Genomic DNA, 1153433 nt, shown 5'->3' on the forward strand with positions numbered 1-1153433 from the left:
AGGTCAGTCAGGCGGCTTTTGGAGACTCATACGTCACCTCACTCCCACCCCCACCCAGGCCCAGCAGGGAGGTTCCGTGCGACTTCCCAGGGCCAAGAGCCCGGAGGGGGATCTTGCACCAAGATGCGCACCAGGTGGCGGTCCACGAGAGCGAGAGGGCGCTTCGACTTGTCTCCGGACTTGCGCCACACACAGCCTTGTTCACGTATCTGACAAAAAAGGATCGGTGTAACTTGGGGCGGCGGATGCCGCTAGCTGGGGCGCGGGCTCCCCCGAAGAAGCTCTGGGCCGGCGGGAGCGCAGGCGGGCGGGCGGGGGAGCCGCCCTTCGCGGCCCCAAGACCTGCACCCCGAGGTGGGGCGTCCCACAAGTGCGGCTTTCCTTCTGCTAGCCACAGAGAGCTTTTTGTTCCGAAACTCTGCTTACGACCGACACTTTGCATATTCAACCTCACTTATCAAAATTCACATCAGAAATCCATGTTGTTGGGGTGGGCGGGACAGGCTGATAGGGAGAAGGGGGGTCCCAAGGAGCGAATATGAATATTAATCTTTCCCTTTCTCTAAAGTTCGTATGTAGCTCTCCCGTCCCCCCCTCATAAGCCTTTGATGTGATAAAACAGGTTTGTGTTTTTCTTCTTTGTAGAATGTATAAAGGCACCACTGCAAAGAAATTAAGCTAAATTTGGAACAGTTTTCAGCTGCTTGCAGTGAGATGCGTTCTAAGCACACTGCCTCAGCACCCAAACCCTGTCCTAGTCTCCGGAGGTAAAGGTATACTTGGGCGGGGGAGGGGCATAGTAGGTGCGGGTCATAGGAGAGGAGAAGCTGCTTCTCCCCGTTTGGAGCTGCCTCGATTTTGTCTGTTGGTCATACCACAGTCAGGTTTGTTTTATGACCACAGACTTTACACTTAACCTTTTATTATTCCAATCCAAGGGAGAAACATCAGTCAGTTGTCTCAGTACCTGTACTTAGCTTTTCTTTTTATAAAATTCTTCCCCTAAAATGTGAAAGCTCAATGCCTGAAAGTACATACAAAGCATTTTCTTGAAAATAGGCAGCCTGTCTTTAAGGCATAAATCTAGTAGATGAGCAGGAAAAAAAAATATTTAAAATATTTTAGATAGAAGTTCTAAAAACTCAGATTTCAAACAAAATAGTGGAAAATGTATTACAGGAAAATGATGAATAATTAATGAAATCTGGGTTTATGAATTGAAAATGGTTTAATTATGTACTATTTAAAGGTAATTTTTTTATGTTATAGAACTCTAGCCTAATGGGTCTTTTATTTTATTGTATTCATAACTTTCTGGAGCAATGATGATAGCCATAGAAAAAGATAAAGGTGATTGATTATGATTGAAGTATGATTATATTTGAAATAAAATAATTTATAGTAACTGTAAACAATTTCTATAATAATAAATGAATTTCTATAATAAAGGTAAGCAAATACATGTTATAGATAAGTGGAAATATTTGTGCATAGGGAAGAAGTCATCTTAGATTTTTACATTAAAATTGGATCATTTAGGAGAGAAGTCAAATCAATTTTTCTTTTAAGAAAAGGGGAACTGTGTGAAAGGCTAGTACTGGAACAAGCTGAAATTAAAAACCAAGCATAGATTTTTGAAAACTCACGTATTTCTGAAACACCAAAATCTTTATATTGTTACTGAAACCACAGAAAAATGTAACCTATATTGTTTGGCAGCTTTGTTACAGCACATTTGTAAGACTGACAGGGTTGATTAACATTCAAGTAATTATTTCTCACAAGGCAGAAGCTTCAAAATATGACAAAGTAATATATTAGTCTGTAGGTGTGTTTTCTAGACTAGATGATGGATTGGGCCATACATTTTAAATAAAAGCATTTGCCTGTGAATATATTTTTACTTTGATGAAAATACTTGAACTGCTTTAATGCAAAATATATTTCTTTATCTGTTTTGTCTGTAGAGCTTTGGGAAGGCTGAAGATGAAGCCAGGGAAGGAAAACAGCAGCAGAGCACACACAAACATGAGGCCATCTGGCTTCTTGCCATGTTACATGACATTCAATTATTTTAGTACTTTTTCATGAGAGTTTCCCTTTACTCCAGCCTCTCTCAACCCCCCTTTCTCCATACCCTAGCTTTTCTGCATTTGGCACAGTTATTCCGATTGAGCATGCACTTTTTTTTCCTAGCTTTATTTAGTAACATGCTTCAAAATTTCCCTGCAAAAAGAATGTGCAAAGCCTAAAATTCTTGCTATCCTACCTTAACATCCCCACTATTACTATGTAACTGTCACTACTTCTTTCAATAGGTTGAGAAAGAGAGGAAGTAGAATTGTCTACACAAGGCTTCTACTATTCTGATGTATGCACATAGAAATATTTTTCTTTTCCTGAAAAATATTGGGGGGGGGGACATGGAAGGCAACTTTTAGTCTGTGAGAATTTTTTTTTTTAAGTCAAACTGCCTTAGAAGGGCTGGCAATTCCTCAATCTCTTACTGGAACTTTACTTTCTAATAAAGCACTACCTGGGGACTGAGCGGACTTTTCTGGTAGTTTTAACTTACGAAATTAGTTCTATGCTCTAAAGGGAACGAATTAAAGGACATGTTTAAAAACACCTCAAACCACTGTGTTCTGGGGAGTTGGTACTTAGTAAAAAACAAAGAAACTAACAAACTGGGTGCAGGAAAGTTAGGTGTCATTTCAAATTGGAGCAAGAGATTCATGTTCACAAAATAGCCTTTCCACTTTGTTTGCCTCTGATAATGCCTGAGGACTACTCTAGTTAACTCCAAAATATCTCAAGTACTAGAGAAGAAAACTGTTTAAATCAACAAGGCTGTGATTTAAACCCAAAATGGGTCTTGTTAACCCTCATATTTTTGCTTCCTTGACTCTGCATGTTCCTCCCTGATGCAGTCCACAGACACCGCGCCTCAGCCCCACCCAGGAGATGTGAAGAAGCGGCAACTGCTATACAGTGCCCAGAGGTCTGAAGGAGCTGGAATCCCAGGATGTCCTAAATTTTGTTAGGCTTTGAAAGAAATTGGTGGATCCCCTCTTCCGTCCCTCTCTCAACCCATCCTCCCCTCACTCTCACCATTTCCAGTGTTGATACCCATGGGGAAAGTTCAGATCTGAAGGAAGCAAATGAAAAACAAGAGGCAACACCATTATTCTGGGTTGATTTCTTTACTGAAATGAACCAAGGAGAGCTGAATCCTGGTTTTAGAATTCTAGTGTTCAAAGAGATGAACAGTACTATCAGGGGCAAAATAGAAAGGTGGCAGAGACAACAGAAGGAAAGCCTGAGGGGATGGGTTGAGCCTGCTCAGATAAAATCCCAGTTAGAACCTGGCTTAATAAACTAGCTGTTTTTTTGCTGGCCGGTAGCCCCTCAGAACACCAGCCCCCGAGGCCCAGTCCAAGCCGACTAGAAAGAATTGGAAAGGGTTGGAATGGGGGTGGGGGTAAGAACCAGGTTTTCAAAGCCTGCTGAGCAAGTAGAAACCACGTCGGATATTGGGAGAATAACTGAGAGCATTTATCAAAGTGCTATGGTCAATTTCCAAGAAGGTTATGCCCAAAGCATCGGACAGAAAAAGCCCAGGTAGCTCTCAGGCAGGGTGAAAACACCTCCAATATGATTTCTCCTCCCTCCTTATGACTACTCGAAATTATTTTATTATTATTGTTTTAATTAGTATTATTATAAATTTATTACTAGTGCTCAAATGACTAGAATTCTGTCATTAGAATAAACTCCATCTCAACCTCTCAAAATCCATTTAATGCAGCTCTTGGCAACCAGAGACCCAGCTTCTTGCCAAAAACTGCAGATTAAGCATTCCTTATGGGAGTTTGCCATTAGCTGTTCCTCTTTATGGGCACGTGTGGTTACATGTCCCAAGTCACACAGGATTCCGTATAATATATTTGCATTTCCAGGAGGCTCCAAGCGATATTAACTGAAGTTGGCGACAGCTTGCATCCCATCCCTCCCACCGCTACCATCAAAAGTGAGTTTGGAGTGCAGAGTGGAAACGGATTTACTAGGCAGCTGTTGTCCGCAGCTCCCCTGTAGTTCCCTCTATGAGCCGGACCTCTATCTGTAGAAACACACTCTACAGCCTGCATCGTACATCTTTCATTTAAAAGACACCGAATGTTTTTCAGGGAAATTAGAGGGCTTAAGACGCGTACTTATGCATGAACTGACAGAGCTCTACAACATAACTATTTCCTCAAGTTAGCAATAGGCGTTGATTTTGCTGCTGTGAATTTTAGAAACATATTAAACGACCGTTTCTCTTGATATCAGAACATTTGAAAGTAAAAAGGAGCAGAGGAAGAAAGGAGAGTGTCGAAAATAACCGAACCACACCCAACGTTCCGACAGGGGCGGCCCAGGAACCTCCTAGAAAGTGGTCCAGGAAGCATACAACTGCTCCTCCGCCTTAGGCAGGGTTGCAGTGCGACAGGGCACCATCTCTCACGCGCTTCCTGGACCTTTTCTGTGGCCCGGGTCGGAGAACCGCTGCATAAAGATGAGAAACCCCAGCATGGAGTTCCCGCACCAGGGGCAGCCTGGCTTTCTCCTGGTGCGAGATCCCCCAACGTTTTCCTTTGAGGACGCCCCCCTGAGATTTAACAATTCGCTGTAGGTACTGGCTAGATTGCTCGGGACGCGGTGTAATAGTATCAGCACAAACTATTTAATCGGAAAATGCTGTCAACTCGCCAGAAGGTGAGTGCTCTCAAGGCCACAGAGAGCGCGGTGCCACGTGAATGGATTTTGCGCCCCTCCTCGGGAGAACAGCCCCGGTGGGCCGTCCGCCGGGCGGCTGAGGAGGCTGCTCCTGGCACGTCCGCCGGAGGTCTGACCAGCTCGACCTGGGTGTTCAGGGAAGATTCTGCTTCTAGGGCAAGGCTTAAGAGCAGCTTGGAGGGCGCAGCGTTCCTGGTTTGTTGCTGCTGGGCTGCGGCCTGGCCCGGGCACGAAGACAGTCTCGCCAATGAGGCTTGGGTCAGCCAAGACCTCCGAAGAGGATGGAAATCACCGGACCCACCCGATTCCCTCCAGATTTGGGCTTAGCTTCACTGGTCCTACAAGCCTTTGCCACTCCCTGCGCCTCCAAGACCGTGGCCTAGCTGCCAGGCTGGTCTCGGGAGACGCGACAGGCGCTGAAGGGCCTGTGACGAGAAAGTCTGTGAGGACCCACGAGCGGAGAGACGTCCCTGACAAGGCGCAACCTTGCCCCCGACTTGTGGGGACAATTCATCAAAGCTGCCAGTTTTAGAGGCCTGTTGCAAATGGTCTTTTCATGCACAAGGCACTAAGGGCATTTTTGCCTCAGACACGGTGGGCTCCTCGGAAGCCAGAGTCCGGCCTAAAGCCACACAGAACTTTCAACCCTGCGGTGTTGTCCTGCACTGATGGAGCGGCCAGCACCCCGCCCGCCCTAAGATCCCCACAGGGGGAAGGAGAGGCTGGACTCTACCAGCACCTGGGACACTGCCCCGCGAGAGCGTCCACCCCCGCGCGCGCACGCGTCATTCGTTGCCCGCACGCCTTTTTCAAATAACTCTCCCGCGACTCTTTAAAAATAATATTTTTAAAAAACCACGCTTAAGTCCTTCCTCCTCTTCCTCATAAATTTCTTAATGGCCTAGACAAGCCTCTCCTCTGGCCCAGATTAAGGTTCCTTTGGAGGCACGTTTCCTAACGGGCTTTCTTAAAATAATCTGCATGTAATGATAAAATCCTGGACGAAGGGGAGGGGTGGGAGGAGGGTGGGGAAATAGGTTGGTATTGGTGTCAGTCGTTTCAGTGCCTCTTTTCCCGGCTTCCCTCTCTCACCCACCGCCACCACGTCCACACGCCCCGCATTCCAGAGAGAAAGGAAAGGCCAGGGCCTTGTGAAGCGCAGAGCGCGCCAGGACGCCGAGTTCCTGCGCGTTCGAAGTAGAAGCAGCCCCTCTACCACAGCACTCCTAGTTAATAGCTGCCAATGTATCCGGCTTTTTGAGCTTCGGATTAATGTGGATCTTCACGTAAACGATTTACGGATGAAATAAAAGACCTTTGGAGCAATACTTCCTTTCAAGTTCTTAAGACGCCTCTCAATCTTTCTGGTAGTGAGTGGCTGGCCTGGGGGCGGGGTGGGGACAACGGGGTGCCAGGCGGGAGGCCGGATGGCGCAGAAAGCGGGGAGTGGAGGGTTAACTGTTTCGTGATCTCACCAAGCTCTTCCGAAGTGCCAGTTGACTGTCGCGGCGAATATGTTTCTGGGTGTTGAGGCCTCGTCCCTTCTGGTATTTGTCTGAAATGGAGCTGTCTGTCTGTCTAACCTAGGCCTGGACGCGCCCTGCCCGGGTAAGTGGGGAAGGTGGGGGTAGGGTGGGGGCGGAGGGGGACCCGGGGTGGAGTTAGTCGCCTGCCTATTTTCATATTCATTAGAACTGGGAGGTTTCCCGAGGAGCCCAGCTGAGTTTCAAGATATAAAAGCAACTTCGGGTGCCCCCTTTCCAGCCGTGACATATTAAAGGGCTCGGAGCCGGGCAGCTCTCGGCGCCGCAGCGCTTGCTTCCCCTTTCCTCCTCTCCGGCCCTCCCTCCTCCCGCCCACTCGCTTCCTCCCCCAGCGCTCTCCAGCCTCGGCTCCCGGGGAACTCCGCAGTAGCCTTCCAGGATTATGGAGTTTCTGAGCGAGAAGTTTGCCCTCAAGAGCCCGCCGAGTAAAAACAGTGACTTTTACTTGGGCGCAGGAGGCGCGTTGGAGCACGTTATGGAGACGCTGGACAATGAGTCCTTTTACGGCAAAGCGTCGGCGGGCAAATGTGTGCAGGCCTTCGGGCCGTTGCCCCGCGCCGAGCATCACGTGCGCTTGGAGAGGACCTCGCCCTGTCAGGACAGCAGCGGTGAGTCGCCAGCGCCCTAGCCGGAGCCGCGGCAAACTTTCAGCAAACTCGAAGTACGGGACGGTTCTGGACAGGCTGGAGGGAGGAAGTAAGGAAAGGGGGAGCGAGAGAGGTGGAGGGCAGAGAACGGCAGTGAAACGGTGCGCATTTTGGGAAGCGATGTTCCGGCCGCTCCGGGCAAACGAAGGATCCGACGCTGACTCGCCTCCGCGCGGTTCTCTTTTTCGCTACTGGTTCTCTTCGCCCTACGAGTCTCGTCCTCTTAGGAGTCCAGGCGTCCCTCTATCCTGGACCTGGGCGTAAACTGATAGGGCATTAAGTAAAGCGTAATTGAGTCAAGACAGAGCGCTTCCTCTGCTAGGCTCGCTGCCGGGGCGGGCGGAGCTGAAATCGATCACAGCTCGTTAGTGAACGTCACTGTCGTCAGGAGTTAGGAAACTTTGAGCTCCTTTCGGTGACCCCCCCTTTTTTTTTTTTAATGTTCCCAGACTTGGTGATCTTTTTTCTTTCTGAAGTTGGGGGATTGTTAGATTAGCTTGTATGAATTTGAGTTTTGCTCCTTTGCTTTTGCACTAGAACTCAACGTAAATTTTTGTTAAATGCCAAATCACTAAATAGCTTCCGGCAAAGAATCCCGCATATAATCACTCACTCCTGAATTCAGCATTGTCTATTTTTCTAACTGCACGTTAAAAGTCACCTAAGTAGTCTTTCGGAATGCTCCTGGGTGAAATCTTCAACTTTGAATGTCTAAGTATCTCAAAGTCAAAATGTTATCAAAACAAACCATCTGTCTTTTGTATCTTGTAACCCAATACAAACCCATTATTTCAGATCGCGACAGCTAAGCAAGTTTACAGTTCCAAGAGGACTTTTCCTTATCATTGTATATATTCCACAGTTAATCTGTAAGGAGTGGGTTGCTTTAAAATAACAAACGAATTAAGTGTGAAATATTTACAACAAGCCTCCTGCTCCCTATTTTAATGAAGGTTCAAAGCCTGGCAAGGAATGGATGGACTCTTGGATAATTTTATAAATATTTTGTACACAAAATTTAAAGCTATCCTTTGTATTTTATTTATTAACGTTGCAAGTAATTTTTCACTTGCAAGGATAAATCAAAAAGGCGCAAATGGTAGAGAAAACAATCAGCTAAATCGTTTCAATAATTTATTTAGAAAGTCGGGTAATCAATTTTTATCTTTAATACCCTGAATTTTTGGCTTGCTGGCTGTATTTGAGACTGCAGTATCGTTATTGTTTGGAATTTTGAATGTATGCATAAAATTAATTCAAATGACAGGTTTTTTTTAAAAAAAACGATTCTGTAATGTCCTATGTTGACTGCTGGATTGAACTCAATTATAATATTTTAAATTGTCGGAAATCCAATGTAAGAAGAGAAATAGATTCAATATGATTTTTGATACTTTCTCAACTTTTAAACGAACATCACACTGTTAGGATGAATATTAACGAGGAATTAAGTAAGAAGAATATAGGCAGCAGCCTGCTTAATTTAAGAAAAGATCGTGTCTTTCTGATGAGATGCCCTTAGCCTTACCGCTGCTTCCCCTCCCCCCATCCCGGGGCTAATTGCCGGAGTTCCCTCTTTACTTCTGCCCACGAAGACAAAACCGTATTTTCAATCTGGCATGCCTCTATATTTAGTTATACATAGCATCTTCCTTTGCATGAAGACTGTTGGCTTACACTAAAACAGGAATTTAAGTTACATAGGCATTAAACTTGAATAGTTTTTATAACGACTAACGCAGTTGTAAAAATACAATATGGGGGATAATTAAAAAAGAAAAATAAACTAAAAAAAAGATGACATTCCACTGGAAATTATGGTCCTGGCTGAATTGACTTTATTTACTTTTTAAAAAATGCCTCCCATGTCATTATATGCATCCATTTTGCTTGCATGGTGTGTGTCTGTGCGCGCGTGCGTGCGCGCGTGTGCGTGTGCACGCGAGCGCGCTCGTGGCATTACAGGACACATTTTTGTTTTATATCATACTGCAAGCATGCAATCAAATCTGAAGGAAATTACTGAAATTAAAACACCCCTTAACAGAATGCCAGATGCCATCAATTGTGGCGTTTTTTAGATGTTTGAATTTCTGTACTTTAAAAAAAGTACAGAAAATGTTCTGTACTTTACTGGAGGGAAAATAAAGCTTTCCATCCTAAACGACGTTTCGTGAGTTAAGCGGAAATATGACATTTAGAAAGAGATCCAAGATGAATTTTTAAGCTAAAGAAACCTACTTAAATCTTAACTCTTTTCTGTAGAAAGCACTTCTAGAAACTGGTATGAAATTCATTTCTTATACGATTACTTTTTAAAAGATTTAAAAACATGGACATAAATATATACTCAAAATATTCAAAATGTAGTGGACATACACCACATCGTCAGTCTGTATGGAGGGGTAAGATTGCTTTTGAGTAGATTTTGGAATTTGTTTTCAGATACTATTTAAAAATTGGATATCTTTCGTGAGCTATTTTTGTCTTCTGTGGCTAAATGAATGTCATTAAATTTGGGTCACTTTTCAAAAATCATGATTACTTACATTTTTGTTTAAGTCTAGAGTATCTTTCAATTTGACTACATTATTTTAATTATAAATTACATGCATAATCCTTATATTAACTCTATAAGATAGAACTGCGAATTTGGGCAAATTATATGAGTTCTATGTAAATGTATTTTAATGATTTTTAACCTATACTACAGTGAAATAATAATTGTACCTAATGGGTTTTTTAATGTGATAATGAATTAATATTGGCACAGCAAACATTAACAGTCTGCTTTCCTAATTCTCTAAATTACGTCAACTTAATTTCTCCATGGTGATGTTTCATAATCCTGAGAACGATTGTTTTTCCCCTCTGGGTACAGTAAACTATGGAATCACTAAAGTCGAAGGACAGCCTCTTCACACGGAACTGAATAGAGCCATAGACAACTGTAACAGTCTCAGAATGTCTCCTGTGAAAGGGATGCCAGAGAAGGGAGAACTGGATGAACTTGGGGATAAATGTGACAGCAACGTATCCAGCAGTAAGAAACGGAGACACCGAACCACCTTCACCAGCTTGCAGCTGGAGGAACTGGAGAAGGTCTTTCAGAAAACCCATTACCCGGATGTGTATGTCAGAGAGCAGCTTGCTCTGAGGACAGAGCTCACTGAGGCCAGAGTCCAGGTAGGAGACAAATGGAGGTCTCGGGGGAGGAATAACTCTAGAATAATTAAATAATTGCAGTTTGCCACAAAGGAAGAAACTGATTCTAGGACTAAGGATTATAACAATATGCTTTATGCACGTAGGTCTACTGAAATTTCTTTTCACTGGCAAAGGATTTGACAACTCACACAAAAGCATAAAACAAAAGAACCCATGAGTAATTCCAAAGGCATAAAAATGAACAATTATTTAAAGAGAGCAGAATATGATAATGACATATCCCTGATTTTAGAAAATCATTTTTAAAGAGTGAAAATCAGAATCATAGTTGCCTGTTTAGTTATTGATGTTTTATCACCCATTGAGGTTCTTTTTAAGTTCTACACTATGTGTTTTGTAAATTATTCTATAACAATCCATAATTCTATATTTTTATTAGGTTTGAGTTGTAATAAAACAAAGAACAAAATGAAACAATCCCACAAACTCCTAATTCTTACATTTACCGTAATCTATTTTCACTTTATGTAATTTAAGAAAGATCAGATGGCTTATTTACAGCTTCCTCACCCCAATACTTAGTTGCCACTATGTGCTATTTCATTATAATTCCTTAAATTTAGATAAATTATATGAATTTTGCAGAGGCAGTAGGAATAATGATCTTAAAATAATTTTATTATAAATAACTTAATTGTATTTGTAAAATGTACTCAGAAATTATCAGATTGAATGACTTATTATATTTAAATTCTTTAATAATTTGAAAAAGGAAAATCACACTGGGTAAAATTCTACCTCTTGCCCTTATTTTATTTTTACTAGGTTTGATATTATTTAACTATTAGTTCCCAAGTAATAACTGAGTTTAAAGTGTAACAGTAACTCAGGAGAATGGACTTTTCCTTTGTGCTTTTTAAAATTTTAATACTGAATTTTGCAATTCCTATAAACTACTTCAATAGAGAATTGAAAATACAGTGAAAAATTTTGTTCCGAGTGAAGTAATGGTATTCCTTCTCAAGATTAAGCCATTGTAAGGCACTTACATCATTAAAGACAACATCTGGCAGTGCAGGGATAACAAGCAGCAGATTTTTGCTTTAGTTTGTGGAGGCAAATGGTTACTTTATCTTAGTTCAGGAAGTAAATATATAAAAAGTTGATGCTAACGAAGATTTTTAGAATTGTCACATATTAATGCGAGTCCTGCATGTGTTTTTGGTCTTGTGTTCATAGATTTAAATTAGTTATACTCATAACCATAGAAAAATATGTTTATGTACCAAGCGATCAGCTGTGCACATTGCTTGTTTTCCCCTTAACATTTCATCAAGTGCTGATTAATTTTTGTCTTAGGAACATGCACAGAGAGCCAACCTGAACCTAATTTACTCAGGTTGTTCTCTTTCCTGCTTTTCACATAAGTGTGATAATTGGCACCCATTTTGAGGAGATTGTCAAGGCCTTTTTGTCAACGAGAAAAACAGCTTCTTACTAAGTTCCATTAATGTACTCTGGTGCCTGTTGGTGGAGGCAGCAGGAAAATATGTTTTGTTTTATTGTTGTTGCCTTGAGCCCTGGGAGCATGGATGATACACATTTACGAACAGTGTGCTAAGAAACTATGCTGAGCAGGTAGTTATCTTTGCCTTGTTTTGATTGCTAAAAATTCTTCAAAGCTCCATCTTAAATTTGCAATATGTGTTTAAACATCAACCTGAACATTAATATGTCGCCATACTGTGAGGGGAAAGAAATAGATTAGAATTCCATATGAAGACGTGAACATTTCAAGTAAATTTTAATGACAGATTTTTTACAATTTACATTTTATACTTGATTTCCAGTTTCTTTATTAAATATTTTATATTCTGAACATAATTCTGTAAAGAAGATTAAAGAGCTTCCTCAAAGCTGCTTATATAATTTCCACACAAAAAGTATCAAATTATGTATAGGGAATATAATATTCTATATCTTCCTTTAACACATTAAAATATTAAAATGAAGATTTTGGAGATCTACAAGTGTGAATTAAAGAATATTTAACTCTCTGAAGAAGATAGTTGTTATGATAAATATGTCTACTATGTAACTAGACAAATTGTGGAAGACAACTTAATAACCACACTAACTCACAGGCTTTCTTGGTACTTGTTATATTGATCCTATTTTTTTATTATTTATATTACCTGTAAGAGTTGTAAATTGGAGGAATGATTGTGAAGACAGCTAAGCATTTCCCAGAGAAGAAGGTAAAGGTGGTGTAATTTACGTAATTAGCACCTTTGTTATGTTTTAAACCCATAAGTTCCACTTTAGATGATTTCATTTTACCTGCACCTTATCATACTCAACACAATATGTAATCCTAATGTTTTCTTGTTTCGAAATAATCATGATATTTCCCCTACTCCCATGTTTCTGATGTAATCTTTATGATCAACATTTTATAAGATACCAAAGTATGGGAAGAATCCAGAAGAATCTTCTTTTTGTGATGTGTTTTAAAGATATATATGTATGTATGTATGTATATAATTTTTCCCCTGACCTAGATGTTAATTTGTTTAGATTAGCTGAGTTGATAACCCGAAACTTAAAAACTATAAATGTCTCCCACATTCACAGCATTCTCTTAGAGGAGGGTTATCCACCGTGTTTTGGAGATACAGGGAGTCATCAAGATCGTATAATCGAATTCCTTTTCATTTTTGATAAATGAGAAAACTCAGGCTCAGACATATTAAATAAGTTTACTGAATGTCTCTTGGCTCTTTCTATTAAATTACGTTGCCTGATGGGCACATCATTTATCGTATCTGGATACGAGAGAAAGTAAAACCTGTGAAGCCTTTTCTGAGATAAAGAAGTTCCTTTCTAAGTAATTTTGTTGACTTTCTGATTTGAAGTCTTTTAACACCACATTTCCTTTATCAGCTATCCATTAGCTAAAATTCTACTCTTTTAAAAAAATTAGGTTTGGTTTCAAAATCGAAGGGCCAAGTGGAGAAAAAGAGAACGTTATGGCCAAATACAACAAGCCAAAAGCCATTTTGCTGCCACCTATGATATATCAGTTTTGCCAAGGACTGACAGCTACCCACAGGTATGGTACACTACACAGAATACTGACGGAGAAAAGTAGATGGGGTTTGTATATCCGTAAAAGGGTTAGCATAGGCTTTATTATATCTAATACAGTTCAGAATGAAAATTTTAACCTCCAGAGAACCTTTTCCTTGTTTTTTAGATTTTTGTTTTACTAAGTTATTTTATTATTATTTTCTTTCAGAGCCATACACTTAAAAATATTTCAGGGTCTATTCCCTTTGGATCTTGTTACAAATTTTATTAAGTAGTATATCTTCAGTTACTCTACATTTTAATTATTTGGACTCTCTTCCCTTTGCTAACTTTTAAAGATAAAGAAAGCATTGCCTGGCATACTATATCTGTGGCTATTGTTTTATGAACCATAACCATAACCTAGCATCAAAAGTGGCCAGTGAAACCTTCAGTTAGACATAAAAATATCTCTATTTTTCTTTGTTGTCATTTTGGATTTATTTGAAAGTGCTCATTATCTCAAGGATACTTTTAAAATTTTATGACTTAAAACACAGATATAGACACATATATTTTAAAATTTCTCACTTTTAAGAAATACCTCCTTTTCATAGTAGGCACTCTCTTACCTCATTTCAAAAAGTATATTCTCTTTATTCTAACTATTTTATATGATTTTTAGAAGAGTATTTTTCCCTTTCATACTTTGTGATGTAAGTAAATATAATGCGTTTCTTTTTGTAACTGAATATTTTTTTCTAACCCTGAATAATGATATTCAAAAGTGTATTTGATACACATTAAAGGAACATGTAGAAAGTGTGATGTAACAACCGCTTGCGTAGAGTCTATTCTGACTCATGGCTACCCTGTGCTTGAGAGAGTTAAGCTGTGCTCCACAGTGTTTTCTATGGTTTTGATGTTTCAGAAATAGATAGCCAGGCCTTACTTCTGAGGTACCTCTGGGTGAACTTGAGCTGTTGAGCAGGCTATCATTTTATTTCTTATTGCTCAATGATATGCATTGTAAGAGACCACTTTGAAAACATATATGGAACACATATGCTGGAGAAAAATAATCCTGTGCTTGATGGTTAATACCTTGATTGTTTTGTGACTAGACCATTTAAGTTCCAACCTTAAGGATATTTATTTCTGTCAACTGTAAATTCATATCCTGGGAGCGTGAATTCAGTTCTTTGATTTTGTGCTAGCCTCGTGTGTTCTTTTACCTTTTATGGTCCTTGAAAACCTGTCTTGGCAATTTCTCTTTTTGAGATAAATTCACCAAATTCATTATGTGTAATGTAATAATATGTATAATGTTATATGTTAAAAAGAGCCCTATGGATCAGCTTGTTCAAGCTCTCCATTTTGAAAATGAGGTAACTAGACCCAGTTGAGTTAAGGAATTGGTCCAAGATCACACAAATAGTTCCTTAGACGGCAGTCTATAAAGGGTCATTGCAGCTAAGTCTTTCCACAGAAGTTTGCTAGGAAAACAGTTATGGGTGCCTATTGAATAAATGCCCCACACCTGCTGTGAGAGTAGAGGGTAATTGAAAAAAAGAGGAAGACCCTCAACTAGATGAATTGACACAGTGGCTGCAACAGTGGGCTCAAATATAGCAACGATTGTGAGGATGATACAGGATCAGGCAGTGTTTCGTTCTATGTACATAGGGTTGTTATGAGTCAGAGCCAACTCGACAGTGCCTAATGACAACAACAACCTGCTGTAAGAAGACTTTTATCTCCTTACTTTTACTTCTGGTTAATCATCATGGGGCTAATGAAATTCAATTCACTAAATATTTTTAGTGCCCTAGTTTGCTTCTAAACAAAGTAACATGAAAATGTTTCCTCTGTAGGCTATAAGATCCATGACAGTAGGGACTGCTGTGCCTTCATAGTGCCGGCCATGGTCCCGGGAATATCGGCAGTAGTACCATACCCCTTCAGGCTCCCAGCATTGTTCTAAGCAGGTTACTGTATATTGACTCATTTAATCCTCATAACAACCTTATGAGGTAGGTGTTATTAATTGTTCCCATTTCCCAGATGAGGAGACTGAGGCATGGAGAGGTGGTATTTATTCAGTTTCAGTAGTTGTGAAGTTCCAATTTCACCGCAGGCCATCTGGCTCCCACGTGCAAGATCTTAACCCTCACAATACACTGTCTCTTCCAGTGAATATTTTTTGAATGATTGATGAATTACTATCAAGAGCATACGGCTGGAGCTGCACTATTCGAGCCTGTAGTTTAGTTCAAAGAAACTGGAAATTTACTCACAACCAGTGAAATAACAATGAAAAACCCATTGCCATTGAGTGAATTCTGACTCATAGCGACCCTATAGAAAAATATAATTGAGACTGAATATAATTTACATAATTTTGAGCTACTTGGTAGTTAATGACTTTGCAAATAATACAGCTGTGAATTATGAACCCTTTTCAAACAGACTTTAACTATTAATCGTGAGTTTACTCTGTAATACTTTATCTTTTTTTTTTTTTTACATCTTTTTCTTTCAATCTTTATTACTTTTCTTTTAAACCCTGTTTCTGTTTTCCACTTCTCTGTTCCTTGCTGTTGTCTGCCTTATGTCTGACGACTCTTTCTTTTTCACTATAGCATAAAGCATTTAAAATAGTGCCTGGCGCCCATGAAACTCTATGTGAGGGATTAATACGTCATACCCCTCTTTTTCCTCTAAGGTTATCTTGCCATTGTGTTATTGTGCCTTAAAGCTTTAGATATTATTGGTTAGCAGAATGAGGAACTCCGATAGCTAAAGCGGGAAAGAGAAAGGTACAAATTACACATTTGACAGCAGCTTTCACTCTAACAAAGGATAAATTTTAAACTTTTTCTCACAAATAGAGAATTTTGTACTAATTCTCCCTGTGATTTCTCCATAATTTGTGTGTTGCATATACCACCTCATTATTTACATATGACAGCATGCAAAACATATGTTGAAGTTAGTTTTGACAGTGCTTTGCATTAACAATAATTAAAAGCAATGCTCTAAAAGCCATAGTACATTTCTCCATTGGTAAATCTTTTAAGGATTGGTTGCGAAAAGTTCTGAAATCAAGTGTTTCTTCCCACTGCAAATATTGAATAAAGCCACAGGAAAATTCCATTTTAACTTAAAAAAAAAAAATGTGGCTGACTTGAAAATTTTTTCCTTTGTTTAAAAAGAAAAAAAAAAAATCATGCCAAGATTATGTCTCCCAAGTTTCAGCCTAAAGGAAACTTCTTTTTTATCATGAGGCTTTTGAAATTATAAATTTCTGATAGGAAAATAGGAACTGAAATAGGATCCAACAACTTAATTCAATAGGGCATTGAATTTGGTTACTGTTACTAATTATAGAAAAAAATTAATTATAAAATAGTTAGAAACTAGAAAATATTGGAGGCAGGACAGAAATAAAGAATTAATAGTTTGGCAGGAGAGCAAAAGCATACACAGAAATACATGAAAAGCAGAGATAGTTTAGAAATCCCCTCAAGCCTGCTCAGTGTAGATAATAATCTTACCCAGCATAAATTTATATATTAATATATAATATGTTTTTTTATGTATAAATAGTAATGACTATTTAAAAAAAATTCTTCTAAATACCTTGTTTCAACTGGTGTTCATTACACTATAGTAACTAAACTGTGATGGTAAAATAAAAACTAGCATTTGAGAGATTATTTTAAGCTAGGCACTGTACTTCCTGATTATAGCCATTAACTCATTTAATTCGATCTCAGGCTTTCTGAGTTAAGGAGTCCAGTGCTCTTTATGCAGCGTTTCTCTGAAACCATCACTGAGAAATGAAACAGTTCTATTTTGACTCTAAAACATCACATCACTTTATAAAGATTCTTCTTTATCTTTTAATTTATAAAACAATGATATAAAGCATTGAAAAAATCTACTCTCTTCTTAGACTGATTTAAAATACTGTTTTTCTTAAGCCCAATCATATTCTGTAGCAGAGTAGGAAGTGAGAGTTGTGTTATTTCAATATAAATGATACATTGTGAAGATTTATTATGTCCGTAGTAATATACTTTAAAACCCTGAAACATGGTATCTTCTTTTTTGAAGTCTTTTATTTTGGCTTACAGCATCAGTTGTCATCTGGCAACACTACCGTTTAAAAAAAAAAAAAAAAACCGTTTAGCCAAGTGAAACTATTTAATGTTCTTTAATATGTGATGTTTTTAAACACAATCTACTTGTGCTGAATGTGTTCCCTCTGTCTCAAATTCTCTTCTCGTCACCTAAAGCTTATCTCCTTCAGAAACTCTCCTCTGAATCAGTCTGTCCTCAATCAGCACAGCTCTTTCTTGCTTACACCGTGGTGGGTTGTAGAAAATGTCTGCCTCCCCATTTACATTTACATTATAAAGTAGTATTTAAAAAGGTGATCCAGTTCTCACTCATCTTTGTATCACCACAGCATTAAACAAATTACACAAAAGAGATGTGAATAAAAGGAGTGCTTCCTTTAAATATTTATTCAGGAATACATTATAAAACAAAAATTAATCCATTTTCACTAAAACAGCAAGTTTCTGAATCTGCTATTAACCGACTCTGTGGTCTTAGGCAATTAACGTTTCCTCTTTAGATCTCAATATCCTTCACTCTAAAAGGGACAGACTAGAAAGATCCTTTTCAGCTTATTTTTTTTTTCCAGAGTTATTTACATTTTACCCAATCAGTATTTGCCAGGAACTGTTAGGCACTAGGGATACATGAGTGATCCAAACAGACAAAATTCCCTGCTTTATGATTACAAATATTGATGTTATGTTTTAGTTGCTGTCTAGTGGATTCCGATATCTGTTGCCGTTGAGTCGGTTCTGTCTCACTGAATTCCCCAAATGCTTCTTGGTACAAACTAGACCCCCCAAACCAGACTCCTAAATAATTTTTACTCAAGCTTAATAAGCAAGCAGGGATCTAGTGACATTAGATACTAACTTGTAGCGAAACTAAAGCATTTTAAAAACAATTATTTTAGTGAATAAAATATTTTATAGTAAGGTATAAACATCTCCTGGATGATTACATCCAGCCTTCATTCTTACAAGAAACATTATCTTCAGGCCACTAGGTTTGGCTTAAGGAGCCCTGGTGGCGGAGTGGCTAAGCACTTGGCTGCTAGCCGAAAGGTCAGTGGTTTGAACCCACCAGCTGCCCTGTGGGAGAAAGATACAGCAGTCTGCTTCTGTAAAGATTATAGCCTTGGAAACCCAACGGGAAAGTTCTACTCTGTAATATAGGGTCACTTGGAGTTGGAATCGGCTCAGTGGAAATGAGTTTTTTGGTTTGGTTTTAAGTTTGATCTATATTACTATCATTTTTACCATTTCCTAGCTGAATAACTTTCATTAAGTCCCTTGACTTCTTTGATCCCCAGATTCTCTAGTTATAAAATGGAGGTGTTTTTGTTGGGGTGTTGATATGAGTGAGTATGATGAATTTTTTTTGTTATTGCGAGGATGAAATTGATTTTCAAATGGTAAAGCACTGTGTTTACAATCTATGGAGTTGAATCTTGGGGTTTGAGGAGCACCAGAGAGTCATGAAATGGCTATGTTCTTCATGGTCAGGGAGTTGTGGATTCAAATTCTGATTCTGACACTTAATAGCTTTCGGACCTTTGGCAAATGAACTACCTTCTAAGAACATTTCTCCTTACTTGTAAAATGGAGATAACAGTTCATATGATATTTGTGAGGATTAAATAAAATAATATATGCAAAGCACTTAGGCCATTAAAAAAAAAGGCCATTACCCAGTACATAATGAGTGCTGAATAAATAGTAACAATTTTTTCATAGCCATTAGTCATTATTAATTTTGTTCTATAGTAGAGAGATAGCTAAATGGTTTGAGTAGTGTTTTGTGTTGTAGCATTTAAGCTAATCCAATCTGAGTAGATTTACTATTTAAGGATATGTCTTATAACTAGGGAAAAATCAAATTCAGTTAAATATACTTTCCTCTTTAAATTAGGACTGCCAAATATGGCAACTTTAGGAAAGTTTGAGTGTATTTAAAACCCCTGGAATTATTTTCTCATGAAGAAAAGATTATCATTAAAATTTTCAAAAACAGTGCTGAAGTTTTTTCCCATCAAAATTTTGAATGAGTTTTTACTTAGTATCCAGTGAGAATCATAACTGAATTTTTGTTTACCAAATATACAAAATGACACAAAGTATCTTATTTTCTGTTGCTTTGTTGATGATTTTATAAGTATATGCTCCTTGGAATTTGAACATACCAAGAATTGGGTTCAAGTTAAAAGTAACTTATCATCAGTGAAACCCTGGTGGCATAGTGGTTGTGTGCTACGGCAGCTAACCGAGAGGTTGGCAGTTCAGATCCACCAGGCGCTCCTTGGAAACTCTACGGGGCGGTTCTACTCTGTCCTGTAGGGTTGCTTTGAGTTGGAATTGACGTGACAGCAGTGGGTTAGGTATTTTTTTTGGTTTGGAACAATGAAAAACACAGATTAGAGTTGTGTAACAGTTTTTGTTTAGCAAATTCTATTCTAAACATTGTAATCATACAAGTTTTTAAATGATTTTTAAAAATGTCTATAATACAGTGATTATCGAATATATTGTTCATCATGCCCTTCTTTCCATCACCAGTTTCTGTACCAGTCTTAAAGTTTACCTTTATTTAAGCTAATAAGGAATATGGAATCCTTGTTTCCTTCAACCACCATGATTTGGCAATTTAAAGGCATCTGGAGCAGTTTTTACCTTTGGAGAAATTACCACATTTTTTAGAAGCCCTGGTGGCACAGTGGTTAAAAGTGATGGAATGCTAACCGGAAAGATCAGTGGTTCAAAAGTGCCAGAGGCTCTGCGGGAGAAAGATGTCATGATCTGCTTCCGTAGGGATTTACAGCCTTCGAAACCCTATTGGGTCTCTATGAGTTGGTATTGACTCAGTGGCAGTGGGTTTTGTCACATTTTTGTCTCTTATTTCTATTTTTTACAAGTATTTGAAGCACACAAATTAACATCTTTAAAAAATGTTAATACTATAGATGTACTTGATGCATTGTGTAATGAATGTTACCATGTCTGTAAAACAACCAGTGGAATGGTCATACAGTAAAATTTCTGTTATGATTTATAGCTGGACAAAAATGTCACCATAGTTAGGTCAACAAGTCATATTGATGTTGTACAGTTTCTCACTGATTATAAAACACAAATATTTAAAGCCATGGGAAAAATATAGTGAGATGGGCTAATATTACTCAAATAAATATACTTATGTTTTTATAATTGTTAAAGCTGCTGATTTAATTAAATATATAAAGTATATACAAAGTTTATATAAATAGGTATAATGCATATTTAATATGAATGTGTGCATATATATATAACATTTATATATGTTTGTCATATTGGCTAAATCTGATGTTTCTATGTCTTTTAAGTCATAGAGTATTAGATATATAAAACTTTACATAAACTTACAGTTGATCTTAAAATTGCAAAAATAAAATTCCAACTGTGTAGTTAGTAGAAATAGAAGATGAATATGGTGATGGCTATACTCAGGAGTTTATATATGACTACAAGAGGGAATCTCTAAGATTAAAAATACTCTGTGCAAATTATTTACCTATTTGAGTGATGTTATTTATACCCAAAGAAAACTTAATTCATATTTTCATCTTAGTTTCTTACTATTGTGAATTTTGCCTTAATAGGGCATTGTGCTGTTAATATGAATCAGGTCCTGGTGAATCAGCTATAGCTATCATGCATGTACTGAAATGCAAGGATATAGTGTGCAGATGATTGGAAAATACTCAATATCATCATTGTTGCTTGATAATAATAAAATAGGAACTGCTAGATGTTGTTGTTTTATTCCCCCCTTAAATAAGTTGATTTGGAAAGTTTTATTTAGAGACATAAATGGTGAGATTTCTTGTAAATCTTCTTTTTAATGATTGTAATTACTGTAAAATTGAAGAATGTATTCAACAAAGAAAAATTTTAAAAAATGCCCTTTGGCTTAGAGCATTTTCAAATCTTATTTGAATAATACAAAATTTAAGCACATTTATCTGATGTCATGATGATATTAACATTTTTATGAGACTTGGGGCTTTTAATTTTTGCACGAACAAAAGATATACCCTCTTATTTTTCCATAAAGCAGTTTTTTTCCTCAGATTATCTGTCTCATACAACTGTTACATCTAGTAGTGATTTTCTTCTTTAATGGAGAAGGCATTCTTCCTTGTTCCAAATGCCTGTACACATTTCTAAGATGAAATTTTATTAAAAATCAAGGAAGCAGTAATTAATAGATGTTCCTTTTCTGACGAATAAATAATTTCTTTTCACTTCAGTTTTATAATATGTATAAGAAAAATATACCTTTGAAGTTTTCGAAATGTAAAGTGATTCTTATAAATCTTAATATTTTGTGTATCATATTCAATTTTTTTAGGTGAAAATTAGGTACAATAAATGAGGACTGATAAAAAATATATTTCTTATTTCAATCTCAGATTGCTCTTTTTATTGCTTAATTCAAGTCGTTTTTTTCCCGGGTGGATCAGTGTGTCTTACTCACTGATAGCAGATTCACTATTTAAACAATTTTACTCTTTTTGACTGCCCATAACTTACTGATATAGTAATGTGAAAAATTAATGGGACCTTAAAAAAATAAAGTTGGTCAGCAGCTAAAAATATCTGTAATTTAGCATATGATTCTTATTAATATTTTATCACCCTAAATTTTAAACGAAGGGATATGCTAGTAAAGTATGTAATGGGTCTCTTTAAAACATTGAACTGCTTTTGAAGAAAATGATGTTTGCATTTTTTAAAAAGAGATCCTATAAAAAATTCTGGTAAATTAAATTATGTAGTGATAATGTGCTAATAAATCTGTATAGTTAAGTATTGAATAATATACAGAGTAGTCAGTGAATGTCAACATTTTGTCAAAGATGAAAAACCAAAGTAAACTTGGATTTTAATGCGGAAAAACTATTACTGTAACATCATCACAAGTACCTCTTTGTGAAACCCTGATCTCTGTCTTAAAGCAAGCGTTAACTGCTGCAAGGAAGTGTGTGGGCATGTGATGTGAGTGGGGTGTGTGTGTGTGTGTGTGTTAAAAGTGTGTATATGTGTGTGATGAATGTATGTGTGTATATGGTATGGGTGTGTATTTGGATGTTGATGGTGGGAGGTAGGAGCAATCTGTATATAGAAGAATAGGGTTAAATAAACTGATTTCAGTAGAAAAGCATAATTTAATTAGTTAGGTTTGGAGGTGCTGTACAACTAAGGGAAGGGGCCTACTTATGTAATTTCATGTTGTTCAGTGTTTCTATTGAATTCAGATTAAATTTCCTAGGCCGTTGTCTCCTAAATACATTATCAGTAGGACCACAGAATATGTAATACTATTGTGAAACTATTTTTTTTTTCCACACAAAACTACTTTTGCAGTTAAGTCGAAGACTGAGAAATTTATTTTTCTTTTAAAAGCTTTCTTTAAAAATATTAAAAATTACAATAATCAAATCAGCAAATACATTAGAAATACACACCAGGTTTAACATACTAAAATTTTCTTTGTAGTTTTGGTTACAAAGAATATATTTATATCAAGTTTATAACATAAATGAGATAATTTCACATCCATGGTTTACCATATTACTTTAATTCACAACAAATATATTTCCACAGTAAAGAGGACTTAATATATACATAAATGTTGTTGTTGTTAGCAGTCCTTAAGTCGGCCCCTGACTTGTGGGGACCCTAAATCTATTGCTTTTAATTCCTTGGAAGAAAAATTAATGTTAAATGAACTTAGTTTCAGTTTGGAAAGAATCAGAAAGAAAGTAACTTTACTCCAGAATTCCAAAGTCATAGAATAATTGTTAACTTTTTATTTGGTTAGGAAAACATTAAGGGGCAAATGTTCAAAGTAGAGTGTAGTAAGTTAGCTGAACTTCCATTTGTGTTAATGGGAGGCAGTTGGTAGCTGGGTATGCTTTGAACATACCCCTAGAACTTTTAAAAAATGTTCCGAAGCACATTAAAACATCATGCTAATGCGCTTTAGGTTCTCCACTTCTTTTAAACACAGCAAAGAAGGAAAAATGTAAAGGCAGGCAATTTTTTTTTTTATTTAACACAGGAAAGAAGGATGTGGACATTATATAATAATGTTGTTCCTGGTTAGGAAGTCCTTGAATATTATTACTGTGTTAGAAGCCTACAAAAATACCCAAGATATCATTTGGTGCTGGGCACTGTGATTGTAGGGGTCTGGGAAATAGTCCAAAAAAGAAGACTAGTTATCCTACTTAGGAAAAAAAAAAAAAATGCATTCTTTCATTCCAGAATTTAACAGCAAATATAATGCTTCTTTTAATAAGCCAGAGAGAGAAATGTTGCCTAGCTTCCCTGTTGACAAATAGGTAGTATGCAGCTTTAGACAATATAATTTGTAGATGCCAAGCACAAAGGTTTAAAATCAATACCTAGATAAAAGCAGAATTGGTGGAGGTGTGGAGGTGCAATAGAATGAGCTCACCTAGATAGTAGTAGACTTAGCCAACCAGACACTCAAACAACTTGGTCGTTTAATCGATTATTGCCTTCAAGTGTTAACAGAAGTAGATGATTCAGAACAAAGATGGTACCTGACAGGGTTTCCCTATAGTGATCAGACCACATGTCGATTATATTTTACTGTAGATACAGTATATTGATAAGGGTGAAGGGTATTGACAGTGTCAGTATATTTAGAGGAGCATGACCAGATTGGTCCAGAGTCTGGAACACATGTCGTATGTGGAATGCTTAAAAGGACTGGAGATACTTAGCTGGAGATGAGAGAGAGACTTGGGGATGGTGTAATGATTGCCTAAGATCATTTGAAAATTTTCACGTGTAAGAGGGATTAAACTTTTTCTGTGTCATTTTAAGGAACATAAATAGAAGCATACTAGTACAGAAAGATCATAGTTCACTTTTACTGAGCTCCCCAAGAGGAAATAGACTGTCAAGCAGGTGAGTTTCTTATGAGAGGAAGTAAGCATCTCTTAGGGGTACAATTGAAGGTGTACGAGGGACTTTCTCATTTGTAAAGAAATTAGGTTTCAGTACTCAAAACCAAACCAAGCCCACTGCCGTCGGGTCGATTCTGACTCATAGCGACCCTATAGTAATTGTTAATTCTAGTTGCTTTTCAAAATTGCATATGTATTTTATTATTACTGATATCATTATTTTAATATTTTAAGACAGATGCACTGAGTCATACCCCATGCTTAATTAGAATCTCCAAGGAGAAACACCTATGACGGAGAATAAGTATTTAATAGAAAAAAAAAAACAAAAAAAAACTACCTAGGTAAATACAGTTAGCAAGGTATAGGAATGTAATTTTCATGCTTTCTATTAAGATTATATGGTATGGTGACTCTAGAGTTCAAATCACAAAATAGAATCTAGAGATATTATTCTAAGTTGACCATAAATTTTTGGCTGCACCTAAAGATGGATCAGTCCAAATTTCACAGAGATTTTTCAGTCATTTAATAAACTGTATTAAGGGTTTATCATGTAGTATATTGGGCTGAAGATAAGGAAACAGTCGTGAACAATAATCATGGATTATAAAAAGTGAAGCCTATGAACCCCCACAAAGTTAGGATTATGAACAATAAGATATTTTGACTCATAAAACTGGGTTTTATGTTGTTATAGCCCTTGTTAAGGTTTCCTGGATTCAGATTTAACTAACCCTCCTCATTGGAGTTACAAGGAGCCCTGGTGGTGCAGTGGTTAAGTGATTGCCTGCTACCTGAAAGGTCAGCGGTTCAAACCCACTAGCTGGTCTGCAGTAGAAAGATAGTATGCTTCCATAAAGATTATGGCCTTGGAAGCCCTCTGGCGCAGTTCTTCTCGTCCTAGAGGGTCACTATGAGCTGGAATCAACTCGACAGCAATGGATTTGCTTTGTTTTTGGTATTGGAGTTACGCAATCTTGGGTAAAGTTTTTAAACTCTCTGTTGTATAGTTTTGCCTTCTATAAAATGGGGATAGTAAAAGCACACACCGTTTAGTGTACTGAAATTAGTAAGTATATTAGTAATACATTTAATACAATGCCTGATGGTGGTAATTAACCAGTAACAGTTATCTATCGTGAACATGATCTTGATCATCATCAGAACCATAAACATCCAGAGGGGGTACTTCAGAGGATGTAAAACTGCAATTCACTGGGGATTTTTTTTTTTTTTAATGGTTTGCACCTAAACTTTTGACATAGAAAACCAGCTATGTCCCTAAAGTCCAATAAAGACATGCCAGAATGTTAAAAACGGAAGAAGAAAAAAAGAAGGGAGAAAGAGGGAGAGGGGAATAGAGACACAGATATACATCATGGAAACAGGATAGATCAATAAAATTGTCTGAAGTGTATATCTCTATCCGTGGGAATAAATGGCGAAGTCTTCAATAGATTTGGCTATCTTGTCAAGCCTAATACTGCTGTACTAACTTGCTTTACCAATCTGTTCTGTTCAGAAACATTTCAACATGTTAGAAATTCTTTCACTCAAAGTAATAAATTTATTCTGCTTGATCATATCCAAATAAGTTTTGATCAAAATAAAAGCATTTCTCTGTGTCATGGAAACTAGGAAATTCTTTCGGTTAGCAATTAGATTAATATTAATTCCTTTAGGGAGAAATTGTTGCTTAATGTACATTCATGAATTACCTCCATTGCCTTTGTTTTCTTTTTTTGGCCACGTGTCTTTACAATTCTGTTTCCCGCATTATCTCCATATACGTCTAAGATTCATTTTTGCCTCTATGTGCTTATGTACGATCTAGTTACTATTTATTAAAAATGATGATTTTTCTTGACAGAGAAAAAAAATTCATTTCTTTATCCTGATGTTATAGTGAACGAATTTATTATTTGAAAACAGATCTTCTGCATTTTAATAAAATACATATATTTGTATGTATCTGGAACATGAGTAGATGATTTTAATAATACATTCTAGCAACACCATTTATAAATTGAGAAATCCTTTAGCAAGCACAAAATGCAAATACTCTTCTTTACCACTATTTTACCTGGAATTTATTTTTCAAAAATAAGCAGTCAGGTTCACTTTTCATTTCCTGAAAGTGCTTTTGTCAGACATGTGACTGGTTTTTACTGTGTAGCACAACATTTGATTGACTGTCAGGGGAGAATCACCAAGATCAAGTTAGAAGAGCTAGCCTGATAGAGTAATGATGTTAACAGCGCCCCTTGTTGGTTTGAGATACATAACTTAGCCATCACTGGCTCCGATCATTATTTTTGTCTAAACTGTAATGCATATAGTAGAATAAGCCAAAATTAAAACACAACCAGTGAAGATTTAAAGATTAATAAAGGATTACTTAAAGATGCAAATTATTATGTATAGATCACAGATTTAACAGACTTAAGGCCGCTTATAAATATATAAAGAACCGTTTTAAAAATAACACTGAAATGAGCATCTTGTCAATCTGTGAAGCCCTACCTAAAGGATGAAATTAGCTGTTCAGGTTTTTCTCTTATGTTTTGAAACTGGTTAAATGGTCCTTTCTCAAGTAACAGAGTAACTCCTCTACCAGTTACTCTGGTAGTGTAACTGTTCTAGAAGATTGTTTAGCATATTTTCTGCTATTAATTGAACATAAGTTGTCATGGCAAGTATACTTTACGCTTGGTATTTTAAGACTACACCTAAGGTTATGTGCAGTAGCCTAGAATCTTGACATAAAAATAAATATAAGAAATCATTGATTGTTCCCCTCTTGAGTCTTCCTCTCTTACTACCCTGCCTTACAAAGAAAAGCCTGATACAAACACATTCATTGTTGTTGTGTTTGCCCTCAAACCTGTTATAATGTAGCAAAAAGGCATAAAATGTGTTTATTTCATCTTCTAAGCCTTCATCTCTGCCTTGCTATGTACTGGGCAGCATTTTCCTTTTTTATTTTCTAGCTGTTTGTCAGGATTTTCCCTGTCCTTCCCAGTAATGCATGTGATCACTGTTCTTTTCTTCTCCTTGTTTAAATAGCTTGCCTAAAATGCTTTCTATTTAAAATTCATATTGTGGAAATTCCATTTAGTGTTTCTTTTACATGGTAATAGCTTCAGATAAATGTGTGTTGGTAATATCACTTTAATTTTTTTTCTGTAGAGATTTAAAAATATGAAATATGAATTTCTTGATCACAAATGATAGCCCAAAGTTTTCAATTTTGTATATTTTGCTTGAATTATACTCATATGCCATTCTTTGCTAAATATTTGCACATCTTCCTAGTGTACTGCCATTATTTGATAATGCTCCATGCTTTAGAATTTTCAGTTTGTCTTACATGTCACACTTCTGTTTCAACCACACCAGACAATCAGTTTTAGAATAAAGTTGGAAAATATATATATATATATCTGTTATATCTGCATGTATACATATATGTGTTAAAATCAAGTATCTATTTACTCAAAATTATAGGACCAAAAAAAAAAGAAAGCAAAAATTTTCTAAAATGAGTTTGATCAAAAATATCTTCATGTAGCAAATAGCTTAATGTCAGCAGTGGCTTCCAACAAAAACTGCCACACCAAGTCTCCAACTTCAGGACTTAAAAAAAAAAAAAGTAATTGTGTCATTTTGTTTAGAAAGATGAAAACTGCCTTTAAACTTAAAACCATACTTTAAACCAGTTTTCTAAGCACATGAATTGGTCATGAATCATGACTGAATAGAGATTCATTAAAAAAAAAAATCATGACTGTAAAAAGAATACTGAAGAGACTGACATGTTTTGAGAGTATTTTATGTGGTCAAGTATGTGGTTTTTTTGTGACCTATTAAAGTATAACAAAATGGAAGAACCTTTCAAATAACTATTTTTCAGTCATTGTTTTATGTATTTAGAGTAATTACAGACCACCCAATAGGGGCAAACATTTGAATCGTTAACAAAATTTAGTAAATACAATTTAGCCAAAGTAAGAGAACAAAAGTGAGAACATGTAAATGTAATGTTTGTTGTTTTATGTGTTCCAGATTCAGAACAATTTGTGGGCAGGAAATGCAAGTGGTGGCTCTGTGGTTACTTCATGCATGTTACCACGTGACACCTCCTCCTGTATGACACCTTATTCTCACTCGCCTCGGACAGATTCCAGTTACACAGGGTTTTCAAACCACCAGAACCAGTTCAGCCACGTGCCCCTCAACAATTTTTTCACTGACTCTCTTCTTACCGGGGCAACCAATGGACACGCATTTGAAACAAAGCCAGAATTTGAAAGGAGGTCTTCAAGTATTGCAGTCCTTCGAATGAAAGCCAAGGAGCACACCGCCAATATTTCATGGGCCATGTAACATACAGTACCCTTTTATTTTTCGTTTGAAGCAAAGTAAAACATTCTTGTTTCTCATATTTAAAGGATACCACAATAAGCTGCTGTGTGTGGAATTGCTAAAGGTCAAGATATACAGTGAGACCAGCTTAAATAAATAGTTGTTATTATTTAACATTAAAATTTAAGAATGAACCTCTGAAAAGACTAAATAGGTTTACCGTGCACCAGTCTCCACAAACTCTGTTTTAGTATTAAGGTTTTTTTTTTTTTTCCTATTGTACGAGTCGATGAAATATGATCACGCAACTTAAAAGAATAAATGTATTAAACAAATTTCTCTGTTATAGATTGATTTATGTTAGTTTGGTATAACAAGAAATCCCTTGTAAAATAATACCTGATAAAGGAGGAAATGCGCTGGGAAAAATGTCAAGATACCAAAGCTGGCAGGTAAATATTGAAGCTGGGTGTTTTGGGGAGTTAACTGCCGTGTCTCCTCTCTCTGGCTTGGAGATTCAGTGTGCATGGCATATCCCCTTTGCTGAGAATTTATCTCCAAGCTGCCAAGATGTTTTTACGTCTAGATATTTCGCTGAATTTCCACTCTGGGGGGGAAAAAAAAAAGTACTTTTCTAAAATGACCAACATTTGCATGAAATTTTTGGGCATAGTTTGCTGAAAGCACGTGGCTCAAGGCAATAATTGAAATATTCCAGTGATTTTAAAAATATAAGTCACAAGAGCGTTTTTCATACGTCATCTTTCTCACAAAAAAAGCCAGCATGAATTCAGAAACCTAGATATTGAAAACGAGCAAAAAAGAAAACCTGCTGTTGTCTTTAAACTACAGTTGTGTTGATTAAACTGTGCACACAAACACCTAATAAGTAGACAAGAAGAATCTTCATCAGTTAAAAGAGCAGCTTATTTAAATTTGTATTTATTCTGTGGCCATGTGTGTGCACACATACATTTGTGTTTGTTTCCTGACATATTATACTTTCAGCATTTTTTGCTACTGTGGTTGCACATAGGGAATTAAGATGTCAGAAGACTCTCTAAAATTTCTGGTGGAAAAGAAGGCAAGAAAAATACTTTGCATCTGGAAAATTGCTAACCCCTTTGATTTACTTCTCCTCCCTTTCCCCTGTCACATACCAAGCTTTTTCAGATGAGTGAAATGTCAACCTCCTTGAAAGACTCTTAAATTCATAAAGGGAAAGTAAATTAATTGAAATGAAGACAACTTCCATGGCTCAAATCAGGACAGGATCTGCTCTTTGTACTCGCTCCGAATCTTCTTGTGGTCCTTGGAGCCTTTAGGCATTTGCCTGGAAGCCCTAAAGGCTAAAAGACAAGAATAAATGAATTAAAAAAAATTGAATTGCAGAAAAAAAGTCCATAAATTCAGTAAGCATCTCTTTCTAGTGGGAGAATATTTACAATAATTAGACATCTTTTGTAATAAAGTTTTAAATCAAGCAGATGATGGAGATGAGTGATGTCCTGAACAAACATTCCCTGACTTCATAATAAACTTTGTTCTTTATTGCTTCTGTGTTCTCTCTTTTTTAGTTTTGTTCCCAAGAAAAACTTGTTCAACTTTGGCCCGAGAATTATGCTTACATGCAGGGGCTTTTGTTCCAGGATTGTTTAGGCAGCTGTTAAATATTCTTCATGTTTTAAAAGAGAATGACTTCTTTTAAAATATTCATATGTGTGCATTCGTGAATTAAAAATTGGAATTAAAACGTACAATTTTCTTTTTCAAAAATTTCTCAAATAGTACTCATTTTCTAATAATTCACATTTTAGTGTCTTTTGACTAATACCATATATATTTTATAAAGAGAGCCCAAACTCAGAGAGTCACTTTTAAACTTCATTTTATTTCTTAGTTTTCCTACTCTCATTTTTTTCCTTCATTGTATCAGAGAGTTGGAGCTTCTGGAATTCATTTTTTTTTCTCCCAATTCAAATAACATCTTTTTAATTGAGGTTTTACATAAGTATAATTGAAGTAGCACTTTAAAACATCTACAGCGTGTGAAGTACTATTTGGGGTAGTAAAATAAATACATAACGGAACCATGGTCCTCGTTCTCCATGAGTTCTCCATCTTTCTCTATAGGCACATCCATAAAAACCTGTAATACTGATTTCGCCCTTGCCCACGTCCCACATTGTATGATGACATTAAGAGCTGCAGGAGTAATATATCTTTGTTATGTGTTAATATCCCATCTCTCTTTTTTATTTGCTGAAAATTTGATATATGAAAATATAATGAAATGTACTTTCGATTGAAAAAAGATAAAGCAAAGTCAAAAGTGCATAAAATGCACTTTCTGACTTTTGTTTCCTTGCTCTTTCTGAACTTAGGTTAAACTAAGTTTGATGTACTATAATTCATCTTGCTCAGAAAAACACTGACTTTCTATACTTAAAAGAAAAAATAAGGGGTATTTCATTTACGTTTATTTGGGTGCCTTACTGATAGTAGTGATTATTGGGAATTTTGTTTCATTAAGTAGTTCTGTCCACTTGGATATTTGCCTCCATGACTGGCTCATCCCCTGATTGCTCCTTCCACACTTTTTTCTTGCATAGATGGTTTGAGAGATGATTCTTGAACTCTTTTTCCTGAGCAATGTGGTTTATGTTTGGAGCTCATGATAAGAGATACGTTGATGTGAGAATTAGGTAAGGTTTGTGGTTTCTTAAGCATAAAATGAAAAGTCAGAACATTGTGGATTTTTGAAGGTATATCATTTATTTCTTTTTTATGAATATTCAATAGTAGTTTTTTTCGTCCTAAGTAACTTCTTCTGAAAGTAGAAAAAGATACTGTCATCTTTGCCCCAGTCATGCAAACATACCTCAAAAGAATAACAGAGTTACTTAACCTACATAACCTTGAGGAAACTCATGAAATTGTGTGTATAAATTATGGGTGTGTACTGCTGCATTGTTCATCGCTGCTGTTGATTTTTACCTCCAAGGGAAGAGGAAGGGACAAACCATTGCACTGAATAGAATTCTTACAAAGATGATACGTTGTAGTTTCATCTTTGTATCTTTCACATCTCAAATACTGGGTGCTGATTTGACTTCCATAGTATAATTTCATATGTCACCTCCCTGTTTTTTATATAATGCTGTAGCTTTAGTGTTATTGAATAATGCCCTAAGTGAAATAATTAAAAACACCAATTACAGTTTGCAAAAGCTGATTGAATATTTAATTTTTAAAATTTACCTGTGACCCTGAATTTTGACTTTAAATATTTAATTCAAATAGTACAGTGTATAATAATTAAATTAGGTATAATATATATTAAAAATAATTATCACTTATACTGCCAAGTATTTAAGTAGAAATATAGAAATAGCCTTATCTTTAAAGTCCCAGTTAAACTGACTTCTCTCTCTGATTAGAATAAAGATATAAAGGTGTATCTTTGTTATTTAAAACTTCACCACCATCTAAATCCCATCTCTAAGAAATTAGACATATAAAATTTCAGCCGACATTATTTTCTCATAGCTATAAATATTTTACATTGAATAAAGCCTAACTTTTTCATAAGGGAATCTATTTAATAAAATTGTATATTAAACAGAATTTTGTGCTTAGCCTCTAAGACCCATTTTATATATTTTATACAAGGCAGGCAGTCACTAATGATCCAAATGAAAATAAAGTCGGAAGGTCTAGCACTAAGTATTTATGGCTTGAAAAGCCTTAAAAACTAATTAATTGCAGTATTAATATTACAGGTTATAGTAAATGCTAAAACAGAATTTTCATTTTAGTAACTCTGATTTTAAAATGAACATATTCTCATCTTTTATCCTATTGATGTGTTATAAGAATGGTAAAGAAGACTTCAAGACTGGGACTGGCTATTTGTCCAGTTTTACTGAATAAAATGGAAAAACTTGCTTTGTTGTCTTAGCCTTAGAGTTCTATATATCACTATGCATTTTCTAAGTCCAAGGGGCAAACAAATTGTTTGACTCAAGTATTTCATCATGGCACTTTATTATTGCATGTCTTTGACTATAGAATAAGAGACGTTACATACTAAATTTTTTTCACAGATTTTCACATTATGTATACTTGTAAAATTTCCTTTTATCTATTTACGTTTCCATATACTTTAAAGACTTAAATGATAATCCAGAAAAACTGCTGGCATTATCAAAACATGACTGGTTTTGAGTAGAAGGGAAAAGGAGACCCCTACAGGCTATTTACACAGTTCAGTCATGAAGCATGAAAAGATTCAAATGCTCAAAAGTACGCCTATACTACTCAAGGTAGGTTCTTAGCTTGTGGGTGAGAAGGTAGGCAAGGTTGTGTCTGTTGGCACAATGTAGAGCTTCTGAGAGCTGAGAAGGAAAAGTCAGTAGATCTTTATTTTTACTAACCTCTAGAATGAAATGTATTTATTTTATATTCCTAAACAAATCTCAGTAGTATTAACAGTGCGGTGACCTTGTCATCATTAGGAAGAAAAGGTATTTTCATATTATATTCACTGTAAACCTTTAGGGAAGTAGGCAGACTGCCACATCTTTCTCCTGAGGAGCTGCTGGTGGATTCAAGCCACCACCTGGTGGGTTTGAACCCTGGATCTTTCATTTAGCAGCCAGGTGCCACCAGGGCTCCTTATTCATTACACAGATGATAATTACTGTAGATATACTGAAATAATTATGTTATAAATTATAATTTAAGTTTATCACTGCATTTAAATGAGGGTAGTTTTTAGGTCCATTGCTGAATCTTGTTTCTTAATCTACATAAAAATGCATGGATATTACTATATCCTAAAGTTAGTTTTGTAGACATTTGAATACCTGTATTTCAATATAATGGATTTGCTTTATAAGACCATGAATTTTCCTTTATTCATTTAAAAACATTATCTGAGAAAGGGCCCACAAGTTTCACCAAACTGCCAGAAAGGTCCAAGACACAAAGAGGGCTAAAAAAAACTGCATCAGAATTATTTTTTCAGATTAAATGATTTTTCACTCTAGAAAATGGTCTTTTATGAAAGAAGTAAAACAGGGTACATAATAATTTATTAGATTGTCACTCACTAACAGAAAATAAGGTTTTAGGACTCTTTAAAGCAGGTAGACCCGTTTTATTCCTTGCCGAACAAATGAGTGAGGCATTTTAATGAAGATCCCTGAATAGCTCAGATAAAGCAGATGAGCACTTGCATTTGGGAAGAGAAGTGGTTTAGGCATCATCATGGAAGGAGCATGGCCTTTGGCATCCTGCTTCTACCACTTTTTGTAGGTCACCCAATTCCTCTGAGTTTTCTCATCAATAATGGAAAAGCTTGCATAGAGCTTTAACAGTATTTTCACATATATTTCTCCTTTGAGTTTCACAATTTTGTAACAATGGTTATTATTATCATCTCCATTTCACGAATGAGGAAATTTATGCTTAGAGAATATAAGGATCTTCTAAGTTCAAAGCCTTTCCCTTTGCTTACTTATCCTATCAGCTTTCCTTAAAGACAAAAAATATGCATTTGAAAAAATATTTTTATTGTATTTTTGTGAAGCATTAAAATGCAATGCTTTTTTTTAGTAGGTTGTAATTTTTCACTCTAGAAAATGGTCTTATGAAAGAAGTGACTTAGATTTTTTTCCCTTCACTTTTTTCATTTTTGAGCTTTAAATTCAGTTTTTTCTTCAATTTATCAAACAATTATTGAGAAACTTCTTTGTACCAGTACTCTAATGTGTTCTTTGGGGAGACAAAAAACAAACAAATAATTACAATATGAAGTTGAAGAGATCCAAGCAAAATGCTCAAATTCACTGGTTTAGAGATCATGGAAGGCTACAGAAAAGAGGTAACATTTATGCCAGAACTTAAATGATGAGTAAGAACTTATGGGAAGACAACAATTTACTGCTTTTTCTCTAAAAGAAAACCCAAATAAGTTATGAAAAGCTATGGTCATGCTAAATTAAAATATTTGTGGTCCTTGTTTTATTTATTTACATCATACCAAAAACTTTTCTCTAATTTCAAATATTTCTTTTCCTTTATTGTTATTATCTCTGTTATAATTAGAACCAAATTCTCAGTTTCACACAGAATAACTAACTTGTATTTCATTCAATAAATTTTTTCAAGTTTTCCACTATGAAAAAATTCAATAAATACTTGCTGAGCTTATAATGGGCTGTACTAGCCATGGAAGCAATGAAAACTTCAAGCCATGACCTTTATCCTCAAGGAATATTCAATCTAGTCAAAAGGGTGAGATTTACTGAAACTTGCCTAATGTGAAAAAATAGCATGCATACTTTAGTAAGATCTATATATAAATATATAATAGAAAAAAAAAAGAAAAATTAAAATTGTAGCTTCAAACTACACATCTGCAGACAGTTGATAGAAAAGTTCAGTGGGAAGAGGGTTCATACTGGTGTACCCCTTGATCTCTGACCAAGAAAAAGAAAAGATGCTGAGGTCACTACAGGAAAAATACTCCCTACTCCCTGAAAGCAAGAGAAAAAGCAGCAGCCACTGGGTGTTGTTTTTGAGCCTTTAACTTAACTCTTTATCTCCCTCAGTGTGATCAAAGTTTGTCTTGCTTTATACAAAACTCTTGCCTAAATTTTATAAACAGAGCTTTAATGGAGGAATTGATCTTTCTTATCTAGATCCCTTTATTCCTAGCTGTGAAATTGATTGATGTTTTTAAAGCCCTAAGAGGCCTCTCATTGTAGATATGTTTTCTGGTTCAAAGAAAAAAAAAGAAAAGAAAAAAACAGGAAGAAATTATTCAAGGAAATACATTAGAAAAATAAATAAATAATGGCCTAGGAAGAGAGCTATACAGCTAAATGTAACTTAAAGGGAAGACACCGAAATTTGTCAGAGGGAAAATAAATAGCAAGAGAGAACTTGCGAGGCTCACCTAGTTATATGACTCCGATTAACTTTTATAGTTGTGCAATGATTTCTTAGAGTTAAAATTCTTCATGCAATATTATTTCCATTGGCTGAGATCACTAACTCATTGGCAAAACAGAATCCGGATCCAATCCCAGATGTGACACTGATGATCAGTGCCACCTCACCTCTTGGTTCTCAGAGTTCAATTCACTTTAGCAAATATTTATTGAGTGCTTATGGCTGCCGACTTCTCTAAGACAGAGACAAGTAATGAGATGTTAGTAAAATGTGACATGTTTTGGGTAAGACAGCGCACATACAGAAAGCCATTATCATCATTGGCGTTTTAAACCAGAAGTCCAACTTGATTGCATTAATAACAGCAAGAGTGTATATTGCTTCGAGGTACAATAATTTCCACACTTGCTTCTGATTTTTATCTGCAGAAATCATTGGTTGGCTATGAACTGGAAACATAGCCCTCTCCCAATTGCAGTCCCTAAGGTTTGACTTATTAGTAAAAGAACCTCCATCTAGCATTGGTTATGCACGTTCCTAATAGCTCAGCTGAGGGACAGCATTAGCCCTTATATAAACTAATTGGGTTAATTCTCTGAAATTTAAGCAAATAATGTAACTGAGATAAACAGAGGGTCGCTTATACGTCTACTTGTACACATTTATCTACACTTCTTATTTAGACTACTAAATGCTTAAAACAACACTAGGGTATAAATTTGCCTTTTCTTTCTGATTCTCTTGGCAGGGTTTCTTACATGCTTAACTTTTAAAAAGTGGAGTTCGGTCTCCTCTCAAATAAATAAGAGAGCAGTAGTAGGAAAAAACTGCAGCTACAAAGTAGTTCTAACCCATTAAACGCAGATGGCTCACAGGGGGTTTAATCATCAGGAGCGAACACACATCATGCTGAAATATAGAGCTGTTTTCTATCACTTGTTACCATTTGAATGTCTGTCTCAGGAAAGCGAATTCCATATATCTTCCTGGCCATCAGTTGCCCTTTGAATACTCCTCTCTCTGATGTTGGCTAGATTTCTCCTCAGAATTTACTGAGATGAATGAGCTCTTGCCACACGTAGAAGTGAAAGAAAACATTTCTTTCTCTACTAGAACAGATGAGATTCGTCATTAGGAGAATGGATTTGACCTTGTAAAGTGGACCAAAGCAATTAAGAAACAAACTCCTTTGGGGCAGATTGCCTTTATCCTCGTCCTCTAACAGAAGCATTTTTTTTTTTTTTAAGACATGCTTATAGCTACATTTCAAAGTTGTTGATTCTGATTACCTGAAAAGAATCCAAAACACGTGGGATAAAAAACCAACCATCTCAACTGAATTCTTTCCATGCAAAGAGAATTTCAATGACACCTAAGAAACAAACATATGTGTGTGTGTGTGTGCATTTTCAACTATCATATTAACAAGTCAAATTAGTCAAGAGATCAGTAAAGCAGATTCATAAAAGTAGTTTGATGGCATCATACAAAACAGGAGATAAGCGTTAGAACCCATTAATAAAAAGGGCGAAAACCCCAATTCAAGGGTACCTAAGAAAAAGATTAACGTTTTATAGCTCCCCTTTCAACTGGCTGTATGAGCCTCTTTTTTATTATTATCTCCAAATTCATGACCTTGCTTCTACAGTTTTCTTACTCCCACACTTTATTGATCCCTTGCTCTTTTTTATATATTCTCACCTTTCCTGGAGCACAGATCTAGCTAAAGCCCATACTTTAGGTCTAAAGTCTTGTGTGACATTAAAGGAAAGAACAACTACCAATCCGTGAGATAACACAGGTATTGTAAATTAGTAGATTCCTCACTTTCCCTAGTGTCCATGTTCAGCTGATCAGTGCAATCGAAGCAAGTGACATCATCTTGAGTAAACTGAGTTGCTCATCCACCATAGATCTCCAATACTTTGCTCTTGCTATTTCATTTATATTTCTGACTGAATTTGTAAACTGTTCAGCAACTTGCACACCTAGATACAGATTCAAAGGGATTGTTTTAACTCCCAAATAAGTCTAGTAAATACAAAGGCATTTATAGACCTTCCTTCTTTTAAAATTGTTCGTGCTTGTTTTTGTTGCTAAGTTCATGTTTGCAAAAACAAACAGAAAATAAGGGGAAAGGGTATCAGGCTAGTAAAGATCTGAAATCTCAGTGCATTTTTAAAAAGTCAGAAGCTTTTAAAAATTTATTATTAGTGAAGGGAACACTAAATCTACTTCTTTTTTTTAACCAGTAGATGGCGCTGCACAGGTGTAAGAGATGTGTAATTACATGTGATTTGGGGGACAAGAGAATTATTAACTACGTTGGCTGATGTGAAGTTCCTCCACCAGAGTTATCTCTTATAGTTAAAGTGGATGTTTCCAGAAGTCCCAGCAGCTGTATGTGGGGGAAGAACATAAATTCATAACATTAATTTTACTTATCAACACTTAAACAGTGCTTAATATGGGACAGGCACTTGGATGCTTTAAAATATTAACTCTTTTAATGTCATCCTCAAAATATCAAGGTGAGTGGGTCTTCTTATTCCCCTTTTCAGATAAGAGAATGAAGCACAGAAAGGTTAATAAATTTTCCGAATGGCACACAGCTAGTAAGTAGTAGGTGTAGGATTTGACCAGGCACTGGATCCACAGTCTATGCTCTCTCTGCTTTGCTCCTTCTCAATTCGCTAATACGAGTCACTCATTCATCTATTCAACATTTTTTACAGAGCTGACTTGAAGCTCTAAGGTATTTAAACTGATGTATTCTAATCAGAGAACCAGAGAAGTTTTGGGAGCATGGGGGTAATGCTGAGGAAAGCAATGGAGTCCTGAAGGGGAAGGGGATGTGTAGGTCTGTTATGGGGGATAATAGGGCAAGGCAACAGTAATCAGGGACACTAACAAAAAGGAGAGAAAGTCATATATAAAATTCATCAGTTCAGAGCTTTGCTTAGAGCCAGACATTAAGAGTACAAATATACTGTTCATATTGTTCAACTATATTTTATATTCTAGTCAATTTAGAAAATATTTTTCAAAAAAAAAACTTGAATGACCAGATTATAACATGTTCAATGTCTTGCAGCATCAAGTCCAGTAACTCTTGCCTCCCCCTTACTTCAGGCATTTAGGTCCCTGGTAACATCCTAGAAGTTCTGATCAACCAGAATTGTGCCATCTTGGAAATCTGAAGTGCCAACTTTTCATTTTCTGGCTGTACCCAACTGTATACCACTCAAAATTTTTAACAGTTTTTTCAGTGTGCGTCTTATCTGATCCCATCAAATCATCCAGTCCCCTTGGCTTTTGCTTGTTTTCTATGACACTCCCTTCCCTATTTACTTCCTTTCCTACCTAATCTAAACACCACAGCCCATCCTTTCCACTACTCTCTGGCCAATACCCTCAGATGGCTGCTGTTTTTGTTTGTTTGTTTTTAATCACAACTGCCTCCACCTGACTAATGAACATCAACATCACACACACACAAAAACCCATGAAAGTGTGCATATGCTGATTAGATTCTTCCCTGTAAGAATTTCATTAAAAATGCAGGTCTTCAGTTCCAAAAGGGACCCTCCTCATGGCTCTGTATAATCATTCCTCCTTCCTATTTTCCAGAAACATTTCCAAGCTTGTTCATTCTTTCCAAAGCTCTTACCTTATCACCCACCACCACACCTTCATCACATGTAAAAAAAAAAAAAAAAAAAGGTCATCCAACTGACACTACAGCTACACAGTTACCTGTATTCGTAGGTGTCTTTCTTCTTCAAGTTTGTCTTAGTGAAGAAGGTATTTTCTTTCTAATTCTAATGTGTTTCCTGTATTGCATTTCTGCTTATCTCTTTACAGTTTTTGTGGCATCTATAGCATTTTTTTTTTTAATATAGTATAGTTGGAAACCCCAGTGGTGCAGTGGTTAAGAGCTACAACTGCTAACTGTGGTTCGAATCCACCAGGCATTCTTTGGAAACTCTATGAGGTACTTCTACTCTGTCCTATAAGGTAACTGTGCATCAGAATCAACTCAATGGCAACAGGTTTTTTTTTTTTTTTTTTTTTTTTGGTATGCTTAAAGTTCTTCTTTTAACCATTTACCCCAACTCATTTGTTAAAAGAAAAATAATAAAAGCTGAAAAAAAATATCCTCATGCCCCTTCACTACTTCCAGTCTTGTCCCCAAACTACTAATATGTTTTATCTCTGTTTAATATCCATAATTTTTCACTTTCCATTCAAACTGCTACAACTGGGCTTTGAGCCCTACCAATCCATGGAAATTGTTTTTCATTTCAAGATCAACTGTCTAAATCCAATGATCACTTTTCAGTTCTTGATCAAAACTGAGAATCAGTAGGCACTTCTGATACTGTCTTCTCCATCTGATACTACTACCTTCTCCATCTTCCCTGCAGACTAATAATGTTGGTGATTCTCAGGGTTCTCTACTCTGTTTTCTTCTTTTCTCACTCTCAGTACCCTATGTAAGTGCCCTTACTACAACGCCTACATCTTTGACCTCACCCCAGATCTTCTTTCTAAGGGGGAGAGCTCTGTCTATATAATTGTTTACTGCTATGCTCACAGGCACACCAGATACAGGAGAGCTCAAAAGTGAACATAAAATCACACCTCTTTCATTGGTGGTGGGAATGTAAAATACTGCAGCAACTGTGGGAAATAGTTTGTCACTTCCTCAAAAAGTGAAACCTAGAATTATCATATATCCCAGCAATTCATCTCCTAGATATATGCCCCAAAGATGTGAGAGCAGGGACTCAAACAAATACTTGTACAATGGGTATTGCAGCATAATTCGCAATAACCAAAAGGTGGACACAACCTAAATGTCCATCAACAGATGAATGGACAAACAAAATGTGGTATAGACATGCAATAGGATATCATTTAGCCCTAAAGAAAAAGCCACCACTCATCTGTCAGTGTATCAGACTGTTGCTGTGATCCAGGAAGATATGCCGCCAATATTTCAAATACCAGCGGGGTCACCCATGGTGGACAGATATCAGCAGAGCTTACAGATGAAGACAGACTAAGAAGGTGCTGACAATCTACTTATTAAAAAAAATTGGCCAGTGAAAACTTATGAATAGCAGTCAAACATTGCCTGATATAGTGCCAGAAGATGAGCCCCTCAGGTGGGCAGGCACACAGAATAAGACTGGAGAAGAGCTGCCTCCTCAAAGTAGAGTCGACCTTACTGATGTGGATAAAGTAAAGCTTTCATGACCTTCATTTGCTAATGTGGCACGACTCAAAATAAGAAGAAACAGCTGCAAACACCCATTAATAATTGGAATGTGGAATGTACAAAGTATGAATCTAGGAAAATTGGAAGTCAATAAAATGAAATGGAATGCATAAAGATTGATACTCCATGCATTAGTGAGCTGAAATGGACTGGTATTGGCCATTTTTAAATCAGACAGTCATATGGTCTACTATGCCAGGACGAGAAATTGAAGAAAAATGGCATTGCGTTCATCATCAAAAAAAGAAATTCCAAGATCTATCCTAAGTACAATGCTGTCAGTGATAGGATAATATACATATACGTACAAGGAAGACCAGTTTATATGACTATTATTCAAATTTATGCACCAACAACTAAAGCCAAGGATGAAGAAATTGAAGATTTTTACCAACTTCAGCAGTCTGAAATTGGTAAAACATGCAATCAAGATGCATTGATAATTATTGGTGATTGGAATTCGAAGTAGAAACAAAGAAAAAGGATCAGTTGTTGGAAAATTGGGCTTTGGTGAAAGAAGCCACACTGGAGATCTCGTGATAGAATTTCACAAGACCAATGACTTCTTCATTGCAAATACCTTTTTTCAACAACATAAAGGGCAACAATATACCTGGACCTGACCAGATGGAATACGCATGAATCAAATTGACTACATTTGCAGAAAGAGAGGATGGAGAAGCTCAGTATCATCAGTAAGAACAAAGCCAGGGACTGACTGTAGGACTGACCATTAATTGCTCATATGTAAGTTCAATTTGGAGCTGAAGAAAATTAGAGCAAGTCTGCTAGAGCTAAAGTACCACCTTACGTATACCCCACCTGAATCTAGAAACTATCTCAAGAATAAATTTGACACATTGAACACTAATGAAGGAAGACCAGAGTTGTGGGATGACATCAAGGACATCAAACATGAAGAAAGCAAAAGGTCATTAAAGCAAAAGGAAGAAAGAAAAGACCAAAATTGATGTAAAAGAGACCGTGAAACTTGCTCTTGAATATAGAGTAGCTAAAGTGAATGGAAGAAATGATGAAAAGAGGTGAACAGAAGATTTAAAAGGGCAGCTTGAGAAGACAAAGTGAAGTATTGTAACGAAATGTACAAAGGCCTAGAGTTAGAAAACCAAAAAAGAACACGCTTGGCATTTCTCAAGCTGAAAGAACTGAAGAAAAAATTCAAGCCTCGAGTTGCAGTATTGAAGGATTCTGTGGGGAAAATACTGAACGATGCAGGAAGCATCAAAAGAAGAAGGAAGGAATACACAGAGTCACTGTACCAAAAATAATTGGTCAACATTAGACGATTTTAGGAGGTAGCATATGATCAAGAATTGATGGTATTGAAAGAAGTAGCCCAAACTGTATTGAAGAAATGTTGAAAAACAAGGCTGCAGGAACTGATGCAATACCAACTGAGATATTTCAACAGACACAGAGCTGGAAGAGCTCATTTGTCTATGCAAGAAATTTGGAAGACAGCTACCTGGCTAACTGGCCAAAAGAGATCCATATTTGTGCCCATTTCAAAGAAAGGTAATACAACAGAATGTGGAAATTATCAAACAATATTATTAATATCACATACAAGTAAAATTTTGCTGAAGATAATTAAAAAATCTTTGGCAGAAGTTCCAGCTGAATTCAGAAGAGATCATGGAAAGAGGGATATCATTGCTGATGTCAGATGGATTTTGGCTGAAAGCAGAGAGTATGAGGGAGATGTTTACCTGTATTTTATTGACTACACAAAGGCATTGCATTGTGTGGATCATAACAAATTGTGGATAACATTGCAAAGAATGGGAATTACAGAACATTTAATTGTGATCAGGTAGAGCCTATGAAGCCTTGGTGGCACAGTGGCTAAAAGCTACAGCTGCTAACCAAAAGATTGGCAGTTCCAATCCACCAGTCACTCCTCAGAAACCCTATGGGGCAGTCCTACTCTGTCCTATAGGGTTGCTGTCAGTCAGAATCAACTCAATGACAATGCGGGTTGGGGCAGGATTAAAATCAGGAAAGGTGTGCATCAGGATTGTATTCTTTCACCATACTTATTCAGTCTGTATGTTGAATGAATAGTCTGAGAAGCTGAACTGTATGAAAAAGAATGGAGCATCAGGATTGGAGGAAGACTAATTAACAAGCTGTGATATGCAGATAACACAAAGCTGCTTGCTGAAAGTCAAGAGGACTTGAAGAACTTACTGACGAAGATCAAAGATGGCACATGACAAGGCAATGTTTTGTTCTGTTGTACATGGGGCTGCTATCAATTGGAATTGACTCAATGCCACCTACAATAATAGCAACAACAACAAAAGAAAATAGTTCTGATACATGCTACCCATTAGATGAGCCTTAAAAATATCATTGTTGCTTTTTTAATCTGTTGCTGTTGAGTCAGTTTCAACTCATGGCAACTTGATGTCTAAAAGAACGAAACATTGCCTGGTCCTGAGCTATCTTGCTAAGTGAAATAAGCGAGACAAAAAGGTCTACTGTTATATAAACCAAAATCAAAACCAAACCCAGTGCGGTCGAATCGATTCCGACTCATAGCGACCCTGTAGGACAGGGTAGAACTGCCCCATGAAGTTTCCAAGGAGCACGTGGCAGATTCGAACTGCCAACCTGTTGGTTAGCAGCCGTAACACTTAACCACTATGCCACCAGGGTTTCCAATATAATATAGTCCCACTTATATGAAATATCTAGAATAGTCAAATGCATAGAGACAGACAGTAGATTAGGGATTCCAGAAGGGCTGGAAGGGGAAAAGGGAATGGGGGATTATTTTTCTGGGTAGAGAATTTCTGTGTGGGCTGGTTAAAAAGTTTTTTAAATAAATAGTGCTGTTGGTTGCACAAGATTATAAATATAATGCCACTGAATTGTACAATTAAAAAGGTTAATTAGCAATTTTTATGTTATATGTATTTTACCACAATAAAAAAAATTCCAATTAAAAATATTCCAGTCTACTCCTGCTGTTGTTGCTTTTAGGTGCCATCGAGTCGGTTCCAACTCATAGTGACCCTATGCACAATAGAACGAAACATTGCCCAGTCCTGTGCCACTGTCACACTTGTTGCTATGCTTGAGCCCATTGTTGCAGCCACTGTGTCAATTCATCTCATTGAGGTTATTCCTCTTTTTCACTGACGCTGTACTCTACCAAGCTTGATGTCCTTCTCCAGCAACTGATTCCTCCTGATAACATGTCCAAAGTGTGAGAGGTAGTCTTGCCATCCTTGCTTCTGAGGACCATTCTGGCTGTAATTCTTCCAAGACATATTTGTTCACTCTTTTGGCAGTCCACAGTATATTCAATATTCTTCGCCAACACCACAATTCAAAGACATTAATTTTTCTTTTGTCTTTCTTATTCATCTCCCAGCTTTTGCATGCATATGAGACGATTGAAAACACCATGGTTTGGGCCAGGCACACCTTAGGGTGACATCTTTGCTTTTCAACACTTTAAAAAGGTCTTTCGCAGCAGATTTGCTCAATGCAATCTGTCTTTTGATTTCTTGACTGCTGCTTCCATGGGCATTGATTATGGATCCAAGTAAAATGAAATCCTTTACAACTTCAATCTTTTCTCCGTTTATCATACTGTTGCTTATTGGTCCAATTGCGAGGATTTTTGTTTTCTTTATATTGAGGTGTAATTCATACTGAAGGCTGTGTCTTTGATCTTCATTAATAAGTGCTTCCTTATTCTTTATTCCCCCTTTTTTCCAGTTTTCCAAACAGAAACCCAAGTGTCGTTCTTTACTCCCCTCTGTTCCCTTTATAGCCTATCACCTCTAAGTTTCATGCACTTTCAACACATTTAATACTATGACTCTCTGATGTTATTATTAGACCATTTACCTAATGAGGAAGCTGAGCTCAGAGGGGAGGATCTAATTATATAAATGAAACTGAAAAAAATCTTTATTCTTAACTCCTATGCTACATTTATCACGCAGATGATAAATGACAGAGCAATTGAACTTCAAGGTCTGAACTCTCAACCATTACACCAATTCGTAAATATTTTTCAAAGTCATTGATATCTCTCCATCCTCATTGCCACTATATTAATTCAAGCCACCATCATCCTTCACCAAGTTTACTAACAATACTCTCTAAATGAGCTTCTTGCTTCCAGCCTGGCTCTAGTCCAGATTGCTCTTTCTAAAGCCCAAAGCTGATATCACTAAACCCAACCTCGTCTCAGAGCTCCCCATTACCATTAAATGAAGCAGATACTTCAAAAGATGTTTACCACTCATCCCTCCATCCATCCGTCTATTTCTGCCATCCTGAACTGCTTGCACTTCTCTGCAGGCACTGTGCTTGCACTCAACCCTGTATCTTTGTGTGTGTGGGTCCATCTGTTTCTATTAATCTTTCCTCTTTCTTCATCTGGCTACTTCTTACTTTTCCTTCAGATTATAACTTAAATAGCATGTCCTAGTAGGGTTGTCAGATTTAGCAAATAAAAATTCAGGACATGAAGTTACAAATGTGACGTGGACATACTAAAAGAATTATTTCTTTTTTTATCTGAAATTCAAATGTATCTGGGCGTACTGTATTTTATCTGACAGCTTTATGTCCTAAAGAAGCTGTCTCTAAAACCCTATCCCCTAAGATTGGGCCACGTGCTCCTCTGATTTGCTCCCATAGTTTTCCATGTCCACCACATCGCAGCACTTATCTGTTATTCATGTGCTACGTCCATCTCTGCCACCATCCTGAAGGACAGAGATTGCATCTTTTCCAGCAGCATGTTTCCAACACGTAGATACCTAATGCCTGATCTTCAATAAATATTTTTTAAATGTTTATAAATGAGTCAGTTAAACACCTTTAATTCGAATGCTACACCATTTTAGGTTGCTATTAGCTCTATTACTAAGAGGTATTAGAAAGTTTTTTTTTCTTTTAGTATATTTAGCTTTGAAGTTCTTGACTTAAAATTTAGTGAAACTATATAAATTATTTTCAAGTAATGCCTGGCAAGCCTTAGCTTCCCTTAAACCCAGAGACAAAGGTATGCAAAGTTCACTTGTAGGCTATTAAGTGTGCAACTTACGAAGATTGTAGCAAAAGATTGGGTTCCTTTTCCTTTCCAGAGGCTGAATGTGACAGCTGAGATGCTAAATCTTGCTCGTTTACCTATTTTAAGGAAATAAATAATCCTTTTTCTACCTTAGTCGTCTAGATTAACACTGTTCACCACATTAAGTTTCAAGAAACACTGATTTCTCAGGCTGATAACAGATGTTCTTCAGAAGCAAACAAATTATAAGTTTGAAAAAAAACTAGGTAAAACAAGTTTAAATGGATTTCAGAAATTTTCAGAAAATTTAATACATTAGTGCACACAAGTGAATCTCTCCAGGGATTTTTTTCTAACCTAATTAACCACAGACTATTTTTGTCAGGTAACTCCTAATTTGGGAAATACTGATTATAGATTTTGATGCTCTCCACAGGGTAAATGACCATATCAAACACATTTTCATCGTTAAAAACAGATTCTTTGGAATGCCTGACTCAGAAATGGGGTTACACAGGGTCGCTATGAGTTGGAACCAACTCCATGGCACCTAACAACAACAACAACAACAATTTGCCCAATAGACTTAGCTTTATTTTGGGTCATGTTCATCAGTTTTGGATGAGAGCTTCAAAAAGTTTCCAAACTTAATGCTTTTGCTATATGTAATGTAATATAGGTGCCCTTTTAGTGGTGCTAAGCGTTAACCACAAGGTCAGCAGTTCAAATCCACCAGCTGATCCTTGGAAACCCTATGGGGCAGTTCTACTCTGTCCTATAGGGTTACTATGAGCCGTAATCGACTAGAGGGCAACAGGTTTTTTTTTTGGAATGTAATATTAAGTTTGTATTTGACACAGAAATAGGTAACCCATAAAGATCTAGGAAAAATCCTAAAGCAGTTACATGTAATTCGAATTGCTGAATTTTAGTATCATTGGGTTTTGAAACAAGAACTTCAAAGGAAAATACAATTCTCAGTAACAAAAAGCACATATAGGGTGACTGAAGCCCACATGGGCAACAGTCAGAGCAAATCCAATGTGTGATCAGAGTACACAGCCACCTGTGTGCTACGATTTAAGGACCCTGAACCACCTATCTACCTTCCAAATCATACATTAGCCCCCGTCATTTAATGAGAAGGGTTAATATATGATGTGTTGCCTCTGAAAGATGGCCTTAAGTTGTTAGTACCACTAACCTAGAAGTGAGTATGGATTTATTTCCATTATTTTTATATATCATAACACTAATATTCAATAATAATAATAACAGCTACTATTTAATTGACTCGATGGCACTGGGAGACTATTTATTCAACCACATATGCCAAGTACAGTGTTGGTTGCTTTTCACAATGATAATAACAATAGCTAATATTTTTGAACACTCACTCTGCTATACATTATGCTAAGTTATTTACTTGTATCATTTCATTAATTCTTTCAGTAACCTGTGGAAGTTCATATCACTATTATATACATTTTATAGATGACAAAACTAAGGCTGGGAAAACTTAAGTGACTCACCAAATGGTATAATAAGTAGCTGAAATGGGTTTTGAAAGTCTGTCTGAACTGTGAGCCTGCATTCGTGAACATTATATACTATTACAATGCCCCAGTTTGGATGGATGTTGGAATATCCCTGCAGGAAAGTGGTGTTATCACTTTTTTTACTGTGGAAGAAACTGAGACTCGGGAAATTTATCTACTATGCCTAAGGTTTTGAGGGAATAGGCACAGATTTTACTATGGGAAAATAAAGGTATGCCTTATGTGAAACTACCAAAGTAAGGAAAAACAGCAAATGTGAAGTCCAGGGCAAAAAGAACATGAAGTTTTTGGCTATGTGGGGAGGAGGGGAGAGGAGAACCAAAAATGGCCTAGAATGAACTCTAAGGGCAAATTGGTCTTCTAAACAATTCTGTTTTAGACCTTGATGAAAAGCTCTGACCATTTAATCTTAGATGTATTTTTTCTATACAGTTTGTAAACTGTATAAATAATAAAATAGGTTTGAATATAATATGATGTTTTTCACTGCTAAAAGCATTAGGAAATAGACCACTTGAGGTCAGGGTAACACCAAGAAGAATTTCCTGGCCCTAAAACGAACCACATTGCAAACTCTTCCTAAGTGCTTAGCAACATTCTGAAACAGATCCATTTATGTGAGGCTTGAGAAAGGAATGGGGCCTCTTGTGAACTTTTCAACCACAGAGAGGAGTGCTTTAAGAAAATACATTCAGAGTGATACAGCAAATGCTACATATAAGTTGGTGAGTCCCCTTATTAAAAAAAAAAAAAGTGTCAGCAGAAGATCTGCCTCCTGCTGAAAATGAAAATAGTTTGATTTTCAGAAATTAAATTTCTAAAAGCTCTAACAATTAAATATTACATGTTTAATGTTCTTTAATGTATATGATTGGATTTGAATTTCTTGGATAATTTTTTCATACACACACTAAAAAAAACTCTCTTTAAAAATATCTGTACTCTTTATGCAATGTCTTATTGAATAAGATAATGCAGATTGATATTAGTAACAATTGACATTTATTGATATCAGTCACTCTGTTAAGGGGCTCTTAAAGATAGAAAATAAGAATTTGCTGAGGTTGTTGTTTGATCTCTTTCAAGCAAGCTTGCCCAGGAGAAAATGTTGGTTCCAGCCCTCACAGCCCAAATGCGAGTGAGATTATTAATAACGGTTGAGATATTAATAATGTTAATATAATATGTTGATGAAGCAAAATTTTATCCTGCATTATCTCATTTAATATTCAAAACCACTCTGTGAGGCAGCTACTATTACTATCTCCAGTTTACTGATGATGTAACGGAGGCTTAGAGAGATTAAATAATTTATTCAATGTCACATGACTTGTCAGTGGTAGAGCCAGGACTCAAACTCCAGCAACCTAAATCCACCGTCATACTTGTAACCATTGTGGTATATGTAAATGGCCTCTGTGGAGGAAGCATTGTTGGGGACACAGTTGTGACTCTGCCATGACCTTCATTTCTGTCTGTCTGGCTTCCTCATCTGTACAATGAGGGGGCAAATTTGGCTGATGGCTTTGGTCCACTGAAGGCCTAATGTTCTCTGATTCTCTTTGTTACAGCAAAACCGTAGAGAAACAGCTACCTGTGCAGTGTCTGAAATGGATTTTATTAAAAAGGGAAAAAACTTGAGAAATGAATGGTGATTTATGAAAGAGAAAGTTAAAATCATACATATTAATCACTTAGGAAGTACAGTGAATTCATTTAGTGTTCCCTGTGCATATGAAAAAATTGCTTTTACAGATGCCTTTGGCAATTGCATGCATAGACTGTGGAACTTAAACCTGGAAAACACTCATTTTTTTTGTTTCTTATATTTGAATCCAAGCATCTCAATATGGAGTTCCCTTTTTCGTAGTTATATTAATGATTAACAGTAAATTAGAAAAATTTTTCCAGGGAGACTTCAGCCCCCTATTTCTAAAATATGCTTGTATGCCTTTCTTGGGTGTGACCAAAGGATCTTTGGATTTTCAAGTGAACTCTTCCTCTTTGTAACTACCAACTTCCATTTTTATTAACTAGTCAAGCATGTTTTACTTTACACTGCGATAAGGGGATCAGAAACAACTTCCCCACATCTAAGGGGATCTTAATCAATTGCAAGAATACATGAGTGGCATAGTGTGGAGGCTTCCTGCCTAGGAGAGGAAGAGATCTCCTTTGGACTATTACTTTCGATTCCATTGATAGAGAAAATTAGGTAATCTTGAAATAAGGGTGCTTTTGCCTGCAAACCATTTCAAGAGGACATGAGGTAAATTGTCACCCCCCCCCTTGACCTTCAACTAACCTTTTGCTTTTAACATATGTTTTGAAGTGCTGGCCATATTGATTTCCATGGCTGTTTGGGTACAAGTTACAGAGAAACCTGCTGCCCGCAAGTCTTTAACAGTATTTTGAACCTTGAACCTTGAATATAAGTATTGAAGATGGCCTTATGGCTCACAGAAGACTGGCTGCCTAGCTTCGACTACAAAAACATCTGCCAAAGGTGCATTAAACCCCAAACACATTGTTGTTGAGTCAATTTCGACTCATAGCAACCCTATATAACAGAATAAAACTGTCCCATAGGGTTTCCAAGGCTGTAATCCTTATAGGAGCCATACTACCACATCTTTCTCTCATGGAGGTGGACTTGAATCAATGACCTTTGGGCTAGCAGTCAAGTGCTTAACCACTGCACAACCAAGGTGCATTAAACAAAAGCAACAACAACAACAAAAAAATCGAGTTGCTGCCAACTTGATTCTGACTCATAACAACCCTATAGGACAGAGTAGACTGTCCTGTAGTGTTTCCAAGGAGCAGCTGGTGGATTAGAACTGCTGACCTTTTGGGCAGCAGCTGAGTGCTTAACCACTGTGCAATCAGGGCTCCAAGTTTCATTAAGTCGCCTCTAATTCAGCTCCCTAACTCTGAGGTCTTATTGCCCAGGGTGCACCATGAATAGCATAAGCTCCCTGTGCAAGTGACTGGAGAAGTGGTGAAGGTATCAAGGACTCTCCTGTATATACTGAGTTCCTCTTTGTGGCACAGCCACAGGAGAGACCACTGGGTTCTCAGGCATTTTTCAGTTTATTTTAATGTGAATCAAGCTTTTGTGTTCTGGCATTTCTGTCTCTCAATGTCAGAAGGAATGAGTGATAAAAAATAAATGGATAGTTAATGTGATAGGAAACTGATGTAGCAAAAAAAAAAAAAAAAAATCCAAGTATCAAGGGTTCTTTTTTTGGCAAAGACTCTTTCACTGTGAAGTAATTTAAAAGAGTAAATGTGCAATTCATCATAAACACACGTAATCTAGCTTTCAGAAGAAGAGAATAGCAAATCTTAAACACACTGAATTTTCTTTTTCTGCTTTGATGCCTGTTAAATAACTTCAATTCTTTCTTCTATTGCCTTTGTTACCAATGTCCCCATCACTGCGAAATTTAACTTTTTTTTTTTTGTTGTTAGGAAAAGTAAGGCCACATGAATTGAATGAAACTCGAGCCTCACTAATATCCAGGGCAGCAGGTGGCAGCCTTCCAGAGCTGCTTTTCCAAAATGCTGCTCTCACTTTTGATTGTCAAGGGGGAGGGAACGGAGGGGTTTTGAAACACTGAGAACTTCTGAGGATTAACATGGACTCAGACACCTCATTACAGAGGTTTGCAGACAGTGACAGGAGAGCCCTGGAGGTGAGGGTGATCCTGGAGCTGGACTTCATGCAAGTTGGAGTATAGAAAGAAAGAAAAAAGAAAAAAGTAAAAGAACTCCATTTGTGGTGTTAATGATGTTAGCTCCCAATCAATGAAAGCTATCACCTCCTGGCAACTGACAACCAGATACTGAATTTCTAAGGAGATAATCAGCATAATGATGTTAATTAAATACAGTAGTAGGTTTTACAAGCTCAGTGGTATAAAAAACAATGTGTGTTCCTTCACTCTACTGTGAGTTTCTACTGGCAGCAATATATTATGCAATGAATGTCACAGGGGGAATGCTCAATAAATATTTATAGAGTTAATTTAAATTAAATGTCACATAATGACATATAAGGTTCCTGGGTGGCACAGTTTGCTCCCTGACTACTAACTTGAAGGCCGGGAGTTCAAACCCACTCAGAGGCATGGTGGAGGAAAGTCCTGGCAATCTGCTTTCTTAAAGATTACAGCCAAGAAAACCCTATGGAGCAGTTCTAGTCTGTAACATGTGGGGTTGCCATGAGTTAAAATCGATTTGGTGCCAAAGGTTTCTTTTTTTCTGTTTTTAATGGATAATATACCTATTTATCAAATTTGAACTTCTTTATGTCAAGCAGTGTGCTAAGTGGATATACGAATATATACTTACACACCTTTCCCTCTTGGGGTTTATAGTTTAACTATAACCAAAATGCAAGTTTGAAAGCTTGTCTTATTTGATTTCAGTTGCATTAAATTGACTTTTAGTGCAGGAAAAAAAAAGTATGCATCTTCCAGAGCGTTTTAGATTGTATTTTGAATTAGTAGATATAGATAACCACTGTGTTATGTGGCAGGTGCCATCCAGTCAGTTCCAACTCATAAAGACTCTGTGAAAACAGAAAGAAACACTACCCAGTCCTGTGCCATCCTCATAATCGCTGATATGCTTGAGCCCATCGTTGCAGCCGCTGTGTCTGTCCATCTCATTGAGATCTTCCTCTTTTTCACTGACCCTTTATTTCGCTAAGCATGACGTCCTCCTCCAGGGACTAGTCCCACCTGGTAACATGTCCAAAGTACATGAGACGAAGTTTTGCTATCCTTGATTCCAAGTAGCACTCTGGCTATACTTCTTCCAAGACAGATTCCTTCTTTTTTCTGGTAGTCCATGGTATATTCAATATTCTTTGCCCACATCATAATTCAAAAGCATCAATTCTTCTGTCTTCGTTATTGTTTGCCCAGTTGTTGCATGCTTATGAGGCGACTGAGAATACCACGGCCTGGGTCAGGAGCACCTTAGTCCTCAAAGTGACATATTTGCTCTTTAACACTTTAAAGAGGTCTTTTGAACAGATTTGTCCAGTGCAATATGTGGTTTGATTTCTTCACTGCTACTTCCGTGGTCAGTGATTGTGGATCCAAGTAAAATGAGATCCTTGACAACTTCAGTATATTCTCCATTTTTCATGGTGTTCCTTATTGGTCCAATTGTGAAGATTTTTGTTTTCTTTATGTTGAGGTGCAATCCATAGTGAAGGCTGTAGTCTTTGATCTTCATCAGTAAGTGCTTTAAGTCCTCTTCACTTTCAGCAAGCAAGGTTGTGTCATCTGCATATCTCAGGTTGTTTATAAGCCTTCCTCCAATCCTGATACTGTGTCCTTCTTCATATAGTCCAGCTTCTCAGATTATTTGCTCACCATACAGATTGAATAAGTATGGTGAAAGGATATAACCCTGACACACAATTTCCAGATTTTAAGCCATGCAGTATCCCCTTGTTCTATTCCAAAGACTGCCTCTTAGTCTATCTATGTACAAGTTCCTCATGAGCACAATTGAGTGTTCTGGAATTCCCATTCTTCACAATGTTATTCATAATTTGACACGATCTACACATTAGAATGCCTTTGCATAGTCAATAAAACACAGGTGAACATTTTTCTGGTATTCCCTTCTTCTAGCCAGGATCCATCTGACATTAGCTGTGTTATTCCTCATTCCAAGTTCTCTTTTGAATCCAGCTTGAATTTCTGGAACTTCCCTGTTGGTGTACAGCTGCAACCATTTTTATAATTTTCTTCGGCAAAATTTTACTTGTGTGTCATATTAATGATATTGTTTGATAATTTCTGCGTTTTGATTATCACCCTTCTTTGGAATAGGCATAAATATGGATCTCTTCCCATTGGTTGGCTAGGTAGCTGTCTTTTAAATTTCATGGCATAGACAAATGAGCACCTCCAGCACCGCGTCATTTGTTGAAATATCTCAGCTGATATTCTGTAAATTCCTGGATCCTTGTTTTCTGTCAATGCCTTCAGTTCAGCTTGGACTTTCCATACTGTTGGTTCTTGATCATATGCTACCTCCCGAAATGGTTGAATGTTGACCAATTCTTTTTGGTACAGTGACTCTGTGTATTCCTTCCATCTTCTTTTAATGCTTCCTGCATCATTCATTATTTTGCCATTAGGTATTTAACAACCATTAGCTATTTAAAAACTCATGTAGCTATGAAAAAACTAGTTTCATTATTAAATGAATATATATGTGTGAGAAGAATTTTCTGAAGTAAATACCCTAATCATTTTACTATAATAGCAGCTGTTTAAAATAGATGTCAATGTGAAGTATGTCTATGTGTGTGTGTGTGTGATTGTATATATGTGACATGTGTGAGCTAAGAATATGTGAGTGAAAGAGAGGCAGAGAGTAAGAGGGCACTAAGGCCATTTTGAACATATCTTTCATGTGTTAATGACTAGCATTCATTTGAAGTAAAAGCTGTTCTTAAATATTCCGTGGAGTCCTTGGGTAGTGCAAACAGTTAAACGCTCAACTACTACCCAAAAGTTAGCAGTTTGAATCCATCCAGAGGCACCTAGGAAGTAAAGCCTGGCAATCTTCTTCCAAAAGATCACAGCCTTGAAATCTCTCTGGAGCACACATGAGGTCGCTGAGTCAGAATCTGAAGGAGCTTCATGAGAAATCCAAGTGGATATAGGGAAGGAGAACCCTTCAGGCAGAGACAATAATAATGGCAACACACTGAGGCAGGGCTGTCCCATTGTGAGAAGGGGAGAGAGGTCAGACAGGTAACAGGAGACCAGATCACTAAATTACTTGTGGGTTACTGTAAGACCTTTAACATTTTTTAAGACTTTTTATTTTGAAATTATTTTAGGTTGATAGAAGATTAGCAGAGATAGTACAGAGAGTTCCTGTATACGCTTTCCCCAGATTCCTGTAATGTTAACATCTTATATAACTGTGGTACACTTATGAAAATGAAAGCATTAACATTGGTACAATAACTAGTAACTAAACCATAGATTTTACTCAAATTTCATCAGGTTTTCCACTAATTAGAACTCTACTAAACTAATTCGATTCCAGGATCTCTTCCAGGATACAATATTGCATTTAATCATCCTATCTCCTTAGTCTCTTCTGATCAGTATCAGTCTATCTTTGTTTTTTATAATCTCAACATTTTGAAGAGCACTGTTCAGGTATTTTGTAGAATGTCACTCAATTTGCATTCATTTTATCTTTTTTTTTATGGTTAGACTAGGATTATGAGTTTTGGGGGAAGAATATCATACAAGTGAAATTCCATTCACATTATATCAGTGGGTGCATGATATCAACACAACTCACCACTGGTGATATTAGCCTTGATCACTTGATTAAGGTAGTGTTTGGCATTATCTGTTTTCTCCACTGTAAAGTTACTATTATTTCCTGTTCCATACTCTATTTGGAGCGGAATTAATCTTTATCTCCTGGAGGGAGGAGTATCAAAGAATTTGTGTACAACGTTAAAATCATGACAGTAATTAATAAGTAATTCAAGGAAGATAGTTTGAAGTTGAGTAAATATCCTGTTTTTCCTTAAAGTTCTTATTCCAGTATTCATCAGTGAATCTTGCCTGCAGTAATTATTACTATGATGTTCCAATGGTTATTTTCATTGCCTTCATTTCTTCTATATATATTGTTTAGATTTTTTTGGTAAAGAAGATTTGTTCCTTTTTCCCCATTTATTTATTTATTCATTCATTCATTCATTTATATCTGTACGGACTCATATATATTTATTTTATTATTTGGGCTATAATTCAGTATGATCATTATTTATCATATTGCCCAAATTGTTTCAGCTTTTTCTATTGGGAGTTCCTTCAAGTTAGTTCCTGTGCCTCCCTTCCATTTCTTTTGGAACAGTTTCTTACTCTCAGGCACTACAAGATGCTTGTATTTTTCTTGCCTCAATCTTAAAATTAGCCATTTCTCAAAGGAGTCACAGGTGTCCCCCTTGCTACTAGGTTATCACTGCTTCTGGGATCTCTCGGTGGACAGAGCTAGAAAATATATGGTTGCGTACTAACCCATGCATATGCATTGATCTTCATTCATTTCTGTATCTCTCTGTGTGATAGTTATATATGTATACATATATATAAACATGAGCTCACACTGATATCTCTGACTCTAATCTAGCACCACAGAGTTGAAGTCTAGCATTCCCACTCTGCTTATTTGTAACTTATTTTTCTGACAGTGAGAAACTGGCTCCCATTATCTACTATTTATTGACTTACTTGTTCAACTTAGTATACAGCCAAAGTACTTTCAAAATTACTAATTGGTATCTAGGACTTCGACTATTAATTTTAAGAAGACGGTATTGTTGTTGTGTGCCAGGGAGATGATTCCGGCTCGCAGTGACCCTATAGGACAGGGTAGAACTGCCCCATAGGGTTTCCAAGGCTGAAATCTTTACAGAAGCAAACTGCCACACCTTTCTCCCTCTGAATGGCTGGTGAGTTCTAACTGCCAACCTTTTGGTTAGCAGCCCAGCACTTAACCATTGTGCCACCAGGGCTCCTTAAAAAGAAGGTATATGACTATTTTATGATCATTTTAAGAATTACGGTCGGGCGCATGTTGGATCAGGGGCAGATTACCCAAAAGGCAAGGTAAGCACCGTGCCTACCAGATCATCTGTAGTGAACAATTTCACATTTTTTTCACCACATTGAAGATTCTGCTTCCAGGTATGGCTGACATGTGTCTCTCTCCCAACTCCATAGCACCGTCCTACAGAATCAAAGCCTCTTTTCAAATTTATAATCCCTGACAGGCACAGATTACCCAGTAAGCAAGGTAAGCAAGCACAGGCTTATTTGTGCTTACTTATGTGTGAAACCCATGTGAAATTTGCCACTACAGAGTAGTAAGTAAGCACAAGCAGGCCTGTGCTTGCTTATTGGACACTAGCCCATTATTGATGATACTAACAAATAATGAAATCAGTGGGTACAGCTCAGCTCATTTTTAATCATGTAAAGCAACGTTTGAATATCATGGATCTCTGACCAGTGTCCTCCATGTCCCTCTTTGTAGCAAAGAGTGTAGCTAAGCAATGAGCTGGAGAAATGGCTCGAAAATACCCCATGTGAAAAGAGTGGGTACCTTGTGGCTTAAATGTGGAAACTTGAGGGTAACCATCTTTGCCCCATTCCATGGCACTTGAGTGGATGGATGGACCACAGATATACCAACAATTGAGCTACTTCGCCTATGGGTGAGTGCTTGCCACAGTCCAGTTATCTACATGACATGCATTGACACAAATTGTTTTCAAATACTTTTCCAAATGGACAAAAGCTTGAAGGTGCAGGTAGATAAAAATTAAAAATTTTTTAACCATATTTTATTTTTAGTAATTCTCTTTACATTTTAAGGAAAATGAGCTTTGCACATCTTAGATAGGACTAAGAGGGAAGAGAGCAGTTAGTATTTCACACTGAAATTGCTTAATTGGCTGTAAGGTGGCTGACATGAATCCTACTAGATCTGAAGCAAGAAGAAAACTGAGATACCTATGAATTAATACATGTGTTTTGAATGCCATCTAAAGTCACATAAATATTGTCCGTCGAAGAGTTCTTCAAAAGGTGTAAAACTTGATGTTTCACCTTGTTTATCTAATACATAAACTAGCCCTTGAAAATAACAAGTATTATAAAATAGCCCTTGAAAATAACAAGTATTATAATTGAATAGCTATTACATAAATATATTTTTACATAAAAATAATGAAAAATAGGAAGTTTCTGAAGCTTAGTTATGGACGTAGGTATACTGCATTAGAGTGCTGAACAAATAGGAGTAATAAGAAAATCAGTTCAACGGCACTGAAATAGTCTTGGTAAGCAGTATCCAATAGCTTGTTAAAATGATAGTTATCTTTCATTGTTTATCATCATAAGCCAACAGAAAACAGGAACTTAAGATAAAAATAAATCACTTCCTTCAAATGCTTTCAATAAGTCCTTTGTCTGATTTATCTTAATTCAAGATTTACATGTGCAGTTTTTAGTGGACAATGCAACAGGGACCATAAGATGCTTAAAATATCACCAAAGACTTATTAGAAAAGTATAAACTGAAAATTTTCCTGGATGCACAAAATCAAAGAAAGTCCTTTAGTGTATGAGCCATGTTGCCTGTGGGCCTAAGCTTGCCTGTCCTTTCTCTCTCCCATAAACAGTACGTACAGATGCTTCACCTTCATCTTTCTTCTGTAGTTTCTATTTCCTTTCAGGGACCTTTACGCATGTTTTTTCTCCCTCCCTTCCTCCCTTGTTCCCTTCCTCTCTCCCTTTTTCCCTCCTTGTCTCCCTTCTTCCCTTCCTTCTTTAATTCTTTCCTCCCATTTGTCAAATCAAGCAAGATTGTCAAATCTTGCTTTTCTTTTTGTCATTGTTCTTCTAGCACTCTACCACTGACCACGCGTCTTTTCTGTCTGTATTTACTTCACACTAATAAGCCTATCAGAAATGACTATTCTATTCCTCCTTTTGCCTTCCTTTTCTCTCTTTTGGGGTCATTGCGTGTAAAGAGAGCAATTTAATCATTAAATACACTAATGCAGCCACTTTTATCACCTATGGTTATCTCCATGTCCTCTCTTGTATAACATGCACACATATGCATACTTGTTTTTTACACACAAAAAAAACTGTGACTGTCCATATCAGTCATTGCTTTGTCCATATCATAGAGTAGGCCTTTGTTTCCTTCTTTTTGCCTCCTGACCTGACTGATTAAGGCAGTCAAAACAAAGAACTGGTTTATATGACCAGGCAAGATCACTCTGTTGTCTTGTTTGTGATGATATGCCACAGTTCCCTGATTTTTTTTTTTTTCTTTTTCAAGTGTCAAGTTGTGGCATTTTCTTTGAAATCCACTGCTACTATTCCTTTTTTTTTTTGAACATTTTATTGTCTTTTAGGTTAAAATCACTTTGAGGAGTAAGGTGCTCCTGACCCAAGCCATGGTATTTTCAATCACCTCATATGTATGCAAAAGCTGGGCAAAGAAAAAAGAAGACTGAAGAATTAATGCCTTTGAATTATGGTGCTGGTGAAGAATATTGAATATACCATGGACTGCCAGAAGAACTAACAAATCTGTCTTGGAAGAAGTGCAGCCATGATGTTCCTTAGAAGCAAGGATGGCGAGACTTCATCTCACATGTTTTAGACATGTTATCAGGAGGGATTAGTCCCTGGAAAAGGACATCATGCTTGGAAGGGTAGTGAAAGAGAGGAAGACCCTCAACAAGACAGACTGAACCAGTGGATGCAAAAATGGGCTTGTGCATAACAAGACTGTGGTGATGGCATGAGACTAGGCAATGTTTCATTCTGTTGTACATAGGTTTGTTATGAGTCAGAACGGACTTGACAGAGCCTATCAAAGACAGGTGAAAGTTTACACAGCAAATTAATTTCTCATTTAATAATTCATATACAAATTATTTCACGACTTTGGTTGTTGTCCCTGCAATGTGTCAGCACTCTCTCCGTTTCCACCCTGCCTTTCCCATTTCCATCTGTCCAATTTCCCACCCCCTCCTTGCCTTCTCATGTTTGCTTTTCGGCAAATGTTGCCCTTTGGTCTTGTATAGTTGATTGTTCTAAGAAGCACATTGCTCACAGGTGTTATTGTTTACTTTGTAGGCCAATCTATTATTTGACTGAAAGGTGACCTCCAAAATTGGCATCGGTTCCAGATTAAAAGGGTGTCTTAAGGCAATAATCTTGGAGGTTCCTCCAGTCTCTATCAGTCCAGTAAGTCTGGTCTTTTTTATGAGTTTGAGTTAGGTTCTAAAATTTTCTCTCATTCTAACTGGGACCTTCTATTGTGTCCCTGGTCAGAGCGGTCGGTAGTGCTAGCCAGGCACCATCTTATTTCTTATTCTTCTGATCTCAGGCTACAGGAGGCTGTGGTTTGCATGAGCCATTAGTCCTGTGCACTAATTGCCTCCTTGAGTCTTTGGCTTCTTTTACTCTCCTTTGTTCCAGACAGAAAGAGACCAATAGTTGTATCTTAGCTACTCACAAAGTTTTAAGATCCCAGATGCCACTCACCAAACTAGGATGCAGAACACTACCTTTACGAACAGTGTTACACCAATTGGCCTAGATGTCCAGATGCCACTCACCAAACTAGGATGTAGAACACTATCTTTATAACCATGTTATGCCAGTTGACCTAGATGTCCCCCAGACTATAGTCCTTAGCCATCAAAACCAGTAACTCAGCCCCATGAGGTGTTTGGATACGTCTAAGAAGTTTCCATAATTATGCCTACTATGTGTTCTATTATATATATATATATGTAGATAGATATGAATATATATGCAGCACATATAAATATGTATATAAAAATGCTCACAACTATACCTGTATATCCATATACATGTACTCCCACACACTCTTCCACACCTATAAAGAATACGTATCTACCTATGTAACCACACATTTTTGGTTGTTATTACTGTTGTTGCAGAATTGTATATGTTATAGCATTTACCATAGTTGTCCTTTATTTTTGTGTACCTCTCAGTGTCTACATTTACCTTGGTCACGTTGTGCTGACTTCCTCCATATTATGCATTTCCGTTCCCTTCACCAGAATTAATGCATGTCTACTATCTAGTGGCTCAATGATTAAGTCCTACAACTGATAACCAAGAGGCCAGCAGTTCAAATCCAACAGCTGCTCCTTGGAAACCCCATGAGGCAGTTCTACTCTGTTCTACAGGGTTGCCATGAGTCAGAATCAATTCCGTGGCAACAGGTTCGATTTTTCCTTGGACTGTCTAGTAAGTGATTCTTCTCTCTCCCCCTCTCATCTCTGGTAACCATCAAAGAACATTGCTTTCTGTGTGTAAACCTTTCCTGACTTTCTATAACAGTGGTTTCATACAATATTTGTTCTTTTGAGGTTGACTTATTTCATTCAGCATAATGTCTTCCAGATTCACCCATGTTATAAGATGCGTCATAGACTCACTGTTTTTCTTTATTGCTACATAATATTCCATTGTATGTATATACCACATTTTGTTTATCAGTTCACCTGTTGGTAGACACTTAGATTGTTTCCACCTTTTTGCTATTGCGAATAATGCTGCAGCGAATATGGGTGTGCATATGTCTATTTGTGTCACTTCTCTTATATCTCTAGAGTATATACACAGGAGTGGCATTGCTAGATCACATGGTATTTCTATTTCTAGCTTTTTGAGGAAGTGCCATACTGTTTCCCATAGTTGTTGTAACAGTTTACAATCCCACCAGCAGTTTGTACAAAAGTTACGATCTCCCCACAACCTCACCAGCATTTTTTGTTTTCTGTTTACTGCTACGATTTCTTAAGAAAGATATCTGTGAAGCCTTCATCTTTTCAAACCCCCAGTTAACTCTTAACTCTCTTCCAAATATTTCTGCTATATTTTGATCATACCTCCATTATTTTATGTATGTATGTTACTGGGAACGACGACTTCTCTGTCAGTTTGTTGTACTGTGGTAGCTTGCATGTTGCTGTGATGCTAGAAGCTATACTATTGATATTTCAAAGACCAGCAGGGTCAACATGCTGGACAGATTTCAGTAAAGCTTCCAGACTGACAGACTAGAAAGAAGGACATGGTCGTCTACTTCTGAAAAAATTGGCATTGAAAACATTATGAATAACAGCAGAACATTGCCTGTTATAGTGCCAGAAGATGAGCCCTTCAGGTTGGTAGGCACTCAAGATATGACTGAGGAAGAGCTGCCTCCTCAAATTAGAGTTGACCTTATGATATAGATAGAGTAAAGCTATCAGGGCCTTCATTTTATGATGCGGTATGACTCAAAATGAGAAGGAACAGCTACAAATATCTGTTAGTAATCAGAACATCGATGGTACAAAATATGAATCAAGGAAAATTGAAAGTAGCCAAAAATGAAATGGAATTCATAAACATTGATATCCTAGGCATTAGTAAGCTGAAATGAAATAGTACTGGTCATTTTGAATCAGACATACTGTCTATTATGCTGGGAATGATAACTTGAAGAGCAATGGTGTTGCATTCATCCTCAAAAAGAACATTTCAAGATCTTTCGTGAAGTACAATGCTGTCAGTGATAGGATAATATACATATACCTACAAGGAAGACCATTTAATACCACCATTATCCAAATTTACACACCAACTGCTAAAGCCAAAGATGAAGAAACTGAAGATTTTTAACAACTTCTGCAGTCTGAAGTTGATCAAATATGCAATCAAGATGCATTGACAATTACTAACATTTGGAATGCGAAAGTTGGAAATAAAGAAGTTGGAGAACGTGGGCTTGGTGACAGAAATGATGCCACAGATCACATGATAAAATTTTGCAAGACCAAAGATTTATTCACTGCAAATACCTTTTTTCAACAACACAAACCACGACTGTACATGTGGACCTCACTGAATGGAATACACAGGAATCAAATCAACTATATCTGTGGAAAGAGGATAAAGAAGCTCAATATCATCAACCAGAACAAGGCCAGGGGCTCGCTGCAGAACAGACCATCAGTTGCTCATATGCAGGTTCAAGTTGAAGCCGAAGAATATTAGAACTCCATGAGAGCCAGTATGACCTTGAGTATATCCCACCTGAATTTAGAGACCATTTCAAGAATAGATCAGATGCATTGAACAGTAATAACTGAAGACCAGATGAGTTGTGGGATGACATCAATGACATCTTACAAGAAGAAAGCAAAAAGTTATTAAAAAGATGGAAAAGAAAGAAAAGACGAAAATCAATGTCAGAAGAGACTCTAAAACTTGCTCTAGAACATAAAGTAGCTAAAGCAAAAGAAAAAAATAATGAAGTAAAAGAGTTGAGCAGAAAATTCCAAAGAGCAGCTCAAGAAGACAAAGTATTATAATGATATGTTCAATGACCTGGAGTTGGAAAAACAAAAGGAAAGAACACACGCAGCATTTCTTAAGCTGAAAGAACTTAGGTTAGAGTTCCAGTATGGAAGGATTTTATGGGCAAAAAATTGAATGATGCAGGAAGCACCAAACAAAGATAGAAGGAATACACAAAGTCACCATATCAAAAGGATTTGGTCTACATTCAACCATTTCAGGAGGTAGCATATGATGAAGAACAAATAGTACTAAAGGAAAAAGTCCAAGCTGTACTAAAGGCATTGGCAAAAAACAAGGAATTGACAAAATTCCTATCGAGATGTTTCAAAGAACAGAAGCAACACTGGAAGCGCTCACTTGTCTATGCCAAGGAATTTAGAAGACAGCTACTTGGCCAAGTAACTGGAAGACATCCATATTTGTGCCCATTCCAAAGAAATGTGATCCAACATAACACAGAAATTATCAAACAGTATCATTGATATCACACACAAGTAAAATTTTGCTGAAGAAAATTCAAAAGCTGAGATGCAGTGGTACATGGACAGGCAACTGCCAGAAATTCAAGTGGGATTCAGAAGAGGACATGGAATGAAGGCTATCATTGTTGATGTCAGATGATTCTTGGCTGAAAACAGAAAATACCAGAGAGGTGTTTACCTATGTTTTAATGACTATGCAAAGGCATTTGGCTGTGTGCATCATAACAAATTGTGGGTTAACATTGTGAAGAATGGGACTTCTGAAACACTTAATTGTGGTTGTGCAGAACCTGTACATAGACCAAGAGGCAGTTATTCAAAGAGAACAAAGGAATATAGCATGATTTAAAATCAGGAAATGTGTGCCTCGGGGTAGTGTCTTTCACCATACATATTCAATCTGAATGCTAAGCAACTAATCTGAGAAGCTGGACTAGATGCAGGAAGAAGAACGAGGCATCAGGATTGGAGGAAGACTCCTCAACAGCCTGGGATACACAGATGACACAGCCTTCCTTGCTGAAAGTGAAGAGAACTTGAAGCACTTACTGATGAAGATCAAAAACTACAGCCTTCAGTATGGATTACACCTCAACATAAAAAGAAGAAAATTCCTCACAACTGGACCAATAAGCAACCCCATGATAAATGGAAAAAAGTATTGAAGAAGTCAATGATTTCCTTTTACTTGGATCCACAATCAACTCCCATGGAAACAGCAGGAAAGAAACCAAATGATGTATTGTATTGGCAATTCTGCTGCTAAGTGTGAAAAAGCAAACGATGTCATCCTGAGGACTAAGGTACACCTGGCCCAAGCCATGGTATTTTCAGTCACTTCATATGTGTATGAAAGCTGGACAATGAATAAGGAAGACTGAAGAAGAATTTAAATTATGGTGCTGACAAAGAATATTGAACATACCATGGACTTCTAGAAGAATGAACAAATCTGTGTCGGAATACTCCTTAGAAGTATTGCTTGCTTGGACTTGTTATTAGGAGGCACCAGTCCCTGGAGAAGGACACCATGATTGGGAAAGTAGAGGGTCAGCCAAAAAGAAGACCCTCAACGAGATGGATTGACACAGTGGCTGCAACAATGGGCTCAAACATAACAATGATTGTGAGGATGGAGCAGGACCAAGTAGTATTTCTTTCTGTTGTGCATGGGATATCTATGATTTGAATTAATTTGATGACATCTAACAACAATAGTTAGTGCAAATCCATGGGTTTCCTCTAGTATATTATACATTCCTCAGAGAGTCTTAGTTTTTCTTTATATCTTTCACATGGTTCGTTCTTTTCTGTAAGTAACTTGGTACATATCCTATAATTGTATGAAATCTTGCATTCTAGTTTTCAAAAGTAAAGTTTTGAGTTAACCCTGAACAAAAAAAGATTATATACCAATGGCAGCAAGAAATATGATACACAATCTCAAAGACCAATAATCACTATGCTGTTAGCTCTTAGATTAGATCAGACTTAGCAAAAATTGGGAATAGTTCACCATTGCATATTTCTCTCCCTGACTTTATAGATGTACAGGAAAAAATTAAATATAGTAGAATTCTTGTGCTTATTTATAGATTTTTTTTAATTGAATTAAAAGCAATGCAAATTTTCTGTACTGACTGACATGTTTTGAAGCTTTTACTTAGATTTAAGTTTACGTAACTTTTAGTTGGTAACATATGCTGTATAGATGTGTATGTATATGAATGTTTACACACTATACCTACGGATATGGATATGAAGAAATGATGCAAATCCTCCTTATCTGTTTATTAGCTTCCACTTTACAGCTTCTAAAATTTACTAAATCCATCTAAGTATAGCACTTTGACAAATAAAAACCATCTACCCAAAAATTTATGCGTTTATGTATCTGCCTCTCTGTGTATATCATATACATATTTGGAGTACAAGAAGCAAAAAAAGAAGAGAGAGAAGTATGTATGTGAATGAATGCATTTGTTGGGGTGTGTGTTTGTGTTTGTGGCTCCGACGTGGCTCTGTGAACACTGGACTGTGTTAGCAGCTACATCTACATCTTTATATCACATTCTCTACCCGCATCAGTATCATCTGGTGAACCAAAATTATTTTTGATTATGTATATTTTCTAATCCTGTAAGCACATATATTTTTTGTTGTAAACATACAAATTATTAAAAATTAGAATGATAATCATGTTAAAAATTGCATAGATAATACAAGCTTTAGTTTCATCTTACAAGTGTAATTACATTTCCCAAAAGGCAAAATACAAGGAGCTTTTTCCATTGTTAGTGAATTTTAAAAATCATGACGTTTTCGCTGTCTAAAAGAGAGTGAGGTATCAAATCGGGCTAACTATTTGATTAATTTGAGCAACCCAGGCTTTTATCCTTAGGACAAGTTGTACAATTTGCCTGAGTAACTTGAATAAGTAGCCAAAATCATTTTTTTTTGTTTATGTTATAGAAACATGTATTCGGTGCAGTTGTTAATCTTTCATTAATCTGGTTTCACATAATTTGTAAAAACCACCTTGCATATGATTTGCAAAGCAAAAAAGTCTAAACATTTTCTTCTAAATAGGATACGCAAAAGTTCAAAATAATTTAGATTACCTAGTACAAAAGTCTATTCAAGAAGTGATCATCCTTTCTTCTTAATTCTTAAAGAATTAAAAGAACTCTGAATGAGGCTTTTCCTCTTGTCAGTAACTCCATGGTTTATTTGCTTACAAAGAACATCACTTACATCTCTAGTGTCATCTTGATAAATTAAAAAGCTGTGATTCCTAAATGTATGTCTATGTTTTATATTTATACATAATAAAAAAACAAAATATTTGTGCCTGTGCTTACAGAAGCATAAATGATTTATTGATAATATAAATACAGATATTTAAATTTCAGTAAATTAACTAGAAGTTGTCAACCTTGAATATAGTATAATGAAAGCTCTTGTTGGCCAGCACATAGAAGAAAGAATGTCTATTCAATCTGGAATATTTAGCCATTAGCCTGAAACAGATCCATTGCTATAATTTTTATTCTGATGGCATTTAAATGATTCAAAATAGTAGATGTCATGAAAATACACAATCACATATTTGTTTCTGTGATTTTTATTTTAAGACATGGGAAGGAAATATTATCCTTAACTTCATATTGGTGAGTGTATTTCTTTTAGCTTTTTTCAAAACAAAAACTGATTTTTAAAAAGCTCAGGTAAATAAATTGATCTTTGATAATAACAGGGTTGCTACCTAGTTTTGTGGCTGAATTGAATAATCTTCAAAACTTATATTTTAGAATAAGTTTAGGGCTGGGTTTAATTACAAGGAAGAAAATCGTACATAAACCATGCCTTGTAATATTTATGGATTAACCATTTATCAGTTTTCCTAATTGTTGACTGTAGACTCACTGTTTCTTCTTTGTCTCTCTCTCACACAGACACACACTCATTTCATTGTAGGGGCAGATTAGGGAGGGGAAACTGAAATAATTATTCCAACTCTTTAGTATTTTTGTAAGAAAAGGTCACTGGAGAATGAAACTATGTATTCGTTAAAAATAAGTCCTGGAAATTTTTTCTTGTTTTCTTGAAAAAGTGTCCAGATAATTTTTTCCCAAATTTAAGATTGAAGCCATTATGAATATGCATCAACATAAACATTTTTTATCTGCATGAATGATACATGCATATCATTCTAGTGCTTAATCACTTTGATTCTCAGAAGTGCCTTCTATCCCTCCTTTGTGATCCTCATTAGGTCTCTGCCTTCTACACTCTCTCTCTCTCCATCCATCTGCATCCCTTTTTTTCTTTCAGGGAGGAGGACTGAATAAAAATGCTTAGATAAAACGAATGAGGGCAGAATATAGAAGGAAAAAGTGAGAAGGGGAAGGGACAATTGGAGAGAGAGTTGGCTTAGGACATGGAATGATAAGGCAGGCGTTCAGGCCAAGATATGATCCACATTTTTCTTTCATTTCTTCTGTCATCTTTTGCTTATTTGAGATCAATTGAATAAATGGAGGTATGAACAATGAGAAGAACCATGTTTGAAAGCACATACCTAGTTGAGAAATGTATCCATGAGTAGAGAATTCAGTACTGGGAGATTAAAAAAAAAAAAACACAATGCAGAAGAACGTGACACTTCTAATGTGACCATCTAATCAGTTGTCAGTTTCAGATGAGTAGTACACTTTGTTCCTTTTAGATGTCCCAGGTATGAACATAGAGTGATATCTTTCATTGTCATTGTTGGTACATTGGTAAAATTTAGTTCAGGGCTTTCCACTATATATAAACACTTTACAACCTTCAAAGGCATTGTGTTCACAAAATGGCTTCATAATTTGGTTGACTGAAATTTAGTACACCTTTTTTTCCCTCAATAGTAAAGAATTTTATAAATGGTGACTAAGATCTCATTAACTTAACTCTGCAGCTGAGTTGTCCCTGAGCACATACAAGACATTCCACAAGAAAGAAATATGTGCCTAACTGCCCAATCTCCCCAGCAGAAAGGTATGCAGATTTTGTTGGCTTCTATAAGGTGTCTCACTCCCCTTTCTCTCTTTTTCTTTTTCCTTCTCACTTTACTTTTATTTCTTCTCCCTCTCCAAGATCAGTTACGGGACACCAAGTAGCATATCAAGAGTAATTCTCACCCATACAGGGTGAAGGTTATTTTCTATCTGATTATTTAGTTAGCCAGAGAGTGTCTTCCTAAAGTACCAGGGTTAGAACGGAACTGAAAGATTGCCTCATTCTACAGATTTTATTTTATGATGAGAGTTTATATTTTTCCTTGGAGCTTTTTAGACAGCTAGTTGTCACGGTGTGCAGCATGTCAAATCAGAAAGTATTTAGATTGTACCCAGCTACACAGACCTTTCTAGATGCTTTATTACATATATACAGCAAAGTTCAACATGTTGCTAAACAGCTGAGGGATATATGTACTGCATCTCCTCATGGCTCTGCATGTTAATGGAGAACTGGATTATAAACAGCCATTCCTAGGGTTTTTTTTTTTTTTTTTTTTAGGCAACATTCTAGAACTACAAACAATTCCCTCCTCTTCTGATGTATTTTATAATTCTTGTGGAGGAATGATGCTCTGTTTCATGTCTCCCAATTTTACTGGATTGCATCCTCAATTTAGGTTTGGATACTGTCTGTGTGCATTTAATATCACATCTCTAGATCTGGTCAAGGTTTCTCCTTAAACCTAAAGGAAATAGTTGAAAGGAAAAACCCAGAATATAATATCTTAGGAAGACTCAGACTTGGTCTGGCTATGTTTAGATTTCTTCCAAATTTTGGCTCGGTTTGAAGCTTTATTGGCAGACTCATTCAGAACTGTGGCTTTATCCTCTTTTTTTCATTTGGCTAATATGATTTGTTAAAACATTCTTTGTTTATTTCTTCTTGCTTAACATTTTTCCACACAGCAGGCATAATGAATTTTTGTTTATGATGGGCCGTGCTGCCTGGATTATGGTATGGAATCTGGGTATGGTTTCTTTGGAAAGCTATTTTATTGCTCTTTTAAGGGATTTATGCTGCTTCTGGTGTTCTATCACAGACATCAGTTTTTCTGGAGCTGGTTGGTTGGCAGGAGTTGTTTCTAAAGAAAACTAGGCAGTATCTGGTAATAAACAAACAAAATTCATTAGAAATAGCTCTGATTTCTCGGTTTAAGCATTATATTCTGTACCAAACTATCTTTGTATTTGAATTTTGTATACAATTAAAAAAAGCATATGTGCCTTTTAAACTGAAGCTCATCAAAGCTTTTAAATGCCATATGCACTGGGGTTTGTTGATGCTGATTGGCTACAGAGCTCTGCCCATTTCAGCGGACACATATTCAAATACACTCTCCCCCCAAAGAGCTAAGGAGATCATGTTTCCTTATACAAGGAATACTGACATGAACTAAATTTTGAAATGGAAACTACCTGGTTTGCAGCCGAAGAAATGATTATACCTCAGTGAGGTGCCTCCCTGTCAATTTAAATTGCAGAAAGTACACTTCTATAGAAACCAAATCAAACCACAATATCCTGGTTAACATGAAGAATTACCACCGTGCCATGTAAACTGACGTGATTAGTTGATTAGCAAGAAGAGTTTTATTAATTCATTCAGTTATTCATTCATTTTCAAACACATACTGCATTTTAACCAAATAATTTTAAAATGTACTCTCCAATGTCAGTTATTATGGTATATCTCTCAAGATACTTAAAAAAAATTTTTTTTTTTTAATGTGGAATTCTTTCTAGTTTTTTTACTTGTGTAATAGCCATCCAAATGTCTGATATCCCACAGAAAAGAGCACAGACTTTGAAGCTGGGCTGATCTTTGCAATTCCAGTTCTACTTTGAGTAAACCATAAAATCTGAGCTGAATATGTTTCCTCATCTGCAAAATAAAATTAAGAAAGAACCACATGAAAGGTTGTTGTGCAGAGTTAGGTGATGTAATGAATGCAAAAGCCTACTATCACATCTGGCAGATATTATGTGTTCAATAAATGGTAGCTGATGAACAATGGTTAAAGCACTTGGCTGCTAACCAAAAGGTCAGCAATCCGAACTCACCAGAGGCTCCATGGGAGAAAGATGTATCAGAAAGCTTCTGTAAAGATTACAAATTTGGAAACCCTGTAGGTTCATTCTCTGTCCTATAGGGTCACTATGAGTCAGAATCGACTCAATGGCAACATGCTTGGGCACAAGTTTGGTATTACTTTTATCATTATGCATTCAATGATAATGGACATGTCTAGAGAGACATTTTGAAATGGAAAAACAGACATCTGTGATGTTTTCTGAAAATACATACCTTGCATTTAATGACTGCGGGACAAAATATGGATCAGCAACATAGATACTGTATTTTTAAGAGCAATACCAATATAATAGTGTAGCATAATGTAATTTTCTTCTGCTCGATTATTTTATAGAATTTAGAATCAACCACTTAGGATCAGAGAACTTGAAGATAAATTCAATGAAGACTAAATATTAGTAAAAGTGTGAAAAATAAGACTCAGGATAAAGTTAATGAAAACAATTTAATGGGCATTTTTTCTTTCTTTAGGTTTAGACTTGCTGCATAATTCTTATAGTCGTTAAGAGCACAAGTTCTGAAGTCAGACTGCCTAAATAAAAAAAAGAAACCAAACCCGTTGCAGTCAAGTCGATTCCGACTCATAGCAACCCTATAGACAGCATAGAACTGCCCCATAGAGTTTCCAAGGAGCACCTGGTAAATTCCAACTTCTGACCTTTTGGTTAGCAGCTGTAGCTCTTAACCACTATGCCACCAGGGTTTCCAAACCATTGGTATGACCCATTTACTAGTTTTGTGATCTTAAACAAGTTACTTTCCTCTTTGCTTCCATTCCCTTGTCTAATATTATAAATTACCCTAGAAATAATACCCCATAGAGAAATTTTTATGCTCTCATACATTAGTACATGGAAACTGTCTAAAATAATGCCTACACATATTAGCTACTCAATAAATTTAACTGACATAGTTGTATATAGAGGGCAAAGATTCCTATCCTTATCTTACTTATAGTTACAGAAATCAGAATAGGATTGTAGAGAATTTTTCTCATGTAAATGACATTTCTGCAGTCAAATATAAATCTAATTTTTTTTCTTTGCATTATTTTACAATGGTGATCTGCATAAAAACAAAATAAGATATGAATGTTAGAGGCGTTATATGATTGTCTTACTGTTTATGTATGTAATTTTTATAAACATAATCAGCTAAAGATATTAATAAGTTCATGTCCTGTGTTCAAAAGAATTTTTTTTTTTTACTTCCTTCTTTGGAAAAAAAAAAGAAAAAAATAATGCCTGTTGTTTCCTGCAATATTGCCTGCTGTAATTTTGATAGATGCTGGCTGACAGTGTCTTTTTCATGATTCCAAAATCCAAAAACTCCGGAAATTGAAAGTTTTTTTAAATAATTTATTTGTAGAAAAACTTGATGCAGCCAAAAGTTATTTGTTTACAAAACGTGACCTGAAGTGATCTGATAACTATAGTCTTTACTTATACGCTTAGTGTGAATGCTTGTATGTGTATCAGTCAATATGAGCTACATTATTCTGTAGTAACAAAACATCCCCAAATCTAGTGGGTTCAGATAACATATCCACTATATTTTGGCATAATCGTTCAAGGACTGAGGTGATAGGGCATCCATCATCTCAAATGCTGCCGGCTGTCATGCAGAAGGATAGAGAGAGTTCTGTAGGATCTCGCTCTATTAGAATTTGAGATTAAAAGGGATTATACATCACTCCCATTCACAATCTTAACTAGTCACATGGCTCCTCCCAAGTAAAATAAGTATAATCTTACTGTGATCCTGGTAGGATGGAGAACTGAAAGCATTTGGTAAATAGCACTAATGATTACCATGTTATACTTCACTGCAGCAATGTTACTATAGTGATTACAGGGTGGGGTCCTAGATAGCTGCTTGGAGTCTTACCTATTACATATCATATATGCCATATTATTTTTCTAAAATCCAAAAGAATTTTGAATTCCAAAAGTGACAAAGTTTTCAGATACAAAATTAAGAATTAGTTCTTTGTTGAGTTCTGTTGATTTGGAGAACAAGACACAGTCTCTACCTTCATAGAGCTCACAGTCCAATGAGGGAGACAGCCATGTAGCCACAAAGTTTCACACAAGGCACAATGTGTTACATTAGAGATTTGATAAGAGTATGACTGTAGTACAGAGGAGGGAGCAAATAGCTAGGTGTGGGCTAAATAGAATGGCTTCAGATAGAAGTGGCATTTAAGACGGAATTTGAAGCATAACCAGTAGGTAGATAAGCATTGAAGGTGGTAATAAGCATTTCTGATAGCTCTTAATTATTATTTTTTGGGGGGCAGGGTTTATGGTTTTTTCATACACAGTAGGTACAGATTGTGGTTGTAGATGCAATGTTAAGGCTATGGTGGCTTGATCAGAGGGAAAAGATAAGAGATAAGGCTGAAATAGCAATTCATGCCCGGACATGAACAGTTTTGGATGCTGTAGTAAAGCATTTTTAACATAATTCTGTGGGCAGCAAAGACTGTCAAAATAGGCTTTTAAAAAAGACAGCATGAAATGTTTTGTGCATTGGGAAGATAATCCTGAACCAGAGGATGGGTGGTAGGAATGTCAAAATCACTGGAAACAGCTGTCTGTGAAAAGAAAATTTCCATTTTTACATTGCAGTCCTTTTTTTAATAACGTCTTTTCAATAAAGAGCTTGTATTCAATATTAAACCTAGCTGGGACCTAAAACCTTAAACATCTTTACACCCATTTGAGCAAAAGGTCATATAGAGGTAATCCTCAAATTTACATTTTGGCTTGGTTGATTTTTCTTTATATATGTTGCATTTCTGGAATTGATCTGGTATTAAATGCATTTTGCCACTGTCATCCTATGTTTTAATTCTTGAAATATGTGATAGTGTATGATGGATGAACTCTGCACAAGAAGTGATATAAACACCTCCTTAAAAACCACAGCTGCACTTGCATCAATCCTTGAAGTGAAATTGCAGGAAAACCTCTGAAAATGAAGAAAACATGAAAAAATGGAACAGTTTCCATTTATAGAGGAAACACTTCATTTAGAAAAAGATATGGAATATTCAAGAAAAGTTGAAGTAAGAATTTATTACTATATTTTGCACATTTGATATGATGATAGCATTTATAAAACATATGGTCCAGTAAAATCATATGTTATAAACTTCATGAGAATACTTTGGTATGTACAAGACTATATATTTTTTCATAGTATACAAAATTTAAAATGCCTTCCCATATATTAAGGTTACTAAATATAAAAATCATTGCTGTAGTAAAAGTGAAAAATATGTTGCATCTTCATCATACAGACAACAGTTGCAGAGCTGATTTTACTTTACCAATTAAATAAAATTAATCAGTATCAAAAATATGTAATACGATATTTTATTACTGAAAACTTGATGGAAGACCTTCCTTTTATGGGGGAGAAGTTACTTTTCGGGAGACCGACTAATAAATTTTTTGGGATACTAATGATTACTACAAAGTACAAATTCCAGGTGATGACTCTGGAGGTCTGAGATTTACTGCTGGCTGTGGCGGGTCTGTCTGGTATTTCAAAGGAAAATTGGGAGCTCCAAATAGGAACTGAAGGGGTAAATTTATTAAACTTATTGAACCTGTGGAGAAGACAAAATAGAATATACACTAATATAGAATACATTAGTGGAATAAATTGGGATTTGGATTGAGATGGACAAGGATAGAAATCTCAGTTTTGCTATTTATTAGCTGCAGCCTTGAACAAGCTAGTTAAACTCCCAAGTCTCTGTTTCTGCACGAGTAAATTAAGGATCATGACACAGCATACAGAGTTGTGCATATGAAGGAAATGAGGCAAAATCAATGCAGTGAGTAGGAGCTAGCAGTCAATGACGAGACCTAGAATACCACAGTGATTTTGCTGTTGATGGCCTGCTACTTCCTCCCACAGAGATCCTATCTTTTTAATACTTTTTATCTTTGAAATAGAACAAAACCTTACTTTCTAAGAAGCTTGAAATAAAAAGAAAATTTTTTTTTTCAACGAGAGTTTTCACATTGCATTATTTTAATAAGAATCAAGCTGTTGTATCCATGGAACATCATAAAAAGAAATTTGGTGTATCCATTGGAATTAATGAATTACCATGGAGATGGGAAGGATAAGACTACCAAAAAAAAAAAAAAATTCAGTCTGAACTTGGTATCAAAGCTTCACATCTGATTTGTCTTATGACATCATTAGTGCTTTGAAATATATATGCTGGAAGATGCCATGCTCTCTTTCTCTTCCAATTGTCCTGACAATCTAGCACCACTCACTTGCCCCACTCAAGCAATGTGTTTATTATTATCTCTGGATAATAATCAGAGCCTGAATTTCTTCCCTGCCCATTCTTTTCCACATCCCTTATGCCTCGCCTCAAATTATTTAAATCCAACATGTTTTTAAACATCTCAATTTTATATCAAATGGAGGCAGGCCATTGCCATGGAAACATCATAGTGAAAAGGTGCTGGGTTTGGAGTCAGGCTGACCTATTTATTCGTCCTGGTTTTGCCTCTTACTGGGTGTATGACTACTCTTCACATTTCTACCACTGAGCAAATTGAGAACACTATTTCCAGATCCTGTTATTGCCATCTTCACCTTGCTACAACTTCTTGTAGAGTCACACTCATGCATACCAGCTCTCCTTACGCCTCACAGTGGGAGGTGTCATTCTTCCTGTTTAAGACCAATTCCCCTACCTTTGCTCTTGAGGTCAGTTGCTATTTTCTCCTCCAGGGGGTTTTATTTTTGATATACTGTCTTTTTTTATATTGCCAAACCTTCCCTTTCCACCTTCAATATTTGTCTGTATAGCAGTAGCTATAAATATTTTCTTTTTGGAGTGGCCCTTATCCCTTGCCGTTTGACTTCTTCCCACATCCGTGACACTACGTTTGCTAAGGTAATTAATTACTTTCGAATTGTCAAGTTGGAATTGACTCGATGGCAATGGGAATGGGATGGTCATTTTGTACCCATTCAATTATTAAAGACCTTTGTGCTTCATTTGAACCTGCTGATCACGTTTTCCTTCCTGCTTCGGTTTATAGCCTTGAATTCAGGAGTCCCTGGGTTATGTAAATGAATAAGTGCTCAACTAGCAGCCAAGATACTGGCAGTTCAAACCCACCCAGAGGCACTTTGGAAGGCAGGTCTGGAATCTGGTTCTGAAAGGTCACAGCCTTGAAAACCCTATGGAGCATTTCTACTCTGCTCACATGGGGTCGCTGTTAGTCGGAATTGACTCAACAGCAACCAACAACAGCAGGGGTGGGGAGAGATTGGCTGCAGAAAACATAGCCTTGAGTTCTATGATGCCATACTTTCCTGATTCTTCTCATCTATTCTTGGTCACCCTCCTAAATATTTTTCTCTGCTTTTCTGTTAAATTTTTATAATTCCCAGAAGGTCAGCCTGTATCTTCTTCTCACACTTCTGAGTGATTTCGTCTAGTTTCATGGTTTTAACTGTCACCTACAGGTTTATTTCTGGAAAATTAATATTTAGACCTGTATTAGTTTTTTTTTATTACTGCTGTAACAGCCACAAACATAGTGGCTTAAAACAACATAAGCTCGTTATTCTCTTACATTTCCAAAATCAGCTTCACTGGGCTAAAGTCAAGGCGTCAGCAAGGTTTGTTTTTTATGTAGACTTTACAGGAGAATCAGTTTTCTTGCCTTTTCCCAGGGCTGGAGGTAGTCTACATTCCTTGACTATGACCTCTTCCTCTGTATTCAAAGCCATCAGTGTGATATCCTTTCTCTTCTCTGGCCTCTGTTTTCATCCTTATATTGACTGCCTCCCTCTTATAAAGACCCTTGTGATAACATTGGGCCTACCTGGATAATTCAAGCTAATCTTCCCATCTCAAAATCAACCTCTAAATTTAGTCAACACCTGCAAGTTACCTTTTGCTGTGCAAAGTAACATATTCACAGGCTCTAGGGATCAAAAAAAAAAAAAATTTTTTTTTTTTAGGGATTAGGAGATGGAAATTTTTGAGAAGCCATTTTTTAGCCTACCACAGTACCCAAGATTCTGGTGGACATTATCAACTAGATATTTCATAGGCATTTCAAACACGACTTGTCAAAAACTCACCATATTATCCTATCTCCTACACCAGATCCTCCTTTTGTGTTCCATATCTCAGTTGCTGGTAATGTAATCCTTTCATTCTCCCCATTAGAAAGCCAAAAGTCATCTATGACTTTTCCTATGTTCTCCACATATGGTAAATTGTGACCTACTTTTCATCTTTTTTCAACCACATGAATACTGCCCTATTTTGTGTCAAAAAATTTCGCCTATTTGCCTTTAGCTTTATCATTCTCAAATGCTGTCATTTAAGTAATATACATAAAGCAAATCAGATCATGCCATCCCCTTACTTCAATGCCCTCCCTTCTCAGTGTCTCCTTCAACTACAAGATAAAAATCAAAGCTTCTCTTACCAATTTACTTTACAGAGTCTTCTACTAAAACATAACCACCTTGAAAGACAGTTTTGGGAGTTATTCCTTGCCTTCCAACCTGACATAGTACTTAGCTATGCTCAATAAATGTTTGTTGATTTGAACTGAAGTTCTTCTTCATGAAATAAAAGGCCTTCTACGGCAGGAGTGTTCCTTTCTCTCTCAGTGCACTTTAGTCCACAGCAATAACAGAATTTATACTTGATGGTAGAGACCATTATGTATTCATGGAAACAATTTCTTCTCTTGCTTTGCAAAAAGGTAGAGTATATTTCCCAGCCTCCCTTGCAGATAGCTGTGTCCAGGTGACTGTGTTTTAGACAAATGGAAGTGAGGTCAATCAGGTTCAGGCCTGCTGCATATAAACCTCCCACAGGTAATTAGCCAAATTCTTCTAACAACCTGATGATGAAAAACTTTAAGATCTTGGAAACCACATGGCTGAAAAACTTTAAGATCTTGGAAATCACATGGGAGATGGTGGAGAGAAAACGGAAGGATTCTAGATACCTGAATCACCACTTTAAGAAGAGTCTCTTTGAAATCAGGAGCATTCATGTGGACATTACAAACATAAGAAAAATTTGCTTCTATCAGGTATGAGCTATTACATATTTTTAGGTTTGTTTGTTAGAGCAGTATCATTTTAACTAATACACATGACATGTGATATCAGAACTCTGTGACTTGGTTCTTACAGTCCTCTCTGGAAAATCACTTTTACCACCGTCATCCTTTAAAGCTCAGCACAGGTATTACCTCCCCTAGAGAAAACTTCTATTGGACTTCCATTTTGGAGCAGTTTTTCTTCTTGTTCCCACAGAAAATAATCTTACTCTTATCAGTATGATTTGAAATTGAATTGAATTGCAATCACCTGTCTTGTTACTACCCTACCTTACTCTTTACCTATTGCCATAGAGTTGATTCTGATTCACAGTGACCCTATAGGACTAAGTAGAAATGCCCCATAGGGTTTCCAAGGCTGTAATCTTTACAGAAGCAGACTGCTACATCTTTCTTCTGCAGAGCAACTGGTGGGTTCAAACTGTTGAACTTTCAGTTGATAGCTATGTGCTTAACCACTGAGCCAACAGAGCTTCTGTTACTATCCTACCCAACCAATATTTCAATTTCATCAGGGGCAGAAACCAATTATTTTATATCTTCAGCCGGAAACACAATCTCAAGCCCATACTAAGATTACAATAAATGTTTTTTTCGAACTGCCCTCAACACAATTTCCTCACCTATAAAAATATCATAATAGTTCAGGCCTCATATTGTTACTATGATGATTATGTGAGTCAATATATGCAGAGCACCTGGTGCACAGTAGTGATAGTTCTTTTTCCTTCCTTCACAGAGCCTTCCTTAACCACTTTGGTTCATGGTTTCAGCTTATTTTTTTTTTTTTAACTTCTCTCAAGTCAGGATCACAATTTGGCTCTTTTTACTTTGCTCATTATTTTATGCATAAATTTTCTTTCCTCATCCAAATTGTAAACTTCTTCTAGACAAACTGCTTCTTAGCCCTCTTTCTAGCCTCCTCACACCTTGGACAGAGGAGGTGTTCAATATACACTTTTTAAGTTGGCCAAGAGCTCTCTATACGTGTTCTATTATGTTGCATTAAAAACTGCTCAAAAGCCAGGTCTCCATGACAGCAAACAAATCTTTGGCCAAGAAATAAGCCAGTGCATAAAATATGCTGTCAACTTGGCTTTTATACTAACCTATTTTTTATGCAGGTGTGTTGTATGTTCAGGGTGTAGAATACTACGGAATATCAGTGCCAATTTATGTAGGAATGGGGTGAGATGTGTGTGTGTGAGAGAGAGAGAGAGAGGGAGAGGTTAAGGGAGAGGATCAGCAAAACAAAATTTTCCAGTGCTTGGAAACAATTTACTGGATTTACTAGCTGTATTTCTGGAGCACAAATGCATATGCACTGAGTCTAGAACCATATGGAGTTTTGTCACGACTTGACATACGGACAAGTATACCCTTATTTGATATGCCCACAAGTCCTTCTAGAATACAATTGCTGTTGTTGTTAGGTCCCATCCATCCAGTGCTGACTCCTAGCGACCCTATGTACAACAGAGCGAAACACTGCCTGCTCCTGCACCATCCTCACTATGGTTGCTATTGTTGCAGCCACTGTGTCCGTCCATCACATTAAGGGTCTTCCTCTTTTTTGCTGACCCTCTCATTTACCAAGCATGATGTCCTTTTCTAGCAATTGACCTTTCCTGATAACATGTCCAAAATAAGTAAGTCAATGTCTTGCCATCATCGCTTCTAAGGCGCATTCTGGCTGTGCTTCTTCCAAGACAGATTTGTTTGTTCTTCTGGCAGACCATGGTGTATTATTAAAATCATATGATGCCCATCATCCTTAAACACTTTATGTGTACAGGCAATCCCAGGGTAATGATTGTCCAACTCACAGACAGCTCATACTTGCCCTTTGCCCTCACTTTGAAACAATTGAAGCAACCCCTAAAAAAAAAAAAGAAAGAAAACCATTGCCGTCTAGTCGATTCCAACTCATAGCACCCTATAAGACAGAGTAGAACTGCTCCATAGGGTTTCCAAGGAGCAGCTGGTGGATTTGAACTGCCAACCTTTTGGTTCACAGCTGTAGCACACTGTGGCTCTTAACCACTGCACCACCAGGGCCCCAAACTAACCCCTACTCACAACAAATTCATCACATCACCTTCACTTGCTGCCCAAGCAGCTTTTATGTAATTGAAAAGGTTTCAAAGCCTTTTCTTTCCCCTAAAGTAAGGCTAAACGAGAGCCCTATGCATCAGTTCTGACTTAGGTACAAATTTGACTTAAAGACTTAAAGACACGGGAATGGACCTTGTTTGTAACCAGGGGGCTACCTGTACTTCCTAACAAAATTCTCTTATATAACTATAATAAAATATAATACTACTATCACAATCATGGCATTAACATTGATACATTAATTCTCAGACTCCATTTAAATTTTACTAGTTGTCCCAACATTTCCCTTATAGCTACAGAATCCAGTTCAAGATCATGTGTTTGCTTGTCCACGTCACTTGAAAAACCCATTGCTGTCAAGTTTAGTCTGCATCAATATGGAACAGTTCCTGTCTTTCCTTGACTTTCATGATTTTGATATTTTTGAAGATTGCAGCCATTTATTTTGTTGAATGTCCCTCAGATTGGTTTTGTCTAATGTTTCCCCATGATTGGATTCAGGCTATGCATCATTGGCAAGGATATTACAAAAATGGTGCTCTGTTCTTCTCATTGCGTCCTATCAGGTGGCATGCAATTTCAACTAGTCCCATAGCAATGATGTTCATTTTGATTGTTACTTCATTAAGGTAGACTTCTTCACTGCAAAGTTAATCTTTGCCCTTTACAATTAATAGATATTTCATAAATACTATATCAATATCCCAGTTCCTCAGCAAACTTCTAATTCATTCATTTATTTATAACAACATGGTCTTGGGCTTTCCTATTTTATCTAATGAGTTGTAGTCTTTATCATCAATTATTTTGATGCTTAAAGTGTCATAGATTTGGCCAGTGGAAGGCCCTTTTAAGCTGGTTTTTGTATCCTTTTGGCACATCCTCTTCATTCATGGAGCATCTTCTGCTACAAGAAAATGTTCCAGGCTCATATTACACTCTTTCTGCCCCAATCCTAAAATTAGTCATTTCTCCAAGAGGCCCAGGCTCAGGCTACTTTCTGTGGAATGTGGTATTGATGAGCCAGGATCTGAGGACAAGGGATGCCCATTGCTGTTAGAATGTTGCTGTTCTCAGGCCTCTCAGTAGACAGAGATAGTGGACATATGTATGTATATGTATTAACACAGAGCCCTGGGGGCACAGTGGTTAAGAGCTCGGCTGATAACCAAAAGGTCGGCAGTTCAAATCCACCAGCTGCTCCTTGGAAACCCTATGGGGGCAGTTCTACTCTGTCCTGTAGGGTTGCTATGAGTTGCAATTGATTTGATGGGAATGAGTTTGGTTACGGGCTTATTTGTATTCACACACACACATTTAATTACACTTATTCTATGTCTAAGCATCTATATTGAAAAACCATGGCTTCACACCTCCATTTCTTGTTCCAACCTTATACCATAAGGGTCATTCTAGTGTTCTTTTCCTTATTTATCACTCCTTTCTCTAACAGTGAGAAACCAGGCTCCCATTATCCTTCATATGTTTAAACATTTGATCAATCCTCTTGAAGTAACTGATCATCCATCCCCACATATGTGGATGCCTACTTCACCCTACTTAGACTCTGACACCCTGCTTTGGCCTATCACAGCTCCTCCTTCTCCTATTGCAGGTGTGGATGCCAGCTTTGCTCAGCTGCATCTAATAGTATTAGAACTGAATTGCTCAAGAAAAAAAAAAAAAAAGGAAGAGAAGAAGTGAAGTAGCAAGTAATTTTTTAAAGGTCAAAAATTATCTGTTGTTTTCTAATTAATTTTTAAAAAATTTCTCACAAAATGGTATTCTTTATTTATGTTATTTACTTTAGATTTAATTCCAATTATTTCTCTCCACATTTGATCAATTCGAGCTTCAAACAAACAACTGTTGTTAGGTTCCATTGAGTCAGTTCCGACTCAGCAACCTTATGCACAACAGAACGAACCTCTGCCCGGTCCCGCACCATCCTTATGATTGTTGTTATGCTTGAGCCCATTGTTGCAGTCACTGCGTCAATCCATCTCATTGATGTTCTTCCTCTTTTTCTCTGACCTTTTACTTTACCAAGCATAATGTCCTTCTCTAGAGACTGATCCCTCCTGATAACATGTCCAAAGTGTATGAGATGAAGTCTCACCATCCTTGCTTCTAAGGAGCATTCTGGCTATAAATTCTAGCAAACGATAGGCACAGAATAAATCTACAAAGATGGTTTTTTAGCTCACAATCTCTAGTTTGTTTGCATGATTTCACTTGTACCTAAATACAGAAGCAGATAATTTTAGGGTTGAAAGAGGTCCTAAAACTCCCCAAAACCAAACTCATTGTCATTGGATCCATTCTGACTCATAGCAACCCCATAGTACAGAGTTGAACTGCCCCATGGGGTTTCCGAGAAGTGGCTGCTCGATTCAAACTGCCAGCCTTTTGGCTAGCAGCCAAGCTCTTATGAACATATTTAATTTTTAAATATAACGATGAATATCAAAGATTTTCCTTGAAATAAGCTTTTAATTTGTTAAACTAATTCCCAATTGTAGGTAAGAAAAAGAAAACTGAGAACTTTTCATACCACTAGAAGAAGTTTAATTAAGTTCCAGACCCATGAGCCCTCTATTGAGAAGAGCTTACTACTGATCCCTAACTTGAAGCCTTGGGATTTTAGAAAACAAGTTATTCAGTTCCACTGCCATGGAGTTCCAGCGACTGCTAACTATGGTGAGAGAGAAATTGGAAGACCACTTCAAAATATTATGAAATAATTCTCTGTGTGCAAGAGTACCTAACTAAACATCTAAAGCATATGGAAAAAAATGCCTCTCAGGAAACTCAGTAATATCAGTTCATGACATTCTCTAAGCCAGAGTCTTATATATTTATCAGAAGCTAGTAGATTTTTTTTTAAGCTCTGATTTGATAAATGACTTTTTAAACTGTGATTAAGAAATAATTGCACACTCTAGGTTTCTTTGACCAGCATGTAAATGAATCTTAGTAAATGTGTGACAATTTTTTTTTTTTTTTTAATTTGAGCATGATAAGTTTTATTCATGATGTGTAGTTTAAGTTTACAATTTTTTGAACTGGTTCCTGACTTAGGATATATGTATTTCCTTTCACTCGGGTGAGATGGCAGAAAAATAAAATAATAGAATTTCTTGGAAAGAGTAAATAGAAAACAAAGAAAATAAAAAATGAAGGTGATGAAAATGTCATCAATGCTATAAATAATTCATATTTTAATATTTAACCTGTAAAACAAAGGAGGCAAAAGATGAATCACTCTGTTCCCCATTAAGGCAACTCCTATGACAGATGTGGAATCAGTTACTCAATTAACTCTTTCCAGAAAGAAATGCAGGCTATAGTCAGGTCATTTCAGCTGAGCAAGCAAAGCATTACCTTTTAAACACATAAAAAAAAATTCTTAAAATTTTGCAACATGTTTTGATGTATTTTATCTTTTTAAAAGGCACTTTAAAGTCATGTTTGAAGTAAATCACCTCCTAAAGGAAAGAAAATTTTGTCAATGGAGAGAGTATGATAGTCAGATTTCATTTTACAAATCTGAACAATGCAGCTCAATTTTGTAGTTTTGACAGATGTGATTAAAAGTGTTGGAGGTGGGCCCAAGATGGTGGAGGAGTCAGACACTTCCTGTGGTCCTTCTTATAATAAAGACCAGAAAAAAACAAGTGAATTGATTATATATGACAACCTAGGATCCCTGAACATCAAAGGTGAAGTTCAGGAATTGGACTCAGCAGCAGGAGGAGGGAGAGATTGTTCAGAAGCAGTGAGGAGTTGCCAGACCTGACTCAGTGGGAATAGGCACCCTGCAGGCTGGACCCACTGACGTGCACAGTGAGGCAAACTGTGGTACTTGGACACTTTTTCCACATCGGGAGAGACCAAGCAGTGGAGAATCTACTCAAGCCTCCAGAACCAGTGATTGATCAGCAAAAATAAGTACATGCATCTAACCTACTGCATGGATCAAAAAACACCCCCTTTGGGAAGAAACTCTCTTCCATTTACCTACCTGTCCCCACTCTGCCCTGGGTCCCAGGCTGACTTCAGCCATTACCTCGTCCCCTGGGCCGGAAGTAGGATCCATTGTGCATCCTAAGCCATTCTCCCAGCTTTGTAGAGGGAACAAATTGACAAATAGGAAAAAATAATCTGCCAGCTCCCCTAAGCCACGAACTCAGGGCAGGCACAGCCCCTTTGCCTAGGCACAGGCATAAGGAGTCTACAGACTTTGAATGCCTTTCACACCTGCATAGACCTGTGTGGGCCCATTTCTACAGTGTAGACCCTCATTAACATTGCACAACAGGGTATATGCCTGAAACCTATTTTCAACTGTAACAGCTATAAGTTGGAATGGCAGTTTTGTAACATTTGACCCTGCTGTGCCCTTTAAGTAGGGTCCTCGTCTACCCATATCAGGGGCCTGAGGACTGGTGGCTCCTCCCATGCCACCTAGCCACCCACTACAGGGGTCCAAGAACAAGTGGTGCATCCCCATCCATACAGCCAACAGCACTGGGTGTCCATAATTCAGCTGGAAAACCCACCCACTTATGCACCCTAGAGAATAGGGACATGCTTTCCTCTCAGACACTCAGGGGCAGCCATCTGCTAAGTGCCTTGTTCGATGCACAAGCTCCTATGCAGCCAGGTATCTGTGCCTACTCCAATCACCCTGCTCATCTAGGACTGTAGGTGGGAGTCTGCACCACACACTTGGTGACCAACTACTTAGATACCTGAGGTGACTCCATACAAGAAAAGTAAATAAACTCCTGGGCTCATATATGTAGTAGCAGCTCTAAACACTTGGTGAAGGGACTTCAGATCTTCAAAGCACCAATAATCAAACTAGCTCACACAAACAGCCTACTTGAGAATATCAAAACAAAGCAAAACAAGAAGCTAGGACACAGTAAGCACACATAAAATAAATATAAAAGCTTATTGATCGCTCGGAGACAACAGTCAATTCAAATCACTTGAAGAGGCAGACCATGATGGCTTAGCAAGTGCTCAAAACAAACAACCAAGAAACCTTCCAGAGGGAGATAAATTCTTGGAATTACTGGAGGTAGCATTCAAAAGATAAATATACAAAGCTCTTCAAGAGATTAGGAAAGAGATCAGACAAAATGCAGAACAAACCAAGGTACACACAAAGCAATAGAGGAACTTAACAAGATTAGAGAAAAGCATGACAAATTTAACAGGCTGCAAGAATGCATAGAGAGGCAGCAAATAGAAATCTGAAAGATTAACGATAAAATTTCAGAATTAGACAACTCAGTAGAAAGTGATGGGAGCAGGATTGAGGCAATGGAAGTCAGAATTAATGAAATTGAAGACAAAGTACTTGACACCAACTTATATGAGGAAAAATCAGATAAAAGAATTAAAAAAAAATGAAGAAACCCTAAGAATTATGCTGGACTCTATCAAGAGGAATAACCTACAAGTGATTGGAGTATCAGAATGGGGGTTGGGGGTAAGGTAACAGAAAATAGAGAGAATTGGTGAAGATTTGTTGGCAGAAAACTTCCCTGATATTGTGAAAGATGAGGCAATATCTATCCAAGATGCTCATCAAACACCACAAAAGGTAGATTCCAAAAGAAATTCACCAAGACATATTATAATCAAACTTGCCAAAACCAAAGACAAAGAGAGAATTTTAAGAGCAGCTAGGGATGAATGAAAAGTCATCTACAAAGGAGAGTTAATAACACTAATTTTTTTTTTTTTTTTCTGGCTACTCAGCAGAAACCATGCAGGCAAGAAGGAAATGGGATGACATATATAAAGCCTTGAAGGAAAAAATTTGACAGTCAAGAATTATATATCCAGGAAAACTGTCTCTCAGATAGGATGGTGAAATTAGGGCATTTCCAGATAAAAAGAAATTTGTAAAAACCAAACCAAAATTACAGGTAATACTAAACGGAGACCTCCGGTTAGAAAATCAATAACACCAGATAACAACCCAAAACTAGAACATAGGACAAAACCACCAGATATCAACCTAGATAGGGAAGTCACAAATAAATGAAAGCTAAAACACCGAAAATATGGAAACAGAGACATCAGTATGTAAAAGATGACTGTGTTAAAAAAAGAGGGACTTAATAATGTAGTCATAGATCTTTCCTATGAAAAGGAAGTCAAGGCAATATAAAGAAAGAGAAGATTGGTTTAAACTTAGAAAAACAGGGTAAAAAGTAAGAACGAAAGAAACTAACAATCCTACACATCAAAATAAAAAACAAGAAAAACATAAAGACTCAGCAAATACAAAATCAACAATGAAAAAAATGAAAGAAAATACATAAAGAAAAACTACTCAGCCTGGGGTCTTAAATGCTGGCAAATGGCCATCTAAGACACATCAATTTGTCTCAACCCACCTGGAGTAAAGAAGAATGCAGAATACCAAAGATACAAGGTAAATATGAGCCCAAGAGACAGAAAGGGCCACATAAACTAGAGACCTCCGCAGTCAGAGACTGGAAGAACTAGGTGGTGCCCAGCTACCATCGATGACTGCCCTGACAGGAAACACAACAGAGAATCCCTTATGGAGTGGGAGAACAGTGGTATTCAGACTTCAGATTCTTGTAAAAAAGACCAGGCTTAATGGTCTGCCTCAGACTGGAGGGGCCCCAGAGGTCATGGCTCCTGGGCCCTCTGTTAGCTCAAGACTGGAACCACTCCTGAAGCCAACTCTTCAGACAGGGATTGAACATGAATATAAGATAGAAAATGATACTGGTGAGGAGTGAGCTTCTTGGCTCAAGCAGGTTCATAAGACTATGTGGGCAGCTTCTGTATGGAGGCAAGATGAGAAGGCAGAGGGGGCAGGAGCTGGTTGAATGGACATGGGGAATACAGTGTAGAGAGGAGGAGTGTGCTGTCACTGTAGAAGGAGAGCAGCTAAGGTTACATAGCAAGGTGTGTATAAGTTTTTGTATGAGAGACTGATTTGGTTTGTAAACTTTCACTTAAAGCACAATAAATAAATTTAAAAAAAAAAGAAAAACAACTCAGCACAGAAATTTAAGGGGAACAAAAAACTCTCAACAACACAAAAGAAAAGACATCAACATGACAGCACTTAAATTATACCTGTTGATAATCACACTGAACATAAATGGACTAAGAGCACCAATAAAGAGACAGAGAGTGGCAGAATGTATTAAAAAAAAAAAAAAGCAATCCATCTATTATGCTGCCTGTAACAGACACACCTTAGACCTGAAGACACAAACAAACTAAAATTCAAAGAATGGAAAAAAATATACCAAGCAAACAATAATCAAAAAAGAGCAGGAGTGACAATATTAATCTCTGACAAAACAGACTTTAAAGTGAAATCCACCACAAAGGATAAGGAGGGACACTATATAATGATTAAAGTGTCAATACACCAGGAGGACATAATCATAATAAATATTTACTCACCCAATGACAGGGCTCCAAAATACACAAAACAAACTCTAACAGCATTGAAAAGTGAGATAGACAGCTCCACCATAATAGTAGGAGACTTCAGCACACACCTTTCAGTGAAGGAAATGCTCCAGAAAGAAGCTCAAGGAAGATCTAAATGCCACAATTAACCAACTTGATCTCATAGACATATGCAGAACACTCCACCCAACAGCAGCCAAGTATACTTTCTTTTCCAACATACATGGAACATTCTTCAGACTAGACCACATATTAGGCCATAAAGCAAGCGTTAACAGAACCCAAAGCATCAAAATATTACAAAACATCTTTTCTGACCATAAGCCATGAATGTAGAAATCAATAACAGAAAAAGCAAGGAAAAAAATTCAACACATGGAAACTGAACAACACCTTGCTCAAAAACTACTGGGCTGTAGAAGAAATTATGGACAGAATAAATAAATTCACAGACTCAAATGAGAATGAAAGCACATCCTATCAGAACCTTTGGGAAACAGCAAAAGTAGTGTTCAGAGGTCAATTTATAGCAGTAAATGCACACAACCAAAAAGAGGAAAGGGCCAAAATGAAAACATTAACCCTACAACTTGAACACACAGAAAGACAGCAGCAAAAGAAGCCCTTGGACACCAGGAAAAAATGAAATAAAATACAATAAAAATCAGAACAGAATTAAATGAAATAGAGAACAGAAAAACAATTGAAAGAGTTAACAAGACCAAATGTTGGTTCCTTGAAAACATCAACAAAATTGAAAAATCATTGGCCAAAATGACAAAAGAAAAACAGGAGAGGAAGCAAATAACCGAATAAGAACTGAGATGGACTGTATCACAACACACCCAATTTCAGTTAAAAGAATCATAACAGAATGCTATGAAAAATTATACTCTAACCAACTTAAAAACCTAGAGGAAATGGACAAATTTCTAGAAACACACTACATACCTAAACTAGCACAAACAGAGGTAGAACGACTAAATAAGCCTACAACAAAAGAAGAGATTGAAGCAGTAATTTAAAAACTCCCAACAGCAACAAAAAAAAAGCCCCGGCCCTGGCAGCTTCACTAGAGAATTCTACCGAACTTTCAGAGAATAGTTAACACAACTACTAAAGGTATTTCAGAGCATAGAAAACAACAGAATACTCTCAAACTCATTCTATGAAGCCAGCATAACCCTGATACCAAAACCAGGTGAAGATACCACAAAAAAAAGAAAATTGCAGACCAGTATTTTTTATCCCTTATGACCATAGATGCAAAAACCCTGAACAAAATTCTAGCCAATAGAATTCAACAACATATCAAAAAAAAATAGTTCACCATGAACAAGTGGGATTCATACCAGGTATGCAGGGATGGTTCAACATTAGAAAACTAATCCAAGTAATCAATCATATAAACAAAACAAAAGACAGGAACCACATCATCTTCTCAATTGATGCAGAAAAGGCATTTGACAAAGTCCAATACCTATTCATGATAAAAATTCTCAGCAAAATAGGAATAGAAGGGAAATACCTCAGCATGATAAAGGGCATTTATACAAAGCCAATAGCCAATATCATCCTAAATGGAGAGAGTCTGAAAGCATTCTCCTTGAGAATGGAAACCAGACAAGGATGCCTTTTATCACTGCTCTTATTCAATATTGCCCTGGAGGTCCTAGCCAGAGCAATTAGGCTAGATAAAGAAATAAAGGGCATCCAGATTGGCAAGGAAGAAGTGAAAGTATATTTGCAGATGGTACAATCTTATACACAGAAAACCCCAAAGAATCCACAAGAAAACTACTGGAACTAATAGAAGAGTTCAGCAAAGAATCAGGATACAAGATAAACATACAAAATCAGCTGGGTTCCTCTACACCAAGAATGAGAACTTTGAAGAGGAAATCACCAAATCAATATCATTTACAATAGCCCACAAGAAGATAAAATACTTCAGAATCAATCTAACCAGAGACATAAAAGACCCATATGAAGAAAACTACAAGACACTACTGCAAGAAATCAAAAGAGACTTACATAAGTGGAAAAACATACCTTGCTCATGGATAGGAAGACTCAACATTGTGAAAATGTCTATTCTACCCAAAGCTATCTACAGATACAATGCATTCCCCATACATATTCCAATGGCATTTTTAAAAATGAGATCTAGAAACAAATTACCAACTTCATATGGAAAGGGAAGAGGCCCCGGATAAGTAAAGCATTATTGAAGAAGAACAAAGTGGGAAGCCTCACACTACCTGATTTTAGATCCTATTACACTGCCTCAGTAGTCAAAACAGCCTGGTACTGACTGGTACAACAGATAAACAGACCAATAGAACAGAATTGAGAATCCAGACGTAAATTCATCCACCTATGAGCAGCTGATATTTAACAAAGGCCCAGAGTCCATTAAATGGGGAAAAGGCAGTCTCTTTAACAAATTGTGCTGGCATAACAGGGTATCCATCTGCAAAAAAATGAAACAAGACCCATACCTCACACCATGCACAAAAATGAATTCAAAATGGATCAAAAGGCCTAAATATAAAATCTAAGACAAAAAAGATCATGGAAGGAAAAATAGGGACAACACCAGGATCCCTAATACATGGCATAAACAGAATATAAAACATTAATAACAGTGCACAAACACCAGAACAGAAACTAGATAACTGGGAGCTCCTAAAAATCAAACACCTATGCTCATCAAAAGAGTGAAAAAGCAAACTACAGACTAGGAAAAGTTTTTTGACTACGATATCCGATTAGGGTCTGATCTCTAAAATCGACAAGATACTGTAAAACTTCAACAACAAAAAGACAAATAACCCAATTAAAAAATAGGCAAAGGATACAAACAGGCAGTTCACCAAAGAAGACGTTCACCTGGCTAACAGATACATGAGGAAATGCTCATGATCATTAGCCATTAGAGAAATGCAAATCAAAACTACAATCAGATACCTTCTCACCCTAAAAGGCTAGCATTAATCCAAAAAACACAAAACAATAAATGTTGGAGAGGTTGTGGAGAGACTAGAACACTTATACACTACTAGTGGGAATGTAAAAGGGTACAACCACTTTGGAAATCGATTTGGCGCTTGCATAAAAACTAGAAATAGAAGTTCCATATAATCCAGCAATCCCACTCCTTGGAATATATCCTAGAGATATAAAAGCCATCACACGAATAGGTATATGCACACCCATGTTCATTGCAGCAGTGTTCACAATAGCAAAAAGTGGAAAAAACCTAGGTGCCCATCATCAGACGAATGGATAAACAAAGTATGGTATATTCACACAATGGAATACCACACAATGATAAAGAACAATGAGGAACCCTCAAAACATTTCATAACACGTTTGAATATGAAGGCACTATGCTGAGTGAAATTTCTCAGTCACAAAAGGACAAATATTGTATGAGACCACTATTATAAGAACTCAAGAAAAGTTTTAAACAAGGAATAAAACTTTATTTGATGGTTACGAGGGTGGGGAGGGAGAAAGAGCGGTATTCACTAACTAGATAAAAAAAAAAAAAAACATTGAGTAAACAAGAATTACCTTTGGTGAAGCAAAGGACAACATTCAATACAGGGGAAGTCAGCACAACTGGATTAAACCAAAAGCTAAGAAGTTTCCTGAATGTGACCAAATACTTCAAGGGACAGAGCATCAGGGGCATGGGTTTGGGAACCATGGTTTGAGGGTACACCTAGGTCAAGTGGCATAACAAAGTTTATTAAGAAAATGTTCTGCATTCCACTTTGGAGAGTGGGTTCTGGGATCTTAAAAGGCAGCAAGTAGCCATCTAAGATGGATCAATTGGTCCCAACATACCTAGAGTAGAGGAGAATGAAGAACACCGAAGGCACAAGGAAAATATTAGCGCAAGAGTCAGAAAGGGACACATAAACCAGAGACTCCATCAGCCAGAGACCAGAAGAACTAGATGGTGCCTGGATACCACCAATGACTGTCCTGACAGGGAACAAAACAGACAGTCCCTGAAGGAGCAAGGAGAAACATGGATGCAGAACTCAAATTCTAGTAAAAAGACCAGACTTAATAGTCTGACTGAGACTGTAGGAATCCCGGATGTCATGGCCCCTGGACTATCTAACCCAGAACTAAAACCTTTCTAGAAGAAAACTCTTCAGACAAAGATTAGAGTGGACTATAAGACAAAAAATGATTCTTGTGAAGAGTATGCTTCTTAGTTCAAGTAGATACATGAGACTAAATGGGCAGCTCCTGTCCAGAGGCGAGATGAGAAGGCAGAAAGGGACAGGAGCTGGTTGAATGGACATGGGAAATCCAGGGTGGAAAGGAGTGTGCTGTCACATTATAGAGAGTATATAGCAATGTGTATATAAATTTTTGTATGAGAAACTAACTTAGGTGCTGTCCAGTTGGTTCCGACTTATAACTACCTTATGTACCACAGAATGAAACACTGCTCCAACTTGTGCCATGCTCACAATTGTGTTTATGCTTGAGCCCATTGTTGCAGCCACTATGTCAATCCATCTAATTGAGGGTCTTCCTCTTTTCCGCTGACCTGTACTTTACCAAGCATGATGTCCTTCTCCAGGGGCTGATCCCTTCTGACATGTCCAAAGTATGTAAGACACAGTCTCGCCATCCTTGCTTCTAAGGAGCATTCTGATTGTACTTCTTCCAAGACAGATTTGTTCGTTCTTTTGGCAATCCATGGTATATTCAATATTCTTTGCCAACACCACAATTCAACGGCATCAATTCTTCTTTGGGCTTCTTTATTCATTGTCCAGCTTTTGCGTGTATATAATGTGATCGAAAACAACATGGCTTGAGTCAGGTTTACCTTAGCCTTCAAGGTGACATCTTTGCTTTTGAACACTTTAAAGAGGTCTTTTGCTGCAGATTTGCCTAATGCAATGCATCTTTTGATTTCTTGACTGCTGCTTCCACGGGTATTGATTGTGGATCCAAGTCAAATGAAATCCTTAAACTTCAATCTTTTCTCCATTTATGATAATGTTGCTTATTGGTCCATTTGTGAGGATTTTGTTTTCTTTATGTTGAAGTGTAATCTATACTGAAGTCTGTGGTCTTTGATCTTCATCAGTAAGTGCTTCAAGCCCTCTTCACTTTCAGCAAGCAAGGTTGTGTCATCTGCATAATGCAGGTTGTTAATGAGTCTTCCTCCAATCCTGATGCTCCGTTCTTTTTCATATAGTCCAGTTTCTCAGATTGTTTGCTCAGCGCATAGATTGAATAGGTATGGTGAAAGGATACAACCCTGACCCACACCTTTCTGGACTTTAATCCACACAGTATCCCCTTCTTCTTTTCAAACAACTGTCTTTTCATCTATATACAGGTTGGTTCCTCATGGGCACAATTAAGTGTTCCAAAATTCTTATCCTTTGCAATGTTATCCATAATTTGCTATGATCCACACAGCTGAATGCCTTTGGATAGTCAATAAAACACAGGCAAACATTCTTCTAGTAGTCTCTGTTTTCATACAGGATCCGTCTGACTTCAGCAATGATATCCCTGGTTCCACATCCTTTTCTGAATCTGGCCTGAATTTCTAGCAGTTCACTGTCAATATACTGCTGTGGTCACTTTTGAATGATCTTTAGCAGAATTTTGCTTGAGTGCGATATTGATGATAGAAAAAAAAATTTTTTTTCTTTTTTTGATATTGTTCGATAATTTCCACATTCAGTTGGATCACCTTTCTTGGTAATAGGCATAATATGGATCTCTTCCAGTCAGTTGGCTAGGTAGCTGTCTTCTAAATTTCTGGGCATAGATGGGTGAGCAGGTCCAACGCTGCATCCCTTTGTTGAAATATCTCAGTTGGTATTCCATCAATCCCTGAAGCCTTGTTTTCTCCAATGCCTTCAGTACAGCTTGAACTTCTTCCTTCAGTACCATGAGTCCCTGATTATATGCTACCTCTTGAAATGTTTGAACAACAACCAATTCTTTTTGGTATAATGACTCTTTGTATTCCTTCCATATCCTTTTGATGCTTCCTGCATCATTTAATATTTTTCCCTTAGAATCCTTCACTATTGCAACTCGAGGCTTGAATTTTTTTCTTCAGTTCTTTAAGCTTGAGATATGCCGAGAGTGTTCTTCACTTTTAGTTGTCTATCTCCAACTGTTTGCACATGTCATTATAATACTTTACCTTTTCTTCTTGAGCTGCCCTTTAAAATCTTTTGTTCAGTTATTTTACTTCATCATTTCTTCCTTTTGCTTTAACTGCTAGATATTCAAGAGCAGGTTTCAGAGTCTCTTCTGACATCCATTTTGGTCTTTTCTTTCTTTCCTGTCTTTTCAATGACCTCTTGGTTTCTTCATGTATAACATTTTTGATGTCATTTCGCAACTCATCTGGTCTTTAATCTTTAGTCTTCACTGTGTCAAATCTATTCTTGATATGGTCTCTAAATTCAGGTGGGTTATACTCAAGGTCATACTGTGGCTCTCTTTGATTTGTTCTAATTTTCTTCAGTTTCAACTTGAACTTACCTATGAGCAATTGATTGTCTGCTTCAGAGTTGGCCCCTGGCCTTGCCCTGAATGATGATATTGAGTTTTTCCATCATCTCTTTCCACAGATGTAGTAGATCTGATTCCTATGTATTCCATCTGGTGAGGTCCATGTGTATAGTCGCCATTTATGTTGGTCAAAAAAGTTATTTTCAATGAAGAAGTTGTTGGTCTTGCAAAATTCTGTCATGTAATCTCTGGCATCGTTTCTATCACCAAAGCCATATTTTACAACTTCCAATCCTTCTTCTTTATTTCCAACTCTCACATTCCAATCACCAGTAGTTATCAATGTATCTTGATTGAATATTTGATCAATTTCAGGCTGCAGGAGCTAGTAAAAATCTTCAATTTCTTCATCTTTGTCCTTAGTGGTTGGTGCTTAAATTTGAATAATAGTTGTATTAGCTGGTCTTCCTTGTAGGCGTGTGGATATTACCCTATCACTGACAACATTGTACTTTAGATCTTGAAATGTTCTTTTTGATGATGAATGCAACACAATTCCTCTTCAAGTTGTCCTTCCTGGCATGGTAGACCACATGATTGCCCGTTTCAAAAATGGCCAATTCTTGTCCATTTCAGCTCACTAATGCCTAAGATATCGATGTTTATGCATCCATTTCATTTTTGACAATTTCTAATTTTCCTAGATTCATACCTCGTACATTCCAGATTCCAAATATTCATGGATGTTTGCAGCTGTTTCTTTTCATTTTGAGTCTTGTGACATCAGTAAGTGAAGGTACTGAAAGCTTGACTCCATTCACATCCTTAAGGGAAACTCTACTTTGAGGAGGCAGCTCTTCCCTAGTCCTCTTTCGAGTGCCTTCCAACCTGGGGGGCTCATCTTCCAGCACTATATCAGACAATGTTCCCCTGCTATTCATAAGGTTTTCACTGGCTAATGCTTTTCAGAAGTAGACTGCCAGGTCCTTCTTCCTAGTCTGTCTTAGTCTGGAAGCTCAGCTGAAACCTGTCAACCATGGGTGACCCTTCTGGTATTTGATTACCAATAGCATAGCTTCCAGCATCACAGCAACACGTAAGCCCCCACAGTACGACAAACTGACAGACACATGCTTTCACTTGAAGCATAATAAATAAATACAAATTTTTTAAAATGTATTGATTCTTTTGTAAAAGTAAATAACTCATCTAGTGTAGGAAAAAAAAACTCACAGTGTTTTCTACATAAAATGGTTTCATTGAGTCATACTTTCTCTACTTTCTGTTAAAATTTCTTAAACTTAACAATGAAAGCAGCAGAATTATATTTCTTAGCATGTGTTACAACGAAAATTAAAATCCTTTTGCATAAGTAATATTTTTCCAAGATTGTCCCTACAAGTCTAAGGCACATCAATAACAATGAAAAACAGCACCAAGACCAACTATACATATACAGAAGAAATATTTAGTGGTTTGTCTCAAGAACTATTGTTAAAACCATATGTCTATCATATAATGGAACCCTGATGGCACAGTGGTTAGGAGCTCGGCTGCTAACCAAATGCTGGCAGCTTGAATCTACCATCCACTCCTCAGAAACCCTATGGGGCAGTTCCACTCTGTCCTATAGAATCACTATGAGTTGTTATTGACTCGACAGCAATGGGATTATCATATGATACCAATGTGACATTTTTTTTCCTGCTCATATCTTATGAGATAACTAAATGTGCATGAAAAAGGATTCCACAGTAAAAGCTTTGGAATTTATACCAATTCCTATATTTTCAAATTTCTACCTTCACTAGAATTAGAATTTTCAGTATAAAGAACTTCAAGGATCTGAATAAATGTAATATATTAAATATCAAAGGAAAAGCAAATTTAAAAAAAAAATTCAAAAATTGATTTAAGGGAGGTAATTGTGAAAAAGAAACAGGGTTGTTGGGATAACTATTTTTCTTATCAAGGGTTCATCCATCATTGCTCAGAGCTTGGGGGATTTAATTCCAAAATGTATCCGAAATTCCCAAATCTTACCAATGATGATAAATGTTTTAATATATTAACTTTAGTTCTAAATAATTAGAAATATTCTGAAAGTTACTTTTTAAATTGTATGGATTAAAATTTAATGTGATTAAAAAAAAAAAAAAAAAAGCCCAGTTCTGCTATGTATCGCCTGCTGTTGGTGTGCTGGAAATATTCTGCCTTTTTCCCCTAATGAAGTGCATTAGTCAAGAGCTTAGTGACCTCTGACAAGGCTCTGTATGGGATTAGAGCCTGACAGGAGGCAGCTGGAAGAAATACTTGACAATTCACACTTAAAGTAATCCCTGAAAATTGCGTGGCAGTTACGAGGAAGTAACAGTTTGGCTCCCCTGTGAAAAAGACTAATAAAAGATATTTCAAGTAGAGTTTTGGAACACTAACTACAGTTTCTGAATTGAAACTAAATTATGAAGTTCTCTAAGCACCAGTCAATAGGGAATACAGTTTCACGAAAAGATTCAACCTACAATCCTATTTCAAGCAGCTACCACTTTAGTCTGTTGATAGAAGCCTCATTTAACCAATGGATTATCTATAATTGACTAACTAATAGAATTTTAACACATCTCACATGTAAAAACATTTCAGTGAGGGCTTACAGAGAATAATAGCTGTAATCAGAAATATAAAATGGTCATTTTCTTCAAAAATTATGATGACAAAATCAATAATACAGTTTTTATGTGTTGACTTACAGCTTTCTACCATGCTATTTTATATAAAATGCATATTTTTTCAAATAGTAACTGGTCTGTTATTATTTTGCTGAAAATCCCATTGTTCATTCAACAGGAAAAATTTTTTGCGAAAATAACTTTCAAAGGTTGTATATATTCAATATGTATATTAAATAATATAAATTTATCACATATTTACATTATGACATATTATATATGTAGTGAAATAATGTACACATATTTTAAAATACAGATACTTTAATCTCTCTAGTAATTTCTTCCTCATCTAAGTCCCCAAATACCGGAAGTTTCTTCTTGCTATTTGCTATTATTCTCTTGCAGCTGTAACTGAAGTCTTTTCCATTCTAGATTAATGAAAACCCCAAAACACATTTTCCTTGGAAAAGTCACTATTTCTTATCTAACTTTGAATTTTGCACCATGAACAATATATGTTGACTGACTTATATCTAGCAAAAATCAAAAACCAAACCTGTTGCCTTTGGGTCGATTCTGACTCATAGCGACCCCATAGTAAAGAGTAGAACTGCCCTACAGTGTTTCCAAGGGGCAGCTGCTGGATTCAAACTGCCGACTTTTGGTTAGCAGCCAAGCTCTTAACCACTGTGCCGCTGGGGCTCTGTATATCTAGCAGGCACCCAATAAATGTATGAAGAATTAAACTGAGGCAATATATCAGCTTCATAATAGTTCAGCATTTCTATAGGGAAATAGTTTTCCTAGGTTAGTAAAAAATTATTGGATATCCATTATGGGACAACCACTCCATTAAATGTTGAATTCTGTTTTTGTTTAAATATCTTTGAAGCTCTTCTCACTTTCTGCTAAATTCTAGGTTTAGTCTCTAGATTCACTCATTATAAATTCACAGTGAATTTTAAGAAAAGCAGGATTGGTAAACTCATACTTGTTCATATCACTCCAGGCACTTCTTTGTAGCATCCATTTTTCAGAGGTAGGGCCTTCAAACAACAGCAAGAACCGACATCATGTTCCCAATGCTTCACCTAAAAATAACAATTTTCTACCTGAAAACTTAGTATCTAACTTACGTATCTTCTTTTAATATTTGCATCCTCAGAACCTATCAGAGAACTCTCTTGATTCTGGCCCTTTCTTTCATCATTCGGGATGACTAGCCACAGCCTGGTTTGCTTATTTGGAGATCTGAAGATGGCTAAAAGGGAAGGAGGAGGCAGAATATCCACTGAAATATCACTGGTGAGTGAACTCCTGATGCCTTTTCTAAATACTACACTTTGGGGGTGTGCTAACTGCCTGAGTGTAGAGGGAATCCAGGTCCCTGCAGTAATGGACTAGGTCCTTAAGGATGGCTGTGCAGCAGCTGTGGGATAACACAGCAGAGGTTGAAGGGTCTCCTGGGTCTCCTCTGGCATGTGTATTAAAAGTTACTGATTTAGACCATGTGTCTCTTAGGTAAGTGAACTACTTGTTATGTGATCAAATTCAGAGTTGTTATCTTTGGTTTAATGTTACTCAAGGGGATGACAATTCCTTGTTAGATTTAGAATTTCACGTCCCTATTTTTTATTTCCATTCTACTGGAAAATGTTAGCTAGAAGGACCTATTCTTCATTTATTGATTTGTACTTGTTAAGAGCTGTTGAGAACAATATTAGGCCTATGGGGACTTAGAGCATAACATGCAGTGAATCATGCTATATCCAGTTCTTGCAAATAACTTCAGGTTATTTATTCACATGTTTTTTTTCATTTTTACTTTTCTTAAAGAACTGATATTACTCCCATTCTTGATAGACTCTCAGGTAGTCACTATGCTAGATGGGTTAAGAATCCTGGACTTAGTAAGACTCTAACTCCGATACTGAACAGACACCTGATCGTGAATCACTATTCATTCAACTCGTTCAAGGCTTGTCTACTTTCCTCATTGGTAAAATTGAGATTAAAATCCCATAATTCAAAAGATTGTAAAAGCTAAATGAGCAATGTAGCTGTACCTATTTTGTAAACTGAAAGCATCATAATCATTTAAACTATGATTAAACTGTTTAACTTGTTTTTCCCTTGTCTCTACCTGCTTACTGCTGATATATGTAACATAGTTGAAGCCTGGTTACCTGTATCATATTTTTTTCTTCAGAAAAGCTTAGATATTATACTATCCAGGGGATGTTTTCCATGATTCTGAAAAAAATCGTCCTGAGAAGTTAGTCATTGTGATTTTAAGTGCTGCATACTCTCTCATACCCACTCGTGTATTTCTCTGTGACTGTAGGTGTGGCTGAGAATGATGATGAGAAAGCACGGAATTTTGTCTTTCTGTTCTAAGCACAGTTGAAACCGACTTGATGGTACCAAGCAACAACAAAAACCATATTCAATAGGCTATAGAGGTTTTGTGTGGACTGGTTGTGAGCGTAACTTTTAGGAAATAATAAAATATAAAAAGAAAACTTTGGAAATTTGGAGTTGTAATCAGTTCAAAGAAAATGGACATCTAAAAACTGCTGACCAAGAGTGCCACACAAGATTTTTAGCTACTGTTTCATAGCCCTTTTATTCCCTTTCTAACCTCCCTTTTAAATTTTTTATGCATGTAGTAATTGCTTTGTTTTGTTGTACAAAGTATCAATAAAAAACTGAAATCTAACTTAAAAAATATAAAATTTAAGCTTCAGTTTCGGTGAACGTATATTTTTTCCTCTTAGTTATAGTGAAAGTCTGGTAGTTCGATTGCTCACTGGTGAGCACTTTTATTGTAATATGTACTCAGCACCTTAGGGGTGAGTTTATGTCCTTCAAGCTGCTGTTCTAGAACATTACGGAAATAGGAGCTGCCTGGGCATCTCAGACTGCTACGCTTACCTTCAGTTGAAGCTGGTCAGTGTTTCCCTTTGCCTAATTATTTGGCTTTTATACAACTCATGACACTAAATATAGAAAAATCGTAATTCCAAAACTAAGTCCATTGCCATCGAGTCAATTCCGACTCATAGTGACCCTACAGGACAGGGTAGAACTGCCGTAGAGGGTTTTCAAGGCTGTAAAGCTTTACAGAAGCAGGCTGCCACATCTTTCTCTTACAGAAAAGCTGATGGGTTCAAACTGATGGCTTCTAATAAAATCCTAATTAGTAAGTCTTGTATGAGAATATAATATAATTGCATTGCATTGGGCAAATCTGCTCCAAAAACCTCTTTAAAGAGTTAAAAATCAAAGATGTCAGCTTGAAGGCTAAGGGGCGCCTGACTCAAGCTAAGGTGTTGTCGATTGCCTTATGTGCATACGGAAGCTGAGCGATGAACAAAAAAGATGGAAGAAGAGTTGACACCTTTGAATTCTGGAGTTGGCGAAGAATATTGAATATACTATGGACTGCCAAAAGAACAAATCTGTCTTGGAAGAAGTACAGCCAGAATGATCCCTAGAAGCAAGTATGGTGAGACTACATCTCACATACTTTGGACATGTTATCGGAAGAGATCAGTCCCTGGAGAAGAATATCATGTTTGGTAAAGTAAAGGGTCAGCAAAAAAGAGGAAGACCCTCAAGGAGATGGATTGATACAGTGGATACAACACTGGGCTCAAGCATAACAGCAATCATGAGTATGATGCAGGACTGGGCAGTGTTTCGTTCTGTTATGCATAGGGTCACTATGGGTTGGAACCAACTCGACTGCAGCTAACAACAACCAAGAACATATGAAAGTAAGATTAATAATTTTATGCCACACTCGTACTGAATAAAAATAAATTTGTTGTTTCCTATCAGATCTCATTAGATCCATGCTAGCGTTTCTGTGGCTTCCTTTTTGCACTTCAGACTCATCAAAGGAATGCGAATGGATGATACTGACGTTCAGTCTCAGACGGTGTGAAGCACTGGCTTGTCTGCTTTAAACTCAACGCTCAGCATGTATGTGTAGATGAGAGGAATTAATCATTCACTTATGTATCTTATGGGAAACTGGATATAAAGAACACTGTAATCTTCCAGACAGTGTGATATCTCAAGGGCAGAGAGCATTTTTCTTCTTTTTGTATCCTAATGTCTAGTACAATGCCTAACATGGAGTAATGCTTAATAAATGTTTGTAGGACAGTTAATTGTTAAAGAAGGGGCTGGAGAGTTGTTGGAAGATGATGATGTGTAATTGCATGGACTAAAATCTGCTAGATTTCCCTAATTTCATATGTTACTGTTTTTCTCAGATAATAATCTTTTGAGTCTTACTAGGTGTTAGGTGTGGGCGTTGGTGGCTTAGGGCTAGAATTCTGATCTTTCATGAAGAGATTCAGGTTCAATTCTTAGCCAAGGTACCTCATGCAGGTTTGCATATTGCCCTGATGCTGAACAGGTTTTAGTGGAGTTTCCAGACTAAGATGGACTGGAAAGAAAGGCCTACTGATCTACTTTTTGAAAATGAGCCAATGAAAACCCTGTGGATCACAATGATCCGATCTACAACCAGTCATGGGGACCAAGGATCATTTTGTTCTGTTGTGCATGGGGTGCTCATGAGTCAGCGGCAGACTTATTGGAAGCTAACAACAGCAACAGGAGTTATGTATTCTGTAGTTTGACTTTAGGAAATGTTTATATCATTTAATGAAATGTCTGACTATTCAATACACCACAAACCCGAATATAGACTATATGATCTGTATTTCAAGCACAACCAACCTGATAACATTGTCTGCCAGTTTATCTGAGAATTCTTTAAAAATGGTTTCCCATGTACTCTCCATGCGCTGTACCAAGTGCATAGCAATATTTTTCTACGGGATTTAAGAAGAAAGGAGGCCTTGCGTTTATATAGTATTTTTACATTCAACTCTGGAAAGTAAGTAAGGCAGGGAAGATTCCTTAAAATTCTACATAAACCTGTGTATGCAGGTACAAATTTATCTGAGAAGATGTTCATTTTTGAAAAAAATCAGATTCTTAAATGGTTTTTGACACCCTTTCTCTCCCCATTTAAGATTTTCGATGTTGGAGTTCTCTGGGTAAAGAAGCAGGTTTAAAGGCATTTTTAGTACAAGGCGTAACATGAGCAGAGCCCAGTATGTAATTATGGGTTGTATTTAAAAATTTCACATAATTTGGAGTGTTTTGAGCATAGAATACAATGGGGAATGGTTAGAGATGAGGCTGCAAAGTAAGTTTGGGGATATATTGTGAAAGGCCATACAGTTCAGGCTAATCAACTTAAACCATACCGTGTGAGCAATAAGAGGACATTGCAAGTTTTAAAGCAGTGAATAATAGTAATTAAAAGAAAATATATATGTATATAAAATGGTGCATGAGTGACTGAAGACAGAGAGAAGAAAGAGGGATATTTCAGTAATTTAACTTATGTCAAGCAGCCTAAGGGAGAACCATTAAGTGCAAGAATAGTGCATAGAATTAGACAACTAAATGACTGAGACCAGTTCTTAGAGAAACCAAGAGAGGAAGTGGAGCTCAGGGAAGAAAGGAATAAAAGCTAGAGAAGTAGAGGAACTAGGTGAAAGAAGTGTCAAGGAGTCTAAGGGAAGCATTTTCTCATTTCTCTGACACATACAAAACACTCAATAAATGTTAAACAAATTACTGAATGTTCTCCTTAGGAGTATCAAATGTCTCAGAGAGGTCAAATTGGTTAAGGACTTACAATAACTAAAGGCAATTACGAGGTTGCCAGTGACCTCTTTGAAAGTAAATGCAACAGACTTGTGGGGGTAGAAGTCATATTTGAGAAAAATGACGAGTAAGTTTGAGCTGAGGAAGTTTAAATGGCGATTATAAACTGCTCTTATAACAAGTTTGGCTGGAAAGAAAATAATTCAGTTCAAAAATATATGTACTGATCATCTGTTTTGTGAGATACTGTGCTAAGCACCATATTTACCAATATAGCCTAGAGTACATTAGGGAAAACAGATGTTTAACAGGTAAGCCAGATGTTAAGATAGGCAAAGTGCAAGATGCTATGGGATAATATAAAAAAGGAATTGACCTAGTTTGAATCAAGGAAGACCTCCCTAAAGAAGAGACCGCTAAGCTGAGACTTGAAAGACGAGTAGGAGTTATCCAGTCAAAGACTGGCGGGGCATAGGGAAAAGGAAAGAGTATACTGGCAGAAGAGCTGTGTAAGGGGATGCCATATTTTTTCGCAAAGGACATGCCTACGTAAATAAAGTGCCCACGTATATAATGCACTGAAATGACAAAATAAAACAGTTCTGTCCCAGTGAGCCCACGCGTATACTGTGCATGTCTCACGACGTTTCCAGAAATGAATTTTGGCCTCATTCACCTGTCCTCCCATATTACAGGTAAATCATATCATTCTATTCATTTTCCTTTGTTCTGTTTTTATTTTCTTTAACTCTCCTGCTTTTGTGTATAAAAATAGTCTGAAAGTGTTAAGTTTGATCATCATTGTATAATAAAGGTATAAACCATTGTCAAGAAAAGTGTAGATATAACCTTCATGGTCTCACCACCTCACTTAAGAAATAAAACATTACCAATAATTTTGAAGTCCTCTATGTTCCTCTTCCTGAGTATATGTATGTGTGTGTATATATAATATATAACTACGATTATGAATTTTGTTTAAATTGTTTACTTGCCTTGCTTTATATTAATACCCGCTACCCATTGCCATTGAGTTGACCTTATAATACAGAGGCTGTAATCTCTATGGAAGCACACTGCCACATCTTTCTTTCATGGAGTGATGGATGGGTTTGAGCCACTGACGTTTTGGTTAAAAAAAAAAAAAAGCAACTGATTATTTAACCACTGTGTTGCCACAGTTCCTTATATTTATTAACACATATCTAAATTGTATTTTGTTTACTTTTATTAGTGTTTGAATTTTATGACAATAGAATCATATTACATGTATTATTTTATGATTCGCTTTTTTTTCACTCTATGTGATGTTTTGAGAGTTATCCGTGTTGATTCTTGTAGCTGAGATAAATTAATTTTCATTATTGTATAGTTTTCCACTGTATGAAATATCACAATTTACTTGTTCATCTACTAGCCATTTGGTCAGTTTCTATAATTTTGCTTTGCCAACAGTGACGCTCTAAACATTCCTTTATACCACTTGTTGCACAAGCGTGAATGCTTTTTCTGGGGTATTTACCTAGAAATAGAATTCTGAGTCATTGAATATGAATGTGTTTTGCATTGCCATGTAATATCAAATTGTCTTTGGTGAACATAGAGTTTTTAAGGACCTAAAATAACTCTAGGACTGTTGAAATATTTAGAGATAGGATGACAGTTTATGTGTGGGCAAGGTCAAGGAAAAGTCTGTTAATTTGACTTCGTGAGTGTGTATGTTGTGTAATTTCAGCGTAGAGAACAAACGAGCGTATTCACGCAAGCTCATGGGAGGAAACCATTGGAGAAGATTCTGAAGATAAAAGTGAGAGAGGGTATAATTAATGGTAGATGTTTCCACTGGAGGGGGAGAGAGAGGGTGAGTTTAAGGCCATAGGTTAGAGGGGAAACAATGAAGCTGAGATATCAAGTGAATAGAGATAGTAAGACAAAAACAGGACTACTGAGACTAGGAACAGGACCTTCCAGTTACACAGTCCAGTGTTTCTTTACACTAGTTAAAAAAAAAATTATTCCTTGATTTAACATAAAAGATGTCTCAAATATATTGAGAGAGTGTATGTTTTGTGATTTTTCCCATGTACCAACTCAAGTTAGCAGGGCATAAAAAGTATATAAATTAAGTGTATTAGCACAATGCAAATATTTCAAAGCTGTTTTCTAGGAGGTATCTCTTGAAAATTGTGCTATTTATCATTTTCTACAGACATTAAGATAGTCCTACTGGCTTTTTTAGTAACAGCTAAATTCTTCAAATGAATATGTGCCTATTTGCATATTATTTAAGGAGCCCCCTTTTTTTTTAAGTGGTGCAGTGGTTAAGAGCACAGCTACTAACCAAAAGGTTGACAGTTTGAATCCACCAGTTGCTCCTTGGAAACCCTATGGAGCAGATCTACTCTGTACTGTAGGGTTGCTGTGAGTAGGAATCAACTAGATGACGGATTTGGTTTGGTTGGGTATACTATTTTAATTTTTTTGTGATAATATTGATAAAGGGAGCTATCTCTTCACCATTATATTGAGTGTTAACAGCACCAGGATTAATTTGGTAAAATTCAAACCTATGAGATGTGTTCATGAACAAGCTACTTAAGTCAGATGGAATGACTGTGCCAATCAACATATCAAAGGAAATGTGTATGATGACTTTTCATTTTTTGGCAAAAATCTCTGTGTTTCTGCATAATATATTGTTGTGGTTGTTAGGTGCCCTCCAGTCAGTTCTGACTCACAGTGACCCTATGTACAACAGAATGAAATACTGCCCGCTCCTGTGCCATCCTCACAATTGTTATGTTTGAGCCCATTGTTACATCCACTCTGTCAATCCATCTCATTGAGGGTCTTCTTCTTTTTTGCTGACCCTGTACTTTACCAACCATGATGTCCTTCTCCAGGGACTGGTCACTTCTGATAATAAGTCCAAAGTACATGAGGCCAAGTTTTCCCCATCCTTGCTTCCAAGGAACACTCTTTCTGTATTTCTTCCAAGATGGGCTTGTTCATCCTTTTGGAAGTTCATGATATATTCCATGTTCTTCATTAACACCCTAATTCAAAGGGATCAATTCTTCTTCCATCTTCCTTAGTCACTGTCCAGCTTCACATGTGTATGAGGCCATTGAAAATATCATGGCTTGGGTCAGGTGCACTGTAGTCCTCAAAGCGACATCTTTGCTTTTCAACACTTCAAAGAGGTCTTTTGCACCAGATTTTCCCAATGTACTGCATTGTTTGATTTCCTGACTGCTGCTTCCATAGGTGTTGATTGTGAATCCAAGTAAAATGAAATCCTTGATAGTGTCAATCTTTTCTATATTTATCATGATTTTGCTTATTTGGCCAGTCATGAGGATTTTGGTTTTCTTTATGTTGAGGTGTAATCCATACTGAAGGATGTAGTCTTTGATCTTCATCAGTAAGTGTTTCAAGTCCTCTTCACTTTCAGTGAGCAAGTTTGTGTCATCTGCATGTTGCAGCTTGTTGATGAGTTGTCCGATAATCCTGATGTTATTTTCTTTTTTACATAATCCAGTTTCTCTGATTATTTGCTCAGCATGCAGATTGAATAAGCATGGTGAATGATGCAACCCCAATGCACACCTTTCTTGATTTTAAACGATGCAGTATCCCCTTGCTTTGTTCAAACGACTGCCTCTTGGCCTATGTACAGGTACTACATGACTACAATTAAGTGTTCTGGAATTCCCATTCTTTGCAATTTATTCATAATTTTTTATGATCCACACAGTCAAATGCCTTAGCATAGTCAATATAACACAGGTAAACACCTTTTGGTATTCTCTGCTTTCTGCCAAGATCCATCAGACATCAGCAATGATATCCCTGGTTCCAAATCCTCTTCTGAATCTGACTTGAATTTGTGGCAACCCCCTGTTGATGTGCCATTGCAACTGCTTTTGAATGATCTTTAGCAAAATTTTACTTGTATGTAATATTAATGATATCGTTTGACAATTTCCTCATTCTGTTGGATCGCCTTTCTTTGGAATGTGCCCAATTATGGATCTTTTCTGGTTGGTTGTCCAAGTAGCTGTCTTCCAAATATCTTGTATTGGACGAGTAAGCACCTCCAGCACTGCCTCCATTTGTTGAAACATCTCAATTGGAATTCCGTCAATTTCTTGAGCCTTGTTTTTCACCAAAGCCTTCAGTTCAGTTTGGACTTCTTCCTTTGATACCATTGGTTCTTGGTCATATGCTACCTCCTGAAATGGCTGAATGTCAACAAATTGTTTTGGGTACAGTGACTTTCTGTATTCCTTCCATCTACTTTTGATGCTTCCTGCATCATTCAGTATTTTTCCCATAGAAACTTTCAAAATTGTAACTCAAGGCTTGAATTTCTTCTTCAGTTCTTTTCGGTTGAGAAATACCAACCATGTTCTTCCCTTTTGGTTTTCTAACTCCAGGTCTCTGCACATTTCATTAAAATATTTTACTTTGTCTTCTTGAGCTGCCCTTTGAAATCTTCTGTTCAACTCTTTTACTTCATCATTTCTTTCATTTCTTTAGCTACTCTACGTTCAAGAGCAAGTTTCAGAGTCTCTTCTGAAATCCATTTTGGTCTTTTCTTTCTTTCCTGTCTTTTTAAAGACCTTTTGCTTTCTTCATATATGATGCCCTTGATGTCTTCCTACAACTCATCTGGTCTTAGATCTTTAGTGTTCAATGAGTCAAACTATATTTGAGATGGTGTCTAAATTCAAGTGGTACGTACTAAAGGTTGTATTTTTGCTCTCGTGGACTTATTTCAATTTCCTTCAGCTTCAGCTTGAACTTGCATGTGAGCTATTGATGGTCTGTTCAGCGGTCAGCTGTTGGCCTTACTCTGACTGATGATAGTGAGCTTTTCCATCGTCTTTTTTCCACAGATGTAGTCGATTTGATTCCTGTGTTTTTCATCTGGTGAGATCCATGTGCATCATGGCCATTTATGTTGTTGAAAAAATATATTTGCAATGAATAAATAGTTGGTCTTGCAAAATTCTATTGTGTGATCTCTGGTGTCATTTCTATCACCAAGGCCATATTTTGCACCTAGAAAGAGACAGAGAGAGACGGATAGGTGGAGAGTTTACAAATATTTCTATTATACTTAATAAATATTTAAATTAAAAAAATACTTAGATTTTGGAGAAAAGCTAATTTTCTTGAAGCTGGGATATGCCTCTCAGGTTTTTTACCTTTTGTCTCATGAAATGGCTTCAGAAGGGTCATTTTAAAAATGTGCTGATAGGTTCAAATTAATCAAAGGAAGGATAAATGCTTCCAGACACTTCACTACTTTTTGTATCTAGGCTAGACAAGCCTATCTCAGCTTATTGTTATTCCAGTCTGCCTAATTTTCTTTGTAGTTAATGACTCTTGTACATGTGTCTGATTTATGTTTTACAAATACTTAATCATCTGCTTGTTTTTTCACAGAGGAACTGTTTTCATTGATTTATAGATGTAGTTTAAATATATATGTATATATTGCTTCTTTACTATTTACTATCCTTGTGGATAAACTCATTGGAAAATACTTACTGTTCCTTACCATCTTTCCTCCCACCAAACTCAACATTCATGCATTTGGTTTTGTTTTTATCCAAGGTCAAAACAGCAAAAATCCTGCAGCTATGCTGGCTTTAGCTCTGGTTAAAGCAGGCAGCTATAAGTTTGGAAAATCCTGTATAATTTATATGGTGTGAGCAATATCTTTAACACTCTGAATAAAAAAGGTTTCAAGTAAAAGCTTGCTGTTCTTCTACTATAATGTAACACCTTTATATCTCATATGAAGTCATCTGAATCACATGCGCATTTATTCCTTTTTAAAAACAATGATGTGAGCAACATATTAAAGCTCAACATGATTTTTCCATTGCTGCCAGCTCTAAGGTTACAAACAGCTCTAACCTCAGCTGGAAAGATAGCACTTTCTTTCTCACGGCCTCGTAAGAGTAGGAGTTTCAACTTTCTTTATAACCTAGGTCCTATCAGAAAAGATTTGTGATTGCTATTTGTAAGAGAGTGTTTTAGCTTCTGGCCAAAACCGTGGATTTTTATACAGGTTTGCTCCCAATGGAGTAAAATAGCCACAATGTGATATTACCTGGTATTTTTTAAACCTCATTTCCCAGTTCCATATATATGTTTGAAAATATAAGTTATATGGAAAAAAAAAAAAATAGAAGCTATACAAAATTCATGCATCTAGATTTGTAGTGAAATTTTGAAAAGATCTTGTTGTAAACTGAAAAGTTATAAGCTGGCCTCCCCAAACTAACTGCTGATAACCTGTTTCATCTGTCTTATGTCTGAGAGCTAAGCTTCACTCAGAGATGGGGCAACCTTTCCAACTCAGGAGTCAGCATGAGAAGAAACAGTAATGGTGCAGGTAAAAGTGATTTATATGTCTTTTGACTCCCCTTACCTTCCTCAGTCATTCACGGAAATATTTCAGTGACCTTTGTACCCCATTTGTGTCCAGAATAGTTTAGCTTTTTTATTTGTAGTAGATTAGTAACTGTGTTGACTCTAAGAGCTCATTTAATGAGTTTTCCTTTTATAATAATGCATGTAAATAATTTTCAAAGTATATACTTAATCATTATCTCATTTAGCTACATAGGTGATTATGGATTGAACAGATTAAATATAATTGCTCCATTCTGTTAAAAAAGACTGAGGCTGAAAGCATTTAAAGTAACCTACTCAAGGTCACATGAGTAAAAAATTGCAGAGTGAAATTCTGGATTCCTGACTCTTAATCCAGTGCTCTTTTTGTTATGCGTCCTCTAGTATGTTGAAATACGAAGCAATTGTCTCAATTCACATTAGAAATCTCACCCTGACATTTAGTGTTTAATATCTTTTCCTGGTCAGAATCATGCTTAGAAAAATCTGCTTTAACCAATTCTCAGTTACACAAAAGTCCCTTTATTTGTGTTAGTATAAATCATTTAACCTCCTCTCCTTTCTGCTGGGAGTTCCAAGCTTCAAATGAATCGCCCATTAACTTTGACTGTATGCCCAGTGTACTAACAACAATAACAACAAACGTCTATACGATGTGCTGAATGTGCTGTTGTAATCGATCCAGCTTTCCTATTTATCCCTTAAAGGGGTCAATCAGGAGACAGTCTTGATAGATAGCTGCAAGGTCTTGCTGATAGAGAAGCTGATATGGGCAAGTTCTGTGCAAGAACTGGCGTGTTCAAATTGTTTTTAACTAGTCTCCTTCCAACTGTAAAGTGCTTTGAATCATATAGATGACTGCAAGCATTTCAGCATTCTGCGTGCCAACCATCTGCATATTTGAGTATACAATGGAAAAATGAGCCAAAGATACAACTCACATAGCACATTGCAAGTGATTTATGGAGCTTCATAGATTTTTTCTTATGAAGTAAAGTAAAACTATTCAACTCATTTCATTTGACAAAAATGGTTATTTAGAGCTGTTTGACGCATAACTAAAGACAAAGGATAAGGAAGCCAGGCACACTGCAAGGAAGTTTGTTGACTTTCCAAAGGGGTTATACCTGAAACTTTTTTTTCATCCTCTCCCTATTTATTTAAATAAATATTTATTTTTGATAAAAGGAAATTCTTACTTTCAAATGTAATCTGGCTTAGTTTTAGAAAGTTGAAAGCATGTTATGTAAATAAACAAACCCTTACACTTTCTCTAATTTTTATCCAGTAAGTTGACTAACTTACCTTAACGTAGCCCATGTTGTGTAACATGGTCCTACTGCATGTGTGCCTGGTTGACAACTCCCACCACATGCTACTCACCAGGATTCACCATGAAAGTTCTGCAGCATGCCAGCTGTCCTACGCTCTGTTCAACGAGACAAGTCTCGGAATCACATGCTAGAGTGTTGAGGCACTAACAAAACCTACAAGTGTCTAACTGCTCACTCTTAACTTCTAAACTTTTCAAGGGTTTGTAACAAGCAGTTATTGATCAGCACTAAACCACCACCATTTCTTGTGTGGGATTTACCAGTCCATAGTTTCACATAAAGGAGCCTTGGTGGCACAGTAGTTAACAGCTTGTCCGCTAACTAAAAGGTCAGTGGTTCAAATCCAGCTGCCATTCTTTGGGAGAAAGATGTGGCAATCTGCTCTCATAAAGATCGCAGCCTTAGAAACCCTATGGGGCAGTGAGTCCCTATGACTTGAAATCAACAGGATGGCACAATGACAACAACATTTTTACATATGGATACTATTACAGATTGAATCGTGTCCCCGCCAAAATGTGTATCAACTTGGCTAGGCCATGATTCCCAGTATTGTGTGATTGTCCACCATTTTGTCATCTGATATGATTATCCTATGTGTTGTAAATCCTAAGCTCTGTGATGTTAATGAGGCAGGATTACAGGAAGTTATGTCAATAAGGTAGGACTCAATCTGTAGCATTAGGTTGTACCTTGAGTTAATCTCTTTTGTGACATAAAAGTGAGAAGTGAGCAGAGACCAGAGGGTCCTTATACCACCAAGAAAGAAGTGCAGGAGTGGAGTGTGTCCTTTGGACCCCAGGTCCCTGCACTGAGAAGTTCCTAGACCAGGGGAAGATCGATGACAAGGATGTTCCCCAGAGCTGACAGTGAGAGAAAGCCTTCCCCTGGAGCTGGCACCCTGAATTCGGACTTCTAGATCCCCAAACTATGAGCGAATAAACTTCTGTTTGTTAAAACCGTCGACTTGTGGGTATTTCTCTTATAGTAGCACTAGATAACTAAGACAGATGCCTTTCTTCTATGGCTTTCCTCTAATAAATTTCTACAAAGAAGTCAGAGTGATCTTTGTAGTATGTGAATAATCGAGCAATCCCTTGCTTAAAATCCTTTACGGGCTTCCTATTGCACTTAATGATAGTCACACTCTACTTTGACTTACATAATAAGATCCCTCTGTGAGCTGACCCTGGTCACTTCTACTTCTTTCTATTTTCTTATTTGTTCACTATTGTACTACTGCTTTGGCTTTATGCATTCTCTTTCCTCTCCCAGTTATGCCTTTCCCTTGGCTCTTCCTAAGGTTGAATATGCTCATGTTCAAGGTCAGAAATTGGCAAACTTCTGTAAAGGGCTAGATAGTAAAGATTTGTAGGCTTTCGGGTCATGAGATCTTTTTCACAACTACTCAACTCAGCCATTGTAGCCAGAAAGCAACCATAGACAATACATAAATGAATGAGTGTGGTTATGTGCCAATAAATTTTCATTTGTGGACACTGAATTTTTTTGGGGGGGGGTGCTTAAAACAACACAGATTTATTATTTTACATTCCTGGAAGTCAAAAGTCCAAAATGGGTCACACTGGGCTAAATGAAGATACCAGCAGGGCTGTGCTCTTTTCTGAGGATCTAGGGGAGAATCTGTTTCCTTGCCCTTTCTAACTTCTAGAGGCCACCCACATTCCTTGGCTTGTGGCCTCACCCTCTGCCATCTTGAAAACCAGCCAGATTGGGTGAGTCCTTCTCACACCACTGTCCCCTGCTTCCCTTTCCCTTTTCTCCTTTTTTTTTTTTTTTAAAAATATATATTTATTGTGCTTTAAGTGAAAGGTTAAAAATCAAGTCAGTCTGTCATACAAAATTTACATACACCTTGCTATGTACTCCTAATTGCTCTCCCCCTAATAAGACAGCACACTCCTTCCCTCCACTCTGTATTTTCATGTCCATTTGGCCAGCTTCTAACCCTCTCTGCTCTCTCATCTCCCCTCCAGGTAGGAGATGCCAACATAGTCTCATGTGTCTACTTGATCCAAGAAGCTCATTCTTTACCAGTATCATTTTCTGTCCCACTGTCCAGTCCAATCCCTGTCTGGATAGTTGGCTTTGTGAACGGTTCTGGTCTTGGGCTAAGAGAAGTTCTTGGGGCCATGTCCACTGGGGTCCTTCTAGTCTCAGCCAGACCATCCAGTCTTTTTATGAGAATTTGGGGTCTGCATCTCACTGTTCTTCTGCTCCCTCAGGGGTTCTCTGTTGCGTTCCCTGTCAGAGCAGTCATTGGTTGTAGCCAGGCACCATCTAGTTCTTTTGGTCTCAGGCTGATGTAGTCTCTGGTTTATGTGGCCGTTTCTGACTCTTGAGCTCATTATTACCTTGTGTCTTTGGTGTTCTCCATTCTCCTTTGATCCAGGTAGGTTGAGACCAGTTGATGCATCTTAGAAGGCTGCTTGCTAGCATTTAAGACCTCAGATACCGCTCTCCAAAGTGGGATGCAGAATGATTTCTTAATAGATTTTATTATGCCAATTGACTTAGATGTCCCCTGAAACCTTGGTCCCCAAACGCCCGCTCCTGCTATGCTAGCTTTCGAAGTGTTCAGTTTATTCAGGAAACTTTTTTGCTTTTGGTGTAATCCAGTTGTGCCAACCCCTCCTGTATTGTGTGTTGTCTTCCCCTTCACCTAAAATAGTTCCTATCTGCTATCTAATTAGTGAAAATCCCTTTCCCTTCCTCCCCGCCCTCGTAACCATCAAAGAATATTTTCTTCTCTGTTTAAACTATTTCTTGAGTTCTTATAATAGTGGTTTTACACAATGTTCGTCCTTTTGCAGCTGACTAGTTTCACTCAGCATAATGCCTTCCAGATTCCTCCATGTTATGAAATGTTTCACGGTTTCATCATTGTTCTTTATCGATGAGTAGTATTCCATTATGTGAATATACCATAATTTATTTATCCATTCATCCGTTGACATGCACCTTGGTTGCTTCTGTCTTTTTGCTAAACAGTGGACACTGAAATTTGAATTTTATATAATTTCTGTGTGTTACAATATATTTCCCTTCTTTTCCTCTTGTTTTTTCTTTTTCCCCTAACGTTTAAAAATGTGAAAACCATCCTTGGCTCAAGGGCCATGCAAAAACAGGTCGCATACTTTGTAGAATCCTGGCCTGGTCTAAGTTTTAGTTTATATGTCATTTCAAAAAGGTTTTCAGTGATGTTAGCTAATTAAGCCTGTTCCTTATCTTAACAGGCTGTTATTTTAATTTATATTGCCTTTTCTTTTGGTCATTGTTTATTTTCTAATTGTTTGTTTTTTCTGTCTTTTCATTTAGTTACAACTTCCCTGATCTTGACTATTCCACTAATCTCTGTATACTCAGAGTTAGAACAATACCTACTGCATGGTGGGTGCTCAGTAAGTTTTTGTTGACTTAATTAATTTGTGAACTCATTTCACTGTAACTCAAAGTTCTTTAAAATGTGAGCTATGTCAGTTTGTTTAGAAGGTTTAAAGCACTGCAAGAATGAAACTCCTTTTACCCAAGCATCCTATTATCTTTCTTACTTTGTTCTGTCTTCAAACTAAATTTGAGAGGGTATATACTCTTATTTGTTCAATTTACTACAGGCATACACAGTGTAAAAAACTGTATACATTCACAATGTGCACACACATTGTGTTTATAAAAAGAGACTGCCATATTATAGTCTTAAGAAAGACTTACATTTGACATTTAAATTATAGTTATTATCCCAGAAATGGATTCCTGTGGTATCCTTGCATGTCTCATGTCATTGTTGGATAAAGATCCAGAAGTAGAAAAGTGTTGTGGCAGAGTTCACTGTTGGTGCCCATCTGTCATCCAACTCTTCCCACCTTTCCCCAGTATCAGAGGTTCAGTGTGATTGTGTGCCCAGGAACGCTGACCCCACTGTAGCCCCAGGGTGAATGTTGATTAGTCTCAGCTTTTCTTGACAATCCCATCCCCCTTGCTAATGGAATCACCAGGTAGTGACCAATAATACCTGAAGGGAGGGTCTGTTAGGGGCTTCTGGGAAAGATTTTCATCTCTGTCAAAAACAGACACAAAAAAGAGAAACAATCTATTTTTGGAAAAAACCAAGTGAAGACACAATGTGCGAAGCTGTAGCAGCCTTCTTGGGAGCATGAGCTTAGAGCTAAGAGAATTGCAGAGTTGTTGCCTGGGAAGCCTGAAACTACCTTACAGGTCTGTGAGATAATTAAATATTCTCTTGATTAAGCCAGTGCTTCTCAAACTATAATGTGCATCTGAATCCCTTCTGGATTCGGTTAAACTTCAGATTATAATTCCAAATCTACATGCTGCTAGTCCACGGCAACACTTTGAGTAGCAAGGGTTTACACCACTGTTAGTTAGGTTTTGTATTACTTAGAGCTGAAAGCACCTTAATCGATACATTACACAAACCAAATCTGCATAAGGAGCAAGAAATTTATTTCTTTCTCAATATTAACCATGTTTTGAGAGATCTTCTAAATCAACCCAATTGTGCCAAGAATGTGACTCTGCGGTATTAACAGATTATATAATATCTTCATGTTCTATTCAGAAAAAAAAAATACTTATAGTAAAGTCATAAATGTTTTGACACTGCCTTTTTCTGAACAAGTAATCAAACCCTAGAGATTCTCTTCTGTGATAACATTGTGAGCTATAGGAAAATAGCAACTTTTGTTTAGCTTGTATTTATATTTGATGTTGTTGTTAGGTGCTGTCGAGTCGATTCCAACTCAGAGTGACCCTGTGTACAACAGAACAAAACACCGCCCAGCCCTGTGCCATCCTCATAATCCTTGTTATATTTGAACCCATTGTTGCAGCCACTGTGTCAATCTGTCTCCTCAAGAGCCTTCCTCTTTTTTGCTGACCCTCTACTTTACCATGCATGATGTCTTTCTCCAGGGACTGGTCCCTCCTGATAACATGTCCAGAGTATGTGAGATGAAGTCTCACCATTCGTGCTTCTAATGAGCTCCTGGCTATACTTCTTTTAAGATGGATTTGTTCATTCTTCTGGCAGTCCAAGGTATATTCAATATTCTTCACCAACACCATAAATCAAAGGCATCTATTCTTCTTTGGTCTTCCTTATTCATTTGATTTGATAGTGATACAATTTGTTCACCACAATTTTTCAAATGTGATAAATGTTGGAAACAAATTATCATGGATTCTCAGTGATACATTTATTATTATATATGTTTATTTGGTAATTCAGTCAATTAAAAGAAACATTAGCTTAACTAAACCAACTCTTTGGGTAGGCATGTGGCCCAACATGTTTTTTATTTGTTGTTGTTAATTGCATTAAAAATTTTACAAGTGTTATTTTAGAGATATAACAGCAAAGCCTGAAATATTTCAGTGCAGAGACAAAAAAAAAAAAAAAAAATCAGTACAGTGAAAAATAAAAAGATGCACCTCTGACGACTAAGGATCTAAATTCCATTTTTCTGATTTAGGATTTTCATTTTGATTTGTTACAGGCATTGCCTGTCTGGAACAATGTAAAGGTTATAAGGACAATTGTGAAATAAGTATAAACAAAATTACATCAGAACAAAAATTGACCTAGGATTATATAAATTATGCCTTGAGGATGAAAATTATTTGAGGCGTATGGCAAACACAAGATGGCTTCTTCTAATGATTTCTGGTAACTTACAGGAAATGGATATTCTTTGACTATGTTCTGCTATCGCTGTCAGCCCAATGTCATTATCTAATATATTAAAAATATGTTTTGAATAATGAAAGTAACTGTTACAAAGAAATCTTATTTCATCACACTCCTTTTTCATGTTTTCCCAATCAAAATAAAGGTTATGTCAAATTCAAAAGTTCATTCTTTTCTGAGCATGAGTAACTAGCTAGAATAGCAGCCAATCCAGATGCAAGGCCAACTGATGGGTCATGGAACGAGCTCAGAAATCCAGGAACACGATGTTGATTTTGGCCATTCCTTAAGGATGTTTGTCCAAATCTTCAGGGCGGAGCTGATTTTAGTTTTTCTTTCTGCTAGTATGATGCTTAAAATGAAATCTTTTTTTTGCAAGTCCCCTTCCTACAAGTCTTTATTCTCTGATGACATTGTAAGAGAAAGTTTAAATAATTTTTATGAGTTTCTCTAGACACTTAGTAAGATCTATTTCTAGAAAAACTCAGGATTTGGACTAAAACAAGATAAGGAAGTAGGATGGTTGTCGAGCTACATCATTTTAGGTAAATCAGTACTAATGGTAGGTTTGCATTCCCTTGGCCCCGGAGAATGGATTTCAGCTCACCCCTAAGTGACTTTTAGAACTCCCTCAAATCTCTAACTATACGGTAAATCTGGGTGCCATAGATGTCTATTAGTCTGTTCAGTATCAGATAATTCCTATGCTCTTTACAGTTTGCATTGTTTGATTTATTTGTGTGTTTTACATACATAGTTCATACTCTTTTATATTCTATTATAGATACTGAATTAAGAATTGAATCATCTTAGATTAAGAACTATAGTTCAACACAGAAATCTCATATAATTCTTTAGTTAATTATTTTTGATTGCTTATGCTTTTTTTTTTTTATGCTTACAGGGGAATGTTAACTAAAATGTTCAGGGAAAAAGCTTATACCGTCACAGCTGTTTTGTATCTATGGTACCAACACATTCATGACTAAAATGATTGATAAGCATGTCAGTGTAATTTATCTAGGCTCATTATGGAGCCCTGGTAGAGCAGCGGTTAAGAGCTCAGGCTTCTAACCAAAAGGTTAGCAGTTCGAATCCACCAGCTGCTCCTTGGAAACCATATGGGGCACTTCTACTCTGTCCCATAGGGTTGCTATGAGTTAGAATTGACTCGATGGCAATGGGATTTCTTTAGATGCATTATATAAAACCGGTTTGTAAAGGCTCAGCAAATAGAGCAGGCAAAGATATCCAAACTAAGCTATACATGTTGGGCCACATTATATAATCTCAGGTTGGGCTGCTCTAGTTTTTTCCTTGCAGGGGGAAAAAAAAATAGTGTGGCTGGGAAAAATGAAGTCAGATTGGAGTTACAAGAACACTAAAATAAAAGATGCTACTATCCCATTTAGATACAAATATAGTTATAATTTCATAACTTATTTCAAATTTCCTGTAACACATATGAATCTAAGGTTCTTCTCTAAAAAATATTTAATGTTCCAGAAAAAAGGTGTTAATTTTTAATATGCCAAATGATGAAGGTTGGCAACTTGATAAACATCATGTATTTAGAAAATATAAAAAGAATTGGTCGTATCTGCATGTACTTAACTGAAAATATTGTTTTGAGAATCTTCAGATGAAAATTTTTCCTTGCAGTTTACAGTCTTTGTGTTCTTCTCATAGTAAAAGAATAAGTGACAAATCAATAAATCTTTATTTTAAGTTTAAAAAGATGCCTTGGGCTATTGTCAAACTCTAGGTTATTATGGCTGTTGCAGAAAATTAAAATTATGTGATGTTGCTTTCTTTTTAAAAATCAATAAAAAACTATTTGAGCTGTGATTTTCAAAATTATAACCTACTGGTTTAGATTCACTGTACAGCCAATTTAGTGATGAGCAGAATGTAATCACTAGGATGGCTTTAACACAACAAGCAGGTAAAATAAAAAAAAAAAAGAAAGTTCAGCCATTTCAGATAATCTATATCTATTTTGTTTTCTATTTTTAAAAGGGCATAAATAATAATAACAGATAATAGCTCCCATCTAGTCAGCTCTAACTCATGGAAACTCCATGTAAAGCAGAATGAAATGTTGCCCAGGCCTGCATCATCCTCACAGTCGCTGGCGTGTTTGACTTCATCGCTGTAGTCATTCTGCCAATCCATCTACCAAGGGTCTCCCTTGCCCTCACTGGCTCTCTGTTTCACCAAACATGATATCCTCCTCCAGCCATTGATCCTTCCTAATTATGTGTCCAAAGCAAACAAGTCAGACAATAAATGTTCTGTTGTGAACAATAAGCTTTTCATTGGCTAATGTTTGGAAGTAGGTTGCCAGGTCTTTTTTCCTAGCCTGTCTTAGTCTGGAAGCTCTGCTGAAATCTTTCCGCCATGGGTGATCCTGCTGGTATTTGAAATACTTGTGACATAGCTTCCAGCATCATAATAATACTCGTGTAACTCTAGTAACACTCAAACCAGCATAGCATGACAAACTGATAGATGGTGGAATAATAAAAATAATAATAAAAAAATCTGTGCTCCAGCTCATTTTGTATAATCGTAATTGCCTGGATGATAAAATAGGGTACTGTGTATCTAATGAAAAAAATTATGCTAATATTCACGCATATAATGCATGCTGAGTGCTCACTATAGGCCAGGTATTGTGCCAAGCACTTGACATAGATCTCTCATTTCATCAAGCAACAGCCTTGGCAAGGTAGATACTCTTTCTTTCAATTTTAAGTATCTGCAAACTAAGGCTTAAGGTGATTGAATAGCTTTCCCAGAATCAAATCATTAGCAAGTATTTGTACCAAGATCTGAATCCGAGCAGTTGGGCTTCAGAGGTCCCTGCCTTCATTGTCTATACTGCCTCCCATCCTGATCATGCGCAGAGAAGGTATCTAGCGGTTATTCGTTAACTTAAATTGGTTAAAACAAACAAACAAAAAAAAATGCAAACCCGTTGCCATTCAGACGGTTCTGACTCATAGTGGTTAGTACTTTAAAAAGTCTAAACCAGGACCAGAAATTATAAACCATTTAATCCACTTTTTCATATACAATTAATTGGTTGGGGTTCGCGTTGTAATTGATTGCAAGCATTTCTCTAAGTACTTTTTCCACATGGGACAATAAACATCATCCTTAAGGCAAATTGAATCTAACAGGGCAAAAGGGAGGTTATAAAATAAATAAAAAAAGATTAGACTTTAAAAAATTATATTACACTTTCTGGCAGGTTTGTGAATAATAAATCGAGTAGCAAATTTATCAGAACAGAAAAAAGGATTATTATAACAGCTTTATAATACAGTGAAAATATGAAATGATTCAAAGTGAATGGTAACTTTAAAGAGGCCCCTTGCACTTGAGTAATTTAGAGATGAAAGCATTAGCACTAATTCCCCCTGCTCCCCCAGGTTGAAAAAGCAGTAATTGCAATGTGTAACCTGCAATAAATTGCGTTATTAGCCTACTAAACTGCTTGACAAACTGTCTATAAAGGGACAGACAATAAATATTTTAAGGCCTTGCAGGTCTTAAGGTTTCTGTCCTACCTACGACTCAACTTTACCTTTGTAATTTGAAAGCAGCCACAGACAATATTTTAATGAATGGGTGTGGCTATGGTGACGGCTAACCTAAAGGTTAGTGGTTTGAACCCACCAGCTGCTATGTGGGAGAAAAGATCTGATGATCTGCTCCTGTAAATATTCCAGCCTAGGAAAGCATATGGGGCAGTTCTGCCCTGTCGCATAGGGTCACTCTGAGTTGGAGCCGACTGGATGTCACATAACAACATGTTTCAATAAAACTTTACAAAACCAGGCAGCAATTCAAACCTGGTCTATAGGCCATTGTTTGCTGATGCCTGGTCTAATTTAATTCTGGCTTCATTTCTCATCTGTGATTGATATATTTGTATATGGGGAGCTTCCTGGTTTCGGGAATATTAGGGCCACATGCCAGGAACAATGTAGCTCTACAGTGAACCAGCCAAAGGCATTGTCTCATTGTAAAAACATTATAATCATAATGCAATTAGTCTTTTTAAGACAGTTGGTAAAGAGAAAAAGGGCTTTACTCTGACGCTGGCTGCTTCACAAGACCACTGATTTTCATGATAAGGTTTATCTGATTTGCTGTTCTGCATTTTACATTTGTTAATTTTCAAAAAATCACATGTTTCCAATGAAGTACCCATCTCTCATGTGGAATGGACTATCAGTTGGGACTAGAAATGAATAACTATCTTTTACTAATTATCAATAATAATAATCATAATAGTAATAACAATAATAGGTGCTAGTTATTGAATATTACTATGTGAAATTCTGACTTTTCAAAACTCAGGCTCACTTCATTCAGGAAGCCTTCTCTGACTCCATGAACTGGGTTTTCTACCCTTTATTCCATCCCTCCATACCCCCAAATAACACTCTAGTTTCTTTGTATTACAACATATCACCGTCTAAGAGCCTTATTATCATCTCCCTCCTAAACCGGTAATAAGTGCCTGGAAGTCAGGAATCAAGTTTTATTCATCTTTGCCTCCCTGACGTCTAAAAAAATTCATGGCTCATCATAGGCTTCATGTCGTAAATGCTTAGGAAAGAAATGAATAAGCAGGCACCTCCAGCCACAGCACGGAGAGGGCTGGCAACTGTGAGGCCTGTGAGACTGAAAGATAAGGCAGGATTCTAGTATAATATTGTGTCTCAGTTGTATGGAAGGCCCACCACTCTGAATCATTCTAGCTCAAATTATAGGCTTTAAAAATGGTTTGTGAATGCTACATTTTTTAGCTTATTGCACTATAAGATATCTTAAATTTCACTCCCTTTTCTGGGCACCCACCCATTCTGATTGTATGTTGACTTTTTCACTCAAGTGAAGGAGAAATCCAGCTTGAAATCAAACCACAAATACAGATTGTTTCCCTCATCCGATTCCTCTTTGTTTTTGTTTATCACAGTACCAGAGCTAGGATGCATTTAGAGATCTGCGCAGATAGGCTACCAGGAATGAAATTTCAACGCAAGCTCTGGCACAGAGTAAGCTACTCTCCCAAACGTCTTTTAAATGTGCTGACTGTAATACTTTGACCATAAACCACTGGTAATAACAAGAAATTAGGCTCTGGTTAGAAACATATTACTTCATTGCCAATCCTTTTGTGGAATTCAACTACTACATATTTTTAGGTTAAAGAAAACTAGATCATCTGCACTTCAGCCAAACTTGACTTTGGTTTCAAATTACCTCAGAGGAAATTTTTTAGCTGATAATTAATTTTATATGGCTTGTTTCACATGGAGATATACTTACAGTACATTTGATAAACATCTTTCCTATTAAAAAGACAAAAGGCACACCCACTGACACTAACTACTTAGAGTTCCCAGTGGAAAATACCGGTTATTTGGGGAAAAAATTAAGGGAGGTGGTTAGGAATTCTGCTAACTTAGGTAGCTGAAAATGGAGAAGTGGTGTAAGTTCATGTGGGGCTTAGAAGAGAAATAAAGGCTATTAGGAAAAAAACGAACTCTGAGGACCTCAGAGAAAAATCTGGAAAAATATGACTTCATTCTGGGGAACATTCCTGCTAGGTGGGCACTGAGGTCTTTAATCAGGCTTACTTGGTTATATTTACATATATCACACACATGTAGTTTGTACACATTGACATTCATTTCCCCTTGGTTGATCTCCCTCAATTCCTTTCATAAAGTAGTGAAAACATGTAGATAAAAGGGATGTCCTAGAATATCTCTCCTAAACCCTGTTGGGTCAGGTAACAACATGAAGTGTCATTGTTGTTGTTAGGTGCCTCCAAGTCCGTTCTGACTCATAGTGACCCTATGGACAACGGAACCAGATACTTTCTGGTCCTGCACCATCCTCACAATCTTTGTTGCTATGTTTGAGCTCATTGTTGAAGCCACTGTGCCAGTCCATCTCATTGAGAGTCTTCCTTTTTTTTGCTGACCTTCTACTTTACTAAGCATGATGTCCTTGTTCAGGGAAGGATATATATATCCTTACACACACACATACATACATATATATGGAGCCCTGGTGGCACAGTGACTTAGAGCTTGGCTGCTAACCAAAAGGTTGGCAGTTTGAATCCACCAGCCTTTCCTTGGAAACCATATGGGGCAGCCTCTCACTGCATATATATGACATTATAATTGATGGAGTCCTGGTTGCGCAGTGGTTAAGAGCTATGGCTGCTACCTAAAAGGTCAACAGTTCAAATATACGAACCCCTCCTTGGAAACCCTATGGGACAGTTCTACTGTGTCCTATATGGTTGCTATGAGTCAGAATTCACTTGGTGGCAATGGGTTTGGTTGGTTTTTATAATTGATAGTCCCTTCTTTGGAAGAGCTTATTCTCTAGTAAAAAATTCCATTTTGACATATTGAAAATATGAGTCCTCTAAGGAATTCTAGTTCCCAATTCCAATACAGATTCTTATTTGTAATAATTTGAGTACTGATTTTTCTAGGTTTTACTTACTTGGCTATTTTTATAATTGATCTTTATAAAGTTTTTCTGATTTTTTAGCTCTAACCTCCCTGAGTCATTCCTGACAGCTGGTTTGACTAACTACTAATTCAGTCCTCTAAAGCGTATAGTCTAACCTTGTTGTCAATCTAAGAGATTTTAATAAGCAACAGTGGCCATATTCTCAGCAAACAAGTTTCATTTTCTTTACCTAAATAAAAAGTTCTGTTTTAATAATAAAACTAATAGGATGCTTATCTATAGTATAACTCTCTGTATATGAAATCAACTTTTTTTAGTTTTAAAGATTTTCCTTGCATTTAAGGAATGAATTGCATTGTAATCTTTAGTTCACAATTTATTATATTAAGAAGGCTTAAAATACAGACCTTAGTCATGCCAATTATAATGGTTTCTACTTATCCCTGTTTATAAAAGTAAACTCTTAGTAGAAATGCAGCACACTTGGAGACAAGTACACAATTTAACTAATACAGTAATATATAGTCTTAGGCTGCATTTACCTGTGTAAAGCAATATCACTTTTTCAAGAACCTAAAGTTTTTTTTTAAATATATATATTCTTTATTGTACTTCAGACAAAGTTTTACAGAACTAGCTTCTCACTAAATAATTAGTACACATACTGTTTTGTGACATTGGTTGCCAACCCCCTGACATATCAACACTCTCCCCTTTTCAGTCTTGGTTTCCATATTACCAGATTTCCTGTCCCCTCCTGCCTTCTCATCCTTGCCCCTGGGCTGGTGTGCCCAGTTAGTCTTGTTTTGTTTTATGGACCTGTCTAATCTCTGGCTGAAGGGTGAACCTCTGGAGTGATTGAGCTAAAATGGTGTCTGGGGGCCATGCTTTCAGGGTTTCTCTAGTTTTTTTTTTTTCTGTATCAGACCGCTAAGTCTGGCCTTTTTTTTTTCTGTGAGTTAGAATTTTGTTCTACATTTTTTCTCTGGCTCTGTCCTGGGCCCTCTGCTGTGATCCCTGTCAGAGCAATTGGTGGTGGTAGCCGGGCACCATCCAGTTGTGCTGGATTCAGTCTGGTGGAGCTGTAGTACTCGTAGAGCCTAACATTTTTTTTTTGTTGTTGTTGTTGTGATGGTACTTTTTTCCATTTTGTTTATTGTTGTAAAAGTATATATAACACAACATTTTTTCATGAGTACAATTCAGTGACACCAATTACATCAATTATGTTGAACAACTATCACATAATTATTCTTATCCTTATAGCTTATTTCATGAGTTCTACATTATCTTCTGTTTTGTTTTTTATAGTGTCACCTTTTCTGTTTAGTTGCTTTTATGATTCAACATAAATGTTGAGTATATTGCATTTTTGATTCAGGACAGGTACAATGTACTTATAGAAAGAGCAAAAATAAGTATAGAAACACAGCATTATGCTTTTGTGATAGAGTAGTGAAAAAGTAACAAGTTGTTATATCTTTTTTTTTTTCCGCTCCTAATCTCTAGGAGCCCTGGTGGCATGGTGGTTGAGAACTACAGTGAGCTATGGCTGCTAACCATAAAAAAAGATGGCAGTCTGAATTTACCAGCTGCTGCTTGCAAACCCTATGGGGCAGTTCTACTCTGTCCAGTAAGGTCACTACGAGTCAGAATCAACTCCACGGCAAAGCGTTTGGTTTTTGGTTTAGTATGCTTGATATATAGGAGCCCTGGTGGTGAACTAGTCAAAGAGATTGACTGCTAATTGAAGGGTGCCTGTGGTTTGAACCCACCAGCCACTCTACAGGAGAAAGATGTGCCAGTCTGCTTCCATAAAGATTACAGTCTTGGAAACCCTTTGGGGCAGTTTTACTCTGAGGGTAGCTATGAGTTGGAATCGACTTGAGGGCAATGGGATGCTTGATACTTACAACTGTTGATCATTCACTCCCTTGAATTTCTCTTACCCTCAACATCTGAAATCTCTTTCTTCTCTCTCTCCCCTGGCCATTTCAATTCAGAATCTTTTGCTAGTTCACCTTTCTCTGCCAACACACTCAATATTGATCTTCTCTATAGTTCCATTTCAGAATCTCTTCTGACTCCACTTACTCCTAGGTGAATTTATGACTGCAATACAGTGCTCTCTAAATACCTGTCTCTGATTTTCAACTCTCTCCCAAGTTCAGGTTTCTACTTCTAACACACTACTTCCTTCAGATCTCCACAAGCTCCCAAATTCAACATGAAAGAAGCAAAATTTTAAATACCTTTCCCCCTCAAATGTTTCCTCTAAAGTTTATTTTTAATACTAGTACCTCACCTATGCAGTCATCTAAAGAGAAATACGGAGCTCATGTTGTTCTTTATCTCTCAAGGTTTCCTTGTTATGGAAGCAGGCTATAGAGTCAGTGTTTCTGTTTGAATTCAATCTCTACAGGTCCTGTAATTACTAGTGGTGTGACCTTGGGCAAAATACTTGACCATTCAGTGGTTTAGTTACCTCGTCTATCAAATGAGGATGATAATAGAGTTGTTCTGAGTATTAAATGTATTAAGAAACTAGTACATGTAAATCTCTTACAGTACTATCTGACAAAGAGTGAGCACTTGATAAATATTAGAGAAGAGGCACCTTGGAAGGCAGGCCTGGTGATCTGCTTCTGGAAGGTCACAGCCTTGAAAACCCTATGGAGCAATTCTACTTTGCACACGTGGGGTCTCCATGAGTCAGAACTGACAACAGCAGGTAGCAGCAATGACAATTATTGTTATTATTATCATCATTATTATGTTCAAGTGGTTTCATATTCAGTTTCCTGACTCATTGCTGTTGCCTTCTACCAGGGTTTCCTGATCATGATCTATTCTGGACTATTGAGGTGTAGCCTCCTCGAAGTTCCTTGGCTTTGGTGACTCACCTTCCTAATTTATGCTTTGCTCTGCAACTTGAGTGATCCCACAGACTTTTGATGTTGTTGTTTTTATAAACTCTGTAACATGATTATATTTTTTGTATGTTTCTGTACCTGACTGATGATTTTAAAGGGAAGGATAACGTCTTACACATCTTTCTATTTCCAGTGCTTGGAATAGGGCTAAACTTAAATCTTTCTTAAAAGAATTAATGCTAGTTTTGTATTGTTTAGAACTCTGACGTAATGCAAGACTTAAAAGTTCATGGTCATCAAGCTTTCTTTATTAAAATGTGTCCTGAATAGACCAACAAACAAACAAAAAACCCTAAATGATGCTATTTCTTTGTATGCATTTAACTTATTAATAGTAAAAACCCTCATGAGAAGAGGTGAGCTGCAATTTCTAAAATAAAGTCTGTTAAATGTGAATTCCATATTCCATTAAAGGAATCTTGCACAGATTATTGCCAGAAGTTTCTAGGTCTAATCTAACATTTTTCTGTCTAAATAGACTTGCTCTAGTTAATCTTTCACCATTGCATGAGGCCAATTAGAAGCCACTTTTTAATGTTTTCTTAGAAAATTAAGAGCCCGTGATAGGTTCTTTCTAACTACCCCTGCTAGGGAATCTAAGAAGAACTTTAGTGACTGTTGAGTTAGGCATTAGACAACACAGCAGGCTCTCCCACTAGATAAGGTATGTGCTAAAACCTCCAATCCACGTTTTATTCTGATTAGTCAGCATCTAATTGACTGTTAATCTTTTGAGAAAACAAAAGTGGTGAAATCTTTGCAGCTATGACTAGCTATTCTGAAAAAGCAAGGATTCAAGAAAAATAATTTCTTCTGAATTTGTTCTTTGGGTGTATTTTGGGTGTGCCAAAAAAGTGCCAAAGCATTCATTAATTCAATTAGCAATGAACCCAAATCATTGTGGGAAAATTGAAGTTTATTTGATGAAAATTTATTACACTTCAAATTTTAACACAGCTGTAAAATTGTACTCAGAGCAACAATCCTGAACATTGAGTAAAATGATAGATTTGATTGGACTTGACAATTAGATACTCCTGAAAGCAGAATTATATGTTTTTCTTTGGTGGTGAATTATTGCCTAAGATTAAAAAGTCAATCTTTCATGGATTTAGTTGTCAAAAACATTTGCTTCTAAATCAGTAAGGATTTATATATAACTCCCTTAATTATATACACTGATTTGAGACTATCGTAATACTATCTATATTACTCTGGTGAAAACAATTACTATGCTTTTTAAAGCTATTTAAATTTTTATCATTCAGTTTTTATAATATATTTAACTTTCTTTGAGTTTATGATTTGATTCATTATTAAATCATATTCTTAGTTGACAGACTGCCTCTGGTATACCTTTGTATTGTGTATGGCTTGAGTCAATGGCAATGGGCTTGGGTTTTTTTTTGGTTTTACACAATGCTTTTAGTGTATTGGATATTCAAAAAATAAACAAACCTTCTATTTAGGTATACAGATTTTATCATTTATATACCTTAAATCTTCAAAGCAACATTATACAATAAGGACTATTTTATGCATATTTTATAGATGAGAAATCAGAGGTTCAGAGAATTTAAAGAACTTCACACCCATTTTTACCCAGTTAGAAAGTGCAGGGGGTGAATGTAAGCCCATGGCTTTTTTTACTGTGTCACACTGCATACACATTGATTATTATTATCCTCCTCCTCCTCCTCCTCATCATCATTAACCAAAAACCCCACTGCTGTCAAGTTGATTCTGACTCATAGTGACCCTATAGGACAGAGTAGAACTGCCCCAGGGAGTTTCCAAGGATCACCTGGTGGATTTGAACTGCTGACCTTTTGGTTAATAGCTGTAGCACTTAACCACTAAGCCACCAGGGTTTCCCATCATCACTAAAGCAGAGGTTTAATAAAATAATATAAACAACTAAGAAAATTTTATGGCTAAGAGGTACTCAAATAACTAATTAAAAAAATTCACTGGATGTCATGACTCATGTTTTCTCTACCAAAATATGCTCTGTCACCTCAGTGGATGAGAGGGAATGATCCAGGACTAAACATGGCTGAGTTTAGAGACTAAGAGGCCAGACATTCCAGTGCATATTGAAGTGGTCATGAAACAGTAAAATTTGACTGGGATGCAAAGATTCTCTAAGGATTCTGGTCTCGTATATGATGAGAAATTAGTAGTAAATGGGTCAATAGAAGTACTCTGTAGTGTAGACTACCATGCCTGGTGGAACTTGGATGAAGGGGCAGAATCTATCTCTGAAATTCCAAAAAACATTTCAAATCAGAGGACACAGATAAGGCTAGGCAGGGGTTAGGCTCTAGCAGCTGGATGGGGTTCATGTTAGGGCCCAGATTAGAGAAAATGAACTGCAAATCACAATCTCCTACAAAGTGCATTCCCGTCATAGGTATGGGGATCTGTTTGGGAAGGTGGCAAATCAAGGTGCTTGCAGTGATTGGTTCAAGGATGTGTGCATTTATTAAGCCAGGACACTGAGATTCACTTCCATAGGGTTTTTTTTTTTTTTTTTAACCTATGGGAAGAAACTGTGGGATTTTTAGCTGGGGTAAGGCAAGCTAAAGTTTATATGGATCACCATGTCAACCCTTCTGAGAATAAAACCAACACAGAGAAAAACTGATCTAAGAGCGAGACTGTCCTTCCCAGAATTCTAGGAGCTTTGCTTGGAATAATATTTTCAAAACCTGCATTTATTGTAATATTTCAAGGGTAGGCTCACATTCCCTCTCACATACTTTCCCTGATCACGTAAGCTGAAATTGGTCCCATTTTCTCTATATGCCTGTAACACCTCCTTGGAAGATCACATAGTCTTTCAGAGGACAGATCTTCTGTAGCAGAGTTAGAGTGGTGCCTTTTTTGTAGGAAGTAAAAACAGTGTTTCTGTGGGGAAAAATTCAAATACAATGTAGAAAGCAAGCTTATTCCTAGACCAAGGACTTTAAAATGACCCATTGTTTTTGTTGGACAGATTATAAAGTTCTACCGATGACATGTGAAAGGAGAACCACAATATTTAACCTCCAAATTAAGTAAATTACCACAAAATTTATAATCCCATGGCTGCTGCCTCATTGAACATGTATTAGATGACATTTTAAGATGTGGAACAGAGCTTCTGAAACTTTGCTCCTTAACATATTAATAGGTACTTTTAGAGAAAAAGAATTAAAGAAAAAAAAAAAAGGAAGGAAGTAAATTTGGATAAATTTGGCAAATGCTACCAAGTATTCCCACACACGTCTGTCAGTTTTTTGTACTGTGGCGGCTTCTGTGTTGCTGTGATGCTGGAAGCTATGCCACCGGATTCAAATACCAGCAGGGTCAACCACGGTGGACAGGTTTCAGCTGAGCTTCCAGACTGAGACAGACTAGGAAGAAGGACCTGGCAGCCTACTTCCGAAAAAAATTAGCCAGTGAAAACCTTATGCTGAGAAGCAGAACATTGTCAACATAGTGCCGGAAGACGAGCCCCTCAGTTTGGAAGGCACTCAAAAGATGACTGGAGAACAAGCAGCCACCTCCTCAAAGCAGAGAAGAACCTAATGACATGGAAAAAGTTTTGGGGACGTTCATTTGCTGATGTGGCATGATTCAAAATGAGAAGAAACAGCTGCAAACATCCATTAATAATTGGAATGTGGAATGTATGAAGTATGAATCAAGGAAAATTGCAGATCATCAAAAATGAAATGGAACGCATAAACATCAACATCCTAGGCTTTAGTGGGGTGAGATGAACTGGTACTGGCTATTTTGAATCAGGCAATCATAGGGTCTACTATGCCCGGAATGAAAAACTGAAGAAGAGTGGTGTTGCATTCATTGTCAGAAAGAACATTTCAAGATTTATCCTGAAGTACAATGCTGGACTTCTTTCCATATTAGTATACGACACAATTCCTCAGTCTTATTTTATAGGTACATAGTATCCCACTGAGTGAGTGTATTAATGCTTTGTTTCCCTTAATTTCCCTTAAGTTGCATATATAGATTTTTTTTACCCTTAGTATTCACTTTCTTTGGACAGTTCTATTAGTTCTTTACCAAGAACAACAAAAATATTAGTTTGCATTTTTTATTTCCCCCTTCCCTCACTATCCACCACCCAGTTTTAGTGATAATATTACCCTTAATTATGTCTATAATATATAAAATTGTACAAAGGTAAATATTAAAATTTAATTTAAAAAAGCTAACTATTAAACTGCTATGAGTCGGAATCGACTCGATGGCACTGGGTTTGTTTTTTTTGGTTTTAACTATTAAACATGGCTCTTTGAATTGTCAGTTGACATGCGCTGCTTATCTTCCCAGTGATTACAGTTGAGACACTTGTCCCCCATCTCCAAATTTTGTTTGTAATGCAATTTCTATATTGTCAATTCCATCCTATCACTTTAAGTCCCCTCTATTTTCCTTAGATCCGCAGTTAAAATTTCATTTTACTGATGTTTGCCTGAATTAGTCCTCTAGTAGGCTTCTCAAGAAGAACTTACGTGAATGTTATTACATAAGTAGTTACAGGTTCCTTTATAGTTGAAGGAAAGCTTGACTGACTATGAAGAACATTCATGTGGAATGTTGCAGGGAAATCCGGTGCTAGCTTTATTTTCTTTCTTGTATGTGTGATCGTCTTTTTTGCCTTGCTTCTGTAAATTAGAAGTCCAAACATTTCACAAAAAGATTGCTCTGGGTAAATATTCCTTGGCACAATGTAGTCTTTCAATATGTGCAGGTAATATAATTCTTGTATTTTAAAACATTTTCTTTAACAGGTTTAAATTTTTGTTTTGTTCTGTTGTTTTATTTTCTCAGCAATTTCAGTTTTCTGTTCAGTAAATCTTTTATGTTTATCAGGTTGCCTGTTGTGTTTCCCCTTTTTTAATTGCGTTTTATTTTATTTGTTTTTCTGATTTTTATCTGCTATTTCTTTTAAAAAATTTATTTTTTATTTTTTATTTCTTTAGGTAATTTCTTTGCTATCTAGTCTCCCTTTTCTTTTTTGTACTTTCAGTCTTTATCTCTAAAATTGTTTTACTATTTTATTTCTATCTCCTTCCAGAGTTCTATAGGTTCTTATTTCTTCTTTTTCTATTGCATGTTTGTCACCCACTGTAGTCTGGCCATCTCTTGTCAGAGTTCTTGTATTTCTGGTCTGTGGCCTTCAATAGCCTTAGCAATTGCTGTATTAAGGTATTTTTTTGTAGCTGACGTTAATAATATTGGGTTTCATTTTCAAATACTTTGTGACAACTTAGTTTTTCTAGTGATTTTTTGCTCCTGTTTACATTGTATGTTTTTTTTTTTTTATGTCTTTAAAAGTATTTATATCTAAGAGAGATGTATATTCCTACATAAATTACTAGTGGATGATTCCTGTGGGTGGGAGACAAAGGGCCAAAATAGCTTCCAAATTATTAATCCTGGCTTTTTGTCCTTTTAAGCATTTTTGGTTCTGTAACTTATTTAAATTCTCTGGTCCTTGTATCAGAAACCATGGTGGTGTAGTGGTTAAGTGCTATGGCTGCTAACCAAGAGGTCAGCAGTTCAAACCCATCAGGTGCTCCTTGGAAACTCTATGGGGCAGTTCTACTCTGTCCTGTAGGGTTCCTATGAATTGGAATTGACTTAACAGCAGTGGGTTGGTTGGGTCCTTGTATCATTGTGCTTACTTACCTGATATAAAAGGAGTCCTGGTAGTGTAGTAGTTAAGCCTTCGGTTGCTAACTGAAAGGTCGGTGCGTTGAACCCACCAACCTCTCCACAGTTTGTGGGAAAAAGGATCTCATGATCTGTTTCCTTAAATATTACAGCCTTCAAAACCATAAGAGGCAGTTCTATTCTGTCATATAGGGTCGCTGTAAGTCAGAATCGACTACATGGCAATAGGTTTCCTGGTCTGCCGAGAAGAAAAATCAAGCACAGTGTGGTATGGAAGTTCTCATTCTACCTTTTCTCTGACCTGATTTGACTGTGTTATAAAAGTTAGAAATTGTTAGCATCTATTAGCATACTAAAACACAAAAAGTGAACAAATGTTGAAGTATGAGTAGCGAAAACCCTGCTTCCTGAATTCTGTGTAATTTTTTTCACATCACCCTCTTTGTCTGGGACAGAAAGCAGATAGCTACTCTGGCCTCCTCTATTAGGAAACTCTTTGATATTGTTAATCATCTGAATGAATGGGAACTTATAAATGCTGGAAGAGAGATGGATGAAAGTAATCTCAAAAATATCAATCCTCGTCACATATACCACAAGTTAAGACTCCGACTTTAACTAGCCAAAGATCCTTTTGACATTGAATACCCTTTCCTGGCTTATTTGTTGATCATATCTTCCATTTTTCTATGACAGCCCAGTGGAAAATATTAGTATAATTATCATAAGATTAAATATTACAGGTTTTTGACGTATGTCTACTCGATGGCACTGGGTTTTGGGATGGTATAATTAATCACTCAAGTATATCCTTTCAGTTTAAAACATATTTGTATGCATTTCATAAATGAAAGAAGGTATTTTTATTCTTTGATATTAGAATGACTTAGCCAAACCAGCAAAAAGAAAGTATAAAATTATTAAAGCTATCTAAATCTTTAAAACACATGCAAAAATCAAGTCAACATGCACACAGCAGTGGAAAAAGTTACTACCTATCCTTTATGGAAAATAAATTTGTAAATTTAAAAAAAAGCAATAACAACTTTGTTCATTCATTATAGTTCATGAATGTAACTGTGAAATTATTTTTTGTACTTGGTATTTCCTCATGAAGAATTAAGTCATTTTGATACATTAAAGACAGAGCATTTACTGATAAACTTCAATAATAAGCTACACACACTTAAGCCTATTTTAGGAAATATCTTCCAGTCCACGCTTCAGAAAACTTGGATATTTTATGAAATTGAACTTGTCAGCTTAAGAGAGAGAGTGAGAGTGAGAAAGAGAGCTATAAGTTTTAAGCTATGGCTACTGTATTTCAGTAACTTGCTTAAAAACAGCTATTTTATAAATAAATTTTTAAAAAGAATACAAGAAACTTCAAAAAAAAATCTTAAATTCTATGTCATTTGTTGGACATAAAAAATGTTTATCCAAACACAAATAGAATTATTTTTGCCTTTTTGAAACTGAAGCTAAATGCTTGGTGAAAATGAACGGCATTTTCAAAGATTTACAATACTTCATTTTTCCTCCTATGGGAACAGAAATGCTGAAAAGTCATTTTTCTCTGTAAGAGCATGGTATTTGTGTTTCAGAGCCAAACCAAATTAAAGCCATCTGGGAACTTGCCATTCCTTACCTTTCAATTTATTCACAGAGTGGAGATGATGGCCCACAGCCCATATTGTTTTAGTACTTAAGTTTACCTCAACAACTGTTAAATGAATGCCATTCATTTGTCCGTGTGATTTTATTCTGTCTTTATTATTCTCAGTTTGTTTCTTACGAGTCTATCGCTTGATCCAACAATACTGTAAGTTCTTAACAAGGTATAATTTTTTTGATTCTTCTCAATTCCTAGCGTAGTGCCAGTCATACAATATACATTCATAGTTAACTGGCTGAATTTAATAGAAAGTGAGGACCTAGAAGACCTAGAAGACATCAGATTCCAAGTCTAATAAAGAGCATTTTACAACATTCTTTTATTTTCAAATTCCTATTGCGTATAGCTGAAACTACACAGCATGTTACCGCAGAGATCTCCAGTGTTCTCTTTCTGATACATATTTTCTTCTCTTTTTTACTTAGTCTAGTCCTGGGTCTCTGGAGCCCTAGTGGCTCAGTGATTGTTTGGCTGTTAATCAAAAGGTCTGCAGCTCGAATCCACTAGGCGCTCCTTGGAAACCTTGTGGGCAGATCTCTGTCCTATACGGTTGTCATGAATCAGAATCGACTAGATGGCAATGGGTTTTCGTCCTAGATTCCAAGATACCTGAGAGATGATGATCAATAAGAAAGATATTGGTTTTTCCTTCATGAAGCTTAAAGCCACTTGAAAAAGATTTGGCTAAGAAAGTAGACAAAGAAGTTAAAGTGTTAAAAATCATTAAAATACTATTAAGGAATGAATTGGTACTGAGATACAAAATAATAGGAACACCTACTTTTGATTAGGTAGTCAGGGAAATCTCTGAGGAGGGAAATTTAACTTGATAGTTGAAGGATTTGCTTCTGGGTTTTTAGGTGAAGGATGAGGACCAGCCAAATAAATACCTCGACTCAGTCTGATTTCACTGACAATATTAAGATTTCTTTAAAACATGTTTGTGTGTCGCTTTCCTCACTACTTCTCTATTTTTTGTGTTTTTGAAGTATTTTTCCTTCACCTTTTCCATCATGTTAGATTTTGTTACTAAACATTATAAACTATGTTAGGAACAAACTCTTATTTCTATTTTGACTTTCCTTTCAAACTTTTCTGTCAGCAGCTTTTACATACCTGTCATAAACTCCCTGGCCCAAGCCCCTCGTTTTTGATAGTCTTTTCCAGTCTTGTTACATTGCCCTTTATTTTATATTTGTCCTTTAGGAAATGATACCACCCTAGAAAGATGTGTTGAGCTCTACATGATAAGGGTGATCATGCCATTTGGCATTTGTGAATTTATTTCTTGAATCACTTAATATCACAAGAACAACATTGTCTAAGGATGAGTTCTCCCAGAGAAAGAGATTCTGCCATGGAGAGTTGTGAGCAGGTAATTAGTTGGAGAGTGCTCTCAGGATCAACACCTGTGAAGGAGTGAAGGCCGTAGGACTCAGCAGAGGCAGGATTTAACTGTAATAGTGTTGTAACAAAGATCTCAGTTCATAGGATGCTCTGGGGCTAGGATGCCTCTTCAAAGGTGCTCCGCCTTGAAATAATGGGCCATGTCTTTAAACATCCATATTTACTAGTTGTTGGATATGGGCTGTGAGACATAACCTTGTGTGAGCCTCCCTTCAGCTGAGGGCAATTTCTAAAGAGAGATTTCATTTGATAGCTGCCAACTGCCAACACCCCCAGCAACTGAAGAAATAAATGCCTACATTTTAATGAGGGGATAAGGGTAGCACACCACAGCACAGGACAAGTAAAAAGAATACAGACTATTTCCATAGCCACACCACTTCCTTTATAAGGGTAATTGTAGACTGCTGTCAGACATGTTTTTGGGCATATGAATAATAAATATAATAAATGCTATATAATTCTCCATACAGATATTATTTACCTTTTCTTTAAACATTACTGACAACTTCTAAGACAAATAGTTAAGTCAACAATAATAGCTTGAAATAATTATTCATATCTCAGAAATTGGGGAAAAGTCAGATATATAGAAGATGATAAAATTCAAACCGGTAAATGCATAAAGAACTTAATACTGTACAGTGAGTGTGCATGCAACATTTACAAAAATTAAATTCCAGGCCTCAAACCAAAAACCAAACCAAACCTGTGGCCATTGAATTCATTCTGACTCATAGCAACCTATAGGTCAGAGTAGAACTGCTCCATAGAGTTTCTAAGGAGTGCTTGGTGAACTTGAACTGCTGAACTTTTGGTTAGCAGCCATAGCACTTAACCACCATGCTACCAGGGTTTCCATAAGCAATGTTAAATAAATTTCAAAGAATAACCATCCTACAGATTATGTTGTTTGACCATAATGCAATAAAATGGATAGCTTTAAAAAATATCATATATCTGGAAGCTTAAAAGCATATTACTAAATAACCTTTTGATTAAAAAGGACAAAAGCAGCACTAAAATCTTTAGAACTAGACCACAATAAAAACAACAACAACAAAGGCAAACAAAAAACACTTAAAATCATTTGTGAGAACTACTAAAATAGTTCTTACAGGGAAAGTAAAAGTTACAAATACGTATATAAGAAAACAAGAAATATTTAAAATAAATGACTTAACTAAAATGAAAAAGCTGGAACAAAAGCAACAAAGAAACAAGAAGGCAGAAAAATAATAAAGATAGAGGGAAGAAATACAAAAAGGAACAACGAAAAGTAAGAGGATAGTAAAAAAGCAAAAAACTTGTTCTTTCAATAATTCACATAATAGACATTTGTTAAGCCTTATCAAGGGAGGTGGGAATATAGATTATAAGCAATTAAAGTACATAATGCAGAAAGAAGAAATAATTAGACACAACAGATATTTAAAAATGATAAATGAATAACTATGGATGAGGAATTTGAAAACAATAATGAAATAAATTTCTAGAAAATATTAACTATTTTTTTCTTGAATACATCAATAACAGTTAAGGAAAATCTCAGGAACAAGTGGCTTCATAGGCATAATGTATCAAACTCCTAAGAAATAGGAAATAACTTTCTTATGCAAGTTGTTCCAGAGCTCTATAAATAAGAAAATCTGCTGTGTCTATTTTATGACGCTAGCATTATCTTGCTTATAAAACAAGATCCAGACCATACAAAAAAGGAAAATATAATAGGCCTACTTCCATTATTAATATAGATTAAATAATTCTTAATAAAATAATAATTAACTGAATTCAAGAGTAATTTAAAAATAATACATCAAAACCAAAAAGGTCTATTACAGGAAGGCAAAGGATGATTTGACATCAGAAAATCTATGATGACTAGCCTAGAGAATTTGGATTTTATCTCCCTGGTCTTGCAGAAATTGTAAGCCCATTTGTAGGTTTAAGCAAAGGAGCAAAAAATCAAATTTATCTTTTGCATAGACCATTCTTTTTACAACGTTCAGTATGAGTTGAAGTGAAATAGAACTGGAGGTTTGGATATCATTTAGGAGGCTATTCCACACATCCAGGAAGAGATGACAATGATTTTCATGGAAACGGTGTCACTGGAATGGTTGCAAAAGAAACAAGTAGATTATATTTTATCTTCAAATTGGGACTCTGTAGGTGTAAAGAGGTATTTAACCATATTTAAGATGGCATACTGGTTGAATTCTATGACTCCCCAGGGCTAAAAAAGATCTATGGTTACCCTAGATATGAGGAACTTTAGGAAAACAGAATATGCAGGTTTGACCACTGAGTGGATCAAAATCAAATTATAATATCAAATCTACTTTTTCTGATACCAACTATGAGGATAATACAAATCTCCACTTCCTACTTCTCTATTCAGTCCTGACACAACTGCCCATGCAGCACTTCTTTGTCTGATCCTAGCCACTAAAGCTAGGTCAGATCTCATAAGTTAAAAGAACACTGTTCTTTAGTTTAATAAGTTGGTGCAAGATTTCAGATGCCAGCTACAACCTTGGGAATCCCCAGGGCAACCCTCGCTTCTGACCTGTTAGCTACAAATTCAGGGATTCTGTCTTAGTCATCTAGTGCTGCCATAACAGAAATGACACAGTTGGATGGCTTTAACAAAGAGAAATTTATTTTCTCGCAGTAAAGTAGGCTAAAAGTCCTTATTCAAGGAATTGGTTCCAGGGAAAGGCTTTCTGTCTCTGTCGTCTCTGGAAGAAGGTCCTTGTCCTCAATCTTCCCATGGTCGAGGAGCTTGTCAGGTACAGGGACCCCGGGTCTAAAGGACGCACTCTGCTACGGGTGCTGCTTTCTTGGTGGTATGAGGTCCCCAACTCTCTGCTAGCTTTCCTTTTCTTTTATCTCTTGAGAGATAAAAGGTGGTGCAGACCATACCCCAGGGAAACTCACTTTTGGATCAGGGAGGTAACCAGAGTAATCCTTTTAACCACAGGCAGAGATTATGATTTATAACACATAGGAAAATCACAAAATGGAGGACAACTATACATGGCCTAACTAAGTTGATACATATTCTGGGGGGACACAATTCAATCCATTACAGATTCCCTCTGTCCCCACAGAATATCATCCCTAAGCTCAGGGATTCCCAGCTTTTTCTCACTTCTGACCTGTTGGTTTTCACTACTTCCTCAAGTTCTATAATTCACTAGAAAAATTCAAGGACTCACAGTAAGTGCTATATTTAAGACTGCAACAAAAATGGACACAAATGAAGGGACACATAGAGTGAGATCTGGGAGGGTTCCCAACACAGAACTTACATGACCCAAAGGGCGCTCTACCCTTCCAAGTGCATGGATGTCTTTCACCAACTAGGAAGCCCATGGATCTTCCAGTGTCCAAAGCTTTTATTGGCTTCACGAATGAAACCTCATTGCATAGGTACGATTGATTGACTCATGCCCCTCTCCCATCCTGAGATCAGCTGATATCAGGCCACCTGGTGGTCTTTGGGCTTTGGTCAGCCCCTACCTATCAGCATGAACCCTTGGGTATGGGTTTATAATAAAGACACCTCAATTACTCAGGAAATTCTAAGGGTTATCTCTTGGGAATCAAGGAGAAAGGCAAATTATTTGAGGTAAAATAATTCTTTACCTCACAACCACTAATGGAATGTGGGAGGTAAAGGAAAGAAAAAAATAAAAAATGACTCCCAGATCAATGGCTTAGGTCACTAGTAGATACAATAAATAAAAAAAGAAAAGGCTGTGGGTAGGAAAGGGGGGAAGATAATTAGTGTATTCTCAGAGATAATAAGTTAAATGTAGAGATCATGTACTCAACTGAATTTTTCTGAAAAAAAGTCAAAAGAGAAATGTGGACTGGAGACATGGACCTGGATATCTTCAATATATAGATAAGAATTCAATCCTGGGAGTGGATGAATTTTTTCAAAAAGCAAATATTGTTTTCTGTGGAAAATATATCCACTAGTAGAAAGAAATTTATAAAATCATCTAAGAGCCAATACTCTCACTTCCTGGACATATGTTTAACCAAAAGTTCTATACTTCTTTTTTCAGTGATTTTTCTTTCCTTACTCTAAGAATTTTATCAGATTCAAAATATAATGAAATATAAAACACTTCTTCATCTTTCTATTTTAAAATAACCCACATTTATACAGAGGGAAAAATTATGAGTTATAAAAAATTGAAAGAAGATATAATTCTTTAATACCCTATTTGCATTTCTACTAATATGACCATTTACTTTGTGCTAAACACTGTTCTAAGTGTTTTATTTAATTATCTCATTTAAACTTTATAATCTATTGGGGATATTATCATTATCAATGGGATATTGCTGTAATCATGATAAACAGAGAAAATATTGAAGTTTTCAAGGATTTAATTTTACTTGGATCCACAATCAATGTCCATGGAAGCAGTAGTCAAGAAATCAAACAATGTGTTGTATTGGGCAAATCTGCTGCAAAAGACCTCTTTAAAATGTTTAAAAAAAAAATGGCACTTTGAACACTAGGTGTACTTGACCCAAGCCATGGTATTTTCTATCATCTCATATGTATGCAAAAACTGGACTATGAATAAATAAGACCAAAGAAGAACTGACACCTTTGAGTTATGGTGTTGGTGAAGAATATTGAATATACCATGGACTGGGAGAAGAAGGAATACATCTGTCTTGGGAGAATTATAGCCAGAATGGTGCTTAGAAGCAAGGATGGTGAGACTTCATCTCATGTACTTTGAACATGTTATCAGGAGGGACTACTCTCTGGAAAAGGACATTAAGCCTGGTAAAGTAGAGGGTCAGTGCAAAAGAAGAAAACCCTCAACTAGAGGGATTGACACAGTGGCTGCAACAATGGGCTCAAATGTAGCGATGATTGTGAAGATGGTGGAGGACCATGAAGTGTTTCATTTTGTTGTGCACAGGGCTGCTATGAGTCAGAATTGACTCAACCACACCTAACAACAACGACAACTGTAATCTTTATTTTATAAATTGTGGCCTAGAAAAGTTAAGTAACTTGCTCAAATTATCTCAAGTAGTATGTGATAAAGCCATCATTCTTATTCTTCACTCTTAATCACTCTTCTATTACAATAGAATGGATTTAAGATAAAATACAAATCTTAATTTTCATCATTACTCATAATGGAAATAATATGGTTGTGTATATATATTTTCCCCCATATGTGTCTTCTTAGCTCAGGCAAGAAAAATATAAAGGTATGCTGATTTTCATTCAGTGAGTACATTAGAATGTTTCTATACATGATACTTTTAACCACTGCACCACCAGGGCTCCATTCTGCACATAAACCCAAAACCAAACTTGTTGCCATCAAGTCAATTCCGACTCATAGCAACCCTATAGGATAGAGTAGAACTGCCCCGCAGGGTGTCCAATGAGTGGCTGGTGAATTTGTACTGCCAACCTTTTGGTTAGCAGCTGAGCTCTGAACCACTGCACCACCAGGGCTCCATATATAAATTGCACACTTAGTGATGGGACACTAATAATGAAAATTTTTTGATCATCAAACATTCCAGAAAGAAGTGTATTTTTTTCTTTATGTCAAGTTATTTTTGCTTTTTTTGTGGTACATCCATAGTGATTTTAAAATAAATTGTTCAAGAACATTTTCATTGACCTAGTTTGTCAATGGAATCAACATACAGTAACGCATGATAAAAATCTTGGAGTTAGAATCATCTTTGATGATTCTGCACCTATTACTCCTCCTTCATATCTGATAAGTCATCAAGATCCATGAATTTTGTCTGCCTGCATTCTTACAAATACAATTCTCTTCTTTTCAAATCCCACTGTTACTGCTCTAGTTTGCTTTCTTTTTTATTTCTCTTCAACCACCCTATCTCTTGAGCTTGACGTTCAAGCCCCTCTAGAATATTGGCTAACCTATTTTACAATGAGTAGTGTGCTGGAGACATCTTAAGGCAAATTGCAAGAGTGTGCTGTTATATTTTCAGTAATTATATGAGCTGGTTGTTGACACAGGCACTATAAAACTTTAAATTATATAAAGGTATAATTAAACATTTTACTAAAATCAAAGGTAATAAATAGTCGGAAGTCATTACTTCTTAACTGTTTTATTTCTGCTTGCAGGTTATTTATACATGTATCTGAATGGTAGAAATAGTTTATAATGATGTGATACAACCAATCGCTTTTTAACTGCACATTCAGTTATGTGGCCTCAATAGATTGAAATCACTATGGTAGGAGGACTGATACCATAAAAAAAAAAAAAAAAAAACCTGATAACATAGAAATGGACAAACATTACAAACCAGGGATGGGTTTATCCTTTTCTTCATTATCTAGAGTCAGGGTCTGCAAACTATAGAATGGGGTTCAGCTGCCTGTTTTTGTATGTAAAATTTTATTTGAATACAGTCACACCCACCGCTTCATGTATTTTCTATGATTGCTTTGCACTAAAATGAGAGAGTTGAATAGTTTTGACAGAGACTAGTTGGCTCCCAAGTCTAAAATATTTACTATCTGGCCATTTAAGAGAAAGTTTGCTGAACAAGATTCACCATTGTAGTAAGAAAGCAACCACAGACAAAACTGAAACAAACGGGAGTGGCCGTGTTCCAATAAAACTTTATTTACAAAAGCAGCTGCTGAGTCAGATTTGGCCCATTGACCCATAGTTTGCTGACCTCGGGTCTAGACTTAAGAAGGTGATGAGTAAAATATCAATAATATCTATCAAATTTAAACATATCATGTCTGTAGCCCTTAAATTATGAATCTGGTAACAAATTGAGGAAGTATTCTTACACAATTCAAACACTATTATCTGATTTAACAAAGAAGTTGCTTATGTCATTAATGATTAAGTTTCAAGATACGTTTTCATTGTTTTACTTTTGTCTTAGTAATGTAAACAAAAATATCAGCTGGTATTCATTTTATAAAGACACTGTATCATAAATTGCATCTTGACTTTGGATATAGGGTGAAGCAAAAATTGAGGAAAGCACAAGAAGAATTGGTTGGCTATGTGACCATGCAGTGTTTTATTCTATTGTACATAGGGTTGCTATGAGTCGGACTCGATGGCACCTAACAACAATATTATATTATTTATAAAATTATGAGCTAAATCTCCTTTATATAAGGAAAATTTATTATAAATATATATATATGCATATATTTATACATATATATGCATACCTTTTTTTAGAGAACTGGTCTTTAGACATTAACCTGCAGAACACTGTATGTAACTCTATTTCTAGCACCTCCTCTACGCATACACAGCATTTGACTAAACTGAATACGTACTTTTACATGAATGTGACTTTTATTTCCTTTTCTCCCTGTGCCGAGATGGCTTCTTCCACATGGAATGACCTCAAAACCTATTTCTGCTTATCTTTTGCTGTTCACTCTTCAAGATTTAACTTGAATGAAACCTTCATTAAGACTTCATTACCTCTCAGGTCACATATGACTTAATTCTGCCCTAAATACCCATAGAAGTATTTTTATATCTCTTTCTGACATTTATCAGATTTATTTGTGTATTTCCCTCAATGCTTGATTAAAAAATTCCTTACATACATAGACTCCACTCTTCCATCTTGTACTCCTTATGGAGCCTAGCCAGTCTGGCCATTTGTCTTGCACATACTGTTTAATGACTTTATTGAAACTGAGTTGAAGGCGCACTATACAGTACAAATAAAATTGTTGGGGTGTTTGGGTCGACATTATTTTTTACACACACACTCCTTTCAGTAATGCTGATCCGCTCACTTTCTCCTAACTCACCTCTTTTACGTGTCTGCCCCTACTCTGTGTTATTTCTTCAGGCTCATTTATTACTCTCCTCTTACCTAAATCCTACCTGTCCTTTCAGACCCAAGTCAATTCTCATCTCAACCAGAAAATATCCCCTAAATGTAGGAGCCAAAAGGCAGTTTCCTTGTTTGAACTTCAGTATGTTTCACTTATGAGATATTTTTCCTAAATTTTAATGTGTAAAAATTTTGTCTCCCTAGGTATCTTGAGAGGAAGGAATTATGTCTTCCTTATCAAATTTTTTTTTTATCTTCACAAAGCACAGAGTATTTCCAAAACACTCAAAGAAGAGCCTTGTGTTTAGATGCTCAATATAACATTTCGTGAATGACTACATTTCTCGTACATTTCTATATCCTCTACAGTGCTGAATGGTGCTGAACACACCACAGTCACTCAATAAATAGTTGTTCATTGACTGATATGTCAGTGAAACACAAAAAAACAGAAAGTGCTTAAAAATTAAATGTTTGTTTTATTTAAATGCAATAAAACTATCTTCAGGTTCTAAGTCTTTCAACTGCTGTTTTATCTTTTCATCATAATTCAGTTTTTATGCAATGTCATGATGCTGTTGTCTGCTCAAATTTATAAGACCTTTAAAAATGCCCAGGCCCCATAGCAATGCCAGGATCGAGGAAATCTGCAGTCATTTATGATTCATGATGCTCTGTGTTTTGTGAGGCGTTATTAGAAACAGAAGCCTATGACATCACTGTTTCTGACAATGACTTTGAACACAGGGTCAGTCCTTCAATTTTAACATTTCTTTGTAAGATTAAAAGAAAGTAAAAACAATTGCATTGGGAGCTTCACCCAGATGTGACAAAATGGGAGACATAAGTTTTCAATCTGCTTCTTCCAATGAAACGCCACCTCACTCATAGAATATTGATGGTGAGCAAATGTTACTGAAGGGCAAATCTAGTCATCAGAAAAACATAGAGTTCAGGACTCTATCAGGCACCACATAGTCAATTCATAGAAGATGTTAACCAAAAGACATAAGAGCAGGTTAAGAACCAAATCATAACAAATGTAGTTTAATATTTGCATTTCCTTCCAAATGAGTAATTGAAAAGAAAGTTATCAAGTTAAAAAAAAGGTCAAAGTATTCAAGGTTCTACGAAAAATGTAAACAAGTACTGGACAGTTTGTGAAAAAAAATTGTATTCTATACAGAACATTTTTATTCAATTATTTCAAAATAGTAATCATGTGTTCCAGTAAAGTTGGAAAAAAAAAAAAAAAAACCCGTGGGAACAACACGATAGCTTGCTTCTGAAACAGAAATATCAGATTCAAGAACAGACACAGTTCTTCCTTTGTATAAGAAGAAATACCTATAAGTAAGTTCTTGATCTATAATAGGTTATTTCATTGCGATTATTGAAGTTGTTTTTAAAAGAAATGCATGATTTTTTTTTTTTAAATTACTTCAAATTTTCACCTCCACTTATTGGCAAAACTTTACAGCCTATAGGAATTAAAACTAACTCTATGATAAGAATTAGTACAGCCTTCAAAATACACCATTGAACTGAATCCCGTCATTAAAAGTACTCTCTTAATTGTCAGGTAATCCAGTGACAGTGTTCAGAGTAGCTGCACAGTTGTGGAGCTTTTTCTGTGTTACAAGAGCCTCCCTCGTTACTCTGCCACAGCCTGACCTTAAATTTGTATGAAAAATTAAGTGGAAGGCAAACGACTGAGTTGTGGTTTTTCTCAGTTTAATATGATTGCCCTTGAGTCTGGCGAGTTAAAAAAAAAAAACAAAAAAAACAGCTGCTTGATAGGAATTGTCACTTTCCAGTCCCTCAGTAAAACAGCACTAAAAAGGATTTAGCTGGAGCCAGCTTTCGGCCAATCCTTCTTCCTGAAAATGTGATGACATGAGGATAGACAGGCCTAAAGGAAGAAATAATCCAAAAAATTTCTTCTTCACTTTATTACTGCAAGTGAACTTCTAGTTAAAAAAAAAAAAAAGTTCCACTCGCCCTTCTTGCTTCAAAGCATTAAAATGATGTGTCAAAGCCATCTAGTTAAACTCAACAGTCCTGGCGTGTAAGAACAAAGATCCTATCGTGTCCTGTTTTCAGTTGTTACAGTAACCCCAATTTAAGATAATCAAACAGGGGATATCTGAAGAAAGTGCACCCAATCATAACTTTATAGTTTGAAACCTTTTCTATTTCACTGAATAGGATTTGTGAATTAGGAGGTGTTATACACGTGTGCTGAAATCAAGCTCTTTGCAGTTAATGCCACAGAGGAAGTGGGTTATAGGTTTTGTAATAAGACACCTTTCTCTTGAAGTAATAAGAGTTATGGTATTGCTTTCTACCAGTGAAAATGTAATCCTCAGCTTACGGATGTTTTTGATGGTTGTACAGTTTAATTATTTATACTTCCCTTGCAGCAGTACCTTCAGTATTTGCCCAATTTTCAAAATATGTGTGTTGTAAAGAGATCCAAATGTCTGGGTTAGATTTTTGAAAGTGTTGGTTAAGTTTCCCAAATTGGAAAATACCAACAATTGGCTCAAAAATATTACTGTTAATATTTGCCCTTGACATTTTTTGGCTCGTACAAACTAGACACAAATGAATATATATGTAAAACTGTAACTTACCTTGGCACATTTTAAACTGCTTCTAGACATGAAGTGAATCAGCCATACACTTTGTACATTTCTCCACAATGGAATTGGATTAAAAAAAATTAAAGCACCCATGATGACTTTCACTCATTCACCACTTGCTACAACAAATATTTATTGAGCACCTACCATGAGGAAGTATTATGCTTGGTCCTGAGGACGTAGCAATTAAAAAGGGAGGCATGTCCCTTTTCTCATGGAGCTTAGAGCCTATGACATGAAATAGATTATAAACAAGTAAATGAAAAAAAAAAAAAAAAGAAAGAAATAAGGCTTCCCTGTGGAAGTAATCTTTTAGCTGAGATCTGAAAGACAAGATGGCACCATTCACGTGAATATCTGTGCAGAAAATTCCAGGCAGAGCACACAGAGGCCCTGAGGGAATCAGCTTGGTGTATTCGTAGAACTGAAATAAAGCTACACAGGGCTAGTGCTAGTGAGAGGGGGCAACAGAAGCGTGAGAAGGGAGAGGGAAGTGGAGGTCAGATCACAGAGTACCTCATAGGCTAGGGTAAGAAGTTTGAATTTCCTTCAGCTACAACGGAAAGCCATGAAAAGATTTTACAGACTTTTACAGATTTATCATGACTTGATTTTTGTTTTTAAAAAGATCCGTTTGTGTTCTACATGGAGGAAAGATTACAGGGAGCCAGTGTGGAGGCAAGCTTCTAGTCAGCAGCAGCTATCTAGGGGAAATAGTGCCCATGGCAATTAATTTTGAATTGCTGAATGATCTCTCACAGCTGGCTGTGGAAACTGCATGGCCAATGGAAACTGCTCATTAGAGGCCTTCCGCAAGTGGATCCCAGGTAGGGGCCCTACCTGCCACACCTTAGTTACGCTTCGCTAGTCAGTCTGTTATTGCTTTAGTGTAGACGATGAGAGACAACGTGGAATGAGAGAGGGCTTTGTGTACACGGATGGTATTCTGATAAATTTCTCATGTTTTTTCATCTGTCTTTCACATGGTTTGAGAACATTGCCTTGCTAGTGCTCCCTGTAGTGCTATTTTCCCCTCTACTTTCCAGTCCCAAGAGGTTGCCAGTTCAAATCCACCAGGCACTCCTTGGAAACCCTACGGGGCAATTCTACTCTGTCCTTTAGGGTCCATGTGAATCAGAAGAGACTCCACAGCAGTGGGTTTGGTTTTGGTTTTCTTCCCAATCCTATGTACCCACCTCCTCCCTGAACTTTTCTTTGATCATAATAGAGTAAATGTTGATTTCCATAAATATGTCTTCAATGATAAACCATTATTTATAATAATACTTTGGTCATAATGGTAATTGGGGCTAATTAGATTTAGCCTAATATTTAAAGCAAAAGATACTGTCATCAACTACAAATAATAAATTAAAAATTTCAAAGGAATCGATAAACTGATCAGTTACTGTATGGTAAAGTCAGGGTTTGAATTACAGGTTTTCTATCTAAAAAACTTTTGTTTGTTTCACTATAGGAAGCTGTCTTTTTAGTTGAGTATTTTCTTCCTTTGCACCAATTAATGGGATCATGGTGGCAGAGTGGTTAAGAACTAAGGCTGCTAAACAAAAGGTCAGCTGTTTGAATCCACCGACTTCTACTTGAAATCCCTATGGGGGAGTTCTACTGTGTCCTATAGAGTTACTATAGGGTTGCTATGAGTTGGAATTGACAGCAACCGGCTCGGTGGGTTTTTTTTTTTTGGTATGGCAGACATCCACACCAAAGAGAAGAATCCTCCTGGACATGCTTGCCAGTGTAGGAAGGCATTTGGGTAGGTAAAAGTTACTGATTTTAACCCATGCTAACATCCTCTCTCTGAGAAAATGTGCAACAGAACATGGATGTAAAATGTCAGAACCTCCTCTTAAAAGACCAGGAAAAAAGGAAATGTAGATTGATGGTTAATAATATATAGTTGCATTTCTGTTTACACATGCAAAGGTTACTACATGGCTAAAAACTTGTAATTGTGTTAGTGTCTGTTCAAATGAGAAAAATCTACAGATTACTGCTCTATATGCTGTTGTTGAATACAGCGTGGTGGCATAACCTGCCTTGCTCATCATAATCGACTTTTCTATTTTTTAAGAGTGAAAAACAGCCATGGAATTGAACAACTGCTGAAGTGAAAGGGATCAGATAACAAACTGATAATGTTTTCCAATTTTCACCACTCCGTGTCCCTCTGTTGCCACACAATAGGAGGATAAGAGATTAATGCACTTAAATTGTCTATGAAGACTGATTCAAACACACTTCCTGAAGCAAGAGTTCTTGAAAACCATTGTAGGTTGCCCTTGTTGCCAGAAACCTCTTTCAGACCAAAGGGAGTAGATTAAGAATAACGGTATTTTCTGCTCTCGATCATTAGCCATTAGAGAAATGCAAATTAAAACTACGATGAGATTCCATCTCACACCAGCAAGGCTGGCATTAATCCAAAAAACACAAAATAATAAATGTTGGAGAGGCTGCGGAGAGATTGGAACTCTTATACACTGCTGGTGGGAATGTCAAATGGTACAACCACTTTGGAAATCTATCTGGCGTTATCTTAAACAGTTAGAAATAGAACTACCATACAACCCAGAAATCCCACTCCTGGGAATATACCCTAGAGATACAAGAGCCTTCATACAAACAGATATATGCACACCCATGTTTATTGCAGCTCTGTTTGCAATAGCAAAAAGTTGGAAGCAACCAAGGTGTCCATCAACAGATGAATGGGTAAATAAATTGTGGTATATTCACACAATGGAATACTACGCATCAATAAAGAACAGTGATGAATCTGTGAAACATTTCATAACATGGAGGAATCTGGAAGGCATTATGCTGAGCGAAATGAGTCAGAGGCAAAAGGACAAATATTGTATAAGACCACTATTATAAGATCTTGAGAAATAGTAAACCTGAGAAGAACACATACTTTTGTGGTTACGAGGGGGGGAGGGAGGGAGGGTGGGAGAGGGTTTTTTATTGATTAATCAGTAGATAAGAACTGCTTTAGGTGAAGGGAAAGACAACACTCAATACATGGAAGGTCAGCTCAATTGGACTGGACCAAAAGCAAAGAAGTTTCTGGGATAAAATGAATGCTTCAAAGGTCAGTGGAGCAAGTGCGGGGGTCTGGGGAACATGGTTTGAGGGGACTTCTAAGTCAATTGGCAATATAATTCTATTATGAAATCATTCTGCATCCCACTTTGAAATGTGGCGTCTGGGGTCTTAAATGCTAACAAGCGGCCATCTAAGATGCATCAATTGGTCTCAACCCACCTGGAGCAAAGGAAAATGAAGAACACCAAGGTCACACGACAACTAAGAGCCCAAGAGACAGAAAGGGCCACATGAACCAGAGACCTACATCATCCTGAGACCAGAAGAACTAGTTGGTGCCCGGCCACAATCGATGACTGCCCTGACAGGGAGCACAGCAGAGGACCCCTGAGGGAGCAGGAGATCAGTGGGATACAGACCCCAAATTCTCATAAAAAGACCAAACTTAATGGTCTGACTGAGACTAGAGGAATCCCGGCAGCCATGGTCCCCAGACCTTCTGTTGGCACAGGACAGGAACCATCCCCGAAGACAACTCATCAGACATGAAAGGGACTGGTCAGCGGGTGGGAGAGAGACGCTGATGAAGAGTGAGCTAATTATATCAGGTGGACACTTGAGATTGTGTTGGCAACTCTTGTCTGGAGGGGGGATGGGAGGATAGAGAGAGAGGGAAGCAGGCAAAATTGTCACGAAAGGAGAGACTGAAAGGGCTGACTCAAGAGGGGGAGAGCAAGTGGGAGTAGGGAGTGAGATGTATGTAAACTTATATGTGACAGACTGATTGGATTTGTAAACGTTCACTTGAAGCTTAATAAAAGTTAATAAAAAAAAAAAAAGAATAACGGTATTTTCTTTTGCCTTTATACTTCGTGCTAGAACTCCATACAAAGCTGGTTGGATTACGATAGCAATTTTTTGCCTATTGAGGTACTAGAGACTTCTGAATAAATAAGTTGAGATTTCTTTCTTAGGAAAGGCTGTAAAAAATGCTCTTCTATTTATATATATTATACATTATATTATAATATTGAATTGTGTACCGAAGATTAACATTGGTTTCTTTTTTGTAGGGACATAATGAAGAAATTAAATAATGCCCATTGTCAAAGTATATTTCACCTTTAAACAGCAACAAGTTGAAAAATATAACCAACTTAGATAGCTTAAAATAAAATTAAAAATATTATACCTGATGCATGTAACAAAAGCGGATCTATACTGCAAGTAACTTTTGATAAAAGCATGAAAAAAGTGAGTGAAAAAATTATGGTCTACTTTGAATGGCAGAATATGATTTACATTTTGTTAATATTCCCCTTCTATTGACAGCCGAGTTTACTACAAGAAAGTTAAATACTTTAGATTCAGTTAAATAACTTACATTCAGTTCTCAGAAACAGTAACCTGATGTGTGAAAAACGTAGTGATCATTTAAAAAAGTTTTATATAAAATCTAAAGAGCTATGCTTTTCCACCAGTGGGATCAATACTTGGAAAAATAGATTGTTTATTCCACCAGAATTGACAGGCACTTATATGTAATTGGAAACCCTGGTGGCATAGTGGTTAAGTGCTAAGGCTGTTAACCAAAGGGTCGGCAGTTGGCATCTACCAGGCGCTCCTTGGAAACTCTATGGGGCAGTTGTACTCTGTCCTATAGGGTCGCTATGAGTCGGAATCCACTCGACGGCAGTGGATTTGGTTTGGTTGGTTTCGTTTATATATAATTACTCACAGTCTGAATTGATTAAATTTAATATGGCAATTTCAATATTGCAGTAAAGAAAACTTGCATTACAAAATTGTTCGTATTGATCTGATATGGACCTTAACAATTGTTGTGCTATTATGGGATTTGAGAAGAAAACTAAGTGTTGTTATCTTTTAAAACAATAATATCAAATGTTACATTTCAAAAGAAAACCTATCTACATTATCACATGAAAAATGGAATTTTGTCAGTCATCTGGCTGTTTGGATTACGTAACATGAAATACCATGATGCTAAAGAACATTGAGAAACCCTGGTGGCGTAGTGGTTAAGAGCTATGGCTGCTAACCAGAAGGTTGGCAGTTTGAATCTATCAGGTGCCTCTTGGAAACTATTTGGGGCAGTTCTACTGTGTCCTATAGGGTTGCTATGGGTCAGAATCAACTCAATGGCAAAGGGTTTGGTTTTTTTTAAAAGAACACTGACATATTAGGAAATATCTCTGTAATAGACTTTTTATTTTATTTTTAACTAAGATTTTGGCTATCATTTAGAAATAGTTTTAGATTAAAATTTAGCAAAATATATATTTTTTTGAAGCATTGTTTAGCATTGTTTGAGTGGAGCAGTGATGCTCAGCATTTTGAAACATTTTGAAAATGGACCATGCTGCATTTGACAAACCTTGGAGTAGAGAAATGTTAAATAACTTAATACTAGAGAGTTCATTAAAGATGAAGTAATGAGAATACATATAAGCATCAGGAAGCCAGGGACCGGGTTTGTCTGACTGACCTTTATAGTTTGGGGTATTGTACAATGTCTTGGACATACTAGAGACTCAGTAAATGTGTGTTGAATAAATACATAAACAGATAAAGTATAGACATTTGTTCCCTGCAGACTTGTTCAATTTTTTTTTTTTGTAAGTAAAAGAATGCAGGTAATTATTCTTTTCTATATTAAAAGCAAGTTAGTAATCATTGCTATAGGGCTATGCATAGGAAAAAAAACATTTTTAGAGTTATGTTTCTGACATACTTCAGAATGCATGTTAATGAGGGGTTCAAATATGTTTCAGCTTGTTCTAGTATAAGGGATATATTAAGAAGGATTTGCTAATACATACATGTAGCCATTTTATTATACTGTGAAATTATTGTTCATTCTTATGGAACAATAAAATCTGTGGAAAGGGTCTTTTTGCAATTTTTAGCCATAAATGATAGATTTTTTTTTATATATATACCCCAGGCAGAAATATTACTTATAAATTTATACCATACACCACTTTAACTTTTTTTTTTTTCATTGAGGAGACTAATCAGAGCCAAAACCATATGCTGTGGCTTTTGCCCTATGGAACTCCCAAATATACTGCAAGAATAATTATTCCTACTTAATGGAGTTACAGAAGAGAATGTGGTGCTGGATGGGAAAATGTATGTAATCTAATGAAAACCCTCTGTAAACTCTCTAAAGGCTTGTGCTAAGAGTTTTGCAGTTTTGTGGGTTTTCTCGTATTAAGATCTTAAAGAGCAGTTGAAATCTTTAAGAGAATAAATGGATGTTAAGGATTAAAAAAATTCTCCTTCTCAGGGGACTCCATCATAAGTGTATAATAAATAGTTTTGAAAATAATTCTCATTCCTTCCTTTGGGAAATCACTGTCTTTCCTTGAGAAAGACAGAGATTGATTTTTGTTATATTCCTCAAAAATTATATCATGTTGAATTATTCTTTATTTGGGATCTGAAACATAAATTTGGTTCTTAATTACTTTCTTTTGGTGAGGCTATTGCCCCCAAAGTGTGTTTCTGCTCCCTGGCTCTTTTCCATCTAGCCCATTCTTCAGAGTTTTGCCTTTTTTTGTTTGTTTGTTTTCAAAAGCACAGATGTAGAGATGTCTGTACCTAGTCTCAAGATATTCAGTCTCCTTGGCATGGAAGACACATTCTTTTAATGTCTGCTCCCTACTCTTGTTCCCATCTGTGTGTCCACCACTCAAACACTGCCCCCACCATATCTCCTCATCTCTAAAAATGCTGTGATCTTTCATGCTTTTATGTCTTTGCTTTTCTTTTCCTCTTTTCTAGTTGTGTAATGCTGAGAGGTTGGCAGTTTGAACCTACCCAGAGGCACCGCAGAAGAAAGTCCTGGTGGAGGCAGGACCAAGATGGCAGACAAGATGAGCCCTCTTACAACAAAGACCTGAGAAAACAAGGGAAATGATTATATTTATGACAAACTAGGAGCACTGAACATCAAAGGCAAAGTTAGAAAATGGACTGAGTGGCAGGGGAGGAAGAGATGGTTCAGAAGTGGAGAGGAGTTACCAGACCTGAATCGCAGTCACCATTCCTAGGAGCAGCTGCAGTGGACTGATTGCAGCATTCAGCTGCAATTTCCTCAGGAAGAAGCAGCCAGCCACACAGCCTACTCGAACATCCAGAACCAGAGAAGAATGGTGCTCTAGGCCAAAGCTAAGTCCTTGCATATATTTTACCACACTCCCCCACAAGGCCAGCTTCAGTGGCTGTTGATTTCCCTGGGCCTGATATAGGCCCTGTTGAGCATCTAGAACCATCCTCCTGGCCTTGGAGAAGGAATAAATTCGCAATTGGGGGATAAGATAATATGCCAGCTCCACTAACCTGGGGAGCTCAAGACAGAAGTGGCTCCTGTCCAGGCATAAACAGTCCATGAACTTTGAGTGCCTTTCCTTCCTGCATGGGCCTGCGTGGGCCTATTTCAGGAACATAGGCCCTTGTTGGCAGACTATAACTGTTTCAGCCGTGCGGTGGAGAAGTGGGTGTTTGATGTTTGGCACTGCTTTGCCTATTAAACAGGGTCCTCACCTACCCACATCAGGGGCCTAAGGACTGGTGGCTCCACTCAGATCACCCAGCCACCTGCAAAAGGGGTCCAAGGATAATAACTGGTCCCTCCCAGTCCATACAACCAAAACTTTGGGTGCCCATGGTACGTCTGCAGAACCCACCCACCTGTAAGCTCTAGGGAAGAGGGACACGCTTTCCTTAGAGACACTCAGGGGATGATTCTCAGCCCCCTGCCCTGTTCAGACTGTGACATACTGCTGCAACACTAATCACCCCTGCCCCTCTAAGACTGTAGGACAGAGCCTGTACCACACACTTGATGGTAAGCTACCTGGACACCTGAGCTGAATCCATACAAGAAATGTGAATGGACTCCTAGATTGGTAAACCTGATAAGAGCTCTAGCCATCTGGTGACAGGACGTCAGAGCTTCAAAGGTGAAAACAATCAAGCTAGCTCACTCAAGCAACCCATTCGGGCATATCAAAATAAAACAAAGCAAGAAGCTAGGATACAGTAAGCAAACATAAAATAAACTAATACAATAACTTATAGATGACAACAGTCAATATCAACTCACATAAAGAAAGAGACCATGATCACTTCAACAACTCTCAAAACAAGAATCAAGGGATCTTCTAGAAGAAAGTGCATTCCTGGAATTACCAGATGCAGAATACAAAAGATAAATATACAGAACCCTTCAAGACATCAGGAAGGAGATCAGGCAATATGCAGAACAAGCCAAGGAACACAAAGATTAAGTAGTTGAAGAAATTAAAAACGTTATTCAGGAACATAATGAAAAAATTAAATAAGCTGGAAGAATGCATAGGCAGACAACAGTCAGAAATTCAGAAAATTAACAATAAAATTACAGAATTAGACAACCCAATAGAAAGTCAGAGGAGCAGAATTGAGCAAGTGGAAGGCAGAATTGGTGAGATTGAAGATAAAGCACTTGGCACCAATATATTTGAAGAAAAATCAGAGAAAAGAATTTTTAAAAATGAAGACACCTTAAGAATCATGTGAGATTTTATCAAGAGAAATAAACTATGAGTGATTGAAGTAGCAGAACAAGGAGGGATAACAGAAAATACAGAGAGAATTGTTGAAGATTTGTTGTCAGGAAACATCCCTGATATGGTGAAAGATGACAAGATATGTATCCAAGATGCTCATTGAACTCCACATAAGGCAGATGCTTAAAAGAAAGTCACCAAGACATATTTTAATCAAACTTGCCAAAACCAAAGATAAAGAGAGAATTTTAAGAGCAGCTAGGGATAAATGAAAAGTCATCTCCAAAGGAGAGCCAATAAGAAGAAGTTCAGACTACTCGGCAGAAACCATGCAGGCAAGAAGGCAATAGGATGACTTATATGAAGCATTGAAGGAAAAGAATTGCCACCCAAGAATCATATATCCAGCAAAACTGCCTGTCAAATACGAAGGTGAAACTAGGACATTTCCAGATGAACAGAAGTTTAAGGAATTCATAAAACCAGACCCAAACTACAAGAAATAGTAAAGGGAGTTCTTTGGTTAAAAAATCAATAATATCAGGTATTATCAATAAAATCAGGTATCAACCCAAAACTAGAATACTGGGCAGAGCAATCAGGAGTCAACCCAGACAGGGAAATCACAAAAATAAATCAAGATAAAAAAATGCTCAAAATAGGGAAACAGCAATGGTATTATGTAAAACTAGACAACATTAAAACAATAAAGAGGGACTAAGAAATGTAGTCATAGATCTTTCACATGGAGAGGGAGACAAGGCTATATAAAGAAATAAAAGTTAGGTTTAAACTTAGAAAAATAGGGGTAAATATTAAGGTAAACACAAAGGAGACTATCTTACTCATCAAAATAAAATACAAGAAAAAATAGAGATTCAGCAGAAACAAAATCAACAATAATGAATAAGAGGAAAGACAGTATATAAAAATAAGCTAATCAGCACAAAAAATTAAGTGGGAAAAAGAAAATGTCAACAGCACACAAAAAAAGACATCAAAATAATAGCACTAAATTCACACCTATCTGTAATTATGCTGAAAGTAAATGGACTAAATGCATGAATGAAGAACCTGTGAGTGACAGAATGGATAAAAAAACACGATCCATCTATATGCTGCCTACAAGAGAAACACCTAGACTTAGAGACACAAACAAACTAAAACTCAAAGGATCGAAAAGATACATCAAGCAGGCAACAATCAAAAAAGAGCAGGAGTGGCAATATTAATTTCTGACAAAAAACACTTTAAAGTTAAATCCACCACAAAGGATAAAGAAGGATACTATATAATGATTAAAGGGACAATGGATCAAGAAGATATAACCATATTAAATATTGATGCACCCAATGACAGGGCTGCAAGATCCATAAAACAAACTCTAACAGCATTGAAAAGTGAAAGAGAAACCTCCACAATTATAGTGGGATGCTTCAACACACCACTTTCGGTGAAGGACATGACATCCAGAAAGAAGCTTAATAAAGACACGGAAGATCTAAATGCCACAATCAAGCAACTTGACCTTATAGATATATGCAGAACGCTCCACCCAACAGCAGTAAATTATATCTTCTTTTCTAGTGCACATAGAATGTTCTCTAGAATAGACCACATGTTAGGTCATAAAGCAAGCCTTAGCAGAAACCAGAACAATGAAATATTACAAATCATCTTCTCTGACCATAAGGCCATAAAAGTAGAAAGCAATAACAGAAAAAACAGTGAAAAGAAATCAAACACTTGGAACCTGAACAATACCATGCTCAAAAAAGACTGGGTTATAGAAGACATTAAGGAGGGAATAAAGAAATTCATAGAATCCAAAGAGAATGAAAACACTTCCTATCAGAACCTTTCGGACACAGCGAAAGCAGTGCTCAGAGGTCAATTTATATCAATAAATGCACACATCCAAAAAGAAGAAAGGGCCAAAATCAAAGAATTATCCCTACATCTTGAACAAATAGAAAGAGAGCAACAAAAGGAACCCACAGGCACCAGAAGAAAACAAATAATAAAAATTAGACCACAATTAAATGAAATAGAAAACAGAAAAACAATTGAAAGAATTAACAAGATCAAAACCTGGTTCTTTGAAAAAATCAACAAAATTGATAAACCACTGGCCAAACTGAAAAAAGAAAAACAGGAGACAAAGCAAATAACCCGAATAAGAAATGAGATGGGCGACATTACAACAGACCCAACTGAAATTAAAAGAATCATATCAGATTACTATGAAAAACTGTACTCTAACAAATTTGAAAACCTAGAAGAAATGGATGAATTCCTAGAAACACACTACCTACCTAAACTAATACAAACAGAGGTAGGACAACTAAATAGACCCATAACAAAAGAAAAGATTGAAAAGGTAATCAAAAAATTCCCAACAAAAAAAAAGCCCTGGCCCGGACAGCTTCACTGCACAGTTGTACCAAACTTTCAGAGAAGAGTTAACACCACTACTACCAAAGGTATTTCAGATCATAGAAAAGGACAGAATACTCCCAAACTCATTCTATGAAGACAGCATATCCCTCATACCAAAACCAGGTAAAGAAACCATAAGAAAAAGAAAATTACAGACTTATATCCCTCATGAACTTAGATGCAAAAATCCTCAACAAAATTCTAGCCAATAGAGTTCAACAACATATCAAAAAAATAATTCACCAGGACTAAGTGGGATTCATACCAGGTATGCAGGGATGGTTCAACATTAGAAAAACAATTATTGTAATCCACCACATAAATAAAACAAAAGACAAGAATCCCCGGATTTTATCAATTGATACAGAAAAGGTATTTGACAAAGTTCAACACCCATTCATGATAAAAACTCTCAGCAAAATAGGAACAGAAGGAAAATTCCTCAAAATAATAAAGGGCATTTATACGAAACCAATAGCCAACATCATCCTAAACGGAGAAAGCCTGAAAGCATTCCCCTTGACATCAGGAACCAGACAGGGATGCCCTTTATCACCACTCTTATTCAACATTGTGCTGGGTGTCCTAGCCAGAGCATTTAGGCTAGATAAAGAAGTAAAGGGCATACAGATTGGCAAGGAAGAAGTAAAAGTATCTCTATTCGCAGATGACATATCTTATACACAGAAAACCCTAAGGAATCTTCTAGAAAACTACTGAAACTAATAGAAGAGTTCAGCAGATATCAGGATACAGGATAAACATAAAAAAATCAGCTGGATTCCTCTTCACCAAAAAAAAAAAAAAAAAACATCAAAGAGGAAATCACCAAATCAATACCATTTATAGTAGCCCCCAGAAGATAAAATACTTAGGCATAAATCTTACCAGATTTGTAAAAGACTTATACAAAGAAAACTACAAGACACTACTGCAAGAAACCAAAAGAGACCTACCTTAGTAGGAAAAGATACCTTGCTCATTAATAGGAAGACTTAACATTATAAAAATGTCTATTCTACCAAAAACGAGCTATAGATACAATGCAGTTCTGATCCAAATTCCAACGACATTTTTAAATGAGATGGAGAAACAAATCACCAACTTCATATGGAAGGGAAAGAGGCCCCGGGTAGGTAAAGCATTACTGAAAAAGAACAACGTGGGAGGCCCCACTCTACCTGATTTTAGAACCTATTATACTGCCACAGTAGTCAAAACAGCCTGGTACTGGTACAACAACAGATACATGGACCAATGGAACAGAATTGAGAAGCCAGACATAAATCCACCCACATATGAGCAGTTGATATTTGACAAAGGCCCAAAGTCAGTTAAACGGGAAAAAGACAGTCTTTTTAACAAATGGGGCTGGCATAACTGGATATCCATCTGCAAAAAATTGAAACAAGACCAATACCTCACACCATGCACAAAAACAAACTCAAAATGGATCAAAGACCTAAATATAAAGTCTAAAATCATAAACACCATGGAAGAAAATATAGGGACAACATTAGGAACCCTAATACATGGCATAAACAGTATACAAAACATTACTAACAATGCAGAAGAGAAACTAGATAACTGGGAGCTCCTAAAAATCAGACTCCTATGCTCATCTAAAGACTTCACCGAAAGAGTTAAAAGATTACCTAAAGATTGGGGAAAAGTTTTTAGCAATATTTCCAATCTCTAAATGCTACATGATACTGCAAAAACTCAACTACAAAAAGACAAATAACCCAATTAAAAAATGGGCAAAAGATATGAACAGACACTTCACTAAAGAAGACATTCAGGTAGCTAACAGATACATGAGGAAACGCTCATGATCATTAGCCGTTAGAGAAATGCAAATCAAAACTACCATGAGATTCCATCTCAAGCCAACAAGGCTGGTATTAATCCAAGAAACACAAAATAATAAATGTTGGAGAGGTTGTGGAGAGACTGGAACACTTATACACTGCTGGTGGGAATGTAAAATGGTACAACCACTTTGGAAATCAAATTGGCACTCCCTTAAAAAGCTAGAAATAGAAGTACCATGTGATCCAGCAATCTCACTCCTTGAAATATACCCTAGAGAACTAAGAGCCTTTACTCTTAGTTCATTGCAGCACTCTTTACAATAGCAAAAAGATGGATGCAAGCAAGGTGCCCATCAATGGATGAAAGGACAAATAAATCATGGTATATTCACACAATGAATTACTACGCATTGATAAAGAACAGTAACGAATCTTTGAAACATTTCATGACATGCAAGTATCTGGAAGTCATTATCCTGAGTGAAATTAGTCAGTTGCAAAAGGACAAATATTGTGTAAGTCCACTATTATAGTAACTCAAGAAATAGTTTAAACAGAGAAGAAAATATTCTCTGATGGTTACGAGAATGGGATATTCACTAATTAGATAATAGATAAGAACTATTTTAGGTGAAAGGAAAGACAGCAAACAGCACAGGAGAGGTCAGTAAAACTGGAGTATACCAAAAACAAAGAAGTTTCCTGAATAAACTATGAACGCTTCAAAGGCCAGTGTAGGAGGGGTGGGGTTTTGGGGACTACGGTTTCAGGCGACATTAAGTCAATTGGCAAGATAAAATCTATTAAGAAAACATTCGGCATCCCACTTGGGAGAGTGGCTCCTGGGGTCTTAAAAGCTAGCAAGCAGCCATCTAAGATGCATCAACTGGTCTCAACCCACCTGGAGCAAAGGAGAATGAAGAATACCAAAGACACAGGTAATTATGAGCCCAAGAGACAGAAAGGTCCACATAAACCAGAGGCTAAGTCAGCCTGAGACCAGAAGAACTAGATGGTGCCTGGCTACAACCGATGACTGCTCTGACAGGGAACACAACAGAGAACCCCTGAGGGAGCAGGACAGCAGTGGGATGCAAACCCCACATTCATGTAAAAAGACCAGAGTTAGAGGCCTGACTGAGACTAGAGGGACCATCGTGGTCATGGTCCTCAGGCTTTCTGTTAGCCCAAGACAGGAACAATTCCCAAAGCCAACTGTGCAGACAGGGATTGGACTGGACGATGGGATAGAAAATGATACTGGTAAAGAATGAGCTTCTCGGATCAAGTAGACACATGAGACTATGTTGGGATCTCCTTTCTGGAGGGGAGCTGAGAGGGCAGAGGGGGTCAGAAGCTGGATGAACGGGCATGAGGAGAGAGTGGAGGGAAGGAGTGTGCAGCCTCATTAGGAGGAGAGCAATTGGGTGTATATAGCAAGGTGTATACAAATGTTTGTATGAGAGACTGACTTGATTTATAAACTTTCACTTAAAGCACAATAAAAAAAAGAAGAAAGTCATGGTGATCTGCTTCTAAAAAATTAGCCATTGAAAACCGTATGGTACACAGTTCTACTCTGACCCACTGGAGGCTGCCATGAGTTCGAAATGGCTCCATGGCGTTGGTTTAACATCAAGGTGTCTTTCAAATGCCAAATCTTTAAAAGTCTTCTCTTACCTTTCTTTGATTTCCCTTTCTCATGTTCTTAAATGATTTTGTACGTGTGTACATTAGAGAATTTATGAATAACAGTATATGTTCGAGTATTTTTTCAACTACTGCCATATTTGTGAAAAGAATATATCTTCTTAATTTTTGTATCCCCACTGCCAAAGACTGTTAGACTGAACAAACCAATTCAGTCTAGGTGAGGATGTGGAAGAACTGGAACTTTCATTCATACACCAGTTGTGGGAATGGAAAATGGTACAACCATTTTGGGAAACATTTTGGCAATCTCTTAAATTGCAATTTTTAAGAGGTTGGCTTCTAACCAAAAGTTTCATAGTTCAAATCCACCAGCTATTCCTTGGAAACGGCAGTTCTAATCTGTAGTATAGGGTTACTATGAGTTGGAATCAGCTCGGCAATGGGTTTGTTTTTTTTTGTTTGTCCGTTTAGTACGCTTATCATATGACTCAGCCATGCCATTCTTGGATATTTATTCCAGTGGAGATACGTACATGTCTGTAAAAGACTTGTACATTGCAACTTTATTTGTGATAGCTAAAAACTGGAAACAACACAAATTCCCATCAACTGGGGAATGGATAAATAAATTGATACAGCCATGCAATGGAATACTACTCAGCAATACAAAGGAGTGAGCTACTGAGACATACAATGATGTGAAAGAATCTCAAAATAATTATGCTGAGTAAAAGAGGCAGACAAAAAAGAGTATACATTGTATGAATCAATGTTTATAAAACTGTAGAAAATTCCAACTCTTTTACAGTGACAGAAATCAGGTTAGTGGTTGCTGCGGCAGTGTGAGTACTGGAGTGCTGTGGGAAGAAGTAAAGGGAATGATGAAACTTCTAGGGGTAATATATGTTCACTGTCTTGATTTTGGTGATGGTTTCATGGGTGTAAACCCATGTCAAAACTTGTCAAATTGTATATTTTAAATATGCATAGTTTGTTATATATCAATTATAGCCCAATAAAGCTTTTTTAAAATAGAAAAAATTAGGTGAAATCATAATGAAAAAGCATTTGGGAAATAATTTTATAAGGTAGATGCTACTGGTTTTCTTAGGGTGTGGCTGCATATTTACATATATACATATAATTTTGACAAGATCATACTTTCCTTTTTAAAGGTTTGTCAGAATTACTGATTTGGGATGCTATAAAGGCAGAAACTCTTCTATCCTATTTAAAAAGTTTCTCTTACATTCTCCTCTGTGAATCAAATAAATGATTATTGAATATATATATTTTCTGTGGTATAATAGGAAGAAGAGGCCCTGGTGGCACAGTGATTAAAAGCTCGGCTGCTAAACAAAAGATCAGTGGTTCAAATCTACCAGCTGCTCCTTAGAAAGCCTATGGGGCAATTCTGTGCCATCCTATAGGTTCTCTTTGAGTCAGAGCTGACTCAGTGGCAACAGATGTGGTTTGGGTTTTTTGGAATAGGAAGAGAAATTAAATTAAGCATAATTCTCACTATTCTTCTAAGCCCATCATGTGGCCCTTGGGCAGGTAATAGGCCCCTGGGTGGCACAAGTGGCTTGTGATCTCACACTAACCTAAACATTGGTGGTTTGAACTCACCCAGTGGCAAAAAATTCTGGTAATCTGCTTCCATGAAGATTACAGCCAAGAAAACCCTATGGAACAGTCCTATTCTGTAACACATGCGGGCGCCATGAGTCAGAATAGACTTGGCAACAGGTTAGTTTCTATTTCATTTTGGGCATCAGCTCTTTATTTTGTAAAATGAGGCAATCGATGTAAAGGGAATGCAATTCAACCAATATTGAGTCAAAATTTTGTTAAAAAAATACTTGAGAAAGGTCATGGTGATGATAGACAGTACTCCTGGACTTTTAAGTAGTTTGAAATCTAGGTCATACACAAATAACTTTAAAAGAAGTACTAGGCACAAATGCAGTGTGTGCTATAAGCAAAGTAGGAGCCAAATACCCTGAGAGTACCAGGAGGTCCCTTCCCACTGGGAAGGTGCAGAAAGCTTGTGAAGAACATCTCACTGCAGTTGGCGCTTGGAGGGTGGGTAAGATTCCAATAAGGTGGAGTTATGTTATTGTGCCAACAAACAGTTTAAAAATTATTCGACCAAACAGAGATGGGAAGAAGATAGTCTAAACAGAGCTGACTTGGCAGCAGTGCACCCAACATGTTTGATTGAAGGGAATTGCTGATGTTGACTAGAGCAGAATGTTCTTACAAACAAGTAGAAATGTGAGGTGAGCTTGGAAAAGGTTTGGTGGAAATCACTGAGGGCCTTGAATGCCATGGTTTGGAAGTTTGGATTTTATCCTAAACACCCATGTTTTAAAAAACGAACAAATGAAACCACAGGATAAATGTGGACAATCTTTTGGGGGGATTAATTTTACTCTGCATGGTCTGGAGAATGTTGATGCTCAAAATCAACATAGAACATCAAGTTTACGGGAAAAGTTGATTACACTCAGTTTTAGGCATGTTGAATTTGAAGTTCTAGTAGAAAAATCAGATACAAATGGCCAGGGGGCTGTTGAAATTAAACATTTGACAATAAGCCTAAGGTCAGAGAAGTTATTATGAATAAAAGCTTTTATAAGTGCATTTATTGAGAATTTAAAATATATAAGGCATTGTTAAAAAAAAAAAAAAAAAGAAACTTCATATATCCATTAGCTCATTTAAATTCTCACAGTATTCCAAAGAGGCACTTTCCAGCTTTGTTGGTTTTTACCTCACCCTGCTGACCTCTAAAAATAGAATGCCCCAAGGCTCAGTATTCAAGCCTATTTTTTCTTCTAAATATACTCATTCCTTAAGTGACCTCCCAGTGAGTTTTATGGGAGTCTTTATGTTGAAGACACCTACATAAATGCATTAGGCTAGATAGTCCAGAACTTTGCATGCCTAATAGATATCTTGAAGTTACCATGGTCAAAGGCTAAGTCTTGATTTCAATTTCTCCATCCACATATCCTTCTGCACTCTTTCCCATCTCAGACAGTGGCAACTCCATTTATTAGTTACATGGCTGCTCCCCCACAAAGAAAAGAGTGCCCCTCTTCTTATTTCCCTCCCCCACACTTTACATCCTATCAGTATGTAATCCAGTTGGTTCTACCCTCAAGATATATCCAGAATCCAGTCATTTCTCAACACTTTCACTGTTATTACCCTAGTATAAGTTAACATCCTATCTAACCTGGTTTAATACAATTGTTTCCTAAATGGTTTCCCTGCTTTCACTCTTGCTCCCTCTCAGTCTATGATCCATACAACAGAGTTGTCCTTTTAAGTTGTCCTTAAGAGTTGTCCACTCTTTTGATAATTTTCCTTAGAATAAGAAAAAAACAAAAAGTCCCTGCCAAAAGACCCAGTCGCCTCTTGAAACCCCTCCAACTTCTCTACTCATTGTTCCAGCCGAGAAAGCATTTCTTGCTCTTGCAGAAACTCATTGAGCAGGATTTACCCTCAGGGCCTTTATGCTTGCTGTTTCTTTGGCCTGGGATGCTCTTCTCTCTTAATATCTTCAAGTTTCGCCCCTTCTCTCTCTAGGTCACTTGACCAAAGTGATTTTACTTAACCATCTTATATAACAAGCCTCCTGACCCACTGGCACATAGGTGGTAGTTAAAAACATTTGAATGAATATTCAATATTTCAATGAATAGCCTAGACCTTGCAAATGAATACCCTGAGATTGAAATAAGTGTCTCAGAGGTTCATATCTAGTAAGGTATAGAGCTAGAACTTGAATACAATTCTTTCTGACTCCAAAACTTTAGTTATTTTACGGGGGCTTAAATGCCAACGTTGATTTAGAAATCTGCAAAGAGAAATATTTGAAAACAATGGGAGTCAATGGGATTATGTAGTGGCTAGATTATACAGATGGAATATGGATGGATACTTTAGAATAGGTACTCTTAATCTTTTTCAGGCCATGGGTCTATTTGAAATCTAATGAAAATTCTTTGACCCTCATCTCTGAAAACACGTGCAAACATATGCCATCGAAAAACCAAACTTGTCACCATTGAGTAGATTTTGACCACTGTTTATGCCTAAGCATTTCATACCCAGATGTTGCAGAGTAAAACAGCTCCACAGGTTTTCTTGGCTGTAATCTTAATGGAAGCACATTGCCAGACTTTTCTTTCATGGTGCCTCTAGGTGGGTTTGAACTGCCAACATTTAGGTTAGTAGTTTGCACCACCCAGGTATAATATTGCATATAATGCAGAGACTATATATTATGCACTAGCTAAAAAGGACTGAAGATAGGGTAGAGGGTAGACCTAGAGGCAATTTGTGCAGATTGCTCCTTGGGAAGTTTAAGAAACAACGTAAAGGAAGGGCAGGCGTGTCTTCCAGACCTAAAGGCTGTGACTCTGTGATCACCGCTTATGCCTAAGTATTTCATACCTTATAACCTTATAGAGTCAATGATGGAAGGAATAAAAGTGATTAATTATTTAACATCCTCATTTTACAGATGAAAGAGTTGGGTGCCTAGACATGGCCCAGTATCTTGCCAGGTTTCCCCAGCTGGCTGGTGGCAGAGCAGGGTTAGATTTTGGATATCGTGGCTCTTTCCACCATAACATGCTGCCTCCTCAAAAGAACCAAATTGTCCTTCTGTGCTTTGAAGTTCTTTCTTTAGGTACACGATATTGGTGATTTTTCAGCAACAAAACATATATTAAGTAAAGATGAGGAACAGTGCTTTGTATTAGAATCTTTCTTTTATACGGCTGAAACATTCCAAAAAGTCATTTTGTAAAACACTCATGGATTTGATACATTTATTGGTTAGTTATAACTGCTGGAAGAATATTTGTTGTTAATATTCTAGTGCAAGAATTTGGTTTTCGTTGTGGATACAGCTGAAATAGTGCAAGACTGTGACATTGGGTCAATTGCACATCTACAAAGAATGTTATGCATTTGGTTCTTTGTAGACACAGTAAAAAGTGTCATTGTTTCTTTCATTCACATGGAGAAGCTTGAATATCATTTAAAATTTTCAAAATCTGATAGTAATACTAAGCAGTGACTGAATGGCATAATGGACTCATGTGTTATTTATCTTTTTATGTATCCACCTGGCCATTCATCCATTAGTTTAATAAGAAAGGACTTTGTCAATAAAGTGAAAATCCTCATACATTGTTTATTAACTCTTTCAGAGTGAGTGACAGGACTACCTTGAGTGCCAGTGTGCTCTCCTCTCTATCTTATCAGTTAGCTAGTGAAATTTAACACGGACGGTGTCAGTTTTTTATTTAGAGTGTTACTGTATAAACAGAAGAAGCCACTAGGAGAATCTTGTTTTTGGAGTTTTCACCTTATTTAATTCTTAATTTGTCCCTTCAGTTTAGAAAACGCTATTGCAATATGATCCTGCTTCCAATTAATGAGCTTCAGAAAAAGGATTAGGCTTGCCTCACTGAGTCTTTTCCAAAATAGACTAACCTTAATTCATACACACTGAAGAAAAGGTAAATACAGTATTCTGATTCAAATTAACTTAGACAAGGAAGACAATCTAGGTTGTTTATTTTATTAAAGCTTGAGTTAAGAGTCTCAAAAGTTAAAGTTAATAAAAACGACAGCTATTTTGTTGAAAGCTGAAAAGAAGAAACACGAGTTTGGCACACTTGTTAATTCTATTTAAAATTTTTTCACTAATCTAATGTTTTCCATTTCTATTCATTCAATAAAATAATAGCAATAACTTGTATCAGAGGCATAAAGTCTAAAGTATTTGGATTATTTTGTTTTCTGAAGTTAAAAAAAAATTCTGAACAGTAGGTTACAAGAATAAAACTTTAAATTATTAAATATTTTCAGAATATTATAAGATTATAAAGGAAATATAACCGAGTGCTTATTTATGGGGTCACGTTAAGAAAATGCATTCTCCTGTAATGATTTTTTTTTGGGGGGGAGGATTTCATCGAATTTAGAATATCTGAAAGAATCAAAATGTAGCTTCCTTTTGCATGAATTACCCCACATTTACACCTAAAATAAAGAATTACATGTAAGAAAATCTAGAATGGAGTCATTTTCCACCTTAGTCCACTTTTGGCAATCTCTTCTATGTATTTCCATCTGAGTCTGATTTAGAGTGTTAGTTTCTGAATTCTTTGACTTCAAAAATGTTCTGATATCCATAAGCACATATGTATTCCAGTCCTTTCCAAAGATGAAATTAAACTCATATCTTTTTACATAAGAGGAATGTAATCTGCTTGATGGGCATTTAATTATTAAAGATCAGCTATGTTTTAGAAGCAAAGTTAAGAAAATCCATTGATTTAGGTGAAATTACTCAATGTTGTTAAAAACATCCATTTTAAAGTTTGGTTTTAAATAAGTTAGTCTGGTTTAAAGCAATCAACACAGTCATAAACAAAATATGTTTGAATCAAAACAATTAGCTGGGTTTTCCTGTGTCTTGCATCTCACAGCAGGTATTCAAGCACAGCCAAAACTTGGATGTGCTGACACCTATAATCAACACGTAAGGTCTCTTTCAAACCAACAAATCATCCTTCCCAGTGGAAGTATAAACAACACTCTAATTGGAAATTTGCTAACTATTCTCCCCTGCTGTGAACACTAGTTAGTTCTAGTGCTTAAGCAATAACATCAGCTACAATTTATAATTGGGAAAAGATAAGGGCTAATTCTCTCCATTCAGTCAGTTAGTATGTATACTTAACTTGAGCCTACACCATTCAATGAGGTATTAATTACCAGCTAGTATCAAGCACCTTGAAACTATTTCGTAATTGCAAGGAGACAAAAAACAAAAACAAAAACAACTAAGATATGTAGTGTTGATGAAGTGCCAGACACTGTCCTAAGCACTTTTACATATGTTAGCTCATTTAATCTTCACAAAATACATTTGAGATAAGTACTAACATTATTCCCAATTAATAGATGGGAAGTTGAGGCTGCATAGTACTTTATCCTAATCACCATGGCCTACTACACAGTAGTGGAGGTGAGATTTGAATCCAGGCAATCTGAGTCCGGAGTCTATGCCTTGCCTTCTGTCACGGATTGAATTGTGTCTCCCAAAAATGTCTGTCAACTTGTCTGGGTCATGATTCCCAGTATTGTGTGACTGTCCACCATTTTGTCATCTCATGTGATTTTCCTATGTGTTGTAAATCCTATCTCCACAATGAGATGGAATTAGCGGCACTTAAATTAATGAGGCAGGACTCAATCTACAAGATTAGATCGTGTTTTAAGTCAATCTCTTTTGAGATACAAAAGAGAAAAGGCAGGGGGGACCTCGTGCCACCAAGAAACAAGAGCCAGGAGAATAGCCTGTCCTTTGAACCTGGGATCCCTGCTTTGAGAAGCTCCTCCGCTGGAGAAGATTGATGACACGGACCTTCCCTCAGAGCTGACAGAGAGAGAAAACCTTCATCTGGAGCAGGTGCCCTGAATTCAGACTTCTCTCCCACTAGTCTGTGAGAGAATGAATGTCTGCTTGAAAAAGCCATCCACTTGTGGTATTTATGTTATAGCAGGACTAGATAACTAAGACACTTCTCTACTAAAAATAGAGATAATAAACAAAATTAGCAAGGACTCCATTCCCGCCAATTAAATTTAACACATGTGCTGACAGCCACCTTCATGCAAGTTTCCTAGGTCCTATGCCTTGCCTGTGTGGAGTGTGGATTATAGATTCTGAGCTCCACAGTTTTCAAGCCAAGGCATATCCTAGATTAAAATAATTGGCTCGAGGAAAGAAATGAAATCTCATGCACGATTAATAAACACCAATACTTTTTAGAGAGGTTCTTCAAATTTCAGTAGGAAGTAGAAGTGGTACTACCTCTATAAATATATGCTGCATTTCGTCTTGCAGCCTTTTTTTTTTTCTTATACTATGTAAGAATGTAACTTTCCTCTACCTAAGTGGCTATTAGCAGATTGTGAAGCTAGATTCTCTAAAGTATCCTTAGACCACAAATTAAGAACTTTTGGAAACTTTACTAATTCTTTCATTTATTATACTAGTACAAGCAAACTAAATAATGTCACAGGTTTATTCAAAGGCTAGTTAGCTTCTTAAAGCTTTGTTTTTCTAGTGTGATTATCAGACTGGTAACATCTGCATCGCCTGACAGCTTGTTAGAAACGCAAACCCACAGGCTGTAAAGCCCAGACTACTGAACCAAAATTGGATTCTTAACAAGATACCCAGGTAATTTGTATGTACAACACATTGTGGAAAGAAGTAATTTAAATCACTCTATTAAGAGGAAAATAGCTGAGGTTTAATTTCTCATAAGGTAAGTTCTTAAGAATTGAATGTATTTCCATATCTCTTCTGCTTCTATGGAGCTCTGGTTGTGCAGTGGTTAAGCACTTGGCTGCTAACCAAACAGTCCAATCCACCTATGTCCTATAGGGTCACTATAAGTCAAAATCAACTCTATGGCAACAGGTCTGTTTTTTTTTTTTTTTTTTCAGGTTCTGCTTTTACAGAAGAAAAACGTTTATTTTAGCGGAAAATATATATATATCTCGCAGTTGGGCTAACCATTAAAAACCTTATTGTAAAATTTGACTATTTTCTATTAAAAAAATATTTTCCAATCTAAAATCTATTTAATTTCCAACTTGTTTGTGTTTTACCTTGCTCCAAAAATGATTTAAGGTAACTTGTTAAGACACATAGTATAGAATTTGAGAGCTTGAAGCTTGAAGTCACTCTGCTGAGGTTTGAAGCACTACCCTTTACAGTGTGAACATGGTCAAGTGACTTTACTTCCTTCCTGCCTCAGTTTCCATATTTGTATAATATAGACACCACCATAAAAATATCTAGATCTTAGAGTAATTATGGGGATTCAGTGATTCACACTTTATATGCTTACTACAGTGCCCAGCATATAATGAGTGCTATGAACTTTAGGTACAGCTGAGATGCAACAAAAGAGTTATGTAAAAGTAAAGGAAAATAAGTAATTAAAATGGGAAGCAAGTAAAAGAAGGATTAAAAATGAAAGTGGTGCTAGGTGGAAGTTAGGACATAAAACATGTACCACAGAATCCCTCACACATGCCAAAAGGAAGCCCATATTTTGTCTCTAACTTCCTAGGAGCCAACGTGGTGACTATCAGTTACATGATTTGTAGCCCAGGATGAAAGTCAAGTTCTTGACTTGGAAGTAACAAGAACAACTCAGAAGACAGGATACAGTTTGTCATTCAGGACGGCTTCCAACCAGGACAGCTCATAGCTTTCTCTTGGCTGTGCCACCGGCAGGCAGACAGGCCTTCCTCTACCACTGGGACTCACTCTCAGCCAGGCTAGCAGCTCTTCTCTCAGCCATGAGAGCCTCCTCTCAATCTTTGCCCTGCTCAGGCAAGTGTTACAACTCTTAACTCTGTTGACAAGTGCCGGAAGAAACCCCACTGCTCCAAGAAGCTTATTGCCCAAAGTGGGTCTAGGAGGTTCTCAGCACAGAGACCCTGGGTCCAAAGGATGCACTGCACTCCTGGCTCTTTTTCTTGATGGTGGTGAGGTCCCCCTCAATCTCTGTGGCATTAGCCCTTTTATAAGCCTTCCCAGCAAGACCACAAACTGACCAATTCCCTCAGTAGGCCAAGTCACTTATTTTGCATAGTAATTGACCAATCCCTGCAAAGGTTTTATTAACCTTTTTTGCATAGTAAACTCTTCAATCTCTGCAAGCGTGTTATGCACCTTATTTGCATAGTTAATTGTCCAATTCCTGCAAGGGTTTTACACACCTTATTTCCATAGTAAACTGTCCAATTCCTTTGCAAGACTGTGGGCTTGCAAATAATTTTGGCAGAACTACAAACCCAGAGCCCGAGAGGCCACACATATGTAAAGAGAAACCTATCACACTGAGAAAGGGCTTGCTGGATAAAGAAATATTTTATCCCATAAACCTAAAGATCCCCAATACTTTTGGTCTTTTAGAGGATTAGCCATGAATGTGTATGCTAATGCTGAAATACTTGGCATTTGCAATCTCGGCAATTAGAATACACGTGTGGCTATATTTATAATATCACTAGAAAAATCATTCAGAAAAGATAGCTTCTCAATATTGATTCAAAAGAGTTAATTTTCTACATGAAATAAACCATATTTTCCTGATGTAATAAAAATATATACTTAATGCACTATAAAACACACTAAAATAATATTTACTGAATACTCTATTTTACTCAGAAAAGCATGAATTTGTATCATCCTTTTGACCGCATTAGGAAATGTTTAGTTAGAGAAACATAAATATAAATCACAAAATTCTAGTGGCTTAGCATAATTAAAATTTATATTTCACTCACATAACAATCCAATAAAGTGACAACAGAGTTGGAGGAAGACTAACTAACAACCTATGATATGCAGATGACACAAGCTTGATTGCCAAAAGTGAAGATGATTGGAAGCTCTTACTGATGAAGATCAAAATCTACAGCCTGTATGGATTATACCTCATCATGAACAAAAATTCTTACAACTGGACCAATAAATAAACAACATCATGATAAATGGCAAAGAAATTGAAATTTTTAATAAGTTCGTTCTTCCCGGATCCACAATCAATGCCCTTGGAAACAGCAGTCAAGAAATTCAGTGACGTATTACATTGGGCAAATCTGCTGCAAAAGACCTGTTTAAAGTGCTACAAAAACAAAGACATCACTTTGGTGACTAAGGTGCACCTGACCTAAGCCATGGTATTTTAAATTGCTTTATATGCATGTAAAAGCTGGAAAATGAAAAAAAGAAGAAGACTGAAGAAGAATTGATGCATTTGTTGTGGTGCTGGCAAAGAATATTAAATATACCACTGACTGCCAGGAGAATGAACAAATATGTCTTGGAAGAAGTGCAGTCAGAATGCTCCTTAGAACAAAGGATGGCGAGACTTTGTCTCACGTACTGTGGACATGTTATCAAGAGGGACTAATTCCTGGATAAGTACATTGTGCTTGGTTAAGTAGAGGGTCAGTGAAAAAGGGGAAGATCCTGAATGAGAAGGATTGAAACAGTGAATGCAATAATGAGATCAAAGATAGCAGAAATTGTGTGAATGGCTCAGGACCAAGCAATGTTCTGTTCTGCTATCTGTAGGATTCTATGTGTTAGAGGCCACTCAAGGGAACATAACAACAACAACAATCCGAAGTAGGTGTTTTTGTCTGGAGTTGAGGAGGGCCTCTGTCCATTCAGACAGGGCCCCAGGCTGATGGGGACTCTGCCTCTTCAACTGTGGCTCCCAAAGTCACTCTGGGTGCCAATATCCAACTGGTGAGGTAGTGAGAGAGAGGGTGGAGAAAACATACTCTTTTTTTGTTTTGTCCCTAAAGTGAAAAATCACTTTTACAACCATCCCATGAGCAAGAACTGATCATATGGCTTCACTTAGGTGCCAGGGAAGCTGGGAATGTTGTCCTTGGCTATGCAGCTGCTTCCTAGAGACAATTCAGCTATGGAAGGAAGGACACACACCTTTGGTAAATATTAGCTGTACCTGCCACAATATGCTTGTTTTTTTCTAGACCTTGGTGAAGGGAATTTTCCCAGTTACAAACGACTTCCCATTTTCCAAAGCAGTGTTTTACAAACTCGCCCTACATAAAAATCATCTGAAACTTCTAGAGCCAGTCTACTGAATCGGGATCTACAAAGAAAGTGGCAGAGGTATTATTATGATTAGGCAATTTGGGAAAAATAGACCTACAAAAGCAAATCTATACTTTTTGGCATGATGTTGAAAGACCATTATGATTTTGTGCGTACTTGTCAGCCTGTCGTTCCACATACCACTGCTGTGTTGGAGCCAGCTAACCCCGGCTAGCAACAGCTGATTGTTATACTTCGGAAAATTTTGCCAACTTGGTTGTTAGATATAACCGCTATTAAAAATTAAATTACATAAACTCATAATTTAGTAAGTGTTATTAAAAATCATACTCAAGAGTTATCACTGGTTCTGTTTTTTTTTCCCCCTGTGTTGTACTATTATATAAGCTCTTGAGATTATTTATATTTATTGTCACCAAAAACCAAACCAAACCCACTGCAGTCGAGTCAATTCCGAGTCATAGCGACCCTAGAGGGCAGAGTGTAACTGCCCCATAGAGTTTCCAAAAAGCTCCTGGAGGATTTGAACTGGTGACCTCCACTACACCACCAGGGTTTCCATATTTATTGTATCTCCATGATAAAAATATTACATAGTGGTGCGCTATTATGCACTCAGTGACCTCAAGATAATAGTTTGAAACTGGTTTTGGAGCGTTGGTTAAACATTTATCAGTTCACCACCACGTGTAGCTCAGTATTTCCCAAAATGTCTTCTTTAAAACACTGGCTAGAAAACTGGGGTCTTACAGAAATGAGAAATACTTCTTACTATAAACACTTTCTGGAGATCAACAAACCAAATTAGTATATAAAGCCTCCTAGTGATCCTGCAATAGAAAAAAAAAAATGTTTGATTCACTTAAACCAAATGCTTCCTTTTCCCTGTTTTACTACAGGGTAATGTTTTTCCACAACATCTACAAACATCCAGCCTGACATCCTTTATGAAATGTCACTATCCCACAGGGAAGAATGTCCTGTGCCCTGAACATGCCATGAACTTTGTTTACATGAACCTTCCTGATTCTGGAATGCCTTTCCTCTGCCTTCTTGCCTCAGTGAATTTTATTCCTCATTTGAATGCTTAAATGTTATTTCTCCATGAGGTCTGGTACTTCTAGGAGAATGAACTTTTAAAATCCTGCATACTCTCTGACTATAACGTTGATTCCACTCTTGCTTATATATTAGGTTGTTCTTTAAATGTCTGTCTTCTCCCTTTCTTATAAGCTACTTAAGCATAGAAAACACGCCTCACAAATATTTCCTTTCCTCCCCACAGGGCCTAAAACAGTACCTAGCATAGAATAAATTTTTAATGAATGAATTGAGTTTATATATTCTATCTCAATGAAAACTATTAACTCAATCTCAAAATAGAGATAAATATTTTTTTCCTTATGGATTAAGAAGTTTAAGAAAACTAAGAATTTAAACCCAACCCTTGTTTATTAAGTTTTTGTTTTGTTTTTTTTTAAGCTTTTAGCATAAAAGAGTAATTTGTTTTCAGAACCTAACTCTGGTAAAAGAAGCACAAAGATTCCTCCTCTAAGATTTTAAATAGCTTTAGAAAATATGGTTATTAGGAAATACTAAAACAGTCGTAGGAGACTTTTGACTTAATTTCACATACCTTCTAAAGCTTATTAAAGCTCCAGCTTTAGAAGGTAGGGAGATACTATGTTTCTTTTTTAGGCTTAAAAATACAAGATCTGAGAGAATATGGGAAGTCACTTTTTTTTTTTTTTAAAATGGACATGGCTTTTGGAGGCACCTAAAGTGTGGTTCCTCCCTCACCCATCCCTCTGTGTCAATACCTCTCAAATGACATTCCCGTGCATAAGTGTGTGTGTACGGTCATGACAGTGGTAATGGTGGCGCTGGTGGGACATTATTAGTACATCGTATCCTGAGAACTAGACGACAAGGCATGGAATTGATTTTCCTGCATATTTTATTACGTTTGCCATAAGTTCAAGGTTTTAGAGGATCAGGCAGTGGAGGTAAGAGAAGATCTCATTTAATACAGAGGTAATCACTAGATAAATGACTGTCAGATATTCATCTAGTCTGACTAGGGAATTAGACTACTTGCTATAGACAGCAATCTGCTCTCCAGCCTTACTTGGAAGTAGATCTAGAAGCAATTAAGTGGTCAGAGTTAGTTGAAAGACAATTCACACCTCACACCTGTTGAAAGCACTCATTCAAAGTTGCCTAAAAGTGGACAGAGGGGAAAACAAGAAGAACATTAAAAGAAAAATAAATTCCATTTAAAAGGAGGGACCATACCCTGAAGAATATAAAGAAGAGCCCCACACAAAACCAAACCCATTGCCGCTGAGTAAATTCCGACTCATAGCAACCCTATAGGACAGAGTAGAACTGCCCCATAGGGTTTCCAAAGAGTGGCTGGTGGATCTGAACTGCCAACCTTTTGGTCAGCAGCTGAACTCTTAACCACTTCGCTACCAGGCCTTCTAAAGAAAAGTATACCTCCAAAAATGATTTGTAAGCGGAACCAGAAGATAATTTAGAGAACTGCTTTGCATTTCATATAATGAAAGAAAATATTCCAAATAAAAGTAAAAGAGGAGAACAGACTCAAAGAAAGAACACCAGCATGAGATTCCTGCACAATATTATGAGCTGAAGAGAATCTGTGTGAAATAAAGAAGCATTTCAAATGAACCAAACTTCAATAGCAGAACTGAAATCTGATTAGAGAGAAATAAAGTCCTACTATGGAAAACTAAATTAGTGAAGAGAATAAAATTCTCAAGTAGTTGTCTCAGAATGCAAAGAAAAAAGATAAAAGTGGTAAAGGAGAAAATAGTATGTAAGTAGATAAAAGAATGGTCATTCAACTTAAGAATTAGAGATGTACCTGTGTAAGAAACTCCAATAAATAAAATAACCCAGTGCCATCGAGTCGATTCTGACTCACAGAGACCCTATAGGACAGAGTAGAACTGCGCCATAGAGTTTCCAAGGAGCGCCTGGCGGATTCGAACAGCCGACCTCTTGCTTAGCAGCCGTAGCACTTAACCACTATGCCACCAGGGTTTCCAAATAAAATAAAAGCAATATATAACCAAATAAAATATTCATGACTTAAGAAGAGAAAGGACTAATTTTATTCTGAGTAATAGAGTATACTACTTAAAACCATGGACACTGAACTTGGAAAGGCTTGGTTTTACATCCTTCTTTCAACATACTCTATCTGTGCGATCTTGAGAAAATTGCTTAACCTTTATACAATTCAGTTTCCTCATTTGTAAAGTGGGGATAATAACAATAATCTGCTCATATGGTAATTGTGAGGATTAAATGCTTTTTAAAGGCACTTAGCTCAGAGTCCAACTCATATTCAGGGCTTAATTAATACTACTACTATGACTATTATTTTCACCACCTGTCTGTTAGTTTGTCGAACTGTTGTAGCGTGCATGTTGCTCTGATGCTGGAAGCTATGCCTCCAGTATTTCAAATACCCACAGGATCACCCTGGTTTCAGCAGAGCTTCCAGACTAAGACGGACTAGGAAGGAAAGGCTGGTGTTCTACTTCCAAAAACTGACCAGTGAAAACCCTGTGGATCACAACAGAACATTGTGCAGTGTAGCACTGGAAGATGAGCCCCCTAGGTTGAAAGGTAGCAATGGCCTCGAGCATGTCATCAATCACAAGGATGACTGGGGATTAGGCAGCATTTTCTTCTGTTGTACCTGGGCCTGCCATGAATCAGAACTGACTTGATGACAACTAACAAAAACAATATTATTATTATCATCATTGTTAGTATTAGAAATACATACAACTAGACATATATTGGAAAAATTTTTAATTTCATATAATTATAATTAAAAAATTTTGAGAGAATCCCAAGAGATAGGAAAAACCCCTCACATTTTCCTACAAAGAAACAAATTAAGTCTGGTTTCAGCCCTCTCTACAGTACTAAAGAGCAGAAGAAAAGGGGAAAAGTGAAAGAAAAATATTTTGATGGAAGATTTTGATCACTGGACAAAACTATGAAGGCAACAGAAAGACAAGTTCGTAGGCGAAGTTACTTGGAAGATACAGTATAATATCTTTGCATCCTGTATAAAAATACACGACGACACATTCTAAAAAGCTGAACTTAAGAACGAAGAGGGCATTGGATAAAAGAGGTTGTGATAAATTTTAACATTCGGAGATAAGTTTAGGGATTATAAATATTGGTGCAAAATAATCTAGAGGTCAAGAATAGTTATTGAAAGATTACACGTGTGACGTAAAATTCATGAAATAAGTTTAAAGCAAAGATTATGTGAATAAAGAAGGAAAATTCTAGGGAAGGTGGAAATGAATGTTACCCTCCGGGAATGAAGGGGAGAGGGGAAGAAAATGAGGCTGGCGTGCTAAGCAGGAACCAAAACATGAAGGGCTTTTATCATTATATTGGGAAGAGTACAGAGTTTTTAAGTATGCAGATGGTAAAAAGTAAGGTTACATGATGAGATAGAAACTTAAAAAAAATCATACTCTGGATGCACTTTAGCAAATGAACCGGAGAAATTTAAAAGTGGATATGGGGAGGCCAGTCGGTAGACTGTTAAAGGAATTCAGATAAATGCCATTAGCATGCACTGGTGTTGGGTATTAGAGTGGAAAAAAAAAATTGATGCAGCTGAGAATATTTAAACTATAGAAATGGTAGAATTTAGTAATGGATCTGGTAGGAGGGTAAGGAAGAGAGACGTGAAGGGTGACTCCGGGTATTTGCCTGGCCTGTGGCATTATGAAGTGGATAGAGATGCCTCTCACCAAGACTGAGTTTGAGGGTTCACGGGAAAGAATCTGAGATGAGTTTGGGAGAAGTTGAGTTTGAATCCACTTTGGGACATACAAGTGGATACGTTAGGTAGGCATTTGTATATATAGATGAAGCACGAGAAGGAGGAATTTGCTGTGAAAATGTTAACGCAAAGTTACACAGGTGGTGTAATTGAAGTTCTGGGCAAAAGCAATTTCTCAACCTTGGCACTACTAAAATCTTAGGCCAAGTAATGACAACCAAAAAATCTCCAGCTATTGCCAAATGTGCCATGGGGGACAAAATTGCCCTCAGTTAAGAACCGTTGACCTAAATGTTAGCAACTAAGAAGAGAGTATAGAGTATTAAGAAAACTATGTAATCCTACTGAGACCAGAAATCATAACTTGAAATTTGTTCCAAAATATATGGCTCAGGGAATTTTCTTGAGTTGAAATCATTGTAATAGATATAAGAGTGTATAACAAGAATAAGAACACAACATTTCTGAATGTGCTATTGTAAGACTGGTGCTATCGTAAATTAGTATCCAGGTTATATGGGGAAATGAAGCCAGAAGAACAGAGATTTCAAAGCAGTTGAAGATGGGATTTACTGGAAATAAGACAATAAAAGAGGTATGAAAGATTTCTTAAATTCTAATTTGGAAGTAATATATTTTCTTGCATATAGTTGGTTAATCCTGCCTATTTGTGAACAGGCTTAAGTGAGAGACAAGTTTCTTGCTGATTTCATTTTCACGGAAAGCAGGGCTGGTCTGGGTCTCCACTATTAACCTGGGCATGGACCATTTCAGAATTTTTTTTTATCTGAGTTTTCGGTCCTGTTGTTGCCAAGAACTCTAATGGCTTTATAGAGAATCTTAGTATCTTTAAAGGTTGATAGAGCATTAGGGCTTTATTGAACAAAGCAAAATAACATTATCAGTCACATGATACTATTAATAGTATTTCCAATATATAAATTTAGATTATGTACATTAGAAATATGATGGCATTATGCATCCGATTATATTGTTGGTAAGCATCTCCTTTAATCCCAGAAAGATATGCAAACAAATAATCATGTCTCGAAAAGAAACTAGTCAAGCCTGACACAGAATCAAATTACACAATATTCTCTTTCTTTAATTAAATTTTCTTCATTCACAAATATTCAGTTGAATAGTGTTGTCTAAAGTATGTTCATTTAACTTTCACTTGATGATTAGTACCCTACAATGCCTGTGGTGTGATAAATTTCGGAGTTACTTTACTGCCTAAATTCCCTCTGAATACTTAATATGGCAAGTGGTGATTTGCCTGCAATTAACAACTTCTTTGAAAGTCATAGTGGAAAAAAAAAAAAGAAATACAAATATCTTTTGAAATAATTTTAAGATGTCTTTTTATTTTCTTTAATAACCAGAGATTTCTAAAATCCTGGTTCCTAAAAACCATGCCATTTTGAAATTTCCCTGGCGGACAACACTGCTCTGCTGCATTACATGTGGTTACTGTTAGTCACATCCTTGATGTAACATAACACATGCTGGCTAAGGTAATCCGATGTGACATTATGACAGCATTGTGAGCTAGTCTGGGATATTTGAAAATATGCCATCTTTCAAAGACCATGAATAGATAGCATGGTTAGCCAATGTTATGAACTCCACTGCTTTCATTTTGAACAAGAGCATAAGCAAGTTTCTGTGATAATTAAAGAATAACTTCCAAACTGATACATTCTAACAACAAGAAAAAAAGGCTTACAAAAGCTTTTTTTTTTTTTTTTTGGCTGGGAATTTATACTTGAAAACATTTCAGTTAAATCATTCATAAAGGCAACCATTACAGAGATCCGATTATGCCTTATTAACAGGTATGAGAATGAGTGGAAATTTCCAAGATAATGCAGAGCTGGGCTAATAATATCTAGGAATCTATAAAGATGTCACAAGTAGGTCTTTGGTAACCAGTTAGTTAACCATTTGTTAAAAGCGCTCAGGTAGAATCAAGTCTCCTTTTATTAGCATTAGAGGAAAAACAGTCTAGACACATGAGCACCCAGTCAAAAATATAAGTTTTCTACATATGTTGTTGAGTTTCTCTGTAAGAAAGTCTCTCTGTCTTCAGCCTAATTTATTGTGCAGGCTGTGGAGAATTTGAAAACCATGTTTTCTTCTAGGATTACTTCAAGATCAGCTCCTTTGGTTTTAAATTTGTTTCACATTTGTTTGAGTGAAAATACTAGCACTAATAATACCTGATGAATAGTGATGAGTTACAGAAACAAAAATAACTTGGTCACTGAATTCAATAGAGGATGAAAAGGGAAATTGAACATAATATGTACATCTTAGAATGAAAAGCTGAAATTGAACTACAAGGTAAAGGATCAGCAATGCTGTTGTTTTTGTGAGATTTACAACTGAAAGTTGTGCTATGCTACTGCCTTACTCAATTCTAGTTCAAAATACCCTTCAAAATATGATATTTTAACGTTTATGTTATATAATTCATAAAAAACTTTTCTTATAATTGCATATAAGTCAACATAATTAATTCCTATACCAACCTATTAATATGATTTATGTAAATGTGTAAATCAATTTTCTTGAAAATTAGAAATATATTATAATATGAATCTATACGTAAATACATTTTCATTACTGTTTGCACTTTGAATATGTTCAAAAAATATTCGGTTGAGATTTGCTGAACTGCTGAAATGATAGAAGGCATATGAAGAAAGGACAGAAGGCATATGAAGAAAGGATAGAAGGCATATGAAGAAAGGATAGAAGGCATATGAAGAAAGTGTTGTTTATCTTATTACCTCAGGTTCTGTAAGAATAATTCTGTAAAGAATAACACTTTAATATCACTATTACAGTTTAGGGTGATGTTTTCTAATGCTTTCTCATTTCACACTCAAAACAATATTGTGTGTTATGAAGATAGTTTTATTTCAGCTAACAGAAAGGAAAATTGAAAATCTAAGTTGTTCTAAAAATGAACAGATTCCTAATTTAGACCAGCATTTTGAACTTGGAATCCAGTATGCTTTCTTTTCTGGTGCCCATAAAGTTAGAGGTTTCCTGAAGTGATCCAAGATGTAATGACTGATGTCAAAATTTAACAGAAAGATAAGCAATGTAACATTAAGTAAAAGAGCAATCTGTCACCTTGATGTTATACATTATTAATGCTAAAAGTGCACACAGAAATTAGTTTTCAAATTTTGGTGCCTAATTAGATTAAAACAAGGCTGTAACTAAAACCCTCGCAATATTTTGCAGTTAGCCCTCTAGGATGAGTTGGCACACAGACATTACAATGAACCAACGAATCAAATATAGGAGATCTAAATTTTTTTTATTTAATAGAAACAGACATAAAAATATTGTCAAGCTTATTGATGTTATAAAAAAAAAACTAAAAAGCCCATTCAGAAAATAAAACAAGCTTAACTTCTTAACGGAAACTAAACGTAAAAAGGTAGAAATTGAGGAAAACCAAGGTCAAGCAAATTCTTGTATTTACTGGATTGGGTTCAGGAATGTTATCTGAACATCTTATGAAACTAGCTATCCACGACCTTTTGCAATCTATTCCAGACAGATGTTGCCTCACCAGCAGGAGAAATAGGACACTGCAAAGGACCATTTTAATGTTTTTTATGTGCCTGCTATGACCGCATTTTTTCATGGGTTATTAATCCTCACAGAAAGTCTATGAAAAGGTATCAATATCCCATTATATAAACCGAGAACTGAGGCTCAGAGAAGTTAAGTGACTTGTTCAAGATAACATAGCTGCTAAGTGGTAAAGATGTGAAACCACCTGTAGAGGTAAGATTTGATTATTGAAAATATTGAAAAAATGTATACATGAATTCTAGAAGACATATAAATAGATAATAAGAAGAAAAGTAAATAAAAGAGAACAAAGCAGTTTTTCAAACTGGTGGTCCAGCATTATAAAGGCCTACCTAGGAAGAAACCCTGGTGTTATAGAGGTTAAGTGCTAACCAAAGGGTCGGCAGTTCAAATCCGCCAGTCACTCCTTGGAAACTCTATGGGGCAGTTCTACTTTGTCCTATAGGGTCGCTATGAGTCGGAATTGACTCGATGGCACTGGGTTTGGTTTGGTTTTTGGTTACCCAGGAAGAGATGTGTGATTTAATTGAATACTAGATAATTCTGTTTGGTTATCTAGTAGAATTATTTTTGTTGCTAGTTCCTGTCAAGTCAGTTCTGACTCATGGCAACCTCATGTGTGCAGATTAGAACTGCTCCATAGGGTTTTCAAGGCTGTGGACTTTCAAAAGCAGATGACTAGGCCTGCCTTCCAGGGGGCCTCTGGGTGGGTTGGAATCGCCACCTTTATGGCTAGTAGTTTGAGCGCTGAACTATTTGCAGAACTCAGGGTCTCCACAGTTGAACTAAGCAAATAGACAATCTCCTGGATAATGAGCTGGCATATTTTGACTTCCTTACATACTAGAAGGTAAAACATGGGATGTGGAGTCAGATGACTCTGCATTCAGCTTCTGCTGACCAGTTTACTACCTGTGTTATCTTGGGGCATTTCCTTAATTCCTCTGATCCTTAATATGCTCCCCTGTGAACTGAGTATTAATGTTTCTTACCTCTACCTTGTTAAGTTATACTGTCGTAACAAACATCTCAAACTCTGAGCGGCTCACATCAAAGGTCCCTTTTTTGCTTGGATTACGGATCTTTTGCTGGTCAGCTCATCTCTGCCCGTGTTTTCTCCCTTCTGGCAGAAAGAGTTGCCTTTTCTGGGATGTATTGGTCTCATGGTAGAGGGAAAAGTGAGACGCAGGAACCACCGAATGGCTCTGAAAGGGTCTGCTGGAATGTTTCATGCATCATTTCCACTAACATTAAAATGGGCCAGAGGAAGTCACATATCCAAGCTTCAAGTGAACGGGCCTAGGAAGTATCATTCTTTTAAAATGAAGGGCAGCAAATAACTGGCAACAACTCTACCATCTACACAACACCCAGAGGATGGTTGTGTGATTAAATGAGATGATAAAGTGAAACTCCTAGTTCAGAATATCAGGCACATAGAATGTGCTCTGAAAATTTTACTACTCTTTCATCCCTGCTTTGGGATCCAGAGTTAAGCTGAGCAAAGGCCAAGTCCATGAAGTTTGGTAGCTACATGTAACCATTTTCCAGTAACTATTTTGTCTATAACCTTTTTTTTAATAATAATTGGAAGTATTACAAATGATAGAAGGATTCTGTTTCTCATTAGAGACTGGGAGTTAAAAGAAGAACCAAAGTTATATTTTAAAAATCACAGTAAGTTAGAAAGGCCTTCATCCTTTTGTTTTACTCTCAAAAAAAAAAAAAAAAAAATGTTAAGACCTAACTTTTAAAGTATATTCATGACTTCTTAGATTTCATTTTGCTCTAATTGCAGAACAGAACTTGTAAATGGCACATATGTATACACACACACACACACACACACACACACATCTTTTGATGAACATCATGAACAAAATAGTAAAGCAATGGAAGGTACCATTTGGGATATCAGATGAACATAAATTTTGGTGAGGATTATATTCCACTAAGAAATCTCTCAGGAATTTTGCAATCTTTAGTACTAGAGGAAAATTCCCTATGAAATGTTTCTGTAAAGGTCCTTCTTCTATGTCATCTGGCCAACCCCAGCAAGAATTTTGTATGAGTAATGGGTTTGTTCTTGTAGATTTTTGGATGAATCCTCGAGAAAAAAGCCAACAAGTCTTGCCCTCTCTCTCTGAGATCAAAGACACCACTATATTTTTGGTATGAGAAAGGTTTTGCCATGGTTGCCAAAAATATGCTGTTTCTCCATCAGCTGTGTAGTGGTTATGCAATGATTGACAGAACACGCAGTCTCTCCCAGGTGGCTCCATTTCGACTCAATGGTGGTGTTTAATTTGAGAAAGTACTTTGAGTTCCTTTTGGATAAAAACTTTAACAGTACAGAAATAGTTCTTTCCTTCAGTTAACAGTCAGTCAACAACACCCACTGTGTGAGGTGTCACCATAGTACGAAGCAGCCCTTTGTGAATTCATGGGATAAGTTTTCATCTGTGTGAGCCCAAACTACTCAGCTATGCCAATTTACCTCCCTCTTTTTCACAATAAATTCAATGGAGGGAGAAACAATTTTGGATGAAGACTGAAGTATTTAAGTACTTCCTCAGAAGCAAATTTTTGTGGGAAAATTTATAAGAATATCATTTGTATGCTATTTTTCATCATGAACTGTTTAAATAATGGAAACCTGTTATCACAGATTTTAATGTACTGTAGATTGAAGCGTATCCTCCCCAAATATAACAAATATTAAGAAAACTCTGACAAGTGTGGACAGTGAGAGTTGGATGTTATGTATGTCCTATCAAAAGGTCCCACAGAATATAAACTTCACTTTGGTCACACATATGTGAGAAAAAAATTGAGATTCCACTTGTTTGTAGGTTAGCATGTTTTCAACTCATCCAATACATTGCTAAATTGAATAACTTAAAAGTAAATTAGCAAAAATTAAATAAATTAACAAAAGTTGATTAAAAATTCTATCAATCGTGTGGCGAGAGGAAGGCTATACAGATAAATAAGCCTCTTCTTAGGGACATGCCATTTGGTAGTAGTTTCAGGACACTATAATACAAGGAATAATGTCAGGTGGACAGTGAGTGGGGTAAGAAAAAGGCTGAGTACGTATGCAGTCTGCCTCAAGTTTCCATTAGAAACACTGGGGCTATATATGTGTTGATTTAAATCCTACTTAGTTACGTGATGTCCTAAATTCATTTAAGGGCTGGGGAACAGAGCTTCTTGAAATATGGACTAAAGTGAACTAAGGTTCAATATACAAGAGTGGAGAGTCCAGAGGACTCAAAAAAATCTCAGAAAATACCTTGTGTTAGGAACTACTTTGTTTTACACTAGTGTTTACAGCCTTGAGATTTGCAGCATTCCTTAGCTCTTCCCTAAATCTCAGGTCCAACTAAAATGAAATAATGTGAAATAAAACACTTTATGGTCCAAATCCTAAAGCCGAGGATATGAGTTCTTGAAAGCTTAGGACTAATTGGTGACCTCTTACAGGGATCAAATTCACCAGAAAGCTGCTTTTACTTTTTGCTGCAGTTCACAGACACTGTTTAAGATCAGAGGTAAAGAAGGATTGCATGTTGTGTTAATTGACTCAGGAGTATGTTTTCTGCTCACTTTTGATGCTATAAAATGAAATGCAACAGTTGGGAATGTAAACTGAAACAAGGGGTTACGTGGGCGTGGCAGCCTTGTAACCCAAAAGAGTTTACAGTGTGCCAGCAAGCAGTTATTCGTTCCACCTCCCATATTTGGGCCCGGTGCCAGGAGCATTTTTGCAAAAATGTAAAAATCTTTGTGTGAAATGGATAAATATTCAGCTAAGTTTTGAAATTGTTTTTGTCTTAAAAATTTGTATGTTTCATACATTTCATTTCACCATATTTGCCTAAATTATTATCTAATGTCTCCACTACAATGCACAGATAATTCTGTTTTAATTATCTTATTGTATCACATAATTTAATGAGGCTTCCAAGTGAAATTCAGGAAATACATGAGAAAACTCACACTAAATCTAGAAATCCTCTTAAATAATGAATACTTTCTTGCTGAATCCTGTAGCTTAAAGTAACAGGATCGGTATATATTTTTGCAGGCATCTTTTCTTAAGTGAAAATTGATAGGCATTGTCTTCTAATTCCTGCTTTGCAAACTTCCAAGATAAGAGCACAAGCTTGTACTTTATAGCCATATGATCTGTGATGGAGCAAAAGCCATGCCCTCAGAGAGAAATGCATGCAATGGGCTTAAATTGTTAGATTTTTAAAGTATTTGAATGATGGTTATCTGTAGCTGAGTATCTTCTGATATTTGAACTTGCCTTACCTTTACTGATGGAATCATTATCAGGAAATGTTTTTTTTTTTTTTTTAAGATTTCTCTAAACTGGGAAGCTTTTAATCAGTTTTTGCTCCTATAACAAAATTGAATCCTTCCCTGACAAAAACCACAATTAAAAAGCTACAGGCCTTTGTTCGTTAGACTAATGCCATTATTTCAGTTAGAAATTAGTAAAATCTTTCAATAGAAGGGAAATAATTTAATAACAAGTTGAAAATATTCTGAAGTGAAACTCAACCCCTTCTGTGTTTAAATTCCTAAAGCTTTGATTAAACCCTAACACAGATCATCCAGCTGCATTGAATTCATTTGATGAAAACACTTGATAACGGTTCACCTTATACCCTTATCATCTGTACACATTCGCTAGCACTCTCTATTAACTATTCCTGGAAAAAATAAACTCAAATACCAAAGTAAGAAAAAAAAAAAAAAAAGAACTATCAGTCTGAATAAAACTGAATAAAAGTAGCCATCTTTGAAAGCAAAAACAGAAACCTCTAAAATAATGTTTTATTTATCACAGAAAAACGTGCTTTCCTAAGAATTATTTCCAGTATGGGCCACCATATGGAAGTAGAAAGCCATTATAGGAATGAACTAAGATGGTTTGTATCACCTGCATAACTTGTTTTGTTCTATGCCTTCAGGCTTCAAAACCCGCTTCCCATATTTTTTCCTTTCTTTAAAAATAATGTACATCAGTTTAATTTATCCCAGGTCCTGACAGAAGGATCAGATTTTAAGCATTTAATGCTGTGGTTTCAAATCCAATTTCTCAGTGTTCATCATTTCAAAAGTGGCAGAATTCAGTTTTTGAAAAGGTTCAAGAGCTTGGGGAGGATTGGCGTACTTTGTAAAGCCCCTCATTGATGTTAAAGGCGGCTCTGTATGGGAGAAGGCAGCTTGGTCTGAATTTTTCTATAGTGCTCCAGGAAATACTAAACCCTCCGCCTACTCCAACAAGAGGCTCTTCTTATTGGTGTCAGCCTAGGAATATTTTTTAAACTCATAAAGCATATTGAACAAATAATCTATTTACAGGTTTTCTTAGCTAGGATACCGATTGGTTGATATATTTACCTAAAAGGAGGATACCAACGTATCTGCATAAGGCTTAATTTCACCATATATGTTTGGAAACAACTTTTCTTGAGACCAATGGGATTTTTTATCCATTCCGATGCTGAAGCACTAGCTCCTTGCACAGTAAATTCATTGTAGGCTCCCTTTATTAATGGTGGGGGAACCTCAAAAGGTCAGGAGTCCAAATTGCTTCAAATAAACATCCAGAATCTCAGATGCTTTTTTGAAATGAGCCCAAGTTTATTTGAACCTCTTTTTCTGGTTTGGAAATCAAGCTGAAAATTTCACAGAAACAGATTTTCTTGTGAGATCTCAGAATGTTGTGGTTTAAGTAAAGTAATAAACAAACTTGAAAAATGAAAGGCAAAATTGGCACAGACTCACCTGGTTTCATTCTGTCGAATGCCTGAAACTGAGTGGCATTGTGCAATATTTTAAAAAGAAAGAAAAAAACATAAAATAAAATAAGAGTTTGGCAGTGGTTTAGCCTAGAATCATCAACTATTTCTGCTGAGTGGGTTTAGAAAAATTTCTGCAGCTCTATCCTGCTCTGTCTTTATATTTCAGTAACATTCAGCTTTTTTTGTTATTGTTGTTATCTTCAGTTTGGGAGACTAGTGTTGGTTTTCTATTTTTAAACTGTTAATGAAAAATTAACAGTTTGGCCTTCTTTTGAAATAGGAAAAATCTCCATTCACGTATGGGTAGGATGTCCCCACATACTTATGGTATTTTTATGATATATGTAACACAAAAAAAGAAGGTAGAATTTTTTGAATAATTACTGTTAAATACAAAACATAGAAACTAAAGCTTTTACACATATTAGATTGTTTAATCATTACAGCAAAATCATTAAGCAGCTATTATGATTTCCATTTTACAAGAGATAAAACCACGGCTTATGAAGGTATGGTAACTTGCCGGATTGTATATTTTAACAAGTAAGTAGCAGAGCCAGGACTGAAACCAAGGATGTCTGACTTCAAAGATTATGTACTCTACTACTATTTTATGAAGTTTCCTACATAGTTGTTGAGGTTTTACTGAGAGATATTTTTAAAACCCACTTATCCCTTTCTAATAACTTCAAGGAGAAGCCTTGGTGGTGCATGGTTAAGCACTAAGCTGCTAACTGAAAAGTCAGCTGTTTGAACCCACCAGCCACTCTGCAGAAGAAAGCATGGCAGTCTGCTTGTGTAAAGGTTACAGCCTTGAAAACCCTATGAGGCGGTTCTACTCTGTCCTATATAGAGCTGCTATGAGTCAGAATCAATGAGTTTTTAATAACTTTAATGCTAGCATTATATACAACAGGATATATATGATATGCTATCAGGGAAGAGTATTTCGTTAGTAACTTTGCAGATGTGAAGAAGAAATGTCTAAAGTTTAGAAAGAATAAAAAAACAAACTCATTGCTGTCAAGTCGGTTCCGACTCATAGCAACCCTATAGGACAGAGTACAGTTGCCCCATAGGGTTTCTAAGGAGCACCTGATGGATTCAATCTGCCAACCTTTCGGTTAGCAGCAGAGCTCTTAACCACTGTGCTTCCAGGGCCCCTTGGAAAGAACTGCACAATGATAATGCCTTAGGTGTGTAAAATACTGCAGGATATAAAGTGCCTTTGTATTTCTTGTCTCATTCTGATCCTTTCTCCAAATCATGAAGTAGGCAGAGAAGACATCTTGATCGCATATACAGATGAGGGAAACTGAGGCTCATGAAATTAAGAGATTTTTCCAAAGCCATGAAACTAAGAGACAGCCAAGCCGAAACTCCAAGTCAAATCTTTAGACTATATAATTGCTCTTTGCAAACCAACATGTCCATCGCATGCTGTGGTTGCCTTCTCAATATCTTGTTTTATTTTCTCCCTCTTACCTCTTTTCAATTACACTGTATTTTCTACACAGTACTTTTGCACATTTCAGCTTTTTACATAGGTTGTGTGCCTGATAGAATGCACTCTACATAAAGTGATAAAATCCAAACTACTTTTACAAAGCCCCAAATAGTCTGGACACATGATACCAAAGCTGTTCTTGTGCTACCCAGTTATGTATCAAGTCTAAATTTAATCAAGGCCACATTTTATTTATACATTTCATGCATTAAACTCATTTAAACTTTTAGTCAGATTTCATTAGAAGAAATACTACCGTGCAGATCATGCAGTAGTAAAGTTAATGTGCTTCAGGAATTTGAAAGGAGTTAAAGATCAGGGGTCTGATTTCAAAACGTCTTTTTCTTTCTCTCCTCAGTGCTTGCAGCAGGTCTGTGAGCGAGCGGCAGGCAGTTTGTTTCCTAGGACACTAATACAGTCAGCATGCTCTGTACAAATGTGTAAACACAGACATTCCCTGTAATCAGGGAGGTTGGTGTCTTAAGGCAAGATGATGTTTTTTTAGGAAATGCAATTTATGTTCAGGATTAGGTTTCGTTTGCAGACTGATAACGTCTGAGGTTCAGGGAGATAAGTATTGCATCGTAACTCTTCCTGCCCTCCATCTGAAGTCCTGACTCAGTCTTCCTGGCAAGCCCTCATTCTCATGATCCCAAGTACAATTATTTAGAGTCTTAATTTCTTAGAGAGATGAGGGGAGTAAATGACATGAAAATGTAAAACAGACTTTTAATCATTCAAAGCGTCTATAGCCTCATTGATGGGTGCAAGGAAATACAGAGAGACTCCAGGAAAGAAATACAGATGACATCAGGGCTAGCATCCCTCTACACAAGTCAGGAAATTTCAATTTAGGTCTGGTACTGAGGTTGAGGTGGGGGGGTGGACTCGCAAGTTAGACACGATTCTTAGAACGTAATCGTTTTAGTCTGCTCATGGCATGGCCCTAATATTATAAAACCAGTTAAATATGGGACAGATATTCTCTCTTTTAAATAAAAAGGGAAATAAATCCACCCAGAATACCAAATAAGCCGTCTCTATAAATCCGTCGATCTGAAAAACTCTCCCTCCATTGCTCTTCCAAAACAGGGAAGTAGTTTCAGAAGTTAAAAAGGCAGTTTCCATGCCAAAAACACAATTTTTGGTGGTCTCATACTAAATTCCTGGGTTTTCTTTCTCCCCGCCCCCTCCAGAGTCAAAGATCAGAGGGTTTCCCCCTTCCTTGGTTTTACATAGTGAATGCAGGTCAGGAAAAAGAGAACTGAGTCCTTGATCAGACAGCTGAGTTTTCTCCATCATTTAAAAAAAAAAAAAAAAAAATTACCCCAAATGAATTGAGTACTCAGAGCTGGAGCTTTTCTGACCACAAGGAATACTGAGGTGCTTTTTTATCACAGTAACAGGTACTGCATGGGGCGAGGCCATACCACAGAAACCTCAATCTGCCTCGGCCGTGACTTTGAGAGCTGGAGTGCCACTGCGCAGGGTGAGGGGACTGTTTGCTTGTTTGTTCAAACATATTTTCTAAATTACCTGTTTATGTCAATTAGGAAGAGAGAATTGGCGAACTCTTCTTTGACCTGATTTTCACAGAATAAAACCCTTGTGTAGCATAATATACAATTTGAATAACTACATAAGCTCCCATAGGCAGGGAGTCGAGTCTGATAGGGCTGGACACACTTCCTCTATCCTGTCTCCTCCTTCTGTTTTCTTCCAAGCCTTTTGAAAGAAAACACACTGCTGTTGGGGGGGGGGGGGGGGAAGCAATCCTCCATTCCCCCTCCTTCGTTTGTCTCACCTCACCTAAAAAAATAGTTTTACGATGCCCAGTCCAATTTCTTTTCAAGACCATTTATTTAATAAGAAGAATGTTTTTTTTTTCTGGCCTGAGATACAATATAAGTTTTTTTTTTCTTTTTTTTAATAGAGTTAATGTTTACGGCAAAGGGCTAAATGCATTGAAAATAAAGAACTGAAATGGAAACTCTGACGTCACTTTAGCTGCAGTCCCGCCGCCTTAACTAGGGAGAAAAATATTAGTCCCTGTCTAACTCACCTTTTCCATAGGTGTAAAAAACACCCTATGCATAGGGAAAATATGAAATCCAGAGCTGGCGTGATTGCTTGCGTATACACGCCCATTGTAAAGTGGCACAGAGTGAACCCTCAGATTCTAACCACATGGCTGCGCTGAGAAGTGCATTGAGGGGTTTCCTCTAGGGTGCCCTCAGTGTCCTACTGGGTTCCCAGGCTGCAGAAGAAAATGAAAAATCTGAGTTCTCCCTTCTGAGATGGCGTCCAGATGCTTATGAGTTTGTATATTTAAATAATGAATTTTTTTGTTTGTACTTTAAGGAAAATGAACATTTTTAAGCTGTGCAGATTATATGCATTTTCCACTAGGTGGCGCTTAAAGGCCATAATACTGACGACAGATTGGCAACAGAAAATCTAAAAAAAAAAAATTCTTGAAGGTGGATTAATTCAAAACTACTACTATTCTAATCAGAGTACGAGTTTATAAATAATGTCAAATGCCATTCAGACTGTACTTTTAATGCCTGATGAGTGGTAGATAATCATAATTCAGCATTATAGATAACATTTACTATGTTGTCGTTAGGTGCCGTGGAGTTGGTTCCGACTCATAGTGACCCTATTGTACTACAGGAGGAAACAGTGGCCGGTCCTGTGCTATGCTCACAATCGACGTTATGCTTAAGTGCATTGTTGCAGCCACAGTCAATCCATCTCGTTGAGGATCTTCCTCTCTTTCATTGACCCTGTACTTTACCAAGCATGACGTCTTCCTGATAACAGGTCCAGAGTATTTGAGTAGTCTCACCATCCTTGCTTCTAAGGGGCATTCTGATTGTACTTCTTCCAAGACAGATTTATTCTTTCTTGTGGCAGTCCATAGTGTATTCAATATTCTTTACCAATACATTATTCAAAGGCATCAACTCTTCTTTGATGCCTTCTTCCTTAGTCACTGTCCAGCTTTAGCATGCATGAGATGATTGAAAATGCCATGGCTTCGGTGAGGTGCACCTTAGTCTTCAAGATGACATCTTTGCTTTTCAACACTTTAAAGAGCTCTTTGCAGCAGATTTGCCCAATACAATTCATATTTTGATTTCGCTGCTGCTTCCATGGTTGTTGATGGTCGATCCAAGTAAAATGTGATCCTTGACAACCTCAATGTTTTCTCCATTTATCATGATGTTGCTTATTGGTCCAGTTGTGAGGATTTTTGTTTTCTTTATGTTGAGGTGTAATCCATACTGAAGGCTGTAGTCTTTGATCTTCATCAGTAAGTGCTTTAAGTCCTCTTCACTTTCAGCAAGCAAGGTTGTGTCATCTGCTTATCACAGGTTGTTAATGAATCTTCCTCTAATCCTCATACGGTCACTATGAGTCAGAATGAACTTGAAAGTAATGGTAACATTTATTATTTGAGCCTATAAATGTATTCTTTGACCCAAGCATATAAAAAAAAATACTTTTCAAAGATTTTTATTCAAGGCTCTTTGAATATATGTAACCATAACAATTCTTTATTGAATAATTCATGTGAACTATGATTTCCCCTAATACATGAAAAAAAAAGTTATATATGCCAAAGAAATGAACTAATACCTGATGGCACAAACCATTAAGCACTCGGCTATAAGCTGGAAGGTTGATGGTTTGAACCCACCTATAGGCACCTCAGAATATAGGACTGGAGATCTGCTTTTGAAAGGTTATAGCCTTGAACACCGTGTGGAGCTGGCTGTTCTACTGTGCATACGTGGGATCCCCATGAGTGGGAATCAGTTCAACAGAAACTAGCAATAACAGCAGAAACAACTGAGATATAGACTGGATCTATGCTGTAAACTGCAGTTGTTTGGCTAATTACCAAGAATAAAATATTTTGCGTTCAATGTGTGTATCGAATGGTCAAGTGTCCATGATAACTCCTCTATAATCAGGTTTTTCTCCAGTATCTTTCACTATTTTAAAAGTCATTTTTTTATCCCCAAATCTTTCAAAATTCCGAAATAACATCATTTTACTTAATAGTATTCCTTGGTTATGCCTCCTTCCTCATCATATACCTGTTATCACTAACTATCTCCAGCAATTTATCCTGATTACTTCTGGAACTGGAATTTTTTTGACTATCTAGTACATTTGTAACTCTGGTGGCACAGTGGTTGAGAGCTTGGCCACTAATCAAAAGGTCTTCAGTTTGAATCCACCAGTCGCTCCTTAGAAACCCAAAAGGGCAATTCTACTCTGTCCTCTAGGGTCTCTATGAGTTGAAATCAACTCAACAGCAAAGGGTAATAGTACATTTGGAGTGCCTGGGTAGTGCAGATCATCTACTAACTGAACAGTTGGAGGTTCAAGTCTACTGAGAAGCACCTCAGAAGAAAGGCCTGGGTATCTACTTCTGAAAAATTGGCACAGTTCTACTCTGACACCCATGTGGTTGCCATCAGTTGGAATCTGATTTAGAGTGGCAACTGATTTAGAGTGCTTTGGGTGGTACAGATGGTTAAGTGCTCAGCTACTAACCAAGAGGCTGGTGGTTTGGATTCACCCAGAGGTACCTCAGAATAAAGGCCTGGACATCTACTTCTGAAAGAGCATAGCTATTGAAAACCCGGCACAGTGCAGTTTTACTCTAAAACACATGGAGTCACCATGAGTCAGAACTGACTTGATGACATCCGTTTTTTTTACTAGTTCATTTATTTTATGTTTAGCTTTTGTGTGCTACATGAGCCATCAATTGTAATAGGAAATCTATGTAGAGACTGAGATTTCAATGGGATATAGTCAAGGATCCTACTATATATGTGCCTCAATTTTTAGTCCGTCGAGGCAATATTTACTTCTTCCTTCTACCATTAATTTCTTCCTCTCTCTGCATATCTGCAGATAGAAATTCTATTCCAAGTTTTTCTTGGTTAACAACACAGAAATAAGCAGTGTAACTAGTATAGGCAGAACATACATTAGGATCAATTTTTTTTGCTTCTAGGAGTGTATATGTTCTGGAATTCTCCTACATTGTATTATTTTCCATACCAACCTGTTGCTGTTGAGTCAATTCTGACTTACAGTGACCCTATAGCGCAGAGTAGAACTGCCCCACATGGTTTTCAAGGAGCACCTGGAGGATTCGAACTATCGACCTTTTGGTTAGCAGCCATAGCTCTTAACCACTATACTGCCAGGGTTAGAAATAATAATAAGTAACTAATAAATAATGAAAAAGGAAAATTGAAGAAGAATTGATGCATTTAAACTGCTGTGTTGCTGAACAACATTGCATATACTGTTGACTGCCAGAAGGATGAAACAAATCAGTCTTGGAAGAGATACTACCAGAACACTCCTTAGAAGCGAGGAAACTCAAAATCTGATTTTAAAAAATCAGCATTACATAGTAGATAAGAACTGCTTTAGGTGAAGGGAAGGACAACACTCAATACATGGAAGGTCAGCTCAAATGGGCTGGACCAAAAGCAAAGAAGTTTCCGGGATAAAATGAATGCTTCAAAGGTCAGCGGAGCAAGGGCGGGGGTTTGGGAACCATGGTTTAAGGGGACTTCTAAGTCAATTGGCAAAATAATTCTATTATGAAAACATTCTGCATCCCACTTTGAAATGTGGCATCTGGGGTCTTAAATGCTAACAAGCGGCCATCTAAGATGCATCAATTGGTCTCAACCCACCTGGAGCAAAGGAGAATGAAGAACACCAAGGTCACACGATAACTAAGAGCCCAAGAGACAGAAAGGGCCACATGAACCAGAGACCTACATCATCCTGAGACCAGAAGAACTAGTTGGTGCCCGGCCACAATTGATGACTGCCCTGACAGAGAGCACAACAGAGAACTCCTGAGGGAGCAGAACATCAGTGGGATGCAGACCCCAAATTCGCATAAAAAGACCATACTTAATGGTCTGACTGAGACTAGAGGAATCCTGGCAGTCATGGTCCCCAAACCTTCTGTTGGCACAGGACAGGAACCATCTCCGAAGACAACTCATCAGACATGAAAGGGACTGGACAGTGGGTAGGAGAGAGATGCTGATGAAGAGTGAGCTAATTATATCAGGTAGACACTTGAGACTGTGTTGGCATCTCCTGTCTGGAGGGGGGATGGAAGGATAGAGAGAGTTGGAAGCTGGCAAAATTGTCACGAAAGGAGAGACTGGAAGGGCTGACTCATTAGGGGGAGAGCAAGTGGGAGTACAGAGTAAGATGTATATAAACTTATATGTGACTGACTGGATTTGTAAACGTTCACTTGAAGCTCAATAAAAGTTAATAAAAAAAATCAGCATTACAGATAACATTTATTACATGGGCATATAGATGTATTCTTTGACCCAAGACCATAAAAAACATATTTACAATTCACCTACTTTGGATATGTCATCAGAAAAGACCAATTGCTAGAAAACAACATCAGGTTTCATAAAGTAGAAGGTCAGTGAAAATGAGGGAAACCCGCAATGAGATGGGTTGAAACAATAGCCACAACAATGTACTCAAACATACCAACAGTTATGAAGATGGTGCAGGCCAGGGCAACGTTTAGTTTTGTTAGACATAAGCTTGTCATTTGTTGGAGCAATTAACAACAGTACACAGTATGTATGCATACATACATATAAAACATATATATATATACACATAAAGTTTTTTCTTTTTTTGTACTGCGGGGGCTTGCGTGTTGCTGTGATGCTGGAAGCTATGCCACTGGTACTCAGATACCAGCAAGGTCACCCATAGAGGACAAGTTTAAGCTGAGATTCCAGACTAAGACAGACTAGGAAGAAGGACCTGGCAGTCTACTTCTGAAAGGCATTAGCCAGTGAAAACCTTATGAATAGCAGTGGAACATTGTCTGATACAGTGCTGGAAGATGAGCCTCCCAGGTTGGAAGGCACTCAAAAGATGACTGGGGAAGAGCTGCCTCCTCAAAGTAGAGTCAATCTTAATTATGTGAATGGAGTAAAGCTTTCGGGACCTTCATTCGCTAATGTGGCACGGCTCAAAATGAGAAGGAACAGCTGCAAACATCCATTAATAATGGGAACCTGGAACGTACGAAGTATGAATCTAGGAAAATTGGAAATCATCAAAAATGAAATGGAACTAATAAACATTGATATTCTAGGCATTAGTGAGCTGAAATGGACTGGTGCTGGCCATTTTGAATTGGACAATCATATTGTCTACTATGCTGGGAATGACAACTTGAAGAGGAATGGTGTTGCATTCACCGTCAAAAAGAACACTTCAAGATCTATCCTGAAGCAAAATGCTGTCAGTGATAGGATAATATCCATATGCCTACAGGGAAGATCAGTTAATACTACTATTATTCAAATTTACGCACCAACTACTAGGGCCAAAGATGAAGAAATAGAAGATTTTTATAAGCTGCTGCAGTCTGAAATTGATTGAACATGCAATTAAGATGCATTTATAATTACTGGTGATTGGAATGTGAAAGTTGGAAACAAAGAAGAAGGATCAGTAGTTGGAAAACATGGCCTTGGTGATAGAAACAATGCCAGAGATCAAATGATAGAATTTTGTAAGACCAGTGACTTCTTCATTGCAAATACCTTCTTTCACCAACATAAACAGTGACTATACACATGGACCTGCCAGATGGAACACACAGAAATCAAATTGACTGCATCTGTGGAAAGAGACGATGGTAAAGCTCAATATCATCAGTAAGAACAAGCCAGGGGCTGACTGCAGAACAAACCATCAATTGCTTATATGCAAGTTCAAGCTGAAACTGAAAAAAATCAGAGCAAGTCCATGAGAACCAAAATTATGACCTTGAGTACATCCCACCTAAATTTAGAGGCCATCTGAAGAATAGACTTGACGCTTGGAACACTAGTGACCAAAGACCAGACAGTTGTGGAATGACATCAAGGATATCATACATGAAGAAAGCAAGAGGTCATTGAAAAGACAGGAAAGAAAGAAAAGACCAAGATGGATGTCAGAGGAGACTCTGAAACTTGCTCTTGAGCATCGAGCAGCTAAAGCAAAAGGAAGAATTGATGAAGTAAAAGAACTGAACAGAAGATTTCAAAGGGTGTCTCGGGAAGACAAAGTAAAGTATTATAATGACATGTGCAAAGAGCTGGAGATGGAAAGCCAAAAGGGAAGAACACGCTCGGCGTTTCTCAAGCTGAAAGAACTGAAGAAAAAATTCAAGCCTGGAGTTGCAATAGTGAAGGATTCCATGGGGAAAATATTAAATGACCCAGGAAGCATCAAAAGAAGATGGAAGGAATACACACAGTCATTATACCAAAAAGAATTAGTAGATGTTTAACCATTTCAAGAGGTGGCATATGATCAGGAATCGATGGTACTGAAGGAAGAAGTCCAAGCTGCTCTGAAGGCATTGGTGAAAAACAAGGCTTCAGGAATTGATGGAATATCAATTGAGATGTTTCAACAAACAGATGCAGTGCTGGAGGTGCTCACTCATCTATGCCAAGAAATATGGAAGACAACTTCCTGGCCAACTAACTGGAAGAGATGCATGTTATGCCTATTCCCAAGAAAGGTGACCCAACCGAGTGTGGAAATTATAGAAAGATATCGTTAATATCACATGCAAGCAAAATTTTGCTGAAAATCATTCAAAAATGGTGCAGCAGTATATTGACAGGGAACTGCCAGAAATTCAGGCTGGTTTCAGAAGAGGACGTGGAACCAGGGATATCATTGCTGATGTCAGATGGATCCTGGCTGAAAGCAGAAAATACCAGAAGGATGTTTACCTGTGTTTTATTGATTATGCAAACACATTCGACTGTTGGATCATATCAAACTATGAATAACACTGCGAAGAATGGGAATTCCAGAACACTTAAATGTGCTCATGAGGAACCTTTACATAGATTAAGAGGCAGTTGTTTGGACAGAACAAAGGGGTACTGATTGATTTAAAGACAGGGTTGTATTCTTTCACCATACCTATTCAATCTGTATGCTGAACAAATAATCTGAGAAGCTGAACTACATGAAGAAGAATGGGGCATAAGGATTGGAAGAAGACTCATTAACAACCTGGGTTATGCAGATGACACAACCTTGCTTGCTGAAAGTGAAGAGGACTTGAAGCACTTACTAATGAAGATCAAAGACCACAGCCTTCAGTATGGATTGTACCTCAACATAAAGAAAACAAAAATCCTCACAGTTGGACCAATAGTAACATCATGATAAATGGAAAAAAGATTGACGTTTGCAAGTATTTCATTTTACTTGGATCCACAATCAACAGCCATGGAAGCAGCAGTCAAGAAATCAAAAGACACATTGCATTGGGTAAATCTGCTGCAAAGGACCTCTTCCAAGTGTTGAAGAGCAAAGATGTCACCCTGAAGACTAAGGTGTGCCTGACCCAAGCCATGGTATTTTCGATCGGATCATATGCATGTGAAAGCTGGACAATGAATAAGGAAGACTGAAGAAGAATTGACGCCTTTGAATTGTGGTGTTGGTGAAGAATATTGAACATACCATGGACTGCTAAAAGAAGGAACAAATGTGTCTTAGAAGTAGTACAGCCAGAATGCTCCTTAGAGGCAAAGATGGCAAGACTGCGTCTTACATACTTTGGACATGTTGTCAGGAGGGATCAGTCCCTGGAGAAGGACATCATGCTTGGCAGAGTACAGGGTCAGCGGAAAAGAGGAAGGCCCTCAACGAGGTGGATTGACACAGTGGCTGCAACAATGAGCTCAAGCATAGCAGCAATTGTGAGGATGCCTCAGGACCAGGCAGTGTTTCGTTCTGTTGTGCATAGGATCGCTATGAGTCAGAACCGACTCGACAGCACCTAACAACAACAATATATACATACATACAGTACTGCTGTAAAAGAAATACCACAAGTGGATGGCTTTAACAAAGATAAATTTATTTTCTCACAGTCTGGTAGGCTACAAGTCGAAATGCAGGGTGTCAGCTCCAGGGGAAGTCTTTCTTTCCCCGTTGGCTGTGGGGAAAGGTCTTCTCATCAATCTTCCCCTGGACTAGACGCTTCTCCATGCAGGAACCCTGGGTCCAAAGGACAGGCTCTGCTCCTGGTGCTGCTTTCTTGTTGTTATGAGGTTCCCCTCTCTCTCTGCTCTCTTCTCTCTTTTACATTTCAGAAGTGATTGGCTCAGAGGAAATCACCAAATCCATACCATTCACAGTAGCCCCCAAGAAGATAAAATACTTAAGAATAAATCTTACCAAAGATGTAAAAGACCTATACAAAGAAAACTACAAAGTACCACTGCAAGAAACTAAAAAGGACCTACTTAAGTGGAAAAACATACCTTGCTCATGGATAGGAAGACTTAACATAGTAAAAATGTCTATTCTACCAAAAGCCATCTGTACATACAATGCACTTCCGATCCAAATTCCAATGACATTTTTTAATGTGATGGAGAAACAAATCACCAACTTCATATGGAAGGGAAAGAAGCCTCGGATAAGTAAAGCATTACTGAAAAAGAAGAAGAAAGTGGGAGGCCTCACTCTGCCTGATTTTAGAACCTATTATACAGCCACAGTAGTCAAAACAGCCTGGTACTGGTACAACAGGCACATAGACCAAAGGAACAGAATTGAGAACCCAGATATAAATCCATCCACATATGAACAGCTGATATTTGACAAAGGCCCAGTGTCAGTTAATTGAGGAAAAGATAGTCTTTTTAACAAATGGTGCTGGCATAACTGGATATCCATCTGCAAAAAAAATGAAAGAGGACCCATACCTCACACTATGCACAAAAACTAACTCTAAGTGGATCAAAGACCTAAACATAAAGACTAAAACGATAAAGATCATGGAAGAAAAAATAGGGACAACGTTAGAAGCCCTAATTCAAGGCATAAACAGAATACAAAATATTACCAAAAATGATGAAGAGAAACCAGATAACTGGGAGCTCCTAAAAATCAAACACCTATGCTCATCTAAAGACTTCACCAAAAGAGTAAAAAGACCACCTACAGATTGGGAAAGAATTTTCAGTTATGACATCTCCAACCAGTGCCTGATCTCTAAAATCTATATGATTCTGTTAAAACTCCACCACAAAAAGACAAACAACCCAATCAAGAAGTGGGCAAAGGATATGAACACACACTTCACTAAAGAAGATATTCAGGCAGCTAACAGATACATGAGAAAATGCTCTCGATCATTAGCCTCTAGAGAAATGCAAATTAAAACTACGATGAGATTCCATCTCACTCCAACAAGGCTGGCATTAATACAAAAAACACAAAATAATAGATGTTGGAGAGGCTGTGGAGAGATTGGAACTCTCATACACTGCTGGTGGGAATGTAAAATGGTACAACCACTTTGGAAATCTATCTGGCGTTTTCTTAACAAGTTAGAAATAGAACTACCATACAACCCAGAAATCCCACTCCTTGGGATATACCCTAGAGAAATAAGAGCCTTCACACAAACAGATATATGCACACCCATGTTTATTGCAGCTCTGTTTACAACAGCAAAAAGCTGGAAGCAACCAAGGGGTCCATCAACGGATGAATGGTTAAATAAATTGTGGTATGTTCACACAATGGAATACTACACATCGATAAAGAACAGAGAGGAATCTGTGAAACATTTCAGAACGTGGAGGAACCTGGAAGGCATTATGCTGAGTGAAATTAGTCAGAGGCAAAAGGACAAATATCGTATAAGACCACTATTATAAGATCTTGAGAAATAGTATAAACTGAGAACACATACTTTTGTGGTTACGAGGGGCAGAGGGAGGGGGGTGGGAGAGGGTTATTTACTGATTAGTTAGAAGATAAGAACTACTTTAGGTGAAGGGAAGGATAATACTCAATACAGGGAAGATCAGCTCAAATGGACTGGACCAAAAGCAAAGAAGTTTCCTGGATAAACTGAATGCTTCAAAGGTCAGCAGAGCAAGGGCGGGGGTTTGGAGACTATGGCTTAAGGGAACTTCTAAGTCAATTGGCAAAATAATTCTATTATGAAAACATTCTGCATCCCACTTTGAAATGTGGCATCTGGGGTCTTAAATGCTAACAAGTGGCCATCTAGATGCATCAATGGGTCTCAACCCACCTGGATCAAAGGAGAATGAAGAACAAGAACACCAAGGTCACAGGACAACTATGAGCCCAAAAAACAGAAAGGGCCACATGAACCAGAGACTTACATCATCCTGAGACCAGAAGAACTAGATGGTGCCCGGCCACAACCGATGACTGCCCTGACAGGGAGCACAACAGAGAACCCCTGAGGGAGCAGGAGATCAGTGGGATGCAGACCCCAAATTCTCATAAAAAGACCATACTTAATGGTCTGACTGAGACTAGAGGAATCCCGGCGGTCATGGTCCCCAAACCTTCTGTTGGCACAGGACAGGAATCATCCTTGAAGACAACTCATCAGACATGGAAGGGACTGGACAATGGGTAGGAGAGAGATGCTGATGAAGAGTGAGCTACTTGTATCAGGTCGACACTTGAGACTGTGTTGGCATCTCCCGTCTGGAGGGGAGATAGGAGGGTAGAGAGGGTTAGAAACTGGCAAAATTGTCACAAAAGGAGAGACTGGAAGGGCTGACTCATTAGGGGGAGAGTAAGTGGGAGTATGGAGTAAGGTGTATATAAGCTCATATGTGACAGACTGACTTGATTTGTAAACGTTCACTTAAAGCTCAATAAAAATTATTAAAAAAAAAGTGATTGGCTCAAGACACAATTCAATCTTGTAGATTGAGTCCTGCCTGATTAACATAACTGCCGCCTATCCCACCTCATTAACATCATAGAGGTAGGATTTACAACGTGTGGGGAAATCACATCAGATGACAAAAAGGTGGACAATCACACAATACTGGAAATCATGGCCTCGCCAAATTGATACACATATTTTTGGGGAACACAATTCAATCCATGGCAATATAATATTGTGCCCCCCTAAAACATGTGCAAGATACATGCAGAATGGTAAAGTAAGTGATGTTGGTTTTGATGGATTATTATCTTCCCTTTTTCTGATCTCATCTCCACATTACCACCTGTAGTGTAGCTGAGGGGGAAAAAAACACGCACAGTTTAAACACATGGGCTAGCATCTTGATGCCACTATTTATAAGCTGTGTGATCTTGGGTAATTTACGTAATGTCTGTACTTCCATTACCTAATTTTGAAAATGGATCTAATAACACTTATAACTAAAGGTGGTTTCCTATAGTAAGTTACATCAAACATACAAACCACTTAATGGCCTGCCCTCTGATAAGTTCTCAATAGATAGTAGCAATTGCAAGCAACAATAAACATTTTCAAAGCCTTAGAAGCAAGGATGGCAAGACTTTGTCTCACATACTTTGGTCATGTTATCATGAGGGACCAGTTCTTTGAGAAGGGACTGATAAAGTAGAGGGTCAACAAAAAAGAGGAAGACCCTCAATGAGATGGTTTGACACAGTGGCTACAAGAAGGGGCTCAAACCTAGCAATGATTGTGAGGAAGGCACAGGACCTGGCAGTGTTTGGTTCTGTTGTACATGGGGTTACTATGAATTGGAAATGACTTGATGGCGCCTAACAACAACAACAACAGCATCTCTGTTAGTATGTGATAGCCTGGGCTGAAATGATCTTAAGAGGCACTTTCCTCCCTGAAGATACATACAGTCTAGTTGGGATAATTATTCATTCATTCATTCTTCACTGTTGGGTGGAGTACCTACAATGTGACCTCCTCAATTGGCTTGGCCTTTCTCACAACATGGTGTCTGGGTTCTTAGGGAGAGTGTCCCAAGAGGGAGGCAGGCAGAATCTGTACCACCTTTTCTTTCCTAGCCTCAGAAATCACACAGAGACACTTTAGCAATATTCTATTTATCAGGATGGTCCAAACCCAACCAGGTTCAAGGGGAGAAGAAAGTCATTCTATCTCTTGATGAGGGGTGTCAAGTTCTGCAAGAGTATTAGGAACTAGAAATATTTCTGTGGCTTATCCGGCAAATACAATGTACCATATCTTCTCTGTTCCTCAGTTTGGATTAGGACAATGGATTTTTCATTTGAAGGCAGAGGACTCTAAGTAGAAAAAAAAAAAAAAACATTGCCCTCAAAGTGGATTCTGACTCAGTGACCCTACAGGGCAGAGTAGAACTTCCCCATAGGGTTCCCAAGAAGCAGCTGGTGGATTCAAACTACTGGCCTTTGGGTTAGCAGTCATAGTTCTTAACCGCTGTGCCTCCAGGGCCCCCTCTATGTAGAGTATGTTGCATTTAGGAAAAAAATCATCTTCACTAATGTGACCTACAGGACACTGTCTTTGAGAATTTATTTATGTACTTGAAAGTTGTGTGTGTGTGTGTGTGTGTATGGGTGGCACTTATAACAATATTCATTTACAAGTGTGATAAATGAAGGGTTTATATTCACCTTAAAATAATGGAGACATCTTAGGGGAAATTTGACTTTGGGGTGCTAACGTCCACCTTGCCATAGTCTTCTGAAACTCCTGGGTTCTTCTGTATTGAATAATTCTGATTCTGAGAAATGTACTATTATGAAACATTGTGTGCTAAGGATTAGTACTGCTGAAAAGAAGGAAATACTCTGGACTTAAGCGATTGAGTTTTCCTAAGAGTGAAGGTGAAGTTAGAAATACAGAGGGGGAAACGAAGGGACTATCAGTCAGGAATCAGAGAAAGGCAGTACTTAAGGAGAACAAGGTTAGGAATGGCAGTCCATTTTATAATTGGATTTAACTGTTGTAATTCTATGTCCTAGAATTATGACGACTATCATGTTTAGCATAGCCTGCTAGGGTTTTATTTTTCCAATGTTGTAACTTCATAGCCTTCAGTGATGCCTCAACCTTACAGTTAAGTTGGATACATTCATAATAGCCTTAGTGATGCTTTGTGTGCAATTAAAAGATGGGGCAGCATGACATCCAATAGATGCCCATTTCTAGGCAGTGATGGCAGCTAAGCCAGCAGAAGCCTATGGAAGAACTGGCATCTGACAGAGAAGCAGCTTCAACGTAGATGGCTCTGGAGGAGACATGAGACAACTCCCCAGATTTTTCTCAAATATGGTATAGAAAGCAGAGATCTGAAGCTGACCATTTGAACTAAATATGTACAGCATCAAGTATAATGACTAGCATACGATTATGGTGAAGAAGAATAATGATAATGATCCCAGCCTAGTTAAGAGAGATTTTATGATGGAATTCTCTTCTGGTACCTCTCAAATCCTTCCAAATAAATTTGCTTCCAAGCCTATTCACAAGATAGCCTCCACTAACTTGGACAAATTAAAAAGCAAAACAAAACAAATTTTAGCCAAGCCTTAAAAAAACAAAACAAAACAAAAGCCACACGCCTATAAAGATTAAGCTTCAATTTAATATTTTTCCTCACTATTTTGTAATAACTTTCTGGAGAAGTAAATTTTATTTTCATATCTGATGAAAAAAGGGATTTTTTAGAAATCTCAATAGCTATCACAAAATACAATTAGCTTAAGAAAATTAATCAATGTCAATAGAGCTAAAATTAGAAAAAGACAGGATTAATAAAATGCAAACTTATTTCTGATAATGTGTATAAATCTTAAAATGTGACCATTGAAATTGACTAGTTATGTATAGTTACTATGGTATCATACAGGAATGGACTTGGAGTCAGGAGACCAGAATTTTAACTTGCCAGGCAACTGTAAGTCTCTAAAATCCTCTAGAAATGTAACTACTAACCACATATATGGGAGCCCTGGTGGTGCAGTGGTTAAGAACTTGGCTGTTAACCAAAATGTTAGCAGTTTGAATCTACTGGCCGCTTCTTGGAAACTCTATGGAGGAATTCTACTCTGTCCTGTAGGGTCTCTATGAGTTGGAATCGACTCGAAGGCAGTAGGTTAGCCACATGGGTATTTACATTTAAATTTTAAATAACTAAGAGTAAATAAAATTTTCAGTGTCTCAGTCATATGAGCCACATATTATGTGTTCAATATTCTCACCATATTGAACAGCTCATTTATGGACTATTTCCATCATTGCAGAAAGGTCTACTGGACAGTATTGTTCTGGAATGTCTACACTCGTCTGCAAGAATATTCTCCCATCCTGTGCCTTTACTAATCCGTCATTGTTTTTGTAATGGTATATTTTGGGGCACAAGAATTTCTAATTGTAATACAGTTCATTTTATCCATTTTCCCTTTTAGGATTAACATTTTCTGTGTATATTTAAGAAAAATAGGCTAGCCTCAAGATCAGAGAGATTGCCTGCTCTTTTTTTTTTTTTAAATAATGTTATGAACTAGCATTGAGCAAGGTGGGAATTTAATAAATGAAAGTTGGTAAAGGTAATGATATAAATTTCTTATATTTTCAGTAGGTATAATATTAAATAAAAAATAATAAAATGCATTATAAAGAATAGTCTATTTTTTCCAGAGGAAGGAGTACAGATTTGGAAGGTATTCCAAAAGATTTTCTGCAATCAAAATTCTATTTTTATTGTTTGAGCTAAATACATTGTTAAGACTGAATTATGTCCCCCAAAAATATGTGTTGTAAATTCTAACCTGTGTGCCTGTGGTTATAATCCCATTTGGGAGTGGATTATCTTTCTTATGATAATGAGACAGGATTGGTTTAGGGTATATTTTGAGTCTATTTCTTTTGAGATATAAAAGAGCTTAAATAAGCAAGGGAAACCCTGGTGGCATAGTGGTTAAGTGGTATGGCTGCTAACCAAAGGGTTGGCAGTTTGAATCTGCCAGGTGCTACTTGGAAACACTATGGGGCAGATTTACTCTGTCCTAAAAAAAAAAAAAAAAGCTTTTTTTTTTTTTTTTTTATTGGGTCGCTATGAGTCAGAATCAACTCAACGGGCACTGGGTTTTTGTTAAACAAGCAAGTAGAAGAGAGGTGGAGGAAGAGAGATGCCAAGTCACATGAAGATCTCCAAGAAAACAGGAAACAAGTTGAAAAAACAAAGACCTTTCCCCAGAGCCAACAGAGAGATCAAGGCAAAATATAAATAAAGCATTACTGGTGAACTGTGTGGTCTTCATATATTTCGCATGTCTTGTTTGCAGCTCTATCCCTAGTACTAAGAAGAGAGACCAGTACATAGTTGTTGTTGTTAGGTGTCCTTGAGTCCATTCCAACTCCTAGCTACCTGATGTACAGCAAAATGAAAAAACAGCCTGGACCTCTGCCATCCTCACAATAGTTTCTATGCTTGAGCCTGTTGTTGCAGCCACTGTGCCAATCCATCTCATTGAAGGCCTTCCTCCTTTTCCCTGACCCTCTACATTGCCAAGCATTATGTCCTTCTCCAGGGACTGATTCTTCCTGACAACATGTCCAAAGTATGTGAGATGCAGTCTCTTCATCCTTCCTTCTGAGAAGCATTCTGGCTATACGTCTTCTAAGATTCATTTGTCCTTTTTGCGGTGCACGGTATATTCAATATTCTTTGCCGACACCTTAATTCAAAGGAGTCAATTCTTTGTTCTTCCTTATTCATTGTCCACCTTTTGCATGCATGTGAGGCGATTGAAAGCACCATGGCTTGGGTCAGGCACACCTTAGTCTTCAAGGTAACATCTTTGCTTTTTAACATTTTTTTAAAATAATTTTTACTGTGCTTTAAGCAAAAGTTTACAAATCAAGTCAGTCTCTCACACAAAAACCTACACACACCCTGCTACACACTCCCAACTACTCTCCCCTCAATGAGACAGCCCGCTACCTCCCTCCACTCTCTCTTTTTGTGTCCATTTCGCCAGCTTCTAACCCCCTCTACCCTCTCATCTACCCTCCAGGCAGGAGATGCTAACATAGTCTCAAGTGTCCACCTGACCCAAGAAGCTCACTCCTCACCAGCATCCCTCTCCATCCCATTGTGCAGTCCAATCCATGTCTGAAGAGTTGGCTATGGGAATGGTTCTTGTCCTGGCCCAACAGAGGATCTGGGGGCCATGACCACCAGGGTCCTTCTAGTCTCAGTCAGACCATTAAGTCTGGTCGTTTTATGAGAATTTGGGGTCTGCATCCCACTGGTCTCCTGCTCCCTCAGGGGTTCTCTGTTGTGTTCCCTGTCAGGGCAGTCATCGGTTGTAGCCAGGCACAATCTAGTTCTTCTGGTTTTAGGATGATGTAGTCTCTGGTTTATGTGGCCCTTTCTGTCTCTTGGGCTCATAATTACCTTGTGTCCTTGGTGTTCTTCGTTCTCCTTTGATCCAGGTGGGTTGAGACTCATTTATGCATCTTAGATGGCTGCTTGCTAGCATTTAAGACCCCAGATGCCACTCTTCAAAGTGGGACACAGAATGTTTTCTTAATAAATTTTATTATGCCAATGGACTTAGATGTCCCCTGAAACCATGGTGCCCAAACCCCTGCCCCTGCTACGCTGGCCTTCGAAGCATTCAGTTTATTCAGGAAACTTCTTTGCTTTTGGTTTAGTCCAGTTGTGCTGACCTCCCCTCTATTGTGTGTTGTCTTTCCCTTCACCTAAAGTAGCTCTTGTCTACTACTTAGTGAATACCTCTCTCCCACTTCCCCTCCCTCCCCCCTCTAAAAAAAAAAGGTAACCATAAAAGAATGTTTTCTTTTCAGTTTAAACTATTTCTCAAGTTCTTATAATAGTGGTTTTATACAATATTTGTCCTTTTGCAACTGACTAATTTCACTCAGCAAAATGCCTTCTAGATTCCTCCACATTATGAAATGTTTCACAGATTCATCACTGTTCTTTTTCGATGTGTAGTATTCCATTGTGTGAATATACCATAATTTATTTATCCATTCATCCTTTGATGGGCACCTTGGTTGCTTCCATCTTTTTGCTATTGTAAACAGTGCTGCAATAAACATGGGTGTGCATATATCTGTTCGTGTAAAGGCTCTTATTTCTCTAGGATATATTCCGAGGAGCGGGATTGCTGGATCATAAAAAAAAAAATATGGCTGTTCTATTTCTAGGTTTTTTTTTTTAAAAAAAAGGTTTTTAAGTAAGCACCAAATCAATTTCTAAAGTGGTTGTATCATTTTACATTCTGACCAGCAGTGTATAAGTGTTCCAATCTCTCCACAGCCTCTCCAATATTTATTATTTTGTGTTTTTTGGATTAATACCAGCCTTGTTGAAGTGAGATGAAATCTTATTGTAGTTTTGATTTGCATTTCTCTAATGATCATGAGCATTTCCTCATGTATCCATTAGGTACCTGAATGACTTCTTTAGTGAAGTGTGTGTTGATATCTTTTGCCCATTTTTTAATAGGGTTATTTGTCTTTTTGTAGTTCAGTTTTTGCAGTACCATGTAGATTTTAGAGATCAGGCCCTGATCGGAAATATCATAGCTAAAAACTTTTTCCCAGTCTGTAGGTAATCTTTTTGCTCTTTTGGTGAAGTCTTTCGATGAATATAGGTGTTCGATTATTAGGAGCTCTCAGTTATCTAGTTTTTCTTCTGCATTTTTAATAATGTTTTGTATACTGTTTATGCCATGTATTAGGGCTCCTAACGTTGTCCCTATTTTTTCTTCCATGATCTTTATTGTTTTAGATTTTATATTTAGGTCTTTGATGCATTTTGAGCTTGTTTTTGTGCATGGAGTGAGGTATGGGTCATGTTTCATATATTTGCAGATGGATAACCAGTTCTGCCAGCACCGTTTGTTAAAAAGACTGTCTTTTCTCCATTTAGCTGTTTTGGGGCCTTTGTCAAATATCAGCTGCTCATATGTGGATGGATTTATGTCTGGATTCTCAATTCTGTTCCACTGGTCTATGTATCTGTTGTTGTACCTGTACCAGGCTGTTTTGACTACTGTGGCGGTATAATAGGTTCTAAAATCAGGTAAAGTAAGGCCTCCCACTTTGTTCCTGTTTTTCAGTAATTCCTTACTCATCCAGGCCCTCTTTCCCTTTCTTATGAAGTTGGTGATTTGTTTCTCCATCTCATTGAAGAATGTTCTCGGAATTTGAATCGGAATTGCATTAAATGTATAGATCGCTTTTGATAGAATAAATATTTTTATAATGTTAAGTCTTCCTATCCGTGAGCAAGGTATGTTTTTCCACTTATGTAGGTCTCTTTTTGTTTCTTGCAGAAGCGTACTGTAGTTTTCTTTGTATAAGTCTTTTACATCTCTGGTAAGGTTTATTCCTAAGTATTTTATCTTCTTGGGGGCTACTGTAAATGGCATTGATTTGGTGATTTCCTCTTCGATATTCTTTTTGTTGGTGTAGAGGAACCCAACTGATTTATGAATGTTTATCTTGTAACCCGATACTATGCTGAACTCCTCCATTAGTTTCAGTAGTTTTCTTGAGAATTCCTTAGGGTTTTCGATGTATAAGATCATGTCGTCTGCAAAGAGAGATAATTTTACTTCTTCCTTGCCAGTTTGGATGCCCTTTACTTCTTTATGTAGCCTAATTGCTCTGGCTAGGACCTCCAACACAATGTTGTATAAGAGTGGTGATAAAGGGCATCCTTGTCCGTTCCCGATCTCAATGCAAATGCTTTCAGGCTCTCTCCATTTACGATGATGTTGGCTGGTGGCTTTGTATTAGTGCCCTTTATTATTTTGAGGAATTTTCCTTCTATTCCTATCTTGCTGGGAGTTTTTATCATGAATGAGTGTTGAACTTTGTTAAATGACTTTTCTGTATCAATTGATAAAATCATGTGATTCTTTTATTTTATTTATGTGATGGATTACATTAATTGTTTTTTCTAATGTTGAACCATCCCTGCATACCTGGTATGAATCCCACTTGGTCATGGTGAATTATTTTTTTTGATATGTTGTTGAATTCTATTGGCTAGAATTTGGTGAGGATATTTGCATCTAAGTTCATGAGGGACATAGGTCTACAATTTTCTCTTTTTGTGGTGTCTTTACCAGGGTTTGGTATGAGAGATATGCTGGCTTCATAGAATGAGTTTGGGAGTGTTCCGTCGTTTTCTATGCTCTGAAATACCTTCAGTAGTAGTGGTGTTAACTCTTCTCTGAAAGTTTGGTAGAACTCTGAAGTGAAGCCGTCCGGGACAGGGTTTTTTTTTGTTGGGAGTTTTTTGATTACCTTTTCAATCTTTTCTTTTATTACAGGTCTATTTAGTTGTTCTACCTCTGTTTGTGTTAGTTTAGGTAGGTAGTGTGTTTCTAGGAATTCATCCATTTCATCTAGGTTTTCAAATTTGTTAGAGTACAATTTTTCATAGTAAACTGCTATGATTCTTTTAATTTCAGTTGGGTCTGTTGTAATATCACCCATCTCTTTTCCTGTTCAGGTTATGTGCTTCCTCTCCTGTTTTTGAGTTTGGCCAGTGGTTTATCAATTTTGTTGATTTTTTCAAAGAACCAGCTTTTGGTTTTGTTAATCCTTTCAACTGTTTTTCTGTTGTCTGTATCATTTAGTTCTGTCCTAATTTCTATTATTTGTGTTCTTCTGGTGCCTGAGGGTTTCTTTTGTTGCTCTCTATTTGTTCAAGTTGTAGGGATAATTCGTTGGTTTTGGCCCTTTCTTCTTTTTGGATGTGTGCACTTATTGTTATACATTGATCTCTGAGCACTGCTTTTGCTGATGTCTTCTATAATCCAGTCTTTTCTGAGCAGGGTATTGTTCAGTTTCCAAGTGTTTGATTTCTTTTCCCTGCTTTTTCTGTTATTGATTTCCACTTTTATGGTCTTATGGTCAGAGAAGATGCTTTGTAATATTTCAATATTTTGGATTCTGCTAAGGCTTGCTTTATGACCTAATATGTGGTCTATTCTAGAGAATGTTTCATGGACACTAGAAAAGAAAGCATACTTGGTTGCTTTTGGGTGGAGTGTTCTGTATATGTCTCTGAGGTCAAGTTGGTTGATTGTGGCATTTAGATCTTCCGTGTCTTTATTGAGCTTCTTTCTGGATGTCCTGTCCTTCACCGAATGTGGTGTGTTGAAGTCTCCTACTATAACTGTGGAGATATCTCAATTTTCAATGCTGATAGAGTTTGTTTTATGTATCTTGCAGCCCTGTCATTGGGTGCATCAATATTTAATATGGTTATATCTTCTTGGTATATTGTCACTTTAATCATTATATAGTGTCTTTCCTTATCCTTTATGACAGATTTAACTTTAAAGTCTATTTTGTGAGAAATTAATGTTGCCACTCCTGCTCTTTTTTGATTGTTGCCTGCTTGATATATTTTTTTCCATCCTTTGAGTTTTAGTTTGTTTGTGTCTCTAAGTCTAAGGTGTGTCTCTTGTAGGCAGCATATAGATGGATCTGGTTTTTTAATCCATTCTGCCACAATCTGTCTCTTTATTTGTGCATTTAGTCCATTTACATTCAGCGTAATTATGGATAGGTATGAATTTAGTGTTGTCATTTCGATGTCTTTTTTTGTGTGTTGTTGACAGTTTCTTTTTCCCACTTAATTTTATGTGCTGAGTAAATTATCTTTATATATTGTCTTTTCCACATATTCGTTGTTGTTGATTTTTTTTCTGTCGAGTCTCTATTTTTTTCCTGTATTTTATTTTGATGAGTAGGATAGTTGGTCTCTAAATTTAAAACTAGCTTTTATTTCTTTGTATAGCCGTAATTTCCTCTCCATATGTAGGATCTATGATTACATTTCTTAGTCCCTCTTTGTTGTTTTAATATTGTCTTCTTTTACATAATAACATTGCTGTTACCCTGTTTTCAGCTCTTTTTTTTTTTTTTAATCTTGCTTAGTTTGTTTTTTGAATTTCCCTGTCTGGGTTGACTTCTGATTGCTCTGCCCAGTGTTCTAATCTTGGGTTGATACCTGATATTACTGATTTTCTCACCAAAGAACTCCCTTTAGTATTTCTTATAGTTTTGATTTGGATTTAAGAATTCCCTAAACTTCTGTTTATCTGGAAATATCCTAATTTCACCTTCATATTTAAGAGACAGTCTTGCCGGATATATGATTCTTGGGTGGCAATTCTCTTCCTTCAGTTTTTTAAATATGTCATCCCATCGCCTTCTTGCCTGAATGGTTTCTACCAAGAAGTCCGAGCTTATTCTTATTGGATCTCTCTTGTAGGTGACTTTTCTTTTATCCCTAGCTGCTCTTAAAATTCTGTCTTTATCTTTGGTTTTGGCAAGTTTGATTATATGTCTTGGTGACTTTCTTTTAACATTTATCTTATGTGGAGTTCAGTGAGCATCTTGGATAGATATCTTCTCATCTTTCACAATACCAGGGAAGTTTTCTGCCAACAAATCTTCAACAATTCTCTCTGAATTTTCTGTTATCCCTCCTTGTTCTGGTATTCCAATCACTCATAGGTTATTTCTCTTGATAGATTCCTACATGATTCTTAAGGTGTCTTCATTTTTTAAAATTCTTTTATCTGATTTTTCTTCTAATATATTAGTGCGAAGTGATTTATCTTCAAGTTCAGAAATTCTGGCTTCTACTTGCTCCATTCTGCTCCTCTGACTTTCTATTGAGTTGTCCACTTCTGTAATTTTGTTGTTAATCTTCTGAATTTCTGATTGCTGTCTGTCTATGGATTTTCCAGCTTATTAAAATTTTCACTATGTTCCTGAATGATCTTTCTAATTTCTTCAATTGCTTTATCTGTGTGTTCCTTGGCTTGTTCTGTGTATTGCCTCATTTCCTTCCTGATGTCTTGAAGGGTGCTGTATATTAATCTTTTGTTTTCCGGCTCTGGTAATTCCAGGAATGTACTTTCATCTAGAAGATCTCTGGATTCTTTGTTCTGAGAGCTTTTTGAGGTGATTATGGTCTGTTTCTTTATGTGACTTGATATTGACTGTTATCTCTGAGCCATCTATAAGTTATTGTAATAGTTTATGCTTGCTTACTGTGTCATAGCTTCTTGCTTCGTTTTGTTTTGATATGCCCAAATGGGTTGCTTAATTAAGCTAGCATGATTTTTCACCTTTGGAGCTCTGACGTCCTGTCCCCAGATGGCTAGAGCTGTTATTAGGTATATCAGTCTAAGAGTCCAGTTTTCTTGTATAAATTCAGCTCAGGTTTCCGGGTAGCTGATCATCAATTGTGTGGTACAGGCTCTGTCCTGTCTTAAAGGTGCAGGGGTGATGGGTGTATGTACCAGTATCTGATTGCAGCAGGGGGTCATGCTCTGAACAAGGCAGGGGGCTGAGAACCGACCCCCGATTGTCTCTGAGGAAAGCAAGTCCCTGTTCCCTAGAGCTTGCAGATAGGTAGGTTCTGCAGATGGACCATGGGCACCCAATGTTTTTGGTTGTGAGAACTGGGAGGTACCAGTTATCCCTGGGCTCCTGACATGGGTGGCTGGGTGACCTGAGTGGAGCTAACAGTCCTTAGGTCCCTGATGTGGGTAGATGGGGACCCTGTTTAATAGGCAAAGCAATGTCAAACATCAAACACCCACCTCTCCACCGCACAGCAGAAATGGTTGGAGTCTGCCAACAAGGGCCTATGCTCCTGAAATAGGCCCACACAGGTCCATTCAGAAGGGAGATGTGCTCAAAGTCCATGGGCTGTTTATGCCTGGACAGGAGCTGCTTCTGTCCTGAGCTCCCCTGGTTAGTGGAACTGGCAATTTGTCTTTTCCCCCAATCGCAAATTTTTGCCTTCTCCAAGGCTGGGATGATGGCTCTAGGTGCTCAACATGGCCTATCTCAGGCCCAGAAAATTCAGCCACTGAAGCCAGCTTGGGGGTTGGGGAGGGGGGCGCAGTAAAATATACGCAAGTACTTAGCTTTTGCCAAGAGTGCCGTTTTTCTCAGGTTCTGCAGGTGTGAGTAGGCTGTGTGGCTGGCTGCTTCTCCCTGAGGAAACTGCAGCCAAACAGTAGCACAAGCCCACTGCCACCACTCAGGGAATGGTTCTTGAGGGTTCCCTGTGATTGAGGTTCTGTAAATCCTCTCAGCTTCTGAATGATCTGTTCCTGCCTTGCCCCTCAGTTCATTTTCTAAGCATGCCTTTGAAGCTGAGGGCTTCTAGTTTGTCATAAATATACCTGTTTCACTCATTTTTCGGGGTATTTTTCGTAAAGAGGCCTCGGCAGAAGTGTCTGTCTATTCTGCCATCTTGGCTCCGCCTCCTGATTTTTAACATTTTAAGGAGGTCTTTTGCAGTGGATATGCTGAATGGAATGTGTCATTTTATTCCTTGACTGCTGTTTCTACGGGTGTTGATTGTAGATCCAAGTAAAATGAAATCCTTGACAACTTCAGTCTTTTCTCTGTTTATCATGATGTTGCTTATTGGCTCAGTTGTGAAGATTTTTGTTTCCTTCTGAAAGTGTAATCCATACCGAGGGTTGTGGTCTTTGATCTTCGTCAGTAAGTGCTTCAAGTCCTCTTCACTTTCAGCAAGCAAGCTTGTGTCATCTGCATAACACAGGCTATTAATGAGTCTTCCTCCAATCCTGATGCACCTTCTTCTTCATATAGTCCAGCTCCTTGACTTATTTACTCAGCATATAGATTGAATAAGTATGGTGAAAAGATACAACCCCAAAGCACAGCTTTCTCACTCTACACCATGAAGTGTCTCCTTGTTCTGTTTGAATGACTGCCTTTTGATCTATGTACAAGTTTCTCATGAGCACAATTAAGTGTTCTGGAATTGCCATTCTTCGAAGTATTATCCATTATTTGTTACGACCCTCACAGTAGAATGTCTTTGCATAGTCAATAAAACACAGGTAAAAATCCTTTTGCTATTCTTTGCTTTCAGCCAGGATTCATCTGATATCAGCAATGATATCCCTCGTTCCATATCCTTTTGTAAATTTGGCTTGAATTTCTGGCAGTTCCCTGTCAATACACTGCTGCAGTGGCTTTTGAATGACCTTCAGCACAATTTTACTTGCATGTGATGTTAATAATATTGTTCAATAATTTCTGCATTCTGTTGGATCACCTTTCTTTGGAATAGGTGATCCAGAGCATATGGATCTTTTCCACTCAGTTGGCCAGGGAGCTGTCTCCCAAATTTCTTGGGATAGACAAGTGAGCACCTCCAGTGTTACATCTGTTTGTTCACACATCTCTGTTCATATTCTATTAATTCCTGCAGACTTGTTTTACCCCAGTGCCTTCACTGCAACTTGGACCTCTTCCTTCAGTACCATCGGTTACTGATCATGTGCTACCTCCTGAAATGGTTGAACATTGACTAATTCTTTTTGGTATAACAACTCTGTATATCTTCCATATTCTGTTGTTGCTTCCTGTGTTGTTTAATATTTTCCTTGGTAGAATCCTTCAATATTGCAACTTGAGGCTTGAACTTTTTATTCTGTTCTTTCATCTTGATAAATGCCAAAACTGTTCCTCCCTTTTGGTGTCTAACCCTAGGTCTTCGCACATGTCGTTATAGTACTTTACTTTTCTTGAGCCACCGTTTGAAATCGTCTGTTCAACTTTTTTACTTCATCATTTTTACCTTTTGCTTCAGCTACTCGACATTCAAGGGCAAATTTCAGAGTTTCTTCTGACTTCCATTTTGGTCTTCTCTTCTTTTTCCTGTCTTTTTAATGACCTTTTGCTGTCTTTATGTATGATGTCCTTGACATCATTCCACAACTCACCTGGCCTTCAGTCATCAGCGTTCAACCTGTCAAATCTATTTTCAAGATGGTCTCTAAATTAAGGTGAGATATTCTCAAGGTTGTACATTGGTTCTCATAGACTTGTTCTAATTTTCTTCAGTTTCAACTTGAACTTGCATTTGAGCAGTTGATGGTCTGTTCCAAAGTCAGCCCCTGGCCTTCTTCTGGCTGATGATATTGAGCTTTTCCATTGTCACTTCCCACAGATGTAGTCGAATTGATTCCTGTGTATTCTGTCTAGTGAGGTCCATGTGTGTAGTTGCCGTTTATGTTGCTCAAAAAAGGCATTTGCAATGAAGAAGTTGTTGTTCTTGTTAGGTGCTTTCGAGTCTGTTCCAACTCATAGCGACCCCATAAACCACAGAAGAAAACACTGCCCAGTCCTGCGCCATGCTCACAATCATTGTTATGCTTGAGCCCATTGTTACAGCCACTGTGTTAATCCATCTTGTTGAGGATCTTCCTCTTTTTCATCGACCCTCTACTTTACGAAGCGTGATGTTCTTCTCCAGGGACTGATCCTTCCTGACAACATGTCCAAAATATGTAAGACATAGTCCTGCCATCCTTGCTTCTAAGGAGCATTCTGGTTGTAGAATCACTGGTCTTGCAAAATTCTATCATGCGATTTCTGGCATCATTTCTATCATCAAGTCCATATTTTCCAACTATCAATCCTTCTTTGTCTCCAACTTTCTCATTCCAATCACCAGTAATTATCAATGCATCCTGATTGCATGTTCGATCAATTTCAGACTGCAGAAGCTGGTAAAAATCTTCAATTTTTTCATCTTTGGTCTTAGTGGTTGGTGGATAAATTTGAATAATACTTGTATTAGCTGGTCTTCCTTGTAGGAGTATGGATATTATTGTTTTACTGACAGTGTTGTGCTTCAGGATAGATCTTGAAATATTCTTTTTGATGATGAATGCGATGCCATTCCTTTTCAAGCTGTCATTCCTAGCATAGTAGACCATATGGTTGTCTGATTCAAAATGGCCAATACCAGTCCATTTCAGCTCACTAATGCCTAGGATATCGATGTTTATGTGTTCCATTTCATTTTTGATGATTTCCAATTTTCCTAGATTCATACTTTGTCTATTCCACATTCCAAATATTAATGGACATTTGCAGCTGCCTTTTCTCATTTTGGGACATGACACATCAGCACATGAAAGTCCTTAAAACTTGACTCCATCCATGTCATTAAGGTTGACCCCAGTTTGAGGAGGCAGCTCTTCCCCAGTCATCTTCTGAGTGTCTTACAACCTGAGGGACTTATCTTCAGGCACTATATCAGACAATGTTCTGCTGCTATTCATAAGGTTTTTACTCACTAATTCTTTTCAAAATAGACCGCAGGGTCCTTCTTCCTGGTCGTAGTCTGGAAGCTCAGGTGAAACTTGTGGCCGTGAGTGACACTCCTGTTATTTGAATATGGTCGCAAGGGCAAGCCCCTGCAGTTTGACAAACTGACAGATGCATGGAGAAGATAGATAGACAGACTGACAGACAGATAGATAGATAGCTGGCATGAGTGGACTCTGATTTGTGGTGACCTGTGTACTTTTTTCTTTATGTACAGCAAAATAAAACGTTGCCTGGTCCTGCATCATCCTGATGATCACTGGCATGTCTGAGCCCATAGTTGTGACTATTTTGCTAGTCCATCTACCAACAGTCTCCCTCACCCTCACTGGCCCTAAACTTCACCAAACATGATGTCATGCTTCAGTGAATAATCTCTCCTGATGACGTGTCCAGAGCAAGTGAGTTGGACTATGATCTGTGATGATCCATAAGGTTTATTGGTTAATTTTTGGAAGCAGATTGCCAGTCTTTTCTTCTTAGTCTTTCTTAGTCTAGAAGTTCTCCTAAAACTGGTCCAACATGGATGACCCAGATGGTATTTGAAATACTGATGGCATAAGTTCAAGCATTGTGACAACACACGAGCCACCATAGTATGAAAAACTGACAGGTAGTGGTTTGATGTCATGCCCATCATAATAAGGACACCATCCAACAATCTCCATATTTTACACCTGTACCTTTGAAGATATGTGGGACTGACATACACGCTCACACACACTTATACATACACTCAAACACAACAGGGCTGACTTTCTCTTCTCCTTTACTGAAAATCTCAAACGTGCACTCAACAGTGACCAACCTTTCCATTACACTTCCTTAGAATATTCTCTTTCCCATTCATTCTCTCAGGGAACTTTGGTACACAATTTCCCCTCTCCACCACCTCCAACAATCTTCTTCTCTCAGATGATGATCTTGACTAATATTTAATTGAAAAAATAAATAAATAAAGGAAGAACAATCAAACTCTAGGAAGATAAAGCGAGATTTGTAGTGTCATCTAATGGTCCAGAGGGCAGGTCTGGGGATAAAGGACAGAAGTTACAGTGAGCTTGAATTCTGTTGACCATATAAAAAAGCTATTCCCAGATGATTTCAAGTTATTTAGTGAAGTACTGGGAGGAATAAGCTAGGCAAATATACTTACGCACTTTTGAGTATGAAAAAGAACTGGATTATAGCCTCTGAACTTGGGATTGAAATCATATATGTGACTTGTAGTAGTGTGGTTAAACCCAAATTCCAATAAGTGGGCTTCCTAGTCAAATTGGAAACCCTGGTGGAGTAGTGGTTAAGTGCAGTTCGAATCCACCAGACACTCCTTGGAAACTCTATGGGGCAGTTCTACTCTGTTCTATAGGGTTGCTATGAGTCGGAATCGACTCAGTGGCACTGGGTTTGTTTTTTTTGTTCCTAGTCAAACTTAACTGAAGGGCTGGGAAGTGAATATCCGTAGGCAGGGGAATGTTAAGGGTTTTGATTCTAACTATACCATGCTCAGTGGGACACATTCTACTAGTAAAGTGTGCATGTGGGGAGGAGGAGGGTGCTAGTGCCCTAACAACCAGCTCTCTAAGGCTGTATTCCACCATCAGGTTTCAGTCAATGGTATACACTAGAGTATATGTTGGTGATCTCAGATTGCTCTTAAGTAAGCCCTAGTGCTCTCCCTAGATTATGTCAGAGCAATGGCATTGAGCCCATAGGTTGTCCTTGCACAATTCTTTAGAATTTTATTGTTGAAAGGCAACATATTCTGTACATCCATTCATTCAATGCATTTATTGAGTACCTATTAAAAAAACTGTTTTAAATACAGGGGATACAGCAATGAAAAAAAGAAAAACCAGAAATTTCTCTCTTTTTTATATTTAATTTTATTTTTGGTGAAAATATACACAACAAAACCTGCTCCCCTTCCACAGTGTCTAGAGATAATGATCAGAGAGATTGGTAACATTCTCCATATTGTGTCAACATTCTTGTTATTTGTGTTCTGGTTGTTTTACTTCCATTTACTTAAACTCCCTACCCCCCAACTGTCTCATCTATAAAATAGCTGTTGACCCTTTGATCTTACATAAGGTTTTTTTTTTTTTTTTTAAGTGATAAATACTCAAGGGTGACAACCTTTACTTTATGGGGCTAAACTGTTACTTAATTTAAAGGTGACTTCAGGGGATACTTTAAATTCAAGGTTTGAGGAACAACTCCGGGTCATAGTTTCAGGGGCTTCCCCAGCCTCAGTAAGTCCAGAAGACTGATTTTTTAAGAATTTTAAGGTCTGTTCCACATTTTTCTCCTTTTGAAATCAAGATTTATCTATTGCATCCATGATCAGAACTTTTTGTAATAAGAACGTAGGCACCATCTAGATCTGGTCTAAAGGTGGAGGTGACCTTGGTTCATGGAGACGATTAGTCTTATAGTTCAGTTCCTTCTCTGATTCTTGAGTTTTCTTCTTTCTCCTTTATTCCAGATGAACAAAGACCAATAGCTGTAACTTAGATAGCTACTCATAAGCTTTCAAGACCCCAGACACTACTCACCATACTGGAAGGTAGAACAGAAACTTTAAGAACTGTATTTTGCCAATTGACTGGGTTGCCCCACTACACCATGGCCCTAAACCTTCAACGAAGAGAAGTAAACCCATGAGGAGACTGGTTATGTATAATTAGTATCAGCATCTGTAGCCACCCACTCCTCTTTTTGGTTTTTGTTATTTTTGCAAAACCATACACAACCTAGCATTTGCCAATCTATTCCTTTTTCGTATCTACGGTTTATTGACATCAATTACATCAATCATGCTGGATAAACTTCACCCACGGTTAGTGCCATTTTTCCCATTACTGTAAACAAAACTTATTACTACCTAGGAAGTGCTTCTCTCTCTCCTCGTCCCCTATCCCTGGTAACCACTAACGAACATTAGTTTCTGTATATCTACCTATTCATGTCATTTCAAAAAAGCAAAAACATACAATATTTGTCTTTCTGTGACTGACTATTTTGCTTTACATAATATCCTCTGGTTTCATTCACTTTGTAAGATGTTTTGGGAACTCAATTTTCTTTATCACTAAGTAGTAAGTATTCCGTTGTATGTATATACCAGACTTTACTTATCCATTCATCCGTTGATGGGCACTAAGGTAGTTTCCATCTTTCTGCTATTGTAAATAGTGCTACAATGAACAAAGGTGTTCCTGTGACCCCTATTAGATTCCTAAGGTACACACCTAGGAGTGAAATTGTTGGGTCACATGACAGCTTTACCTATAGTTTTTTGAGGAAGGACCAGACTTTTCCACAAAATGTATCATTTTGCCTTCCTGCCAGCAGTGGATAAGGGTTTCAATTTTCCCACATCCCCTTTAACACTTGCTATTTTCTTTTTTTTCTATCTCAGCCATCCTATGGGAGCAAAGTACTATCTCATTGTAGTTTTGATTTACATTTCTCTGGCTAATTACATTTAGCATCTTTTCATATGTTCGTTGGCCATTTGAATACCCTCTTTAGTGAATTGTCTGCTCATGTCCTTTGCCAAGTTTTTGATTGGGTTATTTCTCTTTTTGTTGCCAAGTTGTAGAAGTTTTCTGCATATTTTAGATATTAGAACCTTATTGGTTATATAGTTCCTGAAGATTTTTTCCAGTCTGTAGTAAGCCTCTTTACTTTTCTGATAAAGTCTTTTGATGAACATAATTATTTAAATTTATGAGGTCCCTTTTATTATTTCATTTTCTGCCCCTTATTCATTTGTTGTTGTGTATGATAATCTATCATTTAAAAAAAAAAATTAGGTCCTAAAACTTTGCATCTATATTTTCCTCCAAGAACTCTAGTGTTTTAGATTTAACATTTAGGTCCTTGATCTATTTTGAATTAGTTTTTGTGTACAGCATGGGGCATGGATCTTATTTTATTTTTCTGCATGTGGAAATCCAGTTTTGCCAGCACCATTTGTTAAAGAGACTGTTCCTTCCCCACTGAATGGTTTTGGCTTCCTTTTCAAAAATCAGTTGGCCATAGATGTTTGGACAGCTTTCTTAAAACTTGCATTCTACTGGCTGGAGTCAGAAGTTAAACATGTTGAATAAATAAAATATATTATGTGATAGATAGCAGTATAAGCTATAAGTCTGCAGTTTGAATCTACCAGGTGCTCCTTGGAAACCCTATGGGGCAGTTCTACTCTGTCCTTTAGGGTTGCTATGAGTTGGAATTGACTCAACGGCAGTGGGTTTTGGTTTAGCAACATAAGCTACCGACCAAAATAACATAAATAATGGGGGTTTGGAGGAGTGAGTGTAGCAGTTACAAGTTTAAATAGAGTGGGCAGAGAAGGCTTGAGAAAGTAACAATTAAGGAAAAATCTGAAAGTTTGGAATAGGAGTAAATGGGTGGGGGGCCTAGGGAGTTTATGGGCTCAAACATATCAAAGATCAGAAAGACGGGGCAGAAGCCAACTCTTCAGACAGGGCTTGGACTGGACTATGGGAGAGAAAATGATACTGGTGAGGAGTGAGCTTCTTGGTTCAAGTAGACACATGAGACTATGTGGGCAGCTCCTGTCTGGAGGGTAGATAATAGGGCAGAGGGGGTCAGAAACTGGCCGAATGGACACGAAAATAGTGGAGAGAAGGAGGGTACTGTCTCATTAGAGGGAGAGCAACTAGGAGTATATAGTAAGGTGTGTATAAATTTTTGTAAGAGAGACTGCCTTGATTTGTAAACTTTCACTTAAAGCAAAATGAAAATTAAAAAAAAAGTGAAAATGAAAATTAAAAAAAAAAAAAAGGGGAGATGCAGCAGGACCAAGCAAAATTTTGTTTTGTTATAAGTAAGGACACCATGAATTGGGGCTGATTCGAGGCAACTAACAACACAACAATAGCATAAGGCAGTAGTTTAGTATACAGGGGAAGAGTGATTCAGGCAAAAGGCACAGTAAATTCAAATGCCTTAAGTGGCGCTGGCTTCATGGGTGTGCAACCTGTGGGTATCAGGACCCACGGTTAGGTTACTGTATTACTCTCACGGTCTTGAAATTCTTAATTGCACTGGGCCTCACAAAATATGTAGCCAGTCCTGGCCTTATGGTACTTTAGGAGAAAAGTAACCCAGTCCCCATGATTAGAGAAGAATGAGCAAGAAGGAAAGTAGTAGATGTCAGGGATATAGTGTGGGAACACATCTTGTATGACCTTGAAGGACCAGAATAATGTTTTAACAGAATCATACCAACTGCTGTGTTGAAAATAGACTGAAGAGGTCAAGGGAAAAAAAAAAGGGCAATCAGATTTTGGAGAACCACTGCAGTGGAATCTCATCAAGATTTGATGGTAGGGGTGACATCTGGTCTTAAATTTAAAATATTTATCATTCTGCTATTAATTAAAGCCCCATAGGTTACAATTTAGATTTAGATGAGTTTGGGGACAAAAGGGAAAAAGTCTTTTCATGGAAAGGTACTTGGAAAGCTGTTGAAGGAGATCATTTCAGCATCCACTGTTGATGTATCACTTATGATCCATGCTGTAAAAGTTGCATGAGTATTTTCAAACAATGGCTTGTAAACTCTATATAGTTTTTATCATCATTATTATAACAGGGGGAGTTTGAACTAGATGACCTGTAAAGTCTCTGTCCAGTTCTTATTTTCTTTGATTTGTACATTGGTTTTTGCCATTTAATACTATCTTAAACCAGATTTCTTTTTACTTACTCTGGCCCCAGACAGACTGGGTTTATTTTCAAATAGCAGTTGATTTTGAGAGTTGTGGAGTTGTCACAGGTTTTTCATTTTTATATGTAATTATATATATTTCATCTACTAGAGCCAAGTGAGGTAATATACAAGAAAATGCTTTAAAAAGCCTAAAGTACTCCCTAAATGCAAAAGATTAAGTGGTGTATTAGGAAGATTGTATTTATTTAAATTTGTTAGAAATAACTTGTTTGAAATCTTACTTTTCGACAATTTGAGAGAGAACCATATACCATTTTACTATAACTAAAACATAGAACTTGCTTTCACTATATAGAATTAAATTTTTGGAGAAAGATTAACTAGCAATTTTCTACATAGTATAAAGATTGTTCTTCTGATATTGGCACTTGTAGGTTGTTTAGAATTTTCCTGCCAAATGTGCAGTTTCTTGAATTTTTTTTTTTTAAGTTGGTGGGAGAGAATTAATTTTCTGTGTTCATGCTTGTTTCCAACTTCAGACTTCTATTTATAAGCATAAAAATAAGCCTTTTTTTTTTCACCCCCCAGAAAGGTTAAGTTTAAGTACTCATTCCCTGGATCAAGTTTTTGCCAATTACAATGTTGGCTACAAATTTACCTATGTTCTCATAATCCAGACAGTGATGTAATTTTAGATACATTTCTCTAGGAAGATGGAGAGCTTTGCAAAGGTTCAGTCCTCCACCCTTGTTCTTGATCCCAGTCTCAAACATCAGATATCAGTTTTCTCTCAAATGTCACTTTCCAGCACTTCTTGAGACCTCAGATTGGACACATCCACTTATACCCTCCACACCTTTCCTCCACTGCATTGATCATAATTGGATTGATTTTTTGGTTTGTTTTTTGTATATCCACTGTCTCCCCCATAGATTCTAATCTCAGCTGGGGTAGGGATCATACCTGTATGTTCTCTCAATGGTATCACATTACTCAGCAAATAGGAGGTCCTGTGAATTTGTTCATTGAACAAATGACACTAGGGTGCCGGTTTCTAGAGGAACTATTGCACTAAAAATGTTTGGAATAAAATAATGCATGGAAGAAATTAATAGCTATGGAATGAATAGTAAGAAAAGCACCTAATTTTACCCTGAGTCTATTAGAAACAAAACTTAACTATAATTATCAACTTTACTGGCCTTATAGGTCATGATAGGCTAGATTTTGCTGCACTAAAAAAGTATCTCCCAAATATTAACACATCTAATGTCTAGTGTTAACTCTGCTGGCACAGTGGTTAAGAGCTTGGCTGCTAACCAAAATGTCTGCAGTTCAAATCCACCAGCCACCCCTTTGAAATCCTATGGGGCAATTCTACTCTGTCCTATAGGGTCTCTATGAGATGGAATTGACTCGACAGCAACAGGTTTAATGTCTAATGAGGTCAATGTAAGGAAAGTACTCCAGAAAGTCACTCAGGAACTCTGGCTGGCTGACCTAAATTCTGCTATACTGGGACACACCATCTCAAAACATGGCTTTCACAGTCACTGCAACAGGAAAAGAGAGAGGACATGGGGAGCTCACAAATGCTTTTAAAAGCTCTGGGCTGGAAATGACACAAGTCATTTCTGCTCACAGCCCTGTGGCCAATACTTCTCACATGGCCTTGCATAAACGCAGGGAGCTTGGAAGTTTTCCTTTATGCAAAGGGAGGAGAGGCAAACCAGATATGGTAAGACCTAATAAACTTGACCACTAAGTAAAATTTTACACAAGGTAATGCTTATTTCAGGTGTTTTAATAAGGAATTACATAGTTGATAACAAGTGGGTAAGCAGATAGCTCTTTCTTATAAAACTACAGAGCTTGAGCAGAAATTACCGCCTAAAACGCAAGGTGCCTTGAAATAACTTTATTAGCCGAGTTCCAACCACCATGATTTAAGACCTCTCTCTGTTTAATTCCTCCTTCCCCTCTTCCCTCTTTCTCCCTCCCTTCTTGCTTCTCCTCCATCCCTCCTTCACCCCTTCCTTCCCCCTTCCTCACTTCTTTCCTTCCTTCCTTCTTGTTTTTGAACAGTAAATTTGAAAGCTAAAATTTACAAATTAGGAGTACAGTTAGAAACCAGAGCAATTTTTTTAAGGATTTTAAACTTTAACTTAAACAACAAATGCATACAAAAATATGAACTAACAATGCTTGTTAAAATCATCCAATCACTCTGCTTTAAAAAGTATTTGAACTAGAGCATAATAATAATCATAGTGAGGGCTGTGCCCATGATCCTGGGAATGGAGAGACAGAGCTGCGAGCTAAGTTTCATGTTGTGGGAATTTAAGTGAATATTAATAGAAAACAGGAACAGAGGTTTTATAAAGAACCTCTCACTGAGTCTGCATAATCAGTTTTGACATTTAACTAATTTTAGAGCTTACTAGTTATTTTTCAATTTAGTAAAATAACTGACTAATAACAACTGTGCTTAGCCAAACTAGTTAGTAAAACTAAGAAAAATAGTCGAACTGGTGGAACATACACTTTTAGCTTCAAATCTTATCTAAAAAGACTATGACACAATTGAATGCAACCAAAAATTGTTTTGGCTTGGAATCCCTAATCCTGTATGGGTGTAGATGTTAGAAACCTACAATCCTGGATTGGCATCTTACAAGGATGTCTTCTTGAATCAGACAAACTGACTCTTTTAGCCACATCTGATCCCACCACAATTACACAGATATAGAGTAGGCATAAAAGCCATGTTATTCTCACATAAAACCAACAGCTGAAGACAAATGTACACGTGTGTATGCATTTATGTGACAGATACATTTATGTTATAAACCCATGCTGTCAGGTCAACTCCAACTCACAGTGACCCTATAGGACGGGTTGAACTGCTCCATAGGGTTTCTAAGGCTGTGAGCTTTATGGAAGCAGACTGCCACATTTTTCTTTCCATGGAGTGACTGGTGGGTACAAAACTGCCAAACTTTTGGTTAGCAGTGGAGCATTTAACCATTGTACCACTAGGTCTCTTTATTTATGTTATAAAAATGTATATTTCTAGGGAGTGACTGATGGGTACAAACCGCCAACCTTTTGATTAGCAGTGGAACACTTAACCATTGCACCATCAGGGCTCCTTATTTATGTTATAGAAATATATATTTCCAGGAAAATTTAATTTGACTCACTGCATAATCCTAACTCAGCTCGGGCGTTATATCAAATTATAGCATGTAAAGTCTATTTTTCTTACTGTTAGCCACTTACCGAAATTTTTTTTTGTTTAAATTATGGGTTGTAAGTAAATATTTTTGAATTAGAATTTATATCAATTATATAATGACATCTTAGTGTTATGGATTGAACTGTGTCTCCCAAAAATATGTGTTAACTTGGCTAGGCCATGATTGTCCACCATTTTGTCATCTGATGTGATTTTCCTATGTGATATAAACTCTATCTTTATGATGTTAATGAAGCAGGATTAGAGGCAGTTATGGGAATGAGGCAAGACTCGATCTACAAGATTAGGTTGTGTTTTGAGTCAATCTCTTTTGAGATATAAAAGAGAGAAGCAAGCAGAAAGACAGGGGGACTTAATACCATCAAGAAAGCAGTGCAAAGAGCAGAGTATGTCCTTTGGACCCTGGGTTCCTGCTCTGAGAAGCTCCCAGACCAGGGAAAGGTTGATGACAAGGACCTTCCCCCAGAGCCAACACAGAAAGAAAGCCTTCCCCTGGAGCTGGCACCCTGAATTCAGACTTCTAGCCTCCCATCGTGAGAGAATAAATTTCTCTTTGTTAAAGCCATCCACTTGTGGTATTTCTGTTATAGCAGCACTAGATAAGACATTTGGCACTAATCAGATTTGTTCTGATTGAACACTAATTACTAATGCTTAGAGTATAGCTTATCCTTTCAATAAGTATTTATTGAGCACTCACTAGTGTCACTATTCTCAACACTTGGTTTAGGGAATTAAACAAGCAAGACCTCTACACTTATGGAGTGGGGAAGGGGAGGGTGGAAGCAGGTATTAACAATCATAAATCAGTAATCTCTATAGTGCGCTGGGAAATGGTAAGTGGCACGAGATTGCTGAGGATGCAGGTGGGCGTGTTAGGTCTCCCTGAGAGGGTATGAGTTGAGCAAAGTATTGAAGATGATGTGGTAGTAGCCTCATGATAATTTGGGGGAAAATCATTCCAGGTAAAGTGAACAATTAGAGCTGAGGTGTACACCTGGTGTGTATCTTATGTGTTTGAGGAAAACCTAGGTCCACCTGAGCCATGAAAGGAAAGGAGAGAGTAGTAGAAGATGAGGGTTGAAGGATAACAGTGAACCAGGACTTTGTCTTTTACTCTGAGTGACATATACGGAGCCACTATAGGTTTTGAGCAGCAAGAATACTTAGGGGAAGCAAGGACTGCAACAAAGAGATTAGTTAGGAAGTGATGGTGGCTAAGAGCAGGATAATAGAAGAGTGACGAGAAGTAGTTAGATACCGGAAATACTTTGAAAGTGGAGTTAACAGGATTTCCTGACAGATTGGATGTGGAAAGAGAGGGGAACAAAACAAAACACACATACACACACACACAAAGAGGAGTGAACGGTGACTCTAAGGTATTTGGCTTCAGTAAAGAGAAGGCTGGAGTCCTGGTGTCTCAGTGGTTAAGAGTTCAGCTGCTAACCAAAAGGTCATCAGCTCAAATCCACCAGCTGCTCCTTGGAAATCCTATGGGGCAGTTCTACTCTGACCTACAGGGTTGCTATGAGTCTCAATTGACTCGATGGAAATGGTTTGGTTTTTTGGTAAAAGAGAAGGATAGAATTGCTATCAACTAAGATGGGGAAACAGTAGGTGAAACAGTATGGATGAGAGTGGTGATGATGAGGAGTTCTGTTTTGGATATGCTGAGTTCGAGACGACTGTTAAGCATTGATGTGGAAACGTTGAGTAGTAAGTTGGAAATAGGAGGCTGGAGTGTTAGGAAATAGGTTTTCATTCTCATAAAAGAATATGGGGAAGACAGACATTAAGAATAGTTATAGAAGCATTTACGTATTATCAGTTCAAATAGGAAAATACTTCTAACTTATATGCTTCATTTTAGAGCTGTGTGTATCCTACTCAATGATTTATAGATTTGCTAGTGGGAAAACAGCACCATCTTGTGGGAAATAATATATAGATTTCTCCAGAAAATCTATATGAAAATGATAGTGTAGAACACTTTCCTTCATTTTAAAGGAATTTAATTCTGAAGTAACCTACTGGTACTTTGAATGCTCACACAAATTTCTGAGTTTATTGGCATAAGGTTGTGTCTATTGTATGCCAAAACAACTGACAAAGTCAGTAAGTCAGTCAGGCAACTGAATGATTCAAATAAACTTCAATTCCATAAATTAGTTCACAAAATCTTATAATGACTCTGAGTAGTTACATAAATTGCTAATATAAGTAATAGACAACTTTAAAATGAGACAGTATTGTTTTTAGGTGCCATTGGGTTGCTTCTGGCTCCTGGAGAGCTTACGTACAACAGAATGAAACAGAGCCCAGTCCTGCTCCATCTTTGCAATCATTGTTATGCTTGAGTCCATTGTAGCCACTGTGCCAATCCATCTCATTGAGGGACTTCCTCTTTTTTGCTAACCCTCTACTTTAGCAACTTATATATGCATATGCATATAATTTATGAAAGAATGTAAATTCTACTGCCTTTGACAGAGTTCCTTCTAGAATTCATTAACTCATTCATTCATTCTTAAAAAAATCTTGAAAACATTTTCTGTGTATACATATTATACCAGGCACAATGTAAAACCAAAGAATTATATAAATCGGTATCTCAGTCCTGAGGAAATTTATTACCTAAATGAATAACTATTGGAATTTAAGAATATTGGCAAATCATACTAATAATGATAGTTATGATATAGCTATTTGTGAGTCAATTGTTTGTTTAAACTAGTGATTTTCAAAATAGGCCCATTAGAGTTGCTTCAGGAGTCCCAAATAATTTCACTAAGTAGTAGAAGAGTGATTTTATAAGGAAGTTTGGTTTGGTTATGTAAATGAGCATAAGAAATATATTATTTAAATTATTGTATTTGAATACCAATTTCACAACAATTTTCTCCTTTTCACCTTAATTTACTTTGTTATTCTTTAAACAAGTTAGATACATGTTCAGCTCTTTATGTGTATCTAATATATTTTTCATAACAAGCTCTGTCATAGTGTGCATAAATATTTATTGTGATTATGTCCTCTTGGTGGATTGACTCTTTAATCATTATATAGTGCCCTTCCTTGTCTCTTATGTTGGATTTTGCCTTAAAGTATATTTTATCAGAGATTAATACTGCCACTCTTGCTCTTTTAGGTTACTGTTTGTTTGTTTGTTTTTTTTTTTTAATTTTTCGCTTATTTTTATCTTTGTATCTAAGGTGTGTCTCCTGTAGAGAACATGTCAGTGGGTCATGTTTTTTATCCATTCTGTTACTCTCGGTCTCTTGACTGGTGCACTTAACCCATTTACTTTCAGTGTGATTATTGACAGGTAGAAATATACTGCTGTCATTTTGCTGTGCCTTTTTTTCCTGTGATGTTGACTTTTTTTTCTTTTGTTCCACTTATTTTTTGGTACTGAGTTCTTTTTGTTTACGGATTTTATTTTCATTTCCTTAGTTGTTGATTTTGTGTTTACTGAATCTTTATGCTTTTTAATTTTGGTTTATTAATTTTCTTTGTAGTTACACTGAAATTTACCTTTACCTTCCTAAGTTAAAACAGTCTGTTGTATCTTGATATCACCTTGACTTTCTTTCCGTATGGATGTCCCACAGCTACATCATTTAGTCCCCCTTTTTTATTTTGAAGCTGTCGTTACTCACAGATTGGACACTGTTTTCAGTCATTTTGCTTTATTTTTGAGAATTCTTTGTCTTGGTTGGCATTGGGGTAATGTTGTCATGTGTCTTAATCTTGAGTTGTTGTCTGATGTTGTTGGTTCTCTCTCCAAAGGACTCTTAATATTTCTTGTAAGGTTGGTCTGATTTTACAAATTCCCTTAATTTCTGTTTATCTGGAAAAGTCTTGATTTTGCCATCATATTTGAGAGACAATTTTGCTGGATATATTTTTATAATTCTCAGTTGGTGATTTTTTTTCTTTCAGGGTTTAATTTATGTTATCCCATTGCCTTCTTGCCAACATGGTTTCTGCCAAGAAATCAGAGCTTTGTCTTATTGCTTCCCCTTTGTAGGTGACAGTTTATTTTTCCTGAGCTGCAGTCAGGATTCTTTCTTTGTCTTTGATTTTGGAAAGTTTGATTAAGATATGTCTTGGTGAACTTCTTTTGAGGCCTGTCCTGTATGGGGTTTATTGAGCTTCTTGGATAAATACCTTGTCTTCTTTAATGATATTAAGGAAGTTTTTGGCCAGCAAATCTTCAAAAACTTCCTCACTACTTTTTTTTTCTCTTTCTTTTCTAGAATTCCTATCATGCATAAATTATCCCTCTTGATAGTGTCCCACATAACTCTTAGGCTTTCTTTCATTTTTCTTCATTCTTTTTCTGAATGTTCCTCAAACAAATTAGTAGCAAGGGATTTGTCCTCTATTTCACTGATTCTGTCTTCCATTGATTCAATTCTACTCCTATTTCCTCCCACTGAATTATCTGCTTCTGAAATTTTATTGTTAATCTTCTGCATTTCTAGTTGCTGTTTTTGTATGATTTCTAATTGTTCATTTATCTTGTAATTTTACCTGAATTCTTCTAGAATTTTTTCTGTGTTTTCCTTGTCCTCTAGGAAGGTCCTATGTATAAGTCTTTTGAACTCCTTATCAGGTACTTCTATTACTATTTCTTCCTCAGGAAGGTTTTCTGTCCCTTTAGTTTAGTCAGTTGCTTAAGCCATCTTACCCTGATTCTTTATGCCTGTTGTCCCTGAGGCATTAAGGTGTTATTATATTTATTGATTGTATGTTTACTTCAACCTTTTTTTTGTTTGTTTTGTGTGTTCTGTTTTGATATATCTGGAAAGCAGGGCACGGGTGCTGGTCTGGTTGCTAGTCTGGTACCGCCTCTTTCTGGGTAGGTGGGACAGCAGCTGGGTGTGTGAGTATGGGTCTCTTTTCTCTGGTCATGAGGAGCATCTGAGGGTGGGCTGGGCAGGGATTAGCCACAGTCTGTTGTTGATCCAGTCAAGCAGTAGTATTCACTGAGTGAGTGGGGCGGTAGGTGTGGCGGGTGTGGTGGATGAGTAGTATGCATGTGGTTGGTATCACTCGTTGGTTTAGAGGAAGGGAGCAGGTGAAGGGTGAGCATGTGTACAGTCACACAGTCTCTGTTGCTCACCCATTTGGGGGAGGAATGGGTGGCTGGAGGGTATGCATGTTTACACAGTCACCACTGCTTGCCATGTCAGGGATGGAGAGTAGGTGGTGGCTGGACTTGCAGGTGGTCTTGCAGTTGCTACCACTTGCTGGTTCAGTGGAGGGCATGGTTGGCAGACAATTGCTCACAAGCTCGAGCAGCCACCACCTCTTGCTGGGTCAAGTTTGGGCAGTGGGTAGCAGGTGGGTGAGTGCATGGGGGTATGCTTATTGCTGTTCTTTGAGTGGGTAGGGGGCTGGTGGACATGGCTGGGTAAGGGGGGCAAGGGGAATTGTTTTATGGTCTTTGGTCAGGCCGGGTAGCTGAAGTATGGGACCCTTTGTTGCTTCTGATCAGGAGGGTGGAGGGAGGGAGGATGCACTTCTTCAGCTAGCAGACAGAGGGGCCCAGGCCATTCCTTTTGGTGTAGCCAGCAATCAGGACCTGTCCCTGACCAAATGTGGTTGGGGGGGTGCACAGAGTCTGGTCAGGTGGGGGACCACCTGCTGATCCTCCAGTGATCCCACGCTAATGCATGCCACCAACCTGGAGGTCAAGGGCTGCTGCTTGTGCATATACCTGAACCTGGATCTTGGCTCTCTCCCTGCTCTGTGGACAGCAAGATCCCTGGAATTCTCACCTCTCTTTCTGTGTTCTCCTTCCTTAGATCTGAATTATGGTCTACTCATCTTGCTTCTCTCTGGGTATGTTTATACAGTTTTTCTGCCTGTATAGTAATGCTGTAAAGTTGTCTTCCTGTGCCTCTCACCTGGGTTTGCTGCTGGCTTTGTCTTAAGATGGCCAAGTTGAGCCAGGATGGGTGGTAGAACCCCTTCACTTCATGTCACTCCTCTTTTGCTACATTCGTTCAAAAAAAATTTTTTTAAGCATGTATTTGATTCAATTCTTTAACCTTCCTTTTTGATATTCAGGGTTTTGGGATTATTTTCTGCATTTGTTCCAATTGATTTCTCAGGTCTTTGCTGTAGAGGGACAGTATGGTACATCTGACTAAGCCACTATCTTGGCTCCTGCACTCCTGATACCTTTTAAAGAATGAAACAAACAAAAAATAAATATGTAACTTACCAAGGATTGAACAGTTAATTCTGGCTATTATTATTGCATAAAAAGAAATTCAGGAAGGATAAATCAGAAATGAATGAAGTATGGCCAATAGAAAGAGGAAGGAACTGGTAGAAAAAAAGGGAAACAGCATTCATGATGAAAACTCTCAGCAAAATAAGAATAGAAGGAAAATTCCTCAATATAATAAAGGGCATTTATACAAAGACAATAGCCAACATCATCCTAAATGGAGAAAGTCTGAAAGCATGCCTCCTGAGATCAGGAACCAGACAAGGATGCCCTTCATCACCACTCTTCTTCAAAACTGTGCTGGAGATCCTAGCCAGGGCAATTAGGCTAGATAAAGAAATAAAGGGCTTCCAGATTGGCAAGGAAGAAGTATAAGTATCTATATTTGCACATGGCATGATCTTATACACAGAAAACCCTAAGGAATCCTCAAGAAAACTACTGAAACTAATAGAAGAGTTCAGCAGAGTATCAGGATACAAGATAAATGTACAAAAATAAGTTGGATTCCTCTATACCAACAAAAAGAACATCGAAGAGAATATCACCAAATCAATACCATTACTAGTAGCCCCCAAGAAGATAAAATACTTAGGAATAAATCTTACCAGAGATGTAAAAGACTTACACAAAGAAAACTACAAAACACTACTGCAAGAAACCAGAAGAGACCTACATAAGTGGAAAAACATACCTTGCTCAGGGATAGGAAGAATTAACATTATAAAAATGTCTATACTACCAAAAGCTATCTATAGATACAGTGCAATTCCAATTCAAATTCCAATGACATTTTTTAATGACATGGAGAAACAAATCACCTACTTCATATGGAAGGGAAAGAGGGCCCAGATAAGTAAAGCATTACTGAAAAAGAAGAACAAAGTGGGAGGCCTTGCTCTACCTGATTTTAGAACATATTAAACTGCCACAGTAGTCAAAACAGCCTGGTACAGGTGCAACAACAGATACACAGAGCAATGGAACAGAATTGAGAATCCAGACATAAATCCATCCACATATGAGCAAAGGCCCAAAGTCAGTCAAATGGGGAAAAGAAAGTCTTTTTAACAAATAGTGCTAGCATAACTGGATATTCATCTGCAAAAAAAAATGAAACAAGACCCATACCTCACACCATGCACAAAAACGAACTCAAAATGGATCAAAGACCTAAATATAAAATCTAAAACAAAAAAGATCATGGAAGCAAAAATAGGGACAACATTAGGAGCCCTAATTCAAGGCATAAACAGTATACAAAGCATTACTAACAATGCAGAAGAAAAAGTGGATAACTGGCAACTCCTAAAAATTGAACACCTATGCTCATCTAAAGACTTCGCCAAAAGAGGAAAAAGATTACCTACAGATTGGGAAAAAATTTTTTAACTATGACATTTCCAGTCAGTGCCTGATCTCTAAAATCTACATGGTACTGCAAAAATTGAACTACAAAAAGACAAAAAACCCAATTAAAAAATGGGCAAAAGATATGAACAGGCACTTCACTAAAGAAGACATTCAGGTAGCTAACAGATACATGAGGAAATGCTCATGATCATTAGCCATTAGAGAAATGCAAATCAAAACTACCGTGAGATTCCATCTCATTCTAACAAGGCTGGTATTCATCCAAAAAACACAAAATAATAAATGTTGGAGAGGTTGTGGAGAGACTGGAATACTTATACACTGCTGGTGGGAATGTAAAATGGTACAACCACTTTGGAAATTGATTTGGTGCTTCCTTAAAAAGCTAGAAATAGAACTACCATACGATCCAGCAATCCTGTTCCTTGGAATATATCCTGGAGAAATTAGAGCCTTTATATGAACAGATATATGCACACCCATGTTCATCGCAGCACTGTTTACAACAGCAAAAAGATGGAAGCAACCAAGGTGCCCATCAATGGTTGAATGGATAAACAAATTATGGTATATTCACACAATGGAATACTACACATCGAAAAAGAACAGTGATGAATCTGTGAAACATTTCATAACATGGAAGAATCTGCAAGGCATTATGCTAAGTGAAATTAGTTGCAGAAGGACAAATATTGCATAAGACCACTATTATAAGAACTTAAGAAGTAGTTTAAACAGAGAAGAAAATATTCTTTGATGGTTATGAGAGGGGAAAGGGAGGGAGGGAGGGAGAGGGGTATCCACTAATCAGATAGTGGATAAGAACTATTTTAGGTGAAGGGAAAGACAACACACAGTACAGGAGAGGTCAGCTCTACTGGACTAAACCAGAAGCAAAGAAGTTTCCTGGATAAACTGAATACTTCAAAGGCTACAGTAGCAGAGGCAGGGGTTTGGGGACCATGGTTTCAGGGGACATTTAAGTCAATTGGCATAATAAAATCTATTAAGAAAACATTTTACGTCCCACTTTGGAGAGTGGTGTCTGGGATCTTAAATGCTAGTAAGCAGCCATCTAAGATTCATCAATTGGTCTCAACTCACCTGGGCAAAGGAGAATGAAGAACACCAAAGACTCAAGGTGATTATGAGCCCAAGAGACAGAAAGGGCCACATAAACCAGAGACTACATCATCCTGAGACCAGAAGAACTAGATGGTGCCTGGCTACCACCGATGACTACCCTGACAGGGAACACAACAGAGAACTCCTGAGGGAGCAGGAGAGCCGTGGGATGCAGACCCCAAATTCTCATAAAAAGACCAGACCTAATGGTCTGAGTAAGACTAGAAGCACCTTGGTGGTCATGGTCCCTAGACCTTCTGTTACCCCAGGACAGAAATCATTCCCAAAGCCAACTCTTCAGACAGGGATTGGACTGGACTATGGGATAGAAAATGATACTAGTAAAGAATGAGCTTCTTGCATCAAATAGACACATGAGACTATGTTAGCATCTCCTATCTGGAGGGGAGATGAGAGGGCAGACATGGTCAGAGACTGGCCTAATGGACAAGAAAAGAGAGTGGAGAGAAAGAGTGTGTTGTCTCATTGTGGGGAGAGCAATTAGGAGTATATAGCAAGGTGTATATAAATTTTTGTAGGAGAGACTGATTTGATTTGTGAACTTTCACTTAAAACACAATAAAAAAAAGAAGAAGAAGGAAAAAAAAAAAAGGAAACAGAATAAGATCTCTTTGAATACAGGTAGTCCCTGACATACAGCATATTCAAGTTATGACAGATTGAACTTAGGACCACTTGTTATTTATTTTTGTACATCTTATTGTCAGTAATATGTACTACATACAATGTTGTACTCTGTAATTTGCTTATATTATCATTCTCCCCTGTACATCTGTCAGTTTGTCATACTGTGGGAGCTCACTTGTGATACTGGAAGCTATCTGGTTTTCAAATACCAGAGGGGTCACCCATGGTGGACAGGTTTCAGCTGAACTTCCAGACTAAGACAGACTAGGAAGAAGGACCTGGTGGTCTGCTTTTAAAAAAATTAGCCAGCAAAAACCTTATGAATAAGAGCAGAATATTGTCTGATATAGTACGGGAAGATGAGCCCCTCAAGTTGGAAGGCATGCCAAAGACAACTGGGGAAGAGCTGCTTCAAAGTAAAGTCAACTTTAATGACATGGATGGAGTTAAGCTTTTGAGACCTTCATTTGCTTATATGGCACTACTCAAGAAGAAACAGCTGCAAACATCCATTAATAATCATAATGTGGAATGTACGAAGTATGAATCTAGGAAACTTGGCAATTGTCAAAAATGAAATGGAATGCATAAAGATCAATATCCTAGGCATTAGTGAGCTGAAATGGACTAGTATTGGCCATTCTCAATTGGCAATCATATGGTCTACTACAGTGAGAATGACAAATTGAAGAGGAATGGCATTGCATTCAACATCAAAATGAATATTTCAAGAAATATCTTGAAGTACAATGCTGTAAGGGTAAGATAATATCCATAACACCTACAAGGAAGACCAGTGAATACAACTATTATTCAAATTTATTCATCAACCACTAAGGACAAAGATGAAGAAATTGAAGATTTTTACCAACATCTGCAGTCTGAAATTGATCAAACATGCATTGATAATTACTGGTGATTGGAATGCAAAAGTTGGAAACAAAGATGAAAGATCAGTAGTTGGAAAATATGGCACTGGGGATAAAAATGATGCCAGAGATTGCATGATAGAATTTTGCAAGACTAAAGACTTCTTCATTGCAATTATCTTATTTCGATGACATAAACGGTGACTATACATGTGGGCTTCATTGCATGGAATATACAGGGACCTAATTGACTACATCTATGTAAAGAGACAATGGAAAAGCTCAATATCATCAGTCAGAACAAGGCCAGGGGCTGACTGTAGAACAAACCATCAGTTGCTCATATGCAAGTTCAATTTGAATCTGAAGAAAATTAGAACAAGTCCATGAGAGCCAAATTAGACCTTCAGCATATCTCATCTGAGTTTAGAGAACATCTCAAGAATAGATTTGATGCATTGAATACTAATGTGTGAAGACTAGATGAGTTGTAATATGATGTCAAGGACATCAGACATGAAGAAAGCAAGAGGTCATTAAAAAGACCAGAAAGAAAGAAAAGACCAAAATGGATATCAGAAGCACTTCTAAAAGTTGCTCTGAAACGTCTAGTATCTAAAGTGAACATTAAGAAATGATGAAGTAAAAGAGCTGAGCAGAAGGTTTCAAAGGACAGCTTGAGAAAACAAAGTAAAGTATTATAATGACATGTGCAAAGGAGTGGAGTTAGAAAACCAAAAGGGAAGAACAGAGTTGGCATTTCTCAAGCTGAAAGAACTGAAGAAAAAATTCAAGCCTCCAGTTGCAATAGTGAAGGATTCTATGGGTAAAATAGTGAATGATGCAGGGAGCATCAAAACAAGATGGAAGGAATACACAGTCACTCTACCAAAAATAATTGGTCGTTGTTCAGTCATCTCAGGAGGTAGCACATGATCAAGAACCGATGGTACTAAAGTAAGCTGCACTGAAGGCATTGGTGAAAAACAAGGCTCCAGAAATTAATGGAATACCAACTGAGAAGTTTCAGCAAATGAATGTACTGTTGAAGGTGCTCATTCATCTATGCCAAGAAATTTGGAAGACAACTACCTGGTCAACTAACCAGAAGAGATCCATATTATGACTATTACAAAGTAACTGGACTAGTCTTTACAAAAATGTGAATGTCATAGAACAGAAAATAAGAACTGTTATAAATTAAAACAGATAAAGACAAGACAACTAGATGTAATATTTTATTTTCATCAGAGGGAGAAAAAATGGCTATAAACAGCATTTTTGAGACACATACAAAAATTTCCCGTGGAGGACATTTATTTTTCATTAATGTCAAATTTCTTGGGTATGATAATGCTATTGTGGTTTGTAAGAGTATCTTTGTTCTTAGGAGATAGTGGGTAAAGTTTATGATGCTTACATAATTAGGGATAAAGTGTCATTATATCTGAAATTTACTCTCAAATAGATCTGAAAAACAAATCTATGTCTATGTCTATATATATACTTACATCTTACATCTATATCTATAAAGCAAATTGTTAACAAAGGGCGAATTTGAGTGAACAGCATGTGGGAGTTCCTTCAATTTTTAAATTTGAAAGTTGTCAACTAAAAAAGTGAGTGAAAAAGTACTCTCATTTATTGCATTTTTTTCCTAAGCTTCCTTATATTTTTTGAGATAAAACAGTCTATAAAAACTACACCAATAATTGAAAAGAATATTTAAAAAAAAGTTATCTTATTTACCCAAGCTTACAAAGATAAAATGTGATGGGGATGAGGTGTAAATACAGGCCTGACAATAAACCCTTTGTCTTTGCCACATTATTATTAGGTTACTTTTCACAAAAAAAAAAAAAAAAAAAAAATTTTTTTTTTTTTCCACAGCATTCCTAATCACCATCTTGAAACGAGGTTAAAAAAAAAAATTTTTTTTTTTTAGGTTAGGGAATACTAATTCCATTTCCTTAATCACCTGATCAAACTCTCTTCTGACTTTATCTCCTGACTTTAACTGACTTCCTGAATTTAATTAGCAATTCTTCAAGTTGTTTTGTCTATAGGAGTTAGATGGAATTTTTGAGTTAGATGGAATTTTAGGCTCCAAGTCATTCTAAGATTTTAGGCTTTCGTGGCATTTACATCTTCTTCATGTCAAGTAGAGAAAAATAAGATCTGCTGTTATGTTTATTGTGCTCTTGAAAACAGAAAGATCCTAAAATGCCTTTGAAATTAATAATAGGTAAATTTAATTTCATTAAGGTTTAGTAGTATAAGATGCTATATTCTAACTATTTTAATGATATATATATTATAGTGTAATATATAATATATATGCGTTATTATACATGTATTGACTTGATGACAGTGGGTTTTTGGGTTATTGGACATTATTCAATGTATACAAATTCCAAAGCATTCCAGAGTTTTCATATTTTGTGTTTTTTTTTTAACTAGAATTTCAGAAATGGATGATGTTCTATCATTAGAGTTATGAATAGATTTAGGAACAATTTTATTTAAATCATTCAATAATTTAAAAATTATTTTCAGGAAATTTATCCAGGGATGGATCTCTCTTCTCTCTCATGATACCTAGCTGCTATCTGCACCTTGCAATGAAAGCCCTATTCACTAGTAGAGGAAATTCTGAAAGCTTTTATGTTGTTTCTGTTGCTAGGATAACCATTTCCTTAACATTAATTAAGTTCAGCAAACCTGCCTCACATTCTACCTTGCTTTAACAGAGGAAGCATTGAGGAGTGATGTAAGTAGGGGAAAGGTAGATATAAACAAGGAAAACCACTCAACAAATGAAATAAAGAATGAACACAAGTGTTTTGGTGTAATAAATTAAGATCACTCTAGTTTGGATGAAGGAAATTTTGTGGACTCTGTAAGGGCACTATGATTTATGGGACTCTGGGGCTAAATTCCAATGCAAATTTTTCTCAGTACCAAAATGTAGCCCAAATTAAAATTGATAGACCAAAGTTTTGGAAAATAAGAAAGCCTTTGATCTTTACCAAGAAGCAACTAAAATGGTACCTGGGTGGTGCAAATGGTCAAGCATTGAACCACAGCTGAAAGGTTGGCACAAACCCACCCAGAGCCACCTTGAAATAGAGGCTACTTTCATCTGCTTTTGAAAGGTCACAGTCCTGAATATTCTTTGGAACAGTTCTGCTCTGCACACATGGGGTGGCCGTGAGTGAGAATGTACTCAATGATAACTAACAACACAACAACTATATATACCAAGAAAACCAAACCCATTGCCGTTGAGTTGATTCCGACTCACAGAGAACCTATAGGGCGGAGTAGAACTGCCCCACAGAGTTTCCAAGGAGTTCCTGGTGTATTCGAACTGCTGACCCTTTGGTTAGCAGCCATAGCCCTTAACCACTACGCCACCAGGGTTTCCACAACTATATATACGTGTACATATATATAAAAAAATATAGTGTATATGTATATACATACACAAACACACATACATGTATATATAAAATTTTTTTTTTCATATATATAAGGAAACTCTGGTGGCATAGTGGCTAAGAGCCATGGTTCCTAACCAAAAATGTTGGCAGTTTGAATCCACTAGGCACTCCTTGAAAACCATGCATACATACATACGTACACATGCACATGTTATATATATACTCACATGTATGATATGCTTAATATCTGTATTACAGATATATATATAATATGTATTCTTGATATATTTAATAGGGTCTCCTCAATTATCTTGGCCTTCCAAATATATTGAATAAAAAGTAATGTATTTTGAATAAAACTTAATAAACTAATAATTTAATAAAAATTTAGATTCATTTGACATTTATTCAGCATTAACAATGTACCAAATACTGTGCTGGAAAAATTCAGATAAAATACATGAAATGACCCCATCTGTACAGAAAAATGGGAAAGAGATTTTTATTAAGCTTCACATGTTGCTTAATGAAAGCCCTCATTCTACAGATTGTGAACCTCCTCACCCCTCCACCACCACCCAGAGTTCTTCTTGAAGATGTTGAAAAACACTGTGAATGGAAGTCACTGCCTTCATGTTTGAGCAAAAAAGAAATCGAGACATACTGATTATTATGTGTCCTCATCCAACAGAGGTTTGTTATTTTGAAGTATCTCATGAGAATCCATAATTAAAAAAAAAAATTAAGCGTGTTCTAATCATATGTTTGGATAGAAATAAATTTCAGAGTTTTCTTGATGTCAGCTTTACTCTTAAAATTCTTAGTTGTCACCTTTTTTAAAAAAAAACTTAATTCAAATATGAAAAAAAGTGAAGTTAAACAGTATTGCTGCTGATAGTGCTGTTTACCTTCTCTTTGTTTTTCTTCAAAAAGGCATCTCTATGTTACTGGGTATACCATCTTCTGATATGACTTTCTTTTCTGAAAGGGCTACATTTTAAATTTATACTCCCTCTCTTCCCTGCTGTACAAAAAGGATGGGTCCTGAAAGAAGAATATCTTCTTCTGTTGTTCTGAGTGTTAGATGGAGAGTTAATTACTAGAACCCTTGAGAAAGGGTAGTTAGCTTTATACCAACATGTAGATCCTGAAGAGATGGAAGTTCCAGTTGGCAAGAAGTGAGACCTAGATTCAGCATGGAGTGAGAAAGTGTGGTGAGAGAGGGTAGACCTGAGAGTATGTGTCTAATGCATGACCAGAATAAGACTTTTAGAGAAGAAGGAATGTCTAAGGAGGAATTTTTGACAGGTGATGTAATTCCACTTTTGAGTCCTCTGCAAGAAACAATCAGTAAAGACTTGAGTTATTTTTAAGGTATTTTGGATTTTGGATGCCTGTAATTCCTAGATGAAATGCTAACCCGAGATGCGTCTTAAAAGTAGAAGAATATCAGTATGTTATTGTCGTTACACAGCTTCCCATAATTCACCTATAAACTTAATTTCTGCCTCTTACTTCTTTTTATTCTTTTCCCCTTCCCACTTCTAGGTCTTCATCTCCCTGGCACCTTTTCTTCTTCCCTCAATGATACATAGATCTCACTACTCTCAAAGAGAGAGAAGACAATTAAATAAATCACAACATAAATGTCTACTCCTCTTTACCTTCTGTATACTTCTGTATTTCTCAAGGGTGTGGTCTCATCATATGCAACCTGTTTTCTCTTATGCTGTGTTTGTATTTGCTATAAAAGTGCAAAATACCAAATTCAATTGCTGATCTTTTTGTACCATTTGACACAATTCATTTCCTCACCATCTTGAACTTCTTGTATGTTTGGCACTTTGTGGTAAGGTAATAGGGAATTTCTTTTCCTTGTGTTTGCATAGCTATAGGGTTGCTACGAGTTGGAGTCGGCTCAACGGCAATGGGTTTTGAATGGGTAACAGGTGCCAGGCTCTGTATCAAGCCCTTACATGCACAACAACCCAGTGATACAGGCACTTCATTATAGTTACTTTATAGATGAGAAAAGAATGCATTCAAATTAGGTGTTTGTCCAAGATTCCATGGTGGCTTTTGAATTTTAATGCAGACTTTTTCCCTCTGGAGCCTGTGCACTTAGCCATCCCAGTGAAAATTCCACTATAATCAGATAATAGCTTTTGTAATATATACAACTGAACAAAGTCATTTTTAAAGTGGGAAAAAAAGTTAGCCAGAAAGAAAAAAAAAAAAAAAAAGTAATGTTTAGGCTATTGATGCCTACTGAAAATATCTAAAATCCTGATGTCTTTTGCTTTCTTATAGAGAACAGTTTGTCATATAATGCCATTGGAAACATTTCCTTCTAATTTCTGCTGTTTTCCTCTTACAAATTTTTAAACTGAGAAAAACTAATGGGGTTCAGGTTTTTCATTAACTCCCCCAAAACACGACGCGAATATTTGAACATGTTCTCATGTACATTTCCAGGGAGATGTGCTTTAAGCAGATCCTGAAAAAGGACAATGATTCCAAAAAGTCAGTACCACTTTACCAAGTTTACATAGTTTCCATGAACCTCCTTTTTAACTATCTTACCTCCTAGTCTTACCTATGTGCTGGTTATTCACCTATTCACCTAAGCTCTTGCCTCAAATTTTTCTTACATTTTATTTTAAAATATTTTAAAAAGAGGTAAAACTATGCATCGTCTATTGCTGCATAATAAATTAGCCCAGAAATTAGCTCCTTAATAAACACTATTTTTCACATTAAAAAAAAAAAAAAAAAAAATTGCCGTGGAGACATTACAGACTCATAGCAACCCTATAGGACAGAGCAGAACTGCCCATAGAGTTTCCAAAGAGTACCTGGTAGATTTGAACTGCTGACCTTTTGGTTAGTAACCATAGCACTTAACCACTATGTCACCAGGGTTTCCATTTCTCACATAGCTTCTGTAAATTCAGTAATCTGAGAGTGACTTAGCTGGTAGTTCTGACCCAGAGTCTCTCACGAGGTTGCTGTTGAGATGATAGCCTGGCCTGCAATCATCTGAGAGCTTGACTGGGGCTACAGGATCTGCTTCCAAGATGACTAGCAAGATGACATGCTTCCACATGCCCAGCAAGTTAGTGCTGATGTTTATAAGAGTCATCAGTTCCTTGCCAAGTGAACCTTGAGTTTTCCTGTGACAATGAAAGCAGGCTGCCCCAGAACAAGGAATCCAAGACAGCAAGGCAGAAACTGCAGTTTTCTTTCATGATCTAGCATCAGAAGTTTCATTTCATTGTGCAATATCCGTATAGTTTTAGAGATCATCCCTCTTCAAGGTTGGAGGAGCCACACAGGGCAGGAGTTATTGAGGCCATTTTGGAGGCTGCCTACCAAAAAATATAAGCCCCAACTTGCCACAATTAATTAGTAATAAGTAAGATAACAAATGTTAACATTAATAAGACATGAGTGAATGCTTGACTTTGAAAGTATAAGTAAAATACTAAAATTAATGTTGAATTTCACTTTGCACTTCTCCTTATACCAATTCCGCTGCCTCCCTCCCTTCATTGTCATGAGATTTGTGTGTATTTTTCAGCTGATATTTTTGTAGTAGTGATACATATATGTATTCATAAACAATCACCCACTGAAAAAAAGCCTATTGCCATTGAGTCGATTCTGACTTACAGCGATGCCATAGTCTGTAAACCTCTGTGGAAGCAGACTGCCATATATTTCTTACATGGAGCTGCTGATGGTTTTGAACAGCTGACCTTTTGGTTAGTAGTCAATCCTTTTAATCACTGCATTACTAGGGCTCTTTTCAGAAACAATAAAAAAAAAAAAAAACCAAACCCAGTGCCGTAGAGTTGATTCTGACTCTTAGCCACCCTATAGGACAGAGTAGAACTGCGCCATAGAGTTTCCAAGGAGCACCTGGCGGATTTGAGCTGCCAACCATTTGGTTAGCAGCCGTAGCACTTAACCACTACGCCACCAGGCTTTCCTTCATAAACAATAAAGGGTATTATATTCATATGCACACCCATGTTCATTGCAGCATTATTCACAATAGCAAAATATGGAAATAACCTATGTGTCCATTGAAGGATGAATACATAAACAAACTGTGGTTCATATACACAATGAAATACTCTGCAATGATAAAGAATAATGAATCCATAAAACATCTCACAACCTAGATGAATTTGGAGGACTTTATACTAAGTGAAATAAGTCATTCACAAAAGGACAAATATCGTATGAGACCACTATTACACAAAAACAATAAAAGATTTACACAAAGGAAAAAAAATGATTTGCTGGTTACCAGGGATTGGAGGAGGAAGGAGAGAAAATTACTAACTAGATAGAAGACATATGCTAATATTGGTGTAGGGAAAGGCAATACACAGTATGGGGGAAGTCAGGACAACCTGACCAGAGCAAAGGAAGACACTGAAAGGAATGTAAGAATAAAGGGCAACTGTGGTAATTACTGGAAACACTGATGGTACAGTAGTTAAGTGCTACAGCTGTCAAACAAATGGTCGGCAGTTCGAATGCATCACACACTTCTTGGAAACGCAATGGGGCAGTTCTTCTCTGTCCTATAGGGCCACTGTGAGTTGGAATTGACTTGATGGCAACAAGTTTGATTTTTTTTTTTTAATGGTAATTACTATAACAGACAATCCTGCAACAATGGTATTAGCAGACAATAATCTTGAATGGATGCATAGGTGGATGTCATGTTGCTGTTAGGTGCCACCCAGTCAGTTCTGACTTAGAGCAACCCTACATACCACAGAACGAAACACTGCCCAGCTCCACCCCATGCTCACAGTCCTTGCTGTGTTTGAGCCCATTGTTGCAGCCACTATGTCAATCCATCTCCTTAAGGGTCTTCCTCTTTTCCGCTGATCCTGTACTTTACCAAGCATGATGTCCTTCTCCAGGGAGTGATCCCTCCTGACATGTCCAAAGTCTCACCATCCTTGCTTCTAAGGAGCATTCTGGTTGTAGTTCTTCCAAGAGAGATCTGTTCGTTCTTTTGGCAGTTCATACTATATTCATTATTCTTTGCCAACTCCACAATTCGAAGGTATCAATTCTTCTTTTGTCTCCCTTATGTATTGTACAGTTTTGGCATGAATATTATGTGATTGAAAATACCACGGCTTGGGTCAGGTGCACCTTAGTCTTCAAGGTGATACCTTTGCTTTTCAACAGTTTAAAGAAGTCCTTGGCAGCAGATTTGCCCAATGCAATCCATCTTTTGATTTCTTGACTGCTGCTTCTGAGACAGGCTTCTGAGGCTTCTGTTTATCATTAAATATACTCTGACTCAGTTTTCTTGGAATCTAAACCTAAGTGTGGACCACCTTTTGCTGCTGGCACCCAAGAACAACTTGTGGTTAACAAACTAGGTGCTTAGACAAGATAAGGGGCTACATTTTAAGGCCCTGTGTGCTTGGCCAGCTATAATTAAATAGCCTCTGACTCAGTATTCTTGGAATTTAAAACTAAGTGCAGAACACCATATAACTTTTACTGCTGGCACTGAAGGACTACTTGTGATTAACAAACTAGGTGCTTAGACAAGATAAGGGGCCATATTTCCTATCCCTACATGCTTGACCAGCTATAAATTACTGATAACCCTCCTGAGTTGCTTTTCAACTCCTCCACCAGATGCAGAGCATGTGCAGTAAAAATCAAGGTAACCTGTGAATGACCTTCCACATGAGATAATCATGAGCAGGGATCCTTTGCTGGGACTCGAACCAGGATCCAGAGACATCACGCATGCTCAACATCCCAGAGTAAGTCCTGTTCGACACCCCAGCAGCCCTCACGATGGACTCCATCTTAGTTCCGACAACCTCTGTGAGGAAATACATCTTGAATTCTAACTGTATGCGCATTTGATTTTCATAATCCCTCCCCTTCTGGAAATTTCCACCCAACTAATGAATTAAGAAAACCTTTCATAAATCCTAGGAAATCCTTTGTTCACAAGAGACTGGAGGCAAGTGTAGGTGGAAATCCCTGTCCATCTCTCCCTTGCGAGCCTTTTTACTTTCTGCCACTAATAATCCTTTGTTCATGTGGAACCCCTGAGCCTCTCCTGGTCATTCTTGGTCAGAAGAAGGTAAGAACCTAAGCAGGGCTTAGTCCTGAGCCGGGAAGCCTTGCCCTGCAACTCTTCCATGGATGTTGATTGTGGATCCAAGTAAAATGAAATCCTTGACAACTTCAATCTTTTCTCTGTTTATCATGGTGTTGTTTTTGGTCTACTTGTGAGGATTTTTGTTTCTTTATGTGGAAGCATAACGCACACTGAAGGCTGTAGTCTTTGATCTTGTTCAGTAAGTGTTTCAAGCCCTCTTAACTTTCAGCAAGCAAGATTGTGTCATCTGTATAACACAGGTTGTTAAGGAGTCTTCTTCCAATCCTGATGCTCTGTTCTTCTTAATATAGTCCAGCTTCTCAGATTATTTGCTTAGCACCCAGATTGAATAAGTATGGTGAAAGGATACAACTTTGACACACACCTTTCCTGACTTTAAACCACGCAGTATCCCTTTGTTCTGTCTGAATGATTGCCTCTTGATCAATACAGTTCCTCATGAGCACAGTTAAGTGCTCTGGAATTCTCATTCTTCTCAATATTATCCATAATTTGTTATGATCTACACAGTCGGATACCTTTGCATAGTCAATAAAACACAGGTAAACATCTTTCTGTTATTCTTTGCTTTCAGCCAGGACCCATCTGACATCAGCAATGATATCCCTGGTTCCACATCCTCTTCTGAATCTGGCTTGAATTTCTGGCAGTTCCATGTTCATATGCTGCTGCAACTGCTTTTGACTGATCTTCAGTAAAAGTTTGCTTGCATGTGATAATAATGATATTGTTCCATAATTTCCACATTCAGTTGGATCACCTTTCTTGGGAATAGGCATAAATATGGATCTCTTCCAGTTAGTTGGCCAGGTGTTGTCTTCCAAATTCCTTGGCATAGATGAGTGAGCACTTCCAGCATTGCATCCTTTGTTGAAACATGGTGTTCTATCAATTTCTGGAGGCTGGTTTTTCTCTAATGCCTCAGTGCAGCTTGGACTTCTTCTTTTAGTACCATTGGTTCCTGATCATATGCTACCTCTTGAAATGGTTGAAGGTCAACCAATTATTTTGGGTATAATGAACTCTGTATATTCCTTCCATCTTTTTTTGATGTGTCTTGGGTCGTTCAGTATCTTGCCCCTTGAATCCTTCACCATTGCAACTTGAGACTTGAATTTTTTCGTCAGTTCTTTCAGCTTTAGAAATACTGAGGATATTCTTCCCTTTGGTTTTCTATTGCCAGCTCTTTGCACATATCATCTTAATATTTTACTTTGTCTTCTGGAGCCACCCTTTGAAACCCTCTGTTCAGTTCTCTTACTTCATCATTTCTTCCTTTTGCTTTAGCTGCTTGATATTCAGGAGAAAGTTTCAGAGCCTCTTCTGACATCCACTTTGGTCTTTTCTTTCTTTTCTGTCTTTTTAATGACCTCTTGCTTTCTTCATGTATGGTGTCCTTGATGTCATCCCACAACTCATCTGGTCTTCAGTCATTAGTGTTCAACATCTCAAATCTGTTCTTGAGATGGTCTCTAAATTCAAGTGGGATATACTCAAGGTCATACTGTGGCTCTCGTGGACTTGTTCCAATTTTCTTCAGTTTCAACTTGAACTTGCATATGAGCAATTGATGGTCTGTTCCACAGTTGGCCCCTGGCCTTGTTCTGACAGATATTGAGCTTTTCCATCGATAGGTATGCTAAAGAGACATGGGAGTGTGTAAAGAGCACATACACCTGCAGATATAAATTTGGTTGTAGATATTTCTACATAATTGTAAGTGCTGTATATTCATACAGACAATAGAGCATGCAAGGGGCACAGTCATGGAAGAAACTCCTTAGGCATAACCAATAACCTCACTGGATGAAGTTCCTAGGATCAAAGGCATAGACTCAGTGCCATAGACTCAGGGGACATAGACATCAATTGGCACAACATAGTACATAAAGACAAAGTTCTGCATCCTACCTTGATGAGTAGTGTCTGGGGCCTTTAAAGCTTGTGAGCTGCAGTCTAGGATAGAACTATTAGTCTCTTCCTGTCTGAAGCAAGGGAGAGTGAAGAAAATCAAAGACTCAAGGGAGCAGTTAGTCCAAAGGACTAACATGTCACATGAATCATAGCCTACTTGACTCTGAGTCCAGAAGAACTAGGAAGTAGCTGGCTATCACTATGAACCACTCTGACTAGAATCACAACAGAGGGTCCTGGACGGAGTGGGAGAAAAAGTAGTACAAAAAATCAAAATCACAAGAAAAACCAGAATTACTAGTCTGACAAAGCCTGAAGGAACCCCTGAGACTATGGCACTAAGACATCCTTCTGACCTGGAAGTGAAGCCATTCTCTGAGGCTACCTTTCAGCCAAACAATAGAGCAACCAATCAACCCACTGCTGTCAAGTTGTTTCTGACTCATAGCGACCCTATAGGACTGAGTAGAACTGCACCATAGAGTTTCCAAGAAGTGCCTGTCAAATTCAAACTGCTGATCTCTTGGTTAGCAGCTGTAGCACTTAACCACTACACCACCAGGGTTTCCAATCAATAGACAGGCTCCATAAAATAAACAACAAAACTGAGAGGAACGTTATAGGCGATCAAAAGGACAGGATTTTCCCAAAAGCAAAGACGAGAAGGTAGGAAGGGTAGAAAATATGGACAAAAGGAAAGAGGGAACCCAAGGTGGAAATGGGGAGAGTGCTAACACATTGCAGGGATGCAACAAATACCATGAAACACTTTATGTACAAACTAGCAAATGGAAAACTAAAACACAATAAAAATTTTAAAGAAAGAATATTATATTATTTTTAATTTTCATAATTGAAATATTATACATACCTCTTTGCAACTCGCTTTTTATACTCAACAATTTTTTTAGAATTCATTTTATTATTGTTTGTTGTTGAGAATAAACACAGTAGAACATACACCAATTCAACAATTTCTACACGTACTATTCAGTGACATTGATAACATTTTTATAGTTGTGCAACCATTCTCATCCTCCTTTTTGAATTGTTCTTCCCCCATTAACATAAACTTATTGGCCCATAAGTTTACTATCTAATCTTTTGAGTTGCTGTTGTCAATTTGATGCCATATAGATCTTAAAAAAGCACAAGGCTCAAGGTAGACATTTCTTACTAGTTAAGCAGAACTATTGTTTGGTTTAAAGAAGACTTCAGGGTTTACGATTTAAAGATTGTCTCAGGGCAATAGTTTCATGGGTTCATCCAGCCTCCATGACTCTAGAAAGCCTGGATTCCATGAGAATTTGGAATTCTGTTTTGCATTTTTTCCCTTTGGATCAGGGTTCTTCAAGATAATCTTTGATTAAAATGTTCTGTAATGGTAGCTGGGCACCATCAAATTTTTCTGAACTCATGGCAGAGGAAGCTGTTGTTTATGAAGGCAATTAGCCACACGTTCCATTCCCTCCTCTTATTACTAACCCTCCTTCTTCTTCTGTTGCTCCAGGCTAATAAGACCAATTGTTGTAACCTGGATGGCCACCTGCAAGCGTTTAAGACCCCAGGCACAATGCAACATACTGGGAGGTAGAACCCAGTAAACACAGTGCCAAGCATTAAACACGATATTAGGCCAATTAACTGGGATGTCCCATGAAACCATGACCCTAAACCTCCAAACATAGGAACCAAATCCCATGAGGTATTTAGTCGAACGTAAGCACCCTCAGAAACTACTCTTTTTTTGTTGTCGTTGTATGATATCTATCATACGACATTTGCAGTTAAACTTTTTACGGGTATACAACCTATTGACATCAATTGTATTAATTGGCTGTGCAACACTAACCTTTAATCAGTGTGATTTTTCCGTCACCGTAAACCAGAATTCAGTGCACAACAAGCAGTAACGCCTCCCACACCTGATAATCACTAATAAACTTTAGCGTCTATATGTTTGCCTGTTTTTGTCTTTTTACATAAGTAAGGTTATTAAATAATTGTTCTTTTGTGATTGATTTATTTCACTCAGCATAATATCTTCAAGACTTTGTTTCTTTTTCTGGCTGAGTAATATTTTATTGTATGTACCACATATTGTTTATCCATTCGCCCATTGATGGACATCAAAATTTCTTTGAGGTATAGTACATTTATAGTACATTTATTTTAATTTCTGTGTATTATTTTGTTTTTATATACCCTTTCCTTTATTGATGCACATTTATGTTATTTAATGTACATTCTGCTGATTATTAATGAGATGAACATCTTTTTACATATTATTTGTCATTTGGATTTTTTCATATGTGAACTATCTTTTTATATCTTTTGTCTTGATTTTTTTCCCAACAAGAATTACATCCTTTTTTTTTTTTTTTATCTTTATAATTGCAGGCATTCTGTTGCCTCCTCTGCAGCTATTTCTGGATATCCCTTGTTGTTGTTGTTGTTAGGTACCCTCAAGTTGGTTTGGGCTCACAGAGATCTCTTATGTAACAGAACAAAATATTGCCCAGTCCTGTGCCACCCTCACAATAGAAGGTATGTTTGAACCCATTGTTGCAGTCACTGTGTAATCCATCTCACTGAGGCTCTTCCTCTTTTTCACTCACCCTCTACTTTACCAAGCATGACCTCCCTCCCTGGAGATTGGTTACTCCTGATAATGTGTCCAAAGTAAGTGAGACAAATTCTCACCACCCTCCCTTCTAAGGAGCATTCTCCAAGACAGATTTGTTCATCCTTCTGGAAGTCCATGGTATATTCAATATTCTTAACCAACACCATGATTCAAACATGTCAATTTTTCTTTGGTCTTCCTTTTTCATTGTCTAGCTTTCACATACATATGAGGCGATTGGAAATACCATAGCTTGAGTCAGGCACACCTTAATCCTCAAAGTGACATCTTTGCTTTTTAACACTTTAGAGAGGTCTTTTGCAGCAGATTCACTCAGTGCAATACATTGTTTGATTTCTTTACTGCTACTTCCATGGGCATTGATTGTGGATCCAGGTAAAATGAAATCCTTAACAACGTTATTATTTTCTTCATTTATCATGATGTTGCTTATTGGTCCAGTAGTGAGGATTTTTGTATTCTTCATGTTAAGGTATAATCCATACTGAAGGCTGTAGTCTTTGATCTTTATCAGTAAGTGCATCAAGTCCTCTTCACTTTCAGCAAGCAATGTTGTGTCATCTGCATATTGCAGGCTTTTAATGAGTCTTCCCCCAATCCTGATGCTCCACTCTTCTTCATATGGTTCAGCTGATCAGATTATTTGCTCAGCGTATAGATTAAGTGTGGTGAAAGCATACAACCCTGACACATATCTTTCCTGATCTTAAATCACACAGTATCCCCATGTTCTGTTTGAACAGCTGCTTCTTGATCTATGTAAAGGTTCCTCATGAGCACAATTAAGTGTTCTGAAATTTCCATTCTTCACAATGTTATCCATAATTTGTTATGACCGACACAGTTGAATGCCTTTGCATAGTCAATAAAACACATGTAAAACTCTTTCTGGTATTCTCTGCTTTCAGCCAAGATCATTCTGACATTAGCAATGATGTCCCTCTTCCAATGTCCTCTTCTGAATCTGAGTTGAATTCTGGAAGTTCCCCGTTGATGTACTGCTGCAACTGTTTTGAATTATCTTAATTAAAATTTTTCTTGTATATGATATTAACGGGAAACCCTGGTGGTGTAGTGGTTAAGTGCTACTGCTGCTAACCAAAGGGTCGGCAGTTCGAATCCGCCAGGCGCTCCTTGGAAGCTCTGTGGGGCAGTTCCACTCTGTCCTATAGGGTCGCTATGAGTCAGAATCAACTCGATAGTACTGGGTTTGGTTTGGTTTTTGGTATGATATTAATGATATTGTTTGATAATTTCTACATTCTGTTGGATCATCTTTCTTTGGAATGGGCACAGGTATGCAGCTCTTCCAGTCAGTTTTCCAGGTAGCTGTCTTCCAGATTTCTTGTCATAGATGAGTGAGTGCTTCCCAAGTCACATCTGTTTGTTGAAGCATCTCAGTTGTTATTCCATCAATTCCTGCAGCCTTGTTTTTTGGCCAGTGCCTTCAGTGTGGCTTTGGCTTTTTCCTTCATTACCCTTGTTTCTTGATCACATGTTACCTCCTGAAATGTTTGAACATCAAAAAATTCTTTTTGGTACAGTGACTCTGTGTATTCCTTCCATCTTCTTTTGATGCTTCCTGCATCACTCAACATTTTGCTCATAGAATCCTTCAATATTGCAACTCGAGGCCTGAATTATTTTGTTCAGTTCTTTTAGCTTGGTAAATGCCTCTTGTGTTCTTCCTCTTTGGTTTTCAAACTCTAGGTCTTTGTACATTTCATTATAATACTTTGCTTTGTCTTCTCAAGCCACCCCAATTCACTATGTCCAAACTCAATTCACTGTTTTCTGTCCACATGTATCTTTCCACTAATAATTCACACTGTTGTAAATAGCATACTTATTCATCTAGTTTCTTAGGCTAGAAATTTTAGAACCTCTTTGGATCTTTCTTCTTCCTCATTCCACAAATCCAATTCTTATACATCCCCCTAATGCTACTTCCTGATCTCTCTCTATCTCCATGCCCCCTACCTGACTTCAGGCTCTTATGTTTTCTTACTTGAATCATTTTATTGGGCTAGTATCTGGTCTCTCTCTACCCCAAGGAGACTGAGCCACTGTATTGCCACCATTTTTCTTTCTTGTTTCTTATTAAGTTTAGGAGATGCACACAGTCTACCTGAAATTTCTTTACCAGCCTTACCTCCAGCCCACCTTGACCACTCTTCAGCATGATCAGACTTATACAATCTTTTCATGATTTTGTGCAATCTCAAACATGTCCAAACATGTTTCCACCTCAGAGTGTTTGCACTTAACATTTTATCTTTCTGGAGTGAGCTTCCCTCACATATACTCTCTCCACATGGATGGTGCTTTCACCTTCTTCCCAAATGACTCTTTATCGAAAAGGTTTTCCTTGATCACCCTATGCACCTATGTAAACTAGCAACCTGTGCCATGACACTGTCTTCTTATCTGCTGTATTTTACTTCATTGAACTTCTTACCACCTAATATATCACTTTTATTTTATTTTTATTTTAAAGTTCATTGTTTGTTTCCACACTAGAATTTAAGCTCCTTGAGGATCGGGACTTTGTTTTATTTATTATTGTTTCCTGTGCTAATGTTGTGTTAGGTGCCCCAAAGTATTTTATTATAAATGAAAAAATTAAGCTATTTTCTTTGCCTTAAATGTGTTTGTCCACACATATATTTCTGAATGATTCCTTTTTCTAACCAGACCAAAATCACATCCATCTTTGTAAGACACTGTGTCTTCTATTAGAAAAATTTAATGACTCTATCTTCAAAGATACTATTGTACTTATTAAATATCTGTGTTTTAGCATACTCTTTACAGTTTTTTTTGCAATGAGTATGTATTTTTTTTTTCATCTCCAGTTAGAATATAAAATATTCCAGGCCATGGACATTATTCAGGGCTCAAAAATACTTGGATGATTGAATTGGTTATTTAATGGAATACAAATTGAAAACAAGTAGTAGACATAACAAAAAATTAAAATAACTCTTTTTTTATTTGAAATTTTCAAAGTACTTATTTTTTTTTTTCTTTCTGGATAATCAGCAACACACTTAGAGCACACATACAATATTAGGTATCATAACACAGAAATACGAAGGGACCCTGGGCAGTTGGACTTGACCCAGACTTTCAAGTATCAGGTTAATTCATTCACAGAATGCAGGGAGATCAGTCCACGAAGTCTACCTCACTCGACATATATTGCAGTTAAAGACGAATTAGACCATTCTTTTGATCTGATTGAAATCTTTTAGAACTTTAACAATTTAATCTGGAATTTGAAATTAGGTTTTCCTCCTAAATTGTTAAGTTGTTCAGGAAAGTGCCTCTTGAAAGATTTTAAATAACATAATTGCCTTACAATTACTTTGAACACACTGAACAATTTTCTTCCACTGAGAAGAAACTGAGTTCTTGCCAAAAAAAAAAAAAAATCACTGAGCTGTAACACACTGGAATAACAGTCCAAAAGTCTCATAACCTGAATTCCTTTCTTTCTCCCTAACTTGCCAATTGATCTGAACAAATCATTTAATGACTCACTTTGCCATAATTTCCTTCTGGCTAAGGTCATAGAAGAATTCACTTTGTTCTCTTTGTGGTTCTAGAGGTCACAAAAAATAATGGGCTCAGAAAGGGATGAAAAGTTTTCCTTCAATTCTTTTCTAATTTTCCTCTCAAATTAGGCCTAAACTCATAGAGACCTGTCCTTGCCCCAATATTTCTGTTGGATTTTTTTTAAGAGCTAACCCTTCGGTCCTTGCTCGCATTCTATGTTTTACTGAGGTTTTTATTTATCCTAAAATTGAATGTTCAGCTCAGCTCATGGGCTGGTATTGCTGTGACAATTAGCTTAAGTGTTTTTTATCAAGTCTCCTTCTTAGCAGCAATTGATGCTTATTCTTTTATTTTTCTTCTCAGGGTAATCGGTGTCAGTGTCTTATTCATTTGTCAAAGGGTTTGGAGCAATTACCTTCATAAACACTTTATTGAGAAATTTAAATTTTAAAGACAACCACATCATTACCTTTATCTCTCATTTGGAAATGGAATTTGACTTTCACCACCATTAAGAATTGCACTTCGTGGCTCAAGTTTCTTCTCTGTTGTCAGAGTAAAAAGAACAGTTGTCAGAATTGCTTCTTGTCTGGTCTTTTGTTTCCCAAGCTTTCAGTAAGTAAATGGAATAGTATCAAAAACTGGATCACATATTTTCAATTTTGAAAATTTTTTACCCAATTTATATGATGAGTTAAATTTAATATAAGCTATAAAGTTTGAAAAATGTAGTAAATTAGTTTGAGTCCCAAATAACCAGCTTTGTGGCTATTGTGACTAAATAAAATTGATTATTCTGATGGCATGAAAATAAAAATATCAACAACAATAATAATTGGTAACATTTATCATCACTTAACAATTGTCAATAACCAGGCTACAGACACTCAGCTACTCTCATGCATTATCTCACAATGATTAAGTGCTTGGCTGCTAACAGAAAGGTTGGTAGTTCGAACCCACCAGCTGCTCTGCAGGAGAAAAGACCTGGTGATCTCCTCCTGTAAAGATTTATAGCCTTGGGAACCCTATGGGGCAGTTCTACTCTGTCCTGCAGTGTTGCTGAGTCAGAATCTACTTGATGGTACACAACCACAGCATGACATAGGTACTATTATTTCTATTTTATAGACAAGAAAATTTAAAGTTTATGAAGGTTATATAGTTTGCACACATTCATACAGTTAACAAGTGATGGATTATAACTGAAACTCTGTTTCATATTGGGTTTTCTTATATTTATTAATAAAATGTAATTTACAATAATGTTTTGCCAAATGATGATTTCAGGTGTATTTGAAATAACTATCATCGTAAATGAAAACTCTGGTGGCACAGCGGTTAAGAGTTTGGCTGCTAACCAGAAGGAGGTTGGCAGTTCGAATCCACCAGGTGCTCCCTAGAAACCCTATGGAGCAGTTCTACTCTGTCCTATAGGGTTGCTATGAGTCAGAATTGACTAGTAAGCAATGGGTTTTGTTACAGGTATCATAATGAATGGTAATAAACCAATATGGAAAAATTAGGCAGGCCTATCTCAAAAGGGAGAAATGAGATTGTTTAAACACTTAACTTGCCAAAATTGTGAGATTTCATTGATGATTTAAAAAAAATCAGAAAAGTGTGGCTATATTAAAGGTATGGGCTTTTCCTGGAACTCTGTATTAGTAAATGTAATGTATTTAGTAGATAAGACAATAGTAATCAATTTGTTTGAATTGTGAAGAGTTTTATTAAAGGACTTTTCTTGTTTCATTCTTTAATACTTTTTTTTTTTAAATAATGGTAGAATAGATGATAACCTGTCTCTGTCTTCATATTAAATGATGTCAATTCTTTTAACTCAACAGCTATTGATTGCCTTAAGGATCAGCCAGTGCCAGCATTATCTGTCTAATTTTACCATGTGCAGAAGAACAATACATGCGAAAAACAGCTGGAATACATTTTTATGAAATGAATGAATTATTTCATTAAAATCTTTTGTTAGAAGACACATGTATATTCAAGACTGAAGATCATAGGATCATAATATATAAATCATCAAACTTGGAGATTCTTTTAAGATCTTGCTGTTTAGAAAATAACAACAACATAGAGACATGCTTAGTACACAGCAGTTGGGAGAGGCTTATTTCACAGGTTCTTCAGTAAGTAAAGCCAAGGAACGTGTTTCAGCAGGTCTAGAGGAGAACTTGAGAAGGAGCCTTGATGGAGTAGTGGTTAAGTGCTCAGCTGCTACCTGAAAAAGTTCTCAGTTTGAACCCATCAGACACTTCATTGAAGAACATAAAGATTTACAAAAATAAAGATTTATAGCCTTGGAAACCCTGTGGGGCAGTTCAGTTCTGTCCTATAGGGTCACTATGATTCAACATCAATGCAACGGTAATGGGTTTGGTTTTTGGGGTAGAGGAGAACTTAAATAAAAGTAAAGGTCTAGGATAGCTCTCAAAACTTGGTCCTCCTGTGATGGTCCCCTGTTTTCCCCTCAAAAGTGGGCTTCCACTGTTTCCTACCAGATATCTGCCTCTGTGAGCACTCTGCTACTCTCTGCTTTGTTATTTCTCTGTTCTTTCTTCTACTACCTAAGTATCCTTGCTCTCCTTTATTCTGTCCATGGCTTTGGCTCATTCATGATTTCTCCTACCTCAGGACCTACTGCAGGGTTCTAAGCCTCTGCTGGGAGATGTAGTAGAAGAGATGGCAGGTGGTGGAGGTGGCTGTCCAGTACATTGCAGAGTATTTAACGGGATCCCAGTCCTCTAACCCACTAATGCCAATAGCGCTCCCAAAGTAGTGACAACCAAATATGTCCCCACATATGATCAAATATTCCCTGGGGGGCAAAATTGCCCCTGGTTAAGAATCACTGACTTACACTTAGCTATCTCTATGTATCAGCTTCTCTCTCTCTCCCACCCTCTGTCTTGCATTACACTCACTTCCAGAGGAAGAGACCTTTCCAGAAGCCGTCAGTATTCTCAGCTAATGCCTTACATGGCCTCTCCATTAGAGTTGAATAATATCGTAGCCCTAAATCCTTAAGGGACTCTAAATAAAACAGATTAGAGACACAATTTCCCTCTATTCTGTTACTGTTTATATGAATTTATTTTCTTAAACTCGAGGGGTCTTGTGGAAATAATATCCTTAGTGGGGAAGAAAAATTTATTTAAAGTTCAATGATTTCTTCATTTCCACTTCTGTTTATATTTTACTAAATCCAAGTAAAATAAAACTTGCTACTTTCAAATTTAAAATATAAGTTTTAACGTGATTCAGTTTCTACAAAAGTAATTCTATCTATCTACCACTTCTATTAGTACATACATATAGACATTATATTTGTATTCCGGACAGCCTAGTTTCAAATTCAGATAGACACGTATTAGCTATATGACCTTGAGCAATTACTTAACCCATTTACACTTTAGTTTTTTTCTTTTTAAATGGGGATTTAAAAAACATCAATCTTATGAGGTTTTTAGGATGATTCAATGAGTTAAAGTTTGTAAGAAATTTTAAATACACAATGAAAACAATGAACATATCTGCCACCCCAACAGTTTCTTTGCATATTATTATCTTGATTGGAGTGCTGGTTTCATGGGTGTATATTTATATCACATTCATCAAATTGCATATCTTAAATATGTGTGGTTTATTGCATGTAGACTATATCACAATAAAATTGAATTTTTTTTAAGTTTTTTTTTTTTTGGTTTTAGTAGATAGATAAAAATACCTTTCTAACGAGATTTACAATGACATTTGCCTAATGATAAAAATGGTTATTTCTGGATAGAAATCATTTCTGTGGCTTGTTTACAGTTTTAAGTTTAATTAAATTGTTATATTTTTCTGCATCATTTATATTTTTTATAATTAGCACATAAGATCAATATGACCTATTTACTATAATTTCTTAAAGAGAAGTATTTTGAATATAACAATGTGTCCAGTATCCATTTCTTTACATTTTGCCACTGCTTCCTTAGGCAGACTTCTGACTTAATATTTCCGAGCTTCTGAAACTCTGAGCTGTGAGAGCACCTATTATATCATTTTATATTTGACAAGACCACATCTCAGAGAGGTGACTTACTTTAACATCTCTAAATATTGCTCCGGAAACTTGCTGCATAACTTCCCCATGTTTTGTATTTCTTTCTTGCATTCAGAAACAATCCACACCATAAATGAGCCCATCCTTATATGCAATAGCATGCTACATTTTAAGTTCATTGTTGCTCCCTGTCTACAGAAAACATGTGTTGTTAATCAATCTTGGTTTACAAGTTTTTCACATAGAAGAATTGTTAAATTTTTAAATTTCCTCTTATCTCCTCTGTATAGGATTAATTTCATTTTTTCTATTGCTTATGTTGTATTTTTCTTTCTTTTTTTTTTTTTAACCACTAGCTCTGAATGAACATGGCACTCTTCACTGAACTGTCTCTGATTAGGCAACAATTTTATCAGTTTCTTATGGTATAAAGACAGGATCTTTCCCTTCCTTACTCCCCCAACACACATAAAGTGATTTTTTTTTCATATTTGAAGCTATTAGAAATTTGAAGATTTTAGAAATTAGACTATTGACTACAGGCAGGACATCTTACACAGTGTTATGGCTACTATTGCCTAGTCGCATTTTACTTGGCACTTATGTTAAATACTCATTCACTTTTTAAAGCTACTTTTATGTTTTAATGACCAAAAATGTCCATTTATAATAAACATTTAGAAAATGCAAGTCATTGATTTATTTTATTGTTTCCCCATGATATTGGCAATAACAGTGGCTGTCCCAATGTCTGCTTCTGTACGCACATACAGGATGGGAGGACAAGGTGTTACTGATTACAAGACTCTCCTCTTTATTTATTAAGTAAGCAACCACCCAAAAACCCACTGCCGTCGAGCTGATTCCGACTCATAGCGACCCTATAGGACAGAGTACACAGAAGAGCTTTTAATTTCTACTCTTGCCCTGGGAGCAGCTTAGTATCAGTATATCTCTACTTCATTTGACATAACTATGTTTTTATTCAAAACATACTATATTTGACTGGCTACTGTTCTCAGCAATAACTCCATCAATAATGTATTATTTTGATTCCCTAAAGAATTCTACTCCATCTTATTCCTGCAACTATTTCATCCACACTTTTGTTCTTTCTTGGTTATCCTCTCTTGTGTCTCTCCTGTCTTTTGAAGATGTTTGCCAAACTCCTCAGTCTAATTTTCCAAACACTTAGGCTCTCATCTGGTGTATTACTCTCCCAGGGCTGCTGTAACAAATCCCCTGTAACAAACTAGGTGGCTTAAAACACCATCTTTTTATTCTCTCACAGTTCTGGAGGCTAAAAGTCCAAAACCAAAGTGTCAGCAGGACCAGGCTCTTTCCATAGGCTCTAGGCAAGGGTCCTTCCTTGTCTCTCCCAGCTTCTGGTGACTCCATTGTTTCTTAGCTTGCAGCAATGTAACTCCAACCTCTGGTTCTAGCTTCTTATGCCCTCCTTCTCCATGTGTCTGTGTCTTCTCTTCTTACGAGGACTTCAGTCATTAGATATAGGACCCATCCTAATCCAGTATGATTTCATTTTGATCTTTAAATTACATCTGCAAAGACTCTACTTGCAATAGGTCACATTCTGAGGTTTCAACAAGACATGAATATTGGCAGGCAACTATCAACCCACTACCTCTGGCTACTGCCCTCCTCTCAGTTACCTCTAACACAGAAACTCATTCCATTTAGATTACTTTTCATGGTTGAATGGACATGCCAGGCTTACTCATAATGCCAGATTTTTTCAAATTATTTTTTCCCATGCTTTGCAGTAGGCAATGACAGTCATCTGTACTTGACAAGAACTCTCACATATCCTCCTCCCAAACCAATCTCTGAAAATCCACAAAAGGCCAGAGTCCCGTATGAGAAAGCTTTTTACACATATTTTAAGAACTGCCTGTTGCTCTTCTCCTGGATCATTACATAATTCGTATTTAGGCTTATTTTTATTCATGAAATTGTGAAAAGAATAGTTGCTGTGTTCATTAGATGAGGCATGTCTTTGTAGATTTGTGTGTAGGAGTTTTGCCTCTATCCTAACAGTCTAACAACAAATACAGAGCTAAATTTATAAGGCAGAAAATGTGTGTGTCTGTGTGTGTGTGTGGGAGGGGGTAGGTTGGAAAGCAGCCACTATTAAGATAGTTGTGTGGAAATCACATGACTAAGTCACAAAATAAACTACATGAAGAGGAACAGGTTTTAACATAAGGCAGTCTTACAGTGAATTGCCCTTTCAAAAGAGAGCAGTCCCTCTGGGACATCAAGTTAGTAATCTAAACTCTACTTTACTATTAAAACTACTCATGCTTAAAATAAGTTGTCTTAGTCATTAATTAAATCATAAAACCACTGAATAAACTAACTGACATCTTTGCAAAATGCGGATTTAATTATAAACTTTAATCTTGGCAATGCTCCTTGAAGCGAAACTTAAAACTGTGACTGTAAATGTGTAGACTCAATAAAACGTAACCTTTCCATTTATTAGCAACACTTCCTTCACTTAAGGGGTTTCCTTTACTTAAGCTGTTGGCACATTTGACCTACTCTCCACTTTATAGATCCTTAGCAGACATATGGACTTTTTTAAATATGGAGATGACATTCAGAAGCCTCTCAAATGACTTATACCTTCAAACTAGTATTTCACCAGAATTTCAATTGAGGGGAATAAAAGAAATGTGAAATGACAGCATGATACATTCGTTCTCACCTGCAATTTAATTTAATTTAATTGCTTTTACTCTAAGACCAAAATGTTTATTACCTTTTACAGGAATGAATTAAAAAGAAATACTGCTTGCCCACTGCAATATCCCTTTACACTTATAAATGCTCTGTGCTGAGAAACTGACTGCCTTAGAGGAAGTCCCTCCACTTTGAGATGACCTGAGCCCACAGCAGGGGGCATCACCGGCCCCACTGTATGCTCATTCCCTAGATTTCTTCTTTTTTGAGCAAGCCATAGAAGCAATCACTCTATAATGTAGCCTGTCCCAGGTTTTTGTTTAAATCAGTGAACATAGGCTTTGGACATGTCATCAAGAGGAATCAATTGCTAGAGCAAGACATAACATTTGGTGAAACAGAGGGCCAGCAAGGGTAGGGTGAGGGAGACCCTCTGTGAGATAGAGTGGCACAATAGCCACAACCATTGACTCCAACATGCTGGCCATCACAAGGATGACACAGGACCAACTAACATTTCCTTCTGTTGTTCATAAGGTCACCATGAGTCAGAGTTGACATGATGGCAGCTAACAATAACAACAACAAAGTATATTATCAGGTTTGTGTTGTGTGTAGTTATTCGACATGGCAAATGTTAAAATCTTACTATGTAAGACACTGCACTAGGTACTGGAGTTTCCAGAATGACTGTAATATGGTCCCTATCCTAAATGTGGTTACAGCTTATCTATATTTTAGTAAGTGGGACATGTCGTAGTTGTCATTAGGTGCCGTTGAGTAGGTTCTGACTCATAGCGACCCTATGTACAACAGAACAAAACACTGCCCAGTCCTGCGCCATCCTCGTAATTGTTACACTTGAGCCCATTGTTGCAGCCACTGTGTCAATCCATCTCAGGGTCTTACTCTTTTTCAATGACCCTCTACCAAGCATGATGTCCTGCAAGGACTGGTCCCTCCTGATAATGCGTTCAAAGTATGTGAGACTAAGCCTTGTCATTCTGGCTCCTTAGGAGCATTCTGACTGTAGGCATATATCTATCCCTTAAAAAACCAATATTAAACAAGAACTTCCCCTTTATGTGGATCATAAGTGGATCACATATGAGCTACAAATGTACGATATTTCCTGAGCTGCTCTGAAAAGGCAAGGTGGAAATTCTACAGGCTCTATACGAAGTTTTGGCAAAATAATAATAAAAAAGTATTATAATTTTCTTCTGATATTCAGCATACTGTGTTGTTTTTGAGTTATGCCTACCTGCTTTTCTAGACTATCCTGGCGACTTGCTAAGCTGCACAAGATTACAACTGTGAGGCCAGAAAGCCCGAGCATCAACCCATGCTAGTTGGTCCTCAACTCCTATTGCATATGAAAATCACCTGGAGGGATTTTTAAAAATACCAATGTCCAGAACTCACCCCAGATTAAATAAAGCTTAATCTTTAGGGCGTAGAGCTAGGGAATCATTATTTATTTTAAAATTCGTCCCAGAGTTTTTAATATGCAGTGGAATTGAGAAGCACTGCTGTAGACATTTCTATGTTTCGTACCATATCAAATGGATTTTAATCAGATTACAAATTCTTTCTAAGAGTTAACTAGCTATTGTGTTACAACCTGAAGGCAATATGGGCAACAGATGAGTGTTTTGTTTATCGTGTTATACATTACATAAACCTTACTCTAAATATCTTGTCTTTCCTACAAACCATGGACTAATGAATTGGGTTAATCGCTTAAAATCCAGCTATATTGTTGGAAACTTGAGGTGCACTTAGCCTAAAACTTTCACCCAAATGTACATATCATGACTATAACATTTTATGACATCTACTTGCACACTGATAATTTACCCTCACATAAATTAATGGACAGATTTAACCATCAAAAACTTTTGCCTAATGTTAAACTGACATCTTTTTCTGTAATTTCATGAATTAGTTCTGGTTCCTTTTTATTCAGTGATACAGATGCCATCTTAATCTCAATAGTGACCCTTTCGATAGATGAAGACAGTTATCATAACTTCTTTATGTCTTCTTTTCTACAGGTGAGCATTCCTAGGTTTTTCAACTCTTCCCTTCAGGTAACTTGTGGCTTTAAATGATAGTTGCAAATTATTTGACACTTTATCCTACAAGAGGTGGGGTTTTTATCTGAGTGAATATGAGTGGGATTGTGACTAAGAGTGTGACTGTTGTGAAGTTATTTGAATTTTGAGGTTAGCTACTTAAAAGCCATGAAACTTCCTACTTATTCATGGGAACATTTGCTCTTGAAGCCCTGATCCACCATGTGAGAAGTCAAACTACCCTGAGGCTATCTTTCTGGAGAGACTGTGTACACATTCTAGCTAACATCCCCAGACAAGCTCCACTTTCTAGCAGTCCTCACAAAGGCACCCTCCAGAGCAGCTAAATGCCACCAAGTGTTTGTAATCCTACCACGTGCAACAGCAGGATCTCCAGGCACTCTAAACTATGAGATATAATGATCTGATTTATTTTAAGCTACTAAGTTTTGGGAATCAAACTGTGATATGCCGATGACACAACCTTACTTGCTGAAAGTGAAGAAGACTTGAAGCAGTCTCTGATGAAGATCAAAGACCACAGCCTTCAGTATAAATTACACCTCAACATAAAGAAAACAAAAATCCTCACAAGTGGACCAATAAGCAACAACATGATAAACAGAGAAAAGGTTGAGGTTGTCAAGGATTTCATTTTATGTGGATCCACAATCAACACCCATGGAAGCAGTCGAGAAATCAAATGATATTATTGCACTGGGAAAATCTGCTGTAAAAGATCTCTTTAAAGTGTTAAAAGGCAAAGATGTCACCTTGAGGACTAAGGTGTGCCTGAACCAAGCTATGGTATTTTCAATTGCCTAAGGTGCAAGGGAAAGCTGGACCATGAATAAGGAAGACCAAAGAATTGATGCATTTAAATTATGGGATTGGCAAAGAATAGTAAATATACCATGGACTTCCAGAAGAACAAACAAATCTATCTTGGAAGAAGTACAGCCAGAATTATCCTTAGAAGCAAGGTTGGCAAGACTTTGTTTCACTTACTTCAGACATGTTATCAGGCAGGATCAGTCCCTGGAGAAGGACATTATGCTTGGTAAAGTAGAAGGTCAGCAAAAAAGAGGCAGACCTTCAATAAGATGGCTTGCCATTGTGGCTGCAACAGTGGGTTCAAACACAGCAACAGTTGTGAGGATGGCACAGGACCAGGCATTGTTTCATTCTGTTCTACATAGGGTTGCTACGAGTCAGAAACAACCCAATGGCATCTAACAACAAGTTTGGGAGTAGTTATTTGGCAGTAGACACTGGAACAAAGTAGTACATTTGTTGTAGGATGTATGCTTTAATTTGGTGTATCAGATTACTTTTTTATACTTACATGGGAACACGTCAGCTCACGGAAGAAAACGTTCTTATCTCTGTTCACGTGCCAATGTGGGATTTGACCTTTTTAGCCCAAAGTATAATATATACCACTTTGGCGTTGTCATGGCAAGCACTGAGAAATGGTAGGTGTTTGTTTTTCTTAGTTTCCATGGTCCCATTAATTTATACAGACCTGATGTTCTGAGTCGTGGACTTGAATTCAAGTTTTAAGAACAGAATGGTAAAGATACAATGAGGGCCATGGGATTGGAACATTTATCTGGACTATCCTAGACTGTCTATTGTGAAGTATTATCTCAATTCACCCAAATTAAAAAGAAAATGTGATATCTTCTGGGATTGAAAAAAAAATCATCAAATTTGCTACCTTTTCTTTGGTATTGATATGTATGATATACGCAAGTGGTAATACTAAATAAGTTAAAAAATCAATCAATTCGATAAATAATTTTTAACCATTTGATACAGGTACTTTTTTAAAACAAACTATAGCAATAATATTGTTATCATATGGGAGGCTGAATTTCCTTCCTATAGAATCCGTGAAACTAGGTGCTTGCATGATAACACATATTGTTTTTGTAGTTGTTAGATGCCACAGAGTCGATTTTCTACTTTTAGCAACCCGATGGGACATAGAAGAATTGTCCCCTAGGGTTTTCTAGGCTATAACCTTTATGGGAGCAGATTGCCATGTCTTTCTCCTGCAGAGTGACTGCGTGGGTTTGAACTTTCAACCTTTCAGTTGGCAGCCGAGCACTTAACCTTTGTGGCTCCTTCTATAATACATATATAGAAACATAGATATTTGAAATAGGTGAAGTAAGCAAAAGAAGTAATTTGCAGTTAATTTTTTCCCCCTTTAGGGAAAATACATACCTTTGGTAAATTTTGAATTACACCACTAGATGGAGCTCCTTGTTAGAAAGTTATTTGCCTTTTAACCCAAAAAATTGCTTGAGTTAAAAAGAAAACTTTTTTTTACTGTATGTTCTTTTGGAAATATTAAAGAAATAAATTAAATGTTAAAATGCGTAATAAAATTTTCTGAAAGTTAAATAACCCATCTGGGAGTGAGGTTACGTATGCATATATAAAAGTTAATGAATTTCAGAAAAAAATGTCAGTTGTTCACGACTGAAAAATGTGGATCGAACCTCAGAAATGTACTCTGAAATTTTCGGTTCCACACAACAGGCTTCCCTTATCAATTCACAGATAATACTGTCATGGTTATCCAGAATGTATACATTCTCTTCTTGCAAGTATGTACTCTAAAACATTACAAATTGCAATGATGAACAATAATAGGATGGGTGAAGATGTTTTAATGAGATTTATGTCAAAAGCATAAGTAGACAATACTATAATTACGAGCAACAGGGCACTATGTTCTCAAGAACTAAAGCGTTTTTCATGTAGACACACACTTTGGTTTTTGTTCCCAGTGATTTGCATAAAAAACCCACTAACCCACTGCATATAGTTCCTAAATTTCTCATACAACCAAGCGCTACCATAAAAAATTATTACATAATAAAAGAAGATAATGATTGAAATTGGACTTTTAGATCAAGATGCCAGTGCTGAGCAGACCTACCCAAATTCAGAAAATGCCTATCGAACAGAGAATTAACTTTACTCGCTCTGTCGAGTTCCTGCCTAGAGAGAGTTTACAGCTCAGGAGACCCTCATCCAACTAACTAACTATTTATTTGTTCCTGTAATTGCATAATAAATATTTATTGAGGGCCTGCTGTGTGGTAGGCACATTTGTTCTGAGGATACAGGGAGAGTTAAGATTCCTTATGCAAGCTCACATAAACAGACAAGTACTATTCATTGCAAATTCTACATTAGAAGCACAGAGGACTGATTGACGAAGATTGTCCAGATTGGTAGTAAAATGCCTTTTTTGTTTTTAACCAGTTGCTGCTGAGAGGTGACAAACAGCATTTTGTTATTTTGGGAAAATGATAAGTTATAAAACACACATGAAAGGTGATTCGATAATTTCCTATCTATAGAGACAGGCGTTTGTATGGACCCACAAACAATAAATTGAGGTTACTAGGGCAACCCTATGCATGTCAGAGTAGAGCTGTGCTCCATGGGGCATTCAGTGGCTGATTTTGGGGAAGTAGGTCACCAGGACTTTCTCCCAAGACACATCCAGGTGGACCTAAACCTCCAATCTTTCAGTTAGCACCCAGGCACGTTAACCATTTGCTCTATGCAGAGACTTTAAAATGTCTCATTGCTGTTGTTAGTTGCCATGGAGATGATTCCAACTCATAGTGACCCATGTGTGCAGAACAGAAATGCTCCATAGGGTTTTCAAGACTCTGATTTTTTGGAAGCAGGTCACCAGGCACCTCTAAATGGGTTAGAACCACCAACCTTGTAGACAAGTGCTCAACTGTTTGCACCACCCAGGGTCTCCAAAAGCCTCACAAAACCAAAAACAAAACCCATTGCCATCGAGTTCATTCTGACTCACAGTCACACTATAGGACAAAGTAAAATGGCTTAAATCTTTATGGAAGCAGACTACTGCCACATCTTTCTCCCATGGAGTGTCTAATGGGTTTGAACAGTTGACCTTCCAGTTAGCAGCTGAGTGCATTAACCACTATGCCACCAGGGCTCCTATAAAATGTCTCATAGAGGAGGTAATATTTGAACAGAGTTTGGGAGCATATTTAGGGGTGTTAGAGATAAAGGAAGTGTTAAAAATGAAGGAAAAGAAATTTGGTTGCACTGAATTGGATATGGATATAAAGACGTGTGAGATTGAATAACATGTTATTTGAAAATAAAATGTGCCATATTCTTAGTATTGGAATTCTAGCCTGGGCATAGCTATGTGGAAGACTTGATGCTGAGAGTTGTGGGGTGGGAGCTCTCCTGGTTACATCTCAACTTGGAATATTTTCTTCGTGACATCTAAGGGCTATAACCTCTGAGTATCTGAGATGCTTTTTCTTAAAAAAAACCCACAAATGCCTAAGTATGTTACGTTACAAAAATCCCAAAATATTTTCAATGTTATGATAGGCAGTATATATAGGACTGGAAACCCTGGCGGTGTAGTGGGTAAGAACTACAGCTGCTAACCAAAAGGACACCAGTTCAAATCCACCAGGTGCTCTTTGGAAACTCTATGGGGCAGTTCTACTCTGTCCTATAGGGTTGTTACGAGCCAGAATCGACTGGATGGCAATGGGTTTGGGTTATATATAGGACCAAAACCAAACCAACCTTGCTGCTGGTCAAGTCAGTTCTGACTCGTAGCAATCTTGTAGGACAGGGGAGAACTACCCTGTAGGGATTTCAAGGATTTCAAGGATTCAAACTGCAAACCTTTTGGTTAGCAGCTAAGCTCTTAAGCGCTGCACCGCCAGGGCTCCATGTATATAGGGCACAGTTTGTCAATCCCTCTGAGCTTCCAGGGTAGGATTTACAATGAATAGTACTTGTCTGTTTGTATGAGCTTGTATAAGGAATTTTAATCCTCCCTGAATTCTCAGAAGAGTCTAGCATAGTATCTTATTCTTGTGAACTTTGATGATATTTCAACAATAAGAATACAGAAAAAAGAATTCATGAAGATTCTTTTGGACCACCACTTGGTGTCCAGATCCCAGTTATAACATATCTACATATTAGAAGGGAGTGGACATGTAAAAATGCTCAGCAGGAAAGCTGAATCAGGCATTTTATTGGCACCAGGAATATGAAACAGGGAGCAACAGGATGAGAGACAGCTCTGTAAGTCTCTTTATATATAGAACTCTTTGAAGATTTAATAAAAGAAAGTATTTAACTCACCCAGATAGAAATATCCTTTTTTTTTTTTTTTTGCCTATTGATGATAAAAGAAGTATTGACCGTAGAGGCTCTGGTGGCAGCAATAGATTGAGCCAAACCCATTGTTGTTGAGTCAATTCCAACTCATAGAGACTCTATCAGACAGAGTAGAACTGCTCCATAGGGTTTTCAACCTGTTGATTGGTAGCTAAGCTCTTGACCACTGGGCTGCCAGGGCTCCAGGCTGAGCTAAGTGCTCTCCGAATGAACCAGGGAGACGTCGTGCTCCCTCAACACATTTTGGAAAGGCTTTTAAGACAGAGAGATGGAGCCTCTAAATTACTGGATGATAAGGGAAGTCTAGAGAAAAGGGAGATGGAGGAAAGGGAAGTGAAAAAGAGCAATAAAAAGGAAAATGATAGTAAAGCAAAATCTTACCAAGTTTGATATTTAGCTTTGTGAGAAATTGCAAAACTGTCTTCCAAACTGGCTCTACCATTTTCATTCCCAATAGCAATGAATGAGAGTTTTCTGCTTCTCCACACCCTCACTAGCATTTGGTGTTATAAGAAATACAATTTTGAAATGTTGGTTTATTTACACAGATTGCATTTTCTTTCCTTTTTCCAACCTCTCCCCGATGACAATACAATATAAACATGGGAAATGACATGAGAGATTTATTTCTTACACTGTCAGATAAGACAATAGGACAATTGACTTTTAAGAAGAAAACTGAGTTGGCATTCTAGCAAGAAGCTGAAAGGTATAGAACCTCCAATGTGGGAAGTAAAGTAAAACGGTGAGGGAAAAAAAGGGATGGGATGGGGTTTATCTAGTTGAGATTACAAGTCACATACCGAATCCAAAAGTTTAGATTCATTGTTTTGGGGCCTGTACAAATACCTGTCTTTGTAGATAGGAAGTTATCAAATCATCATCTTTCACTTTTATTATGTAACTTATTATTTTTCCCCAAATTATAAAACTGCCATTTGCCACCTCTCTCATATTTAGAAAAACAGTCTCCTTAACTGAAATATCAGATTAATGATTAAGCACTACATCTTCAGAGATGTAAAATAATTTGATACTGACGAGCACACAAAGTATCATGAGTTTGTATTAGATGATAGAGAATCTGCCATTAGTTGCAATGCCAATATTGTAAGAGCTGTCTAGCAACAGAAAGGGCTTATTAGTACTGACTCTATTTGGCTAAGGTAAAAAATTAACAGTGAACCAACAAGCCACCCCCTCAAAAAGAAAAATTCAATGTTCTTTCCTTGCCTTTCCATTATAATTTGAAGCTATCAAAATTAAATGAAATTTCATAATTAAAACACATTTCCCAAATATGTCTAACAATGACTTAGCAGAGTAAATGAACAGGGCATACGTGAGAACACAGAGGAAAGGAATAGGAACCAAAGAAGCATTTATAAGGGAAAACTATTCTACGCTGGCAAGAGTGAACTGCTGCTGCATAGAAATTGGGAAGTGACATTGTTTAATGTCAACAAAAGAGATGCCAAATATTTTCTTTACAAAGGCCAGAAAGAAATAATCTACCGTGGAAACCCTGCCTGATTCCAGAGACCGCATGTGTTTCTAGCCTAGTCAGGAAACCTATGAGGTTCTGATTCTTCTCAAAATGTGAGAGAAGTCACTTGCTTGTTTTCATTCCTTACTTTAATTTTAGCAAAAAATTGAGTACTTAATATGTGCTAAGCAGTAAGCTAGAAGATGGGGATAGCCTTGATTTCGACAACTTGGAATTATGTGTTGGACATACACAAATAGGAAAAACAAAACATAGACTTTCTATGTCCCATCTTTCTATGGGCACACCATTTTTTAAAAAATCTACCATTAGGAAAGAAATGGTGTTTCTTGTTAAATTATGACAAACTATGATTTGTAAAGGCATATCACAATTTCAGGGGAACTGTTTCTGTTATGTGTGAAAAAATGTGCATTACGGTATGTCTTTCTCACAAGAGTGGTGTGAGGGCCATTTGAGCAGATTCCAAGCCCAGGATTTCCCATGGTGTGTTCCATGGAACAAGTAGCTATGCAGAATTTGAATAGGTGTATCTAAGAAACGACAACAACTACATAGACAACAAAACGTTCCATGCTTAAAGTAGTTTGGGAAATGATGAATTGAACAACATTAAATTCCACTGCAGAATATCCTAGAGTTTTTAACATGCAAATGTGAGATGAGTAGAGTACACCCTGGTTCCCAAAATTGCTTGGCAAAATCCCCCACCCCTTTTATTTACAGGGTATATTGTGGTATTAGGGTTCACTGGAAAATCTTACTGCATTCAGAATTGAATTGAAAACAAGTATGTTCAAATTTATTTAAATTTCTTCTCTAATTACTTAGGTTTCAAAGAAATAAAGTAAAGTTAAAATGTAAGTAAAATGCACATGTTCTCTTCCTTGGTAGTTCACCTATGCCAAATGTCAGGATACGTTCCTACCCTATTGATATGGGCTGAACAACAAAGAAAACTCATTGATTCCTTTTGTTCTTGAGAAATAGTTATCCCCAACCTCTTGTTTCCATGGGAAGGGACCTCTATTAGATTATTATTTCTTCTTCTTGCTCTACCTCTTAGCCATTCCTCTTCATAAAGAAGCTGTGAGTTATCAGAGTGTTGACAGTCATTCCCGGAACATTTTCTGATTGGATAGCAATCATTCACTAATTGACTTTTAGCATAGGGGTATTGCCATTTCTGTAGCACAGTAGTTAAGCATACTGAAGTACAAAATTGTCTGGGGTTGCATCCTATCTCAGTTACTTACTAGTTGTAACATCAAAGCTGTTTAATCTCTCTGGGCTTCTGTTTCCTCATCTGTGAAATGGGAAAAATGGTGGACTACCTCATGGATTATTGTGAAGATTTATATATACATATATATAGAGAGAGAGACATCTATAGAGAAATTGATAGATATCTACATAGACATCTATGTCAATATCGGTATAGACAAAGATTTGGCTTCAAGCTTCTTGGAGAATAATTGGCACTATATATGTTAGCTATTTTTTATTACTATATTGTCTTCCTCTCCCTACCCACCATATAGTGTTAAGAAAAATTCTGCCCACATGCATTTGCTCTGTAGATCTTTTTTTCTCCTTGGAGGGCGGGGCAGTTCCCAAGGTCCAGACTCTGTGTGAGAAGGAGAGGGTTAGCAAATTCATTTGGTCACACACTTCAACCTGTACTCCAACTCAGCTTTTATCAGTAATAAACCTCCAATTTTGACCTTTGACTCTTCTATCACTTTATTGTTTCTAAACTCAGGCATAGAAGATTGAAGTGTTATTCTTTATCCTCCTAAAGTGCCAGAATCTTTTATCCCTTTACATTAAATGCACACATGAGAATCAAATCCAAGCAAGTAATTCTTCATCTGTTTCCTCCAGACCTTACCAGAATGTCCCAGCCTTCAAAGAACATCTTAAAAGAAAGTATACCCAGATGCCACTCAAAAGAGTAAGAGTAAAATCAGAGGACTATAAATGGACTGTTAATTTGAAATTCCCTACAAAGACTCCAGTCAGGCCTCAAGTGCTTTACTAGAATGATTCATCCATTTCCGCTGCAGCGTCAAAGGGCCTTGCCCAAGCCGGGGCTGAGATGGTTGTACAGTCGAAAGTCCTCCAGTCTCTTTTAGGCCTTTGATAGTCTTGTCTACCCTCGATGCCACTAAAGTCATTTCTTCCTTGAGGAAATAAATGAGGGGGAAATGAATATGTGTGTAACCAAGAGGTTCTTCAGCCCTTCTTTCTGGAGAGCTGACTTTTTTAGGAAGAATAATGGCACTTTTCCTATCTTTCCATTTTTCTCCGAAAGGTTGCATGGCCCAGAAGAATTCTGAAAGTCCTAAGATATACAAATGCTTCTATTACTGTGATCTTAGGAGAATCATTGGAGCTCTGGCGGCCCAGTGGTTAAGAGCTCAGCGGCTAACCAAAAGGTTGGCAGTTCGAATTCACCAGCTTCTCTTCGGAAACCCTATGGGGCAGTTCTACCATGCCCTACAGAGTCACTATGAGTCGGAATCGACCCAAAGGCAAGGTTTTTTTTTTTTTTTTTTTTTAAGAGAATCATCAGGATGGTTACCTTGTACCATGCATATGCTCATTGAAACTCCGAATTCTTTCCCTTCAATCCTCTGTGTGTGCTTGTGTGTAAAGCCTAAAAAGTGTAAGAACTGTAAGTTAAACAGATTTCATCTTTTCTTAATCTGTATGATAACCTAAAATAACTTCTCTTCCCCTTCATCTTCCTCCTTTACCTTTTCCTACTCTTTTTTCTTCTAACAAAGGGTAGATTTCTGACAAATTTAATAGGTTTGAAAATGACAGGCATTGTGACAAAAGCTAATTTTAAATCCGGTGAGGATTACTTTGAAATAAGATCCAAATAGTAACCCAATTTTCTAGAAAATATTTAATTTTGTGTGACTTCCAAATAGCCCTGGCGACGCAGTGGTTAAGAGCTCAGCTGTTAACTGAAAGATCAGCAGTTCGAATCTACCAGCTGCTCCTTGGAAACCCTATGGGGCAGTTCTACTCCACTCTGTAAGGTCACTATGAGTTGGAATTTGTTGAACAGCAAAGGGTTTGGTTTTTGGTTTTCTAAACAGCGTGGTGTACTTTGGGAAATCTTTTCCATCAGGTTATTAAGGTTCTCAGTGTTGAACAATTATTGAAGAAGAAACATCATAGGCAGTTGACATTTCCTTTTGGGGATTTTGCCCAGGATTTGGGGAAATGAATGAGGCATGTGAGAAGACATTAAAAGGCAGTGTTAGCACATTATAGAAACACAGCTGTGCAGTATTTCATAAAACTGTATAAGAATTTTTAAAGTATGGAGGTTTTAATAGATACAAGTGTATATATTCTCAACAACAAAAATAAATTATTTATAAAAAAAAGAGTGTAAGCTCAAGGTTAGCATAAAGGACAGTAAAAAATGTTATAACACTCCAGATAGACTAACAAACAGGAATGGAAAGAGTAATTCTCCTCTCATAAGGGAAAAGTGGGCCATTATTGTCAATCAACTCTGCTTCCATGTTCTTCATTTGGCCTTCTTCTCCAGCTATACTCTCTCCACAGTGGGACTTGGGCGGGGGTGGGTGGGGCGGTAACTGGAATATCTGGGGCACATACTTTCCTAGTAATGGATTCAAACTGCTGACCTTTTGGTTAGCAGCCTGAGCTCTTAACCTCTGCGTCACTAGGGCTCCAGTAATGTAACAGCCTACATAATTTCCTCTAGGGCCAGATCCTTGTCAAAGCTCAGAGCAAAACTGTTTTGCCAGCAATTTCTGAGCATTGATTGTGTCCTTAAATCTGGCCTGCTTCTATAAGTTGTGAGGATGATGGAAGGAAGGAATTTTTCAGGGGCACTCTGTGCCTCCTAAATTGTACTACTTACTTTGAGCTTAGATAAGAAAAGTAGACTCCAAAAATAAAACATAGAGTATCCCCCCGACCCCTGGTAGATCCCTGAAAAACAATTGCTCCATATCTGAGAGGTTTAAAATCAGGGCTGATAAATGCAGAATTTTATTTGACGTGGTCTATGCAAACAATACTATCCATGTGTCCAGATTAATGAAAAAAGAGGCTCTGTTAAGATAATTTTAATTCCTCAGGAACTGTTCATCTCATTTCCAACATCATTTTGATTAAAATAAGGACATTCTTCATATGACATTAAGTGTAATTATTAATTTTTTTTCTTTTAGAATGTGGATAGATCTTTGGTCGTATTATTCTGAGAAACCTGGACTAAAAATCAAGCTGTTATCATGTCAGAATTTTTTTTTTTAACAGAAACTCTTCCATTTCTCATTTGTACATACCAAAATGCAAATAACTGAAAACCTGCTAAAGAGCACTACTTTACATCGCACGATTCAGTGTGATGCCAAGGGAATAACTGAATGTAAAATTTAAACAGTGCTTTAAAGCCCATGGAAACACGTTTTCTTCTACAAAAGTCTTGAAAGTAGCCATAAGGAGACAAATTACTGAACATCAGTGTATTATCATTTGAAAAATGTGATGTGAGGTTAAATGTTATTTCTTTTTGAGATTAACAATTCTTTCTCCCCACCCCTTGCCTTTGAAGCTTATTCTCTCATAAACCTAGAGTATATTGTTTATATTATTTAGCTTACAGAACTAGTTACTTGTTGGAATGAAGCATAAATCACAGTATGAAATAGCTTTTACTTGGCCAATCCAGGAAAAAAAAAAAAAAAGAGGGAGAGAGAGAGAAAGAGACAATGAATGTCTTTATTTTATTTTATTCTGGGCTGGTGAAAGTTAAATGTAATAATGCCTCTAGCTTAAATGATTAGACACAGATTGCATTGGAAAGTCAGAGGATAAAATTAATGGAAAGCACATTTCATTTTTAGGGGATTTCTATGTCTAAATGTTAATGTACTTTAACAATGAACTGTGTAAGCACATAGATATATAAAAACATACTATTTTTGCAATTGTGGTGGCTGAGTGGGCATGGAAGGTCATCTGTGGAGATTATACAAATCCCCAGTTGAGTATGAGTATGTGTAAGAAGGTGAGTTGTACCTGTGAACTGAACAGTGGTAAAAAGATGAAGACCCATTAATTTAGAAAACAGACAATAAGCTAGTCTACTTAAAAGTAATTAATCAAATAGCAAGTGTCAGGAAATAGACCTTTGCTTCTCCCTGCCTACCTCACCCATGCCCATGAAAGGGCTCAATTTTCTGAGGATTACAGTTTAATCTATGGTAATCTAGGTCATGGAAAGTGAAAGGATAGGTAACATTACTTAGAGCATTTGACTTTCTAAAAAAAATGCTTATAAACCAAAAAACCAAACGCGTTGCCTTTGAGTTGATTCCAACACATAGCGACCCTACAGCGCAGAGTAGAACTGCACCACAGGGTTTCCAAGGAGCGACTGGTGTATTCAAACTGCCTACCTTTTAGTTAGCAGCCAAGCTTTTGACCACTGAATCACCAGGACTCCAGAGGTGTTCATATCTAGGGCAAAATAGTGAACTGTGTTTAGAGAGATCATGATTTATGTTATTTTGCTGGGACTGAACTTTAATAAATTACAGGTTTTAGTGCTCATATCTTAATAGAGACACCTCATTAGGCAATTTGGTGTGCCTAAAATGTACAATGACTAACACTGTTATTGCCTTCAAAATTAAACATAAACCCTATGAGATATTCATCTAAACAGACTTAATCACAGTTTAATTACTATATAGCAAGGCACGTCCATTACAAAATTCAGACCCATATTGGCCATATAATAGATTACAAATACAGTGTGATCATGCAAGACTGGAGGTGTTTGAGAAAAGATTTTAGGAAAGATTCTTAGGTTAGTTGTGATGGAGAGAAACCATCTACCTTTAAAAATTTGAATCTTAATTTTCTAGGCTCTTGCTTTTTCTAGTTTGATGATCAATGAGTTAAGAACCAACTGCTCTATTGGCTTTCAAGATACAAACAGAAATGTGTGGCCATGTATTCTGACCCTTTCAGGTTCAACAATTGCATATCTAAAAGCTCTCTTTCATGACATCAAAATAAAAAGAAATTAACCAAAACATTTTTGCCCCTCATTACTTTAAAGGGAAAATTTCTTAAGAGAAATTCCCCACGGGAGAGAATCTGCTCTCACCTTTTCAAGATCACTTTCAATTCTTCTCTAGCCTGTCAATGGTTTGAGAGAATCATTTTCTTCGAACAATAAAGCTGTTGGATAAGAAGTCTCTCTCTTTTTAGGACATAGGTTTAAATATGTTTAAGCTTGGGTTGATTTATCAAAAATTATTTTGAATTGTAATTTTCTTATGAAACAGTTTTGAGTTTAGCCCATGCTTTCAGTTTTAATTCTACAAATGTTTATACAGCGCGTAATGTTTCTTAAACACTGTCCTCAACCTTACTTACTCTATGAGGGTTACCATTTCCAGAAGCTTATGCAAAAAGAGAATTCCAGCACCAAAGGGCAAGGACATTGCTCCAAAACTCCATATTGCTTTGTGTATACAATCCAAATTTCTTATATGGAAGTACAATTTACACTCCAGTCTCTCCCCATGTCTACTTTCTGATGTTCCTCCCTCATTTTTCTTCCTCTTTGCCCTCTGAAGTTTTCCCTGAAACCTCCAGATTGATCATCTCCTTTTATTACAGGCTTCGTTTGATCTAACCCATTACCTGGAAAAATTCTACCTTCCGTTTAAGGACCAGATTAGGTAATACATTTTTTGAAACCTTCTCTCACATCCTCAGGGAATGTTCGTTGTCCCATTCTCTAACTTCCGAAAATTTATTACTTAACATCACTATAGTACTATTTACCATATTGTGTTACTATTCAAGAATATACAACTCTGTCTTTTCTCTAGAGCTAGGACCCTGTTATTAATCTTCATAAATTCAGTATTTAGTAGTACTTGTTGTTGTTGTTGTTGTTAGGTGCTGTCAACTCAGCGCCAGCTCATAGCCACCGTATGTACAACAGAAGGAAACACTGCCAGGTCCCGCGCCATCCTCACAATCATTGGTATGCTTGAGCCCATTGTTGCAGCCACTGTGTCAATTCATTTCATTGAGGGTTTTCCTTTTTTTTACTTACCCTCTACTTTACCATGGTGTCCTCCTCCAGGGACTGATTACTCCTGATAATGTGTCCAAAGTATGTGAGATTAGTATTGCCATCCTTGCTTCAAAGGAGCATTCTGGCTATACCTCTTCTAAGCCAGATCTGTTCCTTCTTCTGGCAGTCCATGGTATATTCAATTTTCTTTGCCAACATCACAATTCAAAGGTGTCAGTTCTTCTTTGGCCTTCCTTATTCATTGTCAAACTTTTCCATGCACATGAGGCAATTGAAAACACCATGGCTTGTGTTAGGCACATCTTACTCCTTAAGGAGATATCTAAGATTTTCAACACTTTAAAAAGGTCTTTTGCAGCAGATTTGCCAATCCAATGCATCTTTTGATTTCTTGACTGCTGTTTCTATGGGTGTTGAACGTAGATCCAAGTAAAATGAAATCCTTGACAACTTCAATCTTTTTGCCATTTATTATGATGATGCTTATTGGTCCAGTCGTGAGGATTTTTGTTTCTTTTTGTTAAGGTGCACAACTATACTGAAGGCTATGGTCTTTGATCTTCCTCAGTAGGTGCTTCAAGTCCTCTTCACTTTCAGCAAGCAAGGTTCTGTCATCTGCATAAGGCAGGTCATTAATGAGTCCTCCTCCAGTCCTGATGCACTGTTGCTCTTCAGTTAGCCCAGATTCTTGCATTATTTGCTCAGCATACAGATTGTATGGTGAATATAGTATTCATAATAGGTATGGTGAAATGATAAAACCCTGACACACACCTTTCCTGATTTTAAACCATTCAGTATCCCATTGTTCTGTTCAAACAACTGCTTCTTTGTCTAGGTACAATTCCTCAAGAGCACAATTGAGTGTTCCGGAATTCCCATTCTTCACATTATTATCCGTAATTCTTTATGCTCCACACAGTCGAATGCCTTTGCATAGTCAATAAAACAAAGGTAAACATTTTTCTGGCATTCTCTGCTTTCAGCCAGGATCCATCTGACATCAGCAGTGATATCTCGGGTTCCACATCCTCCTCTGAATCTGGCTTGAATTTCTGGCAGTCCTCTGTTGATATACTGCTGCAGCTACTTTTGAATGATCTTCAGAAAAATTTTACTTGTGTGTGATATTAATGATATTGTTTGATAATTTCAACATCCTGTGGGATCAACATTCTTGGGAATAGGCACAAATATAAATCTCTTCCAGCTGGTTGGCCAGGTACCTGTCTGGCAAATTTCTTGGCATAGATGAGTGAGCACTTACAGCACTGCAACCATTTATTGATACACCTGAACTGGTATTCTGTCAATTCCTGGAGCTTTGTTTTTTGTCAATGCCTTCAGTGCAGCTTGGACTTCTTCTTTCACTACCGTCGGTTCCCGAGCATATGCTGAAATGGTTGAAAGTTGGCCAATTCTTCTTGGTATAGTGACTCTGTGTATTCCTTCCATGTTCTTTTGATGCTTCCTGCATCATTTAATATTTTGTCCACAGAATCCTTCAATATTGCAACTCAGCTCTTGAAGTTTTTCTTTAGTTCTTTCAGCTTGAGAAATGCAGAGCATGTTCTTCCCTTTTGGTTTTCTAATTCCAGTTCTTTGCACATGTCATTATAATATTTTACTTTGTCTTCTCGAGCTGCCCTTCACTTCATCACTTCTTTTTTCTTTAGCTACTGGACATTCAAGAGCAAGTTTCAGAGTCTCTTCTTACATCCATTTTGGCCTTTTCTTTCTTTCCTGTCTTTTTAATGACCTCTTGCTTTCTTCATGTGTGATGTCCTTGATGTCATCCCACAACTTGTTTGGCTTTTGATCATTAGTGTTAAATGTGTCAAATCTATTTCTGAGATGGCCTTTAAATTCACATGAGATCTACCCAAGGTCATACTTTGGCTCACTTGGACTGGTTCTAATTTTCTTCAGCTTTAGCCCAAACATGTAAATGAGCAGTTGATGTTCTGTTCCACAGTCAGCCCCAGGCCTTGTTCTGACTGATGATGTTGAGCTTTTCTATCATCTCTTTCCACAGATGTAGTCAATTTGATTCCTGTGTATTCCACCTGGAGAGGTCCACATGTATTGTCACCATTTGTTGGTGAAAAAAGATATTTGCAATGAACGAGTTGTTGGTCTTGCACAATTCTATCATGTACAATTCTATCTCCAGCATTTTTTCATCAGCAAGGTCATATTTTCCAACTACAGACCCTTCTACTTTATTTCCAACTTTTGCATTCCAATCACCAGTAATATTAATGTATCCTAATTGCATATTCGATCAACTTCAGACTGCAGAAGTTGGTAAAAATCGTCAGTTTCTTCATACTGTACTTGCTACAGTATTATCCAAAAGATGTTGAGATTGAAGATGAGATTTGTTCCACAGTCTAGTGGAAAAGACAAGCATGAAAAACAACTACAAAATTATAATGCAGAGATGAATGCTAATTTTTTATTAAGTCCTTATTCTGTACCACATACAGTCTAAAATCTTCTTAGAAATAATCACATTAAATTTTCATGACAATCTTAGAAGCAGATGTTACCATTATTCTCATTTTTACATATGTGAAAAATAAAATGTACAAGCTTAAAATTACTTGACCAAAGCCATATAAGTGGTCGTTGATAGAGCTAGCATTTGAACTCAAGTGGCTGATTCCAGAGCCCGGGCACTGTGCTGTGCCATCTGCTATGTGATCAGTTCTGTAATGGAAATATGATAAACAGATTTTGAAAGAGTGGGAATGGCAAGAAGAAGGGAAGACCGAGTGAGGATAACAGAGCATAGATGATACTTGACCTGGGCCTTTTTAAGATTTTCTCAGTCTGCAAAGAAGTAAACAATTTCCCAGGCAGAAAGAACAGCATGAACAAAGGCCTGAATCCCTAAAAAACACTTAGCAGAGAAAAAGTGTCTTTTGGAAGAAAGAGCCAAAGAAGTAGTGGTTAGAATGTGAAGAAAAGAAAAAGGGAATAGTCACTATTCTTTGAAGAATTTCTGTCTGTGGCAAGGTAGAATGAAGACAAACTTAAAAAGTACATGTGTTCTTGGATCTTTCTCTCTGTAAAGGAAGTTTTGCTATGTTTATTTGAAAACATGTATGGTACTATTAGGTAAGGTCCACTGATTGCCTGCTGTGTCAGGCAGTGTGCTAAGCATTTACATGTATTTGAACCCAATTAGGTAGACACTGCCATCATTCATTTTAAAGATGAAGTGAACGAAATGTGTGAAGAATTCAGGGATGGATTACCCAATAAGCTAGGCACAAAAAAAAAAAAAAAAAAAAACCCAGTGCCGTCGAGTCGATTCCGACTCATAGTGGCCCTATAGGGCAGAGTAGAACTGCCCCATAGAGTTTCCAAGGACATGCACAGGCTTAATTGTATTTATTTAGATGTGGTGAAAACCAGGTGAAATTGTGCACTACAAAATAGTAAGTAAGCACAATCAAGCCTATTGACTATCCTGTTATCCAACATTTTGCATTTATGACGATAGTGAAAAATCTATAATCCAACTCTTTTGCACATTATTGATGTATGTCTGGCAGTAATGAACACTGAGGTGCAAGGCAAGAGTAATGCTGGCTGTGATGGTTAAGTTTATGCGTCACCTTGGCTGGCCAAGATTCTCAGTGGTTTGGCAATTATGTAATAATGTAATTTGACAGTTACGTAACACTGTAATTCGACAGTTATGTAACACTGTAATTTGACAGTTATGTAATGATTTAGTGAGCCTCCATTTTGTGATCTGATGTGACCATTCTTCATTTTCACATAATGCTGATTTCTGCATAACAACTGGTCTTTGGAACCTAACCATGTTGATAAGTGAATAGTGGGTGTACTAGCTCATAGAATCATCACCACACCCTGTGAGCTAACTTCTCTCACTTTAAACTAGGTAATGTTTTACAGATAGAGGCAAAGCAATTTGTCCAAGGCCATATAGCTAGTTATCTGTCTTAAAAAAAAAAAAACATAGCTGTCGAGTCGATTCCCACTCATAGCGACCCTATAGAACAGGGTAGAACTGCCCCCATAGAGTTCCAAAGGGGTGCCTGGTGGATTCAACCTACCCATCTTTGGGTTAGCAGCCATAGCACTTAATCGTTACTCCACCAGCGTTTCCATCTATCTTAAATACTGCTCTTAAAAAAGAGCTGAGATAAAGGAAAAGTAGACTATGAAACCAGCCATATATAGTCTATATAAATGGCAATTTAAAAAATCGTAAATAATTTTTGGTGGTTTAGAGATCTATTTTTATCTTTCATACCTGGTAAAACTCTTAATTTATCCTGATCATTTTTCTTCATCTTGGTTCAACATCTCCAACCTGTACTATCTCATTAGTTGTCTTTTACAGATCCAAAGCCAATATGCTCTCTGCATATTTCATATGTGCTTTCTCCCTAAAACTGCTGCTTGAAGAATAGGATTTTGTTTACAATTTTCCAGATTTTAGGGCCTATTATTTCAATTGCATTTTCAGTTTTTGCTTCTAATTATTGCTGCTTAATTCTTTGCAGGGTAGGGATTGCAGGCAAATTTTCAAATGCAAATACAGCTTCTGTGACTTCACCCACTCCTCACTTATGGGTATGGTTAGGTTCCAAAGACCAGATCATTATAAGAAAGCTGGTGTTATACAAAAATGGAGGATGACCACATTAGATTACATAATGGAGGGTGACTATATCATTATATAAGTGCCAAATTATGTCATTACATAACTGCCAAACCACTGCCAATCATGGCCCAGCCAAGTTGACACATAGCCTTAACCATCATAGCCAGTGTTACTCTTGCCTCATACCTCGGCATTTGTTACTGCTGGATGTACATCGTTAAGGCTAATATAATTTGATAGTAGATTTTTTACTATTGTCATAAATGGAAAATGTTGGATAGCAAGATAATCAATAAGTGAGAAGTATGTATATTGGAGTAGGATGTTTTGCAGATCTCTGAAGTTCTAAGCAGGGAAAAATAATCTTTCGGGCAAGTTTTTCTCATTGTTCAAAATTTCTTCCTCTAATATGGTTGTTTCCTAGTTTGCTTCACAAGTGTTCCCATTTCAAAACAACTGTCTTCCCTTCTGTATTCAGTCCAGTTTGTTGAGCAATGTTTTCTTTTGTTTGAGAGTTACACATCTGGCAACATTGAATGTACTTTAATGTGCCTCTCTCTTAAGTATATCAGTCATTATATTTTGTGGTCACATCTTTTTTATGCACATGGGCCCTTTATTGAATAGCTGTGATCACTGAATTTTTATCGACAAAGTTGGTCCTAGTTGTTATGAATAATTTAGAAAATGGTTCCTTGGTAGAATTGTATTTGAACATTAATCGGTTTTCTGATACCCATAAATATATAAACAGGTCATTTAATAACTCTCAAAGGTGGGCTACTATAGAATAATGTGATAATTTAAAGAATATTAGAAAATCACTGACCTTACAGGTCAAAACATGTTGGACATATAAGAACATTAGCTGTTTTCGTAATCTTGAAATTAATTTAGAATCTGCAGAAGCCTGAATGAACTACTTTACCTCCTTTACAGCCCTTTTATTGGTTTCCCGTTGCTGGATAACAAATTACCACAAATTTAGCAACTAAAATAAACTGCATTTACTAGCTCACAGTTTATATGACAGAAGTCCCACAAGATGTGACTGGGTTCTCTTCTCAGGGTATCATAAGGCTGAAATCAAGTTGCAGCCAGGCTCAGTTCTTCTCTGGAGGCTCTGGGGAAGAATCTGCTTCTAGGTTCATTTGGGTAGTTGGCAGAATCCAGTTCCTTGTGGTTGTAGAACTGGCATCCCTGTGTTATTACTGGCTGTTACTCCCAGCATCTAAGTCCTCTCTCAGAGCCTTTCCACATGGTCCTCTTCGTCTTCAAGCCAGCAATAGTACACCAAACCCTTCTCAGTTTTTGAATCACTCATGTCCACTTCTGCAACCAGACAGAAAACTCTGCATGTAAATGCTCATGTGATTATGTCAGGCCCACCTAGATAATCTTCCCTTGTTAAGGTTAACTGTGCCGTATAATATAACCTAATCATCAGAGTGAAAGTCATCATATTCATTTTCCTGCTCATTATGCAAGGCTTGTATACCAGGGGCAGGAAATCTTGAGGACAGTTTAGAATTTTGCCTACCACAATTCCAAAATAGAAAATACCAACTTTAAATTTCAAAACATACAGTTTTTGTTCTTTCCTATGAGTAACTGAAAAGGAAACCTGGTGGCACAGTGGTTAAAGAAGTATAGCAAGAATGCTCCTTAGAAGCGAGGATGGTGAGACTTTGTCTATGTCCTTTGGACATGTTATCAGGAGGGACCAGTCCGTGGAGAAGGACATCATGCTTGGTAGCAGAGGGTCAACAAAGGAAAGAAGGCCCTCAATGAGACAGATTGACACAGTGGCTGCAACAATGGGCTCAAACACGATCGTGAGGATGGTGCAGGACCAGGCAGTGTTTCATTTTGTTGTATGTAGGGTCACTATGAGTCAGAACTGACTTGAGAGCACCTAACAATAAAATGTGTGCTGAAAATTTTCTCCTATGACTTCTCTAATGATGGCAGGTAGTCATATTCTGACAATTTTTGGAGAGTTAAAATTTTAGGGCAAGCTAATGCTGAATAATATTTCTACGCATTGTTTTATGTGTACACATATGCATCCAATACATTGGTAGCACTTTTAGTAAATATTAATGATTAAGATGTGCTGACCTCCTGGCTACATGAAGGGTAAATATCTACAAAATCAAGAAAGGACTTTATCTATATTAGTAAAATCTATCATTGCCGGGTAGTCACATAAAATATATAAAGATGCTAAATAAAACACTTCACATGTCTCCTGAGTTTTTATAAACACTGTGCAGTGAGGCCTAAACTTAACAACATGTAAGAAAATTACATCAGATCACAAAATGGAGGCCAACCACACAATACTAGAAGTCATGGCCTAGCCAAATTGACACACATTTTTGGAGGACACAATTCAATCAGTAACAGACTTGAGAAAACTTTATTCTATATGTGGCTATATATGGTTATCAAGATCATAAAGTGATATCTGGGATGTATGTTTCTATAAAAACTTTTTATTCAGACTGGGTCATTTATTCCTTATATTCTTATCAAAGATTCATGAATATACAAGTTGTTTCAGTTTTCAGAAAAGACAAAATATACATTTTATGCAATATTAATTAAAACACCATGATTCCAAGGAAATGATTTCTATAAATAGAGAAGTTTTGTATTAATCTGTGCAAAAAAGTAAAATTAGGAAGAAAGGTAAACATTAGAGAATGAGGTATAAACTGCCTAATCAAAGAATAACAAAATGTAGCTTATTATTTCTCTTTTTCTATATGCATAATATTAAGAATTTGGTGTTTAGTAATCTGAGCTGATTTAATGACACCTAACAACAACAACAATGACAATGAACACATCGTAAACAGAGGCTCTTGTTTGTCTAAGGAGCCCTGGTGGCACAATGGCTAAGTGCTGGGCTGCTAACCAAAAGGTTGGCGGTTGGGATCCAACCAGGTACTCCTAGGTAGAAAGATCTGGAAATCTGCTTCTGTAATGATTACAGCCAAGAAAACCTTGTGAGGCAATTTTACTCTGCTATACGTGTTGTGTATACAAGATCATTACAAGTCAAAAACTGACTCGATGGCACCTAACAACAACATTACTTGTGTAAATACCATCAAGCAGGACAGAAACACGGAGTTTTTAATATAAATTCTATTATATTGCATTTTAAATATATTCTTTTTGTTACAAGTCGAACAGGTAGATAGTGAAGACTTTATGTTATTTTGGGGTGCTAGGAATATGGCTTATTGCCCTTACTCCAGCCAAAAGTCCAAAGGTCAAGTAACTAATTAGTGAAAAAAAAAACACCCAGTTGTATTAGTTTTCTGTTGTTGTGTAACAAATTTAGTAGCTTAAAGCAACAAAAATTATTCTTTTGTAGTTCTTGCGGTCAGAAGTTCAAAATCAGCCTTGAGGAGCTAAAATCAAGATGTCAACAGGTCTAGTTCCTTCTCTAGGCTCCAAGGGAGAATCTATACCTCGCTTGTTCCATTTCTAGAGACCGCCGGCAATCTTTGGCTCCTGGCCGTTTCACCCTGATCTCTAACTCCGTGTTCACATCACCTTCTCCTCCTTTCACTTGTAGTCATATCTTGCCTTCTCTTCCTCTTATAAGGACATTTACGATTACATTTAGGGCTCACCCTCAAAAATCCAGGAAAATCTTCCCATCTCAAGATATTTAATTTGTTCACACCTTCAAAGCCCCCTTTGCTGTATTTGGTTAACAAGTACAGGTTCCAGGGATTAGGACCTAGACATTTTATTCAGCCTCCGACACCAGTGTTATGCTACATTATTGGTAAACCAAAACCAAACCCATTGCAGTCAAGTAGATTTTGACTCATAGCAACCCTGTAGGACAAAGTACAACTGCCCCATAGGGTTTCCAAGGACTGCCTGGTTAACTCGAACTGCCCACTTTTTGGCTAGCAACCATAGCTCTTAACCACTCTACCACAAAGGTTTACACATTATTGATCGCCTCCCCCCCACCAAAAAAAAAACCAAACCCATTGCCGTCGAGTCAATTCTGACTCATAGCGACACTAAAAGAGTAGAGCTGCCCCCACAGGGTTTCCAAGGAGCAGCTGGGGGATTCAAACTGCTGACCTTTTGGTCACTACACCACCAGGGTTTCCAACATTATTGATAGAAATGTAAAAAAAAAAAGGAGAGATATGTCCTCCCTGGGTTTATAATAAAGCTAGGGAGAAAAAGAAATCTCTCTTATCTAATAAAGAACAGTTTAAATCTGTGTAGGATGAGGGCAACCATAAGCACAATTAATTGTTTAAAGGATGAAAAAAAAATTTTTGGAAGGAGTTTACATGAGCAAATACAGCAATGATAAAATAGGCACATCAAAAGGAGACAGTGTGTAGAACTGGATTCCTGAGGGAGAATAAACACCTGGAGGGTGGAACATTTATGAAGGTATCTGTGCCTTGTACAGTAGTGACGCAGCTAAGAGTTCGGCTGCTAACCAAAACGTCAGCAGTTTGGATCCACCAACCACTCCTTGGAAACCCTATCAGTTTCCTATAGGGTCGCTATGAGTTGGAATTGACTCAATAGCAACGGGTTTAGTTTTTTTTTTTTTTTTTGGTGCCTTGTACAGGAGCCCTGACAGTACAGTAGTTAAGTGCTCGGCTGTTAACAGAAATGTCAGCTATTTGAACCCACCAGCCCCTCTACAGGAGAAAGATGTGGCAATCTGCTCCTTTATGTAAAGATTTACAGCACTGGAAACCGTATGTGGCAGCTCCACTCCGTCCGATAGGATCACTATGAGTCAGAAGTGGCTTGATGGCAATGGAGTAATGGGTACCTTGTACAACACCAGGTACATGAGTAGGCAATACTTTTCTAAAAAGAATGAATGGGTGATTGACTGAAATGGAAATGAATGAGTATATGAACACATAGGATATTAAACATTATATAGAATGTCTTAGTTTTCCAGTGCTGCTGTAACAGAAATACCACAAATATTTATTTTCTCACAGTTTAGGAGACTAGAAGTCTAAATTCAGGGCACTGGCTCTGGGGAAAGATCATAGTCTCCCAGAGTTCCTTGGTTTCTTAGCAATCCTCAGGTGGCATCTATCTTCTCCCCTTTTGTGATCCCTTGCTTCTGTGTCTAATCTGTTCCTTTATTAATGCCAAAGTGATTAGGTTTAGGACACACCGTAATGAGGTATGACCTCATTAACACAACAAAGGAAACCCTATTCCCAAAGGAAATTACATACACAGGCATGCCATGGAGTCTACTCTGAGTTATATGAACGCTATGTATAATAAGAAGGAAACGTTGCATGATCCTTTGCCATTCTCACAATCATTGCTATGTTTGAGCCTGTTGTTGCAGACACTATGTCAATCCATCTTGCTGACGGTCTTCCTCTTTTTTGCTGACTCTCTGCTTTACCAAGCACGATGTCCTTCTCCAGGGATTTCACCCTCCTGATAACATGTCCAAAGCACTTGAGACAGTCTTGCCACCCTCACTTCTAAGGACCATTCTGACTGTACTTCCTCCAAGAGAGATTTGTTCTTTCTTTTGGCAGGCCATGGTATATTCAATATTCTTCACCAACACTATAAGATAAATGTGCCAATTCTTTTTTGTTTTCCACAGGTATAGGAGTTAGGATTCCAACTCATATTTTGGGGTGACAAAATTTAATCCATAACATAGAGGCTTAAAAATAAGCCCAATAAATTGGAATTGATATGAGGAAAGGGAGATGTAGATTTTTGAGCATGAGAGATATATTTGTACGTTGCTGTTATGTACCGTTGAGTCGGTTCCAACTCACAGTGACCCTATGTACAATAGCTTAGGTTTATCCAAATAAAATGTTATTATACAATGGTTGGTTTAACTTTTTGTTGTTGCTGTTTTTTTTTTTTTTTTTCGTTTCATAATGAAAGTAAGAATTGCTACAATTTTACTTGAGAGTGATGTTCAAGACACTTTTAAAAGGGGTCAGGTGATTTTTGATTTAATATAAACAGCACAGATTTATAGTTTAGACTTTAAATTTACACTCCACTTTTCTCAACTAGCAATGGGAAGAATTCAGGCATTTTTATCCATCCATAGAATTGGTGCAGGGATTAAGTGCTCAGCTACTAATCAAAAGGTCAATGGTTTGAATCCACCAGCAGATTTTTGGGAGAGGTAGGTGGCAACCTGCTTCCACAAAGACTTACAGCCTAAGAAACCCTCTGGGGCATTTCTACTCTGATCTATAGGATCACTATGAGTCGGAATCTACTCAATGTTAATGGGATCATCCATCCATGGGGATAATAATACTGACCTTTCAGACTTGTTATGAGGATTTAATGGGATGATGTCCAGAGGGTGACACATGGTGATGTTCAATAAATGACAGCCCTTTTTTATTTTAAGAGTATTGAATTCTGCTATTTTGTTCTTATAGTCATTCAGATGTGAGGTAACTAGACCTCAGACAAAGAGGAGAGCAGAATGATTAAATAAAAAGAATAAATTGGAGATTTTTTGGGAACAAAAGGCAGAAATTTGTGACAGAGAGCAAATAAAGAAGAAGAGTGTTTTGTCAAGGACACTTGGAGAATGATAGTATCACTGCCAAATCAGTACATATTTCAATACAGACTTTATTTGCTCTTTGCCTTCAAAAAAGAGAGAGATCAGTGTATTTGTTGGGTACACAGTTGTGGTGGAGGTATGATTTGCACACGGAAGACTAAGTAAAAACAGCTCTATTATACTCTGTTACAGAAACAAATGTACATTTAGCATGGCAGTGATTGCTAAGGTAAGTGAAGAGAGGTGGTGAGGATATGAGTCTGACTGGGGTGGTGGATTCTTAATGTGAGTCATGTGATATCAGGCAGGAAGTTTGGCAAATTGGGCAATTATTTACAATGTGCCAAACACAAGAACATTTTTTAGTTTTTGAGCTAGGGACTATCCAATCAGTCTCCAGAAGCTTTTATTAGGACATTTAAAAGGTCTTTCAAATTTGCTGCTTCTTTCCCATTTCTTTGCCTTGAACATTATTACCAAATTTTATGTACATTATAGTGAATTATCTTAACAGCCTTCACCTAGCCCTCACCCGGGAATTTATCCCTTCTCCAATTCTTGCTGTATATTCTTTCAGTTAATCTTGAGAAAGCTCTATTATCATCACGTCAATTTGTTATGGTGAGTTTCAGCCAGGACTTAAGTGACAACAGTGACTCAGGGACAAAAAGCCTAGGAAAACCATCCTAGCATCTTGAAACAATGAATATAGCCTTAGATCCGTCAAAGGCATTTGCTACATGTTACGCTTAGGGTTGAGGATTTCATTAAAAAAAAGTCTACTTTCAAATGTCCTGTTCACCAGTGATGATGTCTCTTGAAAATTACTGTTTGGTTCAGTGTCTGCTCATCTAACATTAAAGGGCCAGTTTGAGAAACATGGATGGCAGTAAAGCACAGAACAGAACATTGTTGTTGTGTGCCATTAAGTCGATTCTGTCTCATAGTGACCCTATGTAACAGAGTAGAACTTCCCCATAGGACTTCCTAGGCTGTAATCTTTGTGGAGGCCGAACTCCAGGTCTTTTATTCCACCGAGCAGCTGGTGGGTTCTAATCACAGACTTTTCGGTTAACAGCTGAGTGCTTAACCAACTGATAACAGCTTTTAAATTGATAAGGGCCAGTTCAAGAAAGTTAATGCTATTACCTTTATTTGGAAAGCGATGGTGGGCAGGAGATGAGTAGGGCTAGCAGATTATGGAACAACACAAAACAATAATTAAAAACTCTATGTATAGCAACCTAAAGCCAGATTTGTATTTCCTTCACTGTGATAAGTATTTTTGGTGTTTTTTCATGGAAGTAGGTAATTTTGTAAAAATAATAAATAAATAGAGTGGCCATGATTTCAAAGTTAAATTTTTTATGCGTTTTCTTTTGTCAAATGAGTCTAACAAACAATAATGCATTTTATAAATAATTTAAAACAAATGCTAACTTGAGAATACAATGTCCTTTCAAAGACAATGTCACTAGATTGAAAGTCAGATCTGTATTGAGTTCCAAGTAACTTCATGGATTTTGACAAATGAAATTTTGTCCCTCATCTGTAAATGTAAATCTGTTAAAACATTGGGGGGCAAATTACTATTATTATTGCTTTATACAGTAATATCTCTGGATTTATTAGAAGGAAAAACCACTATTAATAATCTCCATTCCTTTCATGAACATTGTTTTAAGGTGCCATCAGGTAGGTTCCTACTCATAGCAACCCTCTGTACAACAGAATAAAAACACTATCCAGTACTGCGCCATTCTCACAATTGATGCTATGTTTAAGTCCATTGTTTCAGCCGCCGTGTCAATCCACCTCACTGAGGATCTTCCTCTTTTTCGCTGACACTCTACTAAGCACGATGTCTTTCTCCAGGAACTGGTGCCTCCTGATAACATGTCCAAAGTTCATGAGACGAAGTCTCATCCTTCTCACTTCTAAGGAGCATCCTGGCTATACTTCTTCTAAGACAGATTTTTTCATTCTTCTGACAGTCCATGGTATATTTAATATTCTTCGTCAACACCATAATCCAAAAGAATCAATTCTTCTTCAGTCTTTCTTACTCATTTTCTGGCTTTCACTTGCATATGAGGAAATAGAAAATACCACAGCTTGGGTCAGGTGCACCTTATCCTCATGGTGACATCATGAACATTATCAATGAATTTTTTTTTTTTTTTTGGAAATTTACCTTTGATGGTCTTTTAAAAGAATGAAGCAAGTATTACAGTTGGTTTCAAAATATAGATTACAATCTATTAGCTGCTAAACCAAGGACACTTTACTGCTTTATTTCCAAACAGTTGTTTCTTGTAATAATATTTTTCCCCAAAGAACTGGAATTAAAATTTGACTCAGCTTGGAAGCGTTCGCTCATGATCTTTTGAATCATCTACTCTCCTGTAATTTTTATTTCTCTGCATTAAAAACCTTACTGTATATTGCCAATTTTTCACTAATGATACATGAAATGTAATGAGCTTCATGGGTTTCCAAAACATTACATGAATGGCCTTTAGTCTGGTGCTTCACTCTGTGCTTCAAACTCATACCCCATAATTGCATGGAGGGTTTTTTTTTGTTTTTTTTTTTTCATTTTGCCATCTCTCAACTTAATAGTGTACTAAAATTGTACTACCTGCTATTCTAATTTGGCTAGGAAAGTTTCAACAACGTGTAAGAACAACTATTATATATATGTATATATAAAAACATAGGCATTAGAGAGAAACAAATTTATCTCTCAGTTGTTTGTTAGTTGCTGTTGAATTGGGTCTGACTCATGGTTACCTTATGTGTAACAAAACGAAACATTGCCTGGTCATAGAGACTTAGAAATTAGAAATGATAGATGCTTATCTCTGTTAGCATATCTAATTATTAATAAAAAAGTTAATTAAAACAGACTATCTCAAGTAGCCGTATATTTTTGTACTTTTGATTCATTTCACACTATTTTGTTAATTTCTACTTTATTTCCTTCATAGCATTTTTCATACTCTAAAATTATGTTGTTTGCTTATTAGCTTATTCCTCCTTAGAATGTAACATTTAGAACAGGGCCTTCTCTGTCTTGTTCAGTGCTAAGTCTTCATTGGCTAGAACAGTGCTTGCCACTTTGAAGGCTTTTAATAAATACTTATTTGACCTCTTGTACAATAGAATGCTGGTGGCCCAGTGGTGGAGAGCTATGTCATGCTACTGCTGCTAACCAAAAAGGTAAGCAGTTTGAATCCACCAGCCACTCCTTGGAAACCCCATGGGGTAGTTCTACTCCATCCTACAGGGCACAAACTAGTTGGACTTAACTTGAAGGCAACGGGAACAGGACCATAGAATGCTAGATTGTAAAGCTGGAATTTAATGACAACATCAAAATTTTTCTTCAAAAAAACTTTATAGATGTATTTTTCAAATAAGAAACAATGGGAGGAGGAGCCAAGATGGCAGAATAGACAGATGCTTCCAGCGAGCCCCCTTTACAACAAAGACCTAAAAAAAAAAGTGAAATGAGTATATTTATGACAAGCTAGGAGCTCTGAGCATCAAAGGCAAGCTTAGAAAATGAACTGAGGGGCAGGGGGAGGAAAGACCGTTCAGGAGCGGAGAGGAGTCACTGGACCTGAATCGCAGGGAGCGCTCAGGGACCATTCCCAAAGCAGCGGCGGGGGGCTGGTAATAGCATTTGGCTGCAGTTTCCTCAGGGAGAAAAGCCAGCCACACAGCCTACTCACACCTCCGGAACCTGAGAAGAACGGGGCTTTCGGCAAAAGCTAAGTACATGTGTATCTTTTACCACGTCTCGCCACTCTTCCCCCAAGCTGGCTTCAGGGACTGAATTCGCTGGGCCTGAGATAGGCACTGCTGAGCACCTAGAGCCATCCTCCTGACCTTGGAGAAGGAAAAAGTTTGCAATTGGGGAAAAAGATAATTTGCCAGCTCCACTAACCAGAAGAGCTCAGGACAGAAGCGGTTCCTGTCCAGGCATAAATGGTCTGTGGACTTTGAGCACCTTTTCCCTCTGCATGGACCTGTATGGGCCTATTTCAGGAGAATAGGCCCTTGTTGGCAGATGCCAACCATTTCAGCCGTACAAAGGAGAGGTGGGTGTTTGATTTTAGCATTGCTTGGCTTATTAGACATGTTCCTCACCTACCCACATCAGGGGCCTAAGAACCGGTAGCTCCACTCAGATCACCCAGCCACCTGTGAAAGGGGTCAAAGTATAACTGTTATCTTCCATTCCTTATAACCAAAAACCTTGGGTGCCCATGGTCTGTCTGCAGAGCCCACCCACCTGCTCACTTTAGGGAACAGGGACGTGCTTTCCTCAGAGACACTTGGGGGTCAGTTCTCAGCCCCCTGCCTTGTTTAGAGCATGACCCCCTGCTGCAAGCAGATACCAGTACATACACCAATCACCTCTGCCCCTCTAAGAGTGTAGGACAGAGCCTGTACCACACACTTGATATCAGCTACCTGGAAACCTGAGCTGAATTCATACAAGACAAGTGAATGGACTCCTAGACTGATATACCTGATAACAGCTCTAGCCATCTGCAGACAGGAGGTCAGAGCTCCAAAGGTGAAAATAACCAATTGAGCCCACTCAAGCAACCCATTTGGGCACATCAAAACAAAACAAAGCAAGAAGCTATGACACAGTAAGCAAGCATAAAATAATACGATCACTTATAGATGGCTCAGAGACAACAGTCAATATCAAGTCACATAAAGAAACAGACCCCGATCATCTCAACAAGTTCTCAAAACAAAGAATCCAGCGAAGTTCCAGATGAAAGTGCATTCCTGGAATTACCAGAGTCAGAATACAAAAGATTAATATACAGAACCCTTATAGACATCAGGAAGGAAATGAAGCAATACACAGAACAAGCCAAGGAACACACAGATAAAGCAATTGAAGAAATTAAAAAGATTATTCAGGAACATATTGAAAAGTTTAATAAGCTGGAAAAATCCATAGACAGACAGCAATCAGAAATTCAGAAGATTAACAATAAAATTACAGGAGTAGGCTACTCAATAGAAAGTCAGAGGAGCAGAATTGAGCAAGTAGAAGCTAGAATTTCTGAACTTGAAGATAAATCACTTGGCACGAATATATTAGAAGAAAAATCAGATAAAAGAATTTTAAAAAATGAAGAAAGCTTAAGAATCATGTGGGACTCTATCAAGAGAAATAACCTATAAGTGATTGGAGTGCCAGAACAGGGAGGGATAACAGAAAATACAGAGAGAATTGTTGAAGATTTGTTGGCAGAAAATTTCCCTGATATTGTGAAAAATGAGAAGGTATCTATTCAAGATGCTCATTGAACTCCACATAAGATAGACGTTAAAAGAGATCACCAAGACATATCATACTCAAACTTGCCAAAACCAAAGATAGAGAATTTTAAGAGCAGCTAAGGATAAACCTCCCCCACATGTCTGTCAGTGTGTCGTACTGTGGGGGCTTGTGTGTTGCTGTGATGCTGGAAGCTATGCCACCAGTATTCAGATACCAGCAGGGTCACCCATGGAGGACAGGTTTCAGCTGAGTTTCCAGACTAAGACAGACTAGGAAGAAGGACCCGGCAATCTACTTCTGAAAAGCATTATCCAGTGAAAACCTTATGAGTAGCAGCAGAACATTGTCCAATATAGTGCTGGAAGATGAGCCCCCAGGTTGGAAGGCACTTAAAAGATGACTGGGGAAGAGCTGCCTCCTCAAAGTAGAGTCGACCTTAATGATGTGGATGGAGTAAACCTTTCAGGACATTCATTTGCTGATGTGGCACAACTCAAAATGAGAAGAAACAGCTGCAAACATCCATTAATAATTGGAACCTAGAATGTACGAAGTATGAATCTAGGAAAATTGAAAATCGTCAAAAGTGAAGTGGAATGCAAAAACATCGATATCCCGGGCATTAGTGTGCTGAAATGGACTGCTATTGGCCATTTTGAAACAGACAATCATATAGTCTACTGTGCTGGGAATGACAACTCGAAGAGGAGTGGTGTTACATTCATCATCAAAAAGAACATTTAGAGACCTATCCTGAAGCACAAGACTGTCAGTGATAGGATAATATCCATATGCCTGCAAGGGAGACCAGTTAACACGACTAGTATTCAAATTTACACACCAACCACTAGGGCCAAAGATGAAGAAATAGAAGATTTTTATCAGCTGCTACAGTCTGAAATTGATGGAACATGCAATCAAGATGCTTTGATAATTACTGACGATTGGAATGCGAAAGTTGGAAACAAAGAAGAAGGATCAGTAGTTGGAAAATATGGCCTTGGTGATAGAAACAATGCCGGAGATAGAATGATAGAATTTTGCAAGGCCAATGACTTCTTCTTTGCAAAATACCTATTCAATCGCTATGCTGAGCAAATAATCAGAGAAGCTGGACTTTATGAAGAAGAATGGGGCATCAGGATTGGAGGAAGACTCATTAACAACTTGCGTTATGCACATGACACAACCTTGCTTGCTGAAAGTGAAGAGGACTTGAAGCACTTACTAATGAAGGTCAAAGACCATAGCCTTCAGTATGGATTACACCTCAACATAAGGAAAACAAAAATCCTCACAACTGGACCAGTGAGCACCATCACGATAAACGGAGAAAAGATTGAAGTTTCAAGGATTTCATTTTACTTGGATCCACAATCAACACCCATGGAAGCAGCCGTCAAGAAATCAAAAGATGCGTTGCATTGGGTAAATCCACTGCAAAGGACCTCTTTAAAGTGTTGAAGAGCAAAGATGTCACCCTGAAGACTAAGGTGCGCCTGACCCAAGCCACGGTATTTTCAATTGCGTCATATGCACGTGAAACTGGACAATGAACAAGGAAGACTGAAGAAGAATTGATGCCTTTGAATTGTGGTGTTGGCTAACAATATTGAATATACCACAGACTGCCAAAACAGCGAACAAATCTGTCTTGGAGGAAGTACAACCAGAATGCTCTTTAGAAGCAAGGATGGTGAGACTGTGTCGTACATACTTTGGACATGTTGCCAGGAGGGATGAGTCCCTGGAGAAGGACATCATGCTTGGCAGAGTACAGGGTCAGCGGAAAAGAGGAAGACCTTCAACAAGGTGGATTGACACAGTGGCTGCAACAATGAGCTCAAGCATAACAATGATTGTAAGGATGGCTCAGGACCGGGTAGTGTTTCATTCTGTTGTGCATAGGGTCACTATGAGTTGGAACCAACTCGATGGCACCTAACAATTACACAACAACAACACTTGGTAGCATTAGTTGAATCACGTGACATGAAACTGGCAATTCCTTTCCCTAAAAGTTCAATTTCTAATCTGTTTTTTCCCCCCTATCTTATCATTTACAGTGGCTAAAGGAGTGATTCAATCATAGAATTCTCACCTTCTATATGTGAGACCCAGGTTCAATTCCCAGGTAATACACCTCATGCGCAGCCACCACCTGTCAGTGGAGGCTTGCATGTTGCTATGACGGTGAATGGATTTCAGTGGATCTTCCTGACTAACACAGACTAGGAGGAAAAGCCTGGTGATTTACTTCTGAAAATCAACAAATGAAAACTCTATGGACCACAACAGTCTGATCAGCTACAGATCATGGGGATGGCACAGGACTGGGCAGCATTTTTTAGGTTATACATGATATCACCGTAACTGAGAAGCCAATTCAACAATTAACAACAAGAGAAGTTAAGTCTTTGCAGGAACCCTACCTCTTAGAACAGCATGCCTCCTTATCACGTTGAAGCTTATGTGGGCAGAAGTGGTCTACCCTCCATACTTTACATACTGCTTAGTCTTCTTTGCTCATCATAAGTGTCAGTCCTTAACTCCTCACTCACTCTAAAACTTCCAGATATATACAAAACATTAGAGCTTTTTGCTTAGGTGCTGGCAATATACTTTTATTTTTCCTGGGAGCTTCATTTTCCCAGTCTTTTCTTGAAGACCTTTATTACATAACTTTTTGCTAAAATAAAAGTAGCTCCTGACTCTTTTCTAGAACTATTATCTCAGAACAGTTGGAAGTGTTTCCCACCAGGGCACTCCAAGAAACCACTGAATGGCAGTGGCGTGCTAGATCATGTCAATCTACACTTGCTCCCAGGCTATCAGGAGCTGAGCACACTTATCTCTTTGACATGAGAACTGTTTATCTTCCTGAGGCACATGCTTACCAATTTCAACACAAAGCTAAATACTCTTGATCTTTTATAATAAGTCACTGATTCCTCAGCTTTTTATCCTACCTTCTGAAACCGAATAACAACAACAACAACAACAAACAGAGCCAGATGAGTTTGTTTTAGACTACTAACAAGCCCTTTTATCTTATTGGTATGGAATGAGATAAAGTTTAGCAAGAACACCTGTGATATCAAATATATCAGATGCAATACTCTTTTAAAAAGGTTATTTAAATAAAATGACCATTGTCCTTTAATGAGTAATCAAATGAGAAACAACAGCAACTTTCCAATGGCCTTTTGGTAACACCTGGGAAGAAGCAGAGCACCTACCGAATAATAAGAACTTGTATCTCTTTCTTAACTAGAAAATCTCAGAAACTCAGAAAACAAAATTTGTATCTTAAAGTCAATATGAACAATAATTTTAGACAAAAAGAATAAAATATTATAAAACAGATTATCTGGTACTGATATGTCTTAAAAAACAAAACAAATAAAAAAAACATTGTTTCCCATTTATATTTATACATATTCTCTTCTGGTACAGAGTAAGTATTGAGAATGCTGGGCTAAATGTGACCCCACATCTCTAAGTTGTACATATAAAAAAAACAAACCAATCACCACAGAGTCGATTTCGACTTATAGCAACACCATAGGGCAGTGTAGAACTTCCTTATAGGGTTTCCAAGGCTGTAGTCCTTTCACCATACTTAATCCATCTGTATGCTGAGTAAATCATCCAAGAAGCTGGACTATATGAAGAAGAGTGCAGCATCAGGACTGGAGGAAGATACTCATCAACAGCCTGGGATATGTGGAAAACATAACCTTACCTGATGAAAGTGAAGAGGACTTAAAGCACTTACTGATAAAGATCAAGGACTCCAGTTTTCAGTATGGATTATACCTCAACATAAAGAAAACAAAAATCCTCACAACTGGACCAATACGCAATATCACAATGAACGGATAAAATATTGAAGTTGTCAAGGATTTCATTTTACTGGGATCCACAATCTACCCCTAAATCAAACGATGTGTGAGGTGGAGTCAACATGATGCTATAGACAGAAGCATCACTCTGTCCCTCTGCAGCAAAGACCCAAAAACTAAATAAAATGGAGACAAACATCAATCCTGGAACCCTAAGTATCAAAGTCAAATGAAGAGATAAAGAACTAAACAAAGCACCGAATGGAATAAAAAACTGATAGAGATCAGAGAGTATGGAGAGCTACGGAGTGAGGTCCCCTATCAGCTAACGTGGCACAGGTTTGCCACCTTGGACTCCTCAGTCCCTGAGAATGGCCAAGAAGGAGAATAGGAAGACAGCTTCAAGGAGATTCCATCAGGAGACAAAGCACCCGGTAACCAGCGATACATGCTTTCCCACCCTTCTTCTGCCTGCTCAGCCTCTTCTGTTTCCCAGTGGGCCATGGTCACTCAGCCAGGGAGGCACTGGCCCCTTGCCACTTGGATTTGCCCTGCCCACATCAGCCTGCTCCTTCAGTGACATTTTTTTGTTGCCGTTGTTGCTTTTTTGGCTTCTTTTGGTTTCTTCTCTCTCTCTCTCACCTACTTCCCTTCCATTCTCTCCAACACTTGGCTCCAAATGCCATCTCCACTCCTTCTTGACAGGTTCTGAAGTGCTACTCAGCTGGGGAACCACTTCCCCAGTCCGTGCTGCCACGTCAGTGGGATCCCTGTGAGCATTTTCTTTTTGTTTTTCCTCATTTCTCGGTTTCTTATCTCTCTCTACTTTCCTTCTTTTACTGTCTCCTGAAAACCTGGTGCTGTGTGTCATCTCTGCCCCTTCCAGATGAGTTGTACAGTGCCGCATAGCTTGGGAGACACTTCACCAGTTTGCACCACCAAGCCAGCGGCTCCCTTGGGGATTAATTTTTTTTTTCTTTTCTTGATTTCTTGTCTCTCTCTAGCTTCTTTCCTTTTGTTTCTCCTGAACATCTGGCACCATGTGCCATCTCTGCTTCTTCTAGATGGGCTGTGCAATGCTGTGCCTCTGGGGAGCCACTTCCCCAGTCTGAGTCACCACACTAGCAGGCTCCCTTGGGGCATTTTTTTTTTTTTTTTTTGCTTTGTTTGATTTCTTGTCTCTCTCTACCATCCTTTCCTTCTTTTCTCCTGAATATCTGCTGATGTGTTCCATCTCAGCACCTTCTAAATGGGCTGTGCAGTGCTGCACTGCCAGGGAACCACTTCCCTGGTCCTTGCTACCACACCAGTGAACTCCTTTGGGACTTTTCTTTTTCTTTTTTTCTTTCTCTCTTCATTTCTTTTCTCATTTTCTTGTCTCCCTCTACCTTCCTTCCTTACCCTTCTCCTGAATACTTGGTGCCACATACCATCTCTGCTCTTTCTGGATGGGCTGTACAGTGCTGCTGGGCTGGGGACCCACTTCCAGTGGGCTCCCTCAGGGCATTTTTTTCTTTCTTCTTCCTTTTTTTTTTCTTTCTTAGTTTCTTGTCTCTCTCTACATTCCTTCTATTCATTTGTCCTGACCACCTAGCCTCATGTGTCTTTCTCTCTTCTCCTTTTTTTAAATCTGCTTTGTTATATCTCTCCCTCCCTCCCTTCCTTCTTTTCCTTCCTCTTGCCCATCTAGCTGTCTGTGCCACATCTGTCCCTTCTTGATGGGCTTTACCTCACCACCTGGCTAGAAAGCTACTGGCACACAGCTTTTTCCTGGTCTTTACTACTCCAATGGCAGGCTACCGCAGCCTTTTTTTTTTGGCTCCTGTTTCTCTCTCTTCTTTCCCACATCAACTTAGCACCACACATCACAACCTTCTCCCTGCCTATCTGCACTACGCACTGAGCATCACACCCCAGAGCAGCACAGGCATGGTCTATCGGAAGCTGCCCTGCACTGACCCTTGGCCCCACTCTGTTTGCCCCAGTATATGCCACAAATGACCCATCTCGGCCCCTCCCCTTCCTCTGGGTTTGCCCTCCTGCACCATAGCTGAGCGACTGACCCTGCCTATTGGACAAGGTGGTGAGAAGTATCAGGCTTACATATGAGCAAACAATAAAGAACACCCAGCTTGCCTGCTCAAGACATAGCCAAATAAAACAAAAATTAGGACAAAACAAGCAAACCTACAGTCAATAAATGAAGACAATAACTACTGAATGTTCTGAAGAGAGCAGACAATATGAACACACACACACACACAAAAACAAGACAGGATGGTTCCAGTAGGCATCCAAAATAAAACCGCAGATGATATTCCAGTAGAAAAAAAAGCACTGGAACTACCTGATAGGAGATCCAAATCTCTATATTAGTCAGAGCTATCTAAGAGTTGAAGGAAAAGCAGACAAAAATGTGGAAAAGATAGACAAAATCATCGAAAAAACAGACAAAAATCAAAGAAAAGACAAACAACACAATGGAAGAATTCAGGAAAATAACATAGTAAAAAAGTGTCAAAATAAATTCATGACTAGAAATCCAAAAGATAAACAACAAAATTTCAGAAATGGACAGTGTCATAGAAGGTCTGAGGATCAGGTTTGAAACAACAGAAGACAGAGTCAGAGAAAATGAAGACAAGTACTTGGCTACCACCTTGAGGAAAAATCAGAGAAAAGAATGAAGAAAAATGAAGAACCCCAGAAAATGAAGTGGAATACAATGAAAAGCAAAAATTTGTGAGTGATTGGAGTTCCAGAACAGGGGGAGAAAACAGAAAACACAGAGAGGACCATCGAAGAATTGCTGACAGAAGACTTCCCTAATATCATGAAAGATGAAAAGCTGACCATCGAAGAAGTTCAACGAACCCCATACAGGATAAATCCCAAAAGAATATCATCAAGGCAAATCATAATCACACTCGCTAAAACCAAAGACAAAGAAAGAATCCTGAGAGCAGCTTGAGAAAAGTGAAAAGTCACATATAGAGGGGAAACAATAAGACTAAGCTGTGATTATTTGGCAAAACCACGCAGGCAAGAAGGCAATGGGATGACATATACAAAATCTTGAAGGAAAATAAATTGCCAACCAAGCATAAAATATCCTGCAAAACCCTTGCTGAAACATGAGGGTGAAATTAGGAAATTTCCAGATAAACAAAAATTAAGAGAATAAGTAAAAACCAAACCAAACTTACAAGAATTATAAGAGGGAGTCCTTTGGTTAGAGAACAAACAACATCAGATAACAACCTGATTCTAGGACACAAGATCACATTGGCCAGATACCGGCCTAGGTAATGAACTCTCAAGGATTAATCAAAACTAAAAGATTTACAACAGGGAACCAGGGAGGTTAATTTGAAAATGACAATAACATCAGAACAATAAAAAAGAGAATAAATGGTGTAGGTATAGAGCTTTCTAATAGAGAGGAAGGCGAGGTGATACCAAGTAATAAAAGACTGGTTCAAACTTAGAAAGATAAGGGTAAACTTCAAGGTAACCACAAAGAAAATTAACAAACCTACTCATCAAAATAAAGAAGAAAAACAAAGTCTTACATAACACAAATCTAGAAAAATGAAACAAACAAAAAAATACAAACAAAAGGAATTCAGCACCGGAGAGTAAGCGAAAGAAAGAAAACATCAGCATCACACACACACACACACACACAAAAACACTCCAAAATGACAGGAATAAACTCACACCTATCAATATTACACTGAATGTAAACAGCCTAAATGTACCCCTAAAGAGACAGAGAGTGACAAAATGGATAAAAAAAAAAAAAAGGATCCATCAATATGCTGCCTGCAAGAAACACTCTTTAGAAACAAAGACAGAAATTTATTAAAAATCAAAAATGGAAAAAAATACATATCAAGAAAACAGCTACCAAAAAAAAGCAGGAGTGGCAATACTAATCTCAGATAAAATAGACTTTAAAACAAAATCCACCATAAAAGACAAAGAAGGGCATCATATAATGATTAAAGGGACAATCCATCATGAAGACACAACCATAACAAATATGTAAACATCCAGGGACAGGGCACTGAAATACATAAAACAAACTTTAACATCACTGAAAACAGAAATTGACAGTTGCACAATAATAGTAGGAAACTTTAATACACTGCTCTTGGTAAACGACAGAACATCTAGAAAGAAACTCAACAAAGATACAGAAGGTCTAAATGCCACAGTCAGCCAATTTGACCTCTTAGACATATATAGAACCCCCATTCAACAGCTACAAAGTACAGATTCTTTTCCAGTGCACATGGAACGTTCTCCAGAACAGACCACATCTTAGGCCACAAAGCAACCCTCAACAAAATCCAAAACACTTAGATAATACTATGTATCTTCTCTGACCACAACACCATCAAAGCAGAAATTTAAACAGGAAGAACAAGGAAAAAAAAAATCAAATACATGGAAACTAAATAACATCCTGCTTAAAAACCACTGGGTAATAGGAGAAATCAAAGGTGGAATCAAAAAATTCCCAGAATCAAACAAGAATGAAAACACATCATACAAAAACCTTTGGAATACAGCAAAGACAGGGGTCAGAGGTCAGTTTATAACAATATACGCATACATCAAAAAAGATAGGGGCAAATTCAAAACATTAGCTACACAACTCGAACTAATAGAAAGAGAAAAGCAAAAGAAGCCTGTACCTCCAGAAGGAATAATAAAGATCAGAGCAGAAATAAATGAAATAGAGAATAGAAAAAATCAACAAAACCAAAAGTTGGTTCTTTGAAAGGATAAACAAAATCAACAAACCACTGGCCAAGTCGACAAAAGAAAAACAGGAGAGGACGCAAATAACCCAAATAAGAAATGAAATGTGGGACATTACGATGGGCCCAACTGAAGTAAAAAAAAAACAAAAAACAAGTAATTGAATATCATGAAAAACTGTACTCCAAAAAAATTGAAAACCTAGAACAAATGGACAAATTTCTAGAAAAATGCTACCTACTCCAACTAACACAAACTGATGTTGAAAATGTGAACAGATCGATATCATGAGAAGAGATTGAACAGGTAATAAAAAAAATCCCAACAAGGAAAAAGCCCTGTTCTAGATGGCTTCACAAGAATTCTACTAAACATTCAGAAAAGAGCTTACAGCAGCACTACTCAAATTATTTCAGAGCATAGAAAAGGAAGGGATAGTTCCGAGTTCATTCTATGAAGCCAGCATAACCTAATACCAAAACCAGGCAAAGACACCACAACAAATGAAAATAACGGACCAATATTTCTCATGAATATATGTGCAAAACTTCTTAAAAAAAATTCTAGCCAATAGAATTCAGCATAATATCAAAAAGATAATATTCCACAACCATGTAGGGTTCATATCAGGTATGCAAGGATGGTTCAACCTTAGAAAACCGATCAACGTAATCCACCACTTAAATAAATTAAAGAATCACATGATTATCTCAATCGGTGCAGAAAGGCATTTGACAAAGTCCAACACCCATTCCTGATAAAAACTCTCAATAAAATAGGTATAGAAGGGAAATTCCTCAACATAATAAAGGGCATCTATACAAAACCAACAGCCAACATCCTTCTTAATGGAGGGAGGCTGAAAACATTCCCCTTGAGAAAGGAACAAGACAAGAATGCCTTTTATCACCACTCTTATTCAACACTGTGCTGGAAGTCCTAGCTAGATCAATAAGGCAAGGAAAAGAAATAAAAGGCATCCAAATTGGTAATGAAGAAGTAAAACAGTCTCTATCTGTGGATGACATAATACTATACGTAGAACACCCAAAAGATTCCATGAGAAAACTACCAGAACTAATAGAAAGATTCAGCAGAATAGCAGCATACAAGATAAACATACAAAAATCATTTGGATTCCTATACATCAATAAAGAGAATGACAAAAAGAAAATCAAGAAAACAATACCGTTTATAATAGCCCCTAAAAAAAAAAAAATACTTAGGAGTAAATTAAACCAGGAAAGTAAAAGACCTGTAATAAGAAAACTACAAAACACTGCTGCAAGAAACCAAAAGAGATCTACATAAATGGAAAAACATACCACGCTCATGGATAGGTAGACTCAACATTGTGAAAATGACAATTCTACCCAAAGCAATCTACAAGTACAGTGCAATCCCATCCTTTAAAGAGATGGAAAAACTAATCATTAACTTTATATGGAAAGAGAAGAGACCCTGGATAAATAAACCTCTATTGAAGAAGAGCAAAGTAGGAGGACTCGCACTATGTGACCTCAGAACCTAGTATACAGCTATGGTAGTCAAAACAGCAGGAGATACATTGACCAATGGAACAGAATTGAGAACCAAGATGTAAATCTATCAACATACAGTCACTTGATATTCAACAAGTCCCCAAAGTCCATCAATGGGGAAAAGACAGACTCTTTAACAAATGATGCAGGCAAAACTGGATGTCCATCTGCAAAAAAAAAGAAACAGAAGCCGTACCTCACATCGTACACAAAAACTATGAAATGGATCAAAGACCTAAATATAAAACCAAAATTTATAAAGACCATAGGAAAAAAAAAAGGATCAGTGCTAAAGGCCCTAAGACACAGCATTAAAAAAAAAAAAAAAAAGACACAGCATTAGCAGGATACAAATCATAACTAACAAAACATAAACTCCAGAAGAGAAATTAGATAACTGGGATCTCCAAAAAATTAAACACTTATGCTCCTCAAAAGACTTTACCAAAAGAGTAAATAGAGGACCTACAGATTAGGGAAAAAATTTTTGGTTCTGACAAGCCCAACAAATGTCTAATCTCTAAAATCTGTAGGAAATTCCAACACCTCTACAACAAAATGACAAATAATGCAATTAAAAAATGGGCAAAGGAGGCGGATCCAAGATGGCGGAATAGACAGATGCTTCTGTCGAGCCCTCTTTACAACAAAGACCTGAAAAAACAAGTGAAACGAGTATATTTGTGACAGGCTGGGAGCCCAGAGCATCAAAGGCAAGCTTAGACAACAAACTGAGGAGCAGGGGAAGGAAGAGACAGTTCAGAAGCGGAAAGGAGTTGCCGGACCTGAATTGCGGGGAGCCCTCAGGCACCATTCCTGGAGCCGCAGTGGCGGCAGCGGGCTGGTACTAGCCTTCCGCCGCGGTTTCCTCAGGGAGAAGCAGCCAGCCACACAGCCCACTCACACCTCCGGAACCTAAGCAGAAGGACGCTTTCAGCAAAAGCTAAGTACTTGCGTGTATTTTACCGCCCCCCCCACCCCCAAGCCAGCTTCAGCTGCTGAATCTCTAGGCCTGAGATAGACCCTGGTGAGTACCTGGAGCAGTCCTCCCAGCCTTGGGGAAGGAAAAAATTTGCAACTGGGGAGAAAAGATAATTTGCTAGCTCCATTAACTGGGGGAGCTCAGGACAGAAGCGGCTCCTGTCCAAGCATAAACTGTCCGTGGACCTTGAGCACCTTTCCCTTCTGCATGGACCTGTGTGGGCCTATTTTGGGAGAACAGGCCCTTGTTGATAAACTCCAACCATTTCAGCGGTGTGGTGGAGAGGTGGGTGTTTGATGTTTGACGTTGCTTTGCCTATTAAACAAGGTCTTCACCTGCCCACAACAGGGACCTAAGGACTGGTGGCTCCACTTGGGTCACCCAGCCACCTGTGACAGGGGCCTAGGGATAACTGGTACCTCCCAGTCCTTACAACAAAATCTTTGGGTGCCCATGGTCCCTCTGCAGAGCCCAACCGCAAGCATGCTCTAGGGAACAGAGACGTATTTTCCTCAGAGACACTTGGGGGTCGGTTCTCAGCCCCCTGCCTTGTTCAGAGCGTGGCCCCCTGCTACAATCAGATACAGGTATATACGCCAGTCACCCCTGTGCCTCTAAGACTGTAGGACAGAGCCTGTACCACACACTTGATATCAGCTACCTGGAAACCTGAGCTGAATTCATACAAGACAAGTGAATGGACTCCTAGACTGATATACCTGATAACAGCTCTAGCCAGCTGGGGACAGGACACCAGAGCTCCAAAGGTGAAAATAATCAAGCTAGCTCACTCAAGCAACCCATAGGGTTATACCAAAACAAAACAAGGCAAGCAGCTACAACACAGTAAGCAAGCATAAACTAATACAATAACTTATAGATGGCTCAGAGACAACAGCCAATATCAAGTCACATAAAGAAACAGGCCATGATCACATCAACAGGCTCTCAAAACAAAGAATCCAGGGATCTTCTAGATGAAAATGCATTCCTGGAATTATCAGCTGCAGAATATGAAAGATTAATATACAGAACCCTTATAGACATCAGGAAGGAAATGAGGCAATATGCAGAACAAGCCAAGGAACACACAGATAAAGCAATTGAAGAAATTAAAAAGATTATTTAGGAAGCTAATGAAAAGTTTAATAAGCTGGAAAAATCCATAGACAGACAACAATCAGAAATTCAGAAGATTAACAATAAAATTACAGAAGTAGACAACTCAATAGAAAGTCAGAGGAGCAGAATTGACAAGTAGAAGCTAGAATTTCTGAACTTGAAGATAAATCACTTGGCACGAATATATTAGAAGAAAAATCAGATAAAAGAATTTTAAAAAATGAAGAAATCTTAAGAATCATGTGGAACTCTATCAAGAGAAATAACCTACAATTGATTGGAGTACCAGAACAAGGAGGGATAACAGAAAATACAGAGAAAATTGTTTAGGATTTGTTGGCAGAAAACTTCCCTGATATTGTGAAAGATGAGAAGATATCTACCCAAGATGCTCATCGAACTCCACATAGGATAGATCTTAAAAGAATGTCACCAAGACATATTACAATCAAGCTTGCCAAAACCAAAGATAAGTAAACAATTATAAGAGCAGCGAGGGATAAAAGAAAAGTCACCTACAAGAGAGATCCAATAAGAATAAGCTCGGACTAATCAGCAGAAACCATGCAAGCAAGAAGGCAATGGGATGACATATTTAAAAAATTGAAGGAAAAAAATTGCCAACCAAGAATCATATATCCATCGAAACTCTCTCTTAAATGTGAAGGTGAAATTTAGACATTTCCAGATAAACACAAGTTGAGGGAATTCATAAAAACCAAACCAAAACTACAAGAAATACTAAAGGGAGTTCTTTGGTTAGAAAATCAATAATATCAGGTATCGACCCAAGACTAGAACACTGGGCAGAGCAACCAGATGTCAACCCAGACAGGGAAATCCAAAAAAAAAAAAAAAAGCCCAACACAGGGTAATGGTGATGTTATTATATAAAAGAAGACAACATTAAAATAATAAAGAGGGACTAAGAAATGTAATCATACACCTTCCATATGGAGAGGAAGATACGGCGATACTAAGAAATAAAAGTTATAAATTTAGAAAAATAAGGGTAAATAATAAGGTAACCACAAAGGAGACAAACTATCCTACTCATCAAAATAAAGTACAATGGAAAAATACAGACTCAGCAGAAACAAAATCGACAACAAATATGAGGAAAAGACAGTATATAAAGAAAATCTACTCAGCACATACAATCAAGCGGGAAAAAGGAGCTGTCAACACACAAAAAAAGACATGAAAATGATAGCACTAAATTCATACCTATCCATAATTACACTGAATGTAAATGGACTAAATACACCAATAAAGAGACAGAGAGTGGCAGAATGGATTAAAAACCAAGATCCATCTATATGCTGCCTACAAGAGACACACCTTAGACTTAGAGACACAAACAAACTAAAACTCAAAGGATGGAAAAAAATATATCAAGCAGACAACAATCAAAAAAGAACAGGAGTGGCGATATTAATTTCTGACAAAATAGACTTTAAAGTTAAATCCATCAGAAAGGATAAGGAAGGACACTATACAATGATTAAAGGGACAAAACACCAAGAAGATATAACCATATTAAATATTGATGCACTCAATGACAAGGCTGCAAGATACATAAAACAAACTCTATCAGCATTGAAAATTGAGATAGACAGCTCCACAGTTACAGTAGGAGACTTCAACACACCACATTCAGTGAAGGACAGGACATCCAGAAAGAAGCTCAATAAAGACACAGAAGATCTAAATGCCACAATCAACCAACTTGACCTCATAGACATATACAGAAGACTCCATCCAACAGCAACCAACTCTACTTTCTTTTCTAGTGCACATGGAACATTCTCTAGAATAGGCCACATATTAGGTCATAAAGCAAGCCTTAGCAAAATCCAAAACATTGAAATATTATTAAGCATCTTCTCTGACCATAAGGCCATAAAAGTGGAAATCAATAACAGAAAAAGCAGGGAAAAGAAATCAAATATTTGGAAACTGAACAATACCCTGCTCAAAAAAGACTGGATTATAGAAGACATTAAGGATGGAATAAAGAAATTCTTAGAATCCAATGAGAATGAAAACACTTCCTACCAGAACTTTTGGGACACAGCAAAAGCAGTGCTCACAGACCAATTTATATCAATAAATGCACACATCCAAAAAGAAGAAAGGGCCAAAATCAAAGAACTATCCCTACAACTTGAACAATTAGAAAGAGAGCAACAAAAGAAACCCACAGGCACCAGAAGAAAACAAATAATAAAAATTAGAGCTGAACTAAATGAAATAGAAAACAGAAAAACAACTGAAAGAATTAACAAGACCAAAAGCTGTTTTTTTGAAAAACTCAACAAAATTGATAAACCATTGGCCAAACTGTCAAAAGAAAAACAGGAGAGGAAGCAAATAACCCAAATAAGAAATGAGATGGGTGATATTACAACAGACCCAACTGAAATTGAAAGAATCATGTCAGATTACTATGAAAAACTATACTCAAATTTGAAAACCTAGAAGAAATGGATGAATTCCTAGATACACCCTACCTACCTAAAATAGCACAAACAGATGTAGAACAACTAAATAGACCCATAACAAAAGAAGAGATTGAAAAGGTAATCGAAAAACTCCCAACAAAAAAAGCCCCTGGTCCGGATGGCTTCACTGCAGAGTTCTACCCAACTTTCAGAGAAGAGTTAACACCACTACTACTAAAGGTATTTCAGAGCATAGAAAAGGATGGAATACTACCAAATTCATTCTATGAAGCCACCATATCCCTAATACCAAAACCAGGTAAAGACACCACAAGAAAAGAAAATTACAGACAAAAAAAAAAAAAAAAATTTTTTTGTTTTTTATATCCCTCATGAATGTAGATGCAAAAATCCTCAACAAAATTCTAGCCAACAGAATTCAACAGCATATCAAAAAAATAATTCACCATGACCAAGTGGGATTCATACCAGGTATGCAGGGATGGTTCAACATTAGAAAAACAATTAATGTAATCAAGAACACATGATTTTATCAATTGATGCAGAAAAGGCATTTGACAATGTTCAACACTCATTTATGATAAAAACTCTCGGCAAAATAGGGATGGAAGGAAAATTTCTCAACATAATAAAGGGCATTTATACAAAGCCAAGAGCCAACATCACCCTAAACGGAGAGAGCCTGAAAACATTCCCTTTGAGACAGGGAACCACACAAGGATGCCCTTTCTTACCACTCTTATTCAACATTGTGCTGGAAGTCCTAGCCAGAGCAATTAGGCTAGATAAAGAAATAAAGGGCATCCAGATTGGCAAGGAAGAAGTAAAAGTATCTCTATTTGCAGGTGACATGGTCTTATACAGAGAAAACCCTAAGGAATCCTCAAGAAAACTACTGAAACTAATAGAAGAGTTCAGCAGAGTATCAGGATACAAGATAAATGTACAAAAATAAGTTGGATTCCTCTATACCAACAAAAAGAACATCGAAGAGAATATCACCAAATCAATACCATTACTAGTAGCCCCCAAGAAGATAAAATACTTAGGAATAAATCTTACCGGAGATGTAAAAGACTTATACAAAGAAAACTACAGTACACTTCTGCAAGAAACCAAAAGAGACTTACATAAGTGGAAGAACATACCTTGCTCGTGGATAGGAAGACTTAACGTTACAAAAATGTCTATTCCAGCAAAAGTGATCTATACATTTAATGCAATTCCAATCCAAATCCCAACGACATTCTTCAATGAGATGGAGAAACAAATCACCAATTTCATATGGAAGGGAAAGGGGCCCTGGATAAATAAGGCACTACTGAAAAAGAAGAACAAAGTGGGAGGCCTTACTTTACCTGATTTTAGAACCTATTATACCACCACAGTAGTCAAAACAGCCTGGTACTTGTACAGCAACAGATACATGGACCAATGGAACAGAGTTGAGAATCCAGACATAAATCCATCCACATATAAGCAGCTGATATTTGACAAAGGCCCCAAAACAGTTAAATGGGGAAAAGACAGTCTTTTTAACAAATGGTGCTGGCATAACTGGATATCCACCTGCAAAAAAAAAAATGAAACAAGACCCATACCTCACTCCATGCACAAAAACGAACTCAAAATGGATCAAAGACCTAAATATAAAATCTAAAACAATAAAGATCATGGAAGAAAAAATAGGGACAACGTTAGGAGCCCTAATACATGGCATAAACAGTACAGAAATCATTATAAAGAACATAGAAGAAAAACTAGATAACTGGGAGCAACTATGCTCATCCAAAGACTTCACCAAAAGAGTAAAAAGACTACCTACAGACTGGGAAAAAGTTTTTAGCTATGACATTTCTGATCATTGCCTGATTTCTACTACATAACTGCAAAAACTCAACTGCAAAAAGACAAATAACCCAATTAAAAAATGGGCAAAAGCTATGAATAGACACTTTGCTAAAGTAGACATTCAGGTAGCTAACAAATATATGAGGAAATGCTCACTATCATTAGCTATTAGAGAAATGCAAATCAAAACTACAATGAAATTTCATCTCACTCCAACAAGGCTGGCATTAATCCAAAAAACACAAAATAATAAATGTTGGAGAGGCTGTGGAGAGATTGGAACACTTCTACACTGCTGGTGGGGATGTCATATGGTACAACCACTTTGGAAATCGATTTGGCGCTCCCTTAAAAAGCTAGAAATAGACCTACCATACGATCCAGCAATCCCACTTCTTGGAATATATCCTAGAGAAATAAGAGCCTTTACACAAACAGATATATGTACACCCATGTTTATTGCAGCACTGTTTACAATAGCAAAAACATGGAAGCAACCAAGGTACCCATCAACGGATGAAAGGAGAAATAAATTATGGTATAGTCACAAAATGGAATATTATGCATCAATAAAGAACAGTGAGGAATCTGTGAAACATTTCATAGCATGGAGGAACCTGGAAGGCATTATGCTGAGTGAAATTAGTCAGTTGCAAAAGGACAAATATTGTATAAGACCACTATTATGAGAACTGGAGAAATAGTTTAAACTGAGAAGAAAACATTCTTTTGTGGTTACGAGAGGGAGAAGGGTATTCACTAATTAGATGGTAGATAAGAACTACTTTAGGTGAAGGGAAAGGCAGCACACAGTACAGGGGAGGTCAGCACAATTGGACTAAACCAAAAGCAAAGAAGTTTCCTGAATAAACTGAATGCTTCGAAGGCCAGCATAACAGGGGCAGGGGTCTGGGGACCGTGGTTTCAGGGGACATCTAAGTCAATTGGCATAATAAAATCTATTAACAAAACATTCTGCATCCCACTTTGAAGAGTGACGTCTGGGGTCTGAAACGCTAGCAAGCAGCCATCTGAGATGCATCAATTGGTCTCAACCCACCTGGATCAAAGGAGAATAAAGAACACCAAGGACTCAAGGTGATTATGAGCCCAAGAGACAGAAGGGGCCACAGGAACCAGGGACTACATCATCCTGAGACCAGAGGAACTAGATGGTGCCCAGCTATAACCGATGACTGCCGTGACAGGGAACACAACAGAGAACCCCTGAGGGAGCAGGAGACCAGTGGGATGCAGACCCCCAATTTCTCATAAGACCAAACTTAATGGTCTGACTGAGACTGGAAGGACCCCGGTGGTCATGGCCCCCAGACCTTCTGTTGGCCCAGGACAGGAACCATTCCCGAAGCCAACTCTTCAGACATGGATTGGACTGGACAATGGGTTGGAGTGGGATGCTGGTGAGGGGTGAGCTTCTTGGATCAGGTGGACACTTGAGACTATGTTCACATCTCCTGCCTGGAGGGGAGATGAGAGGGTGGAGGGGGTTAGAAGCTTGTGAAAAGGACATGAAAAGAGAGAGTGGTGGGAGAGAGCAGACTGTCTCATTAGGGGGAGCGTAATTGGGAGTCTGTAACAAGGTATATATGGGTTTTTGTGTGACAGACTCACTTGATTTGTAAACTTTCACTTAAAGCACAATAAAAATTATTAAAAAAAAATGGGCAAGGGAAATGAACAGACACCTCACCAAAGAATACATTCAAGGGGGCTAACAGACATATGAGGAAATACACGTGACCACTAGCCATTAGAGAAACACAAATCAAAACTGCAATGAGATACCATTTCACCTCGCTATTACTGGCACACACACAAAAAAAAACAGAAAATAACAAATGTTGGATAGGCCGCGTGGAGATCAAAACTCTTTTGCAGTGCTGGTTGAGAGGCAAAATGGTACAAACATTTTGGAAAAAGATATGGCACTTCCTTAGAAGGCTAGAAATAGAAATACCATGTGATCCAGCAATCCCACTTCCAGGAATATGTCCTAGAGAAATAAGAGCCATCACACGTATAGACATATGCACACTCACACTCACTGCAGCATTGTTCACAATAGCAAAAACATGGAAACAACCCAGATACCCATCAAAAGATGAATGGTTAAAAAAACTATGGTACAGCCACACAATGGAGTACTATGCAATGATAAAGGACAATGATGAATCTACAAAGCATCTCACAACATGGATGAATCTGGAGGGCATTATGCTCTGTGAAATAAGTCAATCACAAAAGGACAAATATTGCATGAGATCACTTCTATAAAAACTCATGAAAAGGTTCATACACAAAAAGAAATAATCTTTGGTGGTTATGAGGGAGGGGTGGGGATGGAAAAACACTAAATAAAAAAAAGGTAAGTGGTAATTTTGGTGAAGGGTGAGACAGTACACAATACTGGGGAAGCCAGTGCAACTTGTCCAATGCAAGGTCATGGAAGTTCCACAGACACATCCAAACTCCCTGAGGGACCGAATTGCTGGGTTGAGGGCTGTGAGGGACCATGGGGAACATCTAGCTCAATTGGCATAACATAGTTTATAAAGAAAATGTTCTACATTCTACTTTGGAGAGTAGCATCTGGGATCTTAAAAGCTTATGAGTGACCATCTAAGATACTTCACTGATCTCACCCCATCTGGAGCAAGGGAGAATGCAGAAAACCAAAAACACACGGGAAGTATTAGTCTGAAGGACGAATGGACCACAACTACCACAGTCTTCACCAGACTGAGTCCAGCACAACTAGATGGTACCCAGCTACCACCATTGACTGCCCTGACAGGGATCACAACAAAGGGTCCCAGATAGACCTGGAGAAAAATATAGGACAAAATTCTAACTCACAAATGAGATCAGACTTACTGGCCTGACAGAGACTGAAGAAACCCCAAGAGTATGGCCTCTAGACATGCTGTTAGCTCAGTAATGAAGTCACTCCTGAGGCTCACTCTTCAGCCAAAGATTAGACAGGTCCATAGAACAAAACTAGACTAAGGGGACACATCAACACAGGTGCAAGGACTAGAAGGCAGGAGAGGACAGGAAAGCTGATAAAAGGGAACTCAAGGATGAGAAGGGGAGAGTGTTTACATGTCGTGGGGTTGGTAACCAACGTCGCAATATGGATACTAACTTTTTAATGTGAAGCTACTTTGTTCTGCATACCTTCATCTAAAAACAATTAAAAAAAAATCAAACGATGTATTGCATTGGGCAAATCTGCTGCAAAAGACCTCTTTAAATTGTTAAAAGCAAAGATGTCAGTTTGGGGACTAAGGTGCACCTGACCCAAGCCATGGTATTTTCAATTGCCTTATATGCATGTGAAAGCTGGTCAGTGAATAAGGAAGACCGAAGAAGAATTGATGCCATTAAATTATGGTGAAGGATATTGAATATATCATGGAATGCCAGAAAAATAAATAAATCTGTTTTGGAAAAAGTACATCTAAAATGTTCATTAGAAACAAGGATGGCAAGACTTCATCTCACGTACTTTGGACTTGTTATCAGAAGGAACCAGTCCTTGGAGAAGGACTTCATGCTTGGTAAAGCAGAGGGTCAGCACAAAAGAGGAAGACCCTCAGCAAGACGGATTGACACAGTGGCTGAAACAATAGGCTCAAGTATAAAAAGGATTGTGAGGATGGCGTGGGACCGGGCAGTGTGTCGTTCTGTTGTACCCAGGATCACTATGAGTCGGAACTGACTCGATGGCAACTAATAAGAATAGTTTTTATGGAAGCAAACTGCCACATCTTTCTCCTTTGGAGTGGCTGACAGGTTGGGACAGCTGTCCTTTTGTTTAGCAGCCAGGAGCTTAGCCACTGTGCAACCAGGGCTCCTTCCAAGTTGCATACATCCTTTTAATTTGCCAGAACAGGGACACCTATTGATTCAGTGACAAAATAAGAAATGGAATGTATGGATTTAATTCAAGCCTCTTTCTTTTGTTTAGACATTATGATTATTAACACAAAGTTAGGTATCAAAAGTATAAAACAGAGTAGTTGGAGTAGTGAGTGCACTAAAAATAAACCCTATGTTCCATTTGGGAATGAAACTCTCAGTGTGCTATATAATTCTATAATATTTTGACTAAAAATGCTAAATATTATGATAAAAATAGCCATTTTCACTGGGATGAATATTAAAAATTTGTGAATGTGATATTTTAAAAAAAAAAATATGGGCTCAAGAGGGAGGGGAAATGGCAGACTCATTGCTTAGGGGACACTAAGCTTTCTTTAAAGTGATAGAAAAATTTGGAAATGGGTAATGGTAATGGTTGCACAACATGATAAATATAACTGATGTCAGTTAATTTGTACACGTGGAGAATGCTGATATGGCAAACAGTTTGTTCCATATATATTTGCCACAGACAGAAAAATATATCGTGGAATTTGTACACATCAGATGTTGGAACCTAATGGAACCACTCTTAGAAAAAGAAGCGGAGCACAATTTCATAGTCATGCCATCACCTTCCTTTCTCTGAATAGGAGGTAACACTGTGCAATATCACAGCTTACATATTAATCAGTGAATATGTTTCTGAAATTTATTTCATTAATTTTATATTTTTCTGCAAGTTGTATGAGTATACTGGAGAATATTAAAATGTTATCCAAGTAGAGATTTTGGTACATTTTATGTCCTGTAGATTCATTTTTACAACTGTGCTAATTTTCTTTCTGTACAACTACTGCAACTGTAGACGACACAAGATTATTTTATGTGAAGGTGATTCTTTGACTATCAAAGAAGTAAATGAGCATCGCCTTGGGAAACTGTTTTCTTTTTTCCTTTTAACTGTATTTTTTGGAAAAAAAATCAAAAAAAATTTTTTTTACTTTTATAACTGCTTCACTTTACGTATTATACTTTTCTCTGCATCAACTGCATATACAATTTACATAAATTTAACCATGGTAGATATGCCATTTTAATTAAAAAATACATATTAATTTGTAATAATCCTTATCAATTATTAATATTAACTATTTCATGTGATTACAAAGCCTTCAAAATTATTCATTTTAAAGCACTTTATTGTCCTGGGATAACAAAAAAATGAGCTGGTCATTTACCTAATGTTAGAAATTTAATTAATTTCCATTTGTGTGCTATTTACATGTCACTGCTTAACCACTACGCCACCAGGGTTTCCATTTTTTTCTTTTTTCCCCTCTGGTTTGCCATCAATATCCTCCTTAAGCAGAACTTTATTTTCATGATTGAAATAATTGAAAAAAAAAAAACATAAGAACTAGCTATCTTTTTTAAAATCTATAGCCATATTCATGTACATAATTTATGATGCCACTAGCAATACGAACAGTTTGTAGTTAAAGTTGTTAATTTAGTGGGGAAATAGTATCTCAAATCTTGTGATTATTTTACTTGTAAGAAAAACAGTTTGCCTTGTATTTGTTTACTATTTGGATACCTAGGATGTGGGAGCAGTATGAGGACATGGAAGAAAAAGACGTTCAGACACATCAAAATTAATAACGGATGTATTATTCCTTTAGTAAAACTTCATGCTAAGGTTAATTACAAACTCAATATTATATATTCGATCTAATAATTGTCCAGCAATCATAGCAAACATGGCTAAGATTATTTTGTGTCTGTATGGGAAAAATATTTGTTCTCTTTGTGAATTTTTATAAAATCAGTTGGTAGTCAGTCATGAATATGTAAAACTAAATACTCATTGAATCTTTACTAATCCAAGGATTATCTGTCTATAGCCCAAGCCCACTGCGGTTGAGTCAATTCCGACTTATGGCAACCCTATAGGACAGAGTAGAACTGCCCCATAGAGTTTCCAAGGAGTACCTGGTGGATTTGAACTGCCGACCTCTTGGTTAGCAGCTGTAGCACTTAACCACTACGCCCCCAGGGCAAGAGGGATGTGTGAATTGTCTATAAGTATTCTCTAAATTCCTGATTTCTTTATCAATGTTTTATTAAGATGAAAACTGGAAATAAGATCTTTCAAGTGTAGGTTCATATTGGGTGACATAATTACTATTGCATTTTGCTTATTTGAGACATTTTATTTATGCTTGTTATTAGCCATATAGTGATTAATATTGAAAAAAAATCCCATTTATCTCATTCAAGGTTATTAATCCACTAGATAATCTTTTTCATTTGATTTCCATTTTCAGGTATTATTATATTTATAAAATATTGAGTAAGAGAAAGGAAGAAAATTAAGGATATTTTCTTGCTTCAAGTACAAGATATATATTAAAAATAAAGAAAAATATATGCATTATGTTAACGACAGGAAACTGATTTAAGGGAAAAAAACGACATGTTGTAAATTATATGCAGAATAAAAACATAAGGTGAAAAAATATTGCCTTTGCAAATAGAAGTTTCAACATTTTAAGTGTTTCTTTAATATAATATTATGATTCTATTTCATCTAATAAGTTGTTTTATCAAAAACTCAATTGTAAAACTTTTAATATTCCCAAAGTATTTTAAATGATTGTAAGTAGTCATTTGCACAGTGATTACACCTGAGAGAATCATAATTTTTTCTTTCTCTTGTTGTGGCTCAGCAGTGAATAGAGAGCAATTTGTGATAATTGTTCAATCAGTTAAGACTCAGAAATTTTTAGGGTGAGAAAACCTTTTCACTTTTCTCTAACCATTGCTTATTTAGCTGAGAATAATGGGGAAATTTGGCTGACAACATATTTACCGAGTATTAAGTTTTAGCATCATTGATGGTAATAAGCCAGGAATCATGAACTGCCTATTGTGATACAAAATGAAGTACACAACATCACCTAGGTCAGGTATTCTGGTCAAAAATATTTAATTCAGATCTGACCAAGACTTCGATTATTTTCAGTTTATAAGAAATAGAAGAATAGGTACGGAAATTCTTTTGTTAGATACTAAGTCTAATTGTGGATAACAAAATGTGGACCATTGCATTGGATGTGTTATCCTTTTGCTCTTCTCCTCCATTGCCAAGCACAATGCTTTATATAAAAAAGAATTCATTATTCAATAAATCATGACTCAGATTTTTATGGAATTTAAGCTTTACCTATTTGAAACACACCCCAACCTTGGAAAACAGTTATTGTTGTACTCACTTTAAAGATGAACCTAGGGCTCCAGCAGAGTAGTAGTGCCTAAAACGTACTGAACTGATTAAACTTAACAATATTCCTGGGAGACTGCTGGGGTGGCTTGGATGGCTTGGTGGGGATCAGGTTGGAGTGCTAGGGGATAAATTAGTGGAACTGATTATTATATTATAAAACACTTCACAGAAATTTTTCAACCATTTAGCTGGTTTGGACATTACCTTTAAGAAGATATTCATTCATTTATTCATTCACACAATGAATATTGAATGTCAGCTAGGTACTAGGCACCTGTCTAGGAGGAAACAAACTCTAAGCTATTAAAAAAAAATACACATGAAATTTTTCAAATGTTAATACACTTTATGGAAAAATATTTATTCATTATTTATTTAAATCTATGAGCTCTGATGTGATGGACTAGGGGTGAGAGTAGAAAGAGAAGAGGTCTGAAGGTAATGGCTTGGACAATTCCATTTGAAAAATCAGAAAGATTAAAAAAAAACAAGCAAAGAAGAAGGAAAAGAAGCACCAGAGCTATAAGAGAAATGGTTGGAGGAAGTGGCATCCCAGAAATCAAGTTAAAGGAAATGTGAGGAAGCCCGAGAAGGAGAGACCAGTGAGGTAAGAGAAAAGCCAGAAGGATGGTGTATCTCAAAGGCTCAGTGAAGAAGAATGAAGTAAACTTGGTGAAATGCTACTGCTGATTGGGTAAAATGGAAGCAAATATTATTCATTAAACTTAGCAACATGGTGGTCATTGGTAACCCGTTCTGTTGAAATGGTGATGCTAAAGACTGATAGGGAATGAATTATAAAGAAAAGGATAAGCATATTAACTTTCTATTACCGTGTACTTTGTGTCTTTAAACAACACCTGTTAATTAGCTCATAGTTCTATAGATCTGAAGTGTGGCTGGTGTGGCTGGGTACTCTGTTCAGGATCTCACTGGACTGAGATCAAGGTGTCAGCCAGGTTGCATTCTCCTCTGAAGCTTGAGGTCAACTTTTAAGGTCACATTGTTATAGCAGGATTAATTTCCTTAGAGTTGTAACAGGACTGAGGTCCCTGTTTCCTTTCTGCTGTCATCTCCTGGAGGATTACTACATTCCATGCCACGTGGTCCTGTCCATCTTCAAAGCTAGCAATGGAGAACCTCCCTCATACCAAATCCTTCTTGTGTCTCAAATTTCTGACTTCATCTTTTGTAAACAGCCAGAAACAAAACAAAACAAAGCATAACTCTCTGCATTTAAAGAGCTCATGCAATTAGTTCTGGTCCACTTGGAAAATCTCCCTATCTTAAGGTTAACTGTGCCACCTAACATAACCTAATCACAAAAGTAAATCCATTGTATTCATATTTCCAGGTATTATTTAGGATGTAAAAAAAAAAAAATTTTTTTTTTTTTATATACCAGAGGGGGTCTACTATACCATGAATGACAAATTGAAGAGGAATGGCATTACATTTATCATTAAAAAGAACATTTTAAGATCTATCCCAAAGTATAACATTGTCAGTGATAGGACAATATCCATATGCTTACAAGGAAGACCAGTTAATGTGACTTTTATTCAAATTTATGCACCGACCACTATTGCTAAAGATGAAGAAGAAGAAATTGAAGATTTTTTCCAGGTTCTTCAGCCTGAAACTGATCAAACATGCAATGAAGATACATTTATAATTACCAGTGATGAGAATGGTAAAGCTGGAAATAAAGAAGGATCTCCGTAGTTGGAAAATATGGCCCTGGTGTTAGAAACAACTCTGCAGATTATGTGACAGAATTTTGCAGGATCAAGCACTTATTCATTGTAAATATCGTTTTTTCAATAACATAAATGGGGACTATACACATGAACTCCACCAGATGGCATACACAAGAATCAAATCGACTACATCTGTGGAAAGAGATGATGGAAAAAGTCAATATCACCTGTCAGAACATGGCTGGGGCTGACTGGGGAACAGACTGTCAATTGCTCATAAGCAAGTTCAAGTTGAAGCTGAAGAAAATTAAAAGAGCTCTGCAAGAGCCAAAATATTACCTTGAGTATATCTCACCTGAGCTTAGAGACCATTTCAAGAATTTATTTGACACGTTGAATACTAACCACTGAAGACCACATGAGTTGTGCAATGACATCGAGGACATCATATGTGAAGAAAGCAAAAGGTCATTGAAAAGACAGAAAAGAAGCAAAAGGCCACAAATGGATGTCAGAAGATACTGAAACTTGCTCTTGAACAAAGAATAGCTAAAGTGAATGGAAGAAATGATGAAGTAAAAGAGCTGAACAGAGGATTTTAAAGAGCAGCTTGGTTAGACAAAATAAAATATTATAACAAAATGTATGAAGGCCTGTAGTTAGAAAACCAAAAGGGAAGAACATGCTTGGTATTTCTCAAGCTGAAAACCTGAAAAAAAAAAAAGAAAAATTCAAGCCTCAAGTTGCAATTTTGAAGGATCCTATGGGCAGTATTGATTGACACAGGAAGCATCAACAGAAGATGGAAGTAATACACAATCACTATAAAAAAGAATCAACTGACGCTCAGCCATTTCAAGAGGTAGCAGGTGATCAAGAACTGATGGTAGTGAAGGAAAAAGTCCAAGCTGCACTAAAGGCACTGGTGAGAAACAAGCCTCCAGGAATTGATGGAATACCAGTTGAGGTGTGTCAACAAATGGATGCAGCCCTGGAAGTGCTCACTTACCTATGCCTAGAAATTATTGGACAATATCATTAATATCACATGCATGTCAGATTTTGCTGAGCATAATTAAAAAATGGTTACAGCAGTACATCGACAAAGAACTTCCAGAAATTCAAGCCACATTCAGAAGATGACATGGAAGGAGGGATATCATTGCTGATGTCAGATGGATCTTGGCTGAAAGCAGATGTTTCCAAACCAAACCCAGTGCCATCGAGTCGATTCTGACTCATAGAGACCCTATAGGACAGAGTAGACCTGCCCCATAGAGTTTCCAAGGAGCACCTGGTGGATTCGAACTGCTGACCTCTTGGTTAGCAGCCGTGGCACTTAACCACTACACCACCAGTGTTTCTGAAAGATGTTTACTTATGTTTTATTGACTATGCAAAGGCATTCAACTCTGTGGATCATAACAAATTATGTATAACATTGTGAAGAATGGGATTTCCAGAACACTTAATTGTGCTCATGAGGGAACTGTACATGGGCAAAGATGCAGTCGTTTAAACAGAACAAGAGGATACTTCTTGGTTTAAAATCAGGAAAGATGTATGTCAGGGTTGTATTCTTTCACCATACTTACTCAATCTGTATGCTGAGCAAATAATCTGAGAAGCTGGACTGTATGAAGAAGAACATGGCATCACGATTGGTAGAGGACTCATTAGCAACCTCCGTGATGCAGATGACACAACCTTGCTTGCTGAGTGTGAAGAGGACTTGAAGCACTTGCTGGTGAAGATCAAAGGCCACAACCTTCAGTATGGACTGCACCTCAACATAAAGAAAACAAAAATCCTCACAACTGGACCAATAAATAAGATCAAGATAAATGGAGAAAAGTTTGCAGTTGCCAAGGATTTTATTTTACTTGAATTCACAATTAACACCCAAGGAAGCAGCAGCCAAGAAATAAAACATAGTGTTACATTGGGCAAATCTGCTAAAGACCTCTTTAAAGAGTTAAAAAGCAAAGATATCACTTTGAGGACTAAGGTGCGCCTGACCCAAGCGATGGTATTTTCAGTTGCCTCATATGCATGCAAAAGCTGGGTAATGACTAAGGAAGACTGAAGAAGAATTGATGGCTTTGAATAATGGTGTTGGAGAAGAATATTGAATATACCATGGATTGCCAAAAGAACGAACAAATCTGTCTCGGAAGAAGTACAGCCAGAATGCTCATTAGAAGTGACAACGGTAAGACTTTGACTCACATAGTTTGGACATATTATCAGGAGGGATCAGTCTCTGGAGAAGGACATCATGCTAAGTAGTAAAAGTAGAGGGTCAGTAAAACATAGAAAGACCATCAAGGAAATGGATTGACACAGTGATACAAAAATGGGCACAAATAAAGCAATGAATGTGTGAATGTTGTCTGACCAGGCAGTGTTTCCTTCTGTTAGACATAGGGTCACTATGAGTGGGAACCGTCTCCATGGCACCTAACAACAACTACAACTTAACAGAAGTTCAGGAAGTCTTAAGGGCTATCTTCTGCCCATCACAGGAAGTGTGAAACTAGAAAAAGGTAGTATGGGCAGTTTTTTTTTTTTTTTTATTGTGGCAATTATATATGCAATAAAACATTTGACATTTTAATATTTTCACATGTATAATATAATTCATCATGTTATTCAACCATTACCTTTGTCCATTCCCAAATTATACCATCACCCTTAGCAGAAGCTCAGCATTGCCTAAGCAATGAGACCTCCTTGTCTCCTCCCTTCTGCCTGACCCCAGGAACCATTAATAAACTTGGGTCTCTGTATCTTTGCCTATTCTAGATATTTCATATAAATGGAATCATACAATATTTGTAACTGACTTATTTAATTCAGCGTAATACTTCAAGGTGTTTCCATGTTGTAGACTGTATCAAGACTTCCTTTTCCTTTATGTTTGACTTCCTTTCCTTTATGTTTGACTTCCTTTCCTTTATGTTTCTATTCCCTTGTATGTGTATACCACATTTTGTTTATCTATTCATTTATTCAGAAGCAAACTAATTTAAATTAAAATTCCAATTATCAGAAATTCTCCTACTAGATATTAGATGTTTGACATCCCTACCAAATGTTTTTTTTATTTTATTTTATTTTTTTTTTCCTCTCTGGGCCTCAGCTGCTTCATCTGAAAAAATAAGTGAATTATACCAGTTGATTTTAAAGATCCTTTCTACTTTCTAGCTCTAATTTTTTTTTTTAATAACTTTTATTAAGCTTCAAGTGAACGTTTACAAATCCAATCAGTCTGTCACATATAAGTTTACATACATCTCACTCCCTACTCCCACTTGCTCTCCCCCTCTTGAGTCAGCCCTTTCAGTCTCTCCTTTCTTGACAATTTTGCCTGCTTCCCTCTCTCTCTATCCTCCCATCCCCCCTCCAGACAAGAGTTGCCAACACAATCTCAAGTGTCCACCTGATATAATTAGCTCACTCTTCATCAGCGTCTCTCTCCCACCTGCTGACCAGTCCCTTTCATTTCTGATGAGTTGTCTTCGGGGATGGTTCCTGTCCTATGTCAACTGAAGGTCTGGGGAGCATGGCCGCCGGAATTCCTCCAGTCTCAGTCAGACCATTAAGTTTGGTCTTTTTATGAGAATTTGGGGTCTGTATCCCACTGATCTCCTGCTCCCTTAGGGGTCCTCTGCTGTGCTCCCTGTCAGGGCAGTCATCGATTGTGGCCAGGCACCAACTAGTTCTTCTGGTCTCAGGATGATGTAGGTCTCTGGTTCATGTGGCCCTTTCTGTCTCTTGGGCTCTTAGTTGTCGTGTGGCCTTGGTGTTCTTCATTTTCCTTTGCTCCAGGTGGGTTGAGAGCAATTGATGCATCTTAGATGGCCGCTTGTTAGCATTTAAGACCCCAGACGCCACATTTCAAAGTGGGATGCAGAATGATTTCATAATAGAATTATTTTGCCAATTGACTTAGAAGTCCCCGCAAACCATGTTCCCCAGACCCCCGTGCTTGCTCCGCTGACCTCTGAAGCATTCATTTTATCCCGGAAACTTCTTTGCTTTTGGTCCAGTCCAATTGAGCTGACCTTCCATGTATTGAGTGTTGTCTTTCCCTTCACCTAAAGCAGTTCTTATCTACTGATTAATCAATAAAAAACCTTCTCCCACCCTCCCTCCCTCCCCCCCTCGTAACCACAAAAGTATGTGTTCTTCTCAGGTTTACTATTACTCAAGATCTTATAATAGTGGTCTTATACAATATTTGTCCTTTTGCCTCTGACTCATTTCGCTTAGCATAATGCCTTCCAGGTTCCTCCATGTTATGAAATGTTTCAGAGATTCGTCACTGTTCTTTATCGATGCATAGTATTCCATTGTGTGGATATACCACAATTTATTTACCCATTCATCCGTTGATGGACACCTTGGTTGCTTCCAACTTTTTGCTATTGTAAACAGAGCTGCAATAAACATGGGTGTGCATGTATCTGTTTGTATGAAGGCTCTTGTATCTCTAGGGTATATTCCTAGGAGTGGGATTTCTGGGTTGTATGGTAGTTCTATTTCTAACTGTTTAAGATAACGCCAGATAGATTTCCAAAGTGGTTGTACCATTTTACATTCCCACCAGCAGTGTATGAGAGTTCCAATCTCTCCACAGCCTCTCCAACATTTATTATTTTGTGTTTTTTGGATTAATGCCAGCCTTGCTGGTATGAGATGGAATCTCATTGTAGTTTTAATTTGCATTTCTCTAATGGCTAATGATCGAGAGCATTTTCTCATGTATCTGTTGGCTGCCTGAATATCTTCTTTAGTGAAATGTGTGTTCATATCCTTTGCCCACTTCTTGATTGGGTTGTTTGTCTTTTTGTGGTTGAGTTTTGACAGAATCATGTAGATTTTAGAGATCAGGCGCTGGTCGGAGATGTCATAGCTGAAAATTCTTTCCCAGTCTGTAGGAGGTCTTTTTACTCTTTTGGAGAAGTCTTTAGATGAGCATAGGTGTTTGATTTTTAGGAGCTCCCAGTTATCAGGTTTCTCTTCATCATTTTTGGTAATGTTTTGTATTCTGTTTATACCTTGTATTAGGGCTCCTAGGGTTGTCCCAATTTTTTCTTCCATGATCTTTATCGTTTTAGTCTTTATGTTTAGGTCTTTGCATGGTGTGAGGTATGGGTCCTGTTTCATTTTTTTGCAAATGGATATCCAGTTATGCCAGCACCATTTGTTAAAAAGGCTATCTTTTCCCCAGTTAATTGACACTGGTCCTTTGTCAAATATCAGCTGCTCATACGTGGATGGATCTATGTCTGGGTTCTCAATTCTGTTCCATTGGTCTATGTGTCTGTTGTTGTACCAATACCAGGCTGTTTTGACTACTGTGGCTGTATAATAGGTTCTGAAGTCGGGTAAGGTGAGGCCTCCCACTTTCTTCTTCTTTTTCAGTAGTGCTTTGCTTATCCGGGGCTTCTTTCCCTTCCATATGAAATTGGTGATTTGTTTCTCTATCCCCTTAAAATATGACATTGGAATTTGGATCGGAAGTGCGTTAAATGTATAGATGGCTTTTGGTAGAATAGACATTTTTACTATGTTAAGTCTTCCTATCCATGAGCAGGGTATGTTTTTCCACTTAAGTATGTCCTTTTGAATTTCTTGTAGTAGAGCTTTGTAGTTTTCTTTGCATAGGTCTTTTACATCCTTGGTAAGATTTATTCCTAAGTATCTTATCTTCTTGGGGGCTACTGTGAATGGTATTGATTTGGTTATTTCCTCTTCGGTGTTCTTTTTGTTGATGTAGAGGAATCCAAGTGATTTTTGTATGTTTATTTTATAACCTGAGACTCTGCCAAACTCTTCTATTAGTTTCAGTAGTTTTCTGGAGGATTCCTTAGGGTTTTCTGTGTATATAATCATGTCATCTGCAAATAGTGATAACTTTACTTCTTCCTTGCCAATCCGGATACCTTTTATTTCTTTGTCTAGCCTAATTGCCCTGGCTAAGACTTCCAACACGATGTTGAATAAGAGCGGTGATAAAGGGCATCCTTGTCTGGTTCCCGTTCTCAAGGGAAATGCTTTCAGGTTCTCTCCATTTAGAGTTTTTTTTTGTCTGGTTCCCGTTCTCAAGGGAAATGCTTTCAGGTTCTCTCCATTTAGAGTGATATTGGCTGTTGGCTTTGCATAGATGCCCTTTATTATGTTGAGGAATTTTCCTTCAATTCCTATTTTGGTAAGAGTTTTTATCATAAATGGGTGTTGGACTTTGTCAAATGCCTTTTCTGCATCAATTGATAAGATCATGTGGTTTTTGTCTTTTGTTTTATTTATGTGATGGATTACATTAATGGTTTTTCTGATATTAAACCAGCCTTGCATACCTGGTATAAATCCCACTTGATCAGGGTGAATTATTTTTTTGATGTGTTGTTGGATTCTATTGGCTAGAATTTTGTTGAGGATTTTTGCATCTATGTTCATGAGGGATATAGGTCTATAATTTTCTTTTTTTGTAAAGTCTTTACCTGGTTTTGGTATCAGGGAGATGGTGGCTTCATTGAATGAGTTGGGTAGTATTCCGTCATTTTCTATGCTTTGGAATACCTTTAGTAGTAGTGGTGTTAACTCTTCTCTGAAAGTTCGGTAGAACTCTGCAGTGAAGCCTTCCGGGCCAGGGCTTTTTTCTGTTGGGAGTTTTTTGATTACCGTTTCAATCTCTTTTTTTGTTATGGGTCTATTTAGTTGTTCTACTTCTGAATGTGTTAGTTTAGGTAGGTAGTGTTTTTCCAGGAATTCATCCATTTCTTCTAGGTTTTCAAATTTGTTAGAGTACAATTTTTCATAATAATCTGAAATGATTCTTTTAATTTCATTTGGTTCTGTTGTGATGTGGTCCTTCTCATTTCTTATTCGGGTTATTTGTTTCCTTTCCTGTATTTCTTTAGTCAGTCTAGCCAATGGTTTATCAATTTTGTTAATTTTTTCAAAGAACCAGCTTTTGGCTTTGTTAATTCTTTCAATTGTTTTTCTGTTCTCTAATTCATTTAGTTCAGCTCTAATTTTTATTTTTTGTTTTCTTCTGGCGCCTGATGGATTCTTTTGTTGCTCAGTTTCTCTTTGTTCAAGTTGTAGGGACAGTGCTCTGATTTTGGCTCTTTCTTCTTTTTGTATGTGTGCATTTATTGATATAAATTGGCCTCTGAGCACTGCTTTTGCTGTGTCCCAGAGGTTTTGATAGGAAGTATTTTCATTCTCATTGCTTTCTATGAATTTCCTTATTCCCTCCTTAATGTCTTCTATAACCCAGTCTTTTTTCAGAAGGGTGTTGTTCATTTTCCAAGTATTTGATTTCTTTTCCCTAGTTTTTCTGTTATTGATCTCTAGTTTTATTGCCTTGTGGTCTGAGAAGATGCTTTGTAATATTTTGATGTTTTGGACTCTGCAAAGGTTTGTTTTATGACCTAATATGTGGTCTATTCTAGAGAATGTTCCATGTGTGCTAGAAAAAAAAGTATATTTTGCAGCAGTTGGGTGGAGAGTTCTGTATAAGTCAATGAGGTCAAGTTGGTTGATTGTTGTAATTAGATCTTCCGTGTCTCTGTTGAGCTTCTTACTGGATGTCCTGTCCTTCTCCGAAAGTGGTGTGTTGAAGTCTCCTACTATAATTGTGGAGGTATCTATCTCACTTTTCAATTCTGTTAAAATTTGATTTATGTATCTTGCAGCCCTGTCATTGGGTGCATAAATATTTAATATGGTTATGTCTTCCTGATCAATTGTCCCTTTTATCATTATATAGTGTCCTTCTTTATCCTTTGTGGTGGATTTAAGTCTAAAGTCTATTTTGTCAGAAATTAATATTGCTACTCCTCTTCTTTTTTGCTTATTGTTTGCTTGATATATTTTTTTCCATCCTTTGAGTTTTAGTTTGTTTGTGTCTCTAAGTCTAAGGTGTGTCTCTTGTAGGCAGCATATAGATGGATCGTGTTTCTTTATCCAGTCTGTGACTCTCTGTCTCTTTATTGGTGCATTTAGTCCATTTACATTCAGGGTAATTATAGATAAATAAGTTTTTAGTGCTGTCATTTTGATGCCTTTTTATGTGTGTTGTTGACAATTTCATTTTTCCACATACTTTTTTGTGCTGAGACGTTTTTCTTAGTAAATTGGGAGATCCTCATTTTCATAGTGCTTGACTTTATGTTAGTTGAGTCGTTACGTTTTTCTTGGTTTTTATCTTGAGTTATACAGTTGTTGTATCTTTTTGTGGTTACCTTATTGTTTACCCTTATTTTTCTAAGTAAAAACCTAACTTGTATTGTTCTATATCGCCTTGTATCACTCTCCATATGGCAGTTCAATGCCTCCTGTATTTAGTCCCTCTTTTTGATTATTGTGATCTTTCACCTATTGACTTCCATGATTCCCTGTTATGTGTATTTTTTTTTAATTAATCTTAATTTGTTTTTGTGATTTCCCTATTTGAGTTGATATCAGGACGTTCTGTTTTGTGACCTTGGGTTGTGCTGATATCTGATATTATTGGTTCTCTGACCAAACAATATCCTTTAGTATTTCTTGTAGCTTTGGTTTGGTTTTTGCAAATTCTCTAAACTTGTGTTTGTCTGTAAATATCTTAATTTCGCCTTCATATTTCAGAGAGAGTTTTGCTGGATATATGATCCTTGGCTGGCAGTCGTTCTCCTTCAGTGTTTTGTATATGTCGTCCCATTCCCTTCTTGCCTGAATGGTTTCTGCTCAGTAGTCAGAACATATTCTTATTGATTCTCCCTTGAAGGAAACCTTTCTTTTCTCCCTGGCTGCTTTTAAAATTTTCTGTTTATCTTTGGTTTTGGTGAGTTTGATGATAATATGTCTTGGTGTTTTTCTTTTTGGATCAGTCTTAAATGGGGTTCGATGAGCATCTTGGATAGATATCCTTTCGTCTTTCATGATGTCAGGGAAGTTTTGTGTCAGGAGTTCTTCAACTATTTTCTCTGTGTTTTCTGTCCCCCCTCCCTGTTCTGGGACTCCAATCACCCGCAGGTTATCCTTCTTGATAGAGTCCCACATAATTCTTAGGGTTTCTTCATTTTTTTAAATTCTTTTATCTGATTTTTTTTCAGCTATGTTGGTGTTGATTCCCTGGTCCTCCAGATGTCCCAGTCTGCATTCTAATTGCTCGAGTCTGCTCCTCTGACTTCCTAGTGCGTTGTCTAATTCTGTTATTTTATTGTTAATCTTTTGGATTTCTACATGTTGTCTCTCTATGGATTCTTGCAACTTATTAATTTTTCCAGTATGTTCTTGAATAATCTTTTTGAGTTCTTCAACAGTTTTATCAGTGTGTTCCTTGGCTTTTTCTGCAGTTTGCCTTATTTCGTTTGTGATGTCTTGAAGCATTCTGTAAATTAGTTTTTTATATTCTGTATCTGATAATTCCAGGATTGTATCTTCATTTGGGAAAGATTTTGATTCTTTTGTTTGGGGGGTTGTAGAAGCTGTCATGGTCTGCTTATTTATGTGGTTTGATATGGACTGCTGTCTCTGAGCCATCACTGGGAAACTAGTTTTTCCAGAAAATCCACTAAAAAAAAATGCAGTCAGATCCCTATCAGAGTTCTCCCTCTGGCTCAGGCTATTCAGATGTTAATGAAGCCGCCTGGGGAGGGTGGGGGAGGGAACAGAGAGATAGGAGAGTAGCACCTCAGAATATAGCCAGAGTTGCTTGTCTTGCTTGGAATGACTATTATATCTGAGACTCCCGCGGGGAGCGTCGCCTATGTGTGCTGGCTGTGTGGAGATTGCCCCTGGGGGGTCTGGCCCGCTGGAGTCACAGTCAGATCCTCTGCTTCCAGCCCCACGCCCAGCGTCGAGGCTCCCCTACTGGGACGGTGCACTCTCGACTCCAAAATCAGTCTCTGCCTCCCGGGGACTTCTCGTCCCTCCAGCCACGTGGCCCTGCCGCCCCCGAGAACCAGTCGGGCCTCCTCCTGGGGTTAGTTCAGATGGGTGGAGCAGGTCCCCGTGCTTGTGCCGTGACCGAGTGTCCCGGCTGGGATGCTGTTCTCCCTGCTCCAATACCAGTCGCTGCCTCCCGGGGACTTCTCCTACCGGCTGTGTCCCACGCCGCCCGTGCGACCCGGCTGGTCCCCTTCCCGGGGTTAGTTCAGGGGGGTGGAGCAACTCTCCGTGTTTATGCCGTACCTGCGTCCAGTCCAAATCCCTGCGGGACGGTTCCCCCGCTTGGACGCTGCTCTTTCTGCTCCAAGACCAGTCACTGCCTCCCAGGGACTTCTCCTACCGGCTGCGTCCCACACCGCCCGTGGAACCGCTGGTCCCCCTCCTGGGGTTAGTTCAGGGGGGTGGAGCCGCTCTCTGTGCTTGTGCCGTACCTGACTGGTACGCTGGCTCCAGGCTCTGGGAACAATCGCTGCTTCCCCGTATTAGTTCGTTCTCCGTCTCTAAATCTGTGTTTGTTGTTCAGGGTTCGTAGATTGTTATGTATGTGATCGATTCACTTGTTTTTCCGTGTCTTTGTTGTAAGAGGGATCCAAGGTAGCATCTGCCTACTAGCCATCTTGGCTCCGCCTCTGTTTTTTTTATTTTTAAATATTAATTATATACATATATATATACAATTGTGTATATATATATTATATCTATATATACACATATTTGGAAACTCTGGTGGCACAGTGGTTAACAGTTATGGCTGCCAACCAAGAGGTTGGCAGTTCAAATCCACGAGGCACTCCTTGGAAACTGTATGGAGCAGTTCTACTCTGTCCGATAGGGTTGCTATGAATCAGAATCGACGCAACAGCAATGGATTATATGTATATATATACACATAAAATTGTGTGTGTGTGTATATATATATATAAAACAGCAACAACAAAACCCTTTGCCCTTAAGTCAAATCTGACTCATATCAACCCTATCGGACAGAGTAGAACTGCCCCACAAGGTTTCCAAGGCTATAAATCTTTATGGAAGCTGACTTGTGCTGAGTGGATGGTGGGTTCAAACCACTGATCTTTCATTTAGCAGTCAAGTACTCAACCACTGTACCACCAGGGCTCACTGTCTCTTTCTCTCTCTCTCCATAAAATTGTGCATATATAATTGCATGTAGTATGTAATTGTGTATTTAATATTCAACATTCTATATGGACTATATAATCTATTATTTTCTTGAGTCTTTATAGAAGAAATATCCTAACACTAACAGGACTTAAATTGCCAAGAACTTTACAAAGAATATCTCTTCTATTTATTGAGCATTTCAATAAAAGCAACATTCAGAGTAATTTTAGCAAACTCAAAGTTTCCATCTCTGAATCAAAAAAAAAGTACAGTTTGATTTTCATTTCTGGATAATAGTATAATACTGAAAAAAAAAAGGTCAAATAAGTGTCACTGCTAAATTGAACCTGTGATTCTTCTAACAGTTCAGAAACTAAGATCTTCGTGATTACTTTTTACTACTATCTCAACTGACTTGCAGGAAAAAAAAAGGGGGGGTATGGAAAAAGTTGAAATACTCGTCTATTCTTGAAATCACAGAAATTTAATTCCATTTTCTGATAAGAAGAATACATGAGTGTATAATATATACCTTGTTATTAAAAACAAACCTGAGATTTTTTTATTTAAAGTGATATTCACATACAGGGCATCAGCAGATTATGTAATTATTTAGTCATTAGTCAGATAAGTAATTGAGTAACTTATATAACTAATATTTTTTTTTAAGTTACTCGACGGCACTGGGTTTTTTTTTTATATAACTAATAATGACACTTATTCAAAATGATAAACTTTTAAAATTATATATTTTGCTGAAAATAGTTATAATTATAAGATTTAGCCTAAGTAAAATGTACTATCAGTGATTTATATAATAGTTCAGACAATGAAACCTGAAAATATCTCATTTCAAATGAAAACCATATATATTTTTGTATGTGTGTTTAATATGGCAATGAGATAAACATATGTAGAGAGAGAGAGTGTGTGTGCATGTGTATGTTTAATCAAAGCTATAGGCTGAAAACACCATAACAAAATGGAGACCACCAATGTCTTGACCACTCTACTTTTGGTCAGTAGTCACATCCTGTCTTCACTTCTTTCCTAAGCAGCTTTGTACCACCACATACAGTACTCTCAGTCATCTTGCCTGGCTACGCTTCCAGTATTCTCATATAGAAAAATATTTAACCTAGATGAACCCTACTGATCACAACCCCATAGAAGTATGAGAACACTTGAGCATTGCTGGAGAAAGTTACTCAATTGTATTTATCTGAATCACTACAAATTCATGATTTTCCATCTCATATGGTATTTCAATTTGTCCAGGAAAACTGCTATAATTCCCTACTCAGCTGGCTCCCAATTTCTTCAGTCATGATCTTTCTTTTGAGCTCTAATCTTTTTTTCCACTGCCTACTAGATGCCTGCTCTTAAACCATTTCAAAATCCGCAAGAATAAACTGACCTTGTATTTACCCATCAAGGCCTGAATTAGCCCTTCTTGGTATATATATTTTGGTATATATTCTACTGAGTCACATTTCCTGTGTTATAATACTTACCACTTAATTGATACTGCCCATTTATTTGTTTATTTATTTATTTTTATTTATTTGGTTATATTTGTGTTTAGCATAATAAGTATTATGACAATAGAAACATACAAAGCCATATGAAGTAAAAATAATTCAGTCCGATGTCATTTTAATAGCTATTTGAGTTGTAGTCCTGCCACATAGGGAAAATATGAAAAGACAAAAACAATAAAGCAAAAAAATGTTTGCAGAATTAGATATACTTAGGTGAGTGGATAGGAATTAAGAGGTTATAAAAAAATTACATGAAGAACTCTAGCAAATAGATTGAATGAATCTTTGTGGACATAGAAGAAGAAAAAGAGAAAGACCCTCCATGAGATGTATTGACATAATGGCTGCAACAATGGGCTCAAACAGAACAACTATTCTGAGGATGATGCAGGACCTGGCAGTGTTTCATTCTGTTGTATATGGTGTCTCTATGAGTCAGAACCAACTGGATAGCATATAACTGCAACAACTCCCATTATTCATAGAAAAAATAGCAAAATCTGCATTTTGATTATGTAAATTGGTATGTGTGGTTGATTCCTGAATGTGTCTCTGAAGAATTTCTTGCTTTCTATAGAATGGGGGATAATTTTTATTTTAATAAATTAAGATATTGTGCCTATCATACAAAGTTTGCTCAAAGTGATGAGGATTGCACAGAGACATGTAAGGACAAGACTGGCAAGTAAAAAAAATCTTTGGGAAAGACCTAATAAAAATTGGCCTGTCTTTCTGTGTAACTCAACCTAAAATTAAGGGTCTCCATCCAAGTCTCAAGGTTATGTAATTCTGATTACCCCTGAATGTAAAGTGTTGTGTATTGTGTTTTGATATTAATTCTTGTGATGGGACCAGAGCCTGTTTATCCTGAAAAGTGTGGGGTTTTCCACTCTCAGTCATTCTAGAAAAGGCAAACTCTCAAAGAAGAAATGAGGGTTGAAGGAGGTACAGCCTGTAGTGGATAGCAGTGTGTCGGGTAGAGGTGCTCCTTTCTGTGAATCATGCTTGGATTCACTGGCATTGTGTGGTGGGGCAGGGGTTGTTGAGGGTATCCTAAGTGTTTTGATTCAGTTAGTAAGCCTGGGTTAGAGCCCAGGAATCTATGTTTTCCAAAGCTTTAGAACTCTGATGAAGATTGTTGTTAGGTGCCGTTGAGTCGGTTCTAACTCATAGCGACCCTATGCACAACAGAATGAAACACTGCCCGGTCCTGCGCCATCCTTACAATCGTTGTTATGTTTGAGCTCATTGTTGCAGCCACTGTGTCAATCCACCTTGTTGAGGGTCTTCCTCTTTTCCGCTGACCCTGTACTCTGCCAAGCATGATGTCCTTCTCCAGGGACTGATCCCTCCTGACAACATGTCCAAAGTATGTAAGACTCAGTCTCGCCATCTTTGCCTCTAAGAAGCATTCTGGCCACACTTCTTCCAAGACAGATTTGTTCGTTCTTTTGGCAGTCCATGGTATTCGTTGACAGTCCATGGTATTCGTTCGTTCTTTTGGCAGGCCATGGTATTCCAGACTAAGACAGTCCTAGTCTGTCTTAGTCTGGAAACTCAGCTGAAACCTGTCCTCCATGGGTGACCCTGCTGGTATATGAATACCAGTGGCATAGCTTCCAGCATCACAGCAACACACAAGCCCCCACAGCATGACAAACTGACAGACATGTGGGGAATGAAGATAGCTAGCACATTGTTGTTAGTTGCTGTCTAGCCCACTCCGATTTGCGGTGACTCCACCTACAGCAGAACAAGATGTTGCCCTACCCTGCATCAGCTTCATGATTGTAGTTATGCTCCAGTCCCTTGTGGAGTCCACTATGTATTTTTAGTGCTTTTCAGACTAGGAGGCTCATTTTCTAGCACTATTATCAGTTAACGTTCTGTTGTGATACGTGGTTTTCATTAGCTAATTTTGGAAGTTCTAGGCTTTTCTTCCTAGTCTTAGTCTGGAAGTTCTTTGAAACTTATCCAACCTTGGTGACCCTGCAGGTATTTGAAATACTGGTGGCATAGCTTCCAGCATCATAGCAGTGTGCAAGCCACCACAGTACAACAAATCCTCAGACGGGTGATGGGTTCTATACTTTAAGAGATACTAAACTTAAAGGGTAGAAAGTTTAGCATATAAAATCAATCACAGGATTGGACAGAAAAATGACTTTTAAACATTTACTGTTCTTGCCTTCTTCAAATTTTTTTACCTTGTTTCCTGTGCCCAAAACATAATGTTAAAATCTTCTAGAAATATATGTTGTTAAAAAGTGATAAGGTTATACTCTTCAACGGGAAATAGCTACTTACCGTAGCATTCTGTGAATGTGCTAGTGTGCTAAACTCCCTATTCAAATTCACAAAGGGTTTTCATTATCAGCCTCGCCTTGGGAGAATTAGAATATGCTGAGTAAAACCTATTGCCTTTGGTTTGTATTTTAGGTATGAGAAGTGAAACAAGCCCTTCGATTATCTGTCAGTCAAGGAGTGAACAAGTAATATTTGTTCACAGGCTCCAAAAGAAGTTTACCCACAGACTTCTCATTTTTTTCACATTCACACAAACTTCATTCACTTCTTCATACTTTGGCTGACGAATGGAATGTTTCAGTACAACTACTTAATATATAGAGACAGTTTATCTTCAATTTGACTAGCAATTAATTTTGCAGGTAGTTTTGTCTTGATAAATAGCAGTTAGTAATTATTTACTGCTTTGTGTCATCAACTGCACAAAAACATTGTATAGTAGGAGAAATGCATCAGTATCACCTGGCAATGATACATACCATCAAAAAGCAATTATCTCTTATCCAATTAGCAAAGTGCAAACATTTTTGCAAAAATTTAATCTTTTTTAAATCATGTATCATGGAAATAAAAACATTTGTAGAGTTTTTATTTCAAATTATTCATGACAAAAACATTGAAAAGAAAGAAGTCAAATATTTAGGTTTATTGCATTAACATTTGTACTTTTCTCTGGTAAACAGAGGTGGGTCTAGAATTATTTTGAAACTTCTACTGAAGCCACATCTTCTATCAGAACTGCCCCAGAGAACATAGTTCTTGTTAAAGGGGAGGTTTAGATGAATATCATTGTATTATATGATACTCCTTCTCATCTCTGACCAGGATGAGCAGTCCACGACATACTTACTGAAGGGGAATGCGAATGTGATGAATGTGTTCCATTTGACACTTGGGAATTAGGGGGAAAAAATCAAGGTTATATTTTATTGTCTTGTTAGTGAGTTCTAGGCCTGAAACAATGTAGATTTGTATCTGAGTTGTACGACATATCAGCTGCCTCCCCCGCACCCCACCTTTTACTATGTGCGAACATCTGGGAGCAATATAGAGATAGTGAACAAGTGTTTATGCTTTCGGTATTGCTCATGATGAGTAATCTATTGTTACTTTTATGCGCACACTTGTGCAATGACAAAATGTGTTCTGAATACAGTAATGTTCCAAGAGTATGTCATTAATAACACACGTTCTCATGTCATCAGCACCTTTTCACCGAACTGGCCACACCTCTGAAAGGGTGAGTGTTAGAATATGTCCTAACACTTTGTCTTCAGAGCGTTTTCTGTGATGACATATTAAACCAATATTTTCCAGCTGATATGTCGTACAACTCAAATGGACTGCCTGGGCAGGCATATTTAGTATGACTGAATACCAGTCCACCTGTCTCTTCTCAAGGTGTGTGTAATTAGTTATCAGACCTCAAAGACGGAAAAGAAAAAGCTAAATCTTAAATAATAGCTAACATAAGTAGAGTGCCTACTATGTGTTTTATGTATATTCAATCTCACAGCAGCCCTAAGAGGTCATTCCTTTAACTATCTCCACTATATAGAGTTGCATCGTACTAGTGACTCTCCATATGTCATATTATGCAAATATTCACAACCCTGAGAGTTATTATTATTCCCATTTTAGAGAAAAGAAACTAATGATGTTCAAGAACAATAAAGCATTTTCCAAATAGTTATAACTGGTTTGTGGGAAAGCTAGGATTATAACCCAAATATATTAAATCCTGAGTTCCACTACACCCTGATATTTTTCAAACCAAACCCATTGCAGTTGAGTTGATGCCAACTCATGGTGACTCCATCTAATTATAAAATCTAATGTTTACATTGCAAAATTTGTATGTCAGTTAGCCATAATAGTACCTTCTTCACATATTCATAGAATAATAGTTTCTTCCCTTTTCCCCCTATTTTAGAAACAACAGTGGAGTCTTTTTACCATTTTTTTAGCAATTTTTTTCCCATGCATACTTCAAACCATTTGGGAAAAGTATTCTATCGTATTTGTCTATTAAACCTCAGATTGTGGCACCAAATAAATATCCCTATTATTTTGCGATTGTTAAGTTGAAATAAATTGGTGGAAAGGAAGTAAAATAGTGGAAGAATCTGATCCCTGTTAGTGGACTTTGTAAAGCAAGCATTTCTTATTTAATTAATATAGTCACTTAGTGTCCCATTAAACTCCAAACCTCCAAACAAAACCTTCAGAAAAGGCCTAAGTTAATTGCATAACAACTCAATTATTTCAGAAAGTGTTCTTTGCAAAGTTAGTGCATCTGAGTCTAGATTTTTTAGTTTAAGGAAAAAAAAATGGCTTAAGAAGAAATGTGACTAAAGGAGAAAACACTGCATTGCAGGTTTTGAAAGAAAATACTTTTTATTTTTTTGTGAACAGGATTTATCTCCAAAATGTGCCTGGTTTTCTTCCCAAATTCTGTAGGTTTCAACAGTGTTTTGCCTAAAGATTTCATATTTCCATTTAAAAGCCAAACCATATATGATATGAGTATTTCCATTTAGCTACCTGAAAATTTCTAGGAAAAAAAAAAATCCTTTGTAACTAGTATTATGCATCTTTTTTAATCAGTATTTTTTTGTAATTGCTTATAAAATATCACTATATAGTATCTGAAAAACTTATTTTACATTTGAAAATAGGATTATTTTTCTCTCAAAAGGATAAAACTATTTTCCTTTTATCTCAAATATATTGTTTGAATTTTGTGCCTGGAAAAATGGGTTATCTCAAATATATTGTTTGAATTTTGTGCCTGGAAAAATGTAATAAATAAAAATTATTCTTTCCAACAATTTGAAATTATAGATCTTTGTCTGATTTTTCTTTTATAAAATTCCATTATATGAATATAACTTTTAAAGATTTTTAATAAAATATTTCTTTTATGAGAAGGAAATGTTACACATAATTCAACACCCACTTACCTCTCAAAAAAGACTCAAAGGCATTTAGGATCATCCTTAAACTGCTCATATTAAAATATGACTAATTAGTTTAACATTATGATTCAGCTCTGCCTTTAAATGAGTCTGGAAAAAGATCTTAATTGTGCATTTTCTGTCTAAGTGAACTGCAAAAACAATGAAAGAATGGCAGTAAGTATAATAAAATCACTTTGTTGATAATTTGATCCCATTACTGATATGAAAGAGGAAGTTTTTTTTTTCTTTTTTTTTTTTGGTGTCACCAGGGTTGCAATTATATATATATATATTTAAATTTCTTAAAAAGGCATGAGGCTTTTATTGCTTAGTTTTCTGAAAGAAAATTTACTTGTGAACTTGGACTCTGGAAACTTTTAGACTCTAAGAACCAAGCTTTTCAGCAAGAGGTGAAACCAGGAATCATTTAACTACCTCCTTCCCTTTCCAGGGAAACCCTGGTGGCATAGTCATTAAGAGCTACAACTGCTAACCAAAATGTCAGCAGTTCAAATCCACCAGGCACTCCTTGGAAACCCTATGGGGCAGTTCTACTCTGTCCTAAAGGGTAACTATGAGTCGGAATCAACTTGAGGGCAATGGTTTGGTTTTGGCTTTGGTTTTCCTTTTCAGAGGGTGGAACCTCAGAACTTTTCTCTAGAGGGGTCCTGACTGAGAGTAAGTAGGCACAGATTCCCCAAGTATCAGATCTCTTGTCAAAATATACTTTGGTGATTATCTCAAAGAATCTGCCTGTTGAGAGCTCTCAGATTAGGGAATGTTCTATTCCTTTATAAATTGCAATCCTGGACCTAATAGTTATCCTGCTTTTATTCTCACAGTTCCCTCTGCTCTGGACATAGAATAGAACTGTCGTCAGCTTTTGGGGGGCGGTGGGGGAAGGAAAGCAGCAATATCTTCTCTGTGATGAATACAGTCTCATGTTAAGGAAAAGAATAACGAGGGCTGTATTTCAGCCCTGACTTGCCCCTTAGACCTGGCACATTTATGTAGTATGAAACTTGCTCAACTGTACACTGTGGTCATGCCAGCACCCATTGTATATCTGGAGTGATACTTTATTTTTTATATTTGCTGAGTGATTAAAGAAGGGTCTGAGCATAGTTTGAGCAAATTTTTTATGCTCTCAAACTATTAGTTTAAACATCTTAGCTGTTCATTCAACAATTATTTAATCAACACACTCAATTAGGCTAGCATTAGAGGAGTCTGAGGATAGATATTAGAAAAGATGTGATCTGGCCACTTCTATAAGGAGCTCATAATTTTGGGGTAGACAGACATATCAACAGTTAAACAATTATGTGGTCATTGCCATACTGGAGGTATGTTCCAGGGATGATGGGGACATAGATTAATGAAACCCTTGTTTGTAGAGATTAAAAAGAGGAGCAAGTGGAGATTGGATACTCAGAAAAGGCTTTGCAGAGTATCAATTACATGAATTAAACAAAATTGCGAATGAACATAAATATACCAACAACAGTAATCTTTTGTTTTTGTATTTATTTTTTTTTGACTAGACAGTGTACTCAAGTGTTCAATAGTCAGTTAATTCAAAATTGTATACAGTAGAATCTACCTTCCTTGCCCCCTTCCTAGAGCCAAGCAATGTATCAGCTTTTGAGTACTTCTAGAGATATTTTACATTTATATAAAACCAAAACACCAAACCCATTGCCATAAAATCAATTCTGACTCACAGCGAACCCATAGGACAGAGTAGAACTGCCCCATAGGATTTCTGAGGAGTAGCAGATGGATTCAAACTGCTGACCTTTTTGTTAGCATCTGAGCTCTTTAACCACTGCATCACCAGGGCTCTACACATACTTCACAAGTACATGTCATATGCGTAAGACTTAAAACCAAGAACCATCCAAACCCATTGCCCTCTAGTTGAATTCTGAATCACAGTGACCCTGTAGGACAGAGAAGAACTGCCCCATAGGGTTTTCAAGGTTGTAACCTTATGAGAGAAGATTGACACATCTTCCTCCCACACAGTGACTGGGGGGTTTGAACCACTGACTTTTCAGTAAGCAGCCGAACGCTTAACCAGTGCAACACCAGGGCTCCTTGCATAAGACCTAGAGGGCTAATATTAATGAGTTCTCATTTTTCGAGTTCTTACTAGGTGCTGAGAACTAGGTTAGGTAATTTCTGTGCATTATCTGATTTAATCTTTACAGTACGCCTATGAGATAGAGATATCATTTTCATAAATCAAGAAGTTATGTCTCAGGGAAGTTTAGTAACTTGCCATGGCCGCATAGCTAGCAATGATTTAGGGGGAGAGGGACTTGATACTTTGAACCCAGAGCTGTATGATTCCATGGCCTAAAATCTTGACCACTAGCTTAGTGGTTTTTACGTCTTTACTAAGCAGAAGAACACTGCTGATTATCACATGAAAGTCTACGCAGGTCTTCAAAATCTTGTTACAATTTTGGTAAAAGCCAATGAAAGAGAACTATGCTGGTTGAAAGAGTAGGGACAAGTTCAGAGTCTTCCCCCCCACCCGCAAGTCCCTGCTCAGTTCCTTGTTGCATTTCTCAGGCTGAGGGTTCTGAGTGGCATTGTTTATTCACCACTGAGCATTTTCTTCTGTCGTCTTCTCTTGTCTCATGTTTGAAATTTATTTCAGAGTGAACCATGAAATCTTTTCTTTTGCTCAGGAATGATCTTTAAAATGAAAAGTTAGCCACTGTACAAAACAGAACAAATTCTAACATGGAAGAAGCTTAATGGGAAGTATTAGATTCCCTTTCCCTTTCCCTAAAGTTTCCCTACCATAATTGAAATGATTAATAGGTTCTAATAATTTGGTCAGATATGTAACACTGGCCTTATCCTTGCTACGTGTTTTGAGTAAATAAAATCTTTAGTGGCGTATAAATTGTCACACTTAATGCATGTATGATTAATATTGTCGAAGCATATAAAGTACAAACATGTATACATAAAGCACAGTAACTGTAAGCTCTATGAACAATGACAACATCTCCGTTGAGTCAATTTCAACTGATGACAACCCCATGTATTGCACAGGAGAACAATGCTCCCTAGAGTTTCAAGGCTGTGACCTTCTGGAAGCAGATCCCCACGCCTTTCTTCTGAGGTGCCTCTGGGTGGGTTTGAGCTACCAAACTTTCAGTTAGCAGTCCAGCTCTTAATCATTTGTGTCACCCAGAGACTCCTCTTATAAGCTCTATGGGATAGTAGTTGAGAGAGTATGTTGTGATTACAGTTTCTAGGTTCAAATGTTTGGGAAAGTTGTTTGACCCTCTGTACTCACTCTCCTGATCTGTAAAATAGAGAAAATAATCATACCTACTTGACAGAATTATCAGGCAGATAAAAATAAATTATTACATGTAATTCAGTTGATACTCTTGGCAAATAGTAAGAATTCTACAGGTGACTGCAAATGTTATCACAAACATGTATGGAAGATATTGAGTGTAAAAAGGACTGAATAATGAGAGGTCTTATTTAAGAAGTAAACATAGTTGAGACTGAAAGTTGATACAGAATTGTCAAATATATAGGATGTACTGAGTTGCCATTGACTATATGGTTAATTTTCCATTCATGTTTGGCCACTACGAGGTAAGAGTCTACCCTGGGTTAGTGTATAATAGAGAAGAAAAAGAAATCCAACGCTGATGACTGAGATTAAACAGAAGCATCTTTTAGTTTCTAGAAACAAGAAAAATAAATTGCATTTAGCTTAGCCTTTCATATGAGAAATTGATTGCTGAAGTTTGAAGTTTCTTTTAAGTGAAAACACGTCATTGAATTAGTTGTCTATGCTATGGCTCCTTTGAAAGTAGTATAAATTGTATGAAATCATTCTCTGTCTAGTATATCAGTGTTCGATATTTGATTATACCTAGCTTGTCCTCATGTTATCTTCTCTTCATTTTTCCTGTCATTATTTTTAAAGAAAGATCAATGCCTTAAATTTCTTATATGAATTTAATCTCTTACTCAGCACATACTCCTAATATTTTATTCAATTGTTAAAAACTTGACCTCTTTATTTTATTGTTTAGAGTGAGGAGAGAAACAGTTTGCTGTCTCTGGCTTACTTAGAAAAACTTTCTACTCTACATAGCCCAACAGCTTCATACCAAATGTATTCACAGCAACCCTTGTGCTTGTGGTCCTGGTCTATACTCCAGTGGCAATAGGGGGCCTGCATTAAGCATATTTTTTCCAAAATACCTGCAGTACTGTTGATAGTGCAAAATTCAAGGTCTCCAAAAGCCATACTGTATGTTTCTATCTCCCTTAAAACCTGTCTGTTGCTACTGCCTCTGGGACATGCTTACTTGACTGCCCCAGCTCACCTCCTTCCTGGTCTGCCACATCTGCCACCACTTCTGAAGGGCACACCTCCACCAAATCCTCTGATTGCCATAATGGATGACTAATACTGCACAGATACCTCCATTCTGAAACAATGGGACCTAGGTGATTGGGTTCAGTGTTGTGTAATTCAGTGAGCTGATCTTTTTAAAGTTCAAGATCCAGTTATTATTGTTCTTCAACAATTGTGCTCAATGGCTTTCATTTTGTATTTAAGCCAAAGATTGAGTTCTGAAATACATATTTTAGAAATGCTGTTCACTACATTTGCAAGATATGACACACCACTGATTGCACAGAATGATTTGTCAGTAAATAATGTCTCAAAAATATTAAACTGAATCATGCCATTTTGTTCAAAACATTCTGGTGTCTTCCATTCTCAGTCACAATAAAAGCTAAAGCTGATATAGCCAATCCTCTAATTATCTCTTACTGCATCATAAACCACCACAAGTTTAGTGGTGCAAAACAATAACAACTACGTATTCTGTGGGTGAGGAATTCAGCCAGGGCAGTGGGGATGGCTTGTCTCGGTGCCATGAAGCCTGGGCCCTTGTCTGGGAAGGCCTGGATATTTGAGGACACCATGAGCATCTGGAATCATTTGGAGGCTTTTTACCGGTTTTCTAGTGCCTGGGATAACATCAGAGCCCCAGCTAGAATTGACAATCAAAGGCCCTCTTTATGTGGCTCACATGTGGCCTTTTTAAGTAACTTGCTCTTCCTACAGTATGGTGGGTGGTTTCTAAGAGGGAATGTCTCAAAAGGAAGCATCCAGAGACTGAGCATACCAAAAGAACCAGTAGGAAGCTGCTGGTTCTTTATGATCAGGCCTTGGAAGTAACAGCATCATTTCTTTCATACTCTGTTGGTCACATCAGGTAGCAACCTACCTCCTCAAAGGGAGGAATATCCAAAAATTAATTTTCAGGCATTTTTTAACTGTAATATCAAATAATTTGTAGATTTTTTTTAACCTCCATAGTCAGCAGTCTAGCTAAAAAAGACTAATTCATATTTCTTCCATGTACACACTGCATTCAGACTCTCCAAAGACCCACCAAAAGCCCCATTCCATTTTGGCATCAGGCTAGGGCAGGAGATCTAGGGGATCATTATTTAAATCAGATCAGGGTGAGATGAAATCACCTCAGGTTTGTTTCTTTGGGTGTATTTCCCGTTAGTTGAAGACTTATTAACTATCCTTCTAATAATCAGTATATATGTTTGAACAGGCATAGAAATAGAAATGCCCATTCAAAAAGACAGCAAAGAAAGACACTCAGCAAACATTGATCCATAGTATTTCTGAAATCCAGTCAAGTACTTTACATATTGTCAATTCATTGAATATAGCCAGAAATGTTCTCTAGGACATGTTAATCCATCTCTTTGCTGTACTTCTTGGGCTCTGGATTCTCTCTTCTAAGTCATTCTTCCACAGCCCTTGTTTTTACTTATGTAGTTTTCGCAGTCTTCTTCCTACTCTTGGAATTTGGGGAGTTTTTAAAGGCCTCTTCATTTTGTACTGTTTCTGACATTTTTAGTCCAAGCTAGTACATAATTTCTTTTCACAGAAATGGCAACTATACATGCGGACCTTGCTAGATGGAATACACAGGAATCAAATTGACTATATTTGTGGACAGAGATGATGAGGAAAGTCAGTATCGTCAGTCAGAACAGGGCCATGGACTACTAGAGAATAGACCAAAAATTGCACATATGCAAGTACAAGTTGAAGCTGAAATAAATCAAAACAAGTCCACCAGAGCCAAAGTAGTCCTTGAGTATATCCCACCTGTATTTAGATACCATCTCAAGAAAAGATTTGATGCTTTGAACACTAATGACAGAAGATCAGACAAGCTCTGTAATGACATCAAGAACATCATACATGAAGAAAGCAAAAGGTCGTTATCTTAGCTATCTAATGCTGCTATAATACAAATACCACAAGTGAATGATTTCAACAAACAGAAGTTTAGTCTCTCACAGTCTAATAGGCTAGAAGTCCGAATTCAGGGCATTAGCTCCAGGGGAAGGTTTTCTTTCTCTGTAGGCTCTGGAGGAAGGTCCTTGTCAACAACTTGCCCCTGGACTAGGACTTCCTCAGGGTAGGGACCCTGGGTCCTAAAGATTTGCTTTTCTCCTGGTACTACCTTCTTGGTGGTATGAAGTCCCCCTGTGTCCCTCTGCTCACTTCTTTCTTTTATATCTCAAAAGAGATTGATTTAAGATTTTTTTTTAGTATTGTAGATTGAGTCCTGCTTCATTAACATAACTCTAATCCTGCTTCATTAACATCCATTGCTGTAGGGTTTACAACACACAGGAAAATCACATCAGATGAGAAAATGGTGGATAATTACACAATACTGGGAATCATGGCCTAGCCAAGTTGACATATATTTATGGGCGACACAGTTCAATCCATGACAGTCATTAAAAAGACAGGAAAGTAAAAAAAGACCAAAATGGATGTCAGAAGAGACTCTGAAACTTGCTCTTGAACAAAGAGTAGCTAAAACAAATGGAAGAAATGATGAGGTAAAAGAGCTGAACAGAAGATTTCAAACAGCAGATAGAGAAGACAAAGTATTATAATGAAATGTGCAAAGACATGTAGTTAGAAAACCAAAAGGGAAGAACATGCTTGGAATTTCTCAAGCTGAGAAAACCGAAGAAAAATTCGAGCCTCGAGTTGCAATACTGAAGGATTCCATGAACCAAATATTGAACAATGCAAGAAGCATCAAAAAAGATGGGAGGAATAAACAGAGTCAGAGTACCAAAGGAATTGGTAGATGTTCAACCATTTCAGGAGGCACCAGATGATCAAGAACCAACGGTATTGAAGGAAGAAGTCCAGACTGCACTGAAGGCACTGGTGAAAAACAAAGCTCCAGGAATTGATGAAACAGTAATTGAAACATTTCAACAAATGATTGCAACCCCGGAAACACTCACGTGTCTATGCCAAGAAATTGGGAAGACATCTACCCAGCCGACTGACAGGAGGAGACCCATATTTGTACCTTCTCCAAAGAAAAGTGATTCAACCAAATGCAGAAATTATCGAACAATATCATTAATTTGACATGCAAGTATAATTTTGCTGGAGATCATTCAAAAATGGTGGTAGCAGTATATCAACCAGGAAATGACAGAAATTCAAGCTGGATTCTGAAAAAGACGTGGAACAAGGGATATCATTGCTGATGTCAGATGGATCTTGGCTGAAAGTAGATTCCTGGAAAGATATTTACCTGTGTTTCATTGACTATGCAAAGATATTCAACTGTGTGGATCATAACAAATTATGGATAATATTGCAAAGAATGGGAATCCGAGAGCATTTAATTGTGCTCACATGAAACCTGTACATAGGCTAAAAGACAATCATTCGAACAGAACAATGGGATACTGCTTGGTTTAAAATCAGGAAAGGTATGCATCTGGGTTGTATCCTTTCACTATACTTATTTCATCTGTATGGTGAGCAAATAATTCAAGAAGCTGGGCAGGATTGGAGGAAGACTCATCAGCAACCTGTGATATGCAAATGACAAAACCTTGCTTGTTGAAAGTGAAGAGGATTTGAAGTACTTACTGAAGATCAAAGACCACAGCTTTAATCTTCCTCAAACACTTCAACATAGAGAAAACAAAAATCCTCACAACCAGGCCAGTAAGCAACATCATGATAAATGAAGAAAATATTGAAATTGTAAAAGATTCCATTTTACTTGAATCTACTACCAATGCCTATGGAAACAGCAGTCAAGAAATCAAAGGACATATTACACTGGGAAAATCTGCTGCAAAAGATCTCTTGAAAATGTTAAAAAGCAAAAATATCACCTTGAGCACTAAGATGTGCCTGACCTAAGCCATGGTGTTTTTGATGTTGGAAACCATGTTGGAAACCCTGGTTGCACAGTAGTTAAAAGCTACTGCTGCTAACCAAAAGATCTGCAGTTCAAACCCACTAGGCACTCCTTGGAAACTCTATGGGGCAGTTCTACTCTGCCCTATAGGGTCACTATTTGTTGGAATTGACTGGAAGGCAATGTTTTTTTTTTTTTCCATTTGCAAATGAAAGCTGGACAATGAAAAAGGAAGACTGAAGAAGAATTGATGCCTTTGCATTATGGTGTTGGTGAAGAATATTGAGTAGACCATGGACTGCCTGAAGAAGGAACAAATCTGTTTTGGAAGAAGTACAGCCAGAATGCCTCTTGGAAGCAAGGATGGCAAGACTTCATCTCACGTACTTTGGACATGTTATCAGGAGGGACCATTCCCTGGAGAAGGACATCATGCTTCGTAACGTAGAAAACAAACAAACAAACAAAAAACCCCGTGCCATCGAGTTGATTCTGACTCATAGCGACCCTATAGGAGAGAGTAGAACTTCCCCATAGAGTTTTCAAGGAGTGCCTTGTGGATTCGAACTGCCTACTGTTTGGTTAGCAGCCGTAGCACTTAACCACTACACCACCAGGGTTTCCTTGGTAATGTAGAGTTTCAGCAAAAAAGGGGAAGATCCTCAATGAGATGGATTGACATTGTGGTTGCAACAATGGGCTGAAGCATAGCAAGGGTTGTGAGGATGGTGCAGGACAGGGTAGTGTTTCGTTCTGTTGTACATAAGGCCGCTCTGAGTCAGAACCAACCCAAGGACAACTAACAACAATGACATATTTTGTGGGCCTCAGTATGTATGAGTTTGTAATCCAGTGTACTAGAGAAAAGCCACTTCCAGTTATCTCTTCCAGGTGTATTCTTCTCTACCTTAGGCTTCTTGTGAAGCTGCTATGGAACTACATCCGTTTTAATTCTTAAAAGCCTTATTGTTTAACAGAGAGGATCTGTGAGGCACATCCTTAAGATCCTTAGAAAGGCTTTTGTAGACTCATTTGGGATTATGAGGTAGCACCTTAAACCTTTCTGAGATCTTAACACAAGGATTTTAGTTATGTCCTCTTTATCCTGATACCAAGTTTTTCTAAGAGCAACTTGGAGGACCTTTCTTATATTTTGAATCTTCTGTTGGAAGAGGGTGACTATGCAAAATAGTTTTATTTCAAACCCATAAATTACAGGATCTTTTACATTTTCTTTCATTTCTATTCAAAATTGAAAACTCATTCCTTAGTCTTCTCCCTCTGTAACAATACCTTATAGTTCAAAAACATCACTTGACACGTTTGAGTATCTGCAAGTCTCTTTAGCCAAATTCTTACATTATGATTCATTATATCAAGTACATTTATGTTTTCCATGACAGTGACCACCACTCATCTGTCAGTTTGTTGTACTGTGGTGGCTTGCTTGCTGTTGTGTTGCTGGAAGCTATGCCACTGGTATTTCAAATACCAACAGAGTTACCCACAGTGGACAGGTTTCAGTGGAGCTTCCAGACTAAGATAAGCTAAGAAGAAGGACATGGGAGTCTACTTCTAAAAAAATTGGCCAGTGAAAACCTTATAAATAGCATCAGGACTTTGTCTAATATAGTGCCAGGAGATCAGCCAGAAGACACTAAAATATGACTGGGGAAGAGCTGCCTCCTCAAAGTAGAGTCGACCGTAACGATGTAGATGGAATCAAGCTTTCAGGACCTTCATTTGCTGATGTGACACGACTGAAAAAGAGAAGAGAGAGCTGCAAACATGCATTAATAATTGGAACACAAAATGTATGAAGTATGAATCTAGGAAAATTGGAAATTGTCAAAATATAATGGAATGCTTAAAAATAGATATCCTAGGTATTAGTGAGCTGAAATGGACTGGTGTTGGCCATTTTGAATCGTACAATCATATGGCCTACTATCTCAGGGATGACAAATTGAAGAAGGACACTCTCACATTCATCGTCAAAAGGAACATTTCAAGATCTGTCCTGAAGTACAATGCTGTCAGTGATAGAATAATATCCATATGCCTACAAAGAAGACCAGTTAATACAACTATTATTCAGATTCACACCAACCACTGATACCAAAGATGAAGAAATCGCAGATTTTTACCAACTTTTGCAGCCTGAAATTGATCGAACATGCAATCAGGATGCATTGATAATTACTGGTGATTGGAATGCGAAAGTTGGAAACAAGAAGGGTCAGTAGTTGGAAAATATGGCCTTGGTCATAGAAATAATACTGGAGATTGCATGACAGAATTTTGCAAGGCCAAGGACCTATTCATTGGAACAAATTACATAGTACCTAACAACAACTACTCATCAGATACACCCGATAGATTCTGCCTTAAGGCCTCTTCATTTATCTTAATACTTTTCCCCAAGATCACCATGTCACATCCCCTTACTTCCCTGAGGTCTTTACTCACATGTAACTTTCACTGGAACATAAACTCAAGAAGGACATTTAATGTTGTTTATCTTTGACACATTAGCACTTAGAACACTACCTAACGTCAAGTAGGTGGTTAAAAAAAAAAAAAAAAAAAAACCCACTGCCATCAAGTCAATTCCGACTCATAGAAACCCTGTAGGACAGAGTAGAACTGCTCCACAGAATTTCCAAGGAGCACCTTGTGGATTTGAACTGCAGACCTCTTAGCAGCTGTAGTACTTAACCACTGCACCATCAGGATTTCCTGTAGGTGGTTAGCATATGTTAAATGTATTGGACTAATTAATCTCCAATTCTCACATTGATCATTTCCTCATCTTATTTTCTTTATTTTTATCCACGAAGTCTCATTCATCATTAACTTGAGAGTTTGAACAGAGAATAACGTAAAATGAGGTAAGGGTAATAGAGAATGAGGGACATAAATCAAGACAAACAAGAAGAGAATTTTTTACTGCTGATCTTGAGTCCTATGCTCTCACCAAATGTAGGGCAATTTAGTTAAATAAAAATTCTTCCCCCAAATCAGATTTCTTCTAACCTATAACTCCTCCTCGAACATTGAAAATTTTCTACATAATAGTCTCGAAACTATGAGCTATATTTTACGTTAAAATCATTAAATATTTGAGAAAGTTGGTTGAATGACTAAAGAAGTTTGATGGTAAAATTTAAATCTAATCAAATTAAAACATCTCCTTCTTTAGAATTTTGGGTTATAATGATTCAGCTTCTGTAAAAATTCACAATTAAGCAAAGTTGAACCAAGTTCACAAACCAAGTGAGACCAATATTTATTTTGGCTGATAAAGAAATAAGAAAATATAGTTTATGATTTGTTATTTCTTCTTTCACATCTTCAGTCTTAACATTACTAATGTGATTAAAATATTCAACCGCCACAAAACTCTAATATTCTATTTTTCTCTAGGGCACCGTAGTTCTAGAGTTAACGAAATACCGCCCTCTGCTATACTTGAAGTATTTCAGGTTTCGTGATTCATTTCAAGACCAAATGAATTCAAGGTTTTCCTGGCGTGGAGAACATCATTGGAAACAGAAGGTCTGATGGCTTTTACAGTGAATAGCTTTTTCAATATTACTCCAAAAGTTTAAATTAAAGTTTATTTTTATTGGAATTCCATATAATAATGAAAGACTCAAAACATATGCTTGTCTTGGAGAGAATACACACTAAAGCTTCCTAGCGAACTATGAGTTTTTAAAAATTCCATTTCTAATTTCATATTTTTTCTTATTGAATCTTGAAAATTACAAATTCCATGTAACACAGAAATACATATTAATGCCATTCTGACCAATCATGCAAATTATTCCTAAATTGCTAAAATTGGCTAATAGAATGATTGAGTATAATAGCTTATCACTGAGGCAAAATCACACTCTATGTTTATAAATTAAGCTTGATGAGATTTTATGCTTAGCAGATGGATAGTTATCTTTAAGTATCTTTCTTAAATATACTATTTATTCAAAAGTTTTGTGTTGTTGCCTAACAACCAAAAGTTGTCACTTCAATGATTCATTCCTAAAATCAGAGTTACCAGTCACAAGCACCACAAAGGTCTTGGGTTAAGCTTTTGTGAACTTCCCTGAAGTGTAGGGATCTCAGGTGCCTGGAGATTACATGGTTCTTTCAGACCCAATTCATATTTTTCTTTGGGAGGTTAAACAAGTCTAGTCACTAATTACAACAGAAAAAAAAAGAAAAAGCTTTCCAAAATGCGAACAGAATGTTTACACGTGAAAATAATAACAGTTTCCCGGCATTTTTCCTCTACAGCTGTGTTTTACCCATATCATTTTGTTTTAAAATAGCTATATTTTTTAAGCTAATCTTACTATAACATAGTTAATTCCTTCATAGATATTATTGTAACTCTGAGAAAGTTACCCAACTTCTCAAACATCAGCTTTTTTACCTACAATATGGGGATAATAAAGGTTCAATCTGCAGAATTTTTAGTAGTGCTGACCACCAAATAATTCCAATTATCTTCCAAGGGAAATGGTAGGATTGTACCGCTGTCCGATTCACACCTTGTGCTCCAGTCCTTTTTAACTTTTTAAAACTCACATGGTCCATTCACTCATTGCACCTGTTGTTCCTTCTGCCTAGCGTAAATACCCTTACCCACAATCCACCCTCACATTGTTCAATCTCAATTGTTCTTCAGATCTCAGTTAAGGGGAAGCTGACCCTGCCATACTAGTCTCAATTACGCTCCTGTTATATTCTCTTAAAAACCACTCTCCTTTGAATTATAGCACTTATCTCAATTTTTTGTTTTGTTTTTAACCTGATGTCTAGCTTTTCTGAACACTAAGCTGTGTGAGAGAGTGCACTGTTTTTTTGCTCACCATTGCAAGTCTAGTAATTAATATGGTGCCTGACATATTATAGGCAAACAAAATGATTTTTTTAAGAACAAATGTATGGTTAAACAATAAAGTACACTCTCTTAATCTTTCTGTCAATGATTCTCCAAGTTAAATTCCTCTGGTACAAGCTTTTGGGGACTGCATTTCTTGTTCTATTGATGTTTCTGTTTTCTAATTGCTATTGCAGTTTTGTACAAGGGTAAGACACCAGATTCCTTTAAGTATAAACTTGATGTACCTTGGAATGCCTTCTGCTGCTTGAGAAGGTTTACTAAATCTCTGTGGATTTAAGGAGAAGTGATTTCTCCCAGTCTTAGTGATGATTGTAATTATTCTCTCTTTTCTCAAATGTCCTTATTTTTCATAACTTTCCATGTGTTATATATTCCTTGAAGAAATAACCATTTATCTTCTGTATCTATATTTAGCCAATTAAACAATTTTTAATATTTACGTTTTACAAATAATTATATGTAGGCTACTATGTTTCCAAGAAGAGAAACTTTCATATTCACCTGCAAACTCTACTTGGTGCTGTGATAAGCAGAATATTATGTTTTATGAACTAAAATCTACTAATTTTTATATTTTGAAATACATAAAACACAAGGCTAAAGATGGAATAGGTGATTGACGGAGATTTGCTTAATGAAAAAAAAAATTTTGAAGAGGAAATCCAAATATGTGCCAATATTAGTGATCCTTGTAGGCTTGTGGGTTTATTTGTCTTTGTACTGCTGTGGTGCAGGAAATCCTTAGCATCCTAAATAAGACGTGGGGGTGTATTTCAGAGTTTATAAAATTAGCCTGTATTTTTGGATTTAAAAAAAAAAATCACTGCAGTATAAAGAGATCGTTAATCGGCCAAGATAGTAGCATTTATTTTAAGTATTTTTATTTGAAAAATGTGTTCTTTCTGACTGCTCCACATTGCTGCCCCACATCAAGCTTAATTAGAAACTAAGCAGTCTCAGTATTTTCCGTGTGCTACTAATTGACAATAAATCCTTTCAGATTCTGAGACCAACTAATTGACTGATCAATTTTGATAAGATGAAATTGTTCCCGAGAGAGGGCTGGGAAATAAAACTAAATGATGTTATGTCAAGATCTTCTGTTAAATTTCAAAATGAGTGAATTGCAAAAGAAGTGACAAGCTTCCTTTGGTTTGACAGATGTGGTAGTTTGGTATAAATGTATTAAAAAAGATCAAAAGAGGAGATGAATTTCCACTTTTCCCTGATTTCTTCATCAAAGTGCAGTAGAGTTTGACAAAACTCTTTTCTTTTACTAACTCCCACATTCCATAAATTTGAACTGAGAATTCGTAATACATTTCAAGGAAGATGCAACTTGCTGGTAGTTTTTCTTGCACAAATGATCCAATAAGGCATTTTACAAACTAAAGAAAATGCTACAATCCAGCTATAAATTAAGAGACTATTACATTGCAAAAATAGTTCAAATGACTGTTAGTACCTGTTATGCGTGTTTTTTTTAATCTCTGGAGAGTCTGGCATTTTCCATACAGACAGATTTCATTCTTTGAAATACCATTAAAAGATACATTTTTTTTCTGACATATTCTCAATGGTGTTCTTGCATATGAGCCTTCTTTATCATTTCTTTCTTTTAGAAAGGTGCTAAGATAAAAAAAGCTAAAGATAAACATACAAATTCCTAGCTACATATAAAAAACTACATTTCACAAATGAATAAGTTGCATACTAACTTCATGTCTAATGAAGTCAAAATTCATATACTCTATTAATTAAAGATTAAAAATGGAATTATTTTTTAAAATGCTATTGTTTCTTGTTAATGGACTAAACTATAAGTGACAGAAAGGTAAATGAGTGGTCAGATGAACACTTTTATTATTTTTTAAATATGGTTTGGATTATTTTTTGGATTATAAGGAAACTTCATTTGTCTTGATATGTCCAAATTCATATAATTAAAAACTGGTGAGGCCTGTCATCTCTCATGGCATGTTCCTGTCCTTCACACAGAGCTCTAGAATTTCTTCTGGCAGATATACACAATTGTAGTTCTTTAAAAAAGATAATCTGAACATTTATTAAGCACCTACTCTTCTTAAGACATTGTGCTGGGCACTGAAGGTGCAGAAAGAAAGGGTGGTTCTCTGCTGAGGAGGAGTTTATTTGGAAGAAAGACTCATAATACCCACTTACCACAGGATGTACTAAGTGACATATGGAAAGTGGGTTCTGCTGGAGTACAGAGGGGATAACAATCCCATTTCGGCCTGGTGGATAGGTGAAAGGCATCACACAGCAGACCATGTTTGAGCTCAGTTTTGAAGGTGGGTAGAATTTTTCCAGGAAGGGAGGAAATAGCACGAAGGCATAAAAGGACTTGTCTAACCTGGAATAGGGCACACCAAATTGCCCACACTACACTCTCCCACCAAACAGGAGTTCTGACCATTAAATGTCAGAAGACCTAGATTGGGATCCTAGTGTAGCAATTGGGAGCAACTGTTTACCTATGGAGCCCTGGTGGTGCAGTAGTTAAGAGTTCCAAAAGGTTGGCAATTTGAATCCACCAGCTGCTCCTTGGAAACCCTATGGGGCAATTCTGCTCCATCCTATCTAGTGGCTACAGGTCAGACTCAAATTGATGGCAACGAGTTTTGGGGGTTTTGGTTTACCTATTCAAGCTTCAATTTTGTTATTTTCAAATAGAGTTTTATATAATGGTAATAGATACCTCTCATGTTGCCACCCATATACCCATTGCCGTTGAGTCAATTCCAACTTATAGCGACCTATAGGACAGAGTAGAATTGCCCCATACAGTTCTCAGGGAGTGCCTGGTAGATTCGAACTGCCAACCTCTTAGTTAGCAGCTGTAGCTCTTAACTACTACTCCACCACGGAGTAGTAGTTTTTTTCCAAAATTTGCCATCATGTCCAACTCATAGCTACAGTATGAGTTGCCCAGGCTTCATAAATGTGTGTGTGTGTGTGTGTGTGTATGTCTGCTAGTATGCTGCATATTATATAATTAGTTAATAAGCCAAAACTTTTCTCTTTTTCTAAGTTAGCTGATTTTCTTTTTATATTCATATAGACATGCCTTTTTTTTTTTAATGAATGTTTCCATGGTAAGTAATTTTCTATCCTTTCACTTTCAACTTACCTATCTTATTAAATTAGAAGTGAGTTTCTTGCAAACAGCATATAGTTTTTTTATTATTTTAATTTTTTTTTAATTCAACTTGACAATCTTTGCCTTTTAGTTGATGTGTGTAGATCATTTATACTTAAAGTGTTTTTGATATGTTAGAGCTCAAGTATACCATTTTATTATTTATGCTCTACTTGTTTTCTTTGTTCTTGGTCTTCTCTTTCTCTTATTTTGCTTTTCTGTTTGTTACTTGAACATTTTTAAGATTCCATCTTGACTTATTTATATCATTTGTAACTCTCTTTTAATACTTTTCTTAGTAGTTTCTCTGGGTATTCTAATATACATGTGTGACTTATTAAAGTCTACCAGTATCAGCATTTTGTTATTTTGAGTGACGTGTGAAAAACTTAATTTCATGTAGGATTCTTTGCCTTGCGCACTTTTAATCATTGTCTTGTGTATCAGATTGTGTGTAGTAAAGAATTTGGCCTTGCCCAATGAGAAGGCCTGGCATTTGCCCTTGAATTCTATGAAGTTATCTTGGTGTTTTGGAATAATTTATGTCTATTAGTAGTGTCTTTTTTTGCCTGGAAGCCATGAGTCATACTGGGTAGTCTAACAATGTGATTTAGAGTGAGGATTGGACACACTCACAAAGTTCTGAGGTTGACCACACCAGAAAGACCAACCATGTGATTTAAAGTGGGGTCTTTGGGTCATGCAGTATAAATAAACCTAGAGGTTAAGATCAATCACATGGGCAATCAATCAATCATGCCTATATACAGGAGCATCAATAAAAACTTGAAACACTCAAGCCAAGGGGAGCCTCCATGGTTGGCAACACTCTGTGTGTATTATCTCAAATCAATACAAATTCTGACTCCATGGGAGAAGACAATGGAAGCTCCATGTTTGGTATTTCTCCTGAATTCTACTCTACAGGCTTCTGCATTTAGTTGATTTTAATCTTTATTCTTTTCCTATAATAAATTATACTCATGAATACAACAGTTTTCAGTGAGTTCAGTGAGTCTTTCTAGTTAATTATCGAAACTGTGGGCAGTTTTGGGAACCCACTAAGCTTACAGTTGATTCCACAAATAAGAAGCATTCTTAGCGATTGTGCCCTCTAACTTTGTAGATGGCCTAAACTCTCACAGATGATAATATACTTTTTGGTTCAATCATCAAATAAGATATATAAAACTCAAGAGGAGAAAAATAATCTATTGTATTTACCAATGTAATTATTCTTTCCATTGTTCCTTCTTTCTTGCTGGTCCTCTAAGATTCCTTCTTTCATCATTTTCTTTCTTTTTGACTAGCTTCTTTTAGCTAACCTTCAATCTTTTAGTTTTCTTTGAGAATGTCTTTATTTCTTATTCATTGCTAAAGAATGATTTGCCATATATAGAATTTGCAGCTGACAGTTCTTTTCCTTCAGCACTTGAAAATGTTTGTGCCTCCTCCTTCTCATCTCTATTGTTTCAGATTGAAAATCCACTGCCATTTGAATTGGTGTTGCTCTGTAGGTAATGTGTTGTTTCTCTCTGGCTGCGTTCAAGACTTTTTCCTTGTCTTTAGTTTTCAAAAGTTTAATTATGAAGTGTCTTGGCATGGATTTCATTGGGTCTATTTGGCATTTTCTAACCTTCTTGAGTCTGTAAGCTTATTATCTTTCACCAAACAGTATTTTTTTATGCTATTTTAATATGGTTTGGCTAAAATTTAAGGGAATCACGATATCTGAATTATATAATCATGCTATACAATGTAATTTAGGGTAAAGTGGACGTATATGCAGCTTTCTTTTTGCCTCTCAGGCAAATGCAAAAAACTTACAGAGACATGTCCTCTTCCTTACAAAGACCAATTTACTTTGGCACACTTATTTCACTAGAAGGGAAATAAAAATGAATTTCTTTCAGCTCCTGCTGAAATGCTACTTCTTAAAGGGGTAAAGAGTAAAGAGTATGATCCAGGTGATGAGCCGATTTTAAGTTACAAATGAACACATACACACCCATATACATAAACCAAGAGATAGAGCCTGAGATAGAGAAAGAAAGAGAAAGACACATTATGTGCTGGACTGGATACACTTTATTTGAATTATACTATGTAAGATAAGGAAACCCTGGTGGTATAGTGGTTAGGTACTATGGCTGCTAACCAAGAGATTGGCAGTTTGAATCCACCAGACGCTCCTTGGAAACTTTATAGTTCTACTCTGTCTTAAAGGGTCGCTATGAGTCAGAATCAACTCAGCAGTGTTTTTTTTTTTTTTTTTTTTTTTGTGATATAAGATAAAATAACAAAATTACCAGACCATATAGTCACTAATGTATTATTGCATCCAAAGCAATGACTTCAAAAATTCTGAGGGAAAATAATGTGTATTGACAATTTTGTGTTTCTCCACTGTGAAAAGCCTGTTTATGTTATTTGCCTATTTTTATTAAGTTGATTTTTATACATATTTTTAAGAGCTTTAAAACATACATTTTCATTTCTTTCTATTATTAATTTATAGCTTCATTCCACTACAGTCAGAGAAGATATTTTGTAAGATTTCAATTTTTTTTTTTTTTTTAAACTTGAGGCTTGTTTTGTCAACAATATAAAGTCTGTCCTGGAGAGTGATCCATCTGCACTGGGGAAGAATGTATATCTTGATGTAGTTGAATTAAGTGTTCTATAGATGTCTGTTAGGTCTAGTTGATTTGTAGTGTCATTCAGGTCCTCTAGTTGCTTGTGGATTTTCCATCTACATGTTTTATCTATTATTGAAAGTGCTGTGCTGAAGTCTCCAGCTATTATTGTGCAACAATTTTCCCTGTAGAAACTGCATGCAATTTAATTATTTTTCTTGCCTTATTTCACTGATAGAACATCCAGTAAAATGTTGAATAGGAATGGTGAGAGTAAACATCCTTGCCTTGTTCCTTAGCTAGCGAGGACACATTCAGTTTTTCACCATTAAATATTATACTTTTAGAGATGCCCTTAGCACCCGGCTGCTAACTGAAAGGTCAAAGATTTGAAATCACCAGCTGCTCTGTGGGAAAAAGGTGTGGCAGTCTGCTTCTGTAAAGATTTACAGCCTTGGAAACCATGTGGGGAAGTTCTACTCTGTCCTGTAGGGTCGCTATGAGGTGGCGTCAACTCTACTGCAACAGGTTTAGTCATGTTTAGGAAAATTTCTTCTACTTCTTGTTTAATAAGGTTTCTTTTTCATGAGTGGATGTTGAAATTTGTCAAATGTTTCTTCTGCATCAATTGAGGTACTTATTAATAATATTTGTCTTTATTTTCTTTTTTTTATTATAGTACTTGATCGTTGAATGTTAAAAAAAAAAAAGAACTTTGCATTTCCGTGATAAACCACATTTGGCAATGATTACTTCTCTTTTATATTGCTGGATTCTATTTGCTAACATTTTCAAGGATGTGTTGCATCTAAATTCATGAAAGATGTTAGTTTCTAATTCTTTTTCCATTAATGTTTCTCCCTGATTTTATTATAAGGATAATGCTGACCTCATAAAATAAAGTGGAGAGTGATTTTTCCTTTTCTGTTTTCAGTAAGAAAACCCTGGTGGTAGAGTGGTTAAGTGCTACAGCTGCTAACAAAAAGGATGGCACTTCTACTACACCAGGTGCTCCTTGGAACTTCTATGACACAGTTCTACTCTGTCCTATAGGGTCGCTATGAGTCTGAATCAACTCAACGGCAATGGGTTTTAGTTTGGTGTTCAGTAAATCTTTGTGAATGACTGCCATTATTTCCGTCTTAAAATGTTTGGTAGAATTAACCAGTGAAACCATTTGGGTTTGGAGTTTTCTTAGTGAGAAAGTTTTAAGCTATAAATTCAATTTCTTTAATAGATATAGGGCTTTGTTCTGGTATGCAGTTAATTGGAATCAGTTTGAGCCCATCAAGAATTGCTTTTAAAAATTTGCTAGCAAGGAACAGAAAAGCCATTAGTCTAGGGAAGATTTGGTCTCGTTATTTAGGCAATAATTTTATAAGAACTCTACTCAATTGTTCATATTTTACATCTTTCCATTTGGCTGGTGGCAATATGAACTATTCACAGCCCTGTTTGAGCTCTGAGGTTGCTCTAGCTATTCCTTTCTAATGATTGTTTTCCCATCCCTGGATAGTTTCTTTACATCCCCGTGCAGATTATTAATCAACTAAGAGTCAAGGGGACCCCTTTGCAGATCTCCAGAGCTTTTTCTGGATAGCTCATTTTTTAAATATTTATTTACATTTTGTCATTTATTTTACCCTGCAAATAGTAATTGCCTCGGCCTCCCAGAATTCACAACTTTGACTACTCAATTCATCAACATCAAAAAAAAAAAAAAAACTCGTGGCCATTGAGTCTAATTCAACTCGTGGTGACACCACGTGTTACAGAAGAGAACTGAGCCCCACAGGATTTTCTTGGCTGTCATCTCTATGGAATATGATTGCAAAGACTTTCTTCTGTGGTGCCACTGGATGGGTTCAAATTGTTGACTTTTCAGTTAGTAGAAAAGAGCAAACCATTTGCATCATTCAGGGACCTTCATTATTTTTCCTGTACGAAAAAAAAGCCTCAAAATTCCCTCCAATGAAGGAACTGTGGCATTCGTAGGATTATCTTACTTTGTTTCCATTCTCTCAGGATCACTGTCCTGTGCTGCATTCTATCCTATGTCTAAAGCCTGCTGTTTCCTCTATGTTGTTCATTTTTTAGCTGTTCAAGTCAGAACACATGTCTACTCTCTGTTAGTGCATCCTATCCAAGGGTGGAAATTCCAGTTTAATTATTTTTTTTTTTATAATCTGTTGCTCATTATTCAAGTCTTAAGTTACTTTTTATTTCATTAAACACATCAAATATGTATTTAATGATGAATATTTTCTTTAAACATCTTAAATAGGCATATTTAAAATTAAAAAAATTAAAGGTATAATTTTAATGATTTTAATAAATGAAATCTTTGTGGATCTACTTCTTTTTGTTGTTTGTGCTCACTCTGCTTGCCCATGATGCCATTTTTCCTCATCTATTTTGTGAGTTTTTTTGTTTTGTTTTGAGTAAACTGAACATTTGTTGGAAATAAATGGCTTTGTGTTTCTTGATACCAGGTTCCAGAGGTTATTGCCAACTAAGACCTACTTTAAATTAAATCGCTGGTTTGACGGTGATTTGGACCATACAAATAAGTGAATTCAGACTCCAGTGTGAGCGGTTTTCTGTGGCCTCAGATTTTTAAGGACTATTATTTCCCCTTCACAAAGAATAAAAATGAAATCCATTGAGGTTCTTCCTCTCTGCTCTTCCAAAGAAATTTATTTCTAGTGCCTTTTATGAGTTCTTATTTTATTTGCATGTGTCAACTCTGCCTCTCTGTCCATATGCAACCCCAGGTTTTGCTTTCTTTCTCTTGCATGTCATTATAAATAAAGCTGTAGAGTACCAAGATTTGGTACATGTCTTGAGAGAAGCATATAGTTTTATCACTCTTTTTCTTGCCTGGGCTCATGTTCTCATTTTATTCTTAGCCTCAGATGATTTCTCTTACTTATTAAGTTCATTCATTTATATTGAATGATATCAACATAATTTTTTTCAGAATTTTAAACTATTTTATAAAAAAAAAGGTTCTATTTTTTTTTTTTTAATGGAATGAATTTCTAGTCCATGACATTGACAAACATGGAAGTCTCAAAGATTTCTCTTTAACATAATGCTCAAAAACTGGCTGAAAGGGAGGCCACAGCTGCTAAAGAGTTAAATTTAGGCCACACCAATAGATTTCTTTTAATTATCATTCTGTCCAACACAAGGAACATGTCACATGCTTATGCTACTGTAGTATGCAGATTAATGGTCCACCATTTATATCCATATCTATCTGTATTATTTCCTAACTGCAAAATATGTGAATATATTACCTTATATTACAAAAGGGACTTTGCAGATATGATTAAATTAAGGATCTTTAAATGGAGATATTATCCTGGATTATTCAGGTGGGCCCAATGCAGTTACAAGGGTCCTTATAAGGGAAAGGAACCCTGGTGCACAGTGGTTAAGAGCTTGGCTGCTAACCAAAAGATCAGCAGTTCGAATTCACCAGCCACTCATTGGAAATCCTATGGGTCAGTTCTACTCTGTCCTGTAGGGCCACTATGAGTTAGAATCAACACAATGGCAACAGGATAGATAGATATAAGGGAAAGAGAAAGACAGGAGAGTCAGGGTCAGATAAGAGATATGATTAAGAAGCAGAGGTCAGAATGATGCCATATTTAGAAGGGGGCCAATAGCCTAGGATCCAGGGAAGTCTATAATATAACCCAAAACTCACTGCTGTCCAGTTAATTCTAACTCAGCAACTTTATAGGATGGAGTAGAACTGCCCACAGGGTTTCCAAGGCTTAAATCTTTACAGAAACAGACTGCCGTATCTTTATTCCATGGAGAGGCTGGTGGGCTCGAACTCCTGACCTTTTGGTTAGCAGTTGAGCACTTTAACCAATGCACCACCAGGTCTTATAGGGCAGCCTGTAGAAGCTGGAAAAGGGAAAGAACAGATTCTCCCCTAGAACCTTTAGAAGGAATCACACCTGACAACATCTTTAGCCCGGTGAGACTGATTTTGGATTTAAGACTTCCAGAATCATAAGAAAAAAATTACATTGCTTTAAATAAACTGAACCCATTGCCATTGAGTTGATTCCAACTCATACAGACCCTATATTAAGCCACTAAATTTGTGGTAATTTGTTACAGCAGCGATAGGAAACTAATACAACTGCCATAGATGGTAAATATACTTCTATAAGGTTGTATATAATCAGCTCCTGGGAAGTGAGCCATGTGTAGTTTAAAAATTAATTCAGGTCATTTTTGAGTTTCTTCTTAAGAAAGCTTATTGCTACCAACTCTTTTCCCTCTAATTCTTGTAGGAATCACTGGAAAGGGTAAACATAAGATTGCCTTGAAACAGGGACATAGAGTATGAGCCTCACACAGGATGTTTTACACATTCTACCAGACTCTTCAAGACCTTGAAGCATTCTTCTTGGAACTACTAAGGCTTGGAAATATCTTTATCCCGTTCCTAGCAAATACTACTGTTTAAGAAAATTTTCTTTGACCACCAGACTATCCTCTAAAGTAGTTAAAATCTATAGGCTTTAAACTTAAAGTCTGGTAATACTAGTGAGGTTTGAACTTAGGCATCGGTGCTATATTTGAAATGTGTAAGTGGGATTTGTGGGTTATTTTGTGCCTGAGAGATGCAGTACCCAAATTTCTCATCATTCTGAGAAGAGTCAGCACTACAACAAGCTAGACTCACAAACATATAGGTTTTCAAGGGCATCTTTCTAGGATAGTCTGAGGCAATACAGATGTTATTTCTCTCTTTATTGGAGAAAGAAGAATCATCTATTTATTTATTTAAAATTCAACCTACAGCTTTTTTAAAAAAAAACAACTATACTGTCTTAGTTTCTAGTGCTGCTATAACAGAAATACCACAAGTGAGTGGCTCTAATGAACAGAAATGTCATTAATTTTTTTTAATGAGGCTAGAAGTTTGAATTCAGGATGCCCGCTCCAGGGGAAGGCTTTCTTTGTCTGCTCTATAAAGGTCCTTGTTTCCTTTTAGTTTCTGTTGCTTTGTTCCTTGGTGATCTACATGTGGTATGTGTCTTCCTTTCTGTTTGTGCTTCCTTACCTGTGCCTTATCTGCTATTTTTATATATCAAGTGGACTGGCTTAAGACACACCCTAGAATGATATGGTCTCATTAACATACAGAGGAAAGCCCTATTCCCAAATGAGATTACACTCACAGAGACAGAAGTTTAGGATTTACAACACATATTTTGGGGGGGACACAATTCAATCCACAACATCCACTCACTTTTTCCTTCTCTTTCTACACTGTGAGCAGGTGCTGCTGTTATGCTGGAGTACTTAGAAACTACGACTCTTAACTTCTTTGGCTATGGATCTTTCACCCCTTCCTCGCATCTGGATCAGAAGATAGGAGGTAGTGTTAAAATATGTTTCGGTTTTAGTCAAACGTTGTGAGCTTATGTTCAACTCATATGTTATAATGTCAGTATTCTCTGTAAAATACTAAAAAAAAAAAAAAAAAACCTGCTCCCAGCTCCACTTCTCAGACAAGAAAGTAATCCATTAATCACAAAAACTCAGAATCTAGTGATTTGCTTCCCAAGCTATAACTAAGACTTGGAAAATCAAATCACTGCAGTATAGTGACCTGCCTTGATGGACTGATTCTAGATTTTGGCTGTATAAATTTCGTTTATGCACCCTGAGTAAAAAAATGCTAAAAGGGGGACAAGGCAACATTTATGAAGTTCTATCAATCTATGGAAGAAAAATAGTTTGGGAAAAGACCAATTCCACAAGCCAAAGTACTATTCCAGATGTTAGGCAATTCTGAGAACAGTAGAAAATTGTTCAAATTTCCAAACTGAATAAAAAATAAGGAATTAGAAACTTTCTGTTTAAAGCAAATAGCTGCACAGCCCTCTATACTTAAACATAAACCTGAGATGCAGATAATAATGATTTAAAGAAAAGTCAGTGATAACAGCAGGAGTGACAGAGAGTAAACTTATTTTAACAGGAGTTTTCACCAGCCTAACTCTGTGGAGATGAAAGGATCTCAGCCTGACAAAAATCATTAATGTGTAAAAGCAAAAAAGAATCAAATAGAATAACAAAGCCAAATAGCTTGAAAAGAGACTAAAGAATGTAAGGAAGAATAGAATCAAAACATAGACTGGGATTCAATAAGTTGACAAAAGAGAATTTAGACCATAACCATGGGGATTGGGTTGAATGCGAAAGGATCAGAAGTTGTGCTTGGATGAGCAAGTTATAGTAACCAAATGGAATCAACTGTAAGTCTGCAAAATCCAAACTAATAACTAAAGACTTTTTGTTGTTCAGAGGCAATTGATAATAAGTTGCGCTTCAAGGAATCCTATCAGACCAGCCTGAAAACAACACGTCTCTCAATGTCAGCGTTGAATCCTCACATCTCAGCATAAATTTCAGTGGCTATCCACTAAAAGATCAGGGAGTATTTCTTCTTCCATGACTGTGAACTCAGAACTCCTGGAGAATTTTCTTTAATAATTATTGTTCAGAAAGGTATTGCCAATGGGACCCTTTTTATTTCTTTTGTGATAACCAATGATACCCACCATGCCACAATACATGCCGGCAGCCATTAAAAAACAAACAAAAAAAAACATTTTGAATGAAAATATTGTTATAAATTTTACAGAGATTAGATCATGTGTGAATACTTATGTTAATTGTGCCTCATCAGCATAAGTATTCTTATGACAGAACACCCATCTGTCACTTTGTGTGGTTGCATGTTGTTGTGATGCTAGAAGCTATGTCATCCATTGGTATTTCAAATATAAGCAGGATCACCCATGGTGGACAGGTTTCAACGGAGCTTTCAGACTAAGATAGCCTAGGAAGAAAGGCCTGGCGATCTACTTCTGAAAATTAGTTCATGAAAACCTTATGGATCACAAGAGAACACTGTCTAATTTACTTGCTTTGGACAAGTCATAAAGAGGGATCAATTGCTAGAGGACCACATCATGCTTGATGAAGTAGAGGGCAGCAAAAGTGAGGAAGACACTCAGTGAAGTGGACTGGCACAATAGCCACAATAACAGACTCAAACATAGGAGTGATCACAAAGAAGACACAGGATCAGGCAATGTTTTGTTCTGTTGGGCATAAAGTTGCCATAAGCCGGAGTCATCTCCATGGTTTCTAACTACATGTGTACCTATGGATGTACATATCCATCCATCCATCCATCCATCCATCCACCCACCCATCCATCCATCCATCCATCCATGTATTTATCCATCTATCTATCTATCATCTATCTGTCTACCTACCTACTTACCTATCTTTCTAGCATAAGCATTATTCATTCTTTTCCAGGTCACTTTTAAGCTTTCAGAAAAAATAAGGATTGCTTTACGATATAGTTTAAGCCACTAACCTTCTTTTGTAGTTCTCTTAGGAAAACAAATTAAATGCCAAAATACATTTCTTAATTCTCTTGAATTCTACAGAAATAGGGTTCTTTTATCTCCAAGACTTGGAACTCATTTCTAGCTTTAACTTGCTATACATTGTCTTGAAGTTATGTAAATCTAGTTTAGTTATTGTCATAAGGCCAGTTTACACAGCCTACACAGTTGTTGCCTTGGCATCCATAAATTCCTCATAGTTGCCCTTTCACTCAGTTTCTGACATGGCCCATCCTATTTTATCACACAGCCTCTTAACATTTGTCATCCCTAACTAGCACGCCTGGCCATGCCCTGTGTAGCCGCCGGTGATAGGAACCCATTAGTATCTTGTAAACCAGTCTTAACGGCAGTAGTTAATCCTTGCCCTTACCCCTCCTGGCCATGTCCCATATGAGTGCCTGTGGTTAAAACTTCTCCTTTTCCCTGCACAAATGCATTAGAAACTTTTAAACTGACCAGTCAAACTTCAGTGTGCACTAACCCCGAGACCCCACCTGGCTTACCCTCCCCTGTAGTTCCAACTTGTTGTTGCCTCCACCTGGGTACAACCCTGTGTGTGGACCTGCATCAAGACAAGCTGTAATTTCCTCTCTGAGGTCTGAGAATACTAAATTCTATTTGTTTATGGGCAATCCTGTGTGAGTCTCACTTCCTCAGGCCACACCTGACAGACCATCCAAGATACTCTCAAACCCCTTTTGGGTCAAACTTAAGACAGCTATAAATTCCTGTCCTGTGACCACAACATGTTTTCAGTAGGTTCCATTTCTGTCCCGGGTTTATAGTATACCGTTTAGTAGCCCTGAGTGGCCTCCTGCTTTGGTACCTTCTTTTATCTTTCTCTCTATTTCCCACCCATTTGCTTTGTGCCTTGGTTTATTTTTATTCTCTTTAAAAACACAAGTCATTTTATTTTCCTTCTTCATCGTGCTTTCCCCAACATGTCCAGGATTGTCACTCAATCTTGGTGGAACCACCTCTTCAGACTTCAGCATCTAATCATGAAAGTGGCAAAGATAGATGTTTGAAAGGAGAAACCAGGCATTTTCTTTTTTTCCTACAGGACAATTATATTAAGTATACTTTCAGGAAACTTTTCTTTCAAACAGAAAAATGGCAAAAAAAAAAAATCAAAGGAATTCTTGATAGTAGGATGTAGGAGACAGTGAATCACTACACAATTTTGCCATTTCTATTAACCATCGAGACTGAGGTCTGTTATTTTGAAGAACATATTGGAGGAAATCAACATTTCCCACTGAAATGAACTGATAAAAATTCAGAACATAGAGTATTCATGAAACAATGCACCAGAACTTTCTGTGATCGACAGAAAAATATATATCCTGAAATAAGAAATGGCTCTTCTAACTATGGTAGTTTGGAGCAAGTTAGTGTGGAATTCTCAATGGAGGAAACTTTTAAGTTCATAAATAAGAAAAATGCAAATTGTACAAAAAGAATTAACAGATTTTTTCATCTGATGGATATGACATTGACATCAGATTTCTTCTATATGTTCTTCATAAGTTTGTACATATATATCAAATATGTATAAGTATAATAGAACTAATTTCACAAGTCAAGTTTAGTCACTCTCAAAAACACTTCAGTCACCTTCATAAACCCCCAAGTTAAACAAAACAAAACAAAAAAGTTTCTAGAAATCAAAGCTTATAGGCATCTGGATGGACTGGGTGAATGGGTGAATACATTCTCATTATTAGAGTTGAAGTCCTGGTGCTCAGAGAGGGCAGTAGTAAATAGGTAAGTATCTCCGTCTTATACAGTACCATGCCCAAGCAGCTTAACTCTCTCTAATATGCTGCAAACAACATAGTCACATAGCTGTCAGGAGCAGAAGCCACACAGTCAAACCTAGACTAGTTTGTCTGCCTACCACATCTTGCTGCCTAAGTACCTAGACCAATCATTAACATCTGCTAAAAATAAAATGGTTTGACCCTTTGCCTTAAAGTTATATCTATTTAACGTAGGCAGCTTGAATGACTACTATGCTAATGAAGGTAAAGTCACTTCCAAGGGAAAGAGGGTGCTTGGACCCCAACTACCTATCTCTAAACTTTGTCACTGGTCACAATGCAGATGGAGTGAGAGATTATGAATGGATGAGGGCACATCTACAGCCATTAAATAAAAACCAACTCCAATACATGCTATATTGCTATTAGGCAATTAGTATCATTTTTACATCCAGAGTTGTGCATTATGTTATATGATATCCTTTCCCAAGGACAATTAGAAGTCTTAAATATATAATGGGTTATTATACAAAGGGTGCTATTAAGCTGCCAGCCATCTGGAGATGAGCTTAAATTTTAGCTAATGGGATTTAGGATGCACATGATCCTAGCTAATATTGCTGGGACATTCCTGGAGTATGGATTTGTGACCAAGAGCTGTTTGAGAACATACTGATGTGGGGATTAGGAGCACTCACACTGGAACAGGTTTCCAAGGGACGCTTGTAGATCTCTTTTCCTGGAGATTGTCAATAGATGCTGTGCAGCCTGGCATGGTGAAAAGTCTGTCCTTCCTCAAGCAGAACTGAAGATCTCATGTATAGAGGCCCCTGCCAGCCTATGACAGAGAACAAAACTCAAAACAATACAAAGAACAAAGCGTCAGGTCATACAATTTTTTTGTAACCTTCTTAAAACCTCACTACTCACTCTAACAGCAGAGAATCTGAGCGCCAACTGTAAGAATATAATAAATTATCTCATAATTAACCAGGATGTATATTGCACGCAGTTTTAACTTGACAGCAATTGTTCTTACCATTTAATCACATATTCGGTTTGATTAAAAAAGAAGAGAAACAGGCCTGGTAGTAAAAGTCTTGTTATAAGAATTCGAATGCATTTCTATGGGTGTATTATGGAATTATTATTATTATTATTATGAATGATGGTGATGATTTTAGAAGATAAAGTACTATGTTTGGGGAGTTCTTGGCACATGTTGGAAGAGTAAGCTCATCAGACTTCTCAAATAAAGCTTCCCCTCCCCTGCCTGTGATTTAATATGAGAGTTTGGTTCCACTCTCTTTTGGCATCACATTTCACACATACAGGAACTTGTAACAGCAGTCTTTCCAAAGAAGCACTCGTTCCCCAAGCTTCTTTGCTCTCCCCTGTTTCCCCTTGACTTAGATCTTTCATTGTTTCCTTTCCTTTTGACTGTTTTGGTTCAATGGATGTTTTATCACCTTGAGGGCACATTACATCAACTGGAAAACTTGTACCACGTGGACTTCACTTCTGCTGAAATACGCTCTATGGCACTAGCTCTGCAAGCTGTTCACCAAGACACGAGGCTATGAAATCACCTTTTCCTTCAACATTTCAAACAAACCTTTGCCACCGTAGAGCAAGGCTTTTAAAGTTCATTTCCTGATTTGCAACAGTTCATTGAATGTTTTCCAAGCTTGAAATATGCCGTTGCAAGGGAAAAGCTGAAGCTTTTAAAGTATGGGAAGCAGCAGGTATTCACTTCTTTAAAGAAGAAAATTCAAATGTGTGGTCTCTAGTTGGCGACATGGGGTGTCACATTTCCTGCAATCTGTCGTGGGGACTGCAGGTGTAACAACCCTGTCATGCGCATGTTTAAATGAGCACAGTTGCTCCTCCTCTATGCTGCAGAGTTAAGAGTTTCTCTCCCCCTGTTCCATTTGCTTGCTGCAAATCATTTTGAGGAATCCATTTAGAAGGATGTACTGTAACCCAACAACATTTCTGCTTTATTTTCTTCCCCCTGTGAGTCTCCTGATATCTCTGACCATTAACAGGTAAACCAAGCATCGTTGTAATGCACTTAATGAAACCCCATCGCAACAAACACAGGCCCAAAACCAAATCTTAAAAAAAAAAAAATCACAGATACAGTTTCTTTTGATTCATTACTATGTTGCTTTTAACCTCTCTTCTAAACTCACACAGGAGACAGTAAGGCAGCATTAGTAAGAACAAGGTATTTAGAATCAGAAGACCAGGGCCACTTTACACTATGGACCAGACTGTTGTTAGTTGCTGTTGGGTCAATTCTGACCCGTGATGACCATATGTGTGCAAAGTAGAACTGCTGCACAGGGTTTTCAGAAACAGACAGGCCTGTGTCTAGAAGCACCAGGTTAAGGCATATAAAAATAAAGAAGGCAAGTATCCAAAATGAAAAGCACCATACGGCACATTGGTTTAGAGTTCAGCTGCTAACCAAAAGGTCAACAGTTTAAATCCACCAGCCACTCCTTGGAAACTGAATGGGGCAGATCTACTCTGTCCTATACAGTCACTATGCGTTGAAATCAGATCAAAGACAGAGGTTTGGTTTTGGGTTATACTTTTTTTCAGTTGTCACTGTTGCAACTTAATGCAGAAATAGCTAAGCAGTCAAGAAGCATTATTGATAATCATACCATTTGTGATCACGGGCACTAAAAATTGTAGTACGTGCACATTAAAGAGGTACGAATTTTGGAGAAAATTGTATGTCACTTATAGTAGGGATTCTGGAAAAAAATATGACAACAAAATCTTTCTCCAATCCTGGAAGGTATAAAAAACAATTTATGCAAATCAAATCATTGTTTATAATGGCATATAACAGTTGCAAAGTTATTTTGTTTTACTTCTAATGCTGTTGCATGAATATAAAACTGCCTAGATTTATCAGATTAATGGAAAGCAATATGTTTTCAATCTTTGATTGTATTAAAATAAAGCAATGTAATTCCATATTTTTTTCTTCACAATGAACATGTGGCTCATAAAAATCAAGTCAAAATTGTTAAATAGCAGTTGGGTCTAGTGTAGGGCTGGGCCAACCCTATGCTAGCGCTTGTGGAGAAATGTTCAAGGAAATGAAAGCACAAATGTTATTTTTATATAGCTTTTTTTTTTTTTTTTCCAATAGATTTGAGGGAAATAGATTTTACATACTTGAAATAACTAAAAAACTAGGTGGTGGGTATGGGTGCTTTTTGTATTATTATCTATATTTTGTATGCAAAACTGATAGTACCATAAGGAAAATGATGTTATAATGATAATAATTAGTAATAATATAAGAATTTGAACTTACTATACAGAAAGGATTGAGTGGGAGTGACAGGAAAAAGACAGACAGTAAAAGATGCCTGTCAAGAGGTTACTGTTCTAATTTGCTTTACAGCCTCTGGATGCCTTGTTATTTCTCTGACCTTTGTAAACAATGCTAAGCACAATGATCCACTTGAAATAACTGTCAGTGTACTATTTTTTCACAGCTTAAATAAAGTTAAAATTTATTGACTTTATTATTAATAATTAGCCCATTCAATTGAACTTGTGTTTACTTACCTGATAAAAATGGCAAATTTTAATAACACTTAATTCTATAAAGTTATTTGCAGGTAATAAATTAAATATTATCTTTAAACATTCAATAATTTTCCTTTAGATAAGCATGTCTGTCCAACATTATAAAAAATAGCTTTAGTTATAAAATTGGTTTTATCTTTAATTTGGGAGCTATAGAATTAATATTCTGATATGGTCCTTGAAGAAATAAGAAAAACATGTAAAAATCTCCAGGAAGAAAAAAATATTTCGGTAAATAAATTAATTAAGTGTAATTTTCCAGGTTTTTCTGCTATTGTGCCTCCTGTTAGTCTCATTATTTGTATGTCTCAACGGCTTTTGTGAATTACTAGTTATTTTGAGATTGGTAAATATTAGAAGTAGAGAGTCAGTGAAAAAGAGGAAGATCCTTAACAGGACGGACTGACACAATGGCTGCAACAACGGGCTCAGGCATAACAATGATGGTAGGATGGTGCAGGACCAGCCAGCGTTTCATTCTGCTGTACACAGGGTGGCTACAAGTCGGAAGCTACTGGACAGCACCTCACAACAACAAATATTAGAAAATCAATGATCAGAAGCCAATGATTCAAGCCTTACCAGAAATTAATAAATAAAGAAATCAAACAGATGGATAATTCTTGAGTAAATAGTTCGAAAAAAATAGTTCATACTCAGTATTAATTTCACAGAGACTTCTTCATCCATACCAACATTTCTGTATCAGGCCAACTTCTATATTAGGGAAAACAACTTTCTCTCTTTATTAGCTATTGCTGAGGTAGAACTGATGCATTTTTATTTTAGGCCTATCAAATAGAACAACTGAGAAGGCAGATTTTGTGTTACATAATCAAATAATTCACTTCAGCATCTCACATAAGTAACCTTTGAACCACCAACTCTTTCAGAGTAATTGCATAGCTGCATCTCCATATGAATTTCCTCTGTGATTTCAGAAAAGACCAAAGTAGCCATGATATATATCAAAGTAGTTTTCATGTTACCTGATAGCTAGTGTGTGTTTGGAAACTCTCAGTTAAATGTGACCAAGTAATGCATACATATTAAGATGCAATGAAAAATGATAATGATGATGAAGAGGTTGATTTGAACGGTGAAAATAAAATTGATAATCAAGTATCTAGACCAAATTGAAGACAAATCAAATTAAACACTTTAACCTGATGAATCATTTTGTTTTTTGCTTGATTTAAAAACGGTTATATTTAAATAATTACAGATGAGTAATGAGAAGCCAATCCTTGTACATGGCAGCAGAGCGTAGAGGTGAAGAGCATGGATTGGGGAGCAAACTCCTAGCGTCCAAATACTGGCTCTCCCACACTGACTGTATGGCCCTGGGCTAGTTACACAGCCTTTCCATGCTTCAGTTTCCTCAGATGTCAGAGAAGAATAACAGCAGCATCTATCACATAGCGTTGATTTGAGAATTAAACGACTTGATATCTATAAAGCACTTAAAACAGTGCCTAAACCACACACACACACACACACACACAAACCGTTGCCATCCAGTCATAGCAACCCTATAGAACACAGCAGAATTGCCCTATAGGGTTTCCAAGGAGCAGCTGGTGGATTCAAACTGCCAACTTTTTGGTTAGCAGCCAAGCTCTTAAACACTGCACCCCAAACCAAATCTGTTGCTGCCAAGTCAGTTCTGATACACAGTGACCCTATAGGACAGACGAGAACTGCCCCATAGGGTTTCAAAGGCTGTAATCTTTAGAGAAGCAGACTGTCACATCTTTCTTCCACAGAGCAGCTTTCAGTTAGCAGCTGAGCACTTAACCAAACATCACCAGGGCTGCTTGCCTGGAAGATAGTAAGTACTCAATGTGTATTTGTTAAATAAATAAACTTACTAACAATTGGATGTCCTTGTGATGTCTTCCCTTTTTTTTTTTAACTTATAGCTATGCTGTTTGTTCAATCTTGATCCATGCTATAGTATAGCATGGTAGAATAATTAAGATTGTTTTTAAATAGCTTTTCCTTGTTCTTACAAAAGGACTCTATTATGTGAAAGAGTATATTATCGCTTCCAAAAACTCCAAATATATTTCATATCATAAAGTTTTAAGACATCTTGTCATTTTCTCTTTTTTTTATTATTTTATACAAACTATTTTATAGTTAAGCTGTATACTTTTGGAACCAAAAGTGACCAGGTTTCCCTAGTCCTATGCCCTTATTTTTTAGAGTAGGGGAACAGGTTCGAATAGATTAGATTATTTTCCTAAAACTGTCATTCAGGTTTCTGACACACCTGAAAAACTTGACTGAAAGATGTCTTTTTTGCATTCATACCTGGCTTTCTTTTGACTCCAATAAGAATTCTGCCTCCTAATGCAATTTGAGAAGAAATGATGAACAGATTTTTCTAAGATGGAGCATATATAATTGTATAATCTCTTCTAAAAGTTAAAAGTATGTTTTGAAATAAGATTAAAATAATTTGAGATAGACGTTTGCCCAATGCATATTGGGAACAACTCAGAGAAGTTAATCTTAAAATACATGAAGTCAAGTACCACTGTGTTCTAGCAAACACTGTCCTTATATACCACCAAACAGGAGCAATTATAGAATATTTTGCATATGTAATGTACAGAAGGAGAATGATCTATATGTCAATAAGCACAAATGAGCATATTATTCAATTATTGATATATTTTGAGACATTGTGGCTTTTTTTGACTTCTAAAACTTCATTTTTATTTACTAAAATAAAGCACAATTTTAAATCACTAGTTAGAGGATTTTGAGAGGACAAATTTTTAGTATGTGTTCTGTTTTCATGAAATTTAAACCATGGAGGAAAGACTCAAAGTTCCATAATAAAGCAACTTCAGTGTCTGCACTTAGGCATTGCAGAAAATATTTAAGGAAAAATTATAATTCTAGTCCTCTTCATTTTTGGCTTTGTAGGATGCATAACTTATATATAACTTATATTGAGGTTATATAAAAATATCAAGGAAAGATTCATAACACATCAGAAGTAAATGGGTAAATCCCACCTGGTGCATAAAGTCATGAGACAATTAAGCAATTACCTTAATGTAATACTCCGGAAAAATTCATCACGAAAACATGATATAGCTGCACCATAAAATTTAAACCAACTGAATATTAAATCAAACTCTAATTATACTTAAGTCAAAGAAAAAAAGAAACCAAGAATATTTTTAGAAGTATGCAATGTTTACAATTGGCCTTAAAATATTATTTTGCAGGATAAAAATCTAAAACCAGAATTGGATTGCATTACAACTCTTTTATTGGCAGATGCTAATAAAAATATATTGCCAGAAAAGTCAACATAGAAGGCAGAGACATTAGTAGGCGCAGCATAATTTTTACAGTGTGGTCTAAAACATATAATCTACAGTGAAGGTTAAAAGGAAATGTTTGACTAGTAAGGATGCCATTTTGCTTTAAGTATTAACTGTTCAGTGATTTATCTAACCTAAACTATAAATTAATTGGAAGTAATGAAGGTTAATTATAAGCTGAAGAAGTAGAAAGTGAATTTATTCTGTACGAAGCAGTCACAATAAAATGAAATTACCGGTTTCTTATCTTTTATCAGCTAAATAGTATTACGTCTACAATCAGCATGTAGTAAAGTGTTATGCCTCTAAAGACAATTTCATTTGCTTTACCACAGAATCTAAGCAGACATGCAAATGTAAGCTAACTTTCTTTCATTCTCACGGGCCCCCAATCATCAGGTACTACATTTTTGTTGAGTAGGTATGAGCTCAGTGACTAGAGAGACTATGCATTGCTTGGTTCTGACATAAATATTTTAAACAGCTTTTTCTTTAGGGGAGACACTTTCGCATGAAAGAAAGTCTTATGAAGTTCATTGTGAGAAGACAGTGTAAAATTTAGGGTAATTTAGCTGGGAAACTTCACTAATGATGAAAAGAACTACAGTTGGAGTTGCATGTGAATTCTTCAGGCGTTTCTTAAAGTGTACACTTCAAGAACATAGCACACATGAATTGAAAACAAAAGCTGAAAGACCCAAAAGAATGGTACTCAGTTGAAGGGAGGGTCAGCTAATTGTGATGATGACCTAAATGATCTTAGAAAGCTGCCAGTACAACCTCATTCAGAGGAATACAGGTGACTGAACTCAACAGAAAGAAGAGAGCTGGTGTAGATTGCTGCAGTGTGATGGCTTGCTCTGGGCTGGACTTTGCTTACGAATGCAAGTGCTCAAAGTTCCAACTGGAACGAAGATTCTTCAAGTCCAAGGAAAATGCTTGTCTCCTCAGAGTACTGGTTTGATTAAAAACAAAAACAAAAACAAAACCTGTTGTTGTTGAGTTGATTCTAACTAATAGTGACCCTATAGGACAGAGCAGAACTGCTTTATAGGGTTTCCAAGGAGCAACTGGTAGATTCGAAATGCCAACTTTTTGGTTAGCATTTGGGCTCTTAACCACTGCCCCACCAGGGCTCCAGCTGGTTTGATAGGGACAGACAGTTGAAACATAGACTATCTAAAATAGGGAGAGATAAAGGCATGAAGTGGCTGGCTTACACAGTTTCATGGTTATACTTACACTCAAAATGAGAGGAACAAAAAAGGATCCCTACTGAATAGGTTCCTCTTTTCCTGATGGGTCTGGGGAAGAGAGAGTGGGAGGAAGATGCTGATAGGCGTATATAATTCAGTTGTGAGGGCTGATTGTTAACAGGGTTAATAGTGATTGTAAAAACTGTAATTGTAGAAGCTGTAAGGGTGAAAGAATGGACTAAGTAAGGGGAAGGCCCTGCTGGATTAGATATAGTAGCTGAACTTAAAGTCCCTTAAAACTTTTCTTAGGCTCAAAGCAAGGTTTTGCTAGGCTCAGAGCAAGGGAATAATCTTCTCTCAGTCACATTTTATCAGAGACCAGAAAGGATGAAGCCAAGATGAGTTTTGGAGAACCTGATGAGATCAGATGAACACTTGAAGCAGAACTTAATGGCTGGTACCTGCATAACATTACTCTGAGGACTCTTTGCACTACTGTAAAACAAATTGTTAACAACTGTTTTGGACTGGCAAAATGATTGGAAGGAGGAAAATATCATTGAAGTATGAAAGAACCATAGAAAAACCAAGGTGTAGCCTAAGGTGTGTTGGGTAGATTTGTATGGCTTTTCTCACCATGGTCTTGCAACTTCCACCCAAGTGATTGGGTGGGACTGTGCAAATAAGGTAATTGTGGCCCACAAGAGGATTAAAAAAAAAAATTTTTTTTTTTTTTTAAGAGGATTGGTAAGTTTTACCATCCTGTTAGGGTTGAAAGAGAGCCAATTCCAGAGCAAAGACAGGATCTCACCACCACCAAGGAAGATGACCCAGAAGGGGGGCATGTCCTTTGGACCCAGGATTCTGAAAGAGAGCAAAAGAGAGAGAGTGAAAGAGAGAGACAAAAAGAGAGAGAGATGTAACACTGAAGATGGTGAGAAGCAGTGGCAGAGAAACGGCAGCAGGAGAGACCAGTAGGAGATGGTGCAGTGGGCTTCCCAGCCCGTAAAACGAGAAAGCTGAGTGCAGACTTGCTGGCAGAGTAGGGTATCTCTGGGCACTTACTGGAGCTAGGTTTGCTGACCAAAGGATCTAGAGCTGAAAGCCTTCTGGCCGAGGCTTACTGGCAGAATAGAGTGCCTCTGGGCACTTACCTGCAGAGCTAAAAGAGCTTTGTAACACCTGCCTGAGCAGGCCAGAGGCTGAAGGCTACAGAGAGGCATGTCTGGCTGAGAAGAGGCTGTTCTGGTAGAAGAACTGTATCCTGAGTGTTCCTGAACCTGATTTGTAACCTGTTACTTCCCTAATAAACTCCATAATCATGAGTATTGCCTATGAGTTCTGTGTGACTATTGCAATGGATTATTGAACCTAGCAGAAAAATACAGAGTGCCGTGGGAGGGATGGCTGGTGTCAGAATTGGTAAAGATGGTGGAGAGAGGAGGCATGTCTGACTTTTGCTTCATGAGAATCAGCCATAGGCTGTTGATCTTGATTCTCCTCCCTGCCTTGTGAAGTGAGAGGAGGTAAGATGCTGCCCCCGTGCCATTTTCTCAATAGATTTTTCAAAGACTTCAAGCTTAACAGCTTAATATGAGATGTGTCATCCTTAGCTTGGAGAACGAAGAGTACTCACTGAATGAATGGAAAAAAATGCTAAAAGATGAATAATGCGGGGGTTATTAATGCCCATTTCTCTGTAAGTGTTTTTCCGCTGTAGTCATCTCACTAGTAGAAACATCTCATCCATCAACACACTACTAATATGCCACCTAATCACAAAATTGTTTTGGATCTGGGGAATTTCACATTTAAAATATAGACTGTGTTTTTATCTTCATACATTAAGATTCACAACCCAGCACTTGTTTTTCTTAGCTATTGTGAAGCTCTGATGAACAGAATAATGGTTTTATCTTCTTTTATTAAACTGTCAAGTGGGTATATTTTCCATATCAGTAGAAGAGTATACTCGGTATACTCAATGAATGAGATCATTTATAATTTCACTTTCAACAGTAATGTCGAAACCAAGCTAGTTAATTCATGGAAGTTGAGTAAGACAATTATGACTAAATTGTTTTTCAATATTGTAGGTGGAAAATGTCCTAGAACAGACATCTGCAGTATAACTTGCAGGTATTTCCATTAAAATGTTCTTCTGACTCCCATTTTTTCTATTCTAGGGTACATCCTGTCATTTTGCTTTCTTTCTATCATCTACCCTCCCAGCCCCCATTGCCATAGGTTGATTCTGACTTATAATAAACCCACAGGACAGAATAGAACCGTTCCATAGGTTTCCAAGTCTGTAAATCTTTACAGAAGCCGATGGCCACATCTTTCACCTACAGAGTGGCTGGTGGGTCTGAACTTAAGTACTTGGTTATCAGCCAAGTACTTAACCACTGTACCACCAGGGCTCCTCTTTTCTGATAATAGAACCCTGATTTTCCTTTACATGTAGTGTTAGTGGTGCTGTCCTCTTCCAGATTGTATAACATCTTCATGGAACTGTAAATAAAAGTGATCCCTTTCCCCCGACAAAGAATGGTCGGATTTTATCTCCTGGGAATCTGAACTTTGAGCCAATTGTAGATGCAAAGTCAACCATTTTCCTTTGCATGATTATCGCATGGTTTCTGCTACCAAGAACTCTAGCTTCTATTTTTTCCAAAGCCTACCTCCTCAACTTTCTCTTACTGTATGATCTAATTGATTCCTTTATGGTTATTTCCTTTTTTGCTTAATTTAGCAAGAATTCATTCACTTTGCTTTCTACTAAGGAATTTTAACTGATTCATTTCCATTACACTCATTCATTTCTACTTCACTCACTATTTATTCATTAGTCCATTTATTTCTACCACTCATCTATCAGATTGCAGTACTCTGGTAGCTTATGTGTTGCTGTGGTAATGGAATCTATGCCACTGGTATTTCAAATGCCAGCAGGGCCACCCATGGTGAACAGGTTTCAGCTGAGCTTCCAGACTGTGACAGACTAGGAAGAAGGACACGGTGATCTGCTTCTGGAAAAAAAAAAAAAAAAATGGCCACTGAAAACTTATGAATAGCAGCAGAACATTGTCTGATATAGTGCCAGAAGATGAGCTGTTCAGGTTTAGAAGGCACTCAAAAGGTGACTGAGGAACAACTGTCTTCTCAAAGTAAAGTTGACCTTAATGATGTGTATGGAGAAAAGCTTTCAGGGCAGTCTTTTGTTGATGTGGCAGAACTCAAAAAGAGATGCAGCAGCTGAAAATCCATTAATAACTGGAATGTGAAATCCACAAAGTATGAATCTACAAAAATGGCAAGTTGTCAAAAATGAAATGGAACACTTGAAGATTGATAACCTAGAGCTGAAATGGACTGGTATTGGCCATTTTGAACCTGACAATCATATAGTTTACTATGCAGGGAATAACAAATTGAAAAGGAACAGTGTCACATTCATTGTCAAAAAAAGAATAATTCAAGATCTATCCTGAAGTACATCTCTGTCAGTGACAGGATAATAACCATACACCTACAAGCCAAAACCAAACCAAACAGTTGCCATCAAGTCAATTCCGACTCATAGTGATGCTACAGGACAGAGTAGAACTGCCTCATGGGGTTTTCAAGGAGTAGCTGGTAGATTTTAACTGCTGACATTTTGGCCAACAGCCAAGCTCTTAGTCATTGTACCACCAGGGATCCGTCATGCCTGCAAGGTAGACCAGTTAACACGAATATTATTCAAATTTATGCACCAATCACTAAAGCCAAAGATAAAGAAATTGGAGATTTTTTTTACCAACTTCTGCAGTCTAAAATTGATCAAACATGCAATCAAAATGGATTTATAATTACTACTGATTGTAATGTGAAGGGAAACCTTGGTGGCGTAGTGGTTAGGTGCTAAGGCTGCTAACGAAAAGGTCAGCAGTTCGAACCCGCCAGGCCCTTCTTGGAAACTCTACGGGGCAGTTCTACTCTGCCCTACAGTGTCGCTATGAGTTGCAATCGACTATGAGCTGCAATCTACTGGACAGCAGCGGGTTTGGTTTTGGAATGTGAGAGCTGGAAACAAAGAAGGAGGATTAGTGGTCGGAAAATATGGTCTTGGTGATGCAAACAATACTGGAGATTGCATGATAGAATTTTGCAAGACCAGGGATGTATTCATTGAAAATACCATTTTTCAAAAATGCAAACAGTGACTATACACACGTAGTTATCCAGATGGAATACACAAGAATCAAATCGACTGCATCTGTGGCAACAGACTACAGAGAAGCTCAGTATGATCAGTCAGTACAAGGCTAGGAGTGATCTGCAATGTGCGGAAGAGGCCATAAATTGCTCATATGCAAGTTAAAGTCCAAACTGAAGTAAAAGAGCCGAAAATATTTCAAAGCGTGGATTGGAAGACAAAATAAAGCATTATAATGAATGCACAAAGACCTGCAGTTAGAAAACCAAAAGGGAAGAGAGCATTCTGCATTTCTCATGCTGAAAGAACTGAAGAAAAATTTCAAGCGTAGTGTTGCAATATTAAAGTATTCTTTTATAGGCAAAACACTGAACGACTCAGGAAGCAGCAAAAGAGATGGAAGGAAAACACAGCATCACTGTACAAGAAAGAATTAGTATTCAACCATTTCAGGAAGTACATATGGTCAAGAACCAATGGTATTGAAAGAAGGAGTTCAAGTGTCACTGAAAGCTTTGGTGAAAAACAAGGCTCTAGGAATTGACAGAATACTAATTCAGATGTTTCATCAAATGGATGCTATGCTAAAAGCACTCACTCATCTACTCCAAAAATTTTGGAAAACAGCTACCTGACCAACTGACTGGAAGAGATCCATGTTTGTACCCATCCCATAGAGAGATGAACCAAGAGAATATGGAAATTACCAAACAGTATCATTAATATCACATGCAAGTAGCATTTTGCTGAAGATAATTAAAAAACTGTTTTAGCAGTACATCGACAGGGAACTGCCAGAAATTCAAGTTGGATTCAGAAGAGGATATAGAACAAGGATATCATTGCTGATGTGAGATGATGGACCTTGGCTGAAAGCAGAGAGTACCAGAAAGATGTTTGCCTGTATTTTATTGACTATGAAAGGCATTCGACTATGAGGATCATATTAAATTATGGATAACGTTGTGAAGAATGGGAATTCCAGAACAGTTCATTGTGTTCATGCGGAACCTGTACATAGACCAAGAGACAGTCATTCATAAATGTGTAGTTCATAAAATCTTCTTGTGTCATGAAATATTATTTTTCTTCTGTTTTTTTTTTTTTCAACTATTTAAAGAAGTAAAAGGTATTCTTAGCCCATGGACCATACAAAAATAGGCAATAGTTCAGTTTTGGCCCATAGGCTATAGTTTGCTGATCCCTGAGATAAAGGGAAGTCTCTGGGTGGTGCAAATAGTTTGTGCTTTTCTAATAACCTTAAAGTTGGTGGTTCAAATCCACTCAGCAGTGCTGTGGAAGAAAGGCCTGGCAAACTGCATCCTTGAAGATTACAGCCAAGAATACCTTATTGAGCAGTTCTACTCTATAATACACAAGGCCACTCTGAGTCAGAATCAACTTGGTGATGATGGGTTTTGTTTCTGGAGATAGACAAGAAAATGGTTACCTATAAACATGGCCAAAATGGTTAAGTGTGCTACTACTAACTAAAAGGTTGAAGGTTCAAACCCACACAGTGGTGATCTACTTTAAAAAGTTCACAGCTAGGAAAACACTATGAAGTGCAGTTCTACTTTGCAATACCTGGGGTCATTATGAATTGAAATGGACTCTATGGTAAATTGTTCGGCTTTTGCATACAGTATAATCAAGTAGTAAATGCAGTATAAGGAGGAAGAGCACCATATTTGCTAGGTTTCAGAAGAAATCTTAATCACTGTGCTGACTCAAATAAGCATAATGTAAGTGGTTTCCTTCCAAAGTGAAGAAAATAATTCAGGGGAAAGAAGTCAGGCAAAATCTTCTCACTTCTGCACTTAAGAAGACAATTTCCTTAATTGTCTTTCCCACAGCCAGGCACTTTTTCAAGTGTTTAAAATAATTCTAGTAAGTGAAACAAACAGAAAAATGATTATAAATGCAATCTCTGTAAGTCTACTTAAAGATTTTCAGTTTATATTATATAAAATTTTAATGTATGTGTTGGTACTTTCATGCATTTTCCATGAATTTGTCGAAATTAGCTTACCCATGATAAATACAGCTAGTATACCTTACAGACTCTCCCAAACAGAATCAGGAATCACAGTAGTGAATTTTTTACCATTTGGGAACATCCCTAATTCAGGATCCATGCTTAACAAAGTAAAAGCAGTGAGCATATGACATAATGAAGATCCTGTATCTACAAATGTTATGTTCTCTTAGGTTGGCGGATCAGCTTAGACCAAGATTTTCTCACAGAAATAAAAACCGTTTTAAACATAGTAAGAGGAAAGTAACCATTCCTTTTCTTTTTTGCCATTAAAATTCAAAGAGAATGCGATGGATGCTAAGTACTACATTAATGTGTAAATTATGTAGAACCCACTTATCTCCCCTTTCTGCCTACTAACGACATAACTTGTAAGTCAGTAATAGCCGTCATTGATTAGAGATGCGATGCCTGTAAATACTCCCATTCCCTTCTCTCTGTAGACACTTCACAGTAATCCATGCCATTAGGTAATAGACAGCTTTCTTGTTACACGTATTTCACAGAGTGATTGACGTGACTAAGTGGAGAACTGCACACCTCAATTTGGGCTAATGTATAAGGGAGCTATTGGAACTAAAAATCAAATGTGTGACTCCTTCTCCATCAAGAAAAAAAAAATGCAACTTGGCGAATTATAGGAATGATATGTTGCCTTTATGTAAGAGCTCCTGGCCTGAGCACCACTGACATTTTGGATGGGTTAGTGTTTCACTGTGAAGGACTGTCCTGTGCATTGTAATATGTTTTGCAGCATCCCTAGACTCCACTCACTAGGTGCGGTAGCACCTCCCCAATCATGACAATCAGAAATGTCTCCAGACATTGCTGTCTCCTGGGAGGCTAAATCATTTCCAGTTGAGAAGCACTGCTTAATATAAAAATGTCCTAAATCATAGTGGTGACCATAATACATTTACTTAGATATTGTTGCTTCATTTATTCACTGGTGTCATTATCAACTCAGAAAATAAGAACATATGGAAGAATAACATTTTGCAGGTAAATAGGATGCAGTTAGTTAGTGCATACAAGGTATAGCATACATATCAGACTAGTTTGAGATGCTGGGAATACTGCCATAGGAAATTTTAATATGCGTATTTGATTTAACACAATCACATTTGAGAATTTTTTTTTTTCATTTTCTCGTAAAAATTAACTTTCAAGTGGGTAAGATTAGAGGATATATGTACAAGGGATAAGTAAGAAGAAAAAAAAAAAGAACAAAACTTTGAAAAGAATTATGTGCAGAGGAAAAGGGAAAACGAATGAAAGTTTGGGAAAACAGTTCTCAAAAACTCGTCTTCTGAGAAGCCATTGTTTCAGAGCTCACTTCAGAGACAATTGAAGTAACCTACGGTAGTGGGGTATGGTAGTGGTAGTGGGATATGGTAGAACAGGCTATTATTGTAGCACACAAAGTGATTATTCTGCATTGGATCTGACAGAAAAATTATACAACCTTATTGAGTATTTAGAGTCCTTGGCGTGTAGGTAAAGCATAACTAAGGGAAAAAATGAATTAACTTGAGAGACTATTTTAATTTATTAATGTTGGAAACCCTCTGGGAAACTATTTACCACTAAAACAAACTTTAAAATAGTTTTTTTTTGGGGGGGGATGAAAGAGAAGGAGTAGTTGAGATAATTACATTTTTTAGCAGACTGAAATTAAATTAAGGCTGATATCGCAGTTTTAAATTCTCAAATGTAAATCTCTGCATTTCCAGGAACTAAAATTCAATGAATATAGGAGATAATTATGCTGAGTTACTTACTAAAAGGGTACTAATTTCAAATATGATTCTACCATGCCCAAAAGTTTTCCATGGTGGTTTTGCAGAAACTAAAAAGAATTTTTTACTGGAAAATGATTTCATCTTTATTATTAAAGGCTACCTGAGCAGGCACTTGGTAGGCTGTAGTGTACTGCAGTATTAGAATTGATTGACAACACCCTATAAACAGGACTAAGAAGCCAGGAACACAGATGACTTCACGTGCACTTTCATAAAATGTCCCATTATTTTTAATTTTACCTTTTTACCTAATTTTGATTTCCCTATTTAAAAGGTGGAGCATGCATATAAGAAGAGACAAGTTAGAATGAATAAGTAATAACTTACCTTTTAACTAGTATATACTCAAATTATAATTACAACATACCAAGTATTTTTATATGTAACCTGATAAAACTCTCACAATTACCTTGTAAGATTAGCAGGAAAAAGTGTATTGCAATTGTGGAAATGTATAAGGTTAGGATTAGATATATTAAGTGACCTCTTCAAGTTTTTTTTTCAAGTTAGTAATTAGAGGAGTTTGGGACTAGAATCCAAGGCAACTAAGTAATGTCTTTTAAAGTATGTTAAAATTAATAGATAAAGTTATACAAATGTTATTATAACTTCACTTTGGCCTCAGCACACTATACAAAGCTTATTTCGAAGAAGTTTCACTGTAGTGTAAACCTGCCATGCTTAATCTGTCACTCTCGTCTTCAGGCACGCTTTTGGTTTCATACAAAATGTCTCCTTCTCTCCCTCTGACCTTATTCTCTTCATCTGTGTACCCACCGTTTTAGACACATCAGAATGGTAAGATTTCTTCTATGTATTATTTTTTGAGCAGTAGCTAAGAGATACCTTTCCATTCAATTCCTATAGCTTTGCGAGTCATTACACTTGATTTGTACCTAATTTCCTTGCATAATGTGTTGTTTGCTGTCAGTGTGTGTTTTTCTTATCTCTTCTACGCCATTGTAATGCATTTGAGAAAGGAATAGATATGAGCGTATTTCTTATATTTTCTAAAGAGGGAATTGATGTACGATGTAAAAATTTTTAGATGATTAATTTTATTCTGGCCTTCAATTGTTCAGTACTGATATTTTGGTGATAAAATACTATGTTCGACATTTATTGGCCTAAACTATATTAAGTCTGTTGGGTTGGACAACACTTTAATTCTCTCCTTTAGTGTCCCATTTTGGTGACATCTTTTATGTCGATACACACTATCTCTTACATGTGCACACTCACACACACACCTATGTATACACACAAGTGTTATAACCTAAGTCTATGTTCTCAGGACCTTGTTTTCTGAGGTTAGCAATAGGATCACTGCTCTTTTCTCTCAGTTAACAGGTTACCCTTCCTTCAATGGAAAATTAATGATGTGATGTATTTATAAACCATGTGTCTTCTTATGAAGATGCAAAGATTATGACAATGGAAAAAGCCTTGGACATCAGAAACAGCAGTTACAGAAATTATTTTTCTGTCAAGCAAATCTTTGCTTAGCACTAAATTATATTACCTTACTGTTTCAACTTTGATGCCCAGGCCAAATTTTCTAAGTTGAAAAATGGAATATATGTATCTATATTTACCTTGGACTCCCTGGGTGGCGCAAGCAGTTAATGCGCCTGAGTCTAGCCAGAGGCGCCCCGAATGAAAGCACTGGAGATCTGCTTCTGAAAAATTCGCCATTGAAAACCTTGTGGAGAACATTCTATTCTGACATGTGCAGGGTCACCTTGAGTCAGAATTGACTGTACAGCAGCTGTTTGGTTACTGGTTATATTTACCTCAAAATCCAACTAAAACGAAAGTTCAGCATGATAATAATTGTGTGCCTGCACTATCAGCGTGCCCTGAAAATTTCTGAAGACAATATAGGAATCTTTCTCTAACTTTCAAAGCTCAAGATTAGACAAGTTCATGGAAAATTATCTGACAAGCCAGATAATGAATACTATACGAGGCTTGAGATTTTATTGAATTGCTTGTCATTTTCCAGAAATAATCATCACTATTATTACTTTTATAATTTTATTAGTAATAATAAAATTTTTTTATTATTATGACTAATAAAATTATATATTCTCATTTATTGAGCTTTCTCAGGGAATATACTACTTATACAAAGAAACTAATAAAAAGTAGTTCTAATTGTACTTTATATTACAAATAGCTTTCTTAATAAAATGATATGCACAAAATATTTTAAAGGGTCATAAATATAAAATATAAAAAGGATTTTTTGTTCATTTGTTTTGCATTTTGTTGATTCTTCTCTTGGTTTCCAACAAACACAATGCTTATTAAACATTGGTTGTTCTGTTAGTAGATCCCTGAGTGGTACAAGTGGTTTGCGCTCAGTTACTGACCTAAAGGTTGGCAATTCAAACCTACCCAGCGGCACTGGGGAGGAAAGTCCTAGTGACCTGCTTCTGTAAAGATTATGGAAGCCAAAAAACCTTATGGAGAAGTTCTACTCTGTAACACATGTGATCACCATGAGTAATAATTGTTTGGTTTCCTTTTATTCTATTAGTGGGAGATAAAAATACATATTTCAAATTTTGTATGGCTTATTACTTCTCTTTTCAAATTGCAACAATAATATATGTCTAGAGTAGGACATTTGAAAGGAAATAAAAAGCATCCTTTAATTAAATGCATTTTTATTGAACTTCTAAAGATTTGAAGTTGTTTAGTTTGAATTACCAGTGAGAAAACAAATTTTTAATGTTAAAAACACAATAGATATGTTCTCTAATGAAAGAAACCAGGACTCCTTGGAGAAATGGCTGATTCTAATGCTAAGGCAGGAAAAATACAAGATTAGCTTGGGGCATCTTGTAAGTACCAGGAACTAAGAAAATGCTCAAAAAACAAAGGGATGGGGGCACGTCAAAGCGATGCAGAAGTCAGTTTGAAAGACCTGTAATGGCCAAAACTGGGATAATTTGAGCAACAAAATCAATAATGTAGTATGACTTGCACCCTAAGTTTTAAGGTAAATAGATACAATTCCATATTGGTATAAGTAAATGATTAAATAAATAGGGAATATGAGGCAAATCTTCCTTAAAGAAAGAATCCTAAATGATATGCATAGATAACTCTCTCTCCACTCCTACAAAAGGTGGAGCTTAATTCCCCACCTCATCCCAAGTAGAGGCTGAACTTAGTGACTCACTATCATGGATTGAATTATGTCCCCCAAAAAATGTGTGCTTCAACTTGGTTAGGCCATGATTCCCAGTATTGAGTGGCTGTCCTTCATTTTGTGATTGTGATTTTATGTTAAGAGGATTAGGTGGGATTGTAACACCACCCTTACTCAGGTCACCTCCCTGATCCAATGTGAAGGGAGTTCCCTGGGGTGTGGCCTGTACCACTTTTTGTCTCTTAAGAGATAAAAGGAAAAAGAAGCAAGCAGAGAGTTGGGGACCTCATACCACTAAGAAAACAGCACCAGGAGCAGAGTGTGTCCTTTGGACACGGGTCCCTGTGCCTGAGAAGCTCCTCAACCAGGGGAAGATTGAGGACAAGGACCTCCCCACAGAGCCAACAGAGAGAAAAAGCCTTCCCCTGTAGCTGATACCCTGATTTTGGACTTGTAACCTGCTAGACCATGACAAAATAAATTTCTCTTTGTTAAAGCCATCCACTTGTGGTATTTCTGTTATAGCAGCACTAGATAACTAAGACACTCACTTTTAAAGCATAGAGTATGAAAAGAAAAACAAAAAATTATGGGGAAAAATAGTAACTGTACAATGTAGAAACTTGGCAGACACTATCTTGACCAAGTGATTAAGGTTCACAGCACCGGTGATGCCATGTTGACATAAAGAACTCCCTGATATGAAGTGATGAAAAAGGTACTCTCCTATGAAGTATTTTCCCCTCAAACTCATAACTCTAGTGAAATCATTAGATAAGCCCAAACTGAGGAGCATTCTTTAAAATATTTGGTCAATACTCTTTAGAACCACAAAGTCATAAAAAAAGGAAAGACTGAGAAACTGTTACAGATTAGAGGAGACTAGGGAGACTAGATATTACCTGCAGTGTGGGATCCTGGCACAGAAAAAGAGTTCACCAGTGGAAAATGTGATGAAATCTGATTAAATCTGTAGTTTAGTTAATAGTAATATACAATGTTAATTTCTTGGTTTTGACCTATGTACCATGCGAAGACGAGATGTTAACATTGGGGGAACTGGATGAGCAGAATAAGGGAACTTTGTGCTACCTTTACAACTTCTCTGTAAATCTAAAAATATTAAAAAATTAAAAGTTCATTTAAAAAAAGGTAGTTGGATACATGTGTTTGGAAGTCAGACAAATGATATTAAATGTGTTAAATACTTTCTTACTTGGATAGAAAAAGTAAGCAAGCAGTCAGAGACTAAAGACAGTGTTCTGGGGTCCAAGATAAGCTCTGTGATTTACTTTGGCAGGTTATTTAACCTCTCTTGACCTCAGTTACTCATCTGTGAGATGGAGATAACATAAGTCTTTACCTTAAAGGATTACTATGAGAATTTATTGAGATAGTACAAGGACCAAGAACAGTGCCTAGCCAGTTGCCATCTAGTTGATTCCAACTCATGGCTTTGTATACACTATATGTCTAATAAGTACTAGCTACTTATTATCATTGAAACTTTATATATAAAATGATATTATCTTTTCTGTTATTTTTTGACATCTATTTTATTTTCAAACTATTTTATGAAGGAAAAATACATTTTGAAAATAACAGTTATGTCTTACAATCATATCTAGGTTTGCATGTAGTATTTATGCTTACAAAGAAGTTCCCATCTGGCCAAAAGCACTATAAGGATTCCTGTATATAAAGTTAGGAGTGTCTTATTTTCCCAGAACTCCTTCCTAAGCCCATTTTACATGTAGTGAATTGTGGTTCTCCAATTCACTGACTTCTCTTGGTTGGGCCAGTTGACTACAAATGTCCTCTCACTCCAGTCAGGTAAGTTGACTAAGACATCAGGTTTCACTCCCGATCCCTCCTGATTGGGGGGAAAAAAAAAGAGAGAGAGAGAGAGAAGTTGAATCATTATTCTGCAATGAGGTTGAGTGACATTTTATCCTTGCCTGGCAATATGGATATAACATTCTTTAAGCTCCAAGGTGACTGGTTCTCTTTTGAAACACTGGTGAGACAAATCCATTTAGGCCCTACATGATTTTAACCCAAAAAAAAAAAAAAAAAAATACTATAGCTGATGGTAAAATGCTTAATTTCAAAGCCTTTTAAAGTATTTTAATTAAGAATAAAGTGTCATATGATAGATCAGATCTCACCAGAGCTAAATGAGGAAGATCAAATTAACATGGAAAGATTCTTTAACTTTGATTAGTAATAGTAACATAAACATATACCTAAGGCTTCATTTCATATTTTATGTTTTTTTTAATACCTAGTATTAAACTACATTTGTATGATGACTTTTTTTTTTTGGAGGGGGCCTTATAAATAATCGTGGTTTTACAGCTCTGGTAAATTGTTCTCTATTGATACAAATTGAATCAAATTATCCTTGGATTTTATAGTTTTATTCCATCCAAAGTTCAAAATTTTCCATCAACGTCTCACCTGCTGTTTATATAGAATTGTAATATTACATCTCATATTGAATTCATGCCATGTGACCTAAGATAGACTAGGTAGCATGCTGATACAGTCATGTTTTTAAAATGGGAAAGTGCCTACAAGTTGTCATGCTTACAACTCCTGGGATAAACTTGATTTGGAGCCAAACCACTGGATTTTGGAACTCAACAACTTATTTGAATGGAATGAATTTTTCACTTTAAGAATTCTCAAGTGTACAAATATATGTACAGGTAGTCCCCGACTTATGAGAGGGCTCCATTCAAAGACTCCATCATAAGTCAGTTCTGACCTAAGTCGAATACCTCTTTTTCTTTTTTTTAGTTTTCATTATTATTGCCCTTTATTATTAGTATCTTTATAAATCTAATCTTTGTTTTGGGGGGTTGGAAAAATTGTATATACACATCCGTGAGTGAATATCTGAGAGCAATAACATCAGCAAATTACACACAGCAATATTATATGTAGTGCCAAAAAAAAACAAAAAACAAAACAAAACAGCCAGACGATCTTAAGAGTGGTTCATCGAATATCCTGTAAATCGAGGACTACCTGTATATACGTCTGTGTTTGTGTTTGCATAAACATCAGTATGTGTGCAATGCTGTTACCTTTTTAATCATGCTCTTGACTAGTAGTGAGAGCTCAAGAGTTGTGGGACTATCATTAATAAGCAATAAAAATAAATATTTAAACATTTAGACTGTAAATTTTATATAACAGCTGTGGGAATGAACATTTTTGTAATGATCTCATTTCAATTATACTTTAGTGTATTTCATGACTCTTCTATTAGTGTTCTGTTGCTGTAACTCAGATTTAGAGGCTTAAAACAACATTTATTATCTCATAGATTCCATGGGTCAGGAGTCTAGTCGTGGCTTAGCTGGGTCCTCTGCTCAGCATCTCACGAGGCTGCAATGAGGTGTCACCCAGGACTGCTTCTTAATTTGAACTTGGTGTCCTTTCCCAAGTTCCTTCAAGTCATCGGCATTGACAGAATTCAGTTCTTTGTATGACTGAGGCCCTCAGCTTCTAGTGGCTGCTCCTTTCCATAGGCAGTTCATAAAATGGCTGCTGTGTCTTCAAGGCCAGCAGTCTCTTCTTTCAGGGAATGCTTGGGCCCTCTTTTAAAGGCCCAAGCATTTCCTGAAAGAACTTGGTGTCCTTTAGGTTAGATCTACTCAAAATTATCTTCCTTTGATTAACTAATAGCCAACACTTTAGAGACTATTATGGATTGAATTGTGTCCCCCAAAAGGTATACTGAGATCCTAACCCCTGATACCTGTATACATAAACTGATTTTGAAATAGGGTCTTTGAAGATGTTATCACTTAACATGAGATCAAATAGGAGTAACATGGGTCCCAATCCATTCTGAGTGGTGGCCGTATAAAAAGAGGAAAAGAGACAAACAGAGGGAAGATGGTCATATGAAGATGAGTTATACTGTAGCTACAAGCCAAGAAATGCCTGGGGCAGTTAGAATCCAGAAGAGACAAAAAGGCATCCTTTCCTAGAGCCTTTGATGAGAAAATGGCCATGCCAACACACTGACTACTAGCCTTCAGAACTGTGAGACAGTATATTTCTGTTCTCATAAGTTGTCCACTTTATTGGGGGAGGCCTAGGAAACTAATACAGAGATTATAATTATATCTGTGAAATGCCTTCACTTTTTACCATGTTCTCTTAATCAGAAACAAGACAAAGTTTCCATCCATACTTATGGGGAATAAATTACACAAAAATGTGAACACCAGGGGATGGGAATCATGGGAGTAACTTTCAAATTCTGCCTACCACAAGTATCAAGGAAAACCACCCTGCTCACTCTGTTGGTCTACTGTGTATAATAGACAAATAGCTGAACACTAGTTTCTCCTGAAACAAAACACAAGCTCTGAATCCATAATATTTTTTTTTCTAGTTTACATTTTCTATTTCCGTCACAGAATTCACTGAAGCTTAAAAGCACAGATTGGATTAAAGTGCACAATTGTTCCATTTGTAGTTATAGTACTCTACAGTGATAATCAAAGAAATGCTTATAGCAGTACTTTTCCTTACAGTTTCACTTTTCATAATTTAAGTGCTACTTGCCATTTTCTTCAATGAGCTTAGAAATGCAAGACAAAATGTACTTTATTTGAAATTCAAATTTTTTTTTACTAATATTTAAATAAAATTGTTAGCACCAACTTAGGTCTTAGTTGGATATAATCCTGAAAAGCAAAATAAACTTCTTACCCTGGATGCATCAGGATTCTGTGAAAAGTCTCTTTTTAGATATATAAAACCAAACAACCAAACCCATTGATATCAAGTCAATTCCAACTCATAGTGAACCCATAGGACAGAGTAGAGTTGCCTCATAAGGTTTCCAAGAAGCAGCTGGTGCATTTGAACTGCTGACCTTTTGTTTAGCAGCCATAGCTCTTATCCACTATGCCACCAGGGCTCCTTTTTCTCTTTTTAAAGATGTATAAGTATTACAAAACTTTGATTTAAAATATACAGGGAAGAAACAACAGCTATACCCCAAGAACTGACTTCTGGGATATAGGGAATATTTCCACTCCAATACAAATCCTTAGATTTAGAAGATTTTCTTCCATAGATTTATAACACTTCATCCATGAATGTGTAGCTTGAGAACTTGGACTAACCATAGTGTATGTTTCTTTTTATGTGTAAATAAATAATTCCTTGTAGCTGTTAAATTCCTCTGAAAGTCCCTTTAAATCATATGACAATGTAAGTACGATAGGAAAGATATAAGATACTAAGGTCATGAATAAAGCTCACTGCTATTACTATGAGTTTGTACAAGCTATTGAGTTTCCCTTTCTGTGCCTTACTTTACACAGCTGAATGAATACAAACACTTGGGTTATCTCCAAAGTTCATTTTCAGCTAAAGAAGTGGCCGATTAAAAAATATTCTGGAATAAATTTATTTTTTCTTTTCCTCACTTTGACTCTCAATGTTAAAAAAGAGAGAAAGCACGAGAGTGAGGGAGACAGAGAGGGAGGGAGGGAGGGAGGAGGGAGGAAGAGAAGAAGGGAGGAAGGGAGGAAGGAAGGAGGGGGGAAAGAAGGAGGGAGGGAAGGAAGGAGGGAGGGAAGGAAGAAGGGAGGGAGGGAAGGAAGAAGGGAGGAAGGGAGGGAGGGAGGGAGGGAGGGAAGGAAGAAGGGAGGAAGGGAGGGAGGGAGGGAGGGAGGGAGGAAGGAAGGAAGGAAGGAAGGAAGGAAGGAAGGAAGGAAGGAAGGAAGGAAGGAAGGAAGGAAGGAAGGAAGGAAGGAAGGAAGGAAGGAAGGAAGGGAGGGAGGGAGGGAGGAAGGAAGGAAGGAAGGAAGGAAGAGGAAGGAAAAGAAAAGCCTTCTTTACATGGAACATGACGTTTCTAATTGTCAATGTTGCTCTTATCTTCAGAAACAGAAACGTTTTGCAGTTGAAGTTCTCATTTATTTTTCTACTAAAGAAAATGCTACTGTTACAAAGTATTCCATTTTGTTAATGTTAGCAAGAGTAAATGATATGCAAAATGTTGAAAACTAGATTTAAATTTAACAGAATCAAAGTCTTAAAGATTTAACTTTATCTGAGTATCTAGCATTTAGGAACCTATTCACCAGGATTTAACATAATTGAAGATGCTGATAGCTTTTCTGCAAAATGTAGAAAATCAATACATTTTCCTTCATATTTCATCATTTCACTTAGTCCTGTTGCTGTTGTCACTGTTAGGTGCTGTCAAGTAGTTTTTGACTCATGGGCAAAAATAAAAACATGCTGTGAATGTACTTTAAAACATAAATTACTTTAAAATTTATTCTTGTTCTTAGTCCCTCTTGAGTCGACTTTGACTCATAGTGACTCCATGTATGCAGAGTACAGCTGCTCCAGAGGGTTTTCAAGGCTATGGTTTTTCACCAGCAGATTTCCAGGCCTATTTTCCCCATGTGCCTGTCACTTTGCTGTGATGCTGGAAGCTATGGCATCAGTATTTCAAATACCAGCAGGGTCACCCATGATGAGCAGGTTTCAGCTGAGCTTCCAGACTGAGACAGACTAGGAATAAGGATTTGACAGTCTACTTTTGAAACAAATTAACCAGTGAAACCTTATGAATAGCAGTGTAACATTGGCTGATATAGTGTCAGAGGATGAGCCTCTCAGGTTGCAAGGCATTCAAAATACCATTGAGGAAGAGCTGCCTTCTCAAAATAAAGTCCACCGTAATGATGTGGGTAGAGTCAAGCTTTCAGGACCTTGATTTACTGGGGTGGTACAACTCAAAATGAGAAGAAACAGCTGCAACCATTCACTAATAAGAGGAACGTGGAATATACAAATTACCAATCTAGGAAAATTGGAAGTTGTCAAAAATGATATGGAATGTATAAACATCAATATCTTGGGCATTAGTGAGCTGAAATGGATTGGTATTGGCCATTTTGAATCCAACTATCATGTGGTTTATTATGTTGGGAATGAAAAACTGAAGAGAAGTGGCATTGCATTCATTGCCAAAAAGAATATTTCATGATCTATTCTGAAGTACAGTGCTTTCAGTGGTAGAATAATATCTATATACTTACAAGGACACCAAGGAATACAATTATTCTTCAAATTTAGGCTCCAACCACTAAGGCCAAAGATGAAGAAACTGAGGGTTTTTACCAACTTCTGCAGTCTGAAATTGATCAAACATGCAGTCAGGGTGGAATGATAATTACTGATGATTGGAATGTGGAAGCTGGAAATAAAGAAGAAGGATTGGTAGTTGGATTTATGGCTTTGGTGATAGAAATGACGCTGGAGATCACATGATAGAGTTCTGCAAGACGAATGACTTATTCATTGCAAATACCTTTTCTGAACAACATAAATGGTGACTCTACACGTGGACCTCACCAGATGGAATACACGGGAATTAATTTGAACACATCTGTGGAAAGGGATGATGGAAAAGTTCATTATCATCAGTCAGAACAAGAGCAGGGGCCAACTGCAGAGCAGACCATTGATTGCTCATATGCAAGTTCAAGTTGAAGCTGAAGAAAATTCGAACACGCCCACAAGAGCCAAAGTATGACCTTGAGTATATCTCACCTAATTTAGAGATCATCCCAAGAATAGATTTGATGCACTGAACACTAGTGATCGAAGACCAAATGAGTTGTGGAATGACATCAAGGGCATCATACATGAAAAAAGCAAGAGGTCATTAAAAAGGAAAGAAAGAAAAGACCAAAATGGATGTCAGAAGAGACTCATAAGCTTGTTCTTGAACATAAAAAACTAAAGCAAAAGGAAGAAATGATGGTGTAAGAGAGCTTAACAGAAAATTTCAAAGGGCAGTTTGAGAAGACAAAACAAAGTATTACAATGAAATGTAAAAGATCTGGTGTTAGAGAACCAAAAGTGAAGAACATGCTCGGCATTTCTCAAACTGAAAGAACTGAAGAAAAAACTCAAACCTCAAGTTGTAGTATTGAATGATTCTACGGGGAAAAGATTAAATGACACAGGAAGCATCAAAAGAAGATGGAAGGAATACACAGAGTCAGTATACTAAGAAGAATTGGTCGATGTTAAACCATTTCGGGAGGTAGCATATGATCAAGAACCTATGGTACTGAAGGAAGAAGTCCAAGCTGCACTGAAGGCATTAGTGAAAAATAACAAAAAAACAAACCCAGTGCCATTGAGTTGATTCCGACTCATAGTGACCCTATAGGACAAAGTAGAACTGTCCCATAGAGTTTCCAAGAAGCGCCTGGCGGATTTGAACTGCTAACCCTTTGGTTAGCAGCTGTAGCACCTAACCACTATGTCACCAGGGTTTCCAGTGCAAAATAAGGTTTCAGTAATTGATGGTATACCAGTTGAGATGTTTCAACAAATGGATACAGTGCTGGAAGTGTTCACTTTTGTATGCCAGTTACCTGGCCAATGGACAGGAAGAGATTCATATTTGTGCCCATTCCAAAGAAAGGTGATTCAACTGAATGTGGACATTATCAGACAATATCATTAATATCACACACAAGTAAAATTTTGCTAAAGATCTTTCAAAAGCGGTTGTACCAGTACACCAAGTGGGAACTTGCGAGAAATCCAAGCCAGATTCAGAAGAGGCCATGAAACTGGTGATATCGTTGCTGATGTCAGAGGGATCCTGGCTGAAAGCAGAGAATACCAGAAAGATGTTTACGTATGTTTTACTGGCAATACAAAGGCATTCAAATTTGTGGATCATAACAAATTATGGATAATATTGTGAAGAATGAGAATCCCAGAACACTTATTGTGCTCATGAGCAGCCTGTACATACACCAAGAGGCAGTTTCATTCGAACAGAACAAGGGGATACTGAGTGGTTTAAAACCAGGAAAGGTGTGCGTCAGGGTTGTATCCTTTCACTGTACTTATTCAATCTGTGAGCTGAACAAATAATCTGAGAAGATGGACTATATGAAGAAGAATGTGGCATCAGGATTGGAGGAAGACTCATTAACTTGCGTTATACAGATGACACAACCTTGCTTGCTGGAAGTGAAGAGGGCTTGAAGCACTTACTGATGAAGATCAAAGACTACAGCCTTCAGCGTGGATTGTACCTCAACATAAAACAAAAATTCTCACAACTGGGCCAATAAGTAACATCATGATAAACAGAGAAAAGATTGAAATTGTCAGGAGTTTTGTTTTACCTTGATCCACGATCAATGCCCATGAAAGCAGCAGTCAGAAAATCAAACAACGCATTGCACTGGGCAAATTTATTGCAAAAGGCCTCTTTAAAGTGTTAAATTGCAAAGATATCACTTTAAAGACTAAGGTGTGCCTGACCCAAGCCATGGTGTTTTCAGTCACCTCATATGCATACTGTAGCTGGACAATGAATAAGGAAGCCTGAAGAAGAATTGATGCCTTTGAATTACGGTGTTGGCAAAGAACACTGAATATGCCATTGACTTCTAGAAGAATGAACAAACCTATCTTGGAAGAAGTACAACCAGGATGCTCCTTAGAAGCAATGACGGCGAGACTGTCTTACATACTTTGGATGTGTTATCACCAGGGACCAGTCCCTGGAGGACATCATGCTTGGTAAAGCAAAGGGTCAACAAAAAAGAGGAAGTCCTTCCATGAGATGGATTGACATAATGGCTGCAACAATGGGCTCAAGCACAACAACGATTGTGAGTATGGCACAGCACTGGGCAATGTTTTGTTCTGCTGTATGCTGGGTCACAATGAGTTGGAATCAACTGCATGGCATCTAAGAACAACAACAACAATCTTCCTAGTTGCCCCTGGGTGGATTCAAACCACCAACTTTTCCTCTAATAGTTGAATGCTTGACTTTATACCACACAGCTACCTAAAAGTTTATTGTCTTGTGCTCATTGGTATCTTCTGTGGTTATTAGCATTAGCTTCTGGAAATTAGGCACAAGAGACAAAGTCTGTATTTTCCAATGAGAGTTAGTCCTTTCTTTTTTAGCATCATGTATTTACCACGTGGTATGTTCCATCATTTTTATGTTCCATCAGTCATTCTGAGTTTTATACCATAATGCACCAATGATGTATATAGCCTAAAAATAAATAAATGTTTCCATTGAGCCAATTTTGACTGATAGTGACCCTGTAGAACAGTGCAGAACTGCCCCATATTGTTTCCAAGGAGTGGCTGGTGGATTTGAACTGTCAACCCTTTGGTTAGCATCCGAGCTCTTAACCATAGCCTAGCGGTTAAGATTTCTGATTTTGGAGTTAGACTCCTGGGTTCAAATTCTCGCTCTGTTATTTGCTAGCTGTGTGTTTTTATGCAATTTACTTTATCTGTAAGCAGGACTGGCTAAATAATTTTTAGGACCTAATGTGAAATGCATTGCATTGGGCAAATATGCTGCAAGGGACTTCTTTGAAGTGCTGAAAGGCACAGATGTCACCTTGAAGACTAGGGTGCACCTGACCGAGGCCATGGTGTTTTCGATCACTTCATACACATTTGAAAACTGGACAGTGAATAGGGAGGACCAAAGAAAAATTGATGCCTTTGAACTGTGGTGTTGGCGAAGAATGTTGAATGTAGCATGGACTGCCAAGAGAACAAGTAGATCTGTCTTGAAGAAAGTGCAGCCAAGGTGCTCACTAGAAGCAAGGATGGTGAGACTCACATATTTTGGACAAGTTGTCAGAGGGTATCAACCCCTAGGGAGGGATATCATGCTTGGTGAAGTGGAGGGTCAGTGAAGGAGAAGAAGACCCTCGATGAGATGAATTGGCTGCAACAAGGGGCTCAAGCATAACAATGATTGTGAGGTTGGTGCAGGACCAGGCAGTATTTTGTTCTGTTGTACATAGTGTTGCTATGAGTAGGAAAAAACTCAAGGGCACCTAACAACAACAACAGCAATGTAAAATGAGGAGCCCCGGTAATGCAGTGGTGAAGAACTTGGCTGCTAACCAAAAGGTTGGCTGTGCAAATCCCCCATCTGCTCCTGGGAAACACTCTGGGCATCTCTACTCTGCCCTATAGGGTCGCTATAGTTCGGACTTGAGTCGACAGCATACGTTTTGGGAATGTGAAATGAAAATGCAAGTCCCCTTTTACAAAAAGCAAGGAAAGAATACTATCAGGGTGCTGAAGTATAAAACTTTGTCTTTTAAAAAATATTCTACTTATAAAATGTAATAGGGGTGACAATGATACATGAGTAACAACATAAACTTATAAGCTGCAAAATCAACTTTTTTGTCATAATTTTACATAATACAAAAAAATAATATTTTACTAATATATCTTGTTTGATCAAAAGTTGTATCTGGCTTGCTTTTTTGCAAATTTCTTTACGTAGTCATCAAAATTTATGCTGTTAGCAACTTCATTTTCCAACAACATAATTGGTGAAAGTGACATTGGTCACTCGGTAAATGCAAGATCAAAAATAATTTTTGGTAATTTTTAATTTTGAGAAGAATCTTTCTGTTAATGCAACTAGTGAAGCTACAAGTATTTTATAAACTGTGGCAACATGGAGATAAATTTCTTATAAATTATTTTGAAATGTAAATGTTAGTACATCTAGAGCTCATGACACTTAGGGAACGATTTTTCTAAAAATATTTCACTCTTCATACAAGCCAGTTTCATGCAAGTGAATTTGATTTTAAATGTAAATTTACACAATGGTATTTTAATGCTTCCTCTGACGTTTCTGATATCTTGTGGAGTCATTATAAGAAACTAAAAGTAGCTTCATAATGTATTTATAATTAAAAAAGCCTGTTTATGCATCTGATGCCTGTATCTTCAATTCAAAGGAAAAATTTATTTTAAAGTTGTCTTCCTTGTTAATAATTGGTTCATCTGAAGTTACATAAGAAAATCTATATTCTTTCTCATTGCATACAATAATATTTATGTTTAATTTCTATTTTTAAGTCTGTAGATATTTGCGTTCCAATATAGGAGCAGTTTTCAAAAATGGGTATTCTAAACTCTTTGAAGAATTGTTATCATTTCCTGATATGCTTTATTGCAATATCCATGTGTGCCCTTTTATTTTGTAATAATTTATTGACAAAGTTTATTGCCTGCGAGTTGGTGGTTCCTGTCCCAGCCCCTCAGGCCAGAGAGTGTAATATTTGTGAAGATGCCGAAGCAATGGGCTTCTGGGTTGCACCATCAAGGCAGCCTCCCACTGCAGTTCACAGCGCTACCCACACGTGGAGCCCCACACCTCCTGGGGCTGTGGCCACTGTTGCCACCCCTGACCCTTCTGCTGCCGATGTCGTCATGGCTACCCACCTGGGCCAGGTCCTCCCTGGCATCTCGGGGACCCGAGGTGCCCCAAACAAGGTGCTCTTCACTGCCCTGAGGCATGCACCTGTGTGCTGAGTCACCAGGCCAATTGCTCAATGCCCATGTTATTTGTCAGGCCCATGGTCCTGAGCCTGCTCTTTCTCCTGCTCCCCTTAGGCCTATCTCCACTGCTCATGCGCATGCTCCATCGTTTCATTGGACTTCACTCGAAGTTCCAAGAAATATCAGGTAAGAATATCAAGGCAACAGCATCAGAGTTTTAAATCAAGTTCAGGGACCTTCAGAGAGCAAGGACCTGTGCTATACTGCATAGGTCAAATGCCCATGAAGCTGGTCCTGTGTTAGCTCTCTAAATTATGAGATTAGAGTATGCTGTAATACCTACTTGATAGGTTGGTGATGATATTAAATGAGATTATACACATGAAGAACTTGTTACAGGATCTGGTTCCTAGCAAATACTCAACAGAGATTATTCCTTGTGTTATCATCTTGACTATGAGACTCAGTCACTGCCTCAGAAGAGAGAGTAGTCTAGTTAAAGAGACATGAAATGTGAACAAATTAGTAAAAAAGTACAAGAAATAATTTTTTTTAGGCATTGGGAATATAAAAATGCCTTGCCTTCAAGGGATTTATAGAAATGGACATATAAATAATTACAGTTCAGTAATGATTAGTATGAGTTTCACTTCCACTCAGGGTGTAGAAAATCTCAAGAGATAATTGTTACCATTGTTGTTAGTTCCCATTTAGTTCATTCCAAATTGATGTTGCTTTTACCCTAACATTTAAAAGAAAAAATGGGGATACTTTAAAAAATTGTAAATTTTCTGGAGCCCATCAGAGAGCCGGGGTCATAAGGCAACTAGGTGAATGGAATTCCAAAGGGAAACAAGCTCCTCAAAAGGAGACTAACCCAAAAATCAAACCCATTGCCACTGAGTTAAGTCTGACTCATAGAAACCCTGTAGGACACAGAGTTTCCCCCCATAGGGTTTCCAGTGAGCGGATGGTGGATTCGAACCGCCGACCTTTTGGTTAGCAGCCGTAGTTTGCAGTAGCTCTTAACCAGTGCGCTGCACACAAATTATTTTGCCTTTGTCAGAGCATGTGAGGAAGATGTCACAGACATGAATATGTGTAAGAAGAAAATAGTTGAGATTTTAATGGCTTTTTAAAGATTAAATAGGGACTATCATGAGAATTTAGAATCTTTGAAAACCCCAGACACAAGAGGAGTCTGCATTTACTCACCAGCTCTTCTACACAGGACTCCATTGGGTGTATATGAGAAAGACTGGGATCAGCAAAGGGCACCAGAAGAAGCCCCCTTTAGTGACACAGGCTTGCAGAGGATGATTACCTACTGCTGAGGGACAGGCAAGAAACTCAGACTCTTCCACTGCCATGGGAGGGGCAAGAATGTTCATGGCTAGGATTTTGCACATTTGAATAGATACCAAGCAAAGCTACTGGAGGACAAGCAGGAACCTCACTTTTGCCCAAATCCCCCCATCCTTAGAAGACAGAGCTCATTTTGGGGAGAGGAATGATGTGAGAAAGCCCCATTCCTGAAGCTCAGGCACACAGGGTGTATCCAAGACTGAGGCTGAGGCTGGGGCAGGAGAACTGAGAAACTGCCTGTTCCCACCTCAAGGTTTCCATCGAATAGTAAGCAACAACGGCCAACTGCTGAGGTAGCTGCAGATGGACAGAGAGAGATATCTTCTGTGTCATGCCCAGAAAGGAACTGCTCAAGGCAGAGGGTGGAGCAGAAACTCTGAGAAAAACCCTCCAGTACTCTAGGCCTCACAGAAAGAAGAAGGTAACTGCAGCTTTCAATCCAAAATCATCTCCCTCAGTATTTAGGCTGCAGCAGGAAACTGCCACCAGATGGCACCAAACCTCAGCCAGGCTCTGGGCAGGTCTGAATTGCTGCTCAACTTCTGGACCACACATCTTGCTAGTTGTGCAGCCTAGCCCTGGTCTTTTCAAAAACCTTGAAATAGTGCAATGCTGTTTTTAATGGTTATGTTTTTTTTTTTCTTTATCACTATTTGCTGCCATTATAACATTGAAACTTTTTTTTTTCCATGAGTTTCCTAAAACTATGCATTCCAAAAGTGGTATTACTTGAGAGGTGTTGTGATACATGGTGTGTGAATACATGCACACACACACACACACACGAAGTACACTAAGAGTAAATAGATAAAAAAAAATTTTTTTTTAATAGATATTGTGGTTTAATTCACCAAGAACACAAAATTTTTTGCAAAGCACAGTACCACACTGTAAACGAGAGCATACAGCATGTCTTAAAGTAGTTTCTAGGGTCCTGGTGGTACAGCGGTTAAGAGCTCAGCTGCTAACTAAAAGGTCGACAGTTCAGATCCACCAGCCGCTCTCTGGAAACCCTATGGGGCAGTTCTCCTCGGTCCTATAGGGTCACTATTAGTCAGAACTGACTCCATGGCAATGGGTTTGGTTTTTTGGGTTTTAGTGGAGTTTCTTATGATCCTCAGTGGTTCTAATGACACACGGAGCTATCACTGATAACATGTACATGGTAGTATTTACTGGACATGGAAAACTCATTTCTTGCTGTATCACAGATCACAAAGGGAAGATGACTGTCAGATAGCTTCAATATATAAGTACATTTTTTTCATTGCAGCTTTTTATCTTACTTTGCACCAATGATCTTGAGTCACTATATTGGAGAATATAAAATGGTGTTGTGCTATTTCTAGGTTTATGTTTTTACTGCCTTTCATTTTATTTTGGTTCCAAAAGAGGAAAAAATATATAGAAATATGCATCACCCTGCTGCTTTAGTTTGATAACAGATCCATACTAAGATGTTTTTAGCAGAGGGCATTAAAAGTGATATTTGAGAAGAAAGTACTAAAAAAGGCAGTTCCCATTATAGTCTTAAGCTTCCAACAGACAAAAGTTTATTTTCTTTTTCTCTTCATCATTTGTTTGGGGAGGGGGGGTGGTGATGATTCTGGACTCAAAGGCAACTGGCGGTTTTACCCATACATTTGGTTTATTAAACCTTTGCCCTGGCTTCTAAGACCCTGTGTGAACTTTAACCTTACTTAACCTCCCAACCTTTTCATCTACAGTTCTCTCTTGCTGAACACAGTCCAAAAGTTCTTGCTCCTTCTTATTCCTCAAACATATCCAGCTTTGCTGAGAACTGCATAAATATATAACTCCAGATCCTCATATGGCTTGTACCTTCTTGCTTTTCATTTCTGAACTTAAATGCCCTCTTAGCAGTCTTTCCCTGGCCACCCAAAGTAAAGCAGCTACAACCTGCTGTATGTTATAGGCGCCTCCTTAAAATCCACTGGAGCATTTGTGATATTTGACAGTTATTTTGCTTCTTTTCTGTCTTACCCCAGAGAATGTAAGCTCCAGGAGAGCCTGTATCTTGATCATCTATTCCCTGCTATATTGCTGGCACTTGGAACAGTTTTGAAAACGTGGTTGTTGAATAAATGAATTGGCCCAGTTTATGTATTTGCTAAAGTTTCATCTTTCTACCTTCTTACAAGTATCATGTATAAAATAGGAATTTAAAAATGTTTTAAAATACAATGGCCTAGGAGTTTTGCTTCTAGTAATAACAATAGCAATTTGTTTCAATCCTCACACTGAAAATGTGTGTGTGTGTTCACAATGGGATGCTAAGAAGGCAATCACAGGACCAAATCCCAAAAGAAAAAAATGAAACCTAGAGATATGAGCCTGATATTTAGCTACACTTTTCCTTTAGAGGCATCTGTCAAATCTAGAAGAGAAGATTTGAGTGCTCAAGAACCTGATGAAAGTTTTTGAAAAACTTAGAAGGATGAAAGGGGTCCTTGGGTGGTGGCAGTGGTTAATATGATCAACTGCTAATATAAAAATTGGAAGTTCAAGCCCATCAGGGATGTCGCAAAAGAAAGGCCTGGTGATCTACTTCAAAAAAAAAAAAAAAAATCAGCCTTTGAAAACACTGCAGATCACAGTTATACCCTAACACACATGGGGTTGCCATGAGTTGTAATCAACTCAAGGGCAACTAGTTTTAGAAGGATAAAAATTGAGTTCAAGACTTTTTTAGAAGGATAAAAATTGAGTTCAAGACTTGCCAAATGGCATTAGTGAATCATTCAAGCTTTTGCTTGAGATTCTGATGGTCTACTTCCTAAAAATAAGGGTGAACCACACTTACAGGGATTGAAGTGTACCATCTAATTTCAATCCTTGAGAGTATTAAGGCCACTCTAGTTTCCAGATATCCCTAGCCACCTGCATAAGCAAAGGTGTTCTAGAGGAAAATGAAAGTCTCCTAGACCTTAAACCCTCTTTATACCTTTTTAACATTGAGCCTAGCAAACAATAACTAACACCCAGGCTAACAAAGAAGCAGATAATGTGGCAGAAGAGAACCAGAACAAGAGAAATAAACAACAGAAAGCAGCAAAAACAAGAAAATAACCCAGAAAAATCCTATAGGAGAACCCAGTTAGTAGAGGAATATGACACATACATTTAAATAAATTTTGTTTGATACATTTAAGGAAATAAAATAAATTAGTATGAATTTTGGAAGAAAATGTAAACTATAAAAAATTTGAGCACTAAAAAACACATAACTCAAATTTAGAACTCAAGAGAATGGTTTTACAACAAATCAGAACTGTTCAAAGAAAAAACTGAAGACAGAAAAATGGGAAGTAAACAAGAAGATTCAAGTTAAAAGAAACAAATGGATGAAAATTAAGGTGATGATAGGTACAAAGAATTCAGTAAGAAAGGCAACATGCCTATAAAAAAAAAGTTATAGTAGCAGAAAAATAAGGGGAAAATAATCTTCCTGCTTTAATTTCTAATGATAGAATACACTACGATAGTTTTAGAAAGCAATGCAGAAATTGAATGCCAGATAAACTCACAAGTTTAAAAATGGACTCTTAATCTTTTCCCCCAAACCTGTTCCTCCACTGCCATGGTCTTTCTTATCTCTTTCAATGGCAACCTCATTATTCCAATGGTTAGGCCATAGACCATACCATCATTATTTGCTCCTTTTTTTCTGTCATAATCCATATAAAACTGGTCAGAAAATCTTCATTCTTACTTCAAATTACAGATAAACACAGAATCTGACCATTTCTTACCACATCTACAGTTACCACTCTGTTCTAAATAGGTGCTTACTTATAAGCTGACTTTCTGCTTATAGTCTCAAGACAACAGTCGTGATAATCCTATTAAAGCATAAATCATATAAGCTTCTCTTCTATTCAGTATTTTGCAATGTCTCACCCATCCACTTATGTTAAGAGACAGAGCCCATGAAATGGTTTACAAGACCATGTTGCTGTTATTGCTGTTAGGTGCCGTTGAGTCTATTCCAACTCATAGGGACCTATGCACAGCAGAACGAAACACTTCCCTGTCCTGCACCATCCCCATTATCTATCGTTGCTATGCTTGAGCCCATTGTTGCAGCCATTGTATCAATCCATCTCATTGAGGGCCTTCCTGTTTCTGGCTGACCCTCCACTTTACCAAGCATGATGTCCTTCTTCAGGGACTGGTCCCTCCTGATAGCATGTCCAAGGTATGTGAGAGGAAGTATCATCAACCTTGCTTCTAAGGAGCATTCTGGCTGTACTTCTTCCAAGGCAGATTTGTTCGTTCTTTTGGCAGTTCATTGTATATTCAATATTCTTCGCCAACACCACAATTCAAAGGCCTCAATTCTTCTTTGATCTTCTTTATTCATTGTCCAGTTTTCATATGCATATGAGGTGATTGAAAACACCATGGCTTGGGTCGGGTGCATCTTAGTTCCTCAAAGTAACATCTTTGCTTTTTAACACTTTAAAGAAGTCTTTTGCAGCAGATTTGCTCAATGCAATGTGTGTTTGATTTCTTGGCTGCTGCTTCCATGGGTGTTGATTGTAGATCCAAGTAAAATGAAATCCTTGACAACTTCAATCTTTCCTCCGTTTATCATGATGCTGCTTATTGGTCCAGTTGTGAGGATTTTTGTTTTCTTTATGTTATGTTGAGGTGTAATCCATTCTGAAGGCTGTAGTTTTTGATCTTCATTAGTAATTGCTTCGAGTCCTCTTCACTGCAAGACCATACATTTCTCTAAACTCATCTCCAACTCTTCTGTCTCTGGCCCACTCAACTACAACCACAACGGCCCCCTTACTTGCCCAGAAACAGGGAAGGAGATCTCACCCTAAGGGTAGCAATCTCACTGGTTGCTCCCCTTGGCTACCAGGCTCTTCCCTAAATGACTCATCCTTGCATCTTCTTCAAGTTCTTGCTTAAATGCCACTTCATCAGCAAGGCCTTTTTCTGATAACCTTATCTAAAATTTCAATTTATCCTACCTACTCCCACAAAGTGTTCATAATATTCTATTCTTCACTACTTTCTCTTTTAATATAGGACAGAGTAGAACTGCCCCATAGGGCTTCTAAGAAGTGGCTAGTGGATTTGAACTGCTGTCCTTCGGAAATCAAGAAGTGTTCTGTTGGCACCACAATGGAAACTATTTGCTGAAAGCTTGTATACATAAAAAAGAAAAAACAAAAACTCATAATTTTGTTAGCAGAATTAGGTTTCAGTCATCTTAGTGAAGGGTTCTTTTATCATGTTGGTTATTGGGCTTCAAATCCTGTTGTGAATAAGTGATGCTTTAAAAACATCTAGATTAATAACTATTATTCTGTTTACCTTATTGCTATTACTGTTTGTGTTTTCATTTAATGTTTTCTGACTAAAGAAACTTTTCATTGGACAACAGAAGGCTATTTTATTAACCTATTTTAACCTACTGGTAGTTTAAAGATTATAAAAAGTGAATATATGACTATTAGTCTTATTATTTTTTGTTCATTTGGGTTTGTGTAATGTTTTGTGACGAAAACAATTTCCCACTGGACTCCAGTTGGCTCTTCTACTAATCTATTTCAATCTAATAACTGTTTAAAGGTAAGTAAGCTTGGATGTAAAGAATTATATGGTGCAGAGAAGCTAGAAGCTAGAGCACACACTGATTGCCATGTTTATAATGTCTTTGTCCATAGAGCTAAATTTAGAGTTATGTTTAGATTCAAAATTGTCACACTTTGAAAGTCCATTTTTTTCCTAGAACATAGTTTCCACTGTTATTTCAGGTATTTAGTTTTTCTTTTCCTTTTCTACTCAGATGGAAATGATGATTATTCTGTCATTTATTTTCTTGGATTATATATAATTGGATTATGTAATAGAGCTAAAATTAGAATAATAAAATAGAAAATAAGACAAGACTATATGCCTATTTTACATAAACCCTTTTTAGCAAGATGACTAATGCATTAATAAATCTAACAACCATGGTCAATGTCACTGTGACCTGAACCCTCCTAGTGCACATCCTGAATCAGGATCTCAGACGTCACTCAGAGTGGAACTTGTGACACGTGAATGGAAAAATGAAAACCACATTTTGATATTCACTTCTGGAGAGGAAAACGTTTTGCTAAAAACAATTCCCTTTGCAATTTTTCATTTCAATTATCTGCCGCATGGAGACTAATATGCGTTTTTTTCTCTTTTGTTCTGATTTGGTGAGGAAGCACAGAGTAGCCTACATAGTTACCTGAATACAGCTGCCAAGACCATTCCCTATAAAGACAATTTCTACACAATAGGCAGAGAAAGTACATTTCCTGCCCTTGTCAAAATTCTATCAGTATACCTGGGAGCAGGAAAACATCCCCTAACCTGTCTTCCCAAGTTAGATAATGTTCAATTTTTAAAGGCGAGGCAACTTATATCTTTAAATATCATTAATTGTAAGACAAAGTTTTTGAAATTTAACTTGATAGCAATGTTTGTTTTTACACAAATGTTTTTTAGACATAAACACATCTTAGTATACATTATATCATCTATTCCTTTTCTAATAACTACACTTGTGTTTATACACCTGCATACTGACTTAATTCTACAGCTGATAATAATAAAATGCTATTTAACCTATTAAAATATTTAAGAAAAAAAAGGAAACCTAGAAACATTTGAACAAATAGATTAGCTGACTTCTTAAAATATAGACTTTTATTTTTTTGCAAAATAAAGTAAAAAAAATACGACAATATTTTATATGGCAGATTTACACCTCACTTCTGAAAAAATTGGCCAGTGAAACTTTATGAATAGCAGCATAAAACTGATACAGTGTCAGAAGTTAAGTTCCTCAGGTTGGAAGGCACTCAAAATACCACTGGGGAAGAGCTGCCTCCTCAAAGTACAGTCAACCTTAATGACGTGGATGGAGTTAAACAAGCTTTTGTGACCTTCATTTGCTTATGTGCTTAAGTGGCAAAATGAGGAGAAACAGCTGCGAACATCCATTAATAATTAGAATGTGGAATGTACTAAGTATGAATTTAGGAAAATCGGAAGTCATCAAAAATGAGATGGAATGCATAAACATCAATATCCTAGACATTAGTGAGCTGAAATGGACTGGTATTTGCTATTTTGAATAAAAAAATCATGTTGACTACTATGCTAGGAATGACAAATTGAAGAGGAATGGTATGGCATTCCTCATCAAAAAGAACATTTCGAGATCTGTCCTGAAGTACAATGCTGTCAGTGATAGGATATTTAACCACATGTCTACAAGGAAGACCAGTTAAAATGAATATTTTTCAAATTTATGCACCAACCGCTAAGGCCAAAGATGAGGAAACTGAAGATTTTTACCAACATTGGCAGTCTGAAACTGATCAAACATGCAAACAAGATGCACTGATAATTACTGGTGATTAGAATGTGAAAGTTGCAAACAAAGAAAAAGGATCTATAGTTGGAAAATATGGCCTTGGTGATAGAAATGACCCTGGAGATGACAAGATAGAATTTTGCAAGACCATTGACTTATCAGAAATTCCTTTTTCAACAACAAAGAGAATGAGTATACTGTGGATCTTGCTGAATGGAAAGCACAGGAATCAAATCCACTATATGTGTGGAAAGAGATGGCAGAAAAGCTCAATATATTCAGTCAGAACAAAGGAACAGACCACCAATTGCTCATAGGCACGTTCAAGTGGAAGCTGAAGAAAATCAAAACAATTCCACGAGAACCAAAGTGCAACTTTGAATATATCCCAGGCCTGAATTTAGAGACCATCTCAAGATTAGGTCTGACGCATTAAACACTAGTGACTGAAGACCAGGCAAGTTGTGAAGGATATCATACATGAAGTAAGCAAAAGGTCATTAAAAAGATAGGAAAGAAAAGATCAAAATGAATGTCAGAAGAGACTCTGAAACTTGCTTTTGAATGTCCAGTAGCTAAAGCAAATGCAAGAAATGGTAAAGTAAAAGAGCAGAACAGAGGATTTCAAAGGGCACCTGGAGAAGACAAAGTAAAGTATTATAATGAAATGTGAAAAGACCTGGACTTAGAAAGCCAAAAGGGAAGAATATGCTCAGAATTTCTCAGGCTGAAAAAACTGAAGAAAAAACTCAAGCCTTGAGTTGCAATTTTGAAGAAATCTGTGGGCAAAAATCTAAAGGACACAGGGATTATCAAAAGAAGATAGAAGGAATATACAGAGTCACTGTATGAAAAAGAATTAGTCAATGTTCAACCATTTCAGGAAATAGTATATGATCAAGAACCGATGGTATCAAAGGAAGAAGTGCAAGCTGCACTCAATGCTTTGGTGAAAAACAAGGATCGAGTAATTGATGGAATACCAATTGAGATGTTTCAACAAATGGATGCAGCTCTGAAGGGGATCAATTGTCTCTGCCAAGAAATTTGGAAAATAGCTACCTGACTGGAAGAAAACCCATATTTGAGCATATTCCAAAGAAAGGTGATCCAAGAACATGTGGAAATTATCAAACAATATCATCGACATAACAAACAAGTAAAATTTTGCTGAAGATAATTTAAAAACGGTTGCAACAGTACACCGACTGGGACCTGCCAGAAGTTCAAGTCGGATTCAGAAAAGGAAATGGAACAAGGTATATCATTGGTGATTTCAGATGGATCCTGGCTGAAAGCAGAGAATACCAGAAAGATGTTCACCTGTGTTTTATTGACTATGCAAAGGCAGTTGGCTGTGTGGATCATAACAAATTATGGATAACATTGCAAAGAATGGGAATTCCAGAACACTTAATTGTGCTTATTTGGAACTTGCACTCAAATCAAGAGGCGGCCCTTCAAACAGAACAAGGGGATACTGTATGATTTAAAACCAGGAAGGGTGTGTGTCAAAGTTGTATTCTTTTACCATACTTTTTCAATCTGAATGCTGAGTAAATAATTCAAGAACCTGGACTATATGAAGAAGAACAGTGCACCTGGATTGGTGGAAGACACATTAAAAACCTCCATCATGCAGATGACACAATTTTGCTTGCTGAAAGTGAAGAGGACCTGAAGTATTTACTGATGAAGGTCAAAGACTACAGCCTTCAGTATGGATTACACCTCAACATAAAGAGAACAAAAATCTTCAAAACTGGACCAGTCAGCAACATCATGATAAATGGAGAAAAGACTGAATTTGTCAAGGATTTCATTTACTTGGATCTATAATCAACACCCATGGAAGCAGCAGTCAAGAAATCAAACAACACATTGCATTGGGCAATCTTCTGCAAAAGACCTCTTCAAAGTGTTGAAAAGCAAAAATGTCACTTGGAGGACTAAGGTGTCCCTGATCTAAGTCATGGTATTTTCAATCACCTCATATGTATGCATAAGCTAGACAATGAATAAAGAAGATTGAAGAAGAATTGATACCTTTGAATTATAGCATTGGCAAAGAATATTGAACAAACCATGGACTGCCAGAATACTGAACAAGTATCTTCGAAGAAGTACAGCCAGAGTGCTCCTTGGAAGCGAAGATGGCTAGACTTCGTCTCATGTACTTTGGACCTGTTATCATGAGGGACCAGTTCCTGGAGAAGGACATCGTGCTTGGTAAAGTGGAGAGTTACCAAAAAAGAGGAAGACCCTCAACGAGATGTACTGACAAAGCAGCTGCAACAATGGGCTCAAACATAGCAACTATCGTGAGCATGGCACAGGACCGTGCAGTGTTTCTGTTGTACATAGAGTCACTATGAGTTGGAACCAGCTTGATGGTACCTAACAACTACAACAGCATACCCTTACAATAATATTTACTGAAATTCTTATTTCTATGCACCTATGAAATTTTTGATACTCAACATAGGCAGACATTGGTATAAATTGCCTTAGACTTGATTAAAAAAAAAGTTTAGTAATATTTGCCAATACTATTTTACATTTGCAAACCTTTTCCTTAAAGGAAAAAAAAAAAATCTGGTGGTCTGTATAATCAAATTTTTATGCTGTTCATTCAATAAGTATATATTGATGGCTGACTTTTTATAGGTAGTCAATGACCTATGACGGGGCTCTGTTCCAATGACTTTGTTGTAAGTCAGTTCCGAGGTAAGTGAAATACCTCATTTTTTTGTTGTTGTTGTTTTTTTAGTTTTCATTATTATTGCATTTCATTATCCCAGTCTTTATAACTCTGATCTTTATTTGGCTTTGGGAGTTGTAAACATACATAATCTGCTCTGGCAGATAGTCTTTATCTTGTATTTTCTTGTCCAGCCCATCCTTGAGTTTTTCGGCAGCTTCAACATTGATGCTTCCTGCTTCTCCAATTATACTCATGTTATGTAACCCAAATCTGCATCTGAAGCTATGAAACCAGCCCTCGGTGGCATTAAAGTACTTGCAGCAGTCTTTTCCTTGCCGTTCCTTCATGTTTTCAAAATGGCTGTGTGCTTTTGTTTGAGTCGTCAGTAAACTCACAGGAATCCTCTTGTGGATTTTATCTTCTATTCAAATCGTCGACTGCTTCCTCATTTCATGGATCGTTAAATTGTCGATTTCTCTTCTTTCTTAAAATTGCCAATTTTATGCCAATCATTCATTTAACTGTCTTCAATATCCTGTTCTTATCCTTAACGATTGTCCAAATATGTAGAATGAAACAGTCCATACTCATGTGCTATTCCACCAACTTCCTTTCCATTATCACACGCCTTAATAATCTTCATCTTTATGTCTATGTCTAGAGCCTTGCTCACCTTCTCTTTTGGATTAGAACTTATAGTGGCATGACTTCTTTTGCTAGTCATATTATTGGGGTTATAAGCAGTGCAGGTGTTACAGTGTGAGAAACTTGAACAACTTGATTTCAAATTAACAACTCATGCTTCTGTGGTATGAAACCCTGAGTGACATCATGCTACAAGTCCAGTATACAATGAAGTCGGCATTAGTATCATAACAATGAAGTCAGGGTTGTAATGGCTGTCGGGTGCATGTGCAGTTCGATTGTCATATACTGTTATATTTGAACATTGACCAACTTGCTATCTGTTACAACTCCCAATATTGACACCACCTTCATTTTTTTTTTTCATGGTAGGCCAGGACATAGCCTGCCATATGACAGTGTTTTGAACAGTAAATCATGACACTGAACACCTAGAATGATAACATCAGCAAATTATGTGATGCAACATTGTATTTAGTATATATTACCAACAAAAAGATGTAAAAAAATAAAAAACAATCATGTGTGGTTTGTCATAACTTGAATACGTCATAAGTTGGGGACTACCTATACTGGACAAATCCGTTGAGTTCTTATGACACAGCAGTAAGAGAGGAACTCGTTTTGCCCTCAGGTAATTTATGGCCAGCAAGGAAGTAACTACTATAAGGGTTAACGAGTAATATAAAACGGATTGCTGTGGAAACACACTGATTTTCCTCTGTACTTTGGACTTTTTCTCAAAGTGATTAAATGTGACGGTTATTTCTCCTCTTTTACCTACGCATTAAATTGACTTTTTAAATTGTTTGAAAACAAACATAAGACTTTATTTTATTTCCCGGAGATGGTCTTTTTTTTTATTACATATGCAAAATAGATAATGTAGAGTTGACAATTCATAGAGTTCTTATTCCCTTCTCTATTTCTTTGTGATACAATCCATATCAAATAAATCAGCTCAGAATACAGAAAAAATTAAAACCAAACCAGTTACCGTGGAGTCTATTCTGACTCATGGGAATCCCATGTGTTGCTGAGTAGAACTGTGCTCCACAGGGTCTTCAAGGAAATGACCTTTCAGAAGCAGATTGCCAGGCTTTTTTCTGAGGTGCTTTTAGGTAGATTTGAACCACCAACCTTTCAGTTAATAGTCAAGTGCTTAACCATTCGCATCACCCAGAGTCAGAATATATATGCTGTTGTTGTGTGCCACTGAGTCAGTTCTGAATCATAGCAATCCTATAGGACAGAGAGAACTGCCCATAGGGTTTCCTAGGCTGCGATCCTTATGAGGCCCATCGCCACATCTTTTCTCTCTCAAAGAGTCTGTTGGGCTGGAACTGCTAACTTTTCAGTTAACAGCTGAGTGCTTAACCACTGCTCCACCAGGGCTAATTAGAATACATATTCCACCTCCAAAACCTGTGGGCAAATCTGTAAGTCAGATACGTGTAAAAGAGTTCTTATTTCTGTATAGGCCTGCAATATTAATATAACTCCCCAAACACAGTACCAAGTTAAATGTCTAATATCATTGAATCATATTTATTTTCTTGTAGTGTGTTCAGTTCATATACCTGTACCAATCTGAATGGTTTGCTTGACCTTTGCTGTTGTTAGGTGCCATCGAGTTGGTTCCAACTCCCAGCGACCCTATGTGCCACAAAATGAAAAACTTACCGGTCCTGCGCTATGTTCATGATCATTATGCTTGAATGCATTGTTGCTGCCACTGTGTCAATCCATCTCTCTGAGGGTCTTCCTTTTTTTTGCAGACCCCTTACTTTATTGAGCATGATGTCCTTCTCCAGAGACTGATTCCTACTGACATGTCCAAAATATGTAAGACACTGTCTCATGATCCTTGCTTCTAAGGAGCATTCTGGTTGTACTTCTTCTGAGACAGATTTGTTTGTTCTTTTGGCAGTCTGTGGTATGTTCAATATTCTTTACCAACACCACAATTCAAAGGAGTCAATTCTTCTTCAATCTTCCTTATTCATTGTCCAGCTTTGGAATGCGTATGATGTGGTTGAAAATACCAAGGCTTGAGTCAGGCACACCTTAGTCTTCAAGATGACATCTTTGATTTTCAAGACTTTAAAGAGGTTCTTTGCAGCAGATTTGCCCAAAGCAATGTGTCTTTTGACTTCTTGACTGTTGCTTCCATGGGAGTTGACCATGGATCCAAGTAAAATGAAATCCTTGACAACTTCAATCTTTTCTTTGTTTATCATGATGTTGCTGATTGGTCCAGATATAAGGATTTTTGTTTTGTTTTGTTGAGGTGTAATCCATACTGAAGGCTGTGGTCTTTGATCTTCAACAATAAGTGCTTCAAGTTCTCTTCGCTTTCAGCAAGCAAGGTTGTGTCATCTGCATAATGCAGGTTGTTAATGAGTCTTCCTCCAAACCTGTTGCCACATTCTTCTTCATATAGTCCAGCTTCTCAGATTATTTGCTCGACATACAGATTGAATAGGTATGGTGAAAGGAAACAACCCTGACTCACACATTTCCTGACTTCAAACCCCTTGTTCTGTCTGAATGACTGCCTCTTGATCTATGTACAGGTCCCTCATGAGCACAATTAAGTGTTTTAAAATTCCTATTCTTTGCAATGTTATACATAATTTGTTATGATCCACACAGTCAAATGTCTTTGTATAGTCAATAAAACACAGGTAAACATCCTCCTGGCATTCTCTGCTTTCAGCCAGGATCCATCTGACATCAGCAATGATATCTCTGGTTGACGAGAAGGGCAAAATCACACTTATCCTCTGGTTCACTTTCATACTTATTTTTATCAGAATTTTTCTAAGGGCAAAGAGTATGCCCTATTCATAACTTTGAAACAAGAGGATCCAATATAAGGAATTCCAAAAGAAAAAAAAAGACATTGCTGTGGAGTAGATTCCAAATTATAGAGACCCTAGTAAACTTGGGTGACTTCCTTAGTTAATGTGTCAAAGTGAAGAATTTCCAGTTACACGCACGAAAGCAAAATCGCCCTTGAGAATTCCTCCAAAGTTATTTCTTGACCTTGCCTTTCCCCTTGTCTTCATTACTCATACCCTCTCCTGTCCCCAGATGGTGGTCTTTCTCTATCCTCTCATAGTATCCTATTTAACACATGGGTTTATATTTAATTTAGCACATAGATTTATAATTAACTGTGAGTTTTAGTCCCTCATCAGACGATGATCTTTTTGATGGCAAGAAGCATGTTTTGTTCTTTATCATGGACTTAAAATCCAGTATTCAGTCACTTGAGTTAATATCTCTCTATGCCTGGGATATTAAATTGCTTGGGTGAATAAAATAGTTAAGTAAATCAATGAGATATTCATCCATTTTGACTGAGGAAGACTTTCAGATAACCCAGCCATCTCTCCAAGATAATTTTCATTCCACTGTCTCTACCACGGTTTTGTTTTCCGATCTGATTATTTAACAGAAAAAACAAATCCAAAACACAGGGAAGTTAAGGTTATTGATACAGAAGATCACTCAGCAGAGCTAGTCCTAAAATTCCAGATGAAAAAAATGAGATGGGAAGTATAGTGGCTAAGAACTTAGTCTTTAATGTTAAAAAGACCCAGGTTGGACTACGTTGTTGTTTGCTATCGAGTTGATTTTGCCTCACAGTGACCTTTTACGACAAAGTAGAATTGCCCCATAGGGTTTCCTAGGCTGTAATCTTTTTTATTTATTTTTATCGTGCTTAAGTGAAAGCTTACAGGTCAAGTTAGTTTCTCATACAAAAATCCTTACACACATTGTTATGTGACCCTAGTTGCTCTCCCTATAATGTGACAGCATACTCTTCCCTTTCACCCGAGATTTTCCCATGTCCATTCAGCCATCTCCTATCCCCTTCTGCCTTCTCATCTCGCCCCTGGACAGGAGCTGCACATTTAGTCTCATGTATCTACTCAAGTTAAGAAGCACTCTCTTCACAAGTATCATTTTATATCTTATAACCTAGTCTAATCTTTGTCTCAAGAGTTGGCTTTGGGAATGGTCTCAGTTCTGGGCTAACACGGAGTCTGGGGGCCGTGTCTTCTGGGGTCCCTCCAGCCTCAGTCAGATCATCAAGTCTGTTTTTTTTTTTTACTAGAATTTGAATTCTGCACCCCACCCTTCTCTTGCTCCATCAGGGACTCTCTGCTCTGTTCCCTGTCAGGGAGGTCATTGGTGGTAGCTGGGCACCATGTAGGTCTTCTGGTCCCAGGCTGATGGAGTCTCTGGTTTACATGGCCCTTTCTGTCTCTTGGGCTAATATTTTCCTTGAGTCTTCAATGTTTTTCATTCTCCTTTGCTCCAGGTAGGTTGGAACCAATTGATTCATCTTAAATGGTTACTTGCTAGCTTTTAGGACCCCAGACACCACTCACCAAAATGTGATGCAGAGCATTTTCTTAATAAACTTAGTTATGCCAATTGACCCAGATGTCCCCTGAAACCATAGTCCCCAGACCCCCACCCCTGATATTCTGTTCCTTGAAGTGTTTGGTTGTATTCAGGAAACTTCTTGGCTTTTGATTTAGTCCAGTTGTGCTGACTTCCCCTGTATTGTGTGTTGTCCTTCCCTTCATCTAAGATCTTAGGCTGTAATCTTTATGGGAGAAGATTGCCAGGTCTTTTCTTCAATGGAGTACCAGAGGGTTCAAACTGCTAACCTTTTGGTGAGAAGCTGAGCTTAACCACTAGGAAATCAGGGCTCCTTAGGTTAGAATATGCACCCTCTTATTGGTGAGGTGTCCTCAGGTAATATACATAATTTTTCAAAGCCTCATCTTCTGAACAATGCTGATTTCCTAAGGCTGTTGTGAAATAATATTTGCAGATAGTTTAGTTCAATGCTTAGTATATAGTGAACGATCAATAAATTTTGCACTTATTATGTATATGTATTTATATATGTGTATATCTGTGTATCTATATACACTTACATTTATTAGGCAATAATGTCATAAGATAAAGGAGGTACAAATAAAGACCAATGGGATTTCATATGAAAGAGGGGGTAGACATAGAAGAAAAGGCCTGAATGGTAATTTCGTGGTGGGTAAATATATTTACAAAATAGCTGTGGCTAAGGGGACCAAACATCCATGTGTACCTGGACAGACCCGATTAATACATCTTGTCATGCTTTAGTTATTTATAACTGTGTTTAACTCTCAAATTATCAGTGTTTGCACAATGAATTATGTGGCGTAGTGGTTAAGTGCTACGGCTGCTAACCAAAAGGTCAGCAGTTCGAATCCACCAGATGCTCCATGGAAACTCTATGGGGCAGTTCTACTCCTTCTTATAGGGTCACTATGAGTCAGAATAGACTGGATGGCAATTTTTTTTTTTTTAATATAGCTATGGGTGGTGTGTAAATAGTTAGTGCTCAGCTGCTAACAGAAAAGTTGTGTGTTCAAGTCCACCCAGAGATATCTCAGAAAAAAAGTCTGGCAATCAGTGTCTAAAAAATCAGCTATTGAAACCTTATAGGATACAGTTCTACTCTGGCCCACGTGGGGTCACCACAAGTCAGAATTTACTTGACTAGGAACTGGTTTTTGGTTTTAGAGCTATGACACGTGCTAATATGGAGAAACTTTCCCAATACCTTATAAACGTCATAAACTGAAAATGTGTATAAGCGCAGTTAGGGAGAGTTTCATGTTCAGTGCACAAAAATCCAGGTTGATCAGCATTTCAACTTTTATTTTACCAAAATAATCAAGCCATCTTGAATGCAAGTTTTTTTTTTTTTTTTTTTTTAAGCAATTTGCCTTAATGCACTGCATCCTTGCCACATACCTGATAAGAACGTAACTTGTAGGGCTAGAAGCAGAATGCCAAAAGATTTCTCACGTTTACATTTTTTGCTTACCTTTTTTCTTCTTGCCAGATTCTTCCACAAGAGTTCTTTTCTCAACCATCATCTAAAAAAACAAAGATAAAAGAGAACAAACAAAAAAATCACATAGTTACTCATAAACACAAAACCTTTTATATCAAAGATAAATTATAATAAAGAAAGCAAACATGCAAATTGTGTATCTTAAATAGATGAATATTTTGACAGTACTTGGCTTCAAAGTTTTGTGTAGTATTTTTATCACTGCAATTGCTAAAATATTAGCACTGAAAAAAAGCACTATCAGATAATGCTAATGTACAGAGGAATAACATTTTTAAAGTATTTTTTCTGGAAATAAAGATAGAGGTTCAGATCACATTATCAGTGATTGAAAGAGCTGGTAGGAATTTGCTTGGTGAATTATAAACACAAATTTTAATTATTATAATTTAAGAAAAATTTTAAAATTCAATACTATTTCAAAAGCTGTGTTAATCAGTGATGATGGCTTCTTGGAGAGTGACAATGATTATGAAATATTAATGCGATAACCCATAACTGCAAGTACAATTAAAATGATGCTCAGAATGAACACTGACAGATGTTGTTTTTGCCTTGTAGCATCTATTACCAATCTGTTTAAGCATACAATTTAGTAAACTTACAGGTCACAAGTAAACATTTTATTACATTTTTGGCTAACGTTAATATCCTAGATTATTGGAACATTTTAAATTACAGTATTATCATAGAAAAATACATTAACTTTGCCCTGACATTCTAAACCAATTCGTTGGGAAATATTACTTTAATTAAGAGTTTGTAATCAGGGATGGGTAATCAGTTATATTAGGAGATAAGTGATCTTTTTGTTGTTGTTATTTTGTTAATGCTATAATCCTCCTGGCTATCTGCCTTAGTTTCAAGTTTTGGATCTAAGCTCCTCTCATATCACAGATTGAATTTGTCTATTGTGATTGTTTTTTAACCAAACTGGAATTATTTGTTTATTCTATGCAACACCCTGCTATATAATTATTCTGGAAGGATCAAGGTCATAGCTCTATAAAAATCAAAAACCAAACCAGTTGCTGTAGATTTGATTCTGACTCACAGCAACCCCATATATTTCACAGTAGAACTGTGAAATATAGGTTTTCATGGCTGTGACCTTTTGGAAGCAAATCACCAGACCCTTCTTCCAAGGAGCATCTAGGTAGATTTGAACTGCCAACCTTTCAGTTAATAGCCCAGTACTTAACTTGTTGCGCCACCTATGGTCTGTCTCTAATCTCTACTGAGGCCTAGAAATATCTGAAATTGCAAACTGAATGATCAGAGTTGAAAACAATGGCTGTACTAGGCTTTCCAATATATCCCCACTTCTTTCTTTATATTACTCAGGGCATTAAATCTAAGCATACGAAATGGATTAAAGAAGGGTGGTTATATGGTACTAGCATGAGATAAGGCAAGGCTCCCCCTCTTTTATCTGACCAATCAGTCAAATAAATGCCATTCAAGAAAAATTAAATAGTTTTAAAAGATGTAAGGCTTTTCCAGTATGCTCAATTATTTCAACTATTTTATAGTAGCAAAAGTTAATTTTAAGATATTTGACATAATAACTAAAATGTGTATTATCAGTCATCATAGCTCTTTGTGCGTGTGTATCAGAGAAATTAGCAACAGAAAATGTAGAAATTTATTATTTCTATCATGTAAAGTTTCGGAATCCTAGAAGCTTAGCAGCTGTGAGATTTTTTTGTTTGTGGGTGAGAGAAAGCCTTTCTGTCTGAGGGCTTTGCACAAACTTGAATACATAGATGACTAAGAAGATAGACAATTGGAGGGAACAGGTGATGAGATACATTTATTTGTGTAAGTTAGTAGAGGAATTTGTTTGTGGTAGGGATCTAACTGAGAAAGGGAAAAGACTGGAGGGTGTGGAAGGGAAAGAATCCAGGAAGAAGGGAAAAAGGGAAAGAAAAAAAGAATTTGCAATAGGGTGAAAAGATATATATTTTTTTAACTATGAATTTCATTTTCTTTAATAGCCATATGGCTATTTAGACTTCTATTTTTTCTTCAGTCATTTTGGTAGACGTGTTTTTCAATGAATTTGAAAATTAAGGAACTAAAGCTATTAGTATAGTGATCATTCTACATTTTATTTTCACCTTTGATTTTGTTTTCTTCTTATTGAGATGTCTGATCACTGAGCTTATATTTGGTCCACCTTTTTTACTCTCTGAACATCTTACACTCCTCCACTTTAGGATTCAACACAATTGTGATTAGCTAATATATTTCAGTAAGTTTCCTTTTTTGGATGGTAAACTCCATGAGGAAATGCTTAATGTCAAATAAATGTGTCTCCCCTACCTCAAACATGTCCTTTCCAATGTTTACCATCTTAAAAAATGGTACCATCAACCGGGCTGGAGAAAAACACAGAAACCTACATCTTTCTCTCTCTCACTTTCCATACATAATTCATCAGGAAACTTTGTCGATTTTAATTCCTAAATATTTCTAGAATCTAACTACTAAAAAAAAAAAAAAAAATTTTTTTTTTTTTAGAATCTAACTACTATTCCTTAATTCATCACAGCACCACTATCTCTTTGACTTCTAACTAATCTCTTTGTATCTGCACCCCAGATCTCTGCCAACCATTTTCTATAACTGCAGCAAAATTGTATGTTGTTATTAGATGCTGCTGAGTCAACTCTGACTTATAGTGACCATATTTATAAAAGAACATTGCCCAGTCCTGTACCATCTTCACAATTGTTGCTATGTTTGGGACCATTGATGCAGTCGCTGTGTCAATCCATTTCATTGAGGATCTCCCTCTTTTCTCTGTTGGTATATTTTATCAAACATGATGTCTTTCTCCAGTGATGAGTCCCTCTTGATGATATGTCCAAAGTAAGGGAGATGAAGACTCACTATCATCTCTTATAAGGAACATTCTGGCTGCACTTCGTCCAAAACAGATTTGTTGATTCTTTTAACAGTCCATAGTATATTCAATATTCTTCACGAACACCACAATTCAAATGTGTCAATTCTTCTTCCCTCTTCCTTTTTCATTGTCTAACTTTCGTACGTATATGTGGCAACTGAAAATACCATGACTTGGGTCACGCGCACCTTAGTCATTAAAATGGCATCTTTGCTTTTTAACACTTGAAAGAAATCTTTTGGAGCAGATTTGCCCAACGCAATATGTCATTTGATTTCTTAACTGTTGCTTCAGTGGGCAGTGATTGTTGATCCAAGAAAAATGAGGTTCTTGACAACTTTAACTTTCCCATTTATCATGATATTGTTTATTAGTCCAGTTCTAAAGATTTTTATTTTCTTTATGTTCTTTAGGTTCAGGCATAATCCATACCATCGTTTTTTACCTTCATTAATAATTCCTTCAAGTTGTCTTCATGACTTCAAAAATCACAGCAACATACAAGCCACCACAGTATGACAAACTAACAGCTGGGTAGTAAAAAAAAAAAAAAAAAATTTTTTTTTTTTTTTTTTTTTTTTGTAGGCAACCAAAATAACTTTTTCAAAATGCAACTTTACGGATCTTCCCTTCCTTTACTGAAGGCTGGATCCGAGCTCCCTCTTCAATCTGACTTCACACCCTGCTTTCCCTCAACTTGTACTACAGCCACATGAATAATTTTTATTCCCTAATCCTTTTTTTTTTTTTTTTTTTAATCCTTACGATTGTCATGATATATCAAGACATCAAGCTTGTACCTTTACTGGAAGTTCTGCTCCCCACCTACTTCACCTTTTTTTCTTATGTGTTACTCACCCATCAGATCTCAGCTCCAGTGGCACTTCCACAGGAAAGATTTTATTGACCTCCTGTTCTAGGTCAGTCCTGCATCTTAAAGATTTCCTAGTACCGTGTGTACATCTTCTTTGCACCATTTGTTAGAGTTAGATCTCAACATCTGTTTGTGCAATTATTTGACTAATATCTGTCTTCCCCAGTGGATAAGACTACCAGAGAGCAGGGACATTATTGGCTTTTGTAGCTAGTACAGTGCTTGGCATGTAGTGGATACTCAGTAAACACTGAATGAATGCACCTAGGTCTAAATGTTTTATATGGAAGGGAGAGTTTAGGTCAAAATATCTGCATAGTGAAAGCAGGATATTTGTATCTTTGAAGTCTGGAGGTGAAGTGACGGGGAAATAATGTATAGCTCAGTATAAAATTCTAAAGTTGCTTTTATAGGCAAAAACAGAAAAGTGACAGGCATGTAGAACAAGAAATAACTATGACTACCTAAGAATGCTAGCCATCAGAATAGTTCACATTACTTTCTGGGGTAGAATCTCTTTTTTTTTTTCCTTTATATTTTGCTAAAAAAAAAAAAAGTCTTTTTTAATTTTTTTTATTTTGCTCACCACAGCAGGCTTATCAGAGCTTCCATTAATCTTTTACAATGTGGCTGAGTCATGACATGTTCTCCAAATCCACCCCAAACCCCATGTGGTCTTAATATTGCCAACGATCTTTGAGTCCAACACTTTACAAGAGTGTTTTAAATCTGTTTGTGCATTATGGTTACCATGGTTAAGAAATATTTCCTGAGAATGGTCTTTTAAAGTAGTTATTAAAATCAGGCAAACAGCTGTGTCAGCATTGATAAGACTGAGAAAGTAGATAATATACAGATTTCGTTCCCAATGGCTGCTACAACGGTTTCAGGTCTTGAATATAACATTTTCAGAAAGATGATTTAAAATACCCTACAAATCAGTCTATAAGTGCATGCTAGCAGTCCTGTTCTTTACAAGAAAAGAAAGCATACCAAAACAAACAAACAAATCTAAATTGTGTTCCAGTATAATAAAAAATTTTGGATAGATAAAAAGAAAGTTCAAGGGACAAAAGGGAGGGAGTAATATCGTAGAAGGGAGGAAATTAAGAGACTAAGGACAGGAAACTAAAATTAGAGGAAACTAAGAGATAAAACAAAGGAAAGAGGAAATATTCTAGTCATTAAGAGATTTTATGTCAAAATTTTAAAAATAAATATGTGATCACATCCCACCAGTGAAAGAATAAAATTATATTGTCAAGTCCTAAATTACTCTCTGATGAACTCAGTCCTACCCTTATCTCAGTGGGGCCCTGGTGGCAAGCAGTGGTTAAGAGCTAAGGCAACTAACCAAAAAGATCAGCAGTTTGAATCCTCCAGCTGCTCCTTAGAAACTCTATGGGGCAGTTCTACTCTGTCATATGGGGTCACTATGAGTCGGAATTGACTCAATGGCAAAGGGTTTGTTTTTATTGGTTTAAGATATCTAACGCAGGGAATCATTTGAATGTTTACAAAAAAAATTATATATGCCATCATATTTTATTTTATAAATATACTTGAACTATAGCCCTTAGATTAGATCTAAGAGATTTAGCACCTTCATACATACTTAACTAAAGCAAATGAATAAATAAAATAAAAATATTCAGATATAGCAATGGATCATATATTATAAAATAAGATACATATATTAAAAACATTTAACATATTTTTTAAATTAAAAAAACTAGTTTCTTTGATGAATTTTCTGGCTCTTTCTGCTATGAAAATACTTCCTATAAAATTACCTTTAAGTAATATCTACGGACAATGTGTTATTATTTTTCCTCATTGAGTATTTTGGCAATTATCCTTGTGAAAGTGATGAGACAAAGGCAGGAAGAACAAGAGAATTAAGATTTTAGTGTGTATTGACTATAAAAGGTACTATGATATATGGAGAGTTTGCTTTAAAATAGCCTTATTATTTAGTAGGAGAAATTGTTATTTTATTTTATTCACTAGCAAAGAATATTGTACAGCTTTATTGTGTATCTACTATACTGAACAACCCAATACCTGGCTCTAAATAAATGTTTATTGACGATGGGTATAACACAATTAGGCGTGGTAAGTGGACCCTAATTCTACATATTCCTTGTAGTCTTTACAACAGGTGTTTGAGTATAGTGATCTTAAAATAAATGTTTTTTGAGCTGAATTGAAAGCCCTAATTCAAAAAATATGGTTGGTACTAATTCAGGTGTACTCATCTGAGTAAAATTTCAGAATCACATTTTGATCAGACTTGATAAGGAGAAAAACTCTTTTAGACATTAATAATGATGTTTTCTCCAAAATAGGATTTTTAGCTACCTGAGAAATGGCTCGTAGATCAAAATAAGTAGTGCCATAACTGCCAATGTTCTGTCTTCAATTTTATCAACCAGAATTCAGGTCTTTCAAAGTTTTATGTCTGTTCATGTGTTTGTATGTCTTAGCTCAACCATAACTTCTTTAGGGAAGCTTTTTTTGATTCATCACACTACATATATTTCCCTTTTTCATGAGCCACTAAGAAGTTTTATCATCACAATACTTAGTGTACTCATGTTTAATTTAATTTTTGCAATCATTTTTTTTTTACTTACAATCTCAACTATAGCATCCCTGAGAGCTGGTACTATATCTCTTCAGTGTGAATGTGTGTATGTGTATATGTGCATGCAAATACACCCTGAGACTTCTTTTTGACTAATGTCAAAGGCTTTTAACAAAATGGAAAATTTTTATTATTTGCATCCAGCTATAAACCTCTTTCAATAATATAAACTATCAGGCTCAGAGTATCTGATTAGAACCAGAACTTGAGAATTCGAAGAACAGGTCATATTGAGAAGACCAGATCTGGTAGTACTGGCAGACATTTAGAGTCCGATGAAATTTGGTTGAAAGAAACTATCTAAAAGAATGAAGACGCACCTGAAAATAAGAGTTTGTGAATGTGAGGAAAACATAAATACTCTGACCCAAGTACCGAATCCACTCCTAAGATGCAGAGTATCTTTTCTAGCAGTGATGGGTGCAGTACAGTTATCCACACTAGTCCAAAAAGCAGTTAGAGCCAAAATTCTGGGAAAGATCTTTAGTGTAAGAAATGCCGAAGAAAGTATATAGTAAAAGGAAGTATGGGAATGTTATTGGCCTGAGACACACAACCCCCTGTGGGGACTTGGTGATGGTTGAAGTACCCATAAACGTCTGAATAAAAAAGTTACCTATTAAGGAATAGGATACCACAGTCAAAGAGAAATTGCAGCGCACATTTAACACTGACAACAACTATTGAGCTAGAATTTGTTATAAATCTCTTGCCTGAAGATTTTTTGCTGTTGTTTGTTTGTTTGTTTTTATAATCAGAGTTTGGCCTAAATCTACAGATGGAAATTAAATGTAACTAGGATGCTGAAGAAATTAATGAGTTCAACAAACATTTATTAAATGCCTGTTAGGCACCAGTGGTTACACACTCAGCTGTTAACCAAAAGATGGGCATTTGGAATCCACCAGCTGCTCCTTAGAAACCCTGTGGGGCAGTTCTACTCTGCTGTGTAGGGTCACTATGAGTCAGAATTGACTCTGTGGCAATAGGTTTGGATTTTTTGGTACTACGTACCAGGCGCTAATATTTGCTGGAGAAAAAATGAGGAGCAAAACATGTACAGTCTCTGCACTCAAAGCATTTAAAATATAGTGGAGAAGATAGGCATGTAGTACGCAGTGTTATAAAAGTTTTAAATGGGTAAGAGTTATAAAATAGAATAAAATGCTAATAGATATAAAAGAGAATAAACTTATTCAGAAATGTTTTTTTGACTCCAACTCATAGTGACCCCATAAGACAGAGTAGAACTGCCTCCTAGGGTTTCCTAGGCTGTAATCTTCGGAAGCAGATCACCAGGTCTTTTCTCCCACGGAGCGGCTGGTGGGTTTGAACTGCTAACCTTTAAGTTAGCAGCCAGGCACTTAACCATTGCACCACTAGGGCTCCTTTTATTCAGACAAGAGGATTAAAAAGGCCTCTATGAGAAAATAAACTTGAAATTTAGACCTGAATGATAAGTGGGACTCTGACAGGTCAAGTGCTAGAGGAAGAACATTACAGGTAGAGAACAGCTGTGCAAAGTTTTTATGACAGGAAATTGCTTGATAAATTTGAGAAAGTTAACAAAGGCTTATGTACTTCAGAGTACAAAGAGAACGATGTGAGATAAAGCTGGAGAATAGAAGTCAAGTCACGCAGAGCCTTGTATGGCATGGCTTTGGGTGTGGTCTTTATTTCAAATAAATACATCTAAAATTAAAATATTGGGAACTTATTGATGCATTACACATAAGAAAATAAATTAATCATTTAAAATAACATTCTGGCTACAGAGTGAAAAATGAACTGCTGAGGTGTAAAAATGAGTGTGAGACAACAATTAGGTCATTTTCAAACATTTTGAGTTTGAAATAGTCAAGGTATCCGAGAGAAAATGACAAGTAGGAAGTTGGATATGTTGACCTTCAGCCTGGAGGACAGATCTGAAACATGATTTTGAGAGTTGTTAGCATAGATGAGAATTGAAACACTGCATATGGTTGAGAACACCTAGGAAGAAGGGAGAATGTAAAAAAAAAGCAACAAACATACTTGTAAAAACATGGCCTCTTCGATCAGAATATCTGGACTCATGTCCTGACCACCAACTGACTTATCTGTAAATCATACAAATATATAAATATTACTCCTAATCCTAATCCTATTACCACTGATATATATAACATATTAGAATTTACAGAGCTTGTTCTGTTTAACCCCACACAGTGCCACTCTGTGCCTGGGAGTGGGCCTTTTGGTATTTCCTGAATGAGCCCATGATCTCATTTGGTTATTTTATCAACATTTTAAGATTGGCATGGCGGTGTTGTCTTTTAAATGGCTTGTCCAGTTTTATATGTCTAATAAGTGGTGGGTCTGAGACTCAAACCTAGTTTATTTGACTCAAATTTATGTCATCTTTTCATTTTTCTCCCTCTTATGACTTCACACAAATCAAAACCAAAGCTATTGCTATTGAAACAATTCTGAGGTATGATTTTTATTCTTATTTGAGTAAAAAAGTAATATCACAAATTAGAGTATCTATAAGAATCTATAAGCCTCAGGATTGGAGGAAGATTCATTAACAACCTACGTTATGCAGATAACACAACCGTGCTTGCTGAAAGTGAAAAGGACTTGAAGCACTTACTGATGATTAAATATCACAGCCTTCAGTATGGATTGCACCTCAACATAAAGAAAACAAAAATCCTCATAACTGGACCAACGAGCAACATCATGATAAACGGAGAAAAGATAGAAGTTGTCAAGGATTTCATTTTACTTGGATCTACAATCAACACCCATGGAAGCAGCAGTCAAGAAATCAAAAGACATTGCATTGGGTAAATCTGCTGCAAAGGACCTCTTTAAAGTCTTGAAGATCAAAGATGTCACCTTGAAGACTAAGGTGCGCCTGACCCAAACCATGGTATTTTCAATCTCATCATATACATGTGAAAGCTGGACAGTGAATAAGGAAGACAGGAGAAGAATTGACGCCTTTGAATTGTGGTGTTGGTGAAGAATCTTGCGTATACCATGGACTGCCAAAAGAACGAACAAATCTGTGTTAGAAGAAGTACAACCAGAATGCTCCTTAGAAGCAAGGGTGGCGAGATTGCGTCTTACATACTTTGGACATGTTGTCAGGAGGGATCAGTCCCTGGGGAAGGACATCACGCTTGGTAAAGTACAGGGTCAGGGGAAGAGAGGGAGACCCTCGATGAGGTGGATTGACACAGTGGCTACAATAATGAGCTCAAGCATAATGATGATTGTAAGGATGGCGCAGGACTGGGCAGTGTTTCGCTCTGTTGTATAGGGTCGCTATGAGTCGGAACCAACTCAACGGCACCTAACAACAACAACATAAGAATGATTAATGTGGAGCAGATACTTTTTTCATTTTGGATGGCCTTTGTTCATATCCAGTTCTGTTTTTCTTTCATTTATTGAAGAAATATATACTGAGAATTGGCCACTGTTCTAGATAATGGACATATGGCAAAATTTTGAATTTATATAGTAGATACCCAAATTAAGAATAGTTTGCTTTTCTCTATACAATGCAGAGTGGCATCCACAATTTCCACTACTTGTCTAGAGACATTAATGATTATTTAAGGAAAAAATTAAGGGTAGTGATCTGGTATCTGTAATTTGTATTTATTTTTTAGGATATCACTTCCTCCTGGCCTTAAAATATTCAAAGTACATTTTAATGATCCATTCGGGTATGTCACTCAGCTTTAGACTGTTGGGTTTGCAGATTCTATTTCCTTGTTTATTCAGATAGGCAGTAGGAGGCCTGGATTTAACGCTCCTTAGAAACAGTTGTTCATTCAACATGTTCACCTCTTCAGAAGGAAAAATCAATTTTTATAGTTGTATACAAATGCCATGAAGACATCAGTACACTTTATTTTCAGGAATTGTTAAGAGTAAATAGAGTAAGTTGGTTTTATATTTCCTGTATTGATGTTTTAAATTATCAGAGGAGTAATGCTTGTAATGGATGAGTTCAGTCATGTGAGACCATGAAATCCAGGGAGTTTACTCCCTCGTTCAAAAACATTTGCATTTTTGGTACAAATGACTAACATATAAAAGTCACTGACTGACAACAGACAGAAAGATAATTGATATTTCTTTCTTCAACAAACTCATAACCTACTAGGATGTTAAGAAAACTATAATGAAAGGTCAAAAGGAAGTAATGGCAATAAACGAGGTATAACCCAGTGCTTTGGTGATTTAGAAAGGCCAGTGTGTACCAATGGATTCAAAGGTAATTTTGTATTATAGGTGGAATTTGAACTGGACTGTGATAGGTTAACCATGAACAGGCAGAGATCATAAAGGACATTAAAGTTGATAGAGAATACAACCAGATTTAGGGAAGCTTAAGTGAGAGAGGGAAAGCCTGATGGCATAATGGTTAAGTCCTATGGCTGCTAACCAAAAAGTCAGCAGTTCAAATCCAACAGGTGCTCACTGGGAACACTATGGGGCTGTTCTACTCTGTCCCACAGGGTCGCTATGAGTCAGAATCGACTCGACAGCAATGGGTTTAAAAGGAGGAGAGTGCCTGTATGCCTAGGATATAAAATAGTTTTAAAAATGTTTGTATGTATCGTGACAGTATCGGTAAAACAAGAAACTTTATCCTCAAGACGCCTGAGATGGAATTACAAATAATCCTTTCAAAAATCATAGCTAACAGTAGGTCTTAAATGAGTCTGAAACCTCCTCAGATCGTTTTTATTTCCCTGGGACCTGATGGCTCAGCCTAATCACAGGTGCTGATGGACTCTGAGACTGCAAGTTTCAGTGTTAGATTCTGATCCTGAAAGTAAAGATATAGACACATTTCCCCAAGACCTATCATTTCATGAAGAAATGACTAGGGAAACTTCTACTTAAATAAGGTACTCTGTCTCTAAAAATGTATTGCTTTAATACCACATTTCTTGAGAAAAGGGAGTCCGTATGATCTTCTACCAAGTCTGCTATGCAAATCTCCACCAATGGATAACTTTAAATGGAGTCATGAAATTTCTAAGTTAAAAATAAGAGCGTATCTCCTAAAAGCTATTTCGTACATTTCCTGTGTCCCGTAAATTGTGCCACTTTCCTTTCAGCTGACTATCTTTTATTGAAAAAAAAAAAAAAAGCCAGATCCGTTGTGTTGATTCTGACTCATAGTGACCTGATAGGACAGAGTAGAACTGCCCCATAGGGTTTCCAAGGAGTGCTTGATGGATTTTAACTGCAAACCATTTGTTTAGCAGCCGAACACTTAACCAACAAGCCACCAGGGTTTTTTAATTATAAAAATAGCAATCATCAAATAGGAACTTCTTTTTTCATTAGCAAATCTATAAACCTACCAATACCTGAATTCACTTTTTACCAGTTCTCATCTCTTACTGCATGCAGCAAAGCCTAATGCCCCCATTTGTGCTCTGTATCCCATTGCCTCTCATGTTCTGAAGAACTTCATTCGATTGTTATAACGTCTTTCTCCTCAGTCTTTAATTTATTCTTCTCTAATCAATCACTACTATCAACATTCAACCATTCTCTAATATTGTCAAAGGCAATGGGCACTTACTTTTCTCTTTATCCTTGCCGACCTCTCATCAGAACTCATCACAGTTGATTACTCCTTCCTTCAAACACTCCTCTCCCTTTGTTTCATGAGCTATACCCTGCTTCCTCTCCTCCCACTCCAAACCAATGTTCATTTTTTTCTCTCTGCTACACCTTTTTAGACTTCTTTACTAGCTCATTTTGTCTCAACCTTTCTGCTAATTTTACCTTGGGGCCCCAGGCCAAGGGGACAATACATATTTTTGCTATCATAATTTCCTTCCCTAATAACCAGCATGCTAAATGCCCTAAAGTTTTATTGAGGGTAGATAAGTGGGTCTACTTCCCAATTGAATCAAGACTAGAGTTCACATTGTTTTCTGAAAACTAGATAAATTCTTTCATTTTAGGGAATATTTTCTCAATTCAGGGCTTATCCATTTACTTTTTTGTTGCATAAATATTATTGAGCACCTACAATCTGTCAACCATTGTGATGAATCCTGAGGATAAAACAGTAAATGAGATAGACAAGTCCCTGAGTTCACAGAGCATGAGACACTAGAGGCTGGATGGGGGATTGGGAATGGTACCTAGAATCGTGAGCATTACCAAAAAAAAAAAAAATTACCAGCACGGATTAAGTGCAGAATTCTCATCAATTCATTTCATTGGGACTCTAAACTCCCGAGGATAACATGCTATTTTCACCTTAGAATATATGTAAAGAGCAGACCTACTCAGACCTGTACTTCAAGGAATTCTTGTAATAAAAAATTGATGGTGATAGGGGGAGGTGACTGTTTGTTTTAAGATTTACTCTCTTGGGCACCCTTGGGAAGATTTAAGACCCTATGGTTTAAAAGAAGTTCTGGGTTTGTTTTGTTTTTGTGGCAGCATGGTTGTCTGTTTCTACTTTTACCTTTTTGACTCTATGCTGAATAAAACTTTCTTTTTGCTTTAAAAAAAAAAAAAAAAAAGAAGTATCAGCAATGGAACAATTTCATTAAAAACTAGTTTTTAAAGCATAAAAATGCAGCAAATATCCAAATGCATTAATCATCTCCCCGCCCCCCCCCCCCCCCCCCACTTTCCTGCTAAGAATAGAGATAAGCCATTATGGAAATAGCTTCTGTAAAAAAAAAAAAAAAAAAACACTCCAGGACCCCAGTTACTGAGAGTCTATGGAGCCAGGTGCTGCAGGATTGTATGGGGAGGTAGGAAATTACCCAGCTCCTGAGAACTTAGGAAGAATGCTGTCCCTGTGCCCATCATTCTGGCTTGTGGCGTACATACAAATGGCATGACTTGTTCCAGATAAAAGATTGTATATTTAGAATACCACTGATTTTAATAAACTAAAATACCTACTACTATAAAATTTAAGAAGCTTTTCTTGTGTGAACCTAGCTAGGTCTCTTAAACTTTTTCACTGATTAAATATGACTAATAATGCCCATTCTGTCTAACTCAACAGATTGTTTTGAGGAAATTATGGGGTAAGAGTTGTAGTTTGAAGTTCTCAGTAAATTATAAGGTAGAATATATGACTTACAACTATGACCATTGCTATTTTCATAATCATATTAACAATCACATGGCATGCCTTCCAGATTAAAGGCTTATATTTATTCAAAACTGCCTTTATTTTAACTAATGCTTTCTTATTGTTTTTGTGTACTTGTAAACTGCCTTAAATTCTTTCTGTGATAAGACACCTTAAATCCTGAGAATTCAAGTAGGTCTGAACAGCTAATTAGAGACTGCATATACTGTGGAAGGAAACTTTGGTGGTGCAGTGGTTAAGAGCTGCGGCTACTAACCAAAAGGTCAGCAGTTTGAATCCACCACGCGCTCCTTGGGAACGCTACAGGCAGTTCTACTCTGTCCTATAGGGTCGCTATGTGTTGGAATCAACTCAACAGCAATGAGTTTGGTTTTTTGATATATAGTGGAAAGTGGAAATTATTTAATATACCTATTAGATTGAGTTTTTGACTAGAAACTGTCACTATACTTGAATTAGACAGCAACAGTCTAAATGACGATAAATCTCTTTAAAAGATATTTTTGTGAATTTGACAAATAGCAATTACTAAACATAACACCGACAGTGATAAATACTCCAATTTCAGCCTGTCAAAAACCGAGGACTGAAAGGAAACGCATGATAGGAAACATCTGCTCCACTCTCAGACCTGCTGAGAGATCCCAAGGATGCACCTTTTGACAATAAATAAATAATAAAACTTCAAAAAATTTTAAATCCAGTTTGTTTTTTTTTCCATATTACCTTGAACTGAAGAATAAATTTGTCATTTAAAAAAGTAAGGTAAATGTTCCCGGAAGTGAAAGTCCGCTAAAATGGCTTTGCATAATTTCATCTGCACATTTTAAGGAAAAGAGACCAATGATAAGATGAAATTAAAACTGTACTTTAAAGGCAATAAAATTTCCAAGGTGTATCTGATGAGTACCTGATATCTGACTAAATCAAAAACCTAAACCCGTTGCCTTCCAGTCGATCCTAACTTTTGGCAACCCAATATGTTGCAGAGTAGAAATGCTGCCCCGGGTTTCCTTGGCCTGTGAAATTGACTTGACAGCAACAAAAAACAACAATCTTTATGGAAGTAGACTGAGCACTGCTGGGCTGGTTTGATCCACCAACCTTTAGGTTAGTAGCCAATTGCAAACCTCTTGTACCGCCCAGGGACCTGATAATCTGACTACTTATCTTTAATGTTGTGTTAGATGCTGTTGAGTCGGTTTCAACTTATGGCCACCCCCATGGTGACAGTGTAGAACTGCTCAGTAGGGTTTTCTAGGCTCTCATTACCCCAATCTGGGCAGCTCTTTAGGTTGGGGTGGTTTGACTCTGCTATTATCGCTTTTCTGGTTTGTTATTTTGAGGCATAAAATTTACAGATTATCCATGATGCAGTGGATCATCTGTGGCTGTAATTGATTGCCAGGCTAATTTGTTGACTTTTTAAGAATATTATTTATCATCTCTCTCTCTTTTAAATATGTTACTTGCCCATAAACATTCGTGTAAATTAAGCACAAATAAAGGGGAAAAAATGAAAGAAATTTTGAGCACACAGTATCCAAAATGAGGGTATCCAAACCCAAAACCCACTGCTGTTGAGTCGATTCTGACTCATAGTGACCCTATAGGACAGAGTAGAACTGCCCTGTAGAGTTTCCAAGGAACGCCTGGTGGATTCGAACTGCCAACCTTTTTGGTTAACAGCCATAGCACTTAACTACTACACCACCAGGGTTTCTAAATGAGGGTATAGATATGTTTAAATAATGAAATAGTAGACTATAGAGTTTTTTTTTTTTTTCCAAATTGCCTAGTTTCTTAGTGTCTTAGTTATCTAGTGCTGCTGTAATAGAAATACCACAAGTGGATGGCTTTAACAAAGAGAAGTTTATTCTCTCATAGTCTAAAAAAACTAAAAATCCAAATTCAGGGTGTCAGCTTCAGGGGAAGGCTTCTCTCCCTGTCAGCTCCGGGGGAAGGTCCTTCTCATCAACCCTCCCCCTATCTAGGAGCTTCTCCATGCAGGAACCTCAGGTGCAAAGGATGCACTCTGCTCCCCGTGCTGCTTTCTTGGTGGTACGATGTCCCAATTCTCTGCTTGCTTCCCTTTCCTTTTATCTCTTGTAAGATACGTGGTGGTGCAGGTCACACCCCAGGGAAACTCCCTTTATATTGGATCAGGAATGTGACCTGAGCAAGGGTGTTACATCCTACTCTAATCCTCTTTAACATAATCTAATCTTGCCTCATTAACCACAGACAGAAATTAGGATTTATAACATACAGGAAAATTATACTAATCACAAAATAGACAACCACACAATACTGAGAATCATGGTCTAACCAAATTTATCCATATTTTGGGGGGACACAATTTAATACATGACACTTAGTGACCCAATTCTTAGCAAATTTGATGGGTGTTTCACCCCACCGGACCAACAACAGGAGTGGCTCTGAGGGGCACAGGTCAGATTCCAAAAAAAGAGGCAGGAAAAGCCAGGTTGATCAGATTTAGATTTTATTAGGGAACTCACAGACAGAGATCCACACAGGGCAGTGTGGGGTGTGGGTTTATATACCTAGCGCTTATTACATGCAAGGATACCTGTAGGGGACCCAGGGAAAAAACATGTCTAATCTATGATGAATGCAGTTGTTCTTGTACTAGTTAATGGGTTCCAATTGATGTTACCTTGGAGTCAGGTGTTTGGTGTGTTTTTTCCTGGCCCAGATCATTGTTCAGTAAGGTACTCTGGTTCTCTTCCAGAGTTCTTTGAAGGCAGAATTCTTCCTGAATTGTTCAGGGTCCCCTCAGAAGGGTTATAAACAGGGAGGGTGGTCACAATGCTAACACTTTGATGCATGTGCATAGAGAAATAAAAGGATGGGTATTTTAATGTTGGTAAAAAAAAAAAAAAAAAAAATTTTGTAGAGCAGTGTAGCCCTTGTAGAGCAGTGGTTAAGCACTAAGCTGCTAACCAAAGTGTCAGCAGTTCCAATCCACCAGGCACTGCTTGAAAACCCCATGGAGCAGTTTTATTTTGTCCTATAGGATTGCTATGAGTCGAAATCAACTTGACTGAAAGGGGTTTGATTTTTTTTCTTTGGTTTTTTAGGAGGAAAAACACAACATATTAAAAAAAAAATGCATAGTCCCTGTCTTAATTATCTTTTCAGGCTATCACAGAAATACTACAAGTATTTAATAAACTGAAATTTACTTTCTCACAGTCCAAATTCATGCTGCCAGCTCTCAGGGAAGGCTTTTTTCTCTTTGTGGGCTCTGGGGAAGGTCCTGGTCTCTTTTCAGCTTCTGTTCCTCATTTCCTTGGTGATCTCCATGTGGCTTGTCATCTATCTTCACCCATCTCTGCTTGATCTAATAATCTGCTCTTTTATATCTCAAAAAAGTTGATTTCAGACATATCCTACACTAGTACTGCCTCATTAACACAGCAAAGAAAACCCATTCTCAAATGTGATTATAACCACAAGTATGTTGTTTGACCTTGAGTTGATTCTGATTCATATCAGCCCTATAGGACAGATTGCTCCATAGGTGGCGTGACGGTTAAGCACTTGGCTGCTAATGTAAAGTTCAGGGATTTAAACCTACAAGTTGCTCTGAGGAAGAAAGATGTGGCACTCTGCTTCCATAAAGATTTATAGCCTTGGAAACCCTATGGGGCAGTTCTACTCTGTCCAGCATACAGGGTTGCTATGATCCAGAATTGACTCAATGACAGTGAATTTTTTTTTTTTTTTTTTTTACGGAAGCAGACTGCCACATCTTCCTTGGAGTAGCTGGTGGGTTCCCATCGCCAACCTTTAGGTTAGCAGCCAAGCACTTAACCACTTTACCAGCAGGGCTCCTATGCCACAGGTACAGGATTTGGAATTTAAAACACTTATTTTGGGGAACACAATTCAGTCCATAATGGTACCCTACCCTAGTGCCTAAACTCTGAGTCCTCAAGATCAAGGAATATGTTTAATTTACTGGTAACTTCTCAGAGTGTACTGCCCTACACATGTGGCAATCAGTAAATATTAGTGGAATTAATTACCTAAATAACTGAAACCTGTGTTAGTAGAGAAAAAAATCTTTACCTCAAACTCCTGACTGGTTCATTTCCTGGTTATTGTGAGGATTTCTTTTCTCTTTGAATCAATAGCTATTTTTTAAAAATCAGTCATGAAAGTTGTTGCTTGCAGGGTTTGTTTCCTAAAAGGCAATTAGCTATTCTAATTTAAAACATTAGCATGTTAATAAAAGGCATTTATTAAAGGTCCTTTGTCACCTGGGCCCTGAACTAAGTTGAAATGTCTCAGTCAGTTTCTTATAGTTAAAAATATTTCTAAAAACAATCTGTAAATAAATGAAACACTATAATTACTACCAGGGTCCCTCTGGTATAATCAGATAACAGTTAAATGAATAATGAAGTAAGAGCTGAGAACCACTTGATTTGCCCTTTTTTCCCCTTAACTAGTTTGCCTTTGTTGTTTACCACCATGGGAACTAAGCAGCAAGGAAGCTGAAATTTAAAACACAAGTAATTCTTGATTTACACACCCATTAAAAGTCCTACCATTAATAACTCTTAATGTATATTCATTAATTCATTTACTCATCATAGTTCATTTGACAAAACTAATTGAGGTTTTTATTCAACAAACACCTTAATATCTTTCTAATGACTCTCTTCCCAGCTCTTCTTAGGATAGCTCAACTTGGTTTATAGTCATTATACCAAATCTATTCCACTGAGTCAATAGTCATTATGATCACAGCCTAAATGAATACAAAAGGAACAGCACAGGGAATTTTCTAGATAAAGATATGGACTTTGAAGTTTTTTAATGGAGGGGAAAGGACAGAGATAGAGGAAAATGTTGGGAGTAAGTTTCAAGGCAAATCAATTATCCAGAGAGAGTGATGTTTTGATCTGCAATATATGGGACCTGATAGGTGAGGGAGAGCCTTGAATACATTAGATAGCACTGTCTCATAGAAGTATAATCCAAGCCATCTAGAAAAATTTAGACATTTCAGTAGTTACATTAAAAAAGTAAAATGAAGCACTTGAACTTAATTTTAATATTTAACTGAATATATCTAAAATAGTATCATTTCCAAATGAAATTAATACAAAAATTATTACTGAGATATTTTACTTTTTTCATACTAAATTTTTGAAATCTGGTGTGTCTCTTTCACTTACAAAGAAAAAAAAATTTTTTTTTCAGACACAAAATTTTTATCAGAAATGCACATTGCATATTCAGTTGTCATAAAATTTACAGTTGAAGAAGTAGATTTACATACCCAAGTTGTTCCAAACATATTTAACAATTTTCCAATACTTAAAATTAGGATTATTGGATTTATTTTGGTTACTAGTTACATAACCAACAACTAAAATACATCCGATAACTAAAGTTAAAATTTCAATTCTCTGTTGCACTAACCACATTCCAACTGGTCAATAGCCACATGTGGCTAATGTGGTTTCCATTACGTTAGACTGAGAAGTTTGAACTAACAAAGACAGCCTTGGAAAGACAAGTATGATGAAATGCCAGGCAGATAGAGAGAAGGGCAGGGTGTATACACTTTACAAACTAGATAATCAGACCTTGAGTAATCCAGCATTAAGCCTACTAAAATCCACTTGCTCAATACTCAACATTTGCCAGCTACGCTATTTCTCATTTCCAAAGTGGAGTGTGATTAAAGCAAATCTTCAAATCTTTTTAAAAATCCTAGTTCAAGAGCACAGAGAAATCTAAGCCTAATCTTAGAAATTATCTAGGTCAATTCGTTTTGTGATGACGAATCATGTCCAAGAAATACTATCCACTTATCCAAGATCTCAGTCAGTTAAGATAAGGACAGGTCTAGAAAGTAGAAAAATGATATGAATTTTTCTATTGTATCAAATATGACTCTAATATAAAGTATTAATACTGAATTAATAACCTGCAAGTGCAATTTTAATCCATATACTTCAGGCATAACCCAGTTTTTTAAACTACTGAACTACTATGTACATTAGTAGTTGACTGGGTTTTTCTTACGTAGCGACAACCCTACTGGGTAAAAGAATTAAAAATAAGATTTAAATTTAAATGAGAAAAAGGAAATCTAAACTCTTTAATAAAATCACATTGAAAATATATGATTGAGAGTTAACACTTTGGTTTTGAACCTAACAAATCATATCAATTATAAGCTAGAAATCTCTTAATAAAGAATTCCTTATCTGATAAACTTGCAAATCCACTGTCATTTCCCAAACCAAGTTAAACTAGAAATATAAATCAAAATTTGCCTGTTTGACTTTGCAGGTGGACTCTAGTCCCAGTGGGTTGATAGCATACGTGACACACTTGTAATTATTCACAAATTACTTCCACACCTAGAATTTATTAGAATGAAACATTGCAGCTTCTTTTTTTTTTCTTTTGAGAATAATCACAGGTATGTCTTTAATCTGTGCCAAACTGAACATGTTCATACACTTCCATCATTGCTCACCGTTGAATATACCTTATGCTGTTTAAATGGTCTACACAAAGTGAATGAATAAAGGTTCTATAAGCTTAAGCTTAGAATTATATTGTAAATAAATCTGTCAACAGCTGCATATATTGAGCACTTCTGGTTGCATAGACAAGACTCTTGGAAATAAAGTGATACGAACAGACAAACATTTCAAGGAGTTTATAATCTAACAGGCTCTTTTAGCCAAAAGGTTTATAGAGAGAGTAAACAAAAATCAAGTGACTAGTTCTTTTTCCTTTGAGTATCCATAATAATAATGACTCATTGTGACCCTTTCAACAATTAATCCACTGGGAGTCTGTTTGTTTTAGTTTTATCAATGGAATTATTTTTCTTCTTCAAGTTATTGCTGTTGTTAATTTGCATTTATTCTGCTTTTATTTTGGAAGCTTTGCTCTTAGGTTGTATGAATGCCTAAATGCTTGCTAGGCTGTCCTATAAGAAAGAAAAGAAGAAAGAAATGCCTGCTTAAATATAATTTTCTAAAATAATTAGTCATAATCAGATGCCTCTTTGAGTTTTACATTGTTAGTTTAGACTAAGAAAAGACTTCAAAAGTAGAATAAATCACTTAAATAAAGGTTCAATCAAAATGTGTGGTTATTACCAAAGACACAAGGGAAAGATTAGTCCAAAGGACTAATGGACCACAACTACCATAGCCTCCACCAGACTGAGTCCAGCACAACTAGACGGTGCCCTGCTACCACAACCCACTGCTCTAACAGGGATCACAGTAGAGGGTCCTGGACAAAGCTGGAGAAAAGTGTAGAACAAAATTCTCACAAAAAAGACCAGACTTACTGGTCTGACAGAGACTGGAGAAACCCCCAGAGCATGGCCTCTGGACATCCTTTTAACACAGTACCGAAGTGACTCCCGAGGTTCACCCTTCCGCTAGAGGTTAGACAGGCTCATAGAACAAAATGAGACTAAAGGAGCATACCAGCCCAGTGCCAGGGAAGAGAAGGCAGGAGGGGACAGAAACCCAAGGTCGAGAAGGGGAGAATGTTGACACCTTGTGGGGTTGGCAAGCGATGTCACAGAACAATATGTGTGTTAACTGTTTAATGAGAAACTGATTTGCTCCATAAACCTTCACCTAAAGCACAATAAAAAAGAAAAAAAGAGTGAGGTTATTGACTGAAGATAATATTTCCCAAATTTAGTTTATTTTCTTTTTGTCATGAATTAGGAAATACTGTGATAAAATTAGATTTACTTTCTTTTTTAAAATCTCAACAATTTCATGGTGTAATTACTGGAGGCTGAGAGATTTATATGAGGTGTACAAATTTAAGAATAACTAGGTTTTCAATTTTTGTTATCTGAATATAGTTAGACAAAGAGAGAAGATGACCTAGTTACTGTAGCATGTACAAGAGTAAGTGAGTTGGGTAGAGATTTTGTATCTTTCTGAGCATATAACAATTTGAAAAATAAATTAAAAAATAGTTTTATTTGTAATAACTCCCAACTGTAAAAAAAAAAAAAAAAAAAGAACAACAAAAGTGTCTGTCTTCAGTTGAATAGATATATAACATGTGATCCAAGGAGTGGAATACTACTCAGCAAGAAAAAGGAATGCACCCAATAATATGGCTGAATGTCAAGATCTGCATCATAACCCCTAGATCTTACTCATATGAGCCAATAAATCCTTCCTTTTTTATGCCTACATAATTTTGTGCTAAGTGTTCTTTTACTTGCTACAGAGAATCCTAGCTGAAACAGAAATATTGGCTTCCAGTACATTCTAATAAAGATAAATAAAATTGAATACATATGTACACTAAAACTGGACATAAAATAAGTTTAAAATTTAACATTTTCAGTGAATATGGTGTCATGTAGCAGCTTATCATTTACTAATAGGAAACTTTGGCCAAAATCAATAGTTATCTAGAGAGTTTAACTATTTTTGGAGATTGTTTATTCTTTAGCAGGTTCTAATCAATTTAGTGGGACCTTGGTGGTGCAACGAGTCAGCACTAGTCTGCTAACCATAAGGCTATGGTTTGAACCCATTTAGGGACTCCTTGGGAGAAAGACTTGGCAACCTGCTTTCATAAGGATTACAGACTAGAAAACCCTATGGGGCAGTTTTACTCAGTTACATGAACTCACTGTGATTTGAACATCAACTTGAGGCCATCTAACAACAGTAGCCAATATTTACTGCTGACTTTTATGAAGAGCTAACGACCTGAATCTCCCTTTTCTCAGGGCATGTAAGGAGGTTTGTAGGTTCACTGACTGGTCTGAGTATATAGTGCTGCCCGACTGACAGCAGTTTTCAGTGTTTTCTTGCTGTAGGGAAAACAGAACACCTCAAAGCCCAAATGCTACCTCTTCCGGGAAGCCTTTACTGTTTTTTCTCTCCCTAACCTCGCAAGATAATTTAATTGCTTCTGATAGTGAGGTTATTTTTCCTTACTTCTCCCCAGACTCCTTTTTTTTTTTTCTAAAACTTCAGCTGATTACTATTATAAGGATCAATTTAAATGTATACTTGGAGATAATAAACCATTTCTTTCCTGATTCTTACTTATTATCTCTCATAAAGTGAAAACTCTGAGAGAATGAGACCCAATTATCAACATATACGCAATGCAATAAGTATTTTTGAACTTCTGATAATGACAGGTATGTATATGTTGGAAATTGATAACCAAGTTATCGTCCATAATTATATGTCATGGGAAACTTCTGAAAGAACACATCCTATAAATCACTTTCCATTTTACATATCAAAGTCATTCGACTGAGCTGAATTATCAATGCTTGTCTTCATATTCTCACACACACCAAGTTACCAACTGATGAAATAGATTATTCCTACAGAGAATTTCCTCTTCTAATATGCCTCTTCACTCATTTCTGCTTCATCTGCAACCAGGTCATTATCTTGTCTGGTATTTCCCTTAGCTTTGTGACCATCACTTTTGTAGTATACAACATGCAACACTTTTGAACTTCCTTTTACAATTCTCTTCACTGACAGTCTCCTGATTACTCTCTGAATCCTATTGTTCTCCTCAAGAGAGAAAATGCCTTTGGCCCCTACTTGTATAAAAAGTAGTCAGTGGAAAATCTCTTATCAGGTCCCGCAATTTCTGCCAAGGAGAAAATTCGGTGACTTCTGGGATACATGTGGATGCTTAGTTCCTCCTTGAAACTATGCACTAAGATCAATTCTGGGACTCGTTGCACGTTCAGCTTATGTCAGTCTGTCATTTGCCTGACTGAAATATGTCAAGCTGTACTGAGCCCAGAATTCTCAGAGGCATTCACAGGGCAATCTTAGCATGTGTCCAGAGGCTAAGAGTCTTTTCTAAAATAGCCTCATGCCTTAGGAAAAGAACATGAATAAAAGATACAGGATTGGTAGAGATAAAATAACTGCCATGAATTTTTTTGCCCTGGGATAGAGATTGCGAAACTAAGCTGTTATTCACTTTTTGCTTCAGACTCAGTGCCTAAACAAGTTTTATGTTTCAATTTCCTCAAATGAATAATTAACATTCCTTGATGTTTATATCATATGTAACCGTTGATGATAATGACCTTGAATATATGAATGCTTATTGTAAGTCCAATATGTATTCCACACACTATTGAAAATAATAATTACATTCTCTTTAAGGTTCCTACTACACAGAATCTCAAAAAACAATTACAGTTATTGAAGCCAGAAACTACTCAAGGCAATTTCAGTTCAGGGAAAGAGTAGTAAATTAAATCAGGAGACAGAAGTTGACTTCTGTTCTTTTTAACTGGCAAGTTCTTCGTCTCTAAAATTTGGTTACTGTATCTGTCTTTCCATTGTTCCTCCATATTTTCATAAAAGAGATTTGAGCAGATGAGAAAATTTCTGTTGTTGATATTTTATATAACAATACATATAATAATTCACTGGGCAGAAATTTTAACCTATGTAAAAGGATTTCTTAGCCACATTATCTAATTTTCCCACTCCGTTTTCTCAGGTGATGAAGGGAACAGACCATCAGAACTTTAAAGAAAACACTCTCAATAAATTTAGCATATTCACTCCTAGAAAACCCAAATAGCCAAACACCTGTTGTTTTCAGATTTTGTTTTTCTTGTCCTGTTTAGTTGAACTTTTATTGTTATTACTCACACACACACACACATACACAAAGGATATCAAAATCAAGACATATTCTCTTAATCCATTGCCACCGAGTTGATTCTGACTCATGTCGACCCCCTCCACAGACTTTTCTTGACTGAAATCTTTAGGGAAGCAGATTGCCAAGTCTTTCTTACATGGTGCCACTGGGTAAGTTCAAACCTCCAACCTTTAGGTTAGTAGTCAAGTATAAACTTTTTCCAAAATTATAAATTGTTGATAAATTACAATACCCCATTATTCAAAGGTGATGTAATCAAATCTAATTTAAATGTGCATATTGTTTTGCTGATTTCTCTAACTAAAAGTCAGGGTAAAGTCTCCATTCTGAGAACAGGCATCTATCTCAAGAAACAATAGTACCAAATCTAATTACATAAACCAAATATGTTATATTTACATAAGATTACATATGATTGAGAAAAGCCATAATGACTTTGCTTTGCCATGAATTTATAACTTGTGAACATGGCAAGTCATGAATTTGATATGTCTATTCTTACAGAGTAAAATTTTTTCACTATAATCCTAGTTTCAAGTTCTAAATAAAACTAAGAGGTAAAGAAGATTAGGAAATCAGTTTTAAAGAAGGGGTCAAGACTTTCGTTAATGCTGGCTAGCAATTTTAGTATATTTCCTTGGTTCATTCAATCTCCCATCCTCCCAAACTATTTCACCTCCTTTTTCTTTAAACCTGAAACGCCTCTTGCTTCTTACAATACAAATTGTGAACCCAAATGTAAAGTATGTGTTTTAGTTAATAACAATGTATCAATATTGGTGTAACAAATGTACCACAGGAATGCGAGATGTTAATAATCTCAGAATCTGTGCAGAGGGGGGAGAGGGTTTATGGGCATTTTCTGAACTTTTTGCCTTTTTTTTTTCTGTAAACCGGAAACTTCTGATATCCATGCTGATCTCGTTCAGTCCTACTCCCAGGCTATCAGCCATGCCTTTCACTGGCAAGTTCTGATTAGGATAGAATTCTAAACTTTTTATTTCCCTCCCTTTTGTCCTCCGAAGGTATATAGGACCTGGCCTACATGAGGGAACAAAGCTGGGTAAATCTTATTATACTTCCAGCAAAATTGCACAAATGAGCAAATCTTGTGCCCATTAACTTCCTGTTTATCAGGGGAGGTGAGAAACACAGCCACTCCAAAATAGACCCAGGGTGTCTTAACCAGTAAATACCCTCAAGTGATCAGTACCACCCTTGACCCAGCAATGCGGTCTCCTGCCCTGGGTCCTACACCGATAAGGGTCGTGCTCCTTATATCCTTCTAAATCACAGACAATTCAAAGATATAAAAACTCTTAATCAACTTTAAGACAACATATTCAATGCTAAACGGCTTCTGGATGTTTAGTCTTGTACGTTATATAACATTTTCCCCACTCATTTGCATTTTCGAGCCCCTGATCAAATAGACTGCAGGTTTCCTGTTGATTTCTCTGTTCTTTCTTTAATGATCAATTACTTTTCTTGGAGATGCTTATCAATGATCTTTCAGTGTTTAAAAAACAAAAAACCAAACCCACTCCTGTCAAGTAGATTCCAACTTATAGCGATCCTATGGGGCAGAGTAAAATTGCCTCATAGAGTTTCCAAAGAGAGCCTGGTAGATTTGAACTGCCGGCCTTTTGGTTAGCAGCCCTAGCTGTTAACCATGACGCCACCAGGGTTTTCTTTCAGGGGTTAGTCTAGAGAAAAAAAAAAAAAAATGTAATTCAGTGATTGACTCTGGGCACTGGGATGCTGTTTTAGGAAGATACTTACTTTCTTTGTCAAAGACTGACTTTGCCAGAGAATTTGCAAAGTGAAAGACGAAAGAGTTCTCTCTCTCTTTTTAATTGAGATGAAATTCATATAACATGAAAATAACTATTTCAAAGTGTACAATACAATAGCATTTAGTACATTCACAATGCTTTGTAGCAACCACCTCTAGCTCTACAACATTTTTACCACCCCAAAAGAAAATCCCATTGCCATAGCAATAGCAATCACTGCCTATTCTTTTCTCCCCGTACTGCTAGTACCCAACCCAACCATCAATCTGCTTTCTGTCTTTACCTATTCTGGATATTTCTTGTAAAAGAGATCATATAACATGCTACCTTTTGTGTTTTACTTCTTTCACTCAGCATAATGTTTTCAGGGCCCATCTGTGTTGTAAATTTGTCAGTACTTCATTTCTTTTTATGGCTGAGTAAGATTCCATTGAAGGAACATGGGCAGCCAAGAAGTTTGTGATCAGCTTCTAACCCAAAGGCTGGTGGTCGGTTCATTTGAACCCACCCAGTGGCTCTGAGAAGAAAAGGCCTGAAGATCTGCTTCTGTAAAGATTACGGCCAAGAAAACCACATGGGACAGTTCTACTGTGAAACATATGGGGTCACCATGAATCTGGGGCTGACTTGAGGGCAGCTAACAACAGAAACAACATTCCACTGTTTGCATATACCACAATTTGCTTATCCATTCTTCCACTGATGGACAGGGGCACGCTTCCCTTTTCCCTTCTGCACCTCAAAGGGTAAGCTTTCTTCATAAGTGCTTAAGAAAAAATGAAGAAGAAGAAAAAAAAAGATTCAATCCGAAGTCTCAAAATTGTCTTCTATATAGTAAACTATAATGATGACTTTTTGCATGCCAGCCTCAACTGATAATAGGTTTGCTGTCCCAGTGACAGAATTAGATTCTGATATATAAGGGTCCTAAAAAAGATACGGAAACCCTGGTGGTACAGTGGTTAAGTGCTACGCCTGCTAACCAAAAGACTGGCTGTTCAAATCTACCAGGCACGTCTTGGAAACTCTATGGGGTAGTTCTACCCTGTCCTATAGGGTCAGTATTAGTCAAAATCAACTCGATGGCAATGGGTTTGTTTTTTTTTGTTTTTTGGTTTTTGCTTTTAGGAAACATACCCTCTGACTGCAGTCTACTAGTCAGTTTATCAAGAAAAGTGCATCCACCCAGGTACCTCAAAGCTTTGTCCAAAGGACATCCTTTGGTTAAAAGATTCCACGTTAAAACTATTTAATAGGCTAATGAGTTGTATCTGGTTATTAAGAAAGAACTTAAAGTAAATGCAGCTCTGGAGAAACAAATAAAATACAAGCAAAGAAAATACAATAAGATGTTATATGAAGCAATCAGGAAGAATACCTTAATAGAATTGTAAACATAAAACAAAACAAACAAAAAAAAAAAACCTTTACAATTACAAAGCTCTATTGTATAACTTCAGAGCCATATGCAAACGTTTGCTTAACAAATCTCCCAGGAAAGTATCTATCTCTAGGCTGGGCTGGTACAGGTAGTATTATCAACATTTTTCCATATTAGTCCTTTTTTTTTTTATTATTTCCTTGACTGGAAATAAGTAAAACATTTGACATACAGCAACCTTTAAGAATATTTAAAACAGATTTTCTTGTTTGTAGGGTAGTAACAGATTTGAATCTTCCTAGCATACCTCTAACAACTTATGTTGGCAACAGTACAATTTCAAACAGCAGATGGTTACTTGCATATCATAGACAAGAGGCAAAAAAAAACTAGTGATACACTAACAGATTACAGCCCTGGGAAGATTTGCACATTTCAGCAAAGGCTATGGAGATTGAATGTTTATGAGCAATAAGGAAAGGGAAAGTGAACAGGAAGCAAAAATAAAATACAAAAAAAGAGAAGATTAATATGGCAGGTGGTGTGGGGCTGTTACTCTTCCCCAAGGAGAGAGTAAATGCACTTGATAATTTTGTTGCTGCATAATGTGTGCCATCAGAAGAGTGCAGCGTAGACACAAAGGTCTGTAACGAGGCAGAGAGAGACTCATCATGCCTTCACCACTGAGAGTACCTTAATGCTGCCTACAGTACATGGCTCCCTTCTGCATACACAATCAAGCCTGTATGCCTCAGCCTAGCTCTCCTTTCTCCTCTGTTGATCCTAGTGGGTTCCTTTTACTGCCTGATCATTGAGCTATACCAATTATACAGGTGTATTAATAAATTTTTTACCTCTGTGGCATATGGCCAAAGCCTTAGTTTGCTCACAACTTTAACTGAGCATTCTGATTTATAAATACGATTCAAGAACAAAACATAGAGGCTGTAGAAACCATAATATTTTAGTGCAGTTCAGAATCATCTTCCATATCTCATTTGATTCCTGATGCCCATTTTGTTATTTAATCCCTGTTTTCCCATCTGCAAATGGGGATACTAATAGTACCTGTCTCACAGGTTGCTTGTGAGGATTTAACGAGAGAATATATGCAAAAGCAGTGGAACAGCAAACATCCTGTAAGTGTTGGCTATTCTTAAAGAACAACAACAAAAAAAAAAACCAAACCCAGTGCCGTCGAGTCGATTCTGACTCATGGCGACCCTATAGGACAGAGTAGAACTGTCCCATAGAGTTTCTCCAAGGAGCGCCTGGTGGATTCGAACTGCCGACTCTTTGCTTAGCAGCCCTAGCACTTAACCACTACTCTTAAAAAAAAAAAAAAAAAAAGTGCTATTTTATTACTAATGTGCTAGTATGATTTTATATGTGTGGATGAAACTGCAGTGCAGTTACTGCAGACTTTTCTCCCTCTTTTAAAATCCCGATTTTCCTCCTTCTACCCTCCCAGTAGAGCCCTCATGCCACAGTGGTTAAGCGCTTGGTTACTAATCAAAATGGCGGCACCAGTGTCTCCTTGAAAACCCTATGAGGCAGTCCTACTCTGTCCTATAGGGTCGCTATGAGTAGAAATCGACCCAATGGCAACAGTTTTGGTTTTGTTTGTTTTTTGGCATCCTCTCAGTGACGTAACCTTGCTTGCTGAAAGCAAAGAGGACTTCATTACAGCCTTCGAAATGGATTACACTTCAACATAAAGAAAACAAAAATTCTTACAGCTGGCCAAATAAGCAACATCATGATAAATAGAGAAAATATTGACATTGTTACAGATTTCATTTTACTTGGATCCATAATCAATGCTCATGGAAGCAGCAGTCAAGAAATCAAATGACTTATTGCATTGGGCAAATCTGCTGCAAAAGACCTCCTTAAAGTGTTAAAAAGCAATGGTTGCACAGCTTATTGTAATTGTTGTCAACTTACACACTTGTAAAAATGTTGAATTGATAAAAGTTGTATGATAGATATAGTTACAATAACAATTGAAAAAAAAGGAGAGAGAGAGAGAGAAGCTGCTGAGACTGCTTATGTACAACCAAATACCTAATGGGGTTTGGTTCCTAGGTTTGGAGGTTTAGGATCATGGTTTCATGGGGCATCCCAGTTAATTGGCTTAATAATATGTTTAGTGCTTCTGTTCTACCTCCTAGTTGCCTGGAATCTTAAAAACCTGTAGGCAGCTATCCAAAGCACAACAATTGTTCTCTATTCACCTGGAACAACAGAGAGAGAGGGAGAGTCAGGAATGGGAGGAGGATATGGAAAGTGTGGGTAATTGCCTCCATAAACAACTGCCTCCTTTGCCATGAGACCAGAAGATCTGGATGGTACCATTACTGAACATTTCAATCAAAGATTCTATACAAGAATCATGACCAAAAGAGGGAAAATTCAGAACAGAATTTCAAATTCTTATGGACTTTAGACTTTCTGGAGCCATGGAAGGTGGATGAACCCCTGAAACTATTGCCCTGAGATAGTCTTTAAAACTTAAAGCAAAAATGTCCCCTGATATCTTCTTAAAACTGAACAATAGTTTAGCTTAATTAGTGAAAAAGGTCTGCCTTGAGCATTATGCCCTTCCAAGAACTATCCATATGGGATAGAATCAAAATCAGTAACTCAAAAGATTAGATAGGAACCTTAGAGGGCAGTAAGTTTATATTAATGAGGGAGGGACAACTCAGAAAAGGAGGGTGAAAAAGATTGCACAACTCAAAGAATGTAATCAATGTCACTGAATTGTACATGTAGAAACAGTTGAATTGGTATATGTTTTGCAGTGTATATTCTCAACAACAACAGCAAAATAAATAACATTTAATGAAAAAAGCAATGATGTCACTTTGAGGACTAAGGTGCACCTGACCCAAGCCATGGTATTTTTGATTGCCTCATAGGCATACAAAAGTTGGACAATGAATAAGACGTACCAAAGAAGAATCGACACATTTGAATTATGGTGTTGGTGAAGAATGTTGAATACACCATGGGCTCCCAGAAGAATGAACCAATCTATCTTGGAAGAAGTACAGCCAGAATGCCCCTTAGAAATGAGGATGTTTGGACATATTATTAGGAGAGACCAATCTCTGGAGAAGGACATCATGCTTGGTAGAGGATTAGGGAGAAAGAAGAAGACCCTCAACAAGATGGACTGACACAGTGGCTGCAACAACAAGCTCAAACAAAGCAATGATTTTGCGGATGGCATAGGAACAGGGGAAGTTTCCTTCTACTAATACAGAGGGTCACTATGAGCTGGGACCAACTCAATGGCACCTAACAACAACAAAACAACCCTCCCAGTGCTACTAACTGAAAGGTTGGTGATTTGAATTCAGCCAGAGGTGATTTGAAAAAAAGTCCTGGTGACCTATTGCTGAAAGATTAGTCATTGAAAACACTATGGGGCACAATTTTACTCTGGCACACATGGCTTTTCATGAGATGGAATCGACTCGATGACAACTGGTATTTTTTTTTTTTTATGTTGGTACCTCCCAATGCAGCAGATGTTTTTTTTTTTTTCCCCTAAATATTTTATTGTGTAGAAGGTGAAAGTTTACACTGCAAATCAGGTTCCCATTTAACACTTTTTATACAAATTGTTCTATGACATTGGTTACATTTTTCAAAATGTTTCAACATTCTCATTATTTCCATTCTGTTTGTTCTGTTTCCATTAATCTAACTTCCCTGCTGCTCCTGAGCTTCTCATTTTGTTTTAGGGTAAATGTTGACCATTTGGTCCCATATAGTTGATTATTTAAGGGAACACAATACTCAAGGGTGATACTGTTTAATTTGTAAGTCAGTCTATTTTTTGGATGAAAGGTGACCACCAGAAGTAGCTTCAGTTCCAAGTTCAAAGGGTATCTCAAGGTGATAGTCTCAAGAGTTCCTCTTGTCTCTGTCCATCCAGTAAGTCTGACCTTTTTTAGGAATTTGAGTTTTTGTTCTATATTTTTCTCCCTTTCTATTATATTCTTGGTCAAAATGGTCAGTAGTGGTAACTGGGCACCATCTAGTTCTGGTTTTCAGGCCAGGTGAGGCTGTAGTTCATGTGGCCTGTCAGCATGTGGACTAGTTTCTTCATTGAGTCTCGGTTTCCTTCATTCTCTTGTGTTCTAGATGAGCAGAAATCAATAGTTGTGTCTTAGATGGCTGTTTGCAAGCTTTTAAGACCCTAAATGCTACTCACCAAACTAGGATGTAGAACATTAACTTTATGAACTATGTTAAGCCAATTGAATGAGTTGTCCCATGAGACTATGGTCCCAAGCCTTCGAATCCAGTAAATCAATCCCATGAGGTGTTTGGTTATGTCTAGGAAGTATCAGTAACTGTGCGCCTTATGTGGTTTATTATGTATATAAACCTATATGCACTTCACGCAAACATGTATATACGTATGCCTACTGATGCGCCTATACATGCATAGCCATAATACTCACATATGTCTTCCTATACACATATATGCATACACATCTACCTATGTAACCACACTATTTTTTTTTTTAATTAATTTTTATTAAGCTTCAAGTGAACATTTACCATTCCAATCAGTCTGTCACATGTAGGTTTACATACATCTTACTCCCTACTCCCACTTGCTCTCCCCCTATTGAGTCAGCCCTTTCAGTCTCTCGTTTGGTGCCAATTTTGCCATCTTCCCTCTCTCTCTATCTTCCCATCCCCCCTCCAGTCAAGAGTTGCCAACACACTCTCCAGTGTCCACCTAAATTAATTGGCTCACTCTTCATCAGCATCTCTCTCCCCCCTGCTGACCAGTCCTTTTCATGCCTGATGAGTAGTCTTCGGGGATGGTTCCTGTCCTGTGCCATCAGAAGTTCTGGGGAGCATTGTCTCTGGGATTCCTCTAGTCGCAGTCATACCATTAGGTGTGGTCTTTTTATGAGAATTTGGGGTCCATATCCCTTTTGTCTCCTGCTCCCTCAGGAGTTGTCTGTTGTACTCCCTAACAGGGCAGACATCGATTGTGGCCGGGCACCAACTAGTTCTTCTGGTCTCAGGATAATGTAGGTCTCTGGTTCATGTGGCCCTTTCTGTCTCTTGGGTTCTTAGTTGTCGTGTGACCTTGGTGTTCTTCCTTTGCCTTTGCTCCAGGTGGGTTGAGACCAATTGATGTACCTTAGATGGCCGCTTGTTGGCATTTAGGACCCCAGGCGCCACAATTCAAAGTGGGATGCAGAATGTTTTCATAATAGAATTATTTTGCCAATTGACTAAGAAGTCCCCTCAAACCATGTTCCCCAGACCCCAGCCCCTGCTCCGCTGACCTTTGAAGCTTTCATTTTATCCCGGAAACCTCTTTGCTTTTAGTCCAGTCCAATTAGGCTGACCTTCCTTGTATTGAATGTTGTCTTTCCCTTCACCCAAAGCAGTTCTTATCTACTTATCTACATCCTATCTAACCCTCTCCCTCCCTCCCTCCCTCCCCCTTTGTAACACAAAAGTATGTGTTCTTCTCAGTTTTTTCTATTTCTCAAGATCTTATAATAGTGGTCTTATACAATATTTGTCCTTTTGCCTCTGACTCATTTCGCTCAGCATAATGCCTTCCAGATGCCTCCATGTTATGAAATGTTTCAGAGATTCGTCACTGTTCTTTATCGATGTGTAGTATTCCATTGTGTGAATATACCACAATTTATTTACCCATTCATCCGTTGACGGACATCTTGGTTGCTTCCAGCTTTTTGCTATTGTAAACAGAGCTGCAATAAACATGGGTGTGCACATATCTGTTTCTGTGGAGGTTCTTGTATCTCTAGGGTATATTCCAAGGAGTGGGATTTCTGGGTTGTATGGTAGTTCTATTTCTAACTGTTTAAGATAACGCCAGATGTATTTCCAAAGTGGTTGTACCATTTTACAATCCCACCAGCAGTGTATGAGAGTTCCAATCTCTCCACAGCCTCTCCAACATTTATTATTTTGTGTTTTTTGGATTAATGCCAGTCTAGTTGGTGTGAGATGGAATCTCATCGTAGTTTTAATTTGCATTTCTCTAATGGCTAATGATCGAGAGCATTTTCTCATGTATCTGTTGGCTGCCTGAATATCTTCTTTAGTGAAATGTGTGTTCATATCCTTTGCCCACTTCTTGATTGGGTTGTTTGTCTTTTTGTGGTTGAGTTTTGACAGAATCATGTAGATTTTAGAGATCAGGCGCTGGTCGGAGATGTCATAGCTGAATATTCTTTCCCAGTCTGTAGGTGGTCTTTTTACTCTTTTGGAGAAGTCTTTAGATGGGCATAGGTGTTTGATTTTTAGGAGCTCCCAGTTATCAGGTTTCTCTTCATCATTTTTGGTAATGTTTTGTATTCTGTTTATGCCCTATATTAGGGCTCCTAAGGTTGTCCCTATTTTTTCTTCCATGATCTTTATCATTTTAGTCTTTATGTTTAGGTCTTTGATCCACTTGGAGTTAGTTTTTGTGCATGGTGTGAGGTATGGGTCCTGTTTCATTCTTTTGCAAATGGATATCCAGTTATGCCAGCACCATTTGTTAAAAAGACTACCATTTCCCCAATTGACTGACACTGGGCCTTTGTCAAATATCAGCTGCTCATACATGGGTGGATTTATATCTGGGTTCTCAATTCTGTTCCATTGGTCTATGTGCCTGTTGTTGTACCAGTACCAGGCTGTTTTGACTACTGTAGCTGTATAATAGGTTCTGGAATCAGGTAGAGTGAGGCCTCCCACTTTCTTCTTCTTTTTCAGTAATGCTTTGCTTATCCGGAGGTTCTTTCCCTTCCATATGAAATTAGTGATTTGTTTCTCTATCCCCTTAAAATATGACATTGGTATTTGAATTGGAAGTGCGTTAAATGTATAGATGGCTTTTGGTAGAATAGACATTTTTACTATGTTAAGTCTTCCTATCCATGAGCAGGGTATGTTTTTCCACTTAAGTATGTCTTTTTGAATTTCTTGTAGCAGAGTTTTATAGTTTTCGTTGTATAGGTCTTTTACATCCTTGGTAAGATTTATTCCTAAGTATCTTATCTTCTTGGGGGCTACTGTGAATGGTATTGATTTGGTTATTTCCTCTTCGGTGTTCTTTTTGTTGATGTAGAGGAATCCAAGTGATTTTTGTATGTTTATTTTATAACCTGAGACTCTGCCAAACTCTTCTATTAGTTTCAGTGGTTTTCTGGAGGATTCCTTCGGGTTTTCCGTGTATACGATCATGTCATCTGCAAATAGTGATAGCTTTACTTCCTCCTTGCCAATCTGGATATCCTTTATTTCTTTGTCTAGCCTAATTGCCCTGGCTAGGACTTCAATTACGATGTTGAATAAGAGCGGTGATAAAGGGCATCCTTGTCTGGTTCCCGTTCTCAAGGGAAATGCTTTCAGGTTCTCTCCATTTAGAGTGATATTGGCTGTTGGCTTTGCCTAGATGCCCTTTATTATGTTGAGGAATTTTCCTTCAATTCCTATTTTGGTAAGAGTTTTTATCATAAATTGGTGTTGAACTTTGTCAAATGCCTTTTCTGCATCAATTGATAAGATCATGTGGTTTTTATCTTTTGTTTTATTTATGTGATGGATTACATTAATGGTTTTTCTGATATTAAAACAGCCTTGCATACCTGGTATAAATCCCACTTGATCAGGGTGAATTATTTTTTTGATGTGTTGTTGGATTCTATTGGCTAGAATTTTGTTGAGGATTTTTGCATCTATGTTCATGAGGGATATAGGTCTAAAATTTTCTTTTTTTGTAATGTCTTTACCTGGTTTTGGTATCAGGGAGATGGTAGCTTCATAGAATGAGTTGGGTAGTATTCCGTCTTTTCTATGCTTTGAAATACCTTCAGTAGTAGTGGTGTTAGGTCTTCTCTGAAGGTTTGGTAGAACTGTGTAGTGAAGCTGTCTGGGCCAGGACTTTTTTTTTTGGAAGTTTTTTGATTACCGTTTCAATCTCTTTTTTTTGTTATGGGTCTATTTAGTTGTTTTCCTTCTGAATGTGTTAGTTTAGGTAGGTAGTATTTTTCCAAGAATTTATCCATTTCTTCTAGGTTTTCAAATTTGTTAGAGTACAATTTTACGTAGTAATCTGAAATGATTCTTTTAATTTCATTTGGCTCTGTTGTGATGTGGTCCTTCTCGTTTCTTATTCGGGTTATTTGTTTCCTTTCCTGTTTTTCTTTAGTCAGTCTAGCCAAGGGTTTATCAATTTTGTTATTTTTTTCAAAGAACCAGCTTTTGGCTTTGTTAATTCTTTCAATTGTTTTTCTGTTCTCTAATTCATTTAGTTCAGCTCTAATTTTTATTATTTGTTTTCTTCTGGTGCCTGATGGATTCTTTTGTTGCTCACTTTCTATTTGTTCAAGTTGTAGGGACAGTTCTCTGATTTTGGCTCTTTCTTCTTTTTTTTATTTTTTTTTTTAATAACTTTTATTAAGCTTCAAGTGAACGTTTACAAATCCAATCAGTCTGTCACATATAAGTTTACATACATCTCACTCCCTACTCCCACTTGCTCTCCCCCTCTTGAGTCAGCCTTTTCAGTCTCTCCTTTCTTGACAATTTTGCCTGCTTCCCTCTGTCTCTATCCTCCCATCCCCCCTCCAGACAAGAGTTGCCAACACAATCTCAAGTGTCCACCTGATATAATTAGCTCACTCTTCATCAGCGTCTCTCTCCCACCCGCTGACCAGTCCCTTTCATTTCTGATGAGTTGTCTTCGGGGATGGTTCCTGTCCTGTGTCAACAGAAGGTCTGGGGAGCATGGCCGCCGGGATTCCTCCAGTCTCAGTCAGACCATTAAGTTTGGTCTTTTTATGAGAATTTGGGGTCTGTATCCCACTGATCTCCTGCTCCCTCAGGGGTCCTCTGCTGTGCTCCCTGTCAGGGCAGTCATCGATTGTGGCCGGGCACCAACTAGTTCTTCTGGTCTCAGGATGATGTAGGTCTCTGGTTCATGTGGCCCTTTCTGTCTCTTGGGCTCTTAGTTATCGTGTGGCCTTGGTGTTCTTCATTTTCCTTTGCTCCAGGTGGGTTGAGACCAATTGCTGCATCTTAGATGGCCGCTTGTTAGCATTTAAGACCCCAGACGCCACATTTCAAAGTGGGATGCAGAATGATTTCATAATAGAATTATTTTGCCAATTGACTTAGAAGTCCCCGCAAACCATGTTCCCCAGACCCCCGCGCTTGCTCCGCTGACCTTTGAAGCATTCATTTTATCCCGGAAACTTCTTTGCTTTTGGTCCAGTCCAATTGAGCTGACCTTCCATGTATTGAGTGTTGTCTTTCCCTTCACCTAAAGCAGTTCTTATCTACTGATTAATCAATAAAAAACCCTCTCCCACCCTCCCTCCCTCCCCCCCTCGTAACCACAAAAGTATGTGTTCTTCTCAGGTTTACTATTTCTCAAGATCTTATAATAGTGGTCTTATACAATATTTGTCCTTTTGCCTCTGACTCATTTCGCTCAGCATAATGCCTTCCAGGTTCCTCCATGTTATGAAATGTTTCAGAGATTTGTCACTGTTCTTTATCGATGCGTAGTATTCCATTGTGTGAATATTCCATAATTTATTTACCCATTCATCTGTTGATGGACACCTTGGTTGCTTCCAACTTTTTGCTATTGTAAACAGAGCTGCAATAAACATGGGTGTGCATATATCTGTTTGTATGAAGGCTCTTGTATCTCTAGGGTATATTCCTAGGAGTGGGATTTCTGGGTTGTATGGTAGTTCTATTTCTAACTGTTTAAGATAACGCCAGATGTATTTCCAAAGTGGTTGTACCATTTTACAATCCCACCAGCAGTGTATGAGAGTTCCAATCTCTCCACAGCCTCTCCAACATTTATTATTTTGTGTTTTTTGGATTAATGCCAGTCTAGTTGGTGTGAGATGGAATCTCATCGTAGTTTTAATTTGCATTTCTCTAATGGCTAATGATCGAGAGCATTTTCTCATGTATCTGTTGGCTGCCTGAATATCTTCTGTAGTGAAATGTGTGTTCATATCCTTTGCCCACTTCTTGATTGGGTTGTTTGTCTTTTTGTGGTTGAGTTTTGACAGAATCATGTAGATTTTAGAGATCAGGCGCTGGTCGGAGATGTCATAGCTGAAAATTCTTTCCCAATCTGTAGGTGGTCTTTTTACTCTTTTGGAGAAGTCTTTAGATGGGCATAGGTATTTGATTTTTAGGAGCTCCCAGTTATCAGGTTTCTCTTCATCATTTTTGGTAATGTTTTGTATTCTGTTTATACCTTGTATTAGGGCTCCTAGGGTTGTCCCAATTTTTTCTTCCATGATCTTTATCGTTTTAGTCTTTATGTTTAGGTCTTTGATCCACTTGGAGTTAGTTTTTGTGCATGGTGTGAGGTATGGGTCCTGTTTCATTTTTTTGCAAATGGATATCCAGTTATGCCAGCACCATTTGTTAAAAAGGCTATCTTTTCCCCAGTTAATTGACACTGGTCCTTTGTCAAATATCAGCTGCTCATACGTGGATGGATCTATGTCTGGGTTCTCAATTCTGTTCCATTGGTCTATGTGTCTGTTGTTGTACCAATACCAGGCTGTTTTGACTACTGTGGCTGTATAATAGGTTCTGAAGTCGGGTAAGGTGAGGCCTCCCACTTTCTTCTTCTTTTTCAGTAGTGCTTTGCTTATCCGGGGCTTCTTTCCCTTCCATATGAAATTAGTGATTTGTTTCTCTATCCCCTTAAAATATGACATTGGAATTTGGATCGGAAGTGCGTTAAATGTATAGATGGCTTTTGGTAGAATAGACATTTTTACTATGTTAAGTCTTCCTATCCATGAGCAGGGTATGTTTTTCCACTTAAGCATGTCCTTTTGAATTTCTTGTAGTAGAGCTTTGTAGTTTTCTTTGTATAGGTCTTTTACATCCTTGGTAAGATTTATTCCTAAGTATCTTATCTTCTTGGGGGCTACTGTGAATGGTATTGATTTGGTTATTTCTTCTTCGGTGTTCTTTTTGTTGATGTAGAGGAATCCAAGTGATTTTTGTATGTTTATTTTATAACCTGAGACTCTGCCAAACTCTTCTATTAGTTTCAGTAGTTTTCTGGAGGATTCCTTAGGGTTTTCTGTGTATATAATCATGTCATCTGCAAATAGTGATAACTTTACTTCTTCCTTGCCAATCTGGATACCTTTTATTTCTTTGTCTAGCCTAATTGCCCTGGCTAAGACTTCCAACACGATGTTGAATAAGAGCGGTGATAAAGGGCATCCTTGTCTGGTTCCCGTTCTCAAGGGAAATGCTTTCAGGTTCTCTCCATTTAGAGTGATATTGGCTGTTGGCTTTGCATAGATGCCTTTTATTATGTTGAGGAATTTTCCTTCAATTCCTATTTGGGAAGAGTTTTTATCATGAATGGGTGTTGGACTTTGTCAAATGCCTTTTCTGCATCAATTGATAAGATCATGTGGTTTTTGTCTTTTGTTTTATTTATGTGATGGATTACATTAATGGTTTTTCTGATATTAAAACAGCCTTGCATACCTGGTATAAATCCCACTTGATCAGGGTGAATTATTTTTTTGATGTGTTGTTGGATTCTATTGGCTAGAATTTTGTTGAGGATTTTTGCATCAATGTTCATGAGGGATATAGGTCTATAATTTTCTTTGTTTGTAATGTCTTTACCTGGTTTTGGTATCAGGGAGATGGTGGCTTCATAGAATGAGTTGGGTAGTATTCCGTCATTTTCTATGCTTTGGAATACCTTTAGTAGTAGTGGTGTTAACTCTTCTCTGAAAGTTTGGTAGAACTCTGCAGTGAAGCCGTCCAGGCCAGGGCTTTTTTTTGTTGGGAGTTTTTTGATTACCGTTTCAATCTCTTTTTTTGTTATGGGTCTATTTAGTTGTTCTACTTCTGAATGTTTTAGTTTAGGTAGGTAGTGTTTTTCCAGGAATTCATCCATTTCTTCTAGGTTTTCAAATTTGTTAGAGTACAATTTTTCATAATAATCTGAAATGATTCTTTTAATTTCATTTGGTTCTGTTGTGATGTGGTCCTTCTCATTTCTTATTCGGGTTATTTGTTTCCTTTCCTGTATTTCTTTAGTCAGTCTAGCCAATGGTTTATCAATTTTGTTAATTTTTTCAAAGAACCAGCTTTTGGCATTGTTAATTCTTTCAATTGTTTTTCTGTTCTCTAATTCATTTAGTTCAGCTCTAATTTTTATTATTTGTTTTCTTCTGGTGCCTGATGGATTCTTTTGTTGCTCACTTTCTATTTGTTCAAGTTGTAGGGACAGTTCTCTGATTTTGGCTCTTTCTTCTTTTTGTATGTGTGCATTTATTGATATAAATTGGCCTCTGAGCACTGCTTTTGCTGTGTCCCAGAGGTTTTGATAGGAAGTATTTTCATTCTCGTTGCTTTCTATGAATTTCCTTATTCCCTCCTTGATGTCTTGTTTAACCCAGTCTTTTTTCAGGAGGGTATTGTTCATTTTCCAAGTATTTGATTTCTTTTCCCTAGTTTTTCTGTTATTGATCTCTAGTTTTATTGCCTTGTGGTCTGAGAAGATGCTTTGTAATATTTCGATGTTTTGGACTCTGCAAAGGTTTGTTTTATGACCTAATATGTGGTCTATTCTAGAGAATGTTCCATGTGCGCTAGAAAAAAAAGTATATTTTGCAGCAGTTGGGTGGAGAGTTCTGTATAAGTCAATGAGGTCAAGTTGGTTGATTGTTGTAATTAGATCTTCCGTGTCTCTGTTGAGCTTCTTACTGGATGTCCTGTCCTTCTCCGAAAGTGGTGTGTTCAAGTCTCCTACTATAATTGTGGAGGTATCTATCTCGCTTTTCAATTCTGTTAAAATTTGATTTATGTATCTTGCAGCCCTGTCATTGGGTGCATAAATATTTAATATGGTTATGTCTTCCCGATCAATTGTCCCTTTTATCATTATATAGTGTCCTTCTTTATCCTTTGTGGTGGATTTAAGTCTAAAGTCTATTTTGTCAGAAATTAATATTGCTACTCCTCTTCTTTTTTGCTTATTGTTTGCTTGATATACTTTTTTCCATCCTTTGAGTTTTAGTTTGTTTGTGTCTCTAAGTCTAAGGTGTGTCTCTTGTAGGCAGCATATAGATGGATCGTGTTTCTTTATCCAGTCTGTGACTCTCTGTCTCTTTATTGGTGCATTTAGTCCATTTACATTCAGAGTAATTATAGATAAATAAGTTTTTAGTGCTGTCATTTTGATGCCTTTTTATGTGTGTTGTTGATAATTTCATTTTTCCACATACTTTTTTGTGCTGAGGCGTTTTTCTTAGTAAATTGTGAGATCCTCATTTTCATAGTGCTTGACTTTATGTTAGTTGAGTCGTTACGTTTTTCTTGGTTTTTATCTTGAGTTATAGAGTTGTTATACCTTTTTGTGGTTACCTTATTGTTTACCCCTATTTTTCTAAGTAAAAACCTAACTTGTATTGTTCTATATCGCCTTGTATCACTCTCCATATGGCAGTTCAATGTCTCCTGTATTTAGTCCCTCTTTTTGATTATTGTGATCTTCTACCTATTGACTTCCATGATTCCCTGTTATGTGTATTTTTTTTAATTAATCTTAATTTGTTTGTTTTTGTGATTTCCCTATTTGAGTTGATATAAGGACGTTCTGTTTTGTGACCTTGTGTGGTGCTGATATCTGATATTATTGGTTCTCTGACCAAACAATATCCTTTAGTATTTCTTGTAGCTTTGGTTTGGTTTTTGCAAATTCTCTAAACTTGTGTTTGTCTGTAAATATCTTAATTTCGCCTTCATATTTCAGAGAGAGTTTTGCTGGATATATGATCCTTGGCTGGCAGTTTTTCTCCTTCAGTGTTCTGTATATGTCGTCCCATTCCCTTCTTGCCTGCATGGTTTCTGCTGAGTAGTCTGAACTTATTCTTATTGATTCTCCCTTGAAGGAAACCTTTCTTTTCTCCCTGGCTGCTTTTAAAATTTTCTGCTTATCTTTGGTTTTGGTGAGTTTGATGATAATATGTCTTGGTGTTTTTCTTTTTGGATCAATCTTAAATGGGGTTCGATGAGCATCTTGGATAGATATCCTTTCGTCTTTCATGATGTCAGGGAAGTTTTCTGTCAGGAGTTCTTCAACTATTTTCTCTGTGTTTTCTGTCCCCCCTCCCTGTTCTGGGACTCCAGTCACCTGCAGGTTATCCTTCTTGATAGAGTCCCACATAATTCTTAGGGTTTCTTCATTTTTTTTAATTCTTTTATCTGATTTTTTTTCAGCTATGTTGGTGTTGATTCCCTGGTCCTCCAGATGTCCCAGTTTGCATTCTAATTGCTCGAGTCTGCTCTGACTTCCTAGTGCATTGTCTAATTCTGTTATTTTATTGTTAATCTTTTGGATTTCTACATGTTGTCTCTCTATGGATTCTTGCAACTTATTAATTTTTCCACTATGTTCTTGAATAATCTTTTTGAGTTCTTCAACAGTTTTATCAGTGTGTTCCTTGGCTTTTTCTGCAGTTATCCTAATTTCATTTGTGATATCATTAAGCATTCTGTAAATTAGTTTTTTATATTCTGTATCTGATAATTCCAAGATTGTATCTTCATTTGGGAAAGATTTTGATTCTTTTGTTTGGGGGGTTGGAGAAGCTGTCATGGTCTGCTTCTTTAAGTGGTTTGATATGGATTGCTGTCTCCGAGCCATCACTGGGAAACTAGTTTTTCCAGAAAATCCCCTAAAAAAAAAAATGCAGTCAGATCCCTATCAGAGTTCTCCCTCTGGCTCAGGCTATTCAGATGTTAATGAAGCCGCCTGCGGGGGGGGGGGGGGGAGGGAACAGAGAGATAGGAGAGTAGCACCTCAGAATATAGCCAGAGTTGCTTGTCTTGCTTGGAATGGCTATTATATCTGAGATTCCCGCGGGGAGCGTCGCCTATGTGTGCTGGCTGTGTGGAGATTGCCCCCGGGGGGTCTGGCCCGCTGGAGTCACGGTCAGATCCTCCGCTTCCACCCCACGCCCAGCGTCAAGGCTCCCCTACTGGGACGGTGCACTCTCGACTCCAAAATCAGTCTCTGCCTCCCAGGGACTTCTCGTCCCTCCAGACGCGTGGCCTTGCCGCCCCCGAGAACTAGTTGGGCCTCCTCCCGGGGTTAGTTCAGATGGGTGGAGCAGTTCCCCGTGCTTGTGCTGTGACCGAGTGTCCCGGCTGGGACGCTGTTCTCCCCACTCCAATACCAGTCGCTGCCTCCTGGGGACTTCTTCTACCGGCTGAGTCCCACACCGCCCGCGCAACCCGGCTGGTCCCCTTCCCGGGGTTAGTTCAGGGGGGTGGAGCAACTCTCCGTGTTTATGCCGTACCTGCATCCAGTCCAAATCCCTGCGGGACGGTTCCCCGGCTCAGACGCTGCTCTTTCTGCTGCAAGACCAGTCACTGCCTCCCGGGGACTTCTCCTACCGGCTGCGTCCCACGCCGCCCGCGGAACCGGCTGGTCCCCCTCCCGGGGTTAGTTAAGGGGGGTGGGGCAGCTCTCTATGCTTGTGCCGTACCTGACTGGTACGCTGGCTCCAGGCTCTGGAAACAATCGCTGCTTCCCCGTATTAGTTCGTTCTCCATCTCTAAATCTGTGTTTGTTGTTCAGGGTTCGTAGATTGTTACGTATGTGATCGATTCACTTGTTTTTCCGTGTCTTTGTTGTAAGAGGGATCCGAGGTAGCGTCTGCCTAGTCCGCCATCTTGGCTCCGCCCTCTCTTTCTTCTTTTTGTATGTGTGCATTTATCGATATAAATTGGCCTCTGAGCACTGCTTTTGCTGTGTCCCAGAGGTTTTGATAGGAAGTATTTTCATTCTCGTTGCTTTCTAAGAATTTCCTTATTCCCTCCTTGATGTCTTCTATAACCCAGTCTTTTTTCAGGAGGGTATTGTTCATTTTCCAAGTATTTGATTCCTTTTCCCTGGTTTTTCTGTCATTGATTTCTAGCTTCATTGCCTTGTGGTCTGAGAAGATGCTTTGTAATATTTTGATGTTTTGGATTCTGCAAAGATTTGTTTTGTGACCTAATATGTGGTCTATTCTAGAGAATGTTCCATGTGCGGTAGAAAAAAAAAGTATATTTTGCAGCAGTTGGGTGGAGAGTTCTGTATAAGTCTATGAGGTCAAGTTGGTTGATTGTTGTAAGTAGGTCTTCCGTGTCTCTATTGAGCTTCTTACTGGATGTCCTGTCCTGCTCCGAAAGTGGTGTGTTGAAGTCTCCTACTATAAATGTGGAGGTGTCTATCTCACTTTTCAATTCTGTAAAAATTTGACTTATGTATCTTGCAGCCCTATCATTGGGTGCATAATTATTTAATATGGTTATGTCTTCCTGATCAATTGTCCCTTTTATCATTATATAGTGTCGTTCTTTATCTTTTGTGGCTGATTTAAGTCTAAAGTCTATTTTGTCAGAAATTAATATTGCTACTCCTCTTCTTTTTTGCTTATTATTTGCTTGATATATTTTTTTCCATCCTTTGAGTTTTAGTTTGTTTGTGTCTCTAAGTCTAAGGTGTGTCTCTTGTAGGCAGCATATAGATGGATCGTGTTTCTTTATCCAGTCCGTGACTCTCTGTCTCTTTATTGGTGCATTTAGTCCATTTACATTCAGCGTAATTATAGATAAATAAGTTTTTAGTGCTGTCATTTTGATGCCTTTTCATGTGTGTTGTTGGCCATTTCATTTTTCCACATACTTTTTTGTGCTGAGACGTTTTTCTTAGTAGATTGTGAGATCCTCATTTTCATAATGTTTAACTTTATGTTTGTTGAATCATTACGTTTTTCTTTGCTTTTTTCTTGAGTTATGGAATTGATGTTCCTTTTTGTGGTTACCTTATTATTTACCCCTATTTTTCTAAGTAAAAACCTAACTTGTGTCGTTCTATATTGCCTTGTATCACTCTCCATCTGGCAGTTCAATGCCTCCTATATTTAGTCCCTCTTTTTGATTATTGTGATCGTTTATCGATTGATTTCCATGATTTCCTGTTATGTGTATTATTTTGTTTATTTATTTATTTTTTAGAATTAATCTTAATTTGTTTGTTTTTGTGCTTTCCCTATTTGAGTTGCGTTGATATCAGGACGTTCTGTTTTGTGACCTTGTATTGTGCTGGTACCTGATATTATTGGTCATCAGGCCAAACAATCTCCTTTAGCATTTCTTGCAGTCTTGGTTTAGTTTTTGCTAATTCTCTAAACTTGTTTTTATCTGTAAATATCTTAATTTCTCCTTCATATTTCAGAGAGAGTTTTGCTGGATATATGATCCTTGGTTGGCAGTTTTTCTCCTTCAGTGCTCTGTATACGTCGTCCCATTCCCTTCTTGCCTGCGTGGTTTCTGCTGAGTAGTCTGAACTTATTCTTATTGATTCTCCCTTGAAGGAAACCTTTCTTTTCTCCCTGGCTGCTTTTAAAATTTTCTGTTTGTCTTTGGTTTTGGCAAGTTTGATGATACGTCTTGGTGTTTTTCTTTTTGGATCAATCTTAAATGGGGTTCGATGAGCATCTTGGATAGATATCCTTTCGTCTTTCATGATGTCAGGGAAGTTTTCTGTCAGGAGTTCTTCAACTATTTTCTCTGTGTTTTCTGTCCCCTCTCCCTGTTCTGGGACTCCAATCACTCGCAAGTTATCCTTCTTGATATAGTCCCACATGATTCTTAGGGTTTCTTCATTTTTTTTAATTCTTTTATCTGATTTTTTTTCAGCTATGTTGGTGTTGATTCCCTGGTCCTCCAGAAGTCTCAGTCTACATTTTAATTGCTCAAGTCTGCTCCTCTGACTTTCTATTGCATTGTCTAATTCTGTAATTTTATTGTTAATCTTTTGGATTTCTGAATGCTGTCTCTCTATGGATTCTTTCAACTTATTAATTTTTCCACTATGTTCTTGAATAATCTTTTTGAGTTCTTCAACAGTTTTATCAGTGTGTTCCTTGGCTTTTTCTGCAGTTATCCTAATTTCATTTGTGATATCTTTAAGCATTCTGTAAATTAGTTTTTTATATTCTGTATCTGATAATTCCAGGATTGTATCTTCATTTGGGAAAGATTTTGATTCTTTTGTTTGGGGGGTTGGAGAAGCTGTCATGGTCTGTTTCTTTATGTGGTTTGATATGGACTGCTGTCTCCAAGCCATCACTGGGAAACTAGATTTTCCAGGTAATCAGCTAAAAAAAATGCAGTCAGATCCCTATCTGAATTCTCCCTCTGGCTCAGGGTATTCGGACGTTAATGGAGCCGCCTGCAGAGGGTGGGGGAGGGATCAGAGAGCTAGGAGTGTAGCACCACAGAATATAGAGCTGATCCCCGCGTTCACGCTCTGCCTCCTTCCGCCAAAATCCTGGAGGGACATCTCCACGGCTGGGACGCTACTCTCCCCACTCCGAGACCAGTCACTTCCTCCCGGGGACTTCTCCCTCCAGTGTGCGCACCGCTCGCGCGAACTGAGTGGGCGTCTCCTGCACAAACGGCTGCGCCTGTCCCCGGGGTCTATTCAGAGGAATATAACCGGACCCCGCGCTCACGCCCCGCTCACTCTCGCCAAATTCCCAACGGGACGGCTCCCCGGCTGGGACGCTGCTCTCCCTGCTCCAAGACCAGTCACTTCCTCCCGGGGACTTCTCCCTCCGGTACACCGCGCCGATCGCGTGAACTGGGTGGGCGTAGCCTGCACGACCAGGTGGGCACGCCCCCTGGGTCAATTCAGGGGACTATAACTCATCCCTCTGCTCACACCCCGCCCGTTCTCGCCAAATTCCCAGTGGGACGGCTCCCCGGCTGGGACGCTGCTCTGCCCCCTGCAAGACCTGTCACTTCCTCCCGGGGATTTCTCCCTCCAGTGCGCCGCTCCGCACGCGATAACTGGGTGGGCGTCCCCCACAGGAACGTCTAGGCCCCCCCCCGGGTCGCTTTAGGGAAATATAGCTGATCCCCATGCTCGCGCCTGGCCCGCTTCCCACCAAACTCCTGGCGGGACGGCTCCCCGGCTGGGACACTGCTCTCCCAGCTCCAAGATCAGTCACTGCCTCCCGGGTGCTTCTCCCACCAGCTGCGCCGCTACGTCGCCCGCGCCAACCAGGTAGACTCCCTCCCAGGATGGATTCGGGGGGATAGGGCTGGGCCCCTTGTCTGTGCCGTCTGCCCCCCTGGGCTCTGCCCCAGCTTGGGCTCCGAAGGTCACCTGCCTGGTACGCTGGCTCCTAGTTCTGAAAATGATCGCTGTCTGCCCGTATTTGTTCATTCTCCGTCTCTAAGTCTGTGTTTGTTGTTCAGAGTTCGTAGATTGTTATGTATGTGATTGATTCACTTGTTTTTCTGAGTCTTTGTTACAAGAGGGATCCGCAGTAGCGTCCCCCTAGTCCGCCATCTTGGCCCCGCCTCCTGTAACCACACTATTATCTAGATTGTTATTACTGTTGTTGCTAAATTGTATGTTATAGCATTTACCAAAATTGTCCCTTATTCTCACATATTACTCAGTGTCTTCTTTACCTTGACAAGTTGTGCAGACTTCACCCATATTGAGTATTGCCTTTCCTATCACCAAAAATAAGTGTCTACTACCTAGAAAGTGATTCCCTCTCCCTACCCCTCCATCCCTTCAAAGAACTTCTTTTTCTGTGTGTATGCCTATTCTTGATTTTTTATAAAATTGAGGTAATACAATATTTGCCTTTTGTGATTGACTTATTTCACCCAGCATAATGTCTTCCAAATTCATCAATGTTTTGTTTTATGGACAAATCATTATTCTTTATAGCAGCGTAGAATTCCACTGTATATGTGTACCACAATTTGCTTACCCATTCATCTGTCGATGGTCACTTAGTTTGTTCCCAGCTTTTTGTTACTGTGAATAAAGCTGCAACGAGCATAGGTATGCATATGTCTTTTTGTGTCACTGCAGCACATGACTATTAAAATGGTAGTTAACAGTCAGTGTTTATCATATGCCAGGTTCTAAGTGCTTTACATATATTTATACAATTATTTTTCATAACCACCCTATGATGAAGACACTAATCTTATCCTCATTTTGCTTTTGAGGAAATGGAGGCACAGAGAAGTGAAAACAATTTTTTTCCATAGAGTAAAGTAGTTAATAAGTGGTAGGACACAGCTTTAGACCCAGATGGCTGGGTCCAGGGACCACACCCTTCAATACTGCTCTACCTAGCTATCTTTGTTTGTTCTCATGTTACCATCCTATCACTATGTCTCATTGTAGCCCTTAACTGAGCTTCTCATCTACTCTGTGAGCTGATTACCTCCCACATCTTCACACCTTATAATTATCTCTTTCCTAAGTATCTTCAATTTCTCTGATTTCACTGACTTTTCATCTGCTTTTCAGACAACAGCTTTCCTTTATCTTTAATATAAATAAACACCACCCTTTCATTTTTTTTTTTATTCATGACATTGTGCCTTAGAAATATTTCATTTTCTTCCTTTTCTATCCATGTAGAATGCCATGAAGACAAGGATTTAACTGTTGGTGACAGTTACCACACCCTGACCCTTCCTGTCCTACTTTCACCACTTCACTGAAGCAGCACTCAGGAAGTTGTTTATGTGACCTGGGAAGTTTATGCGACCTCTCTCAGTTCTTCTTTCATGGAAGACCTTTCTAAATAAAACTTGTGAAGATCATTATTCAGGCAATGAATGTGAATGAGGATACACACTATCCAAAATGGTATAAAATGCACTTACTTCCTCAAAACAATTAGTGTTCTTTGTTTTCTTTTATCTATTACCTCTTCAGAAGCTTCTTTGAATTACTTGGGACTTAAGTGGCTCATTCTTTTATGTAAATGTTGCCAATATCTTTGGAATAACTATTCAGTTCTCTGTATTTGAGGATTTATCTTTGTCATCCTTTTGACATTTTTTTTTTGCTCCAAACTCTAACAATCTTACAAAAAGCATCCTCATAAATGAAGTAGATAATTAGCATAATATGTCCATGACCCTGAATTTCTTAAAGCAATTGGCATTTAAGCACTAGTAGAATCATTAAACTGTAATTACCTATGGACTTTTCAGCTAATTGCTAATTTAAAAATATCCGTAATCTGATACTAAGTATTGTTTGAAAAGAAATACATATATATATATATATATATTCTGAATGACAAGTCCTGAGCTAAATTCAGCATCTACAAGAGGATCTTTCTTGATTGAGCATTCATGCAATGCCATTTCCTATCAAACTCAACTTTTTGAGGCCATTCTTGCTTCCTTTAAAACACATACCACAATGTCTAGTAAAGACCAACTCCTCACTAATTACTTGTTGAATGAATGCATGAATCCAACGTAGGCTGAAAAAGAATTAGAAGAGATGTTTTCACAGACTGTGCTGCTTTCCATGCCCATATTTCACTTAAGAGCTGTGTAGCATTGCAGAAACAAAATTCATGGAGCCGAACTAAAAATAGGGGCATAGAGAAAGTCTATATACAGAATGGTAATATCCCTTCCTTCCATCCAGTTCTATACTGGCATTCAGCCTTTCGCTAGGGAACCATATTTATGTAGTCGTAATAATGCAAATGCTGATTGCTGATTTAAGGAGAAAACTGTGCTAGAACTACCATGGATTCTATTAGAGTGTGGTGCATAGTGTAAAGAAGTTAAGGACGGGGTGAAAGAAGAAAAAAATCTAAACAGTTATTAAGCAAATAGGTGATTCTAAACTTTATGAATCAGAGTCTAGCAGTATATGCATAATATTTAAAACTCTGCATTAAATATCATAATACTCTACAAGTATAAGACCTTAATAGTCCCTAGGACACAATAAGCACTCAAGAATTGTCAGGTACTAGTACTCAAAAAAGAAAGTTTCAAAAAGCAAAACTTGAATTTGCTGCATGCCCAGAGCAATCTCATGAAATCACATGAATGAGATGATGTGTTGGCATAACTTGTTATGGCCTCCTGCCATTTCACAGATCCTCAGTCTCTCTCTAGCGCTCGTTGTTTGAGCATTGTTCACCTCGCATCTTGTTCATCCGCTACTTGTGTTGTGTACACCCTTTGTTTCTGTGAAAAAAATGGCTCCTAAAAAGCAACTGCACTTGTCTGTCAGTTTGTCATACTGCAGGGACTTGTGTGTTGCTGTGATGCTGGAAGCTATATTGCTGGTATTTCAATTACTAGTAGGGTCACCCATAGTGGACAGATTTCAGCAGAGCTTCCAGACTAAGACAGACTTGGAAAAACGACCTGGCAATCTACTTCTGAAAAAAAATTAGCCTGTGAAAACCTTATGAACAGCAGTATAACATTGTCTGATATAGTGCCAGAATATGAGCCCCTCAGGTTGGAAGGCACTCAAATACAACCAGGGAAGAGCTGCCTCCTCAAAGTAGAGTCAACCTTAATGACATGGATAGCGTCAAGCTTTCAAGACCTTAATTTTTTGTGGCAAGACTCAAAATGAGAAGAAACAGCTGCAAACACTCATTAATAAATAGAATGTAAAATGTATGGAGTATGAATCTAGGAAAATTGGAAATCATCAAAAATGAATTGGAGCTCACAAACTTCTATATCTTAGGCATTAGTGAGCTGAAATGGACAGGTATTGGCCATTCTGAATCAGACAATCATGTAGTCTACTATGCCCAGAATGACAAATTGAAGAGAAATGGTGTTGTGTTCATCAAAAAGAACGTTTCAAAATCTATCCTGAACTACATCGCTGTCACTGATAGGATAATATCCATGCACCTACAAGGGTGAACAGTTAATATGACTATTATTCAAATTTACTCACAACCACTAAGGACAAAGATGAAGATTTTTTACCAACTTCTGCCACTTGAAATTGATCAAACATGCAATCAGTATTCATTGATAATTACAAATGATCGGAATGTGAAAGCTGGAAACAAATGAGGGAACAGTGTTTGGAAAATATGGCCTTGGTGAAAGAAATGATGTTAGAGATTGCATGATAGAATTTTGCAAGACCAATGACTTCTTCATTGCAAATACCTTTTATTTTCAACAACATAAACAGCAACTATACATGTGGGCCTCATCTGATGGAGTACACAGGAATCAAATCAACAACATCTGTAGAAAGAGACAATGGGTGAGCTCAACATTATCAATCAGAACAAAGCTGGGACCAACTGAGGAACAGACTGTCAATTGCTCACATACAAGTTCAATTTGAAGCTGAAGAAAATTAGAACAAGTCCATGAGAGCCAAAGTACAACACTGAATATATCCCACCTGAAGTTAAAGACCATCTCAACAGTACATTTGAAACATTGAACATTAAAGACCGAAGATCAGAAGATTGTGGAATGACATCAAGGCCATCATACATAAGAAAAGCAAAGATCACTAAAAAAAAGGAAAGAAAGAAATGGCCAAAATAGATGTCAGAAGAGACTCAAACTTGCTCTTGAATGTAGAGTAGCTAAAACAAAAGAAAGAAATGGTGACGTAAAAGAGCTGAACAGAAGATTTCAAAGAGTGTCTTGAAAAGACAAGTAAAGTATTATAAATGACATGTGCAAAGACCTGGAGTTAAAAAACCAAAAGAGAGGACACACTCAGCATTTCCCAAGCTGAAAGAACCAAAGAAAATATTTAAGCCTTGAGTTGCAATACTGAAGGATTCTATGAGAAAATATTAAATGACACAGAGAACATCAAAAGAAGATGGATGAAATACACAGAATCACTGTACCTAAAAGAATTGGTAAATATTAGCCCATTTCAGAAGGTAACATATGATCTAGAACCGATGGTACTGAAGGAAGAAGTCCAAGCTTCACTGAAGGCATTAGCATAAAACAAGGCTTCAGGAATTGATGGAATACCAAGTGAACTGTTTCAACGAATGGATACAGCACTGGAAATACTCGCTCGTCTACGCCAAGAAATTTGGAAGATGTCTTACCTGGCCAACCCGACTGAAAAAGATCCATATTTATGTCAACTCCAAAGAACGGTTATCAAACAGAATGAAGAAATTATCAAACAATATCATTAACATAATACTCGAGTAAAATTTTTCTGAAGATCATTTAAAAGCTGCATCAGAATTGGAGGAAGACTCATTAACAACCTGCTATATGCAGACAACACAACCTTGCTTACTGAAAGTGAAGGTGACTTGAAGATCAAAGACTACAGCCTTCAGTATAGATTACACTTCAACATAACGAAAACAAAAATCCTCACAACTGAACCAATAAGCAACATCATGACAAATGGAGAAAAGGTTGAAGTTGTCGAGGATTTCATTTTACTTGGATCCACAATCAATGCCTATGGAAGCAGCAGCCAAGAAACCAAAGGACGTGTAGCATTGGGCACATTTGCTGCAAAGGACCACTTTAAAGTGTTAAAAAAGCAAAGAAGTCACTTTAAGGACTAAGGTGCGCTTGATTCAAGCCATGATGCTTTCAGTCGCCTCATATGCATATTGAATATATCATGGATTGCCAAAGGAACGGGCAAATCTGTCTTGGAAGAACACAGCCAAAATGCTCCTTAGAAGCAAGGATGGTAAGACTTTGTCTCACATACTTTGGACATGTTATCAGGAGGGACCAGTTCCTGGAGAAAGACATCATTCTTGGTAAAGTAGAGGGTCAGCCAAAAAGAGGAAGACCCTCAATGAGATGGATTAACATAATGACTGCAACAATGGGCTCAAGTATAACACGGATTGTGAGGATGGCACAGGACTGGGCAGTGTTTCATTCTGTCGTACATGGGGTTGCTATGAGTCAGAGCTGACTTGATGGCACCTAACAACAACAACAAAAACAACAACAAAAAGTAGTGAAGCAGTTTGTGGTCAAAGCAATCCCACAAAGACTAAGTGTGAGGGGGCTGAGGAGAGCAAGAGGAAGATGTTTAAGGCCAGAAAGGGCTGGCATGCTGCCTGTGTACAGTACTACAGCCTCAAGAACTTCAGGGTCACAGGAGAATCAGCATTCCTAGAAGAGGTCAAGAAACTCATAGAAGAGAAAGGGTACCTTCCAGTGCAAATCTTCAACTGTGATAAAACAATGATTTACATAGCATTTACATTGTATTAGGTATTATAAGTAATCTAGAGATGATTTAAAGTGTAAGGGAGGATGTAAGTAGGTTATATGCAAATACCATGCATTTTATGTAAGGGGCTTGAGCGTCCTAGAATTTTGGTATCCACGCTGGTCCTGGAAGCAATCTCCCGTGGATACCAGATACTGAGGGATGATGTGTTAGGAAGCTTAAGCATACTCTCTGTCCTTTATTTTGATTCTATTTTTATATTTCACATATGAAATTCTCAAGTGTTGTCTATTTTTAACATTAAATAATTATCTTTTCATATAATACATGTTAAGAACCTAATATGTATGAAAATCTATAAAGAGGACAAAGAGATTTATGTTCATTTCCTGCCAAGGCACTGTGATCAATTGTAAAGAATGTGAATCTTGATATCAAAAAGAAATCGTTCAAATAATAGACCCTTTCTAATGTTGAGATCTTGCTAAGTTATCCTAGAATAGCCTTAGTTTGTAAAATAGAAATGGTAACACCTAGAGACAGAATGCTTTCAACAAATACTAATTTTTTTAATTCCCTTTGAGGACTGTACAAACTGGTTAAGGAGAAAATGAAAACCAACAGCATGGATACAAGTACAATCACAAATACATATGTATAACACACAATGAAGGATTAAATTAATGATTTCATATAAGTAAGAGAGATAATGAATAAGGAAGACAGAAGAAGAATTGATGCCTTTGAATTATGGTATTGGCAAAGAATATTGAATATACCGTGGGCTGCCAGAAGAATGAACAAGTCTGTCTTGGAGGAAGTACAGCCAGTGTGCTCCTTGGAAGCAAGGATGATGATGAGGCTTTGTCTCATGGGTTTTGGTCATGTTATCGTGAGAGACCAGTCCCTGGAGAAGGACATCATGCTTGGTAAGACAGAGAGGGTCATCGAACAAAAGGAATACCCTTGATAAGATGGATTGATAGAGTGCCAGAAGGATGGGCTCAAACATAGTGACAATTTTAAGGATGGCACAGGACAGGGCAGTGTTTTGTTCTGTTGCGCATAGGGTTGCTATGAATCAGAACTGACTCGATGATGCCACCTAACCACAATGACAGTGATAATACAGTATGAGAAAGAGCAAGCTTCATGCTAAGTTGCTAAGGTACATTTTTTCATGAGGTAGAAGTTCTGATCATGGCAAATTGTAGTACTTTCATAAATTAAACAATCAACAAAAATATCCCAATGTCCAGAAGGGAGAGTGTCAACATGTCATGGGGTTGTTAACCAATGTCATAAAACAATATGTGTACCAACTATTTAATGATAAGCTAGTTTTTTCTGTAAACCTTCATCTAAAGTACAATAAAGACAACCTTGTAAAAAAATTTAATCTTCTTTCATTTTTTTATTAGATCAATAGAAAGAGTACAATTTTCTAAATTTTCAGTAAGATAGAAATTTTATTAAAACAACACTTTGGATATTGAAAATAAATAAATAAGCTTAACGTATACATATTTTGATATGTTAAAAAAGACATGAAACTATTTCACAGTTTGAAATTAGTGTTTCACATTTTTTGAATGCTCTCAGTTCAGATAGGCACTCCGCCAATTGTTTTCATGTTTGTTTTTATGTATTTTTTCACATAATTCTTATAAAAACCTCAGGAGAACTGCGATTGTTGTCCCTATGTTATGTTACAGATGAGTGACAATTATCTGTGGCACAGTGGTTAAGAGCGCCGACAATGGAGTCAGACTGCCTGGGTTCAATGCCTGGCTCTGCCACTTGCTAGCTGTCTGATCTACGGCAAGTTACTTAGCCTCTCGGTCGACATCTCAGTTTTCTTATCTGTAAAGCAGGGATAATAATGGTACCTATCTGGCATAACTGCTGTGAAGATTAAGTTAATATCTGTAATGTATATAAAGTCCTTAAAACAGTTCCTGGCACTAATGAGAGCTATTTAAGTGTGATGATGATAATTATCATTAATATTATTTTTACTATGGTATTATTTCCCTCCAGAAACTATGTTCTTAACCATATTTAAGAAAAATAGCAGTTACTATGTTTTTCAAAGCCTGACAAAAAGTAAGCCCTTCACATGCCAACCTTATGCAGTTTCTCACAGCACAGCACTAATTTCTTTACGTGCACTATAGCTTTTAACCCTCACAACAAGCCCAGGAAACAGATTTCATTATTCTCATTTTTAAAACAAGAGGACTGAAGTTTAGAAGATCAAAGTGACAATTTCATGACATGGTTTATGTTTTCTTTTCAAATCCCACTAAAATGAGAGGACTTAGAAAACACACACACACAAATCCACAGAAACAGCGTAAACAAATGAACGGTAGCCCCACAGGAGGACTGGGAGGTCGACTTTGGAAGATGGAAATTGAAGGATGAGTGTCTACTGTACAGGTTATTTATCTGTATGTTTTTAGCTCAAATCTGCCCTTTTCTTCTCTGCCTGTGATACTGCAGCTGGGTCCTCTCGAAGCTACATTTCCCAGAAATCCTTGCCAGCTGGCTTTCTGTTGGAGTCTGTCAATAGGAGTCACTTAAGGGAGATCCAGAAGTTGGGAATCATGGAGAAAGAATTTCCCTTCCTTCCTCTGCCCCCTCTGGTTCTGTAAGAGTCACTCCAGCAGTGGCAGTTGATTTGAAATTCTAGCTTCTTTCAGATCTCTCGGAATTGGATGCCTCATACCAGCAGTAACCACTCTCAAAACCATGAGCCGCAGTCCCATTGTACTTCTCTGACCTTCTAAGTTCTGGGAACCCTGCCTCTTGCCTTTTGTTCCACCAATCCTACAGGGGGTGGTAATTACATCCTCTTGTGTAACCAATTCTTTGTATTAAATTTCCTTTCTTTAAAATAACTTGTGTGGTTTCTCTTTCTCTAACTGGTCACTGAGTGGCACATGAACTGACTTACAGAGAAGAGAAAGCTGAAATCTAACTACTTAGATGTGCAAGTCGACAAGAAGCAAGGAAACTGAAGCCAGAGAACCTCTGAAAGTGTCAGGAATTGGGAATGCTGGGAATCTCCGAAGGTGAAGGAAGGGGAGGGCTGAAAATCGAATTGATTGAAAGCATGCGTAGAAAGTAGTTATACACCTCAGCTCCTTTCCCTTTTCCACACAGAAAGATGACCATTCCTCTCCTGATGCTTTAAGGGAACAAAGGGTCTATTCTTTGTAATGACTGAAGCAGAGCAGTTCAGAATCAGGGACACCTGAAATAGTAGTAGGAGGGGAGGGAAGCTGAGCAAAGACTGAAAATATGAGCATTAAGTGAAAATTTGCTTATAAACATGAAACCACTCATTCTTATCCCCTTCTAACCTCCAGAACATTGGTATCCAGGTTTATATGCAAAGTAGAGAGGGCATCGAAAGAAACAGCCATAGGTTCCGACATCTGGATTCCCTAAAAGCAACTAGCCGAAGATCCGGCAGTACAGTCAGTGATTGTGTTCAGCTGCTAACCAAAAGATTGGCAGTTGGAACACGCCAGCTGCTCCTTGGAAACTCTGTGGGGCAGCTCTACTCTGTCCTATAAGGTTGCTATGAGTCAGAATCGACTTGAGGGCAACGGGTTTTTGGTTTTGGTAACAACAACAACAAAGCCAGCTTGATGGCTAGTTACTCCTTGGTGAAGCTCACCAGGTTAAAAGGCCTGCCCCAATGTAGTGGACTCAGTCAGCCTCTTAGTGTCTCTCTTTTAAATATGAATGGTCATCCAAAGACCAATTGATATTTGAACAAGTGTTCTAATATAGGAGGCTAAAACAACAGAAAAAAAGAAGGAACTGGAAGGCAATGTAGTATGAAGAAGAAAACTTCACATAAACTCATATTACTGTATTTAGACAGGTAAGGAATATTATGCTATTTAAGGGAAGAAGATCATTTAGAGAACAAGAACATACTCTTGGAAATTAAGAATATGGTAACCCAAAGTAGTTGCCATCAAGTAGTTTCTAAGTCATGGTGACTCTGTGTGTCATACAGAAGGGTGCTCTATGGCGTTTTCAGTGGCTGATTTTTCAAAAGTGTAATCACCAGGCCTTCCTTCCAAGGTGAGAAATGCCTCAATCTTTTCATTAAGAGCTAAGTGTGTTAACCATTTTCGCCACACAAGGACTCCTGGTAGTCAGGGATAAAGAGATGACCTTAAAATCTTTATGAGAGAGTGCTAGAAGTAACATAAGGTCATTTACAAAGTATCAGGAATCAGAAATGAAAGGACTGGTGGTTTTTTATTAAGATCATTTCATTGTTATTTTATTAATACCAAATCATTTGGTTTAAAATTAAATTAAAAAAAATTAAGCAACTTTTTAAATACCACAAACCAAATTATTGCTATGGTCAGGTTATAATCCAGATCTGTTAACACAAATTTCCACGTTCTTCATACAATTACCACTATTAGAGAATGAATACAAATAAAAGAATGATCCAAGAAGAGCTTTTGGAAGCCAATTTTGGGCTTAGTTCTTAAGACGATATATTTGGATGGCTTGGCAAAAGGAGAAAAAAAGCATTTAGAGTTGATGAAGTGCTCACACACTGAGACAAATGCAGTAAACTCTGTCACTCCTGGGGAAAATTAAAAACAAAAGGGTTTATTGGCCATGGTGTCTACAGTGTGATCTAATGGCACTCCTTTCCCCTCAACCTCCCACTTTTTTCTAGTAAATATCCCATAAGTCTTCCAACTGTGGCTCCAAATGACCCCAACTAGACAAATTCTAATATCTCACTCTCTTGACTACAGTGATTGGTCCAAAGAATAGGCACATGGCACAAGAAAGACCAGTCGAGTTATTTCCTTCCTATTTTTGAAACCAGACCTGTGGACAAGAAGGCCGTTTGTTCTGAGGTCATGCAACTGTTACAATAAGAGCCTAAAGCTGCTAACAGCCATACTACCTACTGGGTGGGACAAAGTGACAAAGAGAAGGAGCAACGAGACTAGAGTTCCAATGGCATTTTGAAGGCTGAATTCTACTCTTGTCTATTGCCAGCTCATTTATGCCTTCCCAATAATTTAGTTATTTGAGAAAATAAGTACCTTTTTGGCTTAAATGAGTTGAGACGTGCTTCTGTCACTTAACTTCAGAGTACTGGCTAAAAACAGAGTACTGTTAGAAATAACACGGTGTGTTTGAAAATTTATAGGTACAGGGGAGAATGTTAGTTGATGGGTAGACTTTGATTATAAACTAGAGTTATTGTTATTAGTTGTAATAACTAATAGGGAGACAGCTCAGATTCTAAACTAGTTTGAAGTGGTGAAAATAGTATTTGACAGCACAAGATGAGCAAGAGGCTGGCAATGGGAAACAAGCTGAAATAGTGTTGCAAAAGTTCACTCACGATAAAGGACTGGGTTACTTTGTAAAAATGGAGAAGTTAAAAAAAATTAATAATTTAAAATTTCATTCCTTTTGATTATGATTGTTTCAAGCTACTAATATTTTAAGGCCAGATTTGACCTCTTTCCCAGAGTAGATGGAAAAAAGAAAAAAAAAAGCTTACTGAAAAAGATATTGGAGAAGAAATTGAAGTTGTCAACAATTTTATGCTACTTAATTCAACAATTGACATCCATGGAAGCAGTAGCCAAGAAATCAAATGACTTAACACATTGGGTTAATCTGTTGCAAAAGACCTCTTTTAAAGTTTTAAAAAATCAAAGACATCACTTTGATGACTCAGGCATGCCTGACCCAAGCTGCTATGAGAGCAAACTGAATTCCCATCACAGATGTTACCTTCAGCGGGCTACATGAGGAAATTATAAAAGCATGCCCCCAGAAAAAAAAAAAAATCAAGTATCCAACACAAAGACCCCACATCAAGTTACAACTGAAACCATCTCCTAAAACCTTTTCTTCCCCCTAACTACTTCTCTTTTCTCCTGCACCTGACTCTGGAGACTAGAAATGGCAGTCAAAGAGTGAGATAAGAAGTTTATCAGGAGAGGAAAAGAAAAAAAAAAAAAAAAACAGAAGTCAACTGTGCCTCTCTTCTCCAGCGTAGCTTTGGGTAGTTATATGCTGAGAAAGGAGAAAAGTTTTGAAATAGTTCCAACTAAAGCCGAACCTGACTCTATAAAAAATGACTCTATAGGACATAGTAAAACTGCCCCATAGTGTTTCCAAGGGGTGGCTGGAGGATTCAAACTGCCACACTTTTGGTTACCAGCCGAGCTACTAGCCACTGCACAACCAGGACTCCATTTAAAATAGTGTTCTATATATTTCTAATATAAAAAAAAAAAAAAACCTGGATTCTTTTTTTTTTTAAGTTTCCTAAAAACTGTGAAATCTATCCAACTTTATCTAAGAACATGGGGAAAAAATCTGCAGATAAAATCCAAATATAGAGGTGAAAAAGAGTACAGTTGCATTTTGCCTATGCTCGACCCAGTCCAAATCATTCAATAAATTGCTGTATGTATTATAAGCAGTCAAACAAGAATGCATTCCAGATGAGATGCAATTTTAATGACAAAAAGTAATTATGACAATAAAGTCAGCTTTATTTAGGATAGCCTCTGCCTTTACATTCACACTGTCAGATTTAATCACTCTCTCTAGCCCCCAGTGAAGTTTATTCTTCTGATAAAGCTCTTAACACAGTTTTCCTCAAGTTTATTTTTGACTGTCTAATCTCCTTTGGCTGTGAGCTCTGGGGAGTTGAACCATGTATTTTTTTGGATTCCTGGAGTGTTTAGAACATAGTGGACATTTGCACCTGGATATAGTCAAATACGTTACTGTACTTGGGAACCATTTGCTCCCTTGTGCAGAATAAAAATATTCCTTATACTTTTTATGGAATTAATTTGCTCACCAAATCATTTTACATAGACAATGTAAAGGTGAGATTAATTCCAATTTTGATCAATGGGATCCTAGATTTCACTTAAGTGAAATGAAAACTAATGTCATTTTATTATCGAATGGGAAGAGTCACAGCCCATACAAATCTAATAGAACAGTAGGAGTTGAAAACAACATAGTTCAGTAGTGGGCACAGTGGATCCTTAACTCTGACATCATGAAAGCATGCAATTCTTCTGAAAGATAACTTTCCCCTGAAATTTTATGCCATAAAAGAATGATTTCTTAATTGAATGTGTAATGTTACTATTAAGAAAGACACAGAAAGAAATGTTGTCAGACATCTGATAATTTTTGTAAATTTACATGAATTATACATTATCTTACTGTTTATGGTAACATAGGAGAGGAATAGAAGCCCTTTTCAATTTCATTGGAACAAAGTCTGTTAGCTCTTGTTCACATTCCTTCTGTGGTATGAAATCTATGAGTCATTTCACCTGCCTAATTGGGCCAATCCTTCATCAAATCTATTTTGGGCTTTCCTAATTCATGCCTTCCACACACTTCCTTCCCAAACTTGCTATTCACACAGCTGTCCATATCTCAGTTGACTGAGACTCCATCATTTTATAGTAACTCTGGGCAAAACCTAAGCATCATCCGTGACTCCTCTCTTTTATCATGCTTCACTTCGATTCTGTCAGGTAGTCCTGTTGGTTTTACCTTGAAAAATATATATGGAATCTGACCATTTTTCCTTGGTCAAACCACCATCACAAATAGTCAAAACTCTAATATCTCTGCTTCTACCTTGCCCCTTCACTTTTTTTTTTTTCTCCCATAGATGAACAAAGTGGTATTTCCATATGTGAGACAACACACTAAAGCTACGATATACCAGCTTTATCAGGACCTGCTCACTGTGCCAAATCTAAGATACACCACACCAAATCTTCATGGTTTTTTTATAGGTATCCCCAATTTCTGGATAACTAATACTAATTGTTCCATAGGGCCTTGGTGGTGCAGTGGTTAAATATTTGGCTGCTATTTTTTTTAATCAAAAGGTCGGCAGTTAGAATCCACCAGCCACTCCATACCATCACGTTAGCATGTGGAAAGTAGCTTTATAACAAAGGGAAGTGGGCAGTATACCACAGGTGAGCAGTCTTCCTGGCTCAAAAGCTGTGCCAAAAGAATTGGGAAACTTCCATGCACATTTTACTTTGTGTCATGGATGAGGAACTTAAACGGAATTGTTATATAACATGCCACCCCCCCCACCTCCCCACCACCTACCGCCCTACTCCCCCCCCCCCACTTCTAGAAACTGTTCTGGTGGATGTAAAGAACTCTTCCACACAGCCCCTCCACCTGGCACCTTTGCTTAGGGACAAAATGGGAGCCTACCTACAGCTGGTCTTCCCCTGGCCGGGAAGATTCACCTAGGTGGGTTGTAAGCTTAATGCTACATGTGTTACCCATGAGACCATGGCTGAGGAGAGGGAGGAAAATCCCTCTCCCAGGCATTTTATATCTCCAGCCTACGTGGCCCGTTAGAAGAAAGTTTTTTTCACCTGACCATCCTAGGGGGAGGTGCTTAGACACTTTGTGCCTTGCTCAGGAGTGTATCTCTTTAACCTTGCTGACATTTAGACAAAACCATTATGCTTCAGGGAGTGGGTGAGGTATGATGCTTTATTCCCAAAGCTTGAAGATACTAGCAGGGGAAGGACTGGGGAAGACCATAGCCACAGGGCTCATCCCAAAGACTGCCTCCTCACACCATACAATGGAGAATTATTCAGTGATACGAAGAAATGAGCTATCAAGCTATAACGAGCCCTGGTGGCACAGTGGTTAAGCACTCGGCTGCTAACCAAAAGATCAACAGTTCAAACCCATCAGCCATGCCATGGGAGAAGCATGTGGCCATCTGCTTCTGCAAAATTACAACCTTGGAAATCTTAGGGGGCAGGTCTATTCTATCCTATATGGTTGCTATGAGTCTAAATGTTCTCGATAGCAATGGGTTTGTTATGAAAAAACTGGGAGGAAACCTAAGTGTCTAAGTGAAAGAAGCCAATCTGAAAAAGTTATATACTGTATGATTATAATTATATGACATTCTACGTAAGACAATAATATACAGACAGTAAAAAGATCAGTGTTTGCAGGGGTTCAGGAAAGAAGAGGAACGATGAATAGGTGAAGCACAAGGCATTTTTAGGGCAGCGTGACTATGCTGTAGGATACTGTGATTGTGGACATATGGCATTATGAATTTATCAAGATCCATACAACTGTATAACACAAAATGTTACCCTTAATGTAAACTACGGACTTCAGTTAGTAATAACAAATCAGTTTCAGTTCATCAATTATAACAAATGTAAGATGTTAATAATAGAAGAAACTGTGTGCATAGGGAGAGGGGATATATATGTACTCTGTAGTTTCCTCACAATTTTTCTGTAAACCTAAAACTACTCTAAAAAATAAAGTCTACTAAAATAAAGAACAATGAAAAACCAGATGCATTTCATATAAAAAAAAAAAAAAAAGACGGTCATTAAAAAAAAATTTTTTTTCATTACTCACTCAAATATCTAGTAAGTAGTACAATTTTTAATAAACATATATATTTATAATATATAAGTCATAAAGTGGTTAATTCTACCCTAGGAGCACATACACAGTAGTACAGGCACCCGGAGAAAGGACAGATAAATACAGAGTTTTCTGTTTTCATTGTGCCATTGTGATGGAGAGAAGGGAAGAAATTACTCAAATTGGAGAAATCTCCCTACCTCACTGAGATTAAATCTCTATAAAAATTTATTACAATTTCATACAGCAATTAAAGATGTTCCAAAAACTTTTTTTTTCAAAACTATTGAACTTTGAAATGTGAGATGGTTAAATTTTTATAACAAGAAAAACCACAAGAACCTTGTTTTTACTGAACATTGTAATGCGGCTATTTCAGTAAATACATTCAAGTAAGGGACTAATTAAACAAATACCAAAAGGGCCACCCGTGTCAAAAGAATGTTAAATGCCCCTGAAATTAAGATAATTTATGTCTGTGATTAAATGTTCAAATAATTAGCCCATCCCTAAATTATAGGATGAAGAATATAAATTTATGTTACAGAAAGCAACATTTTACATTTAACAGCGTATAGCAGCATAATGATATATTTGCATTTTTTTAGAGACAGTAATTGTAGCAATACAACTTAGTTTGAAAAGATAGGATGTCTAACTTCACTGATAGCCTTAGATTCAGAATTTGTGGTTAATTCATTTGGCAATTTGTAGAAATGAATTCCTTAACATATATATTTCTAGACGGTGAAAAAAAACAGACCCTCCTAAAATATGATACCCTTCTCCCAGTAATGGCAAATATAACAAATACCTTAATTCAAAATATTTAGAAATTTTTCTCTTGGTCTATTTTCCCCTGTTCCCATGGTATATAGTCTTTTCCTTATGTGTGTGTATATATATATATATATTTTAACACTTTACTTCCAACCTTCACAAAATTCTCTGACTTTATAACCTGTATAATTTTCACCTGTTTTTTAAATTATTTGTATTCTGTTACATATCCATAGCCCTTTAGATTTAAAAGGATGAAAACTCTTATCCACATTGACATCATCTATAAAAATCTAGTGGTGTGCTGGTAAACTGGCTCACAAGAGGAAAAAAAAGAAAAAGTGCTGGTTTGTAGTGCTTGTTGATTTTTGCTTTATAGATACTTCCATAGTTTGCTGATTTAGAATTACAAACCAGCTAGAAAGATACTGGCATATTTAACAATCAACATTTACAAGGCTGTAGGAGCCAACTCAAGCCCAACTCACAGATCTCCAACTATCTCTAGCTAGAATACCTTTAGCGACCTGCTGAATAGCCCATTTATTAGAGCCCTGGTGGTGCCGTGGTTAAGAGCTTGGCTGCTAACCAAAAGGTCAGCATTTTGAATCCACCAGCTGCTCCTTGGGCACCCTGTGGGGCAGTTCTACTCTGCCATATGGGGTCGCTATGATCCAGAATTGACTCGACAGCAATGAGTTATGGGAGCCCGTTTATTGATGAACAGCTCAAGTTATAGAAAAATCTCCTTTATATGGACATAATATATTCTTCCCTGTAATCCACCCCTTTTTTTTAATCCGCCCCTAAATTGGCATTAATCATAATTCAAAAATTATACTGTGTAAATATAAACTGTTTTTCACTTACAGTTATCCACAGATTTGAAGATGGCTCTTATGAGTGTCTTTTTCCCAGGTTAAGCACAGCTCTTTTTTCCTACTCATATGCCATGGTTACCATATTTTTAACAACTGATTATATTTTGTGGCTGCACTATAATTAACTGTAAATGGGGTCCAGAAATTAGCACGTAGCTCCAGATGTGGTCTGGGCATAGTGAAGTGCCAGAAAATTACTACTTTGCTTAATATCCTGGCCACTATAATTTTGCTAATGCAGTTTGAGGATTCATTAGATCATTTTTGCTGCTACATCGCATAGTTGACTTGTAGAAAATTTTAAAGTGGACTTTATCCACCCAGGGGCTTTTTATCTAAAATGTCGTTAAGCCAGTTTTCTATCATCCTATATTTGTCCAACTAATTTCTGAACCTCAGTGTAGGAATTTACATTAATGCCTGGTATATACCATTCTATTAATTAGGACCTTCATTTCACAAAGTACAATTGAATCCATATTTTATCAACTTCTCCCATCTGTGGGTGTGTGACATTTTCAGATATAAAAGTATGCAGCCTCTCTTTTTATCCGAGGAAATAATGTGAAATGGTAAAGATGACAAGGATGAATGTAGAGCCTCCCGGTGGCAAGAGGCACGTGGAAAAAGCTCAAGCTTTAGATCTTTTCATTTTTCCTGGAATGTTCTTTTTTCTTTCTCAAGCACACATCATTCTGAAATGATGAGCTGTAGCCCAAAAGACAAGATCAATTATTTTACACCGTTTGCATGAACTCACTTACAGATATCTGCCCCTTTGTCTCCAAAAACACATTCTTTAATTAGATCAAAAGAAGATAACTCCACCTGCACAGTCCTACTTCTTTGTCCAAATCCTTCAGATTTCAACCTAAGACTTCAAAATGATTACACATATAATTCAGCTTCCTTCCTGAAGTATCATTTTTCTCATGAACCAGCAGCAGAAGAAAACAGATTCCTCCTTATCTCAAATGGGAACTTTCTGGAAGATAACACCCTTCCCACTTAGATATGAGGAATGTTTGTTTAACTGATTCTACAGGTTTTAAGGGAAAATGATCAGTGTTCACTATATCTCTTTCTCCTAGAAACAATGCTGCTTTCTCTGGGCTTATTTATACGTTCTATTTATTTTGCAGGAGCCCTGGTGATACAGTGGTTAAGCAGTTAAGTAAGATTTAATACAGTATTTCTGAAAAACATTGCTATTTCTTTATTGAAATAAAAACAACAAAGTTGTCTCCATCATTCCCAAATGAACTGGAAGATAGAAAAGACTTTTATCTTTCATTTTCATATTCTAATTCATTTGCCAACAACACCACTCTCCACTTCCATTATGCCTTGCTTCTTGTTTCTTGGTTTTATTGCATCCATTCGTGATGCTTTTTTCTACCCTTATTCTATCTATTCCATATCTTTCATACCAGGCCCAGATTCCACACAAAATTCTTCAGGAAGCCATTTCTTATTAATTATACTTGACCTTAGTCAGTCCTTTCTAGGCATTCTCTCAAGCACTAATATACTCAGCTGAAGCACATTAAATCAAATGTATTGATATGTTGTCGATGTAATAGTGTGCATTATTTTCTAATCCATGTGTCATGGCCTCACACTTGCATGGTAACCTCTTGCCGGGCTGTGGCTTTGTCAGTCTCGTATGTAACTCTCTGCTCAGATCTTTTCAATGACTATTGAGGGCCTTTGAGATAAAGCTAAAACTCTTTAGAACAGAATAAAGCTTCTAGCTGCTCCCCATATTCCAGCCCTTGATACACAACTTCTCATGCTCTAGGCTTCTGAGCTGCTCCAGAAATTTCCTGAAGCCAATGTGCTATTTCACACTAGTGTGCTTCTGATGCTTCCCGGAAGGACTGAATTGTTTGACCCTTCAGGAGAAATTTTTTTCATAAGTCTCAGGCTCACTCCAATTATCATTTCCTAGATGAAATCCATCTTGCACTCAATCTCTGGGCCACACTTAATCACTCAGCTGTCTTCATTGCATGGGATTTTGTATAGAGTGGTTGATAAGAACACAGGCTTTGGAGTCAGACAGACTTGGATGTGAGTCCCAGTCATACCACTTTAAAGCTTTGAGATTTCTGTGAAGTTATTTAGCATTCCTTTTTTTAAGCCTTAGTCTCTGAGTATGGTTTCCCCTGTACAGGGTAGTTTTAAGAATTAAATAAGTGATACAAGTAAGCCAAAACCAAACCAAACCCATTGCCATTGAGTCAATTCTGACTCATAGTGACCCTATAGGACAGAGAAGAACTGCCCCCCATAGAGTTTCCAATGAGTGCCTGGTGATTCAAACTGCCGACCTTTTGGTTAGCAGCCGTAGCTCTTAACCACTATGCAACCAGAGTTTCCTGAGTATATATAAAGTGCTTAACAACTAGACAGGCACAGAGTGAGCCCTCAAAAAAAGGGCAGCTTTTATTGGACTGTACCACCACCTGTCTGTCAGTTTGTTGTACTGTGATGGCTTGAGTGTTGCTCTGATCCTGGAAGCTTTACCACTGGTATCTCAAATACCAGTAGGGTTACCCATGGTGGACAGGCTTCAGAAGAGCTTCCTGACTAAGACAAACTAGGAAGAAAGACCTGATGATCTACTGCCAAAAATTAGCTAATGAAAACTGTATAAATTGTAACAGAATATTATTTTACATAGTGTTAAAATAGTCCACTAGGTTGGAAGGCACTCAAAATACACAGTGACCTCAGCAATAAACCCAAACATACCAACAATCGTGGAGATGGTACAGGACTGAGCAACATTTTGTTCTGTTGTACATGGATTGCCATGAGTGGAAACTGACTTGATGGCAAATAATAACAAAACCATTGGCTTGTTAGGTCCTTGAGATCAGGTCAACTTTGAAATCAAAAGTGTCATGCTTAATAGGTGCTCAGCGAATGTTTACTGAATGACTGAAGTGAATACCTCTATCAGAGAGAGGAAAGTATCCCTTTTGGGTGCAATTAAAGAGGAAGCAAGAATTGGACTGCATTAAATCTCTTTAAATTCAGTCATTGACTTGTTTTAGGCATAATTTATATACAACTCCCAGATTTTTATTAGCTTTCAGCAACCTGACTATATTTTATATACAGAAGAGTAGAGAAGTAACTGTTAAAAATAACAGTTCTTACTAAGACTATATGAGAGTCCTAATTAGAGCAAAGTCTTTCTCCAAGCATCCACTCTTCCATTAATGTTCAGTTACATTAAAAGGTTGTGATTACAATTTAAAAGGCCAAAATAAAAATTAGCACTATTGTTTAGAACCAAACATGGCAAGTTCATTGTCATGGTATTGTACCAGGGTCAAGTTAAAAATAATATTAAAAAAAAAAAAAGGAGTTCACTCTGGGGTAATGTCTACAAGTACATACACTCAATTACATTTTGTTTTGGAAGGTGAAAATACTAGAGTTTAGAAGTTCAGAAACAATCCCATTCAATTCTGCAGAAAATACTATATATCAGACGTTTTTATCTTTTCCTTATACATTGAATAGCCTTCTAATGGTTATTTCCAAAAGCTTTAGTTTTGATCCACTATACTGACTCCTTTGAAAATGTGTCCAATATAATCTACCTAAAACATGGTTCTCTTACCTCATCTCCACTCAGTGTTCTCTGTAACCCTGTTGATCAAACTCCTATATCCAAGTTGGCATATGATGCTCTTTACAATCAGGTCCTAGCCCCCATTTAGTCTTGCTTCCCTCAATATACTCTTCACTGAATAAAAATAATTAATGGTCTGACATTTTCCAATATGATTCATATTGTTTGTCCTCCAAGTTCACTTAGAATGCCTTTTACCCTCATCTCTGCCGCTTGAATTTTAGGCAAGCCTATGAAGCCTTTCTAGGCAGAGGTATTTACACTCATGTTTTTCCTCCCCATAGCATATAATTTGTATAATTATTATAATAATCTCCCAATTTGTAAATGAAAGACATTCCTGAAAATTGGCAGATGATTAAAAAAAAAAAAAAAGGAAAACTTAACATCAAACTGAAACTTCTCAAAAAAAAATGTTAGAAGGGTTGTAGGGGCAAAAACATCACAAAGTTTAGTAAAGCAAAAAGAAAGTTTTATTGGGCATATATTCAAAAAGACAAAAGTGGGAAGCGGACAGCTAATGTCTGCCCAAATCCAAGGAAATGTTACAGAATAAACAAGAATGGGAAAACAGACTAGCTTGCCGCTACAGCCATGTCTGCCTGAGGCCAGAGAATATTACAGAATAGGCAAGAATGGGAAAACGGACAAGCATGCTGTCGCAGCCATGTCTGTCTGAGTCCAAGAAAATATTACAGAGTCATCAGCATATATTAACACTACAAAATGGGTAAAACCATTGAAAACTTCACCTTTTCACAGATTGGCTAGAAATTGTGATCCTACATTTTGAATTGCCTTTCTTAAGTATCATTGGTACAGGTTGCAGTAACAACAGTCAGGGGGATCTTCATTGGTCCAACAAATTTCTATTCACCAAATGTCAATGGGAAAAAGATCGGAATGGAAAGCCTTTTGTGTTATGGCTTATGTGAAAAGTTCCCTCAAAGATATTTTTCTTCCCTAAAAGATGATTTCTAAGATTGTTTTACCTATTGTCTTTATACCTCAGGGTCCAGTTGATGCGTCCTTGTGAGTTCTTGTGAGCCCTTGTGAGCCCAGCTCCAGCTGGGTCACATTCTCTATGCTCCAGGACAGGAAACAATGGCTCCAATATTATTTCCTAAATCGGAAGAAAAAGAGAAAAAATACTAGTATTATTTTTTCTCATATCAAATTCATCTAAATGACACATAATATATTGAGAAAGGGGAAACTATGGATAATATTAGTCTATAACCATGAATTTATTCTCTTGCTACTCCATTATAGAATTTCTTACTCCAAAGTCTCTATCATGTTTAAAGATTTTTCAGATTTAGCAATTTCACAGATCTTACTGGCATTGCCATGTATTGTTCTGACTGTGTTTTCCCAATGGTGAAGCAAAAAGTTGATAGCAACAACAAATTCTCATTTGCTTTGTGTCTGATTAAGTCCCATTTTACCTTGTGAAGATAGCCTTTCAACATTTATCATTCAAAAAAACCGAAAACAAAACCAGTTTCCATGGAGTCGATTTCAAGTCAGAGGCTGTAAATCCATGTCAAACCAGTTCAGGGAAACTGAGATCATTCATCTCTAGACATTTCAGCTTCCCTTCCTGGTAAATTCAGACAACCAGCTGTTCCATGGGGTCCTTTCTCTCTCACCCATTTTCACCGAGGGCTAGATCAATGGATACTACCTCCTTCTCTGTTTCTTAAATCCAATAACCCTATGAAATGACTCATAAACTGCAGGGTGAGGACTATCTTTAATCTAGAAGGATACAAACACAAAAGGCAAAGTCCAGGAAGGGTCTCAGCACAAATCTTCCATGTCCCCCGGGGATGTCCTTATCCTCCCAAAAGCAAATGTTCCTTCTCTCCACTCAGGAAGCTCCACTGACCCTCCATCCTCCAAGGCCTTTTACCCACCTCACCAGGAGGTCGTGATAGATTACATTATGCTGCCCAGGCTTAATCAGCATGGGGCCCCCAGGTGGTTTCTCTTAGTCTGGTCAACTCTCATTCTTTGGCCTTAGGTGTTGTCCTGGGTCCTGCTCTAAGGAACAAGAATCAAAGATCAAATTGTATATACTGCAATGGGGTTCCATACCTTCTTCCTTTGAAATGAACGATTTTTTTTTTTAAATTTTGATTCCACTTAAAAGAAAAAAAAAAAAAAAAGAATTACTTGGAGGCAACTCTAAATTCACAGACTATGTGACCAAACAACTGAACAAGACGAGTTCAATGTTACCTGGGAAGGTCAACATTAGTCAGGAAATGATGTGGCATCTTGCTATAGCTTTCCTGATCCCTTTACTCACACTGGGTCCCTGAAAAATGCTGCTGCTCAACGTTCAAGATGCTAGTGGAGCCTCACATTTTCACATTAATCTGAAGTCACAATTTAAAAGGAATAAACCACATCATTGCATTGTTTCAAATAGCATACGGGGAGATTAATACATTAGGGGAAACCTGGTGGTGTAGTGGCTAAAAGTTTGGCCGCTAACCAAAAGGTTGGCAGTTCAAATCCACCAGCTGCTCCCTGGAAACCATATGGGGCAGTTCTAATCAGTCCTATATGGTTGCTACGAGTTAGAATCAACTTGACTCAAGGGTTAGGATATATTAGGATTATTACATACTATCTTGCATTCCAGATATAGGTATGCGTTTTATTCTCTCCTACTTGATTTGGAGCTCCTTTAGGTAAAATACCTGCCTTCGCCATTTCTCTCAGCACTGCCAGAACCTAGCACATTGCATTATTTCATCAGAGTAGGTGCACAAAAAAATATTTGCTGGATCAAATTGCGTTTGATTAATTCTAATGATGGGATAGTGTGAAGAGAGGGAAGCTAACTATTTTTTGTTTGTTTTGTGATTGCGCACTGTAACAGTCATTAAAGGCTCAGATATATTCATTTAGAAATATATATTCTAATCAGCATTAAGCTTCATTACAAAAATTCCTCTACCCAAATTGTACCCATCAGGAGCCTGGTTGTGCAGTGGTTAAGAGCCACAGTGAGCTGGGGCTGCTAACTAAAAATGACAGCAGTTGGAATCCTCCAGCTGCTCTTTGGAAACCCCATGAGGCAGTTCTACTCTGTCCTGTAAGGTCTCTATGAGTCAGAATCTACTTGACTGCAACAGTTGGGTTTTTGGGTAGTCAAAAATGGGTTGAGGAGGCGGAGCCAAGATGGCGGAATAGACAAACACTTCCGGCAAGCCCTCTTTACAATAAAGACCCCCCCCAAAAAGTGAAACCAGTATATTTTGACAAGCTGGGAGCCCTGAGCTTCAAAGGCAAGCTTAGAAAATGAACTGAGAGGCAGGGGGAGGAAGAGACCATTCAGAAGTGAAGAGGAGGTGCTGGACCTGAGTCGCGGGCAGCCCTCAGGCACCGTTTCTGGAGCTGCAGTGGCAGCAGGCTGGTACTAGCATTTGGCCACAGTTTCCTCAGGGAGAAGCAGTCAGCCACACAGCCTAGTCACACCTCCGGAACCTGAGAAGAACAGCGCTCTCGGCAAAAGCTAAGTACTTGGGTATATTTTACTGCGTACCCCCATCCCAAAGCCAACCTCAGCAACTGAATTCCCTCAGCCTGAGATAGGCCCTGTTGAGCACCTAGAGCTATCCTCCCGGCCTTGGGGAAGGAAAAAATTTGCAACTGGGGGAAAAGATAATTTGCTAGCTCCACTAACCAGGGGACCTCAGGACAGAAGCAGCTCCTGTCCAGGCAAAACTGTCCATGGACTTTGAGCACCTTTCCCTTCTGCATGGACCTGTGTGGGCCTATTTTGGGAGAATAGGCCCCTGTTCGCAAACTCTAACCATTTCAGCTAGGCAGTGGAGAGGTGGGTGTTTAACGTTTGACACTGCTTTGTCTATTAAACAAGGTCTTCACCTACCCACATCAGGGACCTAAGGACTAGTACCTCCACTCAAGTCACCCAGCCACCCATGACAGGGGTCCAAAGATAACTGGTATCTCCCAGTCCTTACAACCAAAAACTTTGGGTGCCCGTGGTCTGCCTGCAGAGCCCACCCACCAGCACACTCTAGGGAACAGAGATGCACTTTCCTCAGAGACACTTGGGGGTAGGTTCTCAGCTCCCTGCCTTGTTCAGAGCATGACCCCCTGCTTCAATCAGATACCGGTATATACGCCAATCACCCCTGCCCCCTAAGACAGTAGGACAGAGCCTGCACCACACACCTGATGATCAGCTACCTGGAAACCTGAGCTGAATTCATACAAGAAAACTGAATGGACTCCTAGACTGATATACCTGATAACAGCTCTAGCCAGCTGGGGACAGGAGGTCAGAGCTCTAAAGGTGAAAATAATCAAGCTAGCTCACTCAAGCAACCCACAGAGGTATAACGAATCAAAACAAAGCAAGAAGCTATGACACAGTAAGCAAGCAAAAACCAATAAAATAACTTATAGATGGCTCAGAGACAGCAGTCAATATCAAGTCACATAAAGAAACAGACCATGATCAACTCAACAGGCTCTCAAAACAATAATCCAGGGATCTTCCAGATGAAAGTGCATTCCTGGAATTACCAGAGCCAGAATACAAAAGTTTGATATACAGAACCCTTCAAGACATCAGGAAGGAAATGAGGCAATACCCAGAACAAGCCAAGGAACACACAAATAAAGCAAATGAAGAAATTAAAAGATTATTCAGGAACATAATGAAAAGTTTAATAAGCTGGAAAAAAAAATCCATAGACAGCAATCAGAAATTCAGAAGATTAACAATAAAATTACAGAAGTAGACAACTCAATAGAAAGTCAGAGTAGCAGAATTGAGCCAATGGAAGGTAGAATTTCTGAACTTGAAGATAAAACACTTGGAATTAACACATTTGAAGAAAAATCAGAAAAAAGAATTTAAAAAAAATGAAGAAAGCTTAAGAATCATGTGGGACTCTATCAAGAGAAATAACCTACGAGTGATTGAAGTACCAGAACAGGGAGGGATAACAGAAAATACAGAGAGAATGGTTGAAGATTTGTTGGCAGAAAACTTCCCTGATATCATGAAAGATGAGAAGATATCTATCCAAGAAGCACATCAAACTCCACATACAGTAAATCTTAAAAGAAAGTCACCAAGACATTTTATAATCAAACATGCCAAAGCCAAAGATAAAGAGAGAATTATAAGAGCAGCTAGGGATAAAAGAAAAGTCACGTACAAAGGGACAGCCAGTAAGAAAAAGCTCGGACTACTCAGCAGAACCATGCAGGCAAGAAGGCAATGGGAGAGGCAGGGCCAAGATGGCTGACTAGGTAGACTCTACCTCGGATCCCACTTGCAACAAAGACTTGGAAAAACAAGTGAATCGATCACATACATGACAATCTACGAACCCTGACAAACAAACACAGATTTAAAGAGTTGACTTGAGTGACAGAGACTGAGAATGAACAACCACGGGAAAGCAGCGACTGTTTTCGGAGCCTGGAGCCAGCGTCCCAGTCAGGAAACCTTGGCGCAGGGCTTTGGATTGGGCGCGGGGAGCTGAGCACGACATCCTGTGATGTCACAATCACGGGGCGCAGCCCTAACCCCCTGAACTGGCATCAGGGGAAGCCCAGCCAGTGCATGCAGGCAGCGCAGCGATGCGGCTAACAGGAGGAGAAGTCACTGGAAGGCAGCAACTACTTTTGCAGCTGGGAGTGCGGCGTCCCTGCTGGGGAAACTTGGCGCTGGGCTTTGGACCGGAAGCAGAGGAACTAACCACGGCTTCTGAGACAGTGCAAGCACGGGTCGCAGGCCTGACCCTCAGAGGCAATCCCTACCCAGCCAGCACACAAAGTCGACAATGCACCCCTCAGGAATCTCAGATAAAAGAGTCATCCCAACCAAGATAAGTAACATTGTCTATATTCCAGGGTGCTACTCTCTCCTATTTATCTGAACCCTCCCCTCCCCTTCCCAGGGGGCTTCATTAACATTGGAATTTCCTGAGCCAGAAAGTAAACTGCTCTGCGGTTTTTCTTTCTTTCATTTTGTTTTTGTCTTTTCCTAACCCATTCTCCTGGCCTGAGAGAGGCAACTACAAAAAACCCAGGGACAAAAATCCTTCCCTAATTGGACTAAAAACACAGAACCAGCTCCAGCCAAGCATCTGTGATCCACAGTTTCGGGCTTTCATCCCTACAGGGAACAAGGTGGCTATTATAATGCAAAGGCAATTCTGATAGAGATCTGACTGTAATTGTTTTAGGGGATTTACTGGAAAGACAAGTTTCCCAGGTCTGATATCTCTGCATATTCAACAAAGCCCTCACTGACCCACACCAGGGAACTGAGGGCAGAAGCTCCTCCCAGACCAGCTAGCCTCCTGCCTTAGGGGTCTAAGGAGGGTGACACCTACCAATCTGTAGAGGTACTTGCATTGGGGGCCTAAGGCATAGCTGCAGAGCCCACCCACCAAGGTACTTTAGGAATAGAGACACACCTGCCTTACTGACACTTGGGGGAAGCCTGTCAGCATCCTGCCCCCCTGGAGTGTGAACCCCAGCTGCTACTAGAATCTGGTGCCCACAACTATCACCACTACTTCTTGAGGTGGATAGGTGACAGCCTGCATCACATACTTCATGACACAAAATCAGATTCTACTCAAGAATAGTGAATGGACTCAGGCTTATATATCTGGTAACAGCCCAAACCAGCCGGTAATAGGACATAAGTGAGTCAAGGGCTACAACACTCAAGACAGCATAATCTAGTAGCCCATCTACGTATATTGAAAGAAAACAAAACAAGATAAGACTCAGTGAGCAAATATAGAATAAATCACTACAATATCTTAGAGATGGCTCGGAGACAGCAGTCAATATCAAACTGCATAAAGAAGCAGACAATGACTGCTTTTACAACTCCCCAAACTAAAGAATCAAAATCTTTCCCAAATGAAGATACAATCCTGGAATTGCCAGATACAGAATATAAAAAACTAATTTACAGAATGCTTCAAGACATCAGGGATGACCTCAGGAATGAAATAAGGCAATCTACAGAAAAAGCCAAGGAAAACACTGATAAAGCAGTTGAAGAACTCAAAAAGATTATTCAAGAACATAGTGGAAAAATTAATAAGTTGCAAGAATCCATAGAGAGACAGCATTCAGAAATCCAAAAGATTAACAATAAAATTACAGAATTAGACAACGCAATAGGAAGTCAGAGGACCAGACTTGAGCAATTAGAATGCAGACTGGGAGATCTGGAGGACCAGGGAATTAACACCAATATAGCCCCCCAAAAAAATCAGATAAAAGAATTAAAAAAAATGAAGAAACCCTAAGAATCATGTGGGATGCTCTCAAGAAGAATAACTTGTGTGTGATTGGAGTCCCAGAACAGGAAAGGAAAACAGAAAACACAGAGAGGATAGTTCAAGATCTGTTGGCAGAAAACTTCCCTGACATCATGAAAGACGAAAGGAATATCTATCCAAGATGCTCATTGAACCCCATTTAAGATTAATCCAAAGAGAAAATCACCAAGACATATTATCATCAAACTTGCCAAAAACCAAAGATAAAGAGAAAATTTTAAAAGCAGCCAGGGAGAAAAGAAAGGTCTCCTACAAAGGAGAATCAATAAGAGTAAATTCAGACTACTCAGCAGAAACCATGCAGGCAAGAAGGCAATGGGATGACATATACAGAGCACTGAAGGAGAAAAACTGCCAGCCAAGGATCATATATCCAGCAAAACTCTCTCTGAAATATGAAGGTGAAATTAAGACATTTACAGATAAACACAAGCTTAGAGAATTTGCAAAAACCAAACCAAAGCTACAAGAAATACTAAAGGAAATTCTTTGGTCAGAAAACCAATACTATCAGATACCAGCACAACACAAGCTCACAGAACAGAGCACCCTGATATCAACTCAAATAGGGAAATCACAAAAACAAATTAAGATTAATTTAAAAAATAATAATAAAAAACATTCAAAACAGGGAATCATTGAAGTCAATATGTAAAAGATGATAATAATCAAAAATAGGGACTAAATATAGGTGGCATAGAACTGCCATATGGAGAGGGATACAAGGCGATATAGGACAATACAATTTAGGTTTTTACTTAGAAAAATAGGAGTAAATATTAAGGTAACCACAAAGAGGTATAACAACTCCATAACTCAAAATAAAAACCAAGAAAAATGTAACGAGTCAGCAAACATAAAGTCAAATACTGTGAAAATGAGGAACACACAATTTACAAAGAAAAACTTCTAGGCACAAAAAAGTAAGTGGAAAAATGAAATCGTCAACATCACACATAAAAAGGCATCAAAATGACAGCACTAAACACATACTTATCTATAATTACTCTGAATGTAAATGGACTAAACACACTAATAAAGAGACAGAGAGTCTCAGACTGGATAAAGGAACACGACCCATCTATATGCTGCCTACAAGAGACACACCTTAGACTTAGAGACACAAACAAACTAAAACTCAAAGGATGGAAAAAAATATATCAAGCAAGCAATAAGCAAAAAAGAGCAGGAGTAGCAATATTAATTTCTGACAAAACAGACTTTAAAGTTAAATCCATCACAAAGGATAAAGAAGGACACTACATAGAGATAAAAGGGACAATTGACCAGGAAGATATAACCATATTAAATATTTATGCACCCAATGACAGGGCTGCAAGATACATAAAACAAATTTTAACAGAACTGAAAAGTGAGATAGACACCTCCACCTTTATAGTAGGAGACTTCAACACACCACTTTCGGAGAAGGACAGGACATCCAGTAAGAAGCTCAATAGAGACACGGAAGACCTAATTACGACAGTCAACCAGCTTGACCTCATTGATTTATACAGAACTCTCCAACTAACTGCTGCAAAGAATACTTTTTTTTTCTAGCGCACATGGAACATTCTCTAGAATAGACCACATATTAGGTCATAAAACAAACCTTTGCAGAATCCAAAACATTGAAATATTACAAAGCATCTTCTCAGGCCACAAGGACATAAAAGTGGAAATCAACAACAGAAAAATTAGAGAAAAGAAATCAAACACTTGGAAACTGAACAATACCCTGCTGAAAAAAAGAATGGTTATAGAAGACATTAAGGAGGGAATAAAGAAATTCATAGAATGTAACGAGAATGAAAATACTTAATACCAAAACCTCTGGGACACAGCAAAAGCAGTGCTCAGAGGCCAATTTATATCGATAAATGCACACATACATAAAGAAGAAAGAGCCAAAATCAGAGAACTGTCCCTACAACTTGAAAAAATAGAAAGCGAGCAACAAAAGAATCCATCAGGCACCAGAAGAAAACAAATAATAAAAATTAGAGCTGAACTAAATGAATTAGAGAACAGAAAAACCATTGAAAGAATTAACAAAGCCAAAAGCTGGTTATTTGAAAAAATTAACAAAATTGATAAACCATTGGCCAGACTGACTAAAGAAATACAGGAAAGGAAACAAATAACCCGAATAAGAAATGAGAAGGACCACATCACAACAGAACCAACTGAAATTAAAAGAATCATATCAGGTTATTACAAAAAATTGTACTCTAACAAATTTGCAAACCTAGAAGAAATGGATGAATTCCTGGAAAAACACTACCTATCTAGACTAACAATCAGAAGTAGAACAACTAAATAGACCCATAACAAAAAAAGAGATTGAAACTGTAATCAAAAAACTCCCAACAAAAAAAAAATCCCTGGCCTGGACGGCTTTACTTCAGAGTTCTACCAAACTTTCAGAGAAGAGTTAACACCACTACTTCTAAAGGTGTTTCAAAGCATAGAAAATGACTGAATACTGCCTAACTCATTCTATGAAGCCACCATATCCCTGATACCAAAACCAGGTAAAGACACTGCACACAAAAAAAGAAAATTACAGACCTATATCCCTCATGAACATAGATGCAAAAATCCTCAACAAATTCTAGCCAATAGAATTCAACAAATTTTCAAAAAAATAATCCACCACGACCAAGTGGGATTTATACGAGGTATGCAAGGTTGGTTTGATATTAGAAAAACCATTAATGTAATCCACCATATAAATAAAACAAAAGACAAAAACCACATGATCATATCAATTGATGCAGAAAAGGCATTTGACAAAGTCCAACACCCATTCATGATAAAAACTCTCAGCAAAATAGGAATTGAAGGAAAATTCCTCAACATAATAAAGGGCATCTATACAAAGCCAACAGTCAACATCATTCTAAATGGAGAGAGCCTGAAATCATTTCCCTTGAGAACAGGAACCAGACAAGGATGCCCTTTATCACCGCTCTTATTCAACGTTGTGCTAGAGGTCCTAGCCAGAGCGATTAGGCTAGACAAAGAAATAAAGAGCATCCGGATTGGCAAGGATTTAGTAAAATTATCTCTATTTGCAGATGACATGATCTTATACACAGAAAACCCTAAGGAATCCTCCAGAATACTACTGAAACTAATAGAAGAGTTTGGCAGAGTCTCAGGTTATAAGTTAAACATACAAAAATCACTTGGATTCCTCTACATCAACAAAAAGAACATAGAAGAGGAAATAACCAAATCAATACGATTCACAGTAGCCCCCAAGAAGATAAAATACTTAGGAATAATTCTTACCAAAGATGTAAAAGACCTATGTAAAGAAAACTACAAAATACTACTAGAAGAAATTAAAAGGACCTACTTAAGTGGAAAAACATACCTTGCTCATAGATAGGAAGACTTAACATAGTAAAAATGTCCATTCTACCAAAAGCCATCTATACATACAATGCACTTCCGATCCAAATTGCAATGACATTTTTTAATGTGATGGAGAAACAAATCACCAACTTCATATGGAAGGGAAAGAAGCCTCGGATAAGTAAAGCATTACTGAAAAAGAAGAAGAAAGTGGGAGGCCTCACTCTACCTGATTTTAGAATCTATTATACAGCCACAGTAGTCAAAACAGCCTGGTACTGGTACAACAACAGGCACATAGACCAATGGAACAGAATTGAGAATCCAGATATAAATCCATCCATATATGAGCAGCTGATATTTGACAAAGGCCCAGTGTCAGTTAATTGGGGGAAAGATTGTCTTTTTAACAAATGGTTCTGGCATAACTGGATATCCATTTGCAAAAAAATGAAACAGGACCCATACCTCACACCATGCACAAAAACTAACTCCAAGTGGATCAAAGACTTAAACATAAAGGCTAAAATGATAAAGATCATGGAAGAAAAATTAGGGACAACATTAGGAGCCCTAATACAAGGCATAAACAGAATACAAAACATTACCAAAAATGATGAAGAGAAACCAGGTAACTGGGAGCTCCTAAAAATCAAACATCTATGCTCACGCAAAGACTTCACCAAAACAGTAGAAACACTACCCACAGGCTGGGAAAAAGTTTTTAGCTATGACATTTCCAATCAGAGCCTGATCTCTAAAATCTACGTGATACCGCAAAACTCAACCACAAAAAGACAAACAACCCAATCATGAATTGGGCAAAAGATATGAACAGACACTTCACTAAAGCAGACATTCAGGTAGCTAACAGATACATGAGGAAATGTTCACAATCATTAGCCATTAGAGAAATGCAGGTCAAAACTACAATGAGATTTCATCTCACTCCAACAAGGCTGGCATTAATCCAAAAAACACAAAATAATAAATGTTTGAGAAGCTGTGGAGAGATTGGTACACTTCTACACTGCTGGTGGGAATGTCAAATGGTACAACCACTTTGGAAATCGATTTGGTGCTTCCTTAAAAAGCTAGAAATAGAACTACCATATGATCCAGCAATCCCACTTCTTGGAATATATCCTAGAGAAATAAGAGTCTTTACACAAACAGATGTATGCGCACCCATGTTTATTGCAGCACTTTTTACAATAGCAAAAAGATAGTAGCAACCAACGTGCCCATCAACGGACGAATGGATAAATAAATTGTGGTGTATTCACACAATGGAATACTACGCATCGATAAAGAACAGTGATGAATCTGTGAAACATTTCATAGCATGGAGGAACCTGGAAGGCATTATGCTGAGTGAAATTAGTCAGTTGCAAAAGGACAAATAGAACTTGAGACATAGTTTAAACTGAGAAGAAAATATTCTTTTATGGTTCCTAGAGGGGGGAGGGAGGGAAGGTGGGAGAGAGGTATTCACTAATTAGTGTGATGGCTCTTATTTCTCTAGGATATATTCCAAGGAGTTGGATCGCTGGGTCGTATGGTAGTTCCATTTCTAGCTTTTTATGGAAACGCCAAATCAATTTCCAAAGTGGTTGTACCATTTTATATTCCCACCAGCCCTGTATAAGTGTTCCAATCTCTCCACAGCCTCTCCAACATTTGTTAGTTTGTGTTTTTTGGATTAATGCCAGCCTTGTTGGAGTGAGATAGAATCTCGTTGTAGTTTTAATATGCATTTCTAATGATCGAGAGCATTTCCTCATGTATCTGTTAGCCACCTTAATGTCTTCTTTAGTGAAGTGCCTGTTCATACCCTTTGCCCAATTTTTAATTGGGTTGTTCGTCTTTTTGTGGTTGAGTTATAGCAGAATTATGTAGATTTTAGAGATCAGGCGCTGGTCGGAGATGTCGGAGTTGAAAATTTTTTCCCAGTCCATAGGTGGTCTTTTTATTCTTTTGGTGAAGACTTTAGATAAGCATAAGTGTTTGATTTTTAGGAGCTCCCAGTTATCTGGGTTCTCTTCTTTATTTTTAGTAATGTTTTATATTCTGTTTATGCCTTGTATTAACGCTCGTAACGTTGTCCCCATTTTTTCTTCCACGATCTTTATCATTTTAGCCTTTATGTTTAGATCTTTGATGCATTTGGAATTAGTTTTTGTGCATTGTGTGAGGTATGGGTCCTGTTTCATTTTTTTGCAGATGTATATCCAGTTATGCCAGCACCATTTGTTAAAAAGACAATCTTTCCCCCAATTAACTGACACTGGGCCTTTGTCAAATATCAGCTGCTCATATGAGATGGATTTATATCTGGATTCTCAATTCTGTTCCATTGCTCTATGTGTCTGTTGTTGTACCAGTACCAGGCTGTTTTGACTACTGTAGCTGTATAATAGGTTCTGAAATCAGGTAGAGTGAGGCCTCCCACTTTCTTCTTCTTTTTCAGTAATGCTTTGCTTATCCGGGGGTTCTTTCCCTTCCATATGAAATTGGTGATTTGTTTCTCTATCCCCTTAAAATATGACATTGGAATTTGGATCGGAAGTGCGTTATATGTATAGATGGCTTTTGGTAGAATAGACATTTTTACTATGTTAAGTCTTCCTATCCATGAGCAGGGTATGTTTTTCCACTTAAGTATGTCCTTTGGAATTTCTTGTAGTAGAGCTTTGTAGTTTTCTTTGTATAGGTCTTTTACATCCTTGGTAAGATTTATTCCTAAGTATTTTATCTCCACTTACTTTTTTGTGCTGAGAAGTTTTTCTTTGTAAATTGTGTGGTCCTCATTTTCATAGTAGTTGAATTTATTTTTGCTGAGTCTTTATGTTTATCTTGGTTTTTATTTTGAAGTATGGAATTGTAAGACCTCTTTGTGGTTACCTTAATATTTACCCTTATTTTTCTAAGTAAAAACCTAACTCGTATCATCCTATATCACCTTGTTTTCTTCTCCGTATGGAAAATGTATGGCTCCTGTATTTAGTCCCTCTTTTTTGATTGTTGTAATCTTTTACATAATGACATCAATGATTCCCTGTGTCGAGCATTTTTTTTCTTTTCTAAATTAATCTTATTTTGTTTTTATGAATTCCCTATTTGAATTGATATCAGGATGTTCTGTTCTGTGTCTTTGTGTTGTGTTGGTATCTGATATTATTGATTTTCTGACCAAAGGATTTCCTTTAGTAATTCTTATAGGTTTGGTTTGGTTTTTGCAAATTCTCTAAGCTTGTGTTTATCTGTAAATGTCTTAATTTCACCTTCATATTTCAGAGAGAGTTTTGCTGTATATATTATTCTTGGCTGGCAGTTTTTCTCCTTCAGCGCTCTATATATGTCATCCCATTGCCTTCTTGCCCGCATGGTTTCTGCCGAGTAGTCTGAACTTATTGATTCTTCTTTGTAGGTGACTTTTAGTTTATCCCTGGCTGCTTTTATAATTTTCTCTTCATCTTTGGTTTTGGCAGGTTTGATGATAATATGCCTTGGTGATTTTCTTTTGGGATCTATCTTGTACAGTGTTCAATGAGCATCTTAGATAGATATCCTTTCATCTTTCATATTGCTAGGGAAGTTTTCTGCCAACAGATCTTCAATTATTCTCTCTGTATTTTCTGTTATCCCTTCCTGTTCTGGAACTCCAATCACACACAAGTTATTCTTCTTGATAGAATCCCACATGATTTTTATGGTTTCTTCATATTTTTTTAATTCTTTTATCTGATTTTTCTTCAATTATGTTGGTGTCAATTGCCTTATCCTCTAACTTCTCCACTCTGCATTCCAATTCCTCGATACTGCTCCTCTGACTTCCTATTGAGTTGTCTAATTCTGTAATTTTATTGTTAATCTTTTGGATTTCTGAATGCTGCCTCTCTATGGATTCTTGCAGCTTATTAATTTTTCCACTATGTTCTTGAATCATCTTTTTGATTTCTTCAACTGCTTTATCAGTGTGTTCCTTGGCTTTTTCTGTAGATTGCCTCATTTCATTTCCGAGGTCATCCCTGATGTCTTGAAGCGTTCTGTATATTAGTTTTTTATATTCTACATCTGGCAATTCCAAGATTGTATCTTCTTTGGGAAAGATTTTGATCCTTAATTTGGGGATTTGAAGAAGCAATCATTGTCTGCTTCTTTATGTGATTTGATATCGACTGCTGTCTCTGAGCCGTCTATAAGATATTGTAATGATTTATATTTGCTCACTGAGTCTTATCTTCTTTTTTTGTTTTGTTTTGTTTCGATATGCCCAGATGGGCTACTAGATTGCACTATCTTGATTGTTGTACCCTTTGAATCACTTATGTCATATTACCAGATGGTTTGAGCTTTTACTGGGTATATTTTTTGAGCTTTTACTGGGTATATTAGCCTGAGTCCCTTCACTATTCTTGAATAGAATCAGCTTAGGTGTCCTGATTGTGGGTCGCCTGGTGTGTGGTGTAGGCTGTCACCTATTAACTTAGAGGAGTAGTGGTGATGGCTGTATTCACCAGATTCTAGTAGTGGCAGGGGGTCACACTCCAAGGAGGGCAGGATGCTGACAGCCTTCCTCCACATGGCAGTTAGGTAGGAGTGTCTCTATTCCCAGAGCACCTTGGTGAGTGGGCTCTTCTGCTGTACCTTAGGCACCCAATCCTTGTACCTGTAAATATTGGTAAGCTTCACTATCCTCAGACCCCTTTAGCAGGTGGCTAGGTGGTGTGGGTGAAGCTTTAGCCCTCAGTTCCCTGCTGTGGATCAGTGGGGGCCCTGTTTTATAGGTAGAGAGGTATCAGACCTCCAAAACTTGTCTTTCCACTGCTTAGCTAAAACAATTACAGTCAGGTGTCTATCAGAATTGCCTTTGCATTATAATAACCACCTGGTTCCCTGTAGGGATGAAAGCCACAGACTGTAGATCTCTTTTGCTTGGCTGGAGCTTGTTGTGTATTATTATTCCAGATTAGGGAAGTCAGGGAAGGATTTTTCTCTCCCGTGTTGTTAATTGCTGCTTCTCTCAGGCCAGAAGAATGGGTTAGAAGAAGAAAAAAAAAAAACCCTCAGAGCACTTCACTCCCTGACCCAGGAGATTCCAATGTTAATTAAGCCACCTGGGGCAGAGAGGGGAGGGATCAGACAGATAGGAGAGAGTAGCATGGCAATATACACAAAGTTACTTATCTTGTTTGGTGTAGACTGTTTTATCTGAGATTCCAGAGGGGCGTGTAGCATGTGTACCCTGGCTGGGTCGAGATTGTCCTCGAGGGTCAGGCCTGTGTCCCGTGCTTGTGCCATCTCAGGAAGCTGTGATCACCTCCTCCGCTCTTAGTCCAAAGCCAAGGTTTTCTGGCTGGGATGCTGCGGTCCAGGCTCCAAAACCAGTCGCTGCTTCCCTGTGATTTCTCCTTCTCCTGTCAGCCACGTCGGTGTGCAGCCTGTGTGCACTGGCTGGGCTTCCGGCTGAGGTTACTCCAGAGGTTTAGGGCTGCATCCCTTGCTTGCGCCATCTCAGGAAGTCATGATCTGCTCCTCAGCACCTAGTCCAAAGCCCAGCACCAAGGTTTTCTGACTGGGATGCTGGTTCCAGGCTCCGAAAATAGTTGCTGCTTCCCTGTGGGTTCTCCTTCTCCTGTCAGCCGCGTCAGTGTGCAGCCTGCTTGCACTGGCTGTCTCTCTTCTGAGGTTACTCCAGGGGGTTAGGGGATAGGGCTGCATCTCGTGCTTGCCCCGTCTCAGTAAGCTGCGATCAGCCCAACCACTCTGGCACCAGGGAACTGCAAGAGCTCAAGGCTGTGGCAGGGGACGTGGGTTCCAGAAGCGGTCGCTGTTTTACCAAGTGGCTTTTTGCTCCTGTCACACAGGTCAGCTCCTCAGTTCTGTGTTTGATGGTCAGGGTTTGTAGATTGTCATGTATGTGATTGATTCACTTGTTTTTCCTAGTCTTTGTGGCGAGAGGGATCTGTGGTAGCTTCTACCTAGTCAGCCATCTTGGCCACAGTATCTCCACTAAGTGCTCTTACATGACATGTTTTTATTGTTATTATCATTATTTTAATTCCGAATCTTTTCTTCCAAGAGAGCTCTGACTTTCTCAATGTTCTTGGTGGTGGTGTATCCAGAAATAAATATTGTGCATGGTATGATCTAACCCAAACATGGGTTTGTTAATTGTCATCAAGTTGGCTCTTATTCATGGTGGCCCTATGCACAACAGAATGAAATGTTCCCTGACCCTGTAACATCTTTATAAGTGTTGGTATGCTCCAATCAATGCATATTTTAATTGCCTTCCAACCTAGAAAGTTCATCTTCCAGCATTATAGTAGGCAATATTTTATTGTGATCTATAGGGTTTCCATTGGTTAATTTTGGAAGTAGTTTGCTAGGCCTTTCTTACTAGTCTTTATCTAGAAGCTCCAATGAAACCTGTCCACTATGGGTAACTCTGCTGGTATTTGAAATACTGGTGGCATAGCTTCCAGCATTATAGCAACACATAAGCCACCATAGTAAAACAAACTGACAGACATACAGATAAACTGAAAAACACTCAAATTAATGCCTCCAATTAATATATGAGCCTAGAAATAGTTTATAAATACAGAGGATTACTGTATTAGCTCACTCAACATTATTTAAATTGAATTGAATCCCCCAAAAAATTCAAAACTTTTTAAAATATGGAAATAATTTAAAATAAAGTCCCTTTGTATGTATATAATCTTATTAGATTTGATCAGACTGTCAATATTATTTACCATCATGAATTTACTGTACCAGTCTTCCTTCTCAATTTTGTGTTTTCAAGAACTTTGATAAGTGATGATTACCAGCATTAATTATAAATGTGAAATAGGTCAGAGGGACACAGTCAGAGATAGAACTTGTGACATGATATTAGAGACTTCTTTTCAAATTGATGTCCATTATGTGGAAGAGACCTGTTGGTGCAGCAGATAAGAGCTTAGCTTGTAACCAAAAGGTCAGTAGTTCAAATCCATCGGTCCCTCCTTGGAAACCCTGTGGGGTAGTTCTATACTGTCCTATAGTGTGGCTGAGTCACGATTGATTTTACATTTTTTTTTTTTTATGTGCAGTCGTTTCTCCACATAGGAACCATATACCTGCATTATCATCTTTTCTTCCTTTCTATATTATCTACAATGGCAGCACGAAAAATGTTGCAAGTTAGGTCCATTAATGTTCTTTACTTGAGTCCAATAAACTCATAGATCTGCAGCTCCTAGATTTTTTGTGATATAATGAAGACACTTTGCTAAATCCTTCCTTCTGAAGGCTTTTCTTTCCAAGTTTCTCCAGTTCCTCCTTGACACCTCTCACAATTCTCAGTTTTGGTCAGTTAGTTTTCTTGGGGTAAGTATTTTAACTAAAGATTTTTTTTCCTCTTTTTTTTTTTCTTTTTATTGTGCTTTAAGTGAAAGTTCACAGCTCAAGCTAATTTCTCATGTAAAAATTTGTATACATTGTTATGTGACACTAGTTTCAACCCCTATAATGTTACAGCACACTCTCACTTTCCAACCCTGGGTTTCTCCCGTCCATCCAATCAGCTCCTTTCCCTTTCTGCCTTTTCATCCTGTCTCCAGACAGAAGCTGCCAATTTAGTCTCATGTATCTACTTGAACTAAGAAGCATACTCTTTAAGAGTATTATTTTATGCTTTATAATCCAACCTAATTTTTGTCCGAAGAGCAGCCTTTGGGAATGGTTTTAGTTCTGGGTTAACAGAAAGTCCTAGGGCCATGCCTTCAAGGGTTCCCCTAGTCTCGGTCAGACTATTAAGTTTAGTCTTTTAGCATTAATTTGAGTTCTGCACCACATTTTTCTCCTGCTCAGTCAGGGACCCTCTGTTGTGTTCCCTTTCAGGGCGGTTATTGGTGGCACCAACTACTTAGTTCTTCTGGTGTCAGGCTGATGGTGTCTCTGGTTTATGTGGCCCTTTAGCCTTTTGGGCTAATATTCTTCATGTGCCTTTTGTGTTCTTCATTCTCCTTTGCTCCAGGTGGGTTGGGAGCAATTGATGCATCTTAGATGGCTGCTCGAAAGCTTTTAAAACCCCAGATGGCACTCACCAAAATGGGATGAAGAACATTTTCTTAATAAACTTTGTTATGCTAATTGACCTAGATATCCCCTGAAACTATGGTCCCCAGACCCCAGCCCCTGCAACTTTGTCTCTCAAAGTGTTTTGTTGTGTTAAGGAAACTTCTTAGTTTTTGGTTTAGTCCAGTTATGCTGTCTTCCCCCGTAAAGTGTGTTGTCCTTCCCTTCACCTAAGATAATTTTTGTCTAGTATCTGGTTAGCGAATGTCCTTCTCCCTCCCTTCCCACCCTCATAACCATCAAAGAATATTTTCACCTGTTTTTAAAAGTTTTTGAGTTCTTATAATAGTGGTCTCATGAAATATTTGTCCTTTTGTGAGAGGTTAATTTCACTCAGCATAATGCCTTCCAGATTCATCCATGTTGTGAGAAATTATGCAGATTCATCATTGTTCTTTATCATTGCATAGTATTCTGTTGTGTTTATATACCATAGTTTGTCCATTCCTCTGTTAATGGGCACCTAGGTTGTTTCTATATTTTTGCTATTGTGAACAGTGCTGCAATGAACATGGGTGTGCATGTATCTATTCCTGCAATGGCTCTTATTTCTCTAGAATATATTCCGAGGAGTGGGATTGCTGAATCCTATGGTATTTCTATTTCAAGCTTTTAAAGGAAGCACCAAATCAATTTCCAAAGTGGATGTACCATTTTACATTCCCACTAGTAGTGTATAAGTGTTCTAGTCTCTCCACAACCTCTCCAACATTTACTATTTTGTGTGTTTTGGATTAGTGCTAGCCTTGTTAGGGTGAGATGGTGTCTTAGTTATTTAGTGCTGGCATAACGGAAATACCACAAGTGGATGGCTTTAACAAAGAGAAATTTTTTTCCTCGCAGTAAAGTAGACTGCAAGTCCAAATTCAAGATGTCAGCTCCAGGGGAAAGCTTCCTCTCTCTGTCAGCTCTGGAAGAAGGTCCTTTTCCTCAATCTTCCCATGGTTGAGGAGCTTCTCAGATGCAAGGACCCCGGGTCCAAATGATGCGCTCTGCTCCTAGCACTGCTTTCTTGGTGGTATGAGGTCCCCCTGTCTCTCTGCTTGCTTCTATCTTTTATATATCAAGAGATTGCCTCAAGACACAATCCAATCCTGTAGGTTGAGACCTGCCTCACTGACACAACTGCCACCCATCCTCCCTCATTCACATCATAGAGGCAGGATTTACAACATATAAGAAAATCACACAATACTGGGAGTCATGGCCCAGCCCAACTGATACACACATTTTGAGGGGGGCATAATTCTACCCATGACAGATGGTTTCTCGTTGTGGTTTTGATTTCCATTTCTCTAATGGAAAAGCTCGATATCAACAGTCAGAACAAGGCCAGGGGCCAAATGTGGAACAGACCATCAATTGCTCATATGCAAGTTCAAGCTGAAACTGAAGAAAGTCAGAGAGCCAAAATATGACCTTGAGTATATCCCACCTGAATTTAGAGACCATCTCAAGAATAGATTTGACTCATTGAACACTAGTGACCGAAGACCTGACAAGTTGTGGAATGACATCAAGGACGTCATCCATGAAGAAAGCAAGAGGTGACTGAAAAGACAGGAAAGAAAGAAAAGACCAAGACAGATGTCAGAGGAGACTCTGAAACTTGCTCTTGAGTGTTGAGCAGCTAAAGCAAAAGGAAGAATTGATGAAGTAAAAGAACTGAACAGAAGATTTCAAAGGGCCTCTTGAAAAGACGAAATAAAGTATTATACTAACACATGCAAAGAGCTGGAGATGGAAAACCAAAAGGGAAGAACACGCTCGGCATTTCTCAAGCTGAAAAAACTGAAGAAAAAATTCAAGCCTCGAGTTGCAATAGTGAAGGATTCCATGGGGAAAATATTGAACGACACAGGAAGCATCAAAAGAAGATGGAAAGAATACACAGTCATTATACCAAAAAGAATTAGTTGATATTCAACCATTTCAAGAGGTGGCATATGATCTGGAACTGATGGTACTGAAGGAAGAAGTCCAAGCTGCTCTGAGGGCATTGGTGAAAAACAAGGCTCCAGGAACTGATGGAATATCAATTGAGATGTTTCAACAAACAGATGCAGTGCTGGAGGTATTTACTCATCTATGCCAAGAAATATGGAAGACAGCTTCCTGGCCAAGTGATTGGAAGAGATCCATATTTATGCCTATTCCCAAGAAAGGTGATCCAACGGAATGTGGAAATTATAGAACAATATCATTAATGTCACACGCAAGCAAAATTCTGCTGAAGGTCATTCAAAAACAGCTGCAGCAGTATATCGACAGGGAACTGCCAGAAATTCAGGTTGGTTTCAGAAGAGGACGTAGAACCAAGGATATCATTGCTGATGTCAGATGGATCCTGGCTGAAAGCAGAGAATACTGGAAGGATGTTTACCTGTGTTTTGTTGATTCTGCAAAGGCATTTGACTGTGTGGATCATAACAAACTATGGATAACACTGCGAAGAACACTTAATTATGTTCATGAGGAACCTTTACGTAGATCAAGAGACAGTTGTTCGGACAGAACAAGGGGATACTGATTGGTTTAAAGTCAGGAAAGGTGCGAGTCAGGGTTGTATTCTTTCACCATACCTATTTAATCTGTATGCTGAACAAATAATATGAGAAGCTGGACTATATGAAGAAGAACGGGGCATCAAGATTGGAGGAAGACTCATTAACAACCTGCGTTATGCAGATGACACAACTTTGCTTGCTGAATGTGAAGAGGACTTGAAGCGCTTACTAATGAAGATCAAAGACCACAGCCTTCAGTATGGATTGCACCTCAACATAAAACAAAAATCCTCAGAACTGGACCACTGAGCAACATCCTGATAAACGGAGAAAAGATTGAAGATGTTAAGGATTTCGTTTTACTTGTATCCACAATCAACAGCCATGGAAGCAGCAGTCAAGAAATCAAAAGACGCATTGCCTTGGGTAAATCTGCTGCAAAGGACCTCTTCAAAGTGTTGAAGAGCAAAGATGTCACCCTGAAGACTAAGGTGCGCCTGACCCAAGCCATGGTTTTTTCAATCACATCATATGCATGTGAAAGCTGGACAATGAACAAGGAAGACTGAAGAAGAGTTGACGCCTTTGAATTGTGGTGTTGGCGAAGCATATTGAATATACCATGGACTGCCAAAAGAATGAACAAATGTGTCTTAGAAGAAGTACAACCAGAATGCTCCTTAGAAGCAAGGATGGCGAGATTGCGTCTTACATACTTTGGACATGTTGTCAGGAGGGGTCAGTCCCTGGAGAAGGAGATCATGCTTGGCAGAGTACAGGGTCAACGGAAAAAGGAAGACCCTCAACGAGGTGGATTGACACAGTGGCTGCAACAATGAGCTCAAGCATAACGATGATTGTAAGGATGGCGCAGGACCGGGCAGTGTTTCGTTCTGTTGTGCATAGGGTCGCTATGAGTCTGAACCGACTCGACAGCACCTAACAAGAACAACAACAATGTCTAATGATCGTGAGCATTTCCTCATGTATCTGTTAGCCACCTGAATGCCTTCTTTTGGAGAAGTGTCCTTTCATAACCTTTGTCCATTTGTCAATTGGGTTCTTTGTCTTTTTGTTGTTGAGGTTTTGCAGTATCTTGTAGATTTTAGAGATTAAACCCTGATCGAATATGTTGTAGCCCCAAATTTTTTCCCAGTCTGTAGGTTGTCTTTTTAGTGTTTTGGTGAACTCTTTTGATGAGTATAAGTGTTTGATTTTTAGGGGCTCTAGTTATTTATTTATTTTTTTAGTTATCTAGTTTCTCTTATGGTGTTTGTGCATTGTTAGTTACTGCTTGTATTCCGTTTATTCCATGTTTTAGGTTTCCTAGCATTTTCCTTATTTTTTATTCCATGATCTTTATCATTTCAGATTTTACACTTAGGTGTTTGATTCATTTTGAGTTAGTTTTTTGCATGGTGTGAGGTATAGGTCTTGTTTCATTTTTTTGCAGATGGATATCCAGGTATGCCAGTATCATTTGTTAAAAAGACTGTCTTTTCCCCATTTAATGGACTTTTGGACTTTTTCAAATATCAGCTGCTCATAGATGGATGAATTTACATCTGGATTTTCAATTCTGTCCCATTGGTCTATGTATCTGTTGTTGTACTAGTACCAGGCTGTTTTGACTACCATGGCAGTATAATAGTTTCTAAAATCGGATAGTGTGAGGTCTCCCACTTTGTTCTTCTTCTTCAGTGATTCTTGCCTTATTCAGTTCCTCTTCCGTTTCCATATGAAGTTGGTGATTTATTTCTCCATCTCATTAAAAAATGTCATTGGAATTTGAATCAGAATTGCATTGTATTTGTAGATCACTTTGGGTAACTCACAATGTTGAGTCTTCCTATCCATGAGCGAGGTATTTTTTCCACTTATGTAGGTCTCTTTTGACTCCTTGCAGCAGTGTCTTGTAGTTTTCTTTGTATAGGTCTTTCATGTCTCTGATTAGATTTATGGAAACCCTGGTGGCGTAGTGGTTAAGTGCTACGGCTGCTAACCAAAGGATCAGTAGTTCAAATCTGCCAGGCGCTCCTTGGAAACTCTATGGGGCAGTTCTACTCTGTCCTATAGGGTCACTATGAATTGGAATCGACTTGACAGCACTGGGTTTGGTTTTTTTTTTTTTTTTTTTTTGGTGATTAGATTTATTCCTAAGTATTTTGTCTTCTTGGGGGCTATTGTAAATTGTATTGATTTGGTGATTTCTTCGTCAAAGTTCTCTTTGTTGGTGTTGAGGAATCCAACTGATTTGCGTAAGTTTATCTTGTATCTTGATACTTCGCAGAAATCTTTTACTAGTTCCAGTAGTTTTCTTGTATATTCTTTGATGTTTTCTGTGTATAAGATCATATCATCTTCTAATAGGGATACTTTTACTTCTTCCTTACCAATTTGGATGTACTTTATTTTTTTCTTGCATTATTGCTCTGGCTAGGACTTCCAGCACTGTGTTGAATAAGAGTGGTGATAAAGGGCATCCTTATCTGATTCCCATTCCCAAGGGGAATGCTTTCAGACTCTCTCCATTTAGGATGATGCTGGCTGTTGGCTTTGTATAAATGCCGTTGATTATGTTGAGAAATTTCCTTTCTATTCCTATTGTGCTGAGAATTTTTATCATGAATGGGTGTTGTACTTTGCCAAATGACTTTTCTGCATCGACTGATAAGATCATGTGGTTTTTATCTTTTGTTTTACTTAAGTGATAGATTACACTGATTGTTTTTCTAATGTTGAATTATCCCTGCTTAAACTTACCTGGTATGAATCCCACTTGGTCATGGTGAATTATTTTTTTGATATGTTGTTGAATTCTGTGAGTTAGAATTTTGTTGAATCTGTCTTAGTCATCCAGTGCTGCCGTAACAGAAATCCCAGAAGTGGAGAGCTTTAACAAAGAGAAATTTATTTTCTCACAGTTTTTTTTTTTAGTAGGTTACAAGTCCAAATTCAGGGCACTGGCTCCGGGGGAAGGCTTTCTCTTTCTGTTGGCTGTGGAGGAAAGTCCTTTTTCTCAATCTTCCCCTGGTCAAGGGGCTTCTTAGGTACAGGGACCCCATGTCCATAGGACGAGCTCTGCTCCTGGTGCTGCTTTCTTGGTGGTATGAAGTCCCCAACTCTCTGCTTGCTTCCCTTTCCTTTTATCTCTTGAGAGAGAAAAGGTGGTGATGGCCACACCCCGGGGAAACTCCCTTTACCTTGAATCAGAGAGATGACCTGAGTAAGGGTGGTGTTACAATCCCACCCTAATCCCCTCAACATAAAATTATAATCACAAAATAGAGGGCAACCACACAATACTGGGAATCATTGCCTAACCAAGTTGATACATATTTTTGGGGGGACACAGTTCAATCCAAGATAGCGGTTTTGTATCTCTGTTCATGAGGAATATTGACCTGTAATTTTCTTTTTTTTGTGGTGTCTTTACCTGATTTTGGAATCAGGGATATGCTGGCTTCACAGAAAGAGTATTCATCCTTTTCTATGCTCTGAAATATTTTTAGTAGTGGTGGTGTTAACTCTTCTCTGAAAGTTTGGTAGAATTCTCCAGGGAAGTCTTCAGGGCCAGGGTTTTTTTTTTTGTTAGGAGTTTTTTAGTTACCTCTTCAATCTCTTCTTTTGTTATAGGTTTATTAAGTTTTTTGACCTCAGTTTGTGTTAGTTTAGGTAGGTAGTGTGTTTCTAGAAATTTGCCCATTTCTTTTAGGTTTTCAAATTAGTTGGAGTATAATTTTTCATGGTATTCTGTTATGAGTTGTTCTTTTTTTTTTTTTTTTGGTCAGTGTGTCCAATGATTAATTGATTTTGTTGATCTTTTCAAAGAACAAGCTCTCAGTCTTGTTAACTCTTTCATTTTTTTTTCTGTTCTGTATTTCATTTATTTCTGCTTTAATTTTTATTATTTCCTTTCTTATGGTGCCATTGGCTCCTTTTGCTGCTCTCTTTTTATTTGTTCAAGTTGTAGGGTTAATGTTTTGATTTTGTTCCTTCTTCTTTTTGGAAGTGTGCATTTATTACTATAAATTGACCTCTGAGCACTGCTTTTTCTGTGTCCCAAAGATTCTGGTAGGATGTGTTTTCATTCTTATTTGATTCTATAAAATTCTTTATTCTGTCTTTGATTCCTTCTATAAAGTAGTAGTTTTTGAGCAAAGTGTTGTTCAGTTTCCAAGTACTTAATTTTTTTTCTTGCTTTTTCTGTTATTGAGTTCTACTTTTATAGCTTTATGATCAGAAAAGATGCCTTGCAATATTTCAATGTTTTGGGTTTTGATAAAAGACTTGCTTTGTGGCCTAATATGTGGTCTGTTCTGAAGAATTTTCCATGTGCGTTGGAAAAGAAAGTATACCTGGTTACCGTTGGGTGGAATGTTCTGCATATGTCTATGAGATCAAGTTCGTTGATTGTGGCATTTAGATCTTCCATGTCTTTACTGAGTTTCTAAATGTTCTGTCCTTCACTGAAAGTGGTGTGTTGAAGTCTCCTATTATTGTGGAGCTGTTATGTCTCTTTTCAATGCTGATAGAGTTTGTTTTATGTATTTTGGAGCCCTATCATTGGCTGCGTAAATATTTATTACGGTAATATCCTCCTAACGTATTGACCCTTTAATCATTATATAGTGTCTTTCCTTATCCTTTGTGATGCATTTTGCTTTGAAGTCTATTTTGTCAGAGATTGATATTGCCACTCCTGCTCTTCTCTTTTTGGATTTTTGTTTGCTTGATATGTTTTTGTCCATTCTTCAAGTTTTAGTTTGTTTGTGTCTTTGAGTCTAAGGTGTGTCTCTTATTGGCAGCATATACACAGATAGTTTTTTAAAACACATTCTGCCACTCTCTGTCTCTTTATTGATGCATTTAGTTCATTTACAGTGTAATTATTGATAGGTGTTAGTTTAGTGCTGTCATTTGATGTATTTTTTTGTGTGTGTTGTTGACAGTTTCTTTGTTCCACTTAATTTTCTGTGCTGTCATTTTTCTTTATGTATTTTCTTTTCATCTTTTTCTTTGTTGATTTTGTATTTGCTGAGTCTCTATGTTTTCTTCTTTTTTATTTTGATGTGTACGATTGTTAGTTTCTTTTGTGATTACCTTAAAATTTACTTCTATTTTTTTAAGTTTAAACCAATCTTTTATAGTTGATATCACCTTGACTTCTTCTCCATATGAAAATTCTGTGACTACATTATTTAGTCCCTCTTTTTTGTTTTAATGTTGTCATCTTTTACATATGAATGTCTCTGTTTCCCTGTTGTCAGTGTTTTAGCTTTGACTTATTTTTGTGACTTCCCTATCTGGATTAATATCTGGTTGTTCTGTCCTATGTTCTTGTCTTGGGTTGTTATCTGATATCATTGATTCTCTAACCGGAGGACTCCCCTTAGTATTTCTTGTAATTTTGGTTTGGTCTTTACAAATTCCCTAAACTTCTATTTATTGGAAAATGCCCTAATTTTGACATTATATTTGAGAGACTGTTACGCTGGATATATAAGTCTTGGCTGGCAATTTTTTTCCTGCATGGCTTCTATAGGTCATCCCATTGCCTTCTTGCCTGCATGGTTTCTGCTGAGTAGTCAGAACTTAGTCTTATTGACTCTCCTTTGTAGATGACATTTCATTTATCCCTAGCTGCTCTTAAAATTCTTTATCTTTGGCTTTGGCAAGTTTAATTATAATATGTCTTGGTGACTTTCTTTTGGTGCCTACCTTGTGTGCGGTTCAGTGAGCATCTTGGATAGCTATCTTCTCATCTTTCATGATATTAGGGAATTTTTCTGCCAGCAAATCTTCAACAATTCTCTCTGTATTTTCTGTTATCCCCCAGTTCTGGTACTTTAATCACTCATAGGTTATTCCTCTTGATAGAGTACCTCAAAATTCTTAGGGTTTCTTTATTTTTTTTAATTCTTTTATCTGATTTTTCCTCAAATAAATTGGTTTCAAGTGCTTTATCTTCAATGTCACTAATTCTGACTTCCATTGCCTCAATTCTGTTCCTCTGACTTTCTATTGAGTTGTCTCATTCTGAAATTTTATTGTTAATCTTTTGGATTTCTATTTGCTGTCTCTGTAAGGATTCTTGCAGCCTGTTAAATTTATCATCATGCTCTTGTATAACCTTCTTAAGTTACTCTGTTGCTTTGTCTGTGTGTTCCTTGTCTTGGCCTGCATTTTAATTGATCTCCTTACTGATCTCTTGAAGAGCTCAGTATATTAATCTTTTGAATTCTACCTGCAGTAATTCCAAGAAATTCTCTTCCTCTGAGAGGTTTCCTGGTTCTTTGTTTTGGTTGCTTGCTGAAGCCATCTAGGTCTGCCTCTTCATGTGATTTATATTGAATGATGTCTTTGAGCCATAAATAAGTTATTATTATTATTTAATGTTTGGTTAATGTGTCCTAGTTTCTTGTTTTGTTTTGTTTTGATGTGCCCAAATAGGCTGGTTATGTGAGCTACTTTGATTATTGGCATCTTTGAAGCACTCACATCCTGTCATCAGATGGTTAGAGCTGTTAATATGTCTATGAGCCCAGAAGTCTGTTTACTTTTCCTGTGTGGATTCAGCTCAGGTGTCCAGGCTGTTGATCACCAAGCGTGTGGTGGAAGCTCTCACCTACAGTCCTAGATGAGCAGGGCTATGTAGGGGTGATTGAAGCAGTCACAGTAGTGGGTTATGTGCTGCGTAAGATAGAGGGACTGTCAGTTGTCCCTGAATGCTTGACTGCAAGGTGAGTGCCTATTTCCTACAGCATGTAGGTGGGTGGGTTTTGAAGCCAGGCTTTGGGTACCCAATGCTGTTGCCTGTAAGCACTGAGGAGCACAAATTTTTTGGATCCCTGTCATGGGTGGCTAGTTGGAGTGAGTGGAGCCACCAGTCCTCAGGCCTCTGATGTGGATAATTGATGTGGGTAATTAATGAGCAAGAGGGTGTCATATGTTATGGTATCTTATGTTATGAATCTGCTACTCCCTCTTCCCTATTGCAGTTTAAAATAGGCTTCAAGTATATACCCCGTTGTGCTATGCTAATGATGGCCTATGCTGTTGATATGGGCCCACACAGGTTTAGGCAGGGGTAAAGGGCATTCAAAGTTCATGGACCCATTATGCCTGTGCCTGGGCAATAGGACTGTGCCTGCCATGAGGTCCCAGCACAAGGGAGTTGACAGATTAATTTTCCTGTTTGTTCTTTGTTAATTAGTTCCCTCTCCAGATCTAGGAGAATGGCTTACAGCACACAACAGGTCCCACTTTTGGTCCAGAGAGTGTGGTAATGGGTGAAGCAGGACCAGAACCAGAAAAGAGCAGGAAAGTGGCTGGTGAAGAGAAGAGAGGTGCTTCCGAGAGAGGGAAGGTTTTTTTGATCCCTCACAGTAGGTTGGACATTTGCACTTAACTTTCACAGATCAAGTGCCACTTTTCCCTGTTTCTGGAAGCTTGTGCAGACACTGCCAGTCAGTTTCTCCTGTGTGGAAAACACATCCTGAGCAGTACTCCTTGCCTCAATCCATGCTCACTGGCCAATCCAGACTGCAGCTTGCCGGCCAGGTCAGGTCTGGCAAATCCTCACTCTTCTAAACTGTCTCTCTCTGCCCGTGGTGCTCGGTCTGACTCCTCAACTTTGTCTTTGATGTTCAGTGCTCCAAGATTGTCATTTATAATCAATTCACTTGATTTTGGGGGGTCTTTTTTTTTTGTTTTTGTTTTAATATGTACCACGGGAAGCATCTGACTACTCCATCATCTTGGCTCCAGCTCTCTCTTTAACTAAAGATTTAATACAAGGTTTTCTAATTGACCCTGACTGGAGAGACTGGGGGACTTTTCAAAAATAATGGAAGTTGGTGCTTAACTTAGAATGGTATAAAACAATAAATATTTTTCAGTCCTTCAAGACTCAAATCAATTATTAAACAAACACAGGACTTCTTATTGTTGTTGTTAGGTGACATCTAGTCATTTCCAACTCATTACGACCCTAGGTACAACAGAATGAAACACTGCCCAGTCCTGCGTTGTCCTCACAATCATTGTTATGCTTAAGACCATTGTTGCAGCCACTGTGTCAATTCATCTCATTGAGGGCCTTCTTCTTTTTCACTGACCCTCTACTTTACCAAGCTTGATGTCCTTCTCCAGGGACTGATCCCTCTTGACAAGCTGTCCAAAGTAAGTGAGATGTAGTCTCAACATCTTTGCTTCTAAGGAGCATTCTGGATGTACTTCTTTGAAGGCAGATTTTTTCCTTCTTTTGGCAGACCACAGTGTATTCAATATTCTTCTCTAACACCGCAACTCAAAGGCGTCAATTCTTCTTCAGTCTTCCTTATTCATTGTTCAGCTTTCGCATGCTTAGGAGGCAATTGAAATCACCATGGCTTGGATCGGGCACACCTTAGTCTTCAAGGTGACATCTTTGCTTTTCAACACTTTAAAAAGGTCTTTTGCAGCAGATTTGCCCAATTCAACGCATCTTTTGATTTCTTGACAGCTGCTTTCACAGGTCTTGATTGTGGATCCAAGTAAAATGAAATTCTTACAAATTTCAATCTTTTCTCCATTTATCATGCTGTGTATTTGTCCAGTTGTGAGGATTTTTCTTTTTTTATGTAGAGGTGGAATCCATATGGAAGGCTGTGGTCTTTGATCTCCATCAGTAAATGCTTCAAGTTCTCTTTGCTTTTCGCAACCAAGGTTGTGTCATCTGCATAATTTAAGTCATTAATGAGTCTTCCTCCGATTCTGATGCCCTGCCCTTTTTCATATACTCCAGCTTCTTGGATTATTTGCTCAGTATACAAATTGAATAGGTATGGTGAAAGGATACAACCTTGATGCACACCTTTCCTGACTTTAAATCACACAGTAAGCCCTTGTTCTGTTTGAATGACTACCTTTTGATTTATGTACACTTTCCTCATGAGCACAATTAAGTGTTCTGGAATTCCCACTCTTTGCAATGTTACCCATAATTTGTTATGATCCACACAGTCGAATGCCTTAGCATTATCAATAAAACACAGGTAAACAACTTCCTGGTATTCTCTGCTTTCAGCCAGAATTCATCTGACATCAGCAACAATATGCCTGGTTCCATGTCCTCTTCTGAATCCAGCTAGAATTTCTGGCAGCTCCCTGTCGACATACTGCTGCAGCTGCTTTTGAACGATCTTCAGCAAAATTTTACTTACAAGTGATATTAATGATATTGTCTGATAATTTTCGCATTTAGTGAGTCACCTTTCTTGGGAATAGGCATAAATACAGATCTCTTCCAGTTGGCTGGCCAGATAGCTGTTTTCCAAATTTCTTGGCATAGACAAGTGAGTACCCACAGTGGTGCATCCATTTGTTGAAACATCTCAATCAGTATTCTGTCAATTTCTGGAGATTTGTTTTTTGCTAATGCCTTCAGTGCAGCTTGGACTTCTTCCTTCAGTAGCATTGGTTCCTGCTTGTATTGTACCTAATGAAGTGGTTGGACATTGACCAATTCTTTTTTGTATGATGACTCTGTGTATTCCTTCCATCTTCTTTTGATGCTTCCCTAGTTGTTGTATATTTTCCCTGTAGAATTCTCCACTATTGCAACTCGAGGCTTGATTTTTTTCTTCAGTTCTTTCAGCTTGAGAAATGCTGAGCATCTTCTTTCCTTTTGGTTTTCCATCTCCAGGTGTTTGCACATGTCATTATAATACTTTGTTTTCTCAAGCTGCTCTTCAAAATGTTCTGTTCAACTCTTTTACTTTGTCATTTCTTCCTTTTACTTTAACTACTTGACATTCAAGAGCAAGTTTCAGAGTTTCTTCTAACATCTATTTTAGTCTTTTCTTTCTTTCCTGTCTTTTTAATGACCTCTTGCTTTCTTTATGTATGATGTCCTTGATGTCATTCCACAACTTTCTGGTCTTCAGTCATTAGTGTTCAATGCATCAAATCTATTCTTGAGATGGTCTCTAAATTTGGATGGGATATACCCAAGGTGGTACTTTGGGTCTTGTGGACTTGTTCTTATTTTCTTCATTTCGAACTTGAACTTACATATGAGCAATTGATGGTCTGATCTGCAGTTGGCCCATGGCCTTGTCCTGACTGATGGTATTGAGATTTTCCATTGTCTCTTCCCACAGATGTAGTTGATTTGATTCCTGCATATTCCATCTGGCAAGGTCCATGTATATAGTCACCGTTACATCAGTAAAAAAAGTATTTGTAATGAAGAAGCCATTTGTCTTGCAAAATTCTGTCATGCAATCTCTAGCATCATTTCTATCACCAAGACCATGTCCTATTTATATTAAAAACAACAACAACAAACCTGTTGCCATCAAGTTGATTCCAACTCATAACGACCCTATATAAAGATCACTTTTTGTTGAGCAGCGTGTGTACCAAGTTGTGTTAAATATTGGAAATACAAAGGTAAATAAGTCTTAATTTTTATGCTCAAGGAGCTCACAGCCTCATACTAGAAATAGATTTTTAAATAGTTAATGCTATTGTTGTTTGGTGCTACTGGATCAGTTCCAACTCACAGTCACCTTATGTACAATAAAATAAACACTACTCAGTCCTGTGCTCTTCTTGCAATCATTGCTATTTTTGAGCCCATTGTTGCAGCCACTGTGTCAATCCATTTCATTGAGGATCTTTCTCTTTTTCAGGAAAAAGAAAATACTACAAGAACCTAAATCTAAAGAACTTTTGAGTATTCTTAGGTTAATGTTATTTATATAAGATTTTGTCTGAAGCTTTCTTCATTATACAGAGCATGCTGTTTGGAAGAGAACACTTCAATGAAGCATTTCATCAGACCAGTCTTGGCCCACCAACATGAAACTGCCACCCACACCCATAGTCATCAACTCATTCTTCTATACTTTTTTCTGTTGTGTACTTGGGCTCAGTGTAATACAATAAGAACATTCCTAGGCATAGCTCAGAATACTGATTAACTATCCAGCTCAGGTCTCTATTTCACATGAACCTGAGGTCTATTTCCACAGATATTGTTCAATACAAAGAAAAAGCAAATAAATTCATTGCTTTGGTGGATGAGACAGCAGGCCTAGGCTTGTTGACATCTGTCTGTGGCTCTTTTCCAAGCACTTATTTTAAAAAGCCAGATCTCCATCCCTTTGTTGAGATGAAAAATCAAAAACAAATAAAAAGCTATAGGGAACTTTCTTTGTGAAGAAAGAACCCATGCGCGAAGAGTTTTCCTCTACCGTGCACTGCCAGTGTTACTAAGTCTAAATATCAAGGGCATTGCTTCATGATTAAATTTGCCTACTAGTGATGAAGGCCTTAATTTACAAAAAGAAAATGAACACACTGCTAAAATAATCGCCCTGATACTAATTCTACCCTGTTACATCTTGCTAAGAATCCTTTGCCATCCATGCAGTCTCATCACGTTCAGTCCAATTTTTAAACCTGAGTTATTAAGATCATTTTCACTGAAACCTACTCCTTTATTACCTTTAAGGATCATGAGGACTACATCATGAAGACTTTCAAATTATTCACATTTGCAACCCTGTTGGTTAAAAGGTAGTCAAAAATGTGCCCAATTTTATTGGTACATTAAAAAAGCCATATGAAAGAATTATGTTCATATGTTTCTGTACCAGCGGCTCTATTACAGTATTCTTTTCAGTTTCTATGGAAAGGTCTTTCATCCACAGAACCACAAAATTAAGAGATTTTTTCTGCAGTGAAATAAGTTTCTTTCATGTTTAAAGTGCTAGACTGATTTACAACTCCCCATTGAGATGAAGGTGCTCAAATAGTCCCCCCACCCTTCTTTTCTTTCAAGTTTAAAATGAATTAAGTGAATTAGCCTTCGGTGTTTTATAATGTCAATGAACTTTAAAGAGCTTTTGAACAAATGGGATTGCCGAGGCAGCCACCAGGGACTAGATCATCATTTTATTTATGTTTCTACCCAATTGAAACTCTCTCACTGATTCAGACCAGGGCTCCCCAGCCTGGATGCCTAAATACTTGAAGGAATTACCAACACTTTTCCCAGGAAACTTGGCCAGTTGAGTTTTCCTGAAGATTATCCCTTGTGAAGATTGATTGCTACCAGGAGCCAAGGTTATCATTACCCTGATCTTTGGTCTCTTCTTCAAGTCAAACCTTCTACTCCCTCAACTGGATCTCTTACTAAGCGCTGTGTGGTGTACATGCAATTTTCACAAGAGCTCTCCTAAACCCCATCCGTTCACACTGGCACTTCTGCCCACCGCCCACATCCTCTTCAAATTAGAAACTGTCTCATTCTCCTTTCCTGAGGCGTCAACAGTAGGTTTAAGGAAAACCACTGCTATTTCAGTTGCTCTGCAGCTAAATTGCCTTTGATTACTAAAAGTTGAGCCTGCTCATAAAATAAGACTCCCAAAGCTTGAGCCTGAATTCTCCAAACAGGGACAAGGCATACTTAATATAAAAATAATAGTTCTTTTCAATTCAGGGATATTATTAGCTGTCACAAAAAAGCAGGCTTGGACCTGTACCTCTTAAGAATGACAGACCTTGAAATAAACACATGCTGCTTCATGAATATGTTGTCGAATCTTGAGAAACTTTTTTTCAGGGTAGAAGCTATTTAGAAAGAATTAGATGGTGCTGTTTTGAAAGGTTTAGCTATTTACAGGGATGTTACGTTAAAAGTCCCTTTTCATAAAAAGACTGTAATAAGCATCTCTGAAAAGATACAAGCCTTTCCAAACAATACATTTAAAAAAGTTTTTAAGTAAAATAGAATTCACTTCTTCAAGACACAACTCAAATGTTACTGCTCTGATTTTCCCCAACAAAATTAAATGCAACTTTTTATCATTGTTCAACTACAGTATTTTTTTGAAATTTATTTTAAGTCTTTATCATACTCTTTGTAATTATTTGCTTCATGTTTATTTCTCTTATAGACATTAACCTTTTTGATGCCAATAATCATTTAGTCAGATTTGTATCCAGAATCTTTGAATAAATAACTGAAAGTAGAACCAAAAAAAAAAAAAAAAACAAACCCGTTGCCATTGAGTTGATTCTGACTCCTCATAGTGACCCTATAAGTCAGAGTAGAACTGCCTCATGGAGTTTCCAAGGAACTCCTGGTGGATTCGAACTGCCGACCTTTTGGTTAACAGCCATAACACTTAACCACTACGCCAACTGAAAGTAGAGGGTCAGGAAAAAAGAGGAAGACCCTCAGCGAGATGGGTTGACACAGTGGCTACGACAATGGGCTCAAGCACAGCAATGATTGTGAAGATGGCACAGGACTGGACAGTGTTTCATTCTGTTGTACATGTAGTCACTATGAGTTGGAACCAAGTTGACAACACCTAACAATTTTATTGTCAATAACTATGTTTCAAAAGTTGATAAATCATTCTACATGTCATTAGGTATTCATATACCAGCTAAGCTATGAAAAGTTTAGAATGTTCTGATAGGTTTTTGAAGGTAATATAACTATAAGCAAAGATAGAATGGTTTGTTAATCTGTTTCCAGGGCATATTTTATTAAACATGTAGTATTTTCACAAGTAAAATGCTTCTTCCTGAGTCCAAATATGTTCTAAATGCACACGGAGTCTACAAACTACATTGTTATGGCTGAATTACTAAATTAAAAAAATTTGAGAACTGAGATCTAAAGGAAAAGTATCTCAATTAAGAAAACTTTATGGGATATCCCTAAATGTATACGATAGTACACACCCTAGATTTAAAAGTTGCTTCCTGCTACCACTAAGGGTGACAAGCCTGATGAAAATAGCCCAAACAAGTGAAATCTCAGTATACCCCCAAGTGGCTCTGCTCCTTATATTTACTTTTTTTTTTCAACACACTGAATCTGTTGATGGTATTTTAATTTAGGTTGACAGTTTATTGTCATCTGAGATTATATGGGTGTTTTATGGTGTTTATTTTTCTAGTGCAGCCAAGCAGAAAGCTGAACTGGTTTTCAGGTTATTACCACCAGGAAAAAGAGGATATTTTCTTCAAACTCGTTTTCTTCCCTGTGTTAGAACCTATTTGTGCCTGTAAAAATATCACTAAGCTTTGCAAATACTTATGTAGCTGAAGAATGGTTCTTCTCATGTTGTAATATGCGTTTTATGCCTTACTAAACAAAGATCAGGGATATTTCCAAAGTGAAAGCTAACAGAGGTACACAACCTTTATGGTACACAGTGACATTGGCAGAGCTCAAAAGAATATTGTTAAAAAGTATTAGCCAAATCCATGCCCAGTGGAAGGAAAAAATAGTTATAAAGTGGGGACCAGGAGGCAGTTCTAAAGCTCTATTTAAAGAATTTTCCCAAGGAACTCCTATAAAATAGTCAAGGTGGTCCAAAACACAGATTGTTTTAATTACATTACATTGGCCTTGAGGAAGCAGGACTACATAGAAGCCTATTAGTATTTGTAGACTCAGCATATTTAAAGTGGTGAAAATTTTAAAGACGACCTATTTCAGGTTGTCCTTTTAGCAGGAAACATTCTAAATTCCTGGAAAAGAATATAATCTTCCAACTAGAGTTTAATGGATGCAGTGATTGGAAATCAGATCTATAGGCTTTATGTCTAGTGCAAGTTCTACAGTAAGAAACATTATATTTTTCTGACACCATATAAAAAGATATCAGTCAATGGACCAAGAAGACAATCAATACAAGCAGAGTGAGACTGAATGAAAGGCTGTGAGGAGATAGATATGACAGATTTCCAGCACGGAGAGTAAAGATATGGAGGTATTAGCCACAGTCAGTGGGAAGTTCAAAGTAAAGATCAGAGAAGAATCTACACATCTGAGTCAAAATGTTCTCTAAGCAGAATGAGATCTAGGAATGACCTAAGGAAGAGATGTGAACGTCCAAAGAGGAAATGGAGAACAGAGTTTTGTGATCAAACCATGACAGTGAAAGAATGCAAGAAAAACTCATTACATTTAGGAGCTAAATTACCAGCCTGCCTAATATTCTTATCAGTTAGGAAATAAATATGGGTCATATTGATAATGACTTAAGAATGTTGGGATTAAACAGATGATTTCTTCTAAATAGGAAATAATCAACTTAGAGGAAACCATTTACTTATTTTCCAACAGCCATAATTATTTCATTTGATAGATTGGAATAACTACCTACGTTTGGTCTGACAAAGCAACTACATCATTAAAAGCAATCTTTATAAAATTACAGTAATTTGCTGCTAAGATAGCAATTTTTTTTTTTTTTTTGGAAACCCTGGTGGCATAGTGGTTAAGAGCTATGCCTGCTAACCAAAAGGTCAGTGGTTCAAATCCACCAGGCATCCCTTGGAAACCCTATGGGGCAACTTTATTCTGTCCTTTAGGGTCACTATGAGTCGGAATCGACTTGACAGCAATGGGTTTGTTTGTTTTTTGGTATAGCAATTTACTTGAGTCTACATTCTTTAAGATCATAAACCATTTAGTTGGTATTAAAATATTTTAAAAGTTTGAAAAAAAATTTTTAATAGAGATGGCTTATTGTTAGCTCTAATAAAATACAGTGCTTTAAAATAAGTCAACACAGACAACAAAATACTCATGGCTATTTAGTAGAAACATTAAGAGCCTTGGTGGCATAGTGGTTAAGAGCTCCTCTCCTAACCACAAGGTCAGCAGTTCAAATCCACCAGCTGCTCCTTGGAAACCCTATGGGCACTTCTACTGTGCCCTGTAGGGTTGCTATGAGTCGGAATTGACTCCACTGCAAGGCGTTTGGTTTTTTTTCCCACATTGTGAGTCCCACCTCCAGGAGATGGTCGTCAATACTCGCCCTCCCAGCTGTTCTTGCCCCTAGACCTGCCATCAGACACTGCCATTTGGGAAGCAGGCACCAGAGGACTCCTTTCCTGGACAGAGGGCAGCACAGGCTGCAGCTTTCGGGCAGAACCCGGGCCGAGCCTGGCAGAGGTGCGGGCCGCGGCAGCGGCTGTGTCCAACGGCCGAGGTGCACGAGTCCCGGCTGAGGGCCCACAGCGTGGCTGGGCCGCGTTCCTGCCTGGATGGCCTCCAACTGGACTCTGCAGACCTCCTGGGGATTCTGAGCGCTCCCAAATATGCCTTCATAATTCCTTGCCTGCTTAAACCCTCCAGGGCAGGTTATGTTGTTTGCAGCTAAGACCCTGACTAATATCGGTACATCCTGCCAAAAATGGCTAGGATGCAATTCTGTCTTAATGAAATTGGTGCTTAGCAGTGAAGGACACTGGAGGGAGTTCCCAAACAATTAGCTCAGTACTACCAAGTGTGTTTATTCTCTCCAATGTCTGGGATAAAAGTTCTGTATACCACACAAAGCAGGGGCTCAATATTTGTCACAATTCAAGTCAGCTTGCTTTTTTCAAGCAAGAAGCCTCACTCAGCCGCCCCCATCTGTAGAAGCACACCCTGACTTAACCACTGTTAAAGGAGCAGAAAGGGTCAAAAGAAGAGCAGAGGAAGTACTCAGCAATTTCTTACTGAGTTTATGTTCTTTTTTTATCCTAGGAATACAGTAAATTAATAAAATCCCACACAAATTTTAACAGTTTTTTTTTTTTATAAAAGGTATTTCATTTAGAAAATTATTTTCCCCTAAATTTTTATTTCAACAATGACAACAACTTCAAAAAAGCAAATGAATTTTATTTTAGGATTTCAGTATTATAACTAAAATTTTTAAAATTTAATAAAATTCTCAGTAGACCCAGTACTGCTTTGCTGGCTTTGCTTATTTTGTATTTTTAAATGCAGAATCAGAACATAAGCAGGAGTGTATGATTCTTAAGAAAAAGACCCTTTATTGAAACAGTGAACTGTTTATGTTTATAAAGAAAAGAAAGTTATCTACCAACTGTCTTAGAGTTCTGGCAAGAATTCATCACCTTAGGCAACTAAAATAATGAACTGCTTTAATTTAAGAATGTTTATAAATCTCAAAGTAGAATGTTGTAATCTAGTTAAGTAACATTTGCCACAATAAATTATATGGTTGTTCTATTACATGTGTGGTTTCCATGAGGTAGAATAAGACAAACCACCAAAACGGTAATATGAGAGACATCTAAATCAAAATAACTAGAGCGGAAAGATATATGTTTCCCTATAAAGCAAACGGTGTCTTGTTGACATTTGCACACATCCTGTGTTACCTCTAAATTAAAACATGTTTTCAGACTGGCAGTGAGTAGGCATAAACTAGTTTTTTAACTGGAGGAGTTCTAGGGAAAAACAAAACAAACAAACAAAAATACAGCTCAGAGAGGAAAAATGAAGTAATACTATAGTTTAGAAACTATTAGATACCTAAATCTTTCTAAATGTTTAAAACTTTAATCAGTAGTTTTAGGCTTTTAATACTTCATTAGATATTAAATAACTGGATCCTAAAATGGAGATCTAAATTTACCAACCCATAACAAAGGAGTTCAGAACTTGCAAACAAAAACAGCAAAGAAAAAAAAAGTTCCTGGCTGTATGCTCTTGTTAAGCGCCTTCAAGTTGGTTCTGACCTATAGCAAATGAAACAGAACAACCCCACAGAATGAAACACTGCCCAGCTCCGTGCCATCTTCACAATCGTTGCTATGTTTGAGTCCATTGTTGCAGCCACTGTGTCAACCCATCTTGTTGAGGGTCCACTTTACCAAGCATGATGTCCTTTGGTAGGTCCCTCCTGATAACATGTCCAAAGTGTGTGAGATGAAGTCTTGCCATCCTCACTTCTAAAGAGCATTCTGGCTGTATTTCTTCCAAGAAGGACTTGTTCATTCTTCTGGCAGCCCATGGTATATTCAATATTCTTCACAAACACCATAATTCAAAGGCATCAATTCTTCTTCAGTCTTCCTTATTTATTGTCCAGCTTTTCCATGCATATAAGGTGATTGAAAACACTATGGCTTGCATCACGCATACCTTAGTCCTCAAAGTGACATCTTTGCTTTTTAATACTCTAAAGACATCTTTTGCAGCACATTTACCCAATGCAATACATCATTTGATTTCCTGACCATTGCATCCATGGTCTTTGATTGTGATCCAAGTAAAATGAAATCCTTGACAACTTCAATCTTTTCTCCATTTATCATGAGATTGCTTACTGGTCCAGTTGTGAGGATTTTTGCTTTCTTTATGTTGCAGCATGATCCAACATAGGCCCCATAGAGAAGTTGTAGTATTCGTTTGAAAATAAACACTAAGCAGATAATATTATTCTCACTTTAAAGATGAGTTTTCATCAGTGTTCTACTGTCAACTCCCTCCAAGGAGTAGAATATTGGGTTACTTACTTATTAAGCCAAAGTTTGATATGCAAATTTCTTTTCTTGTTGCCACCAACTCTCCATTATCATGGAGTCTTAGTCACGGTATCTCTGAACTCTCAACTCCAACCCCCTCTTTTTCATCAGGATGATTAGAGATGTTTTAGAAATTATTGTTTCTTAACAATGAGTCCATCATGAAAGTTTTGGATGCCATTTAATTTTATATTCCTGATACTTTAATTTCCTTCAGCCTTTTCACAAGAACAATCATTTAGATTAATGATTACCACATTGCAATTTTTGATAAGGTTTGTGAAAGTGAAAATGTTATTTAGTCCTAGATGGGGCCTAATGTACATAGCCTCTGCAGTAATGGGCCCACCTGCAAGGGAAGAGTCCCGCACTTTCTGGTTTTTGTTAGTTGCTGTTGAGTTGGCTCCAACTCATGCAAGTTTATATGTAACAGAATCAAACATTGCCCAGTCCTGCATCATCTTCATGAGTGTTGGTATGTTTGAGCTCATTGGTATGGGTATCGTATCATTCCATCTCATCAAAGGTTTCCGTCATTATCACTGACCCTCTACTTCTGTCCTTTTCTAAGGATTGTATTTTTCTGAAGATGTGTCTGTCTAAAGTAAGCAAGATGAAGTTTCACTATACTTGCTTCTAAAGAGTATTCTGAAAACCATTTTCTGGTAGCTGATTGCACTTTTTTTTTGCATAGCACCCTTCGTAGGCCCAGGAGAGCTGCCTTTATTCCACTTTCATCCTTGCTATAGACATCAAAGAATGATTTTGTTTTTCTCTCTTGCTGATGCCCAGTTACTCCCTTGATTCCTTAGGTCTCTCCCACATGCCTGGCTGTGAAATGAGATTCTGTCTTTAGATTACCATTTACATAATCCCTTTCTTTGTGGACCCTAGAAACAAACAAACAAAAAAGAAAACACACACACACAAAGGTCCTTTTTATTTTAAGGATTGCATTACAGAAACTGCAGGCATTAAGATGTTAAGTTACATAAATTATGAACATAAGTATATAGCAATGATTATAATATACACAGTAATAACAAAACCTGACCTGTACAGTTCTCTACTGCTTTCTGAGATAGTAAATAATAGAAAGCCTCTGTTGGGCTTCTGCCTTACACTTTTGTTTCATAAGGTGGGGCTTACCAGCCTCTTGCTGTTATTCATTCTACGCCAGTAGCCACCACTGTCCACCAACACGTTCTACCACTTGTTGCCACCAGTCACTGCCTATCACCAACCACCACTATCTTCTGAAGATGCTTCATAATGGGCTTGATGGATGCTGCTCTAGAGATCAATCCATTTTAACAGACCATAGATAAAAATCCACACATACAAATTAGGTTGTCTCCTAGCTACAAGAGGAAAAACCACTTCCTTGAATGAATGCAGATTCTGAGACAACCGTTTCCTGCAATCTATTGTACTATAAAATATTGTATTTTCTTGCAATATTTTTCTTATAGCTCCTAGTCCTTATAGGTTAGGAACAGGTGAACATTTCTGAGGTAGATGCACTGGGAATGGAGGCAAGATGTGTGGCAATATGTTTTTAAAAACTCAGTCTTGTGCTTCTTCAGACAGCTGAGATTAATATGTTACTGTTTTTCTTGAAATTAAATCTACAGTTATACATTTAGGTAAATTGCACATCATTACTTGCTTTAGAGAAGGTCATGAAAATTTAAAAAATGTATTGTGCAATATTATAATGGCTAAAAATGAGAGAAAAAATATATTACGAGAGGTTTGTATTTTGTTTTATTTTTCCTTTATATGCTTAGCTTTAATCAAATCTTTAGAAAATAGACCATCAGAGAAAGTGACAAAATACATAAAAATGAAAAGCTTAGGGTATGGCATTATATGTTATTTTGCATTCTTATTACCAATACTGTTTTTAAATAGACAATTACTACTACCACCTCATGCAAGCATCCACCCCAGTTCTTCTCTTGTACTGAATTCCGAAAGGCTAAACAACTTCCTTGAGTAACCAGGGAAAATTTGTTCTACTTTCTCCTTCTGTAATTAGCTGTGATAACTAAAGCCATAAATTTCATGACAGTAAGTTACTCTCAGAGGCTTATACCATGTAAATAAATAACACATAGTCATATCCTCAGTAAAGCACCATTATGTACTGTGATAGAACCTAAATTTATACTTAACCTATATATATATATTCACTTAAATTTACTTATCACTTGCTGACTGAAAATAATTAATACTATCAAGTCTGCGAATCTATGAAATATTATTTGAGCAGCTGTTGCTCTCTTCATTATTTCCAAATAGATAATTTTTTGTTTGTTTTAAACAACTTGATCTTTAAAAATCTTTAATAATAAAGAAAAAAATTTTAATAATAAATAAAGGAAAATATTAAATTATGTACATACCATGACCCAGTAATTTGAATTCTAAGAATTTATTGTAAGAACATAAGGATATAAGAGTTTGCCACAAAAGTTTCATTAAATCATTGTTCATAATAATTGTATGATAGGAAGTTATTTTCATATGTTGGAGTAGTATAAAGCCATTAATACCATACTGTATAATTACATTTTGTGACACGGAAAATGAATAAAATATATTATTGAGTTAAAACAGAACATTTAAAATATATGTAAAATAAGACCATTTTTTGTACATAAATGCATCAGAATTATCTTAAATAATAGGAAAATGTTATCATTGAGAGGAAATAATAAAAGATGATTTTAATTGTATTTTCTTCTCTCTTCCCTTCTTTCTGTCTTTTTTAAAAAAATTATTAACTTTCTTATTGTCGACTTATATTACCTAAATATTAATTATATTAACAACAGTAACTTTGTAACTATTCTTAATATGCAATTATGTAATAACTTTAAAACTAATAAGAGCAATCAAGTTACTTATGCCCAGTAGGGCTTTTATTAGCAACACAGTCAGAATCTCTAAGAAAAACATACAAGAAATTCCCAGCTTATATGCATGTGAATTTCCCAAACTCCTCTAATCATTTCAAAATCTGAATACATATTACCAAAAAAAGCAATGTTATAAATGATTGCTAGTTTCCGTCTCTTTTATTTAGCCACCTCATAAGCACTAAAATCCTAATATGTGTCAGAAACCATGGTAGGCACTGGGGAATCACTAAAGGGAAGAAACAAAAATAAAAGAAACATAAAAATCCCTCTCCCCAGTGAAGCTCACTTTATATCTATGTATAATGTATCAGATGGCGATAAGTGGTATGGAAACACCCCCCCCAAAAAAAAACTTAACTCTTACCCACTACACCAACAGGGTTTCCAAGCATTATGAAGACTAGCAAATTCATTCAGTACAAAACATTAATTTGTAAATATTTTCTTACTTTATTATACTTGAGAGTGGCCCACATCAGCGAACTTAGGGAAGGATACCTTAAGCCTTCTCTTTGAAGGTTTTTCTTTCTCTGAAAGAAAACACTGATGGGGAGCCAAAATGACTTCTAAACAACTTTTGATCCTGAAGTGCACTAGGCCAGGAAAGAAATTAAGGAAATAAAAAGTAAGTGGAAAAATTCTCAGGTAATTTTTTTTCTGTCTCATAAGGTGTGATTAGGGGATGGAGGAGGAACCGAGTACTTATTTGATGTTCATGAACTTGCAGATTTCATATTTATCGCTGCAAAAGTGGTTGCCATTAACTGCACCCGAATTCATTCCTTCATTACAGAGTTCGGGGAAACTTGTAAGGAGATATTTGTGCATACTAATGTCCTTAAATCTGGTGTGTCACCCTGGGGACTGTATGGAATAATTTGTAATAAAAGGGTGAATAAATTGGGGCTATGTGATTTTTTTTTTTTTTAATGTGATTACTTCTTTCAGCACATTTACCCTAGCTCAACTTAATGTTGTTGAGTTTCACAGTTTTTCCACTAGCTTTTCAGGGCTCAGCTAGAGCTATTTCATTAAATAATTGTTGTTCCTGATTTCTTTAAGGAGCTGAATAGTAATAATATCAACAATAATACTAAAAATAGTAATGAAAACATTCACATAACTCTTTTCAATCTATGCATTAAATACCTTTTTCTGCTAAGCCTCTTGACCTTTAAATTTTAGCTCAGGTTTTTATCATCCCATCAGAAAACTATTTGACTAACTCATCCCCAGTTTGAAGGTGAGGAGAGACTTTTAGGGCTCTAAATGCCCCTCCCACTTCTCCCAACACCTGCTGCATTTTTCGGTCTTAGCCCTTCCACTAGTGTTGTAAACATCAGTTTACTTAACTGTCTCACCAACTATTAAAATCTGTTGCCACTGAGTCAATTCCAACTCATAGTGACCCTAGAGGGTTATAAAGTTTTTGTTTTATTAGCATTTTCTTTCTTCCTTCTTTCCTCCCTCCCTCCCTCCTTCCTTCTTTCCTTTCTTCCTGTTTCCTTTCCTTTCTACAAATGAATAAAAATACAGGTTCAATGAACTTAGCGTTTGATGGGCATTGGTGGAAAACACAATTCTCTATTGAGTGTCCTCATTTTCTGGACACTGTGATGGACATGGAAATTCAGTGATGGAAGGATGGAGATTGTCTTTGTCCTCATAGGCCTTATGTTGGAGGTGAGAGAGACTGGAAGACCGGAAATAAATAAATACAGTGAAACCTGTGGGAACCAGACTTCGACAGGACTGCCTTGTTTTTCCAGGTCTCGCAAGTTTTTCTCCTTTGACCACTTTTCTATCTTTCTCTATTAGTGAAAAATGTTTGAGTTACCATTCTCTTACAGATTTCTGCCTTACACAGGTTCTGGTTTTCACAGGTTTTACTATAAATAATCAAAATCATTCTAGATAATAATTAGAATTGCGAATGTAAAAAAAGAAAAAAAAACAGGGTGAAGTAATATAAAGTAACTGAGAAAGAGGGACTCAGAAGACTTCTCTTTGAAGCTGTAATTTGTATCAATGGTTTAAGCCCTTCTTCAGTAATTATTTTATAGGAATAAATAAAACTGTTACTTGTTATCAATCCAAAAAATAAATGTTCACTCCCTTACTGCTCCTTGGTGAACTGAATGATTAATTTAGGAAGCTGAGAATAGGTGATAGTCAGGGCCATTGAGAATGGCTCTTCAGATTATGTCCTGCAGGAAGGTACCAGGCCCAGACTGGGTGGGGGCTAAAATCAGCTGGCGCTTAGCTAACAAAGCCATGCACCCAGGCACAGGCTGAGGCACTGCCACAGGCTCCGTCTCCCTGGAGGAAACGGCAGTTTTTTTTTTTTCTGTCCAGAGCCTTCACCTTTTCCTAATTACTTCTTCTGGAGGGGTACACCTTTTAAAATTCACACAAAGGATCCTTAAGTTGAGTCTCTTGCCCTGATAACCCTGGTCATTTTAAGCATTATGTTTGATAAGTCAGAAAGGCGCACAAATGATTACTTTAGGCTCATTCAACATAAAAATTATAGTTCATAATTATTTACTTACTTATTATACATGGCGCTTGTCAGAACTAGGAGTGACTGCCTTTTTTAGAAAAGATCTAATCTGGGTTCTTTTAAGAAGAGCAAAGTGTTCTCAAGGAACCTACATACCAGTCAGAAAGATATTCACGTGTTCCTTTCTTTTTCTACTGAAAACGATATCCTACAATACTTTTTGGAAACCGTAGTGGCTTAATGGTTAAGAGCTACAGCCGCTAACCAAAAGGTCAGCGGTTCGAATTCACCAGGCACTCCTTGGAAACTTGACTATGAGTCAGAACCAACTGGATGGCAACAGGGAATAACCGGTACAATACTTTAGATATTATCACATAGATTCTAGAACCAATGCAGTAATATCTAAATGTACATTGATCTTAAGAGTTCTGTATTTTTTAGAAGTCCATCTGGATCCCCTGACACACACTCCCATTTTTAGGGAAGTTGATGGGGATAGTTTTGTTTGTAATCGGTGAACTTCAAAGAGACCACAGCTTTTGTAACTTTTCTTAGTGCAGAAATGACTGGCTGAGGAGAGGTTCATTTATAATTCTATTACTTCAGTAAGGTAGGTTCAGAAAGCAGGTCCCTTTGTTCTTTAGAGGCAATTTTAAACAGCAAACTGGCACAATTTATGTACAAATTTTTCTCACAGAAATGTTGTGTAACATATTCCATTGGTTGTACTAAAGTGAAATTTATCTTTCTAGGAAAAAAATAAACACATCTTATTTGAAATATATTCAGAACAATATTTAAGACTCACAATTTCTTATTCATATCCTTTTCCTAAGGGAGGAAACAAATCACTAAGTAAGTGGTGATTAGAACTATAAAGGGGAATTTGACTAAGAATTTATTGGACACACATAAACTCACGAAACAGATTGTTAATCATATCTATACTCTCTGCACACAAAAAATGAAAGCAAAGGAAACAAAACAAAACATGGATTTAACGTTCAAAACTAAGGCATTGTGGAATCTAAGAAACATCTTGATAAAATTAATAATCTTAACCATGTCCTTGGTTACATGTTACAAAATGTGAATGGGAGCTCTGGTATGTTTTGAAGCTAACAAGGAAGGTATCACCTTATCTAGTTATTGGCTATATGACCCAAAAATTTCAATTCTAAGGAACCGTATTTACATCAACCCGGACAATACAGATGAGCTTTTAACAGTTTAAGGCACCATTTTATTTAGCATATTTTCTTTCCTATGGTTATTTTGTTGCAAATCTTCTCAAGATTTTTTTTGTTTGGTTCAATAACCTTCCAAGAAATACAGAGGAGATATATAAAGAAGTCAAACTGGTAATGACATGCTCTGTTTTTCTTTTCATTGCTAATTTTATTGAAATGTATGGACTTCGTTTGAAAGCATGAACTTCATAGTTCACTGACATGTAATAACTAAAATAGTAATTTATTTTCTTATAGAAAACTGCCTGTTTTACTGCCTTAGGAATTTTCTTTCCCTTGCATCTTTACTCTGTGGCAGTCAACAATCCTTTTGAAAATACACAGATAGGAACATTCACACTCATAATCAGAACTTTTTTTTTTTAAACTGGGAAGTTAATAATTGAGGTTATGGCTATTAAATGTTTTTACATTTAATGAAATTCAGCATTAATTTATTTTAGAAATGATTTCACCAAGATTACCACAAACAGAATGTTTGAAGAATATGACCAATACATTTTCAGAGAGATTTGACCTTCTTCTGAGACATGTAGTTTTTTTTTGTTGTTTTGTTTTGTTTTTTGCTACAGTCTCATAAAAAACAACTTACTTCTGTTTCTCCAGTATTGTTATGGATTGAATTGTGTCCCCTCCCTGCCCTCCAAATATGTGTCAATTTGGGTAGACCATGATTCCCAGTATTGTGTGATTGCCCACCATTTTGTCATCTGATGTGGTCTTCCTATGTGTTGTAAAGCCTACCTCTATCAATGAGGCACGATTAAAGGCAGTTATGTTAATGAGGCAGGACTCAATCTACAAGATTAGGTCGTGTTTTAAGGCCATCTCTTTTGAGATATAAAAGACAAAAGTGAGCAGAGAGACATACCAACAAGAAACAAGAGCCAGGAGAAAAGTGCGTCCTTTGGACCTGGGGTTCCTTCTTTGAGAAGCTCCTCAACTGGGGAGGATTGATAAGGTCCGTCCCCCAGAGCTGACAGAGAAAGGAAGCCTTCCTCTGAAGGTGGCACCCTGAATTTGGACTTAACTTTTTTTTTTTTTTTTTTTAATCCTCCTAGGCTGTGAAAGAATAAATTTGTCTTTGTTAAAGCCATCCACTTGTGGTATTTCTGTTATAACAGCACTAGATAACTAAGACAATTGTAATAGTCTTGTCTACCTGAACTTGTTGTAGTCAGCTTCACTTGTTCAGTGTCCTAGGCAAGTAATTCACTGAGGTATATTTTGGAAGGAGCTTATCCATCTGGTTTCAGAAGGAGGTAGGTTTATCATATTGTTTCATCCCATCTCCTCTGACAATGTGGATTCTTGAATGAAACTAGTTTAAAGTCACTACACCTTCATTTTACTAGTCTCACCAAATCCTTTCTACTTGCTGAGTTCTCACACCAAGGAATTCTTCTAAGTGATAAATAAAACTTTTATTTGCCTTTCCCATAACTTACCTGCACACATCCCTCTAATTATCCCTTTTCCTTTCCCAGTGAACAACCTGTCCATAATTAATGTTAACAATTTTATTGTGGAGAGGTTCATTTATCTTTTGTGTATACGTGGGAGTTCCACAAAAACATTGGGTAATTGTTTCCTGTGTATTCATTACGGAAGATGGTAATCAAAGTGATCTGGGATTTTGCGTATTTACTTCTAAGTCCTGAGTATTTTTCTGGGTATCTTATTTTCAGAGGAAATTGATTCTTATGTTAAGGAAAAGACAGTTACAGACTAAATTGTCCAATTACTGTCTGAAATGTGTTTGAATGTGTTTGAATGAGATGATAATAGGAATGGTTTTTACTGATTTTAAACAGTTTGTAAGACTTTGAATCTATTAAAGCAAAATGATTACTTATATATGGGGGCATATGTACGTATTCCAGATAACGCTGTATGACATCTATTTTCATATGAAATACAGGTATAAAGTAGGTCTCACACAGAGTAGTAACTCATTTTAGTGTCTCCTTAAAACATTTGCCCTTTCAAGAATTTTGTATATATATAAAACTCTATTTGTATTATATATTAATTATATTATAATTTTGCATATCACCACATTAAATTTAATTATCTTTATTCTCAGGAAATTTGTATATGGGTTCATGTAATTGTGTCAGTGTGTATCTTTGATCTAGAGGGTAGTTGTATGAAAAATCAGTCAAATTAAAGGGCCGGGATCAGAAACAATACGCTGATTTGAAGTTATGCAAAGGCAATACTAAGATTTTGATTGAAAACTCAATTATTTGGGCAAGATATTACCTTGAATAAAATAACCACATTATTGAAAAAAAAAATTTACTTGGAATTAAAATGAAAGTTTTAGGGAACTTTATTACTTTATTATACTCTAGTCGTTTTGTCTGAAAATATAATATAAATAACCAAATTGTTATATTAATACCTGCTACATTTAAATTTTGCTTTCTCTGATTAAGATCTTGTCTCAAAATTCTTCTCCTTACCTCCAAAAATAAATCACTTCAGTGACTAAATTAGTTGTATACCTTTGAGTCTTAAAAGCAAAAGAATGTATCATTGTTGGAAAGGACTCTGCTGGTGTAGAACCAATGTATGTTATATCTCTACTGATTTATTTTCCAGCAGAATCACTTGAAATGCTGTGCCAATTGTTACCAAATCTTATTGATAAAAAGTGATGAAGAGCTCAGTCTGACTTTCTCCTACTCTTCTAAAAAAGACATTATTGGCCTTCTAAAAGGTATTAATACAGCTGATTCTCCAATTAGCCAGCATTCTTTGCCTCCTCATGTTTCATGACATCTGAAAAGTAGTACATGTGTTCAGAGCACTCACACTGAGTTGGAATTTCTATTTGTATTTTACTGACAGAAACTACAAAGGAAAAAATGATTTTATTGATTCAAAAGTTAATCCACCATTAGGAAATTAAGGTGTATTTGAGGTTCAGCAATAAACACAAAAGACCTCCTAAAATATTTAAGAAAATTTTACTGTGTAAATTATCTCTCAAATTCTCTCAAACTTTACAACAAAGATAAAAGTATAGAAATAGGTGACAATTAGGCATCAAGGGGATCAAAATATGATTCTAGCCCTCACTGTATTGCTGAACTAAAATATTGGTAATATATTGATAGCAGAGCAAATAACTGATATAAAAAATATAATTGACATAAAAAAAAAATCCCTCTGGCTGACAGTCTCATATCAGCTACATCTAAACAAAGTAAGTGCCTCCAAACTCTATTTTCTGTAACCAAATTTATTTTCTTTCCCCTCTTATTTGCATGGTACAATTTATCTTTCATCAGATAAGAAGAGAAAAAAATATTTAATCCATTAATTTTTTAATATCTAACTATTTTCCTAAGAAATATATTTTTTATTGGCTGGATTGAAAATGTAAAGATTTAAATACCAGTAAAATAGTAATATTAAAGATGATAGTCTCGTAAAGAAACCCAGGGATGGTGTCAGGGAGTGTTTGAAAAATCTAAGACATCAAGTACTATGACTATAGAAAGAGAGAGAAACAAAATTTTACAAAAAGAAAAGCTGTTGGAGACTTAAGTGGTTTTTTGAACAAATTCACCTTGTATCTCTAGCTTCCCTAGGCCAAAATTGAAAAGGGGTTTTTACCTCAGTATGTAAGACAGCACGGACAATATGGCCTTGAACTGACTAATGAATGAAAGACACATAAAGGAGAAATATGTTGTTGTAGTTGATTGCATTCCCCACGTGTCTCAGTTTGTTGTACTGAGGGGGCTTGTGTGTTTCTGTGATGCTGGAAGCTATGCCACCAGTATTCAAAATACAAGCAGGGTCAACGATGGCAGCTTCCAGACTAACTAGGAAAAAGGACCTGGCCATCTACCTCTAAAAAGAATGAGCCAGTGAAAATTTCGTGAATAGCAGCAGAATATTGTCTGATATAATGCTGGAAGATGAGCCCTCCAGGTTGGAAGGCAATCAAAAGACAACTGGGAAAGACCTGTCTCTCAAAGTAGAGTTGACCTTAATGACATGGATGGAGTCAAGCTTTTGGGACTTCCATTTCCTAATGTGGCATGACTCAAAATGAGAAGAAACAGCTGCAAACATCCATTAATAATCAGAACCTGGAATGTACCAAGTATGAATCTAGGAAAATTGGAAATCCCCCAAAATGAAATGGAATGCATAAACATCTATATCCTAGGCATTGGTGAGCTGAAATAGACTGGTATTGACCATCTTGAATCCGAAAATCATATAGCCTACTATGCCGGGAATGACAGCTTAAAGAGGAATGGCATTGCATTCATCTTCAAAAAGAACTTTTGAAGATCTAGCCTGACGTATAATGCTGATCCTGGCTGAAAGCGGAGAATACCAGAAAGATGTTTACCTGTGTTTTATTGACTATGCAAAGGATTCAACAGTGTGGATCATAAAAAAAATTATAAATAACATTGCAAAAAGTGGAAATTCCAGAACATTTAATTGTGTTCATGAGTGACCTACATAGATCAAGAGGCAATCACTCAAACAGAACAAGGGGATACTGTGTGGTTTAAAGTCAGGAAAGGTGTGTGTCAGAGATATATCGTTTCACCATGCGTATTCGATTTGTATGCTGATCAAATCCAAGAAGCTGGACTTTTTGAAGAACAGGGCGTCAAGATTAGAGGAAGACTCATTAACAAACCGTGTTATGCAAATGATACAACCTTGCTTACTGAAAGTGAAGAGAACTTGAAGCACTTACTGATGAAGATCAAAGAGCACAGCCTTCAAGATGGATTACACCTCAACATAAAGAAAACAAAAATCCTCACAACTGGACCAATAAGCAACATTATGATAAATGGAGAAAGGTCGAAGTTGTCAAGGATTTCATTTTTCTTGGATCCACGATTAACACCCAGGGAAACAGCAGTCAAGAAATCAAAAGATGCATTGCATTGGGCAAATCTGCTGCAAAATACCTCTTTAAAGTGTTAAAAAGCAAAGATGTCACTTTGAAGACTAAGGTGTGCCTAATCCAAGCCATGGTGTTTTCAATCGCCTCATACACATGTGGAAGCTGCACAACGAATAAAGAAGACTGAAAAAGGATTGACGCCTTTGAATTGTGGTGTTGGCGAAGAATGTTGAATATACCATGGACTGCCAAAAGTATGAACAAATTTGTTTTGGAAGAAGTACAGCCAGAACCCTCCTTAGAAGTAAGGATGGCAAGATCACATCTCACATACTTTGGACATGTTATCAGGAGGGATCAGTCCCTGGAGAAGGACACCACGCATGGCAAAGTAGAGGGTCGGCAAAAAAGATGAAGATCCTCCATGAGATGGACTGACATAGTGGCTGCAACAGTGGACTTGAGCACAGCAGTGATTGTGAGGATGGTGCAGGACTGGCAGCATTTCATTCTGTTGTACACAGGGTTGCTATGCACTGGAGCCAACTGATGGCACTGAACAACACAAAAGCAGTATTAAAAGAGAGTTATCTTTTGGTGAAACAGATCAGAATCTTTTAATTTGTAAGTATAATTTAGTTTAAGTAAACACGAAATTGTCCAAATTTGCAATAAAATATTCAGTCATTTTCCATATTCATTTAATTCAGAACTCTTTTGTATTTACTTGGCTAACTACATACTATGTTGATCTAATCAATAACCAGGTTTAAGTCAAAAACATCAGCAGCATGCAGGCTTTTATTATGACTACAGCTATGAGTAAATCAAGCTACTAATATTTTTTATTAAAAAAATAATAATAATTGTTTAACTCATTTAAGTAACCAGAACTGTCAAAATTATCAGTCTGGTAAATATAAACTTTGTTTCCATATTTGCCAATTTACCACCCTAAATTAGATGAGGTTAAGGCAGGACTAGTTTTACTTTTGACCATACTGGATATATAAATTTCTTCAAAGACTTTCACTTTTGTATGTTAATACATTGATTGTATACTATTAAATATTATCTTTAAGAATCAAAGCAGATACTAGTTAAAGAATTCTGTGCTTCCCCAAAATTCTGAAATAGAAAATTCAATTTTACATTAGAGTCATTTAGAAACATTTAGTTTAAAGATGGAGTCATTTAGAAAGTTTAAAGATGGATTTTAAAGTAATTTGCAGCTTTAAATTTAATGGGGATAATGTCTACCTTTAATCTATTATGAACCTATCTACTTACAGATCAGTATTGCTAGTGATTGTGATTCAGCATAGACTAAGAAAAATTTTGTAAACATTTCTATGAAGTCCATGGCTGTTAAGGGAAATAATAACTTTAGTATTATTTATATGTATAAATTCATAGTTTGTTCTTATTACCAAAATTATTTCCATGGCAAAAATATATATAAAAAAATATACCATACATTAAATAAAATAGTTAAGCTTTTTATTAGGATTTTCTTGTTGATGGCAAAATTCAATATGATTATTCTAGTTTTATGAAAAATGTGTTTTAATTTACTTCCCCTTAGGAAAAACTAACTTCATTATATAAAGTCTTGCTTCTAAACACAACATTTAACCAAGATTTTACCTTTTCAGCTAGCTCAATTGTGTCAAACAAAAGCACCTACTTAAGTTTCTGCCTGAATTTATTACACAATGTTTCAAAGTTATAGACAATTATGAAAAATGTGTCAACGAAGTGTACAAAATTGCTGATCTAATTTATCTATAATCTGGTAAAAGTTAAACTAGAGATAGATTTTATTTATCTTAATTTCAGTAGAGAGCATTCTTTATGATACGTCCAAGGTACATATTCAAAGGTGAATTAAAAATAAAGACATTCCATACTACAATTAAGCCACACCTGATTAAACTCTAGACTTCCTTTTGAATATGAGGATTTAACTCAATTTTTTTTTTGTATGTAGAGGGAAATCATAAATCATCTAAAGACTGCTTCTGTTTATTACACTTTTCAAAATTTCAACAATCAATAAATGAATTGCCAAGTGTCAGATTTTTGTCTTAAACTGAAAAGCCTGACATTCAAACTTTGCCTGGGCCACAAATTGAGAAAATACTGCATTTATGCATGTTGACTTTTTTTCCTCCCCTAATTTTTTTAATTGAGTTATATTGCAATCGTGTTGTGGCATGACTCCTGCGCCCTGGTTTATACTCTGCATTGTTCCTTAGAAACTACAATTAACAGAACGTTTCTCTTCAACACAGCTCAGGGAGCCTATCCACATATATTTGAATCATTTTAAAGTGGTTTGCTGATCAGGCCATATACCCGCTGCCAACAACCAAACCTGCTGCCGTCGAGTTGATTCCAACTCATAGTGACCGATAACGTAAATTGCAGTGATTTTCTTTTAAAATCATTTGATTCATAATCGTGTTACTTTTCTACTTTTATATAGAAATGTTAAGATTATCTTGATAAATGATCTATCATATGAAAGATATGTCAAAGGAATAAACCAATGATTGCAACAGATGGAATTGTGAGTTAGTACCGCAAGCAGTGAGAGCGGTGTCGCCAAGCACATTCCCCATGAACTATACTCAGCATCTCAGCTTTTGCTATATGTTAGTGTTATATTAGGTTTTATGTGTTATTTAGCAGGATTTAGCAGGTTATTTTGTTGGGTCTGGGAATGCTCAAAAAATTTTCTCATATAAATTAATGGTAACTGTTTCCCAGCTTTAAGCCATTTCAGCTTCTGAAGGTTTCATAGGAATACTCTTGGATAGGCCAAACCAAACCGGTTGCCGTTGAGTCAATTCTGACACACAGTGACCCTATAGGACAGAGTAGAATGCCCCATACAGTTTCCAAGGAGTGCCTGATGAATTGGAACTGCCAACTGCTGACCTTTAGGTTAGCAGCCTTAGCTCTTAATCTGTACGCCACCAGGATTTCCTAGTTTCAGATAGCAAGGGATATATATATATAGTTGTTGTTGTTGTTAGGCGCCCTCCAGTGAGTTCTAACTCATAGCAACCTTATGTACAACAGAATGAAACACTGCTCAGTCCTGCACCATTCTCACTATTGATCTGTTTGAGCCCATTGTTGCAGTGGCTGTGTCAATCCACCTCATTGAGGGTCTTCCTCTTTTCACAGACCCTCTACCATAGCAAGCATGATGTCCTTCTCAAAGGACTGGTCCCTACTGATAACATGTTCAAAGTACGTGAGATGAAGTCTCACTAGCCCCGTTTCTAAGGAGAACTCTGGCTATATTTCCTCCAAGAAAGATTTGTTAGTTCTTCTGGTAGTTCCTGGTATATTCAGTATTCTTCACCAGCACCATAATTCAAAGGCATCAATTCTTCCCTGTTTTTCCTTATTCATTGTCCAGCTTTCGCATGCGTATGAGGTGATTGAAAATACTATGGTTTGTAAAGTAGAGAAAATACATTTTCTCCAGTGTTTTAATATTAGAGAGAATACATCTGGGTATTTCCTTGTTTGTTTCAGTATAGCTCTATAAGCTGTGATTAATCTCTACTCTTTAGAAAAATGGCTCAGGTTCTATTCAAGATATAGCTGAGCAGCCTGTTCCACTCTTAACAAACACCCTAACACCTTACAACATGGTTTCTCCTACTCACAGTGGGTGTTTGAGAACTTGACATAACTAACACCATAATGATGCTTTAAGTAATCTCTAAAAACCTTTTTTATTGCACCAGCTGCACCAGTCTCTTCCAAAGGGGTGTGGAGCTCTCTCAGCTCCTGTGGCCTTGGTTTCTCTTGCCATCTTTGTTCTCTTGAGAAATAGCCTTCAGCCTATAAGACGGCAGCTAGAAAAGCCTCCTGACATTTTTAATCTACAACTTCCTTTCTTGCTCCCTATCTCAGCCAGAATAGACTTGGCAGAACAGTTCCACTAGCCAAGAGATTCCTATGTGAGTTTTTTCAGCCTGTTACAAACATACTGATTAGAGTCCAGATGTCTGACAGGCATATCTTTAGTTTAATAAAGAGTTCCTTGTAGTTGTTTTGTGATGTATAAGACCGTCTGTGGACTATGTGCTCAAAACGTTAGGTAACCCTAACCTTCCCCCTATAAAACTCTCCCGCTAGCTCTCTAGAATTAGACAGAATTTGAGAGAAATTTAACCGCCTCTGTCTCTTGAATACCAGTATTCAATAGAGCCCTCTTACTGCTTACCTCCTCCTGTCTCAGTATTGGCTTTGGGGCAGGCAGCTCGAACCTGCGATTTGTGGTGACACTTGGATCAAGAGAACATCTTTGCTTTTTAACATTTTAAAGATGTCCTTTGCAGCAGATTTGCCAAATTCTGTACGTGGTTGAATTTCTTGACTGCTGCTTCCATGGGCACTGATTGTGGATCTAAGTAAAACAAAATTCTTGACAACATCAATCTTTTCTTTGTTTCTAATGATGTTGCTTATTGGTCCAGTTGTGAGGATTTTTGTTTTCTTTATGTCGGGGTGTAATCCATACTGTAATCCATACATACTGACTCTATGTAATCCGTACAATCCTTGAGATCATGGTCTGTTTCCTGAGTTTCCATAGCCTTGACTACCTCTCATTCCATAGAATGTGAAGATATTCTCACTGCACCATCTGTCTTACACTTGCTCCCTATCGCTCCTCTGACAGGAAGATGGTTACCTATTACCCTACTTGAATATTCACTTATAAGATGATAGTCCACTTCCCTGTGGTATTCTCTTCACTGAATGTACTACAGTACTTCCTTCCTCCCTTCCTCTCTTCTTCCCTTCCCTCTGCCTTAGCTTCCTTTTCTCATTCTTTCACCTTTTCTTTGGTTTGGTATTTACTAAATGCCTAGATATGAGATGTTATTGTTGTGTGCTGTCAAGTCAATTCTGACTCATAATGACCATATAGGGCAAAGTAGAACTTTCCCATAAGGTTCCCAAAGCTGTAATCTTTATGGAAGCAGATTGCCACATCTTTCTCCTGCAGAGTTGCTGGTGAGTTTGAACCACCAACATTTTGGTTAGCAGCAGATTGTTTAACCACTGCATCACCAGGGCTCATTAGGTGTTAGATGAGGGAGTATGATTGTGAATAAGATTCTGTGGGTATTGACAACTAAGATCAAATTTGCAATAATATGCTAAGGGTAGGTATAGTGTGCTCCGAGCATATAAACGAATGGTAAATATGCCAGTCTTGGTGGGTCAGTAAAGAAATTCCAAAAGGCATTTATACATTGAAACCTGAGAGGATGGAGTTATGCAATAAACTGTTGTTTGTTGTTAGGTGCCGTCAAGTCGGTTCCGACTCCTAGCAACCCTGTGTACAACAGAACGAAACACTGCCTGTTCCCGTGCCATGCCCACAATCATTGTTATGCTTGAGCCCACTGTTGCAGCCACTGTGTCCGTCTGTCTCATTGAGGGTCTTCCTCTTTTTTGTTGACCCTCCGTTTTACCAAGCATGAAGTCCTTCTGCAGGGACTGATCCCTCCTGACAACATGTCCAAAATATGTGAGACATACTCTCTCCATCCTTGCTTCTAAGGAGCATTCTGATTGTATTTCTTCCAAGATAGGTGTGCTCCTTCTTTTGGCAGTCCATAGTATATTCAATATTCTTCACCAACATCACAATTCAAAGGCACCAATTCTTGTTTTCCTTGTTCATTGTCCAGCTTTCACATGCATGTGATGCTATTGAAAATACCACGGCTTGGGTCAGGTGCACCTTAGTCTTCAAGGTGACATCTTTGCTTTCCAACACTTTAAAGAGGTCCTTTGCAGCAGATTTGCCCAATGCAATGCCTCTTTTGATTTCTTGACTGCTGTTTCTATGGATGTTGATTGTGGATCCAAGAAAAATGAAATCCTTGACAACCTCAGTCTTTTCTCCATTTATCATGATGTTGCTTATATCCTCCAGTTGTGAGGATTTTTGTTTTATCTTGAGGTGCAATTTACATTGAAAGCTGTACTCTTTGATCTTCATCAGTAAGTGCTTCAAGTCCTTTTCACTTTCAGCAAGCAAGGCTGTGTCATCTACATAATGCAGGTTCTTAATGAGCCTTCCACCAATCCTGATGGCCCATTCTTTTTCATATACTACAGCTTCTCAGACTATTTGCTCAGCATACAGATTGAATAAGCATGGTGAAATGATATAACCTTGACACACGCCTTTCCTGACTTTAAACCACGCAGTATCCCCTTGTTCTGTCCAAACAACTGCCTCTTGATCTATGTACAGGTTCCTCATGAGCACAATTACGTGTTCTGGAATTCCCTTTCTTCATCATGTTATCCATAATTTGTTATGATCCACACAGCCGAATGCCTTTGCAGAGTCAATAAAACACAGATAAATGTCTTTCTGGTATTCTCTGCTTTCAGCCAGGATCCATCTGACCTCAGCAGTGATATCCCCAGTTCCATGTCTACTTTTGAATGTGGCCTGAATTTCTGGCAGGTCCCTGTCAATATACTGCTGCAACCACTTTTGAATGATCTTCAGCAAAATTTTGCTTGCATGGGATCTTAATGATATTGTTTGATAATTTCCACATTCAGTTGTATCACCTTTTTTGGGAATAGGCATGAATATGTATCTCTTCCAGTCTGTTGGCCAAGTAACTGTCTTCCAATTTCTTGGCAGAGAGGAGTGAGCACTTCCAGGGCTGCATCCGTTTGTTGAAATATCTCAGTTCATATTCCATAAATTCCTGGGGCCTAGTTTTTCACCAATATCTTCAGAGCAGCTTCGACTTCTTCATTCAGCACCATCAGTACCATACTTCCTGATCATAGGCTACTTCTTGAAATGGTTGAACATTGACCAATTCTTTTTGCATCATTTAATACTTTCCCCATAGAATCCTTCACTATTGCAACTTAAGGCTTGAATTTTTTTCTTCTTTCAGCTTGAGAAATGCTGCACGTGCTCTTCCCTTCTGATTTTATATCTCCAGGTCTTTGCTTATGTCACTATAATATTTTATTTTATCTTCTCAAGCCACGCTTTAAAATCTTTTGTTAAGCTCTTTTGCTTCATATCTTTCTTTCCCTTTAGCTACTTGACTTCAATGGCAAATTTCAAAGTCTCTTCTGACAACCATTTTGGTCTTTTCCTTCTTTCCTGTCTTTTTAATGACCTCTTGCTTTCTTCATGTATGATGTCCTTGATGTCATTCCACAAGTCGTCTGGTCTTTGGTCTTTAGTGTTCGATGCATCAAATCTGTTCTTCAGATGGTCTCTAAATTCAGATGCGATATACTCAAGGTCGTACTTTAGCTATTGCGGACTTGTTCTAATTTTCTTCAGTTTCAATGTGAACATACATATGAGCAATTGATGGTCTGTTCCATAGTTGGCCCTTGGCCTTGTTCTGACTGATGATATTGAGCTTTTCAATAGTCTCTTTCCACAGATGTAGTTGATTTAATTCTTGTGTATTCCATCTGGCAAGGTCCACATGTATACTCACCATTTATGTTGGTGAAAAAAGATATTTTCAATGAAGAAGTTATTGATTTATCACATAATCCCTGGCATCATTTCTATCACCAAGGCTATATTTTCCAACTACAGATTCTTTTTTTCCAGCTTTCACATTCCAATCACCAGTAATTATCGGTGCATCCTGATTGCATGTTAGATCAATTTCAGACTGCAGAAGGTGTTCAGTATCTTCATCCTTGGCCTTAGTGTTTGGTGTGTAAATTTGAATAATAGTTGTATTAGCTGGTCTTCTTTGTAAGTGTATGGATATTATCCTATCACTGACAGTCTTGTACTTCAGGATACATCTTGAAATGTTCTTTTTGACGATGAACGCAATGCCATTCCTCTTCAAGTTGTCATTCTCAGCATTGTACACCATATGACTGTCCAATTCAAAATGCCCAATACCCAGAAGGACAAATATTGTATAAGACCACTGTTATAAGATCTTGAGAAATAGTATAAACTGAGAAGAACACATGCTTTTGTGGTTATGAGGGGGGACGGAGGGAGGGCAGAAGAGGGTTATTTACTGATTAGTTAGTAGATAAGAACTACTTTAGGTGAAGGGAAGGACAATGCTCAATACAGGGAAGGTCAGCTCAACTGGACTGGACCAAAAGCAGAGAAGTTTCTGGGATAAACTGAATGCTTCAAAGGTCAGCAGAGCAAGGGCAGGGGTTTGGGGACTATGGCTTAAGGAGACTTCTAAGTCATTTGGCAAAATAATTCTATTATGAAAACATTCTGCATCCCACTTTGAAGTGTGGAGTGTGGGGTCTTAAATGCTAACAAGCGGCCATCTAAGATGCATCAATTGGTCTCAACCCACCTGGATCAAAGGAGAATGAAGAACACCAAGGTCACATGATAACTAAGAGCCCAAGAGACAGAAAGAGCCACAGGAACCAGAGACTTACATCATCCTGAGACCAGAAGAACTAGATGGTGCCCAGCCACAACAGAAGACTGCCCTGACAGGGAGCACAACAGAGAACCCCTGAGGGAGCAGGAGATCAGTGGGATGCAGACCCCAAATTCTCATAAAAAGACCAGACTTAATGGTCTGACTGAGACTAGAGGAATCCCGGCAGTCATGGTCCCCAAACCTTCTGTTGGCCCAGGACAGGAACTATTCTCGAAGACAACTCATCAGACATGGAAGGGAGTGGACAATGGTTTGGAGAGAAATGTTGATGAGGAGTGAGCTACTTGTATCAGATGGACACTTGAGACTGTGTTGGCATCTCCTGTCTGGAGGGGAGATAGGGCTAGAAACTGGCAAAATCGTCACAAAAGGAGAGACTGGAAGGAGGGAGTGGGCTAACTCATTAGAGGGAGAGTAAGTGGGAGTATGGAGTAAGGTGTATATAAGCTTATATGTGACAGACTGACTTGATTTGTAAACTTTCACTTAAAGCACAATAAAAATTATTAAAAAAAAAATGGCCAATACTCATCCATTTCAGCTCACTAATGCCTAGAGTATCGATGTTTATGTGTTCTTTGTTATTTTTGACAATTTCGAAGTTTCCCAGATTCACACTTCATACATTCTACATTCTGATTATTAAGGGATGTTTGCAGCAGTTTCTTCTCATTTTCAGTCATACAACATCAGCAAATGAAGGTCCCAAAAGCTTGACTCCACCCATGCCATTAAGGTTGACTTTACTTTGAGGAGGCAGCTCTTCCCTAGTCATATTTTGAGTGTCTTATAACCTGAGGGCTTATCTTCCGGCACTGTGTCAGGCAATGTTCCACTGTATTCATAAGGTTTTCACTAGTTAATTCTTTTCAGAAGTAGTCAGCCAGGTCCTTCTTCCTAGTCTGTCTTATTCTGGAAGCTCAGCTGAAACCTGTCTGCCATGGTTGACCCTGCTTTTATCTGAATATTAGGGACATAGCTTCCAGCCTCACAGCAACATGCAAATCTTCACGGTACTACAAAGTGACATACACATCAGGGAATTCATATTGTAAATATTCATATATTTTTGTGTAAAAGAAATGTATTTTATTTAGAAAATTTAACTCATAGAACATGTCAGTTACCCAGACATGAATCTATAACTTGAAATTTGCCTCAAAAATTGGAGGATTCCAAGGGACAGAAGAAAGAGGTGGGCAACTCCAGTGTAGCACAAAGGAGTTTATTAGGAAGACTTATATAGGAAGTCATTCCTGGGTGGCAGCAGGACCAGAGCAGATGTCCATACCTCACAGTGGAAGGACAGAAGTTTTGTAGGGGTAGCAGAAAATAGTGGCTACATGCCAGGGACTTACATATGGGTGACTTAGCGAACTGTAGTGAACTAGTGGACCACATGAAGGTGCTTATGTTTGGCCTCGAAAAGCCTGTTTCCCCTTCATAGCGTATGTAAAATGGTGGTAGTAGTAGTACCAAGATCAGAATGTGTCTAACTTTAGGAGGGCTGATGACCAAGATCAGCCTGAAGCTGATTCCTATGAGGTAGAAGCCAGACATACATCCATTCTCCAACACTTTTACCAATTCTGACACCCACCTTCCTTCCCACAGTATACCCTACTTTTCTTCTGGGTTCAATAATCTGTTGTAATAACCACACAGAACTCACAGGTCATACTTACAGTTAAGTGGTTTATTAAGGAAGTAAATGGGTACTTTTCTTCTGGGTTCAATAATCTGTTGTAATAACCACACAGAACTCACAGGTCATACTTACAGTTAAGTGGTTCATTAAGGAAGTAAATGGGTACAACCCAGGAGCAGGATAAACAGACTACAACTCAGGATCAGGACCTGGAAGCACACAGGCAATGTCTGGAAGGCTTCCCCCAAGAGTAGAGCACATACCTCCCTTCTTCAGGGCAGGACAGCTCTCTCCGTTCTTTCAGCTGGGCAAGCAAGCATGCTCTTCTCTCTGCCGTGCATGCCCCTTCTCAACTGTGCAGGCCTCCTCTCAGTCCCCTCAGGGCAGGCCTTAGGCTCCTCTCAGCCCCCTGAGGACAGGCTCCTATCAGTTCCCTGATGACAGGCCTCCTCTCAGCCCCCTTAGAGCAGACCCCCTCTTGGCTACCTCATGGCAGGCCTTTCTGCCTTTGACCTTCCTGCTGTCAACATTAGTTCTGCTGCAGGACCCCTTCTAGGCCCGTCACAGTAGTCAGTGTTACAGCCCTTGACCCATGTTACAGCTCTTTTAGGAGTTTCTGTCTCCTCTTTCTGCTCCTTCTCTCTTCTCTTTTTCTTTTTCCTTCTGCTTCTGTCTACCTCTGTGGGGCTGGCTGCATATATAAGTCAACTCCTCATCAATTTCAAGGGGTTGCCCTCCCACAAACGGACCACAGACACTTAATTTGCCTAGTAGGCCATAGTCACTGCATTTGGATAAGTATATTGACCACTTTCTGGAAGGTACATACCACTCACTGGGAAGGCTGCAGTCCAGTGTCAGACAAAAGTATCAAACTTCAGCTTACCAAAAAAATGTCAATCAACCTGGACAAAAGCAACAAACCCTCTGGAGTAAAAAATTAGACAAAGATAACTCCTCAGGGCTTAGGGGAAAAGCTATCAACCTATTTTTCCAAAGAACCAAGGCAAAAGGCCACATAAATGCATATTTTTTGCTACAGTATAAAAGAAAAACAGAAATATAGTGAGACTGATTTACTCATCTCACAAAGTGACATGAATTGCCTGGAGATTTTATTGGTGAGAAGATATTTTATTTATGAAATCAGTTACTTTAATAGACATTGGGTTATTAAAATGTTCTATTTTTTCTTGTTAATCTATTTTAAAATTTAGAAATCATGTTTTTCTGGCAGCAACTAAAATAGAAGTTTGAAAGATGACAATGTTAATCTCCTAAATGGTCTACCACTTTCCTGAAGGACTCTGTACAGTAGTCGGTGTTTGAGAGCTCTAATTGTTGTGACAATACATCAAGAGGGAACTGCCAGAAATTCAAGCTGGATTCAGAATAGGACACTGAATGAGGGACATTATTGCTAATGTCAGATGGATCTTGGCTGAAAGCAGAGAATACCAGAAAGATGTTTACCCGTGTTTTATTGACTAGGAAAGTCATCCAACTGTGTGGATCATAAAAAATTATGGATAACATTGCAAAGAATGGGAATTCCAGAACACTTAATTGTGCTTATGCAGAACCTGTACATAGAGCAAGAGGTAGTTGTTAGAACAGAACAAAGGGATATTGTGTGCTTTAAAATCAAGAAAGGTGTGCATTGAGGTTGTATCCTTTGACCATATCTATTCAATCTGTATTCTGAAGAAATAATTCGAGAAACTAGACTATATGAAGAACACGACATCAGGATTGGACGAAGAATCATCAACAACCTGTGATATGCAGATGATACAACCTTGCTTGGTGAAAGTGAAGAGGACTTGAATTACTTACTGATGAAGGTCAAAGACCACAGCCTTTTGTATGGGCTACATCTTAACATAAAGAAAACAAAAATCCTCACAACTGGACCAGTGAGCAACATCATGATAAATGGAGAAAGGATTGAAGTTGTCAGGGATTTCAATATGCTTGGGTCCACAATCAACACCCATGGAAGCAGCAGTCAGGAAATCAAAAGACATATTGTGTTGCACAAATCTTCTGCAAAAGACCTCTTTAAAGTGTTGAAAAACAAAGATGTCACTTTGAGGACTAAAGTGAGCCTGACCCAAGCCAGATATTTGCAATTTCCTTATATGCATGCGAAAGCTGGGACAATGAATAAGGAAGACTGAAGAAGAACTGATGCCTTTGAATTATGGTGTGGAGGAAGAATATTGAATATATCCTGGACTGCCAGAAGTATGAACAAGTATATTTTGGAAGACATACAGCCAGAGTTCTCCTTAAAAGTGAGGGTGATGAGACTTCGCCTCATGTACTTTGGACATATTATTAGCAGGGACCAGTCCCTGGAGAAGAATATCATGCTTGGTAAGGCAGAGAGTCAGCAGAACACAGGAGGAATCTTAAGGAGATGGATTGACACAGTGGCTGCAACAATGGTCTCAAACATAGCAATGATTGTGAGGGTGGAGTAGTACTGGGCAAGGTCTCCTTTTGTTGTACATAGAGTAGCTATGAGTTGGAACCAATTCAATAGCACTTTACAGTCACTGTTAACTGCAAGAGCCAGGCAGTTTGTAAGGGTCTCAGCTTCATATTTGGGTTTCAAGATAGAATGTCATTCCCTGTGAGGAGACTGAGCTTAATTAAAGAAACAGGTTGGAAAGCTCAGTCATATAGAATGAACAAACAAAAACAGTTTAAGAAAAAGTGAGACAAAGTCTAAACTGGTTTTATTAAAAGGGAACCCAGTCTCAAAAGTTACATACCTTCTGAGTCTACTTGTAAGACACTCTCCAAGTGATGATGTTATAGAAAGGGAAAATAGACAAGTTGTTATGGATTGAATAGTGCCCCCCAAAATGTGTGTCAACTTGGCTAGATCGTGATTCCCAGTATTGTGTGACTGTCCACCTTTTTGTCACCTGTTGTGATTTTCCTATATGTTGTAAATCCTACTTCTACAATATTAATGAGGCAGGATTAGAGGCAGTTGTATTAATGAGGGAGGACTCTATCTACAAGATTAGGCTGTATATTAAACCAGTCTCTTCTGAAATATAAAAGAGAAGAGCAAGCAGAAAGACGTGGGGGCCTCTTTACCACCAAATAAGAAGAGGCAGGAGCGCACATCCTTTTGGCCTGGAATCCCTGGGCTAAGAAGCTCCTAGACCAAAGGAAGACTGATGACATGAATCTTTCCCCAGAGCTGACAGAGACAGAAAGCCTTCCCCTGAAGCTCGCGCCCTGAATTCGGATTTCTACACTCCTAGACTGTGAGAGAATAAATCTCTGTTTGTTAAAACCATCCACTTGTGGTATTTCTGTCATAGCATCATGAGTTAACTAAGACACAAGTGTTTGTCAGTGGTTAGGGAAGGAGGGGGCTGTGACTATAAGGAAGCAGCATAGGGAGTTGCTTTGTAGTGATGGAACAGCTCCGTATCTTGATTATAATGATGGCTATATGAGTCTATGCAGGTGACAAAATGTTATAGAATTGTATGCAAAGATAAGAAAAACAAGTGCATGTAAAATATGGTAACATCTGAGTAAGGTCTATTGTCTAGTTAATTGTGCTATGCCAATCAGTTTCCTGGTTTTGATAATGCAATGTATTTATGTAAGATGTCACTGTTGGGGGAGACTGGACAATGAGTATAAGGAACCTCTGTGTACTACTTTTGCAGCTTTGTGAGTCCATAATTATTTCAACTCGAAAAGTTTAGGCAAATTAATATATATATATATATATATAAATATAAAGAGGAATTTGCTGGCTCTTAAAACTTAAAAGTCAAAGATAATATTGGTACTGGGGTTTCAAATTATGTCATCAGAACCCACTATAAAACCATGTGTTAAGTCTCCTCTCCTGCATATTGGTTTCTATAACTTTTCCTTTAATTCCAATTACTAAAATCCCTCAGGGGTGAGCGGGGTGGGGATGGGAAATGCTGGCTGACCTCACATTAGCCATGTGCACATGCCTGTGAATAAAGGACTAGATAACTACAATTGACAGATCTCACCAACTCCTTTAAGAGTGAACGGAGGAGAAGCTAATCCCACTAAAAGGGTTTTTTTTTTTTTAAATAAAAGAGGAATGCTCAACTGGCAAACAGTTGTTGCCCAGCACACACTGTCTGCTCTTTACTGCTTTATTTTCCCCTTGTAGCCCAAACTACTGCCCATACTCCTATCTTATGTTACCTACACTAACATGAAGAAAAACAACCTTTTCTAACTCTGGAATTTATCTTCAAAATAGGCATCTTGTAATATTAGTACCTATATTGAAGGCGCTGATCTCTTAACTAAGTCTCAATACACTCATCCATTGTATCTTCCACCAGTTTACCACGTTCATAGGCAAATAAAATCCCTGCCGACACAACTTCCCATGGCTATTTAAACATGCCCAGCTATGTCTAAATCTTCAGTATTGGCACAGGTTAGGCTTTAGCTCAGGGACCCTTGCTATACAAAATTAAAAGATTATGTGATATTCCCACACATTAAATTTTCAGATTGAAAAATTTGAAAAGGATTAGATAAAAACCACAAAACCAGTTAAAAATATGAATCATCTATGTTGGTTAAATAGTTAAATGGAATTAAAGTTACAGGTGTTCCAAAAAAACTTATTTTATGTTGATCCAAGGGCACAGGTTACAACTGTAACACAGGCCAGAAAGCATGCAGTTGGTCAAAACGCCAGGAGAGGGGAACAAAAATGATTCAAGCTACTCATTCCCATAAAAAGGAAAGTAATAGAAAATATTTTCTTTCCTGTGACTATTAAAACTGCAGTTCTCAATGTAATTGTTACATATTGGTAAGTTTCTATGAGTTATGATACATATTGTGAGTATTTTGTACTAGCAAGGACAAAAGCACCAAAATTTGCAAATAGTTTCATTTTCAGTGTCTGCTGTAGGGGAAGAACCTTGTCTCAGTTTCTCCCACACGGGAGTTCCTCCACTCTGGGCAATCTCCTCATGGTATCTAACTTTCCGCCATTTGCGCTTGCTTCTCCTGAGTCTTATCTGTTCTTCTTATATTTCAAAAGTCATTAGGTTTAAAAAACATGCTACACTGATATCTTCATTAACAGAACAAAGAAAACCCTATTCCATGGAATTACATCCACAGGTATAAGGGTTAGGACTCCAACACATATTTTGACGGGACATAATTCAATTTGTAACAGTTACAAAAGATACGGATTTAGGAATGACAGTTGGTTATTGGTGGCCATGATGCAAGCAGTTGGTAGTGAAGTGTGGGGTGAAAATCTGACTCAAGCAAGTTTTAGAGAAAGCAAAGAGAGAAATTGAAGATAGTAAACTCTTTTATGGACTAGAGAGAAATGTAGTGGTTATTCTCGTGAAAATACAGATTATTGGTAGTATTGGTGCTGCGGGGAGGTTTGTGGTGTACTTGAACATCCCAGCCTCCCTTCTCCTTCCCGCTGGAAAAGCAAAGAAGATTTTTGCCTAGCTATCCAATGTAACTCCTGGTGGATGCTCCATATCATCAAAGGGATGCTGCAATAGAGTACAATAATGGTGTGTTGACATTAGGCAACACGAGGGTCAAGTATAGATTGCCATAGCAAAACATTGCTCATAACTCCTATGTGGTATGGAAAGGGTCCAGTAAATCTTGGATACCCTCAGCGGGAGAAGACAAAGGTCACTAAGAGTTAAGAACCAGCAAACCTGTAGTGCAGTCATCATGGAAAGAGACAGTGAGATTTAGAAGCAGAGAGTGAGAGGGTTCCAGGGTAAACAGCCTAACCAATCCAGTAAGTGCTCAGATAGAACAAAAATCCATTGGAGGGGCCAAATGACTGGGCCCTGGCCATGCTAAAACAATATTTCTCCAGTCGCAGTCAGTTCAAAAGAAGATGCAGTGAGGACAGAGGCCAGAATCCAAGAAAAGGACAGATCTTTTGGGGGACCACCATTCAGCCCACTACAAATGTGTCCAAGAATGAAACAAATCATTTCTGAAAGCTATTCTGCAATTACTGAACTACCTCCACTAGACAGTATTATCCAGAATTTGTGGAAAACATGGTTGGCAAGATAACAAGTAATAGAATCTGGGTGAAAAATATGATGTTTCTGGCACTAATTGGGAGCCCTGTTTTCCCAGTGGTTAAGAGCTCGGCTAGTAACCAAAAGGATGGCACTGTGAATTCACCAGCCAATCTTTGGAAACCCTATGGGGCAGCTCTACTCTGTCCTATAGGGTCGCTATGAATTGATTCCAACTCAGTGGCAATGAGTTTGGCATTAATTGAATTTTCCCCGTTTTAACTGTTTTACATTAAAGAGTTCAATTACCTTGCCTTTGTTGTTCAAGCTGTGAATAAAAATGTCATTAATAATAATTATTACATTCTCAGGAGACTACATTAACTTATACATGCAAAAATATTACAAATTTTTAAAAACTCATGAATACCACAATTACCACAAAATCCAGAAAATAATACAGCCTAGGAAATCCTAAGGGACAGTTCTACTCAGTCCTATAGGGTCGCTATGAGTCAGAATCGCTGAATGGCACACAGCAACAACAGCAAACCCAATTAAATGTCAATTGAATTCAGTTTCCTTTTATTAGTTAATTTCCAAAATCACTCATATAGCACTTTTGTCCTATATTTTTCCAGTATATTATTTTATCATTTCTTTATATGAAGATATTTTTGAAATATCATTTTCTATAGAGCCAATGTAAAGATAATTTAGTCTTTAGCTTGGTTAAGTACATTTTATTTTTTTATTATTGTGAATTTAGAGAAGTTTGTTTTGAGATTTAACCATGAGAGGTTTTAACTTCCACAGTGATAGAATAAAATAGTTTTTGACATTTTGAAACTGCTTGCATTTTTGTTCCCCAATTGACATGTTTGGCTTTCACTAGGATTATATCTTTCTGTCATATTTAAATTATGTCATGATCAATAATTCCAAAAAAAAAAAAGTCCAGACTTAATCTCAAATTAAGGTCTACCCAATAGCACTTCAAATCCATGTTAAATTATCTCTATGTTGTATTCAACTACTCAATTTTATAATCAAATTACTCTTACACTACATATATTGACTTACTGACCAACATGTGTAGGAGTTTTGTCACTGGAACACTTGTTTCTTCAGGCTGTTTTACTGTATAGGTGTCCAATTTACACATCATTTTATTTGAAACTGCTAGACTTCGTCAGGAAAAAACATGTTAACTATGCTAAGACATGATCCCAATACATAAACATGAGATTTGGCATACAGGTACTCAGGATTTGTAGTGCTGCTGTAAGTCTGTTGTTGTTGTTGGGTGTTGTCAAGTCAGTTCTAACTCATAGTGACCCTATGTACAACAGAACGAAACACTGCCTGGTCCTGTGCCATCCTCACAACAGTTGCTATGTTTGAGCCCATTATTGCAGCCACTGTGTCAGTCCATCTCTTTGAGGGTCTTCCTCTTTTTTGCTGACCCTCTACTTTACCAAACATAAGTCTGTGCTGTACAAAAAACAGTTATTATGATAAATACCATTTTATACAACTCCCATTAAGAAAAAAAAAGTGCATATATAATTGTTTTTTTTTGCTTCAGTGAGTATATTCCTGACAGAAGAGGGTTTCTGCTTTTGCTAGGAATTAAAGCAAATAAAACCCACTACTTGACATTTTACATATATGACTGAAAGGATTTTTCATAGACTAGCTTTTGTCAGGTTCTGTATATTTCGTATCTTATGTCTCATCTATTGTTCACATACTTTTGGTGCTGGGAGCTATAGGACATACTGGTATTGCTGTATTACTTCTGGCATGCACCTTTATGAGTCAATACGGTGCACCTGAGAAAATCAATATGCTAGACGCTAGGAGTATTTCTGAAGGCCATTCTAAACATGACTAGCTACACAGAAGTGACTGAAAAAAACAAATGTGTATATCCTACTAGACCCAATTAAAAGGTGTTCTGGTGGCTCAATGATTAAGCACTTGGCTGCTAACCAAAAGGTCAGCAGTTTGAACCCACCAGTGACTCCACCGGAGAAAAGACCTAGTAGTCTGCTCCCATAAAGATAACAACCTAGGAAACCCTATGGAGCAGTTCTTCTCTGTCCTGTAGGGTTACTATAAGTCTGAATCGACTCAATGGCACACAACAACAACAACAAACCCAATTAAATGTCAATTAAATACAGTTTTCTTTTATCTAGATCCAAAGCTTGCTTGCAGCCATTCCCAAGCCAACTTTCATAAGGAAAGTATGACAAAGGGAAAGTCACAATAAAAAGCTGTATGGAATTATAAATAGATTACACATCAGATAAACTAAGGTATAATCATAACACATCAAACACTGACTTCATATGCAGATATTTATAGCACTGTGATAGATTTATGTCCTACAAAATAAGAATTCTGATAAAATGTATTTTATCAGAGTATCAAAATGATTCCACCAAAAAAAGAAAAATAAGAATAGATGGTGCATTTATAACTATGGTGCTGCGTATATAGGAAATGTTTATATTATGATAATTTCTGGCCCTACGCCACTTGATGCCAGTTGAGTCAGCCTGGTGGACAGAAGAAGTACATCTGGAAGTATTTTTACACCAGGATGGCTAGTAGTAACTATAAATGGAAGAAATTCTTAGCCACACAAACACATTCTACCAAACCCAAAGACCACCACCTATCTTTCAGTTTGTTGTACTATGGTGCCTTGTGTGTTGTTATGATGCTGGAAGCTATGTCAGTAGTATTTCAAATACCAGCAGGTCACCCATGGTGGACTGGTTTCGGTGGAGCTTCCAAATTAAGACAGACTGGAAAGAAAGACCAGGTGACCTGCTTCTGAAAATTAGCCAGTGAAAATTTTATGGGTCACAACAGAATAATGTTTGATAAAGTGCTGGAAGAGGAGACCCCTGGATTGTAAGCCACTACACAATATCCACGACAATAGATTAGACTCAAGCATACCAGCTATCATGAAGACGGTGCAGAACTTTTCATTCTGTTATACATAGGGCCACCACAAGCTGGAGCTGATTTCATGGCAACTAACAACAACAAAACTAAAGAAATGTATTTCCAAGTTGACCTAAGAAAGCATGGCAACAAAAAGAGGAAAAGCATAATAGAAGAGGAGTCAGAGTGGAAAGAGAAGTCTCAACTTTACAGTTTTAGTGAAAGATAGGACTATGTCAACAAATTGGTAAGGACCCCCCTAAGGCCTTGGAAGAGGCCTTTGCACAGTCTCACAGGTGCAGGCCATATGCCTCAGATGACCCATATACTTTGGAATGCCTCCCTTGAAATTTTATTAATTCTCTTCCAGGGCTTGGAACTAGCTGGAGTCAGCAGCACCATCTGGGAAGAGTGTCCCAAGCCCAAAGCCTGGCATTCACATGTTCCCATTCCCCCATTGGGACCCTGAACTTCGTCTTTCCCCAACCTCTGTCTCTTTTCACTCGTGGGGTAAACCAGATGTTGCATAAAGCTCTAGGTCATATTTATAGGATCAGTCCTGGGGTCTTAAGACAAACTCCAGTTCCAGGAGGGTGGCCTGGAGATGGCAGGCACGGTAGTTCTTTGATAGGCTCATGTGATATCAGAAAACTAGAATGATGCTGATATTCTGATTTTTGTTGACCTTCACTCACATCAGACACAGGTCCAATACAGAGTGTTGGGCTACCAATGGTATTCCTCTGATCCTTGGGTTTGTGCTGTGTGTGGGCCTCTTTAGCAATTCTCACCTTTCCGAGTTCTAATCACAAGATGTCTCTGGTTCATAGTAAGTTTTTGTATTTACTGTTCCATATGGATATTCAAATCAGTTCATCAAATTTCATAAAAATATCTTTTGAATATTTTGATTGGGATCACAAGGAATATATAAGGTTTATGTGCTTGGATAAAGTTTTATTTATTTATTTTTCATATTCTTTCAGATTTACTCTACCTAATATGAACGGGCATTTTTAAACATAATATTTTCTGATTGCTTATTCTGTTGATTAGGGAGCTATAGATTTTTGTGTTAATTTTATATCTAACCCTTTGCTGAACTGCTATGTTAATTCTAATATATTGTTATTTAGTTATTTCAATGTTTTATATTGATTTGTATATCATCAGCAAATAATGCCAGCTTTATCTCATTTTTTCTGCTTATCATATTACATTATCTGGGCTCTCAAAAGCAGTGTTTAATAACAGCAAAAAATTGGTAAGTTTGTCTCATTCTTCTGTTTAATGTGAACGTTCCTTTTTTTAAAGCACATCTAATGCTTCACCACCTGCCTTTTTGCCCTACTGTGGTGCCTTGTGTGTTGCTATGATGCTGGAAGATATACCACTGAACTTTCAAATGTCAGCAGGGTCACCCACTGTGGACAGGATTCAGTGGAGTTTCCAGACTAAGACAGAGTAGGAAGAAAGGCCTGTGAGCTAATTCTGAAAAATAGCCAATAAAAACCTTAAGGATCACAACTGAACACTGTTTGACTAGCTTGCTTTGAACATGTCATCAGGAGAGATCAATCACTGGAGGAAGACATCATGTTTGGTAAAGTAGAGGGCCAAGAAGGTTGTGGAAGACATTTGGTAAGTGTCCTAGTCACCTAGTGCTACTATAACAGATTTATCACAAATGGATGGTTTTAACAAACAAAAGTTTATTCTCTCACAGTACAGGAGGCTAGAAGTCTGAATTCAGGCTGCCTGCTCCAGGGGAAGGTTTTCTTTTTGTCAACTTTGGAGGAAAGTCTTCGTCATCAGTCTTCCCTTGGTCGATGAGAATCTCAGCTCAGGAACCTCAGGTCTAAAAGACGTGCACTGCTCCTGGCACTGCTTTTTTGGTGGTATGAGGTCCCCAACTCTCTGCTTGCTTCCTCTTCCTTTTATCTCTTGTAAGATAAAAGGTGGTGCAGGCCACACCCCAGGGAAACTCCCTTTATGTTGGATTAGGGATGATGTGACCTGGTAAGGGTGTTACAATCCAACCCTAACCCTCTTTAACATAAAATTACAATCACAAAATGGAGGACAACCACATATACTTGGGAATCATGGCCTAATCAAGTTGACATATATTTTGGGGGAACACAATTCAATCCATGACAGTAAGATAGATTGGCACAATAGCCAAAAGAATGGACTGAACAATGCTGGCGCTCTGGAAGATGATGCAAGGGTTGGCAACATTTCATTCTGTTGTGCATAAGGTCACCATGACTACGTATTGACTCAACAACAGCTAACAACAACAATATTGCAACACAACTTTTACTAGTCAATGTTTCATCAAATTAGAAAAATCCTGACAAATGTGACAATTTTACATTTTCCTATTACTCTAGAAGAGTTCTTTTTCATTTGTTGGTTAGTACCTAGCCAATTTAGAATTTCTCCTGCAAAGTAAGTTCCCCCCAGTGCCATGATAAAAGTGTCATGACTGCAATGGAAGATTCATTTTAGAAATACTGAGGAAGAACCATAGAAGTAAGAAAACATAATACAAACATAAAAATGCCATTTGACATCGTTGTTGTTGTTGTTAGGTGCCCTCAGGTAGGTTTCGACTCATGGCAAGTCTATGCACAGCAAAATGAAACACTGCCTGGTCCTGTACCATCCTCATAATCATTACTATGTTTGAGCCCATTGTTGCAGCCACTGAGTCAATCCATCTCTTTGAGGGTCTTCCTCTTTTTCACTCACCCTCTACTTTACCAAGCACAATGTCTTTCTCCAGGGACTGGTCCCTTCTGATAACATGTCCAAAGTAAGTAAGATGAAGTTTCACCATTCTTGCTTCTAAGGAGCATTCTGACTATACTGCTTCCAAGACAGATTTGTTTGTTCTCCTGGCAATCCATGGTATATTCAATAACCTTCTCCAAAACCATAATTCAAAGGCATCAGTTCTTCTTCAGTCTTCCTTATTCATTCTTCAGCTTTTGCATGCATATGGGGTGACTGGAAATACTATGGCTTGAATCAGGCTCACCTTAGTCCTCAAAGTGACATCTTTGCTTTTCAGCACTTTAAAGTCGTCTTTGCAACAGATTTGCCCAATGCAATATGTCATTTTATTTCTTGACTGCTAATTCCATGGATGTTGTCATGGATTGAATTTATGTCCCCCCAAAATATGTGTCAGCTAGGTTAGGCCATTATTCCCAGTATTGTGTGGTTCTCCTCCATTTTGTGATTGTAATTTTATGTTAAAGAGGATTAGGGTGGGATTGTAACACCCTTACCAGGTCACATATCTGATCCAATGTAAATGGAGTTTCCCTGGGGTGTGGTCTGTACAACCTTTCATCTTACAAGAGATAAGAGGAAAGGGAAGAAAGCAGAGAGTTGGGGACTTCATATCACCAAGAAAGTAGTGCCAGGAACAGAGAGGATCCTTTGGACCTGGGGTTCCTGTGCAGAGAAGCTCTCAGTCCAGGGGGAGTTTGAGGACAAGGACCTTCCCCCAGTGCCAAGAGAAAGAAAGCCTTCCTCTGGAGCTGACACACTGAATTTGGACTCCTAGCCTACAAGACTGTGAGAAAATAAATTTCTATTTGTTAAAGCCATCCATTTGTGATATTTCTGTTATAGCAGCACTAGATGACTGACAGATATTGATTGTGGATCCAAGTAAAATGAAATCCTTAACAACTTCAATATTTTCTTCATTTATCATGATGTTACTTATCTGTCCAGTTGTGAGGATTTTTGTTTTCTTTATGTTGAGGTGTAATACGTACTGAAATCTGGGGGCTTTGATCTTCATCAGTAAGTGCTTCAGGTCCTCTTCACTTTCAGCAAGCAAGGTTATGTCATCTGCATAAAATAGGTTGTTAATGAGTTTTCCACCAATCCTGATGCCACGTTCTTCTTCATTTAGTCCAGCTTCTCGGATTATTTGCTCAACATACAGATTGAATACATATGACGAAAGGATACAATCCTGAAGCACACCTTTCCTGGTTTTAAAGCATGCACTATCCCCTTGTTCTGCTCAAATGACTGCCTCTTGGTCTATGTATAGGTTCCACATGAGGACAATTAATTGTTCTGGAATTACCATTCTGTGCAATGTTATCCATAATTTGTTATGATCCACACAGTTGAATGCTTTCGCATAATCAATAAAACACAGGTAAACATTTTTACAGTATTCTCTGCTTTCAGCAAAGACCCATCTGACATCAGCAATGATATCCCTGGTTCCATGTCCTCTTCTGAAACCAGCTTGAATTTCTGGCAGTTCCTTGCCGATGTACTGCTGCAAACTTTTTGAACTGTTTTCAGCATAATTTTCCTTATATGTGATATTGTTTAATAATGTCCACATTCTGCTGGACCACCTTTCTTTGGAATAGGGGCATGGATCTTTTCCAGTCAGTTCCTCAGGGAGATGTCTCCCACACTTCTTGGCATAGACAAAAAAGCACTTCCAGTATACATCCATTTGTTGAAACAAACATTTGACATAATAATTCTGATATAATAAATTTGTATTCAGATTAAGGATAAAAGTAAATGTTACAACATGACATCTTTTCACAACATGTGGTACCTTAAATATTAAATGCAAATGTCATCCTCTATTTATCCCTTACTAATATCAGAATTTTACTATCAGAATTACCTATAAAATCCGCAAAAAGAGCATATTTCAGCCTATTTATAATTCAGTAAAAATTAATTTATTTAACTTTTTTTTGTGAAATAGAGAAAGATACATTGGATCAGGGTTGTGACCTGGTTAGGGTGTTACAATCCCACCCTAATCCTCTTTAACATAAAATTACAATCACAAAATGGAGGACAACCACACAATACTGGGAATAATGGCCTAACCTAGCTGACACATATTTTGGGGGGACACAATTCGATCTATGACAACATCCATGGAAGCAGCAGTCCAGAAATAAAATGACATATTGCATTGGGCAGATTCGTTGCAAAGACCTCTTTAAAGTGCTGAAAAGCAAAGATGTCACTTTGAGGACTAAGGTGAGCCTGATACAAGCCATGATATTTTTAATCATCTCATATGCGTGCAAAAGCTGGACAATGAATAAGGAAGACTGAAGAAGAACTGATGCCTTTGAATTATGGTTTTGGAGAAGGTTATTGAATATACCATGGATTGCCAGGAGAACAAACAAATCTGTCTTGGAAGCAGTATAGTCAGAATGCTTCTTAGAAGCAAGAATGGTGAAACTTCATCTTACTTACTTTGGACATGTTATCAGAAGGGACCAGTCCCTGGAGAAAGACATTGTGCTTGGTAAAGTAGAGGGTGAGTGAAAAAGAGGAAGACCCTCAAAGAGATGGATTGACACAGTGGTTGCAACAATGGGCTCAAGTATAACAACAGTTGGGAGAATGACAGAAGACTCGGCAGTGTTTTGCTCTGTTGTACATAGGGTCACTATGAGTTGTAACTGACTGGGTGGCATCTAACAACAACAATTTGTGAATATTGAGTTTATGTTTTAGTATATTGTTTGTGGGCTGGTTTCTTTTCCACACCTGAAGCTCAAGGATAGATGTCATCAGGCGTCATAATTGTTTGCACTACGTCCAATCCTCACTTATCAACATGGTTACATTTCAAAGACCAGGTTGTTTTGCAAAAATCAGAGTTATTTGAAAATGGAGGGTGGCCACATCAGATCAGAAAATGGAGGATGATTACATCATTACATAACTGCTAAATTCCATCATTACTTAACTGCCAAACCACTGAGAATGATGGCTCAGCCAAATTGACACATAAGTTTAACCATCACAGCATTCACAAAATAGTAGAATAGGGGATTTTTTATTATTATTTTAAATGCAAAATGTCAGATAATGAGACAGTTGATAAGTGAAGAGTAGGTGTATTTTTTTTAAATCCTAAACAAAGCCTATTTTCTGTAAAATAATGTCTTGTATTATGGTACATTGCCAAATGAGATAGACTGTTAAAAATTGCCAGTCATTTCTGTTTCTTGTAGTGGATAATCAAATTAATTTGAGCAGATATTCTTTATTCAAAGCAAAGAGATAAAGACTCTGGCCTCTTTTAAATACTGTTAAAATATATCTGAAGCAATAAGAAGACTTGACGAAGATCAGCTGAGAAATATGAATAGCAGGGCCTCTTGAAGAGAAATTCACTGAAAGCATGGGGAAAAGGTGGATTGGTGACCTGGGCTCAATACCAATTTTCAGAACACTGTGATAGTGAGACCAGACCTCCATCTGACCTAGTCATGCTGACACTATAAGCTTACCTTGAGGAAGAATGGCTATGAGTATACTTAAACCTGAGTAGCCATGTGACATTGAATTTTTATTTTAGGAGTCTACTTCTCCTTTGTCATAAAGTATTCATTACTAACCATAGTTTGGAGGGAGAGAGCATTTTCAACCCTACTGTGACCCACAGTCTGAGACACTGCTGCAGGCCAGCATATTGAATACCTACGTACTCACAGGCTTAATAGTTCTCAATGTGTACACCTAATTGTATAGCTATAATTGCAACCACAGCTTATAAGAACAGGACTGACAAATGGAGCAGGCTTTCTGGTTTTCTATCCTTCAGTAATAATAACCAATTTTTGCCTCATGGCAGGAGAAATAATTCAGGCAAGGAAATAAAACCATTTTCTCCATCTATAAATTGGAACCTGGGGTAACTGAATTTGAATAATTTCATAATGCGTTACAGTAAACTGGAAAAGCACAGAACATTTTATAGCAAACCCTATGACAAATCTCAGAGACAATGAATGATATGGCTTCAACTGATAAAGTGGAACATTATCAAACCCATTGCTATCAAGTTGATTCTAACTCACAGCAACCCTGTAGGGTAGAATAGAACTGTCCCAAAATGTTTCCAAGGCTATACTCTTTATGGAAGCAGACTACCATATCTTTTTCCCATGGAGCAGTTGGTGGGTTCGAACCACTGACTTTTTGATTAGCAGCCAAGCTCTTACTCACTGTGCCACCTGGGCTTCTAAACATTAGTTTAGATAATTTTATTTCCAAAGGTAGATAAAAGTTTTCTTCAGGTTTTCTTATATATAACCAGGTGAATAACTGAAGGCTTATAGATTTAATGATGGTATCTAAATTCTTACTATATCATTTTTTTTTTGCAGTCAACCCTTTAAAAACTCGTTTATTTTGTAAAGTAGGTATATTTATGTTCTTATTTTCCTTTAGAAATTGTTGTTTTTGTTAGTTAGCTACCACTGAGTCGATTCTGACTCATGGCAATCCCATAAATGAAGATTGGAACAGCTAGCTCCATAACATTTTCAAGGCTGTGACCTTTCAGAAGCACATCCCCAGGCCTGTCTTCCAAGGCTTCTCTGGGTGGGTTCAGACCTCTAACTTTTTTACTAGTAATTGAGCGCTTAACCATTTATGTTGCCCAGGGACTTCTAGATCATTCTTGATTAAGTAAGGAGAATTAACATGAATTAAATATTTAAGGCAGCCTGAGAAGACCATGGATTATAGGTGAGATCATTCAGGGTGAGTGTGTGGTACAAGAATAGAAGAAACAAGAATGATGACAGATAAATAAAAATTTCAAGAGTTGAGTGGAGTTACACAAGCCTGCTAAGAAAACTGAGGATGGGTGAATAGAGAAAGTAACGAAGGAATTAGAGAAATTCTGAAAATAGAGAGGTGACAGAATTTTGAGGAGGAAATAGGCAAGTTGGCTGGATCTTACACAGTCACTAGTGATTTATAGAGAGCCATTGTGATGAAATGTTGAGGGTAAAAAGCCAGAGTAGGGTGGGATGAAAGTTAAATAGCGACGAAGAAAAGAGACAATAAATGCAGAGAACTGTAGAATTTCACCCTAAAATGATAGAGTAGTGTAAGCTGGTATTTATAGGGGAAGCTAAGTAGCAAAAAGATCTAGTTTAAAAAAAAAAAAAAAAAAGGTTTCAGAATCTAAAAGATCTAGATCTGAAACTTGGATCTCATAATTATTATCTGAGTGGTTTGTGGTTGCCTCAGTTTCATAATTTCAAAAATAGTGACATTAATGCTTATTTTGCAAAATGGCTTTAAGGATTAAATGAATATCATCTGGTCATTCCTTAGCCAGTCCCTGGGTGGCACAACGGTTAAGCACTCTACTACTAGCCAAAAGGTTGACGGTTTGAACTCACCCAGAGGTGCCTTGGAGATCTGCTTTCAAGAGGTCACAGCCTTGAAAACTCTGTGGAGCATTTATACTTGGTACACATGAATAGTTGTCATGAGTCAAAATTAACTCAAAGTCAACTAACAACAATAAATGACAGCTATAGATACTTTTTTTTTTTTTTTTTGATACTGCTAACAAAAAGGTCGGCAGTTAGAATCCACCGGCTGTTCCTCAGAAACCCTATGGGACAGTTCTATTCTGTCTGTAGAGTAGCTCTGAGTCAGAATTGACTCAATAGCAATGGGTTTAGTTCTGGGGTTATATAGATGTTGTCAGGACCCCCCGTGGCACAGCTGGTTTGAACCCATTAGCTGCTCCTTGGAAGAAAGATGTCTGCTCCCATAAAGATTACAGCCTTGGAAACCCTATGGAGCAGCTTTACTATAGGGCTCCTTTGAGTCAACATCAACTAGACAGCAACAGGTTTATTTTTTTTGTTTGTTTTTATAGGGTCACTATGAGTTGGAATCAACTTGATGGCAACGGGTTTGGATTTTGGGTTTTGATTTTATAGATATTGTTAAAAAGTATTTTAGTCCCCTCCTTGTACTTTCTAGTAATCAGGTTTTCTTGGTCTTTTTCTTGAACATAAGAAAATGCATTAACTTAAGCATAAAGGAATTTATTGAAAGAGCATACCATATGGCCTATACAATCAAATTAAAAAACTGGAGTGCTATGACCAAGCAGAAATCCCAGGAGGCAATGAATAGCCAACATACCAAAAGGTTGTCACAGAAGCTATCTGTTCAGGACGCTGCAGGTTGGCCATACAGCTGGACATTTCCTGCCATCTGTAGAGATTTGCTGCTATGATAATGCACTGTCCGCTCTGCTACCAATGCCATACCAGGGTTTCTTACCCTCAGCACTATTGACATTTGGATTAGATTTTGATGTATGGGACTCTCTGGTGTATTGTAGGATGCTTAGCAATATCCCTGGCCTCTGCCCATTGGATGCTACCACTCCTTTAGCATTGACAACCAAATGTCTCCAGATATTGCAAATGTCCCCTGGGAGAGGAATAGTGCTCCAGTGGAGAATTACCATGTTAGGCAAACATCTCTAACTGATATCCACTTTTGTTTCACTCTCTCAAAATTCAAATACGGAAAAGGGATATCCACTAAGTTATACTTGAATCACATCACCAGGCTCTAGCTACCAGGAGAGGAAAAGAAAAATGTTTCCCGTATTTAATTTCTCTTGTTGGAGACTGTATTAGTTTCCAAGGGCTACTTCAACAAATTACCTCAATTTTGGTGGCTTAAAATAAGAAAAACATAATTTTGTACAGTTCTGGAGGCTAGACATCCAAAATCAGATGTCAGCAGGGCTATACTCCCCTTGAAGGCTCTAGGGAAGAATCTTCTTGTCTCTTCTTAGCTTCCGGTTGCTCCTGGAAGTCCTTGGCTTTCCTTGGCATGTAGTGGCATTACTTCATTTTCTGCCTCTGTCTTCACATGACCTTCTCCTCTATGTGTCTGTGCCTTTGTGTCTTTGTTTTGCTTGAGCCCATTGTTGCAACCCCTTTGTCAATCCATCTCCTTGAGGATCTTCCTCTTTTTTGCTGACCCTCTACTCTACCAAGTGTGATGGCCTACTACAGGAACTGATCCCTCTAATAACATGTTCAAAGTATGTGAAACAAAGTCTCTTCATCCTTGCTTCTAAGGGGCATTAAGCCAGTGTTTCTTCCAAGACAGATTTGTTCGTTCTTTTGGTAGACCGTGGTGTATTCTATATTCTCCGCCAACAACATACTTTGAAGGCATCAATTCTTCTTTGGTTTTTGTTATTCATTGTCCAGCTTTCACATGTATATGCAGTGATTGGAGATGCCATGGCTTGGGTCAGGTGCACCTTAGTCTTCAAGGTGACATCTTTGCTATTCAACACTTTAAAGAGGTCTTTTGCAGCAGACGTGCCTAATGCAATGTGTCTTTTGATTTCTTGACTGCTGCTTCCATGGCTGTTGATTGTGGATCCAAGTAAAATGAAATCCTGGACAACTTTAGTCTTTTCTCTGTTTATCACGCTGTTGCTGATTGGTTCAGTTGTGAGGAGTTTTGTTTTCTTTATGTTGAGGTGTAATCCATACTGAAGGCTGTGGTCTTTGATCTTCATCTGCAAGTGTTTCAAGTCCTCTTTATTTTCAGGAAACAAGTTTGTGTCATCTGTATAATGCAGGTTGTTAATGAGTCTTCCCCCAATCCTGATGCCCCTTTCTTCTTCATATAGTCCAGCTTCTCGGATTATTTGCTCAGCATACAGATTGAATAAGTACGTGAAAAGATACATCCCTCACGCATTCCTTTCCTGGCTTTAAACCATGCAGTATTCTCTTGTTCTGTTTGAACGACTGTCTCTAGATCAATGTTCAGGTTCCTCATGAGCACATTTAAGTGTTCTGGAGTTCCCATTCTTCACAATGTTATCCATAATTTGTTATGATCCACACAGTTGAATGCCTTTGCATAGTCAATAAAACACAGGTAAACAACTTTCTGATAGTCTCTGCTTTCTGCCAGGATCTAGTTAACATCAGCAATGATATCCGTGGTTCCACATCCTCTTCTGAATCTGTTGCCAAACTGTAGAAGGTGAGTTCTGTCTGCCGTGCTCAGACCTGCCAGGAATCTGGGCTCAGGTCTTTGAGAAAGAGAAAGTAACTTTAGTGCAATGTGCAGAAAAAGGAGCCAGGAAAAATTTCCTCAGATCTGATTTTCTGAGCTATGGGGAAGCAGGGCTTATATGTGATTTGGGCAGCAAGATGGTGACCATGCAGGCATACTGGGAAGGGATAATTCTAGAAAGAAGACATTGGAGGAATTATGGCAGCCAGGAAACAGGAGGTGACCTGGTTCTTGTTGGGCCTCTCACTTTGGAACGGGGTCTGGGTGAGGACTTTCCTTCTGATTCATTCTACCTACTGTTGCATCCTCTGTTGAGGTCAGTAAATGGTCACAGCTGGCCCTTCTTCACATGCAGCCTGGGCCAAACCTGGCTTGGGCATTCCTAGTGTAAAGTTACAAATCCAGCTTGAATTTCTCACAGTTCCCTGTCAATGTACTGCTGCAGCTGCTTTTGAATGATCTTCAGCAAAATTTTACTTGGGTATGATATTAATGATATTGTTAGATAATTTCTATGTAGAGTACAGATTTTAGCTCGCACTGATAGTCATGATGGAATGTTGTGGTACTCAATAACTATTAATAGAGTCAATAAATATCACTTTGGCAGGTCTTTAAAAAATACTTTTTTAATTTCTTTATTGAATTATGGAAAAATAATCTTTCTTATAAATTATACCCATTCTGTTCTTGAATAAGAATATGATAAAAATATTACCAAGGGGAAAATGAATTGACCTGGAATATATACATTAAGAGTTGCTCAGGGCACTGAGGATATTAATATTCCATTTTCTTTTTCTTCTTTGTCTCACTAGATATATTTACCGGCTATTTACAAACAGCAGGAGGCCATTATCCTCTCAAGTAAACACTGTATTGACAAATGTTTACAACCCAAGTGCTGAGAGATAGTATATGGAAAGCAAACTGCATTTTGGATTAAAATTATCAGATTGTCTTTCCTAGATGTCTTAGTTAAACAGTGCTGTCATAACAGAAATATCACGAGTGGGCAGCTTTAAAAGAACAAAAATTTATTTTCTCACATTTTGGAGGTTAAAAGTTCAAATCAGGATCTTGACTGTATTGATTTTTCTGTGGGCCTCTCTCCTTGTTTCTGGTGACTGCTGTAATCCTTGACATTCTTTCACATTCCCTGGCATCTGTCTTTCCCTTTTGTGCATGTCTCTGTGTCTGTTCTGCTCTTTTTCATATTCTTTCAAATTTACTGTACATACTGTGAATAGTCCTGCATCCCACTTTAGTGAGCAGCGTCTGGGATCTTAAAAGCTCCTGAGTGGCAGTCTAAGGTACATCAATTGGTCCCAACCCCCTTGGAGCAAAGGAGAATGAATAACACCAAAGACACTAGAAAAATATTAGCCCAAGAGATAAAAGGGTCACATAAACTGGAGACTCTATTAGCCTGAGACCAGAACTAGATGGTGCCTGGCTATCATCAATGACCACCCTGACAGGGAACACAACAGGAAGTCCCTGACAGAGCAGATGAAAATTGTGAAGCAGAGCTCAAATTCACATAAAAAGACAAGACTTAATGGTCTGACTGAGTCTGGAGAAACCCCCCAAGTGATGGCCCCCAGAGCCTCTGTTAACTCAGAACTGAAACCGTTTCTGAAGCCCACTCTTCAGACAAAGATTAGACTAGAATATAAAACATAAAATAATACTCATGAAGAGTGGGTTTCTTAGTTCAAGCAGATACATGAGACCAAATGGATGGCTCCTGTCCAGAGGCAGGGTGGTAAGACAGGAAGGGACAGGAACTGATGGAATGGACACAAGAAGCCTGTAGTGGAAAGGGACAGGGTGATGTCACATAGTGGGATTTCAACTGATGTCACATAACAATATTTGTATAAGTTTTTGAATGAGAAATTGACTTGAGCTGTAAACTTTCACCTAAAGCACAATTTTAAAAAAAACAACTCAGAAGTGATTGGGTTTAGGACCCACCCTTCTTCAGTATGACTTCATTAACATAACAAAAGAAACCCCTTATTTCCAAACAAGTTCTTCACATTTACAGGTAGAAGGGTTAGGATTTCAACACATTTTGGGGGGACACAACTCAATCCATAATAGTTGGAAAACAATAGATTATCAAGTGTAGAAAATGGCTTTCTACGGTGTTCATTAAAACAAAAATAGACTTAGTAAATTTTACTTGACTTCAATTTAGTTTTGATGTCCACACAAAACTAAATTCATTGCTTGTCGGTCAAATAACCATCAGTTTTCTGGCTCACCCTTCAGGTAAGTTGCTCTTGAAATTTTATTCCCATAGAGAGATGGTGATTAATTGACTTACTTTCCAACCAGTTACTGTCATTCACTCTTTGTAGTCACAGAAAAACTTTTTTTTGATATCTCACAGCACGTTTTTTTCATTTTGTTTACAAGCATAAGAATCTCTCGCTATGTAGATGATTATGTTATTTCAATCTTTTTTAACTACACTTTTAAGGTGGAATAGTGTTTTACATTCCACCACTGCCCTGGAACATTTGATAGGAGGATCAAAGCAGTCAAACTTCTCTTTTTTTCTCCAACAAAAGACTCTCTCCAACAATCTCACTTCTCAAAAGCTCTAGGCAATAATAAATATTCTGTATTGGGCTATGCCATATTTCTTGGGAATCCTAACCACACTGTAGCTAACAGGAAAGATTAATGTCTCAGGGAACTTGAGGGGCTCAAATACCCAGGAAAGAGAACTTACATGTGAATCAAGCACCATAGAAAACACCTTTTGAGTTATACACAGCTTGTTTCTAATCCCTGCTCTCTTACTTGTAGTTTAGTCAATATAGTAAACCTCTCAGAGCACTATTTTACTCCTTTACAAAATAGGGATAATATCTACCAACATGGCTTTGTGAGCATTAAATTTAATGTATATAATTCTATATAAGTATAATACAATGGCCACAATCTATTATTTATTATGATTATATTATATATTGCTAATACATAATATATATTTTATTAAGCTATGTCACGTCATGGCCATTTCAAACCAATCATATATCATATTATGAAATATCATCATATCATACCATATATAGGTAATCCCCAGATTACATACGAATTCTGTTCCTAAGTCTGTCCTTAAGTGGAACTTGTATGTAAGTCAGAACGATTAGGTACGGTTTGCATCTAGCGTCAGTTAGTCAAATGTTTGTCTTAGTATACAGTATACAAGGTATCTTTCTATGCATAAAAAACATTGAAGAAATACTTCCAGATACACTAAAATATATTTAACATAGTAATACAGTAATAATAATGTTTTGATGTTTGTGAAAAAAGGACCAATTTATTATTATAAACCATTGGATGTACCTCAAATTTTTAATGTAATAGGCTTTACAAGTGTTGGATCATAACTACAGGTTGTACGTAAGCTGGACATTTGCAACCCAGGAACTGCCTGTATTGAAAAGTGCCTGTTATATGGTAGGTACTCAAAATACGTAAGTGCTCAAAATTAACTACTATTAGCTCCAATTTCTAAGTTGGGATAAGCATAAGATATGTTTAACAGTTTGAATGTAGATTCACTACTACACAATATTTAGTAACAGATTCAATTTCAATGAAGGGAAGTTTTTAATCAAATGTTCAACTGCTGACTGATATAAGCCTCAGTGAAGTAGTTAAATTTATCTGTAATTTGTGAGTAATAATTGCGGTATTCTTGTTTTGTAATAGTTTTATATATATATATAGAGAGAGAGAGAGAGAGAGCAGGTTTGAATGGTTAACAAAGACATGCTTCAAATGGTTCCCTGTGGTCTACGGACACTCAGAAGTGAAGCCACCTGAAGGGAAATTCTCTGAGGTAATAGGCCAGTGGAAGATCATAAAATCTTTAGACTTTGGGATTGTGTGTCTATCATTATTCAAGATACACATGAATTTTGTACATACAGATCAAAAATCTATTCTCTGGTCTCTCTTATTAGTAATTTATTTACACCAGGTCCCTTTTACATTGATTACCAAATTTAGCAAAAGTAACTATTTTTCAAGTAGTATATAAAGACTAGCAATCCTGCCCCCCAAAATGAAATCTTTCTGATTCCAGAATAATATCATCGAATTTAACCAAAGTGCCCAAATGGTTAACTAATTTTGCAAGGTTGCATAGTTAATCATGGATCAAGGAAGAATCACCCTAGTATCTAACTGGTTCCAAACTGCATGTATTTTCTATTGCACCAGTATACTTCTCTGACCTTTTCTCTCTTCAGCCATAAAATAAGGGTGACTATAATGACTTAAGAAATTTATTATAGGGTTTCTAAATATCAACATTATGAACACTTTGGGCTGGTTAATTCTTTGTTGGTGGAGGGAAGGGTGTTCTGTGCATTGTAGGATGTTTGGCAGCATCCGTAGCTTCTACCCTCCAGATGCCAGTAGTTACCATCCCTGTCCAGTTTTAACCACGAAAAATGCCTCTGAGCATTATTAAATAACCCCTGATGGGGAGAAAAAACTTCCCTTTTTGGGGAGAATCACTTGTTTATCTCAAATATTGAGCATAGCATGATGCCTAATACATTGTCAGTATGATTGTTAGGTATTGTTAGATTTGAATTATGTAGTTAACATTTATACCAATGTTAGTGAAGGAGTTGTCAAATGTATATTCATGTAAATTAAAGTTTTTTGTACATCTTTGAACAGCAAAGATTTTAAATATGAAGTCATTTCTGTTTCTAGAAATAATTTAATTTTTTTGTTTTTTTTAAACAAAATAAAGACTTTATCTTTGTTACTTTTTCTTTCATGAAAATGGATTGCTAAACTAAATCTAATTCTCAAATCAAAGCAAAACATTTGTTGCAGCTGGCACCAAAACCAAAAGCCAAACCCATTGGCATCAAGTCGATTCCTACTCATAGCGACCCCATAGATCAGAGTAGAACGGCCCATACAGTTTCCAAGGAGCACCTGGTGGATTTGAACTGTTGACCTTTTGGTTAGCAGCTGTAACACTTAATCACTTGGCAAATAATGAATTGCCATGTTTATATCAAGTATTATTTCTATCAAAAGATAAAGGTGTAGTCTATTTCATTGAAGACTAGAGATTATAAAATACCTGTTCCCGTTATTTTAAATTCAAACTATTTAGCGGATGTATGTGTTGATGAGCTGCCCTGATCCTTATTCAGTTCAGAGACACATATACTCCCAGCCCCCAAGAGTACTGACTACAGATGGCTCAAAACTAAGTCCCCCTCCAGAAACTACTTCCAGTCTACAGAGCTGTTTTGCCTAAGTTTAAGTCCCCTCCTTGGAGACAATGACATCCAATGACGTATTGATTATGGGGTGCAAAGGCTTGGTACCTATCATAGTTATCTAGTGCTGGTAAAACAGAAAGGTCATAAATGGATGGCTTTAAAAAGCAGAAATCCATTTTCCCAGAGTTTTGGAGGCTAGAAATTCAGAGTGCTGGCTCTTGGGGAAGGCTTTTTCCTCTCTGTTTTGGTTCTGGAGGAAAGCCTTTGTGTCTTCAGCTTCTGCTTCCTGGTTTCTTGGAGATCTCCATGTGTCTTGGCATCTATTTTGCCACATGTTTTCTTGACAGCTTGCATTTAATCTTTTTTATATCTCAAAAGAGATTGATTCAAGACATACCCTACGTTAATCTAGTCTTATTAACGTAACAAAGACAATCCATTCCCAAATGGGATTATAGCCACAGACATAAAGGTTAGAATTTACAACACATATTTTGGGGGGACAATTCAATCTGTAACAGTAGCCTTTTCTCAATTCTGAAAGGTTCAGAGTTTCTCATGGAATTAACCAAGGCCTCTGATGCAACTATATCATGGTTCAGCTTCTTTGCCTGTCCAATCTTGTTTCCTTCACTCCTTTACAATGTGTTCTTCAGAGAACTCCTTAAAAAACCTCCTGCACACAAATATCCATCTCAGAATTCGATTCCTGGGAAACCTGACCTAAAACAGCTTGTATTAGGGATGCTCCTAAAAAGTAGTCTAAAATAGTACTTGGAATATAGATCACCATCTGGAAATGAGAACTCTAGCCCCATAGATAGGAGGGGTGCTAATAGCAATTAAATTTTACCGGTGACAAACTGGGATGAGAAACAGTGGAAGGGATTGTTCTTGGTGGTTGTGAAACTTCTCATGGTTCTTAGAACTAAAGAAAAGTCAATGGCTTACACTGAGTTAAGTCTAAATCTGTTGATGATATGAAAACCTTTTTTTAAACAAATGACTTTTTGCCAACTTTTCAGTGTAAAAAACATTCTGTTCTCACGGCTTTGAAGGAACGGGTACTATCATCACCATTCCTGTTCAGTGGCAATAGGAGCAGTACCTACTGTTTTCCTTTTGTCTACCAGCGCTTGCCGAAAGCTAGGAAAATAAAATCCATAACATGTTGAAGTCAATGCTGTGACTCTAGTTCTTTGTGCAGATTTCACAGAAAATTGTGTGTGCATGTTTTCATTTTTCTTACATTATATCCTTTGTTCACATCCATGTAATTAATTTTCAGGTTATATGATTTTTATAAGAATGTTTGGCAAAAGCTGCCTTCAAATCTATTTAACTACAAATGCTGCTTCGTTGGTTCCATGGAATGTCAAACCAATTTCATTTTAAAGCTTACATACCACTCTGGAAACATAAGGAAATAATTATGTTGTAATACCTAAAATGCAAGATCTTGAGGCAAATAGAATATTTATCTCATTGAATGCAAATGTATTAAAAAACCAACCAAAACCAAACTCATTGCTGTTGCGTAGATTCTCACTCATAGCAACCCTATAGGACAGAATAGAACTGCCCCATAGGGTTTCCAAAGCTGTAATTTTTATAGAAGCACATCTTTCTCCCACAGAGCAGCTGGTGGGTTTGAACTGCTGACCTTTCGAGTGCTTAACCACTTAGCTGCTGAGTGCTTAACCACTGCACCACCAGGGCTCCTTCATGAATTAATGCAAGATGTATTAAGGAAGAAAAAAACATTGGGACAGGTAAATCATAGCTAAGACCAGCATTTTTCCAGTGGTAATTTTGTTAATGGCCATTTAACTATTCAGAGAATGATCTTTCTCAGAACCTGACTAACAACCATAAGTTTCAAGGGCCTCTCCCGGGGGGGGGGGAGGAATTACTAAAGATTTTAAAAATAAAAGTGTTTTGCTGTCCTTTGGACATAATGTTACTTAAATCATTATCTGAATCAAGGTTTTTTTCATCCATGCCACTATTGCCATTTTGTACTAGATAATTCTTTGTTACATGGGGGGCGGAGGCGGTGGCATTTTCCTGTGCATTATAAGATGTTTAGCAGTGTCCTTGGTCTCTGCTCATTAGATGCTCATTCCAGTTGTAATAATAAAAATATAAATCTACCCTGTTGTGCTCACATAAGACCAAAGATACTATTTTGTAACCTCGGTACCATATTCAAACATTTTCTGGAAGTCTGTAGCATTTCTGGAGGATAAGACTAACATGGTAAACAGACTTCAAATGAAGTATTGGAAGTAGTCATTGAAGGAAATGGCCTTTGTTAGGTAGAGAATCTATTGGGAAGAAATTATAGATTTCTTCAATTAGTAGAAAGGAGATACTTGAGATAGGAGTTTTCTTATCTCTGTAGACTCAGAGGCTAATTTAGAATCAATGAACAAAAGTTACAGTGAGAAAAATTGTAACTGAATAGAAGAATATATTTAATCAAGTAGAGCTTTGCTGATATGGTATTTTAATTTTTATTACTCCAGTTATTAACGAGATGGAATGGTTTTAATATCAGTTGGCCATTTATTACTGCATATTGTGGATGACTTGCTCATGTTCTTCGTACATTTCACTATTGTGGTGTTTGTATTCTTTTAACGTGTAAGAGCCGTTTGTGCAGTAAGACCATTGACTTTTGCTTGCTACATGTAATACATATGTCATTACTAGATTTTTTTAAATTTATTTTTAGTATATTTAGTAAAGAGCTCTCCTAAAAAAATCCATGCACTCCAAAAATTTGTGTACTCAACAATTTGTTACTGTTCTTTCCCAATTGCTTTAATATTAACTAAGTTCTTTTCCATAATTAGAAAAATAAACACTCACCTATATATTTCTTGAATCTGTTTCACGTTTTTAATTTATGCTGTGATTTTAATATTCTGTCTGTAAATTCTGGAAGACTTTTAACACCAGGCTAATGAATCTCGGAAAAAGAGGGCAAACAACATTGAATACAGACAGCATGCCTGGCACAGTGCTTGGCATTGTGTCATATGTAACCTTATTTAATATAAGAATTAATCTTATTTCTTATCATAAAGAGGAAAACCCTCAGCGAGATGGATTGACACAGTGGCTACAACAATGGGCTCAAATATATCAATAATTGTGAAGTTGGCTCTGGACAGAGCAGTGTTTCGTTCTGTTGTATATAGAGTCGGTATGCGAGCACCTAACAACAATAACAACATTAAAAATTTATCAGCTTTCTTTGTCTATAGGTGAGGAAATTGAGGCCTACAATGAGCAAATAGTTTGATCAATGACACACAGCTGTTGCGTAGTAGAGTAGAAATTTAGAGCCATTATGTTTGACCTAAAGCTCATGTTCTTTCAATTGCAGCAATATTCTATAAGAAATAGGCTTTTTTTTCCTTAGGCTTTCGGAGTAGAAAATGACATGATCGGCTCGTACTTTAAGAAAATCGATTTAGCAGCAGCTGACATGGGAAATTTTTTAAAAAAGGAGAGCCCAGAGGCTATTGAAGTAGCCCAAGTCAGGGATAATGAAATATGTGAACCTGAATGAAAGTAATAACTGGAGATTGAAGAGAAAGAAATAGAAAAGATATATTGTGGAGAGAGAATTGACAACACAGCACAACTGATTGAATGTTGGGGCAAAGTAAATAGATGTGTTTAAGATAATCAGGAATTTTCTGACAATTCGATTTGAAAGAACATATGAGTAGTTTTTCAAATATAAAGTGTTTTTTTAAGGAAGGATATGAGTGCCAAAAGGTCACTCTTTAAAATACATGACTGAATCTTGGACAGAAAAAAAAAAAATAGAATTGAGTTATAAATGTAGGAGTCTCCTGCACTGATATAATAGAAACAGTGAGATGGTCAAGAGTAACAATCACAATGAGCAGAATCATGGACAAATTCTTGGGAAATGTTTATATTTAAGTGGTAGGAATAGGAAAAGAATGTAAGTAAGGAAATATCTGTTCTTTTGTCTTACTGTGGTGGCTTGTGTTTGTCTTACTATGATGCTGAAAACTAAGCCACTGGTATTTCAAATACTTGCAGGGTCACCCGTGGTTAGCAGATTTCAGAAGAATTTCGACTAAGATAGACTAGGAAGAAAGGCCTAGAGATCTACTTCTGAAAAATAGCCAATGAAAACCCTATAGGTCACAAAATATTCTGAGATTTTTGACTTGTTTACTTTGGGTGCATCATCATGAGGGACTGATCAATGGAGAAGGAAGGACATCATGTTTGGTAAAGTAGAGTGCCAGCAAAGACAAGGGAAACCTTCAGTGAGATGGGTTGACATAGTGACCACAACAATAGACAAACATACCAAGGATCATGAAGATGGTACAAGACTGGGCAATGTTTCATTCTGTTATACATGGGCTTGCCATAAGTCGGAGCTGACTCCATGGCAGCAAATAACAATAGTGATATAGAAGAGGGAGTAGAGTAGTAGAAAGGGAAACAAAAGGTTTTTACAAAAAGAAAAAAATCATCATTTGCAAACACTGTATTTGTAAACAGTGTATGATATGTACTGCCCCTCACACTAACCAGTTCAGCGAGTATTTTGCCCGAATTTCAACTTCCACCACCTGCATTACCTTGCCTGAAAGTTTCCTCTGGCCACCAGAATGTGCTTTGCTTGCTCTCACCACAGGCCAGCAAGTAAAACCAAAAAACCAAACTCATTGCCATCAAGTCAATTCCAACTCATTGAGACCCTTTAAGACAGAGTAGAACTGTCCTATAGGGTTTCCAAGGAGCACCTCGCAGATTCGAATTGCTGACCTTTTCCTTAGCAGCCATAGGCCTTAACCACTACACCACCAGGGCCAGCAAACAGTGTCAGAGAATTCTCGCAACCCTAGAAGCCCTCAACCAATAATTCAAGAGAATTGGATATAAATATTCTAGCTCCCTTGCACGTTGAACAGGATAACTCTAAGGCACAAATTCTACACTGGTTTCCCCAGCTCCCCAGTGGTCTTAAGTTCAAGTTATTCCTAGTGGAAACTTGCCTGATAACTTACTGTGGGCCTTCATTTTTCCCATTGCCTGAGAAGTGTTTCATAGCATTTCCTCCCAAATAAATTTCTTGCACTCTTAAACTCAAACCTGTCTAGGAGTCTGCTTCTGGGACAGCCCAAACCAAGACAGAACACGAAAATGATAAGGGATATTGGTCTTGGGGACAGAGAAGTCATGACTGACTCCAAAGGCAGCACTCATAGGTGCATGGCAGATAAGTTGGGACAAGAAAACCGAGCATCAGAGAATGCTTGAAGATGTCAGTTAATTTGACATGATGTAGAGGGAAGTAGAGAAAATGATTTGATCTTGGTCTGAGTAAAATATTCTCTAAGTTAAAACAACAATTTTGAGGATCTTTTTTTAGAAAAGAATGGGTAAAGTTTGAAATGGATGCTGTGGAAAACATAATAAGCCATTTTACAGGGCTAAAACTATTGTAAGATAGCGTCAGTACTGAAAAGAGTTTTTTTTCTTTTTTTTTTTTTTTTTTTCCAGTCAGATGGACCTATCTGTGAATTCTGACCTTACCTCATTAATCGTGTGACCATATGAAGGATATTTAACATCATTTTTGGAAACCCTGGTGGCATAGCGGTTAAGTGCTACCACTGCTAACCAAAAGGACCAGCAGTTCGAAACCACCAGGCGTTCTTTGGAAACTCTATGGTTCTACTCTGTCCTGTAGAGTCGTTGAGTCGGAATCGACTCGACGGCAACGGGTTTGGGTTTTTTGTTTGGCTACATATTCTACATCTGTGAAATAGAGATAATAAGGCTCATCAGTCAAGGTTCAGCGGATTAAATGCAACAACATATGTAGGACTGGAAGCCTCGTGGTGCAATGATTAAGAGCTTGGCTGCTAACCAAAAGGTCGGCAGTTCAAATCCACAAGTTGCCCCTTGGAAACCCTGTGGGGCAGTTCAACTCTGTCCTATAGGGCCACTGTGAATCCGAATTGATTTGGTGGCAACACGTTTGGTTTTTTAGGTTTTTGTAGGATTATCAGGAACATAAAATATACTTAGATACATACGAACTGCCACCGCATCTGAAGAAGAAAGAGAATCCAGTTGAGATTTGATTTCTGCGTGGCAATATTCAGCTTGTTGTTATATAGCTTAAAAAAAAAAAAAAGGCATTTTGTCTCTATTACAGATGTCTTGGTATGAAAGACATCTATTTTTTCCAAGTTCTTCTTTTCCCAGGGGTTTTAAAGACTCAGAGGTGACTATTTTTGATAAGCTACTACATTTGTCTGGGCAGGTATTTTAAAAGATAACGAGAATAAAAGTTACTTGAACCTCAGCTTTGTGGATGTTTTACATGGGTATTATTTTTTCAGACAATGGTATGTAAGTATACTGGGAAAATCAGACTTGAGATTTTATTTACAGATCAAAACAATGAACTAAAGAATAAGCTGCAAAGAGTTTTTAAGCACATAACACTGTTTTGTTGCCAAGTCACCCCAAGTGATCTTTTTTGTTGTTCAAGCATATTTTAGTATATTTTTAAAATTCTGCTTTATTAAAGATATTCTTACCTTTAGACATTTTTTGTTATTACAGTTCACAAAATCTGATCTTACAGAAGAAAATACCACTGCATTATTATTTCTGGAAAAACCCAGTGCCGTGGAGTCGATTCCGACTCATAGCGATGCTATAGGACAGAATAGAACTGCCCCACAGAGTTTCGAAAGAGCGCCTGGTAGATTCGAACTGCTGACCCTTTGATTAGCAGCCGTAGCACTTAACCACTACGCCACCAGGGTTTCCATTATTTCTGTAGTTCCCAAAAATGAGTCCCATGAATTTTCTCTGCACCTTATTTCCTAAACAGCATAAAGAGAAAATATTCATATGTTCATTATACTTCAAAATTTGTGGGGGTCAATTGCTGTTAGTAGACACCTATCACAGGGGAAACAAAATGTATGAATGTTAGCTATGATGCTTGAAACCTTTAAATATGAATATTCTAGACTTCTGCTTATAGAATACAGGTTTCTTAACTTTACAAATTCAGATTAATTTAAATTTCAAGGCAGAACAAAATTAAAAGGTTATCAGAAAGTATTCCCACAGTGGATTTTTATAAACAATTATACAAAGAAAGTTCCTCTTTTGGCAATCATAATAGAATGTGTGTCTTTATACACTGTGTTCTTTTAAATTATTCAACATCGACATTTTGTTTCATAGGTTCTGTGTTGAACACAAAAGACACAAAAATGAATAACTCATAATGCATTCCCTCAAGGCTTTCACCATCTACAGAGACTTTTAACCAGTCCTCTTCCCTCTCATGAGTATAAATTATGAATATAGGTTTTCCCTTGGCTAGGAATTCTGTCAGCTTTAAAAATCTTTTCTCCTTCTGATTCTGTTACTTCCAGAATTTTGGCACCAGTCTGAGTCCTGGCCATTATCATGTGTAGCTCAGACTAGTAAACAGCCTCCTAACTGATATCTTCACTAGCGTACTTCCAGGCAACTCAAATCTAATGTTCTCTTCAAAATCATGTCCTGTGTATGACTTTTCTACTCTGTTCAAAAGGTGCTCTTGCCCCAAATCTAGCGCTTATCTTTTATCACTTTCTCTCCTGACAACCCTCATACAATCCATAAGCAAGTATGTCAGTTTTGACCACTTTCTCATCACTTCTGCCATTTGCCTAGTCCAAACACTGTCATGTCTCACCTTGGCTACTACAATAGCCTCAGTACTGATCCTGTTTCCACTCTAGCCTCCAATGTCCATGTAGGCACTAGAATAACTTTTAAATCATGTAAATCAGCCATATCCCACAACATCAGATCATACATTATTTGTCATGAATAAAACAAGAATAAAACCAGCCTGCTTTGAACTCTCCAGTAGCTTCCATAACACTTAGAATAAAATCTAAACTCCTTACAGTAGTTTACAGCATGGCACAACCTATGACTTTGCCCATCTCTTAATCTCACTCCCTTTCACGCGTCCCTTTGTTCACTCCGCCACCCTCAACTTGTTCTTTCTTAAAAATGTAAAATTTCTTTGTTTCAATTTTGCCTTTTATTTAACGTACCATAGAATCTGCCCTGTTAAAGTGTACAATTCAGTTTTTTTTGATTGTTCTTTAGATGATGGTTTACAGAACAAACTAGCTTCTCACTAAACAGTACAGATATGGTTTTACAACATTGGCTAACAACCCTAGGACATGTCAACGCTTCTCCTTCTCGACCTTCAGTTCCCTATTACCAGCTTTCCCGCCCTCTCCTGCCTTCTAGTCCTTGCCACTGGGCTGGTGTGCCCCTTTAGTCTCGTTTGGTTTTGTGGGCTTGTTTAATCTTCGGCTAAATGGTGAACCTCAGAAGTGACTTCATTACTGAGCTAAAATGGTGTCCAGGGGCCATATTCTCAGGGTTTCTACAGTCTCTGTCAGGCCATTAAGTCTGGTCTTTTTTGTGAGTTAGAATTTTGTTCTACATTTTTCTCCAGCTCTGTCCAGGCAATTGAGTGTTTTTTAGTATATACATAAAGTTTGGCAACTATCACTATTATCTCACTTGAGAACATTTTAATCACCCTCCAAAAAAAGCCATACTCATTAGCAGTCACATACATTGCCCCCCTAGTCACTGAAAACCATTGATTTACTTTCTGTCTTTATGGATTTGCCTATTGAGAACATTTTGTATATTGATCTTGTATTCTACCACCTTGCTGAACTCACTTAATAGTTCTAATAGCATTTTTGGGATTTCTTAGGATTTTGACAGGATACAAAGTCATCGTCTGCAACCAGTGAGTGTTTTATTTCTTCTCCTTCTCTTTCTTCTTCTTTTCCTTCTTCTTCTCTTTCTCCTCCTTCTGCTTCTACTCCTTCTCCTCCTCCTCCTTCTACTTCTTCTCCTCCTCCTCCTCCTTTTCCTTCTTTTTCAATTTGTATGCCTTTTATTTATTTTCTTGTCTAATTGCATTGGATAGAACCTCTAGTAAAATAGTAGAAAGAAGTGGTGAGAATGGACATCCTTGTCTTTTTTTTTTTTTCCTGATCTCAGCAGTAAAAAAAAAAAAAAAATCAGGCTTTCAACAGTCAGCATGATGTTAGCTGTGGGTTTTTCTTAGGTACTGGTGGCGTAGTGGTTAAGTGCTATGGCTGCTAAACAAGGGTAGGCAGTTTGAATCTGCCAGGCACTCCTTGGGAACTCCATGGGGCAGTTCCACTCTGTCCTATACGATCGCTATGAGTTGAAATCAACTTGACGGCACTGGGTTTGATTTGTTTTTTTTAGTTTTACCCTTTATAAACTTGAGGATGTTCCCTTCTATTCCTAATTTGTGGAGTGTTTTTATTATAAAACAATGTTGGATTTTGTCAAATGTTTTGTATGCCTTTGTTGAGATGATCATGCATTTCTTGTTCTTTTTAAAATTATTATGAATATGGTGTATTGCATTGATTGATTTTCTAATGTTGAACTAATTTTGCATTCCTAGATAAATCCTACTTGTTCATGGTGTATATTTTTATATGTTGTTGGATTCAGGGTTCAAGTATTTTCTTAAAGAATTTTTATGTTTACACTAACTTAAAAAAAAAAATTGGTCTTTCGTTTTCTTTTTGTGTGATATCCTTGTCTGGTTTAGGTATCAGAGTAATACTGACTTCAAGAAGAAATTGGAAAGTATTCCTCCTGCTTCTATTTATTTAGAAGTGTTTATGAAAGATTCATGTTAGTTATTTTTTAAGTGCTTAGTAGAATTCACCGGTGAAGCTATCTAGAATTTTCTTTGCAAGCAGTTGTATTATTATTATTTTAATTATGAGTCAGTCTCATTTTTTTCTTTTAGACAGTTTCAGTAGTTCATGTCTTTTAAGGAATCTGTCCATTTCATAAAGTTATCTAATTCGTTGGCATGCAGCTGTTCATAGTGTTCCTATATAATTCTTTTTATTTCTGTGAGATTTCTATCCCTTTGTTAACATTTTCTATTTGGTAAGCCATTATTCTCATACTCTACTTCTTTAGACATGTTTAACTCTACATTAATCTTTACTTTCTGTTTGCCCAGAGCCTCAGCGTCATTCAGAGGTAGAGTTTAATGCCTTCTCATGTTGTTCCAGGGCACGCACACAGCCCTATACATGTGCATGCTTTCTAAATTCCCAAGAATATATTGACACTTTTAAAACCCCCTATCCTGGTGGCACAGTGGTTAAGCACTCAGCTGCTAATCAAAAAGCTGGCAGCTCAAACCCACCGAAGAAGAAAGATGCAACAATCTGGTTTCATAAAGATTTATGGCCTTGGAAACTCTACTCTACCCTATAGGGTCATTATGAGTTGGAATTGACTTGATGGCAATGGGCTTTTTTTTTTTTTTTTTTTTATGCACACATCCAGAGCCCCTGGGTGGCACAAGCAGTTTAGTGCTCAACTGCTAACTGAAAAGTTGGTGGTTTGAATCTACTCAGAGTTGCCTGGTGATCTAGTTCTAAAAAATCAACCATTGAAAATCCTATGAAGCACAATTTTACTCTGAAACGCATGCAGTCGTCATTTGTCAGTATAGACTTGACAGCAAATGGTGATTTTGAATATGCGTATCATCCATCAGCTCTTCTTAAGTTTGATGGAGAGCTTTTTGTTTGCCCTGGACAGTGATAATGTAAAACAATTGCTGCTCATTGTTTTCCACAAATAACCTTGGGGAGAATCTGTTTACTCAGGACTTACTCTGAATGAAGTCAAATAAAGACAAGTCCTGCTAGTGGGGCTTTCCAGGGAGCTGTCAAACAATCCTCTGAAATGGGGCTTTGGAGGAGCTCAAATTCAATTCTCTTTCCTCTCATGGCTGCTAGGTTGCCGGTTTTATGATCGTTGTGGATCTGTTGACTTCCAAGACCACTGCAGATCTCAAAAGAGGGAAATGGGAGTAGGGCAGGTTATAAACATCACCTGTCTTACTGTTCTTACTGAGATTTAGCTGTTTATCTTGAATAAATGCTCCCAGATTGTTGCAACCCTTTGAGTAATTCCCAGTGTATGGAAAAGTTGGTTTTGACCATTTTTGCCAGTCTTTCTATGAAATGAATAGATTAATTTTAGCTCTTTCTGTAACAAAAAGAAATTACAATAAGTCTATTTTGTTTCTTCTCCTTTGTTTGAACAGAAAGAACTGTACGTGATTTATAAAGTTTTAATATGGCTCATCTCAGGCACATTATATCATCACTAACATATCTGAACACAAAGAAGTAAAAATAACCAGACCTATGTAAAAGCCTGAAAGAGGAATCAGAGCAAATTGGCCCCAGTGTAAAAGATAAAATACATTGAGAGAATTTTCAAAAAAGAAATGTACTATAAGCAAGACAGCGAAGTGTTCCAAGAAAGAGTAGAGCTTCAATTTCCTTAGAATAGTGTTGAGAGGCAAAATTAAGTGAATCATTTTTTCAGAGACACATTGTTACTGTGATTCTCTACCTCTTCCACTTTCTCTGGTCATAAATGCATTGCTCTCATTTATAGTTTTTTTAAGTGATATTGTACAATAACTAAAATAGCATGAGGATAAGGAGTAAAATAGACATCGTTCGTGTTCAGATCTGTTCACTCAGGTAAAAACTATAAATGCTGGTGCTTCAGAACACAGGTTTTGGAAAGAAACAAATCTAGATTCAAATTCCAGCTCCTCTACTTAACAGCTGTATAAACTTAGACAAATAACTTACTATTTGGAATCCTCTGTTTTTCTATCTGTAAAATATAGTTTGTTTTTTTTTTAAAGAAATAAACAATGTATGTAAAGCACTTAGCACAGTGCTTAGCATATAATAAGTGCTAATTTTTTAAATAAATGGCAGTTATTGAAGAAAACCAAAGACACTAGGGAAAGATTAGTCCAAAGGACTAATGTACCACAACTACCACAGCCTCCACCAGACTGAGCCCAGCACAACTAAATGGTGCCCAGCTACCACCACCAATTGCTCTGGCAGGGATCACAATAAAGGGTCCTGGGCAGAGCAGGAAAAAAATATAGAACAAAATTCAAACTTACACAAAAAGACCAGACTTACTGGTCTGACAGAGACTGATGAAATCCTGAGAGTATGGCCCCCAGACACCCTTTTAACTCAGTTCTTTTCTTATGTCACTACTTAAGTTCCCACTTCAGCCGAAGATTAGACAGGCCTATAAAACAAACAATAACACACAGTTCAAAGATATATCTAAGACTAATTGGGTACACTAGACCAAAAGCAAAGATGAGAAGGCAGTAAGGGACAGGAAAGCTGGATGAATGGAAATGGGGAACCTGAGGTCAAGAAGGGAAGAGTGTTGATACATGGCAGAGTTGGCAACCAATGTCACAAAACAATTTGTGTATTAATTGTTTAACGAGCAACTAATTCACTCCAGAAACTTTCACCTAAAACACATTTAAAAAAAAAATACAAGAAAACCTTTTTAAAAAAATAAATGGCAGTTATGATTAGTCTGAGCATTAGTATTGCCCATGTTGTATATTCGTGTTTATAAATAAGCAATTCTCCTAACTCCTAACTTTTTTAAAGATGAATTTAAATAAGGTCTGAGTCCACAGACAAGTATGAATCACATACAACTTGAACAATAGTTAATATATGTAATAAATGATCATTACCAAAGTGTGGTTCTATCACTTCTATTTCCTCACGGAGAAAAAACAACCAGGCTTGTTTAGGATGAAAGGTTGAATAATGCCATCTGTTATCTTGTTATTTTATTGCTCCTGTTTCTTGTTTGCACGCTAAGCTGAATTGTCCTCTAATATGTCATAACTTTTCTTTTTCTTTCTCTATCGTACTTACATTTATCTGGTGTTAGAATAAGAATATTATGGGAAATTATTGTCATCTGCATCTTTCATCATTCAAACTCAAATATATAATATACTTCCACAGCATTGGTATTTCTCTTGCTATTTTTCCCTAATTTTTCTTTCATAGATCCACGAAGTGCTATATTTTCCCTCTTACAACAACAATAATCATCATCACTTTTTACTGAGGAGCCACTATGAGCTAAGCACTGACCCAGTCTCAGGAATAATACTAACAATGGCTACTCTTTATTCAGAAAAGTTTTGTGCATATCACGTTAATCTTCATTTTATATATATAGGAATTATTATTCTTATTTCATGGATGATAACACTGATATTCAGAAAGCTATAGGTAGAAAGGGCCTGAGACTCAGTTTGAATTTTTCTGTCTAGTTCCAAATACATATTCTTTCTACCTTACCATAAAGTTGCCACATATGAAAACAAACAAAAAAAAATCCGTTGTCATCAAGTCAATTCCAACTTATAGTGACCTAAGTGCACCAAAAAGATTTCCCTTGTAATCATGTCTGTTAGAAAAGTCTTTCCGGATGCTGTTGGAGTGACATCATAGGCTACTATTTAAATGTAAAAATAAATCGTTTTCAAATTAAGTAGTGCCTGTAAGACTGTCCTGCATTACTCGGAACTCTGTTCTCATTTGTCAGTTCTTTCTTCCTCCTCTCAAATATATCCTATTGTCCCTAAAATTTTCCTTTAACCAGGGTGAAATATATTTAATGGTTTTATAGTCATTAACACCTAAATTATGCTACATTCTGATCCTATCTTCCTCGATACCTAAGTACTCAAATTCTTTCCAGTCCTGTGTAAGATGACACAACTACAAAAAAAAAAAAAAAAAAAGCTACAGAATAAACCACCCTAAAACTCAATGGTTTAAAACTATATATATATATATATATATATATATATATATATATGTAGTACGTATGTAGTTGTTGTTGTTGTTAGGTGCCATACACTCAGTTCAGACTCATAGCGACCCTATGCATAACAGAATGAAACACTGCCCAGTTCTGCACCATCCTCACAATTGTTGTTATGCTTAAGCTCATTGCTGCAGCCACTGTGTCAATCCACCTCATTGAGGGTCTTCCTCTTTTCTGCTGACCCTGTAGTCTGCCAAGCATGATGTCCTTCTCCAGGGACTAATCCCTCCTGACAACATGTCCAAAGTATGTAAGACGCAGTCTCGCCATCCTTGCTTCTAAGGAGCATTCTGTTTACACTTCTTCCAAGACAGACTTGTTTGTTCTTTTGGCGGCCCATGGTATATTCAAAATTCTTCTCCAACAGCACAGTTAAAAGGCATCAATTCTTCTTCCATGTCCCTTATTCATTGTCCAGCTTTCACATGCATATGATGAGATTGAAAATACCATGGCTTGGGTCAGGCGAACCTTAGTCTTCAAGGTGACACCCTTGCTCTTCAACACTTTAAAGAAGTCCTTTGCAGCAGATTTACCCAAGGCAATGCGTCTTTTGATTTCTTGACTGCTGTTTCCATGGCTGTGGATTGTGGATCCAAGTAAAATGAAATCCTTGACAACTTCAATCTTTTCTCCGTTTATCATGATGTTGCTCATTGGTCCAGTTGTGAGGATTTTTGTTTTCTTTATGTTGAGGTGCAGTCCATACTGAAGGCTGTGGTCTTTGATCTTCATTAGGAAGTGCTTTAAGTCCTCTTCACATTCAGCAAGCAAGGTTGTGTCATCTGCATAACGCAGGTTGTTAATGAGTCTTCCTCTAATCTTGATGCCCCGTTCTTATAGTCCAGCTTCTTGGATTATTTCCTCAGCATACAGATTGAATAGGTATGGTGAAAGAATACAACCCTGACTCACACCTTTCCTGACTTTAAAACAATCAGTATCCCCTTGCTCTGTCCGAACAACTGCCTCTTGATCTATGTAAAGATTCCTCATGAGCACAATTAAGTATCATGGAACTCCCATTCTTCACAATGTTATCCATAACTTGTTAGCATCCACACAGTCCAATGCCTTTGTATAGTCAATAAAACACAGGTAAACATCCTTCTGGTATTCTCTGCTTTCAGCCAAGGATCCATCTGACATCAGCAATGTTATCCCTGGTTCCACATCCTCTTCTGAAACTGGCCTGAATTTCTGGCAGTTCCCTGTCAATATGCTGCTGCAGCCATTTTTGAATGATCTTCAGCAAAATTTTGCTTGTGTGTGATATTAATGATATTGTTCTATAGTTTCCACATTTGGTTGGATCACCTTTCTTGGGAATAGGCATAAATATGGACCTCTTCCAGTCAGTTGGCCAGGAAGCTGTCTTCCATATTTCTTGGCATAGACGAGTGAGCACCTCCAGTGCTACTTCTGTTTGTTGAAACATCTCAGTTGATATTCCATCAATTCCTGGAGCCTTGTTTTTTGCCAATGCCTTCAGAGCAGCTTGGACTTCTTCCTTCAGTACCATCAGTTCCTGGTCATATGCCACCTCTTGAAATGGTTGAGCATCGACTAATTCTTTTTGGTATAATTACTCTGTGTATTCCTTTCATCTTCTTTTGATGCTTCGTGCGTCATTTAATATTTTCCCCACAGAATCTTTCACTATTGCAGCTCGAGGCTTGAATTTTTTTCTTCAGTTCTTTCAGCTTGAGAAACGCCGAATGTGTTCTTCCCCTTCAGTTTTCCATCTCCAGCTCTTTGCACGTGTCATTATAATACTTTATTTTGTCTTCTAGAGACACCCTTTGAAATCTTCTGTTCAGTTCTTTTACTTCATCAATTCTTCCTTTTGCTTTAGCTGCTGGATGTTCGAAAGCAAATTTCAGCGTCTCCTCTGACATCCATCTTGATCTTTTCTTTCCTTTCTTTTCAACGACCTCTTACTTTCTTCATGGATGATGTCCTTGATGTCAATCCACAACTTGTCTGATCTTCTGTCACTAGTGTTCAATGCATCAAATCTATTCTTGAGATGGTCTCTAAATTCAGGTGGGATGTACTCAAGGTAATATTTTGGCTCTCATGGACTTGCTCTGATTTTCTTCAGTTTCAGCTTGAACTTGCATATGAGCAATTGATGGTCTGCTCCGCAGTTGGCCCCTGGCCTCATTCTGACTGGTGATATTGAGGTTTTCCATCATCTCTTTCCATAGATGTAGTCAATTTTATTTTTGTGTGTTCCATCTGGCCAGGTCCATGTATATAGTTGCCGTTTATGTTGGTGAAAGAAGGTATTTGCAATGAAGAAGTCGTTGGTCTCGCAAAATTCTATCATTTGATCTCCAGCATTGTTTCTATCACCAAGGCCATATTTTACAACTACTGATCCTTCTTCTTTGTTTCCAACTTTCACATTCTAATGGCCAGTAATTATCAATGCATCTTGATTGCATGTTCCATCAATTTCAGACTGCAGCAGCTGATAAAAATCTTCTGTTTCTTCATCTTTGGCCCTAGTGGTTGGTGCATAAATTTGAATAATAGTCGTATTAACTGGTCTTCCTTGCAGGCGTATGGATATTATCCTATCACTGACAGCGTTGTACTTCAGGATAGATCTTGAAGCGTTCTTTTTGATGATGAATGCAACAGCATTCCTCTTCAAGCTGCCATCCCCAGCATAGTAGACTGTATGATTGTCCTGTTCAAAATGGCCAATACCAGTCCATTTCAGCTCGCTAATGCCTAGGATATCGATGTTTATGTGTTCCATTTCATTTTTGCTGATTTCCGATTTTCCTAGATTCATACTTCATACACTCCAGGTTTCAATTATTATATATACATTTGTAATATATATATATGTAGTATTTATCTATGCAGTGTATATACATATGCAGAATATATATGCAGAATATATATGCAGTATTTTTTTATATATCTATGCAGTGTATATACATATATGCAGTGTATATATATATATATATACTTTTTTTTATATATATACTGGTATATATATACATATATGTATATGTAAACCAAACACCAAACCAAACCTGTCGCCATCGAGCTGATTCCAGCTCCTAGTGACCCTGTGGGATAGAGTAGAACTGGCCTATAGAGTTTCCAGGGAGCAGATGGTAGATTTGGACTGCCAACCTTTTGGTTAGTAGCTGAGCTCTTAATCCCTGTGCCACGAGGGCTCTCTCTCTCTCTCTCTACTTGTGTGTATATATATATGTGTGTGTATATATATATATATTTCCCTTTCAATATGGGGGTCAATTGAAGGTTGGGTAATCTGGTTGGGCTCAGCTGGGAGGCTCTGCTGATCTCAGCTGTCTCTTTCATGCATTTGATGATTGGCAGGCATAAACTGGGCTGTGCTCCACTTCTCTTTCTTCTTCTGCAATACTGTGCTCTTGTTTGGGCCTGTTTTTTTCTTGTAATGACATCTGCACATGAGAGGGACACTAATGATGAAACAAGCTTCAAATCTTTGCTTATATTTTTGTTGTTATTGTTAGGCGCCATTGAATTGCTTCCAACTCATAGTGACCCTATGTAGAACAGAATGAAACACTGCCTGATCCTGTTCCATCCTTAAATTACTTCTTCTAAAATTCCATTCAACAATGTAAGTCACACAGCTAAGCCCATGGAACTGGAGAGCAGGATAAGATAGATAGGGTTAACTGTGCTGGTGGAAGAAAAGATCTTTTAAAAGATTGCCATCTAGAAGGTGGGTAAACAGGAACCCACCCTGCCAACATAAGATAGGATTGGGGCAGCCTGTGAATTACTATCTCCTTCTTAGTATTTTTCTAGTCCCCTCCTCCTTTGCAGGCTCCGCATGTGCAGAGGAACAGAGTGTGACTGCTGTTTGACTTTCCTTAGCCCTCTGAAGATGGCGAGGTAGTGAGGAAGATCAAGTGTACTTGCACTATATCCCATAATAAGTGATACCAATGGCTGCTGAGAGGACTCCATCTTGAATATCAGCGGATTCCATCTTAGATTCCAGATGAGCGCACAACCTAATTAACATGCACCACCATTTCTGAGAAGTACCAGCCCCTTGAAAGAAGCCCACTGAATAGTCATTACTCTATTGTCTCCACCGAACCCATTTAAGCCCTAGCCTTGCTTCCCTTTTCGAGTCAGTCTTGTGGAGAGGCTTAGATCCCCACTGACTCCTTTTGCTTGACTCAAGCAAAATAAAGCTTGCTGAAGACAAAGTTTGTCTTTTGCATGTATTCTTTCTTGGGAAATGACAATGACCCTTTGTGTCAGATTGGCAGCTGGTAACAAGGAGACAGAATAATTTTGGACAACAACTTAATCTACCACCAGTGCTGAATATATAACTTCAAAAGGTACCATAAATGGTCTGAACCCCAGACAAAAAAGTAGACTACTGTAATTGGCATTACATCTCTCATATTCGGATGACACAAAATACAGCTGTCAGTTTATATTTGTCACAGTGAAGAGAGAGCCATCTCTACTATATTTACCATTACCTTGTGTATCAAGAGAAAAAAAAAAATGTCTAGATAATTCAGTGTTCTTCCTTATAATTAATGATGAAAGAATATAGGAGGTTGCTAGTAAGCACATCCTTCTTATTTATCTACCACATATCTCTCCCCTGTCCACACCTTTTTGGGTGCATCAAATTCATTAGAAGTACATGAATGGGCTAAGGATAATTGAATTTGTCAGCATGCAAATTACTCAGGTTAATAAAGAAGTACTTCTTCAACAGTGTAGAGTTGTTTCCTAACTCTTTTATGTTGGTTGTTCCCAAATAATTCTCATGTCTATATGGCACTGGGTGTTTTTTATATGTTATACCTATAAAGAGCTACAAAAAGCTAGTAAAATAAGATCAGATGGTAAATTGTGACTAATGGAAAAATTCTGGTAATAACTTTAAATTTGATTTAAGATATACTTTAAATAATTGTGTTTATAAAACAGGTAATGGCAGAAGCTGATCCTTTTGACATATTTATATGAATCTAATTTTCTAAGTTTATTTGGCTTAGAATTAGAGGCAATAATTTTAGAAAGTCAACAATTATTGATAATTTACTCTTAAGATCATGTAGCACTAAAATTATTCAACTACTTATATACTTCCTAGGTACACATTCATCCTCAAATCAGGTGTGTATAGGTTTTATAAATCACTTAATAATTTTATAAATCACTGTTTGAAGAGCCCAGCTGCTAAAATGTCGACAGTTCAAATCCACCAGCCACTCCTTGGAAAACCTATGGGGCAGTTCTACTTTGTCCTATAGAGTTGTTATGAGATGAAATTAATTCCAGGGCAATGGGTTTGGTTTTCGTGGTTTTTCATATGTTAAATATACTGATAGCATGCATACGGAAAGCATGGCCATTAATAGCTTTATAAAGGTGTAATTTAAAAAACTTTAAATAATTACAGTCACCTTTCCATTTGGCAGTAACTCTTGCAAATATATAATTATCAGGTTGATGCTATAGTAACTGTCAGTGTTACTAATGGCAACCAAGAAAAGTAGTCTTGAGGTTGAGCAATAAAAGAAAAATCTCATCAGAAAAACATTACCTGACTGCTTCTAGCAATACCATGAAAAACAGCCGAAAGAACATTTTAGAATATTCAAGTCTTATGTCAATTTATCATAGTTTTAAGACTAGTTCCAATTTTGTTGTAGTTTTTCTGCATGTAGTTGTTGATTCATTATTTACATTATGTGAGCCAAGGTTCTATAACTTTTGATCACCTCTTCTATTTTTTAAATGTGTGCTTACAAGAGAAATGCTTCTTTTTGCACTAAAATAGTGTCTTATATAATAAATTAATGCCAAATACAATTATATCTTTCATTTAAACTAGACAGTTTAATTATTTTAAAGAGCATGTAATAAATCACTTTAAGCTGCCAAAATTCTGCTTCTAAAATTTTTACTTAAGGAAAAGATAAGAAACAGATTTGTTTAAATTCTTGATCCATGATTTTAAATATGTAAATATGTTGGAAACTGGAATCAAAGTAAAATGACACCTGAATATCTACAGGCTAAGAAGTCAGTGGTTACTCTCTGGCTATTGTCACTGCCTCTGTGTGAGTGTGTGCGTGTGTGCGTGTGCGTGTGTGTGTGCATGTGTGCGTGTGCACCTGTGGAGAAATTAGAGGGATACTAAAGTCGTTCATCCACCAAAATATCATCAGCTAAGTTTGCAAAGTTGGCAATATTTAATTTAAATTAAATTTGGATCCCTGATTGTCCCTGAAAATATATTTCCAAAGATTATACTATGGTGCAATCTTAGAACAAAAATTATCGGGTATGCTGATGATTTTTTGTCATAAGCCGAGCAATTCCCTTTAGAGTGTAGAATAGCCAAAGCTTTGAAAAATTTATGTGATTCACTCAAGCACTGAAGAAATATTGATCAAAAACTTCCAGATGATTTTCAAGAGAAATGGTTTAACTTCAAGCATTGAGAAAATGCACATGACATTCTAGCATCCTTTGACATAATGTAAAAAGATACAGTCAGTTCTTCAAGATCCAGATGAGTTCAAGGTCTTGGACATGGACTATCAAATCAGCCTGTCATCCAATGCTATATATTCTTAGAGAAGTGATACATAAGCTCATTTAGACTGAATAACAATTAGGTATAGATTTAAATTCCGTTAGACTGAAGATCAAAATGGTCTGAGTAATATAAACACAAGACTACTACCGTAGTTGTCTTTTTAAATGTATGTATTTGTTTTTCTCATAGAGCTTCCACGAGATCAGTGATGTGACACAGTGGCTGCAACAATGGGCTCAAACTTAGCAATGATTGTGAGTTTGATCTGGGAGCGGACATTTCATTCTGTTGTACGGAAGGTCACTAAGAGTTCGAACTGGCTCGATGGCACTTAGCAACAACAACAAAAAATAATACCTTGAGGAAATAATACTTATACTTCACCTAACAAAATACCAAGCCAATTATTTTATTTGTAAATATTGTTCTTAAAGTAATTAAATCACATTTGCTCTCTTTAGAAGGCAGACTTTTCTTATATAATGCTGTTTAATCTATTCACTTGTATAGCAAAATTTTTATCATAGACAGGACATAGTCAAAATTTTATTGAGCTAGCAGCTTTACTTTCTTATTACTAATTCAGTGATGTAGTTTATTTTCCCACTCTTTCTGTTCATTCCTCAAATTATGAGGCCAAGACTACTCTCCATTACTCCATATTTTTTATCGTAGTAACAGGGCAACATTACATCTATTCCATTTTTCAACCTAAGTATTAATTCTATTACAAATCATATCTTTTTTGTTGTTGTTGTGGGAGCTGTCCTGTGCATTGTAGATTATTTAGTAACACCCCTGGGTTCTATCCAGTAATTTCCAGTAACTACCTCCTCTTCTCCTCCCATCAGTTGTGACAATAAGAATGTCTCTAGTTATTGCCAAATGTTCTTTGAAGAGCAAAATTGCCCTAGTGGAGAACTGATGACTCATTCTAATATTTGTTAAATGGCCTCATGAGTTTCACCTTTGGAGCTGTGATTCAAATCCAAATCTTCCTATCACTTACAAGTTTGTGGGACCTGGTGTCTCAATTTTATAACATTGAAACAGAAATAATAAATTTCTTATAGAATTATTATTAGATTTGAATGGGATAGTATAAATTATAGAATAATAACATACCTTCTATATAAAAAAGATATGAAAGTAGCATTTAGGGAATAAAGACAGTGGACCCAGATTAAAATTTTATGTATGCACTATTATTTCAGCTGAAAATTTTTGGAAATTACTTTTTATATTATAAAGTCATTATTAGCACATATATATATTTTCTTATCTGAGCTCTTTTCACACATTTGCTTAGATCTAAAACTTTGTAGAGGTACAGAACATATGGCACCCTTCTGTGTCATAATTCCTCATGTACCTAGGTAGAATTCTTGAGTCACAACTTACAGTATAATCATAATCAGTTATGCCTGTTATTTTACACTTTCATCATCCCTCCTAACTACTAGTTTTAAATTTTTGTATCTCTTTTTTGGGATTTCTAAAATTGCCTTTTTTTATATTAATTGTGGAATATTCAACTAAAACTCGATATTCTGACTGTGGAAGATCAGTGTTGAAAATGTCAACTAGGCATTTTTAGCAACATTTTAAAATATTTTAGAGATAGCAATTCATCATTTTTAAATTAAAAATATGCTGTTATTCCATGATCTAAGTTCACTTCAAGCACTTATTTTCAGAACTCTCTCAAAATCATGTGTGATCCAGCCCGAAAGGAAGAGTCACTGACCAGGAATAGAAGACAATGAGGATACAGCCCAACAAAGACTCATCATGCTCTGATTCCAGTTTTCTCAGTTGCTTAGAGAAATAAAGACTCATCACGAGTCCATAGAGTTTATTTAACGGATACTCCTGTAGGGTATAAGAACCACCTTCTGGATTACAATGTTATTCAAAACTCAGAAAGTAAAAGAATCCTAAAAGAAAAATTGATGGTGGTTACTTTACCTAGAGAATTTTTGGCAGTAAGGAAGCCAAAGCCAAAATGACAAAATAATAAAAAGCTATTGACAAAGGTCCAGCATTCTATGTAAGCAAAGGGAGGATTCATGGTGCTGATTAACTTGAGTTTTGAAAATAAGTTACTGTGACAGAGGCTGCTCAGTGACCCTACATATGTACACTCTCTTCTGTAATAAGATTTTTAGCACTCCATGGCAGCACAAAATAAAGCCTACAGTTCTCACCTTTCCTTGCAGCTAAACGCAGTTAGATAACTGCGTTCTGGCTAATGAGATATATATGGAAGAGATGTTGGGCAGTTCCATAAAATTTCCCAATGACAGAGCTAATGAAAACCATTTATTCAAGCATTTCTCCCCCTAATATATCATCACTTTCCTGAAATGTGAATGCCACTCTTTTAGGTCAGAAGGACAATGAGTAAAACTAGTTTTAGCAGAATAGTGAACTGAAAAGAGCTTGGTCCCTAAGGGCTTTCTGGAGCAGAGCCACTCTTAACCATATATTTGTAAACTTCTATCTTCTGATACAGTATTCCAGACAAGAGGAAGAAGAGAAGTGTATTTCAGACAGAAAGAACAGCTACAAAGTTTGGAAAAATTATAGTAGATTTTCATGGCCAGAATTTAGGGTACTAAATGTGACTGTTGAAGCTGGACAAGTAGTTAGGGGCCAGATTAAAAGGAACTTGTAGCCTATAGGAGTTTGATCTTTATCCCAAAAGTGTGGATGAGCTCAAGTGACTTTTGAGCTAGGGAATGGTTTTGAGGGTTTGGGCTCACCTCTTGAGATAAAACAGCCAATAAATATGGAAGTATCCAAATGTGGAAAAATAGTAGTTTGATGTGAGGTTAGTAGCCATAGCTCTTAACCACTGCGTCACCAGGGCTCCATGTACGAGTTAGTATGTACTGTTGGACTTATGTGAAACTGCTCAGCCCTTTAAGTGCTGATGAGTTCTTCCTTCTGTCAAGTGGTTTAAGAAAGTATCAAATTCAAGGCTATGGGTATCTCTAACATAGTGTATTTCTCTTCATGCATTGATTACTGAAATTTGGTCCTGCTTCAGTGATGAACTAGTTAGATACTAAGATTGTTATCCAATTGTCCATATATTATCTGTTATTGGTCATCACAACTTAAGCCAATTCCAGATTGTCATTCTAACCATCTTGAATATTAGCCAACCTTTGGTGGCATGGTCTAACTCAGGTGGTATGGACAGAATAGGAACACAGAAAGCTATTAGGAAACTATACCAATAACTCCTCTATGTGTCTGTCAGTTTGTCATATGGTGGGGGTTTGCATGTTGCTGTGATGCTGGAAGCTATGCTACCAGAATTCAAATGCCAGCAGAGTCACCCATGGCAGACAGGTTTCAGCTGAGCTTCCAGATTAAGACAGACTAGGAAGAAGCACCCCACAGTCTACTTCTGAAAATAATTAGCCATTGAAAATCTTATGGGTAGCAGCAGAACATTGATATAGCGGCAGAAGATTAGTCTCAGGTTGGAAGGCACTCAAAAGATGACTGGGGAAGAACAGCCTCCTCAAAGTGAGTCAACCTTAATGACATGGATGGAGTCAAGCTTTTGGGACATTCATTTGCTGATGTGGCATGACAAAATGAGAAGAAGTGCCTGCAAACATCCATTAATAATTGGAATGTGGTATGTACAAATTTAGGAAAAATGGAAGTCATCAAAAATGAAATGGAATGCATAAACATTGATATACTAGGCATTAGTGAGCTGAAATGGACTCCTATTAGCCATTTTGAATAGGATAATCATATAGTCTACTATGCCAGGAACGACAACTTGAAGACAAATGATGTTTCATTCATTGTCAAAAAGAACAATTCTAGATCTATCCTGAAGTACAGCGTTGTGTGACAGGAAAATATCCATACACCTACAAGGAAAACCAGTTAATACAACTGTTATTCAAATTTATTTATCAACCACTAAGGCCAAAGATGAAGAAATTGAAGATTTTTACCAACTTCCGCAGTCTGAAATTGATCGAACATGCAATCAAGGTGCATTGATGATTACTGAGGATTGGGTTGCAAAAGTTGGAAACAAAGAAGGATTGGTAGTTGCAAAATATGGCCTTGCTGATAGAAACAATGCCAGAGATCGCATGATAGAACTTTGCAAGACCAACGCCTTCTTCAGTGCAAAAGCCTTTTTTTAACCAACATGAACAGTAACTATACACATGGAACTCACCGGATAAAGTACACAGGAATCAAATCTATGACATCTGTGGAAAGACACGATTGAAAAGCTCAAAATCAGTCAGAACAAGGCCAGGGGCCAGCTGTGGAACAGACCACCAATTGCTCATAGGCAAGTTGAATTTGAAAATGAAGGAAATTAGAACAAGTTGGTGAGAACCAAAATACAAACTTGAGTATATCCCACCTGAATTTAGAGACCATCTGAAGAATATATTTGACGCATTCAATACTAATGACCGAAGACCAGACAAATTGTGGAAGGACATCATACATGAAGAAAGCAAACAGTTATTAAATAGACACAAAAGAAAGAAAATACTAAGATGGATGTCAGAGGAGACTTTGAAACTTGCTCTTTAATGTTGAGTAGCTAAAGTGAAAGGAAAAATGATGAAGCAAAAGAGTTGAACAGAAGATTTAAAAGGGTAGCTCGAGAAGACAAAAAGTATTATGACATGCACAAAGAGCTGGAGATGGAAAACCAAAAGGGAAGAACACATTCTGCATTTCTCAAGCTGAAAGAACTGAAGAAACAGTTCAAGCTTTGAGTTGCAATAGTGAAGGATTCTATGGGGAAAATACTAAATGATGCAGGGAGCAACAAAAGATGGAAAGAATACACAGAGTTATTACACCAAAAATAATTGGTAGATATTCAACCATTTCAAGAGGTAGTTTATGATCAGGAACCAGTGGTACTGAAGGAAGAAGTCCAAGTTCCGCTGAAGGCATTGGTAAAAAACAAGACTCCAGGAATTGGTGGAATATCAATTGAGATGTTTCAACAAACTGATGCAGCGCTGGAAGTGCTTACTTGCCTATGGGAAAAAAATTTGGGAGACAGCTAACTGGCCAAGCTACTGGAAGAGATCCATATTTATGCCTATTCCCGACAAAGTTGATCCAATCGAATGTGGAAATTATCAACAACATCCTTAATATCACACACAAGTAAAATTTTGCTGAAGATCATTCAAAAAAAGCTGCAGTAGTATATCAACAGGGAACTGCCAGAAATTCAGGCCAGATTCAGAACAGGACATGGAACCAGGGATATCATTGCTGAGGTCAAGTGGATCTTGGCTGAAAGGAGAGAATAGGAGAAAGATGTTCACCTATGTTTATTGACTATGCAAAGGCATTTGATTGTGTAGATCATAACAAATTATGGATAACTTTGCAAAGAATGGGAAATCCAGAACACTTAATTGTGCTTATGAGGAACCTGTACATAGACTGAGAAGCCAAACCCAAAACCAAACTCATTGCCGTCAAGTCATAGCAACCCTATAGGACAGAGTAGAACTGCCTCATAGAGTTTCAAAGGAGTGCCTGGCGGATTCAAACTGCCAACCTTTTGGGTACAGCCGTAGCACTTAACCACTATGCCACCAGGGTTTCCAATAGGCAGTCGTTTGAATAGAACAAGGGGATATTGTGTGGTTTAAAGTCAGGAAAGTTGGGCTGTATCCTTTCACCATACCAATTCAATCTGTATGTTGAGAAAATAATCCGAGAAGCTGGACTATATGAAGAAGAATGGGGATCAGGATTGGAGGAAGACTCTTTAACAGCCTCCATTATGCAGATAACACAACTTTGCTTGCTGAAAGTGAAGAGGATTTGAAGCACTTACTAATGATGATCAAAGACCACAGCCTTTAGTATGGATTACACCTCAATATAAAGAAAATAAAAATCCTCACAACTGGACCAATAAGCAACATCATGATAAATGGAAAAGATTGAAGTTGTCAAGGTTTCATTTTACTTGGATCCACAATCAACACCCATGGAAACAGCAACCAAGAAATCTAGAGGCTTGCATTGGGCAAATCTGCTGCAAAAGACCTCTTTAAAGTGCTGAAAAGCAAGCAAGTCACCTTGAAGACTAAGGCGTGACTGACCCAAGCCATGGTATTTTCAGCCACATCATATGCATGTGAAAGCTGGACGATGAATAAGGAAGACCAAAGAAGAATTGATGCCTTTGAATTGTGGCGTTGGCGAAGAATGTTTAATACACCGTGGACTGCCAAAAGAACAGAACAAATCTGTCTTGGGAAAAGTACAACCAGAATGCTCCTTAGAAGCAAGGATGGCGAGACTGCATCTTACAAACTTTGGACATGTTATCAGGGTGGATCAGTCCCTGGAGTAGGACATCATGCTTGGCAAAGTACAGGGTCAGTGAAAAAGAGGAAGACCCTCAATGAGATGGATTGACTCAGTGACTGCAACCATGGGCTGAAGCATAACAAAAATTGTGAGCATTGCACAGGGCTGGGCAGTGTTTCATTCTGTAGTGCACAGGGTTACTGTGAGTCAGAACCAACTGGATGGCACCTAACAACAACAACAACATATCAATAACCATCTTAGATTCTAGGGCTGCTATAACAGGAATACCAAAAGAAGGAAGTTTTAACAAACAGAAATTTATATTGTCCAGGTTTACAGCTACTGCCCATTGCCATCCAGTCGATTCCAACCAATAGCAGTTGTTGTTGTTGTTGTTAGATGCTGTTGAGTCAGTTTCAACTCATAGTGACCCTGTGTACTACAGAATGAAACACTGCCCAGCCCTGTGCCATGCTCACAATTGTTGTTATGCTTCAGCCCATGGTTGCAGTCACTGAGTCAATCCATCTCATTGAGGGTCTTCCTCTTTTTCACTGACCCTGTACTTTGCCAAGCATGATATCCTTCTCCAGGGACTGATCCATCCTGATAACATGTCCAAAGTATGTAAGATGCAGTCTCGCCATCCTTGCTTCTAAGGAGCATTCTGGTTGTACTTTTTCCAAGACAGATTTGTTCTGTTCTTTTGGCAGTCCATGTGTATTCAACATTCTTCGCCAACGCCACAGTTCAAAGGCATCAATTCTTTGGTCTTCCTTATTTATTGTCCAGCTTTCACATGCATATGATGTGGCTGAAAATACCATGGCTTGGGTCAGTCACACCTTAGTCTTCAAGGTGACTTCTTTGCTTTTCAACACTTTAAAGAGGTCTTTGCAGGAGATTTGCCCAATGTAATACCTCTTTTTTTAAAAAAATAATTTTTTTTGTGCTTTTGTGCTTTAAGTGAAAATTTACAAATCAAGTCAGCCTCTCACATATAAAGTTATATACACCTTACTACATACTCCCACTTACTCTCCCCCTAATGAGTCAGCCCGCTCCCTCCTTCTAGTCTGTCCTTTCGTGACTGTTTTGCTAGTTTCTAACCCCCTCTACCCTCCCATCTCCCCTCCAGACAGGAGATGCCAATATAGTCTCCAAGTGTCCACTAATGCAAGTAGCTCACTCCTCATCAGCATCTCTCTCCAACCCATTGTCCAGCCCAACCCATGTCTGATGAGTTGGCTTCAGGAATGGGTTCCTGTCCTGGCCCAACAGAAGGTTTGGGGACCATGACCACCAGAATTCTCCTAGTCTTAGTCAGACCATTAAGTCTGGTCTTTTTATGAGAATTTCGGGTCTGCATCCCACTGTTCTCCTGCTTCCTCAGGGGTTCTCTGTTGTGTTCCCTGTCAGGGCAGTCATCACTTGTGGCTGGGCACCATCTAGTTCTTCTGGTCTCAGGATGATGTAGTCTCTAGTTCATGTGGCCCTTTCTGTCTCTTGGGCTCATAATTACCTTGTGACCTTGGTGTTCTTCATTCTCCTTTGATCCAAGTGGGTTGAGACTCATAGATGCATCTTAGACGGCTGCTTGTTAATGTTTAAGACCCCAAACGCCACACTTCAAAGTGGGATGCAGAATGTTTTCTTAATAGAATTTATTTTGCCAATTGACTTAGATGTCCCCTGAAGCCATAGTTCCCAAACCCCTGCCCTTGCTCCACTGGCCTTCAAAGCATTCAGTTTATTCAGGAAACTTCTTTGCTTTTGGTCCAGTCCAGTTGAGCTGACCTTCCCTGTATTGAGTGTTGTCTTTCCCTTCACCTAAAGTAATTCTTATCTACTATCTAATCAGTAAATAGCCCTCTCCCACCCTCCCTCCCCCCTCTTGTAACCACAAAAGAATGCGTTCTTCTTAGTTTAAACTATTTCTCAAGACCTTATAATAGTGGTCTTATACAATATTTGTCCTTTTGCATCTGACTAATTTCACTCAGGCAATGCCTCTTTTGATTTCTTGACTGCTGCTTTCATGGGTGTTCACTGTGGGTCCAAGTAAAATGAAACCTTGACAACTTCAATTTTTTCTCCATTTATCATGATTTTGCTTATTGGTCCAGTTATGAGGATATTTGTTTTCTTTATGTTGAGGTGTAATCCAAACTGAAGGCTGTGGTCTTTGATCTTCACCAGTAAGTGCTTCAAATCCTCTTCACTTTCAGCAAGCAAAGTTGTGTTATCTGCATAATAAAGGTTTTTAATGAGTCTTCCTCAAATTCCGATGCCCCGTTCTTCTTCATATAGTCCGGCTTGTATTATTTGCTCAGCATAAAATACGTATGAATAATTATGATGAAATGATACAACCCTGAGATACAACTTTCCTGACTTTAAACCACACAGAATCCCCTTGTCCTGTTTGAACGACTGCCTCTTGGTCTATGTACAAGCTCCTCATGAGCACAATTAAGTGTTCTGAGATTTCCATCCTTTGCAATGTTGTCCATAATTTATTATAAAATTACACAGCCAAATGCCTTTGCATAGTCAATAAACACTGGTAAACATCTTTCTGCTAATCTCTGCTTTCAGCCAAGATCCACCTGACCTCAGCAATGATATCCCAGGTTCCATGTCCTCTTCTGAATCCAGCCTGAATTTCTGGCAGTTCCCTGTCAACGTACTGCAGCTGCTTTTAAATGATCTTCAGCAAAATTTTACTTGTATGTGATATTAAGGATATTGTTGATAATTTCCAAATTCGGTCGGATCACCTTTCTCAGGAATAGGCATAAATATGGATCTCTTCCAGTAGCTTGGCCAAATAGCTGTCTTAGAAATTTCTTGGCATAGATAAGTAAGCACTTCCAGTGCTGCATCTGTTTGTTGAAACATCTCAATTGATATTCTGCAGATTCCTGGAGCCTTGTTTTTTTGCCAATGCCTTCAGTGCAGCTTGGACTTCTTCCTTCAGCACCATCGGTTCCTGATCATATACCACCTCTTGAGATGGTTGAACATCGACTAATTCTTTTTGGTATAACGACTCTGTTATCCTTCCACCTTCTTTTGATGCTTCTTGCATTATTTAATATTTTCCCCATAGAATCCGTCATTATTGCAACTCAGGGTTTGAATTTTTTCTTTAGCTTTTTCTTAGTGTTTAGGAGGCTAGAAATCTGAATTCAGGAAGCTGACTGTAGGGGAGGGCTCCCTTTGTCTGCTCTGGGGAACATCTTTGTCTCTTTTACCTTCTTTTTCTCAGTTCTATGCTCAAATGACCTTATTAACAAAACAAAGAAAGGGTTTTTCAAATGGGATTACATTCACAATTATGTTGTTTTTGTTGTTAAGTGACCTTGACTTGGTTCCAACTCATAGTGATCTTATGTACAACAAAACAAAACACTGACTTGTCCTGTGCCATTCTCACAATTGTTGTTCTGCTTGAGTCCATTGTTGCAGACACTGTGACAGCCCATGTCACTGAGGGTCTTCTTCTTTTTCGATGGCCCTCACTTTACCAAGCACGATATCCTTCTCCAGGGATTGGTCCCATCTGATAACATGTTCAACATGTGTAAGACAATGTTTTGCCATTCTTGCTTCTAAGCAGCATTCTGGATGTACCTCTTCCAAGGCAGATTAGTATGTTCTTTCTGGCAGTCCATGGCATATTAAGTATTCTTCATGAACACCATAATTCAATGAGCATTCTGTCTGTACTTCTTCCAAAACCGATTTGTTTGTTCTTCTGGCAAATGAATATTCAGTATTCTTCACCAACGCTGTAATTCAAAGACATCAATTCTTCTTCGGGCTTCCTTATTCATTGTCTAGCTTTCACATGCATATGAGATCGAAAACACCATGGCTTGGGTCAGGCCCACCTTAGTCCTTAAAGTGACATCTTTGCCTTTTAACACTTTAAAAAGTCTTTTACAGCAGATTTGCCCAATACAATGCATTGTTTGATTTCTTGGCTTCTGATTCCATGGGTGTTGATTGTGGATTCAAGCAAAATTAAATTCTTGGCAACTTGAATTTTTTCTGCATTTATCATGATGTCGCTTACTGGTCCAGTTGTAAGAATTTTTGTTTTCTTTTTATGTTGAAGTGTAATCCATACTGAAGGCTGTGGTCTTTGATCTTCATCAGTAAATGCTTCAAATACTCTTCACTTCCAGCAAACAAGGTTGTGCCATCTGTGTATCACAGGTTGTTAATTAGTCTTCTTCTAATCCTGATACCACATTCTTCTCTATGTAGTCCACCTTCTCAGATATTTGCTCAGCATACAGTTTGAATAGGTATGGTGAAATGATACAACCCTGACACATCCCTTTCTTAACTTTAAACCACATAGCATCTCCTTTTTCTTTTCAAATGACTCTGACTCCCTCTTGGTCTATATACAGGTTCCAAATGAGCACAATTAATTGTTCCAGGATTCCCATTCTTTGCAACATTATCCATAATTTGTTATGATCTACACAGTCAAATGCCTTTGCATAGTCAATAAATACAGGTAAATATCTTTCTGGTATTCTCTGCTTTCAGCCAAGATTCATCTGACATTAGCAATAATATCCCTCCTTCCATGTCCTCTTCTGACTCTAGTTAGAATTTCTGGCTGTTGCCTGTTGACATATTACTGCAACTGCTTTTGAATTATCTTCAGGAAAATTTTATTTGCATGTGATATTAATGTTATTGTATTAGAACTTCTGCATTTTTTTAAAATTATCTTTCTTTGCAATAGGTGCATATATGAACCTCTTCCAGTTGGTATATGTGTGTATGTATATGTAAATATATATACATATGACAGTCCTGGTGGCACAGTGGTTAAACAGCTCTGCTGCATTCCAAAAGGTCAGTGTTTCGAACCCACCAAGACTCTGTGGGAGAAAGTTGTGGTAGTCTGCTCTTGTAAAGATGACAACCTTGGAAGCTCTATGGGGCATTCCTACCCTGCCCTATAGGGTCACTGTGAGTCTGCATCACATATATATATATGTAAAACTTTTAAAATGAACCACTAAAATTAAATCCTCAGCCATGAAAATTGCTAGTACCATGTAAGTTTTCTCAAAGAGCCCTGTGAATTTTAAAATCTTGAATGATTAAGTTACTTGTGGAAAAAATATGAACCATCATATGACTGCATTTGAAAAGAAGGTGACAATGTACTCTTAGCACGTATTACCACAGTTCATAGACCATATAACTTTGTGACAGTTGTATAATTTTAGAGAAATTATGAGGTAGAACAAAGCATTGTGATGTTGGAAAAAATGCTTCAAAATCAGCCTTTGAACTGAAAAACTTTATGTAACAACAGTTGCTACTGAAAAACATCTTAATTTTTTTTTTGTGGGACTAGCTGTCATCTATTTTCTTTTACATTAATTTCTAATTTCATTTATTCTAACATAATAAATCAAATTTGAAGATATCACCAGAATTTATTATTACCCTTTTCATACCTCTCATAATTTATTCATAATAGTTCAACTAAAATTACAGATTCTTCTACAAAATTAGTTTTAATACAACATTCTTGAGAAATTTTGACTTCTCAGGTCTATTTCACCAATTTATCTGGCTCATGCCTGACAAATAAGACTTTAACAAACAAAACAACAGAAATCCACTACCAATGACAATAACAACACACGAAGGTTTTAAAGGAATACTTAATTTTGATGAACTGACACAATGAAACTTCAAATATCAGTAGGACGATGAGTTAGCTTTAAAATAAGAACTGAAGCGTATGGTATTTCAAAGCTTTTCTTTTTTAATTAAAGAAGGTCTGGTAATTGCAAGAGACTTACCATTTTCTATAACATAATGTAATCCTATAGTTTGTGAATTGATAGTATTGAAATCGACTAATATAAAATAAAATTAATGCATGTAGTTATAACACAATATATATAGGTTCAATAAACATAGAACTCATTGGGGGAATTATAAAGTTTTATTCTCTCACAATCCCTTTAAATATACCTGTTAGGTGCATTCTTTCATTCTTTTTTTTTTTTTTTTTGTATGAAAGCTAGGGCAGTTCCATGATTTTCTACTTAATCTTAAGTAAGAAAAAGTTCTACTGTTACTTTAACTCATAAACACTGTCTCAGTTCAGTAATTAAAAGTGTCCCCTCCCATGTCACAATACACACTTTGAACTTCTCCCCCATCCAGCAGGGACATTTTGCTTAGTGGGAAAGGAGAAACTGGGCAAGGCATTTCTTTAGATTTTCCTTAGCTTAAGCTTCCATCTTTCCCCCTCTATCTGGTTACCTTCAACTCTGACCTTTCCAGAGATAAAGCAAGGAAAGAACAGCTGAAAAAGGGAGGCATGTTACAGTGTTGTAAGATGGCTTAGTGCTCTCTGAGTTGGCGGGTGTTCTAAATTTTTTCTTCTCATAAAACGTTTTTTTCCTTTTGTTCTCATTTTTTTTTTATATACTATTCAAAATAGCAAATTAATGTAATTGTATATATTACCTAATATATATTCTTTTGGGGAAACTGTGGTGGTGTAGTGGTTAAGTGCTATGGTTGCTAACCAAAGGGCCAGCAGCCTGAATCTGCCAGTTGGTCCTCAGAAACTGTACAGGGCAGTACTACTCTGTCCTATAGGGTCACTATGAGTTGGAATCAACTGACTAAAGTCGGGATATTCTATGGGAGCCCTGGTGGCACAGTGGTTAAAAGTTCCGTTGCTAACCAAAAGGTTAGCAATTCGAATTCACCAGCCACTCCTTGGAAGCCCTATGGGGCAGTTTTACTCTGTCCTATAAGGTTGCTATCAGTCAGAATTGACTTAATGGCAAGGTTTTGTTTTTGTTTTCATTTTTAATTTGATTCCTAACTTGTGGATTTTCCAATATGACTTTTTTCAACCTCATACATTTTGGACAAGTAAATTCATCTTTACTAATTTGAAAGTGCTTGGAATTCATTCCTATCCCTTCATCCTTTCTTCCGTTCACAGTAATGTGTTCTTTAAATTATCCAAACAAAAAGCTTTAATTGTTACTCCTTCTACCCTGAATACTCATTTTGCAGTCCCAGGTAAACATGAAACCCTCTAAGTAAGTGACTCAACAATTGTTTTAAGCTATGATACATTTAACTGATAAATCATGGAACATCTTATTGAATCCATCAAAGCTCCTGCCACTGGAAAAATTGTACTGTACTTTCTGGGCCATGGTGATGTATGTCCTTATTAGTTGCCCCGTGTCAGCATCTCACAGAGTCTCCCTGCCAGGGTCCCTGCCAGGGTCTTGGGCATCATTTTAAATGTTTTTTGAACAGTTCTCTCACACACCTTATATCTGGTCAATGGGAAACACTCATGCATTCTTTTCCTCCACAAACTTTGTGAGTGAGATCAACCCAAATGCCACCATCCATTTTTACCATATGGATTTTTTTCAGGCATGAGTCAGACAGCAGTTCACTGTGCCCTCCTAGTTGTAAAAAATGCATACCAGGAACTCTAATATTGGAGACCTGCTCCCTTGACTTGATGTAAAGGGGTAAGTATGCCTACTACCTCTTCCTTGGTAGCTAGAGGAAAGAGGTAGTAATCATGGGGCAGGAATCTCCAAAGGATCCTTCCTCATAGATACTCCCTAAATTGCCATTCCATTGGCCCTTTTATACCTTTGATGTGGATGAAGGATCAAGAATTGTGAAACAAGTGCTTGGTTCTTTTCTTTGAAAATGTGCTCCTTGTTTTGGCATCTAACCTATTATCCAAGGTTGAGCGTTAATAGATCATTCAACACTTTTAATTCAATATCCTGCTACACATGTTACACACTGAGGCAATGGCTAATTGACACCAAGGCAAGGCTTACAATTTATAAAGCAGAAAATTACCTATGCAGGATTTGGGGGAAATATTCCCACCCCTAAATCTCTCACCCTCCGAACTTAAGAAAACATCTGAAATTCTTTCGTATTCACATTCATATTAATGATGGCAAGCTTTTAGTTTGGGCAATAATCCATACCCATTGCCAGCAAGTTGATTCTGACTCATAGCAACACTATAGGACAGGTTAGAACTGCCTGATAGGGTTAAAAAGGCTGTAAATATTTATGGATGCAAACTTCTGCATCTTTCTTCCATGGAGTGGCTGGTGGGTTCGAACCACTGACCTTTCAGTTAGCAGCCGAGAGTTTAACCACTGCACAACCAGGGCTCCTCTTGGGCAGTAAAGGCCCCTGCACATTCTAACATACACTGATTCTAAAAATACCAAGTCACTTATTAATTAAAACTTTTCCATATGTTTAAGAAAGATGCGTAGTGATGGAATAGACGTTAGATTATTTAGTGAAGAGTTGTATCTGTAATGAACTTAAAGGTTTTTGTTTTTAGTATAGGAAAGATATATGTCCATCTTTGACCCTGACAAAATGGCTGAAAACAACACTTAAGCTTCCTAGAGGCCTTTGTTTTGATTGATGTGATCATTGGGGAACACACTTAAACTCCTAAAGGACCTTTTGAATGACTGAACTCTTTCACCTTTTGATCTTTCTATAGCTTCTGCCAAGGGTTGTGTATTCACATACTTAGCTTTTCCTCTATTCTGTGCTTTCAACAGCCATATTTGAAGTTTAATAAGTTTTGCTGCCTGGAGAGGCTGAGAATTTTCAGGATCATTAAGTCCTGGTTTATTTTTGTTTAGCAGTTTTTTTTTTTCTCAATTTATCTCTCTCCTCTCGCATTTTATACAAACAGTAAGAAAAATCAGGTAGTACCTTCAAAACTTGGCTTGGAAATCTCCTTAGTTATATAACCAAGTATAGCACATACAATTTCTGCTTTCCTTATAAATGCAGGAGACAATTTTTCTAAGCTTCTTGCCACTACATATCATGGATCCCTTATCATCCAATTTTCAATACCATGTTTCATTTGAGCGCTGAACGGCAACATCCTCCAAGTACAGATTTCCACTGTATAGTCTATTCGAAGAAATACAGCTTTTCTCCGTGATGCTCTTCAACATTCCCCAGCTTCTTCCCACTATCCAGTTCCAAAGTCACTTCCACGTTTCTGAAAATTTCTTTCAGCAACATCCCACTTCAAATACCCAAATTCGTATTAGAGTTCTATTGCCGTGTAATAAATTATCACAACCTTGGTGGATTAAAAAATCAACTTTTATTATCTCATGATTTCTGAGGATCAGGAGTCCAGGCAAAGCTTAGCTGAACCCTCTGCTCTTGGTATCACAAGGTTGCAATCAAGGTGTTAGCTGGCTACATCCTCATCTGGTGGCTCAAATGAGGAAGAATTCACTTCAAGCTCATTCAGGGTGATGGCAGAACTCATTTCTTTCTGCATGACTGAGGGCCCTGACTTTTGGCTGTTGGTTGGATGCTGCCCTCAGGTCCTATAAGCCATTCACAGCTCCTTGCATTGTGAACCTCTGCAATGTGACCTCTTAATTCAACAAGTCTATAAGGAGAAATGGAAAGAAATAGGTAATATGGGGAGCTGGCTTCTATCTGCTAAGATGGTGTCATATAAATAACTTAATCATGGGAGAGATAGCCTTTCACTTTTTCTATATTAGTTAGAAGGAAATTACTGGTCCTGTCCACATTCAAAAGGAGGGTATTGCACAAAGGCATGAACACAAGGAGGTGAGAATCATCAAGGTTGACATTAGGATCTGTCTGCCACAGAATGTTTTGGAAGACCAAAAGAATGTGAGACACGAAGAAATCAAATAAATGGAATCTGAAAAAATATACATACTGGTGTTTACTTCATTTAGTTATTTTATGCCAGGAACAAAGCTGTTATAAACCAAAAGACTAAACCCATTGCTGTTGAGTTGATTCTGACTCATAGAGACCCTATAGGACAGAGTAGAACAGAGTTTCCAAGGAGCGCCTGGTGGATTCGAACTGCCGACCTTTTGATTAGCAGTTGTAGCACTTAACCACTATGCCATCAGGGTTTCCAAAAGCTTTTATGGAGGATACCAAAAAATGAAAGAAAGAAAGGTAAGCCTCGCCTTAAGGAGGAATTTGACGATTAACCAAACCTGAAATGCTAAATGACAAATGCTGGGATATAGTATGAAAATTATGCAGGAAGTATGTGTAAATCCAACAATAAACCAATTTGAAAGGTCAGAAAATGCCTCTGAACTCAATTTGGATTATTTTATAAAAGAAGATCACTGAATTTAGACTTGAAGTTTATTACTTTTCATCAAAAAGAGGCATGAGAAAAGAAGGCACTTCTTATCAGAAGGAATACCGCTCATAAAGGCATAAAACCACCCAAGCATGAAACATTCTTGGCTTGACTCCTACTCTCCTCTTTCCTCTCATGACTAACTTTTCACAGAGTCCTTTGTGCAGGCTTCAGAGCATTCCTCTCATCTTTTCCCTTTCCTTTGCCAACGCTCAGTTCAGATTTTCATTAACTCTTACCTGGCCTTATTTATTGGTTTCTTTCTTTCATCTCTAGTAGTTCGTAGCACTCATACAGTCACTACCATTAACTGATTTGGATATTTGAGTGCTTGTGCATTTCATTACAAGGTTATCACTGAGTTTATCATTTGAGCATCTCAAAAGCACAAACCTACAATGTTCTTGATTGTTTTATATCTCTCCATGTTACCAATTTCTTCCCATTTTTCCATTTCACCCAACACAGAGAATTTGGTGTTCAACTGGGACTCAGCTCTTCTACCTAGAGTAGAATAGCTGAGAAGATTATGAGAGGAAGAGTTCCCTACATAATGGAGCCTCACTAAAAACTCTGAACATTGAATCTCAGATGAATTTCCCTTGTTGGTAATAAAAAAAAAACAAAAAACCAAATCCAGTGCCATCGAGTCGATTCCGACTCATAGAGACCCTATATACCCCATATGAATTGTCACACATCCCTGTCAGGAGGGTATTATGTCCTGAGCACAATGCAAGCTTCATGTTTGGAACTTTACGAAACTCTACCCTATGCATCTCTTCCTTTGACTAATTTCTACCTGTGTATGCTTTGTCTGAAATAAGCCATAGCCATTATAATAGCTTTCAGTGAGTTCTGTGAGTCATTCTAGTGAGTTAGGGCATCGAAGGGTGGTTTTGGGAACCTTCAAACTTGCAGGGTATGTCAAAAGTGAAGACAGTCTTAAGGACTGTGGTCTCAAATCTTGTAGTTAGTCTAACTCTAGGTATATATTATATATAGCATCCATGAAAAATACTAAACCCTCCCCAAAGAAAAGAATCCCATGGACTTATTCAATCATTTTATCCAGAAAAAAAAAAGTTATTTTTCACTTCTATAATGGATAAAATTGCTTACATATTTAACCCTCAATACTGGTGAACTTTCTGGGAAATAGACATTCTCATATACGGTTAAGGAAAGAAAATTGGAATAATCTAGTCCTTTGAGAAAACCATTGGAAGTATATATCAAGGACACCAAAAAATCTACATAACTTTTACTAAGTAATGTAAATAATTGTTTAGTTATAATTTTTTTTCAAAGATTCTGCTTAATGGTAGTTTAGGATTAACATAAATGCCCAAGAAAAGGGAAACGATTGAATAAATTATGAAACATCTGCACAATAGGGTATTATGCAGTCTTTGAAATGATGATAAAAATAGATTTAAACAATCATTCTTAAAAACATGAACATACATTATCCTAAGAAACACATATCAGTATGAAAAATTGTACATCCAGTAATTTCTCTATACTTGGATAGATATAGAAAGCTATTGATGCAAAATTTCATATTGCATGTAATAATGTCATTGGACCACTTTTGTTGTATTACTTGTCTTCCCCAAATGATTTCTAAAGTTTTGCTGAAAGTTCCTTGGGATGAGAAATCCTTAGAACAGGTCCTTAGCTTTCTTCCCTCTAGGCTTCCTTGATGCTCCATGCTGATTCTACTGCAACGGATACTTACGATGTCATCTCTCTGATGGACACAGGTAAACTCGGTTGGTGACTGCCAATGTTATCACCACTGTGGACTTGAGGAGGACAGCAAGCCTCATTCTTTTCCTATACTTTTCCAAGAAGTTGAGAGGACTTTCCTTTGAACCGAATGGCGTACTATTACTTCCCAACCTAAAGCTAAGGTTGGCCTTTCCCGACAAACTAAAACACTCCACATCTACACATCTTGGAGCCCAGAATAAACATTTACCTGCTCTTAAAGAGAGAAGCTAGTGAGTTATTTTTATTAATTTGAGATGATTATTTATTACATGTTAACTAATACAAATATTTTAACCTAATGTGCTTAGCTAATATTCTGCAATGTAGTGAGGAATGGAAAAAAAATTAGCATCTTGTCTTTAAAAAATTGAGAAGATGATATTAACACACAATTACATGTTTAAAAATTTAAATAATTTATATATAGTTGCCAAATAGCATGGCACAGACTATAACTGTAATAGAAGGGGAAATTAGCCAGGAAACTCTCAGAGAGACTACGAGCATTTACATATTGGGCTCCTGCCATTGGTGCAGAGATATTTCAAGGGACAAAAATGACTTATGTAGTTTGAGCACTCTGTATTAATGAAACCATAATATTCTGAATCTGTTCCAAATTGGACCTTCTTTCTGGACTCTATGCTTTCACTACAGTAATGTTTATGGAAATCCAATTGATTATACTCAGGAATAAAGAAGACTGAAGAACTGATGCATTTGAATTATAGTGTCGGCGAAGAATATTGAGCATACCATGGACTTCCAGAAGAACGCATGACTCTGTCTTGGAAGAAATACAGACAGAATACTCCTTAGAAGCAAGGATAGCAAGATTTCATCTCATGTACCTTGGATATGCTACCAAGAGGGAACAGTTCCTGGAGAAGGACATCATTCTTGGTAAAGTAGAGGGTCAAGGAAAAAAAGAAAGACTCCCAAGAAGAGGGATGGACACACTGGCTGCAACAATAGGCTTAAACATAGTAACAATTGTGAGGAGGGTGCAGGACCAGGCAGTGTTTAGTTCTGTTGCACGTGGGGTCGCTATGAGTCAGAACTGAATCGACGGCACCTACGACAACAACAACATCCTCATCTTTTACCAACCAGTGTGCAGAATCTGTGGTTATTTTGATTATTTTTTAATGTAATGCCCATTATTTTATAGAATAACACCTACAATCATGTAAGGTGGAAATTACTACGACCATTTCACAGATGTTGAAAATGAACCCAGAAAATTAGTTTTCCTGATTATGCCATTAGTGACACTCCAAACTAGTGTAAGTTCCCAGAGTATTCAGTAAATGGCAGAGGTTAGAAAGCTATAGAGGCGGTGTGGTGAAAATTGTTTCAAATAGGAGATAAAAAGAATCCAGATTTTGTAGGGTGGGATATGTTTACCAGGAATAAATCAGATTAGGAGTAGAAAAAAAAATTTGATGCTAAAGTTTAAGAAAGAGAAAACAACAGATGAAAAGAAATTTGTGTTTAAAAAATAAAATATGATTAGATGATAAGTTGACTGAGAAGCCACAGCAGATTTTTACACTGGTGAAAAAGAGAAGACTCTTAAGGCAGAGCAAGAGAGAGAAAGATAGAGAAGGTGACGTTGCAACCTGACCTTACTAATGCCAGTAAACTTCCGTTAGTCCTTAAACTAGCCCAAATCAGATTTGGCCTGCCCCACATGTGCAGAAGGGCCAGCTGTGACCGCTAACTGACCTCAAGAGAGGACGCAGCAACAGGAAGATTGAATCAGAAGGAAAATCATCACCCAGACCCTATTTTAAAGCTAGAGGTCTGGCAAGAACCACGTCGCCTCCTGTTTCCTGGCCTCCTTTGAGAGTTTTCCCTCCCCAGAACACCCCAGCGGCCACCATCTTGCTGCCCAAGTCACATATAAACTCTGCTTTCCCTGTAGCTTGGTGAGCCAGATCTAAGGGACTTCCTCCGGGTTCCTCACTCTGTGCCTTGCGATAAAGTTACTTTTTCTTTCTCAAAGGCCATGTTCAGATAATCGGCAAGTCTGAGCACACTGGACAGGGATCCACACTTTAGGGTTCGATAACAAAATAAGAGGAAAGTAGAACTCATTCAATATCTGGGCATGTCTTACCTCTATCCTCATTTCTTACAACTTCTCTTAAGTACTGTAGAAGAAACAAGCATCTTTACTTGTCCTGAAAATGACACTCTTTCTTGACTCTGAGTCTTTGTACCTGCTCTTTAATGTCTAATTCCCATCCTAGTAATAACTACCTGTTGTTGTAGAGTCTACTCCAACTCATAGTGACCATGCAGGACAGGGTAGAACTGCCTCATGGGGTTTCCAAGGAGCAGCTGATGGATTGAACTGCTGACCTTTTGGTTAGCAGCTGAGCTCTTCACCACTGTACTACCAGGGCTCCAGTAATAATTTTACATATTGTATTCTTATCATAAAAATCTGTACGTTAATTTGTCATACTGTGGTGGCTTGTCTATTGCTATAATGCTAGAAGCTATGCCACAGGTATTTCAAATACCAGCAGGGCCTCCCATGGTAGGTTACAGCAGAGCTTCCAGACTAAGACAAGTGAGGAAGAAAGGCTTGGTGATCTAGGTCTGAAAATTAGTTAATGAAAACTCTATGGATCACAATGAATATTGTCTGATATACTGCTAGAAAATGCGCATCCCAGGTTGAAAGGCACTGAAAATACATAGTGGACATAACAGTAGACTCAAATGTATCAATAATTGTGAAGATGGCACAGGGCTGGACATTTCCTTCTGTTGTACATGGGTTACCATGAGTCTTAAGCTGACTTGATGGCAACTAACGACAACAACATAAAAGGACTATGGCACGATAAAGGAACAATCAGATTAAAGGAAAAGTTTTCTTGGAAATTAAGAATATGATCACAGAAATTAAAATTAAAAAAAAAAACACAGATACAAAATCAACCAGTCTAATGTTAATGCTTATGTTTGTAACCACTACTCTATGCTCCCTCAAAGAAAAAAATATATTTTCCAGAGAAACCTGAATCTATAAACTGGAAGGAACTACTAAGTATAGAGTAGATTTTAAAATTTTACAATGGGGAAAAAGAGAAGACTCTAAAAGCAGAGAGAGAGAGAGAGAGAGAGAGAGAGACAAAAGGTGATATACCAAAGCATGTGAATTGGAAAGATACAAGACATCTGAACCACTAGAAATCAAATAAATGATGCTTTCAAAATATTGAAAGGAAATGATTTGCAATTAGAATTGTCCACCAAGTCTTACTATCAATCTAGTGGGAAACTATAACAAAGACATTTTCAAATATAAGTATTAAAGCAAAAAAAAAAAAAAAATGTTTTAAAGATAAAACTAAGACTTTCACTTATATATAAAGTAAGTCAAATATTGCACTCATTAATTAATGGAAGAAATCAGTAAGATTTTAAAACCAGTTCATAGAAGAATTTGAATGTGTGTGTGTGCAATTAGGAATGCTAAAGTTAATTTTCTTTTATGGAAAATTGTTAATATCCCATAGGGCAATATGACATGATGCGATGTTTGGAATCATCTTTGTGTGTCTGTGTGTGTGTGTGCTTTAAGGGCAACTTTACCGAGCAACTTACTTTCTCGTTCAAAAATTTATACACAAATTGTTTTGTGACCTTGATTGCAACCCCCGTGTGAGATCATCTTTTCTTCAGAGCAGAAATCAATTGTGTCTCTACCTATTGGACAAATTTCATTTGCTCTGCTACGGAAAGTAATCACATACTTTACTATCAGTTTTATATGCCTTGACATTTACCCCTACAAATTTTGTAAGGTTAGTTTAGTCAATGTAAAGACAACCAAAGGAGCATAGTTCTAAAGATCAGACAACCCTTGATGGGTTTGCTAGACAATGTCCAGCCTTTCACTGAAAAGACAGTCATCTTTTTGCTTATTTTTTTTCAAATATATGGCAACTTTTCCTGATAAGAGATTACTAACAACTTTTAATTATAAACACTTAGGAAGCTATTGAAGGATGACATTCAACAAAACAGTGAGTAACCCAAAAGAGAATACTTCAAAGGTTATAAAAGACACGTGATTCGTCCAGATCCATTGCAACAAGACAGAAGAAAAGTAAAGTCCCAAGATAACAGCTAACCATCATTCACAGCAGAGAACCATTCAGAGAAAACAACATGAAAGAGGTTTTAAATGGAATTTATGTAGTATTTATGTATGTTGCACCATTTGAGAACACTATCTCCATGCTTTGAGAGAGATGTTTGTGTATTTAGGAAAAAAAATTGCAGTAGCAGCATAGAAAACTAATCAAATAAAAATAATACAAATATTAATGCCAGGAAAAATACAGTTTTATATGAAAACATGAACATGAATATTGAATTGATTAATTAACTATATTTTTGTTTTGAACATGTTATCAGAAGGGACCATTCCCTGGAGAAAGACATTGTCTTAGGCTGGGTTCTGTAGAGGAACAAAACTAGTAACCCACTACCCACTGCCGTCAGCATATAAATATATATAAAGAGAGATTTATATCAAAGAAAAAGCTAACATGATTGTAGAAGCTGGAACACCTCAAGTCCGTGGATCAGGATAGAGGCTTCCCTGTATTCACGAAGCTGCAGGGGCTGGGGAACCCAAGATCAGCAGGTCAGAGAGCAGGGCTCTTGTTCACAGGCTGTGAAGATCAACACATCCCAAGATCGGCAGGTAAGCTGTTAGCTCAAGTCCCAAGAACTGTAGGTCAGACAAACAGGAGGCAGCTGCAGGATCCAGAGCAGGCAAAAGCCAGAAGGTCCACTTACATTCAGAGGCAGGCCGCGTGCTCAAGAAAACTCCCTTTCAATTGGCTGGCTACTCACAGCAGATCCCATCATGGGGGTGATCACATATAAACAGTGAGGATCATGGCCCAGTCAAGTTGACACAGGATCTTAACCATCACAGACATCATTCTTGGTAAAGTGGAGAGTCAGCGAAGGAGAGGAAGACCCTCAAGGAATTAATGCGGTTGCTGCAACAATGGCCTCAAGCATAATAATGATCATGAGGTTGTCACAGGACCGGAGAGTGTTTTGTTCTGTCGTACATAGGGTCACTATGCATCGGAACTGAATCACGGCACCGAACAACATTGATTCAATGCATTTTTATGATGTACTACGCTGGTTTAATGGATGATGGAGATAGGTGCTTAAAAAAAGAGAGCTAAAGCATCACTCATTATAACAGGAAATTAATATACGATGTCTAAATTTGACAGATTAGGAAATACAATTTTAATGAAACTATTTTAAAATATGAAATGATAAACATTAGAAAATCTCTGAGAAGAGGGTTGAAGTTGAGAAGTGAAGAAGGATGATCTTAGTTTTTCTTAGGAGTCTTGGTTTCATATGATTTGTCAACTATTTACATTTATGACATTAATACAATTAAAAATTAATTTCAAATAAAATGAAAAATGGAACTATATAGTGAATGTAAGACAGGCAGGACTAATATGGTTGGGTGAAGTTGAGAAAGTCGTTTTAGTTGAGATGACATTTGATTTTGTACCTTTAGAGAGATTCAGAATTTCCTAGATGGAAAAAGAAAAGTAAAGGCTTTTCAGCACAGAAATTACTATCTTTGCCAGTTTTTTTTTTCCGTTCAAATAAGTGATTTTACTGAGTTCCAGCTATAACTGACTTGTGAATATAATTTTATGTTAAAATATCTGCATATTTCCAAAGTGCTTACATAAAATTTAAATCTATATATGATGAAATGCATCAGGATTATAGAAATTTAATTCATTATATCCTTGCTTCATCTTGTGTTGCATGGATTAGTTGGCATCCTGAATAGAATCATGTTCCTCCCAAAAATGTGTGTATCAATTTGGCTAGGCCATGATTCCTGGTATTGTTTTGATTTTCCTGTATGTTGTAAATCCTGCCTCTATGATATTAATGAGGAAGGATGGATGACAGTTGTGTTAGTGAGGCAGCACTCAATCTACAAGATTGGATTGTGTCTTGGGGCAATCTCTTGAGATATAAAAGAGAGACGTGAGCAGAGAGACAGGGGAACCTCATACCACCAAGAAAGCAGTGCCGGGAGCAGGCCGCATTCTTTGGACCCTTGGTCCCTGCATGAAGAAGGTCCTAGTCCCAGGGAAAGATTGATGGGAAGAGAGAGAAGGGACAGAGAGAGAAATCCTTCACCTGGAGCTGACACCCTGAACTTTTAGCCTACTTTACTGTGAAGAATAAATTTCTCTTTGTTGAAGTCATCCACTTGTACTATTTCTGTTATAGCAGCACTAGATAACTAAAACAGTTAATGTCTTTTCTTTTCTGATGTTCCAATATTTTAACTTTCATTGTTCAGGAGAGAACAAAAAGATGAATGAAGAGTGAATTACATGTAGATTGACATAAAGAACTTCCACATCCTTGTACAGAAAATAAGTCTTTAAAATACGCAAGCGTATATTTTCTCATAAGCAGATGTTGACATTACAAAATAACAAGTAATTGAGCACAGATGGTGTGCTTGGCAAACTAGAAATGCTTAAAGGGGAGTTAGCACTTGGCAGAGAGAGCAGATTTCCCTTTCAGTTAGGTTTCTTGTGACTTAAAATATTCCAAATTTCTTTGTCACCTAATGGCTCTTTGCAAAGGGAGTGTTCTGAGCCAGTATGGAGATAATAATATATCAAATATTAATGACAGATATGAATTGACTTTTATTCCAAATCGATCTTGAAGAACACATGCTATAGACTTCAAGCATAAATGATCATTAATATTAGCATTATTGCTTGGAAAAAAATCAAATCAGTTCTACTTTTAACGTCTCTGACACCAAGTTTTGTTGATCAATCCAAATTAATTTATTATTTCTGTCCTCTGTTCTATCACAAGCTGCACATGCAGCATTTCTTCCTCTGATCCTAACCAGCCATAGCTGGGTCAGTTCTCACAAGTTAAAGGATGTTCTCCATCCTGCCAAATATGCCCAAGACCTCAGAGCCCAGCCGTAAGATTGTCTCCAACACACTCTCACTTTTGGGCTGCTGGCTACAAATTTGGGATTTTCCCACTATTCCTTCAGGATGTCAGCCATAAGCTCAGGGTCACCTTGGTCCTCCTAACTTCTAGCCTGCTGGCTCCTCCTTCTCCTTTGGGTTCAATAATTCACTAGAACGACTCGAACAACTCATGGAAGTGCTATACTTACAATTAGAATTTTATTATAGCAAAAAGGATACAAATGAAGAAGCGCACACGGTAAGGTCTGAGAGGGTTCCTAATTGTAGTTTCCATATTCCAAAAAGGGATGTACTACCCTCCCGTGTACATCGAAGCCTTTGACCAACCAAGAAGCCCTTGAAGCTTACAAGCCCAGGGACTTTATTTGGGCCTCATTAAGTAACCAGGAGCCCTGGGGGCACAGTGGCTAGATGCTGGTTGCTAACTGAAAGGTGGGCAGTTGGAACCTACCAGCTGCTCTGAGGGAGAAAGAAGTGGCAGTCTGCTTCTGTAAAGATTACAGCCTTGGAAACTCTATGGGTCACTATTACTCTGTCCTATAGGGTAGCTACGTACTCAGGAAATTTCAAGGGTTTAGAGTTATCTGTCAGGAACCAAGGACAAAGACCAAATTACTTTAGGTAAAGTTAATGTAAAACTCATGTATCAAATATACCTATAGTTTCTATATGTATGACTTCCAGTTTTTACTTTTATTTTAGTGATGTGATTATTACATTTATTTCTGTTAGTCATTAAGTAAATTAAGCTAAACATTCTGCAGTGATAGCTTACCCGTTGCCATCGAGTCGATTCACAGAGTAGAACTGCCCCATAGGGTTTCCAAGTAATGGCCGGTGGATTTGAACTACCAAACTTTTGGTTAGCAGCCAACCACTAACCACTGCACCACCAGGGCTCCGGTGATAGCAGTTTGATAATTGTAGTCAATTAGAACAGCAGCAAAATAAAAGTATGTGCTTTCTCCTCTTAATATGTCCTATTAAAAGTATGTCTCACTACTTAATTAAACTACTAATGATAGTTGAAGGATGAAATAGGGAAAAAAGTAAACTCTGAAACCTAACTATAAGGTAGATAATGTTTTCAAATTATCATTCTCTATAGGTCACTGTGAGTTTGAATCAACTCGATGGCAGAGGGTTTGGTTTTTTGGAATATCAAACTAAAGTCAATTTTTGTTTTAAATATAACACCAAGACAGCCACAGCATGTTCACGGTATTTATTAGAAATGTTGAAAGTTACCTTTTAATTTTTTTTTTTCCTTTTTTAAAAAGAAGAGAAAGGGTGGGCTATATCTCAAATTTCTAAGCTGTGCCCAATTTTCTATAGTCAAAGGAGAGAGGACTTGAATTATTTCATCCCCTAAGTGCAACTCCTTGACACAGAATTTTCCCATTGACTTCAAAGTGGGAGCCAAAGGAGTGTATATTAACATTGAAATGGATGAAAAACAGATTCAAATTTTTGAATGAGCATAGAGAATTGAAAAGCAGCTAGAAGAAATAATCAGCAGATTACTCAGGCTGGCAGACCATTCAAATCTCTACTGTATTAAAGTCAAATGAAAAAGAGGAACATTATTTTTGCTAAGGATGTGGAAAATTTCATACAGTGGAAATGGCCACAGAAAAGACAGAGGAGAAAAGGAAACATTTAACTCCTTAGATGCAATGAAAGATTGTTGTGACTTAATGAAGCAGGCAGAAAACTTTATCCTTGAGTAGATTTCTGGCCAACATGGCACCACAGACAGAAGCATCATGCCATCCCTCCACAGCAAAGGCCCAAAGAAACTAAGTAAAACAGAGATAAACATCATTCCTGGAACCCGAAGTGTCAAATCAAGAGATAAAGAACTCAGCCAAATGCTGAATGGACAGAGGACAGAGAGTGAGGAGAGATACGTGCAGTGGTCCCCAATCAGCTAACGCAGCACAGATTCACCATCTTGGACTCCTGTTCCAGATTGGAGGACAGGGAGCACAGGAAAGCAGCTTCACGGAGTTCCCAGCAGAAGACAGAGCTCCAGATAACCAGCAATACACACTTTCCCATCCTCTCCTGGCTGCTCTACCTTCGAGCTTTCTAGCTGGATGTGGTGGCTCAGCCAGATGGGAAGTGCAGCATCCATGCTGCTTGGATTCAAACCACCCACATCGGAGATCAGCAGACAGGGAGTACGGGAAAGCAGCTTCACAAAGTTCCCAACAGGAGACAGAGCACCTGTAAAGCACGATACACACCTTCCTAACCCTTCTTCCCCTCCCCACTTCAGCCTTCTCTGTTCCCCGTCAGCCTCAGCCTCTTGGCTGAGAGGCAACTGTCTTGGCCTCAGGCTGTTCAGATTCGCCTCCCTGACTTGCAGGCTCCCTGAGCTGGTGTTGCTTCTTTCCGTTTCTTTTGGTTTCTTCTACACCTCTGAAAACCTCCTGCTCCTTTCTCTGGAACACCTAGCTCTGTGTGCCATCTTTGCCTCTTTTAGAAAGGCTGTGAAGTCCAGCTTGATTGGGGAACCAATCCCCCAGCCTGCAACATTACACCCGTGGGATCGCTGGGTTTTTTGTTTGTTTGTTTTCTTTTTCTTTTCATGGCTTGGGAGCCACTTCTAGACAGGTTGCACTGCATGACTTAGGAGCTACTCCCCCATTCTGCACACCACGTAGCTGGGATCCCTGGTGCCATTTCTTTTTTCTTTCTTTTCTCTCTCTTTTTCCCTTTCTGTCTTTCTTCATTACTCAGTTCTCCTCTCCCTATACTTACCTTCTTTACCTGCCTCCTGAATAACTGGTGCTGTGTGCTGAGTGATATCTATATCCCCTCTAGCCAGGTTATACTGCACACCTGGGAGCAACCTCCCCAGCCTTTGTGGACCCACTGGTGGAAATCCTGGTTCTTTTTTTCTCTCTCTCTCTTTTCCAAATTTTTATCTAGTTATTTATTTCTTTTTCTTTTCTCCTTTTTGCTTTTTTCTATTTCTCAGTTTCTCATCTCTCCACTCCAAAGGTAAGTTCTCTTGGCACTTTTTTTTCCCTTTGTTTGTTTTTGGTTCTTGTTTCTCTCTCCTCTCTCTTCTTTCCCATCCGTATATTAGTTTCACACATCACAACCTCCCACCTCTTTTCTGCCTGCCTGCACTGTGCACTGAACATCACACCCCCAAGCAGCACAGGCACAGGCTACACGAACATGCCAAGCATTGATTTCTGCCCTGCCCTGTTAGTCCTAGTACATGGCACAAACAACCCATCCCAGCCCCTCCCCTTCAGCTGGACCTGCCCTGCTGCACCATAGCTGCATGATTGGCCCTGTCCATCAGACAAGGAGATGAAAAGTATCGTGTCTACAGATGAGCAAACAACAGAGAATGCACAGCCCGCCTGCTCAGACGTAACCAAATAAAACCAAAAAGCAAGACGAAACAAATTTACAATCAAGAAATGAAGAATATAACCACTGAATGTCCCTAAGATAGCAGACAATTTCGAAACATATAAAAAGTAGGACAGGACGGTTCCAGTAGACATCCAAAATAAAACACCAGATGAGTTTCCAGTAGAAGAAAAGGCACTAGAACTACCTAACAGGAGTTCAGATCTCTAATATTCAGAGCTATCCAAGATTAAAGCAAAAAGCAGACAAAAATGAGGAAAAAATACACAAATTCATGGAAAAGGCAGACAAATTAATGGAAAATACAGACAAAAAAAGGAAGAATTAAGGAAAATAATAAAGGAACAAAATGCAAAAAAAATTCACAACTAGAAGTCGTACAAAAACCAACAATTACAAATCCAAAAGATAAACAACAAGATTTCAGAAATGAACAGTGTCATAGAATGGCTGAGGAGGAGGTTTGAAATGATGGAATACAGGATCAGCAAAATTGAAGACAAATAGTGAATACAACTCTGTTTGAGGAAAAACCAGGAAAAAGAACTAAGAGAAATGAAAAAACCCTGAGAATTATGTGGGATATGATCAGAAGCAAAAATTTGTGAGTGATTGGAGTTCCAGAAGAGGGAGAGAAAGTGGAAAACACAGAGAGGACCATTGAAGAACTGCTGACAGAAAACTTCCCTAATATCATGAATGAAGAAAAGCTGACCATCCAAGAAGCTCAACAAATTCCATGTAGGATAGACCCCAAAAGAAAAACACCAAGACATATCATAATCTCACTCACTAAAAACAAAGACAAAGAAAAAATCCTGAAAAACAAAAAGCCACATACAGAGGAGAAACAAAAAGACTAAACTCTGGTTATCTGGCAGAAACCATGCAGGTAAGAAGGCAATGGAATGACATATATAAAACCTTGAAAGAAAAAGATTGCCAACCAAGGAAAATATATCCTGCAAAACACAGGGACCCTATAGGACAGGGTAGAACTGCACCATAGAGTTTCCAAGGAGTGCCTGGTGGATTTGAACTGCCGACCCTTTGGTTAGCAGCCATAGTATTTAACCACTACGCCACCAGGTTTTGATGGTTAAATTAGGATATTTCCAGATAGACAGAAATTAAGGGAATATGCAAAAAATGAACCAAACGTTCAAGGATTATGAAAGGGAGTCTTTCAGTCTGAGAACAAACATCAGACCACAGCCTAAATCTAGGACACAAGATTGTACTAGCCAGATACCAACCTAGGAAATGAACTCTCAAGGACTATCTAAAATCAAAGGACCTGCAATAGGGAATCAGAGAGGTTAATCTGTAAATGACAACAATGTCAGAACAATAAAAGAGGAAATAAAAGGTGTAGGTACAGAACTTTCTAATGGAGAGGAAGGCAAGGCAATACCAATTGATAATAAACAAACAAACAAAAAAAACCATACTGGTTGTCATTGAGTTGGTTCTGACTCACAGCGACCCTATAGGACAGAGTAGAACTACCACCCATAGAGTTTCCAAGGAGTGGCTGGTGGATTCAAACTGCTGATTTTTTGGTTAGCACCCATAGCACTTAACCACTATGCCACTAGAGTTTCCGAAATGATAATAGACTGGTTTAAACCAAGGAAAATAAAGGTAAATTTCAAGGTAAATACGAAGAAAGTTAACAAACTACCCATCAAAATAAAGAAGAAAAACATAAAGTCTCAATAAAAACAAAATCCACAAAAACAAAAGAAATGGAAAATAAATCCACAAACAGAAGGAGCTCAGCACAGGAGAGTAAGAGGAACAAATAAAATATCAGCACCACAAAAAAAAGCACTACAAAATGACAGCAATAAACTCACATATCAATAATTACACTGAATGTAAATGGCATAAATGCACCCATAAACAGACACCGTGACAGAAGGGATTAAAAAAAAAAAAAGTATCCATCAATATGCTGTCTACAAGAGACACATCTTTAAAAAAAAGACTCAAATGCATAAAAACCAAGGATAGAAAAAAATATATCTAGCAAATATAACTACCAAAAAAGAGCAGGAGTGGCAATACAAATCTAAGATAAAATAGACTGTAAGACAAAATCCACCATAGGAGACAAAGGAGGGCACTATATAATGATTAAGGGGTGATCTATCATGAAGACTTAACCATAGTAAACATCTACACATCCAATGACACAGCTTTAAAATACATAAAACAAACTCTAACAGCACTGAAAGGAGAAATTGACAGTTCCACAATAGTAGGAGACATCAACATACCACTCTCAGTAAAGGACAGAACATCTAGAAAGAAACTCAACAAAGATACTGAAGAGCTAAAGTGCACAATCAGCCAACTTGACCTCGTAGACATATATAGAACACTCCACCTAACAGCTGCAAAGCACACAGTGTTTCCCAATGCACATGGAACGTTCTCCAGAATAGACCACATCTTAGGCCACAGAGCAACCCTCAACAAAATCCAAAACATTGAGATAACGCAAAGTATCTTCTCTGACCACAATGCCACCAAAGTAGAAATTAACAACAGGAAGACTAAGGAAAAAAAAAAAAAATCAATTTCATGGAAATGGAATAACACTCTGCTTAAAAACCATTTTTAATAGACGAAATCAAAGAGGGAATCAAAAAATTCCTAAAATCAAATGAGAATGAAAACACATCATACCAAAATCTTCGGGACACAGCAAAGGCAGTCTTCAGAGGTCAATTTATAGCAATAGATGCACACATCAAAAAAGAAGAAAGGGAAAAAAATCAAAACATTAGTTACACAACTTGAACAAATAGAAAGAGAACAGCAAAAGAAGCCCACAGCCAACAGAAGAAAGGAAATAACAAAGATCAGAGCAGAAATAAACGAAATAGAGAATAAAAAAAGAATAGAAAGAATAAATACACCAAAAGTTGGTTTTTGGAAAGGATCAACAAAATTGACAAACCACTGGCCAAATAGACAAAAGAGAAATAGGAGAGGATGTAAATAACACAAATAAGAACTGAAATAGGAAACATTACAATGGACCCAACTGAAATAAAAAAGATCATAACAGAGTATTATGACAATCTATACTCCAACAAATTTGAAAACCTAGAGGAAATGGACAAATTTCTAGAGACACACTACCTACCCAGACTAACGCAAAATGATGTTGAACATATGAACAGACCCATAACAAGAGAAGAGATTGAAAAGGTAAAAAAAAAAAAAAAAAAACTCCCAACAGGAAATAGCCCTGGCCCAGATGGCTTCACTGGAGAACTCTACCAGTCTTTCAGAGAAGAGCTTACACCAGTACTACTCAAAATATTTCAGAACATAGAAAAGGAAGCCATACTTCCGAATTCATTCTATAAAGCCAGCATAATCCTGATACCAAAACCATGCAAAGACACCACAAAAAAAGAAAATTACAGACCAATATCTCTCATGAATATAGATACCAAAAAAATTCTCAACAAAATTCTAGCCAATAGTTCAGAATTACATAAAAAAAAAAGTACGATGACCAAGTAGGATTCATACCAGCTATGCAAGGATGTTCAACATTAGAAAATCAGTCAACATAATCCACTACATAAACAAAAGGAAAGAAAAGAATCACATGATCATCTCAACTGAAGCAGAAAAGGCAATCAACAAAGTCCAACACCCACTCCTGATAAAAACTCTCAATAAAATATCTATAGAAAGGAAATTTCTCAACATAATAAAGGGCATATGTGCAAAACCAATGACCAACATCATTCTTAATGGAGAGAGGCTGAAAATATTCCCCCTGAGAACAGGAACAAGACAAAGATGCCCTTCATTACCACTCCTATTTTAACATTGTGTTGGAAGTTCTAGCTAGAGCAATAAGGCAAGAAACAGAAATACATGTCATCCAAACTGGTAATGAAGAAGTTAAACTGTCCATATTTGCGGATGATATGATGCTATACAAAGAAAACCCAAAAGACTCCACGAGCAAACTACTGGAACTAATAGAAAGATTCAGCAGAGTAGCAGTATACAAGGTAAACATAAAAAAGTCATTCGGATTCCTATACGCCAATAAAGAGATGATGAAAAGGAAATCACGAAAACAATACCATATACAATAACCCCTAAAAAAAATTAAAAAAACTTGAGAATAAATCTAACCAGGGATGTAAAAGACTTATACAAAGAAAAATACAATACACCATTGCAAGAAACCAAAAGGAATCTACATAAATGGAAAAATATACCATGCTCATGGATAGGTAGAATCAACATTGCGAAAATGACAAGTCTACCCAAAGCGATTTACAAATACAATGCAATACCTATTCAAATACCAACAACATTCTTTAAAGAGATGGATAACTTATCATTCACTTTGTGTGGAAAGGGAAGAAGCCCCAGATAAGTAAAGCACTACTGAACAAGAAGAATAAAATAGAAGGACTCGCACTACCTGATCTCAGAACCTACTATACAGCTACAGTAGTCACATCAGCTTGGTCCTGGTACAACAAGAGATCCACTGACAAGTGGAATAGAGTTGAGACCCAGATGCAAATCCATCCACCAATGGTACCTGATCTTTGTCTTCGACATGGGCCCAAAGTCCACCAAATGGGAAAGGACCATCTTTTTAACACATGGTGCTGGCAAAACTGGATGTGACCTATACCTCACACCATGTACAAAAACTAACTCAAAATGGATCAAAGACCTAAATATAAATCCAGAAACTATGAAGTTCATAGGAGAAAAAATAAGATCAACACTTGTAGTTAGGTGCCATAGAGTCGGTTCCGACTTATAGAGACCCGATGCACAACAGAATGAAACACTGCCCGGTCTTGCTCCATCCTTAAAATCGTTATGCTTGAGCTCATTGTTGCAGCCACTGTGTCAATCCACCTCGTTGAGGGTCTCTCTCTTTTCCGCTGACCCTGTACTCTGTCAAGCATGATGTCCTTCTCCAGGGACTGATCCCTCATGACAACATGTCCAAAGTACCTAAGACGCAGTCTCGCCAACCTTGCCTCTAAGGAGCATTCTGGCCTCACTTCTTCCGAGACAGATTTGTTCTGTTCTTTTGGCAGTCCATGGTACATTCAATATTCTTCTTCAATACCACAATTCAAAGGCGTCAACTCCTCTTTGGCCTTCCTTATTCGTTGTCCAGCTTTCACATGCATATAATGAGATTGAAAATACCATGGCTTGGGTAAGGACCACCTTAGTCTTCAGGGTGACATCTTCGCACTTCAACACTTTGGAGAGGTCCTTTGCAGCAGATTTGCCCAATGCAATGCGTCTTTTGATTTCTTGACTGCTGCTTCCATGGTTGTGGATTGTGAATCCAAGTAAAATGAAATCCTTGACAACTTCAATCTTTTCTCCGTTTATCATGATGTTGCTCATTGGTCCATTTGTGAGGATTTTTGTTTTCTTTATGTTGAGGTGCAGTCCATACTGAAGGCTGTGGTCTTTGATCTTCATTAGTAAGTGCTTCAAGTCCTCTTCACTTTCAGCAAGCAAGGTTGTGTCATCTGCATAACGCAGGTTGTTTATGAGTCTTCCTCCAATCCTGATGCCCCTTTCTTCCTCGTATAGTCCAGCTTCTCGGATTATTTGTCCAGCATACAGATTAAATAGGTATGGTGAAAGAATACAACCCTGACTCACACCTTTCCTGACTTTAAACCAATCAGTATCCCCTTGTCCTGTCTGAACAACTGCCTCTTGATGTATGTAGAAGTTCCTCATGAGCACAATTAAGTGCTCTGGAATTCCCATTCTTCACAATGTTATCCATAGTTTGTTATGATCCAAACAGTCGAATGCCTTTACATAGTCAACAAAACACAGGTCAACATCCTTCTGGTATTCTCTGCTTTCAGCCAGGATCCACCTGACATCAGCAATGATATCCCTGGTTCCACGTCCTCTTCAAATATATGGCATTAACAGGATACAGACCACAACCAACAACACAGGAGCTCCCAAGGATAAGCTAGATAACTGAGATCTTCTAAAAATTAAATGCTTTTGCTCATCAAAAGACTTCATCAAAAGAGTAAGAAGAGAACTTACAGACTTGGAAAAAAAATTGGGATATTACAAATCAGACAGAAGTCTAATCCGTAAAATCCAACACCACTACAACAAAAAGACAAATAATCCAATTAAAAAATGACAAAGGAAATGAACAGACACTTCATCAAAGAAGACATTCAAGTGGACAACAGACATATGAGGAAATGCTCACAATCTCTAGCCATCAGAGAAATGCAAATCAAAACAACGAGATACTGTCTCACCCCAGCATTACTAGCACAAACCAATAAAGCAGGAAATAACAAATGTTGGAGACTCTGTGGGGAGATGGGAAATTTTATGCAATGCTGGTGGGAATGCAAAATGATACAACCATTTTGGAAAACGATATGGTGCTTCCTTAGAAAGCTAGAAATAGAAATACCATACCACTCCTAGGAATATATACTAGAGAAATAAGTGTTGTCACACAAATAGACATATGCGCACCCAAGTTCATTGCAGCATTGTTCACAATATCAAAAAGATGGAAACAACCTAGATGCCCTCAACAGATGAACAGATAAACAAACCGGGGTACGTACACACAATGGAGTATTACACAACGGTAAAGAACAACGATGAATCTGTAACGCATCTCATAACATGGATGAATCTGGAGGGCATTATGCTGAGTGAAATAAGTCAATCACAAAAGGCCAAATATTGTATGAGACCACTACTATAAAAACTCATGAAAAGGTTTACATACAAAAAGAAACAATCTTTGATGGTTATGAGGGAGGGAAGGGGTGGGGATGGAAAAACACTAAACAGACAATAGATAAGTGGTAACTTTGGTGAAGGGTAAGACAGCAAACAGTACTGAAGAAGCCAGCACAACCTGTACAAGGCAAGGTTATGGTAGCTCCATAGACATATCCAAACTCCCTGAGGGACTGAACTGCTGGGCTGAAAGCTGTGGGGACCATGGTCTCAGGGAACATCTAGCTCAAATGGCATAATCTAGTTTACAGAGAAAATGTTCTACATTCTACTTCAGTGAGTAGGGTCTGGGGTCTTAAAAGTGGCCATCTAGGATCCTCCACTGGTCTTGCCCCTTTGGGAGCAAGGAAGAATGAAGAAAACTAAAGACACAAGGGAAAGATTAGTCCAAAGACTAATGAACCACATCTACCATGGCCTCCACCAGACTGAGTCCAGTACAACTAGATGGTGCCCGGCTACCACCACTGACTGCTCTGACAGGGATCACAACAGATAGAGCCAGAGAAAAATGTAGAACAAAATTCTAACTCAAAAAGAAAGACCAGACTTGCTGGCCTTATGGAGACTAGAGAAACCCTAAGAGTATGGCCCCTTGGCACCCTTTCAGCTCAGTAATGAGGTTACTCCTCAGGTTCACCCTTCAGCCAAAGATTGAACAGGTCCACGGAACAAAACAAGACTAAAGGGGTGTACCAGCCATGGGGCAGGGACTGGAAGGAAGGAGGGAACAGGAAAGCTGGTAATGGGGAATCCAGGGTTGAGAAAGAAGAGTGTTGACATGTTGTGGGGTTGTTGACCAATCTCATAGAACAATGTGTATATTAACTGATGAGAAACTAGTTCTGTAAACCTTCATCTAAAGTACAATTAAAAAAAAAATCTTGGATATTGAACTTTTCATCACATTCTTGGGAAATCAATTTAATTCTCCTGGAATCCAGGTTTCTGGGTCCGTGGGGTTGAGGTGACCCATCCAGTCCATTTGGCCTTAGGTATCCTTTTGAACCTTTAGCCTGGTTTTCCTGGAGTCACCTTTAGGTGAAACAAGAGACTAGTAGGCAGCTAAGTGGAGACCATTTTGCTTTAGGCATTGGACTTTTTGGAAATTACCTATGTGTAGCCACTTCTGGAAAGCTGGAAGCTCAGGGTCTGACGGGAAGTTGTGTTTTAGGATATATGGCATGTCCTTAATGACTCTGATTTTACACCTGACTGACCCTGAAACCCTGCATGTGCTCTGAGAAGCCAAAATGGAAGGAATTTACAAGGACCTTCAGAAGACTACCCTCCCAGTCCCGCCTATCTAAACTGTTTTCACTATCCCCTCTTCAGAGCGCTTTTTCAATACCTTCAAGGTGATGAAGTCAACCAATTCGAATCATATCTACTGACAATAAATATATTCTGCTACACTAATTTTTGGTGTTTCTCTGTGCATTTAGTATGCTAAATCATACTAGAAATGCTAGATCATATACATCACATTCTAGAGATCTGGGTAAGGGAAACTGATACTTCCTGAACAGTGGGGAGGAATGTCCATGAATTTTCTAGAAAGTCCGTATTGAGGATTTTTTTTTTTCTAAAAGGAGAGAACAATGTCTTGGGATCCCAGAGCCCAGAAGAACCTGGAAATAATCTCTTAAAAATTATATTTTAGGTTTGTGAGGGGGGTTATATCAACATACAAAGGACCACCCTATTACCATGTAAGGAAAAATCTGTTGTACCTTAGTTATTTCTGCCTTATCAATGAGCTCCCTGAGACCTGACAGCAGTTCTTAAACATTTCACAGAGTGTTTATTTGTTTTTTTGTCTAACTGAAGACCCTATAGGAGTTCGATAACCCTGGAATTAGTATGGAAACCTTGGTGGCCTAGAGGTTAAGAACTATGGCTGCTAACCAAAAGGTCAGCAGGACGAGTCCACCAGGTGCTCCTTGGAAACCCTATGGGGCAGTTCTACTCTGTTCTATAGGGTTGCTATGAGTCAGAATCGACTAAACGGCAACAGATTTGGCTTTTTGGTTTGGAGTTAGTATAGGTTCTTACATAAACCCCTTGAGAAAAAAGAGATTCATGGAATTTTTATTTTGGAAGCCTTTGATGAAAGTTCTTTCTACACATTTCAAATGTTGATTATGGGGAAAGGATTCCTGATTAACTTGAGTCATCAAATATTTATTGAACATGTTAAAATAGTGGACTAATTGCTGCAGAAGAATCAATGGAAAAGTTCCATTTGGAAGAGTTTGAGGCCATTATACTGGTGGAGAATACAAAGCGTGCCATCAATAGAAAAATAATTTTGAAAAATTCTAGAAAGATAGTTGATGGCATTGATTTTTAAATTGTTTAATTCCTCAGAACACAGGAATCTGCAGCTGAAGACAGTACACTGGAAGAGAGATTTCAGCTAAAAGAGTTCCAAGTAAACTTCAGCTCACTAACAACAAATAAAAATGGCAGAAAAAGCATTCAATAAATGTTTGCCGAAGAACTCCATTCTAAAAGTGGTTGCCTTTCTCCCCCTCCTGTTGCCCTCGAGTTGATTCTTCCTCATAGCTACCCTATAATAGGACAGAGTAGAATAGGCCCATGGGGTTTCCAAGGCACTACTACGACTCAGAATCGATTCTACAGCTATACTTTTTATTTTTTATGGAAGCAAACTGCTACATCTTTCCCCTGAGGAGTGGCTGGTGAGTTTGAACTGCCAACCTTTTGGTCAGCAGCCCAGTGCTTAACCATTGTGTCACCAGGGCTCCTTTTCTCACCTTCACTGCCATGAAAACAGAACAGCTACTTACAGGATATAGATGCTAGAGAACAATGTGACTCAATCTCCTTCCAGCAATGGTTCTTAACCAAGGCTATACCTTAAGGTGACATAGAGGAATGTTCAACTAAACAGAACCAAGCCATAGATTCAATTTTGACTCATGGCACCCTCATGATTTTCAGAGTAGAAGTGTTCTTTGTAGATTTTTTTTTTAATTTTTCCTTTTTTTAAAAAAGTATACATATGTAAATATATATATACAGTCATGCATCACTTAACATCCATGATAACTTCTGTGAAATATGACTTTACAGACATTGTGCAAACACCATATTTCATGGTAGGAAGTTAACACATATGACTTAAAATGGATAGACTGTGGATCTACCACATGTCTATCAGTTTGTGACACTGTGGAGGATTGTATGTTGCTGTGATACTGGAACCTTTGCCACTCGTATTTCAAATACCAGCAGGGTCACTCTTGGTGGACAGGGTTTGGTGGAGCTTCCAGACTAAGACAGACAAGGAAGAAGGAACTGGCAGTTTATTTCTGAAAAAATTGGCCAGTGAAAACCTTATAAATGACAGCAGAACGTTGTCTGATATACTGCTGGAAGATGCACGCCTCAGATTGGAAGGCACTCAAAGTATGACTGGGGAAGAGTTGCCTCCACAAAGCAGAGTTGACCTTAATGACATGCATGGAGTCAAGCTTTTGGGACCTTCATTTGCTGATGTGGCATGACTCAAAATGAGAAGAAACAGCTACAAATATTCATTAATAATCAGAAAGTGGAAAGTATGAAGTATGAATCTAGAATAATCGGAAGTCTTCAAAAATGAAATGGAATGCATAAATATTGATATCCTAGGCATTAGTGAGCTCAAATGTACTGATATTGTTCATTTTGAATGAAACTATCATATGATCTACTATGTCAAGAGTGACAAATTGAAAAGGAATGGTGTTGCCTTCAACATCAAAAGACCATTTAAAAGATCTATCCCAAAGTACAACATTGTCAGTGATAGAATAATATCCCCACACCTACAAAGAAGACCAGTTAATACAACTATTATTCAGATTTATGAACCAACTTCTAAGGCCAAAGATGAAGAAATTGAAGATTTTTACTAACTTCTGCAGCCTGAAATTGATCAAACAAGCAATTGAGACTCATTGATAATTCATGGCAGTTGGAATGCCAAAGCTGGAAACAAAGAAGACGTATTGGCAGTTGGAAAATATGGCCTTGGTGATAGAAATGATGCCAGAAATACCAAGATAGAATTTTGCAAGATCAACGACTTCTTCATTGCAAATACCTTTTTTTCAACAACATAACTGGCAACTATACATGTGGATCTCACCAGATGGAATGCACAGGAATTAAATCGACTACATCTGTGGAAAGAGACAAAGTTCAATATCATCAGTAAGAACAAGGCCAGGGGCCAACAGTGGAACAGACCACCAATTGCTCCTAATCAAGTGTCTTAGTCATCTAGTGCTGCCGTAACAGAAATACCACAAGTGAGTGGCTTTAACAAAGAGAAATTTATTTTCTCACAGCCCACTAGGTTACAAGTCCAAATTCAGGGTATTGGCTCCAGGGAAAGTCTTTCTCTCTCTGTCGGCTCTGGAGGAAGGTCTTTGTCCTCTCTCAATCTTCCCCTGGTCCAGGAGCTTCTCAGGCATAGGGACCCCATGTCTAAAGGACATGCTCTGTTCCTGGTGCTGCTTTCTTTGTGGTATGAAGTCCCCAACTCTCTGCTAGCTTTCTTTTCCTTTTATCTCTTGAGAGATAAAAGGTGGTACAGGCCACACCCCAGGGAAACTCCCTTTACCTTGGATTGGGGAGGTGACCTGGGTAAGGGCGGTGTTACAATCCCAACCTAGTCCTTTTAACCACAGTCAAAGATTTTGATTTATAACATATAGGAAAATCACAAAATGGAGAACAGCCACACATGGCCTAACCAAGCTGATACATTTTTGGGGAGACATAATTCAATCCATGACACCAAGTTCAAGTTGAAGTTGAAGAAAATTAGAACAAGTCAGTGAGACACAAAGGATGACCTTGAGTATATGCCACCTCAATTTAGAGAGCATCTCAAGAACAGGTTTGGTGCATTGGACACTAATGACCAAAGACCAGATGATTTGTAAAACAACATCAAGGACATCATAAGTGAAGAAAGCAAGAGGTCATTAAAAAGATAGGAAAGAAAGGACCAAAATGGATGTCAGAATAGACTCTGAAACTTGCTCTTGAACATCAAGTAGCTAAAGCAAAAGTAAGAAATGATGAAGCAAAAGAGCAGAACAGAAGATTTCAAAGGGTGGCTCAAGAAGAAAAAGTGAAGTATTATGATGAAATGTGCAAAGACTTGGAGATGGAAAACCAAAAGGGAAGAACAAGGTTGGCATTTCTCAAACTGAAAGGACTGAAGAAAAAATTCAAGCCTTGAGTTGCAGTAGTGAAGGATTATATGGGGAAAATATTAAATGACAAAGAAAGCATCAAAAGCAAATGGAAGGAATACACCAAGTTACTGTACCAAAAAGAATTGGTCAACGTTCAGCTATTTCAGGAGGTAACATATGATCAAGAACTGCTGGTACTGAAGGAAGAAGTCCAAGCTGCACTGAAGACATTGGCAAAAAACAAGGCTCCAGGAATTGACACAATAAAAAAAAAATACCAATGAAATATTTCAACAAACAGCTCACTGGTCTAAGCCAAGTAATTTGGAAGACAGCTACCTGGCCAACTAACTGAAAAAGGTCCATATTTGTGCCCATTCCAAAGAAAGGTGATCCAATCCAGAAATATCAATAATATCACACAAGTTAAATTTTGCTGAAGATGATTCAAAAGCAGCAGTATGTCAACAGAAAACTGCCAGAAATTCAAGCTGGATTCAGAAGAGAACTTGGAACAAGGAATATCACTGCTGATGTCAGATGGATCCTGCCTGAAAGCAGAGAATACTAGAAAGATGTTTACCTGTGTTTTATTGACTGTGCAAAGGCATTCAACTGTGTGGATCATAACAAATTATGGATAACACTGCAAAGGATGGGAATTCCAGAACACTTAATTGTACTCAAGAAGAACCTATACGTAGACCAAGAGCCAGTTGTTCAAATGGAGCAAGGGAATACTGTGTGGTTTAAAGTCAGGAAAGGAGAGAGTCAGGGTTGTATCCTTTCAGTATACTTATTCAATCTGTATGGTGAGCAAATAGTCTGAGAAGCTGGACTATATGAAGAAAAACATGGCATCAGGATTGGAGGAAGACTCATTAACAACTTGCGATAAGCATATGACAAAACCTTGCTTGCTGAAAGTGAAGAGGACTTGAAGCACTTATTGATGAAGATCAAAGACCACACAGCCTTCAGTATGGATTACTCCTCAGCATAAAGAAAACAAAATCCTCACAACTGGACCAACAAGCAACATCAGGATAAGTGGAGAAAATATTGGAATTGTAACTGCCAACCTTTCAGTTAAAAGTTGAACGCTTAACGACTGTGGCACCAGGGTTTCCCCCATGGGAGCAGCAGTCAAGAAATCAAATGACTTCTTGCATTGGGCAAATCTGCTGCAAAAAGAGCTCTTTAAAAAATTAAAAAAGAAGGGAGGCGGGGCCAAGATGGCTGACTAGGTAGAAGCTACCTCGGATCCCTCTTGCAACAAAAACAAAGACTCGGAAAAACAAGTGAATCAATCACATACATGATGATGTATGAACCCTGACCATCAAACACAGATCTAAAGAGTTGACCTGAGTGACAGGTGAGCGAAAAGCTGCGTCCTGAAGCAGCAACAGCCTCTGGAACCAGCGACCTGCTCCACAGCCTTGAGCCCTCACGGTTCCCTGGTGTCCAGTGGTGGGGCTGATTGAGGTTTTCTGAGGCGAGGCAGGCACAGGACACAGCCCTAACCCCTAGTCTCCTGGGGTAACCTCGGTAGAGACTTAGCCAATGCAAGCAGGCTGCACACTGACGTGGCTAAAGAGAAAACAAGCAACCACGGGGAAGCAGCAACCTTTTTTGGAGCCTAGAGCCAGCATCCAGTCAGAAAGCCTTGGTGCCGGGCTTTGGACTGGGCACAGGGTAGATGAGCACAGCTTACTGAGATGGCACAAACAGGGGACACAGCCCTAGCCCCCTGAAGTGACCTCAGGGGAAGACCAGCCAGCGCACGCAGGCAGCGCAATGACAGGGCTGACAGGAGGAGGGGTCACCAGGAGGCAGCGACTGGTTTTGGAGCCTGGAGTGCGGTGTCCCAGCTGGGGAACCTCGGCGCTGGGCTTTGGACAGGGAGCGGAGGAGCTGACCATGGCTTCTGAGACAGCACAAGCACGGGATGCTAGCCTGATCCTCGGGGGCAATCTTGACCCAACCAGCCCACACAGGCTACACACCCCTCAGGAATCTCAGATAAAACGGTTATCACCAAGCAAGATAAGTAACTTGGCCTATATTGCTTGGTGCCACTCCCTCCTATCTATCTGATCGCTCCCACCACCCCCACCCCTGCCCCAGGAAGCTTCATTAACATTGGAATTTCCTGGGCCACAGAGTGAAGTGCGATGCTGTTTTTTTTGTTTGTTTGTTTTTTCTTTTCCTAACCCATTCTACTGGTCTGAGAGAAGCAGCTACTAAAAACCCAGGGACAAAAAATACTTCCCTGACTTCCCTAAATTGGACTAAAAATACAGAACCAGCTCCTGCCAAGCATATGAGCTCCACAGTCTTTGGCTTTCACCCCTACGGGGAACAAGGTGGCTATTATAATCAAAGGCAATTCTGATAGAGATCTGACTGTAACTGTTTTAGGGGATCACTGGAAAGATAAGTTTTCCAGGTCTGATATCTCTACCTATTAAACAGAGTCCTCACTGATCCACAACAGGGAACTGAGGGCTGAAGCTCCACCCAAACCACCTAGCCACCTGCCAAAGGGGTCTGCGGATACTGACACCTACAAATCTTTAGAGATACATGCATTGGGTGCATAAGGTACAGCTGCAGAGCTCACCCACCAAAGTGCTTTAGGAATAGAGACACACCTACCTTACTGGCACTTGAAGGAAGACTGTCAGCATCCTGCCCCCCCTCCCCGGAGTGTGACCCCCTGCTGCTACTAGAATCTGGTGCACTCAACTATCACCACTACTCCTCTAAGTTAATAGGTGACAGTCTACATCACTCAATTGGTGACCCAAAATCAGAACACCTAAGCTGATCTATTCAAGAATAGTGAATGGACTCTTAGGCTTATATATCTGGCAACAGCCCAAACCACCTGGTAATAGAACATAAGTGATTCAAAGGCTACAACAATCAAGACAGCACAATCTAGTAGCCCATCTACGTATATTGAAAGAAAACAAAACAAGATAGGACTCAGTGAGCAAATATAAAATAAATCATTACATTATCTTATAGATGGCTCAGAGACAGCAGTCGATATCAAACCACACAAAGAGGCAGACCATGATTGCTTCTACTACTCCCCAAATTAAAGAATCAAAAACTTTCCCAAATGAAGATGCAAATCCTGGAATTGCCAGATACAGAATATAAAAAACTAATATACAGAATGCTTCAAGACATCAGGGATGACCTCAGAAATGAAATAAGGAAATCTACAGAAAAAGCCAAGGAACACACTGATAAAACAGTTGAAGAAATCAAAAAGATTATTCAAGAACATAGTGGAAAAATTAATAAGTTGCAAGAATCCATAGAGAGACAGCATTCAGAAATCCAAAAGATTAACGGGAAAATTACAGAATTAGACAACTCAATAGGAAGTCAGAGGAGCAGAATCAAGCAATTGGAAAACAGAGTGGGGGAGGTTGAGGATAAGGCAATTGACACCAATATAGTTGAAGAAAAATCAGATAAAAGAATTAAAAAAAAAAAAATGAAGAAACCCTAAGAATCATGTGGGACTCTATCAAGAAGAAAAACTTGCGTGTGATTGGAGTTCCAGAGCAGGGAGGGAGAACAGAAAACACAGAGACAGTAGTTGAAGATCCGTTGGCAAAAAACTTCCCTGGCATCATGAAAGACGAAAGGATATCTATCCAAGATGCTCATTGAACCCCATATAAGATTGATCCAAAAAGAAAATCCCCAAGGCATATTATCATCAAACTTGCCAAAACCAAAGATGAAGAGAAAATTTTAAAAACAACCAGGGATAAAAGAAAAGTCTCCTACAAAGAAGAATCAATAAGAATAAGTTCAGACTACTCAGCAGAAACCATGCAGTCAAGAAGGCAGTGGGATGACATATATAGATCACTGAAGGAGAAAAACTGTCAGCCAAGGATCATATATCCAGCAAAACTCTTTCTCAAATATAAAGGTGAAAGTAAAACATTTACAGATAAACACAAGCTTAGAGAATTTGCAAAAACCAAACCAAAGCTACAAGAATTACTAAAGGAAATTGGTCAGAAAATGAATAATATCAGATACCAACACTAGGTCACAAAACAGAACATCCCGATATCAACTCAAATAGGGAAATGACAAAAACAAATTAAGATTAATTTCAAAAAGGAAAAAATGCTCAAAACAGGGAATTATTGAAGTCATAATATAAAAGATCACAATAATCAAAAAGAAGGAATAAATACAGGAGGCATAGATCTTCCATATGGAGAGGAAAACAAGGCGATATAGGACGATACAAGTTAGGTTTTTACTTAGAAAAATAGGAGTAAATATTAAGGTAACCACAAAGAGGTCTAACAATTCCATACTTCAAAATAAAAACCAAGAAAATCATAAAGACTCAGCAAACATAAATTCAACTACTATGAAAATGAGGAACACAATTTACAAAGAAAAACGTCTCAGCACAAAAAAGTAAGTGGAAAAATGAAATTGTCAACAACACACACAAAAAGGCATCAGAATGACAACACTAAACTCATACTTATCTATAATTACACTGAATGTAAAAGGACTAAATACACCAATAAAGAGACAGAGTCTCAGACTGGATAAAGAAACATGATCCATCTATATGCTGCCTACAAGAGACACACCTTAGACTTAGAGACACAAACAAACTAAAACTCAAAGGAGGAAAAAATATATATCAAGCAAACAACAATGAAAAAAGAGCAGGAGTAGCAATATTAATTTTTGACAAAATAGACTTTAAAGTTAAATCCACCACAAAGGATAAAGAAGGACACTACGTAATGATTAAAGGGACAATTGACCAGGAAACTATAACCATATTGAATATTTATGCACCCAATGACAGGGCTGCAAGATACATAAAACAAACTTTAACAGAACTGAAAAGTGAGATAGACACCTCCACGATTATAGTAGGAGACTTCAACACACCACTTTCGGAGAAGGATAGGACTTCCAGTAAGAAGATCAATAGAGACATGGAAGACCTAATTGCTACAATCAACCAACTTGATCTCATTGACTTATACAGAACACTCCACCCAACTGCTGCAAAGCATGCTTTTTTTTCTAGAGCACAAGGAACATTCTGTAGAACAGATCACATATTAGGTCATAAAACAAACTTTTGCAGAATCCAAAACATCAAAATATTACAAAGCATCTTCTCAGATAACAAGGCCATAAAAGTAGAAATCAATAAAAGAAAAATCAGGCAAAAGAAATCAAATACATGGAAACTGAACAATACACTGCTCAAAAAAGACTGGGCTATAGAAGACATTAAGGAGGGAATAAAGAAATTCATAGAATGCAACGAGAATGAAAACACTTCTTATCAAAACCTCTGGACACAGCAAAAGCAGTGTTCAGAGGTCAATTTATATTGATAAATGCACACATACATAAAGAAGAAAGAGCCAAAAGCAGAGAACTGTCCCTATAACTTGAACAAATAGAAAGTGAGCAACAAAAGAACCCATCAGTCACCAGAAGAAAACAAATAATAAAAATTAGAGCTGAACTAAATGAATTAGAGAACAGAAAAACCATTGAAAGAATTAACAAATCCAAAAGCTGGTTCTTTGAAAAAATTAACAAACTTGATAAACCATTGGCCAGACTGACTAAAAAAATACAGGAAAGGAAACAAATAACCCACATAAGAAATGAGATGGGCCATATCACAACAGACCCAACTGATATTAAAAGAGTCATATCAGATTATTATGAAAAATTGTACTCTAACAAATTTGCAAACCTAGAAGAAATGGATGAATTCCTAGAAAAACACTACTTACCTAAACTAACACAATCAGAAGTAGAACAACTAAATAGATCCATAACAAAAAAAAGAGATTGAAAAGGTATTCAAAAAACTCCCAACAAAAAAAAGCCGTGGCCCAGACGGCTTCACTGCAGAGTTCTACCAAACTTTCAGAGAAGAGTTAACACCACTGCTATTAAGGTATTTCAAAGCATAGAAAATGATGGAACACTACCTAACTCATTCTATGAAGCCACCATATCCCTGATATCAAAACCAGGTAAAGACACCACAAAAAAAATAAAATAAAATTACAGACCTATATCCCTCATGAACATAGATACAAAAATCCTCAACAAAATTCTAGCCAATAGAATTCAACAACATATCAAAAAAATAATCCACCACGACGAAGTGGGATTTATACCAGGTATGCAAGGTTGGTTCAATATTAGAAAAACCATTAATGTAATCCACCACATAAATAAAACAAAAGACAAAAACCACATGATCTTATCGATTGATGCAGAAAAGGCATTTGACAAAGTCCAACACCCATTCATGATAACAACTCTCAGCAAATTAGGAATTGAAGGAAAATTCCTCAGCATAATAAAGGGCATCTATACAAAAAAAATATACAAAGCCAACAGCCAACATCATTCTGAATGGAGAGAGCCCGAAAGCATTTCCCTTGAGAATGGGAACCATACAAGGATGCTGTTTATCACTGCTCTTATTCGACATTGTGCTAGAGGTCCTAGTGAGAGCAGTTAGGCTAGACAAAGAAATAAAGGGCATCTGGATTAGCAAGGAAGAAGTAAAAGTATCTCTATTTGCAGATGACATGCTCTTATACACAGAAAACCGTAAGGAATCCTCCAGAAAACTACTGAAACTAACAGAAGAGTTCAGTAGAGTTTCAGGTTACAAGATAAACATACAAAAATCACTTAGACTCCTCTACATCAACAAAAAGAACATCGAAGAGGAAATCATCAAATTAATACCATTCACAGTAACCCCCAAGAAGATAAAATACTTAGGAATAAATCTTACCAAAGATGTAAAAGACCTATACAAAGAAAATTACAAGGTACTACTGCAAGAAAGTAAAAGGGACCTACATAAGTGGAAAAACATACCTTGCTCATGGATAGGGAGACTTAACATAGTAAAAATGTCTATTCTACAAAAAGCCATCTATATATACAATGCACTTCCGATCTAAATTCCAAAGACATTTTTTAATGTGATGGAGAAACAAATCACCAACGTCATATGGAAGGGAAAGAAGCCTTGGATAAGTAAAGCATTACTGAAAAAGAAGAAGAAAGTGGGAGGCCTCATTCTACCTGATTTTAGAACCTGTTATACAGCCACAGTAGTCAAAACAGCCTGGTATTGGTACAACAACAGGCACATAGACCAATGGAACAGAATTGAGAACCCAGATATAAATCCATCCACATATGAGCAGCTGATATTTGACAAAGGCCCAGTGTCAGTTAATTGGGGAAAAGATAGTCTTTTTAACAAACGGTGCTGGCATAGCTGGATATCCATTTGCAAAAAAAATGAAACAGGACCCATACCTCACACCAAGCACAAAAATTAACTCCAAGTGGATCAATGACCTAAACATAGAGACAAAAACGATAAAGATCATGGAAGAAAAAATAAGGACAATGTTAGGAGCCCTAATACAAGGCATAAACAGAATACAAAACATTACCAAAAATGATGAAGAGAAACCCGATAACTGGGAGCTCCTAAAAATCAAACACCTATGCTCATCTAAAGACTTCACCAAAAGAGTAAAAAGACCACCTACAGATTGGGAAAAAATTTTCAGCTGACATCTCCGACCAGCGCCTGATCTCTAAAATCTGTATGATTCTGTTAAAACTCAACCACAAAAAGACAAACAACCCATTTAAAAATTGGGCAAAAGATATAAACACGCACTTCTCTAAAGAAGATATTCAGGTGGCTAACAGATACATGAGAAAATGCTCTTGATCATTAGCCATTAGAGAAATGCAAATTAAAACTAGGATGAGATTCCATCTTACTCCAACAACTGGTATTAATCCAAAAAACACAAAATAATAAATGTTGGAGAGGCTGCGGAGAGATTGGAACTCTTATACACTGCTGGTGGGAATGTAAAATGGTACAACCACTTTGGAAATCAATTTGGCGTTTCCTTAAAAGGTTAGAAATAGAACTACCATACAACCCAGAAATCCCACTCCTCGGAATATATCCCAGAGAAATAAGAGCCTTTACACGAACAGATATATGCACACCCATGTTTATTGCAGCTCTGTTTACAATAGCAAAAAGCTGGAAGCAACCAAGGTGTCCATCAATGGATGAATGGATAACTAAATTATTATATATTCACACAAGGGAATACTACACATCGATAAAGAACAGTGACGAATCTGTGAAACATTTCATAACATGGAGGAACCTGGAAAGCATTATGCTGAGTGAAATTAGATGCAAAAGGACAAATATTGTATAAGACCACTATTATAAGATCTTGAGAAATAGTTTAAACTGAGAAGAAAACATATTTTTTTAATTACGAGTGGGGGGAGGGAGGGAGGGTGGGAGAGGGTTATTTACAGATTAGATAGTAGATAAGAACTACTTTAGGTGAAGGGAAGGAAATACTCTGTACAGGGAAGGTGAGCTCAACTGGACTGGACCAAAAGCAAAGAAATTTCCTGGATAAACTGAATGCTTCAAAGGTCAGCGGAGCAAGGGTGGGGGTTTGGGGACTATGGCTTCAAGGAACATCTAAGTCAATTGGCAAAATTAATTCTATTAAGAAAACACTCTTCAACCCACTTAGAAGTGTGGCGTCGGGGGTCTTAAATGCTAAGAAGCGGCCATCTAAGATGCATCAATTGGTCTCAATCCACTTGGATCAAAGAAGAATGAAGAACACCAAGGTCATAAGATAATTATGAGCCCAAGAGACAGAAAGGGCCACGTGAACCAGAGACTTACATCATCCTGAGACCAGAAGAACTAGATGGTGCCCAGCCACAACCAAAGACTGCCCTGACAGGGAGCACAACAGAGAACCCCTCAGGGAGCAGGAGAACAGTGGGATGCAGACCCCAAATTCTCATAAAAAGACTAGACTTAATGATCTGACTGAGACTAGAAGAATCCCGGCAGTCATGGTCCCCAAACCTTCTGTTGGCCCAGGATAGGAAACATTCCTGAAGACAACTCATCAGACATGGAATGGACTGGACAATGGGTTGGAGAGAGATGGTGATGAGGAGTGAGCTACTTGTGTCAGGTGGACACTTGAGACTGTGTTGGCATCTCCTGTCTGGAGGGGAGATGGGAGGGTAGATGGAGTTTGAAACTGACAAAACGGTCAGGAAAGGAGAGACTGGAAGGAGGGAGCAGGCTGACTCATTAGGGGGAGAGTAAATGGGAGTATGTAGTAAGGTGTATATAAGTTTAGATGTGAGAGATTGACTTGATTTGGGAACTTTCACTTAAAGCACAATAAAAATTATTTTAAAAAAATTAAAAAAGCAAATATTTCACTTTAAAGACTAAGGTGTGCTTCACCCAAGCCATGCTATTTTCAATCGTCTCATATGGATATGAAAGCTGGACAGTGAATAAGGAAGACCAAAGAGAAATTGATGCCTTTGAATTATGGTGTTGGTGAAGAATATAACAAATCTGTCTTGGAAGAAGTACAGCCAGAACGCTCATTAGAAGCAAGAATGGTGGTACTTCGTCTCACATACATGTACATGTTATCAGGAGGGACCAGTCCTAGGAGAAGGATATCACGTTTGGTAAAGTAGAAGGTCTGCAAAGAAGAGGAAGACCTTCAACGAGATGGATTGACACAGTGACTGCAACAATGGGCTCAATATAACAAGGATTGTGAGGATGGTGCAAGAGTGGGCAGTGTTTTGTTCTGTTGTACATAGGGTTGCTATGAGTTGGATCCGACTCGACAGCACCTAACAACAACAACAGGCTCTAGATATACATACAGTGTATAAAATCACAGCCACAAGAAAATAAAATGTGAAAGTAATCATAACCTGAATTTGTGGTGGTAAGAGTCATGAGAGATTGTGTAAGGGGATCAATTGCTCGTCTCTTATAGTAGGCAGTCAACAGGTGTTACAAGAAGTTAAAAATAAGAAATAGGAGTATAACAGGATAACAAAAAAGTAACTGTTTTCTTGTTAATAATAGTCTCTAGGGAGTTGTACAATCAGAAAGATGACTTTGTGCACTATACTCTCATGTCATATTTCTATAACATAAACATTTGATTTAAAATGTGCTATAAATTTTTATAAACTACTAGAGAAAACAGCATTATGTATGACAGACAAGATGGGAGAACATCAAAGTGATGTTTCTTAATAATTTATGATTATGCTTTATGTAAAGCATGTGTTTGAAAACAAACGCATGGCTCCATGAGTATTTTCCATGTTCAGTTATACTATGCATGCAGCATACTCTACACCTGTTATTTATGGAGCTCTTTGTTTTCACTTATTGTTAAAGTAATACCTGCCCTATTTCAGATTTATAGGTAGATGTTTTTATTTATCTTTTCCAGTTATGTTGGGGCAGATAAAATATATTAAAACTTTTCAGATTCTCTTCCAAGTCATCCGCACAAATGTCTTCCTTGTATATTTATAGAATTACTAATAGAATATCATGCAGTATAATGCTATTAATATCCTTGAACTATTTTATAATTTATTTCTCTGCATTAAAGTCATTTTTTAAAAAAACTTTATCAATATACTAAAACTGTAGTTAAAGCTATGTGAAAGTTACAGTGTTTAATTGAATTAATCAAGGACCCTCAAAGTCGTACAGTGAATTACTGAACTAGAGAGTTTTGAAACCTACTTAGAACTTGATTAATTTTTATTTATAATGGATTTCTATCAAATAAAGTAGTTTAACCATTAACTGTCAAGACTAAAATATGAGGAGAAATTTGGGGAAATAAGATTTGAAAAGTATTTTGTAAAACACAATGTGTTCCCATTTATATTGGAATGTAAATACTACAACGTGCCTTCATGAAACTTGTGCTTCATATATGTAGGCACCCTTATTTGGAATGCACAATTTCCCTTTACCTAAATTTTCATGGACAGCTAGTGGGGTACGGTACAAATTTGTGAGGATGGTCCTACCTAGAGTTAGAAATTGCTCTTCTATAAAAGGATCTTTCTTCAAAAAAAAAAAAAAAACTCTGAAAATATATAAACTAATGTGTCTGCAAAAAAAGTAATTAATTTATAAATAAATTAAAACAGGACTTATTATAGACAAAAATGATAGGAGTGTGTTTCCTTAGGCTTCTTGATTATATCTTGGTAGTTATTTCATTAACCTGGAAGACTCTATGTTTATCTTGGTTATGGTTTTTTAATCTTCAGCTTTCTTAAATAAGTTGCAGAAGGTTTATAGACTCCCTTTACAACCTAATCAATATAAATTTATCCCATAACTTAAATTTCCTGCTCCCTTCTTCAGTCTTGTGCTTTGCTCTTTTTCTCTTTTGCACGATTTCCTACTGACTGAACCTTCCATAACCTGGTATTTTGTTGTTGTAGCTCTTTCCTCCCTCTGCAGGTAACTTTCGCTCCTTCTGTTCAGCCATATATGTTACCCTCATTTCCTAAAGCTAGACAATCACTGCAATTTTGATTTTAAAATTTTATTTCTGGCTCCTAACTATATTCTTTGGAGGTTTTATTTACTGCCCTGAGGAAACCCTGTATGTACAGGAATACCCGATTCACAGATGGTCACAGAAAGACTCATTGCCATCGTAAAATACTGCACATTCTTTTAATGGTGTTTTCTGGTTTGATCCCTTCAAAGCATCCACTAATAAAACTAAAAAGTAGCTATCTTCAAACCTTTGGCTACCACTGGAACTATGAAACCTATTAGCTGACTCCTGGTTGATGTATATTGGCTACATGCAATTTGGTTAGAACATAGGAACTTAAGCAAGTTATACTTACTTCCTTTTAGAACTTCAATTTCTTCATTAAAAAAAAAAAACCATGGGGTTGCTAGTGCTTACCTTTCTAGAGTTTTCTTTTTTAAATAATTTTCATTGTGCTTTAAGTGAAAGTCCACAAATCAAGTCAGCCTGTCACAAGTAAGCTTATATACACCTTACTACACACTCCCATCTACTCTCCCCCTAATGACTCAGCCTGCTCCCTTCTTCCAGTCTCTCCTTTCATGACCCTTTTGCCAGTTTCTAGCCCTCTCTATCCTCCCATCTCCCCTCCAGACAGGAGATGCCAATACAGTCTCAAGTGTCCACCTGATACAAGTAGCTCACTCTTCATCAGCATCTCTCTCCAACACATTGTCCAGTCCATTCCATGTCTGATGAGTAGTCTTCGGGAATGTTTCCTATCCTGGGCCAACAAAAGGTTTGGGGACCATGACTGCCGGGATTCTTCTAGTCTCAGTCAGACCATTAAGTCTGGTCTTTTTATGAGAATTTGGGGTCTGCATCTCACTGTTCTCCTGCTCCCTCAGGAGTTCTCTGTTGTGTTCCCAGTCAGGGCAGCCATCAGTTGTGGCTGGGCACCATCTAGTTCTTCTGGACTCAGGATGATGTAAGTCTCTAGTTCATGTGGCCCTTTCTGTCTCGGGCTCATAGTTACCGTGAGACCTTGGTGTTCTTCATTCTCCTTTGATCCAGGTGGGTTGAGACCAATTGATGCATCTTAGATGGCCACTTGTTAGCATTTAAGACCCCAGACGCCACACTTCTAAGTGGGATGCAGAATGTTATCATAATAGAGTTTATTATGCCAATTGAGTAGAAGTCCCCTTAAGCCATAGTCCCCAAACCCCCGCCCTTGCTCCGCTGACCTTCGAAGCATTCAGTTTATCCCAGGACCTTCTTCGCTTTTGGTCCAGTCCAGTTGAGCTGACCTTCCCTGTATTGAGTATTGTCCTTCCCTTCACCTAAAGTCGTTCTTATCTACTAACTAATCAGTAAATAACCTTCTCCCACCCTTTCTCTCTCCCCACCTCGTAACCACAAAAGAATGTGTTCTTCTCAGTTTATACTATTTCTCAAGAACTTATAATAGTGGTCTTATACAGTATTTGTCCTTTTGCATCTGACTAATTTCACTCAGCATAATGCCTTCCAGGTTCCTCCATGTTATGAAATGTTTCACAGATTCATCACTGTTCTTTATCGATGCATAGTATTCCAGCATGTGAATGTACCATAATTTATTTAACCACTCATCTATTGATGGACACCTTGGTTGCTTCCAGCTTTTTGCTATTGTAAACAGAGCTGCAATAAACATGGGTGTGCATGTATCTGTTCGTGTAAAGGCTCTTATTTCTCTAGGGTATATTCCGAGGAGTGGGATTTCTGGGTTGTATGGTAGTTCTATTTCTAACTTTTTAAGAAAATGCCAGATAGATTTCCAACATGGTTGTACCATTCAAGAGTATTTTAAGGATTAAATAAAATCAACATATGTTAACAACTGCTAGCCTAAGGCCTACTACAGGGTAGGTTCCTTTGGGGGTCTATTTTGAAAGTCATTGCCTGATAAGTGGTTGTTAAATAACTTTTGTGCTCTTGTTTTTATCCTGCCATTGTTGCTAAACAATTTTTTAATGCTTTCTCAGTTTACTTTAACTGAAGCTATTGTATATGCTAGTTGCACTTGCCACATTATACTCCATGCTTTAGAAAAATAATCTACAGCAATAAAATTAAAAACAATTCCAAAGACTTTATCAAAAGCCTAGCAGATCAAGCATGACCTAAGCAATGTGATGTAAGTGCCGTAGTTATTTCTGTTGGGTTTGCTGTGAGGGCTCAATACCTACTCGCGCACGTGCACACGGGGGCACACACAGGCACACACAAACACACGCACGCAGATTTCTGTTTCTCCATTTGAGTTACAACTTTTAAATGACCCAGTTTGGAGAGTGTGTTGTTGTTAGTTGCCTTTGACTGGGCTCCAACTCATGGTGACCTTATTTACAACAGAACAAAATGTAGCCTACTTCTGTGCCATCTTCATGATTTTGGTAAGTTTGAATCCATTGTCAAAGTTCCATGGAAAAATCAATAAAGTATGTTTTTAACTCAATTGCTTGACTCTCCCTATTATCTTTTTTAAAGTGTCTTATAGACACAGACTATTTCAGAAAGAAAGATAATGATCTAATTTGAATTTTTCCTTGGAAATATTTTTGAAAAAATAGAATCATGTTATTTCCTACCAAAAAAACTTTATGCGTACTTAGTGGATTACTGAACCAAAATAATAATAAAAAATAAATAGTAAATTGTAATTATTTTAATTTTTACTTTGAATATATATTTCTAATTTAAGTAAGTTACTTTTCCTTGATCAAAAATATAATTAACTCAGTTTGCACTTTTGGTATTTATGCCAGATATTGGTGATTAAAAGTATTAACACTGAAATCATACAGACCAGTGTAGTGATCAAAGAGACATGACTTCAAATCCTGGCATGACCACTTACTAGCTATTGAACTTTGGACATTTTAATTAACCATCTTCAACTTCATCTGCTCATCTATAAAACAAAGATCATATTACCTACCTCTCACAATTTATCGTGAAGTTTAAATGATATACCAAAAAAACCAAATCCTTTGCTGTCAAATGGATTATGACTCATAGTGATCCTATAGACAGAGTAGAACTGACCCATAGGGTTTTCAAAGAGTGGCTGGTGGATTCAAACTGCCAACCTTTTGGTTAGCAGCCAAACTCTTAACCACTGCACCACCAAATGGCACAATATGTTTAGATAAGAATCCCTGGTGGTGCAAGTGGTTTGTGATCGGCTAACCTGAAGGTTGGAGGTTTGAACCCACCCAGTGGCTCCTCAAAAGAAAAGATCTGGTGATCTCATTCTTTCAAGAGTACAGCCAAGAAAGCCCTTTGGATAAGTTCTACTCTGTAACACATCGGGTTATCATGAGTTGGGAGTCAACTCCATGGCAACTAAAAACAACAACAACAATACTTAAATGGGGTTGTTCACTAAAATAAACTTTTAAAACTAACTATTAATGGAGGCATTGGGACCTTCAGTTGCATGACACAACATAAAAATTCTACTTAATTAGACAAGATAATTCCTAAATATGGGATTTTATCAATGTTCGCATTTTACTCTTAATGCTTTAAATTATACTCTAATTTTTCTGCTTGAACCCCACAGAACATTTTAATATCTCATACAAAAGGAACATCCATTTATTTCATATTCTTTTGAAAGAAGAATACTTTCACTCTGAGACTAAAATTGATGGGTCTGTGCAATCGATAGGTCTAGTAAAGTTATATTATGTCAAAACATAAATTTATTACAGGTTTAATAGCCATTTTGATGCTTGAAAATATCTCAGATATTTTCTTCTAGGAACATAGAATTGCAACTCCCAACCCCTTTGATATCTTTTGGCCACACGAATTGTTTGGCTAATGGAGTGTGACACAGGTAATTTATGTGACTTTGGTTAGAAGCTTCAAGGGCCAGTCATGATTTCAACTTCTTTTCTTTTCCTCAGCCACAGCAATTAGCAGTATTCAGAGGTCTAGGTCTTTGAATTAATGAGGAAGAAAGTTAGGAATGGGTATGCAACATGAGTGAAAAAAAATAAATGTTTATTGCTTAAGCCATGAGATTTTTAAGTTGTTTGTTGCTGCAATATAGTATAGTTTTTCCTGATTGCTATAATGTTGCATACAAATTTTGTAAATGAAATAACCTAACCACAGTTCAAGAGATTGGAGATTTTTATTCATTTTAATAGAGTGCCTTAAAATCAAATAAATTCGTAATTCAAAACTTTTAAAATGACTATGCCATGAAAACTTGGTGGCTTATAAAATTTCCAAAGCGAAACAAACAAACAAAAAAGTGTTAAAGGAGCCAGTATATGTATGAGAAAATATAAGAGAGATGCAGTAGGAGTAGAATTGAGAGGCCATGGCTACTCATTAGGTATGTGATGGCAAGGGAGAGAAAAGTATGAAAGAACCTGTGAAAATTTGATCCTAGTTAACTGGGAAAAGTAATTGCTGTTAACAGAAACAAGTACACAAGAGGTAAACTTGGAGAGAAAAAATAATGGGCCTAATATTTGTGATGGTTAAGGTTATGGTCAACTTGGCAAGACCATGATATTATTGGTGGATATTGTGTAATCATCCTTCATTTTGTGATCTGATGTGAATAGCCAATTAGTTGAAAGGGGAGTTTCTTTGGGGATGTGGCCTGCATCTAATACGTATGGATGTTCTGGCAAAGCTTAGTCTTTCAATCCTGCATCCAACTCTTTATCCTCTGACCTCGTTCTTTGCACATGAGCCAGCAGCCTGCCTCCTGACCTGAAGATTTTGGATTCATCAGCCTCTGCAACCACATGAATCAGATGAAGCCTCCAACCTGATACCTAGCCGGTGGATTTAGGACTTGCCAGCATCCATGACTGCATGAGCCGTTTCCTTGAGACAATTTTCTCTCCATATATTTGTGTGTATATATATATATATATATATATATATATATATATATATATATATATATATATATATATGCTTCGGTGGTTTTGCTCCTCCAAAGAACCCAGCCTAAGACAACATTGTTTGTTGTTGTGTGCCATCAAGTCGATTCCAACTCATAGTGACCCTATAGTACAGAATGCAAGTGCCCCCAGATGGTTTCTAAGGCTGTAACTTTTACAGAAGCTGATCACCAGGTGTTTTTTTCTTGAGGAAACTTCAGTTGTATAAGAGTTTCATCATGCACAAAAAATGGGATTACTAGTCCTTACCTTTCAGAGTATTTTCAGGATGAAATGAAATTGGTACAGGTTAAACTCCAGCCTAGGATCTCCTACAGGTAGGGGTTCCAACTACTTACCTTTTGGTTAGCAGCCGAATACTTAAGCACCACCAGGGCTCCTTAGTTTAACGTTAGATAGGTTGAATTTAAAATATTCACAAGATTTCCACTTCTATGCAAGGTAGATTAATAGAGACTAGATTTACCTTCCAGCCTGAAACAAGCAAAAAACCATAGCCATAATACATGAAAAAGCAGTTTTCAAGACATTGACTACCAGGAGATGAAGGACAGATGGGAGAAGGGAAACAGATGAGGCGAGCCCTATATTTGGCCCTTCTCACTGTATTCAGTGAATTCCCAGCTACAGCGGAGGATGAGGAACTCAAACAGAACCTAGCAAATACCCTGAATGAGGAGATAGAGCTGAGAGTTGGGGGAAACCAAGTCAGCTGTGGTTCTCAGGAAAAACAGCAACAGAGAACAGCGGGGCACACAGAGAGAACTCCAGAGGTCTACAGAGTCAACTTCAGAATATTCAGCAGAGTTCTCATCAGTACACGTATGTGAAGTAACCTCCTAAGTCTGGGAAAAGAATTAACTGAAAGGATTGAAGAGACTGGAAAATCTCAGAGTTCTGAGTAGAATACTCAGAATGGTCTTGCCTCCCTAATGAGAAATTATAACCCTAGAAAAAATATAACTCTGGTCCCAGCTAAAAAAAAGACACAAAATGACCAAACTGATTCCAACTAACTCAACTGCTTTCCAGAACAATGTTCAAGAACATTAATAGAAATAAAATTATATTCAGTGCCCAAAAAGGTAATATTCACAATGTCTGACTTCCAATAAAAAATTACCAGCCTTGTAAAGAAGTAGAAAAAATATGACCACAATGAGGATAAAAACTAATCAACCCACACAGGCACACAATTTACACAGATGTTAGAACTTACAGAATACACTAAAACTGTTACTATTTGTGTATTTCACAAGTCTAAAAAGTTAGATAGTATATAAAAGAGCAAATTGTACCATTGGAGATGAATACTGCATTGTATGAGATAAGTACACCGTACAGAATTAACTGCAGAATAAGAAATTTGTGAACTTTAACACATACTGATGGAACCTAGCCAAAAGCAAATGCAGAGAACAAGAAAAAGAATTTAAAAATGAAAATAGTGTCAGTGAGCTGTGGGACAACTGTAGACACAAATTTCTTGTAGCCTAATACATATGTAATTAATGTGTCCAAAGGAGAAAGAACAGAAAACATATTTGAAGAAATAATGCCTAAATTTTATTTAACTATGATGAAAACTATGTACCCACAGATCTAAAAATCTCAGTGAATCCCAACATAAGAAACATGAAGAAAACTACATAAATGCATATGATAGTCTAATTACTCAAAGCCAGTAACAGAAAATCTTAAGAGCAGATAGAGAAAGAAAGACAAATTACAGAGGAACAAAGATAATAAGGATGTCAGAATTCTCATTTGAAATAACGCAAGAAAGAAGGTCCTGGAGCACTAATTTTGAAGTACTGAAAGAATAAAAGTGTCAATTTAGAATTCTGTACCCAGCGATAATATCTTCCAAAGCAAAGACGAAATAAAACTTCAGATAAACAAAAGTTGGAAGTATTCATCACCAACAGACCTGCACTATATCCATATCTATATCTGTTTTTATCTATATCTCTATCTACCTATCTATCCATCTATCTATCCATCCATCTATCTATCTATCTATCTATCTATCTATCTATCTATCTATCTATCTATCTATCTATCTATCTATCTATCTATCTATCTATCTATCTATCATCTATCTATCATCTATCTATCTATCTATCTATCTATCTATCTATCTATCTATCTATCTATCTATCTATCTATCTATCTATCTATCTATCTATCTATCATCTATCTATCTATCTATCTATCTATCTATCTATCTATCTATCTATCTATCTATCTATCTATCTATCATCCATCCATCCATCCATCCATCCATCCATCCATCCATCCATCCATCCATCCATCCATCCATCATCTACCTATCTATCTATCTACCTATCTACCTAGTGAAATCTGTGAGAGCAGGAACTTGACAGAACTGCCTTGTTTTTCTGGGTCTTGCAAGTTTTCTGCCTTTGACAGAGTGCAGTCTTACCACTTTTCTATTTTCTCTATTAGTGGAAAATATTTGTGCTTTCCTTCTCTGACAGGTTTCTGTCTATACGGGTTCTGGCTTTCATAGGTTTTACTCGGCAAATCCTAAATCCCAACTTTCCATTAACATTTTATCACCTAATTTGCAAGGTACTAATATTTTTTTTTTAATATCTGTATGTACAGGGTCATTGAAAAAGAGGAACACACTCAACTAGATGGATTGACACAGTGGCTGCAACAATGGGCTCAAATCTGGCAATGATCATGAGGATCGTGCAGGACCGAGCATGGTTTAGTTTTGTTGTACATAGGGTCACTGTGAGTTGGAACTGACTCAACAGCACCTAACAACAACAACAACGTCTTGCTTAGGTTAATAAATTCCATAGTATGTATCTTTTCACCTTCCTTAGATAAGCCAACCTGGCATTTGTAGTCATTTTTTCGGGAATCATTTTGGGTAAACTAACAAGCAACACACTTTATAGAACAGACTCCAGCAATGCCTTCCTTTTCTGTGCAGATGTGGCACCATATGTATATATATATATATATATATTATTTCACCAAAGATGTTTTACAACCTATTCTTTATGTATTTTGTAATTCAAATGTCTTACTAAAAAAACAGCTTTTTCCCAAAATATTTTACCTCTAACATAAATGTGCAAATGTAGACTTTATGTAAATATTAGTGAAAAATTTTTAAAAATATTATTTGAAACCTAATCATTGGTATTTTCAATAGAAAGAAATATTGATTTATAAAGTTACCTTAGTAGCACTTTCCTTGTTTTACCAGTCCACATATATTCTTAACTCTGGAAGAAAGTCTGTGGTCATATAATTAGAAAATAAGATAGTTATTTAAAATCATAGTTTTAAACCAAAAAATGGTAGATGATAAAAGTGATGTTAGAATTTAGAATAGCAGCTTCCAGTTTTTTTGTTTGTTTTTTGAACTTTTCTCATTAAAGCAGTTATTTTTCTGTCTCTAATTTCCTCATCTCTAAAATTATGATATTAAATTAGGTGTTAACATCTCTTTTTAAAAAATGTCTAAAGTGATTCTTTTGTGAACTTAAATAATTCTTGTCAGATATTAAGATCGTTGATAACTGTAATTGACCACGTGAACTCTTGATTGTCTTCAAGTAGACTAATTCAAATGTCTCAAATTCACTTAAAGTTTGTATATTTTGAGACTCCTGTCTTACCTCTTCTAACAATTTTTTAAAGAGCTTTTTTCTTCTTTTTCCCTGTTTAATGAATAGTTCTGCTAATAGTTCCTTTCTTGCTACAGGAAAGTTCATTGAGTAAAAACTCTTGTTTGACAAAAACTTGGTTCTCTGAAAGATCTCTTTACTTCGCCCATGGGTTTTGTTCCAAAGGAGAAGTTTAAAATGTTATACAAGGGGAAAACTTGACAATGTGTCAGTTTCTGAATCAGAACTGCACAGTGAGCTCTCATTATTTTGTTCAGAGTGAATTCACAAAACATTAGATGTGCTCATATAGTAAGTACAAAATGTAAGTATAGGTACTTTCTGAAGCCAAGCACAAATGACAATCTGCTATTCTGAAACATCGACATTTTGACTATCTCCATTAACATGAGTAACCACCAAGACTACTTTAATGCCACCATTATAAACATGAGGCAAAAATCTTTACCGTAAGAGCACTGTGAAAATATAGGATAAGGCAGGATTATTTTCCTGTAGAAAAAATAGGGCAATTGATAACAAGAATATTTACCTTATTTGAGAATCACACACACACACAAAAAAAAAAACTCATATTTTTGCTACTGTGCATATTTTGGGGTTGATCATTTTATAATAGTCCCTGGGTGACACAAACATTTAAACCCTATACTGCTAACTGAACGGCTGGAGGTTTGAAATATGAAAATTGTAGCACATTTGCCAAATTAAAAGATATAATTGGTATGCTAAGAGAGGAGGGAAAATGGAATGATACAAAATGCTCAATTAAAACCAGAGAAGGCAGAAAATTGGGGGAGGGGGATTAGCAAAAAATGCAACAATTATAAATAGGGTAGATTTTTATAAACTGTATAATTATAATCACTTAAAGTACAACTGGTCTAAATACACCACTTAAAAGATAAAGATATTTAGTGTAGATTAAAAATAAAACAAATAACTATATGTTCTCTACAAGAAACCTACTTCAAATATAATCAGACAGTTTAAATGTAGAGATGTACAAAGATATACTATGCTAACACTAGTCAAGAGAAAGTTGGAGTAGCTACGTTAATTTTAAACAAAGCAGACTTCAGAACAAGAAAAATTTTCAGGGATGTAGAAAATGTGGAATGCCTGGGTGAATCAAATGGTTAGCATATTCAGCTGCTAACTCAAAGGCTAGAAATTAGAAACCACCCAGAGGTGCCTTGGAAGGAAGGCCTGGAAATCTACTTCCAAAAAATCAGCAATTAAGTTAAGATATCTATGGACCACAGTTCTATGCTGACACACGTGGGGTCACCATGAATCGAACTGACTCTACAACAACTGGTTTTTGGTAGAAGGGAATGGTTGTTGTTGTCAGCTGCCATTAAGTGAGCTCCAAGTCATGATGACCTCATGTATAATAGAACAAAACATCGCCTAGTCCTGTGCCAGCATCATTATCTTTGGTATGTTTGAGCTCGTTGTTGCAATCATCATGTCACTCCATCTTATGGAGGGTTTTACTTGTTGTTGCTGACCCTCTACTTTACCAAACATGATGTCCATGTTTAGTGACTGGTCTTTTCTAATTATATGCCCAAAGTAAGCATGTGTGTAGGGATGGATTACCCAATAACGGAGGTAAGCACATGCTTAGGACATCCACAAAACAAAGGCACCAGTTTTCCAAAGCAAAGATCTACAGATGCCAAGCAGGACACCATGAAACGTGAGCACACAACAATGATTCAAGAAAGATTCAATTTATTATCCTTAGTATGTATGGAAGTAGATATTGTTCAAGAGCTTAATTGTGATGAAATCATTGAAGAATTTGTAAGAGCAAAGAACAGAAAGAAATGTTTTTAATTATAACATGTTAGAGATGAAAGATCTATCTAAAACTAAAATGTAGTAATTTGTTGTAATACTTGTTTTCTGCTCATTAAATTTTCCTTTATGACATCTTTTCATTTGTTCATTTATAATTATAGCATTTATTATGAAACAAGTATCAAAACTGAAGTGTGAGAGGAGGGGCCAAGACGGCAGAGTAAGCAGATGCTTCCCGTGGTCCCTCTTACAACAACAACAACAAAAAAAAACAAAAAACCAAACGCAGTGCCGTCGAGTCGATTCTGACTCATAGTGACCCTATAGGACAGAGTAGACTGCCCCATAGAGTTTCCAAGGAGCACCTGGTGGATTCGAACTGCCAACCCTTTGGTTAGCAGCCGTAGCACTTAACCACTATGCCACCAGCGTTTCCTCACAACAAAGACCCCCCCAAAAAACAAGTGAATTGATTATGTATGACAATCTAGGAACCCTGAACATCAAAGGCAAAATTGAGGAATTGGACTGAGCAGCAGGTGGAGGGAGAGATGGATCAGAAGCAGCAAGGAGTTGCCAGACCTAACTCGGTGGGAACCGGCATCTTGCAGGCTGGATCCACTGGTGCCAGCACAGTGAGGAAAGCAGTGGTGATCAGGACACATTTTCCACATCGGGAGAGACCTAGTGGCAGAGAGTTTGCTCACATCTCCAGAATCAGTGAAAAGCAGCCCTCTTGACCAAAGATAAGTACTTGCATTTCACCTACCACGTGGACCAAAAAACACCCCTTTGGAAAAAACTCTCTTCCCTTTAACTGACCTCTCCCAGCTCTGCACTATGTCCTGAGCCGCCTTCAGCAATAGCCGCTTTCCCTGGGCTGGAAGTAGGACGTGTCTCACACACTGAGCCATTCTGCTAGCCTTGAAGAAGGAACAAGTTAATAAACAGGGGGAAAAAATAATCTGCTGGCTCCCCTAAGCTGGGAACTCAGGGCAGAAACAGCTCCTTTGCCTAGGCAGAGGTGTAAGTGGTCCACGGACTTCAAATGACTTTTACCACTGCATAGACCTGTGTGGGCCCATTTCAACAGCATAGGCCCTCATTAGTGCAGTACAACAGGGTATATACCTGAGTTCTAATTTCATCTGTTTCGGCTATATGGTGGAGAGGCAGGTTCATGACATTAGACACCACTCTGCCTTTTAAGCAGGGTACTCACCCACATCAGGTGCCTGAGAACTGGTGGCTTCACCCACAACACCCAGCCACCCTCAACAGGGATGCAAAGATAAGTGGACACAAAGGATAAGACACAAAAATCGTCAACAAAATTCTAGCCAATAGAATTCAACAATATATAAAAAAAAGAATTCGCCATGACCAAATGGGATTCATACCAGGTATTCAGGGATGGTTTAACATTAAAAAAACAATCAATGTAATCCATCACATAAATAAAACAAAAGAACCACATGATCTTATTCTTATTGATTGATGCAGAAGAGGCATTTGACAAAGTCCAACACTCATTCATGATAAAAATTCTCAGCAAAATAGGAATAGAAGGGAAATCCCTCAACATAATAAAGGGCATCTACAGAAAGCCAACAGCCAACATCATCCTAAATGGAGAGAGTCTGAAAGCATTCCCTTTGACGATGGGAACCAGACAAGGATGCCCTTTATCACCTCTCTTATTCAACATAGTGCTGGAGGTCCTAGCCAGAGCAATTAGGCTGGAAAAAGAAATAATGGGCATCCAAACTGGTAAAGAAGAAGTGAGAGTATCTCTATTTGCAGATGATATGATCTTAAACACAGAAAACCCTAAAGAATCCAAAAAAAAAAAAAAAAACTACTGGAACTAACAGAAGATTTCAGTAAAGCATCAGGATTCAAGATAAACATAAAAAATCAGTTGGATTCCTTTACACCAACAAAGAGAACATCAAAGAGGAAATCACTAAATCAATACCATTTACAATAACCCCCAAGAAGATAAAATACTTAGGAACAAATCTAACCAGAGACGTAAAAGACCTATACAAAGAAAACTACAAGACACTACTGCAAGAAACCAAAAGAGACCTACGTAAGTAGAAAAACGTACCTTGATCATGGATAGAAAGACCCAACACTGTGAAAATGTCTATTCTACCCAAAGCAATCTATAGATAGAATGCAATTCTGATCCAAATTCCAATGGTATTTTTTTTTATTAACTTTTATTGAGCTTCAAGTGAACGTTTACAAATCAAGTCAGTCTGTCACATATAAGTTCATATACATCTTACTCCTTACTCCCACTTGCTCTCCCCTTAATGAGTCAGCCCTTCCAGTCTCTCCTTTTGTGAAAACTTTGGCAGTCTCCAATTCTCTCTATCCTCCCATCCCCCCGCCAGACAGGAGATGCCAACACAGTCTCAAGTGTCCATCTGATATAATTAGCTCACTCTTCATCAGCATCTCTCTCCCACCCACTGTCCAGTCCCTTTCATGTCTGATGAATTGTCTTCGGGGATGGTTCCCGTCCTGTGCCAACAGAAGGTTTAGGGACCATGACCACCGGGATTCCTCTAGTCACATCCAGACCATTAAATATGGTCTTTTTATGAGAATTTGGGGTCTGCATCCCACTAATCTCCTGCTCCCTCAGGGGTTCTCTATTGTGCTCCTTGTGAGGGCAGTCATCAATTGTGGCCAGGCACCAACTAGTTCTTCTGGTCTCAGGATAATGTAGGTCTCTGGTTCATGTGGCCCTTTCTGTCTCTTGGGCTCTTAGTTGTCATGTGATCTTGGTGTTCTTCATTCTCCTTTGCTCCAGGTGGGTTGAGACCAATTGATGCATCTTAGATGGCCGCTTGTTAGCTTTTAAGACCCCAGACGCCACATTTCAAAGTGGGATGCAGAATGTTTTCATATTAGAATTATTTTGCCAATTGACTTAGAAGTCCCCTTAAACCATGGTTCCCAAACCCCCGCCCTTGCTCCGCTGACCTTTGAAGTATTCAGTTTATCCCAGGAACTTCTTTGCTTTTGGTCCAGTCCAGTTGAGCTGACCTTCCATGTATTGAGTGTTGTCCTTCCCTTCACCTAAAGCAGTTCTTATCAGCTAATTAATCAGTAAAAAACCCTCTCCCTCCCTCCCTCCCTCCCCCCCTCGTAACCACAAAAGTATGTGTTCTTCTTAGTTTATACTATTTCTCAAGATCTTATAATAGTGGTCCTTATACAAAATTTGTCCTTTTGCCTCTGACTGATTTCACTCAGCATAATGCCTTCCAGGTTCCTCCATGTTATCAAATGTTTCACAGATTCGTCACTGTTCTTTATCGATGCGTAGTATTCCATTGTGTGAATATACCACAATTTAGTTAACCATTCATCCGTTGATGGACACCTTGGTTGCTTCCAGCTTTTTGCTATTGTAAACAGAGCTGCAATAAACATGGGTGTGCATATATCTGTTTGTGTGAAGGCTCTTGTTTCTCTAGGGTATATTCCGAGGAGTGGGATTTCTGGGTTGTGTGGTAGTTCTATTTCTATCTGTTTAAGATAACGCCAGATAGATTTCCAAAGTGGTTGTACCATTTTACATTCCCACCAGCAGTGTATGAGAGTTCCAATCTCTCCGCAGCCTCTCCAACATTTATTATTTTGTGTTTTTTGGATTAATGCCAGCCTTGTTGGAGTGAGATGGAATCTCATCCTAGTTTTAATCTGCATTTTTCTAATGGCTAATGATCGAGAGCATTTTCTCATATATCTGTTAGCTGCCTGAATATCTTCTTTAGTGAAGTGTGTGTTCATATCCTTTGCCCACTTCTTGATTGGGTTGTTTGTCTGTTTGTGGTTGAGTTTTGACAGAATCATGTAGATTTTAGAGATCAGGCACTGGTCGGAGATGTCATAGCTGAATATTCTTTCCCAGTCTGTAGGTGGTCTTTTTACTCTTTTGGTGAAGTCTTTAGATGAGCATAGGTGTTTGATTTTCAGGAGCTCCCAGTTATCGGGTTTCTCTTCGTCATTTTTGGTAATGTTTTGTATTCTGTTTATGCCTTGTATTAGGGCTCCTAGGGTTGTCCCTATTTTTTCTTCCATGATCTTTATCGTTTTAGTCTCTATGTTTAGGTCTTTGATCCACTTGGAGTTAGTTTTTGTGCATGGTGTGAGGTATGGGTCCTGTTTCATTTTTTTGCAGCTGGATATCCAGTTATGCCAGCACCATTTGTTAAAAAGACTATCTTTTACCAATTAACTGACACTGGGCCTTTGTCAAATATCAGCTGCTCATACGTAGATTTATTTACATCTGGGTTCTCAATTCTGTTCCACTGGTCTATGTGCCTGTTGTTGTACCAGTACCAGGCTGTTTTGACTACTGTGGCTGTATAATAGGTTCTGAAATCAGGTAGAGTGAGGCCTCCCACTTTCTTCTTCTTTTTCAGTAATGCTTTGCTTATCCGAGGCTTCTTTCCCTTCCGTATGAAATTGGTGATTTGTTTCTCTATCACCTTAAAAAAATGACATTGGAATTTGGATGGGAAGTGCATTGTATGTATAGATGGCTTTTGGTAGAATAGATATTTTTACTATGTTAAGTCTTCCTATCCATGAGCAAGGTATGTTTTTCCACTTAAGTATATCCTTTTGAATTTCTTGTAGTAGAACTTTGTAGTTTTCTTTGTATAGGTCTTTTACATCCTTGGTAAAATTTATTCCTAAGTATTTTATCGTCTTGGGGGCTACTGTGAATGGTATTGATTTGGTTATTTCCTCTTCAATGTTCTTTTTGTTGATGTAGAGGAATCCAAGTGATTTTTGTATGTTTATTTTATAACCTGAGACTCTCCCAAACTCTTCTATTAGTTTCAGTAGTTTTCTGGAGGATTCCTTAGGGTTTTCTGTGTATAAGATCATGTCATCTGCAAATAGAGATAATTTTACTAAATCCTTGCCAATCCGGATGCCCTTTATTTCTTTGTCTAGCCTAATTGCTCTGGCAAGGACTTCTAGCACAATGTTGAATAAGAGCAGTGATAAAGGGCATCCTTGTCTGGTTCCCATTCTCAAGGGAAATGCTTTCAGGCTCTCTCCGTTTACAGTGATGTTGGCTGTTGGCTTTGCATAGATGCCCTTTATTATGTTGAGGAATTTTCCTTCAATTCCTATTTTGGTGAGAGTTTTTAACATAAATGGGTGTTGGACTTTGCCAAATGCCTTTTCTGCATCGATTGATAAGATCATGTGGTTTTTGTCTTTTGTTTTATTTATATGGTGGATTACATTAATGGTTTTTCTGATATTAAACCAGCCTTGCATAAAACAATGACACCTGGTATAAATCCCACTTGATCGTGGTGGATTATTTTTTTGATATGTTGTTGAATTCTATTGGCTAGAATTTTGTTGAGGATTTTTGCATCTATGTTCATGAGGGATATAGGTCTGTAATTTTATTTTTTTGTAATGTCTTTACCTGGTTTTGGTATCAGGGAGATGGTGGCTTCATAGAATGAGTTGGGTAGTATTCCGTCATTTTCTGTGCTTTGAAATACCTTTAGTGGTAGTGGTGTTAAGTCTTCTCTGAAGGTTTGGTAGAACTCTGCAGTGAAGCCGTCCAGGCCAGGGCTTTTTTTTTGTTGGGAGTTTTTTGATTACCGTTTCAATCTCTTTTTTTTTTTTATGGGTCTATTTAGTTGTTCTACTTCTGAATGTGTTAGTTTAGGTAGGAAGTGTTTTTCTACGAATTCATCCATTTCTTCTAGGTTTGCAAATTTGTTAGAGTACAATTTTTCATAATAATCTGATTTGATTCTTTTAATTTCAGTTGGTTCTGTTGTGATCTGGTCCTTCTCGTTTCTTATTCGGGTTATTTGTTTCCTGTATTTCTTTAGTCAGTCTAGCCAATGGTTTATCAATTTTGTTAATTTTTTCAAAGAACCAGCTTTTGGCTTTGTTAATTCTTTCAATTGTTTTTCTGTTCTCTAATTCATTTAGCTCAGCTCTAATTTTTATTATTTGTTTTCTTCTGGTGCCTGCTGGATTCTTTTGTTGCTCACTTTCTATTTGTTCAAGTTGTAGGGACAGTTCTCTGATTTGGGCTGTTTCTTCTTTTTGTATGTGTGCATTTATCGATATAAATTGGCCTCTGAGCACTGCTTTTGCTGTGTCCCAGAGGTTTTGATAGGAAGTATTTTCATTCTCATTGCATTCTATGAATTTCCTTATTCCCTCCTTGATGTCTTCTATAACCCAGTCTTTTTTCAGGAGGGTATTGTTCAGTTTCCAAGTATTTGATTTCTTTTCCCTAGTTTTTCTGTTATTGATTTCTAGTTTTATTGCCTTGTGGTCTGAGAAGATGCTTTGTAATATTTCGATGTTTTGGATTCTGCAAAGTTTTGTTTTATGACCTAATATGTGGTCTATTCTAGAGAATGTTCCATGTGCGCTAGAAAAAAAAGTACACTTTGCAGCATTTGGGTGGAAAGTTCTGTATAAGTCAATGAGGTCAAGTTGGTTGATTCTTGTAAGTAGGTCTTCCGTGTCTCTATTGAGCTTCTTACTGGATGTCCTGTCCTCCGAAAGTGGTGTGTTGAAGTCTCCTACTATAATTGTGGAGGTGTCTGTCTCACTTTTCAGTTCTGTTAAAATTTCATTTATGTATCTTGCAGCCCTGTCATTGGGTGCATAAATATTAAATATGGTTATATCTTCCTGATCAATTGTCCCTTTTATCATTATGTAGTGTCCTTCTTTATCCTTTGTGGTGGATTTAGTCTAAAGTCTATTTTGTCAGAAATTAATATTGCTACTCCTCTTCTTTTTTGCTTATTGTTTGCTTGATATATTTTTTTCCATCCTTTGAGTTTTAGTTTGTTTGTGTCTCTAAGTCTAAGGTGTGTCTCTTGTAGGCAGCGTATAGACGGATCGTGTTTCTTTATCCAGTCCGAGACTCTCTGTCTCTTTATTGGTGCATTTAGTCCATTTACATTCAGCGTAATTATAGATAAATAAGTGTTTAGTGTTGTCATTTTGATGCGTTTTTATGTGTGTTGTTGACAATTTCATTTTTCCACATACTTTTTTGTGCTGAGACGTTTTTCTTAGTAAATTGTGAGATCCTCATTTTCGTAGTGTTTGACTTTATGTTAGTTGAGTCGTTACGTTTTTCTTGGTTTTTATCTTGAGTTATAGAGTTGTTATACCTCTTTGTGGTTACCTTATTATTTCCCCCTATTTTTCTAAGTAAAAACCTAACTTGTATTGTTCTATATCGCCTTGTATCACTCTCCATATGGCAGTTCTATGCCTCCTGTATTTAGTCCCTCTTTTTGATTATTGTGATCTTTTACATATTGACTTCAGTGATTCCCTGTTATGAGCATTTTTTTTTAATTAATCTTAATTTGTTTTTGTGATTTCCCTATTTGAGTTGATATCAGGATGTTCTGTTTTGTGACCTTGTGTTGTGCTGGTATCTGATATTATATTTCTGACCAAACAATTTCCTTTAGTATTTCTTGTAGCTTTGGTTTGGTTTTTGCAAATTCTCTAAACTTGTGTTTATCTGTAAATATCTTAATTTCTCCTTCACATTTCAGAGAGAGTTTTGCTGGATATATGATCCGTGGCTGGCAGTTTTTCTCCTTCAGTGTTCTGTATATGTCGTCCCATTCTCTTCTTGCCTGCATGGTTTCTGCTGAGTAGTCTGAACTTATTCTTATTGATTCTCCCTTGAAGGAAACCTTTATTTTCTCCCTGGCTGCTTTTAAAATTTTCTCTTTATCTTTGGTTTTGGTGAGTTTGATGATAATATGTCTTGGTGTTTTTCTTTTTGGATCAGTCTTAAATGGGGTTCGATGAGCATCTTGGATAGATATCCTTTCGTCTTTCATGATGTCAGGGAAGTTTTCTGTCAGGAGATCTTCAACTATTTTCTCTGCGTTTTCTGTCCTCCCTCCCTGTTCTGGGACTCCAATCACTCGCAAGTTATCCTTCTTGATAGAGTCCCACATGATTCTTAGGGTTTCTTCATTTTTTTTTAATTCTTTTATCTGATTTTTTTCCAGCTATGTTGGTATTAATTCCCTGGTCCTCCAGATGTCCCAGTCTGCATTCTAATTGCTCGAGTCTGCTCTGACTTCCTAGTGCGTTGTCTAATTCTGTAATTTTACTGTTAATCTTTTGGATTTCTGCATGCTGTCTCTCTATGGATTCTTGCAACTTATTAATTTTTCCAGTATGTTCTTGAATAATCTTTTTGAGTTCTTCAACTGTTTTATCAGTGTGTTCCTTGGCTTTTTCTGCAGTTTGCCTTATTTCGTTTGTGATGTCTTGAAGCATTCTGTAAATTAGTTTTTTATATTCTGTATCTGATAATTCCAGGATTGTATCTTCATTTGGGAAAGATTTTGATTCTTTTGTTTGGGGGGTTGTAGAAGCTGTCATGGTCTGCTTATTTATGTGGTTTGATATGGACTGCTGTCTCTGAGCCATCACTGGGAAACTAGTTTTTCCAGAAAATCCACTAAAAAAAAAAATGCAGTCAGATCCCTATCAGAACTGCCTTTGGATTATAACCGCCACCTTGTTGCCTCTAAGGATGAAACTCTGAGATTTGGATCATATATGCTTGGCTGTCACTGGTTCTGTGTTTTTAGTCCAATTAGGGGTGGATTTTTGGTCCCTGGGTTTTTTGTGGTTGCTTCTCTCAGGCCGAAAGAGTGGGTTAGGAAAAGACCAAAAAAAAAAAAGGAGGGGGGAAGCAAAGCCGCCGCGGATCGGGAGCCTTTCTCCCTCTGGCTCAGGAAATTCCAATGTTAATGAAGCCGCCTGGGAAGGGTGGGGGAGGGATCAGAGAGATAGGAGAGTAGCACCTCAGAATATAGACAGAGTTGCTTGTCTTGCTTGGAATGACTATTTTATCTGAGATTCCCAAGGGGCGTGTCGCCTGTGTGTGCTGGCTGTGTGGAGATTGCCCCCGGGGATCTGGCCCACTGAAGCGGCGGTCAGATCCTCCGCTGCCAGTCCCACGCCCAGCAACAAGGTTCCCCTGCTGGGACGGTGCACTCCCAACTCCAAAATCAGTCGCTGTTCCCGGGGACTTCTCCTCCCGGAAGCCGCGTCGCCGCGCTGCGGTCACGGCCCGGCTGGGCCCCCTCCAGGGGTTAGTTCAGGGGAGTGGAGCTGTTCCCCGTGCTTTCGCTGTGACTGCGCCCAGTCAAAAGCCCGGCGGCAAGATTCTCCAGCTGGGACGCTGCACTCCCATCTCCAAGACCAGTCACTGCCTCCTGGCGACTTCTCCCACCGGCTGCGTCGCCACACCGCCTGCGTGGACTGGCTGGGCCCCCTCCCGGGGTGAGTTCAGGGGGATAGGGCTGTGCCCCTTGTTTGCGCCATCAGCTCCCCTGGTCCCTGCCCTAAATCGGGCGCCAAGGTTACCTGACTGGGACACTGGCTCCAGGCTCTGAAAACAATCGCTGCTTCCCCGCATTTGTTCATTTTCCATCTCTAAATCTGTTTGTGGTTCAGGGTTCGTAGATTGTTATGTATGTGATCGATACACTTGTTTTTCCGAGTCTTTGTTGCAAGAGGGATCCGAGGTAGCATCTACCTAGTCCACCATCTTGGCCCCGCCTCCTCCAATTGCATTTTTTAATGAGATGGAGAAACAAGTCAGCAACTTCATATGGAAAGGGAAAAGGCCCCAGATAAGTAAAGTATTGCTGAAAAAGGAGAACAAACTGGAAGCCCTCACACTCCCTGATTTTAGAACCTATTATAACACCACAGTAGTCAAACAGCCTGGTACTAGTTCAACAACAGATGCATAGACCAATGGAACAGAATTGAGAATTCAGACATAAATTCATCTACCTTTGAGCAGCTGATACTTGACAAAGGCCCAAAGTCTGTTAAACAGGGAAAAGATAATCTCTTTAACAAATGGTGCTGGCATAACTGAATATCTATCTGCAAAAAAATGAAACAAGACCCATATCTCACACCATGCACAAAAACTAACTCAAAATGGATCAAAGACCTAAATATAAAACTAAAAAGATAAAGATCATCATAAAAAAATAGAAACAACAGTTGGAGCCCTAATACATGGCATAAACGGTATACAAAACATTACCAACAATACACAGACACCAGAAGAGAAGCTAGATAACTCAGGGCTCCTAAAAATCAAACACTTATGCTCATCCAAAGACTTCACCAAAAGAGTACAAAGACAACCAACAGACTGGGGAAAAAAAATTTGAGTATGACAAATCCAATCTGCATCTATTCTCTAAAATCTGCAAGATACAGCAAAACCTCAATGACAAAAAGCAAAATAACCCAATTAAAAAATGGACAAAGGATATGAACAAGCACTTCACTGAAAAATACATTCAGGTGGCTAACAGATACATGCAGAAATGCTCATGATCATTAGACATTTGCTGTTGTTGTTGTTAGGTGCCGTTCAGTTGGTTCAGACTCATAGTGATCCTATGTACTATAGAACGAAACGCTGCTTGGTCCTGCACCATGCTCACAATCATTGTCATGCTTGAGCCCACTGTTTCAGCCACTGTGTCAATCCATTTCATTGAGGGTCTTCCTCTTTTCTGCTGATCCTGTACTTTACCAAGTATGGTGTCCTTTTCCAGGGACTGATCTCTCCTGACAACATGTTAAAAGTATGTAAGACACAGTCCCTCCATCCTTGCTTCTCAGGAGCATTCTGGTTGTACTTCTTCTTAGACAGATTTGTTCATTGTTTTGGCAGTCCACAGTATATTCAATATTCTTTGCCAACACCACAATCTAAAGGCATCCATTTTTCTTGGTCTTCCTTATTTATTGTCCAGCTTTCCCATGCAGATGAAGCGATTGGAAATACCATGGCTAGGGTCAGGCAAGCCTTAGTCTTCAAGGTGACATATTTGCTGTTCAACACTTTAAAGTGGTCCTTTGCAGCAGATTTGTCCAATGCAATGTGTCTTTTGACTTCTTGACCACTGCTTCCATGTGTGTTGATTGTGTATCCAAGTAAAATGAAATACTTGCCAACCTCAATCTTTTCTCCCTTTATCATGATATTGCTTATTAGTCCACTTGTGAAGATTTTTGTTTTCTTTATGTTGAGGTGTAATCCATACTGAAGGCTATGGTCTTTGATCTTCATCAGTAGGCGCTTCAAGTCCTCTTCATGTTCAGCAAGCAAGTTTGTGTCATCTGTATAATGCAGGTTGTTAATGACTCTTCCTCCTATCCTGATGCCCCCTTCTTCATATAGTCCAGCTTCTCAGATTATTTGTTCAGATCGAATAGGTATGGTGAAAGGATACAACCCTGACACATACCTTTCCTGATTTCAAACCATGTAGTAAGTATCCCCTTGTTCTGTTTGAATGACTGCCTCTTGATCCATGTACAGATTTCTCATGAGCACAATTAAGTGTTCTGGAAGTCCCATTCTCCACAATGTTATCCATAGTTCGTTATGACCCACACAGTCGAATGTCTTATCATAGTACAATACAGGTAAACATCTTTCTGGCATTCTCTGCTTTCAGCCAGGATCCCTCTGACATCAGCAATGATATCCCTGGTTCCACATCATCTTCTAAATCTGGCTTGATTTCCAGCAGTTCCCTGTTGATATAGTGCTGCAGCTGCTTTTGAAAGATCTTCAGCAAAATTTTGCTTGCATGTTATATTAATGATATTATTGGATAATTTTCACATCCAGTTGGATCATCTTTCTTGCAAATGTGCATAAATATGGATCTTTTCCAGTCGGTTGACCAGGTAGCTGTCTTCCAAATTTCTTGGCATAGATGAGTGAGCACTTTCAGCCCTGCATCCGTTTGTTGACACATCTCAGTTGGTATTCCGTCAATTCCTGGAACCTTGCTTTTCGCCAATGTCTTCAGTGCAGCTAGGACTTCTTCCCACAGTACCATCGGTTTCTGATCATATGTTACCTCCTGAAATGGTTGACTGTCAACCAATTCTTTTTGGTGTAGTGATTCTGTGTATTCCTTCCATCTTCTTTTGATGCTTCCTGTGTCATTTAATATTTTCCTCGTAGATTCCTTCAGTATTGCAGCTCGAGGCTTGAATTTTTTCTTCAGTTATTTCACTTTGAGAAATGCTGAGCATGTTCTTCCCTTTTGGTATTCTATCTCCAGCTTTTTGCACATGTCATAATAATACTTTGTCTTCTGGAGCCGCCCTTTGAAATCATCTGTTCTCATTCTGAGAGGTATGTAATGATATCTTATTAGGTTTAGCTCTGTGATTAAGAGCTGGGCTGCTAACCAAAAGTTTGGCAGTTTGAATCCACCAGAGGCACCTTGCAAGTTCTATGGGACAGATCTACTCTGTCCTATAGGGTCACTATGAGTTGGAATCGATTTGAGGGCAATGGTTTGTTTTTTTAATTGATTAATGGTGTTCAGCATCTCTTCATGTGCTTATTTGCCATCTAAATATCTTCTCTGATGCAGTGTCTGTTTAAGTCTTTGGCTTTTTTTCTTTTTTAATTGGGGTGTAAGGCTGTGTTTTTCATATTCCTCTCAGGTATCTCTAAGTTCTTTAGAAAGGTTTTTTGTTTTCATTATTCATTTCAATGATGACATAAAAAGTGTATGCGATCATACTGCAGTTCATCAGAATGACCATTTTACAACAAAATTTCCCCAAGCAATTTCAGCTTCAATGTTTGTGTTTGTGTTTATAAACAATTATTCAGAGCTAATGAAAAGTAAATACGGCCTACTTCATAAGCAAAAATTTGTGATAAGTGATTGAAGTGAAGTATTCCACGTCATATTGCTGCTTTGTCCTAGTTTTTTACCCCCTAATATCTTAAGGTATTTTTAATTCATTTTTTCTGTAGTTGATTAATTCACAATTCATAAAGGAATCAGCTTTGACATTGCATTTTTTCTAATTTTTTCCCTACACTCTGCTTTATGGTTACCTCACAAAAAAAAGGCATTTAAAGAAAAATATTCTTTCTTAGTTTTGAAGGAAAAGATTTCTTCAGAGCTACATTCCTTTTGTATTGTTTACAAGGAGAATGTAAGGCTTGCCACACCTCTTCTACTTTTTTTTTTTTAATTGGTAGCACAATGAACATGAATAGATGGGGGAGGGGAGGTTGTTGTGGCGACATGCACTTCTACCATGTACTAGCACTTTTTTTTTCTTTTTCTGCAGAAATATTGGCACATGGCAATTTGAATATTTTAATATCACCCCACAGCTGATGGGTGTTAAGGTAAAGGAAAGAGAGATGAGAAATGCATATGCTTGCAACTAATTTCTCTCTTTGTCTTCTGGCAAAATGCAAACTCTTCAGCCAGATGTACACCAGTGTAATTGAAGTTCTTAAAATATATATATAATATACATATATAAATGAAAACCCAGCTTTAAAAAAAAAATTTTATATTGTTACATGATCATGGTCCATAAAAATAATCAATGGATATAAAAATAATGTAACAGAACGGTCATTCGGTTTTTTATTCAAATAATAATAAAATTCTATTGAATTAAAAAATGAGATTTTGATTTACAATACTTAGTATTTACATAGTATTTTTTTTTGTATTTGTGGATATTAAGCCATCCATAAAGAAGATATATGGTTCATGTCTCATCTTTTTGAAAATAATTACAGGAAAAAATTTTTTAACATAATATTCATTAAATTTCTTCAAGCTTTTGAAATGCTCACATAGAAAAGATGATTACATTATGAAGCATTTTATTAGCAATTCCAAAATTTGTTAAATTAGTGTTACATTTATCTCATGGTGAATAAAATTAATTTTATCCTATTTATTTTCAAGAGCGCTTAATATTCTAAATTGTTAAATTACTACCTTAATAAAAGTGAATCACTTTCTTGTTATCTCAAATGATAAAAGAGCTATCATTCATCATTATTACATGTACTATGATAATGAGCCAGTCTAAAATACTTGACTGATTTAAAGTGGTGCTTTTATTCTTTGCAAAATTAAAATAAAATCCAACACTTTTATACTATCCCAGAAAATGTTAAATTTACCTTTACTAAGTTAGAACACTTTTTTTATTTTTGGTAATTTTATTAAGTGTATCAGAAGTCTTTCAATAAGGAATTATGACTAGAAATGATTAAGTAAAATCATCTCAACTGCAGATTTAAAAATTAAATTCAAAACCTTTCTTTTGCTCTTAGACATATTTTTAAAAGGTAAGAAATCACTCTTGAAATTTTTATAAATTTATTTCAGGAACTTTTTGTCAGTTTTAATTGTCCCATTGTCATAATTGTACCCAAATCTCCTCTTTTTAATGAGGTAACTTTCAACTTTTTCTTTATTTCTAACACAGAAGTGTAAGTCAGATAATATTTCTCATCTAAGACAGAAAAAGTATGGGATTGAAAAATGAAATTGGTGGAGACATATGAATCACGGTATAAGGACAAACAAGAATAGAGGGAGAGTCTTGTAAGTCAATTTAACTTATTCATTTGTTCATTCCATGAACGTATTTTTAGAATGAGGTGCTCTACTAGATACTGATGATACAAAAATGAAATAGGAAATGGGCTTTGGCTTTGTAGAATTTTTCCAAAGTGCACATTATAAACCCAAAAAAAAAAACCAAACCCAGTGGGGTCGAGTTGATTCCAAATCATAGAGACCCTAGAGAACAGAGGAGAACTGCCGCATAGAGTTTCCAAGGAGCGCCTGGCAGATTCCAACTGCCAACCCTTTTGTTAGCAGCCATAGTACTTAACCACTACGCCACCAGGGTTTCCGTGCATATTATACATGTATAAAATAGACTTTCCTGGCTCCGCTATTTGTGTGAGATGGAAGGAGATGCACTGTGACTAGATGATTGCCCTATTTTGGATAATCAGAGAGAAATAGTTGAGGTTCATTTTCCTTCTGTACCTGGAAACAGAAATTTGATTTCAGTATAGACTTAGAGAATGCTATGTATTTCAAGAAAATCCTGCAACAATCAAGAAGTATTCAATGATTTAGTTAAGATGACACATTTATTTGCAGGAATGGAATTTTAGCCTAGTTCTCATGATCTAAGACTAGTGCACTTTCCTATGTCATGGCTTAGCTGGTTATGTCATTATTTATACCTTATTTACATTAATTATTCCATATATGTTTTAGGTTATATTTATGTAATCAAAGGTTGATAGGTAATTATTTTTGATATAACTTCATAAATATTCCTACCTCTTTTCTCCTTTTAATTTTTTACTTAACCTTAAAAAAAAAAAACTCAAATTTCTAACAGTAATCTCAAAATCTTCTAACAATAAAGAACTTGGACACAAAACTCTCACTAATTAAAAAAAAAAGCTACATACCAATATTTAATTTATTTATCTTGTTTTCTTCAGTTTAAATTTAAAAATTATCTTGCTAAATTCTCTAATTTTCGGTACTTACCTTATTTATGCTCAAGTTTATCAACATTTTAAGACGCAATGAAGCAACATGCTGGGGTCTCTATTTTTTACTATTGTTAAAGTGAAAATTATAACTTAATGTAACCTACATGTCTCTCAGATTTGTTCAAAGGATTGGAGGCTACCTTATCCCTCATCGCTTCCCTCTGCTCCATATTTTTCTGTCATTGACACCCACTCCTTGTTTTGTAATTGCCTGGTTTCAGCCTGTTGCCTAACTACCACTTCTGTAGTTGCCATTTGTGTTCTCTGTCTGTCACATTTAATTCCCAAAACAATATTCACATCTCATATTAACCACTTTATGTATTTTTCAAATCCCATAAATGGCTATTGCTAATGATTATCCAGCCCCACCTGAAAATCTGTGAGAGTTATTAAGAAATTAAACATGGTTTCATGCTCTTTATGAACAGCACAATTTTTTCGAAAGTACATTTTCTAAGGCTACAGTAAAGTCTATCAGCTACTTTATTTAATAATCAATCTACTCTTAAAAGTGGCTATTTTATAAGAACAATAAAATTTGTAAATCCCCGAAATCCATTTAAAGTTGCCAAAATGTGTGGAAAGTTTCCAGTTAATAAAATGTATCAAATTTGTTTCCAAAATGTATGGATAGGAGGTAAAGCTTGAGCAATTCATCTTTTCAGCCGAAATAATTTTAAGCACCTTCGGTACATCAGAATTGATAGCAGACATTGCTCTCTTATCATAGAAAAAATTGTACTAGTTCCTCAGAAGAAGCAAGCCTTCATTTAGAAAATCTCATTAAAGCGTTGCTTGGTTCACAGTAAAACCTGGGTGACGCAAGCGGTTAGACACTCAACTACTAGCTGACAAATTTGGCCACTTGAACCCACCCAGAGGCACCTAGGAAGTAAAGTCTGACGGCCCGTTTCCAAAAGGTCGCAGCCTTGAAAATTCTATGAAGCAGTTCTACTCTGCACACATGGGGTCACCATAAGTTGGAAATGACTCCATGCAACTAAACACAAAACTTTGTTCACAAGTTTGTAGTATTAATCCTTTTATTTTTTTGTTTTTGGTACTATTTCGTCTTCTCTCTGAATCTTTTGTTATCTACTTGACTTTATTGTGCAATGTTTCAAATTCTTCGAGTTTTTTTATGATTTCATGTACTGTTTCTCAAACTAGACTACATAATTTGATGTCACCTTATATTCCTTTTTCATACTTGTTGGTTGAGATACATTTTGGCATCTGTATTTAGTTTCCTAAGGCTGCTGTAACTGGAGCACTGGTGGCACAGTGGTAAAGAGCTATGGCTACTAACCAAAAGGTTGGTGGGTCAAATCTACCAGTTCCTCCTTGGAAATCCTATGGGGCACTTCTACGGTGTCCTATATGGTTGCTATGAGTTGGAACTAACTACCACAAATTGAGCAACTAAAAACAAGATAAATTTATTGTCTCACAGTCCTGGAGTCCTAGCAGACAAAAATCAGGGTGTCAATTGCGTTTATTCTTTCCGAGGTTTGAGGGAGAGCCTGTTCTATGTCTCTGTCCTATCTTCTGGTGACAGCTGTTGTTTCTTGGCTTTCATCACCAATCTTTGCCTCCATTATCACCTGGCTGTTTTTCCTCTGTGCCTGTCTCTGTGTTTCTTCTTCACTTTTATGAGGACATCACTCGGACTGGGTTAGGACCGACCCTACACCAGTATGACCTCTTGTTAATTTAACTGATAAAAACTTCAAAGACACTATTTGCCAGCAAGATCACATTTACAGGTACAGGGGATTAGGATCAACATGTTTTTGGGGGAGACTCAATGCAATTTATGGGAGTTCTGGTGGCACAGTGGTTAAGAGGTCAGCTGCTAACCAAAAGGTCGGCAGTTGGAATCCACCAGCCTTTCCTTGGAAACCTCATGGGGCAGCTCTACTCTGTTGTATAGGGTTGAATTGGAATCAACTCAATGGCAGCGGGCTTTTTTGGTAATGCAGTCCACACCAGTATACTTCAATAACCATATTCAGATATATTAGTATGTTTGTTATAGATCTCTATATTTGTTGAGAGCCTGGACCAAGAACATGGAATTGGGGATAAGAGCAGAATGATGAATCAAGAATGACTGTGGTTTACAATTCCTGTAACTAAGCCCTTTATGTATAGAGATTAGGAATTGGCAAAAAAAGGTCAGTTCGGAGAAACACAAAAAGGAAGAATAATAGGTGTATAAGGGAAAATAATAAATGTGATTTTTTGTTGTTAAGCTTCAAGTGCCTGCCTTAATTTTAGGTGGTAATGACCAGTACACCCATTAACAAACCCATTGCTGTCAAGTCGATTCTGACTTATAGGGACCCGACAGGACACAGTAGGAATGTCCCATAGGATTTCCAAGAAGCAGCTGATAGATTCAAACTGTCCACCTTTTGGTTAGAAAGCATAGCTCTTAACCACTCTGCCACCAGGGCTCCAATGACTAGGAGGTAGTAGGAAATAACAACTGAGGGAAAAACAGGGTATGTACAAATATCTGAGCAGTTACTTCAGAAGAGGAGAATTAGACTGGGAATTTTCCGTCCTTCCAAACTTTCTAGGTGTAGTTAAAAAAAAAAACACAAACACATTGCTATTGTGTCGATTCCAACTCATAGCGACCTTATAGGACTATTATATTTACATCCGCAAAATTTTCTATCACCAGAAAAATTAGTAACTCTACTCCCAACTTATAATAAATGGTTTTGATTCTGAACTTTTTGTTGTCTTTCTGATGGCACGGGTCTCTTAATAACTAGAGCTTTGTGTGCATCCATTTGCATGCCATGTTGGAAGTATGCATCGTATCCACTTTTTTGAGTTCCTTCGGTGGCCTTCTTAGTAACTCTGTTCATTACAGGTTGCATGAGGAAAATTAAAGGAAATATCTTTTAAATACAAAACATATCATGGAGAGATTTTGAAAAGTAAACGTACTAGGTTTCAATTCAATGTTCTAACCTGGTTATTTTTTTAGTTCCCAAATGTAACTTCGTATTCAAAAGTCTCTGTTAAGTTAAATTACATAGGCTGTTAATATTTGAAAAGATTATATCAGAACATTGCATTTTTTTCCCTTCCACATTTTGTTACAATTGCTCCTTTATCAGTTTCATAATGTATGTCTTTTAAAAATTTTAGAGAGTTGGTTTTCTTCCTTGCAAATTTTGATTTTCTCCTCACTTTTTAAAAATATGATTTGCCTTTTTGTGTTTTGGATTGACTTAAAACAAACCAGGAATATCATATTTAAACAAGAATATCAAAATTATAGATATTTTACTGTAAGTCCTTGGAAAGGTTCATAATTAAATAGAAAAGATTATCAGACATTTATCATTTTTGCAGTGTAGAATGTGAGTACTACCAAAAATTGAGAGTAAAATGAACAGTGATAGACTAAAGAAGTAAAAGTAGGTTAAAAAAAAAATGTAGTATTTAGATACAGGCAGATCCCGGGTTTCTGCACAAGCCATAGTTAGGAACCAACCCCCTAGCAAGGCCTATCAGGAAAAAACCTACTTGTTGTTCAGCCTTGGGCTCCCACGACATGCTGTGCTTGTCAAGTGTGCACAGGTGCCACAGTGGGTCCTTGGGCAAATGCTGGTGGCAGGCGTGCCCCTGTAACATAGTGCATCCAGCCCTGGCCCTCAGCAGAGAGTGGAGAGCCCACATGCATCCACCTTTCTCTAAGCTGGGAAAGGGTTGTCCACACCATTTGAAGGCGCCACAACTCCTCTCCATATTGTGGGCCAGTGGGTGATGGAGGCTGGCCTCCTGTTCTCACAGTACCACCTGTCATTGCACCACGATAAGCACAGGCAGGACCTGGCTGTGCCCCCTTTCCTATCTCTGCCCCACCTCAACCCATAGGCCTGCTGTCCAGCCAGGGGCCATAGAAGCATATCTCTGAGCTTCCATTTTCCCCTACATTTCACATGTGGGATTTCACTATTGCTGCTGTTTTTGGCCTTTTGGTGGCTGTCAGGGGGTGGAGGGTGGCAGTCTTAGATTCCTGACCTGTGTCTGTCCATATGGTTTCCAGAGTCATGGAGAACTTTGGACTTGGGTCTCCCTAAGTGTCCTCTTCCCAACCCTTGGGCAGCAGGCTTGTTCTTAGCATATCCTGAGTGTCACTTTCTCCCTTGTACCCAGAGGTAGGGGTCTCATAGTTGGTGCCTGGCATTGACAGGTCTGGTAAGGAAGTAATGAGAGAATGATCCCCCTGGCCCAGCACCATTTTACCCATACCCTCAACCCTCCCAGCCTTTGCAGAGGAGGGTTCAAAACTCAACATAAATGTGATCCAGTGGTACAACAAAGATTTTTTAGCTCAGAGTCTACAGTGGAGTATCTAATTGGTCTCAAAGATCTTATAGAATTCAATCTTCTGAGTATTTTGGGTAACATTTACCTGTAGGTATCTCTTCCACCGTGGAGAAGGAACATACAATGGTTGGTAATAACAATCAGGCACTACTTTGTGACATGCATCAAAACATTATTATTATTACTACTTTATTATGTTAAAGATATTTTATGCATATAAAGGTATACTATATACTAAGACAAACATTTGACTAACCTGATGTTAGAGACGAATTGTACCTAACTGTTCTGATTAAAGTACAAATTCGACTTAAAGACAGATTTAGGAATGGAACTCATTCGTAATATTTGGACTGCCTGTATTCTTAATCTGCATACATAAATTGATGTTAAATGAAATTCTTTTATTTTTTACCAAATTGAATCCCTTGCTATGATTGCCTCTACTGTTTTAATATTGAATCAGTGTTTATATCAGTCAGAAATCTGATTGTGTACCAGGCCTAACCATACTGGCTAAAACAATTTTTTTTTTTTTAAGTAACATGAGTCAGGGAAGTAGGCAATTGAAATCAGTGCAGCTGCTTAAGGAAATCATGAAGGACCTAGATTCACAGTGGCTTCTTTTTTTTTTTTTTTTTTTCCTGATAGGCCATCTGTAGCATGTGATTTTTGTAGCTGCTCCCCTTCTAGGGAATTTGATGATGCTCTAGACACATTGTATTGCTTTTCCACAGTTAGAATTCTAACAGTTTATAGAGATTGCAGAGGTTTTTAAAATTCAGAATGCATAAGACTCATCTGGAAACTTTATCAAAGGGGCAGAGTTCAAGTCCTCCAGAGGAGAGATTCTTACTCAGTAGGGCACAGCAGGATCAAGAATTTTGTATTTTAAACTATTACCATAGGTAATTTTGATACAGATGATTTCATGAACCATTCTTTGAGAAACATCGACAAACACTAGTAAAGTTCATTAAAGACCCTCTTCATGATGACTAATAAAATTCAAAGATAATTGGTGTTTTAATTTATTTGAACTTTATGTTTCAATATCTTGAAATTTTAATCTTTAACTTCCTCCTAATATTTTCCTTCTCCTTTTTCCTTTTTATTTTTGAATGTGAGATGACATGACTCTTATTCCAAACTTTGCTGTTTTTAAAAATAACAATGATGGTTATGCAGATTTTAATAATTATTTATCTAACTTCATTGAATCTCAAGCAATGGTCGGTTTAGAAGCTTTTGGAAATAAAGTCTGCATCCATTACTTATGGTACATTTTCAGACTTACATGTGAGCATTTTTCAAGTTTTAATGTATCAAATACTCAGGGATGCCTGTGAAAGAAGATTTCTTCCCTTTGATATTGGTACTAATTTTAGAAAATAAGTTTCATGGTCTTCCATTGAAGAGCTCGTGATCTACCAAAAAGGAAGAAGGAAGGCTTAGTTCTTATACACTACTAAGTGGTTCTATCCCTCCTTGCCTATATTCAGCTGTGTGCTGGGACAGACTCATTCCAGCTAGCTAGAGCCCATTGTGAGCATCTATTCCCAACTCTGTGATCAGTGACATAAAGTTAATAGTTTGAAACAGGTCATGGTGGGTGCATTTTACACCATAGAAATCAGCAAATGCTACGTATCAGGATTTTTTTTTTTTTAATTTGTTTTGTTTTAACTAGCACAATACTGCCCATATTGATCCATATCATCTTGTTGACAGGTAAGCAGGCTGGTGTGGAAGTCAACCTACCCAACTTTCCTCACCTTCGACTCCTTAGAAATTTGAGTCTTGTTTTATGTAGCTAAGAAGAACTACAATTTTTAGATAAGAAACATCTAAACATAAAATGATTCAAAACTTTAACTTTTCTTTTCAATACTATAGCTAGTTTGTGGGAAAAAAAGAAGTTCTTGACTACATTAAAGTTATTTTGCTCACCTTTCCCCAAATAAAGAATTCACGCTTTTTTGAAGGACAGGATGGATCAGAGAGCAGAGAGGTGTGGAGTGGTTCTAGAACAAAGTGAGTCATATAAATGATTTACTGTGTTCTGTAGGATACACATCATGCATTACTGAAATCATCACAGTGGAAAACATTGATTTGCTTATAAGAAAGCATAAAGTCAGAACTGACTCAGCCCTCAAAGAACACAACAGGATGATCCCCTATAAAATCCTACAAAGACAAGCTGTATTGTTAAGCAGCCTCCACATAACCTAGTTTTATAAGATGTCCTTGATGCATAAAGTCAGCTACCCTTAAATCAACATAGAATGTTAATAGTGAAGGAATATATTCGTAATGGCTTTTGTTGTATGAGAGCTCTATCATCTCAAGGCAGATTGCTCACCGTGAGATTGGGTGGGTGACAGTAGCATATGGCATTCATAAGCTACACGTACAATGCATGCACTCTGGTTAAGAGTCTCTATTTTGCAAGCCAGTTTAAATAAGTATGGCACACAGTGTTAGCAGATCAGCTCCTAGCTGAAAACCTATGTGTGACATTTCAGGCCTGACTATAGGCAATTACAAAGGCTTTACCTAACAGGCCTCGGGGTGGAAAGCTTTTCTCCCCAAACAGCCTTATGCACAGCCAATGCATTGCAGTCTCTGAAAGGAGCTGCAGCCAAGCACGCAGGCTCCTCTCCCCACCCAGCTATGCTTTTACTCATATATGCATTCCTAGTCCAGGTGCCTCCATACGGAGTCCCCTTTATTGGGAACCTTGGGGCAGAGGCCTTCTTCAGGTCCCACTGCTGAAGCCCTCTTATCAGGGGGAATGAGGAGGAGAGGGACTTGAAGGCACTTTTCCTCACTCTGACATACTTCCCCACTATTAGCTCTCCCTCTAGGCCTCTGCCTCCCCTTGGGAATCATAAAACTACAGGAACTTTTTGTTCAGGGATCCCTCAGCAGGGAGATGGACCCCCATGATGCACTGGTCCACCTGACCTTCACCTGAGCCTTGTTCCTTGAGAAATATGAAACGGCCAGTGAATGGGCCGGAGCGGGGGGAGAAGCCAGAAACCTTCTCTCCAGGTTTGACCTCTTGCTTATACTTTTGGGGTAAGCGATTAAAGGTTTGACTGTTAGTTTCATTTTGGGTCCTGGTCTTAATTGAATACTCTGACCCCTGACAGCTCAGCTCAACTCAGTTCCTTGATGAACGCAATAGACTTTAAAGAAAAGGTTTCAATTAAGGTCATAAGTTTGGGGAAGATGGATGTATCAAAGACACATGGAATTAAATGCAGCCCCATCCCTTCCAAAATAACCAATTGTTATTTATTATTCAAGATTATTGTCCTTAGACTGTCCAAATGGATTAAGTATTAAAAAAACCGAACTGTTGCCATTGAGTCGATTCTGACTCATAACAACCCTGTAAGACAGAGTAGAACTGCCCCATAGAGTTTCCAAGGATTGCCTGGTGGATTTGAGCTGCTGACCTTTCTGTCAGGACTATGTCACCAGGTTTTCCAGCAGCCCTATAGTATTAGACAACTATTAAAAAAAAAAAAAGGAAGACCCCCCCAAAAAAATTTTTATGAATGTAATGGACACTCATAAGAATCTATTAGCTGTGTATTCAGACACAAAATAAATTACTTTATTTCCATTCTTTTTTTAGTGTGAATCCATCCACTTTCACTCATATGCACCGTACAAGAAATTTTTGTTACTAGTGTTAATATCGTTATTGTTATAATCAAAAGTAGTTATTAGGAATTATAAACTGAACTAATAGTGGAGAACTAAGTCCACCCAATCTCATTTGTACTAAGCTTCTTTCAACTCTACTTAACAGAAACCTAACTGAAAGTAGATGTACAACAACAAAAAAAAGGCTGAGTCCACATAACTGAGAAAAACAGGAGTGGAGCTGACACAAAGCACAAGAATAAATCTAAAGCTTACGTTCTATCTAGTGGACCTGGCAGCATTCCGTCCTGTTATGCATAACGTTGCCATGAGTCAGAGCCAAACTGACAACGATAATGTGCCAATGCAGTGCTACCCAGTATACAGTAGGTTCAGTTGATCTGCAGTGGGCCTTCATGTGTGATATGATATAGGTATCAAAAATTCAATATCAGTCTTACCTGAATCAACTGGCTGCTTTATTGAATAATATAATTAAAATATGTCCAATATGTTGTGTATTTAAATGTATTTACAAGGTGGTAGAACAGGTTTAGCCAACACTTAAAGGTTCCCAGTCATCACCACAAAACAACATGGAATAAAAGCAAAGAAACTGAGAGGTACCTACTATGCGGAGTGTTCATTAGACCCATTGTATCTTTTGATCAGACTGATTTTGAAAACTCAGAATGTTTGTATAAATGGTAAAAGGAGGCCCCACCAAAGAGTACCTTTTCATTATGACAATAATGTAAAAATTAAAATATATCAATTATATTTTAAAGGTCTATTGCATGCATATATATTTATATATTTAAACATATCAATTACTTCATTTTTCCTGCAACACCTGGGGAGTATAAAGGTTTGACCTCGTCAATATTTTCATTACCTATACATATTTTAAAACAAACATTAATATAATGCAATAATACTGTTCCTAGGAAACCAGGCTGAATTTCTTAAAGGTTTTATTAAACTTGAAGATTAGGTATGTTCTGTCCAATACTATAGAAATTATACTCTGAATTATCTTTATATAATATTTGTACTAGTCTCATCAACCATAAAATATTGACAAATATGTTTTCATTATTTTATGTTGTAGCAATTTCTTATGTCTTATTTCCTTTATTTCTTTTCATTTGCTTTTGTCTTTTCCAGATACTTTAATTCCTAAATACTTGTCTTTTTGTTTCTCTGGTAATCCCTCCTTTGTATACACTTATTGAAAAAGCTTCAGTCTTTTTTTTTTTTTCTGCTTTAATAAAAAATTATGTTACAAGTGTTCTTTCCCATACTTGCCTTTCCTAAATTTGCTATTTCAAATAATCAAATCCAGCATGCCAAAACTAAGGACATTTAAAAATAAATTCAAAATAGGTTATTGTTTGGTTGTGAAACTACATTGTGTTGGAATCCTGATGAAAAGATAGGATAAGAAACTTAATAGCAAGCAGTAGAAAATGTCTCTGTTAGTAAATTCAAATCATATAAGGCATGTGAAAGAAATATTTTCAGTAAAAAACCTAAAAATAAAAGAACCATGATCATGATTTTCACTTCACATTTATTCAGATTTTATTGAAATTATAATTTTATCTAAAAATTTTGAAAAAGGATAATTTCATGTAAGTATAAAATATGAGGCTCTTGTGAATAAAAAATGTATCAGATATAATTACTATATTTCATTTTTTGCAGAATATTAAAACAAAAAATACTTAATGATGAAAATAATTATTCACAGATAGAAATTCTTAAAGTTAAAAACAAACAGACAAGTTCAGCGGGGCCAAGATGGCTGACTAGGAGAAGCTACCTCGGATCCCACTTGCAACAAAGACTTGGAAAAACAAGTGAATCGATCACATACATGACAATCTAAGAGCCCCTGACCATCAAACACAGATCTAAAGAGTTGACATGAGTGACAGAAACTGAAAATGAGCAACCACGGGGAAGCAATGACTGTTTTTGGAGCCTGGAGCCAGTGTCCCAGTTAGAAAACCTTGGCACCGGGCTTTGGACTGGGTACAGGGGAGATGAGCACGGCATCCTCAGAAGACGCAAACATGGGAAGCAGCCCTAGCCCCCAGAAGTGACCTTGGGGGAAACCCAGTCAGTGCATGTGGGCAGCGCAGCAATGCAGCTGACAGGAGGAGAAGTCACCGGGAGGCAGCAACTGGTTTTGGAGCCTGGAGTGTGGCATCCCAGCCAGGGAACCTTGGCGCTGGGCTTTGGACTGGGAGTGGAGGAACTGACTATGGCTTCTAAGACAGCACAAGCACAGGACGTGGGCCTGACCCTCAGGGGCAATCTCAACCCAGCCAATGCACACAGGCTACACAACCCTCGGGAATCTCAGATAAAACAGTCATCACCAAGCAAGATAAGTAACTTTGTGTATATTCTGGGGTGCTACTCTCTCCTATCTATCTGATCCCTCCCCTCCCCTTCCCAGGAGGCTTTATTAACATTGGAATTTCCTGAGCCAGACAGTGAAGTGTTCTGCCCTTTTTTTTTTTTTTTTTTTTTTGGTCTTTTCCTAACCCATTCTCCTGGCCTAAGAGAAGCAGCTACAAAAAACCCAGGGACCAAAAATCCTTTCCTGACTTCCCAAAATTGGACTAAAAATACAGAGCCAGCTCCAGCCAAGCGTATGAGATCCACAGTCTTGGGCTTTCATCCCTACGGGGAACAAGGTGGCTATTAAAATGCAAAGGCAATTCTTATAGGGATCTGACTGTAATTGTTTTAGCTGATTACTGGAAAGACAAGTTTCCCAGGTCTGATATCTCTGCATATTCAACAGAGCCCTCACTGACCCACAATGGGAACTGAGGGCTGAAGCTCCCTCCAAACCACCTAGCCTCCTACCATAGGGGTCAGAGGATGGTGACACCTACCAATCTGTAGAGGTACATGCATTGGGTGCTTAAGGTACAGCTGCAGAGCCCACCCACCAAAGTGCTTTAGGAATAGAGACACACCTACCTCAATGGCACTTGGGGGAAGCCTATCAGCATCCTGCCCCCTGCCCCGGAGTGTGACCCCTTGCTGCTACTAGAATCTGGTACACACAACTATCACCACTACTCCTCTAGGTGTATAGGTGACAGTCTGCACCACACACTTGGTGACACAAAATCAGATTCTACTCAAGAATAGTGAATGGACTCTTAGGCTTATATATCTGGTAACAGCCCAAACTAGCTGGTAATAGGACATGATTGAGTCAAGGGCTACAACAAAGAAGACTGCGCAATCTAGTAGCCCATCTATGTATATTGAAAGAAAACAAAACAAGATAGGACTCAGTGAGCAAATATAAAATAAATCATTACAATATCTTATAGCTGGCTCGGAGACAGCCGTCGATATCAAACCACATAAAGAAGCAGACAGTGATTGCTTCTACAACACCGTAAAATAAAGAATCAAAATCTTTCCCAAATGAAGATACAATCCTGGAATTGCCAGATGCAGGATATAAAAAACTAATTTACAGAATGCTTCAAGACATCAGGGGTGACTTCAGAAATGAAATAAGGCAATCTACAGAAAAAGCCAAGGAACACACTGATAAAACAGTTGAAGAAATCAAAAAGATTATTCAAGAACATAATGGAAAAATTAATAAGCTGCAAGAATCCATAGAGAGACAGCATTCAGAAATCCAAAAGATTAACAGTAAAACTGCAGAATTAGACAACTCAATAGGAAGTCAGAGGAGCAGACTCGAGCAATTGGAATGCAGAGTGGTGGAGCTCGAGGATAAGGGAATTGACACAAATATAGCTGAAAAAAAATCAGATAAAAGAATTAAAAAAAAAATGAAGAAACCCTAAGAATCATGTGGGGCTCTCTCAAGAAGATTAACTTGTGTGCTATTGGAGTTCCAGAACAGGGAGGAGTAACAGAAAATACAGAGAGAACAGTTGAAGATCTCTTGGCAGAAAACTTCCCTGACATCATGAAAGATGAAGGGATATCTGTCCAAGATGCTCATCAAACCCCATACAAGATTGATCCAAAAAGAAAATCTAAAGACTTCACCAAAGCAGTAAAAAGACTTCACCAAAACAGTAAAAAGACCACCTATGATTGGGAAAGAATTTTCAGCTATGACATCTCCGACCAGTGCCTGGTCTCTAAAATCTACATGATTCTGTTAAAACTCAACCACAAAAAGACAAACAACCCAATCAAAAAGTGGGCGAAGGATATGAACACACACTTCACTAAAGAAGATATTCAGGCAGCTAACAGATACATGAGAAAATGCTCTCGATCATTAGCCATTAGAGAAATGCAAATTAAAACTACGATGAGATTCCATCTCACTCCAGCAAGGCTGGCATTAATCCAAAAAACACAAAATAATAAATGTTGGAGAGGTTGTGGAGAGATTGAAACTCTTATACACTGCTGATGGGAATGTAAAATGATACAACCACTTTGGAAATCAATCTGGCATTTTCTTAAAAAGTTAGAAATAGAACTACCATACAACCCAGAAATCCCACTTCTTGGAATATACCCTAGAGAAATAAGAGCCTTTACATGAACAGATATGTGCACACCCATGTTTATTGCAGCACTGTTTACAATAGCAAAAAGCTGGAAGCAACAAAGGTGTCCATCAATGGATGAATGGTTAAATAAATTATGGTATATTCACACAATGGAATACTACACATCGATAAAGAAGAGTGAAGAATCTGTGAAACATTTCATAACATGGAGGAACCTGGACGGCATTATGCTGAGTGAAATTAGTCAGATGCAAAAGGACAAATATTGTATAAGACCACTATTATAAGATCTTGAGAAATAGTTTAAACTGAGAAGAAAACATTCTTTTTTGGTTACGAGTGGGGGGAGGGAGGGAGGGTGGGAGAGGGTTATTTACTGATTAGATAGTAGATAAGAACTACTTTAGGTGAAGGGAAGGAAATACTCTGTACAGGGAAGGTGAGCTCAACTGGACTGGACCAAAAGCAAAGAAGTTTCCTGGATAAACTGAATGCTTCAAAGGTCAGCAGAGCAAGGGTGGGGGTTTGGGGACTATGGCTTCAAGGAACATCTAAGTTAATTGGCAAAATAAATTCTAGTAAGAAAACACTCTTCATCCCACTTTGAAGTGTGGCGTCTCAGTGTTAGATGCTAACAAGCGGCCATCTAAGATGCATCAATTGGTCTCAACCCACCTGGATCAAAGGAGAATGAAGAACACCAAGGTCACACGATAACTATGAGCCCAAGAGATAGAAAGGGCCACATGAACCAGAGACTTCCATCCTCCTGAGAACAGAACTAGATGGTGCCCATCCACAACCGATGACTGCCCTGACAGGGAGCACAACAGAGAACCCCTGAGGGAGCAGGAGAACAGTGGGATGCAGACCCCAAATTCTCATAAAAAGACCAGACTTAATGGTCTGACTGAGACTAGAAGAATCCCGGCAGTCATGGTCCCAAACCTTCTGTTGGCCCAGGACAGGAACTATTCTCGAAGACAACTCATCAGACATGGAAGGGACTGGACAATGGTTTGGAGAGAGATGCTGATGAAGAGTGAGCTACTTGTATCAGGTGGACACTTGAGACTGTGTTGGCATCTCCTGTCTGGAGGGGAGATGGGAGGGTAGAGAGGGCTAGAGACTGGCAAAACCGTCACGAAAGGAGAGACTGGAAGGAGGGAGTGGGCTGACTCATTAGGGGGAGAGTAAGTGGGAGTATGGACTAAGGTGTATATAAGCTTATATGTGACAGACTGACTTGATTTGTAAACTTTCACTTAAATCACAATAAAAATTATTTTAAAACAAACAAACACTGTTGCTGTTCAGTTGATTCTGACTCATAGTGACCGTGTAGGACAAAATAGAATTGCCCCCATAGGGTTTCCAAGGCTAAAATCTTTACAGAAGCAGATTGCCACATCTTCCACCCACAGAGTGACTGGTAGGTTCAAGCTGCCACAGCTGAGCACTTAACAACTGTGCCAACAGGGCTCCTAATTTCTTAAAGTTAAGGAATCTTAATATGCAAATATTTAATTACTTCACATATGCAATCATATTGGTGTTACTGATTAAGACTGTCCTTCCTACCCAGGAAACAAAACAATATCTTTGAAAAATAAAAGTCTAAATCAACAAAACCATTGTCGTAAAGAATGCAATATCAGTTCAACCAGACAGAAAATAAGGGGACCCAAGTAGCTTTTGTAGCTTGGGTTTTCTTAGATTATAGCTAAAGTAAAGCTGAAAACAGCAACAAACAATGGCAACAAAATTACATTCTTGAATTGATTTCAGTCAGAGATGTGCCTCCTGAGATACCTTCCCACAGTTGCAGGAAGCCTTTAAGTTCTCTGATTAAGATTTACTCAAACACAGCTGCCTGCCATTGGATTAAATTGAAAAAGTACAGTAAAAAGTATCTGAAATCAGGAGCTTGTGACTAAATAATCAAATCCTTATAAAAGTGAATTTAAACATACCTTTTCTTCTGGCTGAGACCCTCCCAGAGTATAAATGAAGCAGGTATGTAACATTAAATACCTCACCCAAAGATAAAAATTTCAAGTATATTGTCAAAGCCACTCAACATTGTAGCCTGAAACCTTCCTCATTCCTGCGGAAACCCAGTGGCATTAAACTCACATGCCTGTCAAGAGGTAGAATGCCATAGTGCTTAAATCTACAGACTCTAGAGATGGGCTGCCTGAGTTCAACCACCATTCACTGCCTTTAGCATTTTGGAAAGGTCACTTTAAAAACCTTCCTTAGTGTACTTAGCTTTCCAATGAGTGAAATAAGGAGAAAAATAAAGCAAACAACAACAAAAAACTACCTCATAGCACTGCTATGAAGGTTAAAGGATGAAATATGTGCAAAGCACTTAAAACAATGCCTGGCTCATAGCGTAAACTCTGTAAGTTCAAGTTCATGTTATTGTTTTCCCTGTGCTAAGTGCTCAGTATGGAGAGAAAGCCTTTAAATAAATTTTAAAGCATAAGCCTGGTGCAGAGGAAAAAGTGTGACTAATAATTAACTTGAGGCTAAAAGGAAAAAAGAACCCAATAAGAAGTGTGATGATGCCCATAAAAATCCAACCATTCGGGGACACAAGAAGCAGACAGCAAATAAAGGTTACCTGTTGCTATCAAGTCAACTGCAACTCATAGTAACCCTACAGGACAGAGTAGAACTGCCTCATAGAGTTTTCAAGGAACGTCTGGTGGATTTGAACTGTCAACCTTTGGGTTAGCAGCCATAGCTCTTAACCACTATACCACCAGGGTTTCTGCAAATAAGTGTTAGACTTTTAATTTTTTGCCCTTTTATCTCTTTTTCAGATTGTTCTTAGAGTAAAACTCTACAGGTCTACTTTCAACGTAGTTTTGGTGCACTTTCTGTTCTCAGTCTGTCTTCAAGTAAATACTCAATGTTTAAATTTAGAAGGTAATTTAGCTATCATTTTACAGACAAAATAACTCAGCTAAAAAGTGACTGGTCTTCCCCAGGTCATACAACTAATCACTACAGCTAATTTCATATTAGAATTCAATACCCTTTCCCCTATTCTAAATCTTTGAATAGTAAAACTCATAGATTGAAGTATGTCCACTTAGAATGCTATTATCTTAAGCCAATCCAGGAAAAAGTAAGAAATAATGAAATTAGAAAAATGTATGCAGAATGTAGAAATACAGAAAAAAATTAAAGATGCTAATAGTAGAACTAATCATGCTGTCCAAGTAGAAGTCACAGGACAAGTCTCGTAATCCAAATGCCAAAGAAAATGTCATACTATGAAGTTGTCAAAAAATGTATTTTTCTGTCAGTTATATTACCTTCGTTGCTATTCCATCTCTCGGTGTCAATGGAAACATTCTCGCACTGTGAACGTCAATCTGAAGATTCGTCTAGTTTCCCTTCCAGCTCACCCCTATTTTTTGCAATATTTTTTACACCTCAGAATCTCTCTTTATCTCCTCTCTAGCCCCTCTCCTTCTACCATTTCTACTTCATATCAAGCCCTCATCAGTTTTGCGTGGATTGTCCCCTAGCCTCCTTTCTCAATTGTCTTCCATCGCAGTCAGGAAATTTCAAAACCTCTGTATGAAATATACATGTTCCATTTAATATAATCTAATTTACATTTCTAACCTTATTTCTTGCTATTCCCCATGCCCACCCCACATCCTTCACTACAGCCATACTCAACTGTCTTGCTGTACTGCAGAAGTGCTAACATGTTCTTAAATTCCTAGACTATACTTTCCTTTCCTTCCTCCTCCTCTTCATCCTTTGAGATTCAAGCATTTTCTCTTCCAAACTCCTATTTTCTGGGTTAGCTTCTGGAATAACAACTGTGTGAGTTTTTTTTTTTTTTTTTTGGAGAGAGGGGTGTTGTTCTCTTCTCAGACACCTATCTTTGCCTCCCTTCCTAGGTGTGGGCACATGACTCCAGCTTGGCCAGTCACAATGTCCAAACTTCACTGGCAATAGCTGTCTGTCTGAAACTGGTTTAGCCAGTCCAATCAGAATCCCTTTCTGAGATTTTTCTTACTGTATTGACAGGAACACTCTCCATCCTTTTTGTGGAAGATAGCAAGAAACATGTGAATCTGGGTCAGGTAAGGGACATGTTCTCTATCATATAAAAAAGCCTGTCTGAAGGAGACATGTTTCCAGGTAAAGAGGAAAAAGAAATAATACCTGGCAGCATTGAACTCCTATCCCAAACCCTGTGATCCCCAGAAGCCAGGAGTCCTACAGAACTTGCTTTGATTGGGAGAGCTACTTTGTTGTCTTTCCAATGTAATTCGTTATCTACACAAGCATGTTAGTATTGAGTTTCTGTCATTTGCAGTCACAAGTCCTGACTAACAAAAATACCCATCCTTGACTACATTCTATCAGAGAACTCAAACACTGTACTGTACTATATACATGTATATATATATATATATTTTTCCCTATACATCTCTTAAACAAGATTGAACACTTTATTGAAGGGATAGGGGTACTTCAAGGAGTCCTGGTGGTACAGTGGTTGAGCATTCAGCTGCTAACAGAAACGATAGTCAATTTGAATTCACTAACCACTCCGTGGGAGAAAGATGTGGTAGTGTGCTTCCGAAAAATTTATAGCCTTGGAATCTCTATGGGGGCAGTTCTACCCTGTCCTGTAGGGCCGCTAGGAGTCAAAATCGACTGGACAGCAATGAGTTTTGGTGATGTACTTCATATCTGATTCTACAAAAAAATTAGTGCAGTAAATAACACATAATCACTGAATAAATATATGAACAAATGATTGACTTATCAAGGCTTTTTTTGAAAACAAATTTAAGCTTCATTATACACAATTATGAATTTTTTAAAAATGATTTTTCTAAATATTTTTTTCATAATATTGTTATGAAATACTATATTTCATTGCAGTGGTGTTATAGTTCAAATTTTCATCTTTAGATGAAAGATGTAGGCCCCCAAATGGTGAAATGTCTCCGAGATCACATGGTCAGTGTAAGACAGTCTTCTTAATCTTACACTGATAAGAGGACAAAAAATAGCTAAAAAGGAACTTCCCAAACCCAGTCCTGTCGAGTCCATTCCAATTCCTAGCAACCCTATAGGACAGAGTAGAACTGCCTCATAGAGTTTCCAAGGAGCACCTGGCAGATTCGAACTGCTGACCCTTTGTTTAGCAGCCATAGCACTTAATCACTAGGCCACCAGGGTTTCAAAAAAGGAACTTACAGGTCAAAATAATATAGCGAGTTAAGTTAGATACATAACTAAGTCATTTTTACTGGTTCCATTGCTTTCATTTATTTGTAGCTGCTTTTATTCATATTTTTATGTGTTTACCAATGAATTTCCATGAATTAAAACTTTATATTACTCGAGACGGAGTTCTTTCCCATTTATTATGGTTGTCCAACAGAGAGTAAATCAATAGTAAAGAAAAGGGTCAGCCTGTCAATATGACACTGCAGGACACATAATTGATTCTTAAGCTTTTAACATTTGTCCTAAGTATACACTGTGAGCATCATCCACCGAGACTTGGTAAAGATTCTTCTATATTAAAAATAAACAGTAAAAATTGATGTAAATCTACCTGACAGAATTTCTCCGAGGCAGGCTTCTCACAGGGTTCTCTTTCAGAAGTATGTGCAAATGTTGTAAATAATTCTAAATCAGGTAATATGGCTGAGGATGTGAAATAAAATAATGTGAAACTAAATAAAACAGTGTGACATTTTTTAAAAATGCAACATTCTTTTTTTAGTAAAAAGTTCTTTTAAGAAACGTCTAACTTAAGTTGTTTAAATAAAAATGTCACCAAACAAAATTATAAATTAATTGAATTTATTTAATTTAGTATCTGCAAAAAATCCTTTTACTCAAAACTGTATCTAATACTTCAGCAAAACCTTTCACCATAAAATCGAAATATATTCCAGATTTGATGACTTTTCACCATCAACACTGCTATCACCTCCATTCAAGCCACCTTCATCTTTCACCTGGATTGTATGGTAAATTCTTGACTATCCTCCCGGTTTATATGGTCTCTGGCACCTCATGCCCAGCCTTCTGTTCTACATACCACATCCAGAGAGAGCCTGTTAAAACTGGTCCCTTCTACGTCTTCCCGGTTTACCTAGAGAAATGGTAATCCTTACAAAGACTCATAAGGTGTATCCAATCTGGTCCCCAGATTTCTCTCTGACTTCCAATTTCTGAACCTCCATCAGCATACCCCAAGCCACTCTCTCTTCCTTAACATTCTATGAAATTTTCATGCATACCTACAGTCCACTTTCTCTTCCCCCATTCGAAATGCTCTGTACCCAGTTATTTACACATCTCACTTATTTACTTCCCGCCTTTTCAGAGAGTCCTTTGGTGATCATTCCATATAGAATTAGCCTTATCCCATAACATACTTTGTTATCTCATAGAACATGTCACTATTTAACATACTAAGTGTTCATTTGTTTATTGTCTACCTCCATCCATTATGATATATGCTTCATATGGGCAGAGGCATTGTCAATTTTGTTCACTTCCATATTCTCAGAAACTAGTAAGAGCTCAAAAATATTTACTGGTTGAATAAATGAATGAAAGAATAAATAAATGAAGTAGCATTTTTTAATTTATAATCTATACCAAAGCATTTAAAGAATACTCGTCATTGTCATTACTTCAATATTTTCATTACATAATTTTTTTAATTTATTCTAAATATGTCTCAATGTTCTACTATTGTAGTTAATATATGTGAGTTTAAAATAAATATGATATATTATTGACTAATTTTTTTTTCAGGTTAGTAAGCTTGGAAGTTCATCCTTCCCAAGGTGAGCCTTCGGATGAAACCATACCCTCAGTCAACACCTTCATTGCAGTCTTGTGAAAAACACTGCACCCAGATTCCTGATCCATGATATTGGGGGAAAAATAAATAAGTGTTGTTTTAGGCTGCTAATTTTTATGCTAATTTGTATTGCAGCAACTGATAATTATATAGATCAGTTAATTTGCATGAATTCATCTGAGCATAGAACCTGAAAGATATATTTATTCTTTTACGGCCGTGCAGTAATTATGAGTTGGAATCGACCTGACAGCAATAGGTTTGATTTGGTTTGGAGTGTAAAATTTCTTCCAAAATGAATGATTCGTAATCCTTGAGTGCAATATCACTCAAATCTAAAACAATAAAAACTTCTTGAAAGCCTTTTCATATTTTTTTAGTATAAAGAGATGTTACAGAAATTATTCCAGTACATATTATATGTAAAAGTTGAATACGTTTTGATTTATTTATTGTGCTTGGTTGGTTTTCAACACATTCTATCTTATTGTTTCTAAAAGGGGTTTCTTACCTGTGGAACTTATCATTTTCTATCTCTTATAGAGCCTATTTGATTGTTTATTCTATTCCTTTTTATTTTTGACACATCCCTAAATCTATTCCTTGTCTATACAATCTCTCACCTAATTTTATGACTACTTTTTTGCTTTATGGCTCACTATTGTTTTCCTTTGATGTACTGGAATTTTCCCCCCATAGTATGGGGCAGTTCTACTCCATCCTATAGGGTCGCTATGAATCAGAATCGACTCGAGGGCACTGGGTTGTTTTAGTAACATATCAATTTGTCCTCCCTTACTTTATATAACTAAGATCTTTTATTTTAAAAAGCAATTCCAAAAACCATCAAGGCTTTAGGGCTTTTTTTATTATATATCAGCAAAACTACCATATGTATATATATGTATATGTATATATATATATATATATATGTAAGAACACAATTGTAGATCATTCATAAAAACAAGAAGCCTAAACAGAGCTTTTCTTAAGGGAAAGAGAGTTGGCTGTAGCTAATGCTGGTAAAATTCTGCAGCCACAAAACCAGCATCATTAACCTAGAGTTTCTAACTCTAAACTTCTATATTACATTTATGTAAATCAATATATGCACATGTATCATATTTCATATGTGATTATGTATATAACCACGTAGAAAACAAATGTATGGGTCTGTTAACATTTTCTTTTTCTGAATCCTTATTACTGTGGTATCCTCTACTACTCTGCAAATATAAACATTTCAGACAAACAGTAACCTATTAATAATTCCCTCACATTATTTTAGGAAAGTGAGTGTTAATACACACCTTTAATGCCAGTACCTAAATATATGCCTCAACCATGCAAACTCAAGTGCCCTGAAAATGAATCTTTGTCTGTTGAGTTAAAGATAAACTATAATTCAGCTGACTGTTTAATTCAATGAATAAACTAACATTGGAAAAAGTGAAAAATTCTATCAATGTAAGAAAATAATTGTCAAATTACAATTTAATTTGAAGTATGCTAATCAGCATCTCTCAAAATGTTTCATAAAATTTTATTTGGGGGGGGGTCTTTTCAGGTGCCGGGGCGGGGGGGAAATCACTAGCCAAATAAGTATACTTTGGAATACTTTGGAAATCTTAAGTAAAGCAAGATGTTTTAGCGGTTGTTGTCTATTTGTTATTTTGTATTGCTTGCTTGTTTATTTTTGCCACAGATCTTCTCAGAGCTTTTAGTATGCTCATGTCCATTGCAAATTTCCTAAAATTGTAAGTAGGATACAATATTTTCCAAAATTTGTGACCATGAAACTCTCCCACCCTCTTTCTTTAGAAGACATGGCTAGTGTTTCAACAAACAATTCCTGGCAAATGCTTGGGTAAAAATATCAGAAATGATTTTTCTTGAATGTCTTAATACAGCATTTCTTCTAGTAGACTGTATTTAGTAGTCTGTGCATGCCTTTTGCAAATTTTTCCAACACCACGTTCTTACATGCCATTAAACTCTGTAAATTCAATGACTTGCACTCACCCTACTTTTTCTTTCTTAAAAGCGTCTTTACATCAGTTTCCAGTTAGTATTACCTTTAATCATGAACTCTGAAATGCTTCTGTTTTATTATCTCCTCTCTCCTACTTCTCTCACTTCTTCACTTGAACTGAACAAATTTTCAGTTAGTGAACATCACAGTCAGTCTCTCAATGTACCTCTTTCATTCTTTTTCCTATTTTGGCTTCATTAATGTAAACGATTAAAAGTTATGGCTCGACCTGGATTTAAAATGCACTTAATTACTATTGTTTTTGTTGTTACTACTATTAGGTGCCATTGAGGTGGCTCCAACTCCTAGTGATCCTATCCACAACAAAATGAAATGCTGCCAGGTCCTGCATCATCCTCACAATTGTTGCTGTTTGAGCCCATTGTTGCAGTCACTCTGTCAATCCATTTCATTGAAGGTCTTCCTCCTTTTCAATGGCTCTCTACCAGACTTCATGTCCTTCCTCAGGGACTAGTCCCTCCTGACAACATGCCTCACCATCCTAACTTCTAAGGAGTATTCTGGCTGTACTTCTTCCAAGACTGATCTGTTCATTCTTTTGGCAGTCCATGGAATATTCGATTTTCTTTGCCAACACTATAATTCAAAGGCATGAACTCTTCTTGAGTCTTTCTTATTCATTGTCCAGCTTTCACATGCATATGAGGCTATTGAAAATACCATAGCTTGGGTCAGATGCACCTTAGTCCCCAAAGTAACATCTTTGCTTTTTAATACTTTAAAGAGGTCTTTTGCAGCAGATTTGCCAATGTAATATGTCATTTGATTTCTTGACTGCTGCTTCCATGGGTGTCGATTGTGGATCCAAGTAAAATGAAATCCTGACGACTTCAATATTTTCTCCACTTATCATGATGTTGCTTATTGGTCCAGTTGCGAGGATTTATGTTTTCTCTATGTTGAGGTGTAATCTATCTGAAGACTATAGTCTTTGAGCTTCATCAGTAAGTGCTTCTAATTCTCTTCATTTTCAGCAAGCAAGGCTTGTTATCTGCATATAGCAGGTTAATGAGACTTCCTCCAATCCTAATGCCCTGTCCTTCTTCTTATAGTTCAGCTTCTTGGATTATTTGTTCCACATACAGATTGAATAAATATGGTGAAAAGATGCAACCCCAAAGCACACCTTTCCTCATTTAAAACCATGCAGTATTCCCCTGTTCTATTTGAATGACTGCCTCTTGGTCTATATACAGGTTCTGCATGAGCACAATTAAGTGGTCTTGAATTCTCATTATTCACAATGTTATTCATAATTTGTTATGATCCACACAGCTGAATGCCTTTGGGTAGTCACCAAAACACAGGTAAACATCTTTCTGGTATTCTCTGCTTTCAGCCAAGATCCATCAGACTTTAATCTGACTTAATTACCACTAACATACCCAAGCCAAACCAAATCTGTTGCCATGGAGTCAATTCTGACTCACAGCAACTCTATAGGACAAAGAACTTCCCCATAGAATTTCCAAGAAGCTGGTGGATTTGAACTGCCAATCTTTTGGTTAGCAGCCAAGCTCTTAACAACTATGCCACCAGGGCTCCACTACTAATTAATATAAAACCCCTCAAAAGGTATTGACTTTCTATTCTTTTCTCCTTATCAATTTCTAAACATGTGTGATCCATACAAATCACAAACTTATTTCACAACCATTTTTCTCAACTATCCCCAATTTTTTTTTTATCCCAAATAAAGAGTCTTTTTGGAAGAACTCTCAAAACTATGCTAATTAGGTTTATTACAAATACCTGTTAGGCATCCTCACTGAGCCCCCACTGCTATTTTGGAATCTTTTTCTTCACATCTTAGTGATAACGTTACCAAAGTTTGTACATTAACTATCACATGCCTCTTCTACTCTCATGTAGATTACTATCTCATTTCCAGATCCTTAGAAAACAACCCTGTCTCCTAATTTGCAGAAAATCTCAAGCCGTTCTTCCTACTTTTTATTTTTCAAAAACAAAATTTTCCTATTCACTAGGATTAATTCTCTACATGTATTTTGTATTTCGTTCTTACCAGTAATTTTTTTAACGCATTTTCAATATTTCTCGACATTCTATTTCCTTTACTTTAACTTAAAATGCCTATAGGTTTACCATAAATAAAATACCAAATCCCTTCCATTCATTTTCTCTCTTCCTCACCCCAATCTTAGGTGGTGCAAATTGTTAAGTACTTGGCTACTGACCAAAAGATTGGTTGTTTGAATCTATCCAGAGGCCTCTCAGAAGAAAGGCCTGGAAATCTACTTCTGAAAGATCTCAGCCATTGAAAATCCTATGGGGCACAGTTTTACTCTGAAACACAAGGAGTTGACATGAGTCTAAATCTACACGTCTGTGACTGTCCTTTGTTTTCATTACCAAATAACTTTTTCCCTAACTGTGTTCACTTGACCTAACCCCCCCGTTTCAACATTCATGCTCTCAATCAATTGCAATATGACCTCCTCCATATTCCTGAAAGTAAACATTCGCAGTTTACTTCCTAATCAGCAAACTGAATTTTTTTTTTTTTTTTTTTTGGTTCTCATCCTAATTGTGTCTGAACTATTGGCTCATTGACTATGACTTTCTTATGTAACTTCTTTTCTTACTTGCCTTTGGGATCTTGCACTATCCAGCTTTTCATATCTATCTGTAACCTCATCTTTTTTGCCTCTTTTGCTGATTTGGACATTCCCTGTTAATATTTACTTACTCCACCCTGTGGTAATCTCATCCATATCTACAATTTCAAATCTCAACCTCTATAGCAGTAGGTCTGAAGCTTGTCTGAACACCTGGAAAATGAAAAATTACTAAGGACTACTTTCCATCTCTCAGTTATTCTAATTTATATAGTCTGGGCGAAGCTTGGATATTGGGATCTTTATAATTCCCCCAAGTCATTCTAATGGACAGCCAAAGTTTAAGCCATTGCTCTATGGACATCCTCTTAGTTCTAGTGACTAATTTTTAAATTGATGTTCTACCAATTCCTCAAAATCAGCAAATCAAAATCTCTACTCTTTTATCTGTTCTGGGTTGCATTAACAGCATTGCAATTATCCCAATCAGTTTACAATTTTATATTCTTCTTTTATCTCCTTCCTCTCTCATGACACAAACTTTCAATCATTTTCTGCAGGTAATATTGTTAAGCATCTCTTGTATCTTTTTCTGTAGAATCTCAACCTCAGCCACCCTTTAACACTTTATTGGCTCCTGCCTAGACTTCTGCAATAATCTATATCCAGCATAATTCTATCAGTAAAGTTCCCAATTGGTTGTTTCTATTTGTTTGTTTGTTAATAGGAATTATGGGATTTGACAAGTCAGAAATCCACTGGGCAGGATGGAAACCCAAGTAGAACTTCTCTGTTACAGTGTTGAGGAAGTAATCCTTTTTCTTGAGGAAATCTCAGTTTCTGCCCTTAAGGCCTTCAATGATTGGATGAGGCCCACTCACATTAGTCTGGGTAATTTCCTTTACTTAAAGTCAACTGATTGAAGATGTTAACCCCATCTACAAAACACCTTCACAGCAACATCTAGATTAGTGTTTGACCAAACAACTGAGCACCACAGCCTGGCCAAAATGATACATAAAATTAACCATTGTAATACTCTTCCAGAATAATATTCTCCAAAACCAGTTTTGACAATTTCATTGCCAGTTTGTTATTTACTCCAATTAACTAACAAATGTCATTCATGCAACATTTATGTCTCCTTTTCCTAAATCTATTTCCTTTAGCCAGCCTAGACTTCTCAAAAATTCTGGTCATTCATTCATCTTTTTATTCCTTTGCTTAAGTTGGCCTACTATCTATAACTTTCAGGGTCCAAAAAAAGGTATTTGGCATCACATTTAGTTTCAAAACTGACTGTGTTATCATGGAAAATTTTCTTAACTTCTCTTGGCCTCATTTTTTTTTTTTTTTAATCTGTAAGATTGAAATGATAATATCTATCAGAGTCGTGAAATTTCAATAAGATGATTTTAAAGACTCAGGCTAAAAATAACCGTTGCCATCGAGAGGATTCAGACTCATAGGGACCCTATAGGAGAAAGTAGAGGGAATGCCTGGTGGATTTAACTTCTGACCTTTCAGTTAGCAGGCTTACTTAATATTTGTTGAATGAATTTTACTAAATAAATAATGAAATCTCTTGTTAAAGTACCAAACAAAATCTTGCTACTTCTAAAGTTGGATTTTATGGAAGTTCTTAATTTTTTGCTGAAGAAACAAAGCTATGTGACTTTTGGCATTTTAAAGAAAAACACAGACAAAAAAAAAAAAGGGAGAAAGAAAAAACAATTAAAATTTGATTTTTAAAAAATAAAATGCATATAAAATTCAAGATCAGATACTCCTGTTGAGAAAGCCAGAGAACTAGCTTTATTCTCTGCCTACAATGCTAAGGATATGATAATGCTAGAAGGAAAATAACTTATATGCCTTAGTTTCAACATCTCTAAAATGCAGGCAAATTTTTAACTACCTTCTATGTGAGTTACGATGGTAGGCTGATATTATGTATGGGACTATTTTGAAGTTTTTGTTGTGGAAAGTTTCAAAGTACTATTACATACAAAGTGAGATCATCATTGTATATACCATAAATATTGTGTAGGTTTGTTTCTTCCCAAATTTAAAATATTTAATTTATTCTTGTGAGTCATGATTTTTTGTTTCTGTATCATTTATTACAGGTGATATTATCTGTTCTCCCTCCCTTGCTTCTCTTTGCTGAATGTGCTACTTGAAGTTGAGGCTTATCCAAGTTCAGCTTCCTCACCCATCCCTAGGGTTGTGTGCATTTCATACTAAAACATAAAACGTCTTTATTATAATTACAGCATAGTCAACTCTTAATTATCTATGATAATGGGTTACTGGGAAAGCTAAATAAACAAATGGGTTTGGAGATTGTCAACTTGGCTGAACTATCCTGTGCTGTTCCTTGGGAGGAGCAGAGAGGGTAGGATGAGGGAAACAGGCAGGTTGACTCCTCAGTCGCAAACGCAGTGACTGCCCAGAAGGTAGCTCCACAGATAACTTCTGAAATGACCCTGTGTCACTGCCCTCTGAAGAACAGAGGGACTGACAAATTTTTTTGGTGTGAATGAATAAATAAGAGGATTTACTTGATATAGTTCCAGTAGTGTAGCGGTCTCTTGTTTCACGTTTATCAGAAATTTGGTAACCAAGGACACTTCCTGTTCTGAACCAAATAAATGCATGAACGCCTCCCCCAAAGAAAGACTGTGGTAGTTCAAACTCCTGACTAAAAAAGCTGTACTTACATGATAGGCATTTCTGTAAGGTGCTCAGAAATTACGGGCAATCTGTACCGTAAAATATATTCCCTGCAATAAAGCAGTGAACAACAACGAAGCATGTTTTAATCAATGCTGTATATAGAATCATGCTTTTTTAAAAATGGCCCAATTTTTACAGCATTCAGAAATAATCCCTCCTCTCTTCCCTTGGAAACTGCAGCTAATTTTCCTATATTACATATCCAGAAAAATGTAAAATATTTGCTAAAATAGGTGAGAAGTATGGGTCTTCTAATTGGAAAATGATTGATGTAATTTGAATTCAACCAATGCTTAAATACCTGTCAGTGCTAGACATTTTTCTAGTGGCTAAGGATGACCAGATAAATAAGACACTGCCATTGTCCATTAGTTGCATAGATGGTTATATTGTGTGAGTTACAGAAGGACTCAATCCTAGGCTCAAGCTCTTCTAGACCTCAATGATACATTTCTATCAGTTCTTTTTTTTCTTTTTTCCAAAAGAAGGAACTAACACTAAAAGGAATATTCTAATTAACAGCAGCTGGGGTTGGGTAGAATTTGGATTTTTTTTTTTTTTCCAGAATTGGGACATGTAGGAGTTACACTAACATAGACTGTAAGGGATCCACTTTCTTGGAGGCAACATGTAGACAGAGACGAAAGAGCTCTATTTTAAGAGTTCAAAGTCCTGAATCAGTCATAATTTCACTCAACTATAAAACTTCAGCTTTCTGGAACTCTTACTCTTCTGTAGTATCAGGAGTTACATTACATGAATTACTAAATCCCAGCCAGACTCTAACTGGTTTAAGGTCATGAAAAAAGGAAGATGGGATTTTTGAGAAATACATAACAAAAAAAAACCCCAAAAAGTAAATAAGTAAAAAGGACTTAGAGACATTGAATCTAAGGGTCTTGGAGCATGAAGAGTCTAAGGAAATTGTGAGGATTCCAATTTGGATAACCAGATATCTGATTAAGAGTGTTAGAGAGGTTGGTAATTAACTTCTCAAAAGTGCAGGCAAAATGAGGAGAAAGTAGTACCCAGGGTGATACCAACCATCTGGGGAAGCTATAAACAAATTTTTTCTTTTTTGGTTGTTCCTTGACTTGTGTATTCTTGTTCTAACCGTAGGGAAAAATTCCCTTGGCAATATACAGGCAAACTCATTATTCACTTAGCATGGAGAAAGCAGTCTTCAAGCCTCATTTAATTTGTATCTGCAAGGAATGATGAATAATAAGCATGGGCTCTAATTATGATTCTAAAATAGTCTGGTAAAGCATAAAGAAGTGACCACCCATGATTCTAGCTAATAGTGGTATTAAGTGCAAATAAGGCAGAGACAGAGACTTACAGAGCCAGTTTCAGCTGAGCTTTCATGGTGATGGAGGCCTTTACAATAATGCGGTAAACGTCTACTTGGAATGACACATCACTGTAGCAGAGCCTTGTGTATTTAACTCTCACATCACATGCTCTAACTCCATTATATGCAGGCAGTTGCTTATCTGTATGTGCATGCATGAAAAATTAGAAAATTTTTAAGTTCAAAACAAGCATTTAATTTTTTTTAATAACTTGGAAATTCTTCATTTATAGACATTGCAATTCATCTTTTGTGTGTAATATAATAGCTATGTAATTTTCTTCCTATAAGTGGTATTTTGTCACATTTTGTCCAACATACCGACTGCTAGAATAATCTTTTTAAAATTGTGACTTTAGATATATATCATATCTGATCTCTTTCCAGTTGTATGGTGCCTATCATATAATTCCTTACATGCCAAAGTTCAGTCAGTTCAGCCATAAATTGTCTCCTATCTAGCTCAACTACAGTGAAATCGTATGAAAGAAAGAGGGTAGAAAGTTCAACCTAATTATTCACAAACTTGTCACTTGTTCCTTTTTTGTTATTATTTTGCCTAAATTAGTGTACTCTGACTGCCCCCATATTATGCAGGTTTCTGAAGTTATCTTTCCTTTTCATATTCAATGAAACCACTTGAAGCACTCCTCTCAAGTTGTTGTTATTAGTTGCCTTTGGAGTCGATTCTTCTTAAGTTCTTTGGGGGAATAAATGTTATCTCTACTATTTCCTAGGATTAGCAAAATTCAGGGAAACATTACTTCCGTCTTCTTTGGCTTCATATTTCTTTTCTCATATTAAGTTTTTATCTCTGCTTATTATTTAACTTCCTTCAGTTGCTCTCCTCTCTCGACTATAGTTTGTTCCATAGGTGGACACAGAACCTTCTTCTTCATGCTCCAAAATACAATACTTTTGGGTATAAAGAATGCTGTTGAGATTTGAGGATGATAGTGGTAACTGATGTCAGAAGAAGAAAAGGTCACTTCAAAAGTAAGACTTCAAAATTCATTAGTAATCTCTTACAAAGAATTATCTGCATATAATCACCTTCTAAGGCTCAAGATTTACTCTGTATTGCAGGATTATTTTTTCGTCTTTCTGGGGATTTTTTTTTTTTCCATTTTTCCCTCCTCCTGTTACCATTTTAATTCCTGAGCTTTCATTTATACAAACAAAATAAATTATTATACAGAATACCTAAACCAAAACAACACAAGCCACTGAGATAAATTTTTATTCTTGTCATAGTAAATTCTTCCTTTGCACAGCAACTTATTATTTTTTTCCTGATACATTTATATAATGGAAAAAAATTTTTTTTTTAATATAACACTCGTTTGCTTATTTTAGAAATTAAGTTATTGATTTAGTCACTCTTATCTTTTCAGTTATAAAAGTATTTGTTATAAAATAAAATGTACTGCAGTTATAATAGTACATAAATTCTCAATGCAGTTTTTGAGGAATAAAAGAAATCCTACATGTTATAGCATCATTAGCCAACAATTATAAGCATTTACCTCAATTATTTGTAAATTACTTTCTTTTTCTGTGTTAAAGCTGGTGTTTAAGTTTAAACCTTCTCATTTAGAGTTTCTAAATATTTCTAGATCACTTTTGAGTACTGGAAACCCTGGTGGCATAGTGGTTAAGTGCTACTGCCGCTAACCAAAAGGTCAGTAGTTCAAATCCGCCAGGTGCTCCTTGGAAACTCTATGGGGCAGTTCTACTCTGTCCTATAGGGTTCCTATGAGTCAGAATCGACTCAACGGCAGTGTGTTTGTGGTGGGTTTTTGAGTACCGGCAGTTATGACTACATACATAAATGACATGTTGGTTTCCATTGCAAATATTTATGACTTCAATCTCTTTATTCTGAGAAATATCTCAGAATAGTAAAAAAAAGATCTCATCTCTCTCTTCCCCCCCCCCCAAAACTTGATTCTTTAACATAAATAAAATAAATATTGCTGGAAATCATTTTTTTTCTTTTTTTTTGCAAAAAGTCAGTCAGGTATTTTTGGTAAATTGTCATTTGATGCCTGAGAGACAGTGTCTTAGGCTGGATTCTCTAGAGAAGAAAAACCAGTAAAACATATAAATATATATATATAAAAAAAAAAAACTCACTGCCATCGAGTCGATTCCGACTCATAGCAACCCTACAGGACAGAGTAGAACTGCCCCATAGAGTTTCCAAGGAGCGCCTGGTGGATTTGAACTGCTGACCTCTTGGTTAGTGGCTGTAGCACTTAACCTATATATAGAGTGAGGAAATATCAAGCTATATCAAGGAAATAGCTCATGCAGTTGTAGAGGCTGGAACATTCCAAGTTAGTGGGTCAGGATAGAGCCTTCTCCTGATTCACATAGCCACAGGGGCTGGTGAACCCAATATCAGCAGTTCAGAGAGCAGGGCTCTTTCTCACGGGCTGCAAAGCTCAACAAATCCCAGGAATCAACAGGCAAGACTGCAGGTAAGCTGCTAGCGCAAGTCCAAAGAACCAGAGTTCAGGGGAGCAGGAGCCAGGTACAAGATCCAGAGTGAGTAAAACCCACAAGTCTTACCAGAATGTCCACTTATATTCAATTCAGGCCAAATGCCCAAGGAATATCCCTTTCAACTGATTGGCCACTCACAGCAGATCCCATCATGGAGGTGATCACATTATATTAAATCTCACTATGGATATTATCACAACAGAGGACTGCCAAACCACTGAGAATCATGGCTCAGTCAAGCTGACACACAACCTTAACCATCACAGATAGTCTTCCTGACACATAAGTTACTTACACTAACCTCTCTTAGTGTTAAAAATGTTGTGGTCCATTCTGAGATAACTTGGCAATTTCTACCACCTTTGATTGCATTGTCTGTTCTGTGAAAAGACAATCCTTTTGGTCATGTCTCTCAACAACCAAATACAGCACAAAGTTAGGTTGCCTTACTAAGTTTTTAAAATATTTTTCATTGTGTCCCAAATAAATATAAAAATGTGGTCATCCTCCAAGGAAGAAAGTGTGCATTGCTTATAAAATTTGTATTAAATTTCATCTCATAGCTCTATTTTGGTCCTTTTTTATTCCACATACACACTTTTTATTTCAATGCTGCATTGTAGTAAAATATGTTAAATGTATTTTAGGAAGTAATGAAACTTGTAAACATAGCTAACTGAGATGACAAGAGAATGAACAGGTAGCCACTGTAGATCTTTTCCAAAAGCTAGCAGCAAAAACTACAGCGTAATCTACTGTTTAATCTGGTGGGTATTAAAGTTTCTTTTGACATAAATAGAAAGATGCATCCTTCTTTTATTGCCATTGACATATTAAAAAGTAAAAAATCAAGTTTCTGTTTTGAGACCCTCTTTGACTTGGGACCCTAGAGCCTGCTGTGTCTTTCTAAATCAATGACCTTCTTGGTCATCTTGAAAGTGTTTGTTCTGTATATTCCCTCCATTTTAGCTGGGGAAAGTCTTTAGTTACTCATCGGCTTTGATAGAACTAATAAACCACAGAGCTAATGTCACTGCTTTTGAATCATCAAATAGCACAAATACTGGGGCCACAGTCTAGACCTCATCAGTCAAATTCTCCAGGGTGAGGTTCAGGAATCTCTTTTTAACAAACACTGTAATTCTGTTGTGGATACAGGTTTGGAAACCACGCAGAAAGGCTCATGACTCAAGTTGGCCTAAAAGTTAAATCTCTAACCCAGGGCATTTTACCCCTGATTCTGTCCTACTTTTGAATTCTAAAACCCAGGTGTAAATTCCAACCCAATGAAACTGCTGTTCCTCACAGTATTTGATATTTGTACATTTTATAACCCTTTAGGAGATGACTTCAAGAGGGAATGATGTGGGCAGGAGCTGACAAGGGATACACAGCTTTCCGGTCCATCTTTCGGTTCTGTCCCCTACAGGTTATTTAGTTTTTTGTTCCATGATCTGTACTTGAAAAACTAAAAAGCCATTAGCAATCTCCATGACATACACCTGCACTTTACTAGAGTATAGTGACTCATGCAAATTTCACTTGCATAAAAGATGATGCTAACGTGCGTTTTAAGATAATAGATTGTTCTGAAAGGATATAAAACTTTCTTTACTGTCTTGTCTGAGGTATGGCAAATGCTACTTAGAGTGAAGAAAAAAGCCTTAAAAAAATAAGATTTGCAATGGAAAAAACCTTATCTCAAATATATGCCAGAGTATTTGTGCAGTAGAGTAATAGAAAAAAGGAAAAGAAAGAGGTAGTGTTCATCTTCAATATAGCATTTAAGCACATTCTAAACAAGGGTAGAAGTTTAGCTTTTCTTTTATTAATTACAATAATCATAGTTAACATTTAAGGAGCCCTGGTGGCACAAACGGTTAAGTGCTGAGCTGCTCTACAAAAGGTTGCTGTTCCCAAGGCACCTGCACCTGTGCACGAGAAAGACCTGGTGATCTGCTTCCATGAAGATTACAGCCAAAAACCTCTTATGGAAAAGTACTACTGCGTCACATGGCACTGTGAGTCAAACTGACTCAATGGCACCTAACAGCAACAGTTAACATTTATAGAATACACCTATATTCCAGGAACTATGCTAGCCCTTTAGATACATATCTAATTTCATGAACATTTATTCGCCAATACTAGGTGCTTTGTTAGGCACTACCCATTGCCATCCAGTCAATTCACTCATAGTGACACTATAGGACAGAATAGGGCTTCCAAGGAGTGCCTGATAGATTCGAACTGCCAACTCTTAACCACTGCACCACCAGGGCCCCTTGATAGGTACTAGGAATATATGAATGGAGTCCTAGTGGTGCAGTAGTTAAAGTGCTTGGCTGCTAACTGAAAGGTCGGCAGTTCGAACTCATGAGCCATTCCACAAAAGAAAGATATTTCTTTTCCATAAAGATTACAGCCTTGGAAACCCTATGGGGGCAGTTCTACTCTGTCCTGTAGGGTCACTCTGAGTTGGAATGGGCTCCATGGCAATGGGTTATAATGGGAGATATAAAAATAAATAATACAACTTCCTTTCCTCATCACCACTATTTCCAGGACAGTTTTTCTGTTCTGGAAACACAAATGATGTTCTTTTTTCCTGGTCACATATTGTTTGGCAAACAACTATGGCTCTTGTCTGTCAAGGATGTACCACAATCCTACACCCCCACTCTAACTAATTTGAGAAGAAATGGGAGGCAAAAGTGAAAATGCTAGGTGAGGCAGTTTTGAGTTTTAATGTCTTCTTAATCAGTTAGGGGGCTACTTTAACCCTTTGTAGTCTTTAAAATAATGAGAATAGAGCCATGAACAAAAAAGTAATTTCCTAACATTTTTTTGGAGTACCTGGGTGGTGCAAATGGTTAACATGCTCAATCGAAAACCTGAAGGTTGGAGGTTCAAGTCTACCCAAATATGCTTCAGTGAAAAGGCCTGGTGATCTGCTTTTGAAAAATAGCCATTGAAAATCACATGGAGCATACTTCTACTCTGACACACATGAGTCAGAATTGACTTGACACCAGCTGGTTTGGTTTTTATCTGACCCATATAGTAACATCTACAGAATATCTACATCTCAGTGTGAGGATATTATGTGAGAAAAGCAAACAGCCCAGTAGTGTGATAGTAAGCAGCCCTGTATATGCACAGATTATCTCTAGAATTCATAAATAACGCTTACCAGTGTATGGCTCTGAGGAGGATATGTGGGCAGCTAGGTGGCATACTACCACCTGTCTCTCAGTTTGTTCCACTGTGGAGCCTTGCATGTTGTTATGATGCTGGAAGCTATGCCACCAGTATTTTAAATTCCAGCAGGGTCACCCATGGTTTCAGAGGTGCTTCCAGAATAAGACAGACTAGGAAGAAAGACCTGGCAATCTACTTCCAAAAATTAAATAGCCCTTAAAAAACCCTATGGATCACAACGGACTCTTGTCCTATATTCCCCTTGAAAATATGTCCCCTACATTGAGAGGCACTCAAAATATGCAGTGGCTGCGACAATGGACTGTGGCTCCAACAAACGACTTCAATCTTGAAGATACTTCAGGGCTGGGAAACATTTCATTCTTTTGTAAATGGGGTCACCGTGAATCAGAGCTGACTCCATAGGAGCTAACAACAATAGCAAAAACATGTTGAGAAATGAGGGAAGTGATGAACTGAAATCTTTTTATATTAGAGTCGATCTCATTCTAGAGGGCAAGATATCAGGCCATAAAGCCAGCTACCCAGTGTAAAAGTTAGGGCATTGTTTCATGGCAAATTGAAAGAAATATAGCTGAAACCTAATAAAATGTTTTGTTAGATGCTATTTCCTATACACTTATATTATCATGAACTAACACCCAAGTCTAAAATAAGTTATGTACGTTTGCTCAACAATGATATAACTTCGGTGATATAAAACTTATTTCTAATATAGCCAAGTAACACACTTGACAGACAAGCAATGTCACATGCAAGTATACAATTATTCTTTTTATTATTCTGGATGAGTTACAACTTGAAGAAATAATACATATTTTGTCTTGTCAACTTTGGTTAATTAAACAAATAAGGCAGTATGAAAAGAAATAGCTTAATTTTTTTTTTAAATCTACTTCTGGATTAAAAGTTGTTCCTTTGTCACTAGAAAAATACATTTTAAATAAAACAGCTATAACACTACTTTGAAAAATTATAAATGCAGCCACAGAAATATATTTTGTCACATGTAATAGATGCTTAAATAAATATAAAAATAAAATGTTTTAATGGATTACAATAGCTTCTACACACTAATGAAGAGTTATCCATTTTTTTAATGAAAAAGAAGATAAAATGAATATTTTATTTAGGATATTTCAAAGTTATTTTGTGTGTTTACGACTTGAAACTCAACTTTTTTTTTCTTATAAGCACACAATGCAGACTAAAAATACCACATTTTAACTATTGGAGGGCTTAAAAAACAAACAAAAACAATCTTCCGTGTTGTTTAAATTAGTGCTTCCGTGAATTAAAAACCAAATAAATATTTTTTTGATTTCCTTCAAACCTACCAAAATGTATGCCATATTAATTTTTTTTCAAAATAATACAAAGATCTAGTGCCTCCCCCAAGAAATGTATAAGTAGAATTAGTGCTAATGTTTCAACTATGCTAAATGATATATTTATGTACAAAATGCAGAATCATGTGTTAGCACATATAGAAATACAAAAAAAGGTTACAATCCTCTAAAATTGAGCAATTAAATTCCAAAACTGATTAGGGACAAAGGTTGACAGGGATGGGTAAAGTCAATAAGGTAGATGATAAGATAATCAAGACTCCTTTTATCAACGGGATGGTGTAGGAAAATAGCTAAGCAAGGATAAAAATGTTCTTCTCTGAGAAGTTCATCTAAAATATTTGTGGGTACATAGATTAAAACGGATTGAAGGGAACAATAAATGTTTCATAGAAGAGAGCACATGAAGCAGACTAAAAAATGGATAGGATTTCCGTATATGGAAGAATGAGGGGAAAAAGGCATCTGAAGGGAAGGATAAGCACAGCACAGTCTCTGTAAAGCTAGGTCTTGTTAAAGGAATGAAGAACAGTCAGCTTTGGTTTGCTACTTCTAGCTGCATATAGCAATTTCATAGTTAACCTGTCAGGTTAGTCAAGGATTCATAAACATTTTATTAAAGTTTCCATAAATATATAAAAATATTAAGGTTTCTATCAAGTCCTATATTTATAACTCAAATTCTCACTTAATTTGACAAAGAATAGCTCAGTATCTGGAGGTAAGACCATTGTGTTTAGTATGCCTGTTGGTACTAATATATTACTCTAAATTAGAGATTCACCATGGTAAGTGATGAAAAACTTAATGTTGTAATGGTCAAAAATAAAAGTACATTTGTAAAACCAAATGGCAAATAAATTATTAAGTAAATTTAAAAACCAATGGTCTTGCTTTCTGATAAGACCTTTTAACATTATTTATTGTAAAATAAAGAGTGTGGCACTATGCTTAACTGTATAAAATCAGAAGGTAACTCAAAGTCTCTAAAATGAAATTCTCTCCAGTCCTTAGTTCTCATTGGAACCTCTCAGGAATTCTGATAATTATTCAAATTATATAAGCAGAAAAGCAACATCTTTTGTCATTATTTTCTCACTAAAGATGAAAGTGGTCCAAAGAGTCCGTTCATCCCTGGCAGAAACACATTACAATGAGTTTATCATTTATGATGTTTTCTTCTGAATTTAATTCCTTGGAGTAAACAGTGAATGTTGTCAATATTTTGCCATATTGCTGAATGATTTAATGGGTTATTACAGAGGTAAACCTGGCTTTCACAAATGACCATTCAATTCCCTTGCTTTTAAAAAAAATTAAACTCATGTTAGTACTATAACTTTACCACTGTCTTTTCCTGGGATGGAAATTTCTAATTTTTTTTTTAACCAGTAAGCTTCAAATACTTCTGACTAGCCTGCTGCAGTATCTTAGGCCAGGAAATTATAACTTAGAAGCTCTCAAAAAGTGAAATGCCAAAAAAAACTGAGTATCTCCCCAAAGATGGGTGAAAAGATTGGGGTTGGGGGTGGAGATGAAAGAAAAGATTAATAAAACTGAGTTAAAAGCATACACTAGAGTATGCATAAGAATAAATGGGAGAAGATGAGAAATACTGGGAATCTTAACCAATATCCTCATATTAAAACTAAGTAATATAGTATCTCACTTATATATGCATTGGCATACAAGGAAGCGTTCAGCTAAGAGAAAAAATAAACTGCAGCAGTATTCAGGTAACAGTATAATAAAATGAAATTGACTGTTTTCGATATGATTATATCATGTATTCATTGGCAAGAAGGAAGGAAGAAAGGGAAAGTGGAGAAGGGAGACATGGAGGGACAAAAAGGGAGGACGGAAGGAATAAGGGATGAAGGAAAGAAAAAAAGCAAGGGAGGAAGGGGAGGGAAGAAAGGAAGGCCCTACTAAACACCAAGCAAAACCAAGCACAGTCTTGCACTATAATCCCTGTCAGTCAAGGTGACCCCAATAATGCATTCAATTGGTTGGGGACTGTTTCACTAGTATGTTGGGGTGGAACTAGTACTTTTTTAGTTTGCATCATAGGTGAAGTACTAAGAAGGCCATCTGAAGCAAATTACAGCTGAACAAAAGTTTTGTTTCCATGTGAATTCCTCTCTATAAACTCAGAAACTAAATGCTGATACTATGGCATGCAAAACTCTATTTTACCCCCACAAAGGACTTTAAATTGCATCCCTTCAACTTTTGTAGATAAAGCATAAATAAACAAGATTATGACCTTATGAATTCCTCTGTAACTCACACTATGCATGACTCAGAGAATGAACCTGCAAGGACCACTTGTTTGATCAGAAGATCTGCATGGGTAGAAAGAGAAAGGCCATGCACATCTTTTAATACATTTAGGTTCCTTTAGAATAACTGCTGTTTTTATGCAGTTGTTGGCCCTTCCTCCATCTGTGTCCCAGTTTAATCAACTGTCAGTATTTGTACATGTCTCAACATCAGCCCTTCCCACTTCTTCTCATATAGACCTAAACAGGTAGAGGCATTCAATAAGTGAGAGACACATGTAGTACATTCTAAGTATCAATTAAAAGAACAAAGATTTGGATAATTGCAGTTACAATGAAAAAGATATTAACCAAACAAAGTCAATTCCAACTCATAGTGACCCTACAAGGATAGAGCAGAACTGCCCCATAGGGATTGAAGGAGCAGCTGGTGGATTTAAACTGCTGACCTTTTTGTTAGCAGCTGAGCTCTTGACCACTGCACCACCACGGCTCCAAAAAAGATATTATGGCATATTTTACTTTTTCATGTGTATAGTTTCAACATTTTGACTATAATACTAAGAATTAATTTTAAGTTTGTATAAATAATTTCCTATAGACAGTATGAGAAATTATAATACAATTCCCATCAAATTATTTCTGTTATATGCCTACATGTTCTTTGTACTGCATTGCTAATAGTTTATAGTTTGAGCTTGTAATAAAGTCATACTGGAAATGTTACATAAAAAAAACAAATGTTACATATTTTACTGATTTTTATTAACTACTGAGTAGCATGACTTACATTTTTTCAAGAGGTAATATTTAAAATTAAACAGACATTAACAAGATTAAGGTTGGTCAGCAAGAAGCCATTGACATTATGTTGACAACAGCACCACATCCCCTACAGTTGTCTCTGAGTCCTGACTGTGGTTAGAGCTGATCCCGGTGTCTGAGTCTGTGTCATTTGTATACATGTTAAATACCCTTTGAGTAAATGGAGGGACATTTTCACTGCTGTTAGGAACTTCAGATTCCTTCCCTCTGTTTTCCTTTAGCTGGCATCCATCTTTGTTGCTAACATGAAGCAAATTGAATTCCTCGGCCAGGAGCTCATATTCTTTTGCTTTCATTTGAAGCAATGAGTCACTGTATTTAATCTCTTTCTGGATGCCACTCAAGTGAGAGTGGATTTTCAAACCAGCTTTCATGCTTTTCTCCAAATCACACTTAACACTTTCTAAATTTGAGCATTCCAGTTCAGCTGCAGTTGCCCCTTCTGCATCTTCATTTATCTCAATGCAAACACTTTTCACCTCTTTTTCTATTTCAGTGGAGAGCTTATCAATGAGCATTCTGTAATATTTTAGTCGTTCTTCCAGTTGTATGATTCCATCGCTTTTGTTCAGGTCCTCCAGTGTCTCGCTTTCATCATACTGCAAGTCTAGTTTTTGTTCAACATCATTGAAACTGGGCATTAAATATGCATCCTGGACATAATTTTCTCCATCATTTTCTATCCAGTCAAGGTGGAACTTAGCTTCACACTTTTCAATTTCTAGATCCAGCTCTTTCATTCTCTTGACTTGCTGATGAATAGTATGATCCTGGGAAATGATCAGATGAACTAATGTCTCCATGTTATCTCGATCTTGGGAAACCATGTCTTGCTTAATTTTAGCCAGTTTCCTGAAGGTTTTTCTGACTATTCTTTTTTGTTTATTCGGCGGTAATGTCTTCAGGTAATTTGCTGGGCTGAGTTCCCTCTGTTTTTCTGCGTTTTGCACTAATTTAGCTTCAGCTGTCCGCCACAGAGGAACTGGAAGAAAAGCATCTGCCTTAACCAAAACAAATTGCATATTGGGCTGCTCATCTCCCCAGGCTTTCCAAAGCTTCAGGATTCTAGTTAGTGGAGGAAGAACCCGTTCTGAGCCTCGCCACTTTTCTATGATACAGTAATCACTGGGCTTCCCCAGAAGAAACCGTTTCTCTCCAAACGTAGTCTTGTGTTCCTCAAGCAAAGCCTGGATGACATCAGCAGAGGTGGTATGTTTAGTTAACCCACAGACAATCTTTTCTTCTTGGCAAACCCAAACCACAATTTCCTTCTCTTCTGAATCCATGTCTTTAGTTGGAGATCTAAAAGAAAAAGAAAGCACATTATATTTCTGTCATCACCTTCGTAAACTCAGAATGATGGTTTAATATATACACTCCTAATTTTACTATTTTTTGACAGATGCACTTTGAGGTTGAGACTATCAAAGAATCAGGAGTTTTAATGCAAAAAAAAAAAATTGAAGACCATACAAAGTATCTTAATTTCATGGTAGGCTCTGGAAAAGGAAATTGTTAAAGACAATTAAAATTATATTAACCTATATTTAAAGGTTAGCAACAATATAACTATAGTTAAAACTACTGAAGTTAAGACAATAATCAAAGAGAGATGGATGAGTAAGAGGCAATGGAATAAGACTATTTTTGCTGGAGCCTTAGGAATAGAGAAGGAACACGGACACATAGGTAGGAATGGTGGGATGATATTGGAGTCATAGAGCTGAAAATAGTCCATTACAGAAAATTGTCATTCTTTCATAAATCAAATGTTTATTGTGTGCCAATTATGTGCTAGGCATGTTTGATGATGCTAAGGATACATCAGTAAACAAAGGCAAAAGACGCAAACATGAATAAGTAACTAATATAAAATTGGATAGTGGTAAACATGATAAAAATAATTAAATTGGATGATGTGATAGGGAATGTCTTAGTAGAAGGGTAGGTCTATTTTAGTTAGGGTATTTTGGAGAGGGTTCATTAAGAAGGTGATATTTGAATAAAACCAAAAAACCCATTGTCATCAAGTCAATTCCAATTCACAGCGATTCTATAGGACAGAGTAGAATTGCCCCATAGGGTTCCCAAGGCTGTAATCTTTACAGAAGCAGACTGCCATATCTTTCTCCCATGGAGTGGCTGGTGGGTTCGAACTGCCGACCTTCTGGTTAGCAGCCAAGCACTTAACCACTGCACTGCCAGGGCTCCTGACATTTGAGTAGGAACATAAATTGCCATAAGGAAGCAATCAGAGACCTCAGGGGAGAGTTCTCAGATGAATGAACAAAAGTGCAAGGGTCGTGAAGTATATTCAAAAGAGAAAGACTATGACGCTAATGCAGTTGGGAGCTGTTGCCAGGGGAGAAAAGGAGAGGTTAAATAATAGGTGATAAGATTAGGGAGAAAGTAAAATCTTGGAGATCATGAGGTGTTTGGATTTTGTTTCAATTTCAATGGGAGGGCGTTGGAAAGTTTTAAGCGGAGGAGTAGCGTGCTACGACTTATGTTTTAAAAGGATCTGGTTTCTGTGCAAAGAACTGATTGTAAAAAGCCAAAATTGGAGGCAGGAAGGCTGAACTGGAAGGCTTGTGTAGCAGTCTAGGAAAGAGATGATGATTCGCTGGACTAGGGTTTTAGAGGTAGAAATATTAGGAGGGGGTCAAAATTGGTTTATATAGTTTTTTAAAAAAGGACTTGACCGTAATTTACTCTGTAGTTTAGAGGAATTAAAAAAAAAAAAAAAAAAACAGATTTCCTGGACAAAAAAAAAAGACACTGATAGTAAAAGAATCAAGAAAGCTCCATAATTTCTAGGGTATTATTATTTGAGAATTTTTAAGACCATATTTTCCATCATGACTGTAAATCATGCCGTCCATGTCTTTCATAATAGCTCCTTACAAAATGCTGAGAACAAATGATATGAAATGAATTATAATGCAATACGCTTTATGGAGACGTAAGACCTTGAGTAGTAATTAGCTTGTTGTGAACGTTAAGTCACAGTCATTCATCACCTTATGTATGTAGCACCCTCAAAGCATGGCTTCACGAAGCACAGACCAAAGAAATTTTCCCTGGCTTCTAGAATCTTTTAACACTTACAATTTATAATGTTTATATTTTAGCAGCAACTGTGACTAATCCCATGTCATTATCTTTATCTTAAGTGAACTAATTATTATACTTTGGTTATTGACTCTCCTGAGGTCATAAAGTGATTAATAAGGGTGAAAGAAAAACATCGGTAACACCAAACAACATAAAAGATTAGATCCAGTTCCTAACAAAGAGTACCCAATAACGTTTAAGTATTTAACTGTATTAAGCAAAATTTTATAAATAATTATGTAAAAAGCCATACTAAGTTGTTATTATTCTCTGTAAAACTGTTCACATTTAATGATTCAGTATTAACTAAGGTGATATTTTCAAATGAATGTGATCTTTTGGCAACGTTTACAATTCATCATTTAATACTGTTAAGCAGCAAAAAAACAGGTTGTACTTTAAAATGAAATTATTTTCATATTCTGATTAGTGGGGAAATAATATACAAATACCTTCTAAGCAAAATCAAATAAAACGTCAAAGTAACTAATACTAACTACTGTCTGTGTTATGGGTATACAGTACAAATCTGTCCTAAATAAATCCTTACCTTGATATGTTTCAGTCATAAATATGAAACACTTGAAATAAATGCAAATTTTGTATACCATGTAGATAGGCTATATTTAAACTTGGATATCATAAAAGCAGTAAGTCACACTATATACATTTAATGTAGGTAAAATTATAATTAATTTCAATCAGAGCATTTTATAAATAATGATAAAAATAAGAAAAAACTGCATACTTGTTTAAATTATCAATCTTGTTAGATAGTACCTGTAGCTATTGTGATAAAATTAAAGACATCTTTATTTTTATGTTATTTTTAGTGTATCAAGTTAAACTTAAAAAAACTTATTAAAAATAAACAGCATTAAAGATAATAAGTATCAACATTTAATATGTGCCAAGCACTGTTCTAAGCTCTTACATATACATTAACTCATTTAATCTTCACAATTCTATAAGGTAGGTAGTAATATTATCTGGAGTTTAAAGATAAAGAAAGTGAAACAAAGGACATTTTGGTTTAACACAGTTAGTGATGGAGTGTGATTTCAAACCCAACCAAGAAATCTAGCTCCAGAGTCTGCAATCCTAGAACTTAGTACACTACAAAGCAAGATTACAAATTTTATAATTTAGACATTTGGTTTAATTGGGGGGAAAATCATAAAATAACTTTTTTTTTCTTTTCTTTAAGAACTTTTACATAAATTAGCCTTTTAGAACAATGTAGTTGTTAGGTGCCCTTGAGTTGATTCCAACTCATAGGGACCCTATGTACAACAGAACGAAATATTGCCCAGTCCTGCACCATCCTCACAATTGCTTTGTTTGAGCCCTTTGTTGCAGCCACGGTGTCAATCCATCTCGTCCAGGTCTTCCTCTTTTTCACTGACTCTCTGCCAAGCATGATATCCTTCTCCAGGGACTGGTCTATCCTGGTAACATGTTCAAAGTACTTGAAACAAAGACGTGACACCTTGCTTGCAAGGAGTGCTCTGGCTATATTTATTCCAAGACAGACTTGTTCCTTCTTCTAGCAATGCATGGTATACTCAATATTCTTCACAGAAACCATAATTCAGAAGCATCAATTCTTCTTCAGTCTTTTTTATTCACTGTCCAGGTTTCACATGCATATGAGGTGACTGAAAATATGGCTTGAGTCAGGTGCACCTTAGTCCTCAAAGTGACATCTTTGCTTTTTAACACTTTAAAGGTGTCTTTTGCAGCAGATTTGCCCAATGCAATACAGTCTTTGATTTCGTGACTGTTGCTTCCATGAGCACTAATTGCGGATCAAAGTAAATGAAACCCTTGACAACTTCAATCTTTTCTCCATTTATCTTGATGTTGCTTGTTGGTCTAGTTGTGAGAATTTTTGTTTTCTTTATGTTGAGGTGTAATCCATACTGAAGGCTGTAGTCTTTGATCTTCATCAGTAAGTGCTTCAAGTCCTCTTGACTTTCAGCAAGCAAGGCTGTGTCAACTGCATATCGCAGGTCGTTAATAAGTTTTCCACCAATCCTAATGCTACATTTTTCTTCATATAATCCAGCGTCTAGGATTATATGCTGAAAGGATACAACCCTGACACACACACCTTTCCTGATTTTAAACCATGAAGTATCCTCTTGTTCTGTTTGAACAACTGTCTCTTGGTCTATGTACAGGTTCTGCATAAGCACAATATAATGCTCTGAAGTTCCCATTCTTCACAATGTTATCCATAATATGTTATGATCCACACAGTCAAATACCTTTGCATAGTCAGTAAAACATCTTTCTGGTATTCTCTGCTTTCAGCCAAGATCCATCTGACATCAGCTATGATATCCCTCATTCCACATCCTCTTCTGAATCTGGCTTGAATTTCTGGCAGTTTCCTGTCGATGTACTGATGTGATAACAATAGAACCTTAAAAAAAAAAAAGTTCCTCATGCCCCTAAGAGCACTACTGGTGAAGGAAGGCCTTTTTCCCAATGGTTAGCCACTGTGAAAAATGTTTAGAAATGTGTTACCTTCTGTGCCTTTTTCTTATTAATCTTTTCCTTTACTGTTATCTCCTTAAATTAGTACTCTATGCCTTCCTCCCTTTTCTGGCTGGGAAACATCACAGCCAAATCTATAGCTAAGGATGAAACATGACCTATAAATTCTTTAGCCCTACACTACAGCTGTGAAGACAACTTGGAAACAGATCAGGGACATTAGAAGGGCCCTCTGTAAAGACCATTAGTGCTACATTATCCAAGTGAGCTGAAAACTACCAATCTTGGAGAGGCCACAGTACAAAAGAACTCGATCCTTCCAAAAAAGAAAGTGTATTAATTGTGGTCGGGTTCATAGAAGTGTTGGGGAAGTGGCATTATTACTATTCTATCATACAAAAGGATTTCTTTTATACTAACACTAACTACCTTACTCTGTGCCAGAGGTTCTCTTTGCACGTCTACATGTGTTATCTCTAGTCCTCAAGACAAACAAGAATATTATTTCCATGTTGTTGTTGTTGTTAGGTGCCATTGAGTCGGTTCCGACTCATAGTGACCCTACACACAACAGAACAAAACACTGCCCAGTCCTGCACCATCCTTACAATCGTTGCTATGCTTGAGCTCATTGTTGCAGCCACTGTGTCAATCCACCTTGTTAAGGGTCTTCCTCTTTTCCGTTACCTCGTACTTTGCCAAGCATGATGTCCCTCCTGACAACATGTCCAAAGTATGTAAGATGCAGTCTCGCCATCCTTGCTTCCAAGCAGCATTCTGGCTGTACTTCCTCCAAGACAGATTTGTTCATTCTTTCGGCATTCCATGGTATATTCAATACTCTTCAAAACACCACAGTTCCAAGGCATCAATTCTTCTTCAGTCTTCCTAATTCATTGTCCAGCCTTCCCATGCATATGATGCGATTGAAAATACCATGGCTTGGGTCAGGCGCACACACCTTAGTCTTCAAGGTAACATCTTTGCTTTTCAACACTTTAAAGCGGTCCTTTGCAGCAGATCTACCCATTGCAATGTGTGATTTGATTTCTTGACTGCTGCTTCCATGGCTGTTGATTGTGGATCCAAGTAAAATGAAATCCTGGACAACTTCAGTCTTTTCTGTTTACCATGATGTTGCTCATTGGTCCAGTTATAAGGATTTTTGTTTTCTTTATGTCAAGGTGCAATCCATGTGAGGGCTGTGGTCTTTGATCTTCATTAGTAAGTGCTTCAAGTCTTTTTCACTTTCAACAAGCAAGGTTGTGTCACCTGCATAACGCAGGTTGTTAACGAGACTTTCTCCACTCCTGATGCCCTGTTCTTCTTCATACAGTCCAGCTTCTCAGAATATTTGCCCGGCATACAGATTGAATAGGCGTAGTAAAAGGATACAACCCTGACGCACACCTTTCCTGACTTTAAACCAATCAGTATCCCCTTGTTCTGGCCTAACAACTGCCTCTTGATCTATGTAAAGTTTCCTCATGAGCACAATTAAGTGTTCTGGAATTCCCATTCTTCGCAACGCTATCCATAATTTGTTCTGATCCACACAGTCGAATGCCTTTGCATAGTCAATAAAACACAGGTAAACACCCTTGTAGTATTCTCTGCTTTCACCCAGGATCCATTTGACATTAACAATGAAATCCCTGGTTCCACGGCCTTTTCTGAAACCAGTCTGAATTTCTGGCAGTTCCCTGTCAATATATTGCTGCAGCCGTTTTTGAATGATCTTCAGCAAAATTTTGCTTGCGTGTGATATTAATGATATTGTTCTGTTCTACAATTTCTGCATTCGGTTGCATTGCCTTTCTTGGGAATAGGCATAAATATGGATCTTTTCCAGTCAGTCGGCCAGGAAGCTGTCTTTCAAATTTCTTGGCATAGACGAGTGAGCACCTCCAGCGCTGCATCTGTTTGTTGAAACATCTCAATTGATATTCTTTCAATTTCTGGAGCCTTGTTTTTCACCAATGCCTTCAGAGCAGCTTGGACTTCTTCCTTCAGTACCACCATTTCCTGATCATATGCTACCTCTTGAAATGGTTGAACATCGACTAATTCTTTTTGGTATAATGACTGTGCATTCCTTCCATTGTCTTTTGATGCTTCCTGCGTCATTTAATATTTTCCCCATAGAACCCTTCACTATTGCAACATGAGGCTTGAATTTTTTCTTCAGTTCTTTCAGCTTGAGAAATGCTGAGCATGTTCTTCCCTTTTGGTTTTCTTTCTCCAGTTCTTTGCACATGTTATTGTAAAACTGTACTTTGTCTTCTCCAGCCACTCTTTGAAATCTTCAGTTCTTTTACTTCATCATTTCTTCCTTTTGCTTTAGCTGCTTGACATTCATAGGCAAGTTTCAGAGTCTCCTCTAACATCCATCTTGGTCTTCTCTTTGTTTTCTGTCTTTTCAATGACCTCTTGCTTTCTTCATGTATTATGTCCTTGACGTCATTCCACAACTCATCTGGTCTTCGGTCACTAGTGTTCCATGTGTCAAATCTATTCTTGAGATGGTTTCTAAATTCAGGTGGGATATACTCATGGTCATATTTTGGCTCTTGTGGACTTTCTCTGATTTTCTTCAGTTTCAGCTTGAACTTGCATATGAGCAATTGATGGTCTTTTCCACAGTTGGCTCCAGCCTTGTTCTGACTGATGATATTGAGCTTTTCTGTAGTCTCTTTCCACAGATGTAGTCAATTTGATTCCTGTATGTTCCATCTAGTGAGGTCCATGTCACTGTTTATGGTGGTGAAAGAAGGTATTTGCAACCCAGAAGTCACTGGATTTGAAAAATTCTATCATTCAACCTCCAGCGTTATTTCTGCCACCAAGGCCATATTTTCCAACTTCTGATCCTTCTTCTTTGTTTCTAACTTTTGCAATCCAATCACCAGTAATTATCAATGCATCCTGATTATATGTTCGATCTATTTCAGACTGAAGCTGCTGATAAAAATCTTCTATTTTTTCATCTTTGGCCTTAGTGGTTGGCGGGTAAATTTAAATAATAGTCGTATTATTAACTTGTACTAACTGGTCTTCCTTGGCACTATTCAAAATGAGAAGAAACAGCTGCAAACATCCATTAATAATCAGAACTTGGAATGTACAAAGTATGAATCTAGGAAAATTGGAAATCGCCAGAAATGAAATGGAATGCATAAACATTGATATCCTAGGCATTAGTGAGCTGAAATGGACTGGTATTGGCCATTTTGAATCAGACAATCATATAATCTACTATGCCAGGAATGACAGCTTGAAGAGGAATGATGTTAGAGGAATGGTGTCAGATTCATCGTCAAAAAGAACATTTCAAGATCTATCCTGCCAGTGACAGGATAATATCCATACTCCTACAAGGAAGACCAGTTAATTTCCATGTTATGTATCTGAAAATTAGTGCCTTCATAAATAATCTCACACTGCTTCATAGGGTGAAAAAATAAAGCTAGGTTTCATATCCAAGTCTGACTGGTTCCAAACTTTTTTTTTTTTTACATCTTCCCTAATGTCCTAAACAATGTCCTTTTAACTTCTTGGGTCAGCTATTCCTAAATATTTTGAAGAATTTTTACAACTCTTTTAAACCAGGTAATTTTCAAAAAATTCTGTCAATTGAACAAGTTCAAAAGTAATGAGAATTCATTACTGAATTTAGGTAATAAATCTTCTACACCTATAATATGCTTCATCATGTTTAAAGTCTACTTTGTAGCAAGTTTAGGATTTTGAAAACTGTACTGATTTTATAATATGGCTCTGATTGAGTGTCTATTCTTTCAATCGACAAACATTTACTGAGTGCCTCCTCTGTGGCTAGCAGTGTCATGGGAAATGTGGATGATACAAAAAGTCATGTATGATTTATAAACAGCGTCCCTGGCCTATTGTGGGAAACACATATACATACACACACACACACACACAAATAGGAAAGATGAAAAATAAATATTTGTTAAAACTAAAGCAATTTAGCAATCTTGAATCACTGATCTATAGTGCAAATAGATTTTATTTGGTCATAGACTCATGCAAAACTAGTAATTGGAAGTAAATAAAGAATTTAACATTAGAATTGGGTCTAAACAAAATATTCCATTTTCTAACAGTTTCACAGTTCCTCAAATGGTTAAACATAGAGTTGCCATAAAAGCAATAACGTTATAGGGCAGAGTAGAACTGCCCCATAGGGTTTCCAAGGAGCAGCTTGTGGATTCTAACTGTCAACCTTTACAGGCAGCCATAACTCGCCTGTAGCTCTTAACCACTGCGCCACCAGGGCCGTCACAGAGTTGCCACGTGACCCAGCAATTCTAGTTCTAGGTATACATACCCAAGAGAAATGAAAACATATGTCCACAAAAAATACTTGTACACAAATGTTGGTAGCAAGATTATATACACAAGTAGCTCTCCTTTGTCTGCAGAGAATATGCCAAGACCTCCCGTGGATGCCTGAAACTGCAGATAGTACCGAACCCTATATATACTACGTTTTGTCCTATACATACATACTGATGATAAAGTTTAATTCAGAAATTAGGCATAGTAAAATATTAGCAACAATAGTAAAATAGAATGATTATAACAATATACTGTAATAAAAGTTATGTGAATGACCGAGCAGGACAGCATGAGATTTCATCAGGCTACACACTCATTTAACATTTTCAAACCCCAGTTGATGATGAGTAACTGAAACTGAGGAAAGAGGGGGCTACTGTAATTGCCAAAAGGTGGAAACAACCCAAATTTCCATCAAATGATACATGAACAAAGTATGGTATATCCATCCATACAGTAGACTATTAAAAAAAAAGACTATTACTCAGCCAAAAAACAGGAATAATGTACTGATACCTGCTACAACATGGATGGAACTTGAAATTATTAGGCTAAATGAAAAACCCATTCATCAAAGACCACATATTGTATAATTCCATTCATATGAAATGTACAGAACAGGGAAATGTATAGTGACAGAAAGAAGATTAGTGGTTGCTTAGGGCTGGGGGAGTGAGTGGGAGATAGAGGGTGAGAGCTAAAGGGTATGGGGTTTCTTCTTGAGGTGATAAACATGTTTTAAAATTTACAGAGCCTGTAATATTAAGGGAGTAGAGACAAAGAGATTGGCAGCAAAGGATAAAATTAACATATATGGTGGTTCCAGGTGCGGTCCTTTCCAGACACTCTGGAAGGAGTGGCCAACAGGTGGACTACCTGCTAGGAGGCTGAATAGGAATACCATAGTTGTTTGCAATTGAAGGTCATTTATTATTAATTGGTTATAAAATGGAATTGCCTGGATTAAAGAATTCAAAGTTCATAACTTTTCTATTACATTATAAATTAAATACACTTTTTAAATATTTGTATAATTACAAGAATGATGTAATTAACACTCAGATTTCACTGACACCACTTTAAATTTGGAAAGTCAGGTTAACTGGAAAAACGTACAGTCATTGTTCAGTTTGAAGGCAGATATGAAAGCCCATAAGGCAGGATTTGATCAAGTCATGGCTTAGATGTACAGTACTTACCATTCATACCTAAGCATAAAGAAAAAAAAATTTTTTTTTAAAGCATACATATCTTAAAATAAGCATAAGCATACATGTCTTAAAATCTAGGCAGCTTCTTGAGTAGATTACATGACCAGAAAGATTTGAGTCAGTTATTTATTTCACCACATATAGCAAGGTAATTTACCAGTTCTCCATTTTAAGTAGGCATAATGAATAAATAAAAACTAAAAATACTGCCTTACACAATGTTAAATAGGGTACCTCAAATTTTGCTTCTGAGTAAAACACACCACAGTCAATAACACTTAAGGAATTTAAAAATCAAATATGTGCTGAAAATTACATAAGATAATGGTTGTGCTTTGAATTGACTTAACTAGTTTGTCTATCTTCAAGAGTGGCTCATAACAAAAGAGAAAGTGCTCTTAGTATCTAAACTATGACTTTCCACGTTAATAACTTATTTCACACAATCATCTCTTACTATATTTTAGTGACTGGAAATTGAATTAAAAGTAATTTGAAACATTACTCAGAAGAAATTATCTACTACTCATTCTAAATGTATACTACACTAAATATATATTACACTGCATCTGTAATTATGTAGCATATATTTATGGCATTTCTCATGCACATTCTGTTCTTACTTATATCTGTGTTTTTAATAACTTAATGAGTTCATAATACTGAATATATTTTAAGGTTCTTGTGGAAATATTCTGCTTTGTGTACATAGGACACTTCTGTTTATTTCAAAATAGCTTATATTCATTAAATGTTTGAAAATTATTAATATAGATACAGAAGAAAGTAATTATTATAATACTACTGTATACATTTTTATCTAATTCCTTAAATTCATTTTTCTCTCTGCAATATTAATACAAACCATTTATGACTATCACAGCAAAGTATAGTGGGAACAATTAGTCTTATGATTTAAAATTTATTACTTCATCTTAACTATAACAGGTATTGTGAATTCTGATGAGTCATTTTTTCTAAGCCTCTTTACCCTTAATTGTAATACTGCAATGTACATATCTGCCTCATATTTCTCATGAGGTTATAACAAACAAGAGAAAGAGTAAAAACTTTGAAAACTAAAAATGTACTAGGTGAATACAAGTTATTGGCAATATTAATAAATATACTGTTGTTGTTATTTAATGTAGAAAAGGGCATAGTGTTTTTAGTAGTTATTCAGGAACATTACTGAATTTGGTACAGTAGTTAAGAATATTGTTATTCAAATACTTCTCTATCTCACCATATTTTTTCACCTGCTTCAACCAGTCAATTTTATTGCATGTACACTACCAACATAATTATTTAGCTACTAAAATACATTGGAAAAATAATTATTATAATGTTTGGATAACAGGGAAGTCAAGAATGCTTTTAATCTTCTCTGACATTGTTGAAGATGGTATTAATGAGACTCACTTCACCTAAAAGATATGTACACACCTGATTGTTCCTCTCCAGCTACCGCATTATTTCTTTTTCGTCTTTTTAGAATATCCTTAGCAGAAAATTAAATAAGCAGATTTACATGCTAAGTAAAATTATTCAATAACGTGTTAGCCTCACAGATGCTTTTCCATATTCACTCTAAAATGATAGTGAAAAATTAAATACGGGACTTTTCGCTTTAACTCCATTGTCAGTTAGGAACTTAAAAAATATTTCTCCACTAAAATTACTTTTAATACAAAAAATCAACTATACAGAATTACGATGAGGTGGTCATGAGTAATTACAAATGCAACAGTCATACAATCAAATATCCCTTCAACAAACTTTCATTGAGTAACTACTATGCACATAGCATTAGAGAATAAAATAACACTTTAAATCTTTTTTTTAATCTTAAATTTTAAGATAAAATATTTTTTAAGATACTACAATGTCAAATTGCACATCTATCTATATATCTATCATCTATCTATCTATCTATATCTATCTATCTATCTGTCTATCGTGTATCTATCTATCTGTCTATCTATCATCTATCTAATCTATCTATATGAAGGAGTCCTGGTGACACAGTGGTTAAGCACTCAATTGCTAATGGAAAGGTCGGCAGTTCAAACCCACCAGGTGCTCCGTGGGAGAAAAGACCTGGTGATGCACTTCTGCAAATATTACAGCCTAGGAAACCCTGTAGGGGCAGTTCTACTATGTGCTACAGGGTCACTATCGACAGAGTCAGAACAGACTAGACAGCACACAACAACAACAGATGGGTAGAGAGAGTGAGACGGAGAGAGATAATAAATAGATAGATAGGCAGACAGACAGATAGCTAGATATAGATATCCCTGGTGTGCAATGGTTAAGCTCTGGGCTGTTGGAACCCACCCAGCGGCTCCTTGGGAGAAAGACCTGGTGATCTGCTCCCATAAAGATTACAGCCTAGAAAATCACATAGGGCAGTACTACTCTGTCACATGGGGTCACTATGAGTCAAAAATAGACTCGATGACACCTAACACACACACACACACATATCGGGAATTAAGAGTGAAAGCAGACAAAAATGGAGATTACTAATGCATATTTGGCTATCTCTATTCAAGTTGTCCAGAAGAAAAAGACAATGAAGTTGGGGCATAGAATAATCAAAAAGCAGCATGTTTTTCCTCATATATATATATGTATATGTAGATATAAACAAAGACAAAAAAAAACCTCCTTGCTGTCAAGTTGATTCTGACTCATAAGCGACCCTACAGGGTGGAGTCGAACTGCCCCATAGAGTTTCCAAGGAGCATCCTGGTGGATTCGAACTGCTAACCCAATTAACCACTATGCCACCAGGGTTTCCAAACTTTTATAGTGTTAAACTACTGAGGTTTTTGATATAGTTTGTTAGCAGTTAAGCTATCCTGATTAATAACATCCTTAACTGCTCTACAGGGTTTCCAAGAAGCACCAGGTGGATTCGAGCTGCTGACCTCTTTTTTAGCAGAAGTAGCACTTAATCACTATGCCACCAGGGTTTCCTCCTCATATATAAAAAAAAAATAGTAGGCACTAAAAGTTAGGTATATCAAACTTAGTGAGACAAATATTTTATATTTCTTCCCACTTTCAAAACAATCAGAATCATTAACATGTTAAGAATTAAAGATAATTAAATTATCAAATAGTCTTCTAAAACCCTGAATATGTACAATAGGATGCAATGCGTAGATATTTATGGAAAGTATTTGGAACTCTGAATGTACTTTTCCATAGAACCTATGCCACAATTCCTCGTTTATTTCCTAGGTCAGACAAGAATGTATGTTACTAACTCAATCTAGCCACCGTGTATATAGAACTGATTCTAAGTAAAATGCTTCCTTTGCTCGACTCTGCAGAACAAGACTTCATGCTTGGAAATCACAGAACTTTCTTGATCCCTGTGCCTGGATATTGTGATAGAAGTTTCCGTCAGATTGAAGGATAAAGAGATGTGAAATTCTGGGGATATATCTGAGTCCCAGGCAAATTCTCAAAGACCGGTCTCTGTTTCCTTTTTACTACCATTATTTATTTTTTAAAACGAAATTCTCTCCTTCTAAGCCAGTTATCGCTATAGGGTCACCATGAGTCAGAATCAACTGGACAGCAACAGGTTTGGTTTTGGTTTTAAGTCAGTTATTCTCTACTGGTGGTAATTTTGTCACTAAGAAACATTGCAATGCCTGGAGACATTTTTGGTTATACATTAGGGTTTCAGTGTAGTACAGTGATGTAAATATCTTACAATGCCTAGGGCAGCCTCCACAGTAAAGAATTACCTAATACTAAGGGTCAATAGGAAACCCTGGTGGCGTAGTGGTTAAGTGCCATGGCTGCTAACCAAAGGGTCGGCAGTTCGAATCTGCCAGGTGCTCCTTGGGAACTCTATGGGCAGTTCTACTCTGTCCTACAGGGTCACTATGGGTCGGAATTGACTCGATGGCACTGGGTTTCTGGGTTAAGGTCAATAATGCCCCTGTTGAGAAATCCTGTTCCAGGCTTCTAACAAAATAGACTTTCATCACAGCCTCAACTTTACCCTTTTTCTTATCTTTCAGGGAATCTAAAAGTAAAATATATGAAGGCAAAAATAACAAACAAGGGAGATATTACCAATCTCAAGTAGTCTAAAATAAATAATGATGACAGTTGGCATTCTATTTACTGGTACATGAGTGGAGCATTGATTTTGCTCTTTTTCACCTATAAAAAAAAAAAAAAAACTATAGCCAATCTTTAAATTTGTTATTGTTAATGCGGTCCAAGTGGACCTCCCTTTGTTAATCCCGGAGCTGGTCCTAAGGACTACAGACATTTGCATTTAGATATTAGAGATGTCTGCGTAGATGTTACAGAATCACAAACATCCAAATAGGGTATTTAGGGAATTAGTTTAGGGTAAAACTTGCATTCACTATGTACCAAATCTTATTTCTTCATTAAGAAATAGTATTTGAACATCTGGTAACCGCTGGGCCTTGGGATGAGAAGATGACTGAGTGAGATAACGTGATGGAAATAGTCAAAGAGACCAGTGCCATGGTCATGGTGGGAAGGGAGTAGGCAGAAGGGTTTATCATTGCATTTTCTCATTCCATTCAGTCTACTGTGCCCTGGGCAAAAAGGCCAAACAAAACCAGGATTGGGAAGGGAGTTTTCTAGACACCAGAGTTTGGGGGAAGAGAAGGCCAAGACAACATCTGCGGCCATTACAAGATGAAAGGAAAATCCCCTGAGGCAACTGTGGGAAAGGAGAGAGAAAAAAAAAAATCTCTGCTATCACCTAGACATATCTGTGGTAAGATAGGTCTACATAGACTAGGAGCAGTCTTTAATAAAATATCTTAGCAATAAATCAAAACTACATTCAATATAATATCATCTTGCTTTGGTTATTCAAAAGATTTTGAAATGGAATATTGTACTGAAATCACCATTATTCACATCAACTGGCAGATCAAAATTCAAAACCAAGCCAGTTGCACTGGATTTCGTTCGGACTTATGGAGCTTTCTTTACAGGCACCTCTGGGTGGGTTCAGATTGCCAACCTTTTGGCTAGTAGTTGAGCGCTTAACTTTTTGCGTCAACCAGGGACTCCTAATTGGCATGAGGCACTATACCAAGAAAAAAGAAAAAAGAGGTGACTTGTATTTCTGATTGCTAAATACAAAACAAGCATTTATAATACGAAACATGATTTTATAGTATTCTACATTTTCTGCTTTCTGAGTAAGGCAGACAGAAACTTAGCATTTTATTTTCCATTCGGTTAGGAAGAAAAATGCTTCTCAGCCAAAATTCTCCTTTCATAGGGAAATGGGATTTGTCTTCCTAACATTTTCTTAACACATAATACAATCAATTCACTTTAAAATTTTGATCAAAGCTCAATACATATATATACTACTCAATTGATAAGACTTTCACTTCCCTTAATGTCACAATGTAATTTAAAGCCATGGCAAGAAATAGAACAAAAATTCATACAGAGTATATTATTCACCAGTGTGTGCCTGGTACTCTAATAAATGCAATACAAAATAATAATACAGAGAAAAAAATAGTTACTGTACAGAGATTCCGGTTCAACAGGAAATGCAGATTTAATGGAATATTGTCAGATTTTTCATAGAAAATGCATTAGATGACTGCGACAGTTACAAAAACTCTTCTCAGACAATTCTTCTTTCAGCACATTTTACCTAAATAAGTTATAAGTGTGATGGGGAGTGAGGGTCAGCCTATTTAACCATTTAAAATATCACTGTATATATAAAAAATAGCTCATATTAAAAACGTGTCTGTAAATAATACTTGGAGATAGAGTGACTCAACCACACAAGGCTCATTTGGAAGGGGAGCTATAAAACAATAAAATGAATTCAATGCTTTAGTTTCAGCATATTTATCTGAGGCTTAAATCCAGCAATACTTTGAATAAAAGCATTAGATTTATTAATGAATTAAGGTGGCTGTGGATAATAAGAAAATTTACTAAATTAGCTCTATACCAGAAGTAGTAAAATAGTATATGAGTTTGCAAACCCAGCTCCATACCAATTATGAAGTTTAAAAGCCGGGTGTCATAATAATCCATTTGGATGCTGAAGGGTGAAGTAAAATGTCACAGCTATTTTCAGACTAATAGACTGTACTTCCAACTTAGCCAAGAAATTATTTTAGCTTCTTCATTATTATCTAAAAGAAAAATATATAAATTATCCATTTTGAATTATTATATACGAATTTCTAACTTCCTTTAACATTCCTTTGTTAATTGACCTATAATTTTAGCAAATTTGATTAAGTGCTGAGGGTAAAAAGAGAAATAGAAAATAATATCTTTATGCATAAGAATCTGTCATATAGCTAGAAAGGAGAAAATATATTTTGAGATATAAGTTTTAAAAAATTCAAGCCATACTAACAGTACTGAAAATCAGGAATTATGCATTGTCCAAAGGTGTTATAAAATTTCAGAGAAAGAAAGCAAACTACAATAAAAGTTAAGTAATATTTAATAAATAATAAAAAAAAAGTAGAAGTTGACTTCAGTATCTTCAATACATTCTCAAATCCCATAACCCTTTGCAGAAAGTCAGATTAAGCAAGAGCACTTCAGGAAATCTCATTTGGGACAAGATACCGCCTTGGATCTTGTTTCTAAGATCCATTCAAATTAGGACTTAACAGTAGGTTCCGTAGTCAAACCAATTTTACAGATGAGGAAACTGAGGCACAAGAGATTAAGTATTTGTTCAATGCTACCCTCAGCTCATAAATGAGGGAAAATGTGTTTGGATGAATGAATTAGAATTGAAGCAGACTACTGGTGAACTCTCCATAAATTCTAATAATCAGTATATTTCATTAAGTTTTCTCTCTGAAATCAAGATACTAAATCTGAGTCAGATGTATTAACTTATTTAGAAAACAGAGTTTTGTGGCATCCTGAGAAAAATATGAGAGAACAGACTATTTACTTATCCTGACTTCTATATATCCTCAATATACAATTGCCTGTTAGTGAAATATCCAACAACTGACTTTCCTGGCAATCGAGAGGCCTGTCATAACACAAAACCCTAATTATTTTAACCTGTTTAAGAAGCAACTGCAAGATTATTTTTCAGTTTCTCCGGTGAGTGGCTAGATGAAATATTAAAGTGATTGTCCAGCCAATTCAGATTTTTTAAAAGATTTTAAAAATGAATTTAACCAAAGTGTCCAAGTATCCAAGAGATAATATTTTTTCATTTTCACAGCACTGTGAAACCCAAAAATATAATGTAGTAAGATGGAAAAAGTTTTGAGCTGCTGAATCAGCTGCACTTAAGTTTGATTACTGGCTTTTTTATATGCTAGACAAATTTTTACTATTTTTATCATTCCTTATTATACAATAATATTTGTCATAAAATAAGCAAAATATGAAGTTTAAATAAGAAAATAAAAATGACCTATTCATCTTACCACCTAGAGCTAACAATTGTTAACATTTTAAGTATTTCCCTACAGTTTTTTTCTATATGCTTGTACAAGATAATATTAATAATAGTAGTTTTGTTGTTATTTGCCATCAAGTCAATTCCAACCCATGGTGGCCCCATGTGTGCAGAGCATAACTGATCTATGGGGTGTTCAAGGCTGCGACCTTTCAAAAACAGGTCACCTCAGGCACTTCTGGTTGGGTTCAAACCACCAATCTTTTGGCTAGTAGTTGAGTGCTTAGTGGTTTGTACCATGCAGAGACTTCTAAAATGATAGTAATACCAACATTTAATGAATGCTTACTATGTGCTATGCCCAGGTTAAGTGCTTTACGTGTTCTCATTTAATTCTCATATGCCAAACCAATGAGGGAGGTGCTATTATTATTTCTACTTCACAGATGAGTAAAGGAGTAAGTATAGATCATTTTGTACATACTGCATTTTATTTAATAATTAAATCATTAACCTTTTTCCCATGACATTAATTATTCTTTACAGCATCATATTCTATTGTCTAGACATACTGTTATTTATTTAAAAATTCCTTGAGGAAGTTATTTAATGTTTGTAGGTTTCCATTTTTTTCATCTGTAAACTTGGTAGACTAATACTCAACTCACAGGCTTGTAATAAATATTAAAAGAGACAATATACATTAAGTTCCTAGCCCAGAGGCTGATACATATATGCTGTTGTTGCGTCAATTCTGACTCATGGCAAACCTATGTGTGCAGAATAGAACTGCTGTGACAAGACTGTGACCTTCTGGAAGCAGATTACGATGCCTTACTTTCAAGGCAATTCTGGGGCGGGGTTTGAACGACCAACCTTCCAGGTAGTAGTCCAGCACTTAACCACTGTGCCATCCAGGGACTCCATAATTTGCTTTTAGTAATTACTAGTTCCTTTTTTACTCTAAAAAGACCAAAAGAAAGAAGACATCAGCAATATGGCTATATGGAGAGTGCTAAAAAAGCCAGTTCACATTTGTAAGTGCCAGCTTAGATATTTAAACATACAAAGCTAAATGTCACTACTAGTTTTAGAAACTAGAAATTGAAAGAGATAATTGGTTTGGTTAATTTTCCAGCTTTATTTAGACTTCTCAAATGTGTAAGAAGTAGGTGTAAGTCAATATTACAATGTTCAAATAAATTTGGAAAATGTTTGGCTAACACGAGGTTCTCAGATTACAGGCCACTGACCACATCCAGCCTATTTCCTATTTTTGTATGGTCCACGAGCTAAGAATGTTTTCTACATTTTTAAATGTTTAAAAAAAATCAAAAGAAGGATAATATTTCATGATATGTGAAAATTATATGCAATTGAAATTCAAATTTAGTGTCCATAAATAAAGTTTTATTGAAACACAACCAAGCTTATTCATTTACGTATCGTCTGAGGCTGTTTCCACTCTACAATGACAAAGTTGAGTAGTTGAGACAGAATCATATAGTTCATAAAATCTAACATATCTACTCTCTGGCTCTTTACAGGGAAAGTTTGCCAATTGCTGTGTAAACAAAGTGAAAAGGTTTTCATCATGGGGCTTGTAAGAATACCTCACAAAACTTAAATTTTACAGGAAACATTTTAAACACACAAATTCAATTATTTTCTTTATAAGAAAATTTTGCAATGAAACATGCCATTTATATTTTCATAAGCCACTAACATTCATTAATAGGAAATGAAAATAATATTTCAATATAACCAAAGCATGACTACATATAATTCAATAAAACATTCATATGGGTCTTTTTATATAAAACATTGTGAATTTTGAAAGAATAGGTGTTGAATAAACAATTCAAGCTAGGAAAGAATTGCAAGTCTTTAAATTTTAGAGAATTGTTCATAAACTTATTTCTAGTTGGTTCTAAAACACGATATATGCCCTATTTGTTCAGTCTTTAAAAACTATAACAACTGCTTAAACCTATTTTAAATCTGTTTTGACTGTTTCCCGTACTTAAAAAAAAAAAAAAAATGATCACCTCAGGAAAACTTAAGCCTTTTTAAGTAAAACAAATATAAAAAAACAAATATATTACACTATAAATTGTTAAAAAAAAGCCCAGTGCCGTATAAATTGTTTAGTCAACATAAAATAGAAATAGCAATGTTAAATGACGATTTTTTTTGTTTCTCTTTAAAAGGCATGTGCGCACAAACACAATATTAAGTAAAACTAATGAAGCAGGCACATGGTGAAGAATCTCCGGCCCACCAGCTAACTGTGGTTAATTTTACCCGACATGTGGCAAATTCCCTCTGAAGTAACATTTTTAGGTCATAGAGCTGCATTATCAGGAAGAGATAAAAACAGGCTCTTTCAGCTATAAATAGTACAGATCTTTCCTCAGATCACCAAGACAATTTGAATCACTGTTTTGATGGACAAAGCATGAAAGACAGTGCTATCAAAAGTTTTCTCTAAACACAAATCCGTTAAGGTTTTTCTTAAAATAGTTTTTAAATTGGAATCCTTCACAAAATTAACAAAAACAGAAGGAAAAAATTACTCTTACAATGAAAATTTGTTGTATATTTGTATGTGTGTGTGTGTATACACACACACACATATATAACACCAGATTTCTTTTCTAGGAAGTAATAGAAAAGAAAACTGCAGACATTCCATAACTGTAGAGTAGCTACAATACATAATTCCCATAAGCAGAGTAGAGGGACGGGAATGTGTAAAGAATGTGTATCGGAGACTTCTGGGGGTTAAGTAAACTAAGCTCATAGTTCAGATTCCGGAAATTGATTATAATCAAACTGTAAATATTTAACATGTAGTATTTAGCAAATGAAATGCTGAGAAAATACCTAATCTCTTTGGAAATTCTAGTACTTACTTCTCAGTGTTACCTGTGCCAGACAAGTATCTAGATTCTTTATTGTTTTACACTTTGTAGAGAAACATTTCATAACAACAAAGCATATTTATTTAAAAGAATGTTACCGAGCCCAAACATTTAATGAGAGCTGTGGTTATATCAATTATTAGCATTATTTTTTCTGTAGGCAGTCAAATCCATAATTGGTTTTACCTATTTTGGTGGAAGGTATTTCCTAACGATGACAATTTTAAGCTTGTATCTCTGTTTTCTGAGATATGTTGGCAAATTTGAATGGCACTAGAAATCTGAAAGAATCTGAATTATCCATGACGATAGCTAAAAACACAAGGTGAGCTTCTTTATCTCTGGTTCTCATTTTTTGAGTGTTTTGTAAAATAAACTGCAATAAAATATGACTTCCAAAAAGGAAGCTAAGGCTTTCTATTGGGAGCTTAATCTAAGATAGTCAACTCTTAGTAAAAAAAAACAAATTACGTAAGAGCAGTAAATGGGGACAGTGGTAGTTCAGTGGTAGAATTCTCACCTTCCATGAAGGAGACTTGGGTGTGATTCCTGGCTAACGCACTTCACGCACAGCCACCAGTTGCCTGTCAGTGGGGATTTGTGTGTTGCTATGATGCTGAACAGGTTTCAGTGGACCTTCTAGACTAAGACAGACTAAGAAAGATCTGGTAACCTATTTCTGAAAGTCAGCCAATGAAAATCCTCTAGATCACAAAAGTCCTGGGTGCAACTGATCATGGGGATGGCACAGGACAGGGCAGCATTTCATTCCATTATGCATGGGGTTACCACGAGTCGGAGCAGGCTTGAAGGCAGCTAACAACAACAATAAAGAGCAATACAAAATGAATAACTTGCATAAACACAAATATACCAGTGCAAGGAACAGGAGAGAAATTTAAAAATACTAACGTAAGCAAAATACTCATCATCCATATCAAAAGTGTCATATTTCCATTTGCCTGCCAAGGTTTGAAACTCTTTAATATTTCACTGTCTACCTCTCCTCTAAGACTTTGCTTCATAATTTATCCTTTCTCAAACTCTTTATAACTTCTACTTCTTCCTCTGGAACTTTCCACGGTGTGTATCAATCTTGTCATGTTGTAATGAACTTTGTTTGATCTCTACTCTCTTTCCTTCATAGCCAAACTCAAATAGCAATTCCCAGTTACTGTCTCTAGTTCATTGTTTCCCAGTAACTATTCAACCCACTACCAAGTGACTTCTGCCCCAACTACCCTCAAGAGGTGCATTTCTTGTAAGAGTTATCAGGAATCTCCTAAATGCTAAACCCAATAGCCATTTTCAGAATTAATCTGGCTTGACCTCTTTGCAACATTACGTATTGTTGGCCTCTCCCTCTCATCCTTGCAGCTGTCCATTCCTTGACTTAGCTGATGCCACTCTCACATGGTTCTTCCTTCACCTTTCTAATTTCTCCTTCTCAGTTCCCTTATGGGACTTGCTTCGTCTCCATATTTAATAAATGCAGATGTGGCAGATTAACCTGGCCATAAATTATTTGCACCTTCTCCCATCAAGAGAAAGAGTCTATTCCTACCCCTTAAACAGACCTAAGGACTTGCTATGACTAATGGAATGTGACAAAGCTGTGTTATGCAAATTATGGAGACCTCAAGAAGACTTGCAGCTTCCAATTTCTTCCTTTGGGAATGCTGTTCTGAGACCACCATTTGAGGAAAAAGCCTGAGATGAAAGACCAAGTGGAGAGAAAGGTCCAACCATTTCAGCTATCCCAGCTGAACCCAGGCCTCAGCCAATCTGCCACTACATGAGAAAACCCGCATGAAACCAGCAGACCAGCCACAAAGCCAACTCACAGTATCAAGAAACCAGCAAAAGGGTCATCCATGCAAGCCACAGATTACGAAAAATAATAAATTGTTGTTATTTTCAGTCATTAATTTTTGGAGTATTTTATTATGTAGTAAATGATAACTGATTCAGTCAGTATCCCCCAGGTTTCTGCCTATGACTCATTTCTTGTCTCACTATGCACACTTTTCTGGGTGACTGTAACATCATCTAAAACTTTTTCAACTAATTGTATGATGATCGCTCCTTAATCTAATGATGTTGCCCTTGGGAAACCTATTGATTACTAGAATGGATTAGACTGCATCTGTCATGCTTTTGTTTTGACTCTGGCCCTTTCATAACCTTTTCCCATAACCTGTTACCCTTTGCTACCCTTCTCCATTTTATTCTGCTTCAAATGTTGCTTTCTCTAGGAAAATTCCATGACCTTGTCTGAATAACCCCACTCCTATCACCCCAGATGGAAATGTGTGCCACCCTTGAGGTTTCCACAGAACCCAGTGGTGTTGGTGAAGAATATTGAATATACCATGGACTTCCAAAATAATGAACAAAGCAATTTTGGAGAAAATATCAACAGAATGTTCCTCAAAAGTGAGAAGGGCGAGACTTCATCTTGCTTACTTTGGAAATGTCAGCAGAAGGGACCAATTGCTGGAGAAGGAAATCATGCCTGGTAAAGTACAGCATCAGCAAAAAAGGAAACCCTCAATAAAATGAATTAATACAGTGGCTGCAACAATGGGGTCAAACATAGCAATGAATGTGAAGATGGCATAAGAAAGAACAGTGTTTCATTCTGTTATACATAAGGTCATTATGAGTTGGAGCTGACTGGATGACACCTAAAAACAACAACAACCTTGCATAATGTTACTTCATTACTAGTTTGCCAGTCAGGTCCTGGACTGACTGTTGTTAGGTGCTGTCAAGTTGGTTCCAACTCACAGCAACCCCATGCACAACAGAGTGAAACCCTACCCAGTTCTGTGCAATGCTCACAATTGTTACTATGCTTGAGCCCATTGTTGCAGCCACTGTGTCAATCCATCTCATTGAGGGTCTTCCTCGTTTTCACTGACCCTGTACTTTACCAAGCATCATGATGTCCTTCTCCAGAGACTGATCCCTCCTGACAACATATCCAAAAGATGTGAGATGTAATCTTGACATTCATGCTTCTAAGATGCATTATGGTTGTACTTCTCCCAAGACAGATTTGTTCGTTTTCTTAAAGGCAGTCAATGGTACAGTAAATATTCTTTGCCAACACCACAATTCAAAGGCATCAAGTCTTCTTTGGTTTTCCTTATTCACTGTCCCGCTTTCACATTCATATGAGGCAATTGAAAACACCATGGCTTGGGGTCAGGCATACCTTAGTCCTCAAGGTGACATCTTTGCTTTTCAACACTTTAAAGAAGTCTTTTGCAGGTAATTTGCCCAATGCAATGCATCTTTTGATTTCTTGACTGCTGCTTCCATGGATGTCTTTAAGATCTAGGCACCTGATATATGTATGTTAAAAAAAAAAACAACTCATGGGTGTCAAGTCAATTCCAATTCCTAACAACCCTATAAAAACTGCCCCATAGGGTTTCCAAGGCTGTAATCTTTATGGAAGCAGGCTGCCACATCTTTCTCCCAAAGAGGGCTGTCAGATTCCAACCACCAAACTTTCGGTCAGCAGCCAAGCACTTAACCACTGTACCACCAGGGCTCCTAAAGTGCCTAATATAAAAAAAAAAAAAAAAAATAGTAGGTGTTAAATGTATCTTTTTTTTTTTTTGGTGGGCGGTAGCAAGATAAATGAAGGAAACTTGTCAGCCAATAATTTAGAACAGAAATCTGCAAACTAGTGGCTGGTGGCCATATCTGTATCACTGCCTTTTTTGGTAAGTTAAGTTTTATTGGAACATGGCCACGTCCATTTAATTACTCATTGTCTATGTGGAAATTATCAAACAATATCATTAGTATCACTCACATGCAAGCAAAATTTTGCTGAAGATCATTCAAAAGTGACTGCAGTAGTATATAGACAGAGAACTGCAAGAAGCTCAGGCTGGATTCAGAAGAGGATGAGGAACCAGGGATATCATTACTAATGTCAGATGAATCTTGGCTGAAAGCAGAGAATACCAAAAGGATATTTACCTGTGTTTTATTGACTATGCAAAGGCATTCAACTGGGTGGATCATAACAAATTATGGATAACATTGCAAAGAATAGGAATTTCAGAACATTTAATGGTGCTCATGAGGAACCTGTACATAGATCAAGAGGCAGTTGTTCGGACAGAACAAGGGGATACTGATTGGTTTAAAGTCAGGAAAGGTGTACATCAGGGTTGTATCCTTTCACCATGCCTATTCAATCTGTATAAACCAAAAACCAAACCCACTGCCATCAAGTCGATTCTGACTCATAGTGACCCAACAGGAAAGAGTAGAACTGCCCTGTAGAGTTTCCAAGGAGCATCTGGCAGATTTGAACTGCCTACCTTTTGGTTAGCAGCCATAGCACTTAACCACTACGCTACCAGGGTGCTGAGCAAATAATTGGAGAAGCTGGACTATATGAAGAACAGGGCATCAGGACTGGAGGAAGACTCATTAACAACCTGCATTATACAGATGACACAACCTTTCTTGCTGAAAGTGAAAAGGACTTGAAGCACTTACTGAAGAAAATCAAACACCACAGCCTTCAGTATGGATTACACATCAACATAAAGAAAACAAAAATCCTCACAACTGGACCGATAAGTAACATTATGATAAACGGAGAAAAGATTGAAGTTGTCAAGGATTTCACTTTACTTGGATCCGTAACAATCAACAGCCATGGAAACAGCAGTCAAGAAATCAAAAGACACACTGCATTGGGCAAATCTGCTGCAAAGGACCACTTTAAAGTGTTGAAAAGCAAAGATGTCACCTTGAAGACTAAGGTGCACTTGACCCAAGCCATGGCATTTTCAGTTGCATCATATGCATGTGAAAGCTGGACAATGAATAAGGAAGACCTGAGAAGAACTGACACCTTTGAATTGTGGTGTTGGCAAAGAATATTGAATATACCATGGACTGCCAAAAGAATGAACAAATCTGTCTTGGAAGAAGTACAACCAGAAAGCTCCTTAGAAGCAAAGATGGCGAGACTGCGTCTTACGTACTTTGGACATGTTGTTGGGAGGGATCAGTCCCTAGAGAAGGACATCATGTTTGGTAAAGTACAGGGTCAGCGGAAAAGAGGAAGGCCCTCAATGAGGTGGACTGACACAGTGGCTGCAACAATGGGCTCAAAAGCATAACAGCAATTGTAAGCATGGTGCAGGACTGGGCAGTGTTTTGTTCTTTTGTGCATAGGGTCATTATGAGTAGGAACCGACTCAACAGCACGTAACAACAACAACAACGTCTGTTTTCACGGAACAATGACAGAGTTGAGTAGTCGAGATGGAACATTATGGCACAAAAATCCCAAAATATTTATTACTTGGCCCTTTACGCAAAACTTTTGCCAACCCTTGACCTAGGTAATTCATATGAGCCAAAGGTCTAGATGTTATTTATTTAAATAATAAAACATTTATCTAAGTTCACCAGGAATGCAAGCAATCTGTGCAAGATTCTCTAGGCAGAAGAAGTTGAAAATAATGTGGTCTTTACACATAAGAAACTTATAAACTAGAGGAAGTGATACCCGTATTTAAAAGTAATTTCAGCCAAAGGTAATGACTAAACTCAAAACCCAAAAGTCACTAAAAGAAAGACTGCTAAATGCTTCATGTGGATGGAGTGGGTTTAACATAGGATTAGTCAGCCCAAAGGCCCAAACTGCTCCCTTCCAGGTGCAGCGTATGTGTATTAATCAGCCCCATGTGCAGGTCAGAAGGGATGAGAGTAGGCTGGATGAAAGCCTGCTTTCACAGTGGAATATTTGGAAATAGTTGAATGACACCTTGAATTTTTCACCCTTCAACCTGATGTTCTTCCCTCCCCAAATTTATGTTTGCCTTTTTTCTTCTTCTTTTCTTTTACTGTTCTTAATGTTGGCACACCCATATTTCCAGTCACTTAGATCCAAAATTCTAGTTATCACTGACTCTTTTTTCAACTTGACACTTTCTGTGCCCCCCCCCAATCCATTCAATTTTAAATTCCTATAAATTCTGACAGTGACTCTTTGATCTATCTACTTCTTTTTCTTATGTAAAAGATCTCTTTAATTCTCTAACTGGCCACCCAGATTCTTCTTCTACTCCCCCCAATATTTTCTATATATTTCATGATGTGTAATAAACATGTCATTTTCTTGCTCACAGTTTTTTAGTGGTTCCCACTGACAAAAATAATCTGGCCTTCCAAGAGCTCCCTTGACATGGTCATGCCAAATACTTAGCCTTTCCTCATGTTTTTTCTTGACCTACGATGTTCTTTTCCTATCTATCTATATTTAAATCTTTCCTCTCATTTAGGGTACAATCAACTGTCACTTTGTGAAACCCAAAGAGGGGAACTGCTCTCTCTTTCTAGCTTCATATGCTATTTCATCTGTAATTCCAGCCCAGATCTTCAGGGACCAATGTCCTACTAAGCACTTGCACTTGGATATTTTATAAGCATAGGAAACTTAACAAGGTCACAACCCAAACCAAAAAACCAAACCCACTGCCGCCAAGTCAATTTCGACTCATAGAGACTCTATAGGACAGTGTAGAACTGCTCCATAGGGTTTCCAAGGAGCAGCTGGTGGATTTGAACTGCCGACCTTTTGATTAGCAGCTGAGCTCTTAACTGCTGCACCTGGAAACCCGGTAAGGCAGTTCTACTGTGTCCTATAGGGTCATTATGGGTCAGAACTGAAAGCAATTGGTGATCATCCTTTACTTGCAATAGCTTCATGACCAGATTCCCTGTGTCCACTCTTAGTCCTACTACAATTCCCTCTGCATATAGTAGCCAGGATCACCTTTTAGAAAACATAAATAATATCATATAATCCCCCTGCTTAAAGCCCTTCAGTGGATTCCCCTTGGATTTAAAATGCAATCAATATCTCTAATGATCTACAAATACCTAATGATTATATCCCCACCTAGGTTTTCAACTATGTCTCCTACTATTCCACCTCTTACTCACTGGTCTTTTTTTTTTTTTTTTTTTTTTTACAACTCAAAGCACTTTTTTTGTATCAGTGACTTTACACTTTCTGTTCCATCTACCGAAAATACTTTTCCTGCAGAGTACTAGATGTCTGATTCCTTTCGCTAATTCTGATCTTAACTCAAATCCACTTCCCAGATCATCATACGCTCTCCATCATAGCACTCTGGTTTCTCGCCTTACAGCAGTAATCACTAACTGGGTTTTTTTCATTCATTTATTGTCTGTTCAATGTGTGGTTACCATCGCACTGTAAACTCAAGGAGACTAGAGACCTTGACTATCTTGCTCACTACTCTCTCCCTAGTACCTAGAATAGCATCTGTCAAATATTAAGAGGTAAATAAATATTTGTTGAATGCATGGATTTTATAATGATACTTAAAACTGCCTGCTTTGTATTGCAATTATTTATGTATGTTGTGTGTCTGCTAATCAGCTTGTTCTTGAAAAGCATAGTTCATTATCTGATTCATCTGTCATCTTTCATGATGCTCCCCAAAGAGGGAGACTCAATAAATAATTCTGGATTTATTTTTAATCACCAAATATCCATCGTCTTAACTCACAACAGGGGAAATATATATAGGTAGATACCCAACCCGAGCACAAATAACTTTACTTAATCCTCTAAATTATGATTATAACAAGTTCTCCTAATTGAAAGCAGAATCACTAAAAATGACCAACAGGAAAATAAAAATAACTTAGTCTCGGTTTTACTACTATTATTAATAGTTCTAGGAAGAAATCCCTTCACACTCACACTAGGTTAGACGAACAGACAATCAAGAAACCAAGTTAAATATTTTGTGGTCCACTGTGCTGTTAATAGAAATCGAACCTCAAAGGTCCACCATAGCTTCTTAAGTGTTTTTCTAATTGTATACAACTCTTTCCTTCATAAGAGAATATGGTTCTTATATGCCTATTCCATGGGAATAGCCATGGTTTTTCAATAGCATCTCTCATAGATTCCAGGAAAATGTGAGGTCTTATGTGCAAGGCTAAAAATTGGTACTCTTAGGCTGCACTGTGGAAGACTGTGGTTTCCCAAAATTAATGCTTTCCTGTTGGGTCCTATGCCCCCTCAATTAACTATAACTGCTGAGAATTCCAGTGGGGATGAAAGAGGTCAGAGTAAACAAGGAAAATTAGACTAAGAAGTATTTGAGATTATTATAAAATACCCCAGTCATTGGTGAAGAACAACAAACATACACATACAGAGTATTTAAATGGGCCTTAGACACAAAATTCCTCTCAGTTATACCCCATTACTAGTGGGCACAAAAATTTGCTGAAATTGGACCCCTATCTGCATTAATGGAATTCAAATTAAAAGATCCTAAAATGATGGGATCACTCAATTCCACGAACTGATAAACTGACCGATTTAAGACAATAATTAAAATGTGCAGCAGTCAACTATAGTTACCATTAAGACTGACACCGTTATATAAACACATTCTTAAGTTTTCTTCTAAACACTTTCCTTTGTAACTTACAATAGTAAAATATTTTTCTGTACCAATCCGATGAAAATTACGGATTCTTGTCAAGCTGACCATATTGCTGCTTGCTTCCTGGAATCTTTTGATTATCCTATCTGAGTCAGTGTTGGCTTTGTGTGATTCAGCCCCCTCCTACACCTTTTTGTACATCGTATTACATTCCCTTCTCTTGTCTAAGCTTGTCATGTAACTGTGGGAGCTTAATAAATGCTATCTAATTATAACGATTCTCCTTTTATTTTCCTTTACCTCCTTTTACTCTTTTCACATATATGTCTACTGAAAGTCAATCAACAACATTTATTGAACACCTACTCTACAAAGGAACAGCCCTTCTTCAATTCTAAAAGATATTCTCATTTTCTTAATTGTATTATACAGATTGCCATTTCATCTACTCTGTCAAAGATAGTTTCCCATGGAAAGGTGATTTAAAAAAAAAAAGAGTTCATGCATGAGATATTTAACCATAATGTTGTTTTCTCAATTAGGAGTTTAATCTTTTAGGAATGAAGTTGTGTCTTTGCAAGTCTTGTATAGGACCACACAGAGTTTGCCAGTGATAAAGAAATAAAATGAAAAGAGAGGTACTCCTAACAATCAAATATATATGTGTTGCTAAACTTGGAACCTTGCTTACCAAATAATAATCACTCAATAGTTATATAGATATTAGTATCATTTATAAAATAAACACATCTTTTTATAAGTGGAAATTAACATATTTGATTTTCACCTTAATGCTTTCTTTCATGATGGAGGTTATGTGGCAGTGCATTATGTTTTAAATAAAATAAAATTACCAAGACAATCTTCTAATAATCCTATTTTTTAAGTTATCTGGAAAAATAGGCAATACCATAACAATTAAATTCTATTCCACAGTGGGTATTTTAGAATCATTGAAGCTTAAATCTGAAAGGGACCTTAAATATTGAATTCAGAACGGGAGCCAAGATGGCGGACTAGGCAGACGCTACCTCGGATCCCTCTTACAACAAAGACACGAAAAACAAGTGAATCCATCACATACACAACAATCTACAAACCCTGAACAACAAACACAGATTTAGAGACGGAGAACGAACTAATATGGGGAAGCAGCGATTGCTTCCAGAGCCTGGAGCCAGCGTACCAGTCAGGTACGGCACAAGCACAGAGAGCAGCTCCACCCCCCTGAACTAACCCCGGGAGGGGGACCAGCCGGTTCCACGGGCAGCGTGGGACGCAGCCGGTAGGAGAAGTCCCCGGGAGGCAGTGACTGGTCTTGGAGCAGAAAGAGCAGCGTCCGAGCCGGGACACTTGGTCATGGCACAAGCACGGGGACCTGCTCCACCCATCTGAACTAACCCCAGGAGGAGGCCCAACTGGTTCTCGGGAGCGGCACGGCCACGCGGCTGGAGGGACGAGAAGTCCCCTGGAGGCAGCGACTGATTTTGGAGTCGAGAGTGCACCGTCCCAGTAGGGGAGTCTTGACGCTGGGCGTGGGGCTGGAAGCGGAGGATCTGACCGTGACTCCAGCGGGCCAGACCCCCCGGGGGCAATCTCCACACAGCCAGCACACATAGGCGACGCTCCCCGCGGGAGTCTCAGATATAATAGTCATTCCAAGCAAGACAAGCAACTCTGGCTATATTCTGAGGTGCTACTCTCTTATCTCTCTGTTCCCTCCCCCACCCTCCCCAGGCGGCTTCATTAACATCTGAATAGCCTGAGCCAGAGGGAGAACTCTGATAGTGATCTGACTGCATTTTTTTTTTTAGGGGATTTTCTGGAAAAACTAGTTTCCCAGTGATGGCTCGGAGACAACAATCCATATCAAACCACTTAAAGAAGCAGACCATGACAGCTTCTCCAACCCCCCAAACAAAAGAATCAAAATCTTTCCCAAATGAAGATACAATCTTGGAATTATGAGATACAGAATATAAAAAACTAATTTACAGAATGCTTAATGATATCACAAATGAAATTAGGATAACTGCAGAAAAAGCCAAGGAACACTCTGATAAAACTGTTGAAGAACTCAAAAAGATTATTCAAGAACATACTGGAAAAATTAATAAGTTGCAAGAATCCATAGAGAGACAACATGTTGAAATCCAAAAGATTAACAATAAAATAACAGAATTAGACAATGCACTAGGAAGTGAGAGGAGCAGACTCGAGCAATTAGAATGCAAACTGGGACATCTGGAGGACCAGGGAATCGACACCAACATAGCTGAAAAAAAATCAGATAAAAGAATTAAAAAAAATGAAGAAACCCTAAGAATTATGTGGGACTCTATCAAGAAGGATAACCTGCGGGTGATTGGAGTCCCAGAACAGGGAGGGGGGACAGAAAACACAGAGAAAATAGTTGAAGAACTCCTGACAGAAAACTTCCCTGACATCATGAAAGACGAAAGGATATCCTATCCAAGATGCTCATCGAACCCCATTTAAGATTGATCCAAAAAGAAAAACACCAAGACATATTATCATCAAACTCACCAAAACCAAAGATAAACAGAAAATTTTAAAAGCAGCCAGGGAGAAAAGAAAGGTTTCCTTCAAGGGAGAATCAGTAAGAATATGTTCTGACTACTCAGCAGAAACCATGCAGGCAAGAAGGGAATGGGACGACATATACAGAATACTGAAGGAGAAAAACTGCCAGCCAAGGATCATATATCCAGCAAAACTCTCTCTGAAATATGAAGGCGAAATTAAGATATTTACAGACAAACACAAGTTTAGAGAATTTGCAAAAACCAAACCAAAGCTACAAGAAATACTAAAGGATATTGTTTGGTCAGAGAACCAATAATATCAGATATCAGCACAACACAAGGTCACAAAACAGAACGTCCTGATATCAACTCAAATAGGGAAATCACAAAAACAAACAAATTAAGATTAATTAAAAAAAAAATACACATAACAGGGAATCATGGTGGTCAATAGGTAAAAGATCACAATAATCAAAAAGAGGGACTAAATACAGGAGGCATTGAACTGCCATATGGAGAGTGATACAAGGCGATATAGAACAATACAAGTTAGGTTTCTACTTAGAAAAATAAGGGTAAATAATAAGGTAACCACAAAAAGGTATAACAACTCTATAACTCAAGATAAAAACCAAGAAAAACGTAACGACTCAACTAACATAAAGTCAAGCACTATGAAAATGAGGATCTCACAATTTACTAAGAAAAACGCCTCAGCACAAAAAAGTATGTGCAAAAATGAAATTGTCAACAACACACATAAAAAGGCATCAAAATGACAGCACTAAAAACTTATTTATCTATAATTACCCTGAATGTAAATGGACTAAATGCACCAATAAAGAGACAGAGAGTCACAGACTGGATAAAGAAACACGATCCATCTATATGCTGCCTACAAGAGACACACCTTAGACTTAGAGACACAAACAAACTAAAACTCAAAGGATGGAAAAAAGTATATCAAGCAAACAATAAGCAAAAAAGAAGAGGAGTAGCAATATTAATTTCTGACAAAATAGACTTTAGACTTAAATCCACCACAAAGGATAAAGAAGGACACTATATAATGATAAAAGGGACAATTGATCAGGAAGACATAACCATATTAAATATTTATGCACCCAATGACAAGGCTGCAAGATACATAAATCAAATTTTAACAGAATTGAAAAGCGAGATAGATACCTCCACAATTATAGTAGGAGACTTCAACACACCACTTTCGGAGAAGGACAGGACATCCAGTAAGAAGCTCAACGGAGACACGGAAGATCTAATTACAACAATCAACCAACTTGACCTCATTGACTTATACAGAACTCTCCACCCAACTGCTGCAAAGTATACTTTTTTTTCTAGCGCACATGGAACATTCTCTAGAATAGACCACATATTAGGTCATAAAACAAACCTTTGCAGAGTCCAAAACATCGAAATATTACAAAGCATCTTCTCAGACCACAAGGCAATAAAACTAGAGATCAATAACAGAAAAACTAGGGAAAAGAAATCAAATGCTTGGAAAATGAACAACACCCTTCTGAAAAAAGACTGCGTTATAGAAGACATTAAGGAGGGAATAAGGAAATTCATAGAAAGCAACGAGAATGAAAATACTTCCTATCAAAACCTCTGGGACACAGCAAAAGCAGTGCTCAGAGGCCAATTTATATCAATAAATGCACACATACAAAAAGAAGAGCGAGCCAAAATCAGAGAACTGTCCCTACAACTTGAACAAATAGAAAGTGAGCAACAAAAGAATCCATCAGGCACCAGAAGAAAACAAATAATAAAAATTAGAGCTGAGCTAAATGAATTAGAGAACAGGAAAACAATTGAAAGAATTAACAAAGCCAAAAGCTGGTTCTTTGAAAAAATTAACAAAATTGATAAACCATTGGCTAGACTGACTAAAGAAATACAGGAGAGGAAACAAATAACCCGAATAAGAAATGAGAAGGACCACATCACAACAGAACCAAATGAAATTAAAAGAATCATTTCAGATTATTATGAAAAATTGTACTCTAACAAATTTGAAAACCTAGAAGAAATGGATGAATTCCTGGAAAAACACTACCTACCTAAACTAACACATTCAGAAGTAGAACAACTAAATAGACCCAGAACAAAAAAAGAGATTGAAACGGTAATCAAAAAACTCCCAACAAAAAAAAGCCCTGGCCCGGACGGCTTCACTGCAGAGTTCTACCAAACTTTCAGAGAAGAGTTAACACCACTACTACTAAAGGTATTCCAAAGCATAGAAAATGACGGAATACTACCCAACTCATTCTATGAAGCCACCATCTCCCTGATACCAAAACCAGGTAAAGACATTACAAAAAAAGAAAATGATAGACCTATATCCCTCACGAACATAGATGCAAAAATCCTCAACAAAATTCTAGCCAATAGAATCCAACAACACATCAAAAAAATAATTCACCCTGATCAAGTGGGATTTATACCAGGTATGCAAGGCTGGTTTAATATCAGAACAACCATTAATGTAATCCATCACATAAATAAAACAAAAGACAAAAACCACATGATCTTATCAATTGATGCAGAAAAGGCATTTGACAAAGTCCAACACCCATTCATGATAAAAACTCTTACCAAAATAGGAATTGAAGGAAAATTCCTCAACATAATAAAGGGCATCTATGCAAAGCCAACAGCCAATATCACTCTAAATGGAGAGAACCTGAAAGCATTTCCCTTGAGAACGGGAACCAGACAAGGATGCCCTTTGTCACCGCTCTTATTCAACATTGTGCTAGAAGTCCTAGCCAGGGCAATTAGGCTAGACAAAGAAATAAAAGGTATCCGGATTGGCAAGGAAGAAGTAAAGTTATCACTATTTGCAGATGACATGATTATATACACAGAAAACCCTAAGGAATCCTCCAGAAAACTACTGAAACTAATAGAAGAGTTTGGCAGAGTCTTAGGTTATAAAATAAACATACAAAAATCACTTGGATTCCTCTACATCAACAAAAAGAACACCGAAGAGGAAATAATCAAATCAATACCATTCACAGTAGCCCCCAAGAAGATAAGATACTTAGGAATAAATCTTACCAAGGATGTAAAAGACCTATACAAAGAAAACTACAAAGCTCTACTACAAGAAATTCAAAAGGACATACTTAAGTGGAAAAACATACCCTGCTCATGGATAGGAAGACTTAACATAGTAAAAATGTCTATTCTACCAAAAGCCATCTATACATTTAACGCACTTCCGATCCAAATTCCAATGTCATATTTTAAGGGGATAGAGAAACAAATCACCAATTTCATATGGAAGGGAAAGAAGCCCCGGATAAGCAAAGCACTACTGAAAAAGAAGAAGAAAGTGGGAGGCCTCACCTTACCTGACTTCAGAACCTATTATACAGCCACAGTAGTCAAAACAGCCTGGTATTGGTACAACAACAGACACATAGACCAATGGAACAGAATTGAGAACCCAGACATAGATCCATCCACGTATGAGCAGCTGATATTTGACAAAGGACCAGTGTCAATTAACTGGGGAAAAGATAGCCTTTTTAACAAATGGTGCTGGCATAACTGGATATCCCTTTGCAAAAAAATGAAACAGGACCCATACCTCACACCATGCACAAAAACTAACTCCAAGTGGATCAAAGACCTAAACATAAAGACTAAAACGATAAAGATCATGGAAGAAAAAATTGGGACAACCCTAGGAGCCCTAATACAAGGTATAAACAGAATACAAAACATTACCAAAAATGATGAAGAGAAACCCGATAACTGGGAGCTCCTAAAAATCAAACACCTATGCTCATCTAAAGACTTCTCCAAAAGAGTAAAAAGACCACCTACAGACTGGGAAAGAATTTTCAGCTATGACATCTCCGACCAGCGCCTGATCTCTAAAATCTACATGATTCTGTCAAAACTCAACCACAAAAAGACAAACAACCCAATCAAGAAGTGGGCAAAGGATATGAACACACATTTCACTAAAGAAGATACTCAGGCAGCCAACAGATACATGAGAAAATGCTCTCGATCATTAGCCATTAGAGAAATGCAAATTAAAACTACGATGAGATTCCATCTCACACCAGCAAGGCTGGCATTAATCCAAAAAACACAAAATAATAAATGTTGGAGAGGCTGCGGAGAGATTGGAACTCTCATACACTGCTGGTGGGAATGTAAAATGGTACAACCACTTTGGAAATCTATCTGGCGTTATCTTAAACAGTTAGCAATAGAACTACCATACAACCCAGAAATCCCACTCCTAGGAATATACCCTAGAGATACAAGAGCCTTCATACAGACAGATACATGCATACCCATGTTTATTGCAGCTCTGTTTACAATAGCAAAAAGTTGGAAGCAACCAAGGTGTCCATCAACGGATGAATGGGTAAATAAATTGTGGTATATTCACACAATGGAATACTACGCATCGATAAAGAACAGTGACCAATCTCTGAAACATTTCATAACATGGAGGAACCTGGAAGGCATTATGCTGAGCGAAATGAGTCAGAGGCGAAAGGACAAATATTGTATAAGACCACTATTATAAGATCTTGAGAAATAGTAAACCTGAGAAGAACACATACTTTTGTGGTTACGAGGGGGGGAGGGAGGGAGGGTGGGAGAGGGTTTTTTATTGATTACTCAGTAGATAAGAACTGCTTTAGGTGAAGGGAAAGACAACACTCAATACATGGAAGGTCAGCTCAATTGGACTGGACCAAAAGCAAAGAAGTTTCCGGGATAAAATGAATGCTTCAAAGGTCAGCGGAGCAAGTGCGGGGGTCTGGGGAACATGGTTTGCGGGGACTTCTAAGTCAATTGGCAAAATAATTCTATTATGAAGTCATTCTGCATCCCACTTTGAAATGTGGCGTCTGGGGTCTTAAATGCTAACAAGCGGCCATCTAAGATGCAGCAATTGGTCTCAACCCACCTGGAGCAAAGGAAAATGAAGAACACCAAGGCCACACGACAACTAAGAGCCCAGGAGACAGAAAGGGCCACATGAACCAGAGACCTACATCATCCTGAGACCAGAAGAACTAGTTGGTGCCCGGCCACAATCGATGACTGCCCTGACAGGGAGCACAGCAGAGGATCCCTGAGGGAACAGGAGATCAGGGGGATGCAGACCCCAAATTCTCATAAAAAGACCAAACTTAATGGTCTGACTGAGACTGGAGGAATCCCGGCGGCCATGCTCCCCAGACCTTCAGTTGACACAGGACAGGAACCATCCCCGAAGACAACTCATCAGAAATGAAAGGGACTGGTCAGCGGGTGGGAGAGAGACGCTGATGAAGAGTGAGCTAATTATATCAGGTGGACACTTGAGATTGTGTTGGCAACTCTTGTCTGGAGGGGGAATGGGAGGATAGAGAGAGAGGGAAGCCGGCAAAATTGTCAAGAAAGGAGAGACTGAAAGGGCTGACTCAAGAGGGGGAGAGCAAGTGGGAGTAGGGAGTGAGATGTATGTAAACTTATATGTGACAGACTGATTGGATTTGTAAATGTTCACTTGAAGCTTGATAAAAGTTATTAAAAAAATATATTGAATTCAGTCTCCCATTTTATAAGATAAAGATAACACTAAAGTATTTAAATCATGTGACCTTTCATTTATCAAAAATCAAAAAAGACACATATGGAAATATCCCTTCAATTACATGATACTATACATTGCAAAATCACTAATTGGCTCATAATTTTGACTCAAAAGAAGTGTGAGGATTAAACCTAAAAGCTGACAGAAATCAAATATTTCATCAAATTCAAAAGGGTCTTCTGTACATTTGTAGACTTATTTCCAATTACATTCAGTAACCTATAATCTATATCTAGGAGGAAAAAAGAGATCAGAGGTGATAAGGAAGTTCTAGTGACTCGAACTGAAGGTTTCAAAGCCCCAAATGCCAAAATACCAAAACCTTTAAACTTTAAAGATACAGATATACTTCACAGCATTTTGAATCTAACAGGTCTGAACAGAGTATAAATATTTATTGAGCATATACTATGGACCTAGCACTGTGCTAAATTGTTTCTACAAAATAAGATTTAATCCAAATATTTGGTGGTCTGGGATTAACTATTTCACAGATGAGAAAACTAAATCCTCAATGGGTCTTACAGAGTAACAGTTAAAGTCATGGGTTCAAATCTTGGCTCTACCACTTATTAATTTCTTAACTGCTTTGTGTCTTAGATGCCTCATCTGTAAAACACGAAAAATAATAAGTACCTTTTTCATACTGTTGCTTTAAGGATTAAATTATTTGGTATATGTGAATCACTTAGAACAGTGCCTGGCACATACTATTATAAGGAATGTCAGCAGAAGTGGGTCTACCAGGAAGCTAACGAAGCCTAAAGCACCAGTGAGATTCCCTTATTTGTACAATCCCCTTCCAAGACCTCTGAGTGGCCTGAGTAACTATTTTTTTACACATAATTCTGTATTGTTATACACATGTATAACTTGGATTTGCCAAGTTATACATGCTATGATTATTGTTGCTGTATTAAAAAAGAGTAAATATTTGCCCCAAGGCACACAGCTAATAACGGCACAGCTGGGATATGACTTACAGTTTATGTGATTATGAAGCTGGAATACAAGCCAAGATATTTTTTCTACCTATTTCTAATATATTCCCTTTGCCTCATAAACTGTAGTAATTTCACACAAAGAGCATAAACTCTCCTTAAGAAAAAAAAAAAAAAAACCCAATCATAGAAGAGAATCATGTGTCAAAAATGGTCCCCCCTTCTCTCTCTTTCTGTTTCTCTCTCTCTTTTCTTCTCTTATAACTCATAAGAAAAGGGAAATGCTCCACATTCAGCAGTGGGGTCTATAGTAACTATCCACCGTCATCTGCCAAGTCTTTCTGATAGTCATACGGGGTCTGTGCTCAAGGGGCACAAGGGAAGTAAGAACATTCCTAGAAAGACTGTTACCATCTGTCTGCCAGTTTGTCATACTTTGGTGGCTTGTGTGTTGCTATAATGCTGGAAGCTATGCCACTGGTATTTCAAATACCAACAAGGTTAACCACGATGAAAAGGTTTAAGCAGACCTTCTAAACTAGGAATCACTAGGTAGAAAGGTCTGGAAATCTACTTCTGAAGACCAGTCAGAGAAAACCTTATGGACCAAACAGATAGCTGTCTGTTATAGTGCTGGAAGATGAGACCCCTCGGTTGGAGGCACCATACCGTAGCTGCAACAATGGACTCAAACATATCAAGAAGCATGATGATGGCACAGGACCTGGCAAAGTTCTGTTCTGTTATACTCGGGGTTGCCATGAGTCAGAATCAACTCAATGGCAACTAACAACAACACTGGAAAAAGAGTGAGTAATCCTGTTCCTTGGCTTGGTTTCTACTACAAGCCTGATAAAGTCTCTACGGTACCTATATGTCCAATGTGGCCCCTTGCCATGTGAAAGGAAGGATGAGCTGAGCCCAGGAGCAGGAACGATGATTCTCTTGTATTCATGGATTCATTCTTTACGTTACCCATGCATCCGTTCAAGAAACTTTTACTTATCTGTTATGCTGGTCCAGGTGCTGTGTTTGGGGACCAGCTGTATTTGGTGGATATTTGTTGAATTTATTTATTCAATCAACAAATACTTATTGAGTGCCTATTTTCAGCCAAGTATTACTACAAGCAGTTATTATCTAGAAATGATCGTAGCACTTAAGGTTCTTGCTTTCAGTCTATCTATACTCAATGAGAATTTTTTTTTCTTTTTTTTTAATAGAAAGCTTATGTCATTTTATTTGTGAAAACGGAAGGCGTTCCAGCTTGCAGTGTAAACCTGTGAGGATAATTTTTCTTATCTGCCAGCATATTTAATACACATTGATCATTCTTATTCTTGAAATATCTTGCTCATCATTGCCAGTACTAAACTTCTTCCCAAGGCTCTATTCCATTCACATGAAGTGATCACTTTGCACTCATATTAGTAATTGCTTGGCTATTCCTTTCAATTCTAACCAACAAACATGCAAACTCTCTTTACCAGGTATAGTATAAAAGCAGGGTCAACAGTAATTGAATCAAAATCTATGAAAAAATAGCAAATAATTAACTCTTAAGAAATCATGGCTGTTTTGCCAAAAGAACGTCATGAAGACTCCTTAAGCAAGTATACGTTAAAGAACATTAAAACACAGAAGTATGCTGAATTTTTCCTTTGGCAGATACACAGTGTAGATAACACAGTGCCTCATTTCAGAAAGCCAATATGCTAGGGACAAAGAGGTTCCTTGTCAAGGACTGGTATCCACATACACCTGAAAGAGATAAACATGTACCCCACTTCAATTTTTTTTTTTCCATTTTCAGAACTTAAAGTAAAAATCAACAAAATAGAGCCATACTTCTGTGAATTATTTAGGGCTATTATCAGATATCTTGGAACTACATACCAATTAGATAACATCAAAACTTTCCAAGTCATGTGGTTTGGCTAATAAAGGTGTGGTCTAAATAAAATTGGTAACTAGCTTCAAACTTTTTTTGTTTTTCTTCTAAAATCTGTTCAAGGACTTTTCTCCTTGACATGTGTCCTACTTTGTATGGGAGCACATAACACAAGACCTTATGAGCGGAGTTTAAGTTGGCTTATGGCTTTTTGAGTAACAAATCAGGTTTTAACCCGGAGCTCTGTCTCACCACTGCTACTATTCCTGGGATCTTTTTGCCAGGGAAAAAGCATTCCAGTCATTGTTCTTAATGGGCTGTCTGCTGCCAGTGAATGACTACTTAAGTTACCAGGTATCATGAGGGGAAATCTCTTTTAGGAACTCCTGGGAACTACGAAGATTTACATACTCAAATAAACTGACATTTCTCAATCCAATTTGGGATTTTAAATCTTTATTGAAAGATTACATAAAACAATATATGATAATTTTCCATTTTGTGGAATTCATAAATTACCATACTCCTAACTCCGGAGGGAATACATGACTGTTAGCAACTTTTACCCTAATCGCAAAACGCAATTCTTCCTTCTGATGAACCCATCATGGTATGATGTACTTATGGAGGTAATATAATGCACTTGGCTTTCAAAAACTCGTTCAGATATATTCTCATCGATTCAAAAGCAAATTTTAATACCCATTTTTGACATACAATAATAGAGCTGTAATGCTTACTTCTAACATACCCAATAGGAGTGCATGTTTTGGAGCATTTTAATTTCAAGTTGTCCTTATGACGATGCCTATTATCACCTGGGATGGATTTTTTAATCTTTGAGACTAAAGACACAGAAAAATCGAAATGATGATTGAATAGTACTATGACAATAATTACATAGATCTTATTTACTGTATTTGATCCTTTCATACTCATTGTGAATTTTCTTTTAGAAATCACTTAAAAGAAAAATTCTAATTTTGTCTTTCTGAAAAATATATGGGACACTGCTTCATTATGACAATTTCCTGCTTCTAGAAAGGTTGGTAAAAGGTCAAAACAATCCTCTGCCCCCAAGTTTTATCAATGAAAACACCTAAGGAACCACGTTGCTAACCAAATATTCCAAAAGATTCATAGTAACATTGCAGCTTTCTGAACTTGTTAATAAGTCCCCAATTACTATTTAACAATATTAATTTTTAAAACAATTACCTTGGAAATAGACTCAAATATATACATGATTACATTCAAAAATGGAACTTATCCAGATACCTAAATATGTTAACAATCTAAATTCAATTATGGACTGTCCATATGAATACCAAGAGAATTGGTGCTTCATTATGTGTTTCTTTGGCTTTCATGTGAGAAACAACGCCTACCTAGCTACTTTTAGAAAACACTTTCAAAATCTGTATGCTTTAAAATTGAATCGTTTTTCAAAAAAATTCTAGTCTGTCTAACATTTTCCTTTGTTATACTGAACAAAAACCTGCTTAAAAAGATATGCATCAATCTTTGGGATTCAGTCACAGAACATTCCATTATTCTGAAACCAAAGTAAACAATCCACCTCCTGAGACCAACAGGTCTTCTGAAAATTGCCCTCTTCCTGGTGTAAGGGTACTCTTGGTTATGAGAATCTTAACCAACATATGCAGTCAAGCTTCACCTTTCTCAGTAGCATTTGTGATTATTCCGTACTGGTTTTAATATTGTTCAATTCAGTTACACTGTATTCTAATCTATTTTTTTACTATTAAATCTTATCACAATTGGAAAAATCGAAAAAACATTAACTCTGTTCGTAAACATAAAGGATTTTAAGTTGGCCTGATTTATTTTTTATACGAAAGCTTAAAATGAAACATCTAGAAAGTTTTTATGTCCAAATACAATAATATTTTGTGACCAGACATTATTATCAATTTTTCCAAAGGCCGTTTTCCAAAACTTTGAACTAAAGGCTTCTTAAAATTTAGGAAAGATTATCTGCTAAAGTGAGATTAGCTTGGTTTCCAGATTCTTCTTAGGTTTTGATTATATTAAATGTCAACCAATACTTCATAAAGCATTAGCTTTTACTAGGTAACAGCTAACATAACATGATGAATAGATAATAAATTAATTTCAAAATTACTATGTTTCTAGTTTGAGTACAGATTATAATTTTAGTTTTCAAAATTATATAAACATCTGTATTGCAGGTCTACCACATGCTAGACACCATCCTGGGAGTGAGAACTCAATGGTGACTAGACAGACATGGCCTTCTGACATTATAGTGCGTTCTTTCTAAATGTTTTTATGCCTCACATTTGAATTTTCATTTTTGTTCCGTGTCTTAAAAGCTCTCAAATATACATGTATTTTGAAATGCTTATAGAACTAGCTCATAAGGTTTAATCTTGGATGATTAAATATTACTCCAATAGTGAACATGATAAGGAAAAGTCCAGTAAACAAACTTTCTCAAAATTATATGCTCTCAAATCCCCAGTATTTTCTCTAGAAATCTGTATTTTTTCCTGTTAATAAAAATACAATTATACTGAAACAGTTATTTTAATTGTATAAGGTATATACAAGGGATGCACACATATTACTCAAACTCTTCCCTTATGGACATCCTACAATGTAGTTTATACTACACATTTGAAGAATGCATTGGTTCTTATCAGATAACTGTTTCACCATCAATCACATTTAAGGAAAGATATTTAATCTTCATATGTCAGGGTGCAATTATTTAAATCATATGGAACACTGTAAACAAAATGGATAAAGTTAACGGCGTTGGAATGGTTAATGTCAATGGTGTAATTAAGGTTCATCTATATTTTTACCTCTTAGGAGGTTAAAAAACAAACAAAAAAAAGCCTCCCGTGTAGTAATACTAAGCGCTGAAATAATAAATACATATCCATTCTACCTCAATACACCATGTGGTTTACTCACTGTTTAGTTTGAAAGACCCATATTTTTATGTCCTCAACCACCTCAATGTGGTTTACATTTTTCTAAAGAACTGGACAAATGCAAATCTGTAAAGGAATCTCAGTTATTACAACAACTTAATATACTCTCACTACGGCCGCCTTCACCAAAATACTTGTGATTATAATAAAGCATCAGCTTCAGGAGCAGCATCTCATTTCCTCCGAGAAATACTATTAAACTTCCCTTTTTTTATTATTCTATCTTTTTTATCATTTTACACAGAAAATATCATATTAAAAAAAAGGCTTGTATACTCACTTTTGCGAATGAAAGTTAGTTTTACTTATAGATAGTGCTGTGGCGAAACAGAAGAGATGAAAACGGAGAATGGACTTCTCTGAGGGGAACTCACTGGGGCGCATGCAAAGTTTTGTTGCACTGTTATTTTTCATACTAATGGCAGAATCCCTGAATTGCTCAAAAAAAAAAAACCCAGAACAACAGGGATACAACTACAGGGATAATATTCACAAAAATCAGTATGACAAAATCATAACTTGTTTTTAAAATCATGAACTTTTCCAAAGTAATTTTTCATACATTTTGATAGCATTTAAACCAACATACTTCAAATTAATGCTACTGAATAATCATTTTAAAGAGCAATATGGGTTTTTGTTTTTGCTTGTTTTTTGGTCTTCTGGTTTTTTTGTTTGTTTGTTTTTTTAGTACTGTCACCATTAAAACACAAAACTGTATTTGATAACCATCAGTAACTTTTTTTTTAATACTCAAACCACTGTATTTTGTTAACACACAGATTAAAAAAAAAAAAAACTCATTGCCGTTGAGTTGATTCCAACTCAAAGGGACCCTGTAAGACAACGTAGAACCGCCCCATAGGGTTTCTAAGGAGTAGCTGGTGGGTTTGAACGGCCAGCCTTTTGGTTAGCAGCCTGAGCTCTTAACCACTGTACCACCAGGACTCCAACACACAGATAGTTGTACTAATTGCCAGAAATACCACATTTGCGATACATTATCAAAATATTAGCAAATAAAATGGGTTTAGAAAGCTTTATAGTATATATTATCATTTTAGTTTCATAAGGAAATCAGGAATAGATCTGGAAATGAGTTAAAAAATTAAAATAGAAATTCGCCCACAAAATAAAGCAGAGATTTTTGTTAAAGTCGTACCACCCTGTATTGTCATGCAGGCACTTTAAAATAATTATATCATTTCCTACCATGTAATTGTGTGCTTTTTAAATTTACAGTGAGTAAATTATGACAAGTACAAACAAGGAAGAGTACAAACGTGAGAGAAGACTAATGGGAAAGCCCCGATGCCAAAATAAACACATTCAGAAAGTAAAGGCTATGTCTGAAATCATGCTCATATTTTTTTTGGTTTAAAAATGTAACATTTCAGGTACTGGTAAAATATTTAACAGGACTGAAACACATATTGGCTCAAGAAAAATGTGTGCATGTATGTTTTTAAAATACATTTATTTACACTACGGGCATTGCAGACTTGAAATAGCAAATCAAAGTAAAATGATAATTAAGGAGAACAGCTATTTTAGCCCTCATTTAGTCCCTAAAACCACCTATACTTCCAGAAGATTTTCTAAAGAATCAGTTCATATCAAGTCTCAGTATTTTCACTTTTGGGAACTTTCCAGATTTCATGAATGTCCCTCTCCCAGAGTACCCCAAGCATGGTCTCTGCAACTGTGTATTTCATTCTAGTTAGTGGCTATGAATTCTAGTTATATCTTCACTTTTAACCCTTCCTGTAATATAGTAAAGTTCTGCCAAGCAAAATGCCATCCTACTACTCTGAAATGTTCAGAGTGACAAAAAGAGATATAGTTGATGGTGCTTGCTGTGGAACCAGGGCTGGCAAAAAAGAAAGAAAGAAAAAAAGGAGTAAAAAGAATCATTCTTCATTCTTTCTTTTCTCTAATGCTTGCCTGACCACCTGAAATCAAGATACTAGAACAATATTCTCGTGAGCTGCATATTCATACAAGACCTAACTCTTGGGAGCTTTGTTCTCCCAAGAGTAGTTTTCATGAGAATCAAACAGCAAGGAAGCACATATTTTCACACGTAGACTCCCCAGTACACACACGCGCACACACACGCTTGACTTTACCTGTTTTTATGCCGAGTCTTTAGCAAGTTTCTTCCAAAGGGAGCCATGGCCTGCTATGCGGGCGAGTTACAGGACTGTAAAGTTTCCGGTGGTGGGGGTGGAGGTGAGGTTGAGGGTATTTGGATTTGACGGTGGGCTGGAAACTTGGCTCTTCACCCCCTCGGACGTCCCTTGCTTTCAGCTCCTTAGTAGCCAGCTAAGACAGCTGCTAAAGTTGTGCAACTGGTGCTTAACTTTGAACTGCAGGATTGTTGTGGCTGCTGCACCTTTGGAGACCTGCCCAAGCTCACCCTCAGCCTCCAAGAAGGCGTTTGGAAGCAGGAAAAGAAAACAGAGAGAGAGAGGAAGGGAGGGGATGCTCTATTGTGTTTTGTAGTTATTTGCAGATTTGCTAAACTTCGAGAACTGCCAGCTTCATAGGCATGGTAATACCCGTGGAAGGGGAATTTCACTCGCTTTGGAAACCCCCCTCCCCCGCCTTCCACACCCTACCACACAAGGTGAACGGAGCACACATAAAAAGATTAAAAGTAAATACCCCCACCTCCCTGCCAGCGCCTGTTTGCGAAAAGCAATCCGATCATGGCAAGCGTGAGTGAGGGCCAAAAATTCTGCCTACCGATTTGACACAAAAGTCCCCTGCCCCGGGTGTCAGCCTTGTAAAATGTAGTGAGAAAGAGGGAAGCTGGAGACTGGATCGAGGTGGACTCACAGACTATTTGAAGTTTTTAGCTCATAAGTTCTTGACGTTAAGAGCTACCTTGCCTCCCCCAAACTTACTCGACCGCAACGTTTTTTTTTTTTTTTCTTACCTTCGCTAACACTCCTCCTCCACACTTCTCAAATTCGTCTTCTAAGAGTTGAAGGACCTTAAGGACCAAAGGCTAACTGGCCACATCACGGGTGTAAGAGCCAGCTGCGGTTTGTGTCCAACTTCGGCGGCGTTTACACAGACCCCAGCCGATTCTTTGGCATTTACTGGGCTGTTGGAAACCCTAGTGGCATAGTGGTTAAGTGCTACGGCTGCTAACCAAAAATTCGTAGTTCAAATCCACTAGGTGCTCCTTGGAAACTCTATGGGACAGTTCTACTCTGTCCTATAGGATCGCGAGTCGGAATCGACTAGTCGGCATTGGGTTTTTTATTAGGATCTCGGGAATTTTAGAGGAAAAAGCAAACTGCTCCTGCCACCTCGCACCCTCAACCCGTAAAGCGAGATAGGATGCACCTACGGGATTTCATAGAATTCAAAGTGTGGGGTGGAGGTCTGGGGATGAGGGGCGTGGGTAGAGGGTTTCACTTCGTCCTAAAAAAGCTCCAAACCACGACCTGGGAGCCAAGACAGAGTTGGCGACTGGACGCCAGTGCGGCGCCCCAGCGCTCGGCTGAGGGACCCCAGGGCTCGGCGGCGCCGTGGGAAATCTAGGGCTCCAGGTAATTTCCCAAGATATTTTCCTGGGATTTCGCGTCCTCCAGCTTCTGCTTATTGGCATCAGACAGAGGGAGGGAGCAGGAGGAAACCAATGGGCTGTAGGTTCACTCTGAGTCAGGCCTCACGCCAATGGTTTTCTGGGCCTTAGCAAGGAACTTGAAGGGCTCACACTTTCTTTGGGAGCTCCCCACCCCGACTCCCCAAAATATAAATTTTATATTTATATATTTATATGAAACTATCAAAAATACTCTTTAGGTCTCTGTACTATATATGTAAATGTAAATATATTACATTATATATATATAAGATTTATATGGGTGTGTACATATAAAAACCCAAACCCATTGCCGTGTAATCGATTCCGACTCTTAGCGACCCTACAGGACAAAGTTAAAATTCCCCATAAGGTTTCCAAGGAGGAGCTGGTGAATTCTTACCGCCGACATTTTGCTTAGCAGCCGAGCTCTTAACCACTGTGCCACCAAGGCTCCCTGTGTATGTATTTGTGTACGCATATGTATAAAAACCAAAACCAAACCAAACCTGTTGCCTTCGAGTCATTGTGACTTATAGCGACCCTACATATATATATGTATACATATATACGTGTGCGTATGTATTTTTTGCTGTTGCCAGTATATATACGAAAAAAAAAAAAAAAAAGCCCATTGCTGTGCAGTCGATTCAGACTCATAGGGACCCTACAGGACAGAGTGCAACTAACTGCCCCGCAGGGTTTCCCAGCAGCAGCTAGTGGATTCCAACTGCAGACCTTTGAGTTAGCAGCCTGAGCGCTGCACCATCAGGGCTCCGTATACTTACATTTATGTGTATATGTGTGCATGTGTGTATGTTATTAGTTGCCCCTAGAGCTGGCTCTGATTCATGGCTACCTTATGTATTACCGGTAGGTATATACCTTATGTAACAGGTGCCATATCCATGATCTTTGATGTTTGAGCCCATCTTGTGTTTGTAGATCCCAAAAATAGTCATAGAGTATTGCAATACCAATGTTATAATTCAGTTATCTTTTTTCTATTCTCACAAGACAATTTTTTAAATTAATTTTTTAAAAGGATCTAATTTTTTATGGCAGTGGTACCAAGCCCTAGGGGTGTAACCTTAAGCTATAAACTGAAAGGTTGGCAGTTCGAACCCACCCAGTGGCTCTGAGGGAGAAACATCTGACAATCTGCTTTCATGAACACTGTAGCCAAGAAAATGCTATGGGGTGGTTCATGGGGTTGCTATGTTTTACAATCAACTTCATGGCATCAATGAAAACATGTTTATGGATAAATACAAGCTTTGCATGCAACATATTGTATAATCTTAAGTATACCTGAGTTTCTGTTCTAGATTTTATTTTACAAGAAGATCACACACAAAAAAAATGATTTAAGCTATTATGTAAGATTGCCCAGGTAATGCTAAAATGTTCAAAATATAATCCCCTAAAGCTATACAGTTTACTTATTAAGATAATGATTACAGTCAATTTGCAAAGGATTTTACATTTACAAATATCCTCATAATGTTCCCTATAGTTTTGGTTCCCCACTCTTATTGACATTGTTTATGTATACATGTGGTATTACATTTTTTTCAACAGAAGAGTTTTATTGGAAGAAGAGGAAACATTAGATCTTTATTAGTATAATCTTGTATTGAGTTTCATGTTAGCACAAATGAAAGTCTCATTTATGATGTTATTATTTTCATGTAAAATAGCCTAATAATATTATTTATGACAAATGCTTTGATGAATCAGAATTAAACACAAAGAGTTAATATCACTCAGTTATTAAAAGCTTTCAGGAACTAAAAACGCAGTCGCTAATACCCAAAAAGAAAAATTAGCAAAAGACAGTTTTAAAAGAAAATAACAAATCGTGTTCAAATGTTCAACTACACTGGGAACCAAATGCTGTATGTAGGTAAATGGAAACAAGATTTTATTTTGCATCTTTAAATTGACAGATTCTTGTCAAAGGTGATGCTCAACTCTGTCAGTATGATGGTCACTTATACTCTACAGCAGTACTATAAATTGGCATGTCCTTTTTAGAAATGAATTTGACTATGTACATCAATAACCTTCAAAATATTCAAACTTTTTTATCTGACTTTTCCATCTAACAATTTTTCCCAACGAAATAGAGTTTCATAAAAAAGGCTTATGTTCATTAACTTTCATTTTGTGGACAAAATGAAATAATGAACGAAAAGTGCTGACAGCACGAGCCCAAGCATTAACTATTTTTATTCCAGGATAGAGGGTGTTAAGAAAAATTATCCCAAATTTGAAAATAAGGCAAATGAATGATGACTTGTTCTTTGAATGATACAATGGAGCATTGTCTAGTAGTCACTTCTAAAGATTATTCTATTATCTGGAAGAATGTGCTTGTGTGTATGCGTGTGCTTTAAGTGAGCATTTACAGTTCAAATTAGTTTCTCATACAAAAATTTATACACACATTGTTATGTAACCCTAGTTGCTCTCCCTATAATGTGACAACACACTCCTCCTTTCCACCCCAGATTTCCCTGTCCATTCAGCCAGCTCTTGTCCCTTTTTGCCTTCTCATCTCCTCTCTGGACAGAAACTGGCTATTTAGTTTCATGTATCTTCTTGAGCTAAGAAGCACTCTCCTCTCGAGTATCATTTTATGTCTTACAGTCCAGCCTAATCTTTGTCTGAACAGTTGGCTTCAGGAATGGTTTCAGTTCTGAGTCTGGGGACCATGTCTTCCTGGATTCCTCCAGTTTTGAGTCAAACCATTAAGCCTAGTCTTTTTACTAGAATTTGAGTTCTTCACCTCACTTTTCTCCTGCTCCACTGACTCTCTGTGGTGTTTACTATCAGGATGATCATTGGTGGAAGTCAGGCACCATCTAGTTCTTCTGGTCTTAGGCTCTGGTTTATGTGGCCCTTTCTGTCTCTTGGGCTAATACTTTTCTTGACTCCTTGGTGTTCTTCATTCTCCTTTGCTTCAGGTGGGTTGGGACCAATTGCTGCATCTTAGATGGCCACTTGCTAGCTTTTAAGACCCCAGATTCAACTCACCAAAGTGGAATGCAGAACGTTTTCTTAATACACTTTGTCATGCCAGTTGACCTAGAAGTCTCCTGAAACCACGGTGCCCAGCCCCCTGCCCCTTCTACTCTATCCATTGAAGTGTTTGCTTGTATTCAGGAAACTTCTTAGCTTGTTTTAGTCCAGTTGTGGTGACTTCCTGTATATTACATGTTGTCCTTCCCTTCACCTAAGGTAATTCTTGTTTACTATCTCTTAGTGAATACTCCTCTCCCTCGAGTACCACCCTAGTAACAATCAAAGGGTGTTTTCTTCTGTGTTTAAACCTTTTCTTCAGTTCTTTTAATAGTGGTCTCATACAATATTAGTTCTTTTACAATTAACTAATTTCACTGAGCATAATGCCTTCCAGATTCACCCATGGTATAAGATGTTTCGAGGATTGATCACTGTTCTTTATCGTTGCTTAGTATTCCATTGTGTGACTATACCATGATTTGCTTATTTACTCGTCCCTTGGTGGGCACCTAGGCTGTTTCCATCTTTTTGCTATTGTCAGCAGTGCTGCAGTGAACATGGGTGTGCATGTATTTATTCAGATGACAACTCTTATTTCTCTAGGATATATTCCAAGGAATGGGATTGTTGGATCATATGGTACTTCTATTTCTGGGTTTTTAAGGGAACACCAAATCGATTTCCAAAGTGGTTGTACCATTTTACATCCCCACCAGCAGCGTATAAGTGTTCCAGTCTCTCCACAACCTCTCCAACATTTATTATTTTGTGTTTTTGGATTAATGCCAGCCTTGATGGGGTGAAATGGTATCTCATTGTAATTTTGATTTGCATTTCTCTAATGGTTAATGATTGTGAGCATTTCCTCATGTATCTGTTAGCAGCCTGAATGTCTCCTTTGGTGAAGTATCTGTTCATATCTTTTGCCCATTTTTTAATGGACTTATTTGTCTTTTTGTTATTGAGGTTTTGCAGTATCTTCTAGATCTTAGAGACTAAGTGCTGATCAGATTTGTTGTAACCAAAATTTTTTTCCCAGTGTGCAGGTTGTGTTTTTACTTTTTTGGTGAAGTCTTTTGATGAGCATAAGTGTTTGATTTTTAGGAGCTCCCAGTTGTCTAGTTTCTCTTCTGGTGTTTGTGCATTGTTAGTAATGTTTTGTGTTCTGTTTATGCCATGTATTAGAGCTCCTAGCATTGTCCCTATTTTGTCTTCCAGGATCTTTATCATTTTAAATTTTATATTTAGGACTTTCATCCATTTTGAGTTAGTTTTTTGTGCATAGTGTGAGGTATGGGTCTTGTTTCATTTTTTTTTTTTTTTTACAGGTGCATATCGAGTTATGCCAGCATCATTTGTTAAAGAGACTGTCTTTCCCCTGTTAGCAGACTTTGGGCCTTTTTCAACTATCAGTTGCTCATAGGTGGATGAGTTTACATCTGGATTTTCAATTCTGCTCCATTGGTCTATGTATCTATTGTTGTATAAGCACCAGGCAGTTTTGGCTACCATGGCAGTACAATAGGCTCTAAAACCATGTCGTGTGAGGCCCTCCACTTTGTTCTTCTTCTTCAGTAATGCTTTATTTATCTGGGACCTCTTCCCTTTCCATATGAAGTTGGTGATTTGTTTCTCCATCTCATTAAAAAATGCCATTGGAATTTGGATTTGGAATGCATTATTTCTATAGATCGCTTTGGGTAGAATAGATGTTTTCGTAATGTTGAGTCTTCCTATCCATGAGCAAGGTATGTTTTTCCACTTATGTAGGTCTCTTTTGGTTTCTTGCAGTAGTGTCTTGTAATTTTCTTTGTATAGGTCTTTTACATCTCTGGTTAGATTTATTCCGAAGTATTTCATCTTCTTGGGGGCTACTGTAAATGGTATTGATTTGGTGATTTCCTCTTTGATGTTCCCTTAGTTGGTGTAGAGGTATCCAACTGATTTTGTACGTTTAGTTTGTATCCTGATACTCTGCTAAACACTTCTATTAGTTCCAGTAGTTTTCTTGTGGATTTTGGGGGGTTTTCTGTGGAAAATCTGCAGATAGAGACACTTTTACTTCTTTACCAATTTGGATATCCTTTATTTATTTTTCTAGACTCATTGCTCTGGCTAGGACACCCAGCACAATGTTGCATTAGAGTGGTTATAAAGGGCATTCTTGTCTGGTTCCCATTCTCAAGGGGAATGCTTTCAGACTCTCTCCATTTAGGATGACGTTGGCTATTGGCTTTATATAAATGTCCTTTATTATGCTGAGGAATTTTTCTTCTATTCCTATTTTGCTGAGAGTTTTTATCATGAATGGCTGTTGGATTTTGTCAAATGCCTTTTTCTGCCTCAATCAAGAAGGTCATGTGGTTCTTGTCTTTGTTTTATTTATTGATGGATTACATCGATTGCTTTTCTAATGTTAAACCATCCCTGCATACCTGGTGTGAACCCTACTTGGTCATGGTGAATTTTTTTTTTTTTGATATGTTGTCAAATTCTATTGGCTAGGATTTTTTGAGGATTTTTGCGTCTATGTTCATGAAGGAAATTGGTTTGTAATTTTCTTTTTTAGGTGGTGTCTTTACCTAGTTTTGGTATCAGGGTTATGCTGGCTTCATAGAATGAGTTTGGGATTATTCCATCCTTTTCTATGCTCTGAAATGCCTCTAGTAGTAGTGGTATTAACTCTGAAAGTTTTGTAGAAACCATCAAGGGCCCTGGCTTTTTTGTGTTAGGAATTTTTAATTACCTTTCCAATCTCTTCTTTTGTTATAGGTTTATTTAGTTGTTCTACCTCTATTTGTGTTAGTTTAGGTAGGTAGTGTGTTTTTAGAAATTTGTTCATTTTCTCTAGGTTTTCAAATTTGTTAGAGTACAGTTTTCACAGTATTCTGTTATGATTCTTTTTAATTTCAGTTGGTTCTGTTGTGATATTGCTCATCTCGTTTCTTATTCGGGCTATTTGCTTCCTCTTCTGTTTTTCTTTTGTCAGTTTGGCCAGTGGTTTATTGATTTTGTTGATCTTTTCAAAGAACCAGCTTTTGGTCTTGTTAACTGTTTAAATTTTTTTTCTATCTTCTATTTCATTTAATTCTACTCAAATTTTTATTATTTGCTTTCTTCTGGTGCCTGAGGGCTTCTTTTGCTTCTCTCTTTCTATGTTTCAGTTCTAGGGTTAATATTTTGATTTGAGCCCTTTCTTCTTTTTGGACGTGTGCATTTGTTGCTATAAATTGACCTCTGAGCACTGCTTTTGCTGTGTCACAAGGTTCTGGTAGGATGTGTTTTCATTCTCATTTGATTGTAGGAATTCCTTTATTCCGTCCTTAATTTCTTCTATAACTCAGTAGTTCCGGAGCAAGGTATTTTTCAGTTTCCATGTGTTTGATTTTTTTTTTTCTTTGCCTTTTCTGTTATTGATTTCTACTTTTATGGCTTTATGGTCAGAAAAGATGCTTTGTAATATTTTGAAGATTTGGATTCTGTTAAGGCTTGCTTTATGGCCTAAGATGTGGTCTATTCTGGAGAATCTTCCATGTGCATTGGAAAAGAAAGTATACTTGGCTGCTGTTGGGTGAAGTGTTCTGTATATGTCTATGAGATCAAGTTGGTTAATTGTGGCATTCAGATCTTCAGTGTCTTTACTGAGCTTCTTTCTGGATATTCTGTCCTCTACTAAAAGTGATATGTTAAAGTCTCCTACTATTATTGTGGAGCTGTCTATGTTTCTTTTCAATGTTGGTAGAGTTTGTTTTAAGTATTTTGGAGCCCTGTCATTGGGTGCATAAACATTTATTATGGTTATGTCCTCCTGGTGTATTGACCTTTTAATCATCATATAGTGTACTGGAAGAGCACACTTTGTTTGACCTACTATTTGCTATTGACTAGATTTTTTTTTTTTTAGACCTAGACTCCATGAAATTAGATGTTAAATTGTAAAGTAAGGACAAGTTGCAAATGACTTTGTTCAGGAATGATATAAATGATTTCTTTTTGGTAGAAAAGACAACCCCTAAAAAGTTATGGTTTTATTGTCCTGTAGGACATCAACTAACTTTATATTTAATAATTTTATTTCATAATTTTGTCTTTAATTCACTGTATATAGCAGTTATTCCTATCCTCTTTGGACTAGATTTACCATCTGCTGGATCCCTCGTTAATGAGTTAAATGAATCTTTGACATGTGCTCACTATTGATTTATGTGAGACTCATGCTTTTTGGTTTTCTGAAAATTATACTTTGACAACCTCTGAGAATACATAAGCCCTTTCCTGAATCTACAGGAAATTTCATGGAGAAAGATGATCTATGCTGTTCTAACATTTTTAAAAGACAAGATGTATAAATGAGTTTTGTTAGTAGAAAATAATTAGAATGGCTTTTTGCTCATCTTCGATATGAAGCACAGCCAAAATACATAGAAGAGATGTATTCTCTTATGTTTTTAGATTAACTTATGACATGGTTATCATGTATCAAAAATCAACATAGAAGATGTCACATTATACCTGATAATGAAAGAATGATCCTCAATCAGATGATTAATCTGTGATTGAGTTGATATAAAAAGGTCAGTTTTGAAACACATATTGTTAGAAAATTTTGTTTTTGAAGGCATTAAAAAAAAAAAGAAGTGTATACATTCTCAGCCTAGTTGATCTGTAAATCATCTATCCATCCTCTCTTCATGTTAAACCAAAACCAAACCATTGAGGTTTCAGCTCATGATGACCCTATGTGTTTCAGAATAGACCTGTACCTCACAGAATTTTTTAATGCCTCTGATCCTTTTCAAGTAAATATCCAGGTCTTACCTTCTAAACACCTTTGGATGGATTCGAACCTCCAACCTTTTGGTTAGTAGCCAAGTACTTAATTGTTTGCCCTGCCAGGGGCACTTCTCTTCATATTAACCAAAACCTGAGGCTGTCAAGTCAATTCCTATTCATGGGAGACCTTATGTGTTACAGAGTAGAGCTGCTCCATAGGGTTTTCTCGGCTGTGGTGCAGTGCTCAAATTGCTTGGCTGTTAACCAAAATTTCGACTATTCAAAGCTACCAGCATTTTCAAGGGAGAAAGACGTGGCAGTTGGCTTCCATAAAAATTTACAGCTTTGGAAACCCTATGGGGCAGTTCTACTCTGTCCTATAAGGTCTCTCTTATTGGCAACAGTGTTTTTTTGGGGGGGGGGGGGAGGGTGGGGGGTTGTTGTTAATCTTTATGGAAGCATTTCTCCAGGCCATTTCATTCAAGAAGCAGCTGGGTAGGTTGGAATCACCAGTCTTTAGGCTAATAGCAATCAAGTGCAAACCATTGGTGTTACCCAGGAACTTCTACCTTCTCTTCATGTTGTTGTTAACTGCCGACAAGTTGGCCCTGACTCATTACGACTCTTAGTGTTTCAGAGTAAAACTGCTCCACAGGATTCTCTTGGCTGTAATTTTTACAGAAGCAGATTGCCAGGCCTTTTCTTTCTTGGAGTGGCTGGGTGGATTTGAATAGCAGCCTGTTGAAAATTGCTTGTACCAGCCAGACTCCTTTCTCTTCATATTAGGGAAGTTTTAACTCCCTTTCTGACAATTCAATGTCAAAATTATTTGAGATGACCTCATGCATATACAGAATAGAGAGCAAGATCTTGCCATAACCTCTTAATCCTTTACATCAATGTCTCAATCGTCTTCCTCCTCCAATGCATTACAAAACTTGTTGTTTTTAGTTGCTGTCCTACACGTAGTGTAGAACAGAATGAAACACCACCTGGTCTTGTGCCATCCTCACAATCATTGTTATGCTTGAGCCCATTGTTGCAACCACTGTGTCAGACCGTCTCATTAAAGGTCTTCCTCTTTTTTGCTGACCCTCTACTTTACCAAGCATGATGTCCTTCTCCAGGGACTCATCCCCTCTGATAACATCTCCAAAGTATGTGAGACAAAGTCTTGCCATCTTTGCTTCTAAGAAGCATTCTGGCTGTACTGCTTCCAAGACAGATTTGCTCATTCTTCTGGCAGTCCATTGTGTATTCAATACTCTTTCCCAACACCTTAATTCAAAGGCATCAATTCTTCTTCAATTTTCCTTATTCATTGTCCAGTTTTGTATGCATATGAGGTGATTGAAAATACCATGGCTTGGGTCAGATGTACTTTAGTCCTCAAGGTGACATCTTTGCTTTTTAACACTTTAAAGGGGTCTTTTGCAGGAAATTTGCCCAATGCACTACGTCATTTGGTTTCTAGAACTGCTACTAGCATAGACGTTGATTATGCATCCAAGTAAAATGAAATCCTTGACAACTTCAATGTTTCCTCCGTTTGTCATGATGTTGCTTATTTTTTCAGTTGTTAGGATTTTCTTTCTTTATGTTGAGGTGAAATCCATATTGAAACCTGCAGTCTTTGGTATTCATCAGCAAGTGCTTCAAGTCCTCTTCACTTTCAGTGAAGATTGTAAAACTAATCTTTCTAAAATACCACTCTCCTCCTCAGCTTGAATACTTCCTAATCTCTTGCAGCTCTAAGCATAAACTCGTGTAGTTTGACATTCAAGGCTCTTTGTTATATAAGCTTTTCTGACTTCTAGCTTTAGTAGGTACTACTAACCTAAAGGATACTGCAAGGTTTAAAGTCAGGAAATGTGTGTGTCAGGGTTGTATCCTTGCACCATACTTATTCAATCTGTATGCTGAGCAAATAATCTCAGAAGCTGGACTATATGAAGAAGAACGGGGCATCAGATTGGAGGAAGACTCATTAACAACCTGCGTTAGACAGATGACACAACCTGGCTTACTTAAAGTGAAGAGGACTTGAAGCACTTACTAATGCAGATCAAAGACCACAGCCTTCAGTATTACACCTCAACATAAAGAAAACAAAAATCCTCACAACTGGACCAATGAGCAACATCATCATAAATGGAGAAAAGATTGAAGTTGTCAAGGATTTCATTTTACTTGGATCCACAATCAACAGCCATGGAAGCAGCAGTCAAGAAATCAAAAGATGCATTCCACTGGGCAAATCTGCTGCAAAGGACCTCTTTAAAGTGTTGAAAAGCAAAGATGCCACCTTGAAGACTAAGGTGCACCTGACCCAAACCGTGATATTTTCAATTGCATGGTATGCATGTGAAAGCTGGACAATGAATAAGGAAGACCGAAGAAAGATTGACACCTTTGAATTGTGGTCTTTGCGAAGAATATTGAATATACAATGAACTGGCAAAAGAACAAACAAATCTATCCCGGCAGAAGTACAACCAGAATGCTTCTTAGAAGCAAGGATGGTGAGACTGGATCTTAAATACTTTGGACATATTATCAGGAGGGATCAGCCCCTGGAGAAGGATATCATGCTTGGTAAAGTACAAGGTCAGCAGAAAAGAGGAAGATCCTCAAAGAGATGGATTGACACAGTGGCTGCAATAATGGGCTCAAGCATAACAACAATTGTGAGCATGGCAGAGGACCAGGCAGTGTTTTTTTTCTGTGGTACATAGGGTCTCTATGAGTTGGAAGTGGCTCAAAGGTGCCTAACAATAACAACAACTTCCTAAAAGTGTGGGTATATACCATAGGGCGTAGCAGCATGGCTTTTGAAATTATATAAGCAAAGGTCCACATCACAGCTTTGCCACTTCCTAGTAGACAGAATCTGGGTTAATTACTTAACCTCTCTGAGCTTCAGTTTTCTGATCCATAAAATGGAGGGAGTAATAATGATACATCCTCATTTTCTCGTTAAATATAAGTTTAAGAGGAAATTATCTTTAACAAAATATTGTTGCATGCAGATACCTTGTATTCTTATGGCTAGAGTTTTACTTTTTCACATTATAATGATTAAATTGGCTTACTGGAGTAATTATCATACACATCTCTGCCAGTAAAAGCCAGTTTTCCCCAGGGCCTACATGAAAAGAACAGCAGAGCTGAGGTTCCAAATCCTGGATTATGTATAGGTACTTGATTATGAGCCAATTTGTCATCGCCTACATGAAAATCTGTGAGGAAATAACATGTTAAATAGCTTATTATACTCTATGTTTATCTGATTAACTCAAACCAACCATTCTCAACCAAGGGAGAAAAAGCCCCAAAATAATATGACATAGAACATATTTTGTTTGAACAACAGCAAGAAACTCAGATATACTTAGAGCTGGGCAGAAGGTGGGACCTGAACATGAGTGAGAATCTTTGGACAAACAAGACACACCAAAACAAGACATAATAGAAGGTGTTGTTGTTGTTGTTAGGTGCCGTCGAGTCAGTTCCGACTCATAGCGACCCTATACACAACAGAACGAAACACTGCCCGGTCCTGTGCCATCCTTACAATCGTTGTTATGCTTGAGCTCATTGTTGCAGTCACTGTGTCAATCCACCTTGTTGAGGGTCTTCCCCTTTTCCACTGACCCTGTACTCTGCCAAGCATGATGTCCTTCTCCAGGGACTGATCCCTCCTGACAACATGTCCAAAGTATATGAGATGCAGTCTCACCACCCTTGCCTCTAAGGAGCATTCTGGCTGCACTTATTCCAAGACAGATTTGTTCATTCTTTTAGCAGTCCGTGGTATATTCAATATTCTTCACCATCACCACAATTTAAAGGTGTCAACTCTTCTTTGGTCTTCCTTATTCATTGTCCAGCTTTCACATGCATATGAGGCGATTGGAAATATGATGGCTTGGGTCAGGTGCACCTTAGTCTTCAGGGTGACATCTTTGCTCTTCAACACTTGGAAGAGGTCTTTTGCAGCACATTTGCCCAATGCAATGCATCTTTTGATTTCTTGACTGCTGCTTCCATGGCTGTTGATTGGGGATCCAAGTAAAATGAAATCCTTGACAACTTCAATCTTTTCTCCATTTATCGTGATGTTGCTCATTGGTCCAGTTGTGAGGATTTTTGTTTTCTTTATGTTGAGGTGTAATCCGTACTGAAGGCTGTGGTCTTTGATCTTCATCAGTAAGTGCTTCAAGTCCTCTTCACTTTCAGCAAGCCAGGTTGTTTCATCTGCATAACGCAGGTTGTTAGTGAGTCTTCCTCCAATCCTGATGCCCCGTTCTTCTTCATATAGTCCAGGTCCTCATATTGAAAACTCCAAAAAACTAGTGGAGAAGTGGTTAAACTGAATTCCAGAGCTTTTTTTTTTTTTCCTCCAATGAATATCTACCTTCTGTATTTCTTTCCTGTCTTAAGTTTGCTCATGGTAATAGAAGACCATGTCTAAAAATCTGAATGAATGTGGCTTTTCTCACAAAACATTTTAAATAATGGAAGTTGGTAGTGTCATGGGTTGTGAAATAACCTCACTAATAGGTTTTAAGCATAGAAGAAATAATTATTTATCTGGAGTGGTTTAGTTAAAGCCCAGCAGGCAGAGATTCCATTTTAGCTCTAGGATTCTGTGATGTTCTTTTGATTCTCCAAAAGGTTTAGAATGTTACTCTTAAGTTTTTGTAGGCCTGACAGAATCAGGTGTCTGATTAGCTATTGTATTTCAGCAGGTGGTTCCAGGCTTTTAATGAATTAAAAGTCAGTATTTGAATAGCTGGTTGGTTGGGTGTTGCCAGATATCTGTATCCCAAATAATAGGCTGAATTTCTTCACTTAGTAGCCATGGCTTTTATTAAGTCTAATGAGATAAAGCGACAGATCCATGGAAGGGTGGCTACTACTAGCACTTGCTTTAACTTCAGAGAAAGTATTGTGAAACACAGATACGTCAATAAAATTAAATGTGTGCATCTGAGTCTATAAACACCCCAGATGTGCATCGACCTGCTAGAGCAAATCACAGAATCATAATATTTTGTTGTAGTGCTTTACACTTCACAAAGTATTTTTGTTTCTGATATCTCATTTAATTCCAATATGGTCGTCAGTAAAGAAAACGTTATCTTAATTTTATGAATAGGAAAACCGAGATTTAGAGCCATGCAATGATTTAATTATTACTCAAAACAGAAGCGGAGCCAAAACTAGAATTAGAGACAATTTTAGGTCGGTAAGAAACTTAGATAACCTCTATTCCAAATTTCTTGTTATATTACTGAAGAACACAAGACTCAGAGAAAAATACATTTGCTCATTGACATATGTTAGCATAGAGTGGAACAAAAATTAGGCCTTGTTGACTATGAATATAACTCATTTATAGCTTATTTTCAATTAATGTATAAAATAGAAAAAATTACAAACTAGGGACTAAAAACAATTGTAGGATTCATCTACGCAAGGCCTCATTTTACTGCTAAGAAGTCTGAGTCCAGGAGAGAGTAAATGACTTGCTAAACTTCACAAGGTTTGAAACACAATTTTCTTGATTCAGTATTCTTTTGGTAATTATATGACTCTTGCATGTTCAATTTGGAATCTATTTGAAAGCACTCAAATGGCTGAGATCAAATTGTGCAGGCTGAAATGACTTACATTTCATAGTTTATAAAGAAAGGAAATAATTTTAATCCAGTGACAAGAATTTTCATAAACGCTTGAAGCACTAGTGATTAGACTAAAGACTAATAATTTTAAAATTCAGAACAATCCTTTAACAAATAAGGGATGGGCATTGAGAGAAATGCTGATACTATTTGCCTCCAGTCAGGATAAAAGACACTAAATAGTTTAAGCCGGGAGGCGTATTAGAAAGAATGGAGAATGGAGAAGCAAAGCAGAAGACCAGGAAGCTACTACCGTACTTGTGTTGGAACCCAGGAGCCAGCAGTGGCTCATGAGATGATGAAGAAACTTTTCTGCCCAACTTTTATGAGAACTGCATTGCTGTCCTCAGGCAAATGCTGTAAGGCCTGCACTCAAATGGTATTGGGGCCAATATTTGCAATCTCATGCCTCCTCCCACTTTACACACTTCTGTCGCTTCTCTCAATGGCAGAAATTGAGAGAAAGTTAGCTGGTAAAGCATCTCGGAAATGTAGTTTGCAGACTTCTAATCTTGTTGATTCAGGAGGGAACATAAAATAATGCTAAGTTGAGAACCATCATACCAAACACTGTTTAGTATTAGGTAAATAGTTTGTCAATATATAGCTACATGGAAGGTATAGAGAGCATATAAGCCTTCTATATACCAAAAAAAAAAAAAAAAAACACTCTAAAAACCCATTGCAGTCAGGTCGATTCTGACCCTATAGGACAGAGTAGAACTGCCCCACGGAGTTTCCAAGGAGCACCTGGTGGAATTGAACTGCTGACCTTTTGGTTAACAGCTGTAGTACTTAACCACTATATCATCAGGGTTAAGATCACTAAAAAGAAGCACCTGCACTTGAAATGATTTTCCACAGGGAAGGATATCACAGGGCTCTTTAAAAAGAAAAAAAGTTAACTACTTTTGCTATCCCTTTGTGTTCTGGGGAAGAAATTGGTGAGTTTGTACCTGGATCTGGTTGCTTTCTGCAAAGTTCAGGGGTCTGAGCCCACATCTCTCTGTGAGATTTGATATTATGGAATTTGTTGATGACTAAAAGTACCTGCTGGACTGAAAGAATACCAGAACTGCTAAGTGTGATTCAAATCTAACTGAAAAGAAGTTTGCAGGCTACATCCTTCTCACTAGGGTTTAAAGGAATGATCTGTAGGCTTGTGAGAAAGACTCATTCCGGCAACCTTTCGAGATACAGCCACCATGAATTTGGTAGTTCTAGCGATGTTTGCAAGTGTGAGTGTACGTTAGGAAGACATGTGCGTGACCCTGTGACCTCACAATCGCCTCCTCTGTGCTTAAAGGGATGCAGGGATCTGAGCAGTAGCCATAAACCTAAGGAGCCCTGGTGGCACAAAGGTTGAAGTACTTGGCTGCTAACTGAAACGTTGGCAGCCTGAACCCACCAGCATCTCCACAGAAGAAAAGGCCTGGCAATCTTCTCCCATAAAGGTTACAACCCAGGAAACCCTATAGGGCAGTTCTACTCCATCATATAGAGTTGTTATGAGTCGGAATTGACTAGATGGCAATAGGCTTGGTTTTTTTGGTTTTGTATGGGTGCCCTAATTGAGTGCCTTAAATCTTCTAGATTTTAATATGTAGTAGAGCCCTAAAAACTTCAATTAAAAAAAAAAAAGGTCACGAATATCAACAGGCAATTCACAGAAGGATTAAAGAAGCTCAGTGTGGAGATTTTAAAATTATGCCCAAATTTCTTTGATGTTACTCCCTTCAAAATGGGAAGCTTCTTTTTCCTCCCCTTGAGTGTAGACTGGGCTAAGTGACTCATTTCTAATGAATAGAACTGGATTGGACGTAGTGATTAGCTTTTAAGAAATAATTGTAAATGTTATGTTGTATCACCTTTAATGTTAGCTTATAGAAAGACCATGCCTCTGTCTTACTGTGAGAGAATTCATATTGTGAACAGCTCTTATGGTGGGCTATGGAGAAGTCCATGTGGTGAAGAACTGAAATCTCCTGGCCACTGCCATGTGTGTGAGCTTAGAATTGTATACTAGAGTCCATGAATTCGTAGACAACAGCTTGAATGAAATTTCATGGGTGACCCTGAGAAAGAACCACCCAGATAAGCTGCTCCTGGATTCTTGACCTTTGCAAACTATGTGAATTACTAAATGTTACTTTAAGCTGCTAAGTTTTAGAGTAATTTGTTGTTATTGTGTTGTTGTTAGGTGTCATCACATCGTTTCCGACTCATAGCTACCCTGTGTACCAGAGAATAAAACACTACCTGGTCCTGAACCATCCTTACAATCGTTGCTATGCTTGAGCCCATTGTTGCAGCCACTGTGTCAATCCATCTCATTAAGGGTCTTCCTCTTTTCCACTGACCCTGTACTTCACCAAGCATGATCTTCTCCAGGGACTAATCCCTCCTGACAACATGTCCAAAGTATGTAAGATGCTGTCTCGCCATCCTTGCTTCTAAGAAGCATTTTGTTTGTACTTCTTTCAAGACAGATTTGTTCATTCTTTTGTCAGTCCATGGTATATTCAATATTCTTCGCCAACGCCACAATTCAAAGACGTCAATTCTTCTTCCATCTTCCTTATTCATTGTCCAGTTTTACATGCATATGATTTGTAGGGTAATTTGTTACACAGAGATAAATAACTACTACAGTCAGACTCACTAGATATAAGAGGAATGCCAAACAAAACAAAAGCAAGTCACTTTTCAAACTTTAAATTGGCCAATTTTTAAAAGTAATTCTCAATATTTACTAGAGCATATACTATTAATGGATGTTTAATTGAAATGAACCTTTTGGAGAATAATTTGCCAATGTACTATCTAGAAAAATTTAAAGGACACATATCTTTGACTCAATAATTCTACTTCTAAAAATCTGACCCAGAGGAATATTTGTACATATCCAAAAGGTGCATTTTTATTGCATTATTGTGTGCAGTAGTGGCAAACAAAATGTCTAATAACAATTTATTGTATATCAGGCACTTCCCTTAATCCTTTCCCTGTAAGGCAGATTCATTTTAAAATAATTACATTACAGATAAGGGAAATTGGGGCACAGAGAAGTGAAATAACTTGCTTGAGGGCACAAAGCTATTAAGTAGAAGAGCAGAGCAGAGATTCAAAGTCTTGCACTTAACAATTACGATAAGCTGCTTCTCATTAAAAAATATATTTTAATTATTTTTTTTTTAGTAGGAGACTGTTTAAATAAATATGCACTACAATTATATAAAAAAAAAAAAATTATAGATTACTCTATATTACAAATGGAGCCCTAGTGGCACAGTGGTTAAGAGCTTAGACTGCTAACCAAAAGGTCAGCAGCTCGAATGCACCAGCTGCTCCTTGGAAACCTTATGGGGCAGTTCTACTCTGTCCTACAGGGTTGCTATGAGTCAGAATCGACTCAAAAACAACAGGTTTGTTTTTTTTTGGTTTATATGACAATTATAGAATATATTATGTAAACATGAAGAAAATAGAGCAAGGAGTCCCTGGGTGGTGCAGTTAAGAGCTTGAATACTAACCAAAAGGTTGACAGTTCGAACCCACCAAAAGGCACCTTGGAAGACAGGGCTGGAAATCTGCTTCTGAAAGGTCACAGCCTTGAAAAGCTTACAGAGAAGTTTTACTCTGCACACATGGAGTCGTCATGAGTTGGAATAAATTTGACAATTTTTTTTTTTTTTTTAATGTTCAATTTCAGAAGAAAAGCCTGGCACTCTACTTCTGAAAATCAGTCAGTAAAAATCCTATGGACCACATTGGTCTAATCAACGACAGTTCATGGGAATGGCACAGGACCAGGCAGTGTTTCCTTTGGTTGTGTGTAAGTACACCATGGGTAAGGCCAACTCAGCAGTAGCTAATGACAACTTGTACAGTTTCATGGAACAATATCAGTGATTGTTTTCTTTTAAATAAATTAAATATCAAATGTTGCTAACTGAAATGCCTCAGGGTATCAAGCAGGTGGTGCTAATGAATATAATAATCTGGATAGCTTTAGCAGATTGCCACTATGTGGAATGTGAGTCCATTATTTCTAAATTTGCTGATTTTTCAAAAATTATACTCTAGATAAAGGTTTACAGAGCAAACTAGTTTTACATTAAACAATTAATACACATATTGTTTTGTAACATTGATTGCCAACCCCACAAAACGTCAACACTCTCCCCTTCTCAACCTTAGGATCCCCATTACCAACTTTTCTGTCCCCTGCTGACTTCTCATCCTTGCCCCTGGGCCAGTGTGCCCGTTTAGTCTCGTTTTGTTTTATGGGCCTCTCTAATCGTTGGCTGAAGGGTGAACCCTAGGAGTGACTTCATTACTGAGCTAAAAGTATGTCTGGGGGGCCATACTCTTGAGGTTTCTCCAGTCTCTGTCAGACCAATAAGTCTGTTTTTTCTTTTCCTTGAGTTAGAATTTCATTCTACATTTTTCTCCAGCTCTGCCCAGGACCCTTTATTATGATCACTCTCAGAGCAGTCAGTGCTGGTAGCCAGACACCATCTAGTTGTGCTGGACTCAGTCTGGTGGAGGCTGTGGTAGTTGTGGTTCATTATTCCTTTGGACTAATTTTTTCCCCAGTATCTTTAGTTTTTTTTCATTCTGCCTTGCTCCAGATGGGGTGACACCAGTTGAGTATCTTAGATGGATGCTCACAAGCTTTTAAGACCCCAAATGCTACTCACCAAAGTAGAATGTAGAACACTTTCTTTATAAACTATGTTATACCAGTTGAGCTAGATGTCCCCCAAGACCATGGTCCCCACAGCCCTCAGCCCAGTAATTTGGTCCCTCAGGGAGTTTGGATGTATCTATGGAGCTTCCATGACTTTACATTCATCAAGTTGTTCTGGCTTCCCCAGTAACTTTTCTGATTTTTTAAAAGAGAAGCCCTGAATATCTGAATTTTGTTTAAATGTGAAATCTCACCATATTAAACTGATGGCAACAAATAACATTTAAAAAATGTAAAAGCCAAACATAACATTTCTGAATACAGATACCACCCACAAAGTTCCAAGTTGGCGTCTCTCTATAACTTAATGATAATGGATTAAGGAGAGGTATCCAAACCTACCTGACAAACGTCAATGAAACATGATCGATGATTGAATGTATTAACATATCTAAAGAAATAATGTCTTAGACAAAGAGACATTAGCCAGCCAGTGAAGCATAAAAAAGTAGGGAGGAAGAAACGACTCGCCCAGCAATCTCAATACAAAACATTACTCATCTAAAGAATCAATATACTAGATCCAGCTATATTGGACTCTTCATATCCCTATAGCAGAGTGGTTGAGAACTTGGACAATTAAGCCAGACCTCATATGATTAAATCCTAGCTTAGCCACTTACTAATTATATATGCCTCAGTGTTTCTAGTCATAAAACAGTAATCACATATATCTCATAAAATGTGAAAAAATAATGGTTCAATAAGTATTAGCTATTATTAATGTGAAGATAAAACTTTAGATTGCCAGAGCCTTGGGTCAAAAGCCATTCTTATCATTTAAAGACCTTTGTACTGATTTCTTTCGCACAAAGCAATTCTTAACTGTAATAGACTTGTTGACAGAGAAAGAATGTCTTGGCCAGAGGATGTGAGAGCAGACACTGATAATTACAGATCTTAGTATAAATTAAGAAATTTCTATTCTGATTAATATACCTTCCAGTGAGTTTCATAATTATGAATCGGTTGCCTAAAATCTCATTATCTCACACACTAAGACAAGATCAGTTTCCTGGACCTTAAACCATGGGGAATCCAGTAAAATAAATACTAACCAAAGAGAATTCTTGGCATAAAGGCAGTTGGAATATTCTTTTTTCACTATGAGATTTTTCTCTCAGACTTTATCTCTACAAACTGTAAAAAAAAAAAAAAAATTATAGCTGTCATATTTATTGTTCTGTTCCCGATACTTAACACCATTTCTGGGAAAAAAGTAAGTGTTCAATGAATATGAATTGAATGAGTGAATGAATGAATGAGAAATAAATTCACTGATATCAGGTTGTTTGTTGCCATTTAACTTTTTTGAATCAAAGCATCACTTAAAAGGTTATTTCTGGTCCACTGATGGTCCTGACTAATTGAATTCCAAATAGTAAACATGTTGCCATGTGTTTTACAATTGGAAGGTGGAAAACGGAAATTTGGAAGAAAGGAACAGCAACTAGTTGAAAGTAAGAAGTTGCAGTAAAGACATACATACACTGCCAGTTCTGGCCATGAGAGAGTAATGGATCACAGATTTATCATAAAAATCAATAAAAAACCAAACCAAACCTGTTGCCTTTGAGTCAATTCCAACCCATAATGACCCCAGAGGACAGAGTAGAACTGCCCCATAGGGTTTCCAAGGAATGGCTGGTGGATTTGAACTGCTGATTTTTTGATTAGCAGCCAAGTTCTTAACCACTGCACCACCACACTCAAAATAAATAAATAAAGTAGGACAGAACATATGATGCAACTCTCTTCAGGCATTGAGCAAAAGATAGCCTATAGTTATGATTCCTCAGGGAAGGGTGACTCATGAGCTGAGTCCCATATTTACTCTGAATTTCTATCAGTGTACTTCTCAAAATGCAGCACAAGAAAGAAGAGCCCAGAAAGAAATCAGCAGTCTTGCTCAGCAAAGAAAATTCTATTTTGTAGATATTGAGGATGATACATTGAGGGATCAAGTAGCAGAGATGAGGGAGTTACACAGAGAAGGAGCCTCAGAAATCTGCATATGTGTCTTCAGATCTTTGGTCAAATACAAAGCAGTACAATGCAAGGAGAAGCCCTGGTGGCACAACAATTAAGTGCTTGTCTGCTAACCAAAAACTTGGCAGTTCAAACCCACCCAGCACTTCTGTGGAAGAAAGACCTGGTGATCTGCCCCTTAAAGATTACAGCTCAGAGAATCCTATGAGGTAGTGCTACTCTGTCACGTGGGGTTGTTACGGGTCAAAATCGACTTGACAGCACCTAACAACAACAATGGAGCTCTGGTCTCAGTGGTTAAGAGCTACTTCGAGTTAGGCTGCTAACCAAAAGATCAGCAGTTTGAATCCACCAGCCATTCCTTGGAAATCTTATGGGGCAGTTCTACTGTGTCCTATATGGTTGCCATTCCCCAACACCATAATTCAAATTCATCAATTCTTCTTTGATCCTACTTATTCATTGTCCAGTTTTCACATGCTGATGAGGTAATTGAAAATACCATGGCTTGGATCAGGTGCACCTTAGTCCTCAAAGTGACATCTTAGCTTTCTAAGACTAAAAAGAACTTTTGCAGCAGATTTGACCAATGCTTCTACCATGGACACTGACTGTGGATCTAAGTAAAGTGTAATCCTTGACAGCTTCAATATTTTCTCTGTTTATCTTGATATTGCTTTTTGGTTTAGTTGTGAGGATTTTTATTTTCTTTATGTTGAGGTGTAATCCATACTGAAGGCTGTAGTCTTTGGTCTTCATTAGTAAGTGCTTCAAGTCCTCTTCACTTTCAGCAAGAAAGATTGTGTCATCTGCATATCACAGGTCGTTAAAATGTCTTCCTCCAGTCCTCATGCCGTGTTATTCTTCATGTAGTCCAGCTTCTTTTATTATCTGTGCAGCATACAGATTGAATACCTATGGTGCAAGGGTACAACCCTGACGCACACCTTTCCAGACTTTAAACCACATAGTATCCCCTCATTCTGTTTGAACAACTGCTTCTTCGTTTATGTACAGAGTCCACTGAGCACATGACCTAACCTAGTAAATCAGAAATTCTGGCGATGTCCACTCCTAGGAATATATCCTAGAGAAATATGGGTCATCCCACAAATAGATGTATGTACACCCATGATCACTGCAGCATGGCTCACAATAGCAAAAAGATGGAACAACCCATCAACAGATGAATGGATAAACAAACTGTGGTGCATGCACACAAAGGAGTATTACACAATGATAAAGAACAATGATGAATCTGTGAAGCATCTCGTAACATGGATGAATCTGGAGGATGTTATGCTGAGTGAAATAAGTTAATCACAAAAGGACAAATATTGTATGAGACCACTACTGTAAAAACTCATGAAAATGTTTACATACAAAAAAAAAAAAAATCTTTGGTGGTTATGAGGGAGAGGAGAGGTGGGAATGGAAAAACACTTAATAGACAATAGATAAGTGGTAACTTTGGTGAAGGATAAGACAGCAAACGACACTGGGGAAGCCAGCACAAACTGTACAAGGCAAGGTCATGGTAGCTCCATAGACACATCCAAACTCCCTGAGGTACCAAATTGCTGGGCTGAGGGTTGTGGGGACCATGGTCTCGGGGAACATCTAGCTCAATTCACCTAACATAGTTTATAAAGAAAAGGTTCTACATTCTACTTTGGGGAGTAGCATGTGGGGTCTTAAAAGTCTGTGAGAGGCCATCTAGGATACTCCACTGGTCTCACTCCTTCGGGAACAAGGAAGAATGAAGAAAACTAAAGACACGAGGGAAAGGTTAGTCCAAATGACTAATGGATCACAACTACCAAGGCCTCCACCAGACTGAGTCCGGTACAACTAATTGGTGCTCAGCTACCACCACTGACTGCTCTGACAGGGATCAAAATAGAGGGTCCCGGACAGAGGTGGAGAAAAATGTAGAACACAATTCTAACTCCAAAAGAAAGACCAGACTTGCTGGCCTGACTGAGACTAGAGAAACCCTGAGAGTATGACCCTGGACACACTTTCAGCTCAGTAATAAGGTCACTCATGAGGTTCACCCTTCAGCCAAAGATTGAACAAGCCAATAGGACAAAACAGGACTAAAGGGGCACACCAGCCCTGGCGCAGGGACTGGAAGGTAGAAGGGAATAAGAAAGCTAGTAATAGGGAACCCAGGGTTGAGAAGGGAGAGTGTTGACATGTTGTGGGGTTGTTAATCAATGTCATGCAACTATGTGTACTAACTGTTTGATGAGAAACTAGTTTATTCTGTAAACCTTCATCTAAAGTTCAATAAAAATAAATAAATAAAAAAAGAAATGCAGGGGATGGGATCCAGCACTCTGTTGGTCAAAAAAAAAAAAAAAAAAAAAAAAACACACAAGGAAGTTAGAAAATATTTCTAAGTAAATGAAAATCAAAATATTATTGATCAAAAGTAATGGAAAACAGGTAAAACCATGCTCTGATGAAAATTTATAGGTTTAATTGTTTACATTAGAAAAGATTAAAGGATTGGTATCAATATTCTAAACCTAAATTAAAGAAGTAATAAGGCCATAGGAGAGTTGTCGGAAACAAATACTAATGATAAGACAGGAATAAGATAAAGATAGAGAACAAATAATGAAAAGAATCAATGAAATCAAAAGTTGGTTCTTTGAAAAGATGAATAAAATTGATAAATTCTTTCAAAATTAGTCAAGAAAAAAGAAGAAAAACACAAATAACCAAATTCAGCAATGAAAAAGTGAATGCTGGATGGGCCAAATGGTTTAAAGGTTGCCGATTCAAACCCACCTATATGCACCTTAGAAGTAAGCCTGACAATCTGCTTCTTAAAGATCAGATCCTTGAAAACACAATGGAGTAGTTCTACTCTGCACACATTGGGTCACCATGAGTTGGGATCAACTGGACAGCAACTCAAAACAACACTATACATCCTATGGATGATAAAGAGATAACGAGGAACTATTACGAGGAAACGAATGTCAGTAAGTTGCATTATTGAAGGACTCTGTGGGCAAAAAATTGAATGATGCAGGAAGCCTCAAAAGAAGATGGAAGGAATATACAGAGTTACTGTATCAAAAAGAATTGATCAGTGTTCAAACATCTATTATCAAGAAAGAAGTCCAAGCTGCACTGAAGGCATTGGTGAAAAACAAGGCTCCAGAAATTGAAGGAATACCAATTAAGATACTTCACCAAGCAGATGCAATGCTAGAAGGGCTCACTAGTCTATGTCAGAAATTTAGAAGACAGCTTACTGGACCAACCAACTGAAGGAGATCCATGTATGTGTCCATTTCAAAGGAAGATGACCAATGGAATATGAAAGTTACTGAACAGTGTCATTAATATAACATGCAAGCAAAATTATGTTGAAGATAATCCAAAACAGCTACAGCTATACACAGACAGGGAATAGCCAGAAATTTCAGCCAGGTTCAGAAGAGTACATTGTCTTATTGAATTATGTCCCTCAAAAAATGTGCGTATCAATTGGGCTGGGACCTGAGTCCTGGTATTTTGTGATTTTCCTCTTTGCTGTAAATCCTGCCTCTATGATGTTAATGAGGGAGGACGGGCAGCAGTTGTGTTAGTGAGGCAGGACTCAACCTACAGGGTGGATTGTGGCTTGAGGCAATCTCAAGAGATAAAAGGAAAGGGACACAAGCAGAGAGTTAGGGACCTCATACCACTAAGAAAGCAGCACCAGGAGCGGAGCGCATTCTTTGGACCCAGGGTTCCTATGCCTGAGAAAGCTCCTTGACCGGGGAAGATTGAAGACAAAGATCTTCCTCTAGAGCCAACAGAGAGCGAAAGCCTTCCCCTGGAGCCAACTCCCTGAATTTGGACTTTTAGTCTATTTTAATGTGAAGAAATGAATTTCTCTTTGTTAAAACCATCCACTTGTGGTATTTCTGTTATAGCAGCTCTAGATAACTAAGACAGACGTGGAAATAGGGATATCATTGGTGATGTCAGATGGACCTTGGCCAAAGCAGAGAATATAAAAAAGACATTTACATCCATTTTATTGACTACACAAAGACATTCGACTGTGTGGATAATACCAAATTATGGATAACATTGTGAAGAATGGGGATTCCAGAACTTCAGTTGTGCTCATGCGGAACTTGTGCATAGAGCAAGAGGCAACGTTTGACCTCATTCAACCTGTATGCTGAGCAAATGATCTGAGAATCTGGACTACCATATTTTTTCCCCAAATATCGCGCACCCTCTGTTTGTTTGCTAACTGTGCCTTCCTCCAACAAGGTATTTGTATAAGCATGCTATGCTAGTTTTTTTTTTTCTCTTTTTTATAGCAACATCTAAAAAAATTGGCATAGCAGCACTTATACAAACACCTGAGGCAGGGAGGGCACAACTGGCAACAAACATAGAAAGCACACATTATTTTCATAAAAATATGGTATATGAAAAAGAACAGGGCATCAAGATTGGGGGAAGACTAATGATCTGCAATATGCAGATGACATACCTAGCATGCTGAAAATAAAGAGGACTTGAAACACTTACTGATAAAAATCAAAGACTACAGCCTTCAGTATGGATTGAATACACCTCAACATAAAGAAAATAAACATTCTCAAACTAGACCAATAAGCAACACCTTGATAAACAGGGAAGTTTTCAAAGATTTTATTTGACTTGAATCAGCAACCAACACCTATGGGAGAAGTAGTCCAGAAGTCAAACGACATATGGATTGGGCAAATCTGCTGCATAAGACCTCTTATAAACCTTTAAAAGCAAAGACATCACTTTGATGACTAATGTACCTGACCTTAGTCATGATATTTTCTATTGCTTCATATGCATGTAAAAGCTGGAGAATGAAAAAGGAAGACCAAAAAAGAGTTGATGCATTTGAATGATGATGTTGGTGAAAAATACTGAATATACCATGGATTGCCAGAAGAAACAAATCTGTCTTGGAGAAAGTGCAAACAGAATGCTCCTTCAGAGCAAGAATGGACAGACTTCATCTTACTTACTGTGGGCGTGCTATCGGGGTGACCAATCTCTGGAGAAGGACATTGTGTTTGGTAAGGTAGAATGTCAATGAGAAAGAAGAAGACTCTCAATGAGATAGATTGACCCAGTGGCTGAAACAATTGGCTTAAACATTCAAGAAAACCCTATGGGGAAGTTAGCCAAGAAAACCTTATGGGGAAGGGTAGACTGTGTCACATGGGGTGGTTATGAGATGGAATTGACTCAAGGTTGGTGTAGGATCAGACAATATTTCATTCTTTTATATATAGGACCTCTATAATTGAGAGCCAATTCAAAAACAACATGTCACATGTCAATAAGTTTAATAACCTAAATAAAACATTAAAATTTATTGAAAGATAAAAATCACTAAAACAAGGATAATCTAACAAAGTCATATCTCTTCTGTACTTAAAAATAATGAGATACTTACTGAGGCAGTATCTCTAACTGGTATTTTGTCAGGATTAGTAGACACCTTCCTAGTATGATTACATTGAAAGATAGTAATGTGATGTGTGTGAATTTTAACATTTATGTTTACTAAACCATTGATTAACTACATCTTAATTCTTTGGTGGTACCTCTCAGCACCTTGTAGACCCATACCAAAGCTCTGATAAATCAGCACAGAAAACTTCTGTCATCCTCCATGATTAGTTTTTGATATAAGAAAGATTAGGTAAACGAAATAAAATATATGAATAGGCCTGGATTTGTCAAAAGAAAAAAAAATTCAAAATTTAAAACTTTCCCATCAGGCATAGTATCTTCACCGGTAGATCCTAACTGAAAGTTCATGAAACAATACCAATCATATACAAACTCTTCAGAAGATAAAGGAAGAAAGATCATTTCTCATCTCATTTTATGAAGCCTGACTAATCCTGATAGCAAAATCAGTCATGTATTTCAAAAAAAGAAACTACAGAACACTATCTCACAGGAAAAAAAATATGTGAAAATCCTTAACATAGCACCAGCAATATAACATCCAAAAAAATGCAACAAAATATAAAAGGATGATAAGACAAGACATAGTGGAGTTTACACCAGCAATGTAATGTGATTTAACATTTTTAAAATCAGTCAGAACAATTCATATATTAATAGAAAAAAGGGCAAAAATCATAGAATAATTTTAATAGATGTGGAAAAAATATTTGACAAAATTCAACATCAATTCATGACCACGATTTAAACAAAACAATCTCAAACTAGCTATAGAAGAAAAACCTATAGTGAGTATAATACTAATGGCAAAATATTGAACTCCTTCTACTTAAGATCAGGAATAGGGCAAGGATTTTTGCTCTCATCACTTTTATTCAACATCGTACTGGAGGATCTAGCTAAACAACAATAACAACAAAACCAATCAACCAACCAAACAAAAAACCAAGGAAACAAATGATTAAAGTTTAGAAAACCAAACAATCAGTAGCCAGGGAGTCGATTCTGACTCATGGTGACCCACGAGGCCTTGACTCCATAAAGCAAAGGAAGAAATAAAAGTGACTTACTGCACAGTATAATTGATTAGATAGAAAATACAAAGCAATCTGTGAAAAATGCTACTATATCTAATAAAGGTGCCCTGATGGCACAATGGTTAAGCACTCAGCTGCTAACTGAAAGGATGGCTGTTTGAACCCACCCAGCAGTTCTGAAGGAGAAAGACCTGGTGATTTGATTTCTTAAAGAATATATTCAAGAAAACCCTATAGGGAAGTTAGCCAAGAAAACCCTATGGGGAAGAGTAGACTGTGTCACATGGGGTGGTTATAAGATGGAATTGACTCAAAGGCACACAATAACAACAACTTATCTAATAAATGAATTTAGCAAGATTGCAGAATACAAGGACAATATACAAACATCAATTTTATTTCCACACGCTAACAATTGTTGAAAGAAAAATCTGATCAATAATTAGAGTTATAGAGGTTTTATCTGGTGGAAAAAGCTGTTCAAGAGCAAGAAGCACACCTCTGGAGAGATGAGCTATTCACATTAGAACTTTGGTCAGTTTGTATACAGTACAAACTCTTAGTGGATCTCCCAAAAAGGAAATTTGAAATGATTGGCTATCAATCACTTAATTGGCAGGAGGCAGCTTGGATTGGTTTATTACGTTTGTGTGTCTGCACTCCATAGGCTAGTTATGGCTTATCTAACTATTTAAAAGTTTCCCAGAACTGTCTTTATCATGTGTTTTTAGTTTCTTGGAAGGGTTAAGAGTTAGGTTTAAACAGGGGAGGGGGATCATTTTCTTTAACACAATAAACAATTATAAAATCAAACTTAATAAAACAGAACTTTAGCCTAAAAACTAGAAAACATTGTTGAGAGATGTTTAAATAGGACTACATAGAGAAAACACTTATGTTGATGGATTAGAAGACTCAATATTTTGAAGATATCGATTATCCCCAATTTGATCTACAGATTCAATGCAATTTCAGTAAAAATCAAGCTTTTTAAAATATAAAGAGAGAATTTGATTAAAAAATTTCTATGGAAATGCAAAGGACCTGATGTGGCCAAAATAACTTTGAACAAGACTAAGTTGAAGAACTTACACTTCTTTGTTTTAAGGCCAGTGAAAGGTTGAGAGGCTCCCAAGAGAAAGGCATGGTGACCTACTTCCAAAAAGTCAACTACTGAAAACTCTGTGAAGCGAGCCCTATTCTGACACTCATGGGTTGCCGCGAGTCAGAATCGACTCAATGGTAACTGGTAAATAGTTACAGTAATCAAGAGAATGTGAGATTCACATAAGGGGAGACAAATAGATCAATGAAAGAGAATAGAACAAAACATACACAATTGATAGCTTTTCAAAGAAGGTACCAAAGACGGTTAATTAGGAAACAAAAAATCTATTCAACAAAAGGTACTGAAACAACTGAATATCAAAATTGAAAATATGAACCTTGACTCTTCATTTATACCATATATAAAGATTATTTTGAGGTATTTTATATATATCAATGTAAAAACTAAAATTATAGAGCTTTTAGAAGCAAATATGGAGAAACACTACATGACTTTGGGGTAGGCAAAGATGACTTTAGGATATTATAAGCATAAAACAGAAATTATAGAAATGATTCATTAAACTTCATCAAATTTAAACACTTTTGTTCATCAAAAGACACTCATGAAAACAAGGAAGCTGCAAATTGGGAGAAAATGTTTGCAGTACATTATCTGAAAAAACAAGCCCTGTTAGTCAATGATAAAAAGTAAAGAACCCAATTAAACAATGAGTAAAGATCTAAACAAACACTACATACGCACACACATGTAAGAGTGCCCGTGGTGCACACAAAAAAGAGCATCCTGAGTCATCAAGGATATGCAAATTAAAACTACCAAGAGATCGCAGTTTACACCACAAGAATGCTAAAATTTAAAAGAATGGCAACACTCTAAGTTAGTAAGGATTTTGCTGGAAGGATTATAAAATGGTGCAACCACCTAGGAAACTAGCAGTTTCTAACTCAATTAAGCATACACATACCTTATAACTCAGAAATTCCATTCCCAAGTATTTATCCAGAAACAATGAAAATATATGTCCAGGAAAATACTTATATGTGAATTTTCAATAGGGTTTTATTCAGATAGCCTCAAACTGGGCAGGACCCAAATGTCCACCCCACAGAATGAGTAAGCGTATTGTAGCATATTCACACAATCAAATAATAGCAATAAAGAGGTACGAACTGCTGACATGTACAATAACAGGTCAATCTCAAAAAAATTATATTGAGTAAAGGTAGACAGTCACACACAAAAAAAGTACATGCTGTTTGATTCTATTTATATGAAGATCAAGAATAGGCAAAATCCCTCATTTGCATCTGTTGCCAGAGGGATTGGCTGGGGATGTGCATGACAGAATTGTATGGTATGATGGAAAAAATCTTCATCTTTATTAGGTTTGAATGACATAAATATAGACATTTGTCCAAATTCACCAATCTTTACACTTATTAGCTATGCCTTTCACTGAATATAAATTATACCCCAATTAAAAAAAAAAAGCCACGGGATAAAATTTATATTTTGTACTAGCATAAAAATATCTCAAAATTGGAAGGCAAAGAAGCAGAAAAGATGTTTAACTCTGGAGAGAAGGAATAAGGATAAGGTTCACTCTGAATCTATGAGATAGAGCCTGAGTTTTAGATTTTGTGAATTGGAAATATTTTAAAGGAAGATTAAGAGATGTGAACGTAGAGTAAGAAAGATAGAAAATAGGGGAGATGAAGAAGAAAATAAGAGGACGGATGTGGAAGCTAACGTTTATTGAGTGCCTGCTACATAACACTTTGTAATAAATGTTCTATATAGAAACAAATATAATTCACAATACTGTCTTTCAAAGATTGACTACTATTTTATTTTACAGATGATGAAAGAGTCCCAGAGGGCTAAAAAATCTAAAGCCACAAAGTTAGAAAGTTATAGAAATATGATTTAAAGCAGAAGCTAGCACAACTGTGGATCTTGGAAAAATTTGAACTAAATGTTAGCATTTAATGGTTGTGATTTCCATAAAATCGAAATTCCTAGAATGTCCTGAAACATTGGAAGATCTGCCACATTGGGTCTATGTTTCCATATTGGGGGAAAAAAATTTAAAAACTGATCTGAAGCTCTGTAGCAAAGAGATGGACCCCTTACATAGGAGTGAAATAGAGCATGTTTTTGCCTGGTTTTTGTAGGCATTTGAGTATGGATTGCTGATTTCAGGGCCAGAGAGAATATAGAGAAAAGATAATGATTTTATACAGTAAAGGAGGAACAAAAGATCACTGGAGTAGAGAATCCATAATCTAGTAGCTAAATGATTTGTGTTTACCAGGAGAACAGAACCTAATTATGCCAAAAGCAAGACATTAAATAACAGAATAGAGAGAAAAAAAAAAAAAAAAAAAGGAGAGAGGCTTGTACAAAAGGAAAGCCCATTTCATGGTGACTAATGCCCTTTGGGAATGTTCCAACTTGTTGGAGGGATGTTGCCCTAATAATAGAGACACTCAGAGAGAATAATTTTCTCAAAACAGTTCAACAGTTTTTGGAGAAGAACCTTCCCCTGGGAAAATAAGTGAAATCAGACTAGGAGCAATCAGGACCAAGGTGATTAAGATTTGGAAGATGGAGAAAATTTGTAGAAGTTCTGGGCCTGCTTTTCTGTCTCTGTAAGACAAAGGAATAAGACTAGTTGTTCCAAATAGCCCTTTTCAGTTCTAACATTCTTAGTTTTAATGATTTGGTACTTCATTAAAACACGGCTTATTACCCCAGTTCTTGCTGGTGTTTGCATTCTATACATACTAGTGCCTCCACCTAGAGTACAAAGCGAGAAATGTTCTCCTCACCAGGTCACTTGCTTCTACTCCCCTTGGGCTCTAGGCTCACTTTGTCCTTGATCGTTCTATCTATGCTTTCTTGTCTTTCACCTGAGTAAAAACAATTCAATGCATGCACAGGCCTTTTAGGTTCTACATGGGCCTTATAATAAGAAGGAGAATTCTGAGATTAAGAGTTTCTATATTTGTTTAATATGTGTAGCACACTTAAGCCTGAAAAAGAAGAAAATAATGGTTAAAGTCATGAATTTGCAAGTTTAAAATAGAATAAGATCAGGTATTTTACTGATTATATTTTTAGATTAAAATTATTAGCCTACCTCCCCCCCCCCCTTTTTTTAGCATAATATTTTCTGTAGCATGTTAATAGAAAACTCTCTTTGACTTGTAACTGGACCTAGTATTGACATTACAAAGATTAACCATTGCTTTAGAAATAAAAGCATTGTTTATTTCTATCCAAGCTCTACTTATTCTTACTTAAATTCTCTTCAGCTCATTTTTTTTAAATCTATACAGTAGAACTATTATTATCCTGTGAATCCTGTTTCGCAGTATACTGTGTTAAAGAAATTTAGTAAACCTGTGACAGCGCCTGTCATAGAGTAGTTACTTTCATGTTTAGTCTTTAGATTTCTCTTGAAAAACCAGTTGCCTTTGAGAAGTCAATTGCTAGGGCTTTCTTCTGAGGTGCCTCAGGGTGTGCTCCAATGTAGAACTTTTCAGTTAGTAGCCTTGTGTGTTAACTGTTTGCACCACCAAGGGACTTCAGATTTCTCTTAGGTATGTGATATTGATTACCACAGCCACTGTTAGACTTGGAAACTCTGGCGGCATAACGGTTAAGATCTATGGCTGCTAACCAAAAGGTCGGCAGTTCGAATCCACCAGGAACTCCTTGGAAACCGTATGGGGAAGTTCTACTCTGTCCTATAGGGTCGCTATGAGTCAGAATCGACTCAATGGCAGCGGGACTCTTAGTCTTGGGATGTTACACTGTTTACTTCAGTCCTCTACCTCTGACAACTTGCTGATATCTGTTCTTTCTATACAAATTGGCTTCTCAATTTGGAGGTACCAGTGTGTGGCTTTAGTACCATCGCACACCTACTTTTCCTAAATGACAATTTACCCGATGTCGATTGCACTTAAAAATAGTGTTCAAGAGTTTTTGAAAAGAAACATTCTCTCATACTATCACATTCTGCTAGAAATCTCCTCAAAAGCGATTTAGTTTCTAGATTTCATCATTCACAGATAGAAGAATGAAAATGTCTTTGTGAGAGGTGAGGGAGACATACTTGTTGCTGTCCAGTCAATTCTGAATCATAGTGACCCTATAGGGTGGAGTAGAACTATCCCATAGGGTTTCTGAGACTTTAATCTTTACAGAAACAGACTGCCACATCTTTCTTCCACAGGTGGCTGATGGGTTCGAACCACTGACCTTTAGGTTTGCAGCCAAGTACTTAACCACAGCACCACCAGGGATCCTGAGGGGGAGAGCACGTCTTCCTTAAAACCATCAGGGAAGGGTGCTTGACATTTTATTAATTCATCCAATTAACAATATTTACTGTCTGGACAAATGTTATTTTATGTTCTGAGAATTTAAGAAGACAAAACAATAAAAATTTCTGTATTTACTTACTAAAGAAAAAAAAAAAACAAAGACCACAGAGATTGAATGGGACAAGGGTAAGGCGGGGTTTGAAATACATGACCGGTTTAAAATCAGTCATCTATTAACACAAAAATGCTACATGACAAACTGTTCCAAACCTCAATTACTTAAAACATAATTTATTCCTGCTCATGTGTCTTGCCTTTGAGCTATTCAGGGCGACTCTACTTTAAGCTTAGGAATGTCAGCTTTACACGACAGGTGTGCAAGTCAGCTGACATGGAGCTCTGTTTCATATGTCCCTCTTCATTATGGGACCATCTAGGATAACTTCTTCTCCGTGGCAATGACAGAGAGCAAAAGGGCAAGCCCTATGCTGCGATCACATTCTACTGGCAAAAGCAAGTCACATGGCCAAAACCAAGGTCAAAAGAGTGAAGAAGTACATTCCACCCACTCTGGGAGGGAGAGAGGAGAGAGCATTTGCTGAACTGTAATATGATCACAGTGGTCATGGAAGAGCTCTTACGAAAAAGCTTGCCATGTTTTAAGAAAAGCCAGACAGCCAGTGTAATTGAAATACAGGCACAGAAGGAGAGAACAACAGATATGATGGTACAGTAGATAAGTAGGCAGAAGCTCACTCAGGCCATTAGAGACCACAGTAAGGACTTTGTTCTAAGTATAATAGGAAACTTAGAGGGTTTCAAGCAGAGAGTGGCAAGAATACATTTACATTTAAAAAAAATACAAAAAGTTACTCTGGCTGTTATGTGGTGGCTACATTGAAAAGGATCAAGAATCTTGTCAGGGAGACTATTCCAGAGGCTGCTACTATAATTCATGGGGCAGATAATGTGGGTTAAGCTGAGTGGTGGTCTTGGAATAAGAAAAAGTTGTTGGATTTTGAATATATATTGGCTGCAGACCTGTATCTCAGATTTTTGATGGCTTGGTATTGGTGAGATGAGAGAAAAATAATTGTAAATGGCTCCTAATTTTTTGATCTGTGTAATTCAGTGAATGACGGCTCCAAAACATAGAAGGAGAATACTTGAAAACGAGACTATATTTAGAAAGGTGTTTAGAGGAATCAAAATTTTATTTTGGACAGTAAGTTTGCCCAATGAACTTTCAAGTAGTAAGTTCTACACACCTGCTGAAGGTGTGATTGGATATACAAACTGGTATTGAGAAATGCACACTGGGAAGTTATTAGGAACAGATAGTATTCAAAGCCACAAGACTCATCAGGATCACTAGAAAAAAGGACTAAATAGAAAAAAAAAGGATAAAAAATACAGATAATATAAGACCATTATGTTCTGAATTCTATCCCTATCTTCTTAAGGAAAAGAAAAGAAAAATGTCTCACTGAATTTGCTCCTGGTAAATGGTAGTGCTGAGCTTCCAGACTAAGACAGACTAGGAAGAAGGACCCGGCAGTCCACTTCTGAAAAGCATTAGCCAGTGAAAACCTTATGAATAGCAGCAGAACATTGTCTGATATACTGCTGGAAGATGAGCCCCCCAGGATGAAAGACACTCAAAAGATTTAACTGGGGAAGAGCTGCCTCCTCAAAGTAGAGTCGACCTTAATGACGTGGGTGGAGTAAATCTTTCAGGACCTTCATCTGCTGATGTGGCATGACTCAAAATGAGAAGAAACAGCTGCAAACATCCATTAATAATCAGAACCTGGAATGTACGAGACATGAATCTAGGAAAATTGGAAATTGTCAAAAATGAAACGGAATGCATAAACATCGATATTCTAGGCATTAGTGAGCTGAAATGGACTGGTATTGGCCATTTTGAATCGGACAATCATAGAGTCTACTATGCTGGAAATGACAACTCGAAGAGGAATGGTGTTGCGTTCATTGTCAGAAAGAACGTTTCAAGATCTATCCTGAAGTACAGTGCTGTCAGTGATAGGATAATATCCATATGCCTACAAGGAAGACCAGTTAATATGACTATTATTCAAATTTACCCACCAACCATTGGGGACAAAGATGAGGAAATAGAAGATTTTTATCAGCTGCTACAGTCTGAAATTGATCGAACATGCAATCAAGATGCATTGTTAATTACTGGCAATTGGAACGTGAAAGTTGGAAACAAAGAAGAAGGATTAGTAGTTGGAAAATATGGCCTTGATGATAGAAACAATGCTGGAGATAGATTGATAGAATTTTGAAAGACCAGCGACTTCTTCATTGCAAATACCTCCTTTCACCAACATAAACGGTGACTATACACATGGATCTCGCCAGTTGGAACACAAGGAAATCAAATTGACTACATTTGTGGAAAGAGACGATGGAAAAGCTCAATATCATCAGTCAGAACAAGGCCAGGGGCCAACTGTGGAACAGACCATCAACCGCTCATATGCAAGTTCAAGCTGAAACTGAAGAAAATCAGAGTAAGTCCACGAGAGCCAAAATATGACCTTGAGTATATCCCACCTGAATTCAGAGACCATCTCAAGAATAGATTTGACCCCTTGAACACTAGTGATCGCAGACCAGACGAATTGTGGAATGACATCAAAGACATCATCCATGAAGAAAGCAAGAGGTCACTGAAAACACAGGAAAGAAAGAAAAGACCACGATGGATGTCAGAGAAGACTCTAAAACCTGCTCTTGAACGTTGAGCAGCTAAAGCAAAAGGAAGAATTGATGAAGTAAAAGAACTGAACAGAAGATTTCAAAGAGCCTATCGAGAAGACAAAGTAAAGTATTATAATGACATGTGCAAAGAGCTGGAGATGGAAAACCAAAGAGAAGAACAAGCTCGGCATTTCTCAAGCTGAAAGAACTGAAGAAAAAATTCAAGCCTCGAGTTGCAATACTGAAGGATTCCATGGGGAAAATATTAAACAACACAGGAAGCGTCAAAAGAAGATGGAAAGAATACACAGAGTCATTATACCAAAAAGAATTAGTCGATATTCAACCATTTCAAGAGGTGGCATATGATCAGGAACCGATGATACTGAAGGAAGAGGTCGAAGCTGCTCTGAAGGCATTGGTGAAAAACAAGGCTCCAGGAGTTGATGGAATATCAATTGAGATGTTTCAACAAACAGATGCAACGCTGGAGGTGCTCACTCATCTATGCCAAGAAATATGGAAGACAGCTTCCTGGCCAACGGACTGGAAGAGATCCATATTTATGCCTATTCCCAAGAATGGTGATCCAACCAAATGTGGAAATTATACAACAATATCATTAATGTCACATGCAAGCAAAATTTTGCTGAAGATCATTCAAAAATGGCTACAGCAGTATATCGTCAGGGAACTGCCAGAAATTCAGGCTGGTTTCAGAAGAGGATGTGGAACCAGGGATATCATTGCTGATGTCAGATGGATCCTGGCTGAAAGCAGAGAATACCAGAAGGATGTTTACCTGTGTTTTATTGATTATGGAAAGGCATTCAACTGTGTGGATCATAACAAACTATGGATAACACGGCGAAGAATGGGAATTCCAGAACACTTAATTGTGCTCATGAGGAACCTTTACATAGATTCAGAGGCAGTTGTTCGAACAGAACAAGGGGATACTGATTGGTTTAAAGTCAGGAAAGGTGTGTGTCAGGGTTGTATTCTTTCACCATACCTATTTAATCTGTATGCTGAACAAATAATACGAGAAGCTGGACTATATGAAGAAGAATAGGGCATCAGGATTGGAGGAAGATTCGTTAACAACCTGTGTTATGCAGATGACACAACCTTGCTTGCTGAAAGTGAAGAGGACTTGAAGCACTTACAAAAAAAAAAAAAAACCAAACCCAGTGTCGTTGAGTCGATTCTGACTCAAAGCGACCCTATAGGACAGAGTAGAACTGAGAAACACTTACCAATGAAGATCAAAGATCAGAGCCTTCAATATGGGTTGCACCTCAACATAAAGAAAACAAAAATCCTCACAACTGGACCAATGAGCAACATCATGATAAACTGAGAAAAGATTGAAATTGTCAAGGATTTCATTTTACTTGGATCCCCAATCAACAGCCGTGGAAGCAGCAGTTAAGAAATCAAAAGATGCATTGCATTGGGCAAATCTGCTGCAAAGGACTTTTTCAAAGCATTGAAGAGCAAAGATGTCACCCTGAAGACTAAGGTGCACCTGACCCAAGCCATGGTATTTTCAATCACATCATATGCATGTGAAAGCTGGACAATGAATAAGGAAGACCGAAGAAGAGTTGATGCCTTTGGATTGTGGTGTTGGTGAAGAATATTGAATATACCATGGACTGTCAAAAGAATGAACAAATCTGTCTTGCAAGAAGTGCGGCCAGAATGCTCCTTAGAGGCAAGGATGGCGAGACTGCCTCTTACATACTTTGGACATGTTGTCAGGAGGGATCAGTCCCTGGAGAAGGACATCATGCTTGGCAAAGTACAGGGCCAGCGGAAAAGAGGAAGTCCCTCAACAAGGTGGATTGACACAGTGGCTGCAACAATAAACTCAAGCGTAACAATGACTGTGAGGATGGCTCAGGACTGGGCAGTGTTTCGTTCTGTTGTGCATAGGGTCACTATGAGTCAGAACTGAGTCGGCTGCACCTAACAACACAACAAATGGTGGTGCCAATACACCTGTTCTATTTTGGGTGTGGCAGATGCTATGGAGATATTCTTAGGCTTTGTGACAGATGAAAACAAAAGAAGGGAAATCTTTTCAATAAAAGCTTATTTTATTTCCTATTCTAGATGACTATACTTTAATTTGTAACACTAAGAGGAACAAAAGAAGAAAATTTTTGATAACTTTTTTTCTGTAATGCTTTCGTTTTCGTCTTGTTCAAATAAGGAGGCATATAAGGACAGGTACCTGAGCATTACACATAGTGGCTAGTGATTTTGTGGATATCTCATTATTTTCTTTAAAAAAAAACTGTTGCTGTCAAGTCGGTTCTGACTCAAAGTAACCCTATATATATTTCCTTAAATATTAAAAAAGACTATAAGTGAGGTCTGTGATAATTGTAACTTCAAGTACCTTTAGTTAAATATAGCAACTCGTAAAAGTGTAAGTCCCAGGAAAGTATGTGCTGTAATTACAGTTTAAGTTGCAAAATATGATTACAGAAATCCATCACCCAGTTTTTCAAGTTAATTACTTATAATGTTGCAAGAGCAAAGATAGGAGAGCCAAAGGGAAATGAGCTCGGAGCTTGCCGAGATTATAAGGGATGGATGGATGCACATAGATTAGGAAATTGGGCATTTACGTTTTGTTTACCTAAATCTCCAAGGTCTGGGTTATATGCATTTGTGTGAGACAGGCTGTGTGCGTAAGTGTGTACATGCACAAATCTATCTATATATCTATGAAATAGACTTTAATTGAACAGAAAAATCAATTGGGTTTAGAAAGAGATTGACAACAGTGTTTATTCAGATGAATCAGAGGTACAGCGCCAAACCAGAGCACTCATTTAGAGGAATGGAGTAAATCCGCAGTTTATCCTGAGCACTCAGCTGTTGAATGCACAGGAGCTCAGAGTGCTCTCCTTAAATGATTTTTTTAAAGTTGACTTTTCCATTCAGGGAGGAAAACAATGACTGCAGTAAAGGCTGAGAGAACTGACTGAAGGTGATGCAGAAAATGGAAAAATTGAAAAAAAAATGTTAGAAATTTAAAATAATTAGTATTTCAATTTAACTTGGAACATATGTATTGGACATGTATGGGTTGTTAGCCTTAAAGGAACATACAACAGAACAATAAGTGAGAGTCCTTTCCTTCTAGCTGTTTGCAGTTGACTGTAAACAGTATGAACTGTTGACGAGCCCTTATTAGATAGTGAGAACAGTAGAAGTAGATGGAACTACGTTCAGGGTTCAATCTTGGAAAGATTCATGTTGATTAGGCTGTAAAATACAGTGCTTTAAAAGTGAAAGATGGTGTCAGAAAGAGAAAAATAGAGAACTCAAGAGAAAGACGGAGGACAGATTACGGGTGGTAGAAATACCATAGGCTAAGTTTTAGATGTTAAGGTATAAAAAGGTTGGAGAGCTCAGGAGGTTGTTAATGAGATGAGGAAGTCTATGAAGGTTCAGGAAGAAATAGTAACAAACTGAAGAAACTCGGTCATCAGGTACTTTCTGAGCTTCTTTATCTTCAAATTAAATAAGATTCCAGACTACTCTTTCTAAATGCCAATTCTTCAGACATCCCTGTTGACTAACTCATATGAGTAATTACCTAATAAAGGTCTAACTTAAGCCATAGTAGAAGCTCGGAAGTCTACGTGCTGTGGAGGTGTCACAATCAACAGGTACCCAGATTGGGAAAATCCACTTTAAGTCAGCACCTCTAGGTGACCTCAAGCTAGAAGACTAACACATGGAGTTTATCAAAGTCTCTTTATTAGTTATTTTGAGAGCTAGGTAAAAGAAAGATTATAGGATAAAAATCAGAATAAAAATAGCTCACCAGACCTCTTAGGAAAGTGCCAAAAAATTCCGTCATTAAAAGTAGTATTTGGGTACTTCCTGGAATACTTTTTAGGTGCAAATATCCACAGGCAACTTCCCCCCCCCTTAAAACAAATTGTTTAATTGACTTTTCTGTAGCATGAAGGCGTGGTGCTAAAAAGAAAAGGAATAACAGATTAAAGACAATATCAATTAGCAGTCAGGTAAAGTTTATATCATATTTTTTTCTTTTACCAAGGACAGAAGTTACATTACCCTCATCCCCTCCAAGGTGGGGGTGGAGGGGTGGGCGGGGAGTGTATAATCCATTTTATTTTGAAACATTTGACATTAGTTAAAACAGTTTCCTGTAATTCTTTCAGATTTTTCATGTATTTAAAACAGTTCTCACATGAACAACTAATATTCACCTGATACACTTAAAATGGAGCCCTAGTGGCGCAGTGGTTAAGAGTTCGGATGCTAATCCAAAGGTCAGCAGTTCAAATCAACCAGCTGCTCCTTGGAAACTCTGTGGGGCAGTTCTACTCTGTCCTATAGGGTCGCTAAGAGTCGGAACTCACTCGCCGGCAATGTTATTTTTTTTTTTTTAACACTTAAAATGGGTTTTTGTTACACTCTCCCCACCCCTCTTTATTTTCTAGTTACTGGTACCTAGGGGTATATTTTTTCAATATGCTTCTGAGCTTCTTTTACTGAAGAAATAGCCACTTGAGGAAAAGGGGAATTACACTTGCTTTTTTTTGATTAGACAGCTATCACAAGAGCACTACGTGTGTGTGTGTGTGCTTGTGTGTGTGTGTGTGTGTGTGTATATATATACACCATATCCATTGCCGACTTCAATTCAGACTCATAGCGGCCCTATAGGACAGTGTAGAGCTGTCCCATGTTTCCAAGGAGGGACTGGTGGATTCGATCTTACGACCTTTTGATTAGCAGCCGGAGCTCTTAACCATTATGACACCAAAGTTCCCATATATATGTGTATATATACGTATATATACACACACGTATATATTATATATTTTACATATACACGTATATTATTTGGAAAAAGAAATATACATATATGTTCTTTGGGAAACCCTATGGGGCAGTTCTACTCTGTCCTACAGGGTTACTATGTGTCGGAATCGACTCGATGGCAATGGTATTTTCAGTACAAAAGCAGAGAAAACTATCAATTTAAATATCATGCAAACAATATGTTAATTTCTTCCTTAAGAGGTGATTTTAAAGGATTCTTTCACAAAGATGCCCTGATGGTGAGAGGAAAACAAGTTCAATCCCCAGAATTCTAACATGATCAAAAAGATCAGTTAAGCACAAATAAAACGCCTTTTAAACGTTCCTTGCGCCCCCTAATGGTAGAAAAGCAAAACTTTTTACCTGTACAAATGTCACATTTCTTTGCCAATTAATCACCCTTTATAGGACACTTCCTCCAGGTGAACAGTGTTCAATATTGTGTTTTCTGCAAATTTACAAAAAAGTGAAAGTAACACAAATACTAACTATTGTTAGATTTCTGAACACTGTATTATATGAATGAATTTTCTATTTGAAATAATTATTAAATGTTTGGAATTACCTCCTTAAATTTAGGATAAAGATGGAGAGGTTAATGTCATATACATATACATACACAGTATAATGTAAATCAGTTTTGTAGAAATAAATCCAGATATTTTTCTCAATTGTAACTACATGATTAATTTGTTATAAAATTAAAAAAAGAAGCCTCAGGCACTTTCACCTTCAAATATTCACATTCCTAACAGCATCGTTGGAACCCTGGTGGCACAGTGGTTAAGACCTCTCTGCTAACCAACAGGTCGGCAGTTCGAATCCACCAGCTGCTCCTTGGGAATCCTATGGGACAGTTCTACTCTGTCCTATAGAGTCACTGTGAGTTGGAATTGACTCGAGGGCGATGGTTTTTTTTTGGGGGGGGGTTTACTAGCATCCTCTTTTTATTCCTAATACAATAAGAAAGCGTCAGTCCACAAGGCATTTGAGCAATTTTCTTCCAAGAACCCAGAAATGGAATGAGTGTCACTCTAACCCATGAAATACATGAAGACACTGTCTTCGAAATGTGACTTTGGTGGATGGTGGTTATTCAGGATCACCTCCTTTCCAGAAGTAAGTATCATTTTAAGGGTAAGAAAAGGACTATAGTAGGAAAAGAAAATTGGTGCCATGGTGAAAACCTTTGACAGGGAGATTACATGAAATATTGGCTATACCAATGACAATGAATCCAGAAAGAACAGAACAATGCAGACAGAAAAAGAGTAAAAGATTAAAAATCAGCAATCATTCATACCACAGCATACATTTCCACCTGCTACAACATAAATGATTTATAGCTGGATTCTATATACATGAAATTGTTTTCTAAGCCATTCAACCGAAAGAACATACACAATTAGCCATTCACTTAGTTACTTGGAATAAAAACCTTTCAATTTGTTATGAAATAATATCCTATTCCTTAGAGCTACTGTTTCCTTTTTATTGATTTTCTTTTCTTCCTCTAAATATTTTTTCTTAATCCCTACATTATAAGCCATTCTCTGTCTATCATCCACTATTCTTTTACCTTTCCCTTGTATTATCTAAAACGTATAGAGTATATTAGTTTCCAAACCACAAAATGTTTGCCCAGAAGTTTGGGTTATCAGAAAAGTACCCTAACTATTGAAGAACTTCCAAACCTATGGAATCACTACTTTCATGCATTTATCCTAGAGACTTGACTTCAGAATTAGAGAGAACAAGTCACAGGCTTCACAGAATCAAAACGAAAACTTTCCAGAGTGGGGGAATGAGAAGAAAATGGGAAAAGAATGGTCCTGACAGTTCTTTTTCAGTTTCCTCTATACGGAAGTGCTTCTGAATGACTCCTTCTGTGCGTCAGAAATCCGGAGCAGCAGCAGCAAGGGAGGGCACATCCTGAAGAGATAATCCCCATACACTTGTGACATCATCCTCCTGCTTATATATTTAGGGGATGGCCAGAGCATCTCTCATAGTTCAGCCACTTTCAAAGCCAGCTGAAGGCAAGAGGAAGCCCTAGAGAGCGCCCCACTTCAGCGTGTCTCTGACATTTATGGACTTGGTTTGCTAGAAGGCTGAAGACGATGATGGCAGGAATGAAAATCCAGCTGGTGTGCACGTTACTCCTGGCTTTCAGCTCTTGGAGTCTGTGCTCAGGTAAGCCTAGCTGCATTTCACAACTCCCTGAAGTGATTTCTTTTCTCTTCCCTGCAGTGTGTTATTACCTATGCTAATGTATCCAGGGGAAAGAGCTTCTCCCTTGTTCTAGATTTGTTTTTAATGATAGAAACGGAATATTTTCTTTCTCTGTCTTTCTGAATACAGAAACTGAAAGATTTCTTTTCCCTTTTTAAAATGCAAGGCAATGCAAAGGATTTCAAAGAAACATTACATGCCTCACTTTGGAATGTAACCACTTTCGGGGGGAGAGGTGGACACAAAATTTAGGCTGTCTATTATCTAATCTTTATTATCTAATCAGTAAAGATGCTGTGCCTGTCAAACCAAGTACAGACTCATCATTTAAACCTATTCTATTCAAACTTATTTACTCTCATCTTCAGTCATTCTTTTAGGAAGCAGTGGCTTCTCCCTCCCTCACTCTTGTAATTGTCCCCAAATTATTTTTCAACTTTGTGTGTTAAGGTTTCAGACAAAGTCAAAATTATGTCTAATGAAAAAAGCATTATTTTATAGAAAATCATTTCTAGAAAAGTAAAAAAAATCCCCAGTCTTCTCAGAAAATACATTTTTATATAGTCTGTATGATAAATAGATGTGCTATTAATTCAATTGCTTTTTTTTTTTTTGCATGTCATTTAAGTTGCTAAAAAACATAAGGGGAAAATTGATATTCTTACATTAGCAGAAATGATTTGGCTTTGGAGTGCTTTACATGTGATAATTAAGGAGAAATTCTGTATTGCTAAGCGTCATTAACTCATCCGGATAATAAGATTTAAATCCAAAGGAGTAACATGGAATATAGTGATGGAAATGTGCTCCAATTAATGCTTGCAAAATAATCCAATGATTACATACTTCAAAATGAAAAAAAAAAAATCCTTTGGGAAATAAATGCAGCAAAAATCATTTAGCCTGTTTTATTTTTCTACCTTTAAAATGTGACATATTGAAAAGTTTAAATCAAGTTTTTGCTTAAATTATGAAATCTAGCAGAGATTATGTAATTTATGCTAAAATTTTCAATTTATTTTAATCATTAGAAAAGGACTTTAAAGTTCTAGTTAATTATTTTATCAACTAGTTATATGAAATTAAAGGCTTGTATACTTAGAGTGCATGAGAAAAACCTAGTGATTGCCTAAACACTTTCTGTAGTAACTCTTGAAACTGATTACTACGAAAAGTCAAAATACACTGGAATTTTGGTATACACTGCTGCTAAATGACTTACAGATTTCTCATGTCTTTTGAAAAACAGATTAGGCCCCTAACAAATAGGGAGGAAATTTTGCTGGCATAATTTTGTTCTTAGAGACAGTTTAACAAATGATTTCTCCAAGTATAACACTTCTTTTTAAAAAGAATACACAGTTAAGGAAAACAGAGTCATTTTTCTTCTGCGTTTGTATAGATCGGTGAGTACGAATTAAGCTGTTACGGTGTTCTGTACCTTTATTTGCAATAACTTATTTTCTAAACTTTTCTTCTTTGTAAAATATTCACGAGAGGAAATTCTAAAAAATTGAGAAATGCATTTTCAATACTATTGTGCCTGTGTTGATGGGCAGCTCCAGCTCTGCTTGGAAAAATTTCCTTACTTGCCTGTGATGAAATTGCTGTTAAGTGTACATAATTCCAAATTCTTGTTTAAAATGAAAAAGCAATTCTTTCAAAGTGAGTTTTGTAAAACAGCATCTCACGTTAACTAATTCCTGGTATCATTCTTATTCTCGAATTATCAGTAAGTAATTCCTTGTTTTTTCCTCTTTGTAAAAAGGCCTCTTGTATGCAACACTTTACTGTTTTCTTTCTTTTTTTTTTTTTAGAAATATCAATATCTACATTTCTCTATATGTAAGCTATTATGGTAAAAATAAACTACGGGTAGCATATTTGATGAAATGTCTATTATAAAATATAATCAGTTTTTTGTTTGTTTTGTTTTTAACTGAAATTCAGAGACCAAACTTCAAATTGTCAATAGCTCTCTTGGAAAATAACCATGTGCTTATTTTCTTAAAGGACTTCTAATATTCTAGCTGCCTGTTAACCTAAAATAAAACTATTACTGTGTTTTTCTGAAACTACCTAAGGAGGAAAAATACATAGGAAAGAAATTAAGCCACTATTTTTTTTTTTTTTAGATTTATCTAAAATCCAGAGGTTATAATATGATATGTGATTATATGGTAAACATGTGGTTTTGATTTTCCTCAGATTCAGAAGAGGAAATGAAAGCGTTAGAAGCAGATTTATTGACCAATATGCATACATCAAAGGTAAGTTTTTCTTTTCTTTAACCAAGGGTTGAAAAATATATGAACTTTCATTACAAACATGGTACCCTTTGCCTATAGTAATAACTTCTAGTCAAGACTGAAAAGTTCATTGGGGGGCATTTCCTCTTTCTGGAAACTTTTCCTTGAGTTCAAAGGAGTTAAGGGTGTTGATGTGACAGAGAAAGAAACTAAAGCAACTATCACTCAGCATATTACTACTTTAATTAAAAAGTCACATATTATTTATGTGGACATGTATATGTATTTAAAGGAAACTTGTTTCTATCCTTATTACATTATGTATGATGAAAGGTATATTGGCCTCACGTTTAATACACAAATAAAGCTCCCTGACCTTTTTGCTTTCTTATTTTTATTATAATGGAGAAAAGAAAATGGAGTTCTTAAATTAAAAATGGAAGTTCAGGAAGGAAATGTAGAAAGGAAAGAATAATAGATTGGTAAACAGGAGCCTTGAGATCTAATCCTGCTACTGTGACTTACAAACTATTTGATGTTAAGCATATGGGCTAGTTAACATTACTTGCCTTTGTTTCCTTATATTTAAGTGTGGGTTGAAGTTCATGATTTCCTAGACATTTACAGTTCTTTAATGTGATTAAAGTTTATTAAACTTTAATTTTTATTACATGCCTACAACAGAAGTGCTATCTATACTCGCTGATCGTTTTTGTTGAACGAACTGAAACTCTATCCTGCCTTCTGTTGCTCTTGTCTTTGGGTTTTGAAAGCAGGTTTTCTAGGTTGCAGCTTGTACCTAGAAATAAAATTCACTTAGAATATGCCTGATTACTAAGCTACCAGACAATGCTGATTTATCCACCATGAGTCAGTGTGCATTTAAAGGTTGAGCCAGGGCACAGGCTCCCAATCAAAAGATGTTTCTCAAAGAAAAAGAATTTGCAAGTAAGGCAGTATCCAGTGAGGACATAAGGCTGAAGACCCAACAGATGTTATGGTAAGAAGTAAAGAAACTTTTCTGATTTCTGAAGCAATATCCAACTGAGTTTCTGCCTTCTCAGATTTCTCTTCTTTAATTCAACGAATATGCTTTAGGTACAGTAATCCCCTAGCATATATGTAGAATTATGTTTGATAATGAATGTGAAGAAAAAAATGCTTTTTGATGTGTGTTTGAGAGTGTGTCCATTATTATCTTAAAGATAAAAAGATGTGTTTTCTACTATGGTCCTTAAAAGACGTTTTGGAAAAATATAAGCATATATATATTTTTCATGATCCAGACTTACAAAAATTGATCAGATTAAAACCAAATACAAAATTAGGATGGTTTCATATACATATCCTTTAAAAACAAGTTAGTGTTGAGTCAATTCTGACTCATAGCGGCCCTGTAAGGAGTAATCAAACTTAATTTAGTCATTAACACTTGATGACCAAATACATTTAACCTTATAATAATAGATCTTTTGTTTACCACTACAATCACTTCAACTTATAAATAGAAATAAAGCTGAGAAGCAATTAGTCTGTGTTAGAAAACAGAGTAGGTTAGAATGCCTTGGTGTCTTGGTGTAGATTTCATATCTATAATTCCAAGTGTATATTGACACATAAAGGCCTTAAATAATCTTCACAATGAATATATGGAAATAGAGTTGTGATTACTTTCCTGGGCAAGATCCAGCAAAGGAAAAGTGATTCAGTACATGGAGTGGGTTAATGTTTCTCTTAAGACAAATTCATAGCAAAAATATAAAGATAAAATTTTTCATTCAGACATAGGATATATCTATAAAATGCCTTATGGAAAAATATTTAAATCTCAAAGCCTCCTTTTAATTGAAATAATTAAACCATAATCTATGATGAGCGGGGACCCAAAAGTGTAATTATTCTAATTTTGCTGCGGGGATGGGAGAAAAAAAAAAAGCTCATTCTTTATTTTTTACAAAATTGCTTTACCTTTTATTTCTCCTGATCTAGTTATTGTGGTGTGTGAGTTTATAGTCCTATGAAAGTGTAAAAGCTAGGCTTATTACCATTTTAACCAAATAGCTACATTTAAAAATTCAATAATAATAGTATTAGATGTTGACATGAGTACAAGTTCATTATTAAGAGCCTCAGGTGCCATTTCCTTATTTCCATTTTCTAAGTAAAATATTTCAATAATTTCAATTTTAGGCATTGAAGTACTAGTGTGGAAATACACTTAGGCAACAAAAGGCCAAAAAACATTTCAAAGGCTCAAAAGAATTGGTAGATGGGGAAGAAAATTTTTTCTCACAATGCTAATCTCTTTATTACCAATGCTAGTGGTTTAGTATAGTTTTATTAAGGAAGAGACCCTCTTTCAACAAGCTTTCTTAAGATTCTCAAAAAGTTGCTGGGATATTATAATTTTTATGATCAAACTTGATGCCTTACAAATAGTAGAAGTTCAATAAATGTTTATGAAATAACAATGGGAATCTGTGACTCAATATTGTTGTTGTTAGGTGCCATTGAGTCGGTTTCGACTCACAGAGGCCCCACGTACAACAGAATGAAACGTTGTGTGGTCCTCTGCTTCCTCACAATCATTGTTATGTTTGAGCTAACCCCCACATTTTGTATTGAATATGAATTTGCCAGGTATCTACCACAAATGATTTTAATTATTTTTAATTTGATGAAGTCTTTGAATTCACTGTCTGTTGGTCACGTTTTTAGGTCCTTTTTATTAAGGGCTCCACAGAAGCAGAAGTTTGACCAGGATCTTATTCTGTATTAAAAATCAAGTAGCAATAATCAGAAACCACAATAATTCTTGTTTTCCTCATTTTGAGAACAAGAGAAAACAATATTCTAAATTTCCTACCTATGAGCTTAGGTCTATTGTAAGTATTTTAATAAAATAACTTAGTAAGCAAAAATATTTAAGTAGAATAGTTTAAACTTTATTCAAAATATTTTCGGATACATGTTTACTTACCTTTGATCAAGAGCGGTCTCTCTGTTGTGCTTCCTAATTATGACAGGGGCTAATTTGACATTAGACACTATGATTGAGTGATTTAGTGACTATTTTAACTGATACGTGAGAAAGGAAAAATGATTGGCTTACTTTCTTCATCTAATAAATAATCAGGCAACACTAGGCCTGATACTATGGATTAAGCTTTCTGTAGTCAGATTGGTTTGGGGAACATCGTGATACTATATTCCAAACCACTGAAGAGACACAATAAATATTTGCATATAAAAAAACTTAGAGGATTCCTAAATTGAAGAAGTCTTTTTAATTATGCTTAATGTTTTCCCCAATTTACTTCACTGTGAAACTTCTTTTTTAAACTTAGTGAGTGTAGAAATAGTGTAAACACTGAATTAGATGATCTCTAAAGAGCTTTCCAGTAGTAAAATTACTGGATCCCATTAGTCAGCGGGGCACAAGTTGTTGCTACCACTATTCAGTGGATCATGTTGCCTCTAAAACTGTTTCCCAGAGCAGAAAACCAACCACTGGCTGGATGATCATATTCAAGGGATGTATTAGAAAAAAATTTCAAACTGGTTGAAAGTTAAACTAGAATAATCTCTAAAGTCTAAGAAGTCCTTGATTCTGTGAAATAGATCTTTACTGGGTGAAGTTAAATCAACTAGAATTTTGAACCTATCATGTTTGCCTCATTCTCTTCTATGTTTAAGTATTCTTCAGCTTCCCCCTCATCCTTGTCTTTGAGATGACAGAATGCAAAGAATGGGCATGCCTACTTCCAGAACGCCTGTAACCACATGCCTAGTGAAAAAACTCCAGCGCAGCCGTTGGCGTTGTTTATCATAGGGAAACTATTTGCTCTGGGTTTGCATTGATAGGGTACTGGGGGAAAATAGATGTGGGCATTAACCAACTGGAATGGTAGTTGGCTGTGGGCAGCCTTGGTGAGGACTGAAGGTATATCAGCCCTAGAAATAACCTTCCCCAAGGCTTTTTACATTTTTCATTCAACTGAAAGAAAGCTGAATGATGGTCATTCTCTTCCTTTTAGGAATGCTGTATATTTTAATCCTGTGAATAGTTTTGCTTAATTTTGTATTTTATGTTTTATTTTGCTTTTAGCATTTTCAGAAATGTAGAATTTCCCTGATCCTGGAATCTTGGCCTTTGTTATTCATTTCCCTTCTTGTTGTTCTTTCATTGATAAGAATTGATTTCTTCGTGCCCCAGGATCCACTGGTTCCATACTTGTCCTTACAATTTCCCTTCTCTATTTTGTTTTATCAGGACATTTATCAAGAGTGAAGTATAGTGTATTTTTAAGGTAGGATAGATCATGATACTTTCTGGCTTAAGATTTTTATACATCAAAGACTTCAGGTCCTATATGTACATCATTTTTTTTTTAAAGCCAGAGTCCAGAGTGAACTGGACATGGTTGCAATGAAGGTAATGCATTCAGGAGAGAGCTATCAAAGAGCAAAGTACAGAGGACAGGCACAACAGCATGGGGCGTGAAAAGGGAGGTCTCTGAAGTCCACCACATGAATTTAATCTGAGCTTTGCAATTTATTACTTCTGTGCTCCTGAGAAATTACTCAACCTTTAACCACAGTTTCTACATCTGTAAAATGCAAAGAACTGTTTTTGTTCTTCGTTTTATTTTAGCTAAAATTTAAGTAACATGATGCACGTGAAACAGTTCACAGAGTGTCAGCCACAGATAAAGGCAGTCCCATTAGCTATTTTCATCACTGTTGTAGTGATTTCTTTTACTATACTATTTAACACTCCTAGGACACATTTTCCTGGCAAATAAGTTTATTAAAAAGAACCAAAGACTGTAGAAATGTGTCCCATGGTTTCCCTTACTGTTAAATTTGATGCCATTGATCCCACTTCCATTCTGAAACAACAAAATGTTTAAAACACTGTCCACTTCGAATAAAACTATATGTGGCCAAGGAACAGGAGAGAAATAATGAAAGACTAATTATAATTAGCCTTTGAGTCCTGGTAATACAGTGAGTAAGTGCTCAGCTGCTAAACAAAAAGTGGGCAGTTCCAAGCCACCAGCCTCTCCTAGGGACAAAAAATCTGCTCCTGTAAAGATTAAAAACAAAAGAAAAAAGAACTCGTTGCCATGGTGTCAATTCCAACTCATAGAGAGTCTACAGAACAGAGTAGAACTGCCTCATAGAGTTTGTAACGATTGCCTGGTAGATTTGAACTACCAACCTTTTGGTTAGCAGCCAGGGCACTTAAACACTACACCACCAGGGTTTCCCTTTAAAGATTACAGGCTAGGAAACCCTATGGGGAAGTTCTACTCTGCCCTATAGGGTTGCTATGAGTCAAAATCTACTCGAAGACACACAGCAACAATTACATTATAGGAGTCCCTGGGTGGCCCAAACAGTTAAGCACTTGACTACTAGCCAAAAGGTTGGCAGTTCAAATATACCCACAGGTGCCTTGGGAGACAGGGCTGGTGCTCTGCTTCTGAAAAGCCACAGCCTTGAAAAGCCTGTGTAGCACTTCTACACTGCACATATAGGGTTTCTGTAAGTTGAAATCGACTTGATGGCAACTCACAACAATCATGATGGGAATAAGAAAGTTAATAAATTCCAGGAAAGCACCATTTTCAAGTTATTAGCTGCTCATGTGTATTTTAAACACTTGTAGTATAGCTTCATTCATTATATTATTTAACATATATCTAATTAAAATATAAGTTAAATATGCTTCCTATTGAACATAATTCATATTGTCTCTTCATTCTCATTTTTAAGCTTTATTCTAAATTTAGTGAATAGCTTAAACTGAAATAAAAATAAGTAAATCTACTTATTTACTCATATTTAAGATGCTGTGCACTGATAAAGATATAAATCAACCATCAATACCAACTATGTCCATAAATCACCTGAAAACAAATCCTCATGAGAATAATATAAATGGATCAGAAATATTCAATAAAACAGGAAAGTAAAAGGTCTGACCAGTCATTTTTTTCCAAAGCAAAAATAGTATACCATGGTCTTGTTTTTCTTTTTTTTGGCAGAAAATCCAGAACATTTTAAAAAGAAAAAAAAAAAATTACACATAATCCTACATTCCATATGATAACCATTATTAACATTTGGTGCTTATCTTTTCAGCTTTCATTGACACTTTTTCTCTAGCTCTGTACACACACACACACACACACAAACACACACACATAGAGACATGCTCACACACATGCACATACAAGGATGAGAAAGTTTTTTAATCTAAATACAGCTTTGAGAATGGTTTTGATTTTCAAAACGTCATAAATATATTTCCATCTCCAGGTGTAAATGAATTCACACTATTGAACCAATTTTTTTTTTTTTTTAGGTTTAGAATTTATATTGAACTCATATTTCAATTTTATTGAAAACATTGGAGCAACCACACTTGAACTCACAGATTGGCATGTTCTTAGGATAAAATCTTAAACAAAAAAAGGGCATCCACATCTTAAAAAACCAAACCAAACCTGTTGCCATTGAGTCAATTCCAACTCATAGAGACCCGATGGGAAAGAGTGGAACTGCCCCATAGGGTTTCCAAAAGCAACTGGTAAAATTGAACTGCTGAGCTTTTCGCCGTAATTCTCAGCCACTGCGCCACTAATTTACTTTAATAACTTTAATTTTAATACATTTTTTCAAAACCAACACCCTTTAGGGAGATTATACCAATCTACGAATATTTAGGAGAGGAGCCCTTGTTTCCCTATGTCCTGGTTACCACTGAGTATTCTTATTCTTTTTAAAATCTTCCAATATGATAGTAGCAAAGTTGAACATCATTTCACATATTTCTTTTGCATAGTTGTTTGGCAAGTGATTCTGTGACTTGCTTGCTCATGCCGCTTATCCAAGGTTTAAAATTTTATTTTTATTTATTTTTTAATTGGGGGTATGGTACTCACCACTTACTTATTGAAAAACTCACTCTGTGTTAAGGATATTAACATTTAGTGGCAGGTTTTGCTATACAGCTTGCTTTTGATTTTAGTTCAATTTGTTATGTTTCCATGGTGATATGTTAAACATCTATGTCTTTAAAATGATTTTTTTCTTTAAAAAATTTGGCTTAGACATTTACTTAATATTTTTTCCAACATCCAGATTTATTAAATAAATTTCTATATGTATTTATGCATGATTATATTTATATTCATATTTAACTGATCTAGATACTGTTTGTTTGTAATATATTAGGAAGGATTATAACTAGATTTATGTCCAGATTTCCCCATAGTGAACTCTCCTAATGGATTTGAAACATAAACTTTGTCATATGTTATACTCCCATATGCAATTAGATCAATTTTGATCGTTATTTTCGCTTTTGTTGGGCTACACTCGGGAGAAAGATGTGGGAATCTACTACCGTAAAGAGTCACAGCCTTGGAAACCCTCTGGGGTAATTCTTCTCTGTCCTACAGGGTGGCTACGAGTCAGAATGAACTCAGTGGCAGTGGGATTTTTTGTTGGGTTATGTATTTACTCTTGTTCTCTTAATTTACTCTTTTGATTACTACAGCTTTAGAATGCATCTTAATAGCTGATAGTCACCCGTCATTACTTTTTTAATTTTCACCAAAAATCATCTTGGTTATCCTCACACATTCATCCAGATTCACTTTATAATCATTTTGCCAAATCTCCTGCTTCAACTTCCAGGCTCCCCATATTCCCCAAATTAGGACATTGATTTGCAATTATATTGCATTTAAAGTATAATTCAAAGAGAATTGACACCCGATACTATTATTATTACATCTTCCTATTACCTCTCTGTTTATTCATACCCTTTTATTTTATTTATTTATATATTTTTGGATGTCCTTCAAGAAAGGTTTATACTTTTCTTTATACTCTTTAAATTGCTAGTATTTCTTAAGCATTTGACATGTAAGTTCTCCTATCTCTTTATGTTTTCTCAGTAATTATTGTTGGCAAGTATGAAAGTTGTTCATTGTGGTAATTATGGCTTCAGATAAGATCTTATTAGAAAAGGATAGTAATGCCACAAAAGGTCATGATTTTCAAATAAATAAAGCAGTCAGGTGTGACGCTGCCCATGACAAGCTATTCATGTGTGGACTGTAGTAGTGACCTCACACTGCTGTAATTGTTCAAATCTATTAGTCTCTGCTTAATCCAACAATAAGCTGAAATATTATAAAAGGAGAATGGCATTTTTTACATTTTTAATATTTTATCAGTGATATGTGCATAAACATTTACATTTATATTTCTGTGTGTGTGTGTGTAGCTTGGTTGCACTCTATTAAATAAAGAAAATGACATATTGACACTATTTGACTTTGTGACATGAAATTACTAAATTAATAACACTGTATTTGTTAAGCTAAGTTAAAGTAACAAATAAACCTTGAAATGTAAGGACTTAATGCAACAGAAATTTCTTATTTAGAGCATACATATTTTAGTGGTATCTATGTTTTTCCTATATTTTAGATCACTAAAGCAAGTGTTCCCTCTTGGAAGATGACCCTGCTAAATGTTTGCAGTCTTGTCAAAAACCTGAACAGCCAAGCTGAGGAAGCAGGAGAGGTTCCTGAGGACGAGCTTATTACAGGAAGGAAATTTCCCACAGCTTTAGATGGCTTTAGCTTGGAAGCAATGTTGACAATATACCAGCTCCAAAAAATCTGTCACAGCAGGGCTTTTCAACGCTGGGAGGTAAAATAAAAACAAAATATGAATATAATTTGGCTGTACTGGTTTAGCTCTTATTTGTACTGATTTCTTTTTCTTTTTTTATCCTGATAATGATCATAACAGGAAGACTTGAATGCTGGAGAAAAATTAACCATGTTTTTTTGAGGTTAACATTCCTTCAAGTCTTCAAAGTGTCCTTTAAATATTTGAAGTTTAGCAAAATATTTTTCTTCAATCTTAAAAGAGGGATATATTTTAAGGCAGATTTGATCCATATGCTTTTATTATGCTTAAATGGTTAGCATGCCTAGTCAGTTTTTTGTTGTTCATGGTGGTGGTGGCAAGTCTGAGAAATTTCAGGAATTCAAAATGTTTTCTTAGAAATATTAAGTCGTATATGTTCATCTATAAACAGACATAAACAGGAATGGGTCTGTTGGGTTTGAAAATACGAGACAAATAAAACCTAAATGATAAAGTCAGATATATATATATATATATTTGTTCCTATTTCAATTGAGTGTCAATTATTTCAGGCATCTTAGCCACTAAATTAGATCTACTGCAGTCAAATCCATTATGCAAACTACAGTGAAAGACTGGATAACTCAGTGTATTAAATACTATACTAGTGATTCACCACCTTTGGTGTGAAGATGTTTATTTGTTTGAAATTTTTTTTTTAAATACTGGAATGATGAAATGTGACTTGCTCTTATTGTCCAAAGCCAGCCCTTTAGGCCCAGAAGCTTTGCCCTGGACTCACACAATCTAAATGTCTACCATCTAATCTATGAATAGACAGAGTACTGAAAGTATTCAGAACGTTCTACCTCTACCCTGATGCATATCCACAGCCACCAAAGTTATATTTACCCTTATCTTAATTGCAGTTGCCATTTAGGTGTTCTGAAGCAGATGCTTTAAATTGTTTTCCTCTTTGGACACACCATTTAAATGTGCCTTCCCTGCAAATACAGCAGGCTCTGTAACTGACTAGTATGGCGATAACCTTGTGAAAAGAAGAGATGCAAAGAACATTTAGCATTCATTTCAACTTGTAAACAAAAAGATGTTTTCAAAATGAAAAACCAAAAAGGCCAATTTTAATTTTACTCGCTGAACTATTTATCCTTTAATTTCAATCACGGCTAAATGGTTTAGTCTTCAAAATATTGTTTAGGTCAGTAAAACTTTAAAAATAGAAATTTTGACACACAGGAGAGTGCCAAGAGTGTGTTATTTACCCAGAAACGAACAAACAAATGAACACCTAAAAAAACTTTAACAAACCATTATACGAACAAAGCAAGTGTATGTAAGACTGGAACTTTTGATAACTTAGATGTTATTGAGAGATTTAAAAATGAAATAATAATATTATTCAAAGCTTAAACCAAAAAACCCCTTGCTGTCGAGTCAATTCTGACTCACAGCGACCCTATAAGACAGAGTAGAACTGCCCCGTATGGTTTCCAAGGAGAGTCTGGGGAACTCGAACTGTTGACCTTTTGGTTAGCAGCCCAACTCTTACCCACTATGCCACCAGGGTTTCCGATTCAAAGCGCAGTACATGTAATTTCAGACTATGCTAGAGAAGCTAAAGATTAAGAAACTAGATTTTTCTGACACTAGCTCTTTTCCTTCTCTGTAAGTGAACAGTTGTGGGTTGAAATAAAATACTTGGTGATATGATTTAATGCATGTGCATTATAATTTCAAACTTATTCAGTCTCTTGTTAATATTATAGTAATCCCAAAACTTTAAAAGAAACCACAAATGTGAATAAAATTCTTATTTTGAGAATTTAAAAAAAAATTTTCATGTAAATTACATGTAAAACTCTGGAAAGAGTTCTTAAATATTTTATACTAGCTGAAAATTTTGAATCACAAGAGTGTTATCAGAAAACAGTGTTCATAATTAATTTTACAATGGGGCATATTCGATAAGATATTGGCATGATTCTACATGGAGATCAACTCCTTGAGTTATTTGATCCGAACTTGTTTTTAATTATTACAGGAATTTATTAAGTGCTACCATCTAAAGAGATCTTTATTATTTAAACCAAGATTTTGCATGTGCTTGATTTCTATAACAATTGAGTAAGTTAGGGAGATCAGGCATTTCTCTCTCTGTGATTGAGAATTGAATCCTTGTGATGGGCTTTAATTCACATCAGTAATTGACATGTTTGTGTTTGCAGCCAAATTTGGTTTGCTAGATTCAAAATTCTAGAGTGTTGTAATTTACCATATATTTCCATGCCATTTTGGGTTCTCCATCATAAGTTGAAGCCTGCAAAATACTCCAAGGTCTATTTGGTGTGTTCTTTCATTTGGAGGAAGAAGTGTAATCTTTGGAGTGTACAGAAATTTTTTTAAAAAATGGGGAGAGGGCTAGCTTGAGGAACTAGGAAGCCACTGAATGGAAAGATAATGTTCTCATCCTATCTCAACCACTTCCTAGCCATGTATTCTTCTACAAACACTTGATATCTTTGAACCTCATATATTTGATCCAAATATGTTTTGTTATCAGTACATCCAATGAAATAAAATGTAGAAAAATGCTCTGAAACTTAAGACTTTGTGCACGTAAGATTCACTTGTATTCTATCTGTCTTGCAGTTAATTTCGGATGAGTTTCTTGATACTGGAGACAACAAAAATGAGAAGGAAGAAGTTATAAAGAGAAAAATCCCTTACATTCTGAAACGGCAGCTTTATGAGAATAAACCTAGAAGACCTTACATACTCAAAAGAGGCTCTTACTACTACTGAGAGGAGTAAATGTTTTATTTACTTGTGATTGTGATTTATGATCCTTCAACTGAATATCAAATTATATTTGTGTGAAAATGTGACAGAACACAGGTACTTCATCTCTTCTACAGTTGTGGTTTACTGGATGTGATTTTTCTGTATTAATATGAATTGGACTAAATGTTTTCAAATAAATCTAGATCTTGCGCATGATACGTTGTGTATAATTGGAGTTTATGTTAATTAACTCACATATAATATGTTTTGAATTTTATAAAACACATTATGAGGGTCTTAAACAGTTAAAATATTTGACATTTTTACCAAATGCTAAGAGATTATAACCAAGTCGTACAACAAAATCTAGCCTACATGTCATTAACCAAAAGCAAAGTAATACCATTTCTAATTATTTGATTGAATGTCTTACTAAATTGAGGCAAATACATTCACCCTTCCAAAACTCACTAATTGTGACCCATTGCTGTAGAGTTGATTCCAATTCATAGTGAGTCTATAGGACAGAGTAGAGCTGTGCCATAATTTCGAAGGAGCAGCTAATGGATTTGAACTGCTGATCTTTTGTTTAGCAGCCAAGCTCTTAATCACTGCACCACCAGGGCTCCATCTCAGATATGGGGGTGGTAATAGGAACTATTGTTAATTATTCTTCTTTTAATTGAATGATCTTCAACTAAATTTGTTTTCTGTTAAATAAACTTAATAGCTAGTTAAATGGAGAACAGCCAACAGAACCACATGCTTCTCCATAGACTTACTTCTATTAGAAGGGTTACCTTTCATTGACTTTTTCCTTTTTCTTTTTCAAACTCTGATCCAGGAAATGATAGCTTTATTTTCAGCTTCACTGAAATATTCATGTAACTTTTTTTCCCTGGTGGGAGGTCATGTTTGAGATAAAAGCAATACTGGAAATAATTCCTCCTAAATTTCTGTTAAGACCATACTATGGTCCCAATCCCTCACAGCCTTTATATTTCACCATTAATAATGGTTTCCTAGGCTCTCAGTCTTACAAGGGTCTAGGAAAACCTCTCATCATAGGACAATGACCTAGCCCATAGTTATCTATGAAGGAACAACACAAAGCTTGAGTCCTGGAAATAAGGGGGCTTTGAGACTCTATGCTTGGAGCCCTCATGGTGCAGTGGTTAAGAGCTTGGCTGCTAACCAAAAGGTTGGCAGTTCAAATCCACCAGCAGCTCCTTGGAAACCCTATGGGGCAGTTCTACTCTGTTCTATAGGGTCACTATGAGTCAGAATCAACTTGATGGCAATGGGTTTGGTTTTGGGGGGAGTTTGGGGACTCCATATTTTCTCGATGAGACCACTTTCCTCTAGGCTTAACACTAGTCACAGTTTTAAGAGCAGCCCATAGGTATTTGAGTTTTTCTGGTAAAAACATCCTTTCTAATAACTATCACCCAATTATTTTTCACCAACTAACCAACATCAACATTAAAAAATGCTAAAGAAATTAAGCACTTAAGAGTGTGGACACAGAATGCCAAGACTCAGCTTCACTACTCACTGTCAATCTTAGACAAATTATTTAACCTCTTGGTTTCCTCAGCTGTAAGAGGAAGACTGTGATGGTATTTGGGAGGGATAGAATGGGCTGATACAAGCAAAATGCTTAGAATGGTGCCAGGAACATATTAATAGCACACTAAATTTAAAAATTGTTATCATTATTATTACCTTCTGTACCACAAGAAAAGATTCCATCATATGACTTTATTTCTTTAGCCAACAGAATTTCAAACCTCCCAGGTCATACCTCATAAACCAAACTTTATTCTAAACTAACGTCTGCCCTTTTCCAGCCCTCCAACTAAGATCTTCCATCCATTCCATCTGAAATCTTGGCCATTGGTTCCCAACAGCTCTTTCAACTAGTGGCTGGCTTTTCTTCCACACCACGTAAAATATAACCATGGACTGCCCAAAAAGGAACAAATCTGTCTTGGAAAACATAAAACCAGAATACTATTTAGAAGCAAGAATGGTGAGACTATCTATCACATATTTTGGACATGTGATCTGGAGGAATCAGTCCCTAGAGAAGGACATCATGCTTGGCAAAGTAGAGGTCATTGAAAAAGAGGAAGACCCTCAAGGAGATGGATTGACACAGTGATTGCAACTATGGGATCAAGGATAGCAACAATTGTGAGCATGGCACAGGACCGGACAGAGTTTTGTTCTGTTGTATATGGGGTTGCTATAAGTTAGAACTGACTCGATGGCACCTAACAACAACCACATAACACAGGGTCTGTAAGAGGGACACATGTTTTTCTGGCCACTTCCAGACCATTTTAGTCTCAACTTAAAAACTCTAGCTTATTTGAAACAATGACCATAGTATAATTTTATCTACCACTGCTCTGCTTTGAACAACTATTGATCTCCAGGTTGTTTTATTCATTACCCTTGAGAATTTTCACAGACATGCATGAGATCCATCCAATAATCCCACCTCAGTTCTTTAGCATCTTCACTTCTAATAATAAACTTCTTGTCCATTTCACCTCAACCACTCAACCATAAATTTTTCATTACCAATAAATCCAACCCTCCAAAAATATCAATGTTAATTACCTACTCTCTAAACATCACCTTTTCTTTCCAGTTGACATAATCTAGTACTCTCCCACCAATGTTTATGATATCATCTAATCCGTTGCCCCCTTCTCCCTTCTTTTCACTCTTCATCTCCTTCTCATGTCCTGACTTTCCCATTACTTGACTTAGACTTGATGGTCCAAAATTAAAATCACTGCTTTGTTACCCTTGACTTCCTATCCTTCTATTTCATATGATCCTGTCAAAATACCACTAGTTAAACTAAAAACTTGTTAATTTTTACCTCACCAGAGAACCTGAACATGGCTTGAGAAAAATACCTAACTTAAGTATGCTCAAGAGTCAGAGATAAGATAATATTTGTAATCAAAATCTGAAGTGGATTCTCTATGGTGCCCAGTGGTCTTATTACACCTGCCTACTAACTTTAACCTCTAACTTTCGCTCATAATTGTCTTATACTTTCTCTTCTCTCCTTGAATTGCAACAGTTTTCATTTTCCTCACTTTTAACTGATGACTTTTTACTTATTTTCCTAAAAAATAAAAGCAATAAGAAGAAAATTATATCATCTCCCCACTATCAAATGTAATCACCACCCTATATTTATCCCACACTTTTTTCTTTACCTTCTGGAGTAGAGTTTTCAGGGCCTTCATTTATTGATGTGGCATGACTCAAAATGAGAAGAAACACTGGCAAATATCCATCAGAACATGGAACGTACAAAGTATGAACCTAATAAAATACGAAGTTGTCAAAAATGAAATGGGATGCACATATAGATCAATATCCTAGGCATTAGTGAGCTGAATGGACTGGTATTGACCATTTTGAATCAGACAATCACAAGGGCTACTATACTGGGAGTGACAAATTGAAGAGAAGTGGCGCCCATTCATCATCAAAAAGGGCATTTCAAGAACTATCCTGAACTACAACACAATGTCAGTGATAGGACAATATCCATATGCCTACAAAAAAGATCAGTTAATACCACCATTATTCAAATTAATGCACCAAGCACTAATGCCAAAAGAAGGGGAAATTGAAGATTTTTTCAAAATTCTGCAGTCTGAAATTGACTGAACATGCAATCAAGATGCATTGATAATTACTGGTGACCAGAATGCAAAACTGGAAACAAAGAAGAAGGATCATTAATTGGAAAATATGGTCTTGGTGATAGAAAAAAATGCCAGAGATTGAATGATAGAATTTTTCAAGACCAATGTCTTCTTCATTGCAAATACCATTTTTTACTAACATAAACAGTGACTATACACAAGGACCTCACCAGATGAAATACACATCTGTGGAAAGACAAAATGATAAAGCTCAATATTATCAGTCAGAACAAGGCCAGGGGCTGACTGTGGAACAGGCCTTCAATTGCTCATATGCAAATTCAAGTTGAAGCTGAAGAAAATTAGAACAAGTCCACAAGAGCCAAAATATAACCTTGAGTATATCCCACCTGAATTTGGAGACCATCTCAAGAATAGATTTGATGCATTCAACGCTTCTGACTAAAGATCAGATGAGTTGTGGGATGACATCAAGGACATCATACATAAAGGAAGCAAGAGTCATTAAAAAATGGGAAAGAAAGAAAAGACTAAAACCAATATCAGAAGAGACTATGAAACTTGCTCTTGAACGTAGAGTAGTTAAAGGGAATGGAAGAAATGAAGTAAAAGCCCTGAACAGAAAATTTCAAAGGGTGGCTCCAGAAGACCAAGTATTATAATGAAATGCGCAAAGACCTGGAGTTAGCATACCAAAAGGGAAGATCATGCTCAGCATTTCTCAAGCTGAAAGAACTAAAGAAAAATTCAAGCCTTGAGTTATTGAAGGATTGTATGGGCAAAACACTGAATGACACAAGAAGCATCAAAAGAAGATGGAAGGAATACACAGTCACTGTATCAAAAAGAATTGGTTGACATTCTACCACTTCAGGAGAAAGAAATGATGGTACTGAAGGAAGAAGTCCAAGCTGCGCTGAAGGCACTGGGGAAAAACAAGTCTTCAGGAGTTGATGGAATACCAATAGAGATGTCTCAATAAATGGATGCAATGCTGGAAGCGCTCACTTGTCAATGCCAAGAAATTAGGAAAACAGCAACTGGTCAATCGATTGGAAAGGATCCATATACTGCCCATTCCAAAGAAAGGTGATTCGACAGAAAGCAGAAATTAAGGAACAATATCAGTAATATCCCATATAAGTAAAATCTTGCTGAAAAAAAAAAAACTCAAAAATGGTTGCAGCAGTACATCAACAAGGAACTGCCAGAAATCCAAACTGGATTCAGAAGAGGACATGGAAAAAGAGATATCATTGCTGATGTTAGATGGATCTTGGCTGAAAGCAGAGAATACCAGAAATATGTTTACCTGTGTTTTATTAACTATGCAAAGGCATTCGACTGTGTGAATCATAACAAATTACAGATAACATTGTGAAGAAGGAGAATCCCAGATCATTCAATTGTGCTCATGAGGAACCTGTACGTTGACCAAGAGGCAGTCCTTCAGGGGGATACTACATGGTTTCAAATCAGAAAATGTGTGTGTCAGGGTTGTATCCTTTCATTATACTTATTCAGTCTGCTTGTGGAGTAAATAATGCAATAAACTGGACTATACGAAGAAGAAAGTAGCGTCAGGATTAGGGGAAGACTCATTAACAACCTGCGATATACGGATGATACAACCTTGCTTGCTGAAAGCGAAATGACTTGAAGCACTTACTGATGAGGATCAATATGGATTACACCTCAGTGTAAAGAAAACAAAATCCTCATAACTGAGACAATAAGCAACATCATGACAAATGGAGAAAAAACTGAAGTTGCGAAGGATTTCATTTTACCTGGATCCACAATCAACATCCAAGGAAGCAGCAGTAAAGAAAGCAAACAGTGTATTGCATTGGCAAATCTGCCTCAGAAAACCCCTTTAAAGTGTTTAAAAGCAAAGCTATCTCTTGGAGGACTAAGATGTCCCTGGCCCAAGCTATGATTTTTTCAATCACCTCAAATACATGTGAAAACTGGACGAGAGTAAGACCGAAGAACTGATGCATTTGAATTATGGTGTTCACGAAGCATATTGAATATACCATGGACTGCCAGAAGAATGAACAAGTCTGTCTTGGAAGAAATACAGCCATTGTGCTCCTTGGAAGCGAGGATGGAGAAACTTTGCTCACATAGGTAAGGTGGATGAGCAGCAAAAAAGAGGAAGACCCTTGATGACATGGACTGACACAGTGACCACAACAATGCTCTCAAATATAGCGAAGATTGTGAGGATGGCATGAGACCAGGCAGTGTTTCATTGCGTTGTACACAGAATCGCTATGACTTGAAACCATCTCAATGGCACCTAACAACAACTGTCTTTCCTTTTCTCAAGGCCACTCTTTCACTTCTCAGCCTCAGTAAATGATCCCAACCTCTACTCAAGCTAAAAATTTAGTTGTCATTTTTACCACTTTTCTTTCATACACACCAGTCATTTAATCCATAAGAAGTTGTGTTGGTGTTGTCTTCAAAAACTGAAAAACAAACAAATAAGAAAGGTGTTGCTGTCAAGTCAATTATTACTCATGGCAACCCCATGTGTTACAGACTAGAACTTCTCCATAGGATTTTCCTGGCTGTCTACTCTGTTCTATAGGGTCGCTATGAGTCTGAATCAACTCCATGGCAATGAGTATGGAATCTTTACAGAAGCAGATCGCTAGGCCTTTTTTTTTTTTTTTGCAGCACCACCAACCTTCAGGTTAATAATGGATCACAAACTGTTTGTGCCACACAGGGACCTTCAAAACATATCCCCAGTCCATCTACTTCTTGCCAGTTCTACCACTACTACCTTCAGCCACCATTTCCCATCTTGGGATTATGAAAATTTCCTCCTAGCTGCTCTCTCTGCTACCATGGTGGTGCAATGGTTAAGTAATGTCTACTATTGAAACCCACCAGCCACTGTTCCAACCCACCAGCCACTCACTGCAGACCTGGCCTGGTTCCTCCTCCTGACCCAGGTGATACAGACTGCCTGCAGCCCCACATGGCCTTGCTCCCTCTCACAAATCTCTCCCTCCTCCTTCTCCTCTCCCTTTCACCTCAGTTTCTCGTTAATGCACCAAAAATTTCAAAGAGTAGAAGTTTTACTCTTGTCTTAATGCCAAAATTTTGGATAATGAGATTTTTGGTAAGTGAGGGGTAGGTGTATTTAAAGCTAGATGTTATTAAGCTTGGAGTCCCTGGGTAGTGCGAACAGACAACACACTCAACTGATAACCTTTTGGCGGTTGGAGTTCACCCAGAGGCTCCTCAGGATAAAGGTCCTGTGATCTACTAAAAAAATCAATCATTGAAAACTGTGTGAAGCAGAGTTCTATTCTGACACACATGGGGTAACCACAGGTTATAGGTCGTTATTATTCAGCTTCTCTGACAGATGAGGAAAACGGAGTCTCGGGGAGGTGAAAAGACTTGGCCAAATTTCAAACTGGGAGTGAGAAGCAGAAGCAGAATTCAAACTCAGGTTTAACTCTAAGACTATGACATTGTCACTTTATTCCTATATAAATAAGAACACACCCTTAACTGCTATTTGAATTTTAGATGGTGGGGCTTCCATAGTTTAAATTTCCTATAAATAAGGCTAAAAAATATTAAACTAGTCACTTTTAGTGAATGAAGGAAATGAGCCCAATACCCTTATGAACAGAATTTGTAATTCTGTATCTATTTTCTAATTATGTATGTTCTCAAATTCAACATTTTAATAACATTCCCATTTCTTTATTCCTATATAAATATCAGTAACTGAATAGAGACTAGTTTGAAAACCTTTTAGTATGTTACCCTTCAAATATGTTTATTCTATCATACAGAAATAATTGTTCTGTTATTTTTTCCTCTGAATAAATTCCCTTGTTTTATGTGTAAAATATAACCTCAAAATTTCAATTCTATTTCACAGTTTTGTGTTTGTACTATAATAAGAACGAAAATCCTACTTCCTTTTTAACTGGAAGGGTTAATGGTATTCACTCCCTTTTATTTGCCTGTGAAACATAACACAGCTTTCTGTTTAATTCCACAAAACAGGATCTTTAAAAGAAAAACCATCTCCCTCCCCAAAATCTGAATACTTTCATTTTACCAAAATAATATAAAAATTAAACTGTTTTATACTTTACAAATCCTTTTATTATTTGTGAAATGTAACAATTAATATTATAAAACATTTCTCTTTCAGAATTTAAGTTTTAAAAATGTATTAAGAAGGCTTTCAACATTTTTATTCTCTTACTTCTCCTTTATTTCCTGTGGAGATACACATTGAAAATAAACTTGTTTATTCTCAGAAGCCAGGTTATTGAAGAAAATAAAATAAAGCACTCATAATGACTAGGACTACCATCAGGCCATAGGGTGCATTTGAACTAATTAGAAAAAGGTGTCATTTCTTCCCAGTGGACACAGACCTGTACCAGAGTACATGGCTGGGCAAGCAGAGTATGTTTAGAATTTCATCTTCCACCCACCCTCTCTTCTGGACACTGGTATGTTGTGCACATCCTGCCCAACTATAGACAACGACCATAATGAAGGACTTAAAAGTGATTATGAATTCTAATATAGACTGGATACTAATTTGAGTCTTAAATTACACTAACAGAAGAAGAAAAGCCCTCTTTTCTTCTGAAAGTTGGGCATTTAGTGTTTAATAAATATTAATCTACTGATTAGTTAGCTCAAATGACAAGTTAGATTTTAAGAAAGAAACTTAATTCCAAGCTTATCTCTCTGCTGTAATTCTTTTGTTAAGGTAGAACTGATCCTGGACAAAACTGCAGTTTTTCACTATGTGCCCTCCCATGCCTACCTTTCAACATTCTTTCCTCCTTTGGGTGGCAGTGAAGCTCTCAGATCTTTTCATTTCTCCTTTGTGAATTTATTAATGTGATTTTAATTATTCCCTCTTTGGAATCAAACCTTAACCAGCAGGAAAGAGTCTCTTATTTTGAAATCATTTGTGGCAGCCACAGCATAGATTAAATTAGTTTCATTTACTCATTTGGAACCTTCGGCTGGTGCAAATGTGGAATGGACTGAATTGTGTTCCCCCAAAAAATATACATCAACTTGGTTAGACTGTGTGTAGTTGTTCCCCATTTTGTGATATTCTTATATGTTATAAATCATAATCTCTGCCTGTGGTTAAAAGGATTACTCAGGTCACCTCCCTGATCCAAAAGGGAGTTTCCCTGGGGTGTGGGCTGAACCATCTTTTATCTCTCAAGAGATAAAAGGAAAGGGAAGCAAGAAGAGAGTTTGGGGTCCTCATACCACCAAGAAAGCAGCACCAGGAGCAGAGCACATCCTTTGGACATGGGGTCCCTGAGCCTGAGAAGCTCCTCAACCAGGGGAAGCCTTACTCCATAGCCAACAGAAAGGGAAAGCCTTCCCCTGGAGCCGACATACTAAATTTGGACTTGTAACCTACTAGACAGTGAGAAAATAAATTTCTCTTTGTTAAAGCCATCCACTTATGGTATATCTGTTATGGCAGTACTAGATAACTAAGACAGAATTTTTAACACACTTGGCTGCTAACCAAAAGGTTGGAGGTTTGAGTCCACCCAGAGGTACCTCCAAAGAAAGGCCTGGTGAACTAACTAGTGAAAATCAGCCATTAAACCCTAATGGAGCACAAGTCTACTCCAACCCACGTGAGGTCACCATGAGTTAGAATTGACTTAAAGGCAACCAGTAACTAGCACACTGTCTTTGTTGGCTGGTGGGGTTGCCATGAGTTAGAATCAACTTGATGGCAACTGGCTTACAAGGCAGTGACGCCCTGACCAGACTAACACAAAACAGTTTTTCTCTGATTAAAAACAGCAGCCCAAATGCAGTTAGGCATCTTGTGACAGAAAATCAGTGCTTTTAAGCTTTTCACAAATGATTATGTCAGATTTTTACTTTGTTCCAATTTAAATTGCTATAGGCTTTTATAGGGCATCCAATATATGGACTTTCACTTTAGGAAAAGAATTCAGATGAGTACTGAAACACCAGCAGCTAGTAATATGTGCAAATGAATCCAAATAAGACATTTGAGTGTTCTTAGCAGGGTTTTGGGGAAAATAAAGTGAAAGAGTTTAAAACATTTCTTGTGATCTTATTATTGGCAACTTGTAAAGGAGGAGTGAAGCAACATAATGTATGGCTGTGTTTACCATGGCACCGCCTAATGAAAGACAAGGCATCTGACATTTACAAGAAAAGAATCCTATCCCTGGATTTAAATTCAATGACAGTTAAAATATCCTCAGCATAGTGTTTATAAAGCTAATTCTTTTTCACTTAAAAACTTACCACTTCTCTAGTAGATAGAAGCCTACTCTTTAACTGCCTTAAAGGAAGAAATCTGACTCACTTGCTTTTCCTAACCAATATTTAATCAAGGGAAAGCTCCCTACAGACAAAGCACTTTAGAGACATTGAATTTATTTCTTCTTGAAACGCCTTCCTGATATTTAAAGTGTGCCAAAATGAAACTGACAAAGGACTGCCAAAATATTTTCCTGAAACCTCTGGGAAACAATCATGAAGATACTCTAGGACATATTAATTTTCTGAGAACATCATTCTTTTGGGTTTAAAGTCTTGAGATTTTGTTCCATTTTCAGGATTTTCTCAAAGAATCCTGATCCCTATTTTATCAGTATAGAAAGCAGTGGTTATTAAAACCATTTGATTCATTAGTTAACAAATGTATCTGAGTACCTACTCTGTGCCTGGTACTGTACATAGCACTAGAAACACGAAGATAACGATGCACCTCTTATTGTGTATAAATAGTATATTTCCCAAATGACATGCTATATCCATGTGACTAAGTTTTGAACAATGGAATATAATTCTAGAAACTTCCTAGAATCTCCTTGAACAAATAGCTGGCACAAATCCTTTGTACCTTGTTTTTGATCCTTCTCCCATTCTGTCTCCTGGAACATAGATGTCAACTTGGACCACATGGTATACCAAAACCAAACCCACTGCAGTCAAGTCGATTCCAACTCACTGCAACACTATAGGACAGAGTAGAACTGTCCCACAGGGCTTCCAAGGGGTGGCTAGTGGATTCAAACTGCTGACTTTTTGGTCAGCAGCCAAGCTCTTAACCACTACAGTGCATACAAAACAGCAGTGAGCTGAAGGTCTTGAGTCCCTGAGGAGCAAGTCAACTTACTAAACCCGGATCATGTGCTTCTGGATTTTTACATGAGAAAAAAAATTAATGTTTTTATTTTTTTTAGTCACTGATAAATTTGAGGCTTTCTGCTACCTCAGCTAAAATCAACCATGATCAAATCCAGTTCCAATTTCTTTTACTTTACAAATTCCTGCAATATAGGCCAGAAACCATTTTCTCCAGAGAAACTTCTTTGACTAGGACCAATTACAGCAACTGAACTGTAGAGTAAAATGAAGTATTTGGCATGCGCATAAATAGATGGAAAATATGACACAGAAGTTAAGAAATATAAAGGACACAGTAAAATAGAGAGCGCAGAAACTTTGAAGAGATGGCCAATAATTTACAGAGCATTCGTTAATTACCAAATAGAATTAAAAAAAAAAATTATATCCAGACAATTCTTAGTGAAACTTCAGAGGACCAAAGACTAAGAAACACTCTTAGAAGCAGCAAAAAATAGCCTCCTCCCCAAAATCTAATCACCTACAAAGAAACGGCAAATAGACTATTCTGAATTCTCAACGGCAATAATGGAAGTTAGAAGAAACTGAATGATTTCTTCAAAGTGCTTAAAAAAAAAAATTCTCAGCTTAGATTTCTATATCCAGTAGTAGAACCTTTCAAGAACAAGGATGAAAGAAAATGTCTTTAGTTTAGAGATTTTAACATCAGAGGAAATGATTTTAGAAATAAAATAATCCCATAAAAATGTATGAGATGTAAGACTGAGTAGTGAATAAATATATTCTAAGTATGAGGGTAAATTTAAACATCAATACACTGTATTAAGCAGAATAATAATATGTACTTTTAGGGATTAGAAAACTTATTGATAGAATGGAAATACTGGTCATAACACATATTTTTTTGAGGACACATATACAAAAGAAGAAGCATTGTTGGATTAAAACATTTAATTATTGAATTATTATTGAATCTTGAATTATTTGAGAAGCTGTAAATATACTAATTAACATATGACTTTATTAAATTAACCAGCCCCAAACAAAATAAAACAAAACAAACAAACCAAAAAACAGGGCATCTTAGTTATCTAATGTTGCTTTAATAGAAATACCCCAAGTGGGTGGCTTTAAGGAACAGAAATTTACTTTCTCACAATTTGGGAGACTAGAAGTCTGAATTCAGGGCACTTGCTCTAAGGGAAGCCTCTCTTGTCCACTCTGGGGGAAATTCTTGTCTCTTTTTAGCTTCTGTCTCTGGGTTCCCTGATGATCTTCTTGTGGTGTCTATCTTTTCCCCATGGGTACTTCCTTGACTCTGTCCTAATCTGCTTTTTCATATCTCAAAAGTCATTGGTCTAACACTCACCCTACACTTATGTGGCCTTATTAATATAAAATAGAAAGCCCTATTCCCAAACAGGATTACATCCACATGTATAAGGGTTAGGATTCACAACACATATATTTTGAGGGCACAATTCAATTTGCAACACAAGGTAAGAAAGAGTAACTTTAAAGTTGGTTAAAAAAGGTAACTAAAAGTAGCTGGGAATGAAAGAAATAAAGAGGAATATAAGCTCAGAAAATCCTGACTAAGATTTGAAAAGAGGGAGAGAGAGAAATATGAAATGCAAATAAATTGGTAGTCAGAGGTAGGACTTCTGAAATGTCGGTGTAAGGTGCTCTCAGAAGTCTCTCCGCCAAAGAGACATTTACTAAGCTGTTCAAAATTAGCCAGAACAATCATTTAGAATTTCCACAGATCGATCAAAAGTCTTAAAACAAATAGGGAGACGTTTGTGCAACAAAGTCTGTAGAACTCGGTAAGAATAGGGGAAGGCCATGGCTTTGAGATCAAGGTGCACGTATTCCTCCACAGCTCTGTGTTGTGAAAGACCTATTCTGGTGGCCTCAACAGCTGAGCGATAGCTCCTTTATCTCCCAGCTTCCTACTGTGCAGTTGCTACTTTGGGTGAACTCAGCAGCAGGTGAACATCAGCAGATCCCACCTTGCCTATTCTGTACTTCAAACATTTATGCTGGGTGGTGGTGGAAGCCAGATAATTACATCAATTTCCACCACCATCCAGCCTTCTTCATAAAGAGGATTCAAATAGGACAGAAATAAAAACATATGTCCAAACAAAAATTTGCACACAAATATTTATAGAATTATTATTCACAACAGTCAAAAAGTGGAAACAACCCACATTCTCCATCAACTGATGAATAGATAAACTGTGCTATAGCACAGTGGAATATTCTTCAGCAAAAAAAAAAAAGAATAAAGTACTGATACATGCTACAACATGAATGAACCTTAAAAAAAATTACACTGTGTCAAATAAGCTAGTCACAAATAACTACACATTGTGTGATCCTAATTACATGAAATATCTAGAGTAGAATAAACAAATACATCAGGAAAGATAATAGATTAGTGGATTCCTAGGGCTTGAGGAGGTGGAACGTGACTGCTAATCGGTACAAAGTTTCCTCTGGGAGACGGAAATGTCCTCCGATTTTAATGATGGTTGCACAACTCTATAAATGTACTAAAAACCATCAAACCATACACTTTAAATGGGTAAATTGTATGGTATGTAAATTGTATGTTAATAAAATATGAAAGTAAAAATAAATTAATAAAAATAATACAAGTAAACCTATAATACCAATGTATAGGGCAATAAAAAAAAAAAAAAAGAGTAGTAGATGAACTGCTTCAAGGATAAACTGACAAATCCAGCCCAACAGCGGTAAATTTTATAACTTTTCTTTCAATATCTGATAGATAAAATAGACAAAACAAAGCAAAAAACAGTATGAGAAAAAAAATTACCATTATCTAATAGAGAAATTTCTTACAGACAAATGAGAAGGACATATATTTTTTTTTTTCAAGCACACTTGGAATATTTGTTAAAAGATTACTTTCATATTTGGCCATAAAAAAAGTCTTGCCTAGTTTCAAAAGGTTTAGAGTCATACAGAACTCATCACAAAAGGGCCAAACCCATTGGCATCAAGTTGATTCTGATTCATAATGACCCCATAAAAAAAACAAAAACAAAAAACAGTTGCCTTCGAGTTGATTTCAACCCACAGTGACCCTACAGAACAGAGTAGAACTGCCCCATAGAGTTTCCAAGGAGGGCCTGGTAGATTTGAACTGCTGACCTTTTGGTTAACAGCCGAATGCTCAAACGCTGTACCGCCAGAGCTCCAGAACTCATTACATGCTCCAAATATAGTTTAGCTAAAAATAAATAGCAAACATACAACTAGGAATATTCCAAATTTAGAAATTTAGAGACATGCTATTAAATAACCCAGGGATCAATGAAGAAATGAAAATAATAAAACATTTATAAGAATATAATAAAATTGTATGTATATGAATATATATAAGTACATATGTGTATAATCATACATGTATAATGAAAAATGCATAACACTGACATTTTTATATCATATCTATATAAATTACAGATTATTTTTTCTGAGAGAGTGTCTTTCATTTTGTTGTACTGTGGGGGCTTGCCTGTTGTTGTGATGCTGGAAGCTATGCCACCAGTAATCGAATACTAGTAAGTCACCCATGACAGACAGGTTTCAGCTGAGATTTCAGACTAAGATAGACTGGGAAGAAGGATCTGGGAGTCTACTTCTGAAAAGAATTAACCAGTGAAAACCTTATGAAGAGCAGCAGAACATTGTCTGATATAGTGTTGGAAGATAGCCCCCACGGAAGGAAGACATTCAAAAGATGATTGAAGAAGAGCATTCTCCTCAAAGTAGAGTCAACCTTAATAACGTGGATGGAGAAGAGCATTTGGGACCTTCATCTGCTGATGTGGCACAACTCAAAATGAGAAGAAACACCTGCAAACATTCATTAATAATCAGAAGGTGGAATGTACAAAGTATTAATCTTGGAAAATTGGAAATTGTCAAAAACTAAATGGAACATCAATTTCCTAGGCATTAGTGAGCTGAAATGAACTGGTATCAGCCATTTTGAATTGGACAATCATATGGTCTACTACGACAGGAATGACAATTTGAAGAGGAATGGCGCTGCGTTCATCATCAAAAAGAACATTTCAAGATATATCCTGAAGTACAAAGCTGTCAGTGATGGATAATATTCATACACCTACAAGGAAGACCAATTAAAAGGACTATTATTCAAATTTATGCACCAATCAGTAAAGCCAAAGATGAAGAAATTAAAGATTTTTACCAACTTCTACAGTCTGAAATTGATTGAACATGCAATCAGGGTGCATTGATAATTACTGGAGATTGGAATGTGAAGGTTGGAAAAAAAAAGGATCAGTAGTTGAAAGATATGGCCTTGTTCATGCTGGATATCACATGATAGAATCTTGCAAGACCAACTTCTTCATTGCTAATACCTTTTTCACCAACATAAATGGCAACTATACTGTACATGTGGATTAGTCCCTGGAGAAGGAATCATGCTTGGTAAAGTAGACGGTCAGCGAAAGAGAGGAAGACCCTCAACTGAGATGGACTGACACAGTGGTTTCAACCATGGACTTAAACATAACAATTGTGAGGATGGCACAGGACCAGCCAGTGTTTCATTCTGTTGTACATAGGGTTCCTGTGAGTCCAAGCCAACTCAATGACACCTAACAACAACAACAGTACATATGGACTTCACAAGATGGAATACACAGGAATCAAATCGACTACATTTGTGGAAAGAGCTGATGGAAAAGCTCAATATCATCAGAACAAGGCCAGGGACCAACTACGGAACAGACCACTAATCGTTCATATGCAAGCTCAAGTTGAAACTGAAGAAAATTAGAAGAAGTCCACAAGAACCAAAGTAGAACCTTGAGTGTATCCCACCTGAATTTAGAGATCATCTCAAGCATAGATTTGATTGGTTGTACACTAATGACTGAGGACCAGATGAGTTGTGGAATGATATCAAGGATATCATACATGAAGAAAGCAAGAGGTCATTAAAAAGACAGAAGAGAAAGAAAAGACCAGAATGGATGTCAGAAGGGACTCTGAAACTTGGTCTTAAACATCCAGCAAAAGGAAAAAAAAATGATGAAGTAAAAAGCTGAACAGAAGATTTCAAAGGACAGCCTGAGAAGGCAAAGAATAGTATTATGATGACATGTGTAAATCCTGGAGTTAGAAAACCAAAAGGGAAGAACATGTTAGGCGATTCTTAAGCTGAAAGAGCTGAAGAAAAAATTCAAGCCTCGAGTTGCATTAATGAAGGATTCTATGGGGGAAAATATTGAACAACACAGGAAGCATCAAAAGGAGACGGAAGGAATACACAGAGTCATTGTACCAAAAAGAATTGATCAATGTTCCACCGTTTCAGGAGGTAGCATGTGATCCAAAACTGATGGTACTGAAGGAAAAAGTCCAAGCTGCACAGAAGGCATTGGCAAAAACAAGGCTTTAGGAATTGACAGAATATCAATTGAGATGTTTCAACAAACAGATGCAGCTCTGAAAGTGCCTGCTTGTCCATGCCAAGAAATTTGGAAGACAGCTACCTGGCCAACCAACTGGAAGAGATCCATATTTATGCCTATTCCCAAGAACGATGATCCAACTGAAAGCAAAAATTATTGAACAACATCATTAATATCACAAGCAAGCAAGATTTTGCTGAAGATCATTCAAAAGTGGCTGCAGCAGCATATTGACAGGGAACTGCCAGAAATTCAGGCCAGTTTCAGAAGAGGACGTGGAACCAGGAATATCATTGTTGATGTCAGATGGATCCTGGCTGAAAGCAGAGAATACCAGAAGGATATCTACCTGTGTTTTATTGACTATGCAAAGCATTCAATTGTGTGAATTATAACGAATTGTGGATAACATTGTGAAGAATGGGAATTCCAGAACACTCAATTGTGCTTATGAGGAAACTGTGCATGGATCAAAAGGTAGTTGTTTGAACAGAATAAGGGACTACTGTGTGGTTTAAAGCTAGGAAAAGTGTGTGTCAGGATTGTATTCTTTCATCATACCTATTGAATCTGTATGCTGAGCAAATAATCCAAGAAGCTGGAAGAACAGGGCATCAGGATTGGAGAAAGATGCACAATCTTGCTTGCTGAAAGTGAAGAGGTCTTGAAGCACTTACTAATGGAGATCAAAGACCACAACTTTCAGTATGTATTATATCTCAACATAAAGAAAACAAAAATTCTCACTACCAGTAATCAACATTGTGATAAGTGGAGAAAAGGTTGAAGTTGTCAAGGATTTCATTTTACTAGGATTCACAATCAATACCCATGGAAGCAGCAGTTAAGAAATCAAAACATGCATTGCAGCGGGCAAATCTGTTGCAAAAGTCTTTTTAAAGTGTTAAAAAATAAAAATGTCACCTTGAAGACTAAGATGCACCTGTCCCAAGCCATGGTGTTTTCAGTCACCTCATATGCATGTGAAAACTGGACAATGAATAAGGAAGACTGAGGAAAAATCAACACCTTGAATCATGATGTTGGTGAAGAATAGTGTATATATCGTGGACTGCCAAAGGAACAAAAAAATCTATATTGGAAGAAGCACAACCAGACTGCTCCTTAGAAGCAAGATTGGCAAGGCTACGCCTCACATACTGTGGATATGTTATAAGGAGGGCAAGACTACATCTCACATACTTTGGACATGTTATCAGTCCGTGGAGAAGAGCAACATGCCTGGTAAATAGAGGGTCAGTGAGAAAGAGGAAGACTGTCAACAAGATGGATTGGCACAGTGGCTGCAACAATGGGCTCAAGCATAACAACCATTTTGAAGACGGTGCTGGACCGGGCAGCATTTTGTTCTGTTGCACCTCCCGTCGCTATGAGTTGGAACCAACACGCAGGCACCTAACAACAACAACAGCATAGCCTTTTGAGTTCCTAGTTTAATGAAGAATCTGTTAGATATCCATCCTTTGGCTTTCCTATGTTTTATCTTCTATTTCATAGACTTGGCACAGCCATCAAAAACATCTCTTAAATCAAATTTCAGTGAAATTATTTTATCAGTTGTTGTTCTTGCTGTTTTTAATCAATTTTATAGATGCTTTTTTCAGGAAGGCCATTTAGCTAACTGCCAGAAATGGAAGTCCTTGAATTCAAACTCTATAACGTATTTTTGATATCTTCACACAATTATTTCTCATATAAGTCAATCTGATGCATGAATAATACAATCTTAGGACATGCAGTATTATATTATTTTACACTTCTGACAAAATACGACACGACCATAGATTCCTGGTCACATCTATATAGAGATCAGTTATGTCTACCAAATCGTTTGAAATCCATATAAATAAATGAACTGAAAATTTTAAACAGAAAGTTTTGGCTTTTATTTTTATTTAAAAACAGAAGAATTTGAAATATGAAACATTTATTTTAACGTTGTCCCTTTAGACACCACCACCTTAATCTAATCTGAGTTGGTAAACAAAAGGCAAAAGACCAACACCCGAATGTTTTCCCACCATACCTCATGGAAGGTTCATGTAACCCCAACATTACCAGCATCACTTTTCCCATAAGTCAGAATTAATATTTCCAATTCCTTCACTGTATAGTACATTCAAATACATTTGCTATGGCCATTGTCATGCTTGATTTGCATCAAATTAAGGACTTCAACAAACTAGAAAATGTACAGAAAATGGGGGCAATGATAACAACAGGGTCTTAAAATATGCAGCTTAAGGAAATGGGGTGCATAGCTTTGGAAAAAGAAGTTTCAAGTAGAACAAAATTTTACTTCATATACATGAAAGGACTTCATGCAGAAGAAAATTGAATTGTCTTGTTTTTCTCCAGTGAGCAAAACCAGGAAAAATGGATAGAAATTATAATAAGATCAATTTAACTACAACAAATGGAAATCCATTTTGATAATGTGATAAATTATTGCTTCAAATGCATGATAGAGCACCATTTCTTAGCTTGTTTTTGTGTGAGACCAGATTACAGCATCAGATAGAGAATAGGACAAGATTGTTTCTAAGGTTGCATCCAAGCTAATGACATTGGGCCTAGGATTAAAAAAAAAAATTAAGCACTAGTTAATTGTTTAATTAAATACAAACTTAATCAACAGTGAGTCAGGTATTCCACTAGCTACTAGGAGTGCAAAGATTAAAACTACAGACTCTGCCTTCAGCAAATAATTAAGGGTACAGGTAAAGCAAAGATAAAACAATGTGAGAGGTTCTGCCAAAAAGGCATGAATAGAGTATTATGATTCTCCAGACAAAGAGCACCTTATTTCCCATAGTGATATTAATAAAGGGCTCCTGGGGGTGGTGGCCCCTCAGCTGAATTATGAAGGATGCACAAGTGTTAGCCAGGTAGAAAAGGGGTTAAGAGCATGTTATGATGAATTTATGGCAATAAGAGACTATCGTCTATTCATGGAATGGCACAGAGTAATATAAAATATTATGCTCAGGTACTCTAATATAGAAGGGCCAATTTGCTACATGCTAAGAATTTTTCATAGCTTTTCTTCCTCCCTCAAAGTAATTCAACAAGATTCCAGAATTTTAAGCAGAGTAGGGACATAACCTGGCTCTTGAGAAGATCTCCATTAGAAAATATAAAGAATGAATTGGAAGGAAACAGATAGGAGTCATTTATCAGAGACAACTGAAAAGGAATGTCTCAAATGCAGTTCCAGAGAGGATGGAGGAGAAAGAAAAGATTGAGAAAAATTTAGAAAAGACAGGATACAGGATTTTCTAGTTATTCACTTGAAGAAGAGGTGATGGAATGTGAAGGAAGTATCTGGAAATGCTTCCCAAGTTTTTAACTTGTCTATCTGAGTGTAATGATGCCATTTCATTAGACATGAAAAATAGTAATAATAATTTTTTTTCAGGATAAGATTATATGGTCTGTTTTGGGCAATTTGTGTTCAGATATTTGGGTGGTATTTGGGATGGAAAGATTTAGTAAAAATATAAAAATATGGGTCTGGGACTTCAGAGACATTCTGGGCTAGAGATTTTCATAAGCATAACAGGACTTAGTGGGATCCATAGGAGCAGAGGAGAACACCCAGGAAGACTGAGTAAAATAAGAGGAAAAGAAGGCTGAAAAGAAACACTGGAGCACCAACATCTAAGATACATATACAGAAAAATGAGACAGTGAATGAAATTAAGGAGGAATAATAGAAACGCCTTTTTTTTTTTTAATAGAAACGCCAGAGAATGATAATGTGAAAGCCAAGGGCTTAGACAACTTGAAAAAGAAGAAAACCAAAAGGATTAGTTTCAAAAGTTCGGTATTGTTGTTATTACCATCCATTCGGTTCCAACTAATAGCAACCCTATGAACAACAGAATGAAACACTGCCCAGTCCTGTGCCGTCCTCACAATCATTATTATGCTTGAGCCCATTGAAGACCATGAATTAAAGGAAAAACTAAACGCCATTACTTTTCAGAACAAAATTGTCGTGTGCTGTCAGGTCAATTTTGACTCACAGTTACTCTATAGTACAGAGTAGAACTGCCACATAGTGTTTCCTAGGCTGAAATCTCTATGGGAGCAGATAACCAGGTCTTTTCTCCCACTGACCCCTGTTGGGTTTGAACCATTGACCTTTTGGTTAACAGCTGAGTGATTTAACCATTGTGCCACTAGGGCTCCAAACTGCAGCTGTTGAGTTGATCCCAATTCACAGTGACCCTTAAAGAGTAGAACTGCCCGGTAGTGTTTTCAAGGCTATAATCTTTACAGGAACAGATTATCACATCTTTTTCCTGTGAGTTCAATTGCCAGCCTTCAGATAGCAGTGGATCCCTTAACTATAGCGCCACCAGGACTGCTCTCAGAATAAAAGGGGGCAATACATCCTGAACTAACCCTAGTAATAAACATCTGCTCTCCTTCCAATGACAATCAGTTTAAAAATTCCTTTTTCTACATAACACAGTATGCATATATCTGAGTCAGATGGCTAGAAACATGGAGAAGACTTGGATTAAGGGTATTTTGAATGGGAAATTAAAAATATATATATATTTAGCTGGAGAATTGCTAAAGTTATTCCAAGCTAAATTTGTTTCCTACCAGCCACCAAAGATCTTTTCATTTTTAGTTTAGTTTTTTCACTCCTAGTTTAAGAAATAATGTAATAAGTAAACACGCTGAGACCAAAGTCAGAATCTCTGTGTGTTTATAGACAAAAAAAAACAACATGTATTTGGGATATTTATAGGAACTACAAAGAAGCAAAAAAAAAAAAAAAAAGAGATATTTGATTCAAGGAGACTATTATGAATCTTATTTTGCCCTTTTCGCAGCAAATCCAAACACGGTCTTTGAAATAAGTACACAGTTCTACCTGATCTTTCAGCATGATGCAAAGATGAAAAGTGTCCAGAACACCGTTGTCTACCTCTTTGAAAATAATCTCTTCATCTCTTTGTAGTGAGCTATACTACAACCTAGGTCATCCTTACACTTTTGGCAGTAGGTGATTTCTGAGACTCATTCTCATTATAGTTCTTTTTGAAGCAATCAGCATGATGCATCAGTGCAGGGGAGTAGTCTTAATGATGCAAAGCCTTCTGCTGTTTTCATCATTCGTGACTAAAAGCTAGAAAAATACACCACCTAGAAACAGCCCATCTCTGCAACAGGGTCATGTTCATTAACTGGGAAAGGGGTAGAATTACATATTTAGCCTAATACTCTGTTCATGGGTTGGAAAGTTTGCCATAAATATGTGAAGGAAAATAGCTTCTGAGGTTTCATAGTGGAATAGGAAAATGTATGCCAATTCAGGAGTGGAAAAAAAGACTTCTCTCTTTTCTATAGTTAGTGGCACAAAGTGATCAAAGCGTACAACCTTGCAATATCAAAAGGAAAATTGAATGGAATACGAAATTCAGTATTTTTTTTTTTTTTTTTTTTTTACTAAAGTAATAAAGATTGATCCAATTTTTACCTCTAGGTTGGAGTGGTCTGAAAAATATCCAGTTGACATTAATGATATTTACCTGATAACAAAATACATATGTAAAAAGCAAAATATTGTCAGTGCATTTTCATCCAAGGTTTAAATAGAATGCATACAGTAAAAAAAAAAAAAAAAATTCAGTTAGGATACACACATTTATCCTAATCTTTATCTCAGTGTTACCAGAGTATTTACATGTAACATTAAGTTCTGTGGGATATTAATGATTGTTTAAAAAAATAAAAAGTTTCCAAAAGGTGATAGGCCTTACAAGGCCTTTTGATGTAACTCCTTTCAAGATATTGTGCAAGACAAAAGCAAAAACTCTGTGCATGTCCTGGGATTGCTCATCACATTGAAGGTTTAATGTGACTCCACAGTTGTAACGCCTGGTCATAATGTAAGTAACAACCTAGGGCTGGGGCCATAGAAAGCAATTACACATTAAACTCAGATGTGAGGCCCCGGTGATAGAGTTTACACATGGTAGTTTTTGCATCTATATAAGGTAATTATGCAGATATTTCATAGTGACATGTTTAGTAGTAAAAGAGATTTGAAAACATCCACTCTGAGTTTCCAGTGACCTAAGGGACCTCTTCCAGGGCAGGGAGAATATCATTACCAGCTACCCCATTATGTTTCCTAAAAGAAATTGGGAAATTGGGAGGCCACTTACACCAAATATTCCCATAGTCTGGTAACTTCTGTACGCTTTGCTGAGTTTGCCATACCTTCTTTAGAACTTATGTCAGACTGCCCATTTTTGGCAAGCCTCCAGCCTAGTGCTCTGAGATTATTTCACACAATGCAAGTTTGTAAAATGCTCTGATAAGCAAAGTTAAACATTTTTCTTTACCTCAGGATTCTGTATACCCCTTAACAGGCTAATATACTTTAGTATCACCATGAGGAAAATACAGGACATAGGATCTCCTAAACTTATTGAACCAAAAAACCTCTTTCAAAGGAGTATTTCTGACAATGTCCATGTACACATTTTGGAAAATATTGCCTGCCAAGCACTAACTGAACAGTTATCTCCTGTACTTCTACCATACAGTAGGTACTGTAGAGGGTATTGAGAAAACCAAGAGAAGAAGCCAACCAAGGTCATCGCTGCCTTGGAGCTTTTACTCTAGACCTGGAAACTGACATAATAATAAATAAAGAGACAAATAAACTAATAATAGAATTTTAGATAATAATTAAGTCTATGAAATAAAATAAAACAAGACATAATGGAAAGTTTAGGTTGTGTGGTCAGATCCTTAAAAAAGATATGAAATGTATACTTCCTGTGTTAAAGGAAACCTCATATAATTGGATTAATTTTGTAAATCTTTCTAAATTTTGGTAGTGATATTGCTGAATTTTCCCTACTAAATGCAATATAAAAGCAAAATGAGGATAAATGTATATTTAATTTTTTAAATTTTTATTAGAGATTATGACACATAAAAATGCATACAACATAAGTGTACAGCTTCATGAGTTATTATAAAGCAAAAATTTATGTAGCCACCAGTTGAACCCCCATGTGTCTGTCAGTTTCTCCTACTGTGGGGGCTTGTGTGTTGCTGTGATGCTGGAAGCTATGCCACCAGTATTCAGAAACCAGCAGGGTCACCCATGGAGGACAGGTTTCAGCTGAGCTTCCAGACTAAGACAGACTAGGAAGAAGGACACAGCAATCTACTTCTGAAAAGCATTAGCCAGTGAAAACCTTATGAATAGCAGCAGAACATTGTCTGATATAGTGCTAGAAGTTGAGTCCTCCAGGCTGGAAGGCACTCAAAAGATGACTGGGGAAGAGCTGCCTCCTCAAAGTAGAGCCGACCTTAATGACATGGATGGAGTAAACCTTTTGGGACCTTCATTTGCTGATGTGGCACGACTCATAATGAGAAGAAACAGCTGCAAACGCCCATTAATAAGCAGAACCTGGAATGTATGAAGTATGAATCCAGGAAAATTGGAAATTGTCAAAAATGAAATGGAACACATAAGCACCGATATCCTAGGCATTATTGAGCTGAAATGGACTGGTATTGGCCATTTTGAGTCAGACAATCATATAGTTTACTATGCTGGGAATGACAACTCGAAGAGGAATGGTGTTGCATTCATTGTCAAAAAGAACGTTTCAAGATCTATCCTGAAGTACAACGCTATCAGTGATAGGATAATGTCCATACGCCTACAAGAAAGACCAGTTAATACGACTATTATTCAAATATACGCACCAACCACTAGGGCCAAAGATGAAGAAATAGAAGATTTTTATCAGCTGCTACAGCCCGAAATTGATGGAACATGCAATTAAGTTGCATTGATAATTACTGGTGATTGGAATGTGAAAGCTGGAAACAAGAAGGATCAGCAGTCGTATAATATGGCCTTAGTGATGGAAACAATGCCAGAGATCGAATGATAGAATTTTGCAAGACCAACGACTTCTTCATTGCAAATACCTTCTTTCACCAACAAAAATGGCAACTATACACATGGACCTCGCCAGATGGAACACATAGAAATCAAATTGACTACATCTGTGGAAAGAGACAATGGAAAAGCTCAATATCATCACTCAGAACAAGGCCAGGGGCCGGCTGTGGAACAGACCATCAATTGCTCATATGCAAGTTCAAACTGAAACTGAAGAAAATCAGAGCAAGTCCACAAAAGCCAAAATATGACCTTGAGCATATCCCACCTGAATTTAGAGACCATCTGAAGAACAGATTTGACACATTGAACACTAGTGACCGAAGACCAGATGAGTTGTGGAATGACATCAAGGACATCATCCATGAAGAAAGCAAGAGGTCACTAAAAAACAGGAAAGAAAGAAAAGACCAAGACGGATGTTAGAGGAGACTCTGAAACTTGCTCTTGAGTGTCGAGCAAACTAAAGCAAAAGGAAGAATTGATGAAGTAAAAGAACTGGAGAGAAGATTTCAAAGGGACTCTTGAGAAGACAAAGTAAAGTATTATAATGACATGTGCAAAGAGCTGGAGATGGAAAACTGAAAGGGAAGAACACGCTCGGCATTTCTGAAGCTGAAAGAACTGAAGAAAAAATTCAAGCCTCGAGTTGCAATAGTGAAGGATTCCATGGGGAAAATATTAAATGACACAGGAAGCATCAAAAGAAGATGGAAGGAATACACAGAGTCATTATACCAAAAAGAATTAGTCAATATTCAACCATTTCAAGAGTTGGCATACGATCAGGAACCGAAGGTACTGAAGGAAGAGGTCCAAGCTGCTCTGAAGGCATTGGCGAAAAACAAGGCTCCAGGAGTTGATGGAATATCAATTGAGATGTTTCAACAAACAGATGCAGCACTGGAGGTGCTCACTCATCTGTGCCAAGAAATATGGAAAACAGCTTCCTGGCCAACTGACCTGAAGAGATCCATACATGCCTATTCTCAAGAAAGGTGATCCAATCGAATGCCGAAATTATAGAACAATATCATTAATAGCACAAAATCAAAAACCAAACCCAGTGCCATCGAGTCAATTCCGACTCATAGCGACCCTATAGGACAGAGTAGAACTACCCCATAAAGTTTCCAAGGAGCGCCTGGTGGATTTGAACTGCCGACCCTTTGGTTAGCAGCTGTAGCACTTAACCACTACACCACCAGGGTTTCCATTAATATCACATGCAAGCAAAATTTTGCTGAAGATCATTCAAAAACCCCTGCAGCAGTATATTGAAAGGAAACTGCCAGAAATTCGGGCTGGTTTCAGAAGAGGATGTGGAACCAGGGTTATCATTACTGGTGTCAGATGGATCCTGGCTGAAAGCAAAGAACACCAGAAGGATGTTTACCCGTGTTTTATTGATTATGCAAAGGCATTCGACTGTGTAGATCAGAACAAACTATGGATAACACTGTGAAAAATGGGAATTCCAGAACACTTAATTGTGCTCATGAGCAAACTTTACATAGATCAAGAGGCAGTTTTTCGGACAGAACAAGGGGATACTGATTGGTTTAAAGTCAGGAAAGGTGTGCATCAGGGTTGTATTCTTTCATCATACCTATTTAATCTGTATGCTGAACAAATAATATGAGAAGCTGGACTATATGAAGAAGAACGGGGCATCAGGATTGGAGGAAGATTCATTAACAACCTGCGTTATGCAGACGACACAACCTTGCTTGCTGAAATTGAAGAGGACTTGAAGCACTTACTAATGAAGATCAAAGACCACAGCCTTCAGTATGGACTGCACCTCAACATAAAGAAAACAAAAATCCTCACAACTGGACCAATGAGCAACACCATGAAAAATGGAGAAAAGATTGAAGTTTTCAAGGATTTCATTTGACTTGGATCCACAATCAACCGCCATGGGAGCAGCAGTTGAGAAATCAAAAGACGCATTGCATTGGGTAAATCTGCTGCAAAGGACCTCTTCAAAGTGTTGAAGAGCCAAAATGTCACCCTGAAGACTAAGGTGCGCCTGATCCAAGCCGTGGTATTTTCAATCGCATCATATGCATGTGAAAGCTGGACAATGAATAAGGAAGACTAAAGAAGAGTTGACGCCTTTGAATTGTGGTGTTGGCGACGAATATTGAATATACCATGGACTGCCAAAAGAACGAACAAATCTGTCTTGGAAGAAGTGTGGCCAGAATGCTTCTTAGAGGCAAGGATGGCGCGACTGCATCTTACATACTTTGGACATGTTGTCAGGAGGGATCAGTCCCTGGAAAAGGACATCATGCTTGACAGAGTACAGGGTCAGCAGAATAGAGGAAGACCCTCAACAAGGTGGAATGACATAGTGGCTGCAACAATGAGCTCAAGCATAACAACGATTGTAAGGATGGTGCAGGACCGGCAGTGTTTCGTTCTGTTGTGCATAGGGTCGCTATGAGTCGGAACCGACTCGGAGGCACCTAACAACAGCAATACCAGTTGAAGGAATAGAGCATTCACGGAACCCCTAAGGGCAAGTCACTGTCCTGAGTTTGAGGGTAATTATGTTCATCTTTTTCTTTATATTTTTTATCCATAAATTCAACTGCTCTGAGAAGTCCCTTGGTGAAAATGATTAACACATTCGGCTGCTAACTGAAAGGTTGGTGTTTCAGTTCTACCCTAACAAACGTGAGTCAGAATTGACAAGACAACAACTGTTTGTTTGTTTGTTTTTAATGCATCATTGAACTTTGTCTATGTCTTAGTTCTGCTTGTCTTTAAATTGAATCAAATACAATATATTCCTTTGTGTCTGGTTTCTTTTGCTCAACATTAACTTGTGAGATCCATCCATGTTGTTGCATGCGACTGTAGTTCATTTATTTTTATTGCTATAAGTGATTTACCATGTCTATTATTCCATCTCTGCTTTACGGACATTTGGGTTATCTTCAGTTTTTAATAGTACAAATAATGTTGCTATGGACATCTTTGAGCATGTTTCTTGATGCACACAGACCATATACTTAATTTTGTTGCCTTCTAAAACTTTGATTTTCCCTTTCATATTTAGATCCAATATGCACTTTGCAACTTGCTCACAAACACAGAGCAGCTAAAGCGAATGGAAAAAATGATGATACAAAAGAGCTGAACAGAAGATTTCAAGGGGCAGCTCAAGAGACAAAGTAAAGTATTATAATGAAAGGTGCAAAGATCTGGCATTAGAAAACCAAAAGGGAAGAACACTCGGCATTTCTCAACCAGAAAGAAATGAAGAAATAATTCAAGCCTTTGATTACGATATTGAAGGATTTTATGGGCAAAATATTTAACAACCCAGGAAATATCAAAAGAAGATGGAAGGTGTACAGACAGTCACTGTACCAAAAATAATTGGTTGACATTCAACCATTTCAGAAGGTAGCATATGATCAAGATCTGAGAAGATTGAACAAATAAGTCCAAACTAAACTGAAGGCATTGGTAAAAAATAAGGCTTCAGGAACTGGCAGAATACCAATTGAGATGTTTCAACAAACAGATGAAATTCTAGAAGCACTCACTCATCTATGTAAATATCCAAGAAATTTGGAAGAGAGCCACATGGCAAACTGACTGGAAGAGATCCATATTTGTGTCTATACTAAAGAAAGTTGATCCAAAAAAATGTGGAAACTATTTAACAATATCATTAATATTATAGAAAAGTAAAATTTTGCAGGAGATAATTCAAAAACAGTTGCAGCAATCCTTTGACAGGGAACTGTGAGAAACTCAAGTCAGATTCAGAAGAGGACTTGAAAATGGGGATATCATTGCTGTTGTCAGAAGGATGGAAACCCTGGTGGCATAGTGGTTAAGTGCTACGGCTGCTAACCAAAGGGACAGCAGTTCAAACCCTTCAGGCGCTCCTTGGAAACTCTATAGGGCAGTTCTACTCTGTCCTATAGGGTCACTATGAGTCGGAATCAACTCGATGGCACTGGTGGGTGGGTTGGGTCAGAAGGATCTTAGCTGAAAGCAGAGAATATAAGGCATACACCTGTTTTAATAACTAAGCAAACACATTCAGCTGTGTGGATCATAACGAATTATGAATAACATTGGGAAGAATGGGAATTCCAGAACACTTAATTATGCTTATGAGGAACCTGTACATAGACCAAGAGTTAGTCATTCTAACAGAACAGGATACTGAGTGGTTTAAAATCAGAAAAGATGTGTCTCAGGGTTGTATCCTTTCGCCATACTTATTCAATATGTGTGCTGAGCAAATAATCCAAGAAGTTGGACTATACAAAGAAGAACACATTATCAGGATAGGAGGAAGACTCACTAGCCACCTGCAATATGCAGATAACACAACCTTGCTTGCTGAAAGTTAAGAGGACTTGAAGTACTTACTGATGAAGATCAAAGACTGCAGCCTTCAGAATGGATTACACCTCAATGTAAAGAAAGCAAAAGTCCTCATATCTGGACCAATAAGCAAAATTAAGATAAAAAGAAAAAATATTGAAGTCATCCAGGATTTCATTTTCCTTAGATACACAATCAATGCCCGTGGAAGCAGCAGTCAGGAAATCAAGAATGTATTGCATTGAGCAAATCTGCTGCAAAAGACCTCTTTAAAGTGCTAAAAAGCAAAGATGTCACTTTGAGGAGTAAGTTTCTCCTGACTCATACTGTGGTATTTCCAATCACCTCATATGCATATGAAAGTTAGAAAATGAATAAGGAAGATCAAAAATAAATTGATGCATTTTAATTATGGTGTTAGCAAAGAATATTGAATATATCATGGACTGACAGGAGATCAAATAAACCTACCTTGGAAGAAGTACTGCCAGAATGCTCCTTAGAAGCAAGGGTGGGAGACTTCTTTAATGTAATCTGAACATGTTATCAGAAGGGAAAAGTCCCTGGAGAAGGACATCATGCTTGGTAAGGCAGAGGGCCAGCAGAAAGAGAATGACCCTCAACAAGATGAGTTGACACAATGGCTGCAACAATGGGCTCAAACATTCCAATGATTGTGAGGTTGGCGCAGGACTGGGTGTTTCCTTGTGTTGTACATGGAGTCGCTATGAGTCAGAACTGATTCAACAGCACCTAACAACAACTACAATGTGCATCTTGGATTTATTTTTGTTTAGATGTGAAGAATAAATAATTTTCACCCCATTTAGATATTTATTTTTGACAGCATCTTTTACTAGAGAATCTGTACTCTTCCCACTGCTGTATAGTGTCACTTTTATCATTAAGTGCTTGTTTATGGCGTGGGTTATAGTCTGTAATCTCCTCCGTGCTCCACTGGTCCCTTTTCTGCCCTTAATCCAGTGTCCCACTCTAATAATTTGTCTAAATTTGTAACAAATCTTGATAACTTGTTAAGAATGTCCTCCTACCTTTTTCTTCTTCTAAAGAGCATTAGGTCTTTTTGGAACTTTACATTTCATTACAAATTTAGATTTACCATGTCGAGTACCACACACACACTGTCTTAGTATCCTGTTGTTGTTGCCAGGTGCTTTCGAGTCAGTTCCAACTCATAGCAACTCTATAACAGAACAAAACACTGCCCAGTCCTGTATCATCGTCACAAGTATTGCCATGCTTGAGTCCATTGTTCCAGCCACAGTGTCAATCCATCTTGTTGAGGGCCTTTCTCTTTTTCACTGACCCTCTACGTTACCAAGCACGATGTTCTTCTCCAGGAACTGGGCTTCCCTAATAACATGTCCAAAATACATGAGAAGTCTTGCCATCCGTTGTTCTAAGGGGCGTTCTGACTGCACTTCTTTCAATACACATTTGTGTGTTACTCTGGTCATCCACGGTACATTCAATATTCTTTGCTAACACCATAATTCAAAAGCATCATAATTCAAAAGTGTCCTAGGGGTGCTGTAACAAAATACCACAAAGTGGATGACTTTGTAGTTGTTAGCTGTCAGGCCTGTGCCATACTCCTATAGAAAGCATAGTAGAAATATATCAATAGAAAGCAAACAGTAAACACCAGGAACACATTTGAGATGAACTGGTCCCCTCCTCCCCAGAGTATCCCACTTAGCACCCCACTTAGCAGTGTAAGAGAGGAACCCACTTATATCTAAAAGGGGTTCGAATTACCTTTCCAAAATTATACATATCCGTTTCTGTGTCTTCAGGTGGGAATGCTGTGGACCAGGTATCAGCAGTTGTCTCTGTTTCAACCGGCATGTCCTCAGTTCAGGTCATGAGTCATGTAGCTGTGTTCTTTCTCTTATTCTCTGTCTCTCTCTCTGTGCTTTTTCTTGGCTGTCTCTGACCCCCTATGCTCACTTCTCCATCTCTCAACCAGCAGTTTTGGGGAAACCCTTAGCCAGTGCCAGGGTTAGGTGGGCATTACAGCAGCTCTGGAGGCAAAACTATTTTACAGGCAACTCCTGTAAGGTGTATGCCCAAGTCTCTGCAGGAAACCTCTCAGCCACCTCAGAACAGGCCTCCTCTTAGCTCCCTCTTGGCCTTAGGGCTATAGCTCTCAGCACAGCTGGGGCATCTGCTGCTGCCAAAGGCAGGCCAGCTTGGTCCCCATGCTGCCTCTTGCTGTGCTTGGGCTTCTGCCTGCCCAGGTCCATACTGCGACTACTTTCCTTTTATGGGGCATCAAGCTCTATTGGCAACCTCCTGCCTGGAGGTGCCCAGCTCTACTCCTTGGGCCAACTTTCCCACTGCCTCAGTCTTCTCCATGGGTCTCTCTGCCTTTGCCACCGTCTGCTAGTCTCATGGCTCCTGCCACTTGTACTGCTGCTGCCATTTCTCTGCCGCTGGGCTCAGCTGTTCAGCTCTGCTGTGCTTGCTGACGTTTCTCTAGGTCTTCAGGGTTTTCAGCTGAGTGAGTGTTACCAGCTCTGTGCTACAGCCCTTGACCTGTGTTACAGCTTTTCTAGGAGGTTGTCAGTGTAGGACTCTGTGTCCAAAGGACACATTCCTCACCTGGCTCTTGAGGAATCAGGAAGCCCCCAAAACCTCTGTGAGATTGGTTATTACAGAGGAGGACTCCTTGTCAGTTTTGGAACCTGACATTTTAAACCAACCAATTCCATTGAGAGGATTTGCAAGCCTTTTATTAGGATAGCAAACAGACCAATCCTCTGCAAGCCACTTATATGAACTGTAAACTTGCCAATCCCTGCAAGCTGCTTATGTGGCTAGTAAACTGGCCAATCCCTTGCAAAACACACAGATAGTAATCTGACTGATTTCTTGCAAGATTGTGGCCCAACCAATCATTCTGGAACAATTACAAACCCAGGGCCAGTATTGGCACAAAAGAAAAAAACCTACCGTGACAGAATCCCACAGTGGTTCCTCACACTGTCCATTTGCCTGCCATCCGAGGACTTGAGGAATGACCTCAGGGTTGCGTGGTAGTGAAAGTCCTGCTATCCACTAGGGGTCTTCTGCCGCCATTCTAAAGAGGAAGAGGAGAGATGCCTCATTTAAATGCTGGATGGGGGTGGAAGTCCAGGTTCCTCATGTGATTTCCACTGATACCAGGGGTTCATTATTGCCTGGTGGGGATGAAATCCTTATTTTGCCTTCTCTGAAGTGATTTCAGCTTAGGGTGAGAAGGAGGGTGAAGTGCCTCTTTACAATCTCTTAAGAGAAGAAGCCCAGTCTAATCTCCCCACTGGAATTTGCCAATGTGAGTAGAGATGGGGCCTTATTTTTTTATGTGGATTTTCATTAGGGCAGAACAGCTAAAAGTTTTCTATCATACTAGGCCGCCACTTTCCTGGTCTTCTGGCTAGAGAGAGAAGTTTGTTTTGTTGTTGTTGTTATTGGAGCTTATTTTGTCTGTGTCTGGTAACGTTTCTGAGTTGACTCCTTCTTCAGTTCCCAGTCTGGGATATATGAGGAAAAAAGAGAACCCAGTAGATGCACTACTGTGCAGTTCGTTATATCCCAAGGTCCCTAGCTAGTGTGCCTTTTTCTTTCCACCTTTCAGAGTCTTCTTATGTTTGTTTTCTATATAAGGTCTAGGGTTTTTAATGGTACTTAGAAAAATGATTTGGGAAAAGTGCTTCTATTCTATCTTCCCAGAAGAGTAAGTCCTGGTCTTTTGTTTTGATATTTATATAAAAGCTAAGAGGAAACCAATTTTTTATTGTATCTATGTGTGTATGTGTATATATAGCATCTGTGGAAAAACTATAGAAAATAATGGTGACTATCTCAATTTATATAAATTGAGAAAGTCACCATTATTTTCTATAATTTTTCCACAGATGCTATTCAACATCAGGTACAAAATGCCCTTCTTCTGTCACTCTGATATGTATCTTTCTAGGTTAGACGATTGAGGAAGAAAGTTCAGGTTAGAACACATTTTCCTAGTAAGGACACATGAGGCCCAAAGAAATAGTCAGGTTGCGGAACAAAGGAGAAGAAATGGAAGGATATTCAGTCCTAGAGAAAAGAAGTTTGTTAGGAAACAAAAAGAGGGCTGGGCATTACACCAGGAAAGTACCTTAGCCACTTTCTTTTCTTCCTCTTTCCTACTCCATCCTCCTTTTGTTTTTCTCAACGTGCTATTTACTCTCTTTCCTTCACCTAGCCCCATTCTAAGACAGAGTAGATTTGAAAGTGTGTTTAGAGACAATAAAAAATAAACATAAGTAAAGATTTCAACCTCACTATTACCTCAGCAGAAGTAGCCCTGGTGGCTCAGTGGTTAAGCACTTGGCTGCTAACTGAAAGGTCGGCAGTTCGAACCCACTAGCTGCTCCATAGGAAAAAGATGTTACATTCTGCTCCCATAAAGATTACAGCTTTGGAAGCCCTGAGGGACAGTTCTACTCTGCCCTAGAGGGTCGCTGTGAGTCAGAATCAACTTCGCAATGAGTTTGTTTTTTATTATTTCAAGAGCTGGTGTGGTGATTCAGTGGTAGAATTCTCACCCTCCATGCAGGAGATACAGGTTTGATACCTGAACAATGCCTCCCATGTGCAGCCACCACCCATCTTTCAGTGGAGGTTTGGGGGCCATGGTGGTACAATCATTAAGCACTTGGCTGCTAGCCAGAATGTCAGTGGTTCAAGCCCGTCAGCCACTCAGAAGGAGAAAAGACCTGACAATCTGCTCCCATAAAGATTACAGTTATATTCTGTCATATAGGGTTGCTATGAGTCAGAAGTGAATCAATAGCACACAGCAACAACAACACAATGATGAACAGTTTTTAGCAGGGCTTCCAGACTAAGATGAACTAGAAAGAATGGTCTGGCAATCTACTTTGGAAAATTAGCCAATGAAAATACTATGGATCACAGTGGTTCAATCCACAGCTTGTCATGGGGAAGGTACAGGACTGGTCAGTGTTTAGTTCCATTGGGCATGGGGTCACTATGAGTCCAGATGGAGGCTAACAATAATAACAAAAACATCATCTCAAGAGAAGGGAATTATAAGAAAAGCAAAATATTTTAAAGGGTTTTAGAAAAAAGGATTGGTATGTAGTAATAAACTTGCTTCTTATGATTTGGGAAATTGCATGGTTCAAAATTAAATGCTTAAAAAATAGAATAAATAAAAAGTATCCTCACCACCCCTCTCCCATTATTCCTCAGCTTCCTTAGTTCTGCAAGAACAACCAATGATACAAGTTTCTTGTGCATTCTTCATAGATAATTTATTCATAAAATTTACATATTTATATAAATATGTAAATACGTGTATAAATGTGTATGTAAACTAATACTATATTATACAACCTTTTCTGACCTTCCTTTCTTACACTTAATATATCTTTGAGGGTACTCTATAAGACTATATACATATGCTTCTTTATGCTTTTTTTTGGTTACAGGGTATTTCATTGCATAGCTGAACCGATCTTTCATTTAACAAGTATTTATTGGCCATCCAAAACAGTCCAGGAGCCATTAGACGTGCTGGGAAGACGAGTGAAGACAAAAAATAGGATAAATAAAGAAATAAGTAAGGGCTAAGGAGAAAAAGAAATCTGATCAGTAATAGTAGTACTGGATAATTTACTCAATGTTTTCTCAAGTAGATGCTGGCAGTCAGTCAGAATATTTTCACAGTATTTTAACGCATAATTTTATGAAAGCAATCATTGTGTGTATCTAATGACATTAATTTCTAATTCATGAGGAGTGAACATGACACATGAGGGCTAATAGGATAATGGAAATGTAATTAGATAATTTAATCACTTATATTTTGTGAATTAAATGAATTTGAGAATAATGGAGAAAAAAGCAAAATCTTCAGATGTGATATTGAGAATGGATTAACACTGTCTGTTAAGCACAAATGCAAACTAGCAGTTACTGAACAATTAATCTTCTTTAACAAACATTTATTGGAGGTCTGTTTTTTTTCCAGGAACTGTGAACATTGAGGCTTCTAAGGAGAATGAGATGTGGTCTCTGCCCTCAAAGAGGATAGTGAGAGGAAAGAGATCTATTCAAGATAGTGCAAGAAAGTGTTTTATGTTTTAATGAGAAATGTGTCTAGAACATATAGATAAAGAATAAAGAAAGGTGGGCAGGGCAGGGGAATCCAAAACGATAAGACGTCACATATCATTTTACCTTATAACTTCACAAAATGGATTTTTACAGAAGAGAAAACTAGGGTTCAGAAAGATTAAGTAGACTCCTATAAATTTTATTCTAGTAACTATTTTTTGCTGTGATTTACACTGAGCTCTGTTTGGCTCCAATGCCTATACTCTCTGCAGAATTTCAAAATCTATATTGTTAAGTAAATGAAATAAAATATACAGAATTCTGCCAAACTCTTCAGACAAATATGTCACTATATCTATTTATTATTGTTCCCTTGTAGAGAAACCTAAAAAATACAGGCCATGTGTCTTACTTGGATAATAATTTACATATTTTTTGTTGGTAACACATCATACTGTGGATGAAATCAAGATAATTTTAAATTCAAGTAGTGAATAGCTATAAATTTAAAAGCCAGCATTCTTGCAACACATTATGAGACTGCCTAGGACACTCAAGAAGCATATACTTATTGTGCATACTATCAAGTGTGAGATTCCATTATTACCTACCCCCACGTGTCTCTCAGTTTTTCATATTGTGGGACTTACGTGTTGCTGTGATGCTAGAAGCTATGCTACCAGTATTCAAATACAAGCAGGGCCACCTGTGGTGGAGAGGTTTCAGCTGAGCTTCCAGGCCAGAACAGACTAGGAAGAAGGACCTGGAGGTCTACTTCTGAAAAGAATTAGCCAGTGAAAACCTTATGAATAGCAGCAGAATATTGTCTGATGTAGTGCTGGAAGATGAGCCTGAGATTGGAAGGAACTCAAAATACAACTGGGGAAGAGCATTCTCCTCAAAGTAGGGTCAATCTTAAGGACAGGGATGGAGTCAAGCATTTGGGACCTTCACTTGCTGATGTGGCATAATTGGAAATGAGAAGAAACAGCTACAAACATCCATTAAAAATTAGAACATGGAATGTATGAGGTATGAACCTAGGAAAATCGGAAATAATAAAAAATGGAACACATAAATATCGATATCCTAGGTATTAGTGAGCTGAAATGGACTGGTTTTGACCATTTTGAATTAGACAATCGTATGGTCTATTATGCCGGGAATGACAACTTGAAGAGGACTGGCATTGCATTTATCATCAAAAAGACCATTTCAAGATCTATCCTGAAGTACAGTGCTGTCAATATCCATATGCCTACAAGGAAGACTACTTAATATGACTATTATTCAAATTTAGCCACCAACCACTAAGGCTAAAGATCAGGAAATTGAACATTTTTATCAACTTCTGCAGGCTGAAATTGATCGAACATGCCATCAGGAGGCATTGATAACTACTGATGATTGGAATGAAAAAGTTGGAAACAAAGAAGAAAGCTCAGTAGTTGGAATATGTGGCCTTGGTGATAGAAATGATGCTGGAGATTGCATGATACAGTTTTGCAAGACCGGTGATGTTTTCATCGCAAATATCTTTTTTCAACAAAATAAACGGTGACTATACATATGGACCTTGCCAGATGGAATACACAGGAATCAAATCAACTACATCTGTGGAAAGAGAAGATAGAAAAGCTCAATATCATCAGTCAGAACAAGGCCAGGGGCTAACTGTTTAACAGACCATCAATTGCTCCTATGCAAGTTCAAATTGAAGCTGAAAAAAATTAGAACACCACCAGAACCAAAGTACAACCTTGAGTTTATCCCACCTGGATTTAGAGACCATCTCAAGAATAGATTTGACTCGTTGAACACTAATGACTCAAGAATGACATCAGGGACATCATATATGAAGAAACTGAGAGATCATTAAAAAGACGAGAAAGAAAGAAAAGATCGAAATTGATGCCAGAAGAGACACTGAAACTTGGTCTTGAATACCGAGTAGCTAAACCAAAAGGAACAAATAATGAAGTAAAAGAACTGAACAGAAGATTTCAAATGACAGCTCAAGAAGATAAAGTAAAGTATTACAATGAAATGTACAAAGACCTAGAGATAGAAAACAAAAAGGGAAAGACATGCTCACATTTTCAAGCTGAAAGAACGACAGAAAAAAAATCAAGCCTCGAGTTGCAGTACTGAAGGATTCTAAGGGGAAAGTATTAAATGATGCAGGAAGCATCAAAAGAAGATGGAAGAAATACACAGAGTCACTATATCAAAACGAATTGATTGATGTTCAACCATTTCAGGAGGTAGCATATCATCAGGAAGGCAGAATGAAGAACTCCAAGCTGCACAGAAGGCATTGGCGAAAAACAAGTCTCTGGGAATTGGTAGAATACCAATTGAGACATTTCAACAAAAGGATATAGCCCTGGGAGTGATCACTCACCTCTGCCAAGAAACTTAGAAGACAGCTACCTGGCCAACCGACTGGAAGAGATCCATATTTATGACTATTCCCAAGAAAGGTGATCCAATTGAATGTGGAAATTACCTAACAATATCATTAATATTGCACACTAGTAAAATTTTGCTGAAGATTATTCAAAAGCAGCTATAGCAGTACATAGACAGAGAACTGCTAGAAATTCAAGCTGGATTCTGAAGAGGACGTGGAACCAGGGATATCATTGCTGATGTCAGATGGATCCCGGCTGAAAGTAGGCAATATCAGAAAGATGTTTACCTGTGTTTTATCGACTATGCAAAGGCATTTGACTGTGTGAATCATAACAAATTATGGATAAGATTGCAAAGAATGGAAATTCCAAAACATTTCATTGTGCCCATAAGGAACCTGTACATAGATCAAGAGGTAGCCATTCGAACAGACCAAGAGGATGCTGCATGGTTTAAAGTTAGGAAAAGTGTGCATCAGGGTTGTATCTTTTCATCATACCTATTCAAACTGTATGCTGAGTAAATAGTCCAAGAAGCAGGACTATACAAAGAAGAACAGGGCATCAGGATTGGAGGAAGACTCATTAACAACCTGTTATGCAGATGACAAAACCTTGCTTGCTGAAAGTGAAGAGGACTTGAAGTACTTCCTAATGAAGATCAAAGACCACAGCCTTCAGTATGGATTCTACTTCAACATAAAGAAAACAAAAATTCTCACAACTGAACCAATAAGCCAACATCATGATAAAGAGAAAAAATATTAAAGTTGCCAAGGATTTCATTTTACTTGGATCCACAAGCAATACCCATGGAGGCAGCAATCAAGAAATCAAAAGACGCATTGCATTGGGCAAATCTGCTGCAGAAGACCTTTTTAAGGTATTGAAAAGCAAAGATGTCACCTTGAAGACTAAGGAGTGCCTGATCCAAGCCATGGTGTTTTTAATTGTTTCATATGCATGTGAAAGCTGGATGATGAATAAGGAAGACTGAAGAAGAATTGATGCCTTTGAATTGTGGTGTTGGCAAAGAACATTAAATACACCATGGACTGCCAAAAGAATGAACAAATTTGTCTTGGAAGAAGTACAACCAGAATGCTCCTTAGAAGGAAGGATGGAGAGGCTAAGTCTCACATACTTTGGACGTGTTATCAAGAGGGATTGGTCCCTGGAAAAGGACATCATGCTTGGTAAAGTAGAGGGTCAGCAAAAAAGAGGAAGACTGTCAGTGAGATGGATTGGCACAGCGGCTGCAACGATGGACTCAAGCATAACAAAGATTGTGAGATGGCACGGGACAGGGCAGTGTTCCATTCTGTTGTACGTAGAGTCCCTGTGAGCTGGAATCGACTCAATAGCACCTATATCTACAGACTAAAAGCGATTATGTTCACAGTGACATTTCTCATAAGATCCAGTAATAGAGCTTTGCAGCCACTAGGAATTCACCCTGAATTTGTGTCTTTACAGGAGCCCTGATGATACAGTGGTTATGCGTTCTGCTACAAACCGAAAAGTTGGTGGTTGGAAACCACCGGCAGCCCCATGGGAGAAAGATGTGGTAGTCTGCTTTCCCAACCCTGTGGAGCAGTTCTGCTCTGTCCTATAGGATCACCATGAGTCAGAATTGACATGACTTCAATGAGCTTCTGGTGGTGCGGTGGTTAAGTGTTCGGCTGGTAACTAAAAGATCAGCATTTCCAATCCACCAGCTGCTTTTTGGAAACACTGTGGGGCAGGTCTACGCTGTCTGATAGGGTCGTTATGAGTCGGAATCAACTCAGTGGCAATGGGTTTGCATTTTTTTGTTTGTTTGCAATGAGTTTGATTTGGTTTTGGTGTGTCTATATTCTCCAATACTTTTATAGTTGTGAAATTGGATTAAAATAAGTATTCATGTACAATTTTAAGGGGATAATAAGTAGCTAAAGGCAGCTGGATGAATGTTGATGGAAGTGTGTCAGGTTATCCGAATACATTTTCCTTGCTGGTTGTGGAAATTAATGAGGGCAAATTTTAAAGTTTTGAGCTCCCTAACTGAAGAGTCTGTCCTATCTCCTCAACTGGCTGCTTGCCCTGAGTCATCGTGAATCAAAAGGTCTAATTCTCAGGTACTTTGGAAGATCTCCAAGATACTTATTGGAATAAGCAAAAATGAGTTAAAGGAAAAAAATATACATAATAGCTTTTTAATTATCTTGGAAAATAGTCTCCTATGGTTATGCTCTAGGGAAAAACAAGCAACAAAAGTAAGCACTGTATTTCTTGGTCTTACCAGAAAAGAGGACCTATATTTTATATTTACTCATTCTAGTATTATTTATTGCATTGCATTATGGTTAATTTTAAAGTCACCATTAATATAACATTCTGTTGTGATTGTGGATCTAGAAATAATTTCATATTCAGGTGTAAAAACCAGTTTTTTTCCTATAATTTTCATAATTTCAAGGACTTGGCAGGATAAAAAAAAAACAACAAAGATAGATGCCTAGATTTTAGAGTCTCATTCTTAAACATAAATTTCAAGGAAGCACAAAAACATGCATACGACTGTATTTGTGAAGAAAAGCAAATCCAGGCGGAACATCCTTTTTTCAGCTTTTTTTTATTTTTTGCATTATGTTGCCACCTGATGGCTACAACTGGTATAAAAATCAAAAGTTTTGTAACATTGTCATTAGGTTGTCTAATCATGTATGTATCCATGCAATATGTGGACAATGAAAAAAGGAAGATGGAAGAAGAATTGGCGCGTTTGAATTGTGGTGTTGGCAAAGAATATTGAATACACCATAGACTGCCAGGACAAATCAGTCTCAGAGAAAGTACAACCAGAATGTTCCATAGGAGCGAGGATGGTGAGACTTCATCTCGCTTATTTTGGACACATCATCAGGAAAGACCAATCAGTAGGAAAGAGCATTATGTTTGGTAAAGTACAGGGTCACTGAAAACAAGGGAAGTCCATGGAATGGATTGATACAATAGCCGCAAAAATGGGCTCCAACACACCAACAACTGTGAGAATGACGCAGGACCAGGGAATGTTTCGTTCTGTTATGCATGAGGTCACCATGAGTCAGAGATGACTCTGCAACAGCTAACAACAATGATCATAGTAAAATATTGAAAAGAGAGAAGAGATAACTATAATCACCATATTTCTTTTGGTGGAGCATCCTAAATTAAACACAGAACGTTTGTGTATTTGGAGAAGGGCTCAGCTTTTAGCCGCACATATATTTTTTGTTAAACTCTTATTTTGTACTCAACTTTTTACTGTTTATCATAAGCTGAATCCTTAAAACGTGATCAGAACAAGTAAGGGAATAGAGAAATAGATTAGGGGAGCTTTCAACATTGCCCTTTTGCTCCATGGGAGGAAGACCTGGAGTTCTACTTCTGTAAACGTTACAGACAAAAAAAAAATTTCTATGGGACGGTTCTACTCTGTCACGTGGAGTCCCTATGCTTTGAAATGGACTCGACAGCACCTAACGACAACCACATTAGAGCTTTCTGCACTTCCTTATCCGTCTGAGAAGCTCACTTTACTAAAAAATCACTGGATTCTATATTTTGGCAGAGTAGGAATGCACTTTTAGACCTGCACAATAATTCTGGTTGGAGAGTTTTTTATTAGAAATAAAGCTTAGCTAATTAACATTTGGTTAATTAATTGTCTATGTTACTTTCAACTTTATATCTGCCTGTGTTTAAAAATACCTTGACAATCATATATTAATGAGTTTGGTATTTTTAATTCGAACTGACTCTTACACCAACATTTTAAGGCATGTCTTCTTTTTGCCACACTGAGGTTTCCTTATCTCCCCTGAAGAGGAGACAATAAGAAGCATCGGGGATGAGGCTTAAAGTGTCCCAAACAAGGCCTTCTTTCCTTCTCCATTTGAGTCTCTGATTTCCCTCAAGCTCCATGAGGGAAGGGGCTGGTCCTAGGAGCCTATCAGCTCTTGAGTGTGAGCATTGAACAAACCCCTGTAACATATTTTGTGTGCTCATGCACACACTGAGCTGTGATAGATAAGAAGTCCTTTAATGAAAGGTTAATGGGAGCACTCAAAAACAGCACTGGGAAGTTGTCATCTTATGTAGGTAGCATATATCTTTGTGCGACATAAGCATGTGTGGTGAGGGGGTGGTGAGGTGTGTTACTGATAAAGCTCTCAGAAGGTGTCCATGTATATGGATGTTCCTTTAACTTTGTCTTCCAAAATGGATCCCTACATTCCTCAAAACTCCTTCTTAATCCCACTACCATCTATTTGAACACTTCACTCCTCATGGCAAGATAATGGAGACCCAGTCTCATGTCCCTTTTTATTTCTTGCAAACATTTTAACTTTCTTTTTTTCCTCTGCCCATCTACTTAGAGAGGTGAGCCCTAGCCCCATGGAAGGTAGGGGAGGTAATGGTTCAGGACCTCCCCCAAGCAGTGAATGTAACTAAATGCCAACTTAATTCCTTGCCTGAGGACAAATGTACACCATTATCTTGAATATTAATTTTCCTCCAAAGACTATATTTATTTCTCTGAATAACTCTGGCTTATTGGGTGTGGGTTATTATAATAAAGGAGTATTTATCTCATTAATTACAAGAAGCCTTCATATCAGATGAGAATTCCTCTGCTGAGCCTCCAGGAGGAACAATAAATAAATAAAGGTGCTTATACCAAATAGTCTCATTAATCTTGAAATTTCTTTACTCAAATAAGAACCCAAAGTCAAACCCGCTGAAGTCGAGTCGATTCTGGCTCATAGCAACCCTATAGGACAGAGTAGAACTGCACCACAGGGTTTCCAGGGAGCCGCTGGTAAATTCAAACTGTCGACCTTTTGGTTAGCAGCCGTAGCTTTTAACCACTGCACCACCAATGATCCCTTAGATGAGAAGAGGTTGTCAAATCATCCATTGTAAGCCAGCTTTTTTGAGTAATATTACAGGTAATATGTAGGAATTTGAGCTAGATGTGTACTGACCATAAAGCACATAATATAGTTTGAATTTTAAAAATAAAAGTGCAGTTCATGTATTTGTCTCAGATTTGGAATAAGAATAAAAAAAATTCTAGTAATTGAAGTTTCATTGTACAAATAGGATGAAACTACCTTCTTAAATTTGCCTAACTTCTTACCTAGTGATGCATCAGGTTCATATGTGTATATATATTATGGTGGTTAGACAGAGGAAAAAACTCTGGGAATTTGGTATACTTAGAAAGCTTGGTACATATCTAGAGAATTGGAGCCTGGTAATACATAAGTAAGCTCTTTGCTGTTGCTTTTAGCTGACTCCTGACAATCCCTGTGCAATGGAACAAATCACTTCCCAGTCTTGAGCTATCCCCATAATTGGTTGTGATCGGACTGTTGTGATTCATAGAGTTTTCATTGGCTGATTTTCAAGCATAGATCACCAGGCCTTTCTTCCTAGTCAGTCTTAGCCTGGAAGCTCTGATGAAATCTGTCCAGCATCATAGTAACACACAAACCTCCAGTGACAGCGAAGTGGTGGCTGCCCATGAGTTGTGTTGGCCAGGAATTGAACCCAGGGCTCTAGCATGGATGGTAAGAATTCTATCATTGAACCAGCAATGCCTCAGTGAGCTCTTAGAAAATATTTATTAAACAAGTGAAGAAATACCTAAATGGGAGGGAGGGAGGGACGGATGGACGGATGGACGGGTGGGTGGGTGGGTGGATGGATGGATGGAAAAACAAGCAACCATTAAAAGATGCTTTAACTTCCTGAATTCTAACAGTACACAGAAAAAAAAAATTCTTTTAATTTTCTCATGAGTGGAACAATCTATTTTATGCCTCTGCTTTGTTTATGAAGTCCCAATGGTTCTACTCTTAAAGAAATTTGGGAGAAAAGGATGTCATTAAAGTGACAGCAGTCCTTAATAATGTCTACCTTGATGCTTCTCTATTTCTCTGCTCATAATAGCATGGTATCTAAATTAAAAAAAAAAAAAAAGACATAATACGGTTTGAGAGGTATATGAAGAGAAAATTGTTATAGGGCTTTAGGTTCCAAAGGTGGTGGTGGTAGTGCTGTGTTTGTGTGATGTGTGTATACTTAACGGTTTTCTTAAAATCATGCAGCAGGACCTTCCAATTTACCTTATTCTCTAGTTCCCTGGAAGTATTTACAGTGTTCCGGTGCCCTCTCTATTCTGTCTTACAGTGTCATGATGAGTCAGAATCAGCTTGACAGCAATGATTTGGAGTCCTTTGCAGTATAGTGTTTCCTAAAGCCTCTGCTGAATGACCCATTGTAGGCCTGGACACTGCTTAACAAGGTAGCCTCCAGGACACAATATGGGAACCATGTCGTTGTTAGGTGCCATTGAGTTGGCTCCAACTCATAACTACCCTATGTACAACAGTACCATTGTCAGATCCTCCACCATCCTCACAACAGCAGGTATTATTGGAGCCACTGTGTCAATCCATCTCATCGAGGGTCATCCTCTTTTTTGCAGACCCTCTACTTTACCAAGCATGACAGCCTTCTCCTGGGATTGATCCCTCCTGATGATATGTCCAAAGTAAGTGAGGAGAAGTCTTACCATCCTCACGTCTAATGAGAATTCTGGATGTGTTTCCTTCCAGGTGTATTTGTTTGTTCTTCTGGTAGTCCACAGTTGTCATGAATTGAGTTGCGTCCCCCAAAATATCTGTTGACTTGGCTCGGTCATGATTCCCAGTATTATATGATTATCTACCATTTTGCATCTGATATTATTTCCGTATGTGTTGTAAATCCTATTACTATGGTGTAATCAGATGGATTAGAGGCAATTATATTGATGAGATCTACTAGATTAGATAGTGTCTTAAGCCAATCTCTTTTGAGATATAAAAGAGAGAAGCAAGCAGAGTGACACGGGTAGCCTCATACCACCAAGAAAGCAATGCCGGGAGCAGAGCCTGTCCTTTGGACCCGAGGTTCCTGTGCAGAAAAGCTCTTAGACTGAGAGAAGATTGATGACATAGACCTTCCTTCAGAGCCAACAGAGAAAGCCTTGCCCTGGAGCTGACACCCTGAATTTTGACTTATAGCCTACTAGACTGTGAGAGAAGAAATTTCTTTTTGTTAAAGCAATCCAATTGTATTTCTGTTATAGCAGCACCAGATAACTAAGACAATGGTATATTCAATATTCTTAACCAACTCCATAATTCAGATGCATCTATTCTTCTTAGGTATTCCTTCTTCATTGTTCAATTTTTGCATATATATGAGGCAACTGAAAATACCGTGGCTTGGGTCAGGTGCACCTTAGTCTTCAAAGTAACATCTTCATTTTTTAACACTTTAAACAGGTCTTTTGCAGCGGTATGCCCAGTGCAGTAAGTTGTTTGACTTCTTGACTGCTGCTTCCATGGGCATTGATTGTGGATCCAAGCAAAATGAAATCCTTGACAACTTCGATATTTTCTTTATCATGATGTTGCTTATTGGTCCACTTGTGAGAATTTTTGTTTTCCTTATGTTGAGATGTGATTCATACCGAAGGCTGCAGCCTTTGATCTTCATCAGTAAGTGCTTCAAGTCCTCTTCACTTTCACAAACAAGGTTGTATCATCTGAATAACACAGGTTGTTAATGAGTCTTCCTTCAAGCCTGATGCTATGTCTTCCTTTGTATAGTCCATCTTGGACTATTTGTTCAGTATACAGACTGAATACTTATGCTGAAAAGATAAACCCTGATGCACACCTTTTCTGATTTTAAACCATACAGTATCCTCTTGTTCTTTTCAAACAATAAAAATTGGTATTTCTAGCATTCTAGCATAACCAGGACTTATTTCTAATTGTAATATTCTAAGAAAGTATGGGGAGAAATACTAATGTTAGGATAAAAAAAAAAAATTAGGTAAAAATTTTTTCATCATTTCTTCCAACAAGCCATATCAATAAAGAACTAGAATTTCAAGACAAAAAATAAAATACAAATAAATTGACAATTTTTACTTATGTCTTTATTTTTGGAACATTAATGATTCAGTCTTGAAACCAAATCACAATTAAAAACCTCATTGACATCACAGGGCTATTTCACCTCTAATGAAAGCTTCCCTTGCTCCATAAATAGTGTAACGATTTGCTGTGAAGCCCATGTATTAGTTTACTAATGCTGCTGTAACAAATTTCCACAAATGTAGCTGAAAACAACACAAATTTCTGAAGGTCAGAAGTCCAAAATGAATTTTACTCGGTTAAGTCAAGGTGTAGGCAGGACTGATTCCTTCTGGAACCTCTGAGGGGAAGAATTAGCCAATTAGTTTACTTGCCTTTTTCAGCTTCTAGTGGCCACCTGGAAACCCTGGTGGCATACTGGTTAAGAGCTACAGCTGCTAACCAAAAGACCGGCAGTTTGAATCCACCAGGTGCTCTGTCCCATAGGGTCGCTATGAACCAGAATTGACTCAACGCCAATGGGATTGGTTTGGTTTTTTTGAGTAGTAGCCACCTATATACAGTGGTTTATGGCTTCTTCCTCTTCAAAGTGCATCACTGCAGTCTCTTCTTCCATCATCACGTTGCCTTCTCCTCTAACCCTGATTCCTCCTGTATCCCTCATACAGACACCATTCTCATTAGCCCCCCTTGGACATTTTCAAGTGCGTACTCTCTTGTGAATTTAGAACATTTTTCCTTTATTTTGATTGAAAATTCAAAACTCTAAAATTATAAAGAAAATAAGAGAATGCTCAGAGGAAATAAAATCAACAAGGAACAGAAAACTATGAGTGGTATAAATGGTTAATGTGCTCAGCTGCAAACCTAAAGGTTGGAGTTTTGAGTCCACTCAGAGGTGCCTGGGAAGAAAGACTAGGTGATCTACTTCTGAAAATTTAGCCGTTGGGAAACCCTGTGGAACACAGTTCTACTGTGACACATATGGCATCACCATTAGTTACAATCAAGCTGAGAACAGTTGTTTTTTAGTATATTAAAGAATGATCATTGTTGTTGTCGGTTGTCATTGAGTCAGCTGTGATTCACGGCAACCCCATGTACAACAGAACAGAACATTGCCTAAGTCTGCATCGTTTTCACAACTGTTGGTATGTGTAAAAAGGGCATGGAGGCAGTGTCTGACCTCCTCTACCTTAACAAGGGGGAAGGAGAATCAAGATCAACAGCCCAAGGCTGATTCCTATGAGGCAGAGGTCAGACATGCCTTCTCTCTACCACCTTTATGAACTCTGACAACAGTCCCTCCCACAGCACTCTCTCCTGGGTTTGAGAATTCATTGCAATGGCCACACAGAACTCACAGACCCTACTTGCAGTTGTGGGGTTTGCTAAGAAAGTAACAGGTTACAATTCAGGCTCAGGAACACTCAAGGATACAGTTGTTTCATCAGGACAGCCTCTTCTCAGCCATGGTCACAGGCATGCCTCTTCCTGGCTCCTAGTCTCTGTCCAAAGTCACTCAGCGTTCTTGCTCTGTGGGCCAGGAAGCCCGCTGAGCCGTCTCCTGTGGATCTCTCCTACCAGTGTCCCCTTCTTCGGTGGTGGTGGGATCTCCTCTGGCCCACTTCTGGGGTGCCTCATTTCAAAACCAGCAGGATTGAAAAACCGTATGCTAGAGTCCATTGTTTTGGACACTGTGTATTTTGAGTGCCTTCCAACCTACGGGGTTCATCTTCTAGCACTTCGGGCAATATTCTTTTGTAATCTATATGGCTTTCATTGACTAATTTTGGAAGTAGATCTTGGGGCCTTTCTTCCAAATCTGTCTTAGTCTGGAAGCCCCACTGAAATCTGTCCACCATGGGTGACCCTGCTGGTGTTTGAAGTACTGTGGCATAGCTTCTAGCATTATAGCAACACGCAATCCATTGCAGTATGACAAACTGACAGACAGGTGGTAGAACGACTACAAAAAATAAAAAATTTCTGTTGAGTTGATTCCAACTTCTAGTGGCCCCATAAGGTTTCTAAAACTATATAATCTTTACAGAAGCAGATTGCCAAGTCTTTCTCCCTCGGGACAGCTGGTGGGTTTGAAAGACTATCGTTTCGGTCAGCAGCCAAGTACTTTAGCCGCTGCACCACCACGTATCCTTGTTAGAATGATTACAGCAGCACAAATATTTCTGACCACTAGATGGTAGCCCTAATCCACATACCTGTAGGAAAATGGATCTCTGAAAATTTCACTTCTTTTGGAAGTTTAGCCATTTTATTATTTTTTGGCTTGATTTTTACTATGAGATTTAAATGGCTCAATCCATAGTTTCTGACATAAATACCTTGCATTAAATTTTAATATCTCATGGACAGATTTTGCTTCAGGTAACCATTTTTCACCATGCAGAAATAGAACACTTTATAAGTGATATTTCTTCACTTTTTTTTTAACTATAAATTTCTGTTTTGAAGTACTATAAAGTCAGTGTTGAAAAAAAGTCAGTGTTGAAGCTATGAACAAATACCAATACGGAAAAAGGAGCTTCTTAAAAGAATGATATTTGTATGCTTGAATTTTAGTGCTGTTAACTTTTCACATCATTGAACGTCACTTATTTGTTATTTCAAACGAATAAATTTTTCAAATCAGATAGTAAAACATAAGACACATTTCTCTGATGTTTTCAGAGCTTTAAAGTAATACGGGGTTATTGTTTACAACAGATTTTGTGCTGCTGTTAAAGCACTGTTTATCGCATCTTTATATATGTAAATTTCCAAAGCATACATTTTGACAGGAAGATCAATAGAATGGTGTTCTCTAGGTTGGAGCCCTGGTGGCACAGTGGTTAAGAGCTATGGCTGTTAACCAAAAGTTCAGCAGTTCGACTGCCCGATAGAGTTTCTAAGGAGTGGCTGGTGTATTCGAACTGTTGACCTTGTGATTAGCAGCTAAGCTCTTAACCACTGTGCCGCCATACCAAAAAACCAAGCTTGTTGCTCATGGAGTCAATTTTTGACTCATAGCGACCCTATAGAACAAAGTAGAACTGCCCCATAGGGTTTCCAAGGAACTGCTGGTGAGTTCAAACTGCTGACCTGTTTTGTTTTGTTTTTGGTGGGCAGCCAAGCTCTTAACCACTGTGCCACCAAGGCTTCCTTTAGGCCATAAAGAGTACTATTTTCCTTGCTGGTAGTTATCCTTGAGCAAATAAAGTTACAGATATATATACATTTTTTCCCTTGAGATTAAGTAAAATCCATCTTTACAAACCCAGATTTATAAAAAAGAGAATCAGTTGTGAAACTCCACATAAAAAAGGGATGGATTCAAATGGTTTTTAGTTCTGAAGTATTGTGGTTTTAAAAATTATGGGTGAAGATGGGTGGAAATTTCAATAATTTTCGAGGTAAGCTCCATTTTTAGTTGCAGCTACATGTGAAAACGGAATTTACAGGCAAACTAATCAGCCACAATCTGCGACATTGGTAGAGACCTGAAAGAACAGACATCCTTGCTGTATCTTTGAAAGAATTGCAGAAGAGCTGCTAAAACAAATGCTGGAATCTCCTCTTTTGTGTGATTTGTGGAGAAAAACAATGTAACATCTCCAGAGTGTTTATATTTCAGAATAAATTTAAAGCAAGTGTTCTGAAAATTATTGACAAGTTAATAAATTCAATTTCAATGATACTGGAACACATGATTCAAAGAAATTAGAAAATTTATACAATTTTTTTTCTAATTCAATTTAGTCTTTTAACAAAACAAACATTTCTAACTCAACTCAAAGGATAACTAGGGAATTCTGACTGATCTTCCATGGAAAACAGAAAAGCTGGCCCATTAAAAACCAAAAGTGAAGAAGAACTAATGTTTCAGTTAAGATTTGCAGAGCAACAATCCAGGAGAAGAAAGAGTCGCAGAAAGGCAGCTTGGTTTGGGAGCTATTTTATTCCAGGAAATTCCCTATAGACAATATACAGGTCCTATCTGATGCCTAGTAAATACCTCAGACATTTGTTATTCACCTTGATGGACTGCACACCAGAAGAAGGGACTAGAAGAAAGGTAGAAAAATAACAATTACGATAACAATGATACGAAGCAAAATCACGCAATAAAGTAATTCTCTTCCTGGCTTAACTGGTAGTGAACCTGTCAATTTTTTATTATAAGAAGTTGTGGTTGTCCTTCTTATAATGCTACATTTTATTCAATAGTAAAAGCAGCACATTACTTTATACATTTTTTTTGAAAATACATAAATATTATCTATTTATACAGAAATAAGATCACCTCTACATAAAGAAAACAAAAATTCTCACTACTGGACCAATAAGCAGAGCCCTGGCGGCACAGTGGTTAAGATCCACAAGAAGCTATGGCTGCTAAGCAAAAAGAAGGCAGTTTGAATCCATCAGCTGCTCCTTGGAAACCCTATGGGACACTTCTCTGTCCTGTGCAGTCACTATGAGTCAGAATCGACTTGATGGCAAAGAGTTGTTTTTTTTTTTTAACCAAAAAGCAATGTCATGATAAAAGGTTGAAGTTGTGAAGGATTTCATTTTGCTTGGATCCACAATCAAGGCTCATGGAAGCAGTTGTCAAGAAATCAAAAGAGATATTGCATGGGGCAAATCTGCTGCAACAGACCTCTTCAAAGTGTTAAAAAGCAAAGATGACACTTTAAGAACTATGGTATGCCTGACCCAAGCCGTGGTGTTTTCAATTACCTTATATGTCTGTGAAAGCTGAATAAGGAAGACAAAAGAATTGACCCCTTTCAATTATGGTGTTGGAGAAGAATACTGACTAGACTGTGGACTGCTGAAAGAATGAGCAAGTACATTGCAAGAAGTCTTGGAAAAAGTACAGCCAGAATGCTCCTTAGAAGTGAAGACAACTAGACTTCGTCTCACATACTTTGGACATGTTACCAGGAGGGATCAGTCCCTGAAGAAGGACATCATGCTTGGTAAAGTAGAGGGTCAGCAAAAAGAGGAAGACCCTCAAAGAGATGGATTGACACAGTGGCTGCAACAATGGGCTCACGCATCCCAACTATTGTGAGGGTGGTGCAGGATTGGGCAGTGTTTTGTCCTGTTATACACAGGATTGCTATGAGTCAGAACTGACTTGATAGCACCTAACAACAAGATCTGAGCCAATCCAATTACTCTCTTATTATTTTTACAGTTTCTTAGAATTAAAGCTAGGAGCAGAAAGGGGACTGATTGTTGACTTTCATTAGTATTCTAGTTCCGCTAAAGCCAGGTTTTAGAAAGGTGTCCTGCACTACCTAACACCACTATTTTATAGTCATTTTCAAGGTTGACAACTGCATGAAAATTATTTAGCATTCTAGGAACCTTTTTAAACATACTATAGGGAGAAGCAAGTGTAAATGAGACTATTATTATTTATATGCTTGTTTAAAGGCCTAAAATGAATATGCAGGCATCTGCTTCTTTTGTTATTTCCATTTATCAGGACAGTTAAAGAATTAAGAAACTAAGTGTTCAAAGCTGTGGATGGTGCTATTGGATATTTATTGTAGTGGATGTTGTTGGGGCCTTGACCAGATACCTCGTCTCCCAGCTACTGTAAGTATTGGCAGATATTGGCTCACAACTGCCCCTGCCATGGATAATTGCCATTGGCCAAATGGGAGGCACATTGCTGGGAAGGTCTCACACTACCATCCCCAGAAGCCTGCAGCTAATGATTAGATGACATGGGGAATACAAACAGATCAGAAAAGCAGAGGCCAAATGGCAGCATGTGTAATTCATGTTCCAGATTCTTTCATGGGATCAGGCTGAAGCTAGTCTCCACTTGACACCATAACCTTGCTTAACCTTTCTTCCCTACTCTAGCCTGCTGTCTTCATTCTCCTTCTCATGAGACCGCTCCTCCAATAAATCACTTGCTCAAGAATCCCTGTCTCAGGTTCTGGAAACCTGACCTAAGATAATAGGGTCCAGAGATGGATATAGGAGTCAGACACTAAAGATGGGACTCCGTAGATAAGTCACAGCCTGGCCAGGTGGCAATGAGCACTCCATCACTGGTGGTAAGTGGAATATTGTTAATCTTAAACATGCTGTAGCAACAGGATTACTAAAATTTTCCTCTGTGGTGAAATTGGACAGGGTACAAAGTAGAAAGTAAAGTATTAATTGGTGTAGTATCCCTGATGTTTAATGCACATGAGGGGAACAGTAAATATAAGGACTGTGTTATTGGGTGGATGTTGTAACACATAGATAAAATTGCAGTTTCAGTTCTATTTAATGATTTAAAGCAAACTGTTACAGTCAGAAGTCGCCTTGAATGCATTGAAGCTGGAGGACAGAAAGAATAAAGACCAGACACACAACCTAACCATAACAATGGCAGAAATTCAGAGAAAAATGAATTCTCAGTCTTAGAAAATTTCCTATGCCAAAATCAGAACCCTGCTAGGGAAGGAGTTGTATCCCGAAACTTGGGAATAGGATATTTTGGTAGATGCACTTGAAATTCTTCAAATTATCGTGAATCTTCCTGCCATCAGAAGTAGTCCACTCTTCTTTGTTGGAAATATACTTCCATCCCTATCCTACAGTCTACACAGAGACCTCAAATTAGCAGCCAAGCGTTGACATCTAAAGCATCTACTCTTTTTGAGGTCTGATTTCCAAACCTGAGTCAGTTCTGAGACCCAGAATCTGTTAAGGAAAACCTGGGTCTCCATGAGCAAGATCCTGCAAAAAAATGGCAAGAATATATAATACTTACTTCCCCAGTCCTTCTTCAAAGGGATCTCCAGCCAATTACTAAGATAATCATACACCGTGGAAAGAGAAATACCCAGATCTTTTACGTACTATTGAGTACAGCTTATGAGATTTTTATGTACTGAGAGTATCTAAAGCATTATTATATCATTTTGTATTATCTCACTATGAGTCCAGTGGTTCCATGGAACTATCTGGTGGTCATTTCTCCAATTGCCAAATAATAATCAGAATGAACATAGTTTACAGTTGGCAGAATTCTCACATTGGCTCTTTGGCCTATAGGGTAAGAGCTATAGTAGTAGAAAAGCCAAGTGCAAGCCCCTGATCTACAAGCCCAAGTCATGATAGCAAATCAAAAATGCTATTGTATCTCAGGAGAAATGGCATAACATATTGCCACTTTCAGAGACATGAAGGATACAAGAGTGATGATTCCCATCATAACTCTCATTTAATTCATAGCCAGGTTCCCCTAAGAACTGGATGGATCATGACAGATGACAGTGGACTATCACAAACTCAGCGATGAGGTAGGCACAATTGCAAGTTCAGTTCTGGCTGTGGTATTTTTATTAGAAAAAATTAACATGGTTTCTGGTACATGTCATATGACTATTGATCTGGAAAATGCATTATTTCAATATCTGTCAGGATGGAGAATCTGAAGCAGCTCACTTTCACTTGGAATGAATAAAGTATACATTCATGGTCTTGCCCTCAGGCTGTTAATTCACCTATTCTCTGTCACAATGTACTGTAAAGAAACACGACAATCTGTACATTCCCTTGAATATTAAGTTTATTGGCCCTGATGAGCAAGAAGCGGCAAGTACTCTGGATCCTGTGCTAACATATGTACCACAGAGAAACAAAAAACCAAATCCATTGCCGTCAAGTTGAGTCCAACATATAGCGACCCTATAGGAAAGAGTAGAACTGCCTCATGGAGTTTCCAAGGAGGACCTGGTGGATTTGAAAAGCTGACCTTTTGGTTAGCAGTTGTAGCTCTTAACCACTACACCACCAGAGTTTCCAGACTCCAGAGGGTGGGGAAATAACCCTTAAAAAGTTTCAGGAGTCTGCTACATTGGTGAAAATTATGAAGTCTTGTGCACTGAATCTTTCTGGGACCTTATATACAAATTAAAAGATATATAATTGCACCTTGAGCCTCCTACTTCCAACAGACAAATATAACACTTGGTAGGCCTGTTTAGGCTTTGAGTGAGCATACTGCTTGCCCCACTTATCAGGTAATGTGATAGATCTGAATTGGACACAGAATAAGAAAAACTGCCACAAGTCCAGGCCGCTGTATATGCAACTTTGCTTCTTAGGGCATATAACTAGGCAGATTCCACAGTACTAGAAGAATCTGTCGTAGAGAAAGATGCCATGTGAAACCTCTGGCAAGCTCCCCTAGCAGAATTATAGTGATGATTCCTAGGTTCCTGGAATAAGGCTATGTCAAATATAGAAGGGAAATATGCAATACCCAAATAGCAGCCTGTTGGGTACTACCAGGTTTCAGTAGAGAAAGAGTGGCTGATAATGTGTTATTGAAAGGACATACAAAAAAAAAAAAAAAAAGACATACAGCCAGAACCACCCATTAGCTATGTATTTTATGACCTACCAAGTCAAAAGACAAGCAGCAATAAGCTCTCAGAAGCATCGTAAAATGGATGTGATTCATCTGGTATCAGTCTCAAAAGGACTAGAAGAGACCAGTAAGTTTCACAAGTAAGTAGCCCAGACTCCCTTGTTACCTAATACTCATGGTCATTACATGGTGTTGTGGTCCCAAGAGGTACATATTTATAGATCTGGGTACTAAACGTAGGTGGCCCTCCTCATGATCACTTCCAGTTACCTATTCGGGAAATGTATGTTTTCTATCCCTATTTAGGAATCTTAGGGTCGAAAAGACCTGTCATTAGGGGGACGAATGCTTCCATCATTGGTTACAAGAAGTACCCTACTGAATTTAAAGCTCTGAATACCACTGGTCACTTTGTGTTCCTTGTGTCAATACAACAGCAGGCGAAGTTATGATACTTTCAGAGACACGCAATCATGATTTTTATGAGGTAGCATGGCTACTGCTACTTAATGGAAGTGTTCCTTTGATGCCCTGAACATCTCTTGACTCTTCCTTGCCTAGAAGGAGTTGAGTAATTACGAACTGGTAACAGCACTGTAGCCAGGGCTTTGGACCCCTTAGGGATGATGGTCTAGTTCACTCCACCTGGCAATCTGCCTAGTCTAGCAGAAAGGCTGAGAGCAAGGGGAAAGGGAATTTAGATTAGTTGGTAGGGGAGGAAGACGAAAATCAGCTACCATTAGGGGGCTGTAGATGACAATGAAATGGGAAAATAATTTATAATTTTAACTTTTGGATACCTACTTTCACTTAGTGATAAAAGTAAATTTAAAATATGGAGTTACTGCATGTTTACATAGAGCAAAAACTGACAGATGACATTTCATTTAGAAAAAATAATATCACGTTTTAAAAATAAGAGTTTCAAGTATTTGCTTATGTACAATATGGAAACTGTTATATAATTATTCGCTACTTCTACCAAAACCCAAACCAAAACCCACTGCCTTCGAGTCTATTCTGACTCATAGCGACTCTATAGGACAAAGTAAAACTGCCCCATAGTTTCTAAGGAGCGCCTAGCGGATTTGAACTGCCAACCTCTTGGTTAGCAGCTGTAACACTTAACCACTAAGCAACCAGGGTTTCCCTTCTACCAAAAGGCATCTAATAAATGAGTTTAAAAGAAAACATAGATTATTCAACGTTGTTGATGCTGTTAGGTGCTGTCAAGTCAGTTCCGACTCATAGCGACCCTATGCACAACAGAAGGAAACAACATTGATTATTCAATAAAAACCCGTTACCAAAACCAAACCCGTTGTGTCGATTCCAACTCATAGCGACCCTATAGGACAGAGTAGAGCTGCCGCCATAGAGTTTCCAAGAAGCGCTTGGTGGATTCCAACTGCCAACCTTTTGGTTAGCAGCCACAGCACTTTACCACTACACCACCAGGATTTCTGATTATTCAGTAAGAGCCCTAAAATCTGGGACATGTATGTTTGACTATCACTGTGGTTCAGCGATTACTTTCTAGCCTCCATGAGGGATGAGGCAGTAAGGAGAGGAAAGAAGAGATGAACTCTCCAAGTCCGTTTCATTTCTTTGAAAGTACAATGGTTGATTTGTGTCTCCCCATCCAAAAGATAACCCAAAGGTAATCCTTGGTGCCTGTGAATGTGACCTTATTTGGAAATAGTGTTTTTACAGGTTAACATGAGTTAAGTTAACATGAGTTTATACTTGAGTAGAGGGTCGTTGTCCAATATGACTGGTGTCCTTTTTAAGAAGAGACACAGGGAAGATGGTCATGTGAAGGTAGAGGCAGAGGTTGGAGTTATGCTTCTCTAAACCAAGGTGTCCTTGGGGCTGCCAGAAGCTGCCAGAGCAGAGACAAGGAAGGTCCATCCCCTAGAACCTTCAGAGAGAGCATGACCCAGTGGACACCTTGGCTTCCCTCCACAGCTGAGAGGGAATAAATTTCCCGTTGTTTTAAGCCACCCAGTTTGTGGTAGTTTTAGGCAGCCTTGGGAAACTAATATCTTTGTCACTTCTTAGTTTTGTTTAAACCTGAGTTCTATCAAGAGTCTTTGCTTCTTCTCACTTGGCTTTAATTTTCATAATTTAGAACGGTGTCTCTTTAAGTTGTCAATCAAAATGCTTATTTGCTATGTTAGTTACTATGATACAAAAAGCAGTTGAATATGTTGAAATTATTTGCTGTCATAGTTCACCATTAACCTTTAGAAATTATAGTTAAAAAATATACAGTTTTTAAATTGAGTTAGAATATGCTTCATGGAAATTATCATTTCGTAGAAAAATACCGAAAGGCGCATTATAACAATAGGGACTTAGTTGCTTAAAGCAGTGATAAATGGTACAAACTTATAACTTTTTTCTTTCCTAGGATAAGACATGAACATTTCAGAATGGTCTTTTCTTGATATGAACATAATTTGTTATCAGTGTATAATTTACATGTCATTTCCTCATTTAACGAATCTGTCTTTTGTTTAAAATTTCAAAGGGAGTATCTAGAGATAATGTAATGGAAAAGGGGGCATCATTAAAATAAAATAAAAAATAAATTGGCTTCAATGATCTCTATTTTCAGAATAAATGTATAATAAAGGGACTTAATTTTCCACTTTAATTTCATTAAAAAACAGTAAATTCTCCCAGAAGATTTAAGGAATGATGAGGTGGGATGCTGCTGTGCTGGTTAGTCTGAGTGAGCTCCATCTCCCCGATGCCTAAACCGGAACTACATCCCCGGGACTCCCTTTGATGACTGGTTTCCAGTTGCATTTAGTCAAGAAATACTAAAAATAACAAAAGGTATTTTAAATGCTTTGTTTCTAAATTAACCCTGTTGTGGTCAGACAAGAAACCTGCGTCATTTTTGTTCTTTAAAATTCATTGAAGCTTGCTTTATTGGCAGCCTACTGTCAATTGCAGTAAATGTTTCACAGGCATTTGAAAAGTGTTTATTCTTCAATCTTTACCCATTGCCCTCAAGTCCATTCCGACTCCTAACAACCCTATAGGACGCAGAAGAACTGCCCCACAGTGTTTCCAAAGACCATCTGGTGGATTCGAACTGCCAACCAATTGGTTAGCGCCCAGGAGTACTGTTTGTAGTTCTTGTCCTCTATGCCAGGATGCACACTGACAAGTTGGAAAATATGCAGGCAAGGGTAGTATGTGAGGCTCTACAAACCATGCGCTTTCTTTTCTATATATACATTATGGCTTTTATATGTCTGTTTTACTGTATAGTTTATTACCTTTTATATTTCAGAATGATATAATTACATAGCTCATTGAGGATTTTGCAGCATCATTGACTTAAGAATAAATAGGATGCTTTTACATACTACGTGTAGATATATTGTTATATTTCGAAAAATATATACTTCAGGAATTATAAGAAATTATAAACTCTAAAATGCATGCATTATCATTTTTACATATAATATCTACACTCATCATTGTACCTAAGAATGTCTACTATATTTGTGTACTTTTTTGATAAATATATACTTGCTGAAATGGTCCACTTTCTAAAAGAATAATTTTAAATATTGGTTTTTTTGTCAAATTGTAAAAAGGTGAGATTATTGTGTGATAGAAATCTGTCAGTATCATATACACTTTGCAATTAGATAACAGCTCCTCACATGTACAATCTTATTCTAAGGTCCTTTTGAATTTAATATGTTTAAATATTAAAAAAGCAAATAACAAAATGGCAAATCACAGCATTCCATATTAATATTGTGAGGCTTCCTAAGCCATACAAACCTTCACTTCTCCATATGTATGAAATTAGATACACAGGTTTGAAAGTCAGATATTTCAATCTGAGGAAATACTAGTTTATGTCAAATTTATAATGTTTAACTTGATTTGCCCTCCTCATAAAGGAGAAGCCCCAATCACCAGGGATTTCTATTTATTGAGTTAAGAGGAATCCACTTGTTTACAAAAACAAACACAAACATAAAAACAAACAAAAACCTCAGATACTTTTAGTTTTTTGCAAAAATAAATTTCATTCTAAAGGAGATTGTAATTTATGAAGAAAATGTCCTATATGGAAATTAAGGGTGTTGTGGTGCAAATAATCAGCTTCCACTGATACATTCAGAATACAAACTATGTTGTAGCACTCATTTTTGATATAATTATTCAGGATTTTTTGTTCTTAGGTGCAGTCGAGTCAGCTCCAACTCATAGTGACCCTATGCACAACAGAATGAAACACTGCCCAGTCCTGCACCACTCTCACAATTGCTGTGCTTGAGCCCATTGTTGTAGTCACTGTGTCAATCCATCTTGTTGAGGGTCTTCCTCTTTTTTGCTCTTCTCCTACCTTACCAAGCATGATGTCCTTCTCCAGGGACTGATCCATCCTGAAAACATGTCCAAAGTATGTGAGACGTAGTCTCACCATCCTTGCTTCTAAGGAGCATTCTGGTTGTACTTGTCCTAACACAGATTTGTTCACTCTTTTGGCAGTCCATGGTATATTCAAAATCCTTCACCAAAACTATAACTCAAAGGCATCAATTCTTCTTCCGCATTCCTTATTCATCGTCCAGCCTTCACATGCATACAAGGAGATTGAAAACGCCATGGCTTGGGTCAGGAGCACCTACGTCCTCAAGGTGACATCCTTGCTTTCAACACTTTAAAGAGGTCTTTTGCAGCTGATTTGCCCAATGCAATGCATCTTTTGATTTCTTGACTGCTGCTCCCATGGGTGTTGATTGTGGATCCAAGTAAAATGAAATCCTTGGCAACTTCAATCTCCTCTCCATTTATCATGGTGTTGCTTATTGGGCCAGTTGTAAGGATTTCTGTTTTCTTTATGTTGAGGTGTAATCCACACTGAAGGTTGTTGTCTTTGATTTTTATCCGTAAGTGCTTCAAGTTGTCTTCACTTTCAGGGAGTGAGGTTGTGTCGTGCGCATAACACAGGTTGTTAATGAGTCTTCCTACAATCCTGATGCCCCGTTCTTCTTCATATACTCCAGTTTCTGGGATTATTTGCTTAGCATACAGTTCAAGATTTACTAGATGCAATAGCTGTTGTCAGGAAGTTTGCACAGAAAAACATCCAGGTCGTAGCATAAAGTCTGAATTGTGTAGTCAAAATTAACATTACAGCAACTATTTTTTTTTAAGAAGGTCATTTACATATGAAAATTTGATGCCACAGAAAAAAGGCCATGTATAATTTTTGCTACAAGTGTTAAAATTTTATAGCAAAGAAAATTAAGAGGAAAGAGGTTAAATAAAGAAATACAACATTATTTTTTTAAGTATAAACATCTGAAAGTCCAGGTACAATAGGAAATAGTCTCCAAATAAAAATAATGGAAACTTTGATATCTACATATGCCAAAATATTAATATTTAGCCTCTTGAAACAACTGCCCCCTATATTTCCCTAACAACAAAGCAACTGTTGACAAGGTCGTGTTCACATATTTGCTATGAAAATAAAATACAAAGAGGTTTAAATGATTTCTCATTAGAGATGTCCAATAAGCATTTCATTGATTTGCTGATTTGTGGTACTTTGAGTATTAATATTTAAAATCTGTTTTAGATTGTTACCAACCTGTGGATACAAGAAAATGTGTAGGTGTATGAGGGAGAAAAACATTAGAATTCTGCAATACCACATAATGGGTCTAATCGCTATCAAAAAATAACGATGCATATTTATACTTGCACAAATACATATATATGTTTAAGTTGTGAGTGAAAAATCTCACTTTTCTGTTCAACTTTGGTTTCTCAAAGAACAATTAGGACAGATCTAACAAAATTAGGACATTCTGAAATTGCATTATGAACTCATGGTTTTCCTGATGTACTAAGTATTCTGAAAAATATTTTGGGACATAATGCTGTTGATATAACTTGAGCCCTTCAAAATGAATTTAGCTAGGCTTGCTTATTATTTGATTTATGTATGTCAAAGTGCATCATTTAGAACATTTTAGGATTAATACAATTCACAATACTGTGGTTCACTAAAGATTTACAGTCATGCTTCCTGAAACTTTAACTTATTACCTGAAAGTAATGCAGTGAACAGAAGACAGAAATCAGTAATGTCTATGGGGAACCAACACAATACAAAGAAAAGACCATTGGTCTGGAAATCAGAAATCTCTTTCAGGCTCTGCCCTAGAAAAACACTCTTTGAGTTTGACAAATTTGAACTTCATGGTTCTCACTTTCTTATTTTTTTTTCAAGGAGGTGGGAGTGGGATATTGAACTAATAGCCATTTTAACTCCAAGAACATATCAATGGATTCAGGGAAATTTGAGTCATATAATTATTTTTAATTTAAATACAAAACTGATCAAATCAATTCCCAAAATAGTCTCTGCTTATAATGAAAATTTTAAACATTTTCTATAAGAATTGGGCAATTATAACCTTTCTCTGGAGTCTTTGGGTACAAGTGGCTAATTTGCTTGGCAACTAACCAAAATATTGCAGGTTTCGGTCCACCCAGAGGCACTTCAGAAGCATGGCCACCTCCAAAAAAATAGCCATTGAAAACTCTACAGAGCACAGTTTTACTCAGACACACATGGGGTCACCACGAGTCAGAATCAACTCAAGGGGAACTGAAGGTAACCTTTTTCTACATTCTTCTGTCTAATGTAGGTAGTCACTTTAACTTCTTATTTTATTTTTTAACCAAATTAAACTAGTAAATTGACAGTCACTGAAATATTTTTAAAACTGCACATGGAATCTACTTCATATGTATAATAAAGTAGATTCACTCTTCCACCTGGTCATTTGGGCTTCTCATGTTGCAGAAGCTATAGGCAGATAAGAGGATATTCTCAACTAGATAGAGTGATTAATCTTGATTACCGAGGTAAAATTGGGTTACTGTAACACAATGGGAGCAGAGAGGACTATCCTTACAGTTCAGGGGATTTTCTGGGTTGATATTTAATGCTTATATTTTCAAAACTACATATGAATGGGAAATATGTCTATGAAATAATCAGAACCACCAAACCCTTCAGGAACAAAGACTTAGGACACACACTGAAATAAAGACTCACATTGAGCTGAAATTCTGACTGAGGAAAAAGAAAACACAGAATAATAAATAGGTTTCAAACACCAACTAAGAGTGATCTGTGTCTCTGGCTCTGGTAAGTAATTGACATCAGACTTGTCTTTCTGGTATAAACATAATAAAATATGTTTAACACAAGGTTTCAGACATCAGGCAATAGGCCACACAGGACCATGATCACAGAAAGCTGGAAAAAATTAGATTGGTGCAGACTGTTCTGACTTCACGCTTCGAGGCATTTTCTTAACCATGGTATAAATCAAAAAAACCAAATCCATGCCAGCGAGTCAATTCTGACTCATAGCAACCCTACAGGACAGAGTAGAACTGCCTTAGGGGATTTCTAAGAAGCAACTGGTGGATTTGAACAGCTGTCCTTTTGGTTAGCAGCACTTAACCACTATACTACCAGGGTTTCCAAACTGCGATATAAGGAGAACAAATCCAAGCAGAGCACAATGGTATCTCTGAGTTGAGGAAGGAGAGATAAAGGCATAGGGCGGCTACACCAGCTGGAATTTGAGAGGGAACATTATTATGGAGGAGATTGCTATACTGACCAACAGCTCTAAAAATCTGTATTCTAGTCCCCTTTTATTTTCAGTTGAGTAATTAGCTACTCTTGTGTAGCACAGAGCACTTACTAGCCAAAGAAAAACTTATGATGAAGAACTCCCAGAGTTCTTACAGGCCTGAGAGATATTCGAGTTTTAACAAACTATAGCAGAGAGAGCTTGATGACCATCTGAGACTTTTACAGAAATAAAAGGAGGGTCATGACATAGTAATAAAAGCAAATTGCCCTATAGTAAAGGCTACTTTAGATCCTACCCAGCAAAATTTTATAACAAGTTTTGAAATGATTACGTTGATTCTTAGGTAACTTAATTGCCTTCCAGAATATAATTTAATATTCTTAAAAGTTATGAAATAAAACGTAGATCTCAGTGTTATTCACAAAGTTCAGCAATCAATTAAAAAGTACCAGGCATGTGAAATATGAGAAAATGTGACCAATAACCAGATAGGTCATTTAATACAATACTTGCTTTAGAAATGAAAAAGATTATGGAATTAAAAGACTACAACTTTAAAACAGCTAGTAAAAATGCTCAGGTATTTAAAGGAAAACATGAACATAGTGAGGAAAAAAACTGAAGACACACAGAAGAACCAAGTGGAGCATATAGAACTGAAAATATCTGAAATGAAAAATTTACTGGATTGGTATCTTAGTTATCTAGTGCTCTGCTATATCAGAAATGCCACAAGTGGGTAGCTTTAAGAAACAGAAATTTATTTTCTCATGGTTTAGGAGGCTAGAAGTCTGAATTCAGGGTGCTGGCTCTAGGAGAAGGCTTTCTTTCTCTGTTGGCTCTGGAGGAAGGTCCTTGTCTCTTTTGAGTTTCTATTCCTAGGTGATCAAGTGACTTGGTATCTCTTTTCTCCCATCTCTGCTTATTAACTTGCTTGTTTAATCTCTTTTATATTTCAAAAGCGATTAAGACATACTCTACACTCATTAACATAACAAAGAAAACCCATTCTGAAAGGGGATTATAACCACAGATATAGGGATTAGGTTTTACAGCACATATTTTTGGAGGACACAATTCTGTTGACAACATTGGATGTAATAGCAGATTAGACACTTGGGGAGAAATAGCAATAGAAACTACCTAACCTGAAGCACACGTTGGGAGAAAAAAAATTAAGATAGCTTCTGACCAGTGCCAAAATTAAAAGCATTGTTGCGTAAATACAATTGAAGTCTCGGAAGGGGTAAAGATATTTAAAGATATAATGGATGAAATTTTCCAAATTGGATAAAAAATTATAACCCCACTGTGGTGCTTTAAAACATGGAACCAACATTACTTGACACTCTCTTCTTCAAGTGGTGGGGACAAGTTTTTCTTGAATCTGGATGGGCTTAACTCTTCCACTAAAAATTATAGTGGAAGTGAAATTCTGTAATTTCTGAAGATATGTCATAAAAGACCATGCAGTTTTACTCCTTAGGAAGCCTCATCATTGTAAAAAAAAAAAAAAATTGAATACATCCTGAATTCACCATGCTGGAGAGGTTCTCAGGGTAAAAAAAAAAACAAAAAACAAAAAACAACTGACAGTCAATTCCAACTATTGGTCTTGTGAGAGGGCCATTTTGAGCAGCCAGCCCAGTTGAAACTATACATGACTGTAACCAAAATGATAATTTTATTGCAAACACTGCAATGACTCCGAACAAGGATAGCCATCCATATCCTTCTTAAATTCCTGAACTTTTTCTTACTGATGAGTTCATAAGATATGAATAAGCATTTGTTTGAAAAGCCACAGACACTATAAAATAAAATGAAAGCCCAAATCACCAGTCATCTCCACAAAACAAGTAGCCCCTTAAAGATAACTCAGCATCAAGAAGAGACACTTCTTAGATTGTAGTTAACCAATCCTTGCATTAAGGGGTGGAAAAGTCCATGAAAGAGGTTAGTTGTTCCTTGTGATAAATAAAAAATGCATAAGATCAACTCCAGGTCAAATAAACAAACAAACAAAAATTAAACATGTACAGCCAATATTCCAATAGAGGGGAAAAAGGGTAATTCTAAGTAGACGCAATCCAAAGAAATCAGAAAAAAAAAAAATTAAAAAAGGAAAGAACAGATGGAATGAATGAAAAACAAATACCAAGATGAATAACTTAAACACAACTGAAAAAATTATTATATTAAGTGGTCAAACATACCAATTACAAAGGAGTCTGGTTAAAAAAATAAATCCCAACATCTGTTGTCTTAAGCCTTTTTAGATACAAATGCACATATTTATTAAAAGAAGGAAAAAAAAAAACACAAAACAAAAAAGAAAACTCTGCAAAGAATAATTGTAAGAAATTTGCAGTAGCTTTCCCAACATCAGAGAGAGAACAGAGAAGACTTATGACGAGAAATATTGCCAGAGATAGAGAGATGTTTTTTCATGATAAATGTGCCAATTAACCAAGAATAAATAATAATCTCAAATGTGTATGTTTCTAATATAGTTCCACAGAAGCAAAAACTGACAGAAATAAAGAAGCAATAGAGAAGCTTTCAACCATAGTGAAGATTACAACCCTTCTTTCTCAGTATTTGCTAGAACAATTAGACGGGAAATAAGTAAATATATGGAAGACTTAAGTAACACTATTAATCAAAAGGACCAAGTGGATATTTATTGAACGTTGGCAGAATATACTCTATTATCAAATGTGCATGAAATATTTACCAAGATAGACCATATCCTGAACCATAAGGTAGTTTCAGTAAATTTAGTAGAATTTAAATTCCACAGAATATTGATTCTGACCACAAGGATTTCAGTTAGAAATCATTTTTATGGGTAACTAGGCACTCCCACAAATATATGGAAATTAAACACCACACGCCTCCATGGGTCTCCTGCACTTCTATATGTCTTGCAGAGTATGCCCAAACTGAAAGGCCCTGGCAACTACTTACCAAGGCAATTTCTCAGGGTTGTGTTTGTAGCAATGGAGATAAAAACTAATTGCCATCGAGTCGATTTTGACTCATAGTGACCCTACAGGACAAAATAGAACTGCCCTGTAGGTTTCCAAGGAACACCTAGTAGATTTGAACTGCCGACATTTTGGTTAGCAGCCCAATTCTTAATCACTATGCCCCCAGGGTTTCCAAGGTGTACAAAGGAATTTCTTTTTCTGGGACAAAAAAGAAAAGGCTTGCTTACTGATTGCTATAAAAACAGTGATCTCCCAAGCTTCGGGTTCCTCAGCTGTTATACAGCGTCTATCTAGGCCCCTCCATATTGCACCCATGGGATGGAGGGGCAAGAGAAGCTGACACAAACATGCTTATGCTCATGTTGCTTACTGTGACATGAGTAATAAAGCCCATTGTCTCTGACCCAGAGGTCTTGTGTCTTTTGCCAGCATCCATGAAACATTAATAAGCTAATTTATTTAGATTAAAAGGAGGGTAAAATCAAATCTCGGACCTGGACAAAATGAAACAATTTTACAAAGCCCCTAAATTAGGGAGGTGGGGCCAAGATGGCAGAGTGGTTAGACACTTCCTGTGGTCCCTCTTACAACAACGACCGGAAAAAGTAAGTGAATCGATTATATATGACAATCTAAGAGCTCTGAACACCAAAGGCAAAGTTCAGGAATCATACTGAGCCCCAGGGTGTGAAAGAGACAGTTCAGAAGCACTGAAGAGCTGCCAAATCTGACCCAGCAGGAACCGGGACCCTGCAGGTGCCAGAGGTGAGGCAAGAACTGGCATTTGGGGTGTGTTTTCCACATTGGGAGAGACTGACCTGCGGCCAGTCTACTCATGCATCCAGAATCAGCAAAGTGGCACTCAATCAGCAAAAGAAAAGCACATGCGTCTAACCTAATGCACAGATCAAAAAACAACCCTTTGGTAAAATCCTCTCTCCCACTTATCTGCTCCCTTCCTACTCAGCACTGGGCCCAAGCCAGCTTCAGAGAGTGCTGAGTCTTCTGGGCCAGAAGTAGGACTCGACTCAAACCCTGAGACATTCTCACAGACTTGGAGAGAGAACAAATTAACAAATAGGGAAAAAAATTATCTGCTGGCTCCCCTAAGCCAGGAACTCAGGGCAGAAACTTCTCCTTTACCTAGGCACAGGTATAAGGGGTCTATGAATTTTGGATGCCTCTCACACCTGCACAGGCCTGTGTGGGCTCACTTCAACAGCATAGGCCCTCATTAGCACAGTGCAACAGTGTATATACCTGTTTCAGCTATATGGTGGAGAGGCAGGTTTGTGACATTTGACACTGCTCTGCCTATTAAGCAGGGTTCTAACCTTCCCACATCAGTGGCCTGAGGACTGGTGGCTCCACCCATGACAGGAGTCCAAGAATAAGTGATGTCTTCCAGTCCTTACAGCCAACAGCATTGGGTGCCCCTAGTCCGGCTACAAAACCCACCTACCTACATGCTGTAGGGAACAGGGACACTCTTTCCTCACAGGCACTCAGGAGTGGTTATCAGTCCCCTGCCTTGCTCAGCACGTGACCCCCTACTGCAGCCAGATAGCTGTACCTACATCAACCCCCTCTGTTATTCTAGGATTGTAGGTGACGGCCTGCACCACACTCTTGGTAACTTACTACCTGGACACCTAAGTTGAATCTGTGTAAGAAAAGTAGATAGATACCTGGGCTCGCGTACCTAGTAACAGCTCAAACCACCTAGTGACAGAAAGTTAGAGCTTCACAGATGAAAATAATCAAACCAGCTCGCTTAAGCAGCCATTTGGGCATTTCAAAACAAAACAAAACAAGAAGCTAGGACACAGTAAGCAAACATAAGATAAATAAACAGTCAACATCAAATCACATAAAGAGGCAGTCCATGATGGCTTCAGCAAGCTCCCAAAACAAAGAATAAGGAAATCTTCCAGATAAAGAGAACTTCTTAGGATTACTGGAGGTAGAATACGAAAGATTAATATACGGAACTCTTCCAGAGATCAGGAAGGAGATCAGGTAACATGCAGAATAAGCTGAGATGCACACAGACAAAGCAATAGAGAACTTAAGAAGATTAGAGAAGAGCGTAATGATAAAAGAATCCATAGAGAGACAGCAAACAGAAATTCAGAAGATTAACAATACAATTTCAGAATTAGACAACTCAATAGAAAGTCATTGGAGCAGAATTGAGGCAATGGAAGTGAGAATTAGTGAGATTGAAGATAAAGCACTTGGCATCAACATATTTGAGGAAAAATCAGATAAAACAATCCCCCAAAATGAAGAAAACCTAAGAATTATGTGGTACTCTATCAAGAGGAATAACCTATGAGTGACTGGAGTACCAGAACGGGAGTGGGGGGGGGCGGATAACAGAAAATACAGAGAGAATTTTTGACTCTTTGTTGCCAGAAAACTTCTCTGATGTCGTGAAAGATGAGAAGATATCTATTCAAGGTGCTCCTTGAACCCCACACAAAGTAGACCCCAAAAGAAAGTCAACAAGATATAATTAAATTTGCCAAAACCAAAGATAAAGAGAATTTTAAGAGGAGCTAGGGATAAACAAAAAGTCACTTACAAAGGAGAGTCAATAAGACTAAGCATGGACTACTCATCAGAGACAGTGCAGGCAAGAAGGCAATGGGATGACATATATAAAGCATTGAAGGAAAAAAACTGCCAGCCAAGAATTATATATCCAGCAAAACTGTCTCTCAAATATGATGGTGAAATTAGGACATTTCCAGATAAACGGAAGTCTAGGGAATTTGCAAAAACCAAACCAAAACTGCAATAAATCTAAAGGGAGTCCTCTGGTTAGAAAGTCAATAATATCAAATAACAACCCAAGCCTAGAACACAGGACAGAGCAACCAGATATAAATCCAGGTAGGGAAATCACAAAAATAAGTCAAAGCTAAAATGCTCAAAACACGAAAACAGAGAGGTTATTAAGTAAAAGATGACAAAATTAAAAAAAAAGAGGGATTAAAAATCGTGGTCATAGATCTTTCACATGGAGAGAAAGTAAAGGTGACATCAAGAAATAAAAGATTGGTTTAAACTTAGAAAAATAAGGACAAATATTAAGGTAACCACAAAGAAAACTAACAATCCCACACATCAAAATAAAAAACAAGAAAAACGTAAGGACTCAGCAAATACAAAATCAACAACAATGAAAAAGAGGAAAAGAAAATATACAAAGAAAAATGACTCAGCACAGAAAATTGAGTGCAACAAAGAAATTGTCAACAACACACACACAAAGACATCTAAATGACAGCACTAAACTCATACCTATGAATAATTATGCCGAATGTAAATGCACTGAATGCACCAATAAAGAGACAGAGAGTGGTAGAATGGATTAAAAAAAAACACGGTCCGTCTATATGCTGCCCACAAGAGACACTCCTTAGACTTAAAGACACAAACAAACTAAAACTCAGTGGAAAAAAATGTATCTAGCAAAAAAAAAAAAAAAAGGCACAAGAGTGGCAATATTAATTTCTAAGAAAATAGACTTTAAAATCTACCACAAAGGATAAGGAAGGACACTATATAATGATAAAAGGGTCAATACACCAGGAGGACATAACCATAATAAATATGTGCCCAACCACAGGGCTCCAAAATACATAAAACAAACTCTAACAGCATTGAAAAAAGAGATAGACAGCTCCACGATAACAGTAGGAGACTTCAACACACCACTTTCAGTGAAGGACAGAACATCCAGAAAAAAGCTCAAAAAAGACACAGCAGATCTAAATGCCACAATAATAGCTTGACCTCATAGACATATACAGAACACTCCACCTAACAGCAGCCAAGTATATTTTTTTTTCCAACTCACATGGAACATTCTCCAGAATAGACCACATAGTAGGCCATAAAACGAGCCTTAATAGAATCTAAGGCATTGAAATATCACAAAGCATCTTTTCTGACCATAAACCCATAAAAGTAGAAACGAATGACAGAAAAGGCAAGGAAAAAAATCAAACACATGGAAACTGAACACCACCTTGCTCAAAAACTACTGGGTTATAGAAGATATTAAGGATGGAATAAAGAAATTCATAGAATCAAATAAGAATGAAGACATCTTTTACCAGAACCTTTGGGACACAGCAAAAGCAGTGCTCAGAGGACAATTTGTTGCAATAAATACACACATCCAAAAAGAAAAAGGGCCAAAATCAAAGAATTAACCCTACAATTTGAACAAATAGAGAGCAGCAAAAAAATGCCCTCAGGCACCAGAAAAAAAGCAAGTAATAAAAATTAGAGCAGAATCAAATGAAATGGAGAATAGAAAAAAAATTGAAAGAGTTAACAAGACCAAAAGCTGGTTCTTGTTAAGATTAACAAAATCGATAAACCATTGTCCAAACTGACAAAAGAAAAACAGGAATAAGAAATGAGATGGGCAATATCACAACAGAACAAACTGAAATTAAAAGAATCATAACAGAATATTATTAAAAAAAAGGACAGTAACAAATTTGAAAACCCAGAAGAAATGGACAAATTTCTAGAAAAACCCTACCTCCCTAAACTAACACAAACAGAGGTAGAACAACTAAGTAAACCTATAACAAAAGGAGAGATTGAAGAGGTACTTTAACACCCCCAACAACAACAACAAAAAAAGCCCTGGCCTGAGAGCTTCAATGGAGAATTCTGCCAAACTTTCAGAGATGAGTTAACACCACTACTGCTAAAGTTATTTCAGAGCATAGAAAAGGTTGGAATACTCCCAAACTCATTCTATGAAGCCAGTACAACCCTGATACCAAAACCAGGTAAAGACACAATAAAAAAAGAAAATTATAGACAAATATCCCTCATGAACTTAGATGCAAAAATCCTTAACAAAATTCTAGCCAATAAAATTCAACAACATATCAAAAAAATAATTCACCATGACCAAGTGGGATTCATACCAGGAATGCAGTGCTGGTTCAACATTACAAAAACAATCAATGTAATTCATCACACAAATAAAACAAAACACAAGAACCACATGATCTTATCAATTGATGCAGAAAAGACATTTGACAAAGTCCAACACCCATTCATGATAAAAACACTCAGCAAAATAGGAATAGAAGGGAAATTCCTCATCATAAGAAAGGGCATCTATACAAAGCCAACAGCCAACATCACCCTAAATGGACAAAGCCTGAAAGCATTCCCCTTGAGAATGGGACCCAGACAAGGATGCCCTTTATCACCACTCTTATTCAACATTGTGCTGGAGGCCCTAGCCAGAGCAATTAGGCTAGAAAAAGAAATAAAGTGCATCCAAATTGGTAAAGAAGAAGTAGAAGTATCTCTATTTGCAGATGATATGAACTAATACACAGAAAACCCTAAAGAATCCACAAGAAAACTACTGGAACTAATAGAACAGTTGGACAGAGTATCAGGATACAAGATAAACATATAAAAATCAGTTGCATTCCTCTACACCAACAAATGGAACCTCAAAGAGGAAATTACCAAATCAATAGCATTTACAATCTCCCTCAAGAAGATAAAATACTTACGTATAAATCTATCCAGGGAACTAAAAGACCTATACAAAGCAAACTGCAAGATACTACTGCAAGAAGCCAAAAAAGACTTACATAAGTGGAAAAGCATACCTTGCTCATGGATAGGAAAACTCAACATTGGGAAAACATCTATTCTACTCAAAGTGATCTGCAGATACAATCCGATCCCCATCCAAATTTCAATGGCATTTTTTAATGAGATGGAGAAACAAATCATCAACTTCATATGGAAAGGGAAGAGGCCCAGACAAGTAAAGCATTACTGAAGAAGAAGAACAAAGTGGGAGGCCTCACACTACCTGATTTTAGAAACTATTATATTTCCACAGTAGTCAAAACAGACTGGTACTGACACAACAACTGATACATAGATCAATGGAACAGAATTGAGAATTCAGATGTAAATTCTTCCACTCATGAGCAGCTGATATTTGACCAAGTCCCTAAATCTGTTAAACGGGGAAAAGGCAGTCTTTTTAACAAATGGTGCTGGCATAACTGGATATTCATCTGCAAAAAAAATGAAACAAGACCCTTACCTCACACCATGCACAAAAACTGACCCAAAATGGAACAAAGGACTAAATATAAAATCTAAAACTATAGTGATCATGAAAGGAAAAATAGGGACAATGCTAGGGTCCCTAATACATGGCATAAACATAATACAAAGCGTTAATAAAAATGCACAAAAACCAGAAGTGAAACTAGATAACTGGGAGTTCCTAAAAAATCAAACACTTATGCTCATCGAAAGACTTCACCAAAAGAGTAAAAAGACAACTTACACACAGGGAAAAATATTTTTGGCTACAACATACCTGATTAGTGTCTGTATCTCTAAAATCTACAAGATACTGTAAAACTTCAACAATAAAAAGATAAATAACCCAATTAAAAATGGGCAAAGGATATGAACAGACACTTCACCAAAGAGGACATCCAGGTGGCTAACAGATACATGAAGAAATGCTCGAGAGCATTAACCATTAGAGATATGCAAATCAAAACTACGATGAGATACTCTCTCACCCCAACAAGGCAAGCATCAATCCAAAAAACACAAAATAATAAGTGTTGAAGAGGTTGTGGAGAGACTGGAACACTTATACACTTGTGGTGGAAATGTAAAATAGTACAACCACTTTGGAAATCGATTTGCCGCTTCCTTAAAAACCTAGAAATAGAAGTACCATATGATCCAGCAATCCTACTCCTTGGAATATATCCTAGAGAAATAACAGCCCTCACACAAATAGATAATATGCACACCTATGTTCACTGCAGCACTGTTTACAACAGCAAAAATGTGGAAACAACCATGGTGCCCATAAAGGGATGAATGGATAAACAAATTATGGTATATTCACACAATGGAATATTATGCAAGGATTAATAACAAGGATGAATCTGTGAAACATCTCATAACATGTCTTTTGTTTTATTTATGTGATGGATTACGTTGTTTTTCTAATGTTGAACCATCCCTGCATACCTGGTATGAATCCCACTTGGTCATGGTGAATTATTTTTTTGATATGTTGTTGAAATCTATTGGCTAGAATTTTGTTGAGGATTTTTGCATCTGAGTTCATGAGGGAAACAGGTCTGTAATTTTCTTTTTTTATTGTGTCTTTACCTGGTTTTGATATCAGGGATATGCTGGCTTCATAGAATGAGTTTGGGAGTATTCTATCCTTTTCTATGCTCTGAAATACCTTTAGTAGTAGTGGTGTTAACTCTTCTCTGAAAGTTTGGTAGAACTCTGCACTGAAGCTGTCCGGGCCAGGGCTTTTTTTTGTTGGGAATTTTTTTTATTACCTTTTCAATTTCATCTTTTGTAATGGGTCTATTTAGTTGTTCTACCTCTGTTTGTGTTAGTTTAGGTAGGTAGTGTGTTTCTAGGAAATCATCCGTTTCTTCTAGGTTTTCAAATTTGTTAGAGTGCAATTTTTCATAGTAATCTGATATGATTCTCTTAATTTCAGTTGGGTCGAAACCTCTCATAATATGGAGGAATCTGAAAGGCATTCTCCTGAGTGAAATTAGGCAGTCTGAAAAGGACAAACATTGTATGAGACCACTATTATAAGAAAAAAGAAAAGGTAAAGATTTAAACACAGAAGAAAACATTCTTTGATGTTTTCAATGGTGGGGAGGCAGGGAGAGGGGTATTCATTAACTAGATAGTAGATAAGAATTGTATTATGTGAAGGAAAGGAGAACATATAATACAGGGGAAGTCAGCACAACTAAACTAAACCAAAAGCTAAGAAGTTTTCTGAATACAACCAAACACTTAGAGAGACAGAGTAGCAGGGTCGGGAATCTGGGGATGTCTAGGTCAATTGGCATAACAAAGTTTATTAAGAAAACATTCTGCATCCCACTTTGCTGAGTGGCATCTGGGGTCTTAGAAGTTAGCAAACAGCCATTTAAGATGCATCAATTGGTTCCAACCCATCTGGAGCAAAGGAGAATGAAGAACACCAAAGACACAAGGAAAATAGAAGCCCAAAAGAAAGAAGGGGTCACATAAACCAGCGACTCCATCACCCTGAGACCAGAAGAACTAGATGGTGCCCAGCTACCATCAATGACTGCTCTGACAAGAACACAACAGAGAGTCCATGCTGGAGCAGGAGAAAAGTGTGGTGTAGAACTCAAATTCTAGCAAAAAAGAGTAGACTTAATGGTCTAACTGAGACTGGAGGGACCTCAGAACATATGGAGCCTGGACTCTCTCTTAACTCAAAACTAAAATCACTCCTGAGGCCAACTTTTCAGACAAATATTAGGCTGGACTATAAGACGTAAAATGATACTGGTGAGGAGTGTCCTTCTTAGCCCAAGTAGACACCTGAGACAAAGTGGGCAGCTCCTGTCTAGAGGTGAAATGAGAAGGCAGAAAGCAACAGGAGTTGGTTGAATGGACGCGGGAAATACAGGGTGGAGAGGAGTACTGTGCTCTCACATTTTAGGGAGAGCAACTAGGGTCACATAACAGTGTGTGTATAAGTTTGTATGAGAAACTGACTTGAATTGTAAACTTTACTTAAAGCACAATAAAGATAAATAAAAAACAAAGAAATAAAAATTAAAAAAATTAAAAAAAAACCCAAATTCAAGATTCTTTATTTTTTTAGGATAAATAATGTACCTAAACAGACAGACTATCCTTGGATACTTTCCTTCCGTAACTACTATTTGGTGTATATATCTCAGCAATATTAAAAACAAACAACAACAACAAAAACTTTATGGCACTCATTTTTCTGGAGGTGAAGGCAATTCAATGGAGTAGCTATAGTCTAAATACATACGTTAACCCATTGCCATCGAATCGATTCTAACTCATAGCACCCTATAGAACAGAGCACAGCTGCCCCATAGAGTTTTCAAGATTGTAATCTTTACAGACTTCTTTCTTCGGTTCCATGGGTTCCTGATCACATGCTATCTCCTGAAATGGCTGAACATCATCCAATTGCTTTTGATATTGTGACTGTCTGTAGTCCTTCCATCTTCTTCTAATGCTTTCTGTGTTATTTAATATTTTCCTTATAGAATCCTTTAATATTGGAACTTGAGGCTTGAATTTTTTCTTTAGTTCTTTCAGCTGGAGAAATGCTGAGCCTGTCCTTCACTTTTTATTTTCCATCTCTAGCTCTTTGCACTCCCACGTGTCTGCCAGTTTGTTGTACTGCAGGGGCTTGCGTGTTGCTGTGATACTGGAAGCCATGCCACCAGTATTCAGATACCAGCAGAGTCACCCAAGGATGACAGGTTTCAGCTGAGCTTCCAGACTAAGACAGACTAGGAAGAAGAACCCGGCAGTCTACTTCTGAAAAGCATTAGACAGTGAAAACCTTATGAATAGCAGTGGAACATAGTCTGATATAGTGCTGGAAGATGAGCCCCGCAGGTTGGAAGGCAGTCAAAAGATGACTGGGGAAGAGCTGCCTCCTCAAAGTAGAGTCGATCTTAATGATGTGGATGGAGTAAAGCTTTCAGGACGTTCATTTGCTGATGTGGCATGACTCAAAATGCGAATAAGCAGCTGCAAACATCCATTGATAACCGGAACCTGGAATGTATGAAGTATGAATCTAGGAAAATTGGAAATCATCAAAAATGAAATGGAATGCACAAACATAGATATCCTAGGCATTAGTGAGCTGAAATGGACTGGTATTGGCCATTTGGAATCGGACAATCATATAGTCTACTATGCTGGGAATGACAACTTGAAGAGGAATGGTGTTGAATTCATTGTCAAAAAGAACGTTTTAAGATCTATCCTGAAGTACAACGCTGTCAGTGATAGGGTAATACCCATACGCCTACAAGGAAGACTGGTTAATATGACTATTATTCAAATTTATGCACCAACCACTAGGGCCAAAGATGAAGAAATAGAAGATTTTTATCAGCTGCTGCAGTCTAAAATTGATCGAACATGCAATCAAGTTGCATTGATAATTACTGGTGACTGGAAAGCGAAAGTTGGAAACAAAGAAGGATCAGTAGTTGGAAAATATGGCCTTGGTGACAGAAACAATGTCAGGGATCAAATGATAGAATTTTGCAAGACCAACAACTCCTTCATTGCAAATACCTTCTTTCACCAACATAAACAGCGACTATACACATGGGCATCGCCAGATGGAACACACAGAAATCAAATTGACTACATCTATGGAATGGCACGATGGAAAAGCTCAATATCATCAGTCAGAACAAGGCCAGGGGTCGGCTGTGGAACAGACCATCAATTACTCATATGCAAGTTCAAGCTAAAAGTGAAGAAAATCAGAGCAAGTTCACAAGATCCAAACTTTGACATTGAGTATATCCCACCTGAATTTAGAGACCATCTCAAGAAATAGATTTAACGCATTGAACACTAATGACCAAAGACCAGACGAGTTGTGGAATGACATCAAGGACATCATCCATGAAGAAAGCAAGATGTCATTGAAAAGACAGGGAAAAAGAAAAGACCAAGATGGGTGTCAGAGGGGACTCTGAAACTTTCCCATGAACATCGAGCAGCTAAAGCAAAAGGAAGAAATGATGAAGTAAAAGAACTGAACAGAAGATTTCTAACGGCGTCTTGAGAAGACAAAGTAAAGTATTACAATGACATGTGCAAAGAGCTGGAGATAGAAACCAAAAAGGAAGAACATGCTCGGCGTTTCTCAAGCTGAAAGGACTGAAGGAAAAATTCAAACTTCGAGTTGCAATAGTGAAGAATTCTATGGGGAAAACGTTAAACGACGCAGGAAGCATCAAACGAAGATGGAAGAAATACACAGAGTCATTGCACTAAAAAGAATTTGACGATGTTCAACCATTTCAAGAGGTAGTATATGATCAAAAACCGATGATACTGAAGGAAGAAGCCCAAGCTGCTCTGAAGGCATTGCCAAAAAACAAGGCTTCAGGAATTGATGGAATATCAATTGAGATGTTTCAACAAACAGATGCAGCGCTGGAAGTGCTCACATGTCTATGCCAAGAGATATGGAAGATAGCTTCCTGGCCAACTGACTGGAAGAGGTCCATATTTATGCTTATTCCCAAGAAAGGTGATCCAACCGAATGTGGAAATTATAGAACAATATCTTTAATATTACACACAAGCAAAATTTTGCTGAGGATCATTCAAAAACAGCTGCAGCAGTATATTGACAGGGAACTGCCAGAAATTCAGGCTGGTTTCAGAAAAGGATGTGGAATGAGGGATATCATTGCTGATGTCAGATGGATCCTGGCTGAAAGCAGAGAATACCAGAAGGATGTTTACCTGTGTTTTACTGACTACGCAAAGGCATTGGACTGTGTGGATCAGAGCAAATTATGGATAACATTGTGAAGAATGGAAATTCCAGAACACTTAATTGTGCTCATGAGGAACCTTTACATAGATCAAGAGGCAGTTGTTCAGACAGAATAAGGGGATACTGATTGGTTTAAAGTCAGGAAAGGTGTGAGTCAGGTTGTATTTTTTCACCATACCTATTCAATCTGTATGCTGAGGAAATAATCCAAGAAGCTGGACTATATGAAGAAGAACAGGGCATCAGGATTTGAGGAAGGCTCATTAACAACCTGTATTATGCAGATGACAACCTTGCTTGCTGAAAGTGAAGAGAACTTGAAGCAGTTACTAATGAAGATCAAAGACCACAGCCTTCAGTTGGATTGCACTTCAACAGAAAGAAAACAAAAATCCTCAGAACTGGACCAATAAGCAGCATCATGATAAACTGAGAAAAGATTGAAGTTGTCAAGGATTTTATTTTACTTGGATCCACAATCAACAGCCATGCAAGCAGCAGTCAAGAAATCAAAAGATGCATTGCATTGGGTAAATCTGCTGCAAAGGACCTCTTTAAAGTGTTGAAGAGCAAAGCTGTCGCCTTGAAGACTTAGGTGTGCCTGACCCAAGCTATGGTATTTTCAATCACATCATATGCATGTGAAAGCTGGACAAAGCATAAGGAAGGCTGAAGAAGAATTGACGCCTTTGAATATTGGTGTTGGCGAAGAATATTGAATATACCATGGACTGTCAAAAGAATGAACGTGTCTTAGAAGAAGTACAATCAGAATGCTCCTTAGAAGCAAAGATGGCGAGACTGCATCTTACATATTTTGGACATGTTGTCAGGAGGGATCAGTCCCTGGAGAAGGACGTCATGCTTGGCAGAGTACAGGGTCAGCAGAAAAGAGGAAGACCCTCAACGAGGTGGACTGACACAGTGGCTGCAACAATAAACTCAAGCATAACAACGTCTGTGAGGATGGCTCAGGACTGGGCAGTGTTTCGTTCTGTTGTGCATAGGGTCGCTATGAGTCAGAATCAACTCGATGGCACCTAACAACAACAGCAACAGCTCTTTGCACATATCATTATAATACTTTACTTTGTCTCCTCAAGCCACCCTTTGACATCTTCTGTTCAACTCTTAGTCACCATTTCCTCCTTTTGCTTTAGCTCCTTTATGTTCAAGAGCAAGTTTCAGGGTCTCTTCTGATATTCTTTTGGTCTTTTTTTCTTTCCTGTCTCTTTATGACCTTTTGCTTTCTTTATGTATGATGCCCTTGACGTCATTCTGCAACTCATGTGATCTTCAGCCATTAGTGTTAAATGTGTCAAATCTATTATTGAGATGGTCTCTAAATACAAGTGGGACATACTTAAGATCGTACACTGGCTCTCATGGACTTGTTTTAATTTTCTTTAGTTTCAACTTGAACTTACATATGAGTAATTGATGGTCTGTTCCACAGTCAGCCCCTGGCCTTGTTCTGACTGATGATGTTGAACTTTTCCATCATCTGTTTCCACATACATTGTCAATTTGATTCCTTTGTATTCCATCTGGTGAGGTCCATGTGTGTAGGCAGCATTTATGTTGGTGAAAAAAGGTGTTTGCAGTGAAGAAATTGTTGTTCTTGCAAAATTCTATCATTCAATCTCCAGCATCATTTCTCTCATCAAGGTCATATTATCCAACTACAGATCCTTCTTCTTTGTTTCTGACTTTTGCAGTCCCTTCACTAGTAATTATCAATGCATCTTGATTATATATTTGATCGCTTTCAGACTGCAGAAGTTGGTAAAAATCTTCAATTTCTCCATCTTTGGCATTAGTAGTTGGTGGGTAAATTTGAATAACAGTTGTATTAACTGGTCGTTCTTGTATGGATATTATCCTATCTCTGACAGCGTTGTATTTGAAGATAGATCTTGAAATGTTGTTTTTAATTATGAAGGCAATGCCATTCCTCTATAAGTTATTGTCCCACCATACTAGACCATATGACTGCCTGGTTCAAAATGTCTAATACCAGTCCAGTTCAGCTCACTAAGTCCTGGGATCTCGATGTTTATGTGTTCCATTTCATTTTTTGATGACTCAATTTTCCTATGTTCATACTTTGTACATCCCATTTTCTGATTATTAATGGATGTTTGCAGCTGTTTCTTCTCATTTTGGGTTGTGCCACATCAGCAAATGAAGGTTCCGAAAGCTTGACTCCATCCACATCATAAAGGTCGATTCTACTTTTAGGAGGAAGCTCTCCCCAAGTCATATTTTTTTTTTTTTCCAACCTGAGGGGCTGCAACAATGGGCTTAAGCATAACAATGATTATGATGATGGCACAGGACCAGACAGTGTTTCGTTCTGTTGTACGTAGGGTCACTATGCGTCGAAACCGACTGGATGGTACCTAACAACAAGAACAATAATCTTTATGGAAGCAGGTTGCCACATTCTCCTGTGGAGAGGCTGGTAGGTTTGAATCACAGACCTTTCAGTTAGTAGCCAAGTGCAATTAACCACTGCACCACCAGAGCTCCTTAAGTATATACCTTAGAGGGTACTTTGAAGTTGAGGTTAAGTTGATAAGACCTTCAGTGTCTCTATGACTTACTTTGTCATATAATGTTGCTTACCTCATTTACTAGGTTTAAATTTCTTTCCCCAAAGAGGCACATATATCACTAATGTATTAGCAAATCCACTAAGTTTATTAATATACCTTGGATTTCAGTTCTAAAATTGGTTTTATAGCAAGTAAAGCAGAATAGAATGCTCACCAACTCTAGGGAATTTTGGGACAATAGGTTAAGCTGTACACAATCCTGCAACATGCAGTGTGGTTGCAAGTGGCAGCCTTAAGTGATGCTTAAATGATTTATATGAACATCAACCCGATTTGACAGGAAAATAAAATGACAGAGCAAGTGGTATTTTCCTTTCAAGCTTAAAATATGACAGGCTTAATAGCATTCTGAATGCCTAGAAAATTTAGGTAAAAATACAAAATATTACCAAAAAAAGTATATTATAGGATAGGAATATATTAAAAAATTGAATTACGTTATACAAGGCAGTCATTTTTCACTACGAAAATTAAATATTTTAATATGTTGTCATTTAGGATCATTCTTATGCATTTTATTAAAATCTTTTAAGAAAGATTGCATAAACACATTGCCAACCCATTGCCAACCCATTGCCGTTGAATCCATTTCGACTCATAATGACCCTATAGGACAGAGTAGAACTGTCACATAGGGTTTCCAAGGAGCACCTGAGGGATTCAAACTGCTGACTTTTTGGTTAGCAGCCATAGCTCTTAACCATTACACCTCTGGGGTTTCCATAAATGAGGTGAAAAATGTACTCAAAATAAAATTACTTTCATTAGATAATATCATTATTTTGAATACAGACTGAAATAAAGTGTAATTCTTCAACTCATTTTGAACACAGTGACCTGTTTTTTAAAATCTAATCATTTTATCTCATTTATCAATTTAGTCAAAGTATACAAAATTGAATTCAGTTTTTAGAGATAAGATGCAAAATTTTTTTACATTTGAGTTGTTGTTGTGGTTGTTAGGTTCTGTTCAGTCAGTTCTGACTCATAGCAACCCTGTGCGCAACAGAACGAAACACTGCTTAGTCCTGCGCCATCCTTACAATCATTGCTAAGCTTGAGCTCATTGTTGCAGCCACTGTGTCAATCCACCTCGTTGAGGGTCTTCCTCTTTTCTGCTGACCCTGTACTCTGCCAAGCATGATGTCCTTCTGCAGGGACTGATCCCTCCTGACAACATGTCCAAATTATGTAAGACGCAGTAATGCCATCCTTGCTTCTAGGGAGCATTCTGGTTGTACTTCTTCTAAAACAGATTTGTTCGTTCTTTTGGAATTCCACGGTATATTCAATATTCTTTGCAAACACCGCAATTCAAAGGCGTCAATTTTTCTTCAGTCTTCCTTATGCATTGTTTAGCTTTCACATGCATATGATGTGATTGAAAATACCATGGTTTGGGTCAGGCACACCTTAGTCTTCAAGGTGACATCTTTGGTTTTCAACACTTTCAAGAGGTCCTTTGCAGCAGATTTACCCAATGCAATGTGTCGTTTCATTTCGTGACTTCTGCTTCCATGGCTGTTGATTGTGGATCCAAGTAAAATGAAATCCTTGACAACTTCAATCTTTTCTCAGTTTATCATGATGTTCCTCATTGGTCCAGTTGTGAGGGTTTTTGTTTTCTTTATGTCAAGGTGCAAGACACACTGAAGACTGTGGTCTTTGATCTTCATTAGCTTCAAGTCCTTTTCACTTTCACCAAGCAAGGTTGTGTCATCTGCATAACACAGGTTGTTAATGAGTCTTTCTCCAATCCTGATGCCCTGTTCTTCTTCATATAGTCCAGCTTCTTGGATTATTTGCTGAGCATACAGATTAAAGAGGTATGGGGAAATGATACAACCCTGACGCACACCTTTCCTGACATTAAGCCAATCAATATCCCCTCGTTCTGTCCAAATAACTACCTGTTGATCTATGTAAAGGTTTCTCATGAGCACAATTAAGTGACCTGGAATTCCCATTCTTCACAAGGTTATACATAAATTGCTATGATCCACACAGTCCAATGCCTTTGCATAGTCAATAAAACACAGGTAAACATCCTTCTGGTATTCTCTGCTTTCAGCCAGGATCCATCTGACATCAGCAATGATATCCCTCATTCCACATCCTTTTCTGAAACCAGCCTGAATTTCTGGCAGTTCCCTGTCGATATACTGCTGCAGCTGCTTTTGAATGATCTTCAGCAAAATTTTGCTTGCATGTGGTATTAAAGATATTGTTCTATAATTTCCACATTCGGTTGGATCACCTTTCTTGGGAATAGGTATAAATATGGATCTCTTCCAGTCAGTTGGCCAGGAAGCTATCTTCCATATTTCTTGGCATAGACGGGTGAGAACCTCCAGTGCTGCATCTGTTTGTTGAAACATCGCAATTGATATTCCATCAATTCCTGGAACCTTGTATTTTGCCAATGCCTTTGGGGCAGCTTGGGCTTCTTCCTTCAGTATCATCGGTTTCTGATCATATGCTACCTCTTGAAATGGTTGAACATTGGCTAATTCTTTTTGGTATAATGACTGTGTGTATTCCTTCCATCTTCTTTTGATGCTTCCTGCATCGTTTAATATTTTCCCCATAGAATTCTTCACTATTGCAACTCTGGGCTTAGATTTCTTCTTCAGTTCTTTCAGCTTGAGAAACTCCGAGCATGTTCTTCCTTTTTGGTTTTCTATCTCCAGCTCTTTGCACATGTCATTGTAATACTTTACTTTGTCTTCTCGGGCCACCCTTAGAAATCTTCTGTTCAGTTCTTTTACTTCATAATTTCTTCCTTTTGCTTTAGCTGCCTAATGTTCATGAGCAAGCTTTAGAGTCTCCTCTGACATCCATCTAGGCCTTTTCTTTCTTTCCTGTCTTTTCAATGACCTCTTGCTTTCTTCATCTTCAATCTCCCCGATGTCATTCCACAACTCGTCTGGTCTGCGGTCACTAGTGTTCAATACGTTAAATCTGTTTCTTGAGACGGTCTCTAAATTCAGGTGGGATATACTTAAGGTCATATTTTGGCTCTTGTGAACTTGCTGTGATTTTCTTCATTTTCAGCTTGAACTTGCATATGAGTAATTGATGGTCTGTTCCACAGCCGACCCCTGGCCTTGTTCTGACTGATGATATTGAGTTTTTCCATGGTGCCATTCCACAGATGTAGTCAATTTGATTTCTGTGTGTTCCATCTGGTGAGGTCCATGTTTATAGTCACCGTTTATGTTGGTGAAAGAAGGTATTTGCAATGAAGAAGTCGTTGGTCTTGCAAAGTTCTATCATCCATCTCCAGCATTGTTTTTGTCACCAAGTTCATATTTTCCAACTACTGATCCTTTTTCTTTGTTTCCAACTTTCACATTCCAATCGCCAGTAATTATCAATGCATCTTGCTTGCATGTTCAATCAATTTCAGCCTGCAGCAGCTGATAAAAATCTTCTATTTCTTAATCTTTGGCTTTAGAGTTTGGCCCATAAATTTGAATAATAATGGTATTAACTGGCCTTCCTTGTAGGCGTATGGATATTATCCTATCACTGACAGCATTGTACTTCAGGATAGATCTTGAAATGTTCTTCTTGATGATGAGTGCAACACCATTCCTCTTCAAGTTGTCATTCCCAGCATAGCATACCATATGATTGTCCAATTCAAAACAGCTAATACCAGTCCATTTCAGCTCACTAATGCCTAGGATATCAATGTTTATGCATTCCATTTCATTTTTGACAATTTCCAATTTTTCTAGATTCATACTTTGTACATTCTGGGTTCCAATTATTAGTGGGTGTTCGCAGCTGTTTTTTTCCATTTTGAGTTCTGCCACATCAGTGAATGAAGGTCCCGAAAGCTTTACTCCATCCACGTCATTAAGATCGACTCTTCTTTGAGGAGGCAGCTCTTCCCCAGTGATGTTTGCAGTCCCTTCCAACCTGGGAGGCTCATCTTCCAGCACTATATCAGACGATGTTCCACTGCTATTGATAAGCTTTTCACTGGCTAATGCTTTTCAGAAGTAGACTGTTAGGTCCTTCTTCCTAGTCTGTCTTAGTCTGGAACCTCAGCTGGAACCTGTCCTCCATGGGTGACCCTTCTGGAATCTGAATACCAGTGGCATAGTTTCCAGCATCATAGCAACACATAAGCTCCCACAGTATGACAAACTGATATACACAGGTGGTTACATTTGGGTAAGTCGTTTTATCTGTTAAGTTGCAAATAAGATGGAATATCGGGTCGCTATGAGTCAGAATCAACTCAACAGCAATGGGTGGGTATAATCAGGAATTCATCATTCAGAAACAACTCCATCAGAATAAGAGCCATTCAATTAAAGCACACTTTACATTAAGATTCACCAGCTGATGCTTAAGTATGACTGTATGAAACTTCAAAATAAATTATAATAGCATTTAAATTTCTCAGGGACACTTACTCCACTATCTCTTATATACTGAGTTCACAGTGACTTAGAAAGCATAACTACTCCAGAGAGAAACCAATATAGGAATGTTTCTGCAGATAATTGTCCTTTGTGTCTTGAAAGTTTCCCATTAAACAAAATTTTCAAGAATCTTACCTATTCTATTAGCTTTCTTTTTTCAATTCATATACCGGATATGAATGTCATTTTTACCTATACGCATAGCTCCAATAAAAAATATTTTAAAAATTAAGATTTATTAATCAAGAGTACCTCTAGGTCATTTATCATGCTTTTTATCTATCAAAGAAAGACAGACGCCTGCTGATTAACCACACTGGTCTTGTTTATTTGCTTAGTGGACTGTGCCACAGTACTTACTCTGATTAGAAAAAAATGGAAAAACTTATAAATGAAAATCATCTTTGGTCATTTGCTCTAACGTGCTATCAGTGTCCAAAAATCATGACAAAGTTCTTTCAATCTGTGCTTATTTCAATAACTATGAATTAACTGACTTTGGTAATAAACCAAACCAGACCCGTTGCTGTTGAGTGGATTCCAATTCATAGCAACCCTATAGGACAGAGCATAACTGCCCCATAAGGTTTCCTAGGAGCACCTGGTTGATTCGAACGACCGACCTTTTGGTTAGCAGCCGTAGCTCTTAATCACTATGCCACCTTTGGTAATAGCATGTAGGAACCATAAGTTCAGGGCCAACACATGGGGACTACAGGTACCATCCATAAATTACACAGCAGGGAGGTCTAAGTTTCAAGAGCCAGGAATCTTAAAATTTACACTAACAAAGTCTGTAGCTTCAGGCAACCTTTCAGCCAATAACTCCATCAACAGGAGCTTTACAATAGACAGACTAAGAGGACTGACTCAGATTTATATTGTTGACCCGTAGTTTTTAAATAAATATAAAATAGTGACTAGCACACATTAGAAGTTCAATAAATATATTTAATAACTAAGGAAAACATTACATTAGGAAAAACACATCATGGGTTGCTTATCATTGTCTCCCCCTCCCCCAACTCCAACTCTCATTGTTTTAGAACAAACCCTGACTCCTACAACACCTACGTGAAATTAGGACTGAAGTTCTAGTTTTGTGAGAAGTGAAGGAAAGCAGGGAAGAAGTACCATTTTGCTTCTGTTTCCTCACCCTCTTAATGCAAGTACTGGTAAATTATAATCTAAGGAATGTCTTTTCTGATGTTGTGTTGTCTTTAAGGGACCAAGAGTGAAACTCTAAGCTGAGGAGTTATTCGGTGGGTGTAAGAAGTGATTACTGGTTTTTTGCTTTGTTTTGTTTTATACTGTCTGTGGCTTTCCTACCAAGGCCTTATGCACTTTTACATACTCACCAATAAGACATTGAAAAAGCAAGGTCAGAGAGGCTGAGGAAACTATTGACACATAAAATGGACAAAATTCTAATATACAGAATCTATAAGAAAGATTTGTTGCTGTTAGGTGCTGACCAGTCAGTACCGATGAGTTAGCACTGACTCATAGTGATCCCATGTATAACGGAAGTAAACGTTGCCCAATCCTGCACCATCCTTACAATCAATGCTATGTCTCAGCCCACTAGTGCAGCCACTGTGTCAATCTATCTCCTGAAGAGTCTTCTTCTTTTTCACTGATCCTCTATTTTACCAAGCATGATGTCTTTCTCCAGCAATGTGTCCCTCCCGATAACATGTCCAAGTAAAGAGGAATCTGACTGTACTTCCTCCAAGATAGATGTGTTTGTTCTTCTTGGCAGTCATGGTGTATTCAATATTCTTCACCAATACTATAATTCAAATGTGTCAGTTCTTCTGTCTTCCTTCCTTTTTTTCAGTTTTTGCATGCATTTGAGGTGATTGAAAGTACTATGGTCAGTGGCACCTTAGCCATCAAAGTGACATCTTTACTTCTAAGATTTCTAAGAGATCTTTTGCAGCAGATTCGCCCAATGCAGTATGTCATTTGATTTCTGGACTGCTGCTTCATGGGCATTGACTGTGAATCCAAGTAAAATGAAATTTTTGACAACATCAATATTTTCTCTGTTTATCACAACACTGCTTATAGGTCCAGTTGTGAGGATTTTTGTTTTCTTTATGTTGAGGTGCAATACATAGTGAAGGGTATAGTATTTGATCTTCATCAGTAAGTGCTCCAAGTCCTTTTCAATTTCAGCAAACAAGACTGTGTCATCTGCATATAGCAGATTGTTAATTAGCCTCCCTCCAATCCTGATGCCACATTCTTCTTCCTATAATACGGCTTCTCAAGTTATTTGCTCAGCATACAGATTGAGTAAATATGGTGAAAGGATAGAACCCTGATGCACACCTTTTCAGATTTTAAACGGCACAGCTCTGTTTGGATGACCGCCTCTCGATCTATATGTACAGGTTCAGCATATAAAAATAGACCTGTTATAGTCACAACAACAAATAAGATATCCAAATGTTGAATATGTACCTATTATCCTATCTGTCTGTCTACCTATGTTTATACTCATTAATCACCAGGAGAATACTGACTAAAACTATAATGAAATACCAATATACATTCACCAGAATGGCTAAAGGTAATAACACTAATAGGTACCAAGCATTAACTTGAACTTATACTACTGGTGGTACTGTGAATTAAAAAAAAAAAAAAAAAAAAAAACTGTGGAACTCACTACATTGAATATATTCATTATCTAGCAATTATACATTAATATATAATTAATGTATACATTAATAAAATTTACACATGTATGTAATAAAAGGCATCTGTAAAAATGTTCATAGCAGCATTATTCATAATAGCCAAAAAGTACAAACAATCCAAATGCCAATCAGGAGTAAAATGTATAAATAGTTTTTGGTATATTTACAAAATATAATACTGTACAGCAAAGAAACTAATTGCAGCACCCATCAACATGAAAGAATTCCACAAGTATAACATCGAGTGAAATAAGCCAGACACGTAAGATTACATACCGAATTATTACATTTGTATAAAGTTCAAAACCAGGAAAAATTAGTCTATGGTGGGTGTTAAACATTAATAGTGACCTTTTGGCAGGAAGGTGAGGGTTGTGAATAGAGGGGTCATAGGAGTGACTTCGTGTTACTAGTAATATTTTATTCTTGATTGGGATGCGCAGTATTAACATGGCTGTATTCCCTTTGAGAAAATTCGTCTGACTGTACACTTATGATTTGTAAACTTTTTGTATATATGCAGTATTTCAATTTTTTAATTCATAGGAATTTATGAAAAAATAATTTTGCAATGTGTAGACCTCTAAGTTTTTCACTGGACAGAACACAGAATGCATTTTAAAAGGACATTGTTGGAATGGTACCAAGCTAGATGTTTTTGAATGTTTTGTGTTTTTTATTTTATTTTTTTTATCAGTCAATGGTGATCCTTTCCTATTTTAACTCAGTCTCTTCAATTTTGGTTTATTGGAGAATTTAATCAGTAAACGTGCTGAGACTGTTGCCAGGATTTTTGTTTTTCTGTAGACAAAGAATTGACAAGTATCCTAGCTATTTCTGATGATCTGTAACGAAGCATGACAACTTCAAAAAAATCTATGAGATTTGATGCAAGTGGGACTATTCTGAGTCTTATTTTGCTCTCTTCACAGAAGACTCAAACAGAGTCTTTGAAGCAAGTACACCATTTTGTTTGGATTTGCCAGCAGGACACAAAGATGAAATATTTCCAGCACATCATTGTCTGGTCAATGTAAAATGAAGCCCTTCATCTTTGTGTGGTATGCTGTGCAGCAAACTGGGTCATCTCAACATCTTTTAAGCAGGATATTTCTAGGAGCTGTATGAGTAACTTCTAGAATCATCCTGTGTCTGAATCTCAGTCACATTTATGAAGCAATAAAGGCGTAGAATTATACACTCAGCTGGATGCTGTCTATGTCCCTTAAGGTCAGAAAGGCTGCACTAATTTAGAGAAAAATTGGCTCTTTTTTTGGTATTTTAAGGGAGATGAGGGAATTTATGTCAATTCAGGAATAGTGAAGATAGGCTGCCTCCCATTTCCACTTCTATATATTAATGAGAGGAACTTGGTGAAAGAGACACACTTTTACTATCAAAAGGAGAACTGAATAAAATATATCTGGGGAAATACCAAATAGTGCCTCTAAATTGGAGTGTCTTGTTAGTTACAATCAGCTGATATGGACTGTGCATTACAGAATGGCAAAATAATTATCTGAACAGTAACACATTCTATCAAATTTAGTTTTACTTTTTAATTTTTCCACATCTTAATTAAGTTGAATAAATTTAGTCAAAACTTATAATTCCACATACATATTTATCATACAAACTTCTTCAGAGTTTCCAGGGTATTTTCCATGAAAATCTAATTCACTGAAATATTATAGTACTCTTTCTCTCGCACAAACACGACACAGACATACTGTTTCTCTCTCTCTCTCTCTCTACCTCACACACATGTGAACTCAGGGTCGCATCTTCCTAGCCCAGGGGCAGTTCTGTTTCCATCTCTCCCTAGAAGCAGTGGATTTTGCCTATGTTTACTTTGAACAGAGTGTTCACTGCCTTCCTCCAGGACTTAAGATTTTTTGCTTAATAAGAGAGAAAGTTCCAGGGAAGTGGGAAAACTTTCTTTGCCTAAACTCCAGTAGCAGGTTATCACCTCTTGCTCATCTACACCACCAAAGAGCTCTGTCTCAAATCCCACGCCCCACCCTCTTTCTCATAATCACCCGATGGAGGCCTGTGGTAAAAAGCTTGCAAGTGAGGGCAAATTCTCCTATTTCCAGGGACACTAGCTATTATAAATTAATATCCAAGCCCTAACTTGGCCATTTGTTAAATATTTAGCTGATTTCTTCTTTCATAAGGACGGTGGCCATCTCTTTCTTCCATGTTCTGTAAAAAGTCCACGGGTCCATCTCTCTTTGGAGGGATTTACATTCTTTGAGACTTCATTTTTTGGTTGCTTTGTGACCTCTTCTTTTAGAAGACATCAAGAAAAGTTATTATTTTTGTGCCTTATTAAAATTTATCTTATTTTTCAAGTGGGAGCAACATTGTTTTCTAGCTTTTTGCATCCTAAGCGTAAGCATTTTGTAATACTTATAAAGTGGGTATCTGTAGGTAAAAAGTTTTATTGGAGTGATTAGGAATAGCGGTTGAAACTTTCCCATTTACACATTATTCCCCCAGGGTGTATGAAGTTAAATTCCAACATAAATAAATCTACTCCCCAACTTTTTAATGCAAAACTTAATTTAAAATATTTAAGTATTTAACAAAGTAGTTTAAAATATTTAACAAAGTAATATCACCTTCACGATAAATCCCTATCAAGCCTAAAAAAATAACGGAAATGGGAGTACAAACATAAGAGCTTGGCTTTTGCGTATTAAACCAATTGCCTAAATAGTAATGTAAATCAAGTAATGAGAAATCAGATGTGAACTAAAAATATGTCAGAATTTTATTTTTAACACGAATTAAAACAATTTTAATTGATTACCCACTTTTCCTTCAATCAATATGTTTAATGTCTACTACTTGCAGTACAGGAAACCCTGGCGGTATAGTGGTTAAGTGCTATGGCTGCTAACCAAAAGGTGGGCAGTTCAAATCCACCAGGTGGTGGTCCTTGGAAACTCTATGGGACAGTTCTACTCTGTCCTATAAGGTTGCTATGAGTCAGAATTCACTCGATGGCAATGGTTTTTTTTTTATGTGCAGTATAAATTTTACTTGAGTGTGATATTAATATTATTCGATAATTTCTGCATTCTGTTGGCTCAGCTTTCTTTGGAATGGGCAAAAACATGGATCTCTTCAAGTTGGTAAGCCACGTAGCTGTCTTCCAAACTTCTTGGCATAGACAAGGGAGCACCTCCAGCACTGCATCTGTTTGTTGAAGCATCTCCATTGGTATCCCATCAATTACTGAAGCCTTGTTTTTCGCCAATGCCTTCACTGCAACTGGGACTTCTTCCTTCAGTACCGTTGGTTCTTGACCATATGCTACTGCCTGAAATGGTTGAATGTGGACCAATTCTTTTTGGCATAGTGACTCTGTGTATTACTTTCATCTTTTTTGATGCTTCCTATGTTGTTCAGTATTTTGCACACGAAATTCTTCAAAATTGCATCTGGAGGCTTGATTTTTTTCTTCAGTTCTGTCTGTTTGAGAAATGCTGAGTGTGTTCTTCCCTTTTGGTTTTCTAACTCCAGGGGTTTGCACCTTTCATTATAATACTTTACTTTGTCTTCTTGAGCCATTCTTTGAAATCTTCTGTTTAGCTCTTTTATATTATCATTTGTTCCATTTGCTTTAGCTACTCTATGTTCAAGAGCAAGTTTCAGATTCTCTTCGGACATCCATTTTAGTCTTTTCTTTCTTTCCTGTCTTTTTAATGAACTTTTCCTTTCTTCACGTATGATGTCCTCGATATCATCCCACAACTCATCTGGTCTTTGGTCGTATAGTGTTCAGTGTGTCAAATATATTCTTGAGATGGTCTCCAAATTCAGGTGGGGTACATTCAAGGTCAATTTTAGTTCTCATGTACTTGTTTTAATTTTCTTTAGCTTCAACTTCACATGCAAGTAAAATTTTGCTGAACATCATTCAAAAATGGTTGCAGCAGTACACTGACAAGGAACTGGCAGAAATTCAAGCCAGATCCAGAAGTGGATGTGAAACGAGGCATATCATTGATGATGTCAAGAGGATCTTGGCTGAAAGCAGAAAATACCAGAAAGATGTTTACCTGTGTTTTATTAAGCAAAGGGATTTGTGTGGATCATAACAAATTATGGATAACATTACGAAGAATGGGGATTCCAGAAAACTTAATAGTATTTGTGAGGAACCTGTACATAGACCAAGAGGCAGCTGTTCAAACAGAACAAGAGGATACTGAGTGGTTTAAAATCAGGAGACATATACATCAGGGTTGTGTCCTTTCACCGTAATTGTTCAATATGTATGCTGTGCAAATAATCTGAGAAGCTGTACAATATTAAGAAAAACATGGCATCAGAACTGGTGAAAGTTGGAAGATTCATTAACAACCTGTGATATGCAGATGACACGATGTTGCTTTCTGAAAGTGAAGAGGACTTGAAGCATGTATTGATGAAGATCAAAGATTTTAGCCTTCTGTATGTATGGCACCTTACCATAAAGAAAATGAGAAGCATCACAACTGGAAAAATAGGCAACATCATGATAAACAGAGAAAAGATTGAAGTTGTCAAGGATTTCTTTTTACTTGGATCCACCACAATCAACACCCACGGAAGCAGTCGCTAAAAAAATCAAATGAGGTGGACACTTGAAATTATGTTGGCATCTCCTGCCTGGAGGGAAGATGAGAAGGTGGAGGGGGTTAGAAGCTGATGAAAAGAGAGAGTGGGGGGAGAAAGCTGGCTTTCTCATTAGGGGGAGAGTAATCGGGAGTGTGTAGCAAGGTGTATATGGGTTTTTGTGTGAGAAACTGACTTGATTTGTAAACTTTCACTTAAAGCACAATAAAAATTATTAAAAAAAAATCAAATGACATGTTGCATTGGGCAAATTTGCTGCAAAAGACCTCTTTAAAGCGTTAAAAAGCAAAGATGTCACTTTGGCGTGAAAATACACGTGACAAGGCTGAACTGTGAACAAGGAAGACCAAAGAAGAATTGACGCCTTTGAATTACGGTCTTGGGAAAGAATATTGAATATATGGACTTCCAGAAGGATGAACAAGGACATCTTGGAAGAAGTACAGCCAGAGTACTCTTTGGAAGTAAGAATGGCAAGACTTCATCTCATGTATTTTGGATATGTTACAGGAGGGGTCAGTCCTTGGAGAAGAACATCATGTTTGGTAAGATAGAGGATCATCAAAAAAGAGGGAGACCCTTGATGAAATGGATTGACACGGTGGCTACAAGCATTAACAACGATTTGTGGGGATGGTGCAGGACCAGGCACTGTTTGGTTCTGTCATACATAGGGTCACTATGAGTCAGAACCAACACTTTTGCACTTAACAACAACACGTGCAGTACATCGTAGATACAAAGATCAACAATATAGGTTCTCCGGCCTAAAAGACTACATTCTGAGGAGACAGACTTAACAAAAAATGTTTAAAATCTGTAGTAGGAATAAGTACAGGGTAACAACAACAACAACAAAAACCCCAAACCCATTGCCGTTGAGTCATATAGGACAGAGTAGAACTGCTCCATATATTTCCCAGGAGTGGCTGGTGGATTCAAACTGCTGACCTTTTGGTTAGCAGCAGAGCTCTTAAGCACTGCATCACCCAGGTTCCCAAGTACAGGATACAATTAGTCATAAGGGACTAGACAAGGATAAGGGAAATCTAAATCTTTAAGGATTTACAAATAAACTAATTAATTAAAGCTTTACAATTTCATGATATAAGTATTATTATTTCAGATTTGACAGATGGGCAAAATGGAGTTCTTAAATAAAGAAAAAACAAAACTTGCTTCAAGTCTCATGTCTAGAAAGTTTGAAGTTGGGATCGAAGCTACATTAAGAGACCAACAATTCTGCAAAAGTATCCAGATAGTCTGCAATTTGATTAACTTTATACCACACTGGTATTACTCCCCTATGGATATACAACTTTAGATCATTTGCAAAAATAATACTTAATATATTTAAGTGTTGTAAACTATCCTATATATATATATATATATATATATATGTTTAAAACTATCAGAAAATATTCGAGTAGTAGATAAGTTATTAATTTAAAGTCAATAAATGCAGCATAGTTATAAGATATATAGGACCCACAATATAGATGAATTTATTATGCATCCTATCAAATGTGAGTCTCTGTTACTGCTTAGACTTTATCTACTTCCATTGTCCAAAACCAGTTAGGTCACCATGGTGGTTTTAAGGAGAATCATGGAAGAGTGTGGAGCCACTGGTAATTCACTCCGGGTGAACACTATCTTCTTGAACATCCTAATCCAGTTAAATCAGGTTAAAATGAACATCCATTGAAAACTTTGAAGAGAAACATAAGTAATAAATGCAGTTTGAAGAATTTGTGTGGAAATCAGAAAAGTTGTCCAGTCCTTGCTGTATGGGATTGGTGGAAATTTATTGAATGAGAAGCTGTGGTAACTCTGGAAATCTTTCTTCTCAGCTGGCTACAGCTCTCCTTTACCGGAGCATCTCTCCATCATACCAAGTGCCTTTGGAGTTAGCAAAGGTGAGATCTTATTTAGTTGGTTTTAAGGAAAGACTAGACTTGTTGCCTTTTGATTATTTTGAAAAATAGACTGTACATGGTAATTCTTAACATATAATGAATTTCCTTATTCTATAAATAAGAGTATAATTATATATATGTATGTATGTGTATGAGTCAGAATTGACTTAACAGCAACAGGTTTTAGGTTACGTATGTATGTATAAATCTAACACACACATATATTTCTACTATTCTTTGTATTGCAACATGAAACCAAACAAACAAAACCTCATTTCCATCCAGTGGACTTTGACTTACAGTGACCCTATAGGACAGGGTAGAAATGCCCTATGGGGTTTCCAAGGCTATTTATAGCCTTTACGGAAGCCAACTGCCACATCTTTCTCCCACATCATGCTGGTGAGTTCAAACCACAGTCCTTCTGAGCACTTAACCACTGTGTCATTGGGTCTCCATTACAACATTAAGCATTGTAATTTAAAATTATATATAGTAGGTCCTTGTTGTGATCAAGTAGCTTTTACATATATACATAAAAAACCAAAACAAACCTGCTGTTGTTGAGGCCAATTCCTACTCATAGAGAATCTCTAGGACAGAATAGAACTGCCCCATAGGGTTTCCAAGGAGTGGCTGGTGGATTGGAACTGCTCACATTTTTGGTTAGCAGCCAAACACTTAACCAACCAGGGCTCCTGTATAGACAGATGATAGGTAGATAAATAGATAGGTAGAGATAGATAGATAGATAAATACGGATATATGTAATTATATATAGATATATACATAAATACATGTATATACATATATTTGTATAAAGTATACATATATATGCATATACATACAGATAGACGGACGGATAGATAGGTAATTTGTGAATGCAAGGCAATTTTTATATTTAGAGCTAACAAGATAATCTAAAAGACTTGGTGGAAGAATAACCAAAAACTGAACCCACTGCCTTCGAGTCCATTCCGACTCATAGTGACCCTATAGGACAGAGTAGAACTGCCCCATAGAGTTTCCAAGGAGTGCCTGGTGGATTCGAACTGCCGACCATATCCATAGCACTTACCCAATAAGCTATCAGAGTTTCCGGTGGGAGAATGGTGAATATAAATAATAGGGTCTCATTTATGAGTAAAAACACATAGAAAATTAAAAAAAATTTCTCCAGCAAAAGAAAGCTAGAGAAGCATAATAATTCACCGAGTAATGTCAGTCCCTATAGGGTCACCAGGAATGGCAGTAGACTGGAAGGCAACTGGTATAGGTTGGTTTGATTATATTATTTGCATTATATTGCCATCTAGTGGATAAAATAGGTATTGAAATCAAAAGTTTTATAACACCTTGGTGTCAGAGGGCCTGCCAAACCAGTCACACACAAATATTTACTACAAGATATAAGAATATAATTATGAAATTACTTTAAGCCCAGAAGCCTAAGTTGATCCAAGGAAGGGTTATATATCTTAAAAATGGGAGGAAGAAAAAATCCTTAGACACAAACACTATAGAGCTCTAACCCTGCCAGTCTGTGAAGTGTCCCATACGTACTGATTACCTACTGATACTCAGTGCGTATTGCTTATTCACAAGTTGGTTTCCCTTGCTTGTAAATATAACCAGATCCAGGTAGGGCCACATTTGACTAATTTAAAAACCAGTTGTTTCTGAATCTGTTCCAACTCCTGACGGTTCCATGCGTGTCAGAGAACTGTACCCCATAGGCTTTTCTTTCAATGGCTGATTTTTCAGAAGTAGCTCATCAGACCTTTCCTCCTAGGAGCCTCTTACGGTTTATTTACTTACACAGATAAACCTCCAACCTTCCCATTAGCAACTGTTTGCACCACCCAGAACTCCTTAGACTATTTAGTGTAACTTTTAAATATGGTAATTCCACTTGAGGTCTTCCTGGTTTAGCTACTTGCTACTTTTTTTTTTTTTAAGTTTTTATGGTGAGATAGTTCCTTTATGCGGCCTTTTGCCGTGGTTCTTTGCACAAACAACCCGAGAGGTTTTTCCCATAAGCCCTGAGGAGTTACCTTTGCCCTAATTTTCTACCCCAGAAGGGTTTATTACTTTTGTCCAAGTTGATTGAAGTTTCTTGGGTAGGTTGTAAACAACTTCTGGTTTGATACTTTTTATCTGGCCCTGGGATGCAGCCTGCCCTGTAATTCCTATGCACTTTGCAGGAATTGGTCTATATACTTACACAAATAAAGTGACTATAGCCTACTATGCAAATGAATTGTCTGTGGCCTGCAGAGAAAAAATTGGTCAGTTTATGGCCCTGGTGGGAGGGTCACCCCTTGAAATTGACAAAGAGTTTGTGTACATATGCAATCAATCGCGCAGAGGTTTTTCAGACAGGAGGCGGAAAGAGGCAGAAGGAAGAAAGAAGAACGAAGAGGAAAGAGGGAAAGCAAGGAAACTCCTAAAAAAGCTGTAACACAGGCCAAGGGCTACAACACAAAAGACAGCAAGAGGCAGAGAAGAGGCCCTTCAGCAAAGCCAGTGGTGAGAGGCCTGGAAGGAGTCCTGCTTCAGAGCTGGTGGCTACAGACCTGGAAGGAGCCTTGTGTCAAAGTCAGTGGTGACGGCAGGAAGGCTGAAAGCAGAGAGGCCTGTCCTGAGGAAGCTGAGAAGAAGCTTGTCTTCAAGGGTGGAGAAGAGGACTCCAGGGCTGAAAGGGGGCATGCATGGTGGAGAGAAAAGACTGCTTGCTTGTGTGGACTAGAGTAGTTGAGAGAGCTGACCTGCACTGAAGTAGGGAGGAATGTGCTCTCCTTTTCCGGGGAGGCTTCCAGACCTGCCTACATGCTTCCTGATCCTGACCCCCAGTTGTAGCTTATTGATCCTTATCCTGAGTTGTCCCCTGTTATTTCCTTAATAAACCACTTAACTGTAAGTACAGTTCATGAGCTCTGTGAGACTTTGCAGCAAATCGTCACACCCAAATGAGGGAAGGTAGAGAGCTGAGGGGAGAGAGGGTGGCCGATGTCAAAGACAGAGTGGTACTGCAGCTCGGAGAATGTGGAAATCTGACATATATTTGATTTCTGCCTCATAGGAATTGGCTTTGTGCTGATTCTTATACTTGAAGTAATTCATACAGCTTTCATTAAATGCTTCCGAGTTGTGCAATTACATAATAACGCCAACCTTACTGAATTTGTGAATAAGAAATGTATTTATTAGAGTTAAATTTTGAATAATTTCCTTTCTCGGGGAAATTAAGAGGAAATAAAGCCTTCTAGTTACCTAATTTTGTAATTTTGTTTTACTTACATTAAATTTCCCTTATGGGCCAAATCTTGTTTTAAAATTTGTAATCTCTCAAACAAATATGTGAGGACTCAAACATTACCGAGCATGGTAATTTGAATTTTTTAACATTTAATTTTAATATAATCAGTGTTCAGGTTCCTACTTTTCTTCCCTACCAGGAGATGTCCCTTTCTCCAATATGGAGGAGAGTGAGATCAGGGAATGGGGCTGTGGGTAGCCTGTAAGGAAGGGGAAGGCCAGCCTGACTGATTCTTGGAGCCAGTTTTTTTTTCCCTGCCCTTAGTACTTTTGTGCCCCTCTTGCTTATTCTGAACACATATTGAACTTAGATTGTTTGCAGGGTTTCAATAAACATTCTGAAGCAGCACTCAAATGAAATATCAGAAATTGTTACCTTATCTATATAACTAGTACCCTTGGAATATACAAAGTGGACAGTTACTGTTTAGTATTACAGAGTTGACTTATCACAGTCATGGCCACTTCACCATTGATAGAGGGAATACTTTGATACATTGATAGAAGGAATTTACTGTGGGGGGAAAGTTATAAAAAGGTATTGGGAAAGTACACTTTCGCCTGGGAGAGTGAACTGGAATTGGTGAAGCAACCTAGGATAGCAACGACAGGAAGCTGTTATTACCTCTCAGGAAAACCAAGATGTATATTTACCCAGGAATGATCCACCTTGACACCCTCTTGAATCTCTTTTTGACCTGATCTGTAAGTTAGTTCTTTGAGATAGTATTCATCATCACATTTGTATTGAACTGGACAGTATGGTTTATATTTTCTGTACAGTAGTGGAATTGCCACCAGTCCAAATGTATTTTGGCCTTGCTTGTAGATTTTTTTTGTGTGTGTAGATAGTTCATTTATTGATTTGATCAACCGATAATTAGTTATTCTAAGCCCTGCGATATTATTTACCTTGAAATATTAAAGTTGGTATTTTCACCAACTACTAGGACATTTAGACCATCATAATGTCTATCATGTATTCATCAGGCCCTTGGGGTAATGGATCTTTTATATTTTTGTTGTTTTTTGTTTTTGTTTAAAAGCATGTAGTTGAAATAAATGCTACTTGTCTGGAATAGCAAGAAGACAAGATAAAATGTGAGGGTAAGTGAGGAGAGGTGTTACTGATATTGCTTTAAGGGTGTGTGTGTGGTGTGTGCGCAGCTTAAGTTTCTTTCTGACTTTCATTGAACAAGTTGGTTCATTCTGTGAAACAACTGCAACCTCTTGGTGGCCTTAGCAGCACAGGATCCATAAATACTTTCCTTATTTCTCTGACTGGCTGCATTTTGTGGGGCAGGCTGTTCCTCTGGGCTTGATTTAAGGAGGAGGACTCCTGAAGGCAATATGGAAGGATTAGGACTAGGTACGCCTAATATTCAAGGTAGATAGTATCTGAATCATTGGATCATTTCTCTTTGAAACATACTAAAAAAGAAAGACAAAGAAGATTTTACTCGATTAACAGATAATTAAACTGATGATTCTGTTTTCATTTCAGATAATAATAAAGTACTGTAATTTCAAGATGACAATGTCTTAGTTAAAACCCAGATGGTTATATAACCTTTATTCTTGGATATTACTCATGCAAATTAACCTTCAATTTAAAATTTAAAATAGTTTTAAAATTCACATTCAGTTTTTCTGCTCTTTATTTACTAAGGGTTTCTTCAATTTCAAGCATTTGTCCTCAGATTCACAAACGGTGAGTTCATGACTTGCCAAAAAATTACTATGCATCTTAAGTAGGAGTCTGACATATATTCTTTAGAAAAAAATGCTTTTTTGGTCAACTTACACTTCATTAAGCACATTACCCTTATAAAGCTTGATAAAGAGTAGTATGGATACCAAATTTCCGTAGCTTTTTTGTTTTTTAACTTTTAATAGCATTAATCATTGTGTTGTGTGCATTTACATTGTAGTATGTTATATTTTGTTTGGGTTATTTATTTTTTTCACCTTTCTGTTCTTTATTTAATACTATCCTAAAGCAAATGGCTGCCACACATCTGTCAGTTTGTCATACTGTGGAGGCTTGTGTGTTGCTGTAATGCTGGCAGCTATGACACTGGTATTCAAATACCAGCAGGGTCACGCATGGTGGGCAGTATCAGCTGAGCTCACAGACTAAGACAGACTAGGAAGAAGGACCTGGAGGTCTACTTCTGAAAAAAAGTTAACCAATGAAAACTGTATGAATAGCAGCAAGACATTGTCTGATAGAGTGACGAAAGATGAGCCCCTCAGACTAGAAGGCACTCAAAAGACGACAGGGGAAATGCTGCCTCCTCAAAGTGGAGTTCACCTTAGCCACGTGAATGGAGTCAAGCTTTTGGGACCTTCGTTTGCTGATGGGCATGACTCAAAATGAGAAGAAATGGCTGCAAATATCTATTAATTATAAGAATGTGGAGGTATGAATCTAGGAAAACTGGAAATCTTCAAAAATGAAATGAGATGCAAACATCCATATCGTAGACATTAGTGTTTGGAAATAAACTGGTACTTGTCATTTTCAATTGGACAATCAAATGGTCTACTATGCTGACAATGATAAATTGAAGAGGAACCGCTTTGCACTGGAAACCCTGGTGGTAAAGTGGTTAAGAGCTATGTCTGCTAACTAAAAGACTGGCAGTTTGAATTCACCAGGCACTCCTTGGAAAGTCTATGGGCCAGTTCTACTCTATGCTATCAGTTGAAGTTGACTCGACAGCAACTTGTTTGGTTTTGTTGGGTTTGCCATTGCATTCATTGTCAAAAAGAACATTTCAAGATCTATACTGAAGTACTACACTGTCAGTATTAGGATAATATCCATATGCCTGCAACGAAGACCAGTTAATACAACTATTATTTAAATTTACCCATGAACCACTAAGGCCAAAGATGAAGAAATTTAAGATTTTACTAACTTCTGCAGTCTGAAATTGTTCAAACATGCAATCAGAATGCATTGATAATTACTGGTGAATTGGAATGCAAAAGTTAGAAACAAAGAAGAAAGGCCACTAGTTGGAAAGTATGGCCCTGATGAATAGAAACAATGCAGGAGATCTCATGGTAGAATTTTACAAGACCAATGACTTATTCATTGCAAATAACTTTTTTTCAACAACACAAATGGTGACTATACACGTGGACCTTGCTGGATAGAATACACAGGAATCAAATCGACTACATCTGTGGAAAGAGACAATGAAAAAGATCAATATCATCAGTCAGAACAAGACCAGGAGCCAACTTTGGAACAGACCATCAATCACTCATATGCAAGTTCAAGCTGAAGCCGAAGAAAATTAGAACTACTACATGAGAGTACTCGTATATATTTGAGTATATCCCATCTGAATTTAGAGATCATCTCACAAATTGATTTGATTCATTGAACACTAATGACCGAAGACCAGACGAGTTGTGGACTAACATCAAGGACATCATACAAGAAGAAAACAAAAGGTCATTAAAAACACAGGAAAGAAAGAAAAGACCAAAACAGATGTCAGAAAAGACTCTGGACTTAAAGTAGTTAAAACAAATGGAAGAAATGATGACGTAAAAGAGATGAACATGAAATTTCAAAGGTCAGCTCGAGATGATAAAGTATTATAATGACACGTGCAAAGACCTGGAATTAGAAAGCCAAAAAAGAAGAACAAGCTCAATATTTCTCAAGCTGAAAGAACTGAAAAAAAAATTCAAGTCTTGAGTTGGCAATGGTGAAGAATTCCATGGGTAGAATATGGAAAGATGCAGGAAACATCAAAAGAGGATGGAAGGAATACAATACCCAGAGTCACTGTACCCAAAATAATTGGTTGATGTTCAGTCATTTCAGGAGGTAGCATATGATCACGAACTAATGGTACTGAAGGAAGATGTCCAAGCTGCACTTAAGGCACTGGCGACAAACAAAGCACCAGTAACTGATGGGATACCAACTGAGATATTTCAACAAATGGATGCAATGCTGGTAACGCTTACATGTCTACACCAAGAAATTTGGAAGACAGATACCTGGCCAATGGACAGAAGACATCCATACTTATGCCTATTCCAAAGAAAGGTGATCTAACAGAATGCGGGAATTAGGCAACAGTATCGTTAATATCACATGCAATCAAAATTTTGCTGAAGATCACTCAAAAGTGGTTGCAGCAGTACATTGACAGGGATCTGCCAGAAAGTCAAGCTGAATTCAGAAGGGATATCAGTGCTGATGTCAGATGTATCCTGGCTGAAAGCAGAGAATATGAGAAAGATGTTTATCTGTGTTTTATTGATGATGCTAAGGTTTTTGGCTGTTGATCATAACAAATTATGGATAACATTGTGAAAAATGGGAATTCCAGAACACTTAATTGTGCTCATGAGGAACCTGTACATAGATCTGGAGGCAGTTGTTTGAACAGAATAAGGGCGTACTGTGTGATTTAAAGTCAGGGAAGGTGTGTGTCAGGGTTGAATGTATCCTTTTGCCATACTTATTCAATCTGTATGCTGAGCAAATAATTCAAGAAACTAGACTGTATGAAGAAGAACCAGACATCAGCATTGGAGGAAGACTCACTCACAATCTGCATTATGCAGATGATATAACCTTGCTTGCTCAAAGTGAAGAGGCCTTGAAGCACTTACTGATGAAAATCAAAGACCACAGCCTTCAGTATGGATTACACCTCAACCAAAAGAAAACAAAAATCCTCACAACTGGGCCAATAAGCAACATTATGATAAAGAGAAAAGATTGACGTTGTCAAGGATTTCATTTTACTTGGATCCACCATCAGCACCCATGGAAGCAGCAGTCAAGAAATCAAGCAAGTCTGCTGCAAAAGATCTATCTAAAGTGTTAAGAAGAAAAGATGTCACTTGAATGACTAAGGTGCACCTGACCCAAGCCATGGTGTTTTCAATCACCTCGTATGCATGCAAAAGCTGGACAATGAATACGGAAGATGGAAGAAGAATTGACAACCTTTTTTGAGTTACAGCTTTGGTGAAGGATGTTGGATATACTATGGACTGCCAAAAGACTGAACAAATTTGTCTTCAAAGAAGTACAGCCATAATGCTTCTTAGAAGCAACGATGGCGAGACTTCGTCTCACATACTTTGGATATGTCATCAGGAACGACCAGTCCCTGGAAAAGAACAAAATGCTTAGTAAATTGATGGGTTAGTGAAGGAGAGGAAAACCCTCAATGAGATAGACTCACACAGTAGCTGCAACAGTGGGCTTGAGCTAACGACGACAACGAGGATGATGAAAGACGGGGCAATGTTTCTTTGTTGTACATAGGGTTACTATGAGTTCGAACTGACTTGACAGCAAAACAAAACACAACATTTGTTTTATATCGTCCAATGGTTGATTTATGTATCCAAGCTTTTTGAGTAAATATGTGGTTATATGCTTAGAATACTTTTTCTACATTTTGACAAAAAAAAAAAAAAAAACACCTAAGGCTTCCAAAATGATAAAGAAAAGGTAATTATATTCAAAGCAAAACTCACTGAGAAAGGCATTTTTGAGGCATAGATACGGCGAAGTGTGAAATTTAACCACTAGGTGGTGCATCTAATTCAAGTATCTGTAATTTTCGCTTATCTTTTGCAAATTCAAACAAATTTATTATTTTGAGTCAACTTTTACTTTTTCTTTAATGTAACATTTAATTCAGCAAATTAGCCATTTCTGGCTATATTTTTCCAACCATTTTATTCTCATTTCGGAGGCTTTTGCTTTATATGCCCACTAAATATAAACTGAAAGAATGGAATAGTTATTTTCATCTATTTCAATTCATAAGATTCTCTCACTTATTAAAGTTATGCTTAAGACAAATGACACTTTTATTTTGTTCTGTTTCCCTTTTGGGAACAAGTTACAATAATCAGATCATGAAAACAAGTATTTATAAGAAATTATACACAATATTTTTATGCTGCTTAGCCTTTAAGATACTGAACGTTACTCAATTTGTTGTTCCAAACGCATAATAGGTTGCAAGCACAGATAGAAAAACAGCAAGCACACCATTTTACCAACCTAAAAAAATTACAGGACCACCATTTTAGAATACATATTTGTGCTATCCCATGAAGAAATATCTAGACCATCAGTTTTTACATACTTTGTATACATACACAGTACAACCAGCAAATGTTGACCACGAGATCAGTGCAATGACACTCATTAGGAACATTGAATATTACTATTTCTGATGAAATTAATTTCATGAGCACAGAGAGTAAAAAGTAGAGTTTTTCAACAGGCTTATCACAGAGTCTGCTTTTTTCAAGCCAGATTAATGAGGAAAAAAAGAAAGAAAAGATAATCACACATACACATATTCAGACAATTGAAATCATTCCTTCAAACTACAAAGGATTGATCTAAATGGTTGGTGGGTTTGATTTTTTTTTTTAATTAAATTTGGACATCACATTCAACTTTGTGTGGAGAAGAACAGTGGAAATTGCAGTAATTTTCTCTGAAAATTCTATCTCTGGCTGTTGAAGCATGTAAGCATCAAATTTTCAATCAAATCAATTGGTTGCCATCTGTGACAATGGCAGACAACTGAGAATATAGACTGTGGCTCCGTTACTCAATTTTGTAGAAGAAACTAAATGAGCTGTTCACATTAACTTGGGAATCCATTCTCGATAGCCTTGATGTCTTGTTTGTACAGAGACAACGGAAGTAATACGTGCATCACGTTTGCAATTCAGATACCTCAAGGTAAAATTTTGAAAATTGCTGAAGCACTTTGCTAAACTTACTAAAATACGGCTTGAGACATCTGTTTTGAGGTTCCAAAGAATCACACAATACTGATTGGATTGCATTTAGTTTTTAGAAACGATTTAACTCAATTAAGCAGTAATACTTTCTAGAATGTAAAGAAAAGCGTTACTAAAATTCTCCATTTTTAGCTTGTTGTTTAAGATTTAACCCTAACCACAGGGGAGGAAAATTACAATTTAGACAATGAATAAAAAAGTCTGATTTGATTCTTAGCCAAAATTAATCATGCAAATATAAAACAGAGCCAAAGTCTAGGGAAGCACAAAATTTACAACATTAGGTTATAGGTAATTCTGAATCCACAGAATTTTATTTTTCTTTTACCACTGCCTAAATTATTTTTGGGATAACGTTCTGTTGGAAGCTTTGTTCAGTTGATACAAACAAGTACAAAAATTCTTCAACAAGCACATACCAAACTCCATTCTGAAATAAGTTACATCATTGCTGAGTGGTGGTGCTCCCATGTGTAACCTGATTTTATGATTACTGGCCTTTCAGATAGGTGTAGAAGCATTGACTGGTCAGAGTAAATGACGACAGGACAGGAGAAGCCACTGTGCAAATGTCAAAGTTTAAAAATGTAAGTTATTTTGTTGTCAGTTGTATTTCCTCATAGCAGCTCCTGTTAAAACAGTTATTTAGAATTCACTTATCTATAAAGGAAGTAGTGATAAGTCCTCACTGGTTTGCGACAGGGAACTTAGGTATGTTTATGCCTGATTTTTATTTTAATGTTTTGCATTCATTTTTGTTGTTGTTAGCTGCCTTCAGGTTGGCCTCACGTGTGTTTTCATTGTAAATGAAGGAAAAATTATTTGTGAAGAACTAAATTCAAGAATCTTGCATCTCATTCTGAAATGAGGCCACATCAGTTTATTCATCAGTAAAGTCCCAAGAAATTAGTTACATTTAGGAGTTTTTGAAGGACTTTGGGCAGAGGTATGTGTATAGAAATTGTCCCTTCAACCTTCCTCATGCCACGTGCATAATTTGAATAGCAGCTAGGGGGAAATAAACATTTATGGATGCTGAGCTACAGCCCTCAAGAGATACTTTAAGTACTAAGGATGAAGAAAAAGAGATCTTTATCCTACTTCCCTTCCTGTAAATATAGCTAGAGATAGCTCTGTTATGTCAAAGAAAACCATGAACTCTTATTATTGCAGAGTGGACCGAGAAAGCAAAATAATCTATTAGGAAAAAGTGAGTCCAGACAGAACACAAGATAAAGGTAGAAACTGAAACCCTTCAGCCAAAGGTTTCATCAGTTCGTGAGTGTGAAGGAGGGGCAAGGATTTAAGTCACAGGATAAACTCTTAAAGAATGTAATGGGTCACAGAAGTTACCACCGTTTATTGGCTTCTTTTGCTTTTTTTTTTTTTTTTTCCATATAAATTCAGAACTTCTTCTTTTGGGTCAAATTATTTTTCTTGGATTATGTTTATCTAAGTGAGGAAATTTTTATTTACCTACAGCAAAATCCATAATCTACCATTCTTCCAAATATAAGGCTAAATTAAATTTTTTTTTTTTTTGGATGCTTCATATAAGTTGAAACAGCCCGATCCACTCATGTTTCAAATTCATTTAACTTCTTCATGGGCGAATTTTCTTCTTTTCTCAGAGACAGTATTTATCATAATTCTTCATATTAAATGTCAACATGCTGTGAAGAACACAGATATATATGAGGAACCAGTGGTTGATATTTTTAAGCTAACTGGAAAACACCTATTTGTTAAATAAACATAATTCTGTCTACCCAGTGATGGCTGGAAGTCTGAATTAATCTTTGAAAAGTTCATTCAGAACTAGCAAATATAAAGATTACTTATTAAGTTCAATCCCTTTCAAAAACTGATGAGTATTTTAGGGTTAAAAAGGAAGTGGGGTAACATTATCTTCCTGGTGGCGTAGCGGTTAAGCGCGCTACAGCTGCTAATCAAAAGGTCAGCAGTTTGAATCCACCAGGTGCTCCTTGGAAACCCTATGGGGCAGTTCTACTCTGTCCCGTAAGGTCACTACGATTTTCAGCTTAGCTAAGCTTAATTAATGCCAGACCATCAGTTTATTAAATTGTACATAATGTTATAAAATCTATGTTTTAATTCACACTTCTCCTACTTGTGTTTTTGAAATAAGAAAAATACACGTGGATAGGTGGAGGGGATGGTACAGTTACTTCATCTTTAAAACTCTGCTAACTACTTAATACAACATATATGTAATTAGTATCCAAGCTATATTCTCCCTCTTCAAGTTATACCTGATAATACGGTAGAATAAAGAGGGCAGGAATCTCTCTATATCTTTCTTTAGTGATACTCACATGATTTATACTCAAGCAGTGAGAATCCTTAATCATCTTGAAATATCAACGTAGAAGACAGAATACTGGAAAATCTAATGAGGACTAGATTTATAGTCCTAAGAAATTATTTTAATTTCTTTAAGTATGCTAATAAAATGGGTATGGAATCTAAAATTTGAGAAAGTGCAGTAAAATCTTTAATTTTAGGCTTAAAGTTACGTATTCTGTCTTTGTACCTATCTACATATCCACCCACCCATCCATCTATCATCTATCTATCTCTCTAATATATTTCTATCTATTCATTGACATTTCTTTTCAGAAGCTTCAGTAACTTCAGACCTTGGACATTAGATTTGATTTGAGAAAAAAAAAATCTATATTCGGCTTTAGTCTACATTTATTTTGCTACTTTGGACAAATGGGGGGAATCTTATTCGTCACTTTTATGGGAGCCATGTCTTTAAACCTGACACTGATTCTTGAATAAATACTTTAAGTTGCATTGTAGTTCTTCAGAGCAACCTCTGCCCTCCCACTCGCCTTAACCATTTCTCATGGTTTTCTGAAGTTTTCTATTTTCTGCTTGCTGGTTTTGAGATAAAGATTTATCATTTTCTTCTAGGTTAACTCTCTTTAAAGTTAATTGAAATAATTTAAACTTTGTTATTTCATGAAATCACTTTTAAGGGCAGTGTTGATGCTGTCATTTATTAATTTTATTATGGGTCTTGTGCTTATTCCACCACCATTATTTGTCATTAAGTAGATTTTGACTAAAGGATTAAACTTCACCTCTTAACTCCTTTAGGTCAAGGCCAACATCTTACTCTTCTGGGAAACTGTAAAAATAATATCCTGTTCTTCTTATCTTATAGTTTCATTGTGAAGGTAAGTGCAAGATTGCTTTATAAACTGCACTCCAGAATCAAAGGAAATTGTTGTTACATTGGTTACATTGATTAGGGTCTGATGTTACTGAGAGATATCTTATTTCAGTTATTTTATTGTACTTTCTCTGATGGCTACAGCATATCACCAGCCAGGCTCAGAGTGTCTTACAAAAGGCTACCCATTTGGAAAAGAAGCGCGATATAACTGGTAGGAACTTTCATCAAAAATCTTTTTTCCATCCCCTCGAGGAAATTAGCGGTGGGAGAAGGCAGAATGTTAAGTCTAAATCCCAAATCAACTTCAAAATACTGTGCCTTCATCGGTAGAATGAGGGTAACAACACTTACCTCACGGATTTGTGATGGGAATCAAGCGAGAGATATATGTGAAAAATCTAGAGGAATGATAAGTATGTGGAAGGCTCTCAGTAAATCAATCCTTCACTACTTCCTCTTTTTCTTTGACCTTCAAAGTAATTTGGATGATGATGATTGTTCTGTATGCAGCCCATTCGTCACATACAGGATTGCCTGCATCATCTACCATTTTAAAATACTTACATGGGTCATGGGGAAGCTATGCTGAAGCCTGTCCTGGATGAATGGGATGGACAACTTCCGATAGTTGGCTTTTCTTTTGACGTGACGTGAATGTGTGCATACCTTACACTCCTTTTAAACTGAATTGTCCAAAAAATAATAATTTGAATTGAAGCTCATACATTGAAGGAATTATCTCCTACTGCTGTTTTGATTGGTATAGAGCCTCCGGTTTATTTGTGTAACAGACTCAACAGCAATGGGTTTGGTCTTTTTGGTTATGACTCTTTAATTTTTGTAAAGCCACACTTAACTTAAAAGAAATCATTTTATTCACACAGTTTTCCAGGGTTGTTTGCATTTTTGAATAAGGCAATGTACTTACTATCCATTTAAAGAATGAAGTCATAGTCACTCCAATGATTTTCTAGCTATAAATTAGAAAAACAACATTCTTCTTGTAATACATGTGCAACCAGGGCAAGAATACAATTTGGGAGCAGGTAAGGAAATGGTTGTTGACTTTCATTAGTATTCCAGTTCTGCTTTAGTCAGATTTACAACGTGTAACTTGTAACATCTAACTTCATTATTTTACAATCATTCTTGAGACTGTCAACTGCATGGACATTGTTAAGTAGCCTCAAAACACTGACCTTTTTCCTTATTTTAAAAAGAGTCGATTAAATGATAAAATAAGCTTTTATGAGCTCAGAACAAATGTCTAAAGTGGACATTTTAGACATTTTTTTTTTTGTGTGTGGCTATTGTTGACTTGTTGACTGTTGTTCTTATTTCTAAAAGTGAGAAAAGTCTAGGGATAGTACTAGTGAATAATGGAATGATATGATTTAGATTATAATCAAGAAAATGGATATATTAATTTTGTTTAATTTTAATTTCTGTTCTACAATCTGTCCTACTATGTAATTCTTCCCACTTTTTCTTTTTCTAACTCCATTTCTCAGGAATATTTTATTTACACAAAATTATACAGGTTTCATCTTAAAGAACTTTCTGTGCTGGATATAAAAGTAATTAAAGAAAACATGGCAAAACTCAGTCTCCTATTTTTTTGTTTTAATTCCTTTTTTTAGCCTAACCTTGCTCACATGGAAGTTCTGTTTCATATTATATACAGGCAAATTGATACACACTTTTCATTGATACTAAAATAATGATTTAACATAGTCAAGTGCTTTTGAATGTTGGCTGCTACTAAACACAATTTGAAATCTGAGGAGTTCACTGGGTTCCTAAAGTTATTCTGTGATGATGGAGCTCATGGGATAAGAATTGATTACTCTTTGTCAAAAGTTATTCTTCATTATCAAAGCAGAATAGTAGACTATGAGCTAAGTCCAGTTTTATTCAGTCATTTTATATATTTGAAGAAGACATGTGGCAAGCCCAATAGTAGAATATATCATAATCTCCTTAACTAAAAAAAAACAAATCTGTTGCCATTAAGTTGATTTTGACTCATAGAGACCCTGTAGGACAAAGTAGAACTGCCCTATGGGGTGTGCAAGGAGCAGCTGGTAGATTCGAGCTGCTGACCTTTTGGTTAGCAGCCATAGCTCTTAACCACCGTGCTACCATGTCTCTGGACTGTAAACCCCTCAGAAACTCTAAAAAGTGTAATTTATAAAAGTCCTCCAAAGTCATTAAAAGAAACATTTTAGAAAGAAAAAGTTACTATATCAATGAACCTAATATTCTCTAGCCAGTATATATCAAAGAGAATGTGGAGCGCTTTCTAGAATTAGTGTAGTACTGTTGACTCTCATCTCAAGACCAAGCTCAAATATCTTTCTACGTGTAGTATTGTTATACATATTCAAATATAAATATTCCACTATAGCTTTTGTTTTGAGATCTGCAGAACAGAGTCAGAGTCTGAGTTTAGAAATTGCTTTGACCATTTTGATTCAAATGGTTCAAACCATCAGACTAATTAAAATAGTAAACCAATGGTTCAAATCATCAGAACACTTTGCAAAGTCCAATGAAATGAAATTGTATTATTACGTACTTATCAAGTAATAAAATATTAACATAATTGAACATTGACTATTTTCTTTTTAATTCTCACAAAACTTATTACTATTAAGGCTATTTTATTAATCAGTGGGCAGTGGTGAGTCAGTGGTAGAGCTTCTGCTTTCCTGCTGAACACACGGGTTCAATTCCTGCCCAATGCACCTCAAGCACGCCACCCCTCATCTGTTAGTGGTGGCTTTTATGTTGCTATGATCAGGTTTCAGTGAAGCTTCCAGAAGAAGACACACTAGGAAGAAAGGTCCGACAATCAACTTCTGAAAATCAGCCAATGAAAACCTATGGATGAAAATGATCCAGTCTCTCTGAGTATGGAGCCCGCATGAGTTGGGACCAAATTGACAGCAGCTAACAATAACAACAACGAATTTTATAAACCAAGAAATTTAAGCTCACACTGATTAAGTTATTATTATTATTTTTTAAAGCAACAGAGCCATTGTTCATAGAACTTGGGATTTGATTACTGGGTCTTCTTGCTTGCATACTCTTTAAAGCAACATTCACATGACAAAACAAAACAAAAAGCATGTGTGTGCACACACCCACACCTCCATAAACACATGTGAGAAAATTTAGCCTTTGTGAGATTAACTAATGCTATAACATGAGTGTAGCATGACATTCGGAACATAATAAAGAACTATATAAGAATTCAAATGTCCACTTATTAAAGAAAACATTTTGTAGATTTTGATATGTATCACATTCAGCCAGTAAGAATTCCATCAATTCCTCTTCTTTGCCATCAAAGCTCTGGATTTTTAACTGATCTACCAACATTAATGTCACGATAGTAACCCAATCTGTTTCACTGTATCTATTACAAAAGAAATGATCCGAGGTAGGATATGGGGATTTATCCTCCCAAAGAATGATTCCGAGCCAGACAGCAAAAAATGCTGTTTTCAGAATGTAACAGAGAAGCCAAGAAATGTGGAAGTAAAACTATTCAGGGAAAGACATTAAAAATCCTTTGAGGTATAAAGGTGGTAAAAATAAAGTCCCTTCAATGCTGCTCTGACTCCCTCACCACTGTATTCTTCCTTTCCACCCAACACACTAACTAAAATCTGCCAACCTACATGAGAAAACCTTTTTTTTAAGATATATCCACTACTTCTGCTTTGGTGTAGCTCTTTATGATGTCTTGTCTGAAGCACAGTAGCCATTCCCTAATACTTTTATTTTTCTTCAAACTTGAGTTCTTAAATCTATCTTAAATATTGCTTCTAGTCTTATCTTCCAAAAATGCAAATGTGATTATATTCTTTCCCTACCATCGCCTAAAGAATGAAAGACAAGCCTTCAACATGGTACACAAGGTCCACTGTCGTCTGAATTTAGCCTCTATTTCTACCACTAATGCCTATTACTTTGTCAGGTTTTCTACGTGTCTACCGAACACACACACACACACACACACACACACACACACACAACTTATCTACTTTTTTCTTTATTCTACCATGTTCTTTTATGTCCACTTTTAAACATGCTATCTCTTTGTCTGGAATATCCCTTTTCTTCTACATTTTCTGCTAAAAGTATTGTCATCTTTCAATTTTAGTTGGACATGATTATTTCTGAAGGATTTTCTTTGTTTTTCTGGGAGAGTTAGTGGTCTCCATTTGAACTCCCATGTCACTTTGTATATAACCTCAACTGCAGCGCTTACTACATTTATTATAAACCTTTCTGGCTTCTATTAGATTGCATGCATCGAAGGTGAGAAATGCTTTATTATAGAGTTTTGTTTGTCCGTTGTGTAGCAATGGTTATTCAATCCATGTTTGTCAAATCAGTAATGACTGGGTTAAATGACTGAATGAAGGAGTAAAAAAAAAATGATAAATTGTATAAATGTATTCAATTTGGAATAAACATTAATTTACGCCTGTAATATTATTTGTACATCTATGCCACCAACTAGATGGTACATAGGATGAAAATAAAACATTATTAATTTGATTAATCGCAAGATATTTCTTTAGTGAAATAAAATAATTTATCCATTATAAATATCTTTATTTCTGTTCAATTCACTACAAAGCAGACTATTTTGTAGCTGACCAACTAATTAAATCAGAATGGGGAAATATATATCTGTTTATGAAATAATAAATACTATACATAATATTTTGGAGTTTTTCTTTATTAAGGTTATTTTCCTTATCTGTTTTCAAAAAAGCATTACATAAAAGAATGTAGTAGACTTGATACAATGCCTCTTTTCCAATCATAAATGTCTTATAAGAATTCAATGAATACACACATAATATATTTTTAAAAAATAGCCATGCACATGCTAAACTAAACTTTATTTTGTATTGTTCATTGGGAAAATAGTTTTGATTTCTAGTCTAAAAACAGCTTTTACCAACATTTTTATTTTGGTTGCTTTCAAATGGTTTTTGGAGACTGCTACAGAATCATATCCTGACATTTTAAAGTCAGGATTTTTAATTCTCGTGCTCTATTTACACCTTTGATTTTCTGATTGCTCATAATTATTATGAAACTACAGATTGTTCCATGACTTTTGCCTGAGGAATAAATACATTTGTGTGTGTGTGTGTGTAAAATATTCTTGTAACATGACTAACACATACTCAGTGATTCTTAACCATTTTGGGGTTCAGAAACATTTTGGTAAAATAATGAAAGCCACAGATATTCTAACCAGAAAAGCTTAGACATCCACATGCACGCACACACACACACACACACGCGCACATGCTGAATTTCCTTATAAATTCAGGAATTTTATTGATTTACTAACACTTATGCTTGGGTTTATCTTGAGTCATAAACACCATGATAAAAACCTTTGGATTTCATTCTCAACAAACACTTGCTGGTTGACAGACCATGAGATTATTGGCTATCAATCCCTGACAGATCTCTAGCACATAGTTATCAATGAAACAATGTCCATCTAAAAGATTTCAATGGATATTACTAGGGTACAAGGTTGTTTAGTGGCACAGATGATGCCTTTCAGGTCATGCTCACTGAGATGGTAGACGAAACTTTGCTTTAATGTACAGGTAGGTGCTGCAGGAGAAAATCAGAAATGAAAATGTGTGTTAAACTATAGAAAAAGTGAAACCAGCAGAATAAGTAAAATAAAATAAGTGGAAAGTTGGTGAGGAAATTTGTTTAAAATGTACAACACATACAATAAAGATACTGAAAGTTACTGGAGATAGCAAAGATAAAAAATACATATATATATATATATATATATATACTGGGTACATAACATCTATAACAATAGCCCCAAGATAATACTCCTAAAGTACCAGTGTTTTGCCTAGTTCTCAGATTATAACTAGGATTATGATTTCACCAAATCAAACAATTAGTAAATAGAAGTAAGAAAAGAAGTTAAGGTAACAAAAACTGAGTTTTAAAATAATGGAAAAGCAATAGAAATGCTTGCCAAATATATGAAAAATTATGAAAAGTTTATAAAACTCTAATGATTAAATTCTATCCTTTTAAAGAGGTTACAAATAGATACAAAATACCTCTGTGTTGTAGCTACTTATTTGTTGTACTTCTGAAAAATTGCTTATAACATTTCACATATTTAAAAATTAATTTAAGTCCAAAATACATTATCCATTTTGTAAAGTTATAAGACAAATGTATAATATATTTTATCTATGGTTACACAAAGATTTAATGGTCATGTTGGACGTAGGATCATAGAATGCTAATTCTGGATGAAGTTTTGGAGATTTTTATATCAAAAGAAACTAATATTATCATTCTACTTTAGGATTTTAATCAATAGCCCTCAGACTAGACTGTTATTTTGAATAAACTATACTTTTAACCATACGTGTGTCCAGGTGAAGGATATCATTTAGGTTAGGGAAAGTCTGTATGTACTGATAGAAAGAGCATTGCCTATTTATGAAAAATAATACATTCTTATATAATACGTAGGCCAGAAAAATTGAGGTTCCTCTGAAAACTTGAATTATTTTTTCCCATTATTGTAGCTTGGTTTTAAGTTTTTGCCTATTATTTTTTTCTATTTTATATTATGGTAAAGGAGAGGTTTTTTATCAGCAACTTTTTTTTTTTTCTACAGAGTCTGCCATATGGATATGTGGAATGAGTGGCCACCTAGGTAATGCAATTCGTTAAAAGTCCTTTATCCCAAAATAGATATTCCCTCTGGGGACCAATACTTGAAATTCCTGACTTTAAAGTCACTTTTTCAGGTAAGGTAGTGCATCGCTATAAAGCCCTTGAGAAAGGCAAATAAACTATCACTGGTCTCTCTTGGATCATTACGGAACTGTACAGCTTTTTTTTTTTTTTTTTGACGCAAATATGGAGGTCATGAATCCTTCCAGCACCTAGAAAAAAAAGCTTGTGGAACGTGCTTTAACTGTGTGCGTGCATCTTTTTTTCAAGTACAAAGAGGAGTTGGATGTCGAGAGCATTACTGATAAAATCTATTGCTTTTAACAGTTTTTGTGACTTTCTTGCTATTAGAAAAATTATGAACTTGTAGAAGAGAATGCTCTGATCTCACTGAAAAAGAACCACACTGGGAGGTAGAGCTGCAATAATTATGAACATATACACTTTTCATGAAGTGAGAAGTTGAATTTGAAATGGAACTATCTTCTGAATCATTAGCTCTTTCAACTGTGGTTTAAATGATGCCAAGCATTCATTTAAAATGGAAAATAGTATTTCAAGTTTTTGAACCATGGATTAGCCAAACCTACAGATTTAAAATAATCAGATTAATAATTTTTTTCTCTTATGTCAGTTATTTCTGCATTTGCAAATAGGCAGGTTTCATAGTATGTCTCTATTTAATAAAGTTGCATAAGCCTTACTTGTATGACTGTTGTAAGAAAGAGATGTGCCTGGTACACAAGGGTATTCACTAAATAGCTGCAAATAAATGACATTGACAAAATTTATAAAACGGTTGCAGAAAGTTTGAATTATGATATTATGATTATGATTATATCAAAACAATTTATAAAACAATTATTTTTATACTATTAAGATCTGATACCATACTATCAAGATACTATCTATCAAGCCTCGAGTTGTAATATTGAAGGATTCTATGGGCAAGAAATTGAATGACTCATGGAGCATCAAAAAAGATAGAAGGAATACAGAGTCGTTGTACCAAAAAGAAATGGTTGATGTTCAACAACTTCAGGAGGTAGCATATGATCAAGAATCAATGGTACTGAAGAAAGAAATCCAAGCTGCAACGAAGGCATTGCTGAAAAACAAGACTCCAGGAATTGATAGACTACCAATTGAAATGTTTCAACAAATAGACTCATTAACAAACTGTGATATGTAGATGATACAACCTTGCTTGCCAAAAGTGAAGACCATTTGAAGCACTTACTGATGAAGATCAAAGGCTGCAGCTTTCAGTATGGATTACACTTCAACAAAAGAAAATAAAAATGCTCACAAGTGGACCAATAAGCAGCATTGTGATAAACGGAGAAAATAATGAAGTTGTCTAGGATTTTATTTTACTTGAATCAACAATTAATGCCCATGGAAGCAGCAGTCAAAAAATCAAACACAATGCTTTGGGAAAATCTGCTGTAAAAGACCACTTTAAATCTTAAAAAGCAAAGATGTCACTTTGAGGACTAAGGTGTGCCTGGCTCAGGCCATGGTATTTTCAATCACCTTATATGCATGTGAAATCTGGACCATGAATATGGAAGATCAAAGAAGGATTGATACGTTTGAATTACGATGTTGGTGAAGAGTATTTAATATACCATGGACTGCCAGAAGAACTAACAAATCTGCCTAGGATGAAATACAGCCAGAATACTCCTTAGAAGCTAGGATGCCTAGACTTCATCTCACTTACTTTGGACATGTTTTCAAGAGGAACAAGTCCCTGGAGAAGGACATCACATTTGGTAAAGTAGAGGGTCAGCAAAAAAAGACGAAGACCCTCAATGAGATGGATTGACACAGTGGCTGCAACGATGGGCTCAAACGATTGTGAGGTTGGTGCTGGAACAGGCAAACTTTCATTCTGTTGTAGCTGAGGTCGTTATGAGTTGGAAACAACTCTATGGCATCTAATGTAACAACAGCAAAAAGATCTGAATGTAATACTATCAAGACAGAAAATAATGACACTATCACATTCAATTAATAATTTGAGGGATATCTCTAACTACTCACTCATATTTACCTCAATCTGACTTGATCAGATTCTCTTATTTTTGCTAAGGAGGTTTCTTTTTCTAAAGCTGACATACAGTGTATCTATATCTATTGTCTATCATCTACCTAGTTTGTAATTTCTGAAATTGCATAAGAATATTACAGTATTTTGATGTCACTGTCTGATATAAATGGTTAAAAACTTGGCTGCTAGCCAAAAGGTTGGTGATTTGGGTCCACCCAGAGGTACCTCAGAAGAAAGGTTTTGTGATGTAGTTCCAAAAAATCAGCCATTGAAAAACCTGCAGAAAACAGCCCTACTCTGACACACTCGGAGTTGCCATGAGTTGCAGTCGACTCAGTGGCAACTGTTTTTTTGGTTTATTTTTAATAAGAATCAAGTTAGTCTCTGTATTATTTGTTAATGAAACTATTAAACCCAATCGGTTTCATTCTACTGTGTAACTTAACTACATGTACTAAGATCTTTTTTTTTAATCTTAGTTATTTGAATGCATAATTTTTTGAATTTGCAAATTTTCTGAATGGTGAAAAGAGCACTATATCCTGAAGAGGTGACATTGATTTGTGTTTTTATCTTTGACATTAACTAGCAGTAAAACCTTGAATAAACTTGTTAAATCCTCTGTGCTTTCAGAATCATAAACTATCAAATGAGGGTATTCAGTTATAAACCTTTCATTTAAACAGTTTACCTACAAACGAGTTTCAGTGAGTCTTTGGAAAAAGGTATTTCTTTTATATTAACTAATGGAAAGTTTAGGGGAAAAATACCGAGACTATCAAATTAGTGTACATGATCTCTATTTGTTGTTTTATGTATATAAAATCTATAAATTCAAGCTTAGCTTCTACCACTAGTAATGTTTGCACATATAAGTAATACAAATGAGTGCTTCTAAAACTCTAATTTTATATAGATCCAATTTGAATATCATGGGAGTAAATATAAAAATCGACCTCAGGTTACTATTTATGAGGCACATTCATTTACAAAAAAAAAAAAAAAAAACTTCGTTTTAACTGCGGACACTGTGCAGAAAAAAAATGAAGTATGACAAAACAGAAATACTAATACACATTTGCTTTAAAAAAGAATAGGCAATGAGGTTTTTGTTTGTGTTTTACAAGTGAATTTATTTAAATAGGTAAATTTCTCTTTAGCCAGATGATACTGAGAATTTGTGAAGTGGAACTGATGTAGAGGAATCCTGTGGAAATATGTGTGAGCATGTATGTAGTGTGTGAATGTGTGCACCCGCAAGTAAGTCGTTTATTCTATATATTGACTTGGCTTTTTTTTACTCAAATAGCCATCTGTAAGGTTTCTGACACTTTGTAGGTATTTAAGCAAACAGCTTAATTCCTTTGTGAGCATATGTATCAAGACCTATATAAAATAACTGCAAACCCTCTAAACACTCAGAGCAAACCAGGGTGTCCTCTGTACCTCAAACCAAAAACCAAACCTGTTGCAATTCAGTTAATTCTGACTCATAGTTTAACGTTACCAGTTCTTGGAAAAAGAAAAACGGATAAATTGGGTTTGGGATAATGTGGGCTACAACTGAATGAGAAAAGACATATAATATTGTTGCTATTGGAGGACTTATGAAAATAAAATCCAGTCTGGAAAAATTGAAACAAAGCTTAACTAAATGGTTACTTCCTTCCTTCCTCCTTGAATACTTTAGCTAACTTTTCTGGAAAGAGGAAAGTAGTTCAATTTGCAAATGGCAGGGAGTTGGCATAAGGCTTTTTTTTCCCGTTGAAAAGTGTTGCTCTTTATGTGCTTGTAAGTTTGAGTAACCAAAAAGATGGCACCTAATTAGGTTTCATGTATTAAAAAGAGGACTCCAAGTCACTAATTAACACGGTACATGTATCAAGACCCATTAAAAAAAAAAAAAAAAGACTACTTACATAGTTTTCCAAAAATGTCATCAGTTAGAATTCCAGATTCAATAGGAACATATGCATGGGTGGAACAAGAAGGCAGCAGGAAGTTGGATGGAGCTTCTATTTTCCGTCCAACCTTAACAGTACTGAAATAACCCAAAAGGACAGGAGGCAATACAGCATGATCTACACCTTCCATCTCATCTTCTAACCTGTGGCCTTTTCTACTTGTATAAATGAGAAACTTTGGAATTGTATCGTGGTGCAGTGGTTCTTAACTTTATGGTGTCTCAGTTATGGCCACACATTAAAATCACTTGAAAAGATTTATTTATTTTTTTAATACCGATGCCTTGGAACTCCAGACAAGTAGGATAGACTCTCTGTGGGTAGAGCTCAGGAAGGAGTAAATGATCCCTTGGTAATGTTAAATACCCGTACTTAAAAACTACTAATTTAGAACCATATGAGTAAGCAATGCTCAAAAACACTGGGTTTAAGATTCCACTAACAAGGTCAGAGGTTTGATACATTTCTACTGTGTGAGGTTGAGAAAATTACTTAACTTTAATTCTCAGATTCCTCCTCTGTGGATTAGGAATAATAGTAGCTCTTACTTCATGGAATTGTTGTAAGGAATTAACACAGTGTTTCTGAAAGGAAATTACGCACTACCTGCATTAGTGTTAACTGGAATACATTTAGAAAAAAAACAATTTCCAGGCCCATCCCAGATCCAGTCAGAATCTTTATGTGGTGTCTGGAACGTGGATTTTCGGTAAACCGCCCAGGTGATTTTTTTGCATAATTGCTTGTGATGACTGTTATTTTTTTTTCACATATAATTTTTATTGTGCTTTAAGTGAAAGTTTACAAATCAAGTCAGTCTCTCACAGTGATGACTGTTATTTTAATGGCTAATAGAAGTACTCATTGGGAGAACACCCGGTACATGCTAAACACTCAATAAATATAAGCTACCAGTACCAATTACCACAGAGTCCACCTTCACAGGGCAGCCCCATGTGCGTCAAAGTAGAAACGTACCCAATAAGGTTTTCAATGGCTTATTTATCAGGAGTAGACCTCCAGGCCTTTTTTCCAGGCAACTCTGGGTGGACTTGAACTCCCAACCTTTTGGTTAGCAGCCTAGTGTGTTGACCGTTTGTATCACCCAGAGATCCAAATATAGGCTATAAGCTGATAAGTGCAACTTTAGAGTCGATTCATATTTTTTTACCTCTCCAAAATATTAGATGAAAATTAAAAAATTCAGTTAGTCAACCAAAAATGTTGCACCCTATGACCTAACTACCAATATAGCAGATTTGGGGTTGGTGTTATGAAAAGCCATCATATAATGAGTTAATTCACATTTACAATTCTCTGAGTTTTTTAATGTATTAGGACTTCCCACATTTTTTTAAATGACTAAAATTCAAAAGGGAGGAATTCCAGGTGGTAATTAAGTTCACAGAAATAAATTGTAGAAGTAAGTGTATCAGATGTTCAAGTTAAAAAAGAAAATTGAGAAAAGGTATTTGACATGAAAGGACTATTAATCATCTAAATTCATTCCTCGACTTTATATGTACTCTTCTTACATCTTCATAACTTCTAGACAATCACTTCACAACCATGTGCATTTTCAATGAGCTCTTATATACATGTATGTAAGAAGTCTTCACACAACATCTCATATGTGCTCAGAACATGTTATTTATGTGCTAGGCACTATTCTAGAAGCTGAAAATTCAGGAGTGAACAAAAGTGCCTTTTTGGAGCCTACACTTAGTGACATAAATTAGAGGGATTTGGTTATCTTTGTGTCTGAACTTCTTATCAGGATGTCTTTTCTTTGGAACTAGATAGTTTAGTTTCACTCTGTAGACTCCTCTTTTGCCTTCTAAATATAAATTATTAACATAATGATTTAATTACTCAATTTTTAAGGAAATATTGATTCATTTAGAAAATTCAGTGCATAAATAGAATTTGACATGTATCCTAGGTCAATCATGCTGGTTAAGTGGGATCAAATTCAGTAATTCTTCTAGTGGTTTTGTTTATGTAAGGACTAACACCTGATGCTTTATTTATTCATTTTATTTCCCTCTAACAGATTGATTGGCAGTTTACTTAAGGAATTAATCAGCTGGTAAATTCTAAATCATCTGGCAAATTCATTAACATAATCAATTGCATAAAAAAAATCAACTTGACTTTTCACAATGTTGAGAAAATTAGGTTTTTGCTAGTGATCTGGAAATATAACCTAAATTATTGGGTCAGGTCAGTAAAAGCTATTAAACTGATGATGAATGTAGATATATTTTTTACAAACCCTCTCACACTACTTTCAAACCTGTGAATGCTTAGACACTAATTGAGCTGTAACACTACCATGTATTGCTTGTTGCTTTTAAGTCTGTATGGAGATAAATTCCTCCCTTGTATGTATTCATTTCATTAAATAATTTGTTCTAAATATACTATTTAAAAAAGCGAGCTTCTATTGAATTTACTATGCTTAAATTATTCCAAATTCCTAAATGTGGATCTTGTTTTGCTTTGAAATCTAAGAGAAAAATGGTAAGCAATTTAAATAAAAATGATTAATGTTTTACATTATACTTTATATAGCAAGACCAAGAAATTAACAATCTAGTGTTGACATAGTAGATAGAGTTGGTTTTCTACCTTACTAAAACAGTGTTTTTTTTTTTTTTTTTTTGTACTTTAGGTGAAAGTTTACAGAACAAACTAGTTTTTCATCAAACAGTACACACATTGTTCTATGACATTGGTTAACAGCCGCACGACATGTCAACACTCTCCCTTCTCAACCATGGGTTCCCTATTACCAGTTTTCCTGTTCCCTTCTGCCTTCCAGTTCCTGCCCCAGGCCTGGTGCGCCCTTTAGTCTTGTTTTGTTCCATGGGCTTGTTCAATCTTTGACTGAAGGGTGAACCTCAGAAGACCTCATTACTGAGCTGAAAGGGTGTCCACAGGCCGTACTCTTAGGGTTTCTCCAATGTCTGTCAGGACAGCAAGTCTAGTTTTTTTTTTTAAGTTAGAATTTTGTTCTACACTAAAAATGTGTTTTTATACCTAGAAAATGTCTATTTCTATGAAACTTAAAAGATGAGTGACTAAAGAAAGCAAAATTAATCACATAAATAATGAAACTATTGTAAAATGAGCAGTGGCACAGGGATTGTTTTTGTGTTAGGTAATGTTGTACCTTGAAAAATCTTATGCTGTGAAGCAATGTGTAAATTTCATTGCCATAATTGTTAGCAAGCTTACTCATAAAATGATTTCAAAAAGTGAGTGATTTGTATATTTATAATAAATACAGTTATTCATACAATAAATGTACATTTATAGCATTATAATGAAATAGAATATTAGAATAAAATAGGTATTATCAAAACAATTTATCAAATGTCACTTTCTTCTAGTAAAATAAATTACCAAATGTATTTAAGGTGACACTTCATAATGGTATTTTTTTTTTTTTTTTTTTTTACTAGCCCATCAGATCAACACTTTTTATTAAGCCCCTAGTTATTTGGGTGATATCCTGATTTATCTATGTAGCTTTATATACATGACAACTGGTTTGGTCAGTTGAGGGATCTGTTAGAAAAAAAGTACATATAATACCAAATCTGCTGTTACTTTTAAAAGAAAGTCTGTTTAAGTTGCTCTAATTGGAAGGCCAGCTACGTTTTCATGAGTTTTATAGGAAACGCATGACTCAGATACATCGCTGTCCAAATCTATTCAGACATCTTGTTGATGTTTGTTCCATGGCAGAAAAGAGTATCCATTTAGTAAAATGGCAAACAAAAATAGAGCTTCAGGCCTAACAGGAATTCTGACATTTATTTCTTCTTCATCAAAAACAAGCTTGATATATTTGATCAATAAGTGAAAACACTAGATTTGCATCAAAATTGTCCTTTGATACTCTCATGGAATCAAATTTTGATTTGCTTGAAACAAAATGTGAGGATTTCTAAAGACTAAAGTGTTGTGCCAAGGTTATTTGTAGTGCTGAGAGGAAAGGCAAGAACTTGCTTTAGACAAAAATCACTAAGCAAATCTTTGTTTTCTGTATCCTTCCAGCTCATGTATATAACATTTCCCTTGTTGGTACTTCTACACTTTCTGGATCCTTAGCAAGCTCTCCTTACCACAATATGTGAAAAGAATATATTGACAATGGTTAAAGGTCATTCAGTAATAGGTTATTGGGAATATTTTGAGTGGCTCTTTCTTGCCTACCTTGACTACATTTAAGACTGGCTACTGAAAGTTTTTTTTTTTTTTTTTTTTTTACAGAAAGTTAGAGAGTAGAAATACATATTTTGGTTTATGGACTTGATACTCAAAATATATCCAACCATTAAATTACAAATACTTCAAAAACACACGTAAGTCTTGGAAATGTTCTTGATTATTAGTGACAAATTTTCTAGATGTTGCTCCTAAAAAATTGCTTCTTCTAGGTTATTTTTAAGTAGATTAATATAAATCATGATTAATTCCCAAATCATGGTGGATAAAGATATCACAAGCCTTAAAAAAAATTATGTCTAGTTACATATGATTTAGAGCTTAAGAAATGCTGAGAACTTAAAATTGTATTAACAACTTTTTTTTTTTTAATTTGAAGATTTACTTCAAAGGGGAAAGCTTCTTTAATGTAATTCTACTCAAAACTAAGGTTATCAGTATTTCCATTTAGGAAAAAATATGAATTTGGAGAAACCATCTGCTCATTCTATTAGCAGAGATCAGCTGGTCCTTTTGAAAATAACTCTCTTAGAATGAGTTCTGAATTAAGGATTTAACTTTTAGGGAGCTTAATCCCATTAAATGCCATTCCTTCACATATAGTATAATTACTTGTAGGTAAGAAATAATAACTTAAGAATAGATCCAAAGTGATATAAAAGGAGAAAGATGTGTAAAATTTCAACACTTTCCAGCACTGTTAGTTGAAGTGTCCCCCACATGTCTGTCAGTTTATCATACTGTGGGGGCTTGGATGTTGCTGCGATGCTGGAAGCTGTGCCACTGGTATTGAAATACCAGCGGGGTCACCCATGGCAGACACGTTTCAGCAGAGCTTCTAGATTAAGACAGACTAGGAAGAAGGACCTGATGGTCTACTTTTGAAAAAGTTAGCCAGTGAAAACCTTATGAATAGCTATGGAGCATTGCCTGATATAGTGCCAGAAGATGAGCCCCTCAGGTCGGAAGGCACTCAAAATACTTCTGGGGAATAGCTGTCACCTCAAAGTAGAGCCAACCTTAATGATGTGGATGGAGTAAAGCTTTCAGGACCTTCATTTGTTAATGTGACATGACTCAAAATGAGAAGAAACAGCTGCAAATATCCAGTAATAATTGGAACGTATGAAGTATGCATCTAGGAAAATTGGAAATTATCAAAAATGAAATGGAACACATAAACATCAATATCCTAGGCATCAGTAAGCTTAAATGGACTGTTACTGGCCATTTTGAATCAGACAATCATATGTTCTCCTATGCCAGGAATGACAAATTGAAGAGGAATGATGTTGCATTTATCACTAAAAAGAACATTTCAAGATCTGTCCTGAAGTACAGTGCTGTCAGTGGTAGGATAATAGCCATATGCCTACAAGGAAGACCAGTTAATACAACAATTATTCAAACTTACACACCAACCATTAAGGTCAAAGATGAAGAAACTGAAGATTTTTTTGCCAACTTCTGCAGTTCGAAATTGATAGAACATACAATCAAGATGCATTGACAATTACTGGTGATTGGAATGTGAAAGTTGGAAGCAAAGAAGAAGGACTGGTAGTTGAAAATATGGCCTTGGTGATAGAAACGATGCCAGAGATTCCTTGATAGAATTTTGAAAGACCAATGGCTTCTTCATTGCAAATACCTTTAAAAATAAATAAATAAATAAAGGCAACTATACAGGTGGACCTCACTGGATGGAATACATAGGAATTGAATCTACTGCATCTGTGGAAAGAGATTATGGAGAAGCCCAACATCATCAGTCAGAACAAGGCAGGGGCCAACCGCTGAAAAGACCATCAATTGCTCATATGAAAGTTCGAGTTGAAGCTGAAGAAAATTAGAACAACACCACAAGAGCCAAAGTACGACCTTGAGTATATCCCACCTGAATTTAGAGACCATCTCAAGAATAGATTTGACACATTGAACACTAATGACACTGAAGATCAGAGGAGTTGTAGAGTGACATCAAGGACATTACACATGAAGAAAGCAAGAGGTAATTAAAAAGACAGGAAAGAAAGAAAAGCCCAAAATGGATGTCAGAAGTCTATGAGAATTGCTCTTGAACTTGAAGTAGCTAAAGCAAATGGAAGAAATAATGAAGTAAAAGAGCCGAACAGAAGGTTTCAAAGGGTGGCTCAAGAAGACAAAAAGGGACTATAATGACATGTGCAAAGACCTGGAGTTAGAAATCCAAAACAGAAAAGCAAGCTCAGCATTTCTCAAGCTGAAAGAACTGAGGAAAAAAATCACGCCTTGAGTTGCATTAATGAAGAATTCTACAGGCAAAATCTTGAACAACTCAGGAGGCATCAAAAGAAGGTGGAAGGAATACACAGAGTCACTGTACCAAAAAGAATTGGTCAAAGTGCAACCATTTCAGGAGGTAGCATATGATCAAGAACCAATGGTACAGAAGGAAGAAGTCCAAGCTGCACTGAAGACATTGTTGATAAACAAGGCTCCAGGAATTGACGGAATACCAATTGACATGTTTCAACAAGTGGATGTAGTGCAGGAAGTTCTCACTTGTCTATGCCAAGAAATTAGGAGGACAGCTACGTGGCCAACTGACTGGATGAGACCCATATTTATGCCAATTCCAAAGAAAGGTGATCCAACGTGATGCAGAAATTATCAGATATCATTAATATCAAATGTAAGTAAAATTTTGCTGTAGATCATTCAAAAGCAGTTGCAGCAGTACATCGACTGAGAACTGCCAGAAATTCAAGCCAAATTCAGAAAAAGTAGAGGGTCAGTGAAAAAGAGGAAGACCTCAATGAGATGGATTGAAACAGTGGCTCAAGCATAAAAATGGTCATGAGGATGGTGCAGCACCTGGCAGTGTTTCATTTTGTTATTTATGGGTTGCTATTTTATGAGTCAGAACTGACTAGAAGGCACGTAACGACAATTATTGAAGTGTAGAACGCAGTTAAAGTTATTGAGTTTATTTTCTAGTAGTAGTGAATAACACCTGTCAACTATTGATACTCTCTTATGTGGCTCCATAATAACCAGTTACAAACAGGTGTAACCTGTAGTAAAAGCTAGATCACTTTTAAAGATGGACAAGAAAGGAAACCAGATAATTTTAACTTTTTGGGCACATATTCTCACTCATTGATAATGTAAGCACACATTGATATTGTGTGGCAGAAAGTAAATATATTTAAAAGTGGGAGAAAACTATATATGTTATTTAAAAATGGAAAAATAAGACGTCAAATAGTTAAGCAAAAGTGAGATATTTGATGGAGAAAAGAAAGATGTATATAACAGCCTGAAAGTCTTTTCAAATATTCAGTCATATGCTGCAGAGAAAATGATAAATTGTTAGTCAATATTTCAACTAAAGATTGTATTAAAATTGACTCAGATGAAGTTGAAATTTAACACATTTTAAAAAAATGTTTGGTTTGTAATATTGAGCATAAAAATTCAGTGTAAATATCTTCATTTATCTGTGTAGCATTTTGTAATTGTTGTTGGGTGTAGTTGCATTGATTCTGACTATTGTAACCCCATGTGACAGGAAAGAACTTCCCCATAGGGTTTTCTTGGCTGTAATTTTTATGGAAGCAGATTGCCAGGTCTTTCTCCTTCAAAACTGCTGGGTGGATTCCAGGACTTAACCACTGTTCCACCAAAAGTAATGTATTTGCTTAATGACAGATGGTGAAGTAAGGGATCCCTAGTGGGAAGTGGTTAAAAGCTTGGCTACTAACCAAAAGGTTGGTAGTTCGAATCTACCAGCTGTTCTTTGGAAACCCTATGAGGCATTTCTATTCTGTCCTATAGGGTTGCTATGAGTAGGAATTGACTTGATGACAGTGGGTTTAGTTGTTTTTTTTTTTTCTTTTTCTTTTTTGGTGAGGTGAGGGAGCAAGTGGAAGAGAAAAATTCCCTACATTCTTTCCGGACCTTTGAGTATAGCATAAATTGAATATTTAAATATTTGTAAATAGCTTTCAATTATGAGTGTTATCAGCCTCACATTGTTTTAATTATTTTTGCTTTGATTTTTGATGATCTTTTATACATCAGGCTGTATTTACTCATAGTTAGCCAGAAAGGTTGTAGGTTATGTTAGTTACTCTGGCTAAACCTGTAGTGAGTGACACACAGTATAGTGAAAGTATAAATTAAGTTTCCCGTGGTTAAAACTGTGCTGATACACAGTATACTGAAATTATATATAAGTTCTGAATATTGTTTATTCACTATCATTGTTCACCCTTAGCCAAACATTAAATAAAGTAATAATTCCCTGCATATTAAATTTAACAACTGTATGCTTCATGGAAATTTTCATTTAATAGAAAAAATAATGAGAATCATATCACTATATCTTTGAATCAGCTATTTTAAAGAGATGGCTGTTTAGGGCATTCCTTTTTTCCCCAGTAAGACATGAAAATTTGAACATTTTTAATATGACTGTACTTTTCTATGACTATATAAAATTTATATATCATTTCCTCATATAATGAACTTACATTTTGGGTAAATTTTCCAAGAGATTATCTAGATAGTGTAAAATGGGAAGCTAAAATAATAGTTCAAATCATAAAGTACTTTGGTCTCAATTATGTGTGTTTTTCAGAATAGATGTTCAGATCCAATTATTTGGAAAACGGTCTCAAACCTACATTTCCATTCCAGTGTTCAAAATGGAATATGAAAGCATCTCAGAAGATTTTGGGATTAATGAATTAAGCTCTACTCTACACTTAAATCAGGGTAACCATGATGAACAGTTTAGTGAGGTGGAAGGGAGTAGAATTTTGGGAAAGTATGATTTTTGTTATTTTAACATCTTTATAGTTCAGCAAAAGAATGTCTTCAAGATTCTATTTGTACCTTCAAATGTTAAGACATAAACTTGAAATTCTAAAAGGTAAGTCCCCTTTTGAGAGGGCTGGGATCTTCTAAAAGACAAAAAAACTCCTAGTGAATTTAAGGAATCAACGAGATTGCACAAACATTTCTGATGAGCTATGATTTTCAGAGAACGTCATAGATAAAATATGTAAGTAAGATGTGAAGTTCAGAAGGGAATACACAATCAGAAGAAGAGTGTCAGGAGAGCAAAATCAAGAATATGTGGAGGCTAAAAATAATGCTCATGATTCTCGTCTCTCTATATATCTGCATATATATGTACACACACACATATATACATATAAGGTGTGTGTGTATATATACATGTACATGTACATGTACATGTACATGTACATGTACATGTACATGTACATGTACATATACATGTACATGTACATGTACATGTACATATACATGTACATATACATATACATATACATGTACATATACATATACATATACATATACATGTACATATACATATACATATACATATACATATACATATACATATATATATTCACTGCAGTCAAGTTGATTCTGACTCATAATGACCCTATAGGTCAAAGTAGAACCACCCCATAGGCCTTCCACGGCTATAAACATGGAACCAGACTGCCACATCTTTCTCAAGCAGAGTGGCTGGTGGGTTTGAACTGCCGACCTTTTGACCAGCAGCTAGGTGCCTTAACCACTGTGCCATGTATAAACAATTTTGAAACATGTTAAAGAAGAGTAAAAAAAAAAAGAAGGCTCTTCTGCTTGGAGCATATTAAAAAATGTTATAAGCAAACAAACAAAAACAAAGAGCAAGAACAAATGGAATTGTATTTTGTTAGGCTTCTTTTCCTCTTAAAACCCTTTTCTGTCAGGTAGTACGTTCATCAACCATGCACTGTTTCAGTCTCCGGAGTTTATTGGGAAGCTGCTGTACCACTGACAGTGCATGCTGCCACAAGGCAGTGGCTTTAATGACTGAAACTGAAGAAAAGAGTGTTTGCTACAAATTACTGTTTTTACAGGGGATTGTATGAGGTATTTGAATTTTGGGTAGAAAAAACAGAAATTTTGAAAACTTTTATTTGTTACACATATGTACCAATAGACTCTATGAAGACACTGGGGTATGATTAGTGGTACTTCATATGTGCCACTAAACAGGGTAGGCTGTGGGAGAGGGCAAGAAAAAAACCCATACCACCTACCAAAAATTCAGACACTCAATGATTCACCATGCTTCCATTAATGAAAACACATGATATCAACAAAAAAATTCAAAACAGAAAATAACTGGGTCACCAAAGGGTGAACAAGAATAATCTCAACCTGAATAGAGAAGAAATTAAAAATTGTGAAAATTAAAACATTGAAACTCAAGGTAGAAAAGGAAATAAACTACCTTTTTCCAGGTGGGAACATCATGGCCCCAGTAATTTATAAGTCAGTGCACTTATGACTTGGGATATAGAATTCTTTCCAGTAATGGGAAGATACAGAGAGCAGGAAGTTGACATTTAAAAAAAAAAAAAAAAAAGATTGTGAAAACTGAAGTTCTGTTGGACTTAATTTAGATTCTGAGGAAAAATTTAGAAACTACAAAAGGTCTTTTTTATTTTTTAATGTAAATGGATTTATATTTCTAAAAAAATATTAGTAGTATTTAGAATGGGATCATTAAGAACAAATTTTATATTTTTTATAAGATTCATAGAGTAATGGATTAGATTAGAATAGAATACATCTCGATTTAGAAAGGTGTTTACATAATTCTGAGTGACATTCTTCAAGACAAAATATAAAAGGTGGGCTGGATGATATTTCTAAAAGGCAGTGAATTATGTGATTGCTATCGATCAGTATAAAGACTTTTGGTAGTGTTTGCAGGCCCGTATCCCTTCACATATACAAGCCATGGGAAAAGGGAAAGGAATCGCGTATTTATCAAGTGCCTAGTTTATGTTAGCTCATTTTCAGCTCCTAACAGCCTACAGAGTAAACTGTTCCTATCCTACAAATGAGAGAACTGAGTTTCAAAAACATTAAGTAAATTCTTGTATTAGGAGGCTAGCAATTACAGAACTAGGGTTCAAACTTAGGTCTGCCTGACCCCTTTGTTGCAGCTCTACGAGTACAGAAGGAATAAATATAAAATTTGTGGAAACACGGAAGGTCAGCTCAACTGGACTGGACCAAAAGCAAAGAAGTTTCTGGGATAAACTGAATGCTTCGAAGGTCAGCGGAGCAAGGGTGGGGGTTTGGGGACTATGACTTAAGGAGACTTCTAAGTCAATTGGCAAAATAATCCTATTATGCAAACATTCTGCATCCCACTTTAAAGTGTAGCGTCTGGGGTCTTAAATGCTAACAAGCAACAATCTAAGATGCATCAATCAGTCTCAACCTGCCTGGATCAAAGGAGAATGAAGAACATCAAGGTCACACGGTAACTATGAGCCTAAGAGACAGAAAGGGCCACATTAACCAGAAACTTACATCATCCTGAGACCAGAAGAACTAGATGGTGCCTGGCCACAACCGATGACTGCCCTGACAGGGAGCACAACAGAGAACCTCTGAGGGAGCAGGAGAACAGTGGGATGCAGACCCCAAATTCTCATAAAAAGACCAGACTTAATGGCCTGACTGAGACTAGAGGAATCCCAGCGGTCATGGTCCCCAAACCTTCTGTTGGCCCAGGACAGGAACCATTCCCGAAGACAACTCATCAGACGTGGAAGGGACTGGACAATGTGTTGGAGAGAGATGCTGATGAAGAGTGAGCTACTTGTATCAGGTGGACCCTTGAGACTGTGTTGGCATCTCCTGTCTGGAGGGGAGACAGGAGGGTAGAGAGGGCTAGAAACTGGCAAAACCGTTACTAAAGGAGAGACTGGAAGGAGGGAGAGGGCTGACTCATTGGCGGAGAGTAAGTGGGAGTATGGAGTAAGGTGTATATAAGCTTATATGTGACAGACTGACTTGTAAACTTTCACTTAAAGCACAATAAAAATTATTTTTAAAAAATTGTGGAAACAAAGTTGGGAAGTCATGTAAAGACACTGGCTGACAGTCTCAAGAGCTGGAAAGTTTGAAATAATGATTCAAAAGAAGCAGAATGAAATTAACACTAACTTTTACAAGAAGCCTGCGAAAAAACCCAATTGCACATGTAAAGAATAGTAAACAACTATCAGTAGAACTTAGTTTGAATATAAGCTGTCAATCAACAATATGATGATAAGAAAAATAAATGTATCTTAGATTGTATTAATGAGTATATTGGCCAGGAAAAGAAAGAGAATTACACTGTTTTCTTCAACTGTTAGGTAAGATTCAGAGTAACATTTTCAATGCTAATCCTGAGGACAATATTCTAAAAGAGATGTTCACGAATGGGCAAATATTCAGTGAAGTGTGCCATCTGGGCATCTAGGAGAGCAGGTGCTTTCCTTACCATGCAATATATTATGATTTTTCATTAATAAAGACATGTTCGTTCCATTAATACACCATTATTATACAGTGTATTATAAGGAATTCCCAAAGAAGACTGGCTCAGTAATAAATAGTATGCCCCAGTCCCATCAGTGTAGAAATATGAATAAAATAATTGTAAGTGGAACACTGGCTTTCAAATTATATATTTCTACCTGGAAAATATCTACTTTATAAATTGCAGAAGATTGTGGTTTTTCAATGAAACTGCAAATGTGCTTGTATTGACTTTTTTTAAAATGTTTTTAATCCACATCTATTACTGCTGCTAAAATATGTATTTTCCAACAATGCATATTTTCTCAAATTCATTGTGCTTTAACTAGATGCTTTTCTTCAATGTCCATAAATACTGAAAAGGCTCACTTTCTTAAAGAGAAGAATTCTAAGTGTAATTTTCTTCAGTCAGTTAATATATTAATCTGAGATATTTTAAAGTACATACCATATTTTGCTTAAAACCTGTCAGTATCATATTGTCCTAGCAATTAAATGATAACTTACCATTCATGGCTCATTCCAGTTCTTTTCAATTAATATTTTTAACAGAAAATATAATGTATAAGAAAATAACCATAAAGAGACAGATAGCATAAAGCTTAATAAAAGCTTGAATACAGTTAAACTTAATAACTATATTTCACTGTATGTTTCTGAAATCAGATTATTGGAGCCCTATTCAGAATTATTTTCAAGTATACGAATTACAAGACTAAGCCACAAAAACATTTGATCAGATTTTCTTTTTGAGGGAGAGCCGTTATTTGTCCTTCCTGGCCCCTAATGGAGTGAAGCTTTCCTTTCAAGGTCTTTTTCTCAGACAGCTGACCCAGTATTAACCTGTAAAGAAAACATAGACATGCCCTTAAGTGATTAACCAGCTTTTCAAAATCCATTTTCAATATTGAAGGGTAAATTTAAGATGTGATGGCAAAGTGGTTAAGTGCTAACCAAAAGGCTGGCAATTTGAATCCACCAGCTGCTCCTTTGAAACGTTATGGGGCAGTTCTACTCTGTCCTATAGAGCCACTAAGAGTCGGAATTGACTCAAGGGCAGCGGATTTTGGGTTTAGCAAACATCAAGATTCACTGAACTCTAAGTAGTCATCGCTGAAACGTTTTTCAGGATTTGATAGATGTCAATGGCTGGTCTTTGGAAACATACTCCCAGAAGAATGTGCAAAAGTTTATATAGTTCATGGAGTCTGCATAGGTCTTGATATTATATGATTTGGAATAGAGCTGTGTACTTTTTAATATTGAAAGTGCAGGGAAAAAGTTATTTTAAATTTTATGAGACATGTAGAATGCTAAAGATGAAGATAATAGTTTAGTGGCAATGCTCATTTTTTTAAGACTTAGATGGGCACAAAGTATTAATATCCGTTCTCTTTTAAACAGACTCATGTTTCCTCTCTAACATTATTGCAAGTGGACGCAAAGAATATACTTAATTGTTGTATCAGTAAGACAACAATAAGATTTTCTCATCTTTTATGTGAGTTTCTAACTTAATTGATTTGATAGAATGAATAAAAGACTTCTCAATCTTTTTTGGATTGTAGTTCACCAATGAAACATAAGGATTGTGTGTCGAGATGACAGGGAAAGCAGAAATAATTCCTCATTCTTTCTCATTATCATATGTCTAGTCTTCATCAATATACAATTATGCACACAAATTCATCTACATAAACGTTATTTTTGTTTCCATAAACACATATAAAGCACTCTCCATTTACCTCCATAATGAAATCTTTTGTCTTTGCTCTCTTCATTAAAAAATAGAAAAGATGAGACAAATTCAGGACATTCTGAACACCAATGTCTTCAGAATGCACTAAGATGTTCTGCATCACATTTATGGACACATGGTATGAAAACAACTGTCCAATCTCTTATATTAAATTAGTCAGGCTTGCTTACCATTTGCATGGGCAAACTGCAAGATCAGCATTTTAGGACCTTTTTCGTATTCTTCCACAACAGGATGATATGACTTATAGAAGAATTATACCAGCTATTTCCAGATGCTATAACTTATTATCTGAGACTCAAGTAGCAAACAGAGAGCAGAAAACATCACTTTATATGGAGAGCCTTCTTGATACATAGGAATGAGCATTGTCTAGATAGCAGAGCATCTGATCGCTCATTCTCACTTTGCTATGTAGTAATTCTTTGGGTCTAGAAATGTCAACTAATTTCTGTGCTTCTTACTTTTCTTCTTTATAAGCTGAGATGCCCATTTAAACTCCAAAAAAAGTATATGATAATTCACAATAGTTTCAATTAGATGAATTTTAATACAAAACATATAAAATCAATTTCAAAAATTTTCTCCATATACTGCAAATAGCTATTAGAATTAACCAATTATAGGCCTTCACTAACTTCTATTAAATGCAGGTACCCAATGTAACCTGAAAATAACAAGCTTAACTATTCTTTTTTTTTTGCAAATGGGAAACTGGAAAAAGACTGCTTCCCACAGAAAATTTATTAACAATAGGTGATCAATTAAATGTTTTAAAACAGTGAACAATGTCCCCTTTCATATAAATAAGTTGGGGAGATTTTTTTTAAGTTTTTTTTTTTTTATCCTTCCGTAGCCCCACCCACACACAAAGTTCTATTCAAAGACATCATCTCTATGAGAGGTATTGATTGTAGACATACAGAAGTCAATGGAAATCTAAGTTTATGAGAAAAAAAAATCAGACTATCTTTCGAACAAGCTGCACCTTCACACAGATGCTTAATAAGGTCTATCTGATGATATAATGAATTATCAACTCTTAAGGAAGAAGTGTACACATCTGGTAACTTTCAAGAAACACCATCCAACAAAATATGTTTTCTCATTTTAAATCTATCACCCTTTTGAAAGTCAGTTCCAATTTTCAAACAACCATGACATATATATGAAAGTGTCATTATGATGGGATGATATTCAACTTCAGATGCTAAAATAAACACAAGGGCGGGTTAGAGTAAAATTATGTTGACAATGTTTAAATCAAAACTGCCAAGATGATTAACTTTTCTTTTTACGTATTTCACCCATTGCTTTCCCTCCAAAAGACAAAGGTAGCAAAAGAGGAAGGTAGCAAAAAAAGGAAACAGGAAGACCTGCTTCAGTAATAGAACATATTGATTTAATTGGCTAAGAAGTCCAAATGCTAATACTCCGAATGATCAGCCATTCTTTTTGTGTTTTGGTAACGTATATCCTCATACAATGAATATCAAACGGAACTTTTTGATTCACATCTGACATTTCAAAGTTTCCATTTTTGAATTCCCCTAGTTTTAAATAAGTAACACATTGTATCCCTTTTTTGCTAGGTATAACTTTTTCTCCAACATCTAGGGCTCCATGATGCAAAATGTCATTTTGTCGATCTTCTGTTCCGGTAGTCACTTTAATTTTGCTGATTATAATTGGATTTTCAAATACAATCACAAAGACATCTCCTGTTGAAGGTGGTTTTCCCCAGAAGTACTCATCAACACTACTATAAGCCTTGCTTGCTTCATAATTTTCAAATACATTCATGTTGGTGTATAGGCTTGCAGGAGGGTTATCAGGAATGTCAAATGACTCCTCTTCAAAATCATCATCCTTCAACTTGTTTTCTGTCCCTTTATATGATGAATAGTAACCCATGTGCTGAAACAGCGATGGTTTAAAACGGATCACGTTTTTCTGAGCCAGCAGACCCCGAAAATGAGTCAATAGCCAATCACAAGGCATTTCTTGATAAAACATTAATAAAAAATGTGCCAGACGTGGGAGATCATGAGAATGATAGAGCTTTCCAATGTAGCCAAGCTTAGAAAATTCAAGAGTTACCCAGTAAGTTCCTTCTAATGATGTAATGACTTTCTTGATGGCAGTTAAGAAATTCTTTGAACATCGGACATCATCTTCAAGCATCACATAATAATCTGAAGTATTGGCACAAAAATTAAGCAAAAAAGCATAATCTACATTTTGCTTGGAACGAAATTTGACTCTATCTTCCGGATCATTGTAGTTTCTTTTAAGGCCATCCAAGATTGGGTAATATTCCTCAGGAGCATGTATAACCATTAATCTTCCAGCAATAATGTGATGGGCAAATTTCTGTGTAATATCCTGGACCATGGTCTCACGCCAGGATGAATTAAAGTCTGCTAGATGAACCACCACTGAAATTTCCTTCAGTTCTTCATAGCTGGACTGCTCAAAAATCGACTTGATTGTCTCAAGTAAATAGTTTCCTTTTTTTCTTTTTACTGATGAAAGTCCAATTGTAAGATATCCTGAGCAAAAGAATTAAGAAAGAAGACAAATTAAAAGTTAAATAGGTTTTGAAAATCACAGAAAAAAAAAAAAAAGATAATGTTGCTCTTAGGTCTGCTACCATATTAAGTAAGCCTAGTAAAAACAATGTATGCAACATTTTTTTATTAAATCATTAAGCTGTATATATAAAGGTAATAATTTATATATAATTGATATTTTCTATGAAAGATAAATTGCATCTTAAGGACTAACAGATGGGCCCTATTTCTATATGCACTTGTTTATAAAATTTTAAAAAATGGTTTAAAGTGTTTTGTGGCTTAATGTTCTCATACATTCTCATTAGAGAATATAGATATATATTTAGATCATATAAAAGCTATAAAAAAAACTGCAAAAGGGGCAGGAAATCTACAGTAAATGCTGACAAATTAGCCTCAAATAATTAAAAATAATAATCTTTAAATTTTTCATAGAAAATATGTTGTATATTTTTATCTTTCAGCATTGTCACAATATTATGTCAGTAAAGTTCATAACTGGGCTTCAAAATTTTAATTTGAAATTCATCTACTATCTTAAGACTTAGGAATTAATATTTTCTTTAATTTGAAACAAATTTATAGTAATTTTATTTGGAGAAATTTTTCTTCAGAAAATCACAATGTAAAATTAAAAATTAGATATTTTGAAGGAAATGATAGTTCTTCTCTGAGAAGTGTTAGCTGAGTCTACTGAAATATTTTCAATTTTTAAGGCTCACATATTCATCATGATTCAGAAATGAATATAATTTCTGAACCAATGTTTGGAAAATACAGAAGTGTTTATATTCACCAAAACTATTGTTTTAACATACACACCTAGACGATGTGATTTGTGGGATACTGAAAAATCTCCTTCCAAGAAAAATCTTTCTTACTGTTGTGTCAGAGAGATGGAGATTTACACATTTTGCTTAAGTACCTGGGCTTAAGACCAGACTTCTATTGAAACAGGTATATTACCTGGAACCATTAAATGTTAAGCCACCTGTCTTCATCAACACTCAATAATAATCAACAATGATAGAGCACTTTCTACATACAATGCAGATGTCTATGTACTTTACGTGCAATGTACACTTGAATATTCATAACAGACTCTTGAAATAGGTTTGCTACTGTTGTGGATTGAATTGTGTCCCTCAAAAATATCTGTCAACTTGGCTAGGTCATGATTTTCTTATATAATTGTCTATCATTTTATCATCTGATGTGATTTCCCCATGTGTTGTAAATCCTATCACTATGACGTAATAAGATGGATTAGTGGCAGTTATATGGATGAGATCTAAGTTATAGTGAGATGAGATAATACAAAAAGTATCACAGAAAGTAAGTTGTGTGGCACCAATATTTAAACTGTCCTGCTCTTATCCTCTGTGTTATATAGCCTCTTTGGGATAAAGCAGTTGGTATGCATGTCAACAGATACTAGTAATTTAGCATAGAAAGGGGAAGTTAGTAACAGTCGAACAAAGGAGGTGTAAAGAGATGAAATAATAGTGGCAGTCTTACATAATTAGAAAGACGCTTAAAAAGTAAACAACTGAAATGGTAGAATAAATGTAAAAGAGAGCTAAAGAAATGTAAATTAACTAAGTCACAATTTCCTCAACCTGGTGATCACAAACTCTTTGTAAAAACATTTAATAGGAACCTCAATTGTTGTGGTCTCCACACAATCTAATAAGGAGTCTTTATATTTGGTTGTGATATCACTATATTTCACTAATTCTAAGATTCATATTTTTCACACTGAAACATTTTAAAATCAGGTTGCATGCTACAGTCACTGGCATCTTATAAATAAAACAGATAATGATTATACTTTCTTAGTGGTCCCATGCTGTGACCCTTCCCAGACCTCACTCTATGTGTTTGTTTGTATCCTTCTTTGTTGTAATAAATCTCTACTAAGTATGCTATAGTCTCTGTGGAGTCTATGATTCTTTACAGCAAATTATCAGACTCAGTGGAGCAGAGGAAACCAGCCAGTCTGGAATGGAGGGAGTCATGTGGATTTCCAGGCTTGTGGCTGGTACCCACTGACCTAGTCCTGGGTGGCTGGGGATGAGAGAGAGAAGGGCTGTGAGGGTAGCTGGGGTCTGACCTGAACAGGAAAAGGAAGCTGAAATTTCCACAAGACACAGGAGGAGTGTGGAGTGAGATTTGTTGTCCACCACACACTTTGGCATCACAGATGGGTTACCTTAGTCTCCCTGGACTGGTTTGTACAACTGGTGCAGTTGGCAGGACTTGCTAGAGTAACTCTGGTATCACTATGGCATATTAGATAAGGATATGTTTTATAATCTATGGTGCCCTGGAATCTATGAAATATAGTATGATGTTTCTTGGCTTTAAACAAACAGGTTTTTCCAATTTAACTTTCATTCATTCAAAATAGGTAATAAGTAATAAAAATCAAACCATTAAAGTTTACAAAATTTAAAATATGGAAATATTTAGTGGCTAAATACTAACTTATTAAATTGATTTTCCCTAATCTCTCTCTACATAGTTCTACAGCAAACTGTTAAAATGTTCACATTACATGTAGGCACTTTAGAATATTGTTATTAAAGGAAATGAATCCATGAAAAAATTGCATTCTCAATTAAAAAAAAAGTTATTAAAAATCTAAGAACCATTGAAGTCTTTCCCAAATAATATATTAGTAAAGCTCTTAAACATTTATTGCTATACAAATGAAATGTGTTGGCATATTTTAAAATGAAATATTTTATGTATTCTTTATCTAAAAGTTTAAGGGTACTTACGCTTTCTTTGTAAAGGGGTGGCAGCTAGGTAGCGATAGGTGACATTTATGGCTCCTGAGAAATTAGATAAATCTTTGAATGTATGTACATAGCGTTCTGAATTCACCTGATGAGTGGATGTTTCCCTTATAAGTTGTTTATCGCCTTCCTGAATCCCAAGAAAGAGGCAGAGAAAGAAAGTAAATAGTAGGTGACACTGGATTACACAGTTTTTTTTTTTTTTTTTAACTAAGCAATGAATATGGGTAGGATATATAATATAGGGTGCTATAAAACCCTCAATGACTGGTACCATGAAACTTACATAATTGTGTCTACCTGATTTCTGACTTAGAGTCTGCTTCAGGCTATGTCTCTTCTACCCTACACTTTATATCACAGTTGCATTTGCTTCTCTATTGGATATTCTAATAATGACACTTTATTGATTTAAAAAATCTCCAAAATGAAAACCCCACTGCATCTACCATAAAATTCAAATTCTTTACAATAACACCAGAATCTTCAAATTTGACAGTAATCTATTTTACAGTTTCGTCTCAGGACAGTTCTCATCAAATCCCTATATTTGAGTTAGACTAAGCTATTTACTCTTCACCAAGTACTGCCAAAGAAAAGATCACATATTATTTCTATAAATGTGAAAATTTAGAAATGATTAAGAAGATGTAGTACTGGACATGATGGTTATATTTTAAATAATTTATTAATCATGAAGTTTTAATCAGCCAGCTATAAGATCACTGTCATCAAAAGCCATTGAGAATGGCCAGTCCTGGCCCTTGAGACATACCAGTGCTTGTTTGTTTACAAATGTTTCTGAGGTGCCTCATTTAAGATATATTTGTTCAAAATCTAAGAAATATGCTTAGATCATGCATTCATCTTTCCAGCAATAATATATTTTCTGTGTGTGTGCTATTCTGTTGGAGATAAAGTATGGTCCTTTTATAATTAAGATCCCTTATATCTATTTTGGTGGTGGAATTATGTCATTAAATTTTTAAGATGGTTTATATTCAAGAAAACATTCATATACAGGGAAAATATATACTTTCATAATGACTTATTTCTGCTTTATTTTCTCTTTTTTGATGTAAGTTCAGTAGTAGATATAATTATCTAATAATTTGATCAAACTGCTATTGGTTATATGTATTAGCAAAATGACTTGTTGGGCTTATATATAATTGACTACTGTTGTTAAAATATGTCTTTGAGCAGGAGGAACTATTCCTCTTTAGGTAAGGTGTGTACTGTGTTGTGATAAATGTGGATGGATGTCTACTATTGCCTATAGACTGTTAAGCATATGTAAGCTGCTAAAACTATAGAGAAAGCGAGTGGATTAAATGCTTTGGTCCTGCTATTATTTGCTATGGTCAGTAAAACTTTAAACTCCTGCTCTAAAAGATTACAAAGGATTCAGATACAAATTTTACTTCCATTGGAACCTTTAATACTTTGCATCAAACTCAATGCAAAGGAAAAAAGATGAATAACTCAAAACTTTAAAATCTGTGGCCAGATTGAAATTTTTTTAAGATAAATATTAATTGAGATTGGTGGACATGACTGAGGATTTACAAGAGCTTTCTATATGGTCCTTACTAAATCAAGATTCATTCTGAACATTTTTTAGTATATTGAATTAGGTTTATGAACTTACACATGGTCCTCAGTATTTTATTTCTACATATTGTATTGTCTTGGTCATTTGGAAATGGAAATACTATGTTACCAACCAATTTTACCTCTGGGTGGGAATTGAAAGGAGACTCAAAAAAAACACACAAATACACCAGTTTATTGTAGTGTTATTCACAATAGCTGAAAGGTAGAAACTTACTGACTATAAGCAGATGAATATATAAATTTTGATGGCTATACACAATGGAGTGTTATATGGGTATAAAGAAAAATGAAGTTCTGATACATACCACAACATGGATGAATCTTGAAACATTATGCTAAGTGAAATAAGCCAGACACCATAGGACAAATATTGCATGATCCCACCTATATGAAATACCCAGGATAGGTAAATCAATCAAAACAAAAGAAGACTGATGGTTACCAGGGAATGAGGGAAGAGAGAATGGGAGTAAAAACCATCATAGTGTCCACTTAAAATTGATGAGTTGTATTCTATGTGAATTATATCTTAATAAAGACAAAAGAAAAATATACCCAAAGTGAGCAAAACTAAAGATAATGTTTAGCAGTACATCCGTATGTGGTAAAACACATGCATAAAAGTTTAGAAATAATAAATAGATAATTTAGAAGGGTGATCCATCTCTGCTATGTGAGTGCGAATGAACTCATATTTCAGTAAGTTTGATAGTGTTCCAGTTTTTAAGTAGTGAGAGGAGATTTTTATCTTTGTTTTATTCCAATGTATCAAAAGAGCCTACATACTTAAATTAGAAAATATTACTTATAATAATACACAAAGTTTAATGCAGATGCAAAAATATACCTACTGACAAAAATTCTTCACAGTTTCAAATAAAGTAGGTTATGAATCAGTACATTGTTGTTGTTGTTAGTTGCTGTCAAATTGACTATGACTCATGGTGACCTCATGTGCTACAGAGCAGGACGGCTCCATAGGGTTTTCTTGGCTGTAATCTTAATTTTAAGCCTGGCAATCTACTTGTGAAAGATCACAGTCTTGAAAATCCTATGGAGCACAGTTCTACTCTGACACACATGAGCCGATAGCAACTAACAACAATCTTAACCAAAATACATCACCAGGTCTTTTCTTCTGTGATACCTCTGGGTGGGTTCAAACTGCAAACTTTTAGGTTAGCAGTCAAGTGAAAACGATTTGTGCCACCTAGGGATCTTATGAGTTGGGATACATAATATAATTATTTTGGGAGGAAATATATAAATATTTGTACATACATATTTTGGAGAGTATACCCATTGGTATTGATTCTGACTCAAAGCAACCCTACAGGACAGAGTAGAACTGCTCCATGATGTTTCCAAGGCTGTAATCTTTATGGAAGGGGCCCTGATGGTGCAATTGTTAAAGTGATGGCTGCTAACTGAAATATTATAGCCTTGGAAACCCTGTGGAGCAGTTCTACTTTGTTCTATAGGGTTGCTATGAGTCAGGATTAAATCAATGGCAGAAGCAGACTGCCACGTCTTTCTCCCCTGGAGCAACTGGTAGGTTCAAACTGTTGACTCTTTGGTTAGCAACCAAGTGCTTAACCACTGCATCACCAGAGCTCCTTTGGAGAGTATATATGTAGGCAACACATTATGGGCATTTTGTGTTGTTTTGGGAAAAAAAAAAATCTTTACTGCTTTCTTTTATTTTATTATTTCTGTAATGATAATTGACCATTTTGTTATTTAAAAGGATGTACACAAAACTAACGTTGAATTTTAAAAAAAGTAATTGGGGTCTCGATCTAGCATCAACTATTCTAGTGTTCACAGTCGATAGGATCTAGGAAAATATCTATAAACATCACAGTAGTCACCATAGTGAATTCACTTTACCATTCTGTAATGTTACATTTTAAAGGAAGTGCAGAATAGTGAAAATCTCTTTAAGAATTTTAAGAATTCTATAATGAACATGAAAAAATAAGACCTCTTCTGTGTTAAGATGGAGTACATTGATCCTGATTGAAGGACATAAGAGAACATAAAATAAAGTAGAACATATATGAAAGCACTTTATTAAATTCTGAAGAACAAGCGTCTTTACAGTTTTTGGCATAAATAAATAATGCAACTTTCACCCGAGTCAGCCTTGCTGGCTGCTTTCCGGAGGCATCTACCTGAACAGTCAGGCTGTCCCTGGATACCTTCTTTTTGTAGCTACTACGCTGTAGTGTATTTCTCAGTAATAAGACAAAGCTTTATGACAATCATTTTCTGGATGGGAATGCAATTCAATGGACTAGCTACAGACTAAATATATACCCTAGTGACTACTTTGAAGATGCTCACAGCCGAGAGGCTAAGTTGATTGGGCATGCAGCGTCTCTTCTACTTAGTTTGTCTTGTAATGGTATTTTCTCTTACACTAAGCTTGGCTTCCATTCTCACTGAAAGGCAGATATGTCTCTAATACATAAGCAAATATACGAAGCCTGTTAAAATGCCCAGGATTTCAGGCCACAAATGGATTTCGTGGCAAAGAGAACAGAATTGAAGGTGCTAAAGTAACTCCCGAGGTCTTGTTGCTCCTAACTCTTCATCTGATTTCTCTGAATTATATGATTTCACTGGGAAATAAGTGAGGTGGAAAAAAAAAAAAAAAGACCTACTAATGTCTATGCTTATGCTTAGAAAACTGCATGTAATGTGACATTCTGGAAGTAAGAAGGAAAATCTCGTCAGATAAATTTATGAAAACTAAAATAAACAAGAGAGAAGTGTTCAAAAAAACTGCATTATATATCAGTGGGGGAACAGTTTTCCACGAATTCTATCCAATTTTAAAAAAAGTTTTAGTGGAATTAAATAATTATGTTGTATTTGTTGTTGTTTGCTGTCAAGTCAATTCCGACTCATCACAGCCCTGTATGACAGAGTAGGATGCCCCATAGGGCTTTCTAGGCTCTAATCTTTAGGGGAACAGATTGCCACATCTTTTCTCCCATGCAGTGACTGGTGGGTTTGAACTGCCAACGTTTCAATTAGTAAACAATTTAACCATTGTGCCTCCAGAGTTCCTTCAAATAATCGTGAGTAATAGAATCTTTCAAACCTTCGCATATATTAAGCCTTGGATAAAATTCAGCTCGAAGCACAATTTAGGTACTTAGAAAACATCATCTAGTAAGTAGTGAAAATTTGAAATAATGAATTATACCTTTTCCATTAGGCCGTAAGGACCGATGTTTAGACAGGACTATGTAAAAATTCATAAATCAGGGCATATGATATTTGATTTTCTTATGAATACATGCTCTACTACATTTTACACATTTCATAGTGAATTTGAAGGGGTTCTATTCCAGAAAGATATATGAATGTTTGTTTCATATAATGATCTTTCGTCTGTTGAAACTTAAAGGTTGAAATTGCACTTGATATTGTCTCACAAATGCAGCAACTCACTGAACACAAGGAGCAACCTACATATACCATGTGTTTGATTTAAAAGATGCAATTTAATGTCTATCAGTAGACAGAGGGAAACTCTGGTGGTGTGGTGGTTAAGTGCTACGGCTGCTAAGCAAGAGGTCAGCAGTTCAAATCCACCAGGCATTCCTTGGAAACTCTATGGGGCAGTTCTACTTTGTCATATAGGGTCACTATGAGTCAAAATCAACTCAACAGCGATTTTTTTTTTTGGTAGACGGAGCACCAAGAGATATATTTTTATTACAAAACTGAATCACTAAACAAGGGCTCCTCTATTTAGTTTATAAACTTTAATTCTGTCAAAAAAAAATAGCTGGATCATATGAGCCTTGCTCTCTTGTCCTTGAGTTTCATATATCTAATAATTGGACTAAAAAATACAAAATGCATATCTTTAGTCAATTGCTTCAGTTTACTACAGTTCCTAAATCATGCCTAGTCAAGTTATGCCTATCTATGGTGATTTCAGCCATTGTGAATTGACTGTGGAAGGTAGCATGAAAAGTTCCCAGAATCTGGACCTACAACTGAAGAAACAAGGCCTAGGCAGAGCAAAGTCTAGAAATCTGGAAGAATTACACCATCAAAGAACAAAACTGAAGGAAGTAAGATGATTTACAGAAGATTCCTAGGAAAATCTGTACCTGCTAACATTATATTATATGGTGGGCCAATAGGATATAGAATAGTATCTGGCAAATAGTAGATAATCTATAAATCATGTTCAATTAATAAAATAAAAAATGTTCTTTGTGTTTACTGTCAGATTGTTTATTGCTATTTTGTTAAAACTAAACACTGATTGAAATTTACAGCATGTTTGAATGATAAGAAGTACATTAAAGTTCCCTATAATCTAAAAGTTTTGATTTACTGAAATATGGGACTACAAATAATAGCATAAAACCAAACCAAAAAAGCCTATTGCTGTTGAGTAGATTCTGACTCATAGTGACCCTATAGGACACAGTAGAAATGCGCCATAGAATTTCCAAGGAGCACCTGGTGGATTCGAATTGCCGACCTTTGGGTTAGCAGCCATAGCACTTAACCACTACGCCACCAGCATAAAGATTAAGATTTTTTAAAGATTTCTTGGGGTGAATGCTGATAGAAAACCATGAATAAACATTAACATCCATATTATTCTCATCAAGCATGAGTAATGCCATAATTACAAAAAAATATTAGAAATTAATGAAGTTCTCACAATCAGGCAGACAAAATTCTTCTATATTTCTATATTTCACTTAAAATTGATCCATATATTAGGATCTACTCATTTTTATGACTTCTTTTAAGTACTGAGTAGTCTACATGTAAATATTTTACATTTGATACATTGAACACTAATGATCAAAGACCAGATGAGTTGTGGGATAATATCAAGGACATCATACATGAAAAAAGCAAAAGGTCATTGAAAAGTCAGGAAAGAAAAGACCAAAATGGATGTCAGAAAAGACTCAGAAACTTGCTCTTGAACATGAGTAGCTAAAGCAAATGAAATAAATGACTACAGGGTCCCTACGAGTCAGAATTGACTTGATTGCAATGGGTTTTTTTTTGTTTGTTTTGTTTATGGGCAAAATATTGAATGACACAGGAAGCATCAAAAGAAGAGGAAATAATATGCAGAGGCAATGTTCCAAAAAGAAATGGTTGACATTCAACCATTTTAGAAGGTAGCATATGCATGAACCTATGATATTGAAGGAAGAAGTTCAAGCTGCACTGAAGTCACTGGTGAAAAACAAGGCTCCAGGAATTGATGGAGTATCAACTGAGATGTATCAACAAATGGATGCAGTGCTGAAGGTGCTCACTGGTCTATGCCAAGAAATTTGGAAGATAGCTACCTGGCTAATCGACTGGAAAAGATGCACATTTGTGCCCATTCCAAAGAAAGGTGATCCAACAGAATGTGGAAATTATTGAACAATATCATTAACACTACACACAAGTAAAATTTTGCTGAAGATCACTCAAAAGAAGTTGCAGCAGTACATCCACAGGGAACTGCCAGAAATTTAAGACAGATTCAGAACAGGACGTGGTATGAGGGATATTGTTGTTGATGTCAGATGGATCTTGGCTAAAAGCCGAGAAAACCAGAAGGATGTTTACCTCTCTTTTATTGACTATGCAAAGACATTGGACTGTGTAGATTATAACAAATTATGGATAACATTGCATAAATGAGCATTCCAGAACGGTCAACTGTGCTTATGAGGAAACTGTACATAGACCAACAGGCAGTCACCAATAGAACAAGGGGGTACTAGTTAGTTTAATATCAGGAAATGTGTGTATCAGGGTCGTATCCTTTTACCATACTTATTCAACCTGTATGAGGAGAAAATAACCCAAGAAGCTGAACTGTATGAAGAAAGAACATGTCATCAGGTCTGGAGGGAAACTAACAACCTGCAATATGCAGATGATACAACCTTATTTGTTGAAAGTGAAGAGAAATTGAAGCACTTACTGATGAAGATCAAAGACTACAGCCTTCAGTATAGATTACACATCAAGATAAAAAAAATAAAACTCCCTACAACTAGACCAATAAGCAACATCATGACAAATGGAGAGAAGATTGAAGTTGCCAAGGATTTCATTTTACTTGGATTCACAATCAATGCCCATGGATGCAGCAATCAAGAAATCAAATGGCATATTGAATTGGGCAAATCTGTTGCAAAAGACGTCTTTAAAGTGTTGAAAAGGAAAAATGTCACTTTGAGGACTAAGGTGCACCTTGCCCAATCCATGGCATTTTTGATCACCTCATAGACATGAGAAAGCCAGTTAATAAGGAAGATCGAAGAAGAATTGATGCATTTAAATTTTTGTGTTGGTGAAGAGTGCTGAATATACCATAGACTGCCAGAAGAACAAACAAATCAGTCTTGAAAGAAATACAGCCAGAAAGCTCCTTAGAAGGGAGGATGGCCAGACTATGTTTTATGTACTTTGGACATGTTACCAAAAGGCAGCAGTCCTTGGAGAAGGATATCACGCTTGGTAAAGCAGCAGGTCATTGAAAAAGAGGAAGACTGTCAACGAGATGTATTGACACAGTGGCTGCAACTATGGGCTCAAACACAGCAAGAATTGGGAGGATGGCACAGGACCGGGAAGTGTTTCATTCTGTTGCACATAATGGTTGCTGTAAGTCAAAACCCATTCAAGGACATCAAACAACGGCAACAACATAACACACACTGAAAGAAAAAAAAAAAAGATAAAAGAATACATGTTATAATTTTGCCCACACTAAGGCTACATCTACAGCCTGGGATCAAAGTGAGGCTATGTTTGGACTAAGTCTTAGCTTTATTTCAAACAAAATAAATCAGTTTCTAAAACTTACCAGAACATAACTATCTTCGATGTACAAATTCATAAATAGAAGAAAAATGACAAGAACTCCCAGAAATGACACTGCAGAACGTTTTCGCAAGCATCTCATTTTATCCAATAATTCAAAGGTATGTTTCATTTGATGAAATTTAAACATTCTCTTCTGTGGAATAGAGGGACAAAATCACGGTTAATTTTAGACACAGATTTTTTAATCATATATATTAAAATCTGTTCCTTCATAAAAAATCACCCTTTAAATGTTTAAACTAAAATTCTGTTTCTAATTTCACACATAAAGGACAGATTATAAATACATAGGCATGTAGTCTGTACAGCGTTTTATATGGCTGTAGAGTAAAACAAAATGAAAAGCAGTTCTCCATTCTTTCTGAACAAGTTAATACTGGGAAACAATAACCTGAGAAAAACAGGCCTTTTATTAGAAACAGAATGAAAATTAGAGAGAAAAACAGAAAAGTCAACTGTCAGTTGGAGATATGACATTAAGGGACTCTTGCATATAATAAATAGTTCACAAGTACTGTCTTGACCCAGTTTTGAGATCATGATCATAAAAACTCTATTAATTCTCCTTTCCAAGCAGTTTGCTAAACCTACACCCCAAATACTTCCCTTATCAGGATCCAACACTCCTGGGTTACAGTACAGACATACTCACCTGCCAGATGCCCACAGATAGTTTACACTAGAGTTCCTTGTTCCTTAGACCTGAGGAAATTTTCTAAATTCCAAGTTGCCAAGAATTCCATGAAACCTAGCTAGCCCCATACTCTTGACATACACAAGACACCTCCTACAGTTTCAGCTTGCTATAACCCTGTCCCCATGTACAGGGCATTGTGTGGCCACACTTGGCAACCTTTTCTAGTCTGGAGCTGTAAGCAACAAACAGAGGGTTTTTATGTTGTGTCCTGCCATCCAAAGAATCTATACCACCGAGTGTCTGGTAGATGATTGCAAAATAGTCATCTATTCCCCCGTATTAAAATATAGTGAAAATGGAAGAAACCAGAAGTGTGGGCCTACATTGGCACTACAAAGAGTTCCTGGGAGGGAATCTGAGATGATCGAGACTTGCAATGTAATCTCTGGGCTGTTGGGTTGCAAAAATGCAAACCAGCGTGTCAAACCTATCTTTGTCTATCATCAGAGTGCCTTAGACTTCGAGAAGCAAGGTCAATGTCATTTGTTAATCTTACTCTTTAATAGGTTGAAATATTTCATAACAGATAAATCAAAATCTTTATCATATTTAAGAACCACATCAGAAAAATTATGTTGACACTGGCAATACTTAGAAGACCAGCGACAAAATAGGATAACTAGTTTGTGCCAAGGGAGCTTCAGACAGACAGAATCTGATCTGTCTAGAATCAGAACACAGATATGCTGCAAAGTGTTAGAAACCACACAATTTGGGAACAGATATTCTTTGACCTATTTGGCCATCTGCTCATCTTCACCACCTCACACTATGCCTATATTTGTATAGAAATAAAAGTTCTTTCTGTCATCAGAACATTATGAATCATCTATTATTTATGTCAAACAATTGCTCATAGAGGCAAAATATACTTGTATAAATTCTTCATTCTATTTCTTCTTGGGAAGACACTGCGGGAATCTGTGTGCTAGTTTTCACCAACTCAAGAAAAATGCTCGTTTATTAAAGATTTGATGCTGATATGAAGTGACTAGTGAATTATTACACCATAGAACTGTTTACTTAGAGTGCATATGCTTGTACATGTTATCACATATTGTTCCTATTTCTGAAATGTTACTTGGAGTGTAGGTGACAAACCATCAAATGTTAATGAGCTCAGTTCTCCCTCAGGGTAAAATCACACTGCCCCAATGCAAACCAGTCTATGGCTCTACAAGGGGGCAGAAACAAAGAAAACCAAGTTCCTACACATCTGAATGAATGTGGCTATAATAATCTCCCCCAAGGCACTAACCTGTAACTTATATTTTATTTATTAGTCTATTTTAAAATCAACGCTTAGAATGCAGGAGTAAATTACCTCCCCACGTGGGCTTGTATTCAACACTTAACCTCACATCAGGAACACATAAAAGAACTCTTGCAGTCAACTGTTCATCTCTCTGACATGTGCCCACTGTGTGTATCTGCCTTGCTTGGCTTGCCTTTTTTAATGCTTGCCTGATTTGTTCTCCTACTCTGCTTTGTGGAAGGCTGCACATGCCCTCAGGGCAGTATCCAATACTTTCTGATGAATAGAAAGAAAGATGCTGACTTAACAAAGCCTCAGAAAGTCACAAAAATGAAAAGGGTTTTATGAAATATGATTATCATCACATTTTGCACAAAATATGCAGCTATTGATAGGAACAAGTGTAATTGTTTTTTTCATTTAAGATTTCTTTTGCAGTCCCAAGTTGCACTGTCCATTTGTAGCTGTATGTGGTAGCAAACTGGAAAATTATAGCAGTTGAACTATTCCATAGGGCTGACAGTGATGCCCAGCAAGATTTATTTTCTGGTTCACTTTAAGCCTTCATGTAAATAGAGAACGTATAGCATTGACAGGCTGGAGGTTTCCTGTCACTGACTTTAAAAATTGTAAAACTTGAGGTGAGGGTTGGGAAGAAGGAACAAGCTTTTTTAACATTGAAGCTTAGATAAGAATTGTACTTTATTTATCAACTTCCCTTTTAGAATATCAGTCTCTTATTGATTTCTAGGTTCTTTCCAGTGAGCTGAAAAAGGTCCTAGCTAGAGTGGAATCAATAGTAACAAACATTGAACTAACTACCTTAGCAAGAGTACAGGACTCAGTGCTAAGAAAAGTTATAGCCATTAGGCCTGTTTTGAGTTGTGATGAGGAAGAAAAGACTAGTAATGATAATGATAACAAACTTCCTCAAAGGACGGTCAAATATAGTTTTTTGTTAAGTCCTCCAATAAACTCATGCGGTAGGTAAGAATGCTTTGTGATTATTCTTACATTGCAAATAAGGAAGCTAAAGCTCAGACAGGTTTAGTGATGTGCCCAGCTATGGTACAAAGCAAGCATGCTTTATAGGTAAGATATATAGCAGTTACGATTTAAACACAGGTGCTCTTTCTAAATCTCTGACTTTTTGAGGTAGAAACCTTCTTACCCATTCTAGTCTACTCAAAGAGTTTTATCAGAAGAATATAAAAATTAGGTGCTTTCAAGTCAAGTTAAAGTTTGGTAAAATCAGCAATATTGAAGCACATCAATAATCATGTATCTACCATTAATATGAATAAAAAATGCCCAGATGATTACTTTTCCCAAAAAGAATGGTGTTATGGATTGAATTGTGTCCCCAAAAAAGATGTGTTGAAGTTCTACACCTTTGAACATGACCTTATTTGGAAATAGAGTCTAAAGATGTTGTCAGTTAACATGAGGTCTTACTGTAGTAAAACCAAGCCAAACCAAACCTGTTGCTGTCAAGCCAATTCTGACTCATAGCAAACTTGTAGGACAGAGTAGAACTGCCACATAGGGTTTCCAAGGAGTGGCTGGTGGATTTGAACTGCTGATCTTTTGGTTAGTAGCCGAGCTCTTAGCTACTGTGCCACCAGGGCTCCCATACTAGAGTAGGATGAGCTCTAATCTTACATGACTGGTGTCCTTATAAAAAAAGAGAATATACAGAGACATAGAAAAAGATGAAGTACTCCATGCCACACTGCAGCTGCAAGCCAAGGAATACCTGGAGCTACCAGAAGCTAGGAGGGAGGCATGAAACAGATTCTCCCTCAAATCCTCAGAAGGAATCAACATGGCCGACACCCTGATCTCGGACTCTCAGCCTCTAGAAATATGAGGCAATATACCTCTGTTGTTTAAAGTCGCTCACCTTAAGTTTTTGTTGTTGTTCTTTCTAGCAGCCCTTGAAAAACAAGTGGTGCCAACATTTATGCACCAAAAAAAACCTCTAAATGCCATTGAGTTGATTCTGACTCACAGTGACCACATAGGACAGAGTAGAACTGCCCCACAGGGTTTACAAGGCTGTAAATCTTTACAAAAGTAGATTGCCAGATCTTTCTCCTGAACAGAGGGTGGTAGGTTCGAACTGCTAACCTATTGGTTAGCAGTTGAGTGCTTTAAACCCTGCACCAGCAGGGCACTTCATTTATGCTCACTCGTATAGTATAAAAGACAATCATACATTGTCTCAATAATATTGCCACCATTTCTTGGACAGTAATAGCACAGATAAACTTCAATTCAAATTCAGTAGTACCAAATAGCTGATTTGAGTAGATAAATACAGAATACGTGAATAAATATATTTCTATATTTAAAGAATATGTGCAGTGAGGATACGGACTTTCTTTTAAAGTAAACATTGGTTTTTCTTAAGCTCGATACTAAATTCTGAAAACAAAAAAGAATAAGTCTGTTACAAATAATCTATTACCATTTATTTATCATTTTGTTCAAACATGTATTGAGATCATGCTAGGTATCATGTATCTATGCCAGATGCCATGACTACAATTTCACATCCAGCCTAAGTGAACAAGAAAAAAACAAAATATAGATGAAGTAAAATAAAACCACTGTGATTAGAAATATTTTCCTGGAAGCTATTGTCGAGAATTTTTAGAAACATGATTAAGGAGTTGTTTAAGTGATTTGCTCTAGATATTTAAACATTGTTTTCATTCTTGCAGCATGTACTGAACCCTCACTATGCACATGACATTGTTTTAGAAAGAAAAGCAGGATGAACAAGTCCATGTCCATGCTCTAATGTCTAGCATAAGATAAAACCCAAACTGGTTGCTGTCGAGTCAATTCTGACTCATAGCAACCCTATAGGAGAGAGTAGAACTGTCCCATAGGGTTTCCAAGGAGTCACTGGTGGATTTGAACTACCAACCTTTTGGTCAGCAGCCATAGCTCTTAACCACTGCAGCACCAGGGCTCCAGCAGGAGACAGATGAGAGGTAAATATCCCAAAATGTACATCCATAAAGTGTTACAGGCATGACTTTAGAAATGTCACAGGTTATAGCAGAAGCACAGAGAGAAAAGAAGGGATTCATCTTGTCTCCTAGGGAGTGAATGTCTTCGGGAAATATTCCACAGAAGAAGTGATGGTAGACAGGGAGTGGGGTAACAGAAGAAAAAAAAATTAAGCAGAGGGTACAGCGGAAAGCAGCATGAGAGGGGTACCATTTCGGTATTATGAAGCTGTTTTTTTCTTTTCTTAAAATCCTACCAACATCTAAGCTGAAATAATATAAATTAATACACAACAAAAATGTTTGCAAACAAAATGAACAGATTGACTTCAAGCTTCTACTCTGTAATATTTTTTAAAGGAATATAGTGGAGAATGTTTTGAGAATTTTACAGGGAAATGTTATTGTCCTATAAAGGTTTTAAAAATTTCTATTTCTTTTGTTGACACAAAAATTTAATATTTTATTCTCATATGTAAGGGCTTGGGGAATAAATCACTTAGGTATTCTTCTTTAAAAAAAAAAAAAAAACTAAGATCCAAGAATGGAGAGAGCATGGTGTAAAAGGGCTGGAGTTCTTTTACTTGGTTTTAACCTAAATTCAAGAATCCAGTAGGATTTAGTTTTTCTCATGTTGATTTGCAGCTGAAGAATGACACAGGGCTTTGTATTAGTACTGCAAATCTTGGTTCTTCTTCTGTACCTCCAATTTTCTTGAATCAGGAAATTTATAAATAAAACTGGATCTAAGGTTTAAGTAGAATAATTCTTCTTATTTTTTATAGATACTTGAGGAATAACTGGATTCCTTTCATACATGAACCTGCTAAATGACTATCACATTTACACAGAAGTTTACAAGGATAATTGTCAAATACAATTTTGGTTCTGGTTCATTCTCTTCAGAAAGTCAGAGTTGAGTTGGTCAGTTTCAAGGTGACTTCTATAGACTTTTTCTGTCTTCAAAATTCTTCCCAGATGAACATGTCCTGTATCATTGGTCAATAACATCTGCACATAGTTTCTTTTATCCTCTACCTGTAAATGTTATTGTATATTTACCATGTGTAAAATTTTAACTATGTAAAAACATATAGAGGAAAAGATCAAGGGATTACAATAACATATTAATAGCGGTTATTTGTGTTTAAAAGAAGCCCTGATGGTGCAGAGATTAAGCATTCAGCTGTAACCAAAAGGTCGGCGGTTTGAATCCACCAGCTGTTCCTTGGAAATTCTATGAGGCAGCTCTTCCCTGTCCTGTAGGGTCACTATGAGTCAAAATCAACTGGACAGCAATGGTTTTTTTTGTTTTTTGTGGTGGCGAAAAGGTTAGCTTATCTGCAAACTGAAAGGTTGGCAGTTGGAACACATCTATCAACTTCAAGGGAGAAAGACTTGGTGATATGCTTCCATAAAGATTACAGACAAAAAAAAAAACAACAAGCTCTTTGGGGCAATTCTACTCTATCACATGGGGTTGCTATAAGTCGAAAATCGACTAGATGGCTCTCAAAATCTGTGTTTAATGTGATTATGTATTGCTGTTACTTTCTTCTCTATAAACTTCCATATTTTCCTAGTTTTCGTTAATATGCATATAACTTTTATATTTATAAAATAATATATTTGTAAAAAACTTTACAAATAATATTTTTAAATTCTACAAATAATGTGTGATCAAAATTATGCAAAAAGGTAGAACAAAAATACCAGAAGATGCTCTATCTAAAGGTAAAAATGATTGTATTCTGAGCCTAGAAGTGTTTCAATTCTTCTTTTCCTTTTCATATTTTATGGAATTACTGCTCATATATTAATTTTGTGGAAGACATAATTCTCATTTATAAAAAGACCCTTATAACAGTACTTCAATACCTGAATGGACAATCTAGGCCACAGAGTTCTACATCATATAGTATGAACAAGAAACAAATTCCAGTTGGTTAAAGGTACAAATGCAGACATAAAAAGAAGAAGAAAAAAAAAAAACAATTTGACAACCTGCTCCAGCTGTTGTGTGTTAGCTGCCATCAGTCATGGTGATCCCATGTTTGTAGTGTACAACTGAGAATTCCACAGGGTTTTTGAGACTGACATTTTGGAAGCAGATTGCCAGTACTTTCTTCCAAAGAGACTCTGGGTGGATTAAAACCACCAGCCCTTTAGTTCATAGTCAAGTGCTTAACGGTTTGCACCGTCCAGGGGCTCCAACCTGCTAATGTTGTTGTTATTAGGTGCCACCAAGTTGGTTCTGATTCATGGAGAACCTATGCACTACAGAAGACAACACTGCTCAGTCCATTCTCAAAATAGTTGTTATGGTTGAGCCCATTGTTGCAGCCACTATGTCAATCCATCACGTTGAGGGTCTTCATCTTTTTCACTGACGCTCTACTTTACAAAACATGATGTCCTGCATTAGGGACTGATCCCACATGTCCAAAAGTATGTGAGACATAGTCTCGCCATCTTTGTTTCTAAGGAGAATTCTGGTTGTATTGCATCCAAGACAGATTTGTTCATTCTTTTGGCAATTCATGTAAACTAAAACAAAACAAACCCAGTGCCATCGAGTCGATTCCAACTCATAGTGACCCTATAGGACAGAGTAGAACTGCCCCATAGAGCTTCCAAGAAGCACCTGGCAAATTCCAACTGCCGACCCTTTGGTTAGCAGCCATAGAACTTAACCACTACACCACCAGGGTTTCCATGATATAGTCAATATTTTGGGGCAGCACCACAATTCAAAGATATCAATTTTTTTTTTTCAATCTTCCTTATTCATTGTCCAGCTTTCGCATGCATATGAGGCAATTGAAAACACCGTGGCTTGGGTCAGGCGCACCTTACTCCTCAAGATGACATCTTTGCTTTTCAAGACTTTAAAAGAGGACTTTTGCGGCCAGTTTTCCTAATGCAATGTGTCTTTTGATTTCTTGACTGCTGCTTTCATGGATGTTGATTGTGGAGCCAAGTAAAATGAAATCCTTGACAACCTCAATCTGTTTTCTGTTTATCATGATGTTGCTTATTGGTCCACTTGTGAGGAGTTTTGTTTTCTTCATGTTGAGGTATAATCCATACTGAAGGCTGTGGTCTTCATCATTGGTAAGTGCTTCAAGTCCTCTTCCCTTTCAGAAAGCAAGATTGTCATCTGCATAACATAGGTTGTTAATGAGTCTTCCTCCAATCTTGTTGCTCCGTTCTTCTTCATATAGTCCAGCTTCTCAAATTATTTGCTCAACATACAGATAGAATAGGTATGGTAAAAGGATACAGCCCTGATGCACACCTTTCCTGACTTTACACCATGCAGTATCACCTTGTTCTGTTCTAATAACTGCCATGTACAGATTCCTCATGAGTACAATTAAGTGTTCCAGAATTACCATTCTCTGCAATGTTATCCATAATTTCTTATGATCTGCACAGTCGAATGCCTTTGGATAGTCAATAAAACACAGCTAAACATCTTTGGGGTATTCTCTGCTTTCAGCCAGGATCTATCTGACATCAGCAATGATATCCCTGGTTCCATGTCCTCTTCTAAATCCAGCTTGAATTTCTGGCAGTTCCCTTCCATACGCTGGTGCAGCCCCTTTTGAATGATCTTCAGCAAAACTTTGCTTGCATGTGTTATTGATGATACTGTTTGATAAATTCAGCATTAGGTTGGATAACCTTTCTTGGAAATAGGCATAAACATGGATCTCTTCCAGTTCGTTAGCCAGGTAGCTGTTTTCCAATTTTCATGGCACAGATGAGTGAGCACTTCCAGCGCTACATCCATTTGCTGAAACATCTTAACTAGTATTCCGTCAATTCCCAGAGCCTTGTTTTTCGCCAATGCCTTCAGTGCAGCTTGGACTTCTTCCTTCAGTACCATCAGTTGTTGATGATATGATAAATCCTGACATGGTTGAACGTCAACCAATTCTTTTTGGTATAGTGGCTGTGTATTCCTTCCATCTTCTTTTGACGCTTCCTGTGTTGTTTAATATTTTCCCCATAGAATTCTTCAGTATTGCAACTTCAGTTTTAAATCTTTTCTTCAGTTCTTTCAGCTTGAGAAATGCTGAATGTGTTCTTCCCTTTTGGTTTTGAATCTCCAGGTCTTTGCACATGTCATCATAATACTTTACTTTGTCTTCTCAAGCCGCCCTTTGAAATCTTCTGTTCAGCTATTTTCATTTTTTTTTTCCTCTTGCTTTAGCTACTTGACTTTCAAGAGCAAGTGTCAGAGTCTCTTCTGAAATCCATTTAGCCCTTTTCTTTCTCTTCTGTCTTTTTAATGACCTCTTGCTTTCTTCATGTATAATATCCTTGATGTCATTCCACAACTGGTCTGGTCTTTGGTCATTAGTGTTCAACGCATCAAATCTATTCTTTAGATGGTCTCTAAATTCAGGTGGAATATACTCAAGGTTGTACTTTGGCTCTCATGGACTTGTCCTAATTTTCTTCAGTGTCAACTTAAATTTGCATATGAGTAATTGATTGTCTGAACCGCAGTTGGCCTTTGGCCTTGTTCTGACTGATGATATTGAGCTTTTCCATTGTCTCTTTCCACAGATGTAGTCGATTTGATTCCTGTGTATTGATCTGGCGAGGTCCACGTGTATATTGTACAGCTGCCATTCCTGTTGTTCAAAAAAGGTATCTGCGGTGAAGAAGTTGTTGGTCTTGCAAAATTCTGTCATACAATCTCCAGCATTGTTTCTATCACCAAGGCCATATTTTCCAACTACCAGTCCTTCTTCTTTGTTTCCAACTTTCACAGTCCAATTGCCAGTAATTATCAATGCATCCTGACTGCATGTTCAATCAATTTCGGACTGCAAATGTTGGTAAAAATCTTCAATTTCTTTATCTTTGGCCTTAGTGGTTGGTGTGTAATTTAAATAATGGCCATATTAACTGGTCTTCCTTGTAGGCGTATGGATATTATCCTATCACTGACAGCGTTGTATTTCAGGACAGATCATGAAATGTTCATTTTGACAATGAATGCAATACCATTCCTCTTCAAGTTGTCATTCCCGACATAGTAGGCTATATGATTGTTGGATTCAAAATGACCAATACCAGTCCGTTTCAGCTCACTAATGCTTAGGATATTGATGTTTATGTGTTCCATTTCAACTTTCATGATTTCCAATTTTCCTAGAGTCATACTTCATACATTCCACATTCTAATTATTAATGGATGTTTGTAGCTGCTTCTCGTTGTAAGTCATGCCACATCAGCAAATGAAGGTCCCGAAAGCTTGACTCCATCCATGTCATTAAGGTCAATTCTACTTTGAAGAGGCAGTTCTCCCCAATCATATTTTGAGTGCCTTCCAACCTGAGGGGCTCAACTCCTGGCACTATATCAGACAGTGTTCCACTGCTATTCACGAGGTTTTCCCTGGCTAATTCTTTTCAGAAGTAGACCTCCAGGTCCTTCTTCCTATCTGTCTTACTCTGGAATCTCAGCTGAAACCTGTCCACTATGGATGACCCTGCCGGTATTTGAATTCTGGTGGCATACCTTCCAGCATCACAGTAACACACATTCCCCCACAGTACAACTAACTGACAGATGCATGGGAGAACCTTTTCCAAGTGAAATTTAAACAGTCATTTTCATAGTTAAATTGTTAAGTGAGAAGCAAGTAAGCAACTATTTTTTAAAATGTATTTTAAATTCTCAATTTCCTTTATTCAATCTGTTATAGAAATCTTAAAACTTTCTAATAAATCAGTTTAATTATTTTGGACCCCTAGTCTCTTAAGCTTAGGGTTTAACTAAATTATATTAACAACTGTTAAGTTCTGTTGAGTTCTTTTGGCTACCCTCTGGTGGAAAAGGATTCAAGACTTTGCATTTTCCCCTTAGTTACGAATTTCTTAAAATAGATTGTCCAATGGTTTTTATAAATAAATAGATATATTAACCTAGTTCCAGCATCAGTTCCTTAAACATAATTTTCTACTAACTTTCCAGTCCTTCCTCTTTTTTATTTCATTCTGTCTTCATGGAATGAATTGCTTTATTGATTAGGAAGCTATGGCCTGAGTGTTTAATGAAAATCTGAAATGAAAAACTTATCTTAGAATTAAACTGATAATTTCAAGAGTGAAATCCAATTTCCCTATGTTCAGTCCTTTAATCTATTTTGCATTATTTCCCATTTGTGTTCCAAACATCACTTATTTATGGCACCGCGCAGATAATCAATTAAAATGAAAAAATTACATAAAATAAGTTTCGCCAAAGCTAATCTCTAGCTCTTCCATACTAAAATACATTTCCATATTCAATATCTGAAAATGTCACCAGAGAATTGTCTTAGGCTGGGTTCTGTAGAGAAGCAAAACCAGTAAACTGACAAATATATATAGACAGAGATTTATATCAATGAAACAGCTCACTCGATTGTAGAGGCTGGAATGTTCCAAGTCTGTGGATCAGGATAGAGGCTTTTCCTGATTTACATACCCACAGGGGCTGATGAACCCAAGATCAGCAGGTCGGAGAGCACAACTATTGTTCACAAGCTGTGAAAATTGACTAATCCCAAGATCAGCAGGCAAGACTGCAAGGCTTCTCCTGATTTGCCATCAGGGGCTGGTGAATCCAAGATCATCAGGTGGGAGAGCAGGGCTCTTACTCACAGGCTGTGAATATGGACGAATCCCAAGACTGGCAGGTAAGCTGCTAGCTCAAGTCCCAAGAAATGGAGGTCAGATGAACAGGTGGCAGCTGCAGGATCCAGAGCAGGCAAAAACCAGAAAGTCAACTTATATTTGGATGCAGGCCATATGCCCAAGGAAATGCCCTTTCAACTGATTGGCTGCTCAGAGCAGATCCCATCACGGGAGTGATCACATATAAACAGTGAGAATCATGGCCCAGTCAAGATGACAATCTTAACTATCACAAGAATTACAAGTTTTTCAAATGCAAGCAGTCCCAGGGTTATGAACGATATCTGTTCCTCTCTGTTTTTAAGTCAAATTTATAGGTAAGCCAGAACAGGTACATCCAGTTCTTATTTAGCATCAGTTAGTCAAATGTTCGTCTTAGAATATAGTATACATTTTACTTTCTATGCATGTAAAACACTTAAGAAACACTTTCAAATACACTAAAACATCTTAAACATATAATATGGTGCATAATAATAATAATACCAAAAAACTCATTGCTGTCTAGTCAATTCCGACTCACAGTTGACTCTAAAGGACAGAGCAGAATTGCCTCATGGGGTTTCCAAGGAGCGGCTGGTGGTTTCAAACTGCTGACCTTTTGTTTAGCAGTCAAATGCTTATACCACTGTGCCACCAGGGCTCCAATAATAAAACGGTAATAATAAAAGCAACTGCATATAGCACTGTACTGAAGAGAGAGAATCTGTGTGTATATGTGTGTAGTATACAGTACTGCAAAAAAACTATGAAAGAGTTATTAAAACAGTTTAGATGGAAAAAAGAAAAAAGATCATGATTAGAGGTTAACACAAACTAATGCATGCATTCTTTATTACAAATCATTGTATTTAACTCAATTTTCAATATAAGAGGCTTTATGGCAGTCTGTTTTTAAGTATGAGTTGTCTGTAAGTTGGACGTTCTTAACCCAGGGATTTACTGTATATCCATTGCTGAGAAATAGATAGAATAATATTTTATATGTTGTTTTATGAATTACATATTGAGGAAAACAGCCAGGAAGAAAAGCACTAAAATTAAAAAAAAATTGTCAAATTTTAGGAAAATTTATTATATTATAGACACTGTGCTAGAGGACTTTCTACATGCAGTATCTATTTTAATCCTCCTAGGACTCCACTGAAAAACCAAAAAACAAAATGCATTGCCACCGAGTTGATTCAGGCTCTTAGCGACCCTACAGGACAGAGTAGAACTGCTTCATCGGGTTTCCAAGGAATGGCTGGTGGATTCGAACCTCCAACCTTTTGGTTAGCAGCTGAGCTGTTTAACCACTGGGCCACCAGGGCTCCAGATTCCAATAGGTAGCTATTATTGTATTAATTTTCTAGCGAGAAAAAGTAAGGCTTAGAGAAACATGGGTAGCTAGATTTGGGATTTAAACCAAATATGTGTCTGACCCAATGAACTGTATATTAAACATTAGGCTATGCTTTCTTTCTTCATGGAGGGTAACTAATTAATTATAGACTCAATCCTAATGCATAGGTTTCCTGCATAATTTTACATCTATTTCACCTTCCAAGCTATTTCATACTAGTGAATGTATGATGATATATTAGGAAGAATGTATGATGATATATTAGGAAGATTAATGCTTAGTGTAGGAATATTCTGCAGTTGTGACTGTATGTTTCAATCACGTGAAATCTTGTTTTTTCAGATACAAAAATGAAAGCAAATGCTGCAATGAACAAAGATAATGTGTTGAACATGTATTGAATCACAGTATGTGTGTTGTTCTTCCTTCCTTCCTCCCTCCCTCCCTTTCTTTCTTTCTCCCTTCTTCCCTTCCTTCATTTCTTCTTTTAATGTCTTGCAAATCTTTCCATGTCAGTACAAATAGGTACACTTTATTCTCTTAAACTTTTGGATAGTGTAATTGAAATATTTAGTTAACCATCTCCCTACAGGTATATATGTAAGTTATTTCCAGGTATCCTCTATTACAAAAAATACTACTATGAAAAATCTTGTATATTTACCTTCCTGCATCATTTTTGGATATAATCCTATTAGTGAAATTGCTGGGTCATGGGGTGGGTATATTTATGATTGACACTTCTAACTTCCTTTAACCTTGTAATACATTCCTACATATTATATGGAACACAATTACAAGTAGCTTTGTGTTGATTGTCAGCATCTCAAAGAAATATCCCCCAATAAGTGCCAGTAGATCTGAGGGATTGCTGTTAACAGCTTAGTTAAATAAATTTTCCTAGCTCTTCTAATCTGTGTATTTATAATTCCCACAGAGTCCAAAGACATTATTAGAACAAGGATCTTTCCAATTAAAGTAGCAACATCAACACATTTGTGCATGGTGCCATTTACTAAGTGGAAGGTAATCCCCATGGAATATGTGCTTGCTTCAATCTGCATTGGATTTGGTCTCTAAAATCATTATTCATCAGCTCTTGGAAGAGTTTAAATAAATATGTCCCATTCTAAAAGAAAAATAGTAAACAAAAAAAAAAAAAAACAGTAATGAACCATTATGAGGAAACTCAGAAAATTCAGGATTTCTTTTTCTTTGATACTACCCTCCACCTCATAAGTAAACTAATCACATAACATCATAACAGAAGAGGACATAAGCTTCATGGAGCCCCTTGGGAAACACAATCATTGGCATTATCTTCACTATTGGTTCTTCTGATAACTGAGCACTAAAAGAAAACTTTTTCTGTTTTTTATGTATCCTTTAAAATAATGGCAGTGACTGAAATGATATTGCCTAGAGTGAATAATGTTATTCTCTACTTTTATTTTGAAATTTAAAATACTGTAATTACTGATTTCCCATTTGTTTTTCACTGGTTACTCTAATTTTAATGTTTAATTAATCATTTGGTTCAAATCTCATAACATAATATATTTGTCGTCCAGATAACAAAATAGAAAATTGTATTTTAAAAGATAAATGCTTTACGATGAGACTGGTATGATGAAAAGCTTTAATGCAGAATATAGGGCATCGTAAACTATATTTTAACTGTTTTCTAAGAGAAATTGTGACTCGATTAATAAAATATTTTTCATAATGGGAAATTATTATCCATTTAAACCATTAGTCAGAAATTTGAAATTCATGCAAGTACATGTGGTACTTAAATTATGCTAAACATAATTTAATACTTGATGATTCATAAAGCAGTTCAGAATCTTTCAATACCCCGTGGCCATCATTATAGCTTTTACTATAATTTTCCAGTGATTTGACTAATTCTAAATTACACTTCACTTTACTAAATTCATCTTGGAAATAACACTGTGATGGACCTAAATGGGCTTATTCATTTCTCCTAGAAAAGTAGAGTATATGTGCAGTAACTTATCATCAATATAAAATATTATACCTTGTTGTTAGATGCTATTGAGTCAGTCCAACTCATAGCCACCTTATGTACAACAGAATGAAACACTGCCCAGTCCTGTGCCATCCTCATGACACTGAATATGCTTGAGCCCATTGTTTCAGCCACTTTGTCAAACCATCTTCCTCTTTTTTGCTGACCCTCTACTTTACCAAGCACAATGGCCCTCTCCAAGGACTGGTACCTCCTGATAACATGTCCAAAGTATGTGAGACAAAGTCTCACCATCTTCACTTCTAAGGAGTATTCTGGCCTTCCTTCTTCCAAGACATATGTATCTGTTCTTCTAGCAATGTATGGTACATTTAATATTCCTTGCCAACACCATAATTAAAGGCATCGATACTTCTTTGGTCTGCCTTATTCATTGTCCAGCTTTCTTATACACTTGCGTTGGGTGCACCTTAGTCCTCAAAGTGATATTTTTGCTTTTCAACACTTTAGAGAAGTCTTTTGTGGCAAATTTTCCCAATGTAATGTGTCATTTGGTTTCTTGACTACTGTTTTCATGAGTGTTGATTGTGGATCTAGGTAAAAAGAAATCCTGGACGGCTTCAATTTTTTCTCCATTTATCATGATGCTGCATATTGGTCCAGTTGTAAGGGTTTTTGTTATCTTTATTTTGAGGTGTAATCCACACTGAAGGCTGTAGTCTTTGATCTTCATTAGTGCTTCAAGTCCTCTCCACTTTCAGCAAGCAAGGTTGTGTCTTCTGCATATCACAGGTTGTAAAAGAGTCTTCCTTCAATTCTGATGCAGCGTTCTTTTTCATATAGTCCAGCTTCTCAGGTTATTTGCTCAGCATACCCCCAAAAGACTGAATAAGTGTGAAAACATATTTTTCCTTCTTTAAGCTTAGGATGAAAGGATTTTCTTGGCTATTTCAGCATAATATGGTATGCCTCAAAAAAGTTTTATCTTGTATATTTTTGAGATTGGAGATATGGTGAAAGGATCCAAAGCTGACTCACACCTTTCCTGATTTTAAATCACAGAGTGTCCCCTTGTTCTCTCCGAATAACTGCCTCTTGGTCTATGTACAGGTTCCTCATGAGTACAATTAAGGGTTCTGGAATTTCCATTCTTCGAAATGTTATCCATAATTTGTTATGATCTACACAGTCAAATGCCTTTGCATAGTCAATAAAAAACAGGTAGACATCTTTCTGGTATTTCCTGCTTTCAACCAAGATCTATCTGACATTAGCAATGATAGCCCAAGTGATGATCATATGATCGGCATTGAAAAAAAATTTTCTGTTAAATTCCAAACAAATTGAAGGCACCAAACAGGTTGTTGACAAGTGGATTCCAACTCATACTACCACATGTGTGTCAGAGCAGAACAATACTCCATAGGGTTATCAATGGCTGGTTTTTTGGAAGTAGATACCCAAGTCTTTCTACCATGGCAACTCTGGGTGTACTTGAACCTACAACATTTCAGTTAGCAGCCAAGTGTGTTAACTGTTTACACTACTCAGGGATTTCAGCAGCAAGTAAAGAGAAGAAACAGTAATGTGACTAATACTTTTTACTGGACAATTGTATAAACATTAGAACCAGATGATTGCCAGTACTATACATAATCTCAACTTTATAAATAATTGAGCCTTTAGGATGTGACATGCTGTATGTCGGGAACTTAATGTGTTATAATTTTTCTAATCTGCACAATAAACCTGTGAGACTGGTGCTATTATTTTTTTTTTTTTTAGTTTTTATTGTGCTTTAAGTGAAAGTTTACAAATCAAGTCAGTCTCCCATACAAAAATTTATATACACCTTGCTATATACTTCTAATTGCTCTCCCCCTAATGAGACAGCCCACTCCTTCCCTCCACTCTCTCTTTTTGTGTCCATTCCACCAGCTTCTAACCCCCTCTGCCCTCTCATCTCCCCTCCAGATAGTAGATGCCAACATAGTCACAAGTGTTTACTTGATCCAAGAAGCTCATTCTTCATCAGCATCTTTTTCTATCCCATTGTCCAGTCCAATCCCTGTCTGAAGAGTTGGCTTTGGGAATGGTTCCCGTCTTGGCCTAACAGAAGGTCTGGGGGCCGTGACCACCAGGGTCCTTCTAGTCTCAGTCAGACCTGGTGCTATTATTATTATTATCAGTTTATAGACACAGAAACAAACTTATTGAGATTAAGAATATTAAGGATATGCAAAGGGTAAATGATAGATGTAGGATCTGAATACAGGCAGTATGTTTCAGAGTCCACAATCTTAACCATAACGTATTTTTCCTTCTTTAAATTTAGGATGAAAGCGTTTTTTTTTTTTTGGCTATTTCAGGGTAATATGCTATACTTCAAAAAAGTTCTATGTTGTATATTTTTGAGATTAGAGATATATTTACAAAAGGAAAAATGAGTTAAAATTAGAAAATTTGTTCAGTAAAATAGTGCTTTATTGCAGAGACAGAGGAAATTAATATAAATAGAAAGTTGATAATGGGTTAGCAGTGAATAAACTATTTTACCTGAAGATAAGCCTTTGGAAATCGAATTCTATGAATGGGAAAAGAAAAAATCAGATCTATTAGTCACTGAATTTTACGTATATCTTATTGTAATAACTAGATGTCTCTAGAGAAGTTTGTAAATACATAAGGAGATAGATCAAGTGGATAGAAATTAAATTTCCAGTAGCAAATTGAATTTTTTCCATTTTCAGAGTATTAGAAAAAAAATTATAACCAGTTTAAACAATCCACACTATCAGACTATTATATTGCTCTATATGAATACATTCTTTATGAAGAAGTAGTCTCTGCTATATAGTACACTTGCTTTAAAATCATTGCCTACAGTTTATGTAATTTGATTTGAAAATGTTCATTGTTATATATACAAGAGATCTCGGTAAGATGTCTTCACATGATATATTCACTTTTATTTTCAATACAGCCAAGTTTTAAAATCAGGATTATACTTCTAGAAGTGAGGTATAAAATTATGTAATTCAACATTTTGATTGTGATAAGGTTGTGTGCAGAACCAGATCAAGTGTTTTTAGGGGTTTATCCATTGTCTTGTCTCTTGAATCACATTCTTTTTTCTTCTTCTTCTTCTTTGATTAATTAGTCACTTTTTTGGGGGGGGCCTAATATCTGCCTGGCAAACCAGGAGGATACAAAGAAGAATACATCACTGCAAGAAGCTTAGAGCCTCTTATTGGAAGGTCTTTTAAAGTCTCTCTAAATATCAACTCGAGGGCACTGGGGTGGGCTAAGTATCAACACATACTCTGTTTAATAAGTATGTCAGTTTTGCAGTGCTATAGTTAAAAACCCTGGTGGCATAGTGGTTAAAAGCTACAGCTGCTAACCAAAAGGCTGGCAGTTCAAATCAATCAGGTGCCCTTTAGAAACCCAATGGGGCAGTTCTACTCTGTCTTTTAGGGTCACTTTATGAGTTAGAATTGACAATGGCAATGGGTTTGGTTTTATTGTTTAAAAAGGATTCTTAAATGCTGTTCCTACCCCATGGAACCTGTAAGTCTAACGAGTTAGCCAAAAAACCTTGAGTTTGTCACTTGCATCTGTAAAAAAAGTTATAGTCTAGTAACAGTAAAGATGGGAAGCAGAAGGGATTTCTTTTTCACAGTATCTTTTTAAACTCTAGGGTCACTATGAGTTAGAATTGACTAGATGGCAGTGGGTTTGGTTTGGTTTTTGGTTGTAAGTGAGGCATGGAGTTACACATAGAATATTCTCCAAAATATACATTTATTATTGTTGAATACATATGAAATATGCATCAAGCATTCTGCTGGGAATTGGAGATAGATACGTAGATAACTAAACAAAAATAATTTCTGCCTTAGTTTAGCATACAAAGGAGTCCCTGGGTAACATAAATGGTTAAGCGCTGCACTACTAACTGAAAAGCTGCTAATTCAAATCCACCCAGAGGTGCCCTGGAACTAAGGCCTGGGTATCTGCTTCCAAAAGTTCACAGCCTTGAAAACTCTATGGAGAAGTTTTACTCTGCACAAATGAGGTCACCATGAGTCAGAATTGACTCGATGGTAACTAACAATTACAAAAACATTGCATACCAGAGGTAGGTTACCACTTTCCAGAACCCACCCATCTCTATCTGAATGATCTGCAGCTCAGTAATGTCCTAAATCAAATTTATTTTCTGTCCTTCTCCTCAACTCTGCCTAGGTGTGCTCTTTAACCTTATGTCTTATTTTGGCTAATGACAGCACGGTGTCTCTGCCCTGCTGTCTCAGGTGCATATCTCGGTGTCCAGTCTGTACTGACACTGCTGCACTCACTCCTGATACCCCGCATCTTACTGTACAGTGCATATAAGGTTCTACCAATAACATTTCAGAAATGCCCATGGCATCTGTCTGCTGATCTTTTTTCTCACCATTTTTTTTTTTTTTTCTGGCTCCTCTTCCTCATCTAGAATGTAAGCCCTTGAGAGCAAGGAACTTATCTGTTTTGTTCACTGCAACTTCCCCAGTTCCCAGACAGTTCCAGGCACAACTTAAGCCCTCAATAACAAACGAACATTTGTTGACTGAAGAAATTAAGCCCTATTACCAACACAAAGCAACAGCAAAAGTGATTAATATTTCTGGAGACTCACTGGTTGTCAGGGATAGGTATACATGCTTTGTGAGTTTTCACATTCAATCATTTAAAACACTCTGTATTTGGGGGACAAAGCAGAAATTGGCGATTTATTTGAATCAGAAGCTCATTCTCCTGACTAATATAAGCATTCTCAGAAGCAGATTATCTTTTGTCAGTGCTGTTGCAAACAAACTGGTCGCCATAGAGTCCATTCCGACTTACAGAGAGCCTATAGGACACAGTAGAACTGCCCCATAGAGTTTCCAAGGAGCAGGTGGTGGATTCAAACTGCTGACCTTTTGGTTAGCAGCCAAGATCTTAACCACTGCCGCACAGGATTATAATATTAATTGTCATGCCAGTGAACGCTAATCCCTACACTTGATCCTCCATATTGTTATTAGTGTTATCTTTGAAACAGCTGACTTATGATAATTCTATTCCCTTACTGAAAACCTTTTGGTGATTTCTAGTTCTTGCTATTCCATGTTAGCTGTTTTACAACTTAGCTCCGGTCTTCATGTTCAGCATACTCTGCAGGGATGCCATACCAGGATTCAATATTATAATTATGAGAGCCTACTCACTTTGGCGTAGTGGTTAAGAGCTACAGCTGCTAACCAAAAGGTCAACAGTTCAAATCCACCAGGCACTCCTTGGAAACCCTACGGGGCAGTTCTATTCTGTCCTATAGGGTTGCTATGAGTTGAAATCGACCCAATAGCAACTTTTCTTTTTTTTAGGGGGGTACCCACTTCATACATGAAGAAAGCAAAAGGTCATTAAAAGGACAAAAAAAAAAGACTAAAATGGATGCCAGAAAAGACTCTAAAACTTACTCCTAAATGAAGAGTAGCTAAAGCGAAATGAAGGAATGATGAAGTAAGAGAGCTAAACAGAAGATTTCAAAGAGTGGCTCAAGAAGACAAAGTAAAGTACTATAATAAAATATGCAAAGACCCGATGTTAGAAAATCAAAATGGAAGAACATACTTAGCATTTATCAAGCAGAAAGCACTGATGAAATATTCAAGCCTCAACCTGCAATATTGAAGGGTTAGATGGGCAGAATTTTGAACAACAAAGGGCCATCAAATGATGATGGAAGAAATACCTAAAAGAACAGGTCAACATTCAACCAATTCAGGAGGAAGCATATGATCAAGAACCAATGGTACTGAAGGAATAAGTCAAGCTGCGCTGAAGGCACTGGCCAAAAACAAGACTCCAGAAATGGATGGAATACCAATTGAGAGTTTCAACAAACAGATACAATGCTAGAAGCACTCAGTTGTTTATGCCAAGAAATTTGGAACAGAGTTACCTGGCCAACCAACTGGAAGAGATCCTCACACTTGCCCATTCTAAAGAAAGAAGATCCAATGGAATGTGGAAATTATCGATCAATATCATTACAATCACACACAAGTAAAATTTTGCTGAAGATATTTCAAAAATGGTTGCAGCAGTACCTCAACCGGGAAATGACATAAATTTAAGCTGAATTCAGAAGAGGACATGGAATGAGAGCTATCATTTCTGATGTCAGGTGGATCTTGGCTGACAGCAGAGAAAACTAGAAGGATGTTTGCCTGTGTTTTATTGATTAACCAAAGGCATTTGACTGTGTAGATCATAACAAATTATGGATAATATTGGAAAGAACTGGAATTCCAGAAGACTTATTTGCACTCATGTGGAACCTGTACATAGACCAATAGGCAGTCATTCAAACAGAACAAGTGGAAACTGCATGGTTGAAAATCAGGAAAGGTGTGTGACAGGGTTGCATCCTTTCACCATACTTATTCAATCTGAGCAAATAATCCTAGAAGCTGGACCTTATGAAAAAGAACACAGTATCAAGATTGGAAGAAGACTCATTAACAACCTGCAATATGCAGATGACACAACCTTGCTTGTTGAAAATGAAGAGGACTTGAAGCACTTACTGATGAAGAACAAAGACTACAGCCTTCAGTACGGATTATATCTTATGATAAAGAAAACAAAAATCCTCACAATTGGACCAATAAGCAACATCATGATAAACAGAGAAAAGATTGATGTTGTTAAGGGTTTCATTTTACTTGGATTCACAATCAATCTCTTTGGAAGGAGCAGTCAAGAAATCAAACAGCTTATTGCAGTTGGCAAATCTTCTCCAAAAGACCTCTTTAAAGCATTAAAAATCAAAGATGTCACTTTGAGGACTCAGGTGTGACTGACCCAAACCATGGTATTTTCAATTGTCTCATGTGCATGAGAAAGCTGTACAATAAATAAGGAAGACAGAAGAAGAATTGATGCCTTTGGGTTATGGTATTGGCAAAGAGTATTAAATATTCTAGGCACTGCCAGAAGAATGAACACATCTGTCTTGGAAGACATACAGCCAAGATCCTCCTTAGAAATGAGGATGGCAAGACTTCATCTCACCTACTTTGGACATGTTATCAGGAGAGACCAGTCCCTAGAGAAGGACATCACATTTGGTAAAGTGAGGGTCAGTGAAAGAGAGGAAGACTGTCAAAGAGATGGATTAACGCAGTGGCTACAACCATGGCCTCTAACACTGCAACGTTTGTGAGGATGGTGCAGGCCTAGGCAGTGCTTCGTTTTCTTGTACCTAGGGTTGCTATAAGTCAGAATCCACTCGACAGCACCTGAACATCTAACCACAAGTCACTTCCTAAATTATGCCATATACCTTATCACGTGGACCTGTTTTCTATGCCTGAAATTTCTTTTGCCTTAACTGCTTAATTGACTTCTAATAATCCTGAAAGATTCATTTCCAAATATCACTTCCTTTTTGCATCTTCTTTAGAAAAAAAATGTGGAAACCAGACAGATTTGGATTTGCATCCTGGCTTTTCTACTTACTAGCTGTGAGATTTCAGGGAAGGTTTTAATTTCCAGGTTCTTCATTTGAATATTGGTACATTAATACCCACCTTTGAGATTTTTTTTTTTAATTAAATGAGATACAAAACAACGACAACCTGGTACATATTCATACACACACACACACACACACACACTCACTCATATATATATATATATATATGTTGTTATTGTGTGCCATTGAGTCAATTTTGACTCATAGCAACCCTATATGGCACAATAGAACTGCCCCACAGGGTTTTGTAGGGTATAGTCTTTAAGAGAACAGATATCTAGGCCTTTTCATTCATGGAGCTGCTGGTGGGTTCGAACTGCTGACCTTTCAGTTATCAGACAAGTGCTTAACCATTGCACTACCTGAGTCAATTCTTTACTCTGGCATCAACTAAAATAACTGCTCCTCTTTAATTCATAATTTTTTTCAAAATTCATAGAAATTATATTTTTTTAATTTCAAAATATAGCTACATGTCATCATTGAGTAGATTTCCAATAAATAATTTTTAAATTTATTGAATAATCTAAGATATACTCATGTGCAATAAAAGTTTACTATACTTTCTAATTATACTTTCTATGCCTTTTTGGAGCCTTTGTGAAACAGTGGTTAACAGCTATGACTGCTAGCCAGAGAGTAGGCAGTTTGAATCTACCAGCTGCTCCTTGGAAACCCTGTGGGGCAATTCTACTTTGTCCTCTAGGGTTGCTATGAGTTGGAATTGCCTCACCACAACAGGTTATACTTTCTAAAGGCAAGTGTAATTTATGTCAAATATTTTTATTCTCCTTTATCACTAGTAATAAAGAGTTGATTCATTCTGTACTTATATAAGCTTTTATCAATTTTTACTTCAATAGTACCAGACAGTTTTATTTGTTCATCATTAGAGTGAAACAATCAATTAAATACAATAACTGTAGATTTGAAAAGGTCTTCAACTGTATCAGGTCCTGTCATGGTTTAAGGCAAATGTAAATGTCAATGTCAAGTTTAAAAAGATAGAAAATGAAACACAGAGAATGAGCCATGAGAAAGGGAGGAATACCAAAATCAGTGCAGAGCTAATTTGAGTGAAGAGCTGGATCTGCTATCATCACTTATGGGAACAGTAGATGAGAAAAGGTGAAGTTCACGCTGGAAATGTGTGGGAAGCAGACTCTCTGAGCTCAGCCAGAGTTAGAAATGAATACCAACTTGTGTCCCGATAATGGCTCTGTGGAGTCTACACTTAATACACACGGGCTACTGTCAGTGCTGCTCCCCTTGAAATTAAAGTCTCCTCCCCTTCCCCAACAAACAGTTGACAAACACATACAAGACACAGCAACCCTATTATTGGGAAGTAGCTTCTCAATGCAGTTTTCCTAGGCGATCTCGACAATGTTGCAAATGTTTTCTTAAATGCAAGAATATCTCACCCATTTCTTTCACAGCTATATTGGAAACATGCTTTGAAAATAGCCTGTTTAAATACATAGAGATTGGTTTTCAACTAATTGGTCAGAAAACTGATCTGGTAAAAGCCAGCAGAGTAAAGTTTTCTACCAGTGTGAGAGCACAAAATTTTCTTTCAGCTTCTTTTGGCTATTAGATTTCCTGCCTTAAAAAGTGTCAGGAGGCTAAGTCCCAAAACAAAAGATAACAGAAGAACCTGTTCAAATATTTCTTGAAAATTACTAATTAACTTATTATTTGGTCTAGATTCATTTTCTTCCACAAAGAGGATGCCACTTATTTAATTTAGAACTGGTACCCATGATATTAATGATGACACTTTATTTACATCTAATGAGGGGGTTTACAGGATAGCTGTACTGCAATTAGATTCTGGCTCAGAGTTTTCTTTTTACTCATTTATGAATGTGTGTAAATCTCACTAACAATAAAAAGGGCTGTGAAAGTATAATGATTACAGAATAGAAAGTAACTAGAGGTTAATTTTAATTGTATTTAACTGTATTTGGATGGATAGTTTAGAAATGACCATTAATGTAAAAATCAAATTTCTTAATTACAAATAGCTCTTGACATAGACAGATATTTGATGTGTCTACAATCCTGTTAAGGAGAACTGGTGGTGCAATGGTTAAATGCTCAGCTACTAACTAAAAGATTGGGGGTTAGAACCCAGCAGTGGCTTCCTGGTAAAAAAGATCTATTTGCACAAAACAACAACAACATAATTCTATTAAAAACAGTACATTGAAAATCCCAGGGTTTTTTTTTTCCTGTGTTGTAAATATCATCTTAATGACAATGACTTTTATGAGAGAGGAGGAAAAAGATGGTAGTAAGTTATGTGCCATTTTACAGAAAAGACAAAGAAGGCTCAGATATTTAAATAATTTGCCCAAGTTTATTCACCTATTAAGTAACAGAATAAAAAACATTGTACTTTAGGTTTGCACTTCTTGAAACGTCATACTAACTTGTAAAAATAAAAATTGATTTTGATCAATGTGTATGATATTTGTATCTGTAGAACAATACAGAAGTTAAAATCAGTATGATGGTGAATAAAAAAGATTATAGCCATGTTGTCTTTATTTTGCTGCCTATTCATCAAATGAATCTTATAAGCTATATTAATATTAGTGAGTATAACTAGCTTCACAGACATTACTATGTAGGATAAAGCACATTAAAAGAAAACATTTACAGGCATCATAAATTATTGATTTACAAACACTTGTCGAGAAACTTATGATGAACAAAGCATTGGGTTGATACTTTTAAAAATGAGGTTAAAGAGACAGGACTGAAAAATTGATTCAATATAATAAAAAATATATATATAATAATGCTCATAAATTGCTTCCTAAAAGAATAGTGATCAGTTGGTGTCAAGTCAATTTTGCCTCACAGCGACCCTACAGGACAGAGTAGAACTGCCCCATAGGGTTTCCAATGAGTGGCTGGTGGGCTCCAACTGCCAGCATTTTGGTTAACAGCTGAGCTCTTAACCACTGAGCCACCAGGACTCCAAGAGAATATTAGTTACATTGTAATTCTGAGGAGATGTTTATCATTCACATGGTGGTCCTAAACATCTTGTATTGTTTATTAAATTATGAAAAGATGACCTAAAAATCAAGATGATGATAATAGACTATTCAATCTAGGAAGAAGTATTAAGATTGTCCATCCAATCACTACTTTATGCTGAAGGAGAAAACATCAATGCTAGAGCGATCGAGAGACTGATTTAACTACTGATAGGTCCAAGAGTAACCCTAGGTTTCCTAACTCTCAATGTAGTACATTTGAAAGGATGCAAAATTGTCCTTGGTATCTAAGACCACCATGTTTTATGCAGTCATTAAATTTGAAGACACCAACTAAAGCACAAAATATGTATAAAGAAATATGGGAGAAATAAGATCAACATTCTATCTCAAATTGAATCCATCATAGCCAATGTTTCTCCATTTCACATTATAAACAAATGTGCCTTTCTTGTTGAGTAACAAATCTAATCAATTTTGGTTTAAGCATTATGTATAAAATACTTTCATATTAAGCACTGGAATCATATTCAGTGTGATGAAACGTTCATACATGGGAACTAATAATAGGTGAGGGAGGAGCAGATTAACACCTCCCATTTCACTCCTAGGTTCACTGTGGGACATACCCAGTGGAATGGTGGGCAAACCTGCCTGCATGCAAATCGATACAAATTCTTATCTGTCTATGTCTCTCTCCCATTCCCTCTGTCTCTGTTTTTTGCTGAGCTTTTAGAGTGTTATTTCTTTGTTTAAAACATTCCCGCACATTAACGAATGAGAGCAAAATATTGCATAGCTTTTTAAAGACAGAGCAAATTAGATTGTAATATGTATGAATATATTAACCTCATCAGTGAGGTAATATATCAATTAGAACAAGGTCTCAAAAAGGGGAACGTCATGACAACATTCACAATGACTCAAATGATCTAGGTTTGAGAATGCTGGCCACCTGTGGAAGAAACTAGGTCCCAACAAGGTTTGCTCTGTTCATGCAATCTGTGAAACAGCAGGAATTTCAGGTAAGTATCTGGATTCCTGCATATTTTTTTTGAAAAATCAGAATATATAGTTAATAATTGGCTTTCATTACCACTTGCAATAATCGGCTGGAACTGAGTAATAGCTAGCCCCATTTAGATGGGAAGGCTGTTTCCAGTTTGTTATAATCACCCCACTATTTCGTCTTATTTTACCACTGCATGACTCACATTACCTATTTGATTCTAGATATTTGCGTATGTAACACTTGATCCAGAGAAAAGGAAACCTGAGGTGTAAGATTTTGTTATTTCCGTTCTTAATGGTCTGGCTATCCATGAAGTGGAGAGAGGTGTAGTGTGCATACTTTAAGTATTTTCTGTTCTGTTGAAAAAGATAATAAGTCACACAATTCAATGAGATTCTCTTAGCTGATATCATTATATCTTCATTCATCTGACCTCTATCATCTCCTTTGATAATCAGAAAACAACACTGACCTCTTTTGGTCTGCTTATGAGAAGGTAATGTGCTCATCATATGTATTTTGGCTATTTCGCATCTTTGTTGTGAGGAAGCAGTCCTTAAGCAACTATGGTCTTTTCTATTTCTGCCTCCTAGCATCTTTAGGCTTTGGAACTAACCACCTCCTACTCCCCTCCCAGCCTCCCAAGCCTAGTGGTTTGTCTAAATAAGAAACAGAGTTAAAAAGATGTCTTTCTGGGCTAGGTTTCAGGATGGTCAGGCAGGAAAAATCTACATTGCACTCCATGTAGGTTGTCACATAAGCTTTGGCATATAAAAATGCCTGGGGGAGGGACATTTGGAGGCCTTCAATATGGTGCTAAGTGGAAGCATGTTCATAGTTTTCAATCCACGTGACTAAGTTTAGCCAGGGAGGACTGGCTTAGTGAATGCCAACTGAGTCACTTATTTACCGTACAAAGTGGGGTACGTGTAGAAGAGTTTTTCGTCTCTGCCCATACAGCCTTTTCGACTCAGGGAGACACTTGAAAATGGATCCACATTTTGTTCTGCTGTGCGGTCTGCTTGCTGGAAGTAATAAAAGCTGCCTCCCATGTGCTAACGCCCTGGGAGTGTCTTCTGTGTTCAGGCTCTGATCAGAAGAATGTGATATTTGTGGAGGAATCACTATGAGTGATTGGTTCCCTTTCTTTAATGGCCTCCTGACTATTTAGAAATAGGGACAAATTGTGAGTGCATCACACCTGTAAATGAATTTTTGATCATATATCCATAGTATGTTTATTAATATTTGGCTTCCAATATAGTTTCACTAGAGTGAGAGATTTTCCTGGTTATGCCCATACATACATTTCTCATTCAAATAATTGAATTATTTACATTCCTCACTTTAAATTAAGAAATTAGAAAAGTTATCAATTTCATATTATTTAGCGTGTGTCCATCTCTCAAGCCCTGGTTGGACTAATAAGAAGGAATATTTTGGCTTTTATTGTGTCCAGCCCAAACTCATGAATTTTAGATGTCTCCTTTCAGGTATCCACAGTGTGCAACAGTTGAAGCATTAAGAATGAGACAAAGAAATATTTTCACCTTGTGTTTGTGTTGGGAATATGGGATGTTGTGGTAGATGGACTGACAAAATATTCCAAATTCTTAACCCCTCCTTGTATCCACTCTCCTTTCAATGTGACCTTACAACCCCCTTCAAGTGCTGGAATCTATTTCTCACACAAGAATCTAGGCTAGCCTTTTAATATGCATATTTTGGGCAAAAGAATGCAGAAGAAATAATAGTGTGCAAGTTCTAAACCAAGGCCTGGAGAGGCCTTTCAGGCTTCAGTTCTCTGTCCTGGACCCTGCCTTTGCTGCCATGGCAACAGGCCCAGGTTAGCCTGCTGGAGAAACTAAGGGCCAATCACCCCAACCTAGGCCATCCTAGAACAGCCAGTCTCTGAACAGTTCAAATAGCTGACTGCAGACTCATGAATAAACCAAGTGAGATCAACCAAGCCCAGCCCAGATTGGCAGAGCTGCCTAGGCAGCCTGTAAACTCATGGAAATGTTTTTGTTTTAAGTCACAAAGTCAGCAGTTTTCAAAGTGTGGACTGGGGACCCCAGGGAATCCTTGACATCTTTGCAGCAGATCTGTGAGTTTGAAACTATTTTCAAAATAATATTAAGACCTGGTTTATCTTTGATGTCTCATTCTTTCAAAAGTGTAGTTGCCCGAAGCTACAGCAGGTATGATTATCAAGCTGTTTTCCACTGAGTCAAATATTAAAGAAATTAACAAAAATGCAAAGCACTACTACCCTTCTTACTACAAAACCCAAACGCAGTGCCGTAGAGTCGATTCTGACTCCTAGTGACCCTATAAGACAGAGTAGAAATGCCTCGTAGAGTTTCCAAGGAGCGCCTAGCAGATTCGAACTGACGACCCTTTGGTTAGCAGCTGTAGCAGTTAACCACTACACCACTGGGGTTTTCTACCCTTCTTACTAATTACTAGTTTTGCCTTATTTGAAAGGTGGTTATTTTTCATAAAAATTATTATTTATGCTTCAAGCAATAGGTAAAAGGAATTGACATATATTTCTAAATTTTAGTTTCTAATACAGTAAATGCCAGTAGATAAACCTGATATAAGCAAAACTCTTTGAGGTCCTCAGTGAGTTTTAAGAAAGTAAAGGGATTCTGAGTATACGAAGTTTGAGAATTGCAATGCTTTTTCTTTCTTTCTTTCTTTTTTTCCTTGCAGCATTTAGGGCAATAGATAAGTGATAGAGATGACTGGAGGTTATCTATTCCAGTCTCATTCTGAGAATAACAGTAATTCCTTAAATAAAAATCACTATGCTTCGTGCCTCATGACTTAACTTCCCCAGTAGCCTTAAAATCCACAGGCTATGGATGTACTTTCATTTCTTGAACAAAATCAAGGAGGCATTTTCAGTCCTATTGTTTTACATCTGAAAAAAAAATGAACTTAGTACCTCTCTATATATGCACATAGAAATATTTGTTAATGTTTATTCATTTAATATTTAAGCAAATATTTACTTGCTAATTTTATGGAAGGTAATGGAAATACAGAAACTGGAAGCTGAGAACTTCAAGAGACCATCCTTTCAAAGGTTTTGCCAAATTTAACTTGAGGCTGAAGGTTGAGGAATTGCACTGTGGTGTTGGTACTGAGGAAACCCTGGTGGCGCAGTGGTTAGGAGCTACGGCTGCTAAGCAGGAGGTCAGCAGTTCAAATCTGCCAGGCGCTCTTTGAAAACTCTATGGGGCAGTTCTACTCTGTCCTATGGGTCGCTATGAGTCCAAATCGAATTGAAGGCAGTGGGTTATTTTGGGTTTTTGGTACTGATGTACCTGGAGAGGTTAAGGTGCTCATAGATGTTACCATATTTATATCAAAACTAAGATATTTTGAACTGAAAATTGCTTACCACTGTAATATCATGTATGGATATGAAGAAAAGGAGCAAGAGGATAACCATTCAATTCCTGAGGCATCTTTATTATCCGAAATGACAAAGAGGTAATTTGAGGTGATAGAGCTGCAGTGATGAAAGGATTAGGAAGTTAAAATTTTCTGTGGGCTAACATTGCATACAACATATAGCAGTTCAGTAAAATATCTCTTCTGAATGTGGCTAATCCAACTGCATTTCAATAAAATGGTTTTGTTTTGTTTTGTTTTTTTCCATTTAGTACTTTGTTATTGACTGCTGTGGCTTAGCCTTGAGTAGCTGGGGTACCTGAAATGCAGGAAGTAGGAAATACAATTAAAGGAACAGCTTATGAAAATGAATTCAAAATTGATGGATTAAAATTTGTTTGAAAATCTCCCTCCCACAAAAGACTGCCTGTCATGAATTGAATATTTTTGTAATGGCATTTTCACATTATCTTTTTTGGAAAAAAAAAAAAAAAGAGAGAGAAATGGAATGTGTAGCATTTTAAAGTTAAAAAAAAATTATCTTAAAGAGCATAGTACATGAATAATGTAATACTATTTCCACAAATGAATGTGGCTTATTTAAACCAGTGGGGAAGTACCGATCTCCAAAATTAGTCAAGAAAACATTTGAAATCTTTATGCCAGGAAATGCCAAAAAAAAAAAAAAAAAAAAAACACCTGCTTAATTTAATCATGTTTCACATGGGTAAAAAGAAGACTTGTGTACACACCCTGCTCAATTTTAACCCCTTTTTCAACTACCTACTGGTCATATCATTAGAGAGGCCAAATGGGCATTTTATGAATTGCCTACTTTGTTAAATAATATGGAGTAAAGATAATTACAAGAATCCTAAAGACTACAAAATTAATACTGTGTTTCAAAAATCTAAAAAAATTAGGAAGACTGTCTGGAAGAGGAACACAAATTAGACTCTTTTCCTCAAAGGCAGAATCAAACAAAAGCCATACTCACTTATCCTGTTGACTGAGCTTAATAGTTTAGCAAGATTAATGTGTTAAAGATTCTTGCTTCAGGGAAGAGAAAAAGAAGTTACAGAAGTATGCCAAGCTTATGGAGTGAAAACATTGGAGATGTTTAGAGGTAGAAAACTAGTTTGAAGTAAAGTTTTAGCAGAGGTCAGTTTTTGAGTCAAAAGAAAAAAAAAATATCACTGTGTATCGTGTCTGCAAAATGTAAAGAATCAAGTATTAGCATTTTTACAGACGAAAACCAAACCAAACCCACTGCTGTCGAGTTGATTCCAACTCATAGCTACCCTATAAAGATAAAAGTAGGACAGATTAAAAGTGCCTCATAGGGTTTCCAAGGAGTGTCTAGTGGATTTGAACTGCTGACCTTTTTACAAAGCAAAGATCCTTGGTGTTCTGCTCCTAAAACAGTATACTGGAAGTGTACATCCAGATTAACCTTACTGATAAAAAGATAAAAAACAGTTAAAATGATGTGTACATAAACACAATTTTATATGCACTTAGAACAATATTTGATCTATCAAGAAAGAAATCTGTAAAGACTAAAGTCAAAGTAAAAGCAGGAATCCTGAGATATAAGTCACTATGAAAGCTCGCATCACGAGAATTTCTACCAAACTTTGAAAAATCTTAAGCTTTCATTTTGATTGCTTCATGAAATACAAAGCTCATGAGATAATTTTTACAACACACCCATAGAGGAAAATATTAACAGAAGACTGTCCATAAAGCTGAGGACCAAAGGGTACACATTCAGTGTATGAGAAATAAACCTCAAGCGAAAGACAGGTCTGAAAGGAAATACACAGTCTTGTCTTTTGTGTCAACAAGGTCGAAAAACAACATGCGAAGAAAAAACAAAAAACTTCAGAGCAAATAACAGCAACTTGGTCCTCTTTATAAATCTGAGATCCGAAATCTTGTTATCTGTTAAGTAGGAACCCTGGGGGCAGTGAGTTTATGTTAATGGGGGAGAAACAGCTAAGAAAAGGAGGGTGAGAATGGTTGTACAACTCAAAGAATGTAATCCACATCACTGAATTGTGGCTTGTAGAAACTGTTGAATCGGCGTATGTTTTACTGTGTATATTCTCAACAAGAGCAACAAAGTAAAATAAATTATAAAAAACAAAAACTAAATCAAAGCATTTCCGTGGTCCTGGGTTGATAGTGTCCCCGAGTAATTAGTAGAAACAAATACTTTAAGAACAGCATTTCTAGTCTGGGCTCAAAGAGTTCTCATATATACCATTCTGTACATGTGAGGTTGTAGTAACAACGACAACAACAAAAAATTACAAGCACACAGGAAAATAAGGCACCATGAGCAAAAACCAGTAGGAACAACACAGAGTGAAATCACAACCACACAGTTAAAAAAAAAAAGTTTGAATTAAACATAAGAGCAAAGAAGAAAATACTATTAAACAATTTGTAGAAGAATTGAATGGGATTTCTTTACAGGAAAATTATAAAAATTAAAAGAGATTTCTTTAATAACTGGATGTCAGAAAACAATAGAATAAAATCTTCACTGCAGTCAGATACATTATTAACAATATAGATTCACAATCTCAGAGAAACTGTTTTTCGAGAATGAGATCAAAATATAAATACTTTCAGGCAAAGAAAAACTAAGAAATCCTTGCTGATGGAAATTCTAAAGAATATATTTCAAGTAGATAGATAAGGTGGAAGATCTGATAAGAAGGAATGACAAAAAACAAAAGATATGTAAATATGTGAGTAAATTAAAAAAAAAAACCTTACAATAATAACTTCTAACACTTCTAATTTTAAAGAAGAGACAAAAATAGAGCAAAAAATACTTACAACATGATAATAAATGTCTGGAGAGACTCATGAGAATCAATACAGTCTAATGTATTTTAAGAAATTAAAGATATTAATTTGTGTGTATATGTTTATATATGTATGCTCTGGGCAATACCTTAATTGTATTAGTTGTATTATTATAACTCATGTTTTCTCTACAACATTTTTTTTTCTGTGATCAATAAATTTCCAAATTTTAATCAAAATAGCAAGTTACATGTTTTTTACCCAGTAATGGGCAATAATTATCCTCTAGAGTCTAAAAGTAACACTGTTGGACAAATAGAAGTTTTTATACATAAAATAAGATTCCTTGATCTATTATCCCAACTAATGAGCAATCATGTGTATCTACTCCAAGACAATTTTACTTACAGAATGTCTTCAATAGACCAGATCAGACCAGACCTATCGCTGTCAAGGGAATTCTGACTCATAGTGACTCCACAGGACAGAATAGAACTGCCCCTAGGCTTTCCAAGGAGTGGCTGGTGGATTCAAACTGTCGACCTTTTTGGTTAGCAGCCAATCTCTTAACCACTGCCCCACCAGGGCTCCAACAGTGTATTAAAAAATATTTCTAGCCCTCAAAATACCACTTTGAATGAAACCCAAGCTCAGACTCACCTTAAGGAAGAAGGTGTCATAATCTGTCCTATACAGAAACTGTAGATATCCTGGGAAGAAAAAAAGTCCAATATTACTACTACGAATTACTTGTTTTTTATTAATAAAAGTAAAATGAAAAGTATCCTAGATAATGTATTTCCATGCAATTGTATTATGTGCCTATTTGTCAAATTTCTCCAAATTGACAGAAAAATATATTTTAACATACTGTTTTAACCATGTATATCACAGAACATCCCTTTATATTGTTCTCTATTAAAAATAGACAAATTACATATTTGAATTATATATAGTATAATATATTGTGAAGGTGTATACTTATCTTTTAGCTTCGGTATTGATTTTTTGTTAGTAAATAAATGAAATATATGTTATAACATTCTATTAAGCACAGGATTATTTGCCCTAGGAATGCAACTTCAGTTCCTATTACCTAACTGCACCTTGCCCAAAATGTGTATAGCTACTTTGTTACACATTTATCCATGTTATCGATTTTTCCATCATATATACAAGCATACAACATTCAGGAGATTGTTCGTGCTACAACATTATAAATTCATTGCTGAAACACAGTTTGCTATTGAATGTCTGCCAGGCTATGTTAACACGGGTATTCAGAAAAAAAAAACAAAAAGCGGTGTAGTTATAACACAATGGATACCTGATGAAAGGTCTCTAAAGATAGTATACTTTCAAAATCATATGCATTTTCTCCTTTAAGCAAAGGTAAATTGAGAAATAAATGTTATTATTTTGCATTACTTTTTCCACTATAAAAGTACTATTTATATATATATTTATTAAATTCACTGCAGCTCAGTCTATTTAGGTACCTCTGAGGAGAACCCAGAGCTCTGGCAAAAAAAAAAAAAAAAGTTGCCTTCAAGGCTATTCTGACTCATAGTGACCCTATAAGAAAGAGTAGAACTGCCCGATAGGGTTTCCAAGGAGTACGTGGTGGATTCAAACTGCTGACCTTTTGGTTAGCAGTTGTAGCTCTTAACTATTATGCCACCAGGGTTTCCAGGGCCCTGGTGGTGCAGTGATAAAGAGTTTGGCTGCTAACCAAAGGGTTGGCAGTTCAAATCTACCAGCTGCTCTTCTGAAACCCTATGGAGCAGTTTAACTCTGTCTTTTGGAGTGAATATATGAGTCAGAATCGACTCAATGGCAATTTTTTTTTTTTTTTTTTTTTGAGGAGGAACAAATCGAGCAGTTTTCTGGAGTTGAGTCTCTGAAAACGTTTTTATTTTACACAATGGTCAGTTGTGAAAAATGCATATGCTGTCGAGGCAAGGATTCCTCTGCTTCTCATATTTTCATCAGCATTTCTAATCTCTCCTTAGCTGAACTGTAATCAGCTTCTGTGTTGAACAACACCCTCACTGGGGATTCAGTATTTTTTCCCCTATTCTCTCCTTCTGTGGCTTCCACATCTGGTAGAAATAGTTGCAATTGGAGATTGACATTTTAAAACAGTATTAATCATTAGGAGCCCTGGTGGCATGGTGGTCAAGAGCTTGGCTGCTAAACAAAAGTTCAGCAGTTAAAATCCACCAGCCACTCCTTGGAAACCCTATGGGGCAGTTCTTCTCAGTCCTACAGGGTATCTATGGGTCGGAAGTGACCAGACGGAACCTAATGACATTAGTCACTTTGGGACTGTCTTTTCAAATGAAGTCATTTCTGAATATAGGACTGTTTATATTGGTATTAACATGTTTCATCTCAGAAGAGAGAGGATCAAACCTGCAACCAACCCACACATTTTGAGTGGGACAAAGAAGGCAGGATTTGAGGAGGCCCAGCTGAACGTTTCAAGAAATTCAACATGGCAGAGGATATAGCAGCAATGAGGTGAATTTCTGGCAGGCATCTGGTATGGGGCCATAGCAAGGCATTTGGTCCATAAAGTTCGTGTTTTCAAACTTATAGATGGAACACTTTGAGAGCCCAGAAAGGTAGTGGTAATTAAAAATTAGCAATGGGATGATCAAACAACCACGGAAGGACTATATTGGTTTTGAGAATATCATATCATCATTCCAGACCATATGTCTGCATACTTTAAAGGACTACAATTAAGTCCCATAGGTTGGCATCTTACAGCAAAGATAATGGGTCTACGTGTTTTGACCTTAAATGTACTTCCCAGATACATTTTAACTACAGATTTTACTTCTTACAATAAGAATACATGAATTTTCACTAAATAGTAGATAAGTGGTAACTTTGGTGAAGGGTAAGACAGTACACAATACTGGGGAAGCCAGCACAACTCGTACAAGGCAGGGTCGTGGAAGCTGCAGGGACACATCCAAACTTTCTGAGGGAAGTAATTGTTGGGCTGAGGGCTGGGAGACCATGGTTTCAGGGGACATCTAGCTCAATCAACAAACATAGTTTATAAAGAAAATATTCTACATTCTACTTTGTGAGTAGCATCTGGGGTCTTAAAAGCTTGTGAGTGGCCATCTAAGATACTCCACTGGTCTCACACCTTCAGGAGCAAGAGTAATGAAGAAAACTACAGATACAAGGGAAAGATTAATCCAAAGGACTAATGGACCACAACTACCACGGCCTCCACCAGACTGAATCTAGTACAACCAGATGGTGCCCAGCTACCACCACTGACTGCTCTGACAGGGATCACAATAGAGTGTCCTGAACACAGTTGGAGAAAAATGTAGAACAAAATTGTAACTCACAAAAAAGACCAGACTTACTGGCCCCGGACATACTTTTACCTCAGTTCAGTAATGAGGTCACTCCTGAGGTTCAGCCTTCATCCAAAGATTAGACAGGCTCATAAAACAAAATGAGACTAAAGGGGCACGCCAGCCAAGGGGCAAGGACTAGAAGGCAGGAGGGGACAGGAAAGCTGGTAATAAGGAACCCAAGTTCAACAAGGGAGAGTGTTCACATGTTGTGGGGTTGTTAACCAATGTCATAAAACCATATGTGTACTGTTTAATGAGAAGCTAGTTCTGTAAGCCTTCATCTAAAGTACAAAAAATTTTTTTTTTCTTAAGACTGATTATGGATGTCACCAACTGCAGACATACACACACTTCAGGCACAGGATAGAGACCCACTAGTGCTTCATAAGGATGACATTTGGCCATATATAATTCCTCCTGTATACTGAGGGAAAATATCATAGAGGTGTCCCTGAGGAACCTATATACGTCAAACAGTATATTAAATAAAGTAATAGATAATTAAGCAAAGATAGTATCCTCTGATTAAACTTTTTTTTTTCTTTTTAAATAGTATTTTGACCTAAAATTAATAAACCTAAAATGATTATAATGAGAAATTTTCCTATTTGGGGAACTAAAGAGTATGAATTTAAAAAAAAAAAAAGTTTTTTTCTGATTATTAAGTATATTTAAAGATGGGACTTTCAAAGTGACTTAAAATCACAACAGATAAGATTCAATTGGTGTTGCTTTCATTTGGGGGGTGTTTTTCTCCTTTCTGAGTCACTGTTAGGAACGATGATAAATTTTATATATTTTTGTTATTCATCATGATTAAAAATATTTTGAGGTACATTACAAATACTTGAGAAGCCCTGGTGGCTCGACGGTTATGTTCTTGGCTGCTAACTGAAATATTGGTGGTTTTAGCCCATCCAATGTCTGTCTCTGAAGAAAGACCTGTTGATATGCTTCCATAAAAATTAGAGCTCAAAAAAACCCCCTATGAGGCAGTTCTGCTTTGTCTCATGGGTTCGCTAAGAGTCGAAAGTTGACTCAAAGGGACCTGACAACTACAACAACAACGACAAATACTTGTCAGCATAAATAATTTCAGAGTTTTTAAAAAGAATTAAAGACATTATTTCTATAGAATTTTCTGTAAGTTGACCACTGGAATTAGTTACTGTTTTCAACAGATTTAAAATATTCAAACTTGCTGTATGCATATTATAAACATAATGAAAGAAATTGCCATAATAAGACGATTTTAAATATCTATCATCTTTAATGGAAAACCTCGTGGCCTAGTGGCTAAGTGCTATGGCTGCTAACCAAAAGGTTGGCAGCTCAAAGCCACCAGCTACTCCTTGGAAACCCTATGGGGCAGTTCTACTCTGACCTATGGGGTCGTTATGAGTTGGCATCAACTGGATGGCAATGGTTCTTTTTTTAAGTTAAATTCAAATTTAGTTTCTGCATAAAATGAAAACATATATTGGAAAAAAATCTCAGGTAATGGTAATTGACTAGGCATTGCACAAAGAGATAGCAAAACATAAAAAAAAAATCTATAAATTTATAATGGTTATGGGAAGATTTACAAGACAACAAAACCTGAGTAATTGAAAAAATATGTGCAATGACTCTTTATGAAAAATGCAGAATCTTTCATTAATACGAAAAATATTTGAATACACATTCAATGCATCCCTAATTTTGGGGTAAATGAATTGCTTCAATCACAGAAATTTCAACTATTACTGTTAAAAAAAAAAAAAAAAAAACCTTTGCCGTGCAGTCCATTCTGACTCATAATAACCCTATAGGACAGGATAGAAGTGTCGCATAAGGTTTCCAAGGAGTGCCTGGTGGATTCGAACTGCCAACATTTTGGTCAGCAGCCATAGCACTTAACAACTATGCCACCAGGGTTTCCACTCTTGCTATAACCCAAACCACTGCCTTCGAGTCGATTCCAACTCATAGCGACCCTACAGAACAGAGTAGAACTGCCCCATAGAGTTTCCAAGAAGCGCCTGGCAGATTTGAACTGCCGACTCTTGCTATAAAAAAAAATAGTGCATGTTAAATTAAATAATCAGAAATTCATATTTTCTGTATCATTCCCAAGCAATTTCCTCCAGGAGCATATGAACAGCTCGAGAATCAAATCAACCACACTACATAACTCAGTGAAATTTACAGCAGGTAGGGAACACAAAACATGAGAGAAAATGAAAGACAGAGAGATTACCTTTCTCAAAAGCCTATGCTCATCTGAATCTTAAATCATGTATTCTTTTCCCTTCCTATGATCCTGAAGGGAATCTCACAGAAAAAATGAGCTAAACTGACTGTGCTTCACTGTCTAGAGAAACCTATGGTCAGGGATATATCTAATTCCCAAAGCTTTCATCATTAATATTTTATGAGTCTCACTGATCTGTCCTACCTAGAAGAAAAATTTGTCTTTCATTTGTGCAAGCAGTGCCTGTCAAGTAATAGATTTCATCTCTGCAAGCTGAGTGGTGAAATGCAAACGACAGCAAAGGCTCGAGGAGACAAAGTATTCACTTTATTTCTTATTACTGGAGTCTGGCTGCACTTTGCTGGAGTTGCAGAGTCAGCCAAGAAAAGTGAAAGATCTTTGGGGAACTATGCAAAGTATTAGCTCCGCGCCAACATATGAATGCCCACTTGTTGAAGCTGACTTTAAATGAGATGATTAGACATACTGACTTTTTTTTAAATTTAAAAGTTTACAAGGAGTTTTGTTGATTAGAATATTCAGAAAATAATTAGTTCAATCTTGAAAATGTCCTTCATTTCAAATGAGATGACTCAAAGGCAAATTAATGATCTTCTTCAAACACTTCAAATTGGAAAGGCAGGATGTTTTGTGTCTTAGTTGCACATGGCTCGCCTTAGCTAACCTCAGGAGGCGAAACAGACAGAAAGAGGATTCAGGACCCCCTTTCACAGCCAAAAACACATGAGATTTCTTTCTGTTAGGTTCACCTAGACCATAGGTCCACCTGGATTCGCAGGAAGTGAAGTGTGGTTCCTTCCTAATGATGAGAAGATAATTCCTGGAGAAATGCCTTTAGTGTAGAAACAGGAAAAAAAAAAGTGCTGGTTCTGAACGAATATTTTTTTCTTTGCTAAATAATCTAGAATTTAAAAGTACATGAAAAGTTGTGTTTTTCTTACTTAGAACTCTTAATCTCAATTTAAATACATGTTAACTAGTGTGATTATTTAATGTCTTTCTTCCTGTCTTAAAACATAAATAGGACCCTGTAAATTTTTGTGCACAGTTGTATCCCCAGAGTCTTGTACACTCCTTGCGCAATAGTTTTTGTTAAATGATTTGTGTATTTTTCATCTTCATCAGTGCCTACCATCATGTTCTAAGCATCCTAATCCTCAATAATGTTTGGTATAAGAGTGATTTATTTAAACAACAGCTACCGGTCATGCATTTACATAAAGCACTGTGCTAGATATTGGATGATACTAAAATGTCTAAGATTCATTTCTGGGCCTCAGTGCATTGGCAATCTAGTTAAAGGAATAGGCATATACATAAAAGTAATAAAAATATGAAATTTTATGTGACAAGAGAATGTATGTGCTATAGCTGTACATAGGTACTTGTTTTGGTTGTTAGTTGCTGTCAAGTCGATTCCAACTCATGAAGACCCCATGTGTGTAGGGTCTGTAGTGTTTTCAAGGCTGTGAACTTCTGGAAGCAGATTGCCAGGCCTGTCTTCTCAGGTGCCTCTGGGTGTATGTGAACTCCAAATCTTTCAAGCGCTTAACATTTGCATCATCCATATACTCCTTACATAAGTACTAGACACACAGAAATGAAAGAACATTCCTGATAAAGAGAACAGCAGGAGTAACTACATTGAAATTGGAAGAGTATAAACCACAGATAATTTTAATGATGTTGTTTAGGATACAGCAGCTTAGAACAATTGACCACCACCAAAAGAAAGCACCACCTCTGTCCATGAGAACCATGTAAACTTTGTTCTCTCACTTCAAAAGTCTGTTTAACCTTTGTAACAGAAGCACACGAGATTGCCATGAACTAAAAGAATCAACATTCAACACCCCTGCTAATATAAATATTACCCAAATGTATGAGAATGGTTATTTTTCTCACACTCTAGCCAACACGTAGGTGTTTCAAACTATTTAAATATTTGCCAGCCTAAATATGGTGTGTGTGTGGAGGGGAGACTGGTGTCTTTTCATTTGGTCTTCATTTGTTATGTTAGGCATCTTTTCATATCCTTTTTTCTTTTCTTAATTTTATCTTCTCTTAAAGTCTGTCCTTTCCACATCCTCCTTTCCTCAATTTGTTTGCCCAAGCCACTGCATCCTCGTCCAGGCTAAAGGCTAATGTGGTGTGGACAGTCACTTTTAAGGAAAAGTAAGCCATTCATAAATCAGTTGCTCTTGAGTTGATTCTGACTCATGGAGTCCCTGGGTGGTGCAAAGGGTTAATCTGTTATGTTGCTAAATGAAAGATTGATGGCTCAAGTCCATTCCGAGGTGCATTGGAAGAAAGGCCTGGAGATCTGCTCCTGAAAAACCAGCCCCTGAAAGCCCTAAGGCACACACTTTTACTCTGACATACACAGGGTCATCGTGAGTGGTAATTAACTCCACGGCAACTGGTTGGCCATTCCCAGCTAGATACTACTTTGCTCAGTAAAATGTTTGCTAGCTGTTACCCGTGAAGGTGTTAGCTATAGCACTAATTTCATCAAACAATTATTTTTCTTTAGTTTTTTTCAGGCATTCTGGTGTATAATTTTAATTATCTTTGTGCTCACTGAAGCTTTATTTTACCAATATCACATTGGTTCTATTATGGGATATCTATTTTTAGTTCAATTTGATGTCAATTTAAGAAAACAATATTATTTGATTTCAGAAGAAAGCAGGCAGTATATGAAATGAATAACATATTTAAAGAAATATAAAAATTAAAAACCAAAGAAGTAAACATAATGTACTATGATTGAGAAAAAAACTCTAAATTTTCTTGATTTTACCATCAAAGTTATTTTCCTTCAAAGCTAATGTCAAAACTAATTAAATTTTATATCATTTTTGGTAACACAATATCGTATGTCCTTTATATTCTTTAACCCATTAAACTCCAAATTCTCTAAGTTTTAAGATGTCATAATAACGTGCCTCTGACTATGTAAACTCGTTCACTAATTGCTTTTGTGCACATCCATGAAGAGTGTTTGATGCCCTTGGTATAGATCTAACCCACTGGCAGCTTCCACATTTTTCTTTTTTATTTATCTCAAATATCACTTATCTAGATTTAGTTTCTTACATCTTCCTCCCCCACCCCCATCATTTCTACATAGCTTATTGTTTTGTTTTTTTCAGGGCCATATTTCACTAACTAAGAGGATATTATTATTATTTTTTTGGAAGGGGGGATTGTTTTAGTTTCTTCTTTGGTTTGATTCTTTTTCTTCTGCTCTTTCTCTTCTTTTTTGAAATCATCTTACAATAGTTATAAGATAATCAGATACCAGTGGAACTATTTTTTTTTTAAGACAAATTGAAGTATGAAAGTTGAGGACTTGTCTAGGTGCCTTCCCTTGGTAACTCATTATTGTCAATCAGCCTTAAAGGCCTTTAATTTTGTGTGAAATATTACCACATGGTCTGTGTTTTCACAGTTTTTCAGTCATTGCTGAAACCGGAATTCCACAAATGCCAAGAGGAATCAAGCTCAGAAAGAAGAGCAGGGAGTTTACTGGTGAATCTGTGGTAAGGTTGGGACTATAGATGAATGTACCCTTTTGTGACATAAAATAATTGTGACATTGGGGAAAGGCTACGAATTAAGGAAGAGTTTTTCTGCATTTTCTTAGTACAATTTTTTTAGCTTCTCTTTTCTACTCCCGAGTGTCCAGGTTCTAAGTAAAGTTCCTATTCTGACACACCTACCCTTTTGGCCTTTACAGTATATTCCTATCTAAATGATAAGTCTATGGTCCCAGCCAGCCAACTCTTCTGTCGAAATAATGTTCTAAAATGCAAGTCTGATCAGATCGCTCGGCTTTGATCCGTTTACTAATTTCCATTGTCTGTTTACAGGAGTTGATGGCCCAGTGGTTTAGCACGAGGGTGCTCACCAAAAGCTTGGCAGTTTGAACCCAGCAGCTGCTCCATGGGAGAAAGATGTGGAAGCCTGCTTCCATTAGAATTTACAGCCATAGAAACCCTATGGGGCAGTTCTATTCTGTCCTACAGGGTCATTATGAGTTGGAATTAACTCAACAGCAATGGGTTTGGTCTTTTGTGTTATTTGCTTGATTAAATTTCTTAGCTCTATATGCTATTCCCACCAAGAATCCCATGCCTCTGCCACACTCAGCTACTTGCCATTTTCCTGACATGAAATATGTGCCTGATGGATTTGAACTGCCAACCTTTTGGTTAGCAGCCATAGCGCTTACCCACCATGCCATCAGGGCTTCTGTTCTATCAATAGAAGGCACATAATATATTATGTTTCCTACTGGTCAAGGCTGATGACCAGAATCAAGAGCAGAAGTAAACCTTTTTGCCATTGAGCAGAATAAAGTTGGCCTGATGTAGTGATAATCCTTCCAGGCTCTGGTTCCTGGGGAGCTGCAATCTGGTCAATGTAGGATACCGCCAGACCCTCAATCGTCAGGCCTCCCCAGCTGGATATGGCTCTTGAGGGTAAACCAGAGGATTCTCTGGCTCTGTTTAGTGTTGCCCTTGAATTACCTGTCTGAAACCTCAAATTTAACACCTACTTCATTTAACTTTGGTCTGCTGTGTGTGTTCTTACTCTTAAGTCATTGAAATTTCCCTGATCAGCTGGTGCTATCAATTGCATAACATAAGCTTTGTTTTCCAGGACAATGGTATAAATTTTCAAGAAAGAAATCAATCTTTCTAATTATTTTCTTTTAGCTTTGGCTGGTTTTCTTTAAGTGTTCCATTCTTCAGAGTTATGTCTTCATCTGTTTTGGAACATTATTCCTGTATCTCTAAACTAAACCTTCCCTCTATGGTTGATTTCCTGGGAAAGTCAGAGCTTTCTGTTAGTTAGCTTATTCGTTTACTTTTTTGTTTCATTTTCTTGATACAGTTAAGTCATCAATTTAAGTTTCTGATGAAGATTTTGAACCTCACTTTCAATATTTGCATTTTCTGCTTTCAAGGGTTCACTCTTGCTTTGTGGAGTTTTGATGTGAACCATAACTACGTATCTTTGCTAGTGAATTAAATATATATCATGTAATAAATAACATAAGGGAAACTGCATATAAATTACATATGTGTATTAAGAAACTTCTTGTTATATATATATGTATATGTATTTCTTGGCATAGATGAGTGAGCACCTCCAGTGCTGCATCCATTTCTTGTAATATCTCAATTGGTATTCTGTCAATTGCTGAAGCCTTGTTTTTCACCAGTGCCTTCAGTGCAGCTTGGACTTCTTCCTTCAATACCATCATTTCTTGATCACATGTTACCTCCTGAGATGGCTGAACGTCGGCCAGTTCTTTTTGGTACCATGACTCTGTGTATTCCTTCCATCTTCTTTTGATGCTTCCTTCATCGTTCAATATTTTGCCCAGAGAACCCACCCCAGTGCCGTCGAGTTGATTCCGACTCATAGTCCTTCAAAATTGCAACTCTAGGCCTGACTATTTTCTTCAGTTCTTTCAGCTTGAGAAATGCCAAACGTATTCCTCCCTTTTGGTTTTCTAACTCCAGGTCTTCGCACATTTCATTATAACTTACTTTCTCTTCTCAAGATGGCCTTTAAAATCTTCTGTTAAGCTCTTTTACTTCATCATTTCTTCCATTTGCTTTTGGTATTTGATGTTCAAGAGCAAGTTTCAGAGACTCTTCGGGCATCCATTTTGGTCTTTTCTTTCCATCCTGTCTTTTAAATAACCTTTTGCTTTCTTCATGTATGATGTCTTGATGTCATCTCACAACTCATCTGGTGTTCAGTCATTAGTGTTCAATGTGTCAAATCTATTCTTAAGATGGCCCCCAAATTCAGGTGGATTATACTAAAGGTCATATTTTGACTCTCTAGGACTTGTTTTACTTTTCTTCAGCTTGATCTCTGCATCTAAGCAATTATTCATCTGTTATACAGTTGGCCTTATTCTGGCTGATGATATTAAGTTTTCCATTGTGTGTTATAATTCGATTTGATTGCTGTAGTCAGTTTGATTCCTGTGTTTTCCATCCTGTGAGGTCCACGTGTATAGTCACCATTTATGTTGTTGAAAAAAAGCATTTGCAATGAAGAAGTCGTTGGTCTTGCAAAATTGTATCATGTGATCTCTGGCATGGTTTCTATCACCTAGGTCATATTTCCCAACTACAGATCCTTCTTCTTTGTTCCCAACTTTCACATTCTAATTACCAGTAATTATCAATGCATCTTGACTGCATGGTTGATGAATTTCAGACTGCAGAAGTTGGTAAAAAAAAGACTTCAATTTCATCATCTTTGGTATTAGTGGCTGGTGCATAAATTTGAATAATAGTTATATTAACTGGTATTCCTTGTAGGCATATGCATATTATTCTATCACTGACAGCTTTGAACTTCAAGATAGATCTTGAGATGTTCTTTTTAATGAGGAGTGCTACACTGTTCCTCTTCAATTTGTCATTCCCATCATAGTAGACCATATGATTGTCTGATTCAAAATCACCAATACCAGTCCATTTCAGCTCATTAATACCTAGGATATTGGTCTTTATACATTCCATTTCATTTTTGACAACTTCCAATTTTGGTAGGTTCATACTTCATATATTCCATGTTCCAATTATTAATGAATATTTGCAGGTGTTTCTTCTCATCTTAAGTCAGGCCACATCAACAAATGAAGGTTCCAAAAGCTGGACTTCATCCACCGTATTAAAGATGACTCTACTTTGAGGAGGTAGCTCTTCCCCAGTCGTATTTTGAGTGCCTTTCAACCTGAGGGGCTCATCTTCCAGCACTCTATCAGACAATGGCCAACCGACTGGAAATGATCCATATTTATGCACATTCCAAAGAAAGATGGTCCAACAGAATTCAGAAATTATCAAACAATATCATTAATACCACACACAAGTAAAATTTTGCTGAAAATAATTCAAAAACTTTGCAGTAATACATCAGTAAGGAACTGTCAAATATTCAAGCCAGATTCAAAAGAGGAGGTGGAACCAGGGATATTACTGTTGATGTCAGATGGATCTTGGCTGAATGTAGAGAATACAAGAAAGATGTTTGCTGTGTTTTATTGACTATGTAAAGGCATTTGACTGTGTGGATCATAACAAATTGCAGATAACATTGAGAAGAATAAGAATTCCAGAACATTTAATTTTGCTCATGCAGAACCTGTACGTAGATCAAAAGGTAGTCGTTCAAACAGAATAAGGAGATGTTGCATGGTTTAAAATCAAGAAAGTTGTGCATCAGGTCACCCTATTTATTCAGTCTGTATGTTGAGGAAATAATCCAAGAAGCTGGGCTACATGAAGACAAATGTGTCATTAGGATTGGTGGAAAACTCATTAACAACCTGAGATATGCTGATGACACAATCTCGCTTGTTGAAAGTGAAGAGGACTTAAAGCACTTACTGGGGAAGATCAAAGACTACTGCCCTCAGCATGAATTACACCTCAACATAAAAAAAACAAAAATCCTCACAACTGGACCAAAAAGCAACATCACGATGAATCGAGAAAAGATTAAAGTTGTCAAGGATTTCATTTAACTCGGATCCACAATCAACGCCCATAGAAGCAGCAGTCAAGGAATCAAACGACATATTGTTTTGGGCAAATCTGCTGCAAAAGACCTCTTTAATGTGCTGAAAAGCAAAGATGTCACTTTGAGGACTAAGGCACGCCTGAACCAAGCCATGATATTTTCAATCACCTCATATGAGTACAAAAGCTAGACAACAAATAAGGAAGACTGAAGAAGAATTGATCCCTCTGAATTATGTTGCTGGTGAAGAATATTGAATATCCTATGGACTGCCAGAAAAATGAACAAGTCTCTCCTGGGAGAAATACAGCCAGAGAGCTCCTTGGAAGGGAGGACGACTACACTTTGCCTCAAGGACTTTGGACATATTTTCATGAAGGACCAGTCGTCATGCTTGGTAATGCAGGGGCTCTGCAGAAAGACGAAGACCTTTGATGAGATGGATTGGCACAGCGGCTATAACAGTGGGCTTAAACATAGCAACAATTGTAAGGATGACACAGGACCAGATAGTGTTTTATTCTGTTGTAGGTAGGGTCACTATGAGTCAGAACAGGCTTGACAGTACCTAACAACAACGTATATGTGTCTATATATTATCTATCTATCTATCTATCTATCTATCTATCTATCTATCTATCTATCTATCTATCTATCTATCTATCTATCTATCTATCTATCATCTATCTATCTACCTACCTACCTACCTATCTATCTATCTATCATCTATCCATCAATCATCTATATCTATCTATCTATCATCTATCTACCTATTTACCTACCTACCTACTTATCAATCTATCTCTCTGCCTGCCTGCCTGCCTGCCTGTTTATCTATCTGTTTGTCTATATACATACACATACTCTATACACACACATGCAGTTACTCTTCCTCAAGAGTTTTAAGGAGGTACATCTACCACAGTGTCCACCAAACTGAGTCCAGTACAACTAGATGGTGCCTGCTTCTACCACTGACTGCTCTGACAGGAATCACAATAGAGGGTCCTGGACAGAGCTGGAGAAAAATGTAGAACAAAATTCTAACTCAGAAAGACCAGACTTGCTGGCCTGACAGAGACTAGAGAAACCCTGAGAGTATGACCCCAGAACACCCTTTCAGCTCACTAATGAGGCCACTCCTGTGGTTCACCCTTCAGCCAAAGATTGAACAGGCCCATGGAACAAAACAAGACTAAAGGGGTGCACCAGCCCTGGGGCAGGGACTGGAAGGCAGGAAGGAACAGGAAAGCTGGTAATAGGGAACCCAGTGTTGAGAAGGAAGAGTGGTGACATGTCATAGGGTTAACAAATGTCGTACAACAACGTGTGTACTGTTTGATGAGAAACTAGCTTGTTCTGTAAACCTTCATCTAAAGTTCAATAAAAAAAAATATATATATATATATATATATATAAAAGAGTTTTAAGGAAGTGTTTAACTTGATGGTGTACGTCAGTTTCCTTTGATGATCATCAAGGGGTCTCCAATATTTGACTTTCTTTTTTTATCCCATTTTCAGTGATTATCACCACGATATATTCAAATACCTTCTTCAAAGACAAGCAGCCAAATCTGTTATCTTTACCAGGTAATTTTCTCTTTATACTGGCTCATGTTTTTCTATTTCTTTGCGTGTCTCATAATTTTTACTGTGATAGACTTTGTGTTAAAAAAAAAACAAGCAAACAAATATGGAGACTTGTTAAGTAATATTTACTCCCAGGAAAGATCTAATCATTTGTCTGGCTTGTGTGAGGGTCTGGCCTTTTTGGGTTCAGGGGACATTCTTTTTGTTCTCACAGGTTTTCATGCCCCTGAAGATCTGTCTCCACCCCGCTTCCCTGTCCCCAGCTACTTTTGAATGTGCAAAATCCTTCCTCCAAAGATGGTAATTCAAGTCAAAGCTGATTAAATGCAGGTTTACTGTACTGAATCCACCAATATTGAACCTTCCGTGAATGACTGGTTCTATAACTGCCCTCCAATCTAGAAAAAAATGGTGTAGATGCTTAAGTTTTAGATTTTACTTAGTCTGTTTATGTGAAATCTAGTAACTAAAGCAGAAAAGTTTTCACTCATAATATTCCATATACTTTTAATATATGACACTAAGGGGGAAGTGAGCAATGTTAACTATGGGGAATTGAGTAAGACAAAAGAAGGGTTGTGTTAGAAAAAAAAGTGAATGAATCTACACAATATTTCTATTTTCAATTGATGTCTACTCTATCCTTCCAGTCACTTAGGCAAAATAGAGTCATCATTAATTCTATTAATTTGTAATCCACATCCAATATATCAGGAAATCCTGCTGGCCCCATACTCAAAATACATCCAGAATATAACCATGGCTCATTACGACTACTGTTACCACCTTGGTCCAAGTTACTATGATCTCTTTCCTGGAGAAAACTAACATATTTTAACTCATCTTCACTTTTTTACCCTTGCCACTTTGCCCTCTCTCCCCCCATCTATTCTAAAATGGAGGCATCTTATTAAAATTAAAGTCAAATAATCTAATGTCTATGCCCAGAACTTATAATAACTTCTCTCTCTCTTTTTTTTTATTCCAAAATAAATGTCAATGTCCTTACAATGGCATATAGGTCCCTTATTGTTCCATTCAGCAGATGCAGCACTGTCTTCTTTGCTGTTCCGTGAACATGCCTGTGAGGCTCCTGATTCACTTTTCTTGAACTCCCTTCTCCTAAAAAATCCCAGAGCTCTAATGCCCTCCTTCAAGTCACTCTTCAAATGTAGTCTTGTCAATGAGGTCTACCCTAAACATTAAACTGAAAGTTTTTTCCACATTCAAACAGGTATTCTAATACCCCAACTTGCCTATTTTTTTTTCTTTTTTATAGTACTTGTTATGTTCTAATATGATGTTATGTTCTAATAATAGATTAGGAAAGTGTCAATGCATTATGGAAAAAATATAGACCTTGGAAAAATATATATTGAAAATAAAAGCCAATGTTTAAAAAAATTAGCTCAGAGAAAAAAAAATTCAAATAGTCAATAAAAAGAAAAATCCAGGGGCATTAAACAAAGGAGAAAATCATTTACAAAACATGTTTTGCAGTTTAAAAAAAAAAAAAAAACCCACTGCTGTTGAGTCGATTCCAACTCATACGCTTATAATAATATCATCTAGGCCATAAAATATTTATTAACTTTACCCTTGGTCATCAGCAGTAATGACTAATAGTTAAAATTTATATAGCTCTTTTAAGGGGTGCTGGGTTGCATAACTCCAGGGAGCGTAATATATTCCATTCTCATGTGAATGGTTTCCCTTAGCATCAGGAGATGTGGTAGCAACGGCACTACTATGTGTCAGGCCTTTATACAGACTATTCATTTAATTGTCTCAGTATTTCTATGCATTAGAGATTATTATTACCCCATTTTACAGATATGGGGAATAAAAATAGAGTTAGTTAACTTACACAAGGCGAAACAGCCAATGAGTGTTAAGGCTAGCATTTGGATGTAGACAGTCTGTCTTCACGATCAGTGTCCTTAACTAGGATATTACACAGCTTCTTCAAAGTAAGATTTATTGAATACTTCCAATGCTTTCAGCACTAGTCTTTGTAAGTGAAAAAAAAAAAAAAACAATGAACATAGATGCAAATCTGCTCTCATGAGCTTACATTTCCCTGAGGATATTTAGACAATAAATAACAGCTAATATATATGGTGTTTACTGTGTGCCAACTATGGTTCAAAGCTCTTTACAAATATTAATCATTGAATTCTCACAACAACCCTATGAGATAATTACTATTGTTATTCCCATCTTACATATGAGAAAAGGAGAGAAGGGTTAAGAGACTTGCACAAAGTTAGAACTAGTAAGTGACTCAGCCCCTTCTTTTTCCTATATTCTGTCTCAAAGTTCTAGTCTATCAACCTATGCACATTCATGTCACTAATTATACAGAAACAACTTTCTGAATAAAATATACTCAGAATTTTTCTAGAAATTGTTTTTCTTTTTCATGACTACAGTTTTAAAAAATTCCAGATCAGACCAATTTTTTTTTTATTGTTACTGTTCACATAAAAGAAGAGAATATAATGTAATTACAAAAAAAGTAATAAACATTAAAATAAAGAGTAAAGATATGTGTATGTGTAAATGACACCTACACATATTTATATACATACATACTTTCCTCTTTTCTTACCTCATATATTTTCAGCAACAGAACAAGTGATGAATGAAAGAATGTGTTGGAATGGAAGGGTGGAATGATTACATGAGTAAATATGTAGTTAGGTTGGTAGATAGATTGGTAGGTTGATTGATAACATAAATGTTAATAAATTAAGAAATATATATATATAACTGAAGAGAATTTAAAAGTGTGCCAATATTTCTAATACTTTGTTTCTCATGATTATGGATTTATGAGAACTAACTAGCTTCTTGGGTACTCACATAGATAGTGTCCTTCTTTAGAGAAGAACAACATCTAAAACCTCTTAACTTTTCCTGAAGTCTCAAATCAATAATCAGATTATGGTATTTAAACATTGAGAGAACTCTGAGTTATATGTCTATTTCTTTATTCAATGCAGGTTCAAAACAAGTCCAAATAAAAAAAATTATTCAACCAATATTTCAGTTTTTGAGGACTCTGCAGAGTCTTAAAAAACACAAAAGAGAGCTACATAAACTACCCAGAACATTCAAACACTACTTCTATAAAAATATGGATTCTTTCACTAAGTCTCCAAGTGTTTATTGATTGTGACATAATAGTCAGTAATGGAGATGAAAAAAACAATTATGTTCAGTAGGTGCTTTTGCTAATGAAGTTCTAGAGACTCATGCGAGTGATTCTAGTTAATGGGGAAATATTTTTTCAGATGGGAAAATCTTTTGGTGCATGTTTTTAGTGCAACGAGAAGTATATGTTCCATTATCAGAATGAAATATTTTCTCAAATCAAAATTTAACAGACATTCAAGAGTTTTTATTTTTGTTACCATTTCTGTTTAAAAAACCACAAAGGGAAGAGTTACTTTGAATACTGCAATTTCTGAAATTAAGAATGTACATGTTTACTCAGTTCAAACTTTTGGCTCATATCTCATATTGTAGTTCACAGTAGGTCTATACTGCTTTCTGTAAATTATCATCTAATTCTAGAAGATATAGCCAAGTTGTTTGTTAATGGTATCTGTTATTTTTATTTTAGAGATTTGTTTGACATTTAGTATTTTTTTTTAAATATAAGCAATTTTATGTGTTAAATCAGTGACAACACACTTTAGATTAAGTATTCCTTTTTGTTTTTCACCAAACTTGACTATGACAAAATAGAAAATTACAATTTTGGCAGTTCTCCCAAAGTTTGCCTTCCTCAAAATGACTTCCCAACTGACATGAAGACTTCACCGTGAACTACTAAGACTGCAAGTTCTCAAACTTTTTCTACTCCAACATATCTGAAAGATAACACACAATTCTCTTAGTAACAATGGCAAAGCAAGGATTTTCTAAAGGGTGAGAAGCATATCACCTGAAAGGAATGGGTTTCGTAAAACCCTGAGGAAAATCACCATGCATGCTTTCCTTAATTTATTACCACTTTTAAGTATAGAAGTTGCTTTTGAAATATGATCAAGAATTTAATTCATTTTATATTTTAATTGAATTCCTTTACTAAATTTGTCCTAGAAGAAAGCAAGGCTCAGAAGAAAGGCTCCACAAGACCTTATTAAAAAAAGAAAAAAAGGATGGGAAAAACACCATATTTTCTGAAAAGAGATTAGTGTTGGTATAGTGCTGTAAAGAACTGGAGAGTCTCAGCTGCAAGAATAATGTTTGTATATAGGGCATCTAGTCAAACCCTGACATAGAGAACTATTCAGTCAACATCTTCAAGGGAATGGGAAGAGAGGGCATTCACTTAAGGAGCTAAAAGGACACAGAAAACAACCTTAGTGTCTCTTACAGTTCCAAAGCACCTGGAAGACTCTTACTATTCCAGGTCTGAGTTCTGCCTAGTTATAGGCCATGCCTGCTTATTAAGGCAAAAGGAGGAAATGACAGTTGACTTGATAAGAGTTCAGGCAACAGCCTCAAATGCTAGATTACAAAAGGAAAAGAGCAATGTTAAACCATTACTAGGGAATGATACAGGCAGTAGTCTCCTCCTTAAAATATCTAAGGATACTAATAATGGCCATTAAATTAAATACCACTATATAGTATGAGCTCAGCTGCTAACCAAAAAGTTGACAGTTCGAATCCAGTGGCTGCTCCTTGGACATCCTATGGGACAGTTCTACTCTGTCCTACAGGATCACTATGAGTCAGAATTGACTCGATGGCACTTAACAACAAAAACAACATATAGCATGGCCTTGTCTGATGGGAGGATGGTGATTGGGATGAGGGATAGGATCTGAAATCAGCAAGAAAAATGGGAATGTTTCTGGAAAAGCACCTGAAAACTTGCCTTGCTCATGCATAAACTATGGTATAAGTGATTTATGTATGTGAGTCTAACGGATAATATACAGCAAAACTTGTGAGAGACGGAACTCAACAGGACTGCCTTGCTTTTCCGGGTCTCCAAGTTTTCCACCTTTGACAGGGTACAGTCTTACCACTTTCCTATCACTCATTTTTAGTAGAAAACATTTTAGTTTTCCTTCTCTGACAGGTTTCCACCTTACACAGTTTCGGGCTTTTGCAGGTTTTACTGTATATAGGAAAATAGGTAATGTATATATTAAAAATATGGAAAGATAATATATGTTAAATGTGTCACAATTGCAATCATATTTCTGTATCTTTAAATAATTAGAAATGTTCAAACGTTAAGAATAAAGTGAAATGGAGACTATTGAGAATAGGTTCACAGCTCTCAACTTACTCTCATTCCAAGCATGTGCTCATTGAATGGAATGGCTGTATCATCAGCACTATTTTAACAACTCTTTCTCCTTTCCATTTTTCTTTGTTTCTTCCTGTTGCTCCTCTACCTTACTCCCACCCAGAAGAGCTCTGAACAAACAACTTCTCCCTGCTGCATTGTCAGTTCTGTTGTGCTGGACAGTCATAGCTAAGACCCTCCATGCTTTGAGTTTTGAAAAAAGTACTCTTCTGACCTTTCAGACGCTTCTTTTCCAGGAGGAACTCCCAGTTCTGTGCCACACTGCCATGCCACTGTTGGACTCCTGTTTTGGTGGATGCTATTTTCTGCAGGGCATCTCTTCCTTATGAGTGTGTATACTACATCTCTCCTCCCTGGCTTTCCTTCCCTCCTAGCCTGAACCAGTTTTCTTTTTGCCACCTACTATATACATACGTGAGTCCTGGTGGCGCAGCGGTTAAGAGCTTGGTTGCTAACCAAAAGGTCAGCAGTTCAAATCCACCAGCCACTCCTTGGAAACCCTACGGGGCAGTTCTATTTTGTCCTATGGATAGGGTCACTATGAGTCAGAATCAACTCATTGGTAATGGGTTTATCTTTTTTTGTTTGTTTGTTTTATATATATATTCTAGCCAAAATTAGTGGAGAAAAAGAAAAAGGGGTTTATTAACTGGGGTGAGGACATAGTAAAATAAATATGTTGTCCCATGAAGCTAGGTTCCTAATGTGAGTGTGATGAAGAGCACAATTATGGTTTTTCATTATTGTAAAGTGTTTTAGGGCAACAAAATTAAAGCATTTAATTTTTTAAATAGGCTTATGTTATCAGCATGGAAACATCTGTTTTTTTTAAAATGAAATTATATATTAAATCAAAGCTGTAAATAATGCAAATGTTTTCTAAGCATTCGACTCAGGATAAAGAAAAAAAATAAGAAAGTGAATAACATTTAGTTGATGTTAATAGAAATTTCCATTGTTTCTCTGTGATCCAAGGCAGTATGGGCAGAGGGATTGTGCTCCATAATATAACATATTGTCAGCATTTCATGTCCGAGAAAATATATGTGCTTATTTGGATAAAAAAAAAAGCAATAATAATGAAATATAAAAAAAGGCATTTGAAAAAAAAATCAATTCCAAGATGACGAATCATGCTCCAAAATGCATCATGGCAACCCAGAGGTGATAAAAACAATGAATTGGTTTCCACTGTCATTGATTTGTTGCCATGGTTACTTTTTGGGATGATAAGTCAGAAGAAGCAAAGTAATTTAAATTGGAGAGTTTGTGGTGCAAACCAGACACTAATGCTAATCGTACAGTAATTAGGTACCTCCTTTTATCTCCTATATATTTATCTCCTATATACGACTATTTATTATAACACCTGTTTTTGCTTAGTAACTCAGATTTCTGTCTGCTTGAATTTACAAATTCACCACGAATTCAGCTACCTAGAGTGGTCAAGAGATAAAGTCTACCTAGTACAACTGATAAGTCTAGGGAACAATGTCTAATACAGTTCCTGGCGCACAGAGTGGAGACTACTTGATACAGGAATTGAATGAAGTCTAGGAGTGACACTTTGCACCATTGCTGTGAATGCAGCTTTTACATTGAGGCCTCTCTCAGTTGCTCAGTTACAGAAAAGGCTGGAGAGACCAGACTCATTTCTAAAAAAAAAAAATAAAGTCTAAATAAACAAAGCAAACTATCCGGAAATACCCCCTGGTTGTCCTAAAACATAGCATTGCTGAATGTGACAGTCTGTAGGCCATGTCTCATGGGATATGTTGAAGAGGACTAGAGAGCCAAAATGCTTGCTTTAACTCTTCATTAAAAAAGGAAAAAAAAGTCACATTGTGAAGCCTCCATGTCACTAAGAATGGAGACATTACATAGCTCATTACAGTTCACGCAGTGCACCGCCTAGGGACCCCTGTTCCAGTGGGAGGTCTCGGTAGCGGAATCTTTGGCAGGCGTTTTTCTGCAGGGGAAGTGTTTCTGCTGGAAATGCTGCAAGTCACGCATAGTCACTTTATGAGAATTCTCTTTCGGAGGTGTCTGAAGTGCATCACAGCACAGAGTAATATAACAAGAGCACTAGACTGAGAACCACAAGATCAGACTTCTAATTTTGGCGATGCCATTAAACCAGCCACATGAACACAGATTGGCCTCAATTCCCTCATCTGCAAAAGGTGGGCTTTGGACTAAACCATCTCTAAGGTCTCATTCGCCTCTAAAATCTTATGATTTTTTTTCTCTATTACTATGTGCCTTTATTTTCCCAGAGGTGTGATTCCTTTGACTAACTGGAAATGATGTAAAAGTTTACACTGAAAAAGGAATTTGTAGGCAACAACTTATTTGTCTCACTATATATCTTCAGAGACAATTTTTTTCATCAAATATGAGATTTCCTTTAAAAAGATTTAGTACTAACATATATCAACTGTAGTTGAGGCATCTTCAGGGAAAAGATAAAAAACTCAAAACAATTGTAAATGATAAATTGTAAGTTTCAGTACAAAATTCTCAAACAGAAAGCCTAACATAGTATCAAAATATCACAAATGATATGAAATACATTTAAAACTCCTTTCTCTCTCCAAAAAACTCTTTTCCTTTCAGGTTTGTTAATTATAAAAATTAATGGTGAAGGAATAAATAGGAGGGCTTTTGTAAACCCAAAGTTAATTTGGATCTTTCAATAGTAAAATAATCCTAAAATGTTTTATTGACTTATATTCCCCTGTTTATTTGTTTTCTAAGCTTTGTCCAAAACAGCAATTTATATTTACGGTATCCATACCAGTGGTAAATATCAAGATAATTATTTTCAAAGAGTATATATTAATATTTCTATCATCATATATAATTTACAATTGTTTGTTGCAAAGACAATTCAATCTCCCATTTATCCAAAAGTAAAATCAATTTTTTTTCTTCTCAAGCATCCTCAAGTATTTAATGTATCCTTTAATGACACAATTACCACAATGCCATTCTAACTAGACACTTCATCACCATCCATTTGATTGATATAACCCAAAGTCAATTTTAACTTTTATGTATTTCAAATGTACTTTCTATCCTTTTTTTGTAGAGTCACTGGCTTATTTAAGATCTTCATAAGTTCTCATCTGAACTAATTAATACTGCCCCTGCATAACTGGTCTCCCTGCCCGTAGCCTCAACCCTTTCTGAATTTATTCTCCATATCATTGAGAGATAGAGTATTCTGAAATATAAATGTGATCATGTCACTCTTTGGCTTAAAAGTGTTTAATGACTTTATATCAACTCTGGGATAAAATGTTATTTATTATTACTATACTCAGTAATCTTTTTGATCTTGATCTTGACTGTCCACACTCCATAGCCCATGCCTCACTTCTTGCCATTTCCTCACAGGACACTATACTGCAGCCACACTAATTTAGGAATCCTCTCTGCCTGACCAACTGGTGAGTAGAAATGAAGTTGCAAAAATGCAATTAAGAAGAGTCTCTAACAGCGAACAGTGGTCAACAATGGTGTGAAAGACTAGAAAACACTCATACATAAATTATACCTGAGCTGCAGATCCTGGCTTGTCACCGTATTGGTCTTTGCCAAGTCTTCCTGCTTAGTTACATGATGGTTTTATTTTCTTTCCTTTTTTTGATTGTGCTTTAAGTGAAAGTTTACAGTACAAGTTAAGTTTCTCACACAAAATTTTATACACACCTTGTTATGTGACCCTAGTTGTTCTCCCTATAATGACAGCACACTTCTCCTTTCCACCCCGGATTTCCCGTGTCCATTCAACCACCTCCTCTCCCCTCCTGCCTTCTCATTTTGCCTCCAGACAGGAGCTGCCCATTTAGTCTCATTATCTACTTGAGCTAGGAAGCACTCCTTTCACAAGTATCATTTTATGTCTAATAGTCCGGTCTAATCTTTATCTGAAGAGTAGGCTTCGGGAATGGTTTAAGTTTTGGGCTAACAGAGAATCTGGAGTCAATGTCTTCTGGGGTCCCTCCAGTCTCAGTCAGATCACAAAGTCTGGTCTTTTTACTAGAATTTGAGTTCCAAGCCCCACTTTTCTCCTGCTCCATCAGGGACTCTCTGTTGTCTTCCCTATCAGGGCAGTAATTAGTGGTAGTGGGGCGCCATCTAGTTCTTCTAGTCTCAGGATGATGGAGTCACTGGTTTATGTGGCCCCTTTTGTTTCTTGGGCTCATATTTTCCTTGTGTCTTTGGTGTTCTTCATTCTCCTTTGCTCCAGGTGGGTTGGCACCAATTGATGCATCTTAGATGGCTGCTTGCTAGGTTTTAAGACCCCAGACACCACTCACCAAAATGGGGTGCAGAACATTTTCTAATAAACTTTGTTATGCCAATTGACCTAGATGTCCCCTGAAACCCTGGTTCCCAGACCCCCGCCCCTGCTATTCTGTCCCTTGAAGTGTTTGGTTGTATTCAGGAATCTTCTTAGGTTTTGGTTTAGTCCAGTTGTGCTGACTTCTCCTGTATTGTGTGTTGTCCTTCCCTTCACCTAAGATAATTCTTGTCTACTATTTTTTTTTTTTACTATCTAGTTAGGGCAAAAGGACAAATACTGTATAAGACCACTATTATAAGATCTTGAGAAATAGTATAAACTGAGAAGAACACATACTTTTGTGGTTACGGGGGGAGAGGGAGGGAGGGTGGGAGAGGGTTTTTTACTGATCAATTAGTAGATAAGAACTGCTTTAGGTGAAGGGAAGGACAATACTCAATACATGGAAGGTCAGCTCAACTGGACTGGACCCAAAGCAAAGAAGTTTCTGGGATAAAATGAATGCTTCAAAGGTCAGCGGAGCAAGGGCGGGGGTTTGGGGACCATGGTTTAAGGAGACTTCTAAGTCAATTGGCAAAATAATTCTATTATGAAAACATTCTGCATCCCACTTTGAAATGTGGCCTCTGGGGTCTTAAATGCTAACAAGCGGCCATCTAAGATGCATCAATTGGTCCCAACCCACCTGGATCAAAGGAGAATGAAGAACACCAAGGTCACACGACAACTAAGAGCCCAAGAGACAGAAAGGGCCACATGAACCAGAGACCTGCATCATCCTGAGACCAGAAGAACTAGTTGGTGCCCGGACACAATCGATGACTGCCCTGACAGGGAGCACAACAGAGAACCCCTGAGGGAGCAGGAGATCAGTGGGATGCAGACCCCAAATTCGCATAAAAAGACCATACTTAATGGTCTGACTGAGACTAGAGGAATCCCGGCGGTCATGGTCCCCAAACCTTCTGTTGGCACAGGACAGGAACCCTCCCTGAAGACAACTCATCAGACATGAAAGGGACTGGACAGTGGGTAGGTGAGAGATGCTGATGAGGAGTGAGCTAATTATATCAAGTGGTCACTTGAGACTGTGTTGGCATCACCTGTCTGGAGGGGGGATGGGAGGATAGAGAGAGTTGGAAGCTGGCAAAATTGTCAGGAAAGGAGAGACTGGAAGGGCTGACTCATTAGGGGGAGAGCAAGTGGGAGTATGGAGTAAGGTGTATATAAACTTATATGTGACAGTCTGACTTGATTTGTAAACGTTCACTTGAAGCTCAATAAAAGTTAATAAAAAAAAAATATTACCTTGATTATTCTGTGAAGCCTAGGTTGTAAAAGTAATTAAGAGTAGGGTTAGCCAGACCAATGAAAGGCTATTGCAGTAGCAAAAGTGAGAGATGATGGTACTTTAAAATCAAGTGGAAATAGTAGAGGAGATGAGACATTAATAAATATGGAAAATACACTTAACATAGGCTCAAAAAAAGTTGTTGATGGGGACATACGGAACTCGAATGAAAGGAGAACATCAAGGATGACTGCATAGATTTGGTTTCATCAGGTAGGTGCTGAGACAGATTGCACCTCAGAAGAAGTAGATTTGAGATAAAAAAAAATATCAATAGTACTCTTCTGGCCGTGTTAAACATGAAAAAATCAAAAAGACATCCAAGTGTTTTTGTTGTCGTTAGGTGCCATCAAGTCGGTTCTGACTCACAGCGACCCCATGTACAACAGAATGAAACACTGCCCGGTCCTGCATCATCCTCACAATTCTTGTTATGCTAGAGCCCATTGTTGCAGCCATTGTGTCAATCCATCTTGTCAAGGGTCTTTCTCTTTTTTGCTGATCTTCTACTTTACCTAGTATGATGTCCTTCTCTAGGGACTGGTCCCTCCTAGTAACATGTCCAAATTACATGAGAAGAATGTCTCCATCCTCCCTTCTAAGATCCTCCCTATCTGTACTTCTTCCTAGACAGATTTGTTCATTCTTCTGGCTGTCCAGGTTGTATTCAATATTCTTCGCCAACGCCATAATTCAAAGGCACTAATTGTTGAAACTTCCATATTCCTTCCTATGGTCAGCTTTCACATGCATATGCGGCAATTGAAAAATACCGTGGCTTGGGTCAGTCACAGCTTACGTCTTTGCTTTTTTTTAAAAAAAATAAAACACTTTAAAGAGGTCTTTTGCAGAAGATTTGCCCAATGCAGTATGGCATTTGAATTCCTGACTGGTGCTTCTATTGGTGTTGACAGTGGACCCAAGTAAAATTAAATCCTTGACAACTTTAATATTTTCTCCATTTATCATGATGTTGCTTATTGGTCCAGTTGTGAGGATTTTTTTTTTCTTTATGTTGAGATGTAATCCATACAGAAGGCTGTAAAAACCAAAAAAAAAAAAAAAAAACCTCATCGCCGCTGAGTCAACTCCAAACTCATAGTGACCCTATAGGACAGGATAGAACTGCCCCACAGAATTTATCAAGCAGAAGCCGGTGGATTCAAACTGTCGACCTTTTGGTTAGCAGCCAAACGCTTAACCACTCCACCACCAGGGCTCCACTGAAGGCTGTAGTTTTTGATTTTCATCAGTAAGTGCTTCAAGTCATTTTCACTTTCAGCAAGCAAGGTTGTATCATCTGCATAATTCAGGTTGTTAATGAGCCTTTTTCTAATCCTGATGCCATGTTCTTCTTCATATAGCCCAGCTTCTTGTATTATTTACTCAGGAGACAGATTGAGTAAGCATGGTGAGAGAAAACAATCCTGATGTACACTTTTCCTGACTTTAATTGAGGTAGCATCTCCTTGTTCTGTTTGAACAACTGCCTCTTGTTTTATGTACAGGTTTCACATAAGCACAATTAAGAGTTCTGGAATCCCCATTCTTCTTAATGTTGTGCATAATTTGTTACGATTCACACAGTTGTATACCTTTGCATACCCAATAAAACACAGGTAAACATCTTTCTGATATTCTCTGCTTTCAGCCAAGATCCATCTGACATCTGCAATGATATCCCTCGTTCCACATCATCTGCTAAATCCAGCTTGAATTTCTGTTTTTTTCCCTGTTGATGTACTGCTGCAACCATTTTTGAGTGATCTTCAGCAAAATTTTACTTGTGTGTGGTATTAATAATATTTTTCAATAATTTCCACATTCTTTTGGATCACCTTTGTTTAGAATTAGCACAAATATGGATCTCTTCCTACAGGTTGGCCAGGAAGCTGTCTTGCAAATTTCTTGGCATGGATGAGTGAGCACTTCCAGTGCTGCATCTGTTTGTTGAAACATCTCAATTGGTATTCTGTCAATTTCTGGAGCCTTGTTTTTCACTAGTACGTTCAGTGCAGCTTAGACTTCTTCCTTCAGTACCATTCAAGTGGAACTGTTGAAATGACCATTGAGTATATGGAATTCAGGAAAAAGCTTGGAACTGAAGATGTGTCTTTGGGAATCATCTGAATATAGGTATTATCTGAAGACATGGAACGGGCTGAAGTTAAATAGGGAACACATGGATAAAGACATAGTCAAAGAAACAATTTCTTGAGTACTCCAATATTTAAAGGTTGGAAAGAAAAATATCTGGACAAGGAAAATGAGAAGGAATAGCCAAGGAAAGAAAATAAATATGTAGTGTATTAGGATTTAAGTGTAGATGTCATAGGAAGTGAAGAATAATTTACGATTAGCTTGAGTTCATCTTAGGAATTTTGGGATACTTTAATTATGGAAGATCAAAGAATGTTATTCCCCATGTAATAGAGAGAAACCTGACGACAAAACACTGAGAAAGATTCAGGAAAAGTATTTCTCTTTGAAATTAATAGAATGTGTAAATATTAAGCATTTATTATACATATATTTATTTTGTTATTAACATCAGAATATACTCAGATCCATCTTGGATTCTTATCACAGTCTCGGAGGAAAGCCATTCGAACTTTATCGTTAAGTATAATGTTGGCTGTGGATTTCTTTTTTACATTTTATATATCAGATTTAAAAAGTTTCTTTCTATCCCTAGTTTTCTGTGTTTTAATCATGAACGGATTTTTAATTTATACAATGATTTTTTCTATCTATACAGATGATCATATTTTTCTTGTGAATTTTGTTATGTGGCAAACTAAATCAATTTTTGAGTGTTAATATGGCATGCTACTCCTGCGATAAATTCCACTAGGCACAGCTGTAGGATTAAACAGTGTGTGTATGTGTATATGTGTGTTAGATTGAAATTCTTGGTTGTTTTATTGAAGTCTTTCATATTCTTTCCTAATTGAATTCACATTTCTGAAATATTTAAAAAAAAAAAAACCTGTTGATTTAGCCATTTGTGTGTGTGTGTGTGTGTGTGTGTTTCTAAAGTGTTCTTGTTTATGGATTCCTTGCTATACTGTTTGGAAAATAAAGAATTAAGACTGTGAGACAATCACAGTGGATTAACCTTTTTATCATTCCAGTTATCCATGTTTTTACTCTTTAAGCTGTTGCCCTTAAATGTCACTATGTCTGAGACAAAATTATTTTCCACTTTTTTGCTCATCACAACTTTAAACCAGTTTTTTTTTATTTGATATTTTACTTTAGATAAGTTTCTTATTAGCAAATATTACTGGGTTTATATCAACTTAGTAAAAACCGAGAGTCTTTGCCTTTAAATAGCAATTATTCAAACCATGCCTTTTCATAAGAGATACATTTGACTTCATTGTTTTGATAACTTGTATGTTTGGTCACATATTTAAAATGTACTATAACTTTATCTCTTTTTTTTCTTTTTCCTTCGGGAAAGGTTCTGATTGATCAAGATTTTTTAAATCCCCCTCCCCTTATTTCCAGTTTTATTTTTTATTTCTATTTTGTCTGTTTATTATAATTTAATGTCATATTAAATATTTGTTATCTAGCAATAAATCATAAAGGTAATATCCAATGACCAACTTAAGAGAGAAATTTAATACTTTTTTTTTTTAATTTTCATATTTCCCAACTCTTGAGTACTGGTGAAATGATTTCAAATTTTAGTTGTACATTATTTTAAAACTGTTTGGAGTGTATTTTTATAGTTTGAAGAATTCTTTCTTTGCAAATATTACTGCTCACAAACACATTAGCATCATCTATTTGGGATTAGCTAAACATTTAAACAATTTCTTATGCCCAGTAAATTCTACCTTAACATATTTTCTCTTATTTAATTGTGATTTGACTGGAGCAAATTTTCAAATAATTACTGCACAGAAGACTGAGAAGTGATCTACTTTCTAAATTCATGAATGTCTTATTTTACCTTCTTTCAGCCCTTAAATTAAATGCTATACTGGTTTAATTAAAGATCTAGTATTGCAGTACTTTCCCCTAAAATGTCCATAAATATTCTTCTATTCTTTTCTCGATGCCACTGTTGTGATGAGAATTGTAATAACAATCTATTTCTTTTTTAGATAACTAAGGTTATTTCGAGAATATATTCAAGAAGATCCCTGGTGATCTTCTAGCCTTTAAACAAGGGCAACTCATTCAGAATCATTCTTGAGAACCCAAAGCCACGGATGTGTTTGAACTTTTCTTCCAGGTCCATTAATTATACTTACCCTACTTTTTTGAGACAGGTAGGCAGGAGAAGGAATAATGACATATGCTTAGCCTACCCTCTTTCTAAATTATTCTTAAGTATAATATTTTTCTAACCCTAATAACCACAAATGATTATTTAATTTACCATCAGTGAGCAAAAAATTCTGAGGAAAATACAGCTTAATTTGTTTACTTGTTGCAAAGTTTTATCTAAAACTTAAAAAATGTATTTAACTCTTTTCTTCTTTCCTGTAAAATGTTACATAAAGTACCAAAAACAAACAAGCAAGCAATAACAGTATAAAAGGAAAGAATTTAAAACAAGCGGAAGTACCCAGAGCTGGGTAATTTTCTTTTTTGGTACTTCAAGAGCAATATTTTATAAGAAGAAAATGTTGCCTCAGATGTTTCTTAAAACAGATCTTTAGGAGAAAGGAAGGAACAAAAGCAACATCCTTGAGTAAGAGCTACTGCCCGAGAATCGAGTAAATGAGGCAGAAACATAGAATCTCTGTGTGTAATTGTCAAAATTTCTTAACAAGAATACTGTCATGGGTTGTTAACTATTTCCCCCCCACTGGCTCCAGATATTAACATTACAATGAGAATCCTCAGCATATTTTGTCATATATTAAGCATTAATTCATTTCAATATCACTAGCCAAATGCAAAAGAAAGCAGAGCATAAAATGGCTAATCAGGCAGCAAAAATTAAAGTATAAATGACAGTGCCTACAGAATATTAGACCTTATCTTGAAAAGGATGATGACCTTAGCAAATAATAAACAGCAAGTTCAAAGAAGCAGGACTTATAGAAACTCACAGCCTTATAACACAATATTATTTTATATTATTCCACTGAAAAGTAACTTCAATACAGAATTGCAGAAGAAAATAAAGTGATGATCCTTGACACAAAGCTATGTTTCTGTGTATCCCTTAACTCAATGGAAAGCCCTTGAAGTGTATCATAATATCTCTATGCTACCATACAAGCCCCATATAACCTGTAAGTGTCTGCTTCTGGCATTCACCAGACATACAAAGACATTATGAGAGGGAAACTAGCCTTCCCTTTATCGAGTAACAGCTCTCCAGAGAGAATCCCAAAGGCACTAAGAGTTGCTCACTAGTATCACAGGAAGACCCAGAAATTTTCTTTTCTTTCCTTTTCAACTCCATCCTCTACAGCAAGAGGAAAAGTATATATATATATTTTTTTCCTTACAGTAACCCTTGGTCCTCCAGTCACTTCTGATATTGAGCAGGATGAAAGTACCTACAAAAATGTCAAGGGGCCTTTTCATTACACATGAAATAGCCATACAACCAACTCACGATCACATAACCAGTGATCATAGGCTACGAACAAGAATAAAACAATTGCCTGTGACATTTCAAAGCAAGATCATCTAATCACACACTCCTATCAACTATCTACATGTTTAAATACGTAATAATATTCATACAGCTTAGAAATAACTAGAAGAATGATGGAGTTCTTTTATTATTACTTCTTCTTTTAGTTACAGTAAAAACAAGGCCCAAAGGGTTTATTTGATTCAAATTCCCAGTACCACCTATATAATTAATGATCCAATGCTAAAATATTCAATTACTACGATTCGTGAAAAAAGTAATTTAATAGTCAAAAATATTAATCATTTAAAAGTGGTTGCAGCAATATATACACAGGGAATTGCCAGAAATTCAAGTCAGATTCAGAAGCAGACATGGAACCAGGGATATCACTGCTGATGTCAGATAGATCGTGGCTCAAAGTAGAGAATACCAGAAAGATGTTTACCTGTGTTTTATTGACTATGCAAAGGCACTCAACTGTGTGGACTTTAACAAATTATGGATAACATTGCAAGGAATGGGAATTCCAGAACACTTAATTGTGCTCATGTGGAACCTGTTCATAGATCAAGAGGCAGTCATTTGGACAGAACAAGGGGATACTGTGTGGTTTAAAGTCAGAAAAGGTGTGGATCAGGGTTGTTTCCTTTCACCATACCTGTTCAATCTGTACGCTGAGCAAATAATCTGAGAAAATGGGCTATATGAAGAAGAATGTAGCATCAGGATTGGAGGAAGACTTATTAACAACCTGCATTATGCAGATGACACAGCCTTGCTTGCTGAAAGTGAAGAGGGCTTGAAGCACTTACTGATGAAGATCAAAGACCGCAGCCTTCAGGATGGATTATATCTCGACATAAGGAAAACAAAAACCCTTACAACTGGACCAGTAAGCAACATCATGATAAACAGAGAAAAAAATTGAAAGTTGTTGAGGATTTCATTTTACTTGGATCCACAATCAACATCTATCATGATTTGAATTGTATCCCCCCAAAATATGTGTCAACTTGGTTAGGCCATGATTCCTAGTATTGTGTGGTTTTCCTCCATTTTGTGATTGCAATTTTATGTTAAAGATGATTAAGGGTGGGATTGTAATACCTTACTAAGGTCACATCCCTGATCCCATGTAAAGGGAATTTCTCTGGAATGTGGCCTGCACCACCTTTTATCTTACAAAAGAAAAAGGAAAGGGAAGCAAGCAGAGAGTGGGGACCTCATGTCACCGAGAAAGTAGGACTGGAGCAGAGCGCGTCCTCTGAACCCAGGGTCCCTGAGCCTGAGAAGCATCTCGACAAGGGAAGATTGACAAGAAAAACCTTTCTCTAGAGCTGACAGAGAGAGAAGGACTTCCCCTAGAGCCGACACCTTGAATTTGGACTTCTAGGCTACTCAACTGTGAGAGAATAAATTTCTGTTTGTAAAAGCCATACACTTGTGGTATTTCTGGTATAACAGCACTAGATTACTAAAACATCCATGCAATTAGCAGTCAAGAAATCAAAAAGACTCATTGCACTGGGCATATCTGCAAAAGAACTCTTTAAATTGTTGAAAAGTAAAGATGTCACCTTGAAGAATGAGGTGTGCTTCATGCAAGTCATGGTGTTTTCAGTCACCTTATATGCATACAAAAGCTGGACAATGAATAAGGAAGACCAAAGAAGAATTGATGCTGTTGAATTGTGGTACTGATGGAGAAAACTGAATATACCATGGACTGTCAAAAGAACGAACAAATCTGTTTTGGAAGAAGTACAACCATAATGTTCTTTAGGAGCAAGGACGGCAAGACTACATCTCACATACTTTGGACATGTTATCAGTCCCTGGGGAAGGACATCATGCTTGGTAAAGTAGAGGGCCAATGAAAAAGAGGAAGACCCTCAATGAGATGGATTGATGAAGTGGCTACAACAGTGGGCTCAAGCAAAACAACGATCGTGAGGAGGACACAGGACTGGGCAGTATTTCATTCTGTTGTACATAGGGTCACTATGACTCAGAACTGCCTGGTCAGTGCCTAACAACAACAACAAATGTGGGTTTGTATATACAGGTAGTCCCTGACTTTTGACATGTTCGAGTTACACGAACTGGGCTTATAATTTTTTTTTTTTTTTGGTACATCTTATCATTAGTAATATGTACTACATTGTAGCCTATAATTTACTGATGTCATCATATCTGTAAGTTTATAGGTAATGTTTTCATCCTCCCAAACAAAGATTGTATTTGTAAATACTGAAAATAAGAGGCAATAATACTGGAAAAAAAAAAAATGAGGTATTCGACTTACATCACAAGTGACTTACCATGGAGTCTTCGGAACTTAACCTCATCTTAAGTCGGGAATGGTAGTGGTTAATTGCTATGGCTGCTAACCAAAGGGTCAGCAGTTTGAATTCGCCAGGCACTCCTTGGAAACTCTATGGGGCAGTTCTCCTCTGTCCTATAGGGTCTCTATGAGTTGGAATCAACTCAACAGCACTGGGTTTGGTTTTTTTGGTTTTTAAGTCAGGAATTATCTGTACAGAACACTTACAAAAACTCCAGTAATATTTTAGCACTAATTCATATAGATTCACTTTAACTCAGTTCTCAGTTAATTTTATTTTTCATTTCTTTTTCAGTTCCTAGAAAATCTTAAACTTAAGTATTCTTCTCAAGGTTCTAGACTCCTCTTCATTCTATTTAGTTTAACCAGATTATAATGCTTGTACTGTGCTCGGCATCTAAAGAACCAAAACAACACATTGCCTAGTAGACATATGATTGATCCTATAATGCATCCTATGAAGCTATTACTCCTATTCCCCTCTTAACCTCACTCAGTCTTTGTCTTTATCCCATGCTCTCATCTTCCCTATAGGGTTAGAGCAAAATGGAGATATCCCCTTTTCAAAGAGAGCCCTAATCTCCTTTGCATTCTCTTTCAAAGTCTCACCTTCCCTATTATTAACTCTTCTTTTAAACCTTATCAGTCTCTTTCTACTAGTTCCATGCTACATTTCTCACAAGTTTTTCAAATCATCATTTGACTTTCTTGATTTCTGTATAAGCAATGCTTTTTCTCTATTTACTTGCCCAACATTATATTTACTCCTTTCATAGTATGGTTCTAGAATTCCCTTTCCTTTGTGACTCTCTCTTCAAGTTTCCAATGGCAATACTTTCACAGTCCTCATACTTTTGTAACTCTCTAATGCATTCGACGGTGTTGACCACATTCAAAACACAAAGGTCTGTTTTAAATTCTCATCAATCCTCATTACTTATTTACCTGGAGTCTGTTATATGAAATTACAGTGCTATGTCCTATAAAGTATAAACAGGCCCTAGCTTTAAGGGACTTAGAATATGTAGAAAATACCCATAAGAAAAGGCGTTACACACATTATAGTGTAAATAATTCTTGATTTATGGGACAGTACTAAGCACAAATTGCCCATAGCATTGAATGTTGTTAAAAACCATGTACATTTTAAATTTACTCTTCCCACAATTTCTAGAACACTACTCTCTTTTTAATGCCCCTCATCATTCCATTATCCTTTTTTAACGTTATTTCACTGACTTGTCTCTCCTCTGCCACTTCATTTTGGCTGCTTAAGGTTTCTGGATCACATTCTTTCCCCTCTCTATTTACACTGTCTGAATGGCTGTATTCCTGTCACTGTCTGGATGTCATATCAACCAGCATCTAGATTTTGATGATATCTATCATATCCATACCTATGTCATCATTTTATATGGAACACAACTGTGACATATTTCTCATGCCCACATCTACTAACTTCATAAAAAAAACAACAAAAAAAACTTCATATAGACTCATAATTCACTAACTGGAATAATACCATTTATTTTTAAGTATACTTTTAGATATTTTGATAGCAAATACTGATCAGTTCCTGGAGAAGGACATCATGCTTGGTAAAGTAGAGGGTCGGCAAAAAAGAGGAAGACCCTCAATGAGATGGACTGACATAGGGGCTGCAACAATGGGCTCAAGCATAGCAACAATTGTGAGGATGGCACAGGACCGGGCACTGTTTCGTTCTATTGTGCGTAGGGTTGCTATGAGTCAAAACCGACTGGACAGCCCTTAACAACAACAATATTAATTAAAAATTTGAAAGATATAAAATGGTATATAGGGAAAATTTTCCCTTCCTTTCTGGACTCTAACTACCCAGTTTCTCTTGTCAGAAACAACTAAGGTTGTCAGTTACTCATGTACCTTTAAAAAATTATTCCATTCTTATACAAGTAAATAAGTATACACTCATTTTTATTCCTTTTTTTAATGTATGTAATTTATTTTCCATAAACAATAATTTTCCTTTTGAATGTCATGAATCTTTTAAATAAGTTTAATAGTATGAACAAAAGTAGGATTTTTAGAAAAAATCAAAATCATGGAGTACTTAGATAAATTAATATCAAATTGTGTTTATATTCAAAAGTCTGGTCCTTTCCTTTGAAATAAGTGGAGACCATTGTAACTGAGGAGGGAGTGAATTAACACATTTGTTTTTCTATATAGAGACTTATATAACTCCACTGTAATTTGAATAAGTTAGGGATTCTGAGAAATACTTACCAAAGGGCACAAACACCCATACATATCTCCAAGGACGACCCTCCAGGAAATGGGTTTCTCATAGTTCAATTACTACAAGATCTATCTTAGAAGGGGCAAGGATTCTGAATATTTAGATGATATTATCCCGTACCCCCTCATGAAAATTACAATGTTTCAAATGTAATACCTTGAAGTAACAACAATATATGGAATAGATTCAATAGTGAATGATTCCCGGCCTGGATTCTGAGTGTAGAGTAAGTGGGAAGCAGAGGAAAGAAACACCTGCTTCTAAAACTAACTAACATGATGACAGCGAACACTGAAAGTCCTAGTTCTGAATCTCAATGAAAATTCACCCAAACGTGGTGTTATTAATCCGGCTCAGGCACTGCATGGGAACTTGAAGAGGGTCACTAACACAGGGAGAAATTAGGGCTGTTTTGGGCATGAGTCTCAGAAATACAAGTATTAGAAGTGACAGGGAGATGGAATGAAGGGAAGGAGGGCAGAAAAGGGTTGCTCATCCTGAAATCTCACCAGTTTGCCATTTAGACATTCATCAGAATTTTCATAGAATCAGGAGGTGTGAACTCAAATTCCTCCAGCTCCACGTAGAAACACAGAAAGCTCAGGATTTATAATCCTATACACATGTTGTTTTAGTCATCTAGTGCTGCTGTAACAGAAATATCACAAGTGGATGGCTTTAACAAACAGAAGTTTATTCTCTCACAGTCTAGTAGGCTACAAGTCCAAATTCAGGGCATCAGCTCCGGAGGAAAGCTTTTTCTGTCAGTGCTGAAGGAAGGTCCTTGTCATTAATCTTCTCCTGGACTAGGAACTTCTTCACACAGGACCCCCAGGTCCAAAGGACACGCTCTGCCCCCGGTGTTTTCTTGGTGTTATAAGGTCCCCTCGTGTCTCTCTCCTCACTCCTCTGTTTTATATCTCAAAAGAGATTAGCTGAAGACACTATCTAATCTTGTAGATTTCATCAATATAACTACTAATCCATCTCATTAACATCACAGTGATAGAATTTATAACACACAGGAAAATCACATCAGATGATAAAATGGTAGACAATCATACAATACTGGGAATCATGGCCTAGCCAAGTTGACAGGTATTTTGGGGGGACACAATTCAATCCATGATACATGTACACACAGACATCCAGGAAACCTTAAATAACTTCTTGTTGTTGTTGTTAGGTGCCATCGAGTCAGTTCTGGTTAGAAGCCCCATGTACAACAGAACAAAAACTGTCCGGTCCTGCGCCATCCTCACAATCATTGTTATGCTCGAGCCCATTGTTACAGCCACTGTGTCAATCCATCTCATTAAGTGTCTTCCTGTTTTTCAATGACCCTTTACTTTACCAAGCATGATGACCTTCTCCAGGGACTGATCCATCCTGACAACATGTATAAAGTATGTGAGACATAATCTTGCTATCCTTGCTTCTAAGGAGCATTCTGGTTGTACTTCTTACAAGACAGATTTGTTCGTTCTTTTGGCAGTCCATGGCATATTCAATATTCTTCATCAAGACCACAATTCAAAGGCGTCAATTCTTCTTCGGCCTTCCTTATTCATTGTCCAGCTTTCACATGCATAGGAGGCGATTGAAAACACCTGGCTTAGGTCAGGCGCACCTTAGTCTTTAAGGTGACATCTTAGCTTTTCAACACTTTAAAGCGGTCTTTTGCAACAGATTTGCCCAATGCAATGCGTCTTTTGATTTCTTGACTGCTGCTCTTTTTAGGCATGTTGATTGTGGATCCAGGTAAAATGAAATTCTTGACAACTTCAGTGTTTTCGCCATTTATCATTATGCAGTTTATTGGTTCAGTTGTGAGGATTTTTGTTTTCTTTATGTTGGGAAAACCTGGTGGCATACTGGTTAAGAGCTACGGCTGCTAACCAAAAGGTTGGCAGTTTGAATACAGCAAGTGCTCCTTGGAAACCCTATGGGGCAGTTCTACTCTGTCCTACAGGGTCACTATGAGTCAGAATTGACTCAGTGGTAATGGGCAATGGGCTTCTAATGCTGAGGTGTAATCCATATTGAAGGCTGTAGTCTTTGATTTTCATCAGTCAGTGCTTCATGTCCTCTTCACTTTCAGCAAGCAAGGTCGTGTCATCTGCATAATGTTAATGAGTCTTTCTGCAACCCTGATGCCCCTGTAAATAACTACACCATCTTATTTTTAGGAAACACAGCACTACTGGCATTCCCTCTGAATTGTCCAAGAATGGCTTATAGGGTTATGTTAATGTCTAGGGAGGAAAGCATTAGAACAGGCCCCAAACTGAAATCATTTTTGTTTATACCTCTCCATAGGAATAACAGATCTAAATGATGCTGTGCATAATGGCATGGGTATCTACACAGTCCCTGTGTACACAATACCTTCTCTATAGTAATGTAATGTAAAGTATCTGGGTTCAATTGTGCTCATTCTTTTCCCACAGCTTAATCAGACTCCTCTTGCTTCTTTCAGAGAGGTCTGTCCTTAAGGAACATGCCCTCAGGAAAGAAAAATGAAGGCTATCATGGTTGTCTTAATTGGGATCCAGCATTTGGACTAAGCCGTCTTCATAAACACAAAAAATCACTTTACACACAAGCTTGTATTGGCTTCATAACTGCACTATCATGGCACACTGGTCTAGAATTTTCTGGATAATATTCATTGGGTAAATGGGCAGTTTTCTCTCTATTAAGTACATGGCTGTTGACATAGTGACCAACACACTGGTTTGACCTATTCCAGAACTGCAGTGAACTAAGATGGGTTCATTGTCCACTCTCAAGGACCTCATATAGTTAGAAAATTCCAAAAAGTCTGAGGGATCATGGGGAACACTGTGGTTGGGCCATGGGATGCACTGGAGGTGGGTGTCTGTGTGTTCTCCCATCTTGGTGCTTGTGACCAGCATTTCTCATAATAAGTGATAATTTTTTTTTTTTTTTAATATGAAAGCTACTATGTTCCCCAGTGTCTAGAGGATTGGGCCAGTACTGATGACATTTGGACCACCCTCACTCTGTAAGAGGTGTTAACATAATGAGGTGTGATAACTTTGATCCCAGACCACTTGTCAAAACTATACACAGGTATGTGACAGGGATCCCACAGTGGCAGTGTATTTGTTCACAAGGAGTAGAAATTTCGTGCTCACATAACTTGCATTAATTCCCTCTAACAATGCCTGGCAACACATCTTTACATCAGTTTTTGTCAAATATTTGAATCAGCCTTGCAAATGTGATGCCAAATCAGGTTTCTTTCTGTAGAGTTGCTCAAACTGGATCAGCATAGTTCCACTTTCTATGTCCTTCCACGGATCTCTCTAAAGTGCCCTCACTTCCCGGACATGTGGGGTAAGTGGTCTCTGGGAAAAGCCAGTTCTCTACATCTTCAGATTTGATATGTGGAAATGAATGGACAACTTCCTCTTGATCACCAGGTCCAGCTCCCACATGTTGGACTCCCAAATGGCTTTGAGGAACAACACCACTTGATCATGGAAGTGACCAGAAATAACCCATCCATTGATTAACAAGATTTGATCACCTTCATTCAACTTAATGAGTGAAGGTGTCTGCAGGTGACTCTGGGTTTATCCTTGATAACACAAGAGGCATCTTCTAATCCACTATTCCCTTAATATTAAATTTGAATTTTCCATTTTCATCTGACATGATATGGATCAAGAATAAGTAGCAGTAACCATCAACCATCACCACTCTTGTCATAGTAGTATTGTCCGGAGTCCCCGGAGGAGAGCCTTTTGGTTTTTCCTTGGTAGTAAGCTAAGAACTGCTAGTCGGCTCATCCGGTAAGCAAGACCTTGGAGCGTTTGAAAATGGAGGTGCAGGAGATGAATTATGGGTCAAGTAGTTTTGTGTGGATTGTTCTTATATATACTGTCTTAGGGAGGACATCGGTCCTGAGGAATCTCAGAATTACTGTCTTTTGTGGACAGGGAGCCCTTGTATGTATAAAATACATCTTCCGTTTCCATAAGGCACATCATTTTGTTCACAAAATTGTCTGTAGGAGCCTATCTTTGGATTTTCTGCTGGAACAGAGAATTTCACCAGCTGAGAGTAATAGTATCAGATGAAGAAGGCAGACTTTTGGTTTCTAAATGTTCTGCTGATAAAGATCTCCATGTGAATAGGTTCTATGTCATCCCTTCAGTCACCTTTTTGCAATACAGGTTATTTACCTATTTTGGGGGGTTTACAGAGCCCAGAATCCAATACTGAGAACATTCTTTTCTTGAGGTAGTAGCTTCTTTTCCTGAAAGAATACACTGGATTTTCATAACTTTTTGCAAAATCAGTAATTTAACATGTTGAAGACCACAATATATTCCCTGGATTTAGTCTGTTTTAGTTGCTAATGTATAAAGAACATTTTTCCTTTTGAAATAATTTTTTGGAATGTTCACCAAAGAATAAAAACTTGTGCAAATATATTTTTGGTGTACAGCGATGCCTGCAGAAGCAATTCCAATCATTAGTTCTAAATTGTTCAGGTCCCTACCACTGTGCAACATGCAACAATGGACAAATAGGAAACTTAATACATATGTGTGAGGTTTTAGCATCTGCTTATCATGGCTGCAAATTATTAATTGCAACAAACTATTTGTAAAAATAAAGAAATATCAATTTTTAAGTTCCTAATACAACCTAAGTGACCCTGGTGATGCAAGTGGTTAAGCACTCAGCTGCTAACCCAAAGGTTTGGTGTTCCAACCTACCAGCTGCTCTGCTTCCGTAAAGATTTATAGCCTTGGAAACCCTATGGGGCAATTTTACTTGTCCTACAGGGTCACTACGAGTGAGAATAGACTTAATGGCAGTGGGTTTGGAATATAAGCTATTTTTATATTTTGGTGGAGAGTTAAGTTTTTAACAAGTTCAAATATATTTAGCACTTTGAAGCAGTGGGTAATAGCTGAGTGAGCTCCATATTCTGACTATGCTGTACAGGTCATGGTTGGTATCTTGACTGACCTGGATAATATATATCATGGGGGAAGGTAGATCGTTTTTCTTTTTTTGTATATCTCAACCAACATCTCCTCTTGTGTTCTGTGTTTTTAATGGGAGCTGCCATCTTCTTATGGACCACTAGTGGGGCAGGGAGGAGTCACTTTACCCAAGGTGGAGTATTCTCTCTTCCCTCACCTATGTGGCCACAGTTGATTAAGCAGATGCAAACCTACCACAATCAGAATGCTTCCCCAGGTCCTTTTCACCCAGAAGGAGAAATCTAGTGTTATCTTTCCCTAGGAGTGAATCTGGGGCCTTCTGGTGACCATATTTTCAGGCATCACAAATGAGGACAGAGATATGAACAGAATAAAGCTACCATACTAGGATCAGAGACTCTCCAGTGCAAGATTCTTATGTTATTTACCTTTTATTCATCTTTGTATCTTGTCATGGATTGAATATGTTTCCCCCAAAATGTGTTTATCAGTTTGGCTGGGCCATGATTCCTGGTATTGTATGATTTTCCTGTATATTGTAAATCCTGCCTCTGTGATATTAATGAGGGAGGATGGGCAGCAGTTGTGTTAGGGAGGCAGGACTCAATCTACAAAATTGGATTGTGTCTTGAGGCAATTTCTTGAGATATAAAAGAGAGAAGCCAGCAGACAGACAGGGGAACCTCATATGAGCAAGAAAGGAGCACAGGAACAGCACGCGATCCTGCGCAGAGAAGCTCCTAGTCCAGGGGAAAATTGAGGAAAAGGCCAACGGAGAGAGAATGCCTTTCCCCTGGAACTGACGTCCTGAATTTGGACTTTTAGTCTACTTTACTGTGAGGAAATAAACTTCTCTTTGTGAAACCCACCCACCTGTAGTACTTCTGTTATCCCACTACCCACTGCTATAGCAGCACTAGATAACTAAGACAAATCTCCATAACTTAGTTATGCCAATCACATTTAAGATGTTTAATAAATATTGTATGGTTAGCTCAACAAATTACTTTCTCCAATATGGGCTAGAAGATCAGTAGTTTTTATTTAATGTGAATTTTGGCCTGGTCTAATTGTTGAAAAACTTTCTAAAAGGCCTCCAGATTCTAACAGTAAACACAGATATTTAAGAAGATCCCAAGTCCAGAAGTCTAACTTTCTCTTGTTGTTGTTAGATGCCCTCGAGTCGGTTCCGACTCATAGTGGCCCTATACACAACAGAATGAAACACTGCCTGGTCCTGCGCCATCCTTAAAATCGTTGTTATGTTTGAGCTCATTGTTGCAGCCACTGTGTCAATCTACCCCATTGAGGGTCTTCCTCTTTTCTACTGACCCTGTACTTTGCCAAGAATGATGTCTTTTTCCAGGGACTGATCCCTCCTGACAACATGTCCAGAGTATGTAAGACGCAGTCTCGCCATCCTTGCTTCAAAGGAACATTCTGGTTGTACTTCTTCCAAGACAGATTAGTTTGCCAATGTTCTTTTGGCAGTCCATGGTATATTCAATATTCTCCGTCAAGACCACAACTCAAAGGCATCAATTCCTCTTTGGTCTTCCTTATTCATTGTCCAGCTTTCACATGCATATGATGTGATTGAAAATACCATGGCTTGTATCAGGTCCACCTTAGTCTTCAAGGTGACAGCTTTGCTTTTCAACACTTTAAAGAGGTCTTTTGCAGCAGATTTACCCAATGCAATGCGTCATTTAATTTCTTGACTGCTGCATCCGTGGGTGTTGATTGTGAACCCAAGTAAAGTGAACTTGACAACTTCATTATTTTCTCTGTTTATCATGATGTTGGTCATTGATCCAGTTGTGAGGATTTTGTTTTCTTTATGTCGAGGTGCAATCCATACTGAAGGCTATGGTCTTCAATTTTCATTAGTAAGTGCGTCAAGTCCTTTTCACTTTCAGCAAGCAAGGTTGTGTCAACTGCATAACACAGACTGTTAATGAGTCTTCCTCCAATCCTGATGCCCTGTTCTTCTTCATATAGTCCAGCTTCTCGGATTATTTGTTCAGCATACAGATTGAATAGGTATGGTGAAAGGATACAACCCTGATGCACACCTTTCCTGACTTTAAACTACTCAGTATCTGCTTGTTCTGTCTTAACAACTGTCTATTAATCTATGTAAAGGTTCCTCATGAGCACAATTAAGTGTTCTGGAATTCCCATTCTTCGCAGTGTTATCCATAGTTTGTTATGATCCACACAGTCGAATGCCTTTGCATAGTCAATAAAACACAGGTAAACATCCTTCTGGTATTCTCTTCTTTCAGCCAGGATGCATCTGACATCAGCAATGATATCCCTGGTTCCACATCCTCTTCTGAAACCAGTCAGAATTTCTGGCAGTTCCTTGTCAATATAGTGCAGCAGCCGTTTTTGAAAGATCTTCAGCAAAATTTTGCTTGCGTGTGATATTAATAATATTGTTCTATAATTTCCACATTTGGTTGGATCACCTTTCTTGGCAATAGGCATAAATATGGATCTTTTCCAGTCAGTCGGCCAGGAAGCTGTCTTCCATATTTCTTAGCATAGATGAGTGAGCATCTCCAGCGCTGCATCCGTTTGTTGAAACATCTCAATTGATATTCCATCAATTCCTGGGGCCTTGTTTTTCGCTAATGCCTTCAGAGCAGCTCGGACTTCCTTCAATACCATCGGTTCGTGATCATATGCTATTTCTTGAAAGGGTTGAACATTGACTAATTCTTTTTGGTATAATGACTCTGTGTATTCCTTCCATCTTCTTTTGATGTTTCCTGTGTCGTTTAATATTTTCCCGTGGAATCCTTCAATATTGCAGCTCGAGGCTTGGATTTTTTCTTTGGTTCTTTCAGCTTGAGAAATACCAAGTGCTTCCCTTTTGGTTTTCTATCTCCAGCTCTTTGCACATGTCATTATAATACTTTGTCTTCTCGAGCCACTCTTTGAAATCTTCAGTTTTTTTACTTCATTATTTCTTCCTTTTGCTTTAGCTGATCAACGTTCATGAGCAAGTTTCAGAGCCTCCCCTGACAGCCATGTTGGTCTTTTCTTTCTTTCCTGTTTTTTCAAAGACCTCTTGCTTCCTTCATGGATGATGTCCTTGATGTCATTCCACAACTCATCTGGTCTTCAGTCACTAGTGTTCAATGTGTCAAATCTATTCTTCATATGGTCTCTAAATTCAGGTGGGATACACTCAAGGTCATATTTTGGATCTCGTGGACTTGCTATGATTTTCTCTGGTTACAGGGAGAACTTCCATGTGAGCAACTGATGGTCTGTTCCATAGTCGGCTCCTGCCCTGGTTCTGATATTGAGCTTTTCCATAGTCTCTTTCCACAGATGCAGTCAATTTCATTCCTCCGTGTTCCATCTCGCAACGTCCATGTATATAGTCATTGTTTATGTTGGTGAAAGAAGGTATTTGCAATGAAGAAGTCGTTGGTCCTGCAAAATTCTATCATTCGATCTCCGGCATTGTTTCTATCACCAAGGCCTTGTTTTCCAACTACCCATCCTTCTTCTTTGTTTCCAACTTTTGCATTCCAATCACCAGCAATTATTAATGCATCCTGGTTGCATTTTTGATCAATTTCAGACCGTAGCAGCTGATAAAAATCTTCTATTTCTTCATCTTTGGCCCTAGTGTTTGGCACGTAAATTTGAACAATAGTCGTATTAACTGGTTTTCCTTGTAGGCATATGGATATTATCCTATCACTGACAGTGTTGTGCTTCAGAATAGATCTTGAAATGTTCTTTTTCATAATGAACGCAATGCCATTCCTCTTTAAGCTGTCGTTCCCAGCATAGTAGACTACATGATTGTCTGATTCCAAATGGCCAACACCAGTTCATTTCAGCTCACTAATGCCTAGGATATTGATATTTATGTGTTCCATTTCATGCTATTTCCTATTTTCCTAGATACATTCGAGGTTTCAGTTGTTAATGGATGTTTGCAGCTGTTTTTTCTCATTTTGAGTCGTGCCACATCAGCAAATGAAGGACCCAAAAGCTTTAGTCCACCCACATCATTAAGGCTGACTCGACTTTGAGGGGGCTGCTCTTCCCCAGTCATCTTTTGTGTGCCTTCCGTTCTGAGGGGCTTATCTTCCAGCACTATATCAGACAATGTTCTGCTGCCATTTATAAACTATTTCTCTTCTTTGATGCTTTTTTTTTTAAAATCAACTTTATGCACAAGATAAGGTATTCAGTAACTAATGGCAAATTAACACCTGTCATAAAACTATAAAGTCTGTCAAGATTTCTGATATATCCATGGGACAATTTGATTTTTTTCCTCAGATTATTTAAAAATATATCTATATTAGGAAAAAAAAAAAAAAATTGGGAGGCCTGCCCAGGTATCTTTTTGCCTTCTGTAAGAACAATCATCCCTCTCACTCTCCCACCAAAAAAATGAGCCAATGAAGGCTGGCTAGCACAATGTGGCCTCAACTCCCTTGTCATAAGAAGTGCATTTCTGAATGAAGATAACCATCTAGGAGCTCTTCCAATAATTCTAGACACAATGATTCTTCTATTAGTTTTTGAACATTGAAATGTAAAGTCACATAGGAAACTTATAAGGACATATTTGTCTTATGTGTGTGGAGAAGAAAGTGAGTTTAAAGATGTATTTGTTTTCTACAGTTACAGTGCCCCATGTGTCTGTCAGTTTGTCATAACGTGGGGGCTTGTGTGTTGCTCTGATGCTGGAAGCTATGTCACCGGTATTCAGATACCAGCAAGGTCACCCATGGAGGACAGGTTTCAGCTGAGCTTCCAGACTAAGACAGACTAGGAAGAAGGATCTGGCAGTCTACTTCTGAAATGCATTAGCCAGTGAAAACCTTACGAATAGCAGCGGAACATTGTCTGATATAGTGCTGGAAGATCACCCCCCCCCCCGCCAGGTTAGAAGGCACTCAAAAGATGACTGGGGAAGAGCTGCCTTCTCAAAATAGAGTAGACCTTAATGACATGGAAGGAGTAAAGCTTTTGGGACCTTCATTTGCTAATGTGGCATGACTGAAAATGAGAAGAAACAGCTGCAAACATCCACTGATAATCGGAACCTGGAACGTACGAAGTATGAATCTAGGAAAGCTGGAAATCGTCAAAAATGAAATGGAAAGCATAAACATCAATACCCTAGGCATTAGTGAGCTGAAATGGACTGGCATTGGCTCTTTTGAATTGGACAATCATATAGTCTACTGTGCTGGGAATGACAACTCGAAGAGGAATGGTGTTGGATTCATCATCAAAAAGAACCTTTCAAGATCTATCCTAAAGTACAATGCTGTCAGTGATAGGATAATATCCATATGCCTACAAGGAAGACCAGTTAACACGACTATTATTCAAATTTACACACCAACCACTAGGGCCAAAGATGAAGAAATAGAAGATTTTTATCAGCTGCTACAGTCTGAAATTGATCGATGCAGTCAAGATGCATTAATAATTACTGGCGATTGGAATGCGAAAGTTGGAAACAAAGAAGAAGGATCAGTAGTTGGAAAATATGGCCTTGGTGACAGAAAAAATGCCAAAGATCGAATGATAGAATTTTGCAAGACCAATGACGTCTTCATTGCAAATACCTTCATTCACTAACATAAACGGAGACTCTACACATGGACTTCACCAGATGGAACACACAGAAATCAAATTGACTACATCTGTGGAAAGAGGCGATAGAAAAGCTCAATATCATCAGTCAGAACAAGGCCAGGGGCCGACTGTGGAACAGACCATCAATTGTTCATATGCAAGTTCAAGTAGAAACTAAAGAAAATCAGAGCAAGTCCACGAGAGCCAAAATATGACCTTGAGTATATCCCACCTGAATTTAGAGACCATCTCAAGAAGAGATTTGACGCATTGAACACTAGTGACTGAATACCAGACGAACTGTGGAATGACATCAAGGACATCAGCCATGAAGAAAGCAAGAGGTCATTGAAAAGACAGGAAAGAAAGAAAAGACCAAGATGGATGTCAGAGGAGACTCGCTGAAACTTGCTTTTGAGCGTTGAGCAGCTAAAGCAAAAGGAAGAATTGATGAAGTAAAAGAACTGAACAGAAGATTTCAAAGGGCCTCTCGAGAAGACAAACTAAAGTATTAAAATCACATGTGCGAAGAGCTGGAGATGGAAAACTAAAAGTCAAGAACACGCTCGGTATTTCTCAAGCTGAAAGAACTGAAGAAAAAATTCAAGCTTCGAGTTGTAACAGTGAAGGATTTCATGGCGAAGATATTAAACGACGCAGGAAGCATCAAAAAAAAAAGGTGGAAGGAATACACAGAGTCATTATACCAAAAAGAATCAGTCGATATTCAACCATTTCAAGAGATGGCATATGATCAGGAACCGATGGTACTGAAGGAAGAAGTCCAAGCTGCTCTGAAGGCATTGGCGAAAAACAAGGCCCCAGGCATTGATGGAATATCAATTGAGATGTTTCAAGAAACAGATGCAGTGCTGGAGGTGCTCACTCGTCTATGCCAAGAAATATGGAAGACAGCTTCCTGGCCAACTGACTGGAAAAGATCCATATTTATGCCTATTGCCAAGAAAGGTGATCCAACCAAATGTGGAAATTATAGAACAATATTATTAATATCACACACAAGCAAAATTTTGCTGAAGATCATTCAAAAATGGCTGCAGGAGTATATCAACAGGGAACTGCCAGAAATTCAGGCTGGTTTCAGAAGAGGACGTGGAAGCAGGGATATCATTGCTGATGTCAGATGAATCCTGGCTGAAAGCAGAGAATACCAGAAGGATGTTTACCTTTGTTTTATTGACTATGCAAAGGCATTCGACTGTGTGGATCATAACAAACTATGGATAACAATGGGAAGAATGGGAATTCCAGAACACTTAATTGTGCTCATGAGGAGCCTTTACATAGACCAAGAGGCAGTTGTTTGGACAGAACAAGGGGATAGTGATTGGTTTAAAGTCAGGAAAGGTGTGTGTCAGGGTTGTATCCTTTCACCATACCTATTTAATCTGTATGTTGAGCAAATAATCCGAGAAGCTGGACTATATGAAGAAGTACGGGGCATCAGGATTGGAGGAAGAGTCATTACCAACCTGCGTTATGCAAATGACACAACCTTGCTTGCTGAAAGTGAAGAGGACATGAAGCATTTACTAATGAAGATCAAAGACCAGCCTTCAGTATGGATTACACCTCAGCATAAAGTAAACAAAAATCCTCACAACTGGACCAATGAGCAACATCATGATAAACGGAGAAAAGATTGAAGTAGTCAAGGATTTCATTTTACTTGGATCTACAATCAACAGACATGGAAGCAGCAGTCAAGAAATCAAAAGACACATTGCACTGGGCAAATCTGTTGCAAAGGACCTCTTCAAAGTGTTGAAGAGCAAAGATGTCACCCTGAAGACTTAGGTGCGCCTGACCCAAGCCATGGTATTTTCAATCACATCATATGCATGTGAAAGCTGGACAATGAATAAAGAAGACCGAAGAAGAGTTGACGCCATTGAATTGCGGTGTTGGCGACGAATATTGACTATACCATGGACTGCCAAAAGAACGAACAAATCTGTCTTTGAAGAAGTGTGGCCAGAATGCTTCTTAGAGGCAAGGATGGCAGGACTGCATCTTACGTACTTTGGACATGTTGTCGGGAGGGATCAGTCCCTGGAGAAGGACAGCATGCTTGGCAGAATACAGGGTTAGCGGAAAAGAGGAACACCCTTAACAAGGTGTACTGACACAGTGGCTGCAACAATGAGCTCAAGCATAACAATTGTAAGGATGGCTCAGGACCGGGCAGTGTTTTGTTCTGTTGTGCATAGGGTCACTATGAGTCGGAACCGACTCGATGGCACCTAACAACAACAAAAGTAGTTACTGTAATGAACTATCACAAATTTAATGTCTTTAAACACAACCATATTTATTATCGTACAGTTCTGTAGGTGAGAAGTCTGACACAGGTCTCGATGGGCTAAAATCAACGTGTGGGCAGGGATGCATTTCTTCTTGGTGCCTGTAGGGGGAGTCTGTTTCCTTGCCTTTTCCACCTTTCCTGTCAACATTCCTTGGCTCAGTGACTTTCTCCACCTTCAAAGCTACCAATCACAAGCAAATCCTCACAGCAGTTACTCTGAGTGCTGTTTGGCCCCTCCCCCCTTCTACTTTTAGGGACCCTTACAATTACTTTGGGTTTCCTAAGTGGCACAAGTGGTTTGCGTTTGGCTGCTAACCTAAAGGATAATAATTCGAACCCACCCAGAGGCACCATTGAAGAAAGGCTTGGCGATTAGCTTCTGTGAATGTCACAGCCAAAAAAAAATTAACACGTTGGTTGTCATGAGTTGGAACCAACTCCATGGAAAAAGATTTTCTTCGGGCTTTGCAATTACACTGTGTTCACCTCATAATCCATGATATTCTCCACTTACGAAGTCCTTAATCACATCTAGAAAGTCCCTTTGCCATGTAAGGTAACGTATTCACAGTTTCCATAGATTAAAAGATAACATATTTGGAGGGTGGCATTATACTGCCTACCACAAAAGAGACAGGAGAGACAGTAATAGAGAGACATAAAGAGAAAATCAAAGCAAGAAGCTGTGCAAAGAAAAGCAGAGATGAAAATTCTGTGGTTCCTAAAAGAAAATGTTACCTGTTTTTGTTTGCTCGTTTTGTTTTCCCTGATAACTTTCTAGATCCTGTTTCTAGCCTCTCATAAGTCTGTGCTGCCCCTTCTGCCTGTGAGTGACAAAAATACTCGTGTATCTTCCAACCCCTCCCCCAAATCTCTCTTGTTTAGGTTAACCTGAAAGGCTGCTAGTTGTTTACAAGAGAATAATCTCTAAAATAATCAGATTGGGAGACGTGTCATCTTTCAGTTATACAGGCGGAACAGTCAGACAATTGACTATCATGCAATATGGTATATACTATAACTGTATTAATAATAACTAACATTTCTGGGTGATAAATATGTTTCAGGTACTGCATGAAGGGCCTCATGTGAATCTTCTCTTTTGTTCCTACATCACACCAAGGAGCAGGTACTATTATCACTCTTCCAGCCCCCATTTTATAGATGAGAATCCTGGAGTTAGTTGAACAAGTTTATTCACATACCTGGTGGAATAAGAAACTGAGAGAGAACAGTGAGTGAGGAGAAATACAGAGCAGAAGTCCCTTATCAGCTAACACAGCAGGAATTCACCATCTTGGACTCCTGTCAGAGATCTGTGGATAAGGAATACGGGAAAGCAGCTTCACAGATATCCCAGCAGGAGACAGAGCACCCAGTAACCAGTGATACACACTGTCGTGGATTGAATTATGTCCCCCCAAAAGTGTGTGTATTGACTTGGTTAGGCTATGATTCCCAGTATTCAGTGGTGTCTTCCCTTTTGTGATTGTAATTTTTTGCCGAAGAGGATTAGGGTGGGATTGTAACACCCTTTCCAGGTCACATCCCTGATCTAATATAAAGGGAGTTTCCCTGGAGTGTGGCCTGCACCACCTTTTATCTCTCAAGAAATAAAAGGAAAGGGAAGCTAGCAGAGAGTTGGGGACCTCATACCACCAAGAGAGCAGCACCAGGAGCAGAGCATGTCCTTTGGACCAAGGGTCCCTATGCATGAGAAGCTCCTCAATTAGGGGGAGACTGGGGACAAAGACCTTCTTCCAGAGACAAAAGAAAGACTTCCCCTGGAGCTGACACCCTGAATTTGGACTTTTAGCCTACTTTACTGTGAGGAAATAAATTTCTCTTTGTTAAAGCCATCCACTTGTGGTATTTCTGTTATAGCAGCATTAGATGACTATGACAGAATTTGGTGCCAAGAGAGTAGGGTGCTGCTCTAACAGATACCTAAAATGTGGAAGTGGTTTTGAAACTGTGAATGGATAGAAGACTTAGAAGGAAGTGAGGAGAACTCTTAACACTGGAGAAGGCACAGACGGTGAGAAACAGCAACAGAGGACTGGCGGCAGCAGCAGTGAACTGGCAGCAGCAGAACCAGGAAACCAGTGACAGACAGCACTAGCACTGGAGCTGACCAACAGAGCAAGAGAGCTGAGTGCCTGTGCACAGGAGGCTTCCTGGCGGAGTGGGGTGCCTCCAAGTACTTATTGGTGGAGCTAGGCTTGCTGACCCATGGAGCAAGAGAGCTGAGTGCCAGAGCTTTGGAACACTTGCCCCAGCAAGGCAGATGCAGATGTGGGGCCTGAGGAGCCGAGAGGCCAAGACACCTGGAAGCAGAAGCTGAAGAGACAAGGAACACAAGAAGCCGAGCTGCATTAGGCTCAGAAGGTATGGCCAGGACCTCTGGAGCTTCAAAGGGCAGAGTTGCCTCTCAGATGGACTAGGAGAATTGCGCACCTAAAGCCGAGGGAACAGAGTTGCTGTCTCAGTGGGCATGGAAGGTGGAGCTGAAGTCCAGGGTCAAGGGCCTCCACTCAGAATCTGGAGAGTGTGGCCAATACCTAGAGTCTAGAGGGCAGGGCTATTGTGTAAATGTTCTCAGAGAACAGAGGATTATTTCCAAAGTCTTGAGGGCTAATTTACCATGTTTTACTGACTTGCTTGGTGCCAGTTATGCCTTCTTTCCCTCCAATTTCTCTTATTTGTAATGGAAATGTCTAGCTTGTGCCTGTTCTGCCTTTGTATTTTGGAAGCAGATAACTTGTATTCTAGACTTCACAGATGAAGAGGAATTTTTGGATTTTGGACTTGGAGTTAAGGCTTTTGCTATGATATGGGATGAATATGTTTTCCATGTTGAAAGAATGTGATTTTTTAGGGGCCAAAGGGTGGAATGTCATGGGTTGAATTATGTCCCTCCAAAAATGTGTGTATTAACTTCGTTAGGCCATGATTCCCAGTATTCTGTGGTTGTCCTCCACTTTGTGATTGTAATTTTATGTTGAAGAGGATTAGAATGGGATTGTCATACCCTTACCAGGTCACATCCCTGATCCAATATAAAGGGAGTTTCCCTGGGGTGTGGCCTGCACCACCTTTTATCTCTCAAGAAATAAAAGAAAAGGGAAGATAGCAGAGAGTTGCAGACCTCATACCATCAAGAAAGCAGCATCAGGGTCCCTGAGCCTCAGAAGTTCCTCAACCAGGTGGAGATTGAGGACAAAGACCTTCCTCCAGGGCCGACCAAGAGAGAAAGTCTTCCCCTGGAGCTGACACCCTGAATTTGGACTTCAAGCCTATTTTACTATGAGGAAGTAAATTTCACATGTGTTAAAGCCATTCACTTCTAATATTTCTGTTATAGCAGTACTAGACGACTAAGACACACACTTTTCCACCACCCACACTTCTTACCCCTGCTTGGTCTCCTCTGCTTCCCAGTGGGCTGCTGTAGCTCAGCTGGGAGGTGCTGACTCCACGCCACATAGATTCGCCCTGCCCACACCAGCCAGCACCTTCAGTTCCACTTCTTTGTTGCTCATGTTGCTTTTTTGGCTTCTTTTGGTTTCTTCCCTGTGTCTCATCTCCTCCCCCTCCTTTCTCTTGAACACCTGGCTCTATGTGCCATCTTTGCTGCTTCTTGACAGGCTGTGAAGTATCGCTTAGCTGGTGAGATCCCCGGGGACTTTTTTTTCTTTTCCTTTTTGTTTTTCTTCATTTCTCAGTTTCTACCTTCCTTCTTTTCCTGTCTCCTGAATATCAGGCACTGTGTGCCATCTCTGCCCCTTCTAGATGGGTTGTGCCCCAAGGCCTGAGAGCAACTTCTAGTTGCTATTGGGATCCCTGGGGCATTTCTTTTCTTTTTAATTATTTATTTGTTTCTCTTTTTCTTTCTTCCTTTTTGTTTTTCTTCATCTCTCCATTTTTTGTCTCTCCACTCCAACAGTAGGATTCCTCAACAATTTTTTTTTTTTTTTTTGGATCCTGTTTCTCTCTCTTCTCTCTCTCCTTTCACATAACCAACTGAGCTCCACACATTGCAATCTCCTCCCTCATTCCTGCCTATCTGCACCATGTGCTGAACTCCTGAGCAGCATGGGCACAGCCTACAAGAACTTGCCCTGCACTGATCTCCGGCCTGCCCTATTGGGCACAGTATGTGCCACAAACACCTCATCCCAGCTCCTCCCCTTCAGGGGGATCTGCCCTGCTACACCATAGCTGAGTGGCTGGCCCTGCCCATTGGATGAGGAGGTGAAAAGTATCATACCCACAGATAAGCGAACAACAAAGTGCACATACCACCTGCTCACACAAAACCAAATAAAACAAACAAACAAACAAAGGACTGAAACAAACAAATCTACAATCAATAAACGAAGAAAATAACCACTGAATATCCCAAAGACAGCAGACAATATCAAAACATATGAAGATACAGGACAAGATGGTTCCAGTACGGGTCCAAAATAAAACACCATATGACTTTCCAGTAGAAGAAAAGGCACTAGAACTATCTGACAGGGAATTCAAATCCCTAATATAAAGAGCTATCCAAGAGTTGAAGCAAAAAGCAGACAAAAGTGAGGAAAAAATAGATAAATTCATGGAAAAGACAAACAAAACAATGGAATAATTCAGGAAAATAGTACAGGAACAAAATGTCAAAATAAATTCAAAATTAAAAATCCTACAAAAACAACAATTAGAATCCAAAAGATAAACAACAAGATTTCAGAAATGGACAGTATCATAGAAATTCTGAGGAGCAGGTTTGAAACAATGGAAGACAAGATCAGTGAAACTGATGACAAATAATTGGATACCACTTTGAGGAAAAATCAGAACAAAGAAAAATGAGGAAACCCTGAGAATGATGTGGGATACAATCAAAAGCAAAAATTTGCTAGTGATTGGAGATCCAGAACAGGGGGAGAAAATGGAAAACACAAAGAGGATCATTGAAGAATTGCTGACAGAAAACTTTCCCAGTGTCAAGAAAGATTGAAAACCGACCATCCAAGAAGCTCAATGAACCCCAAATAGGATAGACTTCAAAAGAAAATCACCAAAGTATATCATAATCACACTTGCTAAAACCAAAGACAAAGAAAGAATCCTGAGTGTAGCTTGAGAAAATCAAAAAGTCACATACAGACTGGACCCCATAAGACTAAGCTCTGATTACCTGGCACAAACCATGCAGGCAAGAAGGCAGTGGGATGACATACACAAAAGCCTGAAAGAAAAATTATCAGCTAAGGATAATCCTACAAAACTTTTGATCAAATATGATGATGATCAAATATTTCCAGATAAACAGAAATTAAGGGAATATGTAAAAACCAAACCAAACTTACAAGAATTATTAAAGGAGTCCTTCGGTTTGAGAACAAACAGCATCAGATAACAGCCTGAATCTAGAATGCAAGATTGCACTAGCCAGATAGCAACCTAGGAAACAAACTCTCAAGGACTACTCAAAACTAAAAGATTTACAACAGGGAACCACAGAGGTTAATCTATATATGACAACAACGTGAGACAATAAACGAGAGAATAAATGGTGTAAGTATAGAACTTTCTAATGGAAAGGGATGCAAGGCAATATCAAGTAATAAAACACTGGTTCAAACCTAGGAAGATAATGGTAAATTTCAAGGTGACCACAAAAAAAGGAAGTTAACAAATGTACTCATCAAAATAAAGAAGAAAAACAGAGAGTTTCGGTAAAAACAAATCTACAGAAACAAAAGAAAAAAATCCACAAAGAAAAGGAATTCAAACCAGGTGAGCAAGAGGAACAAAGAGAACATCGGCACCATACACACACACACAAAAGCACTAAAAAACAACAGCAATAAACTCAAACCTATCAATAATCACACTGAATGTAAATGGTGTAAATGCACCCATAAAGAGACAAAGAGTGACGAAACGGATACAAAAAAACAGGATCCATCAATATGCTGTTCAGAGGAGACACATCTTAGAATCAAAGACTTAAATTTATTATGAATCAAGGGATAGAAAAAAGAGTGACGATACTAATCTCAGATAAAATAGACCTTAAAACAAAATTGACTATAAAGGCAAAGAAGAGCATTATATAATGATTAAAGGGATGATCCATCATAAAAAAAAAAGACATAACCATAATAAATATCTATGCGCTCAATGACAGGGCTCCAAAATATATAAAACAAATTCTAACAGCACTGAAAAGAGAAATTGACAGTTCCACAATAATAGTAGGGGACCTCAACACACCACTCTCAGTAAAGGACAGAACATCTAGAAAGAAACTCAACAAAGATATAGAAGATCTAAAGGCCACAATCAGCCAACTTGAACTCATAGACATATGTAGAATATTCCATCCAACAGCTGCAACATACACTTTCTTTTCCAATGCACATGGAACATTCTCCAGAAGAGACTACATCTTAGGCCACAAAGCAGCTCTTAACAAGATCCAAAACAGTGAGATAATACAAGGTATCTTTTTTGATCACGTCACCATGAAAGTAGAAATTAACAACAGGAGGAGCAAGAAAAAAAAATCAGTCATATAGAAACTGAATAACACCCTGCCTGAAAACCACTGGACAATAAAGGAAATCAAAGATGGAATAAAAAAATTCCTAGAATCAAAAGAGAACGAAAAGATATCATACCAAAACCCTGGGGACACAGCAAAGACAGTGCGCAGAGGTCAATTTACAGCAATAGATGCACACATCAAAAAAGAAGAAAGGGACAAAATCAAAACGTTAGCTACACAACTCAAACAAATAGAAAAAAAGAGCAAAAGGAGCTGACAGTCACCAGATGAAAGGAAATAATAAAGATCAGAGAAGAAATAAATGAAATAAAGAATAGAAAAATAATAGAAACAACAAAAACAAGTTGGTTCTTTGAAAGGATCAACAAAATCAACAAACCACTGGCCAAACTGACAAAAGAAAAACAGGAAAGGACACAAATAACCCAAATAAGAAATGAAATGGTGGACTACAACAGACCCAACTGAAATAAAAAGGATCATAACAGAACATTATGAAAAACTATACTCCAACAAATTTGAAAACCTACAGGAAATGGACAAATTTCTAGAAACACACTACCTACCCAAACTAAAACAAAATGATGTTGAAAATCTGAGCTTACACCAGTACTACTCAAACTATTTCAGGACACAGAAAAGGAAGGGATACTTTCAAATTCATTCTGTGAAGCCAGCATAACCTTGATACCAAAATCAGGCAAAGACATCACAATATAAGAAAATTACAGACCAATATCTCTTATGAATAGAGGTGCAAAAATTCTCAACAAAATTCCAGCCAAAGGGATTCAGCATCATATCAAAAAAAAAAAAAAAATACACCATGACCAAGTGGAATTCATACCAACTATGCAATTTTTTTTTTATGCAAGGATGGTTCAACTTTAGAAAACCACATAAATAAAAGAATCACATGACCATCTCAATTGACACAGAAAATACATTTGACAAAGGCCGACACCCATTCCTGAAAAACACTCTCAATAAAAATAAGCATAGAAGGGAAATTCCTCAACATAATAATGGACATCTATATGAAACCAACAGCCAACATCTTTCTTAATGGAAAGAGGCTGAAAACATTCCCCTTGAGAAGAGAAATAAGACAACCATGCCTTTTATCACCACTTATATTTAACATTGTGCTGCTGGAAGTCCTAGCTAGACAAATAAGGCAAGAAAAAGAAATAAAATGCATCCAAATTAGTAATGAAGAAGTTAAACTGTCCCTATTTGCAAATGATATGATACTGTACATAGAAAACCCAAAAGACTCCACGAGAAAGCTACTGAAACTAATAGAAAGATTCAGCAGTGTTGCAGGACACAAGATAAACATACAAAAATCTGTTGGATCCCAATACACCAATAAAAAGAATGACAAAAAGGAAATCAGGAAAAAATTACCATTTATAATAGCCACTAAGAAAATAAAGTACTTAGGAAAAAATCTAACCAGGGATGTAAAAGACCTATACAAAGAAAACTACAAAACACTACTGCAAGAAACCAAAAGAGATCCACATAAATGGAAAAACATACCACGCTCGTGGATAAGTAGGCTCAACACTGTGAAAATGACAATTCTTCCCAAAACAATCTACAAATACAATGCAATCCCAATCCAAATACCAACAGCATTCTTTTAAGAGATGGAAGAGTTAATCATTAACTTTGTATGGAAAGGGAAGAGGCCCAGATAAGTAAAGCACTATTGAAGAAGAAGAAGAAAGTAGGAGGACTCACACTACCTGACCTCAGAGGCTACTATACAGCTACGGTGGTCAAAACAGCCTGGTACTGGTACAATGACATATACATTGACCAATGGTATAGAATTGAGAACCCAGATGTAAATCAATCCACTTATGGTCACCTGATCTTTGACAAAGGTCCAAAATCCATCAAATGGGGGAAAAGGCAGTCTTTTTAACAAATGGTGCTGGGAAAACTGAATGTCCATCTGCAAAAATATGAAACAGGACCCATATCTCACACCATACACACAAACTAATTCAAAATGGATCAAAGACCTAAATATAAAACCAAAAATTATAAAGGTCACAGAAGAAGAAAATAGGATCAACACTAGAGGTCCTAATACAAGATACAAACCATAACTAACAACACACAAACTCCAGAAGATAAGCTAGATAAATGAGATCTTCTAAAAATTAAACACTTATGCTCATCAAAAGACTTCACCGAATGAGTAAAACAAAAACCTACAGTCTGGGAAAAAAATTTTGGCTATGCCAAATTCGACAAAGTTCTAATCTCTAAGATCTACAGAAATATTCAACACCTCTACAACAAAGAAAAAGAAGAGGTAAATAATCCAGTTACAAAATGGGCAAAGGAAATGAACACAGAATTCACCAAAGAAGGTATTCAAGTGACTAACAGACACATGAGGAAATGCTTGCGATCACTAGCCATTAGAGAAATGCAACACAAAACCACGATGTGATATCAACTCGCCCCAGCATTACAGGCATGAATCAAAAAAAACAGGAAATAACAAATGTTGGAAAGGCTGCAGGAGCATTGGGACTCTTATGCACTGTTGGTGGGAATGTAAAATGGTACAACCATTTTGGAAAATGAAATGGTTCTTCCTTAGAAAGCTAGAAATAGAAATACCATATGATCCAGCAATCCCACTCCTAGGAATACATCCTAGAGAAATAAGAGTCATCACATGAATAGACATTTGCATACCCATATTCACTGCAGCTTTGTTCACAATAGCAAAAAGATGGAAACAACCTAGATGCCCATCAACAGGTGAATGGATACACAAACTGTGGTACATATATACAATGAAGTATTATGCAATCATAAAGAACAAAGATGAATCTGTGAAGCATCTCATAACATGGTTGAACCTGGAGGGCATTATGCTGAGTGAAATAAGTCAATCACAAAAGGACAAATATTGTATTAGACCACTACTATAAAAATCCATGAAAAGGTTTACAGAAAAAAAAGAAACAATCTTTGATAGTTATGAGGGAGGGGACGGGTGGGGATGGAAAAACACTAAATAGACAATATATAAGTGGTAACTTTGGTGAAGGATAAGACAGTACACAGTACTGGGGAAGTCAACACAACTTGTTCAAGGTAAGGTCTAGGAAGCTCCATAGACACATCCAAACTCCCTGAGGGAATGAATTACTGGGCTGAGGCCTGTGGAGAACATGGTCTTGGGGAGCATCTAGCTCAATTGGCATAACATCATTTATAAAGAAAATGTTCTACATTCTATGTTGGTGAGTAGCATCTGGGGTCTTAAAAGCCTGTGAGTGGCCATCCAAGATATTCCACTGGTCTCACCCTTTCAGGAGTAAGGGAGAATGAAGACAACTAAAGACACAGGGAAAGATTAGTCCAAAGAACTAATGGACCATATCTAGCACGGCTTCCACCAGACTGAGTCCAGTACAACTAGATGGTGTCCAGCCACCACCTCTGACTGCTCTGACAGGGATTACAATAGAGGGTTCTGGACAGAGCTGGAGAAAAATGTAGAAAACTCTAACTCACAAGAAGAGACCATATTTAGTGGCCTGACAGAGACTGCAGAAACCCCGAGACTATGGCCCCCGAACACACTTTTAGTTCAATAATGAAGTCACTCCTGAGGTTTACCCTTTATCCAAAGATTAGACAGGCCCATAAAACAAAATGAGACCAAAGGGGTACATCAGCCCAGGAGTGAAGACTAGAAGGCAGGAGGGGACAGGAGCGCTGGTAATAGGGAACCCAAGGTTGAGAAGAGAGAGGGTTGACATGTTGTGGGATTGTTAACCAACGTCATAAAACAGTATGTATAGTAACTTTTTAAAGAGAAGTTAGTTCTGTAAACCTTCATCTAAAGTACAATTAAAAAAAAAATTAGATATACTGCTGTTGTATCACAAACGAAACACCTAATACTAATCCAGCCTAGAAAAGATAGAAACGTGAATAGGACATATAATGAAAAAAAAAAAAAAGAAAGAAACTCACAATTTTTAATACTGCTTTTCTTAGTATTGGAACTGATAGACCCAAAATACTTCAAATGTCTGTTTGAATTTAAGTGGTATATGATAGTCATAATCTTGGCCATCTTCTTCAAAAAGATGTTAATGCTACTTTCTTCTAGTTTTAATCCTTAGAAACCCACAAGTTCCTTTACACAACATGTATTTAATAATAGTACCTTCTCAGTTGTTTTAAATTTCGTGAGTGATAATTTTCTCAGATTTAGCGAACTCTGGATTATTCTAGTCATAGGTTTAATTTTCACCTTTTTTGACTCATTTGTTATTTGATCTGGTATTTGTTTGATATTATATTTCTCTTGTTTTTATTTTAAGGAGCACTTTCTTATTTTAGACAGAATTCTCTTTCTTTGAATGAGTTAATGATAAAATGTTTTTCTCTAGATGATTTAAAATTTTTGTGCTCATTTTAGAGTGTGTTTAGTTATCTGGTTATTTCTTTCAATGTGTGAGTTGTGTCACAGGAAAATTTACTGTCATTTCATTGTCTACTGTAGAGTTTGTTAAATTACATTAGTCATAAAAAGAAACAAATCTTCTCCTATGCTAGATCGTGCCTGATTTTACAATCGAAGTAGACCTAGAATAATCACTGCTTTCCTTAATGAAAATTCCAAAGAGAATCAATATTCTCTAGATCTTTTGTGAATCTGAGACACCCTTGACTTCTCCAGATAGTGGGTTGAATCACCACCAGCGATGAACACAAGTCAAGTTTAGTAAGACTTAATTTTAGGGATATTTAATCCCAGGCAGAAGCACACTGCCTTCTTCAGTAAAATAAAAAAGTACATGTTTTTATATGTAAAGATTATACTTTATTTAATCAGTGTGGATTGGAATTGAGAATTTGAGATTGCTTAGCGATACAGCTCACATATTCAAGTCGATTCCACATTTTAAATTCTAATTACATAACATTTTTATTTTATTTTTAAGTCTATTTTTTAGGTATATTTAAATACCATATGCCTGAATGAGTTGAAGGAAAGACTACATAATAGGAGTTTAAGATTTTAGAGCCAGAGTTCTTTTCTAAAGTAGAGTCACTGAATATCATTCTGTGAGTTGTTTTATTTCTAAGAAACAAGACAATAATCTGCATGGATCAATGCTGGCTTAATTTTTAGAATTAAGAGAGAATTATAAATCAATTATATTCTTTTGAATAAACCAACCATAAAAAAATACAAATTTTACACCCTTAGTTTTTCAGTATCTATATTTTTTATCACAGAAGATATGAAAAATGTGAATTAAATGATTTCCTTCTATTTTGTAATCAAATGTCTCTTTTGCTTAGAGAGCGAAGTACGTAGACACCCCATGCATATCTGATTTAGTGGTTAGTATTTTTTTTTATTGTTACTAATATTGCTAAATTACCTAAATTTTACCTAAAATTATTCTTATTAAATGGGTCATCAATTCTGGTTTCTTGTAGAGCCAGCTAAAGTTGATGACAAGTTTTTTTTTAATGACGTTACTAAAATGCAAATTACTAGGGGATTTCCAATAAGTTTTTTTTTTTTTTTTAACATTTTTAACACTGAAACAGTTTAACTTACAGGACTGAAAAGTTACACATTATTAGAAGTGTTAGGTACATTTTGATTTGGAATTTTCTAAAATGTAATTTAAGAGATGGTTTTCTAATTGGATTATATTCAATAAATTTATTCCAGGGCAAAGCGATTACAAAGTCAGGTAAAAATGAGGGAGCACTCAGCTGATAGGAGTTTCCCTGTGGCAAAACAATTAAGTGTTTGTCTACGAACCAAAACATTGGCGGTTCAAACCCACCTGGCCGGCCCTTGTCCTGGTGATCTGGTTCTGAAAGGTTACAGCAGTTCTGTTATGCAATACAAGGGGCTTCCTCTCCATGAGTCAGGGTTGACTCTACAACAACTCTTGTTTGTTTGTTTGTTTTTCTTTTTGTTATTTCCTCCCTGTGTGCAAAATTTAGAAAAGCCAACACTCCTTAGCAGCTTACACATCTCAGCTGGAGAGTCTGAAACCACATTGTATGACTGTGTAGAGTAGTTTTACTCCTAAAGAATGGCAGAGGACCTGTAGCCAGTTTAAAAAAAAAAAACAGTTACCATTAAGTTGATTCCAACTCATGGCTAATCCATGTGTCAGAGTAGAACTGTGCTCCAGAGGGTTTTCAATCGATGATTTTTCAGAAGTAGATTGCCAGGCCTTTCTTCTGAGACACCTCTGGGTGACCAGGAGCCTCCAACCTTTCTCTTAGCAGCCTAGCGTGTTAACAGCTTGCACCACCCATGGACTCCGGAGGGCCTGTAAAGCCAGCAAATGTACAACATGATATCCAGATCGCCACTGTAGATCAACTGTACATCAACAGCAGTGATACTACTAGCCAAAATTTCTTTCTGATGTCACTTCAACTCTCCAATTATAACTACATTTGACTGATAGACTCCAGCCTTCTGAACAAATACTAAGCACTTTTTTTTATTGTGATGAAATATATGTAACCTAAAATTTGCCATTTAAAACCTTTTGAAGTATACCATTTGGTGTCATTAATTATTGTGAACATAAGGTACATATAGTGAATATCACATAACTATAGTATGCAACAATCACCATCATTCATGTTCAAAACTTTCTTGGTTTTGGAATTTTTTAAAGTTTCTTTAACTGCATTTTGAGGACACTAAGCCTTAAGAGAATCTTCAACAAATACCACTTTCTACGAGATAATCCCTAAGCCTTACAGTCTATGCCTTCAGCTTTAATAAAACGTTCCTCTAAAAATTCTATGCATTATAACTATGTCATGTTTATACAAAAAATATATGCATGTATATTGAAATATATAGACAACACACACACACACATACATATACATATTTGTGAAAGATTTGAAAAGCCAAAAGAAATCTTGAAACAGAAGCTTTGTTTATGGGATTTGCTGGAATTAGTTGAGGATAAGAGTCACGGTTATATTTACAACTATGTATTTGGGATATATAGGCTTTCTGCAATGAGACTATTGCTCTCTTTGTTAGAACACATCCTCTTTAAAATTCAAAATGCTAAACATGTTAATTTTTTATATATTTAAATGCATTATTCTATTTCATTTTTAAACACAAGCAATAGAACACTTTGCTTTAAGAAATATTATTCTAGGAATTTGGTAAAATGACAGAGTAACTTCTATAATTTTTAAACCACAGACAATTTTTAAATTTTAGGCAGACTAATAATTTTCTCTATTTATATATTGAAAGTAGTGCTATTGTCACTGTGAACAAGAAACTTTATTATACAGATATCCAAATATGAATGTGTCAGTAAGCTATCCTAAAGGGAAGGGCATCAGCACTGAGGAAGATAAGGACAGGAATTGTTTGTAGAGGCTAACAAATATCTGTCGGGGTCTGTCATCAGATAAGAAATGTCACTATTTGTGGCTTTGCAAAGAAAGCAAATCTCACTCTCCTTGTGTATTTATAAAATGATATCAGTGTTATCGCTCTATAGGTAACACAAGACTATAGAATGAGAATTTTGACTTCTTACATTTACAGTTATATAAAACCAAATTTAATTTCTAGATTTTCCAGAGAGATGACAAATACTTACATCTGCCTTCTATTTAAGTTTTAGAGAAACAGATTTTTGAAAATCTTTGAAACAAAAGAGCTAGAGATTATTCCTCATAGTATGTATGCACTTAATTCCCTTTATGATCAGGGGGAGTTACGTGTGCACATCAAGGAAAGACTATAACCTAAGCCTCAATTTCAAACCTTTCATAAAAGCACTTTTTGAAAAGCTTAACTAGAGTGGCTACATGTTTTTCACGCACGCTTATGCCCAAACACTTCCAAGGGGACTGCACTTACTTTAAAAACCTAAAATCACAGAAGCTTGTTACATTAACCAACTCCTATAAAAGATAACCACAAATGGAAAGCAAAATATCTTTTCAATCTTTCTGTAATTGCTTCTGAATGGTAGAGAGAGACACCTGGGGCTGCAAGTATATTACCAGTCATTTTAGTAATTCAATTATATGAAAAATATAACTACTGAAAAATCCCATTGACATAAAATACCAAACATATATGAACATGTATATACCGTAAAAACCTACCTGCTGTCGTCGAGTTGATTCTGACTCATAGTATACGAGTATATACAGTACAAGTATTATATATATATAAGTATACATGTGTATATAAAGACCACAATAGAGATGAAGGCCGAGGTGTGTATCATCTACATTTTACTCAGGCACAGCAAATCTTAAAATCAGAGGTAATAGTGAGGTGAGTTTCAGGTTTATGGCAACATTTAGCTCTCTGTAGCTAAAATCTCTATCACCTTGAAAAGGTGGACGACGTTTCAATATTCCCTAAGTGGTGCTATGTAATTTTTCCTCTTTCCTCTCTCTTTCTCTCAATATTTTTTTGTTACATTTACTATTATAGATGTACTTAACGTCCTTGTAAAGCCCATCTTTCTTTACAGAAACAGTAAAAAAAAAAAAAATGCCATGAGTATCAGGAGTGACAGAGTACTGGTTTCCTTACTTACTTTTGCAGGGAAGCTTGATATTAATTAATTAACCAGCAGTTATTTATTAAACATCTACTATATGCTTCCGACTATGCTAACTACTGAGGGCAATGAAGGAGAAAAAAAAAAAAAAACTTCTATTACATGGTTTCTGCTACATACTATTATTTTTATAAAAAATGAACACACATGAAATAGGTAAAGATCAATTAAGGATTAAGCTTGGCCATAAAGACTGAAAATGAAGCAAAAGTGTGACAATAGAGGAGATGATTATAGGCTTTAGTAGCCATAAACAGTTTGTGAGTGACATTAGAGACATGAGCTTTTCTGAAACAAAGCATATGTTGGGAAGCATCATATGGGGGGAGAGGTAGGGATAGAAGTGATTACGAAGGGACTGGAAACACAGAGGTCTTTAAGAGGAAATAGGTAGCCAAAAGAGATTCTTGCAGAGTAGCAATACACAGAAGATTGTGTTTTGTCATCATTCATCTAGGAATGTAATTGAAAATACATTTGAGTAGGGGGAGGCAACAAGAAAATCAAGAGACCATTGTAAAAATCTGGTCATGGTAAGACACGATCTTGAACTCAGGTGGAATTGATAGTTCCTATAGCAATTTTTTTATAGCAAGGAGCCTGGTGGCACAATGGTTAAGTGCTAGGCTACTAACCAAAAAGTTGGCAGTTTGAACCCACCAGCTACTCCATGGAAGAAAGATGTGGCATTCTGCTTCTGGGAAGATTATAGTCTTGGTTCTACCCTGTCCTATAGGTCATTGTAAGTAGGATTTGACTTGACTACAATGGTGACCACCACAATGGGTTTACAGTGAGAAGGAAATCAGGAGGTATACAATACACCTTTTACTGGCTGCTAACTAAATTCTTTACCTATCTATGAAGGTTTTACTAAGCAAAAGAACCTAATTTTATTGTACTGTACTTTATATTTTAATTCAGATTAAGAAGCATAGTGAACTAAATCCATAACAATTTTCACATGGAAATTCAAGAAAGACTTCTTAAGGGTTATCAATTATTCTAGAGTGACTTAAATAATATTGATATAGAGATAATGTTGTCACAAACTAGGCATTACACAATATTTGTTTGCTGCTTGAGTTGATTATTAGTCCCAAGTATGGCAAGGGAGAGTTGTTCTTTCAGCTACAGGAGAGATGTAGCCATTTTATCATGCTAAAATTTATCTTCCAGGATGGGAACTTTTGGTTAAGATTGAGGAAATAATACAGAATAAAAATATTAAAGAGAAATCAAAATTAAAATATGAACAAGTAGAGCATGAAAGCCAGACGGCTATGCAGTTTTTACTTAAGGATAAGGTTCTGAGCATTGTGAAGGGATGAAGGAGGAGATAGGAGAAGTACAGGGTCCAGGTTTAGCCTTGGTTGTATTCTAAAGTTAAAGGATGGCCAGGGGTAAAAACAATTGCTCATCAGTAAACTAAGAAACCTGAACAGGCCCAAAGCTGGTTCTCATGAGGAAATGGAACATCACTCCTTCACTGTTCAGAATGCAGTAGGAATCCTAGCAATCCAAAGCAGTGCTGCTGATTCGTTAAAAAGCTCCACTGTCTTTCTAAGCTTGTGAGTTAGATCCTAACCATCTGCTTCTGTTTTTCCTTTGAACTTGATGAGCAACTTCCTTTTTTATACTTTTATTCTACTTGGAGAACTCTGCCTCATCAGGCCTTTTAATGGTCATGGCTTCAACTTCTTCATGATTTATTTTTTATTTTCATTATTACCTCTACTTGTGCCTCCCTCTTCTCTGTCATTCTAAAGTGGTTGTTGTTGTTAGGTGCTCAGTTCCGACTCATAGTGACCCTACATACCACAGAACAAAACACTGCCCAGTCCTGTGCCATGCTCACAATCATTGTTATGCTTCAGCCTGTTGTTACAGCCACTGTGTCAATCCATGTCATTGAGGTTTTTCTTCCTTTCCACTGACACTGTACTTTACCAAGCATGATGTCCTTCTCCAGGCACTGACCCCTCCTGACAATGTGTCCAAAGTATGTAAGACGCAGTCTTACCATCCTTGCTTCTGAGGAGCGTTCTGGTTGTACTTCTTCCAAGACAGATTTGTTCATTCTTTTGGTAGTCCATGGTATATTCAATATTCTTTGCCAACATCACAATTCAAAGGCGTCAATTCTTCTTCAGTCTTCCTTATTCATCGTCCAGCTTTCGCATGCATATGATGCGACTGAAAATACCATGGCTTGGGTCAGGTACACCTTAGTCTTCAGGGTGACGTCTTTGCTTTTCAACACTTTAAAGAGGTCCTTTGCAGCACATTTGACCAATGTAGTGCATCTTTTGATTTCTTGACTGCTGCTTCCATGGGTGTTGGTTGTGGATCCAAGTAAAATGAAATCCTTGACAACTTCAATCTTTTCTCCGTTTATCATGACGTTGCTTATTGGTCCAGTTGTGAGGATTTTTGTTTTCTTTATGTTGAGTTGTAATCCATGTTGAAGGCTGTGGTCTTTGATCTTCATCAGTAAGTGTTTCAAGTCCTCTTCACTTTCAGCAAGCAAAGTCATTCTAAGGTATGCTCCCTTTATTCTGTATCCTTCTCTTTCAAAATCCAAAGAGGTGCTGACTGGCTCCATCAGTCATCATCACTTAATATAAAGTATGTTTGTTGGGCTCTGGTGCACCTCACAGGCCAATGGGTCAGCTTATGGGTATAATTCTTCTTATTATGGCCAGGTGCCATGTTCTACAAACCAAAGCTTGGCAACCCTTCATCAGTGATTTGCGAGCATGTCATGCAAAATTAGATTAAGGAGAAAAGTGAAGTTACAACTAGCAAGGGCTTCATTAGACCCCTCCAATATAAATACCTTCAAGTATTATTTTATTCTAAATAAAAGGTAATAACAACCACCATGTAAGACAGTCACAATTTTTCAGTCACTATGTTAAATGCTTAACAATGTGGTCGCCTTCCCTCGGAACTGACTTGATGGCAACTGGCATGTTAAGTGCTTACAACATATTTTCTCTAATTTTATAGCAACACTTAATGATAATCTATTTTATTTTTGCATTAGTAGAAATGAAGAAACTGAGTTTCATAGTATCTCTCTGAGATGCCGAAGGCAAAAGATCTGTTATTAGACAGGGTCGAGATTGAACCCCCATCTCTCTGACTCTAAAGACCTACTTTTCCACTTTCCTTTCCTTCTCACATTCCTGTCCATCCCTTTCTTCCTCTATCATGGTTTTAAAGATAGTAGTAGAAGTAATGAAATCTATCACCTACCCCGATGGCATATTGTGTTGTTTTGTGACAAGACAACTACGAAGATTTATGGAGATAAGTGGGGGTAACCGGGCATTATAAATCATCTTTGAACGCACTTCAGGAGATAGCAGATAATCTTACAAAACTCATCCATTTTCCTGTTTTATGGAGAAAACGATATAATCAGAAGAAAGTAGGAATATTCTTAGTAACAACCTCAATGACTGGGCAATAGGTGGCATCTGAGTACAATTTTCTGAATACCAATAGGAAGTTGAGAGTGAGATATAAATTTAGCATTTATCTGCCAAATTTATAGGAGAGCTAAAGACAATGGAGTTAACAAATTTACCTAAGAATATAATATAAAGTAATAAGAGAAAGGCTGAGTATAGAAACTTGGAAGTGACTGTATTTAATGGATAAGGAAGAGGTGTCATAAAAGAATTAAGAATAAAATGATTCAGGAAGAGAAAAGTAGGCAGGGCAAATTTCAAGAATTGTTAACAAGTTAGATCAAATTCTTCAATTTGGGGTAGAATTAGGGTTATATTTAATGATAATTTGTCTTGTATTCAATTTTTTAAGAATCAATAGTAAAAGAATAGGCTAAAAAAGTTTAGTTTTTCAGTTTGTGTGAAAATAAGATGCTAGGCTTTAAATTAACTGTAAATAATATTAACAACTGTTTTAAAAAAGTAAATAAAACTTTAAGTAGTGTTAATTAATCCAAGTGATTATAAATTATATCTCTACTGTTTTCAATGATGGTCAAAATCGTCTTAGGATAATTCATTGTAAGTCTGTTATTTCAAATGGAAATGTGAACACACTGTCAAAAGCATGACATTTGAAGGAAAATTAAAGAAATTGATGATGTGCTCTTTGGGAAAAAGACAAGATAAGTGGTGAAAATACAGAGTAATGGACTTTTAAAATGCTATTTATTCAACAATTATTTACTCTGCACCTACCATGTGATAGGATTTAGTGAATGAGACAGTTAAAAGTCCTACTCTCAAGGAGCTTATATTCTTATAAGATTATTAATAAAATAAACATGTTAACAACTGCAAAAACCAGTTTTTATAGTAACATATGCTATCAAAAGCAATAAGGCAATAAGTAGAGGAGTGAATATGGTGTATGGCTACAGTAGCTTTCCTACTTAAAGAATGCCTTTCTGAAGAAGTGACATTTGGGATGAGACTTAAGTGATGAGAATGCAGCCTTATAATGTATTGATGGAATGATATTCCAGGCAGTAAGGACATCTCTAAGAAAGAATTATTCTAGATATGTCAAAATCATAGCGAGAAGGCTGCTTTAGCCAGAGCATAGCAGGAAGAATGGCAGATGATAAGATTGAATCAGCAGGCAGGGGCCAGATCATACAGGGCCTTGAGGATATTACAAGGATTGCATTTCACTTTATTTGCAATGGGAAGCAAATGTAGAGGTAGAAGCAGGAACATAAGAAAATACACTTTAATTGTCATTCTGGCTTTTCTGTGGACAATGGATCACAGAGTAACCCGAAGATCAAGGAGAACATTCAGTAGCTGCTGCACTAAATATTCCTGATGAAAGAAATTGCTGGCTTGGTTTAGTTATCTGTAAATTTCTCCCTCCTGAGAAGTGGTCATGTTAGGAACCTTTTTCTTTTGGGAGTATTGCCAATAGAATGTACTGATGGGAAGAAAACAGATGAAATAAAAGTAACCATTAATTTTTGTTTTCCTCAGCTCTTAAGCTGGAAGATCAAAGAGATTCCAGATTGCTGTAGAGAAGTGAATTTGAAATAGTGTGGAAGTTATAAAGAAGTAGATCTAATAAAATCTTGAGAATATTTTTTTTTTTCCAACTAGAATTGTCCAGCATCAGAATGGCAGCCTGATGGTAATGTAAGTATCAGTCACTCATGGTGAGTGAGTTAAACAAGGTGGGAAATTGGATGAAATACAATCTTGTCCAATTTTAAGATTGTGTGGTTGAAAGAAATCTTTCCAAAGATAATATTATCATCAACTTACAGGTTGGTGGATATACACATTTTTGATGATTTGACTATCACAAACTATTGATAACAGTGACTTTGGAAAAAATTTTCAATGGATATTGTTGTTTTTAGGTGCCATCAAGTTGGTTCTCACTCATAGCGAACCTACGCACAACAGAACGAAACACTGCCTGGTCCTGCACCATCCTCCCAATCATCGTTGCAGCCACTATGTCAATCCATCTCATTAAGGGTCTGCCTCTTTTTCGCTGACCCTGTACTCTACCAAGCATGATGTCCTTCTCCAGAGACTGGCCACTCCTGTTAACATGTCCAAAGTACTTGAGACAAAGTCTTACCATCCTTGCTTCCAAAGAGAATTCTGGCTGTACTTCTGCCAAGACAGACTTGTTTGATCTTCTGGCAATCCACAGTATACTCAGTATTCTTCACCAGCACCATAATTCAAAGTCATTCATTCTTTTTCTATCTTCCTTATTTATTGCAGAGCTTTCACATGCATATGAGGTGATTGAAAATACCATGCTCGTGTCAGATGCACCTTAATCCTCAAAGTGACATCTCTGATTTTTAAAACTATAAAGAGTCGATGGCAATGGGTTTAAAGAGGTCTTTTGCAGCAGATTTGCCCAATGCAATATGCCATGTGATTTTTTGACTGCTGCTTTCATGGGTATTGATTGTGGATCCAAGTGAAATTAAGTCCTTGACAATTTCAATATTTTCTCTGTTTATCATTATGTTGCTTATTGGTCCAGTTGTGAGGATTTTAGTTTTCTTTGCGTTGAGGTGTAATCCATACTAAAAGCTGTAGTCTTTGATCTTCATCAGTAAGTGCTTCAAGTCTTCTTCACTTTGAGCAAGCAAATTTGTGTCATCTGCATAACACAGGTTGTTAATGAATCATCCTCCAATCCTGATGCCACATTCTTCTTCATATAGGCAAGATTCTTGGGTTATTTGCACAGCATACAGATTGAATAGGTATGGTGAAATGATACAACCCTGATGCACAACTTTCTTGACTTTAAATCATGCAGTACCCCCTTGTTCTGTGTGAATGACTGCCTCTTGATCTATGTACAGGTTCTTCATGAGAACAATGAGTGTTATGCCATTTCCATTATTTGCAATGTTATCCATAATTTCTTATGATCCACACAGTTGAATGCCTTTGTATGGCCAATAAAACACAGGTAAACATTTTTCTTGTATTTCCTGCTTTTAGCCAGGATCCATCTGACATCAGCAATGATGTCCCTTGTTCCATATCTTCCTTTGAATCTGGTATGAATTTCTGGCAGTTCCCTGTGGATGTACTTCTGCAACTGGTTTTGAATGATTCTCAGCAGAAGTTTACTTGCGTGTGATATTAAAGATATTGTTTGATAATTTCCACATGGGGTAGGATCACCTTTCTTTGGAATGCGCACAGATATGGATCTCTTTCAGTCAGTTGTCCAGGTAGCTGTCCTTCAAATCTCTTGGCATAGAGGAGTGAGCACTTCCAGCACTACATCCCTTTGTTGAAACATCTCAGCTGGCATTCCCTCAATTCCTGGAGCCTTGTTTTTCCCAAGTGCCTTCAGTGCAGCTTGGACTTCTTCCTTCAGTACCATTGGCTCTTGATCATATGTTTCTTGATCATATATTAACTCCTGAAATGGTTGAAAGTTGACCAATTCTTTCTGGTACAGTGACTCTGTATATTCTTTCCATCTCCTTTTGATTTTGGTCTTTTCTTTTTTTCCTATCTTTTTAATGATGTCTCGCTTTCTTCATATATGATGTCCTTGGTCATTCTACAACTCATCTGTTCTTCAGTCACTAGTGTTCAGTGTGTCAAATCTATTCCTGAGATGGTCTATAAATTTAGGGGTTAGATAGTCTCAAATTTCTATTTTGGCTGTCATGGACTTGCTCTAATTTTCTTCAGCTTCGTCTTGAATTTGCATATGAGCAATTGAAGCCTTGTTTGGCAGTCAGCCCCTGGCCTTGTTCTCATTGATTATATTGAGCTTCTCCATCATCTTTCCACAAATGTAGTCAGTTTGATTCCTTTGTTTTCCATCTGTCGAAGTCCATGTGTATAGTCGCTGTTTATGTTGTCAAAAAACATATTTGCAATGAAATTGTTGGTCTTGCAAAATTCTATCATGTGATCTCCAGTGTCATTTCTATCACTGAGACCATATTTTCCAACTACCAATCCTTCTTTGTTTGCAACTTTCTCATTCCAATCACCAGTAATTATCAATGAATCTCGATTGAATGTTTGATCAATTTCAGACTGCAGAAGTTGGTCAAAATCTTCATTTTCTTCAGCTTTGGCCTTAGTGGTTGGTGCATAAATTTGGATATTAGTCCTATTAACTGGTCTTCCTGTGGGCATATGAATATTATCCTATCATTGGCAGTGTTGTATTTCAGGATAGATCTTGAAATGTTTTTTGACAATAAATGCGATATCATTCCTCTTCAATTTGTTATTCCCGGTATAGTAGACCATATGATTTTCTGATTCACAATGGCCAATACCAGTCCATTTCAGCTCACTCATGCCTAGGATCTTGATCTTCAAGGATTCCATTTCATTTTAAATAATTTCCAATTTCCCTAGAGTCATACTTTCCACATTCCATTAATGGATGTTTGCAGCTGTTTATTCTCAGAAGAGTTCAGCCACACAGACCTTCTTATAGTTCCTCTAGTACCCTATCCTCCTTCTTTACTCGATTTTGAATACCAACTTTTCCCTCTACATAGAACATTCTTCCTCATCTACACCACCCACGAAGAGCTTTTGCTCAGTCAACTCCTACTTATCTTTCAGATCTTAACTATCAGTGGAATTCTTTAGGATACTTTCTCTGAACTCTCAGACTAGGATAAGATCTACAGCCCAAGACCTCTTCATTGCAGCAATGATCAGAATTGCAAGTTGCTTTCTTTTGTGTGATTATTTGATTAGCATCTGTCTTTTGCACTAGATTTTAAGATATGTAAAGGTCTTATCTCTTTTCATTAATGTGTCACTGTTATTCTAATTTATTAGAATATCAATAACATTGATTAATGAATGCAAGACTGAATTTAATACTACATCTCTTCTTTGTAACTTTTCTGAATTAATGACTTTCCCATTGCATTGACTGCTTTCTGTCTATATTACCGCACTATATACCAGATAAGTATATATATATGGAAACCCTGGTGGCGTAGTGGTTAAGTGCTACGGCTGCTAACCAAAGGGCTGGCAGTTCAAATCCGCCAGGGGCTCCTTGGGAACTCTATGGGACAGTTCTACTCTGTCCTATAGGGTCGCTATGAGTTGGAATCGACTCGATGGCACTGGGTTTGGCTTTTTTGGTTTTATATATATATAATTCTCTAATTCTCTAGTGCTCATAATGTGTCTTCTTGCTTTGTCTACATTGTAAAATTTTAATGAATGTAAAGGTGCTGAAATACCCATTTTCATGTTTTCAGTGTGTGGCAGATATTTATCATACAGTCAATGTTACTGAAATGAGGGGATAAATAACTAAGCATTTTGCATCATTTGTTTTAGTCCAAAAATAATTTTTAAATTAGAAAAAAATTAACAAAAACGAAAACCCTAACTTCAAGCATGAAAATAGGTAGGGTCATTGTAAAATAGCAAATACCTACTCAAAGTCATTCCAAATCCTTTGGCTAAACCACTACTTAATAAATGAGGTTGCAGAGATGATTTTCAAACTGTTTACAGAACCATGGGATCCAAAATGAGTTAGAAGATAGAGAAATGTCAAGAATAGCATTTATCTTTATCATGGAAAAACTGATATGTAATACTTATAGACCAGGGGCTTGTTACATTAAATTTAGACACATTTCTGTAACAGATTATTTAAAGAATAATTTGCACAGACTTAGAAATTAAACAAAGATCACTATGAATCATTATGAGCCATAAAAATGAAATCATACCAAGTAAAATGTATTTTGTTTATTCTAGTAAAATTACTACAACAGTAGATGACTGGAAAGCAGTTGAACTCTGTAAACTTACAAACGACACCGGAAAGAGTATTCTCATCTGTTTTTCTTTGTATTTTATGCAGATCCTAAATGGTGATTTCATAGACCTAAAAGGGTATATAATTTCAATAGATGAGCCATTTTCAGTGATAGATAGAATTGAACTTATAATGTTCTAACAAATGACTATGAAAATGAGGTGATTTTGAAATAAGAAATCTGTGTCAGTCCTAGAACCCAACAGAGGTTAATTTACACAATGTAAACCAATGAGTTACACCTTTGTGCTTTCTTTGAGTTTGATGGACAAAATTTGGGATTAAAAAAAATGAAAACATTTAATAAAAAATAACTAAAAAAAATAATTTCTTAGTAAAATGGTGAATCTAAAATTTGGTTCCTTTTTTTTTTAATATTAGGGATGCTTAGAAAGTCATAAGTCAGGAAAAGTTACAGAGAAGAGATGTCATGTAAGTTCAGTCTTGCATTCATTAGCCAAACAGGAATCGGAAATGAGGCTTCAGCACCAAGGAAAAAAATTAATAGAAAGATAAAATTTTAGCTATATTTTATTTACTAACATTTATTAGTGAAATGGCCTAGACAGGACTTATCCTAATCCCCATCTTCTGAGAGGATTGACTAACTCCCATTTTAACACAATATTCTTTCCAGTAATTTGTCAGAGTTACAAAAATTGGATTCTAGGGAAACTGTCAAAAGGCAATGTCATTTGAATGATGTCAAAGTTGTAATATTACCGTTATTTTACTGTCTTTAATGAATTAAAGTTCTCAAATTTTTTTAAATACAAAAAAGGTTTTGAGTGTGCCTTGCTTATGCTTTATGTTTGAATGCGTAGTCAATGCAAGCTAAACTTGAAAGGGACCAGTCTTGCAACTAAATACATGTTTCCTTTACAGAAAAAAAGTAAATAAGAGACAACAGCCTGTAACTTGGTAACAAGAGACAATACATTTGTTGAAAGTAGGTCACATTTAAATATCTTATGTACAAATAACCAATTGATCCCATTTACTTAGTGAAACCATCTATAGCTTTAGAATAGAGTTTTCTGCGACAAGTTATACAAATTATTAATTTTAATGACATTTTACAATCACGACTATAAACATTCTGTTCCAAAGCAAATGAATAATGCATTGAGGCATGTAAGATACTAATACAAATGAATTCTCTTTTAATTCTGTCAGTTAATTTTATTGAAATTACTCAGAAATAATTAAAAATTTGGCAAAATATATACAATCTTCAAATTACAGTTGCTATTATAAAATGTTGAAGTACCATGTCATTGTGCATAACCATTAGAAACTCAATATCATTTTTCTCAGAAGGCAATATAGTTGTTGCAATAATTTGGAAATTCAAGTTCATAAAGGTACGATATTATGGAAGTATAATTAAATTCATTAATTTTTTTAAAAATCTATGCTTTTCATTAGCTAAAACTTCATATTCTACTGTTTGTGCATATAAAAATAAGGAAATATTAGGAATTAAATCAGGCACAACAGAAACAGTCAGTTTTTTTGGCCATTCTTTCCTTTCAACATTCTAAGATATAAGACCTAATAAATCTCTACCATTGTTATTGTTTGTGTCTGCTATATTCTCTAAAGCAGCCCTTGGCACAGTGGTTAAGAGCTAGGCTGTTAAACAAAAGTCAGCAATTCGAATCCACCAGCCACTCCTTGGAAATGCTATGGGGCAGTTCTACTCCATCCTATAAGGGTCACTATGAGTCGGAATCAATTCAATGAAAATGGCATATTCTATAGTATTTTACATGACAATAGCTTCATTTTTTCTTATACACTTTTAGTACAATTACAGGTAAGCAATGAGTTATTATCATTGGGTGTTCAAAATTTATATGATACCTTTCATCTTTTCTAAGTTATAGCTAATTAAATTGCTAAGTAATCCACTTCACATACTACCTCCTGAAATGGTTGGACACTTGTTTCAATAAATGGATGTGACACTGGAAGTGCTCACTCATCTATTCCAATTTATAAGATGGCTACCTAACCAACCAACAGGAAGAGGTATATATTTGTGCCCGTTCCAATGGAAGGCAATCCAAGAGAATGTGGAAATTATCAAACAATACCATTAATATCACATGCAAGTAAAATTTTCCTGAAGATCATTAAAAAATGGTTGTAGCAGTATATTGACAGCAAATTGCCAGAAATTCAAGCCAGATTCGGAAGAGGACGTGGGATGAGGAATATCATGCTGCTGTCAGATGGATCCTAGCTGACCACAGAGAATACCAGAAAGATGTTCACCTGTGTTTTATTGACTATGCAAAGGCATTTGAGTGTAGATCATAATAAATTATGGATAACACTGTGAAGAATGGGAATTACAGAACACTTAATTATGCTCATGTGGAATGTGTATATAGACAAAGAGGCAGTCGTTTAAATAGAACAAGGGAATACTGCATGGTTTAAAATCAGGAAAGATGCATATCAGGATTGTATCCTTTCACCATACTTATTCAATCTGTATGCTGAGTAAATAATCCAAGAAGCTGCACTATATGAAGAAGAACATGGCATCAGGATTGGATGAAGATTCATTAATAACTTGGAATTTCCAAATGATTCAACCTTACTTGCTGAAAGCAAAGAAGACTTGAAGTACTTGCTGATGAAGATCAAAGACTACAGCCTCCAGTATAGATTACACTTCAACATAAAGAAAACATAAATTCTCACAACTGGACCAATAGGCAACATCATGATAAATGGAGAAAAGATTGAAGCTGTCAAGGATTACATTTTGCTTGGATCCACAATCAACACTCATGGAAGCAGCAGTCAAAAAATCAAATGACATATTGCACTGGGCAAAATAGCTGCAAAAGCCTCTTTAAAGTGTTAAAAAGTAAAAATATCACTTTGAAGACTAACTAAGGTTTGCTCATCCCAAGCCAAGGTATTTTCAATTGCCTCATATGCATGTGAAAGCTGGACAATGAATTAAAAAAAAAAAAAAAGGAAGACTAAAGAAGAATTGATGCATTTTCATTATGGTTTTGATGAAGAATATTGAATATACCATGGACTGCCAGAAGAACTAACAAATCCGTGTTGGAAAAAAGTACAGCAAGAATTCTCCTTACAAGGGAGAGTGGCGAGACTTCCTCCCACATACTTTGGACATGTTATCAAGAGGGACCAGTCCCTGGAGAAGAACATGACACTAGATGAATTTCAGCAAAAAAGAATAAGACTCTCAAAAAGATGTATTGACACAGTGGCTGCAGCAATGGGCTCAAACATAACAATGATTGTGAGGATAGTGCAGGACCAGGTAGTGTTTTGTTCTTTTATACATAGGGTTGCTATGAGTTGGAACCAACGCTACAGCACCGAACTACAACAACTACAATGATTCCATAACATCTCTAATGCAGTGTGCAAGCATTTATCTAAGTTAATTATATAAATGAAGCAGGAAACATTATCCTATAGAAACATAAACAATGCAAGATAATCTGTCAGATGGAAGTGGTTCCATTAATTTTCCATTCAATATGCTAGAAGATGCTATCAAGTATGTAAAGGAGGGATAAAAAAATAAGAATAAACAAAAATGGCTAAATGTACTTTTAATATACATGTCTGACCAAAATAATTGTACTCTTATTTTAAAACGTTTTTCTTCAACATACAATGTAACAATAAACCAGTTTTATGTGTGTCCAATTATTGAAAAAGTAAGTCACCCAATATATTGATCCTGAGTGGGACGTGAATAATACTGAAAGTCAGTCATTAACTTACCTTTCCTCATACAATAATATCTACCCAAAAATATCTCTTCTCCTTAGTGCCCTCCAGATATTGCTCTGTGTAAATGTATTTTTATACTATGTGACAATGAGATAAGAGTCCCCAGCACTGAAGGGTTCAAGTATGTGAGGCAATGGCAAAATACCGTCTTGAAATGTACAAAGAGGGGTGAAAAAGTGGCTTTGACTAGGTTAGGTTTTATATTATCACTTTGTCAGAAGGCATATATGGTGGTGATTTATATAGCTTTCAGAAAAAACCAGCACACAGTAGTACACATCCAGAATACAGGATCCAAAGTGGTATAATTTGTGTCAGCACAGACAAATTTTTAGCTTTTCATATTTCAAGACAATTTCCAAAAGAAAGGAAAATTCATAATGCTTAATGCCCACATTAAAATACATTTTGGGGAAAGATGTCCAGTGAAATCTCACTGATTTTTGTTACATCTAGTGAAGTCTGTATTGTGGCATTATTCTAAAAATTCAATAAACACGTACTATGTGCCAGATTCTGTCACATGTGCTGAACAAAGAGAATGTATCTGCCACCACAGACTTGACTTCACTTTCTAGAGGTCACTCAAGATTCTTTACTACTCATAGTACATAGACAGCTACTGAAAAAGATAAAATCTTAGAAGCTATGAAGTAAATGACAGTCAGAGTATATATAGCTCCAGACGACTGCAGTGTCAGGGATTTGACAATCTAATTGCTAGGAGTGGTTTGAAACAAAAAGTATCCAATTACAGTTATTGAGAGGATTTTTCATGAAGATTATATCAAATGCATGCTGGCAGGCTCAACTCTGGACAAAAGTATCATCTCCAGTACTTGGGCTTCATGCTTATTATTACCTGAATGTAGTTTGATCACAGAGAATCTATAAGTTCAAATCATGTATATATATATATATATATCTCCAAATTTAAAACTGTACTTGCAACATTGGAGAATTGCCACCATTAAAAATAATGACAAAAATAAAACAACATTTATTGAGAGCTTGCTATGAGCCAGGTTTTGCTTTATATAAATTATCTAATTTAGTGATCACATTTCTGTGAGATAGGTACATACATCATTCCAATTTTACAGGTGGGGAAATCGAGCCCCAAAATGTGAACATGCTTATAGCTATTAATTAAGAATGGATCTTAAACCTAGACTTGGCTGGTCCAGAGCCCACATTCCTAATATGCTGTACACCAATTTCATACAAGCATGTTTACTATAATTTCCAAAAGGCCTATAGGAAAGTGCATAAAAATAATTTATACAGGATAATGTATTTTTTTAAAGAAAACTACTAAAGCAAACATCCACATAACCATCACCCTTGCCAAGAAAGAGACGTTTGCTGTCAGCCTAGAAATGCCCCTCTCCGTTGTACTTTTCCTATCTCAAATTCATCTTGGCTTTTAGAGACAATGACTACTGTGGTTTTATGGGTTTTTTTCTTTATATTTTAACTCTAGTTTTAATTAAACTAGAGTTAAAATTATACATTTTACAATATTTTATAGTATTACTAAAATTATGTTTTAATTTTGCCAATTAAAAAAAATCATATACAGTTACTCACGGTGGATTATTTATTTTGTGTTTTGGGTCCTTGGATCAATAATTGGTTATGTAGGAAGATTTATTCTTATAATTGCATGTAGCTCTAATTTAGTTATACCAGTTTTATTGTTAATATTTGATCAATATTTTTTTCATCCTTTTAAACTTTACGTTTTAGAGATGCTTCTGATAAAGACCATATAGTTGAATTTTAAAAATCTGTACTAACTTTTAACTTGAACACTTATCCCTTTTACATTTAATGTTATTGGGTACTCATGGGTTCACATTTGCCCTGAATTATGTGCTTTCTATTTTTCCCAAGTGCTGTATCTTTATTTTCCCTCCATCTTTTCTTCTTTTAATTATTTATTCTCATTCTGCTTTTTCTCTCTCTACTGTTTTGGAAAGTATACTATATTTTTGGTTCCTTTTTAGTTATTCTAGTAATTACAATATGCAAACTTAATTTATGAAGGTTTAAACACAACTGACTTTATTTAAGTTCCTCTTATAGGGTCTCTATGAGTTGGAATTAACTCGATGGCAACAGGTTTTTTTTCTTCTTGTAAGTTAATATATTAAGGGCTGTGGTAGTACAATAGTTAAGAGCTTCACTGCTAATTGAAAGGATGGAAGTTCAAACGTACCAGTTGCTGCATGGAAGAAAGATGTGGCAATCTGCTTCCGTAAAAATTACAGCCCAGGAAACCCTATGGGGCAAGTAAGTCAGCTCTATCCTATAGGTTCTCTATGTGTCAGAATGAACTTGATGGGACACAAGAAGAGGAAGTTAACATACTAACTTTAGTATACTTCACTTCCATTCATATTAGTCTCCATCTACAGGGTATTGTCATGATATACTTTTATCAGATGCTTTTAAATCACTAAACATTTTATCATTATTGTTTCTAAGTTATTATTCAGGTGTATACAAACAATTTACATCTTCTCTAATTTTGTTTTATCTCTGAACTTGTATCTAGAAATATAATCTTAGTGTTGTTCTTTTGGTGGTAAACTCTGTTTCTGTACATCTGAAAAAAAAAATTTCTTATTCATTCTACCGATTTTCACCAAGAATTTCTGTTTACTTTTTTTTTTTTTCCTGGATATTAGAGATAGCATTCCAATGTCTTTAGATTTTTATTATCACCCTTGAGAAATCAGCTGTCAATCTAGTTGTTGTACCTTTGAAGAAATTTCTTCTTTTTCCTCTGGCTGCTTTGAAGGTTTTTTGTTTTAGCTGTTATTCTGTCTCAGTAGTATAAGTGTGAGCAGTTAAAACATTAATATCAAATATTACATTAGCATCACTAGACTTCTCAGTCCTGTTTCCAATAGATGTGGGCCCCTAACTAGTTCTTGCCAATGTCATGTAAGAAAAACATGTATCACTTTTCAAACTGAAAAAGTGAAAAAAAATAATGTGCAATTCTTTAGAATCTTCCTTTCATTTCACTGATACATCTATAAGATGATGGACTTCAGGCAGAAAATGTCCTTGAGTGTCTCTGTAGAATAGAGCTCCCTCCCATCCTTAACAATGAGTGAGAAATGCAATTTTGATTCTTTAATTCTCAAGATGTGGATATAATTTGTTACTGTAGCATAGCCTACACTATCTTTTTACTTAATATTCTGGATTTTGTTGGGATTCTTGAATCTGTGGATTATTTATTATTAATTCTCAAAGCTTTTTAGCAATTGTTTCTTTAACTATTTCTCCTGCTCTCTTCTCTTATTCCCATCCTTTTTAGAAATAAATTAAACCTTCTTTTTATATTATACTTTCTCATGTTTAATGCATCTTTTCTTCCCTTCTGTATTTTCTTTTTCCTCTCTATGTTCCAATCAGTACAATATCTCCTAATGTATCTTCCAAATCATCAAATATCTCTTTAGCTTTGTGTAAAATATTTTAAGCATATCCATAACTTTTAAAATTTTGTTGCTGTGTTTCTGTTGGTACTTTTTGAAATTTTCTATGTTGCTTTTAATGGGTTTCAGTTTCCTGCCAAAATTTTCAAGATTTTGTTTTTATTTCTTAGAATACAGTAAGCCTAGATTTTCATAGTCAACATCAGATAATTCCCCTATCTGCAGTTTTTTTGCACCTGATTTTTGTAAATTGTTCCACTGGGTTTGCTATTAGTATTTTCTTTCGCTGGTGTTTGTAGTTATTTTTGATTGTTATTAAACATTGTGTTTGTGTATATGTGTCCATGTGTGTCTATCTGTATATACCTGTATCTATAAAAATTTTTTTTTATCTATCCATCTACACATACAAATATAACCATCAACATTCATTTATTATTTATTCATTCATTCATTCCTATTTGAGAAAAGAATGATAGTATTTTCCTCTGAAGAAGACTTTTATTTCTGCAAGATGGTTGGAACTGCTACTAACCTAATTCCTCTTTAATTGAAAGAGGTTCACTGGGCCACCCAGTAACACACACTAGAGCTACAGTGACTGATGGTTTACTACCTGTTCATCCTTTTCCTGAGGGTATAGGCTTTTATATTTCCAGCTCAAAGTATGTATATACTCGGGGCCTTCCACAGGTCTGTCAGTTTGTCGTACTGTGGGGGCTTGCATGTTGCTGTGATACTGGAAGCTATGCTACCGGTATTTGAATACCAGCAGAGTCACTCGTAGTGGACAGGTTTCAGTTAAGCTTCCAGATTAACTGACAGACTAGGAAGGAGGACTTGGTGGTCTATTTCTGAAAAGAACTAGCCAGTGAAAACCTTATAAATAGCAGTGGAACACTGTCTGATACAGTGCTGGAAGATGAGCCCCTCAGGTTGGAAGGCACTCAAAATATGACTGGGAAAGAGCTACCTCCTCAAAGTAGAGTTAACTTTAATCACATGAATAGAGTCAAGGTTTTGTAACCTTCATTTGCTGATGTGGCATGACTCAAAATCAGAAGAAACAGCTGAAAACAACCATTAATAATTAGAATGTGAAATGTTCAAAGTATAAAACTAGGGAACTTGGGATTCATCAAACTGAAATGGAACACATAAACATTTGATATCTTAGGCATTAGTGAGCTGAAATGGACTGGTATTGGCCATTTTGAACTGGACAATGATATGGTCTACTATGCTGGGAATGACAACTTGAAGGAATGGAGTTGTACTCATCGGCAAAAAGAACATTTCAAGATCTATCCTGAAGTACAATGCTGTCAGTGATAGGATAGTATACATATGCCTATAAGGAAGACCAGTTAATACAACTATTATTCAAATTTATGCACCAACCACTCAGGCCAAAGATGAAGAAATTGAAGATTTTTATCAGCTTGGACAATCTGAAGTTGATCAAACATACAATCAAGATGCATGGATAATTACTGGTGATTGAAATGAGAAAGCTGGAAACAAAGAAGAAGAAACCAGTAGTTGGAAAATATGGCCTTGGTGACAGAAATGATGCCTGAGATCCTGTGATAGAATGTTGCAAGGCCAACAACTTCTTCATTGCAAATACCTTTTTTCAACAACATAAATGGCCACTATATACATGGACCTTGCCAGATGGAATACACAGGAATCAAATTGACTACATCTGCAGAAAGAGACAGTCGAAAAGCTCAATATTATCAGTCAGAACTAGGCCAGGGGCTGACTGTGGAACAGGTCATCAACTTCTGGTATGCAAGTTCAAATTGCAGCTGACAAAAATTAGGACAAGTCCACAAGAACCACAGTACAAACTTGAGTATATCCCACTTGAATTTAGAGACCATATCAAGACTAGATTAAACATGGTAAACAGTAATGACTGAAGCCCAGATGAGTTGTAGAATGATATCAAGGATATCATACATGAAAAAAGCAAGAAATCATTAAAGAGACAGGAAAGAAAGAAAAGACCAAAACAGATGTCAGGAGAGAAAGTGAAAAGATGAGATAATGAAGTAAAAGAGCTGAACAAAAGATTTCAAAGGGCAGCTAGAGAAGACAAAGTAAAGTATTATAATGACGCATGCAAAGATGTGGAGACAGAAAGCCAAAAGCGAAGAGTATGCTCGGCATTTCTCAATTTGAAAAGAACTACTGAAAAAATTCAAGCCTTGAGTTGCAATATTGAAGGATACTACAGGAAAAATATTAAAAGGTGCAGGAAGCATCAAAACAAGATGGAAGAAATGCACAGTCACTATACCAGAAAGAATTGGTCGACATTCAACAATTTCAGAAAGTAGCATATGAGCAGGAACCAATGGTACTGAAGGAAGAATTCCAAGCTGCAATGAAGGTATTGGCAAATAATAAGGCTTCAGGAATTGACAGAACACCAGTTGAGACGTTTCAACAAATGGATGCAGTGCTGGAAATGGTCTCTCATCCATGCCAAGAAATCTGGAAGACAGCTACCTGGCCAAACAACTGGAAGAGATCCATATTATGCCTAGTCTCAAGAAAGGTGATCCAACCAAATGCAGAAATTATTGAACAATATCATTAATATCACACAGAAGTAAAATTTTGCTGAAGATCATCCAAAAGCTGTTGCAATGGTATATCGACAGGGAACTACCAGAAATCCAAGCCAGATTCAGAAGAGAACATGCAATGAGAGATATGATTGCTGATGTCATATGGATCCTGGCTGAAAGCAGAGAATACCAGAAAGATGTTTACCTGTGCTTTTTTGACTATGCAAAGGCTTTCGACTATGTGGATCATAACAAATTTTGGATAACATTTCTATGAATGGGAATTCCAGGACATGTAACTGGACTCAAGTGGAACCTGTACATAGATCAAGAGGCAGTCCTTTGAACAGAACAAGGGGATAGTGTGTGGTTTAAAGTCAGGAAAGATGTGCATCAGGGTTGTATCCTTTCACTATACTTACTCAATTTGTATGTTGAGCAAATAATACAAGAAGCTGTACTGTATGAACAAGAACGGGGCATCAAGGGTGGAGGATGTCACATTAACAACCTGAGTTTTACAAGCAACACAATCTTGCTTGATGAAAGTGAAGAGGATTTGAAGCACTTTATGATGAAGATCAAAGACCACAGCCTTCAGTAGGGAATTGCATTCAACATAAAGAAAACAAAAATCCTCACAACTGAACCAATAAGGAACCTCATGATTAATGGAGAAAATACTGCAGCTGTCAAGGATTTCATTTTCCTTGGATTCACTATCAACACCCATGGAAGCAGCAGGCAAGAAATCAAAAGATGCATTGCATTGAGCATATCTGCTGCAAAAGACCTCATCAAAGTGTTAAAAAGAAAAGATGTCTCCTTGAAGACTAAGGTGCGCCTGATCCAAGCCATGGTGTTTTCAACTGCCTTATATGCATGTGAAAACTAAACGAAGATTAAGGGAGACAGGAGAAGAATTGATGCCTTTGAACTGTGGTGTTGATGAAGAATATTGAATATACCATAGACTGCCAAAAGAAGGAACAAATCTGTTTTGGAAGAAGTACAAACAAAATACTCCTTAGAAGCAAGGATGAGGAGACTACATCTCACAGACTTTGGACATGTTATCAGAAGGGATCAGAGAAGGACACGACGCTTGGTAAAGTAGAGGGTCATAGACAAAGAGAAAGACTCAATGAGATGGATTGATACAGTGGCTGCAACAATGGGCTCAACATAAAAAGACTGTGAGGATGACACCGGACTGGGCAGTGTTTCCTTCTGTTGTATACAGTGCCGCTGTGCATTGAAACCGACTGGATGGCACCTAACAACAAGAACAACAAAATTTTGGGGGTGGAGTATGGTAGTTCCTTATCAAGTTATTTCCCTTGGGCAAGCCCTGGGCTTTTAGTGTTACCTCTTTTGTGCCACAAAGAAAATGAAACTTTAAGATGAGAAGGTCAGCTTTATAGCTTCTTTTCCTATTTCTGTAAATCAGAAAATGCTGTTATGGCGAAAAAGCACTGCATTCTAGGCTTAGCATCTTTGTTTCAGTTTCTCACCTAATTTTAACCCAGTAACTGCTCATTATCTTGTGAAATCTTAATGCATTAAAGAAGTTTTTGAACTGTTTTAATCAGGTACTTTAAAAAAACAGAGCAAGGCTGGTCTTTATTATCTATTAATTACCAGAAAGGCTGTTCATGTGTGTATTTACCTTATTTCATTTCACCTTTATTGTTGAGAGAAAAGTCCCAGCATTACCCACCAATTCCACTTCGATTCACTTCCTTCGAGCTACAATTTGTCCTTTACTACCCTATGGATGGGTAGGCCAGAGTCAAAAGTACAAAGAACAAAAAGAAATTGAGTATAACCCTTTCTCCAAGTTCCACAGATTTGAGAGTGATTATAGAATTTTTCAAAGATAATTTTTACTGTAAATTCTTTTCAAATTATGGACTTATTTTACACTACCAGCCTCTGAATTAAATGCAATCTCACTGTACTATCTTCAGTGTTCTGAGCATCTGCTGCTCTGAAAAACAGACTTATTTTAATTTATATGTATTTTCCGTATCTCACTATACCTCTGGTGTGCATTTAAAATGAAAATTAAGATAAAATGTAAAAATACTAGGTTATGGTTTGACTACTAAATAAGTGTACTATGCTGTACAGGGAAAAAAAGAATACAAAATAATGGAAATGTTTATAACAATGCTGTAAACTAGTGAAGGGTATATTTTTCATGCTAGAAATTTTGAGAAACTTTTGATAGAACTAGAAATAATGGGACAAGCGTGAAGCATGAAGTTTTTTTTTTTTTTAAATAACTTTCCAACCTGAGAAGCAATAGCATTGGTAAGAAATAATTTCTACCCTGGCACAGCTCACAAAGCAACCCTAATTTGTGGGGGAGTACTCATGGCTGATGGAGCAGATGTGGCTCATAAAATTTGGACTGCTTATCAGTAGAATCATTACTCTTTGAAAATAGTAGCACTAGAAGGCCTCTATGATCTTATAGCTGCTACAAAATTCAGAAAGCTGGAAGTGGTTTGGTTCATGTGCTACAGTAGAGTTTTGAAAGACTTACAGTTTCTACCTGGCATACTGACAAGGTTGTACAGCAAATCTGGTCTGTTTCCCTTAGAGCATTGTCATTACCAGAAATGGAGAAGACATAATACTGAAATAAATTTCCCTTTGGGATGAGGACATACCTCCGGGACTTTCCCTGTTTTATTTCAATTGTTGGAAAAATTTGTATCAGCTCTAAAAACTGGAAAAAAGATGGTATCGATATTCTATATATTTCAAGTAATTTCTGCAAGAGAAAGTATAGATGTGACCAGAATTAAGAAAGGGCTGACACAACTCACAACTCCCTGTCTTTACACGACAAATGTTCTTACTGGGAAAGTAGACCAGATTCCCATTAAAACTCAACTGCTTTACTTGGGAGGATGAAGGCTGGGTATGAGAGTGTCCCAGGTGTGTGTATGGAGACAGGTTGTGGGACCAAAGTGTTAGGTAGTATGTTTGAATTTCACCAGCATTAAAGAAGTTTTTGAGCTGTTTTAATCAGATACTTTAAAAAAACAGAGCAAGGCTAGTTTTATTATCTATTAATTACTAGAAAGACTGTTCATGTGTGTATTTAGCTTATTTCATTTCACCTATCATTGAGAGAAAAGTCCCAGCATTACCCACCAAGTCCACTTTGATTCACTTCCTTCAAGCTATAGTTTGTCCTTTACTACAACACACATCAGATATGGGAACCATACTAAGCTTAAGTATTCTCATATACACTGCACATGTTTTTGTTCTTTGTTGTTGAGTTGATTCTGACTTATGACAACTCTGTGTGTGCAGAGTAGAAGTGCTCCATAGGGTTTTCGAGACTGTGATCTTTTAGAAGCAGATTGCCAGGCCTGTCTTCCAAGGCACCTCTGGGTGGGTTTCAACTGCCAATCTTTCAACTAATGGTTGAGTATTTAACCATTTGCACCACCCAGGCACTTCACACTAGACATAGATTACTGTATTTATTAAAGGTAACTAGTATTGTGACTATGGTAGTTCAAGGTTGACATATCACGCCTGTAAGAATTTTATAGCAAAAAGAAAAAGCTCCCTATCTACAGCGTCTTTGGGTCTCATTCATTGTCATTTTGTTACATACCTGAACATCATTTGCTTGAACTTATTAGGTTCAAGCAAATGATGTAATCACTCCCGCTTTCCCTTCTTGGCATATGTAGTGTGTTAAAGAAATCTCAGTATACCAGATTACAAAATAAGCAAGGATAACCAACAGATCAGGATAAGCAAGTGGTAAAATTTTCACATATATAATGACAAAGGAACCACACTGTGAAAGGAGAATGGATTGCTTTCTATGAAGTAGAATTACTGCCAGAAAGAGAAGGGCATTTTAGAAAATGTCTAATTGTTTTTGAAAACTTCACTTGACAAGACAGTATGCCAAGAAATTTAGAGTAAATTGTGAGCTAGAGTTTTGAAATGGGAAAGGGTTCCTGGAGGGGGGGTGGGGAAAAAGACAAATTGAAAAAAAAAATAGTAACCTGAAATGGAGGCAAAGAATGACAGTTACTGTATTTTTATGCAAATAATGCAAGACGTCTATATTTGTTTGCCAACCTTGCCCTCCCTCCCAGGAAGTATTTTCATAAGCATCGCTAAGCCAAGTTTTTTTACATGTTTGTTACATGTAATCTTTATAGGAACAGATCACGAGGTCTTTTCTCCAGCAGCTGGTGATTTCAACCTGCTGACAGACATTTAGTTAGCAGCCTAGTGCTTAACCACTTAGTCACCAGGGCCCATTATGAAGACCTTAGTGTTACGCAATGTAGTTCCTAAGTCTAATTGTATTCCAAGGTGAAAACATTTCATTCCTAATCTTATTTACCTATAAAAATGTCTGTTAAAAAAAAAAAGTTCAAATGCTAATGCATTTGCATTTTCTGTTTTTCTTAAATTCAAAGAATAGAAAGACACAATTTTAAATAAGGCAATCTCAGTTATGTTATATAAAAATCTATGTTACATATCACTGCATCACTCATAGAATTATGACCATTTTTGTTTTTAATTATTATTGCATCTCACATAGATTTAAATAGTATTCTATTTTTAATATTCTTGATGAAATGACTCACAAATTACAAAAAGTAATACTTTTATCTGATTAACCAATATTTTTATTCCATATTTTTTGTACAATTATTTTAAGAATATTATGGCCATATATGACTTTATGGAAACCCTGGTGGTATAGTGGTTAAGTGCTATCGCTCCTAACCAAAGGACTGGCAGTTCGAATCCGCCAGGCACTCCTTGGAAACTCTATGGGAGAGTTCTACTCTGTCCTATAGGGTCGCTATGAGTCCGAGTCGATTCGACGGCACTGGGACTGGGTATACGACTTTATTATCTGTATTAGTTTCAAAATTTTAGCCAACATACATTAAATGTTTTATTTCTTGCAGATTTCCCAGAAGATTTAGATGGAAAAAAGAATACTTTTCAAATATGGTATGTTTTTTCTTATAATTAATGTTTATAAATTCAATGGCCACGCCCCCCCAAAAGTTGCTTTTTTAATCAAAGGTTTTTTGTGTCTAATAGTAGTATAGCACCTTTTTCTTTCTTTTTTTCCTTTTTCACCTTGCTAATGGAACTGATAATAGTTTTGGACCCCATGCCATTTTGTCATGTACTTACAGCTTGTCCTTTTACAAAGGAAAATTAGAAAACTGCTGAGTGTTATAGATATTAGTGGTTGTTAGAAAAGTATAATAAAAGGCTCTCTTTCTAGAGGCATTGCTAAGCTTTTATGTCATTATTCACGAATCACTAATGCATTCAAAAGAGAAGAGTGCTGATCTCCAAGGCTGAGATGATGGACAGTGGAAAGGGAGAGGGTGGCTAAGAGAAAACCATTTGTCATATGTAAGGATCTAATAACAGGCTTGCCCACAATGAGATAGTTCAGCTAAATTTAGAAAAAGAAACTTTTCTAACATGTGAGGCTACCGTTCATGGAATCTCACATTGCCAAGGACAAATCTGCAGGGCACTTTTGGATTACTAAATATTTTTTAAGCACATAAACAATCCAAAAATCCCTAAAGTAATGAAATCTTAAGTAATGCCACCAAAGCTACACCTTTATTATTTCTTTTTTTTTTCCTATGAAATCCCATACATATTACTCAAGCTGTGGGCAATAAAAGGAATCATAAACATGGCCTCTGCATTTGTTGCTGTAATTTGGCTGTAAACAATAGAAACAAGCTCTACGTTAATAAAATATGAGTTTATTAGAAGGGTGTGTACATCTTCCTGAATCCAAGGAAAGACTGAAAATCAGGAAGGATGAGATCTAGAGATGTTTCTGGGATCATCGTAAATGGAACTAATAATGGGCAGTCTTATCAGGGTACAGCCATTATTAAGAATCAACTGTCCAAATTTTGTTTCAACTGTAATTCAATTCAAAATTCAAGATTCTGGGTGAAACAGCCATGAGACAATGAGGGTAAAGAGTGTGCAGTACCTTATTTAAAGGGTTGGATGCAAAGGTAGTTACCAAAGATAGTATTGAGATAATATTTATTTTATAAAGGAGGGACTGAACGCATGCTGGGAAGATCAAATGAATAGTTATGAACTGTACCCACAGTATAGTAAAATACTTCAGATCTTTTTTATTTTTTGTTTTTTATTTTTGCAACAATTTTGAAAGTATACCGACCATATATATAGTGCCTGAGGTGATTGCCTCTCTGTGAGACTGATTAGAGTCTATAATATCTTTGACGTAGCAGCATGTAGAAGTATATATGAACTTACCAACTGCAAGATAGAATGTATGCTTTTCAGGTTGAGGTGATGGATTTTGATTGATCTATTAATAAACTCTAATCCCAAACACATCATTGCTAAATTAAGACATGAGTGTGAAAGCTGAGCACAGAGTAATTACCTGGTAAATGTTTGCTGAATCTTTGCTGTGACTAGCTTGGCTTAGGGATACAGCCTAACTATGGAAATACTATAAAAGAAAGCAATTTTGCACATTGGGAACTAAAACCATCGTTCTGGCGTCTTTAGATTAATAAAATAGCACGTTTTTGTGAATGGATAATAAATTTTCACAGATAGGTAATACACAGAGGGAATTTGATTCTGCAAACAGTATTGTTTAAAAAGGCTATAAGTGGAATCCAAGAAAGAATCACAATGTAAATCTGTTGGATATATTAGTCATTTATTCTTTCATTTAAAAATTACTGGGTCTTTGCTATGTTCCAAGCAGTGCTATAAAACAGGGGATACAGTTGGTACAATAAAACCACTGTCCTCATGGAACTTACATCCTACTGGAAAAGATACAAAATGAACAAATACAGACATGAATACATAATGCCAGCTAGTTGTACGTGATCTGAAGAAAAAACAAGTTAAGGGGATAGAGAGTAATTGGCAGTGGTGGTGATATGGGGAACAAATATTTTACATTGAGTGGTTGGGGAGGGACTTTTAAAGTATCCTTTGAATAGAGGCAGCAATAAAAGAACAGACCAGCAGTTAAATCACAGAGATATTATCCAACTTAAAAGAGATGGCATTCTCATGAAGCCAGTTAATGATATGGCTCTGTTATTCTTTCCATCACTCATCTGTTAGTTTGTTGTAGTGTGGTGGCTTGCATGTTAAGCTATGTAATCGGTATTTCAAGTACCAGCACAGTTGCCCATGGTGGACAGGTTTCAGTGGACCTTTCAGACTAAGACAGACTGGGAAGAAGGACCTGGCAATCTACTTCTGAAAAACTGGCCAGTGAAAGCTTATGGATAGCAGCAGAACATTGTCTGAAAATAGAGTCAGAAGATGAGCCTGTCAGTTGGAAGGTACTCAAAACACAACTGGGGAAGAGTTGCCTCCACAAAGTAGAGTCCCCTTATTGATGTGGATGGAGTAAAGTTTTCATGACCTTCATTTGCTGATGTGGTACAACTTAAAATGAGAAGAAACAACTGTAACATCCGTTAGTAATCAGAACACGGAATGTATGAAGAATCAAGGAAAATGGGAAGTCATCAAAACTGAAATGAAATGCATAAAATCAGCATCCTAGGCATTAGTAACCTGAAATGAACTGGTAACGGCCATTCTGAATTGGACAGTCATATGCTCTGCTATGCCAGGAATAACAAATTGAAGAGGAATTGTGTCACATTCATCCTCAAAAAGAACACTTCAAGATCTATCCTGTCAGTAACAGGGTAATATCCATACACCTACAAGGGAGACCAGTTAATATAACTGTAATTCCAATTTATACTCTAAAGCCAAAGGTGAAGAAGTTGAAGATTATTACCAACTTCTGCAGTCTGAAATTGATCAAACACGCAGACAAGATGCGTTGATAATTACTGGTGATTGGAATTCAAAAATTGGAAATGAAGAAGAAGGATCAATTGTTGGAAAATACGGCCTTGATGATAGAGACAAGATCCAGTGGAATAATTTTGCAAGACCAACGACTTATTCATTGGAAATACCTTTTTCCACAACATAAACAGTGGCTATACTCATGGACCTCACCTGATGGAATACAAAGGAATCAAATGGACTACATCTGTGGAAACAGACAATGGAGAAGCTTGATATCATCAGTCAAAACAAGGCCAGGGGCCAACTGTGAAACAGACCATCAGTTCCTCAAATGCAATATCAAGCTGAGGAAAATTAAAACAAGTCCACAAGAGCCAAAATACTGTCTTAAGTATATCCCACCTGAAGAATAAATTTGATGCATTGAACACTAATGATTGAAGAGTAGATGAGTTGTGGGATGACATCAAGTACATCATACGTGAAGAAAGCAAAAGGACACTAAAAGGCAGAAAAGAAAAAAAAAAATGACCAAAATGGATGTCAGAAGAGACTTTGAAACTTGCTCTTGAAACATAAGTGAAAGGAAAAATGATAAAGTAAAAGAGCTGAACAGAGGATTTTGAAAGGCAAAATAAAGTATTATAATTAAATGTGCAAAAGCCTGGAGTTAGAAAACCGAAAGGGAAGAACACACTTGGCATTTTCAAGCTGAAAGAACTGAAGAAAAAATTTGAGCCTCTAGTTGCAATACTGAAGCATCTTACGGACAAAAAACTGAATGATACAAGATGCATTAAAAGAAGACAGAAGGAATACCCAGAGTCACTGTGTCACTAATGGTACTGAAAAAATAAATCCAAGCTGCGCTGAAGGCACTGGTGAAAAACAAGGCTCCAGGAATTCATGGAATACCAATTGAGATGTTTCAACAAATGATGCAATACTGGAAGTGTTCACTTGTCTAAGCCAAGAAAATTGGAAGACAGCTACCTGGAAAACTGGAAGAGATCCATGTATGTGCCTATTCCAAAGGAAGGTGATCGAGCGGAACACAGAAATTATCAAACAATGTCATTAGTACCACATGTAAGCAAAATTATGCTGAAGATAATTCAAAAATAGTTGCAGCTTCAGAGAGACAGGGAACTGCTCGCTTCTCTCTTTTGTATCTCAAAAGATTGCCTCATGATACAATCCAATCTTGTAGATTGATTCTTGCCTCACTAACACAACTGCCGCCCACCCTCCCTCATTAAAATCATAGAGGCAGGATTTACAACATATAGGAAAATCATATGTTACTGGGAATCCTGGCCCAGTCAAACTGATACAAACATTTTTTGGGGAACATAATTCAATCCATGATGAAGGGGTACTGCATGGTATAAAATCAAGAAGGATGTGCATCAGGGTCCTTTCACCATACTTATTTAATCTCCATGCTGAGAAAAGAATCCTAGAAACTAGACTATGCGAAGAAGAACACCACAACAGGATTGGATGTAGACTCATTAACAGCCTGCGATATGCAGATGACACAACCTTGTTTGCTAAAAGCAAAGAGAGCTTGGAGCACTTACTGATCAAAGACTACAGCTTTCAGTATGGATTACACTTTAACATAAAATAAAACTCCACAACTGAACTAATAAACAATGTCATGATAAACGTAGAAAACATTGAAGTTGTCAAGGAGTTCATTTTTCTCGGATCCACAATTAACACTCCTGGAAGCAGCAGTTAAGAAATTGAAGGACGTATTGCCTTGGACAAAACAACTACAGAAGACCTCTTTAAAGTGTTAAAAAGCGAAGACTTCATCTTGAGGACTAAGGTACACCTGACAGAGCCTCATATGCGAGCAAAAGCTGGGCAACAAATAAGGAAGACCAAAGAAGAATTGATGCCTTTGAATTATGGTATCGGCAAAGAATACTGAACATACCATGGACTGCCGAAAGAACAAACAAGTCTGTCTTGGAAGAAGTACTTTCAAAATGTTCCTTAGAAGCAAGGATGGCGAGACTTCCTCTCAAGTACTTCAGACATGTTATCAGAAAGACCAGTTCCTGGAGAAGGACATCATGCTTGGTAAAGTAGAGAGTCAGTGACAAAGAGGAAGACCCTTAAGGAGATGGAATGACACAGTGGCTTCAACAACGGGTTCAAACATAGCAATGGTTGTGAGGATGGCACTGGGCCAAACTGTTTTTCCTTCTGTTGTACATAGGGTCACTGTGAGTCAGATCCAACTCGACAGCATCTAACAACAACAACAACAACAACTGTTTTTCGTTAAACACTGTATTACCCAGGATTACATCTCATCCAAGTTGACGTTTTTCCTTGGTCATCTAGTGCTGCTGTAACAGAAATACCACAGGTGGATGGCTTCAACAAACAGAAGTTTATTCTCTCACAGTCTAGTAGGCTAGAAGTGCAAAGTCAGGGCACAAGCTCCAGGGGAAGGCTTTTCCTCTCTGTTGGCTCTGGAGGAAGAGCCTTGTCATCAATCTTCTCCTGGACTAGGAGTTTCTCCACGCAGGAACCCTGGGTCCAAAGGACACACTATGCTCCCAGCATTACTTTCTTGGTGGTATGAAGTCCCCAACTCTCTGATTGCTTCCCTTTCCTTTTATCTCTTTTAAGATAAAAGGTGATGCAGGCCACACTCCAGGGATCCCTTTACACTGGATCAGGGATGTGACCTGAGTAAGGGTGTTACATCCCACCCTAATCTTCTTTAATTTAATCTAATCTTGCTTCATTAACCACAGGCAGAGATGAGGATTTATAACATAGGGAAATTACATCAGTCACAAAGTGGATGACAACCACACAATACTGGAAATCATGGCCTCACCAAGTTGATAGGTATCTTTGGGGGACAAATTCAATCCATGACAAAGTTGATTATTTCCAGCATTTTTTTTTTAATATTCCTGTATTGACTCAGTCACCAGGTACAGAAACTGATAGCCCTCTTGGACTATTTTTTCCCTCCCTGAAACCATTAAGTCTCTATTTTGCCTCTTACATACTTCTTAAATTAGAAAAGCAAACAAAATCACCTTTCTGTCCCTTCCTACTATCCTACCCTAAGCATTTTTCATCTCTTGCTTGAACTTTTGCAACAATTTCCACAATTGTTTCCTAGGTTTCAATCTAATATCTTGAACTTTGTGTTTAAACTGCCCTTTGTGACACAATTATCCATACGGCTTTATCATGCTCCTTCTAAAAACCCTTCCTCATTTCTTATTGACTAAAGGATAAAATCCAAGATCCTTATATATGACATTATTTGTCAAATAATCAAGCCTATCTTTAAGCAAGCTCTTGCTGAGTTTATCAATGATCTCTATGTGACTACAATTAATAAGTACTTCTTATATCTTTATTTATGTTACACTCTCAAAAAGAGTGTTCAGCAAAATCTACCATGCCTTGAAAATTTTTGGGGGTTCTGTGATGTCAGAATTAGCAGACACTTGTAGATCCTATACCCACATTCACTCTCATGGCTTTTACCATTTCTGTGCATCCATCTCTTCCCTCCTGTGATCATTGTTTATAACTTCCTGCACATCTGCAATTATATTTTGAGTCCTGGCCTTAGGGAACTGCAGAAAACAGGAAGTGCTTGGGAGTACATAACTACATGGAGTGGACTTCCACCAATAAATTATGGGAGTTTAAATCCAGTTTGTTTGCTTTGAGGAGGGAAAAATTCTGAAGAGTAATCCACTCTTCAGATCTCTCCTAAGAAATCAGGCTATGGTTGAGACTTTGCCTGAGATCCAACATTTGCTTGGTTTCCTCCCCTTCCCTATTCCCTGACCAGTTTCTCCAGGAACATGAATCACCATCTTAAGGTCTGTTTCCAAAGACCTGACCTAAGTCTCCATCCTCTCCTATTTTCCCTAATAACTTCTGGTTCCTCTTTGGGGAGATTCTTTACCAACTTTTTCTTCTTCATCCAGTGCTGAAATGATTGAGTTCCTCGGCATTCAATTCAGACTCTGCATTTTCTACACTTCCTTCCTAGGTAATACATATACCCAAATTGCTTCAGTTACAATCTATAGTAATGAATTTCAAATTTTTCTTTCCCTCCCTCCCTCCCTCCCTCCCTCCCTCCCTCCCTTCCTTCCTTCCTTCCTTCCTTCCTTCCTTCCTTCCTTCCTTCCTTCCTTCCTTCCTTCCTTCCTTCCTTCCTTCCTTCCTTCCTTCCTTCCTTCCTTCCTTCCTTCCTTCCTTCCTCCCTCCCTCCCTCCCTCCCTCCCTCCCTCCCTCTCTCCCTCCCTCCCTCCCCCATTTTTTAGCTACCCCAGATGCTTCTCTGATCTTCAGACCATATATCCTACTGCTTCCTCAACATTTCCACTTGGATGCCTAGCAGGCAACTCAAACTCAAAACATCTTGAAATCATGATCTATCTCTACTGCTATTCCACATATTAGGTGATCACATTGTGGAAGAAAATCAACCAGTGCATCGTAAGCATAGACATTTATTAGAAAATGTCGGATATGAGAAGGCTGCAAAAGAAAGTTCTAAGTTGGAGAAGCAGGGAAGAATATTCTATTAGGCTAGTTTTAGGAATAGAGGAACTATTCTTGTGAATTAGTAGCCATTAGACAATCTGGCTTGTACCAAGATGTGTAGAGACAAACAGATAGAAGCCCAGGTTACATGAAGAGGATGTGGGATGTGGGGGCGGGGGGGAACCACGGGGTTTCCAAGGAGTGTCTAGTGGATTTGGACTGCCAATCTTTTAAAAGTTAGTAGCTGAGCCCTTAACCACTATGGCAACAACCAACAAAAAAAAAAAAAGAAAACAAATCCATTGCCATTGGGTCAATTAGGGTTCCATTAAATATTAAGTAATTAATAAATAAAAGAATATAAAATGTGTACATATAAGGCTAAAATACTACAATACTCATTTATCCACCCACTAGTTTAAGAGAGTGAAGAGCACTTAAAACACTTACTGATAAAGACCAAAGACTACAGCCTTCAGTATGGATCATGCCTCAACATCAAGAAAACAAAAATCCTCTCAAATGGACCAATAAGCAACATCATGATAAATGGAGAAAAGACTGAAGTTCTCAAGGATTTCTTTCTACTTCGATGCACAATCAAAACCCATGGAAGCAGCAGTCAAGAAATCAAAAGACACATTGCATTGGGCAAACCTGCTGCAAAAGACCTCTTTAAAGTGTTAAAAAGCAAAGATGACACCTTGAAGACTAATGTGCGCCTGACCCAAGCCATGGTGTTTTCAATTGCCTCCTGTGCGTGCAAAGCTGGATGATGAATAAGGAAGACAGAAGAATTGATGCCTTTGAATTGCAGTGTTGTTGAAGAATATTGAATATACCACGGACTACCAAAAGAGCAAATAAATCTGTCCTGGAAGAAGTACAACCAGAATGCTCCTTAGAAGCAAAGATGGCAAGAATATGTCTCACATTCTTTGGACATGTTATCAGATGGGATCAGTCTCTGGAGAAGGTCATCATGCTTGGTAAAGTAGAGGGTCAGTGAAAAAGAGGAAGACCCTCAATGAGATGGATTGACACCATGGCTGCAACAATGGGCTCAAGCATAACAAAGATTGTGAGGATGGTACAGGACCGGGCAGTGTTTCATCCTGTTATACATAGAATCTCTATGAATCAGAACTGACTCCATGGCCCAAAACAAAAACAGTTTAAGAAATAGCCTTTGTGCCTCTCTCTGATCTTATTTCACTTTGTCTTCACTCAGACATGACCATTGCCCTGATTTTTGGCTTTATCATTAATTCCCTTACTTTCCTTAAAATTCCATCTTGTATGTCTGTATACCTAAAATATTTATTTTTCCTGTTTTAAAAATGTACAACCATGAAATAATAACATATGTTATTTTATGACTTGCTTTTTTCAGTCAAAATTTTGTTCCTCATATTTATATATAATGTTATGTAAAAGTGTAGTTTAAAAAAATTTACACTGCTGTATAATATTCTATTGTAATGAAAGTGAGGCTATTTTGTTCAGCCTACATCTTCATTAGTGTAGTTGACCAAATTTTATGATTTCCTGAAACAGTGCCTTCATCCAATCATACTTCACCTTGTATCTATAAAAGTATAATTTAGAATAAATACATCTGCTTTAAAGCAGAAATCCGATGCACTGTGTGAAGACAAAACTGAAACACTTCTATAACACAGCAAGTTATCTCTATGCAAACTTGAACAAACTTTTTGTTCAAGCTGTGGACCATTTGGAAAACATTGAGCAAAAGGAAGAACAGAACGTCTTTTCTAAAGCTAGATAATATGCAAGCTCAGAAAATGTTATACTTTTTTGACTAATAAATTGTTTCTAAACAGTAAATACATTTCTTCTTGTAAGGTGTGGATGATAGAAGCCAATCAATTAAATAAAACTTAAAGGACCAAAAAAAAAAAAAAAAAATCAACTGTATTAATATAAACCAAACCAGGTGCTGTAGAGTGGTTTCTGTCTCATGGAGGCACCATGCTTGTTCAAGTAGAACTGTGCTCCATACATAGTGTTTTCAGTGCTAATTTTTTTGGAAGTAGAGTGTCAGGCCTTTTTTCCAAGGTATCTCTGGGTGGACTTGAACTTCCAACCTTCTGGTTAGCAGTCGAGTGCATTAACTGTTTGCACTACCCAGAGAATCCTTAGATAAATATACTGCAAATTCTTTTTATATATTCTTATTTATTACTTATTCTAATATTGGCAGATATTTGGGAGTAAAAGTGATTGTATCAATTTAATATGGATAATCCCCCAGCACTGTATGAGAATTCCAATTGCTGTATGTTTTCATCAAAACTTGATAATGTGTTTTAATTCATTCCTCACCCAGTTGCTACTCATATTTTATGAAAGCAAACCTGATTAAGTTGTCCAAAACCTGCCTAAATTTTTAAAAATATTTTCCCATTAATTCCAGAGTAAATGCCAAAGGTTTAATATCATCAAAGATTCTTTACACTCTAACAGCTGCCCACCTTTCCTTCATTTAATGTTTTGTACCACTGTCTTTGTCTTCTATGTCCACAGTGGCCTTAAGTTTCTCTTTTGCCCTAAGGATTTTATGCATGACAAACTTCTTCTTAAACCTCTCCTACTTCTTCCCCCTATACATTTCAACCCTTTAGTTTCATGTTAAATCTCACTACCACAGGAAGCTATTCTTGATTCCCTAGACTTGATTAGTTCTCTCTCATTAACTGCCATAACTGTATATGTCTCCAGAATATAGCATTTATCACAAAATAATTAAGAAATATTTTGTTTTGTTTCTTTGTGTCCCCTATCAACCTTTACGTTCAATGAAGGCAATTACAGTGTGTTGTTCTATGCTGTTCATAAGTTTATTGTGAGCAAATACCTCAGTACTTGGTAAATAGTCAGTGGTCACTATATCTGTTGAATAAAAATACCTAATTTCTGCACACATATTACACTTCATTTTAATTTTCATTACAGATGTGGAAGATTAATACCCTGAAAATATTCATGCCCTCCTCATTCTTGCAGTTCTCTCGGCTTCCATATGAGAGATGTATTTCTCTGTATCACTGATACTCTTCTTAGCCATACTTGCTTTGACCAATGGAATGAGGAAGGTAGGATGTAAGCAGAGGTTTGAAATCCGCTTGCCCTTTTTGGCAGCTGGCCTTCAAGCATCAAGATGACAAGGGTATGCTTTGGCTAGCCTACTGGTCCCTGAAGAATAAGCATCACATGAGGTAGATCTGAACCTCGCCCCACTGAGGCTAGCGTAGATCGGCACATGCCATCTGATCCGCAACGTGAGAAATAAGTGATTCTTGTAAACTACCAAGATTTGGTGATTATTTGCAAGCAGCAAAAGTTAACTGGCACCTAGATAAATTTCCAAAACAGATGCAAATCTTGAAAAGACACAAGTTTAAGAGACATTTGAATTTTCTCAAATAATCATCAATAAAATTAAGTGAATCCAATTTAAGTGGAAATATAAAAAGGTGCTCAAATCCATTTTCTTCAAAATAATTTAGATGAAAATAAAATTCAAACGTAAACATTGGAAAGTTTGAGAGAAGGACTTTTTGATATGAAACCCTAATTTCAACAAGAAATTATAGGCCTTTTACAACATGAATCCTTTCATGTGTCTGGGCATAAAAAAGTCTTAAGGGCCACGGCTGTTAAAAGCTATAACTAACAATTTATCTTAATGTTTTAAGGGCCAGCTGCACAGAAAAGTTTTTATAATCTTTTTTTGTGATGACCCCGCTTTTCAAATCATAAATATAAAATAATCTTAACCTATTACCAGCTATACATAATATTCATGTTTAGCTTTATAGTCATAAAAAGTATATATTTAGAGGTAGTAAGTATGTCATAACTAAAAGCATATCATTTCAGTCATGTAGATAAACAATTCCAGTACAAAATATACGTGCTAAGACTATTCATGGTTAAGTTAGTTTTCACAACCTGAAAATATCTCTAAACTCCTAGACCAAGGAGAGGGAGGTTTGTTTTTGTTTGTTGTTCTGAGTCACAGCCACCCCATGTGTACAAAGTAGAACTGTTCCACAGGTTTTCAAGGCTGTGACCTTGTCAAAGCATATCACCAGGCCTGTCTTCCGATGTGCCTCTGAGGGGGTTTAAATTCCCAATCTTTTGGCTAGTAGTCAAGTGCTTAGATAAAACTGTTCTGGAGCCCTGGTGGCTCAATGGTTAAGAGCTTGGCTGCTAACCAAAAGGTTGGCAGTTCAAATCCACCAACTACTCCTTGGAAATCCTATGGGGCAGTTACTTCATCTTCATATAAGGTTAACAACAGAATTTACCTCTTTATTAGGGGAGAAAGCATCCTTTTCTTACAGGGCACTTGTCTTATGCCAGAATCCAAACAACACTAACACAAAGAGGCAGAGATTCTAAGGAAAATTCATAAACCTTGTGACCTATCCCTCTTGCTATAGTCAATCCTATTGGTAATAACCTCCTACTCAAATTAGGCCAGACAAATTGGCTCTCTGAAAAGCTGAGGACTGGAATTCAGGGTTAGCTAATTTTATATGCCTGAAAGTCAGCTGATGTAGGCATGAGCATTTTGAGGTGGCCATGTGGATGCTGGATAGAAAAACCCAGGTCATGAACAAAGGGAGGAGAGAAGGAAACCACAGAGCAGACATGCAGAGATCAAAGACAGAGTGTCCTGCCTGGGTTCCAAATAGCTTTTCAATCCTTTTTCTCCTCAAGAGGCCTGTGTATGCATACATCTTCATGTAATTGAAAGAAAGAGCTTAGATACTGGGTTGCCCAGTTGCCTCTCAAATTGACCTGTGACTAAGGGTCGCTCTGAGTTGAAATCGACTCCACAGCAATTTTTTTTTAAATGATATATAGCAGATCAAAACCTAATATCTGCAGTCTCAACAACTGACTTCTATGTCATGCCTCAGCGTATTTTACTTATGCTTTCTCTTCTTTAAAATGTAGCTCCCTGTCAACATTTAAACTTTCTCAACTGAATGTACAGTATGAGATTGTGTGTGTGTGTGTGTGTGTGTGTGTGTGTGTATAGTTTTGATAACTATGTAGGTAGGCATAGAGAGATGCAGTGTAATACATTCTAATTTTTGGAGGGGTAAGGACTGTTGGAAATTAAGTTGTATTTTCTTCTTTATAACTAAAGGCTATTTAGCTAATTCCAGATCTGAAGCTGGCCTATTTCTACCCAGAAGTCCCAAAATTTGTATGTAATGAAGGTGAATAATAGTCACTTGGAAGTTGCAATAGATTATGAAACATCTCCACCAAGATATTTATTTTCTGTAAAAAAACACAAGTTTCCATGGTATGCTTAAGGATGGCATAGCTCCTGGGCAAAACTAATTTACATTTAATATATTATGACCTGGAATTATAGCTGCCTTTCTGACCTAGAGGACTTCACCGTGTAGAAGGAAGGGAAACTCATAAACAACAAGCTATGGCAATGTAATGATTGCTCTAATAGAGGTATGGATAGCTTTCGATGCCACAACAGAAGAGCAATAAATTGGAAGTAAAGAGAAAATTTATACTTAAGATTATATACTCAACCTCTGTTATCTGAAAAATGGGACTTCATGATGTTTAAGGCACTTCACTATTACTGGGTTTTTGTTTTTTTTAAATAATAACACTATCAGCTAGAGAGCAAAGCGAAAGAGCAAACACAGGCTATTCCAATTAAAAAACAAACACACAAAATCTAAAATCTGGGTAGGAGAAAATAGAGGTAAAAAAAAAAAAAAGGAAAGGAAGAAGCAGAACGACCTTATCAGAAATCTTAAGTGCTAAATATGCTATTATGGCAGATTGTAGATATTGTTGAACTCAGCACATGAAGGCACCAGGAACTAGTATAAGGAGGGTAGAAAAATTAAAATATACTGCACCACCATTCCCATCCTGATAGTGACTTCACTTCCATATTGACCTTATCTAGGATGGGAACCACATTGACATCTTCTTTGTGTTCTTAGCCCCTAACACAGTATATAGTGCATAATGTGCATTCGATAAATTCCTGTGACAAGAGTGGCAAGCATAATGAAGTCTAACTATGGAAAAAACTATGGAGATTTGCTAAAAAAGGAATCAGTAAGTTCTATTAGAAGGGACCATGAGAGCAAAATGTAAATGGAATGATAGGAAAGACCTTGTATGTACTTTAGAATTTTGGCTTCATCTTGTATATCGCCTGGTCCATATTATGCTTTACAATTCATACGTTTTCATTTCAGCATTGATATTTTTCTTATACAGGCACTGTAGGTCAGGGTAATGAATGCTCTTCTATATCAGCAAGTGGAGTATTTCTTTTACCATGAAAGCTGTATATAGTGAAATGCTCATAGCTTCCCCTAATTGAAACTATGTTGCTGGTTATATACCCTCAAGTACAGGTTTTATACCTACTTACTGTATGATGCTAAGAATTATGGCATTATTATTAAAATGAAGACAAAATATTCTTCAGGTCAGAAAATAATTGGTATATGTGACCAAAAAGATTATATATTACATTTCATCACAAAGTTGTCACTCTGGTGATACACTGTATAGCACGAAAAGCTATTATTCCTGTGAATTATAACCCCAAATACCTTCACTCTGAGGATTCATTTTATCAGAGATCTCAGTATTATACATCACCACTGTAATGTGTAACATATTTTCAATGACCTATCTTTATAGTATACTATAGGCTAAAGTAGTATAATTACCATCATAGTAAGGTTTCACAAGAGATTTTATGTTTTAATTCCTATGTTCAAAGTTATTCAAGTTTTCTCTAACAACAACGTTAAAAATACGTACATGTTATATTGTAAAATCAGGCCTTGGAGATTTTAAATTATTTTCAGTTTTATAAGATCTTTTATGAGAAAAATATATTTAATCCATAAGGCAGTAAAAACTTCCTGTTCAGGTTCTTCATTTCGCATTGCTAGGGCTCATGCTAATTGGTTGTTTGCAAGAAAACAAAACAAAGGAAGAAAATATTAGAGATTCATTTCTGCTACAGTAAATTGCAAGCAAGTGCAGAAAGAGCAGTTTAAAGGCAAAATCTTCCTAAAGATTAAAATATTTAAATATTTTAAGCATAATAAGAAATGATCTCTAAAACTTACATGGCCATCTACCTCTAGCTTCTGTGTTAAATTCTGGCCTGCTAGCCATTTTTTTTAGCCATTAGTGAGTAATTAGAAGTGACATGGGAGATACAACATTCAACTCGGACTTGCTTTTTCTGGCTTAAGAGCCTAGTTACTTTATGCAAATTGGTAGGAGACCATTATCATGCAGCCCTGGCAATCAGTACTCAATTTGTTGATAGGCTTGATAGTTTTGGCCAGAGTATAATTGGCATGGGCCCTGGTGAAATAAATAAATAAATAAATCGGGTTGTGCACAAAACTAAACAACCTAATTACCAACAATTAGACATTAATTACGAGGTAGCACAGATTCCCAAACCCTTTTCCTGAATTTGGCCAAAGCTAGACTTAATTATATTTTAATGTTGAGATAACATCCCTGTTCCTGAGATAATCAGGTGTTCAGAGGTGCTTCCTGTGGATTTTGTGTTTCTTATGGATTATCATGTCAGGAAATTAAATGTTTATATTTGGGGATGATCTAATCATCACAGAAAAAATAGTGAGGCGGGATTTATGCTGATATGGTGGTCATATATCTACTTTGCCCATTCTATTTGATCTCTTATTAAAGCATTGATATGGAAAAAATGAAATTTAAGAGTATATAAAATAAGTAAAGCCTCATTGATCATTATGCTAAGAAAAAAAAAAAAAGGTTATGCTTAGGTCAAAAAATAAAACTTCACTAACTACCCTCCACCATAAAAACGAAACTCAATCCTAGGCCCTAGAGTAGTAGTGCCACAGCATACTGCCAGAAACAATCTTGGTAGTAGGTTTTTTACAGCCAAGTATGGCATGACAGGAGCTCTGGTGGCACAGTGGTTAAGAGATCGGCTGTTGACCAAAAGGTCCGCAGTTCGAATCCACCAGCTGCTCCTTGGAAACCCTATGGAGCACTTCTACTCTGACCTATAGGGTTGCTATGAATTGGAATCGACTCAACGGCCACGGGTTTTTTCTTTTTCTTTTTTATGGCATGACAAAGTATTAATATGAAAAATGTATTAACATATTAAATATTTCATTATAATTAGTAAACTAAAAAAGCTGATGGCATATTTTGGGGACATGAGAAGTGTGCTGTGAATATCCCTTCTAATCAGAGGTATAAATCAGAGGTATAAGTGAAGAAAATTACCAGATTTCAATAATGTCTCAAGAACTGAATACATATTTCTTTACTTCCTATAATCAGGGGACCCAAAAGTCTGAGTTTTCCTACCAGCCATGGTACAATTCATCTCTTAGGTGCATATTCTAATTATGATTGACAAGTTGTTCTGTTCAGAAGACCATAGGTAAAATGAACAGCCATAAGTGTCTTATATTATTTTCACTTCAATGCATATTAGCTTATTCAATTAGCTAGGAGGAGTGAAGTCTCTTCTGTAAAAAATACAAAATATAAATTTCTCTCCTTTTTTTTTTTACGTTAGTCATGATTTCTTTACATTCCATCTTCTCCTCCTGATTTGGTAATTAGAAGGTTATTTAAAAAGCTTTTTCAATAGAATATTATCTCCTGGTTTCTGGCACATGTCCTCTTCTCTATTTAAACTCTCAAAGAATGTCCAAGTTTCTAATTCAATGGCCCATTCTGGGATTCATCCTAGACCTTTTGCACTGGTTATTTTTGAACATTGCCTATTTCTCGAAAGCTTCTCTTCCCATGGGTTGAATTCCCTAACATCTTTGTATTCATTGATTAAAATTTTGATAGCTTCTAAATATCAGCATAATTTAAAGATCTTTATCAACGATATTAAAGGTTCTTTACAATTTGGCAACAATCTAACTTACTTAATACTATTTCCTCCATTGCAAAATTCTCATTTTTGACAGATAATGATATCTATTTTCCTTTATCCTTGCTTTTTCTATACACTGGCATATCTTACTTATCTTAAACTTCACCTTTTCTGTAAAGTTCTGGATTCTTTCCTACCACACATTTCTCAGCAGACAGACTAAACCACTGGACCACTGAGGTGCAATGAATTACTTAATGTGGCCATTCCAGCCATGGTCTTTGTAACTCACACACAATGATTGGTTTGGTCTTTGCAAATAAGGTATATGGAACTTGTGAGGGTTGGGTTTGTGCATCAACTTGGCTAGGCCATGATTCCCAGTATTGTGTTGTCATCCTCCATTTCATGTGTTGTGGATACTGGCATCCACATGTTGATGAGGCAGGATTGGTGTGGTATGTATCTTGGGTTACAGCCTTGCAAGACAGTGTGACCCAAATCCTATCCTTATTCAAGTTATGCCCTTCCCTGGCGTGTGGCCTGCATCTAAGGTATATATGTGGATGCCCTGGTGGGGTTCTCACTCTCCTCATCTGGATTCTACATCTGGTTCTTGAGACATGAGCCAGAGGCTTGCTGTCTGACCTGCTGATTCTGGGAGATTCTGGGATTCACCAGTCTTTGCAGTCCTGTGGGTTAGTGGACTATTGTCTGACCTGATTAGCCAGCTTCTGAAGCCTCGTGAGCTAGCAGCCTGTGGTCTGAACTACCGGTTTGGATTCCTAATCTCCTGCATCCATGTGGGTCAGGAAAAGCCTACTCCTGACCCACGGCTTTGGGACTCGCCAGCCTCCACAACAACATGAGCCATTTCCTTGATACAGTTTGTAAGTTCTGCGAGATGTTGCAGCAAATTACAGAACCCAAAGATGGAAGGGACAGTACAGAGGGGAGAGGGAGTAGTTGATGTTGGAGATGATGGGATGGTACAGCAGTTGGGAAAAGTTGAACACTTGGGACATCTTTAACCTCCGCCTCATAGGAACCAGCTTTGTACTGATCCTTATAAAAGAAATTATTCATTTACCCATCTAGGTTCCTCAGGAGATTCTTTCTTGTCTTTACAATACATAGAGGAATGTTTGGCTCGTTGGGGATTATGAAATATGTATGTGTGTGTGTGATTTGTTTTCAACTTGAAGGCCATATGCATCCTGAGCCCAGGGAAATGTGGGTCTAGGTATCAAAGTGTCTGAAATTGGATGACGAGAGTGTGAAGAGAAGCACAGTAGCAGGAATATATTAAATAAAATAAAATAAATATTCATTTATTATTTAGGATGTGATTTTCCTTCTAAATAACACATGTCTGGATTAAGTATAAGTCTTATTTGAGTAGGACACCAAAGATGTGTACAGAATAAAGCCCGTTCCTCCTCCTTCAAACTTATAAAAATTGCTAAATTATAGTGACTCACTAGAGGAGGGGAAATGATGGTCATCTATTGAGTAACTTACTTGTTTTTAATTTCGGAGGCTTAAAACACGATTCTTATTATTTATGGTGACACTGATATTAGCAATTTATAGGAGGAGGCACTATGGATTGTAATATGTAGTCGGAGGATCCATTATTTGAACAGTGTAAAAGCACATACAAAAAGAAAATGGCCTCTCTAAGACAATATTTGAATGACAGAACTAAGGCTACATTACAAGGCTCTTGATTTCAGAGCTTTCCTTTTTTTTCCAAACAGGATACTTACTTGGTTACTGGTAAGAACCAAACAAAGGCAAAAGAAAAATTTGAAGAATTAAAAAAAAAGAATATAAACAATGGCACCAAAATCCACATTGACGCATTTCATATGAAACTACGAATTTTGAGAAGAATAAGTGAGTGACTAACTAAATGGTACATTTTTAAAAGACTTGTGCAAACACTCCTTCTTTGGCATTCAAAAATGTTCACTTACAGTAAGTTCTTGAAACAAATTATATAAGCAAATCAGTGCCTCTAAACCTGTTTAAAGCCATCAGGACTGACCACTGCCATTCCCAGGGAGAGAAGGGCATGGAACTAATTGACCCTGCCAGAGACTAAGTGCACCCACTGTGTTTTAATTTGGGGTGAAATCATATATCTGTGCAAGTTTTCACCTGCCAATTATTGCACTTCAAAAAATCTGCATATTATTGACATCCTTGCAACTGAAGAGGAAGGGGAGAGAATATTCTCTAAACAATGCAATTAGGGCAGTATAGGCAATTAACATTGCTCTTTAGTATAGAGTTGAAAGCACTAAAGACTGAAGTAATAAATATTCACAAATACTTCAGCATTACACAGAACTGCAGAACAGCCACACATTTTTAATACACAATGCAGGCAGTCATATTATTAAACTTAATGGCATCAGAAAAATGATGAACTGCTCACAGCCTTGAGTTTGTAATGAGATAAGCTTGTAGCCTGATCAGCTTGCATACAAATCATCTCATCTGAATAAAATTAATGTTTGATTTTTATCTCTCTCCTCAAGCACTGCTGAGCCCCCCTCTTTTATTTTATGAACAATTATAGAAAGGAAAATAAAAGCTTCGCCATGATTTATCAGTGGGAGGGCTTATAATATATGACATTTTAAGTTCCTATTCCTGGATATACGATTACTTGGAGTAAAAAAAAAAAAAAAAAATCCACAGTGCTAAATACAATGTGAGAAATCTTCTAAATCTTTTGTATTAATATGAAAATATTCATATTTGACATTCTGTAGTAATAATAATAGCATTCTAGTACTTAATGTTGTTTGGTATAGTAGAGGGTCAGTGAAAATGAGGGAAACCCTCAATAAGATAAAAAAAAAAAAAAAGATTGACAAAATGGCCATAAAAAATGGACCGAAACATACTAACCGTCATGAAGATGGCACAGAACAAGGCACCATGTCATTATGTTACACATCGGGTTGCCATGAGTCAGAGCTGACTCAAGGGCAACTAACAACAACAACAACAACAATAGTACTTAATGTTAAGATGATTGACATTCACAGATTTAATTGCATTTTAATAAAAGTTAGATATTTCAGAAAAATTCCTAATTTTTATGTAATAATATTGAAGAAGAGAAATGTATCACTGATATATCCTGTCAAGGTCATTCTTACATGGGAACATTATATACTTCATTTTTAGTTATGTGACTAAAGTTTATATCCAATATCTTATATTCTAAAGTAAGTCATTTCCTTATATGCTCTTTTGAAGTGAATTATTTGCTACAGAAAGTAGATTACAAGTACCTCAGAGCAGGACATTGCTCTCTTCACTACACATTTCATACCATCTCTAGTAACACTTAACATAAAATGTTAAGTCCAAAAACTTAGTTTCCGTTTAAATCCTGAACTGGGAAAGAAAACTGCAAAGGAACCATCTAAAAAGTAGAAACTCCTTGTGGTATGATATCGTAGATAATAATTATTAAACAGGGAATCAAATTATATTATATTACCCTGACACATGATGTAGATATCCAGAACATCACTACCAAATTCTATCTAAAAAAATAAAATTATGAAGAACTATTGTGGTTCTCAATAAAATGGAGATCTATGCCTTCCATAAATTGAACAGAGTACTTGGGAAAAGTATTTAAAAAATAAGCTAATTTGAAAAATGAGATTTTTTTTTTCTTAAATCGTTCTAGTTGGCTGAGAGATATTTATTTTATTGTATCTGGAAGAAAATCATTTAAATTATGCAACTGAGGATTAAAGGAGTTAAAATATATAAAGTACATACAATGAAGCCTGACATATAACAAATGCTCATTAAAAAAAAAAAAAAAAAGTTACCTTTGAGTTGATTCTAACTCAAGGAGATCCCATGTGTGACAGAGCAGAACTGCTCCATACGATTTTTGTGGCCATGAGTTGATGGCAATGGGTTTGGTTTCAGGTTTTTAATCTTACAAAAGCAGATTTCCAGTTCTTTCTTTCATGGTGCCCCTATGTGGGTATGAACCATTAACCAAAGTGCAAACTCTTTGTGCCACCCAAGAACCTATATGCTCATTAAGTGTTAGCTATTTTTTTTTTATTACTCTAGAATAAATGTCCCTGTATTTTGATGCCCTCTAGCTCTCTTTTATGCCCACTGAGAGTCAAGTGTGTTAATCCTCATATGTGTTTTCAACAGCTGAACTTTTCCTTTAATTAAAAAATCATAAAATCTAGAAGGAGTCTCCTCTTTCTTCAAATAAATAAAACCTAAAAATGATAGATGATGCATCATGGGTGTTTACATATGAGCTGCAAAATGGAACTCCTATCAACAAAAACATATGCACAATCGTGGCACTGTATCAAAGGATTGGTGAATGAATAAACATCTATTTGTATTATTAAAATGAAATCTTAAGTTATCCAAGTGTCATATTTTATAATTTTGTTTTAAATTACTGTTTTTGGCTTAACTGACCAGCTCTGGGTCCCAACTGGGTCTTTTACTGTAAGCTTGAGGAGACTTACTTCAGTAATCTAGGTATCTCATTCTAAATTAGGCATGGCTGATTGTTGTTGTTGTTGCTTTTAGGTGCCATGGAGTCGATTCTGACTCATAGTGACCCTATGCACAACAGAATGAAACACTGCCCAGTCGTGCATCATCCTCACAATTGTTGCTGTGCTTCAGCCCATTGTTGCAGCCACTGTGTCAATCCATCTCGTTGAGGGTCTCCCGCTTTTCTGCTGACCCTCTACTTTACCAAGCATGACATCCTTCTCCAGAGACCGATCCCTCCTGACAACATGTCCGAAGTATGTGAGACCCAGTCTCACCATCCTTGCTTCCAAGCAGCATTCTGGTTGTATTTCTTCCAAGACAAATTTGTTGGTTCTTTTGCCAGTCTGTGATATTTTAAACATTCTTTGCCAACACCATCAATTCTTCTTCTGTCTTCCTTATCCATTGTCCAGCTTTCGCACACATACGAAGTGATTGAAAACACCATGCTTGGGTTGGGCACACCTTAGTGCTCAAGGTGACATCTTTACTTTAAGACTTTAAAGAGACCTCTTGCAGCCAATTTGCCCAATGCAATGTGTCTTTTGATTTCTTGACTGCTGCTTCCATGGGTGTTGATTGTGGATCCAAGTAAAATGAAATCCTTGACAACCTCAATCTTTTCTCCATTTATTATGATGTTGCTTATAGTGCCAGAAGATGAGCCCCTCAGGTTGGCATGCACTCAAAATACTACGGGGGAAGAGCTGCCTCCTCAAAGTAGAGTCGACCTTAATGATGTGGATGGAATCAAGCTTTCAGGACCTTCATTTGCTGATGTGGCACAACTCAAAATGAGAAGAAACAGCTGTAAACATTCACTAATAATTGCAATGTGGAATGTATGAAGTATGAACCTAGGAAAATTGGAAAAATCTCAAAAATGAAATGGAATGCAGAAACATCCATATCCTATGCATTAGTAAGCTGAAGCAGGCTGGTATTGGTCATTTTGAATTGGACAATCCTATGGTCTACTATGCTAGGAATGAGAACTGAAAAGGAATGACGTTGCAGTCATCATCAAAAAGAACATTTTAAGATCTATCCTGAAGTACAATGCTGTCAGTGATAGGATAATATCCATACGCCTACAAGGAAGACCAGTTATAATGACTATTATTCAAATTAATGCACCAGCCACTAAGGCCAAAGATGAAGACACTGAAGATTTTTACCAACTTCTGCAGTCTGAAATTGATTGAACATGCAATTAGGACACACTGATAATTACTGGTGATTGAAATGCAAAAATTGGAAACAAAGAGGAAAGATCAGTAGTTAGAAAATAGGGTCTTGGTGACAGAAAGGATGCCGGAGATTGCATGATTGAATTTTGCATGACCAACGACTTCTTCATTGCAAATACTTTTTTTCGCCAACATAAATGGTGACTATACACATGGACCTCAAAAGATGGAACACACAGGAATCAAACTGACTACATCTGTGGAAAGAGATGATGGAAAAGTTAAACACCATCAGTCAGAACAAGGCCAGAGGCCGACCGAGGATCAGAGCATCGATTACTCATATACAAGTTCAAGTTGAAACTGAAGAAAATTAGAACAAGTCGATGAGAGCCAAAGTATGACCTTGAGTATATCCCACCTGAATTTAGAGACCATCTCAAGAATAGATTTGATGCATTGGACTCTAATGACTGAAGACCAGATGAGTTGTGGAATGACATCAAGGACATCATACATGAAGAAAGCAAGAGGTCATTAAAAAGACAGGAGAGAAAGAAAAGACCTAAATGGATGTCAGAAGAGACACTGAAACTTGCTCTTGAATGTCGAGTAGCTAAAGCAAAAGGCATGGCTGATAGTTATGGTTTGTGGGCTCGTTCATGCTTTTATGCTGGGTTCCTTAAATGACTTCACTTGTTCCCGTTACTAAAGCTATTCTGAACCTCCTTTTCCTCAAAGTACTGCATGAAAATGCTAGTCCCTGAGGCTAGACCTCCTAGCTCTGTGACTGATTAACACCATCTGCCCTGCCTTGCTAGACTCATACTTACCACCTGGTTCACACTTGTCAAGTTCCACAATCCTTCCACGCTTTGAACTCCTGTTGCATCTTTCTGAGACTGTCTGCTTGAACTGCCCTCTCACTTCACCCCCTTGGTCCCCTGCTGTGTCATCTGAGGGATGAGGACTTCTTTCAATTTCCTGTACTTTTCACTCAAGCATTTGGCTATAGTAGTAAGTTTTTATTGTTTCTAGATTCTTACATAGGTCCCACTCCTTACATGGTTTTCCCACAGCTTATAGATCTCATAGAGCTACTCTATTCAAGAAAGAAATGTATCTTTTATTCAGACAACATTCATTCAACAAGTACTTAGGGAATGGCCATTAAATACCAGGTACTAGTTTAGTGCCAGGATATTTGTGCATACATAATTCTAGGCATTGAATGTCTACGTTTACACAGATGTATTTGCATAAATACACACCTATGCAAACATGATCTCAGTTTTCTTCTTAAGAAATGAAAAGATCAGCATGTGAAACTGACTTTTAGATTAGCTCTTCCACATCTTTCTCTTCACAGTTTTCCACGGCCCCCCTAGTGCTTTGCTAATATGGGGTCCATTCCAGCTCAGATCACTTTTAAATCCCTGTAAAGATACCGTGCCCTGACCCTGAAAGTACAATTGTATTTTCTATTTCATAAACACCCAATCTGTGCCACTCATCGAAAAACTAATACTCTGCCATAGCAGTCCCCTAAGTGTGATGGGGATACCAAAGGGCCACAGCCTCCCTCACATTAAAAACAAATAAGAAATAAATTGTCCTGTCTCAATACAAACAGCTTAAAAACCAACAAGGGTATAACCTTTAGCTCTTCTATTCCTGGTGGAAGTCTAAGGTGCACACATGTATTCAGACCACGGGAGGGAAAAATAAAATGTACTCTCAAGTTAGTATATCAGTATACACTAGAGAAATAAAATAAAATTTTAATAAATTATCTCTGAGATAAATTATGGAAGTATAGCCATAAAGCAAAATAGCCAGAGTGTTGAATTCTATGAAGACTCACTTTACATTTCAACTCATATGTTCAATAACAAGTCACAAAGGCAGTTAAATTCATAACTATTGGTAAAGAGTCGTAAAGATTTAACATGCTGCATTCTATAGGGTCTCATGCATCAGAATCGACTCGGTAGCAACAGGTTTATCATCATTGTAAGCATTCTTCCTTTCTCAGAGTATAAACTTTACAGCAAAAAAAAAAAAAAAAAAATTTCTGATGTCAGTAAAAATGCTTTAGTGAAGTAAAACATTTTCAATCAAAGTATGTTAAAAAGAAAGAGGCAAGTTATTGTTGTTAGTTGTTGTTAGGTGCTGTCGAGTGGTTCCAACTTACGGTGACCTTATCTATATACAACAGAATGAAACACTGCCTGGTCTGCACCATCCTCATAATCATTATGCTTCAGCCCATTGTTGCAGCTGCTGTGTCAATCCATGTCACTACGCTTCTTCCTCTTCTTATATATACATAGAGTCATTCACCACATAACATCGATTACGGTAACATCCGACCACATTTACAACGATAGATTCATAAGATTATAATAGAGTTCAGAAATCCCGATAACAGAATGGGACATTGCAGAAGTAACCAGACACAGAGAACGTGTATACATTAACTGAAATAAAGTACTGTATGTGTACAATATCTTGGCTATTTAGTCAATACAGGTACAGGAGAATGTCCCATATACCTTTGATGGGTGTTGAAAAGGAGCACCCATTTGTTATTACGAACCATTATATGTACCTTGAATTTTTAATACAATTGGCTTTATGAGGGTGATTCATAACTACGATTTGTATGTAAGTTGGACGTTCATAACCTGGGAACCGCCTGTATACAATATGGTGTTCCACAACATCCAAATCATGTAACATCCTGTTTCACAGAATGTAGATGTTAAGCAATGCATGACTGTATATATATATATATATATACACACATATACATATATATATGTCAAAATCTGATGAAAGAAGTGCCAGAAAATTACCGCAATTTGAAGAGATGTAAAAGATATTACTTAGCATCTTTCAGGACACTCCTGAGCTTTATTTTCTATTGACTGGGCCATTTTCTAACTCCGCAAGAGTAAATTTGTTGTTTTTGTTGGGATAGAGAAAATGTTAGTTTATCTCTGTGTAAACCCTTTCAAAACCCAATTATTTTCTGCTTTAAGTTTTTTGTTGATATCATGTGTTTTAATGAATAGAAACATGCTGAATCATTGAGTGTTGTCGAATTTTTGGTAAGTAGTATGAATTTTTTTTCTTGCCTCCTCCCACAAGCCTACCCTTAGAGTCCAGAGAGACATAAGTTGTCCCACTAATTCTATCCCTGAGTCCAGTGGGACACACGTGTCCCAAATTGTTTTTTCAAAATTTCTATTTTTGCTACCAAAAATGCACACACCATATACGAGACCCTTTAGAAAGAGTTTTTTCAGTTTCCTACAGTCATGAAAGCCTCTGCCTTGTGGCAGCATGCCCTATCAGTGATTAAACAGCTTCCCAGTGAACCTAAGAGGTGGAAAAATTGGGTGAGCAACCACCCAATGGTTATGAAAAGGGTAAGACATTAATCTGTTTCGGCTTTAACCCTGCAATCTTATCCTAACATTTCTTTACTAATTTTCACATTGTAAGTATACACATACACGCATGTCTAAACACATAGATATGGCTATCTTCCCATATGCTTTTTGGACAGATTTTAACACCTTATTGGTTACCTCATTAATCAATGAGTTAAACATAATCTTTGACACGTGCTCATTTTATATTTGCATGAAAGTCTTGATGTTATCTTTTTGAAAATTATATTTTAAGAGAAAAACAAAGCCAAACCCATTACTGTTGAGTAGATTCTGACTCATAGTGGCCCTATAGAACAAAGTAGAATTGCCCCCATAGGGTTTCCAAGGAACAGCTGGTGAATTCCAACTACAGGCCTTTCGGTTAGTGGTTGAACTCTTAACCACTGTGCCATATTTTAACAGTTAGGGGTTAAAGTTGTAAATCTGGGAATAATTGCCACGTAGATGATAATTACGAAATGGATTTGATACAGAAAGAGAATATAGAAAAATATGTGAGAATGATTATAGTTCCATCAGTGGCATCAGTAGGGTTGGTTTCACCCCCCTCATGCTAATTACCACCATATTGTAGCTAACACACCAGAAAATCTGACAAAATCAGCAACTTTTAAAACATTGGTACCAATGAAAACAAGAGTGTGTGCTTGTAGTGCGTGCAGATGAAACCATGTGATTCAAAGCATCATTGTAATTGAGTAATAATGACAGCTCTGACTAGAGTGCATTAGAAGATTCAAAAACTAAATTAGCATAGATTTTTAGCCTTGTAGGTATATTGATACATGTAAGTGGAGCTTATGAAAAATTTTTTATTGTTATAACTAGAGAGATATTTTTATAAAAAGTAATAAATTTCTGCTGAAACATTACACACAAATTTTATAGATAGTCATTTTGGTACCACCCCTTTCGACAGTGTCACCTGGTGTGGTCCACACACCTTGCATCCTCCTAGTGACGCCACTGGATTACAGTCAACTATAATAGGGTAGGAATTCTGGTGGTGCAGTGGTTAAGAGCTCGGCTGTTAACCAAAATGTCAGCAGTTCAAATCTACCAGCTGCTCCTTGAGAACCCTGTGGGGCACTTCTACTCTGTCCCATTGGATTGCTATGAGTTGGAATCGACTCAACAGCAGTGGGTATAATAGGTGCTCGGTGGAGGATAAGTATGTCTTTTAACAGGCTACAAACCATTTACAAAATTATTAATGTAATAAAATGCATCTTAAATCCTACACTATTACTAATTCCAAACATGATACAGCATTTTTAAGGATAAATTTTTAGTCTTGAAGGAGAGGGAAAAAAATATTCAGTATTTGGATTAAAATTTGACTATCGAATAGCCATAAGATACTGTTAGGAAGTCCTTAATAAACATGGTTTAACATTTACCTTCTCATCCTTCTATAATGTTGCACTAGCATATTATATAATTCACCAGAAAAGTTACTGAAAATAATAAAGCAAGAAAATAACTTGTTTAAAAGAATAATTCATGAAATGATAACCAATACTCATGTTAATTAATAGTATACAATAATGATCAACCAAAACCAAACCCTTTGGCATCAAGTTGATTCTGACTTATGGGACCCCATGTGTTACAGAGTAGAACTGCTTCATAGAGTTTTCTTGGCTGTAATCTTTACTGAAACAAATCTCCAGGCCTTTCTTCTGCAGTGCCCTGGTGGGTTTGAACCAAAATCTTTGGGTTAATATTGGAGTGCAAACTATTTGTGCCACCCGGGGACCCAAAATAATGAGCAGGCAAGCTGAAATACTGAAGTCATCTTTGGCTTTGGCAAGCTTATATAATTAATAATCTATTTTACTTCACTTGCCTTTTTTGAATTAAAATGATATACTTTACATTTTGGTAAACTATGTGATTTAAGTTAGCCCTCACAACAAACATGTTTACGGAAGAAAAAAAAATGCAAAACAAAGCTTCTCGAGTTTAGGCGAAGTGCTTAAAATGATATTTCCAGAAAGACATGAATCAACAACCTGAAGCTAATTTTTTTTTTTTTTTAACACCAAAGCCAACACCCTTAATAATTACTCTATTGTGAGTCTGGTGTTAAAAACATATTTCCACTAAATGATAATAAAACAGTATCGTTGTATATAACAACCAGTCTAATTATGCAGTAAACATGATGGTTATATCCATACAAAATAATTTTTTTTTTTTTGAGTCAGGGATCCTGTCTTATTTTTCAATTGAGTGTTTATCACGAGTAGTTTGAGAATCATTGGTATAGATAATGTTTATTGAATTGGGCTATACCATGTAGCCTCATTAATCAAAACTAACCAGAGAAAACAATCTGAATTAAAGAACGTTTTAAATTCAAGAAAATCTTTTAAAAATATAACTAAGTTTTACTAAACCATTTATTTAGAAATTTCTGTGAGGTAGGCTTTGAGTCCAGTGAATGAGGCATGTTGTCTACCCACAATTAGCTCATGACCTAGGAAAAGTCAGATATATGTAACTAAGTTAAGTTCAAATAATTAAGTGTTTTGATGAAGGTTTGAGTGAGATGCTATGAGAACTAGGATGGCTATGATGAAACTGTAATGGTTTTAAATACATAGTCAAAAGTAGTGTTCACTGTATCAAATATCATTTGTGATAATAAATCTAGAACTTATCCAGAGATATTCAACATCATTCTAGTGCTGCTTTATGGTCATAAATGCAATTTGTTTAGATAAAAATCCCTGTAAGTTGTCTCTTCTTTTCCATGTATATTCAAAGCACAACCCGACTTCATCCAAACTTGGTTGCATTAACTGTAAAACTTTAAAATTCCAGCCAGCAATTTCTCATGATAAATCATGTGAGGAGGTGGTTAGTATAGACAACCTGAAGGGCAAAGTTTGGTGTAATATATTCTTTAAACAGCCTTTTCTTTTTGCTACAGTCCAGATTGGGCTGATAAACAAACATCATGATAAATGGTGAAAAAACTGAAGTTGTCAATAATTTCTCATCTGCTTGGGTCAAAAATCGATGTCCATAGAAGCAGCAGTCAAGAAATCAAATTATGTACTGCACTGGGCAAATTTGCTGCAAAAGACCTTTTCTAAGTTTTTAAAAGCAAAGATGTTACTTTGATATCTAAGGTATGACCCAAGCCATAGTCTTTTCAAATGTTCCACATGCCTGTGAAAACTGGACAATGAAAAAGGAAGAAAGAAGAATTTATGCATTTGAATTATGGTGTTGATGAAGAATATTGAATATATTGTGGACTGCCAGAAAGATGAACAAATCAGTCTTTATTCTTATACAACCAGAATGCTCCTTAGAAGAGACGACAGCATGGCTCTGACGTACTTACTTTGGACATGTCATCAGGAAAGACCAAACCCTAGAAAAGTAGATCATCATTGGTAAAGTAGGTCAGTGAAAACACGAGACATCCTCAATGACATTGGTTGACACAGTAACGACAATGGACTCAACCTACCAATGAACCTGGAGAAGGAACATTTCCTTCTGTTATACACAAGGTTGCCTTGATTTGGAACCAATTTGAGAGCAACTAATAATAAAAATTGTGTGTGATATTAATGATATTGTTCTATAATTTCCACATTCAGTTGGATCACCTTTCTTGGGAATAGGCATAAATATGGATCTCTTCCAATCAGTTGGCCAGGAAGCTGTCTTCCATATTTCTTGGCATAGACAAGTGAGCACCTCCAGCGCAGCATCTGTTTGTTGAAACATCTCCATTGATATTCCATTGATTCCTGAGGCCTTGTTTTTCGCCAATGCCTTCAGAGCAGCTTGGACTTCTTCCTTCAGTACCATCAGTTCCTGATCACATGCCACCTCTTGAAATGGTTGAATATCAACTAATTCTTTTTGGTATAATGACTCTGTGTATTCCTTCCATCTTCTTTTGATGCGTCCAGCATGGTTTAATATTTTCCCCATGTAATCTTTCACTATTGCAACTCGAGGCTTGAATTTTTTCTTCAGTTCTTTCAGCTTGAAAAATGCCGAGTGTGTTCTTCCCTTTTTGTTTTCCATTTCCAGCTCTTTGCACATGTCATTATAATACTTTACTTTGTCTTCTCGAGATGCCCTTTGAAATCTTCTGTTCAGTTCTTTTACTTCATCAATTCTTCCTTTTGCTTTAGCTGCTCAATGCTCAAGAGCAAGTTTCGGAGTCTTCTCTGACATCCATCTTGGTCTTTTCTTTCTTTCCTGTCTTTTCAGTGATCTCTTGCTTTCTTCATGGATGATGTCCTTGCACAACTCATCTGGTCTTCGGTAACTAGTGTTCAATGCATCAAATCTATTCTTGAGATGGTCTCTAAATTCAGGTGGGATATACTCAAGGTCATATTTTGGCTCTTGTGGACTTACTCTGATTTTCTTCAGTTTCAGCTTGAGCTTGCATATGAGCAATTGATGGTCTGTTCCACACTCGGCCCCTGCCCTTGTTCCAACTGATGATATGGAGATTTTCCATCGTCTCTTTCCACAGATGTAGTCAATCTGATTTCTGTGTGTTTCATCTGGCAAGGTCCCTGGGTATAGTCACCGTTTATGTTGGTAAAAGAAGGTATTTGCAATGAAGAACTCGTTGGTCTTGCAAAATTCTATCATTCATTTTGGGAATATGCCTATTCCCAGGAAAGGTGATCCAACCGAATGTGGAAATCACAGAACAATATCATTAATATCACACGCAAACAAAATTATGCTGAAGATCATTCAAAAACGGCTGCAGCAGTACATTGACAGGGAACTGCCAGAAATTCAGGCTGGTTTCAGAAGAGGACATGGAACCAGGAATATCACTGCTGATGTCAGATGGATCCTGGCTGAAAGCAGAGCATACCAGAAGGGTGTTTACCTGTGTTTTATTGACTATGCAAAGGCATTGGACTGTGTGGATCATAACGAGCTATGGATAACACTGCAAAGAATAGGAATTCCAGAACACTTAATTGTGCTCATGAGGAACCTTTACACAGATCGAGAGGCAGTTGTTCCGAGACAACAAGGGGATACTGATTGGTTTAAACTCAGGAAAGGTGTGCATCAGGGTTGTATTCTTTCACCATACCTATTTAATCTCTATGCTGAACAAATAATATGAGAAGCTGGACTATATGAAGAAGAACGGGGCATCAGGATTGGAGGACAACTTATTAACAACCTGCATTATGCAGATGACACAACTTTGCTTGCTGAAAGTGAAGAAGACTCGAAGCACTTCCTAATGAAGATCAAAGACCACAGCCTTCAGTATGGATTACACCTCAACATAAAGAAAACAAAGATTCTCACAACTGGACCAATGAGCAACATCATGATAAACGGAGAAAAGATTGAAGTTGTCAAGGATTTCACTTTACTTGGATCCACAATCAATAGCCATGGAAACAGCAGTCAAGAAATCAAAAGACGCATTGCATTGGGCAAACCTGCTGCAAAAGACCCCTTCAAAGTGTTGAAGAGCAAAGATGTCACCCTGAAGACTAAGGTGCGCCTGACCCAAGCCATGGTATTTTCAATCACATTGTATGCATGTGGAAGCTGGACAATGAATAAGGAAGACCGAAGAAGAGTTGATGCCTTTGAATTACAGTGTTTGTGAAGACTATTGAATATACCATGGACTGCCAAAAGAATGAACAAATCTGTCTTGGAAGAAGTGTGGCCAGAATGCTCCTTAGAGGCAAGGTTGGCGAGACCGCGACTTAGATACTTTGGACGTGTTGTCAGGAGGGATCAGTCCCTGGAGAAGGACATCATGCTTGGCAAAGTACAGGGTCAGCAGAAAAGAGGAAGACCCTCAATAAGGTGGATTGACACAGCGGCTGCAACAATAAGCTCAAGTATAACAACGATTGTAAGGATGGCACAGGACCGGGCAGTGTTTTGTTCTGTTGTGCATAGGGTTACTATGAGTCGGAACCGACTTGACGGCACCTAACAACAACAACAATAACAATAAGAAGCCCTGGTTGCTCAATGGTTAAGTGCTCAGCTGCTAAATGAAAGGTCAGTGGTTCGAACTCATCATAAGCTTCTCAGGAGAAAAGACCTGGAAATCTGTTCCTGTAAAGATTGTTGTTGTTGTTAGGTGTTGTGAAGTCATTTTCGGCTCATAGAGACCCTATATACAACAGAAGAAACATTGCTTGGTCCAGTGCCATCCTCACAATCTTTGTTATGCTTGAGCCCATCGTTGCAGCCACTGTGTCAATTCATCTCATCAAGGGTCTTTCTCTTTTTTGGTGATCCTCGACTTTATCAAGCATGATGACCTTCTCCAGATACTTGTCCTGCCTGATATTATGTCTGAAGTGCTTGAGACAAAGTCTCACCATCCTCACTTCCACTCTGATCGTATTTTTTCCAAGATAGGCTTGTTTGTTCTTCTGGAAGTCCATGGTATTCAATATTTTTCACCAATACCATAATTCAAAGGCATCAGTTCTTCTTCAATCTTCATTTTTCATTGTCCAGCTTTAGCATGCTTATGAGTCAAATGAAAATATCATGGCTTGGGTCAGACACACCTTAATCCTCAAAGTGACATCTTTGCTTTTTAACACTTTAAAGAGGTCTTTTGCAGCAGGTTTGCCCAGTGCAATACATTGTCTGATTTCCTGACTGCTGCCTCCTAGGCTGTGAAGATTACAGCCTAGGAAACTCTATGAGACAGGAGTCATATAAGGTAGCTATGAGTTGGAATCGACTCAACAGCACACAACAACAACAACAATAATAAATAACAACAGCCCAGATCCTGTACAACTATGGCTTTATTATCTATGCTACAATTGTTTGTTGATTGCAATCTTATAAAATCTAAGCAGAACCAGGCAACTCCCAACTCAGGACCTTTGAAAACATTTTTAAGTTTTAAATTTCATTTTTTTTAAAATGATTTTTATGACTGGGGTGAGACTGTGAAAAGATGCTGGGTAAAACATAAGAAATATGTCACTCAAAAACTCACAAGAAATTCTGCCACTAACAGTTTTCACCATCATTTACTGAGTGTGTTAATAATTAAAGCAATGATAGAAAACACTTTACTTTCTTCTGTGGTTTTGACTCAAGCTTTTGAACACACACAAAAAAAAATGGAGACTACAAAATAAGTAGATAAGCATGCTAAAGATGGACACAGAGAATAAAGCAAGGTACTCTTTGCCTTGGGCCTTCATAGTCTTGTCCCTGCCTAACTTCCTTGCCTAATTTTTTTTGATTCTTACCTTTCCCCTTATCCTATTCTCTAAGTGTCCTGAACCACTTGCATTACTAAATAAATGATTTCTTTTAAGGATCAGCACAAAGCTGGTTCCTATGAAGTGGAGTTCAAAGGTGTTCCAAATGTCCAAACTTTTCCAAACTACTGCACCACTCTATTATGTCTAACATCAACTACTCTCCTTCCCCTCAGTACTCTCCCTCTGGTATTCAGGCTGCAATGTTTCACAGAAGTCACAAACTGTACTTAAGTGGTTTATTATGGAAGTGACAGAGTACAACTCAGGATCAGGAATGACTCAGAATTAACAGGAAAAACTCAGGATACAGTTCTTGTATATATATAACTTATATATACAGTTCTATGTATATACATGTTTATGTGTTCTGCATTTATTTCCAAATATAAACTGCATAGAAGGCACAGTTATGGATAGTTCCTAAATACAGCCAAACACCTCATGGGAGTGTTCTACTGGGTTTGAGGGCTTAGAACCATAGGCTTGTGGGACAACTCAGTCAATTGGCATAATATAGTCCATAATGAAAATGTTATATATCCTAGTTTGATGAGTAGTGTCTGGGGTCTTAAAAGCTTATGAGTGACCATCTAAGATATAACTGTTGGTTTCTACTCATCCAGAGCTAAAGAGAAAGAAGGAAAGCAAAGACTCAAAGAAGAAACTAGTCTACAGAACCAATAGTCTACTCAAACAACGACATCAGCTATCTTGAGGCCAAAAGATCTAGAGGGTACATGGCTACCACTACCAACTATTCTTATCAGGGACACAATAGGTGGTCCAGGCTAGAATGGGAGAAAAATGTAAAACAAAATTCAAGTTCCTAATAAACGGCCAGACTTACTGGACAAGCAGAGACTAGATGAACCCCTCAGACAATCACCTTTCGATACCCTTTAAACTTGGAACTCAAACCACTTTCAGAGATCACCTTTCAGCCAAATGACAGATTGGCCCATAAAATAAATAATATCATCCATCAGTACTGTGTTTCTCAAAATAATCATCTAGATGAAACCAAATGGTAAACATATAACCTAGACCAAAGATGAGAAGCCAAGGGGGGGCAGGGAAGCTAGATTAATGGAAACAGACAAATCAAAATGGAAATAATGAGAATTCTGATATATCGTGAAGAATGTATCTCTAATGTCACTGAACAATACGTATACCAAAAAAAAAAAAAAAAAGCTCCACTCAGGAAAACTTATTCTACTTTTTTTGTTTATCTATCAGTGTCCCCGTAAGTATGGTTTCATTATTAGCTCATTTCCATACCCCCTATACCTGACAGAAAGCCAAGCACATAGCAGGTGCTCAATGAATGATTGAATAAATGAAACAGAGAGGCTCAGAGCACATAGAGAAGTAGAGATTAAATTCACAAAACAATACAGACTATCTTCTTCACCCCAGTCTCTACTTCTATCTTTGGGAAGAAAAATTGGAGTGTATTTCTTACTTAACAACAACCATAGCTCAGAAACAAAAGGACATGAAGAGACCAAAACGAAGAAAATGTTCACAGAAAAAAAAAAAACTATATCAAAAAGAGAAAGTAATTTCATGCCCAATGACCTCTGCATTTTACAGCCCATTTCCCATATCAGAGCCTAGCAAAGGAGATGTAGACAGAAAAAAAAAAAAAAAAAAAAAACTCGTGCAGTTGCTTATCAGGCCAGAAGTGTTCCAATATAAATTTAGTTCTTTCAACAACCAACACATGTTTAGAAGGGAAGACGTGATTGGGAACTTTGTCCTATTTGATACGTTACAGATAGCAGAAAAGCTAAGCCAAAAGAGGAGTTTGGTGGCATAGTGGTTAAGAGCTACAGATGCTAACCAAAAGGTCAGCAGTTCAAATTCCACAGCCACTCCTTGGAAACCCTATGGAACAGCTCTACAGAAGACATGAGTAGTTACTTGCTTGGCCAGAGAATTGCTGTGTAATTAGGGTTTTTTGAACAATCATAACTTAGGACCTGAGGAGGTTAATGGGGGACAAAACCAGGATTGGTGATCAGTGATCCCATTTGTCAGGAACTGAGGGACTTTCCACAATGCAGAATTTTCAGTGTTAAAACCAGGAAGGCCCTGAGGAAACCAGAATGACTGGTCTCCCTACAAGAATGCCCAGTTTCTTTCAAGTTGGTTTCGATTCATGGTGACCCCATGTGTGCAGAGTAGAATTGCTCCATAAGGTTTTCAAGGCTTTGACCTTTCTGAAGTAAATTGCCATCCCTTACTTCTGGTGCACCTCTGAGTGGGTTTGAACCATTGACCTTTTGGTTAATAGTCCAGCAGTTAACAATTTGTGCCACCCAGGGTCTTCCATGAAAGGAGACAAACTTCACAACTTCAGTGTGTTTACCCAACCAAACCCACTACCATCAAGTTGATTCTGACTCAGAGCAGTCCTATAAGACAGGGTAGGACTGCCCCACAGGGCTTCTAAGGCTGTACATCTTTAGAAAGTGAATTGCCACATCTTTCTCCCATTGAATGGCTGGTGGGTTTGAACTGCCAGCCTTCTGGTTAGCAGCTGCGCACTTAACCACTGGGCCACCAGGGCTCCCTAGTGTGCTTACAGGGGCATAAAAAAAGTCTTCTAAACCCCCAAATCAAGCCATTTCAACACTGATGATTTCAGAAAATCTATTGGAGATTCTGCCTTAAAGTGTAGATTTCCTGGGAAAGGCAATGTTTTGGTACAATTAATTCATTGTTAATTAATTAATTATTTTAGCGAAAAGTCATTATTTCACTATCTAGATATAACATTTAGGAGCACTGGTGGCACAGTGGTTAAGCACTCAGCTGCTAATCGAACGATCAGCACTTTGAACCTACCAGCCACTCCAGGAGGAAGATGTGGCAGCCTCCTTCATAAAGATTACAACCCTGGAAACCCTATGAGGAGGTTCTTCTCTATCTTATAGGGTCACTATGAGTTGGATTGTCTTGATGGCAATGGATTATATATAACATTATGTGTGAGGTTCCTTGCAAGAATCGTTCCAATGTCTCATTTAAAAACTTGATAAAGTAGTGTCATGGACTGAATTATGTCCCCCCCAAAATGCGTGTATCAGTTGGGCTGGGCCATGATTCCTAGTATTGTGTGATTTTCCTAAAAGTTGTAAATCCTGCCTCTATGATGTTAACAAGGGAGGATGGGCGGCAGTTGTGTTAGTGTGGCAGGACTAAACCTATAGAATTGGATTGTGTCTTGAGGTAATCTCTTGAGATATAAAAGACAGAAGCAAGCACAGAGACGGGGGACCTCATACCACCAAGAAAGCAGCACCAGGAGCAGAGCATGTCCTTTGAACATGGGGTCCCTGTGCCTGAGAAACTCCTCGACCAGGGGAATATTGAGGACAAATGCCTTCCTCCAGAGCCAAGAGAGATAGAAAGACTTCCCTGGAGCTGATGCCCTGAATTTGGACTTGTAACCTACTAGACTGTGAGAAAATAAATTTCTCTTTGTTAAAGCCATCCACTTGTGGTATTTCTGTTATAGCAGCACTAGATGACTAAGACAAGTAGTCGTCGATATTATTTATTTATTTCAGATAAGAACTGTAAAGTCAAAGAAGTTAAGTCATCTGCCCAAGCTGGAAGAGCTAATGAATGATTTAAGCTCACATTTGCATCTATCAGAAGTTGAATGATTGGATATTCTGTTCTTTGGAAGGCTAGTTAAGTATGAGGGAATTTTCCGCATACTCTAGGGCCTGCCAAGATGTAGGTGCAGTATTCTTAAGAAGTTTACTATATCTAACATGAGAGTTAAACGTATAAATAAATACCTAACTGTAAAAACAGTGTGGGGGCAGTGTGTGACCTCCTCTAACTTCACCAGGGTAAAGGAGAATCAAGATCAACAGCCCAAGGCTGATTCCTATGAGGCAGGCATCAGACATACCCCCTCTCTCCTTCATCTTTACCAATTCAGATACCAGCTCTCCCTCCCACATCACTCTCTATTTCTCTGCTGAGTTTGATAATTCATTGCAATGACCATACAGAACTCACAGACAATAGTCACGATTATGGGATTTATTAGGGAAGTAACAGTTACAATCAGGAACATTCAAGATACAGTTCTTCCATCAGGAGAGCCTCTTCCCAGCCATGCTCACAGGCAGGCCTCTCCCTGGCTCTGAATCTCTGCCCAAAAGCACTCAACTTTCTCACTCTGCAGGCTGGGAAGCCCACTGCGCCACCTCCTGTGGGTCTCTCCTGCTGGTCTCTCCTTCCTTGGGGGTGGTGGGCTCTTTTCTTTCCCGCCTCTGGGGTGGCTTATTTCAAGCTCAGTAGGATGGTGAAACTGACCAATCTCTTTGGTGGGCCACAATTATCAGATCACACAGTCCCACCAAATCACCTGGATGGGAGTTACAAGACCATGGCTGGAAAGGCCACATAAAGGGACCCATCATATTAAGGTATTTGTAAATAAATGCCTTATGTATATAAAGCGTATGTAAATAAATACTGAACATTTGTATATCACTTTATTATACACAGCCCTTTCACAAACATTAAGTATACTGATCCTTTGAAAAGCTCATTTATGCAGGCAAATCAGAAGTTTACAACCCCATTTAAAAGATCACGGATCTGAGGCTCAGATAAACTAAATGGCTATTCAAGGATTTGATCTTGTAGTGATGGATTAGAATCCAAGGCTTTTTATTATTGGCTAATCTTCATTTTACTTTGCTGGTTTTCCTTAAATATATTTTACCAAATAATACTTATGTTATAAAAATTTTCAGTAGACTCACGAATCTCAGTAACTTTTGTGACATGCATACCACAGTTGTTACATCATGTCGTGAAAACAATAAGTGTTTGTTACATAAATAAATATATTTCCAGAGTATTTCTCACTCACAGATTTTATTTACTCAATATCTAGTAATTATTTAGAGTAGACTCATGTGAGGATTAAATTTTTTCATAAGCAGAAATGGACATACTGAAAAGTGGTAAAATATAGGGACAAAAGAAAGACTCTGAAGCCAAACTATTTTATAAACCCAGTTCCTCAACTCTCTACGTGCTCCGCATCCTCTTGTGCCTGACTTTTCCTTCTGGTTAAATTAGAGTAATACTGGACCTGTCTCACAGAGTTCTTATATGAATTACATGTGTCGATATGAGTAAAGAGCTTAGAATAGGGTCTGGCAGTTAATAAGCATTATTTCTCTTAACTCTTACTGTAATTTTTATGTATATATTAACAGACTGTATGATAAGTATAACAATATATATTATAATCATAGAATAATTCTTATTTTACTGAGAAGCTTTGATTTAATGCAGACTCAGCTAGTTGTTTGACTTTGGGAATATTTTATATCACCGAGTTGAATATCCTCACCTGTAAAACTGGACAAAGTTTTCAAATTAACATACTGAAAACACTCCTGCAGTGTTTAACACAATGTAATTACCCCCAAAAATTATATATTCTTCATTTCATTTTGTTTTAAAAATATTGAATAACTACACTGTGCTGGGCCCTTTGTTAGTCACTGAGGATAAAATAGTTTTTAAGAGATAAGATAGAGACATAATTAACTATTTTCACAATTATGAATTCAACACAGAGAATCCACAACCAGAACACCACTCAGAGCCAATACATACAACATAGAATTTACTATCCATTGTAATCCTCTTGATTAATGGTGTTTATTCAGTTGTCGCTACATCCTATACATTTGCTAAAGGCACACCTTAGATTTTCAACTCAGAACAAAGAAACCACCCCCACATATGTTATAGGTCATCCTTTTTTATGATTAGGATATAATTATTTCTTAGATTAATGGTGATAAAACAAAGGAAATTGAGATTGCCTCTAACGGTGCAGAGAGAATCCCAAACCCAGGGGTTCCTACTCGATGTATTCTACATATCGTTTTAATAGTTAACATTAATGATTAAATTTATTAAAGTTATTAAAGCCATTGATGACTTCTCCAGGTATAAAAACTATTGAGTCATTACATTTTAATATATGCTCTTAAAATTATATGCATAGAGGGTCATGCATATACAATTTTGAATATGAAACTGTCACAGAGAAAAACGTTAGGTAGCAAAATCTGCATTAATGCAAACATTAATGTTATGAGGGAGACTTCCAGTTCAGGCTGGGATAAATTGCGATTAGGGTGCTAAATTGCTTGGGATAAGGGAGAGAATAACCTAAACACGGAATTCATATATTATTTAGAAGAGTTTCCTGTTACACCTCACCTAATAGTGATTTTTATTACTAGGAACACTGATTTTATCTCTGCATCAGCTACTTTCATATTGGGCAACTAAATTTATTATATGAGAACATTTATATATTCCAAAAATTGCTAAAACAATGACTTTCTCATGAATTTACTACATGAGGAAGATATATTTTTAGAAATGCTGATGTGAGTTTTGTAATTATCATCATATCTCAAGCAGTAATGGCCCACAATAGAACAATTATTTAAGGATATTCTAATAAGCTACTTATTTTTTGTGCCAAATGTTATTGTTTCTTTTAAAAATAATATGAAAGAGATCAGCAGAAACTGGTCACAATGAGCTACAATATTTTCCATAATTATGAGGATATCATAGTAATCTGTACTTCCCAAAATGAACTTTTGTTCAAAATAATCCAATACATTTTTTGACTTTCCACTGTATAGTTTCTAAACAGTAGTATGCCTTGTCATTCATTTGATAGGAAAATGTTAACGGATCATTTAAAAATACTTCATAAGTGTGTGTGGGGGTTGTGCCTACTGGGATAAATTTTTCTCAGATATAGTCTTAGTGTGAGAAAGCGAAAAAAAAAAAAAAAGGATTTTACTGGTATTTCTTATTTGTGTCCTTTTCCTATTTATGGGTTCTCTGCATTTCACTTTTGAAGGTCGTATTAAGTTTTATGAGATATAATGTCACATTGGTCTTTCCCTTTTTTTCTCCTTTTTCTGTGTCTGTCAGTTTGTAGAAACCTTGGTGGCATAGTGGTTAAGAGCTGCAGCTGCTAACCAAAAGGTCGGCAGTTCAAATCTCTGTTCCTTAAAGCCCCTCACTTGTGGTATATTTGTAATAGCAGTACTAAGAAACTAAGACATCTGGATACAAATTCTAATGTTTTTATCTTATCGGCTCTGTGAATTGGGCAAGTTAAATCTCAGTTTTGTTATCTGAATAAATATTGCTATTAATAAATAATTATTGTCATTAGAAATAGCAATAATTGCCATCTGATAATAAATACTGCCATTAGAAAGTTAAATAAGATAATGCATATGACATTCTTAGAGCACTTGACAAGAAGAAAGCATTGTGAGTATGTTTATTTTATTATTGTCATTGACTTGTGTCTCTGCTTCCACAGTTGAAAACTAGGTTTTTCAAGAAAGTCGGTCCTTCATTATTCTCTTCTATTTTCGTGGCTCTAGTATGTGGCTCCCCTTTATTGTGAGAGTGTTAGAAAAAAGTAATTCCTATAACCTAAACATTCCTGGTGAAAGAATATTAAGATAAGGTTTATTAAACTCCACCTTAGAATACAATTTATATAATTGGTTTTTAAAGTTTGAGAAGCAAGGATGAATTTATTTCAGAAATAAAAAAATATAGAAGAAAACGCATTGTCCGGTCCTCTCTTGTATTTACATTTTCTGTCAGAAGCTTAGAACTCATATTAGTTCAGTGGCTTTAAATGAACGTCAACATTTGGCCTGTTTGGTAGTTGGAGTTAGTAGTATGGTAATACTCACTTTCATATTTCCTCAAGAAATGATTCCAAGGTATATGAGCTGGAAAGTATAATTTACCATTAAAAAAATTTACCATATGCCTTATAAATGCCTATAAATAAGGAACTCAGCTATAGTCTAAATTATTGTAGATGCATTCGGCTTACACTAAGTAAAGAACGTAAAAACACTTCGATAGTATATAATCAAGTTTTTTTAAAGAAATTGAATAAGAAGGGAATATGTAAATTGATATTTTATTCAAATGGCACTTGGGAGTATATTAAATAACTGCAAGTGTAAAATAATTAGTTTGCTTAGGTCTCAAAGCTAGAAAACTATAACCAAAAGTTTTTCCTTTTCTTTATGCTTCGAAGCTCTATTGGTCACGAAATGTCAACTTTATACCCCAAAGTTTCTTAAATCTGTTCCATTCTCTGTATCACCATACTTAGTGCCTTATTTCAGAACTCATCGCATCTCATACAAATTGCTGTAATGTTACTGAATTCATCCCCATGCTTTCACTCATCTCCTTTCAATGAATCCACCAATGAATTATTCTAAAATACTTGTCCCGGTTTCTCTCTCAGGTTTTTAATATCAGCGTTGTAGTGCCAGACGAATACCAGACATTTTAATGCGGTAGTTCTTAAACTTTAAAATGCATCTGGGTCACCTGTAGAGCTTGTTAAAAAATTTTTTCTAGGTCCCTCAGAGTTTCTGATTTAGTAGCTTGGGTGATGGAGCCTTGGTGGTGCAATGCTTAAGCTCCTGGCTGCTAACCAAAAGGTTAGCTCTTCAAATCCACCCAGGAGCTCCATAGGAGAGAGACTGGGAGATCTGCTCCTGTGAAGACTAGAGCCTAAATACCCTAGGTATGGGGCAGTTTTACTCTGTCACATGGGATCACTAGGAGTTGCAATCAACTCTGGCACCTAACAAGAACAACAGGTTTGGATGGGTCCTCACAATTTGCATTTTTAACAAGTTCTCAGGTAATACCGATATTGCTTGTCTTAGGACTATACTTTGAGAACCACTGCTTTAATGTGACCTAAAAACTTCTCCAGGGTGTTTGCTCTCTTCTCAAATCTGATCTGTCATCATATTTTCAAATGGATTGACATTCCAACTAGACCTAAATACTATGAGCCCAAACATTTCTATGCAGCATCAGATATTCATTCTTCCTGGAAGATCTTTAGTTTCATTTCTCCATTGCTCTCCGATGTAGACTACCCACCTTACTAATGATCACATTCAAGATTCAGCTCAAATGTAGTTTCTGTTTCAATTATTGCCGAACTTTTTTCTTGTATGATCTTCCCATAGGTCAGAGAGTTCTGTGCACAACTATATCATTATATTTACCAAAATGTAATTAGCATTTTTTTCTGTTTTGCGTACTCTTCATGTGAACTCCTCATCTTATTTATCTCTATATATTCAAAAAAGCATCTGACATTTCAGCTCCACAAATATTTATTCTAAAATGAAATATACACATGCAATCATTGGAGAATAGTATGAAAAATAACAAAAATATGTCTATTTGATTAATACTATGCTTGCATGTTTTCTCTATTATTAGACATCCTTTAATGCTACTCTTATATAAATAAGGACACTGTCATGGATTGAATTGTGTCCCCCAAAAAATCTATCAACTTGGCTAGGTCATGATTTCCAGTATTGTATGATTGTCTACCATTTTGTCATCTGATGTGATTTCCCTATATTTTGTAAATCCTATCACTATGAAGTTAATGAGATGGATTAGTGGCAGATATGTTGATGAAATCCACAACATTAGATAGTGTCTTAAGTCAATCTCTTTTGAGATATAAAAGAGAGAAGAGAGCAGAGAGACATAGGGGAACTCGTACCAGCAAAAAAGCAGCGTCGTAAGCAGAGCACGTACTTTGGATCCAGGATTCCTGTGCAGAGAGGCTCCTAGACCAAGAGAAGATTGAGAACAAGGACTTCCCTTCACAGCCAACATAGAAAAAAAAAGCCTTCCCCTGGAGTTGGCGCCCTGAATTTGTACTTCTAGTCTACTAGATTGTGAGAGAATAAACTTCTCTGTATTAAAGTGATCCACTTGTGGTGTTTCTATTATAACAGCACTAGATTACTAAGACAGATAACTTCTTGCATGTTGTGAACATTAACAATGACATATACATATTGGTAAGATTTTATGTTATATCCTATATATCGTACATAATACATTTTTAGGGTGAAACTGTATATTTTTATTGCTTTCATTTTGGTTACATAATATGTACTGAAGTGGTAAAGACAGATAATGTTTATTATATAGTAAGTGATTGCTCAGTAATTCCTTACAATGAATATGTATTGAGTGATTACTATGTGTGTGCACTGCTCTAAGTTATGCAGTTTCCCAAAACAGAGATAACAATTAACAGTGAAGTAGCAAGTCAGTAGTCTGACCCATTTACCTCTTCACCATCTCTTCTTCTCTGCATGTAGTTTGGTTGGTTAATTTTAAGTGAGAATGCATTTTATTATTCTTCAAGATTGTCCTGCAGCTTTTCCAAGAAACATTCCTCCCAAGTGCAGGTTCTAGCAGGGCGATGGAGGTAAAATAGAATACATGGTTGGGCATTCAAGTCAGAAAAAGCCACATGATACTCATTATGGTGATAGATGTTATGATAGAATTACCTTTCTTGGGATATTCTGAGAGTCTAACCCAATACATATTTAAAGATAAAATGTATTGTTGTTGTTATTTAACTCTCTTTAACCATAACTGATGCAGGAAACTTTTAATAAAATAATAAGAAAATAAATTTTAATGTATACATACACAAGGAGATGTTGAAAAGAAAGTATTTTAAAACATTTAGAAACATTATTTCATGTATACTTGCAAACTAGAAAATAATTATATCAATGATTACTGGATTTTCTCTAATATTTAATTTTTTATGATATCAGAAATAGAGGTGAGACCTAAACTACTTATACATTCAGAACTCCTAGAAATAAAGGATTTCTTCTCTATGTCACAACACCTCAATATGTATTATAATACACAATCAAAAAAGATTATTTCGAGGAAAAGAGGTACTCATAAAATAATTAATCCTCTACAAAGGATTTGCATAAACATATCCTATTATTACATTTTCTAAGATAATACATTTTGGGACAAGTCATTTTCTACTAATCATTTCCATCTGAATCTTAGCCTTTCATTGTCATACTTATAAGGAAAGATACTTATTATATTCGATTAACTCACTAGAGAGACATTTATAACTTCATATTGAATAAAATTCTATCTTCTGTCCTATTAGGAGCAATATATAGACAGAGATAGAGGTATATATATATATTTTTTTCAGTTGCTATTAATACTGTAGAAGTGAGTTTGTTAACTTTTATCCACTGAATAAGAATTTCATATTTATTGAAGAAGATTTGAGTGACTTGACAATTCACGGAGAGCATATTAGAACCCCCATACTCCTTGGTTAAAGGCATGGGTGTACACAGTTATGCTGAGGATATAATTAACAACAGTATGCTGACTTTTTTCTCCTTCTTGCCTTTCCTATTCTCAGAAGATTAAAACGACATTTCTTGCCCCATCACAGTTTTTTTTATTCATCACATTATAATTGTTATAGTTAAACAACTTTAGCAGAACTTTCCTCCTCCAACTGCTCTCCCTAATCAGATGTAACTGCACATTCCCACTGGGATGATTAGTTAGGCTAATTGTTGCCTGTCTCTAGATTTAGGCCCAGTCATTGTTGTTGTTAGGTGCCATCGAGTCGGTTCTGACTTACAGCGACCCTACGTACCACAGAATGAAACACTGCCGGTCCTACATAATGCTCACAATCGTTGTTATGTTTGAGCCCACTGTTGCAGCCGCTGTGTCAATCCATCTTGTTGAGGGTCTTCCTCTTTTCCACTGACCCTGTACTTTGCCGAGCATGATGTCCTTCTCCAGGGACTGATCCCTCCTGACAACATGTCCAAAGTATGTAAGATGCAGTCTTGCCTTCCTTGCTTCTACAGAGCATTCTGGCTATACTTCTTCCAAGACAGATTTGTTCATTCTTTTGGCAGTCCATTCAATATTCTTTGCCAATACCACAATTCAAAGGCATCAATTATTCTTCAGTCTTCCTTATTCATTGTCCAGCTGTCACAAGCATATGAGGCAAAATAGAAAGTACCATGGCTTGGGTTAGGCACACCTTAGTCTTCGGGGTGACATTTTTGCTTTTCAACACTTTAAAGAGGTCCTTTGCAGCAGATTTGTCCGATGCAATGTGTCATTTGATTTTTTGACTGCTGCTTCTGTGGGTTTTGATTGTAGATCCAAGTTTACCTGATGTTGTTTACTGGCCCAGTAGTGAGAATTTTTGCTTTCTTTATCTTCAAATGTAATCCGTACTGAAGGCTGTAGTCTTTGATCTTCATCAATAAGTGCTTCAACTCCTCTTCACTTTCAGCAAGCAAGGTTGTGTCATCTGCACAACACAGGTTGTTAATGAGTCTTCCTCTAATCCTAGTGCCTCATTCTTCTTCATATAGTCCAGCTTCTCAGATTATTTGTTCAGCATGCAGATTGAATAGGCATGGTGAAAAGACACAACCCTGATGCACACCTTTCCTGACTTTAAACCACACTGTATCCCCTTGTTCTGTCCGGACAACTGCCTTGGGCCCAGGGAGGAACACATTTAAAATTTATTTTTTTCAAAGACCCTTACATTCATATTAAGATTAGATTGTTATTTTATTGCTAGTCATGTTCTGACATATTTTTTTTTTTTAGGCCAGCATGTCCCTCAAGAATGCCTAACTTATCTGACTTGCAGATTTTATATATTTTTTTTATCAATTCACCTAAATTCTGCTATGGTCTTTGTGATCCACCTCTACTCCTATCTTGCTCTGTGATTTTCTCCTGGATCATTAGACCCAATACATTGCTCTAATGTCAATTTTTAGAATTATAACTGATTCATTTCATTATTTTTTTTTCTTATTTTTTCGTATTAGTGCTACACATCGCACCTATGTCCATAAAAAAAATTATTTACAACCTCTGGCTCATACTAGAATCAACACATACAAAATTTTGAAGGAAAATTTTGCAAATTAGAATCCCTAGAGACAATTGATAACAGAAATGAAAGCCTACCTGCAATATTTTTGTGGAGGTTTCATGCAAAATATGAGGATGTTTATATTTAACATAAAAAACAAAAACAAAACTAGTTGAAAAAAGAAAAAAATGTGAGTGATGAAGCCAGAGTCTTTATCTCTGCTTATCTACTTGTGTGTTTGTCAGCACTTAGCTTCTCTGAGCTCTGATTATAATCTGGAAAGTTAGCATAGAAAAAAGAAAACAAAACCCATTGCCGTTGAGTCCATTCCAACCCATAGCAACCCTACAGGACAGAGTAGAACTGCCCCACAGTTTCCAAGAGTGCCTGTTGGTTTCAAACTGCCAACCTTTTTGTTAGCAGCAGTAGCTCTCAACTACTAAACCACTAGGGTAGATACTCTACAAATTACAGTGATCTACATTCTTACTCCAGATTCCAAAGAAATGGAGAAGGGTTGATTGCTAGTAACAGTCTCTCAAAAAAAAAAAAAGTGTAAGGATGCCATTGTTAGATATGTTTAAGTTGAAAGTATTCAAGTGGTATTTTGTCTCTGTCCTCTTCCATGCTTTAAAACATAATTCCGTTATCATTACAAAATCTGCTTGGTATCTCTGGTTAGAATTTTCCATACACATTGCTAAAATGTATATTATATAGATTAATATACTTAGGATCCATGAAGAGTTAATTTGAAAGATTCCATGGATCAATTGTTTGCAGCATTAATGTAATTTATATCTATGATTTAGTTTAACGTATTAATTGACTGCTTATTATTTTAACTTCTCCATTGAATTTTGTCCAAATTTTGGTACTCTCCATTCCAAAGTGTTACCTTAAACCCATGTCCCCTCCAAATATTATATAAATATCAGTATCAATACCAGGTTTGGGTAGTCATCTCTGATGAGGCAGGGGAAATTTTAAGTCATTGTCCAAACGACCTTTAATCTAGGAACCAGTATGATCCTAGGATGTGAAGAATAACTGGGTTGGAAGAAGAAGGTAGCAGTTTGGGTCTGATGATCCAGGAGAAAATCAGACAGCAGTGTAGTAAAAAAGGTGAGTTATAAAGACCATAGCACAGTTCAGGAGCATTGGTCAAGAAGATGTGAAAATGTACGAGCCATTTTCCCTCTGAAGGGCATAAGGGGAATGAAACAGTAAGTGGAGGTAGAGATGAGGTGAAGTTTCATTTTTAATTTTGCAGATAACAGAAAATTTATTGTACTGTATTTTCTTTTTAATTTATCTAAATTATCAGAATTATTTGGAAATTAAAATTTGATGCCAAATTTCTAACCACTCCAAGCAATGTGGACACCTTAGAAATGATTGTACACTCTGCTACTCTTTTTTTTTTTTTTTAAATGATTGGTGTTTTATAGATTTGATCTGGCCTAAAGAGATTGAATGGAACAAAATGTCTTTTTATCTTTATGCACGTGAGGATAAGAAACTAGCTAAAAATGAACAAAACCTTTGATAAGCTTCCATCACAAACTCCTCAAACCTGTTAAGTGTTTTTCTTATATTACTACTTATAAGCATCTGCTGTAAACACATTCATATTTAGAAAAACAGTGGAACAATGTCACCAATTATTTCATCATAGTGCATGTTTAGAACTTTGGGAATCCTGCTGTTCTTAAAACTTCCAGGAACTGCCCTCCTCACATAAGAAATGATCAATGCATGTGAGATGGAAGAAAAGAACATGTAAAAATGGAACTATTTAGAATAAGCTGGCTCTGTGGGAAGATGCTTTTCTGGTAAGATGATATATAGAATATCATAAACATCAGAGTTAGCTAAATTACAACTAAGTGTAATAGATTAGATTGTGAGAGAAACTTTCATAGAAAAACCACTTTTTAAAACTTTTGTTCTTTTTTTGTTCTTTGTAACTTAAATAAGAGCAGCGGATTTTTTTTTTCTTTTTGGTGTTTAATATTTTTAAGGTTTTGATTGATGCATTATGAATTATTTTTCTAATATTATTGTCAACTTTCAAATTTTACTTCTATATTTTTATATAACAGTGATACTGTTTATCATCAGTTCAGATCATACACTTCTAGAGTTGAACCAATTACTGTTTAAACCTCTTTAAAAATGGGGATGACATTCTTCCCATGGCATTCTACTGTGTTTTGGGTCAGAATTATGTATTAAAGTACTTTTCCAATATTAAGTTGAATTCTTCTCTGTTCTCTTGAATGTAGAAAAACAATTGGCAAGGCTATCAGTGGTGTATATTCCTTCCTTCAAATATTTGAAGAGAAACTTCATTTTTTGTTTTCACTAGGTTAAAAGCCCTCAGTTATCTTTTCCTTTATTTTTTTTTCCCCCCAAACTCTTCTAGGGTCTGTTTTCAATTAAGGCAGCTTGAGTTATGTGCAAATATTCAAGTCTGTTGTAAGAAAAAATATAGTATGATTACCAATGTTCTTAATTTAAACACTACATTTAAAGTGATGCGAAATAAAGTTTGACACATGGTAACAATTTCATAATTATTTGTTTTCAGTTAAAATTCTCACCTCTCCCATTCTGTCTTTGTTCATTGTATTCCACTTCCCTCCCTCCTCCTTTGTTCCTTTCCTTCCTTCCTTTCTTCCTCAATCTCTCCCTTCACTTTCCTCTTACTCTCACTTCCTAACTAGTGTTTCTCTCCTCTCTCTCTTTCTTCTTGTGTGACCACTATGTGGAGAAATGTCAATAATAGCTCAAACAAAACAAAACATTGCCTTCGAGTTGATTCCGACTCATAGCGACCCTATAGGACAGAGTAGAATTGACCTGTAGAGTTTCCAGGGAGCTCCTGGTAGAATTAGCCTGCTGACCTTTTGGTTAGCATCCAATCTCTTAACCATTATGCCACCAGGGTTTCCAATAATAACTTAGATTGACATAAAGGCAGCCACAAATAACAATTGGGTAAATCAAACCATTCATTTTTATAAAGCACATAGAAGGAACTGGTAAAGATATATATTAGAGAGAGTACAAGATTATCTAAATCTCCACCACCATGTGCACATTTGTATATGATTCTATCTCAATGACACCTTCTAGAAGACTATCTCCCCAACCCCAAATTCAACATCATAAATTAAGCATTTAGTTAGAGTAGCATTGAACATAGGATAGTTTAGACTTGTACTGGGTTATTCTTACCTAAGAACTTATTTTCGAGTTGCACAATGTATACTATGTGATTACACAGCACTATGGAAAACTGAAAGGAGCCCTGGTGATGCAGTGGTTAAGAAATTGGTTGCTAACCAAAAGGTCAGCAGTTTGAAACCACAAGCTGCTCTTTGGAAACCCTACTGGGCAGTTCTATTCTGTCCTGTAGGGTCATGAGGAGTCAGAACTGACTTGATGGCAACTGTCTGTTTTTGTTTTTAATAGAAAACTGAAAGCAGAGAATATCAGAAAGATGTTTAGGTGTGTTTTATTGACTACACTAAGGCATTCAACTACATGGATCATAACAAATTTTGGATAACATTGAGAAGAATAGAAATTCCGGAATTGACTCGACGGCACTGGGTTTAGGTTTTTTTAATTATGCTTATGTGGAAACTGTACACAGACCAAGGGACAGTCATTTGAAGAGAACAAAGTGATAGTGTGTGATTTAAAATCAGGGAAGGTGTGTGTCAGGGTTGTATCCTTTCACCATACTTAGTCAGTCTGTATGCTGAGCAAATAATCCAAGAAACTGGACTATCTGAGGAAGAACTTGGCATCAGGATTGGAGGAAGACTCATTAACAACTCATTACCTTACGCAGATGATGCAACCTTGCTTGCTTAAGTTGAAGAGGGCTGTGAACATTACTGATGAAGATCAAAATCATAGCCTTCAGTATGGATCACACCTCAACATAAAGAAAACAAAAATCCTCACAGCTGGATCAGTAAGCAGCATCATGATAAATGGAGAAAAGATTGAAGTTGTCAAGGATTTCCTTTTACTTGTATTCACAACCAACGCCCATGGAAGCCACATTCAATAAATCAAATGGCATATTGCATTAGGCAAATTGCTGCAAGAGACCTCTTTAGAGTGTTGAAAAGCAAAGATGTCACGTTGAGGACTAAGGTATGCCTGAAGGAAGCCATAGCATTTTCAATCGCTTCATATGCACGTGAAAGCTGGGCAATGAATAAGGAAGACCTAAAAAGAACTGAGGAAATCCTGGTGGCTTAGTGGTTAAGAGTTACAGTTACTAACCAAAAGGTCAGCAGTTCCAATCCACGAGGCATTCCTTGAAAACACTGTGGAGCAGTTCTATTCTGTCCTATAGGGTTGCTACGAGTCAGAATCGGCTCGACGGCAATGGGTTTGGTTTGCTTTTTTTAAGAAGAATTGAAGCCTTTGAATTATGGTGTTGTTCTCAAATATTGAATATACCGTGTTGTTGTTAGGTGCCATCGAGTTGGTTCTGACTCATAACAACCCTATGTAAAACAGAACGAAATACTGCCGAGTCCTGCACTGTCCTCACGATGGTTATTATGCTTGAGCCCATTGTTGCAGCCACTTTGTCGATCCACCTTGTTGAGAGTCTTCCTCTTTTTCACTGACTCTCTACTTTACCAAGAATGATGTCCTTCTCCAGGGACTGATTCCTTATGATACCATGTCCAAAATACATGAGACATAGTCTAGCAATCCTTGCTTCTATGGAGCATTCTGGCTGTACTTCTTCCAAGACAGATTTGTTTATTCTTTTGGCAGTCCATGGTATATTTGATATTCATTGCCAACACCACAATTCATTCTTCTTTATTCATTGTCCAGCTGTCACAAGCATATGAGGTGATTGAAAACATCATGGGTTGGGTCAGGCACACCTTAGTCTTCAAGGTGCCATCTTTGCTTTTCGACACTTTAAAGAGGTCCTTTGCAGCAGATCTGCCCAATGCAATTTGTCTTTTGATTTCTTGACTGCTGCTTCCCTGGGTGTTAATTGTGGATCCAAGTAAAATGAAATCCTTGACAACTTCGGTCTTTTCTTGTTTACCATTATGTTCCTTATTGGTCCAGTTGTGAGGATTTATGTTTTCTTTTGATAAGGTGTATTCTATACTGAAGGTTGTGGTATTTAATCTTCATCAGTAAGTGCTTCAAATTCTCTTCACTTTCAGGAAGCAAAGTTGTATATCACAGGCTGTTAATTAGTCTTTCTCCAATTTTGATGCCCCATTCTTCTTCATATAGTCCAGCTTCTCAGAATATTTGCTCAGCATACAGATTGAATAAGTGTAGTGAAAGGATACACTTTTGATGAACATCTTTCCTGACTTTATACCATAGCAGTATCCCTTTGTTGTGTTCCAACGACTACCTCTTGACATATGTACAGACTCCTAGTAAGCACAATTAAGTGTCCCGGAATTACCATTATTTGCAATATTATCCGTAGTTTGTCATGATCCACACAGTTGAAAGACTTTGCATGGCCAATAAAACATAAGAAACATCTTTCTGGTATTTTCCGCTTTTAGCCAGGATCCATCTGACATCACCTATGTCTTCTTCTAAATCCAGAATGAATTTCTCACAGTTTTCTGTCGATATACAGCTGCAGCTGCTTTTGAATGAAATGCAGCAAAACTTTACTTGCTTGTGATATTAATAATATTGTTCAATGATTTCCATATTCAGTTGGATCACATTTCTTGGGAATATGGATCTCTTCCATTCAGTTGTCCAGGTAGCTGTCTTCCAAATTTCTTGGCATAGATGACTAAGCATTTCCAGTGGTGCATCTGTTTGTTGCAGCATTTCAATTGGTATTCTGTCAATTCCTGGAGCCTTGATTTTTGCCAATGCCTTCAGTGCTGCTTGGACTTCTTCCTTCAGTACCATAGATTCTTGATCATATGCTACACCTCCTGAAATTGTTGAAAGCTGACCAGTTCTGTTTGGTATAGTGACTTTGTGAATTCCCTCCATCTTCTTTTGATGCTTCCTGCATCATTTTATATTTTTGTCATAGAATCCTTTGATATTTCAACCTGAGGCTTGAATTTTTTTTCTTTAGTTCTTTTAACTTGAGAAATGCGAAGTGTGTTCTTCCCTTTTTTCTCTACATCCAGGTTTTGCAAATGTCATTCTAACATTTTGTCTTCTCCAGTCACCCTCTGAAATCTCCTGTTCTGCTCTTTTACTTCATTGTGTCTTCCTTTTGCTTTAGCTACTCAATGTTCAAGGTCAGGTTTCAGGGTCTCTTCTGATGTCCATTTTGGTCTTTTCTTTCTTTCTTCTCTTTTTAATGACCTCTTGTCTGTCACTTTGTTGTATTCTGGGTGCTTGGATATTGCTGTGATTCTGAAAGCTATGTCACCAGTATTCAAATACAAATAGGGTCACCCATGGTGGACAGGTTTCAGCTGTACTTCCAGACTAAGACAGGCCAGAAAGAAGGACTCGGTGGTCTTCTTCTGAAAAGTATTAGACCGTGAAAACTTACGTATAGCAGGAGAACATTGTCTGATATAGTGCCAGGAGATGAGCCCCTCAGATTGGAAGGCCCTCAAAAGATGATGGGGGATGAGCTGCCTCCTCAAAGTAGAGTTGACCTTATAGACATAGATGGAATCAAGTTTTCATGTCCTTCATTTGCTGATGTGGCACAACTCAAAATGACAAGAAACAGCAGCAAACATCCATTAATAATCGGAATGTGGAATTTATGAAGTATGAATCTAGGAAAATTGGAAACTGTCAAAAATGAAATGGAATGCTTAAACATTGATATCTTAGGCATTGGTGAGCTGAAATAGACTGGTATCGGCCATTTTGAATCAGACAATCATATGGTCTACTATGCTGGGAATGACAACTTGAAGAGGAGTGGCATTGCATTCATTGTCAAAAAGAACATTTCAAGATCTATCCTGACGTATACATGCCTACAAGGAAGACCAGTTAGTACAACTATTATTCAAGTTTATGTACCAACTACTAAGGCCAAAGATGAAGAAGTTGAAGATTTTTACCAACTTTTGCCATCTGAAATTGATCAAACATGCAATTGGATGCATTAATTATTACTGGTGATTGGAATCCAAAAGTTGAAAACAAAGAAGAATCAGTATTTGGAAAAAACTGCCTTGGTAAAAGAAATGATGCCAGAGATTACATGATAGAATTTTGCAAGACCAATGACTTCTTCATTACAAATACCTTTTTTCAACAGAATAAAGGGCAAATAGACAGTTGGACCTCACCAGATGGAATACACAGGAATATACCATGCACTGCCAGAATAACAAATCTGTCTTGAAAATACAGCCAGAATACTCCTTAGAAGGGAGGATGGAGACACTTTGTCTCATTTACTTTGTACATGTTATCAGAAGGAACAAATCCCTGTAGAATCCCATCATGCTTGCTAAAGCAGAGGGTCAGTGAAAAAGAGGAAGACCCTGATCGAGATGGAGTGATACAGTGGCTGCAACAATGGGATCAAACATAGCAATTATTTGAGGATAGCACAGGACTGGGCAGTGTTTCATTCTGTTTTACACGGGGTCATTAATAGTCGGAACTGACTTGAGAGAACCTAACAACAACAACAACATAGAAAACTTCTATTAGCCATTGATTTTTTTCCTTTCGCAAACTCTTCAGGCCTAATTCACACAGTTGAATTCTCCTAAAATTAATCTCTGATATTGCTTTATTTTAATTTCATCTGTCTGCTGGCCCACATTAACATGACTCAGTGTTTTTTAAATCTTTCCTTTTGTGTTTATTGATGTAATATTTACACACAAAAAAATCCATCCTTTTTAAGTATACAATTCTGTGAATTTTGACAAAGTTAGACAGTGGTATAAACATCACTATTTTCAAAACAAAGAACCATTGTTTAAAATGGTTTCTTCACTAACCTTTGTAGTCTCTTCCCTTTCTCCAGCTCCAGTATCTGCCAACAACAGATATGATTACCTTACCTACAGTTTCATCTCTCCTAGAATGCCATATAATAGATATTCTCTTTTTACAGGCACTAATCCCTTGTTTCTTAAAGTGAGTGTATAACAGGTACAATAAGTTGTTCTAATGAGACAGGGTAATACAGTTTTTGAGCCTAGACATTATTTCTTAATGAATTCTACCTGAAAAGAAATAAGGTCCCTGGCTTGAAAATTTCAAAAAGGGCTATTTATTTAAGTTGCACATCATTAAGAATATTTTCTAAAACTCAAAAATGGGAAATCTTCAAAAATCCAAAGATAGTCTTGAATTAGGAGAACACTACTTTGACAAATCAAGTAACAATCCAATGGCAATTTTATCTGATGCCTCTCAAATGAGATAACCAAAACCTGTGCCTTAAATGGTAACTTGGAGGTTAAAGATGAGACATGTGCCCGCTGAGATAAGAACCTGTTGGTAAAGTACATTCCTTCCAGCAGAGATTGGGTTTGTCTTTTCTGTTGCATCAAGATATGCCAGAGAAGTATTTCCCAAAGAGAAGTATGAAACAACTAAACAAAATGACGATGAGACATGATTGAAGATTCCAGTGATTTTGGGGGAATGGAGTTTACATTATCCACTCAAGCATACTGATAGTTTTCTGGTGGGAAAAATAGGGCTGAAAATTGCATGTGTTGTGATAGTTTGGTAGCAGAGTACAAAATAGATTCTCTGAAACAGCATTTAAAAACCCTCTCAGGAGTATAAACATTATTCCTTCCTCGCCTGTGGGCAGCAGGGTGTAGCATATGAGACATATGTACCATAGAGCGAAAGTTGCCTAACAGCAGGGACATGCTCACTCCTTCTCTGTGGTCCCAATTTGGTCTGTAGATTATTAGGCAGTATTTCTGCTCTAGACAAGATGAAGAGAGATTTAGAATGCATAAACATATGCGTTAGAGTAATACTCCCAGAACAATATAAATTAAAAATTGTACAATTTTCAATTTTTATAAGAAGACAAAATAATTCTCTGTATAATTTGTTGCAGATATGATATTTGTGAAGTTTGAAACAATTGGTTTATGCATTGTAGTTTAAATTTATAGACTTACGGGGAATTAATCAATATATATGTATTATATATATAGCTCCTAGATACATACATATATTTTATTCCTTAAGCCGGTATAAAAGAGCAAATGACTCTGTAAAGTCTTTCTATTCATTCATATGGAGCCTTGGTGGCACAGTGGTTAAAGCATTCTGCTGCTAACTGAAAGGCTGGCAGTTCAAACCCACAAGGTGTTCCTCAGGAGAAAGATGTGGCAGCCTGCTTCCATAAAGCTTTACAACCTTGGAAACCCTATGAGACAGTTCTACTCTGTCATATAGGGTCACCGTGAGTCGGAATCGACTCAACAGTAACAGGCTTTTGGTTTATATTTTAACCCCTAAAATAGTATAAGAGAGCAAAGGACACTGTGAAGAATGACTATATTTTAGAAGCCAGTGACTTATCCTCTAAACTCGAATCTAGTAATGATTCATTTTTTTTTTCCTTTTTGATTAAGACTCATAAAATATACTTTGTTTCTAGAAGTACAGGTGATTTTTGCCATCTTTTCTATTTGAAAAATAGCACTCTAAAGAGAACACTGGATATTTCACATCATTATTTCAATTTTCCAACCCCGTTATTTCAACTTCCCAATATTAAAGAGAATTGGACTGCCAACATGGCTTAGGCTTCTCATAAAACTGTTTTCACATTTTGTTTCTGTAGAAATTTCACCAAAAATGTATATCTTTTTTTTAAAAAAAAAGGTAACTGCAATTCAAAGAGTACAATTGTTCCTCAGTATTTGTGGGAGATTTCTTCCAGGGCCCTTGTGGATACCAAAATCTGTGGATGCTCAAGTCTCTTATATAAATTGGGTAGTATTTGCTTGGAAACCCCAATGGCGTAGTGGTTACGAGCTACGGCTGCTAACCAAAGGGTCGGCCCTTTGACTCCGCCAGGCACTCCTTTGAAACTCTATGGTTCAGTTCTACTCTGCCCCATAAGGTCTCTATGAGTCGGAATCGACTCGACAGCACTGGGTATTATTTGCTTTATCCTAAGCACATCCTCCAGTATACTTTAAATCATCTCTAGGTACTTATAATACCTAATACAATGTAAACTGTTTTGTTAAACCAGACATTATTGAATGGAAAGGTCCTTCTTTTCATCATTTTCTCTTAATTTGTTGCAGGGGTTAAAAGAATGAGGTGGAAAAGTTTGTGTAACCTGAGTATTATGATCAAAAGTAAAAGCGTAGTTTGACTCCTTCAAGTCTTCTTCAGTAATCAAATTGGCACAATTAAAGTGTGCTTCTTCTGTTAATTGAACGTTTAAAGTAACAGTAACAACTGTTAATGAAGAGTTGTTCATTTAAGATACGGATAAAATATTTTTAACAGATCATACATAATTTATTTGACTGCCTCTTGAATTGTTATCGACTTTGGCTGGTCCTCTAATATCTCAGTTGATTTCCTCATGACATAGTGTTTTTATAAGATTTTTGGCTTGCCTTTGCAATAGCATATATGACACTTAAATATTTGCCCATTTTATGAACTCACAATTTTACTTCTAAGTAAATGCTCAAAACATACATAGAAGAATCTTAATTACATTATTTGTACTAGTACAACTGGAAACATCTCAGTCCATCTACTAAAAAATAAAGAAATGTACTGTAGCAAATTCTTATAATGCAATTTTTCACAGCAATGGATATGAAGCTATGTATACTAATCTTGAGGAATCTCACAGAAAAAAAATGCAGACCTCAAAGCACACTATATCATTCTATTTACAGGACATTGGTGCTACTTGTACATATCAGTTCATTCATATCAATCTAGAAAAATTCTCAGTGAATGTCCCCATTTATTGCTTTTATTCTTTCATTTTCTCTCCTCTCTTCTATTTTCTCCTCTTCTTTTCAGTCATCTTATTTCATCTTATGCTCTCTTATCTCTCTCTCTTTTTTCTTTCTCTCTTCCTCTCCCCATCTCATTTTGGGGCTCTAAAACGTATGCTGGAAACCCTGGTGGTGTAGTGGTTAAGTGCTACAGCTGCTAACCAGAAGGCTGGCAGTTTGAATCCACCAGGCACTCCTTGGAAACCCTATGGGGCAGTTTTACTCAGTCCTATAAGGTCACAATGAGTGGGAATCAACTTGACGGCAAGGGTTTTTAAAAGGTATGCCAGACTCAAGTAGACACATGAGACAATATGGGCAGCTCCTGGCTGGAGGCAAGATGAGAGGGCAGAGGGGGACAGAAGCTAGTTGAATGGACACAGGAAATACAGGGTGGAGAGAAGGAGTGTGCTGTCACACTGTAGGGAGAGCAACTAGGGTCATATAACAATGTGTGTATAAGTTTTTATATGAGAAACTGACTTGAACTATAAACTTTCACTTAGAGCACAATTAAAAAAAATAAAGAACAAAAAAAAAGTATGCTAGAATTTTTCATGATGTCCCATCAATCTTGTATGCCCTTTCTTGTATTTTTGATACATTTTTTCTCTCTGAATTTTAGTCCGTTTCTTAATGGTCTATCTTTTCTATTCACTAATTCTCAATCTAGATATATCTTAAAATGTATTTTTAATGTTAATTCTAGAATTACCATATGATTCCTTTTGTAGGTTTCAATTTTATTTTGAAATTATCTATGTATTTTCACACATATTAATCACAGCTATTTAAAGATCCATATCTGATCACTTCAGAACCTATTGTCTTTTGGTGTTCCTCAGTGATACAAACTGTTAATGGACTCAGCTGCTGAGATGTTGGCCGTTCCAGTTCACTCAGGCATCTCGTAAAAATGCCTGGCGTTCTACTTCTGGAAATATTAAAACAAATATTAGCCCCTAAAAACCCTATGGAGCACAGTTCTACTCTGACACACATGGGGTCACCATGAGTCAGAATTGATTGGATGGCAACTGTTTGTTTATTGTCTTTTAATCCCTTAATTTTTAACGATTTAGTCCTGCCTTGTTTTAATCTGTTAATTTGTGATAGAATGCTCAACACTGGGTAGGAAAAACTGTACAGGTAATTTGAGGCTCTAGATGACGTTTTGAGGAGGCAGCTCTTCCCCAGTCATTTTTTGAGTGCCTTCCAACCTGGGGGCTCAACTTCCAGCACTATATCAGACAATGTTCTGCTCTTATTCATAAGGTTTTCACTGGCTCATGCTTTTCAGAAGTAGACTGCCAGGTCCTTCTTCCTAGTCTGTCTTAGTCTGGAAGCTCAGCTGAAGCCTATCCTCCATGGGTGACCCTGCTGGTATCTGAATACTTGTGGCTTAGCTTCCAGCATCACAGCAACATACAAGCCCCCACAGTACGACAAACTGACAGACTATATGAAGAACAGCGGGGCATCAGGATTGGAGGAAGACTCATTAACAACCTGCGTTATGCAGATGACACAACCTTGCTTGCTGAAAGTGAACAGGACTTGAAGCACTTACTAATGAAGATCAAAGACCACAGCCTTCACTATGGATTATGCCTCAACATAAAGAAAAGAAAAATCCTCACAACTGGACCAATGAGCAACATCATGATAAACGGAGAAAAGATTGAAGTTGTCAAGGATTTCATTTTACTTGGATCTACAATCAACAGCCATGGAAGCAGCAGTCAAGAAATCAAAAGACGCATTGCATTGGGCAAATCTGCTGCAAACGACCTCCTCAAAGTGTCGAAGAGCAAAGATGTCACCCTGAAGACTAAGGTGCGCCTGACCCAAGCCATGGTATTTTCAATCACATCATATGCATGTGAAAGCTGGACAATGAATAAGGAAGACCGAAGAAGAGTTGACGCCTTTGAATTGCGGTGTTGGTGAAAAATATTGGATATACCATGGACTGCCAAAAGAATGAACACATCTGTCTTGGAAGAAGTGTGGCCAGAATGCTCCTTAGAGGCAAGGTTGGCGAGACTGCGTCTTACACACTTTGGACATGTTGTCAGGAGGGATCAGTCCCTGGAGAAGGACATCATGCTTGGCAGAGTACAGGGTCAGTAGAAAAGAGGAAGACCCTCAGTGAGGTGGATTGACACAGTGTCTGCAGCAATGAGCTCAAGCATAACAACGATTGTAAGGATGGTGCAGGACCAGGCAGTGTTTCGTTCTGTTGTGCATAGGGGTTGCCATGAGTCGGAATCGACTTCACGGCACCTAACAACAACCTAACAACAGAAGACATTATTTGCAGTCAGAGATAATCTTTAATTTCTGACAGGCAATAGGATAGTCAGATTAATTCTATCAGTCTGGAATTGAACTGAATAGCAATCAGCTTTCAGCCTTTGTGATTGGGTCTATTTAGATTTCCTCCTGCTCCAACTGAAAGCCTAGAGTGTTTACCAGGGCCCATCACCTTTGGGGATTCTTGAGCTAAATGTTAGTCTCCTCTGCCCATGAAATTGGTAAATGCTCCTTTAAGTTTCTTATCATTTTGGCTTGTGTTTAAAAATCAGCAAATGCCCAGAGGGCTGACAAGTGTTAGACTCCCCTCTCTGCATTCCTCCTTCTGGGGTCTTGACCACTCAAGTCTGACTTCCTTAGTCAACACCAGCACAAGAGACTGTCCAAAGCTCTGATCAATTTCTCAGCACCTTGACTGTCTACGCAAATCAGCAAGGGAATGATGGCCTAGAATTTTAGGTTCAGCTCAAGGCACTTACATTCTGTGCAAGGTCTTGGTTCCTCAAGTGCGGGCTGCCTAAGTAGTTCTGCAATAGTTTTAAACACATTTTAACTTAAAAACAAACAAAAAAAGCCATTCCTAGTAGTTCTTTTTCTTCAGCATCAGTGTGGTCTTCAGTAAGCTAGTCTTTCCTTATTATTATAGTGACTTTGTTAATCAAGAAATCAAATTACACTGTAAAGGAGAAACTGGAGCACATTATACAATACAAAATAAATCATTTTTGATTAATTTGTTCTAATTCAGTTCTTTCTACAAATCTGTAACATATTTTGGATTGGATTTTTGTTCCTCTTCTCTTTCTTTAACTGGAGATAACATGATCATGATAGATAGACCGCAGACAAATGATCATAGATTTTATAAGTGGAAGTATTATTTTGTACTTTGTTGTGACTGAAAGAAAGTAAAAGATTCTTTATAAAATTACTGTTAAGCATAGGCAGGACACCTGCCTCTATCAATTGAAATGTATAGTATAACTTAGCAAGAGGAACTGTATAGAGATGAGTGAAATCTGGTAAACAATACGCACAATTTATTGCTTGAGAAATATACCTTTTTCTATTCGTTGACAATTGAACAGAAATAAAGACCAAAAATATATGTAGCTGAAAATATTGTTAGAATAAGCAGCTCAGTAAATGCAAATTGTGAATGTCAGAGCATAGCTTCATATGTTTCACTTAAACAGAATCAGAATTTCATGGGAAACATCATTTGAAATGATGCATTTTCAAAACAGTGGCTAATGCAATTAGGTTTATTAAAATGTTTTTAAACACAAAGTCCATAATGTGTTGTCACTGTGATACATTCAGAAACCAGCCAGCAAACATTTAACTGGATTATATGCCTGAGAGGGTGCAAAAATACATATCCCGCAATAAAATCCTGCAATCAAAACTGTTTCCTTTTGTCCAGGAGGCCTCCCAAGACTCATATAAAACATTGTTTACACAATCTGTTTACTGTAGCTATGTTTGTTTGTTTTTTTTTTCTTTTCTGACTTGTTCTTCTTTTAAATTATAAAGCATAGTTTCTTTTTTGATGAGTTTACTATGAAAATTACTTTGGTGTGTGTGTGTGATTTGCCTTTCTCATATTTTCATTCTTCACATGCATAGAGTTTTTGTTTGTTTGTTTGTTTTCCTATTCCTTCAACTAGTCTCATCTTACTGGGTTCATTGAGTCAGTTTGAGTAGTAGTTTAAGCTCCCCCTCCCTTTTTTTTTTCTATCTTTTATCCATATGACACTCTTGAGGATAGAATTTATATTCTGAAAGGAATGACAGTTCACTATGGACTGATGCTTGTATTAGATGATTGTGATTTGAGAGCATTTTTAATGTTTAACTCCACTCATTTTATCCACCCAGCAATGCTCAATGTGCCAGCATGTCTTCGTTCCCAAGTTGAAAATTCCTGTCTGAGAGGCACAAAGGGTCTACTACAGAGTACGCCACAAAGAATACTGTGCTCCTTTCTGTATACCTGGACCCACATATGGCTCACCACCAGACAAAGACAGCTGTATGGAGCAGAAGCTTAATTCTGTGCCAGAATCTGTTCATTTTAATTTACTTGGACTTTCAAAGTACAAATGCCATCTGTGTGAAATAAAACGCTATTGAAAGATTTAATAGTGCTACTCATAATGGTTATCTTAATGATCATGCTGAATTGATCTATCCTAAAACTGAGTCAAGATAAAAACATCCTGATACACTGCTGCTGTGGCTGTTGTGTCTCCAGATATGCCATTAGGGACCATACCAATGACAGAAGAGTGAGAATGCTTGTGTGAACCTCCGGGGTAGCAGGAGCAGTGAGAAGCAGCTAGGGTAACAAACTTTTTGACAGGAGCAGCAGGAAGTGGAAGCAGAGACAAAAGCAGGGGAAAAGAGAGTGTAGGATTTGTAATAGAGATGATAAATTAAAGGACAGTTTAGGAGAGGAAGGTAGAATTTTATTTTTTGAAATACGCTGCATGTTCTGACTTCAGTGCCGAGGACATTTTAATTTTGAAAAAAAAATTTATTTAAAACTTTTCCAAGTCATTTTTGATTTCATCATTTACTTGATCATTCATTTGGCAGAAATTACATGTCCATGATACGTTCTAGACATTTGAGACATATCGATGAAAATAAAAAATATTTTTAAATTATCTTCATGGAGTTTGTATTCTGGTCTGTAAAATGAAATTTGATGTAACAGGTGTTAAAGTTGTCATGATTATTGATGTAATTCATGCTTAGAAAAGAGCCAGTCATATAGATATTAATCTGTAAATATATTTTCAGAGAATGCGTGCCAATCAGTGGAATACTAGAGAGCTACAAGCTCAAAAACAAAAACTACCTCCCCAAACATACTAATACATTATAAAAATATTTTTAAATTGAGGTTAAAGTTTACATACAATAATATGCACAGTTCTTAAGTGTCTATTAAAATGAGTTTTGACACACGTATATACCTGTGTAAGGAGCCCTGGTGGTGCAACAATTAAGCACTCTGCTGCTAACTTAGGGTTGGTGGTTCAAACCCACCCAGTAGCTCTGCAGGAAAAAGACCTCCTGATCCACTCCCATAAAGATTAAAAAAAAAAAAAAAAAAACTACTGCCACCAAGTCGATTTTGACTCATAGCAACCTTATAGGACAGTGTAGATATGACCCACAGGGTTTCCAAGGAACAGGTGGTGGATTTGAACAGCTGACCTTTTGGTTAGCAGCCAAACTCTTAATCACTGCACCACCAGGGCTCCAGAGCTACTGCCTAGAAAACCCTTTGGGGCAGTTCTACTCTGTCACGTGGGGTCACTATGAGTCAAAATCAACCGGACTGCACCTAACAGGAACATACAGCTGTGCAGCTAAAAACCTGATGAGGATATAAAATGTTTCCATCATCAGAGAGTTTCCTCATGACCCTTTCCCTTCAAACTCTAGTCTGCATAGCAATCTATGTATTTATTTCTATCCCTAAAGATAAATTTGGACTGTCACTTAACCTCATATAAATGGGATCATATAGTATGTACTCCTTTGTGTTTGATTTATATGCTCAACTTAATATTACTGAGATTAATTTATGTTGTTCATATACATAGTTCATTTTTTGCTATATTTATTGTTCTATTTCATGAACATACCACAATGTGTTTATGGTTTATCCTGTTAATGGACATTTGGTAGTTTTTAGTCCTTGGCTCTTATCTGAAGCTCTCTGAATATTCTTGTACAAGCAATTTTTACAGATAAGTATTTTCCTTTCTCCTTGGTTAATACCAAGATGGGTCTTACTGTAAGTGTACAGATAACTTTTAGGAAATTACCAGACACGTTCTCAAAGCAGTTGAAAAACTTTATGAATCAAGACTATATTACAAGAGTTTCTGTGGCTACACTTCTTTCCCAGTTTTGTGTGTTGTCAGTCATTTTAATTTAAAATATTCTAGTAGATATAAGTGGATGAATGCCGACCAATTCTTTTTGGAACAGTGACTCTGCATATTCCTTCCGTCTTCATTTGATGCTTCCCGTGTCATTCAATTTTTGCCCATGTTGTTGTTGTTAGGTGCCATCGAGTCAGTTCCGACTCATAGGACCCGGTGCATAACAGAGAGAAACTGCCCAGTCCTGGGCCATCCTTACAATCGTTTTATGCTTGAGCTCATTGTTGCAGCTACTGTGTCACTCCACCTCATTAAGGGCCTTCCTCTTTTCCGCTGACCCTGTACTTTGCCAAGCATGATGTCCTTCTCCAGGGACTGATCCCTCCTGACAACGTGTCCAAAGTATGGAAGATACAGTCTCGCCATCCTTGCTTCTTTAAGGAGCATTTTGGTTGTGCTTCTTCCAAGACAGATTTGTTCGCTCTTTTGGCAGTCCATGGTATATTCAATATTCTTTGCCAACACCACAATTAAAAAGCATCAATTCTCCTTTGGTCTTCCCTATGCGTTGTCCAGCTTTCACATGCATATGATGTGAATGAAAATACCATGGCTTGGGTCAGGCACACCTTAGTCTTCAAGGTGACATCTTTGCCTTTCTACACTTCAAAGTGGTCTATTGCAGCAGATTTGCCCAATGCAATGCATCATTTAATTTCTTGACTGCTGCTTTCACGGCTGCTGATTGTGGATCCAAGAAAAAAGAAATCCTTGACAACTTCAATCTTTTCTCCATTTATCATGATGTTGCTCATTGGTCCTGTTGTGAGGATTTTGTTTTCTTTATGTTGAGGTGCGATCCATAATGAAGGCTGTGGTCTTTGATCTTCATTAGGAAGTGCTTCGAGTCTTCTTCACTTTCAGCAAGCAAGGTTGTGTCATCTGCATAACGCAGGTTGTTAATGAGTCTTCCTCCAATCCCGATGCCCCATTCTTCTTCATATGATCTTGCTTCTCAGATTATTTGCTCAGCATACAGGTTGAATAGGTACGGCAAAAGGATACAACCTTGACGCACACCTTTCCTGACTTTAAACCAATCAGTATCCCCTTGTTCTGTCGAACAACTGCCTCTTGATCTATGTAAAGTTTCCACATGAGCACAATTAAGTGTTCTGGAATTCCCATTCTTCTCAACATTATCCATAATTTGTTATGATCCATACAGTCTACTTCTTAAAAGAATTATCCAGTGAAAACCTTTTTCCCATAGAATCCTTCAGTATTTAAACTTGAGGCTTGAATTTTTTGTTTTTGTCAATTCTTTCAGCTTGACAAATGCCAAGTGTGTTCTTCCCTTTTGGCTTTTCCCTCTAGGCCTTTGCACATTTCATTATAATGCTTTGCCTTCTTGAGCAGCTCTTCAAAATCTTCTGTTCAGCTCTTTTACTTCATTATTTCTTCCTTTAGCTTTAGCTATTGAACAGTCAAGAACAAGTTACAGAGGCTCTTCTGACATTCATTTTGGTCTTTTCTTTCTGTCTTTTTAATTAATGACTTTTTGCTTTCTTCATATATGATGTCCTTGATGTCATCCCACAAGTCTTCTGGTCTTTAGTCATTACTATTGAATGCATCAAATCTATACTTGAGATGGTCTGAAATTCAAGTGGGATATAATCAAGATCATACTTTGGTTCTCGTGGTCTTGTTTTAATTTTCTTCAGCTTCAACTGGAACTTGCATATGATCAATTGATGGTCTGTTCAGCAGTCAGCCTTGTGCCTTGTTCTGACTGATGATATTGAGCTTCTCCAACATATCTTTCTACAAATGAAGTCTATTCAATTCCTGTGCATTACATCTGGTGAGTTCCATGTGTAAAGACCTCTTTAAAGTGTTAAAAATCAAAGGTGTCACCTTAAAGACTAAGGTGTACCTGACCCAAGCCATGATATTTTCCATCACCTCATATGCATGCCAAACCTGGACAATGAATAAGGAAAATTGAAGAAGAACTGATGTCTTTGAATTATGGTTTTGGCCAAGAATATTGACTATACCATGGACAGCTAGAAGAAGGAACAAATCTGTCCTAAAAGAAGTACAGCCAGAATGCTCCTTAGAGATGAGGATGGCAAGGCTTCTTCTCATGCTCTTTGGACATGTTATCAGAAGGGACCAGTCCCTGGGGAAGGACATCATGTTTAGCAAAGTAGAGGGTTAGCAAAAGAGAGAAAGACCCTTAAAAAGATGAATTGACTCAGTGGCTGCAACAGTGGGCTCAAACTTAGCAATGATTGTGAGAATGGCACAGGACTGGGCTGTGTTTCGTTCTGTTGTGCCTGGTTTAGCTATGAGCTGGAACCTATTCAAGGGCACCTAACAACGACAACCCAAAATTCACTGCCATTGAGTCCATTTTGACTTATAGGGACCCAACAGGTTTTCCAAAGCTGTAGCTGACTGCCACATCTTTCTCCCAGGAGCCGTTGCTGGTTTCAAACTGCTATCCTTTTGGTTAGCAGTTGATTGCTTTAACAAATGGGCCACCACAACTCCTTAACAACAACAATAGTAGATATAAAGCCACACCTGCTCATTGTTTTAATTTGTAGTTCTCTGGGATAACCAATAAAAGAGCCCTGGTGACTCAGTGGTTAAGTTCTAAGGTGCTAACTGAAAGATTGGCTGTTTGAAGCCACAGGCCGCTCCATGGGAGAAAGATGTGGTAGTCTGCTTCCATAAAGATTTATGGGGTAATTCTACTCGGCCCTATAGGGTCACTATGAATTGAAATAAACTCCATGGCAATGGGTTTATTTTATGTTGTTGTTTTTGCTGGTCTTGACCAATAAAGTTGAGCACCTTTCTGTGTTCATATTGAAAATTTGTGTAGATTTTGTTAATTTTCCATTAGGTTTGACATTTCTTTATCCATTATGGATATAATTTCTTTGCTATATAGATGAACACCAAATGTTTTCTTCTAGGTTATGGTTTATATTTTTATGGATGTAAAAAAATTGTTTTCTCCTAGAAACCTATGATTTTAAGAGCTTTACATCTAACTATGATTCATTTCAAAATAATTTCTAGATATTGTGAGAGATTTTGTTTTTCCCTTTGAAATATCCTGGAAACATTAATGAAAATCATTTGTTTACATATATATAGTTATGGAACTCTATGGGGCAGTTCTACTCTGTCCTATAGGGTCACTATGAGTCAGAATCAAATCGACGGCACTGGATACTGGATATACAGTTATGGTTGTTACAGTTATGTATATATCTATTACATCTACTCTTTATTCTATTGTCCTTCTTTTCTATCCTTTTATCAATAACATATTATCTTGATTAATAAAACTACATAATACATGTTAAAATAAGACAGTGTACTTGCTCCTTTAAATGTGTAATTAATATTATTCTGCCTGTTCTAGCTTCTCTGCACATTTAGAGTAATTTGAGAATTGGTTAGTCTATTTACACCACACTGACTGTTGGGATTTTCACTGGGGTTGCTTTTAATTTGTTGAGTAACTTGAGGAGAAGAGATATTTTAATAATATTGACTCTTCTAAGCCATGAATGGTATCTTTCCCTTTACTTAGATCTTTCTCACTTTTTCTCAGTAATGATTTTAATTTTCATTGCAGAGATATTGCATTTTCTCCACTAAATTTATTTCTAAGAGTTTATGGTTTTGATGCTATTATAAATCGTATTTTGTTTTAATTTAATTTTCCAATTTTTCTTGTCACTATATATAAGTTATTTTCAATATTAACCTTGTTGTTGTTGTTGTTGTTGTTGTTAGGTGTGGTCAAGTCAATTCCGTCTCATAGCGACCCTATGTACAAGAGAATGAAACACTTCCTGGTCCTGTGCCATCCTCACAAACATTGTCGTGCTTAAACCCATTGTTGCAGCCACTGTGTCAATCCTTTGCATTGACATCTAGCCTACGAGACTGTGAGAAAATAAATTTCTCTTTGTTAAAGCCATCTACTTGTGGTATTTCTGTTATAGCAGCACTAGATAGCTAAGACAATCCCCTTGTTTTGTTCAAATTACTGCCTCTTGATCTATGTACATACAGGTTCCTCGTGAGCACACTTAAGTGTTCTGGAATTCCCATTCTTTGAAATGTTATCCATAATTTGTTATGATCCATACAAGTGAATAAAACACAGGTAAACATCTTTTTGGTATTCTCTGTTTTTAGCCAGTATCCATCTGATATCAGCAATGATATCCCTCATTTCACGCCTTCTTCTGAATCTGGTTTGAACTACTGGCAGTTCCCTGTCGATATACTGCTGCAGCTGCTTCTGAATGATCTTCACCAAAATTTTGCTTGCGTGTGATATTAGTGATATTGTTCGATAATTTCTGCATTTGGTTGGATCACCTTTCTTGGGAATAGATGTAAATATGAACGTCTTCCAGTCGGTTGGCCAGGTAGCTGTCTTCCAAATTTCTTGGTGTAGACCAGTGAGTACTTCCAGGGCTGCACCCATTTGTTGAAACATCTCAATTGGCATTCCATCAATTCCTGGAGCCTTGTTCTTCGCCAATGCCTTCAGTGCAGCTTGGACTTTTCCTTCAGTTTTATTGGTTCCTGATCATATACTTCCTCCTGAAATAGTTAAACATGGAGAAATTATTTTTGGTATAGTGACTCTGTGTATTCCTTCCATCTTCTTTTGATGCTTCCTGCATCGTTTAATATTTTCTCCATAGAATTCTTCAGTATTGCAACTGGAGGCTTGAATTTTTTTCTTCAGTTCTTTCAGCTTGAGAAACGCTGAGCATGTTCTTGCCATTTGGTTTTCCATCTCCAGGTCATTGCACGTGTCATTATAGTACTTTACTTTGTCTTCTCAAGCCCCCGCTTTGAAATCTTCTTTTTGGCTCTTTTACTTCATTATTTCTTCCTTGCCCTTTAGCTACTTGACTTTCAAGATCAAGTTTCAGAATCTCTTCTGACATCCATTTTGATCTTTTCTTTCTTTCCTGTCTTTTCAATGACCTCTTGCTCTCTTCATGTATGATGTCCACAACTTGTATGTCTTCGATCATTAGTGTTCAACGTGTCAAATCTATTCCTGAGATGGTCTCTAAATTCAGGTGGGATATACTCAAGGTTGTATTTTAGCTCTAGTGGACTTGTTCTAATTTTCTTCAGTTTCAACTTGAACTTGCATAGGAGCAACTGATGGTCTGTTCCACACTCAACCCCTGGCCTTTTTCTGATTAATGATATTGAGCTTTTCCATCGTCCCTTTCCACAGATGCAGTCAATTTGATTCCTGTGTATTCCATCTGGCAAAGATCACATGCATAGTTGCTATTTATATTGGTGAAAAAAAGTATTTGTAATGAAGAAGTCATTGGCATTGCAAAACTCTACCATGCTATCTGTGGCATCGTTTCTATCACCAAGGCCATATTTTCCAAGTACTGATCTTTCTTCTTTGTTTCCAACTTTCACATTCCAATCACCAGTAATTATGAATGCATCCTGATCGCATCTTCAGTTTAAGAAGTTGTAAAAATCTTCAATTTCTTCATCTTTAGCCTTAGTGGCTGCTGTGTAAATTTGAAAAACATTCATATAATTGGTCTTCCTTGTAGGTGTATGGATATTATCCTATAACTGACAGTGTTGTTCTTCAGGATAGATCTTGAAATGTTCTTTTTGACGATGAACGCAATGCCATTCCTCTTCAAGTTTTCATTCCCCACATAGTAGACCATATGATTATCCAATTCAAAATGGCCAATACCAGTCCATTTCAGGTCACTAATGCCTAGGATATTGATGTTTATGCATTCCATTTCATTTTTGATGATTTCCAATTTTCCTAGATTCATACTTCATACAAACCATGTTCTGATTATTAGTGAATGTTTGCAGCTATTTCTTCTCATTTTGAGTCATGCCACATCAGCAAATGAAGATCCCGAATGTCCATGTCATTAAGGTCCACGACTCCATCCATGTCATTAAGGTTGACTCTACTTCAAGGATGCAGCACTTCCCCAGTAGTATTTTGAGTGCCTTCAAACCTGATGGACTCATCTTTCAGCACTATATCAATGTTCCACTGCTGTTCATAAGATTTCCACCAGCTAATTCTTTTCCGAATTAGACCTCTGTGCCCTTCTCCTAGCTTGTCTTAGTCTGTAATCTCAGCTGAAACCTGTCTGCCATGGGTGACCCTGCTGGTATTTGAATACTGGTGGCGTCGCTTCTCCCATCATCACAGCAACACGGAAGCCCCCACAGTACAACAAACTGACAGATGTGTGGAGGATATTAATCTTTTGTCCTATTAATTTTTTAAAATTTGTTTATTATTTTCATTACTTTTTTGGTAATTTTCTCAGACTTTTCTACACATCTAATCATTTCATATGTGAATAAAGAGAGGTTTACTGCTTCTTTTCCAGTCATTATACTACCTCCTTCCTCCACTGCCTTACCTGATTGCACTGGCTAGGACCTTTAGTACAATGTTGAGTAGAAGTGGTAAGAGCTGACATTCTTGCTTTGTTTCAAATCTTAGTGGAAGGGGCAATATTTTGTCATTATGCATGATGTTAGCCATAGGTTTTTCAGAAATTTATTAAGTTGATGAAGTTTTCATCTATTCTCATTTTGCTGAGAGTCATTATCATGACTGAATGATAAAGTTTGTTAAATAATGCATTCATATAATTTTCTCTTTTATTATGCCAATTTTGTGACTTATGTTTATTGCTTTTTCAATGTTAAACCAACCTTGCATATCAGGGATAAGACCCACTTGCACATGATGAATTTTTTTTTCCATATTATCTTTTTTTTATATATTCAATTTGTGAGCATTTTCTTTTTTTAATTATTTTATTGTGTTTTAGGTGAAAGTTTACATAGTAAATTAGTTTCCCATTTAACAATTTTTATAGAAATCATTCCATGGCATTGATTATAGTTTTCACAATGTGTCAGAATTTTCATTATTTCCATTCTATTTGTGCTGTTTCCATTGATCTAGCTTCCCTTTCCCTTTTTGCCTTCTCATCTTTGCATCTGGGTAAATGTTGACCTTTGATCTCATGTAATTGTTCAAGGGAGCACACTACTTATGAGTATTATAAGCCAATCTGTTATTTGGCTGAAAGGTGGTGTCCAGAAATACCTTCAGTTCCAAGTTTAAAGGGTATCTTAGGGCAATAACCTTGAGGTTTCCTCTAGTCTCTATTGGTCCAGTAGGCCTGATCTTTTTTAGGATTGTTATCATTTTCTTAAGGATTTTTTTCATCTTTCCTGTGTTTCACTTAATTTCTAGATTGATAGGTGTATATCTTCACCAATTTGGTAAGTTGTATACCATTATTTCTTCAAATATTTTTCCCTACTTTCTCTCTTCTTCTATAACCATAATTAATTGTTATGTTGCTTTACATTTTCACAAATATCACTGAGCCACTATTTGTTTATTCTTCACTTTGTTGTTGCTGTTTCTTTTTGATCTTCAGTTGGAATAATTTTTATTGATCTGTCTTTAATTTTGCTAATTCTTTCTGGTATTGAATATGTTGTCCAGCCCAACTGATGAATTTTCACTTTATATATATTGTGCTTTTCATTTCTAGATTTTCCATTTGATTATAGTTTCCATTTCTTTGCAGAATGTTACCATCTGTTCCTTCATTACACTCATATTTTTATTTAAGTCCCTGAACATATATGAATAGCAGACCCTGTTTGTTAATTCCAAAATCTGTGTCATCTACCAATCTTTTCATATTGACTACATTTTTTCCCTGATTATATGCCACATTTACTGTTTATCATATAGCTAATATATTTTCTGGAAACCCTGGTGGCTTAGTGGTTAAGAGCTATGTCTGCTAACCAATAGGTCTGCAGTTCAAATCCACCAGGCTCTCCTTGGAAACTCTATGGGGCAGTTCTACTCTGTCGTATAGGGTCGCTATGAGTTAGAATTGACTTGACGGCAATGGTTTTTTTTTTTTTTAATATATTTTCTAATGTTGCACATTGGCAATGTTACCTTGAGTGGAGTCTAGAGATTATAATGTCTCCTTTTAAATGATGTTGATATCTGTCTAGGTAGGCAATAAAATTCCTGGGTGATCCTCTTGACTCTGTTATGCTTTATTTTATGCTTAGTTAGTGTAGGTCTGATTCTGTCATAACCATACTTCAAAGGTTATAGTCTTTTGCAAGACTGGTGTCCTTAATCCTGTAGCAGAGCCTTTTGGGGTTCTCAAGTAAACACTCAAAGTTAGGCTGGAACTTCAAAGTATCTAGTACTCTAGGACCTCTTTTATTTCCATTCAGATCTGAGTTGAATAGCACAGTTCTCAGCTAAAGACTCAAATATCTCCAGGTTGACTTCTGGAGTCTTCCTCTGTAGAGTTATATCCTCTCTGTTATCTTGACCTGAAAATTGTTGCTGCTTCCAAAACTCTAAGCTCTCATCTCTGCCTTCTCAGGTCAGTGAGAACTTTGTTCTGTATCCCTGTGCCTCAGTCAATAAAATACACCCAGGCAGAATGCCAGGTTAAGTGTGGATTTACCTCAGTTTCCCTTCCTTCAAGTATATTATTTGAAGAAGAAAGAATAAATAGAAATAAATTATTTAATTCACCATCGATAATCTCTAGAATAACAAAAATCTTAAAAGTGGGCAGAGATAAATTAACTTCAAAGAACCAAGAGGTAGTAGCATAATTGTCAACCAAAACATATTTCAAGAAACAAAACGAAAAAAATTTCTAGACAAACAAAAATTGAGAGTTTTTTTTTTATCTTCAAACAGACACATTTTTTAGGGAATTTTGAAGGTAAAGGAATATTCACTCAGTAAGAATTTTTTACCAGAAGGAACCCTTGAAATATAAGAGCAAATTAAAAATGAACAAAAAAAGTAAATGTAAATAGTGTTGATATAAACAATACTGTGTTTTTTGAAGTTTAAGAAAAAGAAAAACTAGAATTAAGATACTAAATAATTATTCCAAATAAGTTTAGGGATACTGAATGGAGTTAAAGTGTTCTAAAATCTTGATTATGCAGGAGGAGGGAAAACTCTTGTAGGTATTAGAATTTAAGAATTAAGCAAGCATATTTCAGTTACTAGGGTAATAACTAAACTGTTTTTAAACAAAGCATACAACTTTCAAATAGTAGAGGAAAACGGCTAGTGAGTCTATTTTTGTTGGCTTGTGTTTCAAAGTTTTATTACCTGTGTGCTGTGTTACTTTAAATTTGAGCTAATCACTTTTCTTCTAATTTTATTTGCATAAACATTTGAGACCCAGGATGATGGTGGGGTCCTCCAGAGAGAATTTTTATTGCTTTTATCATTTGCCAATGGAAAACAGGATATGTGGACATATATAAAATGCCAACAAAATAAATATATATATGCAAAATCTTTTAAGTAAAAAAATAATTGAAAGGTAGGAAACACACTAGGCAATTATGTTTCTAAATATAGTCTTTATAGAAAGTTATTATATTTGAATAGTTATGTATTAAGTGCCAAAATAGTAAAAAATAATTTAAAAACAGCACAGACACAAACAAAAATGTTGAGTTTTGTATACATTATAGTACACTCACTCTCTTCTACAAATATACACAAATACAAATGTGAAATATTTGGATTTTAGGTTTTCATGAAAGCTGAAAATAGTAACGCTCATAGAAGCAAGTTGGTGTATCAATAGATTGCATTTTCAATGATGCAATTTTAACTACAAGGAGTCTTTCATTTTGAAGTCTTGAGGTGGTAAGAATTAAGTGTGATTAAACTATTTAAGATACAGCCAAGATTCATTTTCATATGGGCAGTAAAAATCATTCCTTTTTTTTTTCTTTCTGAATTTGGTTCTTAAGGATTATACATAATGTCATTTTAAATTATTTATTTTATTCTGTGATTATACCACAATAAAAATTTCACCCTTAAAAATTACTCTGTTGTAATACAATACGTGAATGTGCAGCTCTTTTCACTTCTCTCTCTCTTTCTCTGTGTGTGTGTGTGCGTGTGTGTATGCGTCTGTCTCTCTCCTTCCTTTACCTTCGGAAACTTTTGTTAAATATGCATTGTATGAAAGGCATGCAGAATTCACGAATGAACATTATATTTTGAGTTTCATAGTGGCAAGGATTCATATCGGCTTAATTACCAATATCCAGGATCTGGTAAAGGACTCTTTTTTTAAGAAAAAGAGCATAAATTAAAGAATAAAATAAATCTTCCCTTCACATCAGTTTCTCTCTTACCACTCCCTTCCCCCTTTTATTTTCTTTTCAACAAGCATTTATCAAATGCCTGTCATGTGCCAAGCACTTAGCCATGGCACTGACATCCCAATCAAGTGAAAATGACAACAATGTAAGAAGATAATTGCAAACTGAATTTTGAGTATTTAGTAGGAGGAATAAGTAGTAATGTGAAATCTAGAAAAATCTTAACGAGTGGAAAGAGAGATAAAGAAGGAGCTGCATTTATGGAGTCTCTATTGAATTATTTCTTTAGCTCATTCAATCCTCAAAATTATATGATGTCATTACCATTATCGTTGCTTTAGATGTGAGGAAAGAGAGGTTCAAAGATTGACTACCTTTTTCAGTGAGCAATCAAATCCATTAAATGCCAAAGACCATTTCCTTATATTTTTTTTGTTTTGAAGCTTGAGTATAAATTTGTCAGAGAAGAAGCAGAAGAAGAATACAAGGAGGAAGAAGAATAGGGACATGAAAGAGGAAAAGGAGATGCAGAAGAAGAAGGAGAAGATGCAGAAGTCAGTAATTAATAATAATAATAATAATAGTGGGAACAACAACAAGTTTTGCTCATATTTACAGAGCACATGCTATATGCCAGGCATTATTGTGTTGCTGTGTTGATGTTGTGTGCCATTGAGTCAATTCCAATTCACAGTGATCCTATAGGACAGAGTAGAATTGACCCACAGTATTTCCTATGCTGCATGATCACCAGGTCTTTTCTCCTGCAGAGAAGCTGGTGGGTTCAAACCACCAATCTTTAGGTTACCAGCCAGGCATTAACCATTGCAGCAGTAGGGCTTCATAAGCATTCTTCTAAGCACTATAAATACTGAAAACCATTTAATTCACACAGAAACTCCACGAGACTTCTATGTAGCTAGCATGTAGGGAAAAATAGGCTCTGTCCAGTTTGAGAAAAAGCAATGATAGGAACTTTTATCTTTGTCTTCCTAGGAATGATAAGTAATAGTCATTACAACTCATAAAAATCATCACTAGAACATATATAAAAATACCTGTATGGAATATAAGACAACAATAAGAATTACATTTTTCAAGTGAATAATGTATTACATTCTCAACCCGTACTTTAAAATAATTGAACTACCTAAAATATCATAAAAAATCCATTCTGGGCTTTTCTGAAAAATCTTATAATCCTCCAAACTCTGAAAAGAGCAACATTTGGAAAATAAATCTCTAGATTCAATTTAATTCAAAAATTCCAACTCTGTACTTAATTAATAGACTGATCATCCAAAGCTGTTGTTGTGCAGTCCTATTGAGTCATCATCAACTCATGGCAACTGTATGTATAACAGAACGAAACATTGCCTGGTCCTGCACTATCCTCCACAATCATTGATATGTTTGAGTCCATCATTGCAGCCACTGTCAGTCCATCTCATTGAGGGTCTCTCTCTTTTTTGCTGACCCTCTACTTTACCAAGCATGATGTCTTTCTCCAGCAATTGGTTCCTCCTGATGATATGTCCAAAGTAAGCAAGACAAAGTCTCGCCATCCTCACTTCTAAGAAGGCTTCTGACTGTACTTCTTCCGGGACAGATTTGTTTGTTCTTTTGGTGGTATGTGATACATTCAGTATTCTGAGCCAACACCACAATCTGAATGTGTCAATTCTTCTGTGGTCTGCTTTTTTCATTGTCCAACTTTCATGTGCACATGAGATGATTGAAAATACCATGACAGGTGTACCTTAAAAATCAAAATGCCATCTTGGCTTTTTTTGGGGGGGGGCTTTTGGGGGGAGGGATCTAGTTCCAAAATTAAATCTATTCAAGTAGCAACTAATAGACCATATAAATTGATGAGGATCTACAAGCTCACTATTTGCTTCTTTAACAAATTTATGTTAGTTTCAAAAATGATTTTCAATTACTTCATTTGTATGAATCCTTTTAATCTAAATGTTGCCTTAAAATATGACATTACAGTTTTTCCATGAGAGCATTACTATCAGTACTCATAAGAACCTTGCATTAATGAATTTTCTTAGATCCTACAATTGAAGGAAAGATGGCTTAACAGAAACTGATGACATTCTGTGAATATAATTCTTAGAAGAGCTCATATTTTATATCTACCAATATTGTATAATATTAATAGCTTTCCCATTATTTTTCTCTGAATATAAATGGCATTTAATGGAAGTTACAAGAATTATATAATTAAAAAATTGCACTGGGTTAAAGTCAGATAACATCCTTCTAAAAAAATATGTAAATTATAATGAAGATAATTCTACATTGTGATTTCCCTTCAGTAATACCTTCAAAGCTGTAACTTATTAGGGTTCTTTAGGCTAAAGAATCTTTTTCTTCAAAGGAAAATTTGAATAGGAGGATGTCACAACTTTTGACGCGGTTACTTTTTCATATGATTCTTGTACTTAGTTCCAAACTTCAGTAAGTTTAGCAGCTAACAACATTCTTAAAACACTTAACATTGGCATCTGGTTTTAAAACACTTGAAACAATCTCATGCTTAATTAATTTAACTGAACTTAAACAAATCAATCTGCATTTCACAACTTGACTACTATAAAAGTGGTCAATATTTTCTAACAGCTGGTAGACAGTGATTAAGGCGCAGGACAAGTTATTAGCAAAAGATCAAGGTAAAAAAAATACGGAACCTATTGGGGCACAAAAAGCTTTCTGGGTGGCACAAGAGGTTTGTGCTTAACTAACCTGAAGGTTGACAGTTTGATCCCACCCAGCAGCCCTTAGAAGAAAGGCCTGGTGACCTGCCCCTGTAAAGATTACAGCCAAGAATACCCTATGAAGCAGTTCTACTCTGTAACACATAGGATTACCATGAGTCAGAATCTACTTGTTGCCAACATACATATATTTTTTTAAATGCTGGGCACAAATAAAAAGGAGTTAAATTTTCTACTTCACTAATACAAATCTCCACAAGTTATCAGTTTTCTGTTCCACAATAACCAAAAATGAAGGTGAAAAAGAGCTTTATCTATTATTCTATAAACAAAAACAAAAACAAAACCCAAAAAACAAAAAAACTCATTGCCATGGAGTCGATTCTGACTCACAGTGACCCTTCAGGATAGAGTAGAGCTGCCCCCATAGATTTCCAAGGAGTGGCTGGTGGATTTGAACTGCCAATCTTTTGGTTAGTAGCTGGGTTCTTAACCACTGAGCCACCAGGGCTCCTATAAACACACACACACACACACATATCCTCTTGGGCAAAATATTTGGACTAGTATTCTAGTATTTCTATGTTTAAGATAGAAATTCTAATTCCATCTTGCCTCTTCATAATTTTACAATCGTGATTCTATTACTGTCTCAAAGATAAAACCTGAAAATTTAGGCTTAGCTTTTATATTTCTCTTTTTCTTAAAACCCCTTTTTGCTTCCCAAGAACTGGAATGTGAGACATCAGCATCTGTTTTTTTGTTTTGTTTTGTTTTTCCCCAGTATAGGTAGCTTTCCTCTCCTGAAACCAGCAGCATCTGACTTTCATAAGCTCAGCTTTACCCCAGCTACAGGAAAAATCTAGACTTTGTTCCTTACAGATTTCTTGAGTTCCAAACCAACGGTTTCCAACTAGGAATCAGTAATGTTACCTAGAAGCATTCTTGAACTATTTTCAATATTTTGAAATACCTAAAAGACCTCTTGAAAGTATTAAAAAGCAAAGACGTCACTTTGAGGTCTAAGGTGTGCCTGACCCAGAAAAAAAAAAGTTTTTTTTTTTTTTGACCCAATTCATGATATTTTCAATCGCTTCATACATATATGAAAGCTGGACAATGAATAAGGAAGAATGAAGAAGAATTGATGCCTTAGAATTATGATGTTGGTGAAGAACATTGAATATAACATGGACTGCCAGAAGAAAGAACAAATCTGCCCTGGAAGACGTACAACCAGAACGCTCCTTAGAAGCAAGAATGGCGAGACTTTGTCTCATGTACTTTGGACGTGTTATTAGGAAAGACCAGTTCCTGCAGAAGGATGTCATGCTTGGTAAAGTAGAGTGTCAGTAAAAAATAAGAAGACCCTGAATGAGATTGACTGACACAGTGACAGCAACAATAGGCTCAAGAATAACAATTTGGAGGATGGAGTGGGGCTGGGCAGAATTCCCTTCTGTCATACATAGGGAGCTATGAGTCAGAACTGACAGGGTGGCACCTAACAACAACAACAACAATATACAATTATCATTTACCTATAGGTATCATTTACCTGTAGGCTTATTAAACTGTCAAATGTCTTTGCATTTGCTTGGAATTATATCACCGCTGTGTACTTCCATATTGTCTTCGATTTTACTTTGGAGTAACACCTCTTATATTATTTTGCTTTTGGATATTTACTTGCTTCCTTTGTCTCTCTCAGGGTAACAGTGTTAAACCTGGTTCATTCATCTGACAGATACTTGATTAGTGATTAATGTATTCCAGCTTCTTCGCTAGGCACTGGGGATAACGATGTAACAGACTTCATGTTCCCCTCAGCCTGCTGCTTATCTTGTTGGGGAAAAAAAGAGTTAAGCCAGCAATTATGGCACAATGAGATAAACATATCAACAAAGTTATTAGGGCACAGAGAACAGAAGCCTAACTGAATCTGAGCACAGAGGTGACGGTAATGCATATTAATGTGCCTCTTTGCCTACATTTGGGTTTTTTTTTTTTATATATAATTTTCATCGTGCTTTAAGTGAAAGATTACAAATCAAGTCAGTCTCTCACACAAAAACCCATATGCACCTTGCTACACACTCCCAAGTACTCTCCCCCAAATGAGACAGCCCACCCTCTCCCTTCATGTCCATTTCGCCAGTTTCTAACCCCCTCCACCCTCTCACCTCCCTTCCAGGCAGGAGATGCCAACATAGTCTCAAGTGTCCACTTGATCCAAGAAACTCACTCATCACCAGCATCCCTCTCCAACACATTGTCCAGTCCAATCCATGTCTGAAGAGTTGGCTTCGGGAATGTTCCCTGTCCTGGGCCAACAGAAGGTCTGGGGGCCTTCTAGTCTCAGTCAGACTATTAAGTCTGGTCTTATGAGAATTTCGGGTCTGCATCCCACTGCTCTCCTGCTCCCTCAGGGGTTCTCTGTTGTGTTCCCTGTCAGAGCAGTCATCTGTTGTAGCCAGGTACCATCTAGTTCTTCTGGTCTCAGGCTGATGTAGTCTCTGGTTTATGTTGCCCTTTCCATCTCTTGGGCTCGTAATCACCTTGTGTCCTTGGTGTTCTTTCATTCTCTTTTGATACAGGTGGGTTTAGACCAACTGAGCCATCTTAGGTCTGCTTGCTAGCGTTTAAGACCCCAGACGCCACTCTTCAAAGTGGGATGCAGAATGTTTTCTTAATAGATTTTATTAGGCCAGTTGACTTAGATGTCCCCTGAAACCATGGTCCCCAGACCCCTGCCCCTGCTACGCTGGCCTTCGAAGCATTCAGTTTATTCAGGAAACTTCTTTGCTTTTGGTTTAGTCCAATTGTGCTGACCTCCCCTGTACTGTGTGCTGCCTTTCCCTTCACCTAAAGTAGTACTTATCTATCTAATTAGTGGATACCCCTCTCCCACCCTCCCTCCCCGCCTCATAACCACAAAAGAATGTTTTCCTCTCAGTTTAAACTATTTCTCAAGTTCTTATAATAGTGGTCTTATACAATATTTGTCCTTTTACAACTGACTAATTTCACTCAGCATAAAAAAGAAAAAAATTTTTTTTTAACGCCTTCCAGGTTCCTCCATGTTATGAAATGTTTCCTCAGTGCTCTTTATCAATGCGTAGTATTCCATTGTGTGAATATACCATAATTTATTTATCCATTCATCCGTCGATGGGCACCTTGGTTGCTTCCATGTTTTTGCTATTGTAAACAGTGCTGCAATAAACATGGTGTGCATATATCTGTTCATGTAAAGGCTCTTATTTCTCTAGGATATATTGCAAGGAGTGGGATTGCTGGATCCTATGGTTCTATTTCTAGCTTTTTAAGGAAGCACCAAATCGATTTCCAAAGTGGCTGTACCAATTGACATTCCCACCAGCAGTGTATAAGTGTTCCAATCTCTCCACAGCCTCTCCAACATTTATTAATTTATTATTTTGTGTTTTTTGGATTAATGCCAGCCTTGTTGGAGTGAGATGAAATCTCATTGTAGTTTTGATCTGCATTTCTCTAATGGCTAATGATCGTGAACATATCCTCATATATCTGTTAGCTACCTGAATGTGTTCTCCAGTGAAGTGTCTATTCATATCTTTTGCCCATTTTTTAATTGGGTTATTTGTCTTTTTGCAGTTGAGTTTTTGCAGTATCATGTAGATTTTAGAGATCAGGCGCTGATCAGAAATGTCATAGCTAAAAACTTTTTCCCAGTCTGTAGGTAGTCTTTTTACTCTTTTGGTGAAGTCTTTGGATGAGCATAAGTGCTTGATTTTTAGGAGCTCCCAGTTATCTAGTTTTTTTTTTAGTTATCTAGTTTTTCTTCTACGTTCTTTATACTGTTTTGTATACTGTTTATGCCATGTATTAGGGCTCCTAACGTTGTTCCTATTTTTTCTTCCATGATCTTTATCGTTTTAGATTTTATATTTAGGTCTTTGATCCATTTTGAGTTAGTTTTTGTGCATGGAGTGGGGTATGGGTCTTGTTTCATTTTTCTGCAGATGGATATCCAGTTATGCCAGCACCATTTGTTAAAAAGACCGTCCTTTCCCCATTTAACTGTTTTGGGGCCTTTGTCAAATATCAACTGCTCATATGTGGATGGATTTATCTCTGGATTCTCAATTCTGTTCCATTGGTCCATGTATCTGTTGTTGTACCAGTACCAGGCTGTTTTGACTACTGTGGCGGTATATAATAGGTTCTAAAATCAGGTAAAGTAAGGCCTCCCACTTTTTTCTTCTTTTTCAGTAATGCCTTATTTATCTGGGGCCTCTTTCCCTTCCACATGGAATTGGTGATTTGTTTCTCCATCTCCTTAAAGAATGCCCTTGGGATTTTGATTGGAATTGCATTAAATGTATAGATTGTTTTTGGTAGAATAGACATTTTTATAATGTTAAGTCTTCCTATTCATGAGCAAGGTATGTTTTACACTTACGTAAGTCTCTTTTGATTTCTTGCAGAAGTGTACTGTAGTTTTCTTTGTATAAGTCTTTTACCTCCCTGGTAAGAGTTTATTCCTAAGTATTTTATCTTCTTGGGGGCTACTGTAAATGGCATTGATTTGGTGATTTCCTCTTCGATGTTCTTTTTGTGGGTGTAGAGGAATCCACCTGATTTTTGTATGTTTATCTTGTATTCCTATACTCTGCTGAACTCTCCTATTAGTTTCAGTAGTTTTCTGGAGGATTCCTTATGGTTTTCTGTGTATAAGATCATGTCATCTGCAAATAGAGATACTTTTACTTCTTCCTTGGTAATCTGGATGCCCTTTATTTCTTTATCCAGCCTAATTGCTCTGGCTAGGACTTCTAGCACAATGTTGAATAAGAGTGGTGATAAAGGGCATCCTTGCCTGGTTCCTGATCTCAATGGGAATGTTTTCAGGCTCTCTCCATTTACGGTGATGTTTGTTGGCTGTTGGCTTTGTATAAATGCCCTTTATTATGTTGAGGAATTTTCCTTCTATTCCTATTTTGCTGAGAGTTTTTATCATGCATGAGTGTTGAACTTTGTCAAATGCCTTTTCTGCATCAATTGATAAAATTATGTGATTCTTGTCTTTTGTTTTATTTATGTGATGGATTACATTAATTGTTTTTCTAATGTTGAACCATCCCTGCATATCTGGTATGAATCCCACTTGGTCATGGTGAATTATTTTTTTGATATGCTGTTGAATTCTATTGGCTAGAATTTTTATGAAGATTTTTGCATCTACATTCATGAGGGATATAGGTCTATAATTTTCTTGTGGTGTCTTTACCTGGTTTTGGTATCAGGGATATGGTGGCTTCATAGAATGAGTTTGGTAGTATTCCATCCTTTTCTATGCTCTGAAATACCTTTAGTAGTAGTGGTGTTAACTCTTCTCTGAAAGTCTGGTAGAACTGTGCAGTGAAGCCGTCGGGACCAGGGCTTTTTTTTTGTTGGGAGTTTTTTGATTACCTTTTCAATCTCTTCTTTTGTTATGGGTCTATTTAGTTGTTCTACCTCTGTTTGTGTTAGTTTAGGTAGGTAGTGTGTTTCTAGGAATTCATCCATTTCTTCTAGGTTTTCGCATTTGTTTGAGTATAGTTTTTCATACTAATCTAATATGATTCCTTTAATTTCATTTGGGTCTGTTGTAATATCGCCCATCTCATTTCTTATTCGGGTTTTTTTGCTTCCTCTCCTGTTTTTCTCTTCTCAGTTTGGGCAGGGGTTTATCAATATTGTTGAGTTGTTCAAAAAAGCAGCTTTTGGTCTTGTTAATCCTTTCAATTGTTTTTCTGTTTTCTATTTCATTTTTTTTATTTCTTTTAGTTCATTTAGTTCAGTTCTAATTTTTATTATTTGTTTTCTTCTTGTGCCTGTGGGTTCCTCTTGTTGCTCTGTTTCTATTTGTTCAAATTGTAGGGATAATTCTTTGATTTTGGCCCTTTCTTCTTCCTGGATGTGTGCATTGATTGATATAAATTGGCCTCTGAGCACCGCTTTTGCTGTGTCCCATAGGTTCTGATAAAAAAAGTTTTCATTCTCCTCGGAATATACCCTAGAGATACAAGAGCCTTCATACAAACAGATATATGCACACCGATGTTTATTGCAGCTCTGTTTACAATAGCAAAAAGTTGGAAGCAACCAAGGTGTCCATCAAC

The 1153433-nt window shown here is 37.1% G+C and overlaps 4 protein-coding genes, 1 long non-coding RNA gene and 1 pseudogene across 20 annotated transcripts; 2 read left to right on the forward strand and 4 right to left on the reverse strand.

Moving 5' to 3' along the window:
* Positions 1 to 5825: 5825 nt before the first annotated feature.
* ALX1 (ALX homeobox 1) lies at positions 5826 to 30201 on the forward strand. 5 transcript variants are annotated; one of them, XM_049883988.1, is made up of 6 exons: positions 5828 to 6146; positions 6259 to 6387; positions 6472 to 6931; positions 9852 to 10156; positions 13122 to 13250; positions 28380 to 30201. In XM_049883988.1, exons 3-6 carry the CDS (start codon positions 6706 to 6708, stop codon positions 28698 to 28700), a joined length of 981 nt encoding a protein of 326 aa, XP_049739945.1. In that variant the 5' UTR covers positions 5828 to 6146; positions 6259 to 6387; positions 6472 to 6705; the 3' UTR covers positions 28701 to 30201. The 5 variants fall into 5 exon arrangements, with proteins under 5 accessions (XP_049739950.1, XP_049739945.1, XP_049739947.1 ...); XM_049883990.1 differs by having other exon boundaries at positions 6656 to 6931; XM_049883992.1 differs by having other exon boundaries at positions 5829 to 6146; positions 6779 to 6931.
* Positions 30202 to 278813: 248612 nt separating this feature from the next.
* On the reverse strand, positions 278814 to 678591 carry LOC126075847 (uncharacterized). Of its 5 annotated transcripts, none has more exons than XR_007517299.1 (7): positions 678548 to 678591; positions 479580 to 479695; positions 419663 to 419727; positions 411167 to 411218; positions 362125 to 362264; positions 316916 to 317100; positions 278814 to 279293 (listed from the first exon to the last, which is right to left on the reverse strand). It is a non-coding gene; the product is annotated as an uncharacterized LOC126075847 (long non-coding RNA). The 5 variants fall into 5 exon arrangements; XR_007517301.1 differs by having other exon boundaries at positions 479565 to 479695; XR_007517300.1 differs by lacking the exon at positions 419663 to 419727.
* A 21592-nt stretch (positions 678592 to 700183) lies between these two features.
* Positions 700184 to 749469, reverse strand: RASSF9 (Ras association domain family member 9). 8 transcript variants are annotated; one of them, XM_049883996.1, is made up of 5 exons: positions 749338 to 749469; positions 727128 to 727257; positions 724428 to 724723; positions 721860 to 721946; positions 700184 to 703661 (listed from the first exon to the last, which is right to left on the reverse strand). In XM_049883996.1, exons 4-5 carry the CDS (start codon positions 721895 to 721897, stop codon positions 702401 to 702403), a joined length of 1299 nt encoding a protein of 432 aa, XP_049739953.1. In that variant the 5' UTR covers positions 721898 to 721946; positions 724428 to 724723; positions 727128 to 727257; positions 749338 to 749469; the 3' UTR covers positions 700184 to 702400. The 8 variants fall into 8 exon arrangements, with proteins under 8 accessions (XP_049739953.1, XP_049739954.1, XP_049739955.1 ...); XM_049883997.1 differs by lacking the exon at positions 749338 to 749469 and adding an exon at positions 748526 to 748601; XM_049883998.1 differs by lacking the exon at positions 724428 to 724723.
* A 395-nt stretch (positions 749470 to 749864) lies between these two features.
* Positions 749865 to 805935, forward strand: NTS (neurotensin). The gene is made up of 5 exons (XM_049884003.1): positions 749865 to 749959; positions 791752 to 791957; positions 794205 to 794266; positions 802757 to 802981; positions 805595 to 805935. Exons 2-5 carry the CDS (start codon positions 791885 to 791887, stop codon positions 805745 to 805747), a joined length of 513 nt encoding a protein of 170 aa, XP_049739960.1. The 5' UTR covers positions 749865 to 749959; positions 791752 to 791884; the 3' UTR covers positions 805748 to 805935.
* Positions 805936 to 937643: 131708 nt separating this feature from the next.
* MGAT4C (MGAT4 family member C) lies at positions 937644 to 950239 on the reverse strand. Its single transcript, XM_049881587.1, has 3 exons — positions 950093 to 950239; positions 941593 to 941740; positions 937644 to 938785 (listed from the first exon to the last, which is right to left on the reverse strand). The coding sequence occupies exons 1-3, from the start codon at positions 950237 to 950239 to the stop codon at positions 937644 to 937646; spliced, it is 1437 nt and encodes a 478-aa protein (XP_049737544.1).
* A 71272-nt stretch (positions 950240 to 1021511) lies between these two features.
* Positions 1021512 to 1023509, reverse strand: LOC126074768 (tyrosine-protein phosphatase non-receptor type 3-like; annotated as a pseudogene).
* Between the last annotated feature and the right edge of the window lie 129924 nt (positions 1023510 to 1153433).

The sequence above is a fragment of the Elephas maximus genome, chromosome 4, assembly GCF_024166365.1.
Source record: "Elephas maximus indicus isolate mEleMax1 chromosome 4, mEleMax1 primary haplotype, whole genome shotgun sequence".
Lineage (NCBI taxonomy): Eukaryota > Metazoa > Chordata > Mammalia > Proboscidea > Elephantidae > Elephas > Elephas maximus.

Excerpts from the sequence above, each read along its gene's own strand:
- ALX1 (XM_049883988.1), top strand. The coding sequence starts at position 6,706 with ATGGAGTTTCTGAGCGAGAAGTTTGCCCTCAAGAGCCCGCCGAGTAAA. Across the intron at positions 10,157-13,121 it reads TCACTGAGGCCAGAGTCCAG|GTTTGGTTTCAAAATCGAAG; the intron begins GTAGGAGACAAA and ends TAAAAAAATTAG. Across the intron at positions 13,251-28,379 it reads GGACTGACAGCTACCCACAG|ATTCAGAACAATTTGTGGGC; the intron begins GTATGGTACACT and ends TATGTGTTCCAG.
- RASSF9 (XM_049883994.1), bottom strand. The coding sequence starts at position 748,572 with ATGGCTCCCTTTGGAAGAAACTTGCTAAAGACTCGGCATAAAAACAG. Across the intron at positions 721,947-748,525 it reads AAGACTCGGCATAAAAACAG|AGTAAAAAAGGAACTAGTAA; the intron begins GTAAAGTCAAGC and ends TGGTCTTTTTAG. Across the intron at positions 703,662-721,859 it reads GCTGGACTACTACCTGGAAG|ATCTCCAACTAAAGACATGG; the intron begins GTTGGTCGTTCA and ends TTTTTCTTTTAG.
- NTS (XM_049884003.1), top strand. The coding sequence starts at position 791,885 with ATGATGGCAGGAATGAAAATCCAGCTGGTGTGCACGTTACTCCTGGCT. Across the intron at positions 794,267-802,756 it reads CCAATATGCATACATCAAAG|ATCACTAAAGCAAGTGTTCC; the intron begins GTAAGTTTTTCT and ends CCTATATTTTAG. Across the intron at positions 802,982-805,594 it reads GGGCTTTTCAACGCTGGGAG|TTAATTTCGGATGAGTTTCT; the intron begins GTAAAATAAAAA and ends TCTGTCTTGCAG.
- MGAT4C (XM_049881587.1), bottom strand. The coding sequence starts at position 950,239 with ATGTTTAAATTTCATCAAATGAAACATACCTTTGAATTATTGGATAAA. Across the intron at positions 941,741-950,092 it reads TCGAAGATAGTTATGTTCTG|GAAGGCGATAAACAACTTAT; the intron begins GTAAGTTTTAGA and ends CTTGGGATTCAG. Across the intron at positions 938,786-941,592 it reads CACCCCTTTACAAAGAAAGC|GATATCTTACAATTGGACTT; the intron begins GTAAGTACCCTT and ends TCTTTTGCTCAG.